The sequence below is a fragment of the Balaenoptera ricei genome, chromosome 11 (assembly GCF_028023285.1).
Source record: "Balaenoptera ricei isolate mBalRic1 chromosome 11, mBalRic1.hap2, whole genome shotgun sequence".
NCBI lineage: Eukaryota > Metazoa > Chordata > Mammalia > Artiodactyla > Balaenopteridae > Balaenoptera > Balaenoptera ricei.
Window position 1 is genome coordinate 60,674,898 of NC_082649.1, and position 902,785 is coordinate 61,577,682.

The window sequence follows — 902,785 nt, forward strand, 5'->3', positions numbered from 1 at the left end:
ATGTGGAAAATTACATATATGCAAGGTTTTTTCATTACAGTGCTGTGATAGCAAAAGTTTGGAATTAACTTAAAGGTCCATGGGTGTGTGTATGCATTCGCAGTGGGCACGTGCACGTGGTGGAGTAGTATGCAGCCCTGAAAAGTGAGAAAGAGCTTCAGGTTCTGATTGGAAGGTTATCTAAGGGAACGTATTACATTAAAAGAAAGGTGGGTTACAACAGAAGTATTATGACTTTCATTTAAGTTCCCCCAAGAGCTGAATACCTTCAAGTCTTTCATAGAGATGGTCTCCTCAATGAAAAGAACAAAATACAAATCAGAATAGCAGTGTGGTTTCCATCATTTGAACTTATTTTATTGGTATTCATTAGCAAATAAAATTTTATTGTTGATTTTGGATGCATTACAACACACTTTTTGGTAGTGGTTGCACAATGTTGATCATTTATTAACTATACTAAATACTGCAACCTCCGAATTGTTGATTTTTACACGGGTATCTCCTTTGTGATGATGGGTGGCTCCTCTCTCTGAATACATAAAATGGTCCGTTCCATCCATGGTTTTCATATTCCCTTGTTATTCTACCTACTGCTTTAAAATACATTCAAATAAAAAGATATAAGTTCCTTGCAGTGAGTGCACACATACCACAGCGAGGAGAGTTGAAAACACAATTAACCAACACCCTCGTGTTCAGAGAATAAATAGTATGAAATCATGGGACCGAAGCTTGCTCCTGGGGACTTTCTCAAAGTATCTTCAGTGGACATAAGGTCACACTCACTCAATTGAAGGATACATCTTTTGCCAAGGGTGGCGGGAGGAGGGTGATGGGGGGTGCAAAAGGACGATTTCATTTGCATATGATGTTATCCTTCCATAAATGTCTGGAACAAATGGCCACAGAGCACCGTGATGTGCAGTGCAGTCCTCAGATCAGAATAAATAAATGACCTGCTTGGATTGGAAAGCCACAGGCGCGCTGTGACCGAGCTGGAGAGGACAGAAGATGTTTGTTTAAAATACAGCACACACAAATAATAAATAAAAGTTTGAAACTTAGTCAGTGACAGCGATGGGACCAGACTCCCTGTTTGTTCACGGTTCTTCTCACAACACCTCTACCTTTTCCTAAGGATAAAAAGTGGCACAAGGACACAAAGGGCTTTTGGGGACCACTCTGTTCTGAAACAAGAGGGCAAAACGTGTTTTGAGGGCATCGAATGGCTGCAGAAGAAGACCACAGACGTGAAAGCATGCTCACTGGTCTCAGGTCCAGAACAAGGACCAGAACAAGAGGACCGCCAAAGCCTCATTTCTCTGTGAACCAGTTTGGTGTTACCTTTGGCCGTGGTTCTTCTCTTTGACTTATACTGTTGACAAATTTCATCCACCACCTTTCCCCAACCCCCTTTCCTTATGATCCTATTGTTAAAATCGCCTTGGGTCTGGTCTTAATTTGGTTGTGACACTGGGTCCCAGAAATAAGCTGCTATCTCAGGAGCGGCTTGGTGTGTCTGAAACTTGTATTTTGGTGTCACAGAACCACAGACAGAACATTCACTGCGACTTCCCATGTAGTACCATTACTTCCCTGCATATATTAAAAAAACAAAACAAAACGCAGAAAAATAAAACAAATCACACAGAACACACAGGGGCTGCCAAACGGTGCAGCAGGAGTGTAAATACATTCTCTTTCAGGTCAGATGTCTGGTCCGACAGTGGATTACAAAACATGGAGGGATGAATTCAGGTTGAAGGCATGAGAAGAGAAAGTCACAGCTCAAGAAAAGAAGCGACCGTCCGTTGGGGCCGCTGCACGTGGCAGCGGACGGAGGCCCCTTACGCTCTTACAGGGAGGGTGAGGCCAGGTGCCCAGTGACACCAGGCGGCACAGCCACTGTGCTACGTGACAGCTCAGGATGTGTGGCTCCGGCAGCCAGCCACAGATTCACTGGTTTCCTATCCATGGGATAAGAACACACATGGGGCGGTGGGGGTGGGGGGGTTCAGTGCTTCTCAAAGGAAAGAAGAAGGAAAGACACCGGGCTGCCCCTGCCCCCGGCCAGCACGGGCCAAGTCCTCAAGAGAGCGATGTCGGTGCTGGGGTGCTTCCCGTGGGATTCGAAGGAAGGGCAGGGCGGATACAGGTCTCCAGGTCCTATGTACACATTTTACAGAGTCTCCACTCTGCCCCCATGAGGCACGAGGTTGATTTGTCCAGCTCAGGAGGGGACGTACAGAGGAAAGCAGAGGGAGCGTGCGCAGTGCGGGGGGAGGAGAGGGAGGCGGGAGCAAGACGGGTTTCCTCTAGCGGAAGGGCCTTCTCCCAGCCTCACCGTAAGCTAGTTTGTTTGGGGAGTTTAGCACCCATCAAGATGCCCGAGGTGAGCGTCACGGGGGCTTTCATCTGCATGCTGGACCCCACCATGGTGGGGAAGCTGCGGTTCCGTCGGATGCCACTGTTGAGCTGGAGCCCGCCGATGGCACTGGTGACGGTGGGGCATCCAAGGGGCAGGCCCTCGGGTACCAGGCCTCCGGGGACAAGGGCCTGCGTGGGGCCCGGGGGCCCACAGAGGAGAGGTCCCTGGTCCTCAGTCAAGGTGGGGACGTGGGCTCGCCCCGAGTTCACCACTTTGGCCACACTAAACCTCCTGACTTTGTCCACGAGGTTCAGGTTGGAGACAGACACGTCGGTCTGGCTCTCGCTGCTCCGGACCGCCTTCTTCTCCCTCACCTCCCTCAGGATGGAGCTGGCTGGCTTGGAGGCCAGGAAGTTGTCGTAGGGAGGGCTCGTGCACTTGAACTCGAAGGAGGGCGGGGAAGACGTGGGCGACTGCATAGGCGAGTTGGGCGGGGTAGAGGGGATCACGGTCATCCTGGGGGTGTAGGAGTGCAGGAGAGAGCCCCGGCCAGCCCTGTCCCAGCTCTGGGGGTCGTACACAGCCGCGGAAATGCCCCGCTCCTTCAGCAGCCACACCAGCCCCAGGGATGTGCTCATGGTGGTCGTGGACTCACGGACGTTAGTGAAGGATTCGGCCAGGCTCAGTCTCCGCGGAGTGCACGGCGTGGCCACCGGCGTGGACTTCAAGTGGCTGGTGCTGCCACAAGCTGGAGTCGGGGCCGAGTTAAGGCTGATCAGAAAAGACAACAGGTCATTGATCAGAAAACGCCCACGAGCACCGAGGAAGCAGTCCGTGGCCAGCCGCCCGCAGGGGCGCAGCGCAGGCCTAGGACATGCTAAGGGGACTCCCCCAGCCCAGGCTCCCTGGGTGCCTCTTTCCATGTCTGCTCTTCCCTCTCACCACAGGGGCCGTGGATTCCCCGAAGTGGGGACGTGGTTTAAGTTAACAGGAAGCTGCATGTGATTTCCCTCTTTCAGCCCTAGAGGGTGGGTACAACTGTCCCCTTTGCAGGTGAGGGAACTGAGGCTCAGGTTACGTGACTTACTCAACGTCACACTCAACTACTCAGGGGAAGACCCTGGATTTAAACACAAGTCTGAGGGACCCCAAAGATAGGGGAGGAAGGCCTTCAGCAGAGAGGCTTTCTGTCCCTACCAAATTTACTCAGATTCCTGCCTTCCTTCCCAGTAGCCGCTTCCCTGAGGCAAGAGGTTAACCAGGACTACGGGATATGAGAGTTTATCCTGGGAATGGCCGAAGCAGGTGGGACATCTCGGTGGAGGACCCTTGGGTGATGGGGAGACTGAGGCTGAAGGCGCCCATCAAGTCAGCGGCAGACCCGGGCCTCCTGACTCCCACCACAGTGTTCTTTCCTCTGCACCCTGCTGCCCTTTAGCCCTTCTCCCGTGGGTGCCCAAGTCCACCCTGATGAGTGGAGTTATTGGGACAGAGGGAGCCACGTCACGTATTATCAGATCTTCATCTAGGGAACCACCTAGAAAAAGGCCCACTGGGTGTGTGAAACCTGGTTACTAAAGGAAAAGTGGAAAGATTCCTTCGTCTACTCATGTCATGCTGACTGAGGACCCACTATGTTCCAAAAGCTGGTATCCAGCAGTGAGGGAGTTAGGGCAGAAGGTATAACAGAGGGGCAGCAGCGGGGAATGCACTGCTGTCTGCCTGAAAACCAGGAGAGACCCACTTTTAACAACTGCTTCGGGGATGGAGTGAGGCCACCCAGGCACGGAGGCCCTGAGCTGTTGCTGGATGAGCAACTGAGCGGCACAGAAAACATCCCTCCTGAGGGTCTCATGAGACCTGTCCCGGCACCTGCCCAAGGATGCAGCAGGGGCTGCAGGTGCCCCTGGGAACAGGCAGCTGGGTGGTCCCCGGGAACCGGGGGATAGAGCCCTCTCTCCCCAGCCTGACAGGGGACAGGCCACATACCTTGGACAAAGCACCAACTTAGGGAAAGGGGAGGAAGGGGATGGGCTCTGGAGCAGGTCCTTGGAATGAGTGGAGCAGGGCCCCCTCCTGCAGGAGGGACAGGTCAAAGGCAAGTACAAGCTGAGGCATCACTTGGCTGCACACTCAAGTGACCTCACCACTGGCCAGTCTGCACAGGGTGAGGAACCCAGAACAGGCCCGTCTCACACAAGCTCGGGACCGGGGATGCTGGTGGGTCGGGAGCACTCAGAGGAACATGGGATTAGAAACCACAGCAGATTCCTAAGGTTAAAAGGTGGATTCTTCAAAAGGCACAGGTGGAATTCTACAAAACTGATCTACAAGCAATAGAGGGCCAAAAAAAAATCTGGACTTCAAATCTTGTTCACAGAGCCATTCCTAGGGAGATTCTCTATTTTGTTTCAAGCTGCCATTCTTTCAAACTCAGGCAAAAAGCCTTTTCCTACTACTGACTTCTCAGGCTTTTTCATCCCTGACGAGGCCAGAAGGACTTAGAGAAGAAGGCAGGGGTGCGGTGTTGAGTCCTATGGCTACAGTCAGCAGAGCACCAGGATGCCAGCCTCTCCCGGGGGGAAGCTCTGTCCAGCGGTTTTAAACACGATCTCTTCAAACATAAAGCTGAGGGATAGGGAAGCCGGGTTCTCCAGAGGCAGGAAGGGAGACGGAGAGACAAGCTAAAATTGAGAGGTCCCCTTCCGGTGAGAACCTCGGTTAGACCTGTATTAGTGCTGGCACTCGGCGCGACTGGGGCATTTAGACAGGTTAGGGGGTATCCATTGTCAAGGCCGAGTTAGCCAGGCACAACCAGAGGGACACGTCCACGCCTACGTCGCGGGTTAGTGGCGGCCACGCGTGCACACACAGCTCCTTCATGGGGCCCTGGCAGGCAGGCCCTGCTGGTGGTGTTCTCACCCCCTGCCTCGCCCGTGGGCTCACTCTCTGCCCTACATCTGCTCTCAGCTCAACGGGGCCTGGGGCTGCTTCGTCGTCCTCCTCACATGACCTGCGGAGAATTATTCATCGTTGAAGGTGTTCCTTGGGGCAGCTGCTCCCTCCGAGCTGGCCCTGCTCGCCTCTCTCCCGTAAGTTACCTTCCACTCACCCTGCCACCTCGTACCACAGAGAAAACAGCTGATGGGGTCACGCCACCACGTTGGGGGGTACCATTTTCCCTTTCACTGGAAGCTCTGGGAGGCCTGAAATCCAGCCAAGCAGACCCCCCCCCCACCAGGCCACACAAGTCCTCTCGTCCTATGGTACCAACTCTTATCACTTCTTGGAGGTGCCCAAGGGAAGTGGACCACGCTGGGCATGTGGTTCCATTCAAGTTTTATCATTTCGGTCATTACAGGGTGGCTGGGATGCATGGCCCCTGGGGCCATTGCCAGAGGCATAAGTGCTACCACAGGGCTCAGTAACTCCATTCTGTGAAAGAACACGTTCTACTGACAAACTTTGGGGCAAAAAGCCAACAGACTTGGACTTAGGGGCTGTGGTAGTGCCCTAAACTTCAGCTGGTTGAGGAGGGATGTAAGAATCTTCCACGGCCAATAAAAGAGCAACTAAAAGTGGGTCCAGGTCTCTCTATCTGTGCTGGATCTGAATCAATAGGGGCCTTGATTCAAAAAAAAAGAAAGAAAAAAAGATGGGACTCAGAACAGGTGACTGTAGTGCTTGGGAGATGCTTCCACTGGCTAGGGTTGGATTTGAATGAGCCTCTCTACTTTGGCTTTCCTCAACGTTAAGTCTCACAGGGAATGTCTCAACCTCACCCCGCCCTGCCCACCCCACGGCCGGGTCCCTTACCTTGGCGTGACCCGCGTGAGCTCGTCTGAAGGATGCAGGATGCGACAGGTGGTGAAGGTGAAGGTGGAGTTTGTCTGTGACATGCACTTCCCAGGGTGGTGGGCTAAATCAGGGGGAGGGGGAAGGGAGGAACAAAATATAGTCCTTGCATCCAAGTACACCCATGAGAAAAGTCAAACTCCCGCATGGCCCTGGACAGATGCAAGAAACGATGGGCTACCTTGTGAACTGGATCTGGGCGAGGAAGGTGAAACGCAAATGTTCTGGATCGAAGGTGGTCCCTCAAAACTAACCACACTTTTGAGCACTGGTGTGCAGAGCATCGAATTCCAGCTTCCAACCCAGTCCAGACAGGGTTTCCCATCAGCGTTCTTTGGCCAGTAGTGGATCCAGTTTTAAGGGCTAATGGGCCCTTGGGGGTAAATTTGGGTTCCCTCCTCAGAGGTCCAAATCGGCTTCCTTCTTTTGTTGCTTTACTTTTCTTTTCATTGGCAAATAGGTGCCAAACTCTGCCAAGGGGAGGGGAGAGGTGCAGGGCAGGGAGAGGCACTTGCACCTGGGAACAGGGCAAGGCTCACGGGCTCCCTTTTCTGTTTACACAAAAAGGGGCTTGAGGAAGCTGGCTCCACTACTGTCTAACTGTGGTCGACAGGGAGGGAGACGGGGCCTCAGCTGCCTCAGCAACAACGTGGCAGGAGTCCCAGGGCCTGGGTTCTCTGTGGGGCTGAAGCTCCAGGACCTGGGCTGGGCTGACACACAACGGTGCAAGCAGCACCAGTCCCCCCGGGCTGCTTTCTTGCCATCTCTAGGATGTCTGGTTTCTGACGAAAATGAGACAGAACAAGTTGTCCTCAACTTATTTCCTTTGAAAGCTCCAAAGGGTTGTTAAGGCAGCTGAAGTCTACGATCTGGAGCAAAGTAAATCACAGAAGCGTTAGGACCATGCATCAGAAAGCTGGCAGGTGATAAGTAGGAATAGAGTCTACAGGAGACATCATGATTGTAGAGGTCATCCTCATTCATAACTCAAATGTAAAAAAAGAAAAGAAAAAAAAAGGAAAAATGCTGCTGCTCCCAATAGCATGCAAGGTGAGGTCTGGGTCATCCCCCCTCCCCACCCACTCCACCCCTGCAGCCTCTCAGCCCCCAGAGACCTCCTGGGAGACAACGGATTAGGATATTGGAGGCCATGAGCACGCTGAAGATTCAAAAGGCTGGAACTAGAATCTTCTAGCTCTTTATGGCAAGTTTTCTCTTGGATTTGACAAAAAGGAAAAGCAAAACAAACCAGAAGAGATCGGTGCCCCAAACCTACAGATCCACACACAGGTGACTGCATCTTAAAAAAGAAAAGAAAAAACTAGAAACCAGATGAAACCAGCAAACAAAAAAATATTGGAGACACGCAAATTGAAGGCAGGCAGGACAAAGCCAAAGCACAAAAATGGTGGCGGTGACTCAGGAGCTATGCAAGACTGGTTTCCCCTGATTATTGTGGTCCATTCCATGTCTTTGTGTCAAGGAAGGCTCCCGTGGCCCCTGGCATGGCAGCCAGCACCACGGCCACAAGAGCAAACTCCCAGCCACAGGGAGCTCCAGGCAAAGCAGGAGGGGGGTGGAAAACACACGTAAGAATAGCCTTTATGCATCTTTGTTTCTCAACCAAAAAAGTAATGGTTTAGGAACTCAGATAATTGAGAAACTACTGCAAGCAAAACAAAAATGGAAGAAGCTATGAAGAAAAGGCAACCAACCAATCACGATTCTCTGATTGCAATAAGGTCTAGAAACAAAAGCAACAAAAAACCTGAGAAAAGCATCCCAAATAACAGGCGTGAGGGGTTATTTGGGAGGGAGGAAAGAAAAATGCAGTAAGTAGAAGTAATTAAGACAGAACAGTTGAAAGACAGAGAACATTTTTTAAAAATATCAAACAAAAGCAAGGCTTGATTTAAACTTAGAAGTGTACCCCATTTAAATACATGGCCAGAATATCAAATCAAAAGGTCACACATGTTCACTTTCTCCACCCCATTACATATCGGATCTTCAATCGCAACAGCTAGTGTGAGACAGATATTTTAGAGAGACAGTTGCATCAGCAGAAGCAAAACCCATCTTATTGCAAATGGGTTTTGGGAATAGGAAAAGGCTGCTAAAATTCAGAGGTCATCATTCCCCAGAGGCGATGGACAGCTTTAGAAGACCAAGGAAAATCAACAACAAGGATCAAAAGTGCCAAAGCCAGAGGTTCGGCCCCTCTGCAATACCACTGGGACGCCTGGACCGGCCAGCTCTCCGAGTCACCACTGCCCACCGGGCCGCTGCAGCATCTCCCTTCCTTGGGACACAACACAGAGAGAGTGAGTCACCCGAGGCTCCTTGAGCTGCTGGGGGCTGATTCCTACAGTTCTGTGAACAGGAGAGAGCAAATTCCCAAAGCAAGAGGCACTGACAGAGTCTTCTAGGCAGGGAGCGGGGGCTCAGTGGGAGCGCTCACTACTGCAGTCACCACTGCACCCCGAAGCCCTGCCTTAGGTGCTGTGGGTTAACCTCGTGCTGCTTGCTTGGGGCCTCCAAGGACAGGGGTTTTGGATTTAATGTTGTGACTTCCTACTTAAATCCTCACTCCTTTTCTCGGTCTGACTGGAGGACTGCAGTGTTCCGAGCCAAAAGTATTAACACTGACAAGTACTTTCATCAAGTATTTTATTTAGGAATGAACTTGCATTTCCCCGCCTCAAAAGACCCTAACCTTTATTATTTTTATTTGTTCCTCCTCCCGCAGGTTCTGAAACTGGTACAAAATCCTCATCTGTCAAAGAGAACCTTTAAACTTCATTAATCCTTGATTATTCAAGATCGTCTACGTTGGTGAACTACATACAGGTAGCTACCGTGCAGATTTTTTGTTCTTTAAAATGTGCCACCTGCTAGCACACACCCTTCAGCCGAGGTGGGGTCTCAGAGGGCTGTATAAGGGGGACAGTCCCCCCGCTCACTTGCACTCTGATTGACTCAGGTGTGCTTTCCACCCAGAGCAGGTGCACTTGGTAAATGGCTCTGACTGGCTGTGCTCCTCTGGGGGCACATGGTGCCTGGTACTGACTGGAAAATTGGGTGCTTGGGATCTTGCGGCCGCAGCCAGCCGTGAGGGAGCCCTGGCCCAGCCCTGAGTCTCCAGTGAGTTGGGGCTTCCTTCTTAGATGCCCTGCAGACCACGCTGGGGATTATCTGCAAGTGTGCTACCCAGACCAGGGTGACTGCTGCTTGGTGGAAGGCTCGGGTCTCCAGGGAAGATGGGCAGGAAAGCCCAGTGCTCTCCTCGCAGCCCAGGGATCCAATGGTGAGAAGAGGAAAGAAACACGGATAAGGCTGGGTATAGTGGCGGGGCCCTGCAGGGTGACTGGGCTTTGCAGCCTGGCCGTCCGCGGGATGAGACCTGTTCACACGAGCTCATGCATGTCGGTCAACTGGAACGACGCTTTCCTTCTTCCCCCACCCACAGGGAAGGCCAGGCTGGGAATGTGCCGGGGAGACCAGAAACTTCTCTCTCTAAAGGCTATCGTAGCATCGTCCTTAAAAGAACCCTCCCGGGAGCCCACACAGCTGTCAGGGTGCAGCTGCACCTACTGAACTCTATGGGGAGCTGGGACCTACACACACACGGCTTCCAAGGGGATCTCCGAGGACAGAGGAATGCTGGTCATGCTACTTTTTGGCTTACAGAAGTAACTTATTAAAATATTTTCTTTAAAATTACAAACCCATCCCAAAATCTTGGAAAAAGGGGTTTTATCTTTGTGACATACTGAGAGCCTTCCAGATTCTTTTCCCACTCTTCATGGGACGTGGCCAACTTGTGTAAAATACACAAAATGCCTTGACCTTTTCCCCCTTTTCTTGACTTGAACATGTGTGCAGCTACCGTCACACGACTTGGATCTGCTCTGCCATTTCTATAAACTCATTCACCAAGACACACACACACACACACACACACACACACACACACACACACTCCCCCCACCTCCTTTAATTCTAGTAGCTGCCACCACATCAACAGTGGCATCCACCGGCCGACCTTTTCTGTCCAAGCAAAAACAAACCTACTGAAAGTAAAAGCATTGTCCATCCAGCTTAAAGGCATGGCTTTGAAAGCCCTGCGAACATCGGTACTTTTTTTTTCCCATCTTTTTACCAGCTTCTAATGACTTTGTCGTTTTTTACTCAAGGAGTAACCACAGTGGAGGTGGGGCGCGTATCTTTGCCTGTCAGCTACATGCCCTTTCTTTTTTTTTTAAAAAAAAGCAATGTTTTAGAATTCTTCCTAAAAAACTAAACTCTCAGGGCATAGAAAAATGCTCTAAAGACTTTTTCTATCACTTCTTTATATAACTCTGTATGTGAATTTTTCTGGAAAAAAAAGTTCTATGATGAGTCCATGTGGGAAAAACTCCATAAAACCTTTGTTTGCCCTGTGCTTCATCATTAACATCAATGCTGTTTGGGATTAATGTGGCTTTAACAAGTGTTTTTCTCTGGGGGGGGTAGGGAATCAAGGGCAGTTTCAGATACAGCAGTACAGCTTCTTTTCTTTTTTAAAAATAGAAGTGATATTAAACTACACAGTGTTACAAGATGACATTTTTAAGCTCTTAGTTACAGGCTTAACATGGGCCTGTGACTCTTTTTCTCTGCTTCTTAAGCATTTCTTTTACACAGCCCCTGTCTGGTCCTGTAGCTCTAGGGACCCCTGAGTCCCCAATGCAGACATCCAGCCCACAGGCACCGGGGAGGTTTCTAGCACAGAGATTGTGAACCACATCACAAGATCTCTTCCTGGTTTCTGTACAACTTTTGTTTCCTGCAAAATTTTTAAAAATAAAAAGTCTACTTGTCCCCCTACACCAAGCTGTCTACTCTGTTTCATCTAAAAAGTGACTTAACAGAGGAACAATCTCACGGAATGGCACAGAGAGGACCAGAAATTCCCTCAGGTGGCCCTTGGGGTATCTTCAGGAGATAAAATGACTTAAAAAAAAAAAAAAGATATATTTATTTATTTTTGCCTGTGGCAGGTCTTAGTTGCAGCACGCGGGATCATTGTTGAGGCACGCAGCATCTTCATTGTCGTGCCCGGGCTTCTCTCTAGTTGTGGCGTGTGGGTTTTCTCTTCTTTAGTTGTGGCGTGCAGGCTCCAGGGTGCATGGGCTCTGTAGCTGTGGCCCGCCGGTTCCAGAGCACGTGGGCTCTGTAGTTTGCGGCACGGAGGCGCTAGTTGAGGCGTGCGAACTCAGTAGTTGTGGCACACCGGCTTAGTTGCCCCGCGGCATGTGGGATCTTAGTTCCCTGACCAGGGATCGAACCCATGTCCCCTGCATTATTGCAAGGTGGATTCTTTACCATTGGACCACCAGGGAAGTCCCCAAATCACTTTTTAGAATGCTGTTAAAATATCAAAAGGGCAAACGCAAGAGTCTCTTTGGATTCTTCGGATGCCAACAAAGCTGGACCCTGCGCCCTCTGCCTTCATGTCCATCCTGTGGCAAACACCAACAGGTGCGGGGAGCGGGCCTGGCTAAGCTGCCTCAAGTCCATCATCCAGCTGGTGCTACCGGAGCCTGTTCAAGAGCGCACTTCTCCCGTGCGTCACTAGGCGGCGCAACTGGACAACTCACCGGAACCTCAACGCGCACCCACGTGCTACCTCAAGGGCCCTCCACTTTAGAAGAGGCATTGTGCAAACAAACGCCCACTCAACAATCCAAGTGGGTGCCCCTCGAAGCACGGCAGTGCCCTCCTATGGTTTTCAGAGGTGAGGTTCCATAGAAAAAGCGGTTCCAGAGAGCGGGCTTGTTCTGGAAATTTTAAGCAGGGTTGACTCCGTGCTGTTTGGGATGAGTCAATTATGTGATTCTTCATTCATTTTTCACTTTGGGCTGCACTGGCCTGGTTCTGGTTTACTATACATTTTGATGCAAGAGCACAGGGCTTCCTTAGCATCTCCTAACACAGGGGGGTGAGAGCAGACCCCAGCTTTGTCCGTAGTGACCAAACTCCTGTAACTGCTATACACCAGGGTGGGGCTGAAAAGCCTTCTCATTAGAGTGGGATCTCTTTGTCAACTCTCTCGGTGGAGATAAGAAGGAAACTTCCCAGAGGGTCTGTGAATCGAACGTACCAGACTTTCTCTTCTAGATTCATCAGGTCCTCACGGCCAACGTTGCCTCACAAGCCCCTTTGGGTCCTGCTTCTGCAGTGGGACTGACAGTACAAGAGGATGCCCACCCGGGGCTTTGCTCACACCAGCCCCTGCCTCAGAGGAGGCTGGAGTGATACTCAGGTCCTCGAGCTTTCTGTCTGCCTCCTTTCATCCACCAGCTCTTCCCTTCTCTTCACGTAACCTCTCCTGAACAGAACCTGGACCTACGTATCAAATAAGACAGCTACAAAAGAAGCTAGTTCTTGGCTTTTGCTTCTGGGGGCCCAAGTGCTGCAGCTTCAGGGATTTTCAAGGGCACTTTTGACCAAATGTGATTTTTGCCTTCAACACTCAGCCCCCAAAATGACACAGAGCTCCACTGCAGTACCACTGCCAGATAGGCTGCCATGTTTTATAGGAGCCTGTTTTAGGATATATCTCCCACTGGAAATGGTCTCCATGTGTATGAGCATTAAGTAAACTGACCTTTGCTTTCTTCTACATTGCTTTAATCCTGCCTCTGTCTCTCCTTTAAGAATCAAGGCATCCAAGATAATTCACCTGGACTGTCCATCCAACCATCTGCTGACCTAACTGTGTGACTTTAAACTCGGATCTTAATCCTTTACCACATGCAGGCTCTTCTCTACACATAAATACCTAAAATTCAGAACACTGGCAGTACGAGATTATGTCTATTTCTGATAAAAGTGTGCTTTCTATATGAATTAAAACATAAAATATATTACTGAAATAAAGTAAAACTGTAATCTAAAAATTGTTTTACATAATCCATTTTAATCATCTAAATTATTTACAAATATAACAAGGATTTATCCTTTTTAAAGACATGGGATTATAAAAATCAAATAATGACACAATAATACATTAAAATATATTAATAAATATTTTTCAGTACTCAAAATGTTTTCTCCATGAGATAGCAGGCTCTAGACAAAAGTGCCTAATATACAAGTTTTCCCAATTGCCTCCCATAATACCAGTTGTTAAAAAAGAAAGGTTAATCACCTTCTGTCTTCAAAGGTTCTCCCTACTAAGTCTTCCCAGGAAGATGGCAGCTCCTGGAACTGTGCTGTTTGGCAACAGGAAAGGGCAGATCAAGGCAGAGACCAGGCCAGCGGGGGTACAAATTCCAAGACAGAGGATGCCCCAGGCTTTCCCACTGAAACTTTTCTGTCTACCTGTGACTCCAAGACTGTGTGCATAATGCCACTCAGGGCCCCTGGGATGATTTATGTAGAGTGACGTGCTTCTTACATTCCTAGAATCAAAGTGGTTCTGTCATTCCCCACAGAGAAGAAAGAGACAAATCATTGTCCGTGCCTTTCCCTCCTGCACTGAGCTTTTACCAAGTCTTACCCAGAAAACAAGCTCGAAAGAACCTTTGCCTAGATGATCAGACCTTCCCTAAATTACCTTCAGCAATCTATATAATTCTTTCTGGATGCACACTACCAATGTGACTCCTCTATAGTTTCCACTGTACGTTAGTGTGCCTCTCCTCAAAGTTGCTGGGATGGATTTGCTGCAGGTTTGAGCAAGGTGGGAAGAAGCAATGGATACGCCTTTGTGTGTGGTAAGGAAAGTGGTTAGGACTTAGCTCCTCATAACTGGTCCCCTCGCTCCCTCTGTCCTCAGAGAGATATTCTTAGCTGAATTGATAAGCTTTATTCCTTCTCTACGACTTCTCCAAGAGAAACCGAATGGTGCTTCTTTAAATTTACAGGATTCACCTTCTAATCCACCTGCAAGACTGCAGGGAGGGGTCACCACACTCAACACGATGCCTGCCCCTTCAGCCACAAAATCAGCAGACACAGTGTCTCCTGTACCACTGTCTGCCTTCCAGAGGGGCGCCAGTGCCGATGACACAGGGAGGTAACAGTACCGAAGGAAAAAGGGTTCCTTTTCTTCAGTGAGAAGATCCTAAATAATATGCATTTTCATTTCCTTGCAAGCTTAACCTGGCAACTCAATGGCTAAAAAATAAAATAAGACATAAATAAACCCAGGTGCTAAATAATCCTTTTTACTTGATGATGCCTCTAAAGTTTATGTCAAAGAAAAAAGAAAAGTTCCTTGGCCAGAGGTGTGTGAACTTGGCCAGGGGATGGGAGACACCACCATGAACCTCAGCTCTCTCCTGCCCTGTACTCGATGGGGAGTGCTGTACCTCTCATGAACGAAAATTAACAGTCACAAAGATGAATGTCCTCTCCTCAAATCTGGTGACTTGGGAATGTCATGAGGATGACGACATTGGGTTAATTCATCTTTTTCTGGGTCTCTCCCCTCAGCCCAAGCAGCCGGGGGGTCCAGGAAGTCTGGGGTAAATAGTAAACCACGTGACCCTGTGATGCCAGGGCGCTGGGCACAAAGCCTTTCATCCCAGTGACGCCTAGGATGTGTAATTCTGCAACCTCATGGTCATATCTTTAATACTGGGGTGGAGGGAGGTGGGCACAGAGATCAGCCAGTGCTCTTTTCCAGATTCATCTAGAGTTCTCTCTCTAAGAAAGCTTACTGACATCCTCTCAGGGTTTGCTGGATTAAGGAGTATTGCTAAAACACTTAAAAAAAAAATCTACTTTGAACACATGTATAAGCTGGAAAGAAAACACACACGCCTTCACTGCAGTTAGGAAAGGGAACAGGCTGATCTATGAAGTGATCTCTGAAATCCTGAACACTTTCTGGGCTTCTTCCAATTTTAATGCATCGTGTAGGTAACAGATTCTCTCATTCACCTTCTGAACGATCCAGCACTCATAATTGCCCCTAAAACTGCCCAACTCAGCTTAGCTCAGTTTGGAAGTCACCAGGGGACCTGAGAAGCTGCCTTTTAGACATGGGGAGAGAGCCAGAACAGAAAGGGGGAGCTGATGCTCGGGGCAGGTAGGGGGCAATAATCCACTTCTTTTTAGCAGCCTTTCCTGCTCCCCTTCAAGAGCCCGCCGGGCCATGCACCTCCAAGATGGGCAGGGAGCCGCACCCATTGGTTACAAAAGGAGGCATCAGACTCTATTAAAAAACGGAACCGCACAGTGGGAATGCTTTCATCATCACCCACACAGACGAGCAGAAGCTACAGACAGAGAGCCACTACGGATGGTGCTCGGGACAGAAGTGAGAATGGCCCGGAACTCTGCCTCCGGTAGAGATGCCAGGTTTACAGGAGTGATTGCGATGCCCTCACCAGACCCCTCCTCCTCCTCCTCCTCCTCCTCGGCCGCTGGCGGCTCCTGCATCTCCTCTGGGAAAGCCTGAGGCCGGCTCGGGTAACTTCTGCTGCCTGAGACAGTCACGCGTGCTCGGGACCTCTCACCTGAGGTCTCTGGGTGCTGAACTGGCGTGGAGGTAGCTAGGCCCGGGAGGGAAATGTGGTCACCTGTGTCATCTTCTTCGAAGTCGTTAAGGCAGTACACTTCGTCCAGGTCAACGTCCAGCGTCCGGAAGCCCTTGGTGACCACACCAGGCCGGGGGTCCAGGATGCCCCCGAGGTGAGGCTGGGCCAACTGCTGCCAGTGGTGAAGGGTGGCAGAACCTTGCAGGAGAAAGGGCAGAGGGGGCGACAGGGAGAAGAGAGGGTTAGGACGGGGGTCTAAGCGGATGGCTGTTCACCACCCTCCAGTGTGGAGCGTGAGCCCCAGGGGGCCCTGGGTGCCACAGGTGGACGCAGGTACGGACACCCATTGAGCTGCCCTTGCCCCTCCTGCTGTGCAGCAGGTGCTAATCCCCTTCCATGCCCGGAAGGGGCACCAATTTAAGGACAAAAATCAATTTTTTTACAAAGTAAAATTAACGCCATACTATGTGCCAAGGATGTTTGGTGACAAACTCTTTATTTTAATCAACTGATGTCAACCCCCCAATCCAACACAGAATCACTTTAGAACTAGAAGCGGAAAAAATAAGCGAGGCAAGCACAGAAGCGGGGTGGGAGCGGGGAATGTGTATGGATTCTATACCAAGTACACACAGCTGGGAACAGGGAAGACAGAGCAGAGGCAGAGTAAGACGATGTCCAACCAACTCTAGGACCCACAACAAGAGAAAAGCAAAAAGAAATTAAAGTAGCACACAGAGAAGCGGTGGGCACGGCCGTCACCTCCTTTACCTAGGTTTTCTGTATTCCGCCAGCAAGCCTGACAGGCTGCAGGTTTGGGGAGTGGGAACTGGCTTAAAGAGACGTGATTTAAGAACACATAAGTCCACACAGAGGTCTGAAGCAGAGGAGCCCATCTCCTGGCTGACACCAGAGCCTGGGACTCAGATGACACCAAGCAAGGTCTGTAATAACACCGGAGTGCGTCCTTGAGGACCTGGAAGGTAAACCCCGTGCTACCAAAGAGAGGTGTTCCAAGACCAAGTCTGCTTAGGAAACTTGGGTTAAGAAGTGTTATTTACTGAGGAACTACATCTCAGAACCTTTAGCATGTTACTCTGTGCCGGGACTCTGCCCAACCCATCTGCTAGAGCAAACCTTCTCCCCCTTAGGACACTTAATACCCCTCACACGGCCCTGGTACTGTGGGTGCCCCACCCGTGGGCATTCTATCCCCATTCCACAGATGAAGAAGCTAGCCACACCAATAACATTCCATGCTCAACAGAGAGACTTTGAGAACAGTTCTCAATGAACTCCCAGACACTTACTGCTGGTTTCCCGAGGGCATCCTCTGTTGGGAGGGCAAGAATCCCTCCAGACTACCAGGATGCCCTGGGGAACGTCAGAAAGGGGAACCAGGGATGCCAGGGGCCAGCAGCTCAGGAGTCAAGATAAAAGAGAAGTGAAAGGCAGGCAGGCAGGCAGTGTGGCCAGGAAGTGGTCCAGGAATGTAACTGAACTCCCCGACCCTCCGCTGTGCCCAGTGAGCGCACTGCCTCCTAAACACTGCTGGGAAATAACTCCTTATGGGACAGTCTCGGCCGAGGAGCCTTGAAAGGATTTTGCAAACGGGCAATTTCAAATCCACTTAAAAGAGAAAAAATTGTACACACTTTGGGGTCTCTCCCGGTTTTAAGTGTCACAAGTACGATAGCAATCTACATAACCCGAAACTATTGAATATAACTAGAAAATATTCTAAATGCAAAAAAGAAAAGAGACGAAAGGTGCATATAATGAAACAAACCTGTGCATGGGATCCTGAGTCCCAGGTGCCACGGCACCATTTTTTAAAAAGCTACCCTGTATGGAGGTGTGCCAGCAGGGTAGCTTGCTCTACATGTATCACCTAGACTCACTCCTCAAAATCGCCCTGCAGGGTTAAGAATTATTACCCACACCTCACAGACTGAGGTTCACTGAAGTTACGTAACTTCCAGAGTCACTGAGTTAGCGGTAGCATAGCCAGGGTTCAGTGCTAAAGGCCCAGTTCTTTCTGTAAACTCCTCCTGCCTCCCTCCTCAAACCACAGGTCTGAAAACTAGCCAGGAACCTGGGCTCAGTGAGAATATGGAGGAATAAATGGCGGGCAGTGCAGCTTCCCCGTGGACGTCCAGGGCCTGCCAGGAGATGCACAGTCTCCCACCAGTGGGGTTTCTCCTGCCACTCCTGGGGACCTCCACGCATAATAGTCCAAAATGGGCCCCCGGTTTGTGTGTTCACTGTTCACATGTCCACGTTCCTGGCAACACAACTGCACTGGGGAGAAATTTTAAACAAGGCATTACGACACCCAGCTTGGGGCGGCACATCCAGGTCTTAGAAGGAAGATGAGAAATCCCCAGATGCAATGTGGCCATGGCCACACTGGGAAGGGGACTAAAGGGAAAGTCAACACACTGGAAAGTGAAGAACCATGTCAAGGAAGTGGCAGATCTCCTCATCCTTCTGAAGGGGGTTCTAGACGTTTACAATGCACCGGGAAAGAACTCATTGAGGCTGGAGGTCTGGGCCCGGAAAAGAGTCCCGTGGGCCTCCATTCTCCATCTGTTTAACAGGCTGCCCCATCTCTCCCCACCCCGTGCATGAGTCCGAGAGAGAAATGAGGCTACAGAGAGTTGCTATTTGGAGTTAAAGAGGCTACAGAAGTACATGGAGTATTTTGCATTCCCTGAAAATGCAGAGCAAGGAAATCTAGTGAGATTACAATGAAAAGGTTATGCTGAAAGATGTATAATACGTGCCTTTTTACCCCACACCTCAGGCCTCCTTTACTCATGGAATAGCCAGCCTTTACTGAGCACTAAGGGCCAGGCTCTCTTCTAAGAAGCCTACATTACTGACTCAGTCATCAGGATAACCCTGCCATCCTCACGTTACAGATGAGGAAACCGAGCGCAGGGAGGTAAAGTGACTTGCCAGAGGCTGCACAGCCAGGCTTTAAACCCAGGCTGGCTCCAGTGCCCAGCCTCTTGACCATAAACACCACCTCTCAGACGGCACTGAGGAGGCCTCACATAATGTGAACCTCAGAAATCAGGTCAATAACACACGTGAATGGTGTTCTAATTCTCAAACAGGTGTTTTCTATTCTACAAAAGTCACTATTGGTGACAACCTCTGCAAACTTGACTGTCATGTGAGTTACGCCATGCAGGGGGCTCACGGACCATCTCCACTCCTGACTGGTTCTGAGGCCCGAGCAAACGTGGTGGTCCAGGCGTGGCAGTGGATGGGAGGTGGAGTGTGAGGGGTTCTGCCTTATTCAGAGCCTTTGTTGTCTCTTTCCTATCCCGTTTCCCCAGCTCCCCCCCACCTCCCGTGCCCACCCCTCCTGGCCTCCTTTATTTGTCAAGCACAAAGCAGGAGGTTCACTGTACTATTAACTACCTCCCATTACCATCACCTTCTCCCACCCACATGAGAATGAAGCTGGGGTCAGGCAGGCAAAGAGGGGAACCTTCATGTTCCTAGTCGGCACCAAGATGGTCTATGGAGCAGGGCGTGGACAGCGCAGAAACGTAATTACGGTCACTGCCCCTTTCCTTCTGTTTGCTTTCTTTCCACACCCCACTGTTCTAACTAAAAGGTTTTCATGTCACCAAAGGAGAAGAAAACTAAATCCATTTATGTCAGCAGAGCACCTAGGGCTTAAGAGTTAGAACGAAACCTGCTGGATAATGTACAGCTTGGAAGTGTATGCTTTTCCCTAATTACATATTAACTTGTTTATATTTGGAAATACTACCTGGTTATAATCAATCAGAAAGGAAGAGCAAAATAGAGGGGAAAAATACTGCCTGATTCATCTTTTTAATCCCGATATATCTCTTTCTAGTTTGAATATTTTGTTTGTCCTTTACCTGCTTAAAACGTGTAAGATAAGGTGAAGAGACAAGAGTGCTAGTATTCTTAAACACCTAGCCCAGTTATTTTGGCTGACACCAATGAGCAGATAGCAAGATTAATTAAATAGGTAAGGGAGACACAGATGGACGACACAGATTGGCTATCTGCTATGATCCCAGCCAACATTCTCCAGGGGCCTCACCACAGGTACATTTACCTGGGCCACTGGAGAGCATGGGAATCCTATCAGCTTCTTGGTGGCAGTGGAAAAGGATGTATGAACATTGGCCCCAGCACAATGCTGGTCCAGGTCTCAACACTGGTAAGGCTAGCCTTTATACCTGAGTTACTGGAATAGGGGCAAGTTCAAGGAGTCTACCAGTTAATAAGCACCTATTAGATGCTGGGCACGATAAAAACACATCACATTTATTCCTTGCCACAATCTTGTGTGGCAGATGTGAGCCCTATTTCACAATAAGGGAAACAGGGCTCCAAAAGGTAAAGTAACTTATCCAACACCACAGTTAGAGCTGTAATGAACCCAGCATCAGGCAGACTTCCATGTCAGCACTTCACCATATCAAATTCAACATGGTAACACAGAAGTAATTGTAGAGGAGAGGAAGAAAAAACATATTGGTTGTATTTTAAACAGCTAAGAAGTCAGAGGACTACAAAATGGAGCCAGAGGGATAGATCTCTATCATGAGGATACCTTACAGCCCATAGCGATAAGACATGACTTTTTAATGGTAGTGATATGGGTTCCTGGTGAGCAGGGGTACTATAGTTGAAATTTATCTTGCAAATCTAATGGGATTTCCTCTTATTCTATTAATTTATCACAAAACTACTGCTATCTACGTCACAAGATTAAAAGAGAAAAAGATGAATTGGTCAAAATAACTTTTAAAAAAAATCTCTTCCTACATACAATATGCTTGGAAAATGAATCCAAAAACACATCCTTAGATGATCTAATGAAACACAAAGTAAAATATAGAAAGCAGACAAGATAGAGATGATAAATTCCAATGACCTTTGAGAGACAAAGGAGAAAAAAGAAAAGAAAGGCAAAAAGTAAAATTGCAGAAATGGAAGATTTTATTGAAAGAAAAACAGACATAATTATGGATCAGAAAACAATCACCAAGCTTACAACTGAATAAACAGTTAAAAAAAGGATGAGCCATCCCTCTTCTGAAATCTAAGAAGGACCTAAATTATACAATTAAAAAGTAATTATGAAAAAAGAATGTTCGCCCACCCTCTTCCTTCCTTTGCAGAATTATGGCACCCAGCATTTCTTGGGTCTTTAACAAGTAAAACCTCATCTTACAGCATGCATCCTAACAGGGGTGATACTGCCCCCCAGGGTTGAAAACTGGTTCTTCTGGGGTGAATAATGGTACTCTCTGTAGGCACAGATACACATATAATACATATATCTATGGCATTAACTTTTCTGGGGGGGAGGGATTGGGAATTAATGTCTAAAATGGCTTCTTAAAGAGGGTAATAAAAAAAAAGTTGAGAAATACTGCCTTACAGAAATTCTGATTTGGCTTTGCATTAGATACATAGTAGAATTCTGAAATACCTTCTCAAACTCTCATGGGTTTCCAAACTAAAGGAGGAAAAAAAAAAAGAAAATTACAAGCACTTAGTGGCTCTCAGCAGGGTAGTGGTAGGTAAGGGGAACACATGTTATAATGCCTAAAGCAAAAAGAAGGAAAAAAGGGGAGTTTCTCCATGAGGTTAATCATCTAGGGTGTCCCTGACACTAGAAACTGAATTGCCCCTGGAAAAGGTAGGCTTAAGGAGGGACAGGACTCACTCGCCTCCACAGTCACCCCCTTCCCGGCCCCCAAACTGTGGAGGTCTAGAAGCCTTGCTCAGAACACACTGCATCTGAGGAAAGCCACAGCCTCTTTATTTGAAGACCAAAGCAGAGCATGTGAGTCAACAAATAGCAAACCGCTTTCACCTGGTTATTGAAGAAAACAACTTACAGCGTTTGCTCTGCACACCCCCTCCCTGACACCAAATTTTCTGAGAAGTCAAAGCATCAATTGGCTACACTTCTCACACCCCCAGGCATGTCCTAGTTAACTTCTGAGGATGTTAGGAGCGCCTCTGCCTCCCCCAAAGATCTGTACTTCTACGGTTCTAAATGCAAGAGAAAGAGAACTAGGAAACCAGCGCTAACACGTTTTCTTTTCTTTGGCTGAGTTGGAGGTTAGTCTGGGCTGCCTGTGTGTGCATTTCCAAACCTGCACCGGGAGAGGTGGAGGCCGGGGCACTCAGAGGAACTCAAACCAGCAGCGCGGGTGGCTATCTCGGAAGAAAAAGGAGTAGGCGTTACAGAGGTTGCCAGCTTTCCGGTGGTGGATCAGGGACCACAGGGAGTCGCTGAGGAGGGCAGAGAGGGGCCGAGGCCCCTTGTGATCACCTTCCAGCGGCTTGACGATCTGCAGCTTCTCGGGCAGGTAGGAGCGGCTGCTGAACGACATGCCAGAGAAGCCGGTGAACTCCGAGAAGCGCGAGTGCGTGCCCAGGGACATGATGCTCTCGGTGGGCGTCAGGGAGCCGCTGAGCAGCTCGCCCTTCTCCGCCAGCTCCCTGAGCTTCCGCTCCTGCTCCTCCTCGAAGAACCTCCTCTCCGAGAGGTAGTTCTCCCGGCGGAGGGACAGCCGCCGCAGCGCCGTCTCCAGGTCGTGGGAGCCCGGGGTGCCCGGCGTGCCCGGCTTCTTACTCCGCTCCTCGTTTCTGGAAGGAGGGGAAACGGGGGGTGAGCGCGGAGCACCCAGCGGGGGGCGCTAGACAACGACGGCCTTACTGCTAGTTTCCAGGTGGCAGCTGGATCTTCTAAGGAAACCAAGGCAGTTGAAATTTAGGCTAAAATGGGGAAACAAATGCCTGTCCAGAAGAAAAATTCCCTCTGTTGGTTCTCTTTTTCCTCAGGGAGGTGAGGAGGGAGCACTAAGGTGCATTGCAAATTTGCACTACGTAAAATCCAACCCCTACAAAACATCTCCCTCATGACGCCTTAGGAAGAAACCTTCTTCAGGCTGATAACCAATATTTTATAATAACTCTAAGTGGACTAAAACCTTTAAAAATTGTGAATCACTATGTTGCACACCTACCTGTAACTGACATAATATTGTACAGCAACTATACTTCAATCAGAAAAATAATAAAGTCCAGAAAAACCCAAAGTTCTGATAGAGCAGTTTCCAACTGTCTGACCCATCAGTCAGAAAAGCCAATTTTGTGAAGTCATGGATGGACAATGGAATGGAGGTGGGGGGTGTTCCCGCAGGGCTTCAGGATGAGAGGGACAGACCACCGCTGAAGAGGACCCATCCCAGGAATGCATAGTGTGGCGGGCACTTGCCAGACACCCTGCACCCCACCTTCTGAAGAGAACCAGATTCTGGTCACAAGACAGAGCCTGAGTCCTCCTCAGCCTTTCAGGATCCAAGCTACAAAGGGGTTCATGAAACAAATGTCTGGTCTGTAGCCTAACAGATAAAGATTAACAGAAAAAAATTGTCATTTATCCTCTCCTCCAGCATTTAACAGAAAAGCCGACTTCTGGTGCATCCTGTTATAACTCTTTAAACTGGTTAACATAGCAGCATCAAGATAAGCATAAGCTCAGCCGGTTGGTACAACAGATTTGAGACCTGAAAGGTCGACACTTTTCAGGCGACTCTTATCAGCCCCCCTTCTTCTGCTTACTGAACCTGTGTTCAATCCCCCCTACCTGTCCCCAAAGCAGAAAGATAAGAGACCCCGGCTGGCTCACCCCAGGTCTGCTGACTCTGCTTCCAGGATGATGCTGTTGGTCTTGTTGTCAAGGACGACGTTGCCGACGTCGCTGCCGTAGAAGCTGGACCGGGGGGTGCTGACACAGCTGGACAGGAGCGAGTTCATGGCCGAGGACTGGTTGGAGCCAGGGATGTTCATGGGGGACGGGGTCAGAGACCTCTGCTTGACCACCTGGTTGATGTTTCTTACGGTCTCAAAGACTCGCTTCTGGTGACTGGGGAGAATGCACAACATCATCCGTGACTAAGCAAATGCAGGAATGACCCTGGAGTCCAACCCTCCAAACCCTGTCCACTGAGAAGCCAATAAGCAGCTGACCCACTGTGACCCCCAAGCAACCCGACACCCTGTGCCTTCCACGTGTTTCTTAGGGTGTTGGCTGGAATTCAAGAGACTCAATACCCACAGAATTCAGGGCTCCACTACGCGGTTGTGTCCTAAAGTTGATACTGCTTCCTACTTTCCTTAAGCTTGACCTACAAATATATTTAATGGTAACTTTTGTCTCCCACCTAGTTTTCTTCTCTCATGATAGTCTCTAGAAAGCAAACTCCAGGAGGGCCGTGTTCACTGCTCAGCATGTAACAGGGCTCAATACATTTTTGCAGAATGAGTCTTTGTTGACCATTCATATTAAAAAAAAAAAGTAAGACAAAGTTAGTCTTAAAAACTTCTATAATGAGATGATAAACACCAAATGAGTCTTTTTTTTTTTTTCCTGGAAACTGCCATTTCTAAGAGCAGAACCACACTTTGATGCTCATTTGTTCTCTTCTAAGGAGAAAAAGGTAGGTATGTTTCTATAATGGCTGCTTCTTTCTGGGCTGCAAAGGGCTTCACACATGCACCGAGGCTTAGGGACTGGTCACTTCCAGGATCCCGTTTAAGTTCTGTCTATGGGATTTGGGTACAGAAAAAACTTGATGAAATCAGATCCACAGGTTCCTTATACCTCCGAGCAGGCCAAGTGCAAGGTCTCAAGTTAGGACGAGAGATGGCACAGGCCGGTATGTATGCAGAAAGGAAATGGGAGCCTTGCTCACACCCCACCCCCCAAAGAGCCCTCTGTATCTCAGATTGCATCTTATTTTTCTTTTCCTAACAGACGTCAAAATTTTTTTAAAGTAACATTTTCCACTGAAAAGAAAGATAAAAATGAGCGGTGGTGTCAAGATGGAGCTTGTGTGAAGAGAGATGGGAAACACATCTATCCTTCCCTAACTTTCTGCAAGTTCATAATATATATTTAAAACCCAACCAGAGGAGGAGGGGGGTTGTCAGCTGCATTCTCTAATTTCCCTTAATCTAGACTGTCTGTGGAAGGATCACAGCGATCACTGCTGGCATCTGAGGCCCACCCCACAGTCCCTGGGAGCTGAGAACCAAGGCCGTACGCGATGTCTGGCGACTCGGGCTCTTCCAGCTGCAGCTCCTTGCGCATGGTTCCCTCGATCTCCGCCGCCAAGGAGTCCTGGGAAAAGCCGGGAGACACACAGTGAGTGAGCAGCAATTCAAGTGCTCTGTCTCTAGAAAAGGCGTGAAGACAGCCTGGCCACAGAGCATAAACCGAGGCCTCGGAACACAGGGTGACAGCATCTGCCACGGGCAGAACGCCGGGCTGAGCGATCCCCATGGAGCTGAGGGTAAAGCCCCTTTGCTCCTATGAACTGAGGGTCTGAAAGCAAACCCTTTGTTCCCTGGGCCAAACCATGGAGCTGTGGCGGTGACCACAAGGAGAGGCAGAGAGCTTGCAGGGGAGGACCTGAGTGATGGGTGCTGTCGTTTGGGCTCTGCTCTTATGATCCCTGGCCTCCGGCAGGGAAAGCTCCTGTGCCCACCAACCATCTGTGGCCCCCCCACCTTTAACAACCGGCTCACATCTCATTTCCGCCAGGAATCCTTCATCTCCTCCCCGAGGAGACAGCAAACACATTAAGACCTTGCCAGTTCTCTGAACAGTCCACTTGCGTCTTTCTCTAGCCAGGCTGTGAATCTGTGGGTCTGGGGAAGACCAGTCATTGAGGACTTCTCACCTCCTGGATGGGCCAAGCCCCAAGCTGAGACTCAGCAATGGAGGGGCCTGCTGAGTACCCCTCTCCCTGAACCGCCCACCAGGCCTCACTGGGTGAAGCGGAGCCTGACAGACAATCCCTCATGCTCACGCAGGTGGATGCCGATAGGACCAGGGTGTGCAGAAAAGCACCTGCTGAGGCCTCAGAGGAGGACACCACCTAGGAGAACCTGAAGAGAAGGGCTAAATTCGTGCCAAACAACAGAACTTCCTGCGACGACGGGAATGTTCTCTTTCTGCACCATCCAGTATGGGAGACAACTGGCCACAGGTGGCTACTGAGCGCTTGAAAAGTGACCAGTGTGACTGAGGAACTGAATTCTTAACTGCACTAATTTTAAGTGATTTAAATTTACATAGTCACTTGTGGCCAGTGGCTTCCCAGCTGACAGCGCCTGGGGCCTCCTCCAGGGTGTCCACCTCCAGGGCCGCCCCACAGTCCACTGGGGATACTCCCGTCTGGAATTTGTAATTTTTAAGCTAGTTTATTTTTCTTAATACTGTTTACATTCCAAGTTCTGCACAAGGGAAGGACCTTCATACCAGTTAAGAGAAACAAGATACCAAACTACTAATGAGACTGCTGTTCTGGAGGAAAAGTCACAAGCAAGGTCTGTGACATTTGGGGCCACGATCCCCCCTGGGCCATCTGGAGATGAGCATGGATCCCTTCTCAGAATAATGTTTTTAAATGAATAAAATAATTAGGATTAAAGAGGAAGCCAGATATACCAAGTTAATTACTAAAATATTAATAACTGCAAGTATGATAGAGTAACACACAGGATCGGGTTTCAGGACTGGTAATGACTGTCACTTTGAAGCGGAGATTAGCACAGGTGGTGTCTTGGGACGTCTGTGGCCACTGACACGTGCTATGAAAAGAGCTGTGATTTCGATGGATGACAAAGTCACGGGGATGCTAATATCGCTGTGGTTTGTTACCTACCTTCATGAAGGAAGGAAACACCAAGTACCGTTAGGGATTAATAAACATATAAGATATAATCCTCCCTCGAAGTTCAAGGGCCCACTGAATCCTGTCTGTAGATCCCAGATTAAGAACTCTTGGCCATAAGGCAAGAGGATTGGGAACATACTTGAGCAAAACCTGCTACTCACTGTTTTATTCAGCAGTGAGAAGGGCTGGGAGCAAGAGAGGCAGATCTGGGTGTTTTGCTCCAGAGACACAGGCATGATGTGAGCTTTAGATTGCCTTAAATATCTTTCATGCATAATGCACTTTAAAAATAGCCGTCTTCAAAAACTGAGCTCTGCCAACAGCAGAAAAAGGGCAAACAAAAGCTCCACCTCAGCAAATAATAAACGCTGAGAATCAATCTCTCCAGAAGAAACCCAAATGCAGACTTTCAATTCAACTTTTCTTATGTCCTGGTTTAGCTTTAAAGTACAGGTCTGTCCTTGAGAGTGGGAACACAGGAGAATGAATCCCAGGCATGCAGGAAACAAGACAGCCCCAAGGAGATGTGAAACCGGGAAGGAGGGAAAGTGAGGCAGGGAGTGTACAAAGCTACACGGGCCCGTCTGTGAGCCGACCATAGTCAGTTCTAGATCGGGATTCAGGGGATGTATTGTCCTTTGCTGCCTTCACTGGGATTCTTGGAATCACTGGATCACCAATCTGCTTCTTGGAAGGCTGACTATTTATGTTGTGTCTTTCTTTTTGGTTTCCCTTAGATTTCAATCAGGTGGAGAGAGAGCGCCTGACTTTATATGTGAAATCAAAGAGGAAAAGGAGATCATGATTTAGAAAAAGTGGTTCAGACAGCAAGGGGTTGGGTGACAGTGTCTGCCATGGGGAGGGGGAATCTGTGAAGAAAAAAGAGCCCTGAGTAAAGGTCAATTTGAAAGGGACCAACTTTCACAAACATTTATACAGCCCTCCACTCCTATTTCATTTAGGGGAATTTCTCTCAAAAGTTCTTCTCAGAGAGAACTGGTATCTCATCAAAGCATGGAAATAGAGCCTGAAAAGTTCTTGGTGGTTTGCTTTTCAGTCTGTTGATCCAGCCATCCAGATGTAATAGCTAGTAAGCACCTACAACTCTACAATATACCAAGCACTGTGCTAGGCGCAGAGTATTAAAGAGAGGGAAGGAGGGAAGGAGGAAATAGCAAATAAGACATGGTCCCCACCTTCAAGCGGCCCTAGTCTGACAGAAGAAGATAAAATTAGAAAGTTCTCCAAATATTACTGGGAAATGACCAGCACAGTGGCATCACCCTGTGCTGCCCAAGCCCCATAGGGAGAGGTTCAGCCTCCTGGAAAGCCCCCTTCTCAACCACATTCCCCTAAAGCTTAAACATGAAACACATCAGGCCAGGGTTAAAGAAATAAGATTGTGGGGAAATAATATGAAAAATATAAAAATGTCACACCCAGCACAGAGCGAAATCTTTTTTCAGATCACAGATGCCGAAAGCCACCAGAACGGTTAATAAGCATACAAAGAACCAGCGGAACCGTAACGCAATTTAAGAATTCTCGAATGCACTCGTGAGGCCAAAATAGCACATACTCTAAAAAGGTCGGGGAAAAATAATGTATAGTGCCTTCCAAATACCTGAGGTGCCTACTAAATCTAGTTCCTACTAAATTTATCTTCCAAGGGCAGGAGTAGAAAAGACAGATTCAGGGGGACGGAAAATAAAGAACCAATTCATCTCACGTGGTTAAGAAGCCACGGGCTGGGCTCGCGAGCCCTCATCTCGGATCCAGATCCAAGCTGCAAAAGGGGAAGCCACCTGCAGAGGCTCAGCTCCAGACCCGCCCTCCTCCCAGGAGCACGCGCTGGCCTGAGCGCGGGAAGTGGGGGTCAGGCAGCAGGCGGGCACTCACCATGGGAAACAGGCCCAGCGAGTGGTAGCGCCTGGACGTGGTGTTGGGCATGGTCTTGTTCCGCAGGTTCTTGAGCTCTTCCTGCGCCTCGTGGAGCATCTCCATGCACTCGGCGTACTTGTCCTCCAGCTCGCGCAGCTGCAGGACACCAGGAAGGGGCAGAGGGCTGGGATGTGAGACCTGGTACCCCCCACCCACCCACTCAGGAGCCAGGAAGAACCAGGATCACTACCAGAGGCTCCCGCCCTCCACAGGACCAGCTGCCCTGTGTCCTGAGGCCAAAGGGTCCTCAAGGCACAGTTTTTCTTTTACTTGCAGACTCGGAAATCTCCTAAAACACTAACAACGAGCAACTGAGAGAAAACAAACGAGAGGGCAAGTCATCACTCCCTCGTTTCCTGCCACATCTTTGAACGGGGCTCCTCTGACATGGCGTGCTCTGTGTCCCTTCCCTTATTGGAACGTTTGTCGGGAGCCCGTGAGCGCCGGGCTCCAGGCTGGTGTACAGCCCAGCCTCCCAGGTGCTCACGACCGGCGTCAGCGGAACTGGGAGCCGCCTTAGGAGTAAGAGTGACATTCAATATCAAAATGGTTGTTAAGATGGGAGGGACCCACACAGCCTGCTGGAGGGAGGCTGATGTACCCCAGCTGGGACCGGGGCCCCGATGAAGTGAGGGAGAGCCACTCACCTCGGCCGTGAGCTGCCGTTGGGCATCCTTGGCGGCCCCCAGGTGTTGGACAAGCTCTTCATTTTCCACTGCACACTAGAACGTGGCAAAGGGAAATCAGCTTCTCTTTTAAGACACGTAGAAAAGTCTAACTTTCCCCCTCTTATTCCCTGATCCGTTATCATCCTATCACATGCCCACAGGGAGATTTTATCTTATACTGGAGTAAAATTTTGTCTTTTATATAGTTTGGAAGGCAGCGTATTTCCCGTGTCCGTGTTCATTCCCTGTCGCTTACCCCTACCCTCCATAGTCACAGCTGCTCTCTGGAAGCATTTCACCTCAGGCTTCTAGCAAAGGCCCGACGTGGGAAACTTAATTGTTTTTTCTGCTGCTTCATCTTAAATCTAAAGGGGACATGGTTCTGCTGCGGAATATGCAGGTGCCCTGTGTGAGGACAAATACCAAACTAGATCATTCAGACTCTGAATTCCCAAACTCTCTGTTTACAGCCCCTTTACCTTTCTTAATGAGTTCTATTCATTTGCAGATTTTTCTTAGGAGGTTAAGTGGTGATAAATGTGATCCCCTTGCCAATTCAGGGCAACAAATTTTATGCTATTGAATCCGCTAAGCTTTAGCAAAAGCTCTAAAGGGACAGCACAAATTCCTAAAATATGAATCTAAAGGGCACTGTCTTTGGGGTAAATGCCCCTTCTCGATCTCAGAACAGCTAGTTTTGTATCAGCCAGAGAAACAGAAGCCTTACAGCTTTTGCCTTCTTCTGCAAATCAACTATTTGGGAGAGCAGGTGTGTGATCTCCTCCTGCTGGCGGGCAGCATCTTCCGTCTTCTTGGCCAGTTCCTCCGAGATACTGGCAATCTGCACGTTGGCATCCCCTTTGACCAAGAAACGACAGTCGCAAGAGCCAGAGAGAATGGTTTCTTTGTGGTTTGTCCAAAAAAAAAAAACATCTTTATTGCAAGACAGGGGGGAGGAGTGGAGAGGGCACGTGAAGATGGCTTGGAGGGAGAGTCCCCATCTTCCTATGTGGGCTCGGTCTGTCGTGAGGAGGAACCGGCCCACCAGCTGCGGCTCGCAGGCTCTGTGTGGGTCCTCACCCCACTGCCCAGAGCCACCTCCCCAGAGAAAATCGGGCAGGCTTTGGCAGGCAGCCCGGAGGTGCCATACCAAACAGAAGGTGCCTCTGGCCAATTCTGCACGTTCCACACAGGAACACACCCCCATCAGTAACAGGAACCCCTGCTGCACTCTGTTCTAGAAAGGAACTATTGCCATGCACAACACAATTCCCCTGGGCGTTTTCAACCCATATTCAGAGCCATAACTCATTTTACTAGATTTAAACATAGGGTGTGTTTCATTGACTTAAGTGTTTTGCTGACACTCAGAATACTGTGTTGCCCGTTTGTCTTACTGTGTAAACTTATAATGGAGAGGGTGGGGTGGAAGCACATCATATTTGCAAAGCTGAGAACTCTGGCCTCAACGTTTACACATCAAATTACTGATACTATAAGGCTGTTCTTCCACATCTTCAGCTCAGGACTCCGAAGCTGGACCTAAGTCAGACATTAAATAACCGATATTCCAGCAGAAAGCCAAAATTAAAATTAATTTTAATTAATTGCGAGAGATTGGGGGAACGTACGGCTGACAACACCGCACCCAGTGTCTCATAAACGAGGGTGAGGGGGTGCCACACAAGACCAGGGGAGGCCTCTAGTTTTCAGAAAAAAATGCGACTGAGCCCAGGCTGGCAGGAAGACCACACTCTATCAGGTGATGCAAATCCGTCTGGTCTTAATGATGGCAGATGGGGGAAGTAAAAGCGGGGGACAGGGGTGGGTGGGGGGCAGGCCATACTCAGCTCCTTCACGCAGTCGTTGACCAGCTGCTGTTCCTTCTCTTCATAGGTAATGGTCTCCGTCTTCAGCTGGCAGGCCTGTGGACGAGGCTCAGGTCAGAGATCCCACAGTCACACCCGGACAGCCTAGGGGATGCAGCAAGGGCTAACCTGGGTCTGGAAAGCTGCCCTTCAGCATCTCCCCAGCTGTGACCCACAGAGCCCTCAGATACAGAAAGTCAATCCCGACCACTAGAGGGCACCGCACAAAGCAGTTGCTAAAACTCTTGTGAGCGCCCCCCTCTATCAGTCGGCCTGTCTATTCACGTGTGTCTGTCCTGGCTCATAGTCATGGATCCCCTTGTGACCCAAACAGTGCCTATGACACAGCCCTGCCTACTGTGGGCATTCTAAGGATAACCACCACCACAAGAATGGCTAACACTTATCACACCTACTCTGTGCCGGGCACCATCCTATGAGGTTCTGAGTGGGAGTTAGACCTGCTCTATTCAGCTGAGTAAAAACAGGGTACAATATGAAAGCATTAAAGTTCAGAGACCCAAGAGCTACCCTCGGACTCTGGGTGGCTTTGCTCCCGGCTGAAAAGGTGGGAAGATAAGAGATCTGAAGGCCCCAGGAAAAGGCCCCAGTTAGAGAGGTATCTCTGAGCCCTCAGGTCCTGGCCCCAGAGATGCCGCAGTCCTGAAAGCCAGATGCAGGAGCCGGAATCTGTGGCTGGGATCAGATTCCCTCCACTTGCTTTAGGGGAAGACTCCGACAGAGGGACAAATTGCTGTGTGCCTGGGGCTAGAGCATTTACTTGGGGCAGGTGCTGGAACTCAGAATGGGGAAAACTGGACTGTAGTCTTGGCTCAGCCACTGGCTGGCAGAGAAAGCTTGGTCGCACTGGGCTGACGTCTCCCATCAGTAAATGAGAGGCTGGAAGCGGTGATGGCTCAGAGACATGAATGACCCTTTCCTCAGGCAAAAGTCCATCCTGTTAAGCCCAGACATGAGGCTCTTTCCAACGTGTGAGGCAAGTTCGAGGTGACAGGTGGTCTGCCCTATTGGAGGGACTTTGGGGAGCCCTGGGCCAGCTTAGCTGAACATGCAGCCCAAACCTGACAGACAAGGGCCTGATCAATAGGGCTGTACCATACCTCTGGCTAGAGAGCACAAACTCACTGATAATTAAACAAAAAGTACTAAATTTGCATGCATCTGTATTTCTGGATAGGGGCAGTGGGTGAAGGGAAATAATGTGGGGTTTGGAGCCACAGAGACTTACAAACCCTGGCTCCGTTGCTCACTAATTTGCAAGATCTTGGGCAATCCCAACACTTAGCAGCCTGGGTCCCGGTTTTCCCTACTGTAAATGAGAATCAAAGTAACCAGCTTCCAGCCTTGTTGTGAAGATTTTTTAAAAAAGAACGCAGGCACAGTACCCACCACAGTGACTAGCCAATCAGAAATACTCAAAAGCACGGGTTTCCAAGCTGCCTCACTCAGTTCAACCTTTTTAAGTTAATTGTCTAAGAAATATGTCTCCAAGTTCTCGTGTACTATTAGGGCACATCTGACCTGCAGTAACGTGAAAACGAGGCTTTCACAGCAGGCCTCCAAGTCATTTCTACGTCCGAGCTGGAGACCACCATGGCAAGGCCCCGCTTTCCAGGAGCTTTGGCCCTGACCGAGAAGGAGAAGGGTTTGCCACTCTCACCCATCCTCATGCTGCATAATTCACCAGTCTGTCTGCTGCAGCCCAGACAGTATGTGCTGCCCTTTGAAGGCAATGCCCGGCTCATAAATGAGGCACGCCCTCTGGGCACTTGGTGTAGCTGTGACCCCAGGCCCACGTGGCTCTTCCACAGACCATCACCCTGGAGGACGGCGGGGCTGTAATCAACGGCTATTCTCACCAGACATGCAAATGGGGCCACCACCCTTGCAGAGGGGACGAGGGCAGGGAGTGCACTTCACCTCTGATCGAAGTACAACGTTCTCCTCTTCAAGGTCCTTCAGCTTCTTCTGGAGAGAATCCAGATGGAAGTAATTCTGGACGGAGGAGGATGACTCATTCCTCTTCAACCTGGGGGAGAAAGTTCACTTTCTAGGGAGGGAGGCGTTTCCTCCCACCACCTGGCAAACCACGGAGAAGCACAAAGAAGGGCCGTTTCAAGGAAAAGCTCAGGAAAGGTGCAGGGGTGACAATGACCCATCAGGTTGCTCCCTCACCACCAGGAAAACAGCACGGGCTTACGGCACTTCAGAGCCACATCCCAACCCTTTGCTGCCACTTTGCCTCAGACTTCGGGGGAATCAACTCTATTTGAAGTCTACACAGTCTGGGATGCCTTCTATGTGCCAAGAACTATTTTAAGTACTCTACATGTATGAACCCATTCAGTGCTCACAGCCCTAAGAACTGAGTACTATTATTATGCCCACTTTACAAATGAGCAAACAAGCATAGAGAGGTTAAGTAACTTGGCCACGAGCCACAGAGCCAAGATCTGAACTCAGGCCATCGGGCTCTAGAGTTCATGCTCCTAATAGGAGCCTCTGCTGACTCAGAAAAGCGCCCCCCCAAGGACCCACCACAGCACTGCTGGCTCCAGAACCCTGTATTTCCTCCAAAGGCAGAGTCCAGCCTGTTACTCCTTAACAGCCAGGCCAAACCAATCTAAACTGACAAATAAGCAGCAAGACCCAGGAAGAGGAAAACTAAAGTCCCATCAGAATAGGAAAATCCATCTGTTGGAGGCACTCAGAGATGCTTGGCCTACAGGAGGCTGAGAGCAGCCGACCTGTGCTGCCAGTGAAGGTGACGCTGTCTAGGCAACTCCAAGGACACGGACCACAGGCAGCCAGCGCTCCGGCCCCTAGAGACAGGCCCTTGGGTGACTTACGGGGTGGAGCACACAGACTCCGGCTCGCTCTCCTCTGCGGCGCTGGAGTAGAACTGAAGCAGTTCATCCTTCATGGACAGTTCATGCCGGAGCTGTGACACCTGCACAAACACAGCCCGTCAGGCGCTCTCTACATGTGACAGCATCCCCGCTCGCGCTGAAACACTTATTGCTCAGTGACAACATTTTTTAAATTCCTCATTCAAAGTGAAGGCTTGTCACCGATTTTGTGCTATTCAAGGAAAACAAAGGGCTGAGTTTGATCCCATTTAAGAAAAATACAATCAATTACTTTTCGGCAAAAATCCCTCTGTTTAAATTTGTAGTTTTTACTTTGGTACAAAGAAGAGGTGAGAGGGGACTAGAAGGTGCTAGAATGATGGCTGGGGCGGGGGGCGGGGGGCGGCAAGACAGCATAGGGGACAGCTTTGCAAGTAAATAGATGACCAGCTGGGAAAACACTCAGAGAAGCGGACCATGTTACCACATGGAGGAAGAGGTCATCCACTTCTGCCAAAACCAAATCCCATCTCGGACCAGGACCCTGGTGATGTCAGTTCCGGGTGGGCAGCTACAAGCAGCGAGCCCGTCAACCCTTGTTCTCCCGCTTGGAAAATCTCATAGCCCCACCTTGTGACGGCTACACCCTCACAGGAACTCTGGCCAAGCTTGGCCAGACCTTGCTTTGTACTCGATGATTACAAGACAGGCATTCCAGATACAGGAAGAAAAGAGGCAACCATCAGGAACTGGCCGTACCGACTACTGCAAGGATGGTTCTGCAAGTCACACTTATTTATACTTCAGGTTTAAAATAAACAGACCTGAGCCATAAAAATTTTCACCTGCCCTTTCACCATTCAGCACCGATGAATAGGCGACCAGCATTGTGAGCGAGAATTATAATTGTTCTAATTCTTTCTTGCTTCTAATTTGATTTGGGGTCTATAGTTTATCCCAACTTTCCTACACAACACCGTGAGTATATTTTATCTTCCATGGAGAAACCAGTTTTATGTGTGTAAAGGCTTCAGCTTCAACACCTAGACTGATCATTTAATGATGTGCCAAAGGGAAACAGTTTTCAAACTCCAAGGTTTCCCAAGGGGACAAAAAGTCACTTCCACCCCCAAGTGCAGGATGCACTTTGTGTGAGGAGAGGAAGCCCCAAGCAAGGGCAGCACCTTGGAGAAGCAGCGCGTGAGGGGCGACGGGTGACCATTTACTGGTTCCTGACGGCATGTCCCTCTGCTCAGAAGGGGCCAAGTAGGGGGCCAGGCTGACCTTCTCCCATACTTGGGAGAAGGGAGATTCAGGTCATGATGCTGGAGGCCGGGAGAGCAGGGGTCAACTTTATTTCTCCTTGAACACGACCGTATCCTACCTCATCACCTTTTAAAGAAAGCCCAGGATTAAAACTTGTCTTTATACAGTGCTGTACATCAATTATATCTCAGTAACACCGGAAGGGAAAAAAAAAAAAAAAGTCAATAAAAATTACAATAAACCCTTAAAAAAACTTTTTCTTATCGAGTGGCTACTCTGTTTCATCACATTAAATGATTGGTAAACCCAGACAACAATAGCTGGGAATATCTTCAACGAGGAAAAAGTCTGAATACGTCTTAGGGACATGAATAAGGGCATCCTCGCCGCCCCTCCCCACTAAGAAAGTTTCTGATAGAAAATAAGGGAGAAGAAGGAAAGCCAATCAATGTCCTCACAGCTCAGATTCACTGTTCAAAGGCCAGTGAGGATGATGGCGAAGACACTAGCAAGGGGGGCCTGGCTGTAAGCTCCTAATTCTGGCTGTAGCAACCCCGCCCGACTCTGCAGCCTTCCTCCTCCGGTCCACACCGTATCCCTCCCAGAAAACCAGCGCTGCTCCTCTGAGACCTCAGCCCCTAAGTTAAGCCTAAAATGTTCTTCCCCTGCCCCCCACCCCCCATAATGATGGGGGCTGAAGACATAGGCCAAGATTTGTATCATTCACATAGTAGGGCTTCTCTCATGAAAACAATAGGCTATTTTTGGTTTTGTTTTAGAAACACAAAATTATATTGTGCTGATGAAGGGGCGGTCACTGCCTCACTCTGCAGCACGGCTGGCCTCTGGCTGCAGTTCCTTCTCCTCCTGCCAACGCCCACCCCGGCTCGGAAATCCCTGCTCATTGTTGGAATAGCCTGCGTGCCCTTTAGCCAAGCTCTGAGTGTCTTTCTCAGCTGACATGATGATCTAGACTCTTGGAGAACACGGGCTGTAGCTGGTCCACACTGGGGGCCTATTGACCACGTGAGGGCTGGTCCCAGCCTGGGCGACCCGTCCACACTGTCGGAAGGAGACGCAAATGAACAGGAGGGGCAGCAGAAAGGCAGCTCTCCACGTCCGGGGAGGGACTTTCCCAACGGGGTCCCGTTAAGATCATCACCTTCCTTGGGCGCGCCTTTTGCGGCACCCAAGCCCCTGCAGACGCCCCTGCTGCCAGGTCCTCACCTCCTCCCTGATGTGCTCCACCTGCTCCTCCAGCAGCTCATTCCTCTCGGTTAGCGTCTTGTTCTTCTTCAACAACGACTGGCCGATCCGAGCAGCCAACTCTAGATCCCGCTCTTTCTGTGAAAGGCAGAAGCGAGAGCAGAGGTTGAGAGAACCCGTGCTTCCAGCAGGAGCCCACAGAGCTCAGTGTCAACTGAGGAAAACAAGGGCGTTCAGCAAGGACAAGGGAATTAACTAATTCACCAGCCACGCACCAGCGTCTGATACCTGTTCAGAGAGGAGCTCACTCAGCTACCCGGGCCCCAAGCAATGAAAGGCAACCTTCCGATCTAATGAAAACAGGCCTCTTCCTACAGGAAAGACATGCTTCCAAAAACCTTTCTATGCAACTGCTTTTGGTCCTTGTGTAATCATTTGATAACCCGTCTCTCTACCTGAAGGGCTGGGCTATTGTATCGCCAGCACCCAGCACAGGGAGACACTCGGTAACTATTTGCTCAATGAATAAGCGAATCCAGAAATTCCAAAGTGCACTTAAAATAGCTAAGGCAGCCTCTTTGGCACACGTTAAGCTGGAATTTACTGAGTTCCTTAGATTTACCGCGTATGAAACAAAAATGTTTAAAGTTACTCTAAAATAGAATACAGTTATGTGTTTCTTCTACTTATGGGAGGTAGGCTACTTAGGCTTTATTTTTTAAAAAATAGCTTTAAAAATGGAGAAACAATGCATAAAATTGCCCTACTTCAGAAACAAAGACTGTTGCAGACAGAATTTTCTGTTAGCTCAGTTGCTGACATTTAGAGCACAGCAGTACACAGAGGAAAATCTTTACTGGCATTCAAAGATACAGCTGCCTTTATGGGAGGAAAGCTGTTGCCTGACAGTGGAGACAGCGGGGCGGACGCCGTCACCAAAGGCAGACTCACTGATCCTTGCTGGTGAAACTGCTGGCCACCACGAGCAGATTCACTTGCTCACTTTTAGGTGGGGATTGGCATGGGGAGGAGAGCTCCGGAAAATGAAATCCTTTTAGAAGCCTATGCTAATTATTCTGTTCATCTGGTGTAAAAAGCAGAAGAAGAGGGACATGGGGTTTTGAGCAGAAAAAAAGCTGGGGATTCAGGAATCCTCGCTTCTGATAACCATGTAGTCTTACGGCTTCCACTTAACAAGGATCGGGTACACTCTAGATTCATCTTTTCCAAACACAGATTATAAACCATCAGTAGGTTGAGAATCATTTTAGTCACGGTAACTGCCATTTTGTTTTAAATGACATTCAACAGCATAGAACTGAAATACCAAAGTGCATTCCACATAGTAAGGTTATCACTTCATGCTTAAATTTTGCTTGTCACACATTTACCGACAACCTAAGAGGCATTTCTTATAGCAGGTACCCGTCAAAAGTTTAACTGCTCCAGGTGAACCGTTCTACCCTAAAATTTGAGTCTGGGTTCTGATTCAACATCCCTGGGGCCCAGTTCCCTCGTCTGTGAGATGAGGTAGGGTGGATGGGCAGACTTGCTGAGGGACCCTTGAAAGAATCTTCTAGCTCTATGATTCATTGAGTTGTAAGATATTTCAAAAAGCATCTTTTATTTCTAACTTCTTATATATCCACCAAATTATACCATGCAATAGTAGCACACCTTCCTTTGCTCATCACGGGAGTTTCGCTGAATTACGAGCAGAGTACTGGAGGTCAGAGCATAGTTTGGGGGGACTGGATCCAACAGCGATTTGGCTCTCTGGAGCTCTTGCATGAATGATGGTCTCTCTCCCCTAGGTCTTCCATGGTCCTGAAACCTGTAACTGCTGTCCCAGAAGCCAGCTGGGTGTCATGTCAAGTGAGCCATAAATTCCTCCAACTCCTTCCCAATCTGTGCCTCCCCCTCATGCCCTCCCAGGGAACAAAGGGGACCAGTGAGTCTGCCCAACCAACCGAGACGCCCGTCTCTGTGCATTCATCCGTGCCGGCTACTGTGTCTACCAAGGAGGGTCCTTATCTCAGTGGCCCTTTATTACTTTTCAGACGCAACGGTTGTGCGTATTTGGTACTGGGAGGAAATGACCCACAGGGATTGTGTGAGGGAACCCACTTCTACAGGGGCTGCCTCAAAATTAGCAACTAGTGCAGGTGGTTTCAGCTGACTAACTCTCAGTGAAAACTGTAGTACCACTGTCCATTCCCCTTTGGAAGTGTGGTCTCCATAAATCTCACTCCAGTCTGTTAAATCTCTCTACTAGAGCAAGCCCTCAGACTGAATACCCAGCAGGTGCTTCATGCTTGTTGACTCACTGCCTACTGTTCCGTGTTGCTTGCCGTCATGCATTCGAGCTGCTAAGTTCCAGCACACACAGATATTTTGTATGCAGATTTCAGTGCAAACAAATCAAGCCAAAATCATAACGATGAAGACAGGCTGGGCAAGGCACTGATGAGCACGTGAAGGATGCTAAAGGCTTCCCACGGCACACAGGGGCCAGAATCCAAGGGGAATGGGACGCAGGCAGGGGAAGGAAACAAATGCTGAGGGGCTCAACAACGAAGCCCCTCGCCTCTCCCCACTATACCCCAATACACGTCAAACCTCAGACTTGAGGGCCTCCTTGCCCTCCGGAGGGGGCAACTCTCACTTTGTCTACACCCAAAATCTAGTCTGTATAGTAACATAAAGAAAACGCTCTGCTGGAAAAAAAAAAAAAAAGGAAGTTAGAGTAAAAAATATTCAGAGATGAAATGAAAATCTTAAACAAAAAAGTCATCAGAAGGTATCTGGTTTTTCTAAGGCAAAAGGCCAGTTGGGTTTCTCTTTAAGAATTTCAGTAATGAAAAGGGTCTCATTTCTTACAACCAGCCAACATGTGATAAATATTTACTTCGAAAACCAGGAAAACAGCTAGGAAATGACCACTGGATCAAACTCCAGTGAGAAAATGAGACCATAAACAAATCTCAATTTGGAAATCAGCTACTGGAAGAACTGGTTCTTTTATTCCCCAGGAGATGGCGGCCAGGTGGGGCTCATTCTGGCTCTCCTAGCTCCCTCTCTCCACAGCTATGTTTCGCTGAAAACTTAATGCACTGTAGGATATATGTATATGTATGGCTGATTCATTTTGCTGGGCAGTAGAAGTTAACACAACCTTGTAAAGCAACTATACTCCAATAAAAATTAAAAAAAAAAAGACCGTGACTTGTGTCTCAGCCCCTTTTAGCAATGACCATGAACACTCGAGCCGCCTGGCACGGCCCCAGAGATGCAGAGCTGCCTGCCTCCCATGCCGAGCGCTGACTCATCTCATTCACCCATTTGGGATAAAAAAGCATGACTAAGGGGCTCCCGGAATAACCCTCTCTGTAACTGGGGAGGAGACAGCTTTGCCCAAAGGTAAATTCCGAACAGCAGCAAAAGCCAGGGCAAGCTGCAGAATCCTCTTCCCCTTTAACCTGAAAGCAAACTCTTCACATTGGCCAAGGGCTGTGCTCCGGCATCGCGTGCAAATCCCGCCAGCACCCCGCCTGCATGTGGCAGGCATGCAAAACCAAAGCAAACGACCAGAGGAAACTGGAACCAAAGCCAAGAAAAACACAGCATGGCACAACCTTCACGCGCTGGGTCAATTAGACTTTAACCAGGAAACCCGCCTAGTTCCAAAGAAAGGCAGCAACTCAGATGTGATTCTTATCAGGAAAAGGAGAGGCACAGCGTTGTATATAAAACACGCAGATGCACACAGACCATGGCCATGGTGAGCTGCTAAAGATAAAACAAAGAAGCACAGCAAAGAGCCACCTGAAGAAACTGCCCCATAAATATTCTTTTGAGCAACTCAGTTTTTTTTTTAAAGACGACGGCATACTTTTTTATACAGTGACACTCATTTAAGAAATGAGCTGTGAAGTGTTGATGACCAGGATCTGCATACAGGGCTGGAGTCCCAGGCTCCTCTGAAGTGGTCCTCAAGCATCCCAGCAGAGACGGGTCTGGCCCTGCAGAGTCCTCACCCAGCCCTGCCAGCTCACACTCGGCAGGAGCCAGGAACCGTGGGCCATGGATACTCACTGAAGCAGCACCCCATTAAAAAAAAAGTTATCCTGTTCATGTTTTTAAAGTAAAAATGTCTCATTGACAATCAACTAACCGTACCCCCCAAAACTAAATAAACAGGGCAGTAAACAACTACAGCCGAAATCAACAGGGCCACGTGCATAGTGGTTAAGGGCCCGGGCTGGAAGGCAGCTGAGCCATCGGGCGTCTTCTGTCCTCTCAAATGTAGGTCCCCTCACAGAAGGATGGGGGAAATAGTGGCATCTACTTCTGAGAACTATCGTAGAATTAATGAGATGATGCACAGACGACACCCAGCTCTCAAAGTTTACCCTTAATAATAAGCATGACCACAGAGGCAGACACTTATCAAAGGCCCATCATTTCCGAGATTAAAAGGGAGAAAGAAATCAGGACCCAACAGGGTCCTCGCCTTGGAAAAACTTCTAACCAATCGAGTTGGATGAACAAAGCCAACAGAATGACAGTGTGGCTCCCGAGCTCAGGGCTGGCCGGGGCACGGACTACCTGGGGCTGGGGGAGTGTGACAGCTTCAGAGATCCCCAGTGAGCCCTGCAGTATGACACTCAAAGGCAAGAAAAGACAGAGGGGCCAAACGGTGCAAAAGGTCACAGGTGGGAGAGCAGGAGACAGGTCCCGGTGATGAGTACGAAGAGGATGCAGGAATGTGATCAAGTGTGTAGCCTTGAATGCCATGCCAAGGAGTTCTGAGTGTCGGGGGTAGCCGAGGTCATTAAAGGGGGCTTGGGAGGGTGGCAGGTGCAGGGAAGATGACAGCAGAGAGAAAACTCAAATCTTACTGCCAGGGCTCCAGGAGCTGGAGTGGTGGCCTTGGAAAAAAAAATAATAAAGGTACAGACGTAGGACCTCCCTCAGAAGACTTGAGGACTAACTGGGTATGGGGTGAGGGGTGGATTTAGAAACAGGACACTGTTGGGGAAAATTGACACAGCAGGAAAGGGAAACATGGTAAAAACTATTTTCAAAAGTTGGTGGTGCCAACCAAGCTAGCCTACGAGGTAGCTAATGCCAACCGCCAAGACGGCTGCAACTGGAGAGCCACCAGAAGGCCAGTGTCCTAAAATGCCTCACCAACGGCCCTGTCACACGGCCAAAAAAGCTAAACTCACTTATTCGGGGCTGAGGAGTTTGTAACTTCCCTGACATGCAGGTGCTCAAGCGGGTCTCGGCTCCTGCCCTGTCTCAGATACACTGGGTCTACCCGTGAGTGGCCTTCAGGAGAATGGGAGGGGAGTGGGTAGCAGGGCAGGTGAACCCTCAGGAACTTGGGGTAGGGGTGGGGGAGCACTGGAAGGGTCCAGCCCTCAGAGCGGGTAGGAGAACACTGGATGTGCAGAAGGGAAAAGCACAGGGAAAGAGAGAGACATAAAAATGGGGTGAAAAGATGCCCCCCACCAAAACACCTCAGGTCCCACACTCCTGCTTGGTCCTGTGTTTCAACTTTGTCCTGCCACTGGCTGAAAATGATGATTTCTGTGTCTCTCATATCTTTCTACTCTCTTCCTCAAGAAGGACTAATGAATAGTCACATGACCCCAAATCATTCTAGATTCTAGAGCAGAAACCAGGGTCTAAAAGTTAGCACCTCTGGGACTTCCCTGGCGGTCCAGTGGTTAAGACTTTGCCTTCCAATGCAGGGGGTGCGGGTTCAATCCCTGGTCAGGGAGCTAAGATCCCACACGCCTCAGGTCCAAAAAACCAAAACATAAAACAGAAGCAATATTGTAACAAGTTCTATAAAGACTTTAAAAATGGTCCACATCAAAAAAAAAAATCTTTAAAAAAAAGGTTAGCACCTCTGCATTTGAGGTCTGATTTTGTTGGGAGAGTGGGAGGTAGTGCTTTAAGATGGGCACTTATTCAATAAATACTGAGAACCTACCATGTTCTGGCCTGTTGAAGGCATGGGGATACACATATTACACTCATCTGCTTCCAGAGGCCACCATAGCACCTTAATTCTCAACTGTCAACCGAATGCTGAGAAGAAATTGAGAAAAGCATAGTCTCTAGACTAACTGCAGCTCATCTAATCCCAAGCACGTTTCCTAAATTTTTCTTGCCACGCTTGTTTTGGTTATTTCCATGCTGACACTGCATAATAATATTCCCTTAACCTGATGTAAATAAAAACATAACAAAATGGAACTAAAACGTTACAAAAATATGGATAATGATGTATTTTTCTGACATTTTTTGTATACACTTAACATATATCATTAGTATATATTTTAAGGGTTTATAAATCTTAAACAGGATATTCTATAGCAAGTATTTAAATGCCACCCTATTCTGTGTCATTAATACATTCCTTTTAAAATCCAAAATACCTTGTACAAAGTTACAGTGACAAAAGCCAACATAAGCTCTCAGTTCAAAAGATAAATAAAATAAAGCCACTGAATTATACTGAGAGGCCTCAGTTTCTGAGATTCTTCACCGAGAAAGATACTAATGTATGCTTTAATTGATATAAATTATAATCAGTCAATTATAAATGACTCTTTGCCTTGACCCGAATCACTTACCTCCTCAAGAAGCCGAGTTACAGAATCTATGTCATTATATGTCTTAGTCATCTGGCCAACTCTTTCAGCACATAAAACTGCAAGAAATAAAAACGACAATGAAACTACTGATGCTACAAGCCTGCCAAACAAACAACCCACCTAAAAAAGTGGCTCTAAAGTCGTACTGGGCACAAAGGGTGATTGGTATTGCCGGGTTCAGCCCCACCGGGTTTTGTTCCCCGGTTCCAGAGAAAAGATTCAAGCTGTGGGGTGAGGGGGCAGGGGTCTACTATTCACTGCAAAGCCTTGACGCTGCGTGTGTGTGTGTGTGTGTGTGTGTGTGTGTGCGTGTGTGTGTGTGTGTGTGTGCATGCATGCACATACGCACGTGCACACTCGGGGGTGGCGCTGAGGGCAGGGCGCTGGAGTGGAAAGGGGTCTGGCCTCATATACGGTCAGCAAACCGAAGTGGGTCAGCAGCACAGCGACTGAGGTATGAACCGTCAGAAAGATCCAGAGGATCTCGAACCCACTCACTGTGCAGACCCAACTACGTGGATAGACTGGGTCCTTCCCAAAGCAGCTCTTGGTATAATTATTAAACAGCCTAAGCTGATGATTGCATAATGGCACACAGCCCCCTCTTCCCCAAATGGCCTAAATTCGAAGGCTCTGCAACCGGTTTCCAAACCACGAAAACCAGGGTGACAGATTTTTTTTTTTTTTTTAATCCACACTCCCACCCCATACCCTCACATACGGTATTTCATGACATATGCCATTTGCTTAAGAGGCCTTAAGAGGCTGTCTGCAGGCCACTTTAGGACTGTGTTCTTCCACTGGAGAAAGAGGGTGTGCAATGAAAGGAGGCTTTAGTCTCCAGAAAAATCTCAGGGTTGTTTTATTTTAAATCAATGGCAGGGAATCGATCTGTAGTCCAAATACCATGAAGGTAGCATGGGTTTTATTCTGAGGAGGAAGGAGCGAAAGCAAATGGATTTAGGGCCAAAGTGTAAAATTTTTTGAAACCAGCTACTTAGGGGCTAAATAATAACTTGTTAGTAACTCCTCATAACTAAGACTCTAGAAAATCATTCTTTTAAGCGTAGAGGACTTAGTCAGCTTTCGCAACAACCCACTTGCAGTCACAGCGCATGCCAGGCCTTTGGGAACTGAAGTGTATTGCTAAGCCAAACTCAGTAGCGTTACTAATGGCTAGCTGCAACTGGAGAGCAATAGGCCTCTAAATATTTTATAAATCCAAGTAGAGATCATCCTAGTGAGTGAGCGCAGAGAAATCTGATCTGTTGGAATGATTTTCTAGCTTAAGGAGGAGACCTGAAATCTGGTTCCAAATCTGAAACCCTCCCAACACAGGGCCCTCAGAGCTGGGGGCTCGGGGGATGAGGAGGGGTTCCTTTGCTGGCCCCTCCTCCAACCAGTGCTTTACGGCAGGAACCCTCCAGCCACTGGAGAGAGCATTGCCTCAGGCATTTTCCTCCCCTTCCCACAAGGAAAAGCAAGGGAGATGTACAGGGTTGGTCTGAACCAGAATTTAATTTGACGGAGATGGAGTCCAGCTCAAATTGCTCTAAATAGATCATCAGCTCGAGGTCACAAGAAATCCTCAAGTGGAGATTCCTGTGCCTCGGACAGGAGTTGGTTTTCATGCTGCACAGCTGTGATGCTCTGCAACGGTACAGACAAGACCCGGGAGCCCTCTAGCCAGCTCCCTCCAGGAGAGCATGGCGTCCCCTGTCATCTACCGGCAGGTACAAAGGCCTCTGTGTTGAAGCTTGTGCTGCGACTCTAGGGCCAGCTAATGTCCCCCTTGCTCTCCTCAAAGGACCAAGTCTTCTGCTTTCCTGGAAAAAAAGACAACCAGGCTACATTTTAAACTAATCTTGGTTCTATGTCACCCTAACATAAGAGAACAAGATTCGGAGCAGCTTTTTGCTCTGGAACTGTATTAAACGGAAATTACACTTATATTTTTAAAGCTATTTTTTTTGAATTGAGATCACTGTAGTTAATCATGTGTAGATAATCAGATGCAGATGTCAGAAATAACTCAGAGATCCCATATACCCTGTAAGTTTCACCCAATAGTAACATTTTGTAACATTATATTTACAACCAGGATACTGACATTGCTACAATCCAGGAATCTTACTCGGATTTCCCCATTTTACTTGAATGCGCACGCAAGCGTGCGTGTGCGTGTGTGTGTGAATATTAAGCTCTAATGATGTTATCGCCTGTGTAGTGTCTCGTATCCCCCAGCACAAGGACCCCTTTTATAAAGCTAATTGTAGAAATATTTAACATGCTTTAACAATTGAACCCAATAAAACGTACACCTGGGCCAGGGTTTTTTCCAGCATTAACCAGTCAGGCACATAGTGTCACCACGTACACTTGTGGTGGAGGCTTGGGGTGCAGAAGATGCAGGCAGAACCTCCGGGAGGTTCTGAGGTCTTTGACAGAGCCCACCTACAGAAGTCAGAGGCAGAAATGAAAAACTCCTATGGTAGCATGTGCACTATTATTCTAGTTACGTTTTCAAAATACATATAATCTCACCAGTGGGGGGGTGTACAGATTTATAATACACAGAAGAAAACAGCAAAGCCATTAAAAACACTGAAATTTGGATAGAATTACCAATTTTAATATTCTTTTTTGTGCTTAAAAATTTTTTTTTGTAGTAACCATGCACTGATGGGGAAAACATTACTTAAAATATTTTTCAAAAAATATGCAGTTGACTACAATAGAGGGTCCTCCCTGAGGTAACTTTTAAGAGAAATTAGTAGCAGCAGCAGCCTACTTTTACCAAGCACGCTGACTACAGCCTGGCCTTGTTCTTAGCCCTCTAGATGGATTATATCATTTATTCCTCAGAGCAATAAATACTACAGGGTAGGCACTCACATTAACCTCATTTTACAAATGAGAAACTGAGGCCCAGAGAGGTTAACTAACTCATCCAATGTCACACAGCTAGCAAATGGCGAATTTCAAAATAAGAGGAGACTCCTAGCAGGGGCAGCAGCTAACATTTATGGAGGCCCTGCTATGTCCGGGGATTTAATGTGCTTCTTTCGTTTACTCCTCAGAACAATCTTGCAGGGTAGGCGCTGTTATGATGACTACTCCACGGATGAGGAAACTGAAGCTCAGAGAAGTTAAGGACCCGACCAAGGTCACAGCAAATGAGGTTGCATATGGCGGGGACTGAACCGAGGCCAGTCTGGCTCCTGAACTGAACTAGGGAGCCACAAAGAACGCAAGGGCAAGGCTGAGGTCAGCACAAATCAACAAAGTTTAAGAAGCACAAAGAAAGCAAAAAGCATCTGTGGTGTAGGTCAGATCCCTGACTCTGGGGCCCTGAGGCTCAGGTTTTCATAGGAGACTCTACCAAGGTCATGAGGCCCTGGGCAAACTTCTGTAATTGTGTGTCTTGGGTTTCTCTTCCAAGAAATGAGGAATAACAAATGACTCTTTAAACAGTAAGACAAGCACAAGCTGCACTTTTCAAGCACCAGTCTTCTATATTCTCAATCTAAAATAAACCGTCTCAAGTTTCTCTCTCCAGGAGAACAGTATTTCAAATAGAAGTTCCACTTCTGACCAAGGGAACTCTACCAAATAAATCCACTTCCCCGCAAAAGATGTCCAAAACAAACAAAAAATGTTATGCTCAGTAAAAGCTAGACATAAAAGACCGTCTATTATATGACTCCATTCACATTAAGTATCCAGCATAGGCAACTTATAGAGACAGAAAGCAGATCAGTGGTTCCCTGAGCTTAGGAGTAGGAATGGGGATTAACTGTATGTAACAGGCATGAAGGATCTTATGGGAGGGAGATGTGTATGTTTCAAAACTGAATTATGGTGATGGTTGCCAACTCAGTAAATTTACTAAAAAACACTAAATTGTTCACTTAAAATGGGCGAATTTTACAGTATGTAAATTATACCACGATATTTTAAGTTACCACCAAATAACATGCAAACAAGCGTCCCTGAACCACCTATGCCATATTCCAGCCACGTCCCCATAACATGACAAGGTAAACACATTCTTTCATGATCTCATGATGGAGCCTTCCTCCGGCCACAAGAATGTTCTCAGACAGCAAAACCGTTTAGGAATAGCAAATCGTCCATTCGAAAAATCAGCACTGATGAATGGCACAGAAATGTACTAATCTATCCCACACAGACTAGACTATTTTTCTTTTTTCTTTTATTTATTTATTATGTATTTATTTTTTATTGGAGTATAACTGCTTTACAATGTTGGGTTAGTTTCTGCTGTACAATGAAGTGAACCAGCTCTATGTATACATATATCCTCTCCCTCGTGGACCTCCCTCCCACCCTCCCCCATCCCACCCGTCTAAGTCATCATAGAGCACCGAGCTGAGCTTCCTGTGCTTTATAGCAGGTTCCCACTAGCTATCTATTTTACACAGAGATAGTTGTCATAAATATTTGCTCAGGGCTTCCCTGGTGGCGCAGTGGTTGAGAGTCTGCCTGCCGGTGCAGGGGAGACGGGTTCGAGCCCTGGTCTGGGAGGACCCACATGCCGCGGAGCGACTGGGCCCGTGAGCCACAGCTACTAAGCCTGCGCGTCTGGAGCCTGTGCTCCGCAACAAGAGAGGCCGCGATAGTGAGAGGCCCGCGCACCGCGATGAAGAATGGCCCCCACTCGCCGCAACTAGAGAAAGCCCTCGTACAGAAACGAAGACCCAACACAGCCAAAAATAAATAAATAAAAATTAAAAAAAAAAAATATTTGCTCAGATGGCAGAAGACTTTCATGATACATCCATAAGAAAACCGAGAGCCAGCTCTCTCCAGTTTTACTCTTCCACCCTTCTCCCAAGTTACAGCCACTTCTTGGAGATTCAGCCATGCCCTTCCTTTGCCTGTTGCCCTTCAATATCTATCTTCAAAATAATTTAGACTTGGCCCCAAAGCCCAAGTGTACTAACTACTAAGACCCATAAGACACACATGATTTGGCTTAAAAAACAAATAAAACCTAACTATTTTCATGCAGCCCTTGAAGTGTGTACAGGAATAGGGTGAGGCCCACAGTACCTGGTAAAAAAAAACAATGCTCATTTGTCACTAATTAGAACAAAACGAAAAAAGGCACAAATGCTTTGTATTCTTGTTTAAATGGCTTCACGTCAAAAATGGCCAGAAGCATAACGAACCTAATTCTTACGAATGTCCCATGTCCCTTCCCACCTGTATTGTACAGGCTCACTTTCCCTTGCCAGGGTAGTTTGAGAGCAGGGCACCAAAGCAAGTTACTGAAGAGGCCGGGAAGAAGAAAGGAAATAACTATTAAGTATTTACAACATGCTAACTGCTACCATGGGCATTTTACAAATATTATTTCACTTAAAACCCAGAACAACCCGATGACACAAATATGACCCCCATGAAACACTATGAGACAGAGAGAGGGGCCAAGTGACTCGTCCAAAGCCAGACAGGACATAACCATGTACTTGAACCTGGTCTGTTGGGTGCTATAACCATCCACCCTTCCCTAGCCTTGAACACTCAGAGTTGACCTATGGTGGCCATTCATCACCAGAGTATTTAATGAAGGCCTCCTTGGTGATAATCAAGTGGCTCACTTAAGAACTGCTCACTGTGTGCCCAGCGCTCTGCTAAGTGCTAGATGTCTAAGTGCTGGATGTAGACCCCTCCTTCAGGGTCTATGCTCATCCTAGGAAGAAAGTACTACTATTACCCACATTTTAGACATGAAACTGCAACAAGGTCACAGAGCTATAATGCGAGGGTCTGATTCTATTTGACCCCCAAGTTGGGGCTCTTAACCACAGCTGAGTAAACACATGAATCCTACCCTCGAGGACTTCGAGGCCTAACTGAGAAGGTCAGACACATGTAAAAATTAGTATGGAACAAGCAGGAAGTGCCAGGTGAGAAATGCTCTTGGGGAGTTCAGACACAAGACGGCTGGGGACTGGGGGACAGGTGCCCCAAGTGGGCAGAGCAGTAAGGGGACCCCAAAATGCACAGACTGTGGGTCAGCTTTGCCCATGGCCAGCTCTGGGGTGATGCTGGTACCCCCACCCCAGAAAGAGAACCGCCCTGAACAAGGCACATCACCAGAGGCCTGAGTGGAGTAGCCATGGATACGAACAAACAAACCGCAGGCTGAAACCAAGGTGATGAAAACCATGGGCAGAGAGACCTTTGTAACAGTGCTGAGGTCAGTGCCGATAAGCTAGGCCAGCTCCTTCCTCTGACGTGACCCTACAGGAGAGAGTCCTACAAAGCAGTGCTGCTGGTCACGCTGCATCAGTACAGACCGCAGGGCCCAGGCCTGACGGCTCTTTTCCTGGGGTGGACATTCCCACCCCACAAGACATCACAACCACCAGCGGGACTCGGCACAGTTCCGCACACGGCCCAGCCTTCCCCCCTGCGGCCCAGGACGTCCCTCTCCAACTGGAGGAATGAGCTCCATTTGCTTCACCTTGGAACCAGCTGGAGAATTTGGACATGTGATGTTGGCCATCGTTTTCATCTCAGCTTTTGCAGGTGATAATTACTGGCTAGTGCTCAGCACCTGAAAACTGCCCTTTGTGCAAAAGACTGACAGCAGCCGCCTCTGAGGAGGGGAGGTGCGCTATCCCGCAGTCTCAGGGCTCAGTAAACCCCAGACCGTGCCACATGCTCTTTTCAAATCCTGCCACCCTAAGGCAATCCTGAATGACGCCTGCCAGGAAGTGAGTGACCAAGCTTGCAATTGGGTAACAGCCTCAGAAGCGTCCAGGTGAAAAAACATTACATAGTCGGGCTTCTTTAGGCCTCTCCTTGAGAAAGCGGAGGGAAACTGCCATGCAACAAACCACAAGGGAGTGATGACAAAACTCCACTCTTCACCAGTGTTTTCCTGGTGCAGGTGCCGCCACTCGGGCACAGAGCGGGTGTGACCACCATGTCACTCAGCAGCACTGTGATTCCCCACCTGCTCCAGCTCATCCTGAGCAGACGGGATGGGGAAAAACAAGCAAAGTCCGTCTTCAAGAACACCGCTCAGTAAGAAATCACTTGAGATCAACTCAGTTTCTGCACAACGCAAGCCTCCAGTGACCAGAAGACACAGAGCCCAGGTATTTTCTCTCCTGACGACAGAAAGAGCCATGGTGCCTCTGACAGCTGTGTGAGCCAAGCAGGCTGCTTCTCCGGGTGCCTTGTGGGTTATGAGGATGACATGAGGTAACGGGAGGCAAGGGCCCGAGGCTCTCCTAGCTGAGAGCCTGGGTGTGGCGGAGGGCAGACCCCAAGGCGGGGCGAAGTCCCTGCTCTGTGCTTGTGGCCCTGGGACTCTGGACAACATACCTCAGCCTCAGTCTCTTTGGGTGCAAAATGGGAGCAATGCTTATTTCAAAGGCTGTTTTGAAGATTAAACGGGTGACACTGGGAAGTGCCCATCACCCCCACAAGGTGACCTGGGAGGGAACAACAAATGTCTCCTGTATCCGTGGCTACCAATATGAGTGTTACCCCAAACTGATCTTGTCCTTCAGTTTTCAATCAGAAGTATCTCTTTTAGAACCGTTAACGGTGTAGAAAACCACCTAAATCACCTCAGAATCCAGGGAACATGGTTACCTCCACGTCTTGCACATATTCTCACTATTCACAGGGTCAGAAGAAAACAGGGTCCCGCCCAGTGAACACCTTGCTCTGGGATACAGGTCAGGCTTCCAGCAAAACTGGACACAGAAACCAAGCCTTCCAAACCAAACCTCTGTCTTCCTGATCTACGCCACAGACTTCCTTCAGGCCGGGAACAAGTCTAGTGAATTTCAATTTACAAAGAAAACTATGCATGTTGACAATGAAGTCTAGTTGGCCTTCCATATCTATGGGTTCTACATATGCAGATTCAACTAACCCCCGATTGAAAATATTCAGAAAAGAGAAAATTCCAGAAAATTCCAAAAAGCAAAACTTGAATTTGCCGCACTGGCAACTATTTACATAGCGTTTACATTGTATTAGGTATCATGTGTAATCTAGAGATGATTTAACATATACGGGAGGATGTGTGTAGGTTATATGCAGATACTATGCCATTTTATATAAGGGACTTGAGCATCCATGGGTTTTGGTATCCAAGGGGGTCCTGGAAACAATCCCCTGCAGATACCGAGGGTCAACTATATCTTTCTTTTGCAGCTACTGTCCTGAAAATATTATTTTCACCTTCAGGACAGCTAAAAATTTTTTTATTACAGAAAGGAGGGAAATTAGACGGGAACAAAGAAGAGGCAAGGAAGAGAAATGTAACAGTCTATCTTAAGATGGCAAATACAGAGCCGGTTCCCGCCCCCCCCCCGACCCCCCCCCCCCCCCGACCCCTACCATCGAATGTGATCACAAAGTAGAGACCCTGTCATCTGTGAGATGTGGACCAGCACAGGACCAGGTGCACTGGAATCACCCAGAAGGTGTGTTAAAACCCAGACTGCTGGGTCCCACCCCAGCATGTCTGACTCAGCAGGTCTAGGGCGGGGCCCAAGAATGTGCATTTCTAACCCGTTCCCAGGCGCTGCTGCTGCTGCTGTGTAGGGATGCTACCTTGAGAACTGCTAGCACAGTATCCAAGAGCAGTCTATGTAGGGCCCTAGAGCCAGTCTGTGTAGGTTGAAATCACCTATGAGCTGTGTAACTTTAGACGAGTTGCTGAAGTTTCCTCTTGTAAGTCTATGAAATGGAAAATTATAACAGTACTTAACCTCCTATGGTTATTTTAAGGATTAAATGCATGAATCCACTTAAAGTACTTGGAATGGTGCCTGGCACATAGCAAGTACATACTAAACATTGGCTATCATCATCATTATCATCTGGCTATCAGTTTAAAAAAAAAACGTTCAAAATATATAGATATATGAAATATGTACATAAAATACGTGCAATATGATTTTTCTTCTCTTGACGAGGATATATGATACTGTTCTAGAACCTAGTAAAACCTTTCATTTTAGACTCATATGGTTCAATAATTGATTTTAAAAATGATCTTACGATGCTTTTAGGCAGCAGCTCATCTCATACTTTAATGTGCATAGGAATCCCCTGAAGGTCTTGTTAAAATGCAGATTCTGACCCAGTAGGTCTGGGGTGGGGCCTGGGAGTCTGCATTTCTAACAAGCTCCCAGGTGATGTGGGTACCCAAGATGCACGCTGAGCGGCCCAGCTTCAAGGGACACAAGCTGATCCAGTGAAATCCGGGCTGGTTCTAGTTCTGTAAGAGCAGATGGAGGCCTTTCTCTTGATCTCTTCCAGGAACCCAACAAATGCACAGTCCCAGCTGGTCTTTCACTCCTCTCTCCTTTCACCTCCACCATCTCTTTCATGAAAGGACCAGACAGGGGGTGCCAGGTTTCAGCACTGCTCTCCCCCTTTCTCCAATTAAACACTTTTAACTGTCCTATAGGTGAAGTGTTAATATTCTCAGGGCAGTAACCTCAAAAGAAGAACACTTTCAGTATACAGCCAATTATAAACCATTTAAAAAATAAAAAGTTATTCTGAGACATGAAAACAGGCCGTCACAGAGCAGAATTTTGAAAAAGTTTTTTGATTGCTTTTACTCAAGACCTAAAGAACTTCCTGCAGTCACTCTTTAAACATTCTGTTTCACAACACCCCCCAAAAAAATCCCTTTTTCTGGGCTGTGAGTGAAAGCCCCAAAAGCCCAATTAGGAAACTCAAACTCAGCATTTGGGTGTATCTTTATTTAAAACCCTCCCCCCTCTTCTCCAAAAGCAGCACCCCTCTGATACAGGCTGGTGGTGAGTTCCCAGGTAATTTCAATGTCAGCCCTTGTACTTTTCTATTTGAAATATTTCTAAACTTTTTTAAAATCCCTATTTCAAATTGGTGATTAATAATTTTTTAAAATAAACAATTTCCTAAAGTAAACAAAAACATATTATTTAATAATGACTCAGTTTCTTGTCCATTAACCCACCAAAAGCCATTCAGTCAGAAGAAAACAATGAAAACTCTTAAAACAGAGTGCTGGAATGCCATAAAGTGTGTGCATGTCGGGGGACTACTGACATTTGCAAAAAGTATGAATTTCAAAGACCTCAGTTAAGCAACAGAAGCTAGACAAAATAATACACACTGTTTGATTCCATTTACATACATCGAGAACAGGCAAAACAAATCTAAGGTGATACAAGTCAGGACAGTGGTCTCCCAGGAAGGAGGTGTAAACTAGAAAGAAAGGGGGGCAACAGGACTTCCCAGGATGCTGGAAACGCAGCTTCTCTCCTGGCGGCTTTACATTCGCCACATAAGACGTGTGTACTTGACCTTATACCCCACTATGAAAATAAAAGAAAGCTGTGAGATCAGTGAAACAGCCAGGCCTACATAGACACTAAGAGGGAAAGGATCAGACTGGCGCAAAGAACAGAATTTACCCTCCTCCAAGAGGTCCAGGGCTTCAGGCTGCTTGTGGATGGGCTTCCTCTCTTCACTCTGGCAGTCATACTCAAGATATTCTTCTTCTCCTCCCACATCTCGTAGGGACATTGCTGAAGTCACCCCAAAGCCAAAACATCACTCTAAGGAGCGATCCTTGAAGGAGCTCCTGGCTGCCCTCCCGGAGGAGGCATTGGGGCCGGGGCCCCCAGGGCGCACGCTGGGCCTTGGCTGGGGCCACGGACATGCCCCGGCTCAGCTGAAGTGGAGGGTGTGCACAGGGCCACTGGCCCATCGGCACCCAGGAGACCCGGAAGTGGGTGGCTCCCACAGAAGGAGGCGGGGCGGAGGGGGGAGAAGCACCTATCGGAATGGGAAAGCCCTGCCCAGCCCTGGGGTGGCCCTAACGGGTGCTCTGGAGTCAGACGGGAGGCGAGCAGGCAGGTGCACGGCCTCTCTGCATCCAGATTCTTCTTCCGCTTTTGCTCCCCCAGAAGCAATGAGGAATGGTAGCTTCCTGGAAGTTTCGCAGCAACTGCACAGGGCAATACCATCCATGCCTCAAGCAGGCACACCTGTCTAAAGGTGGCGCTCTGGCGGAGGAGGTGCCCTGGCGACTGATTGCCCAGTTCCCTCAGGTGAGAGAGTTCCTGTGGGTGTGCCTCAAAAGTTGACACAAATCTGACTGTGACAACAGCATGACACAGGGCTGAACAGGGAAGGAAAAGATCATTCTGGTTTCTAGCAAGAGAAAAAGAAAAAACTGCAGTAAGCACTACTTGTATTAAGCTTACTTCATCCCAGTTTTTCTTTGGTAATAATATATTGCATTTGCTCTTTTTTAAACTGCATTTTGTAAATCCCACTCTCACCCTACATCTGTGTATTCACAGCCAAATTTATAAAGATCTTTTCTAATTGCAGGATAAGGGGAAAAAAATCTACAGCCTAATAGTTTGCAAAGTTGCCTGAAAAAAGAATCAAGTTTTATTGCACATCTCACTACCAATTCCTCTACACTGTTTGATTTTGCCTGTAACAGTGAAATGGCAGGTCCTTCCATCAAACCCACTGAAAGGTGGCCTGAAGCACTGGTGTCTCAGAGAATCATGGCACATTGTACAATTCTTGTGCTTCAGCTACCTCCCCGCTACACTGTGGCAGGTCTCCCTGCTCCTAAAAGCTATACCAGGAGGCCTAAACCACCTCTCTGCCCAGTCACCTCCCTCAGGTAACCAAGGGGGCCTTTAGCAGAGGCCAGATTGTCAGCAAGAATTCTCTGCACAAGTTCAGGAACTAGGTCTCATCCGTCTTTAAATCCTTAGGGCTGCAGATCCTGCTAAGGCGGCTAAAAATGTCTGCTAAACTGAATCGCTACCTCCATAAAAACGAATAGAAGACCATAGACCAGTGCCTATAAATAGAAAACCAGAATAGAATAAAGATTTTATTAAGAAATTAGCACCTACAGACATACTCATTGCCAGGTTACTTTTCTGGAACCTGAAAATGTGTTCTTTGTAAAAAGTAGGGTCAGGCTTCCCTGGTGGCACAGTGGTTGAGAGTCTGCCTGCCAATGCAGGGGACACGGGTTCGAGCCCTGGTCTGGGAAGATCCCACATGCCGCGGGGCAACTAGGCCCGTGAGCCACAATTACTGAGCCTACGCGTCTGGAGCCTGTGCTCCGCAACAAGAGAGGCCGCGATAGTGAGAGGCCCGCGCACCACGATGAAGAGTGGCCCCCACTTGCCGCAACTAGAGAAAGCCCTCGCACAAAAACGAAGACCCAGCACAGCCATAAATAAATAAATAAATAAAAATAAAAATAAAGTAGGGTCAGTAGAAATTCAGTAGCAGGGAGTTCAAAATCACATTTTGAAAATCTTCATAAGCTTTAAATACAATGTTTATAAAGGCAGACACTCAGGGGAAAACCATCGTTCTTTAAGCTCAGTAAACATTATCAAATTGGGGCTTGTTAATTCAATGCAAATGACAGTGAGTCTGAAGCTCTGGGAGGGGAGGGAGGGAGAAAACTCCACCTTGTGCATTATTCATTCGGCGAGTATCAGATTGACTATAAGATGTGCAGGCTAGTGGGAGGGGCTGTAGTATATATAAATGAAAAAAAAAGCTGATTTCATATATTTGAAAATACTTTTAAGTGATTTTACTCATAACCAGATGGTTATACTCATCTTTTAATTCAATTCTAGGCTACCTTTAGCAAATGATGTTCAAGTCTCTATATATTATATAATTAAAATATATATACATGTAAATTAAAAGATAAATTTAGGACATGGCATTGTGAACACATGACCATCCTAGCCTCCCCATGTCACCCCATTTCTCTCAGTTCTCTCATTCTTCAGGGTTCTCCCCACCCCAAACCCTTCCTCCTTCCCTCCCTCCCTCTGCAAGGGTGTGAGGGAATTCTCCAACCTCATCCACATCTGCATTCACTTCAAGGTTAAAGGCAGAGATGGGACAAAGTGCACCTTCTCTGAGAGAACAGTTTTCCAAAAGTCAAAGCAGAACAGACCCCTAAAGACCAGCAAGAAAGCCCAGGAATCCCTGTGCCAGGTGACGGATGGACTATGGGACATGGACATGGGAGGTGAAGCTGAGGGTGGCCCAGCTCACCCCGGACAGTCAAGCAGCCGCAGTGTGTGCTGTCCCAGAGGTAAGGACTAGGACCGTGGCCCAGCGCAGGGGGGCAGGGTGTGGGTTCTGACCCATGTCCGGTAACGTTCAAGGCCACAGAAGGCAAGTGTCACTCGCCTCCCGCCAGTCAGAGGGAGCTCTTCCTGTGAGTGTCCTCTCCAGATTGATTCTACACACCCCACAGAAGTCATCTTCCCGAAGCTCCACCCTCCGCTGTCCAAAGAGTGGTCACGAGCCACTAGGGCTATTTACATTGAAATCTCTATTGATTAAAATTAAATAAAATCCAAAATTCAGTGGCAGTAGCCAAGTTTCAGACGCTCCATAGCCACATGGGGCTAGTGGCTACCAAACTGGACAGCACAGAACGTTTCCATCATCACAGAAAGTCCCACTGGACAGGCACGCCCAAGGATGCCTGCCCCTCGTCTTCAGACATGAGCTTGATGCTCCCCGGCCTCCTTGGCCTGCTTTTCCCCTGCAACCTGTTCCTGCGGACCCCCCTCACCCTCTGCAAGAGTCTCCTTCCCCTCTGTATCCCATGCGTCCTACTCCTCTCCACAAGCCTCCCTGTACTTTTACTCCTCTGCCTATACAGAGCAGGGTGGCCCGTCACTGAGGGTCACTTCCCCAAGGCCCTTACTTATGCTATTTTAAAAAAATAAATGAGAAACACAAAGCTCTGAAAACTTGGGCTCTAAGCTCCCTCTGGCCCTCTCATCAGTTCTCTAGTCCTACGCTTCTACATCTGAGGGAGGACATTATCTCTGCTTTACCAAAGTTGCTGATAAAAATGTACAGCTACGTCATACATTTACATTTAATTCTTTTTTTTTTTTTTTTTTAATCATCTTAACAGCCATTCAGAAGACTGCTGAGTCTGGAAAGGGAAAGTCAGCCTCTACCTCCAATGGTGCCTCCCACAACAAACACACATGAAAAATGGGGCCTGTTTACATGTCTGAACACAAGTGCAGGAAAGTTAGAAAATCATCTCAAAAGTCTAGTAACAGTTTTTCAATTAATGCTTAAAATACCTCTGATAAAAATTCACTCGCAAACCAGCCACCCTGACCCTGGGTGACATTTTAGAGGTCACTGCAGTCAGGGAACAGCACACGTGCGACCTGTGTGTAATGCCGCGGATTTTCATTATGGAATAAGAAGTCCTAAAAACAACCACTGCACAATCTGCCTGGGTGTCCCCATTTATAAGATCAGTATGAACTAGACCACCTCCCGCTGTGACATTCAAACCTATAATGTTGTAAAAGGGGACACGAGGGTGGATGATTACAAAAGAGACCGCAGCGAGAAACAGGTGGTCCAGATACTATACCTTTTTTTTTTTTTCTGGCTGCGCTGCACAGCTTGTGGGATCTTAGTTCCCCGACCAGGGACTGGACCTGCGTCCTCAGCGTGAAAGCGTGGAGTCCTAACCACTGGACCGCCAGGGAATTCCCAAGATACTATATACCTTGTTCAAAATACCAGTTACCTTTTGAAAGGGATTTTTAAAAAGAACTTAATAACTAGTACTATTTCTGAAAAAATAAAATTAAGCACTGGCCTGGCACTTTGCCGATCACAAAGAGCTTTTACTTTATTTACACGCTTTACCCTCCTTCGCAATGGTTCTGGCCAACGTGGTTATCCCCATTTGCCAGATGAGAAAGCTGGGTTGACAGAGGCTCACTGGGGTCGCAGGATGTACCAAACCACTGGTAAAAAGAAGCAACAGGACCCAAATGGAGTCGCTTGCGCTAAGCCCCAGGGCAGCCAACCAAGACTTAATACCTGACCTAATTGCAGCTTCAGCCTCTCCCAGGAATGGAGTCTTAACCAGTCGGTCTGGAATTTCCCGGTCAGCAGTAATGAGGTAATTTGCCTGACAGACCCCATCCATCCCCCAAAGAAAGAGAGAGAATCTGCTTTTTCCCTGTCCCTGCTCCCGTCTTGTCTATAAAAGCCTTCCATTTTATACACCTCCTCAGAGCTCCTTTCTACTTGCTAGACGGGATGCTGCTCGATTCATGAATCGCTGAAGAAAGCCAATTTGATCTTTATATTTATCCGTTGAATTTTGCTTTTTAACATCACACAGCCATGCAGAATGCAAAACAGGCCCCAAAGGCAGACTCCAAGCCAGCACTCTTTTCTGGCATTCTACCTATTTCTAGAATAATTACAAACGTGCACTCCATTTCTTTAACTTAGGGACATATACTTGAACCCAAGCCTTTCTGAAAATTAAAAAAGCCTCACACTCTTTATAAGCATACTTTTTTTAAGTGACCAGTGTAGCCAAGAAAGAACATAGGATTTCGTGACAGACATAAAGAATTATCTTCCAGACCCCTGTGCCCAGGGATGGTCCCCACTCACACTGGCATAGTTTCCCAAACACACCTGATGTAAAGAATCACCGAAAGCGTGCACTAAAGATTCAGATTTCTCAGGGCCTCTCCTGGTCTGGAGTTAGTCTGGGAATCTGCTTTTTTAATAAGCGAGTGATTGCCATTATTTGCCAGGTTTTAGAGGTTCCTGCAATTAGAGGTGGGACACAGCCAACGTAGGTAACCAGGACCCTGTTTGACTCTAGAGTTGTTGTTGTTGTTTTTTTAATTTTTATTGGAGTAGAGTTGATTTACAGTGTTGTGTTAGTTTCAGGTGTACAGCAAAGTGACTCAGTTATACATATACATATATCCACTCTCTCTGATGCTAGAGTTTAAACTGTAAACACTGAGTACATGTGTGAAAATTCTGCAAAGACCACTGCTGTACTCTGTTGATCGCTAGCTATTTCAAACCTCTAAAAATTACCTTAAGATATTGCGCAATCAACCCCTCCAATTTCCTACTATTCTAAGCCCCTGCCCCATACCCCTTGTTTGGGTGGTAGTGGGGGACACAGAGTATTAGACTCCACAACTAAAACTGATTAAGGGGGAAGGATACAATCAGTGGACTGAATAAAGCTCTCCTAAACCTCAAAGAGAAAAGAGAAAAGCAGCCATTTCTTAATTCCACCTTTAAAAGAGGGGTCCCTAATCGTCCTGCAATCTATATTCCCACCCATATATATTACTTTTTTGGTGCTCACCCTGCAATTTAAGTGCGAGTCGGTAACTCTGACATAAATGATGATTTTGCATCTTTTTCAAAACATATGACTCATCTTTTGCTATTAGTATGCAAAGTTCCCTAGAAGTTTCCCTCATTAAAGATTCAAATGGCAAATAATAAGAGAGACAAAGCAACACTGTGTGTCTAACTCCTACCTGGCCTCCTCACCAGGAAGTTCAGGACCAGGAGATGAAAAGGCTATTCAAAGACTGATTTGCAATTTTAAAGATGCATAAACACAAAGGCAAATTGCCTTCGTTTCCAGACTAACCTGCCGAGGTCAGGAAAGAACCCTAGTTAGACATGTATAAACAAGTAACGACAACATTAGCATATTCTTGAATTCCACCCCCTTTTGTGGGGTTTCCTAAACCAGATTAGTTCTGAGCTTCCATTCCTTTAATTCCCTGCTTTACTTAACTATCTTTAAAACGGGATTACGAAAATGGCAGTTGCCACAGTAAATTCTGTCCCAGTGGCCTTCTCTGCTTCATCCAAATTGGGATGAAGGATAAAGGCAAGTATTTTGCTCAACATAATTCCGACAGTAATTGCAATCAACATTTATTTACCCTTGGACAGATGAGCTGCCTCTTCTTCCATTTTCCTTTTCTGCTGGAAGAAGAGAGATCTGGCTGCCTCGGGGCCAAAAGACTCAACTGAGAAATGGCTGGGTAAGAAAATCCTTCTGATAGACAGACACCCAGATAAGAGCAGGCCTCCTCTCACCCTTCAGATTAACCACCGAGAGTGACTGGCTTCATTTCCTCAGACAAGGGTGTAAATAGAGCTGGACGGTGTCGCAGTTGGGTCAAGACAGTAAGAAACCTTCCTCCCTCACTTCCAGGATGGCTCCGTGAGAGCCATGGCCACACCCAGTGGATCCCCGGGCTGTGAGACAAGCCCTCTGCTGTAACCAATGCTCCGTGATCCTGTGGTCCATACTTTAAAAAGTTATGGAGGGTTCAGCGAGTCACAAATCACCAAGAAAACTTCAAGAGGTCAATGATGGATTCTGAAAAGAAGCACCCCTATAATTGCCTCCTGGAGTTGGGTAATAGGATGGGAACTTGCTTCAAGAATAATATACCCAAAAGAAAAAAAACTGAGTCATCTTTTCCCCTCACAACCCTGCGAGTTGCCCACCATCATCATTACTCAGGATGTTTAAAGATGCACAGGGACTCAACATGGCAATGTCTTCATCTAATGCTTGGGGATGGTGGGGCTCAGCTAGGGAGGTTTCTCAGCACATTTAAATATCCATCCACCCCCGCTAAGAAAGGCTCTTGGCCCTTTTCCTGCAGCCGATAGTCAAGGCAGAAATCAGCAGATAAAGAGATAATTATGTAGTTCTTAGCTTACTAATGAGGCCAGGTCCCAGCCTGTTACATCATTCAGGTTAATCAAATGTAGTCATGTTAGAGAGACTGAAACTCCGGATTCAATTAAAAAGCAGTTACCTTACCTATTACTGGCTCGTGTGAGGCTGGGAACGTATCATCACTGGGGGAATGGACCCTCTAAGTATATACATTAATTGTGTCCTTTTTGTGTGTGTCTATGTAAAGGCACAGATTGAGGGTCACTTTAAAGAAGAAATTAAAGACGACAGGTTAACTGTGTCATATACAATTTGATGCCAACACCACAGGAGCCCGAGGCCCTTCCCCTGTGGCCTAAGAATGCACCTCAGTGCCATTTCCTGATGCCTGGAACCTCCTGAGGCCGCTCCAGCCACATAAACTCCACCCAGTCTCCTCTGGAACGTGCCACACCCTCCCTGCACACACAGCGGAGGATACAGGCTCTTCCAGCCCCTCCCAACATCTCCCACGCCCATCTCTGGGAGCCCACAAGGAAAATTCATTTGACTTGTCTGCCAGGTGGGAGGCTGCGTCTGCCTTTTCTCCAGCCTCCCCTGTGCCCCCAGGTCTGGGCTCAGAAAAGGGTGGATTCTCCCAGGGCAGAGGACCACTTCCTGAAAACACTAATCCCTGAACCCTAACGAGGACCACATCTCCACTTGCGCGCGCACACACACACACACGCATCACCCCAGCGAGAATTCAATCCCACTGACGTGTGATGCTCACAAGCCCAGCACACACCAACACCACCTCCGAACTGCCAAGGAGCCTCCCACAATCACGAGCCCTGCCCACCTGCTGTCTCCTCCACCACGCCTTCGCAAGGGTCAAAGCCACGCGGTGCTGGTCCCGTGGCCCTCCTTCCGCCCGTCTCCCCAGGAAGATTCCAGGACACCCCCTCCCCCGAAGGAGACAATGGCCCTACACATCCCCGCTCTGTTCTGCAGGAGTCATAATTACCGTCCGAGCATTCTTCATAATACCAGTCTAGTTCATAATAATCCGCTTCGATAAATTTCTGCATAGTCAGTATTCTTGCAGAGGAAAGAATGCACTTCACGGCGCCATCGACGTCAAGTGAAACGCTGCCATGACTCCCCGCCCTTCCAAAACACTGGGCAGAAGAGCGTCCCAAAACACACCAGAATTAAGCTGTGCATTCTTGATGACAGTCTGGAGCCAGAACAGAAAAGGGGCAGTGAAAAGAAAAATTGTGGAGGGGAGGAGGAGGAGCAGAAAGAAAGGCAATTTGTAGAGCTATCAGAGACCCTGGCAGCCCCGCTAATAAAGCGGCACCAGCCAGCAGCCCTGAATGGGAGTAGCCAGAATCGTCCTATCCGGAAGCACAGAAGGTGACGTCAGGGACACACACCACCACCCTGAGGTCTCCCTCCAGCCTCGCCTCCCGCTCCCGCTCATCTTTCAATCTCACAGTTGCCATAGAAACAGGCCGGCTCTGAAAAATGATGCAGAGATGGAGGAAACGTCTTCCAAGGATGCTGGGAGCAGGGGCTGAGAGGTGCCACGTTGGCAGAAAGGAGGGTGCAGGTGGAAAAGGGGGGCAGCACCAGGGACCTTACCACCATCGTACCCTCCAACAAATGTCAGCACAAGTTTATTTGCTTAATTCTGGGTCACTACAGAATCTGCATTTGGAAAATGCCACCTTTAACAATCTGCAACCATTACTTCTTTCCTCAACCTGATTTTAAACATTAAGCAATTTTTCTTAAAAATTTTAACCACCACCTAACGGAAATGTAAAATACTTAGAAAATGGAAACGTTTTCATTTAGATACAGTCCTGTTCTCTGCTTGTGCCTTTGCTCAAACTCCTGGAAAAAGAGCCTGCAACATACAAATAGAGGAGAACGCCATTACAAAGGGGCCCGTGCAATATAATAGGCTGTTTTCATGGACATTTATATGTGTAATCAAGGTACAAAAATACACACCAGAAGGAAACAGCCCACCCTCAGGAAGGTGGTTCCCTCTGGGGAAAGAGTGAAGGAATGGGACTTTGAAACTGTACTTATAAATGCATCAGTAACGTTTTATTTATTAAAAAAAAAGTGAAGTTAACATTTATTAGTCCTAAGTGTTTAGCATGTTTGAAATATTTCTTTTAAATGAGTAATGGGATAATTAAACAGATTTTAGACTTACTATAAGTTAAACTCACTCCCTAAAGCAGGGTTTCTCAACCACAGCACTACTGACATTTAGGGTCAGATAATTCTTCGTTGCGGGGCTGTCCTGGGCATGGCAGGGCGTTTAGCAGCATTCCTGGCCTCTACCCATTTAGGTGCCAGAAGCACCACCCTCTCTCTCTGTAGATGTGACATCCAAAAATGTCTCCAGATGCTGCCAAATGACCCATGGGCGCAAAATCTCCCTTGGAAAACCACTGCCCTAAAGCAAAACTACCTACAGAACCTCACCAGCCTGTTAGCCAGGTACTGTAACCATCTGTTGGTGTCAACAGCAACAAATGTGGCCTTGATTCAGTTTTCCTCTTAACTTTCTACTCAAGACTGTATAATTTGCGAATGAGTAATAGTAAAAGGACTCTTCAACCACTATTGGGAGGGCAAGCTTCTTTCCTTCCACAGTGACCAAACGGGGCCAATTTCCCTTTATCCTTCCAATGGCATATGATACCTCAGTGAATGAACTTGGAGGAAAAGGCATCCCTCTAGGGCAGGGCTTCCCAGGCTGTAATGAGCATGTGAATTACCTGGAGCTCTTGCTAAAGTGCAGATTCTGATGCAGCAAGTCTGCAGTTGGGCCCAAGATTCTGCATTTCTAACCAGCTCCCACATAATAGCAAAGCTGCTGGTCCCCAGACTACACTGGATGGCAAGGCTCTTCAATAGAATAGACGGATTGGGGTGGGGGGGAGATTTTACAGTGTGTGTGTGTGTGTGTGTGTGTGTGTGTGTGTATCTGCCTGTCTGTGTGTGTGTCTGGCAGAAAATTTAGAGGAAAACTATATAAGTGAGTGTGTGTGTGTGTGTGTGTGTGTGCCCTCCTCAGACCCCAACTTGGATACACATTTAAAATTTTCTAGGACATTCACCTAATTAAAGTCAGCAGCCAATGATTTTACTTCCTGCTGTAACTGCCCCCATTATCTGAACATATCTCATCTCTCCCTTTGGTCCTTGTCATGTCTCTCCCTGGCAATGATGGTACCTCTCAAGAGCCCCACAGCAAACCACCAGGCGACCTCTCAGATGTCATTCCTCATGACAGGGGAGCTGAGGCTGGCGTCCTAAGGTTTTCCGAGACTTTATTTTTTTAAAGTTCCCTAAGGTGTTTCTAAAAAGATGATTATAGGCCTCATAAATAAACCGACCAACAGTTAACAGGTTCCTCAAAATCAGCATGTTCAACAAGTTCAATCCAATATTCGGGGCGGGGAGAGTCCAATATTAATTTTCAAAATGAAGATGTAATAAAGGAACAGGAAATGCAAACTCCACAAAGCATCATAGAAAAGTTAGGTGCAGTTAGAAACCCCTTAAACAAAGGCTCGGCACATTTACCTCACAGTGCTACGAATTTCAAAAATATTTTATTCATCCCACATCACCATAAAGGCAAAAATCAATGGATGGATGGATGGATGGTCAACTAATGGCAGGTAGTTTAGCTTCATAGCTAAGAGCAAGGGCTTTTGGAGTTGGGTGGCCTGAAGTTTGGTCCAGGATCCTCATTTCCCATCTCTGTGACCTTCTTAGACACCTGAGTCTTATCTGCTCAATGGGGTGACTATAATACCTGCCGCACAGATGCGGTGAGGCGTTAATTAATTAACGCATGGCAGAGCACTTAGCACAGTGCCTGGGACAAAGTGAGTTTGCAATAAATGTTAGTTGGGATCGTCTTCATCACTCTAATTCCTTCAAAAAGGAAACAAGCCAGTACGAGCAATTAAAAAGAGAGTACAATTTTCTAAGCTGTAATGAGGGAAATGAGGTAGAAATGTCATGTATCAGCTTTTCCCAGCATAATTCATTAGAAGGCATTGAGTTCGCAGTAATGAGCAGGAGTGGCAATCTGGGGGTGGGGTGAGGCCATTTACAAATTACTGAACACAACTTACATCAAATCCGAAGACTGCATATACCCAATTGACTTTATTTATTTATTTATTTATTTATTTATTTATTTATTGGCTGCGTTGGGTCTTTGCTGCTGTGCGCGGGCTTTCTCTAGTTGCAGCGAGTGGGGGCTACTATTCATTGCGGTGCGTGGGCTTCACATTGTGGTGGCTTCTCTTGTTGCGGAGCACGGGCTCTAGGCGCACAGGCTTCAGTAGTTGTGGCTCGCGGGCTCTAGAGCGCAGGCTCAGTAGTTGTGGCGCACGGGCTTAGTTGCTCCGCAGCATGTGGGATCTTCCCAGACCAGGGATGGAGCATGTGTCCCCTGCATTGGCAGGCAGATTCTTAACCACTGCGCCACCAGGGAAGTCTCCCAATTTACTTTCTTAGAAAATGCGAAAGAAAGCAGAATGTGTATGAATAAGGAAACAGCATCATTTATGGGTGAATTTTATGGGCCTTGAGCAAGTTTTAAATTGAACATCCGTACCAAAACTGCCATGTGATAGGCTCAGAAGGATGCAGTAATCCACCCACAACTCTTTAGAGATGGTTCCAAGGTTAAAATCCAGGTTTCTCTGCCTTCAAATCCACACTTTCCTCCAACATTCCCACGACTCCAGAGAGTTACAGCCCTTCCTTGGCCCAGGCTTGCTGCAGCTGAAAAACCACCTTCTCCTCCAATGTTCCTGGGCTCCCCCCATCACTGCCCCACCCCAGGAGGATCAGGAATCGGGACTGGTCCCAGGAGCAGCCTCAGAGAAGACCCCCTCACTCACCCTCATGTTCACACAACACTATTTAATAAGTGCCGACTGCACATCAGACAACAGCCCTTTTCAGCTCACTCAGCCCTCAGAGCCCTGCTACCTAATACCCTCTCACTGGGCAGACAAGGAAAGGGGGCTCAGAAAGGTGAAGTCACTAAACCAGGATCACTCAGCAAAAACCAAGAGCAACTGAATCCAAACCGGGCACCAACCACCTCCAAAGCCTTTTCTGTCAATAATTGAGAAAACAGGCCTGGGCTCTGAGCAGTGGCGGCCGGAGCGCTGGGGCGGGCCGCTCTGCTTTCCCACCACCTCCCGCCGCGCCTCCGCCTCCTGGTCGGCCCGCCACCGGCTTCTCCTCCCCAGACGGCCCTCGGCCCGCGCGCGCAAGCCGGCTCCGTTAGGGCGACACGCAGTCCCAGCGTCGTGATTAGTGATGATGCACCAGGTTATGACCTAGTTTTATTCTGTAGACCTAATCCGTATGCTGAGGATTTGGAAAAGGTGTTTATTCCCCATGGACTAATTATGGACGGGACGGAACGGCTGGCTCGAGATGTGATGAGGGAGATGGGAGGCCATCACATCGTGGCCCTCTGTGTGTTCAAGGGGGGCTATAAATTCTTTGCTGACCTGCTGGATTACATCAAATGAACAGAAATAGTGATAGATCTAGACCTATGACTGTAGATTTCATCAGACTGAAGAGCTACTGTAATGACCAGTCAACAGGTAACATAAAAGTAATTGGTGGAGATGATCTCTCAATTTTAACTGGGAAGAATGTCTTGATTGTTGACGATATAATTGACACTGGCAAAACAATGCAAACCTTGCTCTCCTTGGTCAAGCAGCATAATCCAAAGATGGTCAAGGTTGCAAGCTTGCTGGTGAAAAGGACCCCTCAAACTGTTGGATATAGACCAGATGTGTTGGATTTGAAATTCCAGACAAGTTTGTTGTAGGATATGCCCTTGACTATAATGAATACTTCAGGGATTTGAATCATGTTTGTGTCATTAGCAAAACTGGAAAAGCAAAATACAAAGCCTAAGATGAGAGTTCAAGTTGAGTTTGGAAACATCTGGAGTCCCACTGAAATCACCACGAAAATGATCAAATGTTCTAGTTCTGTGGCCAGCTGCTTAGTAGAGCTTACTGAATGTATCCTCTAAGAATTTTATCCGTTTTGTATTTTAGAAAGGTCAGTTGCTGCATCCCCGAACTCCTTATTTGCACTACGAGCCTACAGACTATCAGTTCCCTTTGGGTGGATTGTTGTTTGACTTGTGAATGCAAAACCTCTTAAACCACACCACTATTGAATGAAAATATTGAAATTGTATCTGTAAGAAACATTTAAAGAGAAGAATATATTAGTTTTTTAATTGGTATTTTAATTTTTATATATTCAGGAAAGAACAGAAGTGATTGAACATTGTTAATTATACCACTGTGCGTTTAGAAAAGAAGCAGTCAGTTTCATATCAGTGACAGCATTTAGAGGTATCGTTATGTCGGATAAACCATATGTCCTGGAATTATTTTAGTAGGTTTCAGTAGTATTAACTGTATTTTCCCGTTTGTTCAGATTATTTCTGGCAAATCTTTGTCAACAGTTCCTTTTAAATACAGGTCAATAAGTTCTAAAAACCTACTACTTTTTGAAGTCTTCAATGTAAAAATCCTTAAAATAAAGGCTCTCTCTTTAAAAGAAGAAAAATAATTGAGAAAACATTCAAGGAGTATTTACAAATAAAATTTGAAAGAAAAAAAAAAAAAGAAGGGGTAGAATTAAAGGAGATAACTCAAGTTGGCATCGCACAGAGAAAACAAATTGAAAAGATTTTTTTCAAGAACGATATTAAAAATGATCAGGAGCATAAGAGGTAAGTTAAAATTACCAATGTGTCTTTTGTGATGTTAAAAAAAATTCTATAGGCATACCTCAGAGATCCTGCATTTTTGGTTCCAGACCACCGCTTTCATAAACCAAATATCACAATAAAGCAAGTCACATGAAATGTTTGGTTTCAAAGTGCATATAAAAGTTATGTTTATACTATATTGTAGTCTATTAAGTGTGCAATAGCATTATGTCTTAAAAATATGTACATACCTTAATTTAAAAATAACTTATTGCTAAAAAAAATGCTAACCATCATCTGAGCCTTCAGCAAGTGGTAATCTTTTGGCAACTGTAACATCAAAGATCACTCATCACATCACCATAACAAATATAATAATAATTTAAACTTTTGAAATATTGAGAGATTTATCAAAATGTGACACAGACACACAAAGTGAGCAAATGCTGTTGGAAAAATGGTGCTGACAGATTTGTTCGTTAAAAAACCTTCAATTTATAAAAAATGCAGTTATCTGCAAAGCACAATAAAACGAGGTAGGCCTGTATTGCCAGCTCTGTCAAGAAAGCGGCCCAACTAGGACACTATTCCACCCATCCCCAGCACATCAACATTCTGGTGCCCAGATTTGGGTTAAATCTTAACAGGGCTCCTTGGAGAGTTGCTGATTCCATATCTTGGGGCAGGAAAATTCAAGACAGGCCTGCAGTATAGCATGTTGCACAAAAGCAAAAGACCACTCCAAAAGGTCTGGGGTAGAAGTGATAAGGCGTAGGAGCCTGCTTAAAAGGACATCACCAGCCAGCTTGTGATAATTCGAACATCAAAAAGAAAAGAGAGTTAATAACAGTTACAGGAAACGGGTTGAGTCTGTAAAGGCCATGAATGTCAATGAATATGAAAATAAAAAGGGCAACCAAGTGAACAAGGCAACTGATATATTGCCTTAGGGAAAGGGGAAAATAACAGGGAGACATTTTTAATCCATCTTAAGAAGTAGGGGAGGGCGGGTGTGTATGACTGTTCTGTTTCTGGCACTAATATCTTTTATAAAGCACTGTATGAACATTTCTCTAAGTAGGGTGTCTATGAATAAGCCAACCGCATATGGAATGAGGAGGTAGGTAAAAGAATAGAAAAACCTGATGTTGTGGCCACAACTACCCCCAGGTAGGAGGCGGATCAGATCCTGGGCTGCAAAGTTAGTTATGTATTGTCTTTTGTAAGCATTTAAGAGACTCTAATAGATTTGGTCTGCAAAGTTAAGAAGGCTCTAGTTAAATAAACTTGTAATCAAAGTTAAATGTGTAAAAGAATTTAATAAAATTTCTAAGTTTCTAATTATTAGTTGTGTGAACACATAAATATTCATATACACATACACAATTTAATATACTCATATGCATATATATATATACATATAAGAATTTTAAAGTTATTCAATACATTTTAAAAATGACTAAATGCTAACAATTTTGGATTAAATTACTACTGATGCAGTTATGAGTTTGCAGATAACTGCAAATTAAGATGAGTTTCTGATGTTAATTTTTTAAAACACTGCCACTACCAGTCACTGAGCTCCTGTGGCAGAAGGCAGGCTGCTAACGAACAGCTTGCTGTCAACTACCCCCTCCCAAACCATCTCCACCTCATTTCAAGCACAGGAAAAGCAGGCACCCATCCCACCTCCAGGGAGAACGTGGGGACAGAACAAAGGCAGGAGACGGCACCCAACAGAGAGCTACAGACTCAAGTGCACCCCAGCCTGGATGCAGTCCTCATTAAAAATCACTCATACATCTGAGAAGGATACGGAGAAGAAACAGAGTTCGGATGTGTTAAATGGTTCCAAGTTTGCTTCCTGCAGCCTGGGAGGGCTGCACAGGGCATCTCACGCCTAGGACCAGCAGGTCATGCAGCAGACGTCACAGGGTTCGAAACACAAACCAGAAGCTCAGAACACAAACCGTACCTCAGAACCACTTCGGCCTGAGCCCATCACCCAGGAGGGGCGGATGGGCTACAAGCTGAGCTGTCATGTCAGTTTCCCACCTGAGTCCGTTCCAACTTTGTCTTAGACATGCTGGATTCACATGAAAAGGAAAACGGTCAATCTGTACAGAACTGCTTGCCAAGCATTTTTGCTCTTAAAAGAAAAAGCAAAGATAAATCAGCATTGGAATCTGGAATGATGAGAAAGAGTGAAAGCTGGCAGGTGGCAGGTGACAAAGTAGGCCTAAGGGTCACAGGGTAATCTGCTCACTGGGATAAGTAGCTGGCTGCTCTGCTCACCAGACACTGTGCCCAGGGCTCCTGGTCCCGGTCAGCACCCTGCATGGATGTGGCTGCTTTGGACCTTCAGAGATAAGCTCCTTCAATTCTCCCGGACGCCTGGCGCCCAGGCCCACACCTGGCGGGGAATGGCGGGGAGGTGGCACCTTGACCGCGTGTCGCTGACAGGTGGGGAGTGATGGTGCAGCCAGAGCTTCTCTGCTTCCACCTTTGACCTTGCAGACCTCTGCGTAGCTAAAAGCAATGAAAATGGGCCCAAGGAAGAGCCCGCTCACATGAGGAGGGAGCAAGAGAGGGGAGAAGGCACAATTCCAGGGCTCACTCAGGTCCTCACCTGGAAACAAAACTGCCCGAGGTCTTGAGAGCGGCAGAAAGGACCCAACCAGTACGTGGGCGTTTACATGAGAGGAACTCATGGCAACTATTTATAAATATATTATGTATACATTTTAGTATTATTTTTGTTAGCAAATGATAATGAAAAGTTTTCTCTGGCTATTAGATCCCTTCTCCATCCCCTGTACAACCTCCCCTGACTCCCATCATTTATCTTTCCTTCCTTCTTTCAACCCCACCTACCACAATGTTTGTCAGTGCTCCACATGGCACCCCTCCCGCAAATACACACACACACACACCCTGTTTTCTCTTAGGTCACCATCTCATATAACTTTTGACCCCTCCCTTTAGAAGGTCAGCATTGTGTGTTATTTATCCCTTTAATTTGCACAGGCTCAGTGCATATTGTGGTGCCTTTATTTTTGTTTCACTTACGATTTTAGTTAGATGAAGGCAATCTTTGGAAGGGGGCAACAAACAAAATGATCTTTCTATTCTATATGCTGTTTTTAATTTTGCTTTGTTTTTAGAAAAAAAAAAGATAAGAAAGGAGAAAAACTTGTTTTTTAATTTGAAGAAGATGCTTTTCCATTTTCTCTTACTTAAGAAGCACTTATTAAGCACCTATTTAATATAAGGCACTGGGCTGAGGACTCTGGCCTATTCGAACATGAAGTGGACATGGGCTGCACAATAATGGTTGGACTAGATCAACGGTCTTTGATTTTCTTGCCGTTGTTTAAATTAAATTTTACAAAATTAAAATGGGACGGGGAGCTGGTTTAACATGCAGGTTCCCAGACCCCATTCACTCCTCCCACACAAGCAAGGTAGACAACTCAGTACAGGATGCCAACGGAGGGCCTCAAGGGCACCTTGTGTTGGCCCAACCTGGTGCAAAGTCCCTGGTTAGGTAATGAAAGAAAATCAATAATCAGATGTCTTTGCTTCCTTAGCCAGAAAACCTCAGCTGGAACTCAAACAAGTCAAGCTCATGAAAGATTACAGGTACATACCAGGCACTCAATAAATACCTGTTGACTGATTCATTAATAATACTTTACAGCAAAAGCAAACAATGAGATGATATCTTGAAACTCTTATTTGCTTCATAACCTTCTCTTCTTAGGAAAAGGATTGTTCCAGATAAACTCAGAGGTGAAGTTGTCAGCAGATCATTTGCACTTGAGACAGAGAGAGATTTCTTCTCTTGTCCAAGGCTCCTTAACCGAAAAGTTAACAAAAAGCACTGCCCTTAGAAAAGGCACCAGAAGGAGCCGTAACTACCTACATACCAGCACAGCAACCCTCATGGCTGGTGTCCACTGAACGTTATGAGATTAGAAAAATCTACAGCACACAGAGTCATCTCCACTTGAGTTCAGGGAAGCATAACCTATAGACCACAGGACGCAGGGGCAAAAATCACAGGGAAGAAGGAAACTTCATCTTGAAATTAAGCTACATCGGGCTAAGTTTCACTTGGGACAGTGACCTTGAGTGAAAGAAAATGAATTTTGAATATGTCGGACACATTTTTATAAATAAATAAGCTACTGACATATTCTAAAGCTGAGGGTTTGCTTTTTTCACGTTTACTAAATGTGCTTTATTCCTAAACTAGAATTTTTTTCTTATTTCGCTTCTCTGAGAGAATGGCTAATTAAGACATAAAGTGAGACCAGATGACCTAGGTTTGAAACTCAGCACCCCACCTTACTAGTTGTGTGATTTGGGGCAAGCTCCTTAACTTCCCTGAGCCTCAATATCCTCATTTGTAGAACAGGGATAGCAAGACTATTTTATTCAGAGGTCACTGTGAGGATTAAATAAGATACTTGTAAAGCATTAAAAACAGTGCCTGGGGGCTTCCTTGGTGGCGCAGTGGTTATGAATCCTCCTGCCAATGCAGGGGACACGGGTTCAAGCCCTGGTCCGGGAAGATCCCACATGCCGTGGAGCAACTAAGCCCGTGCGCCACAACTACTGAGCCTGAGCTCTAGAGCCCGCGAGACACAACTACTGAGCCCACGCACCACAACTACTGAAGCCCGCGCGCCGACAGCCCGTGCTCCGCAACAGGAGAAGACACCACAACGAGAAGCCCATGCGCTGCAACTAGAGAAAGCCCGCGTGCAGCAACAAAGACCCAAAACAGCCAAAAATAATAGATAAAATAAAACAGTGCCTGGCACACAGTAAGACTACACTTTCTTCCTGTTGCACCATCGAATCCTAAATGCTCCATATTTATGAGTACATTTGCTGTGTGGGTCATTTTCATTTTCTGTGTTTCTCAGACTCAACGGGAGTGAAAATCCACTTGACTGTTGAAATTTGCCTGAAAAGGTCATTCTACCACCTGGTAAAGGTGGAAACCCAAAGCTTTCTTGCCTCTTCTTAACAAGCCAGGTGAGGGCCAGATTTAAAAGGCAAAGCATCGTTTCTCTCCTCTGGGGGATGACATGTAGGAAAGGGAGATGAGTTTTATCCCACCTCCTGACACCCAAGGTGTCCACTCTGATCTGTGTAGCAATGGTGTAGGTGACCCTCTTGTCCAATGGTTCTCACCTGGGGGGGCATATCAGAACCCCCTGGGGAACCACTTACCCTGATTCCCAAAGAGAACCACTGCTCTGATTGATGCAGAAAATAAATCTAAAATGAAAGGAAGGTTTACGTTGTCTTCCCACACACCTCACAACTGATTTAATACGCTGGTGAGTCACAGTGGTGTGAACCATGGCATGTCCTGGGTTACACGTGTAAACAAACAGATGAAATCCAAAAAGGACACCAGGTACAGAGCAGGGCTCCTAACCTATGCTTCCACCGACCCCTGGGCCAGTCTGGCAAGGCTCACAGACCCCTCCTCAGAAGAAAGATTTAGAGACGTAAAATAAAATACAAAGGACTACAAAGGAAACCAATTGTATTACAATACAGTTCTTAAAACTTCAAAAAGAAGTATGCGATATAAGTGCCTCTTTATCAATGCACATTAAATAACAAGATCAGCACATCTAATAATGAATGTAATTTCAAAGCAGTGATGAGTAAAGATCTTATTTCTTCTGTATCTGCCTCTTCTGTAGCATGACATGAAAATATCTGTGATTTCTACTGGTGACAAAGTCACAGGCCCTGGTAATACCACTGTGCTTTGTTTTTTTTATGTTCATAATGAAAGTAAATGCTGCATTTCAGTTAGAAGTTTATGAAATTAAGGATGTAATTTTTTTTCCTTTACAAGTTAACAGAACTCCAGTTTCTCTCTACAGAGCCTTTGGGGGTCCCAGGACCTCAGTTTGAAAGCCCTGCTCTAGAGGGCGCTGTATTTAAGTTAAGAGTTAATGCTTGATCATTCATTTAATTGATATTTAGCAAATACCCACTTTGCTCTAAGCGCAGGTACCACAGAAGAAAATACAGAATTAAGGTTAGACTTGAAGGCAACCATGCTCTAAGAACTTTCGGAATCTCTGCTCAATGTTTATTTTGGTTTTCTAATTTTATTATAATTTGTGTTATGCACTGCCAAATCCACCAGGATTTTTTCTCTCTCTCTCCTTTAAGTATATCACTAGAAGCAAAACAAACAAATAATAACAAGCCACAATGTCTGTTCAAGTATACTGTTAAAAGGATTTTAGAAGCTATAGATCAGTGCTATGGAATAAATACTATGAGCCCTCCACACCTCAATTTCCTTGATAATAAAATCAGCCTGGCCCAAACTGTAGACATTTTACAGGGATGAGATAAGCCAATTCATATGAAAGGTCTCTGATAACAGTGAAGTATTATCCTTGGGTGGTGTTCCAATCATACTGTGAATGTAAGTGATTAATCAGTGTGTGTGTGAAGGACCTGGGAGCCTCCCTCAGCAGAAATGGCCAAGCGGAGTCCTGCAGAATCATAGGAGGGTCTGTTAAGGAAGAGTAGGTAACACACAGGGATTTCTGGAAAAATAACTCTGCTGTGAATTCTACTGTGAAGCAGTCTGGAGAAACCAAATATGAAACCTACCAGGGAGGTCACCCAGGACGCGGTTTTCCACACAATACCACATCTCCCTGGGCATACAGATACCGCGAGCAAACAAAAGTGACTTGTAATGAGCCTCCTCTAGGCTACAAGATACACTGGAAGTTCTGAAGCGTCAACCTGACCATTAGTTCAAGTCTAATGTGCTTCATATCTGCCCTGGTGTAGATTATTCTATTTTTACTCCTATCAAAACTGATCGTCTGCAGTGCTCACAAAGAGACTGTAGCGTTTGCATGAAGTATAAAAACACAGGCCAATTTAAACAAAATTCCTTCCTTACTAATATCTAATAAAGAAAATGTGAAAATAGCCCAGATACAAGCTAAAGAAGAAACTTACAAGTTTGACTTGTTTATTATTAATGATTTCACAAATTCAAGAATATTGGAGATTGGTTTGTATTGGCAAAAATAATTACAGAAAACTTTACAGATGCACGATAAGCTGGGGTTTTTTTTTCTCACTTTTTAAAATTTATCTATTTATTTATTTATTTGAATAAGTTGGTTTTGAACCAAGTTATCTCTAAGTAGAAGAAGGATCGTTGTACTCTTTTATTTTTTTTAAAGGTGACGCAATGATACATGGATATGTAAATGATGTCACTTCCAAAGTGACATCACTAATTTAGACTAGGTTCAAATTAACTTGAATTTTAAGTCAGGAGGGTCAAAACAAAAGAGAACTGGTCTTACCAATCTCACGGGGCTGCCATGAATTTCTAAAGAGAAAAATTACATCAAAATTACATCTTGAGTGAACATCAGAAATATCATTGGTATGTTGTAAATCAACTATACCTCAATCAAAAAAAAAAAAGCAATATCACTGGTATGAATTTTTTTTAATTATCGTATATTTTTCTAACCTGTAAAATCAAGTTTCACATCCTTGTCATCACAAACACACTGAAAGAAGCCCCACCTAGTGTACTGCTCACCTTACCAGGTGTCAACTCTGCAGCCCACGGCAGGACCACTTTGCTGCTGCAGCAACATCTTGCCTCTCCCAAATAACCAGCTTAGTGGGCTTTCACACAGCAATCAGCAGCCATGAGGTGTCAGGCTATGTCCTATAAATACTGAGCAGCCTAGAGATTCCCAATACCTTGGGTTCTAAATGCAGACAAGCTCCTCCCCAGCACAAGTTTCTAAGGACTCACATGGAAGGAAATGGGAGCTTTTTTTTTTTTTTTTTTTTGGCCCTGGCTAGGGAAGTCTCTGGGAGTATTTTTTTTTTTTTAATCTGTTTTTTTGTTGTTGTTGTTAGTAAACTTTTATTTATTTAGTTTTTGGAATTTTATTTTTTTATACAGCAGGTTCTTATTAGTTATCTATCTTAGACATATTAGTGTATATATGTCAATCCCAATCTCCCAATTCATCACACCACCACCACCCCTGCCCCGCTTTCCCCCCCCGGTGTCCATACGTTTGTTCCCCGTATCTGTGACTCCACTTCTGCCCTGCAAACGTGGGAGCATTTTCTATTCTTCAATATGGTTAAGAGAAAGCTGGTTCAAATGAAAACTCATACTTGTCCCCACTACTCTGACATTTCTATCCAGAAGACTCAAAGTCAAGGCCTTTTATGGGGCTAAATCCCACAACCGCATTTCTTCAAGTACTTTCCACAGATGGCAGGCTGCCAGATGCAGCAGCCAGGACAAGCGCTCACGGGCGGCCACGGCTAAGGAGGACAGGGCATCACGAGACAGGGGAATCACTCACGGAAGTACTTCAGCGTCTCCTCAATCTGCTCGGTCGTGAGGTCAATGTTGGCATCTGGAGAAATGAGGGGGGTATGGAGCCAGTCGTCGTGGTCATAACCGTAGATGGTGTCAGCTCTTAGCTTGTAATGGGGCAGCTGCTCCTCCAGCAGGCTGATGATCTCAACTTCCGGAAGGTCAGTGCTGTTGCACACGTCTGGAGGGGAGAAGATGGAGAGATGAAAGCCCGACCTGGTGGTGGCCCCGCCGCTGCTAGTGACCTAACCCTGGGGCCTACAGCCAGTGTCTTAGCTACTTACCCGCAGCACAGAGAGGCCAGATGAGGCCACATCAGAGATCCTTTCCCAATTTAAATTCTACTCTTGAAACTAGGAGTTATGCACGCTTACTGCCAGACCTCCCTGAAATAGTTCCTGCTTGTTTAGCTGCCCACTTTCTGTGAAGTAAAGCCAAAATTCTTGTGCTTTCACCATTTGGGCTAAGTCTTTCTTTCCAACCCTTTCTCTGGCCGTTCTCGCAATGACTCTACAATTAAGCCAAACCAGTTATAATTTCACCAATATGTCAAACTTCTTCCTGCCACTATTTTACCATTCAAACCATGTCTCCACATAGATAAGATTTTGCCTTCGTTTAATTCATTCATTCACCTGTTGATCCTCCTGCATTTCCTTCCATCCACTCATCCATCCATCCATCATCATCCAACTATATCCTGAGTCCCACAGTCACAGGAGACACGATGGTAAACGCAACAGTCGTGGTCCTGCCTTTGCAATGCTTGTATCCTCATGGGGCTTCCAGCCATTAAACCAACAAGTGCCCCTCCGTCAAGGCACAGCTTGAATACCACCTCTCCCCCGACAGGATGGTGCTTTGAGCATACCAGGCAGAATTAACCTGTCTTCCTCAGGAAGAATGTGGACACCTTTGCCCAGAAGAAGGGCTATGCCAGAGACTTACCAAAATCCCCATCTCCTTCGTATTTAATAAGAAGCCTGCACGGCAGGCAAAAATATTATGGAATCACAGGTAAAGAGAGTGTTCAGTGGCCAACTTCCCCCCTTCTTGGGCAGGAGCCCAGGGGAAGCACCTGCTAGCCGCCCCCCGCAAACCTCCTCCCACCCCACGCTACCCCTTCTTACTTAATTCAACATATAAAGCTTCACTGCAGGACATTTCGACTCAGGAAGTCCACGTGGCTTTTCAAGTGCTTGCGGAAAGAGTTATAAGTGGAAAGTAAAGACATCTCCAATTTTACTTGGAGCTCTGGGGACTGGAGGGGGACACGTGAACGCTCAGGACTCTCTGCCTCATGTGGGAAATGTCACAGCCAGCGCACTTGGCATTTCAGCCAGCCCCCACCAGGCCGGAGCTGCTCGGCCACTCTGCAAAGGTCTGCGGAGAACAGAGTGATGCCCTCCCCTCGGCCAGAGCCAGCAGCCCAACCTCAAGGCAGAAGATGTCTCGTATCTCTTTATCATCTCCCACCAGCGACAAAACACCCTCCAAAAGGCTCCAGCTGAGCTCCTAACTAAGGAAATATTTCCTCGTCTCACAGTCGAGTGGGGAGTAAGTTCCCACAAAGCTCATCTCGAGGTGAGGCCTCACAACCATAAAATGACCAGCATCTGGCTGAGGGGATACAGGGTCAAGGAGGGATGATACCCAAACGATGGCATCTCTTGGCTAAGCACAGATCTGCTCCACAAAAGGCAACGCCAGCCTATCCCTAGGAGAACGGGCAGGGTACCAACACATCCCTGCACGACGCACCCACACGACAGGCTAGAATCTTCTGGTGTCACTGCCATTTGGTGGTAGGAAAGGCAACGGACTCCAAAAAATAAAAATAAAATCCCTTCTAAGAACGCTGTGTCACTTGTGAGCACACTGGCAGCTGCTCAAACGCTAAGACTCCCCTGTCCTTCCAGGTTCCTAGGGCTGAAGGTCAACATATTTACAGTGTGGGTCCTTGTGCCCAAGAGGTATCGTTTTCCTTAAAGCGTATGATGACCAGTGAGATCAAGTATCCAAAGGTGAGGCTGCGTCAAAAAGCCTTTTTAAAAAACTCTGAATATTTGATTTTTCCGTAATGTGACCCGCCATGTAAACATCAGCAAGTTTTCAGCTGCCTGGCAGGTCCAGAGAGTTAGGAGACGATTATAAAGACTGCCCAGGGAGCTCCCCTTGATCCTGGCTGCAGGGCTAGGGGCCCCAAGGTCCCCCTGTGGAGGGGGACACCACCTCTGCCACACGGAGAAGACACATCTGAGGCCTGAGGTTGGGTAAACGTAATATGAGAGCCTTTGAGAATTCCCCCGGAATGCTTTCACCGTGCCAAGCACCAAGCCAGGAGCATTCAGTGCATTCTCTGACCCTCCCGGCAACCCGAGACGTAGATAATATTTGCTCTGACTTATAGGTGAGGAAGCTGAGATTCACAGGAGCTGTGGAATATCCTGTAGGGCAAGGTCACCTGGCTAAATAAGTGGCAGATTGTGTATGAGAAGCCTCAGCCGTCTGACTGTAAGCTGTGCCCTTCCCTCTGCCATCTGCTGCCCATTTCCCAGGCGGGAGCATTAGAAATGCTGGGGGATTCCCAGGCTATTCTCAACGGGAAGTTTTCGTTCTAAACAGGTACAGATTTCGTAAGTATGGTAGAGGTGTCCAGCTAAACACACTGACAAATCAGGGAGGTGTCTGGATGATTTTCCCTTCCAGAGCGTGGGAAGTAGAGCCAAGAACTGAAGTAGCTTGTCTGCGGACCCACCCCCTCCCTTGGCGCCTACTCAAGCTCAGTGCGTGAAAGGGCATTGCTGGCCTCACCTGGAGGAAAGGAACCTTTGAATGCTCTCTACGGTGCTCATTTCTCCACTGCTCCAACTCACACTATTAACAAGCTATGCTATGTAGTCTCGGCTAAGTCTCAAATGAAGGGCATCCCCTTCCTGACTGAACCCAGGCCCCGAAAGGTCCACGGCTTCTGGCAGATCGACAGCAACAGCAGCCCGGAACCCACCGACCCCCAGCCTGTCAAACCATCAAAGGCCAGGCTCACCCAGGCAAGTCGGGTGGACTTACACTCAGCATCCCCCCCTTCGCCAATTACAACAGCCCCATGGATGCCGGCTCCATCTGTGAAAGACACTTTTAAAATCACAGTATTGCCCTGCTTTAAAAACCTCCCAGCTCCCTATAAACTGCTTCATGATTCAGCCCGCACTTTCCTAAGACACAGTCTACTGACTGCTTCCCGATATCCAATTTCTGCTTCTTTCTTTCGGTAAAGTCACCCCGAAGGTGTGGCTGGGCACACGGCCACGCAGGTAAAAACTACATTTTCCATCTTTCCTTGAAGTAAGGTCTGTCCATATGCCTGGTTAACAGGATGGAAACAGAACTTCCAAGTCAGACCCTATCCAACTGTCGAAATGCAGGGATGGGGTGGTGCTGGAGCCGCCTTCAACTGTATAAGTAAAGGCAGCACCTAGGAGGTTAGCAGAGCAACCCTGGGTGCCTGGGACAAGCGGATAGCGGCAGCACTCCTGGGCCATCTACCACTTGGACTTTTAAGAGAGAAAGAAATACACATCTACCTTATTAAAGCCACTTCTCGAGTATCCCTTCGGTGAAGCCACACCAACTTTTTGCCATCCTCCAAACACATTTTGGCACAAACCTTGGTTTGGACACCACCTGTTCTAATTGTCTGGAATGCCCTTCCCTGCCAGCAAACTCCATCGCAAAATATCACTCAAATTCACCCCATATTTCAAGCTTCCCTTGACCTCTCCCCTCTGGCTATGTATTTAGTACAGAGGTTATTTCACTACAATGTTACATGCGTTTTCTAACAGAGAGTCCCTCGGGAGGAGCTCTGAATTACCCCTTAACATCTAACCCAGCCCTCAGCATCACGCTGGGCAACAGGAAGTGCTCAGTAAGCGTTGGATGAATGATGGAAAAAAGGGAGGAAGAATCGGCAACGGGTGGCAAGCCTAATCGGCCAAACACCCAGCCTTCAGCATGAGGAAGGTGGAGCCATCTAGTGTCCAGGTCTTTTCAAGTCTCACTCAGTATCTTCATCCAGCATGGAGGAAAGTCCCACGGGGAAGTGAATGTCACCTCAACCACTCAGCAAACGCAAATCCAATCCAGTGTCCAGTATTCTTATAGCACCACCCTGGGAGCAGAACGTAAGACCTCTCTTCACCTCTCCAGAGCTATAACCCTTCCTAGCTTTCTCCAAGGCATAAGGTTTGAAGTGGGTCCTCCTATCCGAGGATGGGGGCTTCACCGAGGGCTGTGGGAGGTGGGAGAGGGCCCTGAGGGTCTGGGGCTGTAGGTCCAGCTATGTCCACTCTCCACCTGACTTGGGCTAGATCCATAACCCCAGAGGGGGCTCGAAGGAGGCCCCTCCATCTAAGCATTTGCACTGATGCAAAGGTGACACGCCAGGTTCAGGAAACCTGTCAGGCGCCCCAGATGATGCATACATTTTACAGCAGAGACTGCAGCTCTAAATTAGTGTCCGATGTTTAAAAATCAGAGAATCTCATGCAAAGAGACAGATCCCTAGCCTGTTGGAAAAAGCCAGCATATCTAGCACCACACAGTTATAGGCTCTGAGTGGTGGCCACCTCCAGATGGGCGGGGGGTAGCTCCACTGGAGTTTCTGGGCCTTCTGCCTGTACACCGGAGCTGAGGGCGCTGGGCCCAGGAGAACAGAGAGCTGCAAGGGAGAGGAGGACAGTGTCCTGAACACTCCCCCAGGCTCCGGAGATCCTAGGAAAAACAGCGGGGGGAGAGGTGAGGATAATAGGAGGGAGAGAGTGCAGTGCTGGACAAAGAGGAAAAGCTTGGCCAGAGAAAATCTGGCAAAATCAAAGTAAGAGAGGAACAGAAGGGCACAGGAAAGGAGGAAGGAGGAAAGCCAGACCCTGAGGCAGGCCAGCCAGCACCACGACTGCCACCTGCTGGCGAGCGCCTGAGGCCCTGCATGCAGCAAGAGCTGCTCCAGAAGTTTGGAGAATGGGCTCCCAGCCCTGGCCCTGCCCCCAACCTCGCCATGTCACCCGCAAGTCACGTCTTGGTTTATCTGGGACTTTGTCTCTCCATCTGTAGAACAAAGGCATCAGGTTGCAGAAAAGCTCTTTTTCCACCCAAAATGTCTCTGAGCCACCAGACCAAGGGCTGTGTCTGGAGGTGGCCGCCACTCCCGGCACATCCTGCCTCCACCGAGGGGGCCCCATAGCACCTGGATATGCCAGACTTCTTCTGAGAGGCCGGGGATCTGTATTTTTACATAAGATTCCCTGATTTTTAAACGTTGGACGCTAGTTGAGAATCCTGTAAATACCTGAGGTCAACTTAAACACATGTGCCTCCGGTTTGCACGCTGGGGTTTCCCATCCTGGTGTCTTAACTCTGGGCCTTGGGAGAAGGTTCCAGACTACACTAAAGGTGACAAGCAAAGAACGTGACCCCAGCCTGTGCTTGAAGAAGTTCTGGCTAGGGTCCGTAAGCCCCTGTCATTACCCATTAACCTTGGCAGTGACTGCAAAGCCATACCCATGTCTTAAAGTCTTCACAAGACAAGACAGCTCACGTACTCAGCCGCCTGCAAATCATTCTGTACAGACTTGGAAACGACGCCTTTTTCTTGAGTTATTAGGATTAAAGGGCACGGGCTCAGAGACTCACACACAGGCCATACTGGTGCCAGGGACACACGTGATACGTTGCAACTGGTATCTGCCAGACGTCCTTCTGGAAACTTCTTCTCTATCATAGGGTCACATAGTTAAGAGCCTCACCTAAGCTTCATCGGGGAACTCTGTTAGAATTATTCTCTAGAATACCATAGAAGTTGTGATTTCACCAACTACAAAGGGACCTTTAGAACTAGAAACTACTGGCTCAACCACGTCATTTAATAGAAGAGGGCTGCACTCAGAGAGGCTGAGGAGGTGGCTGAACGTCACAGAGCAGCCAGTAGCAGACGTGAGACCGAGGCACGGTCCGCTGCACGGCCCCCGCACCAGGAGCCTCAGGAAGTGGCAGGACCACCCCGCAGGCTGACATTCTCCACTGTTTACCCAGCACCCTGCCCGGTAACCAGTAAATGCTCAATACACATTTTGCTGAACGATACAAACCACTTGTGTCTATTCCTGCAATTCACTTACTCTCACAAACCAGCAGGCAGTGCAGGGTGAAGTGGAGGAACACATTTACAAACCAGGAAACCAAGGTCCCAAAGGTGACACGAGGAGCCCAAGTCATTCCACTAGGAAGTGGCTGAGCCCACTGCACACACACCCCCCGCCCCCCGACACCGTCCCCCCAACTCTAATCCACACACGACTCGCTGCTACTCTCTGCGGCCCCTTGAGAGGATCACCTAGGGAAGGAACGTGCAAGCAAGCATTTCTCCTCCCTTCCCTCGTTTGTGGGCATTTCAGCAGAACTGGGGGGACCCTCCTGAGAACTGAGCCTGGGGTGATGGCGCCCCGGGGCAGACAGCACTTCTGTAATGGGCTCTTTATATGCTCCTTCGGTTCTACCGCAGACCTTCTGTGCCAGGATCTATGAGGGTGGGATCCAGGAGCTGGCTTTTACACCAAGTTCTCCAGGGGGATCTTGCCCATCAACATTTGAGAGTTGACAGCCCCTTGTGATTTTCATTAACTAAATTTGCTTTCTTTAAAAAAAATTGATGAATAAGGCCTGTGGCTCAACGTTCAAACGGTCTAAAAGGGCAACGTGGTCCCCTCGCCCGTCCCTCCCACGCACCTGCCCTCTCCCCACTTCCACCCGAGACTTCTCAGACCCCTCCCCAGGGCTGGCATGAGCTCACACCCAAGCCAGCCTCTCCCAGCCCTGCCACTTACGGAAGGGGACACTGAGGCCCCGCCAGAGGTGCGGGGACCTGGGTGAGGTCTCGTAGCTGAGCAGTGTTGGGACTGGACGCCAGGACTACTGATGCTTTCCTGTCCCCACCATCCTGAGTTCACCTCCCGACACACTACCTCCTGCTCACATTCCAGCCCCACAAGGACAAGATTTCTCTTCTCTTCCTTGCTGCCTTGCTGTGAGCAGTAACCAGTGTCTCCAGAGACACTCGCATGGAAGCAGAAAGGCCAAGGAAATCAGGATTCAGAGACAGAAACAAAACCTGACACTGGAAGGGCCGTGGCCTTACCTGCCACCAGAAGTGACTCTTTCTAAGAAAAAGGATAAACAATGACCCCGGTTCAGTTCCACACAGATGGGGTGTCAGGTTCTGAGCTGTGGCTTGATCACACACGACACCAGCTCCCTGTGACAGCAGCACAAACGGAGACGGCCAAGCCGCCCAGCGGCCGCCTTCACAAGCAGGGTCTCCAACACGAGGCTAAAGTGCCACCTTGTGCAACTGAATGTGGCCCCGTCCACTCAGACACGCCAGAGTGTTGTGCAACAAGAGGGCAGGAAGAGGCGGGGCAAAGCAAAGTCAGAAGGACCCTGCTATGGAGGCCCCCGGATGTCAAAACTGATTGCAGTGTTTTGCAGAAATAGTGACTCCAATGGGCTTTGCACAGAAATCTACAAGAGCAGACGATACCACACTACAAGATAGATTGATTCTAACACTAAGACATAAAGTTAGAACTGCACAGAAATTTTACTTTAAAAGGAAAAATTAACGTGTTAATTTTAAGAGTTAAACCTGCAGGAAAATGCTCAAAAAATGGGGTGGGGTGGGGTGGGGTGGATTAATATTCGTTTGAATTTGATCTACTAGGAAATAAATAGAAAAAAATACTTTGGCTTTCCAATTTTCTTGATAATTTCTCTTAAAAGCGTATATATTATGTATCTTATAATTATTCAATTACCAGGCAAATATCTTTACATGAAAATAGCCAGTGTCAGTGTGATTGTAATTTATGTGCTCACAGCTGAATTAGTGTTTAGACAGATGGAGCTGGTGGAAATTGGAACGACACTTGCAGTAAACGGTTTGACAGCATGTTTGGAGAACCAAAATTCTGTCATGACCCTCAAACAAGTAATCTCCCATGTGGGATTAAAAATAAGAGGGGAATCCAAAAAATCTGAAGTGCAAAATACATAAGCGTGTTTATAGTACATATCTGATAAAGTTAAAAACATGCATAACCAGGTTCCTTGAAAAGTTAAACAGAATTACCATATGATCCAGCAATTCCACTTCCAGGTATATACCCAAAAGAAGTAAAAGCAGGGACTTGACCAGATATTTGTACACCATGTTCATAGTAGCATTATCACAATAGCCAGAAGGTAGAAGCAACCCAAGGGTCCATCAATGGATGAACAGATAACAAAATGTGGTAGATATGTACAATGGAATATTATTCAGCCTTACAAAGGAAGGAAATTCCGACATAAGCTACAATATGGATGGACCTTGAGGACGTTACACCAAGTGAAACAAGCCAGTCACAAAAGGACAGACACTCTGAATCCTCCTATGGGGGCTGCTAGAGGAGTCAAATTCAGAGACGGAACGCAGAAAGGCAGCTGCCAGGGGCTGGAGGAGGGGGGAAGAGGAATCTGTGTTTAATGGGTACAGTTGCATCTGGGGAAGATGATGAAGTTCTGGAGATTTACAGAGGTGATGTGTGCACAACAAGGTGAAGTGTACACTTAAAAATGGCTAAAATCGGGCTTCCCTGGTGGTGCAGTAGTTAAGAATCCACCTGCCAATTCAAGGGACACAGGTTCAATCCCTGGTCCGGGAAGATCCCACATGCCTCAGAGCAGCTAAGCCCATGCGCCACAACTACTGAGCCTGCACTCTAGAACCCACGAGCCACAACTACTGAGCCCACGTGCCACAACTACTGAAGCCTGCGCGCTTAGGGCCCGTGCTCCACAACGAGAGAAGCCACCGCAATGAGAAGGCCACACACCGCAATGAAGAGTAGCCCCCGCTCGCCACAACTAGAGAAAGCCCACGTGCAGCAACGAAGACCCAACGCAGCCAAAAAAAAAAAAAAGGCTAAAATGGTAAACTTCATGTTATGTATGTTTTACCATTATTTTTTAAAAATAAATAAAAGATGACCACTCTACTCATGTTATCTCCCAATGTACGGTTTTTGTTGGTTCTGGTTACAAAGTCACATAACTCCTGTTATTTTTAGTGTCCCATTTTGTAGAACACAAATTTTTTCAAAAACAAATATATCGTGTTACAGCAAGACTGCCTGTATAAAGTTTAATTTTTGTGCAGTCAAATTTTTTTCCACCAGTTTTACTGAGATATAATTGACTTACAGCACTGTATTAAGTTTAAGGTGTACAGCGTACTGATTTGACTTACATACATCATTGAAATGATCATCACAATAAGTTTAGGGAACATTCATCACCTCATACAGATACAAAATTAAAGAGAGAGAAAAAATTGTTTCCATGTGATGAAAACTCTTAGGATTTACTCTCAACAACTTCCATATATAACAAACAACAGTGTTAATTATATTTATCATGTTGTACACTACATCCCTAGTACTTATTTATCTTATAACTGGAAGTTTGTACCTTTTGACTGCCTTCATCCAGCTCTCTCTCCCCCGAAGCCCCCACCCCCCCCTTTGGTAACCACAAATCTGATCTCTGTTTCTATGAGCTTTTGTTTGTTTGTTTTTGAAGTACAATCGACCTACAACACTATGTTAGTTCCTGTTACACAACATAGTAATTCAATATTTCTATATATTTCAAAATGATCACTAGGATAAGTCTAGTCACAGTCTGTCACCAACCAAAGATATTACATAACTGCTGACTATACTCCCCACACTGTACATTTCATACCGTAACTCATTTGTTTTGCAACTACAAGTTTATACCACTTAATCTCCACTTGATCATTTTCTTTGTAATCTTAGCCTTTGGATGGCCTTCCCCATCTCAAGATTACTAAAATATCCAGCAATATTTACTTCTAGCACTTCTATGGCTTCATTCTTAACATTCTATCTTTGAATCACCTGGATTTTATTGGGTTTGAAGGAGCTATATAGGGATCCAGCTGTACTTTTTATAATGATAACAAACAGCAATAATAATGGCAAATATTTATGGATGCTACCATCTCCAAGCATTTATCTCCACTGACTCATTTAAACGTCCCAACAGCCCTAAGAGTGGAGACTATTATCATCCCTACTTTACAGAAGGGGAAACTGAGGCACAGAGGTTAAGTAACTGGACCCACATCACACAGTAAGTATTAGACCTGGCTTTCTCACACAGTGTCTGGACCCATTGGTCACAGCCATAGCCATCACCCATGCTGCCTCTGGCCCTCTGGTCTCACTGATTAAATAACTCCTCCGTGTAACTCTCTTTTCTCTAAATTGTCCTCCTCCTCCCAACTTCCACTCTCTTGAGTACTTTGCTCTGAGACTTCCTAAAACATAGCACATCGCTAAAGCTTTACTTTTGACCCATTCAGAGACTTTGTCGTCAAATGTCAGACGTGACTGATCTTTTGTCCTGCCTCCTGGTGGTTCTGCTCTCTTGAGGTTTCGTTAGTTACCTGTTTTTTGTTTTATAGAATATGTGTCACTAGATTCTTTTTTTTTCCCCTAGTGATTTAGGGCAGAGTTTCCTCCAAGTGCTGGGAATGGAGGGTGGCAGGCACTATGCAGGGTGGCTTCCAGCTATGAGTTACCATCACCATTTACCCTTTGAGCTATGCAAACGTCATCATTTTCTTATGGGGGGTCATGTTGTGAAAGACGAGGAAACACTGATTTGGAAGGTTCACATTCTATCTTTAAGATATGACATCTTATGATATCACATCAAAGAGGCATGGTAGACACTGCTAGTGGCTTCCCAACCACCCATACTCTCCCACTTTCCTTAGTATCAAAGACCTGGGTAGTCTACATTTCTCAGCCTCCCTGGTAGCAAGGTATGACCAAGAGCGTTAAGTTCTGGCCATTGAGATTTAAGCAATGGTATGGTGAGGCTTTCCCAAAGGCTGCCTTCCTACAGCCTGGAACTTGGACATGATAGCTGGAGCTTCAGCAGCCTTCTAAGACCATGAGGTGACCTTAAGGATAGAAACCACGAGTATGGTGGAAATGAAGGACAGGAAGAGCTCAGGCCTTTGAGGACAGGAGGGCCACACCAGCACTGCAGAGCCTCCCTCTGAACTTCTTTTACGTGAAAGAAAAATAAATCCTATCAGGTGAAGGCACTGTTCTATGCAGCTAAGCTTAAGCCTTACTGATACAGGTAGTTACCTTTAAATTACTAGGAGTTAAATCTGTATTTCTCTCACTATCTGTAGCAAAAACAGGATAACTTGCTTATAATTCATCTCACTAATCTTCCTCCCACCTCTTGGGTTTTGTTGCTGTAATCTGGGGGTTCAGATCCAATTTCCTGTTTTCAAATTATTAACTCTTTACACTTACCTTTGCTTTCTGGTTTCCAAAAACATTTACACCCAATATTTATAGTTAGACTCTAAAAGACCTTCAAGGCAGCCTGAGCAGCTGCCAGAGTTCAGGGCCCAATCCTCTGTCTATCCTCTCCTCCCCAAAGTCAGCCCTTACCAAGGAACAATGGAAGTCAGTTAGCATAAGGGATAAACTTTGAGATAAAGACTTATGTGCCAAATCAAAGAAACTTTATTTTATTAATAGAACAAAATTTTGTGAACCCGAAATTCCTACTGTGCCTCTACCATTCAATGCAGTCAACTGTCTTATTGTTAATCTAAATTAACTTCCAGAACAGGAAATTCTGTTTATAAATGAACAATGGTTACTTTTTCAAAACATCACATGAGATCATCTGGGTATTAAAAGATTTCAAACTCATCCAAAAACAGATCACTACAGCCTGATAATAAACAGTTAAAACAGATGAAACAATAAAACCTGGGCGTGAAACGATTCCACGTTACTTGAACCAGGTTTCAAACCAACACAAACGTAAATTCAAAATGTAGACAATTACAGAGGATAACCTCCTACAAAGAAGAATACAAATGAAGAAATATAAGCCTTTGTTAAATATAAATAAATAAAGGAAAAAAATTTAAAGTTATCTCATCAGGTGACGTATGTATGATACACAAGTGTGATCAGAAGCAGTTGAAGTTCCTATGAGGTGTGCACTTGAATAGCACGGATGACCACTCAAGATCCCTTGCTCAGCTCCCCAACGCCAGGGATGAGCCAAGAAAAACAAGGACAGCAGAAACCAAAAAGCAACTTTCTGAAAGCTTATTAAAAATGCAGCCACACTGGGAGACATGTGAGTGTATTGGTGGGTGACAGCTAAAGGGCCTGGGGTGTCTTTTTGGGGTGATGAAAATATTCCTAAATGGACTGTGGTGATGATTGCACAACCCTGTGAACATACTAAAAACCATCAAATTATACACTGTAAATGGGTGAATTACATGGTATGTGAATTCTATCTCAATGAAGTGGTTACTCACACACAAAAAATGTAACCACAAGGAATGTGAAAAAAGGTCTCTGGGCACACCTACCACCCTTGGGCACATCTCCAAATCTCCTGCCAAACACTGTTCATGAAAGACGCCTCTGAATCCATCCAAAAGGTTAAATCACCTTCCCTATCATCCTAGGAAAGCCCAAGGAATTTCTAATACCCTTCACTGCCATTTCTACTGAAAATGGGGCAAGCAAAATGAGATTTCATGCTTAGAAACAATAAACTCTGGCTGGAGAATCCAACGATGCGGAACAACTGTTCACGGCTTAACAATGCTGAGGGGATGGGCTATTACTGGACCCAACAGGAGCCCTTTGAATTTTTATTTTTGGCTTCTCAGCTAAAAAGGGATATTTCTCTCTTATTGTTAAGTTGAAGTCCTGATACAGATCAGGGCTTGAAGGTCTAGACCAGGAGTCCACCAACTACAGCCCACAGTAAAATTCGGCCCCCTCCCTGTTTTTATAAATAAAAATTGCATTGGAAAAGAGCTACGCCCATACCTTTAGGTATTGTCTGTGGCCGCTGTCAGCTACAACAGCAGAGACCACAGAACTAACAAACCTAAAATATTTACTCTCCGGCCCTTTAGGGATAAGTCTGCTAGCCCCTCCTACTCTAGGCCATCGGAACCCACGTCCTTCCCCTACGCACCCCCACTGAGTTCCCTAGCCCAGCAGAGCTAAGAGTCTAGGCAAAGGGCTTAAAGGTCACTGACACCACTTCAGGGGCTTTCCTGAAGACCACCTACATGCCTGTGCCATTCAAGACCACTACTGCTACCTGAGGGTCTTCTAAAATCCAGGCTGATCTTCCCTCACTCCCCACCCTTGCTATGGTTCACTGTGAATGAAATATCATTTTGCAACTCAGTGACCTTGAGCCAGGCCATGGAACTTCCCTTGGCCAATGGAATGTGTCACTTACTGCATGTCCAATCAGAGGCTCTGAATGTGCCTGTGTGGTTACATTTGTCCCCTTGAGCTCCTGTCCTCTGCCAGGAGAAGAACATGACCCTACACAGCTGCTGCCCATCATCCCAAATCTTCAAATGAGACAAGTGAAGCAGACCTGAACTGAAGCTCAGGCCTGGAAACTTATGAGAAAGAGCAAGGAGTAAATGTTGCAGTAGCCACTGTGAAATTGAGAGTTGTTTGTTACCCAGCATTTCTACAGCAAAACCTAACTAATACACACACCCAATTTAAAAGCATGTAAAGTACGTCCGCTGATAACTAGGAGGATAAAGTTCACTGCACAGGACTGACATTCCGTCACCATCAGGATCTCCTAACAAGTAGTCTAAGTAAGAAAGACGTGGCCACACTTGGCTTTCATAATGCCCTCCCTTAGAAAAACAACTCCTGGAATTAACTCCAGAAAATAGCAGATGGGAATAAAATAAAATAAAGGTGAGATGGACTAAGGCAGGAGAAGAGATGGGAGCAGATTTCTTTTGTTCTACACATCTAAAGTTGCCGGCCCTACCTGCCATACTCTCTAGACAAGTAACTCCTCTCTCCTCCAGTCCCTTTCAAAAGTTGCAACCCCAGGGCACTGCAGGTGTCTGGTCTCAAGGTTAAGGCTGCCACTCCAGTTGCTAGTGCTCCCCTGGCCCACTAGGTGGCGCTGCATCTGCACCTGGGCAGGCCCACACCCTCCCTCAGGTCCCAGACAAAGGGAGGAGAGGACACCAGAATACAGTACTTCCAGGCCTGCCTCAGACTCAGACTTGCCCCTTCCCATTTCTCCTCACCACAAACCCCTCCTTAAATAGAACTGAAATAGCACTGAGCAATGGAGTTCAAACCTACAGTTACAACAACCTGAGTTGTCTGTTGTGAGGTTTTTTCAACACCGAAAAAAAAAGTACAGTTACATTTATCAGATACACTGAAATCTAATGTGTTGGGTTGGGCGTGAGAACTGAATTCCTACCAAAAGAAGAGAAGGGAGGTCAGGGTTCCCATGCCCATCGGCTCTGCCTCATTATCATGTTTCCAACCATTAAGAAGCAAGACCTTCCTTCTCTCCCACCAAGAACATGACCCACATGCATGGTCCATCATGTAGATCAAAATCCAGTTTAGGGCTGAAAACCTCCTGGGAGAGGACGATTCGAGTCTTGCCCTAAGCTGACTCTCTTGGGGGTCTGGGCTTCATGTTGGCAATCTCTGGCTCCTCTGGCCATACCAGTTCATTTTCTTCCACCTGCCTTCAAAAGTCCTTGTTAGCTTGAGGCTGAAAAATGGAATACTGCCTGCCATATCAGTGAACAAAGGTCACAGTCATCCGCAATTGCAGCCACCACCAGACAGTGAGCTGGTGAGCCCTGAGGGAACTCAGGAAGGAAGAGAATACCTGCCATCTAGCAGCCCTCAGACTGCAGCCACTCCCTACTGTGAGCCCTGAGGAAACTCAGGATGTGAAAACACAGGATACTGGCCTCAGATAGCTGAGGTGCATATCATAGGAATGATTTCAGTGAGCCCAGACTCTTGCATCTTCCCATACATAGAGAAGTGTTAAATTCCTTAACTTGGGATATCTGTTTGTTTTTAATTAACAATTATCTTTTTAAAAATTATTTATTTATTTTGGCTGCACAGGGTCTTCCTTGCAGCACGCAGGATCTTCCTTTCGGCATGAAAACTCTTAGTTGCCGAATGCACGCGGGCTCTAGTTCCCCCACTAGGGGTCGAACCCAGGCCCCCTGCACTGGGAGCGCGGAGTCTCACCCACTGGACCATCAGGGAAGTCCCTTAACGGTAATCTTTTGACATTCAGACTACCTGCCCTTTGTTGTAAAACTTAGGTATAACCTGGCTCCCCCCTCGCCTCCTCGGAGCAGTTCTCTCAGGGTTACTTGAGATGCTGCCTCTGGGCTTGAAGTCCTAAAAATTCCCACCAAATAAAACATAACTCTCAACTGTTAGGCTGTGAATATTTTTTAAGTGGACAAGACTCACGCTGCCCCTGGCTTGTGCTCGCCTGCCCACTGCCCAGTCCGTCCCCTTGCGGCATCAGGCTTGCAGGCACCATCCCCGTGACGTGATGGGCACATCACCTCCGAGCCAAACACCGTCCAGCTCCCCACCGCTCAGCTCCTGGACCCCATGCTCCCCTTCTGCCAGCCATCTCTGAAATCTGAAATCCACACATCTCCCTCCCTGCCCACAACTCCCAGTTCTCAAGACCCCCTCCCCTTGATCCCCCCTATTGCCTCCATCGCCTCTTCCCATCCAGCTTCAATCCCACAGCCCTCCCTCTGTGGTACTTTCATGACACCCACAGGACAAAACCCAATTCTGCACAAAACCAACAGTCCACCTTACTCTGCCCTGCAGCTGGGCTCCGGGGGGTAAGGGGCAATCACAAAGCATGATGGGCAGACGGAGAGCCCTAGAATGCCGTGGGCTCCCAGGCTCACCGCGCTCGGCACCCCATCTCCTCCTCCAGCACGGTGCCCAGGGGTGCCAGGGAAGGAAGTCCGATGGGCTGGATGGGGTCTGAAACAGCCTCTCCCTGGGCGGTAAACTAGGGTAACACAGCCTCTGCGCAGCTTCCAGGTGCCCAGAGTGGGAGCGGGCTGGTCCTCTTTCCTTCCCTCCTCTCCCAGAGGTCATGTCCCTCCCGAAGACTCCCAGGAACTCCCAGCCTTCAGGCCTCCTCTTCACTCCATTCCTCTCCCTGCCCGTTTACCTCCATCTAAGAATTCAGGAGATGTCCTGCACAGAGACTGCAGGCAGAGTGAGACAGGCCCTCCTCCCTCCATCCCCTCACCTGCAAGCTCACACCTCCACGACACCACGACACCTTCACGGTTTTGCTTCTAGCAAAACCCCCCCCCCCCCGTGTTTCCCAATGAGCATTACAAAGCCCTTCATTATCACAGGAAGCCTGTTACCTAAGACACTACAGCGGAAAGGGCCAGCTTTACAACAGGCCAACCTCACCTCTTCCACATGCTGGAAAACACTAAAGAACATTAACGCAGCACTGCCTGTAACCTGCTGTCTTTACCTAAGAGGTTCTGATTGAACGGGACGGCGAGGCTTACCAAGTCTTCACCGAGATCCACCTCCCTTGTAAAATTTTTTTTACAGGGCAAAAAAGAAAAAACTGTAAATGTTTCTTTTTATGCAGTGGGGGAGGGGAAGAGCAGGGAAAGGAAGGAGAGAAGGGAAGGAGTAGGGAGATGGGGAAACAGGTAGCACAGAGGAGAGAAAAGGAGTGGGAGGAAAAAGAAAGAGGTGGAGAGAAGAAGGGGGACGCAGTGGCGAGAGGAAGAAAGAAGAAAAGGAGAGAAGAAAGGAAAACTTTAAGTAAAAGTTCTCCAAGAGTGCCCTCTGGAACCAGAAAGCCTGCTGGCCCCTGTCTCTATCGATTTCCCTATTCTGGACATTTCACATGTGACCTTTTGTGTCTGGCTTCTTTCACCAAGCATACTGTTTTCAAGGGTCATCCATGCCATAGCATGCATCAGTACTTCATTCCTTTTTATTCCTGAACTATCTATACTCCATGGTATGAATATACCACACTTTGTTTACCCATTCATCCGTTGATAGACATTTGGGTTGCTTCTACTTTTTGGCTACTGTGAATAACGCTGCTTGGAACACTCACATAAAGTTTTGTGTGTGGAATTATGTTTTCATTTCTCTTGGGGACATAACTAGGAGTAGAATTGGTAAGTCAAACAGTAACTAGTATGTTGAACCTTTTGAGGAACTACCAGACTGTTTTCCACTGTGCAAGCTTTCACCTTGACTGCAACCTCACGAGGGACCCTGAGCCAGAGCCACCTAGCTAAGCTACTCCTCAATTCCTGACCCACAGAAATAGGTGAAACTATAAATGTTTGTTGTTTCAAGCTGCCAAGGTTTGCAGAAGTTGGTTACACAGCAAGAGATAACTAACAGATGAGAATTAAACGAAGTTAGACACAAAAGGTGTTTAGGACAGTGTCTAGCACATAATAAGTGCTCTATCAATGTTAGCTCCTATTATCACTGTATCTTCCCACCACAGGGCCTTTGCTTACGCTATTTTCACTGCTTGGAATGCTCTTTCCCTCCCTCCCTCCCTGCTAACGCCTACTTATCCTTCAGATTTCTGCCAAGACTACTTCCCCACAGAAAACCTTCTTAGAAATGCCACTTCAGGGAATTCCCTGGTGGTCCAGTGGTTAGGACTCTGCACTTTCACTGCCAAGGGCCTGGGTTGGATCCCTGGTCAGGGAACTAAGATCCCACAAGCCACGTGGCGTGGCCAAAAAAAAAAGAGGAAGAAATGCCACTTCAGAAATCCCCTTTACACAATCTCTTAGCACCCTGTACTTCTGTGAATATCAAACATAGTCATAGTTAAATCGTAATCTGTGTAACTATTTTCAAGACATTTTTTCCTCTTCCGAAATATAAAAGAATCTCAACCTGGCACACCGCCCTACCCTCTGTACACACAAGGAAATCTCAAGAACACCTCTTAAAGGCCAACAACCCACTAGAAAAATGAGCAAAGACAAAAAACAGGCTGTTTGCAGAAAACGAGATAGAACAGAAAGGAGGCAGAGACTCATTCATAATTAAAAGGAAACAAAATAAGATGAAATACCATTTTTTATGACTATCTGATTAACCGTGATGAAAACGGTTGATCAAACTCAGAGACCGCCACTTCCCCACGTGGGTGCTGGGCACTTAATGGGTGCAGGCTCTCTGGAGGGCCGTGCTGTGAGGCGCACAAAATCCCAAAAGCACATTTCCCGTTAGCCCACAGACACGCAGGGTAAGTGACCCAAAAGATGCGCATGCAAGAACGCTGTTCCTTGGAGCACTGTTGAAAAGCAAACACTGGAAACAACTTAAAGCATCCGTCAAGGGGGGACCGACAAAAACAGAGGCTCTGGGCTTCCCTGGTGGCGCAGTGGTTGAGAGTCCGCCTGCCAATGCGGGGGACACGGGTTCGAGTCCTGGTCTGGGAGGATCCCACATACCACGGAGCAACTGGGCCCGTGAGCCACAACTGCTGAGCCTGCGCGTCTGGAGCCTGTGCTCTGCAACGGGAGGGGCCGCGATAGTGAGAGGCCCGCGCACCGCGATGAAGAGTGGCCCCCGCTTGCCGCAGCTGGAGAAAGCCCTGGCACAGAAACGAAGACCCAACACAGCCATAAATAAAATAAATAAATAAAATTAAAAAAAAAAAAAAAAAAAAAAAACAGAGGCTCTTTTTTGGCCGCTGAGTGGCGCGTGTGATTAACTCCCTGCCCTTATAGCTGCTACTTGCACAGCAACCCTGCCTGCAGGAGCAGTGCCTGCCTGCTTACTACGTACCCTAATGAGGCCAGGTCCACCAAGCTACCATCAGAATCCAGGCTCCATCATTTTAATTTAGTTTCTCCTTTACATTACAGTAAGGCATTACACCGGTTCTTCCAAGATGATGTGTTTAGAGGGATTCGTTACCTATTAATTTCTGATTAATAAAGGAGGAACTACACAACGTTTGTTATTAAAAAAAAAAACATGTCTGAGAACAGCTGGTTTAAATAACTGGAGATGATAACGATACAGCCAGACGAGTGACTGTGGAGCCATTGCAAAGCATAAGGCAATATTCTATGTACTGTAATGAAACAATCATAAGTAATAGTTAATTTTTTTTAATGCAGATTAGGGTATATGGTATGGTCCCATTCGTGTATTTTTAGAAAAGGAATTATGTGCATAAAAGCTTCCTGGAATGATTTTTTTTAATGGTTAAACTGTACAGATGGAAGAGTGACTGTTACCCTACGTTGACTATGCTTTGGTACAATTCCAAGTTTTACCATTTGCATGTGTTACTTTTATCATTTAAAACCCTAGTTAAATGAAATTATTAGAAGAGAAAAATCCACAGTGAAGGAAGTTAAATAGGGTCAGAAAACAACACTACTGGATTGTAAACCCAAGGATGCCTGGTTTACATGACAGGACAGGCCACCCCAATCTGCACCTCCTTAAAGGTGAGGGTGGTAACAGTACCTGCCTGGCAGGATTGTGCTGAGAAAAAAGTGAGTTTCCAGAGCAGTGCCTGGAAGCCTGCCGGGCACAGAGCAACTACTCAATAAGTGTCAGCCATTGCTAGGATCTGTGATGGCTGTCAACTTGACTGAGCCATGGGGTACCCAGATATCTGGCCAAACGTTATTCTGGGTGTTTCTGTGTGCGTGTTTTGGGATGAGATTAAGATTTAAATCGGTAGACTGAGTAGAGCAGATTCCCCTCCATGACGTGGGCAGGCCTCATCCGATCCACTGAAGGTCTGAATAGAACAAAAAGGCTGACTCTCCCTCGAGTAAGACAGAATTCCTCCTGCCTGACTGCCCTCAGGCTGACATCAGCTTTTTCCTACCTTTGGACTCAAACTGAAATAGTGTCTCTCCCTAGGATGTCGAGGCTGCTAATCTTTGGACTGGAATTACACCACCGGTTCCCCTGGGTCTCCAACTTGCCAACTACAGATCTTGGGACTGTTAGCCTCCATAATTGTGTGAGCCAATTCCTTACAATATGATATATATATATATCTATCATCTCCTATTGGTTTTCTCAGGAAAGCCCTGACTAATACAAGATTTATGAAACTTGATTTGTTCCAGGTCTAATTACAGTTGCAAAGTTTCTGTTCGTAATAGTTTCACTTGATTTGCTCGAGTTTGTCAGTGTTCACAGAAGATCAGACGTCAGAGAAGAAAGTCAAGTTTCTCTGGGCCGTGAGTCCCAGAGTCACCAGTGAACTGTGTGGCTGGGGGAACATCCAAACCCAGCCGCAAGGCACACCCAGCACCCTCTCTTGCTGAATCCCTGGCAAGCCCCTACAGCAAACCTCCGCAGAGTGGGACACACGGGGTGCTGAGGGCAGAGGCCCACATCTGGCCGCTCCAGTCCCACTAAAGAGCATCTTGAACAAAGTGTGTGTGAAGTGACACTTGCTCTAATACTTGCAAAACAAATTAATGTAAATCCATTACAAAAACTTGGCATCTAAAAAAACACCCTGAGGAATATTATTCGTGGCTGGGATCAACGTCCTGAAGCCCCTGCAAAGCACCCCTGATCAATTCTTTAATAAGATTACTCTTTATTTTTATTGTAATTTATTATTGGCCAGCTTCCTAAAATGGTTTAAAGTAGGCAAAGACTAACACCAATACATTAGGTGCATTAAAAACCTGCTTCAAATTCAGAACGAAACCAATTAGGAGGATAAAAATATAGCAGGCACCTGCAACTGTAGCCTCCCAATCACGTGTCAAGAATCTTACTAATACATTTTAACTAAATTTTACAGTATATGTCAAAACCTTGTGTGATAAATATTCTACCCACTCACCTAAGGATGAGGAACGGAGGAGAAGCAAGGTCAGCTGGTAACTCTCAAAACCATTTACAGCATGTTTAAAAGGCAAATGTGAATGTTTTGTGTTTTGCTGAAGATTAAGTGTTAGCTCTAAAATCAGCATAACAAGGCCCTCCTCCTGCACTGCATTTGCAAAAACAAACCAACTGCTAAACAGGGGCCATTCCACTGAGAGAAGAAGCAAAGAACATTTCTAAGTTATAAATTTGAAAAAAACTTGTAATTCCCTAGATTCTAATTGACGTTTTCGCCCTCTGTGAAAAAAGGGATGTTTCACTGTCCATTCTTTTCTGTTTCACTTAGCCAAGTAAGTACCATTTACATCATACATTTTCAGTGGAAAACACAGTAAAAATTTTATACTAGACAGGAATTGACAAGCAAGATTTTACATTCAATTCATAAAAGAAGTCCATAATACTTTAACTTGAGCATGTTTTCAGAGGACAAATCATCAACTCTGATGGCTTTAAATCAGTGATAGAAAAGGAACAAATCTGAAATGGTGGCCCTGTGATGACAAGGACACCAGACAGGACAGTTCCCATAAGCATAGTGGCAGCAATCCTGTCCCGGGTCACAGCGAGTCATTTCCACCTCTGCCCACCTCCAGGGCTCTGAGGGAGAGACCAGAGCTCATCTACGGACACCAGCAAAAAGCTGGCCTCGAACAGATGCTGGTTGAACAGAATTATCGAACAAGCCTCAAAATACTTTAAATACACAGACACACACACACACACACACACACACACACACACACACCCCCACAGCATCTCCATAATCTCCCATCCAGAGTCTCATCTGTCTTGAAACCTAAAACTGAATGGAACAGGGCAAGAGGAGCTCATGCCTCTGAGGAACTCACTGGCTCGTGGCCCAGCAGATTGTGAGTAACAGCATATAGACAGGACAGAAAGCAGACGGGTCATCAATCATCAGACTCTGATCAGCCTGGAGGAAGTGAGAAACTTCAGCCCCACATCAAGAGACAAGCCAGAGCACAACTGATTAGCAAGCTCGCCGTCACCGGGGTGTGGATGGAGGTACAGGGCCAAGCACATTTCGTACAGAAAAAAAGAAAAGTGGGGCAGAAAAGAGGGAAGAGAGGGTGGGGGGGAGACCCTGCCTGACTCTGTTCTTCACCTCCTGAAAAATTCCTTGCTGACCCAGACACCAGGTGAAGCTTTAAGAAACCAGGATAAGATACAGGATCAGGAAAATCAGTAGGAGAGGCCAGAAGGGGCCTCAGAGATTGTGGTCAGCCGCTGCAGAGAATTTCAAAGAGCAAGGTGGTGGAGTCCAGAAGCCTGGTCCCAACTCAGGCCCGCTGCTCATGGCCCTGCAGGGGCCACCTGCCTCCCCTGCGCCTGGATGAGGGGCTGAGCGGTGAGCAGCCTCCAAGGTCCCTCCGCTCTGCCTGTCAATAACTCGATACTGCAATTCCCCACCCCAGGTCCAAGGACAACCTGCCAAGCCGAACAGAACAGGAGAGAAACAACTTTCCCTGTGGCCTTTTCACCCTTCCGGCCACAACTTTCACAAAGAAAAGCAACAGTGGACATGCCAGGCAAACACACTTACCGCATGAGCTTGTCCGAAGGAGCCTGCCTGGGCAGAGTCTTGGCAGAGGCTGGGCCCTCACGGGCTGCCCAAACTGAAATACCAATGCCATGTGCAGAAAGAAACTCCAACAGCAATTCAGAGCGAACAGTGATCCCCCATTAGCACCCAACCCAGGCAGCACCTCGGCACAGCCAGCTCCTGCACCTACTCAGCAGTTCTCTGAGCCTGCTTGTTGGGGCAAATTCTAAGACTACTCGCTGCCCTGGAAGCACAATGGGTTACGTAACTAGAGGCAGCGTGTGGGCACCCTATCGGCTCATCTTGTTAAACTGCCCCAAGCAGAAAATGACGCACCCCAAAATGTGATATCCCTAGGTTGAGGGTAAGGGGAGGGAGAGGGGGAGCAGGGCTTTGTGATGGGCATTTGGGCTTTGCCTAAAAATTAAAGAGGAACAAAAAGCCTGCTGTTCGTCTCAGCGCTCCCCAGGAACTGTGGGTGGCGTGGATTTATTAGAGGCCGGGTGCCAAACGGTCTCCCAGGACTGCACTTGGCAAAGCCCTTGGAGTCCACATACGCATTCTCGGAGAAACTCCAGATCTCTGGAAAATGTTTTCTGTTTTGTGTCTTCCTCTCAGTGACCGACAAATAAGACTTGAACCTGAGCGTGTTCTGCGTTGTCTGGCTGCACCTTAAACACGTAACAGTGTCTGTGTTTACCCTCCTGTTTACCAAGCCACTGCCAAACGTGACAGCACTGAGCTGTTTCTCAGCTGTCCTAAGGTGCTTGCTACACAGGTTCCAGCAAAGAACCCCCAGTTACCGTGCCCCATAGCGTTTGAAGTTTCAGCACTGCAATTCTGCCATTACTTTGCCCTCGGTTGTCATGTTCAAATCGAAACTACTTTCACAAGCTAAATGTTTCCCGGATTTCACTGGCACAGATGCCACTAGAATCCCAGTGATTAGCTTGTGTGTTTAGACAAATGAAGACGCAGTTGGGACACTGCCTCCTCCGAGAAGCCCTCCTAGTCTCCCGGATCCTCTCCCCTCCAAGGCTCACCCAGGCACCCTCCCTGATGCTCTCCCATGTGCTGTGCTTATCACTGGTGTTAACCATTCTGCACAGCCTATTTCTACTCGCTCATCTATGTCCCCACCAACTGGACAGTATTCCTTGGGGCGGGGGGCAGGTGGCAGGCAACACATACGCTGGGGGTCATGACCTACATGCAAGCCCCACCCCTTAGAGCTCAGGATCTTAGGCCGGATGCTGAACCTTTCCTGATTTAGTCTCTTTACCTAAACAGTCTGAACCTTTCCTGATTTAGTCTCTTTACCTAAACAGTCTCCACTTAATGGGGATGCAGTACTAATTAAATGACACAACTCATTCATTCAGCAAATGTTTACTGAGCACTGGCCACAGGCAGGCGCTCTTTCAGACACTGGGACTCAGTGGTGCACAAAGTCCTTGCCCTTAGCGAGTTTCTACTCTACGGCAAGTTTGGTCAACGACACACAAACATGTAGTACTCACGGCTAAGTACGGGGAGACAGCTAAAGCAGGTAAGGGAGATGGGGAAGGTGGGTGTGGACCACCCTCTATGCAGGGGAGTCACCAAAGGCCTCTAAGGAAATGCCATTTGGAGAAAGTAAAGAAGGAATCAGGAGGACATCTGGGGTTAAGGCGATCCAGGTGCTGAGCAGCAGCAAGAACAAAGGCCCTGAGGTGGGATGTTCCGGGTGTACCCAAGAATTAGTGAGGAGGCCGGTGTGTCTGGAATGGAGCGAGTGAAGAGGCGATAGGTCAAAGGGGCACCGGGAGCCCTGTCACTGAGGCCACGGTCAGAAGGGAGCCCGCTGGAGGTTTGGAGCACAAGACTTAAACCACCTGACGTTGTATTTAAAAAGCCACTCCTTTGGCTGGGCAGAGATTGGACTGCACAGAGGCAAGGAGGGAAACAGGAGGCCCAGTGAGGAGCCCACCGCAATGATCCGGGCGTGAGATGAGGGCAGCTTAGACCAGGGTAGTTACTGTGGGGTTGGTGAGAACCAGTCAAACTCTGGACACACTGGGAACAAAGAGTCTGAACAGACTTCCCAGCAAACCAGGGTCTGAAAGAAATACAGAGGTCATGAATCCTTCCAAGGCTTCTGGCCTGGGCAACTGGAAGGATGTAAGTACCATTTAGAAAGGCCGCAAAGAAAGCAGGTGGAGGGGGAAATCAGGAGTTCATTTCTGGCCAAGTTAGTCAGAGATGCCCATCAGGCGTCCAAGAGAAAGTGCTGTTATGTGGAGTCAGACCGACACATCTGGCCTTCGGGGCAAAGGTCCAGTCTGAGGACAGGAACTGGAGAGTGCTTAGTGTAGAAGCAGATTCTAACTCCCGGAGCCCGCGTGAGATCACTTAGGGCGTGGGGCACTCGAGACAGTGAAGGGCTGAGCCCCGGGGCCCCCAAGGTTCCCAGAGGGGAGCAGCTAGCAAGGTCGGGACCCAAAGCCAAGGGAGGACCGTATTTCCAGGAGAAGGGGGGGTGGTCGGCAGTGTCAACTCCTGCTGAAAAGGCTAAGGATGGACCCCTGAACCGAACGAGGCCGTCAGCACTGGGGGCACGGTGGGGTCACAAGCCTGCTCGCGGTGGACACAGGAGAAAAAACAGAGCAAACCGAAGAGCAGAGACACAGACGCTAGCTGCAGGGAAAGCAGAGCAAAGAAGGATTCTTTTTAAGAAGGGAGAGATGATAGCATGCTTTTGTGCTAACAGGAAAGATCCAGGAGCAAGGAGAAACGGATGGTGTAGTAGAGAGAGGGCGGGGGCCGGAAGCGTGTCCTTCAGGGGACAGGCAAGCAGCGGTAGGATTTAGTGCACAAGTGGAGGGGAGGCCCCTGGTGCAACCGGGAGCTCAGGGGTTCAGCTCCCAGGCATTCGGCTGGGATCCCGGCACCTTCACGCCCCTCACACCCAGGAAGCTCTTGACATGGGGTGGGGCTGGGGGCCCTCAATGCCTGACTGGAGAGAGAACAGGGAAAAGCTACTGGAAGCAAATCTGCACCTTTTAAACTGTCATTGGGCGTTACTTCAAACAGCAGTATGAAAGCAAACAATGCAGACAAGACGAGAACTGGGCAAAAACTTCGATACGAACGCAACTGGATTTATCATTATGCCCCTCACTGCTGTTCCACACACCATCCCACACCATTCCCACTCAGAGCCCCCTCCTGTGCTGGCTCCAGGCAGTTGTCTCAATGATCCCTTGAGGAAGGACACAAGCGAGAGCTCTGCTACAATGTGCCTGAATAGCAGATTGTTGCCAGTGCGCAGGGCGGGGCTGGGGGGTGGGGGGGTGAGTGCCCTGCTCTCAAGACACTGGGAAGGCATGACTGACAAAACTTGACAAAGTTTTTGTCTGTGCAAAACTTGACAGTGTACGAAGGGCGCTGCAGGGAGCTCCCCACTGCTGCAGCCCACAGCATCACGGCATGATATTTCCATTACACCTATCTTATGTCCGAAGAAACTGAGCCTCAGAGAGAGGGGCAAGGGGCCAAACCACACTGAGCCCCACTACGGGCCAGGGACGCTGCTCAAGGTTCAGTGATCCCGCCTCTAACCTTCACGACAGTTCTATGAGGTGTTGTCTTCATCTCAGACAGGTCAGTTCTGGATGGCCGGTCTCATGATCCCAAAGCTCAGACTCTTTGCACTTTGGTAGTCCCTCCCCACTCTCCACATCCCTCCCCCGGGACCCACTCCTACGGCCCCACCCTTCCCCGGTCCTCACTGACTCCCCCACCCCACCCTTCCCCGGTCCTCACTGACTCCCCCACCCCACCCTTCCCCGGTCCTCACTGACTCCCCCACCGTCCCTGGCGGGGAGAGGCGCCCTTACCAGTGATGGTGCAGGCATCCCGGTACCCTCTGCAGCCGGGAGCATCTTCCACAGCCTCGCTTACATAGTGTTCCTCAGGGATGCCCGGGCTGCAGGCTAGGACTGCATGGTTGGACGCCTCCGAAGGGGGCACAGAGTTGGCCAAAGTGTCGTCGTGCAGAGCTGTGGCGTCCAGCTTGGCAGGTTTCACGGGGAGGCGCCCACTGCCATCGGGGACCCCGCTGCCGGAGTCAGGGGCAGTCGGGCAGACGGCCCCCAGGAGGTCTGGCACACCAGCAGCGGCTCCTCACGGGGAATCTACGGGACAATCCAGAGAGAGGAGCTCAGTGACTTAGAGTCTCTGAAAAAAAAAAGAACAGAATCTTCAGAAAATAAGGACCCCGAGATGATGTGGGATCAGACTGTAAATTCTGTTTCCTTCAAGCCAAGGTACTTCCAATTGAATTCTTCAGTTTCGATAAAAGAATTGCAAGTGAAGTTCCATTCAACCAATCAGGTACCGGTATAGAACAAAATACAGAGTGTGTGGCTTCATTTACTAACTGAAACCTGTCTTGAAGCAGCTCTAAGCAAATCAACAGACTGGATCACAGCTAAAATGATGGCACCTACCCTGAAATGAGCATACCCAGGTCACCTGGCAGCCAAATGGATTGTGGGAAGAGATATGCATGAGCATCCTGGGGAAGACATGCATCCCTCTAAAAAAAAGGCATCTTTTTTTTGTATACTGAATTATGTAAGATGTGATATCTCTCTTAAACCCTTTCCAACCACCGTACATTCTCAACTCTCCAAGAACTTTAAGGCATGCCCCAACCTTAAGCTACGGAATGAAACTAGAAGACTCCTTTAAGAATATGATGCAAACTGCAGACCTTATGCCAAAAAAACACACGCAGGTTCAGGAAGATCAGCCCATTCATAGGCTCTCGGGGATCCAAGGGCAGCCGGTTAAGACTCTGGGGATTAGCAGGTCACTCTCTCTAGAGGCCATTGCAGCAACATCAGCCTGACCCAGGGTCCACACCCCCGCTTAAAATCTGGATGGGCCTAAAAAACACCTGCTAGAAAAGGGATGGTGTATGGCAGAGGATACTGAGAACCCCACTTGGTTCCAGTAACAGTGAACCTACATGCAAGAGATGTCTCCACACATTTCAGGAGAGCGCTACTGCCTTAGACATTAACTTTCAATTCAGCCACGGCCTCTTTCCTCCCAGCCCACCTCCACATACCACATACTGTGGGTATGCACACATATACCCAGAAAAAATGCCAAACATGACCATCATGAACAAGACAGAAAGCCTGAGAAACATTCTTTAGCACGACAGTTCTCAAAGTGTGGCCTGAGAACCCCTGGGGTTCCCTGAGACCAGTTTAAACAGTCTGCAAGGTCAAAATGATTTTCTAAGGTAATTTCACTCTCATTCTCTCATAGATGGTATGATGGAGCTCTCCAGAGACTTCCATGATGTGTGATGATGCCTTTGCTCTGAAGGTTAACGAAGGGCATGTGTACTTCTGAGTCCCTGTGGTTTAAAATTTTCTGCTTTGACTTCTAATACAATATATGTAAATCAAGCTGACACACATGAACAAAACCTCTTAGGGATCCTCAATCATTTTCCTGGGACCAAGAAAGTTTGAGAATTATTGTTCTAGTAATGATACATTTACAGTTCTTTTTTTTTTAATAAGAAAAAAAGAGAAAAAAGAGGAAAGTTAACAGAGATTTACTCGACATGGTGTAGTCAGTGATGAAGGGAAACTACAGCCCTCAGTACGAAGTTATTTACCAAAATACACCAAGAGTTCCTATTGTAAATGGTGATAAACTCCCTGCCGTCACTAAAATGAACACACAGATATAAAGTGGGAAGAGGTATGGGAGCCTGTACATCCCTGGTGAAAAGTGATAGGGAACCAGAGATAACAACAGGATTGTATTGACAACATCTCCTCAGTGATTCAAGTACAGACAAACGGAGAAGCTGCCTAGTAAGAAAAAGCCTGGAATTCTCCAGAAGAACTCCCAAGATATTCTGGGCAGCAGAGGCCTGAGGGGGTAGACTAGAAGACCTTCCAGAAGGGAACCAATTAAGCTATTGTTATAGGGCACTCTGAGATATTTAAAGACATAACGACCCCACTCTTCCCAAGGAGCTGCAAGTACTTGGACCACACCTTGTGAGCTATCACTAATAAGTAGATGGACAAAAAGAACTCAGAGGTGGGAAAGACAAGCTGAAGTAGGCACAGCAGTGAAATTAAACCAGGGACACTTAAAATTAATACATGTTATTCACAAACCTGAAGCCTAGAAGAAGAAAAATGGGCAAAGGATTTGAAGATTCTCTCCCCTCCCCCCCAAAAAAGAAGTATACAAACACACACACCAAACATTTTCAGGACCCTTAATTGTGATCCAAAAAAATCTCTTTATCAGACTGACAAACATTTAAAAACTATAACAATGCTCAATTTGATAAGACTTTTAAGAAACTTATAGTGGAGAGAGGGGTAATAAATTCAGAAGGACAGCTTGGCTAAATGCATGTGGCTTTTTGGCCCGAGGATGCACAGATCAAGGGCGCTTATCACAGTGAAAGGCTAAGAACAAGCTAACACGTAACAGAGAGGATGAAGCCAATTACGGTGCAGCCACAGAGACGTGAACTCTGCAGCTGCAAAAAGGAAGTCTCAGAGCAGGTATGAATTCATCAGCGTGGAAGGATGCTCTACACAGAGAAATGGTAGGTAATGAACATGGGCTCTAAAAGGTTTTGAAAACTCATTAATGGATTGAACCCTCATTCGAATTTTCTTTAATCTGTACTTTGACGCAGTCTATATGATCCTTACACAGAAGTTTGAAATAGTTTCTCCCTTTGCAAAATGCCATTGCCCCCCTGAAATCAATAGGGTTTTTTTTTTAAATTGAAATATAGTTGACATACCATATTCTGTTAGTTTCAGGTGTACTACATAGTGATCTGACATTTGCATACATTATGAAATGATCACCATGAGTCTAGTAGCCATCTGTCCTCACCAATCAATCTGGTTTTTAAAACAAAGGGTCAAAAACATAAAGATTTCTTAAAGAGAACTTCAGTCATGGATTTTACAACTTTTGCTTTCATCTTCTATAAAATGAGGGAGTTGGCCTAAATCAGCCCCAAATTACTACTGTCCCTCCTCCTAGTACCTTTGCTTCAACTTACAGCTGTCATACACTAACTCAGAAACATGTTGTTATAGCCAAATAGTTCAAGTAAGTGCAAACATTTTCTCAAAAAAACAAATTTTGGAGACACCAGCCCGTGCTCACTCAAGCCTCAAAGGGAACTCAAGCAACCACATTCAATTCCAAAGTCCACTTTTTATGGGCAGCAACTGGCAAAGCCTTCAGAAGCTTGAGAAGCCCTCTTTTTTTTTTTTTTAAAGTAGAACAGAACTACTCCAGTTGATTTTTTTTCATCTCAAACCCCAGTTAAAATAATTCAGCACACAGGGGCTTCCCTGGTGGCGCAGTAGTTGAGAATCTGCCTGCCAATGCAGGGGACACGGGTTCGAGCCCTGGTCTGGGAAGATCCCACATGCCGCGGAGCAACTAGACCCGTGAGCCACAGCTACTGAGCCTGCGTGTCTGGAGCCTGTGCTCCACAACGGGAGAGGCCGCGATAGTGAGAGGCCCGCGCACCGCGATGAAGAGTGGCCCCCGCTTGCCGCAACTAGGGAGAGCCCTAGCACAGAAACGAAGACCCAACATAGCAATCAATCAATCAATCAATCAATCAATCTTTAAAAAAAAAAAAAAATCTATGAAGTGCTCTCACAAATCAATAAGAAAAACAATAGATACCCTAATTGGAAAATGGACTAGACATGAATAGGAATTCACAAAAGAAGAGAAACAAAAGGCCAATGAACATGAAAAAATAAAAAAATAAAAAATAATTCAGCACACAGATGTGTATATTCAGCATTCACATGCATACCAACCTGAGGTCCATCATATCCCATCATTTGTGAATTTTAATTCTCACCATATGATTTTTTTGTCAAAACAGTATTTTTGTTTTATTGTGGTTAAAAACAAACACAAAACATAAAATGTACCATCTTAACCATCTTTAAGCTCAGGAGTGTTAAGTACATTCACATTGTTGTACAACCCATCTCCAGAACACTTTGCATCTTGCAGAAATGAAATTGTATCCATTAACCAATAATTCCCCATTTCCTCTCCTGCCAGCCCAGGGCAGCCATCAGTATGCTGTCTATCTGTATCTCTATGAACTCACTACTCTTAAGTGCCTCCTATAAGAGGGATCCTACTGTATTTGTCTTTTAGTGACTGGCTTATTTCACTTAGCATAATGTCCTCAAGGTTCATCCATGCTGCAGCGTGTCAGAATTTCATTCCTTTTTAGAGGCTGGATAATATTCCACTGTACTGCGAAACCCTTCTTGAAGTAAAAAGATCAATTTTTAGCCCATGAAAATCTAGTGGGAAATAATCTAAATTTCTATCAATACAAAAACAGTTGATAAATTATGGCCCGCCCAAATCACTGGATTTTATAAAATAAGATTATCCACATAAGGCACTTACATCCATGCCAGGTACATATCACATTCTCAAAATAGTCATTATCATTGAAAGTATAATTTCCAGATTCTCAGAATCAGGCACCTTTCTGGACTCTCCGCCAATATTCATATGCCAACATTTCCAAACCTATTATATCATGAAACCTTTTGCCACAGGATACCTGGTCCCATGGCATTTATTTCATGGAAGAGACTTTGGGGAAAGCTTCTCTGTATTTGGCAAACCTCCATACCTTCATCACGCCCTGTCTAGGACTCATCTCTCCCACAGGCTGTGAGCTCCTTGAAAGCATGGGCTGGCCCTGGCACCTGTTAGTTACTGAGTAAATATCTGTAGAATAAATAATAATGAATGAAACAAGGGGTTTGGTCCAAATGACTTTGAGGATTTCCTGAAGCTACGAAGCTGTAGTTCTATGATCCATACAGGAACCAAAGGGTCAAAACTCCCAAATTACACACAGCTAACCCTGAAGATTCACAGAAATCAATGGGGAAACCTTCTGAAACACTCCTGAGGTGTTCCAGGGACGCAGACCACCTCCCATGGGCCCTTCAGAGTGGCTTCAAATGAACCTCACTTCATCCTTTCCAATACAGATCAACATATACCAAATGTGATGTCACGATTAAACGTGTAAGATCATCCGCATACAATAATTCAGGAATCAGGAAGCCTCATTTATAGACCACTCAAAATCTGGGTTGCAAGTCCCTCGCCCAGTTTCTAGAAGAAAGAGTCACAGCAGGTACCCTCTGAGGAGACCCAGGGACCGTGGAGTGCTGAGTGGTGCTGAGAAGGACACCGTAAGGACTCAATTTCCTAGGACAACTGTTTATCAGTGTTTTTATTCATAATGCATTTTTTTCTGCTGCTAACTCAGGATCTCCAACAGCTCAAGGATCAGAAATAAACAGAGCCAGGCATCTGATCAGACTCGCAGAGGAGGCAAGCATCCACTGTAGGAGAGGCCACCCGGCACATGGCCCCAACGACGCCAAAACATCATTTGGGGTGAAGAGGAGAGAGATGAGTTCCTGTAGGTCTCCAGCCTCAGTTTCCTCCTCTCTGAGGTAATAATACCCACACCTCTCGGACTGTTAAACTGATTACGGACACAGATGCAAATAAAGTACCCAACAGAGTGCTAAGCACACAGCAACCCTCCAAGTTCACACACTCTCAAAGTGGTCACCTCCCCCTCAAAATGATTCATTTACTGTCTAAGAGATGTGACCCTTGCATGTTCCTAAATTTTCACAATTTCCCACACCAGTATTCTATAAGGCAGTGCACAACTGTAAAATCTTAACAATATCAACTTTTGCTGAGACTTACGGTGTGCGCCAGATACTATGTCAAGTGCTTTGGAACCCCTAACTTCTACCGCCTGCCGCTGGGTCACCTCCCTCTTAGCTGAGTACTGTTACCAGTTCCATTTTACAGCTGAGGACAAGAATGCTCAGAGAGGTTCAGTAACTTTCCAAAGGTCACAGAGCCAGCAAGAGGGGGAATCCAGGTCTGAACTAAGTGATGGGAACCCCATGGGAAAATGATCCTTGGCACCTGGTTACTTCCCCTCACTCTAATGCACACAGGCATTTGCGAGGCTTCACACGGGGTTCAGGAACAAAGCAGCCACAGCCCTGGATGCTCTCTGGCTCTGGCCAACCCTGGCACACCAAGCAAAAGGCTTCTTTCAGGCAGAGGGAACAAACGAGGCTTAAGCAAAGTGAGAGTGGACGGCCCTGAGAGATGAAAGCGCCTCTGTCTTACTCGATTCTGCTTGGGGAGCCTTTGGGAAGGAGAGATTTTTCTTCGCGGAGGAGTGAGAAATTCTGCAACCTGGTCAAATTTTCAGCAAAAGAGGTGCCAGGAAAAGAAGCAGGAAAAAGTACACAAGGAGGCAGCTTGTTTTGCATTTGAGCTGAGAGGGATCTCCTGCCTCTCGCCTGGGGCCCTTGGCCCAGGTCCAGTGCCTCACTCTTCTCCTCGATTGGTGATCAAGATTCCAGACCCTGGGCTTCCCTGGTGGTGCAGTGGCTGAGAATCTGCCTGCTAATGCAGGGGACATGGGTTCGAGCCCTGGTCTGGGAAGATCCCACATGCCACGGAGCAACTAGGCCCGTGAGCCACAACTACTGAGCCTGCGCGTCTGGAGCCTGTGCTCCGCAACAAGAGAGGCCGCGATTGTGAGAGGCCCGCGCACCACAATGAAGAGTGGCCCCCGCTTGCCGCAACTAGAGAAAGCCCTCGCACAGAAACGAAGACCCAACACAGCCAAAAATAAATTAATTAATTAATAAATAAAGCCCTTACTTCTAAAAAAAAAAAAAAAAAAAGATTCCAGCCCCTAGGCTGTCAAAGAGTACTGACCAAGCTGCTCAAGCCTAACCCAGTTTGCTGCTGACAGAATACATGTGTGCATGATTTCCTTCCTCTCCAGCATGGGATTTTTGTGGCTCAGAACCTGAGCAAAAACTCCGTGGAGCTGTGTGACACTGAGGGGATGGTGTCGCTCCTCTGGGCCTCAGCCACCTCATCTGAACAAAGAAGAGACCGAATGAGCATCAGAAAGCCAGTGGCCTTGCAGATAAGCCATGCCAGGAACCCCAAGTGCAGGCAGGTGGAGCTGCAGGAGGGCTTCTGTGTCCTACTCAGCCCTTCCCCCACTGCCCCAGTGCTATTAGCATGAACCCTCTGCCACCCACATGTAGGCAACTTCTGGCAGGAGAGCCAAGTGCTACTGTGCAGACAGAGCTGCCCTTTGTGAACGCAGATCACCTGTTTCCCAAGGGCTAAAGGAGGTGCTTCCTCCAGGACAAACTCAGAGGTCGTCAGGAGAAAACCAGAACAGAGCTTCAGGGTTGGCGGCCCAACAGGTGACAAGGAGAAGCCCGTGCTGGGTGACCCCCTCCGTGGTCAGCCAGGTGCCTGAGCTTTCAAGGTTTATGTCTGGGGGGCAGAGGCAGCCAATGTATCTGGGGGACTGACTTACTGTCACAGTTCAGCAATACTGAACAAACAGGTCCCAGTGCAGCAAAAGTTTTCAAAAAGGGACAAACTGTTCTCCAGGATCGTATCAGCCCTCTATTGCTATTGTGACAAACTGCCACAAATTTAGTGGCTTGAAATAGTCATTTTTCAAGTCACAGTCCTATAGGTTAGCAGTCTGACACGAGCCTCACCGGGCTCCAGCCGAGGCGTCAGCAGGGCTGCGCTCCTTCCTGGAGCTCCGGGGAAAATCCCGTATCCAGGTTTATTCAGGCTGTTGGCAGAAATCAGTTACTTGTGGTTGCAGGACTGAAGACCATACTTCCATGCTGGCTGTCAGCCAGGGGCTGGCGTTTGTTCCTAGAGGCTGCCCGTGTTCCTTCTCCTGCTTTCCATGGGCTCCTAGAGGCCTCTCTCCAGTCCCTGCATGCGACCCCTACATCTCAGAGCCAGCAAAGACATGTCGAATCCTTCACACACTCTATCTTCTCCTTCTGCTGCATCTTTCTAGTCTCCTCTTCTCTCCTTTTCTGTTTTTAAGGGCTCGTGTGATTACACTTCAGATAAGCCAGGACAATCTCCCTATCTTAAAGTCATGTGACCAACAGCCTTAATTCAATCTGCAAAGTCCCCTCATAGCAGTACCTAGATCATTACTTGACTGACTAACCAGGGGACAGGAGTCTTGAGAGAACAACTTCAGAATCTTGCCGCCCACAAGGGCCTTCAGTTCTAAAGGCATAGTATGCGTTAGAAGCCCCCACTAGCCCCAAGCCTAGTGAGAAGGCAGACCACAGTCAGCCCACAGCCTCCCAGGCCCTTTCAGCCCCAGAGCAAGATGACTTAGACCCAACGATGGGTACCACACAGGACTGGGTTTAGTCCCAGTCCAGCCACCCCCTACTGACTGCAATCCCGGGTCAGGTTCCAAGACGTCTCATCTATAAAATGTGGGTACCACCAATGGTTGACAAGCTGCTGGAAAAAGCAGACACAATGAAAGGAAATGGCCTGCCAGGCCTAGGACGGCAGGCCTGAGACCGAATCAAAAGTCTGGAGACCTGCCTTAGGGGTCACAAGCATTTAGCACCTGGACATGCAATGGAGGCACTTTTTCACCACATTGTTTCTATCTTAGGAATAATCACATGAGGCCAAGGAACTTGCAGGCTGTGGATAGTCCTAAAGGAAAAGAGCCATTTGAAATCACGGTGAGCACCCCGGAAACTTGATACCTGCTTGAGGCCGACTCGCTCGCAAAGGATCTTGACTTAAGGCATGACTGGCACCAGGGTTTCCCCCTCTCTGGCCAGGGCTATTTGCTTTGATGCTATCTTACAACTACTTCTCTGAGCAAACGGCTGCCTGCTTACATGGTGATAAGACGAACATGTGCTTTTTGAAAGTGCAGAGAGCCCCAGCACTCCTTGCAAAATGAGCTACAGGTCTGGCACTGGGCTTGTTCATTTCATGCATGATCTCGTTTAAGGATCACAACCTATAAAGTAATATCCGTATCTGCTTTTTACAGGAGAGAAAACAGGCTCAGAGAGATTAAATTACTTGCCCAGGATGTGAACCTAGATTTGAATGGCTCCAAAGATGTTGCTGTATTACAGTTCTGAGTGTATTGTGCTTATGTGCTTAAAGTTGTTCGAAGTCCAGTGGAGAATCAGATATTTCATGGGGTCCTTGACCAATGATCATTCTCCTGCATCTAGCCAGTGTCTCTCAAAACAATGCTCTTGCCATAACAGAGGCAAAGGAACTCAAAGCGAAGACCCCACTGAGACCACTCAAGCCTGTATAAGAAATATGCACACCCCAAACAGCCCAAAGATGGGGGTCTGACCTCCAGGGCCATGTTGGGCTGGCGGACAGCTGATGGGCGACTGTGCGGGTCTGCTCCTCCCCTACTTCTCCATCATATCACTCCCCACTTCATCTGACTTTTCTGGCCAACGGGACAAGGGGCTAAGGAGTAGAAAACATCATGTAAGAGTTGAACAGCTGGAGGAGGAGATGAGCTGCAGTTTTGCAGCAACGGTGTCAGGTGGGAGAAAGAGCAGGGCCGCCAAGAAGCAGCCACTGGCCCTACAGGACGATGCTGCTCTCTGTGGGCTTTCACACGTGTAACGCCATTTGTCCCGTAAAATAAATCGATGCCATAGCTTGGTAGAACCATTCTCATTCTGTGAGGTGGGGAAAGGTTAAGCGACTTGCTCAAAGTTTTCTCTCAGATAACGGCAGAAGCAGGACTGGAAGCATTTCTTATTTACTCAAAAATTTCAGGGCTTCCCTGGTGGCACAGTGGTTGAGAGTCTGCTTGCTAATGCAGGGGACATGGGTTCGAGCCCTGGTCTGGGAAGATCCCACATGCCACGGAGCAACTAGGCCCGTGAGCCACAGCTACTGAGCCTGCGCGTCTGGAGCCTGTGCTCCGCAACAAGAGAGGCCGCGACAGTGAGAGGCCCGCACACCGCGATGTAGAGTGGTCCCCGCTCACCGCAACTAGAGAAAGCCCTCGCACAGAAACGAAGACCCAACACAGCCAAAAAGAAAGAAAGAAAGAAGCTTTCATTAAAAAAAAAAAAAAAAAAAAATTTCAACTACTGCTATACCATGCTGCATAAGGAAGGAGCATCTTGGGAGGGGGCATGTGTGACCACCCACAGAATGAGGAAGAATACCTGGAGGAGCTGATATCAGCAACTACAGCCAGAAAGTCGGAGCCACATGCGGTAACCAAAGGCACAGGAAAGGAGATGCCATATGGTCTCCAGGACGGCTATCGGGGCCCTCTGTGAAGTCCTATGAGCACGCCTGAGGGTCCCTAAAAAAGGAGAGGACAGGACAGCTGGAGACTAAGGCAGATACTGTCAAGGTTTCCACTAGGCATGACTGAAGGGAAGAACTTGAGCACACAATGGGGGCTGCGCGGGTGTGCCCGGCACATATGCCCAACACCTGCGCCTCTCACTTGTGTCTGTCACGTCTGCCTGACCTGGACACCTGATAGATGTGCCCATCACGTGCGTGGCGCCCATCACGTGCACAGCCCCCATCACGTGCACCCATCACGTGCCCCTGACCGGACACCGGACAGGTGCGTCAGTGCTCCCATCATGTGCGCCCGAGACGTGTGCGGTGCCCTCACATGTGTCTTTCCTCCCTTGCTCTCTCTCTCTCTCCCACGCTCTCATACCCAGGCACACACAAGCGCCCACGTACACCAACATACATGTGTGAAATAAATGCCATTCTTCAGGCCATACTGTTCTCTAGCTCTGAAGGTGAATCCCTCCGATTTTTTTTTTTTAAATCAAGAATCACTCAAAGAAAATTTCCATCACTCAAGTCAAGTGGAGAAAAATGTCTCTGACCCAGCTTAGTCCCATAACTCAGCCTTCTCTTTCTAAACTGTGCTGAGGACAGAAGCAAACCCACCAATACAAGGCACTGCCCCCTGCAGATGCCTACGAAGTAAGGACAAATCCATTTCATTGATCAGGTCTCACTGAATGAAAACTGTCATGTGACCAAATTCCCCGGTTTCCAAAAATAATTCTGCTACAAGCCAGAGCACAGAAGTGCCCAGCCACGCTGCCTTCTGTAAGCCCAGCGCCCTCTCCCAGAACAAGGAAGAAAGGAGAATAAAAAGGCAGCGCGCTCTGACAGCCTTACGTAACAGTCCCTGTCTCTCCGGCTGGCAGCAGCAGATTTATAACGTGCCATAAATAGCTCCCTCTCCAGGGAAAGGAGACCACGCTGTGAGGCTGAGCTGCAGAGCCTCACTGACAGCCTGCCTCTCCTCTTCCATCCCCAACGGAACCTTCACGTGTCTTGCGGCACGAAGCGAGTTCAGTGAGAGCAGCTGGCCCAAGCCCAGCGCAGACCTAAGAGACCCTAAAAGCTGAACAAGACTTTCAGGGAGCATTGTGCAGCACAAGCCAGTGTAGGACCCATAACTACAGCGCAGTCCTCTGCAGACAAGCCTCCCCAGGACACCAGGCCGACAGAGCCGCTCTGCGCTCCCAAACCAAGTCGGGACAAATAGCGGCCTCTGGACATTTCATTCTGCCAGCCAGAGAGTGTAAGGCCAGCCTGGCAGGTGGCAGGCAGGCTGGAGGGGGCTCTTGGTGGAGCATCCTGGCCCGTATGCTCCCTGCCCCAATTCGAACCCCCATCAGAAAACCCGGATCTGCACCAGCGTCCTCTCCACACTCCCAGGTCCAGGGAGGAACCCCAGAGGCTGGCCAAAGCCGGGCAGGGTAGCAGGAGTGGAAAGCTCATCCCAAATCCCTGTGGGGTGGCTTGTTGGAAATCTCTGCGATTCCAGGCTGGAAAGCGGTTGCTCTGAAGAGGAAAACTTTCCCTGAGAAGACTCAGATGTCTTAAATGAGGAAGCCCTGCAGCCCACACCGCATGTGCTGTCACTTCGAAGGGGGGTGGGGTCTCTGGGGAGCAAGAAATGGGGGGAGAGAGAGAGTCGGGATCCACGGGGAAGGCAAGTACATGAGGCCTGTTAATGATAAACCTCACCCAGCCAGAACAGTGGCTACGGAGCTGTCACGCTCAAGGATAAAGGTAATATAATAAGCAGAGGCCCAGGAATGCGGGGCAAGGGTGAGAGAGGAAGAGAGGGGAAGAGAACAGTTCTCTGTACGGGATCCCTTCTTGGGTCCCGGCTTTTACTGCACTTACTCCCCGGGTGGAGTCTTGCTTTTAAAAAAGCATAATGACTCCAACAAGGAAAAGAACACGAATGCTTCTGGATTACTCCAGTGACCATGAGCTGGGCCAGGCCCGGGTGCATTACCCCAGGGAACGCTGACCTAAAACTCAGAGCAGCCTGCAGGCCTGCGTCATGGCCCTCCTCCAGTTGCCGATGGGGAAACTGGGGCTGGAGGCAACTCCCCACGGTCCCAAGAACCTAGAGGTGGGGCCGGTGTTGAACCCAAATGTGTTTAATGCCTCAGCACATGGCAAACGCACCAATAAATGCATAATGACAACATCAACTTAGTTCACGGTATTCTTCTCTTACCATTTATGTAGATCTAAAATTTTTCAAAACCAGTTGGGACATAAAAAAGAGCAATCCTACATGAAAAAGAAAATTTTAAGATGATAAGAGAATGTCAATTTCAAGACAAATGCTTTCAAAGAAACCATGAAGAACATTTTACACTGAAAAATGTTAACCTCCCCAATAAAAATACTCATGTAGGAATCATTATGAGAGAAAATTCAATAATAGTTTTCAGGAGAAAAATCACAAGTAATCAGAGAAATGAAAATGAAAACAAGTATGAGATACTCTCTTGTTATCTATCCCACATGCACACCTTTTCCCCCTAGTTATAACCTGTGCCTCTGACCGTCTGGGTAAGGAGGTCACTCACACCCAGGAGTATGCATCAAAAGCATTTCCACTTGGGGCTTCCTGGTGGCTCAGTGGTTAAGAATCCACCTGCCAATGCAGGCGACACGGGTTCGAGCCCTGGTCCGGGAAGATCCCACATGCCACGAAGCAACTAGGCCCATGTACCACAACTACTGAGCCTGTGCTCTAGAGCCGGCAAGCCACAACTACTGAAGCCCACACGCCTAGAGCCTGTGCTCCGCAACAAGAGAAGCCACCGCAATGAGAAGCCTGTGCACCACAAGGAAGAGTAGGCCCTGCTCCCTGTAACTAGAGAAAAGCCAGCGTCCAGCAACCAAGACCCAATGCAGCCATAAATAAATAAATAAATAAATAAATTTATTTTTAAAAAAAGAAAAGAAAAGAAAAAAATAGCAGTTCCGGGCTTCCCTGGTGGCACAGTGGTTGAGAGTCTGCCTGCCAATGCGGGGGACACGGGTTCGAGCCCTGGTCTGGGAGGATCCCACATGCCGCGGAGCAACTGGGCCCGTGAGCCACAATTGCTGAGCCTGCGCGTCTGGAGCCTGTGCTCCGCAACAAGAGAGGCCGTGACAGTGAGAGGCCCACGCACCGCGATGAAGAGTGGCCCCCACTTGCCGCAACTAGAGAAAGCCCTCACACAGAAACGAAGACCCAAAACAGCCATAAATAAATAAATAAATAAATTTTTTAAAAAAATATGCCTTTTAAAAAAAAAAAATAGCAGTTCCACTTCTACAATTATTTCCTAAGGAAAAATCATAACGGTGCACAGAGATTGAACTTTCCTCTTCCAGCACTGCATCACAGTGAAACATTGGAAAATAAAAAATGTCTAATAATATGGATTTCAATGAAATAAAACATGGTCCATCCATATAACAGGTCTGTACACGTCCCATTTCTAATGATGCTGCAGAGAAACCCATGGAAGCCAAGAAAAGGTACTCGGGATAGCCTGAGTCGGAAAAAGGCAGGTCACAAAACAGGGTATAGAATATAGTGTCTCTGTTTTAGTAAAAATGAGACACATACAAATATAATTGAAGAGTATTTCCAGTAGAATTTCATCTCCGCAGGCATCCTTTTCCCATCCACAGAACTACACCCAACAGTCTTGTTACCCCTCCTTATTAGGTCCTTGGCTGTCCTCCAGCACAACAATCGAGCCCTCCCCTCTCCACGCTTCAGCACCGCTGCACCGTCCTACCAGCCCACACGTTTAAACAGCCTGGATATGAGCACATTTCCTCACCATGGCCACAGAGGTACAAATGCATTTCCTAAAAGCACGTCCACTACAAGTTTAACCCCTCTGGGGACAGAAAGACACAGTCACTATTAGTCACTATGAGATGTTGGGCAGGTCAGTTTAACTTCTACAAGCCTCAGTTTTCTCGTCTATAAGATGGGAAATAACAATAGTACCTAATGATGTAGGGCTCTCATGGGGATTAAAGGAGATAATAAAGTCACATGTCCTCTAAGCCCTTAGTAAATGCTCAATAAATCACACCTCTGCTCAGACCTCTGAGAAAACTCCCCAGAAGCGGGGGTTAACCTTCTGGGGAAATGGGGGCCCTATTTCAACAGGCACTTTCCTACAATCAGGCTTTATAAAAAGTTCAAGTAGGGGCTTCCCTGGTGGCGCAGTGGTTGAGAATCTGCCTGCCAATGCAGGGGACACGGGTTCGAGCCCTGGTCTGGGAAGATCCCACATGCCGCGGGGCAACTAGGCCCGTGAGCCACAATTACTGAGCCTGCGCGTCTGGAGCCTGTGCTCCGCAACAAGAGAGGCCGCGATAATGAGAGGCCCACGCACCGCGATGAAGAGTGGCCCCCACTTGCCGCAACCAGAGAAAGCCCTCTCACAGAAAACGAAGACCCAACACGGCCATAAATAAATAAATAAATAAAAGTCAAAAAAAAAAAAAAAGTTCAAGCACACATAATTTAAATTCCATGCCTCCTATAGTACTGGCAGAAACTGAGTAAAATAAAGACTTACTCCTGTCTGTTTTGTGCACTGTTGTGTCCCCAGTGCCTGGAACATAGTAAAAGTCGAGTGTAGAATGAATTAAATGATTCACCCTTTATGCTCAAACCTACTGAACACAACCAACCCAACTGTTCTGTCTTAACCACAACTACACGATAGGCTAGTCACCACGATAACTGTGGTGACATAAAGTACAATGGATTTCCACTGAGTCATCTGTCATATTAGGAAATGAGAAGGAAATGATTGAGGGGCTTCCTGAGTGACAGAAGTACCATCAACCAGGATCATTTCATGGTCAACTTCTGAAATTAACCCGCAAAACTTGAAAAGGGGGGGATGTCATTTAAGCATCAAAGGAAGACAGGAAGTTTTTGTTTTAAATTGTGTTGTTTTTTTAATTAATTAACTTTATTTTATTTTTATTTTTGGCTGTGTTGGGTCTTTGTTGCTGCACGCGGGCTTTTCTCTAGTTGTGGCGAACGGGGGCTACTCTTTGTTGCAGCGCGCGGGCTTCTCATTGCGGTGACTTCTCTTGTTGCAGAGCACAGGCTCTAGGCGCGCTGGCTTTAGCAGTTGTAGCACGTAGGCTCAGTAGTTGTGGCTCGCAGGCTCTAGAGCGCAGGCTCAGTAGTTGTGGTGCACGGGCTTAGTTGCTCTGCGGCATGTGGGATCTTCCTGGACCAGGACTCGAACCCGTGTTCCCTGCATTGGCAGGCGGATTCTTAACCACTGCGCCACCAGGGAAGTCCTTAAATTATGTTTTGAAGAAAGCTTCATTTCCATTTCCATATGAGCTTCTCAATGTGCACTGAACCTACAGTGAAATCATAGCCTTGTGTTTTTGAAAACAGATTCCGCAGCTATGGAAACAGAAGTTGTCACTGTATACTGACTTCACTGTAGGATCAAGTGAGAAGAAACATCTCAGCTTGGACACAGCTACTTAGCTACAAATATTGTTCTTTTCACTAAAAGTGCTTAACTGTAATCAATAAAGCCCTTAAATTCCTAATTCTCTAGACAAACTGTAGCACATAAAAGTTCCTTGAGCTAACAATTCATACTTCAGGCAAATGCGTAGTAAAAAAAAGTGTCCCATTCCTGATTTTATTAATTCTAAATAATCCCCCGAGAAGCAAGTGGGTTCCACTTGGTCCACATTCAAAGTTAGATTCTAGACTTAAACCAGCTTGATGGCAAAGAATAAATTCTCTACAAAGCACTAATGCAGGCATCTGGAAATTACAAGAAAGGAATGGGAAATCTTAGCTCAATTTTTATCATCCACTTTCAGTAAGTAATCCAAAGCAGACCTTGGAATTACTCATGAAGTAGCACAAATAATTAGGAATGCGTGGTACTGACAGCAGAAGCCAGAAGTCTCTATATAAGAATATCCCAGGAAGCAGTGAGGTCAGAGATCAGAGCCACCAATGGGCTGAAGGAAGCACATTTTTCCCCCAGAAAAAGGCACTCCATTAGTCTTTCTGACTGAAATTAACAGGGCCGTTACTAGGAAACTCGTCAAAACAGCCATGCAAACGTTGAGTGAACGCTGACAGCTGGGCCTTCAGTCACAGAGCTTCGTGGGATGGCAGGATCTCACTAGGGTGAGGGACTATGGTAATCACAATGCATAAAGGCAATAGCAAGACAGGAAGTGAAAGGAGGAAACACACCAGCTAGGAACTGGATGGTGGGGGGGCCGGGGGGAAGCGGGCAGGGAGGACTGAGTCATCCCCAAGCAAAAGAGGGCTGGCGCCTCACCAGTCCCCACCAGACACCACTCCCAAGGGTGCCAACTGCGGGAGGCCCCACAGAGGCACCACATCTGACCGTTGATGACCTTGCTCAGAGGGACCAATACCCACATGCAGCTTTATTTAGCAAGCCAAGCTATCTCTTTCTCTCTCCATCTATTTCCAGAACAGAGCAAGCAGCATCTCTGCACAGCCTTGGTGGGTCTAACACACCTCACAGCTCCTCCTCACAACTTAAAGTTGAACAGCAGACCCAGCTGAGACAGCTTGCTCATAGCTTTAAAACAACACCACCCACGTGGCCTCAGGGGAACTGATGGGGTCACATTTTTACAACTGTGTTATGCTTTGCCTACACTGTGTTTTTAATTTTTGGACTAACTGCCAAGTCTTAAAAATCATAAGTTTTCACACACAAAAGTCTGGATTTCTTAGCCCCTCTTGATAAATGTGGAGATCTGGCAACTTGAGGCTCACATTCGTGAGATTTTGCTGACAAGTAACACTTGGTCAGGACCTAGAAAGCAGCTGCCCTCCAATGTGCCAAAGTCCCCACCACTCCTAGTACCTGGTACCCAGTTGATCTCATCCCTTTGTGTTATCCACCTGGCCTCTATTAGCTTGTTCTATAGGAAAAAAAGGGGGCAACGTTCTGGAATAGCTTTGCTTCCACTAATACAGAATGATTCCAATCTTGGCAGATCTTCTTTTATATGTCAATGTCATTTGCAAAATTCCAGTTAAAAAGAATCTCTGGAAAGGGGATTGGTTATAGATAGAGTTCTGATTAGCTTATTGTTTATACTTACAATTGTGACATATAACCCAACATAAAAATTTTTTAAGAAATCCTTAAACTTCACATCATGAGAATTTTCTCCAACAAATTCTACTGTTCAATTTACAATCAGAATCTCAGGAGATCTGTTAGACCTTCAAAGACTAGATAATCCCAATTATACTTAAATTGTTCCAGAGCAAAGGAAATGAAAAAGAAATCCATTTCTTTTTATGAAGCACATATAACACTGACACCTAGGGACTTCCCTGGTGGTACAGTGATAAAGAATCCGCTTTCCAATGCAGGCTGGGTTCGATCCCTGATCAGGGAACTAAGACCCCACATGCCGCGGGGCAACTAAGCCTGCACGCCACAACTACTGGGCTTGCACGCCTCACCTAGAGCCCACGTGCCACAAACTACAGAGCCCACATGCCCTGGAGCCTGTGCGCCACAACTAGAGAAGAGAAAACCCACACACCATAACTAGAGAGAAGCCCGTGCACCACAACGAAGAGCCAGCGTCCGCAATGAAAGATCCCACATGCCACAATGAAGAGCCTGTGTGCCGCAACTAAGACCTGAGCCAAAAATAAATAAAATAAAAATAAATAAATAGGGACTTCCCTGGTGGCGCAGTGGTTAAGAATCCGCCTGCTAATGCAGGGGACACAGGTTCGGGCCCTGGTCCGGGAAGATCCCACATGCCGCGGAGCAACTAAGCCCGTGCGTCACAACTACTGAGCCTGCGCTCTAGAGCCCGCATGCCACAACTACTGAAGCCTGCACGCCTAGAGCCCGTGTTCCACAGCAAGAGAAGCCACTGCAATGAGAAGCCCCCACAATGAGAAGCCCATGCACTGCAACAAAGAGTAGCCCCCGCTCGCTGCAACTAGAGAAAGGCCGCACACAGCAATGAAGACCCAACGCAGCCAAAAATAAATGAACAAAAATAAAATTTAGAAAAATAAATAAATAATAAATCTTAAAAAAACCACTGACACCTAAACCAGATAAATACAGCACAAAAAAATGTAAACTAGAGACTAACCTCACTCATGAATAGCAACACCTTACTCCACAAGGAAATGCCAGCAGCATTCTCAATAAGGTTGGCCACAAAGTTATATCTATACTACTCTAATATCTCCACGACTATGTAACAATGTGCACAATAATCAACAGCCTTCATCAATAACCAGTTAGAAGATGCAATGGAAGATAAAACGCCAAATACGACAACAAAATATAATACTCAGAAGTAAATTGAACAAGATATATGTAAAACACAGGAAAACATTTTTAAAAATCAAACGAAGTTATTCATTATGACACATATTAATTGTAAGAGTAAAATACTGGAAGCAACCTCAATGTTTACATATAGGAGTTTATACCAAACAATGGAATACTACGCCGCAGTAAACAAAAGAATATATCAGGAAGATCTCCGTAAACTGATTCTAGAACAGTCTCTGGAATATACTGCTAAGTGAAAAAGAAAAGGTTGCTACTTTCTCTACAAGGAAAAAGGGAAATAAAATATTCACACATAAGTAGCTATTTATTTTTACAAAAAGAAATAAGGAATAAACTAACAATGGAAAATGGATTACCTTTGGGGGTGGGTAGGAAAAGGGTGAAAGATTAAGAAGGTAATGAGCCACCTTTGGGTAGAGCTTTTCCTACACTTGGGACTTTGGATCATGTTAATGTTTTACATAATCTAAGAATTTAGTTAAGCCAATGAAGATGGAGACTCTAACACTGAATGTAAACAGAAAGAAATGAACATAACCAGAGAGCAAACAATAACACCCTTAGCAACCTTAGCACTCAGAAGAAAAGAAAGCATCAATCAAAAAAGAAAAAAAAAGAAAGCATCAATCAATGTCAGTAGTGCATACAATACTCTTGCATGTACTCAATGAGATACATTCTCTAAGGGTCAAAAAGAACTGCAAAAAGTAAATCTTGAATTTTATATAGTAGGTTTGTTGATGGTAGTGGTATGAGTATAGCCAATTTTTAAATTATTTGGGGTGCAGTGTGTAAATATATTGGTGTTGTTTATAACAAGGTTTGGGAGTTGTTTGTCAGTTTAGTTGGTAGGGCCGGGAAGGCATTTTTGGCAGAAGGCACAAGAAAACCGTAAAAAAGTTCAACATGGGTGGAACTTTGGGGGGTAAAGGTGGAGAGGCGAGGCGAGGGCAGATGCAGGCCACTTCAGCACACAGCTCCGGGGGCTACTACTCACACTGTAATCTATGTAATTGTACACTAAGGTGGCCCTGGTCTCGTACCCCGTGCTAAAAAGAGCTTGGCCTTTTTCCAGAGGCAGATAATCCACCATGGCAGACATTCTCTCGGCTGCAAGTTCACCCTGAGATGCTCAATGAGTTAAAGGAAACCATGGGCTTTGACATGAGAGCTTCATGGCCTGGAGGTCAGGAATACTCAGTATAAACCAGCACTACCGATTCAGATCTGCAGAAAGACATGTATTTTAAAACCTATTCTAGAATTTCCACAATTTTGAGACCTCTGATTAGACTCAAAACAATATCAAAGCGAACGGCCTTTACCCAATGTAACTACTGAAAAAACATGTGGCTACTTAACCCATTGAAAATATATCCTTAATATTCCAGTTTTTTTTTTTTAATTAATTAATTTATTTATTTATTTTTGGCTGTGTTGGGTCTTCGTTTCTGTGCGAGGGCTTTCTCTAGTTGTGGCAAGCGGGGACCACTCTTCATCGCGGTGCACGGGCCTCGCACTATCGCGGCCTCTCTTGTTGCGGAGCACAGGCTCCAGACGCGCAAGCTCAGCAGTTGTGGCTCACGGGCCCAGTTGCTCCGCGGCATGTGGGATCTTCCCAGACCAGGGCTCGAACCCGTGTCCCCTGCAGTAGCAGGCATATCCTTAATATTCTAAGGTAAAGTCAATTCATAGATCATTTTCAGAAAAGCATTTTCATTTCCCAGAAGAAATCTAGCACAAATACTTTAACTTCGGTATTTTAGGAAACATTCTGTAAGCTGCTTAAAATCTTTACTTTTCACTTGCTTTTCCATGATAAGTTCATAACAAAGCAAGATTCATCCTGTTCTTATTAGTCTAGAATCACATGGTAGCTTCCCAGATTCCAGTTGACAACATCCTAAGAGTTCTTAGGAATTACATTCAGGTAACTCAGCAAGTTCAGAAAACTGTTTCACAACTCAAAAGTCCTCCTGCACTGACTTGGGACTGTCTGTGAGAGAATTCACATGTTTGTGACGCGTCACCATCACCCAATCCAGAAGCCTTCTGTGGCATGTCCCCCAGGGCCTATCTCACCTTGGTCTTGGGGTGTTTCAGTTATCTACTGTTATACAGCAAACCACCCCAAAACATAATTGCTAAAAACAACAACGACTGTACTTCCCTGCTGGTGCAGTGGTTAAGAATCCGCCTGCCAATGCAGGGGACACAGGTTCGATCCCTGGTCTGGGAAGATCCCACATACTGCGGAGCAACTAAGCCCATACGCCACAACTACTGAGCCTGCGTGCCAAAACTACTAAAGCCCGCGTGCCTAGAGTCCGTGCTCTGCAACAAGAGAAGCCATTGCAACGAGAAGCCCGCGCACCGCAGCAAAGAGTAGCCCCCGCTCACCGCAGCTAGAGAAAGCCCGCACCCGGCAACGAAGACCCAATGCAGCCAAATACATAAATAAATAAATAAAATAAAATTATAAAAAAAATTTTTTTTTAATTTTAAAAAAACGACTATCTCTCACATTTCTGTGGGTGTGGCAGAGGCTCAGCTGGATGGTTCTTTTTCTGGTCTCACTTGGGATCTCTCACGAAGTTGCATCAGATGATAACAAGGGCTAGGGCATTTAAAATGAGTTCCCTCGCATGTCTAGCACCTTGGCAGCAATGCCTGCAAGACTGGGACCTCTCTCTCCTGTGGAAACACGACGTTTCCACCATTGGGCTTCTCCAGTGGTGGCAGGAGCGTTCAAAGTATGAGGCAGAAATCGAAGATCTCTTTAAACTCGGTCTTGAGTTACACAGTGTCACTTCTGCCACAGTCTATTGGTAACAGTACAAAGTATGAGGCAGAAATCGAAGATCTCTTTAAACTCGGTCTTGAGAGTTAAAGTGTCATTTCTGCCACAGTCTATTGGTAACAGTAAGTGCCAAGGCCAGCCCAGATTCAAGGGGAAGAGATGCAGACTCCAGCTCTCCACAGGAGTGTGGCAAGAATCTGTAGCCCAGCCCAGGGCAAGACAGCATCATTCCCCTCAGACAATAAGGCACAGCTGTGCTGCCGCTGCCTGCTTTCTCTTTTTTCACCATATGGTTCACAAGAGAGTAAGAACTTGGGACTTCCCTGGTGGTCCAGTGGTTAAGACTTCGCCTTCCAATGCAGGGGGAGCTAAGATCCCACATGCCTCACAGCCAAAAAACCAAAACATAAAACAGAAGCAAAATTGTAACATATTCAATAAAGACTTCAAAAATGGTCCACATCAAAAGAGCAAGAACTCACAAAGTCACAAAGTCTTTCCTGGAGGAAAAGTCTGATAACACAAAGAACCTGAATGCTTCTTCAGCTATGGTCAAGGACAAGGGTTGACAAACTTTTTCTATAAAAGGAAAGAGAGTGAATATCTCAGGCTTTGAAAGCAATATGGTCTCTGTCACAACTATTCAACTCTGCCGCAGCAGCAGGAAAGCAGCCATAGATAATATGTAAACAAATGGGTATGGCTGTGTTCCAATAAAAGTTTATATACAACAACAGGTTGGAGGGGGATGGAGTTGGCCTATAGGACTTAATTTGTTGAGCCCTGGGCTAGGAGAATGAGTGCTGGATTTGGGAGTGGAAAATCAGGCCTGGAATTCTGACTTTACTCACTATCCATGTGACCTGAGTTTCTTCAACTTTCTGAGGTTACCTTCTTCATCTAAAACGTAGAGATAATGCCATTCATCTTCTGAGACAGTTGTAGGAAGGGATACGCATGAAAGTGCACAGCCCCTTCCCTCAGTAAGACAAACATGCCTTAGTTCTAGCCTGGAGGGCCTGGAGAATAACTCCTCCGGAGTGGGGTCCCAGGGAAATCTAGCTGGCAGGACAGAAGGACTGTCCACCACTGTTTCCCAATGAAATGGAACCTTCACTGATGAAAATTATATTTCGCAGCAGACTGAACAGTCTTTGTTAGAGACCTGGCCCTGTTTTGCTCTTTCTCAATAGCAAAATATCTTGTTTTAAGGCATATAGACAGTATGGACACAGATGGTTTTTCACAAACAAGTAAGCATACATGGTCAGTGAAAAGAAAAAAAATACCAAAGTAAGCAAGCCTCAGAAGTGTGATTACTCAAATAGAAAGTTTGTTCAGTGGCACAGCAGTATAATCATACTGTATTTAAGCTGGCTTTGTAGCTTCTGAAAGGTTAAACAAAAAACAGTCTCTGAGACAAGTATATATATATATAGTTTAATGTTAAAGGCGTAACTGGAATTTTTTTAATATGGGAGTGTAAGCTTTACTTTTCTAAAATTGGCCCTGATAGGGAAAAAAAAAAGTATTCAAAAAATTTTTTAAAAATCTATCCTTAGCCAAAAGGAATTTAAAGCATTAAAGTACTTTGTTTGCATCTCCCCTAACAGGGCAGTGCTTTGTAATACCAACAGTCCTCTAAGAAAATAAGAGATTTCTATTTAGCTGGCAGCGTTCTACTCCAGCTTTCAGAAGATTCCATTCATCCACAGGAAAGTAGACAGATTAGAAGTTGAGTGATTTGTCCACTGTCAAAACCTTGTCCGCTGTAGCATTTTCCTGCAGCACCCACTCGAGCAGGATCTCAGCCATGGCCCCTCTTGCAATTTCATCGTCCCCTTCTGCCACAGCGGTGTGGCCCTGGCCAGAGCAGCTGTCCCAGTCTCCAGGAGAGACAGCTGCGTTCTGGAGGGACGGCGTTAGAAGGGCGTGCGTTCCCTCCTAAGCCCCAGAGTGAGTGCCAATGGCTGTCATCATTTGGATTGAATGTCCCCTTCCAAAGCAATCTGGATGACTTCCAGAGCAAAATACTACTGAATAAAGTTAAAATCTAGGCAAACGGATGGATGGAAGGATGGATGACCGGACTTGTTGCTCCTGATCCATAAATTAATAAATGGATATATATTGTTGGTCTTCTGAGTCAGAAATGAGATGGAAAAGAAGCGAGATGACTTAGCATGAGACAAGCAAAAGCAAACATTCCCAAATTCCCTTGTATTTGTACTTGAGCAGAATGGAATTCTCACATGATAGCTGGGATGTCTATATTAAGGATCTCAGGCCAATCTTCTACTAAATAAAGTTCCAGTGGCGTTGAGTTCACATGATACCCAGAGCTCTCCAGACAGCTGCTTGTTCTCCCCATATCTCCCGCTTTGGAACTTCAGCTTCAAAGTAGCTCCTTGCCTGCTCTTGCCATGGCCAGAGTCCATGCTGTACCCAGGAGGTGTGAGTGTGACGAGCTATCAAAGGACTGACGGATAACAGAGCTGCCTCTCTCACGCTCTCTGTGTATGTATGTATGTATGTATGTATGTGTGTGTGTGTGTGTGTGTGCGGGCACACGCACGTGTCTCTAACTGCCTGCATATGTACACATAAACCCACCACTGAAGGTCAATGGTTATGTAACATGTCAACATCAGGGGAAGATGGATCAAGGGTGTGTGGGAACTCTCTGCACTCTCTTTGCAAATTTTTTGTAAATCTAAAATTATACCATAATAGAGTTTTTTTTAATAAATAAATAAACTTTAGGTCAACTTGAAGGCTTGAAGCATATCATTCCAGTTTCCAAAGGCTCCTTCTGCATAAGGAGATGAAGCTGATCAGGTCCCCAAAGGACTGCAAAACACACCTGACATTCTGTGACTGTTTAATGTTGACATGAAGACGTTTCCCCCCTCCCCGATGGCAGGCTGCAACTATACACTAGTGAGATTGCTAAGCGGAGTCCCACCTGCAGGACAGGCAGTCAACTGCTTATTATGTTCCTAAGCCTTCCCACACTGTCAGTGCCTCCCTGCCTCCACTCTCCCAAACGCAAAGGGACAGCAAACACCAAGATGTGACAATGTGCAGGGGAAGCAGAGGGGCAGTATTCACATGTCTCCTTCTTACCCACAAGAAACTTCCTCAGGAGACCGAAGCAGACTGGTCCTAATTGCAACGGCCTGTGTCAAAACCATGGCGGGGGTGGTGGGGAGAGGGTGGGGGGATGGAGGGTATGGGGGTGATGGTCAGTGGGGGTGGAGGGTGGGGGGAATGGGAGTGAAGAGGTGGGGGGATAGGGGAAGGGGGGTTGAAGAGGTGGGAAGGGATGGGACCACGGTGATGGGCCTGGACCAGTCAATGCCTGCTCATGCCTCCCCCTCCCCCAGCCCCAGGTGTTGCAAAGGAGGAGGCTAAAGAGTGGAACAAAATCTGGATTCTGTTAGGAAAGAGGAAAGGGTGATAGAAGACGGATATGTGAATTGGCAATCAGTTTCTGCTACTCCCATCATTCATTTGTTCATTCATTCATTCAAGCAGCACCACTGTGAATCTGCTGACAGTCTGTGTCTTGAAAACTCTTGCCCAGAACTGGATTCTAGCCCTCCAGGAGCTTATGGTACAGCCACATTTGCATAAGAATATTCCATTTCCCTGATATTCAAAGTAGCACTGGATATCCACGGCAGTCTAAATACCAAAGAGTAATTTACTGGTTTCAGAGTGATTTTAATTACTGCATTGTAAAATGCACCAGTGCCCCACTTCCCATCTCCATGGTCACTGCTGGCTGGGAAGCTGCTTAATCTGAATCGGTTGAGGCAGCAGAAGGTGCCCTTCACCAGGCCCCATCCTATTAATAGCAGCTGTGCGTGACTCAGGTTACAAGTTGGCTCAAATCTGTATCAAACTGGCTCCTCCAACTGAGGCAATTTTGGTACTTAACTTTGTCTCTCACATGAGATTCTTATTTTTAAAACCCAAGCACTGGAAACAGAAAAGTTGATGTTGAAGTATATTAGAAAGGATATAGAGCAGTCTATTATTACAATTAAGGCCAGAAAAAAGTAAGCACTGTGATTTTCAAAAAAAAAAAATCCCAGGTACTCAATGTTGTATCCTCACATGGCACACATTTAAAGCTTAAGATATGAAAAACACATACTATTATGTTGCGTTCGGGACATTAAAAAGCAGGATTTCTTACCTTGTTTCTACAAGATTTCTGAGTGAATGGAACAAAAAAGAATGCTTTTGATTTTACAATTTCTAATATTCACCTGGGTTAAACAACCTATTTAATGTCAGTTAATAGATACACTATCTGTAATTTTAAAAATCAATGATACAAGAGAAAAGGGTATATTTCTATTTATGTTGAAATATTGTAAGCATTTATTGCAGGATACTTAACCTCAGATATATTTCAATTAAACAAAATCATTTCAAAAGTTTACATGACACAAATGGCCAACAGGCACATGAAAAGGCGTCCAACATCAACAGACATCAGGGAAACGCAAATCAAAACCACAGTGAGACACTAATTCATACCCTCTGGGATAACTAAAATCAGAAAATAATAATAAGGTACTTCCCTGGTGGCACAGTGGTTAAGAATCTGCCTGCCAATGCAGGGGACACAGGTTCGAGCCCTGGTCCGGGAAGATCCCACATGCCGCGGAGCAACTAAATCCATGCGCCACAACTACTGAGCCTGTGCTCTAGAGCCCGTGCTCCACAACAAGAGAAGCCATCACAATGAGAAGCCCGCACACGGCAACGAAGAGTAGCCCCTGCTTGCCGCAACTAGAGAAAGCCTGTGCGCAGCAACGAAGACCCAACACAGCCAATAAATTAATTAATTAATTAATCAAAAAAATAAAATAAAAACAAATTGTTTTTAAAATAAAAAAAGATACTAACAAGTGCTGGAACCCTCATACACTGCTTGTGGGAAAATGTAAAAGGGTGCCACCACTCTGGAAAGCAGTCTGGCAGTTCCTCAAAAAGTCACCATATGATCTAGCAATTCCACTCCTTCCCATCTACCCAAGAGAAATGAAAATATATGCCCACACAAAATCTTGCCTATGAATGTTTGTAGCAACATTATTCATAGGAGCCAAAAAGTGGAAACAATCCAAAAGTTCATTAACTGATAAATGGATAAACAAAATGTGGTATATATCCACACAGGGAATATTATATGGCAATAAAAAGGAATGAAGGGCTTCCCTGGTGGCGCAGTGGTTAAGAATCTGCCTGCCAATGCAGGGGACACGGGTTCGAGCCCTGGTCTGGGAAGATCCCACATGCCGTGGAGCAGCTGGGCCTGTGAGCCACAATTACTGAGCCTGCGCGTCTGGAGCCTGTGCTCCGCAACAAGAAAGGCCACGATAGTGAGAGGCCCGCGCACTGCGATGAAGAGTGGCCCCCACTTGCCACAACTAGAGAAAGCCCTCGCACAGAAACGAAGACCCAACACAGCCATAAATAAATAAAAATTTAAAAAAAAAAAAAAAAGGAATGAAGTACTGATCCATGCTAGAACATGGATGAACCTCGAAAACATCATGCTAAGTGAAAGGAGCCAGACATAAAGGACCACATATTATATGATTCTATTTATGTGAAATGTTCAGAATAGGCAAATCCAAGGAAACAAAGCAGATTAGTGGTTGCCTGGGACTGGAGGATTGGGGGAAATATGGAGGAAGTGGTGATGAGTATGGAGTTTCTTTTTGGGGTGATGCAAGTGTTTAAAATTGATTATGGTGATGGTTGCACAACCCTGTGAATACACTAAAAACCAGTGAATTCTACACTTTAAAGGGGTGAATTGTATGGTATGTGAGTTCTAGCTCAATAGAACCATTTTTTTAAAGCTGTTAAAGTCTATGGGAAGGGATGACAGTAAAGGAATAGGCACAATTTGGAGTGATGCAACTATTCCGTATCCTGGTGGTGGTCACACAACTCTATACATGTATTAAAACTCACAGAAGTGGATGCCAAAAGAAAAAAGTCTATTTCGCTATATGACAATGTGAAAAATAAACATTTTTCCATGAGTCTATGGCTTTGGGCACGCACAGCTGACGTATTATGAACAAATGCTCAAAGATAATCACGTCAATGATTAGTCTGTAAGACAGGGAATGACTGACCTCTTGCTGACTTGGCTGTAACTGCTTCAGTGAATAAAATAACCAAGTCACCTCCACTTAGCACCATGCAGAAATTGTAACATCCCCTTCCAAACAGTTCAACCATGCTGGGAACAGGTATGACGGTGATAAAACAGCAGAAGGCCATTTTGATAGAAAATAATGGAGTCTTCCGATATAATGCTGCTTCTTCCAGCCACTGGGTGAGGAGTGGGACTGGCTCTACAACTGGTGAGCAGGTGACCTGGGGTGAGTTATTTCAGATCCTCCTGCTTAAACCTACCCACAGCTTCCCATCATTGCTTAAATAAAACCCAAGCTCCTGATTCCGGTCTGCGAGGCTCTCACTGTGCAGCAGGTATCTGGCTGTACCAGGCTGGGGGCCAGGACAAGGCAGGACAGCAGCGTGGGCCATGAAGCCAGCCGGGCCTGACCCTGCAGCCAAAGGGAAGACTGAAGGAGGTCATTCACTCCACGGGATTGATTCACTGATCACGCTGACTCAGTGCTCAGTGCGGTAACCGGCACATATGAGCCCTCAATAAACAGCAGCTACTGTTACTATTATAGACACGCAAGTTCCACACACATACACAGACACAGACACACACACACACACACACACACACACACATCAACGTCAGCTTCCTAAGGACAGGTGTCTGCCTCCCCCGTATCCTCAACACCCACAAAACCAGTCTTAGAGAACAGAGGTAAGATTCAGGAAGAGCCCAAGTGTTTAGAGAAAATTCTACAAAAATTGAAAGCAGACCTTTCCCAATATCTCTGTCACAGCTTACCTAAGTGTCAGGGTACAGTAGGCTGTCTTCAGGGAGAGAGATTTTGGTTCCCACCTGTGTGAGATGAGCAGTAAATCCATCACTGGTCACGGAAAAGGCACAGGGGACCCTCAGCAGACAGGGGCTGGGTCTCATTTCACTCAGGAAAGACAAATCAAGGAGGGAGGGAAGGCAGTGTCCCTGGATTTGGAACACCTCTTTGCTCGGGCCAGTTGAGGCCTGCTCTACCTGCCCAGCCAGGTCAAGCAGGGTCCGTGTGAACGTGGCTCAGAGCAGGCCCTCGCCAGGGCTCCTGTGGGCCTGGATCCTGCGGGCGGCGGTGGGGAGGCAGTGGCTCTTCTGACAGGATTTCTCCAGTCTTCACCCGGGTCCAGGAGGAAAGGAGACCACACCACAGAAGGGGGCCAAGCAGAGTGCACCCAGCTCCCTCACGGAGAGGAGAGGCTTAGCAGGCCCCTCGAAAGCAGCCACTTGCCCCAAGGGTCCTCTTTTACCCTCTTCCTTCGCCACCAACGAGATCCCTAATTCTGAATGGGACTGTGGTATTTTCTCTCTCGCAGAGTGTTCGGGTTTTGTTTTTTTTTCCAGAGATGGGCGGTTGGGGGGTGGTCATCATCCACCTTTTCTTTCTCTACGTGCAAAGGATGAGCTCAGCTATCACACTATACAAACCGTAAACGTCCACTAAAAGTCAATCAGACGGGGTCCATAAGGTCCACCGGCTTAAACAAATGGAAAAGAAAAGATTTCATTGTATGGGGCATTGCCTGGGAGAAGCAAGAACTCATAAAAACAGCCATTGTTCGGGAGGAAAGAATCCGACGGCTTTATTCCAGGCAGCACATGAAAAAGCAACATTCAGCCAGCTTGCCGAGTCAGGGAATCTAAACGGCAGTGGAGTGGCCGGTCAGCCGGATCCCCCTGCCTTTCCCCCCTTAACAGAAGGCTTGAGAGGAGCCAGGCACACCAACAACACCAAATGCCATGGGTAAATGACTTCTCGAGGGCCTGTGCACCTGGCCCCCGATTTGCTCGGGATGCAGGGAACTCCGACAACTGTAACTGAAACCCTGAGGCCCCCTCACCACCCCAGTCCTTAGCACACTGGTGTCTGTGGCTCTTTCATGACGGGGGGCGGGGGGGAGGGTCAGAGGGAGACAAGGGAGAACAATGCATACAGTGTGAGCTCAACTAGGTTAGACACACATCTCATAACCATATGCACACAGAATAGACTGGAAGGAACCCCCAGAATGCCAACTGCTGTTATCACTAGCATCCACACGCACAGACCTTGTTAGTTCTTCACATAATGTACAATAAGACAAGTTATTTTTTCCTTCCAGATTTAATCATGCTTTGGGTCCCGTTGGCTACTTTCCCAAATCAGAGGCTGAAACTGCTCAACAATGGCATAAGCAGCCTTAAGCAGTGACACTCCAGGGACAGTTCCCTCAGGAAGCCTCAGGTGAGATTACGGCTCCCTAGGGGGATAGCGTCCCAAGTTTTCTGGGACTAAACCCCAAACCCACAACAACTGACTTTTCTGTGTGTGTCTACAAGATCATCTGAACGAGTTAGCGTGCACTAGAACCTTCTGGAGGGCTTGCGAAAACACAGATTGCTGGGCCCCAAGCCTGAGTTTCTGTGGTCTGGAGCGAGGCCTGAGAATTTGCATTTCAGACAAGCTCCCAGGTTAGCTGATGCTGCTGGTTGGGGACCAGCAGGAGGGCCACTGTCCTAAACCAACAGGTAATTTCAAGCCAAATGCATCCCTAAGACACCAACACACTGAACTCCAGCACAGGGCCGATGCCATGCCCCTCAGAGCCCTACCTGGGATGGGGCGTTTTTGCTTTGTAACCTCCTTTAAATTCTCGTGAGTTTGGACTTCACTGATGACTCCCTGCTTGTGACGGAACCTGCAGATCTAATCATTCAAAAACTGGGCACATGCTAAGTAAGGTATCGTATCACGAGGCCATAGGGCAGCTGCAAATCACAAAAGGTCTCCAAATGAGTCGCTGGGGTGTCTCCAGGCAGTAGAGAACACAGGATTAGAAGGGGGAAAAGGCGATCCTGATGAACAAGAAATAAAGTTATTTTAAGACCCTCAGAAAATACCACAACTCACAGTGTTCAGAACTGACAATCAAAAAGCATACATTTACTGGGAAGGAGGAGAAAACTACTCAATTAGCACCAGAAATATGACCCATGGGTGCTTTATGGATTTATGATTGGCAGTTAGTCTTAAGGGAAAACATTTATATTTCTTCGTCCCAAAACATGTACTATAAATTGCAGCAGACACTGCACCTTCTAGCCTAAATCCAAACATAACAACTGTGAACACACTGACCCATCTTCCCCCTGTTAGACGGGCTCCAAGCATGCAGTAGACATCCTCTGAATTCCATCTTCCCAGGAGTGGGAACTCCAGCAAGGGCTGGTTTATCCTCCTGGCCGGTCAGATGAGCCACAAACTCCTCCAGAGCAGGAAGGTCTTGTACAAGCAGCCGGGCAAGGCAGCACAGAGGCAACTAACCAGAACCCACATCTGCTGGTGGAACCACCTAACTCCACCCTGTCTTCCTAAGCTATGGTCTTCTGAGGGGCCCTTAGGAGTTCCGGAATGGTGCAAAAATTATGTGTGATTTTTTTTTTTTCCAGATGTGCTTTATGGCAGATCTGAATCAATAAAAAGAAATAAAACTGTAACAGTTGGACTTCCCTGGTGGCGCAGTGGTTAAGAATCCGCCTGCCAATGCAGGCGACGCGGGTTCAAGCCCTGGTCCGGGAAGATCCCACATGCCGCGGAGCAACTAAGCCCGTGTGCCACAACTGCTGAGCCCACGTGCCACAACTACTGAAGCCCGCGCACCTAGAGACCATGCTCCACAACAAGAGAAGCCACCGCAATGAGAAGCCCGCACACCGCAACGAAGAGTAGCCCCCGCTCGCTGTAACTAGAGAAAGCCCGCACGCAGCAACGAAGACCCAACGCAGCCAAAAATAAAATAATAAAATAAATTTTTTTAAAAAAACAAAAAAACTGTAACAGTTGCTCAGCCAAAACCCAACACTTCCAGTGACACAACGCTACCCAAGTGAGTCCCCAGTTTTTATCTGTTTGCCACTCAGTTTGGAGACCACTGCCCCAGAACACACATTACTGGCTTAGATACCAGCCTGGTACAGGAGGGAGGGCGGTAGGAAAAGAGGGCCAATCTCTGCAGGCTCAGAGATGTGCAGGCACAAGTGCTCTGCTTATAGGATATAGTAAATTGTTCAATTACCTGAAGTTCACATAACCAAAAAGCTCCAATAAACAGATTTTTAAAATTACCTTTATATGTAACGGGCGATTATGACAATTCTGAAGAACGTCTAAATAAAGAGTACGCTGTGCAGCATTTCAATTTATTAAGCACAACGGCCTGATTTCCAGCCCTTCCAGGTGAAGGAGTCTTGGCTAAGTGGAAAACACATGCCAAGCCCTCAGGATCACAGAACACCGCAGGCTGGGCTGAGATCTGGGTCCCAGTCTGGGGCCCAACCACGGCAGCAAATGGAGAGTCCAGGGGCCTCAGAGGCCCCATCTTCACTTTAAGCGTTAGCATTAGGCAAAGGGTATCTGATCTCCCTTATCCCAGATTAGACCCAGGACTACCCAACCTCACAGAGAAACTTCAGCTTTTGTTTAAATGAATTAAATAACAATGTGATTCCACCTTTAAAACTTCTACCCTGGAACAGTTTCCGCAGTGGGTTTCCTGTAAGTGAAGATGAGTCCAGCTTCTAAATAAGGTTATAAAATGAAAAGGTATACCTTTATAGAGATAAAATATACTATAAAATGTGTTCTCATGAGCAGAAGTTTATGGTAGCAATAGGTTTCTGCTTTGAGAAATTTTAATCATCACATTTCAAAATTGCCACATCTTACAGGAAATCTTTTTAAAGAAACACACAGGCATCAGCTGGTAAAGATTTTATTTTCTTCAAGGCAACTGGTTTTATGGCTTGAGTTTCTTAAACTGAGCTAACTTAAAAATCCAGAGAAATCATGTAATTCAAGCGAAAAAACAGAGCCCAGAAAGAAAACTGGCAGCAGGCTCATGGCTGTTTCAGTGGCTGACCGGCTGACCTTTGCTACTAAATATTTGTAATAACTAATAGATAGCATGTATTAATAAGCACTTAACCTGTAGCACCTCCCCTCACCCTCACCACCTGATGAACGAAGCACCCCATCTCCGTCCTACTGGGGAGGAGACCGCAACTTTAGAAGCTTAGGAAATGATCACACAGCTGGCAAGGGGTAGAGGGGGCTAGAACCTGGGCGGTCTGGTTCCAGAGCCCAAGCTCTTGGCACCGCAAGATGAAACTTGTACTGGCAGATCCAATTTATCGACTCCACTTTCTAGGAAAGTTGCCCTCTTACACAGAGAAAACTCCTTCCACATAACACAAATGAGAGCCAAACGACCTTTAAAAAAAAAAAAAAAAGCCTGAGCCTGGATGGGAGGGGAGTCTGGGGGAGAATGGATACATTCTCAGCCATATGTATGGCTGAGTCACTTTGCTCTGCACCTGAAACTATCACAACATTGTTAATCAGCTATACTCTAATATAAAATAAAAAGGTTTTTTTTTTTGTTTTTTTTTTTTTTTAAAAAGCCTTAAGAGTAGATGGGGGTGAGGGAGGAAGACACTGTAGTAATGAAAACACAGTATTTTAAAATTCCAGCATCAGTGATATGGTCCACAATCTACAACAACACAGGGCCTGGGGCCACCTGAAAGGTGGGTTGGTACCCAAGCCAGGGGACGGGGACACCTGGACTCCAGCAAGTCAAGAGAACTAGCTGGCCACGGGCCACACTCTTCATCCCATACCCATCCACTTCCGGAGATCAGCACAAAGAATCACAACCAGACGGCAAGGAACACTCGCGTTTCCATTTTCAAAATACTAAACTATGATCACAGTCATCATTTTGTTTTATTTAAACTATACAGCCTCCCGCTAACCAAAGACATTTTAAAGGGCCAGGAAGAAGGCTCTCCATCAAGTTATCAAGAGCTCTAAGAGGCCAAAGCATTGTCCTCTTCCAAATCCCAGCCCCCTGGGGAAGGAGAGGGGAGGGGCCCCTGCTCCCTCAGCAGGCCACTGTGTGAGAACCGGAGACACAGGGAGCAAAGCCAGGGACTGGCTCAGAAACGGCCAGACCTTGCAGACACAGCCCGTCTGAGACCATGGACACTGGGATCCCCTTTACTCCCCACCTCCATGGAGAAAACAGGACACTAGGGGTCGCGTTGGGAAAACCCACAGGCAAAAAGCCAAAGACAACATCCATCTAAAGCTGGAGAGGTTCGCCCACAGGGCCGGGGGTTTGGAGCAGTTAGAGGGGTGCTGGGGTCAGAGCAAGGACAAAGGATTCCCAAGACAAAGGGGAAGGGAGAGGGCAGGGGTCAGGAGGAGGGGACTAGGAAGAGGAAAGGGGGAGAGGAGGAGGGATGAAGGAGGGACCAGCAGGAGAGGCCATGGGGAGGAGACAGGAGGAAGAGAAATGGGGAAAAGACAGGAGGAAAGGGGCGAGATGGAGGGGAGAGAGAAGAGGACAGGCAGGAGGAGAACTAAAAGCAAAGACAAAATGAGACAGCTGAGCGCCATGAAACGGTTGCTAGGCTGCCGCCCATAAACCCACAGTAACAACCACAGATACACTAATCCTTACCCCAAAAGGGGAGGAAAGGTCAGCAAGAACCGTAAAGCAGAGTTCCCAGGATCGAATTCCACATAAGCATACTTCCTAATGAATTCTTTACAAAGGAGACCAACATCCTCTGGTAATAAGAACCCAGGATCATCATTCTTTTTAAAAGATGAGACAAAGAGATCAGTATAATTAGCAGCACTTCCAGACCATGACAGGTCAGGGTCTACTTCAATATTAAAAGACAGTAATCACAGCAGTGGCAATGATACATAATCAGCCCTAGAGAGTAGAACAGCCCTTTTGCCATCCAAATTAGGAATTGTATTCCTTGTCTGGGACATATACTGTGAAGCAATCACTTTTATGGGTTCTTTTTCCAAAAGAAAAAGGACAAAGAACTTTAGTTCAATGAAAAAGAATTTTGCAAGCACAAGCAATTTCTATTGAGAAGTGTCTGTTTCATTGAAAAGAAAAGGTATTTTCACTTAATGGCAGTTCTGAAAAATAATATAAAAAAGTAGTGAGGCTATTTCTGAAAATCATTTATTGTAATATACCATATTGATAAAATAGAGGACAAAGACTATATGACCAGCTCAAGAGATGCAGAAAATGCATTTCACAAAATTTCAACAACCTTTCATGACAAAACATTCAACAAATTGGGAATAAAAAGAAACTTCCTCAACCTGATAAACAGCATCTATGAAAAACTTACAGATGACATCAGACTTAATAGTGAAAGACAATGTTTTCCCCTATGATCAGGAACAAGACAAGGACGTCCACTCTTGCCACCTCCATTTAACATTGTCCTGGAAGTTCTAGCCAGAGAAAGTAAGCAGAAAACTACTTGCTGGCTGGGCAACCTCTAATTGGTTTCTATGAACCCACCTCTTGGGGGGTCGGCTGGGAGGATAAAATGCTATAATCCATGTAAATGCTCAATAAATGTTATCCGCTGTTATCATTAAGAAAGAAGAGACGGGCTTCCCTGGTGGCGCAGTGGTTGAGAGTCTGCCTGCCAATGCAGGGGACGCGGGTTCGAGCCCTGGTCTGGGAGGATCCCACATGCCGCGGAGCAACTGGGCCCGTGAGCCACAACTACTGAGCCTGCGCGTCTGGAGCCTGTGCTCCGCAACAAGAGAGGCCGCGATAGTGAGAGGCCCGCAAACCGTGATGAAGAGTGGCCCCACTTGCCACAACTAGAGAAAGCCCTCGCACAGAAATGAAGACCTAACACAGCCATAAATAAATTAATTAATTAAAAAAAAAAAAAAAAAAGAAGAGACAAGTCCATTCTCTATGTCTACATCTTTATTCCTGCCCTGCAACTAGGTTCATCAGTACAATTTTTTTTTTATTCCATATTTATGCATTAGCATACAGTATTTGTTTTTTTCTTTCTGACTTACTTCACTCTGTATGACAGACTCTAGGTCCATCCACCTTACTACAAATAACTCAATTTCTTTTTTTTTATGGCTGAGTAATATTCCATTGTATATACGTGCCACATCTTCTTTATCCATTCATCTGTCGATGGGCATTTAGATTGGTTCCATGTGCTGGCTATGGTAAATAGTGCTGCAATGAACATTGTGGTACATGTCTCTTTTTGAATTATGGTTTTCTCAGGGTATATGTCCAGTAGTGGGATTGCTGGGTCATAGGGTGGGAGGGGGAAGCTGCGGCGAATTGAGAGTAATATCGACATATATACACTACCGAATGTAAAACAGTTAGCTAGTGGGAAGCAGCAGCATAGCACAGGGAGATCTGCTTTGTGCTTTGTGACCACCTAGAGGGGTGGGATAGGGAGGATGGGAGGGAGGCTCAAGAGGGAGGGGATATGGGGATATATGTATGCATATGGCTGATTCACTTTGTTGTACAATAGAAACTAACACGGTATTGTGAAGCAATTATACTCCAATAAAGATTTATTTAAAAAAAAAAATAAATAAAATGAAATACTTTGCCCAACATCAAAAAAAAAAAAAAAAAAAAGAAAGAAGAGGCAAGTGTTAGAGCCCAATTTTAGAGGCTGAAAGAGATTATCTAGATCTTGCTCGGGTTGGTTCCTCTAACACACTCTCCCAACACAGAACATGCTATTCCCTCCACCTGAATGGCACCGCCCCCTCCGTTTGACTGGGTACTTTTCCTTTAGCTCTCGGCTCCTCAGGGGAACCTTCCCAAACTCCCTAAGCCACAAGCTCCTATGATAGCCCTCCAAGCACAGTGGCCTCATGGTCACAGTTACAACTTTACATTTGTTTGTGAAATTGCATTATGTCCATCTACACAACCATACTGTAAACTCCGGGGGGCAGGGCTGTGTGTCTGTTCACCATCCCCAGCATCGTGCCTGCCATTCATTCAACGAAATCACTGTGCCAGTTATCTAGAATAATCTCTACTTAAAACCAACTGATTATGGACTTTAATCACATTTACAAAATACCCTCACAATGACAGCTAGATGAGTGTTTGATTGCATAACTGAGGACTACAGCCTAGCCAAGTGGACACACTGAACTGACCACCACACCCCCTAAGATCAGGAACAAGGCAAGTATGTCACCTTTTACCCCTCTTACTCAGCACAGTGATGGAAGTTCGAGCCAGTGCAATAAGGCAAGAAATGGAAATGAAAGGCACATGGATAGGAAAGGAAAAATAAAACTGTCTCTATCTGAAAAAAAACAAAACGCTGTGCCAGGCACTCTGCTAGGTCCTGAGCATCCCCAGTTCACATGACATAAGACGTCCCTGACTTACAGCAGCTTCCATTCTATTTAGGGGGAAGGCTGGAAACAAAACCCATAAACCAGTGAGTAAGATCGTAAAAGAAAATGGGCAAGGGTGGTTAAGACTCTGTGCTTCCAATGCAGGGGGAGCAGGTTCGATCCCTGTTCGGGGAACTAAGATCCCACATGCGGCGCTGCCACAAAAAAAAAAAAAAAAAAGAAAGAAAGAAAGTGGGCAAAAAATGGGCGCACCATAAGTATTTGTCCAATAAAAGAATGACAAAGACCCTTCTCTAATTAGTTACTTAACTCCTAAAACTATCAAACTAGCTTTCGTTTGTATCAGACCACAATAGCACGGCTCTCCTCCATGGTTCCACAGCGCTATCTACTGCGCTCTGCCAGGTTAACTTCAAAGGAGCATAAACTCCCCAGAAGGTTAAAAGGCACTTCAATAGCCAGAGACAGATCTGGCCTGAAAGTGAGGAGACACTGCCTCTAATTCTCAGGACCAGAAACACATCAATTTTCCCCAGTTGCGACATGAGTCAGAGCAGCCACAGCTATCTCATGACCCAGGAATTCTGTTACACGGCTCTTGTGACTACAACTTGTGATTTTAAAAGGTTCATGAATGTGTGATAGAAGAGAGCATAGGGAGGCTGCAGAGAAAGTCGGCTCCTGTGAGGCTGGCTGCTATTTCCAAATCCACGCCCTTCTATCACCCTGGCAGAGGGATGGAGCAACTTAAATCAGCACCATGAAAACCGACTGAGTTAAGATTGGAAAGCTCACTTTTGCCCTTCAGTCATTCGAGAAATATTTATTGAGCAACTATTATGTGCCAGGCACCATTATGTGCCCCCCTAGTACTGGGAATATAGCGGAAAATGAATACAACAAAAACCCCTGCCCTCGTGGAACTTGCAATCTGTGGGGAGTAATTATCTCAACAAGTTTTGTCCCCTATACTACACAGACAAGAATGGCCCTTTGGGTCAAGAGCTGAATGTCGAGTCAGACGTCTGCATGCCTTCCACTGTCCAACTGAAGCCTTGCACAATGCTCTTTACCCTCAAGGAGCCACAGACAAAAATATCAGCAGTGATAGGCCACTGGAAAACTGAAACTGCTGATACAGATGGGTAACCTGGTGTCAGGAAAGGCTTCCGAGGCCAATCTCAGGTCAGAACTAAAAGGTGAGTGGGAATTAGCCAGGCTGCCAGAACAGGCTGTGCAGAGATTTGGGGTGGGGGTGGGGGGGTCCTCTACAGGAGAGGTAACAGCAGAGGCAAAGTCCCGGAGGAGGAAGAAAGCATGGCTCAGGGAACTGAAAAAGCTCTGAATGGCTTCAGCAAAAGAAGGAGGGGCAGCAGCCTCTTTGGCCCCATGGGGAGTTCCTGAATGGGTTTGAAGCAGGGGAGTGATGGGATTCTATCTGCACTTTAGAAAGGTCACTTTAGCAGCAGAGTAGAGAAAATATTGGAGCAGCCAAGCCTAGCAGGGCATTAAGGGAGATCTGGGAGGCGACTGCCCGGAAGGGAGGGAATAACAGAAATGGAGAGTCAGGAAAAGGTCCAGGTTCCTGCCTGACCAGCTGAGAACAGTGGTGCCCTCCATGTGACTAGGCAGACCCTTTTTATGGCGGGGAGGAGGCGGGGACGAGGGGGAGTACGTGGTGGCACTGGCGGTGGTAATGAGCTGGGCAGTGTTTGTGCATCTTAAAACGGAGGTGTGCAGTGCGCAAGCCGGTAGGTAAATGGGTCCAGAGCTCAGGAGGAAAGATTTGGGTTGTGATGGGAACCGAGACCACAGGCGTGGTGGCCTCCAGGGGCAGAGTGCAAGGCAAGGTGCTCACCTGAGGTGACACACCCTGAGGACACCACCACTCACAGGCTACATGGGGGCAGAGGAGACTGCAGCCTGCCAAGGCGGGGTGGCGGAAGGAGGAGGAGGGAGGCCGTGAGGGTGTAGCTTTCCAGAAGCCAAGGGAAAAGAGTATTTTGGGATGGAAACGATGCAAGTAATGCAGTCTGTGCTGTCAAAGGTCAAGAACGTCAGGACTGGAAGGTGTGCTCCGGGCTTAGCACCAAATGCACTGTGCTGGTGGTGGTGGTGGAATCATGGGCTCGGGTGCCCAATGGCAATAGGGCCAGAAAGAAGAGGAGAGGACGTTTCAGTGAGACTGGCAGCGAAGAAGAGAAAAGCTATGAATGGGGGTGAAGACATGGGGTCTAGGAAGATGGCAGAGAGCTGAGTATGTTATAGGATAGTGGGTGGGGGTCCATGGATAGATGATGCTCTCCTAAGAGACAGAAAGGAGGGCCGATCAACAAGCACCAGCCCTGAGCAGGTGGGAGAGGATGGGATCCAACAAGACGGCACAGATCAGCCTCAGGCAGGAAGAGGGTCCTTCCCTCACGTGACAGGAGGGAGGACAAGAGAAAGGCACTCCCACGGCCGGCCGGGCATGAAGGCTGCAGGGCAGCTAGGCTGCTGGCTCCGGCTCACTCTGTTAAAAAGTATCTATTAAAAGCAAGCGCTGGGCTTCCCTGGTGGCGCGGTGGTTGAGAGTCTGCCTGCCAATGCAGGGGACACGGGTTCGAGTCCTTGTCTGGGAAGATCCCACATGCCGTGGAGCGACTAGGCCCGTGAGCCACAACTACTGAGCCTGCGCGTCTGGAGCCTGTGCTCCGCAACGAGAGAGGCCGCGACAGTGAGAGGCCCGCGCACCGCAATGAAGAGTGGCCCCCGCTTGCCGCAACTAGAGAAAGCCCTCGCACAGAAACGAAGACCCAACACAGCCAAAAATAAATAAATAAAGTGTAAAAAAATTAAAAAAAAAAAAAAAAAGCACAAGCGCTTAGGTATTTGAAAGAGACATGGGAAGTCTAGATCAGTCACTGCGGCAAAACGCAGAGAGAGAAGCCCAAGGAACCACAAGGGAACCGCTGGGCAGAGCCCACGGCCCGGCTGAAGCTGCTTTACACGGTCATCACGCTGGGTGACAGGTGATTATATAATTTCTCCAGCCATCCCCAAAAGGCAGGGGCTGAGTTCTGCCAGGTGGCACCAAGGAAGGACAGGAGGTACTCAGTGAGGACAAGATAGGGTGGAAGGGGAGAAGCCAGGAACCTGGAGGGGGCAAGGAAAGCGTGCAAAAGGCTGGAAGGACTGGAGTTCAGAGAGCCGGGAGGTTACGCTTAGGATCTGAGGTGGAACAGATAACTCCAGGAGATGACACAGTCCAGCTGTGACCAGGGCAGTGGGTGAAGCAGGGTGGAGAAGCCACTGCTGGAGGGGAGACAGGTAAGGTGCTAGGTGAGTCATCAGAATCCAGAATGATTCAGAAGTAGGTCAGGAGAAGATGACTTGAAGTCAAATGCTTAAGTCTTCCCTGATGGAGGCAGTGAGGCTGGGAGCGGAAGGAGGAAGGAGGGGATAATACACTGAAACTCACCAGCCCCAAAGGAACGGGCTCAGAGCTCCTTCACTGAATGCCTGCTACATGCTGCCAACCAGCAAGAACAAGGCAAACCTTCCTATACATCCCCTTCTTTAATCCCTGCAATCACACTACACAGTCTTATTCTATAGATGGAAAAATCGAGGCTCATTGGCTAAGAACTCACCCAGGGTCACAGAGCCTGAACATGCTGGACCCAGAATATGAGGTTCCGGCTTCCGAACATCAAATCAGCTTGTGCCCACCACATTTACAGAGAGACAGGGTAGATTGCGTTATTTATGCCCCAGCAATCACTTATGCCCGTGCAAGGGTTCTCTAATTGCGCCTCACACCATCTCTGAGGAGGAGGGGTCAGCGGCCACCCGCTGGTGGCTAATAAGCGACCACCTGCCCTCCTGAATGGCTTACTGTACTCGCTGAGATGGGAGGCCACAGTAATTACCCAGAGCACATTAAAAAGAGCCCAGAACGTGATGTGCTAATAGTTCCAGAATAAACTCATCGAAATATCAGTTTTTAAGGAAACACTAGTCTGGAATTTATATTTCTAAAAGAGCTAACCTGATCCTACTCAACAGGAAAAATCCCTTCCTTCCCACACTTCCAAACAAAGTAGCCAGTGTTTTAATTCCAATGACAATGGATTTTCATTTTTAGGAGGACAGCGGCCTACCACACTTTTTTAGGGAGGTAAAAAATATTGGTGCCACCGTCTCAGGGTGATTTAAAAAACAAAAAAAACAAAAAAACTCTGCCAGAAGGCAGCATGATTTTCTGTCCTCAAATACTTCAGATTCCAAGAGAATGCACCCTCCAAATTCTTTACCCATAACCTCAGCCTCTGACCCACCTGAAGCATCAGCACCTGCTTTACAAGGGAACCTGCTAAGCATTCTTAGCTCAGTCGTTCCAAGGCTGCACGTGGACCAGCCGAGTCCCCTCACTTCTCAGGAGCTGTGGCTGTGTTTGGTTTCTCCCCTGTGCCATGCCTCGAGGCCAGCCTTGCAGGGAGGGAAATAATCTCAGATTGCTGATGTGAGCAACAGTGATGATGATAAACCTTGGATCAGCTGTTTAATCTTTTTAATCTCCCTGGTCCCTGAAATTCTGATCCTCCCTGGGGGGAAAATGCTATCATCCACATGCATCATAAGGAAGCCGGAAACGTACCTTCAGATAGCCCCAGTCTAATTTATGAGAGAAGCATTTTTAAAATAGTCAATTTCCCAATGCCATTTGCAGCAACATGGATGGACCTAGAGATTATCATACTAAGTGAAGTAAGTCAGACAGAGAAAAACAAATAACACATGATATCACTTATATGCAGAATCTAAAAAATGATACAAATGAACTTATTTACAAAACAGAAACAGACTCTCAGACATGGAAAACAAATTTACAGTTACCAAAGGGGAAAGGGTGGGGGGAGGGATAAATTAGTTTGGGATTAGCAGATACACATTACTATATATAAAATATATAAACAAGGTCCTACCCTATAGCAGAAGGAACTATATTCAATATCTTGTAATAAACTATAATGGAAAAGAATCTGAAAAAGTATATATATATATATATACATAAACTGAGTCACTTTGCTGTACATCAGAAACTAACAACATTGTAGATCAACTATACTTCAATTAAAAAAACATAAAAAACAAAAAATAAAATGGTCAATTTCCAAAAGGGCACTGTCTCCAGACACAGGTTAAGCAAATATGCGTACTTACACTGAGACACTATTATTGAACCCTTTAAGAATCCCGGAAATTTTTCAATTTTGAAAATCCATATTCCTAAGGTTAACAATCAGCAATTGTTATTGATACTGTGCTCTGAGGCATATTGCTCCTCTTTCTCTTTGTCATCTGTTCAGTGGTTACTTCATGCTCACTGATTTGAGATGTACCTTCTGACTTCTGCCACGAAGCATCTTTTCTCAGCCATAAAAGAAAATAGCATTCTCGTCCTTCTCACTGTTTAGCTCCAGCTTGAGACGTGGATGCTTCCACTCATTTCTTTGGTGTCGGGAAAACTTAAACCCCAGTGTCCCTACCAACCACTTGACCAACAAATTGCATATAACGATTTTTAACACCAGGATTCTTAAATTGTGTAAATGCTTTGTGATGTTAAAAATTCCACTTAGAATACATGTAAGATTGAAGGCATCACACTAGATCTTCTTTGCTCGTGGCTCCCCTCAACCAGGGCCAGGTGTCCTGAACTGCCAGCCACTGGGCCACAACACATCCTTCCACTGGCCTTGAGCTGCTACCACTCTCCCTGGGCCTGTACCAACCTCTCCTCTCTTCCTGCTTCCACTCCTGCCCCCATACCCTGGCTCTCCCCACCGCAGCTGGGGGATCCGTGAAAAAAGTCAATCAATTCATGTCACTCGCCTGTTCAGAATCCTCCAGCAGCTTCCTTCCAATCATACTTGGATTAACATTTCAACTCCCGACCAGGGCCCGGAAGGCCAGTGAGATGCAGGCCTGCGCTGACCATCCCCCATCCGTGTCCACTTACCCAGGGGGGTGCTGCCCTCCGGCCACACTGGCCTTCTTGCAGAGACCTGGGCGCTTGCTGTCTGCCCTACCTGGCACTCTGTGCCTCCATATTTTCGCATGGCTCATTCCCCTCCCCTCACCAGTACTGGGTCTCTTCTCACCCACAACCTCCCTACTCCTTTGTGTCTCTCTCGCCTGCCCCCAGACCTGGACTGTCTATTTACTGTCAAATCTCAAGGCCTGGCCCAAAGAAACCACTCAACACACACTTAGCAATCACTCTTCTAAGGAGACCTCCAGCTCCTACCCTGCCAAGACACCCTCACTCCAACCAAAGGTGACTCTTACCTGCGGAAGGCCGAGGAAATCAGAACCAACCACGTTTCTGGAGCAAGCCGTAAACCATTCAGCAAATACATCGGATGTGGCATGTACACATCTCTGCCCACAGCCCGGAGCTCCAGCACCTGCACCCACCAGTCTGTAAGATTCCTCTTCTCCAGATAAAGTTAGGAAAATGAAAAAAGACTGTTCCTGTTTTTCTTTCCCATTCTCTCAATTGGCAGAGATATCAATGTGAATAATTAGTTGCCCAGTTAGGTATCACTTTTCTCATGCTGATCTCACTCTACAGTTTGAGTTTGGGGTGTGTGTTTGTGGTTTTTTTTTTTTTTACCTTTTTTGCAACTAAATACTTTTTTAAATACAAAAAAGTATTTTTCTACAATCGTTATATTTACTCTCTCTTGAAGAAAAATGCCTAGGTTACAGAAACTTTTCTTAAGATCTACTTCTGACAGTTATAGCCATCATTAGAGTAAGAAAAGATGCTAATGTATGAACATATTGTTTCGTTATTTTTGAAATAAGAATATAATGTTGTGTCACAGCTACAAAATTAATATAACTATTTCAAAATAGCAGCACTTTGAAATAAACACGAGGAAACTTCTATAACGAAGCTTGCATCACTCTGAGCTTTAAAGAATATACCTTGGGCTTCCCTGGTGGCGCAGTGGTTGAGAGTCTGCCTGCCAATGCAGGGGACATGGGTTCGAGCCCTGGTCTGGGAGGATCCCACATGCCGCGGAGCAACTAGGCCCGTGAGCCACAACTACTGAGCCTGCGCGTCTGGAGCCTGTGCTCCACAACAGGAGAGGCCGTGATAGTGACAGGCCCGCGCACTGTGATGAAGAGTGGCCCCCACTTGCCACAACTAGAGAAAGCCCTTGCGCAGAAACGAAGATCCAACACAGCCGTAAATAAATAAATAAATAAATAATAAATTAAAAAAAAAAAAAGAATATACCTTGAGGTCATATCATATAACAGCACATTTCCTGCAGAAATTCAGGCTCCTAGAACAATAATTTAAGTCAGTTTGATATTGATTCTATCTTGTGATCCCAAGCTGAGATGTGGGTTACTCTAAAAAGAAAGGGAGAGGGGGAAGGGCCATGTGGAAGCTGAGTGAGAAAAGCTGGTCAGTGAGATGCAGGAGGGGTCATCAGCAGAACCAACAAGGCACAAATCGTGCGCCAAACTAAACAAAAATCACCAGTGCCCCAGGCCAGCTCACCGATCTGTTCGGGCTTAGAGTGGCCCTGCAGCCACCGCTGTGCCACAGGAACGAAGAGGGCATTTAAAACAGACACTTGGCCAAACAACCTCCAGTGTAGCACCACCCTCGGACTTACCTGCACTCCTTATACTTTCTAGAAATGCCGAGGTTCACTTTTACCCTAAAACGGGCAAACTTTCTTCCTGTCCTACTGTGTCTTTTTCTAGTTCCACACAGGGTTAAATAAAAGGGCCTAAAAGGAGAAAATAAGGAAGTATGGAAGGGAGGGACAGAGGGAGCACCAGGGGAGTGAAAACAACGCAAATAAAAAGAGAGAGAGAGAGACAGAGGGAGGGGAAAAGACACAGAGTAGAAACACTTAGAGAAAACAGAGAGAGAGACAGAAGGAACAGCAGAGAGAGAGAAAATGACACGGAGAGAGTGACAGAGAGAGGAAAAAAAAAAAAGGAAAAAGTTCATGGGAAAAAAGGAATAATGTGTTTCATGGAAAAGCTATTTGTTTCCGAGTCGCTCTTTTTTCCATGTACTGTATTATGCCATATGTGGGAAGTGAGGGAGGCTGGAACTCCGCCTAAGAACATCTGCCAGGGACCTTAAAAGCCTTAATAATAGCACAGCTGGTGTCCCCAGCCTAATGAGCTCACCACCCACGTGACCCCCCTTCCTCAGAGGCTCCTCCAGGGAAACGAGGGGCCGAGGGCTGGCCCAGGCCCGCCTCCTGCCCTCCCCCACGTCCAGGCTCTCCTTCCTCCACTGCCTTCGTCCTCCCTTTCCTGAAATCACCCCCACCCGTTTTCCTGAGCTAACTTGCTCTGATTCCCCCAGTTCCTCCGAACAGAGAGGTTCTTAACACGAAAGGCAAATATCAGAAATTAAAGAGGTGGACATCACTACAGATCTTCTGGACATTAAAAGCACGATAGTTATGCCAATAAATAATTCAACAGCTTAAATGAAATGGACACACACCTTGAAATAGGCAACTTGCCAAAACTAACACCAGAGGGAAGAAAAGGTCTGAAAAGCCCAATATCTATTAAAGAAATGGAACTCCTAATGAAAAGCCTTTCCACATTCAAGGAAAGGCCAGGATGCCACCACGTGGGCCTTTCTGCCAGGGTACAGGACCCTCCAGGAGCTCTGGCGATTCACTGTCTCTGACAGGGAGGCTCTCAGCCAGCTTGACTTTCCCACTGATCACTGCCTGTAACTAGGAGGAAACCATGCGCACAAAGTTGGAAAGGAGGGTGCTGGGGCATGGGAACAAAGAAGTGAGGCTTTACAAGTTTGGGAAGTTTTAACCCTCGCTGGTATAATTTTTTGAAACCAATTCCCATCACAGTGCACTTTTAAAAGCCCTCTGGCACTTGAACAAATGGCACCTTAGCATCAGGATGGGCAAGGATTTCAACTTCTAAGGGGAAACCTATTGGAAATTGACAGAGAGGAGACTCCAGTTGGCACTGACACAGTATCCACAGTAATTGGAAGAAGCTGAAAAATCTGCTGCGATCTCTCTCTCAGTCCGAGCAACACATCCCAACCACAGTGAAGAGCCAAATGGACATGATACACGGGGCTTATTCACCAGAAAAAGACAAAGAAGGCCACGTTTCAGAAACTGCGCTTGGTGACACACAATACCGTAGATGTCTGTAAGCACGCAGTACTGAGGCTAGCAAATTACATGATTCTATCCCTGCCTATCAGGTAATTATATCAACAGCAATCACATGATTAGCTGAAAGGTGGGCAATCATTAACTTTTCCTACTGTTAAACACTGTTACACACCAAAAGACAGTGTTTTATACCTTGTTAATGCCATGAATAAGTTATCTAAGCCTTGACAACTTCCTGTTTTGATTTATAACACCAATGCCTCTCCTGCCATAAGTTAACATGGCAAAATTCACAAAAATTTAAAGAACAATTATGGTATTTTAGGGACTATAAACACTTTTATACATTATTCCCTTTTGTTGAAATGTTTATTAATAAACTGAGAATCCTTTCCAAAAATAAGAGTTGTTTCCATTCGCAAAACACCAAAAGCATTAACAGAATCAGTTTAGTCTTTATCAACCTTGTCCTTCCACTTTCACTCTTTTTAGGTTATACATCCAATGTCAAGTCTATGGCTCTCAAGTCTTAGGGACTCCTCCTGGCTCCATCTTCGGGCCCACAACAGTACATCTGGCCAAGCTGTATTTGGGCATCGGGCAAAAAGAAAATTCAGTAATACCAATTCTGTCTTTATTTAAAATTTTGATTTTTTTCATCGCAGATTTCTTTACATTAATTTAGATTTTTTTTGAAATATTGCACTAAAATACTATTGATATTATTTAAATTTTTTGGCAACTCCTCCGCCCTTAAATTTTGTACTGTAGGCAAGTGCCTCAGTCACTTTAACTTAGCCCAGGTCCTAGCCCACAATAATAACAATACACCCTGTGTGAACCAATGAAGCAGAATAAACACCCATGCTCCCTGTCAGAGACTGGAAAACAGCTGCCTTACGGACCATCTACTAGAGGTGTGTACGTGTGTGTGTTCTAAATGACTCCAAGGGGAAGGGGGAATGGTATGAAAACCACAAGTTCGAGCACAGTTAAATTCTGTGGAACAAATATTTTACATCATGTTGCATTAAAATCTAATAGTGGGGGCTTCCCTGGTGGCGCAGTGGTTGAGAATCTGCCTGCCAATGCAGGGGACACGGGTTCGAGCCCTGGTCTGGGAAGATCCCACATGCCGCGGAGCAACTAGGCCCGTGAGCCACAATTACTGAGCCTGTGCGTCTGGAGCCTGTGCTCCGCAACAAGAGAGGCCGCGACAGTGAGAGGCCTGTGCACCGTGATGAAGAGTGGCCCCCACTCGCCACAACTAGAGAAAGCCCTCGCACAGAAACCCAACTCGCACAGAAGACCCAACACAGCCAAAAATAAAATAAATAAATAAATATTAAAAAAAAAAAAATCTAATAGTGGCCAAATTAACTAGAATCTTTAATTATCTTACACATTCAGCTTCATTCATTTTTACTTACATATACACCTTATACAGTCAATACTTCCTCGGAGGTAACCACCACTATTCTGATCCTTATTACAGGATAGTTTTGCCTGGTTTTTTTTGTTTTATTTATTTATTTATTTTTGGCCGCACCATGCGTCATGTGGGATCTTAGTTCCCCAACCAGGGATCAAACCTGCGCCCCTTGCAGTGGAAGTGCAGAGTCTTAACCGCTGGACTGCCAGGGAATTCCCTGCCTGCTTTTGAAAATGGAATCCTACAGTGCATAATTTTGTGTCTGGTCTCTTTTGCTCAACATTTTGCGTGGAACTTTCATCCATCTGTTGCATGGATTAGTATTTCATTCCTTTGTATTCTGAGTAGTACTCCGTTGTATGGATATACCAATTTGTGTATACAGTCAACAGTAATTAATGGACATTTGGGCTTCTTCTAGTTTGGAGCTATTGCTAGTAAAGCTGCTATGAACTAAGTAAAGAACACTGGTTTCTGCTGAGTATATGCCCAGAAGTGAATCACTGGGTCATAATATATATGCTCAGCTTTAGTAAATATTGCCAATGTTCCCAGTGTTTGTTCTTCTTTGCATGCGGTGCATGAGGATTCCAGCTGTTCCATATTCTCACCAGGGGTTGATATTGTCAAATTTCTTATTTTGTCCATTGTGGTGGGGCTGCAGAAGCATCTTTGCTAAAACAAGCGATTTCTAATTCCAATTTTACCACGATTCTATAGCTCCAATAGTACAAACTGTAAAACCTCAAGTAAGATGTACGTGAATCACAAAGTGCAGAAAAATCTCTAATTCAGAGCTCATTATTTCAGGAATTCATAAAAATATGGACACAAGCAATATGTGAGACAAACACACATGATGCTTGGCAAGGAAACCTGAAAACATTCATGAATACCACAGGAATTCTTACAGTCAACGTGTTACTGTAAGATGTTTACAAGGCTAAGCCGGCATCTCTTCTGAACCATGGAGAACCGAGTGATACAACTCTACAAATAAATGCACACCTATTATGTATGAACAAACCCAAAGAACATTTTCGCCCTTATCCTCTTTGGCCTCTCACAGCAGAGGGACCCTATGAACCCCACCTATCGCCACAAGAACTCTCTCCCAGCATTTCTGGTCTCCTCCTGGTCAATCTCCGTGAGTGCTTCTACATGTGGTATCACCACTGTCCACAGGGGCATAGCCCCCAGGCCCTGACCTCACACTCAGATCTTTCTACTGAGCATCAGCCCCAGATGTCCCACTGCCCTAAATACCTCCCCTTGGAAATCTCACGAGCATATCAAACTCAGCACGTTCACAATAGGATCCTCCAGGCCTTCACCCCTGCACAACCGATTGATGTTAATCCAATGTGGAAATCTTGGCCCCATGCTTGACTCTGCCCCCCTCCCCGAACCCTACCACCATCTCCCCAAAGAGCAGGGCTCATCCCCTCAATACCAATCAAAGGAATCCACTTCTTTCCACCCACAGTATCACTTACGACCCCAGGTGAAGTCACCACGCTCTCTCTCCCTGGGTAAAGCCAGGGCTTTCACTGCAGGTCTCAGTCAACCAGGAGGTGGATGAGGCCTGGGACCACAGGCCGGCCTGGGCACGTTCACCAAGGGAAAGCCAGCCACCTCCCCTAAACGACACCCCTGCCCTGCCACGGCTTTCTCTTAGGAAAGTCTACAAACTGCATCCCTTTTCCGCCCTTGTGAGCAAATGTAGCTGCAGCTTCAGAGTTTACAAGGGAAATTCTGAGACCTGATTATCCTCGCCATTCTCTGTCATGCTGCCTCTTGCCAAATAGAGAATTCAGTATATCATAAACGATAAAGGTCTGACTATAAGATAACCAAACTCCCAGGAATATTTATTTTTTTTCCCTTCCATAAGAGTATTATTTCTCTTCTAGTATCAAGAGACTTACCCAGCTAAAAGTTTTTCATGTTATGGATGGACCTAGAGATTGTCATATTGAGTGAAGTCAGAGAAAGACAAATATCATATGATATCACTTATATGTGGAATCTAAAAAAATGGTACAAATTAACTTTTTTACAAAACAGAAATAGAGTCACAGATGTAGAAAACAAACTTACGGTTACCAGGGGAAAAGGAGGGAGGGATAAACTGGGAGATTGACATATACACACGACTATATATAAAATAGATAACTAATAAGCACCTACTGTATAGCGCAGGGAACTCTACTCAATACTCTGTAATGGCCTATATGGGAAAAGAATCTAAAAAATAGTGTATATATGCATATATATAGCTGATTCACTTTGCTGTACACCTGAAACTAACACAACATTGTAAATCAACTATACTCCAATACAAATTTTAAAAAAATAAAAAGTTTTTCATGTTAACATTCAATAGTTGCTATGACATTCCTCTTGTACTTGTAAAGTAGTTCCTCGTTTAATAATACAAACTATTTTCCTACCTTGCAAGTATAGTATAAATACATCCACTGCATTAGCCAGCACTTTAGTCTATTTTCCCAATGATCTGCTTGTCATTCCTTATCTATTGTTGTAGTAATAAGAATATTCTGCTTATTTTCTCAAATAGAAAGGTATTTTCTCAAAATTTTAACACCAAACTACACTTCTCCCTATAAGAGACCTTTGAAATGTCTTGATATTTGTATCCAAATATCAAGTCAAAGGGATTTCTCTAATACCTTGAGATTCTTGCAAAGTTAACCCTTTCTCCTCAGAGCTGAAGGAGGGAAGATAGTTGTCAGATGAACAAAAACCACAGCCTACATCACTGCCTTTGGTCATGGGGGCTATTCCTGTTAGTATCACAAAGATGAAGGCCAGCACATACCCCTAGGGCATGGCACAGATATGTGCTCCAAAATTATTTGTGGATGAATGGATCATAAGGAGTTCAATAACAGCAGCAATAATAATGGCTAACACAAAATGCTTACTGAGTCAAGCATACATACTAATTCATGTGATCCTCTTAATAACTATATGAGGTTATCATATAAGGTAATGATTCAGGAACTCGCCATCATAAACAGGAGTTCTTTGCTGGGTTTAACATATCTGGCCCTGACAAAGCACCAATCTTAAAGTAGGGAATAAAAAAGGAACACGGCTTCAAACACATCAACAGTATGGTAGTTTATCCAGACACATTGTTAAATCTGGACGTTTTTATTTTTTAACAAATGAAAAAAACAAGGCTATACGCTACTCAGGTCCATAAAGCAAAATTTTACAACTCCCATAGTACTCAGCCTTTTATTGAAAACATTCTAGATACAAAGGTTGGAATGAAACACCCACCGTCCAGATAACAATCTTTTCTTCTCTGCAATGAAAGCCAGTAAGCCAGTTGTCTCACAAATTCTGCACCCAAATGTAGCACTCACAGACAGAGCACCAGTGAGTCACACATGTAACAAATTGCTCATTTTCCTGCTCCCCACCTTTCCTCTAAATCATTACGCTGCTATTCCAGAATCATAGGTTTGGTTTTTTGTTTGTTTGGTGTTTTTAATCCCCCATCACAAAAGCTTACCAATTCCAACTTTGTTCCAATTTTGTAACTCAACAAGAATCTGCCTGTCCCTTTAGTTTAAGTAAACCTCCAATTTTCTTCCCAGGTTTGAAATTCTCCAATGAAAGCAAGGCCCACATCTTTGGACCCCTCTTTTAATTGAGAAAAAAAAAAAAAAAAGGCCCTTGCCATTCTAACTGTGCTGTCAGATTTCTGCCAGTGTCAGACCACCAACACCCCACCCCCACTCAAAGTCAAGGTCCAAGAGGAAAATCAAATTCACTGTTAGAACCCTGTATTCAGAATCACAAAATGTAATGGATTGTCTCCCTGAGTTGCCCTTCTGTTTTATCCTCTTTGGTTTTCCAACTCACACACTCCAATTTCCATTCAAAATAAAAAAGGTGAGGGAAAAATGGAGGCAAAGACCATAAACACACAGACCCTAAAACACTAGTAGCTTCTAGAAAGCTTATTAACCTGAATCCCACTACACTTACTAAATAAATTAAATGTGATGCCCCCAGAGTTAAACAGCAATCAGAAGCAAGGGCTGAAGCAAGAACTCCTATTACCAACCACTTTTCAGGAATTCCCCACAGCTCAAAGCAAGGCAAAGACCATGGTTAGTGCTGGGAGGATAACAGAATGAAGGGAGAAAAGTGACTTGAAATAACCATGTCACAACCATTAGGATGGCAATTATAAAAAAAAAAACCAGAAAATCGGACTTCCCTGGTGGTCCAGTGGTTAAGACTCCATGCTTTCAACTCAGGGCTCATGGGTTTGATCCCTGGTCGGGGAACTAAGATCCCACATGCCGTGTGGCCAAAATAATTAATTAATTAATTAATTAAATATACATAAAGTAAAATTTTAAAAACAGAAAATCACAAGTGTCAGTGAGGATGTTGAGAAATTGGAACCCTTGTGCACTGCTGGTGGGAATACAAAATGGTGCACTCACTGAGAATAACAGTATGGTGATTCCTCAAAAATTAAACACAGACTTACCATAGGATCCAGCAATTCCACTTCTGGATACATACCCAAAAGAAGTGAAAGCAGGGGCTCTAACAGTTGTTTGTACACCCATGTTCATAGCGGCATTATTCACAACAGCCAAAAGATGGAAGCAACCCAAGTGCCCAAAGACGGATGAATGGATAAACAAAATGTGGTACACACATAACAATGGAATAACATTCAGTTTTAAAAAGGAATGAAATTCTGGTACGTGATACAACATGATAAACCTTGAAGATATTATGCTAAGTGAAATAAGCCAGATACAAAAAGACAAATACTGTACGATGCCTCTTATATGAGGTTGCTAGATATTCAAACTCATAAGAGACAGAAAGTAGAATGGTGTTTGCCATGGGCTGAGGAGAGGGGGAGAATGGGGAGTTAGTGTTTATTCAGTACAGAGTTTCACTGGGGTAATATGAAAAAGTTCTGGAAGTAGATGGTGGTGATATTTGTACAACAGTGTGAGTGTACTTAATGCCACAAGACTGTGCACTTTAAAATGGCTAAAATGGTAAATTTTATGTTATATTTACTTTACCACAATTTTTTTAAAGAAACAAAAATGGTCACTGCATTAGGGATTTCCCTTCATCTCTCAGACTGGAGGACTTGGGCACCTCTAAGGGAAAAACAGAATTTGGCAAAGATAGGTTATCTGTTCCCACACGCCACAGGAGGTTATGGAAGGGGCACGGCAGCCCTATGGCGCTGCACCTGCTAAGGAGGCAGGAGGGAAGATGGTAGGGTGAAGAGAAAGTTACATATACTGGGGTCAGATCCACTCACCTTCCATCTGGCTCCCATTCTGTCATTCTTGTGGTCTCCCATATTCACAGTGCACATGACCCAGCACTTAAGATTTACTCTTCAAAGGGTAGGTAGGTGGATAGGTAGATGGATAGATGGATGGATACATGGATGGACATTTCAACTACTTGGCTAGAATTTCGGGAGAACTGCCTAGGACCGCTCTGGCATATTTTTAAGAACTCAAAACACCTCCCAATGTTGAGGTAGGGAGGGTAAACCACTGGCTAAATTTTGGGCTGCTTTTCTCACTCCTGATTTAGAATGACAGTTTGTCCCTTCCCTCTTGGGTCCTCCGATTATACAGTTCATTGCATACAAGTGAAGGAAGGGAAGAGGTGGGTGTTGGGAAGAGAGTAGATTCAGCAATCTTTTCTGAAAACCCCAGCCCCTTTCTCTTCGGTGGAGGGCAAGGGGTTGACTCCAGCTTTGAGCACCAATTCTCCCCAGCAACGCAGGGAGCAAGTGTGTGCTAGCTACTTACTCTTCCCAACACACGAGAAGTCTGGCCTTGTGCTTCTGAAAAGAACATTCTGTGTAACCACGAAGGAATGTCTAACAATTAACACCACCTGGGGACGTGTTTAAAATGCAGATTCAGATTTAGCAGGTCCGGGGCGGGGTCTACCATTTTGCAGGTCTAACAAACCCCCAGGTGATGCTGAGGCTGCAGGCCGAACCACCACACATTGAATAATAAGGCCTGACACTCCTGCAAGCAGCTGCAACCACGACAGCAGGGACCGAAATCAGGCAGAAACAGCAACAGTCAGGATCTCCCTCTAATGAGTATCACCCTCCTCCCACTGCCATGCTCCACCCAGGCCTCAGCCACTTGGTTCCACCATGAATCTGGACGCTTCGTCACTTTGGGATAATTAGCCAAGCCGTCTGCAGTCACTCACTCCCAGCTTTTCTCATCATACTGAAGACAACTGATGCTCCTGGAGGTCAAAGAAATGTTTGCTCCCCACTCCCCAAGAAAAGTTTCAAACAGAAACTCGAGGATGGCTTCTGCACTCATTGCTTACCTGCTCCTCTTGGCTAAAATGCATGATTCAATAATACAAGTGAAGCCAAACTATTTTCAACACTCCAGGGAGACAGTTTAGCTTTGGCCACATCTCAAACTGGAAATTTTTTGTGAAGGACTATAATAAAAGGAGGCGAGCATACGCTGGATCATGCCTCCTCTACGTTTTACAAAACTGAAAAACGGAGAGCTTGCAGAACGCTACGATTAAAAATATATATATATCCAGGCCCACCCACAGTATATGCTGTTGATATTAAAGAACTGCCTGGAAGGACTTTTTTGACTTTACCAAAACATCAGAGGAACTGATGGAGAACCTCGAAAATCCTCTGGTTCTCCATACGCATGGATGCTTCTTCTCTCCAAACCTGGAGAGAGAAGAAAAAATAAAATCTCATATTCCTATTCTAATTAGTATCTATTTTAAGAGCTGCAAATACACCTGCATCTATGTTATCAAATGTAGAATTTGCCAATAGCTAATCTGTGTAAACACAAGTCAGGAGACAGTGGCATTTTTTTTTTTTTTTACAGTCTTCTTTTTTTTTTTAATAAATTTATTTATTTACTTATTTATTTTTGGCTGTGTTGGGTCTTCGTTGCTGTGCGCGGGCTTTCTCTAGCTGAGGCGAGCGGGGGCTACTCTTCATTGCAGTGCACGGGCTTCTCATTGTGGTGGCTTCTCTTGTTGCAGAGCTCAGGCTCTAGGCGCGCGGGCTTCAGTAGTTGTAGCACATGGGCTCAGTAGTTGTGGCTCACAGGCTCTAGAGCGCAGGCTCAGTAGTTGTGGCACACAGGCTTAGTTGCTCCGTGGCATGTGGGATCTTCCCAGACCAGGGCTCGAACCCGTGTCCCCTGCATTGGCAGGCGGATTCTTAACCACTGCACTACCAGGAAGCCCTCCACAGTCTTCTAACTGAGATCACACACCTGGTTTTAGGACTTAATGAAATTCAGGTTCTTGATGTCTCATCGCAGAAAGAATTCAGTGAGAGACAAAGTGATAGGTTAGAAGGGCATTTATTTAGAGAGAAACAAACTCCAAAGACAGAGTGTGGGCCATCTCAGAAGGCAAAAGCACAACAGTGGCATTTTTTTAGTCAACATAATCACACTATCTACTAACTAAGCCTAGGCATTAGAAGTACAATAAAGAGGGAAGGGCTCTGAATGGTATGCTAAAGGATACTCGTCAGAAAAAGTCAAACCACTTACTCCACATGTTCGCAGTTATTTTCAACTAATTCTTTTTTTTTCTTTTTCAATTCTTTTATTTTTGGTTGTATTGGGTCTTCGTTGCTGCCCTCAGGCTTTCTCTAGTTGTGGCGAGTAAGGGCTACTCTTCGTTGCAGTGCACGGGCTTCTCATTGCAGTGGCTTCTCTTGTTGTGCAGCATGGGCTCTAGGCACGCGGGCTTCAGTAGTTGCGGCACATGGACTCAGTAGTTGTGGCTCGTGGGCTCTAGAGCACAGGCTAAGTAGTTGTGGCGCATGGGCTTAGTTGCTCTGTGGCATGTGGGATCTCCCTGGACCAGGGATCGAACCCGTGTCCCCTGCATTGGCAGGCGGATTCTTAACCACTATACTACCAGGGAAGTCCCTCAACTAATTCTTTTAAAAAAAAAGACTTCAAAGCCCCCTGAATACCCCAAGCAGGGTCTTCCTTAACATTCAAATCCAGATAATTTATATTCTGGTGGTTCTTTAATTTACTCATATACCTATCTCCCCCAAAAAATGTAGCATCCTTTTCAGATGTCAGTACAAAATCCATTTCCTCTGGGAAGATTACCTTCTGCTGTGAAATGTCCTGGCGTAACATAAAATCTGGAACTAGAAGAGATCCTATAAATAATCCAGCTCCAAGACTGTCAAACTGGGGTACAGATGCTTACGCTGTGGGGAGCCCCCAGAGCCCCAGGGAAAATAAGGTGCATCTTCCCTGAGTGCTTTTTGACTCAAGGCAGCAATTTAAAGCATTTTTATACTAAAATACGTAAGATGAATCCTGCATTCCATTCTACATCAAAGGAATCGCTGAGGGCTTCCCTGGTGGCACAGTGGTTAAGAATCTGCCTGCCAGCCGCATAGCACAGGGAGATCAGCTCAGTGCTTTGTGACAACCTAGAGGGGTGGGATAGGGAGGGTGGGAGGGAGACGCAAGAGGGAGGAGATATGGGGATATATGTATATGTATAGCTGATTCACTTTGTTATAAAGCAGAAACTAACACACCACTGTAAAGCAATTAAAAAAAAAAAAAAAAGAATCGGCCTGCCAATACAGGGGACACGGGTTCAAGCCCTGGTCCAGGAAGATCTCACATGCCGTGGAGCAACTAAGCCCGTGCACAACAACTACTGAGCCTGTGCTCTAGAGCCCGCAAGCCACAACTACTGAGCCTCTGTGCCACAACTACTGAGCCTGTGTGCCACAACTACTGAGCCTGTGCACCACAACTACTGAAGCCCGTGCGCCTAGAGCCCGTGCTCCGCAACAAGAGAAGCCACGGCAATGAGAAGCCCGCGCACCGCAACAAAGAGTAGCCCCTGCTCACCGCAACCAGAGAAAGCCTGCGCACAGCAACAAAGACCCAACACAGCCAAAATAAATAAATAAATAAATTTAATTAATTAATTAATTTCAAAAAATAAAAGGAATCGCTGAAGTAACACTGAAAAGTTGTGGAAATCTCAGGCTGAGCTCCCCAATCCCCCTTTCCAGGGTTCCTTTGCCCTGAAGGTTATGAGGCCAAGTTTCAGAAGCATGAAGAGAATCCATTTCCCAGCTTGAGACACGGAAGCCAAAAGACTTTCCCAAGACTGTGACTGGCCGTCTGAAAGGTCACTGCCCCTAGACAGTCTTCAGAGAGATTTACAGTGCTTCTCGCCACCACCCAGGTGAGTCTCGGAGCAGTCTTTCCTAGAATGCCAGACTAGAAGCACAAACTTAAGAGCTCACCTCCCACCCAGGTCCACCCTCTTCTACCTCAGGTGCAGTATTAACAAACACATAATTAAACAGGCTTCTCAATGAATAATGAAGCCACACAGCCCTTCATAAACACACATCAAACCCTTTCTTTAACCAGCTACACATCATTTGGTATTATATGTAGCTCAGAGGCACCTAGATTGACACATATGCTATTATTTACTGTCTCTTTGCTAAAACTTTGAATTTTTCAACAGTGCAGGTGGCCTCCATTTGGATACACCTAATAAGAAGGCAAGTCAAAATAGGGAACATTTATTCAAAAAGAAGAAAAAAGAGTGGGGGAGGAAGCAGAAGACCCATTCACAGTGTATCTCCATACAACTGACACTCACCCAAGATAAAATCTAAGAACACACATGAGCCTTGGGCTTGGTGGAGAGAGTTCTCTCCCTAACATCTGAATCTCCTAAAAGAACCATCCCTTTGTCCTCCCACAAAAATCATGGTGCATACCAAATACAGATGAGTTAAACAGGTCAGGGTTCATTTTCAAAACCAAGGGTCATGTAATCATATATTTGAACAGGCTGACCACTGTAACATTATCCTCAAGTTTATTAAACTGCAAGACAGGTGAAAGGCTTGATTTAATATCTGCAACCCTCAATGAGTTTAAATGAACTCTTCACCCTCCAATGCCTTTCTCATTGGAGCCCTATAGGAGAAATAAAGAACTGCCCCGTCAGGAAGAGCGACCACCAACCTGCTTGCCTTCCTCGGCTGTCTTCCAGGCTGTATGGTGCAAAAGAATAATCAAGTGTACGAAAACACCAACAGCTGAGGGGGCAGAGAAAGCCCAAGGTCTGCTGCCCATCTTGGGAGCAGGCAGTCAAGATGGGAAGCCCAGAGGGTTAATTCCAGACTCATCTAACAATTACAGAGACCTACTATGTGCAAGGTCAGGGGTAGGGGCTCAGAAGAAAGTCCACATCAGATGGCAAACAGTAAAATGCTGCTAGTTTGGAAACTGAAACTTTAGGAACTCCTCGGAATGTGAATAATGCTATTTTATTTTCAAAGTCCTTTTACAGGATCTGATTCAACCCTCACAATAAATCTATAAGAAGGAAAATAACCACTATTATATCTGCTATCTTATCCCCGTTAGGGCTCAAAAATGTTACCAAGTCACAAATCTAGTCATGTTGGAATAAGACCTGAAAATCCTCCCAGGTCATTCAAACCTTTACAGACACTTTCATTCAAAACACTCTTTAATCCTTACAACAGTCCAGTGAGGTTTGTTTGCGTTTTGCTTGTTTGTTTGTTTGTTTGTTTTAGAGGGACAATCCCAGAGAGGGGAAAGCCAAGTCAAAGAGGTTAAATAAGGGCCCAAGGTCACCCAGCCAGCAAAGAGAGAGAAGAGCTGGAATCTGAATTCAGGTTCCCCACTCCAAGGCCAATGTCCTTTTTTAACACACCAGAGAGGAGTGTGAACAACACAGCCAGAGTGGAGACACCCTTCACGGAGAGCTGGGGATGGGAAACCAAATCCCACAGGTCCCTGGGGCATCAAACAGGAAACGGCTTGTGCTCAGGCCAAGCTGAAACCCAACTCTTGCCAAACCTGCTGCACACAGACATGGGCTCTCTACCCAGCTCAGCATCATCCCCGAGCCCGGCTCAGCGCTCCAGGTGGCTCAGCCCACGACTCTCTGGGCACCTCTGTGATAAAGCTGGGGCCAGAGATCGAAGGGCAGACGAGCGTGATCTTTCCAAACCAAGAGAAAGAGGAAGGTGCCATCTGTCACTCCAGGTCCAACTCTGAACCTGCCAGCCAACCTGTCATCCCCCACTGGAACTTGGGACACACTTCCCAATGCAGCCTGCCCAGAGCCCACATTGCTCAGTCGGCCACCTCCCTCTCTGCTGCTCTTGTAGTTGGAAACCGGAAAGGACCCTGTTCCTAGTTTCCTTGGGGTTTGTCTCCCCCCACCCCATAACCAAAAGATGCTCCACGGAAAGGGTACCCAGCCGGCCTACACACTCGCAGACACTGACAACATCCACACATTTGTTTGAAGCAAACAAAGTCCTAGAGAAGCTTATCGGAAAAAATATTTTTTAATCAGAGGCCTAGACATACTTAGGAGGCGCTCAAAGTGTACGCTGATTTCAGTTTCTGAACAAGTGCAGCGAAGGGTTCTAAAGCACGTAGACTGAACGGGTAGGGGCCATCCAGTGCCAGCCCCAAGAGCAGCGGGGCCGGGCTTTTGACCTGTACTTCCCTAAACACAACTTTACAAAAGAAGCGGCAATAAACTTCATTAAGTTTCTTGTTACCTGCAGGAGGCTGACCTTGGAGATTCGAAAAGAAATGAAAAACTCAGGACAAAAAAGTGACAAAGTAAACTTGTTAACTCTCAGGATGGAAAGAAGGGGTCCTAAAAGCCATTTGTCTCGACCGGAACACTCTCAGAAGACGTAGTTTACATTCGTTTTGCGGGTGAGTGGCAATCGGGGTTCCGCTCTCGCCCTAGCCTGGCTCAGCTCGGGACTCTTTGAAGGTCGCCTCACTGTCACTTCGGAGTGCCGGAGCCCGGAATCCAGGCCACGCGGCGTGACCGATACGATGCACTATTGGCACCTTCCTGTGCCCCCCAGGGCCTCCCGCAGGTGCGGCCGATGCCGGAGGGGGGCCGCCCCCGCAGGGTCCCGGCCTCTCGCCGCTACCACACCACGCATCCACACTCCCGGGACACCCGTGTCCTTCCCCACCCACCCCCGGGCCCGATGCGCCCGAGGCACGGGTCAGCGGTCCACGGGCTTACCCTCGAGAGGCGCACGAAGCGCGGCCCCGTAGCAGGCGCGATCCCGGCGGCCTCCGGCGCGGGGCTACCCGGGCGCTCGGCTCTCCTGGCCGCCTCCTCTTCGTTGTCCTCGGCCGAGTCCCGGCCGCCCGGCGGCTCCGGTTCCCTCCGCAGCAGCCGGCCGGGCGGCACCGGGGCGCACGCGACTGGCTCGCCTGGGGCGCCTCCTCCTCCTTCTGCTGCCCGCCCGCCGACTCTGCGCTCCCGGGCTCGGGGTCCGAGGTTCCGGACGCGGGGTTCGTCGGGGCGCTCGGGCACCCCAGCGCTCCCTCCCGCGCCGCCCTCCCGCGCGCGGCCGCTCCCCGGCGGCGTCTCGCTCGTAGCGCGCGGCCGTCAGGGGCTCTGGGTGAGCGGGGGCGGCGGCCGGGTGGGCCCCGGGGCGGCGGGCGGGGGCGCTGCTGTGGACCGGGGCACTGACGCGGGCGCCGCGGCGCGGCCTCTCGCCATGGCTCTCGGCGGGCGGGCGCTTCGCACCTCCCCTCCGCGCTGCCGTCACCGCCCGACGCTCGCCGAGCCCTCCCCTTCCCCCGGCCCCGCCTGCCGGCCCGCACCGCCACCTCCAGGACGCCCGCCGGGCAGAGCGCGGCCCAGCGGCCCAGAGCCGCGCCCCTCCTACCTCGCCGGCAGGTGACCCGCTCCTGCGCCTTTACCCGCGCGGGGCCTGGAGAAGTCCCCGGCGAAATACCTGGGTCGGGAAAAGGTATCACACACCACCACCACCCCTACCACCACCCCCGCCGCGAGCGCTTATTTACTTCTAGCACTTCTCCGTGTCCGTCCAGCCAGTCTAAGGGGAGGGTGGAACTCACGCGGAGACTGTTTGCCGCGAACGCCGTAGAAGTCCAGATGTTTCGTTCCTGCAGGCCGGGCCGTCCCTTAGGAAAGCAACCCTTAGTCTTAAATAAGGGTGGGACAGAGCCGGGAGGTGGGGGGAATATGGATGAACAAAGTGCCACCAAAAGGGTAAGGAAGGAGGACAGGTGTGTGGCGGATCAGGAAACGATCCAGGAAGTAAGTCCTCACAGGCTACTCTATTATGCAAATGACCGGTGGAAGGTTTAACGGGGAACAACACGCATGACCTCATTTCCACTTGAGGCTGCTGAGTCTACAGCGTTGGCCTAGTCCCTGGCCAAAGGTCATAGAGGACATGGGGAGGACATGGAGAAGACTCAGACCAGAACCGAAGACCCAAGGAAACTAAACCATAGAAAACCTGGTTTCCAGTACTGGAAGGGTCAGTGTATAGAAGAGACTGGGTCAGGCAATAATCATCAATGGATACTCACCCTAGGGGAGACTTTACTGGGGAGCAGATACTTGCCTGGATTAATGTGTTTTCCCATAGGTGGTTTAGGCTTATTAGTAGCAAGAGAGTAATATTCAATATACAAAGGCACAGGGAGACAGCACCTTGACCAGGATCAAAACTGACATCCTTAATGAAAGCAGATGGATATCATGTCCTCAGAACACATCACCTATGCAGTATTTCCAGGAAGAATGCATAACCTGAATCTAATGATAATGAAACCCCAGACAAACCAAAATGAGGAATATCTCTTAAAAGGGGGCAGGAGTTGTATTCTTCAAACATGTCAATGTCACAAAAGTAGGCTTGGGAAATGTTCCAGATTAAAGAGTGCTATAAAGTCGTGACAACTAAGTGTGATACCTGATCCTAGACTGGATTCTTTTGGGGGGAGGGGACGCTGTAAAGGACATTCCAGTGGACAAAATTGGAATCCTGATAGTAAAGTATTGGATCAATGTTAAATTCGCTGATGTTGATAATTTGTACTATGTTCATGTGTAAGAATATCCCTATCCTTGGAAATACACACTGCAGTATTGTGTAGGGGTAAGGGGGCATCCTGTATGCAACTTACCCTCAAATGATTAAGGAAAAAAATGTTGATAGAAAAATGATAAAGTAAATGGGCAGAATACTAAGAATCAGTGAATTTGGGTACAGGGCATATTGGAACGTTTCTGTAAGTTTGAAATTATTTCCAAATAAAAAGATTTTGAGGGACTTCCCTGGTGGCGCAGTGGATAAGACTCCGTGCTCCCAATGCAGGGGGCCTGGGTTCGATCCCTGGTGAGGAGATAGATCCCACATGCATGCTGCAACTAAGAGTTCACATGCCACAACTAACGAGCCCTGGAGCCGCAACTAAGGAGCCTGCCTGCCGCAACTAGGACCCAGTGCAACCAAATAAATAAGTAAATAAATATTAAAAAAAAAGATTTTGAAAAACCATCAAGTGGCAGAACAGATGAGGTGGGAAGAAGGTAAGAAGTGGTCATAAAAAGACAACACAAGGGATCCTTGTGGTTTTAGAGCTTGTGACTTTAGAACAGGTGATAAAATTTATATAGAACTTACACAGACACACATAAGGCGGATTGTATGAATGTCAGTATCTAGTTGTGATACCATATTAAGGTTTTGCAAAATGTTATCATTGGGGAAACTGGGCAAAGTGTATTATTTCTTATGACTGAATGTGAATCTACAATTATCCCACTGAAAATTTCAATTACAGGGAGTTCCCTGGTGGCTAGGATTCCGGGCTTTCACTGATTTGGCCAGGGTTCGATACCTGGTCGGGGAACTGAGATCCCTGCAAGCCACATGGCGAGGCCAAAAAAAAGAAAAAAAAAATTCAATTACAAAGAAAGATCAAGCATATTCCAGGTGTACATAAATGACCATGGCTGCCTGGGAGTTCAAAGAACAAATGTGCTGGAGCTGACTCCTAGTGGGTTTAGAGCAGACATGGAGCTGTTACCAACAGCAAGGGTTTTTAAGGAAAAAAAAAAAAAGACTATGTGAAGCATAACTGACAGATCAGGTTCCTACCAGTTCTGTAATTTAAGACTCCTAGAGCTGGGGGATCTTTGAGATCATCTAGTCCAACCTTCTCATTTTCAGGAAACTGTGGGCAGAAAAGTGGTACATGACCAGAGGAGCATCAAATTAGTGGTAGACCCATAACTACAACTCTTGTCTGCTGAATATGTCCAATTGTCTTTGCACCTTTACCAGCTGCCTGTCACTCTCTATATCCATGAGATTTAGTCAAGGTTGGTACAGAATTTTGAAGTGATTCATTCAGCCGTTTGGAGTGTGACAGTGGCCTTGTGGGAGAGCAGGGTCCTGACATTTGGTTTCCAGCACCAGATGGCAGACATGTGGATCCCGCTCAGGAGGAGGAGGAGGGGCCAATCTCCCTCTTGTACTCCCAGCTTGGAGGAAACAGGTGGCAAGCGGAACGCCTGGAGTGAGTGAGCACCCCCCCCCCCCCCAGCTATGGGCCCTGAGCTACTTGGAGCTGCTGATAATCTGCTGCTGCTGCAAGTCAAGGGTGCAGGGCCCTGGGAGGGAGGCAGGATGGGCACACAGAAGAAAAAACAGTCATTGCCCTGGCAGGTCCCAGCCTCATCCAGTGTTAGCAGAGGTCTCTGCAGCAGGAGTGACTCTGGGCTTCCCTGGTGGTGCAGTGGTTAAGAATCCGCCTGCCAATGCAGGGGACACGGGTTCGAACCCTGGTCCAGGAGGATCCCACATGCTTCGGAGCAACTAAGCCCGTGTGCCACAACTACTAAGCCTGCGTTCTAGAGCCCGCGAGCCACAACTACTGAGCCCACGAGCCACAACTACTGAAGCCCGCGCGCCTAGAGCCCGTGCTCTGCAGCAAGAGAAGCCACCGCAATGAGAAGCCGGGGCACCACGGCGAAGAGTAGCCCCCGTTTACCGCAACTAGAGAAAGCCCGTGCGCAGCAACGAAGACCCAATGCAGCCAATAAATAAATAAATAAATAAAATTTAAAAAAAGAAGTCACTCTGGCCTCCCTTGAGCCACAGAAAGCCACGCTATTCCTTCCTTTTGTCAAATCAAATCAAAATCAACACGTTTGTTGATATTTGCCAGGCTCTGAATTAGTAACTGGGGGAAAATACAAACAAACAAAACAAACAGCAAAAAAACCCATATCTGATCCCTGACCTTTAGGAACACAAAATACAGCAAAGGACCCAAGATGGAAATGTAGAAAATGATCTGACAGAAGAATTAAAATGCTAGCTCTGTAGGCTCGGGTTCTCCTCAAAAGCAGTGTTGGAGAAGGGCTTGAGGGCAGTGATTACTTTTGGGAAGTGATCCCATGGAACAGGGGTGGGAAAAGGAACCAGGACCACACAAAACAGAGAGGGAGAGAAAGCCCATCCAAGGGTGCTTAATCTAGGTGGTCCCCTCTGTGATCAACTGAGCTCAGTCCCACTGGGGGGCCCTCTGAGGAAACGCATAGAATGCAAGAGAAAAGGAGGATGCATCTATCCACCAGCTCCTGTCTCTCACTGGTCAAGTGGATGCTGAGCAAAAAAGCAAACCCAGCAAGTATGACACAGGACATACATGCATAAAATGATGGCTGACTCACCAGCAAGAAAGCAGCCCGAGGGCAGGGATTTGTGTCTGCTTTATTCATTGTTGTTTTCCCAGCACCAAGACCAGTGCCTGATTCATAATGGATGCCCAATCAATACATACGGACTGGTTGAAATACTAACTCAGGTTGATAATAGAAGAAATTGTAAAAAAAAAATAGGAGCATAAGTCATTTTTTAACAATTTGTGTATGTATGTGTCTATTTGTGCCAGGTGGTGGATAGGCTAGGGTGACAGTATAGTGAAAACAGGTACAGTCCTGGCCTTATCGGACCTTTCAGTCTAGGAGTCAGGTAACATGATACATGCACACATATTGAGTTAGCTTGTAACAAGTGCTATGAAGAAAACGATGCAGGCACTAGAAGTAGGTAATAGGCAGATTTATGATAGATTAGTTGGTCTGGGAGGACCTGTCTAAGGAGGTGACGCTTAAGTTGAGACCCAGAGGAATAGGAGCCAACCATGCAAAGGGGAGGGGGCAGCATGAGACAGAGACCCAGCGGTGACAAAGACTCTCAATAGCTGGAGCTCTGGGGAAGAGCCAGACCGGGCCTGTGATGGTGTTTGGTAAGGAGAGAAGAGTTTTAGGTAAGGGAGTGATTTGGTCAAATGCAGATTTTTCTTTTTTTTTTTTTTTTAATGAACAGTTTTACAACACCATGTACTGGTGTGTCAATAGATTGTTCATTTTTAAAAAATAAATTTATTTATTTTGGGCTGCATTGGCTCTTCGTTGCTGCATGTGGGCTTTCTCTAGTTGCGGCGAGCGGGGGCTACTCTTCGTTGTGGTGCGTGGGCTTCTCATTGCGATGCCTTCTCTTATTGTGGAGCACGGGCCTAGGCACACAGGCTTCAGTAGTTGTGGCACGCGGGCTCAGTAGTTGTGGCTCACGGGCTCTAGAGCGGAGGCTCAGTAGTTGTGGAGCAAGGGCTTAGTTGCTCCGTGGCATGTGGGATCTTCCCAGACCAGGGCTCGAACCCATGTCCCCAGCATTGGCAGGCGGATTCTTAACCGCTGAGCCACCAGGGAAGCCCCCAAATGCAGATTTTTAACAGTCCCCTCCAGCTGCTGTGTGGAGGATGGACTCAAGTGGGCAACCAAGAATAGCCCATGGCTGTGGAGGGTATAAAGAGGACCAGACCATCTCAGGGCCAGCCAGGGAGGCATGGCTTCCATGGTATCCACCTCCACCACCTCTACTGCCCACCAGTGATACTTCAGTGATGTGCTAACACCCCACTGTAACATAAGTGGGCCCCCCAAGTTCAGCTGGTAGAGTGTAGGGTTGCATAACTGAGGTTTCATTAAAATCAATATTTCTCAATCTTACAGTTACTATGTGAAAAAAAAGGAAAAAAATATTTTCTATTCATTTCATAAGTATGTAGGAAATAGACCAATTGTTACAAATAAAGTATCAGCTTAAACTGACAGGGAGCTCCCTAAATGATTGTGGGGTACTCACTTATAACCACCTCCCACACGTACATCTTCCAAGAAAAGAACTTGAACCTGCCACCATTCCAGAATGAGAGCAAAGGTCCAACTACATTATACCCACATTCACGTTATCATTGAATGTCTTATCTTGGGGTTTTAATCTAACATTTATTGAGCACATATATGTACCAAGCACAGTACTAAATGCTTTAATAATAACAGCTCATTGAATCCTCGCAGTAACTCTATGGGGTAGCTGTTATCATCTGCAGTTTATAGATAAGGAAACTGAACCTCAGAGAAGTTAATTAACTTACCTAAAGTCACATACTATTGACAAGGTCAGAATCCACTCCAGGTTTCTAGCCTCTTATGACTAATTAAACACATTGCTTTTGTTCCCTGCATATAAAGGAGAATCAACCTCAGTCTCGGAAGATGGGAAGAATGGAGAGGTGAGGATTGGGGTGGGAAAGGAATCCTATAATTAAGACATTAATGTTGATGCATTGCTCACAGATTCCTTAGAAGGAGAAAAAAATGGATTAATACCAATAGCTTCTTTATTGCATCTGGTGTTTATCTTGAGACTTTAAACACCATCTATGCATGGATAACTTCCAAATTTATACTTCTAGCCCTGACTTTCCCTCCTGAACTCCAGACTCCAGAAGTTTATAAACTCCAGAAGTTTATAAACAAACTTCCTACTTGATGCTGCCATTTGGATGTCTAAAAGGCATTTCAGCCTTCTATGCCCTAAACTGAACTGCTGGTCTTTCCCCAATTTCTACTCTTCCAGGCTCCTAGGTTTCAGTTGCTCAGGCCAGAAACCTTGTAATCATTTTTAACTTCTCTCTTTTTTCCACCCCACATCCAATCTGTCCTCAAGTCTGTAGGTTCTACCTTCAAAATACAAGCCAGAATCTACTTCTCACCACTGTCACTGTTTCCATCTTACGCCAAACCACCATCACCTCCCCCAGATTCCTGTAAGAGCCTCCTAAATCCCTGCTTGCTCCCCGGCCCCCATCTCCCCCACAGTCCATTGTCAACACAGGAACCAATGTTCTGGAAAATGTGAGTCATATCATGGCCTTCCTCTTTTATTTTTTATTTTTATTTTATTATTTATTTATTTATTTATTTTTGGCTGCGTTGTGTCTTCGTTGCTGCCCACGGGCTTTCTCTAGTTGTGGAGAGCGGGGTGGTCTACTCTTCATTGCGATGCACAGGCTTCTCATTGTGGTGGCTTCTCTTGTGGAGCACAGGCTCTAGGAGCGCAGGCTTCAGTAGTTGTGGCATGCGGGATCAGTAGTTGTGGCTTGTGGGCTCTAGAGCGCAGGCTCAGTAGTTGTGGCGCACGGGCTTAGGTGCTCTGCAGCATGTGGGATCTTACCGGACCAGGGCTCGAACCCGTGTCCCCTGCATTGGCAGGCGGATTCTTAACCACTGTGCCACCAGGGAAGTCCCAGCCTTCCTCTTTTAAGACTCTAAAGTCTCCCCAGCGCTCTCAGTATAAGCAAGTCTTCCCAATGGCCCATAAGACCTACATGGTCTGCCCCCGACCTCATTTTCCTCTTTTCTCCAACTCACTCACTCATTCCAATGGTCTCCTTGCTGTTCCTTGAATGTGCCAGGGACACTCTCACCTCAGCACTTTTGCTCTGTTCCCTTTGCCTGGAATACCCTTCCCCTCCTTGAACCATCTCATTTAATAATACCACTTCTATTCCCCTGGCATCCCACTTCCCTTGCCCTGCTCTATTTTTTTCTTATTTAGCACATTAAAATATATTATAAAATTTATTATTGTTTATTTTCCATCCCCTCTTTCTTCACTCACGAGGTAGACTTATTCCCAGATGTATCCTCAGCACAATATCTAGAACATAGTAATTGCTCAATAAATATTTGTTGAATGATCAAGCCTTCAGAATCTAACCAAAGATCAACATTTTATTGTTTAGGGGGTGGAGAATGTAGTAATTTTTGTTTTTCATATCAAACTTAAAAGATCTTGAGGATATGTCCCGAACATTCTTAGCTGCCTTTTCACAGCCCATTGTGAAGTGACCATCTATCAAAAACCTGCTAGATCCTATTTGTTTTCAAGATCTACATTATTATCCTTGGGGTAATGAAAGTCCCACATTACTTTCTTTTGTTTTTGTTTTTTTTTTTAATTTATTTATTTTATTTTTGGCTACGTTGGGTCTTCATTTCTGTGCGAGGGCTTTCTCTAGTTGCGGCAAATGGGGGCCACTCTTCATCGTGGTGCGCGGGCCTCTCACTGTCATGGCCTCTCTTGTTGCGGAGCACGGGCTCCAGACGCGCAGGCTCAGTAGTTGTGGCTCACGGGCCTAGTTGCTCCACGGCATGTGGGGTCTTCCTAGACCAGGGCTCGAACCCGTGTCCCCTGCATTGGCAGGCAGATTCTCAGCCACTGCGCCACCAGGGAAGCCCCCACATTACTTTCTGATTATGGTAGAAAACGACTTCTTATCTCCAAGTTCTAGGACTCTGTTGACACTGGCTAAACCTCCGGGCTTTCATGGACTTTGAGCTCATCTAATCCTCTTTCTAAGCTAAAGAGTCCTAATCTCAGTTTAGCCTGATAGAAAACTACCTCTGCTATTTTAATTCTCTAGTTGCTCCTATCTAAATCTTTTCAAATTTATATGCCTTTCTGAGTTTCTGGTGTATATTTTAAGTGTGGCTAATATTATCCTAGATGCTTGTTCCTAGTGTTGTGGGCATATGTTTTGTTTTATTTTCCCCTGAGCAAGGATTCTTCATCCAGGGTCCATGGGGGTCGGAGGGTAGGTGTTGGGGTTAATTAATATTAGCGTGGACTAAAGTGATATAATAGGTAACACTAAAATATAATGGCTGAACACAATGCCAATTTTTTGCTCAAGTAACAGCCTAGAGTAATTCCAGATTGTTTCACACACTTATTAAAGGACTTGGGCTAATTTTGGCTCTGCTGTCTTAGGTCACCTTGGGCCTGGCCATCTCAGTTAGGGGCTGGGGTAAAGAGCATGGAGGAAGTTTTATGAGTCAGGCCTGGCAGGGGCACACATACCACTTCTGCTCAAATTTCACTGGCCAGCGGTCCTAGTGACATAGCCACACTTAACTGCAAGGGAGGCTGGGAAATATAGTCTAGCTGAACAACAAAGAAGAAGGGGAAAATAGATTTTGGCTCTCAATAAATAAAAGCTAGCATTTTCTGCCAAAAGGGGGTCTGAGAAACGGACACATGCACAAAATATTTTTTTATTCCATTTGTTTTGTGCTATTTTGAAAATTATCAAGAAAATTTGCTTCATCAGTTAAAATTATAAGCTTATGGTTTTGCTATACTTTATGCTTCACCAGGAAGCACGAAGTTATATGACTGGCCCAGCTCGGTCACATGACTGTAAGGACTTAGGGTTGCCGTCTGTTACTCATGAAAGATGCCAGTACATATGGTCCGGCAAGGTACAAGCATCATCATACCATCATACCGTGTTATGACATCTGAAATAATTTCTTGTTAATAAGAATGGAGCAAAACCTGCTGTGAGGGACACTCTTGGGGCTCCATCCACATCCCTTGTGGCCCTACAGTTTCGTGCCGCCAGTACCAGGTGCCAGCCCCTGCATCTCTTTCACTGTCTGCCTCCCCTGGCCACTGAAGGCTGCTCTGCTCAGTACAGTGGCCTGGAAGTTCTGGGGAATCGATGACCTTGCACCAGAAGTTCCTCTGTCCCTTAGGGCAATGTATGTTTTATGCTGGCTGCCAGAATCCCTCCATGTGATTAAGTTCCAGTTATTTTTGCTTGATTAAACATCTTTCATTGGCTATCCTCCTTCCCCTGTCTCACTTCTCTTCTCTCCTGCCTATGTTTCCTGGGGTCACCAAATAAATTGCTTGCATAGCTCTGGGTCTTCTTCTGGAGGAACGCAAACTAAGACACCTGTCCTGCCATGAGTATTACGCATATTAGTCAGTGTTTGCCCTCAGAACAGATTATATTGGAAGCCGTCAAAGCAAAGAAAAGAGCCTCAAAGAAAATTCTTTAGCCACTCTGTGATTATGTCACAATAGAAGAGAGGTGAGGAGAGGCAGGGTCAGCTGTTTCCGCACTGCAAGGTCTCTGAGAAGAAAACTAAAGTAACAATCTTGCACTGTTCAGCACCATGAAGTAGAATATTTTCCTCCTGGTGTTACTAAATTTATTGCATTTAGCAAAATAGAGCCATTGACCCAATATGAATAGATTCCTGTTTTTTTGACTGGGCCCTAGGAATAAAAAACCAATAAGAAACAAACTCCATGTAGGGTATACTAACTTGGCAAAGACACAGCTGAGTTAAATGATGGAATAAGGTGGCGAGACACAGTTTAACTTATTCCTCCCAAGCCCACCCCGCATGGACCAATTAAATGGAGGACTCAGCAGCTGCATTCTCTTAAAGGAAGATGCCAGGCCTATCTGTTAGCTGAGTAGACAAAGAAGGACTTTCAGGAATGGAGCGAGGTGCTCATTCCTTTCATTTTACTTGAATCACCCAATGGGACAGGACACAAGAGCCACCTCATCACATGGGATGACATTATTGCCAACAAAAGCACAAAGCCCAGGGCAAAGTGCAGGAGTGCCTACGTCAGAGCATCTTGGACATTCTGAAGAAAGCGTGAATCTTTTTCCTGAAAAGTCAAACTTGAGTCAGCTTCCATTCAGAAACCTTGTTTGAAGCGGCCTTCAAGGTCATACATCCCAGTGCCAAGCAGGAAAAATGACACACTATTCGAAGAAACTTGATTAAGTCATTGTTTCCTTTTTTCCCCTCTATTTCAAAAGCTTGTTGGATAGAACACATTTTATTGATTCTTTTCCTCCCCCTCTCGATTGGTTTGAAAGTTTTGCAAACTATTTCTATTTCTTTAATATTTACCCTTAAAATTTTAACAAATTTATATTTCTTTAAAGACGTAATCTTACTTGAGGATGTACTCTAGGAAAACAAACAAGAATGAACACAAATAAAGAACGTAATCTTTCACACGCAAAACATGATGATAAAATACAATATGTGCCTGGAGCATCTGGGAGTGCCAGCAAGTAAGAAGTGCTCAAAACACAAAACCAAACCCAACCCACAGTGATAGGGTATGTCAAAGGGCACAGGAGTTCACTGAAAAAGCTTCCAATGGCCAAAGCTGAAATAATTTGAACCACAAAATAAAGTAGTATTGGATTATAACCCAAAGTACAAAATAAATAGCCATGAATCCACACTGATATAGATAAATGATTGAATAAATAAATACATGGGGAAGCAGAGACAAATCTCTCACGCAGAAGAATTCCCGAAGAAATCACTGTACGGTGGAAAAACCTGACAACCACCAGCTCAGCTAGGCAATCAAGGTTTTCAACAGTGATGAGTCAGCTTGATAGTATGTAATTTTGATATGATGTGATGAGAATGGCACTTTGCCTCAGTGGTCATCCTCTCCCAAACCCACAACCTCAGCCCAATCATGAGAAATATATTAGAAAAATCTCAGTTGAGGGACATTCTAAAAATATCTGACCAGTACTCTTCAAAACTGTCAAATTCATCAAAAACAAGGAAAATCTGAGAAACTATCACAGCCAAGAGGAGCCTAAGGAGACACAACAGCTGAGTGTAATGTGGTGTCCTGGATAAGATCCTGGAACAAAAAAACAAGAACATTCAGTAAAAACTCAGGATATCTGAATAAAATATGGACTTTAGTTAATAAGGTATCAATATTTTTTCATTATCAGTATTTGTGAAAAATGCCCCACACTAATATGAGATGTGAATAACAGTGGAAACTGAGTGTTGGTCACATGGGAACACTTTTACTATCTTTGCAATTTTTCTATGAATCTAAAACTATCCTAAACTAAAAAGTTTACTTCAAAAATAGGGGTAGGGCTTCCCTGGTGGCGCAGTGGTTGGGAGTCTGCCTGCTAATGCAGGGGACACGGGTTCGAGCCCTGGTCTGGGGGGATCCCACATGCCACGGAGCGGCTGGGCCCGTGAGCCACAACTACTGAGCCTGCGCGTCTGGAGCCTGTGCCCCGCAACGGGAGGGGCTGCGATAGTGAAAGGCCCGCGCACCGCGATGAAGAGCGGTCCCCGCACCGCTATGAGGAGTGGCCCCCGCTTGCCGCAACTGGAGAAAGCCCTCGCACGAACCGAAGACCCAGCACAGCCAAAAATAAATAAATAAATAAAAATAAAAGTAGCTATAAAAAATTAAAAAAAAAAAAATAGGGGTAAACATTGAAATTGGTATAATTTAAGGTCTAAATAATTTTTAATAATGTGTTGAGAATGTTTAATGCATTGGTTTTTAAACAGCCATTTCCATTAACAGTATTATTTAAATGTCAACAAAATGAATGACTTGAAATTAAGATATAATTTCTGCAAAGTCTGGACTGTTATGGGAGAAGGAAGAAGATGGAGAAAGGAGATCAGTCTAAAGGTTTCATCCTGTGTAAGGTATGATTTTGATGGAGACAGGTAAGTTTTTTTTAGATATTAGGGGTTATTGCTAGAGAAACTGAGGTATAGCTGTAGAACATCCAAATCAATAGAGGGGAACAGTGATAAAGTCAAAACAAAATATAACAAGAATAAGGCCAATGAGTAACCAATGGTCAGAGGAAACATTAAAAGGTAAATCGTCCTTTAGAAAGAGAAGACTCTCAGACAGGGTGAAAAAACAAAGTCCAACTTTCTGGTGTTTATGAAAGCCACACCCAAGAGAACACGATTTTTAAAAAGTTGAAAGTGATGGGAAGGGCAAATATACAACAAAAGAATGCACAATAAGTTAAGAAAAGAAAAAAAGAGAAAGCACAGGTGACTATTAATATGGCAGCAGTGTCCTCAAATTCTGTACACCTGCCTTTCTCAGTCAGCTCACATTCAACCTGAGTCCACATCCGGCCTGAGTGCAAGGATTTGTGCCCTTCCCCCCAGTAAACCTGAGGATCCTGAAAACTTCACATTTTCCAAAAATCCATGCCATTATTCTCGTGACTTCTTGTGCTGGGCCTCTAAATGACCCATTGCAGGCCCCTTGCCTCTGCAGATCTCACTAGCCAATGCCACTTTGAGGCCCCCCAGCTGTCTGCCTGAGCACAGCTAATATAAGGCTGTCACGTTTAATTAGAGTTGACTAAGACCTGCAGAGTGTAATTACACGTTAGCCCAGTTAACCAGATGGAAAGACTCGATGTTGTGATATGTCATTTATCCCCAAATTAATCCGTGAATTTTATGTAATTCCAATCAAATGCCAAAGAAATCTTATTTTAAGGAAATGACAATATATCCTAAAGTTCATATGGAAGAAAAAATACCTAAGAATATACATGACAATTAAAAAAACAATCAAGGGGTACTAATTTTGACCAGAAAGCAAAATATGACATAAAGTGACAGTAATTAAGGGGTTATTTCTGTCATAAGAAGAGACGAATTGCACAGAACTGAGAGTAGAAAAGCAGAATAATGTATCTGTGAGATTTTAGTTTTATGGATAACAAGACACTATTTTCCCCTCATTATAGTAATCTAGATTCTTAAGGGTCCTGGATAATCAAATAGAAACTGTTTTACTGGAAGAAAACTGTATTAAGTTTCATTAATCCTATGGTGCCCACTGTGACATGGGTTTTAGGCAAAATCCTGGGCCAAATCAGAGAAAACACTTTTCAAAAAAACCACTTTTCTCTAAGTGTTCCAGTCTTCTCTAATTTCTTCTTAGTTCTTCTTCCTCTTCTTAAAGAGATGATCCTGATAATATATCCCTAGGGGCCTCACTTCATCCTTAGAAATTCCAAGATTAACAGTCACCACCAATAAAATCAGCCATTTTTAAAAAAGTTATATTATAAAAAATTTCAAATATAAAAATAGAATCATAGGGACTTCCCTGGTGGTCCAGTGGCTAAGACTCCGAGCTCCCAATGCAAGGGGCCCGGGCTCGATTCCTGGTCAAGGAACTAGATCCCACATGCCACAACTAAAGATCCCACATGCCGCAACTAAAGATCCCACATGCCGCAACGAAGATCCCGCATGCCACAACAAAGATCCCGCATGCCGTGACTAAGACCCAGTGCAGCTAAATAAATAAATAAATAAATAAATAAATATTTTTATAAAATAGAATCATATAGTGAGCTCCATGTATTCACCACCAGCTTCAAGAATTATCAGTGCAGAGCCGATCTATCTCTATCCTCACCTAATCCCCTCATCCCTTGAATTATTTTGAAGCAAATCCCAGTCCCAGACATCATATAATTTTACTCATAAACATCAGTGTTACAACTGGGGCAAAGATTAGACTTAGGGTTAAGGTTAGGTCTAGGGTTGCAACAGAGTGAGTTTTAGGGTTATGGCTTGGGCTTGGCTTCGGGCAAAGAGAGCCATAGGGCGGAGGTAGGGCTAAATCCAGCATTATAATTAGGATTAGGGTTAAAGCCAGTGGAATGCTCATATGGTGAATGTAGTACATGTTCTTGATTTCACACCCAGGTTTTCTTTGCCTGGCTAGTGTGCACATCCTCCATTCACTTCCTTCTTCTGAAATTTACTCTTATCTTAACTGTAACAACCTCAACCCTGGAAATTAGGTTGCCCATCCCTAGTAGCCTGCAGTCACAGTTTGACTGTTACAGGCATTCTAAAGTGACACCCTTGCCTCAAGGTGGGACCAGCTCTGGGGTGCAAATTTTGGTTCCAGGCTCCCTGTGGGTTCAGGCCTATTGTAGTCTCCATTGCTTAGCTCTTCTCATGCCCTGTCTTGTTTCCCTCACTGCCCTCCCCCTACAAGCACTTTCCCAGTAAATCACATGCACAAGAATCCCCTTCTCAGGTTCCACTTCTAGGCAACTCAACCTAAGATAGTGATCAACAACCCAGATATAAGAAGGAGATTAATGTTCTGAGCTGTCAAAAACTGACAATCACCTGCAATGCTTATCTCAATAAGAAAAGGAAACAAGATGCATAACCCCCAGTGACTACATATCCTACTCCAGGGACAATATTTTTCTCTCTCTCCTTCCAGTAAGCTCAAGGAGGCAGAATCCTATTTTTTTGTTCACTGCTTTAGCCTCAGGAGCTAATGTAGTACCTGACACATAGTGGGCCCTCAATATATATCTGTTGAATGAATGGACAGTTGATACATATGATTCCTCTGATCTTGCACCTAGACTACTGCCGACTCCAGGCAGTCGCGATGCCAGACTTTTCTCTCATAATTTGAGGTTCTTTAGCTACAGCCAGGCCGTGAGAGAGCTCAGGGCCTTGACTCGAAATGACTCCCGGTCACACACACCGCACTGCCTTGCCTTAACCATTTTCCTTCTCTTTATCTTTTGTCATCCTTGCCCCTTCATTCTCTGTGATAATTTTTCTTTCTTCTGTATTATTAAAATTTAATACCCAGGTGATTAAGAACCATCTCCAACTGGTTCAAAAATGGAGAACTCAATGGAGCAACTTTAATAAGCTAGCGACAAACCTCAATGTGCTTATTAAAAAATTGGTCTGTAATGAAGGAGGCACCACAAATTCCCTAGGAAAGGAAGAATTTTAGTGCTAGGATAATTGGTTAATTATTCTGAGGGGTAATAAAGTTATAACCTAATTTACTAATGTTCATCAAAACAAATTACAGATGGACTAAGTAATCTGACACCAAAAACTGAAACAAGTAGAAAAACAGGTGAATAACTAATCTCCATGTGGGAAATGCCTTTCTAAGGTTAAAAATAATTTTTTAAAAATCACAAAGGAAGTGTTAAACCTTTGGCACCACCCCATCACATATGAATTTATCCTCAGGCAAAAAATCAGAGATACTTGCCAAGATGGAGGTATAAAAATGTTCATTTCAGTGTTAACTATGTATCAGGAAAGAGGAAAAGAAACTGGCATTTACTCTGGACAAGGAGAGTGTGCCTCTCCTCTCCCCTATCAGAGACTGTTAGGAAGGTTGACCTAGTAATTTGTAAGAGAAAAATCTGAACTCAAATAATCTGCAGATTCTTTGCACTGCGAAAGGTAAAAGTCAGGAGTGGGCGACATTTGTTTAGGCAAACTCCTCAATGACTTCACTGATGATGAAAGGTTAGATTAGGTTAGTTCTGTCTAGAGGGAGGTGAGTAATGGATAGAGAGTTCAGATGCTCCACCAGATAACATGCTAAGACTTACAATTTTCCCCTGAGGACAAGGAAGAGAGGGAGGTAAAGTCCTGGATGAGTATAAGAGGTGAGAAAACAGAAAGAGCTATAGGCAGAGTCCTAGGGGGGAGGGTGGTGCATAGTTACCTGTGGGAGGACTTGCAGGCTGTAGATGGGCCACACTCCATTTTGTCCATTTAAATTATAAGTGTATAAATAAAGTACACACATATATAAAATATAATTTAAACATATATTCATTTAAATTACATGGTGTACAGATAGAATAGGTAGTACAGTTATGTGCTTCCAAATTAGAACTGTTCAAACTGCATCTCTTATACCCAGTCCTGCACCCATCCACCCACTTCCCCTCCACCGAGTCAGTAGTTATTAGTTTCTTGTCCATCTTTCAGGAGATGGTGGATCTACTCTTTTATATATGAGCGGCATATATTCTTGTCCCTCTTTATTTCTTTCCACAGATGGTAGTCTACTACACTCAGTGTTATGCACCTTGCTTTTTCCCCTTAATCATTAGTCTTGGAGATATTTTCATATCAATGCACGAAGAGCAAATTCATTTCTCCTTTAATCAGTCTCGTGTTGATGGACATTTGAGCTGTTACCAATTTTTAAAAATTACAAACAAGGCTGTAATGAATACTTCTGTGCATACGTCATTTTTCAAATGTAAGAATATATCCACTGGATAAATTTTTACAAGTAGAATTTCTGGGTCAATGGGGATGTGCATTTATTATTTTGATAGATACTGACAGATCGCTCTCCCATCAGCAATGTGAAGGTGCCTGCTTTCTAACACCCTTATAAGCATCGTGTCTAGCATTCACTTAAAATTTTTATTGAAATATAGTTGATTTACAATGTTGTGTTTCAGGTGCACAGCAAAGTGATTTAGTTATACATACATATGCACACATATATTCTTTTTTAGGTTCTTTTCCATTATAGGTTATTACAAGATACCGAGTATAGCTTCCCTGTGCTATGCACTAGGTCCTTGTTGGTTATCTATTTTATATATAGTAGTATGTATATTTTAACCCCAAACTCCTAATTTACCCCTCCCCCACTTCCCCCTTTGGTAACCAGAAGTTTGTTTTCTATGTCTGTGAGTCTGTTTCTAACACTTTTCAGTTGTTTCCTTTCTGGGTTGTAATCTCCCTCTGTTATTGCCACAACTTCAGTAAAACCTGTTTCACACAGTAACGTGCGCCTTGGGGAAGGAAGAAGAAGAAAGCACTGCCAGGTACATGAGGGAAGTCAGGGCCAGAGGTGGATAGGATGTGCTGGAGATAAGACGGTCGGAAGGGACCAACCATTAAGAAATTTGTTGCAAGAAGTGACCAAAAAATACATTTTCACTGGAAATCTATTTCATCCAGGAGTTGCCACAGTATGTGCGGTGGATGTTAGAGTGATTAATTTTGTTATTAAAGGAAAGAGACATCCTAGGAGGCCAGACATTTTACGGGCAATGGGTTAGTATTATAAGGTTGAAAATCCCCCATCCAAGAGGGAGGTGGTGTTTGGCTTTTCATGAATAAGTTGGTGCTGGAAGGATGATCACGCTCCCTCCCAGGCCTTCCAGAGTGATGGGGTGCAGCAGTCCTGAGGCTCCAGGACTCCAGCTTCTGTCTCCAGGAGAATCTGTTCCCTGAAGGGAGGGCTGGAAACCCCATGACACCTTGGCCAGCCTCTGTGTCCAGTTCGCTGGGGAAATGACAACCTGGAAGAACATCATAGAAACCATCTCCTGCCCTCTCGGTTTATACCCCTGGTTAGTGGATTCCTCCCCACCCTCCATTCTGTTTCATTCATTTCTGTTTTTATCTTTACTAATGCTTTCCTTCTATTTCCATGGGGATCATTTTGTTGTTATTTTTCTAAGCTCACTGTCCTTGAGCTAAACCTAACAACAAAGAATTGGCAAATCCACAACCATAACGAGTAACTTCTAAAAGTGGTTCTCAGGAACTGGCAGAGCAAGCAGGACAGAGCAATGTAAAAGGAGGATTTGGGGGCTTCCCTGGTGGCGCAGTGGTTAGGAATCCGCCTGCCAATGCAGGGCACACGGGTTCGTGCCCCGGTCCGGGAAGATCCCTACACGCCGAGGAGCGGCTAGGCCCGTGAGCCACAAGTACTGAGCCTGCGCGTCTGGAGCCTGTGCTCCGCAACGGGAGAGGCCGCAACAGTGAGAGGCCCGCGCACCGCGATGAAGAGTGGCCCCCGCTCGCTGCAACTGGAGAAAGCCCTCGCACAGAAACGAAGACCCAACACAGCCAAAAATAAATAAATAAATAAATTAATTAAAAAAAAGAGAGGATTTGGAATATTTGAACATGCCAGTTAATAAGCTTGAAGATATGCATCTGAAATTTTGAACCCAACAAGTAAAAAAAATCTTCTTTTCAAACTCCTGTGGAACATTTAAAAATATTGACCACTGATTAGACCACAAAGGAAATTTCAAAAAATCCCCCAAAGCCAAATAACATACAGGCCAACCGCAACAACAGCAAAATTTGTTAATTAAAACGGAACAAAACCCTAACTCTTAAATATCTCTTAAAGAGAAAAGATAATGCAAACTATGGATGCTATACCTTTTCACATCTATAAGGCTATTAATTATAATTTTGAAGTTTTAGTCTGCTCTCTGCATTGTTTTTGTTTCCTCTGAGTTACTTTATTTGTTTGCTTATTTTAATCTTTATGTTTAATGTTAGAGTCTTTCCTTGTATATCATGATATTTCTGGCTATGTGTTCACATGCAAGGGTAAGGCACTAAAAGGCTCATTCAGTGTTTATTGCACATTTTGAGGGTTTATTGATTAATGAACTTCATTTTGTGTCAAGGCACTGAAATAGCTCTTGTACTGGGAGAACTTGCCTAAGCCAGATGTCAGTATTTTCTCTGGGGCAAATCTCTTTTCCCAGCAAGGAACCTTCCAATCTTTGCACCAAAGATGAGAACACTAGCTACTGCCATCATTCTGGTCAGGAAGGGCCACAAGGTTCAGAAGGCATTTTCTATCCTCTAATGCTCTAAGTCCTTTATTCATGTCATTAACAAAGTACTTCCAAGTTTTTATCTTGAAAGCAGAAGCAAGGGCAGAGAGACACTGCCCAGTGTGTCGAGTCAGTTGGTAGCAGAGGTGGAATTCCTTTCATCCACTACCAGGATGAGGATTAAGTGCCCAGAGACTCACATGTTAGTGGCTGAGTTGGGGTTACTTCTGCTATAGATCCTCTACTTATCTGAAGCCAAGTGCTTTCTGTGTTCCAGATGGAAAAGCCTCAGATTTTCCATCTGATGATGATTTCTTTCCTTGTTCTTAAGTGCCGTTATGGTTTAAGTCCTGATTCAGTCATTTTAGTGAGGATTTGGGAGGCTGCATGGTAAATTCATGTGTTCAGTTCCTTGAATCATGAGTCCAAATTATTTTGTGAGGACAGTTATAGCCTTTTACAAGTGTCCCGGTTTGGCTTCCTTCTGAGTAGAAGTGGAGCATCTTTCTCAGGTTCCCCTGTTGTCATAAGAATATGTGAACTTCTTCAACACAGGTGCTGCATATTTAACTGGCTTGAAGGAAAAACTACACTCCAGGTATTTTTCATGGTAGATAAACCTGGATTTAAAGCTCTTCTATCTTTAAAAGTTGTGACCTAAGTGTAGCAGTGTCAATGGAAGGTTCTCTGCTGAGCCTCTACTCTGAAAGCTTCCCCAGACTAAACAGACCAAGAGGGCTGAGTGCCCTGAAGCATACCCATTCCTGCAGAGGCCAGCGGCATTGAATGGGGTAAAGCTATCTGCTTATGTGGAGGGAACATGAAGAGGAATCCGCCTATGAACTCAGTGTTTACAACAGTGCAGCTTTTCACAGCACGTGTTATAGACCTCGGGGATGCATTTATTTCAGGAATAAATTTTTCCTGACTAAACGGTTTGCTTTTACTTTGTAGCCAGTGAAGATTTAAGATTTTCTCTCTAATAGCAGCTAGAATACACAAAGCCCATTTCAGGGCCCATTCTGCACACTTACCGTCATTCAGAGCCTTCAAAATATGTATTTTTTTTTTTTTTTTGTATCTTCTCTCCAGGATCCAGGTGAATTTTCTTAATTTGTTTGCCCTTTCCCTAATTTTTTTTTTTTGCCTAACTTTACATGTATTATTATTTTGCATGCTTCTTCGAATGAAGAAAGATAACCAATAAGTGATTTTTTTTCCTCCTCTGCAATGTCTAACATAGTGCTTTGTTCAAAGGAACTTTGTATGTGACTGAATGAAGAGATTCTTTATGATAATCTAGACAGTAGGAAGAGGAAGCAGAAGGTATTTCTGAGAGGAAGAGGTTGCATGTAATTCAGCATTTGGTATCCTTCATGTCAGATGCATTCTTACCAACTATAATGAGAAGGAAAATCTAAAATTGAGGCGAAAGCAAAGGTCACCCTGAAAGTGCCCAGGAATTGAAGCAATTAAGAACATGGTGTTTCAGCTCGGCCTTGTTCAAGAACCTAAACAGCACTCAGCTGTTTTTTATTTTTTGAAATTGAACTAATGCCTGTTGAGGTCCTACCTTTGGTCCAGTGGTGGTCACTGAGCGGGGTTCATGTACTCTCTAGCTTGTGTTTGTGATATTGTCTTAAAATTATCTATAGCAGTTCTTAAACTTTTCTGGGTCATTGGTACCTTTGAGAATCTGATCAAACCATGGACTCTCCACCCAGAAAAATGCACATGCACACAACATTTTAACTGCCTTGGCAGGTTCATGTATCCCCTGGAGGCATCCAAAAAACTTAGGCTAAGAAGCACCAGGATTTGGTATTGTTTCTGACATGAACGCTTAGGCTGTCAAAACTCGGAATAAACTAGTTGATATTTCATTGTATGTCTTGATTAATTAGGAGGTGATAGATGAGGAATTTTTTTCCACATCAAATCTCTTAAATACAAAAAAATGACAATAATGTCTAATGTAAGACTCCTGAGAAGGCAAGAAGGGTTAGAAGTCAAAGAATAGGAGATGTGGTTAACTTGAGATCAGAGAGAGGCACGGTTCCTACACGTAAAGGTTTGCAAAGCGTGGTTCCTTATCGGCAACATCCACATCACCTGGAACCTCGATAGAAATGCGAAATTAGGGGCCTCGTCCTGATTTACAGAATCAGAAGCTCTGTGGGTGGGTGGGCTTGTTTTAACCAGCGCTCCAGATGATTCTGATGACAAAGTTGATAATGTCTGCGCTAACTCGCATGGAAGAGAGGAGCTGGTGTTAACGTTTCTGGTGGCTGGAATTTGAGAATGTGGAGCTTTGAAAGTCATAAGCAACCAACTGGAGATGAGGGATCTGGTCTGTTTTCTCATGTACAAGAAAGAAGGTAATTCATAGCCTTCTTTTTTCTAAAGGGTCAGGAAGCCATTCGAGGAGCCATTCGTTACCCGGATGATGTCGTCACGTCCACCTGAACTCTGGAGGGCGTCAGAAAGAAAAAGGATGGAAGGAAACGGAGGACAGTGGGTGCAGGAAGAAATGACGAGGGCCCAGGACTCCACTGCCACCAGCTATGCAACTACTGCCCAGGCAGTTCCCCTCCCCCCTCCCAAGCCCCCAGTCCCCACACACAGTTAGGATAGACACTCTCCAACACTGCCGCCCACTTCCGAGCCTCAGCCAACGGCTGCTCAAAGTGCTCAGCCAGTCAGCGCCCCTGCGCTCCTTCCGGCGTTCTGCGTGCTGCCCTGGAAACGGGATGGGCCAATCCAAACGCGGAGGGGTGCAGAACTCGCAAGGCCGGTCGCCGACGCTCTGAGCCCTGCACTTTCTACCCCTATCTAGGGTAGATCGGTGGACTCGTCCTAACGCTGGGCGCGAGGCCGTTGGAGTTGAGGGAGGTGCCTAGCGGCTTCACTTCCAGGCCCCAGCCAATGGGAACCGAAATGCTCAGCCAATCAGCGCCCTGTGCTCCTTCCGGCGTTCTGCGTGCTGCCCTGGAGACGGGCAGGCCGAATGCGAACACAGAGGGGTGCTGTACCTGCACGGCCTCACGCTGTCCGCCTTGCTCCATTGCTTCGCCCCTGGCTTTTGGCCAGTGGACTCGTCCTAAGGGGTCGGGGGCGAGACGCGCGCACTCGCGGCCGGCATCCAGTGGACCTGCGGCTTCTCCCCACCGAGCTAGTAGGTGAGCGGTAGTGGCGGTTTTAGAGGCCACTAATGTGGGTTCCTGTCTCTTTCAGCGTTTGTTGGAGAGACTGTAGGCCTGTAGGGGAGCCGCCCACCACCCTCTCTCCCTCCGTGGACCCTGTGCCTTCAGCGCCCCCTCTTTCTTCGGGTTCTGCTTTGTGTTTGTGTTAAACCCTACACAACTTTTGGTTCAGGGTACGCGGGACACCTCTTCTAGACCTGGGTTCGGGAGATGCGCTTTATAGACGCCCTGTATTAGGAGTTTTATCCCTTAAGACTCTGACTTAGCTTTCCGGGTTCTAAGCCGGCCTCGCTGACTGATGTCGGTGGACGCGGGGAGGCAGTGAAAGCCGCCAGTTCGCTGGCCGCGATCTACTTGGGGTGGGGAGGAGAAGGTGTTTACGTAGCGACTCAGAGCCTACACTTTCGACGTCAGACCAGGCTCAAAGCTTGCAGTTGATTTGGTTCGAAAAGTGTTGCGAGGAGGAGCACCTGTTGAGTGCTCGCCGCCTTTTGTGCCCTCGGGAAAGGTTGACTTCGCCTGCGGTTTTCAAAGGTAGCGCGCATCCGGATGGCGAGTTAAAACGCAAAATTGCTGGACCCCGTTTCCAGAGTTTCTGATTCAGTAGATCTGGGCCCAGGGCGAGAATTTGCATTTCTATCGAGTTCCCTGGTGTTGCTGATTGCCGCTAGAGAGGGAGTTAATGATTTGCAGGTGGGGATGATTAAGAGGAGGGTTCACTCATGTCTTTACCAGCGTGCCGTTACCACCTGAACCGTTTCAGAGTTTGTTGAATGTAGGCTCTGTCCGCTGAATCTGAAGTGCTTCAGTTGCTCGTATGTGTGAATTCCTCTGACTTCTGGCTTCTCAGATGATACCTAGGTGAACTTGTAGATTAAAAGAGACTTAAAAATGCACCATGCTTTTAGAAAATGTGGAAGACTAAACTGTGGTGTCTGGGAATGCACACTACAGTGAGAAACCTATAAAGAAACGCATGAAAGTCAGGAGAGTGATTACTTTTGGGGAGTAGGAGTTGTTATTGTCCTAGGCTCAGGGAAGGGATTCTGGGGTCGCTGGCAAAGAGCTATTCCTGACCTGGGTGATGATTACGAGGATGTCTCTCTTATAATAATTCATTAAAGTATACATTTATTTTGTGGGTTTTTCTGTATTTGTGTTTTATTTTACAAGTTGAGGTTACAAATGTTAAAAAAAAAAATGCATATTAGGAAGTCTAAGGTGAGGAACATCCCTGGGGTGAGTCAGAAAGAATCTTAAAGTCATGGGCTTTCAAATTTGGAAGATAAACTTAGAAGATCATCTGATCCAATTTTTATTTTAGTCTAAGGAAGTTGAGCCCTCAGAATCGGGAAGTGCTGCAGGTAATAAACGCTCGTCTAAGCCTAGTTTGTAATTGATGTGTTTTGTTAATTTCTGGCTGCCTGCTCTGCTCAGATGCCTCTATTCAGTGAAAGATTTGAGGACATGAATTTGGCCTGACTCAAATTCAGAATTTTAAGATTTTATTTTTTTTCTTGTGGCCTAAAACCTTGTTTTCAAGGAATCACTTACTCATCTTACATAAAAACTTATTATTTCAGCGTCTTATTCTGATGTATCCTAATGTACCAATTTGTGAACATTTAATTAAGGTCTCTGGTTATTTTTTTTTGCCACATAATTACTCCTGTTAAGGCTGCATTTTAGTGGGTCAGGACTCAGCACTGGTTCTGTTTACCTGAACCAAAAGACTGGCACATATTTCTCCAGGAAAGAGGGGTTTATTTGGCATCAGCAGGGAATCCCAATTCGGGGTGTGTAACCATGAGAAGCCACCGTACAATTCCCCAGCATGGCAGGGAAGGTGAAAGCTTTCTTAGAAAAAGGAAGTTGGGAGGGCTGTAATAAACAAAGAATCCATGGCTTTTCATTGAGTTGAGTCCTTGCCAGCAAAGAAGAGGAATCTTTCTTCTTGTTGGGGTCTGCTATCTTTGCAGGGCATGAGAGCTCCCCGCTTCTGGTCTTCTAACTCTAATTGAGGTTTCTGTTTATTAGTTTTTTACACTTCTCCCTTTTGATCAAGATTTTTCTCTGAAAGCATTGCTGATCAAGAGTCAGGTTTTCTAGTTTCAGGGGCTTTTTGTCCCTCAATGTCGGGAAGTGTCTTTCCTGGGTGTAGTGTCTCAAGTCGGAGGGAAAGTGCACAGATGGGAAACCTATTAAGGTCACAAGTAACAAGGAAAGGTAGGAGGGAGAACTCTCAGGCACTTTTAATCTAAAATCCATATGTTATCAAGATGATAGACATTGGCGATCCTCTGAAGTCTTAGGCCATCATCAAAGGTTTGGCTACTGTATGGTTAGGCCATTCAAAATGGCTGTTCTCTGCTCTCTGTACACGCCCTGCTTGACCAGTCCCTGCTTCACTCACATGACTATCCAATCATCCTAATTATAGAGGTTAATTAGCCCCTGGTAACTGATGAGCCCATCTGATGTCAATTCCCCCCCATAAATGGTAGCCGCCTCCTCCCTTGAGTAGTGAAGAGTGCTGCCGTGTCCTGTCCTGCCTGCTGTCTGCCATACACGGTGGGCTGTCACTCCAGGACCTTGCTTCAGGCATGTAAGATCCTCTGTCCAATAAGCCATTTATGTCTCTGTCACTGAGTCTGGGCTCTTCGAGGCTTGGCAGCTACAAGGCTTGCAGGCCTGAAGGGTGCAGCCTAACAGTGACAAACTTCCAGCAGGTCTGATCTGGATATCTTGGGAAAGCTGTTTCATCAGATATTGTCTGCTTCAATTCCGGGAAATCTTTACTTTCAGGTCGCCAGAGGCTGTGCAGGTCCAGTCAGAGTGCGGTGCTTCCTTTAGATGTGTTGTGAATCCAAGAGTTGTATTCCTTGGAGTTTGGTGGCACAAGGGTTGGTTAGTAGTACTTGATAGGGGCCTTTCCAGTGATGCTGAAGACCGTTCTTCTGGAAGTGTCTTTTCCAGTAAATGAAATCTCCAGGTTGCAAGGTGTGATGCTTAAGGTCTTTGTCTCCTGAGGGTGCATGGTAAAAAGACCGCCCTACCGGGCTTCCCTGGTGGCACAGTGGTTAAGAATCCGCTGCCAACACAGGGGACACGGGTTCCAGCCCTGGTCTGGGAAGATCCCACATGCCACAGAGCAACTAAGCCCGTGCGCCACAACTACTGAAGCCCGTGTGCCTAGAGCCCATGCTCTGCAACAAGAGAAACCACCGCAACGAGAAGCTGGCGCACTGCAACGAAGAGTAGCCCCCGCTCACTGCAGCTAGAGAAAGCCTGCGCACAGCAACGAAGACCCAGCACGGCCAAAAATAAATAAAATAAATAAATTAAAAAAGACCGCCCTACCAAAACATGGTTATTTTTAATAGAGGCACTTAGACCTTTCAATATTGGAGTATCTCTCCTTTTATTAAATGTGGATCGTAAGAAGCAAGAGCCAAGTGCTTTGGGTGTCCTCTGATGATCTCAAAGGTTGAGAGTTTCTGAATTCCAGAAGGGGTGGATCTGAGATTTAGAAGGACCAACAGCAATGCTTTTGGCTAAGGTGTTTGGATGGTCTCTACACGTTTTGCCAACTGAGTCTTCATAATGCCGTTAGTCCGTTCAACTAAACCAGAGGATTGAAGATGGTAAGTAAAGTGTAAGTGTTGTAAAACCAGCTGAACGGCGCACGCTTGTTGAAGCACCTGGCCTGTGAAATGGGTTACTTGATTACTATGAAGTTTGAGAGGAGTTTCACAAGTAGCGATACTCTTTTCCAAAAGGACTTTAGCCACGTTAAGAGGCAGTAGGCTGTCTGCAAGGGAAGTCCAGTGAAAACGTACAGACCGTGACTAAAGCACACTTTATTCACTAGATGAAGTTATATGAAATCCATTTGCCAGACCTCAAATGGTCCATCATACAGATGAAAACGTCCCGGGGCAGTATGCACAGGCCTACCTGGGTTGTATTTTGACAAGTGAGGTAGGCACCTTTTGTGGCCTTCTTAATGTTTCCCCAGCAATATTGATTCATGAAGGCTATCATTTTGTCAGTAGACTGATGCTTTAATGCATGTACAGTGGTGAGGAGTGGGGATCTTAGTCTCCCATAGGACTGTTGTTAGTCCAAACCAGAGCTTTCTCTTCTATCAAACCAACAGTTGCTGAATTTCTAATCTTTTTTTTAAGTCAGCAGGCAGCTTTCTTTTATTTATTTTTATTTATTTATTTATTTTTGGCTGCATTGGGTCTTCGTTGCTGCGTGCGGTCTTTAGTTGCGGCGAGTGGGGGCTACTCTTCGTTGCGGTGCACGGGCTTCTCACTGCGGTGGCTTCTCTTGTTGTGGAGCATGGGCTCTAGGCGCGCGGGCTTCAGTAATTGTGACACATGGGCTCAGTAGTTGTGGCGCTCAGGCTCTAGAGTGCAGGCTCAGTAGTTGTGGCACACGGGCTTAGTTGCTCTGTGGCATGTGGAATCTTCCTGGACCAGGGCTCGAACCCATGTCCCCTGCATTGGTAGGTGAATTCTTAACCACTGCGCCACCAGGGAACCCCCTGAATTTCTAATCTTGTTTTTCCTTTTCTGAGGCCAACTGTTGAGCCTTTCTAGCCAGTTTTTCTAAATTATCATTTGGAGAAATATCTCTTTGGACCATAACAGAGGTTTGGGTGCCGTTGGTCCCTTTAAGGGCAGCATTCCTTGCAGAAATAGCAGCAAGGTGATTTCCTTTTGCTTCCAGAGAGTCAAGCTTAGAATGCCCTGGAATCTTAATAATAGCTAAAGCGGCAGGTAAAAGTATTGCATTCAATAATTCCTGAACATAGGGGCCACTTAAAACTTTATTTCCACTGGAAGTAAAGAAGCCACATTGCTTCCCCACCATTCCAAAATCATGAGCTACTCTAAAAGCATATCTACTGTCAGTGTAAGTATTGACACTTTTGTCCTTGGCTAAACTACAAGCCCCTGTAAGGGTGTGTAATTCAGTATGTTGGGCTGAAGTAGCCATAGGTAAAGATGCTGCCTCAACAACATCAAAAGGAGTTGCAATAGCATACCCAGCAAAGTATTTGCCATTGTCACCTTTAGAATAACCATCAGCGAACCATGAGAAGTCACGTTTACCCCGTGGAATTTCCTATAGAACCATGAGGTGGTTCGTGGGGAGAGGTACTTCGCTGGTGAAGGAGGGGAGAAGAGTAGCCAGGTTAAGTTATTACAACAATAAAAGAGTTATGTGAGGGGCAGTTAACAAAAGGATTTCATAGGCGGTGAGGAGGCCAGCTGATAAACGTTGAGTGTAATGAGAATTTAGGAGAGCTTCTATTGCATGAGGTACAGATGGTTAAAGGGGATCCCACATGATTTTTCCAGTGGCCTTAACCAAAGGGCAGTGGCTGTAATGGCTCTAAGGCAAAGGGGGTATCCCTGTGCCACAGGGTCCAGTTGCTGTTCATAATACCCTTTGGGCTGATGGTGGTCTCCATGGTTTTGGGTGACTACCCCAAGGGCATGCTCTTCCTTTTCATATACAAAAAAGAAAAAGGGAATATGATAATGGGGATGCCCAAGGGCAGGTAGGTTCATCAAACTCTCTTGTAAGGCCTTGAAGGCTGTGTCTTGTGGTCCTTCTCAAAAAATTGGGTTGAGGTTGTTATTGTTCAGTAAAACATGTAGAGATATGGCTGTAAGAGAAATTTGGAATCCAATTTCTGCAGTAACCAACTAGCCTGAGAAAACCTCACAGCTGGTGCTTAGTTTTGGTTTTGGGAAACGTAGGCTGCCATGAAGTCTATCTGGATCTAGGTGTAGCCCTTTTTCTGATACTAGATGCCCTAAATATCAAACCTGGGTTTGGGCAAATTGCAGTTTTTCTTTGGTGACCTTATGTCCCTTTAAGGCCAGAAGCTTTAGGAAGTGGATGCTATCTTCCTGTGTTTCTGTTTATTAATTAAAAAAAATTTTTTTATTGAAATATAGTTGATTTACAATGTTGTGTTAATTTCAGATGTACAGCAGAGTAATTCAGTTATACATGTTTATTAATTTTTTACAGTTCTTTTTAATGAGTGGGTTTCAGGGAGGAGAGGAATGTAAAAGGGACTTAGTAAAACTGTTTCTTAAAATAGATAGATATTATCTGTGCCTTTTTTGGGTTTGATTGACTTAAATTCAAAACTCTCCCACATTTTTTTTACTTAGAATTTAGAAATTTCTCTGTTAATAGTTTGATTTCTTATTTGATCTAGATACCAGGTTTATAATCCAAATGACTAAATGTAATTACTAGCCTATAAGTTATTTTTATTTTAATTTAATTTAATTTATTTATTTTGGCTGCATTGGGTCTTCGTTGCTGTGTGCGGGCTTCTCATTGCGGTGGCTTCTCTTGTTGCGGAGCACGGGCTCTAGGCACATGGGCTTCAGTAGTTGCAGCACGTGGGCTCAGTCGTTGCGGCACACGGGCCTTAGAGTGCGTGGGCTTCAGTAGTTGCGGTGCGCGGGCTCTAAGGCGCACGGGCTTTAGTAGTTGTGGCACGCGGGCTCAGTAGTTGTGGCTCGCGGGCTCTAGAGCGCAGGGTCAGTAGTTGTGACACATGGGCTTAGTTGCTCCGCAGCATGTGGGATCCTCCTGGACCAGGGCTCGAACCCATGTCCCCTGCATTGGCAGGCAGATTCTTAACTACTGCGCCACCAGGGAAGTCCATGAGCCTATAAGTTTTTATAGTAGAATTTTTCCCATTTTGCAGTAAGTTTTAATTTCATTGGAAGTTGGAATCATAGAGTTACTCCTAGATTCTTAGATTAATTGTTTCCTATACCAAGATAGGGGTCAATAAACTATTGACTACCGGCCAAATCTTGCTCCTCTGTCTGTTGCTGTATGGCTTATAACCAAAGATGAATAAGTTCTGGAGATATAATGTACATCATCGTGATCATAGTCAGCAAAAATGTACTATGTACTTCGAAGTTGGTAAGAGACTACATCTTTTTTTAAAATTAATTATTTAATTAATTAATTTTTGGCTGTGTTGGGTCTTCGTTGCTGTGTACAGGCTTTCTCTAGTTACGACGAGCGGGGGCTACTCTTTGTCCCGGTGCACTGGCTTCTCATTGCTGTGGCTTCTCTTGTTGCGGGGCACGGGCTCTAGGCGTGCTGGCTTCAGTAGTTGTGGCTCGTGGGCTCTAGAGCGCGGGCTCAGTAGTTGTGGTGCAGGGGCTTAGTTGCTCCGCGGAATGTGGGTTCTTCCCGGACCAGGGCTCGAACGTGTGTCCGCTGCATTGGCAGGCGGGTTCTTAACCACTGCGCCACCAGGGAAGCCCGAGAGTAGATCTTAAATGTTCTTGCCAGAAAAAAGAAATAATTATGTGATGAGATATGGGTTACCATCATAGCATTACTTGACACTATTACAATATATAAATGTATCAACACGTTGTACCCTTTAAACTTACACATTGTTATATGTCAGTTATACCTCAGTAAAAATATTGAGATAAAATTCACATACTATAAAATTCACCCCTTTAAAATTGTACAATTCAGTGAATTTTAGTGTATTTACAAAGTTATACAACCATCCACATTATCTAATTGTAGAACATTTTCATCTGCCCACAAAGAAACCCCATACCCATTAATTTATTGCTCTTTTACGTTCTGTTTCATAGGGATTTTGCTATGCTCTGACTTCCTGGGTATCATACAGAAACATAAGCTGTTTTTAAAGAGGATATCTTACTGCTTGGATAATTTCTGGGAAGTTTTATGTAGTCTAGCATGTATAATCCTCTCAAAGAGATGCCAGTTTAAAAGATGTTTTTGGTTGAGTAAATAACTTTATGTTGTTGGAAATATGTTTAATATATCAAATCCATTATTTTATTTCAGTTTTAATTAAAAATCTAGACTAGTAAAAGACTACCTCAAATTGTTATTGACTCAGGAATGTTAGGGGATTTTTCTTGGCCAAGAAAATGAACTCATTATCCTTGATAATGATGTGGATGGTTTAAAAAAAAATTCTTGATTTAAAACAGGAGTTGGCAAACTTTTTCTGTAAAGGGCCAGATAGTAAATATTTTAGAGGGTGTGCAGGCCATAGGGTCTCTGTTACAGCTACTCAACACTGCCATTGTAGCCTGAAAACATCCTTAGACAATATATAAATGATTGAGCATGGCTATGTTCCAATTAAGTTTTATTTACAAAATAGGCATCAGGCTGGATTTGGCCCAGGAACCAGTAGTTTGCTCACCACTGACTTCGAATAATATTTGGATTGACTCCAATCCCTATGGATTAGATAGATGTACTATCATTCCATATTTGTTTATAGAGTGTATTCACATACATTGTCTGATTTCTCATAATTTGGGTTTAGGTGAGGCATATTACCCCATTCATTATACAGATATTGACACAAAGTGCTTTCCAGTGTAACAGAGAAAGTAAGAGAGGTATCGAGATACACTGGCTGAAATCTTATTCATTCCCTGATTTTGTTGCATGTGTTGGAAATAACTGTCATTTTCATTATTTTTATTAAGGTCTTGTTACTAGGGAGTTGAATATTAGTTTGTGGATTGTTTCTTTTATTTTTTCCCCTTTTTTCATTCTATGAAAACAAAGACTTGTATTCAACATTTGTAGGTGAATATTTTGAATTTATAGAATTATTAGATTTATTTACATATTAAATAGCTTAGGCTAATTAATCATGCAACTAACTTGCATTTTTAAAAAATAAATTTATTTATTTTTTATGTTATTTGGTCTTCATTGCTGTGTGCGGGCTTTCTCTAGTTGCAGTGAGTGAGGGCTACTCTTCATTGCGCGGGCTTCTCATTGTGGTGGCTTCTTTTGTTGCACAGCATGGGCTCTAGGTGCGCGGGCTTCAGTAGTTGTGGCTCACGGGCTCAGTAGTTGTGGCTCGCAGGCTCTAGGGCGCAGGTTCAGTAGTTGTGGTGCACGGGCTTATTTGCTTTGTGGCATGTGGGATCTTCCCGGACCGGGGCTTGAACCCGTGTTCCCTGCATTGGCAGGTGGATTCTTAACCATTGCGCCACCTGGGAAGTCCCAAGCTTGCATTTTTTTTTTTTAATTTTTATTTATTTATTTATTTATGGCTGTGTTGGGTCCCCGTTTCTGTGCAAGGGCTTTCTCTAGTTGTGGCAAGTGGGGGCCACCCTTCATCGCGGTGTGCGGGGCTCTCACTCTCGCGGCCTCTCTTGTTGCGGAGCACAGGCTCCAGATGCGCAGGCTCAGTAATTGTGGCTCACGGGCCCAGTTGCTCCGCGGCACGTGGGATCTTCCCAGACCAGGGCTCGAACCCGTGTCCCCTACATTGGCAGGCAGATTCTCAACCACTGCACCACCAGGGAAGCCCCCAAGCTTGCATTTTTAAGTGTCATTTTTGTTTACTTTTTAGGAACTAGAGATGCTATTAGGCTGCCATTTTATCAAACTTGAGAAGTCAGCCCAGAGATGGAAAACTTCATTCTGTATGAAGAGATTGGCAGAGGAAGCAAGACGGTTGTCTACAAAGGGCGACGGAAGGGAACAATCAATTTTGTAGCTATTCTCTGTACTGATAAGTGCAAGAGACCTGAAATAACCAATTGGGTAAGTCAAGTATGTTTCCCTCCCTTTGGGAAAAGACAGAGTTATGATCAGATAGAATAAGTAGTATGTAAACAGAAGCCATTGAACTCACTATAGCAAATGGCACATTTTCAATCTGGAATGGGCAGCCTTCTCTCTGTAGTGCCACCAATCCTGAATAATGACTAATAAACATACCCAAGTAATTAGCAACTTAGGTTTTTGTTCTTTGTTTTTGTAAGAGTCAGGGAAAATATAGTCTATATTAGATCACTTACATTTAAATTTAGTATATGATTATGAAGCTTTCCAAAGGAAGGACACTGGGTGAGAGTGACTTGGGTTTGCAATAGCTGTACCAACTTTATAGCCCAGGCTCCTTGGACCAAACCTAGCTTTTTTTTTTCCAACTTTTTTTTATTGCGGTAAAATACACATAACATAAAATTTATTATCTTAACCATTTTTAAGTGTACAGTTTGATATTAAGCACATGCATATTGCTGTGCCGCCGTCACCATTTTATATGAGGTACCTTTCAGAAACAAAGTACAAAGGTGATTGCCGGAGGCCAGGGAAACGGGAAATGGGGAATTATTGTTTAAGGTGTATAAAGTTTCAGTTTTGCAAGACGGAAAGAGTTCTGGACAATTCAACAATCGAACTCTTGGTATTTGCCCAAAAGAGTTGAAAACTTATGTCCACACAAAAACCTGCACACACATGTTTATAGTAGCTTTATTCATAATTGAAACAATCAAGATGCCCTTCAATAAGTGAATGAATAAACAAACTGCTACATATATGCAATGAAATACTGTTCATTAATAAAAAGAAATGGGCTATCAAGCCACAAGGAGACACAGGAACCTTGAATGCACGTTGTCAGGTAAGAGAAGCTGATCTGAAAAGGCTACATACTGTATGATTCCAACCATATGACATTCTGGAAAAGGCAAAAGTATGGAGACAGTAAAAAGATCAGTAGTTACCAGAGTTTGGGGGGCGGGGGGAGTGGGAAGGATGAATAGGTGGAGTACAGAGGATTTTAGGGCAGTGACACTCTTCTGTATGATACATGTCATTACATATTTGTCCAAACCCATGAAATATACACTCTGTTTTCCACAGAGGCGATACCATTTAATATTCCCACCAACAATGTGCAAGGGATCCCGTTTCTCTACATCCTTGCAGACACTTGTTATTTTCTGTGTGTTTTTTTTTTTTTTTTTTTGCTTTGGTTTGGTTTGGTGTTTGTTTGTTAAAACAGCCATCCTCATGTGCATGAGGAGGTGTTGGCTTTTGAAAGGCGTGTGAACAGTAAAGGGAAGACAGGTATATGGGGCAAGGTGCACAGTAGTTGGTAGATTCGGAGCTGGGAACATGAGGAATGTCTCTTCTGATTAGGATTTCTCTGAGGTGAGAATATAAGTCTATTAGGGTTTCTCTGAGGTGAGAATATAAGTCTATTAGGATTTCTCTGAGGTGAGAATCTAAGTCTTCAGTTAGGAGATGGGGGAAGGGGAAGGCAGTGTTCTAGAAAAGAGGAAAGAAAAGGTGTGAATTAGTCACCTGGAGAACAGACCAGCTGGGGCCACTTGAGATTGGGAATCATCAGTGGAAGGTAGCTCAGTTAGCGTGGTTTGTGTCTGCTTAAGTGCCTTGGGTGTTTGCAGAGTGTGTGGAGGGTTGAATTGAACTGGAATAGCAGTACTAGAGCGAGTGAGCTGTGAAGTGAGTGAGTGGTGGTCATGGACTAAGATGTGTGGAAGAGATTTTGGAGAGAATGCAGTTATCAGTAAAAAGAAAAAATCTAGCAATGCTGTCCATTAGGAATATAATGGGGGTTACAAATATTTTTATTTATTTTTTATTTTTGGCTGCATTGGGTCTTCGTTACTGTGTGAGGGCTTTCTCTAGGCAGTGAGCGGGGGCTACTCTTCATTGTGGTGCGCGGACTTCTCATTGTGGTGGCTTTTCTTGTTGCAGAGCACGGGCTCTAGGTGCACGGGCTTCAGTAGTTGTGGCACACAGGCTCAGTAGTTGTGTCTCGCGGGTTCTAGAGCACAGGCTCAGTTGTTGTGGCCCATGGCCTTAGTTGCTCTGCAGCATGTGGGATCTTCCCGGACCAGGGATCGAACCCGTGACTCCTGCATTGGCAGGTGGATTCTTAACCACTGCGCCACCAGTGAGGTCCTGGGGGTTACAAATCTAATTTTAAAGTTCATAGTATCTACGTTGAAAAAGGAAAAATAAACGGAATTCATTTTATTAATATATATTACTTAATCCAGTATATACAAAGTATTATTATTTCAGCGTGCAACCAGTATAAAATTATCGAGATATTTTTCTAATTTTGATGTTAAGTGTTGAGCATCTGGTGTGTGTTTTACACTTGGGGCTCATCCCAGCTCAGACCAGCTGCTCCTCAAAAGAGCACAGTAGCCCTCTGTGGTGAGTATTGGCCACGGTATCTCCTGCATTGGCCAGCGCAGGCTGCAGATGGGTGGTTGCGGTGAGGATGGAGGGTGAGATTGGCAGCCCAGAGTCTGGAAGAGTGGGTACTTGGCATGCATTGAGTGTACGGGAGGGTCTGGAGGGGTGTGCTGTGGCCTGAATTCTGTCGGGATTTCTGTACCTCTTTTATTTTTTCACTAGGACCTTCCCTTTTCTGTGCCAGAATCAGCGGAGATCCCTTTAAACTTGCTCACTGAGGGTTCTCCCCATTTTCTCTTGGCCTTATATTAGGGATCTATCACAAGGTGCTCTTCAAATTCTTTCTTGGTTACTCTGATGCTTGGTTTTCTACTCATCTGTCTTCTAAGTCATGTAGATTCATTTTCCTTTATTTTTGTTACAATATGAGCCCACCTAATTGTTCCTAGAGTGTGTCAAATTCCATTTCTTCTTTTTTTTTTTAAATATTTATTTATTTATTTGACTGCGCCGGGTCTTAGTTGCGGCACATGGGATCTTTTTTTTTTTTTTTTTTTAGCTGAGGCATGCAAGATCTAGTTTCCTGACCAGGGATCGAACCCAGGCCTCCTGCATTGGGAGCATGGAGTCTTAACTGCTGGACCACCCGGGAAGTCCCCAAATTCCATTTCTAAAACAGGGAGCTCTGTATTTCTACTAATTATGGGCCCATTAGCCTGTGTTGAGTGACAGTAGAATTTGTAATTTTTTTTTTTTAAATCAGAAAGCAAGGGTGCAAAGCACTTTGGTAAGTTAGTTATCAGGAATTCTGAGTCTTCACGGTTCACACACATTTTTGTGGTTTTAGTTCCTATATTTAATGGAATTTTTAAAGGGAGAAAGCAAAAATCCCAGAAGCAACTTAGCGTTTTTATATGGACAGCCTTTTGCATCTTTATTGTTGAGTTTTGAATTCACTCTTGTTTTTGGTGCATAAGTATTCTTATAATCTAATGGAAATGTACATTTTAAGATCAATATGTTCATTGTAATCATTCCTCTTTTAATAATCTAGGTGAATTGATATTAGAATTCACTAAGAATATGCTTAAAAAGAAAATAGAAGGCTTTGAGAGTTCTTTTAAATATTATAAAAGTAATACACTGTCATCATAGAAAATTTGAGAATACAGAAAACTGAATAGAAGGAAAAAGCAGCATTGTTGTATCACCCGAAGGCAATCACTGTTCTTTTTGGTTTGTTTCTTCTAGTCTTTTTTTCTATGGGCTTTTAAAAAATTTTCTAATCATAGTATTACACAATTTTATTTCTTGCTTTTTTCACTTAACATTATAACATTGTCACTTTTCCATGTTATAAAATTCAACAAATAATGTTGGCCTAATAATAATTATTAATATACAACTTATTTAACTATTATTGTATTATTGAGCCTTTAGGTTATTCTTACTTAAAGGTTTTTTTGGTTTCCTTTAAAATTATTTCTTTTTTCCTGATTATGAAAGTACTGGGTACTTAATATAGGAGATAGAAAATTAGAAGTAGAAAGAATTTAAAAACACGAGTAATTCTACTCATAACAGCAGCTATTTTGATGTATACCTTCTGGTCATTTTTCCTATGAATATTCTTTTGCAATGTTAATTTACACAAATACACAAAACTTTTGTACAAGGTTTTGTTTGTTTTTAAAGACTGTACATTGAATTAGCATTTTTCCATGTCACCAGCCTTCATAACCATCATTCTTTTTTTTATAAATCTTTTTTTTTTTAAGTTATACAATTATTTATTTATTTATTTATTTTTGGCTGTGTTGGGTCTTCGTTTCTGTGCGAGGGCTTTCTCTAGTTGCGGCAAATGGGGGCCACTCTTCATCGCGGTGCGCGGGCCTCTCACTATCGCGGCCTCTCTTGTTGCGGAGCACGGGCTCCAGACGCGCAGGCTTAGTAATTGTGGCTCACGGGCCTAGTTGCTCCGTGGCATGTGGGATCTTCCCAGACCAGGGCTCAAACCCGTGTCCCCTGCATTGGCAGGCAGATTCTCAACCACTACGCCACCAGGGAAGCCCCCCATCATTCTTAATGTCTGTATAGAATTCCACTGAATAAATTCCAGTGTTTTCTTATTTATTTCCCAGTTGTGTATTTAGGTGTTTCTTAATAGATGAAAAGGTTTAAGAACTTTTTTATTTTAGTGTGAATGCTGTGTGTTTTTATAGGTTCGTCTCACCCATGAAATTAAACACAAGAATATTGTAACTTTTCATGAATGGTATGAAACCAGTAATCATCTCTGGCTAGTCGTGGAACTCTGCACAGGTAAGATCATGTAAGAAGTGCTACGATTGTAGCCACAATATATAGTTTTGAAAAAACATATGATGTAGTTTTTTTTTTTTTTATAAATTTATTTTATTTATTTTTGGCTGTGTTGGGTCTTTGTTGCTGTGCACGGGCTTTCTCTAGTTGTGGCGAGCAGGGGCTACTCTTCGTTGCAGTGAGTGGGCTTCTCGTGGCGGTGGCTTCTCTTGTTGCAGAGCACAGGCTCTAGATGCACGAGCTTCAGTAGTTGCGGCACGTGGGTTCAGTAGTTGTGACTCACGGGCTCTAGAGCGCAGGCTCAGTAGTTGTGGTGCACGGGCTTAGTTGCTCTGCGGCATGTGGGATCATCCCGGACCAAGGCTTGAACCCGTGTCCCCTGTTTTGGCAGGTGGATTCTTAACCACTGTGCCACCAGGGAAGCCCTGATGTAGTTTTTGCTATTTTCCATTTTTCTTCTATTACAAATATAAGCAGTGTTGACTACTGAGTACGTTAACTTGAACACCTATTGCTTGATAGATATTAGGGACTGGAAAAGGGCAAAGGTGTCTGGTAAGAGGAAGACATGTAAAATTCAATTTGGGGTTAACTTTACTTTGGTATAAAATAATGCTAAATCACCTACATAACACTTAGAAACATTTTTTAGTGATTATTGATCAAAAAAGCTTTCCCGTTCAGTAAAAACAAAGTATTTTAGGTCAACTAGCTATAAGCTAATTAGTTTATAAAGTGCTTATCTTTTTATTTTTTTATTTATTTATTTTTTTTTTTATAAATTTATTTATTTATTTATTTATTTATGGCTGTGTTGGGTCTTCGTTTCTGTGCGAGGGCTTTCTCCAGCTGTGGTGAGCGGGGGCCACTCTTCATCGCGGTGCGCGGGCCTCTCACCATCGCGGCCTCTCCTGTTGCGGAGCACAGGCTCCAGACACGCAGGCTCAGTAGCTGTGGCTCACGGGCCCAGCTGCTCCGCGGCATGTGGGATCCTCCCAGACCAGGGCTCGAACCCATGTCCCCCGCATTGGCAGGCGGACTCTCAACCACTGCACCACCAGGGAAGCCCTTATCTTTTTATTTTTATGCAAAGGATACTTGCTCTTAAAAACTTAAGCAATATGGAAAAATACAAAGATGAATCAACAGATACCACCACTTAGCAATAATTAGAGATAACATGTTATAGCTCCTGCTTGATATAACTTTCTAGGACTATATACAGGAAGAAAGGTGACTAAATACATAGATACTGTATTATCTGGGCTTTTAGTTTCAGTATCTTTAGGAAAAAATGTAACAAGTACCATGGTTAGTGTACTTCTATTTATACACTGAGTAATAATAAATAATCATTAAATATTAAGATGAAATGTAATTATTTATAGCTTTATGAATCTTACGTACTGGCACTTAGAATTCAAAACAATCATTAAAGAGGTTATTTGGAATAATAACTTATTTGCATTTTATTTTTCTGAATGAATAGGAGGAGTCTGTGGTTTAATTCCTTTCATGAGATGTACACACTTTTGAGGTGATCTGGGCACTCAACCCGTTTTACTTTTTGCTTCAGCTGTTATTTGTGACCCCTGGCCATTGTAATAGCCTAACTCTAATTTATGCCTGTGTTTGGAATGATTCCTCACCCACCAAACAAAATGAACAAACCCCAAAATACCTCCTACCTTCATTGCACTAATTCTGATTGAACTTTCAGATGCCAGCTAAAACTTCACTTTCTCTGAACTTGACTCCTGTTATAATCTTGACCCTAAAAAAAAAAAGGTTTGTTTCTGGCACTTAGATGGTAGGAGATGTGAGTGGGACCCTGGTAGGATATAGAAATGGAATTTGCAGTGTGTCTGCCATTGGCCTTTTATTTCATCAGTGGTGTACGTCAGAGTTTGTGATTTTCTAACTGTTAAGGAAGAGCACCTTTTTTTGCCATGCAGCTCTTGTAGAATGTGACCTAACTTTGCACTGGAGTAAACGTAACTGTATTTTGCACAATGTGATTAAAGTGCACAGCTTAGGTTAGTGTTTAACACTAATTTTTGTAGCTGTTTCTTTCCTGAGGGATCTGGAGTGAGAAATCACAGCACCAGAGTGATTCTCCCTTCATCCCACTGGCTTATTTATTGACTCTTCTTACAGTCTGAGCAGTCGTTCTCCCTGAGCTGGCTCTGGAGCGTGGAGGTTTCCGTTACGGTGCTTGGACCACTGTTTGTTAACATGTATGTTTCCCCTGCCAGACTGTCCAGGTATACTGATTTGATCATGTTTTAATGCTCATGTCCCAGCATGGAACCTCCCAGAGGCACTGTGTAATATTGGTGGGTTAAAGTGGGTGATTTTAATCAACTTGCAGGTGGTTCCTTAGAAATGGTTATTGCTCAAGACGAAAACCTCCCAGAAGATGTTGTAAGAGAATTTGGGATTGACCTGATTACTGGATTACATCATCTTCATCAACTTGGCATTCTCTTTTGTGACATTTCTCCTGGGAAGGTAATTCATGAAAGTTTTGATTTCCTGTTTGTGTTTCAATTTATAGGGCTTCCTCAAAGATGTTTTTATTTTTAGGTACAATTTTGATATAGAACATCTTGAAATTTTAAGTTAACATTTTTTTTAAACAAAAGGAAGTACATAGTACTATACTTTAGGTTCCTATTTAGCTACCTATTGAAGTAGCTTTTAGAAAGTGAAGTCTCCCCTCCTTTCAGGGTTCTTTGAGTAATTATTATTGCTCTTGAGGTATATGGTGAATGATGAGCTCAACAGATCTGTAAAATAAGACTCTTTGCTCTTAAATTATAGTACACAGTTATGAGCCATTATTTTAGTTTGATAATGACATTCTTGGCTATGTATGTATGATTCCTGATATTATGGATCAAATATTTTTCTTTTCTGGTAAAACTAATTATCCATAACTAAACGTGCTTCAGTGTAGTAGAGTCACAGAACCTGCTTAGAGTCTGAGTCACGTTAACACTGATATTTAGAAGCTGTGTGCCCTGGACAAGTTACCTTTTCTCTCTGTACCTTAGTTTTCTTGCCTGTGATATGGAAGTAGATATTTCAGGGAGATTGTGAGGATTATGTATTATATTTAGGTTAAACTTTTAGGACATTTTCTTAGGGATTGTATGTGTTACTGGTCTTAGCTCCTAGTTCTTTTCCTTTGTTAATGTGAACACAATGAAAAGAAAAGTTGAATATTTCCGTGTTAAACATTTTTCTAGGCCATCTATATAAGAACCTAATTAAACCTACAAAAAGCTCCGTAAAAATTCTGTATAACAAATAGAAGTTCTAGTTTGAAATATTCATATACTTGTGTCAAGACTATAACCACTTAACTGCATTACAGCCCTGAAAGCAGCTATAGACTATATGTAAATGCATGGGTGTGCCTTTGTTTCAATAAAACTTTATTGACACTGGAATGTCAGTTTCATGTACTTTTCACATGTCAAGAAATATTAGCTTATTTTCATTTTTCTCCAACCGTTCAGAAACATAAAAACCACTCTTAGCTCATGCTTGTACAAGCTTAGAGACTATAACGTGCCAACCTCTGTGTGGGAGCTCTTTAATGAGGTCTAGTATCATCTCTTTAAAAATCTAGGAGCTTCAGGCTGATAAGGTAACTTTTATTCTAGAACTGGGGTTGGCAGAGTTCCGGCAGGTGACTGTTTCTGTAAATGGAGTTTTACTGGAACCACCCGCATCCTTTCATTTATGTATTGTCAGTGGCTGCAGACTTGAATAGTCAGGACAGAAGCCTTACGGCTTGCAAAGTCTTAAATATTTACTAACTTAAATTTTTATCTGCCCCCTGCCGGTGGTTCTCAAAGTGTGTTCCCTGGACCAGCAGTGTTAGCGTTACCTGGAACTTGTTAGAAATGCAGGTTCTTAGGCCCCACCCCAGACCTGTTGAATCAGGAGCTCTCGGGGTAGGGACTAGTAGTTTTTCTTAACAAGGCCTCCAGGCGCTCAAAAAAAAAGTTTAAAAGTCACTGTTGCAGACTAACTGACATCCTCAGTATTTGTGACTAGAAGTTGAGGGTAAACTTTAAATTGCTTTTAAGGACCAGAAAGCCCCCTGATCCATTGCCAGGGAGGAAAAGATAAAGGTATGATTTCAACAATCAACAGATGACTTCTAATCGCAAATTATATTAGCAGACTTGCGCACTTAACACAAGCCAGTCACTGTCGCCCTTTGCATCATGTGTCACCTCAGTCCTTACAATAGTCCGAAGAGTTAAGTATCATTTTTTCCATTGTATAGGTGAAGAGACAGAGTTACAAAGGTTAATAAGTAAAGTCTGCAAGTCAGACTGCCAGTAAGTGGTGGACCTAGGGCTCAAATCTAGATCTCTAACTTCAGCACCCTAGTCTTAACCCTAAATCATACGTCCTCATTTGAATGAACAACCCCCTAGGACAGGTGGGCTTCCAAATCCTCTTTCAACTGTCACTGAGAATAGGTGAGTATAGATTGTTTCATATACTTTCCTCTTTATCTTTCCCAAAAGACTGAGGTTTCTCTCTGTGGTTAAATGATGTGTTTTTCATCTACATCTGAGAAGGGACAATTTAATATTTGATTCTATTACTCGTCAAATGTTGGATTTACGTTTCTTTGGCTTCTTTTTTTAAAAAATTGTAAGCATTTAATTTTCTGAGTTGTGATGAAGCAAGAAAACCAATACTCAGAGTTCTGTAGTGAGATTATAAGAGGTACGGATGGAAATGCAAATTGAATAGAATTTGTTTCTAAACACATTTGTTTTTTAACCTTTATAGATACTCTTGGAAGGGCCTGGCACACTGAAGTTTAGTAATTTTTGCTTGGCCAAAGTGGAAGGTGAAAATTTGGAAGAATTCTTTGCATTGGTGGCAGCAGAAGAAGGAGGAGGTGACAGTGGGGAAAATGTACTGAAGAAAAACATGAAAAGTAGAGTCAAAGGTACGTGGAGAGCTTCCAGGTCAGAACTCCAGTTGTGGGCCGCCCAAGTCACGTGTTTAGGAGATAATGTCCACCTTTTATGTTGCCAGTCAAAAAATGTATTAAAAATGATCAGGAGAAGTCTGGATTTATGGATGGTTTTGTCCAGGGCGTAAATTTTCCGTGTGGCTCTAATGCCGTGTAAGACGCAGGGAACCTCTGACAAAGCCTTATCCTTAGCTTTATCACTGACCACTCATTAGAACATAAGGAGGGGGGTTTTGTCTCCCTTCCTGCTGTATCCTCAGCACTTAGAACAGTGTCTGGCATACACTGGTGGCTCAGTAGATACTCAACATTGTTGAGCAGCTGATATTCTGCAAGTCAGGAAGAGTTTTAAGGGTGCGTCCTTGGGAGGTGGTTTTGTCAGTGAGATGGGGCCTGGGCTGTTAGACTGCTGTGCTTGAGGGGAGAGTGTGAAGTCATATTTCTTATACCAGAACTTTTGATAGAAGTGATAAAGATCTTTTTTCCTTAAGTTCCTGGTGTATGTACTTGAGACTTTGGACCACTGAAACTCTGGTACACTCACCAGGAAGCTAAGGGCACTGAGAGAGAGAGTGGCATCCTTGGGCTTGGTAGTCATATGGCCGTGGATGAGAGGAATGAGGGAAAGGGACGGGGAGCAGCAGGTTAACAGAGGTCCCATAAATACGAGCAAAGAACTTGAACTTGCAGGGCCAGTCTTGAAGTAAGATTTCACGCCCAGGAAGAAGGCTTTCTAAATCCCCAAGTATCATTCCATGGGATGACTGGCATCCTATGAAAATGAGTACTATGGACTATGCTTTTATGTAGAAAACAAGGAGAGCAATATGTTTCAGGAACGTGTATTTGAAATTTTCCTCTTTCGTAAGGGGAAGAGGGCTGTGTTGTGGAGAAATGTCAAGAGTTTCTAGCAGTGACACTCGATTGCTTCTGTGCTTAATCTAAGAACAGTCCCCATGATGGGCGCACATTAACCTCTTTTCCAAGGGATTGGTGATTTCTCACCTCATGGTAAGAACATTCTCATTGGAAGATGGGAGACTGTGGGTTTTGGCAAGTGCTCTGTTACTGCCCAGCTCTGTGACTTAGAGGATGTTAGAGTACCTTCCAGGCTTCAGCTGCTCTCATAAGTAAGCAAGGGAGCTTTCTATCTCTAGAATTTGGTATTTCTATGTAATACTAAACTCTGTATCAAGTGTACATGATACACACTAGTGCTGTTCACCAAATAGGTCCTGTTCTGTTCCTCTTCTGTTTACATGGTAGGATTGCATCTTCCCTGCCAAAGCTCACCAAGTGTGCGCAGAAGTGATGCAAGTCTCTCTGGGAATTTTAAGAGCCAGTGTTTAATTTGCTACGTTCTTTGCCCCTGCCTTAGTGATTGAGGAAGCATGGTTGAAATGAAGCCTGGGTCTTGGATGGACTGACTGTGAGGGTCGGGGCCCCTTGGCTGACCTGTGAGGGACGTGTAGTTTCAGTTATAAAGAAACCTGTGTGGTTAAGTCAGTGGGAATTTGGGGTGCTTACTGCTGCATAACTTAACCTATCCTATTCAAAATACTACAATCAAAGGTTCTTTTCTTTCAACTATTTGAATTGTTAATTTAAAAAAAGAATGCACCTCAATGTGCCACACCTCTTACTCAGGTGAATATTCAAAATCTTTATATTTTTATATATTCTCACATATTCTTGGGAAGTGGGACATTAATATTAGGAAACATTAAAAAAATGTGAAATATGCATGAAATTATATTTATGTGCATGTTCTCCCATCTTTTTTCACCTCACCTGGTCTCTCCTAGGTAGATTTGTGTTGGGAACAGGACAAATGCCTAACAAAGCTGTCGTTTCTCCCTTGTTCTTAGGATCTCTTATCTATACAGCTCCAGAAATTGTGAGGGGTACTGACTTCTCCATTACCAGTGACCTCTGGTCCTTGGGCTGCCTGCTCTATGAAATGTTTTCAGGTGATTACTTTCTGTTTCAGTTTAAAATCAGAGCTGGACACACACACACAAAGGTTACATCTGGAGTTTTCAAAGAGTTTACCTATAAGATGTGAAAAAGCTAGTTTTCCTAAAATTTTCTATGTACTGATTTTGGCTGACTTGCTTGGTGTCTAGGCATATGCAGATTTGTAGGATCTTTTGACATGGAAGTATTTTTCATGATAATCATTTGGAATGTTGAAATATGCCTAACTAATCTGTCTGATTATTAGTAGAAAATCTTGTAAAGGTACCTGTGACTGTGAATTATCAGATGTATCCAGTGGCCCATGTATCCAGTGGCCCATGTTACAGTGGGCAGTAACTATAAAAATATATAGACAGTGTGCCTGGTATGTACTAGGCATTCAATAATTAGTTATTGCTATATACATATTTTTTCCTGTAAATTATGCAATCCTGAACTATCTGTAGTTGAGATTTATTAAGAATTATTGGTAACAGCAAACTCTTGTTTAATTTTGCAAGTTTTCGTATGATTTCAGGAAAACCTCCGTTCTTCTCAGAAAGTTTCTCAGAATTAGTTGAAAAGATTTTTTATGAAGATCCTTTGCCACCTATTCCAAAAGGTAGGATGTTTTTATTATAAATGCAGTTAATTTACTTCTTACGTGGACTAAAGTTGCACTTTTATCCCCAAAGTGTGTTTTTATTGATTCATAACCCCTCAAATTTATATTTTCTAAATAGTCACAAATTGATATTTTTAGAAATTCTAGCATTCCTTTTGCCATTTTTAAAAAGATACTGAAATGGAAAACAAAGTACTACTAAGACTTTCCCTCATTTAAAAATACAAATTATCTTGTGCTCCTGTATCAAAAGAAGTCTGGTTCAAAGATTTAAGAAACTCAAACTTTTATGTCTTTTTTTGGTGTGTTCATGTGTATGTACCATTTACTTAATATGTAGTCATGTCCCATGTAGTTATTTCTATTTAGCGCTTGAATAGGAACAAATCAGGCGTTTCTCAGTCCTTATCTTGATGAATCAGAATGCTACCCAGATAAGCTTTTAAAGTCTTTTAAGCTCGATATGGTTGTATTTTTAAAGTGTTGGCAATTTAATCATACAAATTGTGATTAATGTAAGTCTACCATTAACAATTTTAAGAAAAGAAAAAGAAGGTACAAACATAATAAAACACTTTGCTACACACCTCAAAAGATGTGAATCTTAAGTCACAAAGATGAAACAGGACTTTATGAAAAATAAGGTTGTGAGTTTTTAAAGAAAAAAAATCCTCAGTAATTAATGGAAAGAATAGAAATACCGAATATTTTCAATATTTTAAGAATCATCCTAGGTGAAAAAAAACAAAACTCTCGATATTTTGAAAATGGTCTGTATTTCTTAAAACAAAAGGCATTTCTTTTTTATTAACTTTATTTTAGTTTTCGTAGAAATCAGTCATTCCTATCTCCTATAATGATGACTTCTGATTTTTTTGTTGTTGTTGTTTTAAGTACTCATAGTACTGAGTATTGTTTTCTCCTATAAGTTAAAGATTTTTTTTTTTTTTTTTAATGCTATTCTTGTCTGCTTACATTCTTTTTATGTATGTATGTATGTATGTATGTATGTATGTATGGCTGTGTTGGGTCTTCGTTTCTGTGCGAGGGCCTTCTCTAGTTGTGGCAAGCGGGGGCCACTCTTCATCGCGGTGCGCGGGCCTCTCACCATCACGGCCTCTCGTTGCCGAGCACAGGCTCCAGACGCGCAGGCTCAGCAATTGTGGCTCACGGGCCCAGTTGCTCCGTGGCATGTGGGATCTTCCCAGACCAGGGCTCGAACCCGTGTCCCCTGCATTGGCAGGCAGATTCTCAACCACTGCGCCACCAGGGAAGCCCAAGTTAAAGATTTTTATGTAGGGAAGAGAAATCTGAGAATGAAGATATCAAAGGTCTGGTCAAGATACCACTTGGCCTAAGCGTAATTATTTCACAGGGACCTTGATCAGGCTGTGGCCACAGTGCCTGACAGCACCATCTGTTCTGATGGCTTTGGCCATTATCTTCATGGCCACTTCTTTTAGTGATAGACTGATAATTTGACCATGGTATGTATCTTTCTAATATAAAAAGACAAAACACTTGGAGATTAACGGAATTGGAGATTGTCATAATATTGTGATGGTTATTTTCCTGTTAAAAATCTTTAAAATAAGGAGAGATTGCAAGTACTCTCATCATAGTATATTATAAAGCAAAGCTGGTCAAGTTAAGAGAAAATGGTCAGAAAATGAGGCATAATTAATAGTTGAAGACCAAGGGTATGAGTTTTTCAAGCTGGTGGTCCTTACTGGGGTTGTTCAGTAAAGAGAAAGTTTAGAGCTTAGTCAGAACTTAGTTTTTGAGATTCATGTTTTTTGTGGTCCAGGGAAAAGTTTTTAATTTTTGTGTCCTGCCCCGCCTAGCCCTCTCCTGGCATTAAATGAAGGCTGTAATTGTTACTATGTATGCAGTGTTCTCTTAAAAATAATTTATGTGCTTAAAATACTATTATTATAATGTTGATGCAGGGTGTGTTTTCAGCTACTTATCACTTTTTTTCTTTTTTGGGTATTTGTGTATAGATTCTTCTCATCCTAAAGCTTCTTCAGATTTTATTAATTTGCTTGATGGTTTACTTCAAAAAGATCCTCAGAAGAGGTATGTATGGGTAGTACTTTAACATGAATGGAGACTGGAATCCTTTTTTCCTTTAGTGTACTTCTAACACTGTACTGGTCTTAATATAGAAAGAGCTGTTCAAATTATCTTTTTTGAAAAAAAAGAAATTTGAGTTTACATTTGAGTGGCTGCTCTCAGTTTACAGGTGTTTTTAATCATGAGGAATTTTAACTCTTTTAATGTAGCAAATAGTTGCCTCATAGGTTGACAGATTTTCTTGTAACTCCCAAATCCAGGAGGTACATTCCCCGCACACCCCCCCACCCCCCCCCACCCCCGCCCCCGCCGTTGTGGATTTCAGGCTAAAACTGTCTTAGCCTACTCAACTAGGGATGATACTGTCAAGATACTTAATGTAATAACGACTGAGCAGTATTTCAATGCGATGTGATTTATGATAATCCTGTCCTACTGGGAATATCAAGTGACAGGATAATAGGCACAGTGTGAATTTTCTGTGTTGCAGGGATGGCAGGAAGTTAGAAATCCTTATGGTGTGGAGTGGGGGAGGGCAGGAGGGAGTGGGGAGTGAACGGGGGTGGGGGGGGTCTCCCTGGCCTGGGAGACAAGAGAAGCTAGGTTCTGGTTCTGCCACTAGGTATCTAGGGGTTTTAGGCAAGCATTTAGGGTCTCTGCTTCAGGGTATAAAATGAAGAATAAATTTAGTGTAGCATGTAATGTATCTTCATTAAATATAACTGAAAAACTGCAGAAGAAAATGTTGATTCTCGTATAAGTTGTAAGACACTCCTATGCTTACAATACAATGCTTTTAGGATCAATGTTATTTTAGTGGATACCTTCCCAGACATATTTGGATAAGATATAAATATACTTAATTTAACTTACTTTATTTAGGACACATTTCCACATATTTATATCCCATATTAAATACTTTTTTTGCATACCTGAGACCACCCCATAATCTAGTCTTTTTCTCTCTCTGTATTTGCTTGGTTATTTTAAATGGCTGCTGAATGTACATGTAATAACCTGTAATAACAACATTGAGAGTTTTCTTGATTTAGAATATCATATACACTGACTGCTACAGTAAATATCCTGCTATTTTTTTTGTTGTTGTTCACTTAGGCAGTTATCACCTTTGGATAATTTTCTTAAGGTGGGGTTGCTGGTCAGAAGCTAAGAACATTAAAAAGTTTGACACATTTGCTGCATCCTGGGAACACGAGTGGGTTTATACCTCCAGCATTAGAAATTTCCTTCCCCCCCATTGTTACCTACAATGGGTTTTGTTGATCTTATAAATTTTTGCTAATCTAATGGATGAAAAAAATTCCATTTTATTGGTAATTTTAATTGTTAGTGAATTTTAGGAGCCCTTTGTATAAAAGGAATATTATATGTGGTTGCAAATTCTCTCTTTAACATTTGTGTTTTAATTTTGATCAAGGTAGTTTTTATTTCAGTATGGAAATTTTGAACGATTAAATGAATCAGATACAAATTACTTTTTTGTTTTAAAATTTTAGTCGAGCTTAATCATTCTGAGTTTGAGTATACCTCAGGTATAATCTATTTTATTTATTTATTTATTTTTTGGCCGCCTGTGCGGCATGCGGGATCTTAGTTCCCCAACCAGGGATCAAACCCGTGCCCCCTGCAGTGGAAGCGTGGAGTCCTAACCCCTGGACTGCCAGGGAAGTCCCCTCAGGTATAATCTACTAGTAGTAAAATTTGATGCTTTGATAGTGAGTCTGGGTTTTAAATATGGCCTGAAGTCATTTTAAAGTGGGTGAACTAGTTAGATAATGTTTTGACTTCTAAAGAGAAGCGTGACTCTGGGTAGTCATGAGGTTGATAATCTTGTTTATTTCTGAATGAAGTTCTAAAAGTGAAGTTCCAAAAAGAATGTGTGAAACAAATCTGATATATGTAACTGGGGCATGTCCTGGGAATTCTCCATGGTAAATCATGTTAAAATAGATTTTTAACATTTATGTTTTATAAAGATTAACGTGGGCAGGACTACTGCAGCATTCATTTTGGAAGGATGCTTTCACTAGAAAAGATCAGGACTCAAGCACCGAGGATTCCAGCGTCAGGTAGTATAAGCTTATTTTTGTGTGTGGGGCATGGTTATTAAACACTTGTACCCTTGCTATTCTGTTTTTGCAGCATCAATGACATGCATTTCTATGCCTTCATAATAGGAGAAAATCAAGCATGTGTTTAAGGGTTGCTTAAAGAGTTTAGTCATGACATTTTGTGTTCTTGATTTTGCTCATTTTCTGGTCAGTTGTTTATCCAGGTAGGGATTTAGTATGGTCGTCATTAGTTGTGTTCAGCTGGCTTCCCACCTTGTCAGCACATGGTAGGATCTCATTTCCCCTTTCAAGTTAGGTGCAGTCATGTGACTTGCTTTGGCTAATAAAATGTGAGCAGAAGTGACCTGTGTTATTTCTGGATAGAAACTCAAAGAGCCACTGTGTGATGTGCCACATTTCTTTCTCTTGATGAGGTAATTGGGAAGAAAATGTCCAAGTGGAGTTGCTGTCAGGCTGGGTCTTTAGTGACCATGATGAGCATAGCTTTCCTGCCAGCCTTCAGTGGCTATGTGCACGAGTGAGACACAAAGCTAGGAGATTCTGAGTTCTAGGATTTGTGCATTATGTGTTACCACAGCACAACCTAGTTCATCCTGACTAATCCACTTCACTTTTATTATAAAATCTTTTTAGCCCAGGACAGTTATAAAAGTGATGGTATTTTCAAAAAATTAATTAACTAATTTATTTTTGGCTGTGTCGGGTCTTAGTTGTGGCATGTGGGATCTTTCATTGCGGTGCGCAGGCTTCTCTCTAGTTGTGGTGCACGGGCTCAGCAGTTGTGGTGCCTGGGCTTAGTTGCCCCACGGCATGTGGGATCTTAGTTCCCTGATCAGGGATTGAACCTGTGTCCCCTGCGTTGGAAGGTGGGTTCTTAACCACTGGACCACCAGGGAAGTCCCAAAGTGATGGTATTTTGAAAAGAACAAGGTGAGAAGTAGATGAATAGAGGCAAAGTCCAGATAATTGACTCCCCCTCTCCTCCATTCATTCGTTGGTAAGTGGTTGTCTGATTCTTAATTTTAATCTTGTAAATTCAGTGTATTGGATAGAGAAGTCTGAATTCTATTTAAGGTCTCTCCCAAACTTCGGTTTCTGTGATCCATTGTGCTTCAACTGTGTTTTCACATTGTATTAGACTCTCTGAAAAGTACAGACAGCTGGGCTTAGGACCTGGTCCATCAGTGTCAGCAAATCCCAGGACACCTTTCACCTTAGTTTGTCATCTTCCTTTTAATCTATATGCATTTTATTTCTTTTTCTTGCCTTACTTCCCTTGCTGGGACTTTTTCGGTAAGGTAATGAATGAGGAGTGATGAAAATGAACACATTGCCTGGTTTCTGATTTTAGAATGAAAGCATTCAGCCTTTACTTGTTAAATATGATGAGCTGGAGGTTTTGGTAGCTTCCCCTTTTCAGTTTGAATGAATGTTGAATTTTGTCATTCTTTCTGTATCAGTTGATATGATCATGTGGTTTTTCTTCTTTAGACTCTCATTATGGACTCTTACATAAATTGGTTTTCATATATTGAGGCAGCCTTGCCTTCCCACAATAAACCCCACTTAGTCATGGTGTATTACAGTTTTTATGTCCTGATGGATGTGTTTGGGACCAAGTAGCAGTAGGACAAGGAGAGAGGAGAAAAAAGAGAACAGAGCAACAGGGATTTGCTTCACGTTCTTGGGGTCATAACTCTCTGGCTAGAGAAGAGAATGTTCCTCCTTCAGGATTTTAGGCACTGGCCAGAAGCGGCTATTGTCCCCTGTAGCTGCTGCAGGATTACCTGCAGGCTGGGGAAGGACAAAATGGAAAAAGCAAAAGCAAAAGAACAAACAGAAAACTAGGGCATTTCCACTGCTCTGACCGTTAGGGATCCCCTTTCCTGTTCCTTGGAACAGAAATAGAGGGCTTCTCTTGGGGCTCCTGTCTGTACTCACTGCTTTTGAGTCCAGGTCGAACAATACTGGAAGGGAAAAAATAAAAGGGAAACTCACTACTGGTTCACTGATACCTTGAGTTCTGGTTTACTTCTCCGATCTGCCTGCTGTTACTTATTTTTCAGGGATAAGGTTTATAGGCTTCTTAGCACAATACCTAGCATGTAGTAAGTGCTCATTTTAGCTCCTCAATGAAAAATATTACTTTTCTAACTCACTAGTTGTTTTTTTTTCTGGCCACGCCACACAGCTTGCAGGATCTTAGTTCCCCGACCAGGGATTGAACCCGGGCCCTGGCAGTGAAAGAGTGGAGTCCTAACCACTGGACCGCCAGGGAACTCCCTCTAACTCAATAGTTTTGCCAAATGTCCTGTGCAGTTTAAGTATCTTTTCCAACCTCTTGTTTGACAGAGAAAACTCTACAGAAAGCTCAGTAGTAAGCTTGATTGTGTTGGGTTTCTATTGTTGAACAGCAGAAACCTGGAGTATTCTGGGTCACAAGATGCCAAGGAGATTCTGAAGAGCCCTCATTGTGGACAAGCAAAAGGGGAGAAGAGTGGTCAGCAGCTCAGTCACGCCTTCAGAGTAGGTGAGCTTTCATTTGGCACTACTGAACTCAGAATGCTATTTCTGAGAGTTCCTAATTTGTGTTACCTTTCTGTTTAAATCTCTGTATACGTCGTGCCCTGCTCATATTTTTATTCATTGATGGATATTGTTTTACCTTCCTGCCACAGAAAATCCATCTGAGTTGCGGCCTAAGAGCACTCTTGGGGGTCAATTGAATGAGTCCATGTTTCTTCTCAGGTATGTAAAATGACAGAGCAGTAAGGGATCCATGGGAGATGAAAGTGAAATCTTCTTAAAGTGTCTGTTGTCTGGCTGGTAAACCATGTTACACAGAAATAAAGGACAGGGATAAATGCAAATTCCACTCTCTCTACTTTCAAAGTTACTGTTAAGTGCTGGCCAATGGAATGTAGACTTTGTTATGTATTTTTAAAAAATTTTAACCAAACCACCTTATTTTTCCTATTTATAAGGGTTAATTAAAACTCTTTAATTTTGTACTTCTACTTCAAATAAAATTGAATTTAAAATTTCAGAACTCCAGCTTTATTTAGATAAAGACTTATGTAAAAAGAACAGGTTGTGTTTTTATTTAAATGTCGTTTTATCTGGGAGGCTTAATATTTGCAATCATTGAAATAATAAAATCAGATTGGTATTTAAAGTGATTAAGACCAGTGTATTTAAAATTTTATTAATGTGTAAATATTGTGTTATATTTTATTTATAGTTTTAGTCTCATAGAGAAATAGTTTAATTTCATGACATAGGGGTTATAATGATAAACTAAAATTTCCTGATTTGTTTTACCCATATTTAAATATAAAGCATGTTAAATTTATTTATATATATCTTAGGCATTTTAAGTTCAGTTTTTAAAAAAGAATTTTGTACAATCTCTGGTATATTTTATGACCTAAGTAAGTCCTTGTTTAATGAATGAATAAAAAGGCAAGTAAATGAAGGAGGGGTCATATTTGGAAATTTGAAGGAATTCATCAAAAGAGACCATAATGATCTGAATGGAAGAATTTCTTAAAATGCAAAAACTCAAAATCAGAGACCTGGGTGTAATGGAGTGGTTCACAGAGTATGGCAGCCATTGATAAGTGTAGGAGGAATCATTAAAAATAGATGCAGAATATAACTTGTTGCTTAAGTAGGTACCAAGGTAATTTTCCATTTCAAACATTTTATGAAATAAAATTGTAAACATTGTCTATGCTTTGTAGAATATCTGTACTATTTTATTATGTTAATCCTGCCTAGATCAGCAGACATTAAAAAAAATAAAATCTGTTTTTTTAGGTTTCTGGTTAAAACAGAAAATACTGGATATAGCATAGAAGCTCCAAATAAAAAAAACAATTACCCAGGAAATTACTTTGAAAACAGTTTTTTTTTAAACTTGTTTTATTGCAGTATAACAGAAATACATGCAGTTTGGGAAAAGAAAAATTGCTCATTTGTAATTTTTGTTAAATTAATGATGTAAATACTCTCTTTTTTTTTTTATACATATTTATTTCTTCTTTTAATTTATTTATTATTTATTTTTGGCTGTGTTGGGTCTTCGTTTCTGTGCGAGGGCTTTCTCTAGTTGCGGCAAGTGGGGGCCACTCTTCATCGCAGTGCGCGGGCCTCTCACTATCGCGGCCTCTCTTGTTGCGGAGCACAGGCTCCAGACGCGCAGGCTCAGTAGTTGTGGCTCACGGGCCTAGTTGCTCCGCGGCATGTGGGATCTTCCCAGACCAGGGCTTGAACCTGTGTCCCCTGCATTGGCAGGCAGATTCTTAACCACTGCGCCACCAGGGAAGCCCCGTAAATACTCTCTTAATGGTTAATTTTAAGCTACCAACAGTTTGACACTTGACTCACAATTTCCTGTTTAACAATTGGCCCTCATGAACTAGGGTGAACCAGCTTTAGCACACCACTACAACATGTATACAGAAAAATGTACAGATCATTAGTTTATAGCTCATTGTATATCAGCAAAGTGAACACACCTACCACCCTGGTCAGTAAATATAATTATACCTTTCTTTCTTCCTTAAAGGTGACCACTGTCCTAACTTCTAACACCATAGCTAACTTACTTTTGGGATTTATTTTATTTTATTTAAGGGTGATTTATTTTACTTAAGGGTGGCAGTGGGAATAGTCATAGATTTCTTTTAGGAGAAAATCTTTTTTTTTTTTTTCCAGTGGTAATGGATATGTAGGGATATTGACAACAACATTAGAATAGCAGAGGAATTGAAAATGCTATACATTGATCAATGGGAAACTAGCTAAATTAATTATATTGCATATATACAATAAAATACCATGAAGAAAGCAAACACATATATAGTCTTTGGTTGAACCATATACCATTCTAAGTGCTCTACATTACATATACTATCTCACATAATTTCCCAACAATACTACTACTATCTCATTTTACATATGAGACAAGAAGTTAAGTAACATGCCCAAGATGACACATATATATATATATTTTTCTATATCATAATATTGACATTAAAAAAATTAGTGTCATAAACACAAATTAGAGTTTAAAGTTTTTAAAATCTTACGAGATCACATAGAATCATCATATTCTACCGTTTTTCATGAGACGTGTTTTTTAACCCAGAAAATAGTAAACAGGATAAAGTTTCTGAAATGTGAGTAATGTTAACTGGTGTGCATTTTTCAGTTCCCGTCCTACTCCAAGAACCAGCGCTGCAGTGGCATTAAATCCTGGTGAGGCTATGACTCAAAATTCACCACAGAAGACTTCTCCCTTGACCAAGGTAAGCAGAGATGGAATTTTCTTTTTTCTTTTTATGTAGGGTACAGAGACTCAGAAGAATAATTGCAAGTTAATCTCTGAACTATGTTTCTAATTGCAAAATTTACAACTAAGTCATCTTCCTTGATTATCACTGGTTTTTCTAGTAAGTACTCTTAAGAGAGAGGTGCTTCATAGGTGTTTTTTTGATAACAGCTTTGTTGAGATATAATTGACACACCATATAATTCACCCATTTAAGGTGTATAATTCAGGGGCTTTTAGCATAGTCACAGAGTTATGCAGTCATCAGCACAGTCAATTTTAGAATGCTCATCATTCCGCAAAGAAGCCCTGTACTCATTAGCAGTCACTCCTGTTTGCTTCCAGTTTCTCTACCCTCTTGCCTGAGGCAACCACTCATCTACTTTCTGTCTCTATAAATATGCCTATCCCAGACATTTCATATAAATGGGATCATACAATATGTGATCTTTTGTGACTGGCTTTTTTCACTTAACGTAATGTTTTTAAGATTCATCCAAATTGTACCATGTATCAATACTATATTCCTTTTTACTGCCCAGTAATATTCTGTTGTATATACCACATTTTATTTTTCCATTCATCTATTTGTGGACATTTGGATGGGTTTCCCCTTTTGGCTATTCTGAGTAATGCTGCAATGAGCATTTGTGTACATCTTTGTGTGGATGTGTGTACTATGCTGCATCATATGGTAACTGTTTAACCTTTTGAAGAACTGCCAAATTGTTTTCCAAAGCAGCTGTACCATTTTACATTCTCAGCACCAGTGTATGAGGGTTCCAATTTTTGCACATCCTCACCAAAACTTGTTATTATGTCTTTTAAAAAAGTGTGGTAAAATACACATTACATAAAATTTACCTTTTTAACCATTTTTAAGTGTACAGTTTGGTGGCATTAAGTACATTCACACTGTTATGTAACCATCACCACTATCCATTCCCCCCTCCCCACCCCTCCCCCCCAACCCCAACCCCTGGCAACCACTGTTCTACTTTCTGCTTCTATGAATTTGCCTAGTAGCCTTATATAAGTGGAATCATACAATATTTGTCCTTTTGTATCTGGCTTATTTCACTTAGCATAATGTCTTCATGATCCATCAATGTTGTAGTATGTATCTGGAATTTCATTCCTTTTTAAGTCTGAATAATATTCCATTGTGTGTATGTACCAATTTATTAATTCATCTTTCGATGCACACTTGGGTTGCTTCAACCTTTTGGTTATTGTGAATAGTGCTGCATTGTCTCTTTTTGGTTACAGCCATCCTAGTAGGTGTGAAATTATATCTCACTGTAGTTTTAATTTTCATTTCCCTGTTGGCTAATGATGTTGAGCATCTTTTCATGTGCTTATTGGCCATTTGTATATTTTCTTTGGAAGAATGTCTATTCAAACCTTTTGCCCATTATTGAGTTGTAGGAATTCTTTATATATTATAGATATATGATTTATAAACATTTTCTCCCATTCTGTGAATTGTCCTTTCACTTTCTTGATGGTGTCCTTTGGAGCACAGAAGTTTTAAATTCTGATGTAGACCAAATTATCTTTTTCGTGTGTTTGTTGTTGCCTGTGTACTCTTGGTGACATAACTAAGAAACAGTTGCCTACTCTAAGGTCATGAAGGTTTATTTCTATGCTTAGCTCTTACATTTAGGTCTGTAATCCATTTTGAGTTAATTTTTGCATGTGGCATGAGGTAGGGGGTCCAGCTTCTTTGTTTTGCATGTGGATATCCAGTTGCCTCAGCACCGTTTGTTGAGAAGGCTCTTCTTTCCCCAAGACATTAAATAATGTCTTGGAATTCCTGTTGAATATTAATTAACTATAAATGTGAAGGTTTATTTCTGGGCTCTCAGTTCTATTCCATTGATCAATATGTCTTTTGTCATGCTACTAGCACAGTGTCTTAATTGCTGTGGCTTTTTAGTAAGTTTTGAAATTAGGAAGTATGATTCCTGACTTTGTTCTTTTTCAAAGTTTTTTGTTTTTGGCTATTCTGGGTCTTTTGCATTTCCATATGAATTTTAGGATCAGTTTGTCAGTTTCTGCAAAGAAGCCAGCTGGGATTGTGACAGCAATTGTGTTGAATCTCTAGGTCAATTTGAGGAGTATCGCCATGCTAACAATATAAAGTTTTCTTCCACAAACATGGGATGTCTTTCTATTTATTTAGGTATTCTTTAATTTCCTTCAATCATAGTTTTTTTGAATGCAGAAATATTTTGAAGTAAAAAATTTACCAAGTTATCTTTTATTGTACTTATTTTAGTTGTTGCTGTATTTTTTATGTAATGTGAAGTGCATTCGAACCATGTGAAACTTAATTTTGTATTGAAATGAAATGTAAATAGGTTGTAATAAAATCTCACTGCACTAATAATTGTTTGGTTATATGTGAGAAAATCAGTGTAAAAGTAAAAAATGCATTCTGAAATGCGATAGATGTTGAATTTCTTCTGCCAGATGTTTATTGTATGTAATCATTTTATTGAGAATATTTAAGCACTAATTATATAAGTAAGGGAGCTTATGTTTTATAATTTTTTAAAATAAATTTCTAAGTTTGTTTACTAGCTGTGTTGGGTCTTCGTTGCTGCGCATGGGCTTTCTCTAGTTGTGGCGAGCAGGGGCTTCTCTTGTTGCGGAGCATGGGCTCTAGAGCACAGGCTCAGTAGTTGTGGCGCACGGGCTCAGTTGCCCCGCAGCATGTGGGATCTTCCCGGACCAGGGCTCGAATCCGTGTCCCCTGCATTGGCAGGCGGAGTCTTAACCACTGCGCCACCAGGGAAGCCTCTGTTTGTTCATTTTTAAACAAGGGAACATAATTTTATCACTTAATTTTTTCATTTAATATGTAAGACCTCCTTGCAATTTTTGATTACTTAGTTTAGTCCTGAGCATTTTATTTAACAGCTTATTTTTTGCCATTGTGAATGGGATATTGTATTTTTATAACCTGTTTTTGTGCATATATTCACTTTATGTATATGAAATTAATTTTTACATATAATTTTCTAATTGGTCTACTTTACTCATTTTTAGATTATTGTAAAGGTTTTTCAGTTGACTTTATTTCGGCTTTTCTTTCAAGTTTATCTGTTTTGAAAGTCCATGTTCTTAAATTTTTTTTAACACATTTTTTACAAAAGTTCCTCACTTATTCTTCATGTGTTTTTAATATGTCTGTCTTCTAAGTTGAAGAAAGGTTGTTGTGGTTTCCAGGAACTTTGTTAGCTAATTATTCTGTCCCTTACCTTAGTTTTGGATCATTTCTTTTTCTACTTATCTTTCACTTCACTGATTTGATTTTCTGGTTAGCATTTTTTCGGTCAAAGTTTCAGTGGAAGTTCTTAATGCATAAATCCTCTTTTTTTTTTTTTTTCTGATGTGAAATACTAAGGCATAGCACTAGGAATAAAAGTTAAGTTTAAGGAGAGCACAAAGAAACATCTTGAATAATTGATGGGGAACATCTAGTTATTCATTTTCATTATGTGTCAATTCCACTTTAACTAGGACTTGTAAAGATATGGGTGTTTAATACTTATATAACAGGTCAGTACTTCAGCTTGAAATTTTTTTATGCTGTAATTTAAACTTCATGTTGAATATTCTGTAAAGCAGAAATAAGCTGATTAAGTTTTGGTAGATGAAAGATAACAACCATGCTGGTAATTGAAAGACCAATTTGTCTCATCATAGTTTAGAACATCAAACTATAGAAGATCTGTTTTCTAGTTCTAACCAGCGTCGTGGTAAACACGAGCAAGTCAGTTACTTTCTCTGAGCCTTGTTTTTTTCATCTGTAAAAATGGGAATAATGATACACCAGATTTAGGATTTTTGTGACGATCAGATGAGACTGTCTGTGGAAGTGTTTTAGCAGTGGAGGTCCGTTGATACAGGTGACCTTTTTCCTTGGAGTCTACTCAGCGTCTTACTAGCTCCGTCTCTTAAAGCTTTTCACTAGTCACAGAAACCGGGTCTGATTTTTGTTCTTGTTTCAGATTACAAGTGGACACCTGAGTCAGCAGGAACTGGAGTCCCGGATGAGAGAGCTTATCTACACAGACTCAGATCTTGTCACCACCCCAATTATTGACAATCCGAAGGTGCGGGAAGGCACCCTAACAACCGAGGGCTGAAATCTGGGTGATGTTTTCATTCCCAGTATTCTTTGCCTTATTTTCCTTTTTAAAAAAAATTTATTTATTTATTTTTTGGCCACGCTGCATGCGGGATCTTAGTTCCCCGACCAGGGATTGAATCCACGCCCCCTTTCAGTGGAAGCGCAGTCTTAACCACTGGACCACTAGGGAAGTCCCTTCTTTGCCTTATTTTCTTTCCTGTTCTTGTTGTCATCTGCTTTTCTTTCTTTCTTGCCATGTGTCTACATTCCTAACCCTGACCCTTTCTGTAACCCTCTCCTCTTCTTGCATCACTCTCTCTTTCACTGGAAGGGTAAGTTTTCTTCCCCCTTTGCAGCAGCTCTGCCTGTCAGTACATGAGCTGGAGAGTGGCTGCTGACTTCTAGACCTCAGACCTTAGCCTCAGTCCCTTCATTTCTCCATACTCACTTAGGTGAATTACTCCAGACATTCTCCTCGCTGATGTGTTGTGAAGGCAGATGTCAGAGAGCAGCGCTCACCAGACTGGGGTGGTGGGCAGATCACGGAGAGACCACACCTCTCATAGGTTGTCAGGATTGCAGGGCAGATGATGGGGAGACATGGGGAGCTTGGGAGTCATGGTTACAATGCACTTCTAACCCAGTGGGATTTTCATTGCTTCACATCTTTGGAATATAATACTGTATTAGTAGGGAATGATGAGTACTCTCCTTGGAAAAGAAAATTAATTTCTCAGTTCCTCTGTTTTCTGTTGATTTCCAGCTCCAACACACATTTCACCACCTATTATGCATTTTTATTTTCTTCCTTTTTTTAAAATGTCTTTTTCTTTATTAATTTATGACTGTTTCATCTCACTGGGGAAGTTTCTATAGTTTGGAACAAAAGGCTTCTTAGATGAATGTTTATTTACTAGATAGACAACATTTAATATAGATTACTCAGCTATTTTTCATAATGGCGCTATCTCTTTTTATGCATTCAGGTATCTGGCAGAGTAACTGTATATTATACCAAAGTTAATGTGTAACAGGGCATTTTCCCAGTGGAACTTCTAGAACAATTTGTGCGATCTTTTGACCATATTCTGTATTTCTTTCTTTTTATAACAACACTTAGTTGTTTCTGGGAAAACTTAGAAGTTTTTTTTTTAACTTTTAATTTTGAACTAATTTTAGACTTAAAGGTTCAAAAATAGTAGACTTACTGTATACCTTTTACCCAGCTTCTCTTAGTGTTAATATTGTACAGGAACACAGTACTGTTAGCAAAACCAGGGGACTGACATTGGTACAGTGCTATTAACTGATGAACTGATTTGAATTTCATCAGTTGTGCCACCAGTGCTCTTCTTCTTATGTTCCAGGATCCCATGTTACAGTTGGTTTTTATGCCTCCTTAGTTTGATCCAATCTGTCCTTGTCCTTTACAGTCATGTGGTAATTTCTTATTCTTTCCTTGTCTCTCATGACCTTGACACTTTGAAGAGTACTGGGCAGGTATTAATATTTTGTAGAATGTCCCTCAATTTGGGTTTGCCTAAGTGTTTCTCATGATTAGAATGAGGATATGCATTTTTGGTGAGAATACTACCAGCAGAAGTTTAAAAGATGCTCTATAGAGAGGTTTTGGAGAAGTTAGACATAGAAATGATGGTTGAATTTTTTTTTTAATTAATTATTTTTGGCTGCATTGGGTCTTCGTTGCTGCATGTGGGCTTTCTGTAGTTGCGGTGAGTGGGGGCTACTCCTCATTGCGGAGTGCGGGTTTCTCATTGTGGGGGCTTCTTTTTGTTGCGGAGCATGGGCTCTAGGCGCACGGGCTTCAGTAGTTGTGGCACTCGGGCTCAGTAGTTGTGGCACTCGGGCTCAGTAGTTGTGGCTCACGGGCTTAGTTGCTCCACAGCACGTGGGATCTTCCCGGACCAGGGCTTGAACCCGTGTCCCCTGCACTGGCAGGAGGATTCTTAACCACTGTGCCACCAGGGAAGTTCGATGGTTGAATTTTTTAATTAAAAGTGTCACGTTGAAGTACCCCAGTTATTCCAAACTCATGGATCCAGCTGCTATACGTTTTCCTCACTTTGCTCAAGGAAATCGTGTGCTTTCCTATTCATGAAATTGTATCTTCGCCAATTCAATCATCAAGTCCTAACCACTCTTCAAGACCTCATGCCACTTTCCAGGTCTTCCATAAACCCTGCCCTGACCACATCAACCTAAAGTCCTTTCTGATTCTCTATCTTTTTAGAAACATTTCTCCGAAGTATTTTGTCTGTAATTATGTCCTGCCTGTTTTGCATTCTAATTTAAATATTTCATGTTTTTCTGTTGTTTCACAGATGTTTGTCTTATCTTTCTAACCAATGTGTCAGCTCTCTGGCAGTAGGATCATGTCTTTTATGTCTTTGTATCCCCCTTAGCACTTAGTATAGTGCCTCACCCTGGTAGGTATCCAATAAATATTTGTTGAGTAACTAAATTTCTAACCTAGAGGTAAATTAGCCTAAGAGTAAGCCAGGATAGGGTGACCCTTTTCCATGAAGCTTTATTTTATTGAAGATACCAATTGGAATGATTTTATTTTATACGTTATTACCTATATTTGTATATTTTAATCTGAAAAGGCTTTGTTGAATGCTTATTCTTTTTGGTCATAAATTTTACAGTGTTTTTTTCTGTCCGCATTGATTTATAATCTGATATAGGAGACATATCAGGAGATAGATACCCATCTTAAAAGGTTTTGTTTTGTTTTTTTAACCACAGATAATGAAACAACCACCAATTAAATATGATCCGAAAATATTGCATCTACCAGCACATTCAGGTAGGATCATAAAGGGCTTATCAAGCACATAGATTCATGGCAGACAAATACAAATATGAAATTTAATAGCAAATGGAATATTTTATTTATGAATAGCTAAATTTTTATTTTCTTGCCAACTGGCTATATGCTTGAGACACTGTATAAATTATAAACAACCTGTAATCCATTTGAGCCAGCATTTGACCTTACTCAGCTGGGTCTAGGCTGCTCAGTACTCTTGTGAGTGGGAAAGTTCCTATGAAACTGGGCGAGTTTTTCTGTTGAATGGGTGGGCCCTTCTCCTGTCCTTTCTCTTGTAGAGCCAGTTGAATTTTCCAACATTAATGGTGCTCTTATGGGTACAGAGGGTTGGAAACCACAATGAAGAATCGAGATTCTACTTGAGGGAGTAGGGCAGTTGAGATCAGGGTCAGATGGTTCGCTTTTGTGGGGTTGATGTAGGACTGGAGATACTTAAAGGTTGATTATTACATTTCCTTTCCCCTAACAGAAAGTCTTACTTAGGGTGAGTATAAGAATTTTTCTTATACCTTACATTTTGATGTATTTTGTTTGATAAGTTATATTTTAAGCTGTTAAACTAGATCTGGAAAAATTCTTCATCATAGCTAGAGTAGAATCTATGATTTGAAATCAAATCAAAGTAAATTCAAAATAAACAACGTATGTTCAAATTTAAATAAACTATTACAAGTAGAAGCACTATTTATGAAAACTTAGAGGAAAATTATCTCAAAATAATATTCTGTCCCTTTCCCCCTTTACTTTGAATTATTTTAGGAAATTATTGTTATAACTTATTTTGTTTAAATATAGAGATTAGGTGAAACTATGTTAATTTTAGCTGGCATTTCATTTCCCAGTTTTTGTCTTTTGTTTGTATAGGGGTTTGGAGGTGGGACTCCCAGATGATTTCAGCTTTGTATTAACCTAGTTACGTTTACTAGTAATTTCACTGGGACCTTATAACATCTGTAGAAATTTTGGCTTTTCCAGTACTTTAAGGCTAGGTTGCTTTATTTATGCAAAGTGTATCTTGTTTTTTCCATAGTACAGTTTTATTTAAGTTTGCATTTTGTTATGTTCTTGGTTGCAAGAACATTCTCCTAAATTTAGGCATCTACCTTCTTTTTTTAAGCGTAGGTTTCCATTGACATAGTTCAAAACGTCTCCATGGGGAGAAAAAGAGATGCACGTAGAAGAGCACATAAAAGTAGGGACGTCTTTGGAGTATTTTTGGTTTTGACAGTGTAAAGTTATAATTTTCTGTTTGCCCTCACCTTAGGTATTGACATTCTGTGTTCCATTTTATTCCTCTTGTAATGTTCTCAGCAGTCCTTTTTCACATGATCCCCACTTTTAATATTTTCTTTCCTCTGCAGTGGATAAATTAGTATTTCTAAAAGACCAAGATTGGAATGACTTTTTGCAACAAGTGTGCTCACAGATCGACTCCCCCGAGAAGAGCACAGCGGCCTCCCGAGCCAAGCTGAATCTCCTTTGCTACTTGTGCGTGGCGGCCGGGCACAGGGAGGTGGCCACCAGGCTCCTCCACTCACCCCTGGTACGTAGTTAAGTCGTGAAGTAAAGACTCCTATCACGGACTTGCAGCTCTCCTTCTGCACGTAACTCTTTTATTTCTGTAGAGGTTAAAACAAGTGCTAAAATACTAATACGATTTAATTACAGTGAAAAAAAGTGACTCATCAAGATGATAGGTTTCCCAGAATTGTCCTCTGTTTAATGCTTAGATCTAAAAGCAGTTGAATCGACAGTGATTTTGAACAACTCCTTTGGTGACGCTCAGCTTGCATTTTACGTTAACTTGTAAGGTATTTTTCATCTGTGAAATCATAAGACAGAGGTCTTTTCATCAGCTGCTGGAGTGAACTGCCCATGTGGAATACAGGCTCTTTTTACTGGGTCTTCCTGGTAAATTCCAAGGTTTCCGATGTGACACTGAACGCGGAACTGAGTCTCTAAGACTTTTTTTTTTCCTTCTTCCGCTGGAGATATTTCCTGGATCGTCTTGATTCATCGATGAAACCGTGGGAATTTGGCAGAGCTTTTGAAGTCATCCTCAGAAAGGAGTTACAGTGGTCTGGGGCATTTTCCCTTGTGGGCCTTTGTTTGGGAACTGGCTTGAAAAAATTTAAGGTCATTTTCTTCCAGGATAGTATTACAGTTCCTTATTTGGTACTTGGTGTGTGTTTGTGGGGTGAGGGGCAGAGGCATATTTAGGGAATATAATTGAGTTGGAGAAACTGAACGTTCTTGTTCTTAGTTTTTATTTTTATCTTATATTTACAAAGATGCAAAAGCACTGAATATAATTAATTTCCTTGGTGCAGGATTTGCATTTCATATGTATACAGGTTTGATTTGTTAGTGGTCACTTTCTGTGTCATTTCATGAATGAAATACATCTTAATTTTTTATTCTAGTTCCAATTGCTAACCCAGCATTTGCGAATAGCTCCAAACTGGGATAGGTAAGTAATATTTATATCTTAATAAATTATTATTTTATTAAGTAGTTAAAACATATATATTTATCAAAAGCACATAGTCCTAAATTCTTATCACGAAATAGGCTAAAGTAATGATGACTCTGAACCATAGCACTTTCTATGGGCATCCCAGTTGTCCATTTAAAAAGATCTCAAAATAGTCCTTATCCTAATATTATAAATATAATTCCAAGGTTATGTAAACTACATCTGGAAGCTTTATTAATGGTTACTCTTTTGAATATTCTTTATCAAATACTTTACAATTATCCCTGTGTTTTAATTTAGTTACGCTTCTAAAGCGTTTTCCCTTGCCCCTTTATCTTTCCTTAAGGTGGTTTACAAAATCTAATGAGATCGTGATCTGTAAACTCCTGATGGAAGGATGTGTACTTGCTTATATGGGGGCAGCATACTTGGTGAAAAGCTCATTAAAGTGTAAGAAGGCTCTGTGCTCTGGTTGCCAGTGAGACTTGGTCAGATGATTGATTACCTCTTTCTGAGTCTCAGCTTCTAGGGGACTGTTTGTGGGATGGTGAAAGTGCCTTGGATTCAGACAGATGTGGGTGTAGCTCACAAATCTGCCCCCAGGCAAATTATTATAACTGCTGAGTGTCAGTTTACTCATCTGTAAAATGGGGATAGTGTATCAACTTCATAGATTTTTGGTAACAATCACATTTTTTTTAATTGAAGTATAGTTGATTTACAATGTTGTTAGTTTCAGGTGTACAGCAAAGTGATTCAGTTATATATATTCTTTACAATTAAATTTTTTAAAAATTAATTAATTAATTTTATTTATGGCTGTGTTGGGTCTTCGTTTCTGTGCGAGGGCTTTCTCTAGTTGCGGCAAGTGGGGACCACTCTTCATCGCGGTGCGCGGGCCTCTCATTATCGCGGCCTCTCTTGTTGCGGAGCACAGGCTCCAGACGCGCAGGCTCAGTAATTGTGGCTCATGGGCCTAGTTGCTCCGCGGCATGTGGGATCTTCCCAGACCAGGGCTCGAACCCGTGTCCCCTGCATTGGCAGGCAGACTCTCAACCACTGCGCCACCAGGGAAGCCCATACAATTAAATTTTGAATGAAGTAGGTGTATGAAATACCTTGCACAGTGCCTGGTTCTTAGTGGGTGCTTAGTGTATTTTGGGGGTTTGGAAGTTGGTGTTATCAATCCTACTTATCTTGTATTATTGTTGAGAAGCTTGTGAAAACTTGAATGTGAAGGGGTTTTGTAAAATGTGCCAGTGGTAGGATAGTAATTATTCTTCCATGCTGCCAAAACATAGGGGAAACAGTAGGTGTTCACAAAATGCTTTTTTGGATAATTATTCCTACACATCTTCTAATGTTACTCTCCCAAGGTAAAATCTGGCGTTACAAAATAGGATTTTTAGATCATTTTTGGGCATGTTAAACTTTGAGAAGGATTGTGGTATGCTCACTGTAAAAGAAACCAACAAAAAAATCTTAGCACTTCAGCTAAAACAAATTATATCCTTGAATAGGGTGCCCTCTGCTGATTTTTAAAAAACAGACATTCTTAATCCTTTCCAGGTACTATTTTTTTCCATTTTTTAGATTTAAGTTTAATTGTAAAACAGTTTTAATTTGAGGAAAATATGGATAGATAAGCCCTATGCTTGGAGCCTTCTTTTACTCTCTTTCTCCATTCAAATACTTCTTCTTCCAGCGAGGCCTTCTCTGTCCTGGGTCATATCACCTTGATAGCATATGATAAGGGTCTTTAACTTAGCTGGGGGACAATCACTGTTGAAGTATGTATGTTTATTCCTTGGCTTTGTTCAGCATATAGAAAAACAAAATAAAATAACATATAGTTTTGTATGTTTCTCTTCACTTTATAACATGTATTCTTTTAACGTCACTAATTATTTAAGTTTTTTTATGGTATGCCTCTTTTTATATGCTATGAATATTTGATCATTTTATTTACCCTTCCCTATTTTTTGATAGTATTATAATATTGTAAATAATATATTGATGAACATTTTGCGCTTAAATCTTCATGCCTATTTTTGCTTTTTCCCCTAAGGGCAGATTTGTAGAATTAGAACGAATGGGTAGAGGGCAATAGATATTTTTGTGACTTCTGATAAATTGCTGAAATGCTCTGTAGAAACATGATATCAACATGCATTCCCAGTCAATGTGTATAAAAGTGCCGTTTTGTTAGAACTTTTAACAGTGAATACTTATCAAATTTTATAGCCTTTGCCAATCAACTTTATTGAGGTATAATTCACAGATAATGCATAATATTTTAATTTAAAAAATTTTATTATAAAATATACATAACAAAATTTACCATTTTAGCCATTTTAAGTGTATAATTCAGTGGCATTACGTATATTGCGATACGTATGTTGTGCGACCACGATCACTATCAATTTCCAGAACTTTTTCATTATTCCGAACAGAAGCTCTTACCCATTAACCAGTAACTCCCATCCCTCCTCCTCCCAGTCCTGGATAACCTTTGTTTTACTTTTTGTTTCTATGAATTTCCCTGTTGTAGGTACCTAATATAAGTGGGATCATACATTTGTCCTTTTGTGTCTGGCTTATTGCACTTACCTTAATGTTTTCAGAGTTCATCTGTGTTGTAGCATGTATCAGACTGTCATTCTTTTTTAAGGCTGAATAATATTCCATATATGTATATGCCACAGTTTATCTTTTCATTTGTTGATGGACGCTTGGGTTGCTTCTACGTTTGGCTGTTGCAAGTAGTGCTGCTATGAGCATTGGTGCAAAAATACCGTTTGAGTCCCTGCTTTCAGCTCTTTTGTGTAAATACCTAGGAGTGGAATTGCTGGATTATTTGATAATGTTATGTTCAACTTCTTGAAATACCATCATAACTGTTTTGCACAGTGGCTGCTCCATTTTACATTTCCACCAGCAATGCATGAGGGTTCCAATTTCGCCACATCCTCTTCAACCCTTATTTTTTTCAATTTTTTTTTAATAGTAGCTCTCCTAATGGGTATGAAGTTATATGTCATTGTGGTTTTGATTTGCGTTTCACTAATTACTAATGTTGAGCACCATTATTTACCTTCTTTGGAGAAATGTCTGTTCAGGTCCTTTGCCCATTTTCTAATTGGGTGGTTTTGTGTTGTTTATTTATGGGAGTTCTATATGTATTCTAGATATTAACCACATATTAGGTATATGACTTACAAATACTTTTTTCTGTTCTGTGGGTTGCCTTTTTACCCTGATAGTGCCCTTTGCATAAAGTTTTAAGTTGTGATGAAACCTAGTTTTTCATTTTTTCTTTTGTTGCCTGTGCTTTTAGTGTTCTATCTAAGAAATCAATGCAAAACCAATGTCATAAATCTTTTCATTTGTTTTTTTCTAAGGGTTTTATAGTTTTAGCTCTTACATTTAGGTTTTTGATCCATTTTGAGTTAGTTTTTTTTATACAGTGTTAGGTAAGAGTCCAGTTTCATTCTTTTGTTATGTTTATATCCAGTTTTCCCAGCACCATTTGTTGAAAAGGCTGTCCTCTCCCCATTAAACGGTATTGGCACTCTTGTTGATAATCATTTGACTATATATGCTGAGGGTTTGTTTCTGGGTTCTCTATTCTATTCCCTTGGTTTATAAATCTGTCTTTATGTGAGTATCACAGTGTCTCGATTACCATAGCTTTGTAGTAAGTTTTGAAATCAGAATATGTGATTTCAACTTTGTTCTTTCTCAGGTTTATTTTAGGGTCCTTTGATATTTATATTCTAGGAAGGATTTTTCTAATTTTTAGTATAGTTTGATACTTTAATAAAGTAAATGCTCATCGTCAATTTTTAAAATACAGTTTCTCCATTTGTGAATTACTTCACTTCTTGGTTGATGGGATTTCATTATTTGGTAGTTTTTTGTTTTGTTTTGTTTTTTGTTTTTTAAGTAGAATATCTCTCAGAGGCTCTGCTTCTGGAGTTCCTCCTTCCTTGAAGCTTTCTGCCTGTGGTTTTGGGGCTCAGGCATAGCAGGCTGAATGAGACCTTCTTGCACCTTCAGGCCACACTCACCTCTGTGCCATGCTGCTTTGTTGCTCACTCATGTGCTGGCTGCAGCTCTGGAAGACTAAGGGGCCAACCTGAATTTTTCTTCCTCTTATATGTGACCAGTTTGATTTTGTTTTTCAGTGAAAAAAGAATTTTTCTTTATATTCCAGGCTTGCAAAATTTTACTAGAATGTATCTAGGTATCCCTTTTTACTAATTTGCTTTGCCAGTCGGTCTGTTAAATGCTGCAGCCTTTCTTTCGCTTTCCTATTTCCTTATGATTTCCTCATCTCTATTTCATCCTTTTTCTGCTCCTGAAACTCCTGTAGGATGGGTGTGGGATTTTGTCTCTCTCTTTTTTTTTTCCCTTGCTTATTTATTTATTTATTAATTTATTATTTATTTATTTTTATTTTTGGCTGTGTTGGGTCTTTGTTGCTGTGTGCGGGCTTTCTCTAGTTGTGGCGAGTGGGGGCTACTCTTCCTTGTGGTGCGCGGGCTTCTCATTGCAGTGGCTTCTCTTGTTGTGGAGCATGGGCTCTAGGCACGTGGGCTTCAGTAGTTGTGGCACGTGGGCTCAGTAGTTGTGGCACATGAGCTCTAAAGCGCAGGCTCAGTAGTTGTGGCGCACGGGCTTATTTGCTCTGCGGCATGTGGGATCTTCCCGGACCAGGGCTCGAACCCGTGTCCCCTGCATTGGCAGGTGGATTCTTAACCATTGCGCCACCAGGGAAGCCCAAATTTAGTGTCTCTTGACTTAATTTTCTTTTGCTTTCTCACTCTTTTATTGAGATACAATTCACATACCAAAAAATTCACCTTTTCTTGGTTTTTGTTGAGTTTATGTTTTAGAGCAGTTTTCGGTTCACTGCAAATTAAGAGGAAGGAACAGAGATTTCCCACATACCTCTGCCCCCACATATGCATCGCCTCTCCAATTATCAATATCCCCCGCCCAGAGTGGTACATCCTAAATTGACACATCAAAATCATCCAAAGTCTGTACTTTACATTACAATTCCTTCTTAGTGTTGTACATTCCGTGGGTTTGGACAAGTGTATAATGATGTGTATCCATCACTGTGGTATTATACAGAGTATTTCCACTGCCCCCAAAATCTACTGTGTTCTGCCTATTCATCCCTCTGACAACCACTGAACTTTTTATTACCTTCATAGTTTCTCCTTTTCCAGAATGGCATGTAGTTGGAATCATAAAGTATGTAATTTTCTCAGATTGGCTTCTTTTACTTCGTAACATTCATTTCAGGTTCCTCCATGTCTTTTCATGGCTTGATAGCTCATTCTTTTTAGTGCCAAGTATCCCATTGTCTGCAGGTACCACAGTTTATTTGACCATTCACATACTGAAGCACATCTTGATTGCTTCCAAGTTTTGACAATTATGAGTAAAGCTGCTGTTAACATCCATGTGGACATATGTTTTCAACTTCTTTGGGTAAATACTGAGGAGCCTGATTTCTGGATTGTGTGGTAAGAGTATATTTGGTTTTGTAAGAAATCACCAAACTGTCTTATACAGTGACTGTACCATTTTGTATTCTCATCAACAATGAATGAGAGTTCTGTAGCTTCACATCCTTGCCAGCATTTGGTATTTTCAGTGTTCTGGATTTTGGCTATTTTTATAGGTGTGCAGTGGTATCTTGTTGTTTTAACTTGCATTTCCCTGATGACATATGGTGTGGAGCATTTTCTCATATGCTTATTTGCCATCTGTATATCCTCTTTGGTGAGGTGTCTGTTCAAGTCTATGGCCTATTTTTTCATCAGGTTGTTTTCTTATTGTTGAGTTTCAAGAGGTTTTTGTATATTTTGGAAAACAGTTTTTTATCAGATGGGTCTTTTGCAAATATTCTTTTCCAGTCTGTGGCATATCTTCTCATTCTCAACATTCCTTTTGCACAACAGAAGTTATTAATTTTAATGAAGTCCAGCTTATCAATTATTTCTTCCATGGATCATGCCTTTGATGTTGTATATAAAAAGTCATTGCTACACCCAAGGTCATCTAAGTTTTCTATGTTATCTTCTAGGAGTTTTATAGTTTTGCATTTTACACTTAAGTCTGTGATCTGTTTTGAGTTGAAGTTTTGTGAGCGGGTGTAAGGTCTGTGTCTAAATTCATTTTTTTTCTTGTAGATGTCTAGTTATTCCAACACCATTCATTGAAAAGACTATCTTTGCTCCATTGTATTGCCTTTGCTCCTTTGTCAAAGATCATTTGATTATGTGAGTCTATTTCTGGGCTCTCTATTCTGTTCCACTGATCTATTTGTTCTTTTGCCAATACCACACTGTCTTGAAAACTGTAGCTTTGTAGTAAGTCTTGAAGTCAGGTAGCATCAGTCCTCCAACTTTGTTGCTCTTCTCCAGTATTGTTGGCTATTCTGGATCTTTTGCCTCTCCATATAAACCTTAGAATCAGTTTGTCAGTATCCACAAAATAACTTGCTGGGATTTTGGTTGGAATCACATCAAATCTACAGATCAATTTGGGAAGAATTGACATCAGGACAATATTGAGTCTTATTCATGAACATGGAATACTCTCCATTTCTTTACTTCTTTGATTTTGTTCCATAGAGCTTTGTAGTTTTCCTCATATAGATATTATACATATTTTATTAGATTTGTTCCTGCATATTCACTTATTGGGTGCTAATGTAAATGGTATTGTGTTTTTAATTTCAAATTCTACAAGCTTATTGCTGGTAAGACTTTTATATATTAACCTTGTATCCTGCACCTTGCTGTAATCACTTAATAGTTCCAGGAGGTTTTTTTGTTGTTGTTAATTCTTCAGGATTTTCTGTATAGACAGTCATATCATTGCAAACAGTTTTATTTCTTCCTTCCCAATCTGTATACCTTTTGTTTCCTTTTCTTGTCTTATTGCATTACCTGGAGCTTTCAGTGTGATATTCAAAAGGAATAGTGGTGAGAGGTGATGTCCTTGTCTTGTACCTGATCTTTTTTTCCCTTAAATATTTAATTATTTATTTATTTTGGCGGCGCCAGGTCTTAGTTGCGGCATGTGGGCTTCTTAGTTGCAGCACGTGGGCTTCTTAGTTGCAGCACGTGGGCTTCTTAGTTGTGGCACGTGGGCTTCTTAGTTGTGGCATGAGAACTCTTAGTTGTGGCATGCACGTGGGATCTAGTTGTCCGACCAGGGATCAAACCCGGGCCCCCTGCATTGGGAGCATGTAGTCTTACCCACTGGACCACCAGGGAAGTCCCTGTACCTGATCTTAGTGGGAAAATTTTGAGTTTATCACCATTAAATATGATGTTAGCTGTATTTTTTTGTAGGTAGTCTTTATCAAGTTAAAGAAGTTCCCTCTATTCCTAGTTTACTGAGTTTTTGTCATGAATGGGTGTTGGAATTTGTCAAATGCTTTTTTTGCATATATTGATATGATCATGTGATTTTTCTTTTTTAGTTTCCTGATATGATGGAAATTCACTTTTTAAAACTGTACAATTTAGCGGTTTTTAGTGTAATCACAGAGTTGTGCATGTATCACCACTATCGAATTCCAGAACTTTTTCATCACCCATTGAGACCTCGTACCTGTTACCGTCTTCCCCTCAGTCCCTGGAAACCACTAACCTACTTTCTGTCTATAGATTTGCATATTCTGAATATTTCATATAAATATACAAAATGTGATCTTTTGTGACTGGCATCTTTTCACTTAGCATAATGTTTTCAGGGTTCATCCATGTTGTAGCATGTATTAGTACTTCATTTTTTTTTTGGCAGTGCCACATGGCTTGTGGGATATTAGTTCCCTGACCAGGGATCGAACTTGGGCCCCTTCAGTGAAAGCAGAGAGTCCTAAACACTGGACCACCGGGAAATTCCCACTTCATTCTTTTTTATGACTGAATAATATTCCATTGTATGGATAAACCATATTTCATGTATCCATTCTTAATGGACACTTGGGTTGCTTCCACATTTGGCTGTTATGAATAACACTGCTCTGATCATGTGTATAAAGGTTTTTTTTTTTTTTTTTTTTTTTAATTTTTATTATTTATTTATTATGTTTATTTTTGGCTGTGTTGGGTCTTCGTTTCTGTGCGAGGGCTCTCTCCAGTTGCGGCGAGTGGGGGCCACTCTTCATCGCGGTGCGCGGGCCTGTCACTATCGCGGCCTCTCTTGTTGCGGAGCAGAGGCTCCAGACGCTCAGGCTCAGTAGTTGTGGCTCACGGGCCAGGTTGCTCCGCGGCATGTGGGATCTTCCCAGACCAGGGCTCGAACCCGTGTCCCCTGCATTGGCAGGCAGATTCCCAACCACTGCGCCACCAGGGAAGCCCCCTGTATAAAGGTTTTATGTGAACATATGTTTTAGTTTCTCTTGGGTACATACCTAGTAGTGGAATTGTTGGGCCATATGGTAATTCTGTGTTCAACCTTTTGAAGAACTGCCAAACTCTCTTTTACTGCTCTTCCCTGATTTTACCTTTGAGCTTTCAAGCTTGATACTTATCCTTGCTCATTTTACTGAGGATCACTATTTTATTTCAACAGTCATATTTTCAAGTTTTTGTTCATTTGTTCTCTGATTGGTCCTTTTTCCTAGCTGCCTATATTTGATTTAAAATGTACTTTTGAATTTGAGGATAAATTATAGGATTATAAAAATTCTGTTTTGGAATCGAATTTAGGGTTAAATATTGTGACTAATATTTAAGGTTACACATTAGGATTATAAAAATTTTATTCTTTTTAACCTGTGGATCACTTCGTTTTCATCATGGTCCTGCTTTTTAATGCTGTTCATTCCTCAAATGCTTGGTGATCTTTGGTACTTAGTTTATATTATGAATAAATGGTTAAATTGATCAGCATAGAGGCTGGCAGTACACATTTCCCCTATGGTTCTCTTAGTCTGTTTCTCCAACAACGTCTTCTTTAAAGGAAAGGGCTGGCCTGTGAGTGGATGATGCCTGTTGACGAGTTGACTTTTATGTTGGGAGCCCACCTGGCTGAAGAGCAGGTAGGCAGGCTGGAGGCCTCTTCAGTTTCCAGGTTGGGTTTTTCTTTGGGGTGGGGCTGGCTTTCTTCCATTAACCTCTTTCCTTGCTCTAGTATCTGGTGTGGAGGACCACTCTCTGTTCTCCACATCCATACTTGTATCCCACCCCAGAGTAGATTGCTCATTGTAGGAATAATTTTACATTTTTACCCTGGAGGCCAGGACTGAGGGTTTATTCTGTGTATCAGGGAAGGAGATGGGAAGGAGGCAGGATCTAATTGGCTCACCTGTTCATTGTGAAGTTCTCTAATCTGATGATTGTCTATAACTAATCCTTGCTTTCTGTTTTACTTTATTCCAAGCCTCTGAGGCTTGTTGGGAAGACCTGTCTTTACCTGTGGTTCTTAGACAGGAATTTCTTCTCTTCATTTTCTGTCTAATTCCATCTAAGTGTGTCATCTAGTATTTCCTCAAACATTCCGGTCTACTTTCAGCCCTTCTTTCTGTCTCCAGTTATTTAATTATAAATTTTTTTTCTTTTAGCAGACTCTTGAGGGAACAGAAAAGTGGGTGTCAGTGTCCCATCTGCTCTCGTAAAGTTTATTTTTTTTAATTTTATTTTTTTAAAATACAGCAGGTTCTTATTAGTTATCTGTTTTATACATATTAGTGTATATATGTCAATCCCAATCTCCCAGTTCATCCCCCCAACCCCACTTTCCCCCCTTGGTGCCCATACGTTTGTTCTCTACATCTGTGTCTCTATTTCTGCCTTGCAAACTGATTCATCTGTACCGTTTTTCTAAATTCCACATATATGCGTTAATATATGATATTTGTTTTTCTCTTTCTGACTTCACTCTGTATGACAGTCTCTTGATTTGTGTTATTTACATGATTGTGATTAATGGGCATTTTTATTTTTCATTTGCTGTCTAAGTTATACAGAAGTGTTTCTAAATTTACAAATGTTTAGGCTTTTAGTTTATGTTTGTTATTTCACTTTTATTATATCATCATATGTCCTGTATAATTTCTGCCTTTGGGAATTCTATGAATTTATCTTTGTGCTCTAATAAAAAATCATTAAAAAAATGTCATGAATTTAGTAGATAATGTGGTAATCATAGCTAGCCCATTCAGCACATATTAAATGTTAGACACCATGGTAATTTCTTCACATGGATTATTTCCTTTGACTCTTTGAGTAACTTGGTGAGGTACATATTGTTGTTAGTCCTAGTTAACATGAAGTAATCAGGCACGTGAAGGAGGAGTAACTAACCCAGGGTTCCTCCCCCCTTGACCATGGGGCTAAGACTGGCCTCAGGACATTTCATTCCAGAGTCCTAAACACCATCCTATACAGCCTCCCACTGAGTAAGTGTGGTCAGAGTTTAGATCAATAGAGCTTGATACATACATCTGTTACTATGATGCTTGTATGTTTGTATTCACTGTGGCCTTCTTGCTGTGCTTGGGAGAGAGGTAGATTGGAGTTTCCCACTACTGTTGGGTTTACTTTTTATTCTTTATTAATATGGTTTGTAACGACTCACAACTTATATCCTTTGTAGGTCATACCGTTTTTAGTTCTCAAACAATCTTTTCCTCATTTAATGATTTTAGCCTTAAATTCTGCTTTGATATTTACGTTGAAAATCCTGCTCCAATTTTGTTTACCTTTGTTCAGTCATATTTTTACCCACCCGTTTTCTACTAATGTGTTTAGTTACTTTGTTTTGATGTTGATATTATATTCATTCAGCAAACATTTATTGAGGGACCATGCCAGGTACTGTCTTAGTGCTCACAGCCCTGCCTTCATGGACCTTGTGGGCTAGTGGGGGAGATGGATAATAAATAGTCTGTTTTATTAAACACACAAAGAAGTAACTATAACATTTTAGATCTGCTCTAATACAGTAGCCACTAGCTGCATGTGGTTATTTAAATTTAAATTTAAAACTAGTTCCATATTTCTCAAAAAACTAAAAATAGAACTACCCTATGACCCAGCAGTTTCATTCCTGTGTATATATTTGAAAGAAACAAAAACACTAATTTGAAAAGATAATGCACCTCAATGTTCATAGCAACACTCTTCACAATAGCCAAGACATGGAAACAACCTAAATGTCCATCAACAGATGAATGGATAAAGAAGGTGTGGTACATATATACAATGGAATACTACTCAGCCATAAAAAAGAACCAGATTTTGCCTTTGCAGCAACGTAGATGGACTTGAAGGGCATTATGCTAAGTGAAATAGAGATAGACAGATACTGTATGATATCACTTACATGTGGTACCTGAAAAATAAACTAGTGAATATAACAAAAAAGAAGCAGACTCACAGATACAGAGAAGAAACTAGTGGTTATCAGCGGTAAGAGGGATGGAGGAGAGGCAAGATAGGGGTAAGGGATTAAGAGGTACCAACTAATTTATATAAAATAAGCTACAAGGATATATTGTACAACACAGGGAATATAGCCTATGTTTTATAATAACTATATGTGAAGTATAACCTTTAAAAATGGTGAATCACTATATTGTACACTTATAACTTATATAATATTGTACATCAATTATACTTCAATAAAAAATTAGTTCCTTGAAGTAAATTTTGTGTGTATACATATACATATATATATTTATTTCTTCAGTTGCACCAGCCATACTTCAAGTGCTGGATAGTCACATGCATGTGGTGGGTACTGTGTTGTTGAACAACGTAGACATGGAATGTTTCTGTTACCGCACGAAGGTTGATTGGCCATTGCAGCTTTGCGTGCTGTTATGGATGTGGGATGTTCTGAGCTACAGTGTAATGGGTCATTGGGGGCGCCCGAAATGGTGACCTTTAAGAAAAATCCTGAATTATGAGATGGAGCCAGTTTTGTGAGGGCATTACATATAGATCTAGTTGTATGTAAGTATTTGGTATAAATTGAGAAATATTGTCACTATTAGTTTAAATAGTTTACAACTTAAAACTGTAGGAGTTTCAAGGAGGGTGTTTTCTCTTGTTCTGATAGGAATTGTTTCTGGTGAGAATGGGAAAAATATTTAATTAGCATGTCCTGATACATTTTTCTTTTAGTTGGATAAATCTGGTTGCCATTATCTAATTTTGTAGATTGAAAAAGTGCTTCAAGGTTTCTGAAGTATTTTGAGCTTGTCTTTGAACTGAGATACATAAGTTTTTGCCTTGTATCCTTTAATTCATTAGTGAGTTTTTGATAATAGCATTTGTTTTACATTGTGAGAAAACTTAGAAGTTAATCCATCTGACCTTCTAAACTGCACACATTTAAGCAATTCAAAACTGAAGTGTAATTGACTTGACCGTGGTCCCATATCTGGTCAGTGACAGAGCTGTGACTGGAAGCTTTTCCTTGTAACTTTTGGGCCAGTGTCCTACCAAATCTTTTTCAAAACCATTACTTTTAAAACATAATCTTCTTACTCAGAGGCAGAATGCTAATCATAGAAATGCCTAGGACTTCTTTAATCTGTTTATGTTTAGAGATTTAAATGGCTAATCCAAGAAGCATTGAAATCCATAACAATTATCTCTGTATGATAGAGTTCTGACAAGACGAACACTTACCTGTGGTACTTCTCTGAGTGTGATTTGTTTCCCTTCACGGGTCCTGCACAGTTTATTTTACGAATATGAAAAGTAGAGGCTCTCTGGATGAGGAACTTGCAATGCAAGCATTACTAAATAAGAGTACAGTTCTAATCAACTCAACCATTTTTTTCCAATTAAAAAAGTCTTATCAAAACTAATTTTCTCCATGAAATGAACTTTTCCAAATCACCTGAAGTGATATTTAATAATTTATATTTCATTATAAAACTACTTTTATAATTTAACACTTCATTTTCTGCTGGGTAATGAAACAAACACCTCACTGAAAGTATTTTTACAATATTTGTTAGACTTGTAAAAATTTCTTTTAAAGTGAATATATACACATATGCTTCACTATCCTGATATTAATTACTGACTACTTGTGTATAAAATCATTGGTCTACTAATAAGTAGAGCAGAAGTCTTGAGAAAGAAAAATGGAGCTGGAGGAATCAGGCTTCCAGACTTCAGACTATACTACAGAGCTACAGTAATCAAGACAGTATAGTACTGGTACAAAAACAGAAATATAGATCAATGGAACAGGATAGAAAGCCCAGAGATAAACCCATGCACATATGGTCACCTTATCTTTGATAAAGGAGGCAATAGTATACAGTGGAGAAAAGACAGCCTCTTCAATAAATGGTGTGGGGAAAACTGGACAGCTACATGTAAAAGAATGGAATTAGAACACTTCCTAATACCATTCACAAAAATGAACTCAAAATGGATTAAAGACCTAAATATAAGGCCAGACACTATAAAACTTAGAGGAAAACATAGGCAGAACACGCTGACATAAATCACAACAAGATCCTTTTTGACCCACCCTTAGAGAAATGGAAATAAAAACAAAAATAAACAAATAGGACCTAATGAAACTTAAAAGCTTTTGCACGGCAGGCAAAGGAAACCATATCAAGATGAAAAGACAACCCTCAGAATGGGAGAAAATATTTGCAAACAAAACAACTGACAAAGGATTAATCTCCAGAATATACAAGCAGTTCATGCAGCTCAATATCAAAAAAACAAACAACCCAACCCCAAAATGGGCAGAAGACCTAATTAGACACTTCTCCAGAGAAGATATACAGATTGCCAATAAACACATGAAAAGATGCTCAACATCACTAATCATTAGAGAAATGCAAATCAAAACTACAGTGAGGTATCACCGCACACCAGTCAGAATGGCCATCATCAAAAAATCTACAAACAATAAATGCTAGAGAGGGTGTGGAGAAAAGGGAAACTTCTTGCATTGTTGGTGGGAATGTAAATTGATACAGCCACTATGGAGAACAGTATAGAGGTTCCTTAAACTAAAAATAGAACTACCATATGACCCAGCAATCCCACTACTGGGCATATACCCTGAGAAAACCATAATTCAAAAAGAGTCATGTACCACAATGTTCATTGCAGCACTATTTACAATAGCCAGGACATGGAAGCAACCTAAGTGTCCATCGACAGATGAATGGATAAAGAAGATGTTGCACATATATACAATGGAATATTACTCAGCCGTGAAAAGAAACGAAATTGAGTTATTTGTAATGAGGTGGATGGACCCAGAGTCTGTCATACAGAGTGAAGTAAGTCAGAAAGAGAAAAACAAATACTGTATGCTAACACATTTATATGGAATCTAAAAAAAAATGGTTCTGATGAACCTAGGGACAGGACAGGAATAAAGACAGATGTAGAGAGTGGACTTGAGGATATGGGGAGGGGGAAGGGTAAGCTGGGATGAAGTGAGAGAGTAACATTGACATATATACACTACCAAATGTAAAATAGATAGCTAGTGGGAAGCAGCTGCATAGCACAAGGAGGGTGGGAGGGAGATGCAAAAGTGAGGGGATATGGGGATATGCTTATGTATATAGCTGCTTCTCTTTGTTATACAGCAGAAACTAACACAACATTGTAAAGCAATTATACTCCAATAAAGATGTTAAAAACTAAAAGAGCAGAGACTTTTAAAATTTTTTATTTTCCATTTCACTATTAAAGCACAACTTGTTCAGTTTTTGTCACCGTTACAGATGGTGCTACAGAGGGCATTGCGTTCAGGTCTCCCTGTGTACACAAGGGAACGTTTCTCTGGACCATATATGTACAGGAATGTATGCTCACCCTGTCTCATTCCACTTCTGTCTCATGTTAATGCTTACAGTTGTGTAATGTGACTAACGGGGTTTGGTTTCCCCAGTCCTAACTCTCCACTTCAGAGCCCATTTTCTCTCTGTTTACAGAAGGGCCAAGACAGCGCGGTTGATTGGTTTACTGGCCTCGCACACAACGGAGCTCCAGGAAAATACACCTGTTATTGAGGTAATTTCTTTTATTACTGAAATGTTATGAATGGCAAAGATTGTTCTTGACTTTAGAATATGCAGCTTTCATTGGTGTTAAGTGTGGAATTGTGGCAGTTGTTATAAAATAACCTCAGTAGACCTGTACACTTCAGCACAGCCGCTCATTTACAACATAGTCTGTTGTCAAAGGTGGTGTGGTGGAATTACAAGGCTTGTGGACTCTAGTCGTCATTACTGCATTTCAATAATTTTTGGATAAGGTTTATTTCATTACTAGTTTTCTTGTGGTCTACTCAACATTTTATTATAACTAAAGTATTTTCTACTGGAAGCCCAGCTCAACTTCAAATTAAAATTTTTTTGGGTTTTTCACATTGAATTTAGTGTTTTTATCCCTACCAGTTGTCGATTATTTCTGACAGTAGTCACAGTATTTAACTGCCAGGCATGCACTAAAGATATTTTCAAATGCGGTCGGCCCTGTGTATTCACCGGTTCTGAGTCTGTGGATTCAGTCAGCCATGGATTGAAGATATTCAGGGGGAAAAAAGTTCTAGAAAGTTTCAGAAAGCGAAACTTGAATTTGCTGCACGCTGGCAATTATTTATATAAAATTTACATTGTACTAGGTAGTATAAATAATCTAGAGATGATTTAAAGTATGTGGGAGGATATGCATAGGTTATATGCAAATACTAGGCTATTTTATATAAGAGCATCTGTGGATTTTGTATTTGTGGGGTTCCTGAAACCAGTTCCCCACAGATGCTGAGGGACAACTGAATCAATCATTTCTTTCAAATACCAATATTGGGAAGCCCTTATTAATTGACCAGTAATTCCAAGTCCCACGAAGTGGATGCTACCATTGTACTGCCTTTTTGAACGTTCCTGAACGCTAAAAACTATTTTCTTATCTATCCTGTTAATGTGTACTGCACTTAACTGGCAGTGGATTTTTATCCCTTGGACTAGGAGAGTGTCGAGTCAAAATAGGTGAGAAAAACCAAGGCTTTTAACGGGGAAGGGCAGAACTCCTGAAGGAAGGAGAAAATGGTAAAAAGAAGGGGATTTTTGTAGAGCCAGACCTGGTAGTGTGGTATTTGGGGCTTTGAGAGGAATTGTTTAGCCAAGTACTGTCTAATAGAACTATCTGCGGTGAAGGAAGCTGTCCTGTATCTGTGCTGTCCAGTACCGTAGCCAGTTGCTGGGATGGTATTCCAGTTAGTCCTGGGCTGTCTAGGTGGAAGCAAATGGGAGATTAATTTGTGCTCAGTGCATTTCCTCTGCTTATGATTCCGTCCCCATTCCCTGCAATTATTAGACCTCTGAGCTACTAAAGAAAATGTTACTAAGTCTAAACTTTTCCTTCTTTTTGTGACCAAGAAAAATGAATTGTGACCTATATGATCACTGATGGTACCCAGTTTGGCTATCAGAGATCTATAAACTAGATTTTTATCTAAAAGACCAAGCAGATAGTGCAGTGACACTTCGGCAGAAGAGGAGAAGGCTTAGGAGCTCAAAAGTGGAGCCTCCTTCTGATGACTCAGAGCAAAGGGTCTCCAGTGAAACAGATTTGCTGGAGGAGATGGGAGAGAACGTGATGATAATTCTAAGACGAAGTCCTGACATTCTAGAGGACATTCTTGGATAATCAAAGTAGGAGGGAACAGTGTGCCATGAAGAAAGAGCCCCTGAAGGTGTAAAATATGACTGTTGAATTAAAAATATTCAGTAGATGCGGTAGTAAATAGGAGATACTGGGTACCTTAGAAGCTGAGTTAGTGAATTTGAAGATAAGTAGGATGTGAATTCTCTTAGGATTCAGAAGAAAGAAAAAAAAAAAGGATAAAAATTATGAACTAAAAGGGCACGGAAGACAGTTGCAGAACATCTCTTACACTGTCCAGTATGGTAGCCATCAGCCAAAAGTGGCTACTAGGCCCTTGAAAAGCAGCAAGTCTGAATTGAGATGAGCTGCAAGTAGAGAACACACACCAGATTTTGAAGACTCAATATGAAAAAAAAAATAATGTAAAGTATCTCACCTGTAATTTTCTTTATAGATTACATTTTTATTTTAAATTTTTATTGGAGTATAGTTGATTTACAATGTTGTGTTAGTTTCAGGTGTACAGCAAAGTGAATCAGTTATACAAATACATATATCCACTTTTTTAGATTACATTCTAAAACAATATTTTAGATATATTAGGAAAAATATTATAATTTTTACTTTTATTTTTTAATGTGGCTACTAGAAAATTTTAAATTGCCCATGTGGCTTGAATTCTATTTCTATGGGACAGCACTTGTCTAAGATAAACACAATGGGATTTCCAGGAGGAGAGATCCAAGCAAGCAGAAATGAAAAATAATAGGAGAAAATTTCACCCTGAGCTGAAGAAAGACTCACATCTTTAGATGAAAGGTTTTTCACCAAATGTCAGGCAAAACATTGAAAAAAAGAATGCACACGTAGATCTATCCTGGTGAAATTTGTAATTTCAAAGATAAAACCTAAAACCCAGGTTATAAACAAATAAAAGCAAATTAGACTTACGTTTAATTTTCCTGTAACACTAAAGGCTAGAAGATAAAGAATGGTGGAAATGGATCAACACTTAGGAGGTCATGTGATGTTAAATTTCTCTGTTACGTCCGTTGTACTGCCTGCTTGTGGGGACAGAAGATGTTTTCAGAAACTCAATCTGAATTTCACCAACATTTCTAAAAAAAAATTTACTTGAGCAAGCTACTTGAGGAGCTGCCAACTTCAACACCCCCTTTCCCACCCAAGTTTTAAGATAATGTAAAGGAGAAACAAATAAAAACAATGAATCTATTTAAATTTAAGTCTAAATAATAGCTGCTACTGTTGTTGTGAAATATAATCTGGAAAGAATGGATTCTTGAAAAAATATAAATATACTTAAAAAATTAATAGTAGCATGGAAGTAAATTCTACATTATTTTAGAGGGTCTGAAAAGGAAGGGGAGAAAGGAATGGAGAAGGAAAAGGCAAGTTCTTTATTGTTCTTTTATGAATTGAACATTTACAGAGTGCCTCTTGTGGGTATGGCCTGTGTGAATTGCAGTTAGACCGTCGTTCCAGGCAAGTTCTTGTCTTGTTCTAGAAGGAATTCATAGATGCTGTTTTATTCTTGGCACTGATAATCCATTTCATTCTTGGCATTGATACTCTTATTCTTAACAAATATTTGTCAGTATCTGCATATGTACAGGGTGCTATCTAGGTGCTTATTTTATAAAAATAGATGGCAATCTCTGTTCTTGTGGAGCTTGTGTTCCAGTGTAAGGAGAGAGATAATCAACAAATAAATATATAAAATTCGGTGGTGATAAATTCAGTGGGAAAGATGTAGCAGGGTTTGGAAATGATGAGGTGGCAGCAGCGGTGGTTTAGAGATTGGCTGGTTGGGGAAGGCTGAGCAGAGAGAGACCTGAGGGAATAGTTCCCTCAGCTGGGGAAGAGCATTCCAGATGGGGAAGACACATGTACCCCAATGTTCATTGCAGCACTATTTACAATAGCCAGGATATGGAAGCAACCTAAATGTCCATGAACAGAGGAATGGATAAAGAAGACATGGTACATATATACAATGGAATATTACTCAGCCATTAAAAGGAATGAAATTGGGTCATTTGTAGAGACATGGATGGACCTGGAGACTGTCATACAGAGTGAAGTAAGTCAGAAAGGGAAAAACAGATGTCGTGTATTAACTCATATGTGTGGAATGTGAAAAGATTGGTATAGACGATCTTATTTACAAAGTGGAAATAGAGACGCAGATGTAGAGAACAAACGTATGGATACCAAGGAGGAAAGGGTGGTGGTGGGATGAATTGGGAGATTGGGATTGATGTATATACACTATTGATACTATGTATAAAATAGATAACTAATGAGAACCTACTGTATAGCACAGGGAACTCTACTCAGTGCTCTGTGGTGACCTAAATGAGAAGGAAATCCAAAAAAGAGGGGATATATGTATACGTATAGCTGATTCACTTTGCGGTACAGTATACCGCAGTATTGTAAAGCAACTATACTCCAATAAAAATAAGTAAAAAGAAAAAAAAAAAGGACTGGGGATAGATAAGTGATTGGCACGTTTCGAGAAACAACAAGGAGGCGAGTGTAGCTGGAACTGAGCCTGACACAGCGATGGGAGATGAGGTTAGTGAGGTAGCCAGAGGCCAGGCCATCCAGAACCTTGTTGTAAACCATGGTCAGAAGCTGGGGTTTTAGCCTGAATGAGATGGGAAGCCATTGGAGGATTTGGAGCAGAGGAGAGCCTTGGTGTGGCCCATGTTTGGAAAGGATCACTTTGTTACAAGGACGGGACAAGGTGGAATCAGACCACTTTAGGGGGCTGTGGCAGTTCAGATGAGGGATGGTGGTGACTTGGACCAGGTTTGTAGTGGTGGAAAGAGTAAAAAAATGATTTTATTCTGGATACGTGTTTTTTTTTTTTTTCCACAGATAGATTTTGAAGAGTGTTGATAGATCTGCTGATTGCTCTGATATTTGAAGGCAGACTTTAATAACCAAGTCTGGCCAATATAAATTCTAGTATTCAATATGAAAAGTGCTGAGGCCTCAGAAAAGCAAATCCAAAATGAAATTTCAAGACAGGCACCAGACTAGCAAAAATTAAAAAGCCTTAACAATCCTCAGTGTTGGTGAAAATACTGAGCAGGAGTGCTCACATGCTGCTGAGGAATGTAAATGGGCAGAGCCGCTCTGGAAAAGTGCTTGATCTCTGAAAGCTGAGCACATCACTACCCTGTAACCCAGGGTACCAAGTGACATGTACAGGAAAAGTGCATGATCTGGAAAAGTGCTTGATCTCTGAAAGCTGAGCACATCACTACTCTGTAACCCAGGGTACCAAGTGACATGTACAGGAAAAGTACATGATCTGGAAAAGTGCTTGATCTCTGAAAGCTGAGCACATCACTACCCTGTAACCCAGGGTACCAAGTGACATGTACAGGAATATATGTTGCCAGCATGATTTGTAACAGCCCGAGATTTGAAACAACCCATGTGTCTATCAACAGCAGAATCGACAAAGTATGTCACATTCACACAGTGGAACGCTAAATAGCATTGCAAATGAGTTCATCCTTCAGCACTGGGAAATACGCTGGGATGAATCTCACAGTCATAGATAGTTTTCCTAGACATCAGTAGGACATTCCCTGGACAAGACTGATCTATACATTCAGGAATGTCCCGGGGCTGTGATGGCTCTTGTTTAGAGGGTCAGCTCCCCCTCGGTGCCAGACGTGATGAGGGAGAGGGGTACGTAGGTAGGAGTCATGGAAGGTCTGGAGGTGAGGGCTGCCTTGAGGCACAGAGTCTGGGGAGGACAGAACAGAGGGCAGGGCTGGAGCTGAGAGGCTGCCCAAGTCCTTGTGCTTGGGACTGCTGTGGCTCTGATGGGATAGTATATTCTGCCACAGGAACTGGGCAGGTCTGGGCAGAAGGCATCAGTCACCTCGGGTGATGTGCCCAGCTCACCCCCGGCTCCATGCCTGTGGCCTGGTCCCCCTGGAAATTGCTGCTGCTGCGGCTGTGGCTACTGGGAGCATTTGGCCCAGCAGTTCTTGAGCTGCACCTGTCCCCGTGCTCACTCGGGTTGAGTTCTGTAGCCAGTGCTTCCCTCTCTTCAGTACTCTGTGTTCTCAAAGTATTTCCCCAGCTCCTGTTGCTGTCCCTGATTAAACATTGCATTCCTGATGCTCCATTGAGAGGGGGAGGTGCGTGTTAATTCCTGAGGTCCTTGTATGCTCTGTTCCTTCACTTTTCCCTTTCTGGATGTTTGCTGATGTTTTATTAATTTGAAATGGAACTTGGGAAAAATCATACTTAATTTAAAAAAGCAAGTGTATATTTAACTACCTAGGAAACTTTTGAATTATGAATTAACATATACTATATTGTGAGTTATTTTCTGTTGGATAATGAGGAGTTTACAGAATAACTTGAAGTTGTGTCAGGTGGTCCTTTGTGATGCCATGTTTTTTTTTTTTTTATTCTGTTACTACTTAACATTTTTTAGTTCTTTATTAATTCCTATGACCAATTGGCTGTAACAATTAAAACAGCCACTAGAGGGCGCACAAACACTGAAAACAAAGTTTTACAAGTTAAGAATTTATTTTACAACTTCGGGAAGGAGTAGGCTTGGCAGGTATTTGGTACTGTGTTCATCTTTTCCCTGTTTTTTGGAGTTTCTGCTGCATGAAATGTGGTTCCAGTCCATTGGCAATTATTACCATTTGAGATTAACGAAAGCCATGACAGCCTCTCCAGAACGATGCAGTCATTTCAGGAGATTTGGACTCCTCTGTGAGGCCCTATGATGAGCCTTAGGTTCAGAACTCTTTTTTTTTAAAATTATTTATTTATTTATTTTATTTATGGCTGTGTTGGGTCTTCGTTTCTGTGCGAGGGCTTTCTCTCGTTGTGGCAAGCGGGGGCCACTCTTCATCGCGGTGCGCGGGCCTCTCACTATCGCGGCCTCTCTTGTTGTGGAGCGCAGGCTCCAGACGCGCAGGCTCAGTAATTGTGGCTCACGGGCCTAGTTGCTCCGCGGCATGTGGGATCTTCCCAGACCAGGGCTCGAACCCGTGTCCCCTGCATTGGCAGGCAGATTCTCAACCACTGCGCCACCAGGGAAGCCCAGGTTCAGAACTCTTGAGACCAGCTTTCTGTAACACATTTGTGTCTTCATACGTAGTTTTTCAGTAAATCATTAATAAAATTTCAAGTGTGAGACGCGTTCTGATTTTTCCAGGTTTACTACCAGCAGACAATAAAAACCATGGTTGAAGATCCTGTAGGTATTTTAAAGGCATAGAATCTCATTTTATTTTATTTAAGTAATTTATTTTTTAAATTTTATTTTATTTTTTTATTGGAGTATAGTTGATATACAGTGTTGTGTCAGTTTCAGGTGTACAGTAAAGTGATTCAGTTATGCATACATATATATTCTTTTTCAGATTCTTTTCCCTTATAGGTTATTACAAAATATTAATGGTTTCCTGTGCTATACAGTAGGTCCTTGTTGGTTATCTATTTTATATATGGTAGTGTATATATATTAATCCCAAACTCCTAATTTATCCTCCCTCTCTTTTCCCTTTGGTAACCATAAGTTTGTTTTCTATGTCTGTGGGTTTATTTCTGTTTTGTATATAAGTTGATTTGTATCATTTTTCTTTTTTTTTTTAGATTCCACATATAAGCGATACCATATGACATTTGTCTTTGGCTTACTTCACTTAGTGTGATAATCTCTAGGTCTTTCCATGTTGCTGCAAATGGCATGATTTCATTCTTTTTTATAGAACCTTATTTTGAAGATAGATTTTATTCATTTTATTTATTTTTGGCTGTGTTAGGTCTTCGTTGCTGTGCGCGGGCTTTCTCTAGTTGCGGCGAGCGGGGGCTACCCTTTGTTGTGGTGCGCGTGCTTCTTACTGCGGTGGCTTCTCTTGTTACGGAGCATGGGCTCTAGGCACGCAGGCTTCAGTAGTTGTGGCACGTGGGCTCAGTAGTTGTGGCTCATGGGCTCTAGAGCACAGGCTCAGTAGTTGTGGTGCACGGGCTTAGTTGCTCCACGGCATGTGGGATCTTCCTGGACCAGGGGTTGAACCCGTGTCCCCTGCATTGGCAGGCGGATTCTTAACCACTGCACCACCAGGGAAGCCCTAGGACCTCATTTTATTATTCATCACTGTAATCCACAGTGCCGAGCCAGCCAAGTAACGTGTATTTCTGTTATTCAGTCAGTGTTAAAGGATTTAATAAATGATTACAAGAATGGTGGGAAAGTGTGGCAGTATAATTTGTTACAAAGAGACAGAAGAGATGGAGAAAAATCTATTTTACTACCCTTATGATACAATTTAAGTCCCTTCCATCCTATTCTATCATCAATGGCTATAGAAAAGAGTTGGTCATGATCTGTTGTATATATTGAATATTTAGAAGCATTTATTCAATTCTTCTTTGTTGTTTCTACAGAAAAATATTGCCAGCTTCTTAAACTTTTCTTCCTCGATATCACATTTACCACCCTGTATTTGTTGTGGTTCTTATGTGTAATAATTTAAAATAAATATGATATTATCCTACATATATGTAGTCTTAAGTGTGCTGTGGATATATTTTATGAAATTGAATATAGAGCCTTAAAATTTAGAACTGGAAGGAATATTAATAGACACTCTAGTTTGATCCCTTCATTAAACATTTTTATTACGGAAAATGTCAACATACATAAAAGTAGACTGAAATAATGACCTATCACTTCCAACAATTATTAGAATTTTACCAATATTGTTTGTCTGTTGTCTTCTCTCTCTCACTCACCCTCCCTATCCCATTCCTTCTCTCTGTTCTCTTCCCTCTGTCTTCCCCCTCCTCCTTTCCCTTCTCCTTGCGGTAAGTTTTTTTTTTTTTTTTTTTTTTTTTTTTTGGCTGTGCCACGTGGTGTGCGGGATCTTATTTCCCCAACCAGTGATTGAACCTGTGCCCCCTGCAGTGGAATTGTGGAGTCCTAACCACTGGGCTGTCAGGGAATTCCACTGCCACCTTGCTGTAGTATTTTTTAAAAAAATTCCAGACATCATATTATACTCTTAAATACTCTAGTACATATATCTAACAGAAAAAGTTTTTAAAAAATACAATCACAATACCATTATCACACCCAACAAAATCGATGGTGGTTTTTTAATATCATCTAATACCCAGTGTTCATGTTTTCTTGATGGTCTTATACGTGTCATTTTTTTTTTTTTTTTTTTTTTGCATCGCGTCTTAGTTGTGGCACGCGGGCTCTTTGTTGTGGCATGTGGACTTCTCTCTAGTTGTGGCTCGTGGGCTCCAGAGCGAGCGGGCTCAGTAGTTACAGCACACAGGCTTAGTTGCCCCACGGCATGTGGGATCTTAGTTCCCTGACCAGGGATTGAACTTGCGTCCCCTGCATTGGAAGGCAGATTCTTAACCACTGGACCGGCAGGAAAATCCCTCATACATGTCATTTTGTATTTTATCATTGAACCAGGATTGAAACAAGGTCCTATATTGCATTTAGATAACGTTGACTCTTAAGTCCCTTAATTTCAAACATTTTCCTATTATTTTTTAGTGCCATTGATTTATCAAAGACAAATTGTCATTTGTTTTGGCCAAAGCTGGAATGTTGGAAACTTTCTTCTGTCCTTTTGGTGCCATGGTTCTCTCTCACCTGTATTTCCTGTGAACTGCTAGTTAGATGTTGAGCCTTGATTAGATTCAAGTTGCTTTATGGAGGAAGGGTAGGAATTCTTCCTACCTGGTGCTGTGTGTTTCCTGTTGCCTCATAGGGAGATGTGTATAATAATGTCTGGTTGCCTCCTTATTACTGATGTTGTGATTGCTCACTGGCTTCAGGTGTGGTCAGCCCTATGATTATGAACTTTTCCATCACTCTCATACGTAGTAGTTTTAGCATCCATTGATGATCATAGCTTAGTTGCATTAGTCCTTTAGGGTTGCAAAAATGATAATTCTCTCATTCTGTAATTCCTTTCTCATTTACAGCTGGGAGTTTTCCTTACATAAGAGCTTTCCCATATCAGCTAATTGGTTATCCTAAAATATAGTTTGTTTAGCAAAGGCAGGATAAATGATTGTTGCCCTTTATAGACCAATATTCAGGATAATAAGTTGGTGCCTTAGTAGTCTTAATCTGTCCAGTGAGATTTTCTTTATATTAAGAAATTATGGATTTACATATGTATGTTTATTTCAGTCTGTTGCAGTCATTAGTCTTTTGGATGCTTAAGTTGTTCCATCTCAGGCCAATGGGAGCCCGTTCTAGTTAGCTCCTCTGTACTTTCTACATGAGCCTACTACTGTGTCTGATAACTTACTTGCTTTCTGTCAACAAGATTTCACTATTCTTGGGAAGAGTCAGCTCCAGTTCTGAAGTCAGTTCTATAAGGAACCTTGTTTAATTTTACCTGAAAAGGGTGCTTCGAGAATGCAGTCTGGGTAGGGGTGCTCACTGCTGCTGGGATTGTCGTTTCTTATAGAACTTTTCACGGGTGAGAGCTAGGAAATGTTTCTTAAAGAGAAAAATCACAAGTTCATTCCAGTTCTATACTTCCAGTTCACATTTAAAATTATGGTTTTTACCTTTTTTTAAAAAAATTAATTAATTTAGTTTTATATTTATTTTTGGCTGTGTTGGGTCTTCTTTTCTGTGCGAGGGCTTTCTCTAGTTGTGGCAAGCAGGGGCCACTCTTCATCGCGGTGCGCGGGCCTCTCACTATCGCGGCCTCTCTTGTTGCGGAGCACAGGCTCCAGACGCGCAGGCTCAGCAGTTGTGGCTCACGGGCCCAGTTGCTCCGCGGCATGTGGGATCTTCCCAGACCAGGGCTCGAACCCGTGTCCCCTGCATTAGCAGGCAGATTCTCAACCACTGAGCCACCAGGGAAGCCCTGGTTTTTACCTTTTTATTTAAAATTTTAATTTCTCATAAACTGAAAGTATTAGCTGCTAATGACATTAACATGCCTATTTTCTTTAACCTATAGTTTAGAATAAATAGTTTAAAAATAATAACCATGTTATTACTAACAGTAAAACTACAAAGTGCTGTTTAGGATATTTTTGTTTTGTTTTGGTTTTTTTTGGTCCTAGGGATACAATCCACTAGGTGATGTATACAGTCAAAATACTGAGTTTTCAGGTCAATTCAAATAATTCTTCACTTTGTACTTCTGTCACCAGTATGATATATAATTATATATATTTTTCAATTTGTATTACATATTTTGGCATTAGAGATTTAGGGATTGCTTTGTGCTTTCTTTTTGGATCAAAGATGGTAGTGCTTTTTTTTTACTGAAGAGTTACAAATATACAGAAATGTGTACAAAACATAAATTTCATGCTCACTGAATTGCCACAATGTGAAAACCCAGGGAGCTGCCACTGGTTCAAGACATAGAATATTGCCAGCTCACCAGCACACCCCTTGTGCCCTGTCTCGATCACTAGTCTCTCCCTTTGCTCTAAAGGTATCCACTACCATACCTTCTGGTATTGTGATTATTTTGCCTGTTTTTGAATTTTATTTAAATTGAATCATATGATGTTTTCTTTGGTATCTGGCTTATTTTGTTACATGTCATGTGTGTGAAATTCATCCTTGTTTTAGGTGTCTGTAGTTCCTTTTCATTACAGTATCACACCACTAGTGATGGACATTTGGGTTGTTTGCCATATTTGGCTATTATAAATAAATCTTGTAAAAACATTTTGATGCACTTATGTGAACTTTCTGTTAGATAAACCTAGGAGTTAGAATTGCTAGGTCATAGGGTATGTGTATGTTCAACTTTAGAGGGTAATCTAAACTGTTTTCCAAAACAGTTGTATAAACTTAAAATCCTTCACCAATGAAGGAGAATTTTCAGTGATTTGTATTCTCATTAATACTTGGTTTTGGTATAAAATCACGTTAAATTAGTATCTACCAAGTTCTTTATTTTTAACACATTTTTAACATGAATGAGTATTGAATTGGTTATATGATATCTATAGAGGTGATTGTACGGGTTTTATTCCTACCTCTGTTAATAGGTGGATTATATCAATGGCAATCCTAAAATTAAACCACCCTAGCATTTTTCAAAGTGACTCTACTTGGGTCATGATGTATTAACATCTTTATAATGCACTGTTGGATTCTTTTTGCTAATGTTTCTTCTGGATTTGTCTCCCCATTCCCCCCCCCCCCCGCCATGACATTGAGTTCTTGAAAAGCCCAAGCCAGTTGTCTTGTAGAATGTTCCACATTTGTCTACTTGCTTTTTCTTGGTATCATGAAACTTGATTTTCTAGTCCCTAACGTTTCCTATAAACTGTACGTTAGGTCTAGAGGCTTGATTAGATTCAGGTTAAAGTTTTTTTTTTTTGTAAGACTATATCATAGGTGATGTTGGGTGCTTCATATTTCATCATATCAGGAAGCATATGGTGTTTGTACCTGATTAATTGTACTTACTTGGATCACTTGATTAAAGAGGTGATGCCATATATCTCCATTGTGAAGTTACATCTTTTTTCTTTGCATTGTCACTTTTAGTGCCAAGTTAAGTATACAATAAGAAAATAATTTGAAAAGTTATATGGATTGTAACTTGCTTGTTTTAACCTTTTTCTAAATTGAAATGCATAATTTTAGTTAGTTCATGACATATTAATCAATGTATTAGCTGTCGTTAATTGCCATTGCGATTTTCTCATTTCATTTTCAATAGATTAATTTACTAAGTTCATTGTGCTATGCAACATTATTATTGCCATTGCTGTTTTGAAATTCATCTAATTTTCAAATTTATTTTGCTTTTTATGTCCTAATTTTGTTTTTTGGTAGGATAATCACATCTTGTGACTTAGTTGCTCAAAAGATGAAATCTCTGAATTCTTGATTTAAGAATATTGACACTCTGTTATTCAGCCTTCTACTGAATTGGTTTTAGACTTGAAGTTTATGTTAAGCAGTAGATATATGGTGATTTGAAGCATTATTCAACTTAGTTTTCTCTGAACGTTGTGTACTTGTGGAACTCTAAACACAGGACATGATGAACTGTATTTAGGGACAGTTGGCTGTTCTGGCATCTGTTTTAGAGGTTGTGGTGTAGCGTGCTCCACTTTGGGCTCTTGTTCTCTATTAAGCTGCACAATTGCACCACTTCCTCTGCTGTCCTGGTGCCTTGCATGCTATAGCTTTTCATTACTGCAACAACTGCACATGGCAAGCTCAGTCATGGTCCTTATTTTCCACAGTCCTCATTTCCAACTTATAGCTTTTCTGAAGAACAAATGATACTTGTTGCACTTTTGGGGATGTACATATTTTATGTACATAAATGAAATTGTTTTGGGGAATGTACATATTTTATGTACATAAATGAAATTGTTTTTATGTAGAGTTTTCCCCATGTAGCGTTTATTATGCTTTTTTCTAATTATAAAATAACGTATGGTTTTCTTTTTTAAAAAATATTTCATTTATTTATTTATTTGGCTGAGCCGGGTCTTAGTTGTGGCACACGGGGTCTTTAGGTGTGGCATGATCTAGTTCCCTGACCAGGGATCAAACCCTGGCCCCCTGCATTGGGAGCACGGAGTCTTAGCCACTGGACCACAAGGGAAATCTTTGGTTTTCTAATTATGACAACTTAGCTACTTAGATTACCTGGGAATCCTCCCAAATATCTAGAACTGCAGGATAAAATGTAACAAAAAGATTTGTAAAATACTTAGATGCACAAGAAAGGGAAATTCTCAAAAGTCAGAAATGGGGAGCTGCAATCTGAAATGGTTAAGACTTTGAAGCTGTCTGAGGCAGGGTAGGGTGGTGGTTATTGCTGTTAATTTTGAGATCTGGTAGAACCTAAGAATAGTAGATGAGGCCTTAGGTTCCCCAGTGGCAGTTAGTTGGAACTAAGACTCTTGAAGACCTATCCCTGTAGTAAAAGGGGAATTTTGCAGGGAGAATAAAAAAAGGAGCAATCATTTTATCTACACTGGGAGATAACAAGCAAGCTTGTTGATTTTATCATCAGCTCTAGAAAGGTTAAAAAAAGTTTTCATATAAGTTTGTAACCACAGTTTTTCGAGTTTCATTAATGTTTGGAGTATGCATTTATACTTCTTCCCAACTGAGAAATTAACATAAAAATCAGACCTGGGTTGGAGTTCTGGTAATGGTTGAGAAGCTTCTGCCAATAATGATAATGAATCTGGACAGAATATAAAAACGAAAGTAGGTAGAAGCTAGAGGGGACACACAACTTGAAAGAAAGGAAGCTGTGTGAGCTGTGTTTTTAACTGGCTTATCTTCAGGCAGGTGCTCTGAGTTCACACAGGGGAACAGAGTTCAAGTAGAACCCAACAGTCTTCCTGGATCAAGGAACTGAGTCCCACCACTTAACTTGGTGGGACTTGACCTCCAAACTCTATCTCCCCAGCACTGAGCAACTGTTGAAATTTCTGCTCCTCTTTGACCTCTCACCCACTGCTTTCTGCTGGGGTCCAGGGAGTTTCACTCAACACACACACACAACCTCCAAGTTAGCCAAGGACCTCAGAAACTTTTGGAAAATTTTCAACAATTTTCCCATCAAAATTTTTTTCTATCTCATTCTATATTTTATGTGTATATTATGTTGTATGTATACATTGTATGTGTTTTTGCATTGTATGTGAAATAGGTAATGTTGATTTAAGGTGAAATGTGATTACTTAACAGATGCTGTTGTAACCTGAAGAGTATCCAGTAAAAAAGTAAACAAAGAGCTATAGCTAATTTGGTCAGTAGAAGAAATGAAATGCAATTCTAAATTAATACTCAATGAAAAATAAGTCGGGAAAGGAGGATTAAAGGGAGAAAGATCAAATGGGACAAATAGAAAGCAAATAGCAAGATGATAGACTTAAACCATACCACATTAATAATTACATTAAAGTTCAGTGGCCTAGATGATTGAGTCAAAAGGCACAGATTGTCATACTGAATTAGAAAGAGAAGCCTAGCTATATGCAGTTACATAAGCCATACTTTAAACATGAAGATAGACTAACAACATGAAAAAAGATATACCGTGGAAACACTGATAACAAGAAAGCCGCATGGCTATGTTAATAACAAAGTATATACTAAGGGAGTAACACTAGAGAGAAAGATGGGTGTTTCATAATGAGAGTTTCAATTATTAGAAAACATTAACAATCCTGAATTTGTAGGCACCAACTAAGAGCACTTTGAAGTAAATGAAGGGAAAATTGACAGAACTAAAATAACAGACAAATCTGTTACTACTGTTGGGTAATTTTTAAACAAGCAAGACAAAGTCAGAACACAGAAGATTTGAATGATAGGAATGAAATTGAAATAATTGACGTTTATAGAATACTAATTTGAACAACTGTAAAATATTTACATTCATTTAAAATGCACACTGAATATTCACTAAGACCATATTGTCAGCCATAAAACATATCTTAACAACAAAGGATTAAATCATTTAGAATATATTCTCTGATGACGATGGAATTTAGAAGTTGATAAGAGGAAATCTAGAAAATCCCTCAAATATTTAGAAATTAAGCAAAATACTTTTAAGTAACTCATGTATTTTTTTTGTCTCTTTTTTCATCAGTTTCATGATTTATTTATTTTTATTGAAGTATAGTTGATTGACACTGTTGTGTTTCAGGTGTACAGCACAGTGATTCAGTTATACATAATATATATCTATTCTTTGTCAGATTCTCTTCTCTTATAGGTTATTACAAAATATTGAGTACAATTCCCTGTGCTGTATTGGTCCTTGTTGGTTATCTATTTTATATGTAGGAGTGTATATATGCTAGTCCCAGACTCCTAAATTATCCCCCGCCGCTTTCCCCTTTGGTAACCATAAGTTTGTTTTCTATGTCTGTGGGTCTATTTCTGTTTGCAAATAAGTTCATTTGTATCTTTTTTTTTTAGTTCCATGTATGAGCGATATATCTGTCTTTCACTTAGTATGATCATCTCTAGGTCCATCTCTGTTGCTGCAAATGGCATTATTTCATTCTTTTTTTTTTAATGGATGAGTAATATTCCATTGTATACACATTCCACATCTTCTTTATCCATTCTTCTGTTGATGGACATTTAGGTAGTTTCCATGTCTTGGCTATTGTAAGCAGTGCTGCAGTGAATTGTAATAGTGCTGCATGTGTCTTTTCAAATTAGTTTTCTCCAGATACACGCCCAGGAGTGGGATTGCTGGATCATATTGGTAACTCTAATTTTAGTTTTTCAAGGACCCTCCATACTCTCCTCCATAGTGGCTGCACCAGTTTACATTCCCACCAACAGTAACTCATGTGTTAATGAAAAACTCTCAAGAGGATTTAGGTAAATTTTAAACTGGATGATAATGGACGCCTAACACGTCAAGAATTTTGTGATGCTGTTAAAGTGGGAGTGAAAGGGAAATAGTCCATAGCTTTAAATGCTCAGAGTAGGGCACTACCTATGAAAAGCCTAACGCATATCCCAGTTGCCTGGAAGGTTTGTTAGAATGCAGATTGTTGGACCTCACCTACAGAGTTTCTCATTCAGTAGGTCTGGAGTGGGGCACAATAATTTGTATCTTAATAAATTCCTAGGGCTTCCCTGGTGACGCAGTGGTTGAGAATCTGCCTGCCAATGCAGGGGACACAGGTTCGAGCCCTGGTCTGGGAGGGTTCCACATGCCGCGGAGCAACTAGGCCCGTGAGCCACAATTGCCGAGCCTGCGCGTCTGGAGCCTGTGCTCCGCAACAAGAGAGGCCACGATAGTGAGAGGCCCGCGCACCGTGATGAAGAGTGGCCCCCACTTGCTGCAACTAGAGAAAGCCCTTGAACGGAAACGAAGACCCAACACAGCCATAAATAAATAAATAAATAAATAAATTTATAAAAAACAAAAACAAGATACATTCCTAGATGACTTTGTACTGCTGCTGGTTCCAGGACTGTACTTTGAGAACCACTATATGAGAAATCAAGAATGTTCTAAGTTCCAGTTTAAGAAGTTTAGGGCTTCCCTGGTGGCGCAGTGGTTAAGAATCCACCTGCCAATGCAGGGGACATGGGTTCGAGCCCTGGTCTGGGAAGATCCCACATGCCGCAGAGCAACTAAGCCCATGCGCCACAACTACTGAGCCTGTGTGCCACAACTACCGAAGCCCACGCACCTAGAGCCCATGCTCTGCAACAAGAGAAGCCACTGCAATGAGAAGACCGTGCACCACAATGAAGAGTAGCCCCAGCTCACCGCAACTAGAGAAAGTCGGCGTGCAGCAACAAAGACCCAATGCAGCCAAAAATAAATAAAATAAATAAATTTATTAAAAAAAAAAGTTTAGGAAAAGGAAAGCAAATTCAACCCAGTGCAATTAAAATAAAGGAAATACTAAAAAAGAGCTGAAATCAATGAACTGGAAAAGTAACAGTATATAAAAACCAGTAAAACCGGTAGTTCATATGTTGATAACTTAAACTTATTAAACTTGTAGCCAAATTGATCAAAAGAAAATAAAGAGAAAATACAAATAAGCCATGTCAGGACTAAAAGGGAGACAGCAAGGGAGTAGATCCAACACTCAGGGTACTAAGGGGGTAATCTGAATAGCTTTATGCCTACTTACTTGACAACTTAAATGGACAAGTTGTCCGAATGACACAACTTTCTGGAACTGATAGAAGACAGAAAAATTTGGAGAACCCTACGTCTGTGAATACATTAATAAAAAACCTTCCGCCCCAAACAGCTCTGGGTTTCTATGAGTTCACTGGTGAATTCAACCCCCAACCCGCCCATATATTAGTGTGTGTGTGTATATACACATATGTAACAGTATATACATTGATATATGTTTATATTTACTCAACATCACATTTACTTAGCTTTATGAGAAGGTACGAGACAGGCAACATAGCATGAATGATAACGGGGTAATTGGCCTTAAATCAGAAGGGGCACAATTCACTGTCACAGGAAGAAAGGATTAATAAATGGAGGTGGAGTGGGGGGTATGATTTGGTGGTGGGAGAATGAGGTATCTTGTATCTAATGGCTTCTGACAATGGAGTACCTCAAGGTCACCACCAGAAAGAGGTGGAGGAGAAGATATGAAGTTGCCATTTCAGAGAATGGGAAAGAGAATAAAGCTGCACAGAAACCAAGTTTGGTTTGTTTCACCTTAAATTTTTTATCACAATCTGCCTAGTTGTGTGATGTTCTCCAGAAGATAGTTGGGTTTGTAATCAAGGGAAGACTTGAGTCTGTTGAGGGGAGAGAGTGGTCATTTCCAAACCCTCTTGCCTAAGGCCTTACAGTTTTAGGTCTTTTCTGTTCAGATCCCAGTCTGTGTAGGAAAGCATGTAAAGAAAGACTGTGAGAAGGTGGTGGGATCATTGGCTTGGATGTTTAAAGGAATATTGCTGAAGGGCTTTGAATAAGGAAGCGTGAGAGAGGTGTAAGTGAAGGTGAGAGGGTGTCTGAATTGGAGAAGTATTGGGGATACTGTGAGGGTTCCGGGTGTGACTGTGGATGAGTCAGGGTAGAGGAACAGGTCAAGGGACCAAGTGATGAGCTCAAGGGACTGTTGTGTGGTCAGGGTTCCAGTGTGTCTCCCATAGGGACATCCACTTGGCTGAAAGTGAGGACAGGAGTATAGGTGGGGAGGAAGGAGGTGAGCCAGGAAGGAGCCCGTGTCCTCAGTGCACAAGAAGCATGAGCAGGGAGGTCAGTAGCCAAGGGCACTGAGGAGAGGACAGTGTGAGAAGATGATGCGAGACTCAGGATCACAGGTCCTTGGTCAGGACAGAGGGTTGGAGAGTGTCAGCAGGAGTGAGGAGGAACGCAGCCTCACCTAGCCTCAGAATACACTTTGAGTTCGGCTCAGGATGCTTGCTGCCTCGGGGGGCAACAGGAAGCATAGAGAGACGTAGGTTTTCCACCGAAATCTCAGGGAAAACGATCTTTCTCTTCTCTGGATAAAGTGCTATTGATAAATTTGGCCCACCATAAGGACTCGCTTAACAACAGTGCCGCCTGTGTGAGGGTTTGTGTTACAGCCAAACACAGAGCGCTAGTCAAAATGTTGCCGGTGGGAAGAGCTCTTCATGAACTAGTTAACCATGTTTTTGTGAATACTTTTCTTTCTAAAACCTGCATTTGAGCAGGATTTTCTTGTTGATGGTCATTTGTGAAAATGGTGCTAGGTGCTTTCCTGAAAAAACTACCTCTACCTTGTTGGGCTTATATTTCCCCCCTTTTCACAGGTATCAAGTGGGCCCGCAGGGTGCTTTGTACCCCACTACTGCCTCAGTGTAGCATCTTCAGTAGTTTCTGTGCTGAGAGGCTGTAAGACGCCGTCTTTCACACCAGGCACTGCGTGACCGTTTCTGGCTTGTTTGAGGGCCTGAGCTGGGACTGATTCTCATTTATAATTCTTCCTCATTGTTAGTTTCAGTGAATTTGCCCTTGTACCTTTCTGCTAAACAAACTTCTTTTTCTGTTACTTTTTGGACAGCCTGAGAGACAAATTTGTTAAATAATAAAGCAAGGGTTGAATAATATTCACACGTTTGTGTAGAACGAAGTGAAACGTTCTGGGTTTGTTATATTAAGCCATGATGCTGAAGTGCCTATCGTTTGGGGAATTGCCGTATTTGAATCACTTTTGCATACAAATTAAACATCTCACATCAAAGAATATTTAAAAGGCACGCTTCCTAATTTCTTATAATGATAGAATTCATTTAATTTCTTACCTGACATCTTGTAGAACAATTTTCAACCTCTGTGTTTTCTGCTCTGACTAATTTTTATGCTCATTTTACCTGGGCTATGAACATACCTTTGTTATAATATTTTTAGAACAGCAGTTGTGAGGCTTACATATTTGAATGTGATATAATTTAGTAATCCTTGGGAACCTAGCAAAGCATCACATTTAATTTTCTGTTAGATGAAAGAAACATGGGAAGAGAACTGGTGATGGAAAGAATTGGAGAGAACACACAATCAGAGCTGATTCCTGAAGCAGAAAAATGCAATTTAAAAATGAGCTTCCCTTATATTTCTATTTGAGGAGTGTTGAGAAGATGACATTAAGAATATAGTGACAAGTAAATAATACTAGTTGTATATAGCAAGCTCAGAACTACAGTATTGGAGCTATGTCTTTGTGCCATAACTTTTAAATTATTATACATCGAAAAGAATTTTAATAAAGGACGATGGTAACTTGACCTCTTAAGAAAACATTTATGTCGTGAGCATGATTGTATTCTGCTCTTCCCAAGTAAAATGTCATTTAACCCTCAATAAATAAATATGTGTGTGTATCTATCTGTCTGTCTGTCTATCTATCTATCTATCTATCTATCTATCTATCCATCCTTTGCCCCCCAGTAGATGCTTACATTAGATACAGAAGAGGGGACCTGCCACCATGTGGCCATACCTGGAATATATGTCTGGCTTGGTTTCTTCTGCCTGGAATGGCCTCTTCCTCCGTCTGTGTCAGGTTTAGTTTGTGGTCACCAGAAGGAAGCAGAGAAGAGTGGAAAGAGGGTATGTGCATCTCTCTCTGGTATGGCTGCCAAGAGTTGTGACTATAGTACCCTATGTTGGTAAAAAGACACGTGTTACAACAGCATTCCTGTTCTCGTCACCGTAGGTAGATTCTCGCTGGAGGCCTCTGCAGGCTGCCAGTGTCTACTTTGCACCCCTCTCCTTTGCCTCTGCCACCCAGTTGCCATCTGTGTACATCGATGCTTGATGAGTAGTCAAGAAGTGGGATTCAGAGGTTGATTCTCTGATACTGAGATGACATATGAATTCTGTGTCCCTGGTGATTCCAGCAGTTTCTTTCCCTTTTTAAAAAATTTGAGTAAAACTAACTCCAAACTATAAAACCAGTAGTTTGTGAAGGCTTAAAAGGCTGTTGCTCAAAATGAAACCTGCCAACTTATTCATTGGTCAGTCTAAGTGTACGATATGGGGTTCCACTACTCTTTTCCAAGGAGGAAAGGATGAATCCAGCTATTGGGGTGAACCTGTCATTTTCAGTATTAACTGATTTCACAAGGTGATAAGGAAAAACTGGAAAGTGAAGCTTTTCAAAGGGGACTATCATTCACCCTCCCTAACCTGTGGCACACTCAAATTAGGATAATTCAGTGATGATTTATTTAGAAAGGGGTGATTGAGTACAAGGGATGGTGCCATTTTCCAGGGCTGGTAATAGTAGAATTGTTCTTACCTTTCGGTCCCAAAAGAATAAGTGGGTTGGGGAATTCCCTGGCGGCCCAGCGGTTAGGACTTGGCACTTTCACTGCTGTGGCCTGGGTTCAATCCCTGGCCAGGGAACTAGGATCCCGAATGCTGTGTTGTGGTGTGACCAAACAAACAAACAAAAAAAAAGAAAAAGAAAAAGTGGGTTGGGATGAATGTGGTTCCTGGAGCCCAGAAGGAGATGCGTTTGGGAGGCTGACTGAAAGGGGCAGGACCATGGATGGTGGAGTTGGCACAAGTGCAGGGGCAAGGATGGCTGACCCATACCTGGAATGGGCATCTCTTCCTGTGAGGGCACAGTGCTGTCCCCTCCATGATCAGAGGGTTCCAGTGCAGTCACCCAGCTGCTGGCCGGCCGGCCGGGCCCTCCGGGGAATGGAGCTGTATCACGGCTCAGTACTGGCCTCTGTTCGTGGCAGGCTGGGCACCCGGCAGTGGCAGTCGCCAGGCCAGCCTTGGGGAGCAGAAGCCCATGTTGTGGAGCCTATGCATGCCTCCGTCCTCGCCCCCACGTTCTCTGTACGTGGCCTCGCTGAGCGAGCACCGGGGTAGCTGGTGAAAGATGCTGCCTGGCATCTGCGGGGTAGTCCTGCTCTTCCAGCTGGCTGGTGGTGCCCTCTTGTGGGCATTTATATGGCTGGGCTGTGAATGTCTTTACACTCTGTTCCCCTTCCAAGAGCCCATCTACACCTCTCTCCCCCAGACTGTTTTTTTTTTTTTTTTTTTAGTACAGTTGTTTTCTTTCTAAGTATTGACCCCCCTGGCAAGCCTGTTAACTACTGCTTTCTGAGTTGGTATAGATGCATCCCTAAGTCCATCTCTCTCTGGGCAGTGCATGTACATTTACCATAAACAAAGTTCTGCCCACTCAGAGGATTTCCTTTCACCGTTGTCCTTCTGGGCCACCTTTGGGTGGGATTGCACGGAAGTGGCCATCCACTTTGTACTGGTGCCGACGTACCATGCAGATCCATGTGTGCACCAGGTCTATCTGTGCTTTTTCGTCCTGGCAGGGAGGAAATGTAGAACTCCCTAGAAAGTCACGGGGATGGGCTGAGGAAGGGAGAGGCAGCTGAGCAGTGGCAGGCAGCAGATACCATGAGAGTCTGAGCTGCCTGCATATGGAATGTGAATGAGTGAGTCTGCTTGGCTTGGGCTCATACGGACCATTTCAATTTTAAAATAAAATGCTACTGTGCATAACCAATTTTATGGTAACCTCCAGTTCATGATGGGCAGATCAGGTCCCGAAGTATCCGGAGGCAGGCATTCAGTCTCAGCCAGGGCCCAGCAACAAGCCAGGAGTGGCTTTTCAAATGGAGAGTGGCGGTTGGCAGAGGGGAGGGCAAGACTTATTCCAAAATCTGGGGCATCTGTGCTGTGATTCTGCTACAGGGGCTTGCCACGGGCTTTCTATAGCATCCCTTTCTGCCACAGTCAGTTCTGACAGCGATATGTCTGCTGGGTCTGGCAGACAAGCTTGGACCTGCTGCAGAACTCCTTCTTGGGCCCCTCTCAAAACTGGCAGCCTTATCAATGATCACTAAATGGTTGGAGTGTCTAAAATCCAGATGGGCTCACTAATCATTGGACCTCCTAATCTTGGTGGGTAGTGCCAGGTGTAGCAAATTCTGTCTCACTTTAGAAGGAATGTAATCACATGCTCCAAGACCACTGGATTCCTAGGAACTTCACCAATGTTAATAGACCGTGAACTTTTGGCAGGATTTATCTCCTGCCCTCTGGCATGCAAGTTAGGACGCTGCTCACCAGGTCCAGTTAGCAGAATATCATCGGTGTAATGGAATAGCATGTTGTCCCGCAGAGTGTCAAGATGATCAGGGTCCCTCTGGACTGTATTATGACAGAGTGGGAGACTTGATATAGGGGCAATGCAGCAAGTAGAAACAACTTCTGATTTTTTTTTTTTTTTTTTTTTTTTTACTGATTGGAATAGAAAAGAAAGCATACCAAGTGCCAGGGGCTGTATTGATTTGCTTCTGTAAAGATGCCATATCTGAAATTGCAGCTACAATCAGCATCGTCATCTGATTAGATTTGCAAAAGCTGTAGTCATTCTCCATGACCCAAGTGGCTTCTGCACTGTCCTAACAGGAAGTTAAATGGGCATGTGGTAGAAATCACTGCCCCGACACCTCTCAAGACTTTAATGGCACTGATCCCTAATCGTTGATCTCCATGGATATGATTTGCTTTTGGTTTACTGTCATCAGGTGGGCAGGCAGGGTAGGTGTTCTAGTTCTAGTTGCTGCCCCTTTGGTCCTTCCTACTCTAAATAGGGATCTGTTGTGGGAATCCTGCTAATTAGTATCTTTTTTCACTGTATGTTCTAGGGCTAGGAAAATAACCAGGGCTAGGTGTGTGGGCCCACTGGACAGATGTGAGATGGATTTGGTTAAGACTCCACGCAGCCCCTGGCCTTAATAAGCTCCTCCTCTGACTCCTGGAGTATAGTGGCACCTTAGGGCTTCAGAGATCAACCCTCGCTCAGAGCCAGTATCTAATAAGTTCAGAGAGTCTGAGCATTTCCCTTTCCCCAGTGCTCAGTCATGGTAAATGGCTGAGGACCCTCTGGGGAAGCAGAGTGCTGGGACAGATTCACAGCACTTACCTGTGGCCAATTTGTAGGCGTCTCTTTCCAGGGGACTTCAGCTTAGTCCAGGAGCTCTGGGTCTGTGAACCAGCTTGGGCGTGGGATCTGGATAAGAGGCTGTGAGTCCTTGATTCGGGGATTTTTGTTAGGTCTCTGCCCAAATAGACCCAGACATTTTCTTACTATATGTCAAGTATCACCTTTGTAGGCTGATTTGATGGTCACTTTACCACTCTCTCAGATTCTAATGGGTCAGAATACTCTGATCACCAGATTGCCCTGTGACTCACTGTGGCACTTGTGCAGTTAAGTGCTGCCATTGGTCTCTGCTATCCCTATATTCCTTTGCTCCCTCTGTGATCAGAGAACCCAATTCCATCGTCAGTGTGTCTTCCCACTGTCATTTCTGACCTATAAAGGATCCCGCTGCAGAGCTGCTCAGAGACGCTGGTGCCCCCCCCCCCCCAACCAAGGCATGTTTCTTAGGTCCTCCCGGGAGGGGTGGTTTAGGGGGATGGCTGGGCAGATTGCACTTTGCAGAACCATTCCAATGTTTCCAGTTCCCTGAGCTTTCCGACTCTGTCCTCTGTAGCAGTGGTTCTCAACTTTAGTGGCTCATAAGAATTCCCGGGGGGCTTTAAAAATTCTCATGTCCAGGCTATACCCAGACGAGTTAAACCAGAATCTCTGGGGGTGGATGCAGATAGCTGTAGTTTTTAAAGCTTCACAGGTGATTCGGATGTGCAGACACTGGAGTCCCGCAGTAGTGATTCTCAGTGTGGTTGAGGCCATCAGCATTAGCATCTCTTGGCAGCTCATTAGAGTTGCACATTCTTAGTGCCCGCCCCAGGCCCACTGCATGAGAAGCTCTGAGGGCAGGGCCCAGCATTCTGTGTTCTTACAGATTCTTCAGTGATTCCGTTGCATACTAAAATTTGAGAACCAGTGCTCTGCAGTATGCTGGTGAAATCCTAGTGTTTTGACCTCATTAATTAAAGGCCATCATTAAGGCCACATTTCAGTTGGTCAAACTAGGAAACTCCCAGGTGTTTGAACCTCTGGCCTCCAAGGTGAGAAGCATTGTGACTGTGAGCTGCAGACCTGCTTTTTTTTTAAAAATTAATTTATTTTGTTTATTTTTGGCTGCGTTGGGTCTTTGTTGCTGAGCACGAGCTTTCTCTAGTTGCACTGAGAGGGGGCTACTCTTCGTTGTGGTGCGCAGACTTCTCATTGCGGTGGCTTCTCTTGTTGTGGAGCACGGGCTCTAGGCGCGCGGGCTTCAGTAGTTGTGGCACATGGGCTCAGTAGTTGTGGTGCACAGGCTCTAGAGTGCAGCCTCGGTAGTTGCGGCGCACGGGCTTAGTTGCCCCTCGGCATGTGAGATCTTTCCGGACCAGGGCTCGAACCCCTGTCCCCTGCATTAGCAGGTGGATCCTTAACCACTGCACCACCAGGGAAGCCCTGCAGACCTGCTTTGTTTTGATTCTCAGGGAAGATTTTTTTTTTTTTTTCCCCCACCGCTTCATTCAGTACCAAGGTCTTGAGGTTCCTCACTGCCCTCTCTTGCAGGCTGGTTCACTTCTTATTCGTACAGCCTTGGGGTACCAACTTAATGTGAATGGTTTCCTATGTGATAGCACACCATGGGTAAGCCCTAGAGTTTGTGTCTTGTTCCATTTTGAAAGGTCATTTCAAGGTCACAAAGATTCACCCACATTTCTGCAGGGTTAAAGTGTCTTGAATGCTTACCTATTTCTTTATTTTCTTGTTTTCTCTCTGTTTGAATATTTTTTAAGTTTCTGTCTTTGAGATTTCCTTAGTTTCTTGCCAGTTCAGCTATGCATTTTATAAAGATATTTAAAAATATTTTATCTGACATTTTACAATTACTTTCCATGGGAGGAATCTTTAGGATGTTTTGTCTGCCATCTGCCAGAAATGGACAAAAGAATTTTAATGATTAATCAGGTTTTGAACTACAGATTTATTACAGATTTATTGCAGTTTGACATTGAATTTCTTAACCTGTATGGCAAGATTTATCAGTATACTTCTCATTCACAGCTTTTCTGGTGATTGGTGCTTTGCGACACTGGTGTCAGTTCCATGATATAAATGTTGATGGCAGATCTTAGCTGCCACACAAATGATCTTCTTCTACCCTAAGATATGGGTGCAGTAGTTTACTGACTTGTTTTGTCAGTGATTATTTTAAAATAGGAAAACTTCATCATTCCTATGTATAATTAGAGTGGTCTCTGTGAATTGGATGATTAGCGTTCTGTCTCAGTCAGGATATGACTAGCTAATGATATGGTAATGGAGACCATCAAAATCTCAGAGGCTTAAAATTCTCTTGCTGCAGGCGTAGGTGGCTCTGAGGGCAGCTGACTTTAGCATTCCAGGCTGCTTCCAGCTCATGTGGCATCTCCATTCAGCAGGATGCTTTCATGTTTCCTGGGGCAGGGGAATAGAGTAGGGAAAATTGCACCTAGGTGTACATACATCATTTCTACCCAGCCAATTGGTCAGAACTACTCACATGGCCCCACCCAACTCCAGGGGAGCTGGGAAGTATTTTTGTGTGTCCAGGAGGGGAGGGGAACTGGACAGCGCAAGTACCGTTTACCGCTTTTGCAGGTTGACTCTGCCTAACTTAAGCATAAAGGGTATTTATTAGGGGAAATGAGCAAGGTCAGAGACTCCAAGAGGAGGTCTGGAACAGTCAGGACCTGGGAGCTCCAGAGGGCCTTTGGAGCAGGACCCTGTTGGAGTCTTGCTTGGGACCATTGCTAGAAGGAATGAGTGAACTTCAGCTGTTCCTTTATTCTCTGTCACCCGACTCAAGGTTCAGATTTCTGAGCAAGAGCCTTGGCTGTGGGAGGAAAGATGTTTCTGAAGGGAGCCAGGAGCCCTTGCAGGTTCCATGTTTGGAGGGCTTCCCACACAGTGCCTGCTTTGTCATCCCACAGACCAGGCACAGTACAGGAGAGGTATTTCTTCAAAAGGAAGTTGGGTGATGTTAGGAAGAGGGATTGGGTGACTGTTGACCAAAAAATGACATATTCTTTTGCAGTTGAAATTTGTTGACATCTAATTAAAAAAAAATAAATCCAGGAACTTGATAAAGTTTGTGTACCTACTGCTTCCAAACTTTTTCTACGGCTGTAAAAGACTGAGAAATCTACTATGCATTTTATTTGCTTTTCCTGACAGCTCATAATCTTTAAGAGAAAAAAATCCACCAGTTACAGGTTGTTTGTTTACATTTAGGCCTTGACAGGGAAGTGACAAGATAGCAGTCCTTACTTCTTCTCCCTGATTATTTACTTTTAGGAGTTCGATGCCAATTTGAACGTAGTTACCCAATTAACATGCAGAGAATTAAGGATTAAAGGTTACATCCATAGACGCTATTTTTTTTTAAACATCTTTATTGGAGTATAATTGCTTTACAATGTTGTGTTAGTTTCTGCTGTATAACAAAGAGAATCAGCTATATGTATACATACATCCCCATATCCCCTCCCTCTTGCATCTCCCTCCCACCCTCCCTATCCCACCCCTCTAGGTGGTCGCAAAGCACTGAGCTGATCTCCCTGTGCTATACAGCTGCTTCCCACTAGCTATCTATTTTACATTTGGTAGTGTAGATATGCCAGTGCTACTCTCTCACTTTGTCCCAGCTTACCCTTCCCCCTCCCCGTGTCCTCAAGTCCATTCTCTACGTCTGTGTCTTTATTCCTCTCCTGCCCCTGGGTTTGTCAGAACCATTTTTTATTTTAGATTCCGTATATATGTGTTAGCATATGGTATTTGTTTTTCTCTTTCTGACTTACTTCATTCTGTATGACAGACTCTAGGTCCATCACCCTCACTACAAATTATTCAATTTCGTTTCTTTTTATGGCTGAGTAATATTCCGTTGTATATATGTGCCACATCTTCTTTATCCATTCATCTGTTGATGGACACTTAGGTTGCTTCCATGTCCTGGCTATTGTAAATAGTGCTGCAATGAACATTGTGGTACATGACTTTTTTTGGATTATGGTTTTCTCACGGTATATGCCCAGTATTGGGATTGCTGGGTCATATGGTAGTTCTATTTTTAGTTTTTAAGGAACCTCCATACTGTTCTCCATAGTGGCTGTATCCATTTACATTGCCACCAACAGTGCAAGAGGGTTCCCTTTTCTCCACACCCTCTCTAGCATTTATTGTTTGTAGATTTTTTGATGATGGCCATTCTGACTGGTGTGAGGTGATACCTCATTGTAGTTTTGATTTGTATTTCTCTAATGATTAGTGATGTTGAGCATCCTTTCATGTGTTTGTTGGCAATCTGTATGTCTTCTTTGGAGAAATGCCTATTTAGGTCTTCTGCCCATTTTTGGATTGGGTTGTTTTTTTTTTTGATATTGAGCTGCATGAGCTGCTTGTATATTTTGGAGATTAATCCTATGTCAGCTGCTTCGTTTGCAAATATTTTCTTCCATTCTGAGGGTTGTCTTTTCGTATAGACGCTAATGTTAAAACTTTGATATCCAGACATCACCAAGGAGAATGTGTAGCCACATTACAACGACATTTTTAGTTATTAGATACAGAATTTTTTTTCTCTTCAAACAGGTTTACCATCTTTCTGTTCCTGCTTCTTCAGCCTTCTCTTATCTGTCTAGTGTGTTTTCTCTCTCTCACACTTTTTAAACCAACACTTGTGAAAATGAGAACTTGAAGTTTCAGGTCTACAGATCTGAAATGCAATGCCCAAAGAAATATAAGATTTAATAAAATAAAATTGAAGAGAGAATTATGGGGCTCTTCTTTTATGTGCCCAAGCTGTGTTTGGGACATTGAAAATGGTGTTCTAAGAAAGAAAAGAGCTGGGCAAAGTGGTATCAATTGGAATTCTCTGTTCATTTGAGATTGTGGAATGCCTCTTATTTCAGAGATTAGGGAGGAATACTGAATAGTATCTAATTTAAAAGACTATGTTGTTGTGATGGCTGCTGCTGTATCTCCCTTTGGGAATAGTTGTATAAGGTTTCAAAAATGTCTCTTTGGCCTAATAAAACACTGGATCTGGAGTTTAATTCAGTTTCTATTTGTAGCTGTTAATTGTATACCCGTTAACATGGACATTTAAAAACTATAACTTGAGAGTTAAGAGCAAGCAAACTCTTTCTGCAAGTTCAGAATATTAGTTTTATAACTGCAGAACTTCTTACTTCATCATCTTCCTGTCTCTCTGCCTAAGAGGCTCAGTCCAGGGTATGTGAGATTGAAGCACATTTGACCTTTTAATGTCAATCTGATGATTTTAGATAAAGCCAAAAGAGGCCTGGCTTCACTTTGTCAAAGTTGTTGTAAAATGGGTTTTGATTTCAAAATAGTTTAGGAAATAGCATTACAATCTTAAATTATTATTAGAAATAATCAAGCAACCCATCATGCCCGTGGTTACAGAAGGATAGTTTCTATTAGGGTAATAGAACCAGTGATGGTGTAGATATGCCTCAAAGCATAATGATACTAGAAATAAAAGTCCCCCCACCAACCCCCTCATTTTCCTTAGGTTTTCCAAAACACACACAATAGTAGAATAATACTTGAATATCCCATTTTTTATCTCTTTTAGTTTCAATGTTAGAAGGCCAGGCAGATTTTTTTTTTACAAATTTATTTTTGGTTGCACTGGGTCTTTGTTGCTGCTCAAGGGCTTTCTCTAGTTGCAGAGAGCGGGGGCTACTCTTCGTTGCGGTGCGTGGGCTTCTCGTTGCGGTGGCTTCTCGTTGTGGCGCACAAGCTTCAGTAGTTGTGGCACGCGGGCTCAGTAGTTGTGGCACACAGGCTTAGTTGCTCCTCAGCATGTGGGATCTTCCCGGACCAGGGCTCAAACCCATATCCCCTGCATTGGCAGGTGGATTTTTAACCACTGTGCCACCAGGGAAGTCCCAAGGCCAGGCAGATTTTTACAGACTATAGGACAAACATGCATAAGAACAATATCCACGTATTACTTGGATTTCTGAGTTGGAAGAAGAATTAAACAATCTCGTTTACCTTTTTCTGTTTAGTATTGGCATATTTGAATGTCATACTTAGGTCAATAAAAACTTAATTTTCTTCTTGGTATTTGTCATTTATGTGGTTTGTTCATTAATTAGTCTTACAGTTTTCCTTTTTAATATTAATATTTCTTTAAATTTTTATAGAACAAGTGGAAAATCTATACAAATAACATTGCAGGGAAACATTATTTGTTGTGTATTGTTTAGTGGTATCCAAAGTTAATTTTTGCAAGTGAGATGTCATGTTGCTGTGGCATTACTGGCATAGATTATATGATGTTTGTCAATTTACAAGACACTGAGCTCCAAAGCAATTTCTTTTATGCCGGAGGCAGTTCAGTTTTATCTCTTTAAGGGTCTGCAGCCTTAAAATGTTTTTGATTTCCTGTGATGCTTACTGATACAAAATGCCAGTGGATGATAAAATGGAGAAAGGCTATATGTCCCTGCTGTGAATTTTGTGAAGCAGAAAGTTGGATCTGGATTTTGAATTTAGTATGAGGTTGACTTGAAAAGAATTAAACCTTTTAGTTTGAGATAATTGTAGATTCACATGCAGCTGTAAGAAATAGTACAGAGAGACACTGGGTATACTTCATCCAGTTTTCCCCGATGGTGACATCTTGGAGAACTATTGTGCAATATCACAACCAGAATATTGACGCTGAGATAGTTAATGAAGAGAACAGTTTCATCCCCACAAGGATCACCCTTATTGCCCTTTATAACCACACCCTCTTCCCTCTGTCTCATGCCCCTCCTTCCAACCCCTGGCGACCACTAATCTATTCTCCATTTCTGTACTTCTGTCATTTTGAGGATGTATGAATGGAACTGTATGGTCTGTAACCTTTCAGAGTTGGCTTTTTTTCACTTAATGTAATTCTCTGGCTATTCATCCTGGTGGTTGCACGTGTTACCAGTTTGTTATTTTTTTTTTTTATGATTTTTTTTTGATGTAGACCATTTTTAAAGTCTTTACTGAACCTGTTACAACATTGCTTCTGTTTTATGTCATGGCCCTCTGGCTGCGAGGCATGTGGGACCCCAGCTCCCCAACCAGGGATTGAACCTGCACCCCCTGCATTGGTAGGCGAAGTCCCAACCACTAGACTGCCAGGGAAGTCCCAACAGTTTGTTACTTTTTATTGCTTAATGGTATTCCTTAGTATGGCTTTACCATGGTTTATTTAACCATTTACCTGATGAAAGATACCTGGATCATTTCCAGTTTGGTTAGTTACAAATAAAGCTGTTGTAAAATTGATGTACAGATTTTTGTGTGGATGAAAGTCTTCATTTCTCTGGGATAAATGCTGATGACTTTCTGGGTTCTCTGGTAGCTGCATGTTTAGTGGTTCATTTGTTTTTTAGAGAAACTGCCAAACTATTTTCCAGCCTGCCTGTACCATTTTACATCCCCACCAGCAATGGTATGAGTGATCCAGTTTCTCTCCATCCTCAGCAGCAGGTGGTGTTGTCCCTCTTTTATTTTTGCGATTCCGATAGGTGTGTAGTGATATCTCATTGTGGTTTTAATCTGCATTTCCCTAATAGCCGATGATGTTGAACATCTTTTCATGTGCTTATCTGCCAGTTGTATAGCTTCTTTGGTACAATGTCTCTGTGCTTTTGGTATCAAATCTACTCTTTACCTAGATTCTGAAGACTTTATCTTATTTTTTTACTTCTAGTTTTCTGTTTTACATTTAAATGCATGATCCATTTTGAGTTGATATTTTGTATAAAGTGTCAGATGACTTAGGTTGAGGTTTCCTTTTTGTTTTTCCTGTGGAGAGCCAGTTGCTCCAGCAACATTTCTTGAAAAGATTGACTTCTCTCTGTTGTATTGCCTTTGCACCTTTGTCAAAAATCAGTGGGCCATACTTGTATGGAACTAGTTTTGGATTCTCTGTTCTGGTCCATTGATCTGAGTGCCTGTTTCTCTGACGATGCCACACGGTCTTGATTACTGTAGCTGTATAATAAGTCTTGAAATCAGGTGGAACAGTTTCAACCACCTTATTCTCCTTTTTCAAAATTGTTTTGGCTCTTCTGATACTTCTGCTTTCCACATGAATTGTAGGATAATCTTATTGATATCTACAAAAAAAATCTTGCTAGGATTTTGATAGGAATTTCAATAAACCAAGCTATCAGTTTGGGGGAAATTGAGATCTTTACCGTGAGTCTTACTATATATGAACATAGTATATCTCCTTTTTGTATTCATTTATGAGATGATCAGTCAGGAGCAGCCACAAGAGGAGAGAGAAGAGAGGCTCAGGAAAATAAAGTTTATTATGTTTACAGGTCCCAGAGACAGGCATGGCATACAGGGCCATATGGAAAAACACCAACGTGGTCAGGAGGCAGAAAAGGGGAGTGCTTAAGCCATAGCCTTTGTTGGGGTTTCCACGGGAAAGGTGAGGCAGGATAAACACCTTAGAATTGGCTAGTCTGAATAATTTCAGCAGGCTTTGGGCTATAGGAAGAGTCTCTCGTTGCGTGGTACCTGGCCCTGGGATGATGAAGGCAGAAGAATATTGCCTCCTGAGGTATAAGGGCCAGATAGAGGAGGTATGGCTCTGGATCGGCGAGTTTGCATATTAAAGACATGCTCTCCTGGGCCTTTGCTACCTCTAAGAATTGGCTGGCCCTGGGAGGGTAGGGTCATTCTCTCCCCAGCGAGAAAGGTTTTTTTAAGATGTCAAAACATCATATTGTACAGAAAATAAAATACACACACACACACACACACACACAAATACATCTCTTCATTTATTTAGCTTGCCTTTGATTTTTTTAAAAACAACATTGTTTATATTCATATTATACATAACTTATCAGTCTAGTGGTGTCATCATTTTACCCATTCAAGTGAAGTATAGAAAACTTACCTCCCTTTTCAACATTTAACCTCCTTCATTTTTATATAGTTGTCTTAAATATACCCTCTAAATACATTTAGAACCAAATCAAGCATTTTCCTAACATTTGCTTCAACCATCCAACATGATTTAGAAAACTTAATAGGAGGCGGAAAGCCTATTGTATTTACCTGTATTTTTGCCTACCATGTTTTTGCTTCCTTCCTGATTTTCCAAGGTTCTTTTTTTTTTTTTTTTTTAAATCGTTTCCTTTCTCTTTAGAATACTTCCTTTATCCGTTCTTTTATGATAGGTATGCTGGTGACAAATTGCTGTTTTTGTAGGTAAAAAGAAAAGGCTGAACATTGTTAATTTCAGATGGGTTCAAGGTAATACTAGTGGATGATCAGTACGGATTGAAAGAAAAGGAAGACTGTGTGTAGAAGTGGCCTGCAAGGGCTGATGTGATGTATATGATTCCTTTTTCCTCCTCAACCACTTTATATGGGGGATTCAATGTGTCTAAGGCAGTGGGTGGTGGGAGTTACACAAGGTGGTATCCGTGTACAGGGGAATACTACTCAGCAACGAAAAAGAATGAACTATGTATAAACATAACAACATGGAAGAATCTCAAATGCATTATGCTAAGTGAAAGAAGCCAGACAAATAAGAATACATAGTATATGATTCCATTAACGTAAACTCTAGAAAATGCCAACTAATGACAGAAAGTAAATCAGTGGGAGGAGGGAAAGGTAGTGAAATGGAGGGATTACCAAGGGAACTTGAGGAAACACTTGGGGGTGTTGCTATCTTGATTGTGGTGGTGATTTCACTGGGACGTGCGTGTAACAAACATATCTAATTGTACACTTTAAATATACACAGATCTGGAAATTCCCTGGCGGTCCAGTGGTTAGGAGTCGGCACTTTCACTGCCATGCTCCTGGGTTCAATCCCCGGTCAGGGAACTAGGATCCTGCAAGCCTCACGGATGGCCAAAAAAAAAACCAACAATGCAGCACATTGTAGGTCAGTTGTAACTCAATAAAGCTGTTCAGAAAAACCCACATCAACAAGTGTTCCTCCCGTGCATGACTGTTGTGCAGCTCCCTGATGTGCAACTCCAACTTGTCCACACTCTTGTTTTACAGTACGGGACCAGTGATTACATGCCGGGATGTTGTAGCATCGTCAAATTGCTCTGAAAGTTTTTAAGTGCTCAGTTTCAGTTTTTAAACTTTTTAAGTTTTAAAAAAATTTATTTTATTTTTTGTTTATTTATTTTTGGCTGTGTTGGGTCTTCATTGCTGCGCACGGGTTTTTTTCTCTAGTTGTGGTGAGCGGGGGCTACTGTTCGTTGCGGTGTGCGGGCTTCTCATTGCTGTGGCTTCTCTTGTTGCGGAGCACGGGCTCTAGGTGCGTGGGCTTCAGTAGTTGTGGCACGTGGGCTCAGTAGTTGTGGCTCGCAGGCTCAGTAGTTGTGGCTCGCAGACTCTAGAGCGCAGGCTCAGTAGTTGTGGCTCACAGGCTTAGTTGCTCCGTGGCATGTGGGATCTTCCCAGACCAGTGCTCGAACCCGTGTCCCCTGCATTGGCAGGCAGATTCTCAACCACTGCGCCACCAGGGAAGCCTTAATTAATTTATAAAGTGAGATATAATTGACATATCACATTGTATTAGTTTTAGTTGTACGACCTAATGTTTTGATATATGTTCAATTTAAAAACATATCTTGTCACAGTAAGAAATCATCTTGTTTGTGCACCATGTTTTCAGTTGCATGCACTGTTTCGGAGCAATGCTTCCACACTATTTATATACAATTTTTTCCCATCTCATTCTATATGTATCATTCTGAAATCATTATACCCTACTTCATGGTCACAGTATCATTTGATTAGCCTGTGTTCTGGGGTATACATTCTGGCATGGAGCACATGGGATTTTCTCAGCATGAGTCCTAGGAAATTAACTAGATCTGATAAAACATGCTGCCGGATTTCAAAGTGGATTATACTGGAATGTTGGTATAATGTTGCCCCACTTGTATTTTTGAAGGAATCATTTAAAAGTTTCATGCAGTGTAAGAATTTTTCAAACTGGGGTGTGCTGGATCTGGCATGGGAAAATCTGTGTTCACATTCTGGCTTCCAAGTGGGCTGGATGGCATGGGGGCAAGCGGCTGCAACTCTCTCAGCCTAGGTTTTCTGGCTTTAAAGATAGAGCAACGGTTGCCTCACAGAAGATTGGCGATATAGTGAAAATGCTTGGTAACCGATAAGTGCTGTAAGTCGGTAAGTTTATTTCACTGGGTGTATTTGTACCTTCGTCTGGGAGAGTTACTATTTTTTTCCTTCAGGAATAAGGCCCGTATATTGAAAATAATTTGGAAACCAGTTCTTAAAAATGCAAGATGAATTTTGTAGAGTGTCTTGCCTGTTGCATATAGGCTAAAGAACCAAGAGATGCACATGAAATAATATACTTTTTCCCTCTCGTTTCAGGCAGTTACTCTCTTAACTGAATTAATTAGGGAAAACTTCAGGAACAGCAAATTAAAACAGTGCCTTTTACCAACCCTGGGGGAGCTGATCTATCTTATAGCCACCCAGGTAAGACTGTCTGTTTAACTCTGTTGTTCTTTGATGTGTTCTGACGTATCATGGCTGATAAGTGTTAATACCAAAGTTTTTTGATTTTGCCCCTTTGAGCACACCTAAGGAATTTAGGAAAATTTTTACCTCTGGAGGAGAGAGGCTCTCAGTGTCTTTCTGACTCTTCTTCTATCTCTCCTTGTCTGTCTTCCCTCTCCCCCAGTGCCTCTTTTTCTTTAAAGTGTAGGAGATTCTCAGGCTGTATTTTGAAACCAGTGGACCAGAGTCCCCAAAGTACTCCCTAGGTTGCTGCCATCTTTGACTCCTTCATGCGAGAGGATCCTGTGGGTTCTCCCAGTGTAAAAGCGCCATTATTATTTAAAACACTATGTGTAAATATAGCTCTTAACATGGTGTGAGAATCTGTGACTGCAGAATTTGACTTCTTATATTTGGGAATATATTGAATAGATGTAGATAAATTACGAGTTATTCATTTCATGTGATGCTCTGAGTGTTTTAATGAGTACCAGTTAAGTTATAAGTTAATGAAAAGTTCTCTCCTTGTACTTATGTTTTGCTTCTAGAACTTGCTTAAATGTTATATAACCTGAGTATCCTTAGTATCTAAATTGACTTTCTGGATGATCATCATTTTAAGGCAATTAACTTAATTACTATAAAACATCAGTATTTAAAATCATTTAGTTCCATATTCAGTATTGATAGCCTGTACGGCAAATCTCACCTCCTTAGTCTTCCTTTTCATAAATGTCTTGGCTACTCCTGGCCCTTTACATGTCAGAATAAATTTTAGAATCAGATTGTCCAATTCTGAAATCATCTTTTGAACCCTGCATTGACTATACAGAAATACTGCTGTCTTTGTGATTTTGAGTCTTCTAATGCATGTTCGGGATTGTACTGCATCTATGAGGAAAGTATTAGTACATTTATGGTATGTTGTCCTTTAATGCACAAAAAAATGGTGTTTTCATATATTTATATTAAAAGATTTTTCATTGAAGTTATTTAAATTATTGGGTTGGCCAAAAAGTTCGTCATCTTAACAGAAAAACCCAAATGAACGTTTTGGCCAACGCAATATATTTCACTCATAAAGCTTTTGTACATTTAGCTTGGTTGAATTTATTCTCAGGTAATTTTATATTTTGAAGAGATAACACATTCATGAAACTAGAAAACTTGGAAGTATAGAAAGGTATACAGGGAAGGGTCTCTTTTCTATTTTTGTCCCCCTTCTGTGTAGTTCCCCAATAAATAACCATTACGATTACTTTCTTACTTATATTTACAGCATTAGGTTTGCACAAATGAGCGAGTAGAAATGTAGATTCTTACTTTGTCTCATTTTATATAGCAAGTAGAGCAACTTTTTTCACTTAATAGTTACACAGTATTAAAAACAGTGTATGGAGATATATACACTGGAGCTATTTCTTAATAATTAATATGGATGTCTTTCTCAATTAGTACTTAGAGCTCCCTCCCTCCTCCTCTTGCACTGGAACATTCTCTTGTGTGCTAAGTTTTGTGAAAGACGGTTTTCCTTGAAGTTCTTGGGGGGTGGGGCTGGAGAGTTTATATTGGCTTTACTCTTACCTTGGGCCCTGGAGGCCTTGACATCAAAGCTCAAATTTACCAAGTTCTGCAGGCCCTCAGAATAAAAGCAAACTTCAGTGCTCTGTTTATCCCTTTGTGCTTGCAGCTAATTTTTGGCTTGATTATTCTTTGTTTTCTTGTCAGCTCTCTGAGGCATTTTAAGGATACAGAATAAAACTGCTTTCCTTAGAAGAAAGGTCAGGTATCTCAGACCACAGGAAGTGTGGTCTGCCATCTTATCATGGGTGGGAGTCTAGTCCAATTTTTTTGGGGGGCGTGTGTCCCATTTTTATTTTTACCTTTCCCCCCAGCTTAATTGAGGTATAATTGGCATAGCGTAAACTGCACACGTTTAAAGATTAAAATTTCATCAGTGCTAATATATGTATACATCTGTGAAACCATCACCACAGTCAAGATAATGAAAATATCGCCTCCAAAAGTTTTCTCAGCACCGTTTGTTACCCCTCCCTCCTGCCCCTCTCCCCACCCCCAGGCAACCGCTGATTTGCCTTCTGTCATATAGACTAGTTTGCATTTTGTAGAGTCTTATATAAATGGAATAATGCAGAATCATATTTCTATTTGTTTCTAAAAGTAGATCTAGAGAATCATTTCCCTTCGTTCTCACTTTAATTGGATGTAAGCTAGGCTGTTTTAATAAAGGGATGATTCTGTGGCCATGACATTTGACCACATCTTATGATAGCAAACCAGAAAAGGAAGTTATGTCCCTGGATCCACACAAATCACTAATGTTTCACGAGATGAGGCTGTTAGTGGCATTGTCACTTAGAATATAGGTCAACCTTAACATCTCAGGTCACTGCTGACGTAGTGAGACTGACCTGAAGTGAGTGATATATGTATACACACACACACACACATACATACATACATACATGCATATCGTATATAATGTAGACACCTAAGTCCTGTCCTTTTGATTCTCTGGTAACACCCTAAGGTTATAAGCATGAGAACAGAAGACCAGACTGTGATTCTGACGAGGATGTTATGAGGCAACACATTTATAGTTTACGTACTTTTTTTCTGACTTTTGTCAAGGATACATACCACATTGAGGCCAGGTATTCTTATATTTTGTCTCTTTTTGTCCAGCCCATAATCATTTCCAGATGATCTCCTTGCTTCACCCTTGTGTCCATTGAAGTCCTCCCCAAACATCAGCCAGAGTGAGCCTGTTAAACCCATGAGACTCTGCAGTTGTCACTCCTCAGAGCCCTCCCATGCTTCCTGTCTTCCTCGTTGTCACAGCTAAATCTCTAGTTGCCTTCTGGGCTCTTGTGAGCTGCCTCCCCAGTCCCCGTATGACCTCTGCCCTCACGACCCTCTTACTTGTTTCCTCCTCCCAGGCGCACTGCCCTCCCCACAGTTCCCTGAAACCCCCCGTACCCTGATCCTGCCTCCACACCTTTGCATTCGCTGTTCCTCCTGCTTGCATTGTTTTCCCCCCAGATGTTTACACTTTCTCTCTGCTCACATGGGTCTCTGCAGAGAGCCTTCTCCTGGCCCTGAGCAATGGGAGATGGAGCCTCTCTGACTACAGTCTTCCTCTAACCCCTTAGCCTGCTGTGCTTTTCTTCCTTTTTTTTTTTTTTTAATTAAAAAAGTTTTTATTGAGGTATAGTTGATGTACAATGTTGTGTTTAATTTCTGCTGTACAGCAGTGACTCAGTTATATATATATATATATATATATATATATACACACACACACACACACACACTTTTTAATATTCTTTTCCATTATGGTTTATAACAGGATATTGAATACAGTTCCCTGTGCTATACAGTAGGACCTTGTTTATCCATTGCTATGCTTTTCTTTATAGCGCTCATCACTATCTTGACTTGTTTATTTTGTTTAATTAAAAAAAAAACCTTTGTCCCCCACTAAATACCATTAAGACAGAACGTTTATCTTTCTTGCTCACAGCTGTGTGGCTATTGTTTAGAAGAGTTCCTGGCACACAGTAGGTGCTTTTTTCCACTCATGAACTGCACCAAGGCCACTGGGACTGGAGGGAAATGAGCAGGAAGTAGGGCTGCAGAGACTGGCAGGGACGTGACCATGGAGGGCTCCTCGGCCAAGTCGGATGCCTGGGTCTTGATCCTGAGAGCAAGGGGAAGCCGATAAAGTTTTAAGAAGGGTAAGGGTGTCATCTGATTTAAGTGCCACAAAGATGACTCTGGTTTAAATGTGGAGAATAGATTGGAGGATGGTAAGAGAGGCTTCTGGATCCTAATGGAGAGTAAGTGAAGCAGGAGAAAACTTAGGAAAAGAGTGGGCATTTCAGAAGAGAGAAGGTCAATAGGGCTGAATGTCCAAGAAAGAGGACCACAGAGTCCCCTGGCTTGAGTGACACGAAAGTCACCGGTAACCCAACAAGAGCTGTTTCGTGTATTTATTTATTTAACGTGGAGTGAGTGAGGCCGAAGAAGTCAGACTGCAGCGTGTTGAGGATTTAGGGGGAGGTGAGGACACTTGAAGTGAACGTAAAGCTTAGGATGGTTGTGGGAAAGAGCGGAGGGGCGAGGGGCTGTTTTGAAAATGGGAGACAACAGGGGGCCAGATCAAGCTGGCGGAATAGAAGGACGTGGAGCTCACCTCCTCCCACAAAGACATCAAAAATACACCTACAGGGGACTTCCACTGCCGGGGGCACGGGTTCGATCCCTGGTCGGGGAACTAAGATCCCACATGCCACGTGGCCCAGCCAAAAAAAAAAAAGAAAAACATCTACATGTAGTTCTCCCAGCACACCTGAAAATGGGAGATGACAGTGAGTCTGTTTTAGTGGAAATGGAAGTGATCCCATGGAGATAGGACATCGAGCACTTAGGAGCAACAAGGGATGGTCCAGATCCTAATGACCCTGAAGAAAGCAGGGTGGGAACGGGCTCGTGAGCCCATGTGGAAGGGGCGGAGGACCCTGTCCTGCTGTAACCACTGGGTGTGAGCAGCAGCTGGCTGCAGGTGGAGGTGAGTTAGTAGTTCCTTTCTCATCACTTCCATGGTCTCTGCGAAGGAGGAAAAGTAGGTGAAGTGATGGGAGGGCCGCGGGGTTGAAATACTGTGGTCCTTTAGGAGAGGGAGTTGGTCAGAGAGAGAGACAGGCCTGGAGAGTGACGTGGAAGGTCCCTGGGCTTGCTGCTCCTAGGTCCTTTGTGGACTCTGTGTTCTTGGTGTCACCCGTCCCAGAGCCCAGCTGTCTGAGCGCAGGCCTGGAGAAGACAAGCCACTGGCCCCCTCTAAGGTTGAGTTTCCCCGGGCCCAGGACAAGGGCACTCCAGAGGGTGAGGTCATTCAGGCCTTTGGCAAGAGTGATTAAATGATAGACCAGGGATCCAAGTGGCTGCCAGGGAGGGTAGGGGATAGACGGGGAAAGAGAAGGGGTGGGGGAGGGGAGACGGGGAGCCGAGTCCAGTGATGTTAAGGAAAGGTTGTGGTGGGCCTTCTGAATAAATGAGCTGGAAGGGAGAAACGTTGTGTTTGGAAGTTGAATTGGGTGCTGAATTCGCGATTTTTGAGCTGGAGCAGCTCTGGGTGATAATGTCTAGATTATGACCCTATGTGGAATTCCATGATTAAGGGTACAGTTTTAATGGGTCACAACTCTCATCATGGGTATTAAATACTTTTGGATCAGTAACGTACCAATTCTAACATTTGGACAATCTTAAATAAATATTCTAAGCAGAGCCTAATTTCTTCTGCTATAAAGAGATTGTTGTTTTTCACCTTCCTCTGTGGCCCCTGGTTTAGTTTGTGATTTTATTTGATAGGTTCCAGGAGTGTTCTTGCGTTTCTCTCTCTAATTTGGTTCTTCCGTGAAAGAATTTTTCCTGACGTCATTAAAATCAGTGTACCCGCTAATCATAATTGCTGACTTTTATTGAGCTTTGTCTTGCTAGGTAGCATACTGAGTTTTACTTGTTCCTATGGATTATCCAGAGATATTACTCAAAGCTGTGTGTTCTGTGCTTTCAAATCGTTACGGATAATGTCATACCTTTTAGGTAGGAGTCGCTGTATCATCGCCTACAGTTATCAGTGGAATGGTTTCTCTATCGACGAGGTCATACTGTCATTTCTTAGTTCTTTCCATCTAGCTACTGCTGAGGGGATCTTACCAACATCATATACAACATAATGAGAAATAGAAGAAATACCTTGTATGTACAGTGCAGTAAAAGACCCCTCATCAGGTCGTAATTGTCAGGCTGTACTTTCAATAGAATGTTAAGAAGTTTTAGGTAGTTTGTATATATGAAACCGAGCCTTTTTCTTGAAAGGGTTAATATCTTTTGTGCTATTAGCTTCACTGCCTTTCCTTCCACTTCATTTTAGGAAGAAAAAAAAAAGAAGCCCCGAGAATGCTGGGCTGTTCCCTCGGCTGCATACACGGTGCTAATGAGGTGCCTTCGGGAAGGGGTAAGGCTCCTTTGTTGTCCTCTGTAGACGCTTGCAATTGTAATAACCCTTCAGGCACTGTGTGAGGATTGTAGCCTGCAGCAGTGCAGGAGCCTGTCAACCAAGCACTGTATTGCTCCTGAATTTAAGTAATCCCGACAAGCCACTGTAAACCAGTGACCTACGGTGGAACAAGTGTAAAAACGAACAAACTCTCATTCACTTGTTTAAATGTCTTGCTTCTTAAGAGGTGATAGCAAATATAAACAACCTAACTAGTTCTCAATAACATATACTTAATCCTCCCCCCTCTTTTAAAGTTATCGATGCAACAGTTTAACAAGCAAGGTATATGCAGAGAATTTTCTGTGAACCTTCAACATCCCCGTGATTATCTTGTCAGGTTGCCATTTTGTGGTTCAGAAACGGGGAAGCTGCCACTAGTATCTGTTGATTTTAATATTAAGTAGTAGTTATTATGTGATTTTTTTTTTTTTTTTCAATTTATTCACATCCCTTCTCATGCTATTGTTCATGGCTGAAAACCAGCCAGCTGGCCAACCAACCAACCTGAATATGTAGCTCCTGTGTGTAATTGTGTAGAGGATTTAGTAACTGACCTAAAAGGTTGGCATTTTTCTGTTTGCTTTAAACCTTGACATTGTTTCACCCAAGGCAGAGCCATAAGCTAAAAACATTCCTTAAGGAATGAAAAAAACACATGTCAGAATAAACATCTTTCTTTTGAGTTCATTACTTCATGTGTTATATGGTAATGGAATGATGTCCCAAGTGTAGAAAAATCTCTGCAAGGTTTTCCCCTAGTGATCCAGAAAGGAGGTGTGAACACTTACCCGCCTGTAGGGTTAACTGTGTAGTCAGTTGTCACTGTGGGATGTGAATGAAGCCAGTAATCTGTACTTTACCAACAATATGAGAATTAAGTTATTTTTATCTATAGTCAAAAGACATGTTTGGATTTATCACTCAAGGCCTCAAGCTAGGCACACCTGGGGGCACACGGATGAAGAAGATGGAATTTCTATTCATGCACAGATCCTACCTGTTGTGGGAGATAAGATAAAAATATAAAGTGGAATCTGTCAAGTACATTCATGCAAAAGAACAAAATATAGGAGCTCAAAGGTGAAAGGAGTCTTCTAGGAATTTTTTAAATGATGTAAAGAAATTTTTAAAACTTTGTGTCTTTAATTTATAAAATTTAGATTAATGCTTAGTAAAAGATGATCAATTCTAATCCATGAGGTGGTATCCTTTATTAAGTATATCCTCCCCACCCCCTCCTGTGTTTTCATTGAGTACGTACTGTAAAGAATAGCGTTTGATATACATGTGTATTGTTAACAAATAATAACTGTAAAATAGTGATGTAGCTAATGATATAGTTAATGAATATACACACTTGCCTTTTATTGTCTTGGTATGTATGACAAGTCTTATATACTTTTCATTAAGAGGGAGAAAAGTCCAGAACCCTCTAATTTATGAAGATTTTATATGTTTGAAAAGCACTTAAATGTATGCTTTGACAGCGTGTACACTAATATTGTCCCTAATAAATAAATTCAGAGGTGATCATCCCCCCCTAAAAAAGGATTTCTATCCTTACAAAAATAATTCAATTGTAGCAATTCTTTAGCATATTCGTCTAATGTATTCAGGACATAGTTGAGGTAAAAAAATTTTAAGCCACTTCAATGATTAAAAAAAAATTTTTTTAATGTAGAAAACTGTTTTCCCAGCCCCTACTGGTATTTCTGAATGTAGGTTCTTTTCTAGCGAAATGTACCTCATATACAGAAGAGTATATGAAATGTAGGAGTATGGTTAAAAGCACACACTCTGACCCACTTACTCTATTTAAAAAAAAGTGGGGGGGGGGGCTTCCCTGGTGGTGCAGTGGTTAAGAATCCGCCTGCCAATGCAGGAGACATGGGTTCGAGCCCTTGTCCAGGAAGATCCCACATGCCGCAGGGCAACTAAGCCCATGGGCCACAACTACTGAGCCTGCACTCTAGAGCCTGTGGGCCACAACTACTGAAGCCCTCATGCCCTAGAGCCTGCGTGCCGCAACTACTGAAGCCTGCGTGCCGCAACTACTGAAGCCCGTGTGTCACAACTACTGAAGCCTAGGGCCCGGGCTCCGCAACAAGAGAAGCCACTGCAATGAGAAGTCCGTGCACTGCCACGAAGAGTAGCCCCCACTAGCTTCAACTAGAGAAAGCCCGCATGCAGCAATGAAGACCCAATGCAGCCAAAAAAAAAAAATGCTGAGGTGGGGGGGGCGCGTCGCTGGTTGCTTAGAGAATTTTTCTCTCTCCCTCTAGGATTGCAATATGTACTTTCTTTCAAAGAGTAAACACTGTTCTGAGTTCGGTGATAAACTTTCTCAAGGTTTTCTTAAAATTTTTTTCTCTTTTCTTTCTACTTTCCCAAGTTTTTCTTTATAGTGTTTCCCTTTTTGAATGTATTGCTAAATATTACGTTGATTGAGTCTAAATGTTGAACTCTATAAATGGACTGGCGCTGTGTTCTTTTGAGACAAGTTTTTTGCTTAAAGTTAGGTTGAGATTGGTACATGCTGATTGTGTAAAGTGTTTGTACCACTGAATAGTATGGTGTTGATGTGTGCCTCAGAGACACATGTGTGTATCAGTTTATACTCCCACCAGCAGTGTATAGGAATATCCATTAACTCACATCTTCTTGAACATTTGATATAGTCAGACTTTAAGTTTTTGCCAGTCTCGTGGGCATTAAATTGTTTCTCAAAGTAGTTTTGTTTTTTGTTTTTTTTAAAAATTTTTTATTTATTATTTTTATTTTTGGCTGTGTTGGGTCTTCGTTTCTGTGCGAGGGCTTTCTCCAGTTGCGGCAAGTGGGGGCCACTCTTAATCACGGCACGCAGGCCTCTCATTATCGCGGCCTCTCTTGTTGCGGAGCACAGGCTCCAGATGCGCAGGCTCAGTAATTGTGGCTCACGGGCCTAGTTGCTCCGCGGCATGTGGGATCTTCCCAGACCAGGGCTCGAACCTGTGTCCCCTGCATTGGCAGGCAGATTCTCAACCACTGCGCCACCAGGGAAGCCCTCAAAGTAGTTTTAATATGCGTTTTCCTGATAACTAATGAGAATGACCATCTTTTTCTATTTATTTTGGTTTCTGTAGTTTTTCCTGTTGTGAAAATGATTGTCTTAATTTTTTCTGTTGCTTTGTAGGAATTCTGCACACCTTCATTCCCACCCTCCCACCCACCCAGCCTATTGTTATAAAATGTTTCAAGTATTAGAAAAGGAAAGAAAACTATAATGATCACCTCTATTTACATCACCTAGGTTCAACTGTTAACGTTTTGCCCTCTTTGCTTTGTTGTAATATGTGTGTGTGTATATCTATCCATATATGTGTATTTATTATTTATTCATTCATTTATTTTCTGAACTGTTTGAAAAGATTTCAGATGTCATGGTACTCCACCCATAGGAGTTTTTTTAAAACGTATTCTGGATATTAATTTTTTGTTATTTATGTGTATCCCAGATACTTTCTAATTTGTGTTTGGTCTTTTCATTTTCTTTACAGTGTCTGTTGATAAGCAGAAGTTCCTAATTTTAATAGAAATTTATCAATCCATTCCTTTATTATTTGTGTTTTTTATATCTTAAGAAAAGGTTCTCTACTCCAACTTCATTAAGATGGTCTATTACATATTTCTTCTAAAAGTTTTATTTTTCCTTTTTCCCTTTAGAAGTTTAAGCTATTTGTAATTGTTTTGTGTGTGTGGTGCTATGTGTGGATCCAGTTTTATTTTTAAAAATAAACATAATCTGTTATCCCAGCATCACTTAATTAAAAGTCCATCTTCCCCCCACGGCTCTGCAGTGTACCTCTGTCATGCCAATGTGCATGTCTCTTCCTGGTCTCTATTTAGTTCTGTTGACCTATTATCTGTGCCATGCTGTCTAAATTAATAGTATTTATTTTTAATAATTTAAAAATATAGAGGGGTGTTTTTTCTTACCATTTAAATCTTTTTCATGAGTCTCTTAGCTTTTTTTGGTTCCTTTTTACTTAAAAAGTTGATTCTAAAAGTTATATGCAAGTTCACCTGTTGGGATGTTGATTGAGAGTATATATCTATGAATAAATTTGAGGAGAATTGGTTGATATTAGTGAAAATGGAAGGCATACTCAATGAGAAAACTAAAAAGAGAATGACACATTTGGTTTAAAAAACACTGGAATAAGATGATTGAAGTTCCTTTGAATTCTTGATGACATTCAGCTAATGTATTTAATTCATTGCTAAAGTTAACTCTGTCGTATACAGCTCCCATTCTTCACAGGTAGCATTTATGAAACATATTATGTACTGGCTGGACACAGGAAAGGCGAAAATGATTAAGACACTGCCCTATCTTCATTTATTTGGAAAGAAAATTTTTTTTTTATCCCTGGTTTAGTATGCCATTTATTGTTGTTTTGTAACTACATTTCCTTTTTTTGTTTTTTCCTTTTTCTTTCTTGTGTAGTTACTGAGACATTTAAGGCTATTAACTTTCAACCTAATGTTAGCTGTATCCCATTGTTTTGACATGTAGTGTTTCCATTATTGTTATTTTATAGATAATCCCTAGTTTAAAATTTTATTTGGTCCAGGGTTGTTTATGAGATGGTTTAAACTTTTTCAGGTGGGTGGGATTTTATTGCCTCTTTTTTCTTTTGTTGTAGTAACAAAGTTGCATTACTGTATAGATCAAGATTGTGGTCTGTTCTATTTCTCTTGTATTTTTTTAAATTGTGGTAAAACATATATTTAATATAAAATTTACCATCTTAACCTTTAAGTATATAGTTAGGTAACTCACATTGTTGTGCTATTTCTGTTGTTCTTAAATATATTGAGATGTTTTTTGCCTAACTTAATTGACTTCTTTTTTCCACTTTCAAAACTTAGTAATGTACCTTGTTGAACATGGGCCGTTGATTCTGGTTTGTACTCCCTTTTCTCCTCCCTTTAATCTGTGCATTGAGAGAAAAGCGGAATGGAAATTTTACTTTTTTAATTGATACGTAGACTTCTTAGAAGACAATTTTAGTTTTAAATTATACATATTGTTTTTGTTCATTGTGCATAGATAACTAGCTTTGCCATGGGAAATTCACACATGTTATAAGGGTTTTCCGGTCAAATACCTTGGGACACACTGGGTTAAACAAGGTTGAATAGTTTCGTTTGTTTGTATTTAGTCCTTTTCAGAGCTTTTAATTATGAATCTCCATGGGTGCATATCGTATGTGATGTTTTCAAAGTTATTTGCCCACAGACCTACCTTATCCTGTGGCATGCTGTGAGATCCACTTAGGGAGAGGAAGATAGTCTTACACTGGGACTGTCATGAGTTTGTTTAAATAGTTTTCAGTAGGTTTTCTCTATTTCAAAAGGTTACCTAAGAGATTATGACGTTGTTTTCCAAACAGGTCAACCTGTTATGATTTCTATAATTTTAGCAATGGTAATAGAGATGTGAGTCAAATGCCTTTGATCTTGTTACAGATGTAAATGCTCAGGTGGAAAGAGGGGAAGTATTTAGAGTGAGAGATTTAAGGTGGAACACGCAAAAAAAAAAAAGGAAGATATGGTATAACTGTTTTAAAAAGAGTGTGGCAGTATAGAAGAAAAGGTACCCATGATGACGCTGAGTCATCGTTTCAGAGTTGGGGCTGGCATTTCGGAGACCTTGAGCTGGGAGTCAGAGGATGTGGATTTCAGTCCCAGGTGTGCCACTCTTGAGTAGTTTGATATTGGCCAAGCCCTGGGGCCCCATCTAATGTTTTGTATAAGGAAAGGTACCTGTGTTGGTTGATCTTCCACATGCTTCTGACTTGGGCCCTCTTTGACAGCTTTCCATTCCATTGCTTTGACCTTCATGTTTGTAGACAGTAGCAAAGAGCACTTCTCCCCTTGGTATCATTGCTGTATTGATCTCAGGAATATTTGGCATTGAACTTACATGGCATATGTTCTGTATGTGCATGGAATAGGGAGGCTGAGAAAGCTGGCTTTTCTTGAAGGTAGTTATTTTTATCTGGGTAGGTAGCAACCTACTGTACAGTGCACACAGAAGCTGGAAATAGTACCTAGAGTGTTTCCACATGTTTAGAGGAGAAGATTAATTTATGCATTTGTATCTAATCAACCACCTCTTTTTTTTTATAGCTTGCATAATAGTCTGTTTATAATTTTCAGTTTTAGTGCTTTTTAAAAAAGAAAACTATTGGTAAATTGCTTGTATTTAATTAGAAAAAGATGGGGCTTGAATTAGAATGTATAGAGGTGTTAGCCATTATATGTATTATCTTTGAAGTGTTTTTAGACACTAGTTAACGAAAATGAGAGAGAAGTTAAAATTCTTGATACTGGATAAAAGTGAAAATGTGCAGCTGTATTTTCTGTTTTTGTAACTGTCACAGTTTAAGTTTAATCTTCCTAATAAAGAATGTGTGTGCCATCAACACTGGGTTCTCTGCGGGTACGCACAGTTCTCCTCGCCTTTATGTAGTGAAAGTGAGCAACATGTATCTGGAATAGGAATGATGCAGGGTTTCTTGTGTTTTTCCTTTTAATACCACTATTCATAATATTTGGAATGCTAGTATTAGTAGGATGCAATACTAAGTATGGAGTTACCTAATGTGTCTTGAAGCAAACCTTTGAGAATGGCACAAAGAAGCGATCCTGAGTTTGCACTGAGTAGGGAGTAGACCAGCTTCCAGAGACTTGGTGGGGTGAGAGCCACAAAGTATGGTATGTTCACTGCTAGGGTGAGGTTTGTACCTCCTCTTCTCCTGTGGCAGATAATCTTAAGGGGGAAGCTCCACAGGGTTCTACGATTTATATTGGTTGGGTTTCTCTGTAAATTTTCATGTTCCTTTAACTGTTTTACCCCATTACATGCTTTGTAAACTTAACAAATTCTATACCTCTTTTGTTTCTTTCTCATTTAATACCCGTCTTTATGTTTTTTCTATTTATCTTTTTATTATTATTTTTAACTTAATGGTATTGTGGTTAGAGGGAGTGGTGTATGTATGTTTTTTTTTTTTCATTTTTTAAAAAAATTTATTTATTTTTAGCTGTGTTGGGTCTTCGTTTCTGTGCGAGGGCTTTCTCTAGTTGCGGCAAGCAGGGGCCACTCTTCATTGCGGTGCGCGGGCCTCTCACTATTGCGGCCTCTCTTGTTGCGGAGCACAGGCTCCAGACGCGCAGGCTCAGTAGTTGTGGCTCACGGGCCCAGTTGCTCCGCGGCATGTGGGATCTTCCCAGACCAGGGCTCGAACCCGTGTCCCCTGCATTGGCAGGCAGATTCTCAACCACTGTGCCACCAGGGAAGCCCTGTATGTATGATTTTAAATCTTTGGAATTTGTTGAGACTTCTCACATGACTCAGTATGTATGTGTACTTAGGGGGAAAAAAAGGTGAATTCTGCCATTGTTGGGTGATGTGCTTTTTTTCTTGCAGTAGATCAAGCTTGTTTAATCTGATAGATAGATATAGATATAAATCTATGTTCATGCTGATTGTTTTTTGTCTGTTTTATCAGAGATAGGTATTTAAATTGTTTTTCAGCTTTATTGAGGTATGATTGACATAAAATTGTAAGATATTTAAAGTGTACAAAGTGATGATTTGATATATGCATGCATTGTGAAAGGATTCCCCCACTGAGCTAACACATCAGTCATCTCATATTTTATCCCGTTACCTTTTTTTGGGGTTGGGGTGAGAACATTTAAATTCTCCTCTTTTAGCAAAGTTCAATTATACTATATGGTGTTATCAACTAGAGTCACATTGTTTTACATTAGATCCCCAGACCTTATTCATCTTACAGGTGAAAATTTGTACCTTTTACCAACCTGTCCCTATTTTCCTCACTTTTACCTTTGTTTTTTTGTTTGTTCGTTTTTTTAAGAATGTTCCTTTTTTTTCTTTCTTTTTTAAATTTATTTTTTAATATTTTATTTATTTATTTATTTTTACTTTTGGCTGCATTGGGTCTTTGTTGCTGCGCATGGGCTTTCTCCAGTTGCGGCCAGCAGGGGCTACTCTTTGTTGCGGTGCGCGGGCTTCTCATCGCGGTGGCTTCTCTTGTTGTGGAGCACAGGCTGTAGGCGTGTGGGCTTCAGTAGTTGTTTCTCGTGGGCTTTAGAGCGCAGGTTCCGTAGTTGTGGTGCATGGGCTTAGTTGCTCCGTGGTGTGTGGGATCTTCCGAGACCAGGGCTCGAACCCGTGTCCCCTGCATTGGCAGGTGGATTCTTAACCACTGCGCCACCAGGGAAGTCCCTTACCTTTGCTTTTGAAAGGTGTTATTGTTGGGTATAGATTTATAGGTTGACAGTTATCTTTTTTTCTTTTTTTTTGGTACTTTAAAGATATTGTTCCACTGTCTTCTGGTTTGCATTGTTTCTGATGAGAAGTCTCCTGTCATCCTTATTTTTGTTAGGTTATGTGTTAGATTAGCTCTACATAATGTGTCTTTTTACTCCAGCTGCTTTTACAGGTTTCTCTTTATTACTGGTTTTTAGCAGTTCGATTATGATGTACCTTGGTGTGACTTTTCTTTTTTCTACTTGAGGTTCATTGAGTTTCTTAGAGTGTGAATTATTAATTTTCATAAATTTGAAAAAATTTCAGCCAGTAGTTCTTCAAACAAATATTTTTTCTGCCTCCCTCTGCCCCCTTTTGGGATTCTCATTGCACATACATTAGGTTGTTTGAAGTTGTCCCACAGTTCACTGATGTTCCAATGCTTTTTTCTTTCTTACCCAGTCTTATTTCTTTCTGTGTTTATTTTGGATAGTTGTTTCTTTTTTTTTTTTTTTTTTTTTTTTGCTAAGTGTTGTGTCTTCACTAATCTACTAATCATTGAGTCTGTAGAGTCTAATATGTTAATCCATTTCAGTGTATTTTTCATATAAGACATTATAATCTCTAGCCCTTTGATTTGGGTCATTTTTTAATTTTCTATTTCTTTCCTTATGCTTGCTTCTTCTTTCTTCTTGAGTGTATGGACTGTATTTATAATAGCCATTTAAATACTTTTTTCTTATTCTGTCACCTGTGTCATTTCCCTTAATTAAATTTTCTTTTTATGAGTCATATTTTCCTGCTTTTTAGTGTGTGTGAATTTAATTGGATGTCAGACATCATGATTTTTATGTTGGGCACTTTTGTTTCTTTATAGCCTTTTAAGTACTTTTGTGCTTTTTCTTGGACTCATTTAAGTTACCTGGAAACAGTTTGATCCTTTCTGAGACTTTTAAGCATTGTTAGAACAATCCAGAGCAGCCTTTAGTCTAAGGGTTAATTTGGTCACACCACTGGTGCAATCTCTTTCTTCGGACTTTCCTTGATGCCCTGTATTTAAGTGGTTTTTAGCTTATTGGTACACTAATTATTTCCAGCCCTGAGTAATTTCTGAAGATTGTTCTGCATACTCCTTATGATTTTAAAATTATCTTCCAGTTTTTATGTTATGCTATAAGTTATAATTGTGTATTTTCCAGATTATTTCAGCCTTTTTATTGAAATATGTGGAGAATTATGTTATGCTAGGTTTAGTGATTAACCAAATGTAATAGTTTTATAATAGCCTGAAAAAATGACCACACCTCCTAAAACACCTAACACATCCAGGGGCACTCTTGGTATCAGGGCTTTATTTATAAAGCAGTGATTATGAAATGATGTGTATATATTTCTCGTCCTAAATAATACCTATTTAATTTTCTCATTGTTTTCTACTCTTCTCTCTCTAGGAAGAACGTGTTGTGAATCACATGGCAGCAAAGATTATTGAAAATGTCTGCACTACCTTTTCTGCTCAGGCCCAGGGCTTTATTACGGGAGAAACTGGGCCTGTTTTATGGTACCTATTCAAACATTCCACCGTTGATTCTCTTAGGATAACTGCAATATCGGTAAGATGGAGCATCTTTTGGGGATATATTTGCATGTGTTTAAATACCAAGCTTGAAGAACTGTTCTAGATACAGAGTAAATTTCATTGGATAGGTAGAAATCTCAGAGTAACAGTTGGTAAGAACGATAATTTGATTTTCTCCTGAAGCAGGAGGACTGTCAGGAAATTCCAATAGGATCTTGTGTGACCATGAATTACAGTTTCAAAAACTATTTGGAGGTGATAGTGGAAAACCATGGCAGTGGTTAGGGTGCAGGATTTGGTTTGGTATATTTCTAGTGTCCCTTGACTTTTCCTGTTAGCTCCCTCTTTCAGACTTTATGTTAAATGGGTTTATCATGTGGTTCAAATGAATTCATATTAATGTTCAAGCATCTGTGATTTTGCAGTTTCTGTATTTTGATTGGTTGTCTACTACTTTGCTTCCATGGTTATAACGACTTGATGTAAATGATAATTATGTATGAAGATGTGTTAACCTGGTTGTATCAATTTAATAGTCGGTTGAACAGATACAGCCCTTTCTCATATGATTTATTTATATACTCTTTTTGATCACCAGTCTTATCTGGACTCTCAACGTTATCTGGTACCCTCCCTGTATTTCTCTAGTCTGCTCATTCTTGTGCTTCTCACTGTGCCAATTTCAGACCTTATCCTCTTTCCTTAACCCTCCAATCCCATGTTTTCCCTCCTGCATCCTCAGTAAATGGCTTCCCCCTCAGTAGATACTTCCCAGAGAAAAATGGAGACATCCAGCGGGAATTATCCCATTGTCTGTCTTACGCATCTTTGGACCTATTTGCATCCACACCTATCCTGCCTCAGTTCTTTCTCTCCTGTTACAGCTGATGAACTGTCCCTTCTCCTGTCAGAGACAAACGTGTCCATGATTCTTCCATCTCTTCTTTTTTTGAGAATCTCACTCAAATGGTTATTTTTGCTCTTTCCTAAATCTTTACCCTCTCCTTGTCTACTAGATCTTTCTAATCAGTATTCAGGTATTCTTTACCACATTAAAAATAAAAAGACACACATAAAAACATATCCAAAGTTTTTTAGGATGTACCTCCATCCCTCCTCAGCCCCCCACCCCAGCCATACTTCTTTAAAGGGTTATTGCCACAAGCTTGCTCCTTTCTGGCCTGTTTTGTCTTCAACCCTATCTGGTATCTGTCCTAAAAACACCAGTGAACTTTATCAAGGCATCTTTGAGTCACATCTTAAGGCATTCGTTTTAATCCTGGGCCTTTAAAAAAAAAAACCTGTCTTGCTTTAATTGGGTTTATATTATCATTTTCATTTTTATGCTCAGCATGGTTTCTTTTCTTGGCAGAGTTTTTTTCCAGTTGTTCCCACCAAAGTCTCATACCTTCTAGCTCTTTCTTCATTTGACACATTAAGCTTCACTCTTTCATCTTGGGCTTCTTATATTTTGTTCTTAGTGTTCATCTAATTTATTAATTTTTCATTGTAATTTTTCCGATTTCCTCCAAAATGTCTCTCCTTTTCTGCTCCAGGATCATGTTCAGTATCATATGTTATATATTGTTTTCATATTTCTTTAGTCTCCTTCAGTTTGAAACAATTCCCCAGTATTTCTGGGAAGTTCATGTCATTTACAAGTTTAAAGGATGCAGGGCTTGTATTTTGTAGGGCAAAGCTCAACCTGGGTCTATCTAGTGTTTTGCCAGTAAACCTCCTTAACATCATTGAGGACCCTTACCTGTAGCATATGCCTCTGTGATGGTTGCCATATGATGACCATCTGTTTCATTCCTTTTATATCAGAGATTGGCAAATACTTTCTATAAAGGGCCAGATGATATGTATCTTGGGCTTTGATGGCCACATATGGTCTGTGTTCCATGTTCTCTTTGTTTTGTTTGTTTTCTTTAACACTTTAAAAATGTAAAAACCATTGTACATTGTTCTCATGAGCTGTACAAAAACAGGCCTTTGGTATTGGTTGGAATTCTATTTTAAAGAAGCTCTTTCCCTTCTCCCACATGTATGTGTGTATTTATATCCTTAGGATCATGGATACCTATTTTATTCAGTGAATTGTAATGTGATACTACTATTACCACTATTATTATTTATTGTTTGGATGCTCAGATCATCTTAGAAGCCCTACAAGCTGGCTTTTGTGTCCCATTGACCTATTTCTTTTTTTTTAAAAATAAATTTATTTATTTATTTTATTTTTGCTGCATTGGGTCTTAGTTGCTGCGTGCGGGGTTTCTCTAGTTGCGGCCAGCACGGGCTACTCTTCATTGTGGTGCGCAGGCTTCTTATTGAGGTGGCTTCTCTTGTTGTGGAGCACGGGCTCTGGGCACACAGGCTTCAGTAGTTGTGGCGTATAGGCTCAGTAGTTGTGGCACACTGGCTTACTTGCTCCGTGGCTTGTGGGATCTTCCTGGACCAGGGCTCGAACCCATGTTCTCTTCATTGGCAGGTGGATTTTTAACCACTGCGCCACCAGAGAAGCCCCCATTGACCTATTTCTATCATTGATCACTATCATTCCTTACTTTCTGACACCACGCAGTTTCTGGGCGACTTTTGTACTTGCTCTGCCAGGTCTGGAACCAATCATTTCTCCAAGGGACCTTCGGTTTTTAGAAACCACGATCTGGGTGCTGTGCTTATTGCTATGGGGTGTTATTGTTTTCAGGCCTTCTTAGTATTCAGAGCTAGAAAAAAATATATGTACTTATACATACGCATGCCTATAGAATTGTTCTTATATCTATCATTGTGGGTATTTGGAACAAAACTCATGCATTCATATTGATACTTCCAATTTTAATCCCATACTTAGGATTCTTTTTAGCCTTCCCATTTTCTGTGTTTGTAAATCTAATCTCATACAGAAACCTGGTTTCAGTTATTCTCAGTATATTTACTGATCTGTTCATTCAGTTAATTTATTTATTCAGCGTAACAGACTCCATCCGCTCTGGCCGCTGCCTCTATGTCCTTCTCTTTCTCCCGTGTCACTGCCACTCTGTGTCCTGAGCCACTCGTGCTCAGTGCTCCCGTTCCCCTCTGACCTCTTTCCTCAGAACCTGCTGTATTGCCCTTGGGAGGGGAAGGTAAGGGAAGATAGACTAAGGAAAACAAAGGGTTAGGTATCATTTTTGATGCTTTATCTTCCCTAATTCCTTCCCCTTCGCTGTTTACATCCAGCCAGTCGACCTGTCCTCTGATTCTAATTCATAGATACTGCTCAGATCTGTCTGCCTCTCTCTGCAGCTCTGCTGCTGCCTCCATAATCCAGGCCACCACCATCTCTCACCGAGACCAATGGAGTGGCCTTAACTGGTCTCCCACGGCCAGTTTGCTGCTCCACTAATTCCATTTTCCATACAGGGTGAACTTGATAAAATCACATCTCCTCTTCTTACTGCTCTGCTAAAACTTTTCAACATCTTAAAAATGTTTTTTAAAGGATGATAATACTAGAGAAATACTACAGAGTACTAGGTAGAAGTTAAGAATTGGCAAGTGCTTTGAGTTTTAGGATAAAATTTAATGTTTAAAGCAATTAGCACATTTTGTGGGGTAAATTAGTTATGCTAGCTTATTTTACTATAATCCCTTATAGATTGTAAACTCCTGGAAAGCCAGGACTGTGTTTTGTTCATCTTTCTATCAGTTTGAAGCCAGGTCTTTGGTTGCGGCTTTGGGCTTTTCCTGCAAAGGTTGAGATGGAGCCTCTTGTTTCACGTCGCGAGTGGAGGGCAGGAGGTTGATAACGTTAAACGTTCTTCTTTACTTGGGATACAAGGGGAAATAGGCCACAAAGGTCCTGCTAATAATAGAATGGGGAATACAGTATGAGATCATTGTTTGGGGATCCTAAAACAAAGTTATTCTAACATCATAATCTTAAGAAAATTTCACCTGCCTTAAGAAGATTCATTAAAGATTGAGGATATAGAAACTGAAAATACGCATCCTGAAGACACTTTACACAGATTCCTAGAGGGATGACAGTTGCATTTTCCCCAGCACGCCTTACAGAGCTGAACTTCTTTTTTGGTTTCTTTTCCGATAACGACCTCTCAGGAATGTGCTCTGGAGGTTAACGTACCCATTTAGTGATAAAGATTAAAATTCTTCACATGACTTTCAAGATGTTGGGTGATTTTTGCTCCTGCCTACCTCTTTTGTCACATCTCCTAACACTCATTCCCTCACTGTGCTTCAGTGACACACATGTTCTGATATTTTCAAGAATTTCCAAACGCTTTTCGGCCTCAAGACTTTTCCCCTTGCTATTCCCTGTGCCCAGGATGCCTTCCTCTGGCTTTTCACATGGCCGATTCTTCATCTTTCAGTTCTCACCTTAAATGTTACCTCTTTCATTAGGATGTTCCCTGCCCCTCGTGTCTCTTTGTATTTTCCGTCATAGCAGTGAACACAGAGGTATTTATGCACCCGGTGTATGCACGTCATCATACATCCTGTTAGGAGGTCAGTTCTAGGAAGGTAGGGACCCTGTTGCCGTTGTTCCCTCCTGAGCACGTGTGGTAGGTGCCCGGTGGATATCCATTGACTTGATGGATGCAAGAGCAAGGCTGGAGGATGGTGTCATCAGTGCTGAGTCAGCAACTTGCTCCTTGTTCCGCTTGTAACAGTCTGTGCCTACTGCCTGTGTCACTGATTTTCTGACCCGTTTCTCCTAGTCGTCTCTTGGCCCCATAGAGTCCCCCTGTACCAGTGTGATGCAGATGAGCAGCATTAATATCACCTGGGAACTTGTTAGAAACACAGGTTTCTGGACCCTGACCCAGACCTGCTGACTCAGAATCTCTGCGGGGAGAGGCCCAGTAATCTTCATTCTAACAAGCCTCCAGGCGCTTCTAATGCCTGCTGAAGTTCAAGAACCACTGCCCTAGACCTTGGAGCTCTTGAAAAACACTGGCCTGGCTCGGAGTGAAAGATGGCTAGTTAATCCTTCCCGCTCAGGGGTGGTGGCATCTGTTGCTTAGGGATTAGTTGTTGAAGGGAGCGGACCTGACTTGGGAAATGTATTGAATGCATAAAAGGATTCCTAGAATCATTAGGATTACAGGGAATCTCTGTATGAGCCACAGTGGGAACCAGAGAAACCTTTAGAGTTAGACTGAGTAGAATGGCTCCTAGGAGGGAGGTTACTGGGCTAATTATCATTACTGAAGTGCTGAGAGGAAGGGTGACAAAGTGAAGAGTTTTTCGGGGCAGTGGTTCTCACTGGGGTTGGAGGGGAGCTTTTCAACAACACTGACTGCTTCCTCCTCTCTCTCCACCCCCTGCCCCTGTCCTGATGTGTCTTAAGATCTCAGAGGTCAGATGAGACTGTGTCTAGTTTGAAAAAGTTCCCAAGGTAATTTTCATATGACATGAAAAAATGATTCACAAGACAGAAAAGAAATGGTTCTTAAACTTATTCCGTGGTGATTGTGTTCATGTTTCTAATAGATATGCAGCCTTCAGTTTTGAATTAGTCTCTTTCTTAGACATTGCTTTTAGTAAATAGGTGGTCAGAAATTCTGGAGGTAACACAATGTCCTTTTGGAGGCAAATTTTGAAGTGAATTTTGAACTGGAAGTGTTCTTTCCAGTTTTAAAATGTAGTCTCAAGCTCTGTTTTATTAAGTAAGTATTTCAAAACCTAATCACTGAAGATCTATCTTGAGATTTGATTTTTTTTTTTTGATTTGGAGAACACAAGCCCTCATGTGCTCTTAAGCTTCTGTGAGCTTTCAACTGTGTTTGATATCCGGAAGTGATGGGTTAAAAGTTATTTCCTGCATGAGCTTTTCAAAATGGAAGATAGGTTAGGCTTTTGAGCAGCTTTCTGAAGAGGAGAACTTCCAGTTGCCCTCATATTGCTTTGAATACACTTAGAAGCAGTCTGGACAAATCTTGTATCAAGAAACATCTCCATTATGATTGCGTAGGGATTTTATATCAATAGGAAGTCAGTTTTGCTGTGAAAGCCTCTCTAAGAATTGTTACAGTGCTAATGAGACTTACTGTTCACTGTCTTGAAGCCAGTTTAAGGGCGACCCCTAAATATCCTTGAAAAATTCTAATTGTAGCATGATCTTTAGGGGCTCCATTTAGACTGCTCTTATTTCTTTTAATCCAGGGATTGAATAATCTTTGAAATAATACTGACTGAAATAATGAAATAAATCTGTTTTCTTAATTGAAATATGTTTGATTTACAATATTATATTAGTTTTAGGTGTACAGCATAGTGATTCAGTATTTTTACAGATTATACTCCATTAAATGCTATTACAAGATAACACTATAATTTCCTGTGCTATACCCAGTATCCTTATTGCTTATCTATTTTATACATAAGTTTGTATCTCTTAATCCCATACCCATGACTTGCCCCTTCCCCTTTTTCTGTCCCCTCTGGTAACCACTAGTTTGTTTTCAGTATCTGTGAATCTGTTTCTGTTTTCCTATACACATTTGTTTGTATTACTTTTAAAAATTCCACATGTAAGTCATATCATACAGTATTTGTCTTTGTCTGATTTATTTCACTAAGCATAATATTCTCTAGGTCCATCCACATTGCTGCAAATGGCAGAATTTCCTTCTTTTTTATGGCTGAGTAATATTCCATTGTGTATATATGTACTACATATTCTTTATCCACTCATCTGTTGTTTGGGTTTCTTTCATATCTTGGGTATTGTAAATAGTGCTGCTGTGAACATTGGGGTGCATCTATGTTTTCGAATTAGTGTTCTCACTTTTTTCTAGATATATACCCAGGAGTGGAGTTGCTGAGTCATGTGGTAGTTCTGTTTTTAGAGTTTTGAGGAACATCCATAGCAGATGCACCAATTTACATTTCCACCAATAGTGTATAAGGGTTCCCTTTTCTCCGCATCTTCTCCAACATTTGTTATTTGTAGACCTTTTTTTAAAATTATTTCTTTGGCTGCGTTGGGTCTTCATTGCTGCGCACAGGCTTTCTCTAGTTGTGGCGAGTGGGGCCTACTCTTCATGGCGGTGTGCGGACTTCTCATTGCGGTGGCTTCTCTTGTTGCGGAGCACGGGCTCTAGGGTGCGCAGGCTTCAGTAATTGTGGCACACGGGCTCAGTAGTTGTGGCCTGAGGGCCCTAGAGTGCAGGCTCAGCAGTTGTGGCGCATGGGCTTAGTTGCTCCATGGCATGTGGGATCTTCCCGGACCAGGGCTCGAACTTGTGTCTCCTGCATTGGCAGGTGGATTCTTAATCACTGCGCCACCAGGGAAGTCCCGTAGACATTTTGATGATAGACATTCTGACAGGTGTGAGGCCAACATTAGCCTGATACCTAAATCAGACAAAGACACTACAAAAAATAACAGGCCAATACCTTTGATGAATATAGATGCAGAAATTCTCAACAAAATATTTTCAGAACAAATCCAACAGTATATAAAAAGGATCATACACCGTAATCAAGTTGGATTTATTCTAGGGATGCAAGGATGGTTCAACATTTGCAAATCAATCAGTAAGGTGCACCACATTAACAAAAGGAAGAATAAAAATGACATGATAATCTCAATAGATGCAGAAAAAGCATTCAACAAAATTCAACATCCCTTCATGCTAAAAACTTTCGTTAAAGTGGGTATAGAGGGAACATATCTCAACATTATAAAGGACATTTATGACAAATCCACACTACCATTATACCCAGTGGTGAAAAGCTGAAAGCTTTTCCTCTAAATTCAGAAATAAGACAAGGATGTTCACTCTCACCACCCCTATTTAACACTACTGTATTGGAGGTTCTAGCCATAGCAATCAGGTAAGAAAAATAAATAAAAGGCATCATCTAAATTGGAAGGGAAGAAGTAAATTGTCACTATTTGCAGATGACATGATACTTTACATAGAAAAACATAAAGTCTTTACCAGAAAACTATTAGAAGTAATAAGTGAATTCAGTAAAGATTCAGGATACAAAATTAATATACAGAAATTTGTTGCTTTTCTATACACTAATAATGAACTATCAGAAAGAGAAATTAAAAAAAAAAATCCCTTTTAAAATCACATCAAGGGACTTCCTTGGTGGTCTAGTGGTTGAGACTCCAAGCTTCCACTGCAGTGGATGCAGGTTTGATCCCTGGTCGGGGAACTAAGATCCTGCATGTCATGTGGCCAAAAAATTAAAATTAAAAAATAAAATAAAATCACATCAAAAATACTAAAATACCTAGGAATAAACTTAACCACGGAGGTGAAAGACCTATACTCTGAAAACTATAAACACTGATGAAGGAAATTGAAGATGATTCAAAGAAATGGAAAGGTATCCCATGCTCTTGGATTGGAAGAATTAATATTATCAAAATGGCCATACTGTGTAAAGCAATCTATTAGATCTAATGCAATTCCTATCAAAATACAACATTTTTCACAGAATTAGAACAAATAATCCTAAAATTCGTGTGGAACCACAAAAGATCCCTAATTGCCAAAGCAATCTTGAGAAAAAGGAATGAAGCTGGTGGTACCACCCTCCCAGGCTTCAGACTATACTACAAAGCTACAGTAATCAAAACAGTATGGTACTGGCACAAAAAACAGACACATAGATCAATGGAACAGAATAGAGAGCCTGGAAATAAACCTATGCACCTATGGTCAATCAACCTGCGACAAAGGAGGTAAGAATATACAATGGGGAAAAGACAATCTCTTCAGTAGATGGGTCATCATTTTCCCTTCTTTACTACTCTCTCTGTCTGTCCTTCACCTGAGAGATGCATCAGACAAATTTCCCTTCCGAGAACCTGCTCTGCTCTTCGTGTCTCCATGTGAATACTTGTCCTCTCTCTCTGGCTAGAATTTTCTTTACTTACGTTTTCACCTTACTTTCCCACTCACCTTCAAAAGCCGACTCAATTATCATTTTCCTTATGTAGCTTTTGTTGACTTGCTTTTCCTGCCTTTCCAAGCATAATTGAGCCCATTTCTATTGCAACACATTAAATTCTATTAGTTTATTAATTTGAAGTTTCATTTTTGATAGTCTATGAGCAATTGAGTAGCTCAGGGGTCTGATTACCTTGGTTTGAATTCTAGCTTTGCCATTTACTAGCTATATGCCTTTGAGCAAGTTACTTAAATATTCTGTGCCTTAGTTTTATCACCTATAAAATGGGGTTAATAATAATACCTTTCATATATGTTATTTGGAAGGATTAAATGAGGTAGTCTTCAGATATTCTCAGATCATGTTTTTTGCATACTAAACAATAAACAAATACTTACTTTTATGACTATTTTTTCAACCCTGAGCTTAGTTTCTGCACAAAGAAGGCTTATCTTAATGTTTTTTATTAAAGTTTTTCTGTGTAGACTCATGAATTATTTTATCGTTTTAGTTAACTCATAATGCATATGATCATTGTAAGAGTTTCTCATGTTTTACAGCAACTTAAGTATTTATTGGTAGCTGGATTATTGTTTTAATTTTACATGTGTTGAAATTGTCCAAATTTCTTATGCCAAGGTAAGTAATGAAGGAGCAAGGGAAACACCTTCTACTCCTTTCCACAGAAGTATTTGTTCTCTTTCAGGGGACTGGTTCATGGGCTTGGAGTAGTCTGATGGATCTGTTCTCCTGTCCCTGCAGGCCTTGTGTAGAATCACTCGCCATTCTCCTACTGCCTTCCAGAATGTTATTGAGAAGGTGGGACTGACCTCAGTAATAAACTCCCTGGCCTCTGCCGTCTGCAGAGTCCAGCAGTACTTGTTGACCTTATTCAGTGCTATGCTGTCCTGTGGGATTCATCTTCAGAGGCTAATCCAAGAAAAGGTTTGACCTATTATTCTACTTTAAAAATTGTTGTGTTCTCCTACAGTTTTAGTGGCTCAATAAGCAATGTATCTCTGTAGAATTTATTTTTCATCTCAAGGGGCCTTTTGAACTTTGCCAAACCTCTGTACCACAAGCCATTCATCTGAAGATGTTATAAGAGTCTTTTAGTGATTAAAATAGAAATCTGGTAAATGGCTCTGCCCGCTTGTCCCATTTTAGTAATGAAAAGTTAGAAAATTTATGAGTCCTTCCTACATGCTAATATTTCTTATGCCTCCTTGTCCTCAGCCCTTATCTCTTTTCCCATATCCCTTGCCTGCCTTAAGGAGGGGTCCCTTTATATTCTCTGCTTACCCTGACTCATTTTCATTCCTTTCCTTGTCCTAATACCCTTCCAGTACACATAACCTTCAGAGCTCCCTTTCTCTTGTTTTTAACTTAGTCTCCTGCCAATTCTTTGATATTCCTTTATTTTATGGAGTATAGAGTTTGTAAGTATTCAGTTCGTATCAGAAAACTACATAGTTACAAAGAAGTCTCTGTAGTAGCTTTCCTCAAAGTGTCTTCTCTAGCGCCTGCTAAGGAGTGATCCCTGGACCAGAAACATTGCATCACCTGGGAGCATGTTGGATACGCAGACCCTCAGGCCCCACCCATACCTGCTGAATCAGAATTGACATTTTAATGAGGTCTCTCGAGGATTTGTTGGAACTTTATGGTTGGAGAAGCCCTGCCCTTGAACATTAGTGTTCAGTGAGGTGTTAACAGGTGAAAAAAGTGGACCATGGTTATATACACATTTGGAAAGCAATGAGTCAGACATATTTCCAACTGTACAACCTTTTCCAGTTTTTCGTGTGCTCATGTGTATTATGAATCTTCATGAGGGTAATGTAGTATGCAGTATTCTTTATACTTATTGGGCCAATTACCCTTTTTCTGAGGGGAGAAAACTGTCAAATTGGAGTTTTGTACAACATGGTGAAGGTAACACTGCTAGGAAGTGTGGAATGGGGCCACTTAAATATTGTGTTTGCCATGTTTCTCCTGCATGAAATGCAACACGTTAAATTTGTTTTTTTATAAAACTAAAAATTTCAGTAATTAATAATTGTCAGGCTTACATAGTAAACTTGATCTTGAAAGTCAAAATAGAAAGCAATCCACTTTTTGCCTTTAATTAATCTGATTTAATTCTGTGAAGAAATTTGAGCCTCAGAGAAAGTATAGTTTGTGTATCTAATTTTTTGCTATTAAATTTTCCAAGTCATTGTATTAGAAAAAGTACCACTTGAGTAGTTTTGCTGTGTAAATTGTGGTAAGAGAGGCTGAGAGTTTTATTTTTCTTGGATTTATTGAGTTTAAGATATTTCACAAAGGTAGTAAAATAATATGCACTAATTAATATGATTTTGTAATTGTTTTATAATGTTTAATATTCCATGTATCTTAAATAAATGATTGAATAATTACATGTATTAAATGAGAAATAATCTTTTGATTTTAACTGATACCGGCACTTAAACATTTTTTTTAAGTTGTGGCAAAAAACATAAAATTTATCGTTAACCATTCTTAAGTGTACAGTTAGGAGTGTTAAGTAGATTCAGATTGTTGTGAAACAGAGCTCCAGAACTCTGTCAACTTGTTAAACAGAAGCTCTATATCCATTGTATATTTTGGGTGTTATGTTTTAAGACTCTGAATTTTATTTAAATCTTCTGTTTTAGTAGGCCTCCTCTGACACTGAACTGGCCGAGGAAGGATGGTGATGCTTTGTTCCTTCCAGGTTGGGGTGAAAGTCCAGGTTCCCCTGTGAACTTCTGTTGACACCCCAGGGGTGTGGTAGAGCCCCTCCTTACTGCTGGGCAAGGGTGGGAACCCAGGCTTTCCACTAGGCTTCTTCTGATGCCCCCCTGGCTGGTAGGAGGAAGGACTCCTCATTATTCCTCCACTGGCACTGGTTGGGTAGGGGTGGGCGCCCCATTCCTGGTGGAAGGTGGTAAAGGTGAAGCCTTCCCACTTGCCTCCTCTAATGCCATCCCAGCAGAAAGAAGGAGGGGAACATCATTACTGCTATAAATGGGTGGAGGTCCAGGCGTCCCATCAGTATCTCTACTGATACCGTGGTTGGGGCCAGGGGGCCTTGTTATTGCTAGGTTGGGATGAAAGTCCCAGCTCTCTCTTGATCCTTTCTGTTTCCCTGGCAGGGAAGAGTGTTGGGGTGCCTTGTTATGGCCATGTGAGGGTAGGAGGCTAGTCTCTCCTCTTGCCCTTTGCTGAAGGGGACCATCGTCTTTCCATGGTGTTTGGCTAGAGTAGAGTAGCTATTGTCTTAATGTTTTTGGTCTTTCCACGCTGCCCCTTTCCTGATCCTTTGGCTTGAGAGAGCTGATTTTTCCTGTGTATTTGTGTGTGTGTGCTGTTTGGCTCCTGGATTATCCAGCACCCAATCTGGGATGTATGAGACCGAGAGAAAACCCAGCAAACTCATTGATATATTGATCCTCAGGTGCTGAGGCCTCTAACCATTCTGCATCTTTTCTGTCTTGTCCTATAATCTTTAAAATGTATCTATGGCCACTCAGTAATATACAGTGAATTGTCATTTAAAAGGTAAGGTTCTGTTGTTTTAAATTAAAACAATTTACCATTATAGCGAACATTTATTATAGGCCAGACACTTAGTGACTTATAACCCTGGGTTATTCTCAAATGAGACAGTGTGTTGAGCGATTTTGTCAAGTTCATGGAGTTTATAAATGCTAAAGCTGATGCTCAGGCCAGGCAATAAACAAGGAAACAGAATAATTTCAGATAGTGTTAGTGCCCCGAAGAGCATTACACAGGATGATGTTGATAGAGTGTCTTGCAAGGGGAAGTGTGCAGGGAGTGGAGCCAAACACCATTTGCTGGGAGGGAAGTCAGGGAGGGCCTCTCTGAGGAGGTGTTGTTCCAGCTGAGCCCTCAGTGAGAGGGAGTGTGTGTGTGAACCTCTGCAGGAAGAACTTTGTAGTTCAGCTTCCCTGAGGTGTGGGGGGTCATGGGGAGACCCAGGAGGAGAAGGAAGGCCAGCAGTGCTGAACGCAGTGAGCAGTGAGGAGGGGACATAGAAAGAGGCTGGGCGGTGGAAGAAGACCCGGCTCATGTACGGCTGTGATACTGGCCTTCCTTAGGGGTTTCGACACAATGGCCATTGTTTTATCTTTACTTAAAGAAAAGTACAAATATTTGTATATAGGTGTGTGTTTTAGGGGCAGGTTTACCAATCTTAGTATTGCTAATTGTGTTTTTTTCAAGTGCTTGCTTGTTAATGGTCTGGAATGAGTGGAAGAGGAAGGAACCCAGGAACAAATACCAGGCTTACTGCTTCCTGCTGGACAGGGAGAAAGAACTGCACCTGTTCTTTTTGGGGGATTGATGCCTCCATATGGTGATATTTTTTTGTTGTTGAAATTCAGTCCCCAAAAGAGGTCCATGCCATTCCTTTTAAATAAGAGAAATTACTATTTACTGCAGAAAATTTAGAAGAACCTAAAGAAGAAAACAAAATCGACTGTAATCTCACTACCTAGAGCTAATTACCGTTGCCATGTGGGTTTATCTCTTCTTAGTCTTTGGTCCATATGTCTATGAATTTTATGCATACATTTATAAAATTATGATAAAAATGTGTCGATTTATCATTTTCATGAATATGTCATTAAATATACCGTAAGAACATTTAAAAAATTACTATATAATTTTTCATTTTGTGCCACTATGGTAATTTAACCCTTCTCCCACTGTTGACCTGTTTGCCTCTGACTGTTTGGTTTGCACTCACTCTGATGCAGTGAGCATCCTGTTTACATACAACTTTGTGTCTGCTGCTTGCAGATTACCACAGGTGTTATGCACACTTAGAAGGCTGTGCATAAACAATGCTAAATTGTTCTCTAGAAAGGTAGATGATGAGAGTACCATTTACTTGTGATGGTGTGAAAAGTGTTCACAGCCATGGTGACAAGGGAACTCTCTTGAGTTACAAATCATGTGTTCCGCATATTCAAGTAAATAGGAAAATTGGGCAAAACAAAAAGTGACAAACTGTTTTTCCACCCTGTTTTCAAGAAAGAAAAAACAAATGAAACTCTTAATAGGATACTTTCTGAACCCGTGGTAGATGGTGCTTTGTAAGTAATTCTTGCATCGTCACTAGATGTAGGGAATTGATAACCTTTTCACCATTCAGATACTTGAATGACTCTCAGCAAGAAGCTTCTGGAAGGCCTGACCAGGCATAAGAGAAAACCTTGTAAGTTAGGTGTGAGTTTATTTACTAATCTTTGCCCTGTAAAGTGATTTAAAAAAAAAATTCCTGGTTTACTTTGTAGTTTTATTTTTCTGATTCTTCCAAGCTCTTAATGTGTCCTACAAATATTCGATCTTGAAGATCTGGGGCTGGAGGAGTTTGGGAGTGCATAAAGGTGTTTGCTGCTGTTTTACTAGGAAGACAGGTATTGGATGAGGTCATTGCAATTTCCCTTAATTATAATATCTAGAAACTTAAAGTAGCTAATGCCATTTTAATTTATTTTTATCAGATTATGTTTATAACTTTTATGAATTTTAGTTTAGTATTGAAAATCCAGAATATTTGAGATATAGAATACAGAAGACTAAAATAAACTGCTTAACCATCCTAGAATAATCTCTTCAAAAATTTTGATATATATCTTTCAAATTCATATTTATTGTGCATATATGTGTACACATACACAGACATTCACGAATTTCCTTCTCCCTGCTGCCACATATACATGCTATTAGAATCTTTTTACAGTAATTGGATCAGTTGTATACTATTTGTTCATATTTTTCCTATTCAGTGATGTTGGGAATGTGTGTCTAACTCAGTATAACTCTTCAATATTGTTTTTAAAGTGTTATGACGTTCCATCATGTGAAGGTATCCCAATGCATTCCAGCAGTTCACTACTGCACATTTTAAAATTTCCTTTTTTTTTTGCCAGGGAGAACATTCTTATGGCTAAATCCTTTCACATGGACATCTGTAGTTATTCCTTTAGGATAAAATTTTAAGTAAAATTAAGCACTATCTTAGCTGCTCCTCCCAGAGTCTCTCATCAAGGATTTTATATTCAGCATCTTGGGTGTTCTGTTACAGAGACCACAGGTAGATGTATGAACATGGAAGAGATCAGTTCCCATGAGCTCTTCCTGAGGAATCTGTCAGAGAATGAGCTTTAGACAACCAAGAAATGTTTGAATAAGTTAAGAAGACCAAGTAATGTGGGACTTCCCTGGTGGCGCAGTGATTAAGAATCCACCTGCCAATGCAGGGGACACGGGTTCGACCCCTGGTCTGGGAAGATCCCACATGCTGCGGAGCAACTAAGCCCGTGCGCCACAACTACTGAGCCTGTGCTCTAGAGCCCGCGAGCCACAACTACTGAGCCCGCGAGCCGCAACTACTGAAGCCTGTACACCTAGAGCCCGAGCTCTGCAACAAGAGAAGCCACTACAATGAGAAGCCCACGCACCGCAACGAAGAGTAGCCCCCGATCGCTGCAACTAGAGAAAGCCGTGCAGCAACGAAGACCCAATGCAACCAAAAATAAATACATAAATAAAAATAAAATTAAAATAAAAATTAAAAACAAACAAAACAACCCAGTGCCCAATTCTTGATGTTAGACAATTGAAAATATATAAAACCCCGGGAACCCTACTCTGCTATATTTCAATTAATTGAGCGTAGTATACTCACATCAACTTGTTTACAAGTTACATGGATTCAAACATCTGCCTCAGTTATTTTTTTTTTTTTTTGAGGTATGTGACCTTGAATGTACTTTGTAACTGCATAATCAGTGATGCATACATTGCACTTCATATGCTTTGGGGTCACTTAACAATTTAAACATTACTTTTTAAAGTCATACCGTGTTTCACAGGTGGGTTTGTTCATGCTCGTTGGTAAGATGATTTCCTTCTGGGTGTTACTGACTACGGATACTGCCTTTCTAATTTTTGTCTTACTTGCTAATTTTGACAGGAGCTGCTGTCCATTTTTATTTTAGCAGTCTAGTTTGACTGAAGCTGTTGCTTCAGGTTTCATGTTTTGACCAAGTAGCACAACAGTGATTAATAGTAAGCCAGAAGGTGCAGATTGCTTATGTTGTTTGGAAGTACTATGGAAGATCACTATGAAATTTCATGCATATAAAACTTTGAAAAATTTGAAAGCTAAGTCAGCTCAGGTTTTTTTTCCTCACAAAATCACTAGTCATCCTGACTCAATGGTTGCTAATTTAAAATATGGTAATTAGTTTATGCATATTAATAACATGACTTTGTATTGACATTTTTTTGTCTACGTTAATAAATGTGTTCTATAAGAAACATTTTACTGTACTCTGATGCTTTTGCAAATATGTTCCTATAAAAGGGTTTCATCTTCAAGAAATTCATGGAAAAGACTCTGACAAGTACAGGTTTCTGGTAACTGACTATACTGCTGAACTGAATGAATAAGCATTTTCAGAACTCTAATGAAAAACTGATGAACTCATAAAAGTGCTAACAAAAGATCAAGATGAAAAAAAAATTAATTACATGGGACTGAGTGAACTGATGAGGATGAGTATAATTTTTGTGACTTTCTGTTTGAATTAAAAAAAAAAATCCCACAAGGACTCAGAGGCAAAGAATATACAAATCAATTTTCACTGCAAAGTAAAGGAGCTGTTACAGTGGAGGATTACTGGACTGAATGTCAATATTATGACATAGTATGAGTGTGTTTCAGGTTTGGTAATTGCAATCATTGTTGCTTTTGTTGTGGTCATCCATGTACAATGCTTGGTGTCAGTCTATTTATCTCTTGTAAAAATAAAATACAGTGTGTGTGTGTGAAAAAAAACACAAACATTTTACTAAGCTACTTGGCTAAACTTCTTTAAGGAAAGTGTAAACCAAAAACAATTTTAGATTTAATCAGTACATTTTTCACTTCCATCAACATTAAATGGGAAAATCGTGTCAGTGTATTATCCACATGATTTCTCTTTTTTTTTTTTTTTGAGGCTATTATCATTTGATGGCCAGGCTGTGCTCATTGATTTTCACCTGTGACAGTTGATTGAAACAGATCAGTTTTACCTCTTGAGAAATAAATAAATAACTTGGACATTCTCTACATCGTCATTATTTTTTATTTATCTCATAATTTTGCCCTTATGATATGTACTGGAGGGGTTTTTATCCTTTTGCTTACTTTTGATCAAGATATCATTTTCTTTATGATGGAAGCTTCATATATTTCGACCAGTTCCTCACATTGTGAACGTTTCATCACACCATCTTTACATTACGTATGTATGTCCATTCTGAAATCACTGCCAAGAACCATTTGAATGTTGGACATGAACTCGTTGTTCTGTGATTTGGGCTGTAGACCTAAACAGCTTCTGCTTTTTTTTTTTCTTCTCCACGTGTAAAATTTAGTTATGTTGAGCCAAATGGCAAGATGAATTTAAATCAAAGCTGAATACATAGTGGATTGCAAACTGAAGTGACCCGAGGTCATTTTTGGTTCTCTAAAGTAGCTTTGATTATTCATCCTTGGCACTAGTCTTTGCCTGCAGCCTGTAATCTTCCTTCCTCAGTGTTGTAAGATTAATACTGTTCTGGAGGTCTGGTGCATGTTGCTTAAGATTAAATATGGTGCCCTGGGCAGTTAGTTTTAGGGAGTCAGTCAGTACTGTTCATTTAGTTTTTCTGAAATGACTAAATGAGAATTTATTTAGGGCACAAGATGCTTGTAGGTTTAGATCCAAATTTAGAGTCTGTAATATATTGTATCTTCTAAGGGACTTGGAATTACTATGTTAGAAACAAATCTTGTATGCAGTTTCTTTTATCTTCAGGTGTTTGCTGCAGTTTGTCTAGTTTGTTTCACTCAAAATAATAGGCATTATTTTAGTTTTGCCAGATTGTTAGTAATGGCTGCGTAACACTCCATCAATAAGAAATACAGTAGACCTTATCATCACTTCTTAGTGACATATCTGTGTTTTTAAAATTATGCCCGTTGCTGTACGAAACTTTTGTTGCACCTGGAAAATTTTCCTCTTTCGTCATATGCTTAAGCTATATTTCACTTATCTCTTGCTGTGTAACTACTTCAAAATGTAGTGGCTTAAACAAGAGCAGTAATTTATTTTGCTCACCAATCTGTAATTTGGGCAAGATTGGGAAAGATTGAGTGGGAGCTGGAGAATAAACTTTCCAGAAGGCTCACTCAGATGACTGGAAAGTTGGTGCTCCCTGTTCCCTGGGAACCCTACTGGGCTGTGGGCTGGGAGCCTCAGTTGCTTTCCACGTGGGCCCCTAAAGGCTGCTTGGGCTTCCTCACAGCATAGTGGCTGGGTTCCAAGAGAGAGTGTCCTAAGAGAACCAGGCAGAAGCCGCATGGCCTTTCAAAGCTGGCTTTGGAAATCATGTAGTGTTACTTCTGTGACTTCCCTTTCCTACTCCACCTGCCCTCCCCACATGCATCATTAGTGTTTGTAATGAAAGAAGGTAAAACGGGATATGGGTAGATGCAATCTTTGCTACAATTATGATTTAACAAATTCCCTATTTTGGGATGTTAAGGTGGTTTCTATTTTTGTTTGTCTTATAAACAGTACTACCATGAACATTCTTCTTCTCAGAGCTCTTTTGTTCATCACTTGGTTAGGCTAAAATTCTTGAGATAGAACAACTGTGTCAGAAGAAAATAACATTTTTAAGGTTTTGGAGAAGTAACAACTCACTTTGCTACCAGCTAGAGGAAATGTTGAACACTTACTCTCATATGAACTATATTTGAGATTTATCCATTTACCCATGAGCATGCCAGCTCATCTTTGCTAGTCTGCTTCATTTTAAAACAGATTCTTATTCTTCCTAAATTTGCATTTCTTTGCCTACCAGTGAGGGTACATGATTTATTTGCTTGTAGGCAGTTTAGAATCCTTTGATTAGTCGTTTGCTTATTTCTGTAATTTTTTACACTAGAGTGTTCATAAAAGTTATATTGGTAAAAGTTATTTATACCTAAAGATATCGATTCTTTGTAAAAAGTTTCAAATATTTCAAATACTCTTTCCAAGGTTGCGTATCTATTTTGACAGATACATAGTATCATAAGTTTGTTTTCCCCTGTTATTTAAAATTTTCACAACCTGTTGAGAGTCTTTCTAGTAAAGGTAGTAAAGTAAGGATATCATTAGATGAAGTCTGTCCTTTATCTTTTTTATTTGTTGAAGTCTTAAATATACTTGTGAATGTTTTGCTCTTTCTTTTGTTTTATTTGTATTTCCATACAAATTTCAAAAATGGAATTCTTGCGGCTTTATGCTTTATGATATTTTCTAGTATCTAGTTGGACAAAAAGGTGTTTCTTCAGTCATTATATCAAGCCTATGAAATGTGTGTGTGTAATCATCTCCGACATGCTATTCTGTCAAACACTGTGGCACTCGCACTCAGGTTTCTTGGCTCCAGATTACAAGTTCTTTACCACTATATTAAGCTGCTGCTTCATTTTTTCCAGCGTTTTCTTATCGCTCCAGAACAATCTATAGTTTTCTTTGTGTAAAGCATACATTTCTCTTTTAAGTTCTTTCTTAAATTGTTCTGTATTTTTGTCATTCTTAATCAGAACACATATTTATGTGTTTACAGAAAGACACATATAAGAATGTCCATAACAGCTTTACTCTTTGTGGTTCCAAACTCCAAACAACCCAAATGTCCAAGAGTAAAATGGGTATATACATTTTCTGTGTTCACACCATGGAATATTATACAGCAATAAAACATGAACTACTTCTATACATAACATAGCTGACTTTCACACCATTAAATTGAGGTTAGGCAATGGTAATTTTTCTTTTTGTGTATCTTTGCTGTCTCCCCTTTTTCTTGATTAATTTAGTGAGTGCTTTATCTATTTTGTTGATATTTTTCAAAGGCAGCATTTTGATTTATCATTTCCCTTTTTTTCCTTTTACCTTGTTAGTTTCTGCTTGCATATTTATTTTCTCCCTTTGCTTCATTTTGCTTTACCTTGTTCTTTTTTCAGCCTTTTGTGTTGGGAATTTAGTTCACACACTTCTTTGATTTTAATTTACAAATGTATTTGCAGGTCACGTTTTCTTCTGATGACTGCTTTAATTGTATCCTATAGATTCTTATATATAGTGTTTTTACTATTATTTTTTAAAATTCTGCAATTTTGGTTTGCATTTTTCCTTTACTCAAGGAGTGTTTAATAGAGTGTTTTAAAATTTTCTAGGTAGAAGGGCCTTTTGGATTATTGATTTTTTTTTATTACTTTTACAGCACTGTGATCATCACAGTTATTTTTACTTTATGGATTCTATTAAGATTTTCTTTATCACCTATTATGTAGTTACCTTAAAGGAACATTTCATATTTAAGAAAAAGGTACGTTTTCTATTATTTGAGTCTAAATTTTAATACATATCCATGATATCTAATCTTTTACTTATGTCATTTAGGTCTTCTATATCCTTACTTATTTTTGTTCTCTTGACAGTCTTGGACTGAGAGTAGTGTGGTTAAGTCTTCTATTCCTTCTTCCACGTCCTGTAGTCTTCACTTTTTAAAGGTGTTCACTGTACTATGTAAGGCATAACCTTCATTAGTGTATTCAATACTGTTGTGTATGTGTTGTGAATGGTGGCCTTTGGCATTAAAAAGTGTTGTTTGTTGTTTACTTCTTTTTGGCCTAAATTCTATCCTATATGTCAGGAAAAATCATTATGTAATTCTTTGTATATCAGGAACAAACTTTCTCCTTTCGTTTTTGCTTGAATTTGCCTGATTGTGTGTGTATATGTATTGATTTATATATAAAATTTATACAGAATGCAATTCATATTTTTTTGGAGTGTAGTTGTACGAGGATTAACACATGCATAGACTCTTGTCACCACCACAAGAAAGATACAGAACAATTCCAACATCCCAAAGAATGACCTTGTGCTGCTCCCTTTTTTAGGTAAACCATGTCCCATCCCAGTCCCTGGCATTCAGTGATGCCCATATGGTTTTACCTTTTCCAGAATGTTATATAAGTGGGATCCTATAGTATGTAATCTTTGAGACTGGTTTCTTTTACTTAACATCATGCAGTTGAGATTCCTGCGTGTTGTTGTGTGTACCATTAGTTCATTCCTTTTGATTGCTGAGTACTATTCCTTTATGTGGATATACCACAGTTTATTTATCCATGTACCTGTTCAGGGACTTAAGGATTGTTTCCAATTTTTGACTCTTATGAGTAATGTTGCTATCAACTTTTACATGTAGATTTTTCTGTGAACATAAGTTTTCATTAAGTGAAATGATATGCAGTGTCTGGGGCATATATGATAGATATGTGTTTAACTTTTTTTTTTTGGCTGCGTTGGGTCTTCGTTGCTGCACGCAGCTTTCTCTAGTTGCGGTGAGCGGGGCTACTCTTCATTGCAGTGCGTGGGCTTCTCATTGCAGTGGCTTCTCGTCACAGAGCATGGGCTCTAGGCACGCGGGCTTCAGTAGTTGTGGCACATGGGCTCAGTAGTTGTGGCTCGCGGGCTCTAGGGCTCAGTAGTTGTGGTGCACGGGCTTAGTTGCTCTGCAGCATGTGGGATCTTCCCGGACCAGTGCTCGAACCCATGTCCCCTGCATTGTCAGGTGGATTCTTAACCACTGTGCCACCAGGGAAGTCCCTGTGTTTAGCATTTTTATGAAACTGCCAAACTATTTTCCAGAATGATTGTGCCATTTCGCGTTCCCACAAGCAATGTATGTAGAATTCTAGTTCCTCCACATACTTGTCATTTTTAATTTTAGTCATTCTAATAAATGTGTTGTGGTGTCTTAATTTGTGTTACTGTAATGATTATGATATTGAACATCCTTTCATGTGTTTATTTGACATCTGTGTACATTCTTTGGTGAAACGTCTGTTTAAATATTTTGTCCTTGAAAAATACTTTTCTTAATGTTGAGTTTTGAGAGTTCTTTATATATTCTGGTAACAAATACTTTCTCCTAGTATATGGCTTATCTTTTCTTACAGTCACCTCTCCAGAGGAAACATTCTAAGTTTGATGAAGTTGGGTTCATCAATTATTTCTTTTATGGATTGCGATTTTGGTTTATATCTAAGAATTCTTCCTAACCTAAGGTCATGAAGATTTTCTCCTCTGTTTCTTTTTAAGATTTTGTGGTTTTACATTTTACATTCAGTTCTATGATCCATTTTGGGTTAGTTTTTGTATATGGTGCAAGGTATGAGTTGAAGTTTAGTTTTTTACATGTGGCTATCCAGTTGTTTATAGCAAAAACTTTTTTCCAAAATTGCCTTTGTACTTTTGTCATAAACCAATTGACTATAATATTTCTGAACTCTCTACTGTTTCCCTTAGTCTGTGTGTCTGTCATTTTGTTAATACCACAGTGTTTTGATTACTGTAGTTTTTAAGATGTCTTAAAACCATTGTGTGATTCTCCCATCTTTTATCCCCCAAAATCGTGTGCTTATGCTAGTTGCTTTGCCTTTACATATAAATTTTACAATTCGCTTGTCTGTATCTACTAAAAATCCTGCTGGGATTTTGATTGGAATTGCATTAAATCTATGAGTCAGTTTGGGGAGAATTGATATATATATTAACTATCTTGAGTCTTTTAATACATGAACAGAAAATGTCTTTTATTTATGTCTTAAAAATGTTTTTCTTACTGTTTTGTAGTTTACCGTGTACAGATTCTTGGCATATTTTTTTAGGTTTATACCTATATTTCTTTTGTTTTTGTTGTTGTAGCTATTTTTAAAAAAATTTGTTTTCCAGTTGTTCATTACGACTGGAATGTACAAATTCCAGTGTATACAAATATATCAGATCTTGCTAAAACTCACTTATTAGTTCAGAAGTTTTTTTTTTTTTTGTAGATTATTTGGGCTTTTCAATATTGTCTTGATATCTGAGACTATTTCTTCCATTCCAATCTGAATACCTTTTACTTTTCTGTCCTTATTGTACACTGCCTATGACTTTCAGAAAAATATTGAATTATGAATGATGGGATAGCCTTGCTTAATTCCCAATTTCAGGGTGGGAGGAAGCATCACATCTTTGAACATTTAGTAGTTAGTTGTAGGTTTTTTTCTAGATGTTTTTGAGATGGGAGAAGTTCCCTTCTATTCCTCGTTTGGTGAGAGATTTTATCATGAGTGGATATTGAATTTTGTCAGATGCTTTTTTGTTATCAACTGATGTGATTGTGTGGTTTTCCTTTTTTAATCTATTAATATGGTGAATTACACGGATTGATTTTCACACATCGAACCAGTCTTGAATTCCTGGGATAAATCCCACTTGAGTGTAATGTATTATACTTTTAATATATTGCTGGATTCAACTTATATTTTGTGGAGGATTTTTTGCATCTGTGTTCCTAAGGCATAGTGTCTATACTTTCTTTTCTTGTATAACTAACTGTTTTGGACCTTTTTTATGTCTATAAATGCTTGTTTAATGATACTTCCTTCTGATTGAGCTGTTATATTACAGATTACCTCTGCTTCATTTTTTTGTTTTGCTTGGGTGGAGTTGGAGACTCTTCATTGGCTGAAGTACTTTAATTCTCACTTTTTGTTGCCTTCTTAGAATAGCTTTATATGAAACTTGTGTCCTGTGTTCTGTACATTTTGAAATGTCTTAAATTATTCTGGGATAATGTTCCATGTAGAAGAGATCAGAGGTTTCAGTTGTTTCTAGGGCTCCTAGTTTTTTTTTATTTGCCTTAGTTCTTTTTGTGTTGTTGTTAGTGATATTTATATATCAAGAAATTTAGCAATTTATCCATAAAATGTGCTACAATTATCTTACCTGGTTTATGCAATTCTTTTTTGTTCATTTATAGTGTTTTATTTCCATATAGAATTTAACATTTTTGGGTATTCACATTTCTCATGCTTTTTTTCTTCCTTTCTAATACATTATTTATGAACATTTTCTCAAATCTGAGATTTTAAATATGTATAAATATGTATCTGTATCTTCCATGGCATCTTCTAGATCTTTTAATCATTTGGTGTTTATTTTTTAAATCTTAGATTTGTCTAGGGCTTATTTTCAAGTAGGACAGAACCACCACACACGACTCAGTGTATTAATTTTGGTTAGATCAACATTTAGCAAACTTTTATTACATCACTTTTTGTTTTCAGATTGCATTCAGATGCATCAGGTATTCTGTCAATTTTTTCTCCTTAAAGAGATCTCTCCTGGAGCCTTCTGACCAACTCTGTTATGAATAGGCAGCCCCTGTACCTGGTTATTGTAGCTATCACCCTGGAATCATCCTGGGATTCCCTTTGCCTCTTTCCTGTGTTCTCCTCTTCCTTGGTTTATTTCCTCATGGTGACTGTTGGGAGTATATGAGAGGAGTGGTAGTGCGATAAGTAATTTTGGAAAGGTAATAAAAAGTTAGATCATGAAGGGCCTTGTATGCTGTGATAAGGGATTTTAGCTTCTCTCAAGGGTTTTAGCAACTGCTGAGGATATTTTATAGGCGAATAATGTATTTGCTCTTATGGAAGATCAGTGTGGCTGCAACTTGTAGAATAGATGGAAGAAAGCAAAGTTAGACAAAGCCTGCTATAGTAATTCAAGAAAGATATAAGGATGCATTGAAATAGGACAATGACAGTGTGAGTGTTGTTCTCATAGAAATTGGGTATCAGTTGGACACCTGAGAGAGGAAAGAAGAGTCAAGGAGGGTGCTCAGATTTCTAAGTTTGGCTACTGAATTGATGACCCTCATAGTAGGATTATCACGCTTAGGGTAGGTGCCGAGTTTAGTGTTGGATGTGCAATACAAAGAATTGCACTATATCCTGCACCCACATTCACCAGATGTTAATGTTTTACCTTATTTGCTTTATAGTTTCTATCTTTTACCATGTGAGTGAGTGAGTGAGAGTGTGTATGTGTGTGTGTTCCTACCCATTTGAGATGAGGTCACAGACCTGATGCTCCTTTACCTCTAATTACTTCACTGAATATTCCCTAAAAAATAAGCCATCGATTTAAAAATCAAGAAGCTAACATTTATTTAACATAAATTGCTAATCTGGACCATTTTCAGATTTTGCAGTTGTCCCAGTAATGTTCTTTGACGTGAAACAAAACTTCCAGATCTCGAATTGCAGTCAGTTATCATGACTCTCTAGTCTTCTATAATCTGGAACAGTTTTTAAGTCCATGGCTAGTGGGTATTTGAATGGTTTTGGAATTAGGCACGTGGATGTGTGGGAGCAATGTTAGTGTGGGAAACAGATTTGTGGTGTTGGTCCTTGGACCACAGTGTATAAATTAGAACTGGGAGTTGACTGTGGGGAAATGGGCTTTCTACTGTCGACTGGAAAGGTGGAAACAGATCTATTACTCAAAGGCACCTTGGTGTTCATTCTGTTATTTCCTCCAATTGATGAATTAGTTTATTTGGTTCAGGATCTAGGTGAGCCTGATGCAGAGGTACAGATAAATAGTTATATAGATGTATAGATATATCTCCATCCTTAAATAGAAGCATATACCTGGCTGTGTAAACTCTTCCTGCCTGACAATATAACACTCAATATAAAAGAACTTCGGCAAAAAATTGAGCTGTTTACATCTACGTTGGACACACATTGTCACTGCTAGGTGCTTACCTCTGTCAAAGACTTTAGGGAACTTACGTTCCTGCTCTCTGTAGCCATCTTGCTAACAATACGATTCCATATTTCTGCCTACTTACATTCATTAACGCTGTGTGTGTGTATTCCAGTTTTTTGCATATCAGTAGGCACCTGAAGTGATGTACAAATCTGTCTGTTAGAAGAGAAAATGACACTAATACTTGCCAACACTTATTCCTCTGTGTTGTATTAAACCTTTAATTAAAGAATGTTATAGAAATATAGGTTTTTCTTTTGTGTTCCATACTGGCTATTGTTTTTATTTTATGTCTGTAGGACCTCAGCTGTGTAGACCAGAGACCTGATCTCTGTGTGGGCAGGTTTGCTCAGAAGTTCATGCCTCCATGCAGTTGTGACTTTCAGTTCTAGTTATTTATTGCTACGCTTCTAGTCGTGTGGTGGAGGGGTTAAGAAGCAGGCTTTGTCATCTGCCTGGCCTGGATTTGAATTCAATTTTGTGAATTGGGGCAAAGTGCTTAAATTTTCAAGATTCCTTTTCCTCTTTAAAATAGGGATAATATTATCAACTCTTCATAGCTTCTTTTCAGGTTTAAATGAGATCATACATATTAATAACTTGGTGTAGGGAGCAGCACAAATTAAAAATGCAAAAGCAATAGCTGATATTATTTTATTTTCTGCCATCTGTTTGCTTATTACAGTCTATTGACCCTCAGAGTTGACTGCTCTATTTATTTCATGTTTTCTCAAAAAAATATTCTAATGTCTCCCACAGGATTTTGTCTCTACAGTTATCCGTCTACTGGACAGCCCCTCGACATCCATCAGAGCAAAATCCTTCCTGGTTCTTCTGTACATTTTGATTCACAACCACGAGATGCTGCTGCTCGGCTGCCAAGCACGGTAAGGTTTTCTCTGACAGTCTCACCAATGGCTTCAATTTGGCCCCTGTTTATTAGTTTCATTAGTAGTATTTCTTGGCCCCTATGTACCTGGCATTCAAAATTTTTTTCCTAGATTTTCCCAAGGGTTTAAATGTTTCACTTGTCACCTCAGCTTGGAAACACTGAAGCAGGGTGTTGGGAAGTGCTTGGAGTTTCCTAGATCTGAGTACAGTCCAAGGCAGGGTGTTAAAGTTGGTTCTGGTTTACATTTTTTTTTTTTTTTAAAGGGAAATGTTTAAAATTTATTTATTTATTATTTATTTTATTATTTATTTTTGGCTGTGTTGGGTCTTCGTTTCTGTGCGAGGGCTTTCTCTAGTTGCGGCGAGCGGGAGCCACTCTTCATCGCGGTGCGCGGGCCTCTCACTGTTGCGGCCTCTCTTGTTGCGGAGCACAGGCTCCAGACGCGCAGGCTCAGTAGTTGTGGCTCACAGGCCCAGTTGCTCCGCGGCATGTGGAATCTTCCCAGACCAGGGCTCGAACCGGTGTCCCCTGCATTGGCAGGCAGATTCTCAACCACTGCGCCATCAGGGAAGCCCTGCTTTACATTTTTGCAAGGCGTTCTTGACTGGTGGTTTGGTCATAGTTGTCATTTGTGTGAGCTTCTGGAATGAGTAGCTGGAAGCCCAGAGGAGCAGCCTAGAAAAGCAGAGGAGGAGGCAGGGCGAGGATCAGTAGTACAAGGACTGGCAGATCTCTCACTGTCTCTGGGTCTCACCTCCTTCCTCTGAAGGGAGAAGCTGTCCTGATGCACCTCAGGTTCCCTTCATCCTTTGATGCTTCTCGATTAACGTTTTTGAAACTGGTCCATGCTCTTGAACATATGGTTTATCGCCTATTTCTCGATCTGGATCTTTACTTATTGTAGTATACTGGGGAGATCCTAGAATTGCTGAGATGGATCTAGGTTAGGAACTAGAAAACTTACTCCTGCAAACAGAGAGTAAATGTTTTAGGATTTACGGGTCAAGAAGCAAAACTGCTAACACATATATATGGAATCTAAAAAAAAAAATAAAGGTTCTGAAGAACCTAGGAGCAGGACAGGAATAAAGACGCAGACGTAGAGAATGGACTTGAGGACACAGGGAGGGGGAAGGGGAAGCTGGGACAAAGTGAGAGAGTGGCGTGGACATATATACACTACCAAATGTCAAATAGATAGCTAGTGGGAAGCAGCCGCATAGCACAGGGAGATCAGCTCGGTGCTTTGTGACCACCTAGAGGGGTGGGATAGGGAGGGTGGGAGGGAGACGCAAGAGGGAGGAGATATGGGGATATATGTATATGTATAGCTGATTCACTTTGTTATAAAGCAGAAACTAACACACCATTGTAAAGCAATTATACTCCAATAAAGATGTTAAAAAAAAAAAAAAGAAACAAAATTGTGGATATTATGTATGTACTTCTATTACAAGAGAGAAAACAAATTTCCACAAATTTTTTTATTGACATAATAAAAAATATACTACTCCCAATCCATCCCTGGGATGGATTAGCAGATGCAAACTATTATATATAGAATGGATAAACAACTAGGTCCTACTGTATAGGACAGAGAACTATATACAATATCCTGTGATAAACCATAATGAAAAAGAATATGAAAAAGAATATGTATAACTGAGTCACTTTGCTGTACAGCAGAAATTAACAACATTGTAAATTAACTATACTTCAATAAAATTAAAAAAGGAAAAATACATACTACTAATAATTGAGTATAAGTTTTTGAAATATAGGTCTAATAAGAAGAGTAGAATCCTTTTGTGGGGGTAGAGAGAACATTTTACGTAATTAGGGGTCAAAGTGAGAGTCTCATGATCAAATCTGATTGCAGATGTTCTTCTTGGTGCTGATCCCTCATGCAGTTTTATGTATCTTATCTTTGAAAATGTCCTTTCACACAGGTTCTGCCACATATCAATATCAGTCCAAGGGCACATGACTTTAATTGAGCACATTCATCACTTGGAAGGCATTTGTAGTTTTCTGTTAGATTCTTCCTTGATACCTGCCTGTAGCGTGTCATTGCATTGCAGGTGAATCGCTTCTAGGTGAAGGTCATGTGGAAGCTCCTGACAAGCCTCCTTCAGTTCCCGTCTCTCAGGGATCCCTGTCCTTTGTTGTTTGACATCCAGTGTCCTGATTCTGCCATCTCACATGTTTTTGTCTATTTGTTACTTGTTTTAGGTGGGAGGGTGTGCCCTGGTCCTGTTAGTCCATCAGGGCTGCAAGCAGAAGTTGCTCTTGTCTGTCGGTAAAGGCCTCATCGCTGGCTTTGCTGCCTCTCATCTCTCCTTGTGTTGACTATCATTTTTCTCCAGGGCAAAAAATAGAGTTTCTCAACAGATGTTCTTCCATCATTTCTTGGACTCACCATCTGGTCTCTGTGTAGCAGCTGGAGTGTCTCTTACCCAGTGTGACTCAGCTTTTGTTTCTTCCCTGCTCAGTCTCTCCTCTCCTGTTGTGCTGAAATAATACCCCAGGCTCTGACCGTGGGCTGCTCTGCCCAACTTCATCTCATCCCTGCCCTCCTCTCACCCCTTGTCTTCTGTAGCTCCTCCTTGCACCCTCTCCACGCCAGTTCAAAGTTCTTCTTGTTGCTTTCTGCACATGCTAACCTATTACACTCTCCTCGGGGGTTCCCGGTACCCACAGTGCACTTCCCCGAGATATGTGCGTGGCTGGCTTCCTCAGCTCGTTCAGGTTTCTGTTCAATCTAATGGTTACTACTTTTGAGAGCCACTCTGATCATCCTGTCTCAACTCCCCCTCCTAACACCAGCTCGGAAACTGTCTAACTGAAAAGAACTAAACCACTTAGACCATGAGGGCCTGAGCGGGACAGGCTCAGTCCTCCCAGGAAATTGCTGTGATTTCTCTGTCCCTGAGTGAATATTTAGAAACTTTGACCGTGGTGGGAAGATGGTAACCTGAATGCACACCCTGACCCTGACCTCCGCTGTGCTCTCTCTGGAGAGTGTAGGGGTGGGGTGCCTGGAAGGCAAGGCTTAGCCTTGCAAGAGAGGTAAGAGTGGGCCCCGTTCTTCCTGCGCTGTGGGGCAGGGATGACGCCCTGTGCTCTAAGCCTGGGGAAATAGCAGATCTTGGGGCTTCTGTGGGGTCCAGAATGCAGGTGCTGTCTGTGTGTGGTCGTTGGGACCAGCACTCCCATCCCCAGGGGATCTGGAGAGGGACCGAATTGGGGGTCAGTGTGCCCCAGTCTGCGAGGCTGCAGGGAGATGACCTCATTCGCCAGCACTTGGAGAGAACAGGTCCCTCTCCTTGCCTGCTTCTTTGCTGCAACCCAGCCTGATCAGGTCTGAGTCAGTGGGGAGGACGTCTTGGGCAAGCAAGGATTGGTCACAGTTCCCTGAAGGAGACACTGCAAGCACTTGAAGGAGGAAGGACAAGAACAGGCAGCTCTTACTGAAGCAGAACTAATGGAATTGACAGAATTTTAACAAACAAGGAGTGAAAACTCTATGGAGAGGCAGTTTTCTGAAATTCAGAAGAAGAACTGAAAGAAAATGGCCTCTTCTGGGGACGGCATTAGTGCTTTGAAAGGACACATTGACCCACACAGAGCTGTTTATAAAGACACGGGGAATTCACGTGGAAACAATAAGAAAGATGGAGTGTGGGTCCAAGAGACCTCACATGCAGAGTTCCAGGAACTCCAGGAGGAGGAAAGGAACAGATGGAGGAGGGTTTCTAATTGAAGAAACCTCAGAAGTCATCTTCTCCTTGAACATGCCTCCTTCTGATGCTGTATTAAACTGCGAGTAAAGGAGTTAAAAAGTCACAAAACCACAAACGGAAAGGGAAAGATGGCTAAGGCAGACGAGCGTTGTCACCTGTCTTTGTCTTTGGTAAGCTGGAAAGCTGACAGATGAACGTTCACTGATTTAGCCAAATGGAGATAACTGAGATCCTTTAATGTCTGCAAAGGGAAGGGCTGGGAGGAGACATGATCACTGCCTGGCAGAACTCTTGAAAGGTTGGGAAGGGGAGGTGTAAAGGTACCTTCGAAGGCAGTGGTGAGAGGGAGGTGAGACTCAAGATAGGAGGATTGATGGAAATTTGCCTGGAGATTTGATTCCCAGCCCTGAACATCCAGGACACTCTGCCTCTTCCACGGCAGCAGGTGACTTGCGATGTGTTCTGGGTGGTTTGAACCGGGAAGGCCACAGATGTGGGGTTTGAGACAGATCAGAGGGAGATGAGGTGCTTTGTGAGATCCTCTAATGAGGATCGTAGAAAAGCCTGCTTACTCTCAAAGGTGAGGACTTCTGCCCTCTACCCCTCCTTGGCTTGCAGGCTCTTGGCAGCCTAGCTTGCATGCTCTTGACCAGAGTTTGGAGATTGATCTCAGGGAAGCTGATCCATCCCCAGTAAAAGCCCCACAGGGGCTGACGTTTGGGTGTCCCCTACTGTAGCTCGGGAAACCTTGCCTGATATTCCTGTATTGGAGCCCATCAGTCATAAGCCCTGCTCCTGCACACAGACATTCCAACACCACTTCAGTGCATCCTCTTAAAATATAAATGGGCAACCAAGTATCACCAGATATTTAAGGAAACATGGAACTCTAACGTGGAACTCAGAAGCCAAAACTCACCAGCAGATAAAAGGAACTCAGCAGAAACAGACTAAAGTTATAAACAGACAGTTCATGGAAAAAGGAATGAGGATGACCTTTTTTTTAAAATTTTTTTTTAGTTTATTCATTTTTTTTTGGCTGCGTTGGGTCTTCGTTGCTGCGCACGGGCTTTCTCTAGTTGCGGCGAGCGGGGGCTACTCTTCCTTGCAGTGTGCGGGCTTCTCACTGCGGTGGCTTCTCTTGTTGCAGAGCACAGGCTCTAGGTGCGCGGGCTTCAGTAGTTGTGGCTCGCGGACTCAATAGTTGTGGCTAGCGGGCTTAGCTGCTCCGCGGCATGTGGGATCTTCCCGGACCAGGGCTTGAACCCGTGTCCCCCTGCATTGGCAGGTGGATTCTTAACCACTGTGCCACCAGGGAAGCCCGAGGATGACTCTTAAACCTATGAGTAAATGCTAAATCTTCCTTATTATAAGAGGAAAGCACATTATTACTCCTCACTAAAAGAGAAACTACACTGAGGACTGTTTCCCACTTGGTCCATTGGCAGTGTCTGCAATGTATTCTGTTGGTGAGGCTGTGGAGGGGCCGGCACTGTCGTGTATTGCTGGTGGGAATGCAAAATATTTTAACTACTATGAAGAGGAATTTGGCAATATCTAGAAAAATGGCATATTTTTACCCGTTGTCCCAGCCATCTCACTTCTAGGATACAGTGTCCAATGATCTGTTCTTAGCGAAGAAGTGAAATGACACATGCATGAGGCAGTATTTGTTACAGTAAAAAAAACTCTAAACAACAGACTGGCTGGAGAATTGTGGTCACCCTTGTGTCAGTTATCTCTTCCTGCCGTAACAAATTACCACAGACTCGGTGGTTTAAGACACCACACAGTGTATTAATCTGACAGTTCCCGTGGGTCGGGAGTCCAGGCTCTTTGTAGCTAGAGCCTCTGCTCACGTCTCACAGGGTTGAAGTGTAGGTGCTGGCCGATGCTGCAATCCTCATCTGAGGCTGGGGTCTTCTGCAAGCTCACTGATTGTTGGCAGAGTTCATTCCTTTGCAGCTGTAGGACCAAGGTCCCCATTTCCTGGCTGTTTTTCGTCTGGGGCTAGAGGCCGTACTTCCTCTCCAGTGACAATCCACAGCAGAACTATTTGCTTTCTTCCTGGAGGCCAGTAGGAGCACTCTTTATACCTTGAATCCTTTCCACCCAACTCAAATGTCTTCGACCTCACTCTTCTGCTACCAGCAGTACAAAACTCTGCTTTTAAAGGTTTCAGCTGATTGGGTTAGGCTCATGCAGATAACCTACATAAGTCAAGGGTAATTGAATTGGGACTTTACATCCTTAAACTCCCTTCACTGTAGTACTTAGATTAGTGTTTGAAGAGCCGGGGAGTGGGAATCTTGGCAGAGGGATGTCTTTAGAATTCTGCCAGCTGCAATGCCCATGGTGGAGGACTCTGCGGCTGTGAGAATGAACAAAGAGGCTCTCTATACACAGCCATGGAGTGACCTCCAAGACATTAAATTATCCTGAGAAAAGCAAGGTGCAGAACAGTACTTATAGTATACTACCTTTTGTATAAGAAAGAGGGAGAAAACAGGAAAGATATATGCATTTGTTAATATTTTCAAAAAGAAAGAAGGATAAATTAAAAATGAACAAAATGGCATTTTATAGGGAATGGAAGGGAATAGGGAGCAGGGGTAGGGATGAAAGCTCCACTTCTCTGAAAGTACCTGTTTTATGATTTAGATTTAAGAGCCAGGTGAATGTTTTTATATAACTAAAAATAAAATTAAGTAAAAATGATAAAAATAAAGCAGTCTCTAAATATTGAAAAATAATCTGGTATCAAGTTTGTAAGATAACTCTCCAGAGACTAGATACTGAAGTGTTTAAAGAACACTGTGTTTGGCAGTACAGTTGATCCTTGAACAACATGGGGTTGAACTGTGCAGGTCCACTTATATGTGGATTTTTTTCAGTGAATGTGGGCAGTACTGCAATCTGTGGTTGGTTGAATCCTCAGATGCAAAACTGCGTGAATACTGAGTGAGAGCTGACTATGGGATTTGAGCATCCATGGATTCTGGTTTCCGCAGTGGGTCCTGGAAACTGTATTCTATTGGGATATATTGATATTTCAAGGACTAAAATAAGCCCATTAAGAAATCTTCAGCTGTGTTGTGTTCTTGTCAGTGTTAGTTACTGTGTTGCTGTTGACATATATTTACACATATGTATGTATGAAAGTAATAGCAAGGTAGTAATCATGCAAATTGCAATAGGAACCAAGATTTTCAGCGTAAAAGAAAACATACAATTATAAAAGTAAAATCCTGTTATCCTTAATTTAAATCAAGTGTCAAGATGAACTCATGATTTATTCTTTTTTTTAAAGAAATTATTTATTTTATAGTTTTATCTACTGAAAATCCACTCAGATATTAATCCCCAAATGCCGTTTTCCACTAAAACGAACATGGCCCCTTCTATAAACAGCCTCTTGGTCTTGGGCACAGCTATACATTCAGGCCAGGAGATGAACACATTGAGAACCTGGGGCATATTGTCATTCCTGAAAGCAAAGAAATTACCAGAAACTGTTAAGGTCATGTCAGAAGAACACAAGAGTCAACTGGAAGGAGTTTCTAGTGGCCCAAGATGGAATTTTGAACATTAAAAGGAATAAAGACTGCAATATATTAAAATATCAGTGTGAAAAAAGTTGAGTTCGTGATTATATTAAAAAAACAAACAACACTTATCAGTCCCAATTTAGAAAATTGCTAGGTAATGCAGTCATTTTCCTGAAGATTGTTCAGTAAAGGAACAAAATCAGTATTTATCCATTGTTTAATATACAGGGTAATCAAATAGTTGATTAGGTGAAGTTTTTCTTTATAGAAGTTTCATAGCTAATAAATACCAGAGAAACCATAGAATTAGGAAAGCTCCATTTTGCAACCCTTAAACTCATAAACAGAATTTTTTAAAAAGCAATGAACATCTTTTGATAAATCTCTAGATATATGCTTTAACATTTCTCTTGGGTTAAGTCCTAGAAGTGGAATTGCTGGGTCTTAGAGTAGGTGTATGTTTAACTTTTTAAGAAACAGACAAGCTATTTTCCAAAGTAGTTGTACCATTTTATATTCCCACCACAGTGTATGAGAATTCCAGTATTTAATGTCGTTGCCAACTCAGTATGGTCGTTCTTTTTAATGTTAGCAATTCTAATATGTGTGTAGTTCTATTTCATTGTGGTTTTAATTTGCATTTCCCTAATAACTTAGGATTTAGAGCATCTTTTGACGTGCTTGTCACTCTATATCTTTCTTCTTGAAACATATGTTCCAGTCTTCTGCCCTTCTGTAAAAATGGGTTGTTTTCTTAATGAGTTTTGAGAGTTTTTAAAAAATATAGTCCAGATTCAAGTCCTTTATCAGATATATGACTTGCAAATATTTTATCTCAGCCAGTGGCTTGTCTGTTTATTCTCTTTTTAATTTTATTTTTTTAACATCTTTATTGGAGTATAATAGCTTTACAATGGTGTGTTAGTTTCTGCTTTATAACAAAGTGAATCAGCTATACATATACATATATCCCCATATCTCCTCCCTCTTGCGTCTCCCTCCTACCCTCCCTATCCCACCCCTCTAGGTGGTCAAAAAGCACCGAGCTGATCTCCCAATGCTATTGGCTGCTTCCCACTAGCTATCTATTTTACGTTTGGTAGTGTCTATATGTCCATGCCACTCTCTCACTTCGTCCCAGCTTCGCCTTCCCCCTCCCCGTGTCCTCAAGTCCATTCTCTACGTCTGCGTCTTTATTCCTGTCCTGCCCCTGGGTTCTTCAGAACCATTTTTTTTTTTTTTTAAGATTCCATATATATATGTTAGCATATGGTATTTGTTTTTCTCTTTCTGACTTACTTCACTCTGTATGACAGACTCTAGGTCCATCCACCTCACTACAAATAACTCAATTTCGTTTCTTTTTATGGCCGAGTAATATTCCATTGTATATATGTGCCACGTCTTCTTTATCCATTCATCTGTCGATGGACACTTAGGTTGCTTCCATGTCCTGGCTATTGTAAATAGAGCTGCAATGAACATTGTGGTACATGGTTCTTATTGAATTATGGTTTTCTCAGGCTATATGCCCAGTAGTGGGATTGCTGGGTCGTATGGTAGTTCTATTTTTAGTTTTTTAAGGAACCTCCATACTGTTCTCCATAGTGGCTGTATCAATTTACATTGCCACCAACAGTGCAAGAGGGTTCCCGTTTCTCCACACCCTCTCCAGCATTTATTGTTTGTAGATTTTTTGATGATGGCCATTCTGACTGGTGTGAGGTGATACCTCATTGTAGTTTTTTTTTTTTTAATTTTTACTTATTTATTTATTTATTTTTGGCTGTGTTGGGTCTTCATTTCTGTGTGAGGGCTTTCTCTAGTTGTGGCAAGCGGGGGCCACTCTTCATCGCAGTGCGTGGGCCTCTCACTATCATGGCCTCTCTTGTTGCGGAGCACAGGCTCCAGACGCGCAGGCTCAGTAATTGTGGCTCACGGGCCCAGTTGCTCCGCGGCATGTGGGATCTTCCCAGACCAGGGCTCGAACCCGTGTCCCCTGCATTGGCAGGCAGATTCTCAACCACTGCGCCACCAGGGAAGCCCCTCATTGTAGTTTTGATTTGCATTTCTCTAATAATTAGTGATGTTGAGCATCCTTTCATGTGTTTGTTGGCAATCTGTATATCTTCTTTGGAGAAATGTCTATTTAGGTCTTCTGCCCATTTTTGGATTGGATTGTTTGTTTTTTTGATATTGAGCTGCATGAGCTGCTTGTATATTTTGGAGATTAATCGTTTGTCCGTTGATTCATTTACAAATATTTTCTCCCATTCTGAGGGTTGTCTTTTTGTCTTGTTTATGGTTTCCTTTGCTGTGCAAAAGCTTTTAAGTTTCATTAGGTCCCATTTGTTTAGTTTTGTTTTTATTTCCATTTCTCTAGGAGGTGCATCAAAAAAGATCTTGCTGTGATTTATGTCATAGAGTGTTCTGCCTATGTTTTCCTCTAGGAGTTTTATAGTGTCTGGCCTTACATTTAGGTCTTTAATCCATTTTGAGTTTACTTTTGTGTATGGTATTAGGGAGTGTTCTAATTTCGTTCTTTTACATGTAGCTGTCCAGTTTTCCCAGCACCACTTATTGAAGAGGCTGTCTTTCTCCATTGTATATTCTTGCCTCCTTTATCAAAAATAAGATGACCATATGTGCATGGGTTTATCTCTGGGCTTTCTGTCCTGTTCCATTGATCTGTATTTGTTTTTTGTGCCAGTAACATACTGTCTTGATTATTGTAGCTTTTGTAGTATAGTCTGAAGTCCAGGAGCCTGATTCCTTTGGCTCCGTTTTTCTTTCTCAAGATTGCTTTGGCTCTTCGGGTTCTTTTGTGTTTCCATGCAAATTGTGAAATTTTTTGTTCTAGTTCTGTGAAAAATGCCATTGGTAGTTTGATAGGGATTGCATTGAATCTGTAGATTGCTTTGAGTAGCATAGTCATTTTCACAATGTTGATTCTTCCAATCCAAGAACATGGTATATCTCTCCATCTGTCTGTATCATCTTTAATTTCTTTCATCAGTGTCTCATAGTTTTCTCCATACAGGTCTTTTGTCTCCTTAGGTAGGTTTATTCCTAGATATTTTATTCTTTTTGTTGCAGTGGTAAATGGGAGTGTTTCATTAATTTCTCTTTCAGATTTTTCATCATTAGTGTATAGAAATGCAAGAGATTTCTGTGCATTAATTTTGCATCCTGCTACTTTACCAAATTCATTGATTAGCTCTAGTAGTTTTCTGGTGGCATTTTTAGGATTCTCTATGTATAGTATCATGTCATCTGCAAACAATGACAGCTTTACTTCTTCTTTTCCAATTTGGATTCCTTTTATTTCTTTTTCTTCTCTGATTGCTGTGGCTAAAACTTCCAAAACTCTGTTGAATAATAGTGGTGAGAGTTGACAACCTTGTCTTGTTCCTGATCTTAGAGGAAATGGTTTCAGTTTTTCACCATTGAGAACGATGTTGGCTCTGGGTTTGTCATATATGGCTTTTATTGTGTTGAGGTAAGTTCCCTCTATGCCTACTTTCTGGAGGGTTTTTTATCATAAATGGGTGTTGAATTTTGTCAAAAGCTTTTTCTGCATCTATTGAGATCATCATATGGTTTTTTTTTTTTTTTTTTTTTTTTTTTTTTAAAGATTTATTTATTGATTGATTGATTGCTGTGTTGGGTCTTCGTTTCTGTGCTAGGGCTTTCTCTAGTTGTGGCAAGCGGGGCCACTCTTCATCGCGGTGCGCGGGCCTCTCACTGTCGCGGCCTCTCTTGTTGCGGAGCACAGGCTCCAGATGCGCAGGCTCAGTAGTTGTGGCTCACGGGCCTAGTTGCTCCGCGGCACGTGGGATCTTCCCAGACCAGGGCTCGAACCCGCGTCCCCTGCATTGGCAGGCAGATTCTCAACCACTGCGCCACCAGGGAAGCCCCCATCATATGGTTTTTAATCTTCAGTTTGTTATTACGGTGTACCACATTGACTGATTTGTGTATATTGAAGAATCCTTGCATTCCTGGGATAAAACCCACTTGATCATGGTGTATGATCCTTTTAATGTGTTGTTGGATTCTGTTTGGTAGTATTTTGTTGAGGATTTTGCATCTATGTTCATCAGTGAAAGTGGTCTGTAGTTTTCTTTTTTTTGTGACATCTTTGTCTAGTTTTGGTATCAGGGTGATGGTGGCTTCGTACAGTGAGTTTGGGAGTGTTCCTCCCTCTGCTATATTTTGGAAGAGTTTGAGAAGGATAGGGGTTAGCTCCTCTCTAAATGTTTGATAGAATTCACCTGTGAAGCCATCTGGTCCTGGGCTTTTGTTTGTTGGAAGATTTTTAATCACAGTTTCAATTTCAGTGTTTGTAATTGGTCTGTTTATATTTTCTGTCTCTTCCTGGTTCATTCTTGGAAGTTTGTACTTTTCTACAAATTTGTCCATTTCTTCCACGTTGTCCATTTTATTGGCATATAGTTGCTTGTAGTAATCTCTCATGATCCTTTGTATTTCTGCAGTGTCAGTTGTTACTCCTCCTTTTTCATTTCTAATTCTGTTGATTTGCATCTTCTCCCTTTTTTTCTTGATGAGTCTGGCTAATGGTTTTTCAATTTTGTTTATCTTCTCAAAGAACCAGCTTATAGTTTTATTGATCTTTGCTATTGTTTCCTTCATTTCTTTTTCATTTATTTCTGCTCTGATCTTTATGATTCCTTTCCTTCTGCTAACTTTGGGGGTTTTTTGTTCTTCTTTCTCAAATTGCTTTAGGTGTAAGGTTAGGTTGTTTATTTGAGATGTTTCTTGTTTCTTGAGGTAGGATTGTATTGCTATAAACTTCCCTCTTAGAACTGCTTTTGCTGCATCCCATAGGTTTTGGGTCCTCGTGTTTTCGTTGTCATTTGTTTCTAGGTATTTTTTGATTTCCTCTTTGATTTCTTCAGTGATCTCTTGGTTATTTAGTAGTGTATTTTTTAGCCTTCATGTGTTTGTATTTTTCACAGTTATTTTCCTGTAATTGATATCTGGTCTCATAGGGCTGTCGTCAGAGAAGATACTTGATACAATTTCAGTTTTCTTAAATTTACCAAGGCTTGATTTGTGACCCAAGATGCGATCTATCCTGGAGAATGTTCCATGAGCACTTGAGAAGAAAGTGTATTCTGTTGTTTTTGGATGGAATGTCCTATAAATGTCTATTAAGTCCATCTTGTTTAATGTGTCATTTAAAGGTTGTGTTTCCTTATTTTTTTTCAGTTTGGATTATCTGTCCATTGGTGAAAGTGGGGTGTTAAAGTCCCCTACTATTATTTCCTGTTTTATGGCTGTTAGCATTTGTCTTATGTACTGAGGTGCTCCTATGTTGGGTGCATAAATATTTGCAATTGTTATATCTTCTTCTTGGATTGATCCCTTGATCATTATGTAGTGTCCTTCTTTTTCTCTTGTAATAGTCTTTATTTTAAGGTCTATTTTGTCTGATATGAGAGTTGCTACTCCAGCTTTCTTTTGTTTTCCGTTTGCATGGAATATGTTTTTCCATCCCCTCACTCTCAGTCTATATGTGTCCTTAGGTCTGAAGTGGGTCTCTTGTAGACAGCATATATATGGGTTTTGTTTTTGTATCCATTCAGCCAGTCTGTGTCTTTTGGTTGGGGCATTTAATCCATTTACATTTAGGGTAATTATTGATATGTATGTTCCTATTACCATTTTCTTAATTATTTTGGGTTTGTTATTGTAGGTCTTTTCCTTCTCTTGTGTTTCCTGCCTAGGTAAGTTCCTTTAGCATTTGTTGTAAAGCTGGTTTGGTGGTGCTGAATTCTCTTAACTTTTGCTTGTCTGTAAAGGTTTTAATTTCTCCATTGAATCTGAATGAGATCCTTGCTGGGTAGAGTAATCTTGGTTGTAGGTTTTTCCCTTTCATCACTTTAAATATGTCCTGCCACTCCCTTCTGGCTTGCAGAGTTTCAGCTGAAAGATCAGCTGTTAACCTTATGGAGATTCCCTTGTATGTTATTTGTTGTTTTTCCCTTGCTGCTTTTAATATTTTTTCTTTGTGTTTAATTTTTGATAGTTTGATTAATGTGTCTTGGTGTGTTTCTCTTTGGATTTATCCTCTATGGGACTCCCTGCACTTCCTGCACTTGATTGACTATTTCCTTTCCCATGTTAGGGACGTTTTCAACTATAATCCTTCACATATTTTCTCAGTCCCTTTCTTTTCTCTTCTTCTTCTGGGACCCCTATAATTCAAATGTTGGTGCATTTAATGTCCCAGAGCTCTCTGAGGCTGTCCTCAATTCTTTTCATTCTTTTTTCTTTATTCTGCTCTGCAGTAGTTATTTCCACTATTTTATCTTCCAGGTCACTTATCTGTTCTTCTGCCTCAGTTATTCTGCTCTTGATTCCTTCTAGAGAATTTTAACTTTCATTTATTGTGTTGTTCATCATTGTTTGTTTGCTCTTTAGTTCTTCTTGGTCCTTGTTAAACATTTCTTGTATTTTGTCCATTCTGTTTCCAAGGTTTTGGATCATCTTTACTATCATTACTCTGAATTCTTTTTCAGGTAGACTGCCTATTTCCTCTTCATTTGTTTGGTCTGGTGGGTTTTTACCTTGCTCCTTCATCTGTTCTGTGTTTCTCTGTCTTCTCATTTTGCTTAACTTACTGTGTTTGGGGTCTCCTTTTCGCAGGCTGCAGGTTCGTAGTTCCCGTTGTTTTTGGTGTCTGCCCCCAGTAGCTAAGGTTGGTTCAGCATGTTGTGTAGGCTTCCTGGTGGAGGGGACTAGTGCTTGTGTTCTGGTGGATGAGGCTGGATCTTGTCTTTCTGGTGGGCAGGACCGCATCCGGTGGTGTGTTTTGGGGTGTCTGTGACCTTATTATGATTTTAGGCAGCCTCTCTGCTAATGGGTTGTGTTGTGTTCCTGTCTTGCGAGTTGTTTGGCATAGGGTGTCCAGCACTGTAGCTTGCTGGTCGTTGAGTGGAGCTGGGTCTTAGCGTTGAGATGGAGATCTCTGGGAGAGCTTTTGCTGTTTCATATTACGTGGAGCTGGGAGGTCTCTGGTGGACCAATGTCCTGAACTCGGCTCTCCCACCTCAGAAGCACCGGCCTGACACCAGCCCGGAGCACCAAGACCCTGTCAGCCACACGGCTCTGTTCCTGGGAGTTCCCTGGCGGTCCAGTGCTTAGGACTCCGAGCTTTCACTGGAAGGGTACAGCTTCAATCCCTGGTCGGGGAACCAAGATCCAGCAAGCCACTCCCCCCAAAAAAAACCAAACACCTGTTCCTGAAGACAAAGTGTCACTCCATGCTTCTGTCTGTTTATTCTTAAGAGCAGAAATTCAAAGAGCAGAAATGTCCAAATGTAAATGGACAAACAAATTGTGGCATATTTATGGAAGGGAATACTTAATTAGCAGTGACTACTTAGTGGTAAATATTTTTTAAGAACTGAAAGCTTTCATCTTACTTGTAAGGTAATAAGTGAATCTGCTGCTTTCATAGATGCAGATGGAAGACACGAGATACTGGGTCAGAGACAATGGGCTTTTTTACCCACAGCAGACAGCATGAGGGTCGTGTTTGAGTTGTTTTCCCTTGACTCCCAAGTCCCGTGGTGGTGGGGGAAGCAGGCTGGATGCAGGCCCAGGTGGATGCTGTGCACACAGTGATGCAGTTTGTGTCACTGCTGAGGAGCCCCATGATGAGGAAGCCCCTGTTTTTACAAGGGTGCTGGCAAACCTGCCCAACCTTTACTCCCAGAAGGAGACGTTATCTTTATTATCCTTGTTGGGAAATAAGTCTGCCCTACTCCTGGAGGGAGACATTTTATTTTCCAAAGCTGTTTGCTATACAAACATCAACAAAAAGATGGGAACAAAAGCTGTCAGTGTCTTTTCACAAGACATGCAGAAATGCAGGAGACCCATGGAGAATTTTCTTTGAACACTGTTGATATGGTAACTCCTGGCTTACTGTTTGTTTGTTTGTTTGTTTTAAATTTATTTTATTTATTTATTTTTGGCTGCATTTGGTCTTCGTTGCTGTGTGCGGGCTTTCTTTAGTTGCGGTGAGCGGGGGCTACTCTTCGTTGCTGTGCACGGGCTTCTCATTGTGGTGGCTTCTCTTGTTGCAGAGCACGGGCTCTAGGTGCACGGGCTTCAGTAGTTGTGGCATGTGGTCTCAGTAGTTGTGGTGCATGGGCTTAGTTGCTCCGCAGCGTGTTGGATCTTCCTGGACCAGGGCTCAACCCTGTGTCCCCTGCATTGGCAGGCGGATTCTTAACCACTGTGCTACCAGGGAAGCCCTTGGCTTACTGTTTTAAGAAACTGGTGAACAGTTTACCAGAGTCAGCTGAACCGTTTTACATCCCCACTAGCAGTGTATGAGTGATCCAGTTTCTCTACGTTCTTGCCAGTGTTTCATGTTGTTACTGTTTTTTATTTAGGCATTCTAATAGGTGTTTAGTGATATCACATTGTGGTTTTAATTTGCATTTTCCTAACTGCTAATGATATTGAATATTTTTATGTGCTTATTTTCTTACTGTATATCCTATTCTGTTAAATGTCTGTTTATGTCTTTTGCTTGTTTTCAGATAGATTGTTTTTGCTCTTGAGTTTTTGAGCATTCTTTATATTTTTGAGACATGTATCCACCATCAGATACATGATTTGCAAATATTTTCTCCCAGTGTGTAGCTTGGCTTTTATTCCTCTTAATAGAGTTTTTCTCAGAGTGAAGGGTTTTATTTTTGTTGAGGTCCATTTTATTAGTTTGTTTTCTTTCATTCTTTCAATTTCAAGTCTAAGAACTCTTTGTAGATCCCAAAGATTTTCTCTGTTTTTTGTAAAATTTTTATGTTTATACACTTTATATTTAAGTTTGTCATTCATTTTGAGTTAATTTGTATATAAAATATATATGTGTGTGTGTGTGTGAATTTCCTACAACCTTGCTGAATTCACTTATCTGTTCTAGGTGTTTTTTTGTTTTGTTTTTGTAGATTTGGGGAGATCTTCTATATCGACAATTATGTTGTCTGTAAATATGGACTATTTCTTTCCCTTCCAATCTGTATGCCCTTTATTTCTTTTTTATTTTTGGCTTATTGAAGTGGCTAGAATTTCCATTGCTGCACTAAGAGTGATGAGAGCAGTTGTCCTCACTTTGTTTCTGATGTCACAGGAAAGCATTCGTCTTCTGCTGTTTAAGTATAATGTTAACTGTAGATGTTTTGTAGATGCTGTTTATCATTTGGAGGAGAGTCCCCATTATTACCATCCTCTGTTCACAGTTTGCTGAGTGCTTTTTTTCCCCTTTAATCATAGATGGGTGTTGGATTTTGTCAAATGCGTTTTCTGCACCTATTAATATGACAAAATGATTTTTTTTTTGTAGCCTGTTGATATGGTGCCTTACATTAATTGGTTTTCAAATGCTAAACCAGCCTTGAACACCTAGAATAAATCCCACTTGGCCATCGTGTATAATTCTTTCATGCACGACTGGAATTGATTTGCTAATATTTTGTCAAAAAGTTTTGCATCTAAGTTCTTAAGAGATATTGGTCCATACTTTGCTCTTTCCCTCCCTCCTCCTTTCTCTTTCTTCCCTTCCATCTTCCTTTTTTCCTTCCTTCCCTTCCTTCCCTTCCTTCCCTTCCTTCCCTTCCTTCCCTTCCTCTCCCTGCCACCTTTATTCACTTCTTTCCTTCCTCTTTCTCTGGTTTAAGTATAACACTAGCCTCAGAAAATGAGTTTGGATATGTACCTTTCTCTTCTATTTTCTGGTAGGGATTGTGTAAAATTGGTGTTGGTTTTTCTTTAAATGTTTGGTAGATTGCTTCAGTGAATCCGTCTGGGCCTGGAGATGTTTTGTGGGGCAGGATTTTAACTACAAACCCAATTTCTTTCGTGAGTACAGGGCCATTCAGATTATTAATTTCGTCCTGGTTGAGTTTTGGTAGTTTATGGGTTTTGAGGAATTTGTCCATTTCTTCTATGTTGTTGAGTTTATAAGAATAGTTTTTCTAGTCTTCTCTTATTTTTTAAGTGCTGAAGGATCTGTAGTGATATTCCTTTTCATTCCTATGTTGGTGATTTGTGCCTGCTCTTTTTTCTTTTTTTTTTTTTTTTTTTGAGTCTTTAAGAGATTTATTATCAATGTTCTTTTTAAAAAAGTAACTATCTTTTTGTTTCATTAATTTTCTTTACTGTTTTTCTGTTTTCAGTGTCTTTAATTTCTTCTCTAATTTTTATCATTTTTTTCCTTCTCCTTGCTTTAGGCTTGTTTTGCTCTTATTTTTTCTTCCTTTCTTTTGTTTTTAGATTCTCAAAGTAAAAACTGAGAGTATTGATTTGAAATCTTTTCTCTTTATAAAAGGTCTCCTGTAGATTTAGTGTTATAAGTCTCCTTTGCAGCAACACTTTTGCTGCTTTTGTACATATTTTGTTACATTGTTAAACCTTTTAAGTTTAGTTCTATTTATCTTTTAAAATTTCCTTTGAAACTTTGTTGTTGATTCATCAATTATTTAGAAATGTGTTGTTTAGTTTTCAGATGTTTAGAGATTGTCTATTGTCACTGTGTTTTTTCTGGTTTGATTTTATTATGGTCAGAAAACATATTCTGTATGAGTCCAGTTTTTAAAAATTTGTTGAGGTTTGTTTTATGGTTTAGTATATGGTTTATCTTGGTGAATGTTCTATGGGTACTTGAAAAGGATTCTGCTACGTGTTGGGTGAAGTGTTCTTTATGTAAGTCAATTAGATCCTCTTGTTTCATTGTGTTGTTTAGATATTCTCTGTTCTTACCAGTTTTTATTTCTAATATTTCTATCAATTGCTGAAAGTAGGATATTGAAGTCTGCATTTATAATTGTGGATTTGTCTGTTTTTCTTTTCAGCTATAACTGTTTTTTTTAAATGTCTTTGGAAGCTCCATTATTTGGTGCATACTTATTTAGGGTTATTGTGTCCTTCCTGGTGGATAGATGCTTTTGTCATTATGTAAGTTCCTCTGTTTCTAATAATTTTCTTTCCTCTGAAGTCTCCTTCATCTAGTGTTGATATAGCCACTCTGCCTTTATTTTAAATTAATTTTTGTATTTTATACTTGTTTCCATCCTTTCACTTTAAACCTACCTATGTCATTGCATACATATGAAGTAAGTTTATTGTAGATAGCATATAGCTGAATCATAATTTTGTATCTACTCTGCCAATCTGATTTAATTCGTGTATTTGGACCATTTACATTTAAGGTGATTATTGATATGTTAGGGCTTAAATCTGACATTTTTTGTTTGTTTTCTCTGCTTTTCTTATCTTACTTTCTTGTGGGTTATTTGAACACATGTAGGATTCTTTGATTTATTTATAGCACTTTTGAGTATGTCACTTTGCATAATCTCCTTGATGGTTGCTTTTATTATTGAAACATACATATGTGACTTATAATAGTTTATTGGTTTCTGTGCCTTACTGCTTTGAGTGAAGATAAAGACCTTATTTCCATTTATTCCCTCACTTAAAAAATACTTGTTTTACAAATGTTCCCTACATATATTGAGCACTTTATCAGATGGGTTATAATTTTTGCTTCAAGTATCAAATATAATTTGAAAAACTCATGAAAGTATGTTAGAGTATTACATATTCCCCTCAGTTTACCCATTCTGATGTTCTTCTTTACTTTTTTGATATTCTTAGCTTTATGTTAACATTTTCTTTATGTTTAGAGAACTTTCATTTGCTGTTCTTTAAGGATGGGTTTCCTGTAAAGGAATTGTTACTTTTCCTTTTTCTGAGAAATCTTTATTTCCCCTTCATTCCTGAAGTTCATTCACTGCAGTTAATTTAAAACTTGTGGTTGAAAGTTTTTGTTGTTGTTGTTTTTTGTTTTTGTTTTTTTTAGTCCTGAAAAATATTCTACTTTCTTCTGGCCCCTATAGTTTCATATGAGACATCTTTTATTTCAGTTGGTGTTCCTTTGTTAGTGGTGGGTCATTTCTCTCTGGCTGTCTTAAACGATATTTTCTTTGTTTTTAGGATTTAGAAGTTTAATTGTAATATATCTTTGTTGTGGATTTCTTTGGGTTTCTCCTATTTTGAGTTTGTTCAGCTCCTTGAATTTGTAGATTTCAGTCTTCTGCTAAATTTAGGTATTTTTTCAGGCATTATTTCTTCAAATACTTTTTCAGTCCCATTCGTTCTCTCCTCCCCTTCTTGGGATCCTGATGCTACAAATACAAGGCATTTTGTTATTGTCTGATAGGTCCCTGAGACTCTTCCTTTTTTTAGCCTATGTTTACCTGCTTTTCAGATATTGTAAATTCAGTTAATCTGTCCTTAAGTTCACTGATTATGTTTTCTGTCACCTGCACTATGTTATTGAGCCCATCCATTGCCTTTAAAAAAACATTATTTATTTGGCTGTACTGGGTCTTAGTTGCAGCATGTGCGATCTTTGTTGCGGCATGTGCAGTCTTTAGTTGCAGCACGCAGGGTCTTTAGTTGCGGCATGCGGGGTCTTTAGTTGCGGCGTGTGGGATCTGGTTCCCTGACCAGGGATCAAACCCAAGCTCCCTGCATTGGGTGTGTGGAGTCTTAGCTGCTGGACCACCAGGGAAGTCCCCATTGCCTTTTTAATTTTGGTTATTGTAGTTTTCAAACTTCTGTAGTTTACATTGGTTATTTTAAAAACTTTTTTTCATCTGAAATTTTCAGCTCTTTCATTGGTTTTCAGACAATTAGAAACTTTTTTTTTTTTTTTTGGCCATGCCGCATGGCATGTGAGATCTTAGTTCCCCAACCAGGGATCGAGCCTGTGCCCCCTGCAGTGGAAGCGTGACGTCTTAACCACTGGAAGGGAAGTCCCTGAAACATTTTTTTGATGGCTGCTTAAAAATTCTTATTAGATCCTTCTAGCATCTGCTTCATATTGGTGATAGCATCTGTTGATTGTCTTTTTTGATTAATGTTGTGATTTTCCTGGTTCTTGCTATGATTCATGATTTTTAAAATGATATCCTGGACATTTTGTCTGTTATCTTGGACCGTGTCTTCATCTCACTCATTGTCGTTAAGCCTTGCTGTTGCTAGGCAAGGTGTAGAGGTCCAGCTCATCACTGGACCCCATCAATAATTAACCTGGTGGGGGAATCATATTGCTGTTTGCGTCTCCTGGTTGGAGAATGGAAGATCAGCTTCCCGCTCAGACACACTGTTGCTATCACTGCAGGGAAACTGGAGAGTGTCTTGCTTGGCTGGGCAGGGAATGGAGGATCAGCTGCCTGTTCAATCTTAAAGATACTACACTTACAGGGGAATCAAGTCTCTGTTGCCTGCTTCCACCAGGTGGAGGACGGAAGATTAGCTCCCTGTTTGGCCTTGCCCACACCTCCCAGGTGGGGAATTTTGGAGTAGGCTATCTGCCTGGGGTGGGGATTGAGGTGGAAGATCTACTCCCTGATTGGCTCTGCTGAAACTACAGAGGAGGGAGGGGGTGTATGCAGTTTTCCATTGGTGTTTTGCCAGCTTAGGGCAGGTATTTTCAGAAAAGTTTTCAGTTAGGCCATCGTTTTACTGGTTCTTCAGCTAGGAGGAAACAGGCTTTTTCCTTTGGGGGTCAGTTCTGGGTTAGAGGCTTCTGTAACGTCCTTTCCCAAGTAGATGAGAGGCAGTAAGGAAACCCAGGAGATGCACTGTCACGTTGTTCCCCAAGTCCTCCATTTTCTAGGCAGTCCATCTTCTTCTTTCCACCTTTCCAAATCTTCCTATGCTTGTTTTTATGTTTTATCCAGGGACTTCTGGTTATAAGAGGGAGGACCTGCGAGGAATGGGGCTGCTCCATCTTGGCATAACTGGAAATCCAAAGTCACTTTTAAACATTGCTTGTGGAAATAGAAGTTGTGATTTTTTAGAGAGTAATTCAGCAACATCTATGATTATTAATAATATAACTTTGGTTCTAACAAACCTGCATTTGGCATTTAGATGTTAGAAATAAAAATATGGGGGCAGGACAGGAATAAAGACGCAGACATAGAGAATGGACTTGAGGACACAGGGAGGGGGAAGGGGAAGCTGGGACGAAGTGAGAGGGTGGCATGGACATATATACACTACCAAATGTCAAATAGATAGCTAGTGGGAAGCAGCTGCATAGCACAGGGAGATCAGCTCGGTGCTTTGTGACCACCTAGAGGGGTGGGATAGGGAGGGTGGGAGGGAGGCTCAAGAGGGAGGGGATTTGGTGATATATGTATACGTATAGCTGATTCACTTTGTTATACAGCAGAAACTAAAACACCATTGTAAAGCAATTATACTCCAATAAAGATGTTTAAAAAAAAGTTAAAAAGAAAAAACTCATGAACAACAGCAACAAAAAGAAATAGAAATATGAGTTATTCACAATAGATGCATGAGCGTGTCCATTGTAGCATTGTTTCTAGTGGTCAGTACCTGGAAATATAGTTAATATCTATTGGTATTGAAATGCTTCAATAAATGATGGTATAGCTATTATATATATATAATATATATATAAAATGAGTCATTTGATTAACTTGGAAGTATGTTCATTATATATAGATAAGTGAAAAATGAAAGGGCAGAAGTATATATTATGAAGTTATTTCTATAAAACAACACATAAAAATGGCAAAACTCTCCTATTTGTATCTATTTGTATCAAAACTTATTAAAAAGAAAAACATGTATGGAAGGATGATACCAAATTTTTTATCTGAGGAAGGTGGAAGTAGGAGATTGTTACCTTTATTCATTCTTATTTTTAGCCTTATTATATAATAATCATGTTTCACTTATTATAATTACATGTTTCACCTGTAATTAAGAAAAAAATACAATGAAGTCAAAGGAAGAAACTAATTAAGATAAATGTTAGCAGTAGGCACCAGCTGATTTTGAAGGATTAAGGGAATCTTTAAGGTAGTCAAAACTCAAATTTGTTTAGGCTTTGTAGATTAAAATTAATAATATAAATTACTCTCAAAATCACATAGGTAGCCAGTCCAGACTATGGAAGAATGGTTGGTATTTGTTCCTTTTTGCTTTGCAGCCCAGGTGTTACATTAGTGTGCATATAAAATGCAATGTTGAATATAAAGGTATGCGAAAGGGAGGCAGAATTCAGGTTAGCGAGATGTTAAAATTCTCTTTGATGAGTTTGTATAAAAAACTCTTCTCCCTTCCACACCTGTGCCTTGAAACTCTGCTAGCAGCTGGATTTCCAAGCTAACGGTGATGCTGCCTGTCTGCCGGAGAACTGAAGCCTCATATCAAGAGCCCACGATAACCTTTGCTACATTATGTAGATATTTTTTCCTGCTTACCATCATCACCATCAGCCTTTTATGGACTAAATTTCAGCACGGTTTCTATGATGTCGGCTCTCAAATCTATCTAGTACAACAGGCAGTGAAATTGAGCTGTCAGGATTAGATAAAAATGATATGATAGCCCCCAAATGTTCACCTATTTCTCCAAATGGTTTCATACTCATATTGAAAATGACAGGAGATAAAATAGGGTCTTGTGTGTCTCTAGAAATGATAACCCTTTGAGGGATGAATGGTCTTGTAAGTTCATTGTATAGGTTTGCTGTGAGCCTGCAATGTCAATGCCTCCTGATGGATCAGGTTTTCCTAGAGGTTTTTTTTTTCTTTCCCCATAGCGTTGCTATTAATATGGTAATCAGTGGGGAAAAAATCTGCTTTGATCTTAAAAGAAAGATTTTTTTTTTTTTTAAAAAGAAACCTTTACTTTGTATAATTGGTTAACTGTGTGGGAAAATATTTTCTCAGCTTATACCATACAAAAGTCAATTCCAGATGGATTAAAGAATTATATATGAGAAAGAAACTGTAAACAGCTGGAAGAAAATATGTTTAAATATGGGCAACGAGAGCTTTTTCCTGAGCAGAAAAGGAATGAAAGAAACCATGAAAAGAGATACTGATAGTTTAGCTATATATAGTTTAGAAACTTTCATATCTCCTGCAAATCATAAATAAAATTTCATGCTAAGAAAATCTGTAAATTTTTGCATCACATATAACACAGAGGTAATCTGTATACTGTAAAAAAGATTCATAAAGATATTCAGCTTCAAGTCTAATCAGAGAAATTCAAATTAAAATGATAACCAAATACTTTTTCTATCCATCATAATGTCAGATTAAGGGAAAAAACCTTGCACTATCTTATATCCAAAGTACAGTTACAGGGGCAACTTTTAACCAGTAGGTGAGGTTACCTTTTTGAGGGCATTTAAAAATGTGTATCATGAATCCTTATGATTCAGAAGTTCCACTGTTATAAATAAACTTGACTCACAGATTCGTACTTTTCTGGGTATGTCAAGTACCTGAAGGATCTGAACCAGACTTTTCTTGGTTGCTTAGATTTTTGTTAACTTTAGCTTTTAGATATGGAAGTACCGTGAGGCTCTTCAGAGAATCTCCTGGGTTCTAGTAGCCCCAGTCTGCACTGTTTGACAGCAACGTAATATTCCCTTGGTGATCATGAATCACTCACTCTTAATCAGTAGAGGAATCCTCTTCATCCCCCAAAGTGGAATTTTTGCTATGTCCTCTGGTGGAAACCTTTCTTCCTTGGACCCATTCCAGCAGAGCTCAGGGTCATGGAGACTGGAAGTAAAAATCTTGTGAGTGGGCTATTAAGTATAATACTGAGAAGCAGTCACTCCCACTTCTACCCCTTGATTGCCAGACCTGTGTGTTTTGACTGTGGGGAAGGCAAAAGCATATATTTTGTTTACTGATTCAAAGCATACACTTCGTTGTTGTAAGATAGGACCCAGTTTTTCGTTGTATTGTTTCCCAGCTGGCAGCATGACTGAGTTTGCAGCCGACCATTCCTCCTTTCAATCAAGCCAGGTGCCTCTGGGTGATGGCGTACTCGCTGATGAGCAGATTTAGTGGGCTTGAGCATGTTACCACACTTCCTTTGCTATTAATAAGTTCCTTGATCAGATATAGTGTTACATTGATTATCATGATGATAAATAAGGCATTTCTTAAGTCTATACTTAGTGGCACTGGCAGAAGCATGTGTCAGGGAAAGCAAGTCCATGTTCAAGGTATAACTATTCCAGCAAGGAGAGTTTACTGCCCCTTTTGTACGCCAACCTGTTGCTAGATGACTGGCTGGTCCCCCCAGGATATGGGGCCAGGCTGAGGGCTCAGCACTGGTTTCTCGTGTTGGCTGGAGTGGCAGTATCTAGGCCATCGTTGATGAGGAGCATTCCTTACGTTGGGTGTTCGGATTCTAATGTAAATTTTGGGGTGGACGCAAATCTTCAGAATATCGTGAGCCAAAGATCAGGGTTGTGATTCACTTATTGATGCTTCCCTGGGGCTCCATGCATCACCCCTATTTTCCAGGCACCGAGAATATCACTAGACATGCTAGGTCATAAGGCCCAGCATATGGCAGAGCAGCTTACCCTGCAAGTTGGAATTGCAGCAGAGCCTTTATTCACTCCACTTCCATTAAAAAACTATTAAATTTATGAGTCTCTCAGATAATGAGTCAGAGGGACACATTCAAAGGTGGTATGTATGTATTGCTTCCTAAGTTCACAAAGCCCACTTTTTGGGTCATAATCAGTAGAAGATGCAATAAGTTGTCTTTGACCTGGAGGGATAGCCCAACATGCTGTAGACCACTGAGTCCTAGAAACTTCATTGAGGACCAGTAGACCATGGATTTTTATGGGGTTTATCTGTCTCTCACATGTTTTACTAAGCCAACTAAAGTGCTTGCTGCTACCTGTTTCTCAGATCCAGTCAGCCTCATGTCATCAAAGTGCTAGTGTGCAAGTACAGGTGTGATGTTGGTGGGACATCAAGATGATGTAGATCTTTGTGGACTGTTTTCATGGCCAAGAGCAGGATCGTTAGCACAGCTCAAAGGCAAGGCAGTGAGCTTTACTGTTTGCCCCGAGTAAGAAGCAAACATGTGCTGGCGGTTCTTCCGGATTCATACATAGAGCAAAGCCTTTGCCAGGTCAGTAGCAAGTACCACGTCAGGGTGATGTCGATTTGCTCCAGTAGAGGTACCAAACCTGAAACTGCAGCTGCAGTTGGAGTCACAACCTGTTTATATTTTGGATAATCCGCACAGTCATTTTCTAAGATTCTTCACAGACCAGACAGGCGAATGGGGATATGATAGATTTTATCATCCCTGTACCTTTCAATTTTTTTGATGTTGGTATCAATTCCTATGATTTGGTTTTCTGTGGATATGGGTTACTATCTTTTTTAGAGAGGGGACATGCCAGGGGCTTCTGTTTGTCCCTTTTTACCATAATAGCCCTCACTGCACAGATCAGATGGCCAATGTGTGGATTCTGCTAGTTGCCAAGTATGTCTATTCCAGTTATAAATTGAGGAACTGAAGAAATAAGCATGGAGTAGGTCCATACATGTGGTGTGTCATTGTAATTTGAATTTGGGCCAAAACTGACTATAACCTGACTATCATAACCCAAGAGATGGTAGCTTTCATTACAAACAGAAGGATGATGAGCTTGCTGAAGATCCCATATTTATTTTTTTATTAATATTTTATTATTTATTTATTGAAGTATAGCTGATTTACAAAGTTGCAGGTATACAGCAAAGTAATTCATTTATATATACATATATATATTTTTTCAGATTCTTTGTCATTATAGTTTATTACAAGATATTGAATATAGTTCCCTGTACTATGCATTAGGTCCTTGTTGTTTATCTATTTTACACATAGTAGTCTGTATCTGGTAATTCCAAATTTATCCCTCCCTCCCAAGATCCCATATTTAAGCTACAAATTTTTCTTTAAGGGGGGAAATACACTTATAAGTTAAAGGATGTGAAGTAGATAGGTAAAAATGGGTTTAGATTGAAGTGAAGCAAAGAAAAGCATGGTGTCTTGATTTTCTGACATAGTATATGGTCTCAACAAGGAACTATTTGGGAGGTGGTCCAGGGTGAATCCAAATGGGATAGATTAGCCACAGTTTGCATCTTATGTCAGCATCATACTGCACATGGGAAGATCTGCAGTAGAAATAGACAATGGAGTAGTCCATTGATGGGCACCGAGCCCAGTAGGACCAGAAGGGGAGGGAGGATGTCTCAGGGGGGTAGGAATGGGGGTGGGGCAGGGGTGATGGCGTCCTGGAGGAACCCGGATTAAGCTAAAGCAGGGAGTGTGGCTTCTTCATTTTTAAACCCCGTATAATTGCTTTCTCACAATGTGAACGTGCCCTGCTCTCAATAAGAGACTAGTGGACTCTTGTCTGCGGTTCACGCCATTTCCAGGCAGCCTGCTCTGCTCTTCCCTTGAGCTCCCTTCTGTTTCTCCTCTTCACCTGCATACTCGTAACTCCTAATTGCCTGCCTGGCTTACCTCCTCTCTCATCGTTTATCTCTTCCTTTACCAGATTCATATTCCTCAAATGCCACTTTCATCAAGTCATTCCTTTGCTTTAAAAAAGTCCTTCCTTCAGTCTCCCTGTGATCCCTCTCCTTTTCGTTACCATGGCCTTTGTTCCAGGTTTGCTGTTACTAGTTCCTTTAAAAATGGTTCATAGGGTTGAGAAACTCACCTCTTCGTATCAGCTTCGAAGTGTAAACTTGTTCCCCTGCCATTCAGAGCTTGGGGTTCTGCTGGGGTTCTCCCTGCTTCCCAGGCACATTTTTCCTTCATGTGAGCTTGGGCCTTCCCTTAATCCACTTATATCTGCACCATCATCTTTAGGAAATTCTTTGAAGGTTCTGGCTGTGAATGGTACAATTTCCTGTTCTTCGGGATAACATGAATCTTCTGTGGGAATGTGAAAAAAAAAAAAAAGGGAAGTAAAATATTTGGGTTCAGCTGGCCAACTTGAACCAGAATTTACCTCTGTAGTTACAGGGCTCATGGTAGGAAGTTAGCATACATTTTTTGCTTTTTTCCCACCTCAGTCCCTTCTTTGCTGGTTCTCCCTCTTCTGCATCTTCCTGGGCCCTCTGTTTCTATTACATTGCTATCCTAACGTGATTTCACCTAATCCAGTGGCTTCAAATACCATCTATTTATTGGTATGCACCTGTATGACCTCTCTACACTCCAGCCTTATATTATCCTAACATATTCAGTGGCATGCCCAAGAGGAATCTTCAAGTCGCCATAAACGAACCAAATCTGTTCCCGAAGTCCACCTCCACTGCCAGACTCCCCCCATCTCAATAATACTTGGATTACTGTTCAGATTGTTTATCTTTTTAACTTGATACCCTTGAAGACCGCTAAGAAATAACATTTGCAGTTCCGTCGTAGAACAATTTTGAAGTGTTTATGGACACTACCCTCAAATGTTTCCACATTTTACTTCCTTCATAGAATGTGAATTCTTTTACTAACTAATGTTCCGCTGTCAGTAAAGTCAATTTATTCTACTATAGCCTGTGTAAACACATCCTGTAATGTGAAGGCGTCAGGGAGGGCATGAAGAAATGAAGCATCATTCTAGAGTGAGTTTTATATTATAATGGATCCCTTCAGTCTTTTATTTCTCCCAGCACAGGTAATGGATATTTTCTTATGTGTTAACAGTCTGTGCTAGTGGTTGAAAAGTGAGTAGTTTTTGCCTTAAAGAAAAGGTATTTCATACTATCGTAATTAAGTAGCACATTATTAAATTTTGTAATAGATAATACAGATTTTAGAAAAAATTGATTCCTTAGAGACAAGTGTGAATTTACTTTTTATACTCTGTAAATTTTGATGGGATTTCTTTTGTATTCTCTGATTTCCAAAAGATAAACATTTCCATATTCTCTGCCCTCTGTTTCTGGCATCCCTGTTATTTATATGGAGGATTTCCAGGAATAGGGAAAGAACCACTTTTGAATCATCTCAATCTCTGGTTGGGTTAAGGTGATCCAGGATTATATGTAAATCCTGTCTCGGGAAGTCTAACCCTAGGCCTCAAAATATCCTTCCACTGTTCACAGACTGTGTTGATAGAGTCTAACACTCATCAGAAAGTAATCAGGCGTATGAGAAGATAAGATGATATGATACAAAAAACAAATGGGATAAACTACAGTATCCCCAGGGCTTACAATGGAGTTAATCAGATATAGACCTTAAAATAACTATGATCAGTATATTCAAAGAATTTGGAAGATGGAGAATTTCAGTAGAGAATTAGAACTACGAAGTGGATGTTCAGTAACTGAAAGGAAGAACTCAGTGGGTTAACTGCAGATTAGACACAGCTGAATAGAGAATTAGTATACTGTACTCAAATCATCTGGGATCAATGGAGAGAGACAAAAGGATGGAAAATATGGAGAAGAGCAGAAGAGACATAGAAGAAAACAGTGGGGAAATGATGGGTTTTTTTTTTTTTTACAATAAATGGTGCGGGATCATTTTGGCATCAATATAAAAAAAAAACCCTTTATCTCTAAATTACACTGTACAAAGAAGTTAATTCGTGTAGATTGCACATTGAAATGTAAAAAGATAAAACAATAAAATTTCCAGTAGATAAGACACATGAAAATTTCTTCATTACCTTGGAGTAGACCAAAAATTTTTAGCAGGACACAAGAGCACTGTCATAAAGGAAAGTATTGATAAATTGGATTACCTTAAAATTAAGAGCTTCTGTTCATCAGAATGCATCACTAAGAAAGTAACAAGACAAGCCATAGAGTAGGGAAAAGTATCTGCTATACACAAAATCGACATGGGCTCTTCACTAAAATATATAAACAACTGAAGGGCAGATAACGCAATAGAAAAATGAGCACAGACTTGAACAGGAACTTTACAGAATTGGTTATCTTTGAATGGCCAATTAACACCTGAAAAGATATGTTAATATCATCAGGAAAATGCACTTTGGTCACAATGAAATACCAATGGATGTCCCGCAGCATGGCTATAATTAAAAAGCCTGATAATGGGGGCTTCCCTAGTGGCGCAGTGGTTGAGAACCTGCCTGCCAATGCAGGGGACAAGGGTTCGGGCCCTGGTCTGGGAAGATCCCACATGCCGCGGAGCAACTAGGCCCGTGAGCCACAACGACTGAGCCTGCGCGTCTGGAGCCTGTGCTCCGCAACAAGAGAGGCCGCGACAGTGAGAGGCCCGCGCACCGCGATGAAGAGTGGCCCCTGCTCGCCGCAACTAGAGAAAGCCCTCGCACAGAAACGAAGACCCAACACAGTCAAAAATTAATTAATTAATTAATTAACTAATTAAAAAAAAGCCTGATAATGCAGAATTGTGGCAAGGATGTAGAGCAACTGGAATTCTTATACCTGCCTGTTGCAGTGTAAATTGACTTAATCACTTTGGAAAACTGATCATCAGCAATGCCTATTAATCTGAAGCTAGGCATACGTTATGATCCAGCAATTTCACTTCCAGATATATATCCAACAGAAATGTTTCCATGCATTCAGCATAAGATGTGCTTGGCCGTATTCATTAATTGAAATAGCCCCAATGTCCATCAACAGTAAAATGAGTAAATTGTGGTATATTCACACACTGGAATACCACACAGTAATGAAAAAGAATGTAGATGAAGATCTGCAAATATAATGTCAAACAAAGAAGGCATACTCTCAGATAACTGGTAATATTTAGTTTGGTGGTTGAAGAGTTGAGGGAATGCCAACCTGTTCTAGAAGTTCTCAGCGCATGGGCAGATTTTGTTGACTTTGAGCTTCACACCAAGATCATCTGTATGGGCATTTTGACATGAACTTTAGCATCAATATCTCCAGGGTGTTTCTCTTGGGCCAGTTAGTTTCACCGAAGTGCGTTCCAGGTGTCAGCCTGGGGGGCAGGGACTTGGCTGCCTGGGTCTGGGGAGCCACCGTGGGGAAGGCAGCTGGAAGTTCTAGTATTCATTGTGCAGAAATTCACCTAGTCTCCCGGTTTTGTTTGGTGGCCCCCTCTTTTTTTTTTTGGCTGCACCATGTGGCTTGTGGAATTAGTTCCTCTACCAGGGATTGAACCTGTGCCCTCGGCAATGAAAACGCAGAGTCTTAACCACTGGACCGCCGGGGAATTCCCCTAGTGGCTCCCTCTTTGGCTTGGTTTGCTTTCTCCTAGTCCAGAAGCTTTCTGTTTGACTTTCTTTAGAGAATAAATCTCCAGACTTCCACCTGTGTGCAAGTCTGGCAGTAGTCACCTAGATTCATTGGGTAGAGGAGGTAATCTACAGATCAAACACTTTTTAATCAGATTTTGCCAAATACTTGTACTTTTGCTCCTTTTCCTTCACCCTTAGTTTTTAGAAGTATCTTTTCAATGCATGGTACCAGGGCAAGTGGTTATCTACTTGGAAAACCAGTGGAATTAGACTTCTTCCGAAATCCATATGATAAATCAGTTTCCAGTGGATTGAAGACTTCCATGTGAAAGACACTCAAAGGAGAAGAAAGAGAAAGAAGGAAAAAAAAAAAAGGAAGGGGGAGAAGGACAGTTCTGGATCATATAAATAATGCCTCCAAGTCAATAACAAAAGATCAATAACCCATGGGAGAATGAGCAAAAGACCGGAACAGGTATTGCACAAAAGAGAAAATATGAACAACAAAGAAATATCAGAATATGCTTACCATATTAATAATTACTAAAGTTCACATTAACACCACAAGATATAAATGAGTAAAAATTGGATACTACTAGATATTGGTGAGGTAGTTGCTCAGGGGAACTTGTACACTGCTGGTGGGAGTAATTGGGACAACCATTTTGGGAAACGGTTTGGCAGTGTTGTGAAGTGGGACATTTCTTTTTTTTTAATTGAAGTATAGTTGATTTACAGTATTGTGTTAGTTTCAGGTGTACAGCAAAGTGAGTTATACATATATATGTATATATATCTATATTTTTTCAATTCTTTTCCACTGTAGTTTATTACAAGATACTGAATATAGTTCCCTCTGCTACACAGTAAGTCCTTGTTGTTTATCTGTTTTATATATAGTACTGTATATCTGTTAATCCCATACTCTCAATTTATCCCTCTCTCCCCTTCCCCCTTTGGTAGCCGTAAGTTTGTTCTCTATGTCTGTGAGTGTGTTTCTGTTTTGTAAATAAGTTCATTCCATTTATAATGAGAAAACTGAAGCTTTAAAGAGCTTAAGAAACTTGTTCAAGATCACGCTGTTAGAAAGTGCTAGGGCTGGAAATTATAGCCAGATTTGTTGAAATCTCTGTCAATATTATCAAGTTAAAAGAATGACCCTACTGAAGGAAAGGAGAAAAATAATCTAGAAATCATAATGGGGCACAGGCCATAATAAAGTTTTGGGGTACTGGTGTGGTATTGCTGTTGATTTACCTCTTTTTTAAAGTCATCCTGACTCTTGGCACAGTGAGAAGATGGAGGTCTATAGCTCTTACAGAAAGTGGTAGTCTTTTTGCAGGGCACTCAGCATTTATCATCTGGTAGCGTATCCTGTGTAATTGAGCATTACATCACCTAAAAATTTCTTTGAAAAAATTGGCTGTGTAGAACAAGGATATTACTTCATGTTTTCAAAACATTTTAACTTAAGTTTTGAATAGATAACTCCTACTCATGGCTCATAATCCAAAAAAATTCAAAAAGTAAGAAATTACACCTCATGCTCCACAGCCCCAGATCACCATCATACAAAATAAAGCATTATTATTACTTGCTTATTCATCCTTCCAGAATTTTTTTTTAAATCCAAGCAAAAGTGAATATAGATTATATTCCTCTCTTGTTACACAAAAGCATACTATTTTGAACTTTGCTTGTTTTACTTAACATATCTTGCGTTTTTTTCTAAAATATATGTAGAGCTTGCTCATTTTTTTTGGTAGCTACATTGTAATGGTGGACTGTATTTTATTTAACCAGTCCCCTTTTGCTGGACAGTTTCCACCTCAAATTGTTGCTGTTTGTCATATGTATACAGGTATTTTAATAGGAATTGGAAATGTTTTTTCCCAATTTGTCTTAAAAATTTTTTAGCTTTATTGAGATATAATTGACATATAGAATTATAAGATATTTAAAGTGTACATCGTGGTGCTTTGATATATACATACATTGTGAAAGGATCCTCCCATCTAGGTAACACATCTGTCACTTCACATATTTTCTGTTTTTGTGTTTGGTGAGAACATTTAAGTTTTACTCTTAGCAAATTTGAACTGTATAATACAGTGTTCTCAATTATAGTCACCAGGTTTTACGTTAGACCCTCAGAACTTATTCATCTTGTAGCTTAAAGTTTTGTACCCTTATACCAGCTTCTCACTATTGACCCCAACCCCTGGCAACCACTTTTCTATTCTTAGTTTTCTATGAGTTTGACTTTTTTTTTAGATTCCACATGTAAGTAATACCATGCAGTGTTTATCTTTCTCTGTCTGGCTTATTTTAACTTAGCATAATGTCCTTAAGTTCCATCCTTGTGCTGCAAAGCAGTGATAATTCCATTGCATGTATACACCACATCTTTTTTTATCCATTTATCTATTGATGACCAAATGGGGGAAGTATTTTTCCCCAATTTATTTGTCTCTTGGTTTTGCTCATGGTATCTTTTCCTAAGCAGAAGATTTTTTTACTTCTTATGTGATCCAGCAGTATAATCAAACAGTAGAATTAAGAAAAAGGCCTTGGGGAAAATAAGGACCAAGGAATTGACGTAGAGAACTAGGTAAAGTCTTACAGCAATCTCAACAGCCATATGTATCTATTCAGCTGATGTTTATTGAGCCCTTATTTTGTGTCAGGAACTATGCCCATAAGTGCAATGATGTTGTGGTGAGAAAAATCAGATACAGTCCTTGCCCTTGGCTATTTTTAAATTTACTGGAATGACAAACATTATCAGATAATAAAAAATATATTAAGAAATTGCAGTTGGGTAAGGGCCTTAATGCTATGAGACGATGTCATAGATTTAATTTAAGAAGTCAGTGAAAACAGTGAATTATGAAATATGTATAAGAGTTCACTGGCAAGGAGCGGAGAGAAAAGCCATGCAGGCAGAGAGGCAGTACCTTGTTGCTGGGGGAGGTATTGAGTTTGAGGGACTGCAAGAAGAACAGTATGACTGCGGGGGAGAGAAAGCAAGTGGAAGCTGGAGAGATAGTTGAGGGCGTTGTAAGTTATGATAAGGAGTGTTAAGAACTCCCATGTTAAGAAGAGTGGGGTTCCACTGAAGGGTTTTAAACACAGGAGCAAGGTGGTGGACAAGATCAGTTTAGATGTAAGGTGTGTAAGGGTTAGACAGAGTAGAAGCAGGTAGGCCAGCTGGGAGGCTCTGGTCGTAGAAGAAGGAGAAGGGAGTTTGGAAGCTTGCATTTGGTGAGGAGTGGAAAAGTGTAATGGTTTAAGGAGTATTTAATGATTGACTTGGTGTGGGAAGTGAGAGAAAGGGAGGTGAGAAGGATGACTCCTGGGTGTCTAGCTGGTAGAGAGTGATGCTGTATGGTGGAATATTACATTCTGAAAGACAACCAGTTTTGTTGGGATGATAATGGTGGTTTTTTGGGATATGTAGTGTTAGGAATGCCTTTGAGACAAGCAAAAGCAGATGTCAAGTCAAGTCAGCAGTTGAATGTACAGGTCTGTAGCTTGAGACACCAGGTTTGGGCTGTACATAGGTGATTGGAAAATGTCTGTGTAGATAGGTGGTAAATTAAATCATGGGTGGGGATGAGATGACCTGCATGAGATGGGTAGAAAGAAAAGAGTAGTGGACCCAGAACTGAGTTTTGATAGATTTGAGCATTTAGGAGCATGAACCAACAAAAGACACAGAGAAGGAACAACTAAAGAAACCAGAGAAGGAAACTAGAACTGTATGCTGTCATGATGTATAGAGGAGCAGGAGTGGCAACTGTATTGAACGCTGCTGAATTGTTCAGACAGGTGAAGGCAGACAGGTGTCCGTTGGCTTTGATGTCATGGAGGTTGTTGGTGACCTCAGAGCAAGTGATGGGAGTGAGAGCAGATTGTGGTGGGTTGAGGAAGTTAGGAGGAACAATGGAGATACAAGGTGTAGATTTCTCTTTTAAGAGGTTTTACCGAGAAAGGGAGGAGAGAGGCAATGGGGCAGTTGGTAGAAGGATGTGAAAAGCGTTTTGTTAAATGGGAGAGAGTGAATATATAAAAGTAGAAAACGAGTAATTGGCAGTTTTAAGGTTCTGAGAAAGTGGAGGGGAATGTGATCCAAAGCACAGTTGGAAGGAGAGAGAGGTCTGCAGTTGTGATGGGAGGAAAGGAGCCTAGGATAAGACGCACAGTCAACTGAGAATTAGGAAGAAGAGTTTTTTTCGTGATGCTCTCTATTTTCTCTGTACAGTAGGAGGCAAAAGCACTCACTGAGAGTCTCATGAGAAGATGGAAATTTCAGGGTTTAAAGAGAAGAAAAATTTGAAGATAGACTGGGAATAAGTCGACCAGTGAAATGTAGTTGGGTCGCTGGTGCTGTTCAGTGCCACTGGGTATTGGTGACATGCATTTACAGTGGAGTGAATCTGCCCCATGTTTAACTTGAGCCGCCTCTCTGCAGATGTACAGAAAGTATATAGATCATTGGATTCATCCAAATCATTTGGCTGCATGGGTGCAAAGAAAAGAAAGAGGGCAAGAGTGTAAGTGAAGAAGTGCTGATGGATTGGGAGAAGATGTCATGGATTCAATTAGTGGAAGTTCCCAGCGGCTGAAGAACTGTCACAGTGGAAGATCGTGCAAGTAGGAATAAGAGCAGATTATGGTCAGAGGGCATGTTTGTAATACTTAGCTTGGAGGGGATGCAGTTAAATGCCGGAATCTTTAATGTTGGAAAAGCTGTTCAGCAGATGGCGAGACTGGGCAGGGAGATATCGTGACCCATCTTGGGGAACCAAAAAGGAAGATGGTATTTTCTGGTCCCGCTCCTTAGCTGGGCTGATGGAACAGGTGTCAACTAACCAAACTTCTGATTTGGTTTCATTCCCAGGTGTTTACTAATAGGGCTCCAAATAATAATAAGCAGGAAGGCAAGAGGATGCATAAATCTACTAAGAGAACCACGTAAATGCTAAGTGTTAAGATTTCAGTGTACGTTACGTATGTGTATTGTGTCCAGAACCACCCCTTTCCTGTTTATAGTGGGAGTTTTTGGAAGTTCTGAGAAGTAGAAGTTGGATGGGATGAGTGATTGCAACAGAGCTGGAGAGGTGGATAATGGCAAGGGAGTCCAGCAAGGGAGATTGCTGTAAAGGGGCCTTTGAAGTCAGGGGACTCATTGCCTTTTAGAGAGTTTCCGGGACTAGGAACTTGGGGAGTGGGTCCAGCAAAGGGAAGGAAACGTGGGCCTAAAACTTTTCAACAATACCCTAAGTAACCAGACTGATGATTCAGTATGTCCCCTAGTTCTGGATTGGAGGCAGTTGGTTCAGAGATTGATATTTAATAAATGCCAATTGTTCGAAGAAGAAATAAGTTTATTGAGACAGATTTCATAAAACCATTGGGCAAAAGGGCATGTGAAATCCAGATGTTCAGATAGTGTCTGCTATCTATATCACCCAGTGCTGAAATGAAACTTTTTCTTTGGATTTATATACACAATTTAATGAAAGAACTGGAATTTATGTGACTTGCCTGGGGTTCAGAGCAAGTTTAAGACTGATGACCAACACAAGTGCAGACAACTTGTGGTTCTACTCTGAATCTTCAAAACACCAAAGCCCTCTTCTCTCCAGACACTTTTGTTTGCCTTTCATCTGTCATCTGAAGAATGTGGTTTCCTTTCATGGGCCAGAGGCAAAGGAAGTCAGGGCATTGTTTTGTAATACATTGGAAGAGAGATTCAAAGTTGCCTTATTTTCTCTCTGCATAAATGTTTCGATTTTTCTAAGGCAAAAATAGACTGTGCTTGACAAGTTGCTCCAAATCTAAATGTCAACAAGATGGGGACTGTGCCCCCTGGAAACACTTGCCTTGGTGGCATGTTTGGGCAGGTGCTATCAACTGTTTTATCATGAGAGGTAATCTTTTGCATTTTGCTGTGTGTAGACTGGTGATGTACATCGAGAGAGACAGCAGAAAGACCACTCCAGGCAAGGAACAGCAAAGCGGCAATGAGTACCTGTCCAAGTGCCTGGACCTGCTCATCTGTCACATCGTGCAGGAACTGCCACGAATCCTGGGTAAATTGGAGTCTCGTCCTCAGGCCCCTTGCTGCTTACCTTTCTGCGACTTGGCATTTAGGCATCACTTCTTTTTTTGTTCTTGCCAGTATGTTTTTTGCAGGCAAGTGCAATGACACTTTTTCTTGAATGTGTAGTTTCAAAATTTGAATGTGCCTTATCTGTTTTCATAATTATTTTGTATCAGTGACATGAATGAGGCAATGAGCAGGCTAACGTTTACATTGAGTGTCATCTAGCAGTTTTGGAAAATAGAAGGAAAGCATTTTAATTGGTTAAAATTGGACTTAGGCTATCATTTTAGGTAACTTTTCTCAAGATTTCTCTCTGCATAATTCTGAAGAAAAGCTTTTTCCTTCAGGTTATAGCCACAAATTTATTTTTTGTTAAAAAAATTTTAAATGTGTAGGCATTAACATTTAATATTAAAGAATTTTGATATTAAAGTTCAAAGTTTGAAAATTTCTTTGGTCTGAAAAAAAGATGAAAGTAATAATGATTTGCAAAGGATGTCTATTACAGCTAACAAAATTGGTTATTCCACTGTTATTTACAGACATGAAAATAATCTAAGGAATGCGTACGTTTAGTTTAAATCTCATTCCATGCTTTTCCAGAAGATGTAGCTATAAACCAGAAATGTTTAAAATGTTAAATTTGACCCAACCCGTTATGGTAAAAGCTATTTAGACGCAGAAATTCAGAATATTAAATCAAAGTAATGAAAATATCTTCATGGCTGATTTGACAGTAACTTTTTGCTCCTTACTAATACTGTGGGAAATTTTTGCCTGTTAATGACTGAAAATAGAGCATTTCAAAATTTATTTGGATTGTAACCTTTTTAAAATCTGCAAACCAAAGGCCATGAGCTGGTCAATTGGTAGTTGAGTTTCTTATTACCTGACTTGTCCTATCTCAGGAGATGAGGTATTCAGGTATCCAACAAACAAGTTTTATTTATTATTGGACTTGCCATCCAATGAGCAGTATTAGGAATTGATATCTTATTACTACCATCCTGTTCTATTATTAAAAAATTCTGATCTATAATCTGTTCACTTGTAATTTTTTAATAACTTTTTTCTGTTTACAAAAGTAATGAGTGCTCATGGTTGAAATTCGGAAACTGCAAAAAAAAAAATCATTTCTATTTTAAATTTCTAGGTGAGGGATCAATTTTATATCCATCCTGACCCCAGAGGCCACAACTTTCTGTTGTAATGTAAAGAGTTGTGAATAAAACAATGCAGCTTCTACCCACTTCTTTTATTTGGAGATTAATTGCTTCACTCAGCAATCCCATTAGTGTTCAGCCCACAACCAGTGGTCCTTACGTATCTGTGGTCTCTAACCTCACGTGTGCTCTGGGGTGTGCTTCGCAGGTGACATTCTGAACGCCTTGGCGAACGTTTCTGGTCGTAAACACCCATCCACAGTTCAAGCGAAGCAGCTGAAGATGTGTCTCCCCCTCATGCCTATAGTGCTTCACCTTGTAACGTCTCAGGTATCATCCTGTTTGGAAAAAATGTATATAAATGTCACTCCCTTCTTTGTAAACTGGAGCTGAGAAACATCAACTCAGACAAAACATTTTCATTTTTCTTTTGTACATGGCTTTCAGGATTTAATCTGTGGAAACTTTCATCACACAGGTATTTCGACCTCAAGTTGTAACAGAAGAGTTCCTTTTCAGTTACGGAACTATTCTTGTGAGTAATGCTGAATTCTTCACGTTCCTAATAAAAATGTGGCTGTCTCTACTGTTTGTGGGATTTGGTGTCAAAATGAGGTAATTTAAAAATCTTAGTGGTATTTATTTGTCTCTAGGGAAGTGACCTTTTTATATTTTTATCTGTTGACTGTAAGAAAATTTGACATTTGGAGGAAAAATACATTCTCTCCTGATAATGCACTTTGTTCAGAGACAGACCCAAATAGCGTAAATAAGTCCATAGAAAACATTTTCATAGATTTTGATATTAAACATCATGAAAAAATTTAAAATAATAAATTAAAAAATTTTTATATATTTATATGTAAAGTGTGCACTTTGATACACTTTGATATGTGCACCCCTACGTTTATAGCACCACTGTTTACAACAACCAGGACATAGAAACAACCTAAATGTCCATGGACAGAAGAATGGATAAAGAAGATGTGGTACATACATACAATGGAGTATTACTCAGCCATAAAAAAGAATGAAATAATGCCATTTGCAGCAACAGGGATGGACCTAGAGAGATTATCATATTAAGCAAAGTCAGTCAGACAGACAAATATCATATGATACTGCATATATGTGGAATCTAAAAAAAATGATACAAATGAACTTATTTACAAAACAGAAACAGAATCACAGACATAGAAAACAAATTTATAGTTACCAAAGGGGAAGGTAGGGGAGGGATAAATCAGGAGTTTGGGATTAACATATACACACTAATATTTATAAAATAGATAACCAGAAAGGGCCTACTGTATAGCACAGGGAACTGTATTTAGTATCTTAAAATAACCTATAATGGAAAAGAATCTGAAAGAGAACAGATTTATACATATATAAAAAATGGAATTCTGGGAATATAGTATCATTTACTTTGGCTAACATTGTTGAGTTTTGTGCAGTGTCTCTTTTTGTGATGGTATTTCTCTAACTTGAGCTCAATTTTTTTTTTTTTTGAGCTCAATCTAACCTTGCCTTTAATTTTGATGAGATGAGTAACAATGAAAAACAAATCATCATATTATCTTTCACTTTGATTTTTGCTCACAAAAAATAGTCTCTTTGTTCAAGTTGTGGCTTGTGAATTATGTTATCTTCTTCCCTTGCCTGGAATAGTTACAGTATGTACTGTTGATAAAATGGGGAGCTGTACAAAGGGAAAACTAAGACATTGGTCACACAGCATCTTTGGTCTTACTTTGATATTAATAATAAACAGTGAACGGAGATTTTCAAAATGCCATGTCATATAGGTATCTAGTTAAAATGAAGTAAACATCTCAATTTTACTGCTTGTTTGGAATAAAAAAAAAAAATGATTGCCACCCACAAGTGAGCATATAGCTTCCTAGAAGAGTCATCATACGGTGAAGTATGATGTTTTGAAGTATGAATGTTGAGTAGAGAGGTCACTGATTTTTGTAAGCAGTGTGTTTAGTCAGTGCAGTGCGGGTCCTTTTGTACTCATTTTCAAAGTGTTATCATCCTTGAGTCCGAATTCTACAAAGCACATAATTTTCGTAGCACATTCATGAATTTGAAAATTATTAGAATTTTGTCTGCCACCTCCTTTAATTTGCTTTTTAATCATTTTAAAGGACAATGCGGGCATCATTTTTAGCAGAACTATAATTCTATATTTGTAACTCCATTGCACTAACGTATTGATGCCTGAAAATAGTAATTTTGCCCTTGTAGCCCACCTTGGAATATTTTGGCACAGTGATTGTTTGGGACAGATATAATTGTGTTCATTCTCTTATTTTTTCTCATGTGTAGTACTTTTCTCTGCCTACATTAACTGAGTACAGTTTAGGTTTTCAAGGAACTACCAAGTGTCTCCAACATAAAAGTCTTTGTGGACTTTCAGGAATTACAGATATGTCTCTTAGGGAGACCTCATCTGCTCCATGTAATTCATCGGCTTCCACTGAGAAAGGGCCTCCTCATCTTCTTCTCCCAGGAGTGGGTGTACCCTTTGAAGGTTGGGGGTGTTCTGTAGGGCTCTGTATGGGTTTTCTTAACAAAAGCACTTTCAGGGGATGCAAAATAACTTGCCTAGTTCAAAGGTAATTGTGCTACTGAAAATTCTTTAGCAGTCTTTTCCCTGATAATGTCGCTCAAGTACTGGGAGTTTATACACATAATGAAAAAGGTCTTTTGGCTCTCTTGGGACCATTTTCCTGGTTTGAGTCATGGCCAGTCCCAGAAATCTTTTGTTGTTTTTCTTACCTCATCTGTTATTTGGCCTTAGCTGTGTGTTCATCTTTCTTTACTCGGTGTTGATGGCACTGATGAGACACTAGTCCAGGGACAGTAGTATTGGCTAAAATCAAGGACCTGGATTTAGTTACCCACCCAGCTCTAGTGTACGTTATGATGAACCGTTGAGAGTTAGATGTTGCTTCTGTGAGTTGATTCACAGTCTACTCAGAAGATGCCACAAATATTGTTGAAGTCACAGTGCCCCTCTGGTGCCAGAGGCATAGGCAACTCCCCGGCAGCCTGCAGCCCCTTAGAAGTTCATGGTGCAGATTTGCACAGTAAAGCCTCTTGAGTTTTCTGCTTTAAAAGAATTACTTTACATTTTGCATAGGCAAGGCTTTCCTGAAGTTGTTTGAGAGGTTTTGGGTTTGTTTGTTTGTTTGTTTTGGGGGTGGTGGTGGGAAGGCTGCACAATTATAAATGTTTGTAGGCCAGTGTGCAGAATGGCTTTGTGGAACTGGCCAGGGCACAGTGCTTCTCCTGTCCTGGTGGCCTGAGGGACCAGACCATTCATGTGTATACCCTTAGCACCGTGTTGTGAAAGCCCTATTGTTCTACCTGCAGGTAAATATTAGTTTTAGTGTTTCTCAAAATATGTCTGGTTGAGTAGCTACTGTATTATGGCAGGCCCATTGTCCTTTTATATTTAAAAAATACACCTTAATTTGAGGTATTCAAGCTTGGTCCACCTTTAGTAGCTGTATACTTGGACTTCTGCTGAAGGAGCTCTCCAGGAACTGCTGGCCTGCCTCAGGTGGTGTGGGGACAGCAGTCAGGGTTGGTATGATCTCCCCTCATTAGAAGGGTCCTGAAGGCACAGGCTGGAGGGGGCATTGGAATTGTGCTTCCCATTGGCTTCAGTTTTCCTACTGGCACCGGACATGGTTTGCCTGTTAACCTATAGACATCTTTTATCTTTTTGGTAGAAAAATTCAGGGTACTTCTTATATGGAGACATGAGTAGAGGAATTAACTTTTTGTAAACACTTCTTCTTCCCCAAGTAAAATGAAGTTTTGGTCTCCTTATGTTTTAAAGAGGCAAATGTTTGGAAGCAATTTAACAGGGCACTTTTAAACCATTATTAAGCTTTCAAAGGGTCCAGGCCAAAGAGGACTACATAGCTGATAATTTCTATTTTCACTTCTTATTGGCAGAAGCAATGTGCCATTGTATCTGCCTCCCTCTCCTGTAAAAAAAAAAAAAAAAAAGTACCCCTAGGGACACTTTTAGCAGTGAAGCATCTAGGGAAGTGCTATGAAGAAGTTCCGCGGTTAATTTCTCCATAGTTCTTTCGAGCCTCTGTTGAATTGCGCTGAGAAACAGGAAATAATGACATGAAGGAAATCTGTTTGAGAACTCATGATGTGTATTATCCTGATGTTCACTGTGTTTCTTGTGTCCTTCTGAAAGTGCTCTTGATTAATGAGCTGAGGAAGAGGACTTTGTTCTTAAGTTCTGGCCTCATCAGTTTATAAAAGTACAGTGGTTGTGTGGTGGTTATAGTTTTCTACAAAAAGACATCAAAATTCAAATTTTCAAATGAAAGAAATGATAAAATTATTGTGATTTTTCACATAAGAATATGATTACAATCTCTGTCATTGATAAATCTTCACTTATCCTGGGCGTTGGGATGATTATTAAAAGACATACTCCTGCCCTCTGCAGATTTTTATTTATTTAACTTTATTTTTTTGGCTGCACTGTGCAGCTTGCGGGATCTTAGTTCCCTGACCAGGGATTGAACCCGTGCCCCTTGCAGTGGAAGCTCTGGGTCCTAACCACTGGACTGCCAGGGAATTCCCTGCAGATTTTTATTTTAAGTGAATGTTATTTTGTTGATAGATTGTGACTTCACTTGTAGCAGATAAAGCAGAGAGAGTGAGTGTACTCTTGTATTTTTAAAAATATACTATATCATTATTTTTTTAAAACATCTTTATTGGAGTATAATTGCTTTACAATGGTGTGTTAGTTTCTGCTCACTATATACTTATTCATTGTCACACGAATGTTCTTGTTGTAAGATTTTTTCCTTTTCCTTTTTTCTTTTCTTTTCTTTTTTTTTTTTATACAGACCCTGAATTGATATACCCACCTTGCTTTGAGAGCTTATTCTCAGCTTCTCTGAAGTACTGAATAGTAATGCAGGGCACTGGTCTGCCCTGGAGGCACAGCTTTCCCTTTTTCTCTCTAGATAGGGCCATTTTTCTGCCCCACAGTAAGTGCCCATCCTATTTGTTCCCCTGCTAAACTCCCAGCTTTGAAGCTCACACCCTTAGAAGATGCCCCATGTACTGTGGTCATCTACAGATTTTTCTGGGTCATCGCTTCTCGCTCAGAGTCTTTTAGCACTGGGCTCACTGTCATTCTTAGAGAATCGGGTATCCCTGGGGAGAATCCTTCCAACACCTCAGCCTCTCAGCTCCTCGACCACCTCTCTCCCCATGAGCTTGTCTTTCCCTCCCTCAGCTCCCTCCGCCCACGGCCTTATATTCAGCGGCACTGCTCTCTGGCTCCCACACCTAATTTTCAGCTCTCTAACCCTGCTCCCCATCTCCAGCAGCCTTTTAATTCCTCTGAGACTTAAATTGGCCTTTTACCACTTTGCACTCACCATCCTGCCCTCCTGGGGCCCAGTGACTTTTCACTTTACTCCGCTTAGAGACGCTGGTTCAACCCCTATCCCTGCCACACACACCCGTAATCCCTTTCCTGTCTCTTCCTCCGTTGTCCTCCTCTGGCAAACCCAAGTCCTTGTTCAGTTTAATTCTCTACCTTCCCCACCCCTGCTTTGAGTGGGTAGATATGGCTAGAGGAAAACACGATGAAAATAGCTGGTCTCACTTTAAATTCATGACTGCTCATCTCAAACAAGCCCTCTCTGCAGACTGGGACATCTAGTGCCTTTTCCTAATTTATACACCTTCGCGCTCACCTAGATGACTGTTCATATGTTCCCTCCTCTCCTTGAATCTGCAATGCCTCCTGCCCTGTCCTCACTCTCACCTGATTAATTCCTATTACACTGAGAATGAAGAAGAAGAAATAGATCCAAAGAGATTTAAATTGGTAAATCAATGAAACATTCAGCAGGGATTTTTTAAAAAATTAAACTGGGGAAGTATAAGGAAGAAAATAAATTGAAAGAACCCTATAGTTTCACCATCTAGAAAACCCTTGTCGCTGTTAAAACAGGAAAAAAATTAATGCATGTGCATAGCTAGAAAATTCCAACAGTGCAGAAAAGCAGAAAATGAATAGTGAAAGCTTACCTCCTGGGCCAGTAGTCCTCCCCAAAGGGAGCCTCTGCGAGTGGTTCCTGTGATTTCTTCCTCGAAAATTTTTGTTCACATCTATGTTTGTATATTATCTATATATTCTTTAAAAAATTATCTAGAAAGATCATACTATAAACACTGTTCTCCCTCTTCTTTCTTTACTTAAGTAAGCTATAGACATTTAAGTAGATTTATTGAAGTCAAAAGAAATCTTTTTATGAACTCTTTTCAACATCAAATCCATATTTATTCAGCAAAAGTTATGTGCCCATGTTGAAATTTTATGAAATTATTTCAGCCAAATTATTATGAAAAGCTTGCAGTGCCTCTTTTTATTATTTATTATGTTATTTTGTTGTTAGTCTTTTTTGTTTTAGTGATAGACTGAAAAAAAGAATTCAAGCATGTATAAAATATATGCTTATTAAAGAAAATGTAGAAAATTATAGAGATATTAGAAGAAAAAAATCACCTATAACTATCAATGGTTAACAACCATTGTTAACATATTGTTGTTTACTTAGTGTTTTCAATTCATGTATATGCATTTGTGCGTAGAAATCTATGTATGTATAAGATATGTATATGACTTATACCAATACATGTGGTTGAAACTATGTTGTGTATATATAGATTTGTATTCTTTTTTCCATTTAACGTTGTATCATAACTATTTTCCCGTATCTTAAATTTTTTTTTCACATTTTAATGGCTACATACTGTCCCATCTGTATGAACTGTATACAGTTTGATATCATTTCAGTAAAGTTTAAAAATACTGAAACAAAGAATATAGTATTTAGAGACACATGTATATGTGGTAAAACTATTAAGAAATGCTGAAGAAATGATAAATTCATGACAGTGGTTATCTCTGGAGGAATAACAGGCAGGTGGGATGTGGGAAGCTCATGCAAAGAGTTGGGAATATCTTAGTTCTTAACTCAAATGGTGGGTTTAAGAGTCTTTATTCTTTATAACATAAAATCTATCTGTATATCTGCTTTTGTGTATGTTATATATAGTCTTTTTTTTTGAATTTTATTTTTTTATACAGCAGGTTCTTATTAGTCATAACTTTTATACACATCAGTGTATACATGTCAATCCCAAATGCCCAATTCATCACACACCCCCGACCCCACCCCCCACCCCGCCGCCGCTTTCCCCCCTTGGTGTCCATACATTTGTTCTCTACATCTGTATCTCAATTTCTGCCCTGCAAACCGGTTCATCTGTACCATTTTTCTAGGTTCCACATATATGGCTTAGTATACAATATTTGTTTTTCTCTTTCTGACTGACTTCACTCCATATGATAGTCTCTAGATCCATTGACATCTCAACAAATGACCCAATTTCATTCCTTTTTATGGCTGAGTAATATTCCATTGTATATATGTACCACATCTTCTTTATCCATTCGTCTGTCAATGGGCATTTAGGTTACTTCCATGACCTGGCTATTGTAAATAGTGCTGCAATGAACATTGGGGTGCATGTGTCTTTTTGAATTATGGTTTTCTCTGGGTATATGCCCAGAAGTGGGATTGCTGGATCACATGGTAATTCTCTTTTTAGTTTTTTAAGGAACCTCCATACTGTTCTCCATAGTGGCTGTATCAATTTACATTCCCACCAACAGTGCAAGAGGGTTCTCTTTTTGCCACACCCTCTCCAGCATTTGTTGTTTGTAGATTTTCTGATGATGCCCATTCTAACAGGAGTGAGGTGATACCTCATTGTAGTTTTGATTTGCATTTCTCTAATAATTAGTGATGTTGAGCAGCTTTTCATGTGCTTCTTGGCCATCTGTATGTCTTCTTTGGAGAAATGTCTATTTAGGTCTTCTGCCCATTTTTGGATTGGGTTGTTTGTTTTTTTAATATTGAGCTGCACGAGCTGTTTATATATTTTGGACATTAATCCTTTGTCCACTGATTTGTTTGCAAATATTTTCTCCCATTCTGAGGGTTGTCTTTTTGTCTTGTTTATGGTTTCCTTTGCTGTGCAAAAGCCTTTAAGTTTCATTAGGTCCCATTTGTTTATTTTTGTTTTTATTTCCATTTCTCTAGGAGCTGGGTCAAAAAGGATCTTGCTGTGATTTATGTCATACAGTGTTCTGCCTATGTTTTCCTCTAAGAGTTTTATAGTGCCTGGGCTTACATTTAGGTCTCTAATCCATTTTGAGTTTATTTTTGGGTATGGTGTTAGGGAGTGTTCTAATTTCATACTTCTACATGTACCTGTCCAGTTTTCCCAGCACCACTTATTGAAGAGCCTGTCTTTTCTCCACTGTATATGCTTGCCTCCTTTATCAAAGATAAGGTGACCATATGTGCGTGGGTTTATCTCTGGGCTTTCTATCCTGTTCCATTGATCTATGTTTCTGTTTTTGTGCCACTACCATACTGTCTTGATTAGTGTAGCTTTGTAGTATAGTCTGAAGTCAGGGAGCCTGATTCCCCCAGCTCCATTTTTCGTTCTCAAGATTGCTTTGGCTATTCGGGGTCTTTTGTGTTTCCATACAAATTGTGAAATTTTTTGTTCTAGTTCTGTGAAAAATGCCAGTGGTAGTTTGATAGGGATTGCATTGAATCTGTAGATTGCTTTTGGTAGTATAGTCATTTTCACAATATTTATTCTTCCAATCTAAGAACGTGGTATATCTCTCCATCTGTCTGTATCATCTTTAATTTCTTTCATCAGTGTCTTATAGTTTTCTGCATAAAGGTCTTTTGTCTCCCTAGGTAGGTTTATTCCTAGGTATTTTATTCTTTTTGTTGCAGTGGTAAATGGGAGTGTTTCCTTAATTTCTCTTTCAGATTTTTCATCATTAGTGTATAGGAATGCAAGAGATTTCTATGCATTAATTTTGTATCCTGCAACTTTACCAAATTCATTGATTAGCTCTAGTAGTTTTCTGGTGGCATCTTTAGGATTCTCTATGTATAGTATCATGTCATTTGCAAACAGTGACAGTTTTACTTCTTCTTTTCCAATTTGTATTCCTTTTATTTCTTTTTCTCCTCTGATTGCCATGGCTAGGACTTCCAAAACTCTGTTGAATAATAGTGGTGAGAGTGGACATCCTTATCTTGTTCCTGCTCTTAGAGGAAATGCTTTCAGTTTTTCACCATTGCTGTGGGTTTGTCATATATGGCCTTTATTATTTTGAGGTAGGTTCCCTCTATGCCCACTTCCTGGAGAGTTTTTATCATAAGTGGGTGTTGAATTTTGTCAAAAACTTTTTCTACATCTATTGAGATGACCATATGGATTTTATTCTTCAATTTGTTAATATGGTGTGTCACATTGATTGATTTGCGTATATTGAAGAATCCTTGCATCCCTGGGATAAATCCCACTTGATCATGGTGTATGATCCTTTTAATGTGTTGTTGGATTCTGTTTGCTAGTATTTTGTTGAGGATTTTTGCATCTATGTTCATCAGTGATATTGGTCTGTAATTTTCTTTTTTTTGTAGTATCTTTGTCTGGTTTTGGTATCAGGGTGATGGTGGCCTCATAGGATGAGTTTGGGAGTGTTCCTTCCTCTGCAATTTTTTGGAAGAGTTTGAGAAGGATGGGTGTTAGCTCTTCTCTAAATGTTTGATAGAATTCACCTGTGAAGCCATCTGGTCCTGGGCTTTTGTTTGTTGGAAGATTTTTAATCACAATTTCAATTTCATTGCTTGTGACTGGTCTCTTCATAGTTTCTATTTCTTCCTGGTTCAGTCTTGCAAGGTTATACCTTTCTACACATTTGTCCATTTCTTCCAGGTTGTCCATTTTATTGGCATAGAGTTGCTTGTAGTAGTCTCTTAGGATGCTTTGTATTTCTGCTGTGTCTGTTGTAACTTCTCCTTTTTCGTTTCTAATTTTATTGATTTGAGTCCTCTCCCTCTTTTTCTTGATGGGTCTGGCTAATGGTTGATCAATTTTGTTTATCTTCTCGAAGAACCAGCTTTTAGTTTTATTGATCTTTTCTGTTGTTTTCTTTGTTTCTATTTCATTTATTTCTGCTCTGATCTTTATGGTTTCTTTCCTTCTGCTAAGTTTGGGTTTTGTTTGTTCTTCTTTCTCTAGTTCCTTTAGGTGTAAGATTAGATTGTTTATTTGAGATTTTTCTTGTTTCTTGAGGTAGGCTTGCATAGCTATAAACTTCCCTGTTAGAACTGCCTTTGCTGCATCCCATAGGTTTTGGATCGTTGTGTTTTCATTGTCATTTGTCTCTAGGTATTTTTTGATTTCCTCTTTGATTTCTTCAGTGATCTCTTGGTTATTTAGTAACGTATTGTTTAGCCTCCATGTGTTTGTGTTTTTTACCTTTTTTTCCCTGTAATTCATTTCTAATCTCATAGTGTTTTGATCAGACAAGATGCTTGATATGATTTCAATTTTCGTAAATTTACTGAGGCTTGACTTGTGACCCAAGAAGTGATCTATCCTGGAGAATGTTCCATGCGCACTTGTGAAGAAAGTGTAATCTGCTGTTTTTGGATGGAATGTCCTATAAATATCAATTAAATCTATCTGGTCTATTTTGTCATTTAAAGCTTCTGTTTCCTTGTTTATTTTCATTTTGGATGATCTGTCCATTGGTGTAAGTGAGGTATTAAAGTCCCCCACTATGATTGTGTTACTGTCGATATCCTCTTTTATAGCTGTTAGCAGTTGCCTTATGTATTGAGGTGCTCCTATGTTGGGTGCATATATATTTATAATTTTTATATCTTTTTCTTGGATTGATCCCTTGATCATTATGTAGTGTCCTTCCTTGTCTCTTGTAACATTCTTTATTTTAAGGTCTATTTTATCTGATGTGAGTATTGCTACTCCAGCTTTCTTTTGATTTCCATTTGCATGGAATATCTTTTTCCATCCCCTCACTTTCAGTCTGTATGTGTCCCTATGTCTGAAGTGGGTCTCTTGTAGCCAGCATATATATGTGTCTTGTTTTTATATCCATTCAGTGAGTCTGTGTCTTTTGGTTGGAGCATTTAATCCATTGACGTTTAAGGTAATTATCAATATGTATGTTCCTATGACCTTTTCTTAATTGTTTTGGGTTTGTTTTCTTCTCTTGTGTTTCCCACTTAGAGAAGTTCCTTTAGCATTTGTTGTAGAGCTGGTTTGGTGGTGCTGAATTCTCTTAGCTTTTGCTTGTCTGTAAAGCTTTTGATTTCTCCATCGAATCTGAATGAGATCCTTGCTGGGTAGAGTAATCTCGGTTGTAGGTTCTTCCCTTTCATCACTTTAAATATGTCATGCCACTCCCTTCTGGCTTGTAGAGTTTCTGCTGAGAAATCAGCTGTTAACCTTATGGGAGTTCCCTTGTATGTTATTTGTCGTTTTTCCCTTGCTGCTTTCAGTAATTTTTCTTTGTCTTTAATTTTTGCCAGTGTGATTACTATGTGTCTTGGCGTATTTCTCCTTGGGTTTATCCTGTATGGGACTCTGTGTGCTCCCTGCACTTTGATGGCTATTTCCTTTCCCATGTTAGGGAAGTTTTCGACTGTAATCTCTTCAGATATTTTCTTGGGTCCTTTCTCTCTCTCTTCTCCTTCTGAGACCCCTATAATGCGAATGTTTTTGTGTTTAATGTTGTCCCAGAGGTCTCTTAGGCTGTCTTCATTTCTTTTCATTCTTTTTTCTTTAGTCTGTTCCGCAGCAGTGAATTCCACCATTCTGTCTTCCAGGTCACTTATCCATTCTTCTGCCTCAGGTATTCTGCTATTGATTACTTCTAGTGTAGTTTTCATTTCAGTTATTGTATTGGTCATCTCTGTTTGTTTGTTCTTTAATTCTTCTAGGTCTTTGTTAAACATTTCTTGCATCTTTTCGATCTTTGCCTCCATTCTTTTTCCGAGGTCCTGGATCATCTTCACTATCATTATTCTGAATTCTTTTTCTGGAAGGTTGCCTATCTCCACTTCATTTAGTTGTTTTTCTGGGGTTTTATCTTGTTCCTTCATCTGGTACATAGCCCTCTGCCTTTTCGTCCTGTCTGTCTTTCTGTGAATGTGGTTTTCATTCCACAGGCTGCAGGATTGTAGTTCTTCTTGTTTCTGCTGTCTGCTCTCTGGTGGACGAGGCTATCTCTAGCTCACCTTTTAAAGGAAACAAACTCATATGTTTCCTAACTGATTTTATGTTTCATAATAAACTGGTAGGAACACTTTAGTAATTGTGGTGAATTATTGGAGAGTCAGCATGAACTAGCTTGAGAGTTAAAAACTCCTGGGGGCTCAGTCTAAGGTAGGGCACACTTTGTGGGTTTTACTTCCAGAAGCTCCACCCAGTTCTCACCTTAAAGATTGGGAAAAAATCTCATGTTCTTGACAATCCAGTGGTTAAGACTCCACGCTTCCAATACAGGGGCTGCAGGTTCGATCCCTGGTCTGGGAACTAAGATCCCACATGCTGCTAGTGTTAGAGGGTCTCCTGCAGATGTGGCGGGTGGTTGTGGCTCACCGTGGGGACAAGGACACTCTATAGTCTTTTATATTTACCAAAAATTTTAAGAAAATCATTGGAGTATAGTAAGATCTATTGATATTTTCCACTCCAGGCTAATTGCTGACTTAATTATTTTTTATTCCAAGGCTATCTTATATTTTATTTGCTATTTGTTATCATATCTAAAATATGATATATGTATTATTTTGTGAGCTAGGGGCAGGCACTCAGTTGCCTGTGTCTCCGTGTATCACCAGCACAGGTGCTCTGCCTGTTATTAGCCAGGGCAGTGATGGTTTCATTCACATCATGTTCACGGAGCACCCCTTCTGTTCGGAGCACTCGCTTGGAGTCTGGGAGGTTCACCCCAGGTTGTTCACAGCTGAGCTGCTCAGGCCTGCCTCTGAAACATTGTTGGGGGTCATCCCACAGGGAGGCACGGGCATGGTGTGTGGGGCACAGTTGGGAGTTGGGGTCGGGGTACAAAGTATGTAGGAGGGTCTCAGAACAGTGGTGAATTTTGAAGACAGGCCTTTAACTGCTGCATCTTGATGCAGTACTGATGCTCAGGGTAGCTAAAGCTTGACCTCCCTTTGAGATGACTGTTTGTCCTGATTTAGTGCCATCCTCATTAATGTCCCAATGTACTGAGTGAGTAAGTGTGGCAGATTGGAAATGGTTTATGTGTCAAGTGGATTATCCTCACTTTAGCAGGTTGACCCTTCTGTGCTTATATTGCTGTTGATTTTATTCTAACATTTAGTCTCACTGGTAGTGATTTGTATATTTAAAAATGATTATAGTTTATAGTGTATATATACTATTCATATGATCATGTTTAAAAACTATGATTATAGTGTTCCTAATATGTATTTAGTACTTAATGCCTTCCATGAGTTATTTCATTAAGAACGATAGGTAGAGTTTTGGGCAAAATGTTACTATTTTTTTAAGGACTGTCATATAAATAGTATTTATTTGCAGTTACCATTCATGTGTAGTGTAGAATTATCGAAGTTTTAAAAAAAATTTCTAATGACTTTTGTGCATTAACTCAATCAGGAGACTTTCTAAAAATATTATCTTTCCGCTTCTGGATAAAGAAATTAATGCCTACTTATCACATGAAATTTAGAAACTGTAGAAAAATATAATGAGAAGATAAAAATCACTTGATTCCTACTGCCTGGAGTTAATCATGGTGAACATCTATAGGATCATATATTCAGTTTTTTCTGTGCATGGTTCTTATATCAGAGCTATTTTAAAATCTCTGTTTATTAACATTTTTATTTTTTACAGAGTCATATTAAATCAGTAGACTCAGGAGAAACTAACATAGATGGAGCCATAGGTGAGTAGACCATGGGACATTTTACATCTTTGCTTGAGGTATTTTGATATTATGACTTTGGACATGTAAATAAACATCTATAATAATTAACTGTATTTCTAGGACTGATGGCATCAGAAGAATTTATCAAGATCACCCTGTCGACTTTTGAAGCAGTGATACAGTATCCTGTTTTATTGAAAGACTATTGCTCTACGGTCAGTAGAAATCCCTTCCTTCCTTGTTGACTTGTTTTTGGTGGTTCTTTGCTCATTATTCTCTTTCCCTTCTGGTCCACACCTTACCCCCAGCGTGCTCCTTCTTACTCCTTGCCTGATTATTGGTTGTAACCAACAGCAAAGACTCTCAGAACAGAGTTTCTCAACCTTGGACTGTGGGCATTTGGCGATGGACAGTTCCTTGCTGCGGGGGATGTCCCGGGCATTGTAGGATGTTCAGCTGCATCCTTGGCCTATACGTAGTAGATGAGGGTAGCACCCAGTCCAGCCCCCCTCGGTTGCAACAACCAAAAAGGTCTCTACACATTGCCAGATGTCTTCTGGGCAGCGAAATTGCCCCCATTTGAGAACCTGTGCCTTAGGGTGATCCTTAGGTGAGCTGAGTGATGACTTTAGAGGAGGGAGGAAAGTTTTGTGACTACGTTCTCATCAGCAGAAAGCCCTCAAGAAAAGGAGCCAGGTAAGACGAGGACCACAGCAATCATTTTCGTATTCTCTCTCCTGGTTCTAGGGGTTGACTTAGGTCAGCAAGGCAGTTATCACTCAGGGTCTTTGAGGAGGTACCAGTCAGTGGTGCCTGGGGCTGGAATCATCTGAAGGTCACTCCCTCACATGTCTGCCTCCAGCTGGGACTCTGCACGCATCTCTCTCCATCTCTGTGGGTCTCTCCAGCAGGGAGACTTCAGGGTGGCCCGACTTCTTACATGGCAGCTTAGGACTTTAATGATACATTCTCAAGAGAGAGGGGATAATTATTTTTTGAGGGTAGGAAATGTCTACCAGCTCTTTATGGTTGTTTTCAATATATTTATTATAAAATATAAAATACAGAAAAGTGTATTAAAGTGTGTGTAGTTTGATGACTAGTTGTAAAGCAAGTGCTCAAGAAATCACCACCCAGTTAAAAAAGAAAAACAAAACAGAATGTTACCATTCTGAGCCCTGAAGTGCCCTCAATCACAAATCCTTTCCTCCCTGGAGAGGGGACCACTATCCTGACTTTCATAGTAATCACACCTGTGCATTCCTTTGTGGGCCTGTGCCTGCATTCTTAAACAATATAGGCTGGTTTTGCCTGCTTTTGCTCTTTGTTTCAATACAGTGTGTATTCATTTGTGACTTGGTTTTTTTTGCTCAGTGTTTGTAACATCCATGTTGTTAAGTATCTTTGTGCTTTTATTCTTCATGAGTGTGTAGTGTCCCATTGTAGAAATCTGAGTATATGAATATATCACATTTTACTTATTTATCGTTGATAGACGTTAGGCTATGTCTAGTATTTGGCATTTACAAACAATACTGCTATAGATATTCTTGTTTATGTATTTTGCTCCACATAAGCATGCATTATTTCTGGGGTACATACATAGGAATGGAATTAGTGGTTATAGGAAATATGCAAACTCAGTTTGTCTAGAAAGTGACATTGTGTTTTCCAGAGAGGTGGTGCCAGTTTACTTTCACTCCAGCACTGCAGGACCTCATGTCCTCATTCTTCCCAATTCTTGTTGTTTCAGCCTTTTAAATGAATGGGTGTATAGTGATGTTTCACCATAGTTTTAAATTGTATAGTCAAGACTACTTATGAGGCTGAGTGGTTTTTCAAATGTTTACTGGCCACTTGGGAATAATCTTTTATGACGTGCTTGTCCACGTCTTTCTAAGATTTTGGTTTTCTTCTGTAGTTTTTCAAATTTATTGGCATAAAGAAGTTCATAGTATTTTGTTGCCAATTTTTCTTAGCGTTTGTGTAATCTAATAATATAGCCTTTAAAAATATTTGCTATTTACTGTTATTCCTTCTTTTTCTTTTCTTGAACAATCTAACTCGAGGTTTCTTAGTTTTACTAACTTTATCAAAGAGCCAGCCAGTGTTCAGTTTTGCTTATCTCCTACATACTATATGTTTCTTTTCTATTTTATTAATTTCTGTTCTGTTTGCTTAATTTTGTTCTAATTTTGTTAATTTCTGTTCTGTTTCCTTCCTTTCTCCTTTCTTTGGATTTATTCTGCATTCTTTTTCTAACTTTTTGAGATAAATAGTTGATTTTTAAAAATATTTCTTCCTTTCTAACATATGCATTGAAGATCGTGTCTCCTAAATACTGCTTTAGCTGCATTCCACAAGTGTTGGTATGTAGCATTTTTGGTATCTTTCAGTTAAAATATTTGCTTTCATTCATGGGTTATTAAGATAAATACATTTTCAAACATATGGGCACTTTTTAGTTTTTTTTAATAATTGATTCCTGATTTAATTGCGTTGAAGTTAGAGAAATGCTCTAATTTCAGTCTATTGAAATTTATTAAGACTTGCTTCATAGTCCATTACAAAATTTTTTGGTAGATGTTCTGTATGTGTTTGGAAAGAATAGGTATTTTGCAATTCTTAGGTGCAGTATTCAGTTATATGTCCATTAGGTTAAATTTATTAGTTATCTTGTTCAAATCTTTTCTATCTTTATTAATTTTTGTCTGTTTGTCCTAGAAATTACTAAGAGAAGTGTTTCTAAATCTCCTTTAAGGCTATTATGAATTTGTTTATTCTTGTGTAGTTCTGTAGTTTTTGTTTTATATATTTTGAAGCCATATTATTAGGTGCATACAAATTTAAAATTATTATGTCATTTTATGAAATTGACCTTTTTCTCATTGTAAAGTGACCTTTATTTTCTAGTAATGTTTTTGTCTTAAGGTCTGTTTCATCCCAGCTTAATATAATCATACCTGCTTGCTTCCTGATACATCTTCTCTCATTCTTTTCCTTTCAACATCTCTCTGTCCTTATGTTTAGATCTGTGTCGAGTAAATATCCTATAGTATTTAAAAAAATCTAATTTGACTTTTCCCTGGATCATATACTCCATTTACATTTACTGTAATTGTTAGTATATTTAGATTCATTCCACCATCTTCTTTCAAGCTTTGTCATACATATTTTCTCTTTTCCCACTTCTACTTTTTTATCTTTCTTTTCTATTGGCTAACTTTTTTCTGCATTTTTTTTTCCTCTATGTCAGGTTGGTAGCAAAAGCTGAACTTAAAAAGAAATGATCTTTTCTTTAAGTAAAATACAGCCCATAGCCTACTCAACTCCATTTAGTCCTCTCATGATATTTATGTAACTTTTGCCTGAAATTCTAAAGTCTGTCTTGTTTCTCTCTCTTTTTAACTCCCTTTTGTTATGAAATGATAAAAGAATACTCATTATTACTACTATAATATGATGTTCATTTGCCTTTGCCCCCATATTTACTACTTTTTTTGCTTTTCTTTCTTTCTTTCTTTCTTCTCACTCCTTCCATCTGGGTTCACTTGTTTCTGACTGACATTCATCCTTCACAGTTTTCCTTAGCTTTGGGTGAGCTGGTGGCAAACTCTTTGTCTGATAAAGTCATTGTTTCTTTTTTTTTTTTCCCCCAAATATTTATTTATTTTATTTGGCTGCATCGGGTCTTAGTTGAGGTATACAGGACCTTTTAGTTGCAGCATGCGGGACCTAGTTCCCTGACCCTGGATTGAACCCGGGCCCCCTGTATTGGGAGCACGGGGTCTTAACCACTGGACCACCGGGGAAATCCCAAAGTCATTGTTTCTTGAGGGAGATTTTTTTTTCTGAGTGTTGAATTCTAGGTTGGCAGTTATTTTTGTTGTTGTTTAGTACTGTGAAGATACTATTTCATTATCTTATGTTCTGGATTGTTGCTATTGAGAAGTTCACTGATAGTTGGTTTTTCCTGTGAAGATAATCTGTCTCTCTGTTCCTTGTTTCCTTTTAAGACTTTTTTTGGGGTGGAGGGGGGAGGGCCTTTGGTTTCTGTAGACTCACTGTGTCATAACTGAATATAAACTTCTTTTTGTTTATTCTGCTGAGGATTCTGTGTACTTTTTGAATCTGTGGATTGTCCCTTTTTCTTCAACTCTGCAAAATTCTCAACCCTCATCTCTGCTTATCTTCTCTCTCCCCTGCTTTGTCTCCTTTTAGCAGCTCGGATCCCGTGTACATTAAACTTTCTCACTGTATTTTCTATACTTCTTACTATCTTTCTGTATATTTCACCTTTTTCTCTCTCAGTTTATATTCTGGTTAATTTTGTTTGCTCTGTTTCTGTCTTCTGTGTTCAGTCTGGTGCCAAATACATCCACAATGTTTTAAAGTTTGGTTGTTTTTCATGTGTAGGAGTTACGTTGTCACTAGAAATTCTGCTTGTCTGTTTTATTCAATCTACTGTATTGCTTTTTATAATTTCCTGTTCCTTATAGTTATTTCTCAGTTTGTGCTTTGTTTATTCACATTTGTTAGATGTAGTTATTTTACACTGTCTCATAATTTCAGTGTCAGAAGACTGTGGTGTGGTGTCTGTTATATCTTGCTCGTACCCACTTTGTCTTGTTTTCTTGCACACCTTGTTAACATTTACTGCGCGTTGGTCATGGGACTTGAAATCTGTGGGCATTCCCTCAAGCCTAGTGTGGATGTTGCCCCCTCCGAGAGGCTTCATGTTTGTTGGGGCCCTGCCAGTCAGGGCTACCTCAGACCACGGTCATTTGTACCCGGTGTGAAAAGTCCTGAGACTGTAGGTCTGAGAGCGTAACTTCTCAGGGCAGCCTTCTCAGCAGTTCCCAGGAGTGTGAATTTATGTGGAGGGGTTGGTGACTAGATCTGGTTTTCCTAACTCTGAGGGTATCATCCCCACACCCGCCCCAAAGTGCCCAGCTCCGTGTAGAACACTCCCAAAACTCACACGCTGGGCGGACGTGAACTCAGACCCCTGTCTCTCTGGTCCCACTGGCCTCCACTGGAGCCTTGTGTTTGTGGTATTGGTAAATGCCTCCAGAGCACTATCAGTTCCATGCTCATATGTTCTTCTCAACTCTCTAGTTAAGGCTTTCATTCAGGAATTGGTAGGAAAGCTCCCCCACTGCCTTTGCAGGTCTTAAATATTTTAAGATTTTGTTTGTCTATATTTTATCTGGCAATTTTTCATTGTGAATTTTCAGTGAGAGAATTAATCCAAATAACCATACCCACTATTGCCAGAAAGCCTGTTTCTTATGGTCACTTTCTTAGCAATGATTTCTCAGTCTTCCTTTGAGATACTACTTGCTTGAGTGTTGCTTATTGATTCTTTTCCTTAATGAGCAGTAACCCCATGGATAATTTGTTAAGATCCAGTATTTACAAATGTCTATACTTATATTTAATTAGACATTTAATTAGTTTACTTTCTAATCATGAAGTGCTACCATAATAATCATTGAAAGGACAGCCTGTGTTATGATAGGAAAGCTATCATTGTAACTCATGGACTTCCTAAAAAATATTTTTTTAATGCTGTAACTCATGGGAAATCCTCCAGTTACCTCTTCTTGAGCATGACTGGAGTACATGAAATTGAAGATCCAGCACCGCAAAGGGTATCACATTGTTGGAAACGTTAGCACAAACTATATTCAAGGGTACTGGTCAGTACTTTGTTATATGGAAGTGGTTACATGCATTTAATTCTTGTTGAGCACAAATACTTAACTCACATTTTTTCCCATAGTTTAGATCATTTAGTGCCTCAGAGTTGGAAATTATCAGTGTGGCTTGCAGAGCAGTTAGAAATACCATAATGATTTGGTTTGTACGGAGAATTTGTTCCCATTCATGGTGGTTTCAAAAAAAAAATGTTATTAATAGCAAAGGGGAAAATAAAGATGATTCTTTATTAGAAATTTCTAACAGTAATATACATAAGTTGCCTAAAATATAATCTGTTTAAACTTAAAAAAAAAGCCGTAAAAGCTTAAGCCATGGCTTTAAGCTAAGCCATAATACCTTTTTTAATGAAAAGCCTGTCCTTTTGTAAGTTTTTAAACTGAAAGCTGGAGGCTAATAAACATTGAGTAGTTTAACTTGAATGAAACTAAATTTTTGAGTTAGTACCAAGAGTTGGTGAGGATGTAGAGCAAATGGAACTCTCAGAAACTTCTAGTGGGAATATAAGTTGATACAATTCCTTTGGAAACCTGTTTGGTAGTAGCTACTGAAAGTAAACATAAATATATTATGACTCAGCAATTTCACCTGTAAATATACATTCAGTAGAAATGCAAGCATATGTTCACCCATATACATATAGAGGATGCTCATAGCCCCAAATGGGAAACTATCCTAATGCCAATCAACAATCTAATGGATAAATAAACTATGGTTTGGTCATACAATAGAATACTATACAGCAATGAAAATGAATGATCTGTAGTTACACTTAAGAACATGGATAAATCTTACAAAGTTAATCTGTGACAAAGATAACAAATATGAAATAACACGATCCATTTGCATTAAGTTTAAAAACAGAGAAAACTAATCAGTTACAAGTCAGGTTAGTGGATACCCTTGGGGCAGTTAAGTGTTTACAAGGGGGCTTTGTCCAAAATGTCCTGGAAGTGCCTTTTTTTTTTTTAATCTGGGTGCTAGTAATATGAGTGTGTTCATATTGTGAAAGTTAACTAAGTTATATACTTAGGATTAGTACATCTTTGTGTTATATTAAAAAGTTTACATAGATATGAAAAATTTTTTCTAATAAAGAAGTGTTTAGAACTTCATGTAAGCCTATTTTTTAAATGAAGTTAACTGATATGAATTAGCATATCTATGTATGTATCTATCTATCATTGACATGGACTTGTATTCTGTATTAGTTTCCTATAGCTGCTATAACAAATTACCACAAATTTAGTGGCTTAAAAAAACACAGATTTATTATTTTAGAATTCTGTAGGTCAGAAGTACAGAATGGGTCTTTGGGGCTACAAGCAAGATGTCAGCCTACCTGTGTTTCTTTTAGAGGATCTAAGGAGAAAATCTGTTTGTTTGTTTGTTTTTTTGGCTTTTCCAGCTTCTAAGAGCTGCCTGCATTCCTTGGCTTGTGACCCCTTCCTCCATCTTTGAAGCTGGCAGTGTAGTATCTTCAAATCTCTCTCTCCCCTCTCTCTCTCTCACCTCTGCTTTTGTTGTCACATCTTCTTCTCTGACTCTGGCCCTCTTGTCAAGGACGTTTGATTTTACATTGGGCCCACCTGTATAATCCAGGATAAACACCTCAAGTTCCTTAACTTAATCACATCTACAAAATCCCTTTTGCTGTGTAAGGTAACAAATGAACAGGTTCCAGGGATAAGGGTGTGGACATCTTTCTGTCTACCATCATTCTGTCTACCACAAATTCCTATTTTTTATCGATGGCTTCATAACTATAATTATTTTGGTGCTCTAATTATATCAGATTTGGCCTTTCAAGTTGGCTCCTCTGTCCTTGTGACGTACCCTCTCATTTTTTGAGTGAGTTTTTACTTTGTGTCACAGCAAGATATTCTTGCCTCAGCTTGTAACTAACCTGACCTGGCTCTGGAATCAGTCATTTCTTTGAGGAACCCTGGTTCCCTTTCGTGGGAAATGGCTTTAGAGACCACAGTCAGGGCGCTAAGTGTCTCCTCTCTCCTGGGATGTCTTAGCTTCTAGACCCTTCCAAGAAACAGAGCTAGAAAATATATACATGTAAGTACACGTATGAACACACACAGGACACACTTGTATGCATACTTACGTATACATGTACACACACGTAAACATATTTTGAAATCATGAGTTCACACCAGTGTCTTCAAATCCAGTTCATCCCCACATGGTTCTTTCTTGCCTTGCCCCATTCCATATTTTTGTGTCCTTTCTTCCTTTGTAAAAATTCTGGCTTCCAGTAACATCAGCACATTTTCTCATTTGCTTAATGTTATAATATGTCTGAAATTGTTGCAGAATTGCTTTACCCAAACCAGTATGAAAACAAACCTCATGAAATCAGGATTTGTTTGCAGAATTCCCTCCTCCCCCCACCTCCCAGATGTCACCCCAGCAAGGCCGGGGTGTACAGTCAATACTTGGATTAGTCCCCCATCTTCCCTTTTAGTGTGGTCATATTGAATAATATTCATTTGAAATATAGTTGATTTATTTTCAGTTTGCTTTCAATTTTAGGTTTTCTTTTCTTCCCTTCTTAGGCTTTTTGATTTTAGTTTTTGAATATGTAGAAGGTTAGCATGCTTCCAAAAGTAAAATCTGTAAAAACAGACATATTCAGAGCAGCATCACTCCCTTCCCCTCTCCTCCGGGGTATATATCCCGTCCACTTCGTCACCATTCCATCATACCCTCCCTACTCTTATAGGTAACCAGTCTCGTTTTCCGGCTTGTCCTTTCAGTGTTTCTTTTTGTAGAGATAACGTTTTCTTATTTCCCCTTTCTTTCTTATGCAAGAAGTAACATACTATATGTTCTCTTTTGCACTTTGCTTTTTCATTTAGTATGGATACTGGAAATTATTCCATCTCTTTCTTCATAAGAGCAGTGTAGCACTCCGTCATGTGTGTGTATATCACAGGTTGTTCAACCCATCTCTGATGTGTGGACATTTGGGTAGTTTCTAATCTTTTCAATCACAAACAAATAACCTTGTGCATGTGCAATTTCCTTCCGTTGGAGGTGTCTCTTCAGTGCAAATTCCTGGACTGTGGGATCAAAGGGTAAATGCATATGTAGTTTTGCTAGATCCTGCCCGAGTGCCTTCCACATGGATTTACTATTTTGCTTTCCCACCAGCAGTGATCAGAGTGCCTGTTTCTCCACAGTCTTGCCAATAGTGTATTGTCAAACTTTTGAAATTTTGCCAGCCTGATGTGGCCTCGGGAATTCCTTAGCATCTTTTTAGGCACTGAATATTGTAAAGAAGATTTAAACAGTGTTGTGTCTACTTTTTATAGTTAGTTGTTCTCCTCAAAAGGGGCATTCTGAATCATCTGCTCCGCCATTAGCAGTGGTTGAGGTCATGTCCTAGGCACGTTTTTCCTGTACACCTGACAGTACCTTGTGTGGGGTAGGGAGACCGGCAGTTGGTGTGAACATGTTAATTGTTGTGCTGTCAGATGTACCAGATTTTTGTAAGGTCTCCTGAAATGAAGGAACTGACGATTAATTTTCAAAGGTAGAATAAGAATTTTAGTTGAGTGCTTAGAATAGTAAACTTCCATTTTCAAATTATTTACTTCCATCAGTAAAATTTTTTTTAAATTAAGAAAAAAACACCCTCTACAAAAATAACAAGAGTATAAAGCATACTTTCATTATAAATGATTAAGGTTTAGAAATATACTTTACGTAGGTTATAAAATTGTTGCTTTATTCTTTGTGAAATAAGAAAATTTGAATGTGGGTACGTGGTTACTTACAGTTTAAAGCTGCTGAACTTCAGTATCTCATGTTCAACATTTCTTAAAATGGAAAATAACTTTTTAAAATTATAAACAAATCATCATCTTGGGCATCAATGGCTTTGCTTAAGAACAAATGAAATACGGTTTAGCGTGAGTGTAATTTACATGTTTCAGTGCATTTGTGATTGTTTAGCTTGAATGTCTTAGATCTGTCTTTAGCATCCCCAGCTCACAGACATTCATTTCTTCTGGGCCATGTTGTTGAGGACCATTAGTAGTAATTAATGTGCATATGCAGACACATGATTTTTGAATGAGGTACCCAGTTTTTGAGCACAGAAAAAAGTCCCTAGACTTGGGAATCTGCATTTTCAAAAAGAGTTCAGAACGACTCTGTTTTTATGACATGTCCTGAAATGACCTTTAGCACATATGAATATCTTTATTTAAGAAAGCAATACCACTAGCATTAAATATTAAAATTCCTTGGATTGCTCCATATAGGTGTGTTACCTCTGCAACTAAAAAAAGTAATGAATGGTGGAATTTTATGATAGAGAAAAGTCATTAATGCAGGGACATTGCATAGAGTTGCAGTGGTATTTATTTAAATGGTGTACATGTTGTTTATAAGTTCTGTGGAAGATTCTAGACGGGGAAGGCACTGATGAACAAATTATCTAACTGCACAGCAGCAAAAGGGCTCTCAGGCTATTGTCTCAGATGTTCCAGTCTCTTCTTTTTAACAAGGAGACCTAGTACCAATGAGCAAACCATGCCAATTTGAAGGGTTAGAACAGTTTCTCTGTCATAAGCTGTATCAGATTTTTGTCATCCTAGATTCCTCACTGTGACTTGGAAGTGATTTGGTAAAGAGAGTTTTTAGGTTTTTGTCCTTTTTTCTTCTTCATTGTTATCTATTTTATTGCCATTTGGCATTGGGTTGTCATTAAAGCATACCATTTTCCTTGAGGACACAGTGGGGGTGGTGGTGAAGGGTAAGCTGGGACGAAGTAAGAGAGTGGCATGGACATATATACACTACCAAATGTAAAATAGCACAGGGAGATCAGCTCGGTGCTTTGTGACCACATAGAGGGGTGGGATAGGGAAGGTGGGAGGGAGATGCAAGAGGGAGGGGAAATGGGGATATATGTATACATATAGCTGATTCACTTTGTTATACAGCAGAAACTAACACACCATTGTAAAGCAATTATACTCCAATAAAGATGTAAAAAAAAAAAAAAAAGATACACGCCAAAAAAAAAAAGCATACCATTTTCATGTGACTTCTCAAAATGCACATTGAGGTTCATCATGGGTCAGACCTCACTCCCCAAGTGATTTTTTTTTTTTTTTTTTAAGGGCTTTCTCTAGTTGCGGCAAGCGGGGGCCACTCTTCATCGCGGCGCGCGGGCCTCTCATTATCGCGGCCTCTCTTGTTGAGGAGCACAGGCTCCAGACGCGCAGGCTCAGTAGTCGTGGCGCACGGGTCTAGTAGCTCCGCGGCATGTGGGATCTTCCCAGACCAGGGCTCGAACCCGTGTCCCCTGCATTGGCAGGCAGATTCTCAACCACTGTGCCACCAGGGAAGCCCCTCAAGTGATATTTTTGAATCACACATTCCGCAACGTGATTAATCGATAATCATTCTTTGTATTGGTATTGAAACCGCACCACCTCAGGTGAGTTTCAAACACAGCCCAAACTCAGACTGGAACTCGGACCCACTGTCTTTTAATTGAAGTCGCACACCTGAAGCTCAGGTTCCTTATGTCTCAGTGCAGAAGGAATTCAGTGAGAGGTGAAGTGATAGGTAAGAAGTAGATTTATTGAGAGATACACACTCCACAGACAGAAAGCAGTCAGTCTCAAAAGGCGAGAGCAGCCCCAAAATACAGGGTGGTTAGTTCTTATGGGCACAGTAATTTCATAGGCTAATAAGTAGGAGGATTATTCCAGCTATTTTGGGGAAGGGGCAGGGATTTCCAGGAATTGGGCCACCCACTTTTGGGCTTTTTATGGGTGGCCTCGGAACTGTCATGGCACCTGTGGGCGTGTCATTTAATGTATGCTAATGTATTACAATGAGTGTATAACGAAGCTCAGGGTCTACCGGAAGTCGAATCTTCCACCCTCTTGGATCTAGTCGGTTCTAACCAGTTTTTGTTGTATCCTCAATGGCTCTGTCATTCTTTTAAATTTGTGCCCTGCCCCCTTCCTCCTGTTTCTGTATGATTTAGGATGCAAAATTTCTCAGGTCCTAAGGGAACTTATCAATAGCTACAATTTTAGATAAAAATCAGTGGGTGTTAAAGGAAGAGAATAAAAATGAATACATTTAAAAAGTGTGTTTGGAAGAGAGAATCCTCCATCTCTGCACGGATGCGTGGGTCTCGTTATGTGGAGGGAAACCTCCTCCTTTGCAGGTAGGCGCTCCTCTCCAGGAAATACGGTCTGGTGGAAGACAGAGAAAAGCTGTCACCATGAAACATCTTCCTGGCCTTTTTATAACCATCAGGATCTGTGTGGGATGGTGGTTTTTTTTAAAGTTAATTAATTTATTTTTATATTTATTTTTGGCTGTGTCGGGTCTTCATTTCTGTGCGAGGGCTTTCTCTAGCTGCGGCAAGCGGGGGCCACTCTTCATCGCGGTGCACGGGCCTCTCACTGTCGTGGCCTCTCTTGTTGCGGAGCACAGGCTCCAGACGCGCAGGCTCAGTAGTTGTGGCTCACGGGCCCAGCTGCTCCGTGGCATGTGGGATCTTCCCAGACCAAGGCTCGAACCTGTGTCCCCTGCATTGGCAGGCGGATTCTCAACCACTGCGCCACCAGGGAAGCCGGGATGGTGTTTTTGTAGGTAGGGATCTAGGAGTGGCCTAGAAGCCTGGACAAACAAAGGGGCTGGGGGTGGCAGGGTAACTAAAATTTGCATGAATAATGAACAGGCATTGGGTGGTGTGTGAGATAAGAGGGAAGGAGGGAGGAGCCAAGAGGGGGCCTGGAAGAGGCCGGCGACAGGGCAGGAGCCCAGAGCTTGTGGAGGGAGAAGGTTAGGGAAAAAGTCAAAGTTGCAGGTGATAAAAGATGACTAAAAGCAGGATGTTTCATATTCAATTTTAAATTGTTGGTGTTGCTTTTATAAAATCTGCTTCACTTCGCACCCTCAGTAAAGCCTGCTACATACTGAGAACTTACGAGACTTTTAATCCTTAAGAGGGGACTGTGTGTTCCGTCTCCATGTTGGCATGGTACAGTGAGAAAGGTGGACATTGATGAAGGCCACCCCAATGAGAACCAGCAGAGGCTGTTACTCAGAGCTTCTAGAGCACGGGAGTCAGCACCATCACTTGCCCTTGGCAGAGACTCCAAGGCTGGCAGAGGGTGTAAAAACTTTAGGGTGAAAACGAGGGAGGGCTTAAGGTGTGCCCTGATTGCCATGGGGGGACTGGAGTCAAGCTGATGAGAAACAGAGCATCCTGTGTGGTTTGGATAGGAGAGCATATTTAGGTTTCTTTGGTTGGTCTTGAGTCAAAGGGGACACAGTACAAAAAAGAGTGAGGCTGGCAGTTATTGACCAAGTCCTGACCATTCTGAGCTTATGGCTGCAGCTGTTACAATGTGGCTTCCATGCTGTTTCCTGCCGAGGTTGTGGCTGGAGTCCTTTTGTCATAAATAGTCTGACCACTGTTCATTTGTATATTCAGACTCTCGGAAGCAAACATTAGGAGAAGGTGAAAAGCAGATAAAATACTAGAGTCAGTGAGGTAAAAACTCAAGCATTGGCAATGAACCATGGAAAGTAAATAAGCCCTTGCACATTCCTATAAATCTTGGAGAGGACACTAGATTTCTTATAGTGTGCAGGGCTAAGGGTTTTCCTTTTAAAGCTCAAAGTTTGGGGTGATGGCAGCTGACAACTAGGATACAAAATCAAATGATTTTTTTTTTTTTTTTTTTTTTTTTTTTAGAAATTAGCATTCTATAGGACAAGTACCTTTTACGTTTCAAAGTTTTTTTTTTTTTTTACATCCTATTCATATTAATAGGATAAATTAGTATGAATAGAGGTATAGCAGTGATATAAAAAGACACAGAAAACACTTAAGTATTTTGTTTACTCATATATTCATAATAAGTGCCTTTTGCGAACCACCTGTTTAAATGAAGCACTGAGAATACACTAGGATGCTAGAATCAGGCCCTGCTCTGAATCGGTTCAGTGTTGGTTGAGAGGAAGGGACCCATATGGAAAGCAAAGATTGGACCGCCGTAGTTGATTGGACTGTGTTGGTGGTATGCATGGGGCATGCCGAGAGCCCTACTCAGTCTAACAGGGTCTGGAGATGATTTTTTAGAGGAGGCAATTCTTGAGCTAAATTTTAAAGGCACGTAGGAATCAACTCCTGATGGGCTCCTGTGGGAGGAGTGGGTGTTATAGGCAGAAAAAAATCATGTATACAAAGGGAGAGGCGTGTGAAATGATTTCATAAGTCATTTTATGGTTTCTCCCAGTATTATTTTGAGAAACCTAGCGTAATTTACTTGAAAGTACTTAACCTTTCACAAGAGGTGTGAAATTATATGCATGAGTTAGTTTTTTTTTTTTTTTTTTTTTAACTGAAGTATAGTTGATTTACAATTTTGTGTTAGTTTCTAGTGTAGGGGGAAGTGATTCAGATATATATATATATATATATATATACATACACATATATACTTTTTCAGATCCTTTTATAGTTTATTACAAGATATTGAATATAGTTCCCTGTGCTATATAGTAGGTCCTTGTTGTTTATCTGTTTTATGTATAGGAGTTTGTATCTGCCAATCCCAAACTCCTAATTTATCCCTCCCCACCCTTTCCCCTTTGGTAACCTTACGTTTGTTTTCTGTGTCTGTGTGGCTGTTTGCATGAGTTTGTTTTAATCTCTGTCCTAGGAGAGGTCGGTTTATATGTGAAGTACACTTTCGGGAATAACTCCTCCAGGGGTGATTAGTTAGCATTTGAAAGACCCTGATCAGAAGTTCACACTTGTGAGGTGTCTTTATCTTGATGATACTTTTGTTAGAAAGATTTTTTCCTTTGGTGAAATTAGTCCTTTTTGCAAGAGATGTGGATTAGCTAGAAATATTGTACAGGTGGCCCACCCACCCTTGGAAGGGTTCAAGAATCCACTGAGCCCAGCTGAGTGGTGTTCTTGGCATTGGACTCATTTGTTCCTGTGTTTTGTATGCTGGAAGCCTTGGGCAGTCTGCCGAGGTTTGCGGACTCCTTCTAAGAATGGTGTTTTTAAATGCATAAAGCAAATTAAATAAAACGCACAGGGTTATATAGGAAACCATTTATACTGAAATATAGTTGTCAGAATATTTAAAAAAAAATTTTTGCCCTGCTCCTGGGCCCAAGTAACCATCGTTACTGTGGTTCCAAGAGCCTTTTCCTGTGTTTGTTCTCCCCTGTGCCCCCAGATCACTTCGAGCACCCTTGGAGCTGCTCTTTTATTTTGCAGCAGTCCCCTTCTGTGAGCGAGTATGTGTGACCTCCAGAGATCTGGGGCTGGAGGCTGAGGCTAGAACTTTGCTTCATTTGTCATCTTGAGACAGTCTCTCAATTTAGAGTTCCTTTCTCATCTCTGACTGGAATCTTGCAAATTGTATGTCTAGATGATTGTTTTAATTCTCATCTGAATGTTTTCAAATTAAATTCAGAGTAAATTACTCTAAGTATCTCAAAAAAAAAAAAAAAAAAAAAGCCTAAGTCATCGCATGGATCTCTAGGCCTTTAAATCTAACTTCTGGCAGCTATTTAGTTTAAAGGCAATGGCAGCAACAACAATAAAATACACCCCAACCTCTTCCAGGAAACGCTGGCTTATCTCCACATCCCAATTTATATAATGTTAGTTACTTTATACATATGTGTATACATATTTGTAAATGGGCTCCTTTCCCTTCCGGCCCTTAGTAGCTATTAAGTTCTGAGAGTGGTGGTGATAAAATCCCCTTACCTACATATTGTGAGCTCATCTAAATCATCTATTTTATGTTTGTGTGTGTATGTATATGTATTATATACACACACAATTAATGTTTGTAAATGTTGGGATGTGTCAGTTATACAGACTTTTTTCCCTCGCATTTTGTTGAGAGTAGATACTCTTCTGATTTGTATGGGAATTTATTGAAATGGTTTATTTTCTTTAACTTCCTTTGTTACATTTTCTTTACATTTTCTGCCTTAAACGCTACTCCAGGAACTAAAGATGTTTCTTTGCTCTCATCTCCGAGGTAACTAACATTTTAAATGTTTTATTTTCATGTTGTCTTTTTTGCTGGAATCATTGTATATTTAACTTTAAGTGAACATGTTGCCAAAAGATATGTGGTCTCCTTTTTCTTGTTAGGATTTTAAAAACAACAATCTTTTCCTGAACACCATTTATTATTTCAGTCTATGTAGTTATTGAATAGAGTATAAATAAAACTTATGAAATTGTTCTTCAGTTTTTATATCCTTTGCCTGGTTTGACTTGCTAAGCATGCAGACATTTTCAGTGTAATTTCATTTTTCAGTTCATGTCTTAATGGGCAGCTTTCATTTGATAAAGTAGTCAAGTGTCATTGCTCACCAAAAATATGAATTAAAGGTGAATAGACAAATAATGTTCTAAACTTTCTTGTAGTCTTCATTTACGTATTATAAAAAGCATTTTATTTTTCCATTACCACCCTCCTGTTACTTCTTCTCAAGGATCATTCTCAGTTGGAAGGATTAAATTTGTATCATCTTGGGATACTATTATAATTGCCTTGAGTTATTCAGAGGAAAACTATGTTAATTAAAAAATTAAATAATATTATAGTTAAATAGAGTTCTTTTAAGACTTACGAAATACATTTTTAATACAGAAATTTACATTTAGTATGTATTTTAACATTATAGGTATTGTTTCAGGATACATAGTGTCATGCTGCCTGTATCATTTTGCAAGTTGATGTTTTCATTAAATAATGAAATATAAATGTAATGATTCATTCACTCTCTTTTCACTCCTGAAATCAGATCTGCAATGAGTGTTTTTAAATATGTCACGTAGAAGCTGAATTGCTGAGTTGTATGCTGTGTTCATCTTCAGCTTTGGTTGGTATTGTGAAATTGTTCTTCCAAGTTAAATACTGATTTACTGATTTTTTTTTGTGGTATGTGAGTACCCATTTCCCCCAGTCTTGGTATTATGTGATTTTCTAACTGGATTTGTGTAAATTGGTATCTGTTTTGTTCTACCTTTCATTTCTCTGATTATTAGTGGAGTTGAGTAGTTTTGATATGGTTACTGGCTATTTAGGTATTCTCCTTCGGGGGGCCCCCTGTTCATGTATTCTGCATATTCATCCATTGTCAGGTATAGGGATTGCAGAACTTTATCCTAGCCAATGGCTTTTCTTCTCATTTTGCTTATGAGGACTCATCTTATACAAGTATTTTTCATTTTAATGTCAAATTTATTAATATTTAAAAAAAATAAATTTATTTATATTTGGCTGCATTGGGTCTTGGTTACTGCACGCGGCCTTTCTCTCGTTGTGGCGAGCGGGGGCTACTCTTCACTGCGGTGCTCGGGCATCTCATTGCGGTGGCTTCTCTTGTTGCGGAGCACGGGCTCTAGGCGAGCAGGCTTCAGTAGTTGCGACTCGCGGGTTCTAGAGCGCAGGCTCAGTAGTTGTGGCGCACGGGCTTAGTTGCTCAGCGGCATGTGGGATCTTCTCGGACTAGGGCTCGAACCTGTGTCCCCTGCATTGGCAGGCGGATTCCCAACCACTGCGCCACCAGGGAAGTCCCTGATAATATTTTCTTTTAGTTTGTACTTTTTAGGTATCATTTAAAAAGCCTTTTCCTACTCTAATAACACAAAGGCTATTCTCTCATATTTTCCTTTAAGAGCTTTTGTTTTAACTGTTAGATCTTTAAGCCTCCAGTAATTTTTTTTTTTAGCATTATGATATTTTTTTACCAAATAGACAACTAAGTTGTACCTATCCCTTCGGTGAATAGTCTATATGTTTTTCCACTGTTGGTAGTACTCCATCTGCTACTTACTGTGTTCCCATATGTATCTGTTTCTAGGCTCTCTGTTCTGTTCCATGAATCTCTTTGTCTACCCCTTTGCTTGTGCCATCATGTTTATTTCCATCACAGTAAACTTGGAAACTTGAGAAGGTGAACCAAATATGCCTCATGCTTTTTGGAAAATTTTCCAGTACTCTTGACCCTCTCCTTTCCAAATACATTATAGAATCAGTATGAGGAGTTCATGCATACCTCGTTGGAATATTTATTTTTATTGGAATTACAGATTAATTTGCACAGAGTTGACCTCTCTGAGGCTTTTCATCAATTACTATATTTTACCTTCATTTATCTTTTCTCTAACATATAGATCTGAGTGTCTGACCTATGTCATTTTCCTTCTTTCTGAGAAACTTAACATTTCTTGCAAGGCAAGTCTACTGGCAAAACATTTCTTCAGTTATTGTGTGTGTGAGAAAGTCTTTATTTTTCCTTTTACTCTTGAGGGATAATTTCACTCAGAATTCTAGGGTGGTGTTTTTTTCCCCTCTCAGCACTTCAAATATTTCACTCCAGCATGATGTATCAGGTAAAATGAACTGAGATCAATGAGCCCTTAGTGTGAAGTTTTATGTTTATCTGGCTAAGAGCCAGGCTGTGTTTACTGTTGGCTATAGCTGTAGGTTTCAGAGACTAAAATTCCCCATAATGTCCTTATTTTGTCTCTCCTGTTGTCTTGGGTTTCCCTAATAACTCCTTCTGAAATAAAGCCTGTGTCTTTATAATAAAGCAGCTCTCTGTTGTAATCCTGTGTTATTACACAGGAGCCCTATTGATGTTGTGGTGAGGTGGGGGGAGGAGTGTTCCATAGCCCCTCTGATTTGGTCTCATTCCTCTTCTGAGCCTGTGTGCCTGGGCTGTGAACTTCACAAGTGCTTCTCACCTCATCCCGCCTCCCCGTTGGTAGGTGCAGGTGCACACAGGGCCTGAAGGAGGTTTTCTCTTTTCCACTCAGACTCCAGCAATTAGTCAGTCACCCTTTACGTTTTTGCTCCAGCTGCTGGCCCCACTGGTGGTTTCTGCTCCTGTTAAGCTATGATTCTCTGTCTTTGCCCGTCTCTTCACTTCTGGGGGACAGCTGGTTTGCCCTGTGACTTGACGTCTCTGGTATGTCTGAGAAGAGTTGCTGATTTTCAGTTTGTCTTTTTTCTTGTTGTGAGCATGGTTGTGACAGCTTTCAAGCTTTTTTTCAGAAGTCCATCGATGGCTGTCATACTTGCACATATTTTATATATATATATATATATATATTTTTATTTATATATATATATATATATATATATATATATACACACCTTTCTATGAAAGTCATGATGTCGTAGATACCTTAGAATTTTATTACTGTTGTAAATGGTATCTTTTTCTAATTATGTTATTTGATTGGTTGTTGTAGGCATATTGGAAAACTATTGATTTTTGTCTCTTCATCTTCTGACAGCCTTGCTTTTTGGACCACGCCTAATTGTTGGTTTTCAAACTTAATTGAGTTGGACATGTAGATAATTTCAGTCCCACTCCTCTCTTAATATGTTCTCTTAAACCTTCAAGATAGATGTTGAGTGTGTTGATAGGGGTTGATAGTGGGATATATTTCTCTTCTTTGCATAGTTTTTGCTTTTGATGTACCTGGGAGTTTAGAGTTCTAAAAATTCCTTAGTGAAGCTTGATGTCTATGCTTTGAGTGATGTGATGTCACTTAATGGAAGAGGGTAAACAAAACATCCCTAGTTCTTAGGGTTGTGGTACAAATATCTAGATATAATGTTACATATAAACTTATTTTGTGGAGTGGAGCTAGAACAGGGTAACACTGACGGACCACTACCCACGTGTGGAGATCCTTACCTGTGTAGGGTATCCTTTCATTGGTTTGGACAGCAAGAGGGTGGTGTTGGGCCGTGGACCACTTTTCCTGCCTTTTTGTCAGTGTGAGGAGAGCGCATCTTAGGATCAGGAATCAATTCAGCTATGAACAACAGGAATTTTGTTTATTGTCACCAAAAGAGTTCACCAAATGAGAGAGTAGTTTTCAGAATTACACTGTGGAAATGATTTGTCCTTTCTTCATCATCCATTTTCATTTGGGGGGTAAATTGTTATTTTGGAGTAGGTTTCAAACCATATTTGATTGTGCTCTGTCTGATGTAACTAGAAAATCATAGAGGTGGTTTGTGTAATGGGTGTAGATCTTTGGAATCTATTTCTAAAAATCACCAAGATTAACTTGTCATAGCACTTTGATGTATTTGCAAAAACATGAGGATTATGTATTTCCTTTTCCTCCAACATTTTAATTGTTGTTTAGTTTAAACTTGACTAATGATCACCAGCTTACATATCTTTATTTGACGGTTTAATGTCAACTCATGCCAATGAGAGTTTGTATTATATACCAAAGTTCCTTTCATAAACTCTGAAGGTTTTGATAAACTACTGTCTTGATGACCATAATGTCATTTTGACCTGAGGACTTTTTCAGATTTAAATGAGCTTGGTGGTTTATTAAATGTCATTCAGAGTTTAAATCCTGGGTAAATTTAGCTGTTGCTTTTTTTTCACTCCTTTGACTAATGATTCTGTTAGTGGAAAAGGCATGGGTAGTGGTTGATGTTGTAATAGGGGTGGGGCGGGCACGAGTGACAGTTAGCGTGTGACCCTTAGTGGGGCGGTTAGATGTCCTGCTCCCCCAACAGTCAGCCTCACGGTGGTCCGCGTGTAGCAGAGAGTGCGGTGAGAGACGGATCGTGGCTGGCCTTCTCCTTGGGGCCCTCCAGGCCCTCTGGCCTTGGGCCGGCGGGTGAGCTGGGGGCCTTGGGGGCAAGCTGCGGGCTGTGTCCTGCAGGACTCCAGAGCCCTGGCCAGGCCACCCACGGTCTGGGCCCGGCCTTGAGGCAGCAGCGAACCTCTCCCCCATCCCTGCCCCTACGACCTAATGGCGGCGGCGGTGGTCTCCGTGGGTCGCAGTGTGTGGGACCCAGCCCCTGATTTGGGCAGCCTGAGGGCCAGCTGGGTCCTGGGCGCCTGGCTCCCTCAGCGATGACGGCTGGGCGGGGTCTGGGGACCTGGCCCTGCGGGCGCAGTCAGCTGAGATCTGCCTCCTCAGCCGGGCTGGGCACTGGCGGGAGGACCTGGGCTGGGTGACCGGCCCGCGCAGGGACCCCTCCTCTTAACGAGGCCTGGACCTCGGAGGGTGAAAGTTGAGCCTTGGGACCTTGCCCCTTCTTGTCAGACAGAGACTAGCGTTTGTTTGGTGGACGTTTACAGGAACATCGTGACCTGACCGTGACCTGACCTCAAGAACAAAGGATCTGACACCAAGAAGCTTCCAACAACTAACCCCGCCCCTCCCTCACCTTTCCTGTAAAAGGGCTTTGCTGAAAGCTTTCAGGGAGTTCGGGGTTTTTAAGGCATGAGCCACCCGTCTCCTTGCAGGGCCCTGCAGTAAACCTTTGTCTGCTCCGAACTCCGACGTTTCAGTATTGTTTGGCCTCACTGTGCATCAGGCACACGGACTTGAGTTCGGTAACAATATCAGTTTTTTGTTTGTAGGGATTTGAACCAAGTCTTTTACGTCTTTCCTTTTAGGTGGTTGATTATATCCTTCCACCCTTGGTCTCCTTGGTTCAAAGCGGGAATGGTAAGTGTGACCACATCAGTGAGAATTCCATCAGTTACACATTCTGTTTTCATTCTATCTTCATGTGGTCACGTTCTTGGCATTTTTTTTTCTTTCAAGTGGAGTGGAGGCTCTTCAGCTTGCGGCTGCTCTCAGAAACCACATCTCTGCTCGTGAACCAGGAGGTTGGTGATGGCAAGAAGGAGACGAATGTCGATTCTGACAGCAGTCTTCTGGCTCTCATTAGAGATGTCTTACTTCCCCAGTAAGTCCCACACACTGCACTCAGGCAGAGAAGTGTAGGGTGCCCAGGATGCTTCTGGCAAACGAGGTCCAGTGATGGGCTCGGGGTCGCAGGGACCTTATATTTTTGTCCGGGGGCTTATGCACTCACTGTAAAGGAGGTCTAGAAAGAGAGGCAGTAACTACTGTGCTGCATAGGACACAGGAGAATCTCAGTCCATCTTCAGAAACATCCATTTCGAACTTTATCTGTTTTCTACAAGGCACATGACTGGGGTTCTGCCGATTTAAAAATGTTTGTGGCCAGAGGGATAAGGTTTATTATTCAAGGTCAACATGACAAGACTCCTGAACATAGAATTGGGACTTTTCCTGGACCTTCTCAGAAATAATAGAGATGGAAAGAAATCGTCCTTCCCTCCCCTCCAAACTCTTGGAATGGAAATTAAGTTTAGTTAAAAACAGGATATTTTTTGCGGGGGAGGGATGGTGGCAGAACAGTTAATGAGTATTAATTAACCGAAGGGGATTATTTTTTTCCTTTTACTCCATGGCTCACATAGCAAACACAATAGGATGACTGCCGAGAGCACCCAATGCAAATACGTTAAGCTCTAAAATGGCACCTTATAATTCAGACAACACTGTAAATTTTATCAAACAAAAAAATTGAAGTCAAAAAAATTGAAGTTTAAAAAAGGTGCATGCCACATATCACTATTAAATAAATTTTTTATAAAATTAAATGCTGGAAAGCGTGTCAGGCATTAAAGCGCATGCCTAATCCTGCTTCCTCAGGGCCTGGCCTGCAGTTTGAGTCAGTTCAGCAAGTTTTCAAGGATGGCAGCTCCACCAGATGCTCCCCGATATTTGTTAAACTTCTCAAGAGCTGTTCTTATTAAAAAACCTTTTTTTTTTTTCACAATGTAGAAACCAGATCTAATTATATTCCGAAGAGCTCAACCACTCCTTGTTGGCTTAGGAAGGTATATTTTACGAAGTGTGTAGCCAGTGTGTGACAACCCTTCTCCCAGCTGAGGGAGCCTGTCTTGACTGACGGGAGCTTGACCTGTGCCGGCTTGATTTACAAGCTAGCTGCTTGGTTCTTTTTGCTTCCCGTGCTTCTGCAGTTGGCTTCAGGGAGACTCCTGGTAATACATACAGTAAGAATACTTTTGATACTCAAAGTAAGAAAATGATTATCTATATGAAAAAAAATTAAACTTTGTCATGTGGAGCTTTCTCAGTGATAAACTATCAATGAATATATTTTTGGTTGCATTTGTTATATATGCGTGTGTGCATGTGTGGTTTGTACTTAATGTGGTAAATATAAGATTCCAATCTTGTTTCATGGGATTAATTAATGCTATCAGTGCCATCTTATCTGCTACCCGACGACTTGTACTGAAGCATTTTTCAGGACCTGAGATGTCCTCCAAGAGGGACAGGATTTCCTCCAACAAGACTTCTCAGTTTAACAATAGTTTGTTAACACTGATGCACATTTGAAATAAAATCTCATTGTTTCTAAAGTCTGCCCACTTTTGGAACAGTCCGTAGTATAAAAAGTATTGAATCTATAATTTTCGTGCTCCTATTTTATTCATTTGAGCTATAATAAATAATATGTATTTCCTTTAATGGGCATCTTTACCTTTTCCAGAGATGAGGAATTAAAGAGGAAAACACAAATGTAAACCACATGGCAACTCAAGAACAAATGTAATGTAGATGAGCTCAGGTTTTGATTAAGCAATTTGAAATGCACTTTGGATAACGTTATGGGATTTATTGGGATGTGGTGTGGAATGTTTTGAAACCTTGTGTACTGATTCTGATGTGAAGTGCAGGTCTTGGCTCTGCATTTAATTCTTTAAGCCTCAGTTTCCTCATCTATAAAATGAGGATAATTGTACCTAATTTAAAAGATTCAAAAATGAGGATTAAATGGGATACTTCTTGTAAAGCACTTAGTACAGTGTGTGGGACATAGTACGTTCTTTTTTTTTTATTGTTTATTTATTTATTTAATTTATTTTTGACTGCGTTGGGTCTTAGTTGCAGCATGCGAGATCTTCGTTGAGGTGTGCAGGAATCTTTCGTTGTGGTGTGCAGGCTTCTCTGTAGTTGTGGAATGCGGGTTGTTTTTTCTCTTCTCTAGTTGTGGCGTGCGGGCTCCAGGGCGCATGGGCTCTGTAGTTGAGGAGCGCAAGCTCAGTAGTTGTGGCACGCGGGCTTAGTTGCCCTGCAGCATGTGGGATCTTAGTTCCCTGACCAGGGATCGAACCCACATGCCCTGCATTGTAAGGCAGATTCTTTACCACTAGACCACCAGGGAAATCCCCCGTAGTACGTTCTTGACAAATATGTAGCACCACTACTATTATTATTAGGAACATTATAATCCCTCCTATTAAACTTTAAAATGAAGATTGTAATGGTACAATAATAGTAATACTACATACTTCATAGAAGTGGCCATTAAATAGATGCTGGTGATTGTGCCCACCTGGCATATATAGTAAGGGCTCAATAAATATTATGTAAAAAATTTAAAGAAATGAACTACAAATGATGAATTCATTTAACTTTGATACTGGAAAACTAGAAACCTTGACAAGGAATTTGGTCTTTGCAGATAGCTCTTGGCAATTGTAAGTTTAGAAATGCTCATAATGGAAAATTCATGTTCTTCAATGAGTATGTGCATATAATGGCTTAAGAATAATGAAGTTTCTAGAGTTTATAGGAGCTATATAAAACCTGCTTCAATGTGCAAATAGACATTTTAATGTCGATCCTTTTAATTTTGTTAAAGTTTTAATCCTTCTTTGACCTTAAAAAATACTTTGGGTAAAGCCAAGGTGACAATCTTTTCAATCTTTTCACCTGAAAGTGTTGTATTAAGACGATTTCTTTTTTTTTAATAAATTTATTTATTTTATTTTTTTTATTTTTGGCTGAGTTGGGTCTTTGTTGCTGCACGTGGCTTTCTGTAGTTGCGGTGAGCGGGGGCTACTCTTTGTTGCGGTGCGCAGGCTTCTCATTGCGGTGGCTTCTCGCGGAGCATGGGCTCTAGGTGCACGGGCTTCAGTGGTTGCAGCACGCAGGCTCAGTAGTTGTGGCTCACGGGCTCTAGAGTGCAGGCTTAGTAGTTGTGGCTCACGGGCTCTAGAGTGCAGGCTCAGTAGTTGTGGCGCACGGGCTTAGTTGCTCTGCGGCATGTGGGATCTTCCTGGACCAGGGCTCGAATCCGTGTCCCCTGCATTGGCAGGTGGATTCTCAACCACTGCACTACCAGGGAAGCCCCAGTTAAGACGATTTTATTTGCAAACAGTAATGCTTAACTCAGGCTAACTTGCAAAGTAATTATTTGCTCACATAACTAAGAAGTTAGGGACTTGTGCTGGTGTCAAACATAGCTGGATTCAGGGGTTTGAATTATGTCTACAGTACTGTGTGTATGTCTCTTTCTTACCATCTCTTCTCTGCCTACATCTATGTGGCTTTGTTCTCAAAGAGGCTCTTTCTACTTGGTGGTTAAGTGGCTCCTGGTTTATGATTCTAGGGAAAGAGTGGATGTCTTTTCTAATGGCTGTTACAAAATTTTCAGGGAGCACAATAATTTAATCTTGTTAAATACCATGTAATACCTCTCTTCCAGGTGCTTTTCAGAACTGCGGTGTGATATGAATGAAAATTCAGTTGTAAGAATAAATATCATATTAAAATAAGTATTAGTTATCGTTCTCAGAGAAACAGAACAAATAGGAGATATATATATGTAGAGAGAGAGAGGAAGAGGGAGAGGGAGAGAGAGATTGAGATTTATTATAAGGAATTGGCTCACATGATTATGGAGGCCAAGAAGTCTTAAGATCAGCAGTGTGCAGGCTGGGACCCAGGAGAGCCAATGGTATAGTTCCAGTTTGAGTCTGAAGGCCTGAGAACTAGGAGAGCTGAGGGTATACTTACCAGTACCAGTCTGAAAGCTGACAGGCTGGAGACCCAAGAAGAGTTGATGTTTCCATTCAAGACCAAAGGCAGCAAAAGACCCATGTCCCAGCTCAAGGAAGTGGGGCAGGAGGAGTTCCTTCTTACTCAGTCTTTTTGTTCTATTTTGGTCTTCAGTGGATTAGATGAGGCCCACCCACAGTAGGGAGGGCAATCTGCTTTACTCAGTCTACTGACTCAAACGTTAGTCTCATCCAGAAATACTCTCACTGGCACACCCAGAATGTTTGGTGACACACCAGTAATCAAACGTTGGTGGCCTGTGGCCCAGTCAAGTTGACGCGTCACCCCATCTATCATAGATAACATGAGTGAACGGCTTACTATATAAATTGTGAATATCAAAGAACTGTTACCCCTTCTCACTGTGCATGCTTTGCTTTCTAAAGAGGTGAAGTTTAGTTACAAGCATTTGTTTAGTGCCTTTTGTATGTGGAGGATTATGTAATAATCACATATAGAGAGATGGTATTTGAGTTAGACTTTGAAACCTGGGTATGATTGGATGGAAGAGGAGTGGCTACCCCAGGCAGGAATGGGGTAAGCAAAGGTGTGGAAGAGGCAGAGTAGTGGGCAGTGAGCAGACCAGCTTATTTCTAGCAGAAATCTGCATGTGAGAGTTCTGTGAAATAAGTTTGGGAGAAAATGTTTTCTCTCTTCATCAGCCCATTCATTCACTGATACTAATTGTATACATCTTATTTCATAGGCATATTTCTAATAATGACTAAGATAGGTACAGCCTCTGCCTTTGTGGGATGTATTGTCTGGTAGAGCCAGATATTTCATAAATTAATAATTTTTTTAACCGTAGAAGTTTGTAAGTCATGTAAGTCATAAATGTTTAAGTATAAATTAAATAAATATCAAAGCTGCCTTTCTTAAAATGTGGGCATACACCATGTTTATAAACGTGCTGAGGAACACATGTTCTTTCTGAAATATTCTGTGTGCTTTTGAGTTTTACCCATTTAACTTTTTTAAGCTCAAGGTTTCTCAACATTACATGACATTAGGACACTACTTACTAAGGCTTATCTGTTAACATCACCCAGAACTCTAGATTCCTTTGGTCACAATCTTATACTATTCCATTATGGGCATTTCCATGTCAGGAACAAGAAAGGGATGCTCATCATCAAAACTCTAACTTTGGATTATCAGTGTTAACTAATAATACAAGAAAATTAAACTCTAAATATTCTATTCGTTTTTCTATTGGCGCATAACAAGTTAACACAGAGTTAGCAGCTTACATCGACATCTGTTGATTAGGTCACGCTCTGTAGGTCAGGAGTGTGACTTCGTGCGACTGGGCTCCTAGCTCAGGATCTCGAGCTGCTGAAATCGCACGGCTGCTGGGCTGAGTCCTTGAGTGAAGACTCCGGGAGGAATCTGCTTCCCAGCACACTCAAGCCGTTAGCAGAACTGTTTCTTGTGGTATTAGCTTCTCAAGGCTGCTGTAACAGATTACCACACACCGACCAGCTTAAAACAACAGAAGTGTATTCTCTCACAGTTTAGGAGGCCGGAAGTCTGACATCAAGGTGTCAGCAGGGTTGGTTCTTTTTTGAGACCCTGAGGGTGAATCCACACATCTCTCCTGGCTTCTGGTGGCCTGCCGCGCATCCTGGGTTTACGGCAGCATCTCTCCAGTCTGTGTCTGTCCTCACACGGCCTTCTCCCCTGTGCGTCTGCCTCACATTCGCCTCTGCCTCTCTCTTGTAAGGACATCTGCCATTATATGTAGGGCCTGCCCTTAAATTCAGGGTGATCTTACCTCGAGATCCTTACCTACTTCTGTGAAGACCCTTTTCCCAAATAAGGTCACATTCACAGGGGGTCAGCACTTGGACATATCTTTTGGGGGCCATTATTCATCCCAGTATACAGATGCAGGACCAAAGTCACTGTTTCTGTGCTGCCTCACGTTCTTTTAGGTGCCCGAAATTCTTTTCATGTGGCCCCTCCATCTTCAAGTCAGCAGTGGTTTGCCAAATCCCCTTCATGCTTGCCATTACTCTGACTTCCTCTTTGGCCACCAGCTTGAGGAAACCGTCTGCTTATTGAAGTTGGTAGTAGTGTTCGTTGGTAATGTGGATCTTGTGATTAGAATATATTTGTATTCATATCTTGGCCCTGCCATTGACTTGGTGTGTGAGCCCTCACTTCCTCCTTCCCCTCCCTGCTTTCCATTTCTCCTCCTTTCTTCAAGATAGTTGAAATGCCAGGAACGTAACTGCTATCTGTATGGTTAATGAGGAAAAGTTTTTTTCTGGGAAGAAAGATAAACCACATATACTCAGAAAATTACCATGATTTTTTCCGGCAAAGAGACAAGATTTAATTTTAAAGGTTCATGCAGAAGAGGAGAGGCAATATTTAATGAAACTTAAGCCCAGAGTGACCTTATTAATTAAAATCAGCACCTCTCAGAAGTTTTATATCAAAGTCATTATCAGTGAAATCTTAACATTGAAAGTAGTCCTCTGGTGACTTTTTGAACTTCTTTTTCTGACACTTGTTACATAAGGGGAGAGCATTGCTCTTTCAGTATTTAGCTATAAACAGGACTAGATCCTCCACTCAGGAAACACATCACTACTGTTGGGGAAGAGGAAATTCTAATATTCCTACAAATGTAAATAATGTAATTTGAACTACCTTGTGTGATTGTTCACAGGAGGTTTAAAACCCTTTCTCTCTTCTTCTCTCCCTCCTTTCTCCCATTTCTCATATAAATGATATGTCAAGTGACTTCTCTGTGCCAGGAACTCAAGATACAGTGGTGAGAAAGATTGAATCCTTGCCCCTCGGTGTTCATACTGTATAGTGGGTGAGACAAATCAGTAAATAAATAAATATCTAAGGTGATTTCAGTTAATTGTGAGTGCTCTGAAGAAAATACAGAAAATGGTGTTAAGTAGGTAGAGAATGACACCTGCCATATCAGTAAACGAAGGATGTTGTGGCCATCAAGCCCTCAGCCACTGCCACCACCCCAGACTGTGCACCCTGGGGGCATTCAGGATGGAGAAAAGCAGGACCCTGGCCCCAGATAGCTAAGGTGCATATCAAAGGAATGATTTCAATCAGCTCAGACTCTTGCATCTTCCCATACGGAGAAAAGTGCTAGATTCGTTCACTTGAGGTGTCTGGTTTTTCTTTTTTTTTTTTTTAAATTTTATTTATTTATTTATTTATATTTATTTTTTTTTGGCTGTGTTGGGTCTTCGTTTCTGTGCTAGGGCTTTCTCTAGTTGCGGCAAGCGGGGGCCACTCTTCATCGCGGTGCGCGGGCCTCTCACTGTCGCGGCCTCTCCCGTTGCGGAGCACAGGCTCCAGACGCGCAGGCTCAGTAGTTGTGGCTCACGGGCTTAGTTGCTCCGCAGCATGTGGGATCCTCCCAGACCAGGGCTCGAACCCGTGTCCCCTGCATTGGCAGGCAGATTCTTAACCACTGCACCACCAGGGAAGCCCTGGTTTTTCTTTAATTGACAGTAGTCTTTTGATGTTCCGACTACCTGCCTGGTTTTTGCTGCAAAAGCTCCTGTACATCCTGGCCCCTCCCTTACTTCTCTGGAGTGGTTCCTCAGAGCGATCTGAGAGGCCGCCTCTCAGGCTTAAGTCCTCAACAAGTCTGCCAAATAAAACATAATTCTCAACTTTTAGGTTACGCTTTTTTTTTTTTTTTTTTTAATCAACAAGGGGAAATGGAGGGAGGGCCTATTTTATTTTATTTCAATAGCATAGTCAGGGAAGGCTTTATGCCAGGCAGCAAGCCGTGGGGAAAAAATGCGCTAAGCAATTTGCCTTTGGTAGACTGGAACCACTTTGCCAACATGTTTTGTTCTATTTTCATATTTTTCTTTAGCTTTGAGTGTTTTCTATTGAAAAGAGATCATGCTGATATAAATGTGTTTACAGTGTTTTTATGACAGTAGGACATTCAGCATTTCTCTCCTGGGGAAAGTGAGTACTGTCTTTTTTTTTTTTAACAATTCTCTTGTGACCTGTACAGTCATCAGGGCCATAATGACTTCATAAATTATTAAGGCTTTGTTTTTTAAAATCTCAGAAAGGACTGTACCCTTGAAAACTTAGAATTGTATTTCCTTTTAGAAATTTGAATTTATAAATGGATTTTGTTAGTGGCAACACACTGTAGAGTTGATGTCTCTGAAATAATATCCAGTAAAAGTCATGAGTTTCACTACCTGATTTCTGTGTTGGTGGCTCAGAGGACATCCAGATGCTTCTGTATTGCATCTTTGTCTCCCTTAACTACAAGTATTCTATGTTAAAATAGGCATGAACTTGACCATCTTTGATGGGAATCAGAATATATAGGAGTATTTCATTTTTGGCCATTCCTTAGATAAGTTTTTTTTTGCACATAATATTTAATTAAATATTTTTGCACCAAAGGAAAGTTCCACTTTGTTCTTTTTACTTAATCCTTTTATGTTTTGAGTGTGTACCTAAATCAGTGCATTTAGGTAGAGTGATTTTTCCTCTTTTGGGGGTACAACCTATGGGAATCTGAATTGGGATAATTTGGGAGTTAGAGTAAAGGTAAAGGCTCTTTCATCCTTCTGAATCAGAATAATTCTAGTACTCCAGTTCTTTGGATAATATTTTGTAAACCTTGAGTGTTGCTTTAGTGAAGTCATTGTTTGGTTGTTTTTTTTTTAGCCTTTCAGGCCTTCATAATGAAAATTTGCTGTTGATTTTATCGAAGAAGCCCAGACATTAGGGCTTACTATCTGAAATTATATTTAATACTTATTTTGAAGTCTTACCTATCTTTCTCTCACTTAAAAAATGTTATATATATATATATATGTATGTATGTATGTATGTATGTATGTATGTATGTATGTATCTTCCCACCATTTGTTTATTTCTCCATCCACTTATGTATCCATGTACCTACTGATATGCTTAAGTATCTATGCGTCCACGCAAGACAATAGAGTGTCACGTAGAACTTAGGTCACATAAAAACCCAAGATTGCAGAGTCTCAAGATATCAAGTACTTACTTGATTTATGCCCTCTTTCAGTTCATAAAATTTTGGAGTTGACTCAAGATACCACCTAGTACAAATTTTGGAAGAACCTGTACAGAAAATGCCCAAAAGAGTAGGTTATCTCCCCCTTTCTAATAGCAGTCCAGGGAAAGTCCTCAACCTTCTCCAAAGGTAGATTTCACCTCCATGCTTTTGCTGTTTGGCAACCTTCTCTTTATCTAACCCCACACATCTCCTTCCTTTAAACTCTTTAAGCCTGGAATCCACCCTGCACTGTTACAAATGCATTTTAACATAATGCCTTCCTCATAGCTTCCTTTGCTCAGAAACCTTGAAACCTTTAGGTGGCAGAAAATAACATTAATAGTTCTTACCCAGCCATTCAAGACTCTCAGTGTTTTGCCTCTTGCCTACCATTTTATGTTAACATCTGCCTTCTCCACTCTATGGTTTCTCCATTCCTGGTGAGATTTACTTAGTACTTTCTGAAATTTCCTCCTTGGAACCTGTGTCTTCCTCCTACCCCCAGACATCATACTGTGAGTATCTGTATCTATACTTATATAACACTCTTTTATTGACTGTCTTGTAATCTACTTACCTATACCTACATTTATAAATGTTTTAAAATCATTAAACAATTCCTGGTTAGTAAATATCTAGGATTTTCCCAGTATTTCACTATTATATGTACTGCTACAAAGACCATTTTTAGGGCTACATCTTTGGGTGCATACTGATTTCCTTTTGTTGAATCTCTAGATGTGGAACCACTGTGTTGAAAATTAAATACATGTTAAGGGCATTTGACATGTTTTGACAATTTGTTTTTGAAGACGACAAACGGTGTATACTACCACCTTCTGTTTATGAAGCTGCCTGTTTTTCTGTACTCTCATTAGCTGCAGCTTGCATTCCTTCAGATAATCATGATGCTGACAATTTTCTCCCCATATTTGTTGGCCATTTATATTCTTCTTAGGTGGATTTTGTACTTTTTTTTTTTGGTGGAATGGTTGTTGGTTTGCAAATAGCTCTCTATATATTAAGAATGTATAAAATCTACCAATATTCTGCAAATAAATTTTCCCACATTTGATTTGTTTATGGTGGTTTTGCCACTGAGAAACATTTACTACTTAAAAACTTTAAAACTGTGAATGTTTTTTGGATTCATTTCTCTTTGTTGTCATGCTATAGAGGCCTTCTCACCTAAGAGTATGTGAATATTTACTCATTTTAGTACTTCAACAAAGTTAAAAATTTGTACTTGAATTTTTAATTTATTGATGATACATTTTCATAAGATATGGCCTGACCATTCTGTCTCCCTTTCTGTGATGACTCTTTCTTGTCCAATGTTGGGTCACCTTTCTTTCCTTTTAATTTGTGTGTCTATTCTTGATCCCACGCTACACTTAACAATTCTAGTGGTTTTGTAAAGTACTTTAGCTTTTCTTTTTTTTTTTTTTCCCTTAGATTGCATATATATGTGTTAGCATACTGTATTTGTTTTTCTCTTTCTGACTTACTTCACTCTGTATGACAGACTCTAACTCCATCCACCTCACTACAAATAACTCCATTTCGTTTCTTTTTATGGCTGAGTATAGCTTTTCTTTTAGCACGTTCTTCCTCATTGTATTTCTCCTTAAAATTCCTTGGATATCCTGGAATCACTCTTTCCTCCCAAATTCTCAGAGTACACTCCATTGACATGTGAAATGTGAGTTTGGGGTTTAATTCCAGCAGAGTGGACCTTTTTACAATATGGTGCCTCCCCTTTCCCTCAATGAAATAGGTACTTCTTTCCATGTGGCCCATTCTTTGGTCACACCCCCAGAATAACTCCTCACAATAATCAGTTATTTAGGTAGCCTGTTTCAATGTTCTGCCAGCCTACCTGCTTGACACTGGTTACTCCAGGCACTTGACAAGGTAGGGAAGAGTCTAGCCCTCGGATCCCTGAATATGTGATTTTTAGCACTTTTCTCTCCTCTTGGATAGAGAATTTAGTATGAATGGCTTTTCTTGCCTGGTTTTCAGCTGTTTGGAACCTAGCAAAGATCCCTTATTTGGGGAGGATCCTAGAAGTGGAAGAGAGGGGTGTTGGGACTGGACAGCATGCTTTCATGTCAACAGCAGCGATCACAGTCTCTGGTCGGGCTCAGGGCACTTGGAATGCTCCTCTCCAGCCCACGTCCATCCACGTGGGCCAGCTCCACACTGGTCACTCTCCTTTATAGCCATTTCAGGAGTCTGGGGTTATCTTTTTTTCTGTTTTGTTTTCCTGCCAAGTCTCATTCAGAGGAGTGCAAAATCCAATTACTATCAGCTCAGTTGCATTCTCTCTCTTGAGGAAGACAAGCTTAATAAATCACAGCATTCTTTTGGCTAGTTCTTGCTGACCATTAGAAACCTATCTAAAATATGTTCAGTGTATCAATATTTCTATTCTAAACATATCCATTATAAAATTTACCCTTCTTTTTCCAAGGGGAAAAAAACACAGCAATATTCTTTGGGAAAATTGTTACGCGTTAGGCTGGTACAAGCTTCATCCTTCCCTCCTGTTTCGAGGTTAGATAACCTTCAAACAACCTCAACACATTTGTATTTCAGACAGTAAAAGTTTCATCAGTGTTTCGGTTTTAAATGTAGGTTCTACATATTCTTGTTAAGTCCCTTTAAAAATATTTCATATTTTTCAGTCCTCTTGAGATTGTTTTCTCTATTATATTTCTAACTAGTTGTCCATGTGTTCTCCTCTGCTTTCTGTACAAGCATGTGAGTAAGGACATCCCATGGGCAGCTTTTTAAAATTCATAGTTTTGTGGTCCTTTCCTCAGTGATTCCAGTAAGTCTGGGAGTGGGGACGAGGGGAGCTGGTCATCTGGGGTATGTGAGTGACTCGTAAGAAGCTTCTTACCCCTACTTCTGTTGAAATTCTCTGGCTGACAATTTGCAAGTACCAGTAATCAGTGGAAGAGTGCATTCTTCTCTTATCTCTGACTTTAATGCCTCACTATAAACTCAGCAGTGCCTCAGTTTCCCTGTTAAGGATGTGTGCTGCAAAGACTTCGCTCAGCAGGTGGGGGGTGGTTCAAACCCTGCACGTTATGAAGAAACTGGCTCTTGACTCCCTTCTGGAAGAGTACTTCTGAGCCTTTGGAATATCCTTCCTGATAAGAGAGTCTGTATCCCTGGGGCCTTGAGCCATGCCAGATAATTCATGCTAACAACGTGAATTATGGCGGGGCATTGGGCCACACCATATCAGCTTGACCCTCGGAGGGGCTGGAGACAGAGGTTAGCCACACAGGCACTCCACACCTAAGTGACTGACCCCTAATAAAACCCTGGACGCCAGTGCTTCCCTGGCTGGCGGTACTTCACACGTGTTGTCACACACTGTTGCTGGGAGGATTAAGCCCTGTCCACACAACTCCACTGGGAGAGGACAGCTAGAAGCTTGTGCGTGGTCCCTCCTGGACTCTGTACTATGTGCCTTTCATCTTTGCTGATTTTTAACCAGTATCCTTTCTCTGTAATAAACCGCAATCGGGAACATAACAGCTTTTCTGAGTTCTGTGAGTCCGTCTAGCAAATCAAAGAACCTAAAGGTAGTCTTGGGTGCCCCCAATTGAGGATGATAAGAGCTTTTTATTTTCTAAGACTATTAAGCAAAGGAAAATGCTGAGTTGTTCCTTTTAAAAAAAATTTCGTATTGTATGTTAATTTTACAAATACATTTTTATCACCTCTAAAGATGTTCCTTGATTTTTGTTTTATTCGTATGATAAAATGTCTGGTTTTCCTCAATTTGATTTTTACTTGTTAATATTTTATTTATGAACCATTGGTACTTTGTCTTTTATCTTTGTCATACATGGGTGAATCTTTAATTGCTATAATTTAAAAATATTTCATAAGAAAAATTACTAAAATATGGTACTTCCTGGCTCCTTAAACAGAGTGCTCTGCCCAGTTTAACATTTCCTTGACTCTGTACCCCCATTTTGAACATTATGGTGTGTAATAGGCCCTCAGGTCCCATTGGGGGATGAGAGGCTGCTTCCTCTGTGTTAAATGCTCCCTGGACTGCTTTCTGCTACGAGTTCTTGGGTTTGCTTTCTTTTGTTTTTCCTATGCTTTCAAGCCCCACTTCTTGTAATTCTTGGGTTGTCTTTCTATAATAGTCCCTCTCCTCCCTTTACTTGGCTCCTTTTTTAAAGACTGTGGGCTTAGAGGCTGCATAATTAAGCTTGTTATGTAATGATTTCCAAAATGAGAGTAAATAGGCTCTGAGTAAGAGCTTGGGGCCCCTCTTCTCTAGAGGATAAAACATCTGCTTCATGTCATGGAGTTTTAAATACACATTTTGGATTTTTGGAGATGTTTTGCTCCCTCGGTAGTTGGTTGTTCTGGAGAGTTAAATCATAAAGTTGATTGGTTAGTTTGTCCATTTATTTATTCATTCATTCATTTGGTGCTTATTAACTGAGCATCTACATGGTGTTGTTTACTGGATAGCTGAACCTAAGTAGGTCACACACAGTATACAGGCCAGCTCTATATCTAGCAAATAACATGGGAGCACAGTGGAAACTTTTGATGAAGACATTTTGAGTTTTATTCTCTCTGGTAATACTTTTCATTTCAGGTTCTAAAGTATTAATAAGAATGCCATTCAGCAAAGAGTTGACATAGCGGATCTGAGACTGCTCTCCTGAGAAAGCCCTGCTTGCAAGGTTGGCCTTGGCTGCCATCTTGGGACTTGGCTCTCAGAGAGCTGCCAGTCAGTGTTTAACTGATGAGGGTAGTCCTCTGTGCCCAGACTGTTTGTGCAGACAGTACGGTTTATGCTGGATGCCTGCTTTCCTCCTGGGAGTCTGGGATTTTTGGTACATGTTAGGTTGCCTATGCAACCAGCCCCACACGATAAATACCTTGGTCACTTGAGTGTCTAATGGGCTTCCTTGGGCAGTAACATCACGCACACATGCTGCGTTTTTGTGGCTGGGGGGAGAGTGTGCTCTGTGTGACCGCTCGTGGGAGGGAGAGAGGATAAGGAAGTTTGCATGTGGAATCTTCCAGCCTCCACCTGTGTCTGTCTCCCTTATGACTCAGCTGTGTGCCTTTGCTGTGCTGCTGTACTAAGTCTGTACTATAAATACAACTGTATGTGAGTCTCATGAGTCCTCTAGAATCTCTGACTGTGAGGGTGGTCTTGCGACACCCGACACAAATGCCTAATGTTTCTGGGTCTCTTACTATGTGCGCAGCTCAATACTAATCATTTTACCTGGATTGTCTCATTGAATCTTCCCAACATCCCTGCTCTGTGAGGTAGGTCAGTATCATCACCACCATTGGCAAGTGCCGGTCCTATATCTCATACATTTATTTCAGTATCTGTTTTCTTCCACATGTTTGAAACATGGAATATTGTTTCTGTTGTTCAGAGGAAACTTTAAGTGACAAAAGCACTGAGTGTTTTTTAATCATGTTGTCATTTCAGGTACGAGCACATCCTCACGGAGCCTGACCCAGTACCAGCATATGCTCTGAAGCTGCTAGTTGCCATGACTGAACACAACCCAACTTTTACCAGGTACTGTCACTTCAAATTTTCTTTTCTTTGTTTCTCATCTAGAAAGTGAATTTTCTGTGTTCTGAAAATGTTGTTAAAGATGATGAGATTCTACAAGGCTAATGTTGGAGTTACCACAGTGGTAAATTTTCATGTTTTATGGTTTGTAGTATCTGTCATCTATGGTGTTTTGGGTCATGTTCTCATATTTTTATTCTTTATTAGAGTTTGCATACTGTGGAATTCATAATGCTTTAAAATTATAAATTCTTTAAAGAGAAAATACTAACACATATACTTTTATTCTTTTTAACGTCTTTATTGGAGTATAATTGCTTTACAATGTTGTGTTAGTTTCTGCTGTATAACAAAGTGAATCAGCTATATGTATACATATATCCCCATATCCCCTCCCTCTTGCATCTCCCTCCCACCCTCCCTATCCCACCCCTCTAGGTGGTCACAAAGCACCCAGCTGGTCTCCCTGTGCTATGCAGCTGCTTCCCACTAGCTATCTGTTTTACATTTGGTAGTGTAGATATGTCAATGCTACTCTCTCACTTTGTCCCAGCTTACCCTTCCCCCTCCCCGTGTCCTCAAGTCCATTCTCTACGTCTGCGTCTTTATTCCTGTCCTGCCTCTAGGTTCGTCAGAAACATTTTTTTTTTTAGATTCCATATATATGTGTTAGCATACCGTATTTGTTTTTCTCTTTCTGACTTACTTCACTCTGTATGACAGTCTCTAGGTCCATCCACCTCACTACAAATAACTCAATTTTGTTTCCTTTTATGGCTGAGTAATATTCCATTGTATATATGTGTCACATCTTCTTTATCCATTCATCTCTCGATGGACACTTAGGTTGCTTCCATGTCCTGGCTATTGTAAATAGAGCTGCAATGAATATTGTGGTACATGGTTCTTTTTGGATTATGGTTTTTTCAGGGTATATGCCCAGTAGTGGGATTGCTGGGTTGTATGGTAGTTCTATTTTTAGTTTTTTAAGGAACCTCCATACTGTTCTCCATAGTGGCTGTATCAATTTACATTGCCACCAACAGTGCAAGAGGGTTCCCTTTTCTCCACACCCTCTCCAGCATTTATTGTTTGTAGATTTTTTGATGATGGCCATTCTGACTGGTGTGAGGTGATACCTCATTGTAGTTTTGATTTGCATTTCTCCAATGATTAGTGATGTTGAGCATCGTTTCATGTGTTTGTTGGCAATCTGTATATCTTCTTTGGAGAAATGTCTATTTAGGTCTTCTGCCCATTTTTGGATTGGATTGTTTGGTTTTTTGATATTGAGTTGCATGAGCTGCTTGTATATTTTGGAGATTAATCCTTTGTCCGTTGATTCATTTGCAAATATTTTCTCCCATTCTGAGGGTTGTCTTTTTGTCTTGTTTATGGTTTCCTTTGCTGTGCAAAAGCTTTTAAGTTTCATTAGGTCCCATTTGTTTATTTTTGTTTTTATTTCTGTTTCTCTGGGAAGTGGGTCAAAAAGGATCTTGCTGTGATTTATGGCAAAGAGTGTTCTGCCTATGTTTTCCTCTAAGAGTTTTATAGTGTCTGACCTTACATTTAGACTTTAATCCATTTTGAGTTTATTTTTGTGTAAATGACTCTACTGCCCAAAGCAATCTACAGATTCAGTGCAATCCCTATCAAACTACCAATGTCATTTTTCATAGAACTAGAACAAAAAGTTTCACAATTTGTGTGGAAACACAAAAGACCCTGAGTAGCCAAAGCAATCTTGAGAAAGAAAAATGGATCTGGGGGAATCAGGCTCCCTGACTTCAGACTATACTACAAAGCTACAGTAATCAAGACAGTATGGTACTGGCACAAAAACAGAAATATAGATCAATGGAACAGGATAGAAAGCCCAGAGATAAACCCACGCACATATGGTCACCTAATCTGTGACAAAGGAGGCAAGAATATACAATGGAGAAAAGACAGCCTCTTCAATAAGTGGTGCTGGGAAAACTGGACAGCTACATGTAAAAGAATGAAATTAGAACACTCCCTAACACCACACACAAAAATAAACACATATACTTTTAAAAAGTCAGTTCTCGCCTCAATGTACTGAACAATTGTTTATTAAATCTCTGTAGTATTTATAGACTATAATTTTTCTGCTTTTTTTTTAAGAATTAATGTTTTTTAAAAAATAAATTTATTTATTTATTTTTGGCTGCATCGGCTCTTTGTTGTTGTGTGTGGGCTTTCTCTAGTCATGGCGAACGGGGGCTACTCTTTGTTGCGGTGTGCGGGCTTCTCATTGTGGTGGCTTCTCTTGTTGCGGAGCATGGGCTCTAGGCACGCGGGATTCAGTAGTTGTGGCACATGGGCCCAGTAGTTGTGGCTCGTGGGCTCTAGAGTGCAGGCTCAGTAGTTGTGATGCACGGGCTTCGTTGCTCTGTGGCATGTGGGGTCTTCCCTGACTAGGGCTCAAACCTGCGTCCCCTGCATTGGCAGGCGGATTCTTAACCAGTGCGCCACCAGTTAAGTCCTTAATTTTTTTTTTTTTTTTTTTAGTTGACATACTTTCATTGAGTAGTGGAGAGCTTTTTGTCTTTATTGAAGACACTACCTGTGATGATACCAAATTTTTTAGTGCTAGTTGCCTAGGGTAGTGGCAGCTGCTTCACTCTTGCAAAGAAGGGTTTGTCAGAGACCACCCAGCTCTGCAGAAAGGCAAGAGAAGAGTTGTTGCTTTCAAACAAGAAGCCTGGTTTTGGTTGTATGGGTGATGTGTGAGGACCTTTTGGGTTTGGAGCCTGTACCTGTAGGTGCAGTGCACCTGTAGAGTTTCCCTTTGATCTTTCTCAGAGAACTAAATCATACAGTCCCAACCACCTGGATTTCACCTGGTCTTCTGTTTACAAGTCCTGCATAGTGATGAGCCAGCATCATATTGTTAGTGCTGAACAAGAAATGCTATTTGTAGAGTATCTGTATTGAGTGAAAGGCTGACCTAAGACAACCTCTGCAAGGGGTGTGCCAGGGCCTGGGGTATGCCCTGACCCAGTCGCAGGGCTGCCCCGGTGCTTTGGGTCTTCAGGTCAGCCACAGTGTGGGGCCTGTCACAGCTCTCAGGCCTCTCTGCTGTGAGCAGCCTCATTTGTTTCCAGAGAGTGACATATAAATATTACCCTGTACTCCCTGTGCCACGTTGTAAAAGAATTTGGGGAGCACTTAACCCTTTATATTGTTGGCAATTCTGAATCCTGTGTTTCTGTAGTCTTTTAAAAGTCTGTCCAATGAGCCTTCCAAATTTCTCACTCAGAAGGCACCATCCTCTATTCCTTCAGAAGAAATTTATGTCTAAAGAGTGAATCTGTGTTAGGAGTTAAAGCCAAATTCAGATAGTTGTTTCTTTTCTGGACCTTTGATACCAAGTGGGAATATTGTATACTGATTTTATCCTCTCATTAGATTGAACAGATTGCATTTCCTTTTTTTTATGTTGACTCTTGCTCATTCATGTGGCATGTTTTCCAGGCTACTTTCTCTTCTTGCCAACTCTTTATTAAATTCATCTGAATTTCCTCATATTGAGGGAAAAAACCTAGTGAGGTGGAAACAGATAACTGATGACCTATAACCTTTTTATTTTAAAATGGTTAGACACTAGGTTTAGAAGTCAGTTTATATTTTTTTAGTTTACAAGCAGAATTCAATGGATTAATTTTTATAAACTTTTTTCTTTGTTTTCCTTGCATAATTAATACTTGAATATATTGTCTTTGTATTAAATTCCAGCACTGTAATCACGAGGTCCCCTGGGCTTCCTCATTCCCCACCACTGCTGCACAGGTCTCTCCCCTAGGGCTAATACTTGTTATTATTTTGGTGGGTGTCCTTCCTGAACTTTTTTGGGAGCTATTTAAATTCAGTATGTATATACTGAATTTAAATAGCTTCGCTGTGTGGTGGTCAGTTTTTAAAAAAATCATAGATAGTATCATTGGGTGTGTGTTTTTCTGAAATTTACCTTTTCATTTATCAAAATTATTTGAAGATCTTTTCCTATCAGTATTTATTCACACTCTTGGCAATATCTTTGCCAAACTTACGGATGAAAATGGGATTTCGTTTCATTTTGCATTCACTTATCTACTGATAAACTCGAACCTCTTAATATTTATTCACTAAATTCAATTGTAAAAGGTCCATAGCCTTCAACCATCAGTTCTACTGCTACGTATCTGTTCAAGAGAAAAACTCATATATACACAAAGATTTCTGCCTAGGCAAATAAGTTTTAAAATGAGAAAAATGGTTTTAAAATTAAATTACGTTATAGCTATAATAAACACAACTGTGCAAGGGTTTGAAAGGGCAGGGTACATTTTGAATACTGCTCTACAAAGATATCCTAATAATTTTGTAAACTGAAATTGTTTATCACCCCCAAACCCCATTTAAATACCACTTTGCCTTTTGTAGGGTCTCTTTCTGTATTCATTGTTCTCTTCTGTTTGCCTTTTCTCTTGAAACAGGATATTAAAATGAGAGTTGTCCCATGTCGATTTTGGCTGAGGCTCCAGAGGTCAAGAGCAAAGCATTAAAGGCCTATTACCACCCACCTGCTCTCTTCCCCCCCACCCCTTCTAAAGGGAGGTTCTAGATCCCACAGACCCTAGCAACCTGTGTGCATTTTGCAAAATCCATTCGTATACCTTGAAGGGGGGGTGGGGGAAAGGAAGTTTTTTATTTCCCTAACTGGATTTTCTTTTTTTTCAAAAATGAATTTTAAGTCCAACATTTCGAAATGGGTAATACATTTCTATTTGGGGGAAAAAAACAATATAAAAAGATAATACCGAGAAGACCTGTTCCTTCCTCTGTCCACTGTGATCTTTCCTCATCTTCCCATTATATCCCTTACGGCTGACTGCTTTATTCCTTTTATGTCCAAAGGCAAACTAATGTGACTGTGTATTTTCTCATTTCTCCCTTTCACACACAAATAGCATATTATGTATGTTTTTCTACCCTACGACTTTTTCCCCCAATTTTGTTTCTATGTTGATACATAGAGAGCTTCCATGTTGTGTTTTACAGTTATAAACTCTTCCATTGTATAGATATACCATACTTTGTCTCATTAATGTCTAATGGATAGACTTGAGTTCTTTCTAATCTAGTGATAGAGCAAAGAATGAACAATCTTATATTCATACTTCATTTTGTATGTATGCATCTACGTCTTATAGGATAAATCCCTAGATATGGTATTTGTGTATCAAAGGATAAATGCACTTAAAATTTGTTTTCAGGTTCAGCCATATTGCCCTATGGTGGGGACTTTACCATTTTGCATCTCCAAAGGACATGTTTGAGGATGCCTGGCCCCCTACAACCTCGCTATCAGAATTTGTTGTTAAACTTTGGAACTTTGCCAGGGTGATGAGAGGTTATTTCATTGTAATTTTAATTTGCATTTTCCTTTTCATGAGTGAAGTTGAATATTTCTTTTTATGGTTAAAAGCCATTTGCATTTTGCTTTTTGCTCATGTTCTTTGCCATCAGTCCTTGGTCTTGGCAATGCCACCCTTCAAACTGAAACACCTCCTGCCTGGCTTTCCATTGCACAAATACATTACAGGCCACTAATCCGTTTTACTTCTAACAGTGTCTGCACTATTCCTATTTTTTTTTGCTATCGTGAGTAGCATGACCATGGCTGTTACTTTGTATGCTACAAGTGGTGAATCCATGTATGTTTCTCCATTGTGTATCCATTCTAGAATGGAAATACTGGCTCACAGAGCTTGTGCTTGCCTAGATCCAGTAGATACTGCCAAGCAGTTTTCCAAATTGGTTGTACCAATTTACATTCCTACTAGCATTGTTCACAAGGTCTGGTTGTCATGTAAGCTTTAAAAAATTTTTTTTAAAGTCAGGTTTACTGAAGTATAAGCTTACATAGAGTAAAATTCACTCATTTTAGGTATGCAGTTCTCTGAGTTTTGAGAAACGTACACAATTGTGCAACCATCACCACTATCAAGATAGAGTATTTCCATCATTCCAAAATGTTCCCTCATGCCCCTTTGAATGTTAGCTTATAAAAATTCTGTTTGCCTGGAGAATGATATGACCAGACTCATTTTAAGTTTCATTTTAATTTTTAAAATTTATTTTTTAAGAGTTAATACATAACACATTTCAAATTTCAGTATTTGAAAGAGTTTACATAGAAAAGCATATTTTTACCCCAGGAGATAGCCACCCTTTGAGCAGTTTGTGTGTGTATGTATATTATCTTTCACATGTATGGTAGTATGTCGACTGCACCATTCTGTACTTCTTTTCAGAAATGTGTATAACAGCTTTATTGAGATATAGTTCACGTACCATCTGTACTTTTTAAAAAAAACAGATACATAGTATTACATTTTATGAATATTCCATATTTATTTAACAAGTCACCTTTTGTTGAACATTTATGTTTTTCTAATCTGTTGGTATTATAAAACAAGGGTACAATTAATAATTAATTATTCATCACGTGTGTGTATATATGGATAAGTTAAATAATGAGAAGTGGAATTGCTTCATCATAGGGTACATAATATCATCTGGGGATCTTATAAAAAGTCTAAAACCCAGGCCATATCCCAGGCCAATTAAATCACAATCTCTAAGGCTGGACATAGACATCAGTAGTTTTTGAAGCTCACCAGGTGATTACAGCATGCAAATAAGAGGGTTTTCTTTTGCTCTTTCAATTGAGACCTGTTTCTCTGCCTTTTCATTTTGCTTAACTTACTCTGCCTCTGTAAATTTAGGTGAAACACTTACAGGTTGCTGTCTTAAGTGTTGTCCTTACATAGGAGCGTCCCTGTGTAGACTGCGTGTGCCCAGTGCCTTTCGTGGGAGATCTGGATTTGACGTGGACCCAAGTCACGTCATTCCTCAGTGTGTGCTGGCAGCTCTCTCCTAGGTAGGGGTGGAGCTGGAGATGGAGGGGCTAGAGCTGGTGCCAGGTGTGAGGCGGGACCACCCCTGTGCTCAGTGGCCGTCACCACCTAACAGGGGCAGGGTCTGATCCCAGGTTGTAGAGCAGAGGCCCTGACAGTCGGGCCCGAGCTGGCTCTTTGCCTTTAAGCCTGTGCCTTCCCTGCTCCTTGCCCTGGGACCCTTGCCCCTTGCCCCAGAGGGGGGCAGTGCTGAAGCAAGGGGTCCCGTGGGGGCTTTTGGCTCATGTCAGCTGCAGACAGAGCTGTCCGCAGTGCGCCTCCTGCAGAGGCACCAGCAGTTGTTTCCCTTGCTCTGCTCAGACACAGTGAGCCCAAGTCCCCTTTGTCCCTCACAGCCGCTCACTCCCCTAGAGCAGTCCTCAGTTTTCGCTCTCCATCCTGCCTCGGGGACAAGCCAGTGTGCACTTGTGCAGCCGTGGAGTCCAGGCTTCCCACAGCCCTCCTGTTGGTCCCAGTGGTCCTCCAGCCAGCCAAGGGGGCTCATCTCCCCTGTGTAGGACCCCAGGGTTGGGGCCCAATCTGTGGCTCACAGCACTCCCTCCCCAGGGCGGGTCCCCACCCGTGTATCTTCCCCTTTCCTCTGAGTTCCCTCCCAGTGGCACAGGTCCCAGCCTGATCGCTTTTCTTCCCTTCCTACCCAATTACTTGTGGATCTTTATTCCAGCCTTAGTTGTACAGAAGTCTTTTTTGCCAGTTTCCAGTTAGTTTTCAGTGAGAATTGTTCCTCACATGGGTGTATTTTTGATGTGTTTGTGGGGGAAGTTGAGGTCCACATCCTCCTCCTCCGCCATCTTGATAGATCTCCCACTGTTGTTAACTATTTTTTGAAAGTAAAATATACCTTACATTCTTATGGAAGATTTTATAGATGGATGTGTTTATGTTATAGTGTCTGGTTGTAGGGAAATCCGGAGTGTATACACATGTATTAGGATGTCTGTCTGCTTTCCTTGTAAACGATTTTTTGATTTGTGACCCTGTTGAGTTTGTGACCCCTGGACTTTAGACAGGATGCTTATTTCAACAAAGGAATCTTTTCTCATTGTTTTCTTTCAACACAGATGTGAATTCATGGTTACATGAATACTTAGCAGCTATTTCGGGGTCAGAAGTGGATGGTTTCAGATTACTTTTTTGGTGTGACATTTACAAGGCAACCACTTAGAGTTTATTGTACACCTTTAAAAGTAGTGGTTCCCCAGTTGTGTACAATAGAGTGCTGGTAAATCCGAGTAGGGGTTCAGTAAAGCTTTTTGTGTTTCACAAGGCATCCTTATCTGTAGGCTTTCCCTGGTTGTCTAAAACAGATTCACAAGCTCTGGCCCACAGGGCCAGGACCTGCGAGGTAAGAGTGGTGGTTATGCTGTTAAAGAGTTGTGCAGCCTACAGACACAGACGAATTTGAGGCACAGAGACCTTGTGTCTGGCAAAGCCTAAAAATATACTTTCTAGCCCTTTTCAGAGCATGTTTCCTGACTGCTGAACTGAAGGAGTACAACTTTTTTGTCTTTATTCATGAGAATAGAGAAATATTAGAACGTTAGCACTATATGGGACTTTGGGGAGATCATTAAAATGTATGTTAACAAAAAATTACTCTTGATTGCTGAGATCAACACACCAGGAGATGACTGCCCTCAGAGAGAGTGTGTTACACTCACAGATTCCGAGAGGGGCAGCCACGTGGGGAAGCAAGAGAGGCAGTCAGGAGGCAGAGGAAGGAAGAGGAAAACGTGGGCCAGAGCCTTTGTTGTAGTTTACAAGGGTAGGAGTGGGTGAGCAGGCTTAGGATTGGCTGCTTGAATATTTTCAGTGGGCTCTGAGGTGTGGGGTTTATATCTCCTTAGCTGGTTCCTGGCCCTGGGATGATTAGGGCAGGGAAACAGTGGCCTGGAGTTTAAGAGCTCCATATAAAGGAGGCTGTTGGGGGTTTGGTTGGCTTGCATAGGAAAGGCAAGCTCAAAGGAGAGTAGTTTGCTATCTCTGGGAACTGTCTGGCCCTGGGAGGGGCCTTTCCCCCAGAGTTAGTAAGATCTTAAGATGTCAAAGAATCAAAAGTACAGAATAAAAAGACATGATTAGTATCCTGGGCCGATGTCTTCATTTTACACATGAGGAAAGTGAGGCCCCAGAGGGAATTTGTGTGCCCCAGACGCCATAGTCAAGTCGAAGAAGGTCAGGTTTCGGATCTAGACCTCCTAGTCCACTGTTGTTTGTACCATCCAGCAGAGCCACATTTGGAAAGACACCCAAGTGAATATCACAGTGGATTTTGAAATAGGATTGTTTTACGTTTCTTTGTGTCACATTTACTTGTAAGAGTGGTCCAGTTCCTCAACATGCTTGTCTTCAGTGTCGTGTGGATCTGATAATAGCACATGCATGATTCTCCTTTGTTTCCCTCTGCCATCATCATTAGGTTCTGGCGCTCCTCTCTCTTTATTTTTATCATTGAGGCAGCTCTTGGCACAATTCTGGTTAGTAATATCCTGGTTGCTGACCTGTGCCTTCCCTCACTCTCCTGGATTTTGAACCCTCCTCTGCTCATGACTTAAACCACACTTACAGGGTTGAAATCCTTCCTTATTATGTTAATTATGATATAACGCATCATCCTGTCTCCTACAGGAACTAACATAAGTCTTTTTTTTTAAAATAAATTTATTTTTTTATTTATTATTTTTATTTATTTATTTATTAGTTTTGGCTGTGTTGGGTCTTCGCCGCTGCACGCAGGCTCTCTCCAGTTGCCGCGAGCAGGGGCTACTCTTCGCTGCAGTGCGCGGGCCCCTCACTGCGGTGGCCTCTCCTGTTGCAGAGCACGGGCTCCAGAGTGCACAGGCTTCAGTAGATGTGGCGCGTGGGCTCAGTAGTTGTGGCTCGTGGGCTCTAGAGCGCAGGCTCAGCAGCTGCGGCACACGGGCTCAGCTGCTCTGCGGCATGTGGGGTCTTCCCGGACCAGGGCTCGAACCCTTGTCCCTTGCACCGGCAGGCGGACTCCCAACTACTGCGCCACTAGGGAAGCCCCTAACGTAAGTCTTTTTACATAAGCGCTTATGGAGTAGGTATTAAATTAATTCTCTCCATCCATCCCAGTATTCTGATAGAATTATGGAAGGACACCAATCTAAAGCCTTAGGAGTTTAATCCAAGGCATTCTGTTTTCCTTAGTGATTTGTGAGGAAGATCAACAGTAATTGATCCAAATCTGTTTTGACTTTTTAAAAATCTTTTTAGGAAATAAAAAACTCTTATGTGAGTTTTTCCTGTTGCAAGTGGTAGTACTACTTCTGCTTATTTTCTTCTTTTATCTTGTTCATCAACACAGAGATTTCCCCTAAGTTCCTGGTGACTTGGTACACACTTTATTGCCTAACCTTACTGTATGGGGATCAGTTGGGTCCATTGAGACTGTTTATCTCGGTCCTTAGAAACAACTTAATCTCTCGAATCTGTATTCCCATAGCAACCCTGTATGCTGGAGGCTTACTCACCACTTATCCTCCTCTGACTCGCATGGGACCAGTGACAACTTTCCTTATGGAGTGGCAACCAGGGCCCGGCCAAGAGCCCAACATGCTGATGTGTCTTTGGTCACATGGTGCCTGGGCTTGAGCCACTCACTTGTCGTGTTGGAAGCCAGCATTTAGTTGAAGTCTTTGGTCAGAGCAGTCCCTGGCATTTTGGGGGCTACAATCAACAATAATTCACAGTTCCTTCCTTCTTTATTTAAACAGATGTTAAGGGATTTTTAACAGAATGCCACCTAACATTTTCTCTTGAAGTAGTTCCTTACTTGCCCACAAGAAAGTTCATTTGTTTCTTTTCTCTTCTTCACAAAGTCTCTTGAAGTTTTACAGTTAATTTCCATTGTAGAATTATGGAACTTCAGGACAGAATCAGCTTTGATATTTTTCTACCTACAGGAAAAGTTAGTATTATTTATTCATTTACTGAGTCACCTCACAAATAGTTGTGTTCTCTGAGTTGGACAAAACATACACGGTCCTGATTTTCATGGAGCTTATGAATGCATGGGGGTAATAGACAATAAACAAGGAAATCAATTAAAAAACCCCATGATTTCAGCTAGTGATGTAAGTGGTGTACAGAACAGTAAAGCGGGGTTAGAGTATGGAGAGTGATGGGCTGGGGTCAGCTGTTTTCAAGAGGGTGGTTAAGAGCTTCTTTGGGAAGGTGGCAACATATAAGATTGAGGTGACGAGCTGCATTAATGCTAGCTTCATTATTAAAGAAGCAAGCCTCTGATTTCCTGCGACTTTTAGATGAGGGGAATAACAACAGTGTCAGATGCTGCTGCGAGTGTCGGTACGATGAGGATGGAGAATTAACCATTAGAGTTGGCAAGAGGAGTGATTTCTTAGGGGTTATTTTTAGTGGCATTCAGGGGCAAAAGCCTGGTGGAGTTCACTGAGAAGGGAATGATGAGGTGGAGACAGGGAACATCAGTAATTCGAAAGAGAGTTTTGCTATAAAGCAGAGCTGGAAAATGGGGAGCTGGACGGGGATATGGGATCAAAGCAATTTCTTCGTTTATTCTGATTATTTTAGTGATGTTTCTATGTTGATGAGGATGATCTAGTGCAGAGGTTGGTAAACTACAGCTTAGGGGCCAAGTCCAGCGCACCTGCTTTTGTAAATAAAATGTTATCAGAACACAGCCACACTGATTCATTTATTTATTGTTTGTGGCTGCTTTTGTGCTACAGCGGCAGAGCTGGGTAGTTTTGAAAGAGACCGCGTGACCTGCAAAGCCAAGAATATTTACTTCTGGCCCTTAACTGGAGCAATTTCCCAACCCTTGATCTCGTAGGAAGGGTAAAACTGATGAAGCAACAGGGTGAGCAGTGCCTTGCTAGACTGATATCCTTGCCTCCTAGGGGGGTAGCCCCTGCAATGCTGCCTGAGGGAGAGGTGTTAGAATCCAGTGCACGGGCGCAGGGGTAATTGAGCCGGGAAGTTAGGAAGTGATGCTCTGCCTCTGGGATGCTTGAAAGTGAGACTTTTGAAGTGGTGCAATTAGTAGTCATAAAACTATCTAGAAACTGGGTGCCCGAGGGGGGATTAGAAAAGAGTTTGGAAGTGATGAGGTCATTGAATTGAGTGGTCAAGGTATTGAATTCTTATTTGGATAACTGGAAACTATGTTCTGTATTCCTATTTTTAGACTATTTATAAAAACGATGGTAACTGTACTAAAGCCTCAATGTTGTTTACATATTTCTGTTTGGGGCTGTTGCCATTTGTTACTATCCTTCGTTTCCTACTTTCAGATAGAGAGTAAAATGGTAACTATTACTGTCATTATTGTGGTCATTATTTTTTATGAGTTCCTCTTTTTATACTTGCCTTTAAAAAAATTAAGACATTATTTTCCCTATGGAAAATGCGTTACATTTCCCTTATTAAACTGTTTAAGCATGTTCAGAAGTACTATTTATTCTTAGCTCTTTCAGGTAGGACAGAGCCCAGTCCTCTCTGGAACCCTGCTTAGAGGTGTTTTTTAGCCTGGGTCTTCTATCTAGAGTAGATATCTTCTGCCTAGAAACATATCTAACCATAGAATGTTGGTTAAATCTCAGGTGTACTATGCCGTTGGCCATATTTTATCACCTGCTCATTACTTGCTCAGACTTAAGCATTTGAGACACAGTTTGGGCCTGTGATTCTCCATGTCTTCCCTGCTGCAGCTTGATGGAACCTTGGAGTGGTGGGCAGTGTGTGCAGCCCGTAGGTCCCTGGTCATCTCCTCCTCAGCTTTTCACTGTCAAGAGCCCTAGGCTTCGTGCGCCCCTAGACAGAGCCAGAGACTGTTCTGCAGACTCTGTGGCCATTGTAGAGATGACATGAAAGCACTGGGAAGATAGTACTGCTCACATACCACAGTTCTTTTAGCGCAAGAGTCTAGCCTGGGCTGTCAGAGCGTAATGCGAATTCTAGGACTGCATTCCAAGCTTCCCAAGTAGTTAAACATTGGGCTTAGTTCAGCGGCAGGCTCCTCAATTCACCAGTCATTATTAGGGAATGAGTCAGTCGCGTAGAGAAACCTTTCTCTGGGTTTTGTGCCAACAGTTTTATAGGTGTGAGTCCGCAGTGAGCTTTTCCTGCCAGTTCTATGAGGAAGCGAAAGCTATAAGTGGCCTGTGTGCCAGTGGAAATGAGACCTTCCCCTTGGACAGTTCTAGGGTGAGAGTGTCAGTGCCCATGGCTAGATGGCAGTCATGGGCATTGGTAAAACCAAAACCTTCAGTAGCTTTCGTAAGCCATTGCCATCTAAATATTGATATCCTTCAGTGGAACACTTGATTTCTCATTTACATATAGGGTATGCCATCAAAGCAATCTACTTTATTCTTTACCATAATAAACAGTTTTCCATTTCTTTATCCAGCCACCATAGGCATCATTATCTTCAGGATTTAAAAGGAGTATTCTTTAAATTATTTGTTTATTTAACATCAGATTAACATCTTCATTTAATTGGTTCGTTAAGGAATATGTCAAGATGACAGTTGAACCAATTGCCTCAGACCAGAATATTAATGTATGATATGTTTATTTTGACTGATGCGTTTATTTATCTTTGCTTGGTGGGAGTTTCCAACTTTGCTTATTGGCGTCTTTGATTTTTTTGACTCATCAGCTAATGCCTTTTGGTTATTTTGTACTTGTAAAACAAATTTGTTTTACTTCTGATGATGTTAAAATGTGCAGCACTGGGGACTTCCCTGGTGGCGCAGTGGATAAGACTCCACGCTCCCAGTGCAGGGGACCTGGGTTCGATCCCTGGTCAGGGAACTAGATCCCACATGCATGCTGCAACTAAGAGTTCGCAGGCCCCAACTAAGGAGCCCACGTGCCACAACTAAGAGCCTGCCTGCCACAACTAATACCCAGTGCAATCAAATAAATAAATATTAATAAATAAATAAATTAATTAAATGACTTGGCTGAAGAGGCCCCGCAAGTCACTAAAAGAGCCTTCATTAAAAAAAATTTAAAAAAAAATGTGCAGCACTGAAAACGGCAAAAGGGAAAAGATAACATTGGCAATGAAACATGTCTATATTTCATACTTATACAGTTATTAGGTCTCTTTATGAATCGTAGTTAATTTAGAAACCTTTGTTTACTTGGTTATTACAGCCAGCAAACCATCATGGCATCCTAACTGTAGACATAACAGCTAAACAAAGTCTTTCGATATGATCGGTGTACCTTCTGAAGTCTGAAAGAATCAGTCCCCTGATAATTTTTGGCAAGTTTTAGCCTCATATTTCTGTTGTCATGTTTGCACTTTCTTTTGGTGATTTACCAAGGTAATGGACCATTTTAGAATTAGCAATGTACTTACGCTGCAGACTCGTTGTTGTTGTTAATCTACTGTGGATGAAGCCAGGCGTCGTCTGAATCCATCACATACACCTGTCACTGTCAGTCATCTTTGTAGAACAAAGTGAAATCCAACCGAGTGGCATGTAACATGAGGCACAAAGCACAGATTACCAATTCAGTTCTCTTGTCTCAACACCAAACCCTCTTCCATGTCAGGTCTTCTGATTTTATATGATGACAGTTATTGGTCAGAATATATTACAGTGTTTGCTGTACAGACGGGGCCTTTGTCATGTAATTAAAGAGTACGAGAGCTGCCAGACTAAACAGTGGTCTGAGTTTCAAATAATGTTCTGCGACTTCCTTGGCACGTTTTTATCACCATCTCGAACATGTGTTATTACTTAGTATTCTTTGCCATAGCTAGATTACAGAGGAAAAAAACCCCAGGCAGTGAAGGAGACTAACCCTGGTTCTTCAAGGAGATAAATGCCTCTGAGATACCTTGTACCCTCAGAATGCACCATATTTGTGTGTGCATCTCTCTGCTTGTACTCATAAATCCTGCTTAAACCAACTGTTTACGAAGTCAACATAATGGTCAGCTTTTACAGACAGACTTCATTAGTTATCTTGAAATTCTAAAGAAGGGTAGGCCCAAAGGGCAAATGGACAAAGAACTTGAAATAAACATGAAAAAAAGAGTCCCCCTCATTAGTAATCAAAGAAAATTCCACTACAATGATAAAAAAAACATCAAACTGGTAGAATTTAAAAAAAAAAAATAGCACTCGTTCAGAGGCTAGTGAAACATACACTGTCATAAATTGGTACATCTTTTATGACAGGCAAACTGACAGTATGTATTAAACCTTAAATGTAGCCTTTGATTCCACTTCTAGGAATTCATCCTAAGAAAATAGTAAAAGATATACACAAATACTTATATACAAGAACGCCCATTAAAACATGATTTAAAACAGCAACAACAATATTAGTAAAGACAGCTGGTATCTGTCTTTACAGAGAGCTTTGTGTGTACCTGACAGGGCTGGGTGCTTCACAGGCACAACCTTATTTGCTCCTTACCATCAAGAAGGGAAGTAGGCAGTGGTATCACACGGGAGGCAAGTAACGCTTGGAGTTATGTGCGCAGAGCTAGGAAGATTGAATGAGAAGTTGAACTCATTTGACACGATTCCTTAACCATTACATTTTTTTTTCCCTAATGAATGCTAGTAAAAAGTGGAAAACAGGGGTCCATCAATAGAGGACTAGTTAAATACAATGTAGGTTAGAAAAGTATACAATGGAATATTACTCAGCCATAAAGAAGAATGAAATAATGCTATCTGCAGCAACATGGATGGACCTAGAGATTATCATAGTAAGTGAAGTAAGCCAGACAGAGAAAGACAAATATTGTATGATATTGCTTATATGTGGAATCTAAAAAAATGACTCAAATGAACTTATTTACAAAACAGAAATAGACCCACAGACATAGAAAACAAACTTATGGTTATCAAAGGGGAAAGGAGGGGAGTTTGGGATTAACAGATAAACACAACTATATATAAAATAGACAACCAACAAGGATCTACTGTATAGCACAGGGAACTATACTCAATATTTTGTAATAACCTATAAGGGAAAAGAATCTAAAAAGGGATATATATATATGTATAACTGAGTCAATTACCTGTACACCTGAAACTAACACAACATTGTGAATCAACTATACGTCAGTAAAAAAAAAAAAAGAAAAAAAAGTTGACCCTAACAACAACAACAACAACAAAAGTATGTAGGTATGAGAACTTATACTTTAATTGACTATGTGATAACATGGGAAATGTTTTAAATACATTAAAAAAATCCCAATATATGTAGGATGATTTGAGTTTTTCTCTCACCCTCTACTGTGATATAATACACCTAACAGTCTATTAAAATCGACAGATTCCGGTTCTAACCCCAGTTCTATTGTTGGCTTCGTGAGTGACTGTGAGCAGATTGCTTCACTAGCCTAAGCGCCAATGTTTTCCTCTGTAAAATGGACTCAGCTATGGTTATTAGACATTAAACAAGGCATGGCTGTCCAAGCAACACAGAGTACATGTACAAGAAATGGTAGCTATTATTTTAATGATGAGGTTGGTTCCATGTCTTATATGAATCAAAAAACAAGGAAAGAACACATTAAAACTTATTAATGATTTTCTTAGAGTGCTGGCATTATAATATTTTATTTGTAATGCTTTGCTCTTCTCCCAAACGTAACATTCAATGTATTATATTTTATGCCTCCGTATTTATATATTATATAGAAAAAATTTTATATAAATAGCTACATACAATTATGGTTTTTAATAATTTTCTATAATCAAGAAAAAATACATTTGTTAAACACATCCACACAGAGACACAGGCTGGTGGTTCTTATCAAAAGTTAAAATATGAATGACAGTCTCTAATCCATCTTACGGTTTTCCTGGTCAGCAAGGTAGCCTTTGGTTCAGTAGTTTCAAGCTGATCATCGCTCTCTATTTTTGTCTGTTAGTACCATAGTATCATGGATTGATCTTAGAAGTAGACCCTGAAATGAGCTTGGGGATACTAAAATTACTCAGCGTAATGAAAGTACAGTTTATAGGAATTGGGACTGAAGCGAAGGTCTGAACATCAAGGAGGTTGAGTCGAGTGTTAAGGTGTTCTTTTTGACCCTTTTCCATTCCACTCCCATTGACGTCCTTACTTCCTACCTCCTGTGAACTTTTGAGACTTCCAGGTTTTCTTTTTTCTGCCAACTCTTTAAATGTTGGTGTTCCATGGGTTTCTGCCCTCAGCTCACTTCTTACTCCTCTTTCCAAACTTAACTCACTTCTTCTCCAAACTAGCCTTTCCCCCATACGTTAGCTTAATATTGTATCTTAGAGCAGTTAAAAATCATGAACTCTGAAACTGATTAGCTGTGTACCTTGGGTAAGGTTCCATGCTAGTGTCCTCCTCTATAGAACAGGTTACTCATTCCTACCTCAAGGTAAGGATTAAATAAGAGGTGAAGCCCTAAGCCCAGTGCATTACTGCATAGGAACTTCCATAGATGAGATCCCTTGCTGTGATGTCTGTTGTTCTGGTGGCGGTCATGGCGGTGGCCTCCAGGTAGGACAAGTCAAGCACCTGGAGTCATTCTGAATTTCTTTCCTCCTCTCTCTCTCCTACATCCAATAGATTTTCAAGTCCTGTTGATACAACCTCGTTGGTCTTTTCCTATTTACTCCTGCTTTGGTTCTTATCACCTCTTACCTTGAAAGTGGTCATTGGCAGCTACCTGATCTTCCTGTTCCCAGTGCTTTTCGTATTCAGTCCATTCTCTCACTGTAGCCTGAATAATCATTGGAAAAAGGTAAAGCTGGTGATGGCATCATTTTGCCTAATCCTTCTCTTAGTGGTACCCAGTCACCTAGAGCAGGGACATGTGCTAACTCAGCAAACTTTTTCTGCAAAAGGCCAGATAGTAAATACTTTGGGCGTTGCTGGCCATATGGTCTCTGTTGCAGCTACTCTGTCATTGTGGTGTAAAAGCAGCCATGGACAATATGTAAATGAATGAGCATGGCTGTGTTCCAATAAAACTTTATTTATGGAAGCTGAAATTTGAATTTCATGCAGTTGTCATATGTCATGAAATATTCTTTTGATTTTTTCCAACCATTTAGAAACCTAACAACTATTCTTAGCTTGTGGGCCACACAGATACTGGCAGGTGGCAGGGTTTGGCCTGTAGGCTGGAGTTTACCAAATAAGTTCAAGTTCCTCAGCATGGATAACAAGATCTTTTGTGATCTGCCCTGGTTTATTCCTCCAGCCTGATCTTTTTTAAAAATTATTATTATTTTTAAATGCAGACTTTATTTATTTACTTATTATTTTTGGCTGCGTTGGGTCTTAGTTGCGGCACATGGGATCTTTCGTTGCGGCACACGGGATCTTTCGTTGTGGCGTGTGGGCTCTTTGTTGAGGTGCACGGGCTTCTCTCTAGTGGTGGTGCACGGGTTCCAGAGCACGTGGGCTCTGTAGTTTGCGGCACGTGGGCTTAGTTGCCCCGCGGTATGTGGGATCTTAGTTCCCCGACCAGGGATTGAACCAGTGTCCTCTGCATCGCAAGATGGATTCTTTACCACTGGACCACTAGGGAAGTCCGCAGCCTGATGTTTTGCTACCTTCTCTTTACTTCTTCCACTTATTCAATAAACTCACCTTTTCTCTGTCCTTAATGAGTCATCATGTTTTTGCTTTCTCTCATGCTGTTCCCTTTGCCCAGGGCACAACTCATTCTTAGCTGTCCTCCCTCCTCTTCTACCCTGTCTTCCATCCACTACTTGTAGATAACCTACTTCTCTTTCAAGGTTCAGCTCGAGCGGTACTTATTCTGTGCAGTGAGGACACTCATGTCAGCTGCCTGGGTTTATATCTCAGCCCCATTTCTTGTCTCTCGATCATTGCCTTGTCTCTCAGTTTCTCGTCTGAAGAAAAAAAGGAGTTAATCATCATCATCATCCCTATGGTTTCCCTTTGTTAGAATCCACTGAGCTAGCACACGGACAGCACTGGGAATCATGGTTTTCACATAGTTATTGTGCAATCCACGTTTACTCTGCACCTCAGATAGAAGAGACTATTTCTGTTGTCCCTTCTGTACCCTTCATAGACATCTGTCAAAGCACTTATAATACTTGATATAGCTCTCGGCCCAGTGCATTGCATTCAGTAATAATAGGTACTCAGTAAATGTTTACTGGGTGAATGAGAGAGAAAAGGGAGAAATCTTAGCTTGACTTTAAGTGGATTCCAAAACAAAAATCTCTTGCATGTTACTAAGTAACAGGACAAAAAGGAGCCATAGAGAATAAGCAGGTTCATTAAATTGAAAATAAATTTTAAAATATCTTATATACAATTACTGTGTTTTAGTATCGGGCTCATGTCCATAGGAGGAAAGAAATGCCACGTGGACAGTCTAGTGGTCCTCTTAGGAACCTGTGTCCCTGCCAATCCTTTCTCTTACTGATTTGCATTTCTTTCTGTTCATTCCCCTCCCCACTCCTGCAAGGATGAGCACGCCTCTTACCTGTGGTTTCACCATGTGGAGCTGTGGGACCAGTACAGAATCATGTCTTGGAGGAAGTGCCAAGGATTCAGTGAATTATTAGAGTAAGGAGGCCAGCTGCAGAGCCACGGGGTTCAGAAAGACAGAAGGTGAGGGCTCAGGACCCAGTCAGAGCAGAAAGCACTGGGCTGGATGTGGGGAGGTGGGGCCAAAGCCCTTGGCTGGTTAACAGGAGCGTTGTTGCCTGTGCAGGGATGGTTTGTGTAAAGCCGTGGACAGAACGGGACTTTCAGGCATATCACAGCATCTAGAATTAGAAAGAGTCAGAGATGTCTTGTCAGTGAGCTCCATACACTGCGTGGAGAGCCTCTTGACTACTGCTATTCCTTCTCACCTTCTGTACTTTCTGTGATAGAAACATTCTGTTGCCTGGATTCATTCAACAGATGTGGATTATCACAGGGCTGTATTGGGCATCTATTGAGGTAATAGGTAGAAAAGCATTTTTGAAAGTTGCTAATGTAAAGTTCTTCTATTTCCACCTAAAACCTCCTTTCTATTGGAAAACGTTTGCTTTATACATAAGCAAAGTGTCTCTTACTGAAATTCATATCTTTTTCATGCTGTTTTAGGCAGTGGGAGATTTTTGTACATCAGAGGTACATTCTGGTATGGCTCGTGTGCTAGCTTAATTCTGACACTAAGTCAACTTTATAACTTGGATTAAGTTATTTTTATATTCTTTATGTTTTGTGACCACTGGGGTGCAAATTTCCTCGGGGAATAAGTAGAATGCCTGTCCTAAGGAGGATTCTGTAGATGTTGGTAAAATGACTAGATCTGAAATTCTCTGTGCTAAAGCTGCTAAAATCTTAACCCTGCCCCTTCTTTTGGGGAAAAATAAGTCTTTATATGTGTACCTTTATTGGTAAGACTTCTGCAGTTCTCTGCAAGAGGATTAGCAAGCATTGCAAGCAAAGGCAAACATTTCAAGGAAAAACCTTACAAATATTCTTGCTTTCAAGATAGACATAATATCATGCCATAAGTAAACATTATGAAACCATTTCCTTTTGAAGTTGATTCACTGAACCAATAATTTGAAATTCAGCTTGATGTTAGAGACCTTTTATTTTAAATGACTGTTGTTGGTCCACTAGACTGGTAAATTAGGTGAGCCATAAGAAACAAAAAAGCTTTGTTTGTAGTCTAGCACTCAGTTATTAACAAATATGAAATCTAAAACTCCTAACCAACGTTGTTGGAAAGCTAACAAATGTCCAGCATCTATTTTGGGTTTGTACACAAGTTGGCCAGAAGCAGCTTATTCAGAGAATGAAATCTGAATTATTAAAAAAAAGGAGGCGGGGGTAAGATGGAATTGGGGTGGGGGGAAAGGTCAAGTCTGTAGTGGGCAGAATTCTAAGATGACCTTCAAGACTCCAAGCCCATCTTCTCCCAGTTATTCAGTTAAACACTAACTTAGTCCTGTTGTGAGGGGATATTGCAGATGTCATTAACATCCCAAACTAGTTGACCTTAAAATACGGAGATCATTTGGGTGGCCCTGACTAATCATATGAGCCATTTAAATCTGGTCTAGAGGTCAGAGACAGGTAAGTCAAAGAGATTTGAAGCTTGAGAAGGATTCTACATGGAGGAGATTCTCCGTTGCTGGTTTTGGAGATGGAGGGGGCCGCGTGGCAAGGAATGTGAGTGGCCTCTAGAACCTGAGAGGGACCCCTAGCTGACAGCCAGTAAGGAAATAGGGGCCTCAGTCCTACAACTGCAAGGAACGGAGTTCTGTCAACAATGATTGAAAATGGATCCCTTCCACCCTCCAGATGAGAATTTAACCCAGCTGGCATCTTGATTCCAGAATTTTGATACTCTGAGCAGATAACTCAGCCATGCTGAGCTAGACTTCTGACCTACAGACCTTTGAGCTAATCAGCAGGTGTGCTTTAAGCCATGAAGTTTGTGGTCATTTGTTATGCAGCAATAGAAGACTAATATGAGGCCTCTGTCATGTCTCCTTTGCATCACTGTAGTAGCCTATTAACTGGTCTCTCTGCTTCTAGACCAGTGTTGGTCAAACTGGTGAAGAAACAGTTTTTGAAATTCCAATGTGTTGCAGACCAATACTGTGGCAGATTGTGGTTCACGAAGATGGCTGCAACATCTCCCGTCCCTGTGCTCTTCTGTCACGTGACCATGCCACTCCCTCTCTCAGGAGGCTCTCGTTTCCTCCACCTGAGTCCGGGCTGGCCTTAATGACAGGCTTATAACCTCTTACCATTTTCAAGTGATGCTCTGTGTTGCAAGGCTGTTGGAAAAGGCCCTGCAGCTTCTGCCTGGTTCTCTAGCAAGGCTCCTCCTTGGCACTCAGCTGCCATGCCTTGAGAGGCCACGTCACGTGGAGAGGGCAGTACTGGGTGATCCAGTCAACAGAATTAACAGCCTTTCTTGAGTCATCCCAGCCCAGATGCCAGACATGTGAATGAGAAGCCTTCAGATAATTACAGCCCCTAAGCTGGTCTAGTCAACCCCAGCCTTGTGTCTTCCCAGCTGAGGCCTCAGACATCAGGGACAAAGACAGGTCATCCCCACTGTGCCCTGTCCAAATTCACGACCCACAGAATCAGTGAGTGTCATAAAGTACTTCCTGCTTTCTGGCACTACATTTGGGATTGGTTTGTTATGCAGCAGCAGATAACCAGAATAAACATTTTTATAAAATGCTGTGAAAGCAAAATTATAAAAAGACAGAATATAAGCAGAAAACACATAGTGTCACTGCTATGCTACTCTGTTGGTCAAAGTAGTTACAAACCTGCCAAGATTCAAGAGAAGAGGATACAGACCCCACTTCTCAAAGAGAGGAAACTTGAAGAATTTGGGAGCCATTAAAAAAAAAATTTAAATTTTGAAATAAATTTAGCCTTATCGAAAAGTTGTAAAAATATTACAGAGAATTTCCATATGCCCTTCACCCAGCTTCCACTAATGGTAACATCTTATGGAGCCATAGTTCTGTTGTCAAAACCAGGAAATTATCATTGATGTAATATTGTTAACTGATCTGCAGATTTTATTCCAGTTTTGCCAGTTTTCCCAATAATGTCCTTTCTCTGGTCCTGGGTCTAATCTAGGACCCCACAGTGCATTTAGTTTTCAGGTCTTCTTAGTCTGCTCCAATATGGGACAGTTCTCACCCTTCCCTGTCTTTCATGACTAACGCTTTTGAAGTGTACAGGTAGTTATTTTGCAAGATGCCCCTCAAATTTGCTTGAATTTTTTCATGGTTAGATTAGGGTTATGCATTTTTCACAAGAGTACCCCAGAAGTGATGATGTGCCCTCCTTAGTGTGTGATATCAGGGTGTACATGACGTCAGTATGTCTTATTCCTGGTGATGTGAAACGTGCTCCTTGGGGAAGGTGCTCCCTGCCAGGGTTCTCCACTGTAAATACCTTGTGGATAGGTCCTTTGAGACTCTGCAGATATTCTGTTTGTCATCATATGTTGCTGGGGCCATGTTATAAAACTGCCACAAAGTTCAAATTTTTTATCATTAGATCCAACAGATTAAAACTTAATCTTTCCAGTTTCTGTCATTATAGTGTCATAGATGTGGGCTGTTTGCAGACTGGCTCTGGTCTGCAGACCACACTTTGAGGAGCAATGTTCTAGGCTGCGCTGCTTCACCAGTTCCTTTTTTCCTATTACTGTCAGATTGGAGTTTGAATAGCAAATCCAACGGTGTCATTCTTCAGCTTAGAATTCGTCAGAGCCTTCCCATCCTTTTAGGGTGCAATCCAGACTTCTAAGCCTGACGGTCAAGGCTACATCATTCTGCTCCATCTTTCACATTGTCCCCTTACTAGTTAGACTTCTCCGATTATCCTCACCATTGTATCCATGTAGGCACACCTGGCTCCTCCACACACTGTAGCTGGCCAATCCCCTGTCTTTCAAGGCTGATGAGCACCTCTTTTCAGTAGTCTGGGCTCACTAGGTTTTTCCCACGTCTAGTCCCCTGTATCCTGTGCATATATCTCTGATAGAAGTTGAATTTTGTTTTTACGTTTGATTATGTATATGTCAAGCCATTTTTTAAAAAAAATTTTATTGAAGTATAATTGATTTACAATGTTGTATTAGTTTCAGGTGTACAGCAAAGTGATTCATTCATATATTAGCTATATCGTATGATATTTGTCTGTCAAGCCATTTGACTTGACTGAGCTTAAAGGCATCGGTTTTGAGTTATAAGATTGGCCCATGACAAGGGTTCAAGAGTGTTAATCATAACTTGAGATAGTATCCAGGAAGAAATGTATCCAGTACTAGGTAAGATCTGTATGACCAGATGGATTCCAGAAATGCAGAGACGGTGTGTGGAGAAGCCCTTTGGGGAGGACATTGTCCCTGATGGATAGGGTTGACTGTTGGGGCCTTTGGCTCTAGACTTGTGGCCCTTCTTCATGTGTATGGTCTCTACCCCAGGGGTAGATAAAAACTTCAAGCGAGGAAGCAAACTCCAGACAGTGCAGCTCCATGGGTGGACCCCTGTGTCTCCATAGGCCTGTTTTATTGCTTTTGGGGACCACTTTCTTTGTCCTGCAAAACTGAGCAAAGAGCAGGTGGAGATCCTCTGCCTTCCTCTCCCTGCACCTCCTTCTAAGTTTTAAGGGAAAATTTTAAAGAAAGCTAATAATGGTTTGAAATTCAACCGAACCTAGTCTTATAGCTCTCTGAACAGAACGGGAGTGATCTCCCTGTACCAATTTTTCCTGTGTTGCAACTAGTCTTTTATATCTAAATATTGCTAGGCTTACTTTATATTTAGCCCTATTTTCAAAGTATATGAAATGTAATTGTGCCAGAAAATAGAGAAAAGCAAGGCCGCCATGATTCCATAGGTCACCACTAATAACTTTACCTCGAAAGCAATTGTTCTTTCTTACATCAAAAGTGTTGACCTATTATTTAAAGTATACATTTTAATCTTTTTGGTAATCATTTAGCACATTTTGTGATAAAATCTTCTTAAAATTTGTGCTCATAGCTTCCAGAGATAAATCTCAACTAAGTATTTATCAGAATTTAAATACATGGTATCTTAAATGAGTTATCAAGCATTAATAAGTACATGAAAATGTTATCAATAAATGATTTATCAATTAAAAATTATCAATAAATAATTTATCAATAAATAGATTTTTAAAAATTTCCCAATACCAATGGCAACATTTACTTTAAGAACAGGAGGGAGTTAGAATGCCAAATAATGTATCCTAAAGATTTTCATAAATTCATTCAAAATTTTCTAATTCAAACAGCACCTCTTTTGTTAATAACATAAACCACAGATATACAAAGTCCCAGTCAATCTCCTGTAATAAAACCTTGTAAGGAAAACTTTCACCGTGTACGATCTTATCATTAAATTACACTGTTAAGGGGAAGAAGAACCACCCCTCCCCAACAAAAAACCCAAGGTAAAGTAGTCCCAAGAATGGAATTTGGAAAGGGCAGTATATTTCAATTTAATCATCTGGAATTACTTAAACACAGTGTGCTTAGATGGCTAACATAAAGGAAGAAAAGTTTACTGTGCTACAGTTACTATCTTCACAATCCTTTGAAGATTTGGGATAATTTCAAAAAGATCTCTACTTTGTTTTTGGTTTAAAAAATTCAGATAAATCTTTGCCCTTCCTGTCCTTCAGGCTGTCTATAAACCATAGAAATTTCATTCTTTTCAAATTTAGGAAATAACAGACTCATGTAGTAAGATGATACTGGTCATTTAAATCATGGGGGCCAACCACAACAGAGCCCCCGGATAAGATAGCCTTTTGAGTCATGATTTTCCAAAGTCTCTGTGATGACTTAAGACCTGCTGCCTGAATAAATCCCTGAGAACCAGCCACATCCGCTTTGTTTAGAGGTAAGCCGCCTCCTCCCTGCTCTACAGAGGCCTGAGCACCAGAGCTGCTCCCCAGAGGACCAGGTCAGAGCAAGAGAGCTCCATTACTCAGAGCACATCAAGGGTTGATCATTGGAGAACCGAGCTACTAACTGGACTTACGATGATAGGAAAGGAGATGCTTAAAGTAAGGAGACGTATTTTTTAAAATCAAAATTTAAGAACGTATTGAAAACTATGGTCTCTAAAGCAGTCTAAAATCTGTGGATTTCAGATATTTTATATACAACTCACAATAAAACAAAATGCATTTTATGTCACTACCCAGTACACGTATTCAGACCTATATGTGAAATAAAAAATGCCACGGAACAATACTGTGTGCGACACCCTAGGATATTTTCTATTTTATTGTTTTAAATTAAGAAAATGCTAGTCAATAGCCAGTAAACTCATTGCCCACTTATCGGTCCCTTCCCATAGTCTGGAAAAATGCTGCCTCAGATAGTTGTAAGCGTATGCAGCCACTGTTGTCCCATACCTGCTTTAGAGTGCTTTTGGGATTACATGTGAGGTTAGTTCATGAGTCACAGAAAATGTCATAGAAAAAAAATTTTTTTTCACTAAAAGTGATTTTATTTAGCTTGAGTTCCCTTTTTATTTACCAGATGTGGCTCTAAATTATGTGTTAGTCAAATCAAAGAACAAAATTCTTCTGGTTGATTGTGTTCAGAAGAATGTGAGGATAAAAGTTTTTTTGGCTTATCTCATAGGCTTTTCTTTCATCAATGTATTATCATAGATAAACAAGCCAGACAATAAATTCCCTTTCTATCCTCCTGGCGTTTTCTGTGAAATAGACAAACAGCACATACCTACAACGAAAACAACATGCTTGTCTTAAGTGCTGTAGTTTATCCTACAAAGTAAATTCTAATCAAGTTAAGGAATCTGATTTTTTTTAAACTGGAGCAGGATCAGCAAATTATACCTTGTGGGCCAAATATGGGACACTGCCTGTTTTTGTAAATAAAATTTTATTGGAACACAGCCATGCCTATTCATTTATGTATTATTTATGCCTGCTTTTACATTATAGAGACAGAGGTAAGTAGATGCTATAGAGACTGTGTGGCCTGCAAAGCCTAGAATATTTACTATTTGGCTCTTTATAGAAAAAAGTTTACTGACCCCTGGAATAAAGGGATATTTAGAGATTGAAGTATTGTTCTTAAAAAACTATCACTTTTGAATCAAGGCTATCTTCCCTTAAGTAGCATGAAAAAATTCTTCTGTTACAAACAGATGACAATTTATAACTAGGTTTGATGAGAGAAAGTGCCTAGAAACTATTGAGTGATTGGTGTCTACCTTTTTTTAAAGATCATTAAAAATCATTGTACTTTAAATCATTAATGCTGAGAAGATAACTAATGAGGCATATATGAAAGATTACAGTGTGACATGCTAATAATTTAACTACAGGGAGGATTGGTTACGTTATTTCAGCTGGCATTGACTATTTTGATAGTCTTTATAATAATTGTGAATTTTAATAAAATTTTACATTTATAAGTGTCAGTCTGTTTGAGATTTTACTTGCTACAGATCAGTGAGGCTAAGCTAATAGTCATTTGCAAAGAAGCCTCATATTTCTTGTGTTTAGATGTAGTTCACTGTATTAAAATGAGTATTTAGTCATAATATTTTTCGGTCACAGAATTTAAGCAATAAAACATGGGGCTGCAATGCTCCATATCAGGGTAGCAGTTTAAATAATTTTAAAATAATTAATAAATTATCTTTTCATTTTTTCACAGACTTGTGGAAGAAAGCAAACTGATCCCACGCATTTTTGATGTAATTCTGGTAAGAGAAGAAATGTGCGTCTGAAATTCAAGTGAAATTTAAAAATTTTAAAAGTTTTGACCACGTTGTTTGGTTGGGTTCTCACCCTAACTCTGCCCAGAAGGACTGTGTGTCCATCATCTCACTTAACCTTATTAGGCCTCAGTTTCCTTGTCTGAGCTTTTGTCCAGCTCTGAGATTGTATAGGGACGCTGTTTAATGACCTGCCCTCTTTCTGAAAATCCTTTGCATTTTATTTCTATAAAGTTAAAAAATGTGTTATCTAATATAGAAAGAATACTGTATCTGAGGTTGGTTTGTGGAGGAAGGGCAGAATGACGATCGCTGTCCTTCAATATGAATTTTCTGATTTTCACCATGGAGCTCTCTGACTTTGTCATCACTGGGTCAGATCAACAGTTTTATGGCTATGGGCAGAAGTTGTCTTCTTCAGAACGTAGAATAGCTTAGCTTCTGTACACCATTTTTTCCATTCATAGAACACAACTTGATTGAAAACCATCGGTTAAAGAAAACCTTTCCTCTCTGGTTCCTATGTGTAGAGAATAAAATGGGATGTAGGGTTGGCTTTTCTCACTTCTGATAAATCCCTATTTATACTAGATACAAATCTGAGAATTAGGCTGAAAACTCAGTTGGTACTTAGAGCAAGGGAGTGCCCTTAGCCAAAGAAGTGTTCTCTTGTACCTGAGTGGGTTGTCCCCCTTTACCAAAAAGTTTCCCTCCATAGCTAACTGACAGTGCAAGGGACAAAGGAGGGGACATGTCTGCAGTCAGATCAGCCGAACCTGCCTTGGTCATCAATAGAGCAATAGCTGTTACTGTCTGATAACCCTACAAATGGAAAATTAGCCCTCTTTAATCATCCTAAAATATTAATCTACAAGTTGTTTGTGTGCTGATAGGGCTGTATGGGGCAAACATTATTTTTCTTAGCTGCAGATTGCCCTTTTTTTGGTGGAGAGGTGTTGGGTTTGCTGAGCTACTTGAGTTAGGCGGGGAGTAGGGGTGGGCATGGGTAGTATTCCCAAAGCACGCTCAAGTGACAACATGGTGACCCAGAGCTGCCGTGCTAAGAGGATTGAATTGCTTCAAATAGTCAAAGGGGGTTTTAGGGGCAGTATCAGGAGAAGAAAGGGAGAAAAAGGAGATGAAGAACCATGGAGATCATCAGCTGTCTAGTGGGGATTTTTAAGCTTTGCCCAGTGGTATGTGCATCTCCCACCTTCAGTAGGACGTACATCACTTGCTAATTTGTTGTGGAGTTGGATTTGTTTTTGGAGGGCCACAGGTGCCGTTAATGTTGGGTTCGGCTGCACGGTTGGGCAGGGGGCAGGAGCCAAAGCTGTCCACATTCAACCACCTCTGGCTTGCACTTGAAAAGAGACTTGGTGCTGCAGACAGAGAGAGCTGGAGCTAGACTGGACCTTGAACTCATGGATGTGGCTCATCCCCTTGCTGTGCCAGGAGGGCTTCTGACCTGCTGAGGTCAATACAGCTCCTTTTGTGACTGATAGAAAGTTCTCTACCCAGCCTTTGGCAATCATCTCAAGGTCTAAAATCCCACACATGGAAAATTCTTCCTTGTAGGTTACCAAAACCCCTCCCTACCTGATGAATCTTTGTATAACGAGCACCTAGCAAGGCTTCATGTTGCGCAAATGTTTAACTGATTAATGCCACCATTGAAACACCTGTCATTGTGTTGTAGCTGTCGTTGGGAGTGCGTAGAGGTGACATATACTTTCCAGGTCAGGATTTCAACTTGTCCTGAGCCCTGTGACCTCGGAGGCATTTCTGGGATGAGGCTTTTCCTCCTGCCGGAACAGCTCCATACTCAAGTGTTTTGTAGGCCCTTATTTTGAAAAGAGGTCCTGCTGCTAAGAAAAAGTAAAGAAAAAAAACAGTTGGAAATCACTGCTTTTTGGGACAGGACTTTTGATGTATTTGAAGAACATTATTGAATCCCTATTCTATTTTTGTCTTTCTTGAGTTGAATAATCTCTACTTTTTTCTCTGTATAAATACATTTTTAATCAATGAAGTATCTTTGTAGCAGTTATCCTATGAACTATTACCTTGTCCTTTCTAAATTTTTGTCACCGAGCTAGACATAATACTTTGATTCTATGCTGTACTTTTTTTTTTTTTCTCCCATATTTTAACATTTCTGAATCCAGGCTATACTTCCCAAACCAATGACATTTTACAGTTGCTTTCAGCCCAGGTGACCTGGTTGTCATTGCCTTAACCAATTCATTTCAGTTTTATTTTTCTTTTTATTAGTGCCCAAGAACGATATATTAGAAAAATATATGTCTAAGTTTGAAAGAGCTCTTTCAATAAAAATGAAAATTCTAAGTAATAAGAAACCATGCCATAGTTTAATTGGCAGCATTTTTCTTCTGTAGTGCTTGATAAAATAATGGTGTATCTTAGAACTGATGGATTCCTGGATTCAAGAAAACACAGTGTATACTTCAGTTGGGTTTGCTTTCTAAGTTCAAGGGCCTAGGTGGTGTCTGGCATATATATAGCAGCTTCTAGCAATGGTTTGATCAGAATGAGACATAATGAAAAGATTGTACGAGACCCTTTGGCTACTGCTTGTGTCTTTTAGCCACTCATTAAAAAACAAAACAGCATTTGACTCGTTTAGCTGGTGGTCCACTGTGACCTCTTGATGATTTTTTTCTTTACTCTAAGCACATAACTGTCTTCCATCTTCTGTTTGATGTAATTAGAGCCTGATAATGGGCTTTATAACATCGTTCTTTTCTAGAGTTCCTCATATGATATGTTCTTAACCCACAGTGTAAGACATCCTCTCCTAGATGTTTTTCATTAGAAAGCAAAACTGTTTCTTCTGGTGGGCAGGAATTGCAGTCAGCTTCTATGTCTTTCCTGCAGGCTTGGAGAAAGGTGAAGATGAAGGCAGCAGAATTCTAAATTTGTCGTCCCGTTTGGTAGGAGGTTTCTCAAAGGGGAAAGAGAATACTGTGGACTCCAGGGGAGGGAGTGATTCGCTCTGCTCCGTGTAGGGAGAGGAGTTTCACAGAAGAAGTAAGCTTTGAACAGGGCCTTGAGCGGCTTGTCGTGAGGAGAGGGGGCACGCCAGCTTTGGGGATGGTGAGTACTTAAGTGTGCCTGCACCAGGGCCGTGGAGAGATGGTAGGGAGTGAGTACTTTGGGACCAGATTCCCGCAGGGCTTTATACTGTGGTTCTTTCTTATTTGTTGGCTTTGCAAATAATTTATGCTCTTCAAAATCACGGCCCTCTAAACAAACCAGTGGTTACCAGTGGGGAGAGGGGAGGGAGGAGGGACGATATAGGGGTAGAGGATTAAGAGGTACAAGCTATTATGAATAAAATAAGCTACAAGGCTATATTGTACACGGGGAATATAGCCAATATTTTATAATAACTGTAAATGGAGTATAACCTTGAAAAGATGTGAATCAATATCTTGTACACTTGTAGCTTATATAATATTGTACATAAACTATACTTCAATTTAAAAATTAAAAAAAAATCAGGATCCTCTCTTTAAAAGAAAACTTTTTGAGCCCCTCTGCTGCTGGGGCTATGTGCAGTGAGGAGGTATGCTGCCTGGCCATTGGGGTTGGGTCTGGGAGAGGATCAGGATGAGGGTCATGGGCTTATACTGGAAACTTGAAACAGGTTGAAAGCTGGATTCTGGGAGTCACCTGCAAGACTCCATCAATGAGGCTTTTGAGATCAGCCAAAGGGACTGTGGGAAGGGAGCTTAAAAGATAGAGCCAGTCTCAGAGGTCTGATCTAAGGGTCCAGGAGTTCTAACACCACATTCAGGCCAGAGAACAGGCAGGATGTTTTTAATCCTGTGTTCCAGCTGCAAGTGTCCCCACTCTTGGCAGGCCAAGCGGTGGGAAGAACCAGGTAGCTGACAGCTTACAAAAGGGAGCTGTCACAGCAGCTCGGTGCTGCTTCCCTGGCAGACACTGCATTTTCACTGGCAGCACAAGGCAGCTGTATTGGGGGGAGTGGAGGCTCAGGCAGCCTGCATTGAATTAAGCTGGCTAGATTCCCACATACAGCCTTCAGGGTCTACGACTCTAAGGCAGTCTGGATCTGCTTAATAAATGCGGGCTCCTGGGGAAAGTCAATCATAGGAGGACCTGGTGGCTTGGTTTTTGAGTGCAGAGTTACTGGCCAAGCAGGATGGAAAGCATTCTTCTTTCTCCTTTGCCACTTTCCAAAGAGTAGACATTGCTTTTAAATGTGTCTTAAGTATGAATTTGGACGGATCAGCCTTTGGGGTTTGCTATAAGTCTAATCTCTCTTCATTTTATTTCAGTGGTTTATGTTGTTGTTGTTTTTTTTTAATTTTATTTATTTATTTATGGCTGTGTTGGGTCTTCGTTTCTGTGCGAGGGCTTTCTCTAGTTGCGGCGAGTGGGGGCCACTCTTCATCGCTGTGCGCAGGCCTCTCACCATCGCAGCCTCTCCCGTTGCAGAGCACAGGCTCCAGACTCACAGGCTCAGCAATTGTGGCTCACGGGCCTAGTTGCTCCGTGGCATGTGGGATCTTCCCAGACCAGGGCTCGAACCTGTGTCCCCTGTATCGGCAGGCGGACTCTCAACCACTGCGCCACCAGGGAAGCCCCAGTGGTTTATGTTTTGACCTACTTCCGTAAATCATTTTAATGCCAAGTAATATGGGCAACCTGTATTTTACTGGAAAAAAAAATCTGTATTCATAGCAGATTTTCCAATATGTGCCAAAATATCACTGTCATGATATTTTATGTGTCTATTCCAGAGCAGACAATTAAAGAGCAATTTCATTGGCAAATGTTAACAATAAAAATGGGATTAGCAGCACACGAGTTTGACAATTATGTTGTTTTAACAGTTCTCGAGGATAGCAGTTGAAGCAAGCTTGAGTAAATCGTTCAAGTCAACTGTATCTTTAGAAAAGAGTCTCTTTACGGACCTTTGGAGCCTAAAGGATTTAGTTCCTGAAATACCAAAGTAGTACAGACTGGTAGCCGCATCACATTTAGGGAATGTTTCCAATCCTGAGGGTTCATCAGGCTTCTAAAATTACTTTGCTCCATTCTAGTTGCAGCCCATCTAATGTGAATTGGTTCTTAGGGTTAAAATGACAAGTTACTTATAAGTTTAAGCATCTGCATGCTTGTGTCCAGTATGCCATTAATAAGCTGCTGCTCTGCACTTGAGCATGAGTTTCTAAAATAGAAAACATGATTTGATTAAAATTTCAAAATGCTTGACTTAGGAAGGTACTTTAAAAGTTACACAAAGAGTACTTACTGGATGCAGAAGATAAATCTGAATCTTCAACCTACATGGATACCTATAGGGGATTCTGTAGATTGTAAGATGGAGCTCTACAACCAATTCCTGGTGTATACGAAGATGATTTTATACACTGCTAACATACTGCCATTAAAGTATGTACTTTGAAGTGTTTTGTTCAGTGGGGATGGGAAAGGAGATGGATTTGCGCAGATCTATTCTGTAAACTTATATTTACAGAATAACTCTCTGGGGCTAGTGTGCAATGTATTGATACTGGATTGAATGAAGTGAAGTTGCCCATACAGCAGCTGAACTAATGGCTTTGATCTGATCAATACCGTGTTATCTGGTTAGCTGAATAAACGGGTTGAAGCTAAGTAAAATAAACTTCTATCAGTACACTTGGGCTACAGCATGACTAGTTACTGCATAATCAGCCCAAAGGGTTTGAAAGAAGATGGACTGTATTCAGATAAAAACCACATGTTATATCCAGTGAAAAAATGCTAAAATAGGGCTTAGGATATCTTTGGCCAATCACAGGGCATATATTGGGAATGTGTTACATAGGGCTTCTCCCAAGTCAGTGGAATCTTGCGTGTTATCGTCATCATTCTTGTTTCTAGTTCTGCTCTAGTTCCTGGGCTTCACTTTGAGGAAACAGGTACTATTCCCTCTTCCTTCTCTGTAAGGAGGTGGTCTAGTTACAAACCATAGAAGTAGAAAGTGATAGGACGTCAAATAATGTACTTCTTAAGAGTGTTAAGCTTTTGTGTTTTTTGGTTTTATTCTTAATTGATCGTGGGATTAGACTTGTGAAGAAGTAGGGGTAAAATTAGGGCATAGCAAATAAATGAAACCTCAACAAGAAAGAGTTACAGACCAGTGAAAAGAGATGCATGGTCCAATAAGGTGTTATAAGGGAGAATCAAGAGAAAACAAACACTGGATTAAATTTTGAACAAGCAAAAGAATTAGTATAGTGCTGGAAGAAGAGGCGGTGTTCTTGTCTGAGGGTCTGTGAATCTTAGGTACTTACGTGAGCCTGTCCCCCTGCACTCACATCTCACTACCTGTGCTGTTGATTAAATTTCTCCTGCAAACCTGCTCTTTTCAGTATGTTAGCCAGTAGCCACATAAAGCACAACGAGCACTTGAAACATGGCTGTCTGAATTGAGATGCGCTCTAAGTGTCAAACAGATACCAAATTTCCAAGGGAAAAAAGAACGTTAACGTAGCTGATTAATTTTCCTGTATTGATTACATGTTTAAATGGCAGTATTTTGTTTTGGGTGTGTTGGGCTAAATGGAATATTATTAAAATTAATTTTATCTGTTTCTTCTTTTTTTACTGCAGCTTTCAGAATATTAAAAATACGTGGCTTGCATTATATTTCTGTTGGATAGTGCTGCAGTAGGTGATTTCCTGTCTTGTATCCTCAGTCACATTGTGACTTTTGCTTCAGGGGGAAACTGCTCTATGTATAACCAAACTGCATTCGTCCCCAGCACATTGCCCTCCCTGCTTTTTGTTTTTCAGTACGTTTTGATTTATTAGTAAACAAGTGAGGGAAGTGAGGCATGGCTGTTATATTTAGACCCTTTCTTCAAGATTGCAATCACAGCTGACCTTTCTCCCCTTGGTGGTAGATTGGAAGATGAAACGGTAGGAAGGGCTGGTGTTCTTCAGTATAATGTACTCACAAAAGGCAGTGTGGTTGTAGGTCCCCTGAATTTTGGCCATGACTAGCGATACCACTCAATTTTACTTCTTTCCTAACTCTGCAATATCTGAGGATGCCCAGTGATTGGCCATTGGTCAACTTTGGGTTCAGGCTTGTGTTAAAATGCCCACTGTCGTCATCAGGCCTTGCCCATTCTCACTACTCCAAAGCCCTATGTGTTTGGGGCCCTTTGATAGATGGAACAAAGTAAGATAATTCGTGGTAAATACAAAGAGGTACTGGAAGAGCCAAGTTTAAAAGCCGTGATCATTCATTCTCCATATGTGACCGGTGAATGTTATGTTATCTCAAAGTTCCTCAGTAATGTAGGACCCCATAAGTTTATTCATGAACAAAACTATTGAGATACCCACTTTTTTGAGAATGAGGAAATATCAGTAAAAAATTACTAGTTTTGACTAAAGCAGCAGACATCTACTAGCATTTGCTTTTGATGCTCTTTGCATTTGTTTTCTTGGATGAGCAAGAAAAAGCAGAATTTATGTGCTTATCCCATCGCTGCAAAGGATTTTCAAGCTGAGCCAGGAAATCTGATGCACTAAAGCAGTTTACAGATTTATGGGGAAAGGAGAGCTTTTTAAATAGCTCTAGCAAGTGAATTGCATTTTGGATTTATTAGAGGTACCAAATTGGAGAAACACTATGAGATGCCAGTAAGGGCAAGTTATTACACAGGGTTTTTTGGTTTATTTTTTTCTGACAACAAAAACTACATGCTTGTAAAAAGTTCAAATCGTACAGAAATGTCTAAGGTAGAATGGGAAAGTCTTCCATAATATCACAGCCTACAGCTTGATGCATATTTTCCTCATTATTTTTCATGTATGTATTTAAAAAAAATATTTATTTATTTGGCTGCACTAGGTTTTAGTTGCAGCATGCGGGATCTCTGTTGCGGCACACGGGATCTTTAGTTGCGGCATGTGAGATCTCTAGTTGCGGCATGTGAACTCTTAGTTGCAGGATGTGGGATCAAGTTCCCTGACCAGGGATCGAACTGGGCCCCTGCATTGGAAGTGTGGAGTCTTAGTCACTGGACCGCCAGGGAAGTCCCCCACATATGTATTATCTCTCTCTTCTTTTTAAAAAAAAAAAGGGACCCTACTAAATAATATATTTTATATCTGTCTTACTTTACAATGTCCATGGCAGCAGGGTGTGTGTGTGTGTGTGTGTGGGTGTGTGTGTGTGTATGTACACCCATATGTATTATTTGTTCTATTTGATGGCCATATAATATTTTTTGTATTAGCATAATTTATTTAGCCAATCCCCACTGATGGACATTTCAGGTTTCCCCCACAACTTTCTGCTAATATGAGCAGCACTGAACAGAGAATATCTTTGTACATCTGTGTGAGTTTCTATAGGATAAGTTCTTAAAAGTTGCATATTACACCAAAGTATATGCATCTTTTGTATTTTAATATTACTCTCTGAAGTGGTAATATAAAATTCCCCACACAGCAGTAGTGTAAAACAACACCTGCCTTGCCATACTCACAACTGAGTATTACTGGTGTTTTAAAGCAGGGGTCCCCAACCCCTGGGCCACGGACAGGTACCGGTGGTCCTTGGCCTGTTAGGAACCCGGCCGCACAGCAGGAGGTGAGCGGTGGGCCAGTGAGTGAAGTTTTATCTGTATTTAAAGCTGCTCCCCATTGCTCACATTACTGCCTTAGCTCCGCCTCCTGTCAGCATTATGGTGAGTTGTATAATTATTTCATTATATATTTCAACGTAATAATAATAGAAATAAAGTGCACAATAAATGTAATGCACTTGAATTATCCCAAAACCATCCTCCCACTCTGGTCCGTGGAAAAATTGTCTTCCACGAAACCAGTCCCTGGTGCCAAAAAGGTTGGGGACAGCTGTTTTAAATTGTCAGTTGTTTGTATTTTGACCTGTGTGCTTTTTAATATCAGAGTCAAATTTATCAGTTTTCTTTTTTGCTTATAGCTTCTGTTAGGAAAGAACTTCTCTTTGACAAGGTTATAAAGTATTAATCCATCTTTTATTCTATACATTTATGGTTTTATCATTAAATCCTAAATCTTTGCTCCAAAATAACTTTGTTGTGAGGAACGACTACAAGTCCAGCTTTTCTCTTCCCCATACCTCCCTCTCACCATCACCAAATTCTTCCAGTGGTGTTCGTTGATGTAATTCATCATGATGGTGGCTTGAAATGCCATATTTATCATTCATTCACTATATTTTGTTTATTGTCTGTATTGACATACAGTAAGCTGCATATATTAAATGTATCAATATAATTTGATGAGTTTTTGCAAAAATATTCAATCAAGATAATGAATGAACATATCCATCATCACCAGCATTTCCTTGTGCCTATTTTTAACCCTTCCCTCCCTACCCCCATTCCTGTCCCAAGCAACTATTAATTTACTTTGTAGATTAGGTTACACTTCCTAGAATTTTATATAAACTAGTAATAAGGGATGGACTCTTTTCTTTTTTAATGAATCCCTGGCTTCTTTTGTTGAGCGTGCTTAATTTTTCCTAGGGAGAAAGCATTATGTCTGATGTGAACCATTGGGTTTTGTTAGAATCCTTTAGTAGGTTGAGAAGTTCCCTTTCGTTCCTAGTTTGCTGAGAGATTTCACTGATGGACTTTTTTTCTTCATCTATTAAAATCATCATGTAATTCTTTAAAACATTTTTTAATATGGTGAATTTATTGATTGATTTTTGTATGTTAGAACAGTCTTGCCGCCTGGAGTTAAAACCCATGTGATCATGCTGTATTTTTTTAATATATAATGCTGGATTTGATTTAGTAAAAATTTTAAGTATTTTTGTGACTATGTCCATGAAGGATATTGTTCTATAGTTTTCTTTCCTTATAATCTTTTTCTTATTTTTGTATCAGGGTAATGTTGGCCCCAGGGAATGAGTTGGAACATGTTCCCTCTTTTGCAATTTTTTGGGAAAAATTTTCTTTTAGAATTGGTATTTATTTTCTCCTTAAATGTTTAGTAAAAATAACCGGTGAAGCCACTTGGGCTTGAAGTTATCTTTGTGGGAAGCTTTTAAAGTATAAATTCATTTTCACTAATAGATAGAGGGTTATTCAGTTTATTTCTTTTGGTATCTTTCAAGGAATTTGTATATTTCATTTACGCTGTGAGATTTATTGGCATGAAGTTGTTACGGTGTTGCCTTATTATCCTTTTAGTGTCTGAGAATCTATAGTGATGCCTCCCTCTCATTTCTGATACTGCTTTTTTGAACAGTGATGAAAAATTGAGTGTTCCTTTTTTTTTCCCCCTCTGATTTAGTTAGCTAGAGGTTTACTGCCTTTATTTGCCCTCTGAAATAACTAGCTTTTGGTTTTATTGATTGTTTTCCCTATTTGTTTTTTCATTAATTTTTGTTGTTTATTACACCTTTCCTGCTATTTCCTTTGGGTTTCATTTTTTGCTCTTATTCTGATTTTTTAAGAGATGCTGAGGTCATCAGTTTGTGACTTCTCTGTTTTACTACTATAATCATTTAGTACTATAAATATCCCTCTAAGCACTGTCCTAGTTTCAATTTTGATATGTTTTATGTCATTTTCATTTAGTTCAACATAATTTCTAATTTCCTTTGTGATTTCTTCTTCGATTCATGGATTATTTAGAAGTCTTTTACTTAGTTTTCCCATATTTGGGGCCCAAATGTATTTTTTATTGATTACAATTTAATTACATTGTTGTTAGAGAACATACTTTGTGTGATTTGCATCCTGTACAGTTTCTCCAGACTTGTTTCATAGCCCAGTCTATGGTCAATGTTTCCTGTATACTTGTGGAGAATGTGTAACTGCTGTTGTTGGTTGGAATGGCCTGTGAATGTCAGTTAAGTCAAGCTGGTTGTTAGTGTCGCTCAAGTCTTCTGTGTCTTTACTGGTTTTCTGTCTACTTGTCTGTCACTTACCGAGAGAGGGGTAATAGTGTCTCTGGCTATAATTGTGTCTTTGGCTATTTCCCCTTCAGTTATATCACTTTTGTTTTCTGCTTTGAAGCTCTGTTATTCCATGTAAAAATTAAATTTGGGATTATGTGTCACTTTGAGGAATGGAGCTCTTTATCATTATGAGATGCTCCTCTTTCTCCTTGGTAATATTCTTTGCTCTAAAACCCACTTTGTCTGATGTTAGTATCACCACTGCAGCTTTCTTTGATTAGTGTTAGTAGGCATATCTTTTCCCATCCCTTAACTTTTAACCTGTCTACACCTTTGTATTTAAAGGTGTTTTCCTGGAGATAGATGTAGTTTGATTTTTACCTCTTTATCCAATCTTATAATATTAGTCTTCTATTTGAGGTGTTTAGAACATTTTCATTAAAAATATTTAGATCTACCATCTTACTACTAGTTTCATGTCACATCTTCTGTTCTTCTTTCTCGTTTATTTCTGTCTTTTCCAGCCACCTTTTATATCAGTTGAGTATTTTCCCTTTTAATGGTTGGCGTAGGGTTTACAATATGCATATTTAATTTACCTCAGTTTGCCTACTATCATGTAGGTAATTACCCTGATGTAATGATTACCTCCCAATATACTACCGGACAAAGTAACCAAGGGTCATTGGACATAAGGGATCACAGATCAAATAAAAAAAACTCACATCACGTGATTTATTGACCCAATTAAGTACGTATAGTGAGAAGTAAGGCGTAGGGTAAATTAATTCCTTTTAAGTAGGGTGCAAGCAGAGTGAAATACACTCCACCTGAATCCTGCAGAACAGTGTGTTCGTATGCTCTCCCCCCGCACCCCCAGGCTGCATCAGCCTTCCTCAGAGTTGCATCTGAGGAACAGGGCCCACCAACGGAAAGTATCCCAGGCCAACAGCACACACTTGGTGTGACATGTATAGTTGGCCCTGGCCGTACTTGCCAGTGAACTTGCTGACCATCCATGGGTTTTATTTGTGTTTCTTAAGCAGAGAACACACAGGACCTGAGTAGATGCCACCAGTGTGTGGCTTAATTAAAACTTCATGTATTGGTATCTGCTGTTTTAGTATTTAGTTTAATATTTAGTGTATCATGAATATTTAGGGCCCAGATGTCTTATGTATGTTTAATGACTCGTGAATACTAGGTATCTTCTGGTCCTTTCATGCATTTTTATTCATGTCTAGCACACTTATGCTCTATCTTTATATGTCACATCATATGGGCATCAGACATTCCGTTTTTTCTTCCATCTCGGAATTAAATCCTCCATGTAATACGGAAGTGTACTTCACACCACTCCGTGTCTTATGTGAGAACCTTTCAGCAGCATATTTCTATTTGTAGTGGCTTCTTGTCACCTACATCATGAAATCCAATTCCTTCCGAACCCTGCATGATCTGACTGTGGTTTCCTGTCCCGCCTCATGTCATCCTCACTTTCCCTTCCTGACTGCGCTGTCACCATGTTGACAGCTCAGTTTACTGAACAGGCTACGCACAGGCCTCCTTTTCTCCTCTTCAGGACCTTTGCTTCTATTAGTCCCTCTCCCCAGAATGTTCTCCTCCCGTCTCCTTGCATGGCTGAGTGCATCTCATCCTTTGAATTTCAGAGACCTCTCTACCTTGTCCGCACTATGAGAATAAGTGGCCACACCTGTCTCTGTAGCCTCGCCTGTCATCTGGCACAGAGTAGCCTTAGGTGTTACGTGGCTATATTATAGTTAAGGTATAATGCATTACTATTTCTAATGTCGTGCTAGATGTAATACACAGACTTGTAGAAGGGTTTTTACTTAAGTATTTGTAAATGTATGAAATTGGTCTGTAGTTTTCATGTCAGGCCTACTACTTCTTAACTTTATATTGGGATGTAGCTATAGTTTCACAAGAAACTGGAAAGGTGGCACAGAGAGGTCCTGTGTACTGTGCTCAGTTTCCCCCAGGGGTTGTATCACACTTAACTGTAGTACAATATCAAAAGCAGAAAACCTACATTGGTACACCATGTTCTGCATCATTCAATTTGTGTACATTTTTTGAGGGTTGTTTTATGGCCAAAGATATGGTCTTTTGGTTTATGTTCTGTGGATGCTTGAAAGGAATGTGTATCCTGCTGTTACTGGTTGAAGTGTTGTATAAATGTTGATTAGACCGTTTTGGTTGATGGTGGTGTTGACTTCTATATCCTTGCTGATTTTCTTTCTAGTTATTTTATCAGTTGAGGAGAGAAGGGTGTTGAGGTCTTGAATTATAATTATGGATTTGTTTCTTTCTCTTTTCTTGTCTCCCAGTTTGTTTCCATGTGTTTGCGTCTCTGTTGCTTGGTTCATACATATTTAGGATTGTTAAGTCTTCTTGGTGATTTGAATTACCATGTCATTTTATCATTATAATTTTGTCATTATGTAATATCTGTGTTCCTTTTAATTTTCTTTTCTCTAAAGTCTGTGTTTTCTCATATCAATATAGCCACACCTGCTTTGTCTTGATAAATGTTTGCAAGGTATGTCTCTTTCCATCCTTTTAATATTCAGCCTCCCTTTATCATTATAGGTTAAATGAGTTTCTTGTAGGCAGCATATAGTTGGGTCATTTTTATTTCTTAATCCACTCTTCAAATCTGTCTTTTCAGTGATTTATATAGACCTTTTATATTTAATGTAAGTATTGACGTTTGATATTAAGTTTGCCATTTTATTTTTCTGTTTTTCCTTTTTTTTTTGGTTCTTTCTCTGTTTTCTTTCTCCTGCCTTCCTGTGGATTACTTGAATATTTAGTTATCATGTCTCCTTTTTTTTTTTTTTTTTTTTTAATCATGTCTCCTTAATCTTCTCTAGGCTGTGGCATTTCCTCAGACTTTACTTGTTTTTGATGACCGTGTCAGTTTTGAGTATTACTGGTGTTTTCAAGAATATCCCATAATTCGAGTATGTCCAATTTTTTTTCATGATGAGATAGTTATGGGCTTGGGGGAGGAATACCACAGAGGTAAAGTGCTGTTTTCATCACATCATATCAAAGGTACATGCAATCAACAAGACCTGTCACTGAGTGTGTTAACCTTGATTATGTGGCTGGGATTTGTCAGGTTTCTCCACTCTAAAGTTACGTTTCCCCCCATTTCCATACTTTACTCTTTGGAAGCAAGTCATTAGGCACTCAGAGGTTGGGGATTAAGTTCTACCTTCTTGAGGGCAGAGTATCTAAGTAAATTATTTGGAATTTTCTTTACAGGAGATTTATCTCTTCTCCTCATTTAATTACTTTTTGACAACCTTAAAATTTCTCTCCTAGTTATTGGCTCTTCAGGTTTTTTTTTTTTCTTTAATTTACTTTGGAAATTTGAATTTTTCTAGAATATCCAATCCATTATTTATTAAAGTACATTGTGTAAATATTTATTTTCATATTGGACATTTACCCTTCTTCCTAATTTGGTATATTTGTGACTTCTCTCATTTTGTCTGCATTAAGATAGTGTTTAATGCTTTTTCCCCCAAATCACTAGGTCTTGGATGTTTACCATTTCAACTGATTGTATTCTATTACATTAATTAAAAAAAAATCATTAATCATTCCTTTTTCTCTTTTCATTAGAATTATTTTGTTCTTGTCCTGGTCTCTTGATTTAAGTGCTTTTATCCACTTATCAATTTTCCTTCTGAGAAATAACAGGCATCAACCTGAGCTACATCTGTTTCCTAAGTGTGTGTCAGGGAGAGAAATGGAAAGTGGTATTATGTGGAGTTTTGGGGTGTGACCTGTGGCCATCATTGTTGTTCAGTCAGTTGGTCATCAGGCACTGCTGGGATTAGAGAGGAGAATGAAACACAGGTCTTGGCCTCAGTGAGCTCACAGTTTACTGTGGAGGCAGACATAACTCGATAGCTGTAACAGAGAACGGTGTAAATTGTAACGGAGACACAGTGGGCCAACTCCCTGCTGTGGGGTGATCAGCGCCCCTTCCAGGAGGGAAGCACACTTGGGCTGAGCAGGTAGTGTTGCAGTTTGCACATCGGACCATATTCACCAGCAGAAGTGTGTATTTGCTCTGTCTGCTCCCTTCCCCAAAGGGCGGGCGTGCCTGTCCTTCCATTGCTTGGACGACTCTGTTCTCCTGCCAAGGTAAACTGCCAGTGAGTCCTCGTCTCTCTTCCCAGCTGTCTCTTCTGAGGATCACCTGGTCTCTGTTGACCAGATGAGATGCCTTTGTCACAGGTGCTCACAAAACTCTGTCCTTCTTCATAGCACTTGTCATTTTGCAGTTTGATGCTTGTTTTGTGTGATTAGTTGATTAAAAGTCTGCTGCATGATTACTGACTTCGTGAAGCAGGAACTATGTCATATTTGGTCGCCATCGTATCCCTGCACTCAGATCACTGACTGGCACATAGCAGGTGCTCAGTGAATACCTACACGGTCGAGTGAGTGTGTAGGGGAGTGGTGGTGGATGGACGGTGCTTGGGGTCCACACCCCTGCCAAGGGGCTCAGACTCTGCTTCTTGTCCTCTGTGAGCCTCAGAAGAATATTAACCAAGGATTTGACATGGTTCATTTTAATTTAGAAGGATCTACCTGGGAACCATTTGTGTGGAAAGCACATTTTAGAACACGTGAGTAAAACAAGCAGTGTTAAGTAGATAATTTTTATTTCTGTAGATATTAACCAGTAGTTATTATTCACTAACCTTCCCATTTTGAAAATACCTTTTCTGAGCAGTCTTTTTATATGTTAACGTAGATTCTCTGCTGTGCTGTGAGTAGGAGTGATGTTGAGAGTTTTTACCTATGAATATTGTCTCCACCCACCAAGATGTCCACGTCCTAATCCCTGAAACCTATGCACATGCTAGGTTGCTGGGCAACGGGAATTTAAGGTTGCAGGTGGAAATAAGGTTGTTAATTAGCTGACTTTCTGCTAAGGAAATGATCTGGGTTTTATCCCCGTGGGCCCAGTGTAATCACAGGGTCCTTAACTGTGCAAGGAGGAGTCCTCAGAGATGTGAGCAGGACTCCACGGTCACTGGTGGCTTTGAAGGCGGAAGGTGGGGCCCAAGGGATGCGGCGGCCTGCAGAAGCTGGAAAAGGGAAGGAGACAGCTTCCAGGAAGGAATGCAGCCCTGCCAACATCTTGATTTTCAGTTCTGTGAGACCCGCCTTGGACTTCTGACCTCCAGAACTGTAAAATAATACTTTTGTGTTAATCTGCTAAGTTTGTGGTTAATTTGTTACAGCAGTAATGGAATACTAAGGGAATACCGCTTACTATATTTTATGATAAGCCTATCATGTAAACAATCATGAGGAACATCACAGAGCAGTCTTTGTAGAAGCAGCAACTGAGACTGACTTGGAAATCTGCTTGGGTCTTTTTGTGTTTGTGTATTTGGTGGGTGATAAAAATATCCACATATATTTGATGTTTTCTTAGATTAAGACTCACATTATGATTCTTGATCTAAATTGGTCGAAGCAGAAAAAATGTTCTTTTTTTATTCTGATGCTGCCCCGCATGATTCACACGTGAATACTTCCTGCCGCACCATATAACTATGGCAATTTCTAGGTTTCGTTGTAAAAATGATTCATTTTGCTCTCCATGACAGGCTTTTGTTTGAAATATATTACTCATGTGCTCTGGGAGATTGCTCACATACATCTCTCTCCCCCTGTCTGGTCTCCTGAGATGCTCTGTATCTGTTGAATCATTGGAATTTTATTTTACTTCACTATAAAATGTTTTATAGTTTTCCATAGCTCCAGTTGAGCTACTTTTTAACAATTAATGTTTTAGAGGGTTTAGTTTAGAAAGTATGCAGTGCTGTAAACTGTTTAGATAGATGCCGGGGCTTGCAGCTGAAGCCAGGCCAGGCCTTTCTCCCTGCGATGGAGGCCACTCAGCCATGGGGTGGTGAGGTCAGCTGGGACCAGGGCGAATCTGCTTTGATTGGTTTTGCATATTGGGGATACTTGTAATGTTTGGTGGGTCCACTCAGCCCTCAGGGGCCTTAGAACTCTTAAGGTTTATTAGCTTGGGTCCTTTGGGAAGTCAGGGACTGCCAGTAATGAAAGGCATGCTTAGAAAAGAGTTTTGTTTTGTTTTGTTTTGTTTTTAGGAAGTGGTCATTATTTTTTTAATTTAGGGAAATACATGTCAAGAGGCATGTTTTGGTTTTCACTTTTTGCCACGTGGTATGTTTTGCCAATGTATCTCCCTTGGTCCACACAGAGAAAAGAATTCTTGGATCCTGTTGAGTTGCCTCAAGAATCCTTAAGGAAGGCCCAGCTACAGAAGAAGAGTTAGCTCTTGGGTTGGCTTTGGATGGCACATGGGGACATATGTCCCTTAAGGCTTTTCCACGGTGCCCCACCACAGGGTGGGGAGATACCAGAACATCTGGGGATCCACTCTGGGTGGGACTTCCCTTCTCAGTCACCTCCACGCTGCCTGCGAACAGGGGCGCTCAGTGGATTTTACCCCTGACTCCTAATTGAGGACTCTGCAGGTGTGGCCTGTTCTCAGGCCTGGCCGCCCACCCGGGGAGCTGCAAAGAGACCCTCGGCTGGGATTCTACCTCTGTCTCGAGGGTGGAGGTCAGGGATGCTACGGTAGCGTACGGTACACAGGGCAGGCCCCAGCAAAGACTCCCTGGCCCCAAATGTCAGTAGTGCTCACGTTGAGAGAGCTTCCCTGGAATCTGGCTCACTTTCTTCCTTCCCACGACTACTGCTGTCATCATCCTTGGTGACTTCAGCTTTCGTGTGGATGGCCGTCAGTACCTCAGCCGTCTCACTTCTAATGTTCTGTTCCATCCCCTGCACATACCTCGTGTGCCCAGCCTGGGGACACATTTCTAACCTTGTCCTCACTCATCAGTGAACTCCCTTCACAGTCTCACTCCAAGCAGCCCACTTTGACCGCCCCTCTGTCCTTCCAGCTCACCCGCTGTGGTTCTCTCAGGAGTCCTTCCACCTCACGGGGGTGTCCAGACCCTTGATGCCGCCAGTCTCACTATCTGCCCGTCCCTTATGTCCTCACTTGCCTTTCTCTGCTCCGTGATCTATCCATCTCATGCCCTTGGACCCCAGTTCCCTTACCACCGCCCCCCCTTCCCTATTCCTTACCTGTCACAGCCGCAACTTTTATTAAGCCCAACTCTTCTCCTATTTTCCATCAACCCTAACCTGATAAATTAAAATCTGCTGGAGAAAAACACAACTATACTGACTATGCTGGTTTCTCTTTAACTGACTGAATCTCAATTGGGAATCCGTGGTGCTCTGTGTGTCCCCACTCTCAAACGACAGCTCCCACTACCGAGCGGCCTTTAGCTTCATTGAAACGTTTGCTCATCCAGCACCAAAGCTGCCGACCTCTAGGCACGTGTACCCGTCTCCTTTTCTTTCTCCCACACCGCCCCCTTGATGGAATGACTACAATAACCCTGCTTTTATCAATGGCAAACCAAGTCTTCGACTTGTGTTCTGGGCCCACCCCCTCTGGCCTTTGTAAGGTTTTTCTCTCAGCAGTTGTCTTCTCTGGCTCTCTTTTTAGGAAATAGTAGGCATGCTCTTCTTCCCACACTCCTCTGCAAGCTATTACTTAATTTCTCTTAGCACCCTCGTAGCTAAATTTCTTGAAAGAGTTGTCTTTGATGCTCTCTTTTTTTACCTTAGGCGGTTTCCTCAGCTACTCTGTAGGTTTTTGTTTCACTTCTTTACTGAGATTGTGCTTGTCAGTGTCAGCAATGACTTTCACACTTGCACATCCCATGGTCTCTGTTGTTACTTCCTTGACCTGAAAACAGCTCTTGATAAAATCGCCTGCCCTCCCTTGTTGAGACCATTTTCGGCCTTGGCTTCTGTGGCCCCACCCTCTCCAGTTTCCCTCCCACCTCCCTAGCTCCTGCTTCTCAGGCTCCTTTGCAGACTCCTCAAGCTGTATTTGACCTCGAAGATTCAGGGTGCTTCAGAGCCTGTCTTGGGACCCCTTCTCTTTTTTATCTGCATACTTCGCCGTAAGTAAATCTATCCATGTCCATAGCTTCAAATACTATTGCATTAGTAATTCTCCATTGACTGCCCTTTTTAGCATGAATAAACTGCCTTTTTTAGCCTGCTCAGTGCCCCAGGAGGCCGACCCAACCAGCTACATCACCTGGTTTCCTTAGCCTCTGGCTTCTTTGGGGTTCCGCCAGTAGGAGGTGCTGGCGTGATTGAGGGCAGGAGGAGAAAGAGGTCAGGATACTTATTTTCCTCATTGTCTCCCCGCCTGGTGACAGTCCTGGCAGTGGCTGCATTCCTTTATAACTGCAATTCCTGTCCGGGGTCCCCTCCTCTGTGGCTCCAGCTCCTCCGGGGCTGTGGCAACACGATCCCTTTCCCTTGTCACTTCGGGCCTAAGAGTAGTCACTGCTGGTCCCTGGGTGCTTCACCGCCCCTGCTGGCTCTCTCCAGCTTGTCTACGCATCTGTGAAGAGTCCCTTCACTCTGCGTTTTCAGCTAAGTCCTTTTGAGTGTGCCATGTGTCATCTGATCTGGTCAGTGCACCACCTGTAATCTGATAACACTATCTGTATCTGCTGCAGACTTCCAAATCTTATGTTCAACCTTGATCTTTCATTTGGAGCCCAGAGTCTTGTGTTGAGCCGCCCATTTGAAATCTCCACATAGGTGTCTTAAAAGTATCTCAAACTTCACCTAGGCAAAGAGGTTTTCTGATTCTGTGCCCACTGCCCTTCCTCACCCATACCCAAACTGTTGCTTCTATAGTTTTCTCCATCTCCGTAAAATATACCTCTCTCCATGCATGTAGGATGATCCCAGATTATATTCTCTTCTTCTTCTAAACATACCTCCATTTGCCTACTTTTTCCATCTCTGTTACCACCACCGTGTCCAACTCACCGTCATATCTCACCTGGATTGCTGCGATGTGTCCTGCCTGACTCATCTCTCTGCTTCATCGTTTCTTTTTCTTACTATCCGTGCTCCAAATAGCAGCCAGATTTTACCTTCTTAAAATGAAAATTATATATCCCTCTCCAGTTTAAAACCTGCCAGGGCTTGGCATCCAACTGAAAATAAAACCAAACCTCTTTACTCAGACTCACAAAGTCCACATCATCTCTTCCTTGCACCCCTCACCACTTGCCCCATCACCTGCTTCAGCCACAGTGGCTGTCCTGTTTCTCCAACTTGTCAACCTGATATCCACTTGGGACCGTTATGTAAAGTTCCATTTGCCTAGAATGCTCTCCCCTCACCTTGGTATGGCTGGTATCCACTTATCATTCAAGTTTGTCTAAATCTTACCTCATCTGGGAGGTGCTTCCCCCAACTGACCCGGTATTTACTTAGTCACTATCTATCAGATCACACAATTTTAATTCTTAATGTGGCCCTTAATACTTTTTCATATTTTTGTTGCTTATTTGTCAGTTTTGTGTCTTCACTCAGTAAGATTTAAGCTCCGTGAGGGCAGGGATCTTCTCTGTCACATTCAGCACTGAAACCCCAGCACCTGGAAGAGTGAGTGACATTACTAGAAATTTTATTTGTTTTTCTATCGATTACCTATTCATGGCCTTGCCCATTTTTCAATATACATAGTTATCATTTTCTTAGTGATTTATAAGTGCTCTTTATATGTTAATTACATTAAATTTATCACATATGACCTAAATATTTTCTTAGTTTGTCATTTGATTTTTAGTTGTATTTGTTGATCTTAGACAGTTCAGATACTTTTGGAGTCACATCTATATACTTTAAGATTTTGGTTTTGATATTAGACTTTAAAATAATTTCCCTGCTCCTAATTAGAACAACATTTCTCTTTTATGGCTGTGATTTTATTTTCTAACATTGAACTTTTGAATCTACTTAAAATTTGCTTTGGAGTATGATTTGAAATAAAGATCTAAAATTGTCTTTCTCCAATATTTAATGATTTAACACATATTTAGGGTGTTTAGTATATACAAGGTGCTTTATACATATTAACTTCTAATCCTCATAACAACCTTATGAAGTAGTTTGCCTCATTGTTACAATGAAGAATGCAGAGGCACGGAGAGGCTAAGTACTTGCCCAAGGTCACAGGATAGTAAGAGTCAGTTCTGTCTTGCTCTGGAGTTTTGTACTGTTAACCGTTACAGTCTGCTACCTCTTTACTGTTAAGTATTCATTTCTGCACTGTTTTGTAAGTAGCCCATCCATCTCTACTGTTTGGAAAAAGCCACTTTTAACATGATGTGAAGGTATATACATACTCAGGTCTCTTCACAAACTTTCTCACCTGCTTAATTGTTTTAATCTCTATTGTAGTGAAAGTACCACACTTAAAAATTTAGACTTTCATTTAATCTTTTCCTCATTCTTCTTCTTCAGGTGTTTTAGTATTGTTATACATTTTTACTAAAACCCAACTTTATAGAAAAATAAAAACCTGGACCATCTCTATTAAGGTTGTTTCAGTTCCATAAATTCTGGCTTTATTATAAGGAACCATGAACAGACTCTTAGTGGGATATGAGGAATTACTTTTTCACGCTATGATGACTCAACTCTACGGCCACTACAGGTCGAGTCTTCATTGGACATGAGATTGTAGTGTGAACGTGATTAGCACAAGGCTGGTGACAGAACAGATGCTCAATAATTATGCTATAAATGCAGAAATGAGAATAATGTGTCAGTCTCCACATTCTTTTTCTAATTTTCATTTGTATCCTTTCTGTCAGCCTTACGTATTTAATGAGTAATAATGATTTTACTCAAATGAGATGAGGCGTTGAAATCTGTCCTCTCTTGCCAGTTCCTGTTGGGGAGAGAAAAATGCTGAGTTTCCAGGGTTACCCTTTCCTCCTCCACTGCTATTATCGTCCCTACTGGAATGGGTCAGGAGAGGCACCAAGATGTCTGGTTTCTCTGCAGGGACTTTCAGAGATTTTATTTTCAGAAAACTTTCCTCATTAGAGCCTAGGCAATTTGGGTCCACAAGAAGAAGTTTAGTAACACAAACCCATTGTTTCTTATAAGGAATTGTTATGTAACCCATTGTTTCTGAGAGAAATGGAAGCATCCATTACATGAAATACTAGGCATTGGAAACCAAGATGAGCAGGGAGATAGAAAGAATATCATTGGCTAACCTTTTGTTCTATTGAGATTGGCATTATGTATGGCATCTTTCCAAAACCGATCTATAAATAAAATTCCATACCTTCTTTTATTATGCTGCATGCTTTTCTTTAGGTCAGCCTAGCCACAAAATGGTTTATATCCTAGGGATGAATGATGTCGTTCCAGGAAGAATGTTTTCCATTGAATATTTTCATAGAATGTTCCATATATCAATATTTGTAATGGATTTCTTATGATGAGCCTTTGGAATTGATGTGCTACCTTAAGGACCACATTGTTTTCTTTTTTTTTTAATTAATTAATTTTTAAATTTATTTTTGGCTGCATTGGATCTTTGTTGCAGTGTGCGGGCTTTCTCTAGTTGTCACAAGCGGGGGCTGCTCTTCGTTGCGGTGCGTGGGCTTCTCATTGCAGTGGCTTCTCTTGTTGCGGAGCATGGGCTATAGGGCACGTGGGCTCAGTAGTTGTGGCTCATGGGCTCTAGAGTGCAGGCTCAGTAGTTGTGGTGCACGGGCTTAGTTGCTCAGCGGCATGTGGGATCTTCACGGACCAGGGGTCGAACCCGTGTCCCCTGCATTGGCAGGCGGATTCTTAACCACTGCGCCACCAGGGAAGTCCCCACGTTGTTTTCTAATAGATAAGACATTAACCTTCCACTTATATGGAGTAATTGTTGGTCCTAATGGTTAATCCTTGAAAACCAAAATAAATAAATAAATAAATAAATAATGTCAACTGAGTCATGCAATTTGGCTTATATTATGCATGTATTATATATGGCTTGGGTTCAGTTGAAAAGTGAAAACAAAACTGGACTTTAGTGGCCTGTGGCAACATTCACATTTTGCAGTGCAGATGTATGGTTCTATATTACTCAGTGTCAGCTGAATATATTTTTTCTGTGTGTGGTTAGTTTGTCTGTCATTAATGAAGTTTGTGATATTAGTTGCTTAATAAAAATACACTCACCAAAAAACTAGGGTGGGAATGTTAATGTGCCTACCAGAAAGCAATTGTGTAAGTAATCAACTTAATGGTAATATTATTTTATACACATTTCTGCATGTATTAATATTTCCTCTTTTATGTTTCAAGTTAAGGGGCCATTCAAGGGTAAAACACTTCCCATAATATATGGATAGAGTTTGATAAACTCCTAGGCCAAGCTAAGGGTAGTGCAAGTTTTTGTTTCACTTAGTGTGTTGTTTTGTGCTTTCACCATGTGTGTACAAACTCTATACACATCTGCATAATTATTGACATGTACACATCAACATTTTTCCTTTGACATTTTCTCAGGCAAACTCGTTGCACTTATATTATTGGGGAGAAATAATTTATGCCAAATAATTTTAATAAGGTAAATATTTAGGGAAATGAGCAATGACTTTTCCCCCTGGTTAAATGTTAAAATATATTTACAGAACCCATCACTGCTTTAGGAGTCAAAGAACGTGGGAAAAGGAAGAAAATGTGATAGTCTGTTCATTGGAAAAGGAAAAACAAAACAAACTAGAAAATATTTGCTGGCACTTAGATGAAATAGTCCCTGTGACATTTGATCAGTATTTACCTAAGGAAAATTGTGAAAAAAAATATGCATTTTCTGATTTCCGGTGGTTTGTATGAGTTTAAAATTATATATGTTCTACATCAGGAAATGGTAACACCCTAGATCATCAGTTTAAAAAACTTAGTATTGTCCTTTAAATATAATGATTGCTTTTCCTTTTTGTACAAGTGTTACATTTAGATCTTCATTGTATGAAAACTAAAATATACAGAAAAGCCCAAAGAAGAAAATAGAAATTAGCTATAACCCCATACCCAGAGATAATCATAGTTAATATTTAGTGTATTTCTGTGTTTGTATCTATGTGTCTCTCTCTATACATCGTTTCTGTTTTAGATATGAGCTAATAAATTTCTTTGTGTGGTTCTAGTATGCATGAATTTCAACTACTGTGGTTTAGTTAAGTAACTCCAGTTTCCTAGAAACATGGCTCAGATTTCACTTACCATGGTATATAAACTGTGAGTAATTGCATTAAGTATACAGTTCACTGCTAGCTTTTTAAATCAAGTCACTAAGTGAATAACAGATGCACATCACGATGAATGGCCTATCACATTGCTTCTTTCAAAATCTTTTGGTGATTTGTCATGGTGTTTCTGTTCAGGCTTAGACAGCAAAATCTGTTCTTGTGTTTCCTTCTCATCTTCCAGTGATAAAGCCACAGGACATTTCACAAACGTGGATAATTGAAAAAGAGATTGAAAGACAAAAGTTCGGCAGAGAAAGGAAATGTGATAATGCTGGAAATAAAATTTTAATCAAATGTAAATGGAATTAGAGAATAAAAGTCTGTGAGAATGTTGACCATTGCTGCCATTCCAGGAAGTCTAGATATGCAGCCAGAGGAACTCAGCAAAGGTACATGTATTGACACTAGTGAGGAAGGTGGTTGTGCTGAAAAGAGTGAAGATCTCCCAGAGGAAGTGACATCAGTTAAACAATAGCATGAAGGGAACTCTCAGAGATATTTCACAACATTGAAAGACAAATGATAAAATATTAGAAAATGAGTATGATAATTCCCCAAAGCATAGAAGAGATGCTCAGTTTATAAGTTATATGATGAGGAAAACACAAGTACTGTTCAAACTGTTGTCTGTTGGTGTTTTACAGTGATGAAATAAAACACTTTAATTCTCAATGTTTCTAATGTTTCAAATTACAGTGTAGTAAATATCAGGGTTTAAAAATTCCCCTATACATGCATAGCTGATAATAAGAGTTTTGAATGTTTTGACAACAAATTTTAAAGGTCATGCAACAATTATATTTTTTTCCCATAAATTATTAAGGTCACTTTGTGTGATTTTAACTTGCACAGTCATTGTAGCAGTAGTTTCTGTAATAACTGTAGAGGTTACAAATAGTATATTTTCCATCAAAGAGAGATCCTTTTTTTCTTAGGCATTTAGGGTAAGGGGTGGATCAACTTAATCCAGTCAGAAAGCAAGCTGTGTCAGGGCTGTCTTATTAAGACTCCGTTCTAACTTTGGTACAGTCTGTTCTTTACGTGAGGCTTTCCTGGATGTTTGACTGAGACCTCTTAGTTCTTTGTCCCCTCAGCTCTGTAAGACTGGAAGATTCAGCTCTATCCTTCAGAATGTCCCAGCCTTATTCTCACATCTAATGCCTCACGTACATTCAAACATATTAAGGCATATATCTTAAGGGAGAGACCATCTGAATGCTTGAAATGGATTGCTTTTCCTGACTGGTTGTTGTTTTTTTCTTTCCTTCTTTCTTTCTTTCTTTTTTTTTTTTGTTATTGGAGTATAGTTGATTTACAATGTTGTGTTAGTTTCAGGTGTACAGCAAAGTGAATCAGTTGTACATATACATATATCCCCTCTTTTTTTAGATTCTTTTCCCATACAGGCCATTACAGAGTATTGAGTAACTCGAGTTCCCTGTGCTATGCAGTAGGTTCTTATTAGTTATCTATTATATATATATAATATATATATATTTATATATAGTAGTAGTATGTATATTTCAGTCCCAATCTCCCAATTTATCCCTCTCTGCCACAGAGCAGGATAAAGAAGAAAGAAAGAAAAGAATTGAGGACAGCCTCAGAGACCTCTGGGACAACATTAAATGCAAGTAACTTCGAATTATAGGGGTTCCAGAAGAAGAAGAGAAAAAAAGAAAGAGTCTGAGAAAACATTTGAAGAGATTATAATTGAAAACTTCCCTAACATGGGAAAGAAATAGTCAAGTCCAGGAAGCACAGAGAGTCCCATACAGGATAAATCCAAGGATAAACATGCCAAGACACATATTAATCAAACTATCAAAAATTAAATTCAAAGAAAAAATATTAAAAGCAGCAGGGAAAAGCAACAAATAACATACAAGGGAAACACCATAAGGTTAACAGCTGATCTTTCAGCAGAAACTCTGCAAGCCAGAAGGGAGTGGCAGGACATATTTAAAGTGAAGAAAGGGAAAAACCTACAACCAAGATTACTCTACCCAGCGAGGATCTCTTTCAGATTTGATGGAGAAATTAAAACCTTTACAGACAAGCAAAAGTTAAGAGAATTCAGCACCACCAAACCAGCTTTACAACAAATGCTAAAGGAACTTCTCTAGGCAGGAAATACAAGAGAAGGAAAAGACCTACAAAAACAAACCCCAAACAATTACGAAAATGGTAATAGGAACATACCTATCAATAATTACCTTAAATGTAAATGGATTAAATGCTCCAACCAAAAGACACAGACTGGCTGAATGGATACAAAAACAAGACCCATATATGTGCTGTCTACGAGAGACCCACTTCAGACTTAGGGACACATACAGACTGAAAGTGAGGGGATGGAAAAAGGTATTCCATGCAAATGGAAATCAAAAGAAAGCTAGAGTAGCAACACTCATATCAGACAAAATAGACTTTAAAATAAAGACTATTACAAGAGACAAAGAAGGACACTACATGATGATCAAGGGATCAATCCAAGAAAAATATATAACAATTGTAAATATTTATGGACCCAACATAGGAGCACCTCAATACATACGGCAAATGCTAACAGCCATAAAAGGGGAAACCGACGGTAACACAATAATATAGTAGGGGACTTTAACACCCCACTTTCACCAATGGACAGATTATCCAAAATGAAAATAAATACGGAAACACAAGCTTTAAAAGACACGTTAGACCAATAAACTTAATTGATATTTATAGGACATTCCATCCCAAAACAACAGAATACACTTTCTTCTCAACTGCTCATGGAACATTCTCCAGGATAGATCATATCTTGGGTCACAAATCAAGCCTCGGTAAATTTAAGAATATTGAAATCGTATCAAGTATCTTTTCTGACCACAGCCCTATGAGACCAGATATCAATTACAGGAAAACAACTGTGAAAAATACAAACACATGAAGGCTAAAAAATACACTACTAAATAACCAAGAGATCACTGAAGAAATCAAAGAGGAAATCAAAAAATACCTAGAAACAAATGACAGTGAAAACACAACAACCCAAAACCTATGGGATGCAGCAAAAGCAGTTCTAAGAGGGAAGTTTATAACAATACAATCCAACCTCAAGAAACAAGAAATATCTCAAATAAACAACCTAACCTTACACCTAAACCAATTGGAGAAAGAAGAAGACAAAAAACCCAAAGTTAGCAGAAGGAAAGAAATCATAAAGATCAGATCAGAAATAAATGAAAAAGAAATGAAGGAAACAATAGCAAAGATCAGTAAACTAAAAGCTGATTCTTTGAGAAGATAAACAAAATTGATAAACCATTAGCCAGACTCATCAAGAAAAAAGGGAGAAGATGCAAATCAGGATTAGAAATGAAAAAGGAGAAGTAACAACTGATACTGCAGAAATACAAAGGATCATGAGAGATTACTACAAGCAACTATATGCCAATAAAATGGAAAACTTGGAAGAAATGGACAAATTCTTAGAAAAGTACAAACTTCCAAGACTGAACCAGGAAAGGACAGAAAATATAAACAGACCAATTACAAACACTGAAATTGAAACTGTGATTAAAAATTTTCCAACAAACTGAGCCCAGGACCAGATGACTTCACAGGTGAAATCTATCAAACATTTAGAGGAGGGCTAACACCTATCCTTCTCAAACTCTTCCAAAATATAGCAGAGGGAGGAACACTCCCAAACTCACTGTACGAGGCCACCATCACCCTGAAACCAAAACCAGACAAAGATGTCACAAAAAAAGAAAACTACGGACCAATATCACTGATGAACTGCAAAATCCTCAAGAAAATACTACCAAACAGAATCCAACAACACATTAAAAGGATCATACACCATGATCAAGTGGGTTTTATCCCAGGAATGCAAGGATTCAATATACACAAATCAATCAATGTGATACACCATATTAACAAATTGAAGACTAAAAACCATATGATAATCTCAATAGATGCAGAAAAAGCTTTTGACAAAATTCAACACCCGTTTATGATTAAAACTCTCCAGAAAGTGAGCATAGAAGGAACCTACCTCAACATAATAAAGGCCATATATGACAAACACACAGCCAACATCATTCTCAATGGTGAAAAACTGAAACCATTTCCTGTAAGATCAGGAACAAGACAAGGTTGCCCACTCTCACTGCTATTATTCAACATAGTTTTGGAAGTCCTTGCCATGGCTATCAGAGAAGAAAATGAAATAAAATGAATCCAAATCAGAAAAGAAGCAGTAAAACTGTCACTGTTTGCAGATGACATGATACTACACATAGAGAATCCTAAAGATGATACCAGAAAACTACTAGAGGTAATCAATGAATTTGGTAAAGTAGCAGGATACAAAATTAATGCACAGAAATCTCTTGCATTCCTATACACTAACGATGAAAAATCTGAAAGGGAAATTAAGGAAACAATCCCATTTACTACTGCAACGAAGAGAATAAAATACCTAGGAATAAACCTTCCTAAGGAGACAAAAGACCTGTATGTGGAAAACTATAAGACACTAATGAAAGAAATTAAGATACAAACAGATGGAGAGATATAACATGTTCTTGGACTGGAAGAATCAACATTGTGAAAATGACTATACTACCCAAAGCAGTGTACATATTCAGTGCAATCCCTATCAAGCTACCAATGACATTTTTCACAGAACTCAAACAAAAAATTTCACAATTGGTATGGAAACACAAAAGACCCCGAATAGCCAGAGCAATCTTGAGAAAGAAAAATGGAACTGGAGGAATCAGGCTCCCTGACTTCAGACTATACTACAAAGTGACAGTAATCAAGACAATATGGTACTGGCACAAAAACAGAAATACAGATCAATGGAAAAGGATAGAAAGCCCAGAGATAAACCCACGCACCTATGGTCAACTAATCTATGACAAAGGAGGCAAGGATGTACAGTGGAGTAAAGACATCCTCTTCAATAAGTGGTGCAGGGAAAACTGAACAGCTACATGTAGAAGAATGAAATTAGAACACTTTCTAGTACCATACACAAAAATAAACTCAAAATGGATTAAAGACCTAAGTGTAAGGCCAGACACTATCAAACTCTTAGAGGAAAACATAGGCAGAACACTGTATGACATAAATCACAGCAAGATCCTTTTTGACCCAGCTCCTAGAGAAATGGAAATAAAAATAAACAAATGGGACCTAATGAAACTTCAAAGCTTTTGCACAGCAAAGGAAACCATAAACAAGACAAAAAAACAACCCTCAGAATGGGAGAAGATATTTGCAAATGAAGCAATGGACAAAGGATTAATCCCCAAAATATACAAGCAGCTAATGCAGCTGAATATCAAAAAAAACCCCAATCCAGAAGTGGGCAGAAGACCTAAACAGACATTTCTCCGAAGAAGATATACAGATTGCCAACAAACACATGAAAGGATGCTCAACATCACTAATTAGAGAAATGCAAATCAAAACCACAATGAGGTATCACCTCACACTGGTCAGAATGGCCATCATCAAAAAATCTACAAACAGTAAATGCTGGAGCAAGTGTGGAGAAAAGGGAACCCTCCTGCACTGTTGGTGGCAATGTAAATTGATACAGCCACTATGGAGAACACTATGGAGGTTCCTTAAAAAACTAAAAATAGAACTACCATATGACCTACCAATCCCACTCCTGGGCATATACCCTGAGAAAACCATAATTCAAAAAGAGGCATGTACCACAATGTTCATTGCAGCACTATTTACAATAGCCAGGACATGGAAGCAACCTAAGTGTCCATCAACAGATGAATGGATAAAGAAGATGTGGTATATATACACAATGGAATATTACTCAGCCGTAAAAAGTAATGGAATTGAGTTATTTGTAGTGAGGTAGATGGATCTAGCATCCGTCATACAGAGTGAAGTAAGTCAGAAGGAGAAAAACAAATACTGTATGCTAACACATATATATGGAATCTAAAAAAAAAAAGCTCTGATGAACCTAGGGGCAGGACAGGAATAAAGACACAGAGGTAGAGAATGGACTTGAGGGCACTGGGACAGGGAAGGGTAAGCTGGGATGAAGTGAAAAAGTATCATTGATATATATACAGTACCAAATGTAAAATAGATAGCTGGTGGGAAGCAGCTGCATAGCACAGGGAGATCAGCTCGGTGTTTTGTGACCACCTAGAGGGATGGGATAGGGAGGGAGGGTGGGAAGGATGTGCAAGAGGGAGGGGATATGGGGATATATGCATACACATAACTGATTAAGTTTGTTATACAGCAGAAACTAACACAGCATTGTAAAGCAATTATACTCCAATAAAAATGTTAAAAATATGTATATATACCCAAAAGCATTGGAAAAAAAAATAGTACTGCTCATTGACAATGCATCTAGTTATCCAAGAGCTCTGATGGAGATGTACAACCAGATTAATGTTGTTTTCATGCCTGCTAACACAACATTGATTCTGCAGCCCATGAATCAAGAAGTCATTTCAACTTTTAAGTCTTACTCTTTATGAAAGACATTTCATAATGCTGTAGTTGCCATAGATGGTGATTCCTCTGACGGATCTGGGCAAAGTCAGTTGAAAACCTTCTGGGAAAGATTTACTATTCTAGATGCCATTAACATCATTCATGATTCATGGGAAGAAGTCAGACTCTCAATATGAACAGGAGTTTCAAAGAAGTTGGTTCCCACCCTCATGGATTACTTTGAGGGGTTCAGGACTTCAGTGGGAGAAGCAACTGCGCACGTAGTGGACATAGCAAGAGAACTAGAATTAGAAGTGGAGCCTGAAGATGTGACGGAATTGCTGCAACCCTGTGATAAAACTTTCATGGATGAGGAGTTACTTCTTGTGGATGAGCAGAGGAAGTGGTTTCTTGAGATGGAATCTACTCCTGGTGAAGATGCCGTGAAGATCGTTGAAATGATACAAAGGATTTAGAATAGTGCATACACTTAGTTGATAAAGCAGTGGCAGCATTTGAGAGGATTGGCTGCCATTCTGAATGACGTTCTGTGGGCACAATGCTCTCAAACAGAATTGCAAGCTACAGAGGAATTGTTCATGAAGGGACGAGTCCACGGATGTGGCAGACTTCATCGTCGTCTTAGTTTAAGAAATTGTCGCAGCCGTCCCAACCTTCAGCAGCCACAAAAATGACCAGGCAGCAGCCATCAGCATCAAGGCCAGGCCCTCCACCAGCAGAAAGATTGTGACTTGCTGAGGGTTCAGGTAGTGGCCAGCATCTTTTAGCAATAAATTATTCTTAAATTAAGGTATGTACGTTGTTTCTTTAGACATGACGCTTTTGCTCAATAGACTATAGTAGAGTGTAAATGACTTCCACGTGCCCTGGGAAACCAAAAAATTTGTGTGACCCACTTTATTATGATATTTGTGTGTTTGTGATGAAACTGAACTTGCAATATCTCTGAGTTACGCCTGTACCACTGACTGGGGGAGATTTTACTCAGCCTTTACAGACTTTCTGTTCAGCTTACTAGCCTTGTGCAGCTTCAGAATCCATAAAATGTCTTCTGGGGATACTACTTTTGCATTTGAGGCCCCTGAAGTTTCCTATTTGTCTTTCCAGCCTCTTACAACCTTTAAAACCATTGCTAGTTTCTCATGCCCTCAGTGGAGGCCCTCTCTAGGTACCAAGCCTAACTTTCAGCCAGTATCCAGAACCAGCAGATGCCCCCCTCCCTAGTGGGGGAAATGTTTGGAAGTGTCAGTTCACCCTGGAAAAGTTCTCTACTTTCTGGGTTTTAGTTCAGTTACTTCTTGGTGCTCTTGAGCTCTCTGTTATCTCTACAGATATGATTTTGTAATTTTTCTGGAGGTTTCTAGTTGTTGTAAGGTGATATTATTGGCCTGTGTGACCCATTGTATCCTGCTAGAGGCAAAAGTGTCCTAATTCATTATATTCTGCTTTTATCTTTTTGAATTTCATCCTTTTGCTTTCTTTTGGTAACTTCATTTTTTCCTTAGCTTTTTAAAAACTGAGTGTGTATTTGTATATTTTTATTGTTGTAGTGTCTAATGCTGTATGTTTTCCTCTGATAACTTTAGTAGTATTCCATAGATACTAATGCATTGTTTTCATTATCCTTATTTTCACAGAACTTTGTAATTTGGATCTGTATTTCCCTCAAGAGTTTTAAAACAACATTTCAGAAAAGCTTGTTTGGTTTTTTAATTACTTAATAGTATTGGATAATTGCACTGAAGAATTTTTATTTGGGGGGAAATTTATTGACGTTTTCTTTGTGTCTGCTCTGGTGAATTTTCATGAATTCTCTGTGTATGCTTGTGTACACTCTGTACATATGTCAGAATTTGACATATATCTCTAAGATATAGCTTATGGAGCAGTTATCATGCATAACCATACTAATAAGCTATCTTAGATGGAAGGAGGTGGTATACAGTACCGGATTATTAGTATGGTTCCATGTATTTCTCTTCACTTCTTCTGATTTCTGAGAGTTGTTGCTGTGTTATTGGGCATTTACATATTAGTAATCATTATGAACTTATTACATTTTATGATCTCTAGTTAAAATTGTTTCGTAAGTGTATCCTTAATAATAGTTTTTTTTTCTTTCTCTTCAGACCTTAATACAAAGTTAGAATGGAAAATTGGTATGGATTTATGTCTGTTCATCATATAACACCCTCCCAACCTCTTTTCCCATCGGTACCATTCTTTCTAAATGTGAGTTTTTCTACTAAGTCCTTTATTTCTTAATAGCCTCCCTTAGGATTTGGCCCAGAGACTCATTTAATTAGCGAATGGTGATTCTAGTTAAGCTTCATAGCTTTATCATTGTGACACGTTTTGCATGCTTTGGAAAGAATATCTAAAACCCCACTTACCTATTCTGACAGGTGCTTCCGTTCTCTGCAGAGACCAGAATGAACACCCTCTCCCATCTTCCCCTATGGCATTCCATGAGAGATCGCATGATCGTTGACAGTCGTTTGCCTGCCCCTTGACAGATTGTGTGATTGTTCACAACTCATGTACTCAAGGATTCACATCTAGATGGCTACGCAGGAGCGTCTTGCTGGAGGCGAACAGTCCAGCAGCATACACTCAGAACGTAGTAGCAAGACACTCAGAACGTGGTACCAGTCCATCAAAGAGTAGGAGGAGGAGAACAAGCATGGGGGCTGAGGCCTGAGGAGGTGAGGTGACTGGTAGTGTGGGACCCACCAGCGCCTGAGGTGGGGATGACTGTGACTCCCTTTCAAGCCTGGTCTAGAAGGAGCTGCCTGGTTGGAGATAGTCTCTCTAGCAGGTAATACATTACTGTTGAACAGGATTCTGATTAGAGTGTAATGTTTTCCTCTGAAATAAATATAAAACAAAGTATTCATCTCTCTGAATGGTTACTTCCTGATTGCAGAATGAGTAAAATTTTAGACGATCCATCTCATCTTATTAATCCCACTGGGTTTATTAAATGAGACTTATTTATGCTTGCAAATCAAATTGCTGTAAAAGGTTGTTTCAATAGACAGAGGCAAAATCATAATAAAATAATTTAGTAAAAATGGGAGCTAAGAGTATGCTTAATGGAACATGATTAGATTTAATTTTCTTACTGTTTCCATCATTAAAGCTCCATTATCTTTTCTGAAACCTCATTTAGGCTTCCAGCCACAGCACAACTCTGAGGCATTTCTGGGGAGCACATAGAAGCCTGTGAGTTCCATTAAAAAACAAAAATAGCTAATAATATGCTGTTCTTTCATTTTTGCTATTTGATATCAGTGTCTCACATCCAGAGTATCATATATCCTCCTTCTAGCCTCATCTCGCTCTTTTTTTTTTTTTTTTTAAATGTTTTTAGGCATAATCACCATGTGTGGTTATGTTTTTGTTTTTGATTTTTGGTTTTTTTTGGCTGCATTGGGTCTTCGTTGCTGCGTCTGGGCTTTCTGTAGTTGCAGCGAGTGGGGGCTACTCTTGGTTGTGGTGTGCGGGCTTCTCATTGCAGTGGCTTTTCTTGTTGTAGAGCACGGGCTCTAGGTGTGCGGGCTTCAGTAGTTGCAGCACGCGGGCTCAGCAGGTGCTGCATGCGGACCCTAGAGCATGTGGGCTTCAGTACTTGTGGCTCGCGGGCTCTAGAGCACAGGCTCAGTAGTTGTGGCTCACAGGCTTAGTTGCTCTGCGGCATGTGGGATCTTCCCGGACCAGGGCTCGAATCCGTGTCCCCCGCATTGACAGGCGGATTCTTAACCACTGCGCCACCAGGAAAGCCCTCTGACCTCATCTCTTGAAAGCCATATATATCGTTATCTGAGAGCTTTCATACAAAAGAAGTTTGGTTTTATAGTTGAAAAGAAAACTAAGACTTACTGATGACTGTCCCTAAAGTGCAGAGGCTCTGAGAATTCATAAGAATCCTTCTGGTTATCCCTTTGCCTTCAAGGATATCCACAGCTAAATCATATTTGTAGATAATAACAGAATCAGTAATAGTGTAAGCCTTCTACTCATGGTAGAAGGATAGATAAGAATCCATATGCCTTAAAAACCTCCAGAAGTTTTTGCCCCCTCTGTTTGCTGTAACTAAGGAGTGAGAGCTGGCCTTTCCAGCCAGAGAGGTAGAGCCTAGTGAATTTAGGCTCAGTCTGAAGTCAATGCCCAGAGGCCCACAGGGCCAAGTGAAAGCAGGAAGGGAGGTGTGGAGGCCAGGTGATGAAGGCTGCTCAGAGGTGAGCTGAGCGAGGTTGGGAGGGAGTGACCCCTGGGGAGTTGACCACGAGGGTGACATGGTGTCACTCCTGCCCACTCTGTGCGGAGATGATGTAACTCATATCCGCGAGTCATAGTGACAGTGGATGTCTAGTTTGCTTTCAACGCCACTGAATCCCCAAGAAATTAATATCCTGGGCATTTCCTATAAACCAGGATTTAGTGTGGATTCCAAAAGTCTTAGCCAAGTGTTGAGAGTAATTGGGCTCCGTGTGCCCTTGTAACATCTTATGTCTCTCAACTGCATGTTCCTAAGTTGCAGGGTCTCTGCTCTTCCTCAGGTTCTAGACCTCCCCAGGTTCCTGCCCAGGTCCATTCCCGTCTCCTTCCTGAAATCTTCTTTCATCATCTCAGTTCTCCAAGTTCTCATTCCCTGGGATACTTAGAGTAGGGCTTGCCTTGATTGGCACGCCGTGCTGCCCCTTAGCCTGTTCTGACTGTCTGCCCTGCCCACCCACTGGATGGGAAGCTCCCCAATGGCAGGTATCTCGGGGCAGGTTTGGGGCGCTTCATCAGGATCTAGGGCAGGCCTGGCATATGCTGGTCTTCAGTACAGATTGTTGAAGGAGTGACATTCATTTGTGTGCAGAGGAGATTTTTCATTTTTTACCTTCTTCTATTTTCTGTAATACAGAAGTATATCAGGTGAGCAGACTACTCAAAATGATGAATAACCTACAAATTGTTCACATAGTACTTTGTAAAGAGTTTTGTGTATGTATGTGCAAGTGTATGTGTTTGTATGTTTTTAAATTTATGCAATTTCACACTAAAACCTTTTTTCTTTTTTAGTGTGGGATCTTAGCTACCATCCATTTATTCTGTCCAAGTCAGTTTTGTTTTCTATGTTATAAAACCCTGTGATTAAGCAGACAGTAATTCATAAACATATTCTTTTTCTCCCTCCCTTCCAAAATTTATGTGGTGAAGTTGGCATTGGTGGTAGCTCAGCTGGATTCTGCTATTTGGGATTCTTCTAGGGGGCTGAAGAAAGGCAGGATTCTGAGGATTTTTTTCCCCACATTATATCACAACTTTATATTGTTCTTGGGTTTGATTACTGAGCATTCTGTGGAAGTGTAGATGGGGGGATGCCAATCTAGTGCTAAAACTTATATTTAAGTGATCTTTGCCACAATCCACAGATAAATATTTGAGACTGTGCAGAACAGTTTTGTTTAACTATAGTCACAAAGCTTAGAAATTGTTATATAATTTGACATTGTTTAACCTGTCATTCAAAGATTCATTTGGGAAAGACACAGCATCGGGTATAGCATCAAAGGATGTTAGGGAAGAAAAGGACCTTAGCTTGAGTCTCCAAGTAGATCATTTCTCTCCGGGCATCCATTTCTGCAGCCATAAAAGGCAGTGCTTTTCCCCTGCTGCTTGCTTCCAGTGGAGCTTGCAGCCCTGCACCTGGATAAGACAGCTGAAGCAAAATGAAGCATCTGGGCGCTCTGCCCCTCTGAGTTGCTGTAGGGGAAAGTCTCCCTGTCATCTGTATGGCTTTAGACAACGTGTTTCCAGCTGCCTGAGGTTTTGCCTCTTTCTCTGCCCTTGTTGGATCTGGTGACAGTGAGTTGGACGACGTGGCTCAGAGTCATTGCTCTCGGCCCCTCTCTCTGGTGGAGTGCAGATCCCTGGTGGGAGCAGAACCCACGCGTTTTGTTGAACTTCAGAGCATAGAGACGTGCAACGTTTCAGAATTGGAGCTACGTGAATTATTTCCTCTGCTTCCTAAACAGATTTCGGTTGGTTGATTGGTTTGCTTAACCTGCTACTTGTGCCCTGAGAGATGAGATTCTAAGTTCAGCCAGTAAGACTGGCGAATAATAAAATCCAGTCCTCCGGGAGTGGGCTGTTTATGCCTGTGAAGCTCAGGGGCATCGCCTAAGGATCAACACCCCTTCTCTGTTCACCCCACACCAACACAAGCTCATGACAGCCGTCACCATTCATTATCATGCACCCCAACAGGAGGAAGGATTCCCGGCCAGCCAATCAGCCCGAGGGGACCAGGCATCTAGTCATTTGCAGCTCATCGAAATTCACATGCAGGCCCCCACTCACTGCAACTAGAGAAAGCCCGCGCGCAGCAAGGAAGACCCAAGGCAGCCAAAAAAAAAATGTAAAGTAAAAAAAAAAAAAAATTCCACATGCAGGAGGGGCTGTGACACCATCACTCTACTCACAGGTGAGAGTGTGGTAGCAAGAAAGCAACCCAAAAGCAGGGCTCCACGAATCCAGAAACAGCTGGAAGTGCCCAGAGTTAAAAAGCACTTCCTCTTGCTCTTCTGCTCCCTGTCTGTTGAGAATGGCAGGGGTCCCCTGGGGGCCGACAGTAGACAGTGGTGACATGCAGGAACAAGAACTCTGTCTCTGTGCACCTCCCGCTGAAACACTGGTCAGCATTTATTTGGAGGCACCCAGTGGCTGGACGTGTGCTAGGTCTGTGCCACACTTTTCGTTCCAGATGGAGGTGAACAGCTGCCTTGGAGGCAGAGACCTCTTGATTTAGCACCTGCAGACGAGGACTTATTCCCTGAGCTCAGCCCTACTGGGCTCACTTTTCCTCTTGGGGAAAATCCTTCTGACCCTCTTTTCTTCCTTCCCATCCTTTCTCCCTCCGTAGTCTGTCTCCCTTACATCCTTCCTCCCTCTCATCCTTCCTCCCTCCCCTTATTCTTAGCACTCATTCTGATTTCTGGCTTTCTCTCAGACCTGCATGAGGAAAATTTAATGATGCCAACTTGACATCTAAGCTCTTCAAGCTGAAGTTCATTTATTGAAATACAGGAGTTAAAAATATGAAAACACCATAGCTGTCCCTTTTCCCTCCTCCTCACTTGCTCATTCCTGAGCTCAAGGGACTTTTCACGGACTGGTGGGACTGTTGCTTTCATGCAGAAACAATGCCGTGACCAAATGGGCACTCCATAGATAAGTCTCGGATGCCTAGCCTATAGCCAAGGCTGCCAAGGGTGTTTGTCCCAGAATAGATATTAAAGGGGAGGGTCAGCTGGTGTCTCAAGGCTCTTAGACATACTGCCTGGTTTGGCATAAGAAATTAATTTAAACTGTCAGTTCCCTTTTCAACTTCAGAAATGGACACTGGCAAGTATATGGTCACTTTCTCCCGTGGTCAAGTTGGTCAGTCTCCTGACTCTTCTTGTTTGCCCAGCCCATGCCCTGCAGGTTTATTGATCCTTTCTCTCAAACCTTTTCCCAGCAAAAGACCCCTTGATGCACCCCCCCATGGTTGTCCAGCATGAACCACATTAACATTGACCAGTTTATGCTTATATCTAGGGAATCTTCCAATTCCATTTAATTTTTTTAAATGCTAGTAAGAACATAAAATATCTAGGAAATGAAAAATTCCTGAGATGATTTTATCCCATTGCAGCCAGTTTGTTTTCCAAGATGTTATAGTTTTTATCATCGTGTGGACAAAAATGAGCTTATCGAATGTTCCAACAAATATAACTGTTATTATCTAAGTAGAGTCTAAGAAAAGGAAAACTGCCCTGCATTATGGAGATTGAGAACAAAAGTGTGATCATGCATAAAATACCAAGTGCAGCATATTTTAGGGAGAGTGACAGAGATCTGGGCTGCCTTAGATGCTGCTGAGTTTTAAACATCACATATATGTTTGCAGTTCCCCTGATGTCTGATTTGTTACCTGCTCAGAATAATTTATTGGGAAAAGGTGCTCCTTGTTTAAGATTTCTGTGAGATGGCCAGGCTCTCCTGTCACCTCTTTAGAGATAACCCTCTGCAACAAAAACTGGTTGAAAAAAATCCTGTCAGCCCCAGAAAGTATGTGCTTCCCGGGCATGGGGGTCAGTAGGCATTATGTTGAGGTTTTCCCATTTCCCCAGTGGTATCCCACCTACCTGTTCAGGGATAAGAGCTGACCTATCAAAGAAGATGCTAAGGACAAATGAGTCTGCAGCCCTGGGGAGCAGTACTTAAAGCATTACTCCAGTGTGCACAAAATTTGTATCCATCTTTAAAGTTACCTCCCTGACTCTGCATACCTCGATGTGATCGTTATTTATTTTTTTTGAAGTATAGCTGTTTTACAATGTTTTGTTAATTTCTGCTGTACAGCAAAGTGATTCAGTTATACATGTATATACATTCTTCTCCATTATGGTTTATCACAGGATATTGAATATAGTTCCCTGTGCTATACAGTAGGACCTAGTTTATCCATTCCATATATAATAGTTTGCGTCTGCTAATCCCAAACTCCCAGTCCATCCCTCCCCCACCCCCCTACTCCACCTTGGCAACCACAAGCCTGTCTCTATATCTGTGATTCTGTTTGTTTCGTAAGTAGGTTCATTTGTGTCATATATTAGATTCTGCATATAAGTGACATCATATGGTATTTGTCTTTCTCTGTCTGACTTACTTCACTTAATATGATAATCTCTAGTTGCATCCATGTTGCTGCAAATGGCATTATTTCATTCTTTTTTATGGCTGAGTAGTATTTCATTGTATATATGTACCAAATCTTCTTTATCCATTCCCTGATGTGAATTTTAGAATTGTGAGGGCAAAGTGAAGTAATGGAAAAGGAAGATGCACTTCTGAGTTTAAGTCCTGGCCCTACTCCGTATGTTCCCTTCTCAGGGCTTCGATTTCTTTATTTTTAAAATCAAATGATTGACTTAGAAAGTTCTCTTCAGTTCTTCCAAAGTCTGGTAGTATGATTCTTGCTTTGCTCCAGGTTTGCCAGCTGGTTTGGGGCAGGCCAAGGAGCTCTTATATTTTTTTCAGCCCAGTTTTCTTTTCACTTACTGCACCATTTCTTTATGTTCCTTGAAACCCTAGGTTTAAGTAAACTTCCATTCGTTTCCCGCTAGTATCTTTTTCCTGCAGGATTTACTAGTTCTCCTTTGGGACAGGAACCGTGAGTACCAACACCTGGGGAACTCCCACTGCAAAAACTGCAAACTCCCACAGTCAGGATAGCTGTAATTGAAAACTGTCTTGTGATAATTCTGTGTATTGATCTTTTCATTCACTTTTGCCTTCTGTAATATTTTCTTTCTTTAGAATAGGACACTTCTTTATATTTGTGAGCAGTTATCTTTAACAGAGGTTCCCATTAAAACTGTCAACGTCTTTCAGAATTTGAGAGTGTACATTTTCCATGGTGATTCAGGTGCTTGATGAGTACTTGACAAACGTGTAGCAGGTGAGAGATTTTATGTATTTCATTTGAAGTCAAAATATCTGAATGTATCACTTACTGCTAACAGTATTCAGATGTAAATAGATAGTGATTGAAAACGTTTCGAGAAAGGTCATTTTTTAATGCTTCTGTAGTTCTGTTTCACGCCCTTAAATAGCAAACTTTAGGTGCTCCACGAATATTTACTGATTGCTTGATTGAAGGCAGTTTCTAGTTGCTGACAAGTTCATTTCTCGAAGGAGCATCCCACAAGCTGTATATCCCTTCCCGCGCTGTGGTCGTATAAGCGACGTTGAGCGTTTCCTTATTTTACCAGAGGCCACTGCGTACTGGGCACTGCACCGAGGCTCAGGAGACCCGGCTAAATGTCCTAATTCTTCCCTCAAGGGGCTCGGCATTGGTCGAGGAGTGGATGAACAACAGTTAAGGGGTGTGGTAGGCGCCGTGATGAAGGCAAGCACGGGAAGGTGATGGAAACGCCGTCCAACATGAGAAGGGCAGCCTTCGTGCCCACCCGCACCCCAGCTTCAGCAAACAACATCTGGCCTGAATTTTTAAGAAGGAACACGAGTTTGCCAAGCCTTTAATGTTGTTTTTTTATTATTGTTGTTCTTTTCCTTTCCTTTTTTTTTTTAATTCGGGTATAGCTGTTTTACAACGTTGTGTTAGTTTCTACTGTACAGTGAAGTAGAGTTCCCTGTGCTATACAGTAGGTTCTCATTAGTTATCTATTTTATACATTTTAGTGTATATATGTTAATCCCAATCTCCTGATTCATCCCCCCCCCTCCCCTCCTTGGTGTCCATACGTTTGTTCTCTACATCTGTGTCTCTATTTCTGCCTTGCAAACTGGTTCATCTGTACCATTTTTCTAGATTCCACAGATATGTTAACATACAATATTTGTTTCTCTCTTTCTGACATACTTCACTCTGTATGACCGTCTCTAGGTCCATCCATGTCTCTACAAATGACCCAGTTTCGTTCCTTTTGTTGTTGTTGTTCTTACTTTGCACGTTGGCAGGGTTGCTAAGAGAAGGCAGGAGGGGTTTTGTGTCTGGATGCACACTTGTATTTTCTCCTTCTCATCTGTCCCCGCTATTTCAGGCCTGTATTTAGCTCAGAGAGCGTGTTGTGGGCCAGAGTGGCCTGTCTTTCAACACTCCAGGCAGACACATGAAAGGGGTACAATCCATCCCCGGGGACACTGGTCCTGGCAGCTTCCCTTCAGCTCCACGGCCAGGGTTCTCCCTCCTGAATAGTGTTGGCTCGGGCCCACTGCGCTTGCCTTGAGGCCTAGGGCCCTGCTGGGAGCCCAGAGGACGGAAGTTTCCTGCTAGAAGCCTAAATAATGTGAAAGGGCACGGCTGGGGAAGCCAAGTGACACAATTAACCTGCCGGAAGGGCATCCACAGTGCACTGCTGTGGGTGTTGCACAGGACTGGGATTCTAGAGCCGAGCTGGCACACTGACTGACAGATGGTACCAGTTGAGCAGACTCCCTTCCGTGCCAGCTGGAATGTATTGCTGATAATAACTTGTATTTGCTGCTAGAGGGCCTCTAACATGTTTGTCAGTCAAATTTAAAAACAATTTGAAACTCTTTTCTCTTGTGTGTTCAACCAGAAGGATGGAGGGAGATCTAAATAAAAGAAGGGACTTAATTTTATACCTCTAGGCCCTTAAGGTGAGAGCATCATATGTTTTTGGCTACAGATGGGAGAAGAACATTTCCCGGCCCTCTGAGTCTGCTCAGCCCCACAAAACCCCGACCACAGGGCAGAGGATCTGGTTAACTGCTTCACAGCTGGTAGAGCAGAGGCCCAGTAGCAGATACCCCAGCACCAACTTCCTCATACCCCAAACAGTCCCACTTTGGACCCGTACATCCTGGCCTTTCTTCCCAGGAAATCCCATATATATATTTATGAGCTAAATGAGTGAATTCATTTTAAATCACTCTGTGCCCTTGCGGTTTAATCCAGTTTGTTTCCTTCCCTGTTCCTCACCCCCAGGGGTCAGTATTTGTCTCGATAAGTCTTGAGACTATTTCGAAATCATAATGCAGTGCTCCTCTGGGATTGAAAGCCTTGGAGCTCCAGTGCCTTTCCTCTGTCATCTCCTGGTTCTTGTGGCTTCTCCCCCTTTCAGGCCTTGGAATCCCACTGGGACTTTGGGCACAAACTGGACTGTGGGACGCAGTGGCCTCCCTCCGTCCTGGATCTACTGTAGACTCCGACATGCTCACTCCCCAGCCCCGCGGCCCCCGATGTCAGCCCTGGGAGTGGAGCCTAATCTCTGCCACTTTAGAAAGAGGAAGCTGGTTAGCAGTCAGAACGGTGAGGCCGGAGGTAGAGATACCTTTAGGAGATGGTGGTGGCCCCGGCCAGAGAGGGCAGTGGCAGTGAGGATGGAGAGCAGACAACAGATTCAGGAGGGGCTCGGGGAGAACCAGGGGACTGTCATGGCTGATTGGATGTGGGAGATGAGAATAGAGACAGTAGTCCCGGGTGATTCCAAGATTTATGGCTGGGTAGCTCGGCAGATTGGAGGGTCGTTCATTGGAAAATGGAAAAGGAGAAAGTGTGAGGGGAAAGGAGCTGAGTTCAGTTTAGATTCCACTGAGTTTGAGCTGCCTGTGGGACAGCCTTGTGAAAAATCAATAATATGAAAGTGTCCTCTTCTGCACGCATGTACTCATGTGGTTTGGGTGCTCTGAAGGCTCGTTTCTGCAGGCTCCAGATCTCTAGCATTCTGGCCATGCAGGAGAACGTAAGAAAAGGAGAGTGGGTGGGCACCCCACTACGTCCTGGGGCAGCACCTCTGTACCAACTGCAAGTACATGCGCAGTACAGGGGCAGCTTGCAGAGCAACGTAAGTTTTTCCCCCTGAAAGGTAATGTGAATGTGTGTTGAATGGGATGCGCTGTGTGTTTATTTCTAAGAGATAGTGGATGTCACGTGTGCATCACTTGTGTGTGCTTCTGCTTTTCGTTCTCTCCGTGCTCGCTAACCTTGTAGGATCGGTTCTTGTCTTCTAATGTGTTGTCTTTTGAATCCTGACCCACACCAAGGGCAGAAGAGAGTTGCCACAGTTCATTGTTACCTTCGATCGTTAAAGGTATCTCCTACCTGGACTGTTCAGACTCCAGCCCAACTTTTTCATCTGGACATCTGGAGTCTTGTAGTGCCGTTTCCATCTTGAGATATTAGCATCAAGTATAACGCTCTGTTTACAGTGAAAGCACTTGGGGAAGGCTGATCGTTTTTTAGCAGTGTTTCCTTGTTGTGCCCTTGGTGTTGCAGAGCTGTCCTCTTTAAGCACTGAAGCAGTTAGTTTTGAGAAGGCTGATTCTTCAGGGTCCAGTGCTCTCCTGCCTTTCATTTGCTGAAGCTGTACATTTTAATGAAGTTGTTTCATCTGTGTTGCCAAACACTAGAATTTTTGTGGCTTCAATTCTAATTATCTCTACTGGCAAATGCTATGTTTTATTAGAACTCTCAAGTGCCCTGTTTGTTAAATGTCCGCACACTGTGGCGTTGGGCACACAAATTAGGTCAGCCTTGCTTATTGGGCTATGGATGAAGGAGTTAAAGATTTTTGTCATAATCTTAAAGTGCAGTAGGATCGCCTTGGGTGTCTTTGTAGGATAGCAGTGATGGCTTCTCCTGTGAGCTCAGCTTCCTTTCTCACCCGTCAGCCTACGCTAACACTGAGTGTCTCAATCATGTGGCTGTTGACTGTGGCGCTAGTATGTAATTTCATCCTTGGGGGGTAGTATGCCCATTCTTCCCTTTCCTTAGTTGCCTAATACCCACATCTTGCTTCCCGGGTTGCATGTCTTACAGCAAATGATCTGTATTAAGGGCTCTTGTGAAGCCAGGAGTTCCCAGTGGTGGTGACGCAGGGCTGGTCACATTGTAGCCAAAGACGGAGGGCAGCATTACAGTAGCGGCCCCAAATCAATATGTCTGTGCCTCTTTCCACCCCTGCCTCTGGATTCCTTTAAGTCCGTGGGTCCTCAGGTCACGTTGGCTAACCTGGGGTGTGCTGACTGGTGACCTTGACACCCCACCCTCCGCTCTCCTGCTCCATTAATGTGGTCACCAGGCAACGTCGCTTGGTGATTAGGGGCCCCTGCCATCCTACAGACTGAATCCCAGCTTCACAATCGAGGAGCTGGGTGATCCTGGGCAAGTGACACTTCATCTCGCTAACCTCAGTGTCCTTATCTGTAAAGAGGGGAGAACTGTAGTCACTTCAGGATTTTGGTGAGGATTCAATGAGATAGAATGCTTGGGGTAGAGGCCATGGCACATAGTACCTTATCAATATATTGTCAGCTCTGCCTTGTCCCGGCTCGGGCCCACGTGGCTGCTCTGCCTCAATCAGCACAGAAGCTGTAGGTGCCTGGGCCCCAGACCCTGTGCCAGAGACCCTGTTGCAGGTCATTAAAAGCTTCCTTCTCTCCTCACACCACTTTTCTTCCATGTGTTGGGGTGCCAGTGGTGTGGACCCCTTTCTTTATTAGTGAGCCATGGGGATTAAAAAAAAAAAAAAAAAAAGACACCAGGATTTTACCTAGGCTTCTGTTACAGTCCTTTCACCCTGGGGCTCAGGTAGACCTTTTTAGGGAGAGGGGTTGTCTTAGAGGAACATCTAATGAAGACACAGCCTTTAATCAGCATCGCCCCTTCCCTCCAGCTCTGACCCAAGGTCTTTGAATCAAACTTGTGGTTCCCTTTCCTCTTTACATCAGTCTTCCAGGGGCCCAAGAACTCTTGTCCCACATGTTTACCCTGGTGGTTTCTCCCTTCATATAATTCTCTACTCTGACTTTGAAAGTAAATGTGATGTTTTTCAAAGCATAATTTATCCCCTGTGGGCTATGAATATGGCTGTGAACAGCAAGAACAAATCTTAATAAAGTTGCTAAGAGAAATGAAATAACTCAATTTGATAGAAAATAATAGAAGTATGCTTAATTCATATTTATACCTTCTCAACTACTCTTTTCCTGTCTTTAGCATTCTTTCTGGGGGAAGTTATGATCTTGGCCACAGCAATAACTGTCTAGGTCCCCCTAGAGAACCATGTTGTCATCTTGAGCAGGAACAATGACTCTGTTCCATGGTCTCCCTCCCTCATACGAGGTAAGAAGCATTTATACCTACAAGAAGGAAGAGGAAGTGAGTACAATTTTATAATATAATTTTAATAACGCCCCTACTTTATACAGAACAAAGTTCAGTCTATGAATGGTCTGAAAATCAACAGCAAAGAAACTAAAACACAACAGTGTTTTGAATAATGGCTGGAATAGAAAAGGAACCATGCCTCCCAGTCTGGTTGTAGGATTATTGGTCTCTATTCTCTGCATCAGATATGGTGCCCTGAGTGTTTCCAGTGATAAGGTTAGTGGGGGCTTTTGACAGAGTGTACCTTTATGCCCCTCTGCAGATTGAGTAGTGGGGCTGGCAGAGCCCTTCCTCCTGCAGTGATTCTGGAAACCCCAGGCCAGGAGTCTCAGGACCTGGTTGGCTGGGGTACGGTCCTGAGTTCTTAGTGTTCAGGGGTAATGGAGGTTTGGAAACTTGGCTTTTGTACTTAAGGGAAACGCCCACATCAACAGGTGGCTGTCACTCTGTGAGCACAAGGAAAAACCAAAGTATTGGCTTTGCAACGAGCCAAAAATACTGCCAAGCGCACAGAAAAGGTGCATTTAATCATAAAAACATGTATATGGAAGGAACAATGGATTTATCTCCAGTAAAACTGACCTATATTTGCCGACAGACTGGCCTTTGAACCAGGAGTGGTATGTGTTATTTTACCAAATGGGACCAAAAGAAGAGGTTTGTTAGTGTCTTTCTTCTTCACAAGAATAGGTTTCCTGTGTATCGTTAGTTACTTTATCATGAGTAACATGTCATGTCATCTTGGTGCTTATTAATCACCCTTTCCTTCCAACCAACTGTAAGGATAATTAGATGAAATTGGTGGCAGCCCATTGCTTCCACATTAATATTCTTAACCTGGTGTCAGTGAATTTTATATGGTTGAGGCTGTTCAGTTTGCCTTCTCCGTATCTATCGATTGCCCTTTTTGAGCAGAATGAAGGTGTTTTTATTAAGCTTGGATGCCAGTGAGAGTTATTTTACGGTGACCACAGTGCAAGGCACCGTCAGCATGTCGGGGAATGGCAGGCGTGGCGCTGGACGGGCTCGGCTGTCCCCCGGGACCGGCTGCCAGCCCCACAGCTGGTAAGTCTTCTGTTAGGCTCGTCTGATGTCTTTCCTGCACTTATACTTTCAGTGACCTTTTGTGTATCTATCTGTAAAGGTAAAACAGAGAAACTCACAGCCTAATAGCATCAAATATTAACATCCACTCTTAAGCCTGTGTTTCTAAAGAATATCAATTTTCAGCCAGTGGTATTTGGAAAGCAGACCTTTTGTCTTGTATTGAAGATATAGATGGTAAGACTCATGAAATCAAGCGGCTCCTGTTGGTGGGATGTACACGACTGTTAACTGCAGTTTCGGAGCCTGATGCCACGTTGGTGTTTTGATGAGCTTTGGGAGCCACGTGTTCATCAAGCGAGTCCCGCTGTCTCTGCTGCACATCCTCACTCTCAGACCTGGGCTACTGGAGCCTCTACCGTCTAGACCATCGCTGGTCTTAAGGGCAGAGGAAAGACAGGACGGCGAAGCCCTCTCTGCCCCTTAAAGCTTCTGCCCAGATGAGTCTAATTGGCCAAAGCAAGTCCAGTTATGGGCATCTCAAATTATGAGGGGGCAGGGAAATGCCATCCTCCTGCATATCTAGGAGAGGGAAGTGGGAAATCGTGTACATTTGTAATGACTAACTCGAAGTCACAAATGTAGATTCTTGATTAAACTGGAAAGCTGGTTCCTTGAAAAGACCAATAAAATAGGCAAGGCTTTGGTGAGTCTGACCAATAAGAAAGAGGGAGGAGACAGGTAAAAGGTGATGTCAGTCGGTTCAGAGAAGACAGGTGACTGCTGTGTGTGCTTCTATTACAATACGTTTGGAAACTTGGACATTATAGGTGATTTTCTTGGAAAATGGAAATAAAATTGGGTCAGTGTGTACATTCCTGAGTATAAGATGTTTTTCAAAAAAATACTTAAAGATCTACCAGTAAAAATACACTGAGCCCAGTTGCTTTTATTAGTGAGTTCTACCACATCACCCAGAAATAGATGCACTGTAAATATTTGTGGAATAAAATGGATGGACAAGGCTAGCATGAAACTGATACTAAAATCAGATGAGGATGTCACTCATAGGCCAATAACATTGAAGAACATTGATGCAACTACCCTAAAACAAACTAGCTAACAGAACCTGGCAGCATAAAGAGTAAATCCAAACCTGCTCAGCCACTGCCTTCCGAAGGAGGTTTGCCTTACGTGCCTTGTTTAAAACTGCATCCTTCCCCTGCAGCACTCCCAAACCACTTTACCCTGTTCTGTTCTCCTGTAGTGTGTATCGTCTTTAACATACCATGGAATTATTTACTATGTTGTCTTCCCTCTCTGCTTCAAGGTAAACTCCACAGGGCATCCACAAGGGCAGGTTTTTTTCTTAAAAAAATTAATTAAAAAAATTGTTTTTGGTCTCTTTTATTCACTGACATAAACCAAGTACCTAGAACAGTGGGCACTTAGTAAATATGTATTGCAAAAATGAGTTAATTCTAAGTGCAATATGGCATCCTGGATTGGATCCCAGAACAGAAAAGGATGTTAGTGGAAAATGTGAAATTTGAATAAAGTCTGTAGTTTCACTATTAGTTTTGTATCAGTGTTAAGTCTCTAGTTTTGTTTTTTATTTTAAAGATTTATTTATTTATTATTTATTTATTTTATTTATTTTTGGCTGCATCAAGTCTTAGTTGTGGCACACGGGATCTTCATTGAGGCATGCGGACTCTTTTGTTGTGGTGCATGGGCTTCTCTCTAGTTGTGGCGTGTGTGTTTTCTCTCCCTAGTTGTGGCACGCAGGTTCCAGAGCGTGCAGGCTCTGTAGTTTTGCAGCACGCAGGGCCTCTAGTTGAGGCGCATGAGCTCAGTAGTTGTGGAGCATGGGCTTAGTTGCCCCGCGGCATGTGGAATCTTAGTTCCCTGACCAGGGATTGAACCTGCGTCCCCTGCATTGGAAGGTGGATTCTTTTTTTTTTTTCTTCTTTAACGTTTTTATTGGAGTATAATTGCTTTACAATGGTGTGTTAGTTTCTGCTTTATAACAAAGTGAATCAGTTATACATATATATATATATCCCCATATCTCTTCCCTCTTGCATCTCCCTCCCTCCCACCCTCCCTATCCCACCCTTCTAGCTGGTCACAAAGCACCGAGCTGATTTCTCTGTGCTGTGCGACTGCTTCCCACTAAGTATCTATTTCACATTTGGTAGTGTATATATGTCCATGCCACTCTCTCACTTCGTCCCAGCTTACCCTTCCTCCTCCCCGTGTCCTCAAGTCCATCTCTAGTAGGTCTGCGTCTTTATTCCCGTCTTGCCCCTAGGTTCTTCATGACCTTTTTTGTTTTTGTTTTAATTCCATATATATGTGTTAGCATACGGTATTTCTTTTTCTCTTTCTGACTTACTTCACTCTGTATGACAGACTCTAGGTCCATCTACCTCACTACAAATAACTCAATTTCATTTCTTTTTATGGCAGAGTAATATTCCATTGTATATATGTGCCACATCTTCTTTATCCATTCATCTGTCAATGGACACTTAGGTTGCTTCCATGTCCTGGCTATTGTAAACAGAGCTGCAATGAACATTGTGGTACATGACTCTTTTTGAATTATGGTTTTCTCAGGGTATATGCCCAGTAGTGGGATTGCTGGGTCATATGGTAGTTCTATTTTTAGTTTTTTAAGGAACCTCTATACTGTTCTCCATAGTGGCTGTATCAATTTACATTGCCACCAACAGTGCCAGAGGGTTCCCTTTTCTCCACACCCTCTCCAGCATTTATTGTTTGTAGATTTTTTGATGATGGCCATTCTGACCGGTGTGGGATGATATCTCATTGTAGTTTTGATTTGCATTTCTCTAATGATTAATGATGTTGAGCATTCTTTCATGTGTTTGTTGGCAATCTGTATATCTTCTTTGGAGAAATGTCTGTTTAGGTCTTCTGCCCATTTTTGGATTGGGTTGTTTGTTTTTTTGATATTAAGCTGCATGAGCTGCTTGTAAATTTTGGAGATTAATCCTTTGTCAGTTGCTTCCTTTGCAAATATTTTCTCACATTCTGAGGGTTGTCTTTTCATCTTGTTTATGGTTTCCTTTGCTGTGCAAAAGCTTTTAAGTTTCATTAGGTCCCATTTGTTTATTTTTGTTTTTATTTCCATTTCTCTAGGAGGTGGACCAAAAAGGATCGTGCTGTGATTTATGTCATAGAGTGTTCTTCCTATGTTTTCCTCTAAGAGTTTTATAGTGTCTGGCCTTACATTTAGGTCTTTAATCCATTTTGAGTTTATTTTTGTGTATGGTGTTAGGGAGTGTTCTAATTTCATTCTTTTACATGTAGCTGTCCAGTTTTCCCAGCACCACTTATTGAAGAGGCTGCCTTTTCTCCATTGTATATTGTTGCCTCCTTTATCAAAGATAAGGTGACCATATGTGCGTGGGTTTATCTCTGGGCTTTCTATCCTGTTCCATTGATCTATATTTCTGTTTTTGTGCCAGTACCATACTGTCTGATTACTGTAGCTTTGTGGTATAGTCTGAAGTCAGGGAGCCTGATTCCTCCAGCTCCATTTTTCTTTCTCAAGATTGCTTTGGCTATTTGGGGTCTTTTGTGTTTCCATACAAAGTGTGAAATTTTTTATTCTAGTTCTGTGAAAAATGGAAGGCGGATTCTTTACCACTGGACCACCAGGGAAGTCCCAGTCCCGAGTTTTGATCAGTGTACCTTGGTTGGGTATGCTGTTAACATAGGGAACATCTGGGTGAAGGGTATATAGAAACTCTCTACACTGTCTTTGCAACTCTTTTGTAAATCTAAAATTATTTCAGAAGAAAATTTTATTAAAACTAAATTAGTCCAAAGAATTCTAAGATGCTTCAGCATTTAAAAAGTAAAATAAAATTTCCACTCAAATGACACCTTCTCAATGAGTCCCACCCTGACCACACAATGTAAAATGATGGACAGCGTCACTGCTAAACTCCCAACCCTCCGTTCCTGCTCTGCTCTTTTCTTTTTCTACCATAGCACTTGTTATCTTCTAACACATAGTCCAGTTTACTTACTTACTGTGCCTGTTTTTTTTTTTTTTTTTAAATATTCATTTATTTATTTGGCTGCTCCGGGTCTTATTTGCGGCATGCGGAATCTCTAATTGGGGCATGCGGGATCTAGTTCCCTGACCAGAGATCGAACCCGGGCCCCCTGCTTTGGGAGTGCAGAGTCTTAACCACTTGACCACTAGGAAAGTCCCTGTGCCTGTTGTTTGTTGTCTATTTCCGTGAGGACAGGGAACCTTGTTTTGTTCCCTCAGGTGCCTAGAACAGTGCCTGGTACATAATAGCTCTTCATTAGTTATTTGTTGAGTGAATTAATAAATATGATATAACTTATGTTTAGATAACAGAGCAAACCATGTATTTCTGTGTGTATGTGTGAGAGAGAGAGAGAGAGAAAGGGAGGAAATGAATAGGAAAGGGTCTGGATGGAGTCTACTAAATTGATACACCCATAACTCTTTAGGATAGGACTTGTTATTAACAGAGTGACCAAGGGGCGGGGCCAGGGCTAGGGTGGGACAAGGTAGCCCCCTAGAAGCACTCACTTCCAGCAAGTGCTTGCATTGGCATAGACCTGAGAGCGAGTTTCTCCATTCTTTCTATACTGTATGCAGCTGGCTTGCCTCATCTAGTCCTGGAGCTTAAAGACTTTATTTTTATACTATTTGAAATTTTATAGTTTCAATCACAGTCAGTGTTAGTTGTTTAATTTTTTAAAAATTCAGAAGAGTGAAAAGGAAACAAAACTAAAGCAAGTTATTTTTTTAAATTTATTTTATTTATTTATTTTTGGCTGTGTTGGGTCTTCGTTGCTGTGCGTGGGCTTTCTCTAGTTGCAGTGAGCGGGGGCTACTCTTCGTTGCAGTGCATGTGCTTCTCATTGCTGTGGCTTCTCTTGTTGTGGAGCACGGGCTCTAGGCATGCGGGCTTCAGTAGTTGTGGGATGTGGGCTCGCGGGCTCTAGAGCGCAGGCTCAGTAGTTGTGGCGCACGGACTTAGTTGCTCCACAGCATGTGGGATCTTCCTGGACCAGGGCTTGAACCCGTGTCTCTTGCATTGGCAGGTGGATTCTCAACCACTGTGCCACCAGGGAAGCCCCAACTTATTTTTAAGATCCCTTAAAAGTTACAAAGAAGTTATCTTTTCTGTCTTTACAATGAGAAATGAGGGCCAAAGTTACTCCCTGCTGTATGATGCAAAGTGTTAGGGAAAGCAAAATTCACTTTTTCAGGTCCCAAGTGTAGTTTATTACACTGAAGCAGTGATGCAGTAAGTCATATCCAACATAACCAGCAGTGTGTAAGACTAAAGAAGGAGAATAGCAGTTTACTCTCCAAACTGCAGAAATATTTCTTTAAGAGGTTTTTCTTCTGTGATCTCAGAATCACTTTCAGGTGTGGTTTCCTAAGTTCCATGTACTTGATTTCTGATCTCTCTGACTCCTTTGGTGCCCTTTGAAAGCACAGAGGGCTATGTGGTTGTTCCTCAGTGCATGGGCAGGGGACTGCATGCAGCAGTGCTGGTGCTGAGCGATTCAGACTGCCTCCCGCTCACCTAACTCACTGATGGGGCCTTACCACACAGGGATCTGCTTCACCCAAGTGCAAAAAGATAATCATTCAACCTTGTAAAAGAATGAAGGGATGGAGGTCGTTTGATCATTTGTCTTTATTACGATGTAATGCTATTTCTGTACTGTTATGATGAAACGGTGATCTGTTGCAGGAACATCAGGCGAACATTCTGGGTAACACCATGCAAAGTGTGGTTGCATTGCTCAACAATCTGGTCACCTGCAAAGATTTGAATATGAAGCTACTTTATGAACAAGGTAAATGCTTCTTAGACTTCATCTTTGATTATGCTGAACTTTGCCTATTTGTAAGTTTCCTCATCTTAGAGAGTCAAGAAGTACTATTTAAAGTTGATCAATCAAAATAGATGTTTTAAGGTGTACAAATAATGATAACATCACCAGCAGAGATGGAAAGTGTCGTTAGATTGTGATAGATTCTCTGAGTTAATTCATTCTCCTTCATGGCACAAAATCAATACAGACTCCTTACAGATGAGAAACCAAGAAGTAGATGTAAGCAGAGTATTTAGACTTATTTCTGCCTATCAAAATGAAAGCCTATATGGTCAAAAGCACCTTGGAAAATGAGACTGGATGAGTTACACTTTACACTTTATGCATATCTGTAATATTAAAATGAAAAACTTTTTAAAAATTAATTAATTAATTGATTGATTGATTGATTGATTGATGGATGGCTGGCTGTGTTGGGTCTTCGCTTCCGTGTGAGGGCCTTCTCCAGCCGCGGCAAGCGGAGGCCACTCCTCATCGCCGTGCGCGGGCCTCTCACTATCGCGGCCTCTCTTGTTGGGGAGCACAGGCTCCAGACGCGCAGGCTCAGTAGTTGTGGCTCACGGGCCCAGCCGCTCCGCGGCATGTGGGATCCTCCGAGACTGGGGCTCGAACCCGTGTCCCCTGCATTGGCAGGCAGACTCTCAACCACTGCGCCACCAGGGAAGCTCTAAAATGAAAAACTTTTGAATGACTTCATTTTTTCAGAGTAGTTTTAGGTTTAAAAGCAAATTGAGAGGGAGGTACAGAGATTTCCCATAAAACCCCTGCCCCCCACACATGCATAGCCTACGCCATTGTCAACATCACTCACCAAAGTGGTATGTTCTTTACTAAAGATAGACCAACATTGACATCCTAGTCACCCAAAGTCCTTAGTTTACAATAGGGTTCACTCTTGGTGTTGTACATTCTATGTGTTTGGACAAATGTATGACATATATCCATCATCACAATATTATACGGTGTCTTTTCTTTCATCGCCTTAAAAATCCTCTGTGCTCTGCCTATTCACACCCCTGCCTTCTGCAACCTCTGATCTTTTTATTGTCTCCCTAGTGTTGCCTTTTCCAGAATGTCATAAAGTTAGAACCACACAGTAGGTAGTCTTTTCAGATTGGCTTCTTTCACTTAGTGATGTTTATTTAAGGTTTCTCCATGTCTTTTCATGGTTTGACAGCTCATTTCTTTTTAGCGCTGAATAATTCTCCGTTGTCTGGATGCACCACAGTTTATTAATCCATTCACCTAACGAAGGGCATCTTGGTTGCTTCCAGGTTTTGGCAGTTCTGAATAAAGCTGCTGTAAATATCTGTGTGCAGCTTTTTGTGTGGACTTAAGTTTTGAACTCCTTTAGATAAATACCAAGAAGTGCAATTGCTAATCATACACTAACTGTTTAATTTTGTAAGGAACTGCTAAATTGTCTTCCAAAGTGGCTGTACCATTTTGCATTCCCACAGTGAATGAGAGTTCCTGTTCCTCAGCATCCTTGCCAGCAGTTTGTGTTGTCAGTATTCTGGATTTCGGACATTCTGTTAGGTGTGTAGTGGTAGCTCGTTGTTTTAATTTGCCTTTCCCTGGTGGTATATGATGTGGAGCATTTTCTCATATTCTTGTTTTCCATCTGTATATCTTCTCTGGTGATCTCTGCTAAGATCTTTAACCTAATTTTTAGTTGGGTTATTTGTTTTCTTACTGTTGGGTTTCAGGAATTCTTTGTATATTTTGAACAAGTGTCCTTTATCAGATGTGTCTTTTGCAAATATTTTCACCCGATTTTGTGGCTTGTCTTCTGATTCTCTTGGTATTGTCTTCTGCAGAGCAGAAGTTTTCAATTTTAATTAAGTCCAGCTTATCAGTTATTTCTTTTATGGATTTTGTCTGTGGTGTTGTATCTCAAAAGTCATCACTATACTCAACGTCATCTTGTTATGTTATCCTCTAGGAGTTTTATAGTTTTGAATTTTTTACAATTAGGTCTGATCCATTTTGAGTTAATTTTTGTGAAAGGTATAAGGTAGGTTTTGTGTGTGTGTGTGTGTGTGTGTGTGTGTGTGTGTGTATGTGTATGTTGCTGTCTAGTTCTAGCACCATTTGTTGAAGGGACTGTCTTTGCTCCATTGTATTGCCTTTACTCTTTTGCCAAAGATCTTTTAACTATATTTATGTGAGTCTGTTTCTGGGCTGTCTGTTCTGTTCCATTAATCTATTTGCTTATTCTTTCACCAGTACCACACTGTCTTTGATGTCTGTAGCTTTATAGTAAGTCTTGAAGTCGGGTAGCATCAGTCCTTCAACTTTGTTCTTCTCCTCAATACTGTGTTGGCTGTTCTGGGTCTTTGCCTTTTCATATAATCTTTAGAATCAGTTTGTTGATACTAATAAAATAACTTGCTAGGACTTTGATTGGGATTGCATTGATTCTATAGATCAAGTTGGGAATATTGTTGCATTTTAAACATAACGTTTACTACTTTTATATTAATAAAATCTTTCATTTGAATGTTCATAAAAATAAGACTTGAATGAGATCAGTCAGTGGATAAGATCATTAAGTCCCTGTTCTGAATTTTTCCCCCAAGAATTTAGAATTTTGTTTCTATGTGGTCATTATATTTAAATGTTGGCAGTATTTTTTTCCTCCCCTAAGAAAAATATGCATTCCCAGCAGTAATAAATATTGCCAACAGTTGAGGGATTTTAGTGCATAGAAATATTTATTCTTTTATACAGCAGCATCCTATTCTGTCTTATGGGTATGTCAGAATAGACCGGTACTCTAATGGATATGGGTAATCTCCCATCTTTTGCTATTACAGATAGTTCTGCAATGAATAACCTTATGCATGCATACCTTCACACGGGAGCAGGACTATCTATAGGGTAAATTCCTGGGGTTAGAATAGCTGGATCAAGGGGTATATGCATCTGTAATTTCCATAGATATTGACAAGGTGTTGTAAGTAACATGCCAATTTGTACTTCCATCAAGTCACATGAGATTGGTTGTCTTCGGACCTATGAGTATATTATGTTTTCCCATTTGTTTGACTTTGTTTCTTTATAGTTTTCCTTATATAGGCCATATGCATTTCTTGTTGTTGATCTCTTCCCAGGTTTCTTCCCATCCTTTTTTGCTTGCTATTAGAAATAAGGAATTTTCTGCTAATATAGTTTTCAATTATTTTTTTTTAGTATGTGTTTGAAAGTTTTTGATTTCTATTTATTAACTTTGTTCCTAGGTTAATTCTCTTATTACTTTCCATAGTAATGGTTTCTAAATGATTCTGTTTACTTTCTGGTTATATAATAATAACCATTAGTAACCATCTTTCTTTTCAACTTTTATAGTTCTACTTTTTCTCTCTTGTCCAATTGCAAGATTCAAAGAGAATGAGATAGAGGATACCTTGGTATTACCTCAGAATCTTTTTTTCTGTTTAAGGAAGTACCTATCTATTTAAATTTTATCTTTTGTAATCAAGAATAAATAATGACTTTTGTCAAATGCTTTCTTGGCATCTCTGGAAATGAGCAAATGATTTTTCCTTGGATCTATTCATGTAACAGATTATATTTAATAGATTACCTAATATTAAATCATCCTAGCATTTGAGTCGTAACCACACTTAATTGTGATATAATATTCTTTAATTGTGCTACTTAAATTCTTTGTTAATCTTTTATTCAGGATTTTCCATTGCTACTCATAAGTGGGATTGGTCTGTAGTTTTGTTTCCTGTTTCTTTCTTTTTTAAAAATACTGTTTTTTGCTAGATTTTGGTGTCATTGCTATATTCTTCTTCTTTTTTTTTTTTAAAGGAAGTTTTCTCTCTTCTTTTCTCTCTTCTTTTGAGCTGAATTGAGATAGCAGAAATTATGCAGTGATAGGAGATGTAGGAATTCCATCCTAGCCAGTGGAGAAACCTAGCTATGCACCTAAGTAAAGTTACACCAGCCTGAAACTGAAGGCTACTCTAGACCTGCCATAGAGTTTCGACCATGTCCTAGGACTAAGGATTAAACCACTATAGACCTTTCCTAACAAAGAATAAAACTAATCCCTCAGGGTCAAAAGATTGACAAGGAATTTAACTGCCTGCTAGAACAAAATACCACTTAAAAGATGACAATATAACCCACACTCTCTACAACATATTATCCACAGTGACAAGCATATAGCCAAAAGTTAATATACATGAAAAAGAAGCTAGAAAATGTGACCCATGATGATGATATAATGATGATGATGATGATGATGATGATGATGATGATAATAATAATAATAATAATATTAATAAAATGTCAGTTCAAACAAAGCCCAAGATCACCCAGATGTTGGAATTACCAGATCAGGCACTTTTTTCCTATCTGTTAAAAATGTTTATTAGCAAATAATAGAGAGGTAAGATAACCCTAGCACCCAACTGATGCTTTCTTGACAGTCAGGAGATTTGAAAGGAGAGTAATGCTCTCACTGTGTTGTTCAAGGTGATTTCATATGGTTTTGGCATTCTTGTACTTCCTAAAATCATCCCAAATTCTGAGAAACTCAAAACCAGGAATCTGTACCAGTTTTCATGTGTTGCACTTTTTTTTTTTTTTTTGGATAGAGTTTTTTCCACCTTTTTAAAGATGCAGCCGAACTACAACAATGTGTAAGTTTAAGGTATACAATGTGATGATTTGGTAGGTGTATATATTGTGAAATGGTAGATGAGGCTTTTAAACAACTATTATAAATATATCCAAGGCCAAAGAGAAAAGAGGTAGGGAATTTCATCAGAGAAATGGAATCTATGAAAAAATAGAGCCAAGTAGAAGTCTAGAACCAAAAAGTATAATATCTGAAATGAAAACTTCCCTGGAGTTTAGCAGATTAAAAACTGCAGAAGAAACAGTAACTAAACTTGTAAGATTAGTAAAGTTTTCCCATTTGAAGAACAAAGAGAAAGATTTTTAAAAAAGGAAAGAACATCAGTGACCTTTGGGACAATAATCAAGCATTCTAATATATGTGTATTTGGAATCCCAGAAACAGAAGAGGGATAATGGGGCAGAAAAAGAATTTAAATAAATAATGGCCAAAATATTCTCACATACGGTGAAAATATTTGCTTATAGATCCAAGAAGCTAAGAAAACCCTTAGCAAGATTGCAAAACAGAAACTACCTAAGCACATAATATCTAAGCTTCTGAAAATTGAAGATAAAAATTTTGAAAGTGTTCAGAGAAAAATGACACATAAAGGAGGTCAGCAATACAAATGATGGCTGATCTCTTGTCAGAAACAGTAGAGGCCAGAAGAGCAGAAAAATACCTTGAGTGTTGACATAATAAAAGCTGCCAACCTAGATTTTTATATTCAGTGAGAATATCCTTTAAAAATGAAGGTGAAATATGGACATTTCAGATAAATGAAAATTTCAGAATTTTCTGCCTAATGGTAAATGTTAAATTAACTTTTCAAGATAAAGGGAAGTGATACCAGATGAAAACTGAAACTCAGATCTGCAGAAAGAAATAAAATATACAAGGCAGGGCTTAACTAGAAAAGAATATCTTTTTTTTCCTCTTCTCTGAAATTCTTTAAAAGAAAACTTACTAGGCAGGCTTCCAGAATGGGTACATTGATGACCCCCATAAACCTATCTTGCCATAAAAGTAACAAAAACACTGGAAAGAAAAGTTTCGTAGTAAACTTTGTGAACTCTGGAAATTACCAAATTACTAAAGGCTTGCAACAATGTAAGGAATGTTTATTCAAGAAAAACTGATGAGTCTCTATAAGAAGAGAACCATTTTGAGCTCTCTGGCTCATGTTGAGGTCCCGCACAGAGCTGTAAAGTGCCTAAATGTTGAAGGCATTCTCCAACACACACACAGAGCCCCTTGGCAAAGGTGGAAGACTTACTGATTCAGGGCGTTTAAGGAAATCTCTGGCCAGTCTTTAGTTGGGTGCTGAGCTAAATGACACAGACTTCTGTGGCTTGACACTACAGGTAATAACAGACTTAAAGAATTAGCACAGGAAAGTCGCTGAACTAACTACAACAAAACAGCAGTAACTGAAAACCGTTGGTGTGTGTGTGGTGGGGGGGGGGTCTGATTTCCAAAGTTTACACATTATATGACCTAAGATACCCAGTTTTAATCAACAATTACAAAGCATGCCCCCCCCAAAAAATAGGTATGGCCCATATACAGGAAAAATGCAGTCATTAAAACTATTTCAGAGGCGATCCATATGTTGGATTAACTAGACAAAGATTTTAAATCAGCTATTATCAATACATGCAAAGAACTATAGGAAACCACGTCTAAAGATTTAAAGAGAAAGCGTGAAAACGATGTCTGCGCAAGTTGAGAATATCAATAAAGAGATAACATTATAAAAAAGAACCAAATGGAAATTCTGAAGTTGAAAAGTATAATAATTGAGATGAATAATTCACTAGAGGTTCTCAACAGTGGGTATGAATTGGCAGAAGAAAGAATCAGCTAATTTGCAGATAGGTAGGTCATTACTACTGACGTTATAGAAATAAGAAGGATTATAAGGGAATACTATAAACTAACTATATCCCAATAAATTAGATAACTTAGATGAACTTTCTAGGAAGGCAAACTAATTAAAATTGTTTAAACTATTAAAACATCTGAATCATTGTTCCTTTTCCATAAGAATGACCCGTATTTATAGCTTAGTAGGTTTTTCAGCCTGATTCCTGTGCATAGAAGTTAGGGGGCCCTAATACCTCTTTTCGTTCTGAAAATGAATTATCCCTGTCCTTTTTAATCCAAGCTGGTGGTTCTTCTGACATTATAATTCTAGCAAAAACTTTGTCAGTTTCCTGTAAATTTTATTGAAGTTTATTCCATTAAACAAAAAGCCTACCCATGAATCCTTCAAAACATTTTCCTCTCTGAGTTGGGCTGAGAATCAGGATACTGTGGAATAATGCCTGTAAGATCCTTAGTAGCCCTATTGGCCAGCTGAGAGAGTGGATGAGGAGTCAGATGCCTGAAACTGAGATTCCAGAGGTTGCAGCTACTAGCCCATGAAAGCATGGGATTGCAGGGCCGAGGCAGGATAAAGGAAAAAATCCTAGAAGACAGAATCTTAGGGAATTGAGAGGTCAGGCATGGAAGGATTGTCTATGATGATGGAAGGCATCTACTGAAATTTTGTGTTCAGAGGACTGTTAGATTTGGAGCACCGGAAGAAGCACAGGCGGATTTAACATGAAGCTTAAGTGTCAAGGGCCCTCATTTATGCAGGGACAGTTTACATTCGTAGTTTTTTTCTTCTTACAGCCTATCCCCACTCCCCAACTGGGTAAGCTTCAGTTCTCATAATATGTAGCCCCTTTCCGTGTTTTGTGGTGTGGAGTGGACATCACAAAAATAATTATGGCAAGAATAGTGTTAGTGTAACGTTGAGCTCAGAGAATAAGGTGGCAGGGGTGACCTAGTGGTCTGAGGATGATGGCAGTTGGAGGAGGGGAAGTAGGTGGGACAGACTTTTGATCTGAGATTCAGTACATTATAGCCTGCCAGCTGGCTGCTTACTTTTACAAATAAATTTTTGTTGAAATGTAGATATGTCCATTCATTTGCATGTTGTCTATGGCTTGCTTTGTCGTATAATAGCCACATTGAGTAGTTGAGACAAAGACTAAAATATTTTCCTTAGGGCCTTTTAAGAAAAAGTTTGCCAACATCTGGTCTAGAAGCAGCAATGGGGTACAAGGCGATACCACTAAGGCCCAGTGTTAAATGCGGACAGAGTGGACAAAGAAGTATCCATCTCTTGAAGGTCCTGCTGAGGAGACAAGGCTCTAAAAGGGGCAGGTTTCAGGTAGAGTAGGAAGATAAAAGGTACATATAGACAAGAAGTGGATGATTTGAGGGATTTAGCTGATAACTGACTCTGAGCTCCAAATATCACAGTGGAAGGGGTTCAGAGGTTGGGCAGGGACGGGATGTGGCCTCTGAAAGGAGATGCACAAATCCTCTTGCTGTTTATACTGTTTGTGGGTGACCAGGAGTCCTGAGCTTCTTGTGACAGCGTGAGTAGGGACAAAGGGCATGATGAGTCCAGGTGGTCTTAAGGCTGAAAAGGGTGGTCAGGCTGCAAGTGTGGTGGGGTGAGGAAGGGTAGTGGGATTCCAGGAGTACACCGAGGTTGGGATCTCCTTCCTGGCCCTTGCTAGGGGAGGTTAGAGGGGAGGAGAGGAGAGGTCCTTGTGGCTGCAGAAAGTCTGATTTCATTCTCCAGAGATAACACCAGGTCTGACTTTCCGTTATACTCTGCTGCTTTCCAGACTCTTTGGCTACTAAATGTGTGGGCTGATTTTTCCAAAGTTGGATAAAAGATCTGTTGGGTGTTTGCCAACCCAGAGAGTATTAAGATTCAGTGGAGCATGGCCACATGAAGAGTTACTAATGATCTGCCACTGTATGGGCTTGAATGTATGTGGTTGGCTTGAATGAAGTTTTCTTGTTAATTTTTATTTTGGATCAATTCTGATTCAATCATTGGTTTATATATTCATTACATGTCATACAGAATTAAATTCCCTATTCCAAACATAGTTACTTGTAACATTAATACCTTAAAAAATCACCCCAATATAAGTGAGCTGTACAGCAGATGAAGTAGAAATGATTATTCCTGCCTTGAAGTGCTTCATTGCGGTGCTGTGTTAGGCCAGCGTCAAATTGAGTTTCATCCTCAGACCACACACTAACACCTAGTGGTAGAATGAATTCTAAGGCATACATTTTTTTCCCCCTCACATTTTAATATCTCTGAAATAAGTACATCAACCATTGCTATCCACATGGCAGTCCTGATGTAGTTTTTGCTGCTGACATGTGTGTGTTGAACCTTGTGGACTGGGTGTGAGTGCCCTGGAAGTGAACCCAGAGACCTCAGGAGACATGCTTCGTAAGGCTCTCTTGCATCCGTGTTCTCGTGGAGCAAAGCTTACGGAGCAACACGGACATTGATGATTCCGAGTTGACAAATGAGAAGAGTCAGCCTCCAAATGGGAAGAAGTTTTTGGAAAAACTCAACCAATTAATTTTACTTAGATTTCCTTTTTTGTGTATTATAAAGGCAATATATGAGAAAATCCATATCAAACTGAGTCTCAGAGCGCTTGCATTGAGTGTAAGACGAAGTTCTAAGTGATAAAGCGTGTGCCATGTAATTGGTAGCGTTTTTTCCTTCTTAGTGGTACATAAAATAATACTGTTCCTTCCATCACTGGCATCTTAGACTCATTGAGGTGTGGTAGGTAATACATGTGAGGACCTCCGTACAGCGTCTGCCACCTGGTAGGCATCCCACAAAGTATGCAGACTCTGAGAAGCAGAGTCATTGACACATCACCAGTATGCAGCTGCATTGTATAATTCAGGTTTTTTGCTTAAACATTTTCATTTTTAAATGAAACGTTTAGGGAAAGAATTAAAAAACAAAGTAAGACCTTTTGTTTATATTTGAAAAAAAGTGTTAGAGTTATTAACATTTTAAAACTGGCTGCTGGCTCATCCGTGTGCAATGACCTTTTGATAATGGATATTAATTCCAGCTTCAGTTTTACCAGCAGAGCTGTCAGCATAATGGATGTACATGACACACTGCAGTAGCCAAAAAACTGTAGCACCTCCAAAGGAGCATTTAAGGAAATTGTTTGTCCCCGTTGGTTTATGGTGTGTCAGAAATCAAAACACTCATTTCTTGCTAGGTTTATTATAAAACTGCCTAAATCGGTGTTTCCTCAAGAGACCAGAAAATCACTATTGAGAGCTGTTTGGGCTTTGAAGGTGTACTTGATAGCTCTCTTAGATTCCTTTACATTTAAGAATAACATTCAAAATGAGGTCGCGGAGCAGGAGTTGGCAAACTTTCCTGTAAAGGACGAGATAGTAAGTATTTTAGGCTTGTAGGACCGTATGATCTTTGTCGTTACTGCTCAATACTGCCAATATAGCGGGAAAGCAGCCACAGAGAATGCATCCACGAGTGGTTATGACCTTGTGTCCATAAATTTTCTTTAAAAAATTAGGTGGCTAGCCCACTGGCCGTGGTTTGCCAACCCCTCTTGTACAGTAACTAACTCAGACTCTCCCATAACTACTCTGCAATTTTCACATCAACATACTGGTAAAATTTAGTTATTAAACTATGATTCAACTTAAGAAGTAACCGAAAATTACATTTAAATGAATATATTCAGAAAGAGGCCACTGCCTTCACAGTAGTGTGAGGATTTGTGAAGAAGTGGAATATTTGCCCTAAGGGCTTAATCTAAAAATCATAATAAATACATCTTAACTGAGTCAGTTAGCCTTTGTTAGGTAATAAACCACCCCTTAAAGCTAAGTGACTTAAAATAATAGTCGTTTATTTGCTTACTGTTCCATGGGTTGGCAGCACAGGCTGGGCTCTGCTGGTGTCAGCTGGACTTGTGTGTGTGTGTGTGTCTGTCTGTGTGTGTCTGTGTGTGTGTGTGTGTGTGTGTAGCCTTGTGTGGCTGGGGGGATACTCACCCTCAAGGAGGTGCCCTCAGGCTTTTTCCCGTGGTGGCAGCATTCAAGAAGAGTCTGAGTGGAAGCTGCAAGGACCCTTGTGGCCTGGGCTCGGGAATCTTCTGCCACTTCCATCACATGCTATTGACTGAAGGAAATCACTAAGCCAGCCTGGGTCGAGGGATAGGGAAGGAGGCTCCGTCTTTGATGACAAGAGCTGCAATGAATCCATGACCATCTTTAGTCTAGTATAGTTACCTAGACCTTTAGAACCAGAGCTTTACATGACACCATGACTGACGCACTTGGGGTTGGCAGACTACCCTGTAAAGAGCCAGATTTCACATATTTTAGCCTTTGTCGGCCATAATCTGTTGCAACTACTCAGTTCTGCTCTTGTAGCAGAAAAACAGCCGTAGACAATAAATACATAAAGGGATGAACATGACTGTGTTTCAGTAAAAATTTATTTACAAAACAGATGATTTTCCACCCTGATCTAGATCATCCAGTCTTTCAACAAGTATTTGTGTGCCAAGCATTGTTCTCGGTGTAAGGAATATGGCAATGAACAAAACTGGCAAGATCTCTGCCTTCATGGAGCAGACATTCTGGTGGAAAAAAATAGACAGCAAACCAAAAAAATGAACAAGAAGTTTACATTAGATAAAGTTAGATGTTACACGATGATAAATACTGAAGGAGTAAAAAAGGAAAAAGGGGGTATGAGGTGTCTGGATGGGAGTGGGGTCGACATCCTACCTTGGGGAGCCAAGGAAAGCCTCACTGTGAATATGGTTGTTAAGTAAAAGCTGGAAGGAAGTGAAGAAGCAGCTATACAGATAAACCTGAGGGAAGGTGGGCGGAGAGAACAGTAGGTGTGAATCCTAGGTGGGAGCCTGCCTGGCAGGTCAGAGGAACAGTGGGGAGGCCAGTGTGGCCGCAGCAGAGGAAACACTGGGCAAGACAGGAGGAAAAGCCAGCAGAACTGGCTGGTGCCTTCGGGGAGTACAGAGTCATTTTTGTCAAAAGCTGTTTGGAAACTTATGGCTAGACTGCAGTTCAGTTTGAACTGAGGATTAGGAAATTGGTTGTTGATTACTGACTACCTACTTACCCCTCTATCTTGGTTGACTTGTGAAGATTAGACCAGTGGCTTGGGAATCAGTGGGACTGAGGACCGTCCCAGGTGAGGCTAATGATAACCCAGGTTGGAAAATCTTTGCTGTGTAGACTCAGCTCCCACACAGAGCCGGACTCTTGTTTGCTGTCACCCTGAGGGATTGCTGTGTGAATGGGTCTGGAATTAGAAAGCCCTTTTTCCGCAGGAGCAGCACACTCCATCCTTTGAAGAATTCTAATTGTTAGAAAGTGTTTCTTTACCTTGAACTAAAACTGGCTTATCTGTGATTTTTACCTTAGTTGATTCTAGTTTTCCCTGTTGGGACTACTTAGACAACGTTTGTTTCCTTCCTTCTGCCTCCCCCTCCCCTCCCCTCCCCCCTCCCCCTCCCCTCCCCTCCCCCCTCCCCCTCCCCTCCCCCCTCCCCCTCCCCTCCCCCTCCCCTCCCCTCCCCCTCCCCCTCCTCCTCCCCTCCCCTCCCCCTCCCCTTTCCCTCCCTCTTGCTGCATAGGGTCTTAGTAGCAGCACACAGGATCTTCATTGAGGCATGTGGGATCTTTCGTTGTGGCACACAGCTTCTCTCTAGTTGTTTTTTCTCTTCTCTGGCTGTGGCGCATGGGCTCCAGGGCACGTGGGCTCTGTAGTTTGCGGCACACAGGCTCTCAAGTTGAGGTGCGCAGGCTCAGTAGTTGTGGCACATGGGATTAGTTGCCCCGCAGCATGTGGGATCTTAGTTCCCCGACCAGGGATTGAACCCATGTCCCCTGCATTGGAAGACAGATTCTTTACCACTGGACCAGGAGGGAAGTCCCTTAGATAACATTTGTTATTTCAGTTACTTATAGGAGGAATTAAATACCTTCCAGTATGCAAGTAAAGTTTAGACTGTAGTAATATCACAGTTGGTATCTTATGATATTTTACATTTAAGATGCCAGAAATATTTTATTGAGTTTTTTCAGCTAACTATTGATAAGAGGCATGTGTATTTCTTTACTACCCTGTGTAACTTTTTATAGCATCCCTTGTTAACATATCTGTCAATGTTTGGTGTTCCTTGATTTCAGTGTTCACTTTACTTCGTCCTTTATTGAGGGGATTTATTCAATTATACCTATTCATTCCAGATGGAGTTTATTTCAAGTTCATTTGGCTATTGTTGGATTACAAACCACCCCATAACTCAGTGAATTAAAACAAAAATCTGTTATTTTGACTCTCGTGTCTGTGGGCTAAGCTCTAGGGTAGGCTGTGAAAACTCTTACATTAACAAATTGCCTAAGTTGGGGTAACTCCAGTGGACCCCAGTGAAGTTGGGTTCTTCTAAAGTTCTGCTTGGTTCTGGGTTGTCTTCCCAATCCTTAAATGCATTCAGTGGCCATGCTCAACGTCACCAAAATAAGCATGGTAGTCTTTCACCAAACAAGGGCCCCTGACTGTGACTCCCTGACTGCTGTGGCTTGATTTCCTTAATGGTCTCAAGCATTTCACGTGAGTTTCCTGCACCCTCATCTTTCTGAATGCCCTGTTCTACCTATCAGCAGTTCCTGTGCTCTCCATGCCTAAAGATTCTGTGATGGGGGAGCTAGGACTGATTTTAAGGATTGATTTAAAAAAAAATTTATTTGGCTGCTTCGGGTCTTAGTTGCGGCACGCAGGATCTTCGTTGCAGCATGCGGGCTCTTCATTGAGGTGCGCAGGCTCTCTAGTTGTGGTGCATGGGCTCTCTAGTTGTGGTGCTCGGGCTCCAGAGCACACAGGCTCAGCAGTTGGGGCATGCGGGCTCTCTAGAGCACGCCGGCTCAGTAGTTGTGGCGCACAGGCTTAGTTGCCCTGCAGCACGTGGGATCTTAGTTCCCTGACCAGGGATCGAACCTGCGTCCTCTGCCTTGGAAGGTGGGTTCTTATCCACTGGACCACCAGAGAAGTCCCAAGGATTGATTTTTTTTTTTAATGTTATCTCCAAGATAGTTCTAGAAAATACTTTACTCTTCTGTATTTAGTGAAATTTCACTTGTTTAATGTGTAGGTTTAAACATTGAGGTGTAATTCACATGCCACAAAATTCACCATTTTAAAGTGCACAATTCAGTGCTTTTAAGTGTAGTCACCAGGTTGTGGGACTATCTCCGTTATCTAATTCTGGAACACTGTCATGACTTCAGACAATCCCGTGTACTCCTTAGCAGTCATTCCCATTCGTTCGTTCCCGCAGAAACCACTAATCTCCTTTCCATTTCTATGGATTTGCTTATTCTGGACATTTCATATAAATGGAATCATATAATATGAAGCCTTTGTGTTTGGCATCTTTCACTTAGCAAAATGGTTACATTTTAATGTTAAAAGAAAAGGCACAAATAATCTAATTTATCTTTTTAAAGTCTTTATTTAATTTGTTATAATATTCCTCCTGTTTTATGTCTTGGTTTTTTGGCCGCGCGGCATGTGGGATCTTAACTTCTCAACCAGGGATCGAACCTGCACCCCCTGCATTGGAAAGCGAAGTCTTAACCACTGGACTGCCAGGGAAGTCCCAAATAATCTAATTTAAAATCTTGTCACCTGAGAAACTTTTATATGTTTAAATAACAGTTATTTTCATCATGTACTTGAACTTTTCTGATTTCTCACTACCTTGATATCACTAAAACTTTGCATTAACAAACTGCCCCTATTAGCTTCAAAGAGTGTTTAAACATGTCTACATGAAATTTTGAATCTGAAGTAAATTCTTATGCGATGAGTAGGTATAATCCAGCTCTTAGTTTTAGAGATTGTTCTCATTTTAAATGAATATAGGGGAAATGTATGAGTATAAGATATGAATGCTCTCAAAAATATTGAACTTCAGCTGAACATAGAGTGGGCATTTCTTGAATTTGACATGACATTATTTAGTAAGGTAATATTACCAGACTTCATTTAAGAATAGTATAAGGTGGATGCCAAGTTGGCTTTTCTTTTCTCTTAAAGATGCTTTGAGAACTCTTCTCTGTTAAGCTAATACTTGGATAAAGATAGGCTTGTGATAAAACTTGGGGAAAACAAGGATCCCAACTTAAATCTCAGGTTATATCTTCCTTCTCGGACAAGAACACACTGCAGCATTAGTTTTCAGTGCTGCATGTGGGGACGATATAAAACTAGGTATCTGAAAAAGCCTTCATTGAACTAGGTATTTACATGATAGTATTTTCCTTTAATGGAATCACAAGGTAAGATACAAGGTTCTCTTTCAGTTTCTATTGCTACGAAGTGTATCTTTTCATTTCTTGTCTTGCCACTCATATGAACCAACAGTTTACTGTACTGAATGAATCAAAGAAAAAGCAGAAAGTTTTCCCTTTTCCCCATTTACTTGGCTTCCTGCTTGTAAAGTGGCTGTAATATTACTTGACTCATTCAGATACTATGCAGGTAAATGAAGTCTTAAAGACTTCTGAAACCTGTCAGGAAAGATGCTGTAGTTAACAAAACCCTCCCTAACAAGTGGGCTGTAAGATGAATTCTTTATACATAAATGTCTGTGTCTATAAATTTCCATTGATAAATTCAAGTATACAGTTAGACCTAAGCTCTAACAGAAAAATCATAAAAAACATTGACCTGCAAAGGCAGTAATTTGAAGAGTGGTTTCAGGGTATAGTAGTATTAAGTGACCTCCAGCCTGGACTATCTGCCAGTTTGTGCTTCTCAAGGGCATGTCTGTCTATGGGCTGTGGTCAGTCTCCTGTCTGATCGTTATTTATATGTCCTGCTCTCTGAGGGAGTACATTATTTTAATTTTCCTTTCATAAAGTGAAAATTTACGGAGATCTGAAATTCCATCATTCTATTCTGTCCTTACAGTAGCACCATGAAGTTGGTTTCCTCATCAATAAAATAGAGCTTAAATCTTCTTTGCAGGGTTGGTAAGATTTAAATGAGATAATGTATCAATATGTAAAGTGCTTAATAAATAAAGGACTCCCAACAAATAGCAGCTGTATTATTACCACTATTTGGTACCATCCTTGGGAAATAATAACGACTTGCTAGATGAATTAAAGATTTGATTTTTAAAGGCCCTTTTGAATGTTTCTGGTAGTAGGAAAAAAGTGACTTCTATTTTACATCCACATTCCCAGACCCACATAGAGCAAAAGCACAACTCCACTTTTAATGAAATTTTTAAAAAATGCAAAACACTTAAGCCAAAACCTTTGAAATATATCTGCCAAATATTATGAATTTTATACAAAGGTGAGCATTATATACCTCATTAGGCTGAACAAGGTATATATTTTCCCCACCTAAGCGCCACAGTCCTGGAAGACAGCTTCCTGGGCCCTGCGTGGCACCCAGGGCTGGGTGGGGAAGGGTAGAGAGTGGATTGGGAAAAAAAATCAAGATCATTTTTTCTTGTTAATCAAGAAGCTAAAATTTGTTTTGGATTCTATTTTGTTTATAGGAATAGGCAATGCTGTGTTAATTCCCCTCCAACCATGCTGTAGGACTTGGGTCTCACTGAGGCCCTGTATGAGACCTACAAGAGATGGGGGACAGAGGGGGTCTCTCAAGAATCTTTCACTTGCTCAGTTGGCGCCGATGCCCCAGCTGGACAGTTGTATGGAATAAATCACAGCAAAGAACAGAAGCAGTGTTTCAGAATCCTAAAATGTTTATTTGGACCCTGTTATATTTTCCGGTGATGTTCTCAGTCCTACCTTTCACCTGGGTTTGCCTTGCCTTCTTTATTTCAGCCTTCACCCCTCTTCCTCTCTCAGGTGTGTTCCTGTCTCTGGCCTACTTTAGGCCAGTGGACTCCGTACTTGGTCCCAGTTTTCTTTTCAGCTCTAATTCTGAGTATTTTGGAGATCAGGAAAGACTGGAGGAGAGCATTGAGGGCCAATTTTAGGACTGTGGTATTGACGGATTTTCCCTGTACTTTCTCCTGGACTCCTGGTTGGCCATTGATTTGTTTCCAGGGTCACTACTGGGCATCCCTTTGAAAGTCCATTCAAAGGATGAAGAGGTGAGAGAAGGAAGAATAAGAATGAGGAAGGGGAGGATGCATTTGGGTGAATGATAATCACTTGTTCCTGGACTCCCTCTACCTTTTAGTCACTGTTTTAAAAACAGCTTTATTGAGATTTAATTGACATACCTTACAACTCACCCATTTAAATGGTACAGTTCAGTGGGGTTTTTTTTTGTGTGTATTCACAGAGTTGTGCAATCAGTTTTAGAACATTTATTCATCCTAGAAAGAAACCCCATGCTGGTCAGCAGTCATTCATCACATCCCGCCAATCCCCTCTGTCTAGGAAACCATTTATCTATTCTGTTTTTATTGATTTACCTGTTCTAGAAATTTCATATACATGGAATTATATAATATGTGGTCTTTTGTGACTGGCTTCTTTCACTTAGCATCATGTTTTCAAGTTTTATCCATATTGTAGCATATCTCAGGACTTCATTCATTTCTTGCAGAATAATATTCCATTGTATAGATATACCACGTTTCGTTTATCCATTCATCAGTTGATGGACATCTGGATTTTCCATCATTCAGTTATTGTGAATGCTGTGAATATTCATGAACAAGTTTTTGTGGGCACATATGTTTTCATTTCTCTTAGGACATATCTAGGACTTGAATTTCAGGGTCATATAGTAACTTTATTATTAATCTTTTGAGGAATTGCCACACTGTTTTCCAAAGTGGCTACACCATTTAAAATTTCTACCAGCAGTGTTATGGGGGGTTCCAATTTCTCCACACCCTTTCCAACCCTTGTTATTATGTGTCCTTTTGTATTATGGCTATCCTAATGGTGTGAAGTGGTATCGCACGTGGTTTTGATTTGCATTTCCCCAAAGGTTAATAAGGATGTTGACATTTTTTTCATGATTTGTGGAGGACTGACCTTGGAAGAGAAGAATCTTGGAGAAGGAGATGAGAACTCTCTGATGTATTTTTCATGTAGCGACAGCCAGAATGATCATTTTAGGGGGCAAATTTTATCGTATTACTCCCTCTGCTAGCTTTCTGCTGCTCTTAGGAGCAAGACTGGAATCATTAACATAACCAATAGCTCTTATTTCATGAACTTCATCTCAAGCCACTTTTCCCACTTTTGTCTGTGCTGTAGCCACAGTCACCTTGTCTCTGGTTCTGTCAGGTACTGTGCTGCTTTCCGCCCCATGCCATCCCACGTACCATTCCCCATCCTTTTTACCTTATTACTTCCTTCAGTGCTCAGTTTAAACACCATTTTCTCCAGGAAGCCTTCTTTGATATCCCATATTCTCCTTTGTTGCACATGTTACAATTTTAATTAAAATATGAATTATGTAGTTAATTGGTTAATGGCCATGCCATCTGCTAGAATGAAAGCGTCACGGAGACAGGAAGCTGCCTGTCCCATTCACAGTTGCATCCCCTGCACAGTTCCTGGTGCGTGGTCGTTGCTCAATAAATATGCACTGAGCGAGTGAGTGAGCGAGTGATAGTGGATAAGAGTAGGGCTCACGTTCCATTTCTAGAATAAGTGCTTTGAGTCTCTGCACCTACTCACAGTCTCAGCCGCAGTATGCCCTATGCTATATGTGTTGTCTGACTTCAGACCTCATCTGCAGTGATGTATTTCATATCTTTATTCCCTCGACGTATGTTTATTCAGAACCTGATATACATAAGACAGTAGAAGCTGAGTTCTTTTAAGGCCACCAAAATGGTTAAAATTTGGGCTGCTTACCCAGGTCTTATCCAGTTCCTCACTTTTGGAATCCAGCTGACTAATCTCCAAGGGGCAGATCCTGTTGCTTTGGAGCACAACGAAAACCACTGGTAGAAACTGAGAACATAATCTTGGATTTTGCAGAGCAATTTTTGGGAGCTACAGACTTACAAGCAGTGATTCTATTTTTGCTTCCTTCATTTTGTCTGACCTTAATTTTGAAATATGGAGAACTATGTGTTAAATAGATTGAACTGTCCACTTTTCCTTCTTTAATGTTTCATTGAGATGGAATGTCTTTATTCCCCTTCCCAAGAGTCTTGTCACCAGTGCTCACTTACGCTTCTTAATCTGAAATACTCTGAGATATCAAAGCCATATTATAACTTATCAAAAAAGTTTTTTAATAAAAGACATTTAACAAGCTCTTTGGCTAGGTCAGATTAAAAACATGTTAGAAATAGGAAGGAGGGACATATAATAGAAGGTGCAAATCTATAATAGTGTCAGGAAATAGCATATAATGAGTTGTATCTCTTATAAATATATCTCAAAGAGCTACTCAAAGAGGTTTGAAGCTACCTTCCCAGAAAAAGGCAAGATGTAAGTCCATTATTTAGGGAAGAATTTGAGAAGTTAGCATGTGAGTGGAAGAAAGTAATATGGTATGGTCATCGAAATAGCTGGGTTTAAATCCTGAGTCTACAATTTACTTGGTGAGATATTTTGGGTCTTAATCTCTTTAGGATAATGGCACCTATTTCGTATGTTTGTTTTGAGGATTAAATGATCATGTATATAGATTTGTCATGTATAACTAATACATTTAGCATAAGCATTTAAAAATAAGTACTAAAAATAACTGAGTGGTCCTCACATGAGACCATATAAGCAGATCATTAGAGTGAGAAAAGTGAAGCCCAAGATAAGATATTAGATTCTAAGACAGTATCAGGCATTTTAAAATGAGTTAAACTTTACTGCTCCAAGTAGGTTACAATTCAGTGTATTGAAAAATTCACAAATATGATCTCAGAGCCCCTTTTTTTTTTTTTTAAATTGAAGTATAGTTAATTTAAAATGTTGTGTTAATTTCAGGTGTACAGCAAAGTGATTGTTATACAGATGTATATATATATACACACATATATATACTTTTTCATATTCTTTTCCATTATAGTTTTTTTCACAAGATAATGAATATAGTTCCCTGTGTTGTACAGTAGGACCTTGTTGTTTATCTATTTTATACACAGTAGCTTGCATCTTCCAATCCCAACTCCTAATTTATCCCCCCACCCCTTTCCCCCTTGGTAACTATAAGTTTGTTTTCTTTATCTGTGAGTCTGTTTCTGTTTTGAACTTATTTAGTTCATTTGTATCATATTTTAGATTTCACAGATAAGTGGTATTGTATATTTATCTTTTTTCCCCTGACTTCACTTAGTATGATAATCTCTAGGTCCATCCATGTTGCTGCAAATGGCATTATTTCATTCTTTTTTATGGCTGAGTAGTATTCTATTTTGTGTGTGTGTGTGTGTGTGTATATCTCACATCTTCTTTATCCATTTTATATGTGAATGGACATTTAGGCTGCTTCCATGTCTTGGCTATTGTAAATAGTGCTGCTATGAACATTGGGGTGCATCTTTTCAAATTAGAGTTTTCTCTGGATATATGCCCAGGAGTGGGATTGTTGGATTATATGGTAACTCTATTTTTAGTTTTTTAAGGAATCTCCATATTGCTTTCCATAATGGCTGCACCAGTTTACATTCCTACCAACAGTGTAGGAGGGTTCCCTTTTCACAACACACTCTCTAGCATTTATTATTTATAGACTTTTTAATGATGGCCATTCTGACTGGCCGTTGTTCTTTTTTTATAATTAAATATTTATTTGTGGAATCCTTCCTTCCCTCCTCCCTTCCTCCCTTCCTCCCTCCCTCCCTCCCTCCCTTCCTTCCTTCCTTCCTCCTTCCCTCCCTCCCTCCCTTGCTTCCTTCCTTTTCTATTGAGATATAATTTACATATAATGTTGTATATGTTTAAGGTATACACTGTGTTGATTTGATACACATATATTGCAAAATTATATTATGCCACATAATTACCATTTCTTTTTTGTGGTGAGAACATTTAAGTACTACTGTCTTAGCAGCTTTCAAGTATATAATACTGCATTATTAACTGTAATTACCATGCTGTACATTAGATCCCTACAACTTATTCATCTTATAACTGGAACCTTATACTCAGAGCTATAGTTCTTAAGTTACAAAGAAATAGGGTGCCTAAGAGCTTAGGATGGAAAATATCTCATTTACAGAAAGAGGAATGGAGGAATTTCAGAACTATAGATAAATCTGGCTCCATAAAATGATGATGATGTTAGTCTGTGATAATTGGAAAAAGGAGAGGCTAATCAGGGAAGGCCTGAGACCATATTTAAGAGGCACTAATAGGGCATCTTGGAGATGGAGATCATTAACTCTTAGATGATATTATTAGGCTGTGAACATTTGTACAGACAACTGTTAAGTTGGATAATGCTAGCTTGTGGGAAAAAAGAACCAAAATTTCAGCAGATTAACACAAAAGAAGTTTATCAGTTGTATAATAGTAGAATTTGTGACCTTCCTGGTCAGTGGGCTGCTTTCTTTCATCTCATTCCATTTCATGGACCTGTCATTCTCCTGGGTCTTTGAATCCTCTGCATCCAACAGGCAGAAGAGTAATATAGTGGAGAAGGCAACCTGGTTCTCAAGAACCCCAGCTAGAGATGAAAATACTTACAAATCATCTATCTGATAAGGAATTAATTTCCAGAATATATAAAGAACTCCTACAACTCAACAACAACAAAAATCAAACCACCTAATTGAAAAAGGGGCAAAGAACTTGTATAGATATTTCTCAAAAAAAAAAAAAATACTAATAGCCAATAAGCACATGAAAAGATGCATAACATTATTTGTCATTATGGAAATGCAAATCAAAACTATAATGAGATATTTCTTTGAACTTATTAGAATCACAACTATTTTTTTTTAAAAAGGAAAATAACAAGTGTTGGTGAGATACGGAGAAACTGGAACCCTCATGCATTACTGGTGGCAATGTAAAATGATACGACTGCTGTGGAAGACAGTATGGTGATTCCTCAAAAGTTAAACATAGACTTACCATGTGATCTAGCAATTCCCCTCCTAGGTATATGCCCAAAAGAAGTGAAACAGGGCCTCAAATAAATACTTTCACGTGAATGTTCATTGCAGCGTTATTCACAGTAGCCAAAAGGTAGAAATAATCCACATGTCCATCAGCAGATGAATGGGTAACAAATGTGGTATATATGTACAGTGGAATATTATTCAGCCATAAAAAGGAATAAAATTCTGATCCATGCTACAACATGGATGAACCTCGAACACATTATGCTAAATATTAGAAGCCAGACACAAAAGGACAAATAATGTATGATTTTACTTATATTCTACAGAAAGTAGAACAGTGGTTACCATGGGCTGGGAGAAGGGGGAAATGGGGAGTTCTATTTAATGGGTACAGAGATTCTGTTTGGGATGGTGAAAATGGTCTGGAAATAGTGGCAAAGGTTACATAGCATTATTAATGTATTAAATGTCACTGAATTGTATGGTTAAAGTGGCAAAGTTTATGTTATATATGTATTTTTACCACAGTCAACAAACAAAGCCAGCTGGAAATGACACATGTCCCTCTTGCTCACATCCCATGGGTGAGAACTGGTGTCTGGGCTATGTGAGGACGCAAGGAGTTTGGGCAATGGAGAGCCTGGCTGAGCAGCCACTTTCCAGCAAAGATTCCACAGTTTGGAAAGAAGAGCACAAATATTTTGCAGATAGCAACTATTGTGACATCAAAGACTAAATTAAAAATAATTTTTTTTAGTATGTATGTATTTTGCAAGATAGTAAATCCACTTTGGAAGTAACTTCCTTGAAACTGTAGGATCAGAAGATCCTGAAAAATTCTTATCAAACATGAGCCACGTAAAAGAAATTACTATTAAAGTTCCCATTTTACTAATTATAATGTATGAAATGTTTAAAATGAGTAAAGTGTTCCTTATATTGTTTGTGTTGTTCCATGTCTTATTATTAAGGTTTCCATGAATGTACTTTGATTTTCCTGTCCCTGTTTTCCCCGTATGTTCACACGTGCTTCAACTTCAAATTCTTGACCATGTTGCTTTCAGCAGGGGGACTACTGTCTGATGCCCCATTTGATGGGGCATCAAATGACTCCTCTGTATAAGGAAGGATGTTGAGTTTACTTCTGGGTTAAACATTAAAGAAACGTTGCAGGTAAAACTAGAGGCGCCTTAGCTTTAGGCATCCATGGTGGAGAGCCTAATGGAAACCATTCCTTCTAAGGAGTGCAGAGGATGCTGGGATGTTTGGCTTGTAAGCCAGATGATTAATCAGAGCTTCCAGCACGGTCTGCAAATGTGTCTGCCTCTCCTGGGAAACGGAAGGAGGTTCATGTTGTGAGTTGCTGCAATAGGCAGGACTTTGGGTCCTAGGGAAAGTTCCAGGGCAGCCACTTCCTGTTCAGCATAAGACAGTTCTTTCCAAGGGTCTGAAAACCTTAAGTAGAGAGATGTCGGCTTCTGGACAAAGTGAGTGCCACAAGTCTCCAAGGGAGACCAAACAGAGAAGCAATTCCAGTGTGGATGGGAGGTTGGCTGAGGGCCTCTAGAGCCCCTTGACAGCTCTAGAGATTCTGTGATTCTTTCTTATACTTGCCAGTAGTTTGCAAATATTCCGACAACCTCTAAGATGAAAAGCAGAGGAGGAGTTAATGTAATGAAAGAAAACTATTAAGATGTAAATTGTTTTCTCTGTTAAACGCTTTCCCAATGTGCTGAAACACACATTTACTTTTATTCCCTCCTGTCTAGGCTGCTGACACTCAGGAACTAAAGATGGAAATGTGGAATCAAGCAGGTTATACCTGTACAAAGAGAGACAGCTAACATCTGGCTCTTTCTTTTTTCCTTTAAATGATATAATCAGTGTTGCATAGTGTGTCTAATGCCTTCTCTTTTATATCCTTAGTTTTAGAGAAAAAAATCAAATGCCAGGTGGCCATTATTGCAGCACATTGTTGACATATTCAGCAAACAGTAGGCCATTTAAAGTGACGAAAGTTATTAATGGGATTAGAACAGTAATAAAACTTTATAGAGGAGTTTAATAACTCGTTCACAGACCATGAAACAAAGCTAATAGTCAACCTTCATGGGTGAAGTGTTCTATTTGTCCTGTGGTCCACTGCTTTGACTTTCAGTCAAATGTCAAGAGATCACTTAGATTTCAAATGTCTTTATGTGCATCTTATTGTTAAAGCCTGTAGAATTTTGCACAATTAGAAAATGAGTCCCCAAAGAGCAATGATTTAGTGTTAACATTTTCAGTAAAATGTAAGCTATCAGCTCTTTCCATTTACGGATACATAAATGAGTGATTGGCAGACAGTATGATCTTCTGTCTATATAAGCACCAAATTTTGGATTTAATCCAGTTTTTTTCTTTAGGCATCTCTTGGATATTAGGTATAAATAGCTGAATAAATCATAGGGCTTTTATTTCTCATTCTGTTAACAGTTTCCACCGTAATTGAGTCTGGGCATTATAGTTTGTCCTCCCCTCCCTCCTAAGAGCTCTTCCACTGCACCATGCCCAGAAGACTTCCTTTCCTGTTGGAAACAGTTCTTCTGATTTGGGTTTTGTTTCCTTCAATTTCATTCAGTAACCCTTTTTTGAATCACAGAGGGTTTAGAGTTAGAGTATTCCTAAAAATCATTTATTCAAAAACCGCTCATTGTACAGATGATGAAAGCAAGGCCAACAAGGTGCAGAAACTTGCCCTGGGCTCCCCGAGCTGGAAAGCAGCTGGGATGACCCTGAGATGTAGAGGTTGTAACTCGAGCCCCTTTGCTCCCTATGCCTTCACCAAGGGCTGGCTCACCTCCATCTTCAGAACTGCAAGTGTTTGGTCAAAGCACCATTGGGTATTTTCTTCTGCCTCTCATTTGGAACCAAGCTTTTGCTTTAGTTTTGTTTGCTGTTGATGAAATTGACTGGAACACTGCCTTCTTTCTTTGAGGGTAATATTACTGATGACTCGTGGTCCCCCTTTAAAGACATGGGTCAGTATCTTCTCCCTTGATGTCCTTGGTGACCAGTGGCATGCTATATATATATATATATATATATATATATTTTTTTTTTTTTTTTAGATATCTGGCCAGTGTTGAGAAAAGACATCTCTGCCCAGAGAATAAAGCCATGCATTCTTTAATCCTGGGCTTCCACCAGCTGAGCTCTCTATCTGGGGATGGCATTCACCCTAGTTCTCTGATATGTAACTGGTATGGAAAACTTGATACGTACTTTAAAGATAAGTTTCAAATAATCAAAAAAGTGAGGAGTTGTTATATTTGAAATAAAGAAGAAAGAGTAATTGTTTGGGGACAGGTCCATTTTATGAAATTGAAGTAGTAAGCAGGTTGGTGGAATTCTCTGTCCTCCTAATCATGTCTTGACAGGATGGCCAATCCAAAGGGTTTTCACTCAGACAGCTTGATCAGGTATTTGTTATTGGGTAAAGGGATACTCACTCAGATTTTTCTAGCACAACACCGGGCATGTCATTGTTGCTCAACAAATATTTATTAAATGAATCAGTAAAAGAATGAATGAGAAAATGCACTTGAAAATTAAAGATAATTGCATATGGTGTGTGCTTGTGAGAGGATCAGGTGATAGGAGAGAGAATAGGTCCAATAATAAAAATAATGACAGTAATTACAATAATAAGATGTAGGACCCAAGATGGCATATTTTCTAAAGACCAAGGTATCTATCCTTGAACAACTCTGAATCAGGGTCTGTACCTGGCAAGGTGAATGTCCCTTGAGGAAAGCCAGTCATCCACATCCTGAGAGCCTATAGAGGGAGCTTTCAGAATGGCAACATGAAAGTGGAACCTGGTTTTGGCCTGAGGGGTTATTTTACTTTAAAGTTGAAGTGTCTGAAGGTAAAAGGTATGTAACCAATGATGCTGTAGACTCATATATTGTTGAAGGGGCAAAAATGTAGCAAAACCAAAGACACAGACACACACACACACACAGACACACACACACAGACACACACAGACACACACACACACACACACACACACCCTGAAGTTTTAGTCCTCAAACGTGGACTTTCCAATTAAATGTGTCTAATTCTTTTCTGCTTTAAAATGGCCCGATCCTAAATCAATCTGCAGTCTGTTCAAAATCCAACTCCCTTTGAGATCAGTTTCTCCTCTCCCCTCCTCCCCAAGGCAGTCTGGACCTACAGGGGTGCTTGTGTGTCCTGGTGGGGCTGGGGGAAGGGAGAGGCTCTTTGGATCCCCTTACAATGAGATACAAGTGAAAAACATTATTTTAAGCTCATTTCCTTAATTTTAATGGTATGAAATGCCTCTTAGATTTTAATCAAATATGCTTCATTATTTTTGAAAATGTGATTTAGCATTTTATGATAGAGCAGTTGGTCATTTGGTTTAGTTTATCTTTTTCTTAATTAGTAGACTTTATTTTTTAGAGCAGTTTGAAGTTTATAGAAAAGCTGAACAGAAAGGACAGATGGGCCCCTGTATGTCGTCCTCCCCTATCTCCTGTGTACGGGTTCCCTTCTTATTAACATCTTTCATTAGTGTGTTATATTTATTGTAATTGAACCAATTATTATAACTGAACCAATTGATACATTATTATTATATAAAATCCATAGTTTTCTTTAGGGTTCACTCTTTGTATTATACAATTCTGTGGGTTTTGCCAGGTATATGATGTCATGTATCCACCATTACATTATCGTACAGAATAGTTTCACTGCCCTAAAAATCCTCTGCTCCCTTGTTCATCTCTCCCTCCTTCCCACCCCAAGCCCCTGATCTTTGTAATATCTTTCTAGTTATACCGTTTCCAGAATGTCATCTGTTTGGAAGCATCCAAATGCAGCCTTTTCATACTGGCTTCTTTTACCAAACAATATGCATTTTAAAGTTCCTCTGTGTCTTTTTGTGGCTTGATAGATCATTTCTGTTTATTGCTGAATAACATTCCATTGTATTTACCTTATTTATTTAGGCTGCGCCGGGTCTTTATTGTGGCACGTGGGATCTTTGGTGTGGCATGCGGGCTCTTTAGTTGTGGCCTGAGGACTTCTTAGTTGCGGCATGCATGTGGGATCTAGTTCCCTGACCAGGGATCGAACCCAGGCCCCCTGCATTGGGAGTGCGGAGTCTCACCCACTGGACCACCAGGGAAGTCCCTACCATATATAGTCTATCAGTATTCCATTGGATTACCACAATTTGTTTCTCCAGTTACCTATTGAAAATATCTTTGTTGCTTCTAAGTTTTGGTAATTATGAATGAAGCTGCTATAAGTATCTGTGTGCAGGTTTTTTTTTAAATTTTTATTTATTATTTATTTTTGTTTTTTTTTTAAACATCTTTATTGAAGTATAATTGCTTCACAATGGTGTGTTAGTTTCTGCTTTATAACAAAGTGAATCAGCTACACATATACACACGTTCCCATATCTCCTCCCTCCCGCATCTCCCTCCCTCCCACCCTCCCCATCCCACCCCCCCAGGCGGTCACAAAGCACCGAGCTGATCTCCCTGTGCTATGTGGCTGTGTTGGGTCTTCGTTTCTGTGTGAGGGCTTTCTCTAGTTGCGGCAAGCGGGGGGCACTCTTCATCGCGGTGCGCGGGCCTCTCACTGTCGCGGCCTCTCTTGTTGCGGAGCACAGGCTCTAGAGCACAGGCTCAGTAGTTGTGGCGCACGGGCCCAGTTGCTCCGCGGCATGTGGGATCTTCCCAGACCAGGGCTCGAACCCGTGTCCCCTGCATTGGCAGGCAGATTCTCAACCACTGCGCCACCAGGGAAGCCCTGTGTGCAGGTTTTTGTGTGGACTTAAGTTTCCAGCTCGTTCTAGTAAACACTAAGGGGCAGAATTGGCTGGATTGTCTGGTAAACCTATGTATAATTTTGTAAGAAAGGCCCAGACCGTCTTCCACAGTGGCTGTACCACTTTGCATTCCCACCAACAATGAGTGAGAGTTATTTTTACTCCGCATCCTCACCAGCATTTGGTGTCAGTGTTTTGGATTTTCACTATTCTAATAAGTTTGTGGTGGTGTCTTGTTTTAATTTGCAATTCCCTAATGAGGTACGATATGGAGCATCTTTTCATATGCTTATTTGGCATCTGTGTGTATTTTCTTTGATGAAGTATGTGTTCAGATCTTTTGCCTGTTTTTTAATTGGGTTGTTTGTTGTCTTATTGTTGAGCTCTAAGGAGTCTTCCCAGATTTTGGATACAAGTCCTTTCTCAGATATGTGTTTTGCAAATATTTTCTCCCAGTCTGTGGTTTATCTTTTTATTTTCTTCTGGTTTGATTAGTTTTGATACTTGGTTTTAATGGCTGTTACAGCTGAAAAGTAAACCTCATCACAGTGCATAGATCTTTGTGGAGAAAATGCACCATTGCCTTTGCTTCCTAAATTATACTTATTTTCAAAACCGTGTGCCAGTTATGCAAATATTTTAAAAAATAATTCGTCTAGTAAAATTTCATTTTCCCAGAACATTGCCTATTCTTACAAACTAATTGGAACACATCACATTCTTCTATAAGAATTGCTTGGAAAACATTTAAGTGGGTGTGAAAATAGCCTCCATTTTTTGGTCCTATCTCATTTACTTTTTACTGAGTTTTAACATGTAGTAATAAACTACATAATTTTTAAGCATATAGCTTAATGAATTATTACATATGTATAAACATATAAAACCAACACATAGATCCAGTTAAAGAACATTTTTACTACACCAGAAAGTTCCTTCAAATCCCTTCCCAGCCCATGCTCATATCCAGGGCCAATCAGTATTCTTATTTCTATCACCATTGATTAGTTTAGTCTGTTCATGAACTTCATATAGAAGAAATATAAATATATCCACTTTTGTGTCTGGCTACTTTCATGGCATAATTTCTGTGAGACTCATCCACATTGGTTCTTCTATAGGTTTTTTTTTTTTAACTTAAAAAATTTCTGTTTAGTATCCCATTGTACTAATGCATTACAGATTCTTTCTTTTCCTACTGCTAAACATTTGGCTTGCTTTCAGTTTATGTCTGCTATGAATAAAGCCGCTGTGAACATTCTTTTTTTTAATGTAAATTTATTTTATTTTTGACTGCGTTGGGTCTTCATTGCTGTGCGCGGGCTTTCTCTAGTTGTGGCGAGCGGGGGCTACTGTTTGTTGCGCTGCATGGGCTTCTCATTGCGGTGGCTTCTCTTGTTGCAGAGCATGGGGCTCTCGGCACGTGGGCTCAGTAGGTGTGGCTCACGGGCTCTAGAGCGCAGGCTCAGTAGTTGTGGCTCACGGGCTTAGTTGCTCTGCGGCATGTGGGATCTTCCCGGACCAGGGCTCAAACCCGTGTCCCCTGCATTGGCAGGCAGATTCTTAACCACTGTGCCACCAGAAAGTCCCTGAACATTCTTGTACATATCTTATTGTGCACATATCCCCTCATTTGTTTTGGATACATACAGAACCATGCATGCACACCCACACACACACAGACACACATACCTACATACATACATCTACTACTGGAATTGCTGAGTCATAGGGAAGACATGTTAGTCTTGAACAGATTATGCCAAACCATTTTCTCAAGTGTTATGCTAATTTGTACGTAAACTGGCAATGTAAGAGAATTCCAGTTGCTCTACGTATTTGGTCTTTGTCTTTTTAATTTTAGTCTTTCTGTCGGTGTGTAGTAATATCTCGTGTTTTAAATTTGTAACATTTTTATATATTGATTGGCCATTTGGATATCCTCTTTTGTGCCTTGCATGTCTTTCACTCATTTCTAACGTTGACTTGTGTTTTCCTTACTGAGTTATAGGTTTCTTTATATATTGTAAGCAGGAGTCCTTGGTTGGATATGTGTATTGCAAATAATTTCTTCAATTTTATAGTGTGCCTTTATACCCCTCAGTGGTAAACTTAAGGAGCAAATGTTCTTAATTTAATGAATTATACAGTAAGTCCCCTACATATGAACGAATTCCATTCCGAGAGTGCGTTCGTAAGTCTAATTTGTTCGTAAGTCCAACAGAATTAGCGTAGGTACCCAACTAACACAATCACCTATATAGTACTGTACTGTTATAGATTTATAATACTTTTCACACAAATAGTACATAAAAAACAAACAAAAAATAAAGAAAACATTTTTAATCTTACAGTACAGTACAACAGCTGGCATACAGGGGCTGGCATCGAGTGAACAGGAAAGAAGAGTTACTGACTGGAGGAGGGAGAGGAGGTGGGAGATGGTAGAGCTGAAGGGCCATCAGCAATAGGAGACAGAGGGCAAGCTGCAAGTTCACTCATGTCTGACGTTGATGGTTCTGGTTCCTTGCTGGAACCAGATGCACATTTGCATCTTTGAAAGTTCTCAACTTGAAGGTCCGTTTGTAGGGGGCTTACTGTAATTTATATTTTTATGGTTAATGCTTTTTGTGCCTTGTTGAAAAACTTTTGCCTGTGCCATAGTCATGAAGATGTTTTCCTATGCTTTCTTCTAAGCTTTATTATTTTCCTTTTATATGTAGGTCTATGAAACATCTCAAATTAATATTTGTGTATGGTGTGATAAAATGGTCATGGTTCATTTTTTATCTTCTGCATTATTCGTTTAAAGACCTTTTCTCTTTGTCTAATTTTTCTTACAGTATATATCTGAGGATTCTCAGCAGATATTAGAACAAATTATGCTGTAGAAAAGCTGCATCAGATGATGCTGTATACTTTTTCAAACATCCTTTTTCAAAATGCTCTCTTTATAGTAGTTAACTTTTTCACTCAATGTTAAAACTTCTCTTTCACCTTGAAGGGACAGGTGAAGAGTGTGTTAAGAAAGGATGTGTGTGTGTGTGTGTGTGTGTGTGTGTGTGTAATCATCTGCTAGATAGCATACTGACAACTTATTTGTTACGACACAAAATCTTAGCAAGTATCTTTTTATAAAGAAAAAACTGAGTAAGTCATTTTCAGGTTTAGCAGCTCTTTTAAGATCTTGGTCATGAGATTAGCAATGATCACTCTACATCTCATTACAAAATAATTATAAAGACCTTCCTATTTTAAAGATCTTGTTTTTTTTTTTGTTGTTGTTGTTTTTAAAAACCTAACCCCATCACTGGCTTAGTGTTTGAGAGTGGGCCCTCTTGATCCAGGTTGCCTGGGTTTAAGTCCTGGTTCTGAAACTTATATCCACAATGACCTTGGGCAAGTCTTAACTTCTCTGTGCCTCAGTGGCCTCACCTGTAACAATAGGTTTAATTACAGTGTCCAGTATAGGGGTTGTTGCAAATAGTACATAAATGAGTGTAAAGAGGTCAGGATGTTGTCTTATACAAAGTTCATGCTCCATAAATAGTATACATTCAAATACTGTCAAGTATGAAACCTCAAAGAGGCTTCTGTATATCTTTCATTGCTTCCTAACATGTTGAGAAATACTAGACTGAAAATCACATGAAACAGTTTTATTTTTCTATTGTAGGTGCTTAGTATAAAATTCTTTCCAATGATGGTGGGAATTAATATAACTAACCTAATCATGTAATTTCTAGCTAAAATATCAAGATAAAATACATTGCAGGATTTGTTGCAATAGTAGTAGCTTTCATAATTTTAGTTTTTTTTTTTTTTAAATGCATCCTCTTTTTTTTTAATTTTTTATTTATTTTTATTTTATGGCTGTGTTGGGTCTTCGTTTCTGTGTGAGGGCTTTCTCTAGTTGCGGCAAGTGGGGACCACTCTTCATCGCGGTGCGCGGGCCTCTCACTATCGCGGCCCCTCTTGTTGCGGAGCACAGGCTCCAGACGCGCAGGCTCAGTAATTGTGGCTCACGGGCCTAGTTGCTCCGCGGCATGTGGGATCTTCCCAGACCAGGGCTCGAACCCGTGTCCCCTGCATTGGCAGGCAGATTCTCAACCACTGCGCCACCAGGGAAGCCCAATTTTAGTTTTTTAAACTGACTTCTTTTCAGATCTGATTAGGTTGTCATTGCTTTTAGCATCATACTGTAGCTGAGGAAAAGTGTAGGAAGCAGAATTGTTCTGAATTTTTGTTTGTTTGTGTTATTAGTATTAACTTCAAGTTCACTTTTTTCCAGGAGTAAGATACGTTACCTTTTTAAAAAAATTTTTTTGGCTGCTTTGGGTCTTCGTTGCAGTGCGCGGGCTTCTCATTGCCGTGGCTTCTCTTGTTGCGGAACACAGGCTCTAGGCACGCGGGCTTCAGTAGTTGTGGCATGCGGGCTCAGTAGTTGTGGCTTGTGGGCTCAGTAGTTGTGGCTTGCGGGCTCTAGAGCACAGGCTCAGTAGTTGTGGTGCACGGGCTTAGTTGCTCCGCGGCATGTGGGATCTTCGTGGACCTGGGCTTGAACCCGTGTCCCCTGCATTGGCAGGAGGATTCTTAACCACTGTGCCACCAGGGAAGTCCAGTACTTTACCTTTTGATTATAATTTAGTTAATACTAAATAATATAGTTGGTGCATCCATTGAACCAGATGCACATGAACTGCTATTATGTCCCAGTCCCTGGAATTTTACAAAACCCATGGGATTGCCCACTCTCCCTTCCTGAGTCTTGCAGCTCACTCTTTTCCCTCTGGATAATCAAGTGCCACTCTCTTTGTGAAGCAAAGTGATGCATAGATCCAGTGGAAATACCAGTTTTGTTATTTTTTTTTGGTAAAAATAATTATACGTTAAGTTCTTATATTTTCTTATCACACTCCAGTTGATCACTTTGGCCTGTGGTCTAAAATAACAAAAACACTAGCTTAAGTAACAGAGGACACGGACATGATTCAATAATGAAGGACTCAGTGTTGGAAGGCAAGAAAATTAATCTGAGAGGAAAAATAAACCATTTATGGGAGACAGGCATTTCTAGTTTAGTTTTTCTTACTATGTGGACAGTTAAAAGAATAACACTACAGAAATGCATTTGACAAAATATAACACCTATTTGTAATTTAAAAACCATTAGCTTACTAAGATTAGAAGGGAATTACCTTAGTTTGATAAAGAATATCTCAAAAAGAAAAAAAAACTAAACTAAAGCAAAATGTCATATGCAATATTAGAACATTGAGAATTTCACCCTGGGGTTCAAACAAATCAAAGATATTCATCATCATCACTTTCAGTAAACATTGTATTGGATGTCCTAGCCAGTGCAAGAAGGTAAGAAAAAGAAATAGATGTGTAAGAATTGGAAAGAAAGAAATAAAACTACTAGTATTTTCAGATGACATGAATGTGAACCTAGAAAATTCAAAAGAATCTATGAGCTATTGACATTAATAAGGAAATTTATCAAGGTTACCAGTTACAAGGTCAATATGAAAATCGATTGATATAAATATTAAAAAATCAATCATGTTTCCACCAAGTTTAAACCAAAAATTTAAGACTTGCTGTATATAAGTAGCATCCAAAATTCAAGTAACTAAGAGTAAATCTAATGGACAGAATGTCTACACTGAAAACTATAAGACGTTATTGAGAGGCATGTACGTAGGATGTTCATAGTACAATATTTATAATTACAGAAAAGTGGAAACTACTCAAATACTCATCAACTTTAGAATGTTTAAATATACTTTGGCATAGTCACACATTGTAATGCTACACAGCAATGAGAATAATGAACTACACCTACTCTTAGTACAGTGTGAATGGATCTCATGAACATAACTTGTGATTCTAGTTCTGCCGACTACAAAACCAGGCAGTTAATCCTTGAAATTGGAAGTCAGTGCAGTAATGACTTTTGGGGAGGAGAATAATGTCTGGCGGAAGAATAAGAGGATTCTGGGTAATGGTGATTTTCTGTTTCTCAAGCTGCAGGCTCTTTACATGGGTGTTTTCAGTTGGGGAAAATTCATCTAGCTGTGCACTTATGATATTTACACATTTTTTTGTTTATAGCAATAAAAAGTTTTTCTAAAAAAATCTATTACTCACAGATGGTAGGTTAACACTGAGTATATGCCTACCTTAGATTCAGTAAGTCAGATTGGTTTGTCATTTGATAGTACCACGTAATAGCTGTGTGACCTTTTGCACTCAGCTAGGGCACATGTGTGAATTGCTTCCTCATCTGTAATATGGGGATAATATCATCATTGTTTAGTCATATTGAGAATTAATATGGCACATAAATGTCACTGAGAAAATGATCATTTCCCTTTAAGGGACTGTGTGTGTGTAAAAAATTATATGTATATGTGTGTGTATATAAAAATATGTGTGTATATACACATACACACATATCTATGATAGAAAGCAACAACTCAGTGGAATTTTATATTACAACTCGTGATTAGATGATCTTTCTACAAATGAAACCATATGTCTAAATGTATGTTTAGAGTCTACATTTTGAGACGAAAGTATAGCCATATATTTAGCTATGTTCAAATACAGAGCAGAGTTCATTCAAAAATTTTTTACAGTGAGATTGTGGCCATATTTTTTTTTCCGCTAAAAGCTATTATGTATAATAAAACGTATCATTAGTTACATTTAGGTTGTTATAGATGATAGGTTGGGATCTAATAATGATTTGTCTCCCTTTGCAGCTTGTCAGATTTAATCAGTAGGTAATGAGACATTGATGGAAAATGAAATTCAGAGTTATGCTCTACACTTCCATATTTGCATACGTCACTCTGAAGACCTGAGCCATTTTATAGTCCAAAATAACAGAAATAGCTTTTATTTCCATTCACGTAGTCATTCAAACGTTTATTTATTTGAATATTTGTTGAGAATGACTAATTCCAACTACTTTTTTAGGCACCAGTCATAGCAATGGATAAAACAAGGGCCCCTGTCTTAACGGTGATTATGTTCTAGAGGAGAGAGACAGTAATAATTTGTGTGTCAAATATATGTCAGATCATGACATGAATAAGGGGGTAGGATGTGCGAGATGGGGGTTGTGTACAGGAAGATTGGGGAAGGCTTCTCTTTTAAGATGACATTTGAGCAGAGACGTTAGGGAAGGAAGAGAAAATCATATCATTGTGAAGGGGATGAGCATTCTCTAGCTGACCAACTGAATACCTCGGTCTTAATTCAAAATCAAATGACCCAAAATAAGAATTTAAAAAACATATCTCTACTTCAGTGAGGTGTTTTTCTTTTGTTTTTGTCTATTTCGACTCAACCAAAATGGCCTTTCCTATTGCTGAAATCAAAGCAGTGATTCAAATGACTAGTTCTGAGTGTTGAGGCTCTGTAATTCAGTATTTCTAGCTCTAGCTCCTCTTTTCAGAATCCTTGCTTTCAAAATGTATTTATATCATGAGGGACTTCCCTGGTGGCACAGTAGTTGAGAATCCGCCTGCCAATGCGGGGGACATGGGTTCGATCCCTGGTCCAGGAGGGTCCCACATGTCACAAAGCAAGTAAGCCTGTGTGCCACATCTAGTGAGCCTCTGCTCTGGAAGCCCACGAGCCACAACTACTGAAGCCCACACGCCTGGAGCCCATGCTCTGCAACAAGAGAAAGCCTGCACACAGCAACGAAGACCCAATGCAGCCAAAAATATAAGTAAGTAAGTAAATAAATAAATAAATAAAATGTATTTATATCATGAGTAAAATTCAGATTTTTTTTCAGAAGAACATGGTATTGTTTTATGTCGTTTTAGAACATTCAGATGTCAACTATTAATCATCAGGTTTCTTCTTTTCTTAACAAACCAAAAAAGAAAAAGAAAACCAAATGATTCATAAAGCATGTGTACTAATTACATATATGTTATATCTTTAAGTTAAATATAATGTGAGAAAGGGACTTCCCTGGTGGTCCAGTGGCTAAGGCTCTGCACTTGCAGTGCAGGGGGTCCGGGTTTGATCCCTGGTCAGGGAACTAGATCCCGCATGCTGAAACTAAGATGTGGCGCAGCCATATAGGTAGATAAAATGTGAAAAACTCATTATTTAGGTTAATTTTTTAGCCAGTTCAGAACTCAGTGTCTTTAATCTTTTTCAACATTCTAACCTAAATAAATGATTTCTAAACAAACAAACAAAAATTAGTTATCCTGTGACATTAGCAGGAATTTTTCTGAGATTTTTAGGGCAGACAGGACCTTTGGAGCTCTTCTAGTCTGATTCCTTAGTGTCGGTGAGGAGGTCCTGAGGAAGGTAGGGTGCCTGCAAAACTAGATGAGACAACTGTGATCTGCAGGCTCTAAAACCAATGCCTGGGGCTTCCCTGGTGGTGCAGTGGTTGAGAATCCTCCTGCCAATGCAGGGCACACGGGTTCGAGCCCTGGTCTGGGAGGATCCCACATGCCGCGGAGCGGCTGGGCCCGTGGGCCACAATTACTGAGCCTGCGCGTCTGGAGCCTGTGCTCCGCAACAAGAGAGGCCGCGATGGTGAGAGGCCCGCGCACCGTGATGAAGAGTGGCCCCCACTTGCCACAACTGGAGAAAGCCCTCGCACGGAAACGAAGACCCAACATAGCCAAAGAAATAAATAAAAATAAATAAATTTTAAAACCAATGCCTCTTCCTCTTCCCCAGACCAGTTATAGTTTTGTCTTTTAAAAAATGTGCTGGACTGAGAGTTCTGGGACATCACCAGCACTTCTGGTGTCCCCCACAGTGTAAAGAAGAGCTGATGTCATGATTATTTGTGTAAATAATCTCTGAAATGTTTTACAAATATTTAGTTTGTTAACAACTAAATTTTTATCTCTGTTGGCTTTGTTATTTGCCTTTGTGCTCCCTGTGGCAGAGCCACTGATGGTCCTTCAGGTCGTCAATTACATCTTAAGCGATGTCCAGCTCCCTGAAATTTTGTTGCACTAACCTGGTTTCTTGTGAGAGTTACAAAATTAAATGGTGACTTGCTGAGAAAAGCCTTCCTTGCTTCTAGAAGACTGAGGCTCTGGGCACCTGACATGTATGCATAATTCTAACTTAGTCTTCGGTATGTAGGATTCCTTTTCACAGTCATATGGGGCTAAGTGCTTTCTGTTCTCTTCGTTAATCAGCTGATTGGTTACCATGCCCATACCTTCTCTGAACTTCTGCAAGTATTGAAAAGTCCATTAAAAATGCAGGTATTTTCTTCTTAGGCTAGTTTATCAGTCTGGTGTATTTCTATGTCAAAAGGCATTGCACTTTTTTTTTTTTAATTGGAGTATAGTTGCTTTACACTGCTGTGTCAGTTTCTGCTGTACAGCAAAGTAAGCATTGCATTTTTAAGGCAGTCGGTGCGTAGATTTGGTGTGTGTGTTTATCCAGATTTATTAAGATATAATTTACATGCAATAAAATACACTAATTAGGTATGCAATGTGATGAGTGTACAGTTGTGAAACCACCACCATAATCAAGATATGGAACATATTCATTATCCCAGTTTCCTTGTGCCCCTTTGCAGTGAATTTTCTCACCCACTCTCAGGCCCAGGCAGCTGCTAATTTTTTGTGTATCTATAGTTTTGTCTTAAAAAATGTGCTGGACTGAGAGTTCAGGGACATCACCAGCACTTCTGGGAATTTCTGAGTTGACCTGATCCTAGAGATTGGCTACAGGGAACATGAGGGCCCTCACTCCATCTCCCTGATTCCTGAAGAAACGTTTCCTACCTTTGCTCAGCTTGGCCTCTCCTTGCCCTCTACACCATCCCTCCTCCCTCCCACCACCAGAGATAAAAAGACTAAAATAAGGAAGCTGATATCCTGGCCCCACCTTAGACCAATGAAATTAGGGTTATTGTACATTGGGACCCTGGCATTGCTATTTTCTAAATATCAGGGTGTCAGCCGGGATTGAGAACCACTGCCTTAAATGGTTTCAGTAGAAAAAAAAGATAAGATGAAAACTAATGAACTAGGATTCAACTTAAGAAGTTAGAAAAAGAAAAGAAAGGGAAGAAACCCAAAGGAAGGTGATAATAAAGATGAGAGCAGCAATTAATGAAGCAGAAAAGTTCATTAATACAGTAGAGAAGATCAGCAAAGGCAACTCATAGGTCTTTGAAATGACTGATAAAATTGATCAAACTCAAGAAAGCCTCAGCAGAAAAAGGAGAGAGGGTACAAATAAATAGTGATAAGAATAAAAAAGAGCAGTAACTGAAGAAATAATAAAAGAATATTATGGAAATATTATGCCAATAAATTTTGAAACATAGAAAAATAGAAAAACTCTTAGAAAAAGATAACTTACCAAACTTGATTCAAGATGTAGAAAGTCTGAATTGTATTATAATTAGACTGAGTATATAATTTATCATCCAAATCTAGTACTTTCAAAATATTTGCTTAATATGTGTAAATCAGTAGTGTTCCAGACCGAGTAGAATATGTAGTCACCCTGTCTATAACTGTTAAAGAAATTTAAAAACCTTCCTAGAAAGAATAAATCAGGCTCAGATGGTTTTACATGGGAGTTCTACCAAAAGTTCAAAGGCCAGATAATTTCAATTTTACACTCTTCCATTGAATAGAATAACAGTTAATATCCCCAACTCATTCTGTGAGGTCAGTTTAATCTCATACTGAAACTAGCCTAGGGCAATACAGTAACAAAAAATTACAAATCAGTCTCATGTATGAACATAAATGGCAAACAGAATTCAGTGAAACATGAAAGAGAAAATACTGTATAAACATATAGGTTTTAATCCAGTAATCTAAGAATGGTTTAGCATTAGAAAAATCTATAAAATGTCACTAACCACATTTACAGACTAAAGAGGAAAAAAATACAATTGATACAGAAAGCCATTTGATAAAATTCAACACCCCTTTAAGATTAAAAGGAACCCCCCCCAAAAAAAGCTCTTAGCCAAATAAAAACAGAAGGAGACTTCCTTAACTTGATATAGAGTATTTACCAAAAATATCCAGAAAACCTAAATTGTAAGATAATGCCTAAGAGGCATTACTTCTGAAAATTAGAAACATTATTGCCCATAGACACAGTAAGCCCCTATCCAGCACAGAATGATGTTTAAAGAATATAAAAAGTATAACAATTTTAAAGAAACAAATTGTTGCTATTTATAGATGATATAATTTTCTACGTGGAAAGCCACGACAAGAAAATTATTAGAAATAAAGGGAATTAGCAAGTTGGCTCAATTTAAGATTAATATATAAAAATTATTTCTATATATAAAAATATAATATTTAAATAGCAGTAAAAAGTGAAGTCCCAATACATTAATCTAAAAAACTATGTGCAAGGCCTTTATGTGGAAAATTATAAAACTTTATTAAATGACATTAGCAAAGACAATTGGAGAGATCTGTCTTATTCATGGATTAGAAGACCTGATTATAGCAGAGATACTAATAGTCTCCCAAATTGGTTAATGAACTCAGTACAGTTAAAATAAGTGTACTATCAGGGTTTTGGTTTTGATTTTTGAAAGTTGTTTATCTGATTCCAAGCTTTATATCAAAGAAGAAAGGCCATGTATAGTCAAATTCTACTAATTAAGACAGAGTTTTGGTTCAGATGTGGTCAAATAAACCCATGGAACAGAAAGATTGCTTAGAAATAGAGCCCTACTTGTTCTGTGACAGAAGTAGCATTCCAGATCTCTGGAGAAATGATGTAATATTCAATAAATGGTCCTATAATAATAGTTTCTTAGGATAAAGAAATAAAGAAATGGGGCCTCTGCTTCATACCATTCACAAGAATCAAGTCCAGATGTTTTATATATTTGAATACAAAAGAGTAAACTTTAAAACTTTTAGAAGAAATGTTGAGTGCCTTAAGGTTTTAAAAATTTGTTCATCGTAAGACACCACATGCAAAGTGACAAGACAAAGCATAAACAGAGAGAAGCTGTTTCTGACATACATAATTGACATAGGATTAGTTTCCCATGTATATGAAGAACTCCCACAATTCAGTGAGAATTGAAAAAGACAAACAGCCCACTAGAAAATTAAGCAAAAGAAATGAATAGGTGCTTACTGAACAGATAAATGGCTAATAAATATGAAATTGCAAATAAATATGAAAATGACAGTGTTTTTAATAATCGGGAAATACAAATTAAATTCTCAGCGAGTTATTTTTATACTATTAGATTGGCTCTAGATTACTGCTAAAGTTATGGGTCAAAGTGAGCACTGTGTATGGTGTCTACAGTCCTGACTCGACTGTGGACAGTAGTTACGCTATCTTGTAAAATCGAATATTTGTATGTCCTTTGAGCAATTTCTCTCCTACCGATATATCTTGGAGAAGTTCTTGCATATGTGAACCCAGAGAAATGTACAAAAATATTTACAGCAGCATGGAAACAACCCAAATGAACATCAATAGGTAAATGGATTTATCAGTGTGATAAAACCATATACTGGAATATTTTCCAGCAATGAAATGAATGTCTCATAGCTATATGCACCCACAAATATTAAGTGAGAAAAAAAAGTAGGCTGTACAATTCTATGTGTAGTATAATAACCAACTTTATAAAATTCGAAAACAAAATTAAACAATACATTTAGGGATACGTATAAATAATAGGATTGTGAAAGCAAAAGCAAGGGAATAAAACATTCAAAATCCAGAATAGTGGATATATCTATGGAGGATTATCGAGGAAGGTTAAATGGAGTTGGTGAATTTTTAAGTTCAGTGTAACATTTATGTGCATTTTATTATTATGCTTCATAATTTATATGCCAATATTGTTTTGATTACATCAAAATAACAAAATTTCATAAAATGTTGGAACTACAATGACAGATTATTTAGAAAATAATGGCTCAGGAAAAACTATGTATTCACACTTTGTTTTTTCAGTTAAGCTCTTCTCAGACTGAAGTTAATGGGTTTGAATTCTTTTGTTAATAAATAAGAAAAATGAAGATAAATAGACCATGTATTCAACTCAGGGAGTTCGAATGAAAGCAGCAATAGAATGGAAGAATTAATTAATAAGCGTTAGGCAAATAGTTGAAAGCTAAAAATAAAGTTAGCAGAACAAATATCAGAGCTTAAACGTTTCTGCAGAGGCAGATAGGGCTATGCAACAAGGTCAGGCAACTATAAAACGTCCAGTGGACCTTTGTCTGGAGGTGCTTCTGTGGGGAGCTGAATCCCCATGTAGGAAACGTCTATGCAGAGAGATGGGTGAAACCTCTCAGGAGACTCTGGGCCATAGCACGTGGCACACTGTGGGTTACAGGGACTGGAGAACTTGGTCCTTCATTCTGGCCGCAGGTGGGTAGGACTGGGGTGGTGGGTTCACAGGCAGGGAGTCTCTGGTCAAAAACAACCTTGTTCTTTACCCTACTGTGCCGTGCTGATGTTATCTTATTGTCCCCCACGAACGTGCCATTTTCATCAACATAAAGCTAGCAAGTTTTTGTGGAATTAGTCCATTAATTAAAATTTCAACACGTTAATTGTTTATTGCCAGATATCTAAAGCCAAAAGTGAAATTGGACAACTGAAAAAATCTTTAAACTCCTACCCCTTGCATTTTGCAGTGGATTGTCCTACACACAGGAAAAAAGCTGCCACTTGCCAAGATACATTAGTATTCCACTGTGATGCTTCAGAGGTTTTGCAAATATTTATTTACTTCAGACTTTAATGTAGTCGTCTCATAATTGCCCAGGCCACCAGAAGGGGAAAGTGCATGGTTGGAAGGGGGCATTTAAGGATAGATCACAAGCAAGACATCTTTCTCTTCATTTCAGCAGAGCACCTCTTCTCTCATCTGTTTTGTATATTGGGGTTCTTCATGATATTTCCTAGCAAAAGAGTTTTCATCAGTTAAAAAAATTTTGAAAACCAGTGTTCAATTGCACTTTACCTATAAGAATTGAGTTCCTTGCTCAATAAAAGTATTAGCAAGAGAATGAGAGAATGGATGAATAAAGTGGTCCCATGGTAAGAACATGTAACGGAGTCAGTTTTAATTCAGCTTGATATTTAAATTGTCATTAAATTTGATAGCACAATATAATACAGAGGCATGAGATTTAGGGCAGGTTTTTTGCTGGGCCCGATTTCCCATCTGAGCTTTTGGTTTCTAGAGATTTGTCTTTTCAGGTCATTTCACATAAATGGAATCATACAATATAGTATAGTCTCTTGCATCTGACTTTTTAAAAACTTACATAACACTTTTGAGGTTTATCAGTGTTGTAGTGCGTATCAGTATTTTGTTACTTCTCATTAAAGAATAGTGTTCCATTGTGTTTATTTTTTTAACTTTTTATTTTGTATTGGAGTATAGTTGGTTAACAATGTTGTGACAGTAACTGGTGTACAGCAAAGTGATTCAGTTATACATATACATGTATCTATTCTTTTTCAAATTCTTTTCCCATTTAGGTAGTTACATAATATTGAGCAGAGTTCCCTGTGTTATACCATTGTGTTTTTATTTTTTTATAAATTTATTTATTTATTTATTTTTGGCTGCGTTGGGTCTTCGTTGCTGCAGGCGGGCTTTCTCTAGTTGCGGTGAGTGGGGGCTACTCTTGGTTGCGGTGTGGGGGCTTCTTATTGTGGTGGCTTCTCTTGTTGCGGAGCACGGGCTCTAGGCAAGCGGGCTTCAGTAGTTGTGGCTCGCAGGCTCTTGAGCGCAGGCTCAGTAGTTGTGGTGCACAGGCTTAGTTGCTCCGCGGCATGTGGGATCTTCCCGGACCAGGGCTCAAACCTATGTCCCCTGCATTGGCAGGTGGATTCTTAACCACTGCGCCACCAGGGAAGTCCTAGTTTTTATTTCTTAAAGAATTCTTACTGTTAATTCATTATGATCATATTTTCTTTTATGTCTTTCAACATGTTTTTATTTGCTGCTCTAAACCCTGTGTCATCTTGGTGTCTCTGATGTATCTTTTCTTGGTTATGGATTACATTTCCATGATTTTTTGCATATATGATCATTTTTCATTGCCTGGTGGCAGTTCTGGAGGCTGTATTGTGAATCTGAATTTTGTTGTCTTCCTTTAGAGAATGTTGACTTCTGTACTGGCTGTCATTTTATTTACTGGTGGTTCTGCTTGATTCTTTCAAGGCTTGTTTTAAATTTTTGTTACCACAGGTTATTAGTAAGATGTGGTTTTTCTAAGGTCTCAGTTGAATACTCAGTGTGTTAAACAAGGTCTCCTTTCTCTGGATTGTCAGAACTCCTTGCCTCCCAGCTCCGTGCAGTTTTCACACTCTCCATTCAACCTACAGCTTCCAAAGTACTGTTCTCTATCACATCTCCTGGAATCTCATCCAGTGAACATTTTAGTATTTGGCCGAAGACTTTAGGGTACCGCTAAGCATGTCTCTGAAACTTTTTTTCTGGACAGCTCCACCCTCTTCATTAGTCTACCTGGCAAATTCTAGCTGCTTCAGCAAACCCTAGCTTCAGTCTCCTTCTCCTCAGCAAAGTGAGTCTGCGATGCTCTGCTTGGACCCCATCACACTGTGCTTAGTCTGGAAAGTTCCTTTGGGCAGAATGCCAGTGTGATTATAGAGCTCATTTCATGCATTTTCCCTCTCCAGGAATCAGAATCCTGTACTACTTGTCTCACATCTGAAAAACAGTTGTGTCTTTCATTTTGTCTAGGTTTAACATTATTTATGGTAGAAGGACTAGTTTGATACCAGTTATACCATCATGACTGGATGTCAGAGTCCTCAGTTGTTTTAAATTAGAAGTTTACTTATTATCAGTATCTCATCCTTTATTCGAGTCATTTGTGTTTCCTTCTCTTTGAAAAGTATATCTATTTGTTTCCTTTGACCACTTCTGTGTTTTTAGTGTTTTCTTTTTGGCTTGTCAGTGTTCTTTACAAATAAATGAACATTGACCCCACCATATGTTATGCAGGTATTTGCTACTTTGTTGATTGACTTTTAATGTTGTTTGTTAATGTTGCATTTTAGTACGGAAATATGAGATTTTTATAAATATTACTTATAAACCTTTTATGGCTTTTGGGTTTTGTGTTATGTTAGGAATGCTTTCTCAACTCTAAACTTAAAAGTTCTCTTTTATTTTTTTCTGTTACTTTTATGGATTCAGTTTTGATTATTAAATCATTGATTCACCTGGAATTTATTTGATTTTAAATTGTGAGAGTAGGATTTATTATTTTATGAATACTCAGTAGTGCCAGTACTGTTAAGTGAATGTTCCGTCTTTTCTCCATTGATCTGAAATGCAATCATATTACATTTCTGTGTGGATTTCAGGCCTCTTCATTTTTCCCTTCAAGTTTATTTACTTGCATGCCAGTGCCAAACTCTTAATTTTTGTAGTATTGTTAGTTATGTATTTAAATGTTTGATTGGGATAATTCTCGCTTCTAGTTACTTTTTCAAAAGGTTCCGTGCTATTTTGATTTCTTTCCATGATAACTTTGTAATTAGGTTGTCTAGTTTCAGAAAACACACTGAGTGCTTATTCTTATCTCAATTACTTTGAATTTATAGATTAATTTAGGAAGAATCAACATTTTATGATTTTGAGCTTTTCTATCTAAAAACATGTTATGACTGTCCATTTGTCTATCTGTCTGATTCAGTGTCCCTTGATAGTGTTTTAAGCGTGTCTTCACATAGACCTTGCAGAGTTCTCGTTATATTTATTCCTAAGTATCTCATCTTCTTTTGTTGCTATTGTAAATGGGATTATCTCTTCAATTCCGTCTTCTAAGTGGCTATTACTCTCTTACACTGAATGTTTTTCTTTTTGCAACAAATTTTAATCTGTGATATTCATAACCTTCATCTAAATTCTGTTCCCTGCCTCTGTCTATTTTTCTCACTGTCATTCACACAGACATCTATTGAGCACTGGTAGATGTCAGCCACTGAGATGGACTCTGGGTATATGATGCAGAAGATGTAGTCCATACCCTCAAGCACCAGTAATTTTATTGTCCCTCTCATCTAAATTAATTTACATGCTCATTTATTCATTCAGAAAGTACTGAATGTATTTCAAACGCGTGATAAGCATTAAAGGACCCACAAAAAAAGCACCCTGTTCAATTCAACTATATATATTCCAATATTTTTTAAATGTACTTTTCATTCCATTATAATTTCTTTCTTTGAGGAACTTGCTGTCTAGTTGGGGAGAAACATTTTGCGTGAAAAGATAAGTAGTACTACAAGATGATATTTCAAAAATGGAAGGCATAAATGGAAGCTCTCAAAGGAGAAAGAAGTGAGTGGAAGTGTGCACTTTGAGTGAAGTGGAGGCTGTTGTGAAGATGAGGAGGAAAGACCACCTTGGCTTGAAAGAACAGCAGGAACAGAGGTCAGAGGTAGGAGTGAAGGAGGAGGTGCAGGGTGCCGAGAATTTGCATCCTGGCTTGACAGGTGGGTCTGTGTTGGCAGGCAGGGTGTGGAGGACCTTGAATGCTGGGTTGGACTCTGACTTGGTCAAGTAGGTGATGGCACAGTGCTCGGGCTCTCTCTTGGCAGTGAAGGGACATTACGTCAGTGATACTGAGCCAAGATTAGGCTGCCCCACTTGTGGGATGGAGATTGGAGGCAGAGAGAACTGACAGGAGGCTGAAACAGTAACTGTAGATATGTGGTGATACAAGCCAAAACTGGAACAGGAAAGGAACTGCTGTAGCATACAGAGTCATTCAAGAGACACGGCAAAAGGGCACAGGCATTTGGGCTGAGAGGGAAGAGATAGCCTTGCTACCAAGGTTTCAAATCTCGGGAAAATTCATCATGCCTTTGACCTTTTCCTGAAGATGTCAGTCAGGGAATCCTATCCTCTGAATCAAATTAACATGTAAAGTTGGGGAAGTGAAAGTATTCATATGTTAGAATAATCCTAGTCATACCCTTTGTGTATTGATATTAATACTATATGTTTTAGTCTTTATAGTTAGAATACAATGATTAGAATTTTGCTAGCCAAGGTAGGTGGGAGGTGACATCTGAAGGACAGTCTCCTTTGAGAGATAACAGTTGAATAACTCCTCCATAGTAGAACTTGTGTTTACTGGATGTCAGAGTGTTAGTGCTGATTGCTTTGGAAACTTAGCAGCAAAGTAGATGCATTTCTTATACTAGAAACAAGAACTTTGCACATAGTGCCAACGGAGATGAAGCTTAGGGGCAGAGCATGTATTGGGGGGGTTTCGGGGGAGAAAAGATTGTGCCCGGAGGGGTGATGGTGCTGGCTTTTGGGTCATCACGTTATTAGTAGGATTTGGCTCCACTACCAGAGGAGACCCACCTATTAATTGTGAAACACTGGGCCAAGCAAGAGAATGAAAGCATAACACACCCTACCATCTAGATACTCCCAGTCTTCAGAAAGATCCTGTTACTGTCCCCTTGTGCCCAGTGAAATATTCTCTTACCAACCAACTGGTGATGAGTGACAGAGAACCCAGCAGGGCAGTGAGAAAGAAGCCGTTGTTGAAAATAGATGATCAAATGCTAAAGTGCTTGTAGTGAAGTACTTTTTGAAAATTCTATTGATGACTTTAACAGTAGAAAAAATAGGAAGGAAACAGACTTATCTACACTGTCAATAAAAGAAGGAGAGATAGGATGGTAATTTTGAGGGACCACCAAGGCCAGTGGAAGGTTTCCTTTGGATTGAGAAATTGGCTTAGTTGAAAACAACAGATGAAAGGGAGAGAGGAAGGAAACTTAAGTGAAATTGAATAACTCAGAAGTGGCGGGGGGAGTGGGTGGAAGGTTTGGAGAAAGCAGAAGGGTATGGGATAGCAGTCCTGCTTTTTTTTTTCCCCCATAACATTCGGTTTCTCCCTCTCTCTCTTTTTAAAAAAAATTTATTGGAGTGTAGTTGATTTACAATGTTGTGTTAGTAGGAATGAGACTGCTTTTGCTCTGAGACCTCCGGGAAGGATGACCAGAGTATGTCATTTTCTCAGCTCCATTTTCTGTCTCCTTGATTTTCACATTATGCTCCTGTACCAAAGCCATCCCAATTAGAAAAGCAAAGCCAGCACTTAAATGTCTCACAGGCTTCCAAGTAGTATTTATTTTCTTGGTATCAAGCTTCCTCACAGCTGAGACACTTGAAACTTTCTTCAAGGTGGAACAAACCTCACGAAAGTGTCAGAATGGAATACAAGTTTACTTGGTGTTACAAAAGTTCAAACTGAACTCTGAACAGAAGCCTTACTCACTGCTAACAAATGTGTAAGTTTCAGATCATAATAAAAAAATAAAGTGCTGTCAATTTACAATTTAATTTTTTATAAGATGTAAAATATCTGTATCTTTTCCAATCATAAAAGCAACACATACTCATTATGAAAATTTATATAATGAGGAAGTGTATGAAGTTAAAAGCAAACCCAGGTGACCTGGGTTATCCGTGTACGTAGAGCTTTCCAAGCAGAAGTAGACAGTGAGGAAGAATCCAGGTCTGGAGTTAGCTTGCCTGGGTTTACGCCTTACTTACAATTCTCTGGGAGGTCCCCACTTTCTCATCTGCAAACTAATGGGAATAATAACTGGGTGGCCATGGAGGATTAGATGAGATGTGTGTAAAGATAAAGTGTGTAAAACAGCACTGTGCTGAAAAACTAGGAAGTATTTAATAAAAAAAATTACTCTTAAATGCCTGTAGTATATATGCTATTATACTATATGTATTATTTATTAACTTGATTTTCCATATTCTATGCTGTAGACATGTTTCTGTGTCAGTACATGTAGCTCTACTTCATCTTTTTTAATGCTTTCAAATCTCATTAGTCCCCTCCCCACATAGGCTTTTAAAGAAGCCTGTTAACTATGAAAGTAGTTAACTATTATTATTGCCTTGGCTAGATTATCCAACAGAATTTTTATTTTTTTAACTGAAGTATAATTGATTTGCAACATTGTGTTAGTTTCAGGTGAAGAGCAAAATGATTCAGTTATATATGTATATGTGTGTGTGTGTGTGTGTGTGTGTGTGTGTGTGTGTATATAAACTGAACCATATATACATATATATATTCTTAGATTCTTTTCCATTATAGGTTGTTACAAGATATTGAATATAGTTCCCTGTGCTGTATATACAGTGGGTCCTTGTTGTTTTCCAATAGAATTTTTTTTTTTTTTATAAATTTATTTATTTATTTATGGCTGCGTTGGGTCTTCGTTTCTGTGCGAGGACTTTCTCTGGTTGCGGCGAGCGGGGGCCTCTCACTATCGTGGCCTCTCTTGTTGCGGAGCACAGGCTCCAGACGCGCAGGCTCAGTAATTGTGGCACACAGGCCCAGTTGCGCCACGGCACGTGGGATCTTCCCAGACCAGGGCTCGAACCTGTGTCCCCTGCATTGGCAGGCAGATTCTCAAACACTGCGCCACCAGGGAAGCCCCTCCAACAGAATTTTTAATGACGATTGTGAGAGTGGGCATCCTCTCCTTGTTCCTGCCCTGAATGCATATGCCTCTGCCGTTGATTGGCCAGTTATATAAATGGACAGTGGTCAGATCCTGTATGAAAATAGACGTCTGACTTACAACCTCTGCAGCAACCATTCCAGGACGCCAGACCATCACCTCTGTAGCATTTGGCCCAAATCGGTCAGGACTTGGTCAGTAACTGCCAGCTTCCTTAATTTTTTCCCCTGCTTCCAACTCAGGACCAGCCACAGAAAGTCAAATATGCTCCCCCAAACAATGACAAGGTACCTTGCTTTTAGTTAACCCACCTCCAGCTCCCCCATGCCAACAGCCTCCAGTCAGTGTGTTTGCGAAGCCTTCCTGTCTTTTCACTATAAAGTTGTCTCTCTCCTGCCTACCTGCCTTTGAGTCTCTGCCAAACACAAGTGATGCTGGCTGACTCCTTTGCTACAGCAAGCTCCGAATAGCCTCTGCTTGTTCTCATTTGGGTAATATTTGTTTATTCCCACACAGTTAAGTGTGTCTTTTATTAATGGTTTTTCTAATGATTAATCAGCTATGAATTTCTAGAATGAGCCCTTCTTTGATCTTGTTATAATGTCAGTTACTCAACACATGTTTGTTGAGTACCCAGTATGAGCCAGGGGCTGTGCTAGGCTTAGGTGAGATAGGAATAGCCCCAATAGATGTGTTTCCTGCTCTTGTAGAATTTATGGTCTAGTAGGGAAGACAGACAACTCATCAGATAAGTACACACCTTGATTGTGGCGTGAAGGACAAAAGAGCTTCAGGAAACTGAGGAGTGAACGGGGAGGAAACCCAGAAGTGTGGGGTGTCCTGTAAGCCAAGAAGGCGGCAGCATTTCCAGAAGGTCAAATGTGTCAAGAGCCATGAAGAGGTCAAGTGCAAGGAGGTAAAGAATGAGTATTACGTTCTTCTGTTTTTAACCAGTATTCCTCATATATTTTCTTCTATGGTTGTTTCTGCCAGCTTCATCGTTTACATTAATATTTAAGTGAGTTTTTGCAAGTTCCTTTATAGCTTGAATTGATTTCCAATGTGACTTCAGATTTTTCAGAAATTCGATATATAAAAGCTACATATAAAATTCTTCCTAATGTTTATTTTCTCCACCAGAAAATGGAAAATGAAGTACATTCCCTGCTGATTGTTGTCATTTACTTGACAGCACTGGTGTTGAATACCTAATATTGCTTTGTGTCTCCTGCACCATCAGCTAGAATAGGCTCATTCTGTGAGTGGCATCTGTTAATTAACTAATGTGGAAAGATGTCACTGACGTGGAAGACTGTTGTGGGATAATAGACCTGCTGTGTACACATGCTAAAATAACTTTTGCAAAATAAGATTTTAATGAAGCAGACTGATTTTCAAGGCAGAGTGTCTTGGTGCCATGGCAGTTTTCTATCCCTTCTTTTTGTTTACACTCTTCTTTAGCCCTTTCTATTTCTCTAGTAGTGGGAGAGATTCAACTTGGTATGTAAAGCCCTCCCCATTACCTTTCTTATCCTTATCTCTTCCTAATTACGTCTTTTAAAATAAATCTGGGGGGTTTTTTGCATTCACTTATTAGACTGAATAGTTGTATTTTCCTCTTTTTCCTTTTTCAGTCATTTCAGTTACAGAAAAGCAATCTTGCATAGTGTGTAATAGCACAGACTGTGGAGCCAGATGGCCTTGGCAAAGGCATCTAACCTTTCTCAGCCTCAGTTTCATCATCTGTGAAATGGAGCTGTTAAGGAGATTTTTTTTTTTGTTAGATATCTGTTAAAGCACTTAGAATAGTACCTGGCACATGATAAGAGCCATCTAGGTTTTTGCTATTATTACTGTTTCTCTGGCTAGTTCTAATATCTAGCTTTTAGTTTAGAGGATTGATGTTATTTTATTATTTATTTATTTATTTTACTAATAGTCACAGTTTGTTATCGTGAATCTTTATTGAAGTGTCTGCAAATAATTTTCCATGTAGCGTTTTAGTAGGTTTAGAGGAATACAGTATTCATTTGCCACATTCTGACTTATAATTACAAAGTATCAGAGCTAAAGGAAACCTCAGGTGTCACATAGAGCTCCTTCATCGTCATTTTCTAATGAGGAAATTATGGCTCAGTAAGAAGGAGAGAGTTGACCACAGTCACTGTGTTAGGTTCTATAGGGCTGAGACCAGGATATGTGTCTCCAGGCTCTCAGTCCATTGTGCTTTCTCTGCTATAATTTGAATGATATAGTCTCCCTCTCCATTTTTGGCCAACCAGAAATGAGCCAATTCATAAGCTTTTCCTACAGAACAATGTAATGACTATAGAACATCTCTAACATTATCAGATTGGGTTCTCTAAGGTTTTGGTGTATCATCTGATGCAAACTCAGAAGTGTGTCTCATCAGTAGGAACAGTGGCTGAGGACTTCTTGGTAAAGACGACAGACTAAGCCAAAAGAATTACTTCTGTTTCCTCCTTGTATTAGTTTCTAACAAAGCGACAGGTTTAGCATCGTAAAACAACACAAAAAATGTATTCTCTTACAGTTCTGGAGGTCTGAAGTTTAAAGCCATCTGTTGGCAGGGCTTCATTCCTTCTGGAGGTTTCTGTTTCCCTGCCTTGAAAACCCAAGTTGAAGAGCTGCTAGAAGCTGCTGCATTCCTAGGCTTGTGGCCCCTCCCTTGCATCACTCCAACCTCTTGCTTCTGTCATCACATTTCCTACTACTATCTCCGATCTCCTGCCTCCCTCTTCTAAGAACCCTCGTGATTACATTTGACCCACTTGGATAATCCAGGATAATCTCTCCATCTCAAGATCCTTAACTTAATCACATTTATATAGTCCCTTTTGCCATTATAAGGTAATATTCACAGTTTGCAGGGATTAGGATGTGGATATCTTTAGGGAGAGGGGGCATTATTTATCCTACCACAGTCTCAAAATGCCATTAAAATAAGAGTCAAACCTTTTAAATTATTAACTCCAGGGAAAACAAGAAATTGCCCAGGAAAGGAAAACTCATCATAGTTTTCTATATGATTTATTTAGGAATAGTGTTTACAGTCATAGCAATGTAATCAATCTGATTAAAAGTAAGAGATAATCATAGTGGGGGATGAGGAGTGGGAATTGTGTGCGTGTGAGGTAGGGGTGGGGAAAGAGAGCTGCATCTTCATTATCGCATGGTAGGAAGTCATCAGATAATGTCTAAAACTAAAAAACTGCAAGTGTGTTATTTAGTGATACAGAGATAAATAATAAAATAATCAAGTAAAAGTAAAACTAGTTGCGTCTGGGGAGAGGAGGATGACCTGGGGCTGCAATAGACTGACAAAAATAAATAAATAAATACAGATTGAAAGAAAGGAAAGTAGGACGGGAATAACGCATGGAGTCAAGAAAGGATTTTTTGAAGATGACTGAGTAACCTGAAAATTGATAGTTGGGGAACTGCTAATCTATCCAGTTAAAAGAGGACTTAAAAACAAGAATTCCCAGTCTCCTGTGTCGGTTAGAACTTTTTACCTGCATGTATCAGAAACTTGTCTCAAACTAGCCACATTAAAAGTGGAAGGTCTATGAGTCCAAGGGTGTCTGATGGAACTCGAGGCAGAATCATTCCTGGGCCCCAGAAACAGCTAGAACCAGGGGCCCAAATGTGACACCCGAAGCCCTTCTCCCCCCAGTTTCTCTTTTCTGTCCATCACTTTCCTTTTCATTCTTGCTCTAGCCCTGCATCCTTGCTGTTTGATCCTTGAGATGACGCATCACCACTGCCACTCCCCTGTTTCAAATGTTAAAATGTGTTCCCCAGAGAGTTGTGGCTCTCTCCTTCCCTGCCCTGCTTCTGGAACTCTAGGGCAAGAAAACAGGGCTGGGGACACAGTCACCTTGAGCAGAGCATACAGCGGCCAGGCGATATCTAAACTTCCCGGCTTCTCCTTCTTGGGATTAACTTTATCATGGAATTTTATTTTAAAAATGGGATACTGTCTAGTTATTTAAAAGAACAAGTAAGCACTTTATATAGTGTGGGAAGATGTCTCTGACAGATTCTTCAGTGAAAAAAAGCAAGCCATAGAATCTGTTCCATGCGTGTATGTGTGCGTGTGTTTATGTATATTTCACATGCCTCGAAAGAATCCGTGGCAAGCTCTTATGTATCGTGATTTTTGAGGAAATGGAATGTCTGGGAAGTTTTAATTCTCTATGTCACACATTTTATATACAAATACATATATCTGTATTATTCGAATATTTACAGAGTATAAGAAAAAAATGCAAAATGTGAATTAGTCCATAATGAGTATATATCGCTTTTATAATAAGAAACCAATGGGAGAAATCTTTGCCACTTTGCATTGCCTATAGGATAAAACCTAGGGTCTTCTGCCTTGGGAATCTGACTACAGCCGCCCTCTCACAGGCCCTATATTCTAGCCTTCACAACAATTGCTTGACTACGGGCATGTTCAAATCCCAACTGGAAATCTTTCTCGTGTTTCTTGACCAAAACTAGTGAGCTGCTCCTCCTCCCTCCTGCCTATCCAAACCCTCATGTCCTACCAAGGCCACTTTTAGTCCCTCCTTCCCCTGTCCTCCCATTGATCCTTGCTCTCTGACAGATAGCACCAAGCTGACCTTTTATTCTGTGATGTGTTTCACATGTGGATATCTTTTTAATGGGCCTTGAAAAGAAGGAGCCACTTTTTGAGTTTTTTCCCTCATTGTCTGGCACTATGAAACTTACATCATAAGAGCTCTGCATATTGCAGATGAACAGCTGGTTAAGTGACTGATGCATGTTTTCTCCTGAACGTTTACCCACCAGCTGGGAGATAGATGGCAGGGGAAGGAAAAGGAAGTACTGAAGGTCTTCTGGGGCCTCAAGAGCACATCTTTAGCTCAGGGCCCAGCTCATAAAAGCCCCTTCATAATTCAGCAAGTGCTGCGTGGTAGTCGGAACGGAATTAGACAAAGCTTCCAGGCTTTGGGGAGTGGAATTCGGGCTGCGTTGCTGCCGAGGAGTCTCCCTCCCTCACAGGAGGGCTTCCTTCCCTGCTCCTCCACCCCACTCTCTTCTAGCGCTTTCCTGGGCATTGCACGTGTATGATTCATTGTTCTTTACCCATTAGTTTCCTGATAAAAACTGGAAAGTTTCTGTACCTTTGAGTTAATAAAATTTACTTAGTCATAAACAACATTGTATTATAAGTTTCAGGTATGAAATTAGCATCCACTTCTACTTTTTATATTATCACTTTCCAAAATTGTTGCAGGTATATTTGCTTAAATTAATCCTATGCTCTTTTAGCTGTCTCTGAGTAATTAAAATTCACGTTATCTTCAGTGCATAAATCCTTTACGTGTTAAACTGCTCCTTTCAATGGTTTTTATAATTGAGTTCATTCTGTCCAAAACTTTTACCTCTCAAGTATGCAACTAGAGCCTCATTTTGGCCACACAGAAATAGGTTTATGTGTTGCTAAAATTCAGGATCTCTGTTTAAACCAAAAAAGGGCATTGCAGCCCCTGAGACAGGTGGCCAGGATAAATCATACACCTGGAATAATTCAGTCCAGTGTTCTTTATCTGTGGAACTAAGTGATTCTGTGCTAATCACAGGAGGATCCAGGGACAATTGTGGACTCAGGGGAGCAGGAGTGAGTTTGTTTTTAAGATACTCTCATAGACAAAGTTTTCGTAGGAAAGTAGTTCAGAATGAATGCCCTGAATACAGAGTCCGTTCAGGCTTTCGGAAGAAAAATGTCATTTAAACATTAGCATCTGTCCTATTTGAGAGGTCCCAGCCTATGACATACTTTCTGTTTCAGGTTCAATGAGTTAGTAATTTCCGAGCACAGAATTATGAATTGGCTAGTCATCCTCATCTAGCAAGACTTATTCAGTGTTCCTCTCCTGAGTGGGGAAAGCCAAACTCTCACGGGCCCTCAGTGTTTGGGAGGGACGGGTATGAGGGTGAGGGCAGAGGCATGCAGAATTGGAAGGGCAGGAACTTCCCTGCTGGTCCAGTGGTTAAGACTCCGCGCTTCCACTGCAGGGAGCGCGTGTTTGACCCCTGGTTGGAGAACTAAGATCCTGCATGCCACGCGGCGCGGCCAGAAAAAAAAAAAGAATTGGGAGGGCAGATGCGGGAGGAGGATGAAGGCTGGGGTGAGGGGTTGGGCTGGCACCGGGCACTCTGTGGGCACCCAGGGCCTCTTAGGAAGCGCCTATGCCAGCCTGTGCAGGCAGGTTGGACACAGATAAACGGGCTGGAAAAACAGAGGCAAAGACTGACACTAAGATGGTTCAGTAATTCTTAACCTCAGAGACGTTTGGACGTGTTTTCGTTTGGGGTCATTTCTGTGTGTGTGTGTGTGTGTGTGTGTGTGTGTGTGCCCTTTCACCCTCCATGTTGTTCTGTTTAAAAGAACTCAGCTGATGTGATGCGACTTCGGTGGTTTTGGTGGTTAAGCGTTGATCATTTTGGGAAAAAAAAAAACCATTTCCCCACATCGAGTTGCACAGATGCTTTTATACTCCTCTTCCGGGTTGTCTGTTTAGGTTGACTCTAATGAACCCTAGTGGAAATGACCACATGTTTGTATGCTGTAAATGTAGAATTATCTGCAAGGAAGCCTCTATCTGGGGAGCTTATGCTTGGATTTAGAGTGTTGTTTTCAAATCATTAATGATAGAAATGGAAAGTACTTTCAAAAGCTTGGAATTTCAAAGTGTACTCTTATATTAGTTCTCTGCTCCAACAGATTTTGAGAAAGTAATGTTATAATAAGGACACAGTGACCAAAGCTGGGAACAGCTCAGGCACATTAATATTTCTGGAATATTAAACGCTTGAAAATAACTTATGGGGATGACCCCTTTAGAGATTTGCTTATAATTAACACAGAATAATTCTTGGATTTTTTTTTTGAAGAGTTGGTTATGATTCATGTAAAATAGTTCTTGCATTCTATGACTTAATGAATTTTGATTTCTTTTAGAGGTGCTGGGATGGAGTATTAAGATGGCATTTGGCCAGAGGGCTGGGAAGTACTAGGACGCTATCCCAGATGTCTTTGTACAGCATCTCTAAGGGAGATGACAGGCAAGCAATGCGCAGAAACCCTTTTAATTATACTGGTCCCCATAGAGGACTGCTCTTAGCCCCACTTCCTATACTAAGTCCATCTGCTGGCCTAGAAACAAGAGTTGGCTGTTGCTATCCCTGTGTATTTGCCTCGGCGTTGGAACTTCACTCTTGGATCTTAACACCCTCATGCAGGAGAGCCTTCTCTTCCTTGCACACAGATGCAAGCCAGCTAGCCCGAGGGGAGGGCCAGGGGACACAGCAAGGGGCTGTGCGTTTGCCCTGAGGGTCTGGAGCAGAGCTGACCTTAGCCGCAGGTGGCTAGTGTATCTCAGACTGGGTCTGGTTGAGAGAAGAGGAGCAGAAGCCCCCTCCGAAGACAGCAACAAAAGAAATGGCTGGGCCCTTCCCAGGGGCTCAGGCCTCTGCCTCTGCCGTATTGTCATTAGCCTTCTTAGGGGCAGAGGAAGGTAGAAAAGAGCCATACACACGTGCCTGCGGACAGGTGAATCCCTTGGAAAGTTTTCACTCTGGAGAACACAGCCTGGCAGTATCCTGGAACTTCATTCAGTCTCTTTGGAGGTGGCGTATCTTTCTCTTGACTGGGGAGAATGAAAGTACAGAAACAGGGAATGTTAACTTCCTTTCCTTCCCTTTGCCACCTCCTAAGATGTATGCCTTCACTTTAGTAAAATGCATCATGTGTTAGCTCATTCACAGAGCTTTGCCTATTGTAACAGTCTAATCCTCAGGTCCCGCAGGGTGAGGTGAGGGGATGAACGGGCTGCCTCCTTTGCTCCCACAGAGGATGTGGACAACTGGTGTGGTCAGCTTTATGCAAGTGCCAGTCCAAGCTCTCCTGCCTTCCAAGAAACTCTATTTCCTAACTCCCTCTATGGGGAAATTCTGGACAGCATGGAAGCAAATATGTCAAAACCTACATGGTATGTGGGGAAATGTAACAAGGAAGGTCTGGCAACTTGAAGTCTGACTTCAGGGCACAGGACCTAACAAATTTTACCAACGACAGTCATCGGTAACCTGGAAGTGACCCAATCGGTGAACTTTTCTCAGGCTTTGAACTGTGTCAACTAGATACCCTTGACACCCTTTTTCTGTTTGATTCTGGTCATTTGTTGATGTCTGTGGCATTATGTTATTATGGCTCTTTCTCTGTTATGTTGGCACCTTTGCCTCCATTTCCCCTGTAAATTCCTTCCCTGTCTGGGATCTACTCATCTCTCAGTCTTTATTAACTCTGGGCCTCTGTCTTGCCCGTCCTCGGGAACTTTTCCACTTTCTCCAGTCATCTCCCACCTTTTTCCGATCTGACTGTTAGCTGGTTTCTAGGCCTTCGTCTCCAACAGCCTTTGGGCCTTGGCTTTTGGATGTTATCTCAAACTCAGTGTGTCTTGAAATCTAACGTACACTATAGTTCCTGGAAAACTCACTTGCTCATCTCCTCCAGTGAGGGTCTAGTTCTCCTGTCTCTTACTGAGGCTTTTTGGCCACACCTCACTGTTGCCAGGAAGTCACAAATCACACTTGCTGAGGGATGTTTCTGCCCCCTCCTTGCTTCCCACCTCACCAGCACTTGGTCATGGTATAACTGCAGAGGTTTCATCATTGACCTTCTGGTCTCAGTTCCCCACTGGTTGCTCCCAGAGGCTCTGTGGTATTGACAGAAATGGACCTTGGAGTTATATGCAGGTTGAGATCACTTTGTGACTCCTGCTTACTCTGTGACCTTGAACTGGTTACTTAAATACCCTGAGTTTTCGTTTTCACATCTAGAAAGTGGAGATATTAGCATCTGTCCTCTGGAGCTGTTAGAGAATTCAGATGAGATATTAAATGGAAAATCCAAGTAAAGGTCCAGTGCCAGGCACAAAGCAGGTGCTCAGTAAATGCTGCTCTCATCCCAGCAGAGACCGCACTTCCTGCTTCACTTAACTTCCTCCGACCTCTCTCAGTCTATCCCAACTGATTTTCTTTAGCTCTTTTAAAATTTAGGTATGGTTTATATACAGTGAAACGGACAAATCTTATATATACAGTTCAGTCATTTTTGAAAAATGCATACATTCCTGTAACCAACACCTCGTTAAAGTATAGAACATTTCCGTTACCTTAGAAAGTTCTGTTCTGCCCCTCCCTCAGAAGCAACTACTATTCTGTTTCAATCAACATAGATGAGTTTTCTTTAAATGTATTCATACAGCTGAGTTTATATACCCTCTTTTTGTTCCCGGTGTCTTTCTTTCAGCCCTGTTTTTGAGATTCAGCCATGTTGTTATGGGATTTAGTGGTTCATTCCCTTTTATTGCTGACTGGTACTCCATTGTATGAATATATCTCAGTTTGTTTATTTGTTCTCCTGTTGATGGACACCTGGGCTATTTCCGATTTGGGGCTATTTTGAACACAGGTCTAATGAGTCTTTTTGTGGACATATGTTTTCATCTTACTTGGATAAATCCCTAAGAGTGGAATTGCTAGGAAATGTAGTAAATATGTATTTAAATTTATAAAAAACTGCCATCTGTTTCCCATCAGCAGTACATGTAAGTTCTGGTCATTCTACATCCTCACCAACATTTAGTGTTGTCAGTTTTTTCATTATAATTATTCCTGTTTGTGTGTGGTGGTATCTCATTGTAAATTTCGAGTTTCCTGATGACTACTGATGTTGAACACTTTTCATGTGCTTACTGACATTTCTTTTGTAAACTAAGTGTTCAAGTCTATTATCCATTTTAAACATTGGGTATTTTGGGTTTTTATTATTCAGTTTAGGAATCATTTACATATTCTGGATATAAGTTCTTTTTTTTTTTTTTTTTTTTTTTTATTACTGGTGTCCCTGGAACTTTATAATGCCACCACTCTCTCTGATTGTCATTGTCATGACAGCGCAAGTGGCTAAATATGGCTACTTGTGATACACATGATATTTGGACTTTAATTATTCCAATTATTGCTTACTTAAGGTCAATTCAACATACATGAAAGAGAGTTTTAAAACCCACATCATCTGCCAGTTGACACCATCCATGTTGCATTTATTCCATTTATCCTATGATCATTTGCTAAGAGAAACTGTCAGTTGCCAAGTGTCACTTCGGTGGCCAAAATCTGAATTATTTTTTTATTTTTATTTATTTATTTATTTAGGAACGTTAAAATATTTATTCAGAGATTAGCCATATATTGGGGGTCCTTTCCTAAAACTCAAACATGAAAACTCCCAAAGGACAATTCCATATAGACTGTGATTGCAAATGACTAATGCAATATAATTTAAGTAAAACATGGAAAATACATTTCCTTTTTAATAAAGATCTAAATTGTGTTTCTTTTTGAAGGCTTTGTTTGTTTTGTTTTTGAATTTTATTTTATTTATTTTTTTATACAGCAGGTTCTTATTAGTCATCCATTTTATACATATTAGTGTATACATGTCACTCCCAATCTCCCAATTCATCCCACCACTGCCCCCGGCCACTTTCCCCCCTTGGTGTCCATACGTTTGTTCTCTGCATCTGTGTCTCAATTTCTGCCCTACAAACTGGTTCATCTGTACCATTTTCTAGGTTCCACATATATGCGTTAATATACGATATTTGTTTTTCTCTTTCTGACTTACTTCACTCTGTATGACAGTCTCTAGATCCATCCACATCTCTACAAATGAGCCAATTTTGTTCCTTTTTATGGCTGAGTAATATTCCATTGTATATATGTACCACATCTTCTTTATCCATTCATCTGTCGATGGGCATTTAGGTTGCTTCCATATCCTGGCTATTGTAAATAGTGCTGTGATGAACATTGGGGTGCATGTGTCTTTTTGAATTATGGTTTTCTCTGGGTATACGCCCAGTAGTGGGATTGCTGGGTCATATGGTAATTCTATTTTTAGTTTTTAAAGGAACCTCCATACTGTTCTCCATAGTGGCTGTATCAATTTACATTCCCACGAACAGTGCAAGAGGGTTCCCTTTTCTCCACACCCTCTCCAGCATTTGTTGTTTGTAGATTTTCTGATGATGCCCATTCTAACTGGTGTGAGGTGATACCTCATTGTAGTTTTGATTTGCATTTCTCTAATAATGAGTGATGTTGAGCAGCTTTTCATGTGCTTCTTGGCCATCTGTATGTCTTCTTTGGAGAAATGTCTATTTAGGTCTTCTGCCCATTTTTGGATTGGGTTGTTTGTTTCTTTAATATTGAACTGCATGAGCTGTTTGTATATTTTGGAGATTAATCCTTTGTCCATTGATTCGTTTGCAAATATTTTCTCCCATTCTGAGGGTTGTCTTTTCATTTTGTTTGTAGTTTCCTTTGCTTTGCAAAAACTTTGAAGTTTCATTAGGTCCCATTTGTTTACTTTTGTTTTTATTTCCCTTACTCTAGGAGGTGGGTCAAAAAAGATCTTGCTGTGATTTATGTCAAAGAGTGTTCTTCCTGTGTTTTCCTCTAAGAGTTTTATAGTGTCTGGGCTTATATTTAGGTCTCTAATCCATTTTGAGTTTATTTTTGTGTATGGTGTTAGGGAGTGTTCTAATTTCATTCTTTTACATGTAGCTGTCCAGTTTTCCCAGCACCACTTATTGAAGAGACTGTCTTTTCTCCATTGTATATCCTTGCCTCCTTTGTCATAGATTAGTTGACCATATGTGCGTGGGTTTATCTCTGGGCTTTCTATCCTTTTCCATTGATCTATATGTCTGTTTTTGTGCCACTACCATACTGTCTTGATTACTGTAGCTTTGTAGCATGGTCTGAAGTCAGGGAGTCTGATTCGTCCAGCTCCATTATTTTCCCTCAAGACTGCTTTGGCTATTCGGGGTCTTTTGTGTCTCCATACAAATTTTAAGATTTTTTGTTCTAGTTCTGTGAAAAATGCCATTGGTAATTTCATAGGGATTGCATTGAATCTGTAGATTGCTTTGGGTAGTATAGTCATTTTCACAATATTGATTCTTCCAATCCAAGAACATGGTATATCTCTCCATCTGTTGGTATCATCTTTAATTTCTTTCATCAGTGTCTTATAGTTTTCTGCATACAGGTCTTTTGTCTCCCTAGGTAGGTTTATTCCTAGGTGTTTTATTCTTTTTGTTGCAGTGGTAAATGGGAGTGTTTCCTCAATTTCTCTTTCAGATTTTTCATCATTGGTGTGTAGGAATGCAAGAGATTTCTGTGCATTAATTTTGTATCCTGCAACTTTACCAAATTCATTGATTAGCTCTAGTAGTTTTCTGGTGGCATCTTTGGGATTCTCTGTGTATAGTATCATGTCATTTGCAAACAGTGACAGTATTACTTCTTCTTTTCCAATTTTTATTCCTTTTATTTCTTTTTCTTCTCTGATTGCTATGGCTAGGACTTCCAAAACTATGTTGAATAATAGTGGTGAGAGTGGGCAACCTTTTCTTGTTCCTGATCTTAGAGGAAATGCTTTCAGTTTTTCACCATTGAGAATGATGTTTGCTGTGGGTTTGTCGTATATGGCCTTTATTATGTTGAGGTAAGTTCCCTCTATGCTCACTTTCTGGAGCATTTTTATCATAAATGGGTGTTGAATTTTGTCACAAGCTTTTTCTGCATCTATTGAGATGATCATATGGTTTTTATTCTTCAATTTGTTAATATGGTGTATCACATTGATTGATTTGCATATATTGAAGACTCCTTGCATCCCTGGGATAAATCCCACTTGATCATGGTGTATGATCCTTTGAATGTGTTGTTGGATTCTGTTTGCTAGTATTTTGTTGAGGATTTTTGCATCCATAATCATCAGTGATATTGGTCTGTAATTTTCTTTTCTTGTAGTGTCTTTGTCTGGTTTTGGTATCAGGGTGATGGTGGCCTCATAGAATGAGTTTGGGAGTGTTCCTTCCTCTGCAGTTTTTTGTAAGACTTTGAGAAGGATAGGTGTTAGCTCTTCTCTGAATGTTTGATAGAATTCACCTGTGAAGCCATCTGGTCCTGGACCTTTGTTTGTTGGAAGATTTTTAATCACAGTTTCAATTTCATTACTTGTGATTGGTCTGTTCATATTTTCTATTTCTTCCTGGTTCAGTCTTGGAAGGTTATACCTTTCTAAGAATTTGTCCATTTCTTCCAGGTTGTCCATTTTATTGGCATAGAGTTGCTTGTAGTAGTCTCTTAGGATGCTTTGTATTTCTGTGGTGTCTGTTGTAACTTCTCCTTTTTCATTTCTAATTTTATTGATTTGGGTCCTCTCCATCTTTTCCTTGATGAGTCTGGCTAATGGTTTATCAATTTTGTTTATCTTCTCAAAGAACCAGCTTTTAGTTTTATTGATCTTTGCTCTTGTTTTCTTTGTTTCTATGTCATTTATTTCTGCTCTGATCTTTATGGTTTCTTTCTTTCTGCTAAGTTTGGGTTTTGTTTGTTCTTCTTTCTGTAGTTCCTTTAGGTGTAAGGTTAGATTGTTTATTTGAGATTTTTCTTGTTTCTTTAGGTAGGCTTGTATAGCTATAAACTTCCCTCTTAGAACTGCTTTTGCTGCATCCCATAGGTTTTGGATTGTCGTGTTTTCATTGTCATTTGTCTCTAGGTATTTTTTGATTTCCTCTTTGATTTCTTCAGTGATCTCTTGGTTATTTAGTAACGTATTGTTTAGCCTCCATATGTTTGTGTTTTTTACGTTTTTCTCCATGTAATTGATTTCTAACCTCATAGTATTGTGGTCAGAAAAGATGCTTGACATGATCTTAATTTTCTTAAATTTACCGAGGCTTGATTTGTGACCCAAGATATGATCTATCATGGAGAATGTTCTGTGCACACTTGAGAAGAAAGTGTAATCTGCTGTTTTTGGATGGAATGTCCTATAAATATCAATTAAATCTATCTGGTCTATTGTGTCATTTAAAGCCTTTGTTTCCTTAGTAATTTTCTGTTTGGATGATCTGTCCGTGGGTGTAAGTGAGGTGTTAAAGTCCCCCACTATTATTGTGTTGCTGTCGATTTCCTCTTTTATAGCTGTTAACAGTTGCCTTATGTGTTGAGGTGCTCCTACATTGGAACATATATATTTATAATTGTTATATTTTCTTCTTGGATTGATCCCTTGATCATTATGTAGTGTCCTTCTCTGTCTCTTGCAGTAGTCTTTATTTTAAAGTCTATTTTGTCTGATATGAGTATTGGTACTCCAGCTTTCTTTTGATTTCCATTTGCATGGAATATCTTTTTCCATCCCCTCACTTTCAGTCTGTGTGTGTCCCTTGGTCTGAAGTGGGTCTCTTGTAGACAGCATATATATGGGTCTTGTTTTTGTATCCATTCAGTGAGTCTGTGTCTTTTGGTTGGAGCATTTAATCCATTGACGTTTAAGGTAATTATCAATATGTATGTTCCTATTACCATTTTCTTAATTGTTATGGGTTTGTTTTTGTAGGTCTTTTTCTTGTCTTGTGTTTTCCACTTAGAGAAGTTCCTTTAGCATTTGTTGTAGAGCTGGTTTGGTGGTGCTGAATTCTCTTAGCTTTTGCTTGTCTGTAAAGCTTTTGATTTCTCCATTGAATCTGAATGAGATCCTTGCCGAGTAGAGTAATCTTGGTTTTAGGTTCTTCCCTTTTATCACTTTAAATATGTCATGTCACTCCCTTCTGGCTTGTAGAGTTTCTGCTGAGAAATCAGCTGTTAACCTTATGGGGGTTCCCTTTTATGTTGTTTGTCTTTTTTCCCTTGCTGCTTAGAGATGAGGGTCCATTTCTGGAATGTGGAATTGGAAATATCTGCATGAACTCATTATTTTTTTCCTGTCTAAAGGATGTATACTTCCTATCTCTGTCCACTGAATCAGTGACCCAGTAGCAATCAGTGTTTCTAGTGCTGAGACCATGGTCTCTAAATACCAGTCTCATTAAAAGAAACCAGGACTCCTTCGAGAGGTAGCTAATGTACAGTCTTAGGCAGGAATTCATAAGATGAGCTCGAGACATATTATCTTAGTAGAAGGTAGGTCACTTTCAAGGGGCTCTCAGTGGTCAAAAATGGAACAAGTTTAGCATAAAAATAATAGTGATTGAAATCAACTAAAATCCATAAAATATATTATTTAAAAATCTGTTATATTCACATTGATGCTCCGAAGTGAACTGATCAGTAACCTTGGTAATTTCTAGCTTCCCCCACCCCCCTACCTCGGTCCCATTTGGGACTTTCAAACACTCCAAAATCATTGTTGTGAAAACTGGTAAATGATAACAAAGAAACATTTATCAAGCATCTACCTTGCCTTTCCTTTACAAACCATATTTTATGATAACAAAATAAGTTGATAAAGGAAGGTTCTTTACAGAAGAAAAGCAGATGAAAAAATATAGAAGGAATGACAGAATTTGAAAATTCCATATTGCCATGTCTAATGAAATAATACAACTGGACATTGGTCATTAGTAGATAACGTTTGATGGGGAAGTTTATACTGGATGAGATAGGCTAACAACCCGTGAACACTTGGGTCAATTTCAACATCATTAAGAGTAGAAAAACCAGACAGTATATCCTTCCAGATATAATGCAACAGGATATACGGAGTACCCAGCTCCAAGTACTATTGCCAAAATAATCAAACCTGAATGAAATTGAGTCTCTAGGTCTAATTACTATTTACAGGAAATGCAGGGATATAAGAACAACCCAACAAGAACATCTGTAGGAAAAATATTCTCATTTCTCCAACAAATAAATGGCCTGAAAAATTGCAGGTGGGGAAGAGGACTGTTAGAGGTTGAAGGAGACTTAAGATCTGTGGCCACATGGAATGTGTGGACCTGCTTTGTATCTTGAGTCAAACAAATGAACTGTAAAAAAAAAAAAGACAGTTTTGTGACAGTTGAGTTTTGAATGCAGATGGTATATTGCGTATGTTAAGAAGTGGGTTAATTGTATTAGGTGGTAATGGCGTTGTGGTTATGTTTTAAAAAAAGGTATTTGTGAGACTTACAGAAGCAGTTACAGGAGAAATAAGATGATATCTAGAATTTGCTTTAAATACTAAAAAAAAAAAAGTAGATGGGGATAATTAAACAATATTGTCAAACTATTGATAATTATGAAAGAGGGTGATAGGGATTCATTTTACTGAAATTTCTCATGACCTTCTTTGTTTTCATAATAAAATGTTTAAACAAGAAAAACTTGTATTTTCATCTGAAGTGAAAGTTCTGTCTATGAAGAGCACTGACTATATTGCTGAGCTAGGCCATTTAACATCGTATTAATGGGCTTTGCTGGCATTTTCACAGTTATGAAGAAATATTTAGGTCATACTTCATTTCTGATCTCATATGAGCACCTTCCCTGACAGCAGGTGACTTCCGAGTGTAATGTCAGAGCTTGGTGTTTGTTGCCTGTTTTTTCACAGGCTGGAAAGGCTTGCCAGCCCAGCATGGATTCGATTGCATTCATTGTTTGTGCTCCTTGCTTGAAGACTGAATAAAGATCAGGAAGAGCACAGTTGTTCATCAGCTGTTTCGTCTGAATCAAGCAGCGTGTAGATGGGTATCCAGGGGTCTACCTCCTCCTTCTGAAGGGCCATGTCCTTCTCTGCTGTTCACATAGCTGGGTCCCTTGCACCTCTGACCATCAGCATGATGTGTCACAAAGTAATCATGAACTCCCCAAAAGAGAACATCTTCTCCTGCAGCATGTGTTTACCACATACTACGTTTTAAAGCCCTTCTACCCTGCCTGCAGCTCACAGACGCCAAGTGCTGATTCATAGCGGGCACTTGAGAGATGCATGCTAACTCAAAGGAGAATGCCTGTCGGTGTAATGCATGTGTCCTAATAATTGCTTTTCTTTACTATGTGTCATTGATGATTTGTGCTATCAAACCTTGTCACTTGATAGAGAAATTCTGCTAATAATTCATTCTACTCTCCCTTCAAGTATATTTATTTTCAGCTTTGTGGCTTATACCAGTTTTTGCCGCAAGGATTACAACTTTGAATGATGCTCTGTAATTTTGGTTTCTCTCTGCCTTTAGTGACAAAGTTAATTGCTTTTGTAGTCTAATTACTTTGCACTTGTCTAGGAACACTAGATTGGTTTACTGGAAATGACAGTGTGTAATGTCTGGGAAAGGTACCAAAGCTTGTATGGCTGTGCCTGGCAGAGTTTCCATCCAGTTGTCCTGAGAACTAGGGGCCAATGGATTGCAGGTCCAATAAATAAGTGGATTGCAGGTTCAGCTTACAACACATGTCCTACCTCCTTACCATGTTTTTTTCCCCATCTGCTAGTGTAAAATATTTATGTTCGAAGATTCAGTTTTTTCTAGAACATTGAGATCTATTGATACTAAAGGACCCCCTTACCGTTTCGGTTTATAACATTTCACGTTGTCTTTTCACCACGTTTACATCTGAATCATTTTGGGAATTCAAAATGTAATGCTGCGTTACAATAATAATAAAAATGCCAACTTAAATGTATTGGTCATAACAAACTACATCAAAGTGAAAGCTGATGAAGACCAGCCACACTGTGAATATGAGGTTTGCAGAGACAGACCTGGCAATTTCTCAATTTCACATTGCTTAAAATCATTATCTTACATTTTGGAATGCATGTGAAAAAAATCACTTCATTTCTTTAGCCTCTTGAGGTGACCCAATTACTTGTCCATCCTTGATAGATCCCCAGTTCACTTGCAGTCCCTGAGCCACCCCATGAAGAACTGTACCTTTAAACAGAACCTGGGGACAGGATGTTTGCATACAGCACTGTGCAGTGTCAGGGAGTCTTCCATCCCTGTGAAGCCTGTCCATGTAGGATAGTGTTTCTCAAAGTGTAATTTGGGGAACCCTTCCATCAAAATCAACGGGAGAGCTTTTTAACAAGTGTATTCCTAGGCCTCATTCCAGGCTCCTGAGCAGACTCTCTGGGCGTGTGGCCTGGGAAGCTGCATTTTAGAAACCTTTCCCAAGTGTACCTGGTGCAAATACAGTTGAAGGACTGTTTAGAGTTTATGCAACGTAGACTATGTATGCCTACTCTGCTGGGTTTACGTGACACGTTATTTTTATATTTTATGATGAATGTTTTACCCTTCTCCTATTTTACCCCCAGGACTGGTCCATCATGTCTGTAGCCTGTTCACTGAAACTGCCACACTGTGCTTGGATGTGGACAATAAAAACAACAACGAGATGGCAGCCGCCCTGCTATTTTCCCTGCTTGATATTTTGCACAGCATGCTGACCTATACCTCCGGGGTCGTGCGACTGGCTCTGCAGGTAGAGGACCTCTTTCTCCACATCTTGAACAACCCTGTGCCACGTCCCACTTCCCTTTCCTTCTCTTTTCTCTCATCTTCCTTGAATGTGTCTTTATTTTGGGAAAAGAATATATGATTCTAACAATAGGGAGAGAATACCATATTTATTAGCCATCTTTGGGTGACCAGTGTCAAGGACAGGTAATTTGAACACAAAATCTGAAAGGAAAGCAGGAGAGGCCCAAGCAAAGAATTGGGGAGTACTCATTAGGGAACTGCTGGCGACCCAGAGATCATTTGGACTGTGGGGTTGGCCAAGCCGTGTGTAGTTTTTCCTGTCCGGAGATGGCACTCCAGCCCACCCCCAACAGGATGGATTAGCTAGCGAGCAGCAGCGGATTGAGATTTTTCGTGCACATACACACGCACACATAATGTGTTTGTATGTGCATAGATACACACACATACGTATACGTGCATATGCAACACATAAACCCTCACACTTGCTTTCCCTTAAGACTGATAATGTGGAATTGCAAGATGGTTTTTTGCTTTTTTGTTTTTTAATATCTTTATTGGAGTATAATTGCTTTACAATGGTGTGTTAGTTTCTGTTGTATAACAAAGTGAATCAGCTGTACATATACATATATCCCCATATCTCTTCCCTCTTGTGTCTCCCTCCCACCCTCCCTATCCCACCCCTCTAGGTGGACACAAAGCACCGAGCTGATCTCCCTGTGCTATGCGGCTGCTTCCCACTAGCTATCTATTTTATTTATTTTACATTTGGTAGTGTATATATGTCCTTGCCACTCTCTCACTTAGTCACAGCTTACCCTTCTCCCTCCCCATATCCTCAAGTCCATTCTCTACGTCTGCATCTTTATTCCTGTCCTGCCCCTAGGTTCTTCAGAACCTTTTTTTTTTTTTTAAAGATTCCATATATATGTGTTAGCATACGGTATTTGTTTTTCTCTTTCTGACTTACTTCACTCTGTGTGACAGTCTCTAGCTCCATCCACCTCACTACAACTAACTCAGTTTCGTTTCTTTTTATGGCTGTAATATTCCATTGCATATATGTGCGACATCTTCTTTATCCATTCATCTGTCGATGGACACTTAGGTTGCTTCCATGTCCTGGCTATTGTAAATAGAGCTGCAATGAACATTTTGATACATGACTCTTTTTGAATTATGGTTTTCTCAGGGTATATGTCCAGTAATGGGATTGCTGGGTCATATGGTAGTTCTATTTTTAGTTTTTTAAGGAACCTCCATACTGTTCTCCATAGTGGCTGTATCAATTTACATTCCCACCAACAGTGCAAGAGTGTTCCCTTTTCTCCACATCCTCTCCAGCCAGCATTTAATGTTTGTAGATTTTTTGATGATGGCCATTCTGACCAGTGTGAGGTGATACCTCACTGTAGTTTTGATTTGCTTTTCTCTAATGATAGTGATGTTGAGCATCCTTTCATGTGTTTGTTGGCAATCTGTATATCTTCTTTGGAGAAATATCTATTTAGGTCTTCTGCCCATTTTTGGATTAGGTTGTTTGTTTTTTTGATATTGAGCTGCATGAGCTGCTTGTATATTTTGGAGATTAATCCTTTGTCCATTGATTAATTTGAAAATATTTTCTCCCATTCTGAGGGTTGTCTTTTCGTCTTGTTTATGGGTTCCTTTGCTGTGCAAAAGCTTTTATGTTTCATTAGGTCCCATTTGTTTATTTTTGTTTTTATTTCCATTTCTCTAGGAGGTGGGTCAAAAAGGATCTTGCTGTGATTTATGTCATAGAGTGTTCTGCCTATGTTTTCCTCTAAGAGTTTTATAGAGTCTGGCCTTACATTTAGGTCTTTAATCCATTTTGAGTTTATTTTTGTGTATGGTGTTAGGAAGTTTTCTAATTTCATTCTTTTACATGTAGCTGTCCAGTTTTCCCAGCACCCCTTACTGAAGAGGCTGTCTTTTCTCCATTGTATACTCTTGCCTCCTTTATCAAAGATAAGGTAACCATATGTACATGGGTTTATCTCTGGGCTTTCTATCCTGTTCCATTGATCTATATTTCTGTTTTTGTGCCACTACCATACTGTCTTGATTACTGTAACTTTGAGCTGGAGGAATCAGGCCCCCTGCAAGATGGTTCTGAGGGCTAGAGATGTATTGGGTTGGCCAAAAAGTTCCTTTGGTTTTTAAGTAAAAATAAAAGACACATTTTTCATTTGTACCAAGAGCTTTATTGAACAACATATGCACCCTTTTTTGTTCCACTGCCTTCTGCCATTTTTAGGCAACTTCGTAATTCCGTCTTCCCAAAACTTTTTATCTTTTTGAGCAAATAACTGTTCCACGTACCTTTTACAGTCTTCCAGGGAATGGAAATTTTTTCCATTAAGAGAATTTTGTAAAGACCTAAATAAATGGAAATCCGAAGGTGCAATGTCTGGTAAATATGGCGGATGAATCAGAACTTCCCAGCCAAACTGTAACAGTTTTTGCCTGGTCATCATAGAAACATGCGGTCTTGCGTTATCCTGTGGAAGATTATGTGTTTTCTGTTGACTAATTCTGGGCACTTTTCATTGAGTGCTGCTTTCAGTTGGTCTAATTGGGAGCAGTACTTGTTGGAATTAATCATTTGGTTTTCTGGAAGGAGCTCATAATAGAGCACTCCCTTCTGATTCCACCATATACACATCACCTTCTTTGGAAGAAGACCAGCCTTTGGTGTGGTTGGTGACAGTTTATTTCACTTACCCCACAGTCTCTTCCATTCCATGTTATTGGGCAGTATCCACTTTTTATCACCCATCACAATTTGTTTTAAAAACAAAACGTTTTCATTACATTTCAATGGAGAATCACATGTGGAAATACGGTCAGGAAGGTTTTTTTCCCTTAACTTATGTGGAACCCAAACATCAAAGCGATGAACATAACCAAGTTGGTGCAAATGATTTTCAGCGCTTGATTTGGATATTTTGAGTATGTCGGCTATCTCCCGTGTGGTATAACATTGATTGTTCTCAATTGATGTCTCAATTTGATCACTATCAACTTCAACTCGTCTGCCCGACCATGGAGCATCAGCCAGCGAGAAATCTCCAGCATGAAACTTTGAAAACCACTTTTGACACGTTTGATCAGTCACAGCATCTGCTCCATACACTGCACAAATCTTTTTTTGCGTTTCAGTTGTGTTTTTACCTTTCTTGAAATAATAAAGCATCATATGCTGAAAATGTTGCTTTTTTTTCTTCCATCTTCATTATTAAAATGGCTACACAAAAATCCACCAATTTTGATAAGTCTTTTTTTAAATGCACGCTGATATGACAGCTGTCACTAACAAAATTGTTTCAAATGAAGTTAAAGACAACTAAGTGCTACTAGGGCCATCTTATGGGAAAACTGAGTGAATCTTTTGGCCACCCCAATATTTAGTGGCTATAGAAAAGTCAGGTAGCCCCAGACTGTAACCTGGCATCGTGCTCTGAGGAAGGAAGGGCATGTGAGTTCACTGAGTAGTACTTTCTGTGTTAGGTGTTAGGTACCACCACATGCTTGTCTCCTTTCATGTTTTTTCTAAAGAATTGAGTCAGCTGATACTTAGATCATGGGATAGCACACAGCCAATATGAATTCACTGTTATATTTAGAATCCCAGTAAAATTGCAAGAGATGTGTATCAGTGGTAGCATCCTGGCTTGGATAGATGCAGAAGTTGATGTTGAAAGCAGACTGTTCTGATACCTTGCCAAGAGTCACAGTAGCAGAGCCAAGAATGAATCCCTAGACCCCAGTTTAGTCTCTGTTATTCCTAATTATCTTTTACCCGCAGTTAAAGTGGTGAAGTATGTAGCTTGTCTCATGTGTTTTAATAAATAATTCCAAGATCCTCTCAACCAAGATGATAGTCAATAAGTTTTAACCCAAACTTGTAAAGCCAGTAGATGAAAATGGCCTTTGGACTACCTTGCTGTTTTTATTTGCTCATATTCTAAATGAACAGTAAAGCTTGGCTAAGTACTTATGGAATCCCGAATTACGGATTTCTCTTAGTTTTCCCTCTCTTTTCTAATAAGTGTCTTTTCAGAGAGCATTGTTTCTTTTTCTTAAAATTTTTATTGGAGTATAGTTGATTTACATTGTTGTGTTGGTTTCTGCTATACAGCAAAGTGAATCCGTTATACATACACATAGGTCCACTCTTTTTTAGATTCTTTTCCCATGTAGGTCATTACAGAGTATTGAGTAGAGTTCCCTGTGCTATACAGTTGGTCCTTTTAAGTTATCGAGAGCATTGTTTCTTATTTCAGTTTCCACAGTGGTAGCTTTATGTAATTCTTCAAGGTGTAGTTGATAGTTACTCTCACAAGATGCTATGATTATATCAATCTGTAAAAGATTGTGTAGGTTGTGGATAAAAAGGATCGGAAGTCTAAAAATCCTTTAAATTCCAGAACGTAGAAATCCTCTTTTATTTCAAGTGATCAGGTAGGGTGTTTAAAAGGAAACTCCTTAGTACAAAATATTTTCTAATTCTTTTTTTCAATTTGTTAGTGTACCAATAGATCACTGTTTTTTATTCTTTCATTTTTTTCAGCACCACTTTGTATTTTACTGCTGTCATCTTTCTAAATCTTTCCCTATAATATCTGCCAAGTATTGCTTTTGACCTTGATGACCGACTTTGATCTACGTGATACCTGGTGTCAGTCTGAAAGAGGCAGAGCCCTTGAGACTGAATTAGGGAAAAGGTTGGGGAAGGAAATGGAGTGGGCATCAAAGACACATCCTTCTAGAACACTGAGCTGTAAGTTCTTTCCAAAGCGTAAGTCACTTCTTCCATTTGTAAACATGCTGCACACCTGGGATTCTTCTGCATTCAAAGCCCATGTCTGCTTTTAACAGGAACCTCTCGAAAGTAGAAGAGCTGAGTGTTGCCAGTGTTAAAAATGATAATAGTGCTTAGATTTATGACGCACTTTTCTTTCTCAGGGAGGAGAGGGATATGATGCAGGAATGTGTACTGGGAAGGTGAGGAGTAGGGGAGGGAGGTGTCAGATTCTCTGTTAGGAGTCCAGTCCCTATCCCCAACCTACCTTGTGAGTTTGTGTGTGAAAGATGTGGAAGCAGAGACGAATAGATGCTCAGGACTCACTGGTGTGATGGGAGCCCCTGGGCTTTGCAGGCTGGAACACCTTGGATTTGAATCCCAGCCACGTCACTTTTACCTATGAGGCGCTGGGCACGTTACTTGACCTGTCTGAGTATCAGTTTCCTCGTCTGTAAAGTAGACATGCTAACTACTCAGCAGGGGACTTAAATGAGAGAATACGAGATATGTAAATATGATGTGCCTTAAGTATACCTGGCCCAGGGAAGGTAAGCGATAAATGGTTGCTGTATTGTTAATAGCAACAAGAAGAAAGGTGCTCATCTCCCCTTCCGGTTTACAGAGGGTTCCTGGGGGCCATGATTTCTTCATTTCTGTGTCCTGGCACATAGGAGGGCACTCAGTTCGTATTTACGGAGTGAACTAACTCCTAGCAGGCTTACGAGATATAAATTTATGGTTTTATTTTGCATTTGTGAGCCTAGCCCAGGGCTTGGCACCTGTGATTTTGGCAGGAATCAAGAGAAGAAGGGTGTTAAGTGTCAGGGAGCTTCATTTTGGTAAGACCGTCAATACCCAAATAGTGGAGTGAATCATCATCCTAATACACTGAGATGCCTCACCACTGGAAGGTACAGGGTCCTGCAAAGTGAACAGGGGCGGGGGATGTTACCAAGTCTGGGGGCTAGGGCAAGAAAATATTCAATATTAAAATCCAGGTCACCTGACTTCCCAATCTGGGCCTTGTCTCTCACTTCTGGAGTGATGGGGGCAGCTTGATACATTACGCTGGTAGTAGGACGGTTTAACTGCTGTTGGTCGGCAGGTGTGTCGGCATTGCCTGGAAGACTGAAACGTGGCCACTGAGTCTTCTTTGATCTCACGCTCACGTGAAGGCTGTCAGCGTAGGGGCTACAGTCTCTATTTCAGTATCTCTTGGAGTTACCAGTTCGACTCCTCCGGGCTTTCCCCTTATTGTTGTCCCCCATGAGCTACCCTGTCTGGTAGCTGAGTGCAAGTGAGATTTGTCTGCTGTAGTCCATGGTCCTCATCGTTTCTCTCCTGCCCTTGAAAACTTTGATGACATCTCATTATCTACATGTCATTTTCTAACTCCTTGGCAAGACGGTCAAGACCTCGTATGATCAGCCCCAGGGTGGTTTTCCAGCCTCGTCCGCCAGCCCTCGTGCAGCCCGTGCTCACGCCAAACAGTCACCTTGGCATTTTCCACGTGGATCCTGTGCCTTATCACTCCCGGCCTTTCCTCACGTGATTCCAGCACCTGAAACACCGGCTGTCCACGTCATTCCCTGCAGACCATGTCCCCACTATCCAAACGGTGAAGTTGTGTCACCTTTTCCTACTCCCGCCCCAGCTCCTCTATTCCCTCCTCCACTGTGGCAGTTTTCACACTCTGCCTTTAGGGCAGTTATTTGAAAGCTTGCCGTTCTTCTTCTTCTATTTTTAAATTTTATTGAAGTATAGTTGATTTACAGTGTTGTGTTAATTTCTGCTGTACAGCAAAGTGACTCAGTTATGCATATGTATACTCTTTCTCGTATTCTTTTCCATTATGGTTTGTCACAAGATATCGAACATAGTTCCCTATGCTATACAGTAGGACCTTGTTGTTTATCCTTTCTATGTATAATAGTTTGCATCTGCTAATCCCAAACTCCCAATCCATCCTCCCTCCCCCACCCCACTCCTCCCCCCTTGGCAACCACAAGTCTGTTTTCTATGTTTGTAAGTCTGTTTTATAGATAAGTTCATTTGTGTTGTGTTTTAGATTCCACATATAAGTGCTATCATATGGTATTTGTCTTTCTCTTTCTGACTTACTTTGCGTAGTATGATCATCTCTAGATCCATCCATGTTTCTGGAAATGGCATTATTTCATTCTTTTTAATGGCTGAGTAGTATTTCATTGTATATAGGTACCATGTCTTCTTTATCCATTCATCTGTCGATGGACATTTAGGCTGTTTCCATGTCTTAGCTACTGTAAGTAGTGCTGCTATGAGCATAGGGGTGCATGTATCTTTTGGAATTATAGTTTTGTCTGGATATGTGCCCGGGAGTGATATTGCTGGGTCATATGGCAACTCTGTTTTTAGTTTTTTGAGGAACCTCCATAGTGTTTTCCATAGTAAAGCATGCCATTCTTTTAATGAAGCCGTGAGGTTCTACAGAGTGGGGACTGAGTCGTATCATCTGTGCATGGCAAGCGTGTGGGTGATGGTGTTTGGGGAGCACACCGAGTGTTGAATTGAATTGTCTAGGCCACACCATTGCAGGTTGTGCTCTGTTGTGCTTAAACCTGCTTAGGACGTTGGCAGCAACTGCCTGAGGAATTGACTCTTGTTCACTACAGGTGCCGTACCTCTGTGTTTATGTAACAAACCTCTGTTGAGGACCTGCCCCCTGTGCACTAGATTCATGTAGCAATGGTAGATGTAATAGGGTTATATTCTTCCTGGCCTTTCTTCTTGTGCCAAGAAGTTAGCTGTATCCCTTTATCTCATTTTGGGTAATGCTGTAATGCCATTTAATATTACATATGGCTCATAAGTTGACATACCCATGTTTTATATGTTTACAGCTATTAAATTTATATTTCTACCTAGAGTTCTCGTCTGAGATCTGTACTTAATATATTCAGTAGCTTCCTAAACGTGACCACTAGAATGCCCCACAGTCCCCTCAAATTCAACATGTCTAAAGCGGAGCTCAGGATTCACCTCCCAAACCATTCACCTGCCAGCAAGCCCTGCCCCTCTCATCCTGCTGTGCAAACTGGAAACCTGGGGGTCATTCTTAAAATTTCCCTTTTTCATATTCCCCATCTAATTTGTCACCAAATAATTTAGATTTTGCTTCAAGCACTACTGCTAGCACCCAGCTCAGGCTGCCCTCTCCTCTTGCCCAGGCTGTAACAGCTGGGTGAGCCAAGAACCCTGGATGGCCAGGAGTGGGGTCGGTTACCAGCCAGCAAGGACTGGGGCAGTGAGTCGTGGAAAGGGATCAGTGGGACCAAGGCAAAGGCAGAGGACTGGACAGGGAGGACCGTGGCAACATCACAGCAGAGGTGGGTCTTCTTGCTGTGGAAAGAGCCCCTTGCAGAATGCACACATAAGGCACCTGGGAATCGAGAGGCTGACTCTGGAGAGTGTGCCGTTGGGGAGCTGGAGAGACCCTGAGAGAGGCTGGCCAGGCCCCTGTATTCATTGCTCGGCTACCCACACGTGATCCCCTTGGCGCACAGAGTCTCTGCCGTGGGCCTGGATTTTTGTGAGGAGAGTTGAATTTCATATGCATTCCTGATGTGCACCTTCCTCTTGTGCAAGCTATAGCATTCCCTTTCTGGAACCCTTGGCATCTTTATAAGGAGGTGGTACCCGAATACTGGCGGGCAAGGTCAGGATGCTTCTTGGTGACAGTAACAAATGACTGTAGACCTTGGAGGGTCTGGAGGCCCGCTGGATATCCTGGTGGGAAGAGTCCCACAGTGTGTGCTTGTGCTTGTAGCCGTGTCTCCTTGCTTATGTGTGTTTGGAAAGGAAGCAGTGGCCCCATGCCCCTCCCTGCCTAGGTGCTGGTTTGCAAGACTGCCTTATTTTTCCCAAGAGACAGTCGGTCTACTCTAAAGGATAACATGTTAATGTGCAAAGGCCGATATTCCACCTCACATGGTGCTTCAGAAGGCAGGATCAACAGCCGAACTTCAGAAAGGTTCAGACCTAGGGTAGTGCTACGCGTTTGTTTTCTGGGAGGAAATTTCACCTCTCTAATAGAGGCCAGGGGTTGAGGTAGGGATAGGGGAGGGGAGAGGTGAGAGGAAACTCCTAGCTACCAATTGTTGTTGTCCCCCTTGGCTGCAGAGAGGTGCAAGCTATTAAAAGGCAGGTGTCTGATTTTCCACAGCATCCTTTTGAACCAAGGAAAGCGGGCCACTTAAATTCTGTCCATAGGCCCGAAGGCAGAAGCAATCTTGGCATTTATGAGAGGGGCCCCAGAGTCCAGGTTAGTGACCTAAGGCAGGGCAGCCTGCTCTAAAAAGGCTCTGGCAAAGGTCATTACCTAAAAGTAGTTTTGTTCTGAGTGAAATTAAAAACAGAGAGGGTGTATGTGAATGAAATGTGTATGTACTATAGCAAATACAATAAATAATCAGTGCCTTCTCTCAGTATAAAATTATTCATCTCTATGATAGAAATCTTCTCTGAAATGAGGCAGGTCTATAAAACTCCTGGGAAAGACACACTTAAAGTTAAAGCCACTCATTTCTCAATTCTTACTTCCATTGCATACTTCCTAAACAATGGACCTGTGTCTGAAGCTTCTTCATGCAGTGGTCCAAAGCCTGTTCATTCGATAAATATTCTAGATGTTATCTGGGCAGGTGTGTGCATATAGAGAAGGAAAGCACAGCAGAGTGCATTTGGTCTGCACCATATAATGTGTATAACAGTGCCCAGAAGAGGTGAGCTCGTGTGATTTGGAGTCATTTAGCCTGGATTCATCCTCCAGCTTTGTCACCCATTGTCTGTGGGACTTTAGACAAACTACTCAACCTCTCTGAACTTTAGTCTTCTCCCCTGAAAAATGGGGATAACCGCACCTCGTCTCAGGATGGTTGGGAAGATAAAGTGCTTTACCACCCGCAGTGTGTGAACATCAATATCATCCCTCCAACGACAGCCCGGGTTATTGCTTTATCTGTGGTCCGCCTCTGTGGCCTGAGCTGGTGGCAGTGTGTGTACTCTCTGTCATGTGATAACCGAGCATAACTTCTCTTCAGGGGCCTGAGGTCACATGCTTCCTCTGCGCCGTCATCTGTTGGGGCTGGGTGGACCTGTCTCCTGTGGCCAAACTGACTAATCTCCAAGACCCCCTCCCCCTCTCCTCCCCCTGTTCAGGCACAGAAGTCCGGCTCTGGAGGGAGCACTCAGGCCGCAGAAGACCTGCTGCTGCTCGGCAAGCCTCTGACAGACCTCATCAGTCTGCTCGTCCCACTGGTAAGAGCTCACGCACCTGCTTGTGTGTCTCTCAGGTCGTTGCAGAGGGTGAAGTGATTTTATTTGAATTTCATGATGTCTTGAGTTGCTATGCTATTTTGATTCCTTTCAAAACTAGAACCAAAAGAAATTTCAGAAGATTATTTAGCCTGGAAATACTAAATTTCTACTTTAATCGGCGGGTGGCTAATCATTCATTTAAGTGGACATTTAAGTAAGGCAGAGCCTCAAATTCTTCTTAATGGATGTGAGGTAAAAAAAAAAAAAAGGAAAATCAAGAAATGAATTCCAAGAAGGAAGAGGAAATCCATTGTGGGCATCAATTCTCTTTCAAAAAGATATTTTAGGGTTACTTGGCATGCAGGACTACCCTGGAATCCAGAAGTGCAGACAGAGCTAGAGCATATCTACCACAGTCTCCACAGAAATAGAATGAAATAAGTGAAATTACATGAAAACAGATGAGACTTCACAAGACTACTGAGTATGTGAAAAGAACCCAATGGAGACTTGGAGTTTGCACCAACTGAACCTCATTGTAGTTTTGACTTGCATTTCCCTGATAATTAGCAATGTTGAGCATCTTTTCATGTGCCTATTGGCTATCTGTATGTCTTGTTTGGAGAAATGTCTTTTTAGGTCTGCCGCCCATTTTTTGATTGGGTTGTTTGTTTTTTTTGTTATTGAGTTGTCTGAGCTGTTTGTATATTTTGGAAATATTCAGGACATAGATGGGGCTCCAGTGAACAGAGGGAAGACTAACCAAATCATGCACTCTTTAAGGACATATAAAAGACTCAAAACATCCCCATTAAATATAACTGATGCAATATATGATATGTAGGATAATACTTATATTAATAGCATATAAGATTTAAACAATAAAAAAAGCTTAAAGGCAGTTGAAGAATCTATTTCAGGTAAATTTCTAGGGCACTCTATTTCACATATGTATCTTATAGACAGGGTTTTGAGATTTGCTTTAATAGTTGAATTTATTCCAATTAGATTTATTCTTAAACTTATCTTTGGTCTTAATTTTACTGTCTTATTGTATATTTTCTTTCTAAATGTTTTCCTCTATTAGACGTAAGGTGTAATGCAAAACAAAAAACCTTTATCAGGACAAAGAGAAGGACTCTACAATGGTAAGGAATAAAATCCACAGGAAGATACAATAACTATGAACCATTTTGTGTCAAATATCAGAGCATAGAACTATAAAAACAGAGAAGGACCAAAACATACAGGGAAGGACCAAAACATATAGGGAAAAAAAGTACAGTAATATCAAGAGATTTAACCTGTCTTTCTCATTGCTTGACGACTCAAGTGGATGAAAATGGTGATGTAGAGCAGGGGTTGACAAACTAAGGCGTGTGGACTAACTCTGGCTGACTGCCTCTTTTTGTAAGTAAAGTTTTATTGAATACAGCCACACAAACAGTTGTCTACGGCTGCTTTTGCATCTTGACGGTAGAGTTGAGGAGTTACAACAGGGACTCTGTAGCCCACAAGCCTGTGTTGTTTACTCTCTGGCTCTTTACAGAAAAAGTTTGTTGACCCCTGGTATAGAGGATATGAAAACTTTAGTTAGATTAATCTAATAGAAGGATATCCGTCTCTCTACCCTGAAAATAGACTGTACCTTCTTTTCAGTTTTCTGGAAATACTTTAAAAAGTTTACCATGTGTTAGGTTAAAAGAATATCAATAAATTCCAATAAGTAGGAACGGTATAGACCACATTGTTTAACCGTAGTACACTTAAACTAGAAGGAAAAATAAAAATAACAATACACTGTTAGCAAATATTATTGATGAGCACAGTCAAAGACATTGTGATTGTATCAGTCTGGGTCCCATCAGAAGACAAACCACATAGTGATTTAAACAGGAGAATTTCAATATCAAGAATTATTAAGCTATCATTGAAGAGTAAATGTAAGATTTAAAAAGAACTCTGTAGGGTATCCGAAAGCTGAGGGAGAGGGAGAGTACCTCAGGAAGGACAAACTTGAAAGGGGATACCTCTTCCCCAAGGCTGTGGGTCAGACCTCATTGGAGAAGGTGTGACTGCAGCCAACAGGACAGTGGGCCAATTTGCTGGGTTGCCCAGGCCAGAGCTGGTCCACGATCCCTGGGGAAGCAGGAAGCAACCCTTGAGAGTGCCGGTGAATCGTAGCTAGTGGGCAGATGCACAGAGGGTGGCAGGGTGCCGCTGCTGGTGGTGGGAGGCCTGGAGGGTCCGATGTCTGTGTAGGGAGGACCACAGGAGACGAACCCAGAGAGGCAGGCAAGTAGGGGGAGTCGGGGTGCCAGTGCTCGGGAAAGCCTGGAATGCACGGTCTCCACTAGGGAGAGCAGTGGAACTGTGTTCACAGGCCAGGCTAGGATGAGGGCTGCAGAGGGGCCCAGTATTGTGGGCCCCCGGTGAGGTCAGACCTCCACCAGATGCCACCACACCCGTACTTCTGGCCTACACTACAGCTGCCAGAAATAGCTGGAGAGCCCCTTCTTGCTGCAGTGTGTCCTCTGAGATATTTTCCCCAGCCTTTGGGACTCTGAACTCCTGTTACTAGTAACTTGATCACACTTAGTTTCTAGTACATTGGCCGAATGTCTGCCTAACGTGTGTGAACTGTGTTGTGTACATACACATTCACCACTGGAGTCATTAGGTTTAAAAATGGCCTGCGACGAACATTCAATATGTCTTCTCCGGAAAAGATTAATACACATTTATAGCTGTGTATACAGTGAAGAAAAATAGTAATAAGGCTATTGAGGGCCTCAACTAGAGCACATACAGACCAAAGATAAATTTTTACAGTGGTTGTTAAAAAGGTGATAAGTTACAGAATGAGGTGCTGGAATTGCTTTCCCACAGGGAAAAATAAGCAGACTTTTAGTTTTCACTGGACTTGGGTAATTGTAGAGGTATTTTACCTAAAGGAAGGAGAATGAACTTGTTAGCTTTTGAGGTTCTTTCCAGATAGGGTCCTGTGAAAGTAAGCATACTTATCCTTCAGGGAATATGAAACCTGTCAACCCATAATTTATGACCCATGTTTATATTATACACTATAAAATCATAGTGAACTGTGGGTATAAGACTGATCCTCAGTCTGACTTTTTTTTTTTTTAAATAAATTTATTTATTTATTTATTTATTTATGGCTGCATTGGGTCTTCATTGCTGCACGCGGGCTTTCTCTCGTTGCAGTGAGCAGGGGCTACTCTTCATTGCAGTGTGCGGGCTTTTCATTGCGGTGGCTTCTCTTGTTGGGGAGCACAGGCTCTAGGAGCGTGGGCTTCAGTAGTTGTGGCGTGTGGGCTCAGTAGTTGTGGCTCGCGGGCTCTAGAGCGCAGGCTCAGTAATTGTGGCGCACGGGCTTAGTTGTTCCGCGGGGCTCAAAACTGTGTCCCCTGCATTGGCAGGCAGATTCTTCACCACTGTGCCACCAGGGAAGCCCCTAAATGTTTTCTTTTTTAAGAAAATACAAAGCCAGGATATGTATCCCAGATGAATTTTGTAACTAGATAATTAATTGCTATAAAACTTACGCTACAGCTTCCTTTTCCCCCTATTAAAATAAGTATTTTCAAATTTATAAGAGATAATTGTTTTTAAGGTTTTCCTTATTATATGCCAAAGATGCCAGGCTTCAGCCTGGCTTATGCTTTTCATACTAACCATGCCTTTCTCGGCCACTGGAAAGGTGTCCCTCTGCAGTCTGGGTAGGATTGCAGTCCTCACTTAGCATCTCCTATGTTGATCTCCTGTAATATCCTCTGGATAACTTTTTTTTTAGTGAAGTGTCTGGCAGTTCTTCTTGGCTGTAAACTTGTAGCCTCCTGACAAAAAATTATTGAATTACAGAGATCCAGCATATACTCTGCAGATAATAATATACAGGATCCTCAGTATACCTTCATAAGCATCATGCATAAGATCAAAGAACAGCCATTGGGTACGCAAACATGCCAATTTATCACACAATACAATATAGAAATTTTTTTGTTATGCTTCTAGGTTCCCTGGGGCCCTGTGGAGGGAATAACTAACTACATGATTTGGGCCAAGGAAGAAGGGCTGTTTGAATTTTTTTTCTTTTTTTGTTGTGATGAAATAAACATAACGTAAAATTTACCCCATTAATCATTTTTAAGTGCGCAGTTCAGTAGTATTGAATATATTCATAATGTTGTGTAGTCATCACCACCATCCACCTCTGTAATTCTTTTCATCTTGTAAAACTGAAACTCTATACCCATTAAACAGTAACTATCCCTTCCCCCCACCCACAGCCTGTCAGCTACCATTCTATTGGGTTGGCCAAAAAGTGCCTTCGGTTTTTAAATAAAAATAAAAGACACATTTTTCATTTGCACCAAGAACTTTATTGAACAACGTATTCACCCTTTCGTTCCACTACCTTCTGCCATTTTTCAGGCAACTTCATAATTCCATTTTCCCAAAACTTTTTATCTTTTTGAGCAAATAACTGTTCCAGTTCTTTAACAGTCTTCCAGGGAATGGAAATTTTTTCCATTAAGAGAATTTTGTAAGACCTAAATAAATGGAAATCCGAAGTGCAGTGTCTGGTGTATACAGCGGATGAATCAGAACTTCCCAGCCAAGCTGTAACAGTTTTTGCCTGGTCATCATAGAAACATGCGGTGTTGCGTTACCCTGATGGAAGCTTATGTGTTTTCTGTTGACTAATTCTGGGCACTTTTCATTGAGTGCTGCTTTCAGTTGGTCTAACTGGGAGCAGTACTTGCTGGAATTAATCATTTGGTTTTCTGGAAGGAGCTCATAAGAGAGGACTCCCTTCTGATCCCACCATATACACATCACCTTCTTTGGATGAAGAGCAGCCTTTGGTGTGGTTGGTGGTGGTTCATTTCACTTGCCCCACAGTCTCTTCCATTCCACGTTATTGGGCAGTATCCACTTTTTATCACCCATCACAATTTGTTTTAGAAACAAAACGTTTTCATTACATTTCAATGGAGAATCGCATGTGGAAATACGGTCAGGAAGGTTTTTTCCCCTTGACTTATGTGGAACCCAAACATCAAAGCGATGAACATAACCAGGTTGGTGCAAATGATTTTCAGCACTTGATTTGGATATTTTGAGTATGTCAGCTATCTCCCGTGTGGTATAACGTTGATTCTTCTCAATTAATGTCCTGATTTGATTGCTATCAACTTCAACTTGTGTACCTGACCGTGGAGCATCGGCCAGTGAGAAATCTCTGCTACGAAACTTCATAAACCACTTTTGATGTGTTCGATCAGCCACAGCACCTTCTCCATACACTGCACAAATCTTTTTTTGCGTTTCAGTTGTGTTTTTACCTTTCTTGAAATAATAAAGCATAATATACCGAAAATGTTGCTTTTTTTCTTCCATCTTCAATATTAAAATGGCTACACAAAAATCCACCAATTTTGATAAGTCTTTTTTTAAATGCACGCTGATATGACAGCTGTCACATACAGTCTAACAAAATTGTTTCCAGTGAAGTTAAAGACAACTAAATGCTACTAGAGCCATCTTATGGAAGAAAATGAACGAAACTTTTGGCCAACCCAATATTTTCTGTCTCTGTGATTTTGACTATTCTAAGTACCTCATGTATGTGGAGTCATATATTATTTGTCATTTTGTGACTGGTTTATTTCTTTTAGCATAGAAGTGGTATTTCATTGCAGTTTTAATGTGTTTTTCTCTAACTATTAGTGATATTGGGCATCTTTTCATGTGCTTATTGATCATTTGGATATCTTCTTTGAAGAAATGTCTATTCACGTCCTTGGCCCATTTTTGAATTAGGTTGTTTGGTTTCTTGTTGTCGAGTATTAGAGACTGTGTAATCTGAAAATTAACCCATTATCAAATATATGATATTAAAATACTTTATGCCTTTCTGTGGATTGCCTTTTTACTTTGTTGATATCGTGTTTTGATGCACACTTTTTGAAAATTTTCATAAAGTCCAGTTTGCCTAATTTCTCATTTGTTGCCTGTGCCTTTTGTGTCATATCCAGGAAATCGTTGCCAAATGCAGTGTCATGAAGATTTTGCCCTTTGTTTCTTCCAAGAATTTTATAGTTTTAGGTCTTACATTTAGGTCTTTCATTCACTTTGAGTTTATTTTCGCATGTGGTGTTAGGTAAGGGTCTAACTTCATTCTTTTGAATGTGGATATCCAGTTTTCTCAGAACCGTTTGTTGAAAAGACTATCCTTTCCCATTGAACGGTCTTGGCACCCTTGTCAAAAATCATTTGACTATATATGTGTGGGTTTATTTCTGGAATCTCTGTTCTCTTCAGTTAGTCTGTATGTCATTCTTCTGGTTTGATCATTGTAGAGTAAGTTTTAAAATCAAGAAGTCCAGCTTTATTGTCCTTTTTCAAGATGGTTTTGGTTATTTGGGGTGACTTGAAATTACATATGGATTTTTGGATGGGGTTTTCTATTTCTGCAGAAAACTTTATTGGGATTTTGAGAGGGATTGCATTGAATCTGTAGATTGCTTTGGGTACTATTGTTGTGTATTATATTGATTGATTTTCATATATTGAACCATCCTTGCATTCCAGGAATAAAGCCCACTTGTTCATGGTGTTTAATACTTTTAATATGCTGCTGAATTTGGTTGTCCAGAATTTTGTTTAAGGTTTTTACGTCAGTGGTCATTAGGGACATTGATCTGTAGTTTTATTTTTTATACTGTCTTTGTCTGGGTTTGGAATCAGGGTGATGCTGGACTCACAGAACAAGTTAGGTGTTCCCTTCTTTTCAATTTTTGGGAAAATTTTGAGAAGGATTAGTATTAGTTCTTCTTAAAATGTTTAACAGAATTCATCAGTGAAGCCCTCCGATTCTGGTTGGGGAACTAATATCCCGCAAACTGCACGGTGTGGCCAAAAAAATTAATACATAAATAGGGACTTCCCTGGTGGTCCAGTGGTTAAGAATCTGCCAGGGGATGTGGGTTCCATCCCTAGTTGGGAAACTAAGATCCCACATGCCGTGGTGCAACTAAGCCTGTGCACTCTAGAGAGCATGCCACAACTAGAGAGCCCATGTGCTACAACTACTGAGCCTGCATGCTCCGGAGCCTTCATGGCACAACTAGAGAGCCTTCACACCACGACTGCTGAGCCCGTGCACTCTGGAGCCCACGTGCTGCAAATACTGAGCCCGTGTGCCACAACTAGAGAGAAGCCCATGCGCTGCAACGAATATACCGCACGCTGCAAGGAAAGATCCCGAGTGCTGCAACTAAGACCCTAAGCAGCCAAATAAATAAATAAATAAATAAATAAATAAATAAAAATGTTAATAAGTAAATAAATAAATGAAAGAAAGGAAAATAGGAGACTATTTTTTTTTTAAATCACATTATCTCACTTGGCATCCAGCACGAGCAGCAGAATTGGTGTTTGACGTGTAGCTGAGGAGCCAGCCCCATGTGCACGCCAGGAGGTAGCACCTCGGCTCTATGTTGTTGTGGTCTGCAGAGGTACTTGCAGAAGATTTTTGATTACTAATTCAATCTCCTTACTAGTTACAGTTCTATTCACATTTTCTACTTCTTCATGATTCAGTCTTGGTAGCTTTTGTGTTTCTGGGAATTTTTTCAGCATGATATTTATTTTTGTAGGAATTGTTTAATTTGTTCTAAAATGTTCATGAAATACAAAGAACTTAAGTATAGCCAAGACAACTTTGGAAGAAAACAAAGTTGAAGGGTTGACACTACTTGATGTCAAGTTGTACTATGAAGTTACTATAATCAAAATAGTGAGGTATTGGTGGAAAGATGCCTTTGAGGTTTGTGAATATGTTTGTTACCTTGATTGCTGTATGTTATAAATATGTGTAGTTTTTTGGCATGTCAGTTATGCTTCAAGGAAACTGTTAAAAATAAGTCCTTTTGAGGCTGCTCTATTATTTTCATTTCTTCCTGAATGAATTCACCTGGTAGTCATTGTGTTTGGTGGTTCTCTTTCTCTGTTTTAGGCTTCCTTCCTAGTCAGGCTCATTAAGAGTGGAAGTTATTTGTATTTTCTGACGCTGCTGTTTCTTTTCTCTGCATCAGCCCCTTGCTATCTAGTGATATTATGGTTACCTTGACTCTGCTCTGGGCCCCCAAATTCCGATATCATGATGATACTGAATTTATTACAAATCCAGACATCGAGCCTGCAGGGGATTTGGCACAGGTTCTGTTGCTGCTCTTTTCAACAGTAGAGCAGCTTCATTTATTATCCGAAGCCCCAAGGCTGGAACAGCTTCTTCAGCTTCCTTTTGTGGACAGGAACCCCAACCTCCATTTCACACTCTGTGCCTGACTTTTGTCCTAGCTCCACATGGGGTGTGGCCCCAATTGTATTGGAGATCCTAGTTGCTATAGATACTTCTAACAGCTTTTGAACCTCAAGCTTCTGTGTGTTTGTTTCATTTCTGGTCCAAAGATATTTGTATCTTATAAATTTTTTTCTTCTTGTAGTTATTATGGAGGTAGTAGTGCAAAATTTGAAGTCACACACTATCTTGACTGAAAGTCACTTGTCTGTTTAGTTCCCAGCCTTACTACCTGCCCTTTCAAAGTGGTTGGCCATCACAAGCTCTCAGTAAATAATTGTGGGGTGCATGAATGAGATATAACAAGTGCCAAAACCTAGTTACAAAACAAAATTGTAATACGAGCTGATTTATATCATGCTGTATGTATGTGTGTATAAAGGACACAAAAAGAAGTGAGGGTAGAGTGATTTATATCAAGGACTTAACAGGATATTTCTCGACAATTTTTTATTAAAATTTTGATTTAGGGTATGAGTCATAAGGCAGAAAGGTTTAGTGTAATGAGGTGGGGGGATCCTCCTGAGAGGGCACAGGACAGGTGACATTCAGCCTCAGCCTTGGAAACATTCTTCACTCAAGAGTGGCCAGAAGCTGGCCTCAGAGGCAGCTCTCACCCTGCATCAGTGGGGACCAAGGGGTCTTCTTGCTTTTCCCGGAGTATAGTATGTAAGGCATGGAAGCAAAGCAAGGAAGCAGCTTAGTGCCAGCTCTTTCCACTCTAGAGATATCTGACATTCTCTCCATCAGATGGAGAGTTGTATCTGGACTGTAATTTTAGCTTCAGAATCTTGAACGTTTTTCCTAATACACCTTATTTTTAGTAAACAGTGAGTTTTTTTTTTTTTTTCCTAAATTTAGGATTTGAATTCTCAGAGTCAGATCTGACAGGTAACTCCATGCTTCTTGAATGATTCAGAAGCATGTATCTCTCCCACTATCTCTACCAGTGGCCAGCAGAGGAGGAAAACTTCATAAATATTCACCAGCTCTGCAACTCTTAAGTTTCTCACAGTAGCTGCTACAACAGAATTCATTCTTTAGTTCTGCCGGTAAGGGTCAACATACTGTTCTGTTCAATGGAGACGAAGAACAATTTGGTTGGATTTCCTGTGGCAATAAATTCGCTCTGTGATGCTATACTAAACTATATTTTGGTCCTCCAAAATAAGCAGCTAGGTATGTCTCAGTAGAGCATAAAAGTTTATGTTGAATTTTAAAATGTTGTTCTTCTACTTTTAGGCTCAGGAAGTTCCATGTCTGGGCACCTGTGCTACATCCATGAAATGATAAGAATAGTGATTTCTTTTAGAAAAAAGCAAATGAACTTTTTTTGATCTACATTGATTGTGATGATTTGCTAATTGTAATTTTGTTTAAAAAATATGAGTCTTTTATTTTTTTTTCCTATTTTTTAAAAAGTGAAGCGTAGTTGATTTACAATGTTGTGTTAGTTTCAGGTGTACAGCACAGTGATTCAGATATATATATTCTTTTATCAGATTCTTTTCTTTTATGGGTTGTTACAAAATATTGAGTATAGTTCCCTGTGCTATACAGTAAGTCCTTGTTGTTTACCTATTTTATATATGCTACTGTGCATATGTGAATCCCAAACTCCAATTTATACCCCCCCACACCGCCCCCTTTCCCCTTTGGTAACTGTAAGTTTGCTTTCTATGTCTCTGGGTCTATTTCTGTTTCGTAAATAAGTTCATTTGTATCATTTTTTTTAAGATTCCACATTTAAGCGATAGCATATGATGTTAGTCTTCCTCTGTCTGGCTTACTTCACTTAGTATGACAATCTCTAGGTCCATCCATGTTGCTGCAAATGGCATTATTTCATTCCTTTTTTTAAAAAAAAATTTATTTATTTTATTTATTTATTTTTGGCTGTGTTGGGTCTTCGTTGTTGTGCGTGGGCTTTCTCTAGTTGCAGCGAGCGGGGGCTACTCTTCGTTGAGGTGCGCAGGTTTCTCACTGCGGTGGCTTCTTTTGTTGCAGAGCAGGGGCTCTAGGCACGCAGGCTTCAGTAGTTGTGGCATGCAGGTTCAGTAGTTGTGGCTTGCGGGCTCTAGAGAGCAGACTCAGTAGTTGTGGTGCACAGGCTTAGTTGCTCCACAGCATGTGGGATCTTCCCGGACCAGGGCTCAAACCCATGTCCCCTGTATTGGCAGGTGGATTCTTAACCACTGTGCCACCAGGGAAGCCCTATTTCGTTCCTTTTTATGGCAGAGTAATATTCCATTCTTGATGCCCTTCCTGAGTAGACTTGTTACTAGCAGCAGCCCCTGGGTCTCCTTTCTGATTACTGTCAAAGAGCACGACTACCTGGTCCCCCTTCCCAAGCAGGCCATTTTGGGCAGATGGACCCTAACATGTCCTTATCCAGTGACGCAGCATAGCCAATTGACACAATGTGTAAAAGCACCTTTTTCATCCAGTTTATCTGAAAGGTTCACCAGGGAGTTAAAATGACCATGTCTTGCCTACAAGTCAGTAGTTGGACCAGAAGAGCTCTGCTGGCCCCTTCAAGCTCTGTCATTTTAAAATTCACTCAAGAGATAATGAAAACTACCTAGTATCAGTATCAGAAAAGGTGTAGTATTTTTCCAAAAAAATTCTCAAGGAATCTTGGTTACATGCAGTTGCATGTTCCTACTTTTAAGTATCACTTGGGCCAAAAGATAGTTGTATTCATATTTAGTTCAAAGTTATGACTTATTCTCACATAGAGTCTTAGCAATTTTAGACTTATTTTGGGCCATGTCTGCATGATCTGGTGAAACAAATTGAGAATCATCAACCTTGACTGAGTTGAACTCATTAGCATACTTCTTAGAAATTGGTGTATCGCTGTGTGGATTGTAAGCCTATGTGTGTACCTTCTAATAGGTATTTTTATTTTTATTTTGATTCGATTCCCTAGGGTCATTAGTAGTCAGGTTTCCATAGTTTCTGTCCTTGGAATTGAGCCATCTTCGGGAACAACAGTATGACATCACTAAAGACTTGTCATGCAGAATTCATTTCCTGTCATCATTCTACCATCAAGAGCATGCCTTTTGGACTATACACTCAAATGCAGTAGAACAACACTCATTTTACAGAGAAGTAGGTTTGCATATAAACTGTTTGGTTAAGCTTCTCCTGGCTTTCTTTTTGTCAGTGTGAATGGAAGGGTTAAATTTTCAACTCACAACTTTTTTTATAAGTGTGGTTTAGCACATAATTAAAGATACACTTGAGGCAAAAATAGGAAACTCATATTTCACGTAAATGAAACCTCAAAGCTGTTTGGAATGTGGAGGCCAAGATAATTACAAAATCCATCATGCAGAAACACTGCAAGTACAGAAAATTCAATATGTAACTTAGTGATCAGTTTCTCTTAATTTATCACTGAGAGAAAAATAAATTGAATATTTAGTAACTAACCTCTTCTTTCCTGTACTAGTTATTGTTTAAAAATCAGTTCAAAACATTTTGAGCATTAACACTGGGAAAATATAAAGTACCAAAATATAAAATAATAATAGAATAGGGTATTATGTTTTTATACTGGAACCTCACATACATGATGCCAGAAAGTGCAAATGAAACATGAAACACCAGACAGTAATCCTGATGTACGGGTAGAACAGCTCTCTTCTGAGTTTTCATTTGTTTGTTTGTTTTTAATGTTTATAGTGACACGTAGTTTCTGGGTGTGTCTGTGAAGGTGTTTCTGAAAGAGATTAACATTTGAACAGTAGATTCAGTAAAGCAGGCAGAGGAAGGTGAATTTGCTCTGCGCTTGAGCTGGGACGTACATCTGCTGCCATCATATGTTAGAACTCTTGGATCTTGGGTCTTTAGACTCAGACTAGGATTTACACCATTGGCTCCCTTGGTTTTCAGGACCTTTAGGTTTGGAGAAGAACTATACCATCAGCTTTCCTGAACTTCGAGCTCGTGGATGGCAAATCATGGAACTTCTCAGCCTCCATAACCATGGGAGCCAATCCTTCATAATAAATCTCTTTCTGCATAATTATGTATCTCCTGTTGGCTCTTTCTCTGGAGAATCCTGTCTAATATACTAGGTGAAAGGGTTGTAAATTTTAAATTTTGATATATATTACCAAATTGCTGTCCCTAAAAGGTAGAGAACCAGTTTTCATTCTCACTAAAAGAGAGACTGCCTGTTTCCCCACAGCCTTGCTGATACTGAGTTTTATGAAATTACATCATTTTGCTTTTCTTATAGATGAAATTTTGTGTCTTTGGTGTTTTGTATTTATTTAATTTTAAATGTAATTTAGCATCTTTTGTGGGTTTGTTAGCCGTTTGTCTTTTCCTATAAATTGCTTTAGTGTAATCTTTGCTCATTTATTTCCTATTTAGTTCACTTTTTTTCTATTGATTTTTAAAAATTCTTTGTATATTAAGAAGTTTATAATTTTGTCATAACAAATACACTTTTTTATTTTCTCTTTGTATTTCTAATTTTTATTAGTACTTTAGCTATAAAGGTAGTTTTCATTCAGTAGTCAACTTTATCAGTGTTTTTCTTTATGACTTTTGAATTTTATGTCATCTTTTAAAAGGCCTTCTCATTCCAGGACTATAAATATATTCACCTGTATTTTCTTTTAGTACTTTCATGTTTGTTTGTTTTCTACTTTTAGATATTTGATTTAGTCAGGATTATTTTGTTGTAAGGAGAAGGGTGGACGTCTACATGGTGGTGTATTTGTAAGAGATTTCAAACATCAAGTACTATTAAGATTTTGTTTTGTATCCTTTGCCATATAATTATTAGATAAGTGGGAGTAGCACCTGCATATCTTATGAAAATACCATTTCTTTGAATACAATTGATTATATTTATTCTTTGTGCCACAATCATTAAATAATTGGGAGTAGTTTGTATCCTAAGAGATAATAGGAAAACATGTCCTATGAAAATAGCATCTCTTTGGCCTAATTGGATGTCTTCCTAATAAAACTAAAGGGGATGAAACCATAGTGATTCTTTTATAGCATAGAAAAGGAAGTGAGTAGTAGCCTCCAAGTAGGAGAGCTATTCTGATATATCCTGCCAGGGGTTACACAGAAGAGCCTTGCTTTTACATTATGTGATCCTCCAGAGAAAGTAGCATTTTCGGCTGGTTTCCCCTATGGAAAGACACCTTTTCTCCATTAGTTAATCAGAGAGAAACAGTCACTTTCAAGACATGCGGGGTGATGAAGAAAATTCCATTTAAAGTTGAGAGGTGTTGATGGATAACAGATAACTTGAGATATATATTTATATGAGTGTGTGTGTGTGTGTGTATGTGTATATTGTATATATGTATTTTACGTCTACTTTAAGGTCATACTGATTGCGTTTTACTTTGTCAATGCTGGTCTTTAATATCCTGGCCTCCTACAGTGTATGCTAGATTTTTAAACTGTGGAAACTGCTGTTGCTTGTCTTCAACAGGGCTAATAGCCTAATAACGTGGAGCTCTGCATTTATAGGTAACAGCAACAAAAAGAGAAATGGTTACATCTTTAAAAAGGGGAAACAAAACAATGATATCTGATTGATTTGACAGTCCATGTGAGGCTGTTTGGCAAGACACAGTGGCATTTCCATGATGCAGTTGGGTCACCTCTGAACACCCGTTAATTTAATTATGGTTGTGTTGGCTTCACTGGTTGCCCAGACGAAAGACCTTGGGCAAGTTAGTAAGTCTCCATTTCCATGTCAAAAAAGGAGAAAATTTTAACACCACACGGGGTTGTTGGGAAGACTAAAGGAACAGTGTGTGAAGAACTGTTGGCACGGCACTTGGCACATTGTAACCCCCACTACCAGTGTGTGCTTTTCTCTCTCTGTTGTATACATACTGGTGGCGGCATTATCTTTATTACTCAGTAGTACAATAACCTGCGATGCAAAACCCATTACAGCTACAACCTCAAAATGCAATTCCCAGGTGCCTTCAGACCATATTTAAGATGAGCAGTAAACACCCTGAATTTGTTTTATTTTTGCCACCCTGAAAAAAAGCCCTTTGATTTCATGTAAATTCAGAAGGCATGCCGGTGCATCATTTTTTTTTTTTAAGTTTTTTTTTTTTTTTAATTTATTTATTTTTGGCTGCGTTGGGTCTTCGTTTCTGTGCGAGGGCTTTCTCTAGTTGTGGCAAGCGGGGGCCACTCTTCATCGCAGTGCGCGGGCCTCTCACTGTCGTGGCCTCTCTTGTTGCGGAGCACAGGCTCCAGACGCACAGGCTCAGTAGTTTTGGCTCACGGGCCCAGTCGCTCCGCGGCATGTGGGATCTTCCCGGTCCAGGGCTCGAACCCATGTCCCCTGCATTGGCAGGCAGACTCTCAACCACTGCGCCACCAGGGAAGCCCCGGTGCATCATTTTTGAAGCAGAAAAATAATGTGGATCTTTACCCATAACTGTGATACAGTGAAGTTAGCAGTTTTGATAATGATGTTTGGCTTTTTTGTTTTGTTTAATGCCTGCAAAATTATCCTGCCTACAGCTCCCAGAGGTCCTTCCCATACAGCATGTTCTGTAATCACATTACGGATCTAATAAACATCTCTCTTATTGTAATAAACTCTCTTTGTGAATAGCCTCATTAATGTGCTGAAATAATGTACCCGGGGTATTTCCAGCAATTTCACTGTAGCTCTAAAATACGCTGCCCTAACTGCCACTTCATCTCCAGTGAGTGCGCCCTGCAGTGTCTCACAGATCACGAAGGGAAGGTACAAGGGGCAGAGCCTCCCAGTAAAGCTGCTTTGGGGGCAACAAAGCCCTACAGTATAAAACTTCAGACAAACAATCTCACTTTTACTTTAATTATGGATCAGTTTCTTTGAATAAGTGAGCCGTTAGCTTGTAAAGCTGAGACTTTACCTTATGGAGTTTATGCTTAATGTCTAGATAATAAAACCATAACTATAATTAACCAATTTTATGCAGAGAATTTTCTTCTTCCAATTGTAAAAAATTGCCTGGTTTGATAAGTTTTTACTATTAGGAAGTGTTTTTTAAATTTTATTAGCCTGGTAATTTTACTATAAAATATCCATTCGTAAATATCCCTTTTTAGGGATAAATGTATTATCTCCTATACATTTTCCTTTGGGGTATATTCTCTACCTCAAACCTGTATTATTTAGATATGAGCTTTTCAGAAAGGGATTATTTTAGCATAAAGAGAACTCCAGGTGTTTTTTGATATCCTGGTTTCAGTAAACAGTAATTTTTGCAGAATTCTAAACCATGTAATTCTGTAATACATTTTTGAATCTTTTTTAAAAAATTATTTATTTATTTATTTTACTTTTGGCTGAGTTGGGTCTTCGTTGCTGCACGCGGGCTTTCTCTAGTTGCGGCGAGCGGGGGCTACTCTTCGTTGCGTGGTGCGCGGGCTTCTCATTGCGATGGCTTCTCTTGTTGCGGAGCATGGGCTCTAGGCATGTGGACTTCAGTAGTTGTGGCTCTTGGGCTTAGTTGCTCCGCGGCATGTGGGATCTTCCCGGACCAGGGCTCAAACCCGTGTCCCCTGCATTGGCAGGCAGATTCTTAACCACTGCGCCAACAGGGAAGTCCACATTTTTGAATCTTATAACCGAAAAGTAAAAATTTCGAGTTTCTTTGTTCATTATTTGCCAGTCATAAGAACTCATGATGGTCTGTTGCAGGAACTGTTAAATGCAGCCTTAGCCCTTCACATCTTCTCCAGCCATTATCGTTCATTGTAGTGAGTCTTGCGTTTACCTCTTGACAGTTTGTGAGGGTCATTACAGAGGGTACCCAGGAAATTTCCCCTTTTTAAAATTTTTGGGGTAGGGAAGACAGATTTACTTCAGATATTTGAATTACAAAATGTGCCATCAGCCCGTTAAAACAACTCCAAGCAATATAGAAATGATAGAAGTAAAACTAAAGTCTCCCCTCCCTGAACCAGGCACTACCTCCAGTGTAACTATGGCTTACATTTGATGTGTGTCCTGGCGTTCTTTTTACTTTGCTTACAATCACATGTGTTTGTATCATTGTTTTTCTCTTGTATTGTTTTAGCTTCCATTTCTAAAAATAGTACCAGAGGATAGATATTTTATAACTTGCTTTTCTTTTTACTTATCCCAATAGTATGGACATCTTTCCAAGTCAGTATTTATACTAGAGAACGGACTTGAGGATATGGGGAGGGGGAAGGGTAAGCTGGGACAAAGTGAGAGAGTGGCATGGACATATATACACTACCAAATGTAAAATAGCTAGTGGGAAGCATCTGCATAGCACAGGGAGATCAGATTGGTGCTTTGTGACCACCTAGAGGGGTAGGATAGGGAGGATGGGAGGGAGACGCAAGAGGGAACAGATATGGGGATATATGTGTACGTATAGCTGATTCACTTTGTTATAAAGCAGAAACTAACACACCATTGTAAAGCAATTATACTCCGATAAAGATGTTAAAAAAAAATGAGCTCATTCTTTTTAATAGCTGCACAGTATTTCATAGTGTGAATGTACTATGGTTTATTCAGTTGAAACATCTCCTGATGCATGGCCAGTCAGGTTGTTTCCACTTATTTGCTATTAGAAGCATAATACAGTACACATCTTTGTTTGGGTTTAGGTACTTCTGTATTTCCTTTGGTTAGATAAGCACCCAGAAGTGAGATGGCTAGGTTAAAAGGTACTTTTCAATTTTAATAAATATTAATTGCCATATGACTTCCCAAAAGGTTTTAACAGTTTATATTCTAATTAAAAGTATATAAATATACTCGTTTTCCTACATCTTCAGCACTACATCTTCTGAGTCTTTCTAAAATTTTGTCCATTTGACAGGTAAAAATGATGTCTCACTAACTATATTAACTTGGATCCCATGGCTGTAGCATTGGGAAAGAGAAAGGAAATATAGCCGCACAAATGCAAACTATGTGTAACATTAAGGCATTAACTTTGTATAGAGAAGTAGATGATTTTTTAGAAAATTAAAAATTACCAAAATTGGCATCAGAATAGATAAAAATATCAAACTCCAAAAGATGTAAATTTGATCATCTAATAATATGTCTCTCAAACTGTTTAAATAGGAATCCACAAGGTCTAAATTTGTTTTCACCACAAGCAGGTGGAAAAGAAGGATATGGCAATCCAACAGAGACCTTATGAGTATGTATACCATGTAGAAATTCAAAGATGTCAATATAGGTATTATCACGAAAGCAAATGTTGTTAGGTAAGGTAAAAATCAGAATTATTTATGTTTTAAAAGTTACACGTTGATTACAGAGGACATGATCACCCTCTTTGCCTTCTAGATGTCTTATGAGACTCCGTTATTAGAAATGATATTTTCAAGGACTACTTTATGATATACAATAGATTCTCCTTTTCTGCAGCTGCAGGGAAAGAAGGAACATTTTCCTCTTTATTATTCTGCTAAGATTTCTTTCACAAACAGTTAGAAGGGCTGCCAGTTTGAAGGGTAGATACTAGAATTACATTAGTTATTACCAGAAGAAAAAACTTAAAATATGGTAGAAAAAAAAAAAAAACCCAGAAAACTGGATTCTAATAATGTGATATTTTGCATCTACAAGATCTATCATTAAAACATTGCAGGCCTGGGTGGTTTTACAAGTGAGTTCTAAATTTTCAAGAAATAGACAACTTCTATACTATTTAAATAATTTAGAGTACAGAAAAAGATGGAAAACTTCCTAGTTTATTTTCATAAAGCCATAATAAATCTAGTGCCATAACCTACTTTAAAATAATACAGAACAAATGAAGATCACTTTTACTTATTAACAGAGGTGAGAAAATTTCAAAAAAGTAAATCAGATCTAGCAGTATATTAAAGGACTAATGTAACCAAATAGGTTTTGATCCAGGAATTCAAGAATAGTTCAAGCACTCGAAAAGCATAATTTAATATTTTAAGAAATTGAAGGAGAATAAAAACATGATCATAATAATCAATGCTAAAAATTAGTTCAGCTAAACCAGTTTTCATTTTTAAAAACTCCATTTAAGATAGAGTGAATCTTCCAAACATGTTGAAAGTTATTGTCTAGAAATTAATTGTAAGCATTTAAAATAAACATTCAAAGCATTTTCATTAAAATTGAATAAAGAGGAATGTCTTTTACTGTCACGAAGTAGTCAACAGTGGCAGGGGGAGGGAGATGTGTTGTTGGTAATGCTGTAAGATAAGAGAAATATTAAGTCTAAAAATGATCATTACTTGCAGTTGCTAAGGTTTTTATACCTAGGGAAAAAAAGATTGAAATAAAAAAATTGTTGGACTAAAAGCAAATTTCAGTAAGTTGGTGGCTTAAAATATAATACCCCCAAACCAAGAGCTTTTCTTTATACTGGCATTAATCTGTTAGAAGTTTTTCTGTGAAGAGAACTCCACCCCCCCCGCCCCCCCCACCCCCCACCCCCCGCCCCCGCAAAAAGGCCAAAACTAAATGTAACAAGAAAATGCAAGTTATATGACGGTAACTGTGTAACATTTTCAAAGACATAAGATAGGACCTGAATGAATGGAGAGACATGCAGGTACCTGGTGGTAAGATTTAAAAATACAGATTCTTCCCAAGCTCATCTACAAATTTTAAGTAATTTTAAATCATAATTTCATCCACACTCTTTAGTTCATTAAAATGGTCCTGTGGAATAAATGTGAGATTTACCAAGAAAATCTTGAACAGGAAGGTCTCTTTTCACTGTTCTCACTTTTCACACGTCCATCTCCTGTCTCTCACAAGATGCCTTTAAAGGAAAAGTGCAGGAACTCAAGAAAGAATAAAGTTAGAACAATGAAGAGGAAGGGAACACGGGAGTCAGTAGCAGATTAAGATTTGAACATATTTCTAGGAGACAGAAGGAAGCCTGTAGAAGGATTAAACAGGCAGAGGAAACCTGGCCCCAAAACACCCTGTGGGGTTGCCAGCATGGTGGTGGGAGTTGGCCTTCCCACTGAAACCCCACAGCACCTCTGGCCTCTGGGAAGGAGATGAAAATAGGGATGTTTTCAAAAGTCTGTATGAGGAAAGCTCTGCATTTGATCCCTCTTATGCTTTTCTCCAATTTCCACATACAGAAGACCAAGTAGCCTTAGTACATGTACTCCAACATGATGCCGGGACTTTTCCTAAAGAAGTCGAAGCTGAGAAGAAATCAGACAGTACCCCAGAGTAACACCTGCCTGAATTTTCTGAGGAGGGTGGTGGTAGAAGTGATGTGAGTCTTCCCTGAAGAGAAGCTTTCCAAGCTCCACACCTGCAGTGTAGGGCTGGGCTACCACCCCCTCCCTGGGTGATCTCACTCAACTCCTTGATTTCAGTGATGGCTATACAAGGAGGATTTCCAAGTTTGTATCTTTAGCCATGACCGTCCCTGGAACTCCACTCACATATCCTGTAATGCTACCTATAATATCACCATAAGAGTATCTAAGCCCATGGTGGTTCAAGCAGTGAATGATGATCTGACTCAGGTTTGTGCCGGCTCTGCGCCGTCTTGCCCTCTCTGGCCTCATTGTCTAGCTTCTTCTACCATATTCACTCCAGTCGTGCTGCCTCGTTGCTCAGACAGGGTCTTGTCAGCCACAGCAAGGCGTTTGGACTATATCTAAATGCGCTGAGAAGTTTCTGGAGGTTTTGAGCAGGGGGGCGATATGATCTGATTAAAGTTTTTTTAAAAATCACTGTGGCTTCTGTGTGGAAAATAAATTGTAGGGAACACAAGTGGAAGCATAGTGGAACATTTGGTTACTTCTTGGGTATCTGTCTCGAACATCTTTCTGTCATCCAATGACAAAAGCAGAATCCACCTGAATGTCTACAGTGGAGAGAGAGAAAAAGAGCAGAAAGGGACATATGATCAGGCCAAAGCTTTTACACAAAACCTAACATCTTAACAGTCGGTGTTGACATATTTACCCTCTATGGTTTCTGCAACTTTGGTGCTTCAGTAGAATTATTTAAATCTCCTTCTATATTGACTGGTTATAATTTTTTAAATGAGCTATGTTTTCCCATTCTTTAGTTATTGATGAGGAAAATGTGAAGTTTATTATGAAACTAGCCAGGGCAGTGCAGGAGGCCCAGAAGTCAATGCTGATTTGACCTACCAGTGACTTTCAACTTATTTTTGGATTTTTTTTTAAAATCCTGGTACTCTAGTCTATGATATATAGACTTACAACTGAATCAGTAATGGTAATGGCAGGTTTTCTTCCCTCAAAATTTCCACATTTAGGAATATAATGTGCCTGGGGATCCAAGAAGTAAGGATAACTTCTCAGGGGGAGGGGACAGTGTCAAGGCTGTGGTCAGCAGTGTTTCTGTGGTGCTGTCATAAGGAATTAACCACCATTCATCAGCTTAATGCTATTTTCTGCTGCCTCTTCAGCTGAGTTTGGGCAGGAGGGATGTATTAAGATGAAGAGGAACAGGGATTCATGGCCTAATGTGAAATCTTGTTAAAGATGTCCTGGTAAAACAGAGGGAATCTTTTCTCCAGGTGTTTAAATATCAAAAGGGTAGAAAACCTTGTATTACTAAGTGGTTTTCTTTTTTTCTTTCTTGGTTAATATATTCTCTTCTCTGAAAATAAATATTCCCTTATAATTTTGGCAAAACACTGTACTAGGCAATATTTTTAAAATAGAATATAAAATGAGAAAGGTTTTGAAATGCTGCATTGTATTATGCGGGTTGAATAAAGGGAAGTAAACAGTACAACTGTGATTTTCAATTGTTTTAAAACAGTTTTTAAAGTTGAAGTATAAGTTTACTTTGAGATATATCCAATTTGTGTGTGTGTTTATATTTGTTATCTCATCTCTCCCACAAAGCATTTGAGTTTGCTAATAAGAATGTTTGCTATCAAGTTAGGGTTGTCCGGTAAATTACAAGATGCCAAATGGATATACTTACACTAAAAAAGATAAATTGTTTATCTGAAATTCAAACTTAATTTGGGTGTCCTTTTAAGAAAAAAAAAAAAAAAAAAAAAGGTCTGGCAATCCTAAGTAGAAAACATGAAGAAAACAATGAAGGTAAGATAGGGTGAAGTTTCTATACAAATATGAAGTCTAACATAATTGCTAAAGTTGGGCCATGGTTTTGGCCTTAAGAGTCCTGGTTGCCAGACAAAAATGAGAATATAATCATTTACAAGAGGTACCTTGCCCAGTAAGTGGGGTGAGTAGTGGGGTGAGAGTTCTTTGGGGCAAAAAACATATTCTAGTTTTTAGATCTGAAAGAACACTTTTTTTATGGGTCTCCATTAAAGGGATCCTTTGCGATGGGGGTGGTGGTGGTACTATCTACCCCTTATTGAGCATTTATGAACTAGACAGTGTTTTTCAAAGAGAAGTTTTTGATTAAATGAAGTCCATTTTACTTTTTTTTTTCTTTTGTGAATTGTACTTTTTGCATCATATCTAAGAAATCTTTCCCACGTCCAAGGTCAACAAATTTTTTGCCTCTGTTTTCTCTTAGAAATTTTACAGTGGTAGGTTTTATATTTAGGTCTATCAATATATATTTTTTAAAGAACCATATGAGTTTCAGGGATTCCTGAGGATTCTGGCTTCTTTCATTTAGTGTGGATGTTCCTTGGTGGTTCTGAGCTACCTTAGCTAACCCTAGAATTGACGCATGCTATCAACTATTTTGAGTTAATTCTGGTACGTGGTAAAAGGTCTAGATTGAAGTTTATGTTTCTGCATATTGTTTGAGCACATTTGTTGAAACTATATTCTCAACTGTATTGCCATTGCACCTTTGTCAAAACTCAGTTGTATTTGTGAGGGTCTAGTTCCTGGGCTGTGATCTGTGTCTAACTTTATGTCAATGCCATACTGTTTTAATTTTTTCAGCTTTATAATAATGTCTTGAAATCAGGTAATATTATTCTTTTAACTAATATATACATGTATAATATAAAAACTTAGAATCAGTTTGTTGATTTCTACCAAAAAAAAAAAAAAACCTATTGGGGTTTCGATTGGGATTGCATTTAGTCTTAATTTGGGGAGAATTGGCATTTTAACAAAATTGGGTATTCTCACTCATGAACAAGATATATCCCTCCAGTTATATGGATCCTCTTATTTCTCTCGGCAGTATTTTGTGGGTTTTAGTGTACAGGTCTTTCATCTTTTGTCAGATTTATCCCTAAATCTTTGAATTTTTTTAGATGTTATTGTACATGATGTTTTTTTTTATGAGTACATATTATAATTATTTACTGTTGGACATTTAGATTGTTTATAATTTTTTCACTTATAGCATTGCAATGAATAACTTTGTATATGCAGATATACTCACATGTGCTTATTTCGCTTTAAAATTTTTTAAAATTATATTTTATTGAAGTGTAGTTGCTATGCAACATTATATAATGTTATGGGGGTACAATATAGTGATTCATAATTTTTAAAGGTTATGCTCCATTTATAGTTATTGTAAAATGTTGGCTGTATTCCCCATGTTGTACAGTATATCCTTATAGCTTATTTTATTTTTTAAAAATGATTTATTTTTTTTTTAGTATTTATTTATTTATTTTGACTGTGCCGGGTCCCAGTTGCAGCATGCGGACTCTTAGTTGCAGCCTGTGGGCTTCTTAGTTCCGGCATGCAGGCTCTTAGTTGCGGCATGTGGACTTCTCAGTTATGGCTTGCATACTCCTAGTTGCAGCATGTGAACTCTTAGTTGCGGCATGCATGCGGGATGTAGTTCCCCGACCAGGGATCGAACCCAGGCCCCCTGCACTTGGAGCATGGAGTCCTACCCACTGAACCACCAGGGAAGTCCCCCTTGTAGCTTATTTTATACCTAATAGTTTGTACCTCTTAGTCCCCTACTCCTATTGATATATTGCCCCTCCCTCCTCCCTCTCCCCATTGGTAACCACTAGTTTGTTCTCTGTATCTGTGAGTCTGCTTCTTTTTTGTTATACTCACTAGTTTGTTGTATTTTTAAGATTCCACATGTAAGTGGTATCATACAGTATTTGTCTTTCTCCGTCCCACTTATTTCACTGAGCATAATGCCCTCCAAGTCCATCCATATTGGTGCAAATGGCAAAATTTCATTCTTTTTATGGCCAAATAGTATTCCATTGGGTGTGTGTGTGTGTGTGTATATATATATATGTGTGTATATATATATAGTTATTTATATATTTATATACTGCATCTTCTTTATCCATTCATCTGTTGATGGACATGTAGGTTGCTTCCATGTCTTGACAACTGTAAATAATGCTGCTATGAACATTGGAGTGCATGTATCTCTTTTCCATTTAATGTCTTTGTTAACTGTGTTAAACTCATTTATGGATTCTAGTGGGTTGTTTGTGAATTCCATTGGATTTTCTACGTCGAGAATCATGTCTTCTGCAAATAAGCAATTAAGTCTTCCTTTCCAATCTGGATGCCTTTTATTTATTAATTTATTTTGGCCTGACTGTGCTGACCAGAACCTCCCATGTTGAGTGGAAGTGGTGAGAGCAGATTTTCCTATCTGTCTTTCTGATCTCAGGGTGAGGCATTCAGTCTCTGACATATTTTTTATCAGGCTAAAGAATGTTTCCTTCCACTCCTTGTTTGCTGAGTTTTTGTTAGAAATAGGTGTTGAATATTGTTAAGTACTTTTTCTATTGAGATGATCATATGGTTTTTCTTTTTTAGTTATTATGGTGTTATGGGTTGACTGTATCCCTCAAAAAATATGTGTTAAAATCCTAACCCCCCAGTACCTCAGAATGGAACTTTATTTGGAAATAGGCTCATTGCATGTGTATGTAATTTGTTAAGATGAAGTCATACTGGAATAGTGAGGGCTCCCTAATCCATTATGACTGCTGTCCTTATAAGAAGATGGCCATATGAAGCCAGAGACACAAGGGAGAATGCAATGTGACGATGCAGGCAGAGATTGGAGTTCTGCTGCCACAAACCAAGGAACGTCTGGGGCTATTGGAGGCTGGAGGAAGCAAGGAGGGATTCCCCCCTGGAGGCTTCAGAAGGGGCATGGCTCTGCCTTGATTTCAGACTTCTAGCCTCCAGAACTGTGAGAAGATAAATTTTTGTTGTTTTAACCCACCTAGTTCGTGATCCTTTATTATGATGGTAGCCCTGGGAAATTAATACATATGATTTATTACATTGACTGATTTTTTTGAACATTAAACAGACCTACATTTCCAGGATACACTCCAGTCAGGATGTATTGTCTTATTATTATCCTTTTAATATTTTATTGTTCCTTTATTTAATATTATTATCCTTTGATTTGCTATAATTTTGTTTAGAATTTGTGCATCTGTGTTCATGCTTTGTAGTTTACTTTTTTATACTGTTTTTGTCTGGTTTTGGTATCAGGGTACTGTTGGTCTCAGCAAATGAGTTGGGAAGTATTCTCTCCTCTTCGTTTTTCTTGAAGACTCTGTGCAGAGTTGCTATTGTTTTTTTGAAAAAGATTTATCAGGAAGTAATTTGTACCTTTAACCCCTGTAAAGTGTACAGTTCACTGCTGTTTAGTATTTTCTCAGAGTTGTGCACCATCACCATGATCTAATTCCAGAACATCTTCGTCTGAATGTTCAGAAAGGAATTTCATATTCATTAAGAGTCACTCCCCATTCTCTCCCCTCCAGACCCTTGTCAATCCCTAATTTACTTTCTGTTTCTATAGATTGGCCTATTCTGGATATTTCTTATATATGGAACTATATAATATCTGGCCTTTCTCTTAGCATGATGTTTTTTCCAAGGTTCATTCATGTCTGTAGCATGTATCAGTACTTCATTCTTTGTTTTGGCAAATAATATTCTCTTGTATAGATACACCATAGTTGCTTATCCATTTATTATGGACATTTGGGTTGTTAACACTTTTTGGCTATTTTGAATAAGGCTGCTGTGAACAATTGTGTACAAGTTTTTGTGTAAATGTGCTTTCTTTCTCTTGAGTATGTATCTAAGAGTGGAATTGCTCAGTCCTATGATCAGTCTGTTTAACCTTTTGAGGAAATACAGAGTGTTTTACAAAGCTGCCATCAGCACCAGCAATGTATGAAGGTTCTAGTTTCCCCACACACTCACCAACACTTGTCATTATCTGTATTCTTAATTATAGCCATCCTAGTGGGTGTGAAGTGGTATCTCATAGTGGTTTTGATTTGCATTTCCCTGATGGCTGATGATGTTGAATATCTTTTCCTGTGGTTATTGACCATTTATATACCTTTTTGGAAGAAATGTCTATTTTCTTTGCCCTTTAAAAATTATGTTATTTGTCTTTTTATTACTGAGTTGTAAGAGTTTTTATATTGTGTGTGTATGCAAGTCCCTTATTAGGTATTAGATTTATAGCAATTTTCTCTTATTCTGTGGGTGGTCTTTTTACTCTCTTCATGGTATCATTTACAGCACAAAATGTTTTAATTTTGATGAAGTCCAGTTTATCACATTTGTTTTGGTTGTTGCTTGTGCTTTTGGTATCATACCCAAGAAACCATTGCCTAACCCAAGGACACAAAGGTGTAATTACTCCTATGTTTTCTTCTAAAAGTTTTATATGTTTAGCTCTTGTATTTAGATATTTGATCCATTTGGAGATAATTTTTGGATGTGGTGTGGTGTACGGGTCCAACTTCGTTCTTTTGCGTATGGCTATCTAGTTGTCTCAGCACCATTTGTTGAAAAGACCATTTTTCTCCCCCCGCCCCATTAAATTGTCTTGGCACTCTTGTTGAAAATCAATTTACCATAAATGTAAGGGTTTAATTTTGGGCTCTAAATTCTATTCCATTGATCATTATGCATGTCCTTATTCCAGTACTACATTGACTGGATTACTGTAGCTTTGTAGCAAAATTTGAAATTGGGAAATGTGATCCCTCCAAATTTATTCTTCTTTTGTAAGTTTGTTTTGGCTATTCTTAGTCCCTTGCATTTCCATATGAATTTTAGCATCATCAATTTCTGGAAAAAAAAAAAATCCAGCTGCAACTCTGAATGCTTTTAATCTGTAGATCAGTTTAGGGCATGTTGCCAACTTAATAATGTTAACTCTTCCAATCCTTGAACATGGAATGTTTTACCATTTATGTACCTTGTTTAATTTTTTCCAAGAATGTTTCAGTTTTCAGTGTACAAGTTATGTACTTCTTTCAACATTAGTTCTAAATATTCTATTATTTTTGATGCTATTGTAAGTGAAATTGTTTTCTTAATTTAGTTTTCAGATTCTTCATTGCCAGTGTATGGAGATACAATTGATTTTTTTATTGGGGTATAGTTGCTTTACAGTGTTGTGTTAGTTTCTGCTGTACAGCGAAGTGAATCAACTATGTGTATACATATATCCCCTCCTTTTTGGATTTCCTTCCCATTTAGGTCACCACAGAGCATTAAGTAGAGTTCTCTGTGCTATACAGCAGGTTCTCATTAGTTACCTATTTTATACATATTAGTGTATGTTGATCTCATATTCTGCCACCTTGCAGAAATTGTTTATTTTTATAGTAAAAAAGTGGATTCTCTAGGATTTTCTGTATGTAAGATCATGTAATCTGCAAATAGGGTTTGCCTTTCTAGATGATTTTTCTTTCTTTTCCTTGCCTTTTTGGCCCTAGCTAGAACTTCCAATGTAGTGGTGAATAGACCTGGCAAGAATGGACGTCTATCTTGTTCATGATCTTAGAGGGAAGGAATCCACTCTTTACCCGTTAAGTATGGTGTCAGCTGTAGATTTTTCCCTAGATATCCTTTATCAATTTGAGAAAGTTCTGTTCTATTTATAATTTGTTGAGTTTTTTTAATCCTAAAAGGGGTTTTAATTTTGTCAAATGCTTATTCTATGACTGTTGAAAGGCTCTTATAATTTTTGTCTTTTATTCTATTAATATTGCACGTAACATTGATTTTTAGATGCTAAACTAGCCTTATATTCCTAGGATAAATCCCAATTGGCCGTAGTGTACAATCCTTTTAGTATGTTGCTGAATTTGGTTTGCTAACACTTTGCTGAAGATTTTTTCATCTATATTCATAAGGGCTATTGGACTGAAGTTGTCTTTTCTTGGAATGTGTTTGTCTAGTTTTGGTATCAGGGTAGTACTGGCCACATAGAATGAGTTTGGAAGTTTCCATTTCCTTTAGCTTTCTGGAAGAATTTGTATAGACTTGGTATTACTTCTTCCTTGAATCTATAGTTGAATTCACCAATAAAGCCATCTGGGCCTGTAGTTTTCTTTGTAGGAAGGTTTTTAACCGTAAATTCATTTTCTCTAATGGATAAAGTGCTATCCAGGTTACCTGTGTCTTCAGAGTGAGCTTTGGCCTGCTCTCTTCTCTCTGGTACTTTGTCCTATGAACTCTAGCTGCTTTGGTTTTCTGAGACTTTTCACTCTGTCTCCTCAACTTAAAAAATCTGCTGGCATCCACCTCAGTTGCCGTCCCTGTGCTTAAGCCTGGTGACCTCGTAAGCCTCTGACCTGGGACAAGAGTAGAGCTCACCTCAATTGTTCTCCATCCCTTGGGCATCACTGTTCTACAGTACCTGATGTCTAGTGTCTTAAAAACCATTGTTTCGTGTCTTTTTCTGCTAGTTTGTTTTTGCAAGCACTTGGGTATATTCTTATCCTGTTAGTCCAGGGAAGATGGAAAGATTTTTATACCATCACAATCTTTTGGGTAGTGGTGGGGCAGGGCATAAAAAACAAAACAAAACACAAACATTATCAAGTTTACAAGGATCCAAGAAATAAGCCATCTTTTTTTTTTTTTTTAAACATCTTTATTGAAGTATAATTGCCTTACAATGGTGTGTTAGCTTCTGCTTTATAACAAAGTGAATCAGTTATACATATACAATATGTTCCCATATCTCTTCCCTCTTGCATCTCCCTCCCTCCCACCCTCCCCATCCCACCCCTCTAGGTGGTCACAAAGCACCGAGCTGATCTCCCTGTGCTATGCGGCTGCTTCCCACTAGCTATCTATTTTACATTTGGTAGTGTATATATGTCCATGACACTCTCTCACCCTGTCACATCTCACCCCACCCCCTCCCCATATCCTCAAGTCCATTCTCTAGTAGGTCTGTGTCTTTATTCCCGTCTTGCCATTAGGTTCTTCATGGCTTTTTTTTTTCCTTAGATTCCGTATATATGTGTTAGCATACTGTATTTGTTTTTCTCTTTCTGACTTACTTCACTCTGTATGACAGACTCTAACTCCATCCACCTCATTACAAATACCTCCATTTCATTTCTTTTTATGGCTGAGTAATATTCCATTGTATATATGTGCCACATCTTCTTTATCCATTCATCTGTCTATGGACATTTAGGTTGCTTCCATGTCCTGGCTATTGTAAATAGAGCTGCAATGAACATTTTGGTACATGACTCTTTTTGAACTATGGTTTTCTCAGGGTATATGCCCAGTAGTGGGATTGCTGGATCGTATGGTAGTTCTATTTGTAGTTTTTTAAGGAACCTCCATACTGTTCTCCATAGTGGCTGTATCAATTTACATTCCCATCAACAGTGCAAGAGAGTTCCCTTTCCTCCACACCCTCTCCAGCATTTATTGTTTCTAGATTTTTTGATGATGGCCATTCTGACCGGTGTGAGATGATATCTCATTGTAGTTTTGATTTGCATTTCTCTAATGATTAATGATGTTGAGCATTCTTTCATGTGTCTGTAGGCCATCTGTATATCTTCTTTGGAGAAATGTCTATTTAGGTCTTCTGCCCATTTTTGGATTGGGTTGTTTGTTTTTTTGTTATTGAGCTGCATGAGCTGCTTGTAAATCTTGGAGATTAATCCTTTGTCAGTTGCTTCATTTGCAAATATTTTCTCCCATTCTGAGGGTTGTCTTTTGGTCTTGTTTATGGTTTCCTTTGCTGTACAAAAGCTTTTAAGTTTCATTAGGTCCCATTTGTTTATTTGTGTTCTTATTTCCATTTCTCTGGGAGCTGGGTCAAAAAGAATCTTGCTGTGATGTATGTCATAGAGTGTTCTGCCTATGTTTTCCTCTAAGAGTTTGATAGTGTCTGGTCTTACACTTAGGTCTTTAATCCATTTTGAGTTTATTTTTGTGCATGGTGTCAGAGAGTGTTCTAATTTCATACTTTTACATGTATCTGTCCAATTTTCCCAGCACCACTTATTGAAGAGGCTGTCTTTTCTCCACTGTATATGTTTGCCTCCTTTATCAAAGATAAGGTGACCATATGTGCGTGGGTTTATCTCTGGGCTTTCTATCCTGTTCCATTGATCAATATTTCTGTTTTTGTGCCAGTACCAAACTGTCTTGATTATTGTAGCTTTGTAATATAGTCTGAAGTCAGGGAGCCTGATTCCCCCAGCTCCATTTTTCGTTCTCAAGATTGCTTTGGCTATTCGGGGTCTTTTGTGTTTCCATACAGATTGTGAAATTTTTTGTTCTAGTTCTGTGAAAAATGCCAGTGGTAGTTTGATAGGGATTGCATTGAATCTGTAGATTGCTTTGGGTAGTAGAGTCATTTTCACAATGTTGATTCTTCCAATCCAGGAACATGGTATATCTTTCCACCTATTTGTATCATCTTTAATTTCTTTCATCAGTGTCTTATAATTTTCTGCATACAGGTCTTTTGTCTCCTTAGGTAGGTTTATTCCTAGATATTTTATTCTTTTTGTTGCAATGGTAAACGGGAGTGTTTTCTTAATTTCACTTTGAGATTTTTCGTCATTAGTGTATAGAAATGCAAGAGATTTCTGTGCATTAATTTTGTATCCTGCAACTTTACCAAATTCATTGATTAGCTCTAGGAGTTTTCTGGTAGCATCTTTAGGATTCTCTATGTATAGTATCATGTCATCTGCAAACAGTGACAGCTTTACTTCTTCTTTTCCGATTTGGATTCCTTTTATTTCTTTGTCTTCTCTGATTGCTGTGGCTAACACTTCCAAAACTATGTTGAATAATAGTGGTGAGAGTGGGCAACCTTGTCTTGTTCCTGATCTTAGTGGAAATGGTTTCAGTTTTTCACCATTGAGGACAATGTTGGCTGTGGGTTTGTCATATATGGCCTTTATTATGTTGAGGAAAGTTCCCTCTATGCCTACTTTCTGCAGGGCTTTTATCATAAATGGGTGTTGAATTTTGTCGAAAGCTTTCTCTGCATCTATTGAGATGATCATATGGTTTTTCTCCTTCAATTTGTTAATATGGTGTATCACATTGATTGATTTACGTATATTGAAGAATCCTTGCATTCCTGGGATAAACCCCACTTGATCATGGTGTATGATCCTTTTAATGTGCTGTTGGATTCTGTTTGCGAGTATTTTGTTGAGGATTTTTGCATCTATGTTCATCAGTGATATTGGCCTGTAGTTTTCTTTCTTTGTGACATCTTTGTCTGGTTTTGGTATCAGGGTGATGGTGGCCTCGTAGAATGAGTTTGGGAGTGTTCCTCCCTCTGCAATATTTTGGAAGAGTTTGAGAAGGATAGGTGTTAGCTCTTCTCTAAATGTTTGATAGAATTCACCTGTGAAGCCATCTGGTCCTGGGCTTTTGTTTGTTGGAAGGTTTTTAATCACAGTTTCAATTTCAGTGCTTGTGATTGGTCTGTTCATATTTTCTATTTCTTCCTGGTTCAGTCTCGGCAGTTTGTGCATTTCTAAGAATCTGTCCATTTCTTCCAGGTTGTCCATTTTATTGGCGTAGAGTTGCTTGTAGTAATCTCTCATGATCTTTTGTATTTCTGCAGTGTCAGTGGTTACTTCTCCTTTTTCATTTCTAATTCTATTGATTTGAGTCTTCTCCCTTTTTCTCTTGATGAGTCTGGCTAATGGTTTATCAATTTTGTTTATCTTCTCAAAGAACCAGCTTTTAGTTTTATTGATTTTTGCTATTGTTTCCTTCATTTCTTTTTCATTTATTTCTGACCTGATCTTTATGATTTCTTTCCTTCTGCTAGCTTTGGGGTTTTTTTGCTCTTCTTTCTCTAATTGCTTTAGGTGCAAGGTTAGATTGTTTATTCGAGATGTTTCCTGTTTCTTGAGGTAGGCTTGTATTGCTATAAACTTCCCTCTTAGCACTGCTTTTGCTGCATCCCATAGGTTTTGGGTCGTCGTATCTCCATTGTCATTTGTTTCTAGGTATTTTTTGATTTCCCCTTTGATTTCTTCAGTGATCACTTCGTTATTAAGTAGTGTATTGTGTAGCCTCCATGTGTTTGTATTTTTTACAGATCTTTTCCTGTAATTGATATCTAGTCTCATAGCGTTGTGGTCAGAAAAGATACTTGATACGATTTCAATGTTCTTAAATTTACCAAGGCTTGATTTGTGACCCAAGATATGATCTATCCTGGAGAATGTTCCATGCGCACTGGAGAAAAATGTGTATTCTGTTGTTTTTGGGTGGAATGTCCTATAAATATCAATTAAGTCCATCTTGTTTAATGTATCATTTCAAGCTTGTGTTTCCTTATTTATTTTCATTTTGGATGATCTGTCCATTGGTGAAAGTGGGGTGTTAAAGTCCCCTACTATGATTGTGTTGCTGTCGATTTCCCCTTTTATGGCTGTTAGTATTTGCCTTATGTATTGAGGTGCTCCTATGTTGGGTGCATAAATATTTACAATTGTTATACCTTCCTCTTGGATCGATCCCTTGATCATTATATAGTGTCCTTCTTTGTCTCTTATAATATTCTTTATTTTAAAGTCTATTTTGTCTGATATGAGAATTGCTACTCCAGCTTTCTTTTGATTTCCATTTGCATGGAATATCTTTTTCCATCCCCTCACTTTCAGTCTGTATGTGTCTCTAGGTCTGAAGTGGGTCTCTTGTAGACAGCATATATATGGGTCTTGTTTTTGTATCCATTCAGCCAGTCTGTGTCTTTTGGTGGGAGCATTTAATCCATTTACGTTCAAGGTAATTATCGATATATATGTTCCTATTCCCATTTTCCTAAATGTTTTGGGTTTGTTATTGTAGGTGTTTTCCTTCTCTTGTGTTTGTTGCCTAGAGAAGTTCCTTTAGCATTTGTTGTAAAGCTGGTTTGGTGGTGCTGAACTCTCTCAGCTTTTGCTTGTCTGTAAAGGTTTTAATTTCTCCATCACATCTGAATGAGATCCTTGCTGGGTAGAGTAATCTTGGTTGTAGGTTTTTCTCCTTCATCACTTTAAGTATATCCTGCCACTCCCTTCTGGCTTGCAGAGTTTCTGCTGAAAGATCAGATGTTAACCTTATGGGGATTCCCTTGTGTGTTATTTGTTGTTTTTCCCTTGCTGCTTTTAATATGTTTTCTTTATATTTAATTTTTGACAGTTTGATTAATATGTGTCTTGGTGTGTTTCTCCTTGGGTTTATCCTGTATGGGACTCTCTGTGTTTCCTGGACTTGATTAACTATTTCCTTTCCCATATTAGGGAAGTTTTCAACTATAATCTCTTCAAATATTTTCTCAGTCCCTTTCTTTTTCTCTTCTTCTTCTGGGACCCCTATAATTCGAATGTTGGTGCGTTTAATGTTGTCCCAGAGGTCTCTGAGACTGTCCTCAGTTCTTTTCATTCTTTTTTCTTTATTCTGCTCTGCAGTAGTTATTTCCACCATTTTATCTTCCAGGTCACTTATCCTTTCTTCTGCCTCAGTTATTCTGCTATTGATCCCATCTAGAGTATTTTTAATTTCATTTATTGTGTTTTTCATCGTTGCTTGGTTCCTCTTTAGTTCTTCTATGTCCTTGTTAAATGTTTCTTGCATTTTGTCTATTCTATTTCCAAGATTTTGGATCATCCTTACTATCATTATTCTGAATTCTTTTTCAGGTAGACTACCTATTTCCTCTTCATTTGTTATGTCTGGTGTGTTTTGACCCTGCTCCTTCATCTGCTGTGTGTTTTTCTGTTGTCTCATTTTGCTTATCTTACTGTGTTTGGGGTCTCCTTTTCACAGGCTGCAGGTTCGTAGTTCCCGTTGTTTTTGGTATCTGTCCCCAGTGGGTAAGGTTGGTTCAGTGGGTTGTGTAGGCTTCCTGGTGGAGGGGACTATTGCCTGTGTTCTGGTGGATGAGGTTGAATCTTGTCTTTCTGGTGGGCACGTCCACGTCTGGTGGTGTGTTTTGGGGTGTCTGTGGCCTTATGATTTTAGGCAGCCTCCCTGGTAATGGATGGGGCTGTGTTCCTGTCTTGCTAGTTGTTTGGCATAGGGTGTCCAGCCCTGTAGCTTGCTGGTCGTTGAGTGAAGCTGGGTCTTGATGTTGAGATGGAGATCTCTGAGAGATTTTTGCCGTCTGGTATTACGTGGAACTGGTAGGTCTCTTGTGGACCAGTGTCCTGAAGTTGGCTCTCCCACCTCAGAGGCACAGCCCTGATTCCTGGCTGGAGCACCAAAAGCCTTTCATCCACACAGCTCAGAATATAAGGGAGAAAAAAATAGAAAGAAAAAAAGAGGATAAAATAAAATAAAATAAAGCTATTATAATAAAAAATAAGAAAAAAATTATTAAGAGTAAATGTATTCAGAAAAAATTTTTTTTTAATTTTTAAAAATAGATTTATTAATTTTTTATAGTAAAAAATAAGAAAAAAATTTTTAAGAAAAAAATTTATTAAGAAAAAAAATTTTAATTTTTAAAAATAAAAAATATGAAAAAACTTATTAAAAGTTTTTTTAATTTCTAAAAATAGAAAATACGGAAAAAATTATTAAGAAAACATATATTAGGAAAAAAAAATTTTTTTAAGTAAAAAAAAAAAAAAAAATGGACGGACCTAACCCTACGACTGATGGTGAAAGCAAAGCTATACAGACAAAATCTCACCCAGAAGCATACACATATACACTCACAAAAAAAGGAAAAGGGGAAATTAATATATCCTGCTCCTAAAGTCCACCTTTTGAATTTGGGATGATTCGTTGTCTATTCAGGTATTCAACAGATGCAGGCACATCAAGTTGTTTGTGGAGCTTTAATCCGCTGCTTCTGAGGCTGCTGGGAGGGATTTCCCTTTCTCTTCTTTGTTCGTACAGCTCCCAGCGTTCAGCTTTGGATTTGGACCCGCCTCTGCATGTACGTCGCCTGAGGGCGTCCGTTCCCCGCCCAGACAGAACGGGGTTAAAGGAGCAGCTGCTTCGGGGGCTCTGGCTCACTCAGGCCGGGGGAGGGAGCGGTAAGGAGGAGGCAGGGCGAGCCTGCGGCGTCAGAGGCGTCGTGACGTTGCAGCAGCCTGAGGCGCGCCGTGTGTTCTCCCGGGGAAGTTGTCCCCGGCTCACGGGAGCCTGGCAGTGGCGAGCTGCACCGGCTCCCGGGAGGGGCAGTGTGGAGAGTGACCTGTGCTCGCACACAGGCTTCTTGGTGGCGGCAGCAGCAGCCTTAGCGTTTCCTACCAGTCTCTGGGGTCCGCGCTGATGGCTGCGGCTCGCGCCCGTCTCTGGGGTCCGTGCTGTTAGCCGTGGCTCGCGCCCGCCTCTGGAGTTCATCTAGGCGGTGCTCTGAATCCCCTCTCCTTGCGCGCCGTGAAACAAAGAGGCAATAAAAAGTCTCTTGCCTCTTCGGCGGCTGCAGACCTCCTCTCCGGCTCCCTCCCCTTCAGGCTGTGTTAACGCCGCCAACCCCAGTCCTCTCCCTGCGATCCGACCGAAGCCCGCGCCTCAGCTCCCAGCCCCGCCTGCCCCAGCGGGTGAGCAGACAAGCCTCTCGGGCTGGTGAATGCTGCTCGGCGCTGAGCCTCTGTGCGGGAATCTCTCCGTTTTTCCCTCTGCGCCCCTGTTGCTGTGGGATCCGCGCTGATAGCCGCGGCTTGCACCCGTCTCTGGATTTCGTTTAGGCAGCGCTCTGAATCCCCTCTCCTTGCGCGCCGCGAAACAAAGAGGCAAGAAAAAGTCTCCTGCCTCTTCGGCAGCTGCAGACTTTTTCTCGCACTCCCTCCCGGCTAGCACCAAAGCCCGAGCCTCAGCTCGCAGCCCCCGCCCGCCCCGGCGGGTGAGCAGACAAGCCTCTCGGGCTGGTGAGTGCTGGTTGGCGCCGAGCCTCTGTGCGGGAATCTCTCCGCTTTGCCCTCCGCACCCCTGTGGCTGCGCTCTCCTCCGCGGCTCCGAAGCTTCCTCCCTCTGCCACCCGCAATCTCTGCCCGCGAAGGGGCTTCCTAGTGCCTGGAAACCTTTCCTCTTTCACGGCTCCCTCCCACTGGCGCAGGTCCCGTCCCTATTCTTTTGTCTCTGTTATTTCTTTTTTCTTTTACCCTACCCAAGTACGTGGGGATTTTCTTGCCTTTTGGGAGGTCTGACGTCTTCTGCCAGCGTTCAGTGGGTGTTCTGTAGGAGCAGTTCCACGTGTAGATGTATTTCTACTGTATCTGTGGGAAGGAAGGTGATCTCCGCGTCTTACTCTTCCGCCATCTTGCCCCTCCTCTATCAGTAAGCCATCTTTGAAATTATTACTTACGATAAGCATCCTCCCATCATTTCAACAATGAAGCAAAACTAACTCAGAAATGAAGAAATGTTAAAGTAGACTGAAATAGAAGCATGAATGCCTGTGCCTATCTCACTAACTACCCAAAAGCTATGAAAGTAGAGAAAGGATTAAATATCTTACAATCATGGGAGAATGGAAGGAGAAGCTGTTAGTGGAAAAGAAATTTTGTGCAGTTACTAGATGATAGAAAGCAGATGGAACTGAATCGAAATATAGTGAAGAAACCTATCACCCAGAACATACATAGGAAAAAACTAACCAGAAGGTAGGAACAGATGCAGATGATCTATAAACTCAGAGTGGAAAACTGCTGGAGGCCCTAGGCACTTACCAGGCTAATTGAAGATGCACATTTAGAACAGGCAGGCCTGTCAGTCCCCTTCCCTTATTCATTTTGCTCTGCTTTATTGCAACATAATAGGTCAAGAACTGCACTGTAAAGAGAATGAACTGTCTATCTGATGTGATTTCTAGTATGGGGTTATGCCCTAGAAAGAAGCATTGTGGAGTTTGAGGAAATCATAGAACACAGACAGAGGAGGCAACTTGAAGAAACAGACATATACAAATGCAAAGGAAATTGAAGCCAGCTGCCTATAATAATCTGCCCAATCTTTCATTCATAGAATAGAAAGCCAAGGACCACCAGACATTTGGGGAAGCATAACAGCCAGAAGGAGAGAAAGCAAGGTGAATAAACAGCTGAGCACAAAAGAAAGTTGATAGGAAGTGTAATGGGTTGAATTGTGTCCGCCACAAAAATGATATGTTGAAGTCCTGACTCCCAGCACTTCAGAATATTAAACCTCATTTGAAAATACTGACGGTCTAGATGTAGTTAGTTAAGATGAGGTCATACTCAAGTAGGGTGGGCCCCTAATCCAATATGACTGGTGTCTTTGTAAGAAGACAACCGTGTAAATTCAGACACACACAGGGAGTAAGCCATGTGATGGCGGAGGCAGAGATGGGAATTATGCAGCCGCAAGCTAAGAAATGCCAGAGGTTTCCAGCAAGTCATCAGAAACTAGGAAGAAGCAAGGGAAGATTCTACTATGAGTTTCAGAGGGAGCAGGGTCCTGCTGTTTGATTTTGAACTTCTAGCTTCCAGAACCGCGAGGTAATACATTTCTGTTGTTTATGCCACCCAGTTTGTGGTACTTTGTTACGGCAACCCTAAGAAAATAATATTGGGAGTAAAAGAGAATTTAATAATTCTTAATGAAAACATAAAACAAATGTTCAAGTAACCCACAGGAAGGTTAAAGAAAGAGAGAGGGAATCAGAAAAATAAGAAGCAGGGAAAATAAACAGAAGACAATAAAATTGCATGTTAGACTTAAACCCTAGCATCTTAATATTTATCATAAAAATGTAAATGGTCTAAATGCACCAATTAAAAGACAGAGATGACTAGAATGGATAACAAAACATGGTCCAACAGTATGTTGTCTACAAAAATCTCACTTCAAATATCATGATGCAGGCAGGTTGAAAGTAAAAGGTTGAAAAGTATATACCATGCAAATATTAATTTTTAAAAAGCAGGAGTGGCTGTCCTAATATACATGTTAATTTCCTGATTGTGATCTTGTACTATAGTTATGCAAGATGTTTCCATTGGGGAAGTTGGGTGAAGTATGTGTGGTATCTCTTTGTATTGTTTCTTACAATGGTATATGAACCTGCAAATATCTCAAAATAAGATTTATTCACATGCAAAAGAATGAAGGTGGTCGCCTACTCATACCATATACAAAAATTAACTCAAAATGGATCAAGACCTAAATGTAAAAGCTGAAACTATAAAGTTCTTAAAAATAAATGTAAGAGCTAAAACTATAAAAATTCTCAGAAGAAGCTTAAATCTCAGGACCTTGAAATAGGCAATGGTTTCTTAGGTTTGACACCAAAATCACAAGGAATAAAAGGAACAGATAGGGACTTCCCTGGTGGTCCAGTGGTTAAGACTTTTCCTTCCCATGCAGGGGGTGTGGGTTCATTCCCTGGTCGGGGAGCTAAGATCCCACATGCCTTGTGGCCAGAAACCCAAAAAAACATAAAATAGAAGCAATATTATAACAAATTCAATCAAGACTTTAAAAATGGTCCACATCAAAAAAATCTTTTAAAAAATGGATAAATTTGACTTCATCAAAATAAAAAATATTTTGTGCTTCAAAGGACACTATCAAGGGACTTCCCTGGTGGTCCAGTGGCTGAGACTCTCTTATGCGCCCCCAGTGCAGGGGGCCCAGGTTCGATACCTGGTCAGGGAACTAGATCCCACATGCCGCAACTAGACCTGGCACAGCCAAATAAGTGAATAAATATTTTTTTTTAAAAAGGACACTATCAAGAAAGTGAAAAGGCAACCCACAGAATGGGAAAACGTTTTTGAAAATCATGTATCTGCTAAGGGATTTGTATTTAAAATATATAAAGAACACTTAGACTCAATTCTAAAAAGACATATGACCTATCTTAAAAAGTGGGCAAAGTATCTGACTAGACATTTCTCCAAAGACAATATGCAAATGGACAATAAGCACATGAAAAGATTTTCAACATCATTAGCCATCAGGGAAGTACAAATGAAAGACCACCATGAGTTACCACTCCACACGCACTAGGATGACTGTAATTAAAAATATAGTTAGGGCTTCCCTGGTGGCGCAGTGGTTGAGAATCTGCCTGCCAATGCAGGGGACACGTGTTCGAGCCCTGGTCTGGGAAGATCCCACATGCCGCGGAGCAACTGGGCCCGTGAGCCACAATTACTGAGCCTGCGCGTCTGGAGCCTGTGCTCCGCAACAAGAGAGGCCGCGATAATGAGAGGCCAGCGCACCGCGATGAAGAGTGGCCCCCACTTGCCGCAACTAGAGAAAGCCCTCGCACAGAAATGAAGACCCAACACAGCCATAAATAAATAAATAAATAAATAAATAAATAAATAAATAAAAATTAAAAAAAATATAGGTAATAACAAGTGTTGGTGAGGATGTGGGAAAACTGGAAACCTCACGCATTGCTGGTGCTAATGGCAGCTTTGGAAAACAGTCTGGCAGCTCCTCAAAAAGTTACACATAGTGTTATCACATGACTCAGCACCTCCACTTCTAAGTATATACCCAAGAGAAACAAATACTTGTCTGCACGAAAACATTTGCACACATGTTCACAGCAGTGTTATTCATACTAGTCAAAAGGTGAAAACAACTCAAATGTCCATCAACCGATGAATGGATAAACAAAATATGGTATATCCATACAATGGAATATTACTACATAATAAAAAGAAATGAAATACGAATACATGCTACAGCATGGATGAATCTTGAGAACATGCTAAGTGAAAGAAGCCAGTCAGATAGGGTCATATTTTGTATGATTTCAAGTATCTGAAATGTCCAGAATAGGCAAAGCCAGAGAGACAGAAAGCACGTTAGCACTGGGCAGGGACTGGGGGTAGAGAGGAAGAGATGACGTGAAGGTAACGGTTACAGGGTACAGGGTTTCTTTTTCAGGTAATGAAAAAATTCTAAAATTGGTTCTGTTGGTGGTTGCACAACTCTGAAAAATACTAAAAACCATTGAATGGCAGATATACGTTAAATGACTGAATTGTATGTCACAGGAATTATAGCTCAACAAAGCTATTAGAAATAAAATAAAACTTTAAACGTTAAAAGGTTAAAATGCTTATGGTATGATTATTATTTCATAATATACCTTTTAATACAGAAACAATGCTTTCTCTCTGCCTGTTTAGTCAATAATGATTTGGAAACAGACAAGTTCAAACTGTTTCTTAATATCTTCTAGAAAGTGGATTTTCCTAAACAAGTTAAGTAAACAAGAATGTAAGGGTTGTGCCTCGGAAAAATCAAACTGTTTCCACATCTATAGATGCACATACACCTGTATGAATATATGCATATATACATATGCATATAAAATATACGTTGGTCTTTTGCTTGTCACAGGTCATTCATCACTAGGGATTAAAGAAAGGACTGCAGGATTTCCTTCTGATTTTGTGCTGTTAGCCTTGTTTGAGTTACTGTATGCATTTTGAAAAAGATCCATTCAAAAAAATACTCCTTTAATTCAACTTTGTACTCAGACTGACATTCTATCTGTTACGCCAAATTTTACTGTGGTTCTTGAGGAATACCAACACCATCTTCAGTTAAGCTTAAGTCGTCCAATTTATTAATTTTCAGCTTCCTAACGAGGATCCTGAAATTTTTGAAGTTTCATCCAAGTGTCTGTCTATCCTGGTTCAGTTGTATGGAGGGGAAAACCCAGACAGCCTGTCTCCCGAAAATGCAGAGAATTTTGCTGATTTACTGACATCCAAAGAGGACCCGAAGGAGCTAAAGCTTCTGTTGAGGATTCTCAGAAGAATGGTGAGTCCACACAGATACTGGGGCTTGGGTGGGCGGCCTCAGTGGCGGCCAGTAGACGGGAAGTAGTCATTTTCTTCGACCTAGTTTCATTAAAGAACTCCCAGTTACCTTTCCCCGTAGTCACCTACTGTTAACATTTATCATAGTCTGCATATCTACCTGCATATACAAGTATTTTTCCTGAACTGTGAGAGAGTAAGTTAGACACATTGTCTGCTTACCCCTTAGTATGTGAGTGTGTATTTCCTGATGAAATGGATGTTCTGTTACTTAACTACAGTTATCAAAACCAGGAAATTTAACATTGATACAAATCTTTTACTCATCTGCCATCTGTATTCCAGTTTTGTCAACTGTCCCCATAATGTCCTTTATAGCTTGTTTTCTGGTGTCGAAACCAGTCCAGGATCATGTATTTTAGTAGACGTGTGCCCTTAATCTGGAATAGTTCTGCAGCCTTTCTTGGTCTTTCATGACATTTCTGAAGAATGGGCCAGATGTTTTGTAGACTGTCCCTCAATGTAGGTCTCTCTGATGTTTTCTGGACAATTGGATTCAGGTAAGCCCCAGAAGAAATACTGTGTTCTTCTCAGTCCATCAGATCCGGAGGCTTATGATGTCTGTTTGCCCTTTACTGGTGATGTTAATTTTGATCACTTCATTAAATCAATGTGTTGTTGTTATTTTTAAATTTTTTAATGGTTGCAAAAGGGAGATTTTCAAACTTGCAACGTTTCTAACTCCCAGGATGGTACTGTAGGAAAAATTTTCCCTTTCGCCCCATTTATTTTTTATTTATTCTATTTTATTTTATTTTTTGGTGGCGTTGGGTCTTCGTTGCTGCACGAGGGCTTTCTCTAGTTGCAGCGAGCGGGGACTATTCATTGCGGTGCACGGGCTTCTCATTGTGGTGGCTTTTCTTGTTGCAGAGCACAGGGCTGTAGGTGCGCGGGCTTCAGTAGCTGTGGCTCACGGGCTCTAGAGCACAGGCTCAGTAGTTGTGGCGCACGGGTTTAGCTGCTCCGCGGCATGTGGGATCTTCCCGGACCAGGGCTCGAACCCGTGTCCCCTGCATTGGCAGGCGGATTCTTAACTACTGAGCCACCGGGGAAGTCCATAGCCCCATTTATTTTATTTTTAAAAATATATATAGCTGATGTTTACTTGAAAGTACTTTTGAAGACTGACTTATTTTCTTTTTACAGTAGATCTTGTTCTGCTGCTTTCGAAGGCCGTTATTTACAGCAGCTGTTGTTGAAGTTAGTAGAGGAGTGGAGGTCCCGTTAGTCTGTGTCATGTTCTGGCTTGTCAGTCTGTGTTCAATTCTAGATCCAATTATCTTGAGGGGTCCTTTGGCAGTGGAGGCTATGAATGCTTCAGACAGTTGCCTTCAAGACAATTTTTATGCTAGTTTGATAGACAGCTGCAGTACGTGACCCAGCTAAATCTGCACAGCAGGTTATGGGTGACAGAACTAGAACAGAGATAGAGAGTTACCCCCCCTGCTGCTACATTATGCTTTTGTACAGCCAGACCTCCCAACCGCAGCAATGCTTCCTGTCTAGTGGAGTCATTCCCTGAGTAACCGGATGATGACACAATCTAAGCAAGCCTCCCAAAGTGTAGGATAAATACTTCTGGGGACAGTAGATCTTGCGCATGGTACTCCAACCTAGCACTAGATGACATTGAATCACATAGTAGGGCAAATATTTCCTCTTCCATTTTATTTTGATCTTTCTGATGATTTAAGGTGAAAGTCTCAATTTGCTACTACTGTGTCTTTAACACCTCTCGAATCCTTCAGAATGTCCCTTTTTAACAGAGAGGAAGCCTCTCAGGTGACTAGCTTTTTCGGTAGAGATAAGAGATTTCTTTCAAAAAACAGTTTTATTCATTTAAAAATGGTGAGTCAATGTGAAGTCAAGTACTAGAAAATACGGTAATATGAGTGATATGTACCTGTGGCAGAATTGTGTGTTTGGTACAGAATGACAAAAGCTTGGGGATATTGACCTCACATCTGATACAATTAATTTTACAGAGATTCACCATCTCGTATTTGAAAATCTTAGGGCCAGATTTAGTTTGGAATTTATAATTTTCAGATCTTTTTGGCATGGTGCTTATACTATATATGATACGACTCCATAGCAGTCACCTGGGTGGTACCGTCGTCAAGCGTGTGGTAATATTTCTGCTGCAAAGTGTGTGAACATTCACACCAAGTGGGTAAATAAAAACTATATGTGACCCCATGTGGGTTAGGTCCGGTTTTGCCACCAAACATGTTTTTGAACCAAACTTAAGAAAAAAAGTTTTGATTTTCAGAGCTTTCTAGATTTTAGAATTGCAGAGAGATTATGGACCTATCTTTGGAATAAATTACATCATTTTAAAAAACGAGGTTAATTTAATCATGCAGGAAGCAATTAGACCCCAACTTGGTCAAAGTAACCAGACTATACCACCTTTTAGTTAATTTTACTGTCTGAAATGGTTTCCTTATAGTTTCTGACCTGCCACATATAGGGCCAGGTAGGTTTTGTTTGTGGAAGAAAAGTTGAATCCAAGTGACTTTATCTGTGTATGTGAAAATAGAAGTAGTTTCTGGTGCTGCTCATCTGTTTTTTTTTAAAATTGTGGTAAAGTAAACATAATATAAAGTTTACCAGCCATCTGTGATAAGTGCTTTAAAATCTTCTGAAAACTTTCTAAATTACCCATGGATGGGTCAGTGTTGGGTTCAAGTGGTGCAAAACACACAATCAGGGATTCTGGGCCTTGAGCTTGCCTACCCTGAGGCTCGGTTCTGCTTAAACTTAGTACTGAGTTCAGTACGTTTGGAGAGAAGCAGCAGCAGATGACCCAAAGAGTTGTATGATGCCAGCGCCCACTCCCGGACTGATATGGTCCTTCCCCTCTCTCTCGCTGCGTCCTGTCCTCACCTCCGTGGTTGCCACTGTTTTGTAACTGTCAGCTTACCGTCTGTTCTCACCTTCACATTACCCTTGTTCAGGGTAGTGATGTGGTCTTTTTCAGCGTGTTATAGTGTCTAGCCCATGAAAGGTTGTCAGCAGATGATGTTTCTAACTGTGTTAAGGACTTCTGGTGAATTATCTCATTGAATCTTCACAGCTACCTTAGCGGTCAGCTCCAGTGATTGCTTCCATTTATAGGTTAAAAGCTAAGGCTCAAGGAGCTTACGTAACACTCCCAAGGCCACCAACTAGGACTCGGCAGAGCTGGGACCAGCCAAGCTGAACTGACCCTAGCTTGTGCTCTTGCCAAGTAGCTAGGCACCTTGCTGCTGCTCTGTCCAGTACTGATCTGGACTCTGCGGGCATTCATTAAGCTGAACTTGACTGAATTTCGATCCAGAAGGCACCTAAGAGATTCATTCTTTCATTCATGGGAAAATAATAGAGTTATTACTATGTGCATCCTCTACACTGGGGGAACTAAGACAGTAAGATATGCTCTTCCTGCTGCCTGTTCTCAGGGATCCCTAACTGGAGCGAGAGAGAAACGCCAGCTTCATTATAAAGCAGAATGCAATCAGTGCCACGCTAGAGGAGCCAGCAAAGTTCCACAGAAACATTCCCTTTGGGGAGGTGATGTGGTGTTTGAGCAGAGTGTAGAAGGATGTGTTGATCATCCATGCATGGACCAGGAAGAAGCACATCCTGAATAATGGCCCCAAAATCCACAGGGCTAGACTGACAGACATAAGAAATGGACCAGGAAAGGCCAGAGGGTACCAAACATTTGGAGTTTGGACACCGTTGTTGGAATTAGGAAGTTCTGGTCTCTGAAACCAAAGGACAGTGGTAGCATCTCAATTGAATTCAAATTATGTTTACAGTGAAATAAAGCTTTCTCACAGTGCCCGGCATGTAATTGGTGTTTATTAAGTATCCACTGAGCTGAGTAAGAAATATCTATAAAATCTCTTTTTGTTATTGGCAATTGTTCATTTTTGCTCTTCAGTGTATATTGTGAGCTCATTTGAGTGCTTTGTAGATGCACAGGCCAGAATGAGAGGGACCTTGAAAAGCATTTAGTTGTTCCCCAGTCTGATGCTTCAGTCCCCTCCACACTATCCCTGCCAAGTTTCTTAGAAGGGGGTGAGATTGGATAGGTAGATGCATAGAGGATGGGAACCTGGGAGATAGAAAGAATGTGAACAAAGATTTCCTGTGATTTTAAGAGGACTGGCGTCTCAGGCTCTCCTCGATGGCCTGGGGGAGCCAGACTTGATAGAGAGGCAGGGAGCAATTTGGTTTTGTTACCTGAATCAGTAATTGGATTAAGGAGGCTTGTTAAGTGCAGCCTTCTGATTATAAGAAGTTAAGGAGGGAAAGACAAGCTCTTTAAGGACCTACCTCAAAGGACATTTATTAAGTGCACACTCCTTCTGGGAGCAATTCTTTTTTTTCTTAATTGAGACAAAACTGGCATATAGCATTATATTAGTTTTAGGTGTACAAGATATTTCTATATATTGCAAAATGATCACCACAGTAAGTCTAGCTAACATCCATTGCCATACATAGTTATACATTTTTTTCTAAGATTTACTTTCTTAGCAACTTTTGAATATACGATGCAGTATTATTAACTATAGTCACCATGCTGTACATCACATCCCAATGACTTATTTATTTTATAACTGGAAATTTGTACCTTTTAATCCCTTCACCCATTGTACCCACTTCCAGCCCCTCACCACCAATCTATTGTCTGTATCTATGAGCTTGGCGTTTTCTTTCCGTTTTTTTTTTTCTTTTAAGATTCTACATAAAAGTGAGACTATGTGGAATTTATCTTTCTCTGTCTGACTTATTTCACTTAGCATAATTCCCTCAAGGTCCATCCATGTTGTCACAAATGGCAAGATTTCTTTTTTTGCTTGCACCGGGTCTTAGTTGCGGCAGGTGGGCTCCTTAGTTGCAGCTCATGGGTTCCTTAGTTGTGGCATGTGAACTCTTAGTTGTGGCACGCATGTGGGATCTAGTTCCCTGACCAGGGATCGAACCTGAGCCCCCTGTATTGGGAGCATGCAGTCTTATCCATTGCACCACCAGAGAAGTCCTAAGATTTCATTCTTTTTTATGGCCAAATAATATTCCATTGTGTGTGTGTGTGTGTGTGTGTGTGTGTGTGTATGTGTGTGTGTGTTTGTGTATCAAATTTTCTTTATCCATTCTTCTATCATTGGACATTTAGATTGTTTCCGTATCTTGGCTATTGTAAATAATGCTGTGGTGAACATTGTGGTGTATATTTCTTTTTGAATTAGTGTTTTTGTTTTCTCTGGATAAATACCCAGAAGTGGAATTGCTGGGCCTTATGGTAGTTCTATTTTTAATTTTTTGAGGAACTTCCACACTGTTTTCCATGGTGTTTGCACCAGTTTACATTCCTACCGACAGTACACAAGGATTCCCTTTTCTCCACATCCTCGCCAACATTTGTTATTGGTTGTCTTTTTGATAATAACCATTCTGACTGGTGTGAGGTAACATCTTCTTGTGGTTTTGATTTGCATTTCCCTGATGTTTAGTGATGTTGAGCATTTTTTCATGTACCTGCTAGCTATCTATATATCTTCTTTGGAAAAATGTCTATTCAGGTCTTCTGCCCATTTTTTATTCAGATTGCTTTTTTAAAATTAAGTTGTATGAGCTCTTTCTATTAATATATTTTGGATATTATTCCCTTATAAGATATATGATTTGCAGATATTTTCTCTCATTAGGTAGGTTGCCTTTCATTTTCTGGACAGTTTCCTTCACTGTGCAGAAGCTTTTTAGTTTGATGTAGTCCCACTTGTTTATTGCTTTTGTTGCCTTTGCTTTTGGTGTCAGATCCAAAAAAATCATTTCTAAGACCAGAGTCAAGGAGCTTACTGCTTATGTTTTCTCCTAGGAGTTGTATGGTTTTAGGTCTTATGTGCAAGTCTTTAATACATTTGGAGTTAATTTTTGTGTGTGGTGTAAGATAATGGTTCATTTTCATTCTTTTGCATGTGTTCAGTTTTCCCAACACCATTTATTGAAGAGACTGACCTTTCTCTATTGAATATTCTTGGCTCTTATGTCAAAAATTAATTGAACATATATACATGGGTTTATTTCTGGGCTCTCTATCCTGTTCCATTGATATATTTGTCTGTTTTCAATGCCAGTACCATACTGTTTCAATTACTATATCTTTGTAATATAGTTTGAAATCAGGGAGTGTGACGCCTCCAGCTTTGTTCTTCTTTTTCAAAATTGCTTTGGCTACTTGGGGTCTTTTGTGGTTTCATACAAATTTTAGGATTGTTTGTTCTATTTCTTTGAAAAATGCCATTGGAATTTTGATAGAGATTGCACTGAATCTGTAAATCACTTTTGGAGCATTTCTAAAAACAAGAGGGTTCTACTCTGTGAGACTGTCTCTTTTTAAGCCCTGATTGAGGAGTGCCTCTTTCCCCAAAACTGAGCAAGCCAGGATGATTTCAGAGAGGGCAACCCCAAAATACCCTTGGCCCTACAGTTTCTAAGGCCATGTAGTGAGCCTGTCTGTGACCGGTAAACTGTGGTTGTTAGAGAGCCATCTTAGGAATAATGTGGCAGATTCCTCCCTATGAGTTACACAAAAGGCCTTTCTTGAAATATCTGTTTCAGCTCCCAATCTTGTGACTGTAACTTTCTAAAAGCAGAATTTTCACTAACAGATGAAAGAAATAAGATGTTTAATTTGTGCTGATGGGGTTGGGATATGTTTTGCCCCTAGGGTACTCTTCCTTATTTAGTCTGTATTTAGAACATTGAGAAAACGTTGGGGAAACCTGAGAATTTAATTATGTACTGTAATTTACCAGGATGTGTGGTGGTTTTATAATTAGACTTTGTACTCTGGCTTTAAAAATGTGATGGAGATCCTTCCGGTTGCTGCCAGGTTTACCTGTCCCTTAAACTTGATATCAGTGGGGGTTTTCTCAGGGTAATGATCGTGGATCAGCTGCTTGTCTCTTAATTAAAGCTAGCTTTACTCCAACACTCAAAATATTGACTACACACAAGCCATCACAAACTTGTTCTGTAAAACTGACTGCTCTCTGAAACCGGAGCATGGTCATAACACGCTGAGGTTGCTAACTCCTTTCACCTGCCTGCTCACCCATCTACCTGGTACAGCAGAGGTGGCAGCAGTGGGACTTGGGCTCGCTCTCTGAGGGTGATTCGTATTAAAGATTATTACAAATATCCATCCCTTGGGGACCCTTGACCCTGCCACTTTCAGAAAATCTTGCTATGCTCGCCACCATTTTTCTTCCAAATTCTCATGTAGGTCCCCTGGTCCTTTCCATTTTCACCATGAGAGCAGAGATGTTGTGTTGCTGAAAATCAGTGTAATAGCATTTCTTCACATACAAAGTTTTTAAAGCTCTGAAGAGACCAAATGAGGAAACTGGGAATTCTGCAGCCATTCTTTTTCTATTTTAGGAGCAGGATGAGTTGTAGATGTAGAGTCAGAAGGGACCTAATTTCTATTAGAAAAGTAAAGAACTATTCCTTGAGGTGTAACAAGAAGGCAAAATGATACCTCTCCCTTCTAGCTTATTTTTCTCATAGTAAGGCCTTCTTTTCTTGACTTGTTTTCCTAAAGGGAAAAAAGTGGGGAGATTGTTGTGAAGGCAGTGAAAATTTTTAGAGAAACACTATGTACCCAAAGGAGTAAAAAGCAAGTGTAATCAATTTTTGTGAAATCTCGTCCCTTAGAACGTTTTCCTGAGACTCTGAGAGGATGCTCTTAGGAGTTTCCAAGAGGGCTCTTTCCCTGAATCCATACACACCATTTATTGTTACACTGGATGAGCATCTATGCCCGTGATTGCCATAGGACCCACAAGTTAATTGGGAACTCTTTGATTAATTTTGTTGTATCTTTCCAACAAAGAAAAGAAACATCTTGCTGAAAAATTTTTCCTTAGTTCCCTGAGATTTTTTTTTTAATTAATTTATTTATATTTGGCTGTGTTGGGTTTTCGTTTCTGTGAGGGCTTTCTCTAGTTGTGGCAAGCGGGGGTCACTCTTCATCGCGGTGCATGGGCCTCTCCCTATCGCGGCCTCTCTTGTTGCGGAGCACAGGCTCCAGACGCGCAGGCTCAGTAATTGTGGCTCATGGGCCTAGTTGCTCCGCGGCATGTGGGATCTTCCCAGACCAGGGCTCGAACCCGTGTCCCCTGCATTAGCAGGCAGATTCTCAACCACTGCGCCACCAGGGAAGCCCCATTCCTGAGACTTTGAGCAAGACAAAATCAGGAAGCTTATGGCCAGTGGAATAGGGTCATTTACAGCCAGTCACTCTCAAGACCGAAACTTCTGTGTTTCTGTGAGTGAAGCCACATCCACCTCAGAGAGGAAGTATGTGGATCTTTGCCGTGGGTTTCCTGAGGATGTGCAATATGTCTCATCCCTTTGGACATGTCTCTTTCTCCCTCACATTTCCTAGGTGCATCTGCCCTCTCCCCTGCCCGTTCCCACATGGAGGCGCCTCATGGTCAGGCTGGGCACCTTCCTGTCCTCCTTCTCAGTCTGATGTTTGTGGGCCCTGGGCAGCATAATTTCCCTTCTGTTTTGACTTCTTATTTCAAGAGATTCAGCTCCCTCCCTGCTTCCTGAAATTCTTCTGACAGATAAAATTCGTTCTCTAATGAGCCCTTTCCTCTTTCCGTTCCCATTGCCATGGATGGTATCTTTACCCACCTTTCTATTATGAAAGGTTTCAAAACCACACAAAAGTTGAAAGAGTAATATGATTGAGAACCTGTGTAATCAAGAATTATTATCAGAATTGTTATCATTTCACGATATTTTTCAAGTCTCCGTATGTACTTTATTCACACAAAATGTTGTCACCCTGATACTTTTTATTTCTACGTGTGTGTTTTAAATCACGTGAAAGCAAAGGAATCCTGACACTTGGCCCAATAACATTATCACACCCAAGAAAATTAATAACGATTCATAATATCATTAATACCCAATTCATGTTTAATTTTCCTAGTTAAAAAACAACTTAATAGCTTTTTTTTTTTTTTTTTTTTTAAAAAGCCATGTTCCGGTCAAGGCTCACATACTGAATTTGTTGTTTTCTTAGTCTCCTTTAATCTAGAAGAGTCTTCCTGCCTTTTTTTTCCCCTATGAAATTGACTTTTTGGAGAGTCTGAGTCAGTTGTCTGGTAGAATGCCCAACAGTCTGAAATAGTATGAATATTTCCTCACAGCATTTTTGGTCACAATATCTCATCAGTAATGGCCCCTAATCTTGTATCCCATCAGGAAGCATATGGTGCTAGGCTGCCCCCCTTTCAGTGATGCTAAGTTTGATTGCTTGGCTAAGGGGTTATCTTCTGCTTCTCTCCATCAGGTAGATACATGTTTCCCTTTGCGATTACTAAGTAATCCTCACAGAGATGCTTTGGCACTGTGTGAATATGTGTATTCCCCACAACTTCTTAAAGAGAAGGGTAAAGACTATAAAAAATGGGCCAGTGGTGATGGAGCAAAAGAAATAGTTAATTTTTAAGCATTAATTTTTAAACTGTGGAAAGGACCAATCTGCTATCCTTCGGAACATGTATCCCTCAAAAAGAGAGAAGACCTACTGCTTTCTTGCATAATATTAATTTGTTGAGAATCTACCCATTGTAAATTATAAGTAAACAGCTAAGGGTCCTTGGAATTTGTTTTATGTTCTGTATCCTCCTCATGACCAAGGAGCGGAAGAAGCTGTGAGGGATCATTTATTTATTCAAACTTTGAATATTCCCATTTATAGATACTTATTATCTGGTTAAAATGATAGTGATTACAAGTAACTGTGGAGTTTTCCTGATTCTTCGTGATCATTCTGACCATCTTCAAGCCCACTGTGCAGCTGTTGCTGTGCAGAATGCTCTAGACTCTCTTGGTAATGTGGGATTTCTTTAATGACATGCTTTTAACAAAACCATTCTTAAAATAGTGAACATTCAAAGCATGTTAAGAATTAGGATGAACATGGTTGAGAAATACTTCCTTGTGGATACAGACAGCAATGAAAATTGCTCTGGAGGACCTTTCCTTAGGAAGACCTGTACTAAATGTTTCTAATTTTTGTATTTAAAAGAATATTTTAAATGCAATTTTCCTTTGTATAATCTATAACAGTTTTAATAAATGAATTCTGTCCACTAAAAGAATAGTTAATGTCTACATTATATTCATAGGAATATCTTCCTTTCCTCAAAAGGATTGTTTTCAAGTTGTTATTACTGTATATGACAAAGAACCAGAGTTGGGTTTTGGGTTTTCAGTTTTTAAATAATCATGGAAAAAGCTAAAGATAAAAAAATTTCAGTTGATATTTTAGATATTTATCTGAGAGAGTATTTTAAATTCAAACCATTAGAAAAGTTTAATTTAAAGGTGAATTATGACCTCTTATTGTTGTTTTGTATAAGCAAGTGTTTTGAAATTGATCAACAGAAATACTTGACCAAGTTTAGGTATATGATTTTGCAACACAGGGGTTCCTTTTTGTTCTGGAATAAGTAATACTGGAAAACTAACCACTTCATGTAAATCCACTTAAACTGGCCGCCTAACAACTGTGGTAAATAATGACAAAATGTGTGGCTGGGGCTTGATCTCAAGAAAGAAAACTGAAATTTATTTAAATACATTGATTTTGTCTTTTAACAACATTATGAAGCCATTCTTATAATGGGTTACTTTGCATTTTGTAAGCCTGTGCAGAAAAAGTCTTCGCTAAGAGTGACCACTCACTCAGCAAGTAGTTATGCAATGCCTGCTCAGTGCTGGGGATAGAGCCGTGAACAACACAGACTAAGATCCCTGCTCTACTGGAGCTTACCAGGGAGAGTGAGATGACAACTGCATTTATTAAATAAACTACTGATATTTTAGATAGTAAAAGCACTAAGAAGAAAAATATAGAAGGAAAGAAAGATAAGACGTACAGTGGGACATCTGCAGCTCTGGATGATGTGACCAGGGAAGGTCTCACCGAGATGACATCTGAGTAAAGACCTGAAGGAAGCCAGGGAGAGATTTGGAGCAGGACACACTAGACAGGAGACAGCATTTGCTAAGTCTGCAAGGCAGGTGCCTACCCAGGGTGTGCTAGGAACCCCAAGGAAGCCAGTGTGTCCAAAGCAAAATGAGCAAGGAATAGATATGTAAGATGTGAGGGAGATGACAGAGGAGGGTTTGGTGGAGGGAGGAAGTTATCCTTGCAAAGACTGGCCTTCATCCTGAGTGAGACGAGAGCCTGTGGAGGGTTTGGAGCAGAAGTGCGAGGCGATCTGCTTGCCGTGCTGAGAGCGGTCATTGAAGCGGGCGAGGGGTGAGAGATGCCAGCAGGTTATTGCAGTCCTGGGGAGTCCTGGTCATGGCTTGGAGTGGTTATATTTTGGATAAATCTTGACAGTACAACCAGTGGAATTTGCCAGCAGATTGGATATGGGCTGTGAGGCAAACAATAGTCAAAGATGATTCCAGTTTGGGCCCAACCGAAAACCTAGATGGCCAGAACTCAGGAGGAGCTGGTCTGGGGGAAGAGGGGAAATCGGGAGCAGAGTTTGGGACACGTTATGGGTAGATGCCTGTCAGCCATCCAAGTGGGAATGTCTAGTTGGCCGTTGGATCTACAGGTCTGGAATTCCAAGTAAGAGAAGTCTGGACTGGAGGGAGAAACGGTGAGAGGTGGTGATCAGAACGTGGGCTGTTCGAATGGGGATTCTGGAAGGCCGCCAGTTAATGGCAAAAACCAGGTCTAGAGTAAAACCACAGGAGTGAGTGTCTGAGGTGTGGAGGAAGACAGGGTCATGGGAGGGAAAGCCAGAGACCTGAGTGGTGCTGGAAGGACCCTCTCTATGGACGGCAGTATTACCAAGCGCTGTGACAAGAGTGGCACTGGGGACAAGGACAGTGAGCTGGGAACCCAGTGACCCACAGCTGCAGCAGGAAGAGTAGCAGGCGCTATTCTCTGGCGACATTAGGTTTAAAGCTGGGGGGTTATGGAGGAGAGGTGGGGAATGGTCAGGAAGCAGCAGGGAGAGCCACGGAGCCATCTCCGTGAATAAGGAACCCGAGAAAGGGCTGTACAGAGCACTGTGGCTGTGAGCCCAGGGGAAGAGGGGTGACCTGGGAGACCTGGGCTCTGCATTGTGATCAACGTAAACTAGGATGAAGTGTGGGTGCTGGAGACTGGTCCCGACTGAGATTGCGCAGACAGGATGCGTGAGGCTGTGAGCAAGAGGCAGGGACCCTGCTGGTGCCTGCAGAGTTCTGGGCCTTCTTCTGACTCTAGCCAGGACAGAGGTGAGCCCACGTCTCTCTGCCCACGAGAATCAATAGAGGGCTGGTCTTACTCTGAGTGTGCAGAACCCATCCGAACCCTGCCAGGGCGCCCTGTAGCTGGGCCCTTTCCCTCCATCACATTGGACTCTACCAGCAATTCTAGACATTTTTGTGTGTCATCTTTCACATTATCAAAAGTGCACGATGGCACATTATAACAGCCTTCATATCTAACCTTCTCAGCATCATCATAAAATGTGGTCTTTTTTGGAAAACTGTTTAAGGTCTTCATTAATTTTCCATTGCTATTCAAATTAGTATTCCCCTTTGAAGTTCCTGCCCTTTCTTCACACTTGAAGAGATTTTCCTCTTCTTTAGCTGGTGACCATCCGGTGTTGTCTGTCTGTCAGACCTTCCCTCTTCAAAGATTTTGTATGTCTGCGTCTTTATTTCCTGTCCTATCCCTAGGTTCATCAGAACCATTTATTTTATTTTATTCTTTTTAGATTCCATATATATGTGTTAGCATACAGTATTTGTTTTTCTCTTTCCGACTTACATAGAGAATGGACTTGAGGACACGGCGGGGGGGGGGAATGGTAAGCTGGGACGAAGTGAGAGAGTGGCATGGACATATATACACTACCAAATGCAAAATAGATAGCTAATGGGAAGCAGCCGCATAGCACAGGGAGATCAGCTCGGTGCTCTGTGACCACCTAGGGGGGTGGGATAGGGAGGGTGGTAGGGAGGTGCAAGAGAGAGGGGATATGGGAATATATGTGTACGTATAGCTGATTCACTTTGTTATACAGCAGAAACTAACACACCATCGTAAAGCAATTATACTCCAATAAAGATGTTAAAAAAAAAAGACTTTATGTAATTCTTCCACCATTACTGGCAATGATTTAATGAAATCCCATATCTTTTGTAAGATTTGAATTTTCTCTTTACAATTGATTTCTATATCACAGATATGCTAATGTAAAAAAAACAAAAAAACATTGTGCCTAGGCCTGGCTGAACACTTTGTGTGTGTGTGTGTGTGTGTGTGTACATGAGAGAGAACCACCCATCAATTTATCAGTAAACATATTCATGCCCCAAGTTCCTGGGGGCTGGGTTTTTGAAAATAAAAATTTGGGTAATAAGAACCCTTTGCCACTCTGTAATCACCCTTTTAGCTTAGCAAATCTGATGATCCCACATTCAGGCATAGTTTCTGCTTAAGAATTTGCCTTTAAAATTAACCATCACAATAAATGACCCTTCTGATCTATGTCAGTAGACATTTACTTTGATCTTTCAGTGTTTTGATTTGTGGGGTGAATGAGTAAGCCTGAGCAAAACCACACGATCTCTTTCTAGTATTTCTCCTTAGGACTTCAGGAGACGGATGAGGAGGTTAGGTGGCCGACATGTGGGGTACAGAGACCAATTCTCATTGGCATCTTAGGGAGTTGAGCCAAAAATCCTAGACCAGTATCTCAGGGGTTGTTACTGAGACCTGTCATAACTTTTTCTGTTTCAGGGATTAGCTTTTTCTAACATCACGTTTTCTAAAGGAAATGTATTGAAAGTGTTCCTGAGAATTATTTCCCGTAGCATCTTGCTTTCCTATTTCAGTTGCAAATATGCCACTGTCATGACCCTCCTGGAAGCAAATAATGGTTGGGACTCTCATTTCCAATTATCCTCGCCTCCCTTCTTGATTTATACACAGAACAGATTTATCCTTTCTTCAAAGAAAGTTGTTACGTTCTACACAGTATAATTTTTTTCAGGATATTAAGTACCTTTATTTACTATAAACTGATAGTACTTTCTTTCTTTAAACCCCAAGAAACATTGTAGGTTTCATTAATTGGGTCACAAAGGTATTTGGTTTTAAGTACCACAAAAGTTTTGATGCCATTTGCTTCCTTTTAAATTCCTTCATTATTATGTCAAGAAACAAAGTCTGTTTATAAACTCCACATGGACTTTTTGTGTGATGGTTATGAGAAGGTTTTAATGAAATTTGAGAGTGTCTCTAGAGATCACAGATCCTGGGGCCTTTAACATTACTGTGTTGCTTAGCAACCTGGAAGTCATTTCATTTCCAGGCTCTGTAATAACATGATATACTTTTCTTTGCCAGTCCCTGATGAAAACGTAATGGAAATAATCCCTTTCTAAAGGTTGCACTCCATGAGTGGGTAGCAACATAGATTTTTTTTTCCTCTTTTTTCACCGTCTGGGCAGGTTTTTAATTCAGTGCACAAGCATTGTCTTCTGAATGTTGTACGTGACAGAATGAAATATATTCTAAGATGATATTCTTAAAAGGAAGACCTACTCTTCTGATATAATGATTAGAAATACCATAGAAGTTGTTAAAATACATAAGTGTACTTTCACCATGTTGAAAAAAGGGTAAACTTATTAGTTGACCACCAGTTAATGCAAGAATGTCTGCTTACTCCTAGATAATTTATTAAATCCAAGTATTTGCGGGTATTAGACAGGTCTTAAGAGTACAGTAAAACCAAATGCTTTTGAGTAATAGGAACGAAGCCAGTCTACATTAGTGAAAAGTTTGACTTATTGACTGCTTTTGAAAAAATATTTTTGTAATTTTTCTAAAGCAGTATTTTTTAATTATAAAAGTAATACACCATTTGCACATGAAGTTCATACATAGTAGCATTGTTCATAAAAAGTGGAAACAATCCAAATGTCTGTCAGCTGATGAATGGATAGATAAAATGTGGTATATCCATGCAATGAAATATTATTCAGCCATAAAACGGAATGAAATACTGGTACATGCTATCACATAGATGAACCTTGAGAGCGTTTTGCTAAGTGAAAGAACTTAGATGCAAAATGCCACATACCGTGTGTTTCCATTTTTATGAAATATGTACTAGAATTGACAAATCTACAGAGACAGAAAGATTAGTGGTTGCCAGGGGCTGAGGAGAAAAGGGAATGGAGAATGACTGTTAATGGATACGGGGTTTTGGGCAAATGATGAGAGTGTCCTAAAACCTATTGTGGTGATGGTTATACACCTTTGTGAATATTCTAAAAACCACAGAATTGTACACTTTAAAATGGTGAATTTTATGATATGTGACTTTGTTATAAAAAATTATAGCATCCAAAAAAAAAGAATATGACTTGGGATATATATAAGAGTAAAAAGAAAATAATGTCATCCTTAAATTTATAATCCATACATTACCATAGTTAATGTTTTATTTCTTTCTAGACACACACACGACATATATGTATGTATGTGTATATACATATGCACATAAACACATACACATATATTGACATACATTTCTAAACAAGTTAAGATTTTAAATTATGATGGTGAAAAAGTTCATGTGTTTACCTTGATTGCCTCCCAAAATCATTGAAATGATCAAAATAAGTATAAAAATAAGTGAAAGTGCACAACCTCACTGGAAACAAGGAAAGGTATCAGCGATAGATGCCTAATTTGGGAAGTTTCTACAGGACACAATTAGTTTAACAGAAAGACTCTTCAGAATTTAGGAAACCACAGATCACCATAGGGAAGGAAGCAGAAATGCTGAGACGCTCTGGAAGAATCCCAGGCTCGGGAACAGCAGAGGCTCAGAGGAAGGGCAGAGCCCAGGCCCAGCCCACACCTTGGAGCTGCTCACTGTGTGTGCACAGGGTCTTCCCTAGGGTGCCCTGTGGTGGGCACAAGAATAACTGAATTCCGGGCTGGGCTGCCCTGGTCCTCCAGAGCCACTGCCCTCCGCCAAAGTGGGTGCTCAACCTTCCATCCTGTTCCTTCTCTGAAGTTAAGTCTTCATTCATTTTTCTTACATTTCTCTCACTCACCCCCGGGCAAGGCTGCCGATAGCTCTCAGCCGCATCCTCCAGGAGCAACTTCCCCAAGGAAATCAAAGCGAGATCTTACACGTTCCTGAGGTACCAGTCCTCGCTCAGTAGATCTTCATTTTATGAAAGACGGGCAGACAAAGAAGAATTGCTGGACATCTGAGGGAAGCCTGTGGCCAAAGAGTGGCCACACGTGAAGCAGAAAAGCCAGGGGCCACAGGAAAGAAAATATAAGAAAGAAGACTTAAGAACAAATTCTAATTAGTATTCTCACAGAGACTTCAAAGATGATCGCATCCGTAAAACAAAACATGACGTTTCAATTTTAAAACCCAGTAGAGGGATTGAATAATGGAATAAACGGACAAAAGCCAAATGAATTATTTATGAAACCAACCTGAAGAATTCTTTCTGAGCGCAGAGTGAGAGAAATGTTAAGAATTGTGGCAGATGGGTCCAGGAAACCGCACAGCTCTTCGTGGGAACAGTATCTTAGCAGGTCTGGTGGTCCACACACATTCAGCACCCTCCTGGCACAGAGAAGGTGATGGAACCCTCAGCTGTGGTATGTGGACAGTTTCCCCACACCCTCCACAGGAGAGCACTTTGCTTATAGGGTATGTGCCTAAGTGGATATCTATTTTCCCTTCTTTTTTTGTCTTAAATGAGGCAAGTGTTAACGTTTACTGTGATGTGAAGAAGTTTTCACTCACAGCAGGCCCTGATAGGACAGCTAGATTTTCCAGACCAGATACTGAGATGATTCAGCAAAAGGCACTTTTAAAAAATTGAAGTATAATTGATGTACAATGTTATGTAAGTTACAGGTGTACAGTATAGTGATTCATAATTTTTAAAGGTTATACTCCACTTATAGTTATTTTTAAATATTGGCTATATTCCCTGTGTTGTATAATATATCCTTATAGCGTGTTTTGTGATAATGGTTTGTACCCTTTACTCCCCTGCCCTTGGATTGTCTCTCCGCTCTTTCCCCTGCCCACTGGTAACCGCTAGTTTGTCCTCTATGTCTGTGAGTCTATTTCTTTTTTGTTATATTCAGTGGTTTGTTCTATTTTTAATATTTCACATATAAGTGATGTCATACAGCATTTGTCTTCCTCCGTCTGACTTATTTCACATAGAATAATACCCTCCAAGTCCATCCATGTTGCTGCAAATGGCAAAATTTCATTCTTTTTTTATGGCTGAGTGATATTCCATTATATATATACACATACATACATATACATGTATGTATGTGTATATATACATATACATACATATATATATACACACACACACATACACACACACACACACCACATCTTCTTTATCCATTCATCTGTTGATGAACACTTAGATTGCTTCCATGTCTTGGCTATTGTAAATAATGCTGCTATGAACATTGGGGTGCCTGTATCTTTACCAGTTAGTGTTTTGGGGTTTTCTTGGATATATACCCAGGAGCGGAATTTCTGGGTCATCTGGTAGTTCTATTTTTAGTTTTTTAAGGAACCTCCATACTGTTCTCCACAGTGGCTGAACCAATTTACATTCCCACCAACAGTGTATGAGGGTTCCCTTTTCTCTGCATCCTCGCCAACATTTGTTGTTTGTGGTCTTTTTGATGATAGCCATTCTGACAGGTGTGAGGTGATATCTTGTGGTTTTGGTTTGCATTTCCCTGATAATTAGCGATGTTGAACATCTTTTCGTGTGCCTGTTGGCCACCTGCATGTCCTCTTTGGAAAAACGTCTATTCAGGTCTTCTGCCCAATTTTTAATCAGGTTGTTTGTTTTTTGGATGTTGAGTTGTATGAGCTGTTTATATATTTTTGGATATTAACCCCTTATAGGTCATATTATTCACAAATATTTTCTCCCATGCAGTAGGTTGCCTTTTCATTTTGTCGATGGTTTCCTTTGCTGTGCAAAAGCTTTTAAGTTTCATTAGGTCCCATTTGTTTATTTTTGAAAAAGCACTTTTGGATTCAGAATTGAGTCTAGTGAAAATACTGAAAAGTGCCACCTTGGGCATAGTTTCCTGGTGTGATGGAGTTAACAGGACCTCCAGGCCCTTGCTACTCCAAACGTGATCCCAGACCTTCAGCAGCGTCATTACTTGGAAGCTTATTTGAAATGCAGACTCTCAGTCCCCACCCTATGCCTGTTGAGTCAGAATTTGTGCTTTAACGTGGTCCCCAGGTGGTTCTAGAGGTGGTTCTAACATGGTCTAGAGGTAGCTTCTAAAAATCCAGGATGGGTGGTTAGCAGAGCCGTAAACAAGATTTGAGCCTGAGAGATGCCCTTTTCAGAATCCAGTGTGTCTTTAGCCAATTCCAGATACTTTCAGTTATGTTTGCTGGGAAGGCGACTGGAACTCTTTTTTTTTTCTGAGACTGGAACTCTTAATTTGTGTCTGTCCATTTATTTCTGGAACACCTACTGACATCAACTTCTAAAAATCTTTTTTATCTCTTATTTTAATTTTTCTCTTATTTGAAAATGATGACGACATTCAAATCTGATGTAACTGTTCAGGGTTTCTGTCTCTAAAGGCTATTTTATCTAGTAAAGAATTCACAAGGGGAGAGACTTTGAGCAACACCAGGAGAGAATTATCAGGAAGAGAATACTGATTAAATAAAGCTGTGAAACAGGCTAGCAGAAGGTAGGAGAGTTTTTTTTTTAAATCTGTTAAAATGGTAATATCCTCCTGCTAATGCATTAATAATGCAGTAGCAAGGGCACAGCGCCCAGCTTGGGGGCTGGCGGAGAGCAGGTGGGCCAGCATCGTTGCTGACCCATCAGTTCAGGTGCAGAGGCTGGGAAGTGGGGACGGGGGAGCACTGAGTGAGCCCTTCTGGACAGTCAAGCACCAGTGACTGGATTAAGGGAACACACTTGGACACGAACAGGCAGGTTCAGACCTCACTCTGTCCCTTGTCTGCAGTGTGTCCTTGGGCAGGTCACTTAACATCTCAGAGCTGAGTGCTAATTTACCTGGTAGGGCCCTTAATAGAGGATTACAGGAGATAGTTACGCAAAGGGTTTATCATAGCGCAGTGCATCCCTTGTCACAGCACAGAGAGAAAGCCACTGATAAAAGACATACGTACATGCGCACACACACAGATACATATTTTGGAAATGCCAACTGTCTTCATAAATATCCGGGATCCAGGCATACATGGCTACCAGATTGTACACTTACATCCTTCTTATTTGCTCAGTAAAGGCTTTTTCTGGGAGAAGGCACATCCTTCCTGTCAGGGATACACACCTCCTGCTGAGGGGTTCAGCGGCAGCCGAATGAGAACACATACCGCGTGATGCGCGTGTTTTTATTGCTTGCCTCTGCAAGAACCCAGAGCTCGGAAGTCAGCTTTCTTGCAGCCACAGTCAGATGTGGGGAAGCAAGCCTGGGCCCCAGCAGTCTCCCAGCACAGGGGAGGCCTCTGCTGTCTGCTTCGCTGAACTAGAGATCTGTCTCGCCCAGCAAAGCGCAGAGCAGTCACCAGGGCTGCTCATGACTTATGCATGAAGCGAGGTGATCCCATCTGGCCTCCCTCAAGGTCTTGACCCTTCCTTGGCCCTTCCCTGCTGCCAGCACATAATCCTTAACCCCTGGGGAACCAGAGGCCCGTGGCCAATTACTGTGGGCATCTCCGTGTGCCCCCCAAGGAGCTCCTTGTGCCTTGTTAGGCTTAATTGCATGGCCACTGGGAGCTGGAGCCTCCGGTGTGGGTCTCATCAGTGGCCCCGGGGCATTCTGAGGAAGGGCAGCAGCGCTCGGAGAGTCCACTGCGCAGTGGTGCACGGGCTGGCGGCCTCCGTTACCACTACAAAGGCTGCAGGCTGGCAGGCTGGCGGAGGCTGTGTCACTGCACAGAAACCTCCCAGGGACAGTGCAGCCAGAGTGGGGCTCTGTTCTCGGGGGCTTCTGAGCCATCGTAAATCTGGAATGTTCTCTGCTGCTAAGTGCAGGGACCCTCCAGTTATTCTCACTGTTAATCAGATGACTCTAAATACTAGGAAACGGTTTTCTTCAAAGTTACTGTCTTGACCACCCTCTTAATGATACAAAAGCCAACGTGTATTGGGTGTTTTCTCAGCTGGCCACTAAGCTGAGTCACTGACCTGGATAACATTAGAAGCACCCTATGAGGGGAGATAGGAATACCCCATTTCCCCAGTTGGGGAAACTGAGGCACAGGAGGCCCCCATGAGTATGTGGGGAATCTAGGATTTGAATCCAGATATTTTAATTTAACATCTTTAACCATCATAAGTAGTGTATATTGTTATCATACTGCAAATAAGGAAGAAATTGTACACCTTAAACGATTAAGACGGTAAATTTTATGTTACATGTATTTTACCACAGTTTTTAAAAATTGAAAAAAGGAAAGGAAGAATGGGCAAAATCCTCCAGGGACCTATTTTTATAAATGTGTTGCTGGTGTGAATGTTCCTAACTGATCTCTGCTTTATCAGTAGCCTGAATTTGTCAGTCTCTAATTCAATCCCAAATTCTAACTCTGTCTTGTCTCTTAAAATTGTCTTTTCTCAAAAAAAAAAAAAAAATCCCCAAATAATTTAGCACTGTCATACCTAGGAACTTTCTGTGTATTTCAGGCAGCAGTACTTGGAGGGGCTGCATTTTTCACGCTCTTTAATCCACAGGTCTATGCCTGTAGGACCTCACACCTGAAATGAATCATCTTACTATAATTAACCCTCTGCTGTCTGATCTGGCCCGAGAAGTGAGCTGTTCTGGTTCATTGAGGCATTCAACTGTTGGTGTCTCAGGAAACCAGACTGCAGTAAGAGAATGTTTATCAGCAAAACTCTTCTAAACACAGATTAATCTTTGCTTGACTATTTTGAGCTCCTTTCTGAGTAGACAGTGACCTGTGTAATGTTTCAAACAGCAAAACGCCAAGTATAGGCTTACTCGATGATTTTGTTGTTTTTTTACAAGAAGGCCGAAGCTCTTACTTTATAATGATATAAATCCAAAATATAACCACCTTCCCTAGAAGCAACTCCAAAGCATTAGAATCTATCTTTAAAGATATTGTGGCAGAAACTTGCATGTAATACACATCTATTATATCAAAATTTGAGTAAGGTGCTGCATTTTATTATCATTATTGATATTACACACTCACCCAGAAACGTGTGGAGAACAAAATAATAAAGACTCATGTAACCACCACCCAATAAGATGCTGCTTTGAAAAAAGGTTTAATCACACTAGGATATGAAAACTGATGGTAATGCTGTAATATAAAATAATCCCTTATAATGATGTATGTTCAACAGTACAGCTTTCCAGCTTCTAAGCAGTTTTCTGGAGTATGTGCAACAAGTTCTGATGGATTCAGTTGCCCGCATCCTCAGGGGATGGCCCGTGTCAGCCCTGATCCCAGGAAAATATGAATTTGTGTCCCAGAGCACTTTTCAAACAACAGGAGAAGGAATTGGTACTTTTGATAATTTTGTCTATTTTTCCTGAGTTTTATCTCATCAAATGAGAGTTTTCTCTCAGTCGACTCTAAGTTTACTGTTTTCTCTTTCAAACCTTTTAAAAGATGTCCAAACCCATCATTTGTTTTTCCATCTTCTGTCTCGGCTAATGATTTTTCTTCACACTTCGCTGAGAAATTACATCAGGAGAGAACTGCCACAGGCTCCCACCCCGACATCGCCACCTCCCTCCTCTTCTGCGGGGGGAGGCCAAGGCCTCCGTCCCCTCCCTCTTGCTCAAGGATGTGCCTCCAGCATCTGTGCCCTTTCTATCTCCTGCATCACAGTGTTCCCCTCAGCGGGGTCAGTCGCATCAGTGTACTGATACGCTGTCACATCAGCCATCTTTAAAAAGGAGAAAACACTTTCTGTACCCATATCTCTGCCTAGCTGCCCCATTTCTCTCCCCGTCCCAGCAGAGCTCCTTGGGATCCAGTTAGTCAGGCTTCCGTACCCACCCCTCCATCAAAACGGCCCTGAGCATGGTGGCTTGTGAGCAACAGTTCTCAGCCTTCCTTTCACTCGGCCTTGGCACAGCTGGTGGCTCCTTGAGGAAACTCCTCCCTTGGATTCTGGGACACCACACTCTCTTGCTTCTCCTCCTGACACGCTGGCCATTCCTCTCGGTTTCCCTTGCTGGTCTCTCTAAACACTGCGGCGCTGAAAACTCCACCCTAAGCCCACTCCTCTCCATCTGCGTCTGCTTCTCAGGGAGCTCAGCCCGTGCCTTGCCTTTCCTATCGTCTCCCAGTTTGCACCTTCAGCCCCCGGGGCCCCTGAACTTGAATCTGATGGCGTCAGCAGCCTGCTCCCCATCTTTGCTCAGCTGACCACGGGTATCTCGGATGTCCTGTGGCCTTCCTTCCCTAAGGTTGCTGCCCCGTCACCCTCCCCATCTCAGCCATGGCAGCTTCAGGTGTGTCAGGTCAGACCTTGCACAGGCGACACGAGTGCTTCTCCAGCAGGGCGGCCTTTGAGTGGGGCCCAAAGGAAGCAGGGGAACAAGTCACGTCATCTTTAACTTCTCCCCCTCTCGCTCCACCCCCGTTGTCCACACAGATCAAGAACCTGACGTTTTCACTACCACCACCTCCCCTGTGCTGATCCATCACCTCTCATGTCAATCATGATAACTGCCTGAGCGAGTCTTCCTGCTTTACCAGCGTCCCCGTCCCCATCCCCGCCCCACAGGCTGTTCTCAACACAGCCGCCAGGGTGATCCTTTTAAAGCCCGAGTGAAGTACTGCTCCCCGTCTCAGAGGAAAGTCACGGCCCTTCCCTCACCTGCAAGGCTCTCACAATTTGGCCTCCAGTCCCGGCATATCTCAGCATCCCTCCTGCCACTTTTCTTCTTGCTGCCTCCAATCCAGACATACTTGCTGCTCCTCAAACACACCAGCCATGCTGGTACCTCAAGGCCTCTCTCTCTGGAAGATTCTTTCCCAATCCCACATGGCTTCCCGCCTCCTTTCAGGTCTTGACTCAGGTGTCACCTGGACCGAGAGGCCTCCCCTGGGCAGCCTCAGTGAACAAGGTGCCCCTTTCCCTGCCTCCGTGCCCTCTGCCTCCTGACCCAGCTTGCTTTTTCTCCGTTAACACTCATCGTTTGCTGGTGTCTTGTCTGTTTGCTTGTTTATTTTCTATTGTTTATCTCCGTCACTAACATATAAGCACTGTGAGGTCTGTTTTTCGCATCTTTTCTGTGTCCCTCGCACACAGAATTATACTGGGTCTGTGGTTTGTTTGGATAAATGAATGGTTTTTGTAAACTTTGCACCTGTTCCTCCTTGGATGGACTCAAGCCACAGGCTGTCCCGCAGAGCCCGCTACTTCGTGGTGTGTTTGCCCCCAAATGCCCTGTGGCAAGAGATCCTGTAAGAGGCAGCGTGGCATAATGATAAGCAGCCTGGACTCCAGAGCCAAAATAGCTCATTTGAAACATAGCTCCGCTTACTAGCCCTGTGACCTCAGGTTACTTAACCTGCAGTGTCCCAGTGCCTTCATCTGTGGCATGGGATTCTAATAATACTCTCCTTGTGTAGCGCTATTGTGGAGATCAGATGAGTTACTTCCGCAAAAGCAGTTAGAACAGTGCCTAGCACATGCGAGGTACTATCTAAGTGTCAGCTCTGTTGTTTTTATTTATCTTTGGATCTGCCGTGACACCTGCCACAGCAGCCTGAATTAAGTGAGCATTCATCAAATTGACATGTCTCCTGTCGGGGGGACGACCTAAGGGAGAGTGGGTGGCATGTTGGATTGTTGGGCTGCAGACTGATACCCAAGCCACTCCCATTTTGTAAAGGTGTTCAGCAAGCGCGCTGAGCCCTCCTCTGCGCCATGCTCTGTGCTGGGCATCGGACAAAGCGTGATGGGCAAACCCAGATCAGTCTCCAGTCCCAGGGAGCTCTCAGCCCTGCCCTATTGAGCCGTCCCACTCCGAGAAGCTGACAATGAGGGAAGTAGCCCAAATGCAGTCTGTGGTTTCATCTCACTGGCTCCCACCCACCCCAAGGCGGTTGTGGCCTGCCTGCCAGCTCCGTGCACCACACTCAGAGGAACGTTCTGCCCACACACCACTGACGTTCTCAGAGTCGGCTCAGAGCTGCTGACTGGGGCTGCTCCTCCTTCCCTCCAAGATATGGCTCATGAGGAGACAAGGTTTTAATTTCCAGTCTAGGTATAAGTCCCTGCTTATGCCATTGGGAAACCCTGGATAAGTTACCTAACTCCCGTAAACGTTCTTTGCTTTATCAATGAACTACAGATTGAAGCATCTGCCTATAGGCTACTATGAGGATCAAATGTTTACCCAAATGTCGTCACATATCCCAAGCTTTTAGGGTCACCATTTCCCTTAATCTCCAAGGAAAGCGATTCATATGCCATAGGGTCCAGCACTCCCCCAGGGTTGCAGAGGATGCCTGGAAAGTGGAGGGGGCTTAGATTTTATAGGTTACTTACACCCCCGATTCCTGCCTGCTGCTCACCATCAGAGCCTTTGCTGCTGGCCTTTCTCTCCCTGCCTTGCCTGGAGCTTGGACCCAAGCCACCTTCTTTCAACCTTCAAAGTTCCACCTTCCCAAAGGCGGAGAATGGGGTGTTTTCAACCTGCTGCCTGAATCGTTAGGCCATGTTCTACTTTGCATCCCACGTCCCACGCTGCCCCTTTCTTTTTAGCTCCTGCTCCACCTGACTTGTCCCCTACCTGGGACTTGCCCTTGCCACTTGAAGCTACTCCTCAGGCTCCGGGCTCTCATGGGCTTTGCCTGGTTTCACCTTACCTTCCACACTGACCCTGTCTTCCTTGTGGACCACCTAGACCAGAGGCACATTCTTATTTTTCTTAGCTAGCAAAATTAAATCTTTATTTTATTTTATTTTCTGATTGTACAGGTAACATCAGACCTTTAGTCATAATCATTCAAATGTTGCAGAAATGACTAAGAAAGTTAAAAATCCCAGAAAAGGGAGTCCAACTAAACATACTGTCCCACAGCTGCCCTTTTGCACTGGCTGGTATGGTGTGGAGTTTTAAATCTGGTTCGTCTACGATTAATAAATAGGAAGCATATAGTTTACCATGCTGTGATTTGGAATACCACCGCATTCTCGGACTTCTATGAGTGATTGTATCAGAAAAGAAAGGTCAGAATCACTAAGAATTCAAAAGGGGGTATCAAGAGAAAGGGCACTAGCTGATAAGAGGGCAGACCCGACAATAACAAATCAGATGCGTTCCTGCCAGGCAGCTTCAGGTCTCGTCTGTGTGTCTGACACATCCCAGTGACTGTCACAGCTCAATCTCCTATTAACAAGACCTGATGTTTTTTTGAGCAATCCTCTTTCCTTTATAGAAATACACGCAAGGTCACAGTAGAGCCAATGAACAGTTCAGCACAGAGAACACGAGGGGACAGGACCCCTGCATGGTAGCCTTCAATATGGACATAAATTTAATTACAAGGGCCATGGCCTATTATTCATCTTACCCAAGTAAGAATGATTTTTAAAAATTACCTGTATGGAAAAATTACTAGAGAGTTAAGTGAAATATCCAGGTGTTTACCTGAAAGAGGCTGTGGGGTATCCTCAGGGCTAGAAACCGGGTTTACCAAGAGTTTTTGTTCATAAGTTTTCTGTTTTGAATTTGATGACACTTTTCAAGCTAGCGGTTTCATTTTAGCATACCCAGTAATGAAATAAACAAAGTGTGAAGTGTGAGACACTGCTAGTTAAACATTTATACCAGCCCTACCCTGTCATTTCTTGAAACTATTAAAATGTAATGTTTTTATATGAAATCATTATAAATTGATAACAAGTCTAATCTGTGGGGATGCGCTGTTCCACTGACTGTGAATTATTGTTCTAAATTTCGGGTGGCAAATGCTTTCTCTGAGCTATGGTGCTCAGATTAGTTCCTATGATGCAGTGTAAGAATATATCTTCTAATTTGCCTAAAACATGATTGCTGATTATACAGTTTGATTTGAGACCTTCTAAAATATTTTTCCCAAACAACAGTCTTGACAATCAGCCCTCTTACAATAAGGAAGTGCTGATTGATTGTGAATATTTCCCTGAAGACTTCCTACCCCCAAATCTCTATTATTAAGAATGTATCCGTAGCGATGGTGACACCAAAAAACATCACCAAGTCTTCAAGATGGGTGCAATAATTGGGCTGTAAGCAGATGGCAGGTTCTGCAGGGCTTTAGCTACGCCCAAGGGCATTCTTGGGTTTGGAGGTGGGGATTCAACCCAGGACTGGATCTCTCTTCCAGGGCAAGTTTACATGTGGGTGGACCAAAAGCTACCATGTTTTGGGGGTGATTGAAGAGTATTAGGAATGCCTTTTCACCTCAGAGTATCTCTGCCTTTCAGGTCCTCCCTGAAACCATCATCAGTTCCTAAAATTCCACCACTAGAGATCTTTCTTTGGGGAACAAGCTCTCATTAATAGGCAGGCACTCTTGGAAAAACTGGGGGTAAGGGAATCCACAAGGTAGGAGTGGGGTCAGCAAGCCATTCTGGATTTCCGCAATATAACAGAAGGCAAGTGTTTACCTAGACAACACTGCACGGTAGCTCTTCTCTGCAAGTGCATGAATACAGATTTGGAAAACACGTTATACTGTAGTAAACACGGGTTCTTTGGTGGGCTGGCCTGAACCTCTCAGAGTTTGATTGCTCTGTCTCACAGTGGGGCCCTCATTTCCTGAGCTTCCAGGACCCTTTTATAAGTTGGCCTCAGTTAAGCTTCTCTTTGGTTCCCTCACTTAAAAGCAGATAAAGTACAATAAAAGAACACTCTATTGTGTCTTGACCTCAAAGAGCTCCCAGTCTTAACAGGCAAGAGGCCAGTTACCACACATTGTTTGTAATTAGAAGGTGAAGTCAAGAAAAAGTTAAACAAAAATGAGAATTACCTGCAAATGTGGTCTAAAGGTAGCTTGTTGAAAACCATTCAGCATGAACATCCCTGAAACAGCCAGGGAGGCTGGTTTGTAATGGATGCAGCCTCTGCCAAGTCACTCAAGCCTTCAGTAAAAGGGGATTGGTCCTCATGGTCTCATAGGCCCCTCCCCATGAGGTCACGACCCCAGCACAGCCTCTGCTCAGCCACTGTGGACTGACGGGAGAAGGAGGGTGACGGGAGCCAGTGATGCGCCAGCCATCATCATCCTCTCATGTGACTCACAACTGGACTACATATCCCAGCACCCCTTGCATTCGGGTTCTAGCCAATGGGGTGTGAGCACAGGTGTGGCCTCTGAGCTGAGGTTCCTTAGGAGGCAAAGGTGCCTTTTCCATCATCTCTCTGCCCCTTCGCCAGTTGGATACACAGGGCTGTGAGGCCCGCGTGGGACAGTGGGGCCACAAGATGGAAGGAACATGTGCCTCGGAGGCGTCAGGTCACCTTTGAAGCTTGCACTGAACTGTTAAAGGAGACAGTAACAAACTTTTAGGGTGTTAAGCCCCTGAGGTTTAGGTGAAAGAGTGGTAGGGACTATCTCCTACTTCATCTAGCATTATTTTAACCAATGTAGTAGGTGTTACGTTAGTTACTTCTATGGAAGTAAGATGGAAAGTTGTTTTGCTTTAGTTGTGATTGACTTCTCTTTTTTTTTTTCTGTATATCCATACAATGAATATTATTCAGCCTTAAAAAGAAACAAAATTCTGCCACATGCTACAACATGGATGAACCTAGAGAAAATTATGCTAAGTGAAATAAGCCAGACACAAAAGGACAAATAGTGTATGATTCCAACTTACTTGAGGCACATAGTGATTGACTTCTTATTAACACTCCACTACTCCAGATTATTAACCAAATACATCAATATAGATGTGTGCCTATTTCACTGGCCTTCTGAGAGCCTTATCTGGTTTGTATTCAGTGAAGTAGGTCACTGCTTAGTGGAGCCAGGCCCTGCTGGTTCTAGCCCGTGGGAACCTGATGTCCAGAGAGGCTTCTAAGATGGGGAGACTCAGCAGAAATGGGTGTTAAGCTTAGAACTTCATAGAGTAAGCAGGAAACAGTGTCCCTGGGAGAGGCCAAAGTCAGATGGTTTCTGAGATTCTTTAAGCCCAACGAGGAAGGCCACCAGATACTGCTGGCCTTGAAGGCAAGTCCAGTTGAGGAAAAGCACGGGAAGGAAAGAGTAGGAGGCAGATGTCGAGGCCCGTGGGCACCATTCTGACCCAGTGGGTGGAAGATGCTACTGATCTGTTTTGCTTGGGATTGGAAAATGCATGTACCCCGTTCTCTTGTGAGTTGGCCTTGTCTGACCTCAAGAGCTTTCTCATCCCCTCTTAACCAGCACCTTAGGTAAGATCCCCTGAGTCATCTGCCTTACTCCGTGCCACACAGCTTCCTGTTTGGGTTTTGGGCTCTGCAGAGGCTGGGAACCTGGTCTAAAGGAGGAGGTTAAGCAAAGAGGAGCTGCTAAGTTGCTCTGCTGGGCCAGTCAAAAGGACACTTTTCTGGGAGGGGAGGTTACTATGGTGTTAAGTACTTTTGGCTTCTTGGTGGCTGGAGAGTCCTGAGCCTGGAATCAGAGCATGGGGAGAATGAGCTTATACCCGAAATAGAGGGGTCCCAGCAATATGAAGGGGGCAGGGAAAGCACTGGTTAACAGGCAACCAGCTAAAACCCCTAGAGGGACACCAAAACTTGATACAGACTTCTAAGTGTTCTTTTATTTTTTGGTGGCCTTGGGTCTTCGTTGCTGCACGCAGGCTTTCTTTAGTTGTGGCGAGCGTGGGCTACTCTTCGTTGCGGTGCGCGGGCTTCTCATTGCGGTGGCTTCTCTTGTTGTGGAGCACTGACTCTAGGTGCGTAGGCTTCAGTAGTTGTGGCACGGGGGCTTCAGTAGTTGTGGCTCGCGGGCTCTAGAGCGCAGGCTCAGTAGTTGTGGCGCACGGGCTTAGTTGCTCCGCAGCATGTGGGATCTTCCCGGACCAGGGCTCAAACCCGTGTCCCCTGCATTGGCAGGTGGATTCTTAACCACTGCACCACCAGGGAAGCCCTAAGTCTTCTGTTTTGAATGGCAAATCCCTTCTCACACTCTCAGTAAATACTGTTGTAAATATTATTCAAGAAAGCTGTGCCTGGGGGGATAAAGGAAGTGGGAGCAGTATGCACCCTGGCAGGGGCAGCGTTGGGTGTGACCTCACCTTTCCTCTGTGGCTACAGTGGCAGTTGGAGCACTTGTTGGGGAGGGAATCAGTGGTCCCCGAATCCAGGTGGTAAGTAGGAGCTGAGTCAGAGGATGCCTGCAGCCGAGTAAGAGTGTGAGGACATAGCTACACATGGGAACAGTCTGGAGACATCCTAACCCCCTCAAATACACTGGAGCAGTGTTTGTCTGTCTTTTTTTCTTTTGCCATTTTGTACCCAAGGAAACTTAAGACATTTTTCCTATTTGCTTCTCCCTATAAAATTTAAATACCACAGATATTTTATATATATACATACATACATATATACAAATATACGTATGTATATATATATATGTGTGTGTGTGTGTGTGTGTGTGTGTGTATATATATATATATATATATATATATATATATATATATATAGTGGTCCTTTGGAGGGACACGAATCATTGTAATAACTAAGATGTAGTCCTCCCCTGCCGAAAGCCAATTTCTACCCCTATGGGAGCAATATCGCCCTGGTGAAAATGCATGTCCTAGAAGGTGACCTGGATAGAGGAGGGAAGGTCAGGTCCTCTACCCCGTGGATAGGGTGACCCCAGCAGTCACCTGGGTGACTGACGCTAGACACAGAGGAACACCTGTCCCTCTGGCCTGGAGATTCACTAGGTGGTACGGAAGGTGGCTACGTTTGAAAAGGCAGAAACTTGGATTTGTCCCAGGTTTATCTTTAAGGAGTCCGTAAGGCTCCTGTAGCAATCCTGGGGGGTGGGTGGCAGGTGGGGAAGTGTCTACAGCTTGTAGCTGGAATAAGAAGAGAAAGAATGAAGCAGTGCCCTGTCAAATACCATCCACTCTGGAATGCCTGAAATTTCTAATTATTTCAAAATACATCCTGGAAAAATTGGCGATTATGCCACTTTTTATCAGCTGCAACTGGATGCGTGTGGTTTCAACCAAAGAGCTTCTGGTTTGACTCCTTTTGTGAAGAAGGAAGGACCGTTAATCTCTGCCTCCACGGGCTCTGGTATCCGGCCTTCCACCAACAAACCCAAAGAAGTATTTCCTGCCAGGCTAAGTTGTCGTTTAGGAGAGTCAAGGCCTTGACTCACCAGCTTCTGAAGGGGTTTGTCAAGTGGTGACACAGGGTGTGAAGTTGCCGTCTCTGGCCCCGAGGCTTGCTGGCTGTCCAGAGGACAGCTCTTGGGTGGCTTGGCCCACCTTCCGTCCAGAACACTCCTGTTGGGAGTGAGAAAGGTGGCCGGTCACTCTGAGAGCCGTCTGGAAGGGAGAAATTGATCATGTGACACACTTAGAAGTTTTGTTTTGACTTTTGCCAAATGAATGAGGGGACTCTTTCATTACAACGTCCTATGATTGCCATCACTGATGCTCCTGAGAAACCCTGAGTTCTTTTGACTGAGCTTTCATTCCGGAAGAGCCGAGTGGAGGCAGATATCTCGTGAACCTCCCTGTGGGGGAGGAAGAGGCCCTGCCGCTCACCCTCCAAAAGGACCAAGTCTCGTTAATTCCTCTGCAGAAAGAAATCTGCAGACGTCTGGCGACAGTACCCAACTCCTCTGAGACTTTAAAATGGAAATTCAAACTTCTGGATCTTTTCTGTGATGACAGGGGCAGCTCCAGTGAGGCAGACCTTGCCAAACACAAAGACACTTCTTGAAAGACGTAGTAAAGAGTGAACCATGAATACTACATGTTTCCGGAGTTGCTTGATGCAAGCCTAGATTTGTTTACTGTAAAAACCTACACACACACACACACACACAAGGCTATCAAACACTCTGCCATGATCTCACTTTCTTACTGAAGCTAAATATAACAGCAAACCTTCAAACTGAAGTTTATTCTGAAGCAGGATTACTTTTTGGTTTATAGGCACAATAGGCATATAAAAAGGATAATGAAAGATATATAATACTTTATACAGATTATTTCTACATTGTATTCATCTTGAAGAAATAAACTTGCAATGAAATATAACTAGTTATATGAAAACTCTTGCGTTTCTGTTCATGTACATTTTTCTGGAGAATGGACCCATAACTTTTATTTTAGTCTTAAAAAGGCCCATGACTTAAAACAAAAAACAAGAAAAATAAAATAAAAAACAAATGGTCAAGGACAGGCTGTCCCTCTATAGGGGAGAGAGAAACAGCCACGTTAGAATTTTATAAAATGATTCCCTCAGCTTACACTTTCATTACCTTCTTGGGTTAAATATGAGGGTGCTAAATATGATGAATAGTACGTTTGCATAAAATATGGACAAGATCTGTGTTTATGAAGGAATGACTCTCTCAAATCACATTTATCATAATGTAATATTAAATTATAAAATATATACCATGTGCCTGGAAATATACCCGTGAAATAGCACAGAGAATTTATGTCCATATTAATAATGGCAAGATGGTCAAAGTAATCTGGGTCTTATTTTTCAGAAGGATATGTGTGACCTTGACAGTGGTGCCATGGTGGTATTTCCTTTACTTTATGGAGGAAAAACCGACATAAAGGAAAATTATTCTGTTTCATTGAAAGTAGAGATGAAGTACCTTGGGCCCTATATTCCATAGCAAGACTCCTCCAAGGAGAAACTTACATGCCTTGTATGTGTGCCCAGAGCTCCAAGGGGAAATTGGCTTTATGTTTATATTTGATAAATGGGGTGAGGGTAGAAAAGACCCTATTCCTGTTTTGCCATTCTAAAGCCTGCCTTTGCCTTTCCTAGAGTTCAGTTCTACATGAGGGACAGGACTTTGAAGCTGCTTCTTATTACCACAACTAGTAATACTTCTACTAGTAATACTACTACCAGTACTACCACAACGGGTCCCTCTCATCTGTCTGCTCAAGAAATGTTGGGTGTTGGCGAATGGGGAAGTTCCATGCTGGCCCCTGAGGAAGACTCAGGCATAGGGGCTGGGAGGAGAGGAGTTTGGCTTAAGTCATCCCAAGCTGAATGGACTTAGAGGCCAGCTCTCAGGAACCAACCTAGAAAACCAGACTTCCTTGAGGATGACCCCAGAGACCTGCAGTTTCTGAGCGTGCATTATTCTGCAGGTGCTTCTTTTGCCCTGGTCAAGTCGCAAGAGTCTGTGACTGCCTTCTAGGAGCTATATTAGATATGGACGGAGAGATGGAGGGATGTTTTGTTATTGTCAGAAAATTAGGCTCTATAAATGATAACACTAGGGGGGCGGGTATGTGGTAAATTCAGTAGGAGTTCAGCCTTCCATCTCGTGTGGCCTTTGGTATGGCCTGACCCCTGGAGATCTTCTGGTCTTCCAGATGTTCCCTGTCTCTCTTGGCACCTGTATCTTAGAGACTGACTTAGGGAAGAGTGAACCACTCAGGTCACAGCTTTAGGAGGGCACTTTGGTTCCTTGGGTCTCTAGGGTCGGGGTCAGCTTACGGAAGATGTTCTCTTCTCTGGAGTCGCCAAGCTTTCTGAGTCTTGCGTAAGATGAGCACCAAAGACTCTGGGCTTTTCTGGCAAGGCAGAGCCAAGCCATGTTCATACCTTCTAATTCAGATTATGCTGAATGTAATAGATGAGTAGATTCATGGACGTGGAACGAAGCTCTCCGGGAAGTGTGATGTATTATGCCGATGTGAGGGACTTCTGTTGACCTCTTGTGATTTTTCCTGCTGTAAAACTAACAATGCTCTGAAGAGTTTGATGTGTACATTTACCCTTGTTTTCCTGGAGCTTGGTGTGTGTGTTCAGTTACACGTCTCTCTCTTAGAATATGATGATCTTGGGGCAGCGTAAGGAGAGAGACGTAGGCTTTGGAGGAGAAGAAATTTCAGCTGTTTGGACCTCCCTGAGCTCACATAGCCTCTCTGACCCCCATTTCTCCTCTGTGAAGCAGAGATAATAAAACGTACATTCTAGAATTGTTTTTGAGAAATAAATAAAACAGTGTAAGGAAAACACTTGCAGAAACCCCAGCATGTCACAGACACACTCAGTGGTAGCCTTTACCTTGTTCTCCAGGACACCTTGTGTAGGGACCCAGCAATGCCGCACTGTGTTTGCTGGTGGTCAGTGCTACACCTGTGCCAGGACTTCATCCTTTTGCATTTGAGACCTTGTCTTTCTTTTTGCCTCCTCTCAATCCCCATTTAGTTTTTTAACGTATTAAATCAGAAAATCTGCCTGTTCATAACTTTCTAATACCTTATTTTTCATATAGGGAACAGGTACTGATGCCCGTGGTAAATCAGGCTCTGCACTAGGGGTTACCGTGGGTTTACGCTGCCCTCAATGAGCCCACAGCACGTGGCACAGCAAGGCAACATGTGGTCCATGCACTGCCACTGCGATGATTCCATTGGGAGGAGGGCCTCCTTTTTTTCCTGGAGACACTAGGTGGTATCCGAGATGAGTTTGAAACATTCATGTATGATGTAGACATGCTGATATGGAGGGAAGAGCATTCCAGATACAGGGAACAGCATGAGCAAGAGTATGGAGGTAGAAAAGGGAGATCCATATAGGGGGAAGGAAAGGAAGTTTTAGATGGAGGTTTTTTAAATTTAATTTTTTTTATTGAAGTATAGTTGATTTACAATGCTTCAAGTGTAGAGCAAAGTGATTCAGTTATACATATATATATACACACATACATATATATATTCTTTTTCAGATTCCTTTCCATTATAGGTTATTAAAAGATATTGAATATGGTTCCCTGTGCTATACAGTAGGTCCTTGTTTATCTGTTTTATATATAGTAGTGTGTATATGTTAATCCCAAATTCCTAATTTATCCCTCCCACCCTCTCTTTTCCCCTTCGGTAACCATAAGTTTGTTTTCTGTGTCTGCGAGTCTATTTCTGTTTTGTAAATAAGTTCATTTGTATCATTCTGTTTAGATTCCACATATAAGTGATATCATATGATACTTGTCTTTCTGTCTGACTGACTTCATTTAATGTGACAATATCTAGGTCCATCCACATTGCTGCAAATGGCATTATTTCATTCTTTTTTATGGCTGACTAGTATTCCATTGAGTGTATGTGTACACACACACACCCACGCATATATGTACTACATTTTCTTTATCCATTCATTTGTTGATGGACATTTAGGTTGCTCCCATGACTTGGCTATTGTGAATACTGCTGCTGTGGACATTGAGATGCATGTATCTTTTTGAATTAGAGTTTTTGTCTTTTCTGGATATATGCCCCAGAGTGGGATTACAGGATCATATGGTAGCTCTATTTTTAGTTTTTTAAGGAGCCTCCATACTGTTCTCTGTAGTAGCTGCGCCCATTTACGTTCCTACCAGCAGTGTAGGAGGGTTCCCTTTTCTAGATGGAGTGTTAAATGCATGAAAGAGAAGAGGAAGAAATGAAGTTGCCAAGATGAATCAGAGCCTGATCTGGAAGGGGTTTGTCTACCGCCTTATTTTTGAGAGCTGGGAGAAATATCTCTCTTGTCTCCTGCAACGTTATAGGCTGTCAGTTCTCCCTTTTTTTTGACTGTGAACTCTAAACTAGAAATATGTAAAGTAGAATTCTCTGTTTTATGATTTCTCCAAAAATAAAGAAGCATTTTGTATGCTAAAGACTTGAAAGCAGTAGACACACAACAAGTCTAGTTAGAACATGTGTAACTTTGGACTGAGTCTACTATTGGGATAGACTTTAAAGCTGATACTATGTGCCTTTGAACTCAGCTAGAGCTGCAGGGATGGCACTTTTATTTAGTTCTATTCAGAAAAAAGTATAAATCTTTACTTGTGAATCCTATGTTGTTGTTGTTTTTTTACCTAAATACTTGTCCCTGTGTCTAAAAACGGGGGATTCCAGTGATTAAATTCTGTAATTGGAGTTCTTTGAAGATAATCCTGAGTAATGACTCATGTATTACAGGTTATTTTTAAGCCATTAGAAAAGTTGGAAGTTCATCAGAAAAAGCAATGAGTCTATACATGACAGAGCCCCCAAATCCACATGACTGACTCACACCCTTGTCACGTTCAATGCCATATACTCAAAAATACTTGGAAAATGGTTTTCTAAGTGAATTATTTTAGGAGAAGAGAACTCAAGGATATAGCATCTCTGCTTGCTGTCATCTTTTTCAATTATTTTACCTAAGATTTATTTTCCACAGCATACATGAAAATGTACTTCTTCCTTACTCATTTTGCGGTTATTACGAAAAGTCATTCACAATGCAAATGAACATCATCCAAAAGCTTGAACGTATTAAACTAAGCCTGAAACCATTCAATGGCAGGATTCTTCTGCCCCTTTCAGCCTCCCCTGCTCCCTCCCCACGTCTGCTGTAGATGCACCGCCTGCCCTCCTGGGCCCCATTTTCCAGGCACTAAAAGGAGCGCTGAGTGGGTGCTTGCGGAACTCACCTTCTGCAGAGAAGGAGAGCTAAGGACTTCAGTAGCCAAAAAAGTTGGGAACAATGCTGTGGAAGAGGAAATCTAGTGTTAGTTGTGAGACACGTACAAGAAAGAGACAATACGAACTTTCAAGAAGCTGGTAAAATTAAGTACTGATGTCATGATGTGTCCAGACGTGAGTGGTGTGTCCTGTTGAAGGTGACAAGAAGGACCGTCCCAGTGCAAGCATGTCCTCAGTGCATGGGGCAGTCCGCTCGGTAAATATTGGTAGAGCGCCTCGTGAAAGCACCTCACTGCCCTCCTGAAAGCCTATCAGCGGGTCCCCAGTGCGCTCAGGATAAACCCTGGAGTCTTGAACTCGGCTTTTGAAGTCGCTGCTGACTTCTGCTCATCTCCCCAGTGTTGCCTCGCCCTCCTCCCTCCTTGTACCTTCACGGCAGCTACTCTGGCCACTGACAGTTCCCCTCGCTGAACGGACTCTTGCTCACCTTTGAGTTGTTCCCTGTCCCTGGAGCTCTGTTCCCTCCCAGCCCCACCTCCTGTGCTCACCTGTTTCCCCTGGCAAACCCCTGCTGTCTCTGCAGGCTCAGTTTACAGCCTTTTCTAACCCAAGTTGGGTAACATCTTGGGCTTCCCCCAGTGTAGCATTTCATGGCATTATTGTGTTTCGTTTCTGCACGTAGACTGGATGGTCTTTGAGGAACTGTCTTGTTCACATCCACTAGCAGTTAACAGAGTGTGTGGACCATATGTAGAAGACACCCTGACATCGAGAGGGAGGGAGGACAGAAGAATGGAGGAGAGAAAGAAGGGAGGAAGAAGAAAGAGAGAGAATTGAATGCCTGCAAGGCATTGAGCCAGGCACTGGGAATAAAGCATCAGTTAAAAAAAAGAAATTCCCTCGCCCACAAGGAGCTCACAGCTTGGTGGGGAAGAGAGATTCATACTAAATTATGAAAAATACAGCACAAGAAAGCATACGACAGGGGTGCAAGTCATATGCAACCAAGTGTGCCGAACCCCCTCAGGGCAGCTCCTGAGCACGAGAATGAGGCCTTGCTACAGACCTCAGGGTCAGCGGGGAGCAGGGGGCCCCCAACAGGTGAGGCCAGGTGGTCGGGTGAGGAGGCCACCCTGGGTGGAATGCTGGCTGGGGAGGTTGCCATCTGCAGACACAGGTGCCCACGGGACCCACCTTGCTTCCTCTTGGGATGGTTGGATCAAGCCTGTGCTTTGTGTAGGGACATTGAGGGTCTCTGGGCTTACGTGCCCCAAATCACAGACGAGCACCCAGGGCTGCCCTCCTCTGATTCCTGCAGGTGCGCTTGCTCTATCTCTCTGTCTCTGTCTCTCTCTCTCTTTCACATGAAGAGGGAGGGAGGGAGGGAGGGAGGACTTTCAGCATTAGTATTGTTCTGAGGAGCCGCTTGAAGTAAGGTTTACCCTCTACCCAGAGCTAGCCCAACTTCAACAGTTGCTGCGATGCTGTCATAATAAAGAATACAGGTGGGAAAGTATATACAAGCTTATCAAACTTGGGCATTAACCACTATTATCTTGGTTAAAGTGTTTAAAAAAAATATAAAGCTAATGTAAAGATGCCCAAAGTACAGTCTAAGTGAGTCACTGTTTTTCATGTAAACTGTGTAAAACCAAAGAGAGGGGCACGTCAGCCCTGCTGCGGTTCCTCGTTCCCCGTTTATGTCTCGTTTATGTCTCGTCAGTAATCTCACGAGGCTCCGGGTGGGAAAGAAAAAGATAATTAGCGTTAGGCTGTGGGAGAAGCTTCCACAGTGACAGAGGCTCATTCATTGTTATGGACAATCACAGTGCGACAGGAGCTCGTAAGGATGCAAATTAAAAGAAGACCACAGCTTGTCAGTGGTTTGCTTTTTTGTTCCTCTGACTCTTTAAAGACAGTAGCCGCTTGCGTATTTCTTATATGACTTTAGCTCTAATAACAGTAACAACATCCTAATTATTAGGGGCCTCTAAATCAGCTTTGATTGCAACACAGAGGAGGAAAATCTGTTAGAAGCCTCAGCTCAGTAGAAAGTCGAGATGGAAGCATTAGATTGTGGTGCAAGTCCCTTAGCCCCTCAGGCAGCCCTTTTCCTCTCCACGCCCATCCCTTTCCCCTGGATGTGAAGTGGCCCGTGGCCGTGCACGTCTGGTATGACTGGGTGCGCTGGCCTGTCCCCACGCACGAAAACGCAGATGGAGAAGCTTGATTCTGAACCCTCACCTCATGAACATCCTCTCCCCGTACGCTTTTCTACTCAGCATCGACCAAGAACTTAAAAGGAGGCAGAGAAACTTATTAAACCATCATGGCAGTTTCTTCCATTTCATCCACGTCTTACCACAAACCATGTTTGAATTTTTTTCTCCAAAAAATTGCGTAATTTAACACATCTGCTAAATGTTTGTGCGCTCTTAGCTTTTAATATAGTGCAATTTGTTTATAAATGTTTCAGGAAATGTTCTTCTGATATTTGAGATGATTTTACAGATGCTTTAGGTCTTGTGCTTCTCCCTTGTAGCCTCCACCAGGAGATATAGCCAACTTCCTCCAGCGATTCTCAGGAAGAGTAGTCCTGAGCCCAAGGGACAGAGATGAGAGGGGTGCCTGCCCCACTGGGAGCGGACCAAGAGTGTGGGACGGGTGAGGAGAGTGGCTCATGACTGCCATTCATACCTGTCTGTTCACCTGTTCTCCTGGGCCAGACATGGCTACTTGCTAGTGATGTTATCCCTAGGGATCCCTGATGATAACGTTGGTAGGAGAGAAAAGAGATTTGAGGGATGAGGTTATTTTCAAAGTTTCCCCTTTCCCCCTCTCAGTTATAAAGAATTTGCAATAGAGGCATATAGTGTGCTCTGTGAGGATGGCTTAGGCACCGCTGTCTTTTGTGAAATCAAAGTTACGATATAGTGATAGTGATGGTTCCAACATCAGGCTTTCTCTCTTTATTTAGGTTGCTGTTCTGGTTTGGGCAGGTTCCCATGGTGTAGGTAAACTTTCATGTGTGGGGCTGTGGTTGTCCAAGCTTCCCTGGTCTGTCTTTATCATGCTTAATGTGGTGCCACCAGGCCAGCTCCTCCAAAGAGCTCAATTACCAAACAAAATCACAGTACTTTCTCTGTACTTTTTCTGAACCGGGCCTAGGCCTGCCTTTTGTCACCATCTGTAATGATCAACTATTATGACAGTAATGCACAGCACAGTGATATAACACACTACCCCAGAACTCTGTAGCATTGCATCAATAAGCATTTATTTCTTGATCACATGATGGCAGGTCATCTGGGTTTCTCTGATCTAGACTAGGCTCAGCCAGGCCTGGCCCAGCCCACAGGTTGGATTCAGCCCCGCTCCATTCCTCAGGGCCAGTGGACCAGTCAGAACAAGGCCTTCTCCTGGCAGTGGCAGAAACACAAAAGACCAAACCCAACCATGCAGGTACATTCCCGGCCTCTGCTTGTGTCATGTCCACCAACATCCCATGGGCCAAATCAAGTCACATTGTCAAGCCCCAAATCAAGGAGATACAAATATCTCTACCCACTGTGAAGCCAAATCAAGTCACACGGCCAAGGCCAAGTGAATAGTTGCTGAAAGTAATATAAACTATCACAGCATCACAGGGCCTGGCCACAGAAGGTAAATCCCATATCAGTCTCCTTGTTCCTCTCTTACTGCTTATGCTGAAGACTCTTAACACCTTCATGGTATAACCACAGTACTTGCGGGAGAATTAAGAACTCACATGTTGGAGAACAATTATAGGCTCTTAATCCAGAGGGAGCACCAGTTATGGCACCAGCCTGGGACGTTCCCAGGTGGGATGACACAACAGCCAGGCTTCCATTTGGAAATTTGAGGAGGCTGGTCCTATACTCAGCTTAGGAACCATTCTCTTACCCCCAGCCCCAGCATATCGTTTGTACATGTGTCTGTCTCCTCTACTGGGCTCTGATGTCCTTCAGGAGAAGAAACTTGTCCCTTTGTCCCCTGGGTTCCCACCTCAACCCCATCCAGTTCTATAAAAGACTCCCAGGGAATGCCTAGAAAATGGCAGAAACTTCAGCCTTGCACTGCAAGTGGTTACCAGTGTGAACTTGGGCTTATTTTCGCATCATTTTAATCATAGAACATTTGAGATGAAAAGACTTTGAGCAATCATGTAGTTCAGCAGTGTCCAGTGGAATCTCCTGCAGTTGGAAATGTTCTATATCATGCTGTCCAATACAGCAGCCACTAGTCATAGGTAGCTCTTGAGTACTTCAAATGTGTCTAGGGGAACTGAGGAACTGAGTTTTAATTGTATTTAATTTTAATTAATTTAGATGTATACTTAAATAGCCACATGTGGCTAGTCACTTCTATATTACAGTGTAGGTCTAGTTAACCCCTTGTTGGCCCAGAGTGGACATCAGTAGATATTTCTTGAATGGATGGATGGATGGATGGATGAATGAGAAAGAGAGAAATGGCCCCCACCCCAGTGTCACACAGCAAACTCGTGGCAAAACCAAAATAAGAGGCTGGGGCATGGACACGCTGACCTGGGCACTCCCCTGATGCCATGTCACCTCCTCAAGGCCTGTTTGCATTACTTTTATCTTAACTTCTGTACTTGTAGCCTTCTAGCAACATCTGAATACCTCATGGTCAAATAGGTTGTGAAAAAAAAAAAACCCAGAAAAACAAAACTGTTTTTCTGCCTTTAGTAATTTGAAGAGTGAGCATTAAAAACTCAGACATCAAATAATTTTTACACAGTAGAAATAACATATACTTTCCATCCAAATTAAAACCCACGCTCCCAGCAATTTAATTATGCAAATGTGATATAAGCAGCAGTGAAACCGTGTTAAAGGGGAAGAATGAAGATTGATAAGCTGAAATTTCCGGTGACATTTTCCTTTTTAATTTCCTCTTTTGGTTAATATTATGCTGATTTTCATGCACTGCTTAGGTGGAGACTTTCTTTGTGATAAGCGCCTCTACAAATTTATGCAAATAATATTAATCACTTGTTGAGAAACCAGCAGCCTTTCCCAGCCCCGCTGCCCACAAGTGTTAGGCAACAACACTAGGTGGGTCTTGAGCTCTGAATGTGATTAAGTACACTGGTTAAGCAAAGCTGCTGTGTTCAGAAAGGACTGTTTTCCTTTAGCTGCTTGGAGAATTCTACATTCAAAGTATAATTCCCACCTTTTCTCTAAGAGGGGCCCCCAACCGAAAATGGAAGAGTGGATGTAGATTGCGTTGCCCCCACTTCACCCGAGGAGCCCCATTCCACTGGTCCTTTGCAGTCAGGAGCTCTGTCTTAGGGTGGGTCCTTCAGAAGCAGACCTTGAGATGAGGATTCGGGTACAAGGAGTTGACCGAGGAAGTGCTCCCTGGTGAAACCTAGGAGGGGTTGGGAGACCCAGGACATGGAAGGGGAGAAAGCCAAACAACGGTGGGATCTCAGGCGGAGTTCTGAGGAAGGTGGTCTCATCCTGATTCCACAGGGGACACTGAATGTAAGTTGTGCATCAGAAGTGGTCCCCACTTGAGACCAGGGGACCGGGCTTTTGTCCGTGGCCCTCCAGTCAGTCGCTGGCAGGAGGTATCCTGTGGGATGTGACTCCCCAGGTACTGCAGCCCACTGGGAGTGGAAAGTGCAGACTTGGGAAAAGAGACCCGAGGGGACTGGGCAGAGCACCGGCTGTGTCTACTGGAATCTTGCTCCAGGCCCCTGCCCACAGCTGGCACCCCCAGCTTGCTGCTCTTCCTCCGAAGCACGTGGTCTCTCGTCCCTGGAGTCCCCTTGGGGCCCTTGAGGGCTTCCTGTCCAGGCAACTGGGATTTCTTTCCTAAGGGTTATTATGCCATCAGATCCCAGTGGTATTTTAACAGCAGTCTTCAAGTTTTAAACAGAGGGGTGAGCCATGGAGGGAATTTGTAGCCAGGCCAGTGAGGAAGATGCTTGGATCAAGAGAGCTCCTCACGGGCAAGGCCAGCTAATGAGGAGCCCACATCATCCAGAAATTAAGATTTGGTGTTTTTCCTCCAGCATCTGGGAATTTCCTTTTAAATCTTAGGAAGGCTGTGGTGATTCCTGCCTTGCCATGGCCAGAACATTCCGAGCTTGATCTCTGAGCGGTAGAGTGTCCAGCGGGTCATCCTGCCACTTCTGCAGCCGCCTCCACAGGCCTGGGCACAGTCAGGGGAAGGAAACTGGAATTCCGGGTGCAGGTACCCTTGTGTCAAGGCACTCAGCTCCTATTGGAGAAAAATTGGAGCCCCAGACACTCTCTCTCTTCTTATTTACTTCCTCCCTCTTAAAGAAGGTGCTTCTCTGATGGGCCTTTCTGCAAAGCAGAAATGCTATTTTGAAGGTGAACGTAAAAGCTCTCTTGGCAAAGAAATTGCTTTGTTCCATTTGAGAATCCTCTCTGCCTTTGAGAGAAGAGAGGATGTGGGGCTGTGAGAACTTGATTAGCCCTCATCAACTTTCGCTCTGGTTTTCAGAGACGAGGCTAGACAGAAAGGCTCACACGTTCTCCCCGTGGCTCTCTGTGTCCCCTAGCCGCCGAACTTCAAGGGCCGCCATATCCAGAGCTGCCGGAGATCCTGGAATTTCTATTAGGATGGCAAACCCAGGGGGCTGGGCCGGAGCCCATACTGCAGGAGAGTAACCAGATTTGGATTTACTGTCTGGGTTGAGACAGACTAAGTGGCTTTGATAATTCCATCTTATGAAATGAGGACATTGTATGAAGGGGGAATTGTAGACTGTAAATTTTAGCTCTTCTGGGTGATAATGGTGAATTCTGGGCCTCAAGACTTCACAATTCTATATGAATGCACGGCTGTGTTTGCATCTGTGCACACACGTGTGTGTGCGTGTGTGCGTGTGTGTGTGTGTGTGTGTGTATCGTTTTTCCTATCCTGGCAAGTGTGGCTGGTGTTGATGTGCCCTCAGATACCAGCCCTTCCCGCACCCCACCCCCCCAGAACAGGGAACGTAGGAGCCCCCTTCTTCACCCAGGCCCTTCCAGACAGCCCCAGTGACAGAGGGGGTGACAGCTACTCTTATTCCCGAACCCCTCCCCCTCCCCCAGCCCATACAAGGACTCTGTCAAAACAATGTCAATTTTATTTTCCCCAAATTGCCTAGTTTCGTATTTTTAAATAAACACAGTAAATATATACTGTATAGTAGAATTTTAGAGCCCAGAAATGTAATATTAAAAATTAAATCATCGTCAGGATTTGGAGTAATAAGACGTGGATTTGAGACCTGCATTTACCGTTGGCTCATTATGTGGCCTGCAGTGTCTCGGAGCTTCCCTTTCCCCATCTAGAAAGTGGGGCTAAGGCCCAAGTAGAAAGACTGTGTGACAGTCCAGTAGGATGACATTTGCAGAGTGTAGTGACCTGGAGAGGACTTCTCACACAGAGCTAATGTCATCAGCGTCTTTAATAAAGTGTTTGGAGCTGCGGTGAAGCCCCTCCCCAGTTGCTTTTTTTTTTTATTAGAGCTTTATTGGAGTATAACTGCTTCACGATACTGCACTAGCCTCTGTCGCACAACAAAGTGAATCAGCCACGTACACACATACATCCCCATCTCCCCTCCCACCCTCCCTATCCCACCCCTCTAGGTGGTCACAAAGCACCGAGCTGATCTCCCTGTGCTGTGCAGCTGCTTCCCACTAGCGATTTTACATTTGGTAGTGCGTATGTGTCCATGCCACTCTCTGACTTCGTCCCAGCTTCCCCTTCCCTCCCGTGTCCTCAAGTCCAAGCAGAGCTTCATTCTCGCCCGTGGTTCCCAGCAGGTTACTGACAGCGGGGCTGTGGCCCCGCGGCTTCCTGTGCCGGGCATCGCTCAGGCTGCAGGCAGACGGCAGGGATGTCCTGACCCCCCGTCTCCCAGGCTGCCCGGAGACCCCGTCCTACCTGGTCCCACCCAGCGCTGGGCTCGGTAAGTGCAAACGCTGGACGCCTACCTGGGGCAGTTAGTGGCCTGGCCAAAGAAGGGACAGCCCACGGGCATTTGTAAAGGGCAGTGTGGGTGGACTTTGGGGTGACATAGCAGTTTCTCCTCCAGCCCCACGCCTGCCTGTACTAGCAAGTTCGCTTCTTAAACCTTCAGTGCATTGACTCCTCCTTGAGAGCTGGTAAAGAGAAGTGGCTTCTGTGCTTGTGCAGAAGCAACATGGGACAGACATCCACAGGACACTCCTCTGACCACTTTGTCTTTCCCAAGCTGGACCCCAGCAAGACCCCTGGACTTCAGATGGGGCTTGAAGTTCTCCCACCTTCATTTTCTGTTAACGTTTTCTTACAAGCTTTAAACTTGGTGTGGAGGACCCTTTACTGCATGTTATTTTCCTAGAGCTCTTGTCGGTAGTTTCTTTTGTACAGCAAGTGCCATCCTCCAGAGGCAGTTTCATTATAGTGGGGGTTTTCCTGGTAACAGTACGGGCGTCCCGCTGGGAGTGCCTGAGGCTGGGACGCCGCGTGTTGCAGAGGCAGTGAGCTGAGCCCTGATTCTCCCACTCGCCTTCCCTGCCTGGTCTCCAGGCGGGAGCTGAGTGAGTCTGGGTGGAGGACAAGCGCACCTTCTTTGTGGCAAACACTATGCCCTCCGCTGGCGTAACTGGTTCCCTCTTTCCTCCATGGAGCACCTCTCTTTCCCTCTTTCTCTCTCTCTCTCTCTCTTTCTCTCAGCCTTGTTCTAGAAAAGGTTTACAAGGCTTTTGGGGTTTTTTTTTTTTTTTTCTATTTTCTGGTTAAGCATTTCTTTATAAGAATGTAGAGCATTTTTTATTTGGGTTCTTTTCATTTTTTGCATAGAGGCTCGGAATGGACATTTTAAAAATATCTGAACTAAGAAATCATTTGAGACAAGAACATTGGTGCTATTGAAAGACCAAATACATCCTTTCTTTCTGTCCTCATGCATGTGACATTCAACTCTCTTAAATTTAACCTCATGCCTCCAAGACACACCTGTTTTGTAATTGCCAATTTCTGTGGTGTAAGTCAGCATTATGCACAGTATTCCTTAACAAAATAGTGCTTTGCTTATACACCTTATAATAATTTATAAGGCTATAATTTTCTTACATCTTGTGTCATTAGTGGTTGTGACTTCTTTGCAAAAGGGAAAAAGTATTTCATTATAATTTTTATTTATTTATTTTTGGCTGTATTGGGTCTTCGTTTCTGTGCGCGGGCTTTCTCTAGTTGCGGCAAGCGGGGGCCACTCTTCATCGCGGTGCGCGGGCCTCTCACTGTCGCGGCCTCTCTTGTTGCGGAGCACAGGCTCCAGATGCGCAGGCTCAGCAGTTGTGGCTCACGGGCCTAGTCGCTCCGCGGCATGTGGGATCCTCCCAGACCAGGGCTCGAACCCGTGTCCCATGCATTGGCAGGCAGATTCTTAACCACTGCGCCACCAGGGAAGCCCCAGTACTGTCATTTTAACAATATTAATTCTTCCAATCAATGATCATGGTATATCTTTCCATCTGTTTGTGTCTTCTTCAGTTTCTTTCAGCAGTGTCTGTTTTCAGAGTATAGATCTTTAGCCTCCTTAGTTAGATTTATTCCTAGGTATTTTATTCTTTTTGATATGATTATAAATGGGTTTTTTTTTCTTTATTTCTCTTTCTGATAGCTCCTCATTAGTGTATAGAAATGCAACAGGTTTCTATAATAATTTTGTATCCTGCAACTTTACTGAATTCACCGATGAGTTCTAGTAGTTTTCTGGTAACATCTTTAGGATTGTCTGTGTATACCTCATATCATCTACAAACAGTGACAATTTTACTTCTTACTTTCTAATTTGAATTCCTTTTATTTCTTTTTCTTGTCTGATTGCTGAGGCTAGGGCTTCCAATTCTGTGTTGAATAAAAGTGGCGCGATTGGGCATCATTGTCTTGTTCTTGATCTTAGAGGTAATGCTTTCAGCTTTTCACTGTTGAGTATGATGTTAGCTGTGGGCTTTCATGTATGGCCTTTATTATGTTGAGGTATGTTCCCTCTATACCCACTTTGTGGAGAGTTTTTATCATAAATGGATGTTGAATTGTGTCAAATGCTTTTTCTGCATCTGTTATTATTCTTCAGTTTGTGAATGTGGTGTATCACATTGATCAGTTTGCAAATTTTGAACTATCGTTGCATCCCTGGGATAAATCCCGCTTGGTTGTGGTGTGTGATCCTTTTAATGTATTGCTGAGTTTGGTTTGCTAACATTTGTTTGAGAATTTTTGCACCTATGTTCATCAGTGATCTTGGCCTGTAATTTTATTTTACTTTTTGTGATATCTTTGTTTGGTTTTGATATCAGGGTGATAGTGGCCTCATAGAATGAGTGAAGAAGCATTCCTTCCTCCCCACCATTTTGCAATAGTTTGAGGAGGATAAGTGTTAGCTCTTTTCTGAATGTTTGTTAGAATTCACCTGTGAAGCCATCTGGTCCTGGACGTTTGTTAGCTGGGAGTAAAACTCCACTCTTAATAAGTATGCTAACTACTATTTTTTTTTTTTTGTAACTTAATTACTCATTCTAAAGAACACAATTATAAAGAAAGAATCTTGTGCCATTGTTAAAAGTACCTTTTAAAAAATCAATTTAGAATTGTCAAAGTTTTGTTTCTGTCACTTGTATAACCATCAGTTTCGTGTAAATAACAATTTACCTTTGTTGACCTTTCTCTCTTTCACTCTCAACTTTATAAATTTTCATCCTACTTTAAATTCTCTGTCCCTAGGAAAAGCGTCATCATTTTGACTGTCCCTTTCCCCTCCAGCTGTGACATTCCAGAGCCCTGTTCAGTTTTTCCTTCCCCCTTTATCTGAATCTTGATCTCTACTCCTTCAAAGGGTGAATTAAGACATAAGTTAATTAAACACGAAACTTTTGGGCTTGCCTGGTGGCACAGTGGTTAAGAATCCACCTCCCAATGTAGGGGACCCAGGTTCGAGCCCTGGTCTGGGAAGATCCCACTATGCCACGGAGCAACTAAGTCCGTGTGCCACAACTACTGAGCCTGTGCTCTAGAGTCCGTGAGCCACAACTACTGAAACCTGCCCGCCTAGAGCCCATGCTCCACATCAAAAGAAGCCACCGCAATGAGAAGCCCACGCACCGCAACGAAGAGAAACCCACGCACCGCAACGAAGAGTAGCCCCTGCTTGCCGCAACTAGAGAAAGCCTGTGCACAGCAATGAAGACCCAACACAGGCAAAAATAAATAAGTAAAATAAATAAATTTAAAAAACAAAAAAAATGAAACTTTTTTGTGGTTAATTCTTTTCCACAAAATTCAAATCCATTCTGATACTAATATACACATCTCAGATATCTTTCTTAGGCAGTAATCTTCAAAGACCCAGAACTCTTTCTTTGTTTAAATGGTATGTAGCCACACAAGGGGACTTCCTGCCACCCTGTTTGGAGAGTATGTGGAAGTTGAGTGGGGGAAGAGTAGCAGACAGAAGCACCTGCAGAGCCCACATTAGCGTCACCCTCCACAGCTCATGGTTATATATATATTTATGGACAAGCATAAAGCCTCCAAAGATGCTTAAAGCAGGTTTACCAATTTTAAAATGTCTGTCTGTATTTATTCATATTTATATAAATATATGGTCTAAGCAGAAAAATAGCCCATAAAAAAATCCCCCAAAGTCATGATGGAGGTCCAAGAATTTAGAGCTGAAAGGGACCTAGGATATCAGATGAGACACCCTTTCTTTGTAGCCAAGGCTTTGGGTCCCTCCAGTGTAACGGAGGAAAACAAAGACCACAGTGGCTAATAGAACCGAAAGAGACTTGACAGACCTCCAAATGAGAGTAGATGAGGCAGCCTGTCAGCCTAATTCAGAGAAATAATTTTAACAAAGATTTCTATAGGTTAAGCTCTCTCCAGTTTGCAACCCCTTTCACAAACCTCCAATTCCGAACTCTTCCTATCACCATAGCAACACTCTTCTAATAAACAACTAGAAGGGAAGAAGCGATTTTGCAAATGTGACCGTCTCCTACCTTCAGTTTTGCCATTGTGTGTGTGTGTTTTCCTCAGTTTTCCTATCCTGTGAACTTTTATTCTCTCTCAAGATCTTACCATTTTATAATAAATAGCACCTGGCCATTAAAATGGGAAAGCCAGGCCTGGAAGCTTTAATAACTTGGCACTACGTATTTCACTTAGATCAATGGTTCTCAAGTGCCAATCCATGGCCCAGCTGCTTTGGAGTCAATTAGACCCCAGTCCAGACCAGCTGAATCACAATCTCTGGTCAGCCCAGGAATCTGAATTCTTAATGTTCTCCACTGAGGTGCTACCAGGTTTGCCAATCATGATTTATCTTATATTATACCTGTCCTGAATAGCCAGCATCCCAACTGTTTATATGTCCTTTACGGCAAATAGACAAAAAATAAAACAGCTCAGTTCAAACTGCCTGAATGATAAAAGGAAACTACAGGATCTGTTTTAGACAACTTCTCCCCACAAAAAAAAGAAAGAAAAAGAAAATTATCACAAGATGACACTACCCTTAGTTACCCTTAGGTAAGATATGAAAGATTTCAGAATTTTAAAAATACCAGACACTGAGGCAAAGAAACAGTACTGCAGGCCAAGGTGGATATGAAACATTTGCTGATTTCAACTCTTTCCCCAGGCAGAGGCCCAGTACAGATCCCCCAATTCTGATTGTCTATCCAACTTCTCAATGCTAATTTTTCCATGATTTATAGTGTATTTCCATTTAAAGGGAAGTAAAAGGCGTCACAGTCACGAATAGAAATGAGTGGTGACTGAATCACCAGTTCCCCTCTGTGAATGCAGGTCTGTTGAGGTTGTGTACACCATCGGGTTTTACTATTATAACATTAATTTCCATAGATGCCACTGGCAATCAGTCTGCAGTTTGAAATTATCCAGGTCACACTTGTCTGCATGATTCAATTTAGTGACTTGATCTGAAACATTTCTGGATGATGTCTTCACAGTTTATTCTGACTCTGATATAGTCTGAAATGGGACCTTCAGGAAAGATTCTCTCTCATGTTGTCTGGATTTATCATGGCCATGCATAAGTCATCCAGAAGTGTGTTATTTTCCTGCCCTCTGGGTTTCAATGCACAATGCTTTGCTTGAAGAAAGAAAAAAAAAAAGGATTTGTTTCAGAAATTTCAGCTGAGATGACTAGAAAATATTTTTGAAGATTGATTAAAGTTGGTTTAAAGGTTAGTACCAACCTTCTTAAACTATTATCTTGCTTGCTGTATACCATCTGACCTTCTGAAGCAGCACAGTATAGGCTTAGTCCATTGAGCAGCTGAGACTTCTGGCTTCTGACCAAGACTGACATTGGGAAGATGGGTAGCTCTAAATACTGTCGTTTTGTAGCACTAAGTGTCATTAATCATGATGAAATCAAGTGGATTCTTGCTTGGACTTGACTGTTTTCCAGAATTTTTCCTAAAATCACTTGAATATTTGACTGGAATTCACAATCCGCTTTGTCATTGGTGCTTCTGGAGTTGATCGGCTTTGAAATGGAAATGTAGGCTTGTTGATTTGTATTTTATTTTTTCCCTCTTGGCTGGAGAATCTCTACTTACTGGAGGAATCAGCCTTGTCCTCTAGGCCATAGAGTGGTCATGCTCAGATTTCCGGTGGGTGCAGAAGAAAGACTCGTGAGCTTTTAAGATTCAACATCCCAAGATCTTACTTCTTTTAATTATTATCTTGTACTGCTACACCATATATTTCTTACGTCTTACTTTCTCTTTAAAAGCTATTTATTTTAGCTTATAGAATACTTGGAGAGACACTTAAGAGGAAAGAAAAATTATACCATAGTCCCAGATAAATGATTGGTTATAATTTTGATGTATTTCCTTCTAATCATATATCTACTCATTCCATATTAAAAGATATTCCCTGTTCACTTGCTCTTTATAGGGCACTAAGGAAGACTCTGAAGTTCTTGACAGTCAACCAAACAGAGACTAATTGCATTATTAGGTATCTCTCATTAAATACAAACGGATAAAACAAAGTGCTAAGAAATTTGCCTTAAACAGCCTTAGAGATTCTGTGGGCTTGGCAAAGGTGTTAATGATGAGGGAAGCGGATTGCAGAGAAAAAGTTTCATTTTCACCTTGAATTTATAAAATATTTAGGAAAGTGTGTAAGTAAATATAGAAAAAGGAGAAACTGAGGAATCCTAAATGACGTTGTGACACTTTTGTTATCCTGGGGTTGGGGATGTGGAGAGAAAAGAATAGCATAGGAATAACCTCAGGTAGACATTTTTCCTCATGTTTTTACTTTTTCCCCAAGGATCTAAAGGCAAGGAATTAATATTAAACAGTCAGGTTTTATTCTGTAATTGCGCACGTTATTATCCCAAGAACCCTCCATTTTCTTCGGGTAATTGGAGTAGATTAGCTGTCAAGAACCCTGGAGTAGATGCCCAGTTTGAAGTGACTCGCCCAAATGTTTCTGCTCGCTTGATGAGTCCCTTACATGCATCACTGCTGTACCATTTCCTCAACTGTTGGCCCAGAGGAGCTCCCTGCCCCCCGGTAGACAGTCTTGCCTGACACAGTCCAGACTAACTAGATCTCTTACCCTAGTGAATGGTTGCAGGCCCAACCTGCAGAACTAACAGCTACCTAACTTGGTCTGGGGGCAACTCCCTTCTTTCACCCAAACGGCCGCTGTGCCTGAAAGAGTTCATTATGGAGTTTCCTAATAGCCCGTGTGTGTGTGTGTGTGTGTGTGTGTGTGTGTGTGTGTGTGTGTGTGTGTGTGCACGCTACATGAGCAGACTCCTTGGTCTTTGGGAAACTGCAATGCCAAGTGCTAAGCTGCAGATCTCATGTGACTCCCTACAGAGGCTGGCAAATGGACCACTCCTTCTGGCCTCCCTCTGGCCTCCTCACCTCGTTTCTCTATGACCTTTTTAGCCCCTGTGAGCGTAACAGCATGGCTTAGTGAAAACCCTGAACTCCAGACTGCTTCCCTGGCTGTGGCTGGACTGCTTTCATAGGCTTAGCTCTGCTGCCTGGAACTGTTATGGAGCCCAAGTGAAATTATGGGCATGAAAGTCCTTCTAAGCCACAGAGTGCTGGGGCCAAAGGGTTCTTTGGAGTTTTTAGATGCCTTAGGGGTAAATGGGTCTCTTAGCCTGTGACTTGGCTCTGGGCCTCTAACTCTCCAGTCACCCCTCACCTTGATGATCCACAAGCTTCTTACAGCATCATGGCTTGTCCATGCCCAGCCGTGGTCCCTGAACCCTCACTCCCAGATGGGTTTGTAGCACAGTAGGAGAATAGTGAGACCTCACTTCACTGGTTTTGCCTATAAAAACTGCCTAGGTAAGCATTGCCTGAGGAATTGGGACAATGCATGAGCAGGGGCCAGCCTCGGGAAAGGTCCAAACGTGCTCAGATTGTCAGATAATTCATGAAACTCATAAAAAAAGAAGTCACTATAGCATCGATTTCCTTGGGAAAGCAAAATCAGTCCCAAGAGGCTTGTGGGGAGGAGAGAGAAGTCGATTGAATGAAACAAGGAGGAAATAGGCATGCAGGGATTCGAGAGAGGCAGAGCATCCTTGTGCTGGCAAATTCTAATCTCTCTGGCATTGATTCTAGTACACTTGAGTCCAGAAAGCTCAGTGATGGCAGGATTGTAAAATCAGTGGCAGGAAACAGCTCTTAGCTTCAGGGGAGAAGCACATTTAACTGTCTAAGGAGAAACCACTGGGTCTGTGGAGGTGAGGCCAATTAATGTGATATTAATCTGAAACATCTTCATGCTTGTACAAGTTGGGAACTTCTAATCCTGGTGCTTATGTTTTAATAATCCTGTATGTTTCTGTATTTTTATTCCTTAATGCAGTACCATTTTTCAAATCTAATATGCTCTTCCAATAAATACCCTTTCTTATGAAGAGCTTTATTTTTTCATTCAAATGGTTTTAAACCCTAAGATATATAAACAAAGGTGTTTATTGTTACATTGCATTAGTGAAAACTTGGAAATAATCTAAATATTCATCAATATGGGGACCTATTATGTAAATGTTGGTCCATCTATATACTAGAATACCATGCAGTACACAAAAATAATGAGGTAGAACTATATATATTGGTAGGAAAAGATGTTTGTGGTACTGGGTTATAAAACTGTATTTTTAGTAAGACTCCATTTTTATAAATACTGAATCTATGTAACTAAATAAGTTTAGAAAAGAGTTTATAAGGAATAAGCATTACACTATTCAAGCGTATTCCTCTAAAGGTGAAAGTTGTAGAGGGAAATTTTCCTTTACTTATCCATGTATATATGAATTGATCTGTAGTATGTGGGTTTCTTACAGTGAGCATGTGCCTTTTTTTTTTTTTTTTTTTTTTTAGAATTCAGGTTCCTTCAAAATTAAACAACAGTAGAAAGAAAAAGATCACTAGAGGCACCAGATATTATAATTTTCTTGAACTGGATTCACTGCTCCCCAGATTAAGCCAAGAAGTTTGGAAAACCTGAAAAACCAGAGATTTCAAAGTAGCCAAAATAGGCAATGGATGTTCCCCAACATCCTCTGTTTAAGAATTTGAACTGTTGATACACACAGCAACTTGGATGCATCTCAGAGGCATTGTGATGAGTGAAAGAAGCCAGTGTCAAAAAGTTCCATACAGTAGGATTCCATTTATCTGACACTCAAAATGACAAAACTATGGGGAAGAGATCAGTGGTTACCAGGGTTTGGGAAAAGGGGCAGCAGAAGGGAATTAGTTTTGGTGATGGAATTGTACCATATCTTGATTGTGGTGATGGTAAACATGCAATTTACATGCCAGAATTCATAGAACTAGTGACAGAAACGTATACTTTACTGTATGATAATTTAAAAAAAAATTTAAAGCAGTAAAATAAAGTAAAGGGGAACCAAGGAAGATTGTGTGTCTGTCCCACATAAGAACTTGGCTGTGGTCTTCTGGTTTGTTCAGCACCATATATCCACCCACTCTGCAGGCCTCGCTGTCCTTGGCCGAGAGTCCCAGGGGCAGCCTTACCCTCACCTCTGCCCAGGATCAGTTCCTCCACCTATAAGGGATTGTTTAGTTTCTATTTGAGTAAATCCCATATCAGGAAGCTCAGCATCTTTCAAGGCTTTATGTTGGATTTACATATATGCCTTCTGTGTAACTTCCTCTCTCTAACTTCCACCAATGGAATCTAATTTTGTTCACTGGTAATAAAATAAAGCTAAGTCCAACCTCTCTTAAAATTCCAGAAACTTCTGTATATTGCAGCCATATCTCTGCTCTCTCAGCATCCCGCCTCTCCTCCTCGGAACTGTTTCTTTGCTCATCCTGCTACATGCTGGTTTCCAGACCCTCCACCCCTCTGGTCTCTTTTGTCTGCTGCCTCGTTTGTCAGCATCCCTCTGAAAATGCAGGGGCCAGAGTGAATGTGCTTCTCCGTCTGTGGTCTGACAATAGAGAACAGAGCTGGCCCACTCTCTTGCTGATTCTAACAGTTTTTAATTTAGTGACAGTGATGGTTGCTTCTCCATCTGTAGAAACTGTATCGCTCTGCAGACTGGAAGTGTGCAAACACTGCCTTTTTACACATACCGCTGTGAAGCCTCAACTCCCCATCCTGTTTAGTAGGAGCGGGTTCTTTGTCGTTCACTGCAGAATTCCGCATTTATCCTGTTCAGTTACATCTTCCTAGGGTGACCATCCTGAACTATCCAGATCACTTTGCATCCTGCAGTGTTCTGGCGTCTGGCATATCTACCTTCCTCCCCACCCTCAGGCTCAGACATGCCAAGTCTTCATCTCCATTATCTTCATCCTCTAAAAGACTTGAAGAAGGGAGAAGTCTGAACTTCATTTCTGCCCCATTGCCTCTGACTCAGTGGGAGAGCCTTTTCCACAGGACAAGAAATGCCAACATGCCCTAAGGTTTCCTCTGCCTGTGTTCCTTTCCAAAAAGATCCCTCTTGTGTTCTGAATGTTGTCACTCTTTATCGGTGACTGTTAATTGTATGCCTTGATGCCAGTTTAGGCGGCTGGGGCAGGATGGCGCCGCATAAATACAAGTTATCATCCTAATTAGCATCACTGCATACTTAAGCAGGTTGGAGACCTCACGGCCTCCTCTGGTACTTCATAGGTGTGTAGTTATTATGAAATTACTACACATCTGCGTGTCTTATTTCCATAATTGCTGCACTTGAAAGGTGATACTGGTCTCTTCCAGAATGAAAAGGTGTTAATTATGTTCATAATCGGGAATTCTGAAGCAGCTTCTCTTAGTGGGTCCTGGAGGGGAGTGTGCTGGAGATGACAGAGAAGGCAAGTGGCCGGGGCCCTGGTGCCAGTGCGAGGGCAAATGGCTATGAACGGAAGTAGAGATTCCATAGAGAAAAGTGAGAAAAATATCTCAAGGAAAAGCAAGTTATAAATGGTCATCGACTTGAGGACATGGGGAGGGGGAAGGGTAAGCTGGGACGAAGTGAGAGAGTGGCATGGACATATATACACTACCAAATGTAAAACAGATAGCTAGTGGGAAGCAGCCGCATAGCACAGGGAGATCAGCTCGGTGCTTTGTGACCACCTAGAGGGGTGGGATAGGGAGGGTGGGAGGGAGACACAAGAGAGAGGGGATATGGGGATATATGTATACATATAGCTGATTCACTTTGTTATACAGCAGAAACTAATACAACATCGTAAAGCAATTATACTCCAATAAAGATGTAAATAAATAAATAAATAAATAAATAGTCATAGAAGCACTTTGTTGGCATGATTAAAAAGTGCCCTTGCTATAATGAGGTAAATTAAATAGGCCAGGGATTTGGTGCAATTTCCTTCTGAACAAAGTCCCCTATGGACTTTGCCCAGCAAGACATCTTCTTCCAACAGGTTGCTCAGGATGTGAGGATAAAGGTAGAAGGTGCTAGATTGTCCTTTTTCTTCCCCTTCTAGAAACCAGGGGTTTAATTCCAAAAATCGTTTTTTTCTCAGTTCACCAAAAATAAATAAACCGCCCCAAAAGCAAAACTTCTGTGCTGGTCCACCTTATCAAAAGCTTGGACACGCCAAGTCAGAGAGCCTAACATAAATGCAATGTTATCAAACACTGAACTGTTTTATATAGTTATTGCTAAACTAGTTGGTCAAGAGACTGCATTCAATTCGGAGCCCTTACCTAAAGCATCTGCCACTGTGTTCTAAAGTCCCTGCTCTTGATGGGATGAGCCGGGGGAGGGGGCTTACGTGGCTTCTGGCAGTGGTCCCTCTGGTTGCTAGTCTGGCTCATGGTGGTTCTGTCCTCTGTGGCCTTTACTGTGTCCCTCCAAAGCATCAGGCACTGTCAAAGAGGACCATTTCTAGATGACCTTGAAATAGTTAAACTGTCCATCCTACCCATCAGGGTGAAGTGACTTAGGGAGAAAGAGAAGAAGACACTTCATTAAAAACAGCTTACAACTTCTGTCAAATGGACTTCGCACATGACCACCAACAGACTGCATGTGAGCTTTTCTTTTATTCCAGAATCCCCAAACATGTACCCTATTGACTGTAAGCTTCTTTTGCCTTAAGTCTGCCATTGACCTAATATTTTTCTTTTTACTTTTTTCCAACATAGGAGGGAGGATATAATGTAATCCACTATATGCGTGTCCTTGTGTATACACAAGCACGCAAATGGAACTTTCTTTAACTTAAGGTTAATACATTTTCCAACGAATGTAGGGTAATCTAGTTGAAGAGGAGAATTGGGAATTGTAGCCAGCAGGCGTTTCAATCACAGATTCTAAATTGCACTTCAGTTAATAATGAAATGCTGGTAGGAATTAGCTGCAAACTTGTATTCAAGAATCGAATTTGAGGAGTTGTCCGTATTGATTTGTGAGGTATAATGATACCTCTTGTGACCAGAATGCTGTGAATTTGCTGCCTGCAGAAAGAATGAGAGAGCGGATCAGAGCAGTCTGTTCTTGGGGAGCCCCAGCTGTGCTGAAGCAAACAGTCCCAGTTAGTGAGAGGTCCAGGAATCTAGTCATTGTGTACAGTGACTTTTACTGGAGTATGATAAAGACCTGGCTTTACTTTATTACATATATAAAAGCATTATTTTATATGTCTATATAAATATATACATTTATCTATATAGATGTGTACAGACATACACACGTGCATGTATACACATACAGTTAGGTGTGTGTGTGTGTGTATACAGTATGTAAAATAAAATCCATTGTTTCATTAAAAACACCTTCTCAGTTCCAGGAACTTGGCTCCTCACGTGCAATTTCAGTGTCTCTGAAAATCATTTTCAACCAAGACAATGACATAAATTCTTGAATTTACTGAATGGATAAGTATTTGTATTGAAAGTATCTGCTTTACATAACATAACATAAAATCTGATTTCTTTTTTATATTTAATTGGAGTTTAACGCTTATCTTTCTTCTAAGAAACCAGTGAATAATTTATATTTAAATATAAATATTGTTTGAAAAGTTGTTTCTGTCTCTAATCCACATGTAGTCCATCTTAATTCTTCCAACTGCCCAGGACACTCCCACCTCCTGGGCTTCTTTTAGATGTCATTTTTCTGAGTGACCAAACTGATACTGTCACTTTTTGGAAAGAGAGCTTTGCCTTGGGGATTCTTGGGAGAATATTGCCACGATATACACATCTTATAGCCACCAGGGGCTGAGTGTACAGGTCAAGCGGTTCTTTAATGAAAAGCATATCATTTAAGCCATCAGAAGATTATAGTTTATGCTGTGAAGAAATGAGGGACATTCTTACCACTGTAACAAGCCCTGCTGGTCCTTCCCTTCTCCCTGCTAGTGTAGATAATCTCATTTGGCTGGGTAATTACCTCCTTTGGAAGGATGATGATTTGTTTTTATTCTCGCGGTGCTAATGTTTTCCCAATCTATAGTTTTAGTACAAGATTTCCTTCACGCAAGAGGGAAACGTGCACAGTTTATCGTGACATGCTGGTTGGAAAACAAGAAAACCAAAGGAGGCTCTTCTAAGATCATGGTGCACAGGGTAAAGGAGGAAGATGTCCTTATGTTGCTTTTGATGAAGTGAAGAGAAAAATGCTGGCGAGTAGAGGCCCAGAGAGAGAGGGTACCTTTCACCTCAAGCCTTTGCTTTTGCTCATACTGTTCCCCCATTGTTCTTTCCACTTGCCCAAATCCCGTCCATCCTTCAAGACCCGTTGCCATTTCTGCTCTCTCAGTAGCTGTCAGCCCCCTCCTCTGCTATCTGCACACTGAGTGGTTGCTCCCCTGACACTTAATCCTCTCTACCTGATGGTAGTTCTCTGTGCCCTGTTGTCTCTGATTATTGAGTTCTTATTAAACTTTTCATGTTTTCTCTGCTATGTCACATGCCTCTGTGTAGCTCTGCACACAGAGTAGATACTCAGTAAATGCACTGAATTTGGTAAAGGATCTCATAAGATGTTCAGTGGTTCCCCCCTCACTCAGCTTAGCCTTCTTATTCTGCAGAGGATTGATGACTGTTGAATAGTAGGAGGTACAGTGACACTAGCTAGGTATCTCCTCCCCAGCCGCCAGGCTCCCATCTTCTTTGTGTCCCCTTGTGTCCCCAGCACAGGCCAGGCACACCAGAGATTCTCAGAACCTGCTTGCTGAATTGAAAGAAAGAGAAAGGGCTGCCTTCTTGATGCTTCGGCCCCAGATGAAATAGCTGCAGCCTCTGAACGCCGATCTCTGGCTTGCCTGCCTTCCTGCTGAGCCAAACCTGCAGTGACAGTCATCATTCCTCAAAGCCAAGGAACTGAAATGCTGCTGGATCATGAAACAGCTCAAGATAACCAGGTGTAGGCTTTGCTGCCTTCCCCCCTTTAGGAACCCAGGGAAGTAACTAACCTGTACCACCCACAAGAAAGGGGAAACATTTCCAATCTTTTTTTTTTTTTCTTTCTATTTTTTTAAATTCTAAAGTCCGTCTGTTCCCTCTTGAATTGCGGTTATTTTGCTTGTTACTTTTTGTTGACAGTAAAAATGCCTCTCCCTCACCTTATCTGCCTTTTACACCACCTGCAAGCGCTCATGGGAGTGAGATTGGGGAGGGGGTGCTGGGGGAAAGAGGACTTTCAGCAAACCTGCAGGTGCAGCCAGCCCTGCCTTGTGGGCAGTAAGTAGGCAGGGCCATATGCATGGCTGCAGGATCCCTGAATGTTAGTCAGCTCCTAGCCAGCCAATGGAGAATTAACTTTCTATAGCACAGGAGTGCTGAGACCACTGGAGTATTTAGTCAATACTGTAAATCCTGGTTAACAAAAATGTTCATTTCTTTGTCTTAGAGCTGAATTTAAAGTTTCTCCATCTAGAGAGACTTACTTTCCCCACTCTTTTTTGTTTGTTGCTGTTACTCAGCTAGGAGCCAGGATTTAGCTGTTTCTTCTCCTTCTCCGATCTCCACTCATGCACAGAGAGCTCTTTTATGTATGTATATGTGTGCATTTTTAACTTACACAGATGACACCGTACTATTGATAATGTTGTTTTAAAAAACTTTTTTTCTGCTATGCTATACTTTAAAACTCCATTCATGTTACTATATGTGCATGTAGTTCTTTGCATCTGGAGTACAGATCCAGGATGGACTTACAGGACCAAACGTAGGGCATGGGCAGGCTGTCTTTCAAAAAGTACGGAAAGATTGTTTGACTTGATTTGACAGAGGTTTGACCTGCACCAGGTTAAACCCGTCCACAGTGGCTCTTGAGGGTTCTTGGCTTCGGCACATCCTTGCAGGATTTGGTATTACCCAACTTTCTGTTTGCTGGGCACTGATATCCATTTTGATGGGTGTCAAGTAATATCTCATCGTAAATTTAATTTGTGTTTCTCTGCAAACAAGTGCTTCTGTGAATTTTCTATTTCTATCCTTTGCTCATCGTTCTGTTGGTATCTTTGGCCTTTTCTGGTTGATTTGCAAGTATCGCTTATGTGTTCTGGATATTTAGATCTAAAGATGGCAAATATTATCTCCATACCTGTCATGTTTGTTAAGTTTGCCTATGATGTGCTTCGTTAACCAGAAAAAATATCAGCTGTTTGCCTTTGGTTTGTACCTTTGGAGCCTTGCTTAAGAATTCTTTCCCTTATCCAGATCATATAGATAACTACCTACAATGTGTCCTTTTCACCTTAATTTTCAAAATGTCATCCTGTAAACCTTTGGTATACATTTATTTCTGTTTCTTTTTGAGTGAAGCAAACATTTTGACTCTAGTTTTAATATGTGTGTGATGTAGTCTAGCAAGTGTGCTGAGCATTGGCTGATTTGGCCAGAAGGAAACATCCATCATTTTTTTAACCGGTGGTTCCCAAACTTTAGTGTTCATGGGAATCACCTGGGAGCTTTGAACAAATGCAGATTCTTGATCTCTACCAAAGATTCTGGTTCATTAGGTCTGGGGTGACGCTCTGCTTTTTATCCAGTTCTAGGTGGTTCTGATGCAGGTGGTCTGTGGCTATTACCTTGAGAGCTACTACCTTACAGTGGGTCCAGTTGTAGCAGGTACATCACTTTAAGAAACACTGTCCACAAAAATTCACATAAGGGACTTAGAGCAAAGGGAGCGTGATGGAAAATTTACCTGCAGCACCAACCCAGCCTTTAGAGTGGAGTCTCGCTGGGTGTGAGGAAGCAAGGCTTCTACATATGCAAGAGTTGTTGAATATTTTATACCCCAGCTCTTTGCACACTAATGCCGAGTTTCTAAAGGACACTGGAGACGAGAAAAGGGTTTTCCGAGGCTGTTACGACCCTAATTATTACCTCTCATCTTATTTTAAAGGAGCCCCCTGAAGTAGTAATGGAATCGTGAAATCTTGGGAGGAAAAACCTTCCCAGGGTCCAAATTTTCTGCATTATAAAGGGAAAAAGTAAGAGCCAGAAAGACCTGGCAGTTAAGATCCATGGACTGTTTCCAGGCTTTAAAAAAATGGCAGTAAGATATAATTGCATGAAACTACTGAATCTTCAAACTTGTTCTGAAGCAGCCTAGATGCCTTATTTGAAGGATGGGCCTCAGGATCAATTCAGGAGCCTGTTCAAAACTGAGAAGCATTTTTGTCCAGGACCGTGGCAGGCGAAAGCTGTTCTCAGTGCCCAGCCTGGGTTGTGGAGCTGGGCAAGGTTAGCGGGTGTCCTCTTTGTCCCACAGACACTGGAGGAATTTATGCTAGGTGCATGAGGCTCCTGGGGACCCAACAACTCTCCCTGTTACTGATAATTCGGCTGTAATTCCAACAGTTGACTTGTATTATCACATTCATCGTCGTTTTCAAGGTAATGATAGTGATACCCTCTGGATTCACATAGCAAGGTTTACGTAGGACTTTGCACTAGATTATCTCATAATAATAATGGCTGCCTTTTGTTGAGTGCCCATGATGAGATGGAGGCTTTATGTATATGACCCTTAATTCTCCCAAGAAATCTGTACTTTTATAGTTGGGGAAACAGGCTCAAAACCACTAGGAGAATTTCCTTTAAGTCTCGTAACCAGTAAGCAGCAGAGCTGGAATCAGAATTCAAAGAGCAGATATTCTAATCATATATGGCCTCTTTCGTAATTTAAAGAAAATTCAAGTTTATTTTTGTTTAAACCCTTAAACATTTGAAATATAGCGTATTTATATCATTACTGAGTTTTACTAAGTTATGGGAAAGTTTTGTATCTATATGCATGAAGAAACCATTATGGAATCAGTAGATAAAAGCTTGGGCTCTCCATTTATTAATTCAGTGACTCCGGCTCCACCTGTTATTAATTCAGTGTTTTAAGGAGACTTATTTAACCTCTCTGACCTCAGTTTCCAGATCTGTTAATTGGGTACAATAGCAATACCTATTTCATATAGCTTTTAGGAGGCTTGCGTGACCTAATACATAAAAGTGTTTAGAAAAGTATCAGGTGCATGGTAAACAATAAATGTTAGGTGTTTAAAAATTGAATATGGTGATATGATGGCATTTCCTTTGCAGATTGGAGATGTACTTGCTTTGATCACATACCAGAATATATTTAGGCTAGTAAAACAATGTTTGCAAAGGTTTCTCCTTGTTTAATAGAACCTAGATTTTGAAAGAGCCACAGACCTGCAGGTTCTCCCTTTTGATCTGGGCTCTCCCCAAATTGATAGCACTTAAACATCTAGCTCATTCTTTTTGGGGGGCGGGCAGTAAAGCTTTATTTATTTATTTTTAACATCTTTATTGGAGTATAATTGCTTTACAGTGGTGTGTTAGTTTCTGCTTTATAACAAAGTGAATCAGCTATACATATACATATATCCCCATATCTCCTCCCTCTTGCGCCTCCCTCCCTCCCACCCTCCCTATCCCACCCCTCTAGGTGGTCACAAAGCCCCGAGCTGATCTCCCTGTGCTATGTGGCTGCTTCCCACTAGCTATCTATTTTACATTTGGTAGTATATATAAGCCCATGCCACTCTCTCACTTAGTCCCAGCTTACCCTTCCTCCTCCCTGTGTCCTCAAGTCCATTCTCTACGTCTTCGTCTTTATTCCTCTCCTGCCCCTAGGTTCTTCAGAACCTTTTTTTTTTTTTTTAGATTCCATATACATGTGTTAGCATACGGTATTTGTTTTTCTCTTTCTGACTTACTTCACTCTGTATGACAGTCTCTAGGTCCATCCACCTCACTACAAATAACTCAATTTTGTTCCTTTTTATGGCTGAGTAATATTCCATTGTATATATGTGCCACATCTTCTTTATCCATTCATCTGTCGATGGACACTTAGGTTGCTTTCATGTCCTGGCTATTGTAAATAGCTAGCTCATTCTTGATGAGTTATGAAAACCATGCACATATGACATGAAAAGCACCTTTAAATCTTTTGAGCCATTGAGAGCTCAGTGGAAACGAGGTGTCCTAATAGCTCTTACGATGGAAGTCACCTGGTTTGCAGTATAAATTGCCGTCACAAGCAACCCCTTGTACTAGTCCACAGACACCCCACCCTAGAGGAGGTACCCACAGACACCTGAGAAAGAAACACAGTCTGCAGGTCCGTTCCCAAGGCTGCCTCAGTCTCCACGTGGCCACTTAAATGTCTCTGGGGCCATCTTGTACTAGTTTTAATATTGCATTTAAGTAAAAAAAAAAAAAAAAAAAAAGGGGGACCTGTTTCTAGAAATCCACAAGAAATATCTAAACTCGTTTTCATAGACCTGTTACAGTTAATCATACCTTTTCAGACACGATCCTTTATTCCTCAAAATCCATCATAATAGAATCAGTGGTACTGAGTCCTCCACAGTTCTTTTTAGAACAAAATTAACACATACTGGAATTAAGTTTTCTAAATGAATCAGTCCTCTTCTACCAGTTATGGGGACGACACTGATTAAGACCTCCTCATTCCAAATGCTGCCCATTTTCTTTGTAAGCCACAGTTGGACACACAATGTCAACAACAGTGTCCAAGTAGTTTTTCTAGATTTGCTCTGACCTCGCAGACCACACGGCCGACTGCCTGCGGCTGTCACTCCGAGATGACTCAGGTGGCTGGCTGGCCCTGTTCATCAGGATTTGCCTCAGGGCACGTCACAAACCCTGGACTTTTCTTTCTACCAGCATCGTGCATAGTACCCTAACTATAGAGAAGATTCTCATTAAAGTGTTTTAGGATTAGGTAGCTATAAACAAATCTTCATTTGTGGTATTTCTCCCAGTACTATTATATTTATAATTAAAAAACTACAGTTTTGAAGTAAAAACTAGATATAACTGTGCCACTTACTGAATTCAAGACCAAACCCAAGTATTCATTTTTATGAAAATATGTAAACAACCGTTTTTTAAAAACTGACACATATATATAGAATCTAAAAAAAGAAAGAAAAAGAAAATGGTCAGAAGAACCTAGGGGCAAGATGGGAATAAAGATGCAGACCTACTAGAGAATGGACTTGAGGATATGGGGAGGGGGAAGGGTAAGCTGGGACAAAGTGAGAGAGTGGCATGGACATATATACACTACCAAATGTAAAATAGATAGCTAGTGGGAAGCAACCGCATAGCACAGGGAGATCAGCTCGGTGCTTTGTGACCACCTAGAGGGGTGGGATAGGGAGGGTGGGAGGGAGGGAGATGCAAGAGGGAAGAGATATGGGGACATATGTATATGTATAACTGATTCACTTTGTTACAAAGCAGAAACTGACACACCATTGTAAAGCAATTATACTCTAATAAAGATGTTAAAAAATAAAAATGTAAAAAAAAAAAAAAAAACTAACCTAACAACACAGTTCAAACAGATGTAGACTTCTTAATTTATAACCTCAAACTTAATCTACAGACTGAAATTATGTTTTGAGACCCACATTTTAAAAATATCTTCTCAACTCTCTATGCCAGACAAACAAAATCTCATCTATTACCATTTACCATTTATCACTCATGGAATGGAAGAACAAAAACAAGGGTTTTTTTGTCCGTCTTACTTTTTTCACCTATATCTTCCTTCATTAGGATTTGCTCAAGAGGCAAGATAAAGAGTTGTAAGCAATTTTTGCCTTAAAACATTAATAATTTACCTTAATCCGTGGGACAATAGCATAGGATATACCCATTAGTTAAAAGGTCAATAAAACTGCATCCACAGGAGAAGGGAGGTCAAGTGACGATTCCCTGAAGCTTGTGTGAGTTAACAGTAAACAGCTATCAAAAGAGAGGAGCCGGCAGCAACTTTCCCAACCTCAGGACCAGAAACTAAGTCTTTCTTGTCTGTAATCATGGGAAGTTATTCTAGTGAGTGGCAGAGCCCCAGTCTGTGGTTTAGATAGCATTGCAGGATAAACCAAAACACCTTCTGGAGTATTTCGATAAATTTCTCCATCAGAATTGCAATTCTGTTCAGCATCAGCTGTTTATCCTGAGGTTCCTACTATGATAAACTCAGTAAATTTTTGTTTAGAAGGATGTATATTTGACCAAGAAAAAAAATGGTGGTTGTGTCTTGGTCAGTGTGTGGGGAGGGAGGGGGACATCAGGCTGGAACTGGGCTATGTCACCTCCTCTTCCATCACAGAAGTTTAACAAACCCTTGTGTTAGATTTTTTACCTTTATAAATAATCAGCTGTACAGAGACAGCTAAAAAGTGAAATGATAGTGTTTCAAAATCAGAAGTGAGTTTGAATTGCTGAGAGAGTAGATGTAATTGCCAATTTTACATTAAAATATTCAATCATTCAAACCTTTGAATGTTTAAGGAGAGTATTAATGTTTTTAGAAAATGATATAATATGTTTTTAAAATTTCATAGAAAAATATATGGGCGAAGAGCAAAAGAAGAGGAAAATGTTCCAAGATGTTAACTCATTCACTTAACGAAGGTTTGAGTGCCTGTTATGTACAAGAGGCTGTTGTAGATGCTGGCATATGGTGACGAACCCAAAAAGAGACAAGTTCCTGCCTTCATGGAGCTGACATACCAGCTGTGGGGAGGGGGCACAGCATACTAGTTTTTTTTTTTTTTTAATTGAAGTATAGCCGGTTTACAATATTATGTTAGTTTTAGGTGTATAACACAGTGATTCAGTATTTTTGCAGATTATACTCCATTATAAGTTATTAGAAGATAATGGCTATAATTCCCTGTGCTGTACAATATATCCTTGTTGCTTATCTACTTTATACATAGTAGTCTGTATCTCTTAATCTCACACTCCTAATTTTGTCCCTCCCCCTTTCCCTCTCCCCTTTGGTAACCAGAAGTTTGATTTCTATCTTTTTTTGATTGAGATATAGTTGATATACAATATTATCTTTCAGGCATACATAATGATTCACAATTTTTAAAGGTTATACTCTATTTATAGTTATTGTGAAAATATTGGCTGTATTCCCTGTGCTATATAGTATATCCTTGTAGCATATTTATTTTATACATGGTAGTGTTTTTTTTAATATTTATTTATTTATTTATTTATTTTGGCTGCGCCGGGTCTTAGTTGTGGCACACAGGATCTTCGTTGTGGCATGCAGCCTTCTTAGTTGCGACATGCGAACTCTTAGTTGTGGCATACATGCAGCATCTAGTTCCCCGACCAGGGAAAGAACCCGGGCCCCCTGCATTGGGAGCTCGGAGTCCTACCCACTGGACCACCAGGGAGGGAAGTCCCTATACGTAGTAGTTAGTACCTCTTAATCCCCTACCCCAGCAGTCCCCAACCTTTTTTGGCACCAGGGACCGGTTTCGTGGAAGACAATTTTTCCACCGACGGTGGTGGGGGGTGGGTGTGGAGGATGGTTGAGGCGGCAGTGCGAGCGATGGGGAGCGGCAGATGAAGCTTCGCTCACTCGCCCACCGCTCACCTGCTGTGCGGCCCGGTTCCTAACAGGGCTTTGGGGACCCCAGCCCTACCCCTATCTTGCCCCTCCCTCCTTCCCTCTCTCCACTGATATCCACTACTTTGTTCTCTGTATCTCTGAGTCTGTTTCTTTTTTGTTATATTCACTAGTTTGTTTTATTTTTTAGATTCCACATGTAAGTGATATCATACAGTATTTGTTTTTGTCTGACTTATTTCACTTAGCATAGTAGCCTCCAAGTCCATTCACGTTGCTGCAAATGGCAAGATTTCATTCTTTTTGTGGCTGAATAGTATTCCATTTTGGTGTGTGTTTGGGTGTGTGTGTGTGTGTGTAACACATCTTCTTTATCCATTCACCTGTTGGTGGACACTTAGGTTTCTTCTGTATCTTGACTATTGTAAATAGTGCTGCTATGGACATTGGGGTCCATGTAGCCTTTTAAATTAGTTTTCGTTTTCTTCAGATATATATACAGGAGTAAAATTGCTGGACCATATGGTATTTCTATTTTTAATTATTTGAGAAACCTCCATACTATTTTCCACAGTGGCTACACCAATTTACATTCCCACCAACAGTGTACAAGGGTTGCCTTATCTCCACATCCTCACCAGTATTTGTTATTTGTGGCCTTTTTGATGGTGGTCATTCTGACAGGTATGAGGTGATATCTCATGGTGGTTTTGATGTGCGTTTCTCTGATTATTAGTGATGTTGAGCGTCTTCTCATGTGCCTGTGGGCCATCTGTATGTCTTTTTTGGAAAAATGTCTTTTCAAGTCTTCTGCCCATTTTTAATTGGCTTTTTTTTTAATATGTTGAGTTATATGAGCTGTTTATATATTTTGGATAGTAATCTCTTATAGGTCATATCATTTGCAAATATTTTCTCCCATGTAGTAGGTTATCTTTTTGCTTTGTTGATGGTATCCTTTGCTGTGCAAAGGCTTTTAAGCTTAATTAGGTCCCATTTATTTATTTTTGCTTTTGTTTCCGTTGCCTTAGGAGACAGATCCAAAAAAATGTTGCTGTGATTTATGTCAGAGTGTTCTGCCTATGTTTTCTTCTGGGAATTTTATGGTTTCTGGACTTACATTTAGGTCTTTAATCCATTTTGAGTTTATTTTTGTATATAGTGTTAGAAAATGTTATAATTTTATTATATATATATATATATATATCTGTCCATTTTTCCCAGTACCACTTATTGAAGAGACTGTCTTTTCTCCATTGTATATTTTTGCCTCCTTTGTCATAGATTAATTTACCATAAGTGCATGGATTTATTTCTGAGCTCTCTATATTGTTCCATTGATTTATGTGTCTATTTTTGTGCCAGCACCATACTGTTTTGATTACTGTAGCTTTGTAGTATAGTCTGAAGTTAGGGAGTCTGATACCTACAGCTCTGTTCTTCTGTCTTAATATCATTTTGGCTGTTCGGGGTCTTCTGAGTTTCCATACAAATTTTAAAATTATTTGTTCCAGTTTTGTGGAAAATATTCTAGTTCTGTGTAGCTGGGTCCTGGGGCTCCTGGTCCTGAACCCTCTCATGGGCGGGGCCATGTCCAGGAGTGGCTAAGGGCTCAGGGGGTTTCTTAAGGCAGCCTATTTGCTGGTGCGTGGTGCTCTGTCTTCACCCAGTTAGTTGCTTGGTCTGAGGCATCCCAGTACTGGTGCCTACATACTGGTGGGTGGGAGTGGTGCTGGGTCCTGAGGCTAATAAACTAGAGGGAGGATTCCAAGATGCCATTTGTCAGTACCAATGTCCATGTGGTAGAATGAGCTCCCCAAATCCACTGCCGCCAGTGTCTGTGTCCCCAGGGTGAGCTCCAGTTGCCCCTTGCTTCTCCAGGAGACTCTCCAAGATCAGCAAGTAGTTCTGACACAAGCTCCTTTCAAATGACTGCTTCTGCCCTGCGTCCCGGAGTGTGTGAGATTTTTGTGTGCATTCTTTAAAAGTGGAGTCTCTATTTCTCACAGCCCTGTGGGTCTCCTGAAAGTAAGTCCTACTGGCCTTCAGAGCCAGATGTTCTGGGGGCTTGTCTGCCTGATGCAGGACCCCCCAGGCTGGGGAGCCTCATGTGGGGCTCAGACCCTTTGTTCCTTGGGGAGAACCTGTGCAATTATAATTATTCTCCCATTTGTGGATTGTCCACCCGGAGTTATGGGTCTTGACTATACTGTGACTCCACCCCTCCTACCCATCTTGTTGTGATTCCTTCTTTATATCTTTGGTTGTAGAAGATCTTTTCTCATAGGTTCCAGTCTTTTTCACTGATAGTTGTTCTGTAAATATTTGTAATTTTGGTGTGCCCATGAAACGAGGTGAGCTCAGGCTCTTTCTACTCTCCCTTCTTGGCAGTCAAGTCCTCTGTTCATTTTTCTTCATTCTTGTTTTCTCTTTGTTCTTTGGATTGCATAGTCTCTCTGTTGATATAACTTCAAGTTTACAGATTCTTTTTTCTGCCCTTTGAAATCTGCTGTTGAGGGTCTCTAGTGAACTTTCTGTTTCATTTTTGTACTTTTCAACACCAGAATTTAATTTTTTTAAAAAAATTATCTGTATTGATATTCTCTATTTGATGAGATATTGTCATCATACTTTGCTTTACTTCTTTAATCATAGTTTCTGTTACATCTTTGAGCATATTTATAACGCTGCTTTGAAGTTTATGTCTGTTAAACCTAGTATCTGGGCCCTGTCATGGTTTCTGTTGCCTTTTTTTTTCCTGTTTGGGTCATATTTTTCTGTTTCTTTGCATGTTCATAATTTATTGTTGGTAACTAGGTATTTAAGATAATATATTGTAGCAGCTCTGGTTACTGGTCCACCTTCCCTCAGAGCTTGTTGTTGCTATTTGCTTGTTGATTTGTTCAGTGATTGGCAAGCTATTGTAGTGGAGTCTGTTTCTCCTCACCCCCTCAACAGCATGGAGCCTCTCATGAAACTTTCTCAGGAGTGCAGCCTTGGATATATTGCACAGTCACCCTGAGATGATCATGGTTTCAGTAGGCTCTCTGTCTCTTTCCCTGATCTCTCCAATAAGCTGCCTGCATTTTTGGTATCATATCAAACTATTATCCTTTATTAATTGCTGAGTACTATCTTTGTTTTCAAAATGCTCTGGGAAAAAATTGCTCACAGTCTGATCCAATTAAATTTGGGCCCCTTTGCAGGGGAATTTTTGAGGCTAGTCTTGAGATCTGTTCTGACCCCAGGAGGGCTCCTCTAAGCCATCTCTTTCCTTGGTTCTCTCTGGTAAAGAAGTTGGCCTGCAGTTTAGGTTGTTGCTATGATGAAGCTACTAACCTCCCCTTGCTTGCTTACTACCAAAAGCTTATTTGTTTTTGAGAGCATCCTTTGCCTTGAACTTCCTCACACTCTGTTCCAAATAATGTCAGTTCCTGTGGGAAGAGCTTTGGAGTTCTTGGTTCTTAAATCCTGCCTCTTCCCCTGGGCAAAACCTCTGAGCCACAAATCTGGAGCTGGGGGAGGGGACAGTGACCAGTTTCTCTTAGAGTGACACCCTTGTTTTGTGAGCAGCGTCAGGTGGGGGCTGAAGCCTCTGGCCTTCTCAGCTTATGTATTCCAGGGTGGATCCTCTGCCCTATGAACAAACAGGGGTGAGGGCCATCAGGGCACCAGTATTCTCAGTGTGCCACACCTGACACAGCATCTGCTCTCTGAGTTGGAGCTGGGTGGAGGAAGGGAGCCTCCAGCCTCTCAGCTGTATTTGTCTAGAGTTTAGCCTCTGCAACACATAGTTGGGCAGGATGAGAAACACAGGTGGCTTGCTCCTCCTGGGGGGTGTATCATAGCCCTTAAGTGGGAACTGGCAGGAAAGGGAGCCCTGTATTCTTGGTGCACCAGCCTGGAGTGGAGTTTCCATCATACTGAGGTGGAAAGGGTGAGAGATTAAGTGGATCATGGTTGAAATGCCACAGACTTTCACTGTTCATACTGAGTATTAGTGGGTTTTCTTTAATAATTGTTTCTTCATTTGTTGTATGCCCTTAAGACAATTTTAGACACTTTTAAAAAATAATTTCTACCAATTATGCTTGTTTTGCTGGGACTGGGTCCACAGAGCTCCTCACACTGCCATTCTGGAAGTCAGGAACACCATATTTACTCAAAAGAACAACTACTGACAAACTGATTAGACTCAAACATTTGGCAGTCATTTTCTCAAAAATGAACGAAGTCTGTCACTTTGGAAAAGACAACTAACACATTTATTGCCAAAAAATTGAGTTTTCAAGCAAAAATTAGAAGTTTAGAAATGTGTAATCACCACTGAGAGTTTGGCAGCCTCCCCATACATAAAGACTTTTCTGATGAGATCAGTGGTGATATTGATTAATGAGTATGACTTTTTTAATATTAAATAATGAAATGTGTCAACATTTGGGCAGATCTTCACAACTCAGTAGAACAATATTTTCAAGATGACAAACACAAGATATTACAAAATTTTACGTGGTAAAAGACCTATTTTAAGTGCATGATAAACCGATCAATTTCAACATACTAGAGTATGAAAAGTTTACTGATATGGTTTCCATTTCATGTCACAGTTATCCTTAAGAAACTGACACTTGCTGTATTTTGGAGTAGTATCAAAGAAGAATATTCACAGTTCCCTGGAAAGACAATTATGATACTTCTCTATTTTCCAATTTTGTATCTGTCTGAGGCTGAACTTTCTTCATGTACTTCGACCAAAACAATATATCTCAGCAGATTGAATGCAGAAGCAGATATACGAATACAACTGTCTTTTAATACACCAGACATTAAAGAATTTTCAAGTGTAAAATAATGCCACTCCTGTTCCTAAATTTTCTTATTTTAAAAAATGCATTTTTTAAGTAAAACATTTGCTAATATGCATCGTTTTATTATTATAATTTTTAAATGAATTTATAAATATTTTTTAAATGTCTCAGCTTTAATTTCTAGTACAGTAAATATTGATAAGTATACCCCACATAAACAAAAGGTCTTCGAGGTCCTCCAGTTTTAAAAATGTAAGGGGTCCTGAGAACAAAAACTTTGAAAACCACTCATCTAATGTAGACCTATATATAATTTTCATTAGATCAGTGTTTTCATATATATATGTGTGTGTGTGAGTGTATGTGTGTATATTTGTACATATGTGTGTGTGTGTATATATCTATATACACACAAATACATATATGTATGAAAGCCTGCACCGAACAAAGATGTATTCTTTACAAGGACGTATGGAACAATTACACTTACAGCTTATTACAAAATTTTTTAACAAATTTAAAATAAATAATATACTCAGACCACACTTCTAACCACAGTCAAATTAAATTAGAAATGAATAATAAAATAAACCATCCCTTCACCACTACCACCACTACCATTATTTGTTTGTTTGGAAACTATGGAATATACATATTCTTAAATAATTCATGTCTTTAAAAGAATTTCATAATGTTAAAATTAAAAATATTTAGAACAGTTATGGTTGTCTATTGCCACAAAACAAAGCATACTGAAACTTAGTGGCCTAAAAATATAACATTTATTTTGTTGACCGGTCTATAGTTTGGCTTAGACTTAGTAAAGTCGGTATGTCTCTGCCCCTCTGTTCCACGGGGCATCAGCTGGCACATCTCAAAGGCTGGGGGTTGGAATCATCTGAAGGCTTACTCTTGTGTCTGGCAGTGGACGGTAGCTGTCAGCTGGAACACCTATACACGGCCTCTTCACATAGCCTGGGCTTCCCCAGAACATGCTGGCTTGTTCTAAGGATGACCGTCTCAGTAGAGCCTTGCAGTAGCTGTATCTCCTGCTATGACCTAGCTTCAGAAGTCACTCACCATCACTTCTCTCCACTTGAGCTCAGTCAGTCAGGCTGAAGGAAGCAGGAAATTAGACTCCATCTTTTGATAGAAGGATTATCAAAGAACTCCTGGGCATGTTTTAAAACTACTATAGAATTGAAGTAATAACATTATATAGCTTAACCTAGACAGTACTTTAGTACCTTAGCTAGCTAGAAGGACATTTTAACATTAAAAACAAATTTTGAGAACAAGAAACATTGAAAATAAATGTGTTGAATGTTCAATTAAAGAAGCTTGTAAAAGAGTAACAGATTAAACCCAAAGAAAGCAGAAGGAAGGAAATGCTAGATATGAGTGGAAATTAATGAAATAGAAAATAATGCAATAAGTGAGAAGATCAACAAAATCAAAAGATGTTCTTAGAAAATACTAATAAAATAGTCCAACTGGCTAAGGGAAAATAACAAATAAGTACCAACAATGGGAGCAACCCCTAACATTTAGTGAGCACTAGATATAATAGTTGTTATCACTTTTATTGCCAAGGATGGGTCTAAGCATATTACATACATTAACTAGTTTAATTTTCACAACAATCATGTGAGATTGGTTCTTTAGGTAAGCCTAATTTACAGATGATGAAACCAAAGTATTATAGAGGTTGAATAATTTACCCATGGGACACATAGCCACTGAGTGCCTTACTACTATTTATCTTTGCTGTATCTGTAATTATGCACCTCTTTTGATTCCTGATGGTATTTTTTGTCTTCTCTCATTTTCTCCTGAGGTTTGTCTACTCTACTGGTCTTTAAGAACCATCTCTTGACTTTGTTGATTTGTGTGTTTGTTTCTGTTTCATACATCTTTGCTCCTACAGTTCTATTTTCTTTAGATTTATTCTTTTCTTCTTCTAATTTATTATTGAATAATTTCCATGATAAGCTCATTACCTTTCAGCCTTTTTTCTTTTCTAATATAATCATTTAGGGCTATAAATATCCCTCATAGGGCCATTTGCACAATTCTACAAGTTTTGATATATAGCATTTTTATTATCACTCAGATCTAAATTTTTTAACAATTTTATTATAATCCCTTCTTTGGATCGTGAATTATTTTTAAGTGAGGTTTTGGGGTTCCAAACCTCTGGGTTGTTTTGTTGTTACTGACTTCTAATTGAATTGTACTGTGGTCAGAGGACCTTATCTGTATGGATCCTAATTCTTGAAAATTTTTGAGACTTGCTTTATAGCTTAGTGTGTTATCACTAATGTTTTATACGTGCATTAGGAGAATATGCATGCTTCAGTTGTTGGGTGTAAAGCTCTATGTATACTCACTAAATTGAGCTTATTAATTATTTTGATGAAATATTCTATATCTACTTAAATTTTGTATCTGCCTGATTATCAGCCAGGTTGTAAATTTGTACCTTTCTCCCTTTAGTTCTATCAGTTTTTGCTCCCTATATTTTGACACTATTTTACTGGTGCATTTGAGTTTAGAATTGTTTTATTTTATTGGTGATTTCAAACCTTATTATTCTGTAGTAACTTCTTCTACCCCTAATAATGGTTTTTATCTTAAGGTCTATTTTTAAAATTAATATAGTTACACTAGATTTCTTTGATTATTACTTTCCAGGTTGGTCTTTTTCCACATTTTTCCTACAACCTTTCCATACCTTTGTTTTAGAAGTATCTCCTACAAAGAGCATGGAGCTGGATTTTGGTTTGTTTGCTATTCTTTGGATAACTCTCCGTTACACTTTTAACTTAATTGTTTTCTTAGTTTAAGTCTTTTATTGTAAAATATCTTTCAGACAGAGGGCATGTAAACATATTTGCATAATTTAAAGAATAATTATAATGCAAACAAATGGGTAACCGTGATGCAGTTCAGGAGAAGAACATTGTCAGCCCCTCAAAATCCCTTGTGCACCCTCCCCCGCTACATTCTGCTCTCTTCCTCAGTGTAACCACTCTCCTCGCTTTGTGATAATCATTCTGTTGCTTTTCTTTATAATTTCATCATCTTTCCCACTAATTTTAAAATTTCTTTTAATTTCTGATAAAAACACTTAAGACTAAATTATCCTTTCAGTAGCCCTTTAGTTAAAAACTGCAAATTTCAAATGTAGTCCTTCTATTCTTTTTTAGTTCTAGATATGTTCTGTGTTCCATTAAATACATTCTGTATTCCATGAGTTCACCCTTGGTCATTTAGCAGTATGTTTTAAATATTCAAAATTTATGATCTTTTGAAGTATCTTTTACTTATTTTTGTCTATTTTAATTGTATCATAGGTCAGAAGATACCATCTTGCTGATAATAGTTGTTAGCTATTCATTGAGCCTATCCTTTGTGGTCAATTTTTGTCATTTTTTCACGTGTTTGAAAAAAACTCTACGCTTTAGCTATAAGGGTACAGAATTGTATGTGTGTCCGGTATATTTATCTTGTTAGTTCTGTTCCATTCCTGTCTTTATCATCTTCCCAGTGTTTTTGTCTGCATGATAGACATCTCTCAGTGTGATTATAGATTTCAATATCTCCTTATAATTTGTTCATTTCTACGCGTATGTTTAGGGTTGTGGTGTTTATGTGCACGCACATCACAGTTAGCTTCCTGGCAAACTTCCTAGAGAACTGTTCTTTTATCAGTGTGTTCAGGCCTTCCTCATCTTCATCCTTTATTTTTTTATTTGAAGTATCTTTGCTGTACAATATTATATAAGTTATAGGTGTACAATATAATTATTCACAATTTTTAAAGGTTATACTCCATTTATAGTTATTATAAAATATTGGGTATATTCCCCATCTTATACAATATATTCTTGCAGCTTATTTTATACCTAATGGTTTGTACCTCTTAGTCCTCTATTCCTATGTCCCCCCTAATGCTTTTTACCTTAAGGTTTGTTTTACCCTTTGTTTGCTTGTTGGGTTGGTCAGGGTTCTCCAGAGTAACAGAACCAATAAGATGTGTATATAGAGAGGTTTATTTTAAGTAATTGGCTCACACAATTTTGGAGGCTTGGTGAGTTCAAAATCTGCAGGGTAGACCAGGAGGCTGGAGACCCATGGAAGTTGCAGGTGGAGTCCAAAGGTAATCTGCTGGCAGAATTCCCTCTTCTTCTGGGGAGGTCAGTCTTTTTCTACTAAGGCCTTCAACTGATTGGATGTGTCCCACCTACATTATGGAGGGTCATCTGCTTTACTGAAAGTCTGCTGATTTAAATGTTAATCTCATCTAAAAAAATGCCATCACAGAAACATCTGGAATAGTGTTTGACAAAATGTTTGGGTACTGTGGCCTAACCAAGTTGAAACATAAATTACCATCAAACTTGTTATTTCATTTTTAGTTTTACTCTCAGCTTTGCTCTGCTTTTGTGCTTTTAGGTAGGTTTCATTTGTTATTCATTTGAATAACATAAAGTTAGATTTTGTTGCTGTTTTTATCTGATCTGACAATCTCTGTCTCGTAACTAGTCCATTTATTCTGTTCACATTTATTGTGATAATATTTGGAGTTAATTTTTTCTACCACTTTATTGTACTTTTCTGATTCTTTCCCCTTCCCTTTTTTTTTCCTGGCTTCTAGTAAACTGATTGAGAAGTAAATAAATATATACCTTTTTTCTTCTTCTACTGGTTTGAAAGATAGATACATTTTGTTTCTTTTATTTAGTAATCATCTTTAAACAGTTAACAGGTATAGTTAATTCAACAAAGTCTAAATGCAGTGCTACTCAAAACGTGAACCATAGATTGGTGCCAATCCAAGAACTTTTCTGTACAATGAGATTTAGTTCACAATGAGATTAATAAAGAGATTGAGTTTGCTCAGCACATGAGGATGGAAAGTGAGACCTTGGATAAATATGAGAAGGGAAGTGGAAACTCAAGCTTTTGCGTACCAAAGTGAGCATGTTCTCAGGCAGCCACCACTGCTCCAGGTTTTAATTTCTTCCTTGTGTTTTCCCACTGGGGATTTCCCTTACTTCCTTGCTAGTTCAGCTGTTTATTTAAGGGAATGTGGGTTATATTTTATCAGCACATCTAGGCTATTGTAGTTTGAGAATTTTTGGTCTAGGCCTTAACGTTGGGAATGGAAGTCTCTCACAAGGCATCTTTATCATCAGGAAAAATATTAATTAATTTAAATGAAACAAAGGGACCCACCTTTACAGAGGGCTGGAGTTCCCCTCTCCAGGGTAGAAATCTTCCTCCTCTGGGCCTGGCCCTGTCATTTTGATGGCCCAGCATGTGCACCCCTCTCCATATTAGGGCAGTGTTCCCCGCCTTGTAACTCTTGGCAGGAGGCTGCCAAGACTGCCTCAAATGATAATACTTTGTACTCCTATTCCAGCCTCCCTTGCAGCTGGGCTACAGGTGGGGATTTCAGCTCTACCTCTCAGACTCCCTCATTGCACAAATGGCATTGCCAGGAAGAAGCGGGGCTGTTGCTAGTCATTGGCTGTAGGATAATGAGCTTCCCACTCAGCAGACACCGTGGTGTAGGCTGGGGTCCCTTGTGGCAGTGGTGGTAATTGGTGTGAGCTTTGTCCCTGAAAGCTTAGCCTCAAGGCTTCCAGCTCCCCCCAAAATCGTGAGCCCCTAATGTCTTTCTCTGCTGAAGTCAGCCAGGGTTGATCTCGGCACCTTGCTACTAAAAACTAAGAATCCAAGTGTTACATTTATCCATGTTCAAAGTTCCTGTTTCTACTGAGCCAACAAGACCATGTTCTCTTGAAGAAGGAAACCCCAGACAGATGTTTCACCAACATGATACTGAGTACCCCCTACTCACATTTTGCAGGCCTTCAAATGTGTCCCTCTCTTTAGTGACAAATACAAGCAGAGCATCCATTGGACATGACTACTGGATGTCTGGCCCCTTCACAGGTATTTCTGAGTATTCTTGGGGATTTTGAACACCTCTTGGCTGTCACCTCTCACCTTATTCTCTGCCATGCAGCTCCCAATTTCAGTCCCAGGCACTTCTGCAGGCCGCTGCCCTCCCCAGCTTGGCATACCTCAGAGCACAGGTGTAGCTACAGAGCTTGCTACCCAAGGTGACCCTGAGTTACAGACTTGAGCATGTCAGAAGGAAACTACAGTGCAGAAAGGACACATTTACAGCTGAGGTCTTAAAGACCATCACTAGTCCCTGGCCCAGAGAACCCCTTATCTCAGAAGACACTGCTAGACACATATGCAGAAACTCACTTCTGTTTGTGAATCACTTCTGTATTTTAGTGTGAAGAAATAACTTAGGGAGAAATCAAGCTGACACCTCACTAACTTCACTGCCTCCATGGAGACATTTGCACGTTACTCCAAATGTGCTCTAATATAAATGTGGTGGCACAATTCTGCAGTCACAGGATCTTAATTTGAATGATTACCACTTCTCCTGTTTTCTTTGGGAAGTGGAATTAACACTCCAGCATGAACTAGAAATGCTAAATTGTTAATAGCCTCCCTAGAGTTTTACTTCTTGCTATGACATCTTCAATGATTTAATCTTGATTTAGGCAGAATAAAATATCACAGTGTAAGCTCCTGAACTGGAAGTTCTTTAAATGTTCTTCAAGAATAGGCAACTCTTTTCTCCTGAACCCTGAGAAGAAGACAGTGTCAAAATCAATTATGAGCCAAATTATCATTATCAGAGCCAATGCTATCATTTTTAAAAATTGTAATGACTTAAGAATAATGATAACATTTGCTCAGTTGTATTTGAATGTTTGATGTTTTATGAATTTTGAATAAGATATTGATTTCGGTCCTTCTGACATAAATGTATAATTCTGTCTTCTAATCTTTTGCTATGGACTGTTTTAGTACACTTCATTTTAAGAAAAAGTTCACTTATTCTTTAATATTATGAAATTCTCTTATGATGTCTGCATTGAATTAGGGATAAATTATTTAGATTTTCAAATATTTAAATAAACTTGTTTATCTAAAGTTTGACATATAGAGAGCCAAAGATAGCTGCTTTGCTAACATAAATCACTGAAATGTTTGAAATTATCCATATTCCCCAACAGACATTCATCATGATTTTTTAATTTAGAATCATAGCTTTTTATTATTTTTCTTCATTTAAAAATTCTCTGTTCACTTTAAATAAGGACTGTTTTGCAACTTGGAATCTGAACTTTTGGCAGAATAATTGGGAAGTAAATAAACCTGTGCTATAGCAGAGCAGTATTATAAATATTTCAAGTACTTTGAAAATAGTTAAAATAAATGGCTCATCACAACATGCTGAGTTTTCATAAAACTACCTCTTTTGATCACAAACTTGGTTATTCAGAGAATAATCTCACTGCATCGTTCCTGTCAGCTGTCTATTCTTTCATATTCTTTCTTCAGAAGGCCACCAGAGGAACTTCCCTGGTGGCCCAGTGGTTAAGACTCCACGCTTCCATTGCAGGAGGCATGGGTTCGATCCCTGGTAGGGGAGCTAAGATCCCACGTGCAGCAAAAAAAAAAAAAAAAAAAAAAAAAGACCACTAGACATTTAAAAGCCACAATGGTAGGCTGGCCTCCACCATCATCCCTGTTCCCTCTCTTATTCTGGATTCAAGACATATGAAAATACCTGTGTACTAGCTTGCTTAAACAACTGAGTCTTGATTCAAATATCATTTTGTGTCCACTCAGTCATGAGCTGGAGAAAACTCCGTTTATCTCAGAGAGGAAAGCTGAACATACTTTAAGCTGATACTCAAACTCTTTAAATATGTCTATTCAATTCTCCATTAGCCAAGCATTCTTCATAGCACTTCTATTGATAAAAGTTGTTTCCTACACAAGAGAAGGAAAAGACCTACAAAAACAAACCCAAAACAATTAAGAAAATGGTAATAAGAACATACCTATCAATATTTACCTTAAATGTAAATAAATTAAATGCTCCAGCCAAAAGACACAGACTGGCTGAATGGATACAAAAACAAGACCCATATATATGCTGTCTACAAGACACCCACTTCAGACCTAGGGACACATACAGACTGAAAGTGAGGGGATGGAAAAAGATATTCCGTGCAAATGAAATCGAAAGAAAGCTTGAGTAGCAACACTCATATCAGACAAAATAGACTTTAAAATAAAGACTATTACAAGAGACAGGGAAGGACACTACATAATGATCAAGGGATCAATCCAAGAAGATATAACAACTGTAAATGTCTATGCACCCAACATAGGAGCACCTCAATACATAAGGCAAACAGCCATAAAAGGGGAAATTGACAGTAACACAATAATAGTAGGGGACTTTAACACTTACACCAATGGAAAGATCATCCAGACAGAAAATAAATAAGGAAACACAAGCTTTAAATGACACATTAGACCACACGGACTTAATTGATGTTTATAGGACATTCCATCCAAAAACAACAGAATACACTTTCTTCTCAAGTGTGCACAGAACATTCTCCAGGATAGATCACATCTTGGGTCACAAATCAAGCCTCGGTAAATTTAAGAAAATTGAAATCATATCAAGCATCTTTTCCAGCCACAATGCTGTGAGACTAGATATCAATTATAGGAAAAAAAAACTGTAAAAAATACAAACACATGGAGGCTAAACAATACGCTACTAAACAACCAAGAGATACCTAGAAACAAATGACAATGAAAATGCAACAACCCAAAACCTATGGGATACAGCAAAAGCAGTTCTAAGAGGGAAATTTCTAGCAGTACAATCCGACCTCAAGAAACAAGAAAAATCTCAAACAACCTAACCTTACATCTAAAGTAATTAGAGAAAGAAGAACAAAAAACCCCCAAAGTTAGCAGAAGGAAAGAAATCATAAAGATCATGTCAAAAAGAAATGAAAAAAGAAATGAAAGAAACAGTAGCAAAGATTAATAAAACTAAGAGCTGGTTCTTTGAGAAGATAAACAAAATTGATAAACCAGACTCATCAGGGAAAAAAGGGAGAAGACCCAAATGAACAGAATTAGAAAGGAAAAAGGGAAGTAACAACTGACACCACAGAAGTACAAAGGATCATGAGAGACTACTGCAAACAACTATATGCCAATAAAATGGACAACCTGAAAGAAATGGACAAATTCTTTTTTTTTGTTATAAATTTATTTATTTTTGTCTGTGTTGGGTCTTCATTGCTGCGCACGGGCTTTCTCTAGTTGCGGTGAGTGGGGGCTACAGTTCGTTGCGGTGCGTGGGCTTCTCATTGTGGTGGCTTCTCTCGTTACGGAGCACAAGCTCTAGAACACACGCTCAGTAGTTGTGGCACACGAGCTCAGTTGCTCCACAGCATGTGGGATCTTCCCGGACCAGGGCTTGAACCCGTGTCCCCTGCATTGGCAGGTGGATTCTTAACCACTGCATCACCAGGGAAGCCCCTGGACAAATTCTTAGAAAGGTACAACCTTCCAAGACTGAATCAGGAAGAAATAGAAAATGTGGACAGACCAATCACAAGCACTGAAATTGAAACTGTGGTTAAAAATCTTCCAAGAAACCAAAGCCCAGGGCCAGATGGCTTCACAGGGGAATTCTATCAAACATTTAGAGAAGAGATAACACTTATTCTTCTCAAACTCTTCCAAAGTATAGGAGAGGCAGGAACACTCCCAAACTCATTCTGCGAGACCACCATCACCCTGATACCAAAACCAGACAAAGATGTCACAAAAAAAGAAAACTACAGGCCAGTATCTCTGATGAACATAGATGCAAAAATCCTCAGCAAAATACTAGCAAATAGAATCCAACAGCCCATTGAAAGGATCATACACCATGATCAAGTGGGGTTTATCCTAGGAATTGAAGGATTCTTCAATATACGCAAATCAACCACTGTGATACACCATATTAACAAACTGAAGGATTAAAACCATATGATAATCTCAATAGATGCAGAAAAAGCTTTTGACAGAATTCAGCACCCGTTTATGATAAAAACTCTCCAGAAAGTGAGCGTAGAAGGAACCTACCTCAACATAATAAAGGCCATATATGACAGACCAACAACCAACATCATTCTCAATGGTGAAAAAAATGAAAGGATTTCCTCTAAGATCAGGAACAAGACAAGGATGTAAACTCTTGCCACTCTTATTCAACATAGTTTTGGAAGTTTTAGCCACAGCAATCAAGAAGAAAAAGAAATAAAAGGAATCCAAATTGGAAAAGAAGAAGTAAAACTGTCACTGTTTGCAGATGACATGATACTATACATAGAAAATCCTAAAGATGCCACCAGAAAACTACTAGAGCAAATCAATGAATTTTGTAAAGTAGCGGGATACAAAATTAATGCAGAAAATCTCTTGCATTCCTATACACTGATGATGAAAAATCAGAAAGAGAAATTAAGGAAACACTCCCATTTACCATTGCAACAAAAAGAATAAAATACCTAGGAATAAACCTACCTAAGGAGGCAAAAGACCTGCATGCAGAAAACTCTAAGACACTGATGAAAGAAATCAAAGACGATACAAACAGCTGGAGAGATATACCATGTTCTTAGATTGGAAGAATCAACATTGTGAAAATGACTATATTGGGACTTCCCTGGTGGCACAGTGGTTAAGAATCCGCCTGCTAATGCAGGGGACACAGGTTCGATCCCTGGTCTGGGAAGAACCCACATGCCGCAGAGCAACTAAACCCGCGAGCCACAGCTACTGAGCCCGCGTGCCACAACTAGTGAAGCCCACATTCCTAGAGCCCGTGGTACACAACAAGACAAGCCACCACAATGAGAAGCCTGTGCACCACAACAAAGAGTAGCCCCTGCTGGCTGCAGCTAGAGAAAGCCCGTGCACAGCAATGAAGACCCAACACAGCCAAAAATATAAATAAATAAATAAAAATTTAAAAAAAAGAAAAAGAAAATGACTATACTACCCAAAGCAATCTACAGATTCAATGCAATCCCTATCAAATTACCAATGACATTTTTCACAGAACTAGAACAAGAAATTTTACAATTTGTATGGAAACACAAAGGACCCCGAATTGCCAAAGCAATCTTGAGAAAGAAAAACGGAGCTGGAGGAATCAGGCTCCCTGACTTCAGACGATACTACAAAGCTACAGTAATCAAGACAGTATGGTACTGGCACAAAAACAGAAATACAGATCAATGGAACAGGATAGAAAGCCGAGAGATAAACCCACGCACATATGGTTACCTTATCTTTGACAAAGGAGGCAAGAATATACAATGGAGAAAAGACAGCCTCTTCAATAAGTGGGAAGCTGGGAAAACTGGACAGCTACTTGTAAAAGAATGAAATTAGAACATTTCCTAACACCATACACAAAAATAAACTCAAAATGGATTAAAGACCTAAATGTAAGGCCAGACACTGTAAAACTCTTAGAGGAAAGCATAGGAAGAACACTCTATGACATAAATCACAGCAAGATCCTTTTTGACCCACCTCCTGGAGTAATGGAAGCAAAACCAAAAATGAACAGAAGGGACCTAATGAAACTTCAAAGCTTTTGCATAGCAAAGGAAACCATAAACAAGACGAAAAGACAACCCTCAGAATGAGAGAAGATATTTGCAAATGAAGCAACTGACAAAGGATTATTCTCCAAAATATACAAGCAGCTCATGCCACTCAATATCAAAAAAACAAACAACCCAATCCAAAAATGGGCAGAAGACCTAAATAGACATTTCTCCAAAGAAGACATACAGATCGCCAACAAACACATGAAAAGATGCTCAACATCACTAATCATTAGAGAAAAGCAAATCAAAAAACTACAGTGAGGTATCACCGCACACCAGTCAGAATGGCCATCATCAAAAAATCTAGAAGCAGTAAATGCTGGAGAGGGTATGGAGAAAAGGGAACCCTCTTGCACTGTTGGTGGGAATGTAAATTGATACAGCCACTATGGAGAACAGTATGGAGGTTCCTTAAAAAACTAAAAATAGAACTATCCTATGACCCAGCAATCCCACTACTGGGCATTTACCCTGAGAAAACCATAATTCAAAAAGGGTCATGTACCACAATGTTCATTGCAGCACTATTTACAATAGCCAGGACATGGAAGCAACCTAAGTGTCCATCAACAGATGAATGGATAAAGAAGGTGTGGCACATATATACAATGGAATATTACTCAGCCATAAAAAGGAATGAAATTGAGTTATTTGTAATGAGGTGGATGGACCTAGAGACTGTCATACAGAGTGAAGTAAGTCAGAAGGAGAAAAACAGTATGCTAATGCATATATATGGACTCTAAAAATATGGTACTGATGAACCTAGTGGCGGGGCAGGAATAAAGATGCAGATGTAGAGAACGGACTTGAGGACACGGCGGGGGGAAGGGGAAGCTGGGATGAAGTGAGAGAGTGGCATGGACATATACACTACCAAATGTAAAATAGATAGCTAGTGGGAAGCAGCCGCATAGCACAGGGAGATCAACTCGGTGCTTTGTGACCACCTAGAGAGGTGGGATAGGGAGGGTGGGAGAGAGATGCAAGAGGGAGGGGAAATGGGGATATGTGTATACGTATAGCTGATTCACTTTGTTGTACAGCAGAAACTAACACAACATTGTAAAGCAATTATACTGCAGTAAAGATGTTAAAAAAAAAGTTTCCTGTGAGAACACACAAAATGCCCACGTTCTTCATCCAAGAGCTTTGAATGATTCTAATTTCCCCCTGTTCTTGCTCTGACTCTGACATCTTCAGCCTGGCCATTTGTTATCGGTTAAGCCTGGGCTTCAGTGTCAATCTTAAACAGAAATTTTAGTGAATTAATATTATAAAAATATTTATTAATCAAGAGGCCAAGATTGTTTTAGAACCTTGAACTGAGTTTTACTATAGGTAATCAACATCAAATAGCTCTTAGAAATAGAGTACCCCTTGCCAAGAGGTGTTACATTCATCATGGATTCAAACTTAGTTTTCACAGACATGTTTTGTCCTTGTAAGTATTTTGATGATGAGATCTTTTAGTGATATCTGACAATGTTTATTAAATGGCAACCATTCTCTTGATTTTGTTTATGTTTTTCACATTTCTTCATTTGTATTAATAGATACTTAAAAATGAGTTTACCCAGATGCATTCCTTTGCAGTACTGTAAACACAGCACCCCTGTTTCTACAGAAAATCATGATCAACCATTCTACCCAGTGCTTAAGCTGTTGTCTGGCTAAAAGTTAAATAAATTAGGATTGGTGTAAAATCTTTTCAGCTGTCTCTGTACCATTAAATAAGTTAGTGATCATGTGTTATATCAGTTCCTGGTGGGTAACTCGGAGCTAATTAGTAGGTATCCTGGGTCTCAGCAAGATTCAGTCCACTGTATTTTGTCATTATATTGAAATGCACATTTCCTCTCATTTTTAAAGACTGAATAGCATTTCACTTAAAGTGAAAAAAAAATGCCAACTGGTTAAGAGAGAAAAAATCTACTTAGTATAATATTCTTCGTATCAGCGGCACCATCCCTGCGGGTATTGATTTCTCCCGACTTCACTCAGCACAGTCTTGACTAATGAAGGAAGCCGGCAGTACCGATGATCCCTGGGCAATAAATGATTCAGAAATCATGCCTTTTCATTTTGGAGTGAAATACAGCAGCCCCCTCGGACCCTTTCTGGCTCCTGTTCCATCAGTACGGACGTGACCTTGGGCAAGTCCCTGAGCCAGTCACACCAAATACTTCCAAGACCCTCCTCCTCAGTCTGGGTTCAGCTACTTCCTTATTGTGACTTTAGATCCCAGCGCTTCTAGGTCAGAAGAAGCCCCCAAAATCCGTGAGATGGTCAAAATTTGATTATATTCAGTCCAGAAAGTGTTCAGTCGGTATTGTGAGATCTGAGCTCAAGAACCGTTCTGGGACTGATGTTCAGTTAATGAGTCCCGGAGCTTCCGGCTTTTCTATAGTCCATCGGAGGGCAGAAGTGCTACGCCATGCCCAGCACTGGATTGTCGCACTGGTAATACCATCTTTTATTGTTTCAAGGCTCCAAATTAACATGACCTTTTTTGGAGTTGAAGGTTTCACAATTTCTCTCTTTCTTATCCCTGATCCCAGGGTCTAAAATTAAGGGGAGGAAAAAAAGTCAATTCAACAAATACTTATCTACCATGTACCAGACTTTGTTCCAAGATCTGGGCATGCATCAGTGAAACAGAACAGACATAAATCCCTGCTCTTGTAGACTTTACATTCTAGTGGGGGGAAGCTGACAGGCAACGACAAGCACAGGACATTATATTATACAGTGTATTATGAATTCTACAATGTAGCAGGAAATACTAAGTGCTGGGGGCAATTAACAAAGGAATGGGAGTATAAGGTATGAAGGGGTTTGGCTGCAATTGGGAAGGTGACATTTGTGTAAAGACTTGAAGGAGGTGAGGGAGTGAGCCATGTAGGTGTCTGGAAGAGAATCCCGGGGAGAGGAAACGGCAGTTGCAAAAACCCTGAGACGGGAGCGTACTTGACTTACTCAAAAACCGGGAGGTTCAAGGAACAGCAAGAAACCTGGCAGGCTCAAGGAACATCAGGGGAGGCCAGTGTGGATAGAGTAGAGAGAGGGAGGAGGAGAACAGTGGAAGGTGACGTCAGGTCACTTATTACAGTTTCAAGAACAAAGACAACCGTGGCTCGGCCCAGGGTGGTGGTAGCAGGGGTGGTGCGAAGTGGTCAGATTTTTGAAATGTTTTGGAGGCAGAACTGGATTTCCTAACAGATTGGTTTGGGGTGTGAGAGAGAGAAAGGAGTCCAAAATGACTGCAGGTAGAGTAGATTTGGAGAGCAAGACGGGGTGTTCACTTGTTCAATATGTTAAACTTGAGATGCCTATTAGATACACAAACTCACGTCCACCGGCGTATTTGACTTTTCCTTCCAGTCTTGGTATTGACTTGGTCTTGGCGAGGCATGTGCATAGGCTCAGAATCTTCCGGGATTTCCTTGCTGTTGCATGGATGTGATAAGCTGAAGGTTAGGCTGAGTTCCTAGAGCATTAGCTGTAACTCACCCCTTAATTTGCCATGCAAAAGAGCCTGCCAGAATGCAAGAAGGTGAACGTGATATTTCTAGGTGGTAACCTTGGGTTTCTAATTTGTTTTCTAAGAAGAGAAAATTAATTCTTTTATAAGTGTCAGTGCTCTAACTACTGTTAGCCACAAGTCACTTGCATCATGCCTGGGAGGCTGTCAGCATAGCATTCTCCTAGCTGAGACCTATGTGGTACTTTCTTGTCACCATCTGGGTGCACTGAGGAAGTGTCCGGTGGCCTCACCAGGCTGTCTGGTGGCTGTGTGTGGACATCCTTAAATTAAGACAAAGCTTCTTCCAGCTGTGCTCATATTATTTGGGAAGTATTCTGCAATCACAGAATAATTTTAATACAAAAATCAGTGAAAACTTATTGCAAGATTCTGTATTGTTATGATTATGTTAAATAATGCCCATTAAAAACATACATGTAGAGCAAAGTTACACATACATACATAGTCAAATACTGTATCTGTAGTGATGAAGCTTCCTCCTCTAAAAACTCATTTTTTGAAACGCCAATACCCACCAGTTTTCACAATTTAGAGCTGCTGTAAATGTCCCAGAAATGAATATCTAAGTAACATTTACCTCTTCCTTAATTCTCTGCATTTTCAAAATCTTATGCCAACCTCATTTATCCAGTGGTATATAAATCAGACAGCTCTATGGTTGCCCCAGGCTTTCATCCAGTCAAAGAAATGTACCCAAAGCTCCCATTTTTCAATGTTTCATCTGCTAAATTTGTACCTCCTAAAAATAAATCCAATTTTGGCAAGTGTGTGATGACACTGGAGCTCAAACCCTGCTTATGTCAATGGAAATTGGTTCAGCCCCTGTGGAAATGATCTGATGGCGTGTTTCAAGGGCTGTATTATTGTTAATAACCTTCACTCAGTAATTCTGTCCCTAAGGATCTATCCTAAAGAAATCATCCAAAACATGGGAAACGTTTTATGTAAAAAATTATTTATAATTCTTGGAAGTTACAAACAATCTAAAAGTCCGTCAATATGGGCATGATTAGATAAATGATATTATACTCCTTCAGTGGAATATTTTATAGTCAGAAATTATTATAATAAATACAGATTAGCATTGTGGAAAAAGATATGGGCTATAATGGTTGAAAGTAAAGCAGCACAAAAATAGTATGTTCACTAGAGTTACAAACTACTCCTCTTGAGCAGAGAATCAAAGAACATAAAAATCTCCCCATCCAAATTTCTGGGAGACCCCACGCTGAGTTGCATCAGTTAAATATTGTTGCATTAACCAATCACCCCGAAACGTGACTTAAAACAAGAGCCATAGTCGTAGCTCATGATTCTGCAAGTCAGCCATTTAGGCTGGGAGGTGCTGTGATTCCTTAACTGGCCTTTCTGGGGCGTCTCATGCATCCCTGCTCAGCTGCAGGTCAGGTAGGTGGCTCTGGAGGACTGCTGGTCTGTCTCACATATCTGGAGCCTTGGCTGGGACAGCTGGGCCAGTTCTGCCCCATGTGACCTCTTCTCTGGCAGACTAATCCGGGCTTGTTCTCTAAGAGGTCCAAGAGGGAGAATGGAAGTGTGCAAAATCTCTTGAACCCTAGGCTTGGAACTGGTACCATATGGCTTCCATCACATCCTATTGGTCAAAGCAAATCAGAAGGCCAACCTGGATTCAAGAGTGGGAAATAGACGCTACCTCTTGATGGGAGGAGCTGCAGAGTCACGTAGTCGGGGGTGTAGATACAGAGGGGAAAATCATTGCAGCTATTTTTGTAAATGTTCTGTGCCACCAACTCATTGAATTGTTGAGGTTCCTAACCCTCATTGATTCTCTAAAGAGTTCAGCTATTCCAAACCTGATGTTTTACTCCAGGCTGAGATCCCACCCAAACACCCAGACAGGCACCACTTGGGATGGGCCATGGTCAGCATTCTCGCTGCTCAGTCCCTTGCCATGCCGTTTTTTTTTTTTTTTTTAAATTGGTGAATTTTTTTTTTTTTTTTTAATTTATTGCTGTGTTGGGTCTTCGTTTCTGTCCGAGGGCTTTCTCTAGTTGAGGCAAGTGGGGGCCACTCTTCATCGCGGTGCGCGGGCCTCTCACTGTCGCGGCCTCTCTTGTTGCGGAGCACAGGCTCCAGACGTGCAGGCTCAGTAGTTGTGGCTCACGGCCCTAGTTGCTCTGTGCCATGTGGGATCTTCCCAGACCAGGGCTCGAACCCGTGTCCCCTGCATTAGCAGGCAGATTCTCAACCACTGCGCCACCAGGGAAGCCCGCCATGCCATTTCTTACGTATTTTGATACTTACATATTTTGATTTCTTCCATTTGACCCTCTCTGATTGGAGGACTCCTAATATGCATGAAAGTTTACAACCTTCCCAGTGTTATCACTCCTCTAACCTACAGTCTGGAGAAGAAGAACCTAATTGTTGACTGATTTAATCTTCAGTGACAGAGGGCATAACCATGGAAGGTGGGACCCTTATTTCTTATTTCTAGATCAAAATCTTATTTTCTTTTTGATTTAAGAGGGAGAAGTGAGAATAGGAAGATCTAAGTATTTCCAAATGGCACTAATTCTGGTGAATTTATTTATGTTAAAGACAGGAAAACATGAGTGGACAGGGCATAGTGTTGAAGTTCTCTCTCACTTTGGGGGACTGACCAATATGGGGTTGAATAGAAAGCTTTAAACCCTTCACTTTTTATCTTTAAATTCTTAGCAAAAGCCACTACTTTTGGTTTTTAATTTATTTTAAATTTTTTTTAATTTTATTTATTTATGGCTGTGTTGGGTCTTCGTTTCTGTGCGAGGGCTTTCTCCAGTTGCGGCAAGCGGGGGCCACTCTTCATCGCGGTGCGCGGGCCTCTCACTGTCGCGGCCTCTCTTGTTGCGGAGCACAGGCTCCAGACACGCAGGCTCAGTAACTGTGGCTCACGGGCTTAGTTGCTCCGCGGCATGTGGGATCTTCCCAGACCAGGGCTCGAACCCGTGTCCCCTGCATTGGCAGGCAGATTCTCAACCACTGCGCCACCAGGGAAGCCCTACTTTTGGTTTTTGAGTCCCAATGTTCTCTCTCCTTATTAATAGGAAAACTTAAATAGTTCATCCATCAGAAAACACAAAAGCTCAATTTTAAAAGTATCTCAGCAGCTTTCTGGTCTGAGTTGATGTATTAGCCTCGTAAGCCAAATATTATTTTTTATCCATTGCATTTTAAGCTGAATATCGCTTGCTCTGTATGGTGTATGATACTGTTTTGGGGTCTGATTCTTCCACTCATTAGCAGAATCCAGTGATAGATGCAATATCCTCAGTAGAGATGGGCAATTTTTTGCCTGCTGTAAACCCATAAGGTGAAGTGCTGCCTAGTCAATTGTTGACTGGGGATGTATTGATTTGTGTTAGGCCTTTGACCTATAGGTGCTACCGGTGTGGATGTTACATTGCCAAGAGAGCATCGTTCATGTCCTTTGCATCTGGGATAATGAGCTGAAGTTCATGCTCTTCTGCAATATGATAATGCATTAGCCCATCCAAGAACTTTGGATGGCCTGACCATCCTCAGCCTCATACGGTGAGAGAGGCTGTGCTTGGCAAGGCACTTTGCTTTGGAAAGCAGCAGTGGTCCATCAGAAAGCACCTCAGGTGTTGGAGAAAACAAATCAGTGAATAATGTGAATTTTTCTTTGCCATCAGTTGATTTCAATGGCTCTTAACCTATGGAGCTTTAAGAAAGTGTTGGCCCCTAGTCCCCGAAGATTCTGACATGCTGGGTCTGGAGGGGCCTGAAGAGATCTGTGTGTTTCAAAGCTGTGGAGGTGATTCTGGTGTGTAACCAGGGTTGAGACCCCCTGGATTAGACCTGTGTTCTGAGGAAGAAAGGTCTGGCAATCCTTTAAAGAGGGCTCAACATCGGCAGCCTTTGGTCGCCTCCTTTCCAGTGCAAGATGCTGGAAAACTCTGTGGGACCCTCCTGTGGTGTGGCATCAGTCTCAGAATCAAAAAGCTGAGGCACACCCTCTGTGCTGCTTTCCGAGTGTCTGTAGCAGGAAGCAGCCACCCCCTGCAGGTGCCAGGCATCAGTGACTGCAGAGAGTCAGGAGCTAGGGGTCCACAAGGAATCCAGGATCACAGAGCACGCACGGGAAAGCTAAGCAGCAAAAATGTGCAGGCCAGAGCACAGTAGGGACACATGGAGGCTGTAAGGGGAGAGGAGTTTCTGGAGACATGGGGTCCCTGAAGGATGGATGGGCTTTAGTGAGGCCAGGAGAGAGCACCTTCCCGGCAGGGAGCTGGAACATGGTAGCACCTGGGGCATGGCCCCCTCGCTGTCTCAGGCCCCATTTGCAGAGGTCTGAAGCGTGACAGGCCTCTGCTTGGGAAAAGTTGGGGAATTAGGTCTTACCACTGTGTTCTCTGTCTGTTTCCCCAACCTGATACTTCCTCCTCCTTCTCCCCTCCTTCCTTCTGTGACCCCCATTCTGCTTGTTCTGCGGCGATCTGGATGTCACCCCGAGGCCCTTTGCAGCCTGGGCCCTGTCTCCCCGCAGTGATCAGCTTCTGGCCGTGGAGACCCCGGCCTTTTGCTCAGGCCCTTTGTGGTCTCAGAGCCGTTGGGCGTGGCGTTCCCTCTGTTCACGACACTCCGATGCTCTGCTTTTCCTCTCGCTCCTCGTGTGGCCGCCTCCCGTTCTCCTTCAGGCTCCAGCGTAAATGTCAGCCCCCAGCAAAGGCCTCTCATGTCTCATGCTTCTTTCTTTCTGCGCCATCGACACTGAGCTGGCCGCCTCCCCGCCCTGGTCCCCAGCTGCTGGGCAGAGATTTCTGTGCTTGCTCTACAGGCAGGACAGACCTCCCTGACTCCCAGCCTCAGCCAAGGAGCTCAGCTCTGGTTTAGCAAGTCTGGGGCCCGTGACCTCGAGCACCCACCAGGATGGCGCTACAGCCGCCCTTGTGGTGGGCACCCTGGTCAAGATCCCTGCAGGGTTCGGCTTCCCGCCCCGCTCCCCACTACCCTTTAGGAATCCTTTCCCTCTCTTTCAGACTGAGTTTTGTGTCTCCTTGTCGTTTTGGTTGTGTGCTGCCCTGCGTTTCAGTGCGTTTCGACCAAAGGAGGGCCTTTCCCCCCATCACTGCTGCTGGCCATATTGACCTGGAGTCACATTATTATAGACCAAATCTGATCACTTCCTTTCCCGAAACTCTCGTGATTCTCTCCTACTAACAGAGACAGGTACAGGCTCCTTCACATGGCACACGAAGCCTGGCACAGCTGGCCCCACGGTCCTGGACTCACCACACCCTTCACACTGTCATGCCTTGGTTCCCGCTGTCCTCTCCACAGGGAGTCGCTTTGCTTCCTCTCCATCTCACAGACTGCATCTAATCCTTCAAGATGCAGATCAAGTGCCGCCTCTACCTTCTCCACCCATCTCACACCTGCCCTCTGCTAATCCCCTGGCGTCCACCTGTGCTGCTCCCAGTGAATCATGGCTTCTCTCGGCCTGACTGATCTCACCCCCAAAATCGAATCCGCCACCAGCTGGAAAGGGAGCCTGGGGATTGTAGTTTCTGGGGTTCCCTGCTGTGACAGGCAAGAGCTTAGAAGGGTACCGATGGTCCAGAGTATCAGGAAATGGCATACATGTGCCACAGTCCTTCCCCACAGGGAACTCATGACCTGGAGGAGCCCGAGTAATCCTGGGCAGCACCCGGTACGTGCTTTATGACATTGCCTCCCAGCCACTCGGTATCTCAGCAGTAGAACTCAGTCCAGTTCCTTGGGCTTCCCCGAACTGTTCCCAGTGCAAGCCCACCGGTCACTAATACCACCACGCAGCCAGAAAGGGCTCATTGAGGAGTGGAAGCCAGGGAGGATGGCAGAAGCCTAGGCGAAAGGCAATATCACCTAGAGAGTAAGAGCAGAGGCTTAGAAGCCAGACTGTGAGGGTTCGAATCCCAACTCCTCCACTTCCCAGCTGGGTGGAAGTTACTTGACCCCTGTCTCATTTTCCCCATCTGTTAAATGGAGGTAATAATCATGCCTCTGCATCCAACTGTTGTCTGATTAAATGAGTTCATACATATAAAGTGCCTGGTACATAGTAGATCTTCAGTAGGCTTAGCTGTCATCGTCACCACCACCACCATAATCAGCATCATACCTATAATAACATACGGCAGAGACCTTACCAGGTCTTGTACCAAAATAAGGTTGCGCTAGTGGAGAAGGTGAGCATTGGGGTCCAGTGCCAGGTGTTAGACCGACTCACTCTCCTCCTTGGACTTCTGCCCTCCAGTCAGCTCTGTTCCCTCTGTACAATGAGGAGAGTTTGGATGAATATGCCCCCAGATTCCTCCTGCTCTGTCACCCCTGGATTCTGCTGCCACCTTCAGCCTGAGGCTCGGAAGGATGCCAGGGGTTACCGCTCAGGCTTTCATCCTGGCGAACGTTCACCTCAGCCTTGGCCTTTCGTCGGTAGAATATGTTTGTGTTGAGTCACCAAGTCATATTAAAGTCACTTTGTATTTTGTGGATATTTTCAGTAATGCTAAATTTCTGAGGGAATTTTGTGGAAGTATTTATGATTATTGTTATGGGTTTTGGGTACAGATGATTATAAAATCTAATTAAAAATCCAGAGTATTGAGTCGCCCTTGGGGGTTTAATCATTTATTCCAGTCATTTTAGTGCCCTGTGTCTTCTCCCTCAAATACCTGAAACAGTAAACTCGGTAAGCAGTAGCCATGATTTTTCAATGGTCCTTGCACTCAGCTGATGGTGTATTATTCCAGAGTCAAGAACATTTTAAGTATGTGGTTTAAATAAGTTAACTAAAAATGTGTAAATGTGTGGGAGATGCAGCTATCGTAGCAGAAGGTCGAAAGCCTCAGGAGTGGCCTGGCTGCGTCAGATGCTCCCCCCCCCCCGCCCCCCGCCCCGGAGCCTCCTCCACACCCGGTGCGTTTGGTGCTGTGGGTCCCCGGCAGTCAGGTGGGGAGGCCCGGCTTGGGAGACGCTCCTCTCTTGTGAACCAGAACAAAGGGGAATCCAAAGGTTTGACCATCACAACGTTTCAAGACTAGGTTGGAAATGACGGCCACTCAGAGGATTACTTTGAGGAGGGTCCTTCTCCGAGTAAACACAGCCACCGGGCAGGTGCGTGAGTGGGGCTGGCTGGTCTTTGGCTGCTGTTACCTTGGGGTACGATAAGTTAAGGCCCCTCAAAGCATTCTCGGCGTCACGTATTAGGTACTAGTAGTTATGTTATCAGCAAGTCACAAAAACCCTGAGTCAAACGGTGCAAGCAGGGAGTGGGTGTGTTACATCTCATGGAAGGGGGTCCGGAGCTGCACGAGGTGCTAAGGCTCTGCTTGCTCCTCGTCGTGCAGCTGCCCTCCTTCTGCGAGCTGCTTTCTTGGGCTATAGCAGGACATTTGCCGCAGCTTCAGATCATACCAAGACCGACCCTCCAGAGGTTTCACCACGTCCTGCCCAGGTCTTAGAGAAGGGACCCTTTCCAAGAAGCTCCCAGCAGACTTGCCCTAAAGTCTCAGTGACTAGATTCAGGTCAGGGTCCTGGCTGGCGATCAGCTCCCAGGGTTCACTCAGACAGTCAGAAATGACCTCCTGTCCCCCAGAGGCTCGGTTAGGAAGGGAAAAGTGGAAGCTGGGTTTTTTATGATCACACATGCTATATTTCAATTTTTATTTTTTCTGTTTGTGAAATCACTTGAAGTTGAGTTTTCCGACAAAACTACATACAAAGAATAACCAGACTCAAACTGAATTTTAGTATAATTCTTATCTTTGTCCAAAAAATCACTGTGTTCCCTTTAGGTCTTTCCAAGCACCCTGAAGGTAACTCTGAAGGCACTTAACCCAGTCACATTATGTTACACAGACTCATGGGATCAAGAGCCAACTGAAGGTCCAACCTAGTTTAAGAAAACAAGGCTTGCACACTCTGCCCCCAAATGTCCTCATGTGTAACCCTGATAAATAATAAAATTCACTGGACTAAACTTTATGAATAAACGTGACTTTGGCTTCAGTGCAATAACTTCCCGTTCATGTATGGCTCTCGTTCATATATTTGGACTCTGGCGGATAGTAATATCATCCTAGGAAGGTTTGAGGCTCTTACTGGGAGGATTTGGTTGAGAGAAAAACTCTGTTTCCACGAGACCCAAACCTGTAGCCAGAAGACCAGCTCTCTATCTGAAGATGCTCAAACCCCCAGAGAGCTGTGGTGTCAGAGGCGTGAAAGGAGAGTCTAAAACGTGTCCCCCGTCAGTCACAGCTCTGTGTCCTGTTCTCAGCAGAGTGAAATCACGCAGCCAGCTCTCACCCCCACGGGGACCCCGTTTGATCTTATTTGTTTCTGAATTTTGGATGGAGAAAAATCAGTATAAAGATAAGCATCATATTCACAGCTGAAATCATATCCCAGGGGCAGAAAACAGAGGAAACTGCGTTGTTTTTTCTCTTCACATCATTTCAGTTCTTGAGCCAGCGGGAAATTGTATCCCTCTCTCTCCGTCACTCGGTCCTCCTTCCTTTCCTTCCACCAAGTTGAACGGGAAACATTTCTTCCTGCTTGCTGGTCCCTAACCCCTTTCCTTCGCCTTTCTAGCCCCCAGCATTGCCTGCTCAGTGAGCTTCCTCACCTCTGCTCTTCTGCGCCCCTTCTCGTTCCCCCCAGATTCAGCCCCAACCCTGACCTTGCTGTGTCCTGTCAAGATTTTGACCAGGCTCTGCCATGAGCTCCTGGAGTTACCGCCAGGCCTTCGATGTGCAGGGAGTTCCTTGTGCATCGGCCTCTGCCATCTTCTGTGAGCGGTTTGCACAAACAGTGAACAGTGCATTGCAAGGTGAAATTGCAGCAGGCTGACCCTGAGACAGATGGTCCAGGCCTTGCTGTCTCGGGTCCCTGGAGAATCGCGGTTGGGTAAAGATGATGGACATCCGTGGAGAGCCTCCTGGATTAACTGTCACTCCTAGGGTTGAGGTCTTCAGAGGGGCTGAAGGCACGAGGCAGCGGGGGCTGGTGTGGAGACAGAAGGCAGCCCCGAGCGTGCGAGCGCCTGAGCTTGGGGTAGAAGGAAGATGCCCTGCAGTTTGGGCAGGAAGCCTTGCCCCAAACCTGTGCTCCTGCCCCGCTCTGAGTGGTGTTCGGGGCCACCTTTCCTCACCTAGCGCCAGCCTCCCTGCCTCCCTAGCCACGGCTGTGGCCGCAGCCTGAGGTGTTGCCTGGGCCCTGCCTCCTGTCCTGAAGGCCTGGACGGGCCTTGGGGCTACACCCAGGCGGGCCCCTCTGTGGCTTGTCACAGCCTCAGCCAGCCAGCTGCCCTCGCTCACTCCCCTCCCGCTTCTGCCTCGGCTTAGGGCAAGTTCGTGGCCTCTGAGGTCCTGGGCTGGGCAGATCTAAAAACGCAGCCTCGTGAGGCTACATTTAGGACCAAATCCAGGCTCAGGGACTTCCCTCTCGGGCCCAAGAAAGCTGCTCTGAGCCACACTCCAGGTTAATTTAGGGCCAAATCCAGGTTCTGCAACTTCCCTCTTGGGCCCAAGAAAGCCACTCTGAGCCGCACTCGCCCCCTCTGAAAAGCTGAGATAAAAATAATGCCCATCTCAGAGGGTTATTTCAAGGATTCAAGAAGATCACATATGAAAGACCTTTACAAACCGTAATGCACCGATCTATTATCTTTTTTTTTTTAACATCTTTATTGGAGTATAATTGCTTTTCAGTAGTGTGTTAGTTTCTGCTTTATAACAAAGTGAATCAGTTATACATATACATATATCCCCATGTCTCCTCCCTCTTGCGTCTCCCTCCCACCCTCCCTATCCCACCCCTCTAGGTGGTCACAAAGCACCGAGCTGATCTCCCTGTGCTATGCGGCTGCTTCCCACTAGCTATCTATTTTACGTTTGGTAGTGTATATATGTCCATGCCACTCTCTCACTTCGTCCCAGCTTACCGTTCCCCCTCCCCATATCCTCAAGTCCATTCTCTAGTAGGTCTTTGTCTTTATTCCTGTCTTGCCCCTAGGGTCTTCATGACCTTTTTTTTTTTTTTCCTTAGATTCCATATATATGTGTTAGCATAGGGTATTTGTTTTTCTCTTTCTGACTTACTTCACTCTGTATGACAGACTCTAGGTCCATCCACCTCACTACAAATAACTCAATTTCGTTTCTTTTTATGGCTGAGTAATATTCCATTGTATATATGTGCCACATCTTCTTTATCCATTCATCTGTCGATGGACACTTAGGTTGCTTCCATGTCCTGGCTATTGTAAATAGAGCTGCAATGAACATTTTGATACATGACTCTTTTTGAATTATGGTTTTCTCAGGGTATATGTCCAGTAATGGGATTGCTGGGTCATATGGTAGTTCTATTTTTAGTTTTTTAAGGAACCTCCATACTGTTCTCCATAGTGGCTGTATCAATTTACATTGCCACCAACAGTGCAAGAGTGTTCCCTTTTCTCCACACCCTCTCCAGCATTTATTGTTTGTAGATTTTTTGATGATGGCCATTCTGACCGGTGTGAGATGATATCTGTTTAAAGGAAACTGTTCCATATCGATCTCTGAAGATACAGTCTCTCTCGTTCAACGTGGCACGTAAGGTTGTCCATCAAAACGAGGTCCCAGAAAAGACCTTCTTTCCCTAGTTCTTGACAAAATGAGTTCAGCTTTAAGACAATCTCAGGTTCAAATTTCAATTGATGAAAAGAATGTAGAGTGAACAATCTCTCATCCAGTCCTGTTTTCCAGTCACTAGACTCTCCTCTCTGGAGGCAGCCAGAATGATCATTTTTGTGGACATCGCTCCAGAGATGCTTTATGGAGGGGAATGTTGACTGTCCATCATCCTCCCCTTTTACACAAACAGCAGCTGACTCTGTACACTGCACCTCTCTTTCCCACCCACCCACCACTTGTTTTATCTTTGCCAATCAGAGGGGTGGGAATGGTATTTTGCTGTAGTTTTCATTTGTATTTTACTTACTGTAAGTGAGACTAAGCACAGTTTCCTGTCTAAAAGCCATGTGAGTTTCCTTTCTTGTGAACTGTGTGTTTGTATGTTTTGCCCATTTTTTAAAAAGTTGACCCTATTATTGATTTCTAGGAGCTCTTTACTAGGGAAAGGAGCTGTTTGTGAACTATGTCGCAACTATTTTCCCAGTTTTTCATTTACCTTTTTAAAAAATTTTTATTTATTTATTTGGCTGCGCCGGGTCTTAGTTGTGGCATGTGGGATCTAGTTCCCTGACAAGGGATCGAACCCAGGCCCCCTGATTGGGAGCATGGAATCTTAACCACTGGACCATCAGGGAAGTCCCTCGTTTACCTTTTGATTCTGTTCGTACCGGTGGTTTCCGAGCAGAATTTGATTTTATGTAGTCAAGTTTCTGTCAAAATTCTTTGCAAAGAAAAGAAGGAGGACAAAGTGCTGTTCAGCTCTGACCTTCCAGGGAGTCTGTCTCGAGCCTTTATTCTTTTTCTAACCCCTGTTGTGATCCTCTGATCTCCCCTGTCAGCCAAGGGAAAGTGGCAAGGGCTAGGGCTTTGACCTGGGATGGTCCAAAGAAGCAAGGGAAGGTCTAAAACTTTGAGCCTTGCACCAGATGGAGAACACAGATGACACCTGAAGTGAAGGGCTGTCTTGAAGGTCAGATAACTGGAGCATAGGGCTTCCCCAGAGCTCTGGGAAGGGCGTCTTTTGCTCACTTGGGGTTGGTTAAAGGTTTCAAGCCCGCTCCACACTTACCATCATCAGACAACTGTAGGAGAATGAGGGAATTCACCTAGTCAGTGAGTTGAAATCCACAGTGTGTGGTCAGCCAGCGGGGCAGGTGTCTGCCATTCACAGATACCTTCCCTAGCTCATTTGCTCCCCCCAGACACTAAACCAGGCTCTTGTGGATCAATAATAGTCTCACCTGTTACATATTCTGTCATTGTGGAATCCTGGAATCAGGGGCCAGTTCTCAGTCCTTTCTGCATTGAGGTCCCTTCCTAAATACAGCTGTGGCAAGGCCCATGCCCAGCAAGGACAGCTTGCTACCCACTTGCTCTGCCTGCAGGCTGGTGGCAGCAGCAGCTGAGTCAGGCTTGGTCTGTGGGCACAGCAGAGCCTCACGTTTCCTGGGCACATGGCATCACCTTTGGACCCCACCAATGTTGGGAAAGATTCTGAGCGGGTTCACCAGCAGCTGAGTTATTCTCTCTTGAGCTTTCCAACATTTGACAGATACACCAACTTGTCTGAACTAGTAGCCAGAAGGTTTGCTCTGAATGCCACTACTGCTTCTTCCCCACCCTTTCTCTCTCCGCCCTTTGGCCATTCTCTTAAAGCCGGATTCTAATCTTTCTTTGAATAGAGTATTTCTCAAAAGAAATGTTTTCTCCCTCTGCTAGATACTCGTGCAAGAGAAGATGAGCAGGAGGCTTTGATCTTGTAGGCATTCTTTTTAAGTTTGATCTTTTGATCTAATGTTTTGTTTCTATGTACTTAATGGTTTGCTTCAAAATCACCTAAATATCAAGTCAAAGAAGACAAATACTTTTCAAAAGCAGAACCCATACCCATGCTTTATTGTAACCCCTAACAAAGTGCTATTAAATTGTCCTTTGCAACCAGCAAATTGTTTCTACCCTGGCAGGAGGTGAAGAGGAGAGCTGCACCAACCCAAAGCCCAGATAGCGAATGACACGGCAGTCACTCTGCTTTGTCACATCACTGTCCTAATATTCTTTATAGGAAGTAATATATAAGTTCTTCTTGCAGGACGTTCACTGAGCACCACAGGCTGTGCAGTGGGCCCACGTCTTTCTTGTGAGGGCTTTGAGTTGACCTGGTTCACCCTGCTTCAACCCCATTGGACTATGGGCCTCTGAGGCAGTTTAGTGGGCAGGGCAGGGCACAGCTGTCTCAGGCGTTCCCACACAGAACCGTTAGTAGACAGGGCACCGCATCTAGGTTATCAGAGTTGCAGAGATATGATAGAGGCATTCTTTTCCCATCACCCTTCATCTTCCCTGCTACCAGGTAGGTAGGAGTCCTAGGCACATGAAGCCATGAGATACAGGATGCAGAGGAATTCCCAACAACCTGGAGCACAGCTCCATGGGGATGTAAGTGGCTGTACTGCTTGCTGAAGTGTCAGAAATCTAAACAAACTGCAGTGAATCAAGCCCACCAGGATTTTTATTCTGGTTCAGTATAGGTATAGTCATGTATTCTAGGCCAAGGCCTGTAATTAATTTGGCTATATCTGTGCCAAAAGATTCTTGCAAATAAGAATTTAAGATTCTGTGTTTGCTACGCATCTTTAAATCCGTGAGTCAGTCCTTAGAGCTTTTTTTTTTTTTTAAAAAAAAGGTAATTAATCTGCGCTTTCTGAAGAAAACTATTACGACTGTAACTGAACATCAGTGTATTATTGGCCATCCGTGTTGCTGTACAACCTTAAAATATACTGCAAAGTAATGCACGTGCACACAAAAAAGGAAAAACGGGACACGTTCTAGGTATCCAACGATAGAGAAATGTTTAGATAAATTTTGGATGTGTAAGCATTACAAAGTAATACATGAGGACTTCCACTTTAGGGCAAGATGGAAGAATAGGACAAGATATACCCTCTTGCCTGAAACAACAACACGATATATATAAACAGTATATAATAAGCAATAAAACAGTGGTTTTTAAGACACTGAGCATCAGGCTCCCTGAAAGAGCCTGTGATCCCTGAAAGACAGTACACAACAGTCCTACCCAACAGCCAGTATCCTAGAATTGAGTCTCATTGGCCTGGCTTGGGTGATGTTCCACTGGGACTTCTTAGACAGGCTTTGCTCATATGCTCACACCTGAAGGAAAGGGTGGGTATCAACCTCATCCAAACCACACCCAAAGAAAGGTCCAGAAGAGAGAAAGAGCTCTGGACAATTAAGGTACTGCTCCCATCCCAACAGGCTGTACCCCAGGTCCTAACGCCTTTGCCCTGCCAAGACCATGATCCTGGGGTGCGCTGGGAAGTGGCTCTCTGAGGGGGACTTTGGAAGGGATGTGGCTGGGGCCATGGCCTGGGTGTGCTGCTGGCTGTCAGGAGAGGGGGCTGCTCTGGACACTTGAGAGGAGGAGCTTATTGGGGTGGTTCCTTGGTATTTTGTATATTTTCTCTTCCAGACGAACCTCGAACCATCTTATCAAATTCCATCCAAAAAACTCTCATTGGAATTTGATAAGGGTTGCATTGGATTTCTAGGTGAACCCTGAGAGAGCAGACATCTTTATGTATCTTCTTCTCATCCTTGAGCATGTGATTTCTCTTCCCGTATTTGAATCTTCTTTAGAAGTTTTCAGTTTTCTTAATAAGTCTTGCACATTTCTTGCTAGTTTACTTTTCCTCTCTAGGTATTTCATAGCATTTGTCATCTTTTCTTTATTTTCTAACTGGTTATTGTAGATTGTATCACATATGATTATTTTAGTTCCTAAGTGACAAAGAAAAACTCAGTTAAAACTTCTTTATAATAAGTGATCGGATAAACAAACTGGTATATCCATACAATGAAGTACTAAGTAATAAAAAGGAATGGATTAGTGATACAGGCTACAACATGGGTGAATCTCAACATAATTATGTTGCGTAAAAGAAGCTAGACAAAAAAGAATATGTACTAGTTGACTCCACTTATATAAAACTTTATGAAGTGCAAAGTAGCATATAGTGACAGAAAGCAGATGAGTGGTGACCTGGATGTGGAGGGGGGAGTGGGGAGTGGGGAGGAGAAGGGAGGGATTATAAATGGGCAGTAGGAAACTTTTGGGGGTGTTGTGTATGTTCACCATCTTGATTGTGGTGTTTGTGTCACACAGGTATACAGCACGTGTACATATACACATATGTACGCAACTGTATACATATGTACTATATACTCATATATATACAGCTGTAGACATGTGTACAGTTTAGCAAATTGTACAGCTTGTTTGTATAGTTTATCACGTCAGTTAAGCCTCAGTAAAGCTGTTAAAAATTAATATGTGCAGACAGAATGAAAGTGATAAAATATAGAAAAAGGATGTAGAAAATGTAAAAAAAAAAACCAGTTTTATAAGTCCTATATCAATTAGGTAAAAACTGCACGTGATACAGATGGTTAAAAAGAAACCATTTAGAAAGATGGTTATTTTAGGGAAAAAAAGAGTTATTACAATAAATTTTACCAGTTGTTTTAATAATACAAAAATGAATAAATAGAAGACAAAAATGCACTCTATTCTCAGATTTTGTCATTTTTATGGATTTGAATTTCTGTTTCTCTATTTAAGGTTTTTAATAGCTTCCTTAGAAATATAAACTTTCTGTGCCAAAATCTCTTCATGTATAAAATGGGAACTTTAATAGCACTTAACTCTTAGAAGCTTAAATGAGCTAATTCATTTCTAAGTTCTTAGAACAGCAGTACCTGGCATACAGTAAGTGCTCAGTATGTGTTCGCTTCTGCCATGACCAGCTACTAACAGAGCGTTGCCACCAGGCTACCTTGGATCCTGGAAGGACCAGCAGAAGATTGAGCTTTAGAGCACTGATTCCCCCCCATCTCTGTGTACTCAGAGATAAATAACAGAAGTTAGAAAAGAGATAGGGAGGGAAGGGAAAGGGCTCAAGATCTTTGTTTATACTTTCTCACTCTGAGGACTTGAGACCTCACAAAAGTGCAGAGCGATTCTTTGGGTTCAGTAGGGAGAGGAGTGGACAGGTGAGGAAGTGGAGCCCTCAGCCAAGGTCATGGGCCCCCAGCTGGGTGCAGTATGATGGGTGCAGTGAGTACCCTACCTGAATGTCCAGTCCTGGCCCTCAGACCCTCCCCCATCTGACTGTCTCATCCTCACCTCTTTTTCTGGACTTTGGGCCCCCTATTTGAAGAGGTAGTTTTTATTGTGTATTGTGTATAGATCCTTTTTTTCTCTGCGTGACCTCTTGGCTTCCACGTTAGCTAACAGCCTGGTCTGTCGTTATCCTGGGCTGCTCACAGTGATGTGTGTAAGTGTGTTTATTCTAATGTACATGTATATTCCAACTAGTACAGAAAAGTCTATAATTTTCACATATAACAGTTCATACAGATAAATAGTATTTTCATTGCACCTTCAAACTAGAGGTAGTGTCATCACGAAGTATTGAGGGTGGAAAAAAGATGAGCCCCCGGAGAGTCAAGGATTTTCCCCAGCACCCTTTCAGCTACAGTTATGTTCAAGTGCTTTACTCTATACTTCTACTTATTAAGTAATTTAACGTTATACGAAAGTGCAAAATCCAATGTTTACCATTTGAATAACTTTAAGAGGCATGGAGGTTGTACTATTTAAAGGAATCCTATGAAGGTCCAGTCCAGTATGTAGATAATCTGCATAAAGTTGCATTTCCTTAAAACAGTCCCAGAATCCCTATGGTCTTAACACATGTTTCATTATCATGAACCAAAGCATCTCACCAAGGTAACAATGGATCATGGTGCCATTTTGTCATGAGGTGAAATGGACTGTAGCCTCATAATAGCCCTAAATGAAGGGGGCCTATGTTCTCCTGAAGCCGTCTCATCCAGATATGGAAGACTGTGCATTAGCAGAGGACCATCAGTTCCTGGAGCTCATTTATCTATCCTAGGCCCGGTAGCTGTTCCTAGGGTCTTCTGTAAAAGGACATGTTGAGTGGCATGTAAAATTCCTACAGCCTGTGGCCTTTATTCTTTTCATGGATTTGCACTGAAATTATTAGTGAAGAGAATTGAGGAGGATTATCCATTTCCAAGGGATACCTTGGAATGGTGATCGAGTGATTATCCTCTAAATACAAAATAAGAACGTCGTGCCCGTCACATTTTTTTCCAGAATCCTGATCCATTCCAAAACTCATACAAAACTAATTTCAGAGGAATATAATAAAGCTTGCTTAACTTACACTCTCACTCATGTTGGTCATATGGGAAAAAAAGAAATACCTAGTGATAGCTGAGTGCCAGTTTGGTCTGGATATAAAACATCTCCCCTGGATTGGTTGAGTCAGTCAGTGTAACTGGTGAGCACTTTGGTCCAGAGAGCAGCTCAGGGGCTGGCCTCTGTGAGCTGCATCTGAGGTACTGCTGCTGGGCCGGCAGCAACTATATGCAAAATCTTTACTTTCTGGAGCCACATTCAGGGATGGCGGAGCGTGGGGTTTCAAGGATGCTTCGCCAGGGGGCGCTCTGCCTTAGGAAGCCTGGGAGGGCCCTGCAGCACACGTGCAATCCGGGTGGGATACATCCCAGTGATGGTCACAGACCCAGGTACCACAGAAGGAAGTCCATTGTGTATCACAACAAAGGCTGGTCCAAGACCTAGCTTCATATGTAAAAAGAAAAGGGAGAGGTAACCTCCTGAATTTCCTCAGACATCCTAGCATAACATGAGAAGGCAGCATAATATGCCTCAGCCAGGATCCAAAACCCAGGGTCTCTCAGCCTCAGCGCTGTTGACACTTGAGCAAGGTTCCCCCTTCTTCCCTCTAGTGAAAGAAACCCTTTTCTCCGTTTCAGTTTATTTTCCTGTCTCTGCTCAGTGAAAACCCCCTTAGAATACTTCTGCCTGTGAACTAGGGTCCTTGAAGCACTTTAAGTCATGAATACTCAACCTCATCTGAAAGCACCGAAAGGTTTCCTCTTGGGTAACGCTCTTTGGCTTCTAAGAAGCTTGACCTTGTACTCGGAGCCATTAAGGAGAATGTGGAGAAACCACGGTCCAGCCTGTCTGTGGGCAGACCACCTACTTCTGAGAATCCCCCCATGGTCACTCGCCTGGGTTGAGAGGGAGGCCCTCTTGGTCTCAGAGCTCTGGGCCCGGCTCTGCGAGGCCCCTTCTGTGTCCCGTCTGCTCTAGAAAGAAGCGCAGGCAGAGCCTGAGGCTTTTCTAGACCTCCACCCACTAGAGCCTCACTTGGACCACAGCTCTGGCATCCCTATCAAAGTGCTCAGGGTGACCCAGAAGGAAGCCGCACGAGTGGTCACTGCTCCCTTGAGTCCAGGACCCTCACCCTGTCCTGTCACCAGCACCGGCTCCTGGTCCCCATCCCCCGCCTCCACCGGGGGGCCCCACTGCCCAAGGATGAGGGTGGAGCCTGCAGAGCTCGGCCACCTCAGCCTGCCAGAGCCTTTCATAGAGGAATACCCAGGCTCTTTGATGTTGCTCCGGAAGCCTCCAAGACCTCGCTTCAGTTAATTTTAACCGAGGCCAGTTGGACACTTGTCCGGGAAGTTGCTTCCTGCACATACCAGCTCTGCTTGGCTCTGTGCGGTCCGTCAGGTTCGCCCGGAGCGGGGAATGTTTGGGTCAGCAGACTTCTCCTGGGAGCTATCCACCCCCCATCGTGCACATATACACACATAGCTCTCTGTCATCGCCCAGCTGTGCAGAACGGATGCTTTGGGGGTCAGCCGACGGCTGACCTCTCTCTCTGAGGTGAAAATCCAGGAACTTCACCAGGCCCCTTCGCCCTTGTGGGACCAGCCTTTCTCAAAGGGCCTCACAAAGATTTCCCTCCAGCGGTGGTCTGGCCTGTGGGAGGGGAGGCCGAGATCTCAAAGGAGCTGCTCATTTTCTAAAAATGGTCATTAGTAAAATATTTCCAAATGGAGTATTTGATCGAGTCCCTCAACAAACATAACAGCCACCAGGGGAATTTTCAACAGTGTCCGGCCTAAATTTGGACTAATTGATGCCTGATGGTTTTAATTATATCAACCAAATGTGCTTTAATTTTCCTTCCCATTGCATTTCCCTCCCAGTGTTATCAGTCCCAGGAAATTTCAGCAGCCCCTAATGTTTCCTTAGAGACTCCCAGAGGATAAGGTAACGTTTGGAGGACAGTGCAAGACAGCAGAGGAAGTAAGTAGACTCTTAGCTCAAGTGTCTCCGTCAGCCCTGAGCGGCCCCTCACTTGCCTTCCTGGCCGGAGGCCAGGCTGAGCGTTCTGGTCCAGTCTCCAGGCCCGGCTGCCTTGAACTTCAGTCCCCGAGACCCTCTGTCCGAACTTACAAATCCCAGCTCGATGCCTCTGGAGTCCTTTGTCATGGAGGCCCTGAGGGCCTGTGGCAACAAGGTACTAGACCGAACCCCAAGGCTCCTTTTATACTTGTGAATTCAGTGGGTTCACGGCAGCCGAGGGGCTCCTGCTCAGCGCAGCGTGTGACTCTAAGCAGAAATCACAGCCTTTCCCCCCATCTGTGACATGTGTTTCAGGAGGAGGTGGAAGACTTCGCTCATCTAGGTGACAGTTTCACCGTGTGTTTCAAAAGTGGTCACTTACCAAAAAATAAAACACTCATTTACTAAGTCTGTTTACAAGCTTGCTGATAATGGTCAGTAATTTATCCCCCTCCCCGAGAATTAACATGTAATCCGTGTTACCCGTTTTCAGATCTAAGCTCTCCATGCCTGCCTTTTCCTCCTCTTCTGGGAAAAGTCCTTGAATTGCTTTATTTCTGATAGAAATACCCAGGGCTCTGTTTCCATAGAGTAGAGGTTAGGATGCAGACTCTCCTCTCGTTCCCCCCAGAAGGGTCTGTTTAGGTGCTTTGCCTGCGAGGAAAGGTCCGTGCTTGGCTCGTCAGTACCCTCACCCCGGCGGTCACCCACGCCTCACCTCTGCTGACCCCGGCGGTCACCCACGCCTCACCTCTGCTGACCCCGGCGGTCACCCACGCCTCGCCTCTGCTGACCCCGGCGGTCACCCACGCCTCGCCTCTGCTGACCCCGGCGGTCACCCACGCCTCGCCTCTGCTGACCCCGGCGGTCACCCACGCCTCGCCTCTGCTGACCCCGGCGGTCACCCACGCCTCGCCTCTGCTGACCCCGGCGGTCACCCACGCCTCGCCTCTGCTGACCCCGGCGGTCACCCACGCCTCGCCTCTGCTGACCCCGGCGGTCACCCACGCCTCGCCTCTGCTGACCCCGGCGGTCACCCACGCCTCGCCTCTGCTGACGTGCAGTCTCTGCCGTCCAGGACGAAGGGCCCGGCAGCGTCTTGTCTTTGCTTAGTCGAAGGCTCAGCGGAAGGGAGGGTGCTGGCCGGTGAGTCCTTGGGTGTGGTTTGCTGGGCTCTGCCGCCTCCCCCGGGCCGGTTCTGCAGCCCCTCCTCACTGGCTCCCTGCTTCCAGCGGGTTCCTGCTTCTGCCGCCTCCAGGTCCCCACCAGGGTCCTTCCCCCCTTAGGACCCGCGTAGCAGCTGCTCTCGCCCCTCCGCAGAATACGGGTCCCCAGTCTCTTCTTGTGCGTGGCTCGTTCTTTCTCACCGTCGCATCCTCACGCGTCATCTCCTCGGGGAGACTGTCCTGGCCACGCGGCCGCCCGCCGCACTTTCTCCTCCCCCCTCTCCCCTGCTTGATTCTTCCTGATGCCCACCGCTGTCTCAAAGTATCCTGTTTACTCTTTTTTTAATTGAAGTGTGGTTGACTTACAGTGTTTCAGGTGTACAGCAGAGTGATTCAGTTATACATACACACATACGTATATTCTTTTTCAGATTCTTTTCCATTATAGGTTATTACAAGATCTTGAATATAGTTCCCTGTGCTATACAGTAGGTCCTTGTTGTTTATCTGTTATATATAATAGTGGTTCTCTCTCTGTTAAACCCGAATTCCCAACTTATCCCTCCCTGTCCTTTCCCCTTTGGTAACCAAGTTTGTTGTTGTCTGTGAATCTATTTCTGTTTTGTAAATGAGTTCATTGTATCAATTTTTAGATAACACCTGTAAGTGATATCATATGCTATTTGTCATTCTCTGCCTGACTTCTTTCCCTTAGTATGATCATCTCCGGTTCCATCCATGTTGCTACAAAAGGCATTATTTCATTCTTTTTTATGGCTGAGTAATATTCCATTGTATATACATAGACTACATCTTCTTTATCCATTCATCAGTCGATGGACATTTAGGTTGTTTCCATGTCTTAGCTATTGTGAATAGTGCCGCTAAGAACGTTGGGGTGCGTGTATCTTTTTGAATTAGAGTTTTCATCTTTTCTGGTTATATGCCCAGGAGTGGAATTGCTGGATCATATGGTGACTCTGTTTTTAGTTTTTTAAGGATATTCTGTTTACATTTTAACTGTGTTTCTCACAGTGGAAGCTCTGCCTTGACACCCATCCTACACTATATCCCCAGAATCTAACTAAAGAGGGCTTGGCATGTAGCAGGTGATCAAGACACCCTGTTTTCTTCTTCTTCTTTTTTTTTTTTTTTTGGCCACGCCATGCTGTTTGCGGGATCTTAGTTCCCCGACCAGGGATCGAAACTGCGCCCTTGGCAGTGAAAGCGCAGAGTCCTAACCACTGGATCGCCAGGGGATTCCCAACACCCTGTCTTCCTGACCACAGAATCATGCTAAGATTTGTCAGACCCTTTACTGCTGCAGAAAGAGCCTTCATGTGTATTCAGCTCGTGTCGGACTGTGATTTCTTCTCTGCCCGCCTCTCACTAGGCTGAGGGCCTTGGGAGCGAGGATGGTAACACTGGAGACCTCAAACTGAGCATGTCCGCATCGTCATTTCACATAATCACAGTCACGTTCTACACATTGCTTTCATATTTTCTGCTCTTTACCTAACATTACAGGGTGTGCATTTTCCTGATTGTTCTTATTTATGATGCTGCATCACAGCAGCGTGGTTTAGTGGCCGACAGTATCCTCACTAGGTCGAGTGAGGAACTGGGGAAAGAAGGAAACTGGGGGGACCTACTAAGCCTTGTTGACCTGATATCACTCACTTGCCCCTGCCCCTTTCCCCACCATCCAATAGAAAGTTCAGAAAAAGGCCTGGAAGCAGGCACTGAATAAGCCACTTCTGCTGTCTGCTTCTCCACCTCAAAGCCCCGCCATTAACACACACACGCTACCCACACCACAAATTCAAGGACTGCATTGTCAAATAGACCCCTCGCTATGACCCCATAGAGCATTCCTAAGGATCAGCTGAGATTTGTTTGGGTCAAGGTCACATGGTATCTCCTCACACAGTTCCTCACTTCTTACGACCCTAGCTCTCACACTTAGCAAATCACAGGACAGTTACTGTCTTGGGTGTTTTCTCTTGTGAGGAACTGATTCCAGCCACATTCCGTGGTTGACATCCTAGCGCCACTGACTGGGAAACCTGTTCTCTCGTGTTCGCCTGTCTAAGCACTTGGATCAGGTCCTCTGGGGAAAATGGTGCGGCCTGATCCTGTGTTTCCCCAGAACTGTCTTTGGGCCAACTTACAGGTTACTCTTATATTCACAAGAGGTCCACAGTCCTATTTCTTTGCCAATTAAAACTGCTTTTTCCTCACTTATTTTGGACCTGGCTGTTGTAGTTAGTTGGATCAGGTCTAAAAGATTTCCCAAACCAGCTATATTTATATTCAACATTTTAAACTTACTGGATTGAATGGCCAGAAACGGATGTAATTATGAACAGTTTCTAAGCATTAAGGGCATTTTTACTGCCCCGAAGGGAGCTGAAGAGAGCTTCATTTAGCTGGCCTAAAATGAAGAGGGTAGATATGGATAATTTTCTTCTAGAAAGCAACCGTGTCTTACGGGGTGAAAAAGAAAAACATTCAAATCCTCAGCATGTCATTTCCATGGGCTCTGGATTTAGCAGGTGCCCACAGGTACAGACGGGAGTTTGGAGAGGAGAACTGAGGTGTCGGGCCAGGTTGGGGAGCGTACAGACCCCAGGAGGAGAGGCAGGAAAGGTCAACAGAAAGAAGAAAATCCTTCCACGCTGGCGTGTTCTCACTAAGGTCAGCTCGCCCGTGCCATTTGGTAACTATTTGCCCACCATCTGTCCTCCTTTGCTTGCTGCTTTTCCAAATCTGGAAATATCAGATGAGAAGAGAGTACTCCCCAATTTGACCCCGGCTCTAGAGGCTGCGGTCTTAAACACGGCAGGCCAAGCCATTCCTTCGGGGACCTGGGCTCCTGGAAGCTGGGGCTGGCTCCCCCGGGGCCAGAATGGCAGCCTCCTCCCTACTCACGGAAGGTGTCAGCTCCCGCCTTCCCCAGCGGCCACTGGCTGTCTCTGTGCCGCTGCTTCTGCAGCCAGACCCTTATGGGGGCGGCAAAGGGCAGCACGGCGACTGGGGCAGGGAGGGCGGTGGAGCGAGTCGGCCAGATCTGGGTCTCCATGCCAGCCTCACCCCATCTCTAATGTGAAGTCATAGAAGACCTTCCTCATACGGTTATTGTGAAGAGAACGGGAGATAATGGTCCACAAACTGTAAGCTCACGTCCCATCACCATCAGGGACAGCCCTCCACCTGAGGGTGTGAGGAGAGACGCAGAAAAGCCTGCTGGTCGCCAGGCGCTAAGAGAAACTGCCAAGCGCGTGGTGGTCTGCACATCAGGGTGCGTTTACTGGAAGTACATATGATCCATGGACTCCTTCGGTCAAGACCTGGAACCCCTGATGCTGTCTAGGAGAGAGAGTCTGTGGTCCCTGCTCCCACTGGAAATGATGGGGATCAACAACAGCAACGATGAGGGGAGCGAGGGGTGCCAGACGGTTTACCGGGGTGGCAGGGGGCACCGAGCAGCACGGTTGGTAAGCCTTTACACTGAATCACCGGCATGTAGGCAGTGGAGCCTGAAGTGAAACACCGTGTCATCGGTCACTCGGTCATTGATTGTTATTAATCAGCCAGTCGGCCAACAGCTGAGCGGTGTGCTTAGCGGACGTGAGGATGGAACGGACTCTCTGGAAGGGCGTGTGGATCTTGAAGGTGGGGAGACCGGGTCTTAGCTCAGTTCCACTGCCTGCTGGCCAGGTGACCTTGGGCAAGTCACATTAGCCCTGCTGGCTTCCGTTTCCTCTTCTGTAAAGTGAGCATAGGAATACTTCTTTTTCATGGTTGTCAGAAAGAAGATAACGTATCTGAAAGCACTTAACTCTGTTCTTGCACATAATAGGTGCTCAGAAATGTTGGTTTCCTTTCTTGAACCAAATTCCAAGCTCTTTTTGCTCTAAGGCCTGCTGACTCAATTCGTTTTATAGACAAAGGTGAATCACGACAGTTTTTACCTGAAACCTAGGTTTTCTTAGCTCTGCCTATGCATGTTGGTGAACGCCCTGTGCCTCCTCCCACCCTCTCCCCTCCCCGTTCTCCTTGAATGCTCAGCATGGAAACTCATGGGCGCTCTTGAACACGAGGAGCTCAGCTGTTTTCTTCTTCTTCAGCCTTCTTCAACTTGAGGAATCACTGTATCCGGACGCCACCATCTCCCCGGGCCTCTGTGCTGCCAGGGTCTCCCTGTGAGTTAAAGCTACACTGTGCTCCGTGCAGCGCGTGGAAGAACGCCTCCACGGCAGTCCACCCGGATGCAGAGATGGTGCTGCTTCTGGCCCGATACCACCCAGCTTCAGTGTAATGTCTCGGTCTCCCTGCAGAGAACCTGAGTTCACAGGATCTGGGCCAAATCCGGGTGACCAAGGCTTTGGAACTGGGCCTGCCTCATCCACAAGCGCACACCTCTGCCCTCGGGATGCCCCAGTGTAGGTTCCAACTGGCCCCCCTCACTCCCTGGTGATCAGCAGACCTGCTGACAGGCATTCTTAAGGATGCCTCTAGATTTCCTTCAGATCATCCACCTGACGACTAGCCTGGGTCAGAAGGGGCCTCACTTGCTTTTGTTGAGGAATATAACATTTCTAAATGGACTCCTGGGAAGGCACAGATGCCGTGAGGCAGCCAAAGGCGGTGCGTGAGAAGTACTCCCTTCCGCCCCAGATGCATTCAGCAACTCATGGATGACGCGCACGGGCCTGGATACAGAGCAGCTTGTATTCATACAGTCTTGCTTTAAACGTGGATGTGAAAGGCAGCTCAAGAAATTTCTGGAGACACCCAGAGTGAGCACCAAGTGGACAGCGGGGAGGGACTGCCAGATGCCATCACGCCGCCCAGAGGTTCTTCCCAGATTCCAGCCTGGCATCAGAAGGCAAGGGGATAGCGCGTCTCGATATGCAAGGGGTAGAAATGGCTTTGAAGTAACATGAAAACCTTAACTGTGAAGAGAAGACAAAGTATATGTTAAGAGAACAAAATAAAGGGGCTCGATGGATCGGTTTATTTTTGAAATTGAAACTCTCTGAAGTAGAGTTGTCATAGTTACCTGCTTGTTTTTACTCGTATTTAGGAGATCTGAAGGCCACGGAATTAAAATAATCCTCCCGTGTGTGAAGCGTGTGTCTGTAACAACAAGCGCCGGGGAGCACCTGGGCCACGCTTGCTCTCGTCAGCTCCGTCTGCTGGGTTTTTTCTGGTCTGTCCGTGTTGCCCGGGCCTGCCTAGAGGAACTCACGATTAGAAAACTAAGGTTAACTTGGCGTCGTTGTGCCACACACATTCAGGATCAGGGACGAGACAGACACGTATTATTACACACTCGTAACAGAGGCTGGCGGCCTGCCTGTGCCTGCCTCACTCGCGGCTACGGAGCTCCACACCTGAAACCACTGCCAACCAGAGACGCTGGCAGCGGAGCTTTTACGAGCTGCAAGAGGACGATGCTGTGAGTCAGATTCATGAGCGTAAACTCACAATGTATCACGATGATACAAAGTCAAGTACATTCTGACTTAACGCGTTTGTAAGGCCTTTGCTGAGGAATGTTGGCACCAGGCCTGGCTTTGTCCCCCGGTGGCCGCTGTGCCCCGGGAGACCTCGTCTCCCCTCAGCTCCCCCGGGCACACTGCAGAGGCTGCCAACTTCAGGCTCCTGCCGTTACCGAGGGCCTCAGATGGCTTCTTTTGGTAGTTTGCATCTGGGAAGCTGAAATCCAGAAAGGAGCCAACCCAAACTCTGTCCTGGAGGGTGGGTGTGTTTAAAAAAGAAAAAAGCCACTACCTTACAATTTGTGAGCCTGGTGGGAACGTGAGGGATGATTCTGCAGGACACCAGCCTCTCCTTTCAGTGTTTTGGTTACACAGTGATTCCTGAATGCTCATTGACACAACCCACGTTCAAGGGACTGTAGCAGAAGGTTGAATAAAGTAGCATATTTACCCAAAGTCCATCATCTGCTTTTTCATGTTCCCTCAATTAAACAGAGATGGAGGAATTGTCTTTCCAAGTTGATCTTAATTCTAAGCTCAAATTCCCAACTTTTTTATGATGTTTCCCTTAAAGATCCCAATGTTTTGAACGGATGCCTGTCTACCAGGTGAACTGCATGTATTTAGTATAATTCATGTTTCCATTTTGGTTGACCTTAGCCATCCAGCTACCAGTCAGATGTCTTAGGAGCAGGAAAAATGTGAGGCAGGCATGGCTTAGTTTTCAGGAAATGGACACCTGCCATGTGATGTTTTGAAATAATAAAATCTACTCATGGACTCTTAGAGGTCCAGGAACCTCTGCTATAGAACATTATTGCAAAGTAAAATTGTTTCCTTGTCTTGGCTAATGGAACTGACTTCTAATGAAAATATTAACTACAGGAGGAAGATATTGTGTTGACACTCTTTGCGAGTGTCCTCTTGCATTATTTATTTTCTTAGAGAGTCACTGCAGTGCTCGCTCTTGACTATGTCATCAGAGCCATGAGAAATTCTCCAACAGTTGCTCAGCCGTGAATTCACTATCTCAGTGGACAAGTGTCACTTTCCCTCCTGCCTCATGAAGGACGGGTCTCAGTGTGCCCAGAACGTTCTCTGCTTAGGTAGCTCAGAAGAGGAGGAGGTGGGATGACTTTTGAGCAGACCCACAATTTGCTGTTTAACAAAGTTTAAGTACTGAGAAAATAGAAGGGTAAAGGCCACACTGTCTGATAAATACAGTGGGGTGTTTCTAAAAGAAGGTTGGTACCCATCATAATATATAACCTGTGGTGGCCAAAGAGGAGACCAGACTCTGGGAGAAAGGAGTAACTCGTTCCAAAGGATTATTTCAAAGCCATTTAAAATCCTAACATTACAAGCTTGACTAATGATAGGAAATTGGTGTCAGAGGGCAAAATAATTTAGCAAGGCATATTAAAAGTCTTATCTTTTCAAAAATTATCCAGACTTATCTTTACTGATATCTCATTCTAACAATCCAGTCAGACCTATATACCAAGTAAGGCGTGAAGGCTTTCCTAGCTCTTTTTCCATTTCCCTGTTGAAGGACGTCTCGGTTCCTTTGACTTTTTAGTGATTTTTGAATAAAGCTACTACAGACTTTTGTACACAGGTTTTTGTGTGGACATAAGTTTTCATTTCTCTTGGGCAGATACCTAAGAGTACAATTGCTGGGCCGTATAGTAAAACTACATTCAATTCTATAAGGAATTGCCAAACTGTCTTCCACCGTGGCCGTACCATTTTGCATTCCCACAGCAATGAATGAGAGTTTCTGTTACTCTGTATCCTGGCTGGCATTTGTTATTGTCAGTTTTATGAATTTTAGGCATTCTAATAGGTATGTAGTGGTATTTCATTGTAGTTTCAACTTGCGTTTCCCTAGTGACAAATGATATTGAGTATCATTTCATGTCCTTGTTTGCCATCTATAATACCTTCTTTGATGAAGTGTCTATTCAGATTTTCTGCCCATTTAAAAAATAGGGTTATTTGTTCTCTTGCTGAATTTTAAGAGTTCTTTATATGTTCTGGAGAAAAGTCCTTTATCAGATATGTGATTTGCAAATATTTTCTCCTAGTGTGTGCTTTGTCTTATTCTCTTATCAATCTTCTACAAAGAGCAAAGACTTTTTTAAAATTTTTATTTTTTTATTTTTTATTTTTTTAATTGAAGTATAGTTGATTTACAATAATGTTGGTTTCAGATGTACAGCAGAGTGATTCAGTTATACATATATATGTATATATCTATATTTTTTATTCTTTTCCATTATAGTTTATTGCATGATATTGAATATAGTTCCCTGTGCTATACAGTATATCCTTGTTGTTTATCTATTTTATATATAGTGGTGTGTATCTGTTAATCCCAAATTCCCAATTTATCCCCCCTGCTTTCCCTTTGGTAGCCATAAGTTTGTTTTCTATGTCTGTGAGTGTGTTTCTGTTTTTTAAATAAGTTCATTTGTACTATTTTTTAGACTCCACATATAAGTGATATCGTATATTTGTCTTTCTCTGACTTACTTCACTTAATATGATAATCTCTAGGTCCATCCATGCTGCAAATGGCAAAATTTCATTCTTTTTATGGCTGAGTAATATTCCATCATACATATATAAAGAACAAAGTTTTTAACATTGATAAAGTCCAATTTGTCCATTTTTTTCTTTCAGAGATTGTGCTTTTGTGTTGTTTCTAAAAACTCATGAACAAACCCAAGGTCTCATATCTTTTCTCCTATATTTTCTTCCAGAAGTTGTATAGTTTCACATTTTGCATTCAGATCCATGATCCATTTTGAATGATTTTTTTTTTTTTTTTGGCCACGCCTCACGGCTTATGGGATTTTAGTTCCCAGACCAGGGATCGAACCCAGGCCCTCGGCAGTGAGAGTGTGGACTCCTAACCACTGGACCGCCCGGGAATTCCCTTGAATGATGTTTTATTTGAGATATTAAGATATGTTCCTAGGGTCATGTTTTTGCATATGGATGTCCATTTGTTCTAGCATCATTTGTTCAAAAATGTTCCCCCATTCCGTTACCTTTGCATGCTTGTCAGAACTTTGATATTGTTTGTGTGGGTCTGCAAAAAATCCTGCTGCAATTTTGATAGGAACTGCATTAAACCTATATTTTGGGAAAATTAATATCTTTACTATATTGAGTCATCTAATTCATGAATACATTATATCCATTTATTTAGTTTTTTAAAAAGTTTATCAGCGTTTTGTAATTTTTAACATATAGATCCTGACATATTTTGTTAGATTTATATCTTTGAAATTTGTCACAACTTGCTTTATGACCCAGTATGTGGTATATGTTGAAAAGTTTCCATGTACATTTGAAAAGAACATATATTCTGCAGTTGTTAGATGAATTTTTCTATATATGCCAATTAGGTCAGGTTTGTTAATCTTATTATATAAAACGTCCATACCCCTTCTGATTTTCGTATGCATGTTACTGGGAGAGATTGAAAAATATCCCACCATAATTATGGATTTGTGTAACTCTCACTTTGGTTCTGTCATTTTTTGTTTTACAGATTTTGAGGTTGTTATTAGGTACGTTTAGAATTAAGACTTGATATATCTTCCTGGTCAGTTGATCGTTTTATAAATATGATATGTCTCTCTTTATTCCTAGTTATAATTATTGGCTTAAAGTCGACCTTGTCTGATATTAGCTATACCAGCTTCCTTTGGTTACAATTTGTGTGGCATCTCTTTTTTCGTTCTTTAAACTTCAGTTGCTCCGTGCCCTTATATTTAAGGTATGTTTGTAAACATCATGTAGTTGTGTTTTATTTTGGTTATATCTAATCTAAAAATGTTAGTTGGTCTTTTATTTGTAGTACTTGGTAAATTTACATTTAATGTAGATATTGATATATGGGGGCCTACATTTACCACATTACTCTTGATTTCTGCTCTGTTTTTCCTTCCCTCTTTGGGTTTGGGTTTGTTTTGCTCTTTTTCTAGTTTCTTAACATGAAAGCTTGGATTACGGATTTGAGACGTTTCTTTTTTAATGTAAGTATTGTACTATAAATTTCTCTTTAAGCACTACTTTAGCTGCACCCCACAGACTTTGATTTTTTTTTTTTTTTTTTTTTTTTATGGCTGTGTTGGGTCTTCGTTTCTGTGCGAGGGCTTTCTCTAGTTGCGGCAAGCGGGGGCCACTCTTCATCGCGGTGCGCAGGCCTCTCACTATCGCGGCCTCTCTTGTTGGGGAGCACAGGCTCCAGACGCACAGGCTCAGTAATTGTGGCTCACGGGCCCAGTTGCTCTGTGGCATGTGGGATCTTCCCAGACCAGGGCTCGAACCCGTGTCCCCTGCATTGGCAGGCAGACTCTCAACCACTGCACCACCAGGGAAGCCCCCAGACTTTGATATATTGTATTGACATTTTCATTCAGCTCAGAATAATTTCTAATTTTCCTTGGGATGTCCTCTCTGATCCTTGGATTATTTGAGTGTGTTGTTTAATTTCCAAGTGATTGGAGATATTTTTGTTATCTTTGTTATTTATTTCTAGTTTAATTCCATTATGATCAGAGAATATAATTTATATGATTTCAGTTCTCTTAAATTAGTAAATATTTGTTTTATTACCCAGAATATTGTATACATTGGTGAATGTTCCTGGATTCTTGGGGAAAAAGGTAAATTCTGCTGTTGATGGGCTTAGTGCTCTACGAATATCAGTGAGATCCAGTTGGATGGTGGTGTTGTTCAACTCTTCCATATCCTTGCTGATTTCTGGTCTACTCATCCTATCTATTACTATAAGAATTATTTGAAGTCTCCAACTACAGTTGTGGATTTGTCTGTTTTTCCTTTCAGTTGTATCAGTTTTTCTTTATGTATTTTAAATTTCTGTTGTTAGATGCATACACATTTATTGTTTTATCTTCTTAGTGAGAGAACCCTTTAATCAAGATGTTATGTCTTTATTTATCCCTGATAATTTTCTTTGTTCTAAAGTCTTCTTTGCCTGATATTAATACAGCCACTCTAGCTTTCTGTTGATTCCTGTTTGTATGATGTATCTCTTTTTTTTTTTTTTTAATTAATTAATTTATTTATTTATTTTTGGCTGTGTTGGGTCTTCGTTTCTGTGCGAGGGCTTTCTCCAGTTGCGGCGAGCGGGGGCCACTCTTCATCGCAGTGCGCGGGCCTCTCACTGTCGGGGCCTCTCCCGTTGCGGAGCACAGGCTCCAGACGGGCAGGCTCAGTAGTTGTGGCTCACGGGCTTAGTTGCTCCGCGGCATGTGGGATCTTCCCAGATCAGGGCTCGAACCCATGTCCCCTGCATTGGAAGGCAGATTCTTAACCACTGCGCCACCAGGGAAGCCCTGGTGTATCTTTTTTAACCTTTTATTTTAACCAACACAGGTTGAAGGTGAGCCTAGAAGTTCATAAATAATTTTATGGGGTTGCTTTCTTGAGCTCTTCCCTGTTATCTCCCCAGTACTTTCTGGCTCCCTGGGTCTCCCATTTTCTGTCTGGCCACAAACTGCTTAACTTCCACAATTGTCATGTCGGGGCCAAACGCTGTGAGAACAGAGAGAGAGAGAGAAGAGTTTTGGCTGATGGCTCCTGTTGCTGCCACCACTGCCACCACAGAATTGCCTGGGGCCTGGGGCAAAAGAGAACTGAGGAAAAGGAAAGGGGGGGGTTCATCTACTCTCTCTGAGCTTTTGGAAGTTTCGTTTCCCATTCCTCAAGCCTGGCTTCTCCTGGGGCTGTCTCGTGTACCCCACTTCTGGGGTTTGGGTGTGTTGAGTTCAAGGTGGTCTGTACTGGAGGGAAAGAGGTGATGGCGCTTTGGTTTCAGTGACCTTCCCCAATCTGCCAGTGTTGTTTACTTTTCAGTGTTCTGAAATAGCTGCGCTGTGCATTCTGTTCAGGTTTTACATGGAAAGGGTGGCATGTGTTTTCTCTGTCTTTCCCAGAACTAGAACCTCTGATTGATATTATTTAACATTTTTATTTTCTAATTAACTCATACTGATAGAACAACAGTTGATGTTGCTAGTAAGAGTTCAGGTAAGTGGCCAAATCACATAGTTTTCCATTAATTCTCTTGGCTTTGTTTATGCTTGCATTTATGTCAGCTGCACACGGTGCTATTCTCGTCTCCCCCTTTGATCACATAGTTTTCACCGTATTCTTCTGTTTGCACCTTCCAGCTAGCCTCGTGAGTGAATGTAGTCTTGTTATCTCTTTGCAACTTGGAGCACAGCCTCTTACACATGATCCCACGGTAGGGCTGGTCAGGGCAGTGAGTCTGGATGTAGCTCAACTGAGCTGTATGAGGCACAGTTTTGAGAAAAATTAGATGGGAATTCTCGCCGAAGACGCTTTCAGGGTAAGTTTGTGCTTGCTTCAGACATAATTGAACTACGGCAGCCTTCTGAACTCATCAAGGGGGTGTAATTTCAGAAAAAATTTACACACAGCTCTTTTAAGATGCAAATCTTTGCAGAAATTACACCTGATGCAGTTGAGCTGGCAGCTGGGGTCTGGCACACTCAGGAAGCGGGAAAGGGTCTCAGTGGAGGTGAAGATTCATTCACATGCAATTCAGAGGCCACATTAAGGTCTAACTACCCCTGTGACCTTCCTATCACCATGAGTGATTGATTAAGAAATATTCAGCCTCTCCCTGAGAACTACAGAGATGATAATCCAGCCCTGGTTGCTATGATCAAGTGGAAAGACAGAAAATGGCAGGGACAACCGAGGCCAGCCAGCCTGGTTCCAGCCTCATGTGGGGTTAGGGTCAAGCTCCCTGTGTACTGCCGTAGTGGTCCCTTAATCTCACTAAGCCTCAGTCACCTCATCTATAAAACACACTACATGCTTACCTTGCAAGGTGAGGCTACTGAAAGGGATAAGTGAGAAAATGTACAGGAAACTGCAGAGCCTTCTGAAATGTGAAGTTCCATACCAGTGTTTATTAGAAAATATTTATTAAATATCAAAGATAAAAATGGGACATGAATGGTGAATTAAGAGAAACATTCTAATAGCAGAAATCAAGGTTCATTCCTGAAGTCTTCTCTGCCTCGTAGGGCATGGACTCGTTTTACGGAAGGGCTGAATTAGGAGGTCTCCAGGGGCCTGGGCTGGGTCAGCACCTATCTGAGTCCCATCCAGCCCTGAGAGTTTATGATTCTGCCTCTGGTGCCCAAGTGTTCCTCCTCTGTGTCTCCCGGGACGGTGGCCGTTGGCAGGGGCACACTTCCCAGGGTTCGCGGGTGGGGGTGTGACCGGTTTGATTCCTAGTGCCTCTTTCTTTTCCCAGGCTCCTGAGATCGCCGGGAGCCCGGCATCATCCTTCTGTCCATATGAAAGAGGTTGTGTCGGGCTTGGGACGCAAGGGCCCACTGGGTCCCGGAACCGACAGCTGGAAAGTTTGTTCACCCATGATTTGCTTTAACTGAAATGTTCAGGCTTCCAGAACACAGACCCTCCTGAGGGACCAACGGGAGGTACCCCATCCTGCCCTGGCACATCTCCAGCTGCAGCGGACTCCTTCCTGCTCACCCCAAGGGTTGCCTCCATGGTCAGCAGCACACTGGGGCTCAGGGCTCACTGCCCAATAGCACAGGTGGCCTGAGACTCAGGGTGCCCATCCAATGGATCATGGGTCAGGGATGGGCCAGCCGACCGCTTTCCTCTCCCTCCCTTGCAGATCACCTCCAATGAGAAGCACCTGGAGAGCCTCAAGAATTCGGGCAGCCTCGTGCGGGCTCTGGAGTGGCTGGCCCCAGCCGGCGGGTAAGTAGGCCCAGGAGGGCTGGGGGGAGCAGTACAGAGCATACCTGGGCTCAGCAAATAGCCTGGCGTTCCTTTTCTCCTCTCTTCTTCCCTCCCCCACCCCCCGTTTCCCCTACACACCAGGGACCGTCACCTTCCCGCCTGACACTGCCCACTGAGATCCCTCCCTCCCAGTGTGGGATGGGCCACTCTGCCCCTCCACCCCCTGGGAGTCCCCACTATGGAGGTGGGGGGAGGTAACGGGAGGGAGAAAAGAAGAGCATCCTAGCCCTGCAGTGCGGGGAGGCCGTATTCCCATCTACAGGGAGTAGAGGTGGGGACGGGAGCGGATTATGACCAGGTGGGAGACCTGATGAACCTCACGAGAAAAGCAGTACCCGTTTGTGCACACGTGCCCCCCGCAGCAGCCTGGCCAGAGGCGCCATTACCACCACCTTGCAGAGGGTCTGGAGGCCCACCGTACAGCCCCGGCTGCCTTCAGGGGGAAAACTTGAACCCGCAGAACAGACTGTTTGACACTGAGAAGCTGAGGTTAGGTCAGCCTCCCAGTCCTCAGCTTCACAGTCAGTACGTCTAGAGCATCCTAGAAGTGAGGCGCCGAGACCGGGACAGCCCTGTCACCCGGAACACGCTGCACCCTGTGGAGGGAGGAACCGGCCTCTCTGCCAGCCCCCCGGTGACGCCCATGCCGGGCAGAGAGGGCGCTGGGCGGGTTCTTGCCGCACACACCCCTGCCCTCCCCGGAGAGGCGGTTCGGGGGGGGGGTGGATTCGGGTGGGGCTGACGGGTCATTTACAATGTTAGTGCCACGTGACCAGAGAAAAATGGCATGGGAATAAAGCGAGAACTGCCCCCAGGTATCCACCCTTTAGTCAGCCGGTGTGCTGTGTAATGGCTCACCGCGTGGGACAGGCCAGGGCCTGGCAGGTGGGCTCGGGGGTGGTTCAGGGGGCTTGATTGAATGACTCGGTGAGTGCCCTGTCCGCAGAGCTGAGGGAGGCGGCCGGAGGCGTGGTGGCCCCTGAGCTGCAGCTGCTCGCCCTGCCCCGGGGAGGAGGCCCCCCTGCTGAGGGGTACCGGGCCTTCGCTGGGTGCGCGGGACGCGGGGTGGCGCCCGGCACCCCTGGTAGTTTGTTTTCAGAGCCACAGGGTTCTGTGCAACCTGCTTCCTGGTGTTGGGGGTTTCGTATTAGTTGCAGAAGAACACGCGGTCGAGGTATTGCTGGGAAGGTGAGTCTGCGGAGAAGGCTCAGCTCCAGCCAGCCCTGCTGTATTAATCCTGGGTTGGGTGGGGAGGGGACAGCGCCTCCTGGCCTACCCCACCCCCCTTCCTCTGTAGCTTCAGCCGAAGTTGTCAGTTCTTACCCGTGGTTACTGTGAGCTCAGGGGACGGACGGGCTGGCTTTGATGGGAGGGGCCCCTGCTCACCCCGGTGGGCCCTGTGGCGTAAGGCACGGACACTGGGTCCCCAGGCTGGGCCACGGGCCTTCCGCTAGACTGGCCTGTGAGGAGCAGGTGATGACCGTGCCTGGGGACCCTGGCCTTGTGCAGACAGCTGAGATGAGGCCCCTGTGAGCAGATGTGTGCCTGCAGAGGGTGGGAGAGCCACCGGGAGGCACGGACTTGAGTGGGCAGCTGCTGAGAGCCCTTCCTCTCCACGGCCTGCCTCTGTGGGACTCCCCCGCCCCCCAGCTGGGTCCGAGGCCGGCACATCTTCATGCTGTACCAGTTTGGGAGCGCTGGGCCCAAATTTGGACCGAACGTGAAAACGAGACTCCCTGAGGCTGGTGGCCTCGTCCGTACCCACACGTATCACTCCAGCAACTAACACGTCTACACCAGGCAGATCTCGTACTGGTCGACAGGCTGGTGCTCTGAAATTGTCCCGCTTGGGCTTTGTTCGGATGGCCCCAGCAGAAAAAGGTTTTCTCATGCTGACCAAGAGTGACCGGATGGCAGCGTTCTCAGTTCTGATGGGGCCCTGCCAGGTGGGTGTGTCCTCCTTGCCGGTCACTGGCCCCCAAGGGCTGCTCTGGCAGGCGGAGTGGGCAGCACGGCTGCACCAGAGTAGCCTGGTCTCAGCCGGGAGCAGGCCAAGTTCAAGTGCATTCCCTCAGTCCTCAAAGGGGCCTTTGACGCACAGAGCAGGAATGCGTGGCACCACCTCCGACCACAGTCCTGTCCCCCTGCGACCCACCTCTTTTATGCAGCCCCCTGGCATTTGGCAACAGCTGTATTTCTGTGTAGTGAAGGGTGTGCTATCAGCTAATTTCATATTTCAAGGCACGCTGCTATGCGCCATTCTTTTCTTTGGTAACATTTGTTAAGGCACAGGTTTAAAGGTGTCTCAAACAACTTGCTCCAATAACGAAGTTTCCGTTTGAAACTCTTAATTGCACATCCACACCTATGAGACTGAGAAACCCAAAGCTCCTGGCTGATTGGCCGGGAAGGGGCAGCATGGAGCAGGGAGTGTCAGCAGCTGGGATCTTTGCTGGATGGCGCGAGTCAGCTGCAGGCAGGCGCCGGGCAGGCTCGTTGTGGGCCTCGGGCCGGCAGGCTCCGGCTGCCGTCCGCCTGACTTGCCCTCACAGCTCAGCATCGGTGCACCTGGCCAAAGTGGGGTCAGACGTCGAGGGGTGGCAGGGCCAGTGCTGAGCCCCTGTGGGACTGTGGGCTTCGGGGTCCTCACCTCATGGCACTGGAGCCTGCGAACGCTGTTTCTGCTTCTCAAGCTGATGCTAGGGGCAGCTCTGGGAAGCAGCTGGTCCATCAGGTACTCGGGTGCAGAAGAGGCCCGCCCCTTTGGAAGACAGAGCATTTTACCCTGGGGATGCCTAAATGTCTCTACTTTGGTTTTTCTCACAGTTCGTCGGCCAACAGGGCAGTGGCTTCCTTGGCCCTGGAGATCCTCCAAGCTGCTGGACACTAGGCAAGAAGGCATTTAGCACAAGCCCACTCTGCGGCACCCACCCTCAGCTACACACATTCACCACATGGCACCTACAGCTCTGTTTGGATCTAATAAAGTCAGCTGAACCCAGAACCTCTGGCTGAGATGATCTAACTCCAGACCCTAGAAAACCCACTCAGAATGGACCTCCTCGGTGCATGTGGGATGCGTCTGGGAACCCCAGGTTTGCTAGCTGTTCTCAGAATGTTCTTTCCCTCTGTGTGGGCCAGGTGGGCCTCTGCTGAAGCCTGCACTGCCTGTGCTAGTCTAGGCCTGCCAGCGTCTATTAGCATCTTTCTTCTCTGGAGAAGATTTAACAAGCAGGACTAGGCAGGAACGCTCTCCCAGCTACAGCTCCGGAGCAAGCCTTTGGAAGTTATAGTCTCTTGTCTTCCTCCCACTTTTCTTCATTTCAGGGATGAAGTGATTCCAAGAATCTTGGGGAGAACTGGGCAAGACTGCACTAACAGGAACAGGTGGTTAAAACTTTGCCCAAAGGAATGCAAAACGCTCAAGGAACGCTGGCTTCCTTGAAGATCTGCTCATCTAGATGGGATGATGGCATCAAGGTAGAATCACACCCCCCACTTCTACCGGTGATCCCCCTTATCCTCGAAGCCTTTCCAGCTTCTTTCTCACACATATGCCCTTAGTGTCCCCTGTGTAAGAGTCAAGCCTGTGAAAATAGTGGGTGGACACTGCGGAAGGGGGCTGGGACTGTTGTGCTGAGGGAGGGAGGGGTGCATCCTGGGCAGCTTGAACCAGGTGAGCAAGTTGAGAACATTCCTTGGCCTCCTCTCTGGGTCCTCTGTTTCCCCACCTGCAGAATCAAAGGGCTCGACTAGATCAGTAGCTGCAGTGCTCTGGGCTGCTTAGAGAGGGGATCTGCCCCTTGACACACGCTGCCTGAGCCCAGATGGGCTTCTGTCCCAGGCAGCAGCCCCTATGCAGGGGGAATGGGCGGGGGACGCAGAAGTGGGAGGCACAGGGCCACACAGGCGGCCCCACACCTACTGCATCACGGGAAGCTGGGCACACTGTTGCCAACAGGCCCACTTTGCCGTGGTGATCTGGGTAATGTGCCAGCTTCCGTTTGGCTTTGTAACGAACACAGCAGCTCCGTGCCCCCCTCCATCAAAGGCGTGGATGTCACTTACCTTATTTAAACCTCACCACCTGCCAAGCAGACCTTCTTATCTCCATTTCATAGATGAGAAAACTGAGGCTCAGAGGAGCCAGTCCACTTGCCCAAGGCCCCACTGCTGGGCTGAACTCGGGACTCGGACTCCGCAGCCTGTGTGTCTGCCAGTGGGATGTCCAGAGTCGAGCTGAGTAGCAGGGGTGTAAGGGGGAACCCCACCCAGGAGCAGGCAGTGTCATTTGCTCTCATAGCCTTACTGCCCACAGGAAGTCCTGCTGGGCAACGTGCCCATCACCAGGCTGTGCGCCCAGGTGGCCCTGGCCTGGCTGGGTTTGCCTGTGCTCCTGGGGTGGGGGAAGCTGATGGAGCAGCTGGAGGCCTGGCCTTCAGCTCCTGTTGCTTTGCCCCTTTGGTCCAGGGAACAGGCACAGTTCTCCCTGTTTTCCCAGGAAATCTGTTCTCTCTCCTTTCATTCAGCTCTTAGGGGAACCACCCTGGAGTTCTGGACCTAGAGTCCCCCAGAAGGTATTTCAGAGCAATCGAATTCTTCTTTCTCTACCCTTTTGAGCTGAGCAGGGAGGAGTCTTTGCTGCTTAAGGTGAAACAGGAGGAAAGTTTTAACATTCCAGAACCACGTTAAGTGGACCATGCCTGGCCCTGAGTCCCACAGCCTTGCCTCTTAGAGGAAAGGTGTATTTGAATAGGCAAGGGGCAAGGAAGAGATGGTCCCAAGCAGGGCTAGTGCCCCACCAAGGGTGCTCAGCCCAAGGTGACAGGCGCTAAAGCTAGCCCACGCCAAGTTTTACACCCTGGTGTGAGGCTATGTCCTCCTGGAGTTAGGGGATCCTTTCTGTCCTTCGCACAAAGGTGCCTTATGGAAAGCAGCAGCCCCAATCTTAATGAGCTGAGGTAGGGGACGTGAGCAGTCTGGCTGAGCAGACAAGGGGGAGGCCGAGGGCAGTACCCTTCCCTGCCCCACATGAGAGGCCCATACCCTTTTGTGGCTTCCCCAGCTCCAGTTCTGAGAAGACCTGGGCCCCAGCCACCCATCAGAGCTCTCAGGATTCTCGCAGTGACCAGAGGCCCAGACCCAGGTAACTACCGGCCCTCCCCTTCCCACCACCTCCAAGCTTTAGCTGTTTGCTAACTGGCTACAGTCCATCGGCTGAGCCCCCCAGGGATGAATGGCATCACTGAAGTTGCAGAGTAAGGGGGCAAAGGAGGCAGCAGGAGCATGCCTTGCACGGAGCGGAGCAGACTGGCGAGTGGCTGCACCAGGCTGCCTTCTCTCCCTAACAACAGGCCCAAAGCTTTGAGACCTTGCCTCAACTTACAGCCTGAGAGCAGGTGCCCAGTGAGCTGTCCCTCTGTGAAAATCTATCTGGGGTGACTCTGGCCTGGAGGGTATCCTGAGAGGAACTGACAGTCACCTGGCAGCTAAGCAAGTGGCTCTGTAGGACGCAGCAACAGAATTTACTGACTGACGGTTCTTTGGGCTTGTCTAGCTCTTCATGTTTCCCGTATTATCAGGAGGTTTCCCCTATTACCTCATGAGGTTCTGAGGTCAATTCTACGAATGCAGGGCAGCTCTTAGCCCTGTGGGACAGCTCAGAAGTGGAGGCTCTGGTGGCTAAGGCTTTTGTCCATAGTGAGTGATAGTGAGAGGACCTGGGTCTCTCCTGCCTCCACTTGAAGCAAAATGCCCTTTATTCTCCCTCCTCCAACAACAGAAAAATATGTAGAAATGAATCTCTCTGATAAATGGACTTAGGCAGGGGCTGAGGTAGGAGCCTCAGGAGGGAACTGGTAGGGAAGGGGGAGGCAAGAAGCTACAAAAGCCCAAAGAGCCTTGGTCGCTGGGGAGACCTGTCTGGAGTGGGGTGGGGACAAGACTCACTGAGTTTCAGGAGGCTTTGGCCCCAACAGCCTCAAGCTTCCAGGAGGCCGAGGGAGGGAAGTGGCAACAAGCAAGCAGCCTTGGCCCAGAATAAGGACCAGGGCGGTGTGGAATCTTGATGTGACCTGGAAGAAGGCTGGCCTTTTACACCTGGCCTCTGGCCTCTCAGAGGCTCGATGCTGAGGTGGCAGAGGAGGCTGGTCACCTCCCTCTAGATTACTCGTGAGGTGGGGAGGTGGAGTGGACACCACACAGGACGTTGATGAATAAGAAAAAGGAAGCACTACCTTTTCAGCCCCCTGCCCCCATTATTTTCTAATTGCATTTGACGGGTGTTCACTCAAGCAAGGCAAGGCAGTTAGATTCTCACCTACTAGAACAAAACAACTGCAGTGGAGCAACTCAGCTCTCTGCTGGTTTATAAACCATACGGCACGATTCGGATCTTCTGTTTTTATTACACTAATCAAGACAACATATTTATCTCAAGATCTTTCACTGCCAAGGATTCCAATAACCAGGTCAAAGCCTCATGTCTAGAACACCTCATCCAACATGGAAAAGCTTCATTTTTCAGCTCATTGGTGGTCACCGCAATGGGATCAAATGTCCTATGCACCTCCATCCCCAGGTAACCACTCTTCTGTTTTGTTGTGGTAATCTAATAATTTTCTTGCTTTTTAGTTTTACTATCTCTGGATGATTTCCTTAAAACAGTTTGCCTTTCTTTTTGCAGTCCTACGGCATGCATTTGTGACTTGCTTTTGTTCAGTATCATATTTGAGATATACCCATACTATTGTGTTGAAGCTGTAGTCTTTTACTGCATTGCGGCCATTCTCTTGCAAATTATTGGACACATGGGCTTCCAGTGAGGGCTTTTGATATTTTGTTGATCATGGATTTTTTTCCTGCATTAATTTCAGTTTTATCCAAATGGCTACCTAACTGTTCTACACTTTTACTAAAAAGTCCCTCTTTTTCACACTGACCTCCAATGCTACCTTTAAAGTGTCTATCGTCTTCATCTTTTTCTGTTCACTTAGTGTATACTTCGACACACGTGCCAGTAAGTGTTAATTTAACTACCTCTAGCTTTACAGTTAGGCCTTGACAGCTGATAGAACAAGTCCTCCTATCATCTTATTCTTCACCAGTGTCTTTGCCGTTCTTGGCTCTTTGTCCTTCTAAGTACATTGCAGAACTACCTTGCTGAATCAGATTAACCTTCATATAAAGTTTTTACATGAAACTTCAAAACTGTAATGATTTTAGGCAAAGCTCTGAAATGTTTTCTGGTTTTAAAAAAAACACCCCGCTGTGGTTCTGTATGTTAAAAGCTGAACTCACTAAAGATCTTCACTCTGACCAATAGCTGTAACTTACTAATAGTTCATGCAACGCTGCCTTGCTTCTTTGTGTCATGCACTGGAGGCACAACTGCCCCTCACCAGGTACACAAATGTTTCCTCTCCAACCCCAATCACATCTTAGACCACGGGGAAGAATTTATAAAGCTTTCTCAAAGGGTCCTCATCCAACAAAAAGGTACTGAATACATGCTTTTAAATACACAGCAAATCACAAACAGCCCTCCCTAAGCACAAGACACGTCCATGCTTTTTAAAGCCCCAAACACAAGTTCTAACAAACAGGTCTACTGACTCTGCCCTCAGGGATGAACTAATAAGCTCGTCAGACCTACCACCAGGATGACAGGCTCACCTGGCAGAGAGCATGGAAGCAGGCCCATTCTAGTTCTCTCTGATTATGTTCAGATAAACATCGGCAGGTAAACCATCTCAACTATCAGTTCAAAGTGGAGTTGAAGGAATTCCCTGCTCCAAATGAGTCACACTTCTGTGAAGGTGCTTGAAGTCCAAATCCAGGTGAGTAATTCTCCATTATTACCTTAAAGGAATGAAACCACGTGATGGAGGCTGGGGTGGGGGATGCCTGTTGGGCTACACAGAACAAAACTGAAAGGCAAAGGACTAGATGCCTCTGGTCCCGTGGGCAGGATCACACACATGGCTGCAGCCAGGACGAAGGAGTCTTGGCCATAGGCTCTAAGCCCAGAGTCCTTCAGTTGGAGACGGTGGACTCACCTCTTCTTACACAAGCTCAGAATCAACGTTCAAGGCTGAAACACTTTTGGTGCAATTTAACCCAGGGCCAAGTGCTAAAGAAACTTGGCAAACAAACAATTCCGTCTACTAGCAGTAAGGCTCTTTCCATCATTACAACTTAAGTTTATTCAGCTTCACCCTGAGGAAGACACATAGTGAAATAACTTATTACCCTCGCAAACCACTAAGTAAGTGACAAGGAAAAAAAAGTGACACAATCGAATGAATTAAAAGTTTAATTCTGAACCATTTTTATAACCGCATTTTCTCTTGAAGCATTGTATCACAGCAGGTTACAACAACTTTGGGATAAAAGGCAACTGGTAAACTGTCCAAAACAAGGTTCCAAATAATACCTCTTACTGATTTACCCTACCCATACATATCCCAAATAAAGTTTTTGATCAAAAACATGAAATAGATCCACCTGCTTATTTTAAGCATATTAAAAAGGAAACTAATTGGACCATTTCTATTTGTCTATTTTATACAAAAAGGCTACACAATGTTACACTTTATTCAGATTACAATTAGAGTGATTATGAATTAGTGTTCTACACCATTACTCAATTCTTAAAAATTAGAAATTGCTGTAGCAGTATTCACTATAACTTAACACTACGAGAGACTTAAAAAACTAACAGTTACTGCAAAAAAAAGAAAAAGAGAAAAAAAAAGAGCTACTTCAAAGCAAGCAAAGTCAGTACCATTACAGATATTTAAAAAAAAATTTTAACAAGCAAGGCTAGAGTTTGATAAATTCCATCTTGTGATCCATTCTTGTGCATTCTTCACTTCTTGAGTCACTCCCAAAATCCATTTGTATTGTTACTCCTCGACCAAAAAGGACCAGAACAAAAAGTTTACTTCAATTGTTCCCATAGGAAACTCAGCTTGGTTAGTGTGTCAGGCACTTTCTGAGATACCAGCCCACCCCTCGAGCCCTCTCAGCAACTCTACAGGCCAATCACAATGCAAGTTCAGACAATACAGCTGTATAAAGAGAGAAAGGCTGCTATTAATGTTTAAAACAGCAAATGTTACTCATTTGAGTATTAAGTTGCAAAAGCTGTGGCAAAAAACATTAAAGTTAATAACTTCCACACATGACCACGTAACAAACCAGAAATCTGAGAACATTCACATGTTCCAAGACATCTCCTTTCAATGTATCTTTTTTTGTGGCAGATTTACAAATAGGCCTAAACCACTCCCACCCTACCAACCAAGTCTTTCTGAAGTTTTGTAGGCAGAGTAAAAGTATTTTACCCAAACTGGCTTTTTTAACTTCTTACCTAAAGGATGGTTTACAGGTCAGTATCAAACCAGGCCAGCTGATTGCTGTCACCTGGAGGCAGCCCATCCATGAGGTCCTGGGCATGCCCCAGGTCTGGCAGCCCATCAACTGGATAGTCAGCACCAGGGTGGTGGCCGCCCATCTCATGCTCCATCATGGGGTCCATACCCAAGGCATCCTGGCCGTAGCCACCAGAGTGAAAAGAACGATAGCTGGGATCTAGGAGAGTCAGGGGTAGCAACGGAATGGGTAAGGGAGAGAGAGAGAAGACAAAAAAGTGAACACTAAGGTTAGGGACATCCAAGGGCAGCAAGCTTGTCAGAAAGCGCTGCTTTCTAACCTCTTCAACTTCTAGCTTTCTTCAGCTAAGTGCCAGTGCCAGGCCACCCATGAGGCTACACAAAGTCTGTTTCCACCAAAGGCAGACCAGCAGGTTCTAGTCGTGGACATGTGGCATTTACCCAGGCAGGGACAGGCTCCTGAGCGGGGAGCAGCAGCAAGCAATCTACTGTGTGTGACGCCTAGGCATCAAGCAGTCATGGCAGGAGGTGAAGGCGATAACAAGGAGGTCTGGCAATTGTAATCTATTTGTTAGAAAGTCCAGGCGACACCCACAAAAGTACAAAGAAAATGTGCCAGTTTCCAATGAAACCTGTATATGTTTTACATTAAGGGTTAACATTTATATGTACCTGTCAAGGTAAGAAGCTTATAAGCTCTAAGTGGTTTATTAACTAGGAAAAACCAGGTAAGATTATAAATTTAAGATGAATAGTTACAGCTGTTAGTGGTCTACCCTTAATTATGCTCCATTCGCCACTACCCAGATTTGAATTGTATTTTTAGAGTTTTCTGAAAAGCTAACTATGTAAATACCCATCCCAGATCTGAGCCTGGGGACAGAAGTTTCCATACTCTCACTTCCTGGGTGGGCTGCAGACACAGGTATTATGGGTTCTCTGAACAAAAAAAACTGAATAAAAAGCCAGGCGACTTGTGACATCCTGCACTGTCCTGCAGAGGCCTAGCAGTAGTGACACTTATTTATTGGTGTGATCCTACTGCTTGCTCAGTGTGTGGCTCAGAATTCCCTGTGCTCCAATAAAGATACTATTGCTGACTCTAGAATTTAAGAACTGCCCTTAATTGCCACCACTACTTTCCTGCCAACACTGGTTTCCCAGATGAGCAAACCAGCTCTTTTGATAAAGCTTTGGACCTTTAGCTTGATCTGGAGATAATCAAGAAATGTGAGACACATACCATCCTGGCGATATCCAAGGGGTTCTCCCTGGGCACCGATATCAAGTCCAAGATCAGCAGTCTAGATAAACAGGTACAAGGCAAAGAAGCAAAATGAAAATTCTCAGCTCAAAGCATACTGTCTAATATTTTGAAAACATACTTTTTTCAGATTATGAAAAGAATAAAGAACTCAAACATTATAGAAATACTTAGAAAATGCAGAATTACTTTGAAATACAGATGCATACAATACAGAAATACTTCAAACTCTACCCTTCAAAGATACCTAGAGATACCTAGAGAAACATGTTTTCCCATTGCACACAGTATTAACAATACTGATTTATTCTTTCCACAAGGATATATTATTAAGTACTTACTACGTGCCAGGCACTGTTCCTGGTGCTAGAAATGTAACAGGAAACAAAACAGGCAAAGTGTCTACCCCCAAAAGGAGTTGCTGACAGGATATGTTATATGAAAAGACTTCTAGAGCCTGCGCATTAGAAGAACGAAGTTGCCACTAACTGTGAGAGGACAGGTCTGGAGAAAGGGAGTGGGTGAGGAAGGTCAGAGCTCAAGCCGGAACGTGTTAAGATTGCCTATTAAACAGCCAACTAACATTACTACTCACTGTTTGGCAGTTTGCTTTATTTTTTTTCCACCTAACGATATATAGGATCTCTCTCCAGTCATTCAACAAAAACAACTGACTTTATGACTATGTACCATAATTGAAAAAACTTTCAGGGTGGTTCTACTGTTTCAATGAACAACTGTACTGAGGACAAATACTGAACAAATTAATAGAAATTCAAGTAGAAAAGTAGGTGAAAAATTGAGCATTTTTTAAGAAGTACTGATAAACTGACCTCCAACAGTGGTTAATAGACTGCCTCTTTCCTAACAACCTTTTGAAAAATGTTCTTTAATCTGCTACCTTTTTCATGTCTCCGTTAGAAATTCTAACTTGTTTGTTCTGAACAGGCTGTTTAAAACTGTAGTTTTTCCTCACAGCAGTTGCTAAAAGAGTGTAAAGAATGAATATGCAAGCCAAGGACAAAGTCAGTGCAAATGAACACGTACTGAGTGGTTTGAGAGGAAACCACAAACCTCCTTATACCTGCTCTAGCAAACAGCCAAATAAACGTGCTCACGCTGCCTACCTCATTCCAAGCCATTGGCTCTGTTCTGAAGAGAGAACTGGTCAGCTCAACCGAAAGCCGCTTCTTATAATCCTGTGGCTTGTCCTCAGACATTCGGAACAAAACAGCAGCTGCATATGTTGCTGGGAGAAGGATGGAATAAAGGTCCTTGAGGAGAAGCTGAGGCGTCACTGTACACAAGCTAAAGGCTCTGGTTCCTTTCCTACTTACCCACACCTTCATTCCTAGAATGAAGTAATTCTGTCAGAGGAGCTGTGGCTCCCTCAGCTTCAATAGCTTCTGCAGCCTCCTTGTCCTGAGCAAGTTCACAGAGGACCCCTGCAGCTACTCTTTGGATATTTTCAATGGGAGAATAAAGCAGCTAAGGAGAAAACATACACCCAAAACCTAATTAAATCTAAAGTTAAAACATGGCAAGCACCCCACTGCAGTGTAAACATTCCCAATTCCCAATTCCGAGTGTAAGCGGTATCTGTACTGCCTGTATTAGATCACATACTCTACATTTATGTGCTTGAGTGATGCTCAGGAGCAATGGTTTTCTAGAGCAGTTTTAGCTACGAACCTTTTCGTCAGAGTGTTATTCAAGCTAAAACTTGGAAGACCCAGAGGTGGCTGGAGGCCTGTGCTCTGGCAGCCCAGACCAGCTTTCATCCCTTCACAACTGAGCAACCCTAAAAGTGGAGTAGGAAGTCTCCTTCCTTTCTTGAGGTTTTAGTCCCAATGTTTCTCCTTCTACTGCCCAAGAAAACCGAAGGGAATTCTCATAAGTGTATTCACCTGAAAGGACACGACACACTGAGATTCTATTTTTTATACTCTGAACAGAAAGCACGGGCAGTACTGCCATTTAGAAATGGTGATAGCAGATGAAAAATTAAATGCTGCTGCCCCTATTTTGGTCTCTAATTTCCTGATACTTTGCTTATCTTTAAAATCCTGAAATTTTACTGACACACAGAATCTAGAACACCTCACTTAAAAGCAACATACCTGCACAAACAATGGAATGGTATTTAGGCCTCTGATAACAATTCGGTTGTGAACATCCCGAGCTAGGATGTGAAGGGCTCCAGTACAACCTTCAACTATTTCTTCCATGCGGACCCCCTCCTACCAAAAGAAATATGGTTAATAAATAGGGCATTGTCCTCTCTAAAGTTTATATACTTGAAAGGCTTTCTGTTCTGAGTAGCAATTACTAGATTAGTTATTCACACTATAAACCCAAAGTTCCCCAGAATTTGCAATTAATTAGTTCAGGAATGAAGGTGGACTCCATTCAGTTGAATGTCACTTTCTGAAAGTGGCCTCTTGTCAGCACTAATTCCAAGCAGCACCCCTCCCCCATCACGGTACTGCGCACAGCAAAGCACAGCTTCAATATACCTCTGCATCCCAAAGATAACTTTCTTACAGTCAGGGCACCAATCACTCTGGGTAAAGGGATACATAAAGAAAAGATACACAAAGATGGGAAAGTAACATGCAGACTATGTCAGTGATTTCTTTCAGATGCTCCCTCTATCTTTGTACATCTATGTGTATTTGGTGAAAACTTAGCAAAGTTTTGTCACCAACTGCTAAAATTCTACGGAGCTGCCGGTAGAAAATCCACTCACCTCCTCCAAGACTATTCAACTGATAGCCTATATGGGAGAAGGAAGTTAGCTTTTGCAAAATATAACTACAATCTGCTTTCCCTCTATCTGAGTTTTTAAAAAGGTCATAATTCTGCTACTTGCAGCAGCTTTTATATTCAACTTCATTTTTATAAGGACACAAAAGCTCCTTTCTTCCTAGAGAGGAGATTTTAAAAGGTACCCTTTGCATTCTATTAAGCCACCTCATGGAGACAGGCCAACACCAAAAGTAATGAATAGAGAAAGGCAAAGCCTCCTAATGAGTGCATCCATATCACAACTAGCAATCAGAGTCTCAAGATCTGTTCTGGTAAAGTCTTGTTCTCTAAAGTAACCTGATTAAATAAGAGAGAATCTTTGAAGGTCTGAGTCTTAAAACACATTCTGAGGAATCAGAAGTGTCTTTAGATACCTGTAATGAAGCTAGTTTTAAGACTGCAAACTTGACATCAAAGTTTCAGGCTAAGATTATAGGTAAAGATCCCAGAAATGCTACTACTTAGTCTTGTAATTTGTTGGCATTCGTTAAGTCCAGGGAAATAGTTTAAACCACTCTTGGAAGAGCTAGTAAAAGGTACGTTAAACATTTATAGGTAGAACTGCAGTGGGGGATAAGAGACTCGGAAATCAGACAGACTTGGATTCAAATTATGGCTCTGCTACTTCCTAAGGATGTGAACCTTTTGTATGGATTAAATGAGACCCCAAAGCAGTAAATCACACTCCACACCCCCTTCGTACGATTGAGGAGGCAACGATGTGAAGGACATGTCAAAGGACATACCACTAGGGGCCACATTACTCCTTATCTTCTATGCGGCCACGGAGACATGTCAGATTTTTTAGTCAATAGCAAGCAGCCCTTCAGGCAGGCAGGAGAATGGAGGGAGCCAATGACCTCAGTAGTTCAGGATCTTATGGATTTTTGCATTCCTTTTAAATAGCCAGGTGTCACTATTAAGATTTACCTACCACAAACTGCTGCTGTGTCCCACCCATAGATGTACGGCGCTGGGTATCCTGATGTGCACGAACCAGCAACTGAACTAGTCGTGGAATGGCACCCTGCTCACGCAGAGGTGCGTGATTTGCGGGACAAAGGGCAAGATTTCGGATCAATCCAACGGTAGCCTGCAGAAAAGAAGAAGGAAGAGTAAAGAACTGGCAAACAACTCAACAAAACCATTTTCTTAGCCTAAAATTCCTAACACACTACATCTATCACAATCACTTGAAAGTAAAACTGACTACAGAAACACTTCAAAACCTCACCTCCATCCCAGACATATTTCCTATTTACTAAAGAATACAACTCCTACTTATCAATCCCTGGTGCCTAGACAGCCATCTAATAATAGTCAGAGGTAGTTCATTTTCAATTCTGCAACCTTCTACTTTCACTGACAATTTACCTTGATCAGAGGCCAATGGGATGGTGGATGTAGGAGTTTAACCACAACTGGCAGTCCATAGTGAAGGCGAACAGCATTCTGGGCCATCTCAGCTTCCTGGTGTCGGCTGGTCAGATGACGAAGAGCACAGATGGCAGGCTCAGTGATATCCTCCCTGTCACCAGCACGAAGGACAGTACGCACAAGAGCCTCTATACCACCCACTTGGCACACCATCATCTTGTTCTTGTAATTATTGCAAGTGAGATTAGAAAGAATTCCAGCTGCGCAGGTGACCACATTTATATCATCTGAGCCCAGAAGCTGAACAAGGGTCCCAAGAAGACCTTCCATCCCTTCCTATGGAGATGAAAACACGCTCAGGACATATTCAGCTTGACTCTTTTCATTAAGGCACTGGTTTACTCGGAATTTACCTGTTTAGTTGCAGCATCTGAAAGATTCCTCAGAGTCCAAAGACAATTCTGAACAAGACGTTGACTTGGATCTGTCAGGTGAAGTCCTAAAGCTTGCATTCCACCTAAAAAGATTAAAAAATATCTAAGGCGATGGCTATTAGCTCACAAGTCGTATCGGTACAAAGTGTCTTCTCTAGTCTTAGAACGTGTCCCTCTTTATTGCCAAAGCTTATCCCCTCCATCTAAGTCCTTTATTTCCTTTCATTTTCTACAATGCTGCTCAGTTTCCCTTTCTTTTCCAGTTCATCTCACCTAGTGACAACTTCTGTCAAATATCTATTGTTCCTTCCCTGTGTGGAAAAAACCTTCATTCTCTCCACAGTCCCCCTGTAGGTAATATTCCTATTACTTATTTCCTTTCATCCAATTATTTCAAAAATATTTAATACCAGGCCCTGTTTTGAGTTGGAGCTATACCAGTGAGCAGAACAGTCTAAAATTCCTACCTTCACAGAGCTCATGGTCTACTTGGAGGCAGACAAGAAACAAATACACAATTAGTAAACTAAAACTATACAGTGTGTCAAATGGTGTTAAGTGCTACAAAAAACATAACACAAGACAAAGGAGGGGGCTACATTTTTAAGTAGGGTAATTAGGTCACCTAAGTGTGAAGGTGACATCTGAGCAAAGACCTGAAGGAGTTATGTAAACTCATGGGGTGAGGACAATCCAAAAAGAAGGCACCAGAACACTTAATGTCTGGGACTGTATAAAAGACACTGACTTCAAAAGATGTGCTTCAAAGATTCACAACCTTCCATCATTTAGAACCCTAATGAAGGACGTTTACACTGGCAGAGGAGTCTAAATGGAAGCTCAATTCCCCACACACTGGCTTAACTTCACCATCTCTCTCCTACTGACATCACTTCTAAATGCAGTGGGATGTACTTTCCCTTGTCTCCTTGTTTATCTTTTCAGGTCTGCATTATTTCCTCAATTAGGTTAGGTCTACTTGCTGTAATTCTCACGGCACCCTGTACTTCTCCCTTCACAGCATTTATCACAACTATAATTTAGCCTACCACCCCTACAGTAAGACAAGATCATCCCTATCTGGTTCGTTCCTCATAGCAGCTCCAGCTGCTAACAGAGTGCACAAGGCTGATGCTACTTCCCTGGTGGTCCAGTGGCTAAGACTACGTGCTCCCTATGCAGGGGGCCCAGGTTTGATCCCTGGTCAGGGAACTAGATCCCACATGCCACAACTAAGAGTTCACATGCCACAACTAAAGACCCCGCATGCCGCAACTAAAAGATCCCTGACACAGCAACGAAGATCCCACGTGCCGCAACTAAGACCTGGCGCAGCCAAATAAATAAATAAATTTTTTTTTAAAAAAGTAAAATTATATATAGAAAAAAAAAAAGACTTGATTCCCCTCTAGATCTCATTCCGTCCCTCCACTGTAATTATTAACTCTAAGAGAGTGGATCTTAGTTCCAGATGCCTCTCAGAATAGCCTAAGAGACTTAAACACACACACATTGTGATTCAGCATGCCCAGGGTAAAAGTCCGGTGCAGATGGCTTAGAGGCGCCCCTGCCTCTTCCCTGTAGCCCTTACCCACATACACTAAGAGGGCAACTCCCAAATCTCTATCCCAGCCCAGTCTTCCCCCTGCATTCCAGTAGCATACGTTGCCAGCTACCTTTAGTCACTCTGAATATGTCAACTCAAATAACATTCATCCTTTGCTATGTATTTTTAATGTCTAATGACATCATTCCTAGAAGCCTATAACACATCCCAGTGGCCTGGTCTGCTTGCCTTTGGTCATTCGAACTGTCATACGATGCTAGTATTAATATTCCCAACACCTCACTGTGATGCTGTGCCACTGCTCAACAGCCATCAATAGCTTCTCATTGTAAGATAAAGACCAGGGACTTCCCTGGTGGCGCAGTGGTTAAGAATCTGCCTGCCAATGCAGGGGACACGGGTTCAAGCCCTGGTCCAGGAAGATCCCACATGCCGTAGAGCAACTAAGCCTGTGCGCCACAACTACTGAGCCTGTGCTCTAGAGCCCGTGAGCTACAACTACTGAGCCCTTGCACCACAACTGCTGAAGCCCACGCGCCCAAAGCCCGTGCTCTGCAACAAGAGAAGCTACCACGATGAGAAGTCCGCGCACTGCAAGGACGAGTAGCCCCCGCTCGCCGCAACTAGAGAAAGCCCGCGCACAGCAACAAAGACCCAACACAGCCAAAAATTAATTAATTAATTAATTAATTTTAAAAAAAAAAGAAAGATAAAGACCAAATGCTTTAGCATAACCTTCAGGAGCCCTTTAGGATTTGGATCCCACCTAATATTTCAAATTGACCTAAGCATTCTACACCTGTGTTTCCAAAGCTGGAATAAAGCATGAATAAACATCTTCCAGGGACCTAGAAACTCCTGCACAATATAGCCCTGCCTGGCTCTAGCTCATTACCCTCATCCTGAGCTATTCATCCCATCACTCACTAGATTCTAGTTACACAGACTTTCTCTTCAGCACCTAGAACTCAACAATTTCTTTCCTACCTTCAGGACCATCTGGAAGGCACTTAATCCTTCTCATATAGATAACACCTTCTCATTCTGCAATTTCATTTAACATCCCCCTCTCAGGGAAGCCCCTTCCCTCCCCATTAATTCTGTATCACTATTTGCTTGCTGTTCATTTCTCTTGTAACATTCATTCCAATATGTGATCACTCCATCTTTCTGCATATTTTTGTCACCCTCACCACCTGTAAGAATAAATACAGGGACCATACCTATTTTGTTATCCATTGTATACCATGTGCTTATTACAGTGCTTGAAACACAGGGGCTGAATATTTTCAGAATAAACAAATGAGCATCAGAATAACCTAGGGAACTTCTAAAAATCAAGATTCCTAGGCCTCCAGTCCCATACATTTCCAGCTACCTACTGACTCTCTTGTCACTTCAACACTCCAGGGATTCTGATTAAATAAGTCTAAAAATCTGTATTTTTTGCACGCATTCCAGGTATTTCTGGAATAGCTGTTATCAAGCCAAGTATCAGCCATCATTTTTGATGGGTAATATGAACACTGCCTAAACTAGGCTTGAATAGCACCAAAGAAGGTGTCAAGCAGAACATATACTTTGTCTGAATGCAACTTTGGCTTCAAACGGAATAGGACCATCTACTTTCAGTCTGTTAAGGTCAGTTCTATCACCCTTTTCCTAAGAAAGGTAATCTAATAATCTAATTAGAACTACACGTGCTGCAAACATGAGAACCCAGAATAGACAAGCATACTTACCAGCTTCGACAATAGCCGGCTTATTACTAGAGCAGACAGACAGCACCTTCAGTACTCTGCTTGTGGTCCACAGTAGTTTCTCATAGGTGTAGGTCCTCATTATATTCACTAAAGCTTGAGGTCCACCACTAGCCAAAATGATCAGCTGGAAAGATGTGTATGTATTGTTAGTCATGGAATCTTGATCAAATGCCTGAGAAAGCTACTATTACCAACCTATTTTATTATACAAGAATTTCAGCCAGCTTAATGACTTAAATATATTCCTGGTCGTCATTAGCTAGACCCCCATACTGGGGCCCTATTTAACCCCTCCTTCTACAACATTTCACTCAAATTCATGCACCCCAGTCCTCCCAAAAATATATAAACTCTGGCCCAATTTTCTTCTTCCTACACTGATCACAGTAAAAGGAAAAACAAAAACAACGAAAAACCGTGTTGGTATGAAACAGTAATGCCCAGATACACAAGTTACATCAAAGCCAAAGTGTTGAGTGAAAATATGAACCAGAATGGGCACTTAAAGAGTCTTAATGATCTAGCTCTTTGCTTTTCCTAATCATATCTCATATCCACCTCAAAAAGAGACAGCATAAAATAGTCATTCTTGCCCTTTACTCCCCCGCACACCCCCACCTCCTGACTCTACCCCGATCTTCTGAAAACACATCTCATCACTTCACACCTCTGCTAAAAACTGTTTCCCATTATCCTTTTAACATGTTCCCCTAAGCCCTGCAGGATCTGCCCTATCTCAACAGTCTCACCTCACACACTTCCTCTTCCTTACTCTTTGCATTTCTTGAATTTCCAAATCTTGCCCTGCTCCTCCCTCAGCAGAACTGTCAAAGATGCCATTTCCTCTCCCTAACCTTCATTCACCTTTAATCAATCCCTTCTCATCCTTAAGAGCTAAACTCAACTATCACTTTCTCCACGAAATCTGCTTGAACCCTCAGAAGAGGGTCTGGTTCATTTACATGCTCTCATAGCCCCTTTACTTCCTCCTAACACATGAATTAAATAGTAATTAGGGTATTATTTCAGTGTCTCTCTTCCACCCAAGAATGAAAGCTTTAAGAGAAGCTTGTGTGCTATATCCCTATCACCTAGCATAGTGCATTACACACTGACAACTCAAATATTTAAAGAAACAGAGATGTCCAACTTTTCTAGGATACATACAAAGGGTGAGGCATACAATGAATTTGCCAAAATCCATAGAAGGACATGACATTGGGGGTCTCCCATGCTCCATGACAACCACGTTCAATACAATTCTTTTACCTTGCTTTCTTGATTGCCATAAGCTAAAATCTGAAGGCAGTCTGTTGTAATAGCCAAGAATTTAACATTTGTTTTGTTGAGCAAGGCAACCATTTTCTGCAGCCCGCCAGCTAAACGCACTGCCATTTTAGCTCCTTCCTGATGCAATAAAAGGTTGTGGAGAGTTGTAATGGCATAAAACAATACAGAATCCACTGGTGAACTGGGAAGAAGAAAAAAGTCTCATCAGAAATGTTGTGATTGCACTCTTCTCCTTCTGAGCTTGGAGCATTCTGACCATGTTTTCTTACCCAAGCATCTTCACCAGGGCAGGAATGCCCCCAGACTTAAAGATGGCCAGCAAGCCCTCACGATGATGGGAAAGGTTGTGCAAGGTCCCAGCAGTACAGCGAGCCGTTTCCACATCATTTGTATTCTGCATGGTGCGTACAATAGCAGACACCATCTGAGGAGAACGCATGATGGCGTGTCTGGAAGCTTCCTTTTTAGAAAGCTGATGGACCATAACTGCAGCCTTATTAACCACCACCTATAATGTACAGGAATTAAGAGACGTCATTTTCCAGTTTTCAAATACTGATACTGGGTAGATATTATAAGACTACTCCCTTGGGAGTTTCCTTCAAAGCAGATTAAAAAGCTAGCCATGTCACTACTTACCTGGTCTTCATCGTTTAGCAGTTTTGTCAATTCAGGGATTGCACGTGTGGCAAGTTCTGCATCATCTTGATAGTTAATCAAATTTACAACTGCATGTTTCAGCATCTGTGATGGTTCAGCCAGACGCTGGACATTAGTGGGATGAGCGGCATCAAACTGTGTAGATGGGATCTGCATGCCCTCATCTAATGTCTCAGGGAACATAGCAGCTCGTACCCTCTGAGCTCGAGTCATTGCATACTGTCCATCGATATCTGCAAAAGGTAAATTCAACACTCACTATCCATAGCTCAGCATTCACCGAGTATTTGCTATCCTAAACAGTCAAGGTGATATTGCAATCACTCCCTTCTCTTTACCACACCATTTTATTTAAGCTATTATACACTAACTTTTATTAGAATAACTATTTAATTCTCAAAACTGCATTCTGACTTTCAGTAAGGCAATAATACTCTTACCAGCTACTTGTTCTTGAGTGAAGGACTGAGAAAATCCCTGCTCCCACTCATACAGGACTTGGGTGGTATCCACATCCTCTTCCTCAGGATTGCCTTTACCACTCAGAGAAGGAGCTGTGGTAGTGGCACCAGAATGGATTCCAGAGTCCAGGTAAGACTGTTGCTGCCAGTGACTAACAGCTGCTTTTCTGTCTGGCTCCATGGCCATGTCCAGCTCCATCAAGTCAGCTATAAAAATCAAACAGCATTAGTGTTACTACCAGAGAAATGTTACCTTAATTTGAAAATAAAAATCTATGATATGACTCACTGAAATCTTTTTAGAAATAGTCAAGTCTGAAAGACAGCCAAGGATAACAGAATGATGGCCAGGATCAGCTCAGTGATGAAAAATCTGTACTCTTAGGAGACCACCTAACAGTTACTCACTGAATCAGTGAAGAATGGTACTGCATCCAGGCTCCAGAAGCAGTCATCCAGACTAGATTCCTGCTGGTGGCTTGTTTGCTATTTCACCAAGCCATTAGGAGGAGTGAGCAGAAAATGGAGCAAAAGGTAGCCTGACAAGTAAGCAGGGAGAGAGGAAAGCAGGGGAATCTGAGCCAGACTGGGTTAATGGCAATGAAGCAGAGCCCCAATTCAGTAACTAAAGACTTATGATACAAACCTTGGGTAGCCATTGTCCACGCAAGATTTTCAAAACCGTAGTATGGTGTACTTCAGAGACCCTAAAAGAGTTAATCAAAGTCATCAGGATTTAAAATTGTTTGATTTTAATACTCATAAGTCACTAGGATGGCCTGTCAAACATCATGGACGACCTCCACAAAAAGCCCCAAGTCGTCTTTCACCGTGTGATACAGTGAAACACAGACCTCATGGTCTCCTCCAAACACTTCAACCACAGCTCTATCATTGCCAAACTTCTAAGTGAAAACTTCTCTTTAACAAGCACCTCTTTTCAGGAGAAATATAAATTACAGATACACAGGATGTCAAAAAAGCAAAATTACTGAAGATGACAAAGCATAAGCACTCTACTAATGAAAGCCAGGGAGGGGAAAAAGCTATTCAAAATCAACTCCTCCTTGAGTTCCAAAAGTCCTCTCCTCTCCCTTTTTAATTTCTTTCACTGCAAAATTCATAGGTCTTCTTTGGGCAATAGAGGTCCAGTGGGATTTTAAAAACACCAAATTAAAAAAAAAACAAACAAACACCAAATGTTCATTTAACGGGTCAATTGTTACTGTTTTCTTTTCTGATATAATACAATGCCATCTAAAATACCTTCATAAGGTATTTTATGTGTGGTGACTGGATCAGAACAGTAGATTTCAGATTTTTTACTAAGAAGTAAAATTACTTCTCAAAGTTTGCAACACAAATTAAAAGCACCTTTTTTAGTCAAACTTTTCTAAGTTCAATTTTATAGCAATGATTTATTATAAATACAAGTGAATGCTTTGATCAATGTAAAAATCACTCACATATATATTAAAAAATCTTCGCATCTAATTTATGTCTGCATTTTGGCATTTTTGTGTAATACTCAGGAAAACACTGAATTACACAGGGAGCTATTTGCAAATGAGACCAGTTTAAGGGCTTATGGTCTCTAGATATTCCTAATAACAAAACTTCCTTTATTACATAGTCTACCCCAAACAAGTTCTTCTTGCACTACAAATTAAAAATTAGATGTAAATTACCAACGTGGACTAAGATATTTAAGTGTGAACTGTGTTTTCTATCAGTGTCCAAAAAAGTTTAAATGTGTTTAACATAATGCAGTTGGAAACTGTACTCTAAAAGTCCTATCTTCTCTATGTAAAGGAAGCATGTGTTGATTATTCCTGGATTTGCTCTTCCAAAACTAGATTTTTATAACCACAAAGATCACTTGACACCTAAAGCTGACAAGAGTTGTGGACACAATTGTTTTATCGTCCACAGTAGGAACAACTGACGATTTACTTACAAGGCAAAGTGAAGGACAGAAAATAACAAAGGTGATTCCTGTCAACAAGAAACTTGTATTTTAAAATCATGTACTAAGTAGGATTATGTGTTTATTGTTTTGATTCAATAGGATGGGAGGGGGTGTGTAGAAACCTGCACTTTTAATGAACATTCTAAGGATGCAGAAAGTGATCTGCAGACCATATGTTGAGAAATACTATGATGGAAGAAACCCAGGTTCTCTGTCCACTGATGGCTGTATTTTAGTTCGTATCTTTTGCCTATCTTTGAGACTGGCTATTTAACTATTTCTCCACCCCTCTGAAAAATGGGTTCCCCTCTCCAGCTCCCAATAGATTTCCAGGGAAGGGGACTTAAAACATGTTTTACACTGAGCTTCTCCTCTGGCCAATGCCACAGAGCTCAGAGACCAACTAGTCACATCTACAGGTGCAGCTGTTTAAGAAGTGCTTTGATGTATCTGGCATCAAGAAAAAAAAATATTTATAGTGTTTTTTTCCTTGTTGAGACAAAGGCAAAACATATTAGCCATATTACTGGGTAAAATCTACTTATGTGGGCTGACCTAGTAACTTGACCATGATTATAATGATTTTATGGAAAAAAGCAAGTTCATGTTCCAAACTTATAATATCTATTTGCATGTTGGGGACGTCTTAGTACTATTATTTTTTTATAGCACTTTCAAACTTATGCAACATACATAAAAATTATTCTTGCTCTTCATGGCAACCCTCTGAAGTGAGGGAGGCCAAGTGTCAATCAGCAAGTAAAGAAGTAAAAAGTAGGAATGAAAATGGGGATCTACATAAGCAGCAGTATATACCAACTCACCCCTACACTGATCTGCAGACAAATCCAAATTTACCTAAAATTTGAGAAATATTTACTGAAGAAACTGAATATCCTATCCAGAGAACTACAGCAGAATCTTGCCCCAAAGTAAAGCTTTCCTCATTCTTCCTCTGGGCAGAGCTTTCAGCCCAAGGGCTGGCTCCCCTCTACTACACCCTGCCATACATTAAGGGCCTAGAGCTCCTAATCAACTAAGGCTTACCAAAGACTTCAGGAAAACCAGACTCCAGAGAAACAAAACTTTAAAATCGGGGTAAGGTGGGGAGGGAAACAGAACGTTTCACTTTATTACCCTCGTAAAAACTGGAGAGAATAAATAAAAATAAAAAGTTCAATAGATAACTGAAATTGAGAAAAACTCCTAGAGCATAAAGGAGAAAGACACACAGAATACAAGAGAAGAAACAAGAGGATCAACTCAGGGGATCAAAGCTCCAACTTCAAAAAGAATTATGAGAAACAAAAATGGGGAAAAGCCCACTATGTACCAATCAAGATAAAGGGAGTATAATGCTTTTTTAAGAAAAAATGAAGTACTAAATGTTCCCAGATGCAAGTGACCACAACCATAGACTACATTTAGAATGCTGTGTGTCCTGACAGCTTTATCACCACCAAGTGGTGCTCTGACAAAGAAAGAGGGTGCTGGGGGATCACCAACTTATCCAGTCTAATGAGGTAATGGATACATGCACACTTCCTTTTATTTTTCTCTTTTTGCTTAACATATACTCTTTTCCAATTATATATTTTGTAAAGAACACCTCAAAATTCATCTATTTCTGATTTAAACTCTATAAGGTTTAGAAAAATATATATCCATTACATATAATAATTTCAATCTAAGGAGAAAGTTCATCCTACACCATACCTTATTCAAAGTATTACTATGAGTAATTTTTCCTTCAGCTTTTCTAACAAGACTACTTAAGCATGCTAGGTTTTTCTTTTTTCTTATTATGAAATTTTTCAAATATGCAGAAAAGTGGACACAACTTTTTAATGCACACATCGCCTATACTTAACAATTATTAATATCGTGCCATATTGGTGCCTTCCTACAGAATGATTTTAAAGTAAATTACATACATTAGTACATTATGTGGCTATAAAAAGTAACGATATTTTCTTACATACCACAACATTATTATAAAAGATTAGCCTTAGAGCTAACTTCAAAATGATTGTTGGGGGCTCTACTTCACCTTTTGTACTTTAAGTGGCCTTCGGTCAAAATCTACATGAGAAATCTTGACATAATATAGATATCACCCATCAACACAAAATTATCTTAATTACCTTGGATTTCAAAGTTTGAGTACTACTAACTAGAAGTAACTTTGCTATAAAATAGATTATAAAACCAGTTTATAATATAGATTACTGGCTGTTCATGCTAACAATTAACTTTTCCAAGAATCTAGTAAGAAAGTGCACGAAAAACTTTTGATATACTCTCAGGAATCAGAAAAAAGTTCTTACTAAAGTCTATTTTGTAAATCTAAAAGCACATACATATCCATTTTTATTAACTGTCACTACTAATACCTTGCCATTTAAAAATTTATAGTCTCAAATCTTCCTGTCTCAGCACTTTTTATTCAACACTAACACTTTTAAGTCACAACTTACTCTAGTTTCCTTTCTGCTTTTACTCCTCAGCTGTGTGTGTGTGTGTGTGTGTGTGTGTGTGTGTGTGTGTGCGCGCGCGCGCGCGCGTCCATGTCCTGGGAGGGGTCTTCCCCAAACTGGGCAATAAAAAACAAACATTTAATGACACTTTCACTCCTCTGAAACACCTAGATTGATACTCCTGGTATTATCTTTAAATATGTAGGTACAAAAATGGCTATTAGAAATCTGAACTGTCTGTGGCTAGGGAAAATTAGGATGTTCCTGATCATCTTCCTTCTTTCATTTTAGTGTCTCCGCTACCTCACCCATAAAATAATATATGCTTAGTATAAAATGGTATTTTCCTTTGGCATTCCCATAATAATGACATTGTTATATTTGGTATTCTGTTAAATTTACTGTTAGGTTTTTTTGTTAATATAAAAATATAAAAGCCAATTCCTTGTGTTGTAGACCCTTACCAAATATTATCTGTACTGTATCATAGGTCTATACTATAATTTAACCACACCTCACATTCTTGAATATTTAGTTTGTCTTTCCTATTTAGTTTGCTATTCAAACAATGCTGAAAAAACATCTTTGCATATTAATAGTTCTCTTAATTTCTTCCACCTCCCTTCCACCAAAGGACTACTTCAATTACTGGGTTAAAGAATAAGAACTTTAAGTTTTAAGGCTTTTGATACATAGCTCCAAAATACTGATGGAGCATAAATTGATACAGTTTTCAAAGAAGGCATTGTACTAGTGACCACCTTACCAAGGGCCGATCAAGCATCAACTGTTATCTCGGACAACTTTTTTTTTTTGGCTATGCTGGATCTTCGTTGCTGTGTGCGGGCTTTTCTCTAGTTGTGAGGAGCGGGGGCTACTAGTCATTGCAGAGTGCAGGCTTCTCCTTGAGGTGGCTTCTCTTGCTGCAGAGCATGGGCTCTGGTGTGCGGGCTTCAGTAGCTGTAGCACACGGGCTCAGTAATTGTGACTCGCGGGCTCTAGAGCGCAGGCTCAGTAGTTGTGGCGCACGGGCTTAGTTGCTCCACGGGATGTGGGATCTTCCCGGACCAGGGCTTGAACCTGTGTCCCCTGCATTGGCAGGTGGACTCCCAACCACTGTGCCACCAGGGAAGCCCTCGGACAACTATTAATAGCTATGCCCAGCCATCTAATGTATGTACCACCACCCCACCCTACAAGTTCTTCTAAATTCTGAGAAGACTGAATGCTTAATTTTTTCCCCCTACTTGTAGCCATTTGTCTTGCCAGATTTTTATGTCGTCCTTTTAACATTTTTATGCGGTACATGTATATGTCATGCATAAGAAGTCACTTCAATAATCGCTGATATAGCACATTTAAGCCAACTATGTGTGTCTAAGAATATGATTTTACTACTTAAAATAATTCAATTCTGGCAATATCCTTTACATGTATGATATATCATTAGTCTCACTGATGAGTAACTGCACACAGAATCTTTGGTCAATAAACACAATCCTAAAATAGTTCTGATCCATCAGGAAAAAAAAAAGTTTTAAGACAAATTTTCACTTTTTCCACTCTAAGAACAAATTACTACAAAAAGTAGAAACTGTTTTTCTCCAGCTTATACTAATATAAGCTACCAAAAAGATCTTTTTCAATTTTATTTCTTTCTTTTAATTTTTAAGTTTTTTTTTAACCATAGTTGACTTAAAATATTGTGTTAATTTCAGGTGTACAGCTTCAGATTCGTTTCCATTATAGGTTATTACAAGATATTGAATATAGTTCCCTGTGCTATACAGTAAACCCTTGTTGTTTTTATCTATTTTATATACAGTGGTGTGTATCTGTTAATCCCATACTCCTAACTGATCCCTCCCCCTCCCCTTTCCCCTTTGGTAACCCTTTTCCCCTTTGGTAATTATGTCTGTGAATCTGTTTCTGTTTTGTAAATAAGTTGATTTGTATCATTTTTTTAGATTCCACATATAAGTTATATCATATGATATCTGTCTTTCTCTAACTTACTTCACTTAGTATGATAAACTCTAGGTCCATCCATGTTGCGGCAAATGACATTATTTCATTCTTTTTTATGGTTGAGTAGTATTCCATTGCAAGCATATATATACACACACACATATACACATGCACACATTGTGTATATATATATTGTGTGTGTATATATATATATATATATATATACACACACACCACATCTTCTTTACCCATTCATCTGCTGATGGACACTTAGGCTGCTTCCATGTCTTGGCTATTGTGAATAGTGCTGCTATGAACACTGGTGTGCATGTAAGATTGATAGTTTAAAATACAGCTATTTCAAAATACATACAGAATAGCCTTTATCGACACAGGCACATTTTTATAACTTGCAAATATAATTTTATGCAAGTTGAAAAGAAAACCCAACACTTCATATTGTTTATGTAGTAAAAGTACAAAGAATACACACCAGCTTCTTAATACTCAGGGGCAAAAGGCATAGTATGCAAAAGGATATTAAAGATGGCTTCAACTCTTTAGCTCTGTGTGTGTGTGTGTGTTTAATCAAACAAATAGCAAAATTACACCTGTTAATCTGGGTGGTGAGTACATGGGTGTTTATTACATTAATCTCTACACTCTGCACAGCAAAAATAACTAAATAAAAATAAGAAAACAGCTATACATCAACATTCCAGATAAAATAATTTAAACTCCAAATATGATTTTAAAATACTTTTGTATGTTAATCTCTTAAAGTTCATTAAAATGGAGTTACCAAAAAAAAAACCCATGAATATTTTATAGAAACTTTTGTTAAATCAGCTAAACCTTACACACTCAAGTCTTGAATATGAGAATAAAACATGTCCATCTCCTTGAAAAGGTAGCAGTCACAAAAGCTAAACAGGCTACAAGTCTATTTTAAAAGGCTAGTGGTTGTAGTTATGTGGGAGGATCTGTTTCCATTACATCTTGAAGCTGAAAATTCTGTTTCTCAAACTTCACAAAATGATGACTGGCTAAATACTTTTAAACTGAGGACACTCTTTTTAACATTCTAAAGACACTTTTACACCCATTTTAAGTGGATTTTACAGTCTGATAAAGCTGCACAGAAAACACAGTTCAACCAAATTTTTAATGAAAGTTATTAAATTATATACAAACTAGTTTCCTATATACATTTAGGACAGTCAGAAAAACATAATCACAAAGAGTTCACTCATAACTGCAACAATAAAAACAACAAAAAAAGGTACATACAAAATTAAAGGAGAGCTGTCTTATTCTTGACTAGAATTTTTTTGTACTATATAAAGATGCCAGTTTTCTCTTAGTTTATAAATTCAATGTATTCCCAACAAAATGCTCAGTTAGATTTCTTTAGGAGTGAAAATGATTCTTAAATTCATTTGGAACGGAAGTGTGAAGATAATAAAAAAAAGACTGAATGTGTTAACAATAAGGGACCAATTCTATCAGATACTAAAATTCATTATAAATCAACAGCCAAAGCAATTAACAATTATATTATTGGGGGTAGGAATGGTTAAGAGACTACAGTAATCAGAAAGCACCCAGACATAATGTGGCAATTTAATAAATGTAAAAGGTGATATTTCAACTGGTGGGAGATAGCTGGATTACTTGATTAATAGTATTAGGAGAAAGGGACTTTTCCTTGTAAAAATACCATTTTTTCATCCTTACTGTATTAAAATTAAACCTACATATGCCAAATATTTACAGGTTAAAAACAAAAATACCAATGGGATAAAATATGGTCTTATACAAGGGTAGTATATATGGAAATAAAACCATGGTAAGAAGCCCAACATAAGCATGACTTGGAACTCTGAAATCAAAAAGATAGGATAATTTGTGTGTGTGTGTATAAAACCTTAAAATCCCAAGCAAAAAACCACCATGTATAAAGTAATTTTTTAAATGACATATTGGACACCAGAAGTGAAATATGATTAAAGGCTAATATCCATAGTACACAAAGAACTGAGGAGAAATCAATAAATACAGCAGAGAAAGGGCAGGAACCATCACTGAAGGAAAAACAGAAAGTAAGCAATAAACATATGCAAAAGAGTTTAAACTCATTAATTTCTGCTTATCAGACTGGTAAGAGTGAAAAGATAATACCCACTGCTGAGATGGATATAGTTAAACTGGCAGAAACTTCTTGGATGGTAAGTTGGCACTATCCATTAAATACAAGTGTAAACACTTTCACATAAAAATTCCATTTTTATAATAGAAATGTATTCTGCAGAATATTCACAGAAGCATGCCAAGAGGGCTGCACAGTGACGCATTCATAGAGAAAAAGCTGGAAATTACCCAAATGCTCATCAACAAGGGAGTGAATAAAAAATAATGTATCCATTGAATGGAATGTATATTCATCTACTCAACAAATATTTAAGTATCTTTTATGTTACCAGCATTGCAGGAACAGTGAATAACAGTCAGAGAGTCAAGGTCATACGTCTAGGAAAGCCTGCATTCTACTATTAGAGAGTTAAGTAATAAAAACAAGACAATTTGAAGAGTGAGAACTGCTGTGAAGAAAATAAACAAGGTAAGAATAGAGTGACTTCGTTGGGGAGGAGGGCTACACTATGTAAGAGTGAGTGATGAGGATGGAAGCGACAGGAGCACAGAAGGAGGAGCTAGCCAAGTGAAGATGGGGCAGAACACTCCATACAGAAAACCAATGCAAAGGAAGGAAAGACCTGTAGGGAAGCAGTACTGAAAAGTCACCAGTATAACTAGAAATCAGGGAACCATGAAAAGAGGTAGGGACCAGATGGATAAGGGTACATACTGGGAAGCCACTGGAGTAACTAACACCCGTGATTTAGGATTTTTAAAGTTCACTCTAGTGTCTATATGGAAAAAAAAAAAAAGACCACGAGGGTCAAAAGCAAAGCAGGGAGAAGAGTTACGAGACTACTGTAAATCATCCAGGTTGAGAGGGATAGAGAATTACTATGAAGCCGTTAAAAGTTAAAAAGAATACATAGAAAAAAATTCAACATATATCTAATATGCAAGGCATTGCATACTTTTTAATAGACATTTTTGCATACATTTGCAAAGAAAATGTATAGAAATAATATACTGGTATTAGAAATGATACTTGCCCAAGAAAATATCTATCATTTAGCCCACGCTATGTTATTTAGCCAAACAGTGATATACAGCATTAAGTAAATGTTTCTCAACATAAAAGCTAAGTAGCCTATAAAATGGACTTTCTGCAAAAGAAATGTAGAAACTACTCAGCCAACCATTAGCACCTCAAGGCACAAAGAAATTGCTTAAAAAAAAGACATTCTTAGGAAAAATAACCAATGTTTTCTAAAAGCAAGGAAATCAAACTTACTGTAGGTTTTAAAAATATTTAGGTAAATGTCATTTTATTATATCAATAAATTTCTATTTTTAGTAATTTAATCTAACAGAGATTTTTCATTCAGTTCTTATTCTACTAAAGTGGCGATATTCTAAAAATCAACTGCATCACAACGTAATGGAATCTTCCCAAGCAACCTCATGAAGTAGATAACACTCCCCCAAATCATCAGATGAAAAAAATGACTAGCAGCAGTTAATATGAGTACAGGTAGTAAACTGCTCTGTTAAAACTCATATCCAGGTCTGTTTAGCTCAGTCACATGCCCTTTCAATCAAATCATTTATCCCATCCCCACCCCAAAGTTACACACTATTAGTATTTAACAATCACTGTTGCAGTTAAGTGCAAGAGAAGGGTTAGCAACTTTTAGATAAAAGTATCATAAGTAATACTAAAGAACTACATTCTTTGAACAGTAACCACAGCAAAAAAAATAATAATTTAAAAATATTTCTAAGATTTGAATCAGTACATACTCCATACTTTGACTCTGTGCCTAGCACAAATGCTGACAAGAAAATGCAGGATTTTCAAACATGAGTATATTATGCCAAGGAAATGGAAGACTTTACTTCAAGAAAGTTTCTAGATGTTACTCTCTAAATTCAGGCTACAGGCAGAATTAATGGAAGGGAATCAAAGTCTTCCAGAAGTAATTTAAATGCATTGCTTTTTATCCCATAACAATAACCTTCCTCTTCTCCACTTGTTGTAAGAGTTCCCCTTCCCCACCATACAAGCACACTGAACTTAAAAAAAAAAAAAAAAAAAAAGGCAAGCTCAATATGTGAACTCTGAGAGGGCCTGGGGGCTGTACCTTTAGCTCCTCACTGTTTCCAAAGTGCTTAGCACAGGTTAAGCTCTTAAATACTTGATGGACTGAATGTGCTAAAAACAAGAAAAATGTTCTAAAAGTAGGCAGAACAACTAAAATGTAATATAGAAGCTTAGAAAGCCAACAATTATATATACCTAAGAGACTTCTTAAATGCCTTTACGAACACGAAGGATTCGTTTGTGAACAATGTATATCATCTAGAACAGAAGTCAGCAAACTTTTTCTGTTAAAGGCCAGACAGTAAATATTTCAGGGTTTTGCAGGCCTTATGTAGCAACTATTCAACTCTGCTATTGTAGTGAGAAAGCAACCACAGACAATATGCACACTAATGAGCGTGGCTAGGTTCCAATAAAACTTTATTCATGGAAAGTGCAAATTTGAATTTTGTAAATTTCATGTGTCATGAGATATTATCTGTCTTTCGATTTTTATCAGCCATTAAAAAGTGTAAAAATCATTCTTAGTTCTCAGGCCATACAAAAACAGGTGGTAGGCAGCAGTTGGCCAACCCTTCATCTATTTATTACTTACTTTCACTAAGTACAAATGAAAGGCAAGTGAATTTACATTTTAATTAAGTACATTAAACCTAAATGTGAAGACCAACAACAGAAAGGGTTTTTAAGTGGGCTACTAGGTTACTAAGAGAAGTCACTCACCTTTTTCCCAGGAGTATCTTCAAAAGCAGGCTGTGTGAAAAAAATGAAACTGGACCAAATGACATATGAAAGCCACATCAAGTCCATTTGTTTGGGAAAAACATATCAGGCCATTAAGATCAGGTATATGCTAAACTAGAACATGGCTTCAATATGCCTTTTTCTTCCCCCCATAAAAAATGTTAGCCACTGTTGTTATTAATTAATGATCATTATTAATATCACTTAGACCCGCATGTTTGGCCGAAGGAGACAGTGTCTACAGAGGATGTGATGATGACACAGAAATTATGAGTTACCTAGAATTATTTTTTAACTCTCTAGAAACAATTTCTAGTGTTATTGGCATAGAGAGAATGATTTTTCATTTACTTTTCCACCAATAGTGTGTATATATATTTTTTCTGATTATAAGTTAATAAATACCTTTTTACAGAGGAATATGAAGAATATTACTGTCTTAATAATTCCAACTTTCTCTCTATGCATTTTAGTCTAATTTTTCAACAGTTATGCACCTGGTACTTTCAGAAAGTGCTCAACGAACATTTTTGAAGATATATACACGGCTGACCCTTGAACAACATGACGGGGGTTTAGGGGCACCAGCCCCCACATGGTAGAAAATCTGAATACTGCTATCTCTGCCTCAGAAACAAAGGAACCGATAAATGACTCGCCCAAGGATGGGACAGAATCAAAACTCAAACCCTAATTTTTTTCTTCCACATACTGCGATCTCTAATCCAACAGAAACTTTTCCTCACACTTACAGATCTGTAAAATCAAAATACAGGCACTGGGCTTCCCTGGTGGCGCAGTGGTTGAGAATCTGCCTGCTAATGCAGGGGACACGGGTTCGAGCCCTGGTCTGGGAAGATCCCACATGCCACGGAGCAGCTGGGCCCGTGAGCCACAACTACTGAGCCTGCGCGTCTGGAGCCTGTGCCCCGCAACGGGAGGGGCCACGATAGTGAGAGGCCCGCGCACCGCGATGAAGAGTGGCCCCCACTTGCCGCAACTAGAGAAAGCCCTCGCACGAACCAAAGACCCAGCACAGCCAAAAATAAATAAATAAAACCCTACTACCAATAAAAAAAATAAAAATAAAAAAAAAATCAGGCACTATATTTATTGGTGGGAAAAAGTGTTTAAGTTGATGTACGCAGTTCAAACCTGTGTTCTTCAAGAGTCAACTGTACTATGTATCTTCATACCAAATGTGTTTTCTAAAGCATTTTAACTAAACAATGTATCACAGAGATATCAATGGATGTAGATATAATACCAAATTCTGTAAAAGTGTACAGATTATCAAAGAATTTAAATTCCTTATAGCAAACTGACTTTGATACAAATACTGTTACTTCTGCTTTTTATATATTATTTGATATATTTTTGCTAATTCTCTTTTACCTTTTGAATCTGTTTTAATTGTTTTAAATGTGCCTCATACATTGAATATGATGTTGGATGTTATCTTTTTAACCCAGTTGGAGAGTCTTTTTTTTAAACATGTTTTATTTCATTTATAGCTGTTATAAATTATATGTTGGTCTTGTTCCTCTTGTCTTATTTTTGTCTGCAAATCCTAACATCTGGGTTATTTCAGCATTTTTTTTCTCTTGACTTTGGGTGACTTTTTCTTATTTTATCACATGTCTAGTAATTATTGATTGTATATTGCATACATTATAGATTGTGTATTAGATATATTGTGGAGACTCTGGTTTCTGGAGTCTTCTAAAGACTGTTGAGTTTTCTTCTTTAAGGCAGTTAAATCACCTTAATTTTACGGAGCTTGGTTTTACACTTTCTTAGGAGGAATCTATTTCAGATTTTACCCTTAGATTTAGGGTAAATTACCTTAATCCTGGGAAACGTCTTTACTCCTAAGGTGTGACCCTTCTCTGGTTTCAAATGAAAAGCATGAGGTGTTTACCAAGACCCCTAACTTGGCAGGACCAAGCTCCAAACTCTTCTTCACTGTGAGGGTGGAAGCTGAAATCTCTGCTCATGTTTCTCAGTGTTCCATGTATTGCTTTAAAAGGAGTTCCTTGGAATTGCCACCCACCCCCCCCCCCACCCCGACACACACACACACACACAATTCTGGGGCAGGCCGAGGATCTGAAGGGAGTTTATGTACAGATTCTGAAGCTCCCCTCTAGGACTCCCTCCACTGTAAATCTACCTACCCCCCAACTCAATTTCCAGCCATCCTGGCAACCCTGAGCTCCATCGTCTGACACTTCATGAGTTCTAGTCGTCCTGCACCAGAAACACTGGTGATTGTTCTCACTGGAGAAGCCTTAGAAACATGGATGTCACCCAGTGAGTGTATTTCCCTTCTTTCATGGGTCACATCTCCTCAAACTTCTTCTTTTGCAGCTCTCTTGGTACCTTCCAACAGTTATTTTTATATTTTTTTCCAGAGTTTATAATTTTTTCTTCCAGTTTTATTGAGATATAATGGACATACATACTGTGTAAGATATACAGCATGATTTGATTTACATACATCATGAAGGGATTATCAGTGTATTTAGGAAACATCCATCATCTCATATATAGATACAAAATTAATAGAAAAAAATTTTTTTCTGGTGATGAGAACTTAGGATTTACTCTCTTAACAGCTTCCATATATAACATAAAGCAATGTTAATTACCATGTTGTACATTACATCCCTAGCACTTATCTATCTTATAACTGGAAGTCTGTACCTTTTGACTGCCTTCATCCAATTTCCCCCTTTAAGATTGTGTTTTACTAAAAAGATCTCCAAGCTTGCTTGTAGAACCCTTTAAACTGGCAACCAGATCCTTCCAAAGGCTCTAACCTGGAACTTTAAAAAACACAGATTACCAGGCTCCATCCCCACGGTTTTCTATCAGTAGGGCTGGGATAGAACCTTGGCACTGTATTATTTTTTTAAGTGCCATACATGTTGCTGATGCTGCTACCCTCAGAGCAAAGGGCTACAGCTGTAGACAAACTATATGACTCAACTCTATGTATAACATTAGTCAGTAACCCAAGCTAAAAAACCCAAAACATAAACCTGACTCCAGAGAGTAACCCTAGCATCAGCTCCTTGCAAAGCATCTATTCATTAAGACAGCACATATTCTAACTTAATCTTTAGCAACCTTCTGCCCCCCACGACGCATATCAAGTTTATGGCACTCTCCCAAGCAGAAGGACATCTTGCTGCATTTGACAGCCTTACCATAGCAGTAGGTCTCCTAATTATGAGTCTCTCTTACATTAAGGAAGAGTAGAGTAAGCTAGGAAACTTTTATTTTCAAAATGTTACTCCATTACCTCAATACAAAGAACCTCAAGGAACTCTAAATCTCTGTTCTATTGTGAGTCCAAATATACACCAATAAATAAGTCATAACCTGGAGCTATATACGAATGCCCAATTGGTATATTATCTTCTCAATTTACCAAATTGTTATTTAATCAAGAGATTTTCTGTTCCACAAGAAATCTTTCCCACAATTCTTTCATTTACTCCATAGTTCCAGGATATAGCAATACCAATAGCATAAATGCAATGTAAAGATTTCATATATTCAAATTTTGTTATGCAACTGCTACATATCAAGAAGAGTAATAGATTCTGGGGATACAGTGGTGATATAAAATAGACGTGGTCCTTGCATTCTTGATAGAGAGACAGACAACAACTGAATAAACAATTACAAAGAGTGATAAGTGTATAACTAAATAACAAGTGGGAGAATGGAGTGGAAATGACACTAGGACAAGTGGAAGGCCCTACTCAGAGTGGCCACAGGCTTCTGTGGTAACCTTCAAGGGTACCTTTAAGCTGTGAAGATAACCTTCAAGCTGAAACCTGAAGAAAGATGCAAAAGAGCCAGCATGTAAGGAGCAGAGCAGGAACATTCCAGAAACAAGAGAACATGTGCAGAAGCCCACAATCATTAGGACCCCGTCATCTTTTAAGACCACGGTGGTTCGACTGAAGTGGGAAAGTGTGATTAAAATGAGATGAGGCTGAAAATAGCCAGATCATGTAGGGCTCTACAGCCTTTGTTAAAAAATGTATTTTTTACTCTAAGTGCCACTGGAAGTCCATAAAAGGTTATAAGCAGGTGAATAACAAGATCGTATTTGAGTTTTTCAAAACTGGCTTTGGCTATAATGAAAAATAACTGAAAGGGGAACAGAAAAAAGGGAAACCAGTAAAGCAACTATAGCAATGTCCAGGCAACAGATGGTGGTGGCTTAGGCTAAGGTAACAGCACTAGGCACAAAAAGTAGCTAGATTAGAGAAATACTTTGGAGATAGAAAAGAGTCTCTGGTTGATGGACTGATTGCAGTAGATGAGAGAAATTAAAGTAGATGAGAGGAATTAAAGATGACTACTATGTGTTTGGCTTGAGCAATTAGGTTGTGATACTTACTGAGTTTGGTGCAATGTAAGAAAGGAGAACGTTTCTAGAACTGCGCTGTCCAATACAGTAGCCATTAGTCACACATGACTATATACATTTAAATTTTATTAAAATTTAGCTCATCAGTCACATTACCACACTCCAAGTGCTCAAGAGCCACATGTAGCTCGTGGCTACCATATCAGACCACACAGATGTAGAACACTTCCACCATCACAGAAAATTCTACTGGACACTGCGGTTCCAGAGGGAAGTTTAAAAAAAAAAAAAAAATGCACCAAATGCTGAGTGATCCAGCAAGACTAAAGGTAAAAAGTATCTGACTGGTCAGCATGGAGGTCCAATAGTGAGTTCAGCAAGAGCACATTCACTGAAATAATGAAAGCAGAACACAAACTGGAATAGGAGATGAAAAGTGAAGACCATATCCATAGGATATCTCTTTCAGACTATGAAAGGAGCAGAGAAATTAAAGGGGCATTAGCTGGAAAGAAACAAAGGTCATCCAATTCCAGAATATTCACCCATTCAACAAGTATTTATTAGCACCTACAACTTCCAGATGCTGTTCTGAGTACCAGGCATACAAATCAGAAAAAGACAGTGACAGGGGGAAAGAACAAGTGAGTAAACAAATGTTACTTCAGAGTATGATTAAGTGCCACAAACTAAATAAAAGAATATAATAAAGTGAAAATGAGTGAAGAGGGAAGAACTCAATCTGACATGAGCCATAAATGATAGGAAGGAACCACCTCTGCAAAGACGGAATGTATTTGTATGCTATTGGGAAAGATCCAAAATGAGGTGAAAAGATTTAAAAGTCATTCACTCAACACATATTCACTGATCAACTAGTTATGTACTATGATTCTAGGTACTGGGAAGAAAACAGTAAGGAAACAGACAATTATCCCTGTCTTCCTAGAGCTTATGTTCTAGGAGGCTAAGAAAAAGGGGGGGAAAAGGTAAAATATCTATTATGTTAGACAGTGATGAGGCCTAAGGAAAAACATAAAGCGAGATAGGAGATAGGAAGTTGGGGAAGAACTGCACTTTTACTGAGTTTGCAGAGCCTATTGTTTCTAACTCCAAAGCATTCCTCCAATCTAGCTACTCTGTGCCTAGTGCTACTACCCTAACCTAAGCCACCACCATCTGTCACCTGGATGATTGCCGTAGTTATTTTACTGGTATCCCCTCTTTCTTTCTTATCTCCTTTCAGTTTTACTTCTATGAAGAGTGAGAGGAGGACAGTAGTAGGTGATAAAGAGAGTAGTCCAAACACATAGGAGTTTGTGCTTTTACAGAATGAGATGGTTAAGCCCCTGGAAGTTTTCAAACAGAGAAGTTATATGATCTATTGCTTTAAAAGGATTATTCTGGCCACTGTGTTGAGAATACGTTTAAGGGGAACAAAGGTGTAAGCAGGAAGACCAGTTAGAAGACCTCTGTAGTAATCCAGGCAAAAGATTAGGAGAGCAAGGCTATGAAATGGCATGGTAAGAAATGGCTAGATTTTGGATATATTTTAGAAGGAGAGCAGACACAATTCTCAGACAGGGTTTGGATATGGGGTGCGATAAAGACAGTCAAGAACAGCAAGGTTTTAAGTGTGAGTAACTGGAAAGACAGAGTTCCATTTAGGACAGACTAAGAGAAGCAGCTTTAAGAGAAATTGGGAGCTCAGTTTTAGATATTACATTTGAGAATGCTTCTGAGAAATCCAAAATGTTGGGGAAAAAGTTGGCTACCAGGATCTATAGTTCAGGGGAGAAATTCAGGCTAGGGACATAAATCTGGAAGCCATGAGCAAATAGATTAAATACCATGTTTAAAGCTATGAGACTGGAGTGTATTTAGACAATGAAAAAGGAGAGGTCCAAGGACTAAATTTTCAGCCACTACAACATAGAGGTCAGAGATGATAGAAAAAGCAAGGAAGACTAAGGAGGAACCACCAGTGAGGTAGAAAGAAAACCTGCTAGCAGATGTGGTGGCCTAGAAGCCAAGGGAAACTTGTGTCTCAAGCAACTGCACCAAATGCTACTGAGAGGTTAAGTGAGATGAGGACTAGAAATTTATAACATGGTGGTCACTGGTAGGGGTTGAAAAGAAAAGGGGAGAGAGTGTATCCAAGCAATTGTTTCAAGAGGTCTTGTTCGAAAGAGAAGCAGACTGGGTGGATAAAAGGGGAAACAGGAAGAAAAGATTTTTTTGTTTTAAATGGGACAAATAATATCATGTCTGTATGCTCATAGAAGGAAAAACCAATGATGCAAGAGAAGGGAGAATGACAGGGTCATATTCTTGAGAGCAAGAGGGAATGGGATCTAGTATAGAAATGAGCTGGTTGTCCTTATCTCTGAACACTACAGTTTGTCCATGATGACACAGGAGAAAGTAAAGGGCACAGTCACAGATGTGGGAGCATACAGGAATTCTTCCAATTATTCAATATGCTTTGTGAAATAGAAAGCAAGGGAAATAGATGAAAGCAAGGATGGGGGAGGGGGTTTGGGGAGGTCTGAGGAGAGAGGAAAAAGATACAGTCATAAAGAGGGGTGAACTAAGAGACCAAGGACCACTGGACATGAAATCAGAGAGGGACAAGGTTGTTGAGAGTGTATATAAGGAAGTGATTATGATTCAACATGAAATTTCAGTTGGGTAGAAGTGAGGGTGAGGGACACTGAAAAGCTTAGAAAGACAGTGTAAGTTTCAGTGGGGCTGAAAAGCTGTTGGAATTGAAGTATTGGGGTGGTTGAATCAGATGGAAAAATAAGATCATTGGAGGAGAAGACATCAAGGAACTAAGAGGTCAGAACAGCAGAAGCATCCTCTACATCAGTGTTACTCAAAGTACCAGACCACGACACCCTAAGGAGCTTGTGCCAGATTATATAAACCAACATACTGCTTCCTTCATCAAAAAAGTTTTGGTACCAAAGAAAGTCAGCTGAACTAAACACTGAACTTAGCGACACAGGTGAGTTACATTCTGGCACAAACTCCTTACTGCAATTCATACTGGTAACAAACAGTTCACAGACCAGGTGACATTTTGAGTAGCACTGCTCCACATGGATATTGATATCACCAAGAACCAAGAATTATGACAGAAATAAAGACGACAGTGAGCCAGGAGATAATGGTATTCAAGGAAGTAGGGGAATGACCCAGGAAAGTTGGTAGATGACTGAAATAAGGAGGGGTAGTGGGTGGTATAATTTGATGGCATGAGAGTCAAAGCTTAAAGTTTTGGAAAAGAATGGTCAAGAAGTGATAATGAGGAACAAAGAAGACATCTACTCTACCTCTTGGTTCACCAATAAAAGGTGTGCAAGAGGAGGAAACATCTACCACTTCAGAGAGTTTCAAGGTCAGTAGCATTATCAGCGGAGAAGCTAGGTACAGCTGGAGCAAGAAAGAGAAGGAAACATTCCCAGAACAGATAGACAATAAAAAGGATTTGCTAAGGACTATGAGTTCCAAAGGCACAATGAATGGACTTCAGGAGATGATAAAATATGGGAGATGGAGACAAAAACAGCAATGGGATTCAAATCCGGAGGGATACGGGTAATACATACAGAAGAGTGAGGCATAACTAAAGAAACAAAGTCCTACAAAAGGCATGTGTTAGGACTGGCCTCTGACCAGAATATAACGCTTACTCCTTTATAAAGATGGACCCTCCATCCATGCAGATTGATGTTAAGAAGGTGAAGGAGCTCCTGCTTGTTTAGCTTCTGATGGGGAAAAGGGGACTAGTCTGACGAGCAAAGAGACAGTTAAACAGTCTTCCTATCTTCGCACTTTCTAGAGAAATGTAATATGATCTGGGGTGTAACGGCAATAAGGAGAAACCTAAGGCTCTTTGGCATATAGTCAAGGCATTCTTCAAGCATGATTCAAGGATGTAAGTATTCTTTCAAAAAAGATCCAGTTTTAGTATTTTAACTATCATTATATTGCCTTATGAGTGACTCCCAGATTTCTAATATCTTAAACTTTCTAGCCTCTTTTCATTCTATGGGGAATAGACAGGCTGGCACTCTGACTCAGGACCTAGGAAAAACGACAGCAGAATTAAGGCAGGAAACAGTGACCTATAGAGGACAACTATCAGATATGAGTTTCACCTTGTAAATGGATCACAGAGGACATTCATAACTAAAAGTTACAACGATATAAACCTCACTCATATCTCATGTGGCTTTTCCAAGAGCAGATATCAAATTAAAAAAATAATAAAATAATTAAAAAACTAAACAAACTTTAAGTAAATCAACTTTAAGCAAAGTACCAGAAAGACTAATAAGAATCTATCTAAAGAGTACCATGTCAGCATACTATGTTTCCTATATAACATTTATGTAGTGTCTACTTTTGTATCTAAATGAACTGTTGGGTATAAAGTAATGTTTGACATTGCTACATTCTTTCAGTTGCTCAGGAAAGATTTGAAGTGTCTACCTCAGCACTTTCTACACAATAGAATGGAACTCCACTTAGAAACCTCCATAGTTAGTTGGATTGAAAAATATTTCCAAGAAACCCTTGTTCCTCCCTTACACATGGGTCATTCATCTGGTATATAGAAGACTTCAAAGACAGACTCACTCCCTACACCCTTACCCCCAAACCACTTAATTATACTTTAAAGTGGGGGGGGCAGCTTTTACAACCCCCACCCCCTTGAGAAGCAAATTACAATCATTAAGATCATCTTCAAAATGCATTCCCGAGAAAGTCTGCAGTAAATCTAACTTCTCACAATTTTATATGGATAATGTACAATAGAGTGTGTGTACATAAATATCACAATTATTTCAGCTATCATAAAACCCTGTTAATAAAAGAAACTTATTAACTAACCCTTTAACATGTGCACATCTTTTCCTTCCAAGTCAGATCAGCTACCAGCATTTAAGATAAGATTTATCACAGCTATCATTTGTATGCCATGAGGACTGATGAACTTCAAAGAACTGAAACAGGTTAAAAATATCTCCCCCACCCCCAATTTTTTAACTAATTGTTTAACACACCTGTTACATCAGTTAAAAGGAAAATATCAGTCCAGCAACATGTAAGTTATGAAATCACAAGTAAAACCATGGGAATATTAGTGAAGAAATTAACAGATGGAAAGAAACAGGGGAGCAAAATGGCACCGCATGAAGCAGTTTCAAACCAGCATCATCCAGCTATTCATACTTTTCAATCTGTTTTTTTTGGGGGGGGGTTGCGGAGGAGGCCTTTTCAACAAGTTCAAAAGAAATCAGAGGCAAGAAATCTCTGGACTATTACAAGAGAAACTTTACAGTAGCTCTGTAAAGTTATATGGAGATTGTGGAACAGGCCAAGGGGTGAACACCTTGGGATGAATGTTTTGTGAAAAGTCCACTGATCAGTTTGGCTTGCATTCTATACCATATCATATAAAAACAATTGCAGTCTACAGCACTATTTTCAGATTTTTTTTAAAACCAATGTTGGCCTATGGTTTGCGTTTTCAGTCCAGACAGTTTGCCATTTAAACATGTAGTCAGAAAACTAAATACCCAACTTTTCAAACTCTGGAAATGAACAACCTTGCCCTAGCAGCAAAAGATTTAACCAATATCTACTTAATTGCCTGCATAAATTTATTCCGACCAAATAGCAGTAAGCCATTAATTTAAATAAAACTAATATTCAATTAATTTTTCATTATCTAAACTTTGCTTTTCAGTTTTAAATCTAGTCTGATAATAGTTTAGCACAGAAATGCAGACTTCGGCTGAAAACCAGGACATGAGTTAACGCCATCAATAAAATTTCAGGCTGACATGATTGTGTACACACAGCCAGAATTTGTCCAGCATTTTAGGTAACTTCAAAGGTTAAGTTTTGAGACCTCATTTAAGAAAACACTTTAAAAAACTATACTTAAGATGATCAATTAATAAACAAGTTATTTCTCCTCCTTTTCCTTGACCCAACCCATCTTAATTCCTAAACTTATAAGTGTACGTTTCCCAGATTTCACAAAGTTAGTAATATGAACCTGTTTTAAGTTCCTAATCTATAATCAGTTGATACAAGGCATTTTTCAAGTGCCAAATATGAACCTAATAGTTTAACAAATCTTACTTCCTAAGTTATACATATATATACATATGTATACATAGAGAGACACAGATGCATACCCACTCCCAGAATCGTATTACCTTCAATCATTTAGTAGAATCATCATTATAAAAAAACTCTACTCTAAATGGACTACTGCAGATGTCACAAACTGGCAGATCCTGCCAATAGGTATATTTAATTTGTGTTAAACAGTGTCTCAAAACATGAATTTCATTCACCAATGTGTGCAAATCATGGGATGCACATTAATCCAGATTTCCTGCTTATCTTAGGGGAAAAAAAATTCAGATGATGTGGACACATGAACTACTTTCCCACACAATAGCTGGAGCTGAAGACTGGCTTAGATAGGACATGTGTTCCCCAATTTGTCATAGTTCACAGGGTCCCAGTTAGCCCATACCTGCCTGGCCCTGGAGACACTGAATAGTTATTCCCACTGTGATGGGAGAATTTTTTTTTTTTTTTTTTTAAGTAAGATGTACATAGTTTTCAGGAGAACTTTCAAATCTACTCTCATCTCATAAAAATCTTGGAAAACTGGAATAGAAGCTATTTGACCTACAGACAGTAAATGATGCAAATACTAGTTACGGACTTAAACATTACTTATTCCATATATGATGCTTTTTGAGGGATCACAACCCATTTTGAAATAACCACTTATATAAAACAGCTGAGGCACTCTTGCCTCATGTTTTTAAAAAGGTATAACAGGGACTTCCCTGGTGGCGCAGTGGTTAGGAATGCTCCTGCTAATGCAGGGGACACGGGTTGAAGCCCTTTTCCAGGAAGATCCCACATGCCGCGGAGCAACTAAGCTCGTGAGCCACAACTACTGAGCCTGTGCTCTAGAGCCCGTGAGCCACAACTACTGAGCCCGCACGCCTAGAGCCCGTGCTCTGAAACAAGAGAAGCCACCACAATGAGAAGCCCGCGCACCCAACGAAGAGTAGCCCCTGCTCGCCACAACTAGAGAAAGTCCGCGCACAGAAATGAAGACCCAACACAGCCAAAAATAAATAAGTTAAATAAATTAATTTTTTAAAAATCTATTTTAAAAAAAGGTATAACAATAATACATTTCTTAAATAGTCAAAAATCATCATCAATTTTTCCACAAAAATATACTAAATTCCAAGATCAAAATTGGAGCAGTGATACGGTCGTTTTCCCTCCCTACTCAATCAACTTTTAAATTTCATTTCAAGCACCTATTTATGGAAAACATACAAAGTTAAAATTTTTTTTTCTAAACTGAGAATTTTCCATAAAATGACCATTTGACTTCTAAAAGCTATTTTTTTTTTAATGATTGCTTTTATTTATTTTTGGCTGCACTGGGTCTTCGTTGCTGCGCGCGGGCTTTCTCTATTTGTGGCGAGCAGGGGCTACTCTTCATTGCAGTGCACGGGTTTCTCAACGCGGTGGCTTCTCTTGTTACGGAGCACGGGCTCTAGGGCATGCAGGCTCAGTAGTTGTGGCTCGCGGGCTCTAGAGCGCAGGCTCACTAGTTGTGGCACACGGGCTTAATTATTCTGCGGCATGTGGGATCTTCCTGGACCAGGGCTCGAACCCGCGTCCCCTGCATTGGCAGGCGGATTCTTAACCACTGTGCCACCAGGGAAGTCCCTAAAAGCTATTTTTAAATGGGCTTTCTTCCTGTTACCGATCAGAATCTGATTTAAAACAAGTATTTTCATAAAATAATGCTACTAATAGAAACAGCAAGAACTTTTAACATAGGAGTGTGGAGAAAGGTGTTTACTGAAAATTTTAAAGGTCAAAATACTGGTATTGTGCATCACAGCATTATACAAATGTATACGCTATACAAATGCCTATAGTCACTAGGCATTGTGCTCTAGAGTTCACGTTAAGTTGACTCAACTAGCTTTGTTGATATCCAGTTCTTAACACAGACATAATATTCCTTGAAAATATAACCAAGTTGAAGACTTACTCATGTTTTACTGTATAAGAGATTTTAGACAAATTGACAATTCACTTCTTTGTTAACTTCTTCTGAGAATTTTAGTTTCTATAATTCATTAATATGGCTAGACATGAGGATCCTTTACCCCAAAATTATACTGAGTTTTTGGTTTATAATTATGATATATTTAAGCAGAACTTCCTATTTTAAGTAACAAATAAAATTTAACCCTTAATTTAACTTTGACCTTTCTCCTGCAAATAATGGTTGAGATGACATGTTCTCAAGCCAATCTTTTAACTAGCAGTAATAAGATAAATAAGCTTTTCTAGAATTCAAAAGGTTCCCTGACTGATGCTTTCCCATCAAAACTGTTTGTAAGTATATTCCATGCAAACTTGATGGGGAAAAAAATATCACTAGCATTATATTATATCCACTGGAGGGCACTCAATGTGACCGAAGCATGCAATAACATGCCCTAACTCTATTCTCACTCAACTGCATCAAGTTTGAGGGAGACTTTGGGGATGGGGAATCTCTCTTAAAAGAAGAGATGCCCACAATTAACAAACTTACAAAGATAGTTAAACTCTAAAAAGGGTTCCTAATGTGATTGACTTTCTCTATTAAGAGCTTCTTTTTCCTTAGGGAGAAAGCAGATTAAATACATACTTCAAGGATACAGGGTTCAGGCCTCAACAGAAGTATCTAGATTTCAAACCTGGTCAAGCTCAGACTTGCGTAAAACACAAAAGCAGCATTCTTAAGTAAACAGAGGAAATAAAGAACTTTCTCCAGAGTTTAAGTGATGAAAAACTACACAAGTTAACTCCTACTCATTTTCAAGCAATACAAATAATATATTTTCCTTTCGTGAAACTTAAGTACTTATTTTAGCCTATTACTCTATCACACCACAATTAGAAAGGTATTACATAAACAATAGTCTGTTAAAGAATGAGAACTGATTCTGCAACTCAGTATCCTCTCAATGAGGGTACAAGAGGCAACAGCTACATGCTCTGGACTAATCAGCAAGCAGTAGCTCCTAGTCTATGTTTTACTATTTACTTTTATGGTATAAAAATGTTTTTAGTCAAGGTGTTTCAACTAAAGATACCGTATTCCCAACAAAAAGAGGGCTACACGAATACAACTAAGTTAACAGAACTAATGTTTTCACAATCAATGTCACAAGTCAACATGTAGCACGAAAGAGTTGCCAATACTTTTTATTAGAAGTTTGCCCTGCTCTAAATGCATTCATCCCTTCTGCCCTGGGTTGGCAATCAAGCACGCTTCCAACCAAGCTCAAAGTACAAACTTAAAATTTACCAGCTCCTCCTCTACAATTATTATCAGCAACTAGTAAACCATAAAAGAGAAATAAAAGCTTATTATAACTGGACCTATGTATATTGTTTCATTTCAATAACACAAAAGTTTCATTTAGCTGAAGATACTACATATACTCCATTTCTGTGGTTTTAAGTTCCCTGCTACTTATAACTATAAAAGACTGAGATTCAAACTTTTGAATTCTCCATGTTCCTAGTTTCAACAATACTTACACTCCTCTTTCCACCCCTCCCAACAATAAAAAAGGATATTTGCAGATAGTTTTCCTAAGGGCCAAATCTCAAAACACCCTTAGAGAAATTTGCCTACTTCATGTTTTCCCTTTCCCATTTGGGGAGGTGGAGGAGGGAAGTGTCTATGAAGACAAAAATACACTTCATTTATATGTATAATTTTTATTCTCTTCATCACTAGTAACAGTAGGAAGCTCAATTCAGTTTCAGTTTTAATATAGGAATCTACATTTTTCTACATAATTACCTTGGTAAAGGAAATAGACAACATTTCAAAAGAAAGAAAACTCTTGAACACTTACTGACACTTGAACACTGCTAAATGTTTTTTTTTTTTTTTAAGCCACCTTTTTTTTTTTTTAATTGGTTTTTCCTGAAAGCGATTTTAAATGACTGCTCTAGCCTCTGGGAGAATCTCAGGCCTAGAACTCCACAAGGACTCTAAGTTACATACTATACTAAACTTTCTAGTGCAGTTTTTTAATTTCCCCCTCAAGGACTTCAGACTTGAATAGTCTCAGCATTCCTTTAATCCTATAGAATAGTCTTCTGGAAGTTTTTCAAGTTACTGTTGCAATCACTTTAGGGCCTTGTACATGGCCTTCAGAACAAAGACTAGGTCAAAGTAATGAATACTGGGCGCAACTTAATCAAATTTTGTGAAAGGATATTCTCAAACCTTAATAGCACTTTTTTTTTTTAACCCAGAGATTTGTGGGTTTAAATGTAAAAGTAAAATAAATGTAGCAGCCGCCTTAGTTCAGACCGGGGCGGGGGGTGGGGGGGTGGGGAAGGGGAGCCTCCCAAGTAGAAGTTTATGTCACTTATTTAAGCAGATACTAAACAGTAGCATTATATAAATAACATTTCAAGCTATGTCCAATATTTCTTAGGACGAAGACAAGTTAACAGGAAGATAGCTGAAGGTACTGAATGTACACCAAGGGACAATAATGAAATGGCTTCCCAAGTTCCAGACAAAATACGTTATAACTTAGCGATCTGAAAAACAGCAGCCCAGACTTTATCAAAGGCTAGCCGTCTCTTCAAGTTGCTGTCTAGTCTAAGCCACCACTATTCACGACACAAAGCTCTCGTTTCACTAAAACCACTCCTCGATTTCCTTCTGCCGACCTCTGCATACCAGCAGGCCAGTCTCCCTTCATTCACCACTCACAAACTCGGGGGGGAGGGGAGACCACAGATGTCTGGAAGATACAAAGTAGGAGACAATGCTCCCTCCAACAGGGAACAGAAAACGAAGGAAACAACTACATCCGACTGCCAAAGCTTTCAAGTTTAGCGGATTCAGAAGCGGGCTGTGAGAACTGAACTTCGAAAGTCTCTGTTCCAAGTCCTCTCCCCAGACAAAACACGGAACGAAGTTGCAACGCTTGAATTTCCTTCGGGCAATTTCGTAGCGAGGGAAAAATTCACCCCGCTGGAAAGTGTTCTCAAAATCAAGTTTAGCTGCCATGAAACTATCTGAATAAAGAATTTACACGAACAAAATTCTCGAAGCAGTCAGAGGCTGAATCCCATGGGTCACTTGATAAGAGACAGTAAGCCAGTCGCCCTCGCCCTTATTTTTCCCAGGACCTCCCTTGCACGCCGCTTTCACCCACCTGCACCGTACAAGAAAATATAGGTGCAAGATATGGATTTTTATCTGTGCAAACCCTCCTGGCGCATCGCACCGTCTGCAATAATAGTTTGGATCCTCTAAGGTTTAAAGTTGCTTCGATTTAAACAAGCGCACTCACGCCGGCAGGGCGTTAAAAAAAAAAAAATACTAACGATCCTCTTAACAATACGTCCTTAAGCACGAAAGGGGGAACCTGGAGATGGGACCTCGGGTGGCGTCCCAGGCCCAGTGCCCGCACCCCAACTCCCCGCGGAGGCCGGGAAGGCGGAGTCCCCCGTCCCCACCCCGCCCCCCACCCCGGCGCATCCCGAGGCGCAGGGTCCCTCCCCCAAACTCAGCCGCGGCCGGAGCCCCGGACAGAAACCACAGCACCCCCCCACCCCGCCGGCCATCCGAGCTCCAGGACGCGCCCTCGCGGCGCCCCCTCCCCGAAAGCGGTGCCCCCCGGGCCCCCGAGGAGCGGCGCGACCGGAACCGGGCCAGGCCGCCGCCCTCCGTCCCCCGAGCGCGGCCCGCCTCCGCCGCCTCCCCGGCGTCCCCAGTCCGCAACCCCCGCTCCCCACCCGGGGCCTCCGGGCTGCGCTGGGCCCGGTTTCCAGCCGCCGCCGGGACCGCGCGCCCGCGACGAAGTTTGGCTCCGAAGCGGGAGCGGGAGCAGCCCCAGAAGGGTAAGGAAAGGAGCGCCCAAGCACCTCAGGGGAACAGGCTCCTCCCGCCGCGGGAGTCCGACCGTCCTCGGCCTGCAGTGGCGGCTCGACGGGGACCGGAGCTGCTCCTCGGACCTTCCTCGGTCTCCGCCTCCCCTCGCTCTCCGCTCCCGGGGCCGGGCTAACGCGGCTGCCACAGACCGAGAGGCTTAAAATGGCGCCGCACAAGGAGCTCTTATAAGTCGCGCAGGAGCCTCTGTATCCTGCCGCCAGCGGCGCAGCGCGGAGCGTTCCGCCGCGCGAGGACAAGGGGCGGGGCGCGGGGGGGCGGTGGAAAGTAGTCCCCGCGCCGCTGAGCAGCCCGCCGCCGTCCGCCCGCCCGGCGCAGGGGCGGGGCGCACGCGTTCTCTCCGGACGCTGTCCGGGGTAGAGGCCGGCTGCTGCCCCGCCGTGCGGGACCGGAGGGCGGCCCGCTAGGGCGCCGTGGTCCGAGTCGGGGAGGCCGGGGGCCCCCGCGAGCCGGGGTAGGCTGGGGGGAGGACGACGCTGGTACTCTCCGCTGTCCCGAGCCCGACGTCCCCGCCTCGCGCGTGCCCCGGGCCGTGAGAGCGGACGCGGGGCTGGCCGCGCGCTGCCCGCTGCTCGCGGGAGGCGGCATCGGGACCCAGGCCCTCCGGGGCCGAGCGGGCCAGGCGGCACAGGTCCCGGGAGGGCGGAAGTTCGGGGCCGGGGCCGCGCCGGCGGCGCGGGGAATGAGGTCGGGGCCCGCCCGCTCCGGGCGCTGCTGGGCGCCGCTGCCGCCCGGCTCCCGGTCAGGGGACCCCGGCGCGTTCGTGCTTCCGCCGTAGTTGCGGTCTGGGCCCCAGGCTGTTTGCAGGACTTGGCTCGCAGCCGAGCCAAGAGCCCCAGAGCCCCCCACGGTCCGGATCGTGGATCCCGCATCCCTACCGGCTGTTCACCCCGAATCTGGAAATGAAGTACCCGGCCGAGCCGCCAGTTCTCCCCACTCCCGAAGGCTGTGAACTCGCGTTAGGATAGGCGCCTAGCCCGCAATTCAACAAGTCCTGATGAGTCCCTACTGTGAACAAATGACTGATAGAAATGGACTAGCTCTAGAGCCCTGCCAACTAGGTTAATTCTTACAGATTCCATTTTCATCTGGTTCCACTTTGTTACTAAGTATCAATAGATTTTTGTGGTGGTGGCGAGGATTTTTCTTTGGAGGAGGTGCATTTATAGGGTATCACTTATTTGAGAAATCCAAGTATGTTGTTTATGGAAAGAGCTATTGATTAGGCAGCTTCTAATTTTTAAAAACGCATTTTCTATTCTTCAAAAACATTTTCGAATTCGTCTTAATAGGTTGAAGTTGGTTCTTCATTCACCTTGGAAATGTCTCCATTGTAATCCAGCAGGATTGGCATTTGTCAAAGCTGAAAGAATTATGATCGATTCACTTTCTCTAGTCTGTTGTTGTATGCTTATTTTTCCTCCAAAACAATGGAGAGAGTACCAAAAGCAACAAAGTTATCTTGAGGCTTTTATCTCTGTAATTAATGCATGCAAACAATAGGTCTTTATACATAGGTACAGGCAGGAAACCTTCTTACTCATTCACTCGTGGAGTAGGTTATGTAGTTTTAGGCATAGCTATGCTTCAGGGGCAACATGTTCTTTAAATAATTCAATTTTTCCCCCTATCTTAAAGATATTTTATTATATACCGTGGTAATGTTAACTGCTGTCTATCACCCTAGCATACGTGGGGCCCTGCAGTGGGAAAAGTCCGCAGACTAAGATGATGTTCAGTGAGATCCATTGTCTACAATGACTTTCTCATTTGTGTCTTTGCTAGCAGTTCTGTAGAATTAGGAGTAGAGGATGGTTGCAGTTAACCATCTGGTCATAATTTGAACAGATCGAAAGGAAAAAGATACTTCATCAAAGCAGTGTTTCTAATATAAACTCAAAAGTGTAAATGGCATTTTTTCAGGTACTGATCCCCAATTTTAATGTTTATATACAGAGTTAAAGAATATGCAGTTGATTTGATTAAAGTCATATATTTAAAATAAGATGACTAATAAATATCAGAGTAATTTTTTAACAGACGTTTCCTTTTTCTATGTTCAGTTTTGGTTTTGTTTTGCTGAATAAGGCACACTATTAAAACTGGTTAAGAAATATCTGCACCATTAGAACATCTAAAGGATAAAAACTCTTCTATATTTGTATTTCTCTATTTAGATGCCAAAATAATTGAAGCATTTTTCTATAATTTAGATATCTTAATCTAAATTTATAATTAACATTTAAAATCCCTAGTAATACTTTAAGCAAACACATGTTAGTAAAGGAAATGTAAAATTTGCAACAATGCAGCAAGCTATTTTTCCCATCACATCTAAGTGTACTGAAGAATTACTGGGTGACTAGCACTAAGACGAATTAGTTGAATTTAACAAATTGCTCAGAATTTTTATTTGCTTATCCCCAAGATAGAAATTGTTCCAACTGCCTCACCAAAAATATGAGATGAATAACTTCTCTGAAATGAAGACAAATATTAACATTAAACCAACAAGAAATACAAGCATCAAAATACCTGATGAGTTGGTGAAATAAGTGATTTTGTAAAAATGATTTTTAAAAGTTGACCTTGGGCAATACATTTCATAAAAAACACTTGGTTATCTTTTTTACACCTTTTCCTTCTAGAGCCAGCCACTTGGGTTTGACGTGAATTAATCCATTTTGTGAAACTGCAGAGGACAAATGGTTCTAAATTTCAGGCTGTGTTCCTGGAAACCAAAAGTGTCTCCAGCTGGTTTAACCGAGGAAGTATTACCTGTCATGATTTCAGACCACTGGCACATCCAGCAGTGGTTTCATGGAGCCTGAAGGTACAGCGTCACTTCACTAAAACACATACTTTTGAATCACCTTTAGGCAAAGACATAAATGCCCAGATTGTTTTTGCACTTCCGACAGAAACATTAATCAAGGCAGCATTGCAAAGAAGGCCCGTTCGTTCCCTTTTGGGACAGTTAACTCTATCAAATCCACTAATTAAACATTGATTGAACGCTAAGACAATGAGCTTCCTTTAGAGAGAAATGGATGCCTGGGTTCCTTTTGATGAGGACCCTTAAATGAATGTGTAATTGTAATTGTAAAGAAGCCCTCCTTGAAAAGAAACAGAAACAGTAGAAAACAGTGAAACGAGGGTGTGGTCTCTTCTGGACAATCTGAATCTCCTTGGGAAGAATCCTCCCCCAGCAGAAAGGTAAGACTAAATAATATTCCATGCATTTATAAACAATAACTCCCGACTGTCTAAGAAGGCTCGTTCAAAAATATTTCTTTTCAACAACCTGCAAACACTGGACAAAAATCAGCATCAGCTTTTCATTTAGCAGTTCATCAAGTGGGCTGTTTATGGATTGGGGCTTTTGATTTGCAATCCATCATGTCAGGGTTCAGTGTTATCTTTTGATTTCTTTCCAGCTGAACAGACTAAGTAGTTGTAAATACCTCTTGTCAGACTACATGGTTGGCTATTCTTACACACAGAAGTCATCTAGGAACCCACTGGGCAAATTCGGCGGAGAGCCACTATGGAAAGCTTGCATCTGGTGTGCACTGCGGCACGAGGGGGGGCAGTGAAGGTGGTGGGAGGCGATGTCCATGGTGGTGGCGGCGGCAGCAGCAGTGGTAGTTATGTTCATGGCCGCTTCAGCTATGCCAGGAACACTTTTCGTGCTTGGAGTTATGTGTTCTCCAGGCCTTCATTGGCTTGACACAAGAGTCTCTGCCATACTAAGGAAGTACATTTTAATGGCTACCATAGAAAGTGTAAGGAGAAGCAATGGAGACATCGTCCATCATATTCAAAGAGCACAAAGGTATATGTTTCTCAATGTTTCTAAGAACTAAGACAAATACCGCTGCATTGCTAAGAAATCATGCTTTGGAGACATACCTCCCCCAAACATACACACACACACACACAAACACAAACACACACACACACACACACACACCTCTCTATTAAAAATTTCAAAATGGTTGCAGATACTTCATTCACAAGAAGGTTAAAGGCGTTTCCCATCGAAAGAAGGATTAACTTACCGGAGGATTCTGGGACTGCAGATGTATACTGCGACAAAATCCTAAATTCATCGAAAAAAATCATTTCTGGACTCCAGCTACTAAAAATAATAGAATTATAGTAAATCATGGATAAGATTAAAACAAGCCATTTTCACATTCCAAAGTGTTCAGGAAAAAAAAAATGATTCTTTTCTTTTAACTCCTTTCTTAAACAATGCAAATTTTAAAGTAGCTTTTTCTTTCCAGAGCACGCAGCGCCATGAAATCGATAATTTTTGATCTTTCGGTTAGTAGGCAACATGGTGAGCTATTGCAGGGACTGCAGGCAGCAGACATGTTCTTGTCAGCTAAAAATTTTCATATTGTTTTTGAATCCATTGAGATTTGTAGATGTGATACCACCGGTTTTTTGTTTTAGCTTGCACTAGGCTATAGGGACACAAACCCTCAGTTTATCGACATATCCAGGTCTATTGCTTTATATATATTAAAAACAGGGAGTCTTACTGGATCTTAAACAAAAAATTATGTAAAAGGAGTGGCTGGTGTGATTATAATCCCATCATGCAGGGTCCACGGTTCCCATTTAGTGAAATTTCGCAGAGGGCAACTTCTTAAGAACATCCCTGCTGTGCAGAGTGAAAAGCATGAACAAACCAAAGACAGAATTCATCTGTGTTTATATTTTACAAACAATGAAAAACCTACTCTTTGTATGCCTTTTTTCCCCCACCTTATTATTTCATGAAAACTGCAGCATTTTCCCCGCCCCCATCCAAACACTCACCACCCCAGCACTGCAGTATTCCGTCCCTCTGTTGCTTCTCCTTCGTCTTCTTTTTCGCTTTCACAAATTCTGCACGCGCCATCTTTGTGTGGGGTGATTCTTTGCTAATTTCAGTTACCCATTCTCTCACAAATCGGTTCAGAAATAGAAAATTATAGTGTGCTTTGGGGCTTAATTTGCCTAAATTTCTTCCAGCCTTCCCTTCTGACACAGAAACATGGAAACAACAGGGGGGGGGGGGGCAAAAAAAGAGATATTTCTATTATTGCCATAACCTGTTGTATACAGTGGTGATAAAAATTATTATTAACATAATAGCAACAGCTGCAGCCTAAATAGAAGCTATGAGATAATTAATGTGCTACAACAAATTAATTTGCTGCAGGTGCCTCTGCTGTGAACTGAGTAACCCATGCCATATAAAGTCTAAATAAAATGATGAGTCCCCCCACATGCTAAAAGAATACGGAGCAAAATGTCTTGTTCAGTAAATATTATGCGTGCCTATTGTAAAAAAAAAAAAAAAAAAATCCTCCCCAGCCCCTTCCCCCCTGTCCCCCACCAACCTATCTCAAATGGTTTAGTCATCAGTGGATAACAGTGGAGTTGGATCGGGTGTTTATGTGTATGAGTGTGTATGTACACAGGTGGAGGGTATAGCTTTCTTAAACATATGGAAGTTTGATGCTGGATCTTAGCTGGAAAACGTATGGAACAGCTATAGATTTCTTTTTAAAAATCAGCTCTATTGGTTTTAAAACAAAAATTAGTGTATTCATGTGTATAGCCAGAAGGAAAATAACAGTGTTGAGCTGTAGCCCATCTTTTAAAGATAATTAATCTTTTAAAAAAATCACCTCTCTTACAAAAAAAGGAAATGTGTTTGTAGTGTGGCACTCTTCATTGATGTGAAAGAGAGACTTTTTCTTTACTCTCACTTGCTGTCAAGTTGAGTGTTTATAGAGAATGATTGCTGGTTATATCACAAGTGTGTTCCAGAAATACACCGCATCAGACAGGGCAGCATGGACAGGGCCTGGGGAAGGTCACAGTGCCAGAAGCAAATGTCCATTGTCCGTTTTGCACCACTCAGCAAAAAATAACTTTGAGCCTAGAAAAGTGGAGGAACATATAGATTGATTTTTTTAACTACTTGACAAAAAAAAAAAAAATTCTCTTAGAGTAGGGATATAGTCATTTCTGAGTTTTCTCCCAATAATGCTACCGAAGGAAATGACATTTCTGTTTTCATTGCAGCCTTAGTTTGTTGTTTGTGTAGAAGTCAAAAAATATAAATTTTATCATTGATCTAAATTTTCAAGGTTATTGGTTATTCAAATTTACTTTCTTGGATGATCTTAAATTTTAATTCTAAATCTTACAATAAATTAGATCTCTAGTTTCTTAAACAATGCATAGATTTTTTAAAATAGCATTTTGATTTAACTTTGCAGAAATTTTATTTCTAGGAGAGGATATAAAATTATTCAAACAGAACACTGTTCCGGCTACATCCAGAAGGGACACTGCATTTGCACGGGTTTTCGTTTAAATATATTTTACTTCACATATTCTTTCAGTGGACAGAAATGCTCTGAGTTACCACCATTCTCTAGACGAAATTACCGTGTATTTGTCACACCATTTCTCATGCAGTGACGGACATGCATTTTACTCCATCTTTCTTTTGTTTATGCTAAAGCTTTTTCTTCATAATCCACTTTCAAATCTGCCCATATTTTGAACTTATGATTATAGACTCTGAATTAGGGGGGGAAAGAAATAGAAACAAAGACTGTATTGTTTTTCTCATAAAAAGAGGAGAAACAGCCAATTCTTTGATAAAAATGAGAAAACTTGATAAGTATGGAATATATCCATCTCCTCTGGGATTTTCCAGTTAATTTTGATGTTAGTCGACTGTGTTGTTCCACACAAATGGAACTCTGTGAAATCATATAGTTCTATGAATATGAAATCAATTAGAGAAAGAAAAAATGCTTTAATTTCTGTTGCTTTAAGGGATCATCCATTCAAAATATTTTCCTTTCCCTATAAACTGTATTAGAATCTAAGCTATAAGAAATCAAGACTGTAAGTGTCTAACATACATATTCCTCTTTCCTGTGAATGTTCTCTTTTCATAGCACCATGATCCCAAATCTCTCAACCTTTCCTCATAAGACTTAGTTTTCAGAACCCTTATTCTTACATTATCAGAACAAGGGACATTGTGCAAGTTCTAAATAGTAAAAAATGATTGTTGTAAACCAGCTTGCTTTGGGGTGGTTTGTTACACAGGAAAAGTTAACTAATATAGCTAAGATGATGCAACTTTTGCCTTGTTTTTAATAATCACATCATACCGCAGGTTTATCCTGAGCTTGTTGTCTTCTAAAACAAAAATGTCTAAAGATTTTAAATTATGCAGTCTGGTTAGTAAAAAAATTTCGAGTATATGCTCTCTAGATGTCTATTTATTTAAATCATATACAGGTACTACTGTCAATACATATATTAAATATCAGTGAAGCTTGGCTTCTTTTTTTTAAGATAAAAAGTCAGTATAGGAGTTGCAGTATTTTATTTCCTCATGCCAATAGATCCTTCTGGGCACCTTTTGGGTTATATTCACACTATTCAGGACCACTCTTCTAAAACTCTGAAATCTTTCACAAAATCTGCCTTAAAGCATTGTTCATCTATTCTGAATGTGTGCAATTTGTTTTTTAAAACTAAACTCAGCTTTATTTATGATACTTGCTGATTGTTGCAGAACCCTTTTGGAAATTACACATTGATCTTTTCTATTAACTGAGTTTAAATAAACCCCCTTTGGTAAAAAAAAAAACCCCACCATTTGTGTTTCTAGCAAATGTACCTAGAATATATACTGGTTTGTGGGGTCTCTTGCGTCACCATTTTCTCTTGGTATTTAACTCTTTTGTGTATGTGGATATGTATCCCATTTCTTTCTTTAACTATGTTTTAAGAAGGGGGTGTTGGGGACTTCCCTGCTGGTCCAGTGGTAAAGAATCCACCTTGCAATGCAGGGGACGCGGGTTCCATCCCTGGTCAGGGAACTAAGATCCCACATGCCATGGGGCAACTAAGCCCAAGCGCCACAACTACTGAACTCACATGCCTCAACGAGAGAGCCCGTGTGCCGCAAACTACAGAGCCCATGTGCTCTGCAGCCTCTGCACCACAACTAGAGAAGAGAAAACCCGCGTACCACAACTAGAGAGAAGCCCGTGCCACAATGAAAGATCCCGCGTGCCACAACCAAGACCCGACACAGCCAAAAATAAATAAATAAAAGAAGGGGGTGTTAATGACATTTTCAACAAAGAGGATGAGGATGCCTTTTCAATGTCAAAAGATTCTGAGATACCTCACATGATAGTAACTGTACTTTTAGTATCTGTTGATTAAGAATCTGCATGGTGACAAAAAGCTACTATAAAATCAGTAAGGCTTTTAAACAAATTTATGTTTTATTAATCACTGTGGAATCTACATGAATGTGAATACTAATCACAAACATATGTGGAAGACTCATTTTTCAGTGCACAGACGATTCTTCATGACCTTCTGGGGTATTCGGGCCCTTGCTTAACTTGGTAATGAGAAAGCCACTGCAGGAATGAAAACAGGAAACACAAATCCCACTCTGTGGTGCACTACTCCGTTGACCTGGACAGACTCTTTAACCTCTCTGAGTCCTGGCATCCCCTCTGTAGTGGAAGAAACAGCAGTGGTGGTGGGAGTCACAGTAATCCAAGTGGTGACGTCCATTTGCTCAGGTTATAAGCTAGACACACAGAGCTGGAATTTGAACTCTGTACTGTCCATTAGCTGTGGGTGGCTATTTAAATTTAAATGAATTAAAGTTAAAATAAAATAAATTAAATTTTAATTCCTCAGTCTCATTAGCACATTTCAAGCACTCAGTAGCCACATTTGGCTACCATATTGCACAGCATGGATAGAGAGCCATCATCGGTTCCATTGGGCACTGCTGAACAAGACTGTCCAACTGCAAAGGCTGTACTTTTGCCACTGGATTTAAATCTTCCTTACTCATACATTCCTTTACTTTTCCATCCATTTAGCAAACATTTACTGAATACCTACTACATGCCAGGCACCATGTTGAACACTGGGGAGTTATCTCACTGTGTTGTTGTCAAGGGCAAATGTATAGACATAAAAGAGCTTTTTAAGCTATGAAGTTTTAGATGAAAGTGAGATACTTGTAGGTTGTAGTTGCTATAATAGTAGGACTCCGCTTCATTGAGGGCAGGGTCTATGTTACTCTTCTTGGAATCCTCTCCTCCCTCCCCCACCCCACCTCCAGCACGTACCCATCAGATGTGAATGCATAGCCTCCCATTATAGTGCATATGTGTCAGTTTGTATCCATCCACTTTCTGAACCCTTTTCCTAAATTAGGGGAATTCATCAGGTAGCGTATGGGCCCTGGAGCTGGATCACGGGCATGATGCCTCAGCTCAGCCAATCAGATTCTCTGCTTGGGACTTTGAAACTAGAGCACATGACATGAAGAAGCAGGTTTAATTATTTCAGTGACTGCAGCAGTAATGTCCACTTCCTACGCAACTGTCACTTTACTGGATCTGCGATGGTTAATCTTAAAAGCAACTTTATTTTGTCCACCCCAACCTGACACCCCCTTAAGCTTCCTTCTTAGGGGTGGTCCCACCATCACCACTGGATGCCACGTGAAATGAATGTCCATGACTTTCCTGGTCTTTGTCAGCTAACAAAGTTTTCTGGTCACTAAGTTGCAAAACACGGTCTCAATTTAACACTTCTATCTTCAGTTGAAGGTAAAAATTCTCCCCCCGTCCCAGCTAGGGCTGCGAGGAGGGCGGCTTGACTCCTTCCTCTCACCATCATGTCCTCCCCGCCGCCCAGCTGCTGTTTTTGACCCTTCTGGGGTTGCGGCCATGAGGAAAGGTAAGAGGAATGTAGTACTTCTCAACAGACTGGTTCCTGTTGTCAACTGGCTTTTGCCCTCTGGGTCCGGCCAGTGATTAAAGGTGGCCCTGTTGTGGACATTTCTGTGGGCTCTCGGGCAGCTCCCCTGCCAGAACACTCTGCCACTCCCTTGGGTACGGAGTGACTCTACGGCAGCCCCTCTGACATTCTCTTCAAGGATCTGCCTCCAACCTCGAGCTCTCATCCCTTTCACGTCCTCACTATGCTCAGTTCTGGGTCATCTGCTTTGACATTTCTGCCTGGTGACCTGCTCCATACCTTACTCTGACATCGAAAAATTGTCATACCTTTGTGGCTCACTTGAACCTTCTGGCCTGACTTCCTGCTCCCCTAGGGACAGCAGTGGGGGCGATGGCAACGGTGACCTCATCCGATGGTTCTGTGGGTATTGTTTCCTCACCTCCTTGGGCTTCAGCTTTTATTTTGAGCCTGTTGCTTCTACCTTCCTGGTGATTCTGTGAACTATCCAATAGCCTTTCAATACGTTCTTTTTCAGCTTTAGCCAGCCAGTCATTTTCTATTCCTTAAGTTCAACACCTGCTCTGATAAGCGTTTCCATTGTAATGTGTTTTTTTTAATAAATTTATTTGTTTATTTTTGGCTGCGTTGGGTCTTCGTTGCTGCACGCGGGCTTTCTCTAGTTGCAGAGAGCGGGGCGGGTGGGGGGGCACTCTTCCTTGCGGAGCGCGGGCTTCACATTGCGGTGGCTTCTCTTTTTTTTTTTTTTTTTTTTTGAGAGCTGAATGACAATTTATTATACAGTTAATACAGTGTAAACTTACAGTTATATTCTTAGCTTCTTCTTATCAATAAGGTGAAGATCAATACAGAGATTTGGTCTGAATCCTTAAATTCTCTGATTGTGAGGTTTGTTAAGTCACCTCTTGGGACCTGCTGTGTTCTAATTATGACGTGATATTAGCTTGTCAGTATGAGGGCAGTATTGCCCCCTCCTCAATTTCCCAGAAAACAAAACAATGTTCATAACTATATTTGCAGGAACTGTCAAAAGTATCTGAATTCATTACCTACATAGAAAACATAAGTTCCAGTTAGACTATCCTGCAGCAGCGTAATAGCACATTTTTCGTTGTCTAATGGCTACTGAATGGTTGACTTTTGTAGATGTTTCAGGTGGGTTTTTTAAAATTTATTTTTTATTTTATTTATTTTTGTCTGCATCGGGTCTGCGTTGCTGCATGCGGGCTTTCTCTAGTTGCAGTGATTGGGGTGGGGGGGGCGGGGGCGGGGGGTGCTACTCTTAGTTGCCATGCGCGGGCTTCTCATTGAGGCGGCTTTTCTTTGGTGCGGAGCGCAGGCTCTAGAGCGCAGGCTCAGTAGTTGTGGCGCCCGGGCTTAGTTGCTCCGCAGCATGTGGGATCTTCCCCGACCAGGGCTCGAACACTAGTCCCCGGCGTTGACAGGCAGATTCTTAACCCCTGTGCCACCAGGGAAGCCCCGTTGTAGGTGTTTTTGAAAAAAATATGTATGCCCTATTTGTTGTGATGTGCAATTTTATACGTATCCATTAATTTAAGCTTAATTGTGCACTTATGTCCTCTATAGCCTTATAATATTTTAGCTACTTCATTTAGAATTATAAATGTAATATTTACTCATTGACACCCTAAAATGTGTCAGGTCCCATGCCAGGCTCTGAGGATTCAGTCCTGAGCAGTACACAGCTCCTGTCCTCACAGAGCTCACAGTAGATGACAAATGTCTCAGTGAATGAGGATATAAGACCTGCAATGGCGGTGGCTTCTCTTGTTGCAGAGCACGGGCTCTAGGCGCGCGGGCTTCAGTAGTTGTGGCTCGCGGGCTCTAGAGCGCAGGCTCAGTAGTTGTGGCACACGGGCTTTGTTGCTCCGTGGCGTGTGGGATCTTCCCGGAGCAGGGCTCAAACCCGTGTCCCCTGCATTGGCAGGTGGATTCTTAACCACTGCACCACCAGGGAAGCCCCGTAATGTATTTTTGACTGTTGTCTAGCTATCTCCCTAGTTTGCATCTAGTCACTGTATCTCTACTATCCTTTCACATTGCAAAGCAACGCAGGCACCATGTAAAACAGTCAAACAAATCCGAAATACGTAACATGGAATGAAAAAGTGCTACATAATTCCATGCCCCTCAGATGTCCATGTTCATCAGCATTTCCAAATGTTTTTTGGAAGTAAATAATAGATTCACATATTTTAAATATATTTCACCCTATCCACAAGTTACCATCACCACAACCCTCACCTTAACTCTCTTATTAACTTCTTCCGTATCCTGCAAGTTTCTCTATGCATATATAAACAAACATGACCTTGTGTTATTTTCCTTTTACCCTCCCCCGTTTTTACGCAAAAGATAGTATAATCTTCTTGCACTTTACTTTTGTCACTTAACAACGTATCTTGGAAATCTCACCACATCCACTACCCAGAGAACTGCCTCAATTGTTTTTAAAGCTGAAGAAAGACAAATACTGTATGATATCACTTATATGTGGAATCTAAAAAAATACAACAAACTAGTGAATATAACAAAAAAGAAGCAGGCTCACAGATATAGAGAACAAACTAGTGGTTACCAGTGGGGAAAGGGAAGCAGGGAGGGACAACATAGGAATAGGGGAGGAAGAGGTTCAACTATTATGTAAGAAATAAGTTACAAGGATATATTGTACAACATGGGGAATATCGCCAATATTTTATAATAACTATAAATGGAGTATAACTGTTAAAAATTGTGAATCACTATACTGTACACCTGTAACTTACATAATATTGTACGGCAACTATACTTTTTTAAAAAGCTGCATTTTAACTCTCCCCTTCCCGTCGATGGACGTTAGATTGTTTCCAAGAGTTTGTCATTACAAATAGCACTGCATAAATCATCTCACACGTGTGTCATTTATGACAGGTGCAAATCTTAACTGTAGGATAAATTCCTGGAAGTGGGACCGCTGAGTCAAAGGGTATATGTACCGGGAGAGCGGAATCAGTACTAGGTATTGTTAGATTCCCAATAACTAGTTGGCACTCCCAATTGCCATAGATAGGTGTTGTAACAGTGTCTGTTCTCACCAGCAATGAGAGAGCGCCTGTGCCCTGGCAGCTTCACTGATGGAGAGTGTGGGGAAAGATGCTGCTGTGCCCGACCCACACCTGCTAGAAGGTCTTCTCTAGACCAGCTGCCACTCTGCCCCAGGGCTTCTCTCTGGCTCCAGGAAGCAGGCTTGACCTGTGTGTGAGCCTGGGGGATGGACAGGGCAGAAGCGCCTGAGAGTTCATTCCCCACAAGCAACCATCAACCAGTGATGTTCAGGGAGTTGGTGGATAAATACCTCAGCTTCCCGCTCTCAGAGGGGATAACTCTGGAGTGTGTTCTGCACTGTCCCCCACAGTTCTCCGACTGAGCTCCAGGCTTGGCTTCAGAACACACCCTTCATAACACCTTTCCCTTTCCTCCTTACTTCCCTACTGGTGTTTCCTGCCCTCCCCTCCCAAATAAACTACCTACACTAAAATATTCATCTCAGGGTCTGCTTCTGGGAGAACCCAACTGAACAGCCTGTCATCAAAATTTTGGAATTGTATGAATGATATCGCAATGTCATTTGGATTTGCATTTCTCTTGTGAGTGAAGTTGAGCATATATTCATACATTTGAGCTATTTTTATTTCTATTTCTGTGAACTGATAGTCAAATCTTTTGTCTATTAGTCTCTTCAATTTCTATAAAAATCACTCCGTAATAGGAAGATTAGCTCTTTGTCTGCACTATGAATATTTTTTCCAGTTTGTTGTCTTTTTCTTTTTCTGTTTTTCTGCTTTCTTCTCTCCTTATCTTCCTTCTCCTCTTTTTTTTTTTTTTGCCATTCAGAAGTTTTAATTTTTATGTAGACAAATTAATCGATCTTCTCTTGTCTCTTCTGTATTTTGAGTCATAGTAAGAAATGCTTTCCTCCGTTCCAAGTTAAAGAAGAATTCCATGTTTTCCAATAAATCTTTAAAAAATTCTTTAGTTTCCATCTTTAACCCACTGGAATTTATCCTAGTGGATATTCATCAACTATTACCTTCATCATGCTTTTCCTGCACTGTGATCTCTCCTAGAATCACAATCACCTTGAAACTGCCCTTGGGTTACTTTGAGCGAGGTGTCCTATTTCACTGGCCCAACCTATTTCCTCTTGTAGATGATCATGGATCTCTTGGCTTTCCTCTTAAGTTGGCCTTTACCACCCTTAGTAGCAGAAGAGTTTCCTGCTGCAGCATTTTTCTACCTGCAATAGCCCCCCTGTATCTTTTTCTTACTGAGCCCATAGTTTATCTCATCTGATAGTGTACATTTTCTTCCTTTCCCACAACTCTTCATTTTTTTCCTTTTGTTCTGTTCAAAATGGCAGAGCAACTTGTGTGCCATTTTCATATGGTATTGGACCGGATCTTTCCTCAAGATTGCAGTGTGTTTTTCCTTGCAGCCTCAAAAAGTAATGAAAAAGATTGAGAGTGCCACAAACAATTTTATAAATCTGTGGGGTCCTTTTGCAACTCGGGACGTTGCGGTGTACATTTTAAATTTATTTTTGTCTTGATAATTATTCACTCTTAGGGAGAAAAATACCAAAAATAGACAGACAGACAGATAGATAGATAGATAGATAGATAGACCTGATCTGTATTCATCTATAGAGTGCTAAATAAGTCACAAATCACATCTGCATATGAACTTGATTAAATTCTGTTGTTTTGGCCAAAGTGGACAAATTAGAAGGATTAAACCTTTTTTTTGATTTGTTGCTGCCTTTCTGTTTGGCCATCCCTTAGGTGTGCTTCTAAAAATATTGCTCTTGCACTTTTGGTGCTTTTTTATGACATTCTAGGTCAATTCTGCCCCCTAAATGTGGGTGAATCATACTCAGTGATCTTTGACCTTCTTTTAGTTAAGTAACACCCATGGAGGGCTAGTCTCTTCTTGGAATGAAAGAAGCCCATCATGTTCTATTGGCCTGGTTAACTGTCCTACCATTGAATCAGAGGCTCTATTCAATGAGAGAAAAGGAAACCAGCTATCATTCCTTCCTCCCATGGGCCTTTTAAGCTCCTTTTGCCCACATATGCCACAAAGAAAATGCATCACCTCTGTTTACTCATCTGCCTCTGGGTGTACCAGATGCTGCTTGTTCTACCTGAGAAGAGAATATTCCTGCCTGCTGCAACTAAAGTAACACAGGGTCCACTTTCATGGATACCCTCCACGGCCTTTTCTCCCTTTTTCTTGCACGAGACCATGGGAGGAAAATTGGGTGGTGAAGTGCCCATCTCCCTACCAGACCTTCATTCTTCCTGCCTGTTCGCAGTGTCGCCTCTGTGGAAACTTCCATCACAGACGTCTCCTCCAGGCATCCCCACCCTCCTCATCAGTATACTCCTCCCCTGAGTGTCACTAGCTGTGGGATTGTAAGACTCCATTATAATAAAGGTGACGATGACAGATCTCAAGGAAGTCGAGCTCCAAAGTGAGGGAGGGAGGCACATCAGAGAGAGGGCTCCGGGAGCCTGATAATGAGATGGAGAGGACTTCTCCTGCTTATGGGTGAAAAAGACAGGGAAGTCTCTGAAGACAAAGCACATAATAATGCGATCACAGAGCCCTCCTAATAGGGCCAATGTGATGTTCAGAACATATATTCTTTTCACTGCCTTACTCTTATGTTCCAGTGGAAAGGTCTTCAAATGAGTGTTTACTCAGTGTACCTCACTCGGTAACACCACACTCTGGGCAGGACTTTTATTACACCAAAGTTACATGCAGGTATATGTTTAATTGACTTAATAACCTTGGGGCTCAGAGATAATTTTTTCTAAACACTTTGTCTCAGTTACAAGAATTTTAAAAAATGTTTCGTCAGACATAAATCCCTTAATAATGTTGTCAATTTATTTCTTAAAGATTTTCTAACATGCTTAGCTGGGTGCTCCCTTGCCCTTTTCTTCTCCTAAGAGGTGGCTTTTTTTTTTTAACAGAAGTGTATAAACTGGGTCAGCCATCACAGCCAGCTTCCTGTGTAAGGAACGCCCTGTTTTCTCCAAGCTGGAATTTGGAGATGCAGGACCTCTTTAGGAAGTGACTTGAGGTCCCCTTGGTGTTCAGGAAAGAAACAGGCCATACCTCTGCCTCGTGTGCTGGAGGGGACTGCTGCTCTCACGGTAGCTGGGGATGCAAACATTCACGTTTCTCTTGGACTGGACCCGGGCCGGACCTATTGGCATGGCTTGACTGAGTTGATATAGCCTTTCCCTTTCTTCTGTTTCTCAGTCACTGAGTCTGGCAATCAGAAAGGCAATCAAAGTCATGACTCTCCCAAGTGCATGTAGTTAATAGAGGATTTTCCAGAGCTATTTGTTCCCAGAGGGCTTTCTGGATGGTTCTTGAAATTAGGAACGAGACGGATGGTCCACCAGCCCTAAATATTTTTTGCTTAGGACTAAGGATTTCCAAATCATTAGTGGGAATAAAGAATGCTAATGGGTATGGGGTTTCTTTTTGGAGTGATGAAAACTTTCTAAAACTGATTGTGGTGATCGTTTCCCAATTTTATCAATATACTAAAAATGACTGGATTGTACACTTTAAATAGGGAAGTTGTATGGTATGTGAATTATACTTCAACAAAGCTGTTATAAAACTGTATTCATATATTTGATTGGTAATAATTAATCCTATTCTTAGAGGATCCCATCCTTAATGAATCTAATGATATGCATCGCTCAAGACCAATAGGAATCACCTGGGACTAAGTGCAGGTGTCAAAATAGATGAGCAGAGTTTGTGCAAAATTTGTTCCTGTGACAGACTCAGCTCACATAGTTCTTACAAAACACTGTTATGCAATTCATTCATTTCAAAATAGGGAATCTGAGTTTTGTATTACCTACGTAGCCTAAGATTAATTTTTAACATGCTAGGGTAAATAAAAGCTCAGAAATACACATCATCTTCTGGTCACCACTTGCCCGTCACCTGGTACTTCCTGATTCACTGGCAGGAGGGATCACCCACAAACATTCCCAGTGGAATTCTGGGGTCGTGTACCTCAGCATTTTCTCAGGGCAGCTGCAGGTAGGGTCAGGATGTTGGGAAGTCATTGAATCCAGGGCTTTAGAATGCCTGTGACCCCTCCCCTCACTTCGGTGTTGACCTCCAAGAGCTAGCACCGGTGTTTCTTTTTTAGAAGCTGGTCCTCAGTCTATAGGGACCATATGCACAGAGAGCCAGCAGTGCCTAGGAAGAGATGTGCCCACCCACACGGGGCGTGGCCCTTAATCGATGACTGATGGGTGCGCAAGGGGAGCACGGAAATGCCAGGTGGAGACAACTCGGAGGTATCACTCACACTCTAGAGCCCCTTACGGCAGCGGTCCCCAACCCTTCTGGCACCAGAGACCGGTTTCCTGGAAGACAATTTCTCCACGGAAGACGGGGGGAGGGATGGTTCAGGCGGTAACGTGAGTGATGGGGAGCAATGGGGAGCGGCTGACGAAGCTTCACCCGCTCGCCCACCACTCACCTCCTGCTGTGCAGCCCAGTTCCTAACAGACTGGTCCGCAGCCGGGGGGTTGGGGACCCCTGCCTTATGGGATCAGGCAAGGCCCCTTCGAGGGTCTCTGCGGGGGATCGCACCTTTGCTTAGTTCCCTCCCCTTGCCTGCTTCCCTACAGGTCTCCCCTGGGAGCACTTCCTCTAGAAATCCCCTGCACAGGGATCCTCACAGCAGAGGCTGCTTTCAGGGGCCTCACCTAAGACCAGAGTCCACATACCAGGCTAATCAGTGTGCTGGTGGTTAGCGTGCCTAGGCACACTGTGGGTACAACTGGTCTCCGAGTCTTAACTGTGTGAATCCAGCCTTTCCCTCTGGAAAATTGGAGTGCGTGGGCAGGCAAGGGGTCAGGTGGGACTTGACAGAACCAAGATGTAAAGAGAGAAACACAGGGGTCCTGGAGCAGGGCCAGCTTGACGGGCATGCAATCTGTGCGGTCACATAGGACTCTGCACTTAGAAGGACCCTTGGTTTAATGCTCTTACATTGTCAACTTGAAATTCGTAATACTTTTTGAAAAAGGGCCCTGCACTTTCATTTTGTGCTGGGCCTTGCACATTATGTAGTTGGACCTAGCCCATGTATCTAACTAACCATATCTGAAGCTACATACTCCTGGATGTTTTTGGTTTCACAACCCAGCAAACGTCCTTTGGGCTTCTGTCATTTGCAGCATATAGAGCTATGAGCACAGTGGGTTCCCAACTGCAAATGTCAGAAACTCATTCTAGCCGGTTTCAGCAGAAAAGGAATTTGTTCAAGCATTATCAGATAACTCAGAGAATCTGAGAGGTCCAGAGGAACAAACCTGAATGCCCAGTGGCAAAAAATAGTGGCCAGATTCTATCACAAATAGAATACATCCCTGGACACAAATATCACGTTCACGTACCCGAGTCTGGGGCTCGGATGGTCCTTGGAACCTTCGTCACAGGGAACTGGATACTCTGCCGCTATGCTCAGCAGAATGGGTTCCATGCGCCACCAAATTCTTCATGGCATTAGCTTCCCAATCGAAGTCTCCTGTGGGTGTCAGGTTGGTGAAGGCTATCTCCTTGCCTGCACCTGAGAAGCAAAAGCAGCTGGGCAAGAGGCATTCTAAATAGCTTCTCTCTTGCATTGGGTGGGGGCGGGAGGGGGGCAGTCATGAACCAGGGAATTTCCCCAAACACAGTAAGGGGATTGAAAAATGTTGGGAGGCATCCACGGGTATCCACTAGCCACTACTTACATACATTTGAATTCTGCTGCTGACTGCACACAGGAAGTACTTCATAAACGTGGAATGAATCACACACACTTTCTACTGTTCTCAGTGATTCAGGGGTCTCCCAGTGTGCTCCCCCCAACCAACCCTTAGGACATCCTACACCTTGTTGCCCTTTTGGGGCTGCCCCAGGCCCACTTTTCGACCCCATGTCCCTGGTACTGTACTATTTTCCACGCATCTGGAATCCCAACCAGGACAATACGGGTACGTTTCTGCAAAGCAAAACAGAACCAAGCCCTTAGGTTATAAGGTGTTTGTTCACCTGGAGGCAGGTGGAAAGGTGCTTTCTAGATGTTGTTGGCTGCCACAAAGCAAGTCCCACACACTTACTGCAGCTGGCAGGTAATGAACCTATTTCTATGCAAAAAAGGATCTCTTTGTTGCTAATAATTTTTATGCCGCTTCCAGCCTGTTCAGAAGGAGTATTTTTCGGAATCAGGTGTTAACAAAATAATGAACCAAATAAAATGTACAGTTAGCAATTATCAGTTTCCTTTGATGAATCCGCCCTAGAGTTTGTTATTGCCAATGTGATGTAAAAATTAAACAGAAGAACAAAAGAGTGCCGTTGGGAGGGGCATGAAATCAGCATTTAAAAACAACTGTTTCATCCATTTTGTACCGTTTGTACTGAATACATTTATTTCAAAGGAGAGGCTGGAGTAGAAAGTGGAAATGGGCGGAGGGCCCGCCATGGACACCAAGCTCCTCGAGGCGGGGCTTTTCGGCTGTTTTGCAGGAGGCTCTGGGTGGCCTGTGGGGAGAACACCTTGGTGTCAGAGGGATGAGGTCAGGCAGACATCAGCGGGGCCAGGATCGCGTCTAACTGGTGTGTGCTTGGGGCTGTGCAGGATCTGGAACCGGGAAAGAGCAAAGAGCTGTGTCTTGTCTCTCTCTGCCCTGGGTGAACTCATCGGCTCAGTTTTTCTGAAGCTTCACTGCTGGTTGGGGTGGGGTTGGCATGAACCAGGGCTCCTCTAAGACGCTATTCTCTCCCCCCACCCTGGTTAGAAGGATTGTCAACCTTCATTCTGCCAGAGAGGTCAGGCATTGCTAGAGCCTTCAGTGTCCTTCAAGGGGGTGCAGCTCTGAACTCTGCTTCCCTGGGAATCAGCGAGGAGACTATGGTAGGTGCTCAGAAGACATTAGCTGAACAACTGCTTGTTCACTGTAAACCTTCATCCGGGCTGTTTCCACTACAGCATTCTTCTCCTTTCTGTGCTGCCCATCAGTCACTATGGCTTCTTGGAATTTTGACAGAAAGCATTAAAACATAAAATGAAGTCATAAATCTTGAGGGAGAGGTATTCTCCTGAATGCCAGGAACACATATCCACCCTGTGTGGACCGCCCCGCAGTTGGGGTCCACTTCTGCGCATCTCCAATCCTCAAGCCCGACTCCTCTGTGTTGCCCAGGACGGGAGAAGAACACAGGTCAGATTCCATGTTTCCACTGTGAAGGAAGCAGCCACATCCTTAGAGGCAGTTTCTGAATAACCTGTGCTGTATGTTTTCACTGACCTTAAATCCAAAGCCAAACAGATGAAGAAGAGCCATAAGGACGAGACAGGAAGCTTGAGAGACTCACTTTTTAAGGGATCAGCCACATCTGTGAAATCTCATCTCGGCTCCCAAGCGCCGGTCTTCACGCCTAATACAGCGCTTCTCGCGACCCTCCCTGTGGCATCCTTTGGGCTCTGGTCTCCTATCGTCTGTAGGAGGTGACGAGGCTTTCTTCGCATTGAAGGGGAGACACAGGACACACACGTCTCAGCTCCCATCTCTGAGATGCAGAGCACACTTCCTCCTGTCCCTGGTGGAACCACTGCAGTGGATTTAAATCCACAATTGAACTCATTTCTGGGCATGTGGGAGGTCACTTTCTGAACTGAGGTTCCCTGCCTGCAGCCTCTGAGATCAGAGTGACCAAGTGGAGCTTTCTCTTTTTCTCCCCAAATTTGGCCAAGACAAGTTCTTCCAATAGGCCAAGCTGCAACTCACCATCAAGATGCTTCCGAATTTTTTCTGTTCAACAGGATGCCTAAATCCTCAAGGGGGGCAAAAGCATCTTTTCAGAAGAGATGCCAAATCAGCTGCTGATTACCCGTGCTAGAAGTATACACAAAAGAATAAAACACCATGCTGTAGAGTGCCCTCCCCGTTCTGCACTTGGAAGAACTTTGGCTTCCTGAACCTAAGAAACATCATGGCCTAGTAGTGTAGGGCATACCCATGATTACAAACCCCAGCTCTGCCACTCTCATCTACGTGACCTTGGGCAAGCAACTTGACCTCTGGGACTCAAGCTGGTCGTCTGTAAAATGAGGATAATGATTGTACTGCCTCACAGGGGTGCTGTGAAGATTAAATGAGACAGGGCATAGCCTGGTACCTGGAACATTCAGTAGGAGCTTAGTGAACATCAATCTTTACCCCGTTACTCAGATGTGGGTGGAGGAGAGAGACATAAGCTTCCTGGGAGCCTGGAATCCTAAAAGATGCTCTCCTGAGGGGTGCAGGAGCATGAACAGGGTATTGGGGCAAATGCTATTGCCCTTTAAAGTGGCAGCTAGGAGCCTTCAACTCTGACCACCCCAACCCCCTGCATGGATGGCTGTCTCTGCCTGGATGACCTTTAAAATGGGCAAAGCCATGGGCCCAGAAGGTTTTGCTCTCCCTGCGACCGATGTGTCTAATTATCATTCTCCCTGGGATTTGACTGACCAGAGGTGAGCTCAAGAGAAAAGGAGGGGTCAAATATCAATAGGACCTTCTGCCCAGCACAGAGGAATTGGAGTTTTCTGGAAGCTAGGGCAAGCCTTCCAAAGATTTTCAGCAGGAGGGTGGCAGGATCAGAATTACGTTTCTGGAAAATCACGAGGGAAGACATTGTACACCCACAGGTGTCTGCAGAGGGCCATAGAGTCAGGCAGGAGGCAGGGGGTGAGGGAGACCTGCAGTGGACCCCCCAGTTGCTCAGGGAAGAGGTGACCCACCTAGACCAAACAGGGCAACAGGAATGGAGAGGGAGAATGAGGAGAGAACGGGTATGAGTGAGTCGAGAGGTAGAATCAGCTGTGCTTTGTGAATGGTTGGGTGCAGGAGCGGGACGGTGGGGGGAGCAGCTCTCACGGTTCTGGCTGGAACATAACGCTGCCCAAGGCAGGATGAAGAGCAGGTTTGGGGGAAGATGAGCTTTGGTACAGGCTGAGTTTGGGGTGCTTGTGGGAGGCCCCAGTGGCAGCTCCTCCCTGAAGATGCAAGCGTAGAGTGGGTACGGTCTGCACTGGGCTGGTTAGTTCCAGCTGTGGATGAGCTGCCCAGGGAGATAAAAAACTTAGATGAGCACGGTGATGCCTTTGACGTCAACTCAGCTGAGTTACAAATCAGCGTGGCCTCAGCATGGCCGGGCACTGCCCACCCCGAGGTCCTTGGTGGGTGGGTGAGGGGGGTGTCCAGGCTGTACCTCCTGAGACCGCTGCTTCTGGAGAACTTGGAGGAGAAGCAATGTGGAGATTCTGTGCAGGGCTGGAAGCTGGGGAGCTGAGCAGTCTCACAGGAGTGTCAGCCCTCCTCCGGTTCCCCGGCCTTGCACACAGTGCCCCACTCCCTCTCCATGCCCTGCACAGAGTCACAGTCAAGTGGGAGGGAAGCCCGCCCCTGAGGCAATCCTCTGCCTGCCCTGAATCCCTGGGGATGCCGGCCAGGGAGCACTGGGCCTCTGGGGAGCTTTGCTTTCTCGCCTCTGAGGCTCTGCAGAGCCTTGGCTGTCGGCGGGAGACAGGAGGGCAGCATTCCCTGAGGCTTGGCACTACTGGGGGGGCAGCACGCTGGTTCCAGGAGCCTCTGCTCTGGCAGAGAGTTCACAGGTGAACACTGGGGGTACGGTCCACAGCCGCCGAGGAAACAGAGAAACACTCCAAGCTGTGCCCTGTACAACCAAGTAAAGCAAAGATGGACAAAACGACTCTGTCTCCTTGAGAGCCTGCTTGAGGCACAAGATTGATGATGGGGTCCTCTGTAGTCAGGGACGTCATTTATTCACTCGTTGTAGGTCTTGTGGAAATGCCACGTCAAAATGGCCTGAATCACTAGCACATCCTTAGGCTCGCAGACTCATGAATAAACTACACTCTCGGCATCAAGAGGAACTTCATCATCCATCCATCCATCCATCCATCCATCCCAGAGACTGCCACTGTGCCACACCCTCAAATGCATGTAGAGAACACAGAGGTGAATCAGACACAAACCTAAGAAATGCACAGCCTGGAAGGAAGAGAGAGATAAATAAACATAGCCCCCATTATCTCCACCATGATAGTCTTCCTGTTATGATTGGTAGACTTCAGAACAATGGTAGGGACACAGAAGTGGGCGTGATCAGTTCCACTTAGGTTGGAATGGGTGGCTGGCCAGAGAGGACATAGCTTTTGAGATCAGTCTTGCAAAAAGCAAGAGGGATGTTTAGCAATATGCTATTCCGTACATCTCTAAAGTTCCCGAAGTTCTAGTAGTTAATCTTTGCTACCTTGAACTAAAGACCAAACTAGAGGTCTCTGGGGGTATGGAATGGACTGAAGAGCAATTGATTCTTTTTAAGGTCCTGCCTAGATATTAGAAAATTGCTTAAATTTAACTTTTCCAAATATTTTGAAATATGAATAAGTGGATAAAATTTCACTGAGTAAGAGAATGAGTCTTTTCTAAGAGCCCTGGTTATTGTCAAAAGAAAGAAAAAGGACTGCAAAAGGGAGGTTCTTTTGTTACAAATGGGCCTTTATAACTTTTAGGGAGGAGGAAGCTAAAATATGGAAATTTCTATCACTCATTTTTATTATGTTTCATAATCACCTGATTCTGTTAAAAGGAGTTTTTTTTTTTTTAAACTCTCACATGATTTAAACTATCTTTTAAAAGTAAGTAGACAGACAAGAATTCCAAGATGTCAGAAGAACGGAGGCTGTGCTTACTGAAGATGCGCATTAGAATCACGTGGGCCCTGCTCAGTACTTTGTTCCAGCACGCCCCATCCCTGCTCTGGGGAACTGCACATCCCCAACTCCAAACACATGACCTGGGAGGGGGTGTGACAGTTACAAGACTCTGACCCCTTGCTGGGGGATCATGTGACCCAAGCAAGACCAATCAGGGTCCGCCTCTGAGACTTTTTGGTTGGAGTTGGAGAAGAGCCCTGTCCCAGGGGTTATGGATCAGAAAGGAGTTGAAGAAGAAGGTGGCCTTATTCTCTACCACTCAGAGAAAGCCTGTCTGCTGTGGGAGAGAATGAGCCAAGCAGATATAAGCAAAGCAAAGGGAGAGACAGAGAGCTCTGGTTTTGTTTCTTATCCCTAAAAAGATACATAAAAATGAGCTTTGAATGGCTCAAAAGGATTAGGAAAAATAGGTCAACTAAGAGAATCCAAATGTAAGTGGTTCATTGGGAACACTCAGTGTGGTAGAGATAGAAACATGAGACATGTTTTTCCTCCTCATTGCTGTGCCCTGTGATATCTGCTTTTCTTGATCTTTAATTTATCTTGGCACAGTCCACAACTTTCTGGCCACTTTCAGTGATTAAATACAGCCAGGTCCTAATAAAAACACCAATCTTCTATCCAGTGCTGTGATTTCTCCTCTGCCATTGCTGCCTAGACCTGTGGCTCAAAGGACTTGTAGGGAAAGAAAACATGGTCTTCCTTTCCCTTATTTCCCATCTCTCATGTTTCTAGCTGGTCTACACTGGGCAGTGGGGGAGGGATGGGAAGAAGGGGTCAACTTACACAACTCTCATGTGGTAAGGGGGCCTTGATTTCTCTCTGGTTCAGTACAGTCTGCCAGGTGATGCAGGTTCTAATGGCTCCCAATATGCTTTGCCTAGATAAGTGACCGGTGGATGTTTTGTCTCATCTGGTAGGCTGAGAGGAAACTGAGCTGCCAAGCCATATGAAGCTCCCACTAGAGATTTGAAGGAAGATGAATGGTACTTAAGTAACAAGAAGACTGTGAAATCAAACCATTAAAAAACAATTTCAAGACCAGTCAATTTCCCTCACCTTCTTTTCACTGTGATGAAGCCCCCCAAAGTCATCGGATGGTTCTTTTGATCTTGCTCAAGTTGACAGTGTTGACTGTCTCACCATTTTCCATCGGGGCACAGAGGTACTCCTTGCTTTGGGGGAAATGCTGCCTCTGGGAGAAGATGGGGAAAGGGGAGACTCCACTTCCTTCCCCCATTTTCTCCAGTTATTTTCCAGCCTTGAGGACAAAGCTTGGATTTCTGAGGCTGAAGTCACCAAGGTTGCCCGCAAGCATACCTAAAAGAGAGAGTCTCACTAGGTTTACTTTTCTCTGATTTTTAAAAACTTCTTTCATCCAACGTGAGCACTCTGTCACGCTCTACCCTAGAAACCGAGTTCCAAATTGAGGTCCAGAAGGGACTTGTGTGGGTTTTTGGCCCATGGAGCAAGATGCCTTTAAATCTAGTGGTGATGATGGTGTGAGTGTCACCTAGGATGACATACATCTCTTCTTCTGTCTCAAAAACCCAACTTTCCATTTTTTAGTTTTTAATTTAAAAGTTAATTATACAAATTATAAAGAAATGCATTTTCCTTGTGAAACATTAAAGCAAAACACTTTGGATAAGATTACAGACCACTTTGACAAACAGTGCCACCCTCCCACCAAAGAAGTCATAGCTATTGCAGGAAGATGTGTACCCCCTAGTTCCTTTTCTACTCATCAACATGCATGCTATGTATTTATGTCCCCATAGAAAATATAAAGAATGTGTGTTTAAATTTATTAAAGGCATTGTGTTTTGCACACTATTCTACAACTTGTTTTTCCATTTGACACGGTCCTTCAGGTTGGAAGGACTGAACTCAGAGCTATCTCTCTGGTAACACAGCCTGGAGGGCATGAGGGAGGCTGAAACTCATCCCATCTCTGCTAGCTTAGCCCAAAGGGAAGGCTGTCTTTCTCTGACTATTCTAATTCATTCAAAGATATGGTGTGTGATGTGGTGGTCCTGGATGGATCCTCTATGCTCTATTTAATTGCTTCATAGTATTCCCTTAGTGTGGATACACTGCTTTTGATGGATCCATCCCCGTGTTGGACATCTAAGTTTTTTCTAGTTTCTCATGATCGTAGGAAAAGCTGCCGTGAAGTTTTATGTCTGTTTCTGTGCACATGTGCAAATATTTCCCTAGAGTAGTAGTGAGATTTCTGAGTCACAGGGATGCACATTTTAAATTCTACTAGACAATGTTAAATTGTCCTCTGAAGGGCCCCACCAATATGCAGTCTCACCAGCAGTGTACAAGAGTGACCATTTCCATCATCCCCACCAACACTGGATGCTGCCAGACTTGGATCTTCCTTCCAATTGCCGTCCCCTTCTTAGTGTGCATCTGGTCGACCCTACTGCTCTGGGGTTGTTCCCAACGCACTGTCTTATTTTGTTCCTGGTTTCTTCATCAGCTTGATCTCAGTCTTGGCTCTCTGGCCACCTGAGTTTCCTTCTCCTTTGTCTTGACAAGGAGCATCTGCTCCCACGCTGGCCTGAATTCCAGGTGGCAAGTGGGCAAGAGAACAGCTCTGCCTCCATCTAGCTGTGTGACCATAGATGAGGCCTCAGTTTCTCCATCAGTAGCATAAAGGAACTGGGTTCCAGGAACTCCAGGATCCTAGCTCTCACTTTAACCAGGTGCTCTTGCCCGTATCAGAGCTAACCACCGTTCGGTCCGGGTGAAATGCTTTACTGCAAGTGCACACAGTCAGACATGAGTCATCTGAAGAAGTGATGGGTAGGTATGGACTTTATTGCTCCAATAAATTATATCACCATTCATTACTGTGTTTTCATGGGTGAGGATGGGTGATGAAGGAAGGACCTTTCGGTCTGCCCAAGCTCTCCACCATGTAGTGAGCATTTCTCAATTAAATCAGGCTTACTCTCACCTCTGCAGCCACTTCCTTCTTGCTTTTCAGACCAGATCTTCCCCATTTAATCTGAAAATATTTATTGAGCACCTGCAGCATCCCCTTCTCCATGACCACTTTTGGAAGGGATGAGAGTAGAAGATGTAGGGGGTGGAAAAGTGCTTTTATGAGCTGCCTGCTCTCATGGCTTAGTTCACTGCTGTTTAATAGAACTGTCTGAGATGATGGAAATGTTGTCTAAAATCCGTGCTGTACAGTATGGACAAACTGAAGTGCCTTGGACCACTTGTTATAGAAGGTGTGGTTGGGATCCCTGTGCTAGTGTACAATGAATGTAAGGAAGCAATACAGTCCTGGGGGACTCGCAGCAGACACTCCAGAACTCAGTCCTCTCCACCCTCTTTAAAGCTTCAGTCTCTTAATCTGTAAAGAACTGTATCGAGGACGAAAGGAAATAACATGTTTAGGCCTTGACGCAGGGCTTGGCCCACTGTAGATGGCCAGCTGGGGTATTCCCTTCCCCTCTGCTCTGCTGTCTGGGTTCTCAGGACTCCTGCATGCTTCAGACAAGTAAAAGGTTCCACCATGAGGAGGTGGGACTCAGGGAGCAGAGCCTATGCTTCTGGGAGCCTATGCTCCCCCTTCAAAGGCTTCCAGAGCCTCAGACTCTGATTCACCCAGGTGAGTTGCATAACTTTATGGACGCCACAAATCATATCACTCCCACTGTGGGGATTTCCAAGGGTGGGAATTTGCCTCTCCCACTACAGCCTACCTGGACAGGTGTTGGAACATAATAGGTATTCAGTGAATAATGGCGGGTGGGTTGATCACCCAAAGTCATGTAGTTTGAGTGGCGGCCAGGAGCTATGAGTTTTAGATACCACCCCCCGCCCTGCCCCCAGCTCTGTTCCAGGAACATGCAAGGACTTTGGGGTCACATGTTAGGGCTGGACCCTCAGCTTTGCTGTTGCCTGGCTCTGTGATCTTTGCAAGTGCTGACTCTGGTGCCCTCCAATTCTGGGACCTGAATATGTATGGCCTGCTTTTGCTGGGCAGGTCCTGAGGCTGGCATAGGCGTTAAGGACACACTTCTCCTCAGGCTGGGGTTTGTTCTCCCAAACCCCCGCCCCCTCTCCACGCAGCGGAGCTTGCAGCTGGCTTCCTGTGGCTCCAACAACAGGCGGGCGGCGTTCTCCTTCCCTTCCCTGACCTCACCCAGCAAGCACTCCAGAGGCGGTCAAAACAAACAGGACTTGCGCGACCCGGCCAGGAAATCCAGAACAAAGGAGGGCTTCTTTTATCAGCTGTTTCCTTTTGTCAGAAGATAAATCGTGAGAGCAATAACCTTAGAAAAAAAAAACAAAACTGGAACAGAAGAGAAATAACATCAGTTAAATACTACTTTGATAAATTTGAGTAATTCATTTATTTCTCATTCAATGAATATGTGATTCTTATGTGTCAGGTACATGGAGCTATGGCTGTTTCATGGTGTACAAGACATGCAGTTTGACCTAGAAGAGTTCAGGGTTTAGTGGAAATTAGAAATAAGAACCCGACAGGACTACAGTACAGTATGACTAGGGGTCACTGACTTTGTCATTACAGTGTCCCTACTGCCTGGAATTCGGTGGGCATGTAATCGGTGCTTAATAATGATTTGTTGAGTGAATGAGGACAGATGCTTGGGAAGCCCATAGGAGGGGTGCCTAATCCAGAATCCAAAGCTTCTTGGAAGAAATGACAGAGAGACCAGAAGACTTGAAGAAAAGGCAGGAGTTAGCAAGGCAGAAGTGGTGAGGGGAGGTATGGAAAGATGGGGGTGGGCAGGGGTTGGGTTTTGCAGGCGAGGCAGCAGCATCAGGTTGAGGATAAGGGCCTTGGGTGAGCTCAAGCAAAAAAAGTTGCCAATAACTGACCACTTTTGACTAAGAAAAACTGCAACGTCATATGGTTCAACCAAATACTTAAAATGTCAACTGAATAATCAGGGACAAGATCACGTGGGGCCTTAAGAGCTGCGTCAAGATATTGAATTTTTCTCCCGAGGGCATGGAGAGGCAACGAGGTTTTACTTTTTTCTCCCCCCTAAAATAAAACTATTTTTTTCATATGGCTCTATAACCAATATATGTTATTATTTAAAAAAATTCATATTATAACAAGAGTGAAAAGGAAAAAGATAGTAGTCATCTTTTCTTTTTAAAATTTATTTATTTATTTATTTTTGGCTGCATTGGGTCTTCATTGTTGGGTCTTCGTTGCTGCACGCGGGCTTCCTCTAGTTGCGATGAGCGGGGGCTACTCTTCATTGTGGAGCGTGGGCTTATCATTGCGGTGGCTTCTCTTGTGGCAGAGCTTGGGTTCTAGGCGCACGGGCTTCAGTAGTTGTGGCACACGGGCTCAGTAGTTGTGCCTCGCGGGCTCCAGAGCGCAGGCTCAGTAGTTGTGGAGCACAGACTTAGTTGCTCCGTGGCATGTGGGATCTTCCTGGACCAGGGCTCGAATCCGTGTCCCCTGCATTTGCAGGTGGATTCTCAACCACTGCGCCACCAGGGAAGTCCCACCATTTTATTTTAGAACTCTAGCTTGGAAATTCCTAAAAGGATTTTGTTAACCTGAAATAATCCTTTGCGACTCTTTGATGATATGCCCTTAACTCTAAGAAGGTCTTTTATATCCTAAAATCGGTGGGTTGGAGCCACTGTTGGTATCTCTTCAGAATCAGAGTCTCCTCCTTTTTGTGGTGTTATGTTTCTTACCAATTTTACCAAGGGTGGGCATAATTGACATTTATAGAACAACAAGTCAAGTCCTGCCACTTATAAAGTTGGTAAGCGGGCCACAGACACTTCTCTGCCTCTGTGGCTGGCTTCCACGGAGTGTGGGTGGGTGGCAAGGCTGTCCACACAGAGCCCAGACCTGCTGCCCAGAGTGGAGAGTGAACACTTGAAGCTGATCAAGTGGCTGCTTGTTCATTAGACAAGCCCTGCACCCATCCTGGTCCAGACCCACCACTGCCCCCCACTTCCCTGAGCCCCTTCCCCAGGGTTCCAGCCTGACTGCTTCTCCATGACGGAGGAAGCTTCAGCCCACAGGCCTCAGCCCTCCCAACCCAGGCACATTCTGGGTGGGGCTCAGGGTTGGCCATGGAGAGGCAAAAATTATGGAGACTTGTGACATTTCACTGATGCACTGAGCACTGAATCCATTTTGTTTCCATATTTCTCTTGGGGAAAGACTTCACCTACTAAGACCATTCCCGTGCAAGATGGAGATGCCTCAGATCTCTGCCCTCTTTTAATACCTTTCAGTCTTCCAACTTTTTCTAAGTGCCCTTAACTTTTGCAGTTTTAGAGAAGAATTCTCATTCTAAACTTACCCTTTTTTGCATATGCTCATCCCCCCTTAATGGCTTGTCCTATGCCACCAGCAACCCTCCCCCTGCATGTCCCCGGGATTGCAGGCAGCAGTTGCATCTGTAGGTTAAGGGTTCGGCTGCCCAGCCACCAGGGTCCTGGTGGGTTTCCTTGCAGTCCCCTCAGTTGCTGTTTATTCCCTTTCTGTTGTCTTGGGACTCAACCCCTTCTTCTCATATTATCATCTCATATTAATTTTATTAACCAGAAGAAATTAGAGATTTCCTGTGGTCTGGCAATCAGAACTCCAGCCTTGATAATGACACCTTCTTTGTTTCTTGTTCTTTTCTCTACTGCTTTCCATAGCGAGCTTTCAGGCTCCCGATCAAAGACATTTTTACTCTTCATCTAGTATAATATTAATAACCACTCAAAGTAACAATAAAACAACAATAACAACAACAACAGCTTACATTTATTGAGGGCTTACTACGCACCAGGCACTGTTTCACATATCTTACCCATATGATCTCTTTTGGCCCTAAAAACTATCCCCACTCTACAGATGAGAAAAGTTAGGCACAGAAAATTTACATAGCTTACCGAAGTGCTAGAACCAATGTATGAACCCAGTTAGTATCCCAGATTAAGAGCCAGGAGAATACACTGTTTTTAGAAATACCCGCATATCCCGCTGGCCCACTTCCCAAAGACTGCTTACGTGGTCTTGGGCGATCAGATACTCTTTGTCCTGAGGACATGGATGACTGCAGATGTCTTCTTGAAGGCTCTGCGTCAAGACTCTTTTTTTTGGTTGTTCCTGTCTACACTGGCTGCAGCTGCTCCTGTAGGTTCTCAGGGACGTGCTTTATCGGGATTCAGATGTCCCTTCCCCAGGCTCGAGCAGTGCTCTCTGGGATGCATCCCTGATTGGAGCCCCTGCGATTGTGTTCCCGATACCCTGGTCTAGCCTGCGGGTGATTCCATGACAGGCTCCGAGCTTGGGCCGGAGGCAGGAATCTGCATGCGTCAGCCAGGGGCTGATCCTCTGCTTCAAAGGTGTATTAGTGACGCAGGCATAGCCATCAACTTCTAGATACCTGGGGCAGCTATGATGGTCCATGGTCCTGGACATCAGTGTCATCTTCCTGCTGGTATATCTTGCCCCCAGTACCTCCCCCCCAGGTGCTCCTTGGAGCCAGCCTCCTGGCTTTCCTCCAGCCCTCTTGACCCCAGTGACATCAGGTGATGGGGCCAGACAGCTGGGATCAGTCTTCCTGAACGGCTCTATCTATAATTTCATGGTCATTTGGACTGGTGTAAATGACAGTGGTAGAAAAAATAACCCCATGTGCAGAATGACTCTGGTAAGGTGGGTCAGACTCAGTGACAGAGGTGTGGGTTATGGTCAGAGTGAGGCTTCACTAGAATCTACACCGACCCAGCAACCCCCTTCAGAGATGTAGGCCTCTTTGAAACAAGACAACTTCCTATACTAATGGTGTTACCAGGGGTCCTGTCTCTCTGCGGTGTGACCACTCCTCCACTCAATAACTGGATGAGTTAGAAGAGAATGGTGACCCTTCCAGCCTGCTGGATGTGATAACCAGACATCAGAAGGCAGAGGGTGAGAAGCTTCCCATAAAGGCAGAGGTGATGTGGGGAGTTTGGGCCAGTGGTCCCTGAGGGGGTGTGCAGAGGTGGTCAGCAGCAGCATGGATATGCAGAGGTTCAGAAGCCCAAGGTCTCCCCAAGGGGCGCTGGAGCCGAGGAGCTCAGAGCTACTGACAGCAGCTGACAGGCTAAGCGAGGAGGCATTCAAATGGTCCAAAAGCTCGGGAAAAGTGCCCCACCTCATTTATGTTTGTTAAAAATCAGGTTGGCAAAGATGAAAACAACTTATCGGTGAGCACATGAAGAAAACAGCACTCTCATACACTGCCGGGGGAAGCGTAAATTAACACTGGTCCATAATCCATTACCTGAAACTCTTGGGGACAGAAGTGTGCTGGAATTTAGAATTTTTCAGATTTTTGAAAAGCAACATGATGTATAAATTATATAACACTCCCTGTAGGAACTAGGGCAATATATACATTTATGTGTCTGCATGAAATGTACAAATACTCATACTAAGTGGGATAAATAAAGCCGTAAGTAGCCTCGTGTCCATTCAGGTCAGGGTTTGCCACCAAATGAGTTTAGTTGTTAAACTTATTAAAGCATTTTCAGTTTTCAGCGTTTTCGTGGGATTATAGACCTTGTGACCTTTCTGGAGGGCAATTTTACCATATGCATTAAGAATCTTAAAATAGGGACTTCCCTGGTGGTGCAGAGGTTAAGAATCCACCTGCCAATGCAGGGGACACGCGTTCGAGCCCTGGTCCGGGAAGATCCCACATGCCGCGGAGCAACTAAGCCCGTGTGCCACAACTACTGAGCCCGCGTGCCACAACCACTGAAGCCCGCCCGCCTAGAGCCCATGCTCCGCAGCAAGAGAAGCCACCGCGATGAGAAGCCCCCGCGTGCAATGCAACGAAGAGTAGCCCCCACTCGCCGTAACCAGAAGAAAGCCCGCGCGCAGCAATGAAGACCCAACACAGCCAAAAATAAATAAATAAATTTATTAAAAAAAAATCGTAAAATACACATACCTTTTCACCCAACAATTTTTACTTCTAGGAATTAGTTCTAAGGACATAATTGTGATTATGTGCAACAATCTAGCAATAAGGATGCTCATTACTGCATTGTTTTTGTTTGAAAAAGAAAGAAATTAGAAACAACCTAAATGTTTACTAATGAGGAATTGTTTAAATATGCAATGGACTATGAGGTGATCCCTAAAAATATGTTTGCTTACTGACTTGGAAAGAAGTGCATGATATATTGTTTTAAGGTAAATTTAAGCTATGAAGACAATCTTATTTGTGTAGTAAAACTTAGAAGAGGACATATGCACTAACCAGGTTTATTTCTAGGTTTTTATTATGCATAGTTTTTCTTTATTTATTGCTAATGTGGGTTTTCTCATTTTCTTTGAGTTAGAAAAGTAAGACTTTCAAAGAATTCAGATGTATGTAAGCTAAAACAAAGGCTTCCACTCTTCTCACCCCTCCCTAACTCCTCCTTGGGGTAACATATATCCATTAGGTGGGTTTCTTTCCAGACACTTTTTCTCTGTTTGTAAATGCATAAAAACTTTTTTTTTTAAACATCTTTATTGGAGTATAATTGCTTTACAGTGTTGTGTTAGTTTCTGCTGTATAACAAAGTGAATCAGCTATATGCATACATATATCCCCATATCCCCTCCCTCTTGCATCTCCCTCCCACCCTCCCTATCCCACCCCTCTAGGTGGTCGCAAGGCACCGAGCTGATCTCCCTGTGCCATGCAGCTGCTTCCCACTAGCTATCTATTTTACATTTGGTAGTGTAGATATGTCAATGCTATTCTCTCACTTTGTCCCAGCTTACCCTTCCCCCTCCCCGTGTCCTCAAGTCCATTCTCTACATCTGTGTCTTTATTCCTGTCCTGCTCCTAGGTTCATCAGAACCATTTTTTTTTTTAGATTCCATATATATGTGTTAGCATACGGTATTTGTTTTTCTCTTTCTGACTTGCTTCACTCTGTATGACAGACTCTAGGTCCATCCATCGTACTACAAATAACTCAATTTTGTTTCTTTTTATGGCTGAGTAATATTCCATTGTATTTATGTGCCACATCTTCTTTATCCATTCATCTGTCAGTGGACACTTAGGTTGCTTCCGTGTCCAGGCTATTGTAAATAGTGCTAAATGCATAAAAACTTTTAAAGTAATTTTTCCATCCATGGAGTTTTAAGTAATTTTTCCATACCGTGTATATTGTTCTACATCTGACTCGATCAATAACCTGTTTCCATGCTGCAAGGGTGGACCTTAGTTTACTCAACCCTTTCCACCTTGTTGGACATTTAAGTAGCTTCTATTTATTTACTATCTCAAACAATGTTGCAAAGAACATTCTTGGGCATGTGCCTCTGTGGACATGTGCGTCATTTATGTGCAAGAGTTCTTATTTTTCATTTTCCTACCATGAACATGTGTTCTTTAGATTATTAAAAATCTTATTAAACATATTAAAAGATTCCATTAGATGATTTCAAATAGCCTGAAGCCACTCAGTTGGCCCATTTTTTCTCAGGATAAATGAGCTATTTGTTAGCACCACCTTATAAATAAATGCCACATGTTTCTGAGCCACACGTATTTTTTACAGATTCATCCTCCCTGAGGAGTATCTGGTCCAGGGCAGCAGACGGGAGTCTTGGTTGCAGTTGCCAAAGCCTCGAGGGGTGGGGTGTGGGTGTGGATTGTCCTTGGATGGCTCTGGGTGTCCACTTTTTTTTTTTAATTATTAATTTATTAATTAATTTATTTATTTATGGCTGTGTTGGGTCTTCGTTTCTGTGCGAGGGCTTTCTCTAGTTGCGGCGAGCGGGGGCCACTCTTCATCGCGGTGCGCGGGCCTCTCACTATCGCGGCCTCTCTTGTTGCGGAGCACAGGCTCCAGACGCGCAGGCTCAGTAGTTGTGGCTCACGGGCCTAGTTGCTCCGCGGCATGTGGGATCTTCCCAGACCAGGGCTCGAACCCGTGTCCCCTGCATTGGCAGGCAGATTCTCAACCACTGCGCCACCAGGGAAGCCCATGGGTGTCCACTTTTCACAATCAGGTGACCCGGGGGCCTTCCCTTGGCAGTTGGTGGTCGCTGACCACTCCTGGGAAGGCTTCCGTTGCTGATCCCAGGGGATAATGGTTTCCCTGGGGGTGGGCTGGCTTCTCTGGAGTTTGGGCCTGATGGGTTTTCTGGAGGTACACGGGGGTCCTGGATCCAGAGGGGAGCTCCTGGGGTAGTGAGGGCAGGTAGAATGGGTCCTCGTCCTGGGCCCAAGTTCTGGGCTTCCAAGCCCTCTCTCCCTCTTGTGAGTGCAAAGCAGATGCCACATTTCCTTAATTTTCAGAAAACCATTTTTCTTTTGCATTGCAATGCACCTGCAATAGGAAGTGGACATTGAATGTGGGAGTGACCTTCCCCTGGCTCTTCCTGAAGCCTGTTTTATCAGAGGCTGAAAAATCCCATCCCTTGTATGCAGAGGATGAAGGAAAGTCTTTTCTGAAATTCAGACTGCACTTAAGTGTGAGGCAAAAGCTGAACTCATCATTCCTTTTCCTGGCTGCTCGGTGCCCATCCCTTCTCATAATGCTGCCAGAAACCCTCCTGTGTAATTAGTGGGGCCGTAATTAATACATGAGAGGAGTTTTCCTAACAGATCCGAGCCGGTGTGTCCTCTTAAAATGGGGTGGGAGGCAGACTTTACAGCCTTCTACATGTTGACCCGAAACATCCAGTCAGAGAATTGCATTGTCATCCCCGGTCGTGCACATTTATATGCTTCTCGGACGCACCAGCCCCGTGGAGGGAAGCAAAGGGGTGAGGAAGGGTTATGAGCGACTGAACTGGGGACTGGAGAGGGTGGGCTTAGAGAGCTGGGAAAACTGTGCATGGAGCTGCGGTTCCAGTAAGAGAAACTTCGGAAGGCAGAGGTGAATTGGGTGGGGAGGCAGATTGGGGATGTCACAAAGAAGTGAACGTTTATGAAGCACCTACTATGTGCCAGGCACTGAGATGCTGTCTCATTCAACTCCTGAGATAAATGTCAAGATCTCCCCTTTTACAGGTAGCAACGGGGTCCCACAGTGGTGACGTGACCCACTGAAGGCCACAGTTAGGGACTGAGTTTCTTCTGGTTCCCAAGGCTTAAAGGAAAATCATTCTTACTGCAATCTTTCTTCAGTCTTTTCCCACCAGACCATCCAGCACTCCACTGGTGGATGAATGTCCTAGAATCTTGGTTCGGCTCACTCCCTCCACAACCTGGCTGGTCCCTACCTCTGCAACCTCATTGCCTGTGGATGGAAAACGGGTCCCGTTTTTTACAGTCTCGCTCGGGTGACAGTGAAGATACTGGCCGAGACACTCTCTGAGGTCTCTTCTAGGCCTACTGGTCGTGATTTTATGGTTGGAAAATATTTATAAAATTCATAACTATTTTTCTAATTAATTTTACAGGTTTCTGCCCTCCAGTAGGCGCAAAGCAGCACACTTGCCCCCAAGCATGACCATCCTCCACTCAGTTGACCAAGCAGAGCCTTGGTGTTCCTTTTCCCCCTCACCCAGCCTTAACCATTCAGTCACTAATCATTAACAAAGCCTAAATAGCCTCTAACCCACCCCTATCTTTCCATTTCTCTTACCTCCAGACCTTTCCACCTGCTTGTCTCTGAGGCTTGAATCCTCTTTCTTCCCCTCTTGGTTGGCGGATTCCTACTCATCTTTTGGGATTTCACCTCGGAGGCACCTCTTCCAAGACTCTTGGAGCCATTTTGCCCCCAAGTTGGGCTTGGGAGCCCCTCCTGTGGCCGAATGACCTGGCCCACAGTTCTCCTGTGGCGAGCACCAGTTAACGTACATGAAGGTGATTTTAAACTATAAAGTGCCATTCAAGCATTTTCCCCTTCTTTTCCCCTTTTCTTTCTTCTTGCTGTTCTTTCTTACTTTCACCCTTCTTCCTCCTCCTTATTTAGTGGAGGTCCTTCATCTGAGGGCCAGTAGGCGGCACTTCCCGTGTTTGGGTAAATGTGTATGTTTCTGCGGACGAGGTCCAGAGCTTTCATCACTGCCTCAGGTGTCATTGACCCAAAAAAGGTTAAGAATCACTGTAAATTTTCTTGACACAAATGGGGAGCAAGATGAAGTAGGCTTTATTCTTTAGCTCATCATCATTCTCTCTGTCCTGCTTTATCTTTCTAGAACACAGCCACAGACTTAACGTGGCAAGCCAAACTTTCAGATCTAGGTTGAGGTCATATTGGAAGCACTAAAGTTCAACCTCAAAGCAACTTCTTGCCTCAACATTGTCCGTCCCCAGGAAGGCAACTCCAATAAACAGTGCTTCCTTTAAATGTTGGGGAGACTGGGGAGTGAAAGGCCAGGTTCCCTGTGTGGCTTGATTTTCCTGGGGAATCAACTGAGGCAGCAGGTGCTGAGTGGGATTTGCACCAAGGACAGGAGGCACCACCCCTAGCATCCCCAGGAGAGCTGCCTTCCTGCCTCGTGGGCCCAGCATTCCCAGTTGCTTCCTCCCAATGAGGCCTGAGGCTCTTGTGAGAAGGGATCACTATCGCTCAGTTTAATGCCCATTTAATATATATTTCAAGATAAAGACTGAGGATTCATGGGTTCAGCCTGTGAAGGTACAGCATAAATGTGTGAAAATAAAATATCTCCCGACCTTGCCATCAGAGACATAGATTTTATATTTTTTCTTAGGAGTGTTTGGTGAGGTTTCTTTCTTTCTTTATTCCTTTCCCTTTTTTTTGGTGGTGGTTGTCGTAGCTCAACGGGGCTTTAAATTTAGGGAGTAGTCTGATCAGTCATAGCCAGAGCCGGCAGGAGCGTGGAAGATGTGACCTGGAGATACAGGCCTATGAGTTTCGTAATAAATCCCTCAGTCTGTGGCTGGGGCCCTGAGGGGAGGCTCCAACTTTAGCCTGCCTTAAACAAAGTGTGGAGTCATAGAAACAGCATCATAATAACACTCTCAGAGTGCTTATCGAGGCCCTGTCTTAGTGTAGGGGGCCCCCAAAGCAGATCGAGGTAGGAGGGGTTTGGAGAAGTAGGACAGGGGAGGGAAGGAAGCTGATCCAGGGTGAGTAAATGAGCAGGTCACCTCTGTAGGCAAGGGGAGCTCAGTCCACCAGGGAGGAAGTTGGGGCATTTATTCATGAACTCCGGTCCTTCACTGGTGGAGGATTGCTCTCTAGGGTGTTTTTTGGCTTCTGTGACACAATATTCTGCTACACCTCCAACGGTTTTCAGTCTACTTTTTGGGGTCCTCTTACTCTATCCATCATTTTTTTTTAATATAAATTTATTTATTTGGCTGCATTGGGTCTTTGTTGCTATGCACAGGCTTTCTCTAGTTGCGGCGAGCGGGGGCTACTCTTCGTCGCCGTGCGCGAGCTTCTCCGTTGCGGTGGCTTCTCTCGTTGTGTAGCATGGTCTCTAGGCACGCGGGCTTCAGTAGTTGTGGCATGCGGGCTCAGCAGTTGTGGCTCACGGGCTCTAGAGCGCAGGCTCAGTAGTTGTGGCGCACGGGCTCAGCTGCTCCGCGGCCTGTGGGATCTTCCCAGACCAGGGCTTGAACCCATGTCCCCTGCATTGGCAGGCGGATTCTTAACCACTGCACCACCAGGGAAGTCCCACACTATCCATCATTAAATGTAGAAGTGCCAGAGGACTTGGTCACATCCCCGTTTCCTTGGTTATCTACACGATCATCTTACACTATTTATCTTATCTGCTCCCTTGGCTTTAGTTCTACCTGTGTACTCATGACTCTGTAATTGCCAGCTTGTGCAGACTCCTAGTTGTCCCCCCAAATGTCACCTGCATCCCTAGGTATTTGTCAAACACCACCCGCTGGCTCTGGAGCCTGAGGAAGGGAGAAATAACATCAGAGGATGAGCTCAGGAAGGGTCTGCTTAAAATAGGCAAGATTGACGGCAAAGGAATCTGTGGCTCATCCTTTTCAGTCATTTCCTTGTAAATAGCAATGAGCACCTTCCCCTTTTTTTGGCAGTCTAATCACTATGAACTCCCCTCTGGTGGGTACTTTTTTTAGAGCATAATAGAAGGTGTGATATCTTGTGAGAGGCGCCAGAATCACTTGGAGAACGGCAGCTCCGGGATTGAAGGAGGAGGTGACAAGTTCCTGGGAATATTAAAGATTAACACCAAATACTTTGTTGCTATTTAACTCTGACGATTCATGTTGCTGGAGCGGAAACAGAACATTTCTTTCCCTCCCTTCTGTTTATTCCTTCCCTTCTCTGTTCTGGGGATTCAGAAGCTGTGGATGTCAGATGCCAACTCCTTAAGGGCTGAAATGGTTTTATATAATAACAGAGAGGGGGAGCCTACAAAATGAAGAAAGAATCTAATTCAGTGCTTGGACTGAAATGGGAACTGGAAACGAGGTGGGGCGGGGGGGAAGCAGTCTTAAAAATAGCTCACTCAGAGAGAAGAATGCGGCTTGTCTCCCAGTGGCAGGCAGGCTCAACCCTTGGGTGAATTATAGGAACCTACTGTAGGCCTGTGCGTTTGCTTTTGAAATGTTGATCACGGCTAAAAGGAGGTGGGTGGAGGGGAAGGCTGCTGGTGCCTGACGCTGGGAGCAGCCTTTGGCAACGGATGAGGCTGTCAGGCCCAGGTCCACTGCCTGCACAGGCAGCGTGCCACCTGGATACTTATGCCCTGTGCCCTCCTGCTGGTTACTTATGCAGCTCTCAGTGCTGAAACTCCAAGCCTTCCCAGTGGGGTACACAGGTCTCCAAAGGAGGCTGGGGAAGCAGCCTAAGAAGATGGGACGAGGTGGAAAGAGAAGGAGGAGAGAGGGCTGAGACAGAAGATGACGATGAACATCTTAGACACCCAGTGGCGCACACACACACACACGCAAACACACAGAGTGAGAGCATGAGAGAGAGAGAGAGAGAGAGACAGAGAGAGGGAGAGAGAGAGTGCAAATGGGAACAGAAGCCCACAGGGAGAAGCAGAGAGAAGCCAGACAGACCCAGAGACAGAGGGAAGGAGGAAGACCGGCAATGGATTTATTGCTGGGTAATGAGAAGGAATGGGATACAGCACCGGCCCCCAGGCTGCAATGATGCCCTCTTCCTATGCCCCAGCCCCTCACTGTGCTTGCAAGAGGAGCCATGGTTGACTTTGTCCTGTGGTCATCTTCGCTTCTAACGCACAACTCCCAGGAGGAGCCTGAAAACTGTAGGATTACTGCAGGCTTTCACTGCAGACCTCCACCTTGGCAGGTGGTCAGCCAAGGCCTTAGCTTCTGTGCCCAGTGTGTTGAGGGATTTCTGGATCAGCCCTCTTTCTTCTCCCTTTGATTGATGACAACACCAAGTGCCTCATCTATATCCCCCTCAGATTCCCCCAAACAGGGAAGTGAACCCTGATTCCTTCTTCCCTGGCCCCTGATGCCTGAGAAGGTGAGCATGCCGACAGACCAGGTGACCAAGAGCACCTCCTATAGCATCCTGCAAATCTAAACCCATAAGGAGGAGGACGGGAAAGAGGGCAAGACCTCTGTCCTGCGTTCCTGGTGTCTGGCACGGCACCGCCATGGGGGCCCCTCAGCGCTCACCAGTCTCCCTGCTGCAGGTTCTGGTCCCAGACATGTGTGTCTCTCTCTGCCTGAGGACTCTGACCACGAGTGCGTTTGGCTTTGGGAACAGACCTAAGCCAACGACTGTGGATAAGTACTCCACCTGCCTCATCTCTTGGATGGCACAACTCTGAGGCCTGTCAACACAGCTTCCCAGGGCACCCCAGGTGCCCAAAGAGGTGACCTGCCCATCAATACCCCCTGTATCGTCTGTCTTTCCTTCCCTGTCCCACTGCACCTACTGCCTGCCTGCAGCTTTCTGGGGTGCCCTCCCAGTGACCCAGGTGCCCTCCAATTCTAATCCTTGGCGGGACCCCCCTCTCCAAGACAGGGTCTGTGTGGTTACAGTTGTTTCCTCCCAGTGCCTGTGAATGGGCTGGGCTCCGTCACCAGCGTGTAAAGCGTCACACCTCATTCTCATCTGGGTTGCCCAGAGACCACCCAGGGAACTTGCTGGAGTCAAAATGTGTCTCTACGACTGCCAGGCAGGAGCTGCCTTAATCAAGAAACAGCAGAGAAACAAGAAAAGAAAATCATGGGAAAGGAATAAGCACGGTAATTTCGGCACTTTGACAGACATACTTTGAGAATTAACAACCCAAATTAAGTCAAACGCCCTTGAAGCAACCCCTGAACTTGGAGTGAGCAGACCCAGCCTATCTTGGTCCTTCTCAAACTCTGGCTGCCGAAGGCGATCTGTGAGGCGGGCGCAGACAGTAGAAATGTGGACAGTGGCTGCCGCCGCCTCCATCCTTAAAGAGAAAGTTTCTGGGAAGAATGATCCTCCTAAGAGAGGGGCCAGTGTCTGAGCAGAGTTTGGTCACTGGAGGACACAGGCTGGGGTCGAGTCGCTGCTCCGCCACATTCTGGCTGTGTTACTTTACTGAGCCAAAGATGTAACCTCTCTGAGCCTCAGTTTCCTCACCTGTAAAATGGGGGCCATAACACCTCAAGAAATTGTCATGAAGATTAAAAATGACTTAATGCGTGTCCAACGGCTGATATCAAGTCTAGCTCCCTTTGCCCTCTCTTTGTCCTCCTCCAAGGGAGCCACCCCTGACAGAGGGCAGGTTGAGGGTAAAAGGAAGTGTGTCCGGCCACACGGTCAGGCATCGGGACGGCCGGACACCACGGCTCCCACACACAGCCCGTCCGCATCCGTGGGCGTGGGAAAGAGATGTAAACGCAGACGGGCATCAAACACGAGTTAGACATGCCATTCCGCGCCACCGACACATTTCAGAAGCGCACATCACAAGGCTCTTGTGGAAGCCCTGGCGGCCGGCCAGGGTCAGACCACAAAAGGAAGTTGTCTCCCTGCCGGAGCAGCCGGGTGTGGCCAGGGCACCACGTCACCGCAGAGCGTGGGGCTCTGCTGGGATCTCCTGCCCTCCCTTCCGCTCTTTCTCCCGTGGGCCCTGCTGCGAACAGCTCAGGTGCCGATACCCCGGCCAGCGAGGAAAGTCAGCTTTCGCCTGACCCTTCCCCACGTCCCCGGAAGGACAGAACCAGTGCTGTTTACACAGGGCCTCTCGATGTGGCCCTGCAGCCCTCCAGGACACCGCCCTAGCTCTTCCTCCCCTCAGAAGCTTCTTTCATCCGCAGTTGGTAGAAGTCACATTCCGTCTGTGGCATCAAGGTCGGAAAGGTAGCCACAGGCCAAGAGGTGGCAGAAGGTCTGTGACGCGGTTGGCCTAAGTCAGGCCTCATTCCCGGCAGACAGTCTGCAAATATTTATTGAGGGGCTGCTTGGTAGCAGCTCTGTGCCCAGGTCTGACAGAGATGCCCTGTGCGAGACAAGGGGCTTATGTTCCAACTGGGAAGAAGACCAGACTGACACGCGGAAACCAGGGGTCCTGTTGACCCCAATCTATGCTTAGACTACTCCGATGTGCGGGAAGGCGCAGACCACACACGGAGACGCGGGTTACTCTCGGAACCCCAAGGAGGCTGTAGAAGGATTCTGCTTTGGCCCATCGATTGTCCTCCATGTAGCACTAAATGCACTAAGTTCTCAGATGGGCCCCTTGTGGTCTCTGGCCTCCTTCCTTCCTCTCATTCCTTTGCCCCGTATCTTCGGTCCCACGTAAGTTTGATCCCTTCAATCTAAGCGTGAAAACATCCATAAGATGTTTGCATTTGTCAATTAGCCCTTGCAAACAACCTTGCAAGTGAGGTCCTGCTATTTCCGTTTTGCCAAGGAGGAAACTAAGGCTTATTCAGCCTCAGGTATCAAACCGGATACCTTATGTCGATAGCACGGTGCTTTTGTAGAGCACCTCGGTTCCATTTTCTTATTTGTCCAATGACAGCTTGGCTCACGTCTAGCCTTCCCTCATCCGGGGGCCCTGAGCATGGTGCTGGGCACACAGTAGCTGCTGTGGGAATTAATTCCACCGGCGAGTTCGCTCTTGACTCGGAGCTGAGCTCCATGTACTAAGGGAACGAGTATTTGTATTAGGGAAATAGAAGGGGGTCATTGTGGGACTGAAGCTCAGTCATCGGGGTGGGGAGAACCTGGGGCCTTGGAGGCAGGGAAAGGGGGTCCTAGGAGGCCAGAGATGGACATAGAAAAGGAGATGGAGGTGGCCAGAGATAAGCTTCTCCTGTGCTTCCACTTTGTTGCATGCAGAGGGAACTCCTAGGATCTAGGGGTTCGTGGAAGGCCCCTCCCTGGTCATGAAAACCCCGCTTTCCCTCCTTTCTTTCTTTCCTCCCGCCTTCTCTCTCTCTCTCTGTCTGCCTCCCAGACTCCCACACCTCCTCCCTCCCTAATTGCATTAGGCTTTAGCCTTGGATCTGGCACCTGTATTTTTCAGGCAATGAAAGCAAACCCTGACTGTGTTGTGATGTTCTTTTCAACAAAACTGCCTTTTAGGTAAATACTTTTTGGGCCAATCTCACTGAATTAACTATCTGGGTCATTTGAATTTCTTCTCCAGGAGATAATTATGGCCTTTGGGATATGTAAAGTGTACCGCAGCCCTATGAGCGGACAGGAAATGCCAGCCTCTCTCTCCTTACGCCACCTCCTTCCATTTCTATGTGACCCAGGGAACCAAATTAGCAGTGGCTCCCATCTCCAGGGTCCAGTGTTGCTTTGGATCTCTCTGGGGGAAGTCCCTTAGGCCTTCAAGGTAGCTCTAAATGTGAGGGAGAAAATATGCATGTTCTTTTCCGTGACAGCAGTGACTTCCTTCCAGGCAGCTAAATTTTTTTGGGAAAAATAACATTCTGTAGATTCCCTCTCCAATTCTGGAAGGTGAAATAGAGCAGTAAGTAGTGTCGTTACCATGCTATTGCTTTGGGACCACTAAGGCTCATTCACAGCACAAGACAAGACAAAAGCTCTTAGACCCGAGTTGGGGAGTGGGTTGCTGGTAGGGGTAGCTGCGTAGCTTTGATTAGAGTAATGAAACACTGTGGAGGAAGAAGCTGCCAGCCCTTCTCTGGCTCGGGGATGTGGGAAGCCACCTTGAACATGAGAATGGTTCCTCTGTATCATGAAAAATGTAAGATGGGTCAGTGTCGTCCTAGGGGAGAGTGGACACCTTCTGTGTCAGAACAAAGCTGGCTCTTCCCAATACCCCTTGAGGGGCAGAGCTGGCAGGAGGGAAGATGGTGGGAAAGTTTGCAAGGGGCTTTCTATTCATTTGCTAGGACAGCCATAACAAAGTACCACAGACTGGGTGGCATGAACAACAGAAACGTTTTTTTCTCACAGTTCTGGAGGCCAAAAGTCCGAGAGATAGGTGTCAGCAGGGTTGCTTTCTTCTGAGGCTTCTCTCCTTGTCTGTAGTGGTCTACCCTCTCCCTGTGTCCTCACATGGTTTTTCCTCTGTGCAGGTCTATGGTCTAATCTCTTCTTGTAAGGACACCATCGGTCACACTAAGGTAGGGTCCACCACATGACCTCCTTTCACCTTCATGACACCTTTAAAGGCCTTATCTCCAAAAAAGGTCGAAGTATGGGGTACTGGGGATTAGGATTTCAACATATGAATTTTGAGGAGGACAAAATCCAGTCTCTAACAGGTTTCCTGGGAGGACGGCTGGGAAGGTGGGAGTTGAGTGACTAGGGAGTGGAGGGGAGATTACTACTTGTGCCCCAAGCTGCTGATGTTCAGATAGGTTAGAACCTCCATGGGACACTGGGTCATCCTGAGGCCCCTTGGCCAGAGGATACCAAAGGGTCCAAAGGTGAGCTCACCACGGAGGAAGGGAGGCCTGGGCTCTTGACCCAGGCTCACCAGCAGGGTTTAGAGGCTGGCGTGTGTGGGCGTGAGGAGTCGGGGGGAGAGCAAGGGTGGGGAGGGGAGCTGCAGCTAGATGCTCCTCCAACTCTACAGATGGAACTGGCTGAGCATGTGAATGCAAATCAAAGAACTGCAACCCTGGAGCCCAAACTGGGGCATCACAGGCGGTGCGGAGGCTTGCGTGAGCGAGGCTGCTGTGCGCGGCTGTACCGGCGGCAGATGGCATATTCGTGTCCTATGGCCACATGGCTGTGTGTGAGAACGGCACCCCTGGAGCTGGGCTGCGGCCTGCGTGGTGGGGCAGTGTGGTTCTGACCCCAGTGGCGGGGCATCCATCCAACTCCGCAGGACCAGTTTTCAACAGTGACACCATGTGGCAGTCACAGAGGCAATACCAGGAACAAGACTGGGCAGACTCTCACTCTCTCTCCACCAGGCGTTTCAAGGCAAGGCTGACCTCTTTAAGTCTGTAAGGCCCAAGTATATTGGGAGATGGAGATAGAGAAGGTGCCACGGAGGAATTTTCTTCCACATAAGGTGGGAAGGTGGGAGTTGGGTGATTAAAGAATACAAGAGATATGACTGATTTGTACCCCAAGTTGGTTGAATGGAACATACCAGTTGTATTAAGATCCCTTTGGGAAGAGGGGACAACTTCTTTGGGTGAGATTTTAAAAATCTGCATTTCTGACACCATTAAGCTCCTAGAAGAGATCATAGGCAAAACATTCTCTGACTTAAATCGTACCAATGTTTTCTTAGGTCAGTCTCCCAAGGCAATAGAAATAAAAACAAAAATAAACAAATGGGACCTAAGCAAACTTACAAGCTTTTGCACAGCAAAGGAAACCATAAACAAAACGAAAATACAACCTACGGAATGGGAGAAAATATTTGCAAAGATGCGACCAACAAGGGCTTAATGTCCAAAATATACAAACAGCTCATACAACTCAACAACAAAAAAAAAACAACCCAATTAAAAGAAATGGGCAGAAGACCTAAATAGACATTTCTCCAAAGAAGACATACAGATGGCCAACAGGCACATGAAAAGATGCTCAACATCACTAATTATTAGAGAAATGCAAATCAAAACTACAATGAGGTATCACCTCTCACCAGTCAGAATGGCCATCATTAAAAAGTCTACAAATAACAAATGCTGGAGAGGGCGTGGAGAAAAGGGAGTCCTCCTACACCTTTGGATGGAATATATGTTGGTGCAGTCACTATGGAAAACAGTATGGAGGTTCCTCAAAAAACTAAAATAGAATTACTGTATGATTCAGCAATCCCACTCCTGGGCATATATTCAGACAAAACTATAATTCAGAAAGATGCATGTACCCCTATGTTCACAGCAGCACAATTCACAGTAGCCCAGACTTGGAAACAACCTAAATGTCCATTGACAGATGAATGGATAAAGAAGATGTGGTACATATACACAATGGAATATTACTCAGCCATAAAAAAAGAATGAAATAATGCCATTTGCAGCAACGTGGATGGAACTAGAGATTATCATACGAAGTGAAGTAAGTCAGAAAGAGAAGGGCAAATACCATACGATATCACTTATGTGGAATCTAAAATATGACACAAATGAACCTATCTATGAAACAGAAACAGACTCACGGACATAGAGAACAGACTGGTGGTTGCCAAGGGGGAGGGGTTCGGGAGAGGGATGGAGTGGGAGTTTGGGATTAGCAGATGTAAGCTATTATATATAGGATGGATAAATAACAAGGTCCTACTGTATAACACAGAGAATTATTTTCAGTATCCTATGATAAACCATAATGAAAAAGAATATTAAAAAAGAATGTATATATATGTATAACTGAATCACTGTGCTGTGCAGCAGAAATTAACACAACATTATAAGTCACCTATATTTCACTACAGAAAAAAAGGAAAAAATCTGCACTTTTGGATTTTGGTTCAAATTTTGACTTGTCATACATCCAAATGTACACGTTTTATCAGTTTGTACTCATCAACCGGGCAAAGATTCTTATGCAGGCACTCTGGCAGACATGGACAGAGCGGTATTAGCCTCCAGTGACTTACTAATGAAGGAGGAGAGACCTGAGCTGTTCCATCAACTCTGTCCCACATCCAAGTCAGCTGCCTTCAGGGAAGAAATGCTCTGTCTTAGGGTGGGTTTCTCAGAAGCAGAGCCTGAGACAGGGATCTGTGGGAAACTGGTTTATTAGGGAGGTGCTCCCGGAGGGGGGGATGGGGGAGCAGGACTGTGAGCCCAGGGAGAGCTCTGGAAGGTCACAACTCACAGTTTGTGGGCTTTCCTAGTCCCCAAACAGTCAGTCCTTGGCTAAGGGACTCCTGGGAGGTCAGAAATTTCCAGGCACTTGGAGCATTTTGCTCTTGTGAGCGGAGTGCCGCGGCAGCCCAAAGACAATCCTCCCAAAGGAGAGGCAGGTATGGCTGCTGGAACCAAAGGAACCCACTGCTGGGGGAAGGGTGCACAGAAAGGATCAAAGGAATGCCTCTGGGGGTGGGTAGGGCTCTGTCCAGGGTCCCACTTCACGAATGAACAGCTCCCACAGCTCATGTTGACTCGTCCCCCCAGAACTGTTCTAAGACCTGATTCAGTGGAGGAGTGTGAAACTTGGGCCAGAACCACCGAGGCTGAGGGTGACTCCTTAACTCACCGGCTTTGTGACCTTGAGCAAATGACTCTGACCTTCACTGTCCTCCCTGGCAAGATGGGAATGGCAATTCCTCCCTCCCAGGGCAGTTGTAGAGATAAGAGAGGCAGAGCCTGCTAGGCACTTGGCCCCCTGCTTGGCCCGCAGCAGGAACCTGTGAAATGCCAACTCCCTGCCCTATGACTCCCCCTCCCTCTTCTTGGGGAAGAACCTGTGCCCCGTGAGCGCCAGGTCCGCTGCAAAGTCCCTGTGACCTGCTCGTTTTGTTTACGTACCGCTCAGCGGAAGGTAACAATTCAGATGGCAAACTGCACTGCCAGAGTCGGGGAGTTGGTGTATTAATTCCTGACTATTTACTGTGACAGGTTTAAAGCCCAATATGTCAGGGAATACTGGGGCTCCCACTCTGCAGCACACAGAATTACGAAGACAGACGCACCTTGCTGCTTCCCGGCAGCATTCAGCATTTCAGGGCACTGCAAGTTCCCATCATCTCCTGTGCTCAGGGGGCTGGGAGCACCCAAAGGGTTGACTTCATCCTGTCTCCTTTCCCAGCAGCTCCCGGGCTTATGGGTGCTCGGGGAAGCCACCCTTTCTCTCTTGGAGGGGCACAGACAAGCCCTTCCGCCATCTGTATAGCTCTGTACAGTTGCAGGATGTACTTCATTCCAAATCTGAATTGATTCATGGAAAGGTAACATGACACAAAGGTTCACTGTGTCCAAAGAGAAGTAGTTTAGGAAATGTCCAAGAGAAGTTTCTGCCATTATAGGAGATTTCTGTAACACACCCTGTCCAACACAGCAGCCAGTAGACACATGTGGCTATTGAGCCCTTAAAGTGTGGCGAGTGCGGACAAGAACTTGCATTTTTAATTTTAGTTCATTTACGTTTAGATAGCCACACGTGGCAACTGGCTACTGGTTTGAAGAGCACTGGGGTAGCCTCCTTTTGCTGTGACTTATGGAGGCTATAAAAATGTTAACCACAGCACACATGGGTAGAGTACACGAATAACCATGAATAGCGCACATGAATGCTCCACAATGAGTTAGTGCTAGAATATACATCCTAGTGGAGCTAAGAAACATAGCACGGGCGTCCTAAAGGATTTGCTGATCATTCCTTGGAGGTGACATGCCTAAGACACAAACACTCATAAGTGATTCCTGCCTTCCAGGTTGACGAAGGATTCCTGCAGGGAGGACCACGATGGTCATCTCTGTTTAAGTGAAGCTGGTGATCTTCTCGGCCTCAAAGTGAAATGGGAAACGAAGGCATTTGGGCCCCTTGGAATCCAAATGGGCAAGTTTCCATTGATGTTCCTGGCTGATTTCCAGGGATGATTTATTTTAAGAGAGGCAAATATCCTGGGGCAGACTGAAAAAGCCAATTCCTATCTCTTTTCTTGAAGCTTCTGCGTCAAACCCTATTAAAATATGAAGAGGATCCTTAAGCCAGAAGGCCAGGTAATCCTGTGCCTACCCTAAAATAAATCCGCAAGAGGAGCCTTTTAGAAATCTGAATAGCTCGCAACACTTTTGGAAACAAGTGCGCCAGAATGAGGTGTGTTTGATACACGGGGACAGATGACTCAGTAAAGTGACCTGAATCGTAGAAACTGCTGGTGCTGTGAACACTGTCCTTTATCATGTGGCCAGGGAGGTTGAACTAGCCGGCCCAGTAAGTGATCCTGGCAGATCCTGGCAGAGTGAGGAGGCACAGGGAGAGAGGGGGGGGCGGAGTGCTCCCGGAACCAGGGACTGAGGGCTGCACAGGGGTGGCAGAGACCCAGTCGAGGCTGGGGACACCGAGAGGGGACACAACCTGGCTGGTTAATATTTTCCAATTCTCCCAGTTTCTTGAATGAAAAACTAATCTTTATGCTAAAAGGAGTTTTCCCGTGGATGATTTAGGGAAATTGTTACAGTTACAGGCCCCTTAGGAAGGGATTGCAAGTAGGAACACAAGAATCAGGGCCAATGGAAAGTCTGGTTTCAACCAGCGTTCAGAGAGTGTCCACTGCGCTCCAGGCACCATCACTCAGGGTCATTTCCTGGGTCACCTGTCCCTGAGTCACCTAGCACACAGCATTTTGTGCCTCGCCTTCCGAAATTATCTATTGCTATCCAGATTTCTAAAAGACTCCTCTTGTTGATTTAGACACAGGATTACCTTGCCTACCGACTTAAGAATCCTCCCCATAGGTTCGTAGGTTTGACTCAAGAGCCTCAAGGAAAGGAGGTAGGAAGGGGTGTGAGAGATAAGGATGAGAGAGGCATGGCTGTCTTCTGGTTGCTCCTGCTAGAGTAAGGGAGACGGGGATGGCAACCAACAATTATAACACCATGCAGTGATTGTTTAAATAAAGCTGGGCGCTGTGTATCTTGGAGCTCAAAGGAAAAGATGACTAACTGGGGAGCAGAAAGCAGAAGGTGAGTTAAGAGAAGTGAGTTGGGGAGTTACAGCAGCTTAGCAGGCCTTAGAAAATAAGTAGTAGGACAGAGAAAGGAAAGGCAGGCTTTCTAGAGAGGGTGCAGAGGGCACAGGTGCAGAGATCAGTGTATTTGTGGATGAACAGAGCCCTGTAGCCTGGGCAGGGTTGGGGGGGAGGTGTGCAGTCCCAAGAGCCAAAGCAGGGGAGGGAGGGAGGGAGCATTCGGACCAGAAAGGGCCCTGCGTACCAAGTGGAGGAATCAGAGTTTTATCCTGTAGGTTACTGGGAAATAGCAGAGGTCTTTGAACAGGAAGTTTTGTGATTAGCTTTGTTTTTTAGGACTGGAACTCGGTATTCTTCCTTCCTTACCAGCCCGTGCGTATAAGTGAAGTTACAATGAAAAGCGCGACCTGTGTTTTGCTCCCGTAATTTCATATCCCCCTCCCACCTGCTGAAGGGAAGGACCCCACCCCACCTGTGATATCCCCAGGGGACCCTGAGGAAGAGGCTCCTGCTGGTAATTCCACGGCCTCCTGCTGCCAGGCCGGCACACAGCTCTCCAGGGCTGAAGGTGGCCTTCCTGCCTCCACAGAGACCACCTGTGCTCCCCTCTCCCACATGTCGGGATATTACGTCTTCTCTGTGTTAAGTCCTGTTAGAGGGCCCCATGGCAGGGTGACTCGGGCCCAGAAGCATCACTGGGTTGTCAAACCTCCTCTTCCTCTTTTTTTAATTAAGATTTTTTTTTTTTTTTTAAAGGGAACCCTTCTACACCGTTGGTGGGAATGTAAGTTGGTGCGGCCACTATGGAAAACGGTATGGAGGTTCCTCAAAAAACGAAGCATAGAATTACCATATGATCCAGCAAGCCCACTCCTGGGCATATATCCAGACAAAACTATAATTCAGAAAGATACACGCACCCCTACGTTCACAGCAGCACTATTCACAATAGCCGAGACATGGAAACAACCTAAATGTCCATCGACAGAGAAATGGATAAAGAAGATGCTGTATATTTATACAATGGAATACTACTCGGCCATATAAAAGAACGAAATAATGCCATTTGCAGCAACATGGATGCAACTAGAGATTATCACACTAAGTGAAGTAAGCCAGAAAGAGAAAGACAAATACCATATGATATCACTTATATGTGGAATCTAAAATATGACACAAATGATCCTATCTGTGAAACAGAAACAGACTCACGGACATAGAGAACAGACTGGTGGTTGCCAAGGGGGAGGGGTTGGGGGAGGGATGGAGTGGGAGGTTGGGGTCAGCAGGTGTAAGCTATTATATATAGAATGGATAAACAACAGGGTCCTACTGTATAGCACAGACAACTGTATTCAGTATCCTATGATAAACCATAATGGAAAAGAAAATAAAAAAAGGGTGTGTGTGTGTGTATCTGAATCACTTTACTGTACAGCAGAGATTAACACAATATTGTAAATCAAGTATACTTCAATAAAAATATAAAAAACTGAAAATTTTATTTTTTTTAAAGAAGTTTAAGGTTCACAACCAAACTTCTGTTTTGCTTTGGGACCCCCCACTTTCTTCCCAGAGCACAGTGCTGGATCTGAGGCTCTTTGCTGGGTTGAGACATTGCTGGAAGCTTTTCAGCCTCCCCTGAGACAGGCAGATCATCAGTGGCAATTTATGGTTGTGTTTAAGTGAATTCTCAGCAACTCAGAAATATTTTAGAAGGCAAATTGAATTTTGGAGGCTTTTCCATCATGAATGCTGTGCTTCTCCTCTGTAGTGTCAATAATTCTGTAGAGAAGGGCAGGGAATTGGTGATATGGGCAGGTCCCAGAATTAAACTAAAGTAGTGCAAATCCCAGGTCTGCCACTTGTGGTGTGACCTTGACCCAGTTACTTAGTTTGCTCTGTCTCAGTTCCTCCTCGATTAAATGGGGATAATAACAGTATTTCCTACATAGAACTGCTGTGAAGATTTAAATGGGTGGATGAAGTTTAGGGCAGTGCCTCGTATAGCACAGGGGCTCAGGCAGTGGTGATGACGTGCGATTACTTTCTGCTTCAGTTAACAGGAAGAAAGGAAATGTGGATGGTATAACTGCAGTGGTGTAGTAAAGCATTAAATTAGTAGGAATTTCAGGTGGATCGAGCTGTGAGACACTGCTTTGCTTTTCAAATGAGCATGGTCACAGGGAGTTGGAGAGTATTTTTCTGTGGATAAGATTCAAGCGAAAGCTGACAATGATTTTCATGGGGGATTTTAAATGTAGCTTTGCCCAGAGTGAGGGACATAGATGATCTGACCTGGACAAGTGTTGTCTCTGTGAGATTATGTGGCTCTCATCGTGGGGTGTGGAGGAGTTTGGAAAAGTGAGCTCTTGAAAAAGACAAGTTGCAAAAGGAAGACATTATACCCCTCTGGCCCTTGCACTCTGGTTCTTCTGGAAGCAGGGTGCAGGCAGGCTCGGAGACTAATTAAATAACTGCTAGAAGCCCCCAGCTCTCCTCTGGCAGCAGGAGGTTCCTCAGCTGCTAACTAAGGAAGGCTGGTTCTTTCCTGCCCAGGCCTTGGAGCCTGGGGTTGCTGCTCAGTGTTTAGCCTGGAAGGCAGGTAGTGTCCTCATGAAGTTCACTGTCTCAAGCTGGTCTCCTTGTTCATAGGCAGTAAATGCAGCACGAGCACGGGAACCCCAAGCGGCCATTCAAACCCAACGTCCCAGTGGTTTTCTGCCCTAGACCGGTAGGTAGGACAGATGGAGTGCTCGCTGTGGCCAGGCTGGATGGTGCCGTGGGCAGAAGGCCTGCATCCCAGTGTTCTTCAGCGATTCCTGGCTCTAGTGGATTCCACGGGGCAGGAGTAGTTGACTCGCCACCAAGAGAGGTGTCTTCTCCCCACACCTCAACACTCCATCTTTATGTAAAAGTAATTTTCCTTTATCAAAAGCTTATTAACATTTAAATTTTAGTAAAGTCAGCTTTAGAGAAAGAAAAAAAATCCCCTTGCCACCAACACAATTATTTTTGCATATTCTCTATCAGTCTTAGCCGTGTTATACATATAGTTTTAAAGATTTGCAACCAGTAGTCTACAACTTGTAGTCTAGTTTTCACTCGACATTATGTCATAAGCGTCATTAGTGTCGCTCTATGATTTCCTAATTATTTTTTAGAGCTTTATGACATATATTCCATTGAGTTACTAGACTATCATTTATTTAGTCATTCCCTATTAATGAACATTTAGATCATTTTCAGCGTTGGCTATGATGGTGACTGCAGTATGAATGTCTTTGTATTTACAGTCAGTTTCTTCTATTAAATTCTTTCTTAGGATAAAATACAGGAGATGAGCTTACAGGATTGAAAGGTGTGAACATTTTTTTTCTTCTTAATATGTATCATCTTCCAAAAGGACTGAACTAATTTATAACGTTACCAGCTGCATATGACGGTACCATTTCCTTCCCAACTTCTCTCACATTGGCAGTTGCAATACAAATTTGTATTATTAATTTTTATAGTACCCTATATCTGCTTCAATTACATTTCTTGGATTAGTCTTCCCTCTATCTGACCCTTTAGTCCAAGAAGATCTAGCAATCCACCATGCCCTGCGGGCCTTAACTTTCTAGTACCTCCCTACAGCCTCCAACTTAATCCTGAATCTGTTTTCACTGATTCTTAAAGCTGGGGAGAATCTCCCTGCCTGCCCCTGGCACCTGCCAGATTTGATTCTCTTCTGGATTCTTCTAGCGTGGCACGTTTTCTGTCTCGTCAACTCCTCCAACTGTTTCAATTAAGGAATTACTGTTCCATGCTCTCTGGACAGCATACCTCCCTCTCCTGATAGTAAGCACTGATGCAGACAATTAGGGCAAGTGGTAAAGAACATTTCCCCATACATTTGATTATAACATGCTTTCTCTTTTGGGAGTTGTCTATGTCCTTTACCATTTCATTCATCCATTCATTCATTCATTCCAACAAATCTTACTGACTGCTTAAGGAATTCTGGATGGTAGAGATATGACAATGAAAATATAATCTCTGCCCTCATCTAGCTCACAGTTTACTGGGGCACACAATATCAACAAGTGAGCAGGTAGACAAGTAATATACCAGGCAGTGATAAGCGCTAAGGAAACAAAAACTAAAGTAGGGTAAAGGGACAGAGAATGCTGGGGAAATGTAGGCAATGGTGTTCTGGAGCTGGCTTGCACCATCTCTTGAAAATTGTGTGCATCCCTCCCCAGCCCGTGTCCAATGACCTCACAGTGGCAGCTTGAAATTGGTCATGGTGGAAGTGTTGACATCACAAGCATAAAATCCTACAATTCAGGAACAGCTTGTTGTTAAACTTTTGTCAGCACACAACTGGATGTGGTGTTGCCATTTTGTGTGGGTTGGTCAGGGAAAATCTCACTGAGAAGGTGACACTGGTCCTGGAGGAGGTGACGGAGGAGCCCTATGGTATCTGGGGGAAAGGCATTCCAGGCAGAGGGAACAGCCAGTGAAAAGTCCTGAGGCAAGTTGTGGTTGGCATGTTTTAGAAACAGCAAGGAGGCCAGTGCAGCTGAAACAGATCTGGAGGGGCTGGGGAGCAGGAGAAGGGTGGTAAGTGATGAGATGGCATGGGTAGTGGGTAGACTGGTAGGAGATAAGATCAGATGTTGGCCTTGCAGGTCACTGTAAATATTTTGGCTTTTAATCTTGATTTGAGATGGAAGTCACTGGACAATTTTGAGCTGAGACGTGACATGTTCTGATTTATGTTTTAAAAGGACCACTCTGGCTGCTATGTTGAGTATATAAGTGTAGAAGGGCAGAATTCCAATCATTAGCAGGCTTTTGAAATCATCCAGGAGAGAGTTGATGGTTGTTTGGATTGGTAGTGGAGGTGAAGGAAGGGTTAGATTCTGAATACATATTCCAGGAAGAACCCACAGTATTTGCTGATGGATCAGGTATGCTGTGTGGGAGAAAGAAGCCAAGGATGATCTCTTTCTATTAAGGCCATTTCCTATATTAACTTTAAAGAAAGTGTTTTAGTTTAGGAAGATTTGAGGCATGATGGCAGACACCACTCAGCTCTTTGGTTTATACATCTTTCTTCAATACAGATCTTATTCTGATGAAAGATTTCCATTTAACTCTGTTTGATTTTGAGCGAGCCAACTATGCACAGCTGTTGGGGAGAGCGCCAGAGGTCCACAAAAATCCACGGTCCCCTGTTCTCACATAGAGTAGCAGAATTCACACTGGGCACAAGGCAGCTAGATGCATCTCTGGGAGCAAGTGTGGGCCAAGGGGAGGTGAGTGGAAGTATCACCTTGAGGTGAGCGCCACACAAAAGAGAAGACATTTTCCCTCTTCTCCTACCACACAAGCTCAAACATTGACGTCAGATGTGCCGATGACTTGGCTGTGACCATGAGCCGGGAACTGCGAAGGAATAAGCCGGAGGAAACCGAGGCTCTGAGACGACCACGTGGAGCAGAGCTGCCCGCCGCCACTTCTATCAGGACTGTTACATGAGAGAGAAAACACAATCTTTTCCAAGCCATAGTTTCTTGGGAGTCTTTTTCGTATAGCAGCTTAAACTTTACCCCAACGTAAGAGCCAGTTCCAAAACAAACCAATAAACCAGTGGAAAATCAGAAGGTAGAAAGTGACATATTCCAACTGAGGAAGGAAGCCTGAAGGATCAGACCCCTTAGACGAGTACAGAATGGAGGAAGACCAAGGGCAAAGGGCCATCCAGTAGCTGGGAACACCTACAGAAGGCTAGCCGTGATTTTAGGTGGGCACAGTGGGAACAAATTTGCACTGGTAACAGTGAGTAGAAAGGCATTGGGTGGAGGAGAGGAAGCATTCTGGAGTTTTAAGACAGAAAGATTTTCCTAGCATGAAACCAGTATGTACTGGGAAGTGGGGACTGAGGTCAAAAGTCCATTGGGGGGGGGGTGTCATTCCACTGTGAAAAAGGCAAAACACGAGAAACGATCCTGGGAGAAGACACTCTTGCAGTCATTGAAGAGGTGGAAAGAAAGGACCCAGTAGGCCTTTTGAAAAATATGTCTTCTATTATCCATGCACTAACCTTGATCTATGCTAAGGGAGGGGCGGAAAGACACCTAACAACCTTCCCCATTAAAGTTAATGGGGAATCTTCTATAAAGTCTAAGGGCAGAATATGACATGATGAATCTGTATGATTATATCATGAAGCTTCCCAAAGATAAATAAGGCTCTTAAGAGACATGTTTATTGGTGAACAATTTATATCGGTGTACGTACTGTCAGCTGGAATGTAACACACAATTGCTGAGGATAAGGCAGGAAACGATGACCAAATTCGGCTCCAGCTGGCGCTGCAAGCGCTGGAGTGCAGTAAATAACTGCCAAATCGCAATGAAGATAAATTGGTGCACTGGGTGAACACTTCCAGAGAGCCAACACATACTTCTTACTCTCTATAAGGAGCTGACATTGTCTGGCCCTTGAGGGAAGCAGCAAGGTTTCCCATCAAGGCCACTTCAGAGGTTAGGTCAATGTCTTTGGCAGGAGGAAAGGAGCTGTGTCCTCATGCTCTGGCATCCTGGTCAGGCACACGTGTGAGCCTATGTTTCAGCCAGAGGGACTGGACCGCCATCTTTTCCATAGCCCTCTGGGTGTCTGCAGCTGGAAGAGCTCTGCCCACTTCGTTTCTCTCTGTGTCTGCAATACTTTGTCACTCTAAGGGGACATTCTTTTTTTTAATTGAAATATAGTTGAGTTACAATATTGTGTTAGTTTCCGGTGTACAGCAAAGCGATTCAGCTCTACATATACATATATATATATATATATATATATGTATTTCAGATTATTTTCCATTATAGGTTATTATAAGATATTGAATATAGTTCCCTGTGTTATACAGTAAATCCTCGTTGCTTATCTATTTTATGTATAGTAAATAAATATACTACATTTTTGTCTGTTAATCCCATACTCCTAACTTATCCCTCCCCCCCCTTCCCCTTTGGTAACCGTAAGTTTGTTTTCTATGTCTGTGAGTCTGCTTCTGTTTTGTATATAGATTCATGTGTATTATCTTTTAGATTCCACATATAAGTGATATCATATAGTATTTGTCTTTGTCTGACTTACTTCACTAAATACAGTATTCTCTAGGTCCATCCATGTCACTACAAATGGCAATATTTTATTCTTTTTTATGGCTGAGTAATATTCCATTGTGTATATATATATCTCACATCTTCTTAAGCCAATCGTCTGTTGATGGGTTATTTCCATGCCTTGGCTATTGTAAACAGTGCTGCTATGAACACTGGGGTGCATGTATCTTTTCAAATTAGAGTTTTCATTTTTTCTGGATATATGTCCAGGAGTGAGATTGCTGGATCACAAGGTAGCTCTATTCTTAATTTTTTAAGGAACCTCCATACCTTTCCATAGAGACTGCACTAATTTACATTCCCACCAACAGCGCAGGAGGGTTCTAAGGGGATATTCTTATAGTTCCATTCCTCACCCTCCCAAAACGTCTAAGTCTTCTGTGGTTTGGAGTTTATTTCCCTACTCCGCAGAGGCTTGCTAATCACTGTGCGGTATGACAGTAACAAACATGTGGGCTGTGAAGTGGGCCTGCTCGGGTTCAAATCCTGGCCATGCGATGTATGAACTCTGTGATGTTGGGCCCAGTGTCCTCATTTGTGAAATGCAGATGATATTTCTGATGAAAGGCATCATAGTACCGTGGTTCAGAGTGCGGGCTCTCTGAACTATCTGGGTTTGAATCTCATCCCCACCATTTACCAGCTGTGTAACCTTGGGCAAGCCTACCTAACTCTACTTAAAAATGAGGATGACAACAGAACTTGCCTCATGTGATTGTTGTAAGGATTACGTTAGCTGATCCATGACACATGGCAATCACTTGATAAATGTTACCAATTATTAATTGAAGGGTTGTGGTAAAGATTACTTGAAAAATACATATACCAGGCTTAGATTGATGTCTAGGACATGGAAACACTGGATAACTGTTTGCTATTATTAATTAAATTCACTGATTACCTCTCTAACTGCCAAATCAATTGAGCATTTTCTTCATCTTACTGGAGTGCGTTGGAAACTGTTGGTCACTCCTCTAATCTTGAACTTGCTGTCCTTGGGTATCCACTGACACTGACGTCTCCTGGTTCTCCTCATACTCTGCCAGCTGTTTCTTCTTTTTCTTTCATGAGCTGTTCCTTCTATTTTCTTTCATGACTTCCTCCTTTTCCAAAAACCTTTTACATGTTGATGTTCCCTAAGGTTCCTCCTAAACACTGCTTTAATTTCCATGCTGCACCCTCTCCCTAATTTAATCTACTTTCTTGGTTTCATACTCTTCTGTAGCTCAATGACTCCAGTCCTCTCTTGAGCTCAATTCTAAGGTATCCGATTGCTTCCTCAACACCTCCATCTAGAAGTTCCATAGATACCTCAAAACTCACCCTGGGTCACACCGACCACCATCCCCTGCAGCCTGCTTTTTCTCTTATGTTCTGTGCTTCTGTCAGTAGTTACACTCACTCCCTTAAGCCGGAAACATTGTCAACCTGACTTCCCCTCCTCCAGCCTTTTTAGCCAATCAATCTACAAGCTCTGCCCATTGTTACCTCTTAAGTATTTATCAGAAAGATCAGCTCGTCAAGCTCACTGCCATTCCCCAAGTCCAAGTCACTTCATCTCTCAACAGAATTACTACCATCACTTCCTAAGTGACCCCCCTCCCTCCCGGCTTCCTATGCCAACACATTTCCTACACAGCAACCAGGAGGATATAAAATACAGATTATTCCAATTATTTCAGGCTTAAATCCCTCCAGCCTTCTTGCCCTCAGCAGTAAATCCAAAATCTTCAACCCAGCCCACAAAGCCCACAGCTCCAGCTTCATTTGTGCCTTGTGTTCCAGTGAGATGAAGAGCCCTGGTTTCCAGTCCCACTTTTATTCACTGCCTGTGACGTTCCCTCTCCACATAGCACCTCCCAAAGCTCATCACCTCTAGGATTCATTTCAGGTGTCAGCCTGCCCTACCTCCTCTTTCCTCCAAGTTTTATTGGCCCCTCTGGACTACAGCCCTGCATTCATTTCTATCACTCCACTTAAACCAACAGAATAAAATGGTCTTCATTTGTATCTGTTTATCCCACTAGGCTGTAAACTCCATGAGGTCAGGAACTGGCTCTAGTTTCCTCCTTATATTCTTAGATGCTAGAACACTGATAGGCATATCATAGGGGCCCAATAAATGTTTTTTTAAGAGAATGAGCTCATGAAGAAATAGACTGCGATCCAGCTGAGGTCAGGTCCTTCTAATGAGAGGCAATGGGCTGTCCTACTCTGATGATTAGCTGGGTGTGCATGCAGAGAGACAGTGTCCCTAGGCTAAAGTTTCTGGAAGAATTGAAGAAGCCTATTAGATACAAGGCAGAAAATGGGGTGAGGACTTGGGGCCAGCATCTATCTGGTTAGGGCTCTTCAGGATAACCTGAACTGGATAGGGACGGGCAGGAGTGAGCACCATCCTGGGGAAGCATGATGTGGATACTAACAGGGCTGATGTTAAACAAGTTGTGCTACATTATCTCCCATAATAATTATTCCTCTCTATATAACCATATCTCTTTGCAATGACTTTGCAGCTCTTCCCATCAGGAGGTGACGCCTTTTTCCCTACTTCTTGAATCTCATGACCTGCTTCAGCCTCATGACCTGCTTCAGCCAATAGAAAGCGGCAGAAGTGACACTGTGACAGGTCTGAAGCTAGGATTCAAGAGGCTTTGTGGATTTTTCTCTCTTGGAAACCTCTCCAGTCATGTGAACAAGCCCAGGCCAGCCTCCTGGATGATGAGAGACCAAGTGGACCAGAGCTGAGTCAGCCCAGTCGTCCAGCACAGGCCTCAGAAATATGAGAGCACAGTGACCATCAGCAAAGCCACCCTACAGCTGACCTGCATCCAACTGCAGGGGTAGGAGGGAGCCTCGCCAAAGCCAGAAGGACCACCCACTGAACCCAGTCCCACATGCCAGGACATGCTATTGTGAGCTAGATAAATGGCATGGTTTTAGCCACTTAGCTTTGAGGATGTTTCTTATGTAGGAATAGATAACTAATACATCATTTAACAAAGTTGGATGGGATCTGAGAGTCAGAGAAAGTGATGTGGGTCCCTTTCCCCACACTTAGCTCTCACTGCAAACAAATGCCATTGTCCTTTAAACTTAATTTTGCTGGGCATTACCGGGGAAAATTTCTGGCTGATGTCTAGGTCAGTGGCACAGCTGATAAACTGGGTGATCAGTTTATATCCTGTCTCCAAATGCCCACTTCCAGAGCCCCTCTCATCTTTGGACATTACCCCCAAGGAGAACCAGCAGCAATGGCTACACCACCCACAACACTACCACCGGAGCTCCTTCTGCCACTCCTTGAAGGTGTGTGCCATGATGGGTGAGCATGGGAAGGTAAGGACCATGGCAGTGACATGTCTAGACCTGAAACCTAACACTGGCTCACTGTGGGACTTGATCTCCTTTTTTTTTATTTTTTTATTTTTGGCTGCATTGGCTCTTCGTTGCTGTGCGCAGGCTTTCTCTAGTTGCGGCGAGTGGGGGCTGCTCTTCGTTGTTGCACGGGCTTCTTGTTGTGGTGGCTTCTCTTGTTGCGGAGCACGGGCTCTAGGAGCGTGGGCTTCAGTAGCTGTGGCACGTGGGCTCAGAAGTTGCGGCACATGGGCCCTAGAATGCGCAGGCTTCAGTAGTTGCGGCACACGGGCTCAGTAGTTGCGGCACGTGGGCCCTAGAATGGGCGGGCTTCAGTAGTTGCAGCACGCGGGCTCAGTAGTTGTGGCTCACGGGCTTAGTTGCTCTGCGGCATGTGGGATCTTCCCGGACCAGGGCTCAAACCCGTGTCCCCTGCATTGGCAGGCGGATTCTTAACCGCTGTGCCACCAGGGAAGTCCCGGGACTTAATCTCCTTGAGCCTCAGTTTCTTCATCAGTAAAATGGGGCCAATAATGCTTGCCTCAGAGGGTCACTATTAGGATTAAATGAGATAGTACTTGTGACGGGCCTATCTCATTGTAGGGTCATTATGAAGGGTGGGGGAAAATCATGGAGGCATGGGGCCTAGCATAGCTGAGCTTGAAAAAGATGTCTTTTCCTGTATGAATGAGGAGACAGTCCCAGTGCTCCTTGCTAGCTACAGGCGTGGGTTCAGATTATCTTAGAGCCATCAGAGGAGGCCTGAGGCAGGTGGGGCTTCCCCCTGGAGCCCCCCCTCACCCCCGCCTCAGAAATCATGCTCCTGGCCAGAAACCATGGGTCCTGCCCTTAGCGACTCTGCTGCTGTCCTGGTCAGGACAGGGCCATGCTCTTGGCAAACCTTCTCTGTGCTTTGTGCCGGCGATGTAGTGTTTAGTGAATTTCTTCCTGTTTGGGAGCCTAGAAATGATTGTCTTGGTGGCCTGGGCACGTGTTTTCCTAGCAGAAGAGCACGTGCGTGGGGGATGGTTTGCTCGTTTGCAGCCAGGTCCCCCCTGCTCCCCACTGGTCTACACCCACACCCGCAATATTGCTCCAATTCCTGTGGGCCAGCAGGCTGTGCCCAGGGGTGTGGACCGACGTCCATCACAAGTCAGATTGAGGGTTAGGAAAAATCATTTGGGACGTGATGACAATCGCAGGCACAGACCCTACACTTGTGGCTGCTGTTTCTTTTCATAGACTATTCCCAGGGGACCTCTGTCCTAAGCAGTTGCCAATCTCTGCTAAAAACCTCCATATTTCCCCAGACCTCTAGAAAACTTTAAAGAGGAAAACACTGAAGCTTTGAGTCATCTACTCTTTTTGCTACCCTCTATCTCATTCCATACTCTTCCAGTATTTTTGCATATGCACACATATATACACACTGATATACATCATACATATGTGTAAGTACCTCTCTCCGTATATACGTATGTGTGTATACATGAAGAGATAATACATGTATGTATGCATGTACGCACAATACACACATGTGTATGTGTAAAATGGGATCATACTGATTAGCAGCCTTTTGTTTTCACTTAATGTATCATAAACATCTTTGCTGATCAGTAAACTTTTATTAAAAGGCCACAGTCTAGAGAAGCCAAAATTCAGTGCCAAGTTCAGTGCCTAGAAGATCTTGTTTGTTAGTGTCTTTTAAAGACTTTAATTTGAATGTCTTAGGAAGGGGCATAAATCCTTCAATCCCTGACTGGCCCTGGAGGCATTTGAGATTGTCATCCTGAGTTTTCTATTATTATTTAAAATTATTATTATCCTACCATATCAATCAACATTTCTCAGTAGTAACTGGCATTTGGGGTCAGACAATTCCTTGTTTTCTGGGACTATTTTGTACATTTCAGGGCACTTAGTATCTCTGGCCCCCACTAACTCAATGCCAGGATGCCCCCAGGTCAATGTGACAACCAAAACTGACCCCATGTATGGCCAGCCTGGGCCATCTGTTCTTGTCCTGGGTGAATGATGAGATCATTGTAGACTCTCCTTCATTGACATGTTTCATATGATGATCATATATCCTAGTTCACCTGGGACGGTCCCAGGAACTCCTGGGGTCCAGATGTATTTATTACTAGCACCCACTTTCACTCTTAGAAGTATCCTTGCTTGGATGATAAACGGCTACCCCCAAGTTTAAGGCCCTGCTTCAGAACTGGTTAGAGTCGACAGAGTTCTGCCTGGGAAAGACTGCATGCTAAAGGTGCTAAGTGTGTCTTCCCAGAGTTAACCTATCTGTCTGATGGTGGATGGCTTCCGCTGGGTGGTGCCATGGACAGATCCCATTCCCAATTCCAGGGCTAAACATCAGGGCATTCAGTGACCCAGGCACACTTTTTAAAAAAGTGAGCAGAGGATTGGCTTAAGGACAGTACTTGGTTGGAGAGTCAGGGTGTCTGGTGACCCCTTAGATTGATGAAGACCTGGGGATTTACAAAGAGGGAGAACCTCTTTTATCCACCCTCTGTGGAACCCCAAGCAATGAAACAGGCTGCAAGTGTGGTATTAACACTTATGCTATGGACTGCACATCTATTTCCATAGTGCATGTATATCTGTGCTTTATATATAAGGATTAAGAATTTTTTCAAGCCCCCCTTTAAGAACTAATTTTTGCCTGCTTGTGGGTGATAGCACTCCCGTTGAGAATGCGTGGCCTAGAGAGGTCTGCCCAGGCTCCACGTTTAATAGATGTGGAAGGGAAGGGGAGGGGAGGGGAGGGGAAGGGGAAGGGAAAGGGGAAGGGAAGGGAAGGGAAGGGAAGGGAAGGGAAGGGAAGGGAAGGGAAGGGAAGCAGAACCTTAGGGTATAAGGGCTTCAAGGGTCCTTTCACCCTCCCTACCCTGGAAGCTTGCATTCTCCCTGAGCATATCCACAGGTGGAGGGTCAACCTAGCTTGCAAACCCTAGCCCTAACCTTAACCCTGACTGGATGGTGGATGGTGTGTCACAGACATCACTCAGGCAAGAGGCAAAGTCAGGACTCGGGGCTCCCCAGTCTTGGGCCAGAGCTCTTACTTGGGTCCATTATGTCTGTCTTTGGATCTCCTCTTAAGATGCTTAAACCTTCACTCTCTCATTTACATCTAAAAGATACAGTAGGTTTGGAAGGACCAGATGTCTCTCAGAGAGAAGGCTCCTCGAGGCTGTGGGAGATGCAAGTTCAACAGTCACTTAAAAACCAAAGCCAAAGGACTGAGACTCCTCTGTGGCCTGGTTGGAGAAGTGAATTCCGTCGGGAACCTTCTAGTTAACCCTTTCATGTGGGGACAAATGCTTCACTCACTCAGGGCTTGGGAGAGGTCTTCCCCCAGGAACCTTGCCCGGGCAGCTGGTTATCTGGGACACGGAAGAAGATTCACCCCAAACCTTTGACTGCAAAGGAGCTGGGTTGAAGGTAACTTGGACTGACATGGCTGCAGGCCCCACTTCTGCCTAATGCCATTTCCAGGTGGATCCTTAAGTGTTTAGAGCAGGCCCCGTGCAGGAAATGTGTCCTGTGTTGAAAGCTGAGGTTCTTGCCATTGTTCATTCTTATTTATGGCCTTTTATGGATTGGTGCTCCTTTAAAGAGATGTGTCAACTATTCCTGTGGGCAGCTCTGTTTATCGACACACGATTTGCTCTGTGTTAGTTATGCATGAATCATGGGCATTACTACAATCTGGAAGACCACAGAATTTTACATGAGGTGGTGCCTTTCCTGCCATCAGGTTTCTCAAATGTCCTTTCTGATTTTGCTCATCTAACCTCACCTCAGATTCATACTTTCCACTAGGAAGGATGTATTGCTATTAGATTTTAAAAATTAAAACTATTCTGAACATATGTGGCAAGAAACACTTTGGGAATCAGTACATGTTAATATCAATATTAATTTAAATAATAATATTGTTTATTGGGCTCTGTGTACCAGGTCTATGCTAAGCACTTCCATGGACTAACTCATTTAATCCTCATAACTACGTTGTGAGATATATATAATCAATTCTCTCATGTCACAGAGGATAAAACTGAGGCTCAGAGAAGTAAAGTAACTTGATCTCACCAGTCAGAATGGCCATAATCAAAAAGTCTACAAATAATAAATGCTGGAGAGGGTGTGAAGGAAAAGGAACCCTCCACACACTGTTGGTGGGAATGTAAATTGGTGCAGTCACTATGGAGTATAGTACGGAGCTTCCTTAAAAAACTAAAAATAGAGCTACCATATGATCCAGCAACACCACTCCCGGGCATATATCCAGAGAAAACCATAATTTGAAAAGACACATGCACCCCAATGTTCACAGCAGCACTATTTACAATAGCCAAGACATGGAAGCAACTTAAATGTCAATTAACAGATGACTGGATAAAGAATATGTGGTCCATATATACCACGGAATATTACTCAGCCATAAAAAGGAATGAAATAATGCCATTTGCAGCAACATGGATGGACCTAGAGGTGATCACGCTAAGTAAGTCAGAGAGACAAACACAAATATCATATGATATCACTTACATGTGGAATCTAAACTATGACACAAATGAACTTGTCTATGAAACAGACTCACAGACATAGAAAACAAACTGATGGTTACCAAAGGGAAGGTGGGGCAGAGGGATAAATTAGGAGTTTGGAATTAACATATACACACTAATATATATAAAATAGGTAAACAACAAGGACCTACTGTATAGCACAGGGAACTATATTCAATATCTTGTAATAATCTATAATGGAAAAGAATCTGAAAAAGAATATATGTGTGTGTGTGTGTGTGTGTGTATATACACACACACATATATATATATACAACTGAATCACTTTGCTGTACACCTGAAACTAACACAACATTGTAAATCAACTATAGTTCAATTAAAAAAATAAAAGAGTACACAGCCACTGAATGGCAGAGCTAAGATTCAAATTCAGATCTATCTGATGCAGAGCCCGAGCTCTTAACCACAGGGATATATGGGCTCAGAGAACTTGGGAGAAGAGTGCCCCATTTACCTGTTCTCTCTGAGGCACATGCACTCCCAGAGCCTCCGCTTACCAGGAATGCAATGTGGGGTCACAAAGACATCACTGCCTCAAAGTCAGAAGATCTGGATGTGAGTAGCAACACCTGCCCACCTATATTCAGTTTATTATAAAGACCAAATGCTACAATGTGCATGACTAAAGTCTTTAAAATTGTAGGTTGTGATGGCTTTTATAGAAGATGGCTGTTATGTGTATATACATAACTGTCTCTACATGTTTATACATAACACAAACATAGACACACATACAAGAGTATCCAATGTTGATAGGCTTATATCAGGTTGCTCACAGTTGGACAAGCCATTCTTGGGATTAGGAATGATTAGCCCTGAAGGGGCCTAAGAGATCATCTGTACCTTACAAGTGAGGACAATGAGGTTTGGTAAGAGATTTCTGTGTACTTTCTCCAGGGCTGGCAAAATAACACTAAGGCTTAGAGACAAATGACTCAAGGGTAGCCAGGGACCAAAGAGTTGTAACATTGAAATGTAATATTGGAAATCCTGGATCACTTGGTGGTAGAAACCAGCCCAGACTGGGAGGGGAGCAGACTGGAACCAGAGAGACAATCAAGAGGGCTGGGGGGAGCAGGAAGGGAAGGTTCCAGGTGGCTGGACAATGTTATCTATTTTTAAGGGAGAGTATTCAGAAAGCTTTACACCTGAGGTGACCTGATACTGTTTCTTCTTTACGTGTCCTCACACTGTTCATTCCCAAATTGGGAATTTGGGTTTAACAAAGACACACTACTATATATAACAGATAAACCAGGACCTACTGTACAGCACAGGGAACTATATTCAATATCTTGTTATAACCTCTTAAGGAAAAGAATCTGAAAAAGAGTATGTGTGTATATATATATATATATATGTATGTATATATATATATATATATATATATATATATATATATAGTTGAATTACTTTGCTGTATACCTGAAACATAGTAAATCAACTATACTTCAATCAAATAAATAAATAAATAACTTGATACAGTGGTGGGTGTCACGAAGAATCAAGCAGGGGAGAGGGGAGAGGAGAAAGTGCGACAGGTGGCCAGGTGGCCAGGACAGTCTCCCCAAGGAAATGATGCCTGAAGATGCAACAATAAGAAAGAACCAGGCACGAGAAGAGTCTGGAGACTCGTATTCTGTGGAGGGGCAACCGCAGCAGTGAACAGTGCTCTATGGCCGCCCACCTATGGGTAACTGCGTTTTACTGGGTTCAGTGAGGCTGGCCTGAGAGTACATATTTGACATCTGACCAGGAGGCTGGACTTCAGAGTGTACTGAAGGGTGGCCCCAAGGGCAAGTCAGCTCCCAAGACTAGGAAGTAGTTGGGGAGGGAGCCTGAATTGAGTCCACCAGTCCCAGGTGGAAAAGCCAAGGTGAAGGGTTTGATTCCTAAAGGGGTCAGGAGCCATTTGGTCTTTACAGAAGTGACTCCTTGGCCAAATTCCATACGAATCTCACCCATGATGCCCCCAGACTCCGCATGTACCCATTCTTTCCTCAGAGGTCTAGCTGACCTCGCACTCATCTTTCCCTATCTTCGTGCAAATGCCTGGGCCCAGTCCAAACTAGATGAGAGGGTACCGATAAGTAATCCAAGTCCACAGCTGACAAAACAACCCACAGCACACGTCCTGTGTCCAGATGGGGACCAGGGGTCAACTGTGTCATCTGTCTTTATGAAGACAGCATGTTATTATACTAATTACAGTGTACTGGGCTTTACTGGGAACCAAAAATAGATATATGTGGCTTCTAAGGACAGGCATGAACATTCCTTTGGCTTCCTTTGCTATGTGATTTTTTTTTTTTTTTTTTTTGGACAAATCTTTGCCATGATTAGTTAAAAAAAAAGAAGGGACTGCCAAAAGCTGTGCCGCCTTAAGGCATTTCTGGAAGGGCATTTGCATTTGACCTGTGCTACTGTCACATGCGCCCTGTTCACGGTGCTGTTCCCCACGGTCATGTGTGATTGCAAAGGACACAAAAGAGGCAGCCCCACTGTATCCTCTGCTGCAGGTTTTTTATTTCCAGGCTCTTTACATCTCTTAATGAGGAGCTGCACATCACAGCCCAGCCTGGGTGGGCCCACGAGGCCTCTTCCCCAGAGAAGAAACTGGTGCGAGGTTTGGGCTGACTCTGCACCAGGAGGAGAGAAGGAATTAGCATTGATTGAGCTCCCGCTGTTACATCTTGCTGTGCTCCCCTGAGCCAGATGTTTTGCTGATCACTGCAAAATCTCTGGAAGGTCAATGAAGAAGGCTCTGCAGACAGAAGTCAAGGGTGGAGCTGGAATCTGGGCTCAAGTCTTTTCATTCCAAGCCCGTGTTCTTCCTGTGTTATCTCAGGATAAAGTTAATCCACGGCCAGATAAAGGATGAGTAGAACTTAGTGCTTGGCAGCTTCTGTGAGATACAGGCGGTGGGACATGGTGTGTCTGTCCAGGTGGGCATTTGTGTGCTGGGGGTGGAGGTTGGGTGGGGGGAGGAGATGCAAGGAGAAGTGGTCAGAACAGACCGTGGACGTACTGGGTGCTCTTAGTGCTTTGAAGACCCTGAGGAGCCAGTGAAGGAGGGGTGGTGGGTCCGGATCTGTGTCCTGTAAGCATTGCGCTGATTGTAGTGTGGAGGCCGGGCTGAGGGCAGACTTGTCTCAGTAATGCAGGTGAGAAGCCGTCAGGGCCTCGTGAGTCGTGGCTTGCAATGGCTTGCGATTTAGAAATATGAGACTGCTGGCGACTCGATGAGGCACTGACGGGGAGAAGCGCCATGAGCACCAGGCTGTGGCTGGGTTCCACTGCAGTGGTTCTGAGTTATGGGTATCAGAAGTCAACCTCTGCTGAGTGAAGCAGAAGAGAGCTTCATGGAAAGGACACTGGGCAGCTAGAAAATCCGTCGGAAGGGAGACACCTGATCTGGGGGATAAGCAGCCTGGAGCAACACCCAGAACCACGTGGGGGCAGAAGGGGGCTGGGGAAGCTTCTGCTGCTACCATTGAACCCTGGGTGGCATTGCTGCCACCTCTGTGCCACATACTTGAACCTGTGGCAGAGAGGGAAGGAAAGAACCCCGTCATTCCTGCTTCTAGCTCCTGAGTCAAAGCCCAGTGTGGGGAAAGGGCTGGTGGGTCCTCCTGTGCCCTGACTGCAAAGGCTGCTGGAGATTCCAGTTTCTGTCACCGTCATCGTCTACAGTGGGTGGCAGGCACCCAAGACAATGAGAACTCATAAAGTAGGAGACTCTCCAAATAAAAAGGCGGTTGAGACACTGGATGGCCAAATAAAATGATCAAAATCCACTAACATAGTTTTAGCTGAGAACTGAGAAACTGGGGGCAGGATTAAGAAATTGGGTGCTGATGGTAAGAATATTCTCTAACAGGTATTGAGCGATTACTCTGTGTGCTAAGTGCCCTAAATGCAGAATCTCAGTTAATCCTCATGACAAATCCCCTGGCAATTAGGAATATGATATCAATTTTACAAAAGAGGCAAATGTATTACAGACATGTCCCTACACACACCCAGTAGGTGGCTGAACTGAAATTCTAGCCTAGGCAGCCCATCTTCCGAAACAGCGGTAACACTTCCGTCAATGAGGGCTGCGTGAGGAACTCAAGGTGTATTTCTTTACATTAGAGCATTGTAACCGACCGTCCCTAGGCCTCACTGGTCATGGGGAAAAATTATGCCACGTTAACTGTTAATAGGAATTCCAGTCTTTTGCAAAGCCCCATCACAGGGCTCTCCCGGGAGTCTCCAAGAACAGCTTAGTGGGATTAAGAGTCAGACCAGGTAATTGGTTATTGGTCACTGTGTTGTCACCATCCTTTGCTAAGCCCAGGCCCGCTGTCAGTGCTGCTGACCACAGAGAAACCCCAGTGCTCCCATCCAGACTTCTGATGGGTGGACACTCTTCTGCAGCCCCTCTTTTTTTTTTTTTAATTGAAGTAGAGTTGATTTACAGTGTTGTGTTAGTTTCAGAGGTACAGCAAAGTGACTCGGTTATACATATATAGGTATACCTATTCTTTTTCAGATTCTTTTACATTATAGGCTATTACAAGATATTGAGTATAGTTCCCTGTGCTATACAGTAGGTCCTGTTGTTTACCTATCTATTTTATATATAGTAGTGTGTATCTGTTAATCCCAAACTCCTAATTCATCCCTCCCCCTCTTGGCCCTTTGGTAACCATAAGTTTGTTTTCTATGTCTGTGAGTCTATTTCTGTTTTTTAAAGAGTTCATTTGTATCATTTTTTTAGATTCCGTATATGACATCATGCAATACTTGTCTGATTTACTTCACTTAGTATGATAATCTCTAGGTCCATCCATGTTGCTGCAAATGGCATTATTTCATTCCATTGTGTGTGTGTGTGTGTGTGTATATATATATATATATATATATATACATACACCACATCTTCTTTATGCATTCATCTGTCGATGGACATTTAGGTTGTTTCCATGTCTTGGCTATTGTGAATAGCGCTGCTATGAACATAGGGGTGCATGTATCTTTTTGAATTAGAGTTTTTGTCTTTTCAAGCTATACGCCCAGGACTGGGCTTGCCAGATCATATGGTAGCTCTATTTTTAGTTTTTTAAGGAACCTCCATACTGTTCTCCAGAGTGGCACCGGCAGCCCCTCTTGGTGGCACTGGAAGTCCCCCCTCTAACACCTGCACCCCATCTGCCAGACTGAGGCACCTGCAGCTACACAGTCCCCCAAGGCCAGCACAACTGCCTCTCAAGCCCAAGATCCTCCAGGGCCAGTGGCCCTCTCCCAGGAGAGGCCTTCAGAAGCAGATGTCCGCAGCTCACTCCGGCCCTCACGGCCACTGACTGTATGAGGAGAGAAGAGGATTAGCTCCCCTCAGCCGTGCTCTGTGACAGGGGACGCGCAGTAAGGCTACTTGTGCCTCTAAGATCCTCTAATTTTAGTGGGAGGGCAAGTTTAGTTACTCCTACAAGCCACACCCACTTCAAATCATTCTCCTCCCATCCCAACCTCACATTCATTCATTCATTCGGTCAGCAACAAATATTTAGAGTGGAATGATTATCTGTAAAATGATAATACCTATGGAATAATGGTATCTATTTGTCTTGGTTTAGATCTCCCTGAAAGCAAGGACTTGGGTGTGGGTTGTTAGTTTGGAAAGTGATTCCACGAAGCAGGAGGGAGGGGGCAGGAAGATGAGCTGGGAATGAGGGAAGGCCCATCATGAGGGTGCGTTATCGGGGTCCGAGAAGTGCGCAGAGCCCCCCGGAACTGTCCTCCTGAAGGAGGGGGGCAAGAGCATTTATCCACAGCTCCTAGCCCCGCCCCCTCAGTGGAGAGCTGCCCTATCGGGAGCCGGGTGCTCTGGGTTACCTGCCCCCGTCCTGCCCTTCAGAGGGCTGAGCTGGCTCCTGCAGCTTCAGTGGGTTGCGGAGGTAGAGAGGGTCAAGTGTGCGGATGCGCCTGAGCGGTCCTGTCCAAGGAGGAGTCCCCCACCACAGCTGGACTGAAATCCGGGGTGAGATGAGGAGCCACGATGTGACACCCAAAACATATGCTGCACTTCCCTGGGATGCTGTTAATGGTTAAGTGAGTTAGCTTATGTAAGATGACTAGAACAATACCTGGCCCCAGTGAGGCTGGGTGTGTGTGTTTGCTATTACTATTTGTGTGACAACTGCAATGTGCCTGGTGCTTCTCTGTGCATAAGCCCTCATGGGACTTACCTTCAGGTCACAAAACATGCCTTGTTTATGTATCAGAACTCTGACATTGTTCAAGTTCCTTTGCCAGGAGGTTCTTAGCCCCCAGGTAAATGGGTCGCTTGAGGATGGTCGGATGACATGACGCCACCTGCCTGTTTGCCTTGTGTCTCTGTTCTATCTCCGCTCCATCACGGAGGCCCTCCCTGTGCGCCCTGCTGCTCAGGATTCGAACAAGGATTTGAAAGCTAAGGTTTGAGTCCTGGATGTAAAACCATCAAACCCAAGTTGTCTACCTTCTGAATTATATCCTGATGGGAAGAGAAGACAGCTGGAGACTAAAGTCACTTAGCTTTTAAATAATTGATGGATAAGAGATTGCAGTATGTGTAAAAACATACCTTCTGGATATGCCACTGAGAGGGTTCAGGCAGAAGAAACCACTCTCCCATCCCCTGAGGCTGGCCTGCCTTTAGCTAATCTGATGGATGACCTAATCCTTTCACATGGGAGAGGACCAGAGCCTGTGTGTCCAGGCGATAAATGCCTCTCTTCACTGAGCCTTCTGGAGGCAAGTCCAGTCTAGCCAGTGGCTCACCCATCCAAACTAGATGACCTGCCTCCAGTCCCAGATAGGAATGTTCAGTCCTCCTACTCCTGCCTTGTTCCCAGCCTAAGCCTTGACCATGCTGGCCCCATACCTGTCCCTAAGATGCAGCCCTTCATATGCCTCCATGAGGACTGCCTTGGCCACCTTCTTGCTGGCTGACTCCTTGGTTTACAGTGGTTTCTGGCTTCACAGGGAACCCCCTTCCCCTCAACCCTGTGATAACACAGCCGGTCATAGGACTGTTGCAGCCCAGGGTACAGCCTGCTCTAGCTCCATCTTAGCTCTCACAAATAGGAGCTGGTGATGTCTCACCCCGAGTGAGAGCCAGAATTCACTGACTTTCCAAATGTTAACATATTGCTATGAAAACTTGTTTCTATTGGTCTGTAGTTTCTGATTCCAAATCTCAAGATCCAAAACAGCTCTGAAAACCAAAAGTTAATTATAATCTAAACAGCAGCAAAATCTGACCTAACATCTCATTTGCCAGAAATATCTGACCTACACTCAGGGGAAGCTATTTACAGACTTTATGGATCTCACTTGGTGTGAATACGCATATATGCCGCTACAAAAATATTAATGCCACTGATGATGATTTGTCCTAGAGCCCACGGGGAGTGCTGTGTAAGATGGGGTATGTGTACCACATTACCTTTCCAAAATACGTTCTACATTCTGAAGTGCACCTGACCCCAAGAGTTGGGGATGAAGGATTGAGGCCTGGTGTCAGGATGGCCCCAGGGAGGGTTATGATTTGGGAGAGGTGGCCATGAGTGACTTTTGCTCTCCAAAGCTTAGGATGCAGGGAACCAGGAACAGCTGCAGCCTGAACTAAACTGGGGTTTGAAGTTGCTTGTCATTTATTGCAATAATAAGGTCCAAGAAATACTGACAGGGCACTGACAGCGTCTGTACAGTTCTTGTCACTGAAAATTCAAAGGAATTTTTGCACTACTTTATCAGATTTACAGATGAGGGAAAAGAAAGTTGTTTCCCCCAGTTTGGTGGGAGAGCCAGCAGAGTCTGGAAGAGCGGTAATTGTGCTCAGCAGGGGAGTCATTGGTGCCTAGTGACTGATTAAGTAAAGGGTATGTTATCCACTTCTGACCAATGAGACATGAGGGAGAGCCTGTGTGTGTGTGTGTGTGTGTGTGTGTGCGTGTGCGCGTGTGCGTGTGTGTGTGCGTGTGTGTGTGTGTGTCTGTTGAGGTGGGGTGGAGAGTGGGGAGGATGGGGTGGGGGGAGTGTCTGGGGAAGGTTTGCCATCTCCTAGGAAGGAGACTCACTGAGAGAAATAGCGCCCTCCTCCTTGTGGACTTTGCCAGGAGCTCTTGGTCCTGATGTGTTGTCTGGCCCTCACCCCTAGGAGAGTTTGGCATCAAGGATGGCTGAGTGGTAAGACGGAGGGTCCCTCAGTCTCTAACCACAGTATCACCTGGCAGTTGATCTGTTTCCACTTCAGACTATTCTGCCTCTGGACTTGCTTATTGTTGAAGCCACGGGTGAGCTGGAGCTCCCTGTTCTTTGTACCCCAAAGCATCCTGACTGATAGAGTTGGGGGTCGTCATGTCCTTGACACAAGAGCATCCACTAAGGTGAGAAATAAGGGAAGGGCATGCCATGGGCAATGGGGAGCTTGGCATTTTCAGTGAGATGGTGTGAAACATACCTTGTACTCTACCTGGAACATCCCCAAGCATCTATATTAATTAAATAACTATTAATGAGCTTTTATCAGGCATCTACCCCATGGACAGCACAGGGACAGGTCTTTCTGGGAATAAGAGTCACTCAAAGCACCGTCCTTGTCTTCAAGCATCATAAACTTTAGTTGGTGGAGACAAGACTAGAAATAAAACAAAATAAATGGTTTAGAGAAGGGTGTGATCAGTGTGTGCTGCAGTAGGTAAAAACTTCATGGAGATGGGACAGCTGGGGCTTCATCGGGGGAAGGACAGAGGGGGGGACATTGAGAACAATGTGCCCAGATGACACTGCCTGAAAGTAACAGAGCTGAGATTCAAATCCAGGATATCTGACTCCTTCCAACACCTGGGCATCTGACTACTACACAGGGAAATATTCATGCTCTCAAGATGGATATGCAGGCTTGGAATGCTGATTTATTAATTTAAAATGAGAAGGACGAAGTGAGAGAGTAGCACTGACATATATACACTACCAAATGTAAAACAGATAGCTAGTGGGAAGCAGCCGCATAGCACAGGGAGATCAGCTCGGTGCTTTGTGACCACCTAGAGGGGTGGGATAGGGAGGGTGAGAGGGAGATGCAAGAGGGAGGAGATATGGGGATATATGTATACATATAGCTGATTCACTTTGTTATACAGCAGAAACTAACACAACAGTGTAAAGCAATTATACCGCAATAAAGATGTTTTTAAAAATTAATTAATTAAAATAAAATGAGAAGTACAACTGGCCAGTATTATAACCCCAAATTTGGAAAGCCAAATTATATTCACTAGGTCCCTGAGGGAGCCTGAAGCAAATCAACAGATACCCCTGATACCTGGATGGGGCCTTCAGGGGCGAGGTCCCGGCTAGGTACTGATAAGAAAATGGCCAAGCCTCCTAGTTCAAAGTTCCTAGTTCAATTCCAGGCTATTTATAATATGTTTCTCCAGACATGGTCAAACTCAATGGGCCAGGCTCTAGGAATTCATTATCCTTCCATTCAATGGCGCAGCTAGTAAATGTTTAACACATGGCTCTCCAGGAAAAAAAGCCCTGATTTGTAGAATTTGCCAAGTTCCACAGCATGAATATTCCAACCAAGGCTGATTTCAAGCTACCAGTAGGCAGAGCTGTGCACAGTGGTCCTCCTGACTGGTACGGGTGGCTTCCAGGACACCAGTGTGATCACGCTGCATCCTGCCTCTCCGAGACTATATATCCAGATGTCCTGACGGGAGTGTGGGGTGTTCCCAGACTTCTCAGTAGCACATTTACCAAATTAGTCACAGCCATTGAACATGAACTTTTTCAGTTAAATTCTTGGGGGAAGCCCTCATTTCCAAGTTCTTAGAGAACACTTTATTTTTACCCCCATACACCACCAACTAACACAGTTGTCAGGTGGCCATTATAGTGACTAGGAACCTGATGGGCTCAAGAAACCAAAAATGGATTTTCTTTTCATACTGTCTAAAGTCCAGAGTTCTGTGAAAAAAAATTATAAAGAGTGGAGTATGGGATCTGCAGTGGACTGAGAAACACCATGGGTGGCAAGAGATACATTAGTACAGAAGAATCTTCTGGAACACCCTTGTTCCCTCTACCCCTCCCCCTACCTCACTTTGCTGTCTTGCCCAACATAAAATGACAGGAAAAAAAAATCTGTGTTGCTTAGTAACGGCCCAGGATGCAGGGGGAGACCAGTCAATGTAACTCTGAATTAGGGCAAAAACAACAACCCACAAAAACTCCATCTTGAGGATTTAAAGGACAACCAAAGCACAGCTATAGTCTCACTACCTGGTGGGGAAGTCCCATTAGCTCTGGGCATTGGGCTATTTAAGATGAAATGTCTGGGATATGGATTTTTTTTTCTGGGAAGAATAACCTACTCTGAGGTCATCAAAATCAATAGGCCACTTTGAAGGCTGACTTGAACCATTATTGGTGATGTTTTGGATGTGTTTGCGAATCAACAGTTCAGCAGAAATAGGACCATTTAGTAGTTCCCATGGAGAGCCCCGTCAGACTTGCAGTGAAGCCTGTCCACCCACTGAAAGCACTGGCGTCTCCCAAGGGCTGTGGGGAACCTAAGGGAGCCTGAAAGCTGAAACCAGCATAAAAGATTGAGTGTGGAGCTTCCAGGGTGGCCAATGGTCCCAGTTTGCCTGGGACTGACGGGTTTCCTGGGATGCTGGACTTGTAGTGCTAAAACCAGGACAGCCCTGGTCAAACCAGGGCTGCTGGTTACCCTAAGCAGTGGTTCTCAACTGCAAGTGATTTTGCCCCCCAGGTAGGGTTACCGGATAGAATCCAGGATGCCCTGTTACATTTGGATTTCAGATAAACAATGAATACTTTTTCAGTATAAGTATGTCCCAAATATTATAATAAAATGATTCCTTGCTTACCTGAAATTCAAATATAACTAGGCATCCTTTTTCTTTCTTTCCTTCGTCTGTCCTTTTTGCCTTCCTCCCTTCCTCCCTTTCTCTTTCCTAAATCTGGCAAGCCTACTCACAAGGGACATTTGGCAACAACTGGAGGGGTTTCTGGTTGCTACAACTGCAACTTGTGTGCATGCGGGGTGCGGGGCAGTGCCATCAGCATCTAGTAGTAAAGGATGACGCTAAGCTTCCTAGAATGCATGCGACAGCCCCTCATAACAAGAAATTATCTGGACCCCGGGACTTCCCTGGTGGCACAGTGGGTAAGACTCCACGCTCCCAATGCAGGGGACCCGGGGTTCGAGCCCTGGTTGGGAAACTAGATCCCACATGCATGCTGCAACTAAGAGTTCATATGCCACGACTAAGGAGCCGGCAAGCCACAACTAAGGAACCCATGTGCCACAACTAAGGAACCCATGTACCACAACTAAGGAGCTGGCGAGCCGCAACTAAGGAGCCCGCCTGCTGCAAGTAAGACCCGGTGCCACCAAATAAATAGATATTTTTAAAAAAATTTATTTAAAAAAAAGAAATTATCTGGACCCAAGTGTGAGGAGTGCAGAGACTGAGAAAGCCCATCCTAGATCTCACTTAAGCTGGGCACCCACATAACTTCATCTTTTTGGGAGAACACTTAAGGACGAACATGGGTGCCTCTGCTTCACATACAGATGGAAAAATGTATTATAAATTCCTGACCTTGAGTGCTTTCAGTCCAATAGTCAAACAGCCATTGGCATTTAAGAAGTGAGTAGGAAAAGGCTTTTCCCTTGCAAGGCACCCCCTTCCATCTTTGAGGAGAGCCAGGCAGGGTGTGCATGACACAATAGTGCAGATAAAAGCTCAGTCGGTGTGGTCTCCAGGACGCCTCCATCTCTCCAGACTTTTATGGTGACATTTCCTCACACTCCTGAAGCTTGTTCTTGGCTTTGAAAACAGGGCTTCAGAATGTCTTCATTGTTTTACCTACACCGGTACTGGGAGCGCCTGGAGTTTTCCTGAAGGAAACTGTAGCAGCAGGAATTTTGTGTAATACTATAATAAGGGGGCTTTATCCTTTCAAAAATACATCCTTTCTCCTTGTTGCCAGCTCTCCTACAGCCCTGTGAAAAATGTAACTCAGAAGTTACTGAGGCGTTTTTATGTTTTTCCTGTCTCCCTATAGTTCGTATCAAGCAACAGAAGGCAATTATTCTGTAGTCACAGCGGTCCCCAACATTTTTGGCACCAGGGACCGGTTTTGTGGAAGACAATTTTTCCACAGACAGGGTGGGAGGGCAGGGGAGGATGGTTCAGGGGGTAATGCGAGCGGTGGGGTTCCCTCGCTGGTCGGCCGCTCACCTCCTGCTGTGCGGCCTGGTGCCTAACAGGCCTTGGACCAACACCGGTCCGCCACCCAGGGGTTGGGGTCCCCTGCTGTAGTCCATGCTTAGGGACGCTAGCTAGAATGAATGAATGAGTGAATGAGTGAATCAAAATGTCAATTCTGTGCTCATTTCCCTCTTGTGTGAGTAGTGAAATGTAAACAGTGGCATCTGCTTAAAAGGAATTGGGGAATTTGATGACCCTAGGTGCCTCACAGAAGTGCAATTAGTGTTTTATGGGTACAGAGTTTCAGCTGGGGAAGATAACAGGTTCTAAAGATGGATGGCGGCAATGGTCGTACAACAATATGATTGTACTTAATGCCACAGAGCTGTACACTTAAACGTGGTGAAAATGGTAAATTTGTGTTATGTATATTTAACCACAATTTTAAAAAAGGAATTGGTGGTATGGTATTCATCTAAGCATATAGTAAGTGTTCAATAATGCTTGCTGATTGACTGTTAACCTAAGGTTGATCTGGGTCTAACTATTTGCATGTTTTCCCCAAAAGAGCTTGGCAATTGCCTCATCATCCTGTATAGTTATCCTTAAAGTGAGGTGGACACTGCCTATTCTTTACTCCAGCAATCACTTGAAGATAAGCCTCTACCCTCATGGAGGAGTAGCAACGAGGTTTGGGGCCTTGACCTCGACTCCAGGGGCACACTTGATTGGGCTGGAAGGAATCCCAGTGGCCTGGCCTGTGATCTATTTAGGACCAGTGAGTGACCCATTTTGGACCAGTGAGCCATAAGAAGAAGGTGGCTGCAGGTTCTGTGAAAACTCTTAGAGGAGGTGAACAGCCAGATGGCCCCTGACGGCCATCTCAAGAACAGAGGGGATCCAGGTATAGGATGAAGCTGATTTTTAGGGGGCAGAGAGGGAAGGCAGAAAGACCCTGGGGTCCCCAGTGTACAGCTGGATCCACCCCTGAAGCCACCCGCTTCTGATTTCCAGTCTGTATGCCAGTGAGGTTTCTTGTTTTTGTAGCCACTTTGAGCTGGCTTTTCTGTCACCTGCAGCTGGAAGCAGGGCTGATCCCTGTGAAGCTAAATAAACATAAGCTTTAGATCTCTCCACTTACATGAGCCCTTCCAATGCCACAGGAGGTCCTAACAAAGCATTCCCATGTTTTTGTAAAATTTGCAAAGGCCAGGTATTTTAACTACAATGCTTTAAACCACTGCTTCTTTCTGTCTGGATGCACCTGTGTCACAGTGCCTCGGGGGTTGGTGCCGTTGAGGCAACCATGGGCAGTCCTGGGATCCGCGAAGGGGTGTGGATAGCTATAGTTCACAGTCACTTTGTGGTTTCGCCAAGAATTCTCTTACCTTCCCCAGAGCTGACTCACTTGGTTTAACATCTTGCAACCCTCTATGTGCACATATATGAAGCTAAGCCTATAGCCAAGGGCTTAGGAACCATGGGGTCTGCCAGATCCACGTTTAAGTCCTGACTCTGCCCTCTGTGTGGTTTGGGGACACATACATACCTCTCTTAGCATCACTTTTCTCATCCATAAGATGGGACCCACCTCACAAAACCACTGTAAGTATAAAATTATGCAAAATTCTTGGCATACCCTAAGTGCTCAAATAGTGAGAGATATCAAATATTGGATCTGACCTTTAAGAGGATGACCCAGTTTATTCAAAGCCCAGAAAGATAGATGGTTGAGGCCAAACAGGGGACACATGTGGGTGAAGTGTGACCAGAGGGAAGGGTGTGGACTGTCACAAAGTGGAGAGGGTAGGCCCTGCCAGAGAGCAGCCAATCTCAGCTCCAGCCAAGTGTTGCCAGGCAGTGGGAGTTGAGGGATGCCAGCATTTTTTTTTTTTTTTTTTTTGGCTGCATTGGGTCTTCATTGCTGTGCGTGGGCTTTCTCTAGTTGTGGAGAGCGGGGGCTCCTCTTCGTTGTGGTGGGCGGGCTTCTCATTGCGGTAGCTTCTCTTGTTGCGGAGCATGGGCTCTAGAGCGCAGGTTCAGTAGTTGTGGCACATGGGCTCAGTAGTTGTGGCGCATGGGCTCTAGAGCGCAGGCTCGGTAGTTGTGGCGCAGGGGCTTAGTTGCTCCGCGGCATGTGGGATCTTCCCGGAGCAGGGCTCGAACCTGTGTCCCCTACACTGGCAGGCAGATTCTTAACCACTACGTCACCAGGGAAGCCCGATGCCAGTATTTTTAAGAAAAGCCAGAAAGTCAGATTTTTTTCCCCTAAATTCTGCAGAGTTTTCAATGTCTTCAAGTAATTTTAAAAAGTTAAACCCTGTATAGGCCAAACAAAATAGAAGCAAGGGCTGAATCTGGCACACCTCACTGGTTTGCTACACTTGCTTTGAAGTCTGGAGGTCAGCCTGTGAGCTCCAAATGCCAAGGCCACCTGGACTCTGGCTCTGCTCTCTGTCCCTGCGTGTCTCCATCCATCCCCTTGACTGTTGCAAGGCAGGGAAAAATACTTCTACGTGTGGACAGCTGAAGATATGATGTGAAAACCATCAAAGGGGAAGAGAAACAAGAACAAGTAGGGAGATCAAAGTTCCTGCAACTCCTTCCCCCTCATGCAGACGTTGTGTTTCGTTGGATGCCAAAAGTCAACCTACTTCAGCTCAATTCATTTCAATTAAATTTCTTAAATATTACTGCATGCCAAGCCCTAAGCTAGGTCTTGGGGATTTTTTTTTTTTTTTAATTTTGCATGCTTACTGTGTGCTTGGCACAGAGTTAGATGTTTTAACTACGTTGTCTCACAACAACCTTGTGAGGTAGAAATGATCTTCTTCATTGTGGAGAAATAAAGACTCAAGAGTGGTGCAGCTCAGACATAGAGAACACAACTGTGGTTACCAAGGGGGAGGGAGTTGGGGGAGGGATGGAGTGGGAGTTTGGGATTAGCAGGTGCAAACTATTATATATAGAATGTATAAACAACAAGGTCCTATTGTATAGCACAGGGAACTATATTCAATATCCCATAATAAACCATAATGGAAAGAATATGAAAAAGAATGTATATATATATATGTGTGTGTGTGTGTGTGTGTGTGTGTGTGTAACTGAATTACTTTGTTGTACAGCAGAAATTAACACAACATTGTAAATCAACTAAACTTCAATAAAATAAATTGAAAAAAAAAAGAGCGGTGAAGCTACTTGTCTAAGGTCCCCTCACTAGTCATTGACACAGCTGGGTTTAAGCCCCAATCTGTGATCTGTGCATCTCCAGATCCCTTCTCGGCTCTGGGCTACCATTCTTTTCTTAGATGCAAACAAATGAAGTGTAAAGCTTGCAGCAAACGTGCTAAGCGTTCCAATGGAGGTGAGTGAATGTGCTGGGGGAGGACAGGAAAGGGAAGGGCCTTCCCCAGGGATTCTCAGGCTGCAGTGTGCACAGGGATCACCTGGGGCTTTTCACACCCGGGGTTCTGAGTCAGCGGTCTGGGGAGGGGCTCCACAGTCTGCATTCCTAAGAAGTTCCCAGGTGATGTCCAGGCCGCTGCTCTGTCTGCCACACCTTGAGAAGCAAGGCTCTATCACGTGATCTCAGACCCTTTGAGGAGAGCCACTTGAGTGGAATGGTGACAAAGCAAGGATGTGGCTGGTCAGTGTGAATCCATCACTGTTTCTAGCAAAGCAACCCTCCCCTCTGCCTGTCTTCTGATATGTAGCTACTCATGGTTGCCAAGAAATTTGAGGCTACTGTCCAATTTAATCCTCAGTTATCATTATACACATTTTACAGATGGGGCTCAGGGCTCTTAATGGTTCTAATGAATCTAGCATTCCTGATTTCAGGCAGGGGAAATGAGCTTGAGATGTAGCAGGAAGGATTCAGTGCAGTAAACAATGCCAGAAGCACAAGCCCCAGACCCCAAGTGAAAGGGGGCAAAGACCTAACTAAGCCCAGAGAGAGTGGTGGAGGGGTGAGAGGTGAGTGATTTGGGAAGCCTGGGAACCAGTGGCAAGCTGCCAAAATTAGGATCTTGGCAGGGCTATGCATGCTTCCTGGTCTAGATTTCACCCATAAAGGTCCATGCAAGGAACCTCCCTCTTCAGTTAGAGAAAATGAGTCTAAGGTTTCTCCAGTGGAACCCACCAAACTCAGAGGCCCAGCCTTGCGGCCACCATATTTAGAGTTGCTAATGCTCACCTACCCTGTAACATCCTGCCCTTGGTGGTAGCCTTTCCCAGATGCCACTGATGTGCATGGCTACCCTAAGACTTGCCTGCTAGTCTTCCATTTTTATGATTTATCAGTGAAGAAGTGTTGGGAGATTTCCAGGACAAGACACGCAGGCACTGGGGATGAGAGAGAGGGCCTTAGGAGCTTGGGGGATTAAGTTCTTAGATCCATCATGATGAGAGGTGCGTTTGAGCTGTCATCTTGGGGCCCTAGCAGTAGGTCTTTTAGGACAGCAGATTCCCGCATCTCTAGTTTTCTGGGCCACCCTATAAACTTGGTCTAGCAATCTAGCACCTCTCCATAGAAATTGGAGGAAGGGGGGTTATTGCTTGCTACTCAGGGCCTGTGCTGGGGAGAAGATCTGGTCAGCTCTGTGATTCCAGGTTTGAAAAGACTCAAGTCACACTGGAAATCCTGGGTAACTACGTCATCTTGGAGCAATAAACATGTGCTGCTTCTTCCATGCCTCCTGAGTTAGCAGAACTGTGCTCTCCTGCCCCAGTGAGAACCCAAGTGGTTTCTAAATTCCCCCTGGCCTAGCTGGAACTGATTCTCTGAAGGCAGAAGAGGTTAAAAATGTGTTTTAAGCTCCAGGCAATTGGAGAAACCTTGCAAAACCCCTGACACCAAGAGGACCTATATTGGATTTTATCTAATATTAATAATGTTCAAATGCAGTTGGCATCACAGCTCTTAAGATTCTCCAGGAGAACATCTTCTGGTTTGAGACTCAGAGAAGACAGTGTGATGCTTGGGGCACGGACCTCGTCAGGAAAATATAATCAGGAAATGAAAGAGCCCCCAGATTAGAGCCCTGTGCTCCTAGTTTAAAAACATGCCCTGAATGTAAATTGGTGCAGTCACTATGGAAAACATTATGGAGGTTCCTCAAAAAATGAAAAATAGAGTTGCCATCTGATCCAGCAATCCCACTCCTGGGCATACACCCAGACAAAACTATAATTCAAAAAGACACATGCACCCTTATGTTCACAGCAGCACTATTTACAAGAGCCAAGACATGGGCACAACCTAAATGTTCATCGACAGATGAATGGATAAAGAAGATGTGGTATATGTATACAATGGAATATTGCTCAGCCATAAAAAAGAATGAAATAATGCAATTTGCAGCTACATGGATGGGCCTAGAGATTATCATACTAAGCAAAGTAAGTCAGAAATAGGAAGACAAATACCATATGATCTCACTTATATGTGGAATCTAAAATACGACACAATGAACTTATCTACAAAAGAGAAACAGACTCACAGACATAGAGAACAGAGCTGTGGTTGCCAAGGGGGAGGGAGTTGGGGGAGGGATGGAGTGGGAGTTTGGGATTAGTAGATGCAAACTATGATATATAGGATGGATAAACAACAAGGTCCTACTGTATAGCACAGGGAACTATATTCGATATCCTGTGATAAACCAAATAGAAAAAATATAGAAAAGAATATATATATATATATATATATATATATATATATATATATATATAAATAAATATAAAATTGAGTCACTGTGGTACAGTGGAAATTAACACAACATTGTAAATCAACTATACTTCAATAAAATTTAAAAGATAAAATAGAAACACAACCGGAAGGCATGAGAGAGGGTGTTTCTCTCTACCGAAACACCCTCTTTTCGTAGAGAGAGGTCGCTCACAGAACTTGCCTCAGATGGGGCCCTGAAGGACAGAGCAGGTCCCTTCCCCTCCAGCCAGCGGGACGTCACGGGGGCAGAAAGGAAGGCTGACAACCCTAGTGACCAACAACAGCAGTGGATCTCGTAGTGTGGTCCCAGGACCAGCCACATCAGCATCTCGTGGGAACTTGTTAGAAAATCAACTTTCAGGCTTCAGCCCAGAACTGCTGACTCAGAGAGTCTGGCGGTGGAGCCCGGCAATCTCTGTTTCACTAAGTGCTGTGACAGATTGTGATGCTTACTTAAGTTTGAGAACCACTGTTGTGCATCAAACGATGGGACTAGACTGGTGAGAAGATGTATTTGTATTGACTGGTATAGTGTTTGAACTTTTCTGAACTGATTTCCAATGTTTCAAAATGGGTATTTTTATACGAAAATTCACATTTCTGAATTTTCCTGTGGCATTTCTTGGGAAAAAAATAGGAAGATCTAGCCACAGGGAACTCTCATAACTGCTTGGCAATAATTGCCTGGTGCTGAGAAGAGGCTGCTGCTCTTAGAAAGGGCATGAGCCCTCCTGGAAGCAGCAGCCCCTCATTACCTATCTCACTGGCCGGCTGCACTCACTTCCACTGGAGGCCTTTGAGCCATTGGCCCATAACCTATATAATGTCTAGTGTCACCTCGAGTTGAAGTTTATTCAACACCCATTTGCTGAACACTTACATGATAGGATGGGCTTTCTGCCGCCCTCATCATCTTCTTTTCTCCCTGACCCTTATCATTCCCATCCTCAACTCCCTCCACTTTTTGCTAAGATGGGGAAAAAAGGAACGTCTTGTTTAGCGCAATACCCAGAGTACAGCCGTGGAAGTCAGTCAATACCAGCAGAAAGAGGTTTATTTGTTTTGCCTACCCTCTGCTCTGATCGCAGTCTTGAGAAAGTGAATTCATTATCATGTTCAGAAGGAAGGGACACTGCCCTTCTGTCAGGCTTGGGCAGCCATTATCCGTGGTTTGGGGGTCCTCAGAGGTGGACACACTCATTCAGCAGCTGGTGGCCCCCTAGCCTGGGATGGTCTGGGACAGTTGACACTCTCCTCTGTGCCAGACACTGGGCTGGGCCGTGAGAACATACAAGGTGATGCAGAGCCTTCTCTTTCTTTTGGAGATGGTTGGCAGGGGCAGCATGTAAAGGACAGTCTGCATTGTCAATGCCAAACGCATAGTCCTAAACATTCCCTTGCAGGTGGCAGATACTCTACCCTTTATGTCATTCCTTCAGTCCCTTTCTGTGTCCCTTTTTACAAAAGTAACAATCCCTCTTGATAGACAAATGGTCTACCATGGTGCTTTCTTCCATTAGGTCATTTGGTTATCAAGCGAGGGGTAGGTTCTGGGGAGGGAATGAAAATGAAAATGGAGAAGTGAGGGGGATTAGAGTACATGTGTGTGGGAGGGGAGGGCATGCTCACAATTCTACACTTAGCTTTTCTAGACCAGCTGTGACTTGACAGCCCAAGGCATCCTCAATTGAAGATAAACCTTCTCATTTCTGAATATACATCCCTGAAGGCAGCTGGTGAGCTGTGTACCCACCGGGGCCTTAGGACCCAATGGCATGGAGTGGGAATCAGTCAGAATAGTAACAATGTAGGGCTTTTCTGATGGGTACATGTTGCTGCTGACTGATTCCTGGGGCCAGCTTGCTAAAGGATGCAGGGGCAAAAGAGGGGAGGTGGGTCCTGGGGGCCAGGTTGAGCTGCCGGAGATGGAGAGTGTTACCAGGAGGCTCAGTGAGGAATTTTAGGTGGGAGGCTGAAGTAAGAGCCGGGTGGCGGAGGGGCGGGGGACGTGGGGGTGTGTAATAGATGGATAAGAAGTTTGTACAAGGGAGACGAACAGGAGTGAGGACTGGGGAACAGGACAGAGCAATCGAAGACTCACTCCTGTGATCATGAGGTGTCCTTGGAGCTTAATCTTGCCTCTCTTGGCTCTGGGCAGCCCTTGAATAATGCTTACCCCCAGTAGGACCCATCTTCAAAAAGAATGAGAGGTGGGAGAGCAGGGAGGGGGAGTTAGAATCAGGAAATTCAGTCATTAAATGTAAGCCTCACTTCAACCCTGCCAAGTATGGAGTTATGTTCCTGCGTAGCCCAGATATCTGCTGACCTGTTTATTCTTTGACATCTAAACAGACATGCTTTTCCTCCTGTGCCAGGCCACTCCCCTTACTGAGATGTCTGTGATGCCCCGGGCCTAGGTGCTTATGTCACTTCTGAACTCCCGTGTTCATCCCCACTTGCCTTCCAGGGCCACTTCCTCCGTGCTCTGTACTCATCTTCTTCCCCATGCCTGGCCTCCCTCCTTGAACCACTTTTCGTGTGAGTGGTAGACTTTATCCAAGTCTGGGAGCAGCAGATGGCTTTGTCTTACAAACAACATCAGGTGATACTGGATATTCCTGATCCTAAAAACTCGGCCTTCACCAGCCCAGCCACCACATTTCTCTTTCCATCTCCAGGTCCCATCTCCATCGGCTCACGTGATTCTCTTCCATCCCCACACACCTCTGATACCTTCTTGGTGCACGGTTTGTTAGCTGCCACCTTGCCTCACTGTTGCCATGCAGACCGTTTTCTGGTGGTATCTCCCTCCTTACCTAGCGTGGCCCATCACATTCGCTTCCTGAACAAATATGTAAAACGGATGCTGGTGCCAGCCAAAATAACTTTTTTCACCCTGCTGCAACCACTTTACAACTGAACTCTCTGAGGTTCCAAGAAGTTAAGCAGCCTGGCTAGGACACACATCTTCTGGGTCACCTGGGGAGACATGTGAAGGGGCTTCCTGCCCCCCAGGAAGCTGGACACTTGGAGGGCCTCAGCTGGTGGGGTGGGGGGGTCTTGTCCTTCTGTTTCCTCTTCATGTCATGAGTCTCCTGTACTTGCAGGGCTCCCTCTTTTAAAGCAAGGCTGTGGAGGGAAGGCTGTGACGGGGCCAACATTCCATCAGTTCGCCCTCTGGGGGGAATGGCTGTGGGTGCTGGGTAGGCCAAAGTGCCGCACTGTCAGCAAGTTCCATCCCTCCAGCTGTAGCCAGCCCAGCACACTTGTCTCAGTTTAACACGCTGCCGAGTACATTGTACCTCACAGCTCAGAATCAATAAAGTCAAGGCAATTTCCTTAACATGGCATCAATAAGAGATTATGGAAGGGGGAGGGTTTTCTTTAGAAGCTAATGCCTTACTAAAGTTCAAATGAGGCAATATATAGTAAAATAAATTCAATCTCTATTTTCACTCCTTGCGATTTTAGTGGAGACTAAATGAAATGGAACTGTGTTGATCTTAACCCGTTCAATATATCTTCACTTCCTAAGAACCAAGGTCATTTTTACCTTCATGGGAAGGGAAGCAAAATATAAAATACCCATACCGAACAGAAATGCATTTGCAGGGTTTTGAAAGCCAGGTAGATGGCTGATATATTATGTAATTCATTTCATGGCATAGCTGAATGTGTTTTATAGATAGTGTTTAACCTTGCTAGTTCTGCTCTGAGATAATCCCCCTTCTGAGGATAAAAATCATATATTTAACGTAAAAGGAAAAGTTGGGAGAGAAAAGTAGCATAATGTGTTCTGTATAACAGATAACCAGAAGTTGCTTACACAGAAAGATGATCAGAGCAAGTTCATTGCCACTTTGCCTTATTAGCTAATCATCATGTTAATATTAATCAGAAATGAGGAGATAACCACTTGAGTGGCACTGTGCTACTGAATGACAAAATGTATCCAGTGTTGCTTGGCAGGGTGGCATGTGGGCAATGGCACAGACCCTATCTATCACGTAACTGTTCTGTGATCTTGGGTAATTTACTTAATCCCTTTGAGGCTCAGTTTCTTTGTCTGTGAATGGCCATAGCTACAATCACTGTAGCAGATAATGCTGGTTATTTATTCATCATTCAGTTCCCTTCCTGCTCCTTCCCAACAGAACCCTGATTTTGTTCAAGTTTTCCCAACCCCTAACTCCATACAGGAATCTTGATTCATCCCAAGCAGTACATGCAGCCCCTGGCATCTATTATTAGTCCAGGGAAGGGCATGTGGTCCCAGTTGGTCCAGTCAGATTTAAAACAGAGGTATTTTACTGTCAAAATGACTATACTACCCAAGGCAATCTACAGATTCAGTGCAATCCCTATCAAATTACTAATGGCATTTTTCACAGAACTAGAACAAAAAAATTTTTTAATCTGTATGGAAACACAAAAGACCCCGAATAGCCAAAGCAATCTTGAGAAAGAAAAATGCAGCTAGAGGAATCAAGCGCCCTGTCTTCAGATTACACTACAAAGCTACAGTCATCAAAACAGTATGGTACTGGCACAAAAACACACATATAGACCAATGGAACAGGATAGAAAGCCCAGAAATAAACTCATGCACCTATGGTCAGTTAATCTACAACAAAGGAGGAAAGACTATACAATGGAGAAAAGACAATCTCTTCAATAAGTGGTGCTAGGATAACTGGACAGCTACATGTAAAAGAATGAAACTAGAACATTCTCTAATGCCATGCACAAAAATAAACTCAAAATGGATTAAAGACCTAAATGTAAGACCAGATACTATAAAACTCCTAGAGGAAAACATAGGCAGGACACTCTGACATAAATCACAGCAACATCTTTTTGGATCTGTCTCCTAGAGCAATGGAAACAAGAAGAAAAATAAAGAAATGGCACCTAACTAAACTTAAAAGCTTTTGTACAGCAAAGGAAACCATAAACAAAATGAAAAAACAGACTACAGAAAGGGAGAAAATATTTTCAAATTATGCAACTGACAAGGGATTAATCTCCAAAATATACAAACAGCCTATATAATTCATTACCAAAAAAACAAACAACCCAATTTAAAAAAAAAAAAAATGGACAGAAGACCTAAATAGGCATTTCTCCAAAGAAGACATACAGAAGGCCAAAAGACACATGAAAACATGCTCAATTTCGCTAATTATTAGAGAAATGCAAATCAAAACTACAATGAGGTATCACCTCTCACCAGTCAGAATGGCCATCATCAAAAAGTCTACAAATAATAAATGCTGGAGAGGGTGTGGAGAGAAAGGAAACCTCCTACACTATTGGTGGGAACATAAATTGGTATAGCCACTATGGAGAACAGTATGGAGGTTCCTTTATAAAACTAAAAATAGAGCTACCATATGATCTAGCAATCCCATTCCTGGGCATATATCTGGAGGAAACCATACTTGGAAAAGATACATGCACCCCAATGTTCACTGCAGCACTATTTACAATACCCAAGACATGGAAGCAACTTAAATGTCCATTGACAGATGAATGGATAAAGAATATATGGTATGTATGTATGTATATGTATGTATGTATGTGTGTGTATGTATGTGTATATATATATATATATATATATATATATATATATAACCACAATGGAATATTACTCAGCCATAAAAAGAATGAAATAATGCCATTTGCAGCAACATGGATGGACCTAGAGATTATCATACTGAGTGAAGTAAGCCAGACAGAGAAAGACAAATATCATATGATATCACTTATATGTGGAATCTAAAAAAATGATGCAAATGAACTTATTTACAGAACAGAAATAGACTCACAGACACAAAAAATAAACTTATGGTTACCAAAGCGGAAAGGTGGGGAGGGATGAGGAATAAATTAGGAGGTTGGGATTAACATATACATAATACTATATATAAAATAGATAACAAATAAGGACCTACTGTACAGCACAGGGAACTATACTCAATATTTTGTAATAACCTATAAGGGAAAATAATCTGAAAAGATGGATAGATAGATAGATAGATAACATATATAAATGAATCACTATGCTGTATACCTGAAATTAACACAATACTGTAAATCAACTATACTTCAATAAAAAAGTTCTAAAAATAAATAAATCAATCAATTTTAAAGCCAAAAAAAAAAAAAAGAAAGAGGTATTTTAACTTTCTCCTGGTGAGTATGAACAAGGAAGCATAGTGTCCCAAAGGCCATTAGTCACCATCTTGCAGCCACATGGGGAGCTAGACTTGAAGTGAAGGCAGTAGTGAGAATGACAAAGCACACTACCAGGAAAACTATACAACAGCTCTACAAAATAGTTCCAAAGAAGTCAGGGAATTTAATAAAGATAAAAGAAGAAGTTAAAGGCTAGAAAACAAAAGAAAGAATAATCAATAAAGGGACTTCCCTGGTAGTCCAGTGGTTAAAAGTCCACCTTCCAATGCAGGGGATGCAGGTTTGATCCCTGGTTGGGGAACTAAGATCCCACATGCCGTGGGGCAACTAAGCCTGCATGTCACAACTACAGAGCCCATGTGCCGCAACTACTGGGCCCACGTGCTCTGGAGCTTACACACCACAACTAGAGAGAAGCCCACACGCTGCAACTAGAGAAGCCCGTGCACTGCAACAAAAGATCCCATGTGCTGCAACAAAGATCCCGCGTGCTGCAACTAAGACATGACGCAGTCAAGTAAATAAATTTAAAAAAAAAGTTTTTTAAATCAATGAAAGCATTCTGTGAGTATCAGTGGGCTAACGGAATTTACAATAAAGAGTATAATATCATTCATTATTAAAAAAAAACAATAATCAATAAACCTTAAACTTGTTCTTTGAAAACACCAACAAAAAGATAAACCTCTGGCAAATCTGATCAAGAAAAAAATGTAGACGATACAAATTTGAAATATACAATTTCAAACTTTTTCCTGCCATCTTATTTCAGTTTTATATTTAACATCTTATGTGTTCTCTCTTCCCCTGATTCTGGTTTTGAGTGGAGTGATTGCATTTTATTTGATCCTTTTCCATCTTAAAGACTTGAGAAATTATATACTATTTCTTGTCTTCTAGTAGTTACCTTTACTTTAAAAAAAATATTTAAACATATTTTTCTGTCCATATTTAAAGTTCATAAATGTTTATGTCCTCTCTCCAAATAAGAACACAACTTTGGCATATTTTTATTTCCCTAGTCTCTCTGCCATCTCCCTCCCACCCCACTGTAGTAATCTCCCATGCTGAAATCATTTAGCACTTTAATTTTAATTTTTATTCTTTTTATCAAGTAGTCGATACCTTTTTAGATAGCTGTGAGTTTCGTTGATTTCTTTGTCATTGAACCTCAGCCATCCAACTCACATGGTCATTTTCTAGTCTAGAATTTGTCATCCATAACAAATGAATCATGACCAAATTCTCCATTTTAAATATCCAACTATCTGATCATCATCACCTTTCTTTCTATCTCATTGTTCTGGTTCTCTCATGGCAGAAAATATCTGACTTTATTGAAACTTCTAAATTTTTGACTTTATCTTTTGTCACCATCCTTCACTGCCTAATTCCCTCCCTACCCACTTTAAGTTACATGGACAGCACAGTATGACCATCCCTTGTAAACTCTCTTTGTCCTTCTCTCCCTTCATAATTACTCCTGGAAAAATAACCTGGTTAAACCCAATTTTATGCTTACTCTATGTTCGTGCCCAAGAAGCTTAATATTACTGGAGAAAATTACATTAAATCACTTTAAATTTATGACCTTAGATCTCATATGGGCACGCAACTCTTCCAGACACTCCTACTACTCTTCCCCAATAAATGTACTTCTCCACCCTCAAAAACAGAAGCTTTATTTCTTCTCTTCTTTCCTCAAGCCTCCAAAAGCCCCTCACCTCTTAATCTCAACTAGGACCTCAATTCCAACTTCATAGAGAAAAACTTTAATTAGATGTGAATGACTCTGTCTTCCACCTGTTGGTCTGCCATGTTGTCTGTATTTGTACCTCACTGTTATAATGAAAAACTTGGGTCCCTTCCTATCTAAGCCCTGCATTTTACCCTGCATCCCATCCCCTCTAAACTCAAGGATTTGCATACTGCTATTATCCCCTTTCTGTCCTGCATTGACACTTTCTCCCGTTCAATTAGGTCATCTCACATATACATACATACCTCAGTATCTCCCTCCTCAGATAAAACCCTCTTGATCTGGCATGTCCTTTCAGCTTTCCCATTTCTCTGTTCCCAGTCACAGCTAAACTCACTGAAATATTTGAGTATAAACCAAACTTTCAAATTCCTTCCTTCTCATTTTCACTTCAGTCACTCCAGCCACATTTCAGTCTCATTAATCCACACTGACAGGGCTTGTACTAAGGTTGCCTTTGACCTACATCTTGCCAAAGCTGAAGGCCAATTTTCTGTCCTCACCCAACCTCTCTGTGGTATTTGATCCAACCCACTGCTCCCTTCTTCTTTGACACATGACTTCTTCTGATTCTGAGATAACACACTCTTCTTATTTTCTTCCTATCCTACTGCCCACACTTTCTCAGTCTCCTTAGTTGGCTGCTGCTTCTTTCCAGATCTCTAAATGTTGGAATGACCAAGGCTCTTTCTTTGATCCTTCTCTGTCCATAATCTATTGGTGGTCTTCTCCAGTCTTATGTATGTAAATAAAATGTATGTGTTGATGACTCTCAAATTTTAATGAGCAGACCTGATCTTTCCTCTGAATTTTAGACTCATATATTCAACCATCTACTCAACATCTCCACACGCTTGTCTATTAGACATCTCAAACTTCACATGTCCAAAGACAACTAGTGGTGACCACACCCTCCCCCATCCTAGCCCCAACTATCCCCTCTATGTCATCCCCATAGTACCATATGTCACTACCCTCCATGCATTTATGATGCCAAGAACTTGGTTAACTTCAGTTCTTCTTTTTTCCTCATACCCCACATGCAATTCACTGGTGGGTCTTGTTGGCTTTACCTCAAATTCATAGCTCAAATCTGTCCACTTCCTTTATAACAACACTGTCTTTGGTTTAGTCCAATTTTCCTTTAATCTTTCCCTTGGACAACTTTAATACCCTCCTTAGTGATCTTACTATCTCCATTCTTGCTTCCGTAACAGTCAGAATAAAATAGACACTGTGGAATATTTCAGACTCATAGGAAAATACAAAGAATAGCATAACAAACATCTATACCCATAATTCAACATAAGAAATAAGATATTCTTAACATAGTTGAAGTTTCCACAAGAAAACCCCTGATTGTCACTCTCTCTCCTCTAGAGGTTACTGTCCTCTTTCATTTTGTAGTTATTATTTCAACACATGTATTTATGTCTTTACACTTTAAATAAACAGTATATATTTAAACAATATGCATATATAAGCAATATGTAGTTTTGTTTTTCATCCCTTGGCTTTTTTTTTTTTTCAGGGATGCCTGTGACATTCCTTAATGGCTATGATTCCCTTTCCCCTGACCTCAAGACATCTGGATCCAAATTTGTGCAATTTGCATAGGGCCTATCAACTGCACAAGACCTTTGGGTTCTCAAAGGTCTCACTGACCTTTGGGTCAGTCTCATTGCACTGACCCACCCACTGGTACTTCTGATTTTTCCCTTTGTCCACACTTCTCACTGACATTATTTGAAATCATGTATATATTTATGTAAGTTGCTGCAAAATGTTTTCTTATAACTGGGCAAGGCTCAGGTCAATACATAAATAAGTAAATTTGACACCTCCTAAAAGAAAGAGGAGAGTTTGATATAGAGCCCTTGCATGGTGGCAGCAGTAAGCCCTCTTTTTTTGCATTCAGGATTCTGTGCTACAACAACTGACCAGGTCACCTTGTACTGTCCCAGAAGCTAATCTGATGTTTTAATAACATTTTAGGATTAACTGCATTATTCAAAACTGTACCGTAAAGGATCATGAACCATAAACCAGCTGCTCAAACACCTAACCACACAATGTCATCATAATGACATCCCAAGTCTCCATTTTCATTGGAGTGGGGAGGTGGAATAAGGATGTAGGAAGTCCTCTCAGACCTCCTATTTATGATATAATATATTTAAGATCACCCCCACTAAACCTTCTATTTCAGACTTCCCTGGTGGTGCAGTGGTTAAGAACCCGGCTGCCAATGCAGGGGACACAGGTTTGAGCCCTGGTCTGGGAAGATCTCACATGCCGCGGAGCAACTAAGCCCATGTACCACAACTACTGAGCCTGTGCTCTAGAGCCCGCGAGCCACGACTACTCAAGCCCGCGCGCCTAGACCCCGTGCTCCGCAACAAGAGAAGCCACTGCAGTGAGAAGCCCGCACACCTCAATGAAGAGTTGCCCCCGCTCGCTGCAACTAGAGGAAGCCCGCATGCAGCAACGAAGACCCAATGCAACCAAAAATAAATACATAAGTTTATTTAAAAGAAAAAAAAGGGGCTTCCCTGGTGGCGCAGTGGTTGAGAGTCTGCCTGCCAATGCAGGGGACACGGGTTCGAGCCCTGGTCTGGGAAGATCCCACATGCCGCGGAGCAACTAGGCCCGCGGGCCACAACTACTGAGCCTGCGCGTCTGGAGCCTGTGCTCCGCAACAAGAGAGGCCGCGATAATGAGAGGCCCACGCACTGCGATGAAGAGTGGCCCCCGCTCGCCGCAACTGGAGAAAGCCCTCGCACAGAAACGAAGACCCAACACAGCCATAAATAAATAAATAAATAAATAAATAAATAAATAAAAAAGAAAAAAAAGGCTTTTATTTCTTCGAAACAATTGTAGCATTGATTTTCAAGGATAGGCTGGTACCCTGGTAGGTTGTTGTGTCAGAAGAAGGTAAGTCTAGGATAACAGAGAATATGGCAATTGCCTTCAGACATGAAAATGGCTACCAATGCGGGACGAGCACTGGAGTTTTTCTGTGTAGCCCCAAGAGGTAGAATCAGGTCAAGGTGTTTAGTTCAGTAAGAGAAAGAACTTTCTCACGGTCAAAACTGGCAAAAGATGGAATGGCTTAAGCTATTTGTTGTTATTTTAGGTCTGGAGACAAGTGAAAAATGAGAATAGTGGATGAGGTCAGCTGTGTCCTCTGGTTGGCAAAAATGAAGTCTCCATTAGTTGTGAAATAAAAAGACACTACCCATTCCTAAAAAGTTTACAGATATTCCTATTACACATCCATTAACTGAAGATGATGAATTCTGAGTGCTTAAGAACTTCACGAAATCATTATAACGATGTAGATGTTTGAGGAAAGGGCTTGTGAGTTCTCAAAGGAAGTTTCATCCTCATTTATTCTGTTTGGATCTTCTGAGGTGACAGGTGAGAGGGGATCCTTCATGCCAATGAAGACGGCTATGAGCTGAGAAAAGTTGGAGGACTGTTGGACTCTGCTGTACCTTACTTGGGCTATCAGCCCCCTACTCTGAGTGATCAATGAAAAGAATGAGAAAGGATTGCTCCGTCCTGGTATCTGAAGTGTTAACCTTGGGAAGTGTGCCCAAACAAGTGAACAGCAGTGAGGAGACAGACATCTGAGATACTGAGTGAGTCATGGCTGAAATCGTCCATTTTGATGTTCCTGTGTATTGTTGAATATGTACTTTATCTTTCCATAGTCTGGAATTCTGGCAGTCCTATTTGAGAGGCAATATTTCACAACAAGCATTAATGCTTGTGCATTTGAATTCCATAGTCTAAGCTGCCTTTCACCCTGTGCACAGGGCCAGTGGCCACAGCTTCCCCATCGCTCAGTGAGGGTCAGGGGTTGTAGAGAAACACTGGAGCACCTCACCACCTCCTCAACAGCGCTCCTGCCTGCTCTGGGTCAGCCGGGATATCCGATCAGCCGCTCTGATGCCCACAGCCACGAGTACAGGGAGTGAGCAGCCCACGGGGAAACCCTTGACCAGCAGGGACAGAAGCTGGTGTTCTCTCCTTCCCTTTTCCCAGCGCCCCACTCCTATTCCTTAGGATCATTTCCCAAACTGTGCAGCTGGCATGCAAGCCCAGGTCCCAGGTTCTGCGCTGGGGAGTAAACTTGGCTAAGACAGACACCAATTTGTTTTACTTTGCGCAAGTTCCTTTCTCTCCCTGGGCTTCTCTTTCCTCTTCCTTGAAATGAGAGAATCAGGCTTGTTCATTCCTTCCAAAACTTAAGAGTCTATAAAAAAGAGGAAAATTGTCAAGAGTTCCAGGAAATCCCATCTTCCTCGTTAATTCCTTTATCAACATTCAAGTGATTTAACTCCAGTTCAGATAAGGCTTCCACAGTTTTAAACACTTCCATTCCCCGTTGTGAGGGGGTGGCGATTCTGCTTTAGAGTTTCTGTTATCCCCCTGACCCTTCAGACCTTATCCTGAAGTAGCAAGAAAAAAAGCTATCAGGGAACGTAGTAATACAAATGGTCACAGGTCCACGCCCCTTACTATTTTCCTACCATTCACAATGACTGCCTCACCAGGGAAACTTGGAATAGGGTTTGGTCTCTGTAAATAGCAGTGGCATTGCTGAGCCCAGTGGTCATGAAGGGCAGGGACAGAAATGACATGTTGTCAGCAAACACTGGTTTCAGTCACATGACGCAATAAAGGAATAGAGCAAGTCAAGCAGCTCTCCACTCGGAAACTTCACCGTGAGGGTCCAGACCTGGAAAAACTGGACTGAATACATTTTAGGAAATAGCAGATTCCCATTCAGCTACAAACTTCAAGGCAGTTTAAGATTGAGACAAAATATTTAGTGCTAATAAAGCATTTTGATGCTTATTTATTGGTTGTTCCTGGTTTGAATAGCAGAAGTCAGGAGAAAGGTGGATTGTGGCCGGAGGTTGGATTTTTTACACTCAGATGGTGCGGGACAGTCTCATAGTGTCAAGATGCTGGGAAAAGCTACCAGCTTCTAGGGAGTGAGGGTCTAGGGCTGGTAACTTCCTGCACTAAGGCATCTTTGCAGGAGTCTGTAGAGGGTAGGGTGATAAAGCTGCCACCAAGTGGAGGTTTCGGTGAGGTTCTTTGTCCAGATTTCTAAATCCAGCCACTTCCCTTAGTCCAGGCCCCCATCAGCTCTCTGGTGAATGACCTTCCCATTGGTCTTTGTGCCCCTCCCCCTCTATTCTTTCTGCATGTGACAGCCAGTGTGTTCTTTAAAACATAAGTCACATCATGCCTCCCCCCAACTTAAATATCTTATTTATTTATTGACTTGTTTGTTTTCCCTCCTTGCCCAGTAGAATGTGTGCTCTAGGAGAGCAGGGGCGTCTGTGTTTTTTTTGACCACTGTATCCTCAGCAGTATGGCTGTCCTTGGGACTTATTAGGTGCTCAATAAATATGGGTTGAATAGTTGACTTCCAAATGTCCTCAAGAATCATCAGTCGTGGGGCTTCCCTGGTGGCGCAGTGGTTGAGAATCTGCCTGCCAATGCAGGGGACACGGGTTCGAGCCCTGGTCTGGGAAGATCCCACATGCCATGGAGCAACTGGGCCCGTGAGCCACAATTACTGAGCCTGCGCGTCTGGAGCCTGTGCTCCGCAACAAGAGAGGCCGCGATGGTGAGAGGCCCGCGCACCGCAATGAAGAGTGGTCCCCACTTGCCGCAACTAGAGAAAGCCCTCACACAGAAACGAAGACTCAACACAGTCATAAATAAATACATAAATAAATAAAAGAACGTGAATTTCTAAAAAAAAAAAAAAAGAATCATCAGTCGTGTTCAGAGGGAACCAAAGTCCTCCAGCAAGAGAGCACTCCCCATGCCCAGAGGGATGCAGCAGAAGGAACTCAAAAGGTGAAAATCTGGCTGATGTTGGACATGAGGAGGTATTCTTGGCCTCAGCAGTTCCTTCTGAAGAAGGCTCTTGTGCAGTGAGAAGCTTTGAAAACAAGAGGCTAAGCCTTTAGTTCATGTCTGATACTACGCAACACGTAATGTATCCTGTCACCAGGGATTGGGAACAGAACATGTACCAGCAGGCTGCTCTGAGGCCGACCACCTGGCAGGCAGTGTGCTGCAAAGCACGCCCTGACGATGCACAGGGTCCTCCCCCTCCCAGGCCCAGACACTCCCCATGCAGCACCAGGGGTCTTAGGAAGAAAATGACAGTCAGCTGGACATTGAGTTGGTCCCCAGAGGCAAGTGACCACTTGACTGGCCCCACCACCTTTTCTTGGGGCAGCAGAGCTGGCCTTGGGGTCAGCTGTGAACCAGAATTTGTTGCAGAGAGAGCTGGGTAGCCCAGCTTTTAATTTGGATCAATGAGAGGGTTGGAGTGATTGATGTTGAGGAAGTGGAGCTGGAAGAGTGGGGCAGACACCCAGGTGTGCTGGTCCTTTCATCTTCACATCAAATGCTACCTGGTGAGTTACAGGGCACAGGCTGGGGGTGGAAAGAGTGAGGGGTAGGCAGCTGCTGCTCAAAAGCAGAGACGGGACCATGTGTCTGAAGACGGATCCTGGCTTCCGGTCAGACAGCTGGCTCTAAGTAACAGGCTGCAATTTCCTGGGAGGGGTAGACAGGTAAGAGCCTCCTAGCAGATGAAAGAGCTGGGGGCCGATGATGTACACAATGGAAATATGATAAATTATTATTCACTCATGTATTCATTTGTTAATTTAACAAAGATCTATAGCCTTGATAAGCAAAGTAGGGGCCATGGCCGAGCAGTGTCAGCATTATCTGGGGAGCTTGTCAGAAATGCCGAGTCTCAGGCCCCACCACAACCCTCTGAACCAGAATGTGCCTTTTGATAAAACTGCCAGGGAATTCTTAGCCATTGCCAAGCCAGAAGGCCTGATCTACAGGATAACTGTAATGGCCCACTACTGGGTAGGGCCCTGCAGGGATGCTGAGGGGGTGCATCTGGCAAACATCACGCCCCCCACCCCCTGCACTGTTCAGGGCTTGGAGGAGGGGGCCCAGGTGCTCCTCCTGCAGGCGTTACTTCTGAGAAGACACACCTGGCTTATTCCTTTCCGAAGTTCATGTAACATCTGCCCACTTCAACAAAATAGGAACACAAATGACAATAGCACGCAGCAGTGACAAAGAACAAAGGAGGCATGAGTTCCTTTTCTTGACGGGTTTGAAATAAAGCCCTTCTCTTGCATCCTCTCCCCACCCTCAATGAAATTCCCAGTGTCCTCCCACCAAAGAAAAGTTGCTCTTTCTGAATGAATGAAACTGTCCCAAATCACACCTCTGTGTGAATTTAAATCAGTGACAATTTGCATTTCGACACTCTTGATGATGCCAGAGCCAACAAACAGGTGGGAGAGGCATCTGGGGACAGAGAATTTACACCATTCAGGTGAGTTATGTCATCTTAGAATGAAGGTCCTGAAAATGACCCTCCCAACATAGAAATCTGAAAAAAGCACTTCCCAATTTATAAAAGTACTCCTTTCCTCAGGCACCTATTTTGTAGGTGAAGAAACTAAAGTTCAGAGAGGTTGTGACTTGTCCAAAGTTGCATAACTAGCGGTAAGTGTTAAAACTGAGATTTTAACCTAGCTCTCCAACTAGAAATGTGTGTTCTTTATATACTGTTAGGCTGTTTCTACAGTAGGAGAATTCTGGGTTATCCAAGAAATCCCAAGTCCCTCATCTTTTTCAATTTTCCATTAATTCATGCAAAAAGAAATTTATTGAGTACCTTCTTCATGCTTAGAGCTGAGGAAAGAGGGCAGCTACAAAGATAACACATCTGTCCATCTATCCATCCATCCATCCATCCACTGATCTATACAACCAATTGCTGCCTTCAACCTCAAGAAATTGACAGAACAATAAAGGAGAAAAGACACACTGAGATAACTATATTATGTCCATGCCCCTGTGATAGGAACTGAACGTGCTTCACCACCAATTTCTTGGCCCCATATGACTGATGTCCTCCCAGTGACTCTAAATCTAGAGTGCACTCTCTCTCCGGGCTCTTTACTGCCAGCTACTGAGCCAAGTGTGCTAACCACATTTCACCGTGTCAGTAGACACCTGGAACTAAACCACTTTACCACAGTCCAGAAAAATATCCACTCCTGCATTTTTCGAGCTTAGATATGCATTGACAGCTGAGATCTGCCGAGTAGCAGTGGCACTATGGGAGTAAGGCTGTCCCCCTCCCACTCCGTCTCTTCTCACCACCCCTTCTCCATTCAGGGAAGCTCCAATGCTTTTCTTTCTCTTTTAGGGTGAGTCATTCACCCATCTCCTAACCCCAAAGTTGTACAATGAAATGTATCATAGTCCTCAGGAGAAAAAGGACTTTCTCTTTGCCAGGAGGACTTTAGACTTGTGATATTTTACCTTTAAATAAACTCTTCTGTTGACATACAGCATACAGGCAGAGAGTGTACACATTAGAAGCCTACTGTTTGATAAGTTTTCACAAAGTGAACACAGGTGAATAACCAGCATCCAGACCAAGAAACAGAAGAAAAGCAGCATCCCAGAAACCCCGTCTAAGACAGTTGGTAATTGAATGAGCAGATTTTTTTCTTCCTATTACAAACATGAGACGAACATGGAAAGGGCCATGAAGGAGGAATAATATCCTACCAGAAAATGGAGGAGGCTTTAGTCTGGCAGGAGGGAGCAAAGGAGGCTTCAGAACAGAGCCCTGCAAGATGAGTGGTATTTGGTCCAACAGCGAAGGGGATCGTGCACCAGGGGGGCTGGGATGGCTTCAGCTTCCCAAAGGATGTGAAGGGTTTCAGCAACCGGCAAGGAGCCCAGTCTGGTCTGTGACTGGAGATGGGGGAGGGTGAGGAGAGAACACTGGAGAACCTAAGGCTGGGACCGCCTTGTGAAGGATCTGGAATATTCAGTGGCAGTTGCAGGACTTTAGATCTATCTATCAGACTCAGTGCTCCAACTGACACACACACAAAATCAGATTTGTTTAAGCAAAAAAATAAAAAGCAACATATTGCCTCAGGCACTGCTTGATCTAGAGTTCAAAGGATGACAAAGACTAGGTTTTCCCCCCTTCTGTTATTTTATCTCTTTCCTCCGAGTTGTCACCTTTTAATTTGGGTTCTCCCAAAGCAGACCCCAAGGCAGGGATTTGAATGTCATTTGGGAAATGCAGGAAGTACAAGTGGGGATGTGGGGAAGTGACACAGAGAAGGGAAGACAGCCAGAAAAAGGGGCAGCATCAAGCCAGCTCTCACTGTGGGTGCCTGGAGCTTGATCCCACTGAGAAGCTCTGGAAACCATGTAGAACACACACTTCAGTGCTACCCTGCTCGAGGGGCAAGGTAACAACTCCACCAGCCTTCGGTGGAGGGCTGCTCATAGGGAGTGTTAATTCCCTGGCACTCAGGGAATGCAGCCTTCTGAGATTTTTGAGAAAGCCCAGAGGCAGAGATGCAGTGGCGAGTGGCTGGTGCCCATGAAGGGGTAAGGGGACCCCAACAGCATCAGCCATTCTTAGCGGGACCTGTCTTCACCCTCACAAATGGCAACCAGCATTTCTTGGGGCTGGAAAGATTTTTCTCCCCCAGTACACGAGCAAAAGACCCTATTCTAGCTTTCACTTTGTCCAAATTGGGTCACTGGAATTAATCTCTGAGGCCAGGGGGAGGTGATATCATAGAAAAGAACTTCCATGCCATTAGTTGACCCAGCAGAGGAAGGAGAAGTTAGTTCCTACTGCAAGATGAGGCGTCTGGTGGGGATGGGATGAGGTGTCCTGGAGGCACCTGGTATGTGGAATGGAAGCCTGAGAAAGAGCTTGGGCTGAAAGTGTTGACGCAGGTGCCTGTCTTCATTTGGGTCTCCCCAGAACAGACTCCAAGACAAAAACCTGGGTGCAGGTGGCTTATGTGGGAGGGGGGAAGTGACACAGGGAAGGAAAAGTGGACAATTCAGGGGGTGTTAATGGCATGTCACCTCTGTGGGCGAGTAAGACTCAATCCTGCTGGGACCTCTGGGAACCAGTGTAGAACATACCTCGGAATTTCTCACCAAGGCAGAGGAAACTGAAGTTTCTGTTCACTAGCTCCCATCCCTCCTTGGCTGAGAGATTTTCTGAGGTGGTTTTTACTCCCCAGTCCTTCCTGCCTGATCTGAATGTGGACTCAGCACGTGTCTATGGACAGAGGATGCCCTCAGGCCGAGAGGCACAGGACGCCATCAGCAAGTGGCCATTAGCTGGCTGCAGGAATCCTCCAGGGTGGACGGAGGGGATGTGGCTGGGACACCATCATCATCTACTGTGGGGCCCTCCTGTTCTCTTGTCACTGCGGCAGAGCCTGCCCCCAACCCAACTCGCACCTTTTTCAGTCTTTAAGTTCTTCACTCTCTGTTCCCAGGTAGCCCCAGATTCCCTGTCTCCTCTTACCCCACTATCTGTACCTCCATTGGCCCTGGATGTCAATGTTCTAGATGGAAAAGGTAGTCCTTTGATAAATTCCCACATTAAAAGGAAACAAGGAATACAAGCTTGCAGAGGGGAGTGTCAAGTGCTAATCCAAAATTGTCCCTGGGAATGGAAATGGCCGTTATGTGGGCAGAAATTAAGTCACCTGCCCTGTATCTATTAGCTTAATTGAATCAGTGCTTCTCAAGTGGTCTGGAGGATAGTTTAGAAATTCTGGGGAGTGTGAAGCAGGCACACGGCCCCCTCTGAATCTGATGGGCCTCCCTGCAGAGGGGTGGAGGTGGGGACATGGCCTCCTCTCTGCCTTTCTGGTGAGGAATCCCTGTGTGAAATCTGGGAAGTTACTGATGTGCGAGCCTTGGAATGCAGACGATGTGGCGACACAGGCAGGGAAGGCTAAGAGCCGCTGGTTTGAAATATAATTCTGTATCCCCACGTGCAGTAGAGTGGGAGGAACTTGTGGGGAGAAGACATGGGTTTGAATTCAAAACTGACTAGCCCCTGAGCTTCTCTGCATCCCAGTTTCATCATCTGTAAAATGGGAATGATAATGCATGGGGGAACTGAGGGAATTTACAGAGTTTCTGGCACAGCATTTGGACGGCACACTTATTTACCATTGTTCATTTTGCAATCAACCCTCTGAGTGATCTTTAATGCAGAGCCCCTACCCCGTGTGGTGATGGAATAGCAGTCTCCCAGGCCCCTCCCTTCCAACCGTTATTACTGACCCTCCTGCTGAGCTCCTGGTTGGTGTCTGCCTCAGAGCTCAAGCTCCCTCCACTGTTGCCAAAGGGGTCCTCGAAGCGAGGGGTCAGGGATGTTCCCCTTCATCTCATGATCACAGCTGTTATAGAGCACCTCTCTTTGTCTTGCAGGCTTGGAGAGCAGGGGCACTCTGGAGGCGGGCTCAGATGTCCCAAGGGCTACGGCAGAGTGCAGATAAGGTCTGCCTGCAAGTCTTGCAACGAAGGGTGGTATTTAACAGGAAAGGCTTTGCTAGGGCAGGAAATAGAGGGTGAGCGTCCTCCCTGGCAGGGACAACGGAAGTGAGAGCCATGACCAGATCACCTCCTCAGAGCCCCCTTCCTGACCTACCCCCTACTCCTCCTCCCAATGTGAATTTGAAGATGTTCCCTCCCTCCCCCTTTGAGCCCCACAGGGCACACTCTCACCAAACAGCTAGCTGTCCATCTCATCTATTAGGTGCATTTGTCTGCATGACTATTTCTCCTTGTCTTATATGCCTGCAATTAGTACCGAAGTCATTGCCCTCAAACATTCAACATGGTATTTTTTTAAAAACGACAGTAAACAAAAAATAGCGCGTGCACACACACATACACAAAATAGAACATTCAAGGAAATTTCACTTGCATTCCTAAAAAGACGCCGACGGCTGTGGCTGTGGATTCTCTGAGAAGCCTGGGTAAGTTAACAATGTATCTTAAACCCAAATGCAAACACAAATGCCCTTAGAGTGAAAAGCCACTTGCTGCCATTTGGAGGAGAGGAAGTGGGTGGAAATTCCCAGGAATTCCCTGGGTGAATCCTGCAGAGGCATTGCCTCCAGAAGACTGACCCCAAATATAGCAGGTGCAGCTGGCCCAGGGCAGGAAAAGCATTCCTGGGCTGTTCTTTACCCTCAGCCAGCAGGGGCTCTGCCTCATAGTGTGCTCTCTTTTCTACCTCCTGGATCAGCGTGACATGCTCCAAGCCTTTTTCCTACCCTTAAAGCCCCATGGGGCAAAATGAAAAGGAAATTGCTGCCCCCCCTTCCCCTACTTGCTTCACCCAATGACAGCCAAGGACACATTTTTGGCTCTTTTTCTGTGACTGCTCCATGCACTTACTGAATACACTAGGAAGCCAAGCAGAAAGCTCCTGCAATGAGAGCCTGCCCAGTTCAAGTCCCCCCAGGGCAGGACCTCTGAGAATGCCTCACACACAAGAGCTCAGTCGAGGGGTCGGAGATGATGCAAACTAAGCCCAGCTAGTATATTCCACTGGCCACTTCTAATGCACAACCCTATGCACAAGTCTTTCTGGAATAAGGTGGGAAATAGATGAAGAAGTAATTACACAATGTTAGTTACATACTCATATATTTAGCCTTTACATATGGACTGTATGTTCAGAATAGTTTGCAAGTATTCTACATTCAGGGAATCACTGTGTGTGGTGTATACTCATATTTGAATCTTACTCGTATTTGAATCTTTCTGTAATAGGATTTGCTGAAAAGTGGCGAAAAGATTGGGTCATTCAATAAAGGTGTTGGAAAGAAACAATATTATACTCCTACACCACACCATGCACACAAATATAATTGAAGAGGATTAAGAATTTAAACTTAACAAAATGTAATGGTATTAGAATAAGGCACAGGACAGTTCATTAAAAAAAAAAACCAACAGTGTTTGGGTGAAGGCCTTCATAAGCAAGAAACAGACTCCAAAAAGTCATAGCAGTGGGAAGTTAAGAAATTTCACCTTATAAAAATAAAAAATTTCTGAACAACAATAAAAATAATACCATCAACAAAGTTAGATGGCAAAAGTTACAGGCAGAAGAAATATGTGCAATGTATTTGATACAAAAGGGATTATTAGCCAGAGTAGGTATGTGTGTGTATATGTGTCCGTGTCTGTGTTTTTCAGATCAATAAGAAATAGTTGCTGTTACAGAAAAGTGGACAAGAGATATGAATGGGCACTTCGGATTTTGCTTGAATCCTTGTCTGGGGGAAACCAAACGAAGACAACGGGGTCCTCCTGGAAGGAAGGCAGTGGTGGCACCGCCTTTAAGTGGCTTCCTGATCGGTAAGCATCAATGAAGGGACCAGAGAGGAGGAAGGGACAACTATTCAAGAGCATATGTGTGACCTTTGCAGTTTGGAGGAGCAGGGTGTGGACAGATTTTTTGCATGAGGTGCAGGCTTGTGCCACTGAAATGTAAATTATTGCTGCTGTTGGGATCTCCACTTTGCTTATACTGCCATCAGTGGGACAAAAACACATGCTATGTTAGGGTTTCTCACGGTCCCTGCTTTAAATAAGACTAGGACAGCTGGAGTTGTGGGATTACTGAAGGTGCACTTTTCCCAGCACCATCAGTCACTGCTCAGAGATTTAAATTTCACACATGGACTCTGTAGCCTGTGAACTACTGCTGTTTAAGTTGGATATTAATAATTTGTGCCCCTTCTACTACCAAGAAAAAGTTTTGAGAAATTACTGCTTATGTTGTGAATTTTAGAACATCCTGGGTCAATTCATCTTCTAAAGTTAACTGGTCAAAGCAGCTGCTGTTTGTAACATCAAAGATTAAGTTTTCATAACCCACGGTGGGCTGGCTCCAAACACAAGACACAAGTCTCCAGCCTACCTGGGGATCCTTTGATTCAGATCTTTTTCTTCCACACACAGCAATCGTTGAATCAGTTCAAGCCAAATGGACTTATTATGAAGACCATCCTTTCTGGAAGGTGATACAAAGTCAAGACAGCCCTTGAAGGCACTTCTGAGTCTCTGCAAGTGCGTTATGTTGTTACGACTGGCAATATCAGATTGTAAGGCATAGGAGAGGTCAACTAGTTCATGCCGGATGAGATGTGCCTGAGCCACCTGGCATGCTGGTTTCACATTACATTGGACTTAGCTTCTTTGAGACGCAGCCTACAGGATGACCAATTAATACTATTAACTGTGTGGCTTTACGCGTAGATTGTGCTGATTGACAGGTGCCTATATAGGTGCAGGTGGGTGGCAAGTAATGAAACTTGTCTCAGCAAATCAGTTTATTTGTAAGCTGTAGAGATACCTTGTTTTCTCCTTAAAAATGACATAGAAGAGAAAACTCTGTATTACTACAGATGACAATTTTTGTGCTATGTTGACCCTAAAACTCATCTAGGTGTTGCTCATTTGATAATATGCCAGGTGGTTTGGAAAAGATTCTAACGTTTAGCATGACTGGTCAAAAGATTTTGACGAGAAATCCATATAGATTTCTGCAAAATGAGTGCAAAGGCAGAATTTCTTGACATAAATCTATCTTGATATAAATCAATAGATATTTATCCATCTATTTAGTCTGAGAAAGGATGCAAGTTCTTGTCAACAGTAGTCTCAAGCAAATATTGGAGTTATAAAATTTCAAGGTGTGTATGACCTCTGTATGACATAAACCAAAACTTTCAGAAAGGCCCAGACCTTTAAGAAATGTCATTCAGTGGCTGGGTCTGCTGGAACAGAGGGAGGCACATGATTGCTCAATCCTAGTAACTCTCCTTTGAAAAAATTACCTTGTGTTTCCCCTTAATTACAAGTTTCTTTGCTTATAAAAGATCTGGATGTGGTTTCATCCCCTTATATCACCCAGCCTGAACGCAGAGCAGGGTGAGGGTGGTAGGGGCCCAGTTGTAAAAATTCAGGCTGGCTTGGAGTGGGACACACAGGCTTGTAGGAGGCAGAGGAGGCTAGGAAAGAATGGCAAGAATGAGGGCTGGGGTGAAGGACAGGACTCTAGGGCAGAGGCTTGCCAGGGTGACCTAGACTTCGGTAGACCTTAGGAGAGTCCAAAATAGCAGGGGCAGTAGGCGGTGCTCTAAGCTGGAGAGGGCTGAGCCCATGCGGAGATGAGTCCACTAACCAAGCTGACTACCCCCTGCTGAAGCCACAGTGCACAGCACCGTGTGGTTGCTCTCCAGAGCAAGGGTGTAGTGGGTCCTCAGCAGTTTCAGGGCTCAGGCCAAGAAGGCTGAAGCTTAACACCAGGCGTGTGGACAACAGAGGGTGGGTGGCTGGCCCAACACGATGCTATGAGTGAAAGGCTGACACGGGGTGGGGGGCCCTTTGGTAGCCAGAGGATTCATCACGGCAGATACCACGCTTGTGGCTCAGCAGGAGTAATTCCAACCCCACGTGCCGGGGCTGGGCTGCTGAGATGCTATTTGCTATAAGGCATGTCCCTGATTGGCCAAGGGATATGCCTGGCATCTTGAAGGATGTAGCCTGCTCATAAGAAGCCCAAGAATGGCCCAGATGCACGTGGGACTAGTAAAGCAAGTACCACGTAGCATGCTGCCCTTCACAGCTTGTCCCTGTGTTCCCTGGTGCAGTCTCAGCCAAACTGGTCTCTTTGTTTTCCCTTAGGAAGACCCACTGCTCTCCCACCTCAGGGGCTTTCCACTTGCTCTCCCCTCCACCTGGACCGCTCCTCCCCCAGACATCCTCCGGGCTCACTTCCTCACTTTATTCCAGTCGCTGCTCAAATAAACCTAAGAAAGGTCTTTCCAGACCATCCTTACTAAAATAGCACTTTTGCTTTCTCTAGGCTTTTACCCTGGATTTATTTTTCATAGCACTTATAATTCCTTGATACTATATCATCTATTTATTGTACACTGTCTATCTCCCCACTCTAATAAAAGCACTATGGGGGGGTAGAACCAACTTTGCCATCATATTTTCAATGTGTAGAACCAGACTTGGTACAAAGAGGTGCTCAATAAATATTGAATGAATGAATGAATGAATGAATGGTTGAGCAGACTACCAGTGCCCATCACATGGAGCGAGTGGCTGTGGTGTGCACCACCCGCCCTCGTGTGTGTGATCAGTACGGTTAATTAAATGAGGTTGCCTAAGGTTGCCAGCGGTCCTAAGAGAAGACTAGAGGACTCCAGAAAACTTGGGGTTGCTGGGTGTTGTGAAGAGAAGCTTTCAGTTCACAGTGAACCGTCCCACTGCATGGGTCTCTCCCCAGCTGGTTGTCCCCATCTCCTGGGCACAGTGGCAGCCATGTTTGACACAAGCACCCCCAGACCTCCCGCAGGGGCTGAAGACGGGCAGGCTTCCAGCAAGTTGCAACCTTGAAAACAACCTGGGAACTGCATCCCCAGGACACAAAACCCTCTAATTTGTATTCTCAGTAAGAGTCAAGAGGACACTGCACTGTGGAAAAGGGGGAAATCTGAAATCAGGGTAGATTGCTTTCTGATGAAAAATATGAGTTCTTTCATTTAGAAAACCATTCCAGACAGCATGAATAGCACAGTGGATAAGGCAGACAAGAGACTCATTGATTCTGAAAGATGGTTTGGTAAATTATCTGATTACTCAGAAAGGTAAAAAGATTTCCTGTAAGTGTAAAAAGATTGAGATCGTGAGCAAAAAGAGTCAAGAAAAATTGATTCAGGAGGTGTAATAAAAGCTATTTTCCTGAGCTGGAAAGACTAGAATCTTTAGATTAAAAGGGCTTACCAAGTATCAGAGAAATTAATATAAAGAAAGAACACACACTTAGAAATATCCTGGAACATTTTTTAAAAATTTAAGAATAAAGAAAAAAATCTTACAAGTAACCATGTAGATAAAACAAAATGATCACGTTGACAATTCACTTTTCATTTTTTTGATCAGAAACAAATGAAGCAATGTTACAGATAGCAACTGAACGATTCTGGGGCCAGGCAAATGGGGGAGGAATTCCCAGACAGACAAGGTCTCCGGAAGGATGTAACTCACTTCTTTTCCTTCATCCTGTTTCCTCAAAAAGTAGTCCAGTGATCTTGGAAACAAATCACAATACGGAACTCAAGCATGTCTTTATAACCTTTTTTTTTTTTTTTCCCTTAGATTCCATATATATGTGTTAGCATACGGTATTTGTTTTTCTCTTTCTGACTTACTTCACTCTGTATGACAGACTCTAGGTCCATCCACCTCACTACAAATACCTCCATTTCGTTTCTTTTTATGGCTGAGTAATATTCCATTGTATATATGTGCCACATCTTCTTTATCCATTCATCCGATGATGGACATTTAGGTTGCTTCCATGTCCTGGCTATTGTAAATAGAGCTGCAATGAACATTTTGGTACATGACTCTTTTTGAATCATGGTTTTCTCAGGGTATATGCCCAGTAGTGGGATTGCTGGGTCGTATGGTAGTTCTATTTTTAGTTTTTTAAGGAACCTCCATACTGTTCTCCATAGTGGCTGTTATCAGTTTACATTCCCACCAACAGTGCAAGAGTGTTCCCTTTTCTCCACACCCTCTCCAGCATTTATTGTTTCTAGATTTTTTGATGATGTCCATTCTGACCAGTGTGAGATGATATCTCATTGTAGTTTTGATTTGCATTTCTCTAATGATTAATGATGTTGAGCATTCTAGAGAATGGACTTGAGGATATGGGGAGGGGGAAGGGTAAGCTGTGACAAAGTGAAAGAGTGGCATGGACATATATACACTACCAAATGTAAAATAGATAGCTAGTGGGAAGCAGCCGCATAGCACAGGGAGATCAGCTCAGTGCTTTGTGACCACCTAGAGGGGTGGGATAGGGAGGGTGGGAGGGAGGGAGACGCAAGAGGGAAGAGATATGGGAACATATGTATATGTATAACTGATTCACTTTGTTATAAAGCAGAAACTAACACACCATTGTAAAGCAATTATACTCCAATAAAGATGTTAAAAAAAAAAAAGAACTCAAGCATGAGGAAAATAAAATATGAAAGAAATGGAGTGAGCAATGATAGAGTTAAAACATGTGCTATATATATATATACAATGCAATATTACTCAGCCATAGAAAAGAATCAAATAATGCCATTTGCAGCAACATGGATGGACCTAGAGATTATCATACTAAGTGAAGTAAGTCAGACAAAGACAAATGTGATATGACATCACTTACATGTGGAATCTAAAAAAATTATACAAATGAATTTATTTACAAAACAAAAATAGACTCACAGACATAGAAAAGAAACTTACGGTTACTACAGGGGGAGAGAGATAAAATTAGGAGTTTGGGATTAGCAGATACACACCGGTATATATAAAATAGATAAACAACAAGGTCCTACTGTAGAGCACAGGGAACTATATTTAATATCTTGTAATAAACTATTTTTTTTAATCATTCAGTGTGATTCTCCACTTTATTTCTTTTTCCTGTAGTTTTTAAGAAAAAATTATTTATTTTATTGATTTATTTTTGGCTGCGTTGGGTCTTTGTTGCTGCCTGTGGGCTTTTCTCTAGTTGCAGCGAGTGGGGGCCACCCCTCGTTGCAGTGTGCGGGCTTCTCACTGCGGTGGCTTCCCTTGTTGCGGAGCACGGGCTCTACCCATGGGCTTCAGTAGTTGTGGCTTACAGGCTTAGCCGCTCCGCAGCTTGTGGGATCTTCCCGGACCAGGGCTCGAACCCGCATCCCCTGCATTCGCAGGCGGATTCTTAACCACTGAGCCACCAGGGAAGCCCTGTAATAAACTACTGATATAATGGCAAAGAAAAAAAGAAGCTTGCTTAATAGAAAAAAAGTTGAATTATTGTCTAAATAATTAATAAAATATTTAAATACAATATTAAATATAATTAATTCAGTATTTAATTTTGTAAGGAAACAAGGCAAATATAAAAATAATTGTGAAAAGAAAAAGATTGATAATTAAACAATATCATTAGCTTCGATTTGAAAGCCAAGGTTATACCAAAAAAATCTTGGGAAGTTGGAGGTGGACATAGGTGGGAAAGATAGGCAAGTGTACTAGGTCTCTCACTTTCCAGGGAGAAGGTCAGCAGGGCCTGTAGCATTCCTGACACTGATAAAAGGACATAGGAGCGACTATTTTTTGAAATATAAGGGTAACCACTAACCCATTAAAAACAGAATTAACAACTTTCAAATCGCTTGGGTAAAAAGAACAAGTACACAAAACATTTGGCCAAAGATAGGAATAAAAAAAAAGCAAGGAGGCATAAAAATCCCAAACAGATTGCATAAACTAAGATGAAAGAAGTAAGACCAACTACGTCCATCTTCATATCAAATACGATAATAAATAAAAGCAAAGGTCCCAGGTTGATCCAAACATAAGTGATTTATAAGAGACATATCTAGAACAATGACAGAGAAATGAAAATAAATTAGTAAGGAAATAAAGACATTCATACATAATGATGATGGGGCAAGAATCTACCAGGGTAAGACACACAAATAAGAAAAAGGAATCCATTTAAGAAGCAGGCTTGTGGAAGGAAGCTTGTTATTCCCCATAATTCCTCCTAGCACGAGCATTATATTTATGTGGAAGAAATATATTGATGGGCCACTGGGGTGGCCTGGAGAGCCCAGGGACAAGCTTAAGCCTCAGAATACGCCATGCAGGGCCCAAAAGAGGACTTACCCATGATCCCCAGAGGGAAGTGGAGAGAGAAGAAGAGGAAGTGGCAGGATGCCATGCTCTGCACTGTGCCGCCTTCCCGTATTCCCCACAAGGTCAGCTAGGTCAGCTGAACCCCCGCTGAGCCCTGGGCATCAGTGGGCTCTTTGTGGAAATGGGTAAAGGAGCTTGGCTTTCCATCCAAGTTGATAAAGGCTGAAATATTTCAAGCAAATTCCGGGTGCAGAGAGGATCCTAAGGAGGCAATGGCAGCAACACAGGGAAGGCCTTTTGAGGTCTTCTGGGGGCGTGGGTTTGGGGGTCTGACTCTGATGCACTGACAGTGAGGTCACACCAGTAAATGCACTCTGATGGAGATTTGGGGACCACACAAACCAGACCAGAGCAGAAGCTGAGGGCTGGAATGTAACAGATGCAGGCACTAAGCTCCCATTACAACATCCATACCAGGAGTGGTGGAGTAAAGGGCCACAGGTGAGGAGCTGGTAGCCCTGGCAGCTATGCTTGGTCATGGGAGGCCGTCTGTTAAGTTTGGACCTGTACCCTCTACTGAAATAAGTGCATGTGGACCACGTCAGTGCTCTGTCCACGTGCCCTCAGACCCCTTTCTACCACTCTTGTGTGCTCCCTGCCTGCCCTGTGTTTTCACTGCCAACAGCCAGCGCGTGCAGCGTTTTTCTGGAGGGATCCTTCAGGCTGCTGCAACCCACCAGGCCTGCCCGAAGGAAAGGCTGGGAGCTCCTGGGAGTTTGCTTCTCCACCGTGGCCCTTAGCCAGTGACTAATGGGTGTGGGTGGGTTCAAGCCCATTCCCTTTTCTGAGGTGTCCCTTCCACTCCAGAACAAAACTTACATCCCAGAGCTCCCGGCGGGGTCAGGCTGAGACTGCCTTGGTCGGGACCTTGCTTGAGATCACTCCCAGCTCAGCTTCCTGCGCTTCTGGGTCCTGCACCCCATACTCCCTCATCAGATCCTCATCTCAGGGTCTGCCTGTGGGGAATCCAACTACAACAGGTGTGCCGGCTTCCTGCAGTTCTGGCTATTTCTACTGTCTAATTTCCTCCCTTTGCTCTGGCTTCCTGCCAGAAGCAACCTCATGACTTGTTTCCCAGGTAGATCCTCTCACAGGGAATGAATGAGTTGAACTACAAACACCCGCATCAGGGCGTGCCCTCACTTTACACCTTACTCTCAGAGGACCTGTTAAAGAATATCCCCCTCCAGCTTTCTGAAAACCTGTAAAGTGGTTGTGGAAACTTTTAGCTGTTGGAGTCCCTCTTTGCCTATACCAGGTTTCTCCTCTGTGGAACATCTGGTCTGGGATGCTGGCAAAACACAAAAGATATGTGGAATGTAGTCTGTATGGGAACAGTATCATAAGTAGAGAGTCAAGTTCTGTCTAGAAAAGAAATTAGGGTGAAATATAACAGATCATGGGTAGAGTCCAATCAAATACCAGGAGATCGACGATGGCTAAAGAGAAGGAGAGGTTAAGATAGGTAAGATGGGAGCTAAAGTGAGCATCCAGAGATTCAAAAGAGCAGGCAAGAAAATCTGCTCTCACAACTTTTATTCAACACTGTACTGGAGGTCTTACTCAAAGTAAAAAGGCAAAAAAAAGAGGAATAAAAGGGATGTAAATTGGAATGAAAAAATAAATAAAATGTTCTTTACTCACAATGACATGATCGTCTACATAGGTTACCCAAAACAATGTACAAAAAATCTACTTGAACTAATAAAGGGATTTAACAAATTTGCATGGTATAATAACAATATAAAAAATCAACTGTAAGTCGATCTACTAGCAACAAACAATTGGAAATTGAAGTGAAAATGCCATGTACAACAGCACCAAAAATTATAAAATACTTAGGGACAACTCTGACAAAAGATGTGAAAAGGTCTGTGTGTTGAAAACTATAAAACATTGCTAAAGAAATGAAAGAATACCCAAATAAATGGAGAGCTAAACTTTATTCATGGGTTGGAAGACTCTGCATTGTCAAGATTAATATTATTCCTTGATTGATCTACAGATTTAACAATCTCTATTAAAATTCTAGTAGGCTTTTTGTAGAAAACGACATCCTGATTCTAAAATTCTTGTGGAAATGCAGTGAACCTAGAATAGCTAAAACAACTTGGAAAAGAACAAAACTAGATGGTTAACACTACCAGACTTCAAGACTTAATAAAGCTACAGTTATCAAGATAATGTGGTATTGGTCTCAAATTAGACAAAGAGATCAATGGAACAGAAGAGAGAGAGAGCCCAGAAACTGACCCATACATATGTGGACCATTGATTTTTTTAAAATAAAGGTGCAGGTAGTATAGAGAAAGATTAGTCTTTTCAATAAAGGGTATTTAACAATTGGAAAACACACACACACATACAAATGATGAACTTGAGTCCATACCTTGTACCATATACAAATATGAACTCAAAATGGATGATAGATCTAAATGAAAAACCTAAAAATATTAAAGTTGGAGAAAAAACATAGAACATCTTTTTGACCTTGAGTTAGACAAAGATGTTTCAGATATGACACCAAAAACTAAAATTTAATAAAATTAACATCATGTAAATTAAAAACTTCTGCTCAGGGACTTCCCTGGTGGTGCAGTGGTTAAGAATCTGCCTGTCAATGCAAGGGACACATGTTTGAGCCCTGGTCCAGGAAGATCCCACATGCTGCAGAGCAACTAAGTCCATGCGCCACAACTACTGAGTCTGCACTCTAGAGCCTGCGAGCCACAACTACTGAGCTCGCATGCCTAGAGCCCATGCTCCGCAACAAGAGAAGCCACCGCAATGAGAAGCCCGTGTGCTGCAATGAAGAGTAGCCCCCACTCACTGCAACTAGAGGAAGCCTGTGTGCAGCAGTGAAGACCCAATGCAGCCAAAATATAAATAAATAGATAAAAATTTTAAAAAAACAAAACCCCAAAACTTCTGCTCTTAGAAGGACACTGTTGGAAGAATAAAAATACAAGCCAGGGACTTCCCTGGTGGCGCAGTGGTTAAGACTCTGTGCTCCCAATGCAGGGGGCCCAGGTTCGATCCCTGGTCAGGGAACTAGATCCCACATGCATGCCGCAACTCAGAGTTCACATGCCACAACTAAGGAGCCCATGTGCTGCAACTAAGGAGCCAGCAAGCCACAACTAAGACCCGGCGCAACCAAGTAAATAAATAAATATTAAAAAAAAAAAACAAGCCAAAGACTGGTATAAAGTATTTGCAAGATATATTTCTAATAAATAACTTATATGTCATATATATAAAGAAGTCTCATAATTTAATAGTGAGACAATTTTTTAAAGTGGGCAAAAGATTCGAAAGTGGGTAATAGATTTGAACAGGCACTTCACCAAAAAAAGATATATAGATGTCAAATGAGCACACCAGAGGATTCTCAACATCATTAGTCGTTAGGGAAATTTGAATGAAAACCGCAATGACATAAAGCTATACATCTATTAAAATGTATCAAATTTAAAAAATCTACCCTGCAAAGTGTTGCTGAGGATGTGAAGGAAATGGGACTCACAGACACTGTTGTTGGGATGTTAATTGGTCCAACCACTTTTGAAAACATTTTGGCTATTCCATTTCTAGGTATTCACCCAATAGAAAAGAACTGTATGTTCATACAAAAACGTGTACATGAATGTGTACTTTATTTGTAATAGTCAAATATGGGAAATAATTCAAATGTCTATTAATTGATAAATGGATAAACAAGTTGTGGCATATCCACACACTGGAATACTATTCAGCAATAAAAAGGAATGGACTATTGATTTATACAACAACAAGAAATTCTAGAATAATTATGCTAAGTGAAAGAAGCCAGACAAAAAAGAATATATATCATTCCATTCATATAAAACTCTAGAAAATGCAACCTTATCTACAGTGACAGAGATCAGAGCTTGCTCAGGGAGGGAGCGTAGAGAGATGAGAGAGAAAAGGTTGCGAGGGGCAGCAGGGAGCTTTCAAGGGTGGTGGACATGTTCATTATCTTGACTGTGGGATGGTTTCACTGCTGTATCTATGTACCAAAATGCATCAGACTGCATTTTTGATACGTGCAGTTTACTGCATGTCAATTATACCTTAATAAAGGAACATCACTTTCCTTTTTCTTTCCTCTGGGGGAAGGATCTGGATAAAATCTGAGTGAGCCAACTTGCCTATTATGTTAAGCTTCCAGCTCTGCATTGCAAATCCAGAGGCGGTCTGCCCATTGCTCTTCTCAATTATCCTGCTTGATGGGTAACACTGCAAAGTGCTGTTTGGGCTCTGCTGAAAGGATGAGCAGTATTTTCAGTGCAGCGGAATTTAATCTCAGGATCTCCAGCAGTCTGGTCAGGGTGGATGGCCCTGCCTTAAGACTGCAGACCCTATCAACAAGATAAGGTGCATCATTTCCAGGAGATGTAGGATTGCCACTGCAAAACTATTTTTAGGAAGCTGCTTTTCTGTCCAGAACATCCACCTGAAAATAGCTCTGAGCACTGTGGAGGCAGCACCTTGCAGCATCCTGAACTGAAAGCTGAAAGCTAAAGATTTATGGAGCAGATTTTATCTCTAATTCCAGATTTTGTAATGATACAAAACATGCTGATAATAAACAGCAGCTCTAAGAAGCCTGAGAATATGATCCAAATTCAATTTACTGCTTGCCTTTCATCTGGGAAGAATCGAATTATCAGGTTCCTAGAGGCAGGGGGGAAACAATTAATATTTCACTCCCCTCCCAGATAATAGTGGATCGTTCTAGTGCATTTCTACTCACACCTCGTTTCCTTTTTCTTCCTTGTTAACAGAGTCCTAATTCTGTTCAGGCAGCAGGTCGTGTAAGCCAATCATGGCAATCCCATTTCCTTTTGCTGGTGATTGGAATAGAGGTAGTCATGAGAACAAGGGCTGGCAAAGGAGATGGAAGGGGAAGCTTCTAGGAACTTTTGGGGAAATACAAGAAATCCAGCACATGAAGGAAGCCCTCTCCACCACCTCTTCACTCCTACCTTTGGGGCAGGGTGTGGGGATCTGATGCCTGAAGTTGCAGCAGCCGTCTTGCCACCAGAAGACCACACCCGGGGAAGTAAAGCCAGCACACTGAAGAGGCAGCAAGGAAGCATGGGTGCTTCATGACATGGGGAACTCCTGAGGCAAACCTTAGACACTCTACCTCTGGATTTCTTGATAATTAAAGAATAAAAGTCCTAGTAGCTTAAACCATTGAAGGCTGGGCTTTGGCTATTTATAGCTAAAGCAATCCGAAGGGATGTACACCCCGTGGTTTTCCCCCAATATCTGTTCTCTCCATCTTCCTTAGTAAATAGAACCCCTCAGTTTTCATCTGGGCATATAGTCACTTGGATTAACGCTCCATTTCCCAGCCTCCCTTATAACTAAGTGTGCCCATGTGAACAACGAGAGCAGTTGTGTCAGGTGGCAGCTGCAGGGAACTGTCTTTAAAAAGAATTGTTGCATACACTTTGCTCCTTTTTCTTTATCCTGTTCTTTATCCAGCTATTTGGAATGAGAATGTGATGGCTGGAACTTCAACCACCGTCTTGGACTGTGAAAAGGAAGGTCTCATTCTAGGGCAAGTAGCAAGGTGAGAGGGCCCAGGTCACTGAGTCTTTTGTAGGGAAGAACAGCCCTGGATTGCCCATCTTCAGGCTTTTATATGAGAGATAAGTCAGCTTCTACCATGTTTAAGCCACTATAATTTTTTTTAAAATGTAGTTGAATTTAATCCCAACTGATACATTAAATAAGCAGCTGCTGGAGGTACCCCATAACCATCATAGCTATCATGTCCTGGGTCCACAGCAGCCCTCTAGCTTCTAGATGAAAACAAAGGAACTGACAGGAAGCTGCAGCCACTCGAATATGCTGTTGTAGCATGAAAGCAGCCAATAGAGAATATGTAAATGCATGGGTGTGGCTGTGTCCCAATAAAACTTTATTTATAAAAACAGGTAGTGGGCTAGATTGGGTCTGTGCACTATGTGTTTCCAATGCCAACTGCTATGTTAGATGCTCATTTATCAAGCATTTGCAATGTGACTGACCTGGTCCAGATGTTCAAAACACTATCTCTCATTATTCTAATCAGAATCCTGAAAGTCTTATGGACGAGGACACTGACACTTGAAGATAGTACGTAGCGTGGTCAGGGCTCACAGCCAATAACAGTGCTGGGAAGTGGACCCAGACCCGCATCTCTAAAATCCATGTCCGTGTGAATACATCACTCATATTACTTTCTGCAAATGAAATTTCTCTTCTAACAACTGTGTGAGTTGTGCCTGGTAACACGGTCCGCAGGCGCATCTGACCACATTTCTGACGTTCCCCACGGACCAGAAGAGAAGAAATGCCAGCAAAGCCCTGGGATGAGGCGAGAACACAAACATTGTCTCGTTTAACACACTTCCTGCAGACAGAACAGTCAGCTTCAAACCGTGGGTGGGAAAGGAAGGGAGAGACAATGGAAGGAAAAAAAGAGAGGCACGAGGCTCTGAGGAATTCCACAGCAGAACAGCCTAATTATAGTGTCTCCTCTCTCAGGCCTGAGAACCCAGTGGGCAGGAAGTTAGAAATACCAAGCCTACCAACAGGGATCTACCATGGGCTGACCCCTGAATGAAGGGCTTTCTTTCTGTGATTTTTATTTAATGCCCACAGAATCCCCATGAAGTTGATACCAGGACCCCTTTCTTAGTGGCACCAGAGACTCAGAGAGTTGGGTAGGTTGCACAAGGCCACCCAGACAGCGAGGGGCAAAGCTGCGAATTAAAGGACACCTGTCTGATTCAGAAGCCCAAGTCCTCTCCCCGTCCCCTGGCTTTCCAGGGTCACTCTTGAGGTGGAAGAGCAACGAGGGCTTCTGTGGGAATGGTTTATCCCAAAGGCAACACCCCACTGATCAGAGTGTGTGCCTGTCCAATCCTGGTCGTTCCTACTTGTTTCTCTTTGGGCGGGGCAGCAAAATATGCAGGGATGGAGGGAATCAAGAGTCGTTCTGGCTGCTCTGTGATAGCAGAGTATATATGTGTGGGAAGTAGATTATTTGACTGGGAGGTGGTGGGGCTAGGACTAGGGAGATGGCCCTGGAGGTGAAAAAAATGGATGGATTTGGGAGTGCAATAGAACACGGTCATGGACTCATTGTGGGAGGGAGGAGGAGAGAGAAACCGGGGGACAATGCCCAGAGTCTGGCTTGAGCAACCGATTTGAGAGAGATGGGTTACAAGTTCCACTCTAAATAAATTAAGTTTGAGATTTTGATGACATATCTAAGGGTGTGACGTCACCTAATGAGTCTAGAGCTAGGAAGTGAGGTCTGGGCTGGAAACAGACATTTGAGAGTTGTTGGCATTTGCCTGTGTAAAACCAGTGGCCGGCTAGGTGTCCCAGCCTCCGAGAGACACACCATCCTTATGCTCTCTTTCTTGTGCTGACTGGCCCAGCAACTTGGTAGAGCCCCAGCTGCCCTGCTGACCCCAGCATGCCTTCACACTGCCTCTGTAGTGGCCTTAGAGCACACCGGACCTCCTCTTCTCCACAACAATCCTGTGTAAGTAGGGGCAGTCCAACATGGGGGAACCGGGCCCTGAGCTATGACCCCATTCCTCTTAAGGGCCCCATGGTACCCAGCACTCTCCAGGAGGAATGGAAGGCAAGGGGCTGAGTACCCAGTGCAGCACGTGGAGCTTTGCGTGTGATGTCTTCTGGTTCCCCTGCTTCTGGATCCTTGTATCTTTGGTCCTGATCTCTTGCCAGCTCCGCAACAGCCCTCATCTCCCTTGTTGAGCTTTCTTCTCCCAATTTTAGCATTGTGTGTTCAGTGACCTTTAAGCAATACACAACCACCTCCAAGTTCTTTCTAGCTTCTTTTATACATCCACCTAAAATGTTCACTCTCTTTCTTCTAGATGTTAAACAGAATTATCAGAACCAGGCTCTTTTTTGGCTGCAGCAGGTGTTTCTCCAAGTTTCATATTATCTGCTATCATCACTGACGTGCTGGGATTCAGGTATAAACACCTCTGCTCAGGAGACAAAGGTGAGATAAGGGAGACTATAGGTGACTAGCCGGTGGGAATTTGCTGCAGGGTCCAGGGAACAGCGCTTGTCTTGGGCCCAGACAACCTGAGTTCGATGCCAGGATCCACCTGGTAATAGGTGTGTGAATGAGGGCATGTCACTTAACCTCTCTGTGTCTCAGTTTCTGTGTCCGTAAATAGTAATAATAATTTCAGGATTATTGTTAGATTGTGGGGTATGTGGGGAAAGTGCTTTGTACACTGTACATAGAATTACAAAGGTAATACGTTATTTCCTGTGCACAACACTCAGCAATTTGTATAATTAGAGGCTCTTACGTTTCTGCTCGCTCAGTTGCGTTAGATGGTAAACATCCCAAGGGCTAGCTCACACGAGCCCGGATGGCTGCTGGGCGCTCGGCGGAGGTACAGGGTTGTGGCAGCTTCTTCTGTTCAAAGTTGCCTTTGTCTCTGTGCTTTTGCACTTTAGTCAACTTTTCTTTTTCTTTCTCTCCATTCACATAGTGATGTCAATCAGTTCATATTCGGCAAATATCAGGATTGTCAAGATGTCAGAGTAGGGAGAAAGGATGCAGGGAACCAAGTAGGGAGGGAAAATCCACAGATAATGAAAGTATCAGTGCTTACATCTTGTTTCTTCTCTTTACCTGAAGAAATAAATGAGAAGCAGCCCACTTGAAGTGGCCGTAACCCCAGGGCCTTTACAACCCGTCCTCCTGGGTGGCTACCTGAGGGGAATCTTCCAGCTGAACTGGTATCAGCTGTACCCCTTGTCTGTGAGTGTCTGGAGTTCTCACTCTGTGTGCCCTTTGGCCTGAGGGAGCTGCCGGAAGCCTCCTCGACGTCTGTGTTGACTCTTTCTGCTTCTCTGGCTTTTCTCGGCCTCTTTCCTGTTCACCTCTGTCCTCAACTGTCTGGTAAGCCTGACTCATAAGAAACCACAGCCAAGTCACCTGGAGGTCTGAGTCACTGCCTCTTGGAGCATCTCGTTCTTAAAAAAATAATAAAGGCCAAAGTAAGTGCCTAAGTCAGGGCTGTATTTTGCAACAGATTTCAGCCAAGTATTGCTTTAAATGGTTAGTTCTGGGAATTCCCCACATGGGTCAGATGACTTATCTTTGGCAACTAGGATACTAGTGAATCATTTTATCTCTTAGCAACGGACTTCCCTCCTCCCTCCCTCTTTCTCTCCTTTGCCTCCACAAGGGTTCGCAGAGAACCCGCGCGTCCCAAGCATGACACTATGTCTTGGGTGTAGAAATGAGATACAGTGTGATGCTCAACGAGCTCCTGGTGCACACAGGGGATAGACCAGTGAATGCACAGGGACACATGTGACAAGTTCACCAGTCGGGGTAGCACAGGGGCACTGAGCTCAGCCTGGGGATTGTCCTGACCCAGGGCCGGGTATGAGCAAACCAGGTGAAGGGGGGGGCAGGGGAGACATCCTAGGCAAGGTCAGAGAATTTTCTGCCACTTTCTTTGGTGGTCACCCGAAATGCTCTCTTACACAGCAGCTGTCTTCTACCATTGGGGCCAGTTGAGCTTGACTCTCCTCTCCATCACATGGGAGTGCCCTACAGGAGGAGGGACACGACAAAGGTCGCGGTCAGAAGGAAGATGGAGGAGGGCGGTCCCTTTCTTAGGGAGCCCTAAGAAAGGCAGCTACCTTCCATGCCAGTGTCCTTTGGGCTAGACTCACTAATCAGTCTTCTGGATGATCCACTGGTGAGCAGTGCACCTGCAGGCACAGCGGAGAGCAGGAGATGCAGAGGGACAATATGGTGGTAGCCAATGCTTTTGGTACCCTGTGCCACGCTCCCTCAGCCCACCTATGATTTGGCCGCAGCTCTGATGGAAATTCAGTGTGGGCTCACATGACGACGTCCAGCTCAAATGCAAGACGGATCTTCCCGTGTCCCTGCCACAGCGCCATCTCTGAAGCGGGGAGCCCTCACACAAGCACAGCCTCCCAGTGTGAGGAGGTAAAACCCCCGGAGCCACCATCAACCTGTGGAGGATGAAAGCCAGTAGAGATACACCCAACTTCTCATCCTTTGGGTGGAACGTTCCTCAGGTATGTTTGCAGTCCAACAGGAATTCAAAGGAGTGAAGGTATGACTGCAGGTCCATTGAACAACTTCTCCAAGTGGCAGTAGGCATGGCTTTCCACCCTCTGGCCACATTCCACCTCCTCTTCTCAGGAATTCCCTTGTAGGTGCACCTTGTTCCGACCACAAGTGCACAGCATTTCTCCTTAGGCCCTTGCGAGCCACACCCTCTAAACTGGGAGTTCTGTGGCCTTGGCTGAGTAATCAGTTGGCTGAGCCATCAGTTGGCTGAGCCATGTTGGTTAAAGGGCACGTTATACTTTGAGACCTTTGACTGGAAGGGAGAAGGGCTGAGATTTGTTTACCTGGTGCTCTTGATGTCTAAGTTATTCTCCTCCACTCAGTCCCCACGCTGGCTGGCCTTGTGCTGGGCAGTAGGGATACGGCAGGGAATAAAGCACTTGCTGTCCCTGCCTCCATGGAGTTTGGTGGGGAAAACAGACATTAAACAGATCAACACTGAGAAATACGTAGTAGCCCTTCCAGAACTCACTGCCAAGAGACTGGTAGCAGAAAGGTAAACCAGGGAAGTCCCAAGGAGATCAGGAAAAGCTCCTCTGAGGTGCCCCTTCAGCTGAGAGAGATGGGGCGGGGGCAGGAGGCGGACAGCGTGCTCCAGGTGGAGAACCAAAGTGTGCAAAACAAGGGGCGCGGAGTAGCTTGAAGCTTTTCAAAACTGGAAGTGAGCTGGTTGGCTGGAGAGCGGGGTGCCTGCGGGCTATGGTGAGATCTGTTCATTGCCAATGATGAATGGTGACAGCGTAGCCTGCTGCTTCCAACGGTCAGCCTGTGAGCAAGCATTTGCTGAGACCCTATGGGCTGAGCTACACTTTGTGGGGTGCAGAATAATGTTTGGGCCCTGCCCTTAGGAAGTTCCAAGCCACAAATGAAAAGAGAAGTGTACTTCAAGGAGATGTGTTGTTTTCAATCTACGAAAGGGTGAGCTGGCGTTGGCAGACTGAAAATATCACCAAAAGGTCTGACCAGCCTCTGCAGCTGTTATACATTACTGGGGTCCAAAGGTCTGGCCTTGAATGTCTTATTTTTTTCTCTCCCAGTATCCTTGCTTTAAAATAGAAAAAAAACCCCAACCAACTTAAAAACAGTCTTGTTTACTTTATCCAAGATTAAAGAGCTTGAACCGACTTGGACGGTCTAAATGGATTTTTAAGTGCCTTATGGACAAGTACCCCTAATTGCTAAAATGCTAGACTGGGCTTCCGTGACTCTGTGCAGTGATTGTGTTGTCTGGGTTTGCTTATTTACTCTCCTTGTTAGAGGTCAAAAGCTAAGTCTCAGATTAGAAGATTTTAATTTTTGAAGCTGAGGATTGAAACAAATTCTCCAGAGCCATGTCACACACTGGGCAGTGGCTTTCAATTTTCTTCCCTGAGTAGGACAGTCCAAGGTCTGACGACGTCTCTAATCCAGTGCTCTACACATGAGAAATCAGTGCAGTGGTGAAGTGCCCTAGAGGTGCACGTCATGGTCCATGTGTTTTGGAAATTCAGAACCACCACAGAGAAGTGTAGGCGGGGGCAAAGCTAGAGTCTCTGGCCTCTCCTTCCTCTTCTGTTCACCCATCGTGGAAGCAGCCTGGGATGGTAGAAAGAGCCCGGGATGTGGAGACCCAGGTTCTGAGTGTCAATTCTCAGTGACTCTGGGTGGGACACTTCACTTCTCTGAGTCTCGGGTTCTTTATTTGTAAAGTGGGGATAATAATACCTGCCTCAAGGATTGGTTACTGGATCTAAATCGTGAAGCAAGAGCTCAGGCATCCCCAAAGCCCTCAGACTCAACAGAGTTCTTGTGAGAGTCCCTCCCCGAGAGAAACAAGTCCTACAATCTTTGCAGAAACCATCCTCCTGGCATTAGAAGAAATTATACTTAGGGATTTTTCCAGGGACTGGGAAAAATTTCTTAGGTACTTTGTAAAGATTTATTGCAATATTCTTGGGAGAGGCCTGGCGGGAGGGGGGGGGCAGGGTAGTTTATATAATTTTTTTGGAATTGATTATCTACTGAGCTTTTTATTAATCAAAGGTTGGTGTGGCCCTTCTCTTTCTGCTGTGTCATTTCAGCCATTGCTTTTCTCATGCTTTCTGCAGGATGGTGGGTAGGAGGTGAGCTCTGCACTGTGGACCCACCCAGCAGGTTAAGGATCCCCAGCCAGTCTGGTTTTTACAGGCCCATGAGATGAGTCTGTGGGCCTCCAGACCATCCAAGGCTGGTGGCTCAGACCCGGGGGCCCCTGGCTCTGTGGGAGGCTGGAGTCACCCACTGGGTGGGGCAACCCTTCCCTCTGGCTGCCCAGGCAGCGTTCCTGAGAAGCTTTCACGGACAGATGACTGAATGTCCATTGTCCTCTGGAGAGAAGGGCCAAGACCTGTACTAGAAACCTGCAGGGGAAACAGAGGGAGATAAAGCGAGACTATGAAGCAAGCCCTGCTTTGTGAGGTACCAGCTAGCTAGCGGGTGTGTGTATCGGGTGGGCAGTGCTTCCTGCCCTGAGTCCAGCAAGGCGGCGGAGGCAGCTCTACTCATAAAGTGGGGTGCAGTGAGGGTAGCAGGGCCGGCGAGAGACTCATCCCAATAAGGGGAACGGAAAGGGGGCTCGCTGCTGAGGGTACAGTCTGAGCCAGGCCTTAAAGGAGAAGACTGGAAGAGCTTCTCCTTAAAGGAGAAGACTGGGGAGGAGGCCTTAGCCGAGGCAGCTGAATTTTCAGACGTACACAGGTGTCGTGGCTGGAGCTGCGGGTTTAGTGTGAGCCAGCTGTTGAGTATCGCGGGGGAGACCTGGATGAAGGGGGTGCTGACCAGCCTGGATTTTTGGCCCAGGCACTGGCTGGATGTTTTCCATCCTGTGGGTAACTCAAATAAGTTGACAGCATGCATATTGGTATGAGGCTCTTTTCACTTATTTACCGTGTGGCATGGGAAGCTCTTTCAGTATCCTATCTAAGAAGAATTCATGGTGGAAGAACTACACGAAAAGAAAGTCATATGAGATCAAAGATCTGAAGAGAGAATTAGAAAGAACAGAGAGCAAGAACTCTTTTAATGCACAGGGTAAAATCAAAATGGATGGACATCCAGTTTAAGTTGACCACACTACTTCTCTCTCCTGTGACCCCACTGAAATGATTGTAAATGAATTTTAAAAAGGAAACCCCCGCAAGAGGTCAAAGAAACAGGAGAGGAAACAGCAACAGATGAAAGCATTCAACAGACGTTTGGAAATCAAAATGTGGGTGAAGCATGGTAGAGCCAATTCACTCTACAGAATCTGGACTCAGAAACACCAAGGACAGCAAAGGGCAGGGAGGTCCTGGGAGCTGGAACCAGGGGGGCCGGTTAAAGATGTCTGCATATTAGCTATACTCTCCTCCGTGCCAGTGTCAGGGAACAGCCCCCTCAGAGGCAATCTGCCTCCTCCTAGGTAGGCTGACTTAGAAAGACTCAATGCAGAGGACACGAGACACAGTCAAGGTTGGTGGGGGAATTAAGGGAAAGCGTGTGTGCTAAGCAGGGGGACCTCTCCACAGTCTTCCTCTCCCAGCCCTCCCTAGAAGGCTGATGGTCAAGCATGGACAGCCAGGGAAGACTGAAGCAATAATCTCTGGAGAGGATAAATATCTCCGGACTGAAAACTGGATATGAAGGTAAGTGGGATAGAATGTATTGTCTATTGAATCCCATTACTCATGCTGCTATCATATTGGTTATTATTGATTCATTAATTGTACCAGTAAAGAATACAGAAATGTGGGTATACCAAAGTTAGAAGGTACTGTCTGACCCTGAGTCAGAGGAAAATCAATGTCCAATGACCTCCTGAAAGTGACTTCATGAAGACGGCTCAAGGTCACGCAAATGTTACTCTTGTTACCTAATTCTCCAGGTCACACGGTTCTTACATAATTAGGTAACGAGAGCTATAAGGATGCTGCTTCTTTGTGTTTTGAAGCCCATGATATAAATCTCTTCATTAAGTTGAACGAATATCTGAACATCTTTGACACCATGCCAATTTCATATGGCTCAACCCACTAAAGAGGGGCTCGATATGACAGGTAGAGAGAGGGACTGTTCTGGGTCTTGTGGCTCCAGGTATCATGTTCTGGCAAAAATCTCTAATAAGAAATAACCTTGGTTACCTGGAGCAGAATTTAACTTCTTTAATAGGTAGGCATCTTTAAACCACAGTAAGATTCAGAATCTTTAAACCACAGTTAGATTAAGAATTAAGGATATAACGGCTTAAGAGAATAAAAATCATTCTACTGATTTTTTTTAAAGAGGGAATCATTTTATTTTATTTTTTCTGTGCTTAGCCAGGTTTTATTTATTTATTTATTTATTTTTAACACCTTTATTAGAGTATAATCGCTTTACAATGGTGTGTTAGTTTCTGCTTTATAACAAAGTGAATCAGCTATACATATACATCTGTCCCCGTATCTCCTCCCTCTTGCATCTCCCTCCCACCCTCCCTATCCCACCCCTCTAGGTGGTCACAAAGCACTGAGCTGATCTCCCTGTGCTATGCGGCTGCTTCCCACTAGGGAATCATTTTATATTTGGCATTTTAGGTATGCATAATATGAGAATTTGGCTAATTTAACTCAAATTTAACGCAAACTTAAAATGTGTATTAACTACCAAACGTAAAATAGATAGTTAGTGGGAAGCAGCCGCATAGCACAGGGAGATCAGCTCGGTGCTTTGTGACCACCTAGAGGGGTGGGATAGGGAGGGTAGGAGGGAGGGAGATGCAAGAGGGAGGAGATACAGGGATATATGTATATGTATAACTGATTCACTTTGTTATAAAGCAGAAACTGACACACCATTGTAAAGCAATTATACTCTAACAAAGATGTTAAAAAAATAAATAAAAATTTAAAAAAATAAAATGTGTATTAACATTTCCTATTTATATACATCCGTGTATATATCTCTATCCCTGTTAAGCTGTCTATCTATCTATGTAGCCCACTACCTGTCTTTGTAAATAAAGTTTTATTGGAACTCAAAAATAAAATAAAATGTGTATTAAATATTTGTTTTAAATTTGTGATTTTAGGTTGAATTAGAACATTTAAGATAACATTAAATTCAACATAATGATGAATATTTTAAACATAAAAATTATTTACATTCTCAGGAAAATTTCGTTTGTTAATTCAGAAAAACGAAGTATTTAAAAAGAAAACTGAAAATATAGAGAACAAAAATGCCTAGAAATACAGGGAGAACTTGACAAAATCACAATGATAGTAGATCTTATTACAACTCTGTCATTATTTGGTATATCAAGGACCTAAAAATAAGCAAGGTAGAAAGGATTTAAATATCACAACCAACAAGTTAATTTAATAGCTCTACATAATTTTTTTTTTTTTTTAACCATGGAAAGCATGTTTAAAACTTAGCATTTACTTGACCACAAAGAAAATAAATCCTCTTCAATAAGAGATTTTTCAGGTCTCATTTTCAGAACACACGCATCACAGACTGAAGCTATTTCTGCATCCCCCTCCCGCAGTCCACTCTGCTGGTGAATAAATCAAGCCTCCTTGGGGGTAGTAATGAAAGGGGGCAGAGAGTAAAGGATGGAGCAAAGGGAACTGGTGTTATCAGTGCCTACTGCGTGCTGACTTGTCTGTGTACCATCTGCTTTTCTTATATTTTCTCACCCAATTCCCAACACCCTGTAGAGGCATCACGACCCACTTTGCAGGTGATAGAGGGTTACTCTCATTGTCCACAATTTGGACTATCAGACTCCTATCAACTCCAGCCAGCAAAGTTCCTGCCTTTCATTGGAAGGAGGAGCTTCATCCTCTGCCCCCAGACTTAAGTCCTCTTTCCCATCTCCGGGTGGCTCTCTTCCACCTTTGTGGTAAAACGGGGACTGTCACATTGACCCACTTCCCAGCGGCGGTGTGAGATGTAACAACTAATTACGAAGGCTAATAAAGTATTTACAGAGCCTATCGCACACTTTGGAAGTGCAAGGGCTAACTTAATAAAAACAAAATGACAGTGCTAGATAAACAGCACACAGAGCCTAGTGCCACTCTGGAAAAGGGTAAACAACTTGCCAGGGTAATTTCAGGCTCTATTAGACGCTTGCAGCAAGTATCACTGTTATCCAAGAGGAGAGAAAATCTGCCACACAGGAAATCCCGACTGAAGGCCGCAGTCCAGCCGTGCAGAGCAATGTGGTTTGATAAAAATGAGCAGTGACCTTTCATGCAAGTGCTGGTACCTCTGGGCTTTTTCAGAATTCAGGAGGGTAGAAGCGAGTTGGCTCCGTGTAACCTTGGGCTCAAGCTCCAGGGCCTTGCCTGATTTGGAAAGAAACCCCTCTCCAGGAATCTGAAGCAGCGCTGGGCTGGCCAGGCTCGAGAAAGGAGGAATGTCTTGATGAGAAGTGTAGGGGCCTTTGGATATTTGCAGGGGACAACAGAAGGAGCAAGTAGCACGGCCATTTAAGTAACAAAAAGAAGGCCAGTGTATCAGAAGGGTCCAGACAGGAAGATAGATCCCATGCCAGGAATTTTGTGCAGGGACTAGAAGGAGGAGAAAAGCTGAAAGGACACCCGGGAGACACTGAGGCCACCCAGAGACCATCAACAGAGGGAAGCTGCTATCACCCTCAGGGGCCGGAGGAGCAAAGGTAGAGGAGGTGTTGCCAGAGCCCAGATGTGAGCTGGACCCACGAAGAAGATGCAGCTGATGCAGAGACATGACTCGAAGCAGAGCAAGGAGGGGACAAATCCTAAGATGCATAGTTTGCATGGTGGGTACTTGTGGCATTGAGCAGGGCAGGGGTGGGCTCTGAGGGCCAAGATCAGATGCCCAGTGCACAGCAAGGCAGTGGAAGGTGGCACTGAGCAAGGTCAGCTAAGCTAGATAGGATGCTAGGCTCCCACCGAAGCACAATGGGAAACACTTAACAGGCTTTTCGGTTTTTTTGGTTTTGTTTTGTTAATCCCAAACTCCTAATTTATCTCCCCACCCAACCCCCCAGCCCCCTGCACTATCGCCTTTGGTAACCATAGTTTGTTTTCTATGTCTGTGAGTCTATTTCTGTTTTGTAAATAAGTTCATTTGTATCATTTTTTTTTTAGATTCCATATATAAGTGATATCATATGATGTTTGCACACTTAACAGGTTCTTAAGTCAGGAGTGACCTTCCCATCCCACGTGCTAGATAAACAGCAGGTCAGTAGCAGAGCTCTGGACTCCTAACTCCCCATCCAGCTCATGAATCATCACCTGGGGAGCCCGGTACCCACTGCATGCACTGTCCATGAGAACAAGCCTTTGGGTGAAGGAATATGATTCTGGTCACTTAACACAAGTTGTGAGAATCACAAGGCTGGCAGCCCCCCGGGAGCATGTGAGCGCTCTTGCCCTGAATTTGAGTTCCAGCCTTTTACTGTTTCAAAGATCCAGTGCCAGGGGCAACCTAATTCTAACTGGGTAACCAAATTCTAATACCATGTAGGCATGGAATTCCAGTTATAGAAAGTCACCTTTACTTCCACCACAAATTACTAAGCCTGACAACAGGGTCAGTGAACGGAGCAATGTGTTGAAAACATCAGGGTAAAGGGCTTCCCTGGTGGCGCAGTGGTTGAGAATCTGCCTGCCAATGCAGGGGACACGGGTTCGAGCCCTGGTCTGGGAGGATCCCACATGCCGCGGAGCAACTGGGCCCGTGAGCCACAACTACTGAGCCTGCGCGTCTGGAGCCTGTGCTCCGCAACAAGAGAGGCCGCGATAGTGAGGGGCATGCACACCGCGATGAAGAGGGGCCCCCACTTGCCGCAACTAGAGAAAGCCCTCGCACAGAAACGAAGACCCAACACAGCCATAAATAAATAAATAAATAATAAATAAAATTTAAAAACAAACAAACAGACAAACATCAGGGTATGTGAATCAGTCAGGTGACCCCAGAAAGTAATGTAGAAAGCTCTAGACAAGCCCTGCTTTAGCTTTCCTCCCCAAGAATGGTGTTTAAAATTGTAAACTGTCTAATGAATCAAGTGAGGAGCATAAGTTCATGGGGTGTTAATTTAATGGCTCACTTGGACTTTGACTAATTTAGCTCTTGTGACAGTGTGATGATTTTGGAAACTCCAAACTGGGAAGTGACACGAATTCATTTCACCCACCCTTTGTCAACAGAACTGAACTGCTGGGAACTGAATTGCTGCGTGCCTTTAGGTGGGCAAGGAGATGGGGGTCTCATAAACTCACAGAGTCAGGGAAATAATTTACTCAAGGTTGTCTAATTTGTTAGGGGCAGAACTGGAGCCCAGAATCCAGGACTCCAGGCCAGGGGTTGTGCCTGCCGGTGACACAGGGAGAGCTATTTGGTTAACAGTGTCCCCCCACGTCCCATATTCTTTTCCGAGGCTCCTGTGTTTTTCAAATAACTGGACCACAATATTTACTCCTACCTCCCATGGACATAACACTGTCTTTGCTTCTGGAGCTCCAAGAGTTTTAAGATCTGACCCTTATCCACAAGCTGTGAGGAGAAGCCCATGGGACTCAACCGTCTGACCTGAGGATAAAATGAGAGAAGGCATTTCCTGGCGCCCAGCACAGAGCCTGGCGCACTGCAAGCAATCAAGCAACACACATGTCTTCCGTGGTGGTGGAGTTTATTAGCAAGTATGCTGGGCAATCTCCATTGCCTTTCCCAGCAGACCAACCCTGACGGGAGGCTCTCCGTCACCCCTGCTTTCTGTCTGCTGTCGCTGTAGGAGGCGTGGGAGGATGAGGGGCTGCAGTCCTCTTCCATAGGCCACGGCTCTTGTGCGGGTCATCACCCCTCCCTGCGCCACCTCGGGACCGGGAAGGCAAAGGCTCCCACGGCTGCTAGCCTCCGGTGCCTCACCGGCCCATGCTGGCTTCCTGACCCTGTCCACACCCTCAAAAACCATCCTTCCTCACACTCACCTCAGTTACTCCATTTGAGCGTGCCCTCCTTTTCTTTTCTAGACTCTATCTAATCTAGTAGTTGAGTAAACTATATTTCACAGTAAAAAAAAATCAGTTTGAAAACTCTCAGGGCCTGTTATAGGCTCTTTGCCCAGTTGTGGTCTGGGCACACCTGTGTCTTTGCTGTTTCATCCTTTCAAACTTCTCATCAGGCAGGTTATGGGAGAGGAAGTAAGGGGAATTTGGCCAAGGAGGGTGATCAGACATTTGACTTATGGCCTATGCATACAGATTTTCTGGATCATGGCAATCGAAAGTATTCCGTCCCACTGTAACATCAAGTATGCTTGGGTACCATTGCCAAGCTCATGAGTCCCATACACCTCTCTTCTGTATGGGTCACAGATTCTTAAGAGAACTACTGTATCCAGACGATTCAGTGTGATTTCTGGAAAACTGAGTATCAAATTCCAGCACTAGAAAAATGTTAGGCACATCCCAGGGCACTCAATACCTATTCACGGACTAATGAATGAAGTCTGAGATCTACCACATCCCACTATGGTTGGCATATGGGGTAGAGTCATAGAAGTATAACTTCTTGAGTGCAAAACATGCCCCTATGTCTCCATGCCTACGTGTTCAGGCATTCTCTGTAGAAGGCAATTGAATGAGCGTTGTTAGGTACCAGCAGAAGCATCCAATTGGGTCTCTGATTTTAAGTTGTCTTTTCTAAGGGAATATACCTTGCCTTCTTGAGGCTGGCATTTCATTGAAAGCCCCTAATTCTAGCTTCTTAATTGACTAAAAGAAAAAGGAGGAGAAGACTCTAAATCTCTACAGCTACCTCTACCAACTCACTGCTGGAGAACACTGACCAGCAGTTGCCCACAGGATGACTCACACTAAAATACTGCTTTTCTGCCACAGGTCCTTCTTTCTTCCTTTTGGGGTTTGGTAATATTTTTCTGCCCCTCAGCCAGCGCCTCTTTTGTGTATGGACCCTGGGACCCCAGGGAAATCCTGATAGAGAGTCAGAGTTGCTTGGCCTCCCAGCGCTCAGGCCTCAATGGCTAAGCCTGTGCTTGTCTATTACTTGCTTTTCTGAATGGACACACTTCATAGCAAAAGGTCCTGTTAGAATGTGTACTTCCTGGAACATGAAAGACATGGATGGGAGAGTTTATGTGGGTGAAGTGGGTGGCAATATAGAAATACTTAAATTTGACCAGCACATATTTAAATATAAAGAGAAGAAAAAAGATAAAACCTCATTCTACAGCACCTGCCTACACAGAAAGAAAGAAAATTTAGCTGAGAGGGGAGGGAGTGAGCTAAGACCTCTGGTCCTAAAGCAGTTTGCTTGATCTGAACTTCCTGCTGGTCAAATTTTCTTTCAGGACACTCCCTCTAAAACCCTAGTGATCCCTGGGCTTTAGGAGCTGGTACTGTGGGCATGAACTCAGACTTCACCACTTTCTGGCTATTTGAACTGCAGCAAAATGCTTAGGAACCATGGGCTTCAGATTCATTGTAGAGAAAGTGGCCAAAGTTACTTCCTTGAAAAGTTGGTCTGAGGATGAAATTAGATAATGTAAGGGTTTTAGCTAAGTGATGGCATATGATAAATGCTAAATAAATACAAGATTACCCTGTCTTCTGACCTTAATTAATTTAATTCCACAATCCTGAAAACAAGGCATTTATTCACTCATTCATACATCCATTCATTCAACAAATAATTATGGTGCTGACCTTGGTCCTGGGTATATAACCAAAGCATAACCCAAATGATGAACAAATCTAACAGGTTCTTGCTCTCAGGGAGTCTAGCAAGAGAAAATAAGCATTAACAAAGCTCCACACGAAGAAAGTTTTAGCTACATGTGTGTTAGGAAGAAAAAGAATATGGCCCCAGGAGACACCATAATAGGCAGATATGAGTTTGTATGTGGAGGAGGTCAGGAATGCCTCTCTGAAGAAGACATATTGAAGTTGAAATGAAAGGAACTGTTAGAGTTTGCCCAGCAAAATCAGTAGGGTGGGAGTAGAAGGAAGAGGAGAACTCTGCAGTAGATCAAGATGTGTGAAGACCCGGAGGCAGGAAGAGGTTGGTGTGCTCAAGAAATTCAAGGGAGGGTGTCATGGTGGGTGTGCTTTGAGGGAGCTAGAGAGTAGGATCCAGTGACAAAGGAAAAGAGTAGCCACTGAGCATGAGAGGTATGTTGGTGGCCTCAAATTAAGTAGGAAAAGCAGACCAGAGGATTCGTGGCCCCGCGTGCCCCATGTTGTAGAGATGGCCAGCTCCCATCAAAGATCATGCTTCCAGAGTATAGACTTGTTCCTGGGAAAGGACTGTCCAGTCAGGACACCACTAGATTTCCAAGCCCCTTGCATTTAGATGTGGCCATCCGACTACAAATCAAAATGATGCATGTCATTTCTTGATCAAGACTTTGAAGAAGCAGGTCCACCTTCTCCATATGCCCTCTTTCCCATCTTTCCAGCTAGAAGCAGATGTCTTTGAGACAAAGATGCTGGAGTGCAAAACAGAAGGCACTTTGGTCCCTAAATCCTGGGGGATAGCTGCTGGCTTACTAGGGCCATTCACCATGGACTGGTATGGTACTGTGAAGTAACCTTCTTTTGTGTTTCAACCATTACATAATTTTTATTCCATTTATTACAGCACTTAAGCATTCCTCTTACTTAGACACTGTATGAAGGAGTTTTGATTTTATTCTCAAAATTTTGTCTCAGGACTTCCCTGGTGGCACAGTGGTTAAAAATCCGCTTGCCAGTGCAGGGGACACTGGTTCAAGCCCTGGTCCAGGAGGATCCCATGTGCCGCGGAGCAACTAAGCCTGCACTCTAGAGCCCAGGAGCCATAACTACTGAAGCCCCTGTTCCACAACTACTGAAGCCCACGTGCCTAGAGCCCGTGCTCTGCAACAAGAGAAGCCACTGCAATGAGAAGCCCGCGCAATGCAACGAACAGTAGCCCCGCTCGCCACGTCTAGAAGAAAGCCCACGTGCAGCAACGAAGACCCAATGCAGCCAAAAATTAAAAATAAATAAATAAAATTTTTAAAAAAAACTTTATCTTGAGTTCTAAGTGTAGTGGGAAGTCACTGAAGAATTT

General features: G+C 42.3%; 3 protein-coding genes and 1 pseudogene across 26 annotated transcripts; 2 read left to right on the forward strand and 2 right to left on the reverse strand.

The window, feature by feature from the left end:
- Window positions 1-330: 330 nt before the first annotated feature.
- Window positions 331-102,467, reverse strand: TRAK1 (trafficking kinesin protein 1). Of its 18 annotated transcripts, none has more exons than XM_059939360.1 (17): window positions 98,321-98,441; window positions 75,807-76,001; window positions 42,992-43,068; window positions 36,363-36,479; window positions 33,870-33,970; window positions 32,941-33,049; window positions 30,978-31,056; window positions 29,859-30,034; window positions 29,111-29,185; window positions 28,422-28,559; window positions 24,885-24,961; window positions 23,468-23,704; window positions 22,106-22,422; window positions 15,610-15,957; window positions 6,188-6,290; window positions 5,294-5,384; window positions 3,122-3,142 (listed from the first exon to the last, which is right to left on the reverse strand). In XM_059939360.1, the coding sequence occupies exons 1-17, from the start codon at window positions 98,409-98,411 to the stop codon at window positions 3,137-3,139; spliced, it is 2,337 nt and encodes a 778-aa protein (XP_059795343.1). In that variant the 5' UTR covers window positions 98,412-98,441; the 3' UTR covers window positions 3,122-3,136. The 18 variants fall into 18 exon arrangements, with proteins under 18 accessions (XP_059795341.1, XP_059795328.1, XP_059795330.1 ...); XM_059939361.1 differs by having other exon boundaries at window positions 15,739-15,957; window positions 29,859-29,989; window positions 98,321-98,429; XM_059939358.1 differs by lacking the exons at window positions 5,294-5,384; window positions 98,321-98,441 and adding an exon at window positions 102,199-102,467 and having other exon boundaries at window positions 331-3,142.
- Window positions 66,086-66,623, forward strand: LOC132374100 (hypoxanthine-guanine phosphoribosyltransferase-like; annotated as a pseudogene).
- Window positions 102,468-184,301: 81,834 nt separating the features above from the next.
- ULK4 (unc-51 like kinase 4) lies at window positions 184,302-724,106 on the forward strand. 4 transcript variants are annotated; one of them, XM_059939363.1, is made up of 37 exons: window positions 184,302-184,456; window positions 193,914-194,107; window positions 198,751-198,850; window positions 201,222-201,361; window positions 203,672-203,834; window positions 205,730-205,831; window positions 206,359-206,442; window positions 208,449-208,524; window positions 210,519-210,611; window positions 213,029-213,144; window positions 213,293-213,362; window positions 215,830-215,926; window positions 219,969-220,073; window positions 222,860-222,920; window positions 224,306-224,487; window positions 225,368-225,414; window positions 240,389-240,467; window positions 275,481-275,588; window positions 281,569-281,652; window positions 291,475-291,636; window positions 301,293-301,475; window positions 318,032-318,159; window positions 354,542-354,675; window positions 356,061-356,182; window positions 356,331-356,387; window positions 369,719-369,770; window positions 369,873-369,967; window positions 390,969-391,020; window positions 391,120-391,264; window positions 405,813-405,905; window positions 433,116-433,164; window positions 485,407-485,512; window positions 551,737-551,903; window positions 561,933-562,031; window positions 602,191-602,376; window positions 720,975-721,060; window positions 723,929-724,106. In XM_059939363.1, exons 2-37 carry the CDS (start codon window positions 193,970-193,972, stop codon window positions 723,990-723,992), a joined length of 3,825 nt encoding a protein of 1,274 aa, XP_059795346.1. In that variant the 5' UTR covers window positions 184,302-184,456; window positions 193,914-193,969; the 3' UTR covers window positions 723,993-724,106. The 4 variants fall into 4 exon arrangements, with proteins under 4 accessions (XP_059795346.1, XP_059795347.1, XP_059795348.1 ...); XM_059939364.1 differs by having other exon boundaries at window positions 213,032-213,144; XM_059939365.1 differs by lacking the exon at window positions 281,569-281,652.
- A 3,383-nt stretch (window positions 724,107-727,489) lies between these two features.
- On the reverse strand, window positions 727,490-770,122 carry CTNNB1 (catenin beta 1). Of its 4 annotated transcripts, none has more exons than XM_059939370.1 (16): window positions 769,937-770,122; window positions 742,768-742,828; window positions 742,101-742,328; window positions 741,640-741,893; window positions 741,270-741,508; window positions 740,980-741,181; window positions 739,690-739,834; window positions 736,360-736,463; window positions 735,944-736,282; window positions 735,504-735,662; window positions 733,882-734,001; window positions 733,099-733,249; window positions 732,889-733,010; window positions 731,741-731,801; window positions 730,476-730,696; window positions 727,490-729,319 (listed from the first exon to the last, which is right to left on the reverse strand). In XM_059939370.1, the coding sequence occupies exons 2-15, from the start codon at window positions 742,778-742,780 to the stop codon at window positions 730,488-730,490; spliced, it is 2,346 nt and encodes a 781-aa protein (XP_059795353.1). In that variant the 5' UTR covers window positions 742,781-742,828; window positions 769,937-770,122; the 3' UTR covers window positions 727,490-729,319; window positions 730,476-730,487. The 4 variants fall into 4 exon arrangements, with proteins under 4 accessions (XP_059795353.1, XP_059795352.1, XP_059795351.1 ...); XM_059939369.1 differs by lacking the exon at window positions 727,490-729,319 and adding an exon at window positions 729,401-730,014; XM_059939368.1 differs by lacking the exon at window positions 727,490-729,319 and adding an exon at window positions 729,401-730,173.
- Between the last annotated feature and the right edge of the window lie 132,663 nt (window positions 770,123-902,785).

What these genes read in the sequence shown, in the direction of transcription:
- TRAK1 (XM_059939345.1), bottom strand. Translation starts at nt 98,411, where the DNA reads ATGGCATTGGTATTTCAGTTTGGGCAGCCCGTGAGGGCCCAGCCTCTG. An exon ending in GAGTCTGTGTGCTCCACCCC is followed by an intron (nt 33,050 to 33,869) that starts GTAAGTCACCCA and finishes TTTCTCCCCCAG; the next exon opens with GTTGAAGAGGAATGAGTCAT. An exon ending in CGACTGCGTGAAGGAGCTGA is followed by an intron (nt 30,035 to 30,977) that starts GTATGGCCTGCC and finishes CAAACCACAAAG; the next exon opens with AAACCATTCTCTCTGGCTCT.
- ULK4 (XM_059939363.1), top strand. Translation starts at nt 193,970, where the DNA reads ATGGAAAACTTCATTCTGTATGAAGAGATTGGCAGAGGAAGCAAGACG. An exon ending in AGTCGTGGAACTCTGCACAG is followed by an intron (nt 198,851 to 201,221) that starts GTAAGATCATGT and finishes ATCAACTTGCAG; the next exon opens with GTGGTTCCTTAGAAATGGTT. An exon ending in CTTGGTTCAAAGCGGGAATG is followed by an intron (nt 391,021 to 391,119) that starts GTAAGTGTGACC and finishes TTTTCTTTCAAG; the next exon opens with TGGAGTGGAGGCTCTTCAGC.
- CTNNB1 (XM_059939370.1), bottom strand. An exon ending in TGCTAAACGATGAAGACCAG is followed by an intron (nt 741,509 to 741,639) that starts GTAAGTAGTGAC and finishes TGTACATTATAG; the next exon opens with GTGGTGGTTAATAAGGCTGC. An exon ending in GGACACAGCAGCAGTTTGTG is followed by an intron (nt 734,002 to 735,503) that starts GTAGGTAAATCT and finishes TTCTTTTGGTAG; the next exon opens with GAGGGGGTCCGCATGGAAGA.